At 53.3% G+C, this 1,134,468-nt stretch overlaps 21 protein-coding genes and 2 pseudogenes across 104 annotated transcripts in view; 12 read left to right on the plus strand and 11 right to left on the minus strand.

Annotated features, from left to right (window-relative positions):
- The first annotated feature begins 18,085 nt into the window (after positions 1-18,085).
- On the plus strand, positions 18,086-133,515 carry RASA3 (RAS p21 protein activator 3). Of its 2 annotated transcripts, XM_027589505.2 has the most exons (24): positions 18,086-18,274; positions 65,886-66,003; positions 76,418-76,521; positions 84,385-84,479; positions 91,449-91,525; positions 103,046-103,126; positions 103,464-103,536; positions 106,091-106,167; positions 107,911-108,015; positions 109,562-109,718; positions 110,692-110,840; positions 111,884-111,998; positions 112,799-112,873; positions 113,694-113,817; positions 114,894-115,000; positions 115,825-115,902; positions 117,498-117,575; positions 119,558-119,631; positions 120,442-120,548; positions 121,054-121,136; positions 125,424-125,632; positions 127,292-127,395; positions 131,410-131,593; positions 132,062-133,515. In XM_027589505.2, exons 1-24 carry the CDS (start codon positions 18,220-18,222, stop codon positions 132,135-132,137), a joined length of 2,505 nt encoding a protein of 834 aa, XP_027445306.1. In that variant the 5' UTR covers positions 18,086-18,219; the 3' UTR covers positions 132,138-133,515. The 2 variants fall into 2 exon arrangements, with proteins under 2 accessions (XP_027445306.1, XP_027445307.1); XM_027589506.2 differs by lacking the exon at positions 107,911-108,015.
- A 2,776-nt stretch (positions 133,516-136,291) lies between these two features.
- C3H13orf46 (chromosome 3 C13orf46 homolog) lies at positions 136,292-146,272 on the plus strand. Of its 26 annotated transcripts, none has more exons than XR_003519238.1 (9): positions 136,292-136,597; positions 139,892-139,943; positions 140,142-140,245; positions 140,536-140,620; positions 140,730-140,777; positions 141,720-141,767; positions 143,786-143,862; positions 145,932-146,012; positions 146,181-146,233. XR_003519238.1 is itself a non-coding variant. In XM_027590325.1 (9 exons), exons 1-8 carry the CDS (start codon positions 136,411-136,413, stop codon positions 145,982-145,984), a joined length of 645 nt encoding a protein of 214 aa, XP_027446126.1. In that variant the 5' UTR covers positions 136,292-136,410; the 3' UTR covers positions 145,985-146,012; positions 146,181-146,272. The 26 variants fall into 26 exon arrangements, 21 of the variants coding, with proteins under 21 accessions (XP_027446126.1, XP_027446124.1, XP_027446125.1 ...); XM_027590325.1 differs by having other exon boundaries at positions 143,786-143,853; positions 146,181-146,272; XM_027590323.1 differs by having other exon boundaries at positions 143,786-143,853; positions 145,932-145,980; positions 146,181-146,272.
- A 72,388-nt stretch (positions 146,273-218,660) lies between these two features.
- On the plus strand, positions 218,661-254,557 carry GAS6 (growth arrest specific 6). The gene is made up of 15 exons (XM_027591022.2): positions 218,661-218,907; positions 219,172-219,338; positions 231,824-231,848; positions 233,310-233,372; positions 238,711-238,833; positions 239,546-239,668; positions 242,764-242,886; positions 244,291-244,412; positions 244,808-244,926; positions 245,281-245,470; positions 247,031-247,195; positions 248,281-248,449; positions 251,439-251,611; positions 252,880-253,108; positions 254,100-254,557. Exons 1-15 carry the CDS (start codon positions 218,829-218,831, stop codon positions 254,252-254,254), a joined length of 2,025 nt encoding a protein of 674 aa, XP_027446823.1. The 5' UTR covers positions 218,661-218,828; the 3' UTR covers positions 254,255-254,557.
- On the plus strand, positions 226,387-227,993 carry LOC113920735 (annotated as a pseudogene).
- A 9,273-nt stretch (positions 254,558-263,830) lies between the features above and the next one.
- On the minus strand, positions 263,831-299,499 carry TMEM255B (transmembrane protein 255B). The gene is made up of 9 exons (XM_027590706.2): positions 299,446-299,499; positions 295,609-295,751; positions 292,992-293,054; positions 282,738-282,827; positions 276,763-276,843; positions 274,681-274,766; positions 273,604-273,763; positions 270,768-270,902; positions 263,831-263,965 (listed from the first exon to the last, which is right to left on the minus strand). The coding sequence occupies exons 1-9, from the start codon at positions 299,489-299,491 to the stop codon at positions 263,831-263,833; spliced, it is 939 nt and encodes a 312-aa protein (XP_027446507.2). The 5' UTR covers positions 299,492-299,499.
- LOC113920675 lies at positions 265,013-265,886 on the plus strand (annotated as a pseudogene).
- A 9,883-nt stretch (positions 299,500-309,382) lies between the features above and the next one.
- Positions 309,383-326,404, minus strand: GRK1 (G protein-coupled receptor kinase 1). The gene is made up of 7 exons (XM_027590419.2): positions 325,706-326,404; positions 323,821-323,948; positions 318,762-318,919; positions 318,153-318,236; positions 314,546-314,670; positions 312,026-312,227; positions 309,383-311,101 (listed from the first exon to the last, which is right to left on the minus strand). The coding sequence occupies exons 1-7, from the start codon at positions 326,402-326,404 to the stop codon at positions 310,803-310,805; spliced, it is 1,695 nt and encodes a 564-aa protein (XP_027446220.1). The 3' UTR covers positions 309,383-310,802.
- A 7,952-nt stretch (positions 326,405-334,356) lies between these two features.
- ATP4B (ATPase H+/K+ transporting subunit beta) lies at positions 334,357-340,002 on the plus strand. Its single transcript, XM_027590420.1, has 7 exons — positions 334,357-334,469; positions 334,975-335,103; positions 337,187-337,300; positions 337,442-337,641; positions 338,628-338,684; positions 339,280-339,378; positions 339,837-340,002. The coding sequence occupies exons 1-7, from the start codon at positions 334,358-334,360 to the stop codon at positions 339,996-339,998; spliced, it is 873 nt and encodes a 290-aa protein (XP_027446221.1). The 5' UTR covers position 334,357; the 3' UTR covers positions 339,999-340,002.
- Positions 340,003-341,496: 1,494 nt separating this feature from the next.
- Positions 341,497-381,920, minus strand: TFDP1 (transcription factor Dp-1). Of its 3 annotated transcripts, none has more exons than XM_027590944.1 (12): positions 381,793-381,920; positions 381,069-381,143; positions 362,959-363,025; positions 354,712-354,818; positions 351,700-351,734; positions 350,493-350,658; positions 349,982-350,125; positions 349,452-349,520; positions 347,303-347,454; positions 346,650-346,816; positions 345,709-345,787; positions 341,497-342,667 (listed from the first exon to the last, which is right to left on the minus strand). In XM_027590944.1, the coding sequence occupies exons 2-12, from the start codon at positions 381,078-381,080 to the stop codon at positions 342,520-342,522; spliced, it is 1,146 nt and encodes a 381-aa protein (XP_027446745.1). In that variant the 5' UTR covers positions 381,081-381,143; positions 381,793-381,920; the 3' UTR covers positions 341,497-342,519. The 3 variants fall into 3 exon arrangements, with proteins under 3 accessions (XP_027446745.1, XP_027446743.1, XP_027446744.1); XM_027590942.1 differs by having other exon boundaries at positions 351,700-351,821; XM_027590943.1 differs by having other exon boundaries at positions 351,700-351,821; positions 381,888-381,919.
- A 21,618-nt stretch (positions 381,921-403,538) lies between these two features.
- TMCO3 (transmembrane and coiled-coil domains 3) lies at positions 403,539-452,634 on the minus strand. 7 transcript variants are annotated; one of them, XM_027589700.2, is made up of 17 exons: positions 452,427-452,634; positions 451,058-451,163; positions 445,557-446,078; positions 443,075-443,254; positions 441,383-441,574; positions 440,364-440,492; positions 437,482-437,574; positions 435,292-435,478; positions 429,299-429,419; positions 419,250-419,445; positions 414,947-415,097; positions 411,071-411,150; positions 409,718-409,867; positions 408,168-408,217; positions 404,886-407,967; positions 404,081-404,467; positions 403,539-403,674 (listed from the first exon to the last, which is right to left on the minus strand). In XM_027589700.2, exons 3-14 carry the CDS (start codon positions 445,998-446,000, stop codon positions 408,212-408,214), a joined length of 1,929 nt encoding a protein of 642 aa, XP_027445501.1. In that variant the 5' UTR covers positions 446,001-446,078; positions 451,058-451,163; positions 452,427-452,634; the 3' UTR covers positions 403,539-403,674; positions 404,081-404,467; positions 404,886-407,967; positions 408,168-408,211. The 7 variants fall into 7 exon arrangements, with proteins under 7 accessions (XP_027445501.1, XP_027445499.2, XP_027445497.2 ...); XM_027589698.2 differs by lacking the exon at positions 408,168-408,217 and having other exon boundaries at positions 429,299-429,416; XM_027589696.2 differs by lacking the exon at positions 408,168-408,217.
- DCUN1D2 (defective in cullin neddylation 1 domain containing 2) lies at positions 451,895-485,582 on the plus strand. Of its 12 annotated transcripts, none has more exons than XM_027589710.2 (8): positions 451,895-452,179; positions 456,033-456,094; positions 458,948-459,349; positions 461,886-462,054; positions 469,330-469,460; positions 480,708-480,790; positions 482,389-482,485; positions 483,635-485,582. In XM_027589710.2, the coding sequence occupies exons 3-8, from the start codon at positions 459,175-459,177 to the stop codon at positions 483,712-483,714; spliced, it is 735 nt and encodes a 244-aa protein (XP_027445511.1). In that variant the 5' UTR covers positions 451,895-452,179; positions 456,033-456,094; positions 458,948-459,174; the 3' UTR covers positions 483,715-485,582. The 12 variants fall into 12 exon arrangements, 11 of the variants coding, with proteins under 11 accessions (XP_027445511.1, XP_027445505.1, XP_027445506.1 ...); XR_003519141.2 differs by lacking the exon at positions 451,895-452,179 and adding an exon at positions 452,880-453,100 and having other exon boundaries at positions 482,389-482,617; XM_027589704.2 differs by lacking the exon at positions 451,895-452,179 and adding an exon at positions 452,881-453,100.
- Positions 485,583-486,473: 891 nt separating this feature from the next.
- ADPRHL1 (ADP-ribosylhydrolase like 1) lies at positions 486,474-505,772 on the plus strand. Of its 2 annotated transcripts, XM_027590398.2 has the most exons (7): positions 487,259-487,472; positions 491,722-491,886; positions 498,233-498,358; positions 500,297-500,437; positions 502,661-502,788; positions 503,997-504,129; positions 504,870-505,772. In XM_027590398.2, the coding sequence occupies exons 1-7, from the start codon at positions 487,259-487,261 to the stop codon at positions 505,025-505,027; spliced, it is 1,065 nt and encodes a 354-aa protein (XP_027446199.1). In that variant the 3' UTR covers positions 505,028-505,772. The 2 variants fall into 2 exon arrangements, with proteins under 2 accessions (XP_027446201.1, XP_027446199.1); XM_027590400.2 differs by lacking the exons at positions 502,661-502,788; positions 503,997-504,129; positions 504,870-505,772 and adding an exon at positions 501,839-502,648 and having other exon boundaries at positions 486,474-487,472.
- A 107-nt stretch (positions 505,773-505,879) lies between these two features.
- LOC113920138 (collagen alpha-1(I) chain) lies at positions 505,880-517,773 on the plus strand. Of its 2 annotated transcripts, none has more exons than XM_035726794.1 (2): positions 505,880-507,157; positions 512,447-517,773. In XM_035726794.1, exons 1-2 carry the CDS (start codon positions 507,057-507,059, stop codon positions 516,747-516,749), a joined length of 4,404 nt encoding a protein of 1,467 aa, XP_035582687.1. In that variant the 5' UTR covers positions 505,880-507,056; the 3' UTR covers positions 516,750-517,773. The 2 variants fall into 2 exon arrangements, with proteins under 2 accessions (XP_035582687.1, XP_035582686.1); XM_035726793.1 differs by having other exon boundaries at positions 505,880-506,373.
- A 9,759-nt stretch (positions 517,774-527,532) lies between these two features.
- On the plus strand, positions 527,533-547,339 carry GRTP1 (growth hormone regulated TBC protein 1). The gene is made up of 8 exons (XM_027590092.2): positions 527,533-527,680; positions 527,901-528,052; positions 533,455-533,613; positions 536,469-536,593; positions 538,697-538,793; positions 544,474-544,646; positions 544,748-544,933; positions 547,034-547,339. The coding sequence occupies exons 1-8, from the start codon at positions 527,643-527,645 to the stop codon at positions 547,121-547,123; spliced, it is 1,020 nt and encodes a 339-aa protein (XP_027445893.2). The 5' UTR covers positions 527,533-527,642; the 3' UTR covers positions 547,124-547,339.
- A 1,460-nt stretch (positions 547,340-548,799) lies between these two features.
- Positions 548,800-569,840, minus strand: LAMP1 (lysosomal associated membrane protein 1). 4 transcript variants are annotated; one of them, XM_027588315.2, is made up of 9 exons: positions 566,649-566,893; positions 560,631-560,752; positions 558,765-558,981; positions 558,494-558,652; positions 552,039-552,226; positions 551,269-551,394; positions 550,385-550,451; positions 550,146-550,316; positions 548,800-549,789 (listed from the first exon to the last, which is right to left on the minus strand). In XM_027588315.2, exons 1-9 carry the CDS (start codon positions 566,698-566,700, stop codon positions 549,650-549,652), a joined length of 1,242 nt encoding a protein of 413 aa, XP_027444116.1. In that variant the 5' UTR covers positions 566,701-566,893; the 3' UTR covers positions 548,800-549,649. The 4 variants fall into 4 exon arrangements, with proteins under 4 accessions (XP_027444116.1, XP_027444117.1, XP_027444119.1 ...); XM_027588316.2 differs by having other exon boundaries at positions 560,631-560,749; positions 566,649-566,863; XM_027588318.1 differs by lacking the exon at positions 566,649-566,893 and adding an exon at positions 561,419-561,541.
- Positions 569,841-577,103: 7,263 nt separating this feature from the next.
- On the minus strand, positions 577,104-620,052 carry CUL4A (cullin 4A). Of its 2 annotated transcripts, XM_027590542.2 has the most exons (20): positions 619,755-620,052; positions 619,014-619,129; positions 610,521-610,624; positions 605,810-605,879; positions 604,585-604,658; positions 601,837-601,999; positions 601,392-601,481; positions 600,147-600,229; positions 596,966-597,033; positions 595,647-595,765; positions 593,319-593,511; positions 591,449-591,553; positions 591,021-591,131; positions 590,850-590,935; positions 590,349-590,456; positions 586,805-586,918; positions 585,468-585,573; positions 585,121-585,293; positions 580,321-580,473; positions 577,104-578,710 (listed from the first exon to the last, which is right to left on the minus strand). In XM_027590542.2, the coding sequence occupies exons 1-20, from the start codon at positions 619,921-619,923 to the stop codon at positions 578,615-578,617; spliced, it is 2,301 nt and encodes a 766-aa protein (XP_027446343.2). In that variant the 5' UTR covers positions 619,924-620,052; the 3' UTR covers positions 577,104-578,614. The 2 variants fall into 2 exon arrangements, with proteins under 2 accessions (XP_027446343.2, XP_027446344.1); XM_027590543.2 differs by lacking the exons at positions 610,521-610,624; positions 619,014-619,129; positions 619,755-620,052 and adding an exon at positions 610,439-610,459 and having other exon boundaries at positions 605,810-605,877.
- Positions 620,053-620,091: 39 nt separating this feature from the next.
- On the plus strand, positions 620,092-643,851 carry PCID2 (PCI domain containing 2). Of its 2 annotated transcripts, XM_027590544.2 has the most exons (14): positions 620,092-620,435; positions 628,262-628,351; positions 629,907-629,980; positions 631,579-631,644; positions 632,541-632,582; positions 634,018-634,072; positions 636,835-636,938; positions 639,103-639,178; positions 639,762-639,903; positions 641,084-641,184; positions 642,029-642,102; positions 642,235-642,360; positions 642,958-643,081; positions 643,352-643,851. In XM_027590544.2, the coding sequence occupies exons 1-14, from the start codon at positions 620,400-620,402 to the stop codon at positions 643,439-643,441; spliced, it is 1,200 nt and encodes a 399-aa protein (XP_027446345.1). In that variant the 5' UTR covers positions 620,092-620,399; the 3' UTR covers positions 643,442-643,851. The 2 variants fall into 2 exon arrangements, with proteins under 2 accessions (XP_027446345.1, XP_027446346.1); XM_027590545.2 differs by lacking the exon at positions 631,579-631,644 and having other exon boundaries at positions 632,538-632,582; positions 643,352-643,566.
- Positions 643,852-650,442: 6,591 nt separating this feature from the next.
- Positions 650,443-663,363, minus strand: F10 (coagulation factor X). 2 transcript variants are annotated; one of them, XM_027587996.2, is made up of 8 exons: positions 663,241-663,363; positions 661,427-661,587; positions 658,169-658,193; positions 657,144-657,248; positions 655,435-655,566; positions 654,457-654,707; positions 652,128-652,245; positions 650,443-651,332 (listed from the first exon to the last, which is right to left on the minus strand). In XM_027587996.2, the coding sequence occupies exons 1-8, from the start codon at positions 663,308-663,310 to the stop codon at positions 650,743-650,745; spliced, it is 1,452 nt and encodes a 483-aa protein (XP_027443797.2). In that variant the 5' UTR covers positions 663,311-663,363; the 3' UTR covers positions 650,443-650,742. The 2 variants fall into 2 exon arrangements, with proteins under 2 accessions (XP_027443797.2, XP_027443796.2); XM_027587995.2 differs by having other exon boundaries at positions 650,454-651,332; positions 657,135-657,248.
- A 2,953-nt stretch (positions 663,364-666,316) lies between these two features.
- F7 (coagulation factor VII) lies at positions 666,317-677,394 on the minus strand. Of its 3 annotated transcripts, XM_027590273.2 has the most exons (8): positions 677,301-677,394; positions 674,257-674,417; positions 672,512-672,536; positions 672,320-672,433; positions 670,164-670,304; positions 669,459-669,568; positions 667,515-667,638; positions 666,400-667,048 (listed from the first exon to the last, which is right to left on the minus strand). In XM_027590273.2, exons 1-8 carry the CDS (start codon positions 677,368-677,370, stop codon positions 666,453-666,455), a joined length of 1,341 nt encoding a protein of 446 aa, XP_027446074.1. In that variant the 5' UTR covers positions 677,371-677,394; the 3' UTR covers positions 666,400-666,452. The 3 variants fall into 3 exon arrangements, with proteins under 3 accessions (XP_027446076.1, XP_027446075.1, XP_027446074.1); XM_027590275.2 differs by lacking the exon at positions 674,257-674,417 and having other exon boundaries at positions 666,317-667,048; positions 672,229-672,433; positions 677,301-677,389; XM_027590274.2 differs by lacking the exon at positions 677,301-677,394 and having other exon boundaries at positions 666,317-667,048; positions 672,229-672,433; positions 674,257-674,373.
- A 2,545-nt stretch (positions 677,395-679,939) lies between these two features.
- On the minus strand, positions 679,940-816,258 carry MCF2L (MCF.2 cell line derived transforming sequence like). 19 transcript variants are annotated; one of them, XM_027590158.2, is made up of 34 exons: positions 816,200-816,258; positions 810,507-810,679; positions 732,335-732,418; positions 729,338-729,452; positions 713,942-714,058; positions 713,477-713,567; positions 705,856-705,975; positions 703,162-703,278; positions 702,516-702,665; positions 701,768-701,892; positions 700,628-700,742; positions 697,929-698,048; positions 697,475-697,666; positions 696,900-697,091; positions 696,297-696,456; positions 695,631-695,701; positions 695,369-695,445; positions 694,788-694,854; positions 693,694-693,809; positions 692,463-692,532; positions 691,841-691,933; positions 691,650-691,742; positions 691,163-691,288; positions 690,098-690,319; positions 689,732-689,824; positions 688,679-688,757; positions 688,463-688,529; positions 687,582-687,700; positions 687,289-687,381; positions 686,221-686,295; positions 683,137-683,258; positions 682,034-682,146; positions 681,840-681,943; positions 679,940-681,726 (listed from the first exon to the last, which is right to left on the minus strand). In XM_027590158.2, the coding sequence occupies exons 2-34, from the start codon at positions 810,673-810,675 to the stop codon at positions 681,641-681,643; spliced, it is 3,753 nt and encodes a 1,250-aa protein (XP_027445959.1). In that variant the 5' UTR covers positions 810,676-810,679; positions 816,200-816,258; the 3' UTR covers positions 679,940-681,640. The 19 variants fall into 19 exon arrangements, 18 of the variants coding, with proteins under 18 accessions (XP_027445959.1, XP_027445960.1, XP_027445961.1 ...); XM_027590159.2 differs by lacking the exon at positions 816,200-816,258 and adding an exon at positions 815,297-815,386; XM_027590160.2 differs by lacking the exon at positions 816,200-816,258 and adding an exon at positions 812,018-812,986.
- A 6,324-nt stretch (positions 816,259-822,582) lies between these two features.
- On the minus strand, positions 822,583-939,333 carry ATP11A (ATPase phospholipid transporting 11A). Of its 10 annotated transcripts, none has more exons than XR_003519066.2 (31): positions 938,943-939,333; positions 885,884-886,006; positions 879,186-879,275; positions 878,317-878,397; positions 875,675-875,782; positions 873,631-873,759; positions 871,565-871,668; positions 871,041-871,091; positions 868,450-868,514; positions 867,725-867,806; positions 866,452-866,602; positions 865,893-866,090; positions 862,985-863,158; positions 862,118-862,281; positions 860,708-860,779; positions 859,081-859,154; positions 855,285-855,388; positions 848,441-848,622; positions 846,026-846,277; positions 844,744-844,918; positions 843,024-843,126; positions 842,697-842,842; positions 842,109-842,168; positions 841,053-841,180; positions 839,235-839,370; positions 833,843-833,908; positions 832,882-832,985; positions 831,184-831,349; positions 827,642-827,744; positions 827,012-827,470; positions 826,544-826,676 (listed from the first exon to the last, which is right to left on the minus strand). XR_003519066.2 is itself a non-coding variant. In XM_027589025.2 (30 exons), the coding sequence occupies exons 1-29, from the start codon at positions 938,979-938,981 to the stop codon at positions 827,652-827,654; spliced, it is 3,420 nt and encodes a 1,139-aa protein (XP_027444826.2). In that variant the 5' UTR covers positions 938,982-939,333; the 3' UTR covers positions 826,540-826,676; positions 827,642-827,651. The 10 variants fall into 10 exon arrangements, 8 of the variants coding, with proteins under 8 accessions (XP_027444825.2, XP_027444831.2, XP_027444830.2 ...); XR_003519067.2 differs by lacking the exon at positions 827,642-827,744 and adding an exon at positions 829,782-829,868; XM_027589025.2 differs by lacking the exon at positions 827,012-827,470 and having other exon boundaries at positions 826,540-826,676.
- A 74,109-nt stretch (positions 939,334-1,013,442) lies between these two features.
- TUBGCP3 (tubulin gamma complex associated protein 3) lies at positions 1,013,443-1,086,962 on the plus strand. Its single transcript, XM_027589804.2, has 22 exons — positions 1,013,443-1,013,662; positions 1,024,259-1,024,366; positions 1,027,820-1,027,887; positions 1,032,103-1,032,180; positions 1,033,668-1,033,885; positions 1,036,036-1,036,208; positions 1,038,199-1,038,317; positions 1,038,962-1,039,087; positions 1,040,036-1,040,104; positions 1,040,442-1,040,574; positions 1,042,365-1,042,531; positions 1,055,520-1,055,630; positions 1,055,931-1,056,039; positions 1,058,997-1,059,186; positions 1,061,562-1,061,697; positions 1,062,357-1,062,425; positions 1,066,005-1,066,140; positions 1,074,965-1,075,053; positions 1,075,179-1,075,310; positions 1,079,118-1,079,258; positions 1,083,245-1,083,361; positions 1,085,846-1,086,962. Exons 1-22 carry the CDS (start codon positions 1,013,587-1,013,589, stop codon positions 1,086,002-1,086,004), a joined length of 2,724 nt encoding a protein of 907 aa, XP_027445605.1. The 5' UTR covers positions 1,013,443-1,013,586; the 3' UTR covers positions 1,086,005-1,086,962.
- Positions 1,086,963-1,116,903: 29,941 nt separating this feature from the next.
- The window catches only part of SPACA7 (sperm acrosome associated 7), a 27,445-nt gene continuing 9,880 nt past the window's right edge, over positions 1,116,904-1,134,468 (minus strand). The window contains exons 5-7 of one of the 2 annotated variants that reach the window (XM_035726867.1): positions 1,133,091-1,133,162; positions 1,119,210-1,119,290; positions 1,116,904-1,117,073 (exon numbers count right to left, since the gene is read on the minus strand). In XM_035726867.1, coding sequence (XP_035582760.1) covers positions 1,117,054-1,117,073; positions 1,119,210-1,119,290; positions 1,133,091-1,133,162 — 173 coding nt within the window. In that variant the 3' untranslated portion in view covers positions 1,116,904-1,117,053. The remainder of the gene's footprint in view (positions 1,117,074-1,119,209; positions 1,119,291-1,133,090; positions 1,133,163-1,134,468) is intronic. The other variant, XM_035726868.1, reaches the window with a different exon arrangement.

Below are 1,134,468 nucleotides of genomic sequence, written 5' to 3' on the forward strand. Positions count from 1 at the left end.
GCTGCTGATTCTTAACATACATGAGCATCCAAGTATCACCAGACTTTCAGAAGAAAATCAGTGACCTAGAACACAGAAATGGAGTTTCACAAAGACAACTCACCTTAGAGAAAACAGCCATGTACAAAACAACAGAAAATTAAATTAAGTCTCAGAAAGATTCAAGAAAATATTGCATGTCCATAATCTAAGAACAGGATGCTATTTATGAACAGGTAGAGAACAGGAAAGAAATTAAAAATATGAGAGCTAAACTTGATGTCACAGACAAGTTTGAGGCTAAAATCAGAGGAGTCTTCCAGAACATGTATCACAAAACAGAAAGGTGAGAAATAAGCAAGGAGAGACAGAGTCATAAATATGCTGCCGAGGAGTGAAGTGTCTGAGCACTCGGGGCTTTAGAGAAAACAAAGAAGGGTGACTAATCATGAAGACATACCGGGAAAATTTCCCAAAGCAGAAAGAAGCTGTGAGTCATGAGACTGCTCCCAGTCCAGGCTGAGGAAGTCGGGCTGTAACCAGCCACACGCAGACCTGGCCAGTGGGAGTCTCAGGGCACTTGGAAGTGGAATCCAATGGAAAGCCCAGGCAAGAAGAGACGAGATCACATGTGAGGATCTGGAACCAGACTGGCTTCAGACCCACAGCTGGAAGACAACCGAGGCGTCATGCAGTAAAACGGCAAACTGCCCCCTCTCTTCCGAGAACAAAAATAAACAAAGGAAAGGAGAAAGAACACATTTCAGCTCCAAGCTGTCCAAGCGAGATGCAGCCGTGAGCCTAAGCCACACCAGATGGGGAGCAGGGAGATCCCAACAGGCTGTGGGTCACAGCACTTTAGAGTCAGTGCCAAATCTTGAGGGAAAGGGGTGGCGTGGGGCCTCACTGGGCATGGAAAAGAAACAGAGTTCAAGCCACCAGGGAGAGTATCCTTGGAGAGGCAGGTGGAAGGGGGCACTGCATGTGAGTGTTCCCATGCCTGCCTGTGTGCTTGGGTCCATCGCTAACACCCAACCTGGTCTCCAGACTGAATTTCCTATAAAAAGCTGATCCAGGGAGGATTCACTATACTTGACGATGAGTCATAATCAGAAAGAAACCACCACAGGATTCACACAAAAATAGAGTACAAAAGAAAAATATAAAATAAAGGGAAAGGAAAAAGGAAAACTGATAGCAGAACAGTGTGGCCATAAAGGGAGTGAAAATGGGCCAAACACATGTTCCGGGACAGAAACACTGCCCTTCCAAACTGAGAGACACACACAGCAAATCAAAGAACACCATATATTTTTCAAGGAAAATCAAGCTGACTGGACTATAATGTGAAAAAAACTAAGCCTAATGTACCCTTTCTGACACTCAGTAAATGCCCTGAAATAAACTCAACTTGGGTATTAAATACACAGACTGTTGGTGGAATCACAAAGCACAACCCAGCATATGTTGTGTGTGGAAACAGACCAGGAGAGAGACTCACAGAGTGTGCGGGCTGACACAGAGGGAACAGAGGGTGTGCGGGAACAGGGCTGACATACGGGGACTCAGGGGTGTGAGGGAACAGAGTCGACACAGAGGGAACAGAGGGTATGTGGCAACACGCCTGACACAGAGGGAACAGAGGGTGTGCAGGAACTGGGCTGACATATGGGGACTCAGAGGGTGTGTGGGAACAGGGCTGACACACAGGGAACAGAGGGTGTGCAATGAAAGGGTGGGTTTAACCATATCAGACAAACCATCCGGAAAAATAGTTATCCTGTAGTATTTTTTTTTTAATTGGAGAGGTAAATAATTAAAATAGCCAGAGATGAAGACTCATGGTGGTAGGGTTATGCTGTGGTATGTATGACAAATCAGTGAACCAAATGGAAAGCTCAGATGTATACTCAAGTTCATACAGGCATATTGATAAAAATGACTTTTCAAATCATAAGGTAAAAGATTAGTACACAAAGGTCTTATGACAACTAAATAGCCATCAGAAAAATTAACCTCACCCTACCTGAAAATTCACACTGCAATAAATTCTAGATAAATCAAAATTTAATTGAAGAAAATAAAAGCATGAAGTTGGTTAATGACAATATGAGTGGTTAAAAAAACAAGAGAAGTTCTTTCTAAGTTTGATACAAAACTCCAGAAGATGAAAGATTAAAGATTAATAAATTTCATTACATAAAAATAGAATATATCTTCAATCAAAAAAACAGCATAAACATAATCCAATGACAAAATAACCAATCTGGGTAAGCATTTGTAACCTATAATCATAGACAAAGGTTAATTATTTTTTTAAAGATTTTATTTATTTTTTAACAGAGAGAGACAGCAAGAGAGGGAACACAAGCAGGGGGAGTGGGAGAGGGAGAAGCAGGCTTCCCGTGGAGCAGGGAGCCCGATGTGGGACTCGATCCCAGGACCCTGGGATCGTGACCTGAGCCAAAGGCAGACGCTTAGCAGCTGAGCCACCCAGGCGCCCCGACAAAAGGTTAATTTCTTCCAGCAAATCAATACAGAAGACCACAGACCCAATAGAAAATTGAGCAATAAGATGAATAGACATTTCACAGCAAAAGAAATACATGGGCTTTAAGGTTGGGAAAGCATTCATGACAGCATGAAATGCAAGCTGATGAGGACGGCGGTGAGGTCTGCGACTTGCACAGAACCCACCCTCTCTCCTTTGTGAGCCCAGGGTCAAAGGCATCTCTGTGTCCCCTTGCAGTGGGCAGTGCCACCATGAGCGCAAGAGACACGTGCTGTTTCTAGGATCAGGCCTTCAGATCAATCACAGCTGTGCATCCTCTGCCCTTTTATGGGGTAGGACCAGGGCTGGTGACCCAGCTGTGACCACACAGACTGACAGGCTCAGAGGACAGCAGGTGCCTGAGTGACTGCGTGGAGTAGAGCCGCTAACCAACGTGAACACATGCCCTGCACCGAAAGAGAAAGAAATAAAGGTGCACGAGATGGTGTTTGCAAGAGGAGAAAACGCTGTGCTCCTCAACACATCTTGGCACATTCATGCAATGGAAAACTCTGCAGACACTTTTTTTTTTTTGGTGAGGTAGCTGTATATTTGGTGATTTGGAAAAATGAAAGCATGTGCTACAGGAAGAAAGCAGTGTGGGGGTCAGCGTGCACATGGTGTGTACAGATGGAAAGGCACCAGATACACATCCCCACTCACAGCACAGGCTGCTCCCTGAGCGCTGGAAGGTGCTCTTGAGCTGGGGGACAGGCTGAGGGGAGGGTCTGCTTGTTATCACTGTTTGCATTTTGTACCAGACCCGTGAGTGACGTCTATGGACAAGCAAAGCCAGTAATTCTTAGAAACAAAACATAACTGCCTTTTCTTTCCTTTTTTTCCTGAGGCCCTCCTACAATGCTGTAGGGGAACAAGCATATGCATCAAACCAGGGCCATGAATGGAACAGGAGACAAGAGGCTGTGGCACTTTCCGGAACACGGAGGCCCGTTCGGGGGGCAGGGGCACAGATGGAGGAGGCCACAGGGCGAGGAGGGAGTCAGCGAGCGTGCACACTCCAGGGAGGGTCAGACCTCCAAAAGAAAACCCTGAAGAAAGACGGATTATTCAGGGACACAAGAAAGCATAAAAACAAAACAAAGCAGAAACCCTCCAAACCTCCAATCAGTATCTTCAAGAGTAGGGTGCTCTTGAACAAAAAAGACCTTTCTGAAAATCAGGTAAAATGTTCATCAGAGGCTGGGACTTGAAGCTGAAGAAATTGCAGATTAAAAAGAATAAAAGATGAAAAAAAAGAATGAAACATAAAAATTCTGAGATAAAAGAAGACAGAGAAGATCGGGCTAGGAGATCTAACTCTCCACTAATAGGCATTCAGGGAAAAGAATCAGATAAAAATCACACAAGGGAAGTTACCCAAGAAACGGTACAAGAATATTTCACAGAACTGAGGGTGAAAGTCTTTCGAATAAAAGAGCTGAGAGCATGGATAAGCGCCTACTCCAGCAAGCGGCGTCCCTCCAGCGGGGGAGGGGGGACGGCAGCACCTGGAGGCCAAAGGTGATGCTGGCAGCAGCCCCAGCGGAAAGACCCAACTCCAGCGCTAGAATGGAGGCCCACCTCCAATACTGGAATGGAGGCCCACCTCCAGCGCTGGAAGGGAACGCTGGTGCTAACCTAGGGTCTAGATCCAGCGCACGGATAAAGAATAATAAAATCAAAGATCTTGTGAGAACCGCAGACTCAGGAAGTTAGAGAAAGGTAGTTGAATTCTCATGGGCCACGGTAAGAAGTCGGTGCTGGACTCTTCCTTCCGCCTAAGACTGAATGGTGAACAGCGGGTATGAGGGTCATGCTGGGACGTCAGAAATGCTTGGCCAGCTGAAGAGGTGGGGTGTGCACACACCGGGCTGGGGAGATGGGGAAGGGGAGGCGGGCACCGTTGATTCTTGTGAGAGGCCCTTGGTACTGCCTGATATTCTTTAAATAACTGCATATATTTTGACACATAGAATGAACCTTCCAAACCCTGGCCCAGGCACAACCCAAGATTCTCTGTTTGTTTCTGTAGGGTGTCAAGTTTTGTCTGAGTAAGGAAGAGCTCTCACTGGCTTTGTGCTTCTGTCTTGCAGCTGCTCAGAGCACCACCCAGGCCCTGCTGATTCTGCTAACACAGTAGGTAGGCCCAAGGCAGAAGGGCCCCGCACACACTCAATTGAACCCCCACGTCCCCACTGAGAGAAGACTTGGGGATGTGGTAGGTCACTTGATTTTTAAACCAACCAGTGGCAACTTATTTAGGCAAACGAGGGTGGTTCTTCCAAGCAGTGTAGTAGAAAGACCTTGTGCTTTGGGACCTGGGACCTACCCTGGAACTTTGTGCCTAAGTAGAGGGGCCCCTGTGTTGGGGGATTGAGCATGGGCTCGGGCCCAAGGACAGATGCCAGCCCCGGTTCTGCTACTTACTGGCTACGGCACCGTGGGCAGGGTGCTAGGTAATGTGCGACCCGTGGTACGGAGAACTGAGTGGTCTCTCCCCCGCGGAGAGCTGTGCGGAGCCTGCACCATCACACCAGCTGGCAGCCAGAGGAGCATAAGCTCAGCTCTGCACTGCGGCCTGGCGGAAGGGCAGTGTGCGGAGCGATGAGACCATCTGCTGATGCCGCTCTTCGAAGCGGTGACACATTCTTGAGAATGTCCTTAAATATGGCAAGTCTTTCTCTTTGAAGGTACATTTGAATTTTATTTTTCAACACAACCAAAGTGATTTGGAACAATTATTTTAAATGAAGCAAATGATTAACGCAGGGCAATAGAAGGACTCACCCAGAGTTCAACGTGCCTCTTAGCTGCGGAAGCTTCATGGGTGGCTGTGTTCTGATGTCACAGTGCCCTCGTTGAGACCTCAGCCTCGCTGCTCACTTATAAGGGCATCTGCAGAATGGGCTGACAATCCTTGGAATCCCACGTGGTGATTATAGAGTGGCCAACTGTCTCAGCTGGCCCAGGGCTGAGGGGTGTCCCCGGACGCTAGCACGGAGCAGCCCCGGGCAAGGCAGCTGGCTGGCCCCCGAGGACCTGGAATCAGGGAAGTCTGGCCAGCATGACACTTGGATAGGGCTCGGCTAGTAAGCCTTCCCCATTTCTCACAAGTTACTTTATTTAATATGTGTTTGTTTATGAAGAACAACTGATTCTGGGCTTCACCTGAAAGCAAGGGAGGACTGGCTGCAAAGCAGGTGGCATGTTGGTGTCGGTACTGGCGGGGCTCCCGGGGCATAGGAAACTTAGCAGCAGAAGCTGCAGGAGGCGGGGGGCTGAGACACTGGCCCCGCAGGCTGCCTGGCGTTTGCGGCAGCTTGAAGGCCTTCGGGATGGGCTGCTGAAGGGTTTCGCTCTCGACCACCAGTTTCCCTTCCTGCACCGGCTTTCTGTGTGGATACCCTCCACCTCGCCGCTCCGGGCCCCTGGGACGCTGACTTGCAGGGGATGTGCACATGTCCCTGACTCAGGAGAACCCCGCTCCCATGTGGCATCCACACTGGTGCCCACGGCTGCCTGCTTCATGGTGTCAGGGTTTCCCTGGCCACAGTCCTGAGAAAAAACAGACGATGGTCCACTCATCCTTCTAAGCCAGGGTCTGTCGTGTGCCAACCTAGGGCTGGACTGACTTTCCAGGATCCAAGAAACCGGAACTCAGCAGGAGTTACTTTTAAAGACAATTCAGAAAAGATGAAGTTTTAGGTTGTGCACTTAAATCTCAAAGGAGGACGTCTGCAATAAAAACGCAATGTTTTGAACAATAAATATCAGCAGCATCACTCCATCACGGGGGTACCTACTGCAGGGTGCTCCCAAAATGGGGTCCCCGGGAGAGCGACTTGTCCTGGCTTGCCCCAGGAATGCTCCAGTTTTAAAACCGAAGTCCCACGTCCTAAGAACCCCCCTTAGTCCCTGGCAGACTGCGACTGGTGGTCACCCACTCCTGGAACGTGATAGAAATGCAAACTCCGGGCCTTCTTGGACCTGCTGAGTCCGAACCTCAGGGCTGGGCCCCACCGGCTGCTCTTACCTGGCCCTTCATGATGTGACAATGCAGCAAAGGGTTGAGAATCTACTCCAGGAGGTGCTGGGGTCCAGGCTCGTCTGGGGAGGGTCCACCTCTGTCACCCAGCGGCTGGGGAAGATGTGGAGCAAGTGCCCTCGGCTGCAGGAGGCCCAGTTTGCCTGCGCTGCTCTGGGGCCACCTTCTGGGCTTCTCTGTCCACTCAGGGACATTGTCATTATTCCCAGCAGGTGGCACAGGCTAATTGGCCTTCTTCGAAATCTGAGTAAACCCAGCGGTCAGGTGCTGAAACACCAGGCATATGTGTCTGCAAACACGATGGTCAGATTCAGCCACTGGCAGTGATGGAGACAAGCCTGTAATGGGCATCACTGGGACTTGCGTGCGGTGCTGTGTAATTAAACATATTCTCTAAAAAAAACAAAACAAAACACTGAAACTGCTAACCACAGTTTTTTTGAGGAAAAAAAGTGTATAGGAGGATATTCTGATATTCAGCACCTGTTTGCTCAATCACATTTTCAAATTTACTTGTGGGTGATATGTGGGTGCTGCCCAGTTTGGTAACAAATCTCTGAAATGTCTTGACTGGGACAGAGAAGAAATTAAGGTGCCTTTGTGACATGTATGTCACCAAAAATGCAGTCTCTCTCTCTTCTTTAATTGAAGTACAGTCGACATGCAATGTGGTATTAATTTCAGGTGTACAATGTATTGATTCAGCAACTGTACATTACGTGATGCTCACCATGATAAGCATGGTCGCCGTGCAGGGTTATTGCGGTATTACCGATTGCATTCCCTATGCTGTCATCTTCATCTCCCGGACTTATTTTATACCTGGAAGTTTGTACCCCTTAATGCCCTTCACCTGTTTCGCCCATCCCTTGGCCCTACCCCTCTGGCAACCACAGGCTTGTTCTCTGTATTTATGAGTCTGTTTCTGTTTTGTTTGTTTGGTTTCTCAGATTCCACATATGGGTGAGAGCATAGGATATTTGTCTCTATCTGACTTATTTCCCTTTGCCAACTCTTGTTATTTCTTGTCTTTTTGATATTGGTCATTCCAACAGGTGTAAGGTGATATATCATTGTGGTTTTGATTTGTACCTCCCTTATGATATTTTTATTTCTTTTTTTTTAAGATTTTATTTATTTATTTGACAGAGAGAGAGCACAGCAGGGGGAGTGGCAGCAGAGGGAGAGGGAGAAGCAGGCTCCCCGCTGAGCCGGGAGCCTGATGTGGGACTCGATCCCAGGACCCTGAGATCATGTCCTGAGCCAAAGTCAGATGCTTAACTGACTGAGCCACTCAGGCATCCTGATGTTTTTATTTCTTAAGGAGAAAATTTGAGACAAAGTAAAAACAGTGGCCCTATAAATTTTGTTATATCCCCATTATTTCACAGTTGTCTTGATATAAAATGCACATAGTATAGGTTATTTTCTGCTACCTGAGAAATTGCCCCATGTGATATCGACCTCCTGTGACCTCTGTGTGTGACTGTAATTTTGGGTTTCAGTACCTTTTGCGAAGGGATAGAGGACCATGATGACGGGGCCTCTGAACATGAACCCAAGCTTTGGGCAGCAGAGCAGAGGACATGGACCCTGAGCCCCTGGCTCTGCCTCGGCCCATGAAGAAAACTTGGTTGGTCACTCTGGCCTGCAGAGGCCACAGTGGAAACCATGAGTCCTACCTCAGGACGAATGTGTCTAAGAAACACAGTTGGGTAGGTGCACTGAGAATGTTGTGAAAAAATAAAGTGAGGTAAAGAGAGGAGAATGAAGGGGGGCAGGGAGACAGCTATTTGATATAAAGGAGAGAAATCTCTCAGGGATCATTTGAGCAAAATCTCAGAGGGAGAAGAGAGAGCGACACTCCAGCAGAGAGAGCAGTAAGTACAAAGGTCCTGAGGCAGGCGAGTGCTTGGGGGAAAGCACGGAGGCCATGGGCCTGGAGCCCTGAGAAGTGGCCAAAGGCATGCCAGGAGGTGAGGTCAGAGGGCAGGCAGAGCAGGCCTTGTCTGTATGTAGGGTCTGATATTTTGGACAGGAGGCCCGTCCAGTGCGTGAGCAGAGGAGTGACACAGCATGAGTTGAGTTTCCAGAGGATTGCTCTCCCTGTGAAGTGAAAAACAGATGTCTGTTCCTGCGCTGGGTGGGTCCTGGTGGTCGTGCTCTAACTCACACCCCAAATTTCTAGCCTGGTGAACGGGTTAGTTACCTCAATGAGCCCGAGACCTCTCCCACGACTCCGCATCTTCACTTCAAGGGTAACTTTAGATGGCAACAGGGTCAGGGAGCACCCCGGCGGTTAGTTAATTCATCACCAGAAATGTATGTTCTGCATCCCTTCAACTGGGGGAACCAGAACGTAGCTGCGCTTACAGAAAATAGTCCAGCTGGGAACCCTATGGCTTCCTGCCACCAAACGTGGCATTTCAGCTCCGGAGCCTGGTCCATCCTGTGTGGCCCATCGGCTCCCTTTCCTCCTTGCTGCCCAGGCTTCGAGAGGCTGCTGGCTCTAGCAATCCATGGAGGTGGGGGAGGCAAAACAATGAGGGCAAGGAGGGGGGCTTCAGGCCGGTGGCCTCCCTTGAGCCCACAGCACTTTGCAGCCCAGAGGCCCTGCTAATTCTGTCTGCTCTTATTTAAACACGAGACACGTAGGGAGAGAACGGTGCCAGGGCTGGAAAGGTGTGCTCGTCGACCTCGCCCCTTCACGTGCTCATAGGAGAGGAGAAGAGTCTCAGCGCCCACCCTGTTAGGAAACACACGGTATACTCAAGGGCTTCCACGTGGATGGTGCAGAGCTCCCACTGCTCTTGGTTTTGACTGGGTGGAAATGCTTGCTCAGGGACATGAGTGGAGGAGCATAAAGATGGCTTTCATGTGAGAGGAGTGGGATTGGGATTACATTCCTTTAAATTTCCCTTAATGATGCTTTTTTAGCAATGAAAATTAGTGATGGGTGAAAAACACTTTGGAATAATGCAATTAAACATATTTTGTAAGGTAAGGACCCATTGCATCCAGCATCATATGCATGCATTTCCCATCAGATTTTCTCTTTCTTTAGGGGCAGCCTTGGAGGAAAAACTGTAAGGGCTGATGTCTCCCCACCTCCCAAATAACATGTATAGTTTGTATAAGTTTGTAAGTGCAAATGAAGAAGCCCGCCGAGGAGAAGTCCATACCAGCAGGCCAGGCTGAAAGCATAGACCCCCATACTTCCCCAGACCTGGGTGCTGGGTCTCCACAACTGCCCGCCTGGCCCAGCACCCCACCCCATGCCGAGCACCAGCTGCCTAACCAAGAAGACCAGTGTCAGGCTAGCTGCAGGTCCCGGGATCTGCTCACCACCCACCATGTCCACATCTCAGAAAGGGGTGATCAGCCCTGGATGGGAGAGGGTTCTGCTTCTAGCCCCAGAGTCTTGCCGCCCAGCTGCATGCAGACAGACCTGACCTGCAGTGTGGGGTGAGAGGCATGACTTTGGGATAACAGCATTGGACATAAAATGGGAAGACAGGGCACCCCTCCCACTTGGACACCAGCTGGTCCCGTACCCCGGACTCTCCAATGACTCCCTTTACTGGTCTTCACAATCAAGCACAAGGTGGGTTGGGACAGGGGAGGGAACTGTCTAGTGGAGGGCATTTCAAACTGAGTCTCACAGCCAACCACGTGCTGAGAAAGCCTGACATCTGACTGGACATAAAAGCCTGACTACAGCAGGTAGTGTGCGGTGCTTGTCAATTTCCACGGTATAAATTCTGCATTATGTAGTATTTCCACCATATAATAGGCATCGGTAGCCTCAAGAGCATGGGTTTATGTAATTTCGTAAGCTTTGTAAGCCTATATAATTTAATTTTTTAAATAATATTTTATTTATTTATTTGAAAGACAGACAGCAAGAACGAGAGACGGTACAAGCAGGGGGAGAGGGAGAGGGAGAAGCAGACTCCCAGCCAAGCAGGGAGTCCGATGCAAGGCTCGATCCCAGAACCCTGGGACCATGACCCGAGCCGAAGACAGACGCTTAACGACTGAGCCACCCAGGCGCCCTATAATTTAATTTTTAATAATGGTTTTGTTTAATAATCAGCTGGCAGAACTCCTGAAAATTTATTGGTTGGATCTTGTGAGCTGGTACCTCCAGCGCTCCAGCGGCTCACTACCTAATTGAGGGTCCTGAAATCAATTAAAAATTAAATAAACAAGATTAGTTTAAGTGAAGCTAGAATAGAATATAAAATTTTAGAACACATTATATCTGGTCAGGATAGGTATTGTCTCATAAAATTTGTGTGAGTATATCAGGTCATGACCTAAAATGTATTTATTTATGTGGGTCTTTTACTAAGAAGTCTGAGCAATTCTTGGAATCGGGACCTCCAGCTGCATTTCTGTACAATGTCGGTTTGAGAGTAGCTGGAGGCACCCCACCCATTAGTACAGCTATAGTCTGACTTAGGAGAGCCACTGGGGCAACGAGCCTCGAACTGTTTGCCTGCCCTCCAGGGGAGGCTCTGAGGGAAAAGGGAGGGGTCCTTCCCATGTGCACTGGGTCGCTGAGGTCAAACCTGATGGTAGTGTTTTCGAGCAAGGACGGTCCTCTCTTGACACCGAGGGCACCATTTCCTCAGGTGCGGTGATAAACAAGGTCACGCCCTTCCTGTGGGGAGCCGGAGATCAGCCTCCCTGCAGGAGAGGATGTCTGCCCACGTGGGGCTGCAGCAGGAGGGGATGGTTGATGAGTTGGTACCTGCTGCCATATTGTCCTTCCTTCAGTTTTTTCTTTTTATTTCAAGATAACTATAGATTCACACGCATTATGAGGAATAATGCAAAGATCCCATGTACCCTTCACCGTTTCCTCCACTGGTGACATCTTGAAGGGCTGTGGTGACTGCACCCAAGAGCCCGGCTGGAAGACTGCATGGATCCGATCCTCCCACTAGGACGGCATGTTCCACGTGCCCTCACGCGCGTGTGTGTGTGTGTGTGTGTGTGTGTGTGTGTCTGTGTGTGTTCAGATCTGTGTGATTCTGTCACGTGTGGATTCCTGGGGCCACCGGCACTGCCACGACGCAGACCATTTCCATCCATAGGGTACCTCCTCCCCCTTCCCTGACCCCTGAGAGCCCCTGTCTGCTCTCCCCCTCCACAGTTTGTCATTCCACAATACTGTGTAGGAGTCGTGGGGCCTGTGTGATAGGCTGCCCTCACTCGCATCAGCAGTTCCTCTTTGTTGCTGAGTAGAGTTTGGACACCCCCCGCCCCCATCGTCGAAGGACAGGTTGGAGGTTGTTTCTGGGTCGTGCAGATCATCAACAAGCTGCAGTGAGCACTGGTGGCTTTATGTGCATGATGTCTTTGGAAGGATGTTTTCTCCCTGCAAGAGGAACATAGGCCCACTGTCACCTTGGGTCACCAGAGGCCGCCCTCAGCAGCCCCTCCAAGCACAGCCCAGAGGACAGAAGGGGCAGAGGCCTGGAGGGGCAGCTGACTTCCTGAGATCCCAGAGCAAGTGGGTGAGGGGGGCTAGCATCGGCAGGTGTCAGGACATTTGCAGCATCAGCGGGGTGGAGAGGAAAGAGCCCCACCCTTGCCCTGGGGTGGGGGTGACAATGAAAAAGCCACCAGGGACCCAGGTGGGGGAGGAGGGGCTGGCGGAGTCTGGTCTGATTGCTGTCCCATTCCCCACGTACCACTGGTCCTAGGGCCACCTGCCCCCACTTTACAAGGACACTTTGAAATAATCTGGGGGAACAGTTACGTTCACACCAAAGTATCTGGAAGGAATTGAAGATAAGTGGTACGGCACAGCCCATGCGCGAGGTCAAGCTGTGTCAGTCCTTCACTTCTCATGCTCGAAGGTAAATGAAGTGTACCGACGCCCACAGACACGGTGTCTGCTCCGGAGACCCCAGCTTTGCCTTTCCTCCTCTCTGTGGTCGCTGGCCCCTGTGACGTGCACTCTGGCAGATTCCCTTCTCAGCAGCTGCCACCATCCACTCCCTCTGGGGCCACCCACACCCTTGAGGTTGTGGGGAGCGAGGGCTGTGCCTTGGGCTTCAGGTTCCTGGACTGCTGCCTCTTCCCAGGAGGGCTTTCGGGTTTCCCTGCGGTGCGGCTGAGGTGTCCGTACCTAGAGAGGCGCCTGCCCCCGGGACTTCCTCTTCTTTTTCTCTTGTTTGCCGGTCCACACTGAGCCGAGTGCAGGCGGAGGGGAGCTGCGTGGGTAGTTTAAGGGCCCTGAGGTTAGGGGTGTGTGTTGTATTTCCCCGATATTCCCGCAGGGCCTAGCAGGTTCCAGATACGTGCTGGGTGCTCACTAAAGGTTTGCTAAATAAATGAATTGCTAAACAGAGTTATGCATCCAGACAAATTAGAGGGCCACCGTATGAAATTGTATATAAATACTAATAAAACTTTGAAGGAAGCAAAGAGAAATAAAAATACTTGTGTTATAATAATGGGCACACAAATACATTTTTGCCCTTTTATTTTTTAAAAGACTTTATTTATTTATTTACTTCAGAGAGAATCTGAAGCAGACTCTGCACTGAGCACTGAGCCCAACTCAGGGCTCAATTTCACAACCCTGAGATCAAAACCTGGGCCGAAATCAAGAGTCAGACACTCAACTGACTCAGCCACCCTGGTGCCCCTTGTTGGAGATTTTAAAAGGAAAAAAATACATATATTCCTGCCATAGCTAAGGGGAAGACAAGACTTGGAGTCTAATTAATTGCTGATTTCAGGGCTGTCTTCAAAAAGTACCTTGATATTTGGCTAATTCTGGTCAAAAACAGTAGGTTAGATTTTATTATGTTAAAAAAACAGTTATTTTGAGCAAATATTCTTCATAATAAGCAATGAAGACATTACACAAATCTATTCAATGGATAAATCCATTAGACATCTAGGGTTATATTTTACTATTACTCAAATTGACAGATGATTGATATTAATAATGATTAATATTGCATTGATATTAATCAAATAGCACCCCATATAAACTTTATTTTTTGAAGGTTTTATTTTAATTCCACTTAATTAACATACGTATCATATTAGTTTCGGGTGTACAATGTAGTGATTTAACACTTCCATACACCACCTGGTGCTCATCACGACAGGTGCCCTCCTCCAGCCCCACCCCCCGTCTCCCCATCCCCCACCCACCTCCCCTCTGGTGACCAGCAGTGTGTTCTCTGTAGGGAAGAGTTTCTTGGTTTGTTTCTTGGTTTGTCTCTCTCTATTTTCCCCTTTTCTCATTTGTTTTGTGTCTTATATTCCACACATGAGTGAAATCATATGGTATTTATGTTTCTCTGACTGACTTACTTTGCTAAGCATAATATACTCTAGCTCCACCCATGTTGTTGCAAATGGCATGATTTCATTATTTTTTTATGGATGGATAATATTCCATTATATATGTATACCACTTCTTTATCCATTCACCTGTCGTTGGACACTTGGGCTGTTTCCATATCCTCGCTAAGGTAAATAATGCTGCTATAAACATTGGGGTGCATGTGTCCCCTTGAAGTAGTAATTTTGTATTCTTTGGATAAATATCCAGTAGTGGAATTGTTGGATCCTAAGGTAGTTCTAATTTTAATGTTTTGAGGAACCTCCGTACTGTTTTCCAGAGTGGCTGCAGTCCGTACTGTTTTCCAGAGTGGCTGCAGTCCGTACTGTTTTCCAGAGTGGTTTGCATTCCCATCCCTCTTTCTCCACATCCTTGACAACGCCTGTTGTTTCTTGGGTTGTTCATTTTACCATATACACTTTTTATAGGATTTTATTAGTAAGCATAAGATAGGCTTGGGCTACGCTGATTCCTCAATCGTATTGGCTTTACCCAATAAGAAGTGAGAAGTTCGTTTCTCACTTTCGTATTTTTCACTTTCACGGCTGCAGATCCCAGCGGCCCTCCAGTAGTGACTCAGGGATCCTGGCGCTTCTGTCTTATCTCTGAGTTTCAAAATGAGGCCCCTTCAATTGCCACAGCAGGAGGAGAGACTGGGAAGTATCCCAGTGGCTCTTCTCAGCTTCCAGCCAGATGCGATGTCCCTTCCTTCCCATTTCCAGGCACACAGTTCCTCGAGGAGCTGTGATGAGGGCAGGTGGTGTGGCTTCATGCTCCCCAGAAGAGCTATTGCTGCACACCAGTGAGGCCTGCCGCCACCTCCTCATGGTGGGCAGGTCAAGTGTGGATGCTTGGCCCACTTGCTCTCGGAGCACTGGGCCTACTTTCTACCAGCCACATAACACCTGGGCTCTAAGCATCCAGAAGCAACCTTAGTGTAGATGTGCTCACTGTCTGGCTTCTGTCTGTGTGGCCCAAACAACCAATATTTGAGAAATACTATTCAAAGGTGTGTTAAGACTCATCTCTCTAGATTCTCCAAATGCCTTCTCTCATAGACACCAGAGAACTACACTCTGTGACTCCTGAGAGCCTGAATAAATCTTATCAGAGAATTATGAGTTAACATCATGTTCCTAAGTTTTTCATGAGGCAATGGGAGAAACCAGTGCATTTATTCAACAAATACCAGTGGAGCTTTCACTGTGCGTTAGCTGCTGCAGTGAACATGTCCGCGAAGGTCAGTCCCTTGAGATTACGAACATCCTTCCCTAACATGCTGAATATCCCTATGAAAAAATTCCATATGGCTTAGTTGGCCAAAACAGTTTTTTTTTAAAAAATGAATATACTTCTGTTTATTAAATAATATAACTTGCATAAAATACCATATTTCTGTATTTTCTTTTTCACCTTGACTACCAGAAAACTCAGAGCTGAGCTTTACATTGTTGCTGTAGCTGTTTCCGCTGTAGACATTTGACACAATAGCTTCTTCCTTCAATACTTTTTTTGTACCCTTTAAAAATTATTCTATCATATACTGGTCATTTATTTTATGCCACTTCAAATCCTTTGAAAGTATTTTGATCAAATATGAATAATAAATGATTTAATTATGCTATCTTAGCAATTCATAAATATCTACTTGTTGATAGATTGATAGTTTTCAAGAAATACTTTTTGGGGGAGTGCAGAAGACGATTCTATCGAATAGAGAAAATGTAACTGTGAGTTATAAACAAAAGAGATTATAGATACTTTCAACAAAGCCCTCATCTTTTCCTTTAATCCCCCAATATTTTCCTGTTTCTTTCTTTCTTTTAAGTAGGCTCCACACCCAACTTGGGGCCCGAACTCATGACCCTGAGATCAAGAATCACACACTCCACCGACTAAGCCAGCCAGGCACCCCCATTTTCCTGTTCCTTACCATCAAAACTCTAAGGGAACAGATTTTAATTTAGAAAACTAATGATCAATTTCTTTGTGCAGAACAGTTTTGAGAAGACATGGTATTGCAGTTCTGTGGAGGTTGAGTTTCGTTACGGGAGGAATCCTAGAAGTATGCTGTGCTGGTCTCTGTGCTTCTTAGAGGGAAAGAAAGGTCCATACTCATGGACATCTTGCCTCACTGATGTGAGGAACCCCTGAATCTTCACAAATTTATTTCCTATCCTCTGAGCACATGTGTCTTAGAGTGCGCATGTCTTACCAAAGCCTCTGATGAACTGCCAACTTCTTGCTCATCCGGTAAGATTAAAATGTCATCAATATATTGAGCCAAATTAACATTCTCTCTTTTTTTTTTAAAGGTTTTACTTATTTATTTGAGAGAGAGAGTACAAACAGGGGGAGCGGCAGGGAGAGGGAGAAGCAGGCTTCCTGCTGAGCAGGGAGCCTGTCGCTGGATTCAATCCCAGGACCCTGGGATCATGACCTGAGCCAAAGGCAGATGCTTAACAACTGAGCCACCCAGGCGCCCCTGGAGCAATACTCTTATTGGCTGGCTAACGGCCCCACTCCTGACAGCATGTTTGGCTGACCATCTCTGTAGCTCTTTGGAGTTCAGAGTACCCAGGCTGCCACTCCAGTCTTGCTGCTCAATATAATAATAGCACCTGGCTTGCTTCAGATGGTTAAACATCACCACTTGGCCTTTATTGTGTCACTATCTGATCATCACTCCTGTCAGCAAGCCCAGCGCGATCTGTAACAGCATCTGTACCCTCAGCCCAGTCCTGCAATGGCCAGCTACTGCAGAGACTCTCGCCTGTACGTTCCTCATCACTTTTGCAAATGAAGCGTCCTCTGGACTTTCCAGGAAACCTAGTTGGCAACTAGGTTTCCCGGTCGTGGGAGTATATTTACTCCCCTGTGCCACTTCTCTGAGCATTCTGATGCTTTTCTCTGCCACAACTACTTGGCTTTTCCACTTAGTGTGGGATATCACTTTTTATGAGCTTCCAAAGGCCATGCTAGTGGCATGGGGTTCTTGCCAATGTGCCAAATCCTGTATCATGACTGAATGATCCCATATCGGTAAACTCTAACCTGATCTACCTTTTTGTTCTTCCTGGCCATATCCAACATTCTCTGGATCTGGTTCTGTGCTTCTTCTCCCAACCCTTTGGGCACATGTTCCCTTGGTTGTGAGGCTTCTTTGCAGATAGGACCTTCTTCCTTTGTCCGATCTGGCACTTCTCCAGCAGGTGTGGTGGGGGAGTGGAGCTAGAGGCTGACCACTGGTGTGCTGTTGTCTTGCAGAGGTCTCTGCAATCATCATCAAACACAGAGAGAGCATTTGTCTTTAACAGGGAGAAGTGGGACGACTCTTCAGTTCCAGAAGATTTAGGGAAATCTGGGATTCAAGATTTTGAGTACACTAATCTAGATGACCCTCTCCCAAGCCTCAGTGCCGCCCTTCTCCCCCAGTGCCCCTGCCCTGTCCCACTCTATTCCCCTGCTTGGCTCCCCCTCATCCGTCCCAGCTGGCTGCCTTCTATCCTGGACCCCTAGCCCCACTGGGTCCCCTAACCCACGCCCGCACTGGGTTCCCCCATCCCTCCTGGTTCCCAGGCCTCCACCTCCTTCTCGACCTCCTCGCTCCTCGCCTCCTCCTGCCTCCCCGCCCAGTCCCCCTCCTCCTTTCCCCTCTACCGGTTCCCCGCACCCTGTTCCCCATCCCCCTCCCGGCTCCCCCAATCCCTCGAAGCCCCGCCCTCGCCGGTTCCTCCCATCCACTTGCCAGGTTCCCTCCAGCCCTCGCCCCCTCCACCCTGGCCCCCCATGCCCCCTCCAAGTTCCCCCTATCCCTCGCCCCCCCAGCAGGTTCCCCCCTCTCCCGGTTCCCCCCTCCTCTCGCCTCCCCGCATGGTTCCTCCCCATTCCGCGCCCCCACAACCGCCGGGTCCCTTCTGAGCCCTCCCCTGAGACCGACTCCTCTCCTCTCCGAGTCTCCGCCAATGTGGAGCTGGAGCTGTTTTGCGGGCGGAGCCGTCTCGCTCCCGCCTCCTAGACCTCAGCCAATGGGCAGTTGTGGTCGCTCGGGGGCGGAACTGTCATGCCCCGCCTCTCTGTGGCCGCGACCAATGGCGAGCTGGGCAGGCCAGTGGGCGGAGCCGGGCGGCGGTGGCGCCGCGGACCCGGCGCGCACGGGGTCTGGCGCAGAGCGCTGGGACTGCGCGGCTGCTCGGGCTCCGGCTGCTCAGCGGGGCTCGGCGCGCAGATTCTGGCGAGGTCCGCGGGCTTCCGGGCGGGCGACCCAGCATGGCGGTGGAGGAAGAGGGGCTCCGGGTCTTCCAGAGCGTGAAGATCAAGATCGGTGAGCGCCGTGCGTCCCCTCCCCCCGAGGACAGGCCGGGCTGCGGCGGGCGCGGTCCGGGGGGTGGGGGGCAGTGCGGTGCAGGACGCGGGTCCAGTCCCCGCTGGGAGCGCGCGCCAGTGGGAGCCTGGGTGCGTGCGTTCCCGGGGGCTGATCCGCCGACCTCAGGTTCCGCATCACCCCTCAGCTGCTTCACCCAGAAACTTCCTTCCACCCGTTCCTCCAGGGGCGTGGGCCCGGGTCTGGCTGCGGGCTGGTGCGGGTGCGCGCGTCCGTGTGGGCGGATGTGTGTGCGTGTGTTCGTGGGTGTGTGTGCGCGTGCACCGGTCCGAGTGTGGATGTGTGGAGTGCGCCTGGCTCGGGGCTGTCTCGGGCTGGGAGACGGGGAGCCGCCCCCAGCCCCCCCTCCATTGAGAACTGGCTGGAGGAGCTTTGGGCCACCAGCGCCTGCCATTCAGGCCGTGTCATTCCCACTGGGTCCAAGAGCTGGGGGAGGGAAATGAAATACAGATTCTGGAGTGGGCTGGAAGGCTATATCTGGACTTCCTGGGGTTATCTGGAGAGATTTGCTTTTTCCCAGTGCTGTTTTGTCTCGGGAGGGTGATGTGCAAGTTTTTTTCCCCTCCTAAAAACAAGATCCTTGCCTGGAGTGACTGTAACACATTGATGCCGTAAATGTGCCGGGTGACAGGACAGCTTAGGGTGGAGAGGGCTTCTGAAGACCCGCAGTGTCGCCCGTCCTCAGGGTCCTTCTTGCGTCTACATTCCCTTCTATTCCCATGTGAAAAGGGGCTGCTGGGAACCGAGCCAGGCACCCAGTGATTGAATGTCAGTTGTTGATGACATTTGATGCTGCCTGAGGAATTCCAGCTACCCCAAATCAGCGTGTTGTTTCCTGTCTGCTTTATTTTGGTTTATGGATCATCGCTGAGACACTGTTGATATTTGGCTGAGAAGCACTGTGGATTGGATGTAGCAGCTCTTCAGGCTTGAAGAGTCTGCCTGCAGAGGATTTCTCTTGTTTACTTGGTTGAAATCTGCTGTCACTTTCATACTGAGAGATTCAGCATTGCATGACGCTGAAGTGGGGGCAGGCAAACTGCCTCTACTAGGGTCCTTCAGCCAAGAGCCCTCACTCAGCACCTGGGTCCACTGAGCTGTGTGAGGGACATCACCCCGGAGGGTTTCAGATGCTTCCTTAATCAAGGGAGCAGGAGGGGCACCTTGGGGTGGGGTCTGGTTGTGGAGGAGTGTGCCAGGCTTTCCAGGTACAGCAGGCAGGAATGGGTCTGAGGACCTTGTGGTTCAGGCCCGGCACAGCCAGTCTCATACTGGACTCCAGCAGCGTTCTGGAACAGTGCTAGGTTGAGCAGAGAGGGTTGATTTCTTTCCAGAATGGCACAGTACATGAAGCAGGGGAGTGAGGAGACCCCTGGAGATGCAGGAGAGCAGCCCTACTAGCCTGCCAGTGTCTGTCCGTGGGTGGGTTCTGGATCTTGACAAGGAGGGGCCTGGTGTGGAAGGAAGAGGGTTTGAAGAGACTGCTTGGTGAGGCTTTCTGTGTTTTGTGTTCCACTTTAAACAAGGGAAAGAAACACCTCAGCTCAGCTTTGGAACAGTGCAGTGACTGACACATCTGCCATCTCCAACCCCATGTGGGGGTGGGTACTGTTGGAAGCTTTGGGGCCCCTCCCCACGTTTGAGGGATGTAGCATCGAGGACAGCACCACCTCCAACTCCCTGGATGTTTTTCCATCTCCAGGAAGCTCCTGTCTCTCTCTCCTCTCCGAGGGTCTTCATCCACAGTGCACAGTGCTGGGCTGCAAGAGGGAGGTATCTGTCTCACCTTCGTAGCTGGGAGTGGTCAGGGAGCAAGGGCCTACACAAAGCACAGGCAGGGCATCCTCGTGTTTGAGCACAGACATGGTGTAGGCTGTGCTTCGGAGTTCAAGCCTGGGCTGCAGGCCCTGAAGGCGGACTGGGTGGGCTGGTTTGGGGCTTAGTCTCATTTAACTCGAGGGACAGCATGTTAATAGAATGGGATGAGCATAGTTCTGAGCGTGGAAGGTGGTGTGCTGAGCTCTTGATTTCTTTCCTTAGTTGTCTCGTGTGGCCAGTCCTGGCTGTGATCTGCCTGAATGCCCTGGTCCTAAAGGCACAAGATGACGAGGAACACCATAGTTGATCTGGAAGAGGGGCAGACACGCATGAATCATACATACACATGGTCACATGCACACTCGCCTCTCCTTGTTCAGGGACACACTGGCCAGGCCATCCATTCATCTCTGAACCTTGTCTCCAGGCTAGCTGGCTGCATGCCTGTGTGCTCTTGGCTGGGTGGCTGACCCAGAGCAAGTGTCCTCCCCTTCCATAGCCTCATTTTTCCATTTGCGAAATGCAGGCAGTAATTGTCTGCTGCATCCGGTGGGGGCTTACAAGACGGTATTGTTCCAGCTTGCATTAATACCCACCCCCTCACTACCAGAAAGGGAGAGAAAGAAAAATTCTCCCTGAAGTTAAGCAGTAAGCAATATCACTACTCCTGTTGCTAAGAAAAAAGGCAGAACATTTTTGGGGGGTGAACAGTCTTTTAGGAGTTGGGACCTTGGCCCTTAGTTCTTAAATGGTTTTGGATTGTGTGGTGGTACTTGTCCCGTTGACGGGCTGAGGCTGGGGACAATGGGAAGAATCTCTCCCTCGTTTTCCTCTTGCCGTTTCTCTTGCCCGTCCACCTTTTGCAAAAGCCAAATCAGAGGGAGGCATTTTTACTGTAACTGTGTTTGAGTCCTTGTCTTGAAGAGCCTGTTGCTTTCCCCAATGAAATCTTGCAGTTATCTTGGGTAGTTCTTATGTACACTTAAAACTCTTAAACATTGTCTACCTTTGGTAACAGTTGTTAGTGTTTTTATACTAGCATCTCCTGTTGTGTAAGGCCAGATGCACTTCCTATGAAATGGTAACTTAGAGGAAGTGTGCTTTTCTGACTTTCCATGAGTCAGGGCCTTGGTGCTGGAGGGAAGCAGCTTGAAGACTGTGGGGGAGGAGTGTGCGGAGGACCCACAGCCAGAGCCCTCTGGCTGTGTTATTTTGGACATTTTGGACACAGGCATTGCGGTGTAGCTTTACTTCCCAGTGCTGTGTTCCTTTTCCATGATAGTTACCTCTGGTTTTTTTTAAAGTACCCTCTTACCTTGATAACTGTGTTCAGTTAAGAGCAATACACAAAAGTTTTTCTGTCAAGCTAAAAAATAAAATAAAATAAAACCCTAGGCTTGCACTCCAGAGTGAGAAAAGCCCTCTTGCTCTGCTAATGGTTTTCATCATCAGGCTTGAGGGCCCAGTTTGGTCTCCCTGGTGTGTGGGCGGGTATGCCCCGTGTGAGGCCGCACTCTGCCTGGTTCCTTGCCCCAGGCTTTCCTCTCTTCCCCGTTTCCTCCCGTCCTTCTGGGGTCCTCTTGTGTTCAGCTGGGCTCAGAGCACACTCTCATGTTCCTTCTCTGTAAGATTACAACCTGTCCCCCAAGAAGGTCGATGGCACATCAGAACTGACAGCCCCTCCCATTCAGCAAAACATGGCCCTGCAGGGTGTTGGTGCTGTGGGCCCAGGCAGGCCTGCCCCAGCCTCGCGCCCTCCCTCCAGCGAGTCACAAACACAGTGCCGCCAGAAGCAGGAGGTCCCCTGGGCAGGGAACAGAGTGAGGTGAGAGAGCAGGAAACGGTGGCTGACGGTCTCTGGCCTGCACCTCCCTTGGCCAGATGGCTGCTTTGGAGGGGTGTAGTGAAGAAGGCCCAGAGCGCAGGGGCTGAGAGCTTGGGGTTCTGGGTCAGCTCTGTTCGAAGTGGGATCTTTAACCAAGTTTCCTACATGGGAGGCAGTAGTGTGCTCATTGCGGGGCCCTAGAAGGGTCAGATGGTAAGATTATTGTGATAAGGTTGTGGGTGTAGTGTCTTCACAGGGCTAAGAAGACGTGGTTTTCCCAATCAGAGAAAACATTTTGTGAATATAAGGGAGTGATACCAGTGACATTGTGTTTGACAGCGAAAGAAGGGGAGGCCACACATGATTCTTGGCGTCAGGGATTTTATATTCTCTTGAGCTCTCTGATGCTAAAATTAACCTGGATATTCTATTAACCGAGCTCAGCCAGCTGCCTGTGCTATTTTTAACCCCTAAAGACTAGTGTGCAGATCTGCGCTATGGCTGGGGAGCAGCCGGGCTCAGGGGCCAAGGGTGATTTTAGTTTGTGGCCCCAGGTTTTACTTGGGAGGGGTGGGTTTGCTGTGCATGTGTGGCGTGGAGAGAGTTGCAGACTTTCGGGATCCAGTTTGTGTGTATTATCTCATTTTAATCTGTGTTCTCACAAGTCTGTGACATTGAAGTTGAGGAAGGGAGACCCCTATAACTTAATTTACTTGCCCAAAGTCACCTAGCCTGTAAGAGCAGAGCTGGGGTTTAAACTGATGCTGATGTTCTTGTTCTCTCCACTTACCGTGGTCTGTCTTTCTGTGTGATCATGGATTTGAACGGTGGGGGGTACAGTGCAGGGCTGGCAAAGACGGAAGTGGTGAGTTCTACGACCGGGAGGGAGCAGGACCACTGTTTCTTGGTGGACAGCCGGGGGCACTGGCCCTGTTGTCCTGAGACTTGTAGTCATTGGCCGGGGCCTGCCGGGGTGGAAGTTGGGGAGGCGAGGGATTGCGGAGATGGAGTCTTAAACAGAATACCGAAATCCAGAGATGATTTGTTAAGTAGGGTCACTGGCAACACATAGGTTTTGTAAAAAGGCATTGGGCAGGTGAGCAGAGCGTGGGTTCCCGTGGGTGGACTCTCAGGTGAGCAGAGCGTGGGTTCCTGTGGGTGGACTCTCAGGTGAGCAGAGCGTGGGTTCCTGTGGGTGGACTCGCTTGGTTGGAATATACAGCATTTGGTAGGATGTTTAGATTTGCTTCCCTGAAAGTAATGAGGCACCTGAGCGTATAAACACTCACACCTTCCTGAAGGTATCGGGGAATCGGAGCATCGGCATGTCATGTTTTCGTCATAGTTGTGTATTTGTTTAGAAAGGAGATGGATGTATTTGCTGGAAACAAGCAGAAGCGGTAGCTGCGAACGCCTGAAAATTGAGGTTTGCAAGTTGCCCTTGAAGGTGAGGCTTCGAGTGCACTTCCCGCTTCCTAGTGCCCCTGGAGGTGGATTCAGACTGTTGGAGGCACAGGCAGAGCCCCCCTGGCCAAGGGAGGGATAAGAGTCCCCGGGAGCTGGCCAAGGAGAGGGGGTGTGACTGACAGTACCTGGGATCCCAGATCCAAGACTGTGTTTCTCACTAATTCTGCAACTTCAGACAATCTTCTAAACCCTCCCTGCCTCGGTTTCTTTGTCGGTCAAAGCGGAGCATAAGACCTTTCTTGTGCAATTAATGAGCCCGTGTGAACAAAGGCACTTGCCCTGCTTCATTTTTCTAGGCAGGAGGTATTACTGCCTGGACAGTTTGAAGCTATTCTGTTAGTCGGGCGACAAAGTGGAGTTCCCGCTATAGCTAGATGCATCAGTTAAGAGAGGGCTGGACTTCACGTGTGTGTTTGCACGTAGGTAAGGTCAGGAAAGGTGTTGGGAGAAAGTGGCCCTGAACCTGCCATGAGTTTTTGAGAAGTGGGAGCCAGCTTGTGATGTAGATCTGCATGGATGCCTCTGGGGGGACAGCATGGTGGCTGGCATGGCTGGCATGGTCAGCGCCGTGTGTGGATGGTCCTCACGCCTCCAGGTGACCCTTGTGGGGACTTAATGTCCTGTCTTGCGGTGGTGGTTGCCCCTAGAAGTTCTGAGGCTTGAGAGCAGAGGGGAGATCACGGTGTTTGAGCAGGGAGTCCTCACTGATTGGTCTTCTGCATCCTGATGTTGGAGTGGGGGTCTGTATCTGCACAGTGAAGGAAGGGCTTATACCATGACCGACTAAGGGGGCTTTAACCAGCAGGTAGTAATGTATAGGAATGATCTGCGGCAGTCTGCTGTTAAATGAACACTAGCAAAAAGTAGACACCAAGTAAATGCCAATCGAAAGGGTGATTATACTATGGGGTTTCCACAGTGTGGAATATTATGCAGCTTTTAGAGGAATGAGTTAGAGCCCGGCCAGGCTGTGTGATATGCAGGAAGTTCCAAGGGGTATGACTAGAAAGAAGAACGAAACGCAGAAAAATCTACCTAAGTTCACCCCTTCAAGAATAGTAAAACACAGATACACACGTGCAGGTGTGGACATAAAGGGGCACACAAGCCTATCAGCTGGACTCGCTGGGGTGGGGAGTATGGAAGAGGAAAGCGAGTGAGAAAGAAAAGGTCTGCTTCAGAAAATCGAGGATGTTACTGTTAGGCGCGCGCGGGGAGTTGTGTATGTAGATAGGCATGTGAAGAGTTTAAAAATCACAACTTTAAAAATGGAAAGAATAACTTCCTGGAGAGAAAAGGCCCAGAAAGGCAAAATAATTTACCTAGATTGCTGACAGGTGTGGGAGAGTTGGGAGTGGGTCTGCGTTGGGGCCCAGAAACAGCGAACCAGATGCCGGGGCAAAGGGGGGGCCGTGCGAGCGCAGTGCCCGGACTGGCTTGTGAGTGTCCGCGGGTCAGCTGCCACGTGCAGAGAACGGACGCAGGTGAAAGGGAATTTAAAGTCACATCATCCATAACAGATGGCCCAGGTCTTTTCTCTAAGTGTGAGGCAGTGTTCAGAATTAACACTTAACGTGTTCAGTCTTCAGTATAAGTGCAGGTCCCATGATCATCCTTAGAAATAAGGAGGTGAGTCCCTTATTCTTGGCCGCAGAGCAGGCTGGGGCACCGGAAGTGGTTCTCACACAAGGTTTGTTAGGTCAAACTCAAGGGTCACCTGGGCTTCAGCATGTGGGAAGCTTTTGGTTTGAGTGTGTATTTTGTCTTTGCTGGAAGTTGTGGATCATCAAGCTGACAGTGGGATCAAAGATAGTGATTCCTTGTTTGACGAGTGTCTGAAAGAGTGAGGCGTGTTTCTGCCCATAGGGCTGGACTCCCTGGGGCTGTAGCTCTGTCCATTCTGAAATTTAGCATTGCTGGTTTCAGTTTTCTTTTTTTTAGAGAGAGAGAGTTGGTGAGTGCATGCACCAGTGCTTGTGGGCAGGGAGGGGCAGAGCCAGAGGGAGGGAGAGAAGCAGGCTCCCTGCCCAGTGAGGAGCCCGACCTGGGACTTGATCTCACGACCCTGAGATCATGACCTAAACCTAAATCAAGAGTCAGACGCTTAACTGAGACACCAAGGTGCCCCTGGTGTCAGTTTTCCAGTAAGTTTAAACCCCTCTCTGGGGACAGCCGCATCCTGATACAGTTGGTAAATTCTGCATCTCTCATCTGAGCTACACATGGTGCATCTCACACATCTGAACCACACATGGTACATCTCTCATTTGAGCCACACATGGTGCATCTCACACATGAGCTACACGTGGTGCATCTCACACATGAGCCACACGTGGTGCATCTCACATATCTGAACCACATGTGGTGCATCTCTCGTCTGAACCACACATGGTACATCTCTCATTTGAGCCACACGTGGTGCATCTCACACATCTGAACCACACATGGTGCATCTCTCATCTGAACCACATTGTGAGGGGCAGCACACTCATCTGAGGGCTGGAAGAAGGCTGAAGGTTGTGCTCAAGGTACACAGTAAAACAGAACTTTTTCTAGAAACAGAACAGTACCCTTCACTCCTAAGTCTGTCGAGGAATGACTCTCATGCCTGTTTTTTCCTCTTTACATTGTTTCTGTTCCTGTTATCTGAATGATTTCCAAAATGTGAAGCCTTATTCTGTCATGGCCCCCAATTGCCAGTGGGATAAAACCCAAAGGTAAACAAAGTGACCAAATCTTTCTTAGACTCAGGGGTGACTCAGCCTGGAAACCCGTGGCCAGTGGTGCTCTCCTCTCAGGCTGGCTAGCCCCCTGCTCATCATCCGCAACACGTTCTGCTCAGCAGCTGCAGGTGCCTTCGGTGGCTCCTTCCACACCAGGAGCAGGACCCAGTCACCAGGCTTTTCCTGAGAACCATCTTCCTCCTTTCTCAGTCTCTAGGGCTGGCAGTCTCCTGGGATGGAGCTCTGGCTTCTCGATTCTTCAGGACATTTAACAGAGTTGAGAGTGCTAATTATCTGTGTATTTCTTTCTGGAGCTTTGTTTTTGGACTCCACAGTTTTCTAAGTTACAATGTGGGTCCAGTTAGGTGTGATCTTCGTGTGAGCCAGTTGTCTCATGCACCGGGTCAGGGCTGGTTCCTCCTTTGTCGTCTTGTACGTTCTAAGAGCCCATGTAGTGCTTGAGGACTGTCACGTGTGCCTCTAGATCTCTGCGGCTTTGTTGTGTGTTTCCTTTCTTTTAAGGAAAAAGATTCGTTTTCCTTTTTTAGCTCTTGTGGTTTCTGTTTTTGGTCCCGAATCCACTTCTGGGAGGTACAAGAACAGAAGGTTTGTTTGATTTTGTCCATTTTCACTCCACCAGATCAGTCACTGCTTAGGGAGTCATGCACACGCTGAGCAAAGCAGTGCACCTTCCTGTCTGGTCTTCTAATGATTCTGTGCAATGCACAGGACAGATATTTTAACTGGCCCCCACCTCTGAGGCTCAGAGAAGCTGGTGACTTTTCTAAAATCACACTGGTAAGAGAGCCTGTGGTTGCCCAAGTTGGCTTCTGATGGACTTACAGTGTCCAAAACCCAGCATAGGTTAGGGTTAGGGAGGAACTGCCTTCTTGGGTGTGTTATCAGATTACTTCCTCAGACAAGAGATAGCTGCCTCCCCACCCCTGCCTTTCTCCTCAGTGAACCCTTAAATGAGCATTTATGGGACTTAGCAGAGTGACCCCTTCGGATGAATGTGTGGATATCCAGGGGCTCAGAGCCTGCTGACCCACTTCCCAGCTGAGTGAGGTCTTGAGCTGTCTTGGAGCACCTGAGACCTGCTTCAGAAGGAGGGCTGCCCCACCTGTCTCCCGCCCTCTGGCTTCTGTCTGATCATCCCCTCCTCCTGGTCGGGTGGCCCCACTCCCCACCCGCCCTCCCCCTGGTGCCAACCTTACCTTATGCAGGGAAAGCGCTCTGGACAAGGCAGGCAGTGAAGGCGTGGCCTTGCGGCAGGTGGAAGATGGGTCGAGTGGGGCAATTAAACTCGGACGCTTCAGAGGGTATGTCAGCCCCAGGCCCCTAAGCCTCTGGGTACCTGCTTATTTTGGCCCAGCTAAACTGGGACTTTCCAAGGCTGGGGTCAGACTGAGATCCAGGAATACGAGTGGGTTCTGGAAAACCCATCAGTGTGAAGACCCTAGGGGACCTGACCAAGCCCACTACTTGTTTTGAGGTCTGGGGTGCGTGCTGTGACCTGCTGATTTTCCCATGGCCTTTGGGATGAGGGCCTGGCCGGGGAATTCCAGACCACTCAGGGCTGAGGCTGGCAAGCTCTGTCTGCTTAGAAGGCCCTGCTAGCCTGTCCTGGGGCTGACTGCCATGAATAGTTTAGTTTTTTTTTTTTTAAGATTTTATTTATTTATTTGACAGAGAGAGAGAGAAAGAGCACGAGCAAGGGGAGAGGCAGAGGGAGAGGGAGAAGCAGGCTTCCCGCGGAGCAGGGAGCCCGACGTGGGGCTGATCCCAGGACCCTGGGACCATGACCCGAGCCAAAGGCAGGCATTTAACCAGCTGAGCCACCCAGGCGCCCCTCATGAATAGTTAACTTAGGATCAAATAATTGGATATTTTATTAATTTATAGGGGTGAGTTTCAAGGGCAGTGAACTCTGCCTATATGATGTATACACGGAAAATACTTAGCACCAGCATGCAGTATGTCCCGGAGTTGGTCAGGCTTACAGAGGAGCCAAGTGTTCTTGAACTTTCCTCACGGCTGAATCCTGTAAGGCAGAGGGTTTAGTTGAGGGAGGCAGTCATCTGTCTGTACTTACGAGGCTGCCTCTTGTTGGGACATGGTTTTGTGTGTACACACACATGGGCACAGAATGTACACACACACACCACACACAAGTATGCACACACGCATACACATAGGCACACTATACATACACCGATGCACACGTGTACACACATACATGCACAGAATACACACGTGTATACATGCGGGCACACTGTACGCATGCACACACAGATGAACACAAAATTATACACCGATGCACACGTGTACACACACATGCACAGAACACACACGTGTATACACATGGGCACACTATATGCATGCACACACACAATGCATACACTGATGCACACATGTACACACACATGCACAGAACACGTATACATGCGGGCACACTATGTACGCATGCACACACAATACATGCAGTGATGCACACGTGTACACACACATACATGCACAGAATACACATGTGTGTACATGCGGGCACACTATATGCATGCACACAAACAATACACACACGTGTACACACACGCACAGAACACACACAGGCACACTATGTACAAATGCACACACATACACACACAGACTACATGCACCGATGCGCACGTGTACACATACATACATGCACAGAACACATGTGTATACATGTGGGCACACTATGTATGCACACACACACAGATGAACACACAGAATAATACACCGATGCACACGTATACACACACACATGCATAGAATACACACATGTATACACACGGGCACACTATGTACACATGCACACACACAGAATAATACACCGATGCACACGTGTACACACACATACATGCACAGAATACACAGATGTATACATGCGCGCACACTATGCATGCATACACACAGAATACATGCACCGATGCACACGTGTACATACACATGCACAGAACACACGTGTGTACATGCGGGCACACTATGCATGCACACACACAGATGAACACACAGAATAATACACCAATGCACCCGTGTACACACGCATGCACAGAATACACACGTGTATACATGCGGGCACACTATGTACGCATGCACACACAATACATGCACTGATGCACACGTGTACACACATGCACAGAATACACACGTGTATACACACGGGCACACCACACACATACATGCACAGAACACACAGATGAACACACGGGCACACACATGGGCACACATCGCTCATACACATACACACATGGGCCCTAGGGCCTGTCTCAGGGTAGAGGTGCGTGATGCTGTGTGCCCAGTGTGGTGGTAGGATGGAGACATAGGGAGGTTCACACCCCTTGTGACAACTCTTTCCCACTAGCTGAGATCCTTGGCATGGGGAGTACTGGCCATGCATAGTAGAGTGTGTGGCATTTAAGAGGAGTTCCTGTTTCTCAAGCACATCAATCTTTTTTCTTCTGCTTGATGTGGTGGAGGCTGCAGATACACTGCAGAGAGTCACATGGCCTCTGTGACCTGAACCCCAGGGGTCTGTGGCTGTGTTTTGGGGGCACCTGTAGTCTGAGAGCCTGCCCTGGAGTCTCGGTACTTGGGCACTTACCTTTCCACTTTCTATGATTTGAGAGCTTTTTCTGCAGTTGTTTTTGAGTTTTTAATTTTTTGTATTTGAATCAGAAGCCTTTCACTTTTCAGGCCCACAACCTGGGCCTTGCAGCTTTTTTCCCCATTTGTTTCTGGCCTGTTTGTCAATTGGCTGCCCTTGAGTGGGAGTTCCCCATCTTTGACCAGCTCCAGGGACTCTGGGCTGGGCTGTGCAACTCAGGAGGACACGGTGGAATGAGGATGAGGGATGTCACTTCGGGAAACGGGAGAAGGGGCCTGCTACCAGCATTGGTGCTAGATCTGCCTCGGTGAGCTGCGGCCCCGTGGAGCATCTGGCGGTGCCACGGGGAAGCAGTCCTTGGGCAGTTCTGTAGGTTTGGGTGAGAAGCTCCTTCTGTGTGTTAACTTGGGGCAGGCGCATACACGGGCTCTTGTGTCCTTCCAGGTGCATGGGGACAAACCCTGGAACTAAGCAGCTTGCTTGAGAGAATCCCCTCCCCCCCACCCCCCGAGTGGCAGCCAGTGGACGCACCTCTCTGGAAGAGGTGAGGCCTTGCCTGGGGTGATGATTTCCCATTTCCCTCCAAGCTGGGTCTGCTGCAGATGGTGACTCCTTGAGAAACCCTGGGAGGTGATGGTCAGAAGACCTTGCTTGGCTTCCTGAGCCCCCAGCTGGCTCCATCCATCTGGAATCTGCGGCATTCCTTTCTCTTTTCATCATTTCCTGCTCTGCACAGCTTGCGACAAGTATTTGGAGAAAGAGTTTCTCAGCATTTGGACCCAAGAATGTGTTTATGCATGTCCTGACTGGAAATAAAGGGTCACATGGAAAGAAAAAACCACTTGTCATTATGTTTTTGCTCAGTATCTTGATTTTCTCTTTGTTATTGTTTCATAAAGTGTTTTCCAGTGCTCTCTTCAGGGAACCCCTTTCCTGTCTTCTTGAGTCAAGGGAGCAGAGGGGGTGGTCAGGAGGGAGCAGGAGGGGCAGGCTGAGTGTCTGGTCCCGGGAGTTAGACTCTTCTTGTTCACCCAGTCGTTATTCACTATGATTAGTAACAGTTTAATTCGGTGTTTCTCCTTCTTTTGGAACACGCCCCTGCCCGCCCAGCCTGCGCCAGCCTTCCTGTGGACAACTGTATGAGAATCGCTGGTTTTGTGAACGTAAGAATGTTGACTTTAAATAGTAGGATGTATGTGTTGATTTTCAGTAGAGAGGGTCAGCTGACAAGCCAGCTTGAGCACACAGGTTTCAGCAGCTCTTGCCTCATACTCCAGAAGCTCATTCAGAATTCCCTCTTGCCATGGCCTCAAAGTGGTGATGGTGTTGTTTTCAAATAAAATATTTCAGAATTCTTTGGAAAATCTGCCGTGCATCGAATCTGGGCGGCATTGTGGGGCGTGGGAGTATGTGTTGAGTCTCCGTGTTGGGATGGGGGTAGGCCAGGAGGAGTGGCATCCACAAGTAGGGTAAGACAGATGACTTTTTGGGTCACCACAAGGCAATGGCAAGAACTTTGAGTTTGACTTGATGTGTTAATCCCAAATGCTAGCTGGGGAGAAGTTTTCAGAGGATTTTCTCCTGCTGTCAAGCGCTCGCAGGTTGCTTAGGCGGTGATTCTGTGTCACATGGTTCGACTATTGACCGAAGTCAGCCCACGGGGGGCCTGATGTTTCTGATTGTTTCCCGCTAGTTGGATGCCACCATCAAATGCTTTGTACAGGGCACCTGGGTGGCTCAGTCGTTAAGCGTCTGCCTTCGGCTCGGGTCATAGTCCCAGACTCCTGGGGTCGAGCCCCGCATCGGGCTCCCTGATCCACGGGAAGCCTGCTTCTCCCTCTCCCACTCCCCCTGCTTGTGTTCCCTCTCTCGCTGTGTCTCTCTCTGTCAAATAAGTAAAAAATCTTTAAAAAAACAGTGCTTCATACAGGGCTGTGGAGCCATGTAAACTGGGTATTCCACAGCACACAAAGAAAATGGACCGAAGGCTAAATAAGACATAGTCTCGTATTTATGGGAATAATAATAACGGGAATTTTCAGGTCCCGTGGAGGCAAGTTTTCCTTTGTGCTGAGAAGACTGGGACGGTCTGACCTCCTACTGCTGCCCCCCGAGGAGCAGAATGCCTCCGTGTGCACACGTACTTCCCAAACCTGCAGAACTCAGGTTTAATTATGCAGAGTGGTCCCCATCGTAAAGAAGAGCACTTAATTTTATCTTTAAAAATAAATTAAAAATCAGCTCCGTGTTTTATCTATTCTAGTGCAATTTCCCCCACCTTTAACAGCTCTGAAGAAGATTTGCTTCCCCTCCCTTGGCAGCAGGTGACAGTGGTCTGTCTTACAACAGAGGCTTCTTAGTGTGGACCAGACTTTGAGGTGGGGGGGTCTCTGGGACAGCGGAGCAGGGAGGGCTAGGGACTGGGAGGCCGGGCAGGATGCTCTTTTCTACATTGGTATTTACGTGTGTGCGTTTCGGGGTTGCAAATCTTCAGCTAAAAATCTTCAGCTAAAGTAGGGCCTGCAGGACTGGGGAGGGTGGCATGAAACAGCTGAGGCCCACAGGCAGCAGGTGGTACACAAACACGGTTTTGTTCCTGTGTGTCTTCTCCCTGTCCAGACCCCTCTGTAGTTTGCAGGACCCTTAGTGGGAGGGCGAGGGAGTGAGAGTAAGAAAGCAGTCATGCAAAATGCTTCAGAAACGAGGCTCCCGACTGGGGAGGTGTGGGGAGGGCAAGGCGCGCCCCTTTCTGGGAGAGCTTCCGGATCCTGGGGTTTCGCCAGAAATCTTGGCCTCGTGGCCGTGAGTGACAGCACAGTGGGAAGGCCTCAGCACTGTCTCTCTGGGCCCCAGCCCCCCAGCTTCCTGGGTTTTTGCTCAGCACTACTCAAGTCCTCGATCCTGTGAACAGAGTGGAAAACCAGAGGAGAGAGGAGCCCTGTGAGTTTTTCTTAGACTGGTCTTGGGCGACTCATGAACCTTGCTCCTTCCTTGAGAGAGCAGGACTGGCCCTGTGGACAGGTGCACCACCGTCTTCACACCCAGCTCTGTGAGACCCATCCTAGGCTCATGCACATCTGGTCCCAGCCCGTGCTGGTCACCTGGGAGTGAGTGTGTCCAGATACACAACTTTCCTTTCATGCCATGGTTTTAAACCAGGGCAGTTGTACACCCCAGGGGACATTTGGCCATGTTTGGGGATGTTTTTGTTCGTCACAACTGGGAGAGGGAGGGTGGCCCCCACAGCTCAGCATCTGACAGCACAGGGTGCCCACCTCCAGAATGTCCACACTGGATGGGGAGAGATTAGGGCACCTTGAATGCCAAGGGTGTGTCTGACTAGCTCTCTTTGCTTCTCTCCTGGAATGTGGCCTTGAAGTGCTGTCAGTCGCATTTGGGGGCAGGGAGTAGACAGATCTCATGCTTGCCTCATGGAAAGACCCTCCCCGCCCCCCAGTGTGGACCAAACTGATACAGCCTGAGGGTCTGTGGTGTGGACAAGAAGGGTAGCACCCTGGAGCTGAGCTGGTGATATTCCTGGCTCTGCACCTTACCTGCCGTGTGAACTTTGGCAAGTCACTTAACCTCTCTGTGAAACGAGTAACAATAGGCTTCGTAGGGTTCCTAAGTGGGTTGGGTGGCATGGTGGCGATGTCCTGGGCCTGCCTGCGCCTTACCTATCTCGTCCAGCGCTTCCTCACTTTGAGGAGGGCCCGAGGCATCACAGGGCTGGGATGGGCAACCAACAGTATTTTCATGACCTATTGAAAGCAGGACTGCTGGCCAGATTCCTCAAGAGGATGTGGCTATGTGGATGGGAAGGGCCGGGCTGGGAGGGGCTGGGAGAGTTGGTGGCAGGCACCTGGGGTCTGGCCCCCATGCTTCTGGCTGGGTGGGCTCACCTGCATTACCTGTCCCCCTAGCCCATGGGGCCGGCTCACCCCATCAGGCTGGGGGCGCCCAGGGACTTCTCCAGCTCCACTGCAGGCTGCTTCCGAGCCTGTCTGTTCTCTTCATGGAGGGTATCCCTGTTTCTTCCTTAAGCATGCTGCCTGTGACTTAAAAGTAAAATATTAACCAAGAAGTATAATCTCACATTTATGTGTATCTAGTTTTGCAGGGATAGTTGCGCCTGTAGGCTGTGTTTTCCCTTGGGATGCAGTAGAAGTAGGAAATAGGAGGTATTCGTGAGTTCTCGGCTAGTTATAAAGCATTTAGTGCAGTTAAAAAAATTCCTACAAGGCTGCGTGTGTTATGGAAGAAGCTGTGAAAACAGCGGACCACGCTGGCCCCCTAGATGCTATGGTGACAATTCAAGTTTTTTGGCATGTTGTTTTGAATTCTGTAGCTTTTTTCTGGATCATTTCGTGGTTTTATCTCAGTGGCACAGGCCCTGATGGTGGGAAGTGGTATTAATGAATCAGTTAACTATTTTGGAAACTGTAGGAAGTTATCTTGTGATGAGCCTGCACTTAGAGTGTGCAGGCGCCCCGCCCCCCCCCTTGAAAAACAAGTGTTGTTTTTGTGTGCTGAGCAGGCTCCCATGATCACAGTGGGGGTCTGATGGCTCCAGTCCCCACTGTCATTCTCATGACATGGGTGCTTGTCACTGAGGCCTTACATTCATGTGCTGACCCTGACCAGGAGAGACACCCAGGAAAACTGACTTCTCTTGCAGTTAGACAAGATGCAAATGCTGGGTCGCTGGACACAGTTGCAGGTGACCCACCAGCAAGGGAGGCCCTTGTGGGCTGGAGGTGTTCTGTGCCTCCTGAGGCATGACCTCTGCATGCGGGACCGGGTGGTTTCTGCACACAGACACTGGCGCAGCGGGAGGAGCCCACCACTTGAGCTGACTTCTTCCCGCCCCAGGATTAACTGGGAGTTTTGGATAATTTCATTGGTGATTTATAGAGTCTGCCTTCTCTCTGCATTTGGAAATGGGGCTGCTGAGGGGTCAACACCAAACAAGTTTTGGAGGGAGTGTTTACGTACTCCTAAGTTTATACTAAAAACCTGCCAGCATTTTATTAACGGAGAAGAGTAAACAAAGATTAGTGAAGAATGAAGAAAAGCAAGTTGCTTTTATAAGTAAAATTAAATGCATGATAATGTTTCACTCATTTTGGCTTGTGCAGTTTATTTATTTATTTTAAGGATTTTATTTACTTGACAGAGAGAGACACAGCGAGAGAGGGAACACAAGCAGGGGGAGTGGGAGAGGGAGAAGCAGGCTTCCCGCTGAGCAGGGAGCCCGATGCGGGGCTCCATCCCAGGGCCTTGGGATCATGACCTGAGCCGAAGGCAGACGCTTAACGACTGAGCCACCCAGTTTATGGTTTGTATGGTTTAAAGACTAGCTTGTATGGTTTAAAGACTAGCTAAAAATAAGGTGTTATTTTTTCAGAGGTAGAATGAGGGTCCTGACCCATTTTGTACCATGTAGCCCCGGGGCCCTGTGTGATGAGCTGATGGCTGTTAATAGTCTGCCCTCCCCCCTCTCCTCACCCCTACGTGGGCAAGGCCCAGATGACCCAGTGTCCTTCGCAGGCTGGTTAGGACTTGAGTCTAATAAAGGAAACCCCAGGAAATCCAGAATAGGGAGCTAGCACAATGACGGGAGGAAATCATTTGCGGTTTGGCTTTCTGATAGCGCCGTGCAGGCTCCCGCACACGTCTGCATTGCACACGCTTGATAACGGTTTGTGGAGTAAATTGTGCAAATCTCTAATAGAAACTGTTTCACAATCTTGAAATGCAGGTGACAAAGTTCACCAGTCTGGTTTCCTCATTAATACTTTCCTTCAGCAGTCTAAGGCAGCTTGGTTCCCCGGGTGGGCTTAGCAGGGACCCCTTTCGATTCAGGTATCACCACTCTGCAGCCATGGGCCATTAAGCTGAGTGACCCCGTGACCTGCCCAGAGGGTGCATGGGGCTCTGGGGGGCCCTGGGCTGCACCTGTTGGCTTAGGTGTGCCAGGCTGGATCCCTGGCAGGGGGCGACCTCTGCACCCCAGGTGCCACCCATGAGCCCCTCCTTGAGCAAGCTCTGCCCGGGAGAGCAGAACAGGGAAAGCTGCCGCCTTTGGGGCCAGCATTGCTCACCTGCTCATTCGGGCTGTCCCAGGACCACCCTGAGCTCCTCCCCTGAGTCAGCAAAGGGCTCCCAGTGACTTTCTTTCAGCTCCTCCCCCCCCCCCCCCCCCCGAGGGTCCTGGCTCTCTCTCCATCTTAGTGCCCTCCCAGTCCCCTGCCCTGGGCCTTTGCGTGTCCCATCGCTCTCCCCACTCCCCACTGGGAGATGATCTCCTTCCCCCTGGGGTTCCTGTTTGAAATACTGGGCACTGGCTGCCGAGTCTGTGTGAGCTGGTTCAGCTCTGCTGCCTTTTGGGGGGAGGGGTCTGCTGGCCCCCCCGGAGGTGGGAGAAGAGGAGGCATGCCTATCACAATCTCCTCAGATTTTTCACCAGGGCTCTCCAAGTGGGGTCCTCATGCCAGCAGCATCACCTGGGGACTGGTTTCCTGTGTGGATGTTTGGGCCCCACCCCAGACCTACAGAATCAGGGACTCTGGGGCTGGGCCTGGAGACCCTTGTTTGCAGGGATTCCCATGCAGCCGAGGTTGAGGGCCCCTAGTCTTCACAGCAGAGCTGAGAGTCCAGCAGGGCCTCTTGGGCGGCCACACCTGTGGAAGGTGCTCCGGCTCTGGGGGAGAGGCCCTGACTTTCCCGGGTGGAGGTCCTACCAGGACCCCCTTCCGACTCCCTGGGACCTCTGCAGCAGCTCAGGGAAGGAGCTTTTCAGGAGCCCCTCTGGGGGCTGTGCTAACACCCGTTGGCATGGACAGTCTGTTTTGTTCCCACACTGGTCTGATGACACAGCGGCATGTCCCACGCAGACTGACTGCACAGGGTGCCCAGACTGAGGTGCGCGTGGGGTGCGGGCGGCCGGACTTGACAGAAGAGGACGGGGCCGTGCCGTGGACCCAACCCCACGAAGGGGCTTCTGTGATTTTTGCTTTTGTTTCTTCCACTAACACCCACATCCCATTCTTTAGAATTAAGGGGTAGGGTGAAATGTGCACCTCCCACAGCAGCAGGAACAAGGTATTTGACGTTGGTCATGTTCTGCTTTGAATTACTGTTGCTGTGCGTTGTTACTCCAGCCACAACTTGGGACCTGACGCGCCCCCAGAAGGACTGGTCTTGCTCAAATTACAACCCGGGAGAGCCCTAATTACTGACCTTGGATGGAGGTTTTACATCCTCTGCCGTTACAGTTGAGGTTTTTTGAACAGTTCATGTGGTTAGAGGCTATTTTGGAAAGGAAGGTTGTCACGAATGTCGCCGAAAATACTGAGCCTCTCCATGGGAGTTGTTGGGCGGCGGGCTTTTGTGTGGGGTGGGACGTGGTGCTTCTTTCCCGAGGTCACAGCTCACTTGTGGCATCAACAGTTTGCCGATCTGTACTGCAGTTTGAATTTTTTCGCCTGGGCATCCCTGAATGACAAGGTGCTGGCCCAGCATCTTTGCCAGGGCCTTGGGGTGGAAACTGGTGCAGCCTGCATCCAGGGTCAGTCCCACTGGCTGGTCTGGCTTTTAGGGTGATGCACAGTCCCCACACAAGCATGAACCAGGGTTCCACTTGTCGGTTTTCAGGGGGGTGTGTCCCTGTGCCATGAGGCTCTCTTCAGGCCCCTCAGGAGCCTGGGCTCCGTGGCCCGTGGACCGTGTCACCAGCTGTTCTGAGTGCAGGCTGATGCTGCCACCCTCACTGTCTGACGCACCGCCTCCTGGTGCGAGGATCTCAACACGGCCTGTGCAGGGGTTGCTGGGGCACCCCGACACCAGAGGAGAGTGCCCACCTATCTGTGTCCACCGCTTCTGCTCCCAGGGTCTCTGGTCTCCGAGGCTTCCAGCCACTGTTTGCTCTGTGTCTTTTCAATGCCATGTATGTGTTTACAAAAGGACACATTTTCACTGGAGAAGATCAGGGGGATATAGGAAAGCAAGGTTAGACTATGAAAAGTTATAATTCTACATCAGGTACCTTTTTTATGGATAACACCCCAGACACTTCCTTTCTGGGGACGAGACTGGACTGTCACTGTTGTGTGTGAGTGGCTAAGACACAGGTATGTTTATGGGGTACCTGCTGCCTGGGTGGTCCGAGTGCCAACATTCCATGTGGCCTAAAGCAGGTGCATGGGGCCCACCGCAGTCTCTGCTGTAGAAGCTGGAAAGAGATCGTCCACTGTGTTCAGGGATTTGAGGGCCTGGCTTTAGTTTCACGGGTAGGCGTACAAAACCTTGGTGCGGCATTACGAGGACAAGTTAAAGTCAGATGGCCTGGGGTTCGGTTTTAGCTTTGACGTTTGCTAGTTTTGTGCCTTGGGAGAAGGTTGACAGAAATGTCAGTTGGTTTTGTCATTGTCTTTTTGGGCTGTCGTTGGTTTGGGATTATGTGAACATGCGTGGGGCGTATCCCGTGCTGGAGGCAAGAGGAGGCTGTGAATGGGGCTCCTGGTGCTCGGGTGTGGTTCTGGTGTCGATGGAGAAGAACCAAGCGGAGCACTGTGATCGAGTTGGGGGCATGAAGTGAAGGAAGAAAAAGGTGCCTTAGAGCACCTGCTGTTTACATAACGCCTTTCTCAAGATGAGACCATGGCGCCAGAGGTTTTTGGCTTGACGTGGAGCCAGCCGAGCGTCCCATGACTGAGATGAAGCTCTAAGAACCCGTTTGTCAGCCCGGCTCCGTGCTGCCTCTTGTCTGACCTGACGAATTGATGGTTTCTCAGAAGTTTCCCTTGGGAAACTTGGATTTTGATCTCATTGAAAGTTGTAAGCAGATTGAGATGGGCGCTGCGTCCAGCTCCGGTGCTGGCCCTGCCCTGACTTCACAAACGCCATTTGCAGCCCGGCAGCCTCCTGCCCTCACTTCTGCTGGGAACCAGGGCATGTCTGGTTTGCTGCTGGCTCTTATTCTGCAGTCCCTCTCTGTGATAAACTGCCTATTCACTGCAACGATTTAGTGGAACCAGGTCTTCCTGGAAAGACCATGGTTTACTATGGGGACATTGAGGATGGTAATAAAGCTCAAGTGCAGTAGCTGTTGTCGTGGTTGGGGAATTGACACCCCTCTGTGGATTGCAGCCCCCAGAGTGCAGTGGTGTCTCGACAGACCAGCATCTCTGGGGCTCCTCTGTGCCCTTAGCTGGTGCACCAAGAAGGCTCTACGGTGGGGATGGTGACCGGTCCCCAGTCAGATGTTGCTGTAGCACCAAGAAGGCTCTACGGTGGGGACGGCGACCGGTCCCCGGTCAGATGGTAACTGCTGAAACTCTCATGTTGGGTGTGAGTAGGATTAAAAGCTTCGGAATGATCAGCACGGGTGTTTGCTCTGTGGGCATGCCAGGAACCACGCTAAGCATGCTCAGGCACTGTTATCCCCTGTTGTTGGTAGGGAAACTGAGGCTTAGCAAGAGGCTCATGTCCAGTCTGAGGTGACAGCCTGGGGGAGGGCAGGCATTTTGGCCGGGCGCGGGACCATCACTCTAAGTCTCTGTTTCAGGGAGGATCGTGCTTGGCTCCATTCTGGGAAGAGCATTGGTAGCGTGAGCCCCTCCACAGGCACTGAGGTTCATGCTGCCCTGCAGGGCCCTGCTCTCCTCTCATTCTGGTGGCTTGGAGCTTCTCGGGTGGGTTGGGATGTGGGGGGGTGGGCAGGACATACTGTAATGGGGGTGGAGTCCATGAGGGGCAGTTGCTGCCACAGGAACCTCCTGGAGAGGCTCTGGGCCGCCTGCGTGGCCACAGTAGGTGTCCGGGTCGGGGGTGGCCTGGTCCCTGCCCCGTGGGGGAGACTCGCACACTTTGCCAGGATGTGAGATGCAGACATTCCTAGAACAGTTTATGAGGGTGGAAAGTGAAACCCATGGAATTATAGCACAAAAAGGCCAGGCACAAGATGTCACATCTATGACCGTCAGTGTGAGAAAGACTGAACTGCAGGGCCCGAGGGGCTGTGCGGGTGCCCAGGCTTGTGCGGGATACTTCCTCCTTTCCCTGTGATTTAGATGTTCTGGGCAGTCGTTTACTATTCTAACACACAGCTTGCGTCCTCCTCTGTTTCTAATTCAGGCCACTCTCTGCCCCTGCATCTCCACCTGCCCTGACCGGGCTCTCTGCCTTCTGCCCTCGCGGCCGTCGTCCTGTTGCCTCTGCCGGGCCTGCCCTCTGCCTTCTTTGCTCTTCCGTCCCTGCCCCCCCGCCCCGTCCCCGGTCCCCCTGACCCTGGGCCCCCAGGGTCAGCCTCCTTCCTCAGTGTTCTGGCGGGGTCCAGCCTACCGAAGGCCTGGTGGCTCCAAGTACTTTTCATTTCTTAGTCGTAATGGGAGATGTTAAGATTGGGGGGTTTTCTAGGTATTAAACTTATTTTGATTCATGGAAAATTGTGAATTGGCCCTTCATTGAATAATAGGCAGAGTGCCTAGGCCAGCCAAAGCCTCAGATTTTAGTAGCTAAAAATAGGAGTGGTGGGTAAAGGGCATGTTGGCGGAGGGTAGAGTCTCAAGATGGGACCGGCAAGCGCCGCGGACCTCTGCGCTCCAGGCAGCTGACAGAGGAAGTGGGGCAGGTCCAGGTTTGGCTAGAGAGCTTTCTCTACAGTTTTGTTTTAATCGAGCAGCCATGTGTGTTAAGAGGGGATAGTTGAAGTTTAAATTACAGTAAATTAAAGACTAAATGTGGAAATTTCAGCATTGATTTATTACAATGTGAAGCTAGACTTCAAACCAGAAAAAATCATTCAGGTCAGAGGGCAAGGTGCCTGCTTTGTATATAAGTTAGCACGTGGAAACATGATTATAGCTTGGAGACTTGGGGCGCTGGGATGGCTCAGGCGGGTAAATATCCGACTCTTGGTTGCGGCTCAGGTCACGACCTCAGGGTCATGAGAGAGAGCATAAGTAGGCAGAGCGGCAGGCAGAGGGAGAGGGAGAAGCAGACCCCTTGCTGAGCAGAGAGCCTGATGCGGGCTCACGGGCTTGATCCCAAGACCCTGGGATCATGACCTGAGCAGAAGGCAGACACTTAACTGACTGAGGCACCCAGGCGCCACCCCCCTCCAGTTTTCTTTCTTTCTTCTTTTTTTTAAAGATTTTATTTATTTATTTGAAAGAGAGAGACACAGAGAGAGGGAACACAAGCAGGGGGAGTGGGAGAGGGAGAAGCAGGCTTCCCGTGAGATCAAGCCCTGCATCAGGCTCTGTGCTCAGCGGGGAGTCTGTTTAAGATTCTCTCTCCCTCTGCTCCTCCCTCTGCCTTCTCCAAAAAAAAAGTGTGTGTGTATATATATGTGTATAAATAAACTATTTCTTTAAAAAAAAACCAACTTGGAGACTAACAAAAGTGCTAGAATCACTAACTAAGGTGTTTACTGCATGTGTGTCATCTTTGGTTGCATAGCTGACTTCTTTAAAAATGTTAGGCAGGATGTTCTTAGGTTTCTAGTAGACAAAAAGTATCATAGAGAACACAGAAGGAGATCACAACATGTATGGGAGCCTAATTTATGATAAAGATGCATTTTAGTTCACTGAGGAAAAGGTGGTATAGTTAGTAAGTGGAGTTGGCTTAATTGGCTATCTGTCCTGAAAAAAATGACACCCAAACTCCCACCATACAAAACAAATTCCGAATGGATCGATGGTGACAACATGTAAAAATAGAATAAAATAACATTTTGGAGGCTGTAGTGAATAACCTGTGGAATGTGGGAGAACTTCCTAAGTGATCAGTAAACTAAAGGTTGAAGAGGAAAAGATGACGAGTTTGATTATGTAAGAGTTAAAAATTTGAGTGTGGCAGAAGACACCAGATAAATAGCGCACTGGAAGGAAGTATCTGGGCTCACGTTCATGACCCACCTGCTCAAGACCTGACCAGTGTGCTCCCACGGGACCTGGGCCTGGAAACCCCACGTGCACAGGTGTGTGTTGCGTGCTGGCGGTGCTTGGAGTGCACTTGGTGTGCACCCCCACCCCTGTGGGCAGCCCTGCTGTCATCCCCACTGGGGGGGCAGGAGCCGGAGCGTGGTACGGTGTAGGCGCCCGGGGCACCCGGGGCACCCGGCGGCAGCAGGTTGTTTTCAGACAGCAGTTTGGACCCATCCCTCCTGGTGCCCCCTGTGGACCCTGTGCCATTCCTGAAAAGGAAAGAGATAAATCCACAGGTAGTACCAAATTTATCATATGGCAAAGAGAAGAAGCTGGTTGCTTCTGTGAACAGTTTAGAACTGCCCCCTCCCAGGCATACATCTCTTATACAGTCATGAGATCTCAGAGAAAGCTCTGGAAGCTTTTGAACCAAATGGTCAGCTCAGCAGTGTGAAGGCAAGGAAAAATGATTTACTGTTTCTATGTATGCTTTCGTAGGTGGTTACAATGAATATTTCCTTTGTAATTAGAAATATTTAAAGATAGATAGAAAATACAGTTTCCTTTTAAAACTCTTCATTTTAAACATGGACCTTTCTAAAAGGAACTATGCATATTATTCAGTTACTGTGAATTATGTGCCTACTGTATACCCAGAAATGGGATAGATGATTTTGTAGCATGTGTTACAGTTTGGACCCAGCTGGTTCAGGAGTTAAACAGAAAATAACTAATAAAATAATTAAAGTGATTAATTGAGCAGATAGATACAGCAAATCTGCCAGTCCTGGGGATTCAGACTTTGCAGTAGGAAGCACCCAGCCTAAATGGGGTTTGTAAATGAGTTTCTAACTTAAGGTAAATAAAGTGGGCGTTTAATCAAAAAGCTCTGAATTCTGTTTTATTTTACATTTAAACTTTATCAGGAATTGCCTTTATTATTACACATAATAAATTGATGTGGTCACTGTTTAATATAAAATGAAGGCATTATTGGCTATTAAATTTATAAGCATTTCTATTTAATTATAAACATGCTCTATAGAAATTTTGAAAAACCTAGATTTTTTTTTTAATAAAGATTTTTATTTATGGAGAGAGAGAGAGAGAGAGAATGGTAGAGAGAGAGCATGAGAGGGAAGAGGGTCAGAGGGAGAAGCAGACTCCCCGCCGAGCAGGGAGCCCGATGCGGGACTCGATCCCGGGACTCCAGGGTCATGACCTGAGCCGAAGGCCGTCGCTTAACCGACTGAGCCACCCAGGCGCCCTAGATTTGCAAGAGTAAGAGAAAAGTGACTCATTCCCCCAGTGAGAGGCTTGGCATAGTCAACATTTGGGTAACATTCTTGTTCTTCTGTTCAACCATTTCTTTTCCATTTTTATTTTTCATGTGGAGACGTCTTGTGTGTGCATATGTACTTATTAGATGTTAAGTACACATGTATACACATATGTGTTCCACATATCCTTTAAAAATTTCACTCCACACATTTCTGTGTATTTCTGGAAGTTCTTCATAAAGATCACTTTGATGCCCGTGCGGCCTTCTCCTCAGCTTTGTCCACGCCTCCCCCCGGCCCTCCGTGCTGCTCAGGACACGTGTGGCTTCCTGCTGTCCTCCCCCACAGACAGGCAGCCCGGGGTGGCGATCTGACCTGGACTTGGCAGCCTCGCATCCTGGCCCAGCGAGGTCGAAGGCACTTGATCTGCTGGAGTCTCCCATTGTTGAATGTTTAAGTGTTTCCTTGTTTTCTTGCCAACATAAATATTGTTATAATAAACATTGATCATTTATAAATCTTTGTTTTATGGATTATAGTTGACCCTTAAACAACATAGGTTTGAACTGCATGGGTCCACTTACGTGTGGATTTTTTTAAGTGAACATAGCACGGTACTGTGGATGTGTTTTCTCTCCCTTATGATTTTTTTTCTCTTCCCTTATGATTCTCTTAATAACACTTTCTTTTCTCCAGCTTATTTTATTATAAGAACACAGTTTATAATACAAATACGTACAAAATGTGTATTAATCAACTGTCTGTGTTATTGGTAAGGCTCCTGGTCAACAGTAGACTATTAGTCTTTTTTTTTAGTTGAAGTAGAGCTGACATACAATAGGCTGTATTAATCTCTGGTGTACAATATGTGGTTCGGTAATTCTGTACATTACTCAGGGCTCACTACGGTAAGTGTAGTCGCCGTCTGTCACCGTGCAAGGTTATTGCAGTATTACCGACTGCATTCCCTATGCTGTCATTTTCATCTCCTGGACTTATTTTATTTATTTATTTATTTTTAAATGTTTTATTTATTTATTCATGAGAGTCAGAGCGAGAAAGAGAGAGAGGCAGAGGGAGAAGCCGGCTTCCTGCAGAGCAGGGAGCCCGATGCGGGACTCGATCCCAGGACTCTGGGATCACGACCTGAGCCAAAGGCAGACACTTAACCATCTGAGCCACCCAGGCGTCCCTCCCGGACTTATTTTATACCTGGAAGTTTGTACCCCTTAATGCCCTTCACCTGTTTCACCCATCCCCCACCCCTCTCCCTTCTGGCAACCACCAGTCTGTTCTCTGTATTTATGAGTCTGTTTTTTGTTTGTTTGTTCGTTTTGCTTTAAAAATTCCACGTGTAAGTGAAATTGTATGCTGTTCATCTTTCTCTGACGTATTTCACTTAGCATTGTACCCTCTAGGTCCATCCATGTCACAAATGGCAAGATCTCTTTCTTTTTTTGTGGCTAAATAAAACATATGATAATATAAATAATGTAATATAATTATATGATAATATAAACACTATAATATGTAATTATAATATAAAAATAATGATAAAAGTTATATAATGTCATAATAAACATAGCGGTGCATATATCCTATTAGTGTTTTCATATTCTTTGGATAAATACCCAGTAGTGGCATTAATTGAATCTTATGGTAGTTCTATATTTAACTTTTTGAAGACCCTCCATACTGTTTTCCAGAGTGTCTGTACTAGTTTGCATTCCCACCAGCTGAGCACGAGGGTTCCCCTTTCTCCACATCCTCAGCAACACCTGTTGTTTCTTGTGTTTTTGATTCTAGCCATTCTGACAGGTGTGAGGTGATATCTCATTGTGGTTTGATTTGCATTTCCCTGATGATGAGGAATGTTGAGCCTCTTTTCATGTGTCTGTTGACCATCTGGATGTCTTCTTTGGAGAAATGTCTATTCAGGTCCTCTGCCCATTATTTAATTGGATTATTTGTTTTTTTGGTATTGAGTTATACAAGTTTTTTTTTACTATATTTTGGATATTAATCCTTCATTGGTTATATCCTTTGCAAACATCTTCTCCCATTTAGTAGGTTGCCTTTTGATTTTGCAGGCGGTTTCCTTTGCTGTGCAGAAGATTTTTATTTTGGTATAGTGCCAATAGCTTATTTTTGTTTTTGTTTCTCTTGCCGGAGGAGGCATATCCATAAATATGTTGCTAAGGCCGATGTCCATGAGATTAATGCCTATGTTTTCTTTTAGGAATTTTATGGTTTCAGGTCTCACGTTTAGGTCCTTAATCCATTTTGAGTTTATTTTTGTGTATGGTGTAAGAAAGTGGTTCAGTTTCATTCTTCTGCGTGTTGCTGTCCAGTTTTCCCAACACCATTTGTTGAGGTGACTGTCTTTTCCCATGGCATATTCCTGCCTCCTTTGTTGTAGTAGATGACTTGAAAATACAAGTGTGGGGTTATTACTCTGTTTTGTTCTGTTGATCTGTGTGTTAGTTTTTGTGCCAGTCCCATAGTGTTTTATTATAGCTTTATAGTAGATCTGGAAATCTGGGATTGTGATACCTCTGACTTGGTTCTTTCTCAAGATTGCTTTGGCTATTTGGGGTCTTTTGTGGATACAAATTTTAGGATTATCTGTTCTAGTTCTTGAAAAATGCTGTTGGTATTTTGATAGTGATTGCATTAAAGCTGTAGATTGCTTTTGGTAATATGGACATTTTTAACAATACTGGTTCTTCCAGTCCGTGAGCATGAAATGTCTTCCCATTTGTTTGTGTCCTCGGCAGTTTCTTTCATGAATGTTTCATAGTTTTTGAAGTACGGGTCTTTCACCTCCTTGATTAAATTTATTTATAGGTATTTTATTATTTTTGGTGCAGTTGGAAATGGGATTGTTGTCTTCATTTCTCTTTCTGTTACTCCATTATTGCTGTAAAGGAACGCAGCAGATTTCTGTATATTAATTTTTGTATCTTGCAACTTTACTGAATTCATTTATTTGTTCTTTTTTATTATGTTCATTATCATTTATTAGTTCTAATAGACTTTTGGTGGAGTCTTTAGGGTTTTCTAAAAATAGTATCATGTATCTGCAAATAGTGAGAGTTTTGCTTCTTCCTTGCCAATTTAGAAGCCTGTTATTTCTTTATGTTGTCTGATTGCTGAGGCTGGGGCTTCCAGTACTGGGTTGAATAAAAGTGGTGAGAGTGGCCATCCTTGTCTTATTCCTGACCTTAGGGGGAGAGCTCTCAGTTTTTCTCCATGGAGTATGCTTGTTGGCTGTGGGTTTGTCATGTATGGCCTTTCTTATGCTGAGGTATGTTCCCTCTAAACCTACTCTGTTGAGGGTTTTTATCATGAATGGATGTTGTACTTTGTCAAATGCATTTTCTGCATCTGTTGAGGTGATCAGATGGTTTTTATCCTTTCTCTTATTTTTTTTTTAAAGATTATTTATTTGAGAGAGAGAGACAGAGACAGCAAGAGAAAGCACAAGCAGGGAGAGGAGAGGGAGAAGCAGGCTCCCCACTGAGCAGGGAGCCCAGCGCGGGGCTCGATCCCAGAACTCTGGGATCATAACTGGAGCTGAAGGCAGACGCTTAACCTACTGAGCCACCCAGGCGCCCCTATCCTTTCTCTTATTGATGTGATGTTTCTTGTTGATTGATTTGCAAATGTGGAACCACCCTTGCATTCCTGGAATAGATCCCACTTGATCGCAGTGAATGATTCTTTTAATGTATTGCTGGATTTGGTTTGCTAGTATTTTGTAGAGGATTTTGCATCCCATGTTCATGAGGGATATTGGCCTGTAGTTTTCTTTTTTTGGTGGAGTCTTTATCTGGTTTTGGTATCAGGGTAATGCTGGCTTCATAGAATGACTTTGAAAGTTTTCCTTGTTTTCTATTTTTTGGAATAGTTTGAGAAGACTAGTTAAGTTTTGGGGGAATCAAAAATAATACACGGATATTTTGACTGTGCAGGGTGTTGTCACTGTAACCTCTGTGTTATTCAAGGGTCAACTGTATTTTCTTAGGAGACCTAGATAATGATATATTCATGGTTTTTCTTTTTTTTTTTTTTTAGAGAGAAAGCGTGTGCATGTGAGGGGGGAGGGACCGAGGGAGAGGGAGAGAGAATCTGAAGCAGGCTCCACACCTAGTGTAGAGCCCAACACGGGTCTCAATCTCGCGTTCCTGAGATCATGACCTGAATTGAAATCAAGAGTCAGAGGCACCAGGCGCCCCTCAGCCACTGTTGTAATTAAACCTCTCAGTCGCTTGCTCTACAGCCTCAATTGCCCAACGTGTCAGGACTCGGGCAGGAGGCACAGGTGTATCAGATGGTTGGTGGCCTTCTGGGGACACGGCCAGGGACCCCTGGGTGCAGGGGCTCAGGACCTCGGGTGGTGGCTGTTCCTGGGGACCCCCTTGACCCAGGAAGGACTGGTCGTCTTACCCTTCAGGGAATTGGGGCCTCTTGTTTATCTGTGAGCTGGGAAGGCCTGCAGGGGGGCCACCTGCTGCATGGGGTCCTTGGGTTTGGGCAGCAGGGAAGGGCCAGAGCTTGTCAGTGCAGTGGCTGAGTGGGAGACGGTGCCGGTGGCCCGGATGCGTTTCTGTGTGAGCCACTGGTTGGCCGATGTTTTGTAGTGTTAGGTCTGAAGAGGAAGGTACATCCATCTCTCCTGGGCAGTCTGTCACAGTGATAAATAAGGAAGGAAAAACCAAAGTTTTAAGTTTTCAGTTTCTTCCTATTCTAAAATTGCCATTAGGACTCAAATCCAGCAGCCCACACAAGCATTTGGTTTGTGGTTCTCCACGGGGGGCAGCGGAGTAGAGCTGTCTTGTGGCTGGTGGCTGACCTAGGCTGGGGCAGGGACATCGGCGGAGACCCCAGGGTCCAGGCTCAGGCAGAGGGGCTATTTCTGCGAGGTGAAGGTTCGGGTGAAGACAGCCCAGCGGTGCTGGGCTTTGATGCTGGCAGTGGCTCTGCCCTTCTGTGGTGGGTGACGGGTGGTGGGCACTGTGGGCCCTTCTTAAGGTTTGGCTGTGTCTGGCAGTGGGCCAGGTTGTGGCCCCGCCTCTTGGCAGGAGCTCTCTCCAGGGCTCAGGTCCCTGCAACTCCCTTTGGCAGATGGGCATCTCTGGAATAGATATAATGTGCTTCTGGGGTTCCCAGTGCATATGGTGGTGACGTTGGGCCTTTTAGATCCCTGTGCTTTGATCCAACAAGAAACACCACAAAGGAGGATGCGAGGTTCTTCCAGGACACCCCTCAACTGGCCAAGGCCGCTCTGGGAGCGTTCACTTGGACCCCATGTCCAGTAGCCACCAGGCCATCAGGCACATGTCCCGCAAAGAATCCCAAGGAACCCTTAAGTCTTAAGCTGGTGGACTGCCTCTCATTTTGCCAGAGGCACCCATGATGTTGGCGGCAAGCTGACTCATTGATGGCTCCCTTTGCCAGGTGCGCTAGTCTAAGGAGGACACGGCCTTGCCCTTGCTCTGGCGAGTGAGGACGCTGAGGAGCTGGGGAGCTGCAGGGTGGGCTCTGACTCTGGTTCCCTGCTCTGGGCTGGACTGGTGACTTCTTGAGGACCCAGAGCAGCACACACCTTCCATGGGAAGCTGGTCCACAGACTTGGCTTTTGCTTTTTGCTTCTTCCACACTTCCCAGACCCTGAAAGGGGAGAGGGTCTGAGTTTCAAACCTCGAAAGGAAGAAGTCAGTGCAATGCCCGGTGCTCCGAGGGCAGCACGTATGAGGGCCACTGACCTGCGGGCTCGCCGTGGTGTGGGGTGTAGGTTGATGCGTGTGGGCTCGGTCTCCACCCAAGTGAGCACCGGTCCTGGTGAGGCTCTGCAGCAGAATGGTTTAGATGAAGAACCCGGCTCTTCATCCAGGTGTGAAGGCTCCCTCACGTCTGGCCAGAGGGGTAGCGGGGTGAGCCCAGTGCAGACCACCACTGAGAAAACCCTGCAGTAGGACCATACTCTGTGTGACTGGCGGGGATTCGAGCCCAGGACCCTGGGGCTCTGCCTCGAGGGAGCAGAACTCTCAGAACAACGGACCTTTTCAGGGGACGCCCCCAGAATGGAATCGCTGCCCGTGTGCCTGCAGGCTGTGTCAGAGTCGGTCTGCGTCTCAGGGCGCAGAGATGTCCACCATCTTAGCTAAGTGTGGTGAGGAGCCCAGATGACCCAGCGGTTCGACTTCTGCTTCTGTCTCTGGGCCCCAGTCCCACCTGGAGACCGTGTTGTGGGCCGAAAGTGGTGCCCTTGGCTGCTGCGGTCTGTGGGGGTGTGGTGACTCATACGATCCACCCCTCACTCCTGAACACAGCCCTGGGGTTTTGAGGTTGAGGGGGCTGGGCTGCACAGAAGTCCCACACTGGGGAGGGGGTGGGGTGATCTGAACGGGGAGATAAAGTCAGAGTTGAGTCTCCTACAAGTTCTTTTGTTCTCTGTTTCGGCAAAATCCAAAAAACATCCTGTGTGTGTCAATATGGTCTCGTTCCTCATGGCCCGTGGCTTGTACAGGGCAGCGGGCTTGTAACCTGGGCAGTGTTTCCTGCTAATTAGACCAATGGCAATATTAAAAATAACCTGGGACATTTGAACACGTCGAGGTGCTGCAGTGCGCTGGGTTTGAAACAACCTTGCTCAGGCCCCAGGGAGAGGGGGGCACCACGGCCTGGCACGCGTCTGGGCGGTGACTCAGGTGGGGACGGCAGTCCAGAAGTGCTGGGTGGGTCTGGGGTCCGGGGGGCGTTTCTGTTTCCTTGCAGCTGGAGACGTGGCAGAGCTTTTCCCCTCTCCCGCACACGAATCAGTGAACAGAACAGCCCACGGCCCCTTAGAAATCATTTTAAAGTCATTCTTTAGGTCCCTGCGTAGGTCCTGCCTTCCATCCTGCGCACCTTCCAGCTGCCTCTCTTCTTACTGGCCCGTCATGAAGAAGTCTGTCTTTCGGAACATTCCACGGGTGACACATCTGAGGTCATCTTGGCAGGCCCAGGACTTTGGACCTCTGGGTGGTTCCCAGTTAGCTGAAAGGGTGTTTTTTTGTTCAGCATGCGAATGGCTTTGTGAAGCTAACAAGGAGCGACAGAGCCCGCGAGGCAGCCTGGCCTTTGCTTGCCGCAAGGAGAAGGCCCCCTGCACGAAATCACAGCATTCGTGTAGGGTAGGGAAGGGAGCCCTGGTGGTGGTGGAATGCAGCCGTGCTGTGCGGCTCTGAGGGGTGTACAGGTTGTGGATGCTCAGGATGCGGAGGAGGTTCAGCATGGCCCACGCGTGAGGAGACACAGGCGTTGGCCAGCGCTGCGCTTTGGCTCAGTTGAAGTGAGTCGTTGAAGGTCATCCTGCCCATGCCAATGGGCATCGGCTTGTGGGGGTCTCTGAATGCCCGGCTGAGCAGGAGTGCTTTATTGGGTGGGTAATGGGGTGCTTCTGAGGGGTGAGGACAGGAAGGACAATCATGCTCATCATCCACACGCTAGCTGTAGAGGATGGAAGTGCGTGGAAACTTTCAGAAAAGGGTAGTCAGACCACAGCAGATGTCCGTGGAAGCACGGTTCTTCTGGAGAGGGTTCTGAGGCTTCTGGGTGTGGCCATCCCACCAGGAAAGAGGGTGGCTGTGTCGGGAGGGGCCCGTTCCCAGAGGGTCTCCTGAGGCCATGGGGAGGCACTCCGGCTGGGGCCGTTCATGGGGCCGTTCAGAGCCGGAGTGTGGGAATGGATGGCGGGCTTAGGACAGTGAGTGAGAGCCTGGAGTTGCCCTGGGGCTGGTTAGAACCCGGGGTTCTGTGCTCAGGAGCGGCTGGGGACGGCCCCGGGGTCTGCCCTTCCCACACTGCCGCTGGTGTGGGGAGCACTTTCTGAGAACCACTGGTGAGCTGTGCACGGAGCTGCTGGTCCTGGTGACTGGCCACCCTGTTCACAGAGGGGAGACTGAGGCCCGGCGGGGGGCAGTGCTGCCCCGTGCTGCTTCTCCTGATTCTCTGGGGCACGGAGCACACTGGCTGGCGTGTGCTGCACACTCGCTCGGGAAGGTGTACCCACACCTTGAAACACCGTCCCGTGAGGGGCCACAGTGGGAAGTTGGAGAGCAGGACGCCAAGCCACAGGAGCCAGATGCGGAGGCGGAATGTGCCGGATTCCATGTCTACCAAACGTCCCCAAGAAGCAGCTCTGGGCACCAGCAGTGGGGTGGTGGCTGCCAGGGGCCTAGGCGGGAATGGGGTGAGGGCTCCCAGGGGAGGCTTCTTTGTCGGTTGATGAAAATCCCTTGGAATTAGTGCTGGTAGTTGTACAACTCTGTGAATATGCTAAAAAGCACTGAATTGTACATTTTAGAAGGTTGAATTTTACATGTAAATTATATCAATAATATAGTAATAATAATTGCAAAAAAATTACAAAAAAGGCCTCATTTACTCACCTTCTACGGATGACTGGGCACTAACTCATTATTTGAAAATCTGGTAAATAAATGGAATCATCAAGCATTTATCCTGACTTTCTGTGTGAACTTCATTAATAGGTCACCAAATGGCAGACAAAGGGCAACTTTTCTTTATAAAGTTACTTCAGTTTATAAATTAAAATGAAAAGTAAAATTAGGATCCATTTTGCAACCTCTCATGGGTTAGTGGATCTGGCTCCATTTTTATGAGCTACAGAATAGGCAGAACTGACAGACATTATAAAATTTGGAAGAATGCTGAGCCCTGGCGGGGGAGGAGTTACTGAGCTGGGACGGCGGGGAGAACATTCTGGAGTGCTGGGGCCGTCCCGCATGTTGGTCTGGCTGCTGATTCCACGCTGTGCACGTACGTGGAATCCACGGAGTTGTGTTTACCGAGCGTGTGTTACACTCCAACAAGAACAGATGTGTTTACGGTGCCTGGGTGGCTCAGTTGGTTGGGCGACTGCCTTCGGCTCAGGTCATGATCCTGGAGTCCCGGGATCGAGTCCCGCACCGGGCTCCCTGCTCAGTGGGGAGTCTGCTTCTCCCTCTGACCCTCCCCCCTCTCATGTGCTCTCTCTCTCATTCTCGCTCTCTCAAATAAATAAATAAAATCTTAAAAAAAAAAAAAGAACGGATGTGTTTATACCCTTCCCTGCCTCACCCAGAAAAGGACACGGGGTGGAGAGTGGCCTCGGTGACCACAGTGACACAGAGCGGCCGCAGCCTCCATCATGACGCTGGCAACCGTCTTATAAAATGGGCATAACCCAGACTCACCACTTAGCCATTTTTAAGTGTACGCTTCGGTGATATTTAGTGCACTTACTACCACCTCGCTCTAGTTTCTCCCTTTGTAATCACCCGGAGGGACCCTGCAGGATCATCAGGTAACCCCCCACACACCCAGGCAGCGACGGCCCCGCCCACACGTAGGTGCGCGACTGCATCGTCCCCACCTGCTGGCTGCTGTGGACATTCACATGCTCGGTTCTGTGCTCAGTTCTCGGGAGTGTGTGGCCCTCAGCGGGGTTGCTGGTGCACTTCCTAGCTCTTTCCCACGGCGGCTGCACCACTCCACACGCCCTTCAGCCGCGTACAAGCACCCCACTTTCTCCACATCCTTACCAACGTTTGTTAATTTTCCTTTAAAAAAAGTTCTGGCTGTCATGGCCAAGTGCTGTCTCCCTGTGGTTTGCCTTGCATTTCTGTAATGACACGTGATGCTCAGCATCTTCTCATGTCCATGCGGACAGTTTGGATATCTTTGGAAGAATGTCTTTCGGGTTCTTTGCCCGTTTTTAAGTGGGTCGTTTGTCTTTTGTTGTTGAGTTGTAGGAGCTCTTTATATATTTTGGATCCCAGAATAGTCATCAGATATGTGACTTGCAGGAATCTTCTCCCGCTCTGTAGATAACCGCCTCCCACAGTCTGCATTGCCACCGATCCTTGCTCTCAAGGCCTCGAGATGCACCACCTGTTTCTCTTTGTGTCGCAGCTGGAGGAACGGGGTCAGTCAGCCTGGTGGTTCTTCCAGCCCAGAGTGCCCCCCGCCTCCCACCCCTACCTGGGGCGTTGGCACTGTCCTGGTGGCCGGCCCCTCTTATCATCAGCTGCCTTCTGCTGCCACCGTCTGTTTTCTCTCTGCCCTCCCATCTGGCTGCTGGGCAAGGGAGAGAGGAGGGGATTTTATGGGTTTGTTGGGGGAGCAGCCCCTCTGCCTTCTGCACATGGAGGTTAGCCCTGCTGGGGTTTCAGTAGATGCTGCCTCCCTTACAAAGGAGCAGAAACAGGTGTGTCACACATGCATCTCACAGTCTTGACACAGCTGTTACCATTACACACACTAACGTGGATGTTACCTGTGTGTGAAGTCAGCCCCGTGCTAGGCTGTCCTAATTGCCTTCACTCTCGGGGAGACCGTCAGAGTCAAAGACCGCCCTGATCACAAAAGGCAAAGTGCTTGGGAAGCAGCCTGGGGTGTATTTCGCCAACTGAAAAGATCAGAAGTTACATAGGAAAAGGTCAAGCTTTCACCAGAAAGGCCTCTCAGAGTCTCTTTACCCCAGAATAACATATGAAGTCTCGCTTTGGCCACGGACCTGGGATTTCCACCTGTGTCCAGGTAGACCCAGGCCATTCCCCTTCAGGCCAGACATGAGTGAACAAAGGAGCACCTTCGTTTAAGTCTCTCAGAACTTTGTGTTTTGCACTGGAGGTCTGAATGGCGGGCTCTGATTTTAGAAGGAAGAAGATGGTTTTTCTAATTTTTTGTTAATATCTAAGAAATTTTCTTTCTGAAGCTTAAGCCAGGACTCTTTCCTAGAAGGGTGTGGGGAAGAGAAAGAGAAGCAGAGACAGTACCAAAGCTGAAGGCAGAAATCCTATGTTGGTTGCTTCCAAAAAATAAACCTAGATTTTCCAGAAGACTCTCTTTCCAGCATGGGCTGGGAGGGGCTGACTTTGGCCAAGTCAGGGTCTTATTTTATGTATCAAGGCATTGCTGCCCGTGGAAGAGGTTGCACGTTGGAATGGAAATTTCAGCCATTCAATGTATTTAAAGAGCTCTTAGAAATGGAACAGTGCCTTAAACAGGGCAAGCTGACCCGAACGCTGAATTTGTATTTTGTCAAGAGATGAGGACCCTTGGACAGGCAGAGACGCATCCTCCTCACAGCCCAGAGTTGCGCCTGGAGGAGGCGCTCAGGCCAAACGGGAAGGGGACAGGGGAAGGGCGGCCGGAGGGGGCCCGCGGAGTCCGCGCGATCATGATGTAAATGACGTCTTGTGGAGTCAGCATATTTAGGATCGACTTACAGAGACAGTAGGTAAGACATTGGTAGGTGCAGAACAGGGTGGAATGTTGAATACTTGACGTTGTAAAATGATTGTAAAAAAATCATCTTTCATAGCAGGGAGTCAGCAGCTGATTTTAAATTGATCAGCTGAGAAACATCAGTGATACTCTTATTTAAACTGATGATGCTTGCTCAGGAAGTAAGAAACAGAAATTAGTGAAAGTGACTGTTTCTGGGGATGGGTCTGTGGCTGGGCCTGGGCTATAGGAAGACTGTCATGTTCAATCTCGGATTCCCATAGCTGCGTTACGGGTACTTCTGAGCAATAACAGCAAAACAGCGTCTATATAAACAAAATATTTTAACGGAAACCTATACACACAGAATGTTTCCACCTCTCTCCACTGCCGCTGAGGCTGCGAGCCGCAGTAGCCCAGCCTCTGGAACCTCACGCTGTCCCCAGGAAAGGAACTGGTTTTTCCCCGGGGCCGGTGCGGCAGGCCGGAAGCACGCAGATGGACTGGGTTTGTGTGGTTCCAGCGGACAGCGGAAGTGTTCATGGCATCACACGCCTGCCTGTCAGGCCGGGCTCTCCCATGTCTTCAGAGCCAGTGCTTGGACACAGGCAGCACCAACCCAGAATCACTCATGCTGGGGTGGGTGAAGGGCTGGGGGAGTTCGCTCTCCTGGCCAGAAATGGACATGGAAACCAAAGTGGTGCACCCCCGCCACTGTGTGGGAAGTGGCAAAAATCTGCGCCCAAAATATTTACTGTTTTCATAAACCTGTTGCCACAATCACCCTCTTCCCCTCCCATTTTGCCATCATAAAACAAGAAAATGGTAGACAGGCATTTCTTTGATTCCAAGCAAATATATAATTGAAAAGACAGGCAGTCATATGTCAGTGGAAACTCATCCACTGCCGCTGGGAATGTAAAGTGTCACGGGCGGCACAGGAAATGGTTTGGAGGCTCCTCAGACAGTTAAACCCAGAGTTACCACGTCCCCCAGCACCTCCACTCCTGGGCGTGCTCATGTCTGCGCAGAAGCAAGTACACAAATACCACACAGAACTATGCACATAGCCCAGAAGTCTGTCAGCTGAAGAATGGATGAACAGATCATGCAGCATCCATACAGGGGTATATTACTCAGCCGTGAGAAGGAACAACGCTGCAGTGTGGATGAGCCTTGAACGTTACGCTGAATGAAAGAAGTCAGACTCAGAAGATCACATGTGATATGTTTATATTTATATGAATGTCCAGAAGAGCCAAAACTGATGGAAAGTAGGTTGGTGGTTGCCAGGGCCGGGGGGAGGCAGAAGGGATGTGACAGTTAATAGGTCCATGTTTATTTCAGGGGCATGAAAATGTTCTAACACTGATTGTGGGGATAGTTGCACAACCTAGTGAATGTACCAAAAAACATTGAATTATACACTTTAAACAGGTGAATTTTATGGTATGCTGATCCTATCGCAATAAAGCTGCTAAAAGAAAAAGCAGAAATCAAAACACATGTATACACACACATACACAGACATGTACACGTGCAAGCAAGTAAGTGTATAAACACCTTGATGAGAGGAAACAGCAGGCTTTGGGCATGGCCCTGTGGCCCTGGTGTCCACTGCCAGACATTCGCCAGGTGTTCACCCAGGTGTTCTCTCAGGTGATCCCCTGGGTGTTCTCTCAGGTGATCCCCCGGGTGTTCTCTCAAGTGTTCTCCCGGCTGTTCTCTCAGGTGTTCTTTCAGGTGATCCCCTGGGTGTTCTCTCAGGTGATCCCCTGGGTGTTCTCTCATGTGATCCCCTGGTGTTCTCTCAGGTGTTCTCCCGGGTGTTCTCTCAGGTGATCCCCTGGGTGTTCTCTCAGGTGTTCTCTCAGGTGATCCCCTGGTGTTCTCTCAGGTGTTCTCCCGGGTGTTCTTTCGGCTGATCCCCCGGGTGTTCTCTCGGGTGATCCCCCGGGGTGTTCTCTCGGGTGTTCTCCCAGGTGTTCTCTCAGGTGTTCTCTCAGGTGATCCCCCGGGTGTTCTCTCGGGTGATCCCGTGGGTGTTCTCTCGGGTGTTCTCCCGGGTGTTCTCCCGGGTGTTCTCTCAGGTGTTCTCTCGGGTAATCCCCTGGGTGTTCTCTTGGGTGTTCTCCCAGGTGTTCTCTCGGGTGTTCTCCCAGGTGTTCTCTCAGGTGTTCTCCTGGATGTTCTCTCAGGTGATCCCCTGGTGTTCTCTTGGGTGTTCTCCCGGGTGTTCTCTCAGGTGATCCCCCGGGTGTTCTCTCAGGTGTTCTCTCGGGTGATCCCCTGGGTGTTCTCTTGGGTGTTCTCCCAGGTGTTCTCTTGGGTGTTCTCCCAGGTGTTCTCTCGGGTGTTCTCCCAGGTGTTCTCTCAGGTGTTCTCCTGGGTGTTCTCTCAGGTGATCCCCTGGTGTTCTCTTGGGTGTTCTCCCAGGTGTTCTCTCGGGTGTTCTCCCAGGTGTTCTCTCAGGTGTTCTCCTGGGTGTTCTCTCAGGTGATCCCCTGGTGTTCTCTTGGGTGTTCTCCCGGGTGTTCTCTCAGGTGATCCCCTGGGTGTTCTCTCAGGTGTTCTCTCAGGTGATCCCCTGGTGTTCTCTCAGGTGTTCTCCCGGGTGTTCTCTCGGCTGATCCCCCGGGTGTTCTCTCGGGTGATCCCCCGGGGTGTTCTCTCGGGTGTTCTCCCAGGTGTTCTCTCAGGTGTTTTCCTGGGTGTTCTCTCAGGTGTTCTCCCGGGTGTTCTCTCAGGTGATCCCCCAGGTGTTCTCTCAGGTGATCCCGTGGGTGTTCTCTCGGGTGTTCTCTCGGGTGTTCTCCCAGGTGTTCTCTCGGGTGTTCTCCCAGGTGTTCTCTCAGGTGTTCTCCCGGGTGTTCTCTCAGGTCATCCCCCAGGTGTTCTCTCAGGTGTTCTCCCGGGTGTTCTCTCAGGTGATCCCGTGGGTGTTCTCTCGGGTGTTCTCCCAGGTGTTCTCTCAGGTGTTCTCCCAGGTGTTCTCTCAGGTGATCCCCCGGGTGTTCTCTCAGGTGTTCTCCCGGGTGTTCTCTCAGGTGATCCCCCGGGTGTTCTCTCAGGTGTTCTTCCGGGTGTTCTCCCAGGTGTTCTCCCAGGTGATCCCGTGGGTGTTCTCTCAGGTGTTCTCCCAGGTGTTCTCTCAGGTGTTCTCTCAGGTGATTCCCGTGGGTGTTCTCTCGGGTGTTCTCCCAGGTGTTCTCTCAGGTGATCCCCCGGGTGTTCTCTCAGGTGTTCTCCTGGGTGTTCTCTCAGGTGATCCCGTGGGTGTTCTCTCGGGTGTTCTCCCAGGTGTTCTCTCAGGTGATCCCCCGGGTGTTCTCTCAGGTGTTCTTCCGGGTGTTCTCTCAGGTGTTCTCCCAGGTGTTCTCTCAGGTGATTCCCGTGGGTGTTCTCTCGGGTGTTCTCCCAGGTGTTCTCTCAGGTGATCCCCCGGGTGTTCTCTCGGGTGTTCTCTTAGGTGTTCTCCCAGGTGTTCTCTCAGGTGATCCCCCGGGTGTTCTCTCAGGTGATCCCCCGGGTGTTCTCTCGGGTGTTCTCCCAGGTGTTCTCTCAGGTGATCCCGTGGGTGTTCTCTCGGGTGTTCTCTTAGGTGTTCTCCCAGGTGATCTGCCTTCTTCCTGTTTCTTATTTGGGTCACATGATAACACCTCTGGTGGTGGGAGTGCCAGGTGAAAACCATCCCCAGGCTGAGGTTTCCTGTGGCCCTGAGGGCATCCTGAAGACCGTGTGCTCTCTTTTGTGTGGCCCCTGCTTATTGGTACCTCCTGTCTACTGTGCAGATGCACAGGGATAATGTTCTAGGAGGGCTCAGGCCCAGCTTGGGGACAGTTCGGGTCCTGGTCTTCACCAGTGTCCAGGGGCCCTCTCTCTTCCAGAAGTTTCCATAGTACCTCACTTTAGTGTCCTGCATTAAAAACACCTCTGCGTATTCCTGCCCTCTGTGTTCCTGTTACATTCTTCACCCTCCTCAGCTACCTCCTCACCCTTGTGCCTCTACTGTAACCTGTTAGAGATTCCTGAAGCAACCAGTAGAAACAAAGCATAGGGGAGCAAAAGGCTGGGGAGCAGAGCTGTGCTGGAAGGTGTGGGGGAAGCACAAACCCTATAGTTTCATTATTTACCTGCCACAGGCGGTCTTCCAGCCACAGATTCCTGTTATTCGAGGGGCCCCAGATGCTGCGTGTGTTGTGGGGGGGTGGAGAACTCCACGGCAGGTGCACCTTGATGACAGACTGGTGTCCCTAAGAGCGGGGCCCTGGCAGACCACATGAGGGGTGGGGAGGGTAGATCCATGCGTGTGGCTGGAGGGTCCCAAATGCACAAGGCCAGGCAGGTGTCCCCTGAGAGGGGCCACACCCACCAGACCCACAACCATTTCAACAAGGGGAAGTAGCCAGCATGGCTGGATCTTCAGTTTTCAAAAGGATTTGAAAGAAATGTGAAACCTCTTTATTTTTAAATGGCATCCACTAACTCAAAATTTAGAACTGTCTCATTGCCATCTTTGACTGAGGGCCCTGGGCTGAGACCTGAGGGTAGCACCCAGCAGAGGATGTTCGGTGGGGCCACAGCCTGAGGTCACAGCACTTGAGGGGCTGTAGATCTGTGTATTTTCATGAGAGTGTTGGCTGATGATGGGAAAGTGTCTTCCACTCAAAGGCTCAGAACATTTCAGCTTCCTGACAAATGAACATAAAGGTCAGGGCAGGGGCACCTTTCTCTAGTGGGTAAATGGAAGGTAACTGTAGGACCAGCAGGGGTGCCCCTGCTCAGGATCATGGGTGTAGACCCGGTGAGAGTACAGCCCTTCTCTGATGTGGCTCTGGCAGCAAGCCGGTGGACCCCTGCATGCTCACTCAGGGGCATTAACTGTTTTTGTTCGAGCCTATTGGTCTGTTAAGAAACGTTAAAAATAATAGTTGGATCCTGAGGTTGTAAAACCAGCCAGCACAGTTCATCACGGTGGACACGCTCTGCTCTCCTTTACTGCTAGAGTGACCGCTCAGGAAGGGATTGGTCACAACCACCGGTGGCTCTGGCTGGCCCAGCCTTCAAAGGTCCCTGCAGACCGGGCTGTTCCTTTATCTGGCCTGCCCTGTGTGCTTGTCTATCACATTTCTTTTACTCTTCTCCAATCTGGGATACATGAGTGTGGAATCAGAATCAAAACTTACTTGGTGGGTGCAGCAGAGTATCTCCTGTAGCTGCCCCATGGTGCCCACAGCACACAGCTCCCTGGCCGTCAGGGCTGTGACAGATTTGATAGTGTGATGGCTGCATGGTGTCAGACATTCTGTCACTGGACTAATCCCATGATTCAGATTATCACCAGTGTGCCTGGATGGAAAGGAAGAGGAAAGACTCTTTACCTACTAATGTATGAGCTCCTGAACCTGAGGACATGTGTGTGCCCTGGGTAGTCCTGTAGGAGCTCCTGAACCTGAGGACACTGTGTGTGTGTCCTGGGTAGTCCTGTAGGAGCTCCTGAACCTGAGGACGTTGTGTGTGTCCTGGTATAGTTTTCCTCACATCCTTAAGGCTTAGAAACAACAACTTGTGTCTCACAGCTTTGGGGCCAGGGATTTGGGGCCCACAGGTTGGGCTGGAATTGGCTGGATGAAGCTTCTGTACCGTGAGGCCTAGATGGGACTGTCGCAGTCTGCTAGTGGATGGGTTGGACTGCAGCTCCCCAATGTGTGCCTCATGTGTTGTGGGTCCATAAAAGTATTGGGAGGTCGTCTGTGCTCGGGCAGCCCCCGCCCACATTTGTGCTGTCCTTCCAACAGTGGCCTCAGGGCTCTGACTTCTTGGCTCATGGTGCCGTGCTTATCCCAGGGACCAGATGGAATCCGCAAGGCTCTGTCCTTGCCCAGTCACTGTTGGACAGCCCAGACCCCAAGGGGGGACGCTGGGCTCACATCTCAGGGGCAGGAGGGTAGAGGAACCCATGACTGTCTCTCTTTGGGTATTTGGCAGGGTCTTTGAAAGCTGAAGTGCATAATCAGCACTCCTAAATCCCTACCCAGCTGGTCATTTTATTCTTATATGTACTGGTCTATTAATTTGAGCAAACATTTACAGGATGCTTACTATTTGCCAGACTAGTGTGCTGTTTCAGATGCTGGAGGCAAAGAAAGGAAAGAGACCCAGTCATGTCTCAGGTTCCACAGGGAGGAGACAAGCGAGCAGGCCGTGTGGCTGGAGGCTGTGGGTCAGAGGGTGGAGGCCTGGCTGAGGATCTCGGCAGCGTCCCAGTGAGGACTGGGGGCTGGCTCTGCTGTCATCCTCGGGGGGTCTTACCAGGCTCCTTCCGTGGACGTGGGCCATCCGGGTATCTGAGAGCCCCAGCCGTGAGTCGGTGTTAGGAGTGGACATGCCGGTCCGAGTCCACGGTAAGCACGGATGGGGCACAGAAGGCAGAGCCTCCTTGTTCACACCACCTCTCTGCTGAGACTCTTCATGGCGTTTGTAATTTGTGCCCTGCTCCTCGTGATGGACAGGATGAGAAGTTGCCACGTGAAGCATGTTTTTGCACCTCAGAGAACGAACACAGATGCCTGCCCAGCCCATCATTTCCTGCCTCCTGTGTGAGGCTAGCAGAGGGTTGCTCTAGAACAGTGTTTCCCCTGGGGGATTGGTGCGCTTCCTTTCCAAGTAAATTCTGAGAAGTGTGCCTTCTGCCATATTTCCATTCGTGCCTTAGCTCCCAGGGAACTCGGAGCTCAACTGATCACTGAGTCACACATGTTGGGGCGGGATAGGTAGAATTTTCCTTCTTTTCATTATATTTTGAACTCCTAATTTCCATGTGAACAGCCTCATTTTCTTAAGGATTTTCTTATGGGAGGGTGGTACGCACAAGAAGCAGAGGGAGAGAGAGAATCCTCAAGCAGACTTCCTGCTGAGCACGGAGCCTGACCTGGGGCTCGATCCCACGACCCTGAGATCATGACCTGAGCCGAAACCAAGAGTCGGACGCTCAACCAACTGCGCCACCCAGGCACCCTGTGAACAGCCTTATTTTATGCTTGTCTTTTACCTGCCCCTAATACCTCTTGGAGGAAATCTGAAATGTGTGTTAAGTAGTTCTTCCTGGATCATGATCCCCGGAGGCAGAGGATGCAGGTGTCCGATGCTGTGGGGTCCAGGCAGATCAGCATGGAGTTTTCAGACTAAATCAGTGTGCAGTAGGGGAGGCTGCTCATAACTTGATTTAGAAATCCAGTTTTGTCTGTTTTTATGGAGTTTTGTTTTATTTAATATCAAGGTATTCGGAAATATATTCAAAAATATATATTCAGGGAAATAGGATATTTTAGTCAAGAAATTGATCTTTCTGGGGAAATAGACTCTTATGTTGTTATAATGAGCTATGCTGGCTACCAGAATCTGGGCCCATTTAAGTATTCTGAACCAGAGTGACCTGCCTAAATTCTCCCAAAATGTCCCCCTTCCACAAGTGGAGGCCACTGGGCTGGGGAGGGTCCACTGGCGCCGTGTGGCTGTGGTGGATCTGAGAGGTGGAGCGGAGGAACCCCGAGGCTCACAGCTGGAAGGAGGGTTCTTAGTCAGTAGAGCCGTCAGTCTGTATGCTTCTCCTGATGCACCTTCCCTCCTTCCTCCACCCTTCTCTTCCTGGGGATCTTGAGGGCATACCAGCCGCTGTGCTGGGTGCTGGAGGGCAGCAAAGAAGATCAGACCCCTTGGAGGTGACGCGGCTGAACATGGTCACCAGCGCCACTCCTAGGGCGTTGGGGTCCATGGCCTCCAACAACCCTTTTCAGGTGTGGACGGCCTTGTTCCTTGGCACCCTTGAGGCCGTCCAGACTGGGCGGAGGCTTCTTTATCAGGCTGGACGCCCCCCGCCCCCCCGCCCAGTGGCAACGAGGCATGGGCGTCCACACGTGGGTCTTCTCTTTTTCTGGTTGAGCGGAAGGCCCAGGGGATGAGGGTTCAGCTTTTCTGGTACAAGAATCATTACCGGTGGTGGTTCGGGAGCAATGACGCTTTCAGGTCACAACCTCTGTCTTCCTTACCCAGGGCTTGGTTCCTGGGTGTAAGAACCAGTTTGTTCACTCAGTGTCTTTTGTTTACCGTTTTTTAAGGGCTGCCTTTTACTTCTGTTAGTAGATTAGGTGTTTGGAGATAGAACCAGGTTCCAGATCGGTTGTCTTCATCAGATCTGGTTGGCACATAGTATATGTTCTAGACATGGTCAGTAGGAGAAAGAGGCATGAAAATGATTCTAATTTGTTTCTTAGAATGAAACCAAGGATTACTTTTCTGTTACCTGGTGGCCGCTTTTTCATCCGTTCACTCAACACATAATTCAGCACCTGCTGTATACTTACTTTCCTATGTAAATGTCTCCACGTGCTGGGAAGAGGGACATGTTTTTCCTCAGGGACAGAAAGACACTGTAATACGCAGCCGGGCCGGGAAATGACCTCTAGCCTTTGGGATAAGTAGTCAGCGTGGAAGGAGTGGTAATATCTTCTGAATATGGTCAGGGTGGAACACCCGAGAGCTGAGAGGCCCACCCCAGTCTGTGGTGGGGCTCCAAGCAAGCAGAGATTCGGGGAAACTCCTCATTCTCAGCCTGTTTAGTCCAGATCGGCGCCCAACAGTAAGGACCCTGGGCAGAGGACGTGGCTGGGGGTGCCGCCCGCTGCTCCCAGACCTCCTGGTCCGAGTGGCTTGTTGGCGTCAGCTCCGGTCAGCCCATTGCTCTCTGTGGCGCTGTCGTCGCGGCCCCCGCCTGGGGCCAGCAGGGCGTGGGGGAATGTGGCTCAGTGTGTGTTTACATACCGGCGTTTCGCCAGGTCAGGTGTCTCCCGTTCAGGCTCACCTTTCCCTTCTCTCCTCCCAGGGCCCACCTTGAGGAATGTCAGCGACTATTGCTTGTGTTCTGAGGTTCTTTGGAAAATAAACAGGAACAAAATCCCAGTTCTGTATTTTCTACCAACGATCATCTCCCATGAGACTTCCAAACAAGTTTCTTTTCTCCTTATAAGAAACACAGGAACTTGGAACTAAATATCTCATTTACTGTAAAAAAAAAAAAAAAATTCCAAAGGGAAGCATGGTAAGCCCTGATTCCCAACATAAAGGTATCAGCTGGGAAGTCCGCAATGTCAGGCTGGTTTTAAGGTTAAAGATTTGTGAATGCTGTGAAAGCGACAGTTCCCAAACGAGAACCGGAAGACAGAAAGTGCCTGTTTTGGGCCTGGCGTGTGTGAGGGGACTGCCTCGTCGGGTCAGCTCGGCGGAAGGAGCCCTGTGTCTGCTCCTCTTGCCCCGTCTCTGGAGACGCCCGCAGACCTCGTACCCTCTGGCGCCTGCGGAATATGGCCACACACTCACACACCCTGCATGCTTGTGCATTGACCCTTCCTGTCTGCCGGAAGTCTTACAGCTGACTTGAAGCTTGGCTCAGATTCACGTGCCTCTTACCACATTGGCCATGTTGTCACGTGCTCGACTCATGTAGACATGGTGTGTTTGGAGCATTATAATATTGTGGGTCTATGAGAAAACATTGCTGTTTCTCTTTCTTTACCCTCTAAGAGCCATTGATGATTCCCAAAAGAAAAACCCCTGGAATTTTTTAAATTAAAACTTCTTGGAGCTGGAGGAGCCTTGGAGAGCTCGTGTGTTCCCGTTCTCTTACAGTGGGGGAAACTGAGGCCTGGAGAATCAGGTCTCATGTTCTGTCTGTGCAGGAAGGGACCACATGCGCTGATTACAACTGGTGCTCTTAGAAATCCTGAAGGGACACGCTGGTCAGAAATAAGGTGAATACAGACCCCCGTTGCGTGGGGGCTCCGTAACGACGTTAAATGGAAGGTCAGGAAAGCTTCAAACAAATGAGTTCGTCTCTGCCCTCTTGGAGGCTCTGGCAGGCCGATTTGCAAACTGGCATCTTTTAAATGAGCTGGTTTCCTCCAACTGAGTTAGAACGGCTGTTTTTGTTGGGAGTTGTGCAGAGGAGGGTGTATGCCCTGGGCAGCTTTGGTGCTCAGTTCTGAGGAGCTCGTGCTCTGGTTCAGGTTGGTTTCTGTTGCTTTTTCAGTTTTGACAAGAAAGAGGCAGTTTGGTGCCTTGTGGTGCCACAGGTGTTACTGGCTGTGTCTGGAGGGTTGTTGGCACCGTCTGGGCTCTCGGAACTGCCCTGTCTTCCCAGTGCTGGGCCGGCTGCCTGCGGGCACCCCGGAAGACCCGGAGACAGGGAAGGCCTCTGGGAGGCAAGAGTATGTCTGAGGCTTTTCTTCCTCAGAGGAGACGTCACCTGGGCGTCCGTGTCCCAAGCTGCCCGTGAATGGGGCTGTCGACTTGCTGTTCATGCTAGTTGTGAGCTTCCAGGAGAGGACGCTAGATTGCGGTGTTGATAATGATCTCTAGGCAGACCCAGGGTCCCACGAGGAGTCGAGGAGTTGTGGCGTTTTCTGCTGGGCTGGCTGGGCATGCTGCTGCCTGAAGGTTTCTCCTTCCCTGTGGAGGAGGGGCCGTGGGAGGGGGACACTTGACCTCCAGCAGGTCTCCCATCGGGACTTTCTTCTAACTGGCTAATTGCTCTGTATTTAAACAGCGGGGCGGGGGGGGGGGGTGCCCAGATGGCTCAGTCATTGTATGTCTGCCTCCGGCTCAGGTCATGATCCCAGGGTCCTGGGATCGAGCAGGCTCCCTGCTCAGCGGGGAGCCTGCTTCTTCTCCCCCCGCCCCCCGCTTGTGTGCTCATTCTCTCTCTCTAGCTCAAATAAATAAAATCTTTAAAAAAATAAACAGCTGCAGTCCAGAGTTTTGTCAATAAAAGAGTCCTCCTTAATTATTGCCCCAACTTTGACCTAATAATGTCAAATCAAATTCAGAATAAAAAAGCAACCCAGGGAATGAATGGCTAAGCAAAATGTGGTCCATCCATACAATGAAATATCAATTAGCCTTAACAAGGAAGGAAATCCTGACACTTGCTACAACACGCACGAACCTTGAGGGCATTGTGCTGAGTGAAATAAGGCAGTCACAGAAGGGCAAATACTGAATGATCCCACTTCGTGAATTACCTAGAGTAGTCGGATTCACAGACGGGTAGGTGGAAGGGTAGGTGCTGGGGGAGGGGAATGGGGACGTGTTTAGTGGCTGCAGTTTCAGTTTTGCAAGATGAAAAAGTTACAGAGATTGGTTGCACAACAGTGTAAATATACTTAAGACTACTGAGCTCTATACTCAAAGGTGGTTAAGATGATACATTTTAAGTTATATGTATTTTACATAATTTACACATTAAAAAAATTAAGGGGGCTAATGTGAATAAAATCCTAATTCATAGGCTAATGGATTCCTGCTTTTATCAATTTTTTTTGGAGGTTATGTGTATGTTACCTTGCATTCTAACATCACACATGCTATTCTCTTTGATATTTTGACTTGTGGTAGCAAGAAAGACATAAAGAGCTAATGAGTGTACAAAAGAGAAAGCAGGTGCATTGCTATGAAATAAATTGATTATTTGGAAATGTGCTTGTGATTAACAAGGGAACGAAATAATTCTATGCTAAGTTGATGGTATATTTACATTTGATTTTTAGGTGAAGCCAAAAATCTTCCCACATACCCGGGGCCAAACAAGATGCGAGATTGCTACTGCACTGTGAACTTGGACCGGGAGGAGGTTTTCAGGACCAAGATTGTGGAGAAGTCGCTCTGGTAATGTCGGCTGTTGCTTTACTTGATCCGTTTTCCTCTGTGTAGCAGATACCCTGAACACAGGTGCTGTTTGCCGCTGTCCGCGCTGCTTGGCGTGAGCCGGGTGCTGGAACATTCACACGGGCTCCCATGTCCAGGACAGTTGTCACTGACGTCTTGCTGGCAGATGATGTTCTTCCCAAATGCTCGGGCTGCCCAGGGCTGAGCAGCCTGCAGGTGCGTGGGGGAGCTGTTGCTCCTGGGGCGCGTGTGGGCACCTTCTGGTCAGAGATGAGCTGAAGGTATGTACCAAACACAGCACCAGACAGGCATTTTGAGAGGTGAGTATTTGGGAGGCTTATTTTTTTTTTTTACCACCTTCCTCTAAATTTTCCTAGAGAGTCATATCTGAGATGGGCATGGAGGTAATACTCACTGAGGAAAGGGGGCCTGCAGAGTGCTCACTGATAGCGTTAGTAAAGGTCCAGTCAGAAGGAGCAGCACCTAACAGGTCCTCAGATTGAGGAATTTGCTACATGATGAGCACATCAGCCCCTCTCAAGGTCAGCTGCTAAGGGCCACTCACCGCTGGAGGGCTTGTCCAGACACAGATGTCTGCCCAGGACATGTAGGGTGGGCTGTAATTTGCATTTCTGACAGTCTCCCTGGGATGCTGCCCCTGGACCACACCCCAGGGACAGGAGGTGAGGGCACCCTGACAGCAGTTTACATAGCAGGTGGGGAGAGAGGACCCAGAAATGGCGTGTTAGCAGGGGGTGGGGATTGTGGTTTGCAGCCCACGTGAAGCCAACAAGCCAGTAGTGGGGTCCTGAGCAAGTACGTTTATCATCAAGTGTTCAATGGAGTGGAGAAGGAGCCCCACGAAGCCCGTGACTCCACCTTCAGGGTTAGAATTATGGGTTGTGTGGATCATGCAAACAGCTATTTTCAGTTTGAGAACATTTTTAGCAGAAGAATTATATCCTTGCATATTGCTCCTTCTCAGAGGGAACAAAGAGTGCCTTCTGACCACTGACTGAACTTTGTTTTTACAAACCTGTTAGGGATTTCCTGCTCCTGAGATGTGGAGACACCTTTCATTGTCTGTCTGCACCGGTGCCCCTAGTACTGGGGGGCGCCCCTGAGGCTGAGTGGCCATAGTTGTGTGTGTGCCGGGCATGCTCGAGAGTCTCTGAAATAATTTGTTGAAGAAAAACGAAAAGCCTGAAACATTTGTCAGGAGTCAAGTCTGGCTTTGGGACTGGTGATGAAGGTGATGCCAGGGATGATAATGTTACTGTAGCGTTTTGGGTTACTTTCATTATCCTGACACCAGATAAACCCTCTGTGTTTGCACAGTTAATGTTGAGGCCCGGAGGTCATAAACCTGGAAAGTAACTGTGGTCTTGGGGAAGCTGAGCCCTCCCCAGACCTGCTGAGCCAAGACCTCTGGGAAGAGAGTCTATTTGGGAACCTCTGTTTTAGGCAAGGTTGAGAATGGGGGCCACAGTCTTCAAAACATTTTAGACAAGTTTAGAAATGGAAATCGCGGTTCCTGGCATTGGTGGTACTAGAAAATGTGCTTCTGGAGCAGGAAAGGGAGGCTCAGAGCTAAACAAAGATAATGATGTAGTAATGCTGTCCTGTCAGAAAATCAGCCATCTGAGAAACAGCCAGAATCAGGTGGGAGCCCCCAAAATGCTGTCACAAGGAGCCAGTTAACTCTATAGTCAGTGCACTGAGGTAATGGTCCAGACTTGGAGAATTCCTGCTCTCCTGACAGTTTTAATGAGCCTGACTATTTTTGTTTATTTATTTATTCTCTCAATGAATATTTATTTATTTTTTAAAGATTTATTTATTCATTTGAGAGAGAGAGAGCGAGTGCACGTGTGCTTGAGTGAGGGAGGGGCAGAAGGAGAGAATCTGGAGCAGATTCCCTGCTGAGCCTGGAGCCTGATGCGACCCCAGGACCCCAAAATCATGACCTGAGCTGAAACCAAGAGTCAGATGCTTAACCGACTGAGCCACCCAGGTGCCCTTCAATGAATATTTATTGAGTGCTTCTCTAATATACCAGGCAAGGAGAGGGTGCTGTTAACAGAAAGTTAAACCTGACAACAAAGAAAGACACAAACACAAAATAATTCCAGGAGCTTAAAAAATATGGGTGCATTTGGCCATTTAGTATTGAGGCAAAACCTGTATTCATACTGGTGGACCTTGTGAGCTATTTGGCTATAATCGTGTTATCACTTAAATGGCAGCTCATTGTCTGTTTGCTTAAGCTCAAGGCTCTAGGATGATGGGCTGGCAAGGTCGGGCTCACGGGCAGCTGCCCATCCTGGACGGCACGACGCATCTGTCTACCTCCTGCTTCCAAAACAGGGATGGGGAAGGTTCCATCATGGAGGAAATCACCATTTTGTCCAGTAGAAGGAGCATATCCATGTTACATGCACACGAGAAGTTAAAACCAAGACCTCCTAAGTGCTGGGTTGGCCCGCTCATTTGCAAGACTATTCCACGAACTACTAGTGTTTTCGTTTCCTTTTGTCAACGTATGTGATTATTGGGAGGAAGACATTGCCTACCTTTTCCCACAAAATCCCCCCAAGATGTATGAACAGCTCCTGGCCGGCAGAGGAGCTGTCCCAAACTTCCTGATCTGACCTTCACCTTCCCCAGTGGCCACTCGGAGGGGGGGCCGTGCTGAGCCTCTCCCCACGGCCGCTCCGGGTCCCCCGCCCACGGTCTACCTGCTCTCACCTGGTTTCGTGGGGAGGGGGAGAGTGGCCACCTGGTGCTGGCCTGCGGGCCCCTCTTGTCTTCCTGCAGAGGCAGAGCTCTGGCAGCTCCTTGCGGCTCCTTGCAAGCCAGTGGGAATGGTGCTCACGCGGCTCAAAGGGCCTTTATGTCTGGAGTGTTAACGGCAGGTCACAAAGCTGTGTTCGCAGTAAGGTTCTCTTTTGTTCCAAAAGTTGGGATTGTTCCAAAATGGTCTGGAATATGTGGACATAAATGTCAGTGTGGTTATTTTGCGGGGTTAGTGGGATTATGGGGGATGTTTTTGTTTTTGCTTTTTTACATAAGATTAGAAGTTAGACGGTAAAATAACCGCTTTCTGGAGCACAGTGAGGACGAGCTAGCTCATCACCGTGTTTACCGACACGGCATAATTACAGCCCTCACATCCTGTCATTCCTGCTGAGAATGTTCCCAAAGGAAGGGTTGTTCTCAGGCGGGATGGGTGCGCACTTCCAACCTGGAATTAAAGGAGGCTGTGGGTCCCTGACATGACAGCACCTTTCTTTCTGCTCATACTGAAGAATGTACCAGCTCTGCGGTGTGCTGGGTGTGACTCCAGCAAGGAGGACCCCGTAGCTCCACAGTTTTGAGGGGGAGAATCTGTCTGGGGTCTATGGTTTGGGAAGACAGACTCCATTTTCTTGGAGGTTTTTAATAAAAACCACGTTGCCGATGAGCAAACACCGATTTTGGTTTATGAGGCTGTACACAGAACAGTTTCTCCTAACATTTACTTTTATCTTGAATTTCTCCAGTTTAAGTTTAAAAAAAAGTCTTTTGGACATAAATGCAGGCTTTATGCCCAGACAGTCCTTGCCAGCTGGAGTAGGTGAATTTATGCCCCACAGTCTTGGGGTGCTCCAGGCAGGGATCCATCCCCCACCACACCATTCTGGGGTGCCCCAGGCGGGGATCCATCCCCCCACCGTTTTGGGGTGCCCCAGGTAGGGATCCATCCCCCATCCCACCCCACCATTCTGGGGTGCCCCAGGTAGGGATCCATCCCCCCACCGTTTTGGGGTGTCCCAGCTGGGGATCCATCCCCCACCCCACCGTTCTGGGGTGCCCCAGGTGGGGATCCATCCCCCCACTGTCCTGGGGTGCTCCAGGCGGGGACCCATCTCTCCATGGTCCTGCAGTGCTCCAGGAGGAATCCCCAGTGTGGGTCCTGGTGCTTGGGGGGAGGAGTGTGAGCAGCTCTGACTGCCTTTCGTCCTGTGCCTGCCCGATGCTGACCTCAGGCTCCTTTGGCCCTGCCTGCCAGGCCACCACCCTCAAATGTCCTCCATGTCTCTGTGATCAGCAGCCACCATGGACCCTTGGGTGCTTCACTGCCCACATCCCAGCACAGAGCCCCTCGAGTGCAAGCAGTGATTGGCCCAGTGACCCTTCTGCCCAGCATTGGAACAAATACTGTGATCTGACCTCAGACTCTCTCCTTCCTGGCAGAGGCTTACCTACATGCCTCCTGTCCCTGCTGCAAGTGTGCAGAATGCCACACGACACGACACGCATCCTTTGGGGATCGGAGCGGCTTTCTGTCCGGGAGCTGCCCCTCCCTGGAGTGACATGAGTCGGGGTTGGGGTTCAGCACAGGGGCTGAGCATCCTTCCTCCCAGGAAGATGCAGCATCTTGTTGGAAGGGAAAAGGCTCTACGGCGAAGGCTCGTGGGTGCTGGGGAGCCATGCCATGCAGGGATTTAAAGGAGGTCTGAAGGAAGTGAGAAGAAACCAAAAGGTTTTCCTCCTGCCTCTGAGGCTCCTTTCTGGAACCGTGTATCACAGGCCTTCCTGGTACCCGTGCCTGCTGCAGATGGAGACGCGACGCTTCCATCTCTGCGGTCCCTGTGGGCGGCGCCAGCACTCGACTTCCTTGGTGTTTCTCATTCTTCTCCTGTGGACCTTTGCACAGTATTTGGTTTAATGGAATTTTAATCCAGCTTTTAGTTAATGACGTAACAGGCACATTTTATTAGCTGAACTCTGATCTCTTTGGAGATCTGGAGGCTGGTGCTCTTTTTGGAGAACTCACCCTGCCTGCCTGGCTTCCAGTCCATGTTGGGCTGTGGGGTGGGCGGAGTTCCCTCTGGGAGCCTGGACGCTCTGCCCCAGTGTGGCCTTCTGTGTGGCATGTCGACCGTCGTGAGAATGGTCCTCTCACAGAGACATTCAGAATGGGGTTCCTCATTCTTGGGCGTGTGCAGCCGTTCCATCTATATCCCAAATCTGGAGCAGCTCAGGCAGCCCCGCTCCTCGCTCCTCTGCCCAGATGTTGGGAAATGGACTCGGGTGTTTGCGAAATAGCCTGAAACCAGAGAAAACCAGGTGCACAGCTGTTTTCTCGCGAGCAAACATCGTGGCCGCGGGGCTAGCTGCCAGCCTCGCGCAGATGCTGGGAAATGACTCATGGAGAAGTCCGCGGTTTGTCCGCCCGTCCCAGATGAGGCCCTGTCTGAGCCTCTGGGCTGCACATCTGGGCTCTGGGAGGAGTAGGAGGAAGGCGGGCGGTTTCCCCTTGTCGGCGCTACTTACAGATCAGCTCCATTTTCAGCAAGAGGGTGTTTGATTTTGTGAAACTCCATTTGAGCTTCTCCCAGTAATTACTGAGGGAAAGAGCCTGTCACTCTGGCCAGCCTTAGGGGCGGATGCCGCTGCATGCATTAATTTCCTTCTGTCAGATAGCAGTATTTAAGGCAAGCCAAGTCCTTTGGGCTGCTTTTTTCTTTATTTGGAAAGAGGGTTCTGGAGCCCTAAGGCTGCAAGTGGGGCCGACTGTGGGGCATGAGTCATGCATCTGACTGCGGCTGACCTTGGCTGGGGACAAAGCGGGGTCTGTGTGGAGAGATACCCCAGGTTATGCTGCTAATGGGAAGGAAGGGGAGGCTGGGGGCTGGGGCCCCCTTTGAGTCCACCAGAAAGAAGACATTGTCTTGCCCGGCACATGGAGAAGGGCGGGGATGGGAGAACACTTCGGTTTCCCTTCTCTTTGGGAACATGCTTCGGACTCTGCAGCCTGCAAAGACGCAAGTGCAGACTCCTGTTGAGCCAGGATGGGGGTGGGGTTTGTCCGAATGACTGTGTTGGTGTGTCCTGGGGTGGGGGACACTCAGGGGTGGGTTACCTGCTCCACTTACACCTCATGTCCACCCTCATGCCCCGACAGATGTCACGTTGCCCGGGCAGCCTCAGCTCCTGAGTGCAGGAGCCCTGCTACTCTGCTGGGGCTGCATTTTGCAGAAAGCAGGACCTTGCCCATTGATGACAGAGAATCTTAACAACTTGGTGGTGTTTCCAGTTGAAAAGGTGTTTCTCATATGCTGTGTATCAGTTATTTATCTTCTAATCTGTAACACAAACCTGAAAGCTCTCAGTGGATTACTGTTCTGAACACGAGAAGGTGGGCATGAATACAACACGGGCCAGAGGCATTTCAACAAAAGTGCTCACACACGTTTGGTTGACGCTGAGCTGCACCGATGATTTAAACGTTGCCAGCAAAAGCAGGAGGTTCGTTTTGCCATCACACGAGCCAAGTTTGTAAATGTTGGTAAGACTGTGCTGGTGGGCGTGTGGGCTGAATCTGTCCTCACTCTCTGGAGGGTCGCACGGGGTTGTGCACCAGAGCCTCCCACCATCAAGCACCCTTCCGCCAAGCACAGGCCCATGGGAACTCCACAGGGACAGGTGGGCGGCCATGTACCAGGCCGCTCTGCTGCGGGCGCCCCTCAGGGTTGGGACGGGTGAGTCAGCAGGTGCGCTCATTCAGACCTCAGGGCTGTTTGGCAGCAAACATTTTGTGTACATATTTGGAAGGTGGTCCATGGCATGATATTAAAGGAAAAAGGGAACTGTGTATTGGGGTGTGTAGTGTAACCCTACTTTTATTGTGAAAATATGTGTCTCCGTCCATATATCTATTCCTGTTCCATATTCATCGATCTTCAGAGAAAAAATCTGGGAGGGTATACCCTATAATGTTAATTCTGGTTTTCACGTTCTGACATCTTTATGTACTTTTAAAATTTTGGTTTTTAAAAAATAGCTTTATTGGGGCGCCTGGGTGGCTCAGATGGTTAAGCGTCTGCCTTCGGCTCGGGTCACGATCCCGGGGTCCTGGGATCGAGCCCCGCATCGGGCTCCCTGCTCGGCGGGGAGCCTGCTTCTCCCTCTGCCTCTGCCCCTCTCTCTGACTTAAAATAAAACATTTCAAAATAAATAAATAAATAAATAATAGCTTTATTGAGATATAATTCACATACCACATAATTAACTTATTTAACATGTATAATTCTGTGGCTTTCAGTGTATTTGGCGTTGTAGCCATCAGTTTTGGAATATTTTCATGTCCTTTCTCTACCCCCGTTTCTTGCGGCACCGGCCCACTTTCTGTCTCTATAGATTTGTCTCTGGGGCATTTCGTGAACATGGAGTCACACAGTATTTGGCCTTTTGTGGCTTCTCTCCCTGAGCATCATGATTTCAGGGTTCATCCGTGGGTAGCAGGTGTCCGAGCTTCACTGCTCTCTCCGTGGCCAGTGACGTTCCCCTGTGTGGACAGACCACACTTTTGTTCATCTGTTCCTCTGCCAATAGACATTTGGGTTGTTTCCAAAGCGGCTGCCTCAGCGGGCTCCGACTTCTCTACATCTCACACTTGGTATTATTATTTCTAGTTAAAAGTTATAGGAGACATTCTTATCCGTGAACGTTCCTTTTTTAAAGCAAAAATTGAGATCATAAAGGAGTAAAGAAGCACAGGGAAATTCTAAGAACATACGCGTGAGTCTATGAATCAGCGTACTGTGGGAAGCAGTGTCTTTGTGGGGTACCCTGCTGAGTCTGGGAAGGGCGAGCTATAGTCAGTGCGGAGCTGGTGCCTGCAGACACAGCCCTCGAAGTTAGGCCCGTGCTCTGTCCGGGACTCCGCCAGCCCCTTAGGGCACATGCTTGCCGCCAAGGCTGGGTGTCCTGGTGCTGCGAGTCACATGGAGTGTGGCTCCCTCAGTCTGGCTCTCTCCTCTGGGCACAGACGCCACATTTGTGTTCCTGTGGCCTCAGAGGTGAAACCTTGCCCCCAGTGGCATGCCCGAGGGTATGGGATGGGAATCCGTGCGCTGCCCATGTATAACACGCGATTAATCTGGAGACTGTGATGACCTCGAGGCTTGTGTTAGTCGTGTGGCTGTGGAATTAAAGGGTTCTGCTTCGTGGCCCATCACCCCAGAGAGGGTTCTCTGGGGTGGGGCCCGGGGAGCCGTGTTTCCTAAAAACCTGTCCAGGTAGTTCTGATCTGCAGCCTGAGTGAATTAGGGTTGGTCCCATGTGGAGAGTAGACAGCCAGAGTCGCGTGTACCAGGACAGGGGGTCCCAGGTGGCGGGTGGGACTGTTGGTGAGAGACAAGAGAGCACAGTCTGGATTCACAGGTGGCCGTCCCTAGAGATACCTGCCACGGGGCAAATAGAAATGTGCCGGTGTCTGACTTCCGTGTGAAGCCTGGGAGGCAGCTGTGATGTGTGTGTGACGGCTTGGTGGCATGGCGTGCTCTCCACCCTCTGACCTTCAGAACAACAGGGTCCCCCCGCTCTGGTCTTGTTCAGTGAGTGAGTAAAACATGCTCAGCCTCTCGGGTATATCCCTAAGGGCAGCTCCCGAGTTGAGCACACTCTGCTTTGCCGTGAGGCGGATCTCTTGGGTGGCTAGAATGCCTTCCCCTTGGCTCTTGCTTTCTTGGTGGTTGTCTGTCTCCCCGTGGCCTGGTCCTTCAAGACCCCAGGCCCCTGCCTGCCTCAGGTGCTTCTGGATTATTCCCTCTGGCACCCCAAAACCCTTGGCCCTGCTGGGACCACCAGCTTCCACCTCAGGTCCTCACCTTCCCACCCGGCAGATCCGCTCTGCACACTCCAGGCCACTGCAGTGCTGTGTCTGCGGAGAAGGGCTCAGGCGGGTCCACCAACGTGGCTCCTCTGTGGCAGTTCACGTCTTCCCTGTCCCCACCCGCCTGGGCTGGCTCTCAGCTGCTGGCTGGAGGAGACAGGATGATCCCAGCACCTCTGTGCCCCGCCTGTCTGCAGGTCGGCCTGCACTGGCTACATACCGTGGATACATTGCTGCTTGAGGGGGAGACCTTTTCCATATTTCAAAGGCCTGACCATCCTCCTCAGCCACTGCCTGGTCTGGGCTGCACCCAGCCCCGAACCTGGCTCCCTCTCCCTGCCTGGCCACATGAGCCTGGGGTGGGACTCAGGCAGCCTGTAGAACGGGCAGATGCCTGCCCACACCCTTGCTCCCAGGGGCTGGTGCATCTCCAGCCTGGTGTGCTGGCATGGAGCTCAGCACCTGTCCTGCATCTGGTTTCCTCATGGGGCGGGGGGTGGGGGGCGTCTCTTTCTTGCCCTGGGAGCGGTGCATTTGCTCCATCTTCCCAGGACTCTCACTGGGCCGTGCTGAGCTGATCCTGAGCTACAGAGATGAAATGTGTGTGCTTCAGCAGCTGGGCTATTTGACTGATACATCACGTGCCTGTGTCTAAGGAGAGTTTACTCTTTGCTGATGGGGCAGTGGTGGGAAGCAGACCCATGGGGTGACCCCCGTCATGCCACCAAAAACACTATTCTAGGGAGCTGTGGCATTGGTCAGATGGAGAGGCACCGTCATCTTCTGGCCACTGAGAGAGAACAGAGCTAATTAAAGTATGGACTGTCCTGACACTGTGGCGTGCATTCTGATTTCAGAGATGCTCAGACGTGGTGGGGGGGGTCATCTCAGAATGGATAAAATATGGGCTGGAGCTGGGAGCCGCCCCGCCCTCCTCCCTCTGTTCTGGGGACGCATCCGGGTCCCTCGCAGTGAGGTTCCGCTGCGGGTCCCACACTGTCCACCTTCTGCACTGTTATTCCAGCTTGAGCAGGAGTGTACGTTCCTCCTCTTCTAAGCGACACAACACACCCCGTTCGCTTTCCTGACTGATCGCGTTTCCTACTTTGGACCTCGGCTGTAGGTGTGTGTGCTGCAGTGAGCTGCTGACCATCTTGTACCCGGTGAAGACTGTCGGGTGCCCTGCCGTTTCCAGCGCAGGTCCGCTAGCTGCAGACCACGTGTGTGGACGCATCTCAGCCCAGCTGAGCAGTTGGGGGGCTGTTTCATGACCTCGACTAGGTTTGCAGTTCAAGCTGGGTCTCTGTGCGCAGGGACTCATGTGCAGGGTCCATGTGGAGGGTCAGTCAGTGGGCAGGGATCCTCTCCCCAGTGACAGGTGTGATTTCACCCCGACTTCTGGGGAAAGAGAGCATGGTCTGAAGCCGGCACGCTGGGTTTGACTGACACGTGTGAAGTGAGGCTTGCCAACCACTGCCCTGCACATTCCAAGTGTCCCCGTGGTCCTGGAGCTTGGGTCCAGCCCGGACACACACAGCAGACGTCATTCTCACTGTGGGCCACTCCCTCGGGGTGACGGGCCTTGGGGCTGACAGCGGGGACCGTGCTGGTAGCCCCATGAGCGAACCCCAGTTCCACATCTCACGCATGAAACACAATGTGGCGTGTCGGTGATCCGTGTGAGAGCGTGATTCTGTGCGTGTGCCCGCACTGCCCGACTCACCTGACAGAGCCCTTGTGCTTGCTTCCCAGCCCCTTCTACGGAGAAGACTTCTACTGCGAGATCCCTCGGAGCTTTCGGCACCTGTCCTTTTACATCTTTGATAGAGATGTTTTCCGGAGGGACTCCATCATAGGTAGGTACTGAAATGGGTGTTTTCTCCGTTTTCTCTGCCTCTGTTGGGCGGGGCCCCGTTCTCTTAGGTGTGCGGCATCTCCCCGGGGCTCTCTGCTCTGAGTCAGCCGTGCCTGCCAGCATTCTTGGCCGGGCTTTTTTGGCTTGTGCTGAGCAGCCCTGGGAGGTGGCAGTGGGTACCTGGCTGGCCTGGTGGTGGCGTCCCCAGTGCCCTGGACGGGCCTCCCTTATCCCCCGTGCCCTGGACCGGCCCCCCGAGTCCCCTGTGGCAGGGATGAGCTGCCTGAGGGCCCCCCCCAACCCTGTCAATGTGCAGAGGAGCTTCACACCATGAGCTCACATGGGAAAATGGCTTCAGAGCTGTCCTTCAAAGTGAGGGTACAGTGACCACCAAGTGTGTCCCCAAATCCCCAGACTGCACCTGACCTGAGTTTGACAGCTCTCCATGGGGATCGGGATGGTATTGGGGTGCTCTCAGAGGCATTGGGGCCTCTCAGAAGTATTGGGGTGCTTTCAGATGCCCTGGCATTTCAGTGGAGCCCTCCTGGAGAGGGAGGAGAGGTGTGGAACAGCAGAGCCTACTTGAATCAAGAGGATCCTTGTGTGTGGGCCCCACTGTGCACCCACGCAGACCGCCACCTGCGTGGGGCTCCTATAACACGCTCCCAACACCAGAAGGCTTTTAAACATGTCTCCGTTTTCTGACATGGGACTAGTCCTGCAGCGATGAGCTCCTGCTCGGCCTCTCTCTGCTGCTGAGGAGTGTGTTACACCCCAGGTACCTAGCCCCCATCCATGCTGGTGGACCCACATCCTCAGGGGCTGAACCTGGAACTCCATAGTTTTGTGGAGTTCCTCAGGTGATTCTTAGAGTTAGAAGGAAACATGTATTGAATGCATTTAACAGGTGCAGGGACTTGTTCTGGGTGCTGTACGAATATGACTCCTTTAACCTTCACAGTCCTGTGCTGCAGGTGCATCTTCAGCTGAGGGAACTGGTACAGACAAGCCAGATGGCTGCTCGGTGTTAGCCCAGCACTCACACCTGCAGCTACGGTCGCAAGTCTTCCCCTCACTTTAGACTATGCATTGTAGACTTCACTTAGAGGCAGGCAGTCATTTGTTGAATGTGAGGCTGTTGGGGAGGGAGAAGTCCAGGATGACTCCTGGTTATGGGTTTGCACCACCAGGTGGGTGATGGGTGCTGGGACATACACAGCGCTGGAAAATGGTACGTGTGGTCCTGGTGGAGGGTGAGGTGGGGGGAGATGGGGATGAGGTGGTGAAGAATGAGTTACTCATCCTAGGATGAGATACCATCTCTTGCCATGAGCAGAAACCCATCATCACCATGTACCACCCTCCACCCATCATGCACAACCAGCCATCCACGCTCCTCCACCATCAGACCACCACCATCCACCCTCCTCCACCATCAGACCACCACCATTCACCCTCCTCCACCATCAGACCACCACCATCCACCCTCCTCCACCATCAGACCACCACCATCCACCCTCCTCCACCATCAGACCACCACCATTCACCCTCCTCCACCATCAGACCACCACCATCCACCCTCCTCCACCATCACCACTCACCATCCACCCTCCTCCACCATCAGACCACCACCATTCACCCTCCTCCACCATCAGACCACCACCATCCACGCTCCTCCACCATCAGACCACCACCATCCACCCTCCTCCACCATCAGACCACCACCATCCACCCTCCTCCACCATCAGACTACCACCATCCACCCTCCTCCACCATCAGACTACCACCATCCACCCTCCTCCACCATCAGACCACCACCACTCACCCTCCTCCACCATTAGACCACCACCATCCACCCTCCACCACCATTATCACTCACCATCCACCCTCCTCCATCAGCAGACTACCACCATCCACCCTCCTCCACCATCAGACTACCACCATCCACCCTCCACCATCAGACTACCACCATCCACCCTCCTCCACCAGCAGACTACCACCATCCACCCTCCTCCATTCATCAGACTACCACCATTCACCCTCCTCCACCATCAGACCACTACCATCCACCCTCCTCCACCATCACCACTCACCATCCACCCTCCACCACCATCAGACTACCACCATCCACCCTCCTCCACCAGCAGACTACCACCATCCACCCTCCTCCATTCATCAGACTACCACCATCCACCCTCCACCACTATCAGACTACCACCATCCACCCTCCTCCACCATCAAACTACTATCTACCCTCCACCACCCTCCACACCCTCCACCCATCATGCACCACCAGCCATTCACCCTCCTCTATCACCACTCACCATCCACCCTCCTCCACCATCAGACTACCACCATCCACCCTCCTCCATCATCAGACCACTACCATCCACCCTCCTCCACCATCAGACCACCACCATCCACCCTCCTCCACCATCAGACCACCACCATCCACCCTCCTCCACCATCAGACTACCACCATCCACCCTCCTCCATCATCAGACCACTACCATCCACCCTCCTCCACCATCACCACTCACCATTCACCCTCCTCCACCATCAGGCCACCACCATCCCCCCTCCTCCACCATCAGGCCACCACCATCCACCCTCCTCCACCATCAGACCACCACCATCCACCCTCCACCACCATCACCACTCACCATCCACCCTCCTCTACCCTCAGACTACCACATCTACTCTTCTCCACCATCAGACCACTACCATCCATCCTCCTCCACCATCACCACTCACCATCCACACTCCACCACCATCAGACCACCACCATCCACCCTCCTCCACCCTCAGACCACCACCATCCACCCTCCTCCACCCTCAGACCACCACCATCCACCCTCTTCCACCATCAGACTACCATCCACCCTCCACCACCATCACTACCCACTGTCCACCATCCACCCATCATGCACCACCACCATCCACCCTCCTCCACCCTCAGACCACCACCATCCACCCTCCTCCACCCTCAGACCACCACCATCCACCCTCCTCCACCATCACCACCCACTCTCCACCATTACCTACCATCATCACCCTTCATATGTTCTCCACATCCCCCACCCATCAGGTAACATTTACCGTTCTCCAGCCCGCATCCTGTGTCCCTTCATCCACCATTTCTGTTCTACCACCCACTGTCATCCAACTACTTCCAGCCCCAAATATGTCCCACCACCCAGAATCTGCTTGGTGTATACCCATAAAGCTGCACTCATTCGGGACTCCCCGTCCCCATTTATATGTGTCCTAGCCCTGGGCATATATTTCTCATTTTTTGGAATGGAACCATGTGACTGGGTTTTCTTCCACCTGAAGAGGGTAGCTCTGCATGGTGCAGGACAACAGGATGACAGATACCAGCCTCAGGCCGGGGAGGCCCTTCTTCTGCAAAGCCTGTTGGTCGGAAGGGAGCATTCTTCCTGTTGCACCAAAAGTTCCTTTTACCTTGTGCCTCCTGTGGTGGGAGCCACCATGAGCATGCTGCCCCTCCCTGCATTCCTAGTCCAGCAAAGATGGGTGGTGCTGCTGTTGACCCATTCATCCCTGGGTGGAGGTCTGGGCTGTTTCCAGTTTTTAGTGATTGTGAATAAAGCTGCCAGGAATATTCTTCTGCATCTTTATATTGACACATGTTTTCATTTCTCTTAGAAGAGACCTGAGAGGCAGATTGCTGGGGTGTATTGAAAGAGGCCAGAATTTGCCACTCTAAAATATGCACTTTGGCATAAGGTTTAATTTGAGCTGAAGGCAGTTGAGAATAAGCAGACACAAAGATCTCCAGCCTGCCCGAAAAGCAGGACATGAATTTGTGCAGAAGTTAATCACCAAGACAACTCTAGAGCCCTCTTAGGCTGGAGGTGACACTGGAGGGGTCTACATGACCCACCTTTGTCTGCCACTGGCCCCTTCCTACATGACCCACCTTTGTCTGCCACTGGCCCCTTCCTGCAGTTTGCCCCTTCTCAAAGCCCTGGAAGTCCAGTGGCCTTTCCTCGGTCTGTCTCTTTGAAAATTTGTTGTTGTTTTAGGTTAAGATGCTGCAGAAGTGCAAGTTCTTGCTCACTGCTGAGTTTCTCCCCGGGTGTGTTTGAGCCATGTTAATAAGCTTCCCTTTGTTGTTCTCTTATTAACCCTTCTTCTGTTGCAGAGCGTGAGAGAACCTAGAAGGAGTGGGAGAAAAAAGGTTTTCCCTCGCCTATTGTGTGTGTTTACCTCTGTTAGAGACTGCCAAGCCCTTCTCCCGTATGACTGCGCCATCTTGAGTTTTCCCAGCCGCGTGAGAGTCCCAGGTGCCACACAGACTCTCAGCGCTCAGAATTGTCAGTTTTTATTTTTAACCCATTTATGCCATCCTGATATGTGTGTAGTAGTATCTCATTGTGGTTTTTATTGCATTTTCTGATGAAGAATGAGGCTGGGCATGTTTTCATGTGTTTATTGTCTGTATCTCTTCTTTGGTAAATTGTTCAAATCTTTTGCCCTTTTAATTGGGTTGTTTTATTATCGAGTTTTAAAAGTTTTTTGTGTATTCTTGATACAAGTTCTCCATGAGATACTTGTTTTACAAATATTTTCTTTGTCTTTTTTCTTTTCATTTTCTTACCAGAGTCTCTCAAAGCCCAGAAGTCTTTAATTTTGATGAAGTCCAGTTTGTCAGAATTCTTTTACAGTTTGTATTTTTGGTGTCATAACTAAGAAATCTTTGCCTACTCTAGGGTGTGGAGATTTCCTTTTTTTTTTTTTTTTTAGAAAGCTTATGGTTTTAGCTCCTATGTTTAGATCTATTTCGGGTAAATTGTACATCTGACACACAAAGTTCATTTTTCTCCTTGTAAACGTCCAGTTGTACCAGCATCATTTATTGAAAAACTATCCTTTCTCCATTGAATTACCTTGGTGCCTTCTTGAAAATCACCCAAGTTTATGTGTATGAGCCTATTTCTGGCTTCTCTAGGCTGTTCCATTGATCTGTACCCCTTTCCTTGCTTCGATACCCATGGTCTTGGTGCCTGTGGCCTTAGCCAGTCTCAAGTCAGCGGTGTGATCATGCCAACTCTGTTCTTTTCCAAACTTGTTTTGCTATTCTAGGCCCTTTGAATTGTCACTTATATTTTTTAATCAGCTTCTCAATTTCCAAAACCACTGAGATTGCATAGGTATATAGATTAATTTGGGGGAGAAGTAACATCTTAACAAAATGGAGTCTTCAGACCCTCCAGTAGGGCACATACTTGGTCTTCCTTAATCTCTCTCATCAGTGTTTGTGATATGTTTTCAGCATACGCATCTTGCGTGTATGTGTGTGTGTGTGTATTTAAATTTATCCATCTGTATTTTTTGTTTTTGATGGAGTAAACGAAGATTTCCTCGGTAGCACACCAGAGGCACAAGCCGTCAAAGCATCATTTTGTGAATGGTCCTGTTTTTTGTTTTGTTTTGTTTTGTTTTTTAATTTCAATCCTTATTCTCATTGCTTGTATGCACAAATGCAACTTATTTTTATGTATGGACTTTATATTCTGTGGTCCTGCTGAACACACCTGTTCTAGCTTTTCTTGTAGGTTTTCCTATAGCTTCTGTGAATGAGACTTTATTTCTTCCTTTCCAGTGTATGTGCTCTGTTTCTTTTCCTTGCCTCCAGGCCCTAGCTAGGACACCAGGTTGAATGGAGTGAGTCATAGGAACAAGCATCTCTTCCACAGGCTTGTCTCAGGAAGCATCTGTCTGTCCCTCATTAGGTCTCACCTTAGCCAGCCTTCTTGCAGGTTTCACCCCAGTCCCCTGTACCTGAATCCCCACATCACCTGCCCTCTGTTGTGCTCCTTGCCATATGCTGTCTTCTGAACAGACCTTGAAGGCTTGGGGTTTTTAATGTGCGAAGGCAGCACCACCTCTGTCCAAATGAGACAGTGAGGCCCAGAGTGGTCTAGTGATCTTTTGATGTCTCTCAGATAGATTGGGACACATTTAAGTAGATATTATAGTTCATAGGTCAGGTATTCTCTCCAAACAGCGTTTAGAAGCACGATGTGTTTAAAAAGTACACATTTGTGTACTAAGTAATGATGTATAAATTGTGGGATTCATATAAGCATTAAATATGCAATTCTTCCCTATTTCAGCTAAAGCTCATAAAAACATTGCAATGACCTAACATCTCAGATCTCAAATGTAATCCTCTTATCCAGCCGAATTAATCACAGTCTGAAGATTTCTTTATCTTTTTTAGGTGAAATATATTGCTCAATTCAATTCCAATAATTTTTTTCATGTGGCTTTATTCCCTGGAGACTTAGAAACCACACTCCCACTGAGGGGGATGGAGTTTGCAGGAGCTGCCAAGAGAGGAAGGGTGGTCTTCCCTCCTGCTGGGGGTGTGCTGGGGGATGGTGAGAGGTGGTGGGGAGGCCAGGTGTTGGGGGCGGGGAGGGCTGAGGCGGGAAGGAGCAGGGGTCCCGAGGGAGCCATCCTGCCCTGTAACTTGGTGATGCTGGAGGAAGTCCCACATGGCCTGTAATTTGGGCTGCTCTCCGCATTTCTTTGGAGTATCGTCTGCGGACTTTGCCCACCATGTGTCTCTGCACCTGCCTCTCTTGCTCTCCACCCCCTCCCTTTGTGCCCCCCTGCCAACTGCGAGCAATAGCTTTAACGCGTCCTGCAGTCTGTGGCTACACAGGATCTGGCTCCAGACGGCTCTTGGAGGTGAGAGCTGAAGCAACGGGTCCAGGTGGGCAGTGGCATGGACGCTGGGGCTGCTGATGTGCTGTATCCACTTCAGGGGCTACATAAGTACTGGCCTTGCCGATGAGCCCTGGTGGGGTGACCCAGGGTCTTTCCCAAGGCTGTTTTGTGTCTGGGAAGTGCGAGGTTCCTTCCCTTTGAGAATATGAAGTGATGGTTCCACTGGCAGGGTGATGGGGGCTAACGGCAGTGACGGCAGGGAGTCAGTTGTCCCGACTCCCCAGGCCCCAGCCCTCTGCCCGTGGAATGGCTTTTCTGTACGTGTGTTGCCTTCCAAACCCCATCTCTGCCCTGTGGGTAGGTCTCACGGGGTCTGGAGTCCAGGGCAGGGTCGGCTGGCCGAGTTCTCAGAACGAGGTTGAAAGCCGTCAGGGAGGAAACCTTTTTCTCTACCCACCGACGTTCTCCGGCAGGGCCTGTAACATTGGAAGAGAGGAACAGTTCCTTAACGCCTGCAGCTTATGTCAGGCAGGAGATGTCTCCCTGACGAGGACCTCGAAGAGCTGGCTGGACTTGTGCAGGGGAGGGGTCCACACCTGGGAAAGCGACCGGACAAGGGGAGAGGCTTTAGGCTTCCCAGGGTGGCAGGCTGTGGGGAGGCAAGCACGTGGGGCTGAGTGGAGTCAGGTTTGTTGGTGCAGGACCATCTTGGGCCCCTGTTTGACTTTACCGGAACACCTCCCGGGAGAGGCTCCGCGGCAGCCCTCACTCCTCACAAGTTTGTGTGGGTAGCTCTGGGAGGGCCTCTTTCTGCACCTGCTAGTTCTCATTTGCTGCCAGCTCAAAGTGGCCTATTTTGGGGTGTCCTATGCTGAGCTTCCCAAGGACCCAACAGAAGGACAGGCTTTTCTTCTCCTAAAACCTCGTATGGAGAAGCAGAATGGTGGCAGCCCCAGCCAGGTCTCACGAGAGGCCTTCCTGATGCAACATTGCCCGTATTGATCTTACTGGAGGGAAGACAGCGTGGTGTTAGCTGTTGACCCAATTATCTGTTCTGGAGTCTACTGTTGGAGAAAATTGGCACTGATCGTGGAGAGAGTTCCACTTGTTGTTTGGGGGATTTCTTCCCTCTTGTGACACTTTTCCTCTGTCTGTGTTGTAGGGAAGGTGGCCATTCAGAAGGAAGACTTGCCGAAGTATCATAACAGGGACACTTGGTTCCAGCTGCAGCACGTGGACGCCGACTCAGAAGTGCAGGTGAGGCCTCTGTGGGGCACGTGGGAGGGGAGGGGACTTTGGTCTTAACGGGCTGGTGGTAGCAAGTGACGTCCTCTTATAGTGAATATAGGCATGTTAGCCTTGTTTATTGTCACAGTTTGTCATGTGTGATTGAAACAGCTTTAAAAGTATAAAATTTGAAAGGACAATAATTGCACATAATTGAAGTAAAGAGAAAAATACGGGCAGACAGAAGTAAAGCTTGGGGCCGGAGCCATGCATGGAGCCTCACGCTGTAGGTCCAGTTGCCAGAGGGGCCTGCGGGCATTTTCAGCTCCTGCACATAACAGACAAGGGTTTGGAGTCAAGAGAAGTGACCAGTTACTGAGTTTCCCATCGTCTGAAGCATCCCCAGGGCTCCCCTGGCTCCCCTGGGCCGTGTGTCACCTGGGACTGACCCCCCCGTCCAGCAGAAGGGGCTTCCCCCTGGCAGAGGAGACTGTGGGACCCCAGTTCCCACCCTCCCTTTCCCGTGATGGGGGCACTGCCCATGCCAAGCTTCTGGAACAACACCCTTTGGGAGGGCAGCCCTGCTTGTGTGGTTCCAGCTGAGCTCCTCACCCCACGCTGGCATCTGGAGTCCATGATGGGGAACCCTGACCCACAGCACAGTGCCCTGACGTTGCATGAGCATTTTCATCATGGTCCCGTGAGTTGCCAGGGCGTGGCCAGGGTGTGTGACCCAGCATAGAGTCTGGCAAGCCAGGCTCAGAATGCCTAACCCAGCAAGCCTGCTTCCTCCTCTATGAATACCAGACAGTGCTTGATGCAGCAGAATCCCCGATGCAGGTGGCCAGGGAGGCCTTCCCCCACCCCTCCTGGCGCACCCACCCCCACACACCTGTCTAGCTGCTTGCTCTCTGCTTCCTTGTAGACCCTCGGGCTCAGCGGAGCTCTGAGGAGAAGGCAGAGCACGTGGGGTTTCTGGGATCAATCCACAGACTTGGAGAAAGAAGCAGTGGGAGGGAAGGGTTGAGGAGCTGAGCCAAAGAGACATTGTCACGTGCCTCACACTTAATTCTGGCCAAGGGGCCCATGTGTGCTGCAGAAATTAGCAGACACAGCAACTCCTGCAGGATATGTGTCTGCCCGGAGGTGCAGTGATGATGAGTGCTGGCACCAGGAACGCACGGCCAGCTGCTCCTGCTCAGGCCGCTCGGAAACCTGTCTGCAGGAGGAGGGCGGCAGGCGCCGTGTGCACTGTGACAGGAGGCGTTCCTGCGTTTGATCTGGTGATTTCCCCGTCCCTTTTGCTCCGCAGGGGGACAGCCTGTGGCGCTGTGATGAGAATGCGCCCGCAAGCAGCCCGCCATAGTGTGTCTTTACCACGCTCTTCACACTGTCCCCTCTGACCAGAGTTTGATGTCACTGTCGAGTGTAGCTTGTCTTTCTTCTCACCTTGTTTGTAAACGTAACTTTTAATTTTGAAATGGCTTCAGATTCATCGGAAGTCACAAAAAAAGGTACACAGGGAATAATGATGAGCAAACCGTGTACTCTCCTATTTAGACTTAACAACAGAACACAGTGAGGAAAGGCCATGTTCCTTCACATTGTTCTCCTCATGACAGCATCCTGCCCACTGGTCATGGCCGGCACACGGACATTCCTGCAATCCACAGACGTCATTCAGAGCTCACCAGTTTAACGTTTTCACACCTGTGAATCACACGTGTGCACCAGTGCATATGCATCACATGCATGCACCTGTGCGTGTATATCACGTGTGCACCTTTGCGTATATATCACGTGTGCACCTGTGCATGTATATCACATGTATGCACCTGTGTGTATATCACACGCATGCACCTGTGCATATATATCACACGTGTGCACCTATGCGCATGTATCACACATGTGCACCTGTGTGTATCACACGTGTGCACCTGTGCATCACACGTGTGTGCCTGTGTATCACACGTGTGCACACGTGTATCCTGTGCATTTTGTCACGTGTGTGGGTTTGTGTGACCACCACCACAGTCAAGATTCAGAACCACTCCCGTCGCCATAAAACTCATAAATGTAGGTGTGTGTTGATCGTACACTGTATAGAATATTTGGGCTATGTCCTACTGATGTGTTTCGCATGCTTGTGGACGAGGTCCTTGCCCTTCTGAGCCTGATTCCTGCCATCTTTGAGATGGGATGCTGCCTCTAGCTGGGTCAGTTTCCTGGGAATCTGAATCATGAATCATGAACAGAGAATGGGTGTTGTCAGGCCCATGAAGACAGGAAGAAGGACGGTGTACGGATCGCCTGCCGAGTTCCCTGTGCTGGTGTTCCTTCTCAGAGTGCGTACTAAGGAAGTGCAGAGCTCCCCTAGTTTCAAACTGCCTTTAGAAGTGCGTTACAGTCTTTCCCTACAGCCATCTTTTTGTTCCAAAATGTCACATTCACGGTTTTAGAAGGGCAGAGGATGGCATATGTTTTCTTGAATCCATCTGTTCTATAATTTGGAGTAAAAGGCATGTGTCAGAAAGAAAGTGTCACAAAACGGGCCAATGAGAGATCGAGTCACAACAGTGAGGGAAAAGGTGATTTAAAAAATTTCTTCTTCCTTCTGGAATTGATATTTTTAAAGGTCTCTGGAAAATCACTTTATTTAAAAAGAATTAGTTGCTGTGTTCCTTCCCTGACCCTGTGTGGGTAGTATGAGAACGAAGTGGTTGGCAGGGAGGGGTCCTTCCTGGTATCGAAATGGGGAGGGAGACGGTCCCCTCGCCATACCGGAGCGGGCTCAGGGGTCCTTCCCCGGCCCCTCCAAGGATGCCCAGCTGAGCTCTTCTTGTTTAGTAGACCTGCTGTGAAGGTCCGTGAGCTCTGACATCAAACCTTTAGTAGCAGGATGGAAGCTCTGGAATTGCGTCCGTCTGTGTGTCAGACAGTCCTACTGGGAGGGTTCCCAGCAGGTTGCGTCTGCAGTTGTCGGCATACAAGGACCCAGCTCTGAATCTTTCTGTGGATTTAGGGGATCAGGAAGGGAAGGGCCGGCTGGACCTCTGTCCTCCTCCATGCATCGTTTCTGGACTATTCTCTCATCTTCTGTTTTCAAATTAGTCTTACTGCTCTTGGCGCCAAGGTCCAAGTGCTCGGTGGCCTGGGTCCCTGTGCGCTGACCCCCACCCTGGCCCCGAGGTCCATGCAGACCAGGGCTCTACGGGACAGGGAGGGTGTGCTCTGGGGCTGTGACCACAAGACTGTGGCCGGGGCCCTCTCCGCAGGCCAGGATCTGACACTTTCCTGAGAAAAATGTTTGGGAGCCACTGGTGCTTTTTTCTTTTTAAATTAGTAAACCTTTTTCAAACAATTTTATATTTGCAGAGAAATGAACAGAAAATAGAAGGAATTCCCATGTCCTTGCCCCACCTGGCCCCTGTGGTTAATATCCCACGGTGCTTTTGTTACAGTTGGTGAGCCGACATGGCTCAAAGGCTGTGCACTCCGCTGGCTGGACAGAAGGTGGTGTCGGGGAGCCTTGCTTGCAGAGTCCCACAGGATGGCCTCATGGGATCGCCGGTGACGGCCCCTCTCTCGTTCCTTATTAGTTTCTTAGTTAGCTTGACTAGAGGTTTAATTAATTTTATTGATTTCTGTTCTCATTCTGTTATTTCTTTTTTTCTGCTCACTTTGGATTTAATTTGATCTTTTTCTTCTAGATTCCTTACATTATTGAGGTTAGATCTCTCGAATGTGTGTGGTCGCTGCTATAGATTTCCCCATAAACACTGCTTTCGCTGCATCCCACATGTTGTGATAAGTTTTATTTTCATTTTCATTTATGAAAAGAAATGAATTAAAAATATCTCTCAGTTTCTCTTGAGACTTTTTTTTGGGCCTGTTTGTTATTTAGAGGTATGTTGGTTAATCTCCAAATATTTGGGGATTATTAAGCTCTCTTTCTGCTCTTGATTTCCAGTTTCATTTCCGTTCTTCTGAGAGCAGACGCTGTGCGATTTGTGGCCCAGGATGGCCGTGCTGGTGCGCCCTCCGAGCAGAGACCTCTTTCTCTGCAGCTGGATGGGGAGTTCACAGGTGGCAGCTGGAGCCAGGGGTCAGGGCGCTGCTCAGACTTCTCATCATTCACCTTAAATAAAAATGGGGAAAACTATCAAATCAGCATTTTTAATGCACCATCCTAAGACTTTTTTCTTCTTACAGAAGCAGGGACGCTTGGCTGAGTCTTGGTCCCAGCCTGGGCTCTGGGTGCCGCCCCCGGAGCCCCACCCTCCCCTACTGCCCTCAGCTCAGCATGTGGGGCCCGGGACTGTTGAGGTCAAAACAAGCCCAGGGTCAGATTCTTCGAGGGCAGAGTGGAGTTCAGCGGGTGTCAAATGCTGTGCAGAGGCCGAGCTGGAAAACCGGCATTTCCTGCCGGCCCTGCGGTGGAGGGTGTGGCCCCGTTCCCCCCCCCCCCCCCCCCGGGTGTCAGTGTTTGTGACGGAACTGGTGTGTCACCCTCAGGGCACGCCCAAACCCTCCATCTGCTGCACAGGGACAGATGGGAACTTCTGAACTGCAGCTTTATTGGTTACCTTCTGGGGGCGGGGCGTCCTTTCAGTGTCATGCAGTGTTTGTATTGTTTTGTGTTCCCTCCCAAATCTCCAGAATATGGTGGCCACAGGTCTTGGCTGACAGTATCTCCCCCTTGGTTAGGAAGTGCTTGCCCCCGAGAGGAAGCGCGGCGGCTACGGGGTCTGCTGCTGCCCACGTGTTCGTCCTCTTCTGGGAAAAACAGGAAATGGACCAGGGGTCGTCTGCGCTGGGGTTCCGTCTCAGCCCAGACACATTCTCTCACTTCTCAGAGCGCATCGAAAATAATGCAGTGATGTGTCCCTGAAGCGGCTGTGGCCAGTCTTAAAATTAAGCCCGGGAAGAGTTGGAGCCCAGCGCACCGGAGAATACAGCTGAACACAAACCTTACAGGAGCCCATTCTGTGACAAGCCCTTACTCTGTTCTGTGATCTTGAGCTTTCGCCCTGCATTTGGCTTTTGTGTGAGGAGGGCGAGCTGTCTGTCGGCCTCCCCATAGCAGGACGGCAGTGCCTGCCCCCGGCGATGCTTGGGGAAGCTCGGAGCCTGGCCTGGCTCAGTGAGAGGGAGCTGCAGGAGGCCAGCTGACTGGGGACGCTGCCGACAGCGTGGCTGTGTATTTGCCTCACCTGCAGAGCCGGCTAGTGCTGAGGGCCCCCTCTCTCAGGCTGGGCGGGCACAGAGGGTGATGCTGCATCATGGAGCCTGCTGTCGGCACCCCTGTCCGATGAGGACCTTCCAAGGCAGAAGCTCCCTGGGCTCTGGGGGAAGGCCCGCTGGTTCCCTTGGGAAGCCACTGTTCCCGGCAAACGTGTCCCTCCATAAGCACCCCGGCCGCGTGTGGCAGGAGCCACTCAGAGCCCTTGGCGGATACTGAGTCTGTGCTCTGGACGCTGGGTGTTGCCCAGGGTCGCCCAGCTGTGATGCTGGTCTGGTCCCACCATCCAGGATATATCGCTGTGCCCTCCCTGAGGCCACTGGTCCTGCAGGTGAGGGAAGGGCCAGGAAGGGCAGGGACTGGCCTTGCCTGCAGCCGGAGAGGGATAGGCTCCCCGGGCCCTTGGTGCCCATCTCCCCCATGTACGCCAGGTCTCCCATGTCAGAGTCGTGGGCGAGCCAGAGGACCTGGGAGGCTGGCCTCCAGCAGAGCGCTGTGCAGGGGTCCCAAGCCACAGGAAGACCAGAGCAGTGGCCGCTGCGTTCAGAGGGGCGAACTCAGGAGGCCACTGGGGGCGCCGCTGAGTAGTCCTGCCCACGCTCCCCCAGTCCACCCATCTGTCTGTCCATCTGGGGCCCTGGATTCTTCTAGGGCAAGGCAGCCTTCAGAGGGCCCTCCCCAAGCTTCACAGTCTAGAAGTTTTAGTCGGAAAGGATCTTGGAGATCATCCAGTTTAGCCTTCTTTTCTAATTAACAGACTTGTAATTTGGGGGCTCCTGGGTGGCTCAGTGGGTGGAGCATCTGACTCGATCTCAGCTCAGGTCTTGATCTTGGGGTTGTGAGTTCGAGCCCCACACTGGGCTCCGTGCTGGGCTGAGCCTACTTGAAGAAATGTTGATTTTCACGTTGTAGTGTGTTATATAAATTGTCAGTGTGTCACACCTGCGGCTGTTGGATATTTCTGAGGGTGCGGGCTCCTCTTCTTTGAAGCTCTGAGACCCTGGGGCAGAGTTGTCCACACCTGCGGAGGGCTCAGTGTCAGATGAAGGGGCACAGCCTGAAGCCAGCAAGCAAGCCTGTGGGGAGGCTGCTTCCTCCAGGACCTTTACTTGTGCTGTTGGACCTTTTTCTTCTGAAACAGCGGTCTTGGGGGGACATGCCCTCTCCTGGTCCCTGGGACCTGAGTGGGTCTGGGGGGGCCGTGCCCCCTCCTGGTCCCTGGGACCTGAGTGGGTCTGGGGGGGCCGTGCCCTACTCTGGTCCCTGGGACCTGAGTGGGTCTGGTGGGCCATGCCCTACCCTGGTCCCTGGGACCTGAGTGGGTCTGGGGGGGCCGTGCCCCCTCCTGGTCCCTGTGACCTGAGTGGGTCTGGGGGGCCGTGCCCCCTCCTGGTCCCTGTGACCTGAGTGGGTCTGGGGGGCCATGCCCTCTCCTGGTCCCTGGGACCTGAGTGGGTCTGGGGGGGCCGTGCCCTCTCCTGGTCCCTGGGACCTGAGTGGGTCTGGGGGGCCATGCCCTCTCCTGGTCCCTGGGACGTGAGTGGGTCCGGGGGGGCCATGCCCCCTCCTGGTCCCTGTGACCTGAGTGGGTCTGGGGGGGCCGTGCCCTACCCTGGTCCCTGGGACCTGAGTGGGGTGGGGGAAGCGCTGCGAATACCATGTGGGGTCAGGCAGCTTCATGTCTGTGAGTGGTGACGCTGGGAGCGCTCCCCTGCATGTGGCCATCCCCCATGACCCTCTGTCCTTGTGCCTTTCAGGGCAAAGTCCACCTGGAGCTGAGGCTGAGTGAGGTTATCACCGACACGGGCGTTGTCTGCCACAAGCTGGCCACGCGGTAAGACACGGATGGCTGGTCTTCTCCGGAGTAGTAACTCTGAGCCCAGGGGGTGAGATGTGTTGCTTTTCAAACACATGAATCAGGATTCCCGGAATCGGTGATTCCCCACGATGATACTGTTCTAGAGGTTCTGGCACATTCTTCTTCATATCCTCATTAAAGCAGACGTTCATCCTAGTAGCTTTTGCAGTTAGCCACGGTCAGGAAGACATTTAGACAGAGGTGCTATCTGGGCCCAGGCGATACATACGACAGCACTGTGTGGTGGTGTGTGCAAGGCTGGTCAGCAGACCTAGGGCCTGAACTCAGACCGCCCACCCCGAATCCAGAGCTGCTTCTACCCTGTCATGCTTGGTGAGCATGAATGTCTGTGCACGTGTCTAAACATGTACTCCATACCTTGTGGTGCGCTTTTGACATTTAGGGTCACGGATCCCATAGATCGTCTGGAGGAGGCTGAGGACTCTCAGATGCGAGCTTGCACACGTGTGCAGGGTCCTTGCCCTCTGACCCCTGCGAGGCCTCGGGGCATGCACACCCTGTCGGGACCCCGTTCTCTTGCTGCCCACCCCATGGGCCTCACGTGTGTCTTTACCAACAACACTGGCAGCTGTTTGGGATCCTATGGGCAGCTGTCAGAGGTGCGTGCTGGTCCTTCCCTCTGTGGCCCACGTGTGTGAAGTGAAGGGCAGTTGGGAGGGACTCCTGAGAAGTGAAGGTGTGCAGAAACCAGTCCTCTGGCGTTAAGGGACCCGTGAGAGAGACCAGACGTTCCAGCTTTCTTCATCTTCGGAGAGACGCTTTACCGAATTCATCTCTTAACCGTCTCTGGCCAGCAAGGGCTTCAGTGAGATTGGGTGATGCCCTTTTCTTGGGCTCAGACTCCAAGTTCTGCTTTAGGACTGTGCTCCCTCTGTCCTGTCACAGGGCCCGGGGGCGGGGGGGGGGTTATGTACGCAAGGAGTTTTCACCATTGCCTGCCACCCCCAGAGGGCCCTGCCCTGCTGCCCACAGCGCTGTTTGAATTCACCATCTGTTGGCTGAAGATGGCCTCTGGTTGTTCAGGCTGCGGGGCTGTCACTGTAGAACGTGCAGGACGTATGCAGGAGCATGTATAGGACGTGGTGTAGCGTGGGATGCCGTGTAGGAGGCAGGGATCTTTGTCCTTCATTCCTTCAGTGCTCCCATTCTTCTTAAAGTAGTTGCTGTGCTCTCAGACCCTGTAGCAATGAGGAGAGAGTTCCCTGTTTTCTTGTTTATTTATAGGTTTATCCCTTGTTCCAAAACAACTTAAGGCTTTTTAAAAGCAGTCTTACATAGAATAAGGAGTGTGATTTAGCGGTGGGGAGACAGAATGGACCAGGCTGGGCAGAGACCTGAGGCAGGTGAACGCAGGAGAGGGGTGCCGGGATCCCTGTCCTGAGAGCTGCCCTGTCCAGCCACACATCTGCATGACGGAGGGCAGAGGTGAACCAGTTGTCCAGGAGTAGTAGTTTTCCTGATCGGAGGACCACAGACGTGGCGCCCGGAGCAGGAGCTAGATCACAGCTACCCACCCCGCTGTGCCCCCGCCCCCGCCCGCCGTCCGCGCTGTCCCCGCCCACCGTCCGCACTGTCCCCGCCCACCGCCCCCCGTCCCCGCCCACCATCCGCGCCGTCCACGCCCACCGTCCGCACTGTCCCCGCCCACCGTCCGCACCGTCCCCGCCCACCACCCGCACTGTCCCCCCCCATCCCCGCCCACCGTCCACGCCGTCCACGCCGTCCCCGCCCACCATCCGCACTAGCACACACTACTACGCACACTAGTACACACATTAGTACACACTACTATGAACGCTAGTATACATGCTAGCACACACACTAGTACACTCCTGTGCACACTAGCATGCACGCTAGCACACACTACTACGCACACTAGTACACACACTACTACTCACGCTAGCACACACTCACTTATGCACATTAGTACACTACTATGCACACTAGTACACATGCTAGCACGCATTCTACACATGCTAGCACGCACACTAGCACACACTACTACAGACGCTAGTATATACTTTAGCATGCACTCAACTACACACGCTAGCACGCACACTAGCACATTACTACACACGCTAATACACATGCTAGTACACTACTACGCACACTAGCATGCACTCTAGTAGTCACTACTACACACGCTAGTACACACACTACTATGCACGCTGTACACATGCTAGCACGCACACTAGTATGCACGCTAACACACAAGCACTCACACTTATGCACACTAGTACACACATTAGTACACACTACTATGCACGCTAGTACACATGCTAGCGTGCACACCAGCACACACTATTATGGACGCTAGTATGCACACTAGTACGCGTGCTAGCACACACTATGCACACTAGCACATACCCTGATACACATGTAGCATGCACACTAGCACACTACTACACACGCTAATACACATGCTAGCACACACTACTATGCATGCTAGTACACATACTAGCACACACTACTACGCAAACTAGTACACACGCTAGCACACGCTAGTACACATGTTAGCATGGACGCTAGTACACTCATTGGCATGCACGCTAGTACATACACTAGCACACATACAAGTACACACACTAGCATACACATTAGCACATGCTAACACGCGTGACTACACCCTAATATACATACTAATATATACTTGTATATAACACTGATACACTAGCACACGTAGTCCACTTGCTAGTACAGACCAGCACATACTAGTACCTGTATACTAGCACACACGAACATGCCTAGTACACACACTAGTACACTTTAGTATACATGCCAGCACACACGCTAGTACACTAGCAAACACCCTAGTACACACGCTAGCACACACAGTACGTTATCAGGCACGCTAGTACACACTAGCACACATGCTAGCATACGCGCTAGCACACGTTAACACATGCTAGCGTGCATGACTACTTGCTAATATACATACTAGTATATACTTGTACATAGCACTGATACACTAGCACACCTAGTACACTTGTTATTATAGATCAGCACATACTAGTACCCGTACTAGCACACATGAACATGCCTAGTACACACTAGTACACATGCTAGCACAATGCTAGTACACATGCTAGCACAATGCTAGTACACACGCTAGTACACAGTAGTACACATGCTAGTACACACTAGTACACATGCTAGTACACTATACATGCTAGCACAATGCTAGTACACATGCTAGCATAGTGCTAGTACACACTATACACATGCTAGCACAATGCTAGTACACATGCGGGTACACACTATATACATGCTAGCACAATGCTAGTACACAATATGTACATGCCAGCACAATGCTAGTATACATGCTAGTACACACTATATACATGCTAGCACAATGCTAGTACACAATATGTACATGCCAGCACAATGCTAGTATACATGCTAGTACACACTATATACATGCTAGCACAATGCTAGTACACACTAGTACACATGCTAGCACAATGCTAGTACACACTATACACATGCTAGGACAATGCTAGTACACACTAGTACACATGCTAGTACACATGCTAGCACACACTATATACATGCTAGCACAATGCTAGTACACATGCTAGTACACACTAGTACATACACTAGCACAATGCTAGTACACACACTGGTGCACCCTGGCACACCCATTGGCACACACTATCACACACACAAGTACACTTTGTTCAGAATCCCAGGGCAGAAGGCTCCCCCATAGGGATGCAGTGAGGAAGAAAGAGTGGGGGGGGGTGCCACAGAGTCCCACAGGGGCTCACGTCCTCCAGTCAAGGGAGTCAGAGTGTCTGAGAGACCACTGGCTTTTCTTTCTTCCCCCTGCCTGTCCATTTTTCTTCCCCTTTACATACCATAAAATTCAACATTCTAAAGTACACACTTTGCATTCATAAGGATGTGCAACCATCGCCACTAAGCACTGCCCAGTTCCAGAACACTTCATCACCCTGACAATGAAATCTTGTCGCCCGTCGTACCCCATCCTCCTCCCTAGCCCCTGGAAACCACTGGTCTACTTCTGTGGATTTGCCTATTCTGGACATTTTGTCTAAATGGAATCACATACTGTGTGGTTCTTGGTGACTGGCTTCTCTCACGAAGCGTGAGGTCTTCAAGGTTCATCCACGCTGTAGCAGCTGCCAGAGCTCCCATCCTGTTAAAGGCTGAATAATGTCCATTGTGTGTACCCACCCACGCTTTCTTGTCCATCATCCACTGGTAGACGTTGGGTGGTTTCCACGTTCTGGCTGTTGTGGATACTGGAGCTGTGAACATTCTCATACAAGTGTTTGTACAGACTTGTTTTCATTTCACTTGGGTGCATAATGTAGGCGTAGAATCAGCGTGTTGTATCTTAACTGTGTTTAAGTTTTCGAGAAAATGCCGGGCTGTTTCTCACAGTGGCTGCCCCATTCACAGGGCCAGCAGAGTGTGAGGCTCCAGTTCCTCTGGGTCCTTGCTCACCCGTGATCCTCCCTGTCTGTGTCTGCAGCCTCCTAGTGGGTGTGAAGTGGCATTGATTCACATTCCCCTGAATGATGTTGATCACCCTTTCTTGTCCTTGTTGGCCGGCTCCGTATCTTCTCTGAAGAAATGTCTGTTCAAGTCCTTTACTGATTTTTTAATTGGGTTATTAGTATTTTATTATTAAGTTGTAAGAATTTTCCATATACTCTGGATACTAGACTGTTGTCAAATATGTAACTTGAAAACATTTTCTGTCATTGTGTTGTCCTCACTTTCTTGATAATGTCCTTTGTAATACAAGAGTCTTAAATCTTAATCAACCTCATCTGTTGTTTCCTGTATTTCTAAGGAATCTTTTCCCAGTCTGAGATCCTGAAGATTGACAGCTCCGTTTTCCTTCCGACATTTCTCACCTTTAGGTCCTCAGTACATTTGGAATTAATTTTTTGTGTGTGGTGTTAGGTAGGGTCGGCATAGATTCCTTTGCTTTTGAAGATCCACTTGTCTCAGCACCATTTGTGGAAAAGTCCATCCTCTCCCAGCGAATTGTCACTGGGTTATAATAAATGGGTGGACTTACTCGTGGACGCTGTTCTTTCCATTGACCTGTGTGCCTGTCCCCGTGCTGGTACCACACAGTCATGGCCCCTTGAGATTTGGAATAAGTTTCAAAGTCAGGAAAGTGTGAGTCTTCCATCTTGGTCCCTCTTTCATGACTCTGGCTGTGTCCTGAGCTTGTTTCATTTCCATATGAGTTTTAGGGTCAACATGTTAGTTTCTGCAGAAACAACAGCCGGCATCTTGATAGCAACTGTATTGAATCTGTAGGTCAGTTTGGGGAATTAGCAATATGAGCCCTTCCAACCCCTGAAACAGCCTGTCCATGTGGTCAGCTCTTCTGTGATCTTTTTAAAAAATGGCTGTTTCTGTAAGGTCATTAGAAATGTCCCCTCTGAGCCTGGGTGGCTCAGTCGTTAAGCGTCTGCTTTCGGCTCAGGTCATGATCCCAGGGTCCCGGGTTCGAGCCCCATATCGGGCTCCCCGCTCAGCGGGAAGCCTGCTTCTCCCTCTCTCACTCTCCAAGCTTGTGTTCTCTGTCTCTCACTGTGTCTCTGTCTGTCAAATAAATAAAATCTTAAAAAAAAACAACAACAACTAGAAATGTCCCCTCTTTCATTACTGATTCTAATAATTTGAGTCTTCTCTTCAAGTTTGTGGATCTTTTCAAAGGCCCCACTTTCTCTCTTGTTTGTTCTCTACTTCGTCATCTGTGTGATTCCTTCTTTCTGCCTGTGTGGGCTTGTTCTCTTCTTTTTCTGGTTTCTTAAGGTAGAAGTTCAGGTTATTGATTTGTGATCTTTTTTCTCTTTTAACGTGGGCATTTATAGCGACGTGTTTTCATCTAATGTTGCAGTCATGTTTGTGTTTTACCACTTTCTTTCTTAGAGCCTGGTCTGTTGTGTGCACCTGGGACTTTCGGGACAAAACAGGAGACAGTGACCACCCCTGGCGTGCAGAGCCAGCAGAATCTCCCCCAGACATGTGCAAACCCTGACTTTCTCTGCATAGCATCTCCTTGTATCCAGTTGGAGCCGTAGCATCTACGCTGGTGTTTGTTCAGAATCACACATGGTTATTTGGGCCCTCCCCTCAGGCCCTGGCCTCTCAAAGGTTAGCATGGGCTTGGGCCAACCTCACAGTATGCTACGGGCTTGGGAAGAATTAAGAGCTAGGCTGAGGCCGTTGAGGAGAAGTCAGTTGGGCAAAAGCAGATTCGTTCCAGTGGAGTTCCCTGCTTGCCTGAGAATCACCTGACGCCCCCTCCTGCCTCGTCGCACCACCCCGTACTCCCAGTCCTCTCCCCAGAAAGTGTGCGTAATGCCGGCACCTGTTCTCAGCCGCCTTCCGTCATTCCCTCGTTGCAGGGATGTTAGTCTCTGAGAGCTGCTCCAGCCAAATACCACAGTCTCAAGTGGCTTAAAACAACAGAATTTTATTCTATCCCAGTTCTGAAGGCCATATCTGAAATCCGTCTGGGCCCCACTCCGTCGGGAGGCTTCAGGGGACGGTCCCGTCCTCCTGGCTTCTGGGGCTGCAGGCGGTCCCTCTTCACATGACCCTCTCCACTGCATCTGTGAAATCTCCCTCCTGCAAGGACACTAGTCATTGGGTTTAGGGCCCATCCTGAATCCAGAATAAGCTCATCATCTCAAGATCCTTGGCTTGATTCCATCTGCAAAAAACCTTTTTCCAAACCAGGTCTCTTCAGGGACCACCACTCAGCCCCCCGTAGCAGGCGATTCCTCCCAGCCGACCGCCCTCCCCCCTCAAAGGCTACAGGACCTGCACCCTCAGACCGTCCCGGGCGGTCCTCACCTCTCACCTGGCCTGGACAGTCTTTCATGGGGCGCGTGGGCATGTTCTGGCCAGGCTGAGTTGTCTTTCCTTGCCTTCCCACACTTCCAGACTCTCTGCTGCCGGTGCACCCTCCCCCGCCGCCTGAAGAGCGAGGTGAGGCCTTGTCTACCTTCCCCAAATGGCAGGTTTCCCCGGGAGTGGCTGCAGTGCTTTCCTGGGGGTGTCCATTCCCTGCAAAATCCCTCACTGCCCTTATGCACCCTCCCTCCTGCTGCTATAGTGACTATCATCTATGGGCCCTCCCAGCCACCTGGCAGGCAGGACATCGCCTCTCCCTTACCTGCCTGGACGGTGAGTGAAAGCTGGGGACGGCTTTTGCCCTGGGCAGTTGTGTCAGCCCTGAGCCTTTGTGTGGATGGGTGGACAGAGGACCTGCTGGATGTGCTCACGGAAACCTCCCCATTCCTTCCGTAGGTGGCTTTTCCCGACTGTGACCCTTCTTTTCCGTCCTGTTCACTTGTATGTCCACGTCTGCTGTCCTGGACACCTGAGTGAGGCCCAGGTGGTTTGGGGACCCACCGTCCTGATGTTCTTGTTGTCTGTATGTGGACAGGGCATCTACCCATCCGCACCTCAGACAGGTTCATGTGTGAGCGGCTCGTCTCTCCAGCCAGATCTCAAACTTGACTCAGGAGCCTTATCTCGTGCTTTTTTTCCCATCCCCCAACAAGGATGAATAAACCTTTTTATCATTCATTCAAAAATATTTCCTGAGCCCTGGCTCAGTGCCGAGGACTGTGCAGGCCTCCTGGGGCCTGCGCTCTTGTAGGGGAGACATGTTAGCACGGGAGTGCACCCACGTTTTGTTCACTGGACCAGAGTGGATGTGAGCCAGCCCATCCGGCACAGGGTAGAGGTCCTGAAGCCATCTGCAGGTGTCTGTGAGACCCTCAGGGCATGCGCTGGGCTGAGTGGACGTCAGGTCATGGATCGGAGGTGACCTCATTTCTTCCGACGCTGCATCTGCTTCCTTTAGAATAGTAGCGCAGGTGGGAGATGCGCCCCGGCCCTCCGTGCTAGATGAGTGTGAAAGATGACGCGTGCGCAGGTCTTGGCTCTGCTGGCAGCGAGAGACCTTTGCTCGTCTCCTTTCTTGTCCCTGTGTGTGGCAGTCTCTCTCTGGGTATCCTGTGGCCACCTGCTTTGTCCGAAGGTAGGGGTTCCTGCACTTTCCCACTTTCAACCTTCACTGTCTCACGAGCAGACCAGAGGCCTGTTGATGGCCCTGCAGGTGCCCCCTGGGGCAGCCCCCCTGACCGGGGCGGGGGCCCTGCTGCTGGGGGCCAGGCTGCCACACCGATGGCCAGGGAAGCAGGCACCGGCCGCCTGTACCTCCACCTTGAGGTGCATCCAAGTGAGGAATTAACCTGTTTCCAGGCTTCTAACAGCATCTTGAATCCAATAAAGATGCTATTTTCTATTATTAGGAAATTACAACAGGCTATTGATATGTGGCTCCTTCTGGGGTCAGGAAGCCTCTCATACCAGAGCATGAGCGGAGAGCCAAGCAGGTGGTAGGCTGGTGGCCACGGTGGTGCTTTGTCACTGCATGGCTAGGACGTCTGCAGCCCGCTGGTTCAGCGGGCAAGTGTCCTTCTCATGGGGCGGGAAGCGGAGGCAGCAGCCTGTGTCCACACTGACGGGGGAGAAAAATGAAACAAGATTTCGGAATGGCAGGTTGTTATTCCAGCTGTGAGGCATAACCTTGTTTTAAGGGTCAGTTTGAATATAAAATCCTATCAATGTTGTAATACGTACAAAATACTGTACCTGTGGGGCCTTAGATTCCAGATTAGTTGACTGTTTGGGTCACTGTGTGTCACAGTGTCCTTTCCCGGATGTAGGAATGGCCAGTGTAGTAAATATTTTACTCCTTTCTGCTATTTATCTAGAGCATTCCGAAGCATCGGTTAAAGTTGTTTCGAAGAGAGTAAGCCTGAAGAGATGCACTGTGTGTGAAGTACAGAGAACCTGGGCTCTGCGTGCCCGGGCGGCCCACGAGAGCCCCCGCCAGGCTGTGTGCTGGGCCGTGGCCCACCTGCAGCCAGAGCCCACAGGCTGAGCGCGTGAAGGAGGCTGATGCCCTTATTCCCGTTGGCGTGTTGGGCGTACTCCATGGGAGGGTATTGATTTTTCTTCTCCAAGATGTCTTTGTGTAGGTGTTATCAGTATCCAGTCTCTGCTTTAGAGAGTGTTTCTCAAATCGGTCTTTAGGTGAAGGAAAAACGGTGACATTTCACGTGCTTGCCAAATGTGCTCTAGGCAGCTGCCCCGCATCTCATGGTGCTTCTCCGGGACATAGATGTGGGGAAACTTGCTTTCAGTTTGATGCTTAGCAAGGCTTTCTAGTTTCTGGTCATGAAAACCCATTAGCTTTGAGGATCCAAAATGTGGGCACGCTTACCATCTAAACCTTCTTCTTGATCACGTGAATGTAATAAAGATGTGTTTGCATTTAGCTGGGGTCATTTGCTCAGGGAGAGGGCCTCCCTGCACGTCTCCTGAGCAAGCTGTTTGCCCGCCGGCTCAGAGCTGCTGGGGTCCTCCACCCCCCAACTCTCTTGTCCTTCAGACTGCAGCCACTTTCTCCCGGAGGCCTCCAAGCACCCGACAGGTCGACCACCGGCTTGTGTTTCTGTGTTGTTGTTCCTGGTTTCTTTCTTTCTTTGCGTCGCCGCACGTGGCAATTGCATGTTGCGCATTGACTGTCCTGCTCTTCGCTGCTCTACCAGCTGAGCTCACCCGAGCTTCCCCGCAGCTCCCGTTCCTGGAAGTGTGCCTGCCACAGATAAGATCTCAACAAGAACTTGTTTCATGATGACTTAACGGATGAATAAATATTTCTTTAATGATGAGTTAACAAGGGGAGGAAGATAGCCGAAGACCAAGTCAGTAATCCCGGAGAGAAACCCAGAACTCTTTCATAAAGTAGAGTAAGAGTAAAGGGTTGGAAATACTAGGTAAGGCTAACACCGTGGGACCAGCGTGGCCACCGCTCGAAGGGCCATAAGCACCGTGAAGGAGAAAGGAAGGAAACAAACCCCTCGAGCAGAAAGAAATATTCCGGTAAAATGTTAGAAGCTAACTCCTCCCCAAGAGGGGCAAAAGATCGCTTGGCTCACGAAGGAGGGCAGGAACCCCGTTGTTTTCCGACTTCCCAATGGCAAGGAGAGACTGGAGCACTCAGGGATTCGAGGGAACGTGATCATGCATCTATACAGCCAGACTGATGCTCCTCTTTGGGAGCAGGACTGTCCTGCCATGAAGGACCCCCTCTCCCACCACAGACAGCTTAGGAGCTGGATGATGGACGAGCGGAACATCTTGGATGTTGGGCAGTTGGCATTTTAACTCTGTGACCCCAAGTAAGGGAAGCAGACACAAGAGCCGCAGTGGTCCTGGTTTTGTCCTGCAGGTGTGTGGGTGGCGAGGGGCAGGAGGTGTCCCAAGTGGAGCCTGGAAGTGGGTGGGGAGACAGAGATTGCCGTTGGGGGTCTGAGGCCGCTGCGGATGTGTTCTGGAGAGGAGGGGACTTCCCAGCACTCCACAAGCCTGTGGGAATACAGAGGGCTATAGCGCCACGGGTTCGGGGAGAGTTGAAGGGGCTCGTGTGGGGCTGGGAAGCATTTGAATCTCCGCCAGCCCAGTGGAGATCCTTATTCCCATTGGAAGCTCGGTGCAGACTCAGAGGGCCACACCTATGTAGGGGAACCAAACAGTCCCTGGACAGAGGCGGCTGGCGCCTCCCCTGACAAAGCTTCAAACAAGAATTGCTGTGCACATCAGTCTGCACCAAGAGACCCTTAACCACCAATCAGCTCTGTTCTTCAGAAGGCAACGGCATCTGGACACCAGCAGCCTGAGATTCATAACATCCGGCATGTGCTCAAAACTGGCTTTGCCAGGAGCAGGACGGTGTGACCCACGGCCTGGAGAAGGAACAGTCCGTAGAAGCAGACTTGGGGATGGCAGAGATGGCAGGATTAGGGGAAATGGTGGTCCCAGAACTCGTGTAACCAGCTGTGCTCCAGAAGTTAAAGCAAACCGGGAACCGGGACAGTGTGCCAGGACCTGTGGGAGGGATTGGGAACGAGGAGAGCCTGGCGGTGGGGTGTGTTCTGCTGCCGCGAGGCCTGTGTGGCATGGAGGTCGTACACGGGCTAGATCCGCAAGCCCCTCAGTTGCTGGGGTCTCTGTCTTCCCACCTGTAACATGGCCACAGCACCTACTTTGTCAGCTTGTGGGAGAGGTAAACGCATGGGTCGCGGAAGGTTCTTGAACTATGGCTGGTTCCTAGGATGGGAAGGCAGTGGCATCGCTCATGGGAGTCACCGGGAGCCTGTTCTCCGCAGCTAAGACGCTCGCGTTCTCCTGCCCCCGAATGTCTTCAGATTGCTAATCAGTGCACCCATCACCATTCATTAGACAGTTGCTTCTGGGCCATGAGACCAGCACCACCCAGAGCTCATGGCCCTTGGCCGTGGCTGTTGAGACAGCTGCCCCCTGCGACCTCAGAGCAGCCTCGAGAAACTGCCTGTGGGGCCCCTCACCTCCCGCTCCTGACACCCCTGCCTCTCTCCTCAGCATCCTCGAGTGCCAAGGCCTCCCCATCGTGAATGGGCAGTGTGACCCTTATGCAACTGTGACGCTAGCAGGACCATACAGGCAAGTACTCTGCCCGCACCTGCCCACAGCCTCAGCTGCAGTGATGCTGAGGATTCCAGAAAAATGCAGGATAGGCTGTGTGGTGGGGAGTATTGTCCCGACTTACTCTTGTTTCCTCTGCTGCCCTAAAACTGCTTGGTAAAAAAGGCCTCTATGTTTTCCGCATTGGGTATTTTTGGCTTAGTAAAGGTTCCTGATTTGCATACCATCTGGGTTGGAGACAAACAGAAATATTGGGCCGTAAGTTACTTGTGCATTTGCTTGCTCAGTCTTAAGGCAGAAAGACTTGGTGTCAGTAGTGTTGGTTTTAATCTTAACCTTTCCTCCTTGGTTTCAGATCAGAAGCAAAGAAGACAAAAGTGAAAAAGAAGACCAACAACCCCCAGTTTGATGAAGTGTTTTATTTTGAGGTTGGTATTTTAGTGGCATGAATGTCACATTGAGACCTTTGGGGAAAGTGTGGCTCCGCAGGACCTCGGGCACTGGCTTCCTCCTGTAAGTCCTGGGATGACCTCGCCGCACCCGACGCCTCCCTCCCACCCTGCAGCATCGGCTGAGCTCCCAGGAACCTTCCTCTCGCCCCTGGAAAGAAAGGCCATTTGTTGCTTCCTTGGTTTTGAGTTGAATGCTGACAGGTTATACTTGCCGAATTATCAGGATTTGGGTTTTTTTTATTGTTTGGTTGGCTTTATGTTTTTTGCTTGCTTCTCCCAGTCTTTCCTGAGCAGTGGAGGGAGGCTTATTTCACCAGAAATAGTGAGGGGTCTGAAGCAAAAGAGGAAATGCATTTGAGCACAGAGATCCCCCTGGCTGCCTCTCAGAATTGTGAGCCACTGAAGTTAGTAAGATGAGAGGCTGGTGGGCCGAAGACTGTGGAACAGAACAGTAGCAGACTCAGCTGACCCCAAGGCAATATATTCAGGCCGATGTTCTTTCCATCTGCAAAGGTTTCTCGAAGGTCTCATAGGCACCAGGTCCTGGGTGGCTAAGGATGAATAAGGCCTCTACTCCTCTCTTCCTGAGGTTGCTACCAAGCAGAGAAGCATGCACAGGAGTGGATTATGTACTTGGTGAAGTGGCTGTTGAGTCAGCGGCTTTGGGGAAGAGCAAACAACCATCAGTCCTGCCTGGTGAAATAGAACAAGTCTTCCCAGAATGGTGGCGCTTGAGTAGAGTCTGGAAAGGTGCATTGTGAGGCTGAAGGAAAATGCGTCTCTAGATTTAGGGTGAGGTTGGTGTGAGAAGGGGGAGTTTTGGAAAATGAAGTTGGAGAGTTGGGTTAGAACTGAGGAGCTCACATGCAGAGAACCTAGACGTTTTCTGCCTGGGGTCCAGAAGCCCACAGTTTTCTAAAATGCTGGAGGTCAGCAGTCAGGCTTCTTGGGCAGCTGTGAGAAGGGGTGAGGAGTCAGAGTGCTGAGGGCACAGCACCATTCTCTGTCCCAGAAGGACATGCTTATTTCATAGCCCGGTGCAGAAAATGGATTTTAAGAAACTCGAGATCAGGCAGGAAGCCGATGTGGTCAGCCTTATCTCAAGGGGGCTTCATGCCAGGGCTCCAGCGGCAGGGAGGGAGTCTGGGACGGAGAGTAAAGAACCGTTTTTAGTATGAATTATGCACTAAAAGCAGTACCACCCTTCCTTGTCTCTGCTGCCTAGAATAGCAGGTCAGCACTTCCCAAGCTTGTGTTGAATACAGCACACAGTAAAGTGCGGACTTTCCACTGCCTCGTGGACCACCAGGATGGTGACACACACTTTCTATGTCATATGCTTCTATTTCACTCTGCAAAAACGTGGGTCTCAACTCACTAGATTAATTCACAAGCCCCAGAAACAGCTGAGCTCAGAACTGCATCCTGCAGGATCCCAGGGAAGGTCCAGACCTAGGCCCTCAGTGCTGCTGGTTAAGGCCCACCTGACACCTGCCTCTCTCACAGTCTCAGACCACAGGACCTTGGAATATGGTTCTGTTTGGAGTTTATGGTCTTAGACTCAAAGGGCTGAGCCCTGCTTAACACCTAAATCTCCTTGTTGGGTTCTCTGTACCCGCTTTCTGCTTCATCTTGCAAACAATCCCCACAGTTCTGACAGCCTGCGCCCGAGCTCCTGGCACTGGAGTCCCAGTGGCTGGCTTTGGGCTTGCAGACAGCCTCCTATAGGGATTTCAACAGGAAGTAGTCTCCAAACCATTTTCTTCCAGGGTAATGGCTAGACTTACCTAAAAACTTTTAAAATACCTAATGCGGTTATTTACAGTTCTACTAAAACCATCTTCCTTCACTCAGTAGATACATTAGGTACCATGCAGAGACCCTGTGCCCACCATGCTATAAGCCAGACACTGAGCTGCATCAGGCGGTGGAGGCTCGGGGGGGCTTCCTGGAGGAGGTGCCTTGCAGAGTAACCTTCAGGCTTCTCAGCATTGGCCTGAGTGAGGAAGAGGCCCGGTGGTGAACTGGGCAGGGGGTGCAGGTTGTAGAAAGACTCCTGTGTGCTGGGTGAGGGGAACTAGTGGGGGCTCCAGGGACCTTCGGAAGCCTCAGCTGAAAGTGGATGAAGCTGGGACCAAGCTGGGCGATGGCTGGATGGGAGTCCTGCTTGTGAGAGGCACGGGCTGCTGACATGCCGTAAGGGCAGAGGTGCTGAGATGGGAGGGTTGGGCAGGAGTGAATTTGGGGCCCAAGGAGGAGGGCAGGAGGGGAGGCACCTGGCGCTTTGGGGCTGAGGAGGGAGGGGGCTGGCCCCGGGTTTGGAGGTGTTGGGAGGGTGATGAGGCAGAGCCTCGCCCGCACCCCCAACCCCCTGGAGAAGGGGCTCCAGACATGCCTGCAGGCTGGGACCCCACCTCTGCTCCGGGTGGGGGTCCGCAGCCTTTCCCTGGGCCTGGGGGGTGGCTGGCACGTGGGGTGCTCCGCGGGCAGGGGTGTGGCGCACACATCTTCCTCCCGTCTGCACCTCCAGGTGACCAGACCCTGCAGCTACAGCCGGAAGTCCCACTTCGACTTCGAGGAGGAAGACGTGGACAAACTTGAAGTCCGGTGAGAGCAAGAACCACGGTCTCTAGGCTCCTGCTTGGCGGCTGCCGTCTGAACTCACCTCTTCTGTCTTTTTGTTTTGTTTCTAAAAATAAGGGAATGGAAAGAAGGAGATTTTCAGTTTTCTGGTAATCTCAATGCTAGGACACGGGGAGTTTGAAGTAAGAGCCGTGAACTTGCCGGCGATTCAGGGAGTGGCTGAGAGGACATTTACTTATGCAAGGGACAGATGTGGTTTTAGGGTTCACTTTGCCGTACCTTCTGAGAGGGGAGGTCAGTGGCTTTCTGCTGCTCAGTGTTTGTGAGGCTCTGTCCACTGGCCTGGCCCCCTAGCCCCCGGTCCTGCTGCTGGGGGGCCCTCGCGGTAAAGCCCTCGGTGCACACGACTCGCAGCAGAACACACCGGACGTCCGGCCGCGTCAGTCCTAGGAGCCTCTCAGGAGCCTCACGCCCACCAGCCGCCCCTCCCCCAAGGTGCCAGGAGAGAGCCTGAGCGGGGGCACCCTTTCCTGTCACCCTGGCTGGGGCTGACCCCGAGGAATCCTGTAGATCTGACCTGGTTTGCAGTCTGGTTTCCTGTGGGGTCAAGGCTTCCTGAGGCACATGAGGCTTGACTGGCATACCTAGATGTTCTCTTGGGGGGACGGGGCTTGGGTGGGTGGGGGCATGGACAGAGGCCCTTCCCCCCCCGAGTGTGGGACCCTCGGGCTCTGTCTTTGTTCCTCTTGTGGCTTCCAGCGCTGGGGGGGGCCGACCTCTACACACAGGTCTTAGGTGTTTCCAGTGTGAGTCTTCCATTTCAAAGAACCAGCAGCGAGGGGACCCCAGTTGAGTGTCTGAAAGTCCCAGTGGCCGTCAGAGGCCGCGCTGAAGGTTTGGCTGTGCATCAGGTGCCCTCAGACACACCACTCGCCTTTCTTGTTCAGAAAGAGAAGTGTTTATCCAAGACTGGGCTTTAAATTCAAGAGTGAAGTCCTAGCTATTGCATTTTAAGCAGACAAACAAATATTGCTCTTACTAAAAAGAAGAAAAGACAGCCTGGCAGCTTTTGGTCCCATTGCTAAGGTGTCGCTTGGCAAATTAAAGTTTCCGCTTTCTTTATTCTAGAAGTGCCACGGGGCCACTGTTCTCCCCGGGTCCCTGATGCACACGTGTCCCTCTAGTACACCCTTCCACGATGCCTGTGGCTCCTGCTTGGACTTCAGGGGCCACAGAGGGCTCATGCAGTCTTCTAGAATTTTCCCTGTGACCGCCATGTGTGCAGAGACTGGTCTTAGACTTTCAGCTCATGGAGTAAGCTCTGGTTAGGGTGTTCACTGTGGGGTGCACGAGGCTGTTTGCTTGTTGGCACCGGGGACGCCCTTCCTCCGTCCATGCTCCCACCTGTCACACACACAGCCGCCATGGCCCCAAATCGGAGGGAACACTGAGAGTCCCACCCAAGTGCACTGTCTTCCTGTGCTGTTGAGAAGATGGAGGCCCCTTGCCCTGACACCAGGCCTCCAGCTCCTCTCCCTGCCCCCGAGGCCCAGGGACACACCCATCTTCATGCCAGAGGCACATCCTGTATTGACCCCACATTTTAGATGTGCTCAGTCAGTGTTGCTCCTCAGGGACACTGGTCCGTGGGACTGAAGGCCCCAACCCGCCCCGGACACTCCTGGGGAAGCTGAGGAGCATGGCTGTCCACCTGCCCTCCCTAAGTCATCCCTTACGGAGATCTGTGTACCATTGGCTGTTTTTCAGAGTTGACCTCTGGAATGCCAGCAACTTGAAATTTGGAGATGAGTTTCTGGGAGAGCTGAGGGTTCCACTGAACGTGCTCCGCCAGTCCAGCTCCTACGAAGCCTGGTAAGGGGGCTGTGCACGTGGCCCCACGCTCTCTTGGTGGGCGGGCGGACAGGGCTGCCGCTGGGCAGCCTGAATGAGGTGGCCACCCGCTGTGGTTTTGCACGTGGTCCTGGTTTGCTGTGGCAAGGTGATGGGGTTGCAGGTGGGAAATAGCACAAGGAGGCGCACAGATGCCATTTTGGTGGGCGGGGGAGATGGCAAGAAGGTGGCTGAGGGCCTTGACAGAGACAAGGGCAGGACCCTGAGAGCCTTGTGGCTTTGAGAACGGGCCTGAGCAGGGCGGGCAGGCCGCCGGCACTCCTGGGAGCCCTGCCTCACCAGGCCTGCCCTGTGGCCCGTCATCCCGGGTGTCACCTGCTGTGGAGCGAAGCAAAGGCGCTGTTCCAGGCGAATCTCCTCGAGTTCTGCCTCCAGCCTCACTCACGTGCCTTTGTTTTATTTCGCGATCATTTCGTTAATCACTTTATAGCACAGCAGTTGTCATCACTGTGAAGCGCGGTCACAAGCATCTCCTTTAACAGACACACAAGGTGGGGACACGTGGTCACAGGCCATAGGCCACGTACCAGAGCCTACGCGTCCGCTGACCCACTACGTGGGTGGGTTTTTGTGTGTTGTGCCTAATGGCAGTTTACTGTCACGGGGACACTGGCGTTTGTCTTTAATTCTGTGAGGACGGTGCCATATCTGCTGGGTTCTGCTCCTGCTGGGAGCACCCCAGCCCTGTAACCAGGATGGGACGGTCATGGGGCAGCTCAGTGGACAACCGCCCAGGACTTCAGGTGGCCAGGCGCCTCAGCCAGGTGCACGCTGCCCACATCTCATCTCAGACCGCGCGGCCCATCAGCTCAGTGCAGACAGGGTCCTGCACGGCCACAAGTGGGGGGTGCTAGGAGACGAGTGTCCAGTGAGAAAACACCGAGGAGGTGACCGCGTACTGTGGCGGCCTGCCTGCTGACCAGCATACATCACCAGTCCTTCTGATGCAGGGAGCTCTGCCACTCGTTTCTCAGAATAATTGCAGCTTTGCTGTTATTGCGAGACACTGTCAAGCATTAATCTTCACAGATAAGTGGTTCGGCTGCAGAGTTCCCTGGACTGCTCTCTCATGTCCCTTCTCATTCTCTTGCCCCTTCCATCCTTTCTGCTTTCCCTCCTTAACTTCTGTGTCTGTGGCTCTGCACAGTCAGCTCCCAGAGGAAACAATGTGGGGGGCACCCAGGGCACAGACCCTGCAGGGGGGCTCCTGTTGAAAAGGCCTCTGGCGCTTGCACCCTGTGTGTTGTGGAGGTGCCGTTGGGAATAACTGACCATGCCCCCACACTCGGACCCTGGAGGGGGGGTTTCCACGAGAAACACCCCCATCCACACGCCCTGCGGGGGGGTCAGATGGGGAATACCCCCGGCACGGGACAGAGAGGTGTCCTGCAGAACTACCCTGGAGCCCCTCCTGCCTCAGACCCCGACACAGCCCATGACGGGTGAACAGCCAGCCCGTGGATGGTGCTGCCACTCACCCTGCCCTTTCTGTGTGTGCTGCGCCCAGGTACTTCCTTCAGCCCCGGGACAATGGCAGCAAGAGCCTGAAGCCAGGGGACTTGGGGTCCCTGCGGCTGAACGTGGTGTACACTGAGGACCACGTCTTCTCCTCCGACTACTACAGCCCCCTGCGGGACCTGCTGTTGAGGTCTGCGGATGTGGAGGTACCTGTGTGCGCAGCGCACCTGCCACGCCCTGGGCCACCTGCAAACACCTGCGGAAGGGTGGAGCCAGGGCCAGACCTCCTCGCCCGGCTCTGCCCCCAGCTCGGCTCTCCACCCAACTCCGGACTCTGGCTCCCCCCCCCCCCAGCTCCACCCCCTGACCCCCTCACCATCCAGGTCTGGCTCCCCCCCCAGGCTCCACCCCTCCGGCCCCCACCCACCTCCTAGCTCCAGTCCCTGGCCCCCCAGCCCTGATCTGGCTCCAGCACCCCCCAGCCCTGCCCTGACCCTCCCAGCCCCCTGCCTCGGTCTGGCTCTACCACCTCCCCGCCCCCCCAAACCCACAAACCTACTAGCTTCTGACCCCAGCTCCAGCCTTTGGGCCCCCCAGGACCCCTCCGCCTCATCTGGCTCCAGCCCCCAGCCCCTTCCCAGCCACCCCACCTGCCCACCTCCACCCCCTACAAGGCACCAGGCCTGTCCACCTCTGGCCCTGCATCTGGGCTGCCAGTTCCTGGTGGGTGACTTTACCCTGCCTACCATCCCCCAAGCCTGCTCTGTGCCCAGAAATATCTGTATCTCCCTTTGCCGGGCGGGTGGAAGCCCTTCCCCACACCCCACCAGCAGTTAGAGCCCTGTGGCAACCCAGCAAGACCCACAGTTTCTGACTTGTTTGACTGTGGCCCTGAGGTCACCGGCCCTAGTGCTAGGTTTGGAGGTGGGTGGAAGGACCCCCCAAGAAGGCACCCAGAGCACATGTGCAAATTGGAGGGTTTGATGTGGGTTTCAGGAAATACAGTTTTTTGCTTATCTTAGTGGGAGAGGCACCACAGGATGGGGGTCTGGGCCTTCCGTATGGTGACCCAGCACCACCAACCCACTGACCACGTCAGGTGGGGAGTGGGGGGTCTGCAGCCCACCCCCAGGGCTGGGGGCCTTGCACTGGGGTTCCATGGTGTCTCCCTTCCCACAGCCAGTGTCGGCATCCGCAGCACACGTCCTGGGCGAGGTCTGCAGGGAAAAGCAGGAGGCAGCCATTCCGCTCGTGAGGTTCTTCCTGCACTATGGCAGGGTGGTGCCCTTCATCAGCGCCATTGCCAACGCCGAGGTCCAGAGGACCCAGTGAGTGAGCCTCAGCCTCTGTCCACGACCCCACCTCCCCAAGGGCTGCAGCCTGTGTTAGTGACCGCCCAGTGGTGAGGGGCTGGGCTGGGGCAGGTCTGGGTGACCCCAGGGTAGCAGAAATCTCCCTCAGTGCTGGTCCGAGTGCAGATCTGGGACAGCGAGAGGGACCCAAACAGGCTCAGTTTTTCTTTCAGAGACACACTGTTTCTTTTTTTTTTTTAAGATTTTATTTATTTGAGAGAGAGAGAGATAGTGAGAGAGAGCACAAGTGGGGAGGAAAGGGAGAAGCAGGCTTCCCGCGGAGCAGGGAGCCCGACGTGGGGCTCCATCCCAGGACCCCGGGACTATGACCTGAGCCAAAGGCAGACGCTTAACGACTGAGCCACCCAGGCGCCCCAGAGACACACTTAAAATGCACCTTTTCTTGGAAATCCCGAGATGTGCGTGCAAAAAGGAGGTGCACAGGGGCGTGGGTTGCCTTGGGGACGGGCCCAGTTCTTGTGGTCTGAGGGTGGCAGCTTCAGGATTAGGCTCACAGCAGAGGACTGGGTCAGTGCTGCCCCAGGACCTGCGCCCACTCCATGGGGATGGGTTTTCCGTGGGGATGGAGTCTGTCCCTGGAGCTCTTGGCTTAGAAAGATCCAGAATGCACCCTAGTTGAGAGAAGGCTTAAAGCATATTCTGTTACATTTGCTTCCCTGTTGGACTTCCCATGCCGACCTCAGGTTTAGCCCTTAGAAGCATTAACTTGGTGCAAAACCGGACCTCACAAGGGGCAAGGCAGCGGGTGTGTGGATGTTCCGCTGAATTGTCCGGACAGCTGTGTGCAGTAGGTCTATCCCTCACGCCCGGCTGGGGGGCTCAGGATGCCTAGCTGTGAAACATGTGGCTTGGTCTCATTTTCCTCCCAGAACATCTGGAAGCAGACTCAGCAGGGGGAGCGTATCTCTGCATCCACTGGACAGGTACTCAGGCACAGGCTCTGCTTCCGCTGACCCCTTGCTCTCTTAGACAGAATTGCCTCCCACACTGTTTTACAGGGACCCCAACACCATTTTCCGAGGAAACTCGTTGACGTCCAAGTGCATTGATGAGACGATGAAGCTGGCAGGGATGCACTACCTGCACGTGACCCTGAAGCCCACCATAGAGGAGGTGAGTGGAAGTCCCACCGTGCAGCCCCCGAGGAGTCTCCGTGGGCCCGGTGCCGTTGGGTGGCGTGTGAGGGATGCCCCACAACACTGAACATCAGGTCGCTGTGCAGGGCGTGTCGCGCACGGGAGCACCTGGCTGCAGGGCTCCATGCCACCTCCTTCCCAGCCCCACCACAGGGCCCTTCCACCTGTGTTCCAGAATCTTCCTCATTTTCTCAAATTAAAAAAATGCTTACTTCAGAAAATTCTTCGTCTGCTAAAGACAGAAGGACATGCAGAGAAAAACTGGCTCCTCGGAGAACCCCCCTTTCCTTCAGCCGCGGGTCCCCCTGAATCTGTGGTTGGCGTTCTCTCTAGAGCAGCCTCGGCTGTGCATGGCCCTTCTGTTTCCGCTCATGCGCTTCCTGCCCCAGTGGCTTCTAGTTCCTCGCCTGACCTTTAATGGGACCCCTGAGCAGATCTCAGTTCCCCCAGAACAGCTTTGTAAAATGCAGGAACGTGAGGAAGTTTAAATTCGCATTCTGATCCGTGTGCAGAGACCTGCCAACACTTGGAAGTAACCATGTTTTTAAACTTTATGAAACCTGATCCCACGTGCGCTGATCGGGAATGGTCTTCGAGAAAGTCCCATTCCTCACGGACCAAGGCTGTGTCTGTGGCCACGCTGAAGGCCCTCCTCTCCCTGGTGCGCGGGTGGGGGGTGTGGCCGCAGCTCCTGATGCCCCCTGAGCCCCTGACCTCCACCCGCCTGTGATCCTGGAATTTGTGTCACTCACTCCTTGTCATAAATGCACTTTCCAGATATGCCAGAGCCACAAATCCTGTGAGATTGACCCTGTGAAGCTAAAAGATGGGGAGAACCTGGAGAACAACATGGTAAGGAATTCTGATTTGTTCAGCCCTCTCCGGAGCCAGTCGCCCATCTGCAGGATTTGGGCATGTGGCCACCTTGGGCGCTGCTTCTCTCTAGGATTTGGGGTGGGGGCCATACTGGGACGTGCTCTGCAGGGTGTCCACCGGAGCCTGTGGGAGGAGACTGGCCCTTTCTGTTGCTGGGAAGTGGCACCACCACTCCACTCGGCTCTCGGCCCCTTTCTGCTGACTCGCACTGCTCCTGGCCTGGCGCACTCGGCGCCTGTGCCTTCCCTTCTCCTGGGGTGATCGGAGCCTCCCCACCGGGCTGGCTCATGGCCTGGCTTCTTCCCGGCCTGGTCTGTCCTGCTGCAACAGACGTGGTCCCACACCCAGGCCGCGTCCACCCGTGTCCTCCCAGGGTGGGGTCGTTTTTTAAAATAGCCAGACTCCCTGATTGGACAGGGAGTTTTAATCTTACATAGGGTTTATTCAGGTTAAGTCTTTTTCATGCCTTTAAAGAAAAGAGACGGGGTTCTCACTGTCAGGGAGGCACGTTCCAGGGAGTTTCATCCCTGCACCCGTTAACGAGGTCAGCGTGGAGGGGGGGGTACACGGGCTTGGCCCCGCCCCCAGAGCTCCAGGTGTTTGCCCCGGTGACCGCTGCCGCTGCCGAAGAGGCCCCTCTGTATATGCTGAGGGGGAGTGCATCAGCGGCTGCCACGGCTGTCCACGACTGCTCCATCCCCGGTGTGGTCGGACTGCTCCAGGGGCTAGCAGGGCGGCCTGGGGGGAGAGCGATCCAAACAGGCAGTTGGGGTGACCCACCCGCACCCCGTTGCAGGAGAACCTGCGGCAGTACGTGGACCGCATCTTCAACGTCATCATCAAATCAGGGGTGAGCTGCCCCACCGTCATGTGCGACATTTTCTTCTCTCTTCGAGAGGCGGCTGCTAAACGCTTCCAGGGTGAGTCTTTGGTGCAGAAAACGTCCACGGCCCCTTGCGGGGTGGTCCCTGTCCCCACTGCCAGGCACCTCAAAGCCAAGGGACGTTGCCGAGTCCGTGTAGACACGATTCCAGCTATGGCGCGGTTCCCACACGGCATCCCTCTCCTGCCCGGCCGGGCTCCAGGTCCTGCCTGCAGCTGTCCCCGGGTGGATCCAGGCCCAGGCCCCAGCTGGGAAGGCCGGCTGGCCAAGTTTGGTCACGGTGGTTTATTTGGGATGGAGCATTAATTTCTGTGATTTGGGCCCCTCCGGTAAGAGAAGCCGCCCTTCCCGGTTCTTCGCGGTTCTGACTGGAAGGTCGAGGCGGTACTCCGCACCCCACGTCATGCAAGTCTGCGTGGCTGAGCCTTTGTGGTCTTGGGACAGGAGGGGTCCTGGGGATGAATCGCCCCCTTCCGTTGTGCCCACTGGTCAGGGAGGCACCAGGATTCAGCCTGTGCAGACCTGCCCACAGGCAGAGCAAAGGTGTCCTGCCCTGGTGGCAAGTGCCAGGTTAACTGAAGACTGGGATGAAGGCTGACGAGGGGCCAGTGCGGCGCCTGCCTCCCCACGCAGTCCGGCAAGCCGTGTGCACGGCCCTGAGGAGCCCGTGGGCCAGCCCAGACGTGTCCTGCTGCCTCCAGGGACCTTTGAGCCCCCAGAGTAGTCCCTAGGGCCTTGACAGGAGCCCCCTCCTACCTGCCCATGTGGGCACCTCTCAGCTTGTCCAGCAGAGGAGACTGGGCCTCGTGTCCAGCTCTGTGGACAGGAGCTCCTGCCTTCAGAGCACATGGGCTCCTTCCAGCGCCAGAGAGCACCCAGTGTCTGGGAGGGGCCGCTACGGGGTACGCCCAGCCCCCACACACTCTCTGGGGTCGTCTTCCAGCCCGGCTGGCCTGCCAGGTCCTGTCCGTCATGGCCCCGCTGCCGAAAGGGGCTGAGCTGTGGGTAGTGGTGAGGGGAGAGCAGCCCGGGGCAGGTGCACCCAGCACCAGCCCCAGGTTCACGGCTTTCCCCGGAAGGGCGTCGAATTGGCTGTCTGTGTTCTGGCCGCAGGCGACCCGGACGTGAGGTACACCGCTGTGAGCAGCTTCATTTTCCTGAGGTTCTTCGCTCCTGCCATCCTGTCCCCCAGCCTCTTCCGGCTCACGCCTCACCACACGGTGAGTGAGCTCAGCCCCCAGAGCTGGTAAACCCGCCCCCGCCCCCCCCCCGACTCGCGGGCGCATGCGCAGCATCCCTGCTGGAGGGGGAGGGAGGGGCGGCCAGGCTATGAACTCCTTTATCCACAGGAAGGGTCAGCACCTCTGCCAAGCTGTGTCTGCTAAACACAGGTGGATGCGTGACCAGGATTTCTCACTCCCGCCTTAGGAAGAATGGAGCATTTATGATCTTGTGTACATTCAGTCACATATTCAATCAACAAACGTTTGCCGAGCCCCTCAGGGCCAGGCTCTGAGGGACACACCAGCAGAGCGTGCCCTGCAGTGACCGAGCTTGGCAGAAAGCCCAGGGCCAGGGGATTCAAGGGGCCCTATTCGCATCTCCGTTGGTTTTAGGTTAAAGCGCATGAAAGGCAAGCAGGACACCCTGAGTAGGGCTGCGCGGGGGATCCAGAACTGGGCAGGGAAGCTGCTCGTTTAAAGATGCCCCTTGTGCACGTCAGGCTGGGCGCTTATTTGCAGCTACTCTCCTCTCCCTGCCCTGCAGGCCCCCTGGTGCCCTGGGGAGGCACTGGGGTCCAATCTGCGGTGGCCTGAGAGCCTGCGTCTTGAGCGTCTGCTGTGCGAGCTCTGGGAAGGCTCAAACAACAGAGTAGCCTAGAGGGATGTGTCCTGCGTTCGCCTGCGTTCTGTTACTTGCAGGCAGCACGTCGGGTGCCTTTTAGGTGATGTCACCCGTTTTGTCAGCTGTGTAATTCTGGGTTCAGTCGCAACATTTCTGTAAAACTGAAACAAAACTTGCATTTCTCCTTTCTATCTGATAGGACCCACAGACGTCTAGGACGCTGACACTTATCTCCAAGACTATTCAAACTCTTGGCAGCTTGTCCAAGTCAAAATCTGTAAGTCATTTATTTTAATCATCTCTTTTTAAAAAGAGAGTGTGGGTTCAACACAGTGATAAGGATAAGGAACAATAAAACCCACATGGCATCCCCACCTACCATCTGAGTAGAGAAAACGTTCCAGCAGCTTGCAAGCTCCTGTGGCCTGCTGAACTGTGAAACTTTGCTTTTTGAGACTGTTTTGTTTGGGAGCAAATTATCCCCAGAGCCTGAGTTTGTCTTCGTGAATGAGGTACTTAACGCAGGTTCGCTGTGGGGATGATGATTTTCAATAATATTTCACAAGCCGGTAGCGTACAGGTTAATGTCTCTTAATAAGCAATAAAGAAGTAGTATCCCCCAGACCAGTGGTAGATTCATCCCACTGTGTTCCAGGCAAGGGGAGGGGGAGGAATACAGTTCAAATCCTGCGTCTTCCCTAGACACAAGGGTGAGCGATGACATCGGCCCCTGCCAAAAGGAAAGGTCCCCCTTGCTGGAGCAGCTGTTGCTGGGGAACACCGAGGTCTTGATAGGCAAGAGGGTGACCACCCCTCCCAGGGCCCAGCAGTCCCTTGGCTGGACCAGAGCGTCTCTTGTGTTTGGGCAACATGTGCCCAAGGGCAGGGCCCTCGGCCAGAGTGCTCATCAGCAACACGGGGAGGGGTCATGCTCCCCTCACAGATCCCTTCACTTCTGTCACGAACAAGTGGGTTTCTGTCAGGCCGGCCTACGGCACGGGGGCAATAACTGTAGCAGGTGATGCATGGACGTCCATGCCTGAGGCTACGCGGGACGGATGGGGGGCTCCTCCAGGGGCAGCCTACAGCACGCCGCATCCTTCCGGGCCCTGAGGGCCCCACAGCCCCCAGAACGTGGATGATGACATGCAGTTTTGAAGACATGGGGCTGCTACACGCAGCGGTGGTGATGTGGGGACAGCTGGGCACGTCCATGGGATTTAAGGCCATGGCTGGCTGCACAGGCACAGGGCCCATCTGGTGGAGGCCTCCCCTTCTGCCTGGACCTGCAGAAGCCCCAGCCCAGCCCTCCCCATTCTGTCCTCTGTGGGGTCCAGTCGCTGCCGGCAAGCAGCCCCCGTGGGGGAAACGCTCGGCTGTCTGTGGATTGGAGTGAAGTAAAGGGTGTGTGGTGGCCGGCAGCAAGCAGGCCGCTCGTCTGGCCATCCATGGAGGCTCGGATGAACGAGTCCGTGCTGGATGTGAGGTCTGCACAGAACCCACCTCATGGCACATCCAGAAACAGGAAAGTGGCCTAACCCTGAGGACGGTGCTCACAGCGGGCACAGCGTCGGGAGGGTTGCTAAGCTGGCCGTGCGTTCCTGACGTTCACACATCGGGGACCCCTCGCCAGCACCCCCAGGTCACAGAAGAGGCTCCAGAGCAGCGGCCTCATCGGGGTGCCCGTGTAAACTGCACAGACCTGGAACCCAGAGCCTGGGCTGAGCCCTGGGGCAGCAATACACCCGGCATCTAACTTTGTTTAGTGGCCGTCACTGAGGCTGGTCATGATGCACGCCTCTAGATGGTTCTGTTTGGGACCAGGAGCCCAGAGACCTGTAGGCCTTTGTTAAGTGACCTGTTTCATTTTAGGCCAGTTTTAAGGAATCCTACATGGCTGCATTTTATGAATTCTTCAACGAACAAAAATATGCTGATGCAGTAAAAAACGTGAGTATGGACATCAGTTAACTTGAATGGACCTGCCCCCAAGTCGTATGCTGTTCTTAAGAAACCACTGTTGTAGAAAATTGAGTTAAAAATCACAGAAAATAGAAGTGACCGTTAACTACTGTGAAGAGTTCAGAGCATCGTTACCTTTGCAGTCCCTGGCCACCCTCCACGGTCCCAGGACTCTGTGCACCCCGGGGGGCTGTGACCCCTTCCACACCCTCCTGTCCACCGTCCACGGTCCTGGGACTCTGTGCACCCCGGGGGGCTGTGACCCCTTCCACACCCTCCTGTCCACCGTCCACGGTCCTGGGACTCTGTGCACCCCGGGGGGCTGTGACCCCTTCCACACCCTCCTGTCCACCGTCCACGGTCCTGGGACTCTGTGCACCCCGGGGGGCTGTGACCCCTTCCACACCCTCCTGTCCACCGTCCACGGTCCTGGGACTCTGTGCACCCCGAGGGGCTGTGACCCCTTCCACACCCTCCTGTCCACCGTCCACGGTCCTGGGACTCTGTGCACCCCGGGGGGCTGTGACCCCTTCCACACCCTCCTGTCCACCGTCCACGGTCCTGGGACTCTGTGCACCCCGGGGGGCTGTGACCCCTTCCACACCCTCCTGTCCACCGTCCACGGTCCTGGGACTCTGTGCACCCCGGGGGGCTGTGACCCCTTCCACACCCTCCTGTCCACCGTCCACGGTCCTGGGACTCTGTGCACCCCGGGGGGCTGTGACCCCTTCCACACCCTCCTGTCCACCGTCCACGGTCCTGGGACTCTGTGCACCCCGGGGGGCTGTGACCCCTTCCACACCCTCCTGTCCACCGTCCACGGTCCTGGGACTCTGTGCACCCCGGGGGGCTGTGACCCCTTCCACACCCTCCTGTCCACCGTCCACGGTCCTGGGACTCTGTGCACCCCGGGGGGCTGTGACCCCTTCCACACCCTCCTGTCCACCGTCCACGGTCCTGGGACTCTGTGCACCCCGGGGGGCTGTGACCCCTTCCACACCCTCCTGTCCACCGTCCACGGTCCTGGGACTCTGTGCACCCCGGGGGGCTGTGACCCCTTCCACACCCTCCTGTCCACCGTCCACGGTCCTGGGACTCTGTGCACCCCGGGGGGCTGTGACCCCTTCCACACCCTCCTGTCCACCGTCCACGGTCCTGGGACTCTGTGCACCCTGGGGCGCCATGACCCTTTTCTACGTCCTCCTGTTCTGTCCAGTATGGTCCTGGGACTGCACCCTGGGCTCCGTGACCCCTTCCACACCCTCCTGTTTGGAACGGACAGACGGAGTTCTTCTCCCGGATTGGTGGTGTGCTCTACCCTCTAGAGTGCTGCCCTGTTTGTTCTGAAAATCCTCTGCACGTCCCTTGCCTTGTCCTTCCTGACCATCTACTTCTGGAGTCCCCACAAATGCCTGAGTCATGGCGCCAAGGGACCCAGACCCGGAGTCAGGGACATGGCACATGGAGAGGATCTTGTCTGGGTCCTAAAGCTTTACTCTTTCTCTTGTGTTCAGAAGCAGTCACACATCCTTACCTCTCAGAAATCATAAAAACCAGAATGGGAGGAAGGGAGAGGAGCTGGAGGTGCGCATCAGTTGATGGAGGGAATCCAGACGGGTCCTGGTTTTTTAGGAGGGGAGGGTGTCCTGGGAGGAGAGCCCGTGCTGCTCACATTCCAGGAGAGATGCATTCTTGCATCGTCTGTTGACGTGCAGGTGGGCCTCCAGGTGTCACCAGAAGCCTGGCAGCCAGGTGAAGCGGCAGCTGGGGGTCTGGTGGGAGGCCGGAAGCTTCCCGGCTGCAGCAGAGATACACTCAGGACCCCTGACTCTTGCAGAAGAACCCATGCTCCCCACATTCCTCTCTCCTCTGGCATCAGAAAGAGACACAGTGTTCTGTTTCCGTGTGAGAAGGAATATATCCAAGCGTGCCATTTCCCCTTTAACCATTTGCTGTCTTTCCCACTTTAGTTTTTAGATCTGATCTCATCTTCTGGGAGAAGAGACCCCAAGAGCATAGAGCAGCCCATCCTGCTTAAAGAAGGGTAAAGGCTGCGTCTTCTGCTGGGTCAGCAGGAGGGAGACGCGGGGGCGGCACTCCTGGCCATCCCTGCCATGAACTGGGGTGTCTCTGCCCACGTGGCTGGTGGTCTCCCAGCTCACAGGCAGCCAGACCCGTTAGGGGCTGTGCAGGCCTGGGACATCATGGCCGTCGTCCATGACTCCGATCCAGCAACATTGTGCACAGGGCATGTGTGAGACGTGGTGGTGTTGGCTTTCCTTTGTGCCTCTGCCCTGCGGGTTGTGTGAGTGGACAAACACCTGTCAGGCAGAGAGAGGGGTGGGAAGGCTGAACCACCCCTGCATGGTTGGCTCACTCACACCTGTGTTCAAGACCCTCCCTCCCTCCATCAGCCCCCCACTCCTGAGGTGTCTCCTGCTCCAATCCCTCTTTGTTTCCAGAGCACACTTGCCATGGCCCCATGGGCCTGCCCACCTTCTTACAGGCGTCTCTTGTTGGTATTCCCAGTGTGGGAGCATGGGGAGGGGGCGGCTGCTTTGTTGGAGGTCTGTTGAACCCCATGTCCTTGCCAGCTTGTGATTTAAAGTTAACACCGGCACAAGCAGGTGCTAAACTTTTCAGAAGTAGAGACCTTTGCCTTTTGGTTTTTAACCCTATCACTTGGAGATACAATAAGATGTTAAAAATCTGCAGGCCATATTGGGTAGGACAGATGTGAAAGAAACAGTTTACTTGGATTTTGCAGATGGGACTTCGGGCTGTGGTGTGGGGAAGGTGCTGGATGTGCCCTGAGCCCCAACATTCACCCACAAACATGTCCTGTTCACAACAGGTTCATGATTAAGAGGGCTCAAGGACGGAAACGCTTTGGGATGAAGAATTTTAAGAAAAGATGGTTCCGCCTGACCAACCATGAATTTACTTACCAGAAAAGCAAAGGTAACAAGAGAAATTGGCTTTTTACTTGATTCTCACACTTTATTCTGAGGGGCCAGAGCCTTGCTTGCGGCCCTGATGGGGTTACCGCCTGCTTTTCTGGAGTGAAACGAAGCACATGGAGTAAGCCTCCCATGGAGTGAGCAGTTTCTCACCACGGGACCATGTGGGAGACATCCGCCCACCAGAGTGGCCTGGGTGGGGGTGGGGAGCAGCTGGGCCCGCGCCTCTGGGCTCCAGGCGTGGGAGTTGGGGTCCTGTGTTGGCTGTGTCCGCCCAGATCTGATGTGGCTTAGATCTCAGTGACGCGGCCCCCTGGGAAGTAAAATGTGGAAACAGGCTCCTCGAGACGGTGTGCGGCTGGAGGCGTGAGGGTCCCTGGGAGGTCCTGGTGCGTGAGGCCCAGCTGTTCTACAGTGTCCGCTGCCCGTGGCCTGTGTGCGGCTTACCCATCCCCCCAAGGTGGGCACCCTCTCCCCCGCCCCCTCATGAACCCTCTCTGCTGCAGGAGACCAGCCTCTGTACAGCATTCCCATCGAGAACATTCTGGCCGTGGAGAGACTGGAGGAGGAGTCCTTCAAGATGAAGAACGTGAGTGTTGTGTCTCCACTCGCTTTTCAGGGGTTTCTCCTTCTGCTCTCCCCACCCTCGCCCCGCTGCCCCCCTGCCCTCCTCCACGGAGCCCCATCACCGGGTGCTTGTGAGCTGGCCAGAGGCGAAGAACCTGCCGGAAAGTGCATTCCTGGCAGCTGCAGGGACTGGGGGCGGCTCTGGGACCCTGTGGGGTTTCTTTGAAACTAATTTTGATCTGGTTTTGAACTTATAGGAAAGTGGCAAGAATAGAGCAGGACCCCCCCATGTCCCTTAACTCAGAATTGCGGGTTGTTTGCATTTGTCCCATTTGCTGAGCATATTCCTTCATTCTGTCTTTGTCTCTCTCCACGTGCACGTGTTTTTCTGAGCCACGGAAATACTTGAGCGTGTTTCCTGAAAACAAGGACATTCTGGTATAGAACCCATACAGCTGCCCGAGGCAGGACCCCCAGCGCTGGTGCAGCATGATTACCGATCGCCGTCCGTGCTGAAAGCGGTCTTCTAGCTGTGTGTGTCCCCAGCCGAGCACCACGTGGTACATTCTCTGTTGTGTGCTTGATCTGGAACATTCCTTGGACTTTCTCTGTGTTTTGCAGCCTTGATGTTTTCGAAGCACTCAGGCCAGGTTTTGTGGGCATCTCTCAATCTGGGTGGTAGGTTCAGGCAACCCGTTTTGCCAGGCATTCCGTGGAGGCACGTGTGCCCCCCCCCCCCCCCGCCCAGGCTCGTCTTGTCAGGACGGTTCACGGTGACCGTGGGAGACACGCTGGGCTATGTCCACCTCTGGCTCCTCCTCAGGCTCTTGCCCATCCTCAGTGGCTCCCTGCCTCCCTTGTCCCTTCACTACTTTTTCTTGGCTTTTGCCGTGGAGAGCTCCGCGCCACGGAGGTTCTTCACTTGCCTGTTAGGGCCACGTTTTGTTCAGGGCTGGCGCCCCTCACTGCCCAGTGTGGCCATGGGACGTGGCAGCGTTTTCCGGCTGCATCGTCATTCCCATCACTGGCACACGCCGTGGGCACGCATGCATCCCACTCGGCCGAGCACTGGCGGGGTTTCTGAGGGAGCCACCGGTGAGGATTTGGGAGTGAGGCTATGAATGGGGAGACCTCCTGTGTGTTCCCACGGAATGTCCTGTAGGAGAGCCCACATGTCAGGTCTGCTTACCACTTGACACTCTACAAACAGCACAGACCCCTGGGGACTGTCTGTGCAGCACAGGGGAGCATGCCTGGGTTTTCTTGTCACCGAACACCTTGAAGCTTGGTGGGGGAGGAAGTGCCCCTGCCCACCGCCATGGCCACCAAGGCCACTGGGTCAACTCTCGTCACCTCCCGTGCGGTCTCCAGGCTCTGGGGGAACGTGCGCTCACACTGGGCACCTGGAGGCCTTGTTCTGGGGGAGACGGGATCTATGTAGGAAAGTTCCCTGCAGCCTCGCTGGCTGGTGGCTTTGCTTGGACGATGTCCCTACCAAGCTCAGGTGGCGAGGTGCCTGAGGGTACCGATGGCCTCCCATAGCCCCCACAGCCCTCAGCATGGAGCCTGATGTCTGCATTCTGCCCTCTCGCTCTTTCCCCATCTGGTTCCATTTCTGTTTCTCTGTTCCTGATTTTCCAAATATTTTTTATACTTTTGTTTCATTAGATGTATTTTATCTAAGTCATCTGCAGTCTTTTTTAGAGCTAGGTGAGGAGTAAATAGCAAATAGTAGTTCAAACTTAAAATGCTACGAATCATTCCCCGGTCTTCCAGCTTTACAGAAACTCCGACCTGTGAGGGTTTGACAGGCAGTGAGGCCTCTGCCCTGTCAGCTTCCCCAGAGAGAGAGTGCTTCTCCTCTCTTGTTCCAGACCCCGTCTCGGCCAGCAGCCCTGGCTTGGTGCATTTCTCTGCCGCTCTTCCTCCTGTCCACACTCTGGCCGAGGGCTGGTGTGGACAGAAAGACGGCCCGTTGGCCAGTTCTCCGTGATGATGTTGATGACGGGATTGCCCCTCCTGTGGGAGATAGGGTAAACCCCCGACCTTGCCACCCGGGGGCCACCCGGGCCCTCCATGCCCTCACCTGCAGATGACCGTCATCCTCTGGAGCCCAGGGTCACTGCCGGGCAAACAGTGCACGAAGCACGATGCCCGGGCCTCTGCCACCGTTCATTCATTGCCCTTCCAGCATTCGGTTATAGGTCCTCAGGGGAGACCCCGCAGCGGTCCAACCACCGGTGTAATTTGGAACTCTTAGAGTAAAAAGGCCGGGCTCCTTAAGGAGAGAGAGATGTTCTCAAGGTGTTGACGATTTTAGTTTTTTCTCTTTAAGATTCGGAAAGTGGCTGTCCGTGGAAAGAACTGGCTTAGCTGGTGCTCTCCGTGTGCTCAGCAGGGACACCTTCCAGGCCCTGGAGTCCTTGTTCTCTGAGGTCACGGACAGCTGTTTGGGCACCAGCTCTGGGGCTGGTGTCCTGGGATGGCTTCTCCCTGTAAACATCCTGAGGGCGAGTTACAGCTCTGGCCCAGTCTCCAGAGGAGCAGACAGACTCACAGAGGAGGGAGCTTACAGGAGCTCACGCCACTTGTGTGGGGGCAGGAGCTCAGACCCGACCTGCTGTCCTGACAGCCTGCATGCGTGGTCCATCTCCGGCAGCCCCAGGCCCAGCCCCCTGCCCTGTGTCCCTGGTCGTTCGCTTCACTGTTTGTGTCTTCCTGAGCGTTGCCAGCCGCCCCTGCCCCCCCCAACACCACGGGCTTTAGGGAAATTAGATGTTGTAGCAGCTCTGCGTTGCTTGAGAACCTTCTTCAGATGCCAGGAGCCATCCACAGTAAGCGCTGGCCCGGGAGGAGGGCCCTTGCACACCGTGTCACTGCGCGGGCTCTCCTACAGATGCTGGGTTCAGGATTCATAGGAAGGTCCCCAAGTCAGGTTCTGCCTCCCAGGAATTGACAAGGGCTCTGACCTGTCTCCCGTCTCCTGTGTCTGTCTCTTGCTCATTGGCACAGTTTGGGGGGGACACAGTGGGATCGCAGCCATACACAGATTTGCACAGTCTGAGGCCCGTGCAACAGTGCATGTGTGCCCAAGGTGGGACAGGGTCGGGGGCTCAGCCCCAGCTGTTCACTCAGGAACTCGGACATACAGCTTCTCCTCCACGGATCCATCAGCTCCTGTTCCCCTTCTCCGTGCACACCCCCGCCCCCGGAAGAGCCCACCATCATCTTGGACGTTCTGATTCCTGGCCTTTTCTAGGGCTCTCTTACAAGCCCAGCCTAAGAGCCTTCCAGGGCCCTGGCCTGCCCACTTCCCCGCTCACCCCCATCTTCTGTGTACAGCCGGGCCTGCTCCTGCTGGGAGCACCCGGCCCTCCCTGGGCTCAGGGCCTTTGCACCTGCTATCCACTGCCCCAGGACCCCTGCTTCTCCCATCCCTGCTGCCTTAGGACCCCCGTGCCTCCCCTCCCCGCTTCCCCAGGACCCCTGTGCCTACTGGCCCTTCTGCCTGGGACTCTCCATCTTGTTCTCCTTTTCCCACTCAGCTTAATTATCTCTTAGTCATCTTTCTGACCTCAGCTGGTCATTTGTTTAGAAGGTTCTTGCCTGACCCTTCCTCTGGTGTACACAACCCTTACACTTTTTTCATCTTTATCCTTCTTGCTGGCCGGAAGTTCATGACAATAGAAACTCTGGGCCACCCTGGGTCCCCAGAACCTAGGGCAGTGTCTGGTTCAGGAATGGTGGCTGAATAACAAGAAAGGCGGCAGAGGCTCTGAGAAGCCTCAGAGGAAGTAACACCGACCTAGAAGGAGGAGGAAGAGCCTCCTGGTCAGGAGGGGTGGGTGCATTTTTCCAGATGGACACACAGCACATACAAAGGTCCTGAGGTAGGTGTGGGGGTGAGGACAGGAACGTGGGCAGGATAAGCTCTGATGCACCTTGTGCAGAAGGCCGCCCCGGCTTAAAAAACCATTTATGTAATGGCCACAGTGAACCACAGCAGGGAGATGTACGGTGCTGTGCCTTTGCTTTTCGAATGGAGCCCCCCAAGACCCCAGGAAAACAGAGTGCCTTGGCCAGGCTGACCAGGGGTCACCCAGCTGAGTCACTTCAGTCTCCTGAGTCCCCCAGGGGGAAGGCTGTGGCTTGTGGCTCTGTCACGTTCAAGGACAGCAGAAGCCCTTTGTGCGTGCCACAGCCCCTCGGCCCGTCTGTCCCTCCCCCCACATCTGTACTGAACACCCTCGAGGCCCGGGCAGGACATCCTGCTGTGTGGCCTCTCTGATCCTCTTCCCGGCCCCCTCAGATGTTCCAGGTCATCCAGCCCGAGCGAGCGCTGTATATCCAGGCCAACAACTGTGTGGAGGCCAAGGCCTGGATTGACATCCTCACCAAAGTGAGCCAGTGCAACAAGAAACGCCTCACTGTCTACCACCCATCTGCCTACCTGAACGGCCACTGGCTGTGCTGCAGGGCCTCCTCGGACACAGCCCCGGGCTGCTCCCCCTGCACCGGGTAGGTCTGTGCCTCTCCAGCCCCAGGACCCTCCCAGATGATACAGGCAGAGAGGGGGTCCCACAGGACCAGCCCAGAGGACGGAAACAAACCCGAGCTAGCAGGAAGCGAAAGCAGAGAGTATTGAATGTATATACAGAGAGAGAGATACGGGACAGAGCATCCGGGAGACTCAGAAAGGAAAACCGCAGGGGTCTCCTCTTTGCTTGGGGCCTGGGGTTTTTAATGGCAACTGTGGTCTGGGGGCACGTGTCCCCTTAGGCATCCAGGAACTGGTCGGCACAAAGACAGCATCCAGATGTCCTTGATAAGTTACTCGTTCCCTCAAGCCAGGGGTCTTGGCCTCAAGGCGTTTGGAGTAAGTGGTCTTAGAGAACATTTAGGACGACCCGCCTAGTCACTCCTGTTTTCCACTGTGCTGGAAGACTCCGGAGATGCTGTCACCTTTTTGTCCCTTACGAGGAGGACATACGCTACATGCATTACAAGGCATGTGTAGAGTGGGGCGGAGGTGCAGGCCTATAGCAAGAATAGAAGCTGGAAAAGGAGCAAAGAAGAAAAACAACAGGCTTTTTTTTTTCCATGGGGTCCCTTCAGTTTCCCAGTCTCACACCCACCCCATGTGGCCAAGCACAGTTGTCTGGCTTGTGCACTATGCCGGGAAGTTTGGCCAAGGGGCTGCACTGGGGCTTGGCTGCACATGCACAGCTGAGTCTCCTAGGCTGTTCTCTCGATTCTTGAGGAGCCTCCATACAGCAGAGCCCTGGGCTTAATCTCATGAAGGCGCTCTGAGACTGTCAGGAGCCCTGAGCCATCAAGGGTCCTCCTGCCTCTGCCACGGGTTCCAGTGGTCCTTCAGGGTGGGTGGCAGTGAAGGAGGGTGCTCCATGCTGAGGAGGGACTCCCAGGGGCAGGGTGCTGTCGTGTTTCCTCTAGAAGAGCCCGGACACATTCCGCCATCCTGCTCACACCCCCTTTGGTTTCTGCAGCTACCCTCTGCACACCCCCTCCCTTACCTTCCTGCCCCACCGTTAGCTGGGCCTCCTGAGGGTCATGAGAGGCTCACCTCTGCCCCTTCCGGAAGGTGACCTGGTGCCCTCAGGGTGCCCCATGTGACCTGTGAGAACAGTGATGACTGCTGTCTGGTATGGGTGTGAGGAATACCCCAAGCTCATGGAGGTAGGATCCGGTTTCATAGCTGAAAAAGCCAAGACTTGGGGAAATCCCTGCCAGGTCCTGCCCAGGAGAGGCTGAGCACTGTGTCTGGGGGCTGGGACACTGCTGCACCCTCAGGCAGGAGCCGGAGCCACCCCGGGCTGGGGGAGGAGCGGGGACCTGGCCGTCCCCACCTGGGGCGGCAGACCGACCCTACAGGGCCCATGGCCCACGTGCGTCAGGAGGGGCTCTTTCTATTCCAGATCATTTCTTGTCACGGCAAAACAAGCCTGGCTTGTTTGCTTGCTGTCTCAGCAGATCTTTAGGCCTCCCGTCCTCCGAGCCTGTGGATGGGCACTTCTCAGTGCTCGTGAGCTAGTCCGCAGACCACACAGGAATGCCACAGCCCCGTCAGGGCTAAGTTCACTTCCTGAGATCATTCCGTTATCTCATGACCTCTGATATCATCGTTCTTTCTATTCTGGTCTCGCTGTGTTTCGGCAGCGGCCTCCCAGCAAACATCCAGCTGGACATCGATGGGGACCGAGAGACGGAGCGCATCTACTCCCTCTTTAACTCGTACATGAGCAAACTGGAGAAAATGCAAGGTAAGCTCAGCACACAACCTGGCGTGTTGTCTCACGAGATGGCAGGTGGCTTTGGAGACACCTGGCTGGGGTCCCAGTGACACCTGGAGCTTTCTGCAGGGATGACCGGCCCTCGGAGTGAGTCCCTGTGGTCTGCGTGCAGTGTTCTCATTCATGGACTGAAGGGCGCTTTCTGCAGGTTAGGCAGATGTGGGGAATCTACTTTATTTTTTTTTAAGATTTTATTTCTTTGACAGAGAGAATGAGAGAGCACAAGCAGGGGGAGCAATAGAGGGAGAGGGAGAAGCAGTTTCCCCACGGAGCAGGGAGCCCGACACGTGGCTCGATCCCAGGACCCCGGGATCATGACCTGAGCCGAAGGCAGACGCTCAACCGACTGAGCCACGCAGGCATCCCAGGATCTAATAACAGATTCTGCAGATAATTTAAAATGGAATTTAGTTGCAACCTCTGAGCTGCCAAGTTCTTGAGAAGATCCGATGTTTAATAACCTCCCATACCCCCAGACTGTGTTCTCCGGAGGGGCACATGCATGTGTGTGGGGGACATGTGGGTGTGCACGTGGGAGTATGTGCAGGTGCGTACATGCCCAGAAGCTGCAGACACAATATTTAGGTATAGCTCGATCATCCTCAACACTTAGTTCAGAAGAGGCGATCGTAACAAGAGCCCACTGAGAGGCAGATGAGAGCCCTTAAGCCCCCCTCTGAATGTGAAATAAAGCTGAGTGGGGCCTGGAAATACACCATCAGATATTTCTTTTTCCCGATCAAAGCCAGTACTATGAGTGGTGGGCCTCAGCCTGGAACTTACTTTAGTCCTGCTCTGGCGAGCATGCCGTGGTGGTGAGCTTGCCGTCTGTGAGCTTAGCCACTCCTGTCCTCCAGTCGCCTCATGCAGCCTCGAATGACTCCTCTGCATGCACACCCAGGCTCCAGGCACGTGCACTCTCACATATGGGTGCACATGCCTGCAAGACCACCGTGTTTACATACTTGAACTTGAACACACAACTGTGCACATGCATACACCCACAGCCACCCCAGCGGATCCTCCCCCGGCAAGGGTGCCACACACAGCACTTGGCTCCAGAGTTCCAGGAGGCCATGCAGCAGTGGCCCTGGGGCTACATCAGGCCCCAAGGTGGCAGCCCCTTCCCAGCGCGCTGAGAAGAGTGACCAGAATGGAGGAGGGTAATGGAGTCTTAGAGAGGTTGGAGCCACCATGTGAGATCCAGGTTCATGAAGGAGGCTGACTAAGCCTTGCATGATCAGCCACCTTCCAGTGACCTCTCTCCACACACTGTCTCCCTCTTGCTTCCAGCCTGGGGTCACCCCAGTGTCATACCATTGCAGGACCCTCTGCCCCCTTCGTCTGGCTAATATCTGTCTTGTGAGTCTCCTCCTCTGGGGAGCTTTTTCTAACCCTGTGTATTTCTCTGTCATTGCCATGATAATCATCTCTGATCTGTTCACCCTCAGTACACTTGACCCTTTGAGAGCGGAAGCAGATCTTATTTACCCCAGTGCCTGACATGAAGGGGGAACTGAATACCTGTTTTCTGGATGAATGGATGGACAGGCAGTGAATGACAGATGGGTGGATGATGGATCAACAGATGTTGGGTGATGTTGGATAGATGATAGGTGGATGGATGATGGATGGGTGGGTGATGGATGGATGATGGGTGAATCAAGGATGGATGGTGATGGGTGTACGGATGATGGATGGATAGATAATGAGTGGCTGATGGATGGATGGATGAATGATAGGTGGAGAGATGGATGATGGATGGATGGATGGGTGGATGTATTGGTGGATGGATGGATGGATGGATGGTTGGTTGGATGGGTGGTTGGATGGATGTATTGGTAGATGGATGGATGGGTGGGTGGATGTATTGGTAGATGGATGGATGATGGATGGGTGGTTGGATGGATGTATTGGTAGATGGATGGATGAATGGATGGGTGGGTGGGTGGATGTATTGGTAGATGGATGGATGATGGATGGGTGGGTGGATGTATTGGTAGATGGATGGATGATGGATGGGTGGTTGGATGGATGTATTGGTAGATGGATGGATGAATGGATGGGTGGGTGGGTGGATGTATTGGTAGATGGATGGATGATGGATGGGTGGGTGGATGTATTGGTAGATGGATGGATGATGGATGGGTGGGTGGGTGGATGTATTGGTAGATGGATGGATGAATGGATGGGTGGGTGGATGAATGATGAGTAGATGGATGGACGGATGATAGGTGGAGACACGGATGGAGAATGCATGGATGAATGAGCCTCCCTCCCAGTGTAGGCATCATCTGGACAAGTGTTCGTAGTGTCAACATGATTGGAGATCTTAGAGTGCACCTCCACTTCCCTATCCTCTTTCATGAAATGGGTTAGGCATCTGGGTTAATCCAGGATCCAATCACACAGCCCCCATAAGGCAATTAGCATGGGCTTGGAGCTGAGCAGGGCCTGGCCCCAGCTGCCCTATGCTTATCCGGGTCACCTCCACTGCCCACCTCCCTCCTCTCAGGCCGCAGATCCTCGCGTTACAAAGGCGTGTGCCTCTTCCCCACCAGCACCACCCGGGCAGCGAGAGTCTGTTTCTGGTCACCGTTAGCAAAACCACAAGAACACGTGCTTGTTCAGGGGTGACCCCTCCTGACCTGCCGACGCCAGCTGTTTTTACAGCAGCACAGCTTGCAGGTACTGCCAGGCCCCGGACTGGAGCCTCCCAAGGACACGGGTGCCCCCACTTCGCAGAGGGTTCGCTGAGGCTCGGACATGAGTAACCTGCTTCAGGCCCAGTAGTTCCTGCAAGTGGGGGCTTTGGGGCTGGAGTCCAGGCAGTCCAGCTCTGGAGACCATAAGCCTGTGTTTTATGTAAAAAGAGAAAGGCTGAACTCCTATCAGCATGCTGCCCACCGAGCTCTTCCCTCCGTTTCCCCCTCTGCTCATTCGTCCTCGTGTTTAGAGTGGCTTATCTTTCTCCTGTCAGGTTTTTTTCTTTAAACTTAAATCTTCCTGGTTTTCCTTTGTACAGACTTGTGAATTTTCAGTAAGAATTAGGTTATTTCTCCTGGGGTGGAAATAAAGACGGTGAGGTGGGCACGAGAGCCTCTGTGATAATGAAACAGCAACACAGACGGGGTGAGGAGCCCCCGAGATGCCGGCTCACCTCGGCCAGGCGCTGTCCAAATGACGCGTCTTCCCTCCCGCCTCTCTGTGGCCCTGGAACGGAGGGCCCAGGTCAGGGGTCCCAGGCCCAGCTCAGGTGTTTGGGGAAGAGGTCGGGGGTCCCAGGCCCAGCTCAGGTGTTTGGGGAAGAGGTCGAGGGTCCCAGGCCCAGCTCAGGTGTTTGGGGAACAGGTCGGGGGTCCCAGGCCCAGCTCAGGTGTTTGGGGAACCGGTCGGGGGTCCCAGGCCCAGCTCAGGTGTTTGGGTGCTTCTCCTGGATGCCTGGAGGCCACAGCATGGTCTTCAGCAGGAGTGATGTGGTCCAATGAGAAAGTCACGTGTCCAGCAAGTGGGCGTGACAGAAGTCCTAGGAAGCTGCGCGGGCAGACTGAGAAAGTGCCACCCGTGAGGACAGCTTCTTTTGCACCTTGTGCCCACACGTCCCAGCCACAGGGTGTGCACGTTAATGCTGGATGAGTGATGCCCTGGCACCTCTTTCTAAGATGGGGCTTTCCTTGAGGTGTTCTCCCCAGACCGACCCTGGGTGACCCCACAGGCCCCTTGAGTCCCCCTGGCCCGGTGTCCAGGAACAGACATCTGCCGGTTCTGGTTTGGTGAGCAGTGGGGTGTGGACACAGGTCGCTCAGGACACAGGCTGGTCAGAGAGGGGGCATCAGACCCTGGCTTCTCCAGGGCTCAGTGTTGGCCCGGCTCTTGGGAACGGCTTCTGCTTCTTGGTGCATTTGCGTGGGAACGGTCAGCCCTTCCCGAGGAGGCTGCCCATGGAGTCCCCGCCCTGACCTCCGGCCCCTCCCAATGCTGCAGAAGCCTGTGGGAGCAGATCCGTGTACGACGGGCCCGAGCAGGAGGAGTACTCGACGTTCATCATCGACGACCCCCAGGAGACCTACAAGACACTGAAGCAGGTCGTCGCTGGGGTTGGGGCCCTCGAACAGGAGCATGCCCAGTACAAAAGGGACAAGTTCAAGAAGACCAAGTACGGGAGCCAGTGAGTATGGCATCGGACTGTAGGGGAGCCCTTGGCAAAGGTAGTGGGGAAGGGACTGCAAGGGACTTCCTGGGGCTGAGCGTTACCCTGAAGCCACCTGCACGCACCCATGAGGACTGGGCAGCCTCCCCGTCTCCCGCAGAGCAGCCCTCCTGTACTCTTCAGTCCTCTGGACAGTGGCCCAGGGGCAGCACACCCCGAACCTCCTGCTTCCAGACCCTCCCACCTCCAGACCCATTGCTTCCAAAATTAGGCTTTGATGGGCCAGAAGTTGCCTTTCTCTAGGCCACAGGTACACTTGTATAGGCGACTTTTGGCTAAGTCTTTTTTTCTTTGCTTGTCTGTATTTTTCACATTTATTACGAGGAATATGTATCACGTTTAAAGGTAGAAAAAAAGTATTAACGTGCAGATGGGCAGCAGCGATCAGGGCTCTGCCTCACTCTCCTCCCCACTTCCGCTTTGCAGGGAGCACCCCATTGGAGACAAGAGCTTCCAGAGCTACATCAGGCAGCAATCGGAGACCTCCACCCATTCCATTTGAAGCAGGATGTCCTGTCCCAGGACGGTGCCCTGAGCTGCAGCAGGGAAACCGCGGTCTCCGGGAAGGAGGGAACAGAGAGAAAGGACAGCCGGGCAGGGGGTCCGCACTTCTGCAGCTCTCACTGTGACCGGCGCCAGGCTCACGGGACTTCTGAGGCTCTCCCCGGGCCGCGTCTGTGGTTGCTGGTGCACTGTCTTCACACTGGTGGCCGGCGACCTGAGCTGGCCTCTCTGGAAGGAGGGGCCAGGGATGCCGTGCTTTCTGCAGAGCTTGGGCTTCTGAGTCCTGTGCACTTTCGCCTTTGCTGGGCTCTGGTGCCTGTGCCGTGGGGCCCTGCAGCTCCCTCCTCTCACACACTCTGCTTCAGCAAGACAGGACGCTGAGCGCATCGTCTCCTGTGAGCCTGCCTGCCGGCGGCCGTGCCCACGGGCCTTCTGGGTCCAGCCCTTGGCGTTGGTATTGTTCCTGGCTGAAGGTCAGTTTTGTGGCTTCGTTGTGCATCACTGCACGAAGATCCCAATGTGAGGATGCTCTTGATGATTTGGAGTTACGGGGTCCTTCTGCAGATAGTACCTGGGGGGAGGAGGTTCCAGTCTGCTCTCGCAGACATGGGTGTCCCAGTTCTGTGGGCTGCAGACGCTGCCAGAGCCGGCAACGGGCCGAGCTGCGTGTCCAGCCTGTCCCCCTTCAAGCAAAAGTTGTTGCTGTTTTGCTTTCAGTGGAACTTAAAAGTAGAATACACATTAGCTGCCCCTTCTGGAAGTTTGAGGAAGGTTTTTAAAATGTGCATTATTTTCAAGCTGTTTTTCTTAACATTTTTAAAGGACCGTTTCTAATGAGCTCCTTGATATAAAGTACCTCGGAACATCTAGGCCTGTACTCGTCAAAGGGGAGGGTGCACAGCAAAGCAACGGAGGGAATGAGCTGCTTCTCTTGGAAGCCAGTGGAAGGCCCTCCAGAGCTCACCAAGGGACGCAAAGCCCTGAGCTGTGCAGACCCTGCAGCCCCCGGGAGCAGGGCTCTGCTGGGTCTCTGTGAAGTCCCTAGAAGCTGCCAGGCAGTGGTGGGTGCTTTGCTGTTGGGATGGGGGTCCTGACATGGGGCAGTCAGCCTCAGACTTTGTGCCCATCCTGCTTTTTATTTGCAAATACCGTCCTTCAGACTGAACTCTGAACCGTGGCAGATAGTAACATCACTTGTGACAAAGACGGTGGAGGAAAATGTTGCAAAAAGTAAACTTTGGGACACATAACTATTAGGCTGCGCCAAACTGCAATTTTTAACATGGATTTGTAACTTAATGTTTCTGTTTATAAGATACTAATGATTTGCAATGTATTTTACTGGCCAATTAAAACAGATGTTTTATTCTTTCTGAGGACTGGTTTGATAATTGTGCATGTGGGAGATGGGTGCGTGGCGGAGCGGGGCATGTGGGAGGCTGGATAACATGCTTGTGTGGCAGGGGAGGTTCAGCTGTGGGACTTTGGAGCAAGCTGGAAACCACGGTGCTCTGTGGAATGGAAAGATGTGGGGTCGGGCACTCTGAGTGCGTCCGAGTGTGTTCTGCTGGGAACCTCCAGTGAGGATGGAGACGGGCATCAGCCCAGGGAGGGGAAGATGAGCCCCCAGCACGTGCTACTCTCTCCGAGACACAGTGGGCCTTGAGCTTCAGGACCAGACACAGGGGGAGCAGCAGGAGAGGCTGTGGGGAGGCAGAAGTGCTGAGGGCCCTGTCCCACCTGGACGGGCAGAGGGAAGGGGCTGCATGCATGGTGGGTGGCCTGGAGGAGACCTGCCTCCAGAGCAAGGACACAGGTTCCCTATTCCTTTTTTCCCTGTGGTTTTCACCTGTTGCTGTTTTAATTCCAGCCTGATTCAGCTGTTAGGAAAGAAACAGGTGGTCGGGCTCTGGGGACACCAGGTGGGACTCTGGGTGGGGGGCGGTCAGCCCCTCCCTGGGGGCATGGACTCGGGGAGAAAAGTGCCCTTGCTGCTTCCATCCGGCCTCTCCTGGCAGCGGGATGGCACCAGGGCTGGGTGGGGGCTGAGGGGGTGCAGAGGGGGAGTACCTGCTCACGAGGGCCCCAGGTCAGAGGCCACAGCATCAGTCAGCCAGGACGTGAGTGTCCACAGCAGGGCTACGGGCGGCTCCAAGGAGTCTGGCTGACTCAGACACTTGTGGGACCCGGGGAAGTTCTGCCCCCATGGGAGGACAGAAAGGAGAAAACCTCGAGGAGCGTGGAACCAGACGCCCCTGTCCCAGGACCCCTCTGACGGGTCACAGTGGCTCTTGGGGGCCTCAATCTGTGTCCACCTGCTCTTCCTCCAGACAGCCTAGGCGTCCTGCCATCCCGGCCTTAGTCCTTTGGCCTCTCCCAGACTAGCGTCTGTGCACGCGGGTACCTGGGCAGCACGTCAGGCGCTGCACCAGCCCCTTGGCCGGGTGACCAGAGCCTTCCCGGTGCGCGGAGATGCTGTGGAGTGTTTTGGGGAGACAGACGTGCATGCGGAATTAGGGAGTCTCTTCTGCTTCGTGCTGAGTAGTTATGATCTGCCAGTTGCTCAGGGAAAACCCCTACTATGATCTGTCCCCCGTGGCCTTGGATGTTTGGAGATTAAAAACATATGCTGGGATGCTACCAGGCATTTCTGTTAAGTTGTATTATGGGCTGAATTGTGTCCCCCAAATACTCATGGCAAAGTCCTGACCCCAGCACCTCAGACTGTGGCTGTATTTGGAGACAGGATCTTTAAAGAGGTAATTAAGGTTACATAAAGTCATTAGGGTGGGCCCTAATGCCATATGACTGGTGTCCTTCTAAGGTTAGGACACAGCCAAGAGACACATGAAAAGATGCTCAACATCACTCATTAGCAGGAAAATACAAGTCAAAACCATAGTGAAGTATCACCTTGCACCTGTCAGAATGGCTAAAATCAGTAACACAAGAAACAACAGGTGTTGGTGAGGAAGCGGGGAAAGGGGAACCCAAATCTTGCACTGTTGGTGGGATGCAAACTCTGGAAAACAGTATGGAGTTTCGTCACAAGGTTAAAAATAGAGCTACCCTACCCTACGACCCAGCAATTGCACTACTGGGTGTTTACCCCAAAAGATACAAAAACACTAATTCAAAGGGATACGTGCCCCGCTGTGTTTATAGGAGCAGCATGTACAACAGCCAGGATGCGGAAGCAGCCCGAGCGTCCATCGACAGGTGAAGGGATAAAGATGTGGTGTGTATACACAGTGGGGTGTTACTGAGCCGTCAGAAAGATGAGATCGTGTCACTTTGTGAGAACAGGGTTGGACCTAGAGGGTATCATGCCAAGTGAACTAAATCAGATAAAGGCAAATGACCGTATGATTCCACCGATAAGTGGACTATAAACGACAAACAAATGAATAAACAGAAAGCAGAACCAGAGCCATAGATAGAGAATCAGCGGGGCGGGCGGAGGGCAGGGAGGTCCGGGGCTCCGGGTGTGGAGTGACTCGGTCACAGGGTGAGACGGTGCTGTCACGGAGGGCGCGGCCAGGTGACAGACGGCTGCACTTGAGGTGAGCCCAGCACCCCGTAGAGAAGTTGAGACGCTATGTTGTCCCTGAAACTAATGTCGCTAGACTCAGAAGACCCGAAGAGACAACATCAGGACGGGGACATGCAGAGGGACGACCGTGGGAGGGCGGGAGGAGGCACGTGCTGGCGGAGCGGCTCCCAGAGAGACCAGCCCTGGCGGCACCCGCGTCTGTGTCGGCCTGGCCGGCCGCTGGCTGCGGGAAGCCAGCGTCCGAGTCTCCGTGGTGGTGCCTCGTGCCGGCCGCGCTCGCCAGCTAGCAGCTCACAGCTGCCCGTCCACCCCCGATGCCCCTTGGGCCCGCCCGGACGAACGCCTGAGCCCTGGGTCCGTTTGCCCGAGTTTGGTCCGTGGTGACGTCGTCCCTAAGAGGAAAAGAAAGATTCTCAAAATGAGGAAATCCTCCAAAGGCTTGAGGCTGACGCACAGCAGAAGTGCGCAGCATCCACCCTGTCTGGGCGAGGGCTGATGAAGGCCTCGGGGGGAAGGCAGCCGCGGGAAGGGCTGCGCCAGGCTGACTTCTGACCTCTGACTGCACAGTGATGTCACAGGGGCCACTTGGCAACAGGGGCCCCCTGGTCACACTGGGCTGCTCGTCGGACAGAGGTTGGAAGCCATGCGCTCCACCTGAGGGTGCGCCTGGGAGCCCGCGTCCCTCTTCTTTCCCAAAACCTGGCAGAGGGAGAGGGAGATGGAGAAGGACACGGCCACACACCGGAGGCACCGGCTGGGCCCCGGGGCCCCTCCATCAGGGGTTGCCCCCAGACACCCCAAGGCAGCCGGCGAGGTGGCCGAGCTCCAGAGGAGCAGGAGTGTGGGCGGCCTGCATCAGAAGGGGGACCCTCCGAGCTGCCTCAAGAAGCTGTCCAAGGAGCCGGGTAGGCCCGCAGCGGCGTCCCTCCCGCCAGCCCAGCCCCCTTGCCCCTGCTGAGGACCCTAAGGGCCGGGCAGAGCATGCTAGAGCCGGGGTCTGCCGGTGGCCGAACCGGGGCTGAGACCCACTGAGGCGGCCATGGGAAGTTGTGCTGAGGTCGGGAGTGGGGTGAGGTGGGCTGTGCATCCAGAAGGCCGTGGCCACGTGGAACATCTCTGGTTGGTCCCACTCAGGGAACCTGCCAGGCAGGGCCAGCAGTGAGCCCGTGGGGGTAACGGACAAGGGATACGGGCCCACTAACTTACACATGGCGGTGCTTGCCACCTAAGCTCTCCCTAAACGCTCTGCCGTGGGGGCCGGGCAGAACACCTAGTCCTTGTGTGAACCGTGAGGTTCGCCCTCTGGGCTCCCCAGCTCCTCTCCCTGGAGGGCCAGACCCTGAGTTGGCTGAGAGATGAAGGTGACTGGTGCAGTCATTTGCTGGGCCCTCTGAGGTTCTGGCTCTGCTGGGAAGGTCACCCAGCGAGTGGCCCTCTATGAGGGTGTTGGAATGCCGTGGAACTGAAACACAGTAAGCAGGAAATGGGATTTGCTGTTCCAGCCCGAGGGGTGAATATCTGCTCTCTCAGTGTAAACATCTCAGGAGGGGGAGAAGGAGCAGGTGCTCACCGCTGCCTGGCGGCTGGGGCCGCTGCGAGGCTCTCCCTCCACCTCCGTCCTGTGAACCCTCTGAGCAGGGCGACGCTTTCGCAGGCTCACTGAAGAGGAGTGAAGCTTCCCAAAGAAGAAATCAACCTAAGTCTATGCAGGCAACATTGCAAATCGACACAGGGGCTGTCCGATAAGGCCGCCACGGGGCTGGCCACAGGAGAGGATAGTCCCGCCCCCACCATTTCCAGATACTTCCACCAGCACCGCTGGATTGCCCCAAACAGGGTGAATGGCAGAGAGGCATCCCCGTGGCACCCTGTCCTACCTCACATGACCAGGCGGCCCCACGGGACACAGCAGAGGGGCTCCACCTCCCGGAGACCGCAGGGTGGAAAGCAGCAGGCTCACCAGCCGTGCACGGGGCGGGCTGCTCCAGGTCCCACTGTCCGCGTGGTAAAATAGGACCAGAAGAGGGGGCCCTGCCGGGTGCACGCCAGCCGGGAGCAGGGGCGAGGAGGACACAGGAGCCCGGCTGCGAGCCCAATGGGCGGGACAAGGGGCGGCCAGAGCACACCTGCAGCTTTGCTGTCCAGTCGGGCCTCAGGACGAGCCCGGTGTCGGAGGGAACAGCAGGAACCCAGCAGCTGTGTGCTAGAACCCTGGGTGTCCACGCATTGAGCCCACCTCCCCACCCTGGCCGCCCGCACAGGAACCCCCCGCGGGACCTGCCCGGGCTCACGCCACCGTGTCCACAGGGCAGGCCCGGGACTTCGGCGCTCAGGTCCGTCTTGCCACCCCTCCTGCGCGAGGGCACCCTCGCCCGCACTCCGCTCTCCGTCCACCGCTCGTGCATGCTCAAGGGGGGTGTGACCAGAGAGGAGGTGGGGGGCTTCCTTCGAGGCGGGTGGGACCTGCTGAAGCCTTCAGCCGTGTCGCCAAGGTGCAAGGCAGTGTCATCAGGCCCCCGAAGCACCCCCATCACAGAATCAAGGCCTGTTACGAAGAGGGTCTTGGTCACTGTCACTCCCCCTCCCCAGCCAGCTCCGCGCCTCCGTTGACATGATTTCGGATACTTGACTAGCTGTCCAGAGGACATGGCCACGGCCCGACCCCCAGCCTGCGCCTGCAGGCCTGCCACCACCCGCTGGACCCCAGGGGGCGGTCTCACAGCCAAAATGTAATCTGTAAGCAGTTTGAAGATAGCCACATCTCGGCTGAGGAAGAGAGGCAGCAAAGGGAACCTTCTGGAGACCCCACTGCTCTGTCCTCAGACCTCATTCAGCTCCCGAGTGGCGCACGTCAGCCCCCAGCCCTCTGCCTGGGGCACGTTCGTTGGCTGAGCCCTCCAGACTGAGGGGTCACTCACTGCTCCAATATGCTCAGAGCCCTGATACACTCAGGCACTTTCTTAGAAAAAGGGAAGGGGCGAGACCTGCAGACACTTAGTATTAATTTCCTTTCTTTATGACAGAAGATGTACTGGGGGGTCTACTTTGGAGAAAAGAAATCACGTCTCTCTTTTTACTGATTCTTTCTTCTTGCCAGATACACATTATAGGAAAAAGCAGGTTCAGGGATCGGCCCCAGGTCTTCTAGAACAGGCACGTACACGCACACGCGTGCCTACAGGTGGGGGCCTGCTGAAGATTTTCCAAAAGAAATCAATTCTAAAATCCCTGCTAGAAAACTGCTGCTTCTGAATCACTCAGGTCCTGTTCTAGGTCCTGAGGTGGAGACTGGGCAGCTCCTCCGTGAGGGATGTCTCGAGAGCCATCGAGTTCTGAAACGCGCTCTGAGGACCAAGGGCTGCACCCCCCACCCCGAGCTCCCTCAGACCCCTGCCCATTGCCTTCAGGGCTTTGTCTCTGGGGTGGCCAACGCCGGCCTCGGCGTCCCTGAGCCTGTGTGCTGCCAACAAGAGAAGGAGGGAGGACCCCTAGTTCTCACCCGCAGGCGCCTCACAGAGAGAAGTGTCCGGACAACACAGCCAAGGGCCACGTGCCCTGAGCACCCGGGAGGCCTGGCTGAGATGACTGTCCTGCCAAGGCAGGTCACCTGACATGGGGCAGGGGCTCCCCGACACCAGGCCCAGGGCAGGATGGAGAGCTCAAGGGCCAGCCACGCTGTTGGTCTCTGCCGAGAAGCGGGAGCTGTGTGCAGGCCGCCGCCCAGAGCCCAGCCATCACCTCCCCAGCCTGCAGGTGCCCCAGCTCTGAGACCTGTGAGCCGTCGGGATTCTGTAAGGAAATCCTCTGCGGTAACGGGGTGCTTGGAGGTGCCTCACCAGGCCTCCTGTCAAAAGGATGATTGAAGGCTTTGGCATTTCCCACCTGGCTGTATTGTGTCTGCATCCTGGGCCCGGGTGTGCCGGGCTGGAGGATGGGGGACCGAGCTGCTGGAGCGGGGGGCGGCAGCTATAGGGAACCAGCCACCACTACCATTCTGGGCTCAGATGCGGCCACACAGAAATGGGACCTGGACTGTCCTCTCAGACTCAGCACCCGCAGGAAGGCCTGTCCATCCTTGTAGGGCCAGGCTCTGGGCCCCTCACTCCCCGAAGGGCTGGGCTGTAGTGCTCTCAGTCCTCACAGGGCCAGGCCACGGGCCCAGGGAGAGCTGATGGCAAATGCTGCTCCTTCCTCCCCAGAGTCCGAGGACCAGGGAAAGGACCTACAAGGTGACATCGAAGAAGCCAGCTGGTAGGTGGTCGTCGTCCAGGAGAGGTGGTTTTCAGAGACACGAGGTGACACAGGAGACAGTGGGTTGGGGAGCAGGGCCAGCCCCGAGGTTGACACTCAGACCCCGAAGGAACCCTGAGAAGAAAGGGTGTCCACCCTCAGATGGGAGGGTATCTCAGGGCTGCGAGCCCCCCACCCCACCTCCTGCTTCCCCTGCAGCTGGCCGTGGCCCAGACTCTTGGAGCGGGCGCCTGTCTTGCCAGACGTTTGCACTCGACTCTCCAGATCGCTGGGCATGCCAGAGGCCTCATTTGCTGGGGAAGGTCTGCATGTGCAACCCCGTTGGTGGACAGGCCCCCAGCGCCACCACATCGCCATAGAACCTTCCTCGAGGAGCACTGCCTAGTCCTCGATGCCTAGCGCTGGGCACGTCTGCCTCGTCCTCCACTCACCCTCCCACCCCCAGGCAGGAGGAAGGGCCTCCACGCCCTGTCCCACCCTGCTCCGCGGGGGCACGTCCCAGAACTTTCCCAACACCCAAGGGGAGAAAGGGCCAGCCCGAAGCCACATCTCCATGGCGCCCATCCTGAGCCATCGCCTCACACTCCCACAGTCAGGCCGACCCCGAGGAAGACAAGCAGGAGAGTCAGGACGCCCTTGGAAAGTTGGACCCGGACGGTGGAAGGACAGAACCAGAGGTGAAGAGGAGCCACCCAGAGGCCAGTGGCAAGAGCGGGAGGGCTGGCCAGACACATGTCCACCGTCCTCGGGTCCTACTGGTATTTACCTGTTGGGTGTCTTCCCTAGGAACAGGGGCCAGAGTCCATCAAGCTGGATGACCCTCCAGGAAAAGAGGCAAGAGCCTTTGACTTTCTTAACAGGAAGGCCTGCCAGGCACAGTCCTGTGGGACCACCAGCAGGCTGTGGACACATGGTCCTGGGGTCCTCTTGGCAGGGCCATGCTGTAGGCTGGACCCAGTGCGGCCTCGACCCAAGAGACTTTGGGCCCAGCCTTGTGCTCCTGGCTGATGCTGGGCATCTTAACCCCAGCTTTCCAAACAGCACAGTTGCCCAAGTCATATGGGACCTGACGGGTGGCTCAGAGAAATGCCCCGGCCCCGTGTCCTGGTGCACTGGCCAGAGACCCATCAGAGCGGTGGTAGGAATTCCCACCGGGCACTTTCTGAGGGAAGGAGGCTCTCATTTCCTTCCCAATCGTGGGAGGGAATGGAGAAGAAGCTGGACCTGTTTTATCAGGGCCTACGACAGTCCCTGGTAGGGTCCAGGGGTTCATCCCCAGACACATCTGGTGTTCTGGGCTGGCCCAGGTGGGCAGCAGCCCCTGGAGCTGCCTGAGGCTTTCATGCCTCAGTGGGAGCCCTCACCAGCACGGGGCAGAGCGGGTACCAGGAGGCTGGTGGGCAGTGTGCAGGTATGGGCCAGCTCCGGGCATTGCCTTGTGACCCGCAGCCCCGGTTCTCAAAGAGGGAAGCCAGGGGAGACCCCGGGCTCTCAGGGACCTGAGGGGGTGAGTAGGGAGAGATGGGAGGCCATAGTCCTTCCCTTCTCTCTGCCAGCACTGGTCATGGACACCTGCCATTCACACGGCCAGCACCTCTCTGCCCAGCTCCTCAGGAGCCCCCACTGAGCACAGCCACGATCTTGCGGCCCCAGTGGTGGGGTCATGCAGACCCAGCTGCCCCGGGGCCTGGAGCCCAGTGCCTCTCCTAGGAAGCCTCCTTTCCTCTCCAGTTCACCCTAGTCTGCCATCCATACCTCTTTGGTTTCCATTCACAGAAACCATCTGTGTTTGTGGAGATTGATCTGGGAGACCATGCCGAGGAGGTAAAAGCCCTCAAATGACAGAGCCAGACCACCTGCCAGGAATGCTGGTGCTCAGGGCCCACGAGGCTTGTCCAGTGAACCTGTCCCACAAGAATGTATTGCAGGCTGAGGCAGAGGCGGGCCAGCAGGGCCGGGAGGGCTCTGGGGTGCTGAGGACTGGCCTGGCAATCTGAAAGCCACACTTGCCTCCTTCTTATCCTCCAACCTGCATGCATTCTGGCATCATCAGAGACTCCAGGACCAGGGTCAACCCTCAGGGTGCCCATGGGCCCTGAGAACCTCTTCTGGGATCACACTGGGGTGATACAAAGGGCATAGGCTTGGGAGTTGGAGACCTGGTCTCCACATCTGGTTCTGCCAGTAAATACTCAAGTCACCATACCTCTCAGTGGCTCTGTTGTTTCATCCATACAATGGGGATCTGAGTAGTACCCACATTCCAGGGTTGTTCTATAAAGCACTCAGATGGTGCCTATACCCAGAAAGCCTCAGTATCAGGTATGATCACCACCACCATCACCACCATCACCATCACCACCATCACCACCATCAACATCACCACCATCACCACCATCAACATCACCATCACCACCACCACCACAATTACCACCATCATCATCACCACCATCACCATCAACATCACCACCATCACCACCACCACCATCACCATCATCATCAACATCACCACCATCACCACCACCACCATCACCACCACCACCATCACCATCATCATCAACATCACCACCATCACCACCATCGCCATCATCAACATCACCACCATCACCACCACCATCACCACCACCACCACCATTATCACCATCATTACCACCACCACAATCACCACCATCACCACCATCACCACCACCACCATCACCACCATCACCACCATTATCACCATCACCACCACCACCACAATCACCATCTCCACCATCACCACCACCATTATCACCATCACCACCATCACCACCACCACAACACCATCACCTCATCACCATCATCATCATCATCATCATTCTCACAGCATCACCATTTTCTGTAAAATGAAGGTGTTGACCAATGGCCTGTCTGGACCATCCAACACAAATGTCCTAGGATGGCCTCCATTTCTCAGCTGTAGTGGGCAGCCATTTCTGGAAGTGTTTTGAAGTTCTATCTTGGAAATTTAAGCTCCTGCCTAGGGATTGTTCTTTTCCAGATTGCACCTCCTATCTCTTTGCACTCAGAACATGTGGTACAGTGAAGAATGCTGGCTACTAACCCTGCACAAGGCTATTTTAGGGGTACCACAGGTTTTAAGACTCAAGGAGGGTCATCCAGTGGCAGAGTTGGGATTACAGTCTGGAGGTCACAGTGGCCCACATCAAGGGCACAATTTCTTGGTCAGGGTGCCCTAACTGGAAGTTTCCTTCCTTCCTTCCTTCCTTCCTTCCTTCCTTCCTTCCTTCCTTCCTTCCTTCCTTCCTTCCTTCCTTCCTTCCTTCCTTCCTCCCTTCCTTCCTTCCTTCCTCCCTTCTTCCTTCCTCCCTTCCTTCCTTCCTTCCTTCCTCCCTTCCTTCCTTCCTTCCTCCCTTCTTCCTTCCTCCCTTCCTTCCTTCCTTCCTTCCTCCCTTCTTCCTTCCTTCCTTCCCTCCCTCCCTTCTTTCTTTTAGAGAGAGACACACACAGAATGAGAGAGAGCAGGGGAGGGGAGGGGCAGAGGGAGGGAGAGAGACAGAATCTTAAGCAGGCTCTACACTCAGCATGTGAGCCCAACACAGGGCTTGATCTCACCATGCTGAGATCTTGACCTGAGCTGAAATCAAGAGTCAGACACTTAACTGACTGAGCCAGGTGCCCCCTCCCCCTCTTTGGAAATTTTCACTTGAGGGTGCCCCACCTTCTGGGAAGAGGCTCGGTGCCAGCACAGGCTCCATGCCCCCATCTGGTCCTTGGGCAGGTCTAGCAGGTCTGGCCTTGGTGGCTGTGGTTGATGGGCTGATTCTGCTCGTTCCCTGAACTGCTCCTGCCACTTTCCACAGGTGGTCACAGGTGCCACGAGAGAAGAGAAGCGGTCCCAGATGGACATGGGGGATCTGTCGGAAGACGAGTGAGTGAGGCATGTGGGGGGTTCTCCTCTACTGTGGTGTCTGATGGGCCCCCTGGGCCTCACGCTGAAGGGGCAGAACCCCACTGCATGCCCTCCTCCCTTCCCCATGCGGGCGGACACCCAAGCACTGATGAGTCTGGAGGGGCTGAGACGGGAGCGATGGACTTAGGGAGGACCCTCACCTGGAAGTCCCACTCACCCCCCCCGCCAGACCCCTTCTCCCCATCCCACGAGCTGACAAATTGGCCAGAGAAGGAGGCAGGAGAGGCGGGAGGCAGCAGAGAGGGGGAGAGGGAAGTGTTGCCACATGGCTGGTTCCAGCTTCCCAGTTTGGGGTTTTGCCGGGAGGGAGGACTCATCACCGGCCAGAGTCTCTGCAAAGCGGGCCCCAGGGCTGGGGTGGGAGGTACATTTGTCCTGACTACCTACACCATTTTATGGTGGAGACTGGGGAGGGCCAGCCGAGTTCCACGACATCCTCAGGCCATAAAGGGCGCTGGGAGCAAGTCACTGTGTCACCCAAGGGCCCACGGATCTATTTTTATTTTAAGCAATATAGAGAAACACTAAGAAGAAAATAGCAATTTACCCAATTATCCACTTCTCAGAATTAACTATATTAATATCTCGGCTTATTTGCTTAAGCACTTTTTAAAAGAAAAATATCTCTAGCAGATATTTAGATACAAAGTAAATTACTTTGAAAAACCAACACATGGTCCTTTTAAATAACTGAAACACACAAGCCTCTAGGTCAGCCAGGCCCCCTCTTGGCAACAGTGAGGATGGGGCAGGAGCACGTGGGCTCGGAGGCTGGACCTGGGATGCACACTACGCACACTGCACCCTTGGGAGAGGGGCTGGGGTCTCCACAGGCACCACCTCCTCATCGTCCACTGTGAGCGCCTGCAGCTTTGGGGCCTCTGCTTACTTGGTGGTGTTATTAGAACCACTACCTTCCCCCAGATTTGTATGTACTGCGGGGGAGCTTCTGGGAGGACGTGTCACCCCGCCTCGGCTCACGCGGCCCCACGTTCCTGCCCATCTCTACTTACACAGGGGGTCTCTCCGGCATTGCTCTGTCACACTTCCTAATCTAGGCTGAAAGTAGGTGGGTCTTTCTTAAGCAGACCTTTATTTTTCTCATTGTTCCTTAACGGATGTGGCCATGGATTCAGCCACACTGGATGCAGCTTGGTGGCTTTGTTTTCTGCCCCAAGGACCAGACAATTCCAAGTCCACCCACTTGGCCTCATGGTCTCAACCCCCCCGCCCGATGACTCTGCTGCCCCCAGAAAACCTGTAAGCCAGGGCCAGCACACAGATCCAAGCCTTGGCTGCTGGAGGCCGGTTGGCCAGTGGGAAGGGGGCCTGTGGAGGGCCCTCCATGTGGGCCTGGCCTTCATGCCTGCTGGGCAGTATCGGGGTGACCTCTCTGCCCCACTGCCCTGCTCAGCTGCCATCTCCGTTTTCCTCAGAGCTGAGGCTTCTCTGTCCAGGCTCTCCCTCACCCTATTCAGATGGTGGGTTGGGCACCCATAGGCTAGCTGTCGCTCACTGCCCAGTGGGATGCTTTGACATTGAGCTGTGGGGTCCTTGCAAAGGGAAGGGGGACGGCTGACTCGTCCCAGAGGCAGCTTTGGTTGGAAGTGGAGAACCCAGAGACCAGCCATGAGGGAAACCACAGGCTGTGGTGTTCTGGAAATGAGCAGGGCTGGGTGTGGGGACAGCAGGAGACAGCCTGGCTTTGGGGCCAAGGGGAGCAGTTTGCTCAGCTGGTCTGGGAGGTCTTTCACGTTCAAGCGGCCCCTTCTTAGGCCTCCCAGCGCAGAGCACAAAGGCACTGGGTGGGCTGGAGGAAGCTCGGGCAGCTGGTGGGAAGGCAAGCCCAGCTCCGCTCAGGAGTCTGACTGTGTGTGCAGGGCCCTGTCACCCTCTGATTGACAAACGCTGGGCCCCCTGGGCTTGATGAGGGGGCATGCCTCTGGGGTGGAGGGGTGCTGCCTGTGGCCCTGGGCTCTGAGCCCGTGTGGGGGATGCCTGTCTCTCACCTGCTCTGCCCTCCTCTTGGCCTCTAGGACCAAGACCAGCTGGGTGTGCTGCATCCCCTATTCCACCAGAAGGAAGGTGAAGGAGAGTGTGTAACGGCCTTGGAGAAGGTAGTTTGCACTGGGACTGGGCTGGAAGCCAAGGGGGCGTCTGGAGGCGACAGGAAGCTGCTCTCCTGACCTCCCAGCCTCCTCAGTCCTGCAGTGACCCGGGAGGGAGGGACGGGGGTGGGGGTTGCAGACAAGCAGCCCTGAGAAACACCACTCAAACCATTTCAGGGCACTGATGACCGCCCAGGTGTGAACCACTGATCCGTTGGCTAAGGGACGATGCCATCTTCTAAAAAGACACAATAAAGTGTGAACGGAAGATGTTCTCCCTCTCTGGTCTCTGTTGAGGGATGCCTATCTCTTCCTTCCATGCATCTCTTCCTTCCATGCATCCCTGAAATGTAACTGGGAGAAGGGAGGTGAGCTTAGTGACGGAAGGCTGAGCCTCCCAGGTCACGTGAGCATGATGGCGGCCGTGATCACCCATCCCTACCCTTCAGATCCTATGAACACCCAGAAACAAAGTCAGATCCCATGGGGCCCTGGAGAGGGCTCTACTCTCAGCGATGGCCCACACACTTGGCCCCAAATGCACCTGGGGGGTCCACAGCCCCAGTGAGAGGAGCCCTTAGGGAGGCTGGGCGTGATCCCTGAGGCCCTGGGAGGTGAGCTTTGCCAGGAGTGCGCCATCCTTGCGGCTGCGTGTGGGAGGTCCCAGTCCCAGGGGGCTCACAAGGGTCCTGCCTTGTGATCAAGGCTCAGGAGATGGTGCTTGCAGGGTGAGGTGCAGGAGCAGAGGGCCACACAAAGGGAGCCCTGACAAGGGGTTCGGAGTGTTTCTGTTCAGACAGCCGGGTCTCAGCAAACCGCCACAGGCCAACCTGTGTTCCAACCGAAGACTGAGAACGCAGCACACACACTCGTTCACTCTCATGCACACACTTGCACACACAGCACACATTGTGCGTGGACGCACACATCTACACAACATGCACACTTGCCCACATGCACGCGCGTGCGCACATATGGCACACACACGTGTGCAGGAGGCCACGGGCTGGTGACAAGCAGCATCTCAGGGTGAGGAATATCTGGGCCCAGAAGCCAGAAGAGTCAGACAGGTGAAACCCTCAAACACCCGCCATCCCTCTGCAACACTGTCCATCTGAGAACAGAGAGGCTCAGAGGCAGCTGGAAACTGTGGGCTGAGATCCAACCATGGAAACTGGCGTCCCTGGACAAGCATGCGGCCACGCTGCCGTCATATGACCAGATCACAGAAAAGGCCCCTCTGCTGAGTGCTAATATGCCAGGTGCTCCGAGGTGCTATACACGGAGGCTGGGGCCGCTGCTTGTGCCCTGTCTCAGCCCCCAGACAGGCAGCCCCTGCCCCTGCCCAACCCCTAACTGCTGCCACCTACTACCAAGGCACCCAGAAAGCTTCTGGAGAGACAGCTGGTCTGCCCCTTGGCCAGGACGGGAGGAGGAGACCTCCACGCCTGGGTCCCGGGGTCCTCTCCACAGAGCAGCACTGGCCAGAGTGGCTTTGCTGGTCCCTCTGTGCCCACACTCAAACACAGGCCAGGAGGGTGACTGGGCCTGGGTGGCCCTTTGCCTTCCATTCCTCTCTGTCTGTTGTCCATCCCTTGTCATGGAGTGTGGCTGCTGGCCTCTCGGGGCCTGGAAAACAGGGAGGCCCCAAGTGTGCACAGCATGGCTAGCTTGCTTGAGGCTTTTCACCAGTTTAGGGTATAAACTCTCCCAAATCAGATGCATGTCGGACTTTTCATTGGGCCTCTGAACCTTAAGGTTCTGCTCCATATTGTCTGGGGGTGTCTACAGGGGAGTTGGTCCAGGGCGGGCCTTGGGGGTAACCGGAGGAGCTTGGCTTGCAGGTGTGGTGGCTTTGGTTCCGACCTCCTGCTCACACGCCAAGTCCCTGAGCTGCGGGCCGGGGTGGCCCTGGAAGCCAGAGGCTCTTGAGGGAGGGGACACACAAGGAAAGCGCCAAGCCTCCATTGGGCGTGTCAAGGCTTGCCAGTCCCTGCCTAGCTGTACCTCGGCCCCCGCTGAGGCCTCCATGGAGCAGGCACTGCCGGTGGGTAGGACCCTCTTCCCTGCCAGAGAAATGTACCAGCCCTGAGGGGGATGAGGGGTGAGGCAGGCTTGGAAGAGCACGCAGCCTGGAGGAGGTTGGTTCACATGCAGCAGGAGGGCCCGTTCATTCGCCGCTGGAGAAACAGCATGCTGGAAATCAAGCGGGAAGCCCGAGTGTTCAGCCCGAGTCCTTGGCCGCCGAGCTGGCCGGGGTGCCTTCGAACCCTCTTCTTGCCGCCCCCTGCTCAGAGGCCCCCCGGTCCTCAGGGTGCCTCACCTTAGTCTGCCAAGGCCCCTGATACAGGCTCACGGGTAGCATTTTCTGTCACAAACAGGCTTGGCCAATGGTCCCAGGTGGTGGTCCCACTTGTCTGTGGTCCCAGGCATGACCTGGCTTCCTCCTTGGCCCTGCTGGGGCTCCCCCACCTACTCAGACAGCAGTAAGTGAGAGAGGCCCACAGAGCCCTCCTGGGGCAGGAACAGGACCGGCAGCATCAGGCCCACAGACAGGCTATGTGCGGCTCTTCCTGGGCCCCCAAACACCCACAGCAATGCCTCCAGCCTATTCTTTCCAATAATGTAATTCCACCCACCCCAAATCCTACATGCATCTTCCTTGTGGGTAATATGGGAGCTAACAAAAACCATTTAATTTGTCCTCTCTTTCATATTCCCCGTGCTAGAATTTTCATATAGTTCTCTAGAGAGCTATGTATGGATAAATACAGCTTTTTTACAAGATTGGCATCACATTGCACCCCAGTTTCTTTGTTTACAAGTTTTCATTACGTCACAAGCGTTTTCCCCCATGTCCTCTGTGAGTGTTTGTTGAACACCTACCACATGACAAACCCTCCACCTCTTGGAGCTTCCATTCCAGTGGGGGAGACGGATAGTGGGCATCCAGTGAACCCGTAGTTCCATAGAAACGAACTTCATCACTTTGAGAAGAGACCTCCGTGGGCTGCACCCCCAGGCCCAGGGCACCGCAGAGATAAATGCAATGTGAGAGCCCCCGGACAGCAGCGGCAACCGCAGAAAGCTCTGCGCCAAGCACAGGAAACTGTCCTGAGCAGTCTTGCAAATTTTAAGTCATTAATTCCAAACAACCTACAGGGTGGGTTCTATTCTCAGACCCATTTTGTAGCTGACGGTGTATGTGTGAAGGACCCTGGGGGACGCCGGTCACCGGCTGCTGCCCTCAGAGAGCACCTTGCCCAAGCGCCGACCTGAACATGCTGTTCCGGCTGCGGCGGCTGGCTTCTGGTCCCCTCCCGCTGCCTCCACGGACCTCGCGGGGGAAGAGGCGTCTCCTGCAGCCAGCCCCGGACCTTGCGAGCCGCGCCCTGAGCACCGCAGAGGCGCTTGTCCACTGCGCCCCCTGGTGGCAGGCCTGGTGCGGCGCATCACCGCCTCTGTTCTTCGGCGGGGAGGTCACCACCGCTGTCCAAGAGGAGGCGATGGCGAGTCGCCTCATCAGTATCAGAGAATTTTAATTCTGGCTATTCACTAAAGCGGAGGCTGGAATGTGAATGCACTGTTGACCATCAGTTCGTGGGCAGGACGGGGGGCTTGACCCAGACCGTGTGTGCCCCGTGCATCTCCGCTCCTCCAATTTAGGGCTCGGAACTTACACCCGCAGCCCAGAAGTCTGGGCTGCAGCGCCGGCCCTCCCTGCCTTCTGACCTCATGACCCATGACCCCACGAGCTCTGTAGAACAGACAGGCAGACAGACCTCCTTGGCACCTCTATTTGGAGCATCCTGGGTACCTCCCAGGGCTGGACAATTCTTGGTTCATGTGGAAGCTCACCCCTAAATAAGTCCTTCCCACAATGACCTCCACAAAATAAACGGTGAAACTCCATCAAACTGTGGCCATCCTGAGGCCCTTGGTGAGCCTGCTGTCACAGATGCCCCTGTCCCCAGCAATGTGGGGGCATGAGGGCCTGCCTTGGAGGATAGGAGCTGAGTAAGGACGGCCTGGCCATTGCATGGGGGTCTGGGGGGCCTTGGGAGGGGCGAAGCTTACCAGGGCTAGAGGACCACCAGTGCAAGGAGCCGTGAGTGTCGTCTGGGAGCAGCCCAAGCCTGGGCAGAGGGAAAGGCGCTCCTGCCTGCAGCCCTCTCCTCTGCCCTGTGGCCTCCTGCCCCAGAATGCAGCCTGCCTGAGAATCCCACCCAGGTGCCCTGGGAGAAGGGGCGAGGGCAGCCCTGGGGGCAGGAGAGCGGGAGAACCCTGTGCGAGAGGATGGGGGCGCAAGCCCTAATTAGGGCTGGCTAGACTTCCCCACGGTCTCCCCTCCACTTGTTTTCAAGGGGCAGGTTTTCTGGGAAGTACCATGTACACAAAGCAGGAGGTTCTCAGTCTGGCAACTCCCTTTGGGTCACACCGGGCTTAACTGGGCCCAGCACCTGGCCACGCTGGGACAGTCTGTGGGAAAGCTGTTTCTGGTTCTGACCAACATGACCTCCGCTGGGAGCCGGGGAGTGTGTCTTCTGGGCTGCAGGGTTAGATGGATTCCATTCTGACAAAGCAGTGAGTCCAGGAGGGGGTGGGCGATCCCGTTCTACAGATGAAAAAACTAAGGTGCACAGGTTCCAAGGGTGCTGGGGCTCAGGGCTCGTTCTGCCGCCACAGAGCCAGGAACCCTGGCCCATGTCAACCAGTCCCCCATCTCAGTGGCGACCCGGCCCCAGCAGGCTCCTCACAATGCTCTCACGGGGTTCCTCCAAACACCCCACTGACGCCCCCCCGCTGCTTCCTCTGACCCCGCAGCTGGTGGATTCCTGGGGAGCCAGCCTTGTCCCTCCCTGGTGGGCATGCACCCTGCTTCTGGAATCATCCCCTGGGGGAGCTGCTCCTTCTGTTTGCTGGCTGCTTCCTGTCCCTCTCGTTCTGTCGGAACACCCCCTGGGCACTCTCAGGTCACCGACTTATTTGCTTTCAAATAACCTCACTGTGGTCCATCAGGAGACAGGTTTCTGTCTTCAGCCAACTGGCCCTGAAGCCCAGGAGTCAGCCCCTCAGTGCTGCCTCTGGCCCTCTGGGTGCAGAATCTTGGGAGGGAGGGAGGGAGGGAGGGAGGCGTGTGCATTCCTGCCTTGAGTCACACCCCAAACTGTGACCTTGAAAAGCATGTTTCCCAATCGCTGCCCCAAGAGTCTGGGCAGGCTGAGAGCAGAACTCCAGCCAGGAGGACCCCCTCCCTGCAAATATCTGTTGTGGGGAGCTGCTCAAGCCAACCACACACAATGGCCCTGGAGGGGTCCTTGCGGAACTTCCCAGGGCCAGGGCTGGCCGAGCGCTGCCTGCGCCCTTTGCCTGCCACAAGCGCCGTCTCCCTCTGACTGGGAGCTGTCCCCTGCCTTTGGGCTTTGGAGGGCTGACATGGGGATGTCTACACGCTGTCCTGTTGCTGTGCCCTTCCTAATGAGGAATGAGAATGCCAATCCCTGGAAACAGGTTTGAAGGACAGGCTTGGACGTCCCACCCTGCTCTGTTTTCCTCAGTCTGCCATCTCAATTCTGGGTCGAGGGACACAGTCTCCCCGCTGCTGGACCTGCCTCGCAGCACCCGATTTCTCCGTTACAATCTGGGCTCCAGCCTTTGGCATGTTTTTCTTTTCTTTTTTAACATTTTATTTATTTGAGAGAGCGAGCCCGAGCAGAGGCGAGCGGCAGAGGGAGAAGCCGGCTCCACGCTGAGCAGGGAGCCCGACGTGCGCTCAATCCCAGGGTCCCCAGATCATGACCCGAGCCAAAGGCAGACGCTTCACTGACTGAGCCACCCGGGTGCCCCTCTGGCAGGGTTTTCTAAATAAATAATTGGGAAACGTGGTTTCCCTGATTCCTCTGATACATACATGTCTGTTTCAGCAACTGAACAAAATTACCAACTGCAAACCAATGTCCAACTCTGAGACACATGATGGTGTCAGGGGCCACTTACCCCCCAGACCCCAGTGAGGGCCTTACCGCTCCCTGGCTAAGGGTTGGTGAGTGTGCAGTGAGGGCTGGGGGTAGGGGGGCTGAGGTGAAACCCAGAGGCACAGTAGGTGTTGTCTGAAGGGGAAAAGCAGATCAAGGTGGGGTGGGTGCAGGGTGAGCAGGGTCACCAGCTGGGCCTGCTGGCACCAGTCCCAAAGCATGAGGGGCCGTCACCTCACCAGCCCAAGCCCTGCTAGAGCAGGGGCCGGAGGGGAAAGCTCATGCCCAGCTTTGCTCACATCTGTGCTCTGCACAAAGGAGCAGGCTCTGCCAGGTCGCCAGAGGTCAGAACAGAGTGCCTCTTCCCTTGGCTGAGAGCTCTCCTTCCCACACACCCCTCACCCGTGTGGGAGCTGGGAGCCTGCAGTGCCAACTCCACTCCCCGATTCTCTGGCACCGTTGGCTGGCCAGCAATCCCACTCTGGCACCAACCGCCTGGAGTCAGCATGGACACTGCAGGCTGTGGGCTCCGTCCCCCAAGCCTCCCCCACTGCACAGCCAGCTGCAGTGAGGACCCCACGGCACCCACGCTCTACCAGGGACTGCAAAGCTGAGCTCAGTGAACTTCACTGTCCAAAAGTTTTTATCTTCATTGCATAGGTACAATGGATCAATCATTGGCCATTGGTGATTGGCTCAACCACCAGCCTCCCCAGAGGTCAGAGGCCACGGGTCACATTCACCTGGCTAGGAGCCAGGAGTCCAGGTGTGGTAGAAAGGGGTCCTTGTGGATAACAAATGACACTCCTCTCCCTTGGGAACCTGCATGGGTTTTAGGAGCTCAGTGCTGGTCAGGACAGACCCCACAGTGTGCCTGGATCTTCCATTTCCCCCAGGAACACTCCGGTTTGCAGTGTGCAAGTCTCACACTTCCATCAGGTTTATCCCTAAGTACTTAACGTTTTTGATGCCCAAAACATTAACTTTCAGGTTCTTTCTTGCCCTCCCCATCACTGGGTCCGTCCCCGACAGCAGGTGCACCACCGTCCCTTGTAGATGTTGTCTGTTCTTGAGAAAAGTAGGGGAGCATTTTCAGCCATGTGGTGTCTGTGCCATCCATTGGACAGTGGGTTTTTCTAAATCACCGTGTGGTGTTCCAGCTACGAATGTGTATTTGGACAGGTGCTTGAGAAGTTCACACCGGCTCCTAGGAATGATGAGAAATGCCCCCCAGGTCCCACAGCGGGACGTCTGAAGACAGCCTGAGCCCTGCCCTATGGCTGGCTTGGTTCTCTGGGGCTTCTGGCATGCCAAGGCTTGACGTGGGTTCCTGGAAAAGGCAGGAGAAGCAGTCCGGGCTGACAGTCCGGAATTGTGGGGGAGGAAGGCACAAATCATGCCCCGAACCCCGGGGTCCTGCATAACCCATCTGCTTGGGGAGGAGAGAGACCTCCCACTGGGGGTGGAAGGGACCCGGGATCCTCCCCGAGGTGACTGCTGGCTGGTGGCTCCGGAAGTGGCCTTGCTCTGGGTTTCTCATACCCCACCGCCTGCTCACTTACATGACAGCGTGTCCAGGGACCTGCGCCTGTCTGCCAGAAAACCTCTGCAAGGCTCATGCATTGGAAGTTTGAGAATCAACGTGGACGCCCAGGACCACAGCCAGCCGGGGAGCCCAAGTGTGCTGGAGCGCCTGCAGGGGACACCTGGCCTGCTCGGCAGGTCTTTCCCGGTCCTGGCCCTGGTCCCTGCTGCACACGTGCTTTCCCAGGTCCTCTTGGCTCCCCAGCCAGCTACTTCTCAAATCTGTGCAAGCCCTCGCTCGTCCTGGGTCCCATCACCTCGGATGAATAAACAGGCCTATTAGACTCTGAGCTCTCTTGCTCCCAAGGAGTCACTGGCCTAACCCTTTGTGACCACATGAGGCAGGAATAAAACTCCTGCCACCCGTGCTCCTGCTTCTTTGGATGGCAAACGGTGGCAGCAGCCCCCGCCCCAGCTGGTTGGGGGGTGGGTTTCTTGGGGCCCCTGGGGCCGCACCACTGACTTGCCCATGCGGGAGTACCCACCCAGGGTACTCTCAGCCCACCGGCCCTGCAAGCACTCTTGTCTCCTGTTTGCCCAGAGCTGTGGAGGGAGGGATGTCCGCAGCCTTAAGGGACAAGGTTTTCCCTGTACCCTCTGAGCACAGAGCTCTGACCGTCTTGCCCAGCGGCCTCCTCACCCTTTTTTTTTTTTTAAGATTTTATTTATTTATTTGTCAGAGAGAGAGCACAAGCAGGGGCAGTGGCAGGCAGAGGCAGAGGGAGAAGTAGGCTTCCTGCTGAGCAGGGAGCCCGATGCGGGGCTCAAACCCAGGACCCTGAGAGCATGACCTGAGCCAAAGGCAGATGCTTCACCGACTGAGCCACCCAGGCGCCCCTACCTCCTCACCTTTCTTATGACTCCGTCTATCAGCAGGGCTCTCTCAGAGGACCTGCCACACCGCACACACGGTGCACACATCACATACATACGGCACAACCACATCTGTGTCTGCCTGGCCTCGGGGCCTCCGCCCGTGCCGCTGTCCTGCGTCTGCCCTGGCCTGGCCTGGAGTGCGGGCCCAAAACAGCGACTGCCCTGTTGGCACCAGGATAGTTTAGGGTGTGGCAGGGGCAGCCGTGGTCACCGAGGTTACCCAGCAGCCCACTCGGGAAAGGGCCCTGGGTGTCACATCGGATTTTCTCCAAGACAGCCGACACAGCCCAGTTGCTGGATGCTTTCTCAGCACGTGCTTCCCTTCCCAGCGGCCTTCCTCGTAGAGTGGCCACTGGTCCTGGGAATTTCTACAGGAGCCACGCTCTGGTTTAAACCTCTTCCCAGACAGGATGAAGGAAAATAGCGTCAGACACAGACTGGCCCTGCCAGTGTGCTCATTTAGCATGGAGCTGAGTAACCCAACCATCTAACCCAGGTGACTACCTACCCAACTGACCCGTTTAACTACCTGACCCAGCTGACTGTCTACCCAGCTGACCATCTAAGCCAGCCGACCATCGAACCTAGCTGACTACACAACCCATTTAACTACCTGACCCAGCTGACCATCTCACCCAGCTGACTACCTGTCTAGCTGACTGCCTACCCAGTGGACTGCTGAATCCAGCTGACCACCTAGACCAGTCCCTCTAAGCAGTGGCTCCCTGGGAGGGGGTTCTGTGTGTCACCTGGGGAGCGGTGCTGCTCAGCACCCACAGTGCTCGGGCTGCCCCACCTCAGAGAAGGGGCCGGCCACACTGTGGACATGAGGTCTACCTGATCCTGTCTAACCCTTGGGAGCCCCACCAACCACATGGTCCCAGAGGGCTGGGCGTGCCCCCCTCCACACGGCTGTGGTGCCCATCCACTGTGTGTTTATTAGCACCTGGGGGTCATGCCTGCTGTCGCAGCCAGCTTGCCCTAGATGGCTGGGTTACTCAGCTCCATGCTAAATGAGCACCCTGGCAGGGCCAGTCTGTGTCTGACGCTATTTTGCTTCATCCTGTCTGGGAAGAGGTTTAAACCAGAGCATGGTTCCTGTAGAAATTCCCAGGACCAGTGGCCACTCTAAGAGAAGGCTGCTGGGAAGGGAAGCACGTGCCAAGAAAGCATCCAGCAACTTGCCCTTGTCGGTGCTGGAGAGCCAGGGAGAGAGGCCCCCAAGAGCTTCACTGCAACGTCGGCCTCGACCGCCTGGTCAGGATGGCCGGCTGCCGAGTCTCACGCTGAAGCCCACAGTCTTCGTGGGGCACAAACCCTGAGTCTCCTCACACTCTCCCCTGCAGGTTAGCGGCCCACGGTGGTTGTGTCTGCTAGGGCTTTGCTGGTCTGCTATCTCCCACTCCCACAACTATTGGCTAATGGATGTCCTTCTGAAAGAAGAGGTGTCCGCTTATGTCTTCAGCCAGTCACCTTGGCACAAACTCAAGTGTGTGTGCTTGATCCTGTAGGGTAGAGCTGTCACCACGTGGTTTGCTGCTCACGGGGTCCCTTCCTTGGCCACAGGCAGCGCCTTCAGGCTGTGCTCTGTGTCCTCCCACAAGCTCTTATTTTTCTAATTAATTCCATTGGAGAGCATTTCCTGGTTTTCATCCCCACAGGATGTACCAAGCGCATCTTATATTTTCCCTGCACCAGCGGGAGACGAGCCAGCCGCTTCTCCAAGGACCTGGGTCCCACTCAAAAGTCAAAGCTCCAGGGGCGCCTGGGTGGCTCAGTCATTGAACATCTGCCTTCAGCTCAGGTCATGACCCCAGGGTCCTGGGATCGAGCCCCGCATCGGGCTCCCTGCTCCGCGGGAAGCCTGCTTCTCCCTCTCCCACTCCCCCTGCGTGTGTTCCCTCTCTCGCTGTGTCTCTCTCTGTCAAATAAATAAATAAAATGTGACCCCATCATGGCCCTGGGGGACACAGGGCAGGTTCAGGAAGGCTTCCTGGTTATAAGGGAAGCTGAGTTTCCAAAAGGGAGAGGGTCAGCCAGGGGAAGGCTATTGGAAGGGGTGTTGGGCAGCAGGGATGTTTGAGCTAAGACATAAAGGCAGGAGGCTTTGTGCTTCCTGGCAGGTGTCGTCCAAGTTGGGGACATGGAGGACCCTGACCACAGTGATCCCTGCACCGTGCTCACCTCTCCCCTGAGATGCCCATGTCCAGTCCAGGGACCTGTGGACATGTCCCTTCCCTGGTAAAAGGGCTTGGAGGGGATGGGGGTTAGGGTAGGAATCTTAGGTGGGAGATTGCCCTGGGTGGTGACCCCAGGGGACTTGTGACAGGCGGCGGGCTGGTAAGAGGCAGAGGGAGACAAAAGGTGCCACCTGTGGAGTGAGAGATGGGGTGGGGACTCCACTGGTCAGTGAGGAACCTCCGGAGCAAGACTGCGGGGCCAGTGAGCCCTCTGCTCTGACCCCCACATTTATAGGACGACAGTGGCTGGGGGCTTCAGCTGCACCCTCGGTGTAATGCCTTAGAGCAGCCATGGGCAGTCCCACACCTCCGACGGAGGTGAGGCCATCGTGCCCCCAGTGGTCAGTGGGTCTGGGTTCCAGGAGCAGCCTGGCCTCAGGTGCAGACCTGTCCCACCAACAAGGGAGCCACACGGGCACTGTGGCCGTGACGTGGGCCTGATTCCTGCAGTGGCCTTGGCACACACTGGTGCTGTCCCTGTCCTGGTGCCACGGCTCAGGAGTGAGCAGGGGTCCTGGAGTCCAGGACCCGTGTCTGTGCATGCACCCTGCTGACTCCCCACTCAGGAACCAGGCACGCCCACTCAGGCTGGCCCCCCGAATGACTCGCATTTCTGGGCTCCCAAGTGTGTGTCTGCTTTTTCTTACTCCAAGCTTTTGAAAAAGGCTTTGAACTGGATGAAAACCTAAGATGCATTCGAGTCCAGCCCGAAGCAGCATCAAACTCAATGGATCCTGCCTTCTTCCGCCGGCTGGGTCCTACGGGACTGCTCTGGAATTAGGACAATATTCAGCTGACGTGTATGTCACACAGCACAAGGCCTTTCTGGCTGTAAGCACAGTTTATGACGTGCTTGGTTTTAGCGGACATGTGGCCCAGAGCCGGGCAGGGAGGCGCCGCGGTGTTCGCTGCTCCACGAAGCGTTGGTGCAGCCCCCGCTCGGGGCCCGGCGCTTTGCCAGGCTCCGGTGGGCCAGAGCAGAGCGGGCGGAAGCCGGACAAACCCTCACAGCCGCAGGCAGCTGGCTGGGAACCTTGGAGGGCACGTACAGTTTACCCCCAAACACTGGTTGCCACGGGAACGAGAAGGCTGGAAGCCGGTTGCTGTTGAGAGCCGGATGTCAGGGGACCTGCTCCACCAATCCTCACTGAAGAGGAGGAGCTTAATTTCCTGAGAGGTATTTAGAGGACAATTTAAAATCCAACAAAAGCAAGGGCTGCTGGGATCAGGGAGGCGGCTCCAACGGGAGGCCAGCCAGCCCCGGGCACTGCTGGTTCTGGGCTGCCCAGGGCCCTGTTTCATGGCAGGCGGACCTCAGCCAAAGGCTTACTGGTTAAGTGCACATGCGGGCCAAGTCAGCCCAGGGCTGAGGATGACTTTCAGGGCCGTTTTCCTCTTTCCTGCCAAGTGGCTGACAGTCGTCGGGGCTCGGCAGTGAGGACCAGGCCTGACACGGCAGGAGAAACGGCCTGCAGGGAGGCCCGCTCTCTGTGGGCTGGGAGGAGGGTTGTAAGGTCTCTTGTGAGGTCAGCCTCGAAGGAGCGGGCTCTAGCAGAGGGTTGGAGAAGGGCCTGGTCCCTTGGACTTGCCAGGAAGAAAGAACTGGAAGCCGATTCACCTCGAAGATGTTTCTCCCCCAGGACCATACCCTGTCCTCCCTCTGGAGGGCCGTGGAGATGCAGGTGCCATCTTAGGACGTGGGCTCTCTTCCTATTACAGCCCCTCCCGTCTGGGTTCTGGAGAGTTCCACCACATCACCAATTAGCTCTGAGTTAGTTCATGCGTGAAATCTGCTGGGACCCATGAGCCTGTTGGGTCACCTGAGGTAAGGGGTGCTGTGCAGAGCATGGGGGCCCACAGTAGGGCCTCCTGGAAGGCTGAGCCCAAGTGGTGTGAAGGAAGGTAGGAGTCAGGTACCCCACAGCCAGAAGGGGCAGGTCAGTGGCCCCCCGAGGTTGCACTGGCTGCACCTGGGTTCAGCGAGGGAGCACACAGAGATTAGGTGGAAATGTCAGGTTAGCACCAGTCTTCCAAGGGCCTTGAGGGTCACACAAGAAGGAAGAGCTCTAGCCTGAGCTGGCAGCCAGGAGGGTTTTGGTGGAAGGTGGTGCCGTGAAGGAATTTGTGGGCAGAGCCCACAGCACGCCTAGCACCGAACAGCTCCAGGAGGGACATTGGCCTTCCTGCATTGACCACAGAGGATCCCAGGAATGGCTGGGAGGAGGTGACCCTTGGCCCTATAGTTATGGTTTTTAAAGTATTTTTTTCTTTGGTGTAACTATTGAATTAAAATACAATAAGCTACATAAACCTAGGGGGTGTAATTTGATTGTTTTTGGACTGGTGTGTACGCTCAGGAAACCGTCCTCACAAGATGATGAACATTTCACCCCTAAGGGCTACATGTAGGTCCTCCGTCTCCACCCATTCCCAGAAACCAGTCATCTGCCCCGGTCACCATAAATTAGTTTGCATGTTACGAGTTTTATATGATCGGGATTATACGCTACAGACTCATTTTTGAGATTCATCCATGCAATTGCACATATTTACTTTCTTTTTATTGTTGAATAGACTCTATTATATGGCACACCCAGTGTGCACGTGGATCTGCCAGGTGGTGGATGCAGGGGCTGTCATGGGTGCACCTGTCACAAATACAGCTTCCTGCACACATCCAGATGCTGACTTTGTTTTTGTTTCTTTTGGCTAGACGTCCATCCGTGGAATGGTTGGATTGTATAGTGGTGTACATTTATGTGCTTTGCTTTCTCTTTTTCTAATGGTGTCTGTTGAAGAGCACATTTTTAACTTCAGTGAAGGCAAATTTATCCATTTACATTTTTGTTTCATGCTTTTCGTGTTCTAAGAAATCGTTGCTTACCTCAAGCAAAAGATGGTGCCTGTTTACTTGCGAAAGTTTTATAGTTTTAGAATTTACATAGATCATAATCACTGTTCAATTAATTGTGTGCATGTATCACGTGAGACCGGTCCTGCTTTGCCCCCTTGAGATACCCAATGGGTCCAACACCTTGTGGATAAAACTGCTTTTCCCATTGAGTTGTCTTCACATCAATGTTGAAAATTACCTTACCATAGTTACTTAGGTCTACCTACTTTTTCAAAAGTGATTTTTCAACCTCCAAAATTATAGAACTTTGCTTCCACTCTTTGTGTAGGTTCCCCTCCACGTCTTTCTCCTAACAAATTCCTCCTCCACCACTTCCTCCTCCACATCTTCCTCCTCTGACACTTCCTCCTTGACATCTTCCTCCTCCACCACTTCCTCCTCCACAACTTCCTCCTCCACATCTTCCTCCTCCACCACTTCCTCCTCCACAACTTCCTCCTCCACCTCTTCCTCCTCCACCACTTCCTCCTCCACCACTTCCTCCTCCACGTCTTCCTCCTCCACATCTTCCTCCTCTGACACTTCCTCCTTGACATCTTCCTCCTCCACCACTTCCTCCTCCACATCTTCCTCCTCCACCACTTCTTCCCCCACCACTTCCTCCTCCACATCTTCCTCCTCCACCACTTCCTCCTCCACATTTTCTTCCTCCTCCACCACTTCCTCCTCCACATCTTCCTCCTCTGACATTTCCTCCTTGACATCTTCCTCCTCCACCACTTCCTCCTCCACCACTTCCTCCTCCACCATTTCCTCCTCCACATCTTCCTCCTCTGACATTTCCTTCTTGACATCTTCCTCCCCCACCACTTCCTCCTCCACATCTTCCTCCTCCACCACTTCCTCCCCCACCACTTCCTCCTCCACATCTTCCTCCTCCACCACTTCCTCCTCTACATCTTCCTCCTCCACCACTTCCTCCTCCACATCTTCCTCCTCCACCACTTCCTCCTCCACCACTTCCTCCCCCACCACTTCCTCCTCCACCACGTCCTCCTCCACCACTTCCTCCTCCACAACTTCCTCCTCCACATCTCCCTCCTCTGACATTTCCTCCTTGACATCTTCCTCCTCCACCACTTCCTTCTCCACATCTTCCTCCTCCACCACTTCCTCCTCCACATCTTCCTCCTCCACCACTTCCTCCTCCACATCTTCCTCCTCCACATTTTCTTCCTCCTCCACCACTTCCTCCTCTACCACTTCCTCCTCCACATCTTCCTCCTCCACATCTTACTCCTCCAAACTGCTTCCTTCAAGTGTCCTAAAAAGTTAAATGTGTGCCCACAAAATGACCCAGCAATTGCACTCCTGGACATTTATCTTAGAGAAATGAAAATCTATATTCACACAACACTGTACACAATGAAAGCAGCTTTATTTGCATAGCAAAATTGTGGAAACATCCCAGATGTCCTGCAGTGGCTACACAAATTGTTGTCACCCACAGATGGGAACATCATTCAGAAATAAAAAGGAATTAACTACTGATAAATACACAGGGCATCATGCTGGCTGAACGGTCCAACCTCAAAGGTTGTTTATAATATTCCATTTACATAATGTTCCTAAAATGATAAGTGACAGAGATGGAGAGGACACCAGGGGTTGCCAGGGGTTAGGGAAGGGGAAGCATGCAGGAGTGCTTTGTGTGACCAGACGGTTTTGTGTCCTAAATGTGGTTGTGGTTTCAAGAACCTGCATATCACAGAATCACTGCAGGGTGACATATCCAAATAAATGCATACAACTAAAATCATGCAAACACTGCAAGCTAGTTAATTGTGTTGTACCATCATCGAGTCACTGGTTTTGATAATTTACTGTCATTATGCAATGAGTTAAACTTATGCAAAAGTTTAACCCATCATTGAGGGTGATGTGGAAACTTTCTGTACTATTTTGTAACTTCTTGTGAAGTTATAATTCATTCAAAATTCAAAGTTAAAAATACAGATACTCAGAAATAAATTCAACAATAGATATATACAAGACCTATACACTGAAACTTAAGAACATTGCTGAGAGAAATTAAGGAAGACCTACTAAATGAGGAAATACAGTATTCACAGCAGGGAAGACTTGGTATTGTTAAAATTGTTAAAATGCCAATCTCCCTAGATTAATCTCTGGAATCAACACAATCCCTGTCAGAATCCTTGCAGGGTTTTGGTAGAAACTGACAAGCTAATTCTAAGGTTTGTACAGAAATGCAAAGGATTTAAAGTTACCCAAGTGAACATGAAAAAGAACAAAGTCGGAGAATTTATATAACTTGATTTCAAGGCTCATTGAAATGAAAATCTATAGAGAAATGATTACAGTAATCAAGGTTGTGATGCCATCACTGTAATAGGCAAGCAGATCAGTGGCACAGAACAGAGATCCCAGAATAGACCTACTCAGTTATGGTCAATTGATTTTTGACAAAGGTGCCAAGGCAATTCAGTGGGAAAGAATACTCTTTCAGCAAATCATGGTCACTTAGACATTCCTATGTAAGAAAAACAAAACAAAGAAAAATTCCCAAAACTCTTGTCTCACACCACATAGAAAAATTAACTTGAAACAGATCATAAATCTAAATGTACGAATTATAACAATAAAACTTATAGCAGAACTATAAGACAAAATCATAGTTACCTTTAGTTTGGGAAAGATTTCTTAAATACAATGCAAAAGTTCAAACTATGTCATAACCATCAATAAATTAAATTTCATCGATCTGAAACTTTTGCCATTCAGAATACATCAAAGAAAATGAAAAGGCAAGCAACAGAGTGGGAGGAAGTATTGGCAAATATATATCCAACACAAAACTTTTATCTAGAATTTATAAAGAATTCTTACAACCCAATAATAAGAAGGCAATTCAATTTAAAAACAGGCAGATTTGAATGGATGCTTCATCAAAGAAGATGTGTGGATGTCATAGAAGCACAAGAAAGATTCTGCACAACATTCAGTCATCAGGAAAATGCGAAGTACACCCATAACGAGATGCTCCAGCACAACCGCTAGAGCCGCTAAAATAAAATATGCCGGTCGGCCAAGGGCTGGCAAGCATGCGGAGCACCTGGAACTCTTGTAGGCTACTGGCAGGACCACAGAATAATAAAACCACTTTGGAAAATACTTTGGTAGTTTCTTAAAAAAATTAAACCTATGACCATATGATCCAGACATTCCTGGTACATGAATGTTCACAACTGCTTTACTTTTCATAGCCAAAACCTAGAAACAACCCAAATATCCATCAGTGGGTGGGCAATAAACAAATTATGACATATTCATACAGCAGAACTCCACTCAGCACTAAAGAAAAATGAATTGTTGGGTTCATCTGAAAATAATCACACAGCATAAACAAGGTCAGGCAATAGAAGCGTGTGTAATGTATTAATTATTCTATGTATAAAAACTTCCAGAACATACAAACTCATCTCTAGTGGCAGAAACGTTGGTGATGCCCAGGCCAGAGGAGCAAGGAAGGGGCGGATGGACCTCTTGGGGGTGGTGGACAGGTTCATGATCATTTGATTATAGTAATGATTTTGTGGGTGTATCTGTATGTCAGAACTTACTAACTGTACATCTTAACTATGCATTTTCTTGTTTGTCAAATATATCTCAATAAAGCTGAAAAATGGATTTTAAAAACCTACAAAATCCACAACAAATCATACCCAACTATAACAAGAGGGATTTAGGGCAGGAGAATGAATTCTTAAGGGAAGACACTGTCTCCGGGAGAATGATGCCAGCTCACAAGTTTAGGTCCGTTTTGTGCGACCAAGCCAGGATGAGTGGACAGTGACTGTGCCAGGGACCCACGAGTCACTTTACGTCACTTCTGGGAGGTGATGCTGAAGTGACAGTAGGACGGTCGGGACTCGTAGGTCTCTTGCTGCTCAAGCCCACCAGCTGAGGGATTCCCCACACAAGGGGCAGGCAGCTTCCTCCGGAGTGGCTGTGTGTCTTGTCTCTGTCGTCTCTTGCATAGTTAAGGCCCACCCTCTCTCACCTGGACAATTCAGAAGGTCCACAAACTGGGGAAAGGATGTACGAACGAAGGCACACCTGCCCAGAAGGACCCACCCAGCAAGCACAGACCAATGCATATCACAGAGGCAGCCATAAAGGGAAGAAACCAGACCCGAAAGGATGCCTAGCTGGGTTCTGTCTGCATGGAGGCTCAGGACAGGTGGAAGGAAACTTGCCAAGAGTGTCCTTGGGTGCTGGGGTGTCCTGAGTCTCCAGCAGCCTCGCGGGCATGCATGCAGCATGTTGCAACAGGCACATTTAGCCGATCAATACACACAAACATGTCTAAATCTGTCCCTCCCCCAGATGACTTCTTGGGCCCCACCTGCTGTGAAAGATCACCAGGTGTGTCTCAGAGGCACTCATGGGCCCCCACCCAGTATGGGGGACCTGCCTTGACTGCCTGCTTACCTCCCTCCTACTCCCTCCAGGCCTGGTTAGTGCATCTGGGCATCGGCTATCTCCGGCAACTTGCCAGCCCTCAAGGCCCACCTGGGCATCGCCTCCCCAGGATCATCCCAGGTAGAGCCAGGCCACCATCTTCCCCACCTTAGCCATGGGCCACAGCTCAGGAGTCCTCATCCTGGTCTGGGGCTCTGGGGCTCAGGTTCCCCTGGTAACAAGGAACTGGGGGGACTTACCATGGAAAGAGACGTGGGCATCCAGTGGCAGGAATGGAGGCTGAAGTGTTTGGGGTTCAGGAAGCCCTGGGACCCCAACCTCAGGAGAGTACAGGATCCTTTAGTCCTCAGGCACCAAGGGGACCCAGCAGAGCATCTCCAGGAAGAGACAGGTGTGTGTGGCACGGCCGTCATGTCCCACACACCCAGAGTGGTCCTCAAGAGCACAAGGAAGTGACCAACGTTTGGGAAGAGATTGTACTGTCTTGGTGGCCGGTGTGGCCTGGTGAATGAAAAAAAAAACTTATTCGTCAATAAATATTGGCTAGACAGGAGGTGTCATTCCTTCTGAGGAATAGGGAAAAGCCGAGACAGGTGCCCAAGACTGTGAGGAGACACAAGCCCTGCTCCCAAGTGCTGACCCACTGGGAGGAGGGTCGGCGGCCTCCCCTCAGCAGCCCTGCGCTGCCCTGCTGCAGCAGGTCCTTGGTGAGCCTCCCTGTAGATGAAGGAGATGTGGGGGGAGGAGGGGCGTTCCTCAGTGGACCAGGTGATGCTATGGGGGTCAGGTGGGCTGGGCAGGAGCAGAGATCAGATTGCTGTAGCAGCTGGGTGTTGCTATTATTCCCACTTCAGAGGGGAAAAGGGCTCAGAGAAGTTGAGTAACTCACCAAGGTTAAGTGTCCAGTAAATAAATGGCAGTCCGGCATCTCCTGGGGCGGGGTTAGAAATGCAAGTTCTCAGGCCCTTCCCAGACCTCCTAATTGGGTAGTCCGGGGATTCCAAACCCCTGTAAAAGTGTGAGGGTCCTAAGACTGATGAATCACGAATCTATACTTCTGAAACAAATAATGCAATATATGTTAAGAAAAAAAAAAAGAAGAAGAAGATAGCAGAAGGGGAAGAATGAAGGGGGGAAATCGGAGGGGGAGACGAACCATGAGAGACGATGGACTCTGAAAAACAAACTGAGAGTTCTAGAGGGGAGGGGGTGGGGGGATGGGTTAGCCTGGTGATGGGTATTAAGGAGGGCACGTTCTGCGTGGAGCACTGGGTGTTATGCGCAAACAACGAATCATGGAACACTACATCCAAAACTGGTGATGTAATGTACGGTGATTAACATACAATAAAAAATTACTAAAAAAAAGTGTGAGGGTCCTGACTCAGAGGAGAGTGCCCCACGGGCACAGCACACCTGGGGTCACCCTGCTGAAGGTTGGGAGGAAACCACTGAGCTCTGGGCCTTGGTTTATTCCCTGCCCAGTGGGATGACTGTGCATCTATGAGCTCTTTATAAAAGTCACTTACCCTGATGGCCCAGGACATGTGCAAGGAGGTTCTTCCCAGGTAAGGCCAGCTTTCCTGGGGAGCTTTCTAGGGTTTCCCGGAGAAAGTAGGCAGCTGCCTGCCTGGCAGGGTGGGGGTGCACCCAGCGCGACACAGGCTGCAGCGGGGAAATCTGTATACATGAACAGATGAAAAACCACCAGAAAACCCCCTCTGGGGTCAGGATTCCTTTTCGGCTGGACGTTCTATCTCATAACTGCATTTTGCTGATGCTGCCCTCAACCTAGCTCTGGGTGGCCCCTCCAGGAGAAGGGAGCTTGGCTCCCCTTTGGAGGGACACAAGCCAGATCAGTGAGGGGCAGACGGCTGGCAGTCAGCAACACCTGCCCTCGCTGGGAGTTGTGTCACCCCGGGTCTGCGTGGGATGAGGGCGGAGGGGGAGAGCCAGAGGGACGGGTGGAGGCTGAGCCGACTGCGGTAGCGTGACTTTGTGGAGCCTGTCGACTCTGGTGAGTGTATCCAGGGCTTAGCCTCCTCTGACCTTGGCCTAAATCCCAGTCCCCCAAAGGTACGGCCCTGGACCTCTCCTTAGCCAAAAGCTGGCTTTCTCATTGGCACCCGGCCCTTTCCCATCCTGGACAGAGCGGCAGGGCAGGGTGACCCAGAGAACATGACACTCGGGGTCAGCACAGGGACCACTCAGAGCAAAGGCACGAGGAGGGGCTGGGGGAGGCCGAGGGTGCCGACTCCCTTGCAGAGCGGTGCCTTCCCACCTCGGGAGGGAGAGCTTTCTCGTGCTGTCTGTGGCAGGGATGTGACTGCCCCCGGGGCAGGCGGGAGTCCCGCGTCCACTCCACTGGTGAGGAACAGGAACTGAGAGGCGCTCGGGGGCCCGCATGGCCTCAGTGCTGCTGTGGAGAGCCAGGCCCGGTGAGCTGGGCCCCCGAGACTGCGCCCGGGCTCCTGTCTGTGAGGGGACGAATCAGAGGCCCAGAGCCTCTCCGCGATGCCGGGACCCACGCACTGGCCTGCCCGTCTCTACTCCTCCGCAGGCGAACATCCCCACTGGTCACATCTGCACAAATTTTCTTCCCTGGTTCAGCCCCTTTGATGAGCCGTAAGAACCCAAATCCCCAGCCTCACGGGTCAGGAATATGACCACCTCGTCCAGCGGCAAATTCTCGGCCTCTGCTGTGTCGAGGCCAGAAACCCTGGTGCTTCACGTGCCCTTGGGATGGCACTGAGTGTGCCGCTGGCTGGAAAGATGTGACAATAGTCATCACGTAAAAGAATAAACAAGAGCTCCGTTTGCCTTTTAACTACTCTGGGCCATGTTTAGAGTTCACATTTCAAAACATCTGGAGGAATGTGGCCATTTTTCTTCTAAGAACCTCTGCAGAGTTTTTGTGGGTCACTGCACCATGTCCCACAAGCTTTTATTGGGAAACAGACCTGAGGTGACCGTGGCTCTGATGGGCTCCCTTCTCGTGGGCCACGTGCACACATTTCCCAGGGACTTGCTGGAGAACTGTCCTGGGATGCTGACAGAGCTGGACACAGAGAGTGATTTGTGCATCCAAGGCCGGCGGAGCCTGCCGTGAAACATGGGCCTGGAAGCCAGCCCACGGGGCCTGTTTGGCTGACGCCCGTGTGTGCTACAGCCCTTGGCCTCGGGAACCGGAAGCCCAGCAAATGCATGACCAAATCCGCTGACCGAGTCCTCACTGCCGATGACTTGGGTCTCACTGACGCAGGAAGAACTGCTGCTCCCCAGCATGGGGTGGGTGCCCATCCTGCCACAGAAGGGTGGCCTGTGGGGGCGAGGGTGGGGTGCAGGTCTCCCTCACGATCCAGCACCTCGAGGCCGTCAACGGGCTGGGAGGGGAGGGAAAGGGAGAGAAGACCCAGTCCTTGTTCTCTGGAGCTGAAGACCCGGCCGGCCGCAGAGGGGAGGCAGTGTCGGTGGCGTCCATGGTGTGCAGATAGCATGCTCTGTTCCTGCCCCAGAGGCCTCATGGTTCTGCTCTAGCCAGGCAAGCCAGCAGCTTACCCACACAGAGCGGCACCCGTCCCGTTAGCCCTCACTACGGGGCTTCCTCGGCCGGAACCCCTCCAAGCCCCAGGTGGCGACAGCCGGCAGCCCGAAGCTGCCTCCGTGGGCTCTGGTCAAGGGAGCGACACCCTCCTCGTTGAATAAGGCCCGCAGGTGTGACGCTGTCCTCCACAGGTAAACGAGGCGGTGTTCCGTCAGACCGGACTTGGCAAGCCTCCAACAGCCAGGGGTGACTGTGGCTATAAGACCCGTGCCCTAACCTGGCCCCGAGGTTGAAGGCCCAGAGGAGGCAGGGGCAGAGAGGGTCAGGTGCTGCTCAGAGTTCCTGCAGCAGGTTTGGAAGGAGGGGCTATCTTCCACAAACCTCGGCCTCCAGGGCCGACACCGTCGCCCGAGGCCCCCACACGGCAGCAGAACCAGAACAGGAGCCCGAGAGCCCCTATGGGGAAGCAGGTGTGAGCGGTTTGCTGAGAGGGTGTCAGTAACACTGCAAATGTAAAGATAGGTTCGCTCACTGATAGAACTCTCCCTTTTATGTATATGTAATTTCCAGTGAACTGTTAAAGTGCACAGTTGTGTGGCAGTGAGCGTGTTCACGTCTTGTGCCACCACCAGCTCCCTAGTTTTCAGACATTTCCAAGACACCCCAGAGAAACACCTCCTAATGAATGGTTCACGTGGGCGCTGCCCACCCCGCCTGCCCCCAGTCCCCAGCAACCACCAACCCGCATCCCGTCTTTGTGGGTTTGCCTCTTCTGCATGTTTCGTATGAAAGGAAGCACAGAATACGTAGACTGCTGCGTCTGGCTTCTTTCACTGTGCCTGTCTTCAAGGTGCACGCAAGCTGAGCGGGGGCGGGTGCATCCTCCCTTCTTAGAGATGGATTATAGCCATGGGTTATACCACACTTACCATTCATCTGTTGTCGGACGTTTGGGCTGTTTCCACCTTTGGCTACTGTGAGTGGTGCTCCAGGAACATTCATGTACAAGTTTCTGTATGGATACTATGTTTTTGTTTCTGTTGAATAGACACCTAGGAGCTGAGTTGCTAGATATTACGATAATTCTATGTATGACTTCTTTGAGGAAGCACCAAACCGTTGACCACAGAAGCGGCTCCATTTGGCATTCCCACAGGCGATGTCTGAGGGTTCCAGTTTCTGCACATGGTTACTTCTTCCCACTAAAAATAATTATAGCTACCCTCAAGAATGTGAAGCAGTATCTCGTTGTGGTTTTGATTGTATTTCCTTAATGACTAATGATGTTAAATTTCTTTTTATGTGCTTGTTGGCCATTTATGTATCTTCTTTAGAGAAATGTCTGTTCAAGTCCTCTGCCCATTTTAAAAATCGAATTGTTTGCTGATGAGTTGTCAGAGCTCTTTTTACACTGAACACTAAACCTTGATCAAATCTACAATTTGCAGATATTTCCCACTGTTTTGTAGGTTGTCTTTCTCCTTTCTTAATAATGCCTCTTGATGCACAAGTTTTTAATTTTTAGAAGTCTGCCTATCTATTTTTTCTTTTGTTTCCTGTGCTTTGGTGTCAAATATAAGAATCCACTGACAAATTCAAGGTTATCAAGATTTTACTTCTGCTTCTTCCTAATAGTTTTGTAAGTTTTAGCTCTTATACTTAAGTCATTGATCCATTTCAAGTTACTTTTTTTATATAGAGTAAGGCAGGGGCCCAAATTCATTCTTTTGCATGTGATTATCCAGTTGTCCCAGCACCATTGGTTGAAGAGACTATTTATCCCCAGTTGAATGGTCTGAGCATCCTCACTGTAAATCAACTGGTTCTCAGTGTTCAGGCTTCTTTCTGGGCTCTCGGTTCTATTCCCTTGGTCCATAGGTCTGCTCTTACGCTAGTACCACACTGTTTTAATGACTATAGCTTTGATTAGTTTTGATATTGGGAAGCGTAAGTGCTCCAACCTTGTGCTTCTTTTTCAATACTGTTTTGGATATTTGGGATCCTTTACTATTCCATATGAATTTGAGGATTAGCTTTTCCATTTCTTCAAAAAAGGACATTGAAATGTTTATAATTTGTGTGTGTGACCGGGATTGTATTGAGTCTGTAAATCACTTTGGGAAGTAGTCCTTCTTTACAATATTTTCTTCCAATCCATTGACATGATGTCTTCTTTAATTCTTTCAGCAATGTATTTTAGTTTTCAGCTAAAAAATCTTTTAATTCCTGGGTTAAATTTATTCCTAGGTATTTTATTCTTTTGGGTGCTACCATAAGTGGTATCATTTTCTTAATTTTCATTTCGGGTTATTCATTGACAGTATATAGAGACACAACTCATTTTTTAGTTGATCCTATACCCTAAGAGTTTGTTGAATCTGTTTATTAGCTCTAGTAGCTTTTTGTGGATTATTTGGGATTTTCTATATATGGAATCATGTCATCTGAAAATAGAAATACTTTTACTTCTTCCTTCCCAATTTTGATGACTTTATTTTTTTTTCTTGCTTAATTGCTCTGGCTAGGACTTCCAGTACAACATTGAATAGCAGTGGTGGAAGGGGGCATCCTTATCTTATTTCTGATCTTTGGGGGAAAGCTTTCAATCTTTTACCATTGAGTATGATAATGGCAGTGGGGTTTTTTTGGTAAATACCCTTTATCATGCCTTCTGTTTTTAACCTGACTGGTGTTGTTTTTTTTTTTTTTAAATCATGAAAGAGTGTTGAATTTTGTTAAATGCCTTTTCTGTATGACTATGGGTTTTTCCCCTCTAGTCTACTAATATAGTGTATTACAGTGATTGGTTTTCTTATGTTGCACTTCCCTTATGTTCCTGATAAATTCCACTTGGTCATGGAGTTTAATCCTTTTTATGTACTGTTGGATTTGATTTGCTAGTATTTTGTTGAGGAGTTTTATCTCTATATTCATAAGGGATATTGGACTGCAGTTTTCTTGTGGTATCTTTGTCTGGCTTTGTTTTCAGGGTAATACTGGCTTCATGAAATGTATTAAGAAGTATCCCCTCTTCCATGTTTTGGAAGAGTTTAAGAAGACTCAGTGTTAATTCCTTTTTGCATGACAGGCACAGTGCAAGCATGCCTGGTGGAGAGAACATTTATTTGGAATCACTTGAGAGAGTCTGGAGAGGTGAGACCAGTCTACGAGGGGCAGGTGAACTTCTCAAGTGGATGGGATTACCATGGGAGGGTGCTGGAGAAGAGAGCAGAGCCTGAGTGTATCCCAGCTAGGGTGTGGGGGGAAGAGGTGACTCCAGGGAGACAGGGGGAGGCCTGGCAGAGTGGGCTACCCGTGAGCCAGGGAATGAAACATTTCAGACTAGACAGGGAGCTCACTTATCCAGTAGGGAACAGTATCAGGCTGAGAAGACCCCCAAGGCGGAGGATGAGGTCCATACTAACGTCTGAGGACAGTGTTAATGCTGGTGTTGGGGAGGTCAGCATGTGAGATGTGATGTGGGGGCCTCCCTGCTAGCTGCACAGGTCAAGGAAAGCAGGTATGAGGACAGAAAGCTTTGCCAAAGCCCTTTACCCCCCCCCCCCGCCCCATTTGCTGGTGACTGATTAGTCAATGTGCCAAGCACTGGATCTTTCCTGGGGCAAAAGAAAAAGAAAACCCTAAAAGCATTTTCAGATGACTGCAGACTTCCTGGTGACAGCAGCTTTGCCTGCAGCATGGTGGTCTGCTACGGACTCCAGGTGACTGGGGAGCAATGACAGGTGGGCTGCTCAGACAGTGAGCAGACTCTGTCTGCAAAAGTGCACCTGGCACAGGTGTGGGCCGATGAATTCTCAACTAGCCCTCAGGTCCTTTCTGCCATTCTGTGGATGCACTACCTACTCTCTACTTCCTTTGCTCCCCAGCAATCCCTGCTTCAAGGCAGGGTCAATCGTGAGTTCTTTAGCAACCCCCCAGGTAGGGGAGGGCAGCCAGCCATGTGTCTCTGAGTCCTGTGACCCCTGGATACTAGAGAATATCTACATGGTAGGAATGACAATGCGCTCTTTGACCAATGACAGGTTCTCGCTGCAGAGCTGCTTAGAGTCAGGGTGGGTGTATAATAATGCAGGACAGAACCATGTTAACAAAGGACCCAGTGTCCGCAAGGAATCAGGTGAGTTAATCTGCCTGGAGATTAGTCCTTCCACTGCAGGAAGGAGTGAACACCGTGAGGCCATGAAAGGACGTATTTGTTTCTCAATGAGCAATAACTTATCTTGGAGAACTCTGTCACTGATCATGAGAGCAAATTCAACGGCATGTTCTGAACCTGACTGCGGAACGTAGGCTGAAGTTACATACTCATTTTGTCAAGAGCCTTAAAAATCTCTAAGTGCATTCTAAGACTTCTGCTGTTAGAAGGACATTTACTGGACTTCATGTCTGAACAGGATGGCCAGGTGGTGGCACATGATGCAGAATCTCCTCATCTCCACAGGGCCTGGGGGTTCAGGGCTCAGAGTGAGCTGAGTGCACGGTCCATTCATGACACTATTGTCCCCAGCCCATGGCAGATGCAGGACAGGGTGAGCACTGTCAGCTGTCAAACAGACCCAGAAAATTAACTAGGAGTGAAAGAGAGAAAAACCAGCCCCACTTTTGAGAGCTTGCTGCTGGGGACAGAACTGTGTTCTCTGAGTTCACATGCTCGAGCCCTCACCCAGTGTGATGCTCAAGGACAGCATTAGATGAGCCCCAGTGGTGGACCAGTGTCCTTACAGGAAGGGGTTCAATTCCCAACTTTGGAGGAATTATTTTCAACTTTAAAATTGATTCCAAAAAAATTATGGGTCAAATGTGAAGATAGATGATGTGTTCTGACACATACACTTTTTATTTAATTTAATTTTATTATGTTATGTTAGTCACCATACAGTACATCATTAGTTTTTGATGTGGTGATCCATGATTCATTGTTTTTGTGTAACACCCAGTGCTCCAGGCGGTACGTGCCCTCCTTAGTACCCATCACTGGGCTCACCCATCCCCCACCCCCTCCCCTCTAGAACCCTCAGTTTGTTCCTCGGAGTCCACAGTCTCTCATGGTTCGTCTCTCCCCCCGATTCCCCCCCCTCATTTTTCCCTCCCTTCTCCTAACGTCCTCCGTGCTGTTCCTTAGGTTCCACAAATAAGTGAAACCATATGATAATTGACTTTCTCTGCTTGACTTATTCCACTGAGCATCATCTCCTCCAGTCCCATCCATGTGGATGTAAAAGTTGGGTATTCATCCTTTCTGATGGTTGAGTAACCTTCCATTGTGTATATGGACCACATCTTCTTTATCCATTCATCTGATGAAGGGCCCAAATTCACCAACTAACTCTACACCTTAAAGAACTAGAGAAAAAGCAACAAACGAGGCCTAAGCCATGCATTAGAAGAGAAATAATTAAGATTAGAGCAAAGATCACTGAATTAGAAACACAGATCAGATCAATGAAACTAGAAGCTGGTTCTTTGAAAGAATTAATGAGATTGATAAACCACTGGCCAGACTTTTCCAAAAGAAAAGAGAAAGGACCCAAATTAATAGAATTCTGAATGAAAGAGGAGAGATCACAACTAACACCAAGGAAATAGAAACAATTATTAGAAATTATTATCAACAACTATATGCCAATAAACTGAGCAACCTGGATGAAACAGATGCCTTCCTGGAAACCTATAAACTCCCAAGACTGAAACAGGAAGAAATTGGCAACCTGAATACGCCAATAACCAGTAACGAGATTGAAGCAGTGACCAAAAACCTCCCAAAAAACAAGAGTCCAGGGTCTGATGGATTCCATGGGGAATTCTACCAAACATTCAAAGAAGAAATAATACCTATTCTCCTGAAGCTGTTTCAAAAAATAGAAACAGAGGGAAAGCTTCCAGACTCATTCTATGAGGCCAGCATTACCTTAATCCCCAAACCAGGAAAGACCCCATCAAAAAGGAGAATTTCAGACCAATATCCCTGATGAATATGGATTCCAAAATCCTCAACAAAATCCTAGCTAATAGGATCCAACAATACATTAAAAGGATCATCCACCATGACCAAGTGGGATTTATCCCCGGGATGCAAGCGTGGTTCAACATTCACAAATCAATCAATGTGATAGAACACATTAATAAGAGGAGAGAGAAGAACCATATGGTCTTCTCAATTGATGCAGAAAAAGCATTTGACAAAATACAGCATCCTTTCCTGATTAAAACTCTTCAGAGTATAGGGATAGAGGGTACATACCTCAAGTTCATAAAATCCATCTATGAAACACCCACAGCGAATACCATCCTCAATGGGGAAAAGCTGAGAGCCTTTCCCTTAAGATCAGGAACACGTCAAGGATGCCCACTCTCGGCACTATTGTTCAACACAGTACTAGAAGTCCTAGCAACAGCAATCAGACAACAAAAAGAAATAAAAGGAATTCAAATTGGCAAAGAAGTCAAACTCTCTCTTTTCACAGATGACATGATACTTTATGTGGAAAACCCAAAAGACTCCACCCCCAAATTACTAGAACTCATACAGCAATTCAGTAATGTGGCACATACACTTTTTAAAGAAAGTTACTGGAGGATGTGCTCCAGTTAAATGAAGGAGAAAATAAAGTAATAGGAATACTGTGATCCAAAAATAGTGGTCCAACTCAGAAAAACTGTGGCATGAAGTGCGAGGACAGTGGGCCCTGGGTCTGGGGCAGTGGTCCTGAGGGAGGGGGGCACAGAGTGCCAGGAGGGGCTTGTCCTTGCAGAAAACCAGGCAGTGGGCTGCCCAACAGAGTGGGAAAGGGGAATAGAGTTTGTATTAAGAAAATACAAGCAAATATGAGAACATATCAAGGGAAAAAGTTACACTATCAGAGGGACGAAGCAGGGGGACTGTGTTCACAGAAGGAAAAATAATCCCAGTGCTTCCCTGGCTCAGCAGGAAATGTTATCTAAATACTTGTGAAAATGGAACACTCCTTATGGACTTAACTAAAGACAGCGCTTTGTAGTGACAGTGGGAACATGGGAGCAAGCACGATGGAGCCAAAACATCTCTCATGGCAGGGAGTAACGGGTATTGTCTGAAATAGATAAAGAAAGAAATAAAAACAGAAGCCTATGATTCACACTCGTATAAAAGTAATTTCAGAAGCAACTCCCTACAAGTGCAGAGCTGTGTTGCACAAAGAGAAGCAGGACATGATCAGGAGGAACACCTGATTGTCAGCTCCAGGTACGCTTTTTGATCCTGTTTCATTTTACAGTGGGATTTGTGTTATGTATATACAATTATATTAATTAAACTGTACTATGATAAGATAAATAAAGTACAGAAAATAAAGTGAAGTGTCCAGTTCCAGCAGGAGCACAGGGAGGGGAGGAGAGGCTGGGGGAGTGTCTGGCTCAAGGCAGGTGGTCAGAGTAACTCTTGCTGCCACTGTACATGTGGGTCATCCCCAAATCACAGCACAAAACTAGAGAGCAGAACAGGGAAAATATTTGCAGTGAATATGACACAAAATGTTGGTAGTTACAGATTTCACATCTGTCCAGGTATGCATGTGCAAAATCACTGTGCACATGGGTTTTGAGCACAAAGAGTCACACACCCAAATAGGGGCTACCTAAGGGGGAAGCAGAGGTCCGATAAACACGCCACACGGGGGAACAGAAGGCTATATCACTAATAACCGAGGAAATGCAAATAAAGTAGGTTCTGCTCAATTCCCACAGCACTCTTACTGTGGGCTCGGGGCCAGGGGGCCACAGTGAGGGTAAATGCAGAAGGCATAACCCCAGGATGCGAATAAAAACCTATCTGAAAAAAAAGAACATTTTAATTTTAATTTAATTTAATTTAATTTAAAATTTTACAGAGAGAGAGAGAGAGAGAATGGGGAGAGGGGCAGAGGGAGAGAGAATCTCAAGCAGACACCCTGATGAACGCAGAGCGAAGCACGGGGCTCAATCTCACAACCCTGAGATCATGACCTGATCCAAAACCAAGAGTTGGATGCCCCACCGACTGAGCCACCCAGGCGCCCTGTGTCTCCAATATTTTAAGAGTAAAATGAAATTGTCCTGCTCATTGAACTATAAATGTCAAAGGGGACATGTCACATAGTAACTCTGTTCGTTAGAAGAGGAAACGTGGTCACAACTGAATTACCTGGAGTAAAAATTCAAAGTTGTAATTCAACTCCTGCCCAACTCACCAAGCACAGAAAATTACAACCATCTCCAGGTGCCCTCTTTTTCCTTTTTTCAGATTTTATTTATTTATTTATTTGAGAGAGAGAGTGCGAGCAAGAGAGCACAAGCAGGGGGAGCGGGGAGAGGAAAAAGTAGACTTACTGCTGAGCAGAGAGCCTGACTTGGGCTCGATCCCAGGACCCCGCGATCATGACCTGAGCCGAAGGCAGATGCTTCACTGACTGAGCCACCTGGGCATGCTGAGATGCCCTGTTTTTTATTCAACTTATTTAAGCACAAACAGGTGACCCCCTTCTCCCACCCCAACACCTGCCCCTGGTGGCCAGCAGCCTGCTCTCTGTATACCTATGAGCTTGGTTTCTGCATGTAGATATATTTAGATTCCACGTACATTCCACATAAGAAAGAGCATGTGGCATCTGTCTCTGTCTGACTTAGCGTCACGCCCTTGACGTCCATCCATTTCGTTGCAAATGGCAAGACCTCATCCTTTGTGAAGACAAGGTCTCTGCCTCTGGAGTTTTATACCCCCACTCATTAACACCTCATTTGCCCTTGTTGTCACCCCCTGCAGCAAACAATGCTTTTAACCGAGCTGCCCTCTGCGGAGTGAGCAGGCCAGAATAAGATGGGCAGCAGCGAGGCAGGGCCCTGCTCATCCTGTGTTTGGGGACTCTTTCTAACCACTGGTGTAGCTGCCCATGCCTGCATTCTATGGTGGGGTCACAAGGGATGGACTCGGGTGAACGGGGTGAATGAGGGTGCCGGCAGGGGCTGCTCCTTCCTCTGTCTCCATGGAGCCCCATCCCTGCATCTCCCTGTATCTCCCCTGCAGGAGGATTAACCCCAGCACCTTCCTATGGGGTCTAGTAGTCAGTAAGTATCTGTCCAGTTAAATCCCACAGCCACCCAGGAACAAAGACAGCAACAAAATTCCAAGTGGATTTTCTGCCCTAAGCCCGTCCTCTCTTGTTGGGCTCCTCCTGCAGGCCAGCTGACAGCCAGGCCCTGAGCGGTGGCAGGCACACAAATGTGGCCACGCAGGTACCTTAACACTGGTGGCCCGAGTGGCAGGCTGTCCAGGACAGGGCTGCAGAAGAGGGATTGGCAGGCTTCCTGGAGGTAAGGGGGGAGGCGCTCACATTCCATTTAGGAAATGATGTGTGTTTTTTACAAAGCAGTAAAAACAAAAGGACAAAACCTCTCATGTCTGCATTTTCAAGTTTAATTAGATAGAGCCTTTTCCTAAACTGTCCTGCTGGGTAGCGGTGCCCTCTTGGAGCTCGGGGTGAGGCACTGATGCAGGACAGTACAGGGGATAGGGCTCTACCAGGTCAAGTTTCACAATAAGCAAAAACAGAAGCCTCCATTTCGGAGCATATGACTATTTACTTGAAGCTGGGGGTGGGGGAGGGTTGATTGGGGGCAGCAGAAAAAGAATTGAGGCATATTGCGACATACGTATTTAAAATGGATTTTCCTGGCATAAAAACAGTCATGCCTGCTTTTTGGCACCAGGATCGCCTCAGTCCAGAGTCTTGGATGTCAACATTCGCTAGCGCTGCGGCTTCTGTCTGGGCACCCACCCACCACTTTGGGCTGCTGGCCCCAGGGACAGGGGGTGTAGGGCTCCTGGCCGGGCCCCAGGAACCGGCCGGAAGATCCCGAAGCCTCCACTCATGGCTTCACTGTGTCCTGCAGGAGACCCCTCAGTGGGCCAGCTTCCAGCCAGAGTTTAAAACCAAGGTTGGGGGATGTGATTTGCTGGAGGTGCTCTAGGATGAAGCAGATGCATTTTTAAATGCTCAGCCTCAACAGCGATAGAAATATTTGGGATAATCTTTGGAATTTATTGAGCATTTGCCACGTGCCAGGAACTAAATAAGCACTTTCCACCAGTTCTCTCCCTTAGGTCCCTCAACGACCCGGCTGAGCTACCACTGCCGTGCTCTGGAAGTTGCCCCATCCTCCAGCCCACCAAGATTATGGAAAGAAGAGGTAAGGGCCCAAGAGCCTCTTGCTGGGACCCACCCTTTAAAGCCCGGCCCAGCAGCCCTGGGGGTGGCGCTGGAGGAGGAATGGGCCCCAGACCCCACCCCACTCCGACCCGGGCTGGCATAACTGGGAATGGTGGGGATGCTGACCAAGGTGGCCGCTGGGGCCACGACTCTCAGGGCTCTTATGTTACACACCAGGAGGGGACGGGGATCAGCCCAGGCACAGGCATGGACCTGAGGACACTCAGGAACCTGGCTCCTCGACACACCACAGCGCAAAACCAGTGACCACTGGCAGGAGCCCACCAGCACCCTGGAGCCAGGCCTCGGGAGCTGCCCCGTGTCCCTCCGCAGCAGCCAGGGCTGCACCACTGCTTCTGGCACAGTCCTCGCCACCACACCACCTCACCTGCTTCCCCCACTGCCGGCCTGGGCCTCGCAGGTGAGACGAGTCAGGACCGTCTCAGGACCCTCAGAGGCCCACTACACCTCCACCGGGAAGGAGTGGACTTGTCCACCACTAAGGCGCACACCTGCAGCTGCAGGCATGGCGTGATCAAGATCATCCTACGGGCCCCTCGCGCCCTCCCCTTGCCTGGGAGCCCGCAGAGCTGCTGCCCAAGTCCCCCAATGCTCCGATTGGCCCAGCCCGCCCACCAATCGCTGTGGACAGGGGAAAGGGGCTCTCTGATTGGCCGGAGCTGGGTCACGTGCCTCCTCGGCGGCAAAGACGGAAGGGAGGGGCCAACGTTGCTCCAATCGTATGAAGGGCTTCTCTCCAGGGGAGGGGCTCCCGGAAGCAGAAGAGGGGCGCACGCAAGCGTGGAATGCCAGGCAAGTGGCCGTCTACGGTAAACCGGGAGAACGTGTCCCCAGAGTTGGGTCTTGGGGTCGGAGCGGGGTAGGGTCCAGGATGGGGTCTCTGGTGCAGCCCTGGGGTCGGAGCGGGTGGGGTCCGGGGCGGGCTCCGGGGTGCAGCCCTGGGGTTGGAGCGGGTGGGGTCCGGGGCGGGCTCCGGGGTGCAGCCCTGGGGTCGGAGCGGGGTAGGGTCCAGGATGGGGTCTCTGGTGCAGCCCTGGGGTCGGAGCGGGTGGGGTCCGGGGCGGGCTCCGGGGTGCAGCCCTGGGGTTGGAGCGGGTGGGGTCCGGGGCGGGCTCCGGGGTGCAGCCCTGGGGTCGGAGCGGGGTAGGGTCCAGGATGGGGTCTCTGGTGCAGCCCTGGGGTCGGAGCGGGTGGGGTCCGGGGCGGGCTCCGGGGTGCAGCCCTGGGGTCGGAGTGGGGTGGGGTCCGGGGTGGGGCCTGGGGCGGGCTTTCCAGTGCGGTCCTGAGGTGGGAGTGGGGTGGAGTCTGGGGCGGGCTCCTGGGTGCAGCCCTGGGGTCGGAGGGGGTGGGGTTCGGGGCTGGCTCCCCGATATGGTCCTGAGGTGGGAGTGGGATGGGGTCTGAGGCAGGCTCCATGGTGCTTTCCCGGGCTGAGTGAAGCCAGAGCAGGCGGTCCCTGCCCCAATACATGGCTTCCTTCCGTCAGAGCCCGGCGGCCACACTTTCTTCCACACATTGTGGGGCCTAAGGCACCGCTCCGGAGCTGGTGCGGTGGACTTGGACCCGGGCCCTTGAGTCAGGCAGCCCGAGCTGGGTTGTGCTCGATGACTAACAGTGTGCTCGGCTCAGCTGGGGCTCTGTCCCCACCTGCGTGCTTTCTGAGACTCAGGCTGAAGGGGCCTCCAGCTGCAGGGAATTGAGGACCCCCTGTGGAGAGGAAGGGCACCTGGGGAGGGCACATGGTGTGCACAAGGCACCTGCTCAGATGCAACTCATTTCATCAGCTTAAACCAGTCATGCAGCCAAACCAACCTTTGAAAGACAGACCAACCAGCCTCCTGTATGTGCGGCTCTGTGGGTAGCTGTCCCCAGGCGGTGGGGGGGACCTTGCTTGGTGGAGTCGTGGTTGTTGGGGACCCTGAGGCTGTATTTACTGGAGGGCAGCCTGGACCCTCACCCAGCGTTTCCTGTCCAACATTGTTACCTCAGGCACATTCCTTCCAGACACCAGGTATCTTATCACTGTGGCTTTGGAGTTTCTGCCTCCACAGAGCCCACTCTCTGCTTGAACTTCTCCAAAGGGCCCCCACCCCAGCTCCATCTAGACCTCAGGGTAGTGCAGGTCATTACATTCTGGAGTGCCTTCCACGGTGGGTTCTGCTGAGAAGGCTGCCAGCTGCTGCGGGGGAGCACGTGTGACCCACCTCCCTGGAAGGTGTGACCCCCCCCCCGCCCCCCGGCTGTAGATGCCGCTCACCTCCTCGAGGCGGCAGGTGGAGGCACAGCCACACAGGGGCCCTGGGCCCGGGGACTGTGTCCCTTCTGCCTCTAGGCTCCTTGGTGCCTGCTTTTCTTTCCTTTTTTCTTCATTCCCACACTTCTGGTTAACTTCACTTACAGTGTGAGGTTTCTTTTTACCGTGGGGAGGAGAAACTGAATAAATAGCAACCCCTGGGTCCATGATGTGTCTGGAAATAGCAATTAAGGAGTTTTCTCTTTTTACCTCCAGTGGAGGATAGTAGCCGTTTTTGTAACGCCTCTCAGAAATGACAGGTTCCCCAGGCCATTGTGTAAACATTGAGTGCTAGTTGCAACAGTTTTCGATGACTGGATCCAGAAGGAAGAGAAAAGCAGAGACAGGATATAAAACCTCTGTTTGTGTAATTCCCCAAGCTCTGTTGTCCCTTCTGGTGTAACTGTCCTTAAATCCTCCACTGGGTAATTGAATCCTGCTGTAAGCCTGGGCTTTGCTCAGCAGAGACTTCTGAGTATTACCAAGACTTTTGTAAACTCTGATGTGAAGTTTCCAGATTTTACAAGCACTTTCTCTGTACAATAATAAGATGTTGAAAGAGTTGGCATTCTCCAAAGGCCTGTTGTAATATATTGTAGCTGCTCCAGTAACTTCACATCAGTAAGGATGGCTTAACACCACGGTGTGGACATCAAAATGTATGGTGAGCCTCCCCAATGGGGCTCTTCACCCTCTATCAACCTGCTGATGGGCCCCCGTGTTCTTTCTCCTTCTTGCTGTTTGTTTCCTAGGAAACTGCTCTACAGTTTGAAACCACAAGTGCAAAAAAGAAAGTCTCAGAAACACAGCAAGATTATCTAACTTGTTTGTCAAGGACATGCTGGTCTTCCAAAATCCTCTTGTAGTTTTCTACAACCCTGTCACGGGCCAGAAACTCAGCAGCCATCCAGACAGTCTGGGAAAGATAAAGCCAGTAAAGGACTTCATTAATTGTCATCTGAGCCACTGGCATTGGGTGTTCTGATGCCAGGAAAGACATCTTGATTGAAAATGTGACTAGGACATACTTGATGCCCTTCGAGCTAGAAATGTTCTGAATTGTGCTCTCAAGGGAGCAGAGACTGTGACCAAGGAGGAAAACTTAGGTGGTTCTTTAAGTGCAAACATAATAAGTAACTGGTTTATGATCAGCCAGGAAGTAAATGCCCTTGATGTTCTGTCTGTATAAGGCTCAGCAGATACTGCTAGGACTGCTGAGCAGCAGAACGGCAAGTCTGTGCTAGCTGACACGGGTGGTGTGCCAGCCTGTTCACCCTCCCACCAGGCTGCCCGGCTCCCCAAGCGCTCACTCTGCATTCTTACCCACCACAGGAGAGGACATTCTTTCCAACTTAAGGATTTGTTTGAACCAAGCATGAGTTCTGCTTCCATTAAACACAATTAGCACATAAATGCCATGTACAGACATGGAGAAACGGATTAAGAAAATATGCTATGTTTACTTTGTGGATCCAAAAGCAGACACCTTTAACCCTTTGATGTGCCAAGAGTCCAAATGCTTGGCAGGAAGGGAAGGAGAAACCATAGTGCTCACAAGCTGCTCGTGGGTAAACAGCAGCCCAAAGGCCTTCCTTCTGACGGGGATTGGCCATCCTGCTGAGGCCGGTGCTGTGTGTAAGTCCCACACCTGAGGGCCTTCAAGCTGTTGGGCTGGTCAGCACGGAGCATGATGGCTACAAGTCTGGGCCTGGAGTTAGACTGGCTCAGTGGGGATCCTGCACCTCATACCGAGACACCACTTCAGGTGAGGTACCTGACCTCGCCATCTATGGAAAGAACTTCACAGGACACTTGAGCAGAATAATGGGCTGGTGCATCTAAGACACAGGAACAACAGAGTTGTAATTGCTGCCATTGTGTATGTTATGACCATTACACAAAGACGAAGATCCTTTGTCCAAAAATGGAACATAGAAACTGTTCTTCTGAGCCTATTTAAGATCAGACAGTGAGCCTAACAACAATGTGCAACCCTGGCCCAGGTGGCTTGTCTACACATTAGGAAGTGGCCCATTGGGAAGGAGGGTGGGCTCCTAGAGCAGCACAGCATGTCTGAGGTCTGTGTGGGAAGTTGCACCCACCCAGTGGTAACCAAGGACCTGAAAAAAGACGGGACATCCAGAACGTTCTTTGAGTTTGCGTTTCTCTAGTTCTGTCTGAACACTTACTTGGTTCTAGAGCTGAAGATAGCCTTGCAGACTCTGGCCTGCCCTGAGCCAGCCAGACTCCAGTCCTGCCCTTCTGACATCTAACCACAAAACCCTGGTTCCTGTGACCTGTTCCACCTCCACAAGTTGAGCTCCAGGTTGCACCCAGACAGGTGGCACTCAGCAGGCTATGTGACTGGCCAGGCAGGTAGCCCTCCTGACAAGAGAAACTGAAATAAAAAACCTTAATGGATTAACTCAAAAGAAAAAAGGAAGGAGGTGACAGAGGAAAGAATCAATGAATTTAAAAGAAAACAAAATCATCCAATCTGGACAACAGAGAGAAAACAGACTTAAGAAAAAAAAGGTACAGACCTATGGGACTCTAACAAAAGATCTAACATTCATGACTTCAGAGTCCTGGAAGAAGAGGGCAGAGAGGGTGGGTCTGAAAAAAATACAAGTAAATAAATATATAATGGATTAAAACTCCCCAAATTTGCAAATGACACAAACCTACAAAATTAAGAAGCTGAAAAAATTCCCAAACGGATAAACACTAAGAAATCCACACCAAAAAATCAGCATTGTCAAACTTCTGATAACTAAAGACAAAATGAACCAATATTTTACCCATGGGGAAAAACAATTCAAATCACAGCGTATCTCTCATCAGAAAGCATAGAGGCCAGAAGGAAGTAGCCCAGTATTTTTCAAAAACCAAAAGAACTGTCAACTTAGAAGACTATATCCAGCAAAAATAACCTTCAGGCTTGAAGGGGAAAATAAAGTCATTCTCATCTGAGGAAAAACTAAGAAAATCTGTCACCAGCATACTTACCCTAAAAGGATGTTTAATTTCTGTAGCCCCAAAGGAGATGATCCAAAGAGGAAACTTGAACATCAAGGAGGAAGAAAGAACATGGCAAACAAAAATATGTAAATACAATAGGCCTTCTTTGTCCTTTTGTGTTTTCTAAATTGTGTTTGACAAGTGAAGCAAAAATGATAACACTGTCTGATGTGCAGGAAATAAGACAATGACATCATAGACAGAGGAGGGTAAAAAGAGAGCGAGGTAAGGCTTCTTTGCTTCACCTGAGCTGGTGAAATGGTGACACTAATATGCTGCGATAAGATAATCATGTATAAAGTAGCATCTGGACCACTAAAATAGCTATACAAAGAAATATGCTAAAAAACATCACAGATAAAATAGAATTCTAGCAATTGTTCAAGTAATCCACAGGCAGGACAAATAAAACAGAAGTGAAAAACAGAGAACAAACAGAAAACAAAATATCAGGTGGGAGCACCAACATATCAATAATTACACTACATGTAAATGGCCTGAGGAATGAAATACACTGAAAGCTTGGCAGAATGGATTAAGAACTGGGACCTGTGTGCCATCTGACAAAAGCCTCACTTCAAACATAACAATATTGGCAGGTTGAAAGTTAAAAGTGAAATAAGATGTCTCGTACAAACATTATCCAAAAGAAAGCAGAAGTGACTATATCAGATAAAATAGACTTCAGAGCAAAAGAAATTGCTGGAGAGAGAGACGTTATCTAATGATAAAAATCTCAATCCACCAAAAAGACATAGGAATCCTACATGTGTGTGCACAAAACAACAGAACTACAAAATACGTGAAGCAAAAACCGATGGAGTAAAGGGGACAGTTCTGGTTGGGGGCTTCAACATGCCTCTCTCAGCGACTGACGGACAACTAGACAGAAAATCACAAGAGCAGAACTCAACAACATTATCAACAAACAGAACCAGCATTTGTCAAACATCCTGCCAGCAACACCAAACACGCTTTGTCTCCAAGTGCCCTTGGGACACATATCAAGGTAGACCACATCCTGGGCCATAAAACAAATCCCAACAAATTTTTAAAAATTGAAATTACACAGAACGTGTTCTCTGGCCAAATGGAATCATTAACAGAAATCAGTAACAGAAAGATAACAGGAAACCCTCCTAACACTCGAGAACTAAACAATGAATTTCTAGATAATCCCTGGGTCACAAAGGCTCAAGAGAAATTTTAAAAATACATCAAATTGAATGACAACATGTCAAAATTTGAGTAATACAATTAAAGCAGTGTTGAGAGAAGTTAGTACTAAATACATCTATTAGGAAAGAGGAGGTGTCTCATAACAATAATTGAAGCTCCAGCCGCAAGGACCCAGAAAAGGAAGAGCAAAATAAACCCAAAGAAGCAGAAGGAAAGAAATAACAAAGGTAAGAGCAGAAATTAATGAAATTAAAAACAGGAAAACAAGAGAAAAGCAATGAAACAAGAACTAGTTCTTTGAAAAGATAAAAAAAAAAAACATTGACAGATCTCTAGCAAGACTGGCGAAAGAGAGAAGACGCAGATTACCAAGATCAGAAATGAATGGGGGCTGTCACCCGCGGACAGCAATAGGAGACTGAAGGAGTACAAACGACTACATAAATAGGGCCACTTGGATGAAATGGACCAATTCATAAAAAAACACAAACTACCACAAATCACCCAATAGGAAATTAGATAATTGGAATAGCTTTATAACTATTAAGGAAATTGAATTTGTAATTTAAAAACTGCCAAAACATAAATCTCCAGACCCAGATGGTTTCACTGGAGACTTGTACCAAATGTTTAAAGAATTAACACCAGTTTTACACAATCTCTTCTGGAAAATAGAAGAGGAGGAAAAACTTGCCAACTCATTTTACGAAGCTCTTATCAGCCCTACATCAACACCAGACAGAAAGAAAACTGCAGACCAGTGTTTCTCATGAACGTAGATGCACAAATCCTCAACAAGACATTACTACATAGAATTCAGCAATAAATAAAAAGAATTGTATGCCATGAATAGATAGGGTTTATTCCAGGGCTGGTTCAATATTTGAAAATCATACAGTATAATCCATCATATTAATGGACCAAAGAAAAATCACATGGTCATATCAATTGAGCAGAAAAAAACATTTGAAATCAACACCTATTCATGCTTGATCGGACAACTACTAGAAGTAATACTTGAATTTGGCAGTGTTGCAGGATTCAAGCATAAAATAAAAAAGATAATTACATCTTATCAGTAGAAATGCACCTACGTATCTATGGTCAATTCATTTTCAACAAAGGTGCCAAGATAACTCAATGAAGAAAAGAATGTCTTTTCAACAAATTGTGCTAAGACAACTAGGTATTCATATGGAGGGAAAAAATTGCAACCTTGACCTTTAATTCACACTATACACAAAAATTAACTCAAAATGGATTATAGCCCTAAATGTAAAATTAAAAACTATAGAACTTATGGGAGAAAAACCTTTGAAGCTTTGGAGTGGGCAAATATTTCTTAGATAGGGCACAAAAAGCATGACCCATAAAAGAAAAACTTAATAAATTGTACTTTTTTGGAAAGACACCATCAAGGAAACAAGGAGTCGATTTAAAAAAAAAAAAAAAGGAAAATTCTTTATTTTTTCACCTGTGCTGAAAATGCACTGATATAATTCAGCAAACTTATCGGATAAAAATATTGATAAATAGGGGCCCCCTGGGTGGCTCAGTCAGTTGAGCCACTGCCTTCGGCTCAGGTTGTGGTCTGGGGTCCTGGGATCGAGCCCCGCATCAGGCTCCCTGCTTCTCCCTCTGCTTCTGCTGCTCGTGTTCTCTATCTCACTGTCTCTCTCTAAGTAAATGCGGTCTTTAAAAATAAATATTGATAAGCAGAAATAGAAGGAGACATCCTTCACGTTTTTGCTCTTCTAAGTTGGTAGGAACCTTTCTTGAATATGTTCTATAAGCCAGTGCTTATTCTCCTTTCCTGGCTGTACGTCTAAAGTCGTAAATCCTCTCCACGAAGACAAGCCTGCCTCTACCTGGAAGCTGCCCAGATGTTTTTGCTCAACACATTTCAACATCTCTTCAGACTCTGAGATAAGCAAGGGAAAAAGGTGGAAGAGGAGAGGGTAACTCGTACTATGTTATTAGGCCAACTGTCCAGAGCAGACCCTTCTCCTGTGAGGAGGGGGAGGGAGGGAGGGCACCAGCAGGGGCAGCTTGCACTGTTGGAACCAGATAGGAGTCCTGGACCCTGAGCCCAGCTGGTCTGGAGACCACCCTGGACTTCTGCCAAGCAAGATTATTATAAGGTGCTTAGAATTGAACAGCTGAACCCTGCAACATTGACAGACTCCCTGACTTTCCCTTAGTAGTGCTCCTAGACTGTGTCGGTCATGGAAGCAGTTCAGGCTCCCAAAATCTGGGAGAGGAGGCAGCTGTGAATTTTATACTTGGCAGAACTCCTGACAGGAATCATGAAATAGGAGCAGGTGACAGCAACCTTGGCAGTGAAGCATTGAGCTTTCCCAATATCATCGGGGTGATGGCAGGAAGACCCCCTGTCTACTGTTACTCAGCATTCCAGATGTTCTACCAAGGTATAAGGCCAAAAAAAGAAACAAGAGATACAACATCCAAAAACAAAAAGGAAAGAACTACCATTATTTGCACATGACATGTCTGAGAATACATATTTACATATATAATATATATGTATATGTGCATATATAATACATTCTTAAACACAGTATCTCATGTCACTGTGACACCATTTCAAAGAGGTAGTAGGTCTTACCATGCACATTTTACAAAAATGAAACCTGAGGCCTTCAGAAGACAATGACTGGCATTGGAAAAACTGAATATCCATGCAAGGAATGAATTTGGACCCCTATCTTATACCACTCACAAAAATTAACCCAAAATGGGTTATGTATATGTATGTATGTATACATACATATATATGTAACAAATATATACATATCCGTACATATAATGGATATATGCATATATAATGGATAATTATCCGGCCATAAAATAAAAAGAAGGAAATCCTGCATTTGCAACAACATGGATGAACCTCGAGGAAATTATGCTAAGTGAAGTAAGCCAGACAGAAAGACAAATACTGCGTGATCTCACTTATATGTGGAATCTAAAAAAGTCCAGCTCACTGGGACAGATTGTAGATTGGTGGTTGCCAGGGGCTGGGGGGAGGGGGAAATGGGGAGATGCTGATCATGCTGATCAAACAATACAAATTTCTAGTTATTAGATGAGTAAGTTCTAGGGATCTAACACATAGCACGGTGACTGTGGTTCACGAAACTATATTACATACTTGAAATTTGCTGAGAGTAGATCTTAAATGTTCTCATCACAACCACACACTCACACACAAACGTGGTAACTTTGTGAGATGATAAATGTGCTAACTAACCTTAATGTGGTAGTCATTTCACTATATATATACATAATCGTAAAGTTGTACACCTTAAACTTACACAGTGTTGTCAATTATATCTAAATACAACTGAGGAAAAGAGAATATAATGACTTGTCCAAGACCCAGGTCTAGCAAATGGTGCATCTAGAATGCAAACACAGGTCTGGCTGATTTCAGATTCAGAGCTTGGAGCCACAAAACTTCCTCAAAACACCCAAAGAATGGACTGAAATTAGTAAAACCAGGAGAGGAAATTATAATGACAAATAATAAAATTAATACAGGAAGCCAGTGGTGCTTCCAATGCTAGCAATAACCAGTTGGCCGCAGTGCTAAGGATGGAAGATCCATTCAAATGAGCAACACTATCAAATACCCAGATTAGTTAGGTCAAGAAATGTGCACAAAGTTTGCATTGAGGAAACAATGCATTTAGTAAGAAACTGTAAGAAAAACTGAAGTAAGTTGAGAGATGTAAGCATAATATCAAAAGCAGAAACCAGAGATGGGCAGCTTAGTAGATCTGAGCACATAAAAATATAAAATGTACAACAATATGAAACCCCACTATGCATACGTTTGTAAAGCAGATGAAAACATCAAGCCTCTGTAAGGGGAAACACACTACACTCTTTGGACTCTTTTATTTGTTGAAATATTTGGTCAGATAAGTGAAAACGTTGGTTAAGGTACGGAATGGTAACTGTGATAATATATTTCAAATGTTTCATTGTAACTGAACTTCCACTGGAGCTCATGTGTAAGTGGGATGGCAGTGAAAAGTAGAAGCAGTTCTAAAAGTCCCACAGCGAGCTACAAGCTAAATTATGATAATTTCCAATAATGAAATGTCACGGAGCCTTTGAAATGGTACTTTAGAAGAGCCTTAGCAAACTGGAAAAGTGCTCACATTGCTAAGTAGGAAAAGCACCTTGTATATTGTGGAACACATTTTTTTGTGAACATATTTGTCTATATATTTATGTATTTATGTATTATTAAGATATCAACATGTGTGAAGATCTTAACAGTGTGTTGGGTCTAGATGAATTTTATTTCCTTATTTGTGTTTTCTTTATTTTTCAAATGACCTGCAATACACATGGATTACTTTTATAATTAGAAAAAATTATAAAGTTTGAATTTTATAGTGCCATCTTGGTAACTATTCAAATATTTATAGTATTCGTACATTTTCAATGTTAATGCAAATTATGGTTCCACCTTTCTGTAAGATATATTGGATCTGCTCCGTGAGAAGTCCTATCATTGTAAGAATTTACTTGAGGCGGGAAATTACCCTAGGTTTTAAGTGAAGTTTTAGATTTTAAGGAGCTGGCCTACATTTTTTATTTAAGATTTCCCTGATAAAATGAGTAGCATAACAAGCCAGCTTGGCGATGCTTCGGGATGGCTGCTGTACGCAGGTCAAGGCGGTCTGGGTGTGTGGGGGAGGCGGGAGCTGTCTCTCCATTCTGACCATCTCTATCCATCTACTTGTGTCCTTATTTGCTGTGCTGTCTGTGTTTGCGCGGGTAAGGTACGATTCTCCCTCTCCTTAAGTCCCAAAGTATGGAGGGGTTATGCAAACGGGTTTAGGTGGTATATAGGTAGATCTTTTTTTTTAAGATTTTATTTATTTATTTGACAGAGACGGCGAGAGAGGGAACACAAGCAGGGGGAGTGGGAGAGGGAGAAGCAGCCTTCCCGCGGAGCAGGGAGCCCGATGCGGGGCTCGATCCCAGGACCCTGGGACCATGACCTGAGCCGAAGGCAGACGCTTAACGACTGAGCCACCCCGGCGCCCTAGAGCATTTTTATTTTTAAAGCTGCTGAATCATTTCCGTGCACTGTAGGGAAAAGCACAGCCAGAACAACAGATCTGTGACCTTACAGACACTGCTCTATGTGGAGAAAAAGTCGAGTCTATTAAAGATGCATCCAGCAAATAATAGTGATTTAAATGATACAGATATGGTAAAACTGACATTTGCATGCAGAAGACCGAAATTTGGGAAACGCTGTCACATGATATAACGCTTGGGCTTCATGTTCTAAACGTAGTGTTTTATATTTGTGTTTTCATTGCTTTTAAATACTTTTCACAGTGTCCATATATGTACCTTTTCTGTTTTTTAAGAAGTTAGTCACTTGCCCTCTGCTTAGGTATGTTTTTATCCTTTTTCTTAGTTGGTTTCAATATTATTGCAATATGACACACTGAGATTTTGTTGAATTTCTTAAATGCATCATTACATCCTAGATTCAATTATAATCACTTTCTTCTAATTACTATGATCTTGAAATAGCATAAACTCCACCTCAACAACATATGTGGGGTCCAAAAACTCCAAATGGGCAGGTGGGGATCACGGTCTGGCGGGGCTGAGGGCCCAGGGCAAGTTTGGACAATCTGCAGGCGCCATTTCATGCTGGCCTCATGGCGATGGGGTGACTGGGTGTCGGTAACGAGTCCAGGAACTCCCACAGAGCAGGCGTCCATGTCATTACCTGTTTCAAAGAGACTGGATGGAAGGAGCTGCTCCCTTGTAGGAGGGGCGGAAGAGGCTTGACACCCGGACACCCGGGGTCAACGGAGCTCCAGTTAACAGAAATGGAGGAAATGAGGGGCCAGGACAGGTCTTCAGGGCAAAACCTGGAGAGATGTCTGAGACGTGCTATGTTCGAAGCACCTATTGGGGCGATGGCGTGGAGACAGGATAGTCTGAACTCTATTTATTTAACATTTTCCAAAGTATTCTCATTCCGGAAGTCTAAGGGACAAATTCCAGAATATTCAGACCTCAACTCTCACTTCTTCATGGTGTTTATATGATCCTTTCTCTTTTTAATCTAAAAACTTGACAAGTAGGTGCCTGGCGTTGGAGATGGGGGTGGAGCCTTTCTTTTAAAATTGCTTTTGGGCAAGGCTTGCTGCCTGTAGTATCCGTGCCAAAATTCACTTTCAGTCAGGAAAGTTTCTGGAATTCACTTTTGAATTATTCATTTCCACATTGCTGTAAGGGCTTGAAAGTTGTATCTGGGTTGCAACGTGGCCCTGCTTGCATGTGGCGTAATCTTGGGCAAGCACTGAATCTCTGCAAGCCTCAGTTTCCTTATTTGTGCACTTGATACATGGCGCCTGCCTCCCTGGGTTTGGAGAGATAAATGGGGCAACGTTTGCACACGTACCACAAATGGGGTTAGTACTACCATGATCAGTATTGCTGCTGCCGCTGTCCCCATGCTCGAGTCAGCGAGGGGACCTCTGCGATTCCTTTCCCCGAGTCTTCCGGCTCCTTTGGTGTTCTCATTGTTACGTGCTTCTGCCTTGCTTTTGGACTGTGATCCACATGGCGTCTTTGCTTGATCTTTTAAAATATCTATTATGATTACAAGCTTAGTATTTGAATACCACTAACCTGTCTTGTCCTCACAGGCATTTACATTTTTCTCTCTTTTTAAAATAGTGTAAATCCAGATGTACTCGAGTAACGGTTTTTAATTGGTGTTCCAACCCCAGCTCAGGGCCCTCTCCCTCTACCTTCCCCACCTCCCCACGGAGCAATTATTGTTTACTGGACCAGAGATGGTCTTTTTCTCTAAATTTCCCCATTATTTTTAGAGAATTCCTTGCTGGACTTTGTGGGGTGTCCTTTATTTGGGGTATTATTCTCCCTTTGTCTGAGTGTTTAGCCCAAGGAAAGCTATCCTTCTGGCCATCTTCCTGAAAGTCTTTCTTAAATGCTACAAAAGGGACCCACTCCAGTAGGTCCTGATTATTAAGGACTGACAGATCCTCTGTCTTTAACAGTATGCATATTTGGAAGAAAGTGAGCCCAAAGCTGCAATGTCTGTCCTTCAGCCAGAGAGGCAGACACGAGAGACTATTGTTTGGAAATTTATGAGGACTTTGTTGTAGCGTGCAAATCCCCTGGCCACCAAAGGCAACCTCATAAGGAAAGTATGCACTGAAACAATGGAGGTGTTGGAAATGGTTTGCATTACATCCAGGAATGATATTAATAGACCAAAAATATTAATTCCCCTGCTGAAGTTTATCAGTGGGATGTGGGGATGATCCGGCTCCTCGGCACCATGTACTTTTCTGTCTCCTCGTCTGTGCAGAGAGGAAGTACACAGGTAAGTCGTCCATCCTGCTCTGAAGACAGGAAGGGAGGTGACTGTGTGCAGAGCTCTGTGCCCCACTGGGGACCCCAGGTCCTCACTGGTTTGTACAGCAATGTACCATGTGGTGGAGGAGGTAATGCACACGAGAGGTGGTCGACATGCGTGCTGCAAAAGTTCCAAGCAGAATGAAGCCAACATTCTATTGGGAGTTTTCCATTATAAAATGCTCTATAGGAAAGTAGGAAAATAAAAAACAAATGGAAAAAAAAAGAAGAAATCACTTAGATTCCTATCACCCAGAGAAAACCCTGGTGAACATTTTTGCCATATTTTCTTTTATATTATAGCACAAGAAAAAAAAAACCTGTTCTCATATGTGATGTATAGTATCTTATTTGCTTTGGAACAGAATTATTACACAGAACACTACGGTAACTCAGGGATGTGCGAGTGCATGTTGTTAGCTCTTGATGTGTGTGTGTTTATTGTTTTAGCATCATCTGGTATAAGGATTTACCACAGAGCCCACCTAATCTCCCTCTTGGACATTTGGGTTGTTTATAGTTTTCTCTATTACAAATAATGCTATCCAAAATGCCTATTTTGGGGTATATTGATTTTTTCCATTTTTTGAATTTTTTTCTTTGAATTCCTTTCGCAGAAGTAGGATATTGGCACAAGGGATATGGTTGTCTTTAAGACTCTTGACACATATCACCTGGCTGAACTTACACTAAGTGCTTTTAGTTAAATAAAGCACATTCAAATGCTGGAACATTTGTACTCTGTTGGGGAGTTGTGGGAAGGAGTTTGTTCTACTCTGAAGAGCTGTACAAACAGTGCCAAGGAGTGCATAGCTTGGTGTTTACTAGGGGTCTGTGTGAGGGTTATTTTTTCCCTGTAGTTATGGAGCATCTCCTATTTGCACCCAAAGTATAGGTGCTGGATCTTCAGTGGGCATGGAGCCCCCTCCAGGCATTTCTGGCCCTGTGATGGCGAGGCGGGTATTGCATTCTGGAGGAGCCGCTTGAGATGTCGAACCCCTGCTTGCCTGGTGAGACAGAGCCGGCATGGTGGTGAGGTGGGAGGGATGTGCAAACCTGGAGTCCTGGGGCAGGAAATGCTCAAAGCGTATTTACCACACAGCAATGGAACAGCAGAGAATACCCCTGAATACCCACTGGAGTTTATCTCCATCCCATTTCACGTTGCAGAGAAAACACGACTCTCCAGAAGCGTGACCATGCTCCTTATCTTTTTCCTGGTGGATTGGCTCTAATTTTCCATTATTCATTACTTCTAGGTTGGACGGCTTAGTATGTTTGTTTCCTGAACCGACCCCACAGGCTCCAGGGAGCAGGACGAGGGAGGGGGGTCGTTGGGGCTGCAGAGGAGGGTGGGAAGGCGGAGGGTGGTGGCAACATTGCACACGGAGCTGAGTGAGACCTTTCGGCTCTCCTCAGATCTGAGATCCTGTGCTCTTCAGGGCCGGCTTCCAGCTGGCCGAGGCCCTGGTGCAACTCGCCTGTGGTCCCTAATCTCAGAGGGAGCAGCTTTCATCCTCCAGCCTGTGGGTGGTCACGATGAAGCTGAGTTTAACCATCCTGGAGCCCGGGGTCCAATTAGTGATGAGCTATTCTTATTGCAGGCCTTTTAAGTTGAGAATAAGAACCCCAAGCCCCCTCCCCTTCCCTGAGGCCACAACCTTGGGTTTGTTGACAGCTCAGAGCATCCAAATTCCTGCTTCTCTGTGAGGAAAAACAAAATCTCAGCAGTAAGAGTCTGGTCCTGTCTGCACACTCCACTGTTTAATTGTGGAGGTGGCCCAGTGCTGATGCCACCTGCCGGCCCTCCACCTGAGGGTTCCACCTTCCTGCTAAGGAGAATCCCACCGAATCTGATCATCGTGTTATAGCACCTGCTGCAGGCAGGGCCTGGGGAACATTGCCCAGAAAAACCTCCGATCTCGGGTTCCTGGATTTCATTCTTTCCTCAGTCACCCCTGGCAGTAACTCTCCCTAGGGCTGCAGACAGGGTCCCTGGCAGGATGGAGCAGATGCTCTCGATCTAGAAGTGGCCAGGAAATTGGGGACCCTCACCCCGGACACGAGCCCTCTCCCCACAGAAGAGGGGATTTGTCTACATTTAGCCAAACAGCTACAGGGCAGCATCTCTTTCCAGGGAGGAAATGATTCGGGATCCAGATAGAGCCGCGCTGCCGCCTGAGGACGAGTGTAGGGCAGAACAGCACAGGTCTCAGCGCAGTGCAGGAGAGAAGCCAGACACAGAGTGCAAACCGCATGCATCCGTCTCCGTGAAGTTCAAACAGGACCAACCTTTCAGTGATGGAGCACCTGGCTGCCTCTGGCGGGAGGTGGGGGTGCTAGAAAGGGGAGCGAGAGTTCCTGTGTCTTATTGAGGTGGGGGTTACACAGGACAATCGGTTTATCACAGTCGTACCATAAGCACATTTTATCTGCAAAGCCCTGCGTCTGCCAGGAAGAACAGTCCAGGACTGGGAACCATGATGGGGCTTAAGCGACATGCCCAGACTCAGACACTGCGAAGAATTTCTGGGAATTCTTTCCTCCTGGTTGGCTTCTCTCAATCAAAACTAAATTCTGCTTAAAGCGAATTGTCAAGAATTCTTTGGAAACAGTTTCCCTCCAAACGCCTCTCTTCCTCACCTTTGCTTTATTAGGCCCAAGCTTTTAATAACTGAAATGTATAATAGCCTCTAAAGTAACTTTTCCAGCCAAGTAAACCCATGAAGCTTCCACCATTTTTGTTGGAGAGCAAGCAGCAGGAAAAGTGGCGTGTTTGTGTTCCGCCGTGATTTGCTTGTACGCAGCCTGGGGCCGGCGGGCCCCTCCAGCTGCAGAGCCCAGCTCCACCTTCCAAACATCAGAGCCCCTGCTGTTGTCTTCTCTGTTGGCTTTTTCCTGAAAGCGCAGGGTCAACACGTCAGCCCCGTCCTGAGCCTACCGCGTGCGGGCTCTTACTCTAAAAGCGGGGCTCTGCAGACAGGACTCTACAGGCGGTGGGCGAGACAGGTGCATATGCCACCCACTGTTCATGTTCCCCGCTGATGGTCCCTCCTCTGGGAGACAGCTCCTGGTTTTCTTTTGGGAGCCCACCTAGTCCAAGTGGTCTGAACAAGGGCCAGAGAGCAGAGAGGCCCTGGTCCAGGCACCTGCCCGCTCTGTCCCTGGGCTTTGAGCTACACAAGCCACCTAAGAAACTCACCTTCCCCATAGGCCGCCCCAGGTTTCTGTGCCAACCCCACAAAGTCATCAAGAATTAACTTTAGTTCAGCCCTCGTGCCAGCCCAGAGTGGGAACCCCCTCTCTTAACGCCTGGCCACTGCTGAGCCCTCTCCAGGCCTACAATTAGGCCGCAGGTATCACGAGTAAAGCTGCTACCAGCTTTTGTGCAGACGTTTTCATTTCCCGGAGTAAACACCAAGGAGCGTGCTGCAGAGCGGCTCAGGGAGTGTGTGCTCCATTTTAGGAAGGGGCCACAGGGCCATCCTCCAGCAGCCTGTGCGCCCTAACCTCCCACCAGCAGCTGATGGGGGACCAGCCTCCTGCTATCCCTGCCAGCATGTGGTCTTGACAGGTGCGCACTGATCATTCACTGTGGCTTGAACTGGCATTTCCCTCATGGCTAATAATGGTGGCAAAGTGTCTGTTCAAATCTTTTGCTCATTTTCTAATTGGCTTGTTTCTTGCAGCTGAATTTAGAGTATATTTTGGATTCAAGTCCTTTGTTAGAATTGTGATTTGCGAGTACTTTCAGTCTGTAGTTTATTTTTTATCGTCTAAAGGGGGTCTTCAACAGAGGAGAAGTTTTAATACTTCGCTGTTTGGGGGACTTCTCCCCGCTGACCCTGGTGCTCCCGCATAACCTGTCCTTCCACACACTCACACACCTCTGCCAGCCCCAGGAATGCTGGGCACGTGTTTCCTGATGACTCCAGGGGACAAGCACATGGGAAGGACCACTGCGTCAGGCCTACGGGGGCGCAGAGAGGGTCCCAGCAGCTGGGACGCCGTGCAGGGCTGGCAGGACAGAGTGGGGCAGCCAGGGTCCCAGGCGGGAGAGGCTGGGCGATTGCAGGTCTGAAGGACGTGGGCCCACAGAGTATGTGCGAATCAGAGAAGGGAGACTGGCCCACATGGGGAGCACAATGGAGGGAGGACACTTGGGCAGGGGCACCCTGAGCCACACGGGGAGCCCCAGCCAATCACCCCGAGGGCCTTGGAGAGCCATGGAGAAGCTCTGTCACGGCTAGCAGACCTGCCAGCAAGCCGCGGATCTCTCTTCTCTGTCTGCATGCATTTTGCTCATCACTGTCACCCTGGGTGACAGCTGGTTTCCACTTAGGCTCCCTCTCATCTCACCATGCGCATCCCCACCTGCTACCCTAACCTGCCTGACTGGCCTCGCATCCCAGTCACAACTGCCCTGGCTGCCTGGGCACGTGCAGACCCTGGCTCAGCGAACCCCAAGCCCCAGTGAATGTCACACTGCCTCCTTGTGTGCTTGGCCTCCTAACGCCACGCCCCAGGAACTCCACACCTTGCTCCCCACTACTCAGCACCATGCTCCCCACTAACCCCACACCTTGCTCCACCCTGTGCCACACTCCATCATTAATCCTACTAATGGACACGTCTGAGATTAAGGACCCAGCATAGTCTCTGGCACTTAGTAGGTATTCACATATGTGTGTGGACTGCTCTGGAGGGCTGCAGGGAGAAGCAAGGTGATGATGACCCTGGATGTCCAGGGTTCTGTATTATGACAACCTGTACATGCTTCCCACATGGGTCAGGAGCCACAGAGTCGTTCACCTGCTCAGAGACATGGACATGATGTCACTGTTCCCCTGCTGATTTCCCTCTGTGGAATGTGATGGGCAGTGAGATGAGCCAGCCCTCCCCCATTGGGCCCCAGTTGGGAAGAATCTCTCCCGGTCCATCTGCCAAGCCAACTGCTTTTCCTCCTGCTCACCTCTCAGCAAAGCATACTTTTTTACACCACAAAAGTGTGGGATAAGCGGAAAGAATGTACCAGCCACCAGCCAACTCACCTCTGGAGCAGAAATCTTCCTATTGCCTCAGCTTTTCCACCTGAACCTAGTTGGTGCATCTCAAAGAGAAACAGTGACTCTGCAAATAACCAAAGAATCTCGTTAGTTGGTGCACCACGAAGGCAAATTTGGTGTAGACTGAGGTGCTTTGGATCATCCAAGGGGGGTTAACTATCTGAGTGCCATGGAGACATCCCTCTTAAAAACAACATTTCCTACAAAGCATCTCTAGGCCCCAAACCAAAGACTATGTTGCTGGGCAACTTGCCCAAGCATGGTCTTCCGGGAGGCAGGCTCCCATGGCCCCTTGCAGCTCTGACATTAGACAAGGTGGTTTACAACGGGGAAGGAAGAAGGTGGGTCATGTGATCTGTAAAACTGACTTGATTCTGGCTTTTCAGAGTTTTTAGCTGTGTGACCTTGAACTTACTTAACTTGATTTCAATGATCTGATCTGTGAAATAGAGATAGAAACACTTATATTTAAGGGTGATATAAATATTTAAGTGATAAATTATTTAATAATTTAAGTGATAAATTATTTAATAAATGATATTAAGGCAACCGGTTATCCATTTGGGTGAAATAATACTCCTACTCTTTACTCTTCATTCCCTGTAGTAAAATACGTTTCAGATGGATCAAGGATTTAAATGTGAAAGAATTGGGAAGAAAGCAAGCACGCAGGCAGACACATACTTTTGTAATCTTGGAACAAAAAAGGCAGTGCTAGGGAGGATCTGGACATCTTTCCAAATCCACAATCCAGAGGTGCTGAAAAAAAGGCTGATAAAAGTAACTCTGGTACACTCTTTAAACTCTTTGGGGAAATAAACATGATACATAAAGGAAAAATTGGGGGAAGCTTTTTATACACTTGGCAAAGAGGTAACGGTCATCACAGAAAAAGAACACAGAGAACAGCTCCCCCTGAACCATCTGCCCGCAGATAACAAACACAAGTTCTGGACAAAATGTGAAAACCCACTACCTGAAGGAGTGTGACTAACAAAGGTCCTCGTGGGACGGACCGTCCGTGCTTTGACCTATCAGTGCTGGCATCCTACTTGTGATGCTGGTTCACGGTTTTGCAAACTGTTACCATTGGAGGGACACTAGATAAAGGATCCATGAAATCTCTCTGATTTGAGTGTGAATCTTCAATTATCTCAAAATAAAAAGATGTAATTTAATAAATCAATTTTTGTAATTTACAGGATTACAGAATGAAGGATTAATTCATATGATCATCTCAACAGATGTATAGAAAGCATTTGACAAAATTCAGAATTCGTAATTAAAAAAAAAAAAACACCCAGCACACTAGAAGAACCAAACTAGAACACAGCAAAGCAGAGGGAATTGCCTCAATCTGATAAAGGTCATTTAAAAATATACAGTTGATATGATGTTTAACAGTGAAATATCAGTTTCCTGTTGAGATAAGAAACAAGTTAAAAGTTACTGCTCCAACCATTTTTTCCAACATGTGCTGGAGGTAATAGCCAGAGAAATACGGTGAGAAAGAGCCGGATAAACAGAAACCTCACACCAAAGCCTAAAGGTCTAGTTATCTCAGCTCCTTTTACCTCACATATCACGTCTAGCTTTCAACAAAAAGTCACAAGGCTGCTAACAGGCAGATAAAACAGAGGCAGCTCAGGTATAGTGGAGATTTTAGAATGATCAGACCAGTAATTTAAAAGAACTACAGTTAATAAGCCAAGGGCTCTCATGGACAAAATCAACAATATGCAACAATAAATGAATAATGTAAACAGAGAGCTGGAAACTCTAAGAAAGAATAAAAAAGAAATGCAAAAAATGAAAAACGTGGTCGTGAAAATCAAGCGAATCCTGACGGACTCATTAGTACAGCGATGAGGAACAGGTCGGTGGGTTTGACCAGAACATTTGGATAAATGAGTCCAAGAAGGAGCCTCCAGAGAAATGAATTATCTTGATTAAGTGAAAAGAAAATGCAACTTAGCACGTACAATGTGTGGGGTGCAGTGGCAGGGGTGCTCGGGGGCATTTGCAGATGATTGCAGAAGAAAGATCTCAAGTGCATGACCTAAATTTCCACATTGTGAAACTGGAAAAAGATGAGTAAGTAAAACCCAGAGTAAGAAGAAAAAAAGAAATAATAAATCAAGGAATTGAAAACAGAAAAACAATAGAGAAAATCAACAACCAAAAGCTAGTTCTTTGGAAAGATTAATAAAATTGACAAATCTCCAGCAAGACTAAGGGGGGGAAAAGACACAAACTGCTAACATCAGAAATGAAAGAGGGGCCATCAGCACAGACTACAGATCCCATGGACATGAAGGAATATGATGAACAAGTCTAAGCCTGTACGTCTGATACCTCGATGAAATGGGCCAATCCTGTGGGAGACACAGCCCACCAAAATGCACACAAAGAGAAACAGATTATCTCAATAGGCATATATATACATACATATATATATATATATATGAGAGAAATTGAATCAATAATTAATAATCTTCCAAAACAGCACCAGACCCAGATGGATCCATTGACAAATTGTACCAAACACTTAAGGAAGAAATGATACCAATTCTTTGCAATCTTTCACAGAAAATATGAGAGAGTACTTTCTAACTCATTCTGTAAGGCCAACATTACCCTAAGATAAAAATAAGAAAGAAAAAAGTACACACCACTATCTCTCATGAACATAGATGCAAAAATCCCCAAGAAAGTATTAGCTAATTGAATTCAACAATGGTATAAAAGGAATATACACCATGACCAAGTGGGATTTATCTCAGGTGTGCTAAGGAGGAAAAAACCAACGAACATATCCATAGTTACATAAAGCATTTGATAAATATCCAACTCTCATTTATGAGAAAAAGCCTCAGCAAACTAAGAATAGAAGAGAACTTTTCAACTTGATAAAGAGCATCTACAAAAAACCTTTAGCTAACATCATACTTCATGCTGGGAAACTAGAGCTTCCCTCCTAAGGTCAGGAGCAAGGCAAGGATGTCCCCGTCACCACTCCTAGTTAATGTGGTACTGGAGGTCCTACATGATGCAGTTAAGACAAGGGAAGTAAGTGAAAATTATACGAATTGGAAAGGAAGAAATAAGACTATCTTTGTTTGCAGATGACATAATTGGCCAGGTGGAAAATCCCACCCCACAAACGGTGGCTACAAGTTGCAGATCTAGTAAGGGAGGACCCAAGTTTGCAGGATACAAGGTATCTTGATACAATGTGGCCATCTTCCTGGTTCCTGCAAGAGAATCATTGAATGGATGAATAATGAAGAAGAGAACCCGGAGGGAATTCAGGCTGAGGGCCCCAATTCAGGCTGAGGGCCCCGGCAGAGTCAATCCTGGGGGGAGGGCGGTGGGAGGGTCTTCAGGAGCCTCAGAGGGAAGGAGCCTGAGACGCATCCTCCCCTGCAGGGAAGGAGGAGGGGAGTTCATGTGGACTCCGCTCCCAGGGGTCCAATGAGCCGGTGGTCCAGGGTTGAGGGCTGACTGCTGAACACACGCCTGACAGCCCCCAGTTCTCTGGGGACTGCGCTCCCCACCCTCAGGGAGAGACAATGGTGGCCCTGGGCCCCCAAATTCCGCCTGCCACCCGACCCCAGCTTGGAGGCACAGCAGATTCCCTCTCAGAACCTTGGAACTGAAGTGAAGGTTGCTTCTGGCTGGTGCAGCCCTGAGCAGACAGACCACCGACAGCGAAGCAACCCACACTCAGCACGTTTGTGTTCTCGTGCAAACTCATCAATTTTGTATCTTACACCTTCTACAGCTGACATTGAAGGGTTTATCTGAACTCTGTTTTGAAAGGTGCACTAACCCACTGATCCATCTGAGAGGCAATGTGAAAAGTGGGGATACACGTGGTAGTTTTTATGTGGCTTTTGTGGTTGGCAGAGTCATGCCCCCTAAGACATGCTACCTTGCAGGCAAGACTGAGTTGAGGGTTTTAAGATGGGAGGTGATCCTGGTTACCTGGGTGGGTCCTTATGAGGGAAGGAGGGAGGCAGGAGGGTCAGAGAGGCTGCTGGTTTGAAGTTAAGGAAGGGGCCATGGGCGGAGGGACACGGGTGCCCCCAAGCTGGAAAAGGCAGGGAACGTGGTCTCCCCAGAGCCCCCAGAAAGAAGCAGCCGCCCCACACTTTTCTTCAGACTTCTGACCTCCAGAACTATGAGATAATGCTTGTGTGTTATTCTGGCTTTCACGAGCACTTATTGGGCGTCCACTTTGCACCAAGCCAATGCCAGAGATGTGAGCCACACAGGGAAGGCCCTGCACCCGGAACGTGGGTCACAGGCAGACACCTTTCTGTGGGGACAGGACAGCCTGTCCTGTGGTCTCGGGGTCACGTGGGGGGCTGGGTGGAGGCAGCAGGTGGGGCTGAGGAAGATGAGGGTGGAGTGGGGGTGTTGGGGCCAAAGGCAGGAATACACAGACCTTGGGAAGAGACCTTCCATGTAGCAGCACCCGGTGGCCCAAGGAGGCGTCCTGGCGCCCCTCTCCAGACTCTACCGTGCACTCGGCCGCCTCGATCCTCTGCACACAGATCCCGGGGGGAGGGGAGAGCGCGGGGATGGGGACGCCTCTCCTTTCCTTCTTGTTCTTCCTTTCTTTGTCAAATGCCACCTCACTTGGAGGGTGCCCAAGTCGGCCGGCAGGCTCCTGTGCACATTCCTGCCCTCCGGCCCATGTCCACACGCGTCTCCCGCAGCGCAGGTGAGCCCTCTTGTCGCTGCTGCCTCGCTGTGCCCTGTCCACTGGGGGCAAGGGAGGAGCTCACAGAGAGGGCCACGGACTGACCACTGGAAGTTCTCCCTGCACCCTTGCCCAGCTGTGATGGCTTTCGTCTGCCCTGGGAAGCACAGCTCAGAGGGCCTCCCCCCAGGTCAAAGGGCGAAGGTCTCTGATGGCAGAGGAAGAAGTCGGTTGGCTTCCCCCACCTGCGATGAGCTCCGGCCCCATGCAGCACGTCCTGAGCACCTTCCTGAGCCGAGAACAGTTCCCACCTGCGATCCTCCAGCCAGGGACCCCGGGCTCCCTGCCCACAGCCTTATGCCTGACTCCAGGGCCTGCCCGTCTCTCCCAGGTCCCCCGATCACAGGCGGAGCAACTGTGATGCAGCCTGTTGGGTGTGGATGGGGCTGGGTGCCCACATTGGGTGCCCACACTGAGCCACAGCAGGAGTGCTTGAGAAAGACAGGCCCTGACCATTAGGGACCACAGCCAAGTTGTGGGTGCCTGAGGCTTTGCAAGAAGGAGGGGCCAGGGCACTGTGGCCCACCCCCTCTGTCCAGCCTCTGTCCCCATTCCCTCTCTTCTGAGCAAGTGTGTTCAGTTGCAAAATGACACTTCCATGTGAGAAGAAACCATGGCCGGGCAGTGGGCAAGAGAACTTTCTCTGTTCTGCTCTTGGAGTAAAATTTTTGAGAAATGTAATTAAGACAGAAAGAGGAATCCTGATCCCTTTTTAGTTAACCCTGCTCATTCCATTTCTCCCATTAAAAATCTCAACCAGGAAAAATTAGTAAACCTCACAAGCTGCCCATCAAAGCAACACCACGAAATACAGACGTGGAGGGAGGCTGGGCCGTCGAGGGACGGAGAGGTGCGTGGCGGACACTTGCAAGGGAACACTACCCGCCGGCCGCGCGTGCAGCCGTTCAAGCCTCTGCAATGAGCTGAAACACATCAAATGTGGTAAAATCCAGGAGTTCACAATGAGGGTAAAAATAACAGCGTAAGTCAACTTTGCAGGTGCTTAAAAACTAACTTGCTTTTCTGAAAGCTGGTAAACCAAGGGGACGAGGGAAGCCTTTCCCCTCCCTTCCAAGATGGGGGCCCTCCGGGGGCCCGACAGCTGATGAGGGGCATCTCTCCTCAGAGAAGTAGTGCAAGCAATAACGAAAAACAGAAGAATGAAATTCCGTACCTTCCCCTGCAGCCCCTCCAGGGAGGTAATGGGGTGGTCACCAGGCTGGTGGCACGGAGAGCCTGGCAGGCTGGGTCCTGAGGGGGCAGGTGCAGAGCAGGTGGAGAGAGGCAAGCTCCTGGCCAGGCCCAGCCTGCACACCGCGGCAACCCCGCCCACCGCAGACAAGTAAGTCACAAAGAAAGGGCGCGGGAGGGAGACGGAAAGATTAAAACAGACTTGGAGGCCCTCGCTGGAAAACACAGCTACTTAAAAATGTCGCATAGCCAGCAGGCTGTGTGAACACTGACGTCTGGTGACCTCAAGGGGTCACTGGCCATTATTCTAGGTGCAAATATGGAGCTGTGGAGCCTGGGCGTGTGCTTAGCTCTTTTCTTTCATAAATACTTTCTGAAATATTAGGGATGAAACAATATAATGTCTGGGACTGGCTTAAAATGACCCGTGGGTTGGGTGTAGACGAACCCAGCCGCTGCGGGCTGGCATCCCGGCGAGGGCCAGGCGACGCCGGGACTCACTATACCAGTCTCTCTGCTTCCTGTGGGTTTAAGGGTTTCCATAATAATCCTTGCAGATGTGTGAATACCAAACTGCTCTGTGAATTAGTTTTCCCTGCAGAGATCCCAGCGGCCACTCCTGAGCCCGGAGGGCCGGCTTCTGTGAGCAGAACGTCTAGGGCACATCCTCCACCACCAAGAAGAGCGAGGAGGTCATAGAAGGGACTCTGCCACTGTTTAAACCTCAGGCCTTAGTGGGACATGAGTGTTCAAGGGTAATCTTCGCTTCATTTTCCTCCTCTCTACGCTGGAGGCCGGTAACTCTGCAGTCTCCAAGCAGTTATCCCGGGGAGTTGGGGAGGGAACAAACGGAGGGCACTGCGCACTTCCAACGACCTTGAGGGAAAGGCCGGCCAGAATCACAGATCCCAGAAACGATACAGAACCCGGTGCTTGCTGGGCTCACGGTGTCCCCTCAGGCTTTGCCATCCACACCCCAGCCCACCAAGAACAGAGAGGGTCCTCTCCCGCAGACCCCCAGGGAGGGAGCCTCCACTAAATGTGGGCCGTCTGGCCCCCGCCTGTTTACAAACACCCTGCCTTGTTTAACAGAGGAAGTGATTTGTTATCGTAAGACAGGCTGCCTGCTGGTGAGATCAGATAAGCGAGGTTGGACAAAAGCGTTTCCTTGCCAGTGTTCCCAGCTTCAGGCTTGGCCGGGGAGCCTGGGCGACCTGGGGACATGTGCGGGGACTCTGAGCAGACAGGAGACTCAGTGCAGCACCTGGAGGCCTTGCCTTAGGACAGGGGTGGAGCCTTTGTCTGGTGCACCTGGCAAGTGTCAGCAAGGCAGGCGGCCCTTGATTTGCCGCCTTCTGTGGCATTTTACCCTTATCTCAGATACAGACCCGGGAAGCCGCAGACAGACTTGGTCAGGATGTGGCCCTGATTTTGCAGCCTGGTGGGCAGGCATGACCTCAAATAACCCCACAGCAGCTTCCCCGGCAAGGCCTCTGGACTGTGGACGTGGGTGGAGGCCTGGGGGCTGCCCAGGGGTCCCCACAGCCCAGAGGAGGGACCATGCAGCACCTTGATATGCTTGCTGTCAAGATGCCTGAGCTCCAGCCCCCCCCTCCCACCACTGGGTGGGCCCAGGGCCAAATCCAATGACAGTCAGAAGCATGGGACCCCCCCCCCCCTCACCCCCGCAGGGGCTGGGTCCCAGGACCCAGGATGAGTCAAGAGTCAGCATGTCCCCACCCTGGACCTGCTCTGATGACTGAGTCCTGGGGCTGAGCATCTGGGATGGAGGAAGGAGGGGAGAAAAGTCAGTAGGGAAGGGCAGCAAGGCTGAGCCCACCAAAGCCTGTGAGCCGTCGGCCTGGAGCTTAGCACGGTTTGCTCGTTGTACATTACAAATAAATACAAGGGACTCTTTCACCATCTATTCCTTATGGGGTGTTGAGAAAACATCCGCTGTCCTTAGCAGACAGTATTATTATAACCATTATTATGATGGTGATGACTTTTTATTGCACAGGATCTACTGGACGACGACATGGCCCCAGGCCTCCCCCGAGGGCCCTGGCACCTGGCCATGAGCAGCGCCGGCCGGGCCACGTTGGGACCTGAGACAGAAAGAAAAATGTGCGCCCTGTCTGGACGCTTTTAGGTATGTTTTTAATAGTGTTCCTGGAACACTGACGTATTTGAGAAAGACACCGAACAACTTAAAGGAGGGTATATTAAAACTCACAATGTTAAGTTTAAATATTTTATTTATACCAAAAAGAAAATTTATTATCATTTAACTATCAGATTTAATTGAATGGAAATAAAGGCATCAATATTTTCAAAATAGGTTTCTGGAAAAAATTAACCATCAGCTGAAAACAAGACATGAAAATGAGCGTGTGGGTGTACACGCGGGAAGACAAGAAGTGCATGGGCACGTGTGCAGGACAGAGCGACGCTGTCACCGGAGCCAAACGGTGGAAACCACGCAGTGCCCGTCAGCTACCGAGCAGACCAGATGCGGTCCATCCACAAACAGAACATGACACAGCCATGAAGGGAGCGCTGATCCAGTCTGCCCCATGGGAGCACCTGGGCCACGTGGACCACGTGCAGGAAGCCGCCCAACAGACACCCATCGCAGGATGCTGCTCCGCGAATGGCCCAGGAGAGGTGAGTCCACAGACGAGACCCAGATGCGTGGCTGCCAGGGGCTGGGCAGGGGCAGGGAGTGGCTGCTCATGACAGAACGTTCTGGAACTAGGGAGAGTTGCATTGCGAACTCACTAAAGGCCACTGAGGTGTTCACAATGAAATGACTGATTTTATGGGGCTTCCACCTGACTGAGTTACTTTTTTTCAGATGTCTCACACATGTGAACAGGGAATTGAGTTAGGATTGGCGGGATGGTAGGCCCGGTGACTGGGCCCGGCAGGGACCCGACACGTTCCCAGCGGCGGGCTGGAGATGCCGCTCTGCACACCAGGTGGGGGTGCCCCCCACCTCCGCCATGGAAGGCAGGAAGGACTGGAGAAGGCAGACCCCACGGAGCTGGACTCCCAATCTGTGCACCCGCTTCAGCCCCAACGTCGGGCCTCTGACCCACGCTCTCGCCATAAAATCAACAGAAGCAAAGCGCGACCAAAGCACCGGACGCACAGCAGAAGGTAGAGTCACAAACACGGCCGCGGCTGGCCCCCGCGGCCCCCCGAACCCTCGGTTCCTGCGTCCAGTGCCCGGCCCAACGCTTGGCACGCGGTCCCCTCGCGACTTTCCTCCATCGAGAGACATCGTTTCCTGGACCTGCTCGCAGAGAAGAGGTAAATGAGCACGACAGCGGCCGCCAGACAACGTCTTCAGCCCCAGCCACATACAATCAAGACAACTCGGAGGGCGTAGGCACACAGGAGAAGCGTTCCTCCCACGCCTCACACGCTGGAATAAGGCAGTGTCCATGATCTGCCTGTGCACAAAGCGCAATTTCTTGCAGGAACCCTCTGCATCTCCATAGCTCTTGACCAGCGTGCAGCCCAGAGGGGTGTCAGCCCCCCAGGGCCCCCCGCCCTGAGGCTGCAGGAGGGAAGCCAGGCTGCGTTGCGCCCCGGAGGAGGTGGGAGGTGGCGTTTGTCTTCGTGGCCCCAGCCTCTGCAACCTCACATGCATCAAGCAGCTCGAAAATCCCCAGTTGGCCTTGCACGTGGGCCATAGTGAGTGTAACTTGGACGAGTGGTTGGTGTGGTGAAGTTCCTGGACATCATTAGCTGATTCCGCCTCCAGGAAGCTGTTGGTGGGCAGCTACTGGTGCACACCCCCAGTCCTGCTCAGCTCTGACCTCTGGCCACTCAGGGCTTGGCCGCTCTGCCCACCCTGACTCCCTGGCCGTGTCCCCTTCGCCTGCTGCAGAAGAACATCTGGGAAAGAAGATCCACAGTCATGTGACCAAGTCACGCATGTCCCCAGCCCTGAAAACCTACAAGGGGGGGACGCCTTTGGCACTCTGGGGTGGGCCTGCCACACGCCGAGGACAAGGGGCCCTCCATTCTGCCTCTGAAGGAACCGGAAGGCGCTGCCCCTTGTCAGTAACAGGCTCCAAGTGGCGAAGCAGATCCAGGGACGCTCTGCTTTCCTTCTGCCGTGAGCCGGGCCACGCGGGAGCCGGGAGGCAGGACCTGAGCCGGTGGCCTGAGCCTGCATGCACCCCTCGGGGCAGGCCTGGCTGGAGGTCTGAGGTGCCCCGTATACTGAACATGAGCAAATTCCACCTGCACGCCGGCCATGACGGGGTCACGGGTCACGGGGGTGCAGTGGGTGGCAGGGGGGGTTCTCGCTGTGAATTCTAAGAACTGGACCAGACTCTCTGGCTTCATCTGGAGCTGTTTTACAGACGCTGTGGCCCACGTGTCGATTCTCGGCTGCCAAACAGAAATCCCAACAAGGATCCCTTCTTTTCTGTTAAGCCTCAAAGAAAGAATTGTCCAGCAAACAGACCCCGTGTGAAAACAAGTGGTCCCTGGGCATCTCCACGCTCACGTTCGAACCAGCTGTATCAACTTCCCAATCCCCTCATTAATGAGTTGATAGATCTTTGACACTTTTCATTCTATGTTTGTGTGAGAGGTTTCAACACTTGAAAAACTATACTTTGTCAGATACCCGTGAGACAGGACAGACCATGACCCGAAGGCAGCTTGGGCAGGAGTGTCCAGAGACGGGTCCACCCGGGCTCTGCAGTCCTCGGGAAATGCACAGACTCTCCTTGCCCTGTATCCCGCCAACCAGTGGATAGGCAGCACGTGCCCCCACGTGACACGTTGAAGTCCTGACCCTCCGTAGCTCAGGTGCAGAGGGAGTTTGCTCACTGGAGCAGGTGAGTGGGGTGAGCTTGAGTCCCACAGGACAGGTGCCCTGAAAGAAGGGGCAGGACACCAGAGGGAGAGAGAAGTTACATGCCTCCAAGCCCAGGACTCCAGCAGGTTGCAGAGCTGGAAGAGTCAGGAAGGGCCCCCGAGCCCCTGGGGGGAGGACAGCCCTGCAGCACCTGGATTCTGGACTGTGGCTCCAGAATGGGAGTACATGTGTTCCTGCTTTTTGAGGTAGGCCGCCTCCCACCCCCGTCTGTGGTCCTTGGCTGCGGCGGCCCTGAGATGCTGACAGGTCAGTGTGCACGACCTTCGGAGTCCAGCTGGCTGTGCAGAGAAGGGGTGCAGGTCACCAAGCAGCCTGGAAGGTGACCACTGGGTGGCTGGCCCCAGAGACTGAGGGGGGACCAGCTGGGTCAATTTCAAAGGCTCCCACAGCTGCTGTAAATGTTTGGATGTGCTCTAATATTTTCAGATCTTTTCAAGTTCAACGTCAGAGCAGTTTTTAAATTTGATTGAAGCAAAAAGCTCATCAGGCTCAGCACCTGTGGGGGACCGCACCTCGGTTCGCTGGGTGTCTGTTGAAGCGAAGTGACCAGCACTCATATCCAGGGTCCACTTCTGTCGCGAAGTGTCCTCAAACCTGAGGTCATGGCACTGCTCTGACCCTCCCAGACGGCCTGCTCGCCTCTGTGGTGGTTTGAAGCCAGCAGGGGAAGGGTGCTGCCACTGCAGAGCTGGACTCTGTTCTTTCCCCTGGAAGGGGGAGGTGGGAGGGAGGCCCCTGCTGATTTCATCCCCCCCCTGCCCCCGACGCCCGCTCCTCCTTCCCAGACGGCCCCGACGCCATCCCACCGCAGGCCCGCCTACTTGGTTTCCCTCCCTCATCAAAGAAAGAAGGCTTTTGAGAGTTTTGGGGACTTGGTAAGGCTCTTGTGATTGCTGCCCTCCCTCGTTTCTATCAGGGAAACTGAGGGAGAGAGCGCTTCACGGCCCCTAGCGCTCCCTACCTGGCAGGCCCCTAAATGGCAGGCACCATCTCCGGGAGCCCACTCTCCAGAGACACCAGAGGGTGACAACACCCCAGCCCCCTGGGCGGCCTCACGCACTGGGCTTGGGCTCAGAACTCACTGCAGGGCTTCTGCAGAAAAATACAAAATCACCTCCGATTTTGTGAAAGCAAATGAAATGTCTTTGTCTTCAGAGGCAGTTCACTTACTGGCATAATTTTCTAGATGAATAAACTAAGTCACATGACTTTCAAAGATCCTGACGGCTGTTTGCAGACAAAAGATGAGACAATCAGAAAAGTTGTCAGTAATTCTAGGGGGAAACACCACGTGACACCTGTGCCCCCGCCCCCAGGCCTTCAAGCTGGTCACCTCCAGCCGCAAGGGTGGGGCTCCCTTCCAGGGCCTCCGACAGCACAGTCAAGCCCTGCCCTGCATCATCGTTCTCCTCTACAGGGAGGAGTCTAGCCCCAGCCTTTCAAGACACAGCAAACCCCTCTGGCACAGGTCCCAGGTAATGAGTACCTAGGTGTCCCCTGGGGGCCAGGGGCAGACGTTGCCCTTGGAACTGTGTGGAGGGGTTTCTGGGGCCTTTTCTAGAAGCTGGGGACCAGACCGCTCGCCCCCACCCCTACACCCCGCCTTGGGCCGGGTCATCCTTTGGGGTGGGCCGTCTTGGGTGCTGGAGGGTGTTGAGCAGCACCCTGGCTCCCCCATCCAGTGCTAACAGCACCCCACCAGGCAGGACGCACAAAACCGCCTGCAGACATCTCCCTGTGGCCCCCGGGGCCGCCCCCATGGAGATCCCTGCACTGGCACTGTGGAGAGCAAGCAAACACGGGGTGTGAAGCGTGTACTCCTACTTCGTGGTACACACAGTGTGTTGCAAAAGGATTTGGGGAGCCTGGGTGGCTCAGTCGGTTAAACACCTGACTCCTGATTTTGGCTGGGGTGGTGATCTCGGGGTTGTGGGATCAGGCCCTGCTTGGGCTCTGCAGTGGGCGCGGAGCCTGCTTAGGATTCTCTTTCTCCCTCTGCCCCTCCCAGCTTGCACTTGGTCTTCTCTAAACAAAAATAAAAACAAAACAAAACAAAGCATTTCTTTCAGAGCCAGGGACTAAGGTTTACTCTCGAAACCTGGGATTGGATTAGCTTCACCATTATTTACTTCATTATCACAGTAGCCAGAATCCCTAAAACTCTCACTTAATTTAACAAGCCTTCCCAGCAGGTCAGGGTGACAATAACAGTAAGAACAGGGGTCATCAAAACGGGGAACGTGGTTGAAAGCTGACTATGCCCAAGCCCTCGACCAAGGGTTCCATCTGCGTCCACTGTTCCCATCCTCAGGACAGCACTATTGGCCCCTTTTACAGACGGAGAGACGGAGGCAGGGAGAGGTGGAGTCCCACAGACACAGGACCTCTGGGCCCACCCACCCACCAGCACACAGGCCGTTGATGAGGAAGGAAGGAGGCTGACCGTGCATCATGGGAACCACACGCTAGAGAAAGCTGGGAGGGTCACCGCCCAAAGAACGGGGTCTCCAGAGGTCGAGAATCTGGCTTGCCACAGAGCTGGTGGGTTGCTAATGACATAGGGAAGTGTGCGCATGTGGCCCCGTGCCATGGGGTCTCCCATCTGTCGGCTGGGGAGAATCCCACATCTTCCCGCCTCCTGTCCGTGTAGTCAGGGTACAGAGACCGTGGGAGTGTGGGGGTCTGAGCGAATGTAAGACTTCACTCCTCCGCTGAGGACCCGACCGCTCTCGGGGCTGAGGGGGACCCCCGCGCCCACGCTGCGGCCCTGCCTCTGCCCCAGGCAGACAAGAAGGGGTGTTTCAGCGCAGGAAGCAGAGACGATCGCAGCCTCATCTCAGACAGTCTGGGACAGCACCGACCCCAGCACCCTGGAGAGTCCTGGAAATGTCAGTATTTCAACAAATAGCAACGGAACAGATTGTTGTACCACACTGCAATTCTGGGAACCACAGAAAGGGGATGGGAGACTGAAGGGGGTGAAGCAAACCCCAGATGTGCAGACGGGTGTGCAAGCTTGCCCCACGGGTGGGGGTCCACAGCCCCGCTCGCTCCTCTCCCACACTGGCACACAGTGAGCAGCTGCTCTGAGCCGCCGGGCGCCTCCCAACCGCCTTCCCTGCTTTCCTGCACCCTGGTTTCACGGGCCCCCCGCTGCGATCTGCCACCGGCCCTCCCAGCTCTTCCCTCTGCGGGCCAGGTTGCCTTGATGTCCAAGGAGACCAGAGCAGATTCCTCCTGGACCCTTCCTACAGTCAGACTTGTAAGGGACCCACAACCGCAGGGACCGCGCCGGACCCCGAAGGACCCACAACAGCAGCGACTAGGCTATTTCATATCACTTTACTTCAATCTAAGATCCACTTGAAGTGTATGCGGTTACTTCACTAACAGTAGTTATTGGAGATGCTAAGTGGGTACAAAAAGATGAACATTTTCGAGTGGGCGTTGCAAATGTGTATCTTTGTCACAATAATAAAAGTGAAAGTGCACAAGTAGTTGTGTGGGGCAATGGAGGGGGCTCAGAAGCTGGATGAGGAAGCTCGTATAACTGACATTCCGTCAGATGTCACCGCAGCACAAACCCCACAAGATCATGCCCGCGTTTCCAGTCATTAAAACATATATCTAAGCCAACTTACCTACTTTTCCAACAAATATTTTTATCAGCCAGAGGGGGGAAATTCTTCTGAAAATGTTATCATTCTAGAAGCTCTACAAATTCGTATTATGGTGCACTCATCTATACCTCCAATACAAAACGCTTTTCTTCCAGATAAGGGACATCCATTGCATTTTGCCTGCCCAGCACTTTTCCTTTTAGGAGCTCTTCCCTGACCTGAAGGGCTGTCGATCACACAGCACGTTTCCAATTGGAGATGTGCACACACGTGGCCAGGAGTGGGAACACGGCCCCACGACTGCAGCAGGAGGCCTGCCTGAGGAGCCTCTGGCGTGAGGGTGTTGCCAGCTTTAGCAGCTGCACCATCCCTACCACTCACACAGGAAACGTTAACTGCAGGACAGTGAGAGGCTGGGTCATGCTGTTGCCAGAACCTTGAGGTCAGCACAGGCCTGGGCTGGTCAGTGACCCAAACCAGCACATTCCCATTTGCAGTGTAAGCACATCTGTGTTGGGTTTGTGTACATGTAGGACTGGCCCTAATGGCACATGTCACTGAAATGCACAAATCTTAGGGCAGCTACCCCTGGGCAATGACATGAGGGGGCAGGTGCATCAGGATGACTGTGGCAAAACAGTTATGCCCTATGACGATGCTTTCTCTCCAGACCTGCAGGTCACAGAGGAGATCCCATCTGACTGTCCTGGGCACGGAACCCTTGTCTGTCCAGCTGCACCCCCACGCTTTCCGTGGTCCTCAGCCTCCACCAGGTTCCCCTGTCCGGGCAGTTCTCCTGTGCTGGCCTAAAGCTAGGAATGTTTTTGGATTGGTTAGCAGGACCCCCTCCAGCTACCATCTACTTTGTTAGACAGGCCAACAGAGACGCTGTCACTCCTCTCTTTCTCTCCTAAGACCAGCAGGGAGTCAGGAGTGGGAGCTGTAGCTGGGCCAGGGAAGCGCAGGCAGGGAGCTCCCATCCGCCATCATGTAACTGTCACACCATGCACCAAGAGTCAGGAAGTGTATGCTATTTTGTGGATAAGGAAATTTTAAGTAAGCTCTACACCCAACATGGGGCTCAAACTCATGAGCCCGAGATCAAGAGTCACATGCTCTACAGACTGAGCCAGCCAAGCACGCCGCAGGTAAGGAAATTTGGGGTGGAGAAGAAAAGTGGCTTGCCAAACATCACTATGTGGAGGAGGTAAGTGTATCTATGCGGCCAAGGTCCCTTTCTTCCCACCATGCACCTCCTCCCTGCCCGTCTTCGCTGCACACTCACCAAGACCAGGCCTGGGACTCAGGTGAGTCTGAGTCTGTAAGTTTCAGATGAAGGAGGAGTTGACCAGGCTAGAGTAGACATCCTTACCTGGAAACAGATGTTGTTCCTACATGAACATCACTACGACATTCTACCAAACCACCTATGTGGGAACGTTGGTACGAAGCCCATTGTAAGTCACAGGCTGCAAAGGGTCCCCCAGGTGCAGTGTAGGGGAGTAACCATCTTGGGATGCCCCAAGCTGAGGGGGTCTGGGACCTAGGACTTTTGATTTTAAAACTGGGAACATCCCTGAAACACTGGGACCAGTTTGTCCCCTCGGGGAAGACGCCAGAGGACTTATCCATGAAAGGATTTCCATCCTAATGAGGTCTGACCACCTTCATTCACTACGGTAAGTAGTGTTTTCCAAACTTTTTGATCACAGCCCACAGTAATAAATATATTTTACATCATGATCCAGTCCACACTCACAAAAGTAGATATTGTAGAAATAAAGAACACATATCCAATAAAACTCTGCATCATTAAAAACTACTGGTTAACAGAACACTAAATTTTGTTAAATTAAGAACCCACTGGGGGTGCCTGGGTGGCTTAGTCAGTTGGGCATCCAACTCTTTATTTCAGCTTGGGTCGTGGTCCTGGGGTAGTGGGGTCGAGCCCCATGCTGGGCTCCACACTCAGCAGGGAGTCTGCTTAGGATGCTCTCTCTCCCTCTCCCTCGGCCCCTTCCCCTGCTCTTGCTCTCTCTATAATTAATTAATTAATTAATTAATTAAATCTTTTTAAAAAGCCACTAAATCAGTGGGTTGCAAAACATGCTTTAAAGGAAAAAAAACCATGAAAATATGACTGGGGACTTCTGCTTCTGGACAAGATAGAGTAACAGAGACCAGATTTACCTTCCTGCCTGGGACAACTGAACAACGAGACAAATATATGAAATAACAGTTTTTGATACACGAGTAATTAGATAACAAAGGAGTGAACCCTAAGGGACAGGAAATAAATGAGGTGGGCCCTGGGATTGCCAAGGTCACTGGCTAGACAGAGAGGTGAGGTTGCTGGGCATGGAGAAGCCGCCCATGCAGAGCTGCCAACTGCCTGGGAAGGAGAGGGCTGTGCAGAGAGACCTGCAGAGACCCCTCAGGTCTTCAGCTGATCATCACAAGGAGATGAAGGTGGGCCAGACTCAGCTATGATGTTCAACAGGTTAGGTGCATTACATGCATCTTTAACTTATGATATTTTCAGTGTATGCTGGGTTTATCAGGATATAATCCCATTGTAAGCTGAGGAAGATTTGTATTAGAAAGATGTAAAATTTCAAGTTGATGACCTCAGCTTCTATCTTAAGAAACTAGATAAAGAAAAGAAAATGAAATGCAGTGTAAACAGGAGAAAGAAAATTATAAAAACTAGGTTGGATAATGATAAAATAGAAAACAGAAAAATAATAGAGAAATAACATTAAACCAAAAGCTGGTTATTTGAGATCAATACAATTGTTGCCTCTCTAGCCAGAATGATGCAGACAAAAAGAGAAAAGACACAAATTATCAATATTGAGAATGAGAGAGGTGTCATCACAGATCTGCAAATATTAAAGGAATATTATGAGTAACTTTATGCCAATATATTCAATCACTTAGATGAAATAGCAAATGTCTTCAAAGGCACAAACTACCAAAGCTCACTCATGAAGAAACAGATAATCCAAATAACCTTATATCTGTGAAAGAAATTGAATTTATACCTTCCCACAAAGAAAATTCCAGGTATACATGGCATTACTGATAAACTTTGTCAATCATTTACAGAATAAATAACACAAATTCTTCACAAACTCTTCCGTTAAACTGAATAGGAGGAAGCATTTAACAACTCATTCTAGGAGGCCAACCTTTCTTGGGCACAAACCAGATAAAGACAAGACAAGAAAAGAAAATACTCTTGGGCGCCTGGGTGGCTCAGTCAGTTAAGCGTCTGCCTTCAGCTCAGGTCCTGGGATCGAGTCCCGCATCGGGCTCCCTGCTCACTGGGGAGCCTGCTTCTCCCTCTGCCTCTGCCTGCCACTCCCCCTGCTTGTGCTCTCTCTCTCTCTCTCTCTCTCTCTGTCAAATAAATTAACAAAATTTTTTTAAAAAAAGAAAGAAAATACTCTCATAAACTCTCAAAATATTAACAAAACAATACATCATAACCAGGTGAGGTTCTTCCCAGGGACGCAAGTTTGACTTAACATTTGAAAATCAATCAAGGTAATTCACATATTAATGAGTGAAAAAAGAAAAAAATATGATTGTCTCAACAGATGCAGAAAAAGCATTTGACAAAATCCAATATCCATTTCTTTCTTTTTTTTTTAAATTGTTTTCCAATATCCATTTCTAAAGAAAAAAACTCAGAAAATTAGAAATGGGACCTCATCTTGATGAAAAGCATCTATGAAAATCCTACAGCTAACATCATACTTAATGGTGAGAGACTGAGTTGTTTCCACCTAGCATCAGGGTCCACCGCCACCATTTCTAGTCAACATTGTAGTGGAGGTCACTAGACAGTCAATAAGGCAAGAAAAGAAGTAAAGAGCACCCAGACTTGAAAGAAGATTTGCTATATTTACAGACAACATGATCATCTATGTAAAAACTTCTACTGAATCTACCAAAAAACATTGAAACTAATAGTTTAGTTAAGGAAAGTTGTAGGATAAAAGATAAATATATAAAAAGCAAATATTTAAACAATCAGAAATTGAAATTGTAAAATTCCATTTACAATAAGATGGAAAAATGTGAAATATGTGGGAATGAATTCAAAGTGGATGATAGTTTTAAATTAAAATGTAAATCTATAAAACTTCTGGAAGAAAATATTTGTGACCTTGGGTTAGGAAAATATATTTTGAAAAGCAGAATTCATTAAAAAGAATAATAATAAACTGTACTTCAAAATTAAGAAGAGAAAGAGCAGAATTTCATTGTTTAATAGAATGAAAAACCAAGTCACAGACTGGAATAAATGTTTGCAAATCACAATCTGACACAGGACTTGTGTCCAGAAGACTTAAAGAACTCTTAAAACTCAGAAAAATAAGTCAATAATTGGAAAAACAAAGAGCCCAAATAAAAAACAAAAGATAATAAAATTAAAATGGACATTCCACCAAAGAATATATTTGGATGGCAATAAGCACATTAAAATTTGCTCAACATCATTAGTTATTAGAAAAATGCAAATTCACGTCACAAGGGAATACCACTGCAGACCTGCTAGGATGGCTAAAATTTTAAAGACTAACCATGGCAAGTGTGCGTGGGATATGGAGCAACTGAAACCCCCACGTAAATATGGGTGGAAACATAAAATGGTAATTCACTTTGAAAAAGTTTGTCAGTTTCTTAAAAAGTTAGTCCAATGTCACATCCTCCATATTTCCTCAAGAGAAATAAAAGCTTATGTGCATACAATAACTTATACACAAATGCTCACAGTTGCCTTATTGGTAATAATCAATAACTGGAAATGAGCCAATGTCCAGCAGCCGCAGGTTCTAAGCAAATTGTGGCATATCCATACATGGGAATACTACAAAAAAAAAGGGGGGATAAACTACTGATACAGGCAACAATGTAGGTGAATCTGAGAATAAAAATGCCTAGTGAAAAGCCAGACAAAAAGCACATACTGTATGATTCCTTTTATGTAAAATTCCAGAAAATGCCAACTTTTCTTTAGTGACAGAGAGTGGGCCAGTGATTTTGCCTGGGAATGGAGGTGAGGGTGGGGCAGGGACACTCAGGAGGGAGGAATTACCAAAGAGCACCAGGAAATGTTTTTAAGTGATGGGTATGTTCTTATCTTGATCGTGGGGGTAGTTTGACAGATATATACGTTCATCATAGATATGTCAAAACTTATCATGCAGCTTATATTTCCCCATGCCTCAATGAAGCTGCTTTAAAAACAAAGAAACCCTAATATGATTGATTTGGTCAGCACCCAGCACACTGCCTTTGAAGACAAAATGGCAAGTACTCAACTCAGTTTATTGAGTGGATACATAAGGGAATGGTCTTAGTGCCTTGAAATCATCATCACCCACAGATGAGATGGTGGAAGGGAGAAGGCAGAACTTTCATTTCCCTACAAATACATCACTTCCTATACCCCCACTTTGACCCCACTTCACACTTTCATCCCACTTTGTCCCTGGCTGGAGAAGCCACTGGCTTTCCTTCTCTGACCACAGAGGGTTGATAGTCCATACAGAGCATCTATGGCCCTGGGTCTAACTGCCCCTTGTGGAGGTGAGCTGTCTACTTCATCATCATTATTTCAGGGTATATAATAGAGTGCCTGACAGCTCTTTCCAGCTTTGGAAGTCATTATCCAAATTGTTTCTTATCTATTTTCTGTTTCTGCCTTAGTGGGAGTTTCTGCATTGGTAACAGAGTTAGCTTGGGTCAGCCACTTCCCTTGCCCTCTGCATTTGCTTTCTGCATTCGCAGTGATCAAAATGGTCAGGTGAGTGTGAAGGCATTTTATTAAACCAAGTCTCTACATCATGGGAGGTTTTGGGGTTATTGAGATACCAACTCAATACAAGGGGTGAATGGGGAAGAGGGAGGAGGGGCTTGAGGTCCAGGTCAACAGGTCAAGGCCCCTTCCGGGGCAGATCATGCTAATACATGGTCACCTGAAGCCCTGAGTCCACACCCAGTGTCCTTCCCAGAGGGACACATAGAGGCCGTGACACTCACTCTTACTGGGATCAAACTCTGAGAATTGCAAGAACTCTATAAGCTCTCTTCACCAAACACACACAAATAAGAAATAATTGCACACACTTCCTGAAACCTGTCCATGGGCCAGGGGTCTGGAACCCTAGGAAATAACAGAAGTGCAATTAATTAATTAAAGATCTGTGTAAATACACACTCGAGAATGTATCGCCCCACCCAGATTTTTGAAACCAGCACTTCTCCTTAAGAACAACATGCAGGAAATTGAATGTACTGTTCTTTCCAAGCCCATGGCCTTGCGGGGTGCTTTCATCACTTGCCGCTGAGGAGGGAGAGAGAGCTTTGTAGCTCGGGATCACAGGTGCAGACGACCTACCTATTAAAGTGTTAATGCTCTTTGAAGAGTGCTTTCATCAAAGTTCAACTCCCCGAATTTAACATATTAATGCTTATTAACCCCACCTTCAAACCTTGACCTCAAAGAATCCACAGCAATGACATTTCATTCCCACACTACAGAAGGTGAGGAGAAACTGAGGTCTGGACTCTCAACGCTGAGCCCACAAATAAGATGACCACGCATTTGGGGTGCGGGGGCAGGTCCCAACGGGGCCCTGTCCAAGCCCCTTCTCCCGCGCCGCTGGGGTCCCTGCCGTCTTCGGCCCCCCGTGAGTGGGCTGCTATGTTTTGGTTGTGGTTGTTTGTGTGTGTTTTGCCCGTGACTTTGCGAAATATCCCGGACGAGAGACAGAAAGTCTTGGTCTCTGAGAACTAGCACAATGTTGCATTCAGCTTAAGTATCTACTGGGAAACCTCAAGGTTTTCAATGTCATCATTATGGGAAACAGAGATTACAAAAGGAAATAATTTCATCTCACTCCCTGGACCTCGCTGGGATTCGGTGTGACCTCAGTTTAGCTTTTCTTTGATGGTTTTAAGTCTTGAGAAAATATGCTCAAGAATGAAGAATCCAAAAACGATGCGGTAGATTTGGGTTGGGGGTGGCGATGGTGGGGCGAGGTCGGGGTTTCAGTCTGGCACCTGGTCGGTCACCTTGTACCTGACTGTTACTTCTTCTTCCCGTTTACCCCAGCCCCGATTAGATACCGCCCGAAGCAGCCACGTCCGCGGGACCCGTTCCCCCGGGATCTCTGGTCTTCGTGGCGAAAACCTGCTCCCGCGCCGCCCGCGGGTGGGAGCCGGCGCGCCCCGCCCCCGCGCGGCCCCGAGGCCGGTCCTGCCCGCGCGCCCCGCCCCGGCCCCGGCCGCGAGCGCAGAGGTGCCGCCGCCGCCGGGATGTGACCTTCAGAGCCGCCTGCACGGGATGACCGGAGCCACCGCCCCGCGGCGCCCGCGGCTCGCCACGGCCTCCCGGGTGCTCTGAGCGCGCGCGCTCCCGGCCCGGTCCTCGTCACCCCGGCCCTCGCCTTGCGCTCGCCCCGGCCCGGCCCCGCCATGCCGCCGCCGCCCGGGCCCGCCGCCGCCCTGGGCACCGCGCTCCTGTTGCTCTTGCTGGCCTCCGAGTCCGCGCACAGTGAGTACCAAGCGGGGTCGCGCCGCGGGCCGTGCCGGGAGTCCCCCTTCCCGCCCCAAGGGACCCCGCCACCCCCAGGTGCCAGGGGAGCGCCGGTGCCGGCTCCGCGCGCGCCCCGGGCCCCGCACCCTCGGGCCCGCGCGCTGCTGCAGCATCCCCCGGCAGGCGGCTGGGAGGACGGCGCGCGCGGGGCGGGGTTGACGGCGTGTCCCCGTTCTGTCCCCGCTCTCTCCCGGCGCCGTCCTCCCGCCCGCGTTCGGGCAGCCGTGATGCTGCGGGCGCGCGAGGCGGCGCAGTTCCTGCGGCCCCGGCAGCGACGCGCCTACCAGGTCTTCGAGGAGGCCAAACAGGGCCACCTGGAGAGGGAGTGCATTGAGGAGCTGTGCAGCCAGGAGGAGGCCCGGGAGGTGTTCGAGAACGACCCCGAGACGGTGAGCGCGCGGGCGCCTTGGGATTCGGGGCTGTGTGGGACCGTGGTGCGGAGCGTTGGGGCCGCCAGGGCACCCGGAGCGCTGTCCCCGCAGCGCTGCACTGCGAACGCCTGGTCCTTGCGCACTGCTGGGTGCGCATTGCTGCTGATCCTCGGGGTTGCTCCCGGCAGACTTCCCTTCCCCCACTGCGCAGTGAGCCATTCGTGTTGGGGGGACCCTGCTGCGGTCAGGTCTCACATCCAGAATCCTTGAACACCGTTCGGGAATGGAGGAAACACAGCGTCATAGGGGTCCCCTATCCCACCCTCAAGCCTGTGCCACATCTTTTGAGCCCCATTCCTCCTGGTGACTCCAAGGGCTCCCACAGTTGTTAGCAGATGTGTAAGTGGGTCCTCAGTTATCTTCCCCCAGCAGGCCTCTGGAGGCAGCCACTTTAGTTATTTATTTAAAGATTTATTCATGAGAGAGGGAGAGAGAATCTCAAGCAGACTCCCAGCGGAGCCCGGAGTCCTACCCCGGGCTCCATCTCACCACCCTGAAATCACCACCCTAGCTGAAACCAAGAGTCGGGTGCTCAACCAACCTTGCCACCCAGACGCCCCTGAAGGAGCCACTTTAAAGGAGATAGACACACTATACAACACCTCTACCCTTTTTAAGATGTAAAAGAAATACAACATTTAAAAGCCCAAACAGCTTCCTACCCCTCCCCCCACAGATGCATTGGAAGTGAGGTGTGGGCTGCGCACAGCCCCTGGATCCTCCTCGAGGGGGATGGAGTGTGTGCTTGAAAGAGGAACTGAGAGATGTGGAGTCTGGAACTGCTTGCTACAGCAGGTCCCAAAATACCACTACAGGAATAGGGCCAGAACATATGTGGGAGGGCTGGGCGGGGGGCTGGGCTCAGGGGCCAGCCAGGGTGACCCACATGGGGCGCCTTTCAGCAAGGTGCTCTTTCGAAGCAGCGGGTGACTCCAGGAGCCTGGCTGTGCTGGCTCAGGACACACTCTATTAATAATGTCCTTGGGGAATGTGGGGCGTCGGGCAGCCAACTGCAGGGAACAGCCCAGTGTGGACTCAGCATCTGCTCAGGAGCCTGCCCTCTTGCAGGAGCGGACCTGTAGGACCCGCTTGTGTATCCGTCCCCAGGCAAATGCCTTTGGAAAGTGGGAGTATGGAAATTGGATGGACTTTGTACCATGAGGTCAGGGTGATTTCACAGCTGTTTTTGGTTCTACCGGAATTTTTCTTTTAGAGAATTCTGGGATGAAATAAACTTTGCATGCATTAAATGGATGGTTCTGTGTGGCCCATATAGGCTTTTATTTTCACTTGTATTTCTCATCAATGGGCATGACAACCCCTTTTCGGCCCTTTCTGAGGCAAGCTTTAACAGCATGGCCGGCCGCAAGCTGTTCTCCTTGGGCAAGTTGTTGCCATGGGGCCACTCCGGAAGGTTGTTTTCCCCAGGGCCACTGCCCTCCGAGTTCACAGCAGCACGGTTTCAGTGTTGCTGTAAGGAACAGGGTTGCTGATCTTCTCTGGCCTGTTTTCCGGTTTCTTTAATGATGAATCCTGGTGGCCCCATGAGTCATTCCCTGCAGAGGATTGCTGAGGGCCTAGCAGCAGGGCCGTGTGCCTGGCCACCAGGAAGCTGCAGGATTGTGTGGCAGGTGTGGGGTGCTCCCCCACCCCAGACCCTGTACAGAGACCATGGGATAGGGCTTGGGTGACAAGAGTTTAGGGGCAGCGAGGCTACCACCCACCCCAACCAGCTCATGCCCAGCCAGGCCGCACTCACCCAGGACAGCAAGGCCCTGACCTGGCTTTTCCTTGTTGCCTGGACATACTGTGCATTAACCACAGTGTCCTTCCCAGAGCTTTAATCCCCTCTCTGGTTTTAATGGCTTTTATGTTTTAATGATAACTTTATTTACAAATGTCTGCTCCAAAGGCAAGAAAAGGAAAGCATGCTCAAAATCCCGTGATTTTAACGCAAATCCAGTGCTCTCTGGGTGCGTTCCCGTCCAGGACGTCACAGCTGCCCTTGCCTCCTATAGGCCTGTCATCCCTGCGGCCAGCCCAGCGCGGACTTGTCAACTTCTCTCATAGCAAAGCCATCCATAACCATCCAGGATTCTGTCCTCCTTACCAGCCCCTGGCTGCAGGAGTCCCTGCATCTTTCCCTTCATTTACCAGTTTCCCAGGTTAGCCCGGCTATTATGGTGTCTTCCCTCAAGGTCAGCTGGGTTGCAGACCTTTCATTTTAACCTGTTCTTGTGTAGACTGTAGTGAAGACCATTGCCTTGTTGTCTGGATTTGGCCCTTGGGCATGTGGAATGCTGGGAGCTGCCAGGCTAGGAATAGGGGTCCCCCTCACCACCATGGGGGACTCTGGAAGCAACCAGCCTGTCTTCAGTGGCTCAGTGGGAGCCACACATGACCACCAGCCGGGGCTCTGGCTTTGGTGGAGTTGGTAACACTGTGCTTTCTTGCTGATTTCCTGCTGACGGAGAAGGCAGTTCTGCCCTCTTGGTCCATTCCCAGGGTTCTGGGGCACACCAGTGAGTGAGCCCAGGGAGTGAGTGGGGGAGCTCAGCCCTGCCCCCCAGATGGGTGGGCTTGAGCCAGACCTGGAGCCAGCTCCGGGCTGCAAATGTACTTCCCGATATTTGGAGGCTTCTGCTAGAGCTCGGACTGCAAACTGGGAGTTCCTCCCTGATCTGGCTTGTTCCAGACTAGCCTGTCTTCCTCTCTGGGAAGGGAAGTGACCTTCACAGCAGGTAGCTACTAGCACAATGGCTCCTTCCTGGTTCCAGGGGTTATCACACACCTATGCTGGAAAGGAAGGGGACCTGGGGGGCCTTCCTGACTCCCAGGCATCCTGGCCACCCACCCGCTTCCCTCCTGGGGGCCAACGGTCTTCCCCCCACACTCCTCAGGACCCGGGGCAGGGTCCCAGACTCCCCATTGTTGCCACCACTAACCGTCCTCTGCAGGGCTCAGGCGGAGTTAGATTCCCTCCTTATCTGTTTCCTCTCACAGGGTTACTCTCCCTGCCTGGCATTTCCCTCTCCTTCGCTTGTCTTCAGTCCAGCTTCCCACACAAGACCCCAGCTGTCTCTGAGATTCTCCTAAGCTCACAGGAGGCCAGCCCAGCGGAGTCACCTTCTACTTAAATCCTTTAAGGCAGGCGGGTTCCAGACGCTGGATGCCACCCCGGTAATCAGGCTTTGTTTCCGGAAAGGGTTCTGGACAAAAATCTTAGCCAGCCCCGCCTGACCTGCCGCACAGATGCATTTCTCTACCTCACAGCGCCTGGGAGTCTGGCCCTCGCAGCCAGTTGCAGCCTGGTGGTACGAGAAAATTCCAGGCCCTAGTTCTTGACCCACCACCTCGTTTCATTGGAGCTACAAACTATTCACAACACAGGCCAGAGGGGAGGTGTGTGACCTGTGCTTGAGCTCACATGAGTCTACCCTCCCCAGTCTCTGTCCATCTCTGTCTCTCAGGTGTGGGGGTACACAGTGGTGGTGGCGGAGGGTCAGCTTCAAAGCGCTGCAGCACTGGCCTCCAAGGACACCTGTCTTCCTGAGACCCCCCCCTTCTTTAGGGACAGCTTGGGGACAGGCATCCCTATGGAGATGAAAGCTTCTCCCTCAAGTCGCCCCTCGTTGGGGTGGCCCCAGCAGGGGGGCAGAAGGGAAGGAAGAAGGGGACCTTGTCACCCCCAGTGACTTGCCTCTGCAATGTGGGTGCCCTGGTTAGGGAGGTGACACCCTGGCTATGGCCTCCACCATAGCCTCTAGCTGCCCCCTTGCCCCCCCCACCCCCCTACTGCTTCGAGAGCAGCCCCCGGTGTGCACATGGGGTGGCCTGCACACCTCACCCTGCGCAGACCCAGCCTGTCTCCTTCCTTGGGGTCTTTCTGCTCCCACTGACCCCTGTGGACTGAGGCCTCCCCTCCTGGACCCTCTCCTTCTTGGGCTTTTGGCCCTGGAAGGCCTTGGGGAAGCCGGTCCCAGGGGCTGGTCTTGCTTTGTCTGAGTTGGTTCCTGCTTTGCTCAGAGGCTGGTAGACAGGCCGGTGAGACCAGCACCAGCAGGCCTGCTGCCCCACTTTGTTGCCCCATATTCGTGTTACTCCCGGGAGTCCATAGGGGCTTACACTGGGCTCTCCAGCCTAATAACAGACCAGGCCTTGTGGATGGCACGTCGCGTCCTTGCCAGTGGGCCCAACATCTGCGGAAAACCAATTAAAGACATTTTTGGAAAACACTGAACGTCTGCCTTTGTTATTTAGGAACAAAACAGCCTTTTAAGAATCTGATGCTGTTTGAATCCGATGCGGCCTGCTTCTTGAGAGTCCAGGTAGCTGGGGCCAGGCCATTCCAAACACTTCCCAGGCCGTCCCTTTCCTCCGGCACAGCTGGCAGGCACCCCGCTCTCTCCTCTTCCCTAAGTTCGGAAGCAGGGGCTGTTTCTGTGATGCAGCATCTATCGGGGCTCACGTTGGCAATGCTTGGTGCCTGGCTATGCGCATCCAGGAGCCCCCTGCAGACCCAGTGTGTGCTTCTAAGTTTGGGCCCTGACAGGGTATAGTTCATTGAAAGTTTTATCACTTTTCAGGAGTTGGAAGCAAAAGAATTCGGGAACCACATCAGGCCTGCTTCAGGTGATCACACCAATTACGAACGTATCGTTCAGATGAGAGAGTGATGTGTGACTCTAATATTTGTTTTCTCAGACTTCATTTCTCAGACTTGAGAATTGTTCCTGGTATTAGTGTGCAGGTAATACACATATTTTTTCCACATCTGTCCCCCCTGCGGATACATGCAGCTGCAGGGGTGGGCCGCACAGGCCTGTCCCCGGGGGCTGGCTGATTCCAGCTGTGACTTCCACAGCGCTCCATGTTCCAAGAAGGGGTCCCCACAACCCGGGTCTAGATGACAGGTTTGGGGGACAGATGTGGCATGTCCGCCCAGCACGGCAGGCATGGCTGGCAGCTGCAGGTGTGGCCCCTGGGCGACCCCCCGATTTGGACACACGTCTCCCTAGCACGATGCTTCCAACTGAGATGGAGGGACTTGTTAGGACATTGCTGTTGGCAGTTGTCAGGGGCCAGTGGTGTGAATCTGTGCAGCGGACCCCAGGTTCCAAGGCGGCCCTGCCGTTTGTGACAGAAGGATTGCCTTGGGTCTGCCCCGAGCGCTTGCTGCAGCTGCATGCCCTGGGCCACTCCGCGTCCACACCATGCTTCCCCTGTGCATGATGCACAGGGAAACACCTCACGAGCACACCATGATTTCGCGTGACTCTGGAGAGGCACCAAAATGCACTTAAGCTTCCCTTTCCTAAGCCAGGAACAAGCTTTGCAGTAGCATTTGTCACAGCGTCCTAGGATGTGGTGGTGGGCCCTCATTCCAGGTGCTCGGGAAGCTGAGGCCTGGGAATTTACGTGGGGACTTGTGCAAGTTAGCTCTTCAGTGGGAGGATGCAGATGGAAACTCAGGTCCCTGGGCCCCAAGGTCAGCATGTCAGCATGAAGCGGTTGACCTTCAGAGCTGAGAAGGGTCTACACTGCCTGCTACTGGGTGACTCCCACATGGTTATGTTTCACCCTAACACTGGCTATGAAAAGGGCCCCAAGACCCCAGCTCTCCCTGTCGCCCCAGTGTGTGTTGGGCACCAGGGGATGGTCCTGGGGGCTGAGGGGGGGTGCGCAGCTGCAGGCCTCAGCTTTCAGCCCTGCCACTGGGTGATAATGCCCAGGATGTTGTCCCACAGGAATTCCCAACAACAAACATGCACATTAGTGTCTGAGGAAGGAAGAGGAGCACTGCGGCCTTGTGGGGTGTTTCTGGGGCCTGCCCCCCTTGCAGGGCTAGCCCGGAGGTGCTCTGGGCTCGACAGGGGCTGGGGAGCTTCCCAGCAAGGGCAGGGTGCCGTGTTTCCTTCTGGCTTGTGGAATGCTTAAGCAGGCACCGGGTTTGGAGACTTAAGAGATGAATTTAGGAGAAAGAAAGGAAAGAAGGATTTTGTGTGAACCATGCTTAGAAAAACATGCACAGACTGCATGATGATGGCCTTGGGGATTGAGCCTCTCTGTGCAGGCCGAGGGGCCTGAGCTTGCCCGCTGATAGCAGGGAATCTCTCTGAGAGCCATCGTAAAAACAGTGAGACCTTGGTCGTGAGTTCCTGCAGTAAGGGCAAAAGCCGGAAGGCAAAAGCCGCAGTAAGAGCAATTCAAGTTGTCGTGACTTTGACAAGTTTTCCCTTAGAGGTCAAGTTTGCTAGCAAGACAACACGAAGGTCAAAGGATTAGTCAGTTTTTCTGACCCTTTCTTATGGAAAACACCTTATATTTGTATCATGTAAATAAGCAAAGTTATGGTGACATACAAGTCTCAGCCTGCTTTGTTAAACAGTTTAAAGATTTTTGGAAGCAAAATTTCAGGCCGTTATTTATTAAAGGAAGTAATACATTCTTAATTTACTGAAAGATCGCGGCTGCTGTTACACTGTAATGTTTAACTGCTGTTACATTGGGCAAATCCAGATAGAAGTCCTAGATAAGAGTCACGCTCAGCTGATGCGGACGTGTCTCCGCCGTGTTGGCCGCGAGCGTCCTGTAAGCCCCCAGATGCATCAGAGGGCAGGAATCTCGGACATTGTTGTGCACAGTGAGCCACAGCATCAGTGCTAGAAGCTGTCTCGGTTCCCCTGGTTCACCGCGTCCCTGCAAGGACCTCACTGACCTCTGAGGAGCTCAAAGAGTTAAAGGAGATTTGGACATGGAGGTATTTACGAGCTGTCAGTTGCCAAATTCTAGAATCTTCCCAGCTGCACGTGGTCCCGTTCAGAAGCTACATCAGGGTTGATTGTGCTCCGTCCACACTCTGAGCCCAGGTAATGCTTCTGTCTTGATAAATGTACATGTTGACCGACTAGGCTTGTGTGGTTTTTGCCCATTTTTGGAAGGCAGATCTGCGCTCAGACTGTTGAGTCGGGTAGAGAGATCACCACAAACCCCGTCAAGCCTCAGAAGAAGCCCAGGGGAAGAAGTGCACGGAATGGCCCTTGGAGGGGATTCTGGAGCTATGGGCTGGGCAGGCTGCTGGGTGAGTGAGCTTGCCCAGGTCACCAGGGCTTCTGGAGCTGGAATTCCAGAACGGGCGGTCCTGAGATAGGGGAGGAGGTGGGTGGCAGGTTGACAGCCCACAGGTGACTGCCCCGTGGGGAGGGTGGGCAGCTCCCTGCTGCTCTTGACTTTTACCCTGTGGGGGGCCCTGAGAGCACAGACCCTGCCAGTCAGACTGGGGTCCCAGGAGTCATGCAGGGCAGAGGCTGATGGGAGGTTCTGCCCACAAATGGTAATTCTCAAGGATGTCATATTGTCCTTTTCTGCAGTTCCCTTCTTAGTGAAGGGACAATCTGGGCGACAACATAATTAAGGAGCAGAGACGGGGGAGGTCCTCTCATGGAAACACTGTCCTGTGGTTTCAGCTCACGTTAGACGAAAGTGGACGGAACCTGTCCTTAGGCATAGGTTCCCGTGTTTATAAACCCTCAGGCAACAGGAGCGTGGGAGAATGGTGTCTGACAGGAAGGCTGGGTTTGTTGGAGCCCTCAACTCTGTTTACACGGGGATGAGCTCTAGCAGGTGGGCTCTCAGCCAAGACAGCGTGCTGAGCTTCCTGGAACCAGGCACTCGCCCATAGATGGGGTGTGAGCTCCACACAGGGCTGCTTCGCTCATGGACGATCCTTGCCAGTAGTGGTGACAACTCAGTTGAGTCTCACATGCACCTGGCTCATCGCCCCTGGGAGGGTGGGCCCTTGGTATGAACGGCAGAAGGAAAGCTGGGCAAATGGCAGTTAATCTAAGGATCTAAGCTTAAAAAATGTACTGGCAGGACCACCTTCAGAGCTGGCCACCGGTGGTATCATGGCAACCCGGAACCCCCGTCCCCAAGAGTATGAAAGCGATGATGAGTCTTACGAAGTGTTGGATTTAACTGAGTATGCAAGAAAACACCATTGGTGGAATCGAGTGTTTGGCCACAGTTCCGGACCTATGGTTGAAAAATACTCGGTAGCCACCCACATTGTAATGGGGGGGGAGTGACTGGCTGGTGTGCGGGATTTTTGTTCCAGGAAGTTGGAAAGCTTGCAGCAACTGCAGTAGGTGGTGGCTTTCTTCTTCTTCAGATTGCCAGGCACAGTGGCTATGTGCAGATTGACTGGAAGAGAGTTGAAAAAGATGTAAACAAAGCCAAAAGACAGATTAAGAAATGAGCAAATAAGGCAGCACCTGAAATCAACAATATAATTGAAGAAGCAACAGAATTTATCAAACAGAACATTGTGATATCCAGTGGATTTGTGGGAGGCTTTTTGCTAGGCCTTGCGTCTTAAGGATATGAATGTTCTATCACAGTGGAGTCACCTATAAGAAGAGAAATGGTGGCAACAAGGTTTCTCGACAATACTCACCACCAGATTCTCCAGGGCAGCAAGAAACAACTAGGTGGACAGTACCAAACTCACAGCTTAGTGTTTTGCCATTGAAGTTTGGCAAACTAGTATTTGCTGTAAAAACAACCTATAATAGTATTCCTGAGCAAAACATGCCTTTCATTTATTTTTTTAAAATATGCATTTGTTTTGAAATTAGCCTATAAAATACCACCATTGGATATAGCTATATAGAGAAAAAAATGTGTTGGATATATTCCCCAGTGAAATATTATCCTTGTTTTATTTAAATAAGATGTTCTTCATTTTGCTTTATAGTATAGTGCTGGTAATTAAAAATTTGTATTATAGCTTCAAAAAAAATGCACTGGCAGTTTGGAAGCTTAAGGAACCATAGTACTGATACTTCCAAGTTTTGAAATAGACAAGCTAAGAGCATTGATTTAGATTTTTCTCTCAATGTGCTTATCTATGTTATAAGTAAAATTAAGAATCCAATACTTTGTCCAAGTCAGTGAAAATTGTAGGACCCTGTTTGCCTATTCATTCATTCATCCGTCCACTCTTCCATCTACCCACCCACCCATCCATCCACACTTGCATCCATCCATCCATCCATCCATCCATCCTTCCATCCATCCACCCACCTACCCATCCATCCACCCACCCACCCAACCACCCACTCTTCCATCCATCCATCCATCCACCCACCCATCCATCCATCCATCCATCCACCCACCCAACCACCCACTCTTCCATCCATCCACCCATCCACCCACCCATCCATCCATCCACCCACCCAACCACCCACTCTTCCATCCAACCAACCATCCATCCATCCATCCACCCACCCAACCATCCATCCATCCATCCACCCACCCAACCACCCACTCTTCCATCCATCCATCCACCCACCCACCCATCCATCCATCCATCCATCCATCCATCCACCCATCCACCCACCCATCCATCCATCCACCCACCCAACCACCCACTCTTCCATCCAACCAACCATCCATCCATCCATCCACCCACCCAACCATCCATCCATCCACCCATCCATCCACCCACCCACCCATCCATCCACTCTTCCATCCATCCATCCATCCACCCACCCATCCATCCATCCACCCACCCAACCACCCACTCTTCCATCCATCCATCCATCCATCCATCCATCCATCCACTCTTCCACCCACCCACCCATCCATCCACCCACCCATCCATCCATCCACCCACCCAACCACCCACTCTTCCACCCACCCACCCATCCATCCATCCACCCATTCACTCATTCTTCCATTCATTTATCATTCATTCACCTGTTTGGCAATGGCTCCTGAGGGCATTCAGGGGAACGGTCAGCACCAGGCCAGGTACTGGGCAGATAGATGTTGTCCTTCCCCTCTGGGAGCTTCTGCTCATAGTTCAGCAGCCTGCAGTTTAGCTCACTCCCTTCTATCTTTAGCTGTTTAAGTAAAGCAGAAGCAAACCCCTGAGAGAAATGATTGCCAGGTGACAAATGGTCCCATTTCCACCCCGGTGGTCCTGGCTATTCCCTACTCCTGACCCCACCCCAGTCGTCATGCAGCCCCCTGCCAGGCCTTGCTCCTTATGTGGTCAAAAAGAAAGAGGGTAAGTTTGTAGGTCACTGATCTCTGGTTTTGAATCTCGTTGTCTGATCCCCATGGGTTAATGCTCATGAGAGTCAACCCAGCTCCTAAAACTCAGGCCACATTTATGAGTGGCCAATTTGTGGTGCGGGTGGGGGCCAGCTCCTGTGTTTGGTGCTGGATGAGGTATGGAGGGTGTAAGCTGGGGTCCTTCTGTCCATGAACGCAAATTAAGAGGTCTGCGCTGTCCATGTTGGCCGTCCAATACTAGGACCACTAGTGTTGGCCAGCAGCAGGGAGCAGCTGGGACTGTCCCCAGGGTCCGTGGCCCCAGCCACAGACGCCAGGCCACTCATGGAGATTTCCATAGGTCCTCCTCTCTGGTCAGAACTTTGAAAGACAGTTGGAAATGTCTCTTTCTCTTGGGAGAAAGCATAGTGGTTTTAGGTGTATGTATCTCAGCTTTGTAGTTATTCAGGGTTAATCATCTCTGCCCTAGATTAGCAGCCAAATTAGCATCCTCCCCACCCCAAATAAATCTAGTGCACAAATTAGGATAAATTGTCACCAGGTTATGGCCCTGTGGTTTCAGAACCCACATTCCCATAGGTGTGGCTAACTGAAGGGAGGTGCATGTGGTTTTTCTATCAGTGATGCTTTTCCACAACAATAGAACTCATTATTAAAACATATGACAAATAACTAGTAACAGTCATGGTTTTGAAAAATATAATAGAGCTTTCTGGAGAGCTGTCATAAAATGCCACCACTTACAACAACTGGGTACTCTGCCCACCGTTCCTCATTGTTTCCAGTCTGATTCTTGGTTTTCTGAGTGGACACATCATGCATCCATCCTAAATCTTTCCTTCAGAGTCAGAGCCGTTCCCTTTGTGACAAAGTCTGGGGCCTCTGTTGTCCCTCTAAACCCAGAAAATACCACTGCCTGCCTGCCCTCGGCTCCGGGAGCTTTGTCAGGGCGCCCCTCCTCGCCGGCCTTCCCTGTCTGGGAGTTACCCGTCCGTGACTAAAAGCAACAGAAAGAAGTGAGGGTCTCCAAATGCTGGTGTGGAGGGGTGCCCCCGCCCTGGCCAGCCCTGGCCTCTGTCACATCTGCCTGAATAGCACCTTCACAACCGTCACACGAGCTGAAATAACAAACTTGCTCTGACCAGTACTTTTCTTTTAAAGGAGTTATGAGTCTTTTCCACATCTTTACCAGAACATTACTTTCTGAAAACACATCTGAGGGCGTCTTTGTAAAGTGTCCCTGGCACCTCTGCCCATGCTGTGGTAACCGGGGGTGGGGGGGGGCGGCCAGCCTGTGGGCAGCCCTGGGATCCCCTCTGCCTGTCACTGCAAAGGCAAAGCCAACCCTTGTTGGTGTGGTTTCGGGTGACCGTGTGCTGTTCCGAGCTCATCCTGGCTTCCTGACCTCGGTCACACACCACAGTGTGTTGTGCGTGTCCATCTCCCCATCTGATAACGGGCTCGTTTAACCGACCTTGCCATGGTGGCGTGGGTCGGATGGAACAACATACACTCACAGATTCATCCCCATGTGCAGCCGACACCCAGCAGCTGGTGGGAGCCGCTCCTGGATCACTTGGTTCCATCAGGGGGCACATCTACGGCCAAGCCGCTCTGTGATGGACCCTAAGTGGGAGATGACAGTGGACGGGTGGGGGCTGCTTTAACCAGCCCGTGGCCTGGCGTCTGTGGCTGGGGCCACGGACCCTGGGGACAGTCCCAGCTGCTCCCTGCTGCTGGCCAACACTAGTGGTCCTAGTATTGGACGGCCAACATGGACAGCGCAGACCTCTTAATTTGCGTTCATGGACAGAAGGACCCCAGCTTACACCCTCCATACCTCATCCAGCACCAATTTCTTTTACCAATACAGTGGATGCAAATCAGTGCTCATGTGCTCACGGTCCCACTGAGGTCTGCACAGCTCTGGGAGGAGCCTGACGTCCGAGGGTCTACAGGGTTAAGCCCATGGCTGTCCTCATCCCATGAGACACCTTACGCGGACCACCTGGGTCCCTTAAATGACATCACTGTTGCTGCTTCCAGAAGGTCTAATCACATCGGCAGTTTTGCAGACATCACTCTGCAGAGCCCATGTCAGCAGCCTGGCTCTGCCCTTCCACTTCCTCTCCTCCTGCCATGGTCCTCATGGCAGAAGGTGGCTTTCTGGGTGGTTCTCCGTGGCTGTTACTGGGCCAGCTGTGGGGAATCCCCCGCCTCCTCAGACACCTGTCTCCCCGGGCATCTGTTTCTGCCCGCTGGGGAGGAGGGCGAGCTCCCACTGCCCAGCTGCGCCGGGGGCTATTTGGGGAGCCTCGTACTGTGTCAGTAAACTCTTGCCCCTTCTTCTTCTTTTTCCGCAGGACTATTTTTATCCAAGATACTTAGGTAAGTGTACATCCCTGCTTCCGAAGTTGTCATAAGTGACCAGAGGGGTATATGTGTCACGTGTCAGAGACAGCTGGGCCAGCTCATGACCCAGTTACTCCGGAGGGGAGGCTGTAATCCCACAGTGGGTTTGGGACTATGCAGAGCATGCCGGTCAAAACACCGGTTTGTATCTTTCACGCCACAGGATCCATGTTAACTTCCATCCAGTGCCATTATTTGCAAACTGCTTCTCGGCTCTGACTCCGGGCTTAACTTATTGTTTGGGAATGTGATTGGTTTAGTGGGTCTCAGACATTTTGGTCTCAGGGTCTCTGCACTTCCAAAATTACTGAAGACCCCAAAGAACTTTTGTTCATGGGGGCTACATATGTTGATATTTGCTGTATTATTAATCAGAACTGAGAACAATAAAAACTGTTTTTGTTTAATTTGAACAAGAGGGAATGTATGAGGAGACACCCCTGGCCACCGAGCAGGGATGTCACTGTGCAGGTGGCCTCTGGAGAGCTCCCCTGTGCACTTGGGAGAGAAAGTAAAAGGACAAATGACAACCCAGTCTAACCTGGACAATGAGAAAGAGCCCCTGATTTCTCTAAGAACTGCTCCTTTAATTAATACCATTTTAAGAAATTTTTGGATGCATATTACTTATAATGATAAATCTATTCCAGCGTCTTCCTTTTTAATTTTGTAAAGTGCATTTTGGTAAATTTTCCATTGGCCTTATATCCTCTTGGAGGTTCCTTCTCTGGGTCTGTATCTGGCAACAAGCAAAGTGGACCCATAATTGGCCCTGAAAAGCCAGAAACCTGCCCGCTCCCAGGCTCCCTGTCGGCCTGGCCCCTGGGTACTGGGGGTTTGCTTCCAGAGGCAAAGGGTGACCAGCTATCCCAGGAGCCCCCTCCAGGTTGCCCGGGCCCTCGTCCTCCTGGACTTGGTGTAGTACCAGGGACCCTACTGAAGGATGAGACGTGGCTCGACACTGTTGTGCACAAGTTCAAGTTTCCAGGCACCTTCCTCTGCTCCAATGTGCACACCTGGTTCATCAGATGGATGGTGCGGGTGTGGAACGCTCCGCAAAGCAGAATGACTTTCAGATTAAAGGCAGTGTTTCCAAATGGGGGTCCACTTGAAATTGAAGTTTAACTCTCTGATCGCGGTCAGAAAACTCCCCGAATGTTATCAGTGACCCTTCGGTGCCATAGCAGAAGGAATCCCCGGGAGAGGCTGCAGACAGACCTTCGGACACAGAGTTCTGCCTTTTTGGTGAAGGCATTTTCTTGCCTGCCAGTGTTAAAATGATCTGTCATAACTAAAGCTGAACGGTGTTGTTGCTTCAGCACCCAGTAAACATGAATAATCTCCTTTTCCAGAGGTGTCTCAGAGATGACGTACCAGTTCTAAGGTCCTCCTGTCTCCTGTGACAGGAATGACGTGCTTTCCTTCTCTCTCTTGCAGACTGCATTAGTAAATATGGATCTCCGTACACAAAAAGCCCAGATTTTGTTACATGCGTTCAAAGTAAGTTTGTCTCCTTCCTGTCTTCCTCCAAGTCCTGTGGGTTTGGGTAACTTCAGGCTCTGCTGTGGTTTTCAAGGGTCTTGAATATTTCCATCATCCTAAGGAGGTGTAGCACCGGCCTGAGCTCTGCTCCTTTTCCACTGAACTTTCTCTCTTAAGCAAGTAAGGTTTGGTTTTTTTAAATAGGCAAAAAGCGCATGCAGTATGACATCTAACCCTTTCACAGGTGTACCTCCTACTCAAGCAGTTGGGCTCCCAGAATATTCTTAGACCTACTTATATGCACAGTGTCTTGGTTTTGCACAAATACTGACTGTACCTGCGCTCTGGGCAGGATGTCTTCCAGCTCGGCGCACCCAGAGCCCGTGCATCCGTGGTGCACCGGCATGGGTAACCAACATGCGTTGCTGGACTTCAGGCTACTTCCAGTGTTTTATTATTGCAAACAAATCTCACGCAGGTCAGAGTGTATCTGCAGGAAGGGCTCCCAGCAGTATGATTGCGGCCCCCAGGCTGCGGGCATCATTCACTTGGACGCAGATCCAGTGGGGTGATCAGCCCCGTCCCCGGGTCTTTGCTAAGCTGATGTGTTTTTACTTTTTGGTCTCTTTCAATATCAATGGTGAAGAATGATGGCTGGTCTTTCTGTTTATGTTTTTCTCACTAATGAGTGAAGCTGAGCGTTACGTGGTTCAGAACCTTGTGTTCTTTTCCTGCAAGTGATTTGCCTGTTTTTCTCAATTTGTAGGAGCTCTTGATTCGCCATTTGTCCTAAAGGTAGCACAATTTTTCCTCAGCTCACCATGCATCTTTCTTACTAGTGATGTCACTTTTAATGATCACACAGTAAAAGTGACTTTTTGCCTGTGGTTCTGTCACATTTGAGCCAGGCATGGAACGCTGCACCCACTGAGCCAGAATGGACTCTGGGCCTCACTCAGGTCCGAGTGCCTCACAAGGGGAGCTGCCGGGTTGCCCCAAGCCCACGTGTCAGTACATTCTCCACAGATGTGGGGCAGCCGGGCTCTGAGCGCACCACCGCTGCTGCAGAGCAGGGCTCTTGCTGCGTTCCACGTGGGGCCTGCCCCCTCCGGGGTAGCCAAGAAGGCAGGGGAGGACCCAGAGCTGCTCACGGGGCCTGGCCTGCATGGGTGGGTGATGCCACTGTGTCTGGACACCCACCTGTCCACGTGCTGGCCGCAGGCCTTGTCTGATTTGCCAGGTCCAAGCCCCGGCCCAGATGAGCAGAGGAAATTATTGATTTAACTCAGGAAGGGGAGGGGAAGGTGGTGCTGCCGTTCAGCTCCCCTTCCCCTCTGACCCCAGGGAAGACTCACATAGCAGGTGCAGAGCAGACTGGCCTCTGTGATTTTGGGTAGAAGTGCCTGTTAACTCAGGGTGGCCAGAACCCATGCCCATGCCTCATGGGCAACCTGGAGCAAGCCCCCTCCCTCAGCCTCCCAGGGTTCCACCCATGACCTCGGCCTCTGTGGGGTCAACCCGTGACCTCGGCCTCCCCTGGGACAACCTGTGACCTCGGCCTCCCCGGGGTCAACCCGTGACCTTGGCCTCTGTGGGGTCAACCCGTGACCTCGGCCTCCCCTGGGACAACCTGTGACCTCGGCCTCCGTGGGGTCAACCCGTGACCTCGGCCTCCGTGGGGTCAACCCGTGACCTCAGCCTCCCCTGGGACAACCTGTGACCTCGGCCTCCCCGGGGTCAACCCGTGACCTTGGCCTCTGTGGGGTCAACCCGTGACCTCGGCCTCCCCTGGGACAACCTGTGACCTCGGCCTCCGTGGGGTCAACCCGTGACCTCGGCCTCCGTGGGGTCAACCCGTGACCTTGGCCTCTGTGGGGTCAACCCATGACCTCAGCCTCCCCTGGGACAACCTGTGACCTCGGCCTCCGTGGGGTCAACCCGTGACCTCGGCCTCCGTGGGGTCAACCCGTGACCTCAGCCTCCCCTGGGACAACCTGTGACCTCGGCCTCCCCGGGGTCAACCCGTGACCTTGGCCTCCCTGGGGTCCACTTGTGACCTCGGCCTCTCCAAGGGCCGAAGTGACCTCAGTGGGGCTTTAGGCAGACGTTAGGGGGTGGGGTTGTTGCAGTTTTAGCTTTGTGTCATTTCGGCTTTTTGTTTTTAGCAATCTTTTTTTATTGTTGTCAATTTGCTAAACCAGTTTCTTCCTTTTAAATTATGTATCCAAATTGATTAGATAGTTTTAGTTCCTGGGTTTTAGACTGTGCTTTTCTAGAGATTATAAACAGTTACCTGGTGCTTCATGCCTCCTGACTGCGTGAGGACCTAAAATCGTCGGGGTCCTGCTCAAAGGGAGGCTGCAACAATCCTGGGCCATGTCGTGCCCACGTGAGAGATCTTGTGGTGTTAGAGGGACTCGAATTGTTCGAACAGCAACGATCTGCTCTGAATGGGCTTGAGGTTTGTGCCCCGGTGGTGGGTAGCCAGGGTGTGGAAGGAAAGGGTGTTCCTGAGCTGCCGTTAGGAGGACAGATCTCGTGCCACCGCCATGCTGCGTGAGTTCCCAGCCGATCAGGACGCTGCCTCCCACGCCTGGCCTCTCCATCCTGCCCCTGGGCCAGGCGTGCCGTGCTCCACGGGTGCCCATCAAGCCTCCGAAGCCTGAGGCATCCCACAAATGCAGCGCCGTCCTTACTGGGGACAAGGCCCCGAGGCCTGCCGCTCAGGAAGGAGGCACGCCCTGCCCGCCCCCCACCCCCAGAGCCAGACCCCCAGGCCGCCCCGCAGAAGTTGGTCTCGGCCCCTGAATGCGGGGACCCTGAGGTTTCATTAGAGGGGGTTAGGCATTCTAGGCAAATTCCAAAGTTAACCAGCCCTCATGCCAAATGCACGGTTACGCACTTGTGAAATAACTAACACTTCAACCAAATATATCAAGTGGAGACACATACCATCTGCCTGCCCTCCCTCGCTCGGGGGCCCCTCTAGGCTTCTGCTGTGAGCAAGCTGGCCAGGACCCGGCACACGACCCCTCCTGCCCTCAGAGCCCTTCGGTGCTGGGCGTGACCGCACCCTCCCTGGCCCTTCTGCGCTGCCGAGAGTAACCTGCGGTGCAGCCAGTCCAGCGGCATGGGGACCGCAGGGCTGACCTGCCAGGCCCCCGGCAGCTGTGGGACGCGCTGTTCCCAGACCCCGTTTCCTCATTCCTGCACCCAATTCCTACTTGCGTGAGGGTAGAAGGCATTTCCCTCGCCCTGCCAAAAACAACTGTGCAAGTGTCACAAAGCCCTTGGGGAGGCTGTGTTTGGCCAACACTTGCCACAGGAGGGACCCGTTGACAGACGTGGTCCCAGTTGTTTGGATGCAGGCCGTTATGCAGATTCCCCGAGAAGTGGGACCCTCCATGACAGGTCACAGACCTGTGTGGGACGAAAGGGTGGAGCTCGGCAGAGTGTCGAGTCACGCCGCCAAGGGCGGACAGGAGACCTGGGGGGTCTGGGGATTTTGCAGGGCCAGCGAGGCCCAGACGTGGCCCTGCTGGGAATTCGCTGCCGCGGACCAGGGGACCAAGCCCTGTGGCAGAAATTCAGAGCCCAGTCCTGGCGTTAGGTTGGAAATGTCAGTCATTTTAAGAAAGAAGAGATAAACTGGTGGTGAGTGCCCCCCCGGCCAGCCTCCCAGCAGGATGGACATAGGCCTGAGCTCTGGGCTCTCAGTGGCCCTGTTGGTTCGGGCAGAGAGAAGAGCTGGAACGCCGTCACGGAGCCAGACAATCCTCTCTACCGCGGCCCACCCACCGCATGGTTTGCGATGGGCCAGTCACTGTAAATATGACGGAAGTATTTGTACACGACGGGGGTCCTGTAGGACACGCGGCCCTGGAGAGGCGGATGCGGGGTGAGAATGTCCCGCGGCTGGTCTGGGCCAGTCCTGGGTGTCACCTGCCCTCCACGGCCTGGCCGGCCCCTTGCCCAGGCCTGGGGATGGGTATCAGCCAGTCGGGAGGCCACAGTCCTCAGGGCTGCCGGGGAAATGTCCTCGTGGCCCCCTCCAGTGGCAACGACCCAGAGTAGCAGGATTTGCCACGATGGTCACTGCAGCTGAAGGGATCTCGAGGTGGCCGTAGGCGCTCGGGTGTCACCTTCCCCTTCGGTGGCCCTCGGTTTGGACCTTAGCCACGGACCCCGTGCTGTCCAGGGGCTGGACGAGGCACGTGTCCACGCTGGAGGACAGGACAGAAATGGGAGCCACCAGGAGCTACTTACTGTCCACACGGGCGTGACAGGAAGGGCGGCCACAGCTTGTCGAGCAACCAAGGCATGAGCAGACCCACACAGGGGCTGGGAAGGACATGAGCAGAGGCCGGTCTGGAGCCGGGAATCTCGTGGGCCTGCTGTGTGAAGGGCACGGTGGGCGTGGCGGAGGCCAGTCTGTGCCCGAGGACAGTGCAGGCGGACAGACATCAGGCATCAGCTCCCGGAGACCTTGGAGGGGGGTGGTGAGCTGCGGAGACTCAGGGCTAGCCCTCTCCCTACGACCTGCCTGCCCGGCCGGCCTGGGATTCTCTGCCTCCGCGGCTTCAGGCTGAGCAGCTCCGGGACAGAGGCGTCCCTCCCTGCCAGCCCACCCAGCGCAGCCATAGCCTGGCAGAGGATTCTTGGAGCTCTGCTGTCCACCACCAGCACCCTGGAGCATGCGACTGCCCATGGGTGGGGCTCTGCCTCAGCCTCTGAGGTCGGGGATGGTCCCTGGGAGCTGGAGCCTCAGCGGCCTATGCAAAGCTCTTCACACACCGAGCCCCTGGAAGGCGCTCCATGTGACAGTCTCAACCATAGCCCCTAAAGCAGGTGGAAATTGTTCAGTGATTAATGCTCGGGACTGCCACCCAAGCAAGAGGGTCAGGAGCAAACTAGCTGGTGCCCCTCTCTGGAAGGGCCAGGGCAGCCCGCCATCCAGTGACGGGTGTGGGGGCTGCTCCTGCAGCAGCCACGCCCTGGCAGGGGAGGGTGTTGGCGAAGGTCGATGGTAGGGTTTGAGTGGACAGGGTGCCTGGCCTGGGAAGGTGGGGGCGTGTTCCTCATGCGACCCCTTGGGTCAGCCAGGGGTCAGTGGGCCTGCTCCCTGCGTGTGGAGTCGGGCCAGGCCCAGCCCTCTCCTCCACTGCCCCTGGCCCAGGTGGCCACTCCCTCTGAGCTGACCTGGATTTCCTGGACCCGGACGAGGGTCTGGCCAGCCTGTTCCAGGACCGCCCTCCTGCCCGGAGGTGGGGTCTGTGCCACCAGCCTGGGCCTGCCTCATGCCCGCCCCTGAGCTGCTCCCTCCCAGCTGAACCCTTTCTCCTTTCTTTTGACGCAGACCTGCCTGACCAGTGTTCCCCGAACCCCTGCGACAAGGAGGGGACCCAAGTGTGCCAGGACCTCATGGGCAACTTCTACTGCCAGTGCAGGGCCGGCTGGGGTGGGCGGCTCTGTGACAGAGGTAAGGGGGCCCTGCAGCCATGGGACCAGGTGGCAGGGCTCTGCGGGGAGGGGCCGTGGCCCGTCCCTCTGTTTCCAGCCTGCCCCGCCCCTGGGGACACGGGGGGCTTGTTCCAGCTAAGGCAGGAACCCCAGGCTGTCTGGGGACCTGGCCACTCAGGGGCAGAGGGAGAGCAGGGGCAGGGATGTCCCTGGGGCCCCTCCAGCCCCCCAAGAGCAGGAATATTCAGACAGTGTGGGAAGGCCCTGCTTCTGCCCCCAAGCGCTGGGTGCTGTCCAGTTTGAGAAGCGTTGACTGCTGGTGGCGGCCTGGAATGAAGGAAGGAGCCACCATTGGGCTGCCCCCGGGGGCTTGGTGTCTGGGGACGAGAGAGTTTCACGGCCAGCCTCCCTGTCTACAGTGGGGGGGGGGGGGGGATGCTCAGGACCTGGTTACCTCGGGCAGCCCCTTCGCGGCGGTGCCGAGCCAGCCTGGGGGGCAGGGGGGCTGCACCTGTGGGGCTCGGCAGGCTGAGTCTGGCCAGATCCACCCTCTTCAGCCCCCACCCTCCACCCGTGCACACTGAGGCCATGGGGCTGGCCCCGAGGACCGTCACCGCCCACAGTGCAGCGGGGTCTCCCTCTGCCCTCCCGCCCATGGCGCAGACGTGTGCCCCCTGGGGGTCGTGTGTCGGCTCTGGGCACTTCCCAGTCTCTCTGTGTCCTGTGCCCAGATGTGAATGAGTGCAGCCAGCAGAACGGGGGCTGCAACCAAATATGCTTCAACAAGCCGGGCAGCTTCCACTGCGCCTGCTACAGTGGCTACGTGCTCTCCCCTGACGGCAGGACCTGCAGAGGTAATGCCCGGGTGGCAAGCCCCTCCCTGCCTCCCTGTGCCCCACCCCTGCTCCTCCTCCTCTTGTTTGTGCAGTTGCCAAGTTGCCAGAGTCAGCCCGATGGCCAGATTGTTGAAGTTGGCAGTCCCATGTGCTCCTCTGAGAGAGGCTCTGGGGGGGCGGGAAGAGGGTGGAGGGCAGCCTGCAGAGCACATGTCCGGGCATGTCAGCGGCCACAGGGAGCTGCCCCAGCACCCGGCACAGGATGACTCACGGGCTCTGAGGACCGGCCAGCCCAGCTGAGGAGACCTCCCCCGCTGCCCCAGGAAGTGGAAGCAGCTGCAGGCGTCCATGTGACCAGAGCCCAGGACGGAGCCCCGGACGGAGCCCAGACAGGGGCAGGGGTGCAAGCAGAACCTTCCTCTGACCTGGGCGGCACGCCTGTCCACGTCTGCCTGGCTGGCTTCCCGAAGGCCCTGACACCCACTTCCCTGTGGCAGATGCCCGCTGTCCACTGAGCAAAGCAGAAGCAACTCAGCCCTCCTTCAGTCTCGGGGCCCCGTAACCCCACGCCCTGACCACCCCAGAAAGTCTGCAAAAGAGGGGCAGCCCACTTAACCGGGGGCTCTCGCCCTCACCGCCCCCCCCACCCGCCCTATGACACAGACCTGCTGACATCCACTGCTGGCGTGTCCCTGAGAACCTGGACCTTTCTTTAGTGCTGCCCGCCTACCTGGGGGTGGGACAGAGGTGCCGAGGGAGAAGCAGCCTCAGGAGAAGGCTTGCGCGGTGGCCGGCGCCACCGGTGAACCTCTGAGTCGGACAACCCCCTTCCCAGGGCTGCCGGCCGGCCCTGAGGCCGGAAGAAAGGGACGTTTTTGACCGTGGCCGAGGACATCCCCACGTTGGGCACAAGTACTGAACACATTCGCCCTGTGGCTGATGGTGCCGAGTGCCACGCAGCAAGTCCTGCTCTAGCCTCCTCGGAAGCCCCTGAGAGACAGAAGTCCACTTCCCACCCACTCACCAAGTCTGTGGTGTGAGAGAGCCTGAGGGGTCCCCTGCAGCCCAGCGTCCTTCCCCTCAGCACCACGTGCAGGACAGGGTGGCGGGGTCCGGCACCCGCGGGTTCAGCGGCGGCTCTCCGTAGCATGACTGATTCATGATGAGTGTGATGGCAGGTGCCCACCTCCGCTGCCGGGTTTCAGGGCATGCCTGCGACACCAGCTCACATACACCCTTCCTCTTGACCATCACCTATTTCTCTGGGGACACTGGACCCCAGACCCAGCCAAGGGAGGAGGCTGTGGGGAAGGAGGAGTCTTGTCGCTGTGGTACGGGCTTCCCATCTTGTCCTCCTCAATCAGACCCTGAGATGCTGGGAAGGAGGGAGTGGGGTTGCTGCACCCCACTTCTACAGCCCCCCAGCATCCTGAGACCAGGGGCTCGGGCCTCTCCATTGTCTCTCCTTGGCTGCAGGAAGGGATCTCTAAGCCGCGGGGCAGGGAGGTGGGCTGGGTGGGGCCTCTCCTGGGGGAGAGCCGATGAGGCCCCCGGGTGAGTGGGGCAACAGGGAGCAGGGCCTGTTTGGGGCCACGGGGCCACATAGTAAGACTGGGTCTAGGCTCTCTGTGCCCATGCCCAGGGCCAAGGCCACGCCCTGTGTGCTGCATCAGCTCTCCCGGTCACCGTGCTCTGTGACGAATGGTTGGACAGCAGCGACTTTAACGGGCCAAGTGCTGGCAGGGTGCAGGGCCCAAGAGGCTGGGGTCACGGGGCCCTCGGACAGAGCTTGGCCCTATGGGCCCCCAGCCCCACCCACCGTGGCTCTGTGGCCGTGGCTGATGGCCAGTGTGGGAGAAGAAGCCAGGGTGGCATGGGGCCAAGTGGGCGCGTGGGGTCCAGAGCTTCGTGCGCCGTTTCCTATGGGGAGGGGACGGCCTGGGACGCCCTGATGTGCTGGAACAAGGCAAGGACAGGAGGCCCTCCCTGGTGCTGCCACCAGCCATCCTGCTGCACCCTGGGATTTGGGGAGACGTGGGCTCTCGGGCCCTCCCACCACCACAAGCGCTGCAGGGGCTTTGGTGGGCTTCTGTGCAGCGGCTGAGGCTGAGGGAGACCTGCTGTCACGGCAGCGTTTCACGGGCTGGGTTCGGAGAGCTTCATGCTAATCAGGCATCCTTTGTGTGGGGCGGCGGCCTGTGTCCTGCAGCCCAAGTGTGAGCGCGGTGCCTGCCCGAGGTTGGTGTCCCCCCAGGTGTGGCCAGTGCCTGTCAGGAGCCAGCACCCCACCTGCTGACGGGAGGAGGCTCCTGAGCTCCTGGACATGGGGCTGGCTTCCCCAGGTCTGGCTGAGACAGAGGCTCAGAGGCAGATGGACAGAGTAAACCCAGCAGCGTTCACACTGCCTCTGGAGGGCACCTTTTGCTGCTTTTTCCCATGGTCGGTGAGCGACATGCTAGGGTTTTCATGTTTGAGAGCCTGTGTTTGTTGGTAAGCTGCCCTTGTAAGGAGTTAGGGATCGTTGTGAGGCTCCGTGACACGGGTTATTCACCATCTGAGCAATCCGTGTTGTTTGAAGTCATAATTGCAGTTTCTAGACACCCCTTTCTGTCCCTGGTGGAAATGGGTTTTTAACTGCAGAGATTTTGGACTTGTTGTTTGCCAAGGTGGCAGAATGGATGGAGCCTCAGGAAGAGCCTCAATAATTGATCATTACTGTGGTGTTTGATTTCCATCCGAGAGGCCTGGTGTGCGAACGGACCAATCGGCATGGGGCTCCAGGGACCAGGGGGCACCTCCATTCAGGAGACCCCGGGGATTCCTCCTTCACCTTCCTGTGCCCGAGCACTCACCCCTGCACAAGCACAGTATCCACTGGTCTGAGGTCAACCTTGTCACCTGGGATCCCGGTCGGAAACGCCCCCACCCCCCACGCCTGAGCCTGGGGCTGCAGAGTCCAATGGATGGAACGAAGGGAGGAGGGCCTAGGCAGCCCAGGAGCTGAGCTGAGCGCCACCCAAGGCAGTGGCTCATGCTGCAGCACCTCCCTGACCAGCCGTGGACTGGCCACTAGCAGAAACAGCCCTGGTCAAGTGCTCTGCTTTGTCTTGCAGATGTGGATGAGTGTGCAAATGGAGGTGCCTGTGGGGAGGCACGCTGCAGGAACCTGCCAGGCTCCTATTCCTGCCTCTGTGACGCGGGTTACGCTTTCAGCTCCCAGGAGAAGATCTGCCAAGGTACCCCTCCACATACATGCATGTGCACACACTCACACCTGTGAACACGTGTGCATCCACGCACACATCACATGTGCGGGTAACACGTGCATGTGCACACACTCACACCTGTGAACACGTGTGCATCCACGTACACATCACACACGTGGGTAACACATGCATGTGCGCGCACACACCTGTGAACACGTGTGTTCATGTGCACATCCACACACATCACACACGTGGGTAACACATGCGTGTGCACACACACCTGTGAACACATGTGCATCCATGCACACATCACACGCATGGGTAACAGGCGTGTGCACACTCACACCTGTGAACACGTGCGTCCTTGTGTGCTCATCCATGCACACGTCACACGTGTGGGTAACACATGCATGTGCGCACACACCTGTGAACACGTGTGCATCCACGCACACATTACACGTGTGGGTAACAAACACATGCATGTGCATACTCACACCTGTGAACACGTGTGCATCCATGCACACATCACACGCATGGGTAACGCATGTGCACACACTTGTGAACACGTGTGTGCTCGTTTGCACATCCGCGCACATGTCACACGCGTGGGTAACACATGCGTGTGCACACACTCACACCTGTGAACACGTGTGTGCTCGTGTACGCATCCATGCACACACAGCACATGCACACGTCACACGCCTGGGTAACACGCATGCACACACACCTGTGAACACATACGAGCTTGTGTATATGTGTGTGCATGCCCACGTATGTGCACACACATCACCCATGTGTGCATACCATACCACATATGCATCCCCAGGTGCCTCTTCATGCAACAAGGCACCTTCTCCAAACTGCCGTGGACACAGTAAAGATTTGAGGAGAAGGGACCCCTGTGCCACTGTGACAGATGAACCTCTAGCCAACCCTCAGGTCAACCTGCTATGTTTGGGGACAGTTGAGGAGCACTCCCTGTGTCCAGTGAGGAGCACAGAGAGGGCTTGTTTTCTTACCAGTCTTCCTGCCCTTCCCTTCCAAGGGGAAGGTGGGGTGGCCCCGGCCTGCACACCCTCCACACCCTCCTCTGTGTTCCCTGCAGGGTGTCCCTTGGGCCAAGTAGCCCCAGGGATACCTGCCAACAGCACCAGACCCTTCAGACCCTCAAGCCAAGAACTGCATAGATGTGGTTTGTGCACTGACCTGGTAGCTTGTTCCTTCAGCTGGAGAAAAAGCAGAGGAAGAAACCACTGACCAGCTCTGCACGTGGCTGCAGAGCTTGGGGAGCGCAGGGTGCGGCCTGGGGGTGGGTGCCTCTTGAGTCACATGCTCCGGAGCTCATTTTCATGGTGAGCACACCATGGGCATGATCAGAGAGATGGTGTGGGTGCTGCATGTGGTGAAGTTTGCCCGTCTCCCTTGTGGTGGCAGATGTGGACGAGTGTGCGGACGGGCGCTGTGAGCAGGCTTGCATCAACTCCCCGGGGGGTTACACCTGCCACTGTGACGGGCGTGGAGGCCTCAAGCTGTCCCCGGACATGAACACCTGCGAGGTAGTGTCCTCAGGAAAACAGGGCCGCCAGAAGACCTGGTGTCCCTGGGGCCGGTGGCGGTGCAGGACGGGATGTCTGTCCCATGCATGACATCTGGAGGGCAGCTCTCCACCCACAAGTGACCCAGTGGCCTGCACCCAGAGCACACACTGCCCTCCCTGTCCGTGTGCTTGGGCTCTGGGACATGTGTGCAGTCAGTCTCCTGACTCGCCGGCCGGACCCCCGCTCGGCTCGCACCTGCGGGTCTCCGGGCTGTAACAGATTCTGGGTTTCGGTCAGAGCCTGGCTGGCAGAGCGGCAGAGACGGGGCTCCGCTGCATCCTGACAGACCCCCTGTGACTGGGAGGGGCTGTCCCGGGGGCGCCTGCCTGACACCCCTCGCTCCCATTCCATAGGATATTTTGCCCTGCGTGCCTTTCGATGTGGCCAAAAGCATAAAGTCCTTGTACCTGGGCCGCATGTTCAGTGGGACGCCCGTGATCAGACTGCGCTTCAAAAGGCTGCAGCCCACCAGGTGAGCAGTGGCTCACGCAGCGCAGAGCAAAGCACAGTGGACGGGAGCCCGAGGAACGGCCGGCCCGACACTCCCGGGGACTGCAGACCCCCGGGCCGTTCCCTGGGCAGTGCCCCAGTGGTCCTGGCGGTCGGCCCAGTCCCTGCCCAGGCACGGCAGCACGGTTCCAGCTCTGGGCCTCCGGGTCAGCATGGGAGCCCGCCACTGTGGGGGCGCTGCTTCTGGCATCCAGGAAAGCGTCCCAGGCTGCCCACACACCTGCTGTTCTTCCCCGGCTGTCTGGGTCTCATGGGGCAGGAGGCCGCGAGCCGCCAGCCCGTGTGTCACCTGTTTGTTTCTTGTGCTGGCACTCAGGCTGGTCGCCGAATTCGACTTCAGGACCTTTGACCCCGAAGGCGTCCTCTTCTTTGCCGGAGGCCATCAAGACAGCGCCTGGATCGTGCTGGGCCTACGAGCCGGCCGGCTGGAACTACAGCTCCGCTACCACGGCGTCGGCCGCGTCACCAGCAGTGGGCCTGTCATCAACCACGGCATGTGGCAGACGGTGAGTGTGGCCACCACTCCCCCCAGGCCGGCCAGGGTCGGGGGCTTCTGGGGGAGGGTCCCAGCATTTGCACACCTGGCAGTTAGTGGACACCGCACAGGCCCCCTGCTCCTGGGAAGTTCACAGTTGATGGGTCAGGAGCTGCGGTCTCGCTGAGAGTGTCCCGTTCCCCCGGGACACTGGGCTGTGTCCCAAAACGGTTCTGTTCGTCATAGCTGCCAAAAGCCGTGGGGGCTGCTGGTCACCCTGGAGCACACAGGATGCCCCACCGCAGAAAACCATCCAGTTCAGAATGTCCATGGCGCTGAGGCTGGGGCCCCTGGGCTGAGGTCTGGGCATGGTTCCCGTGTCCATGCCTCTGCACTATCCCCGGACCCAGCTCCTGGGCCTGTGCCATTCCTGCAGAAACCCAGACACACTCACACGCGGGTGCATCCTTCTGGAGAACGCCCTGCCCACCCAGAGCCTGACCGACAGGTCCTGCTGAGACCACTGCCCTGACCGGCACCCCAATGCCCAGAACACAGCAGTCTGTGACACACAGGAACCTTCCAGAAGCTCAGAGGCCCCTGGTTAGAAGTGGGCTTTTAGAAGTAAGCACTTGAGAGAGAAAAGCATTCTTTTTCCCTTTGGAAGTTCAGATAAAATGGGAAATTCTGAATAAAAACAGTGTGGACGTTTGCTAATCTCCGTCCTGTGGTCAGGCCTGCTGCCTTCTTTCCTGAAGCACAGGTCTTTCCAGAGCGGTGGGAAGGACACTGGCAGCAAAGCTCAGATAACACAGCAGAGCCGGAGGGTCACGGCCGCCCTCGGGGTCGGGGGGCAGGCGTTCTGCACAGGCCGCGGGAGGGGCCCCAGGGGGCGGCTGGAGGCAGTGCCTCGGTGAGGAAGCTGGGCCTGCAATTGGTACAGCTGCCCCACCCGCGGCATGAACTGGCCGCCCAGGGCGGGGTCAGCCCAGAAGCAGCCCCTCCGTCCTCCCTCTCCTGCTCCCCCTCTTGACCACACTCTGACCCACGCACCTCCATGTTTCCCACGTTAACCAGAAAGGAAACTGATGGACCTCTGGAGGGCTAGAAGGACACACAGAGTGTCGAGAGATGGGTTTTTACTTCTCCTGCATGGAAAGGAGGAAAGAATGCAAACTTGTGGCGTGAGTCCACATGCCCACATTGCATCCCGTCTGTGCCAGGCACCCAATTACCTGCTGGGATTCAGCAGCGTGCCGTCCTGCCTTCAGTGGGGCGCCGCTGCCCACAGGGGAAGTGAAGCACCCAAAGGGGAGGCAGTGGCTTCAGCCGGGATTCCCGCTCCCTGGAAGCAGATGGTGGCGGGGCTTCGAGAAGCTCCGGGAGGGGCCCGGAGGAGTGGCCCCCAGTGGCTCCACATAGAGGAGGCGTGAAGGGAGAAACCAGGGCTGGGGGGGCCCATCAGGGCCTGGAGGGAGGTTGTGTTGGCGCAGAGGACAGTGAGAGTGCAGACAATGATGTTGCTCCTTGCCCCGGGGTGATGGGGCCCTTTTGCAGAGTGCGCCCCCCTCACGGCCCTGGTCTTCTCCAGATCTCCGTGGAGGAGCTGCACCGGAATCTGGTCGTCAAGGTGAACAAGGACGCTGTCATGAAGATCGCGGTGGCCGGGGATCTGTTTCAGCTGGACAGAGGGTTGTACCATCTGAACCTTACCGTGGGAGGCATTCCCTTCAAGGAGAAGGACCTGGTGCAGCCTGTGAGTACTGTCCTTAGCCGCGGTGTGGGAACCCAGGCTCCCGCAGAGGACTGGCCCGGCCGCGAGCTGCCGTGTTTCGCGCTCACCATGCTCAGGCAGCGGTTTCCCGGATGCACCGTGTCTCCCTGTGAGACTCGCTTGAGTTTTCATCTGAAGCGATAATAAAAATGCCTGTTTTGCAGTGGAGATAAAACACAATGAAATTATTCTTTACCAAAAGGAACGGTCAACTTTTTTGGACAATTCCCAAGAACATTTGGGTTGTTCACCCTGCCGGGATTTCCACAGGGGAGAAAGACTAACGGGGAGGTCAGTACTAGCCCCTCAAAGCCCCGCCCGGCCTCAGCCCTCACCCCCGTCAGGATCCCTCCGTCGCCCAGCATGTGGACAGCCGGGGCCAGAATCCTCCACCCTGTGATGGTGATTCCCACACAAACAGGAGAAGCGAGTCAGGGCCACTTCGACGTTCCTCTGGTGGGAGGTGTTGGCCCGGTCCTCCCTGCAGGGGTGGAGGGTGATGTCCTGTGTACAACCTGGGGCGTCAGGCCCCACTCCAGGGGTCCTACAGTTGTTGTTTATACTTCCTCATTTTACAGACCCAGGCAGGGGTGACCCAGTTTGCTCTAAACCATGTAGCAAGTTCATGGTGCACTGGAATTAGCTGCTCAGCCCCCAGACCCACATTTCCGGAGGTACCGGGCACCGCGTGTACCCTTGTCCACATCCTTCCAGTGGGCAGTCAGCGCTCTGCTTTGGGAGTGAGTGGGCAAATCCAATGCAGCCAGAAAAAGTGGGCATCCGTACAGGGAGCACAACATCCTTACCTTGCTTGGGACGAGGACCCACGCGAGGGCTGGGTATCCTGCAAGGACTCATTCTGTCCAGTGAGGAGCCCTTTCCGGAAATAAATGTCTCCACAAGTAGGACTTGTCCATTTTGCAGTAGATTTCCACATGCCTGAGCCACGCATCCCATCCCTCTGACCAGGGTGGCACCAGCCACATGGCCTCCCGCCATGGTGTCTGGGAGCCTGTGACGTGGCTACGTGGTCCTGGGAAGCCACTGGGATTTCTCTGTCCTTCCAGATAAACCCCCGTCTGGACGGCTGTATGAGGAGCTGGAACTGGCTAAATGGTGAAGACACCACCATCCAAGAGACGGTGAAAGCAAACCCCAAGATGCAGTGCTTCTCTGTGACGGAGAAAGGGTCCTTCTACCCCGGGAGTGGGTTTGCATTCTACAGCCTGGATTACAGTAAGTCTCAGCTTCGGCGTGGGCACAGCCATGGTCGTGTTCTGCACCGCACGAGGGGCAAATAGACAAAGCAGGAAACAGCTTCCTCGGACAGCGGTGTCCAGGATGAGCTGATGACCCCACGGCCTGGGGCTGCTGCTCGGGGTGGCTGCTCCCAGTCAGGGTTTCCAGTGAGCCAGCGAGGAAGAAATGGCCGATGGGAGCAAACGTGCACCCTGCTTGTGCTGGGACAGCTGGGGGTGGGCAGGCAGGTAGGACGGAAGGGTCTGAGGGGATGCTTGCAGAACGTCCTCGGACGAGATGAGCTTAGGTTTGTCCAAGCTCTGCTCGCAGTCACCAGAGCCTTGTGAGGAAACGGGGGCAGCATCCAGAGATGGCAGGTGGCTGCCTCTAGGACTCCAGGGGGCTCAGGGGTTGAAGGGAAGATTCAGAGGAGCAGGGGCGTGTTGCCAGGACCCTGGGGCTCTTGGCGGAGCTGGATCCGGCCCCACCAGCGTTGAGGGGCACGCAGGGGAAAAAAGCCACACCTGCAGGAACAGCCCTTCTTGAAGCTCCCGTGACGTCCACGCGCAGCCGAGGAGGTGGGGCAGGCGGTCAAGGGCCCCTGCCCTGAGCCCATGCCAGCGGACGTCTGGCTGTCAGTGTAGCGAGAGGGGCGGCAGGGGGCCGGGGGCTGGCTGGAGGCCCTCCCACCTCTGGAACGCAGGGCCCGTCCTTTCTTAGCACAAAACACAAGCTTCTTTCATTACCAAATTCACTTTACAGTAAAAATTCATAACCCTAACATGCTGACCAAGGAGCAGTCACTTAAACACACACTTTACATGGCACGAATCGATACTCTGAATCGCCAGGCTGTGGGAGCTCTCGGATGCCGGCGTGAACCCCGTGAACAGCGCAGGTCATGGTGACGGCTAAGCAGTTCTACTGTCTGACTCGGCTCGGTGGATTTTCCCTAATCCCTCCCTTAGTTAGCTTTAAAATTAACCCTGATTCTTGAGCACTCACACACTGGAGCCCTTAATGTCACTGCGCCTGGAGAGTGGGACAGCCGTGTACGGGGCCCAGGGAAATGTCCAGGCACGCGGCCGTGCGGGGTCTCTGGTGGGTTCGCGGCCCAGGTCCCTGCCACGCAGCCCACGTCCAGAGGCTGTCTGTCTGTGGTGGCTCTTAAGGCGCTTCTGTTCCCCACCTCTGGCCAACACCCTGGTGCAGAGAGGCTCCCAGGGGGGTGCAGCGGCTGCTCCCCAGGGCCATCCCAGGCTCTGCCCTGCTTCTGTCCACGTGGCGTTCGCAGCCCCTCTCTTCCCAAACGGCGAGCTGGTTGTGTTAAGTTACAACCCACACCCCCTCTCCAAGAGGACAGGGGCCACACCCCCCACGTCTGCTCTAGCACCTGTGGGCCCCCCGGCTCAGAGGACATGGGGCCTGCTCCTCCTTCCTTAGCGAGGCGGCCATCCCCTCAAGACCTGGGGTCACCACTCCCTTCTACCTTTGCTTTAATGGTCAGAACCATTCCTGTGCCATTAAAGGTGTTTCCAAGGAAAGAACCACCCAGTACACGCATTATTCCTCTAGTCTTCATGATTATACAGGAAAATCTAGAACATCATCATAATATTTAATATAAAATCTCACCTGTAAAGCACTTCATGACCTTTCCTCAGAGCATCATCCACACTTCCTGTGTTGGGACACAGGCCTGGGCAGAATCTGCAGGGGCGTGTCCCCTTATGCGGAACACCACGGTCCGCTCACGCTCCTGCAGGCTCCGTCAGCAAAGGCCAGAGGGTGTTTAGAACTCTGTGCATTTTTAATAAACCTCCAGTGATACCATTTTATAACTCAGAAGAGCCTCCTTAGGATGTCCCAGAGCCTGCACCCAGCAGCAGTTGGAGGAGGGAGACCCCACTCTCCCCACCCCAAGAGCCCCCCCAGCACAGCCGAGGCCCCAGTGTTGGAAGCACTTCCGACCACACCATGCGCCTGGTCCCATCACGGGAAAACTCAGTGCCAGAAAACACTCCTCTCCCCTGACAGAAATAAAGGCAACACTTGGCCACAGGGAAGATCCCTGTTTTTTTGTTTGTTTGTTTGTTTTTGGTTTTTTGGCTGCTTTTTCCAGTTCTGCGTGCATTCAGTTCAGTGGACAATTATTGGGAATGGACGTAGCAGACCCCACTTAGGGTTGGGAGACCCACAGATGGTTCAGGGTGCTTGCAGTCCAGTGGAACCCAGGTCATGGTTCACCTCGGCACCAGCCCACCTGCAGCAAGGGTGTCTGAGCTCCCGCGGACACAGCCCCTGCTCCGGCATCACCCGCCTGAACGGGCTCCTTCGTCAGGACATTAATGGTCTCTGAGACAGAAGCACCCAAGCCGTGGGGCAGAGGGTGTCTTCGCGTGTCGCCTTCAGCAGACGATTCAAGTGTATGGAGGAAATGTGCGTTGTATTTGCCCCCAGAGAACCACGGTCCAGACCTTTCTACCAAAATGTTTTCTGGAACTGTCCGTGCGAGATCCGTAGGGATATCCTACATGTCTTTCACTTGGACGCTCGTGCGTCCTGTCACTCATACGTCACATATGTAGACACAGGCGCCCAAGTGAGGGGTAAAGTAGCGGCAAGGCTGTGCTCGCGGCATGGAGCCGTGGGGTCTGAGAAGGGTGCTCGGTGCAGCTTGCCTTCTCAGGCCTTCCAAGCATGTCTGACTTTGTCGAGCCACCTGAAGGGCACAGGTGAGATGCTGTGGGGTTGAGGGCCGGGCGCTCCAGCGTGTCCTGCAGGAGAGGAAGGTGGGGTGTCAGGGAGGGGCGCCAATGGCCCACGGGCACCTGGTGGGTCAGGCCCACGTACTCCCCAGCGGTCGGCTCCCTGGGGACAGGTTGTCCCGTGGCCTCCACGGAGAGGCGGGGCTGACAGCTGCCACCCCCACCCACCGCGGCTGGCCCCGCCTGGATCACCTTCTGATGTGCGGCCCTCATCGCAGCTCAGACATCCGCGGACGTCAGCACGGAAGCAACCTGGCAGATAGAGGTCGTGGCTCGGATCCGCCCCGCCACCGACACGGGGGTGCTGCTGGCGCTGGTGGGCGGTGACCACGTGGTGGTCCTCTCTGTGGCCCTGGTTGACTACCACTCCACCAAGAAGCTCAAGAAGCAGGTACCCCTCGCTGCTACCCCGGGCCTCCCTTCCTGGGCGGGTTCCCAGATTTTGCCTCGGGAGGCTCTGTCCCCACATCGCACAGGCCTCATGGGTCCAACAGCTGCAGGGCTGAGGACATTGCTGACCCGAGGTCGCCCAACAGCCTGGGGGCAGAGCCATGTGGGCCATGGCCTGGGAGCAGTTATGCGGTGGGGCAACTTCCCGCCAGACAGTCAGCCGACATAGCAGTTTAGAACAACGTGTGTCGGTCACTCACCTCTGTGTCACACCACTTCATTGACCAGTGCAGACTTCTGGTTTCTCCTGCACACTCAGATGTGCCTGCCTGGCCCGAGCCCCTGGGTGCTGCAGGCCTGCATCCAGGCAGCCCTTCACACCCAACCAAGTTGACCACCATTGTGTGGGACCCCCTGTTTACTCAGGGAACAGCCAAGGGGCAGAGGAAGGAGCTTTTATTCGCTTGCCTCTGTCCAAAGTGAGTGGACCTGGCTGAGCGGGAGGGTGTGCGTGCACACCGGGCCAGCCTGCCCCCGGCACCGGTCCAGCGCTAGGCTCCCCAGGCTGAGTGGTAGCAGGCCCGCCGCAGAGCCCCCACCACCAAGCACTAGTCCACACACTGTCTGGACCTGCAGACAAACAGCTCGGGCACCCACAGGGCGCTGCCGACCCTCCCAGGGCGTGGAGAGTGAATGATGCTGGGCCAGCTGTGTGTCCATCCCCTGCTGTCTGTGTGTCCGTCCCCTGCTGTCGGACTATGTGTCTGTCCCCTGCTGTCGGACTGTCTGTACCCTGCTGTGTGTCCATCCCCTGTTGTCGGGCTGTGTGTCCGTTCTATGCTGTCAGAGTGTTTCTGGCCCACGTTATCAGAGGTGAGTTCTGCCTGGGATGAACACCCAGTGCACGTGACCAGCTATCTCCTGGGATGTTTGCTTTTCCGGCCCCGCACCTTTGGCCTCTCTGTTGTGGCTTATGTGGCATTTTCATGTGGAAGAAGTGGCCGTGTCCTGTGTTCTGGATTACGGACACGCAGGTGGCACATGCGCTTAGATGGCTGGAGAGTACGGTGCCCCCGATGCCTGGCCTGGGAGGGAGTTGCTGCCCCGTCTGTCCTCTGTCCACCTTCCACACGTGGAAGCTGAGTCGCACACCAGTGCACCACAGAATGCAGAGCCCTGGCCGCAGGAGACCACTGCCCCCACAGCGGGCTCGGGGGGCAGGGAGACAGGACAGGAGACCCTCGTGCTCAGGTGCGTGTCTCCCCACAGCTGGTCATCCTGGCCGTGGAGGGTGTCACCCTGGCCCTGATGGAGATCAAGGTCTGTGACGGCCAGGAGCACCGAGTGGCCGTCTCCGTGCGGAAGAATGAGGCCACCCTGGAGGTCGACGGCACCAAGGGCCAGAGTGAAGTGAGCGCCGCGGGGCTGCAGGAGCGCCTGGCCGTGCTCGCGAGGCACCTGCAGGGCTCTGTGCTCACCTTTGTGGGCGGCCTGCCAGGTAGGGTTCCCATGGCTGCACCCTCGGGGTGGGGGCACCCACGGTTCCGACTGTCCCCAGTGTGCTCACTCCAGACTGGGCCCGGGTGTTTCTGTGTAGGGTGAACTTTTATTTTAGCAGAAGAGAAAAAGCAGGTGCGTTTCTTGGCTGGCATCTTGCTGCCTTAGGGTCTGTCAGTGCCAGCTTCGCAGTTTGGGGGGTGAGGCTGAGACCACACTTACCGGGGTGAGCTTCGGCCCGAGCCTGCTGTCCCTGCGTCCTCCAAGAGCGCCCACCTGAGCGTGCATCAGACAGAGGCTTGGCCGAGCCCGTGGGGCAGGCCAAGCAGCCAGGGGCCTCGCTGGAGTCCAGGCGCCCTGGTCCTGATGCACAGCTTCTGAGCACAGAGTCACCTCCAGCCCCCGTGCTGCCCAGGAAGGGGCAGTGTACAGCCATCTCCTACAGACTGGGTCCCGTGTCTGACCAGGTGCAGTGCACTTGCCCGTGGCCCTGAGTGATCAGGGCGAAACGGTAGAGAGCGGTCCAGGGCAGCCGCTGACGTAAGCCCCCGTGGCCCTCCCCGGCCCCCACGGCACAGTGCAGGTCTCCACTTGCCGCTTGGGCCCGGGTTCCTGTCTTGGCTAGCAGACACAAGCTCCATTTAGTTTCAACAAACAAACCTTTGAAGAGGATGGGCTGGGAGGCTGGGAGCCCTGCAGCATGAGTGACTCATTTGTGCCGAGAAGGAGATCAGGTTGATTGAACTGATTCGACTATCTGCATGCTCTTCCTGGGGGCCGGGAAGGTGTTTAGCCCTCGCCTGTGGGCATGTGACTGAGTTTTCTGGGCAGAAAGGAGTCCGTGTCCCGGAGGAGAAAGGCCGGGGACGGAGACGACCCTCGGATGCCCGGGGGCACCGTGGTGGGGGACGAGGAGGATGGGCAGCCCGGTCTCCACACAGCCGGCCGGCCCGCCTGCTAAGATGGTGTTTGTTCTTTCCCCACTGGCCCAGATGTGCCTGTGACCTCAGCGCCAGTCACGGCCTTCTTCCGCGGCTGTATGACACTGGAGGTCAACCAGAAGGCGCTGGACCTGGACGAGGCCGCCTACAAGCACAGTGACATCACGTCACACTCCTGCCCCCCGGTCGAGCAGGCCACCCCCTAGGCCAGCAGGAGGAGGGAAGACCTGCCACCCCCACCCGCCTGCGAGGCCAGCTCTGGACACTGCGCCCTCCCCGCCCCCCAGGCTGAGTTTCCTCCGAGACTGTTCTTTGCCTTGTAACATATGTGTATATAGTTGAGGGACTGATGTTAGCCACCCAAAGCCACAGCCCCGACGCCAGCGTGTCCAGCGCGTGGAGGCCAGGGGCTGCCACATGCCAGAGCAGACCCAGGAAAATAATTCTGTTATTTTTATTACCGAATGCTTCTTTCTGGCTTAAAAATATGGAAAAATAAAATATTTACAGAACCCTTTTTAACTGTGCTGCAGGCTCTGCTCCTTGCTCATTAGTGCCCAGCAGGTGGTGTCAGCAGCTCGAGGTCTTGAGTACCTGCCCCAGCTCCAGGCACCCTCCCCTGCACTCCTACCTGGCTCCTGGCTCTGGGAGCCACTGCCCTGCTCTCTGTGCTGTGGACTCAGGCGGAGGCAGGTCCCCGGTCGCCCCTCTTGGCACAAGGCCGGTCAGCACCTGCTTCTTTCTCCCCGGACGAACCCATCTTGGTCTCCCATTTTCTCTGTATAAAACGGAAATCCCTGTTTCCTCTCTTCTGAGAGGCACATCTGGCTGGAGCCCCTGGAATCAGCACACACAGGTCCACCTGCAGCTCTATGAGACAGGGCGGGCCAGACAAGCCTCTGGCCCCAGGAAGACCACCATATGGAAATGCACGTGGAGCCCCGGGGCCACCAGCACCCACAGAGGTCACGGAGGCCCGGGGTGGCGGTGGGGGAGACTAGTGTCGAGGTTGGAGTTCCAGCAGGACAGGTCCGTCTGCCTGATGCGATTGCCACAGGATGGCTGACGGTGTCCACCGCGGCGGGCGTCCATGCACAATGCGCCAGACAAGTTTCCAGCATCCACTGGGGATTGTGCTCGAAGACTGAATGGCTCTTCCAAGACTGAGATTCTCCTTTTTTAGATACCAAACCCCAGAGAATGTTCTGGGGCTGTGGGACAGGTGAGGGCCGTGTTTCCTTTCAGATGTTACTCCACGGATGGCAGCAAAGTGTCCCATATAGCCCTGTCATTTCTCAGTACGGTGTGATCTCTGCAAGTTGCGTCAGCCCAGCATGGAGCAGTCTGGATTTCGGTGCCTGACAGCTGAACGTGAGTCTAGAAGTCACAACCTGACCCAGAGAGGACCATGTGCAGAAGGAAGGACAGAAGCCTGAGGAGTGCACCCACAGCTAAGGAATGAGCACACAGGAATCAAAGCGGGCCATGCAGCACGGAGGAGGAGAGACTCCCTTCCAGGTTTCTAGAAAGCAGGGTATGGCTTCGAGGACTGCAAGGGGCCCTGCCTGGCTGGATTGGCAGGTGGAATGGCCCCAAATGTGCCCTGGTGGGAGCAGGTGAGCCTCCCTCTTCAGTCGTGGCGGGCCTGCCCTTGAAGGGGTCTCCAGGATTCTAGAAGGAATGGCCATCACAGACACCCACCAGGATGGACCCCTCCCGGGTCCTGCTCACCTTGGAGATGACAGCAGGAGGTTGCAGATGCCGTGGTGAGGACATAGGAAGGCCCACAGGCTCCGGCGGGCCTGGCCACTGAGCCTGACCGGGGGTCCCTGGCACATTCACTGTGTCCTCGGCACTCCCAGGCCTGCCCACAGCCGCCTGTGTGTCCGGACACCACCACCACCTACCTGACTGTGTCCTTTCTATTGTTTTCCTAAACGTCTGGCAGCATCTTGGTAGAAGTTTTGTTGACTCAGGACTGGAAAAAACTAGTCTAAGAGGTTCTTCAGGTGGTTTTCCACACTGGTGCATGAGAAACCAGAGATGCAGGGAAGCCACGTCCTTGGAGCTGTGGTCCTGCTCTGAGCAACTATGTCTTCATGAAACATCCATCTCCAGCCAAGGTCCTAGTGGAAGGGCCTCTACCCATGGCAGTGTGGGCTTCCCTACTCTCAGTCTGCAGCCAGGGCAGATGTATGTGTCTGCTTGTACCATCAGGGGACCCCAAACCCAGGCCCCCTCTGCTGGCTCTGGGATGCGCAGGCAGCTGGGTTGGAGCTGCAGGACACAGCCTCAGCTGTCCATGAGGGGAGTGAAAGCTCAGTTCCTGGGGGCTTTGGTGTTGACCAGGAGGACCAAGGTTTGGACACTGTCTGCCCAATAAGCAGGAAGCTTCACCTCTACCCAGAGAGCCTCCAGCACCAGCTGAGCACAGCGCTAAGAGGTGTGGGGAGAGAGGTCTGCCTGTGGCCTCCAGGAGAGCACCCTGCCGCCCACCAGCTGGCCTCACAAACATCAGGAGCCCAAAGCAGCTTTAGGGCCTGATCCATTTCTCAGCTTGTCACTGCACCATTCCCCGTGGTGGTGTCTGGTTTCCCTCACTGTGGAGGCAGCTCTGGAATGTTCCTGTGGAATGTTCCCCTGGCCAGCACCAATCTCTCGAGAAGCCAGGACGGTCAGAGCCGAGAGCACACACACTGAGCTCCAGGACCCCGTGGACACACAATAGAGGCCATGGCTCAGGGGCCGTCTGACCACCATGGGCTCATCTTCCGTCCAGGAAAGCTAGGCACAAATGTGTTTCCTGCTGTGGTTTCCTTAGACTTCCACTGGGCGCCGGGGGTTATTCTAACTACTGCCAAGAAAAAGCTTATAGCCCGAAAAGAGCTGAATATAGCAGTACGTTCCCCAGCGGTGCTAGGCAGGTTGACACCCTTTCCACTGTCCAACCAGGCAGGGCTGGCTGTAGAGGACTCTGTGACAGATGAAGGTCCATCCCGTCTGACTGTGCGCCCTGGAGATGGGGCTGGGGTGATCCTGACTGTGCGCCATGGAGATGGGGTCGGGGTGATCCTGTCTGTGGGCCCTGGAGGTGGGACCGGGGTGATCCTGACTGTGGGCCCTGGAGGTGGGGCCGGGGTGATCCTGACTGTGCGCCATGGAGATGGGGCCGGGGTGATCCTGACTGTGGGCCTTGGAGGTGGGGCCGGGGTGATCCTGTCTGTGGGCCCTGGAGGTGGGGCCGGGGTGATCCTGACTGTGCGCCATGGAGATGGGGCCGGGGTGATCCTGACTGTGCGCCATGGAGATGGGGCCGGGGTGATCCTGACTGTGCGCCATGGAGGTGGGGCCGGGGTGATCCTGACTGTGCGCCCTGGAGGTGGGGCCGGGGTGATCCTGACTGTGGGCCCTGGAGATGGGGCCGGGGTGATCCTGACTGTGGGCCCTGGAGATGGGGCTGGGGTGATCCTGACTGTGGGCCTTGGAGGTGGGGCCGGGGTGATCCTGACTGTGGGCCCTGGAGGTGGGGCCGGGGTGATCCTGACTGTGCGCCATGGAGATGGGGCCGGGGTGATCCTGACTGTGGGCCCCAGAGGTGGGGCCGGGGTGATCCTGACTGTGCGCCATGGAGGTGGGGCCGGGGTGATCCTGACTGTGCGCCCCGGAGATGGGGCCGGGGTGATCCTGACTGTGCGCCATGGAGATGGGGCCGGGGTGATCCTGACTGTGGGCCCCAGAGGTGGGGCCGGGGTGATCCTGACTGTGCGCCATGGAGATGGGGCCGGGGTGATCCTGACTGTGCGCCATGGAGATGGGGCCGGGGTGATCCTGACTGTGGGCCCTGGAGGTGGGGCCGGGGTGATCCTGACTGTGCGCCCTGGAGGTGGGGCCGGGGTGATCCTGACTGTGCGCCATGGAGATGGGGCCGGGGTGATCCTGACTGTGGGCCCCGGAGGTGGGGCCGGGGTGATCCTGACTGTGGGCCCTGGAGGTGGGGCCGGGGTGATCCTGACTGTGGGCCCCAGAGGTGGGGCCGGGGTGATCCTGACTGTGTGCCCTGGAGGTGGGGCAGGGGTGATCCTGACTGTGCGCCATGGAGATGGGGCCGGGGTGATCCTGACTGTGGGCCCTGGAGGTGGGGCCGGGGTGATCCTGACTGTGGGCCCTGGAGGTGGGGCTGTGGTGATTCTGTGTATCATGGAGATGAATTTGGGGTGGTTCTGACTATGCACTGGAGGTGGGGCTGGGGTAATTCTGACTGTTCGCTGTGTTGGAAGAGCTGGATGAACCTGATTCTGCCTCATGGGGGAGGCCAGTAGACCATTTGATTTAGTGCTATGGAGATGGAGTGGGGAACAGAATACGCTGTGTGACAGATTTATGGTCTAATTTGCTTTTTTGCTTCTCAAGAGAAGAGCCACAATAATTTTGTTTGTTGTTCTTTGTGTTTGTTTTTAGGATAGTATTGATAGAGAATACGTGTTTTATGAAAAGGGCTCTTCTGGGTCATTTAGTAGCATCCCTGCCATCTAGGAACTAGCACCGGCAGTACCCGGACCTCAACCCCAGCAGCATTCACAACAATCAAAAATGTCTCCAGACATTGCCAAATGTCCCCTAGGTTCAAAACCATCCCTGTTGAATGCCACTGCATTAAAGATAAGGGATATTTGAGCTAACCTCACATGGCATAAGGTAGAGTATATATTTAAATCTAAAAGTAGTCTATAAAACACTAGAAGATCATGTGAAACTATAGCTGTGGGCCTGTGGATCCACCCTTCTTTCTGTTAGTAAAGCTCATTGGCTCACAGTCACACCCATTACTGTTCTATGTCTACACCTGGATTGGTCCACAATGTCAGAGTTGAGTAGTTGTTATGCACTTACTGGCCCTCTCAACCAACAATACTCACTATCTGGCCCTTTACACACAGATTTTGCTGACCCTTGTGACAGGAGAGTGTTACCATGGGGGCGCCTGAGTGGCTCAGTTGTTGAGCATCTGCCTTCGGCTCAGGTCATGGTCCCAGGGTCCTGGGATCGAGCCCCGCATCGGGCTCCCTGCTCTGCGGGAAGCCTGCTTCTCCCTCTCCCGCTCCCCCTGCTTGTGTTCCCTCTTTCGCTGTGTCTCTCTCTGTCAAATAAATAAAATCGAGTCCCGCATGGGGCTCTCCACTCCGCGGGAAGCCTGCTTCTCCCTCTCCCACCCTCCCTGCTTGTGTTCCTGCTCTGGCTATCTCTCTATCAAATAAATAAATAAAATCTTAAAAAAAAAAAGGAAGAGTGTTATCATGACCTAAGGTAGAGAACTATTTCTTAGATAAAACACAAAGTGCTGGGCGCCTGGGTGGCTCAGTCGTTAAGCGTCTGCCTTCAGCTCAGGTCATGATTCCAGGGTCCTGGGATCGAGTCCCACATCGGGCTCCCTGCTCAGTGGGGAGCCTGCTTCTTCCTCTCCCCCTGCTTGTGTTCCCTCTCTTGCTTTCTCTGTCTCTATCAAATAAATAACTAAAATCTTAAAAAAAAACAAAACAAAACACAAAGTGCTCTGATGATGAAGGAAAAAATTTAAAAATTGAGCAACATTAAAATCAAGAACTTCAAGAACAGAGTTAGAAGACTGACCATATCTGACTCCAAGACCTACTGCAAAGCTACCACGATCAATACAGACTGGTATTGCCAAAAGAATGGACAGATCAGTGGAGCAAACAGAGAGAGCCCAGAAACAGACCCACATAAATGCAGTCACTGGTCCTTGACAAAGGAACAAAGGCAACACAACAGAGCTAAGATCATCTCTTCTACAAATGGTGCTGGAGCAACTGGACATCCACATGCTGGAAAATGAAGCCAGACACAGAACTTACCCCTTCACAAATAACCCCAAAAGGATCACATACCTAAAGGTAAAAGGCAAAACTATAAAACTCTGAGATAGGGCATGAGGATGACTTGGTAGATACAGTACCAAAGGCAAAATTCGTGCAAAACAGAATGGACAAGCTGGACTTCAGCAAAGTTAAAACTTCTGCTCTGCAAAAGGCAGTGTCAAAAGAAGAAGACAAGCCATAGACCAGGAGAAAGTATTTGCAAAAGACACATCTAACAAGGGACTGGTACCCAAAATATACAAAGAATTCTTAAAACCCAACAACAAGAAAACAAACAACCCAAATAAAAATGGGCAAAAGACCCGAACAGACACCTCACCAAAGCAGGTGCACAGCTGGCTAATAAGCACATGACAGGGTGCTCCTCGGCATTGTCATCGGGGAGCTCCAGATGGACATGACAGCGAGACACCGCTGCCCACGTACTAGAGCGGCCGTGACCCGGATCACCCACCGTGCCCAGCGCTGGCAGGTGAGAGTGGGTACGGCCGCCTGGAAGAATCTGGTGGTTTCTCACAAAGCCAAACACACTCTTAGCATCCGACCCAGCAATCACGCTCCTCGGTAGTGACTCAAAGGATGTGAAAACATACGCACACAAAATCCCGGGCTGGGGCAGAGGCGGGGGGCTGGCCTCTCGTCCTGGCTGGTGTCCTCCAACCTTCTTTGTCAGTAGCACCACCTCATACCTTTGCTTTAAGCATTCTTTCTGCACGTATATTAAATTTCATAATTAAATCACTTTAGGACACAAGAAAAGGAAATACATTTACAACTATTACCACCTGGGAAGCCACTCAATGAGGAAGGGCCTTGCCTCCTGGACATTTTCTTTTTCCTATAGGTCAGATAACCTTTCCCCTCAAGTTCACAGGGTGTCTGCTCAGCTAGGGATCATTCTTCATGGTGATGACGATGGTCTTGTTCTTGTTTACTGTGCCATATTCCTGGTTTTTCTTTACACACATTAATATCATGGTATTCTGCTCCCTTTTCCTTGAGATACAAGTCACATACCATAATATTTACCCTTTAACAATGTACAAATCAGTGGGTTTTACTCATTAACAAGGCTTTGCAACCGTCATCACCATCTGTTTCTAGAATATTTCTTTCCCACCAACAGGGAGCCCTGTACCCAGTAGCAGCCTCCAGCCTGGGTCTGCTGAGTGCCAACCACAGTCAGTGATGGAGAAAGAGTAGCTCAGCCGAGAGGGGCTGAGGGAGAGGTCCCACCGAGACCCACTCAGCATGGTACCCATCAGAGCTTCTAGGCCACGTCCCTTGAAGCGTCTACACTCGGGCACAGACTGACCAGCATCTGTCGCTATAAAGGCAAAGGCTTTGGCAGAGATTTTTTTCTTTCAGGGAATGGTACCCAGAACACACTGCAGGCCAGGCACGGGCAGGCAGCACGTGCCAGGGGTGGGGGAGCTGTCCTGGGGACTGGGGGTCAGGTGTGGTCACGTGCAGTGTACAGAGTGTGGGGAGCTGTCCTGGGGCCTGGGGGTCAGGTGTGGTCACGTGCAGTGTGCAGAGTGTGGGGAGCTGTCCTGGGGCCTGGGGGTCAGGTGTGGTCACGTGCAGTGTGCAGAGTATGGGGAGCTGTCCTGGGGCCTGGGGGTCAGGTGTGGTCACGTGCAGTGTGCAGAGTGTGGGGAGCTCTTCTGGGGACTGGGGGTCAGGTGTGGTCACGTGCAGTGTGCAGAGTATGGGGAGCTGCCCTGGGGACTGGGGCGGGGGGTGCCTGGAGCCACCACCAGGCTGGGAGTTGAATTGTTCACATTCTTTGTGGCTGGGGCAAGGGATAAAGACATTCTTGTGGGCAAGAGCAAAATTGTTGGCCTGGGAGTTTAATATTTTTTATCAGCTCTTGGGCTCCCAGGGCAGATAGAAGTGGCTTTGGGTGACGTTGGTATAAACGATCTTGGGAAACATGGATGCTACTGCGTGGCTCTGACCCCGGGTTGAGTGCGGAGGTCAAAAGCTGTCCTTGAGTCTTGGCGCCTGGCTGCCTTCTGGGGTTAGTGGCGCGGTTCCAGTCAGCACAGCCTGATGTGCTGCTCAGCGGCTCTTCCAGGCGGGCCGGGTCCTGATGAGACGGGAGCCCCAGCCCTGGCACTTCGCTCCCTGCAGGCTGGCGGGTGCTTGGGGTGCGCTCTGGAGGCCGTGGAGCTGGCCTTTCTTCCCTGTCCAGGCCCCCACACGACAGTAAGCTCATGAAACGCATCCGACCCCTCGGATTGCCAAAACCTCCTGACTCGGCCAAACTGTGCTGGTTCCTAAGCTCCAGGCAGATGAGGGGATTGCTGAGCCACACACCGAGGTGCCCAGGGAACCCCGCTCTGGTGCGCCCTCCTCGGATGCCCGAGCCCAGCTATAGGAGCCGCCTTAGTGCTCCCTGTTCCCAGCCCTGCGCCAGTAGGAGGCATTTCCTCTGAAGGACACAGCGTGTTGTTGTTTCCCTTGTGCAAACCCAGAGGGTGGGCACCACCTCCATCTGCAAAGAGGAAGTCATGCGCAGGCCAGGGCTGGGCCCGGTGTGACCCAGTCAGGGCTTCAGAGTCTAAATTTAACTCGTTCCCACTCCTAGTAACCGAAGGCAGCTCGCAGACCAGAAAGCAGGCTTTCGGCTTCCTTGTCTTTCTGAGGTCAGTTAGCCAGGCTGCTCCCCTGACCCGCCGTGTGTCCTCTGTCCCATGGACGGCCTCCTCATGTGAATGTGTGTGCTCAGCGTCTGTAGAGAAAGCTTTCCATGTGCTCAGCAAACTGGGAGGTGTCTCTGCACCGCGCGGGGTCCTTGTGTCAGACCAGCAGGGGGAGCAGGAGACCGTTCTCCTTACCGGGGTCTCCTCTTGCTTTTTTCCTCTAGGCTCTTCTCTCCACCCCTCCCCTCCCCACCTTCCCTCCCCTCCCCACCTCTGCTTATCTCCTTTCCCCAGTGATCCAGGACTGTAATTTAGGACTCTGGCCAGGATTGGATCATTGCCCAGGTGGGTGTGCACCTGTTGTACCAGGTGTGTCCTGGCCAATGGCCGTCGGTCTGCAGGAGACAGAGCTGCACCCCAGGCTAAAAGGCCTCAGAAGTCAGCCACCCCAGTGGTCACGTGGAGCAGAGAGATTGGGCCTCAGAGGTACCTGCTCTGCAGGCAAGGGGGGCCCCATACGGGGCGCCCTGCATAGCAGATTGGACAGCCTCTAGAATAATCCATGAAAGATGGCAGCTGGTAGCCCAGACGCCTTGAATGGGAAGCATGTAGCCTCAGGTAGGAAGTCTTTTGGCAGGTGTGACGGCAGATTTGGAAAGAAAGCACACACAGACCTCAGTGAACACATACACCTTACAAACAGCATTTGATATTTGAGCCAAAGCGTCTTTTCATCCCCATCAAGGGCATGCGGAGAGAGCACAGCACTGAGCGTGGAGCCCCTGAGCTTCATGGGGACACACTTAAAAATATGTAAACATACAACACATCTCCTTAAAATATCCTCACATGGGGCCATATTCCCTTTGCAAAATAATAATAATAGCTCATTAGGGAGATATTAAGAAAGCAAATTTTGTTTAGTAAGTGATAACAGAATACGAGAGCAAGGAGGCTCCAGGTGGGAATTTTGGATCTATTTGGTGTCTGGCTTCCACTCTGGGCTAGGCAGCCGAGCAGAGGTGCTGCCTGGGGCCTCGGTCGCCTGGGGCTCTGTCCCCACCCCTGGTCTTGGTCTCTCTGCCCACAGAGGTGCCCGGGAGGGGAAAGAGGGTACAGACTTCAGGAACATTCCCCTGATGTCTCTAGGAGGTTGGCCACAGAAGCAGGGTTTGTAGAGGCTGCTTTGTTTTTTAAGAAACCAAAACTAAATTAATTTTCAGTTGACCCCTGTGCGTCATGGAGCGTAGGGGGGAGGCTTCTCCCCTGGGAGGAAGTGGGCTGGAGCACAGAGAGGTGGGGCGTTGGGAGGCTGTGCATCCTCGGACAGAGAGGGGTCCCCGGGAGTCGAGGCTGGGAAGCGGCCGCCGCACTGCAAGGGAACAGAAAGGTGTCCTGAGTCCGCGGAGGGGCCAGCCCCACACACAGCCCACGTGGAGCACGACAGCATGCCAAGCTCCACCAGCACCCCAGAAAGAGCCCTCGTGGGGCCCGGGCTCCCTCTGCACCAGGGCCACCCACCCAACCCAGGCTCCTTGATCAGAGTACACCAGTGAGGCCAGAGGGAGGGCCCCATGTGGTCCGCAGGGGTCTCCTCTGCACACACTCTGCACCTGCATCCCTGTAGAGATGCCCATTCTCGGAATTGCTGGCTTCCCAGCCGTGCACCTGCTGTGCATGAGTCTTGCCCCAAAGTACAAACATGTCCAACGAAGAGGCTGACCAGAGCATCGCGGGGGGGCCTCTGGGTTCACCCAGCACTTTCTATTTTCAGGGAAAACTAAGACATCAACATTTTCAATATAGCTCAATGGTTAATTTTATGTGTCAACTCGGCCAGGCCTTGGTGCCCACTGGATGTCGCTGTGAAAGTGTTTTCTAGATGCGATTGACATATTAATCCACCCAGTTATTTGAAGGCCTTAAGAGGAAAAGACTGAGTTCCCAGGAAAGAGGGACTCTGCCTCTGGGTGACTGGGCCTGCAAGATCCGTTCTTCCCTGGTCTGCAGCCCGCGTCTGTCCCGCCTGGAGGTTCTGGGTTCTGTCTGTCTGTCTGCTCTATCACTGTCTGTCTCTCTGTCACTGTCTCTTTGTCCATCTCTGTCTCTCAGTCTGTCTCTGTGTAGCAATATCTGCATCATCTATATATGAGCACACATCCTATGGGCTCTATTTCCCTGGGGAACCTTGACTAACACACGTAGACTCAAGTAAAAGTGATTCTGAGAAGAAGAATGTTGGATATGGCCCATTTTTAAATCAATAAAATTTCCAGTTTTTCTCCACCTGCCAACAAACCTCTTAACATTTTTCCCCTTAAGTTCTAGTGGTTAAAAATGCCTACTTAAAAGCAATATTTAAATAATTAAAGCAGCAGGCCACCCCAGGCGCCCTCAGAGGGTCTTGGCTCTGTGCGTAATGGCCGGTCCCGTGCAGGGCGGTGGGGCAAGGGCCCTGCCCTGTGTGAGCTTGGCCAACCTAAAGCCAAATCCAGGCTCCAGGAAACCGGAAAGACGGCGAAGAGGTCAGAGAAGAAGTAGAAAATGTGGCTGAGGCCATAGGGGAGAGTGTCAGAGAGGAACCCGGCCCAGACTGGGCTTTAAGGGAGGCCAGACTCCATTTTACATTCGAATCCCAAAATACGGGTTTAATGAAGGTCATAGCTTCAGACGCCAGTATCACCCTTTGAATCTCAATAGATTGAAGTATCTTATTGATTTGAGTCGAGTGGATCCTACTCAACCTATTGACTTAACTCAGCTGGTCAGTGGAAGAGGTGTGACCATCCAGCCACTTAAAAGGGATTATGGTGTCCAGCTGGTAGAGGAGGGTGCTGACACCTTTAAGGCAAAAGTTAATATTGAAGTACAGTTGGTTTCAGAACTAGCCATTGCTGCAATTAAAAAAAAAAATGGTGGTGTTGTTACCACGGCTTTCTATGACCCAAGAAGTCTAGAAATTCTGTGTAAACCATTCCATTCTTTCTGCATGGACAACCCATTCCAAAACGAATGCTTCTGCCTGAAGCACTGGTACCGTATTATACTGATGCAAAGAATTGTGTTTACCTGGCCGATCCTGCCAAATTTCCTGAAGCAAGACTTGAACTTGCCAAGAAGTATGGTTATATTTTACCTGATATCACTAAAGATGAACTCTTCAAAATGCTCAGTACTCGAAAGGATCCAAGGCAGATTTTCTTTGGTCTTGCCCCGGATGGGTGGTGAATATTGCAGATAAGAAAATCCTCAAACCTACAGATGAAAATCTCCTCAAGTATTACAGCTCATGAATTCCCTTCCAGGAAAGCAGAGTTGTAAAAGAGTTCTGGAAGAAAACGGACTGAAACATGCTTATTTCTCATCATCTTGTCTTGATTTGTGATTCTCTAGATGCTGATGTTAATTTTCCATGTAGCCCTATATCCATTTTTATCTAAAATTGAAATAAAAAATGGAATAAGCAAGGGCTGCATAGGGGAACTGAATCTGTGTGGGTTTTTTCTCACTTAAACAGACTCCCTGGATTTCTGCCAGAGGAAGATGGTAACTTTTAGGGTATTTCTTGTTCATTTTCTCATGATTTTTTCATCCAGGTCTTGTGTTACCGTTGTTGCATATCAGAATGAATGTGCAGGTGGAATGGAATTGACTTTTTTTTTTTAAAGATATTTATTTATTAGAGAGAATGAGAGCAAAAGAAATCACAGAGGGAGAAGCAGACTGGCCACTGAGCGGGGAGCCCAATGTGGGACTCGATCCCGGGACCCTGAGATCAACACCTGAGCTGAAGGCAGATGCTTAACCGACTGAGCCCACCCAAGCATCCCTGGAATGGGGTTGATTGCTAAGCCTGCTCAGTCAAGGTTAAAGCAGTTACTAATGGTGGCCCATCTTAAGAGCCTCAAGGAAGCTCTGCTATCCAGTGTCAAGGTAGAAAGCCTTCAACTCTGGATTATTAAGATGTGGGGTTTGAGCTTAAGGTTTAAACACAGTAAATATGTAGTACAGTATTTACTAGAAAAACTGAAGCAAAAATTCCAAGTGAATTAATTTTCTTAACTCATCTGATAAGAGTAGACAATAATAAGCCATTAACCATTTTCTTGAAAAAGTGTTCTAATTTTACTTATTTCATAGATATTGGAGACCTTTGTTTTTCAGTCATTTTAAATGATTTTTGAAAAATTGTTCAGTGATTATATAAGCCATAAAAACAACTGGTAATGTGAAAATTTAACTCAGTTAATGTAAAAGATTCAGCGGTCAGCTTATTTAGCTTTGCAAAGATGTGTTGTACCTGAACCATACAAAAGCTCACTTTATCCTGCTGCAATTAAATCTCGAATAAGTCATGATAATTTTTCCACAGGAAAAATAAATTATTCCTGGCTGTTTATTTTCTTAAAATAAAAAATTTAAAAGCCTAAATAAATAAATAATTAAATCAAACAGTCCCCTCTGTGAAATACAGTGTGTTTACGAGCTCTGATCTCCCGGTGGTGCTGTGGTCCCTTTGCTCTCCACCTGCCAGGTGTCCAGGGCCCCTGAGAGGCCAGCGCATCTGTTTTCTGGGGCTCCTCCTGGACCCCTCCCCCACAAGAAGGCCAGGGACCCCAGGGCCTTAGCATTCTGAAAGAGGAATTTCCTCATAAGCTGTAGCTGAACCCGAGAATACTGACCTACTCAGAGTTGTCAGCATGGGCTTCAGAATCCAATGGCTGGGGCTCTGTCCACCTCTGTTTCTCCCTTCTGACCATGGGGAACAAACCAAACTTCTAGAGAACATTCTCTCTGGTCTGCTGGGAGCTCCCAGTCTTTACCATGCATGTGTCCACTAGCTCTCCACTGGAAACGAGCAGCTGAGAGACCCTGGAGTAAACCACCATGAACCACAGACTAAACCATCACAGACCACAGAGTAAAGCACCACAGACCATGCAGACCATGGACCAAACCACCACAGATCACAGTAAACCACCATGAACCACAGACCACAGACTAAACCACCTCGAACCATGGACTAAAACACCACAGGCCACAGAATAAACCACCATGAACCACAGACTAAACCACCACAGACCATGGACTAAACCACCACAGATCACAAAGTAAACCACCATGAACCACAGGCCACGGAGTAAACCACCATGAACCACAGACTAAACCACCACAGACCACAGACTAAACCACCATGAACCACAGACTAAACCACCACAGACCACAGACTAAACCACCACGGACCACAGACTAAACCACCACGGACCACAGACTAAACCACCATGAACCACAGACTAAACCACCACAGACCACAGACTAAACCACCACGGACCACAGACTAAACCACCACGGACCACAGACTAAACCACCACAGACCACAGACTAAGCTGCCATGAACCACAGACTAAGCCACCACAGACTAAGCCACCACAGACCACAGACTAAATCACCATGAACCATGGACTAAACCACCACGGACCACAGACTAAACCACCACGGACCACAGACTAAACCACCATGAACCACAGACTAAACCACCACAGACCACAGACTAAACCACCACGGACCACAGACTAAACCACCACGGACCACAGACTAAACCACCACAGACCACAGACTAAGCTGCCATGAACCACAGACTAAGCCACCACAGACTAAGCCACCACAGACCACAGACTAAATCACCATGAACCATGGACTAAACCATCACAGACCACAGACTAAACCACCACGGACCACAGACTAAGCCACCATGAACCACAGACTAAGCCACCACAGACCACAAAGAAAACTACTGTGAATCATGAGGAAAACGTCCGGTGGACAGGCCTTACTGGGATAGCTCTGCTTACACAGGTGGCCCCATCAGGAAAGCAGACAAGGCACTGCTTGATTATAGGATGCAGCCAAACCTCTGCTTCCATCTTTGTTCGCACACATCAAGATGCCGAGCCCCTCCTGTGTGCCCTGACCAGGTGACCACTAGGAGCAGGGAAGGTAGGTTCCCTTTAAGGTCTTTCAATGAACGGCTCAAAACAGCCCCCACCTGCTAGCCCCTCCCTGCTATTACGCGGGGGGTACTTCGCTGCCATGACAGCACTTCAGGCACTCCCTTTCCCTCTCTGTTGGTCATGGAATCAGAGCATCAGTTCCCCTCTCCCCCCAGAAGACACAGGGAGCCCCCCAGTCAGTCATCTCCTTGAAATCTGATTGTTGGTGTGTATGTCATTATGATCCTGCACACACTGGTGATAGAGGCCGATGAGGCATGGGAGGAAAGCCCAGGCTTCACCCCAGGGGGCAGAGAGGGAGCATCTGTGTTCGGACAAGCCAGAGGCCCCAACGGTGGCTGAGGATGGAATGGGGTGGTCCGGCTCGCCAGCGCTGCGGCTGACACATGAAGTCCCCTACCACGCCCCATGCCCTAAAAGGAGCACATCTTCTGAGGAGACGCATCATGACCTGCAAGAGCAGGGCACCCGCCCAGAGCCACCCAGAGCTTAGGACCCAGTCTCAGAAGACCCCCCATTGCTGCCCGCCTCCAAGGACCGAGTCAGGGCCGGCGCTTGGGGTGCACCCCGGTCCTCACAGCCAAGCTCGTGGGAAGCATCAGATGGGAGCGGGCGCCCTGACAGGATTGGGGGCCCAGCGCTTGGAGGCACACCTCCCCCCACCCTGGAGTGGGTGAGTGACAACTGGGCCAATCCAGCCTGCACTCAGGTCCGCGTTTCTGCACTGGGGTTTGCCCCCAAAGGTGGCCCACCAGCCATGGATCCAGCCTCCCTATAGCTGTCGGTCTCACACTCTGGGCTTGGTAAACTAAAGGGATGAGAAGCAGAGCAGAACCCTCAGGACACAGGCCACGGTCAAGAAACGCGGTCCTCACTGTGGTGGGGACTAAAGGGGATGCCTGGAGGCAGACGTGGGTGATGCTCCAGGGAAGGTGGGGCTGCTGAGTGTGGCTGCTGGCGTGGCAGGGAAGGCTGTGCCCAGTGACGTGGGATGTACCTGCCCTCAGGGGTGAGCGCTACGGGAGTTGTGGGCAAACACTCTCATTTCTTAACACTTGGGGCCATTCCCCCCATGTCACAGAGGCAGAGAAGACACTCTTGAGCCAGGCCTCACTCTCTTGGGGACAGCGTGTTTGGAGGAGCCTCCACACCCCATCATCCCCATGGAACCAGGACCAGGTGCCCACTCAGGACCTGCTGAGTGATTACCTGGCCGACGGTTCCTGGGAAGGGGGAGGCGTCCCTTGGCACAGCCTTGTGGAGACTTTGGGTAGACTTCTGGGTCGGGTACCCTCTGGGAATTTGAAGGCCCCACCCACACCAGGTAGCTCAGCCACTAGCCTCATTTTCAAGGTGAGTGGAGACAGCACCAGACCAGGAGGCCTGTGTATGCTCAGCTCACGCCCAGCTGGCCCTCCCCTGGCTGGCTGCAGGTGACAGCCTCCCTTGGCATGCTGCGTCCTGTGTCCTGGGCTCCAGAGAGCCTCCCACACCTGCTCCCAGCCACTCGTGCTGCTGGCCTGGAGAGGCCTCTCTGGACCTCATGGACACCCCAGGGCACCAGCCGGGCTGGCGTGTTGGCTCCCCCAAGCTATATATGGAGCTATACGGAGACAGAGAAGCCAAACCCAGGACTGGAGGCAAATGCCACTCCGGGAACGAGGTCTCAGCCCCGCCAAACAGCCCCCTTCCCACAAGAGTCCCCAGGCCCAAGTGTCCTACTGGGTTTGTCCTAGGAGGTGGCCACTGCTGTGGGTAAGGCTGGAGGGCAAGCTCCCATAGTTCCCCCTAAAGAACTGCTCACAGGCCCCAGGCGGCAGGCCAGGACTCTGAGGTGAACTTCCGCGGTACCTAGGCCTGCGTCAGAAAATGCACAAGGTCAGGACGACACCAAAGGCCGGGTCACCAGGGCCACACGGAGCAAAGGAGACCAGAGATGTGGAGGGGCCTGGAGTTGTCTGCCATGCTTCCTTCACATTGTCCCCAAGCCCCTTGCCACGCTGGCTCTGGTACCTTGTAACTAAACTGGGGGAGGGGAGGCCCTGAGTCCCCCTCTTCCCTCCACTGAGCCCCCATTTGTGTCCCGTCTGACCAGGGCTGTCCTGGGCGACTGCTGCCCATGGCGGGAGCGCACTGGCTTCCCCTGGGTGGCGCTGGGCCTACCTGGAGAGGCAGAGGGTAGGATGAGCAGGTGGGGAGGGTCACGGGCGCCGGGCAGAAGGCCAGGATCTGCTGGGCGGGGTTGCAGAGGATCTGAGGTAGAGCGGAAGGGCCGTAGGCCAGCTGCGACAGGGGGACCTGTCGCGAGAATGGACAAGCGTCAGCCGGCCACCCTGGGCTTCAAGCCGACGGCCCGCGGAGCTCTGTCCTCCCGCCGCCCTCCTCTGACGCCTGCAAGGGAGAGGTCACTCTCTCGGGCCAGAACGAAACCCCTCAAAGCAGGGCTTATTTTTCCTTTTTATTTTTCTATTTGTCTCAGAGATCCGCCAACGTGCTGGGCTAGGCCAGGATCTCTTCGGTGTTTTGTGAAAAAGCAAGAAAGCTGCTGGTTCTGTGGTGACTGGGTGGCTCGGTAGGTTAAGCGTCCGTCTCTGGATTTCGGCTCAGGTCATGATTGCTGGGGTGTGGGATCGAACCCCCCATCAAGCTCCATACTCAGCGGGAAGTCTGCTTGGGATTGTCTCCCTCTGCCCCTCCCCATGTGCATGTGCTCCCCCCCAAAATAAATAAGTAAGTCTTAAAACGCCACCACTGGTTCCTCCCCTCCAGGGGTGTCTGTTACGGGGCGTCTCTCAGCCCGGCTGTGGCAGTAGGAGGGTCTGACTGCCCACATGCCCACTGTCCCAGACACCACAGCACAGGGCTGGGCCCCCTGGTTGCAGGGATTTCTGGAGAAGTGCACATAACACCAAAGCACCCAACCCCTCTGGGCCCCGCTCTTGTGAGCTCACCAAGTGACTCCAGGACTTGGGCCTTCCACCTGTCACCCCAAGAAGGGGCTGTGGGCTAGAGCCCTCCAGAGGGAGGCTTGGGGGCTTCCAGACTGAGGTGCCTCCCTACAAGGACAGACCTGGATTCCCCCCACCCCGACACCATGGGGCAGGCCCTGCCACGTCGGGGAGGGGCCTTGGTAGCAGAGAGGGAGTATCTGAAAACTCGTGGCCGCCCACTGAAGGTAAGTGGAGGCAGGGTCCTGAGCGGTGGGGATAGGAGGGGACCAGCAGAGGGGGAGCCAGCAAAGGAAGCAAAGAGCACACCCACATCTGCTTGCACCGGCACGCCCTCAGAGGGAGGGGCTCTACTAATGCACCTGTCACCTCCTGCACCCCGCCCCCCAGGCTGCCTCTGCACACTCCAAGAGTCAACTAAGGACTCTAAGAAAGAACGGGAACCTGGGGGGCCACAACTTGCCTGCCGTGTTCATGACCACACCCTGCCGAGCACCTACTGTGTGCGCTGGGCTGAGCTACAAGCTATCCTGGGGGACTAGAGCTATGCACACGGAGGGGTGTGCGTGCGGAGCATCTCGAGACTTGAGACAGGATTTGTGGGGGAGCATCCCTCAGGCTGCATCCCGCGGCCTGGGGATTGGGCCATGCAGGGCTGGTGGCCGGGTGTTGTGGGCCGGAGAGGGCCCTGCTGGGCCTGACTCTGTGTTTGTGCCATTTTGGGGTTTGGGGGATGAGCAGGGTTGGGGGTCTCCCATGAGGGAGCAAAACGTGTCGGCTTGGGCAGCCCTGCTCTGCTGGGGACGCTGGGAGCCCAGCCTGGCTCAGGCCTCTCTCCCTGCACTTGCCCATCTGGCCCTGACTTGCCCGGGGCCCAGCCGCGTGCCTGAGGACTCGCTGCCCACACTTCTCAAGGTACCTTCCTCACCCAGACTGGGTTAAACGCACTGCCACGTTCCCGAGGCCACCCCACCCCCGGAGACCCTCCTGCAGACCCCAGTCCTCACACTCTGCCTCCCTGCACCCTCCTCGGGGCAAGCATCTGGTGGCAGCCCCGGGGGCCTAAAGATAATCTTTAAATTATAAAACCCATTAAACTTACAAGACTATCTACTCAATAGGTGTAAAATTTTAAGGAAAAGCCTTCCTTCTTTCTTACAGTACCCCAGAGCTTTGGGTTTGAGAAAGACAATTGTCCGGAGTGGAGCTTTGACCCGGCTCTGTGGCCTTTGCTGACTGGTGGCCCTTCTGGACATCACTTCATTCCTGATAGAACCGTCCAGCAATTTTACTGTGGACTTGGCTCCTAAAATTGGCCAATGACCAAAGTCTCCAGAGCACTCGGGAAGCGCCAGCCCAGATGCGAGTTTGGGTGTGGCCTGTGGGGGCCTGGTGTGCGTGTGTGGTCACACTGGCCTTTCCCCACTCAAGTGGGTGCCGTGCGCTCTCCGGAGTCGGCGACCGGCTTCAGGAGGTGGTGTGCGTGCTGCGTGGGAAATCTAGAAGAAGCAGGCACAGGGAGAAGACGGGACAAGGGCGAGCTGCTCCCGGGGCAGACATGCAGAGAGACGGGCGGAGGGCGCTGCCCAAGGGGAGGCTCAGGGAGGCGGCGGGGAGGCTCAGCGGGAGCTGCGGCCAGCAGTCTCCGCCTCCGCTGGGCGCCCAGCCCTAAAGCCCCCCATTCACAGGTTCGCACGTCGGGATCACCCCTAATTCCGGCAAATGCGGACTGAAGCCCTGGCCCCAAGACAGGAGGCTCGGGGGTTCCCTGTGCAGTGGGGGCGAGGGGGTGGGGTGAACAGACGGTGGGGGGGCAGGTGGGTCACTCCGCCCGCGTCTCCAGCGGCTAGGTGCCGCCTGCGCCTCAGAGGAACCGCTCCTGTGAACAGCCGGTGAGGGCTTGCCATGTCGCTAAACCCTGCGGGCTGTCTTCACGAGCCTCTACTTCCCCATTTGTAGGTGAGGATAAGGAGGCCCACCCTGCCCACCCCAGCGGACGTGGGCCCCGAGCCCCGACCCGTCTGGAGGGCCAGCACCCGGGCCCGACTCACCGTGTCCTTGAAGGCCCCCAGGACAGCTGCTGTGAGGACGCCCAGGAGCACGCCCAGCGTGTTCAGCACCGCCGAGGCCCAGAGCAGCCGGTAGAGGTGAAGCACGTCCTGACAGCCACGCACGCCCACGAACTCATAGTAGGTGAGAGGGGGCTCCGTGCTGCCCAAGGAGAGGCAACTGTCACCCACGCCGGCAAGGGGGTGACGGGCCAGCCGGGCAGGGCGCGGAGTGCAGGCGCTCGAGCCCGTGCACCGGACCCGGCAAGCTGTGGTCTCTGCTGGGAAGACCCCGTGGGCCTTGTTGGTGTGTGGGGGTGGCCACCCCCCGGGAACCAGCCCAGATGCACCCTGGGGCCATGGGGCAAGGCTGTCCCCCAGGGCGTCTGGAAATCCCTCTGGGGAAAGAGCCCAGGCCTCTGAGCAGGAAGGACCACCCAGGCCTGCTCCCCAAACCCAGGCCCAAGCAGAAGGGTGACGACTGAGTCCCCTCAGAGCAAGCAGAACTCGTGGCTGAGCCGTGACCACGGGAGAGCGAGCCCCCTCATCCCAGCCCTCCCAACACGGGCCTGCGGGGCTCCGCGCATGGGGGCCATGGCGGGGGACCGGCAGCCGTGATGCACACGCGTGCTGCTTCTCCCGTCTGGGCTTTTGGAAGTGGGATGGAGCTCTTGTTTGTGGGGAGGCCCCCACGGCGCTGTGAGGCTGCCCGCAGCCTGGGCAGGTCCTCCCAGCCCGTGTCAGAAGCGAGCCCTCCACTGTCCACAGAGGACGGGAGAGGAGCTTCCAGAGCCGGCCGGGGCGCCGTGTTCTCAGTAGCCGGCCAGGCCCGGGGAAGGGAGCCCTGGCCACCGCCGCCGCCGCCGCGGCCCCAGCCAGGCCCCAGCCAACCAGGGAGACATCACTGAGAAACCGGACGCTCCCATCCAGCTCCGACAGCGCCACAATGAGGGGCGGGAGGCCACGGCCTCCCCCATCCTGCACCACCTCACCGAGCCTCGGTCTCTCCCCACTCCCCTTCCTCACAGGGGAGGCGGCGGGGTGCGGGGCCGAGGGGCCGGAGGCAGGGGTCCCCCTCACCTCTGGCAGCTGTAGAGCTCACAACAGTAGCAGGTGCTGCTCTTCACCTTCAGCTGACACGGGCCGCTCGAGGGGTGGCAGGTGACCTGCACACAGAGAGACCTTATCCCAGTGGGCAGGGCTGCCGCCCCGGGAGCCACGACCCACCACAGCTCCCAGGGCAGTCAGGCAGCTCCTCTTGCTGAGCCTTGTCTCCCGAACTGCCCCTCCCCCACCCATTCCAGGTGTAGTGGGTTTGCGGGGTGGCAGGGCCCTCCCTGCTAGAGGGGTTCAAGGGCCCTGCTTGGCCAAGCCAGGGGCTCCAGGCAGCAATTGTTTGGTGGACAAGGAGAAGGAGAGGGTTTTCAGGCACCAAGCCTGCAGGCAGGGACAGCTCCAGGAGGGCACAGGTGGGGATGCCTCCAGGTGAGACCTCTTCCTGCCCACAGGTAGAAGAGCTCCCGATCTGGCCAAGCCAGCCTTGGGTAAGCAACATGGAGGCTTCCTTTTGGGTGCCTGCCATAATGGCACTGTAAATGGTTGGGAGATTTTGATGTTAAAAGAGCAAGATTGGAGCAAAAACACATGCCTCCCTCCTCCCCCCAGTGCTTTTCAACATGTGGCATGAGCCATACAGCCCGTGTTTGGGAAGTAAGTGAGGCAGAGACCACCGAAATTCAGAGGGGAGACAGTGGCCTTTGGGGAGGAGAAGAAGCGTCTGAGGTAGGGTGGCGTGCCAGGTGAGGGGCAGGGTGCAGGCTCAGCTGGCCTGGGGCAGGTGAAGGAGCAGGGCCAGAGCCCAGAGGTCCTCAGAGCATCCCAGGGCCCCAGCCCCTCCTTGGCCACACCTCCAGAACCACTGGCCACGGAGCCTTCCTTTCAAGGTCCTGTGGTTACAGGCCGCGGGGTGCTCTGCTGTGCGTGAGCACCTGCAAATGGCAAGGGAGGTGTCCAGACCAGCAGGCCAGCAGGGGGCAAGCTGGGGGCCCCAGGTGGGGCTGGAGGCTGAGGGGCCGGGGGACAGGGCAGTGGAGGGAGGACGGGGCAGCACGTGGCTCTCCCGGGAAATGTGCCACCACAGGGGACAGTGGCTTAGAGCTGGTCAGCTGGTGGGAGGCCTCTAGCCTGGCACTGCCCACTGCCCGTTCTGCAGAGCTCTGGATGGCCACACCCCTCTGTTTACACCTTGCCCTCGGCCATCCTCACACCCAAGAGACCAGGTTGGGTAGCTGGGACAGAGACCGTCCGGCCTGTAAACCCTGGAATGTTACCGACCCTTTACAGGGAAGGCTGCTGGCCACTGCTTTAGAGCATTTCAGACCCTGTGTCCACTGAATCAACAAGCTGGGGGGCGGGGGCATCAGAATTAGCTCGAGCTCCTGGGCCGGCTCCAAGAGACAGAAGATTGGGAACAAGGAGGGTGCCAGGGCAGCCCCAGGTCACGTAGGCCTGTCCCCAGAAGGCCTGACAGATGGGGCTCAGGACGGGGTCCCGCCCCTCTGTGACTCCAGGAGCAGAGGTCAACAGTTGGCCCTCAAGTGACCATACCTCAGTGTGGGCAGGAAGGGCGGACGGCAGAAGGGTCTGCGGCCGGGTGGGGGTGTGCCGGGAGGGCCCGGACAGAGAGGCCTCGGGATCCCCATCCCCTGCCAGGGAAAAGGCCAGGAGGGCTGGGGGCAGCCTTTGGAGACGGGTGCCGCCCCCTGGACCGGACAGCAGGGAGCCTCCAGGCCTTGAGGTTCGAGGAGCGCCCGCAAGCCACGTTGGGGGTGAGCCCTGGTGTCTGCTCCCGGTGTCCGGCTCGTCCACACTTGTGCAGTGGGGAGGCCATGATTCGTCAGGCTGACACAGTTATGCAGAGCTGGCGTAGGACGGCCCGCCCGAGCGGAAGTGGCCCCGGCACGGCCCGGCTGCACAGTCAGTGAGCCGGCCGCACCCACCCCGCAGGGGGCTGCAGGCCCGCTGTGGGTCCGCGAGGCACGCTGCATCCCGTGGGTCAGCAAGCACGCCAGAAGCAAAGCACTCAGCTTCTGAGGGGGCACAGGGAGCCTGGGGGCCCGGTTAGCGGAGTGAAGCCCCCCACGCCACCTGTGCCCCGCGTACCTCCGTCTGGGGGGCGTCGTGCACGTGGCCCACCTCGCTGGTGAGAAACTGGCATCTTCCCTCGGTGAGGGGCCTGAGCTCCTAGGCACAAGGACACGCGGAATGTGGCTGTTTCGTTCCCCCGTCAGGAGGGCCCAGGGGTGAGGTCAGACCCGTCCGCCTGGGCTCTGAGCCTCAGGGAGGGGCACCAAAGCCAACTGGAGGCTGAGGCGGCGGGCACCGAGGCTCCTTCCAGAGCAGCTGGGCCCCAGAGAGCAGGACCTGCCCTGCAGGCGCCGACAGGTCCCTCCTCCCTCCACCCCTCCCTCCTTCCCGACAGCTGTCCACCCACCAACCACTCAACATACATGCACCACCTATGGCCCTATCCAAGTCTGTGCCCAGCATCCAGGGGTCATCGCAGTGCCAGACTAGGAAGGTACCCAGGTTAGACACGGTGCCCGCCCCTAGGGGACACAGCAATAACAAGGAGTATTTATTTCTCCGTTAGTCCTATTTCTCAGAGCGCTCCCAGCTCTGACCTAAGAAGAGCATAGGAAACCACCCGTGACTGCACCTTCTGGACAAAGCCCAGGGGACGGAGCTGAGCAGCCGCGTGGGTCTACCTTCCCTCAGAGATGGGTGAGGACGGATGGAGGACAGACGACAGGGCTGTGCAGGGCCAGGGGCTGGGGGGCTGGTGCCACCGCTGTGCAGGCACCCTGAGGCCCTGCGGTGACCGCCCCTGAGCCCTCGCCAGATGCCCGCTGACTCCGCTCTGACCCTCCCTCCCTCGGGGGTGTCATCCCTACAAGGCCCTGTTCTAGCAGCTCCAGCTCAGCGTCCCACCCGGTCCCGGGCACTGGTGATACCGTGTGACAGACGGCAGCTTCCTGCCGACGAGGAGGTTCCTGTGCCCTTCCTCACGCCGATAACCACGTAGCAACACCCTTTCTGACTTCGTGGCCTTCCTGGAAGGGTCCAGATGCACGGGTCACCCTGTCCTGGGCCAAGTCCAGCCCCACGGGAGCGCCGGCCACATGGTCTGGGACATCTTGCCACTGCTTCTGCTCCAGTCTTCTGGCCACTGTACCACATGCCACGGACGGGGAGGCCTGAATCACGGACACCTGTTTCCGCAACCCTAGCAGCAGCCCGAGACCAGGGCGCCGGCCTCCTCCGGCCTTGCCTCCCCCGGCGGACAGCGGGCTCTGGTCTCTGTCCAGACACTAATCCCACCCCATCTGACCCTGATCGCCTCCCAGTGGCTGGTCCGCACAGCGGTCTGGCCACCACACACGTGTTCTGGGGACACAGACGTTCAGCCGGCTGGCGCCACCTTCAATCAGAGACGAAGAATTGGTGTCAGACTTGGACTTCTCAGTAAATCCTCTTCCTAACACAGAAGCACTGGTGACCAGGTTTCATTTTCTGTCTGATCTTCAGTGTCCAATCAGGATGAAATATTCTTACTAGTTTGAATTAAATAAAACTGTGACCTATGTTAGTCCCACCTGTCACACAAACTTGGTTTTTGAATGTATGACAGCCTGAGAGATTGTGTTTCTCGGGGGATAACCCTCATCTCTGCAGGGGCTGGAGAGAGCCCAGAGTCCCACTCATTCTGCTCTAGGAAAATGGGCAGTGGTGTGCAGAAAGACCGTTGACACAGTTTTTATTTCTTAACCATTCCACCTAGATTAACATTAAGACACCACACTTACTAATATCAGACTCTAAGTCACTAAAGCTCAGTTGAAACCCTGTGTGTCTCCTGCAGGGGTCGGCCCCCTATAGCCATTGGGCAATGTCCAGCCCGCAGCTTGATTTTGTAAATCAAGTTTTATTGGCACAAAACCATGCTCATTTGTCCACATATGGTCTGTGGCTGCTTTTGTGTTGCAACGGCGGCACTAAGTAGCTGTGGCCAAGGCCACGTGGCCACAGGCCCAGTGTGCTGACCCTGACCTTTTCCAGAGAGATCGGCTGCCCTGGCCTGTTGCACAAGGGGAGGGCAGCTGTGAACGAGGAACTGGGGCCCCCGGGAGGAAGAGAACACTGTGCCCCCGTCGTCTGCAGCGTGGCGAGTCCCAGCCGCGAAGCCGTTCTGCACAAGTCCGTGCTGACCCCATTATTTCCCATGTCTCCTGTGATAAACCAGAACCACGAGTCCTGCAGACGATCCTCCAGAAGGCCCCGCTGGGTAGAAATCAGTGATTCCTGACAGATGTCCTGACGACCTTCCGAGTCCCGGGGCCCGGCATTCCGCTTTGCGAGGCACCCGCCAGTTTGGAACGAGGGAGCGCTAGCAGCGACATGCACGCCTGGTCTGCAAACCAGTCGACAGATCCCACTCGTCCGAGAAAGGGGACAGGTGCCAAGGGAGCACACGCCTTCCCTTGTCACTCCCGCACGCGGCATTGAGGAGACCCCCCTGCTTCAAAACAAGTGGTTTTGAAGGAAATTTCTCTGCGACGTGTCTGAGTGGGAGGAGAGACCAGAAGACACCCATGCACAGGGCAGACCTCAAGACCAGGGTTCCCAAGGCTGCCTGCCCAACCCAAGCCCCCTGGCCTCTGCTGGGCAGGCAAGGCGAGTGCCGTCGGCGCCGGGAGAGAGGAGCCTGGAGTGGAGGCCGTGAGCGGCAAGCGTGCAAGCGACTGAAGGCCCAAGGCTGGGACTGACCCGGGAGGGGAGCCGAGGCCCGGCGGGCACTGGCGTGGTCCTCGAGGCCCAGCCACATTGTCACCGTTCCTAGGTGCTTGTGGGCACAGGAAGGGGCGTCCACCCTGCAGGCCCAGCGGTCCAGAGGCCACCGGCCGGAGCTCTGCAGGCCTGGGTGCCGCTGGGCTCAACGCTGTGCCCGGCACCACATCCGGCCCCCTGAGGCCTGTGCTCCCCACATCCTGGTGTCCCCACATTTTGTCTCCCAGTTGTCGGCATCTTAACATCAAAATATTGGGAGGTGTTAAAAGCCGGTGACAAGTTTGTAGGAAAGAGCCTTTGGTCAATTGATTTTATCGTCTGTTGGACAATCACCCCCAGCCCCCAAGTCCGGCTGCCCATGCTCAGCCTGGAAACTCAGCTCCTTCGGACCCACGTCCGTGGCTTCCCTGATGCACACGCCCTGCGCAGGGAGGGCGGGCCAGCCCTGCAGACAACGGCCACGTCAGCCAGAGCAAAGCAGAAAACCAAGCCGAGGACTAAAGGAAAGTGCAAGGGTGTGAGGAGTGGGCCGTGTGGCGGGCTCAGCAAGCACCCTCGGTATCTGGGGAAGCCTGAGCTCTCTGGAGGCGGTAGCACCCCGGGGCTGGCCAACCGCACCTACAGCACTCACTTCAAACCCCTGACCGGAGAGAGTGAAGCCGTGCACTTCGTCCTTGCATTTTAAAACTTTTATTCGGAAATAATTTCAAACTTACAGAAAAGTGGAAAGAATAGGTTTTACTATAAGGCAAACCCGGATTAGCCTAAGATTAACACCAGGTGCCAGCACTTTTCCTTTTTTTAAAGATTTATTTATTTATTTGACAGAGAGAGCACAAGTAGGCAGAGAGGCAAGCAGATGGAGAGAGAGGGAGCAGCAGGCTTCCCGCTGAGCAGGCAGCCCGATGCGGGACTCGATCCCGGGACCCCGGGATCATGACCTGAGCCGACGGCAGACGCTTAACTGACTGAGCCACCCAGGCGCCCCTTGCACTTTTTAAAGACCTAGGAAGCATTCAAGTTTATTCAGGGCACGTTGGAGCCTCACGAAGTTCTGACAGCTTTGCCTTCTCAGGGCAGAGATGGGGTGCCAGGTCGGGACCACTGTGGAAGGATGGACAGACAGAAAGTGGGGCCAGGCCCCTGCTCCCCACATTGATCCCACCCCCAGGGGCCTGGGCCTCATGCACAGTCCCTGAGCTGGGAACCCAGAGCACTCTCCCTCAGCTCCCTTCCAGACGAACAAGGAAAGGTGCATCAGGGCCCTGCACCCAGCCCCCTCACCATGCTCCCCCAGCCCCTTCCTCTCCCAGGTCACCAGTCAGGCAGAACCTGGGGCCCAGTGAAGATGCCCATCTTCAAACACCATGTCACCACTTCTCAGGAAAACCCAGCTCTTGCTGGCTCTGTAGTTAATAGAGGGAAAAAGATGGTCTTGTGAAGCCTTCTGCCCAGACTCTGTCTGTGGGTTCCCAAAAGTCCACATCTCATTTCAACTAAAAGAACAGGGTCTGCCCAGAAAAGGGTGGTCTTCCTTGATTTGGCAGCCCCTAAAAGACACACGTGACTCGAGGTCATCCTCAACCACACCCTGGGAGAGGAGCATCACCCCATTCCGAGTAGGAGACTCGCCTGAGCTCACAGTTTGCTCCTGGGCTTCTTGGACTGAAAAGCCTGCACCTTTTTATCTGCCTCCCCCCGCCAAGGGCTTTGCTCAGCCCTGGGGACCCCGGGCAGCATCCCACTCTTGGTACCAATCTCTTAGTCCATGCGGGTTGCTGCCACAAAGACACCGTAAGTTGGGGTCAGTGAGCAACAGACATCTGCTCCTCATGGTCTGGCAGCTGAGAGTCCAGGGTCAGGGGGCGCCAGACCCAGTGTCTGGTGGGAACCCGTCTCCGGGTTCAGCGACAGCGTGGGCTGGCCCACGAGGAGGACGTCCCTTCACAGATGCCCCACCTCGTGACCTCCCAAAGGCTGCACCCCAGTCACCGTTGCCTTGGGGACTAGGTTTCCACATGAGCATTTGTGGGGACAGAGCATTCCGTGGGTGGCACAACCCTGACACCGTTGCTGAGCGGTGTGCTTACTGGCGAGCTCGGAGGCCTCGGGGCAGCAGGAACACGGTGTCTGTCGGCGGCCCGCCCGGCCCTCCTCAGGCTGTAGACGTCTGTCGCGGCGTCTCCGCGGACAGGACACTGGGAAAGCCGACACGGCTCGCCTCGCGGACGGCAGAGGCCGAGCCAGCACCAGCCCCGCCGGCTCCTGTGTCCGACATCCAAGGTCAAAGCAGCCGTACATGACGGGCGTCTTGTTTCAGAGGAAATGTGGGCCAAGGGCAGGTCAGTTTGAAACAAGAGCCATTTCCTGACATTATAGCAAAGCTTTTCTAAACATACAAAAAGGTTTAAAAACTATCCTACCTAATCTGACAATGGATGCCTGGTTGCCTTGACCAATTTTAGCAGACTTTAGTATCTTTATGCTCATCATCCTCGTCGCTCTGATTTCTCTTTCACTTGGAACCTGCTCGTCACAAACAAAATGAGCCAGCACCCTGAGTCGGGGCCGCGGTGCCACAGTGAGCTCCTGGTGTGGCTCCGCCATAAGGGACCAACTACTGACAGACGCTTCACACCGGGAGATAGAACTGAGGTAAAGGGTCTCACAGCCACAGCATCAGTGAGAAAACGCTCTCAAGACACGAATTTGAACTAAGTGCTCGGGCAGAGGTTTCAGAGCTAAGGTAGAGGAAAGTCATGTAAGAAGTTGAAAATTTGGATTCTGAGATGCCGATGCTGGTGCCTGTGTGTGTCAGTGTGTGCGTGCGCACGCACGTGTGTTTGTGTGTGCGAGTGTGTTCGTGTTCACACCCGTGTGTGCGTGCATGTATGTGCACGCGAGCGTGTTCGTGCGTGTGTGCATGTGCACATGAGTATGTGAGTGTGCTTAGCATGTGCGTGTGCATGCAGATGAGTGTGTGCACAAGTGTATGCATGTGAGTGTGCACAGATGTGCATGCACGCGAGTGTGTGTATGCTGCTGTATGCATGTGACTGTGTGTGTGCACGTGAGTGTGCTCCTGTCCGTGCATGGGTGTGCGCTTGTGCAGCTCAGTTTTGCAGGGAATGAGGAAAAGCCAGAGAAGGACAGACAGCGTTTGGCAAACAAGTGGAGAAAGGAACCAAGAAGGTCAGTGAGCTGAATTCTGCAAAATGAAATTTTGTTTCTGTAGATGTTTTTAAGCCCCCGCCAGCAATGGAGAACAAAATGTAGGAGAAGGAACTCACTATGTGCCGAGCCGCAAACACGCCGTCCACAACGGTGCAACAGAAGGCCGCCACCACACCGAAGCTGATGAACACGATGGCCGCGACCAGCTGGGGCAGAGCGTAGAGAAGTGAGTGGGCATTACGTGCTCCCGACAACCGTTCTTCAAGTACAAACCATCCAAAGCCCCACTTGCTGCCCGGGCTCGCGGCCTCTCCCACCCCCACCCCGCCCCGACTCAGCAGACCCAGGTGGGCTGCATTCTTGTTGGTTCTCCCGCAGGGCAGACGGGGAGCTTCTGGCCCGTGTCCCCCACGTGCCCCTCATGAATAAGTGGATTATTAAATGGTCTGCAATTTCTTGCCATTGCAAACTCTGCGACAAAGACCCTACATATGTTCTGTGTACAAATCTGGGTTTTCTGTGTGGGACTCTCAGCAGGACGGACCCTGAAGCCCACAAGACCCCACACATTCAGACAGGACACATTTGGGTCTCTGCACCTTAGCATCAGAGAAGTGCCACATTGTCCCGTAAAGAGGCTTTGCCAATTTTTACTCCAACTGTCTAGCGCCTGTCTCCTTATACCCAAAAGACACTTCCTATTATTAATTGTTTAGATGCTGCCATCTGATGGGCAAAAAGGCTCATCATTATTTCCAGTTGCTTTTCTATTAAGAACCTTTCCTTGGATTTGTTGGACATTTCTTTAAATTTTTAAAACTTTTTTTGTGAAATAATTTTAAATGTACCAAAACAAGTAGCAAAAGTAGTACAAAGAATTCCCCTATGTCATCCGCCGAGGTTCCCCGAGTATTAACAGCATCAAAACCACAGCCACAACTTCTAAGCTGTAATCCCTCCAGCAGCAAGAACCCCACTCGCGTGACCCACAGCGTGTGTGTTTATTTACTGGGTCCGGGACTCTGCATAAAGCGGCTCGGAACAGCAGGCTGTAAGCAGGACACAGTGTTTGTGAGTAGCTCTCTGGGTCTCCAGCCTTGGAAATGTGCTCCAGACTGTTCTCCCAGGTTGTTCAGGTTGGGTTTCCACGTGTGCGAGCTGCTTCTGTCAGAGTCAGGCTCACTGGCTGCTTTTCGAAGAGGGCCACTCCCTCTCCATCCCTGTTAACCTGAACTACTTATTTGTTCAACAAAGCACAGGGAGCCGGTATGAAATACCACCAGCTTGACACTCCAGGGGCCAGAGTGGGGCAGGAGCGCCCTGGGGAGGGGGCCGGCTCGCCCTAGACCCCAGCCCTGCCAGTGCCCAGTGGAAACTGTCCCCTGACTTCACAAGTAGGGGCTTTGCCCAAGTCCCTGGGGGTCTGTGAACTGGTGACTGTCTTGTCCTCAGTTTCCCCCTCTGGAGACAGAGGCGCTGGCCCTGACTCATTCTTGCATTGAATGGATGGTTCCAGAGCGCCTCCTGGGAGCCTGCCTCTCTGGGGCCACGGGCCCATGTGACAAAGCCGACAGAGGTCCTCGGCTCTTCCCCAGGGTCTGACACTCCTGACATTCGATGACAAATTGACTGAAAGAGAGTCTGAGGCCCCGGGGTGTGGACAGCACCGCCCGTTGTTCATCCAAACAACAAAGAACAACTCTCCTGCGGCCCATGGCAGCTCCCAAACCAACTGTTCTGCAGAGAGCTCTGGCCCGTTGACTCCGTCACAACCAGACTGTCTGCACGCGAGAGGGAAGCCCAGCCCAGCAGGCGGCCACAGGGGCCGTGGCCCCGGGCGGCGCTGCCCACCCACCGCGCTGACCGTGGAGGTGGCCAAAGGCCAAAGCGCCTCCTTCATCCTGGTCAGGAGGGAGAAGCCGCATGTGTCCTTCCTTCTGCGCACAAGGAAAGGACCGGGATGGGGAGGCCTGGGAGCGTCATCTGCAGAAATTACACGGCACCAAACTTCCCTGCGTTTGTATCACTGCTGCGAAAAAATGCATTAAAACATCTATAGAAGATCAGCCGGAGGTTTTCAAATTTCCTGCAGGGGAGGCCAGGCACCTCGTTTTCCACAATAAATAAATAAATGAATGAAAGCCTGCACCTAATTTGACTGCGAGCTTCCCGCTTTGCCTGTTCTGCAGGCCCCAGAGCAATGTGGCTGGTCCTTGCCCGGCTCAGGCCTTTCGGGAAGAAATGCTGAGCCCCTCCTACTGGCCCGAACCCCGAGGCAGCGTCGCCCCATTTAGCATCGGGCCCCATCACGGCCGCCTCCTCCTGTGATGTGAGGACCCTCTCCGCCCACAGGGAAGGACCCTGTCTGTGATGGGGCCACCACGTCCCCTGGGGCTAGTCCCCGGCCAGAGGGGCTGATGATGAACAGAATCACCTTCGAGGGCAGGTTCCTTTCACGCATGTGTCCCTTCCACTCCTGCAGCTGTGACATCATTGTCATCTACAGGGAGGGCCGGCCACCCTGCGATTTCAGGATGCAGCCCCGCACCCCTCCACCAGGCCTCCCAAGCAGCCCGCGATCTCGGGAAGGGGGGCAGACTCTCTGGCACAAATCCAACGGGAGGGAGAGCCCACTCCTCCAGCGAACGCCCCCGAGCACGGGCTTTGTCCCAGACGCCCTGCTCACACTGGCCCATGATGCTCTAGATCCACAGGCACCCTGGGCCTCACAGACCACGGTGTGAACGCTCTTTCCATGGTGCCCTCCCCTCTTCTACATCTGCCTCCCTCGTCCCCACCACCCCCCAGGCCACTTCTGGTGTCCTCAAGGAGCTGGACTGTCCCCAGTGACAGCTCTCCTAGAGCCCGGTGTGGTCTGGGGCCAGCCTGGCCCCGGGCCCTCGTCGGAAGTGGGTGTCCCCTGCCCCGTGCTTTGTGCACCCACACTCCAGCTCAGGTGCTGGCCAGGACATCCACCAAGCACTTCCCACTCACCTGAGAAGCTTCTGGAAGCGGCCCTGCCCCTGACCACTGACGGCCTGCTACATCTCTCACCAGGAGTGTGCAAGCAGGGCGTTGTCAGGACCTGCTCCCCAGCGAGGTCCTCATGCACGGACTCGATGGCCCCCCAGAGAGTGCCACACTCCACGTCCTGGCCACGTGACCAGCTCTGACCCAGCGGTGGCCACGAGGCCTCCCGTGACACCTCTGCTGATTTCACCCCGAACCTGCGCAGCATCCTCTATCGTTGCCCGGCTGCCTTCAGCCCTCTCGATCTACAGATGCGCTCTGGTTTGGTCTTACACAAACTGCCCCATCACTTGAATGTTCTCGTCAGCTTTCGACTGGCCCTGCGTTTCTGCCCACCACCCTCGAAAACATGCCCAGGCTGCATGGGGACTGCCGCACACACGCACTCGGCATAGAGGCCGTGAGCCCACGAGGATAGAGGTAACAGGCCTCACCCCCCTGCCCGGGTCCCTCCTCCCTGGATGAAGGGAAGGGCACCTTCAGATCTCCACTGGGCTCACAGAGTTTACACTGCAGCAGGGAAGCCAGATTAAAAACCAAACACCAATAGATAAGGTCATGTTGATAATGCAGGAAAGAGAGAAAAAAGTGGGTGCAAGCTTGTCGCCTGGTGGGAAGGTTGTCACCTGGTGGACAGGCCTCTCGTCCGGGGCATTAGACACCCCCATTGACTCAGGGCCACCAAAGGGTCTTACCGGGCAAGGTGTTTCTCTCAGCAGGGTCTCGGAAGGCCTGCCCTGGGGCTTGAGAGTCCTCTGGCTGCAGGGGGTGGACGGGAAGAGGTGGGAAGGCGACAGTTAGCTCCTGGGGACAATGACCCAGGTAAATGATGATCAGGTGGGAACTGGTGCAGAGCACGGGGCTGGTCTGAGGGGGCATCTAGAGGGGGCACGGGACAGGCAGAGTGGTCAGGCCACAGGGCTTGGGAGACACATTTGCCCCGGTGGAGGGGGCATTAATCAGAAGGGCCGGGTGGAGGGTGGCCCCTTGCGCAGGTGGAGGGGCTCAGGCCACAGCCCAGGGGCATCACGTGGACAAGGCGGTGGGGGACGCGGTCTGCCAAGGAGAACGTCACTAGGCCCTCACCAGGGAGCCCGCGGGTAGTCCCGACACCCCAAGCAGGGGGCCAGGACTTTGGGCCAACCCTCACCAGGTGTCCCTCATCCCTTGTGGACCATCTGCCCCCGGCTGTGACTGGGGTCCTCTGCTGGGGACACTGTGGGCCCTGAGCCTCGCCCTGGTGTGCACCACTGCACAGACCACCCTGCCTCGCCCGTGACCCCAGGCTGGAGTCTGTGTGTCTTCCATCCACACCCCTGCCATCCCCACCTTCCTCTTCCCAGCCACAAGGATGGGGCTGGAAATAATCACGGGTGGAAAAACAGAAAATCCACAAATATGTGGAAACCAAACATCACACCCGTAAACAACCAGTGGGCCAAAGAAGAAGTCAGCAGGGAGGCCGTACCCCAGGTTGAGGTGAACGGGATGAAATGAAAGCCTACAGGGGCCCCGATCGGAGGAGGCGCCAAAGCTCGGCAGGAACTCACTGCTGTAAACACACACTGATAAAGCAGACAGATCGCCGATCAACTAACGCCCTAAAGAACTGGAAAAAAGGAGCAAACTAAACTCAAAGCCAACAGAAGAAAGGGAATAATAAAGGTTAGCGCAGAGATAAAAGACACAGGGGAAGAGAAATAAAGACAATCAATGTTCCTGGTGGTTCTTTGAAAACGTCAACAGCTGACAAATCTTTAGCTGAACTCAGAGAACAGGAGAGAAAAACCGGATGACTGAAATCAGAAATGAATTTAGGGACATTATTACCAACTTTACAGAAATTGAAAGGATTATAAGAAGATGCTATTGTGCACCAACAAATGTGATCATCGAGATGAACCAATCCCTAGGAAGCACAGATCACCAACATTGACTCAAGAAGAAATAGCAGATTTCCACAAACCCCTACAAAGTAAGATTGAACCAACCCCCCCCCAATAAAGGACCAGACAGCTTCCTTGGCAGTGTGCAGGGAGAGATGCGAGCAGGTCCGCAGGGCAGGGGCCGAGCTGAGACCAAGGGGACCCACAGCGGGGACAGCACCTGGGTACCTGTGGCCACAGGGGACGAGTCCACACTGCGAGCTCGCATTCCAGCACTCGCCCCCCAAGAGCTTCCCACGCCCCTGTCCCAGCCTTGGGACGTGTCCTTCTGAACCTCCCCTGCCTGCACTGCAGCTCCCCGTCCTCCCCGAAGCGCCTGCCTGGTGCCCCGTGCAGAGCTCCCTGCACATCTGCTGCAGAGACCTCCTGCACCGCTTTCCAGGCATTTGCCGTGGACGTGGGCAGGCTTCCTCCCAATGACTTCCGAATCCCCTGGTGCCGTGGGCCGGGACCTCGGGATACCGTGCCCAAAGCGCTTGGGTCGTTCCTCCTCTCAGCCCCTCCCAGGCTGGTCCCAGGGGCACCGGCTGCCACGGCTCCTGCGTGAGGAGCTGTGGGGCTGGACACCCCCCAATGAGGCCGGCGAGAGACCCGCGATGTCCAGACCCGAAGCAGAAGAGGTGAAGGAGAGCAGGAGGATACAGCCGGGGCCCCACCACACAACACAGGAAGACTGGCTCTCTCTGGGCCAGGCAGAAGAAGTCCCAGTGCCCTAACCCACTGCGGGAGACGTTTCTGCACCTGTCACTTCCTCGCGGCCTGATGGTTCTGTGGGTTTTATACCATGTTCCAGAGGGAACGCCGTGTCCGTGATTGTGTGTCTGTGTGTGTCTGTGTGTGTCTGTGTGTGTGTCTGTGTGTGTGTGTCTGTGTGTGTCTGTGTGTCTGTGTGTGTGTGTGTGTGTGTCTGTGTGTCTGTGTGTCTGTGTGTGTCTGTGTGTCTGTGTGTGTCTGTGTGTGTGTCTGTGTGTGTCTGTGTGTGTCTGTGTGTCTGTCTGTGTGTGTGTGTGTGTGTGTCTGTGTGTGTCTGTGTGTGTCTGTGTGTCTGTGTGTGTCTGTGTGTGTGTCTGTGTGTGTGTCTGTGTGTGTCTGTGTGTGTGTGTGTCTGTGTGTCTGTGTGTCTGTGTGTGTCTATGTGTCTGTGTGTGTCTGTATGTGTCTGTGTGTCTGTGTGTGTCTGTGTGTCTGTGTGTGTCTGTGTGTGTCTGTGTGTCTGTGTGTCTGTGTGTGTCTGTGTGTCTGTCTGTGCATCTGTGTGTGTGTGTCTGTCTGTCTGCATGTGTCTCACACGTACAGAAGCAGATAGGCGGTTCCCACACCGCTCTCAGCCCCTGGCGTCTCCCCACCGCCTCTGCGGCCGTCTGGACGGCAGATCTGGTAGTGAAATCCATGAGTCAGGCACCTGTCTGGGTAAAAGGAGAAGGCAGCAACTCCCCGTTAATAGACAAATATGAAAAGCTGACTCACTTTGGGGCATATTCTTGGGATGTCACAGGAAACAAACATAGAGATGGACAGACGTGATGGTGAAGCCACTTTGTCACAGCCGGATTCTACCCCGTAAATTTTAATAGACGAAACAGTAGTACGTCTGGTATTTGCTTCTAAATAACATGGGGAGGGAAGAAGTGGGTGGGAGATAAGATGACCATGAGGTCAACTTTCACATATGTTTAAATTTTCTATCAGAGGAAATTAAAAAGAAATCAAGAAAGAAGAAAGCATTCTTACATATCTGGACGCATGTGAAATGCATTCTCTCAGCTTGCTATTTACTGACTCGTGAAGCAACCCAAACCTCCTGAAGGCCTGGGTGCTTAAGAACGGGGTCTGACCGTGGCCACTGCTGCCGGACACCTGCTCTGGGCCAGTGTGGTGCCTGGTGCCTCCCACGGGCCCTCCCCGCAGTCCTGGGAATGAGGAAACAGGTCCAGAAGGGTCGAGTAAGTTTCCTAAGATCACAGCTCTCCTAGTGGTGGACACAGGCTTCGGTCTCCATCAACATCAAGTAAAGTGTTAGTGAACGCATTCATTCTACAAAGTTAGTCTCCTGACAAGGAGAACTGAGACAGTCCAGGCGTCACCCACAACTCCCGTCCGAAGGCTCTGGTCTGAGGCACCGGGAAGCTTGCAGGCAAGCCGGGCCCCACATCGCTCTCCTCTTACTAGAGCCTCTAAAACAGACCTCCTGCGTCCAGTTGGGAAGGAAGAAGCAAAACTGTCTCTACTTGCAGGTGACATGATCTTATGGATGCAGAATCCCAAGGAATCTACTAGAAACTATCAAAATGAAAGAATGAGTTCAACAGAGCTACAGGATATAAGATCAACAGAAAAATCTATTGCATTTTTACACGCATGCAATGGACACTCCTAAAATGAAGTTAGGGAGATAATTCCATTCATAATACCCTCCAAAAGAATGAAATACTTAGAAATACACTTAGCAAAAGAAGCACAAAATAGACTCTTAACACAACAAAACATTGTTGAGGGAAATGAAAATAGCTCTAGAAAACATACAAACACATCCCACACCCATGGGTCAGGGTACTTAACTTCGTTAAGCCAGCGACACTCTCTAAACTGACCCATAGATTGAACATCAGAGTCCCAGCTGACCCTGCTGCAGAAATTGGCAAGCTGATTTGAAAACTCACACGAAATTGCAAAGACAGAGAATAACCAGAACAATCCTGAAAAAGAGGAACAAAGCAGGAAGGCTCATGTTCTGATTTCAAATCTGACTACAAGGCAACAGTAATTGAGACACTGTGCCCTGACACAAAGACAGACCTGTGGGCAAAAAGGCCAGAACCGAGAGCCAGAAGCAGGTGCACACGTGGGGCCAAGTGGTGACCAACGAGCATGTCGAGACCAGCCAGTGGGGAAAAGCCAGACTTCCCAAGTGAGCGGCCACATGGAGAAAGTGGACCCCTACCTCACACCATACACAAACGTTCACTCAAATTGGACCAAAGACTTCCATGTAAGCAATGAAACGCAGAACACATAGGGGTGAGTCTTCATGATCCTGGAGCTGGCATGGGATTCTTAGAAATGGCACCAACAGGGGCACCTGGGTGACGCAGCTGGTTAAGCGTCCCACTCTTGGCTTTGGCTCGGGTCACGACCTTCCCGGTTGGGAGGTCAAGCCCCGCGCTGGGTTCGGTGCTCCGTGCGTGGTCTGCTGGAGCTTCTCTCTCCCTCTCCCTCTGCTCCTCCCATTCGTGCCCGTGCTCCCACTCTCTCTCAAATAAGTAATTAAATCTTAAAAAAAGAAAAGAAAGAGAGAAACAGCACCAACAGCACGAACAACAAAGGAGAGAGTACACAAACTGGGCTTCACTGGAACTGCAAACTTCTGTGCCTCAAAGCTGCCGTCAAGAAGGTGAAGGTGAAGAGAGCCCATAGACGGGAGAGAGTATCTGCAAGTCATGCATCTGACAAAGGGCTTGGATGGGGGAATGCGTAAAGGACTCTGCCAAGTCAGTCATGCAAAGACAAGTCACCCAACTTAAAAATCAGCAGAGGAGTTGAACGGACATTTGTCTACAGAAAGAGACGGAAAAGACCAATAAGCCCGTGAAGAGAAGCTCGAGGTCACTAATGATCAGGGAAACAGATTCCGGGTCATGCCCACCAGACAGATGAGCATACATGCTGGGGGGCTTGGAGAGCCCGGAGCCAACGGTTCTGCCAATGACTGCCATAGGACTTGGCAGTCCCACTCCTAGCAATGGAAACATGTGTCTTCAAAGGTTGACAGCGGCACTGTTCGTGACGTGGCAACGGCCTCAGTGACCGTCCCTGATGACAGATGCACAAATGGTGGCCCATCCATTCGCCAGAACGTGACTTGGCCATAAAGCAATGGCATTCTGACACGGGCCACAGCGTGGGGGAACCTGAGTGACAGTAGCCAGGCCTACCGCAGTCCAGACCCAAAGTCGATCAGCAGGAGCCTCGAGGGAGTGAGGCTCTGGGGAACTGGCAGCCTCCTGGACAGTGGACAGGGGGCCGCAGCTTCTCCTCACACAGCCACAGCCGCAGCCGGTACCCTCTCTCCAAGCTCCGGCCCTTCGCGTGGCTTTAAATCACTGACCTCCCCTGGGGACAGTTACACCTTAATTTGGTTACTCATGGAAGGAAATCTGTTTCTCCCACTGAAGATTCTTAAATACCGCTCAGGCGAGGACACAGAAAGAGCTTTGTGAGAGTCTTTAAAGGCACCGCCTCCTGGGGGTGTCATCGGGCAGACTCGGAGGCAAGGGCTGCTTCTGTCTCCTGGGTGCTGCCCCCACCTCCCTCCTGCAAGAGACTCCCGGGCAGAGGGGCCTGCAGGAGCCAAGGACAAGCGCCCCCGCGCCGGGCAAGGAGAGTGGGGTCCCGCACTGCCCGGACATGTGGCAGAAGCCCTCTGTCCACCTCTTCACAGCCAGTGGCCCAGAGCAGGTGCACACCCTCCCGATAGTTAGGACAAGACACTTGTTTCTGCCAGAACCCAAATCTCCCCAACCTGCTCCCTCTCCGGCCCCATCCCAGGACCTGTCCCCCTCACTCCTTCTGCCCCGGGGGCGTTCTCTCAGTGTGGGTCATGACAGTGGCACCACAGCTAAGCCACAGACCTCCACTGTCAGCCAGGGAACGGGGGACACATGGGGCCATCCGCTGCAGCCCCCGCACACACTGAAAGCCCTAGGCAAGTGGCAGCAAATAGGGGAAAAAGTAGGTTGAGAGCCCGAGAGGCCAGGGCTAGGGACTAGTCAGAAACGGCCATGCAGCCCCAGATCCCCTCTGAAAACCTCTCAAGATTCAACACTCGCCGCCACCGTGAATTGGAAAATTAACTGACTGATCTTGGAGCTCCATCCCCAAAACCGTGCATCAATGAACAGATGCCAAATAGAAATCATTAATGAAGATACCATGTTCGGAAGACTGATCAAAGTTGGCGTTCTTCATACACCCGTGTCTCCACTTCCTCTCTGTAAAGCCCATCGGAGCCCCGGGTCCTCCTGCTTTTCCATCGGCCTCCCCTCGCTTCTCAGCTTGGGAGAGCCTATACATTGTCATTTAATTCCCTAACCCCCAACCCACCCCCACACCCACCCCCTAAGCTTTCTTCCCGTGTCTCAACTTCAGCTGCTAGGTTGTAGGATGCACCCTATGATCCTAGAAGCAACGCTCACTTAGACTAATTGTGAAGGGCACCCATAAGCCCCGAGTCCAGAGTTGTGCAGTGCACAGCCTGGGGAACCTGGGCCCTGATCCTAGGTTGCTGGACTGGGAAGGGGGGCTTTCCTAGGAACACCAGCTCTAGCTATAACATACTCTGTTGAGGGGCAACACTCTTACTACCCCACATTTGAAAGAAGCAATGTGCATTCTTACCATTTGCCTTCTATTCTCCACCAGGTTGATGCCAATAATTCCTAAGAAAGCTCCAAAGCCCAGCTGGACCGAAGGAAAAACAAGGGAGAAAACACTCTGGTTAGCATGCCTGAGGCTTAATGCTGGTCTTTAACAGCAAATAATGCGCAGGACACTGCCACCCTTAGAAGCATTTTATCGAAGGGGCAAGGCTGGCCAATCGCCCCTCCCCCTACCACCTTAACCACCAAGTGGCCGACAAGCTCATGCCCATTAGGGTAGGCTTCTCAGGCTCAGTCAAAGTCAGTGATTGGAATAGAAGTTGCTGAAACATGACTTGTCTCAACTTGCATGTTCAAATATTTTAACGCTTGATCACAGAAAAGAGGGTATCATGTACCCCTCACCTCCTGCACAGAGGGACAGCACCTTCACGGTGACTCAGAGCACTCACAGCCCATCTTCTGCATCTGGTTGTCAGGTGAGGGGCCCACCTGATGCTTCTCCTGGACCAGTCTGAAGCCCGAGTCAGGGAATGGCTCCTCAGGTGAGATATTGGGAAACCAGAACCAAGAGTATGCAGAAAAAGTGTTGTCAGTCACCCGTGGACGTGGCCGACGCGAATCACAGGTGAGCTTTGGACTCAGGTGAGTAGGCAGACAGGTAGCCTTGGGGAGGAGAGGTAGGAAGGAGGCTCCAGCAGTGGGAGGACATCAAAGGGGGTCTTCCTGTCCTCCAGAAAGCCTCAGCTCCCAGCCCCCTGGACGAAGGAAGGCGGGCTGTTGGAGGAACATACCCTGGCTGTGCTCGCCCCAAAACGACGGATCCAGGGCGGGGCACCGGGACCCCTCCACTGAGTGTGTCCACCTGGTGGGAGACTTTCTTCAGTAATGACCAACGCCCTGGGACGACGCTGTGCAGGGCGGCCGACAAGGTGGAGCTGCACTGGGCGGCTCGCGGCAGGTGGCTCGCAGCAGGTGGCAGGTTGGGCTTGCGTCTGAGTTTGGGGCGCCGACTGCAGAGTGGCACCGCGGTGGGTGCTCAGGGCCAGTGTCAAATTTAGTGCACTGAAAGTCAGACCCGTTTATGACTAAGGAAGCCTTGTCTGTGGAGATGGGCACGCGAGCACGGGTGACGTTTTCACCAATAATTTAAGAATTCTCAAGGAGGAAAGAGGAACGTTTTCTTCATGTGCAGCTTCAAAATACCACAGTCCAGCTCCTCAGTTCAAAAGCGTCAGAATCCCACTTAACCGTGTTAAAGTGCGTGTGTTAGGGTTCACCCGTCCTCGTTCCAACAGGTGGGGCACTCGACCCCCCAGCCCCAGTTTCTTCCCGGGAGCCATTCTGCCACCAACTCTGCAGATGCGGCATCTGCGCACAGCTGACTTTTACCCCCATTTTCCTGTGCATTTCATCTGTTCCTCCGTAGTTCGCCTTCAGAGCTGGCAGGCTGACGCGGGTCCCACCCTGGCCTGGTCCCGGAGCCTGGCTCCCTCAGCAGCTTGCCCTCAACACCTTGACACCATGTCCAGGGTCCCCTCCCCACCCACCACCCACGGCAGAAAGGTGGGGCCCCCAGAATATTGGCAGCTCTTAAGACTTTACTGATAAAACTTTCCTGCACAGCACTCTTTATATATTTACTCATAAATAATACACAGGCAGATAATGTAGATTTATAGGGCATAGACAAAAAAACAAAAATAAAGTATAAGATAAAGATGAAGCGAAAAATATATGTGAAATATTTTTAAATATTTAATGCCACCTTTTCATCCTTGCTAAAAATGTTACCAATATTATTGCTAATCCTGATAATACTTTTAATAAGAATAATGTGATTAAATGAACTTCCTTTTAAAAAAAACCTGGACTTAGCATTTATGACAGCAACTCAGGGTTCTGGTGCATTTTAAGGGCATCTCAGCTGACAGAGCCAATCCCACAGACTCCTCGTGTGCAGTGTGGGCCCTTGGAGCAAGTTCTATTGTGCCAACATCAGTGGATGTGAATTCACAGTTCAAAAAATCCCCTCGATAATTCTGAGTTTGGGCGGCACTTCTTGCCAGATCTCAGTATCCGGTTTACCGTGCGGCGTTCCTGCCCGCAATCTGAAATCAGGCGTGGAGGACCCCTCTTCTGCTGCCCCCAGGACCGTGACTGATTAGCACAACCGCGGTTGGGGCTCCTTGGCAGGACTGCATTACAGCCGCATGTCCCTTCTGCCAGGCTCGGTGCGGTCAGCGTGCTCCGTCTGGAGGCCCCAGGCCGAGTCTGGGCCGGCATCTGTCCTGCTCCAGGGCCGGCGCCCTCGCTGGCTTGGGCGTGCTCCACCTCCACCGTCCTCCTGCATCTCAGGTTCCGACCCTGCGCCCGCCGTCCTGCACTTGTAAGGGCCCTGTGCTCACGCCGGCCCAGCTGCACGAGGCAGGATGATGGCGCCTCCTGAGGCTGGCCAGCCAGCCAGCACCACAGCTACAGGGCCCGGGAGAAGACACGGGTGCCTCGGGGCAGATTCTGCTGACCACAACCACCGACAGCAGCTCCCGTGTCTTACCCTCCAACCCCATGAGCTGGGGTGGAGCGTGTCACCACCGGCAAGCCTCCCAGCAGACCCTGAGGGGAATAGCACTCACGATGATCCCTGGGTAGTAGCCCCCCACGGTCACGTTCTCTGTCCTGGTGGTGGCGGCGAGGCCGACGGTCAGGATGGAGGCAGACACCACGAGCAGAGACCCCACAAACCAAAGGGAAGTCTTCTTTTTCCTCGCAAACCCTTCTGGAAGGAGGACAAATGAGGAACCGTCAGCAAGAGGCTGGGTTCAGAGCACAGACCCAGCCCATGCGCTTCCTGCCCTGGCCACTCCCTCCTCAGGTGACCGAAGCGGCCTCTGGAAGACCCCAGACCACGCTTGTGCATGGACACTTCTTTCTCAGGGCAGGAAATCAGGGTCCCCCTCCTCACCCGCCAGCCCACCTGAAAGGTATCCACCCAGCTCCTCGATGTCCTTCCTAAAGGACACTCATCTGCACCCGCACAGCCTCACCCGCACCTCCGTGTCCCACGGTTGGAAGTGGGAGCCCCTGGCCGCCCCCTGCAGCCCCCAGTGCTCCAGTGTTTACTACCCCAATATCGGACCCCCATAATGAGCCCCATGAGGGCAGGTGGGGATCTGTCTTTTCCCTGCTCCAGCTCTCTTGCCTAAGACATCAGTGCCACTGGGGCTCACCCCCAAAACCAATGCCCACCCTGGTCTGTGAGTCCCCCAAAGCCTTCGCCCGGGCAACCCACAACAGAGGTCATGCCTGACCATTTATCATCCATCGAAACAAAAAATATTCAGTAGGCCCTGCAGGAAATCTCTTAGAGGAGCCTGTCGCTCTGCCTTTCTCCCTGTCAGCCTTTCTCCTGCCTGGAATGTGAGCATAAAGACGGAGCCCCAGCAACCATTTTGGGCCCTGAGGGAACCTTGCGACCGGAAACCACACTTGCAGAATGGCAGAGCAGAAAGACAGGCCTGGGTTGTCTACCTCCAAACTTAAGTAGCAGATTAAAGTCTCTGGACTACAGCCGCTGCTTTGGATGTCCCAGTCTTTGTGGGCAAACATAATTCTAGGTGTCACAGAACTCAAGAAAGCAGCCAGAAAGGAGACCTTCCCATTGTCTGTCCCTCTGTCGAGTCTTGACTTCTGGGTTTCTCGTTCATCTAACGATCTTCCCTGTGGTGTGTCTCGGGGAAGGCAGGGAGGCCTCATTACAGGACTGTTAGCACACAGACTCCCGCTCCCACCTCAGCAGCGGCCACACAGCAGAGGCCGGCAGAGGACAAGGCAAGAGGCCACGCTGAGTCCAACCAGGCTGTTGGGTTTTGCTTTTGTGGAAGCTTAACATCTGGATCCCTGTGACTCCAAAACAAAATCAGGATGGAAGAAAAACGGGGACCTTCATTGTGCACCAAAGTTCTTCAATCAGCATCACGTGTGTTTAGCAGGGGAGGCAGCCACGCACATGACGGCAACCTCCAGGCTCAGTCGCTGCACGCACTCATGTTCACGCTCCGGACGGTTTGTGTCTGAATTTACAGGTTTGCGGTCCTGTCAGCGAAGCTCAATGGCAAGTCAAGTTACAGCACCTGCGACTGGGGTCCCTAAAGTACTTACGCAAGTAAGTCATCCCGCGAGCTCACACAAATGCCCTCCTCCTCAAAGGACTTTCCATTGCTATTTTTCCTCATTTAGGGCATAGCACATCTTACGCCCCGAACCATCAGCTAGATGCCTCGGCATCTGCTTCCTCCGGAGCACAGCTTCCCGTGGTCCTGTCTCTCAGTCCCTCAGGTGCACCTGCCTGGCAGGAAGCCCTCCTCGGATCCCTTAGTGATGCTCTCACACGCTGATCACAGAGCAAAAAACTAAGCCCATCTCCTTTGGGGTCATGTAAGTCTTCCTGTGTCCCATTCCGTCACTTTCTCCCAGTCTGGCCTTCCCTCTGAGGCTCTGGCTCAAGGAGATGCCGCTCTGTCAGCATTTCCGTGACAGGTCCCGCCCGAGGTTAACCGGAGGCCCAGAAAGACAGTGGCGGTGCCGACCAGCTGCCGTGTCCTCACTCCAAGCACAGCACAGGTAACAAGGAGGAGACTCCTGACCTTAAATACTCTATAAACACAGGACACGGCATAAAAATAAGGGAACAAGAAAGAAACTCAAGGAAGGAAGGTAGGACATCTTTATAATTACCCTGAGATATGCATTTTTAGATCAGGTTTTGGAGACTAAAGGGTCCTGCGCTGGAGGAAGGCCCCCAGAGCCCCCTGGACGGGCCCCCCAATCATCCTACCGTATGCAGAACTGTTACCGTGTGTGTTGTTACAAATGATGTGTCCGGACTGTTAACTAAAATCTGTACGGTTGGACTTATAGCCTACGGGCGGCTGCCCGGACTGGCCATGTGGTGTCCAGCTGCCCGGAGGGGAAGCCCGTGGAGCAGGGCCTGTCTGCCCTGCTTGCGGCTGGACCCCACAACCTGGCTCAGACGACAGGCAGATTTCCTAGTGTTGCCTGGAGGCACAGACCTGTTTCCCGATCTGGACAGGGTGGGGGTGACAGCCAGCTTCATTACCCACCTCTTAACTGCTCTAAGGGTCCAACAAGAGAACATGCGTGAGTTCTGGGCATAGTGAGCGTAGTCAATCTATTCCTCGTGGGTGGAGTGGACATTCAGATCAGTGGCAGGTGCTCCTAACTGGCTTTCCTCCCATTGGGAGAGGAGTTTGAGGGGCGATGCTGAAGGCCACGGTGGCATCTCCCTGTTACCCCTGTGCCCCTGCCCTGCGCCCATCCGCAGCCCTCTCCCTGCCACAGCTCCTGGGAAAGCCTGGTCACATCAGGACGGAGCCGATCGCATCCCCAGACTGGGTGCTGCAGTTTGGAATTGTCCCAGGTCATGGCCTCCCAGAGAGAAGAATGCGCTTGCTTCATCGCGTGGGAACACCTGGCCCCCGGGAAAGGCAACGTGACGCCCCCGGGAAAGAGACTGGGGCAGAACCCTGCGATTCAGCCATCCGCTTCCTGTCTCCGGATTTTATAGGTGTGACATGCAAGGTGCTGACCGCAGAAATGTGAGGTAGAAAGTACCCACCCGTAAGCCCACGCAGCTACACTAATGTTTATACTTTTGAATAAGAGACCAACTCCTGGTATAATTCGTCAGAAGGAAAAACAAAGTGCTCTTTAAACCACCAATCATTGCAGTATAATAACATAATAACAACCGGCTAGTACAGACCTCATTCTCATCGCCCACGCATAAGTAATCCGTTCTGGAGGATGAAAACACAGGTACACAGAGCACTGTGCTTTAGAGAGTGGGGGGTGTGCATCTGTTTCTTTCAAGGAAGAATCCAGGTTCTTCGATCATTATTTGCAAATCAAACAACATTAACTCCTCTGGTTTTTAATAAGAAACGTTCCAAAGATGCTGCAGGCAGCCCAGAGGCACACGCCCAGGTTTGGCAGGGTCTCCTGGCAGGGAGCGCAGGAGGCGCAGCTGGCCTCACTCTCCGTTCCTTTCAGAATCTTCCCTGACCCCCGCCAGCAAAACACACCCTCGTCATTCTGGCCCTTGAGCCTCCTCCAGGCTGCATCTAGTCTGGCCGAAGAAGCAGGGTTCCAGGAACTTGTGGGGCAGAAGGATGTGGGGGGTTGGAACAGAGCCCAAACTATGGGAAACAGCCCCCATCTGTTGAAACAAGGTCTGGAAATGCCTGAGCTGGGGCAGGGGAGGCGGAGGGCGGGGTCCGTGGCAACAGACGGGGAGACACGGAGTCAGAGAGGCATGCAGGGAGACCACCATGTCAGGACAAAGGGTCCCAAAGGTGCAGCCACACGGCTGCAGGAAGGAGCTGTGGACCCTGCCCAGGACCCCAGCCCACGGCCTGCCCTGGGCACGGCCAGGATGCTGGTGCCCCTCTCACCTGTTGTGTCCAGCAGGCCCAGGGGCCCGGGCACGGGCGGCTGCATCCCGGGGAGTGTCCGCAGGTCTGATGTGGATCAGGGTGGATCAGGGCAGATCAGCGGCCCCGAGCCCCGCCCCTTCCCTGTGCGGACCGCCCCCTTCCCACCTACACTCCCTCCCTCCCCCTGCCCGCCCTGGTCCCGCAGCGCACCGGGGCAGGAGGCTGAGGCCGGGGAGGCAGCCCAGCTGGGAGGTCCTCCAGGATTCCTAGTCGGTGCCCCCAGGCCACAGGCTGCGGAGGGCTGGGATGTGTGCGGGGAGGCTGCACTCAGCTCCCAGTCGGCCCGCCTGCCCCTGCGGGGCTCTTGCAGGTGCTTCTGCTCCGCATCCTGAGGGGCAGACGCTGAAACTCCGTTCCCCTTGAATGAATGAACGCATGAATGAAAGCATGCTGCAAGGCACTGGCACACCCCCACCCGCTCACCCTCGCCCCCATCACTCTGGCGCTGAGTAAACCCCCAGGTTAGGATGGGAGCGGCCGGAGGAGGGTCCCAGGACCTGTTGCCTTGCATGGCGGCAAAGAGAGGGTCTTGCAAAGACCATTAGGGCCATTTTTAAACTGTCCGAGCAGCCACCTGATGGCAGAGCACCCAAACCACCAGCCAGCGTGAAAGGCACCCAGCCCCCCTGGTAGTTAGGAGAATGTCACCAGAAACAGTGTTGTGCCCCTTTGCCCCCACGTGGTTGGTGAATCCTTAGCAGTGAGGCGGTCACTTCGACAGCAAGGACCCTGCCCTCCCTCCTGAAGGACGCGCCCAAGAGCCGGCTGTCTGAACCCAGGCCGTCCGCTCCCGTCACCAAAAGCTGTGTTTTAAGTCCTGGGACCCTGAGCTCGACCTTGACACCAGACTCAGAATTGTGGGGTGCAGCGTTTGTGACACAGGCCAGCACTCTACAGGGGCCGTGGCTGTCGGCTGCCATTCAGACGCCGGTGCCCAGGGAAGCAGACTGGGCCTGGGGAGCCAGCGAGGGTGCAGGAGGGTCCCCGGGCTGGCTGGAGGGTGTAGCAGCACTCGGACCGCCCGCCCCGTCTACATCATGGCAGCCTCAGACAATCCCTGTGCTGATCCCCTTTCACAGACGGGGAAACCGAGGTCCCAGGAGGTTAAGTGTGTGACCACGAGCAGATCCAGAATTCTTGCAAAGCCTACACGCATCACTGCAGGGAGGGACCCTGCTTAGAATTCATTCCTTAGACCCCCTCCCCGCCCAGTGTGACAGGTGCGTCAGTGCCTGTGCCGAAGGCGCCAACTGACAACGGGTTTACCCGCCTCGACCTGACACAGGGGCCCATAGCAAGCCGACCTCTGCAGAGAGCACCAGTCTGGGATCAGGGATTTTTTAAGTGTAATTTAATTTAGCTTTTGCTAAGACAATTCAGAGGAAATCTGTCCTCTTCTAGCCTGAAGACAATCAGAGGGACTGGAAAATCAGTACTGACATGGAGAAGATAACGTGGACACACACTCACACCCAGCGGGGCTCTGAGTCCCAGGACGCGGGCGCGCCCTCCGCAGAAGAGCGCTGGGAAGACGACAACAGGGACGTCCGGAGCAGCTGGGGTGACGATGACCACAGGAGGCTAACAGGCGCAAGCAGCTGAACAAGGTACAGGAAGAGTCGGGCCGTGAATTAGCACAGACGCGTTGACTGTTAACAATATCGTTGACGGGAGAGAGGCTATGAATGCAGACGAATGCACAGTCTGGAAAGTCACTGAAGGATAAATCACATGACAGGAGGAGGCGCTGGGCTGTGCCAGGGTTTGGCCGCCGTGGTCCCAGATTTCAGTGGGTTTCACTGGGAGAGGGTGACTGGGGACAGATTACCTTCACCAAAAGGAGCAAGACAGCAGAACAAAGCCCAAGAGTAGGAAGGTGGGGTCCCCGGGGAGGGGGTGCATGGGGGCACACGGGGTCTCTAGAGGAGTCCATGAGTGGTGTGTGGGGTCCCGGGGAAGGGGTGCATGGCGGGTGCACAGGGTCCCTGGGGTGTCCATGGAGGGTGCACGGAATTTGGAGGGGTATTCATGGAGGGCGCGCAGGGTCCCAGGAGGTCATGGGGGGTGTGTGGGGTCCCAGGGAGGGGGTGAATGGAGGGTACATGGGGACCCCGTGTGGGGTTACAGGGGGCACGCGGGGACCCTGGAGGCTGTGCAGGGTATTCTATCTTCTGTGTCTTCTCTGCTGCCCATGCCCCCCGGGACATGCGGCACCGCTTCCTTACTTGTCATTTCAGTGTCGTTTGTGCTGGGGACTAAAGCCTGGCACTGAGTTGCTAATGTGTGAAGGAGGGAACTCAGTGAAGACTGGGAACCACATGTGGCACCTGGGTGGCTCAGTCGTTAAGCGTCTGCCTTCGGCTCAGGTCATGATCTCGGGGTCCTGGGATCCAGCCCCGCATCGGGCTCCCTGCTCAGCGGGGAGCCTGCTTCTCCCTCTCCCGCTCCCCCTGCTTGGGCTCTCTCTCTCTCTCTCTCTCAGACAAATAAATAAAATCTTTAAAAACACACACACCGGAAACCTCAGTCGCTAGTAAGTCAGAGTTCCAAGGCTCAAAGCTGCTCACGCTGTGGCTGTTGCCGTTGGAACAAGGTCCCACGAGCCTTCGGCTCCACCCGCTCAACACACCTCCCTCGGCCTCATGCTCACGCGTCAAGGGCCGGGGGCAAGCACCTCGTGTTGGAACCACTTTGTCTTAAAGTCACGTGAGGACGTTCGACCCTCAGCGGGAAGAGACCACGTGTGGAAGGTACAGGGCAGGAAGCACGAGCCCAGTGTTCCAACGTGAAAGGACCAAACCCTCCGACGTGGGGGCTGGAGAGGGGGAGCCCCTCCAGGGTGGCAGCCCCAGCCGTGGACTCCAGTTTGGACGCGTCAGATGGATCTGCTGACCGTCAGGGAAGTGCCATGCGGGTTTTCTGACCCTGGTGAAGACCCTTTTGCGCTCCGGGGCCGAGAAGGAACAGCATTAACAGGGTCTGGCCTTTCCCTTCCTTTGCCAACAAGCTCAGCAAACTGCACCAGTTGACCACAGTTTGCTGAATTGTTGAACAGTTATGACATCTGCAGGGTTTTATAAAGCAGCGAATAGAATAAAGTCACTCTTGGGAGGGAAAACAGACCACGTGTGAAACACCTGTGGCAGCAGCTGTCCTGCTGTGGGCGACCCACCCTCAGCTCCCCCACACACTGACCCCCCGACACAGACACAGGTCCCAGCGTGCCCCAGACACAGCCGGGTCTCTCTGAGCACCTCGCCCGGAGCCAACTGTGGCCCCGCACACGCATCCCTTCAGACAGGTGGCGAGCTGGGCAGCGGCCCCACGCCCTCCGTGGTCGCTGCTTTTCACCCGTGGCCTTATTTAATCTCTATAATATCATTTCACAGATGAAGAAACAGGCCCCGAGAATTTAAATAATTTTCCCAAAGTCAAGTATCTGCTCGGTGGCAGAAGCCAGATCTAAACCAGGTCAGCCTGATTATTTTCCCGATGGGGAAGCATGTATTGACCTGACGGCAGACATTTAATCTTTCATTCACACAACCAATGAATGTTTCTTGAAGTCCTCTGTTTGGAGCGAAGCAGACTGGCACATTCAGAACACTGCCGCTACACACGAGAAGCAGGGCTGAAGCATGCCATCAGCCTGGAAAGCAGTCCGAGCGGTCACCAGACTGCAGCACTAACAAGGGGCCCGCACACGGGCCCAGCCCGGACACCCAGGCTCCCTGATGGCCTGCACAGCCGGGCCCCGCAGGCACCAGGCCCGGGACACTGAGCTTCCCAGGCAGGCCTGCCTCCAGGACAGAGAGGAGGCTGGTGGCCCAGGGGTCCACGTGGTGCCAGGAGGAGGCAGGGTGTGTCAGGCCTGAGGACCGAGCCGGGCTGGGGAGAGCTCCAGAGTGAAGCCACGTTGGAGGGCAGGAGTCCATCGTCACCATGATTCTGGACCACATGACACCTCCCCTCCTCTCCGGACTTCCCAGCCCTCATCCTGGGGGCCCCATGCACACACACACTCATACACGTGTGCACACACACGTGCAAATGGGAGACAGGGGCTGGCGCACATCTGGCCATCAGCCCTCGCAACTGTCCCCAAGACACAGCGGGATGGTGGGCGCCAGCAGTGGGGCCGTGCCAGTCCTGCTGGGGGGACTGGCTGCCTCCCCACACTCCTTTCTTACTTCCTCTCCGTTTTCCGGGTCAGGCCCTGGAGGATCCAAGATGCAAAAGACGTGGGGATTTCTGCCTGTCCCTCCTGCCATAGGCCTCCTCCCTGAAGCCACTGATCCTGATCAGAGAAGGAAGCAGAAGAAGAATTCAGAATTTAGTGTCTTGAATCATGGTCAGAGTGAGTTAAAAATACATGACCAGGCCACCCGAGGGGGAGAAGCCCACGGGAGGCCCCGCATGGCAGCCGTGGAGCCCGGCCGGGCTTCTGCGCCAGGGAACCAGCCTTCTGAAGGTCCAAGAACCAAGAGCTTTGATCCTTTTGGACAAAAGCAGGGTGTGAAGCAGTGGGGCAGGGTTGACCGTAGTACATGCTGGTTCTACCAGAAAATACGTTCACGCAGGACAAGGGTTTGCTTGGAGCAGCATCCATCTCGAGGCAGACACTCGATAAACACCTGTTGGGGAAGGCTGCATAAACCTGACTTCCAAACAGTAGTTAGCACCTGCTTCCTGCAAGGTCCGGGCACAGGCTGGTCACATAATTCCTCCTCTAGCTGCACCTCACCCTCAGGGCCCCTCTTCAGCAGCAGAACTTGCTGGAGACCCGTCGCATCGGTCTGACTGGCAGGAAAACCAGTTTATTTAAGCAGACAGGGGCCGGCGGGCTCAGAGGATGAGGGCACTTCCAGCTCTAAAGAGAGAGCAGGATTAGAAGAAACAAAAATTAGCCAGGATCCACCTTAGTCATCCACAGACTTGGTCTGTGGCGTGGGGTTTGTTCCAGAACTACGAGCCTGGGCAGGGGCCCTGCGTGTGCGCACAGCCTGGCTCTTGATCTCCAGGGAATGGAGAGCAGACAGCAGAACACGACTCCCTCCTGTAACCAAATGACCTTGAAATGAAGCTCGGGGAATAAATAATGTAGATGGGCAACCGGAGAGATGGCAGGTGGCAGCTCCTGCCTGTCTGTCCTCACGGGTGAGGTAGGATGGGATAGGAGATGTTCTCAGGGACATGAATTTTTTAAATTAAAAACTCTGTCTGGGCTTTGCCAGAAGGGCTTGTAACCATAATCTCTCTAATGAGCCCAAGCAGGAAGGCTCAGCTGCGTCCCCAATGTCTCCCATTTCAAGGTCCTTGTGCTCATATGCCGCCCACCCCCAGAAGCACGAAGCCCCCCCTATGATTCCCTGGAGCAGGAGTGCCTTTCCCACCTTGGATTCAGCAACCACAGGCTCTGCAAAGTGCACGTCTCTGCAGCCTGGACCCCAGCCTGCAGACGGAAGAGCGTGCCCCCATGCCCGTGGCGCACACCCAATACTCGGTCGTGGCACGCGCCCCCAGCAGGTCCCCATGCCCACAGCACACACTCAATAGTCAGGGCACGCAGGGGAAAGACGGTGCCCCCAGGCTCCCCTGGAGTCAAGGGCTGCACCCAAGGACTGGCATGGTGAGCACGGGGCCAGGACGACCTGCAGCGCCCCACATGCCTAACCCTCGCTATGCCGTGTGCCACGCCCTGGCCCCTGACACCATTTATGCTCTCACTCGTTGATCCTGGAGGAAGAAGGCTGACCTTGGAAACACCTTTTTTCCACAGTAACTGGGACTGAGGTTTGGTTTTCACAAACTCAAAGCAAGCCTCTTGTCTTCATTTTATGTGGTCTGGGTAGTGCCCGCAAACCCAACTCATATTTAGGTTTAATTCCACGTTTTCAAATTGAGGTCTGCCTTGCAGGCCGTTCTGCTGTCCATCTCTTCTGGGTGAGGCTCGCCTGCCTGTGCGCCGGCCACCCTGGCAGGGAGGAGGAGCCCAGGAGGCTGAGCTCGTCAGCGGAGCGCTCCTATCCAGGAAGCTAATCCAGGAAGACCGTGGACGAGTGCACACGCGCTGGCCGTGAGGGTGGCGTAGGAAGCCCAGCACAGGCGTCGACGAGCTGTTCTGGGCAGGTGTCCATCGGCACCCCAGTCGGCACCCCAGCTGTCCTGCGAGCGCTCTCTGCCGTGCGCTCTAAGCCCTGTGGGGTCATCCCAGCGTCCGTGCCACGTGGGGCCAGCTCCAGACGTCCCTCCTGCATCTTGGTGTGCAGGTGACTGTCCACTGCGCCCTGGGCCTCTGGTGCCATGTTAGCGACCTGGCTCTCCCTGGACGAACCTATCTGGGCAGCTGTCCCCCAACACAGTGCCATGGGAAGGGGCACCAGCTCACTACTTCCCTCGCCGCCGCCCACACCGGGAGGACGCAGGGAGAAGGGTGGGGAGGGACTCGTTCCCACGGGGCGGGGACGAAAGCTCAGCCCCCGCCCCTCAGCACCGCACTGTGGGGGGACGCAGCACCTTGTCACAGCTGAGGGAGGGTGGAGGTCCAGGACCCACTCAGCCTTGCTGGTGTGCTGGGGCTGGGCTGTGGGGGTCCCTTGCTGCTGATAGGCCCTGCCTCCCGGGGCTGGCTCCCTCATGGCCCTGCGGCTGGAGGGCCCCTCCTCCCGGGGCCGCTTTCCTCTGTGCCCGTGGCAGCCTCTCTGGTGCCTGGCCTGGATCCCGGGAGGCAGAAGCTGTCCTCCTCAGTCCAGGTCAGCCGGCTGCTTCCTCCTCTCCAGCCTCAGCTTTCCTAGGTGTGTCCTGTGCGCCACCCTCGCAGGTGCCGCGGGGGGAGGACGAGAGCCCGCCATGCCCAGAACCAGAGCTGGCTTCGTGCTGTCCTGAAACGGGGAGGTGGCTTACGCTCCCGGCCCTCTGGGTGACGTGCAGTCCCACTCCAGCCTTCCCTGCAAAGGCAGAGTGACCATCAAGGACACTGCTGCTGGTGGCACCCACAGGAGTAAGGACAGCCAGACCAGCTGCCACGAGCCCCCACGACAGCCCCGCTGATCTGAGGCCCTCTTCATCCCAGGCTCCTAGGGCCCTGCATGGAGACGAGCAGAAAAAGGGTCTAGCCTAATTTACAATGGGTGCTGGGTCATGCATGGTCATGGAGGAAGCATGTGCACGCCCAGGTGGACGGGTGTCTCAGCACCTGTCATAGATGTGGGCACAGCATGGCATGGGAGGGGCACGCAACAGGTGCACAGCAGAGCCCAGACAGGAGAAAGACACGGCCCCCATGCTTCTCTGCAGCGTCTCGTACAACACTCGGCACCTGCACTTCCCTGCACGCAGCGCGGCTCGTCCTGCCCAGCCTCTGTCAGCCACTGTGTCCATCAGCACCGCCCCGCATGGCCTCTGGTCCACCTCTGTCCAGGGCAGCCACAATGCCACCTGCTTACGCAGTGTCTCAAACAGCTGTGTGGAAAGGAAAGGACTACACCTGTAAACACTCTAACCACTGTGAGAAGCAGTCCAAAGCCACACGAGGCACCATGATAGGGGCCCAGGTGGAGGTGTGCAGATCCAGGTGCCTGGGAATTCAAAGTCTGACAAAGAGGGGCACTGCAAGCAATTTTTAAAATCCTATAGTCATAAAGAGATGAGAGGCAGATTGTGTGTGTGCATGTCTGTGCGTGTGTGCGCATGTATATAAGCATGTGTGCAAGTGTATATACACATGCGTGTGTACCTGTGTGTGCACGTGTGTATGTGTATCTGCATGTATGCGAGTGTGTACCCGTATGCAAGTGTGCACGTGTGTATCTGCATGTGTGCATGTGTGTATCTGCATGTGTGCAAGTGTGTACCTGTATGCAAGTGTGTGCATGCGTATCTGCATGTGTGCAAGTGTGTACCTGTATGCAAGTGTGTGCGTATGTATCTGCATGTGTGCAAGTGTGTACCTGTATGCAAGTGTGTGTGTATCTGCATGTGTGCACGTGTGTCTGCATGTGTGTGCGTGCGAGTGTGTGCACATGTGTATCTGCGTGTGTGCCTGTGTGTGCACGTGTGCACAGGCGTGTCTGCCTAGCTATACGTGCACGTATGCGCATAGACGTGTGTGACTTTGAAAGAACATAACGAGCATATCATAAACATAATCCAGAATCCATCCTCCGTTTACCTTTTATTTTTGCCTTTTCCTGCTTGAATAGAAACTGCATTTTTTTTTTACAAACAAAAAGTTGCACTGAGTCCTTCTGATCCCAGGATCTCCAGGGTCCCTCTGCTGCCTGGCCACCATGGCGCATGTCTGGACAACCCCCCCCACCACCACCACGAAGGTGATTCTTGCCAGGCTACACCCAAGTGCCTGAAGCCAGCCACCCTGTGGGGGTGTCGAGGCCGGTTTCTGAAGACTGTTGGCGGCTGTGGTGTGCGGGACACAGTAGGGGCAGTGAGGATGGCTTCTCTGCAGGGGATCCCCCCTTAGGCCTAGTGTGGGCAGCCCCCAAGCCAGAGACAAGCCAGCAGCCGACCCAAAGGTCCTGACAGCCTCCCGAGGCTGAGCGTCCTGGACGGGCGATGTGTCCCCTGGGCCCAGGCCACAGCTGAGGGGAGGACCGTCATGCGTGTGGGACTGTGCCAGGTCGGGGGCTGTGCCTGGAAGACCACCCACAGCAGAGAGACACCTGAGCCAGTGAAGAAACCCCCAGGTACTGACCATCCCCCCAACTGGACCCCCAGGAGCGCTCAGGGGGAGGGTGGAGGCATCCCATAGGAGCTGCAATGTCCACAAGGGCTGGGCATCTCACATCAGTGCCTTGAGACCGTTAAAGTGTGTGCAGCGTCGCCTCCAAATGGGCGAGAGCAGGGGGTAGGGGCCCTGGGGCAAAGACTGCTTCTGGACAGACTGAGAGGCAGCCGAAGTCATGGTTACCTCCACCAGACCCGCTAGTTCAGTGGAATAACCAGCTACTTGCTAACACACGACATCTATAATCTGCAACAGGCACAGCAGATCTGGCAAACCACACTGAATAATTTGAATCTACGTGCAGCCCCTGCGATATTTGGGACACACACTAAAAACAGTATTTGCTGTTCATCTGAAATCCAGATGCACCTGACACCCTGTTCTATCTGGTGGTCCAGGCAGACAGGGCCCCGAGGCCAGATGCTGGGGCTCCCAGCTGGCGGGGAGGGCAGACCTCCAACCACATGGCTGCTGGAATCACTCTGTCCAGGGGGTACCTAGGACAGATTCTATGGGTTTAGAAAAGCCAGAAACAGGTCTTTCTTTTCCAAAATGTAGAGAAGTGACACGTTGGCCACTACCTAGTTGATGTGCACCGTCCTGGTTTAGGGGGGCGCAGCAGCTTGTCCCTGGTCCTGGGTCGCCTGCAGGGACGTGCCAAGGGGCACTTCTAGGTCACATGCCCGAAAGCACTAGACACCTCTCCAGGCCCATCCGGAGCATTCCTTGCCTCTGGTGGGCCACGCACACGACCAGAACACAAGGATCTTTCTGGTCCAAGGGTGCTTCCAAGGCAGAGGCTTCACGTGCATAACGTCTCTTCTGAAGAACACACACAATTCTCTCCATCCCCTGCCGGCCGCTGCACCCCGAACAACCGTGTGCCACACATGAGGCTGGGGACACAGCGTCGTCCTGAACCAAGCAGGAGGGAGGGTCCCAAGCAGTGACCCTCCAGGGCTCTGGGCTGCAGAGCCCCTGTTCCCCTGAGGGTGGCGGGGGAGCGGACCACATGCGGACGTCTGCAGGTAACACAGCCCTAAACACATGGGGATGAGGGCAATGGCCCCCCAACACTCGGTACTGACACTCGGTGCTTACAGTCTGAGGGCGGGGATGCCCCGCACACTCTGTGCTGACGGCCTGAGGGTGGGGGTGCCCTGCACACTGTGCTGACGGCCTGAGGGTGGGGGTGCCCTGCACACCTGGGGTAGGCTCTCCTGAGGCAGCTGGGAAAGTAGGCTGTGAGCCCAGCACAGGGACTAGAACGGGTTAGGACCCTGTCTTTCGTGCTCCCTCGCAGGTCCCCACATCAACCCCCCCAGATAGTTAAATGACACCGTCTTCCCATGTGATCCACACATGCAACCAGCATCTCACAGCCCCATCACGTGCCTCTCTGCCTGGACCAGCATGTGACACATGTGTGAGCTGCAGGGACTCAGAAGTTCTTCCCTAGGAGAGGAACAGACCCTCCTGGAAAGTACTCCACAGGCCCTAAACCACAGCTCCTCCCCGGGCTTGGTCCCACCGGAGCCCTCAGAGCAGTATGGGATTCCCAGGCCAATGCCACCAAATCCCAACATAGGAGTGAACATCGTGAGAGGCCCCTCTACAGTGTTCTTCCCATTAGAATGTGTAAAGCATTTGGGAAACTTTGAGGTTAAAGGTGAAGCTGGAAACATGGGAGCTGGTGAGGACGGTGCCTTAGGGCTTCAGGCCAGAGGGAGGGCACATTGTGTAAGGGTGAGGACCCCACTGTAGACGCTGTTGCTGGTGGGGATCCGGGGACGGCCTGTCCCCGGCCATCAGCCAGCCTGCCCCAAGCTTGCCCAGGAGAGGAGCTTGAGAAAGGGCTTTGCCGGGAGGCAGAGTCGCGTGGTAAGCAGGTGCTCGGGGTGGACAGAGAATTCCCGCACACCTATCTGCCCAGGAGGTGGGCAGCTTTGGGGCCAGGTGCCATCAGCTGGAGATGTTCTTAGGACAAAGAAAAGCCAAGGGGGAGACTGCTGGGGTCACTCTCACCCCCCCGCCCCATGCTTTCCCCTCTTCCGGGACACCTGGGCCGCAGCCCGGGCAAGGCAACCCCTTGGAGCCTGCACCGTTCAGCACCTGGCAGATGCCAGCATCACCAACATGCAGACGGTGACCGGCTCGGGGGGCCAGAAGCTGGGCACAACCCAGGCCTCTCTGCTGGTGCCCGTGAGCCCACGGGCCATGGTTTGCCAACCCCTGAGCCAGCCAGGAGAAGGCCTCCCACCAAGGGCAGGGCTCTGGGAAGCTGCCAGGAACACACACAGCATCCTCTGGTATGAGCAGCCCTTCACCCTGGCGGCACACACCGCTGCTGGCTGAGACACCCACAAGAGTCCTTGAGTTGTGCATGGCGCTCTGGTCCATCTGGGAACCACTGTTGTGTCTTTCTGAGTGAAATGGGGCAAAGGAAGCAGACTATTTACAGGCTGGACATCTGTCCACTCCTTGCCTGTCCCCTGACAGCGCTGCGGGAGCCCAGCGACTCACACAGGTGCTTTCACCCCTGTGGGCCACAGAGCTCCCTTTTCCTACACATTTAGGACACCAGACACATCCCAGACTTGGACGCTGAGGCTGCCTCCTCCACAGCAACCCCCTTCATGTCATCGGGCATCTGCCCATCAGAGCGCCACACATTCAGCTCTGCGAACACGCCCATCTCGATCATCTCCTCCTGCCAGGGAATGGGGCAATTGCCAGTCGCGAATTCCTGGAAGAACTCCGCATCGGCTTTGTCGAAGGTCACGCCCTTGACGGTGGAGAAGGTGCCCACATCCTGGATGTTCTTGGCATAGACCGTCCTGGAGTCCGGGACAAAGGGAGGCGTCAGCATCCCTGTGAGGAGAGAGAGCACAGGACGTACAACGCGTGGATGGAAGGGAACAGCCGTGTACTCAGTGAGCAGGGTCGCCCAGCCCAGGGTGTCCCGGCGGCTCAAGAAAGGTCTCCAGGTGCCCCACGGCCCACTGAACAAGACGCAAGAGCCTCAGCGTCCTGGCTGGATGCGCTTCCCTGGGGGCCCATGGCGAAGGATGGTGTGGTCTGACCTGCGTCCTCACGCCAGCCTCCCCAGGGGCTTCACTGTCTGCAGGTGGGACACCTCGAACCCAGCAGCCTCAGGACTGAGCTCCCTGTTTTCTTTCCAAAGCTGGCATCTCTCCCAACCTGCTCAGGAGCCCTGGTGCCTTAGTCACCAGATACAGAATGCCGGCCACGTGATCCCCATCGGCCCTAGTGCCCTTCCCTTCCATGCGGCTCCTGGGCTGAGCATCCTGCCAGACCCATGCAGTGGCCTTGGAACCCACCCTAGCCCCAGCCTCTCCCGGCTCCTGGCTTCCCCAAGCAGAGCCCCTTCCGTGCAAGTGTAACTTCTCTCCTCGGGCCCCTGCGGGGAGTCCCGTGTTCACATGGCCTCCTGTAGGCTCTGGGGGTGGGGCCATGTCCACACACATGCACCTGTGTGCAGCATTCCGCACCCAACACCTGACAACACACGCTGGTTGAATGAACAAGTTTCTCCCCAGCGGACAGCTGGAGGAATTCTGCACAGTCTCGGATCAGGGGCTCCTTAAAAGTATGGGCATAGAAATTCACAGCAGCGGGTTTGGATCCTCAGTTCAAAGGTAAGCAGCATGTCCCCCACGCATCCCATCCAGCCTCCACCAACCCAAGAAACCTGTATGTTAACACCAGGCCTGGACCTCCCGATGGACCCACCCTTCCCCACAGCCCCCCAGGTCCAAAGACATGTGGACGTACCCGCCTCCAGCTGTCTCCAGTTAATATCTTTGAAGAGGGGGTTGGCACGGAGCCCATCACATGTCCCGTCTCTGAACCCCAGGCGCTTCTCAGGGTCCTTCTCCAGCAGCGCCTCGCAGAAGTCCTTGCTGGCCTGGCTGAACTTGTCCGAGTACTTGACCGCCTCAGAGAGGATCCTCTGCTTCAGCTCCTTGTTCTCCACCTACGCAGCAGGACACGCCACGTCACGCGAAGCCCGCTGAGCCCACAGAGGTCTGTGCCCGGCTCGGCCAGCCTACTTCCCGGGAAGACCCCAGGCAGAGGTGGTGGGTGGAGGTGAGGGGCGGAGGTGAGGGATGGAGGTGAGGGGTGGAGGTGAAGGCGGAGGTGAGGGGTGGAGGTGAGGGGTGGAGGTGAGGGGCGGAGGTGAGGGGCGGAGGTAAGGGGCAGTGGTGAGAGGTGGAGGTGAGGGGTGGAGGTGAAGGCGGAGGTGAGGGATGGAGGTGAGGGGCGGAGGTGAGGGGTGGAAGTGAAGGCGGAGGCGACGGCAGAGGTGAGGGGCAGAGGTGGTGAGGGGCGGAGGTGGCGCCGGCCCTGAGTGTGTGTCCCCGCCCCAGCATATGAGTATGTAAAGGGCTCCTGCAGTCCGAGGAGCGAAGCCCTGACGGTGCTGGTCAAGGGTGGGGTGTGGGGCCCGGGGAGCTCTGGTCGGGGCCTGGGCGCATTGACGGAACCATCCTTCACCCTCTGGAGAGAACAGGAAAGTGACAAAGAGCCGACTTACAGACCGAGCGGGCACAGGTCTCCTGATAGGTACTAACAGCCAGTCTGTGGTGCCTGATTGCGTCCGCTTTACGGAGTATAATCTACATACCACAGAAGCCCGTTCCCAGTGACGGGGTGAAGGGCCTGGACAGTCAGCAGGGAGCCCCACGAGGACCCCAGATGCGCCCTGTGCCCTTTGCAGCCCATCACCACCGCAGCTCGGGGAACACTGGCCGTCTGCTCTCACCACACGCTAGATTTGCCTTTCCTAAAATTGCACAGCAACGGGCCCACCCACAGTTACTCTCCAGGTCTGACCCTCGCCCTCCTGCAGGCCGTGAGACAAGGAGCCACGGTGGGCCGCCATGTGCTTCTTGCCTGAGCGCATCAGGCTCATTCACACACAGAAAACCGGGGTTCTGGTCAGGCCGTGGTCAGTGAGCGCTCTGTGCTGGGGCCTCTCCTGTGGCCCGAGGCCAGGCCCCTACGCATGGTCCCACACCACACTGCCTCATCTTGTTCTTCCGAGTGGTTGCAAGTCAGGAGAGAGAGCGGGTGAGCAGAGTCAGGGCGGACGTGCGGAGACACGGCGCAGCTACGTGTTAGCCACGTGAGACCCTCTGCTCTCGGAAGACCGGGGACGTGGTTTGTTCTCACAGCTGTCCCAGGACCAGAGTGGGCCTGCAGACGGACACACCAGGAGACCCCACAGAAGAAAGTGAAGGGCGTGACCTCCGGGTGCATCTACAGACTACTGTTTACACGGCCCCGCGATGCCCCCTCGGCTCTGGTTCCCTCACACCCGGCCAACCGCCGTGCCTCGGAGCCGCCTGCACCACCCGGCAAGAAGAGGCTGGCTTTTCTCCGTTCGATCGGAACAGCAGATGAGGCCCCCAGATGCCGTCTATGGGCACACCTCTTCATTGTACTTCAAGAAAACTGCATCTTCACAAATGGAAGGTTTACGGCAACACTGCCTCGAGCGAGTCTGTCGGCACCATTTTTCCCACAGCCTGTGCTCACTTCATGTCTCTGTCACATTCTGGTGACTCTCACAATATTTCAAACGTGTTCATTATTACTACAGTTTTTACATCTGCAGCCAGTGATCACAACTCACTGAAAACCCTGAGGACGGTTAGCTATCAAGTGTTTGTTAATCAAGGTACACCGACGATTTTTTAGACACACCACCACTGCACACTCAGGAGACTCCAGCTTGCTGTAAACATAACTGTTATGTGCACCGGGAAACCAAGAAGTTCATTTGACTCGCTTGACCATGGCATCTGCCTTATTGCAGTGGTCTGAGCTGGACCCACGAGGTCTCCAAGGTGAGCCTGTATTTGTGGCTCTGGGGGCTGTACCAGGAGCACCCCCCACTAGACTCTGGGGCAGACAGTGCAGGAGGAGGGCATGGGGCCCCGGGGTCAGGGCACAGCGATGCGATGCCCACTGCCCCCTATTCAGAAAGGCTGACGGGCCAGACGGAGGGCTCGCTGGTCTGCAGTAGAAGCACGAAGCGGGGGAGGGACTGGCTTGGCCTGGGTGGGGGGCTGCGGGCTGCTCGTGGGGGTGGGTTTGGGGAGGTCCAGGCACGGCTGGTCCTAAAATGCATCCTACTGTGGGAGGCTCCATGAGATGAGGACACCGTGTCCCCTCTCCTGCCCAGAAGGATTTACCACAAGAACCCTCGTGCTCTAGGCCTGAACAGCGGCCGCCACACGGAGGGTGGTCACAGAGCAGCTGCCGGACACATGCTGAGTGACCTCCTACCTTCTCTCCTCGGGCACGGAAGGGCCCTCTGGCTGCGATCATCTCATACAGCGTGACGCCCAGGGCGAAGTAGTCCACAGAGAAGTCGTACTCCTCGCCCCGCAACAGCTCGGGGGCCATGAAACCTGCCGGGCAAGAACCGCGCACAGACTCAGTCAGACGCAGGGCCTGGTGGTGAGCACGTACCCTGCCCGGGCAGGTGCGTGACAGACAGCGCCACATGCACGGCTGTGGGCTCCGCGCCCTGTCCCTTCTGTGGTGGGGCTGCCCGGTGCACCACGTGGTGGGGAGCAGCATCCCGGCCCACACCAGTACTTGGAGCCCCCAGTTGTCGCACCCAAAAATGTTTCCAGACATTGCTGAGTGTCTCTTTCAGGCTAAACTGCCCCTGGCTAAGCAGCTTCCTCACATAAGCTGTGAAGCTCCATCTCCCTGGGGCACGCCATGGCAGACAGGCACAACGGTGAGCCGTGGCGTCGTAGGTGTGTGTGGTCAGGCAGTACTGGCCCCTTCCCGAAAGGGCACAGAAGGACCAGTTTAAGCCAACACACCCCAAAGAGCTGTCCAGACGCCCACCACTGCCAGATCTGTGCCACATTCGGGGAGCTGGGGCACGGGTGACTTCTGTGCCTGACGGCTTCAGACATTCTGAGGAAGGAAAGCTAACGTGTCTGTTGATTTCTGGTCCCTTCTGGCCCTCGATACACCATGCTCACAGCCAGTATCCGAGAGCGGATGTGCTCAGCAACAGCAGTCAAGCTGATGTGACCACAGACTCACCCCGCCCCTTAGAGGTCGCAGGTGTGGAATTCCATAGACCCTCCTGGCCCCGACATCCCTTCACCCCTTTGTAGGTCCCCTTTTCCAGGAATTACACTATTGTTTAGATGGCTCAGATGCTGTAAGAAAGACACGTTTAACAGCCCACCACTTCTAGATTAAAACAGGGTCTGGGAGAAAGGCACAGCAGGCCGCAGGGAGGGGATCCATTTCTGCAGCAAACACCCCAGTGGCGCCTCTGGTCTGCTGTCCAACTCAATCTGGGTAACACATCATTTTGTATCCCGAGGACCTACATGACACCTGGGACAAAGTAAGTACCAGTAAACGTCTGTCACCTGAACGAGCAGGTGAGTGACTGAGTGAATGAGTGAGTGAGCACGTGAGTGAGTGAGCAGGTGAGTGAGTGAGTGAGCAGGTGAGTGAGTGAGTGAATGAGTGAGTGAGTGAGCAGGTGAGTGAGTGAGTGAATGAGTGAGTGAGCACGTGAGTGAGTGAGCAGGTGAGTGAGTGAGTGAGCAGGTGAGTGAGTGAGTGAATGAGTGAGTGAGCAGGTGAGTGAGTGAGTGAGCAGGTGAATGAGTGAGTGAGCAGGTGAGTGAGTGAGTGAATGAGTGAGTGAGCAGGTGAATGAGTGAGTGAGCAGGTGAGTGAGTGAGTGAATGAGTGAGTGAGCAGGTGAGTGAGTGAGTGAGCAGGTGAGTGAGTGAGTGAGCAGGTGAGTGAGTGAGTGAATGAGTGAGTGAGCAGGTGAATGAGTGAGTGAGCAGGTGAGTGAGTGAGTGAATGAGTGAGTGAGCAGGTGAGTGAGTGAGTGAGCAGGTGAGTGAGTGAGTGAATGAGTGAGTGAGCAGGTGAGTGAGTGAGTGAGCAGGTGAGTGAGTGAGTGAGCAGGTGAATGAGTGAGTGAGCAGGTAAGTGCGTGAGTGAGGTGAGTGGGTGAGTGAATGAGTGAGTGAGCAGGTAAGTGCGTGAGTGAGTGAGTGAGTGAGTGAGTGAGCAGGTGAGTGAGTGAGTGAGCAGGTGAGTGAGTGAGTGAGTGAGTGAGGGAGCAGATGAGTGGGTGAGCAGATGAATGAGTGAGTGAACACTCCTCAGTCTAGTTATTAATCCCTCCTCACGTGGCCCCAGGCCCATGTCCGGGCTGGAAACCCTGTGGGTTCAGAAGGCACACTCACAGCCCCTCTGTGCCCGATCATGGCTCACTGAGTGTGTGCAGGGGCTCGGCAGCAGGGGCCCAGCAGGCAGGGTGCAGGGAGGCCAGCAAGAGGGACACAGTACGCTGCACCCCAACCTATACCCTAACCTTCCCATCTACTGCGTCTCTTTGCAGGTCACACCCTGCACCTGACCCCAAATGCTCAAAAGATGCGTCCTCTGCTTCCTCTGCTCAGAGAAAGGCAGTGGCCACAGCAAAACCGGGGGTGGGGGGCCCTCTGGCGGCCGGCAGGGCCCTCACACTCAGAGTCGGACTACTTGGAATCCAGCCTGTGGTGCCTTATTCTCTGGGGCTTTCTCCCAATGATTTGAATCACCCTAAAATATGTGAGGAGTGTTTCCACTCACATGGTCGCACTCAGAGCAGGAACTTCATAGATTCTGGACAAGGATCTGGAAAACTCAGATAGGAAGGACCTTCCCTAAATGAAGCCCCAGATGAGGACAGAGCCGCAGGGACAAACCCAAAAAGGGCCCAGAGCACAGGACAGGAGGATCCAGAGACACAAAACAAGGTCCAAGTGGCCCCAAATCCCAGTGGCAGCAGTTTCTCCTCAAAGCCAAATCAACCCGGGAGGCACCTGCTGAGAATCCTTGGACCTTCCGGAACCTGGAAGGGCAGGGGACTGACCCCCAGGTGCCGCAGACCAGAGGCAGCATCGTGGCACTGACCCCCCCTGCAGTCCGGGCTGCCTGCTGTGTCCACCCCGACTCTGGAGGGTCCCCTCTGTCGTCCGCAGCGCTTCTTCCCTCCCCGCCTGGGCTGAGTTGAAGTGGGGGGGCAGCAGAACGTGTTGTGCATGCACACACACACGCACACCCGGACACATATACACGCAAACACAGACACACATGTGCATGTGCACACACACGCACACACACAGACACATGCGCACACAATATTCATACACATGCAAACACAGACACACATGTGCATGTGCACACACGCAAACACACAGACACACGTGCACACACATACATGTGCGTGTGCACACACATGCAAACACACAGACACACGCGCGCGCACATGCAAACAGACACACACGTGCACGCACACACATGCACACATAGATGCATACACATGCAAACACACAGACACACGTGTGCATGCACCCACACACGCACACATACTGGACACGGGCAGCCCCCTCTCCTACAGGGCCACCCCCACCTGCCTCACAGCCCACCCTGGACTCCCTTGAACAGCGAAGGCCCTGGCCACATGGTGGTGGGGGCTGGGTACCCCTCACAGCTCTCCCAGTCTGCCCACCTTGGGGGCGGTGTTAGTACAGTTGAGGGTACAGCTGGTGATCTACTGCAGATCCTCGGGGCTCCAACCAACAGGGCTGGGCACTCCAAACACACTCTGCTAATGTCCAGGAAGCCACTGAAGGCAGAAGCTCCCATCACAGAGGCGGTGGCACGCCAAAGCCAAAAGGTGGGAGGGATCACCCCTGCCAGTGGGTGTCAGCTGCCAGAGGCACATCCACTGGCCACACCGAGTGGTTCTACTACTTGCTATGAGGGATGGGGACCCCAAGGACCCCTACGGCCTCGTTCCCTGCCCCCTGCAAAAGAGGCTGCCCCACCCTTGATTTCAGGTGCTAACCTGGGGTGCCCGCATAGCCCTTGGTCTTGGTCTGCCCGTCCTTCAGCTCCACAGCCAGCCCAAGGTCAGAAATTCGGATATTGCCTAAAAACAAACATGGGCTGAGGTCACCCGCGGCCCCACAGAACAAAGGCACCTGGTGTTCCCTGAGCCTGCAGGAGCCAAGGGCAGCCTCTGCACACACACACACATGCCCACGAACACGCATGTGCAGCACACACCCACCCCAGGGCCCTGAGGCCTCTGCCCTCCCAGCCAGACTACAGAGGGACAGAGGGGCCCCAGCAGCACCCGCCACTGTGATTGGAGGCACAATCCACCCAAAACCGTTTCAAGAATGCCCCACATTTGCATGACTTAGTGACACAAAGGGAGGGTGTCCAAGGGACAGAAAGAAAACCTAGATCTCTGCTACCTTCTGATGAGAATCCCTCAAAAGGCAGAAAGAGGAACCAGCCTATCCTCCTACTGAAGATCCGCTGGGCCACGGAGGAGAGCCTGGCAAGGGGAGTCTGGGCAGGAGGAGGCCAGGGGGGGAAGCTGGGAGGAGGGGAAATGGGGAGTGGGGGAGACTGGGTGAGGGGAACCTGAGAGGGGAGGCCACCTCACCGTCATCGTCTAGAAGTACGTTCTCAGGCTTGAGGTCTCGGTAGACAATGCCCCTCTGATGCAGGTGCTCCAGGCCACTGACGATCTGGGCCGTGTAGAAGACAGCGCGGGGCTCCTGGAAGCCAGGGTTCTGCTCATTCACGTTGTAGATGTGGTACCTGGGGCCAGACCACACAGAGGCCATGCTTCTCTGGCACAGTGAGCAGGGTCCATGGGAAGTAAAATCTCAGGGAACAGTGAGGGCCTCAGGACCCATGCTGTATTAGCAGAGTCTGGTTGTCATGGGGCCTTGGCATCTGCCGGAAGAGCCTGCAGCAATGCCAAGAGCCCCTGGTAGCTGGTGTATGTGCCCTCACAGAACCCCCCACCACAACCGTTAGGAGAGGAGCAGAAGGGAAGAGCACACTGCTCTCCCCACCTCCCTGACCCTCGCCTGCACCGGCTAGGAAATGGACCCTGAAGCCACTTCACCATCGCCAAAGGAGGCAGGGCAGAGGGCAGTGAAGGAAGCCTGGGCAAGCAGCCTGAGTCACCTCAACCACAAGCAGTCAATACAGTGTCTGGGTAAGCATATTGGCTCCAAGCACACGGACTCCTGGGTGGGCCCGCCATGGGTCTCCTTCCAGCTTCCCTCCTCCCCTGGGACTGCGCTTTCTCATCTTTTCCACTATTACATTCTACAGAAAAGTAACACCTAACGAATAAAAGAAACCGACTATTTATAGCAGATAGCCGGCGGCAAGAGGTGGGCCAAGAAAACAGGAGAGAAAACCTCAAATCAGCCACGATGACAAGATAAATGGCTTTTGTATTACGTTTATATTATAGTATAGTGTGGTGTAGTATATGTAGTAGAGTGTAGTACAAGGTAGTGTAGCCTAAGATGCTACAGAAGAGAAGTGTAATGTAGTATAGTGTGACATAGTGTGCTATACTTAAGCACAGAGTACCACAGTGTAATAGAGTACAATGTAGTGCCGCAAGGGGCAGGACAGTATGACACAGCACCATATAGTATAGTAATATAGTATGATACACTTATCAGTCCAGTGTGGTATATAGTAGAGCGTAGCACAGTGTAGCATAGTATGCAGAGTATGGTCCTGTATAGTGTCGTGCGGTATGACATAGCAGGGTGCAGTACGGCATGCTACGGCACAGCGCGGTATCACGTAGCAGGGTGTAGCATAGTGTAATAGAGTGTGGTGTAGTGTAGCATAATGCAGTGTAATGTAGAGTAGTGCAGTATGACACAGTATGGCATAGTATGGTATGGTGTAGTACGTATGGTGTAGTACACAGCAATGTAGTGTAGAATGATATAGTATAATACAGTGTACTATGGTGTATGATGGTGCAGTGTGGTGTGGTACAGTGTAGTAGAGTGTCATACAGTGTAATATCATGTGGTGCAGCATGGTGCAGTGTAATGTAGTATAGGAAGTGGAGTATAGCACAGTGTAGCATGTATGTTGTGGTGTAGTGTAATAGAGAGTAGCATGGTACGGCACAGTGTGGTATGGTGTGCTGGGGTACAGTGTAGTAAAAGTAGCATAGGAGAGAATGGTATAGTATAGAGCAGTATAGTGTAGTATAGTATTATACAGTGTGGTGTAGTGTAGTATAATCTCATATAATGTATTATGGTATAGCATGGTACAGTGTAGTGTGGTGTTTAATATTGTGTACTGTAGTATGGTGTACACGATCTAGTATAGGGTAGTGTAGTGGAGTATGGTATAGTGTAGTGCCACATAGCAATATGTAGTATAATATACCGTAGAATACTGCAGTATGGTGTAGTATGGTGTAGCACAGTGTAGTATGGTGCAGTACAGGGCAGTGTGGTGTAGTACAGTGTAGTATAGTGTAGTACGGTGTAGTATAGGACAGTGCAGTACGATATGGTGTAGTACAGTGTAGCACAGTGTAGTATGGTGCAGTACAGGGCAGTGTGGTGTAGTACAGTGTAGCACAGTGTAATACGGTGCAGTACAGGACAGTGTGGTGTAGCATGGTGCAGTATAGGACAGTATGGCATAGTATGGTGTAGTACAGTGTAGTATGGTGTAGTATGGTGCAGTATGGTGTAGTAGGTGCAGTATAGTGTGGTACGGTGCAGTATAGTGTGGTACAGTGCAGTATGGTGTAGTACGGTGCAGTATGGTGTAGTACGGTGTAGTATGGTGTAGTACGGTGCAGTATGGTGTGGTACGGTGTAGTATAGTGTGGTACGGTGTAGTATAGTGTGGTACGGTGCAGTACAGGGCAGTGTGGTATAGTACAGTGTAGTATAGTGTAGTACGGTGTAGTATAGGACAGTGTGGTATGATATGGTGTAGTACAGTGTAGCATAGTGTAGTATGGTGCAGTACAGGACAGTGGTGTAGTACGGTGTAGTATAGTGCAGTATGGTGTAGCACGGTGCAGTATGGTGCAGTACGGTGCAGTATGGTGTAGTACGGTGCAGTATAGTGTAGTACGGTGTAGTATAGGACAGTGCAGTACGATATGGTGTAGTACAGTGTAGCATAGTGTAGTATGGTGCAGTACAGGACAGTGTGGTGTAGCATAGTGTAGTATGGTGCAGTACAGGACAGTGTGGTGTAGCACAGTGTAGTATGGTGTAGTACGGTGCAGTATGGTGTAGCACGGTGCGGTATGGTGCAGTACGGTGCAGTATGGTGTAGTACGGTGCAGTATAGTGTAGTACAGTGTAGTATAGGACAGTGCAGTACGATATGGTGTAGTACAGTGTAGCATAGTGTAGTATGGTGCCGTACAGGACAGTGTGGTGTAGCACAGTGTAGTATGGTGTAGTATGGTGTAGTACAGGACAGTGTGGTGTGGTATGGTGCAGTATGGTGTGGTACGGTGCAGTATGGTGTGGTACAGTGCAGTATGGTCTGGTACAGTGCAGTATGATGTAGTACGGTGCAGTATGGTGTAGTACAGTGTAGTATAGTGTAGTACGGTGTAGTACAGGACAGTGTGGTGTAGTACAGTGTAGTATAGTGTAGTATGGTGTAGTACAGGACAGTGTGGTGTGGTATGGTGCAGTATGGTGTGGTACGGTGCAGTATGGTGTGGTACAGTGCAGTATGGTCTGGTACAGTGCAGTATGATGTAGTACGGTGCAGTATAGTGTAGTACGGTGCAGTACAGGACAGTATGGTGTAGCATGGTGTAGTATAGTACAGTATGGCATAGTATGGTGTAGTACGGTGCAGTATGGTGTGGTACGGTGCAGTATAGTGTGGTATGATGCAGCATAGTGTAGTACGGTGCAGTATGGTGTAGTACGGTGTAGTATGGTGTAGTACGGTGCAGTATGGTGTAGTACAGTGTAGTATAGTGTGGTATGGTGCAGTACAGGGCAGTATGGTGTAGTATGGTGTAGTATAGTGTAGTACGGTGTAGTATAGGACAGTGCAGTACGATATGGTGTAGTACAGTGTAGCATAGTGTAGTATGGTGCAGTACAGGACAGTGTGGTGTAGCATGGTGTAGTATAGTGTAGTACAGTGCAGTATGGTGTGGTACAGTGCAGTATGGTCTGGTACAGTGCAGTATGATGTAGTACGGTGCAGTATAGTGTAGTACGGTGCAGTACAGGACAGTATGGTGTAGCATGGTGTAGTATAGTACAGTATGGCATAGTATGGTGTAGTACGGTGCAGTATGGTGTGGTACGGTGCAGTATAGTGTGGTATGATGCAGCATAGTGTAGTACGGTGCAGTATGGTGTAGTACGGTGTAGTATGGTGTAGTACGGTGCAGTATGGTGTAGTACAGTGTAGTATAGTGTGGTATGGTGCAGTACAGGGCAGTATGGTGTAGTATGGTGTAGTATAGTGTAGTACGGTGTAGTATAGGACAGTGCAGTACAATATGGTGTAGTACAGTGTAGCATAGTGTAGTATGGTGCAGTACAGGACAGTGTGGTGTAGCATGGTGTAGTATAGTGTAGTACAGTGCAGTATGGTGTAATACAGTGTAGTATAGTGTAGTACGGTACAGTACAGGACAGTGTGGTGTAGTACGGTGCAGTATGGTGTAGTACGGTGCAGTACAGGACAGTGTGGTGTAGTACGGTGCAGTATAGTGTAGTACGGTGCAGTAGTGTAGTATGGTGCAGTACAGTGTAGTACAGTGCAGTACAGTGTAGTATGGTGCAGTACAGGACAGTGTCATGATCATCTCTGCTCTCTTTAAGTCATGTTGTGTGTACTTCCCAGTCTCTTCTCCTCTTCCATGTAGCCTCAGAATTCCCACCTGGAAAATGGGGCCAACAAACACCTGACAGAGCTTCAGTGGGGATGAATCCAGCAGGAAGAATGCAGGCCAAGGTCTTGCACATAACACCAACAGCAGGGGCCCCGTTTGTGTGACACGTGACACTCCTTCAGGTTTCGTACACATACTAATGTACTCTCCACAATGCCCCAAGAACACCAGGATTATTCTTTATCCCCATTTTACAGACCAGCACACAGAGGCGAGAGCGGTCTGATTGCCTGGGTTTCCCCACTGAGAGTCAGTGGTCTGACTTCCCCCAGGAGCCCAGGGCCGGGCCCTCAAACCTCCCACAAATCCAGGGACTGTATCCACTGACCAAAGCCATGGTTCCCGAAGTTGGCTACATCGTGTTTCCAGCTCTGCCACCATCCCCAAGAGCAGGCCATAATGTAGTGCCCCCAGCTGCGCCCCCACCCACCCTGCACTCACCTGCCACCCGACTGCCCTCACCCCGGCGCCTCGTGCTCCTGGCACCTCTACCCCGTGCGGCCACACAACCCAGGTCCCCAGGGACTGGAGGTCCCCCAGGAACTAGAGAGCCATGGGCCAACCTCCCCATGGCCCCGCATTTCATGTAAGACCAAGGACACACCACCTGGAATGTCAGCAACCCGGGGACAGAGGAGCATGTTGATGGGGGCCCAGGGCTTCTCCTTGGTGTCACCATGTTCTCTGCACATGTGGGCAGCCCCCTGGGCCCCCGAGACCCCTCACCAAGCTCGACTGCTCGAACCCTCCTAGCCCCAGCTGCCCCATTTACCTTATGTCGCCTCCATTCATGATAGTCATCACCAGACAGAGGTCAGTTTTGGTTTCAAATGCATAGGCCAGAGAGACTATAAACCTGCTGTGTACCTTTGCTAGAATCTTCTTCTCTACCATAGCACCCTGAAAAGCAAGATGTCAAATCAGTACCCAGGTTTAAGCAGGAAAGTGATGTCACTGAAAAGAGCGAGTACCAGAAAATACCAGAAAATAGCAACAGAGTTGCAAAGTTACTTGACGCAGCTTGCATAAAGCAACTGCAAATAACTTACAGACATGTCTCACTTGTCCCATTCCCAGAGACCAAAGCAATCATGCAAACGTGTGCGTGTACCAAGGACTCCAGGCTTCCTGGAGCCTCCAGCAAGGAGGCAGGAGTCGGACCACCAGCCTTCACAGCACCGGGTGAGGGTCCAGCACGGCCCTTGCTCAGAGCTGACCCTCCTTCCAGCCGTTCCTTACACCTGACCAGCTCGCCCAGACCCGATCCTCCCTCCAGGCCCGTGGACAGCGGACAGCCAGGGGCCCACCAGCACCTGCTCATTTTCTGTCCATTTAACACATTTTTTAAAGTTGTGTTTGGGAAGGGACGGTACAATTCCTTTGTGAAGGAGGAATTCTTGGTGTTCCGGAAGGCCCCTCTGCATCCACACTGCAGGGCAGATTTCGGGTCTTCCTGAGTAATAAGTTCAATGAGGACCCTGAACTCGGGACAGAAGACACTGTGGGTTAGGACGACACGTGGACCGCTGTGAAGGATGCCTGCATGCCCCTGCAGCCCCAAGGGGACAGCACTATCGAGAAACCCCGGGGTGGGCACCCTTGGTGGCTGCTATTTACCCCAAAAGCTGCATTTGCACTGTGTGGCAGGACAGGACGGGAACCACGTAGGACGGGAGGGGAAGTCCTATGACACAGCAGCTTTTGCTGTCCGGCCGAAAGGGAGTCTGACCCCTGTTGGGGACAGGAGACCCCAGGCAGCAACACGCTGTGCCTTGGTCCCCCGTGGCCCGGGGAAGACAAGGCAGATGCTGCCCGGCCTGGCTGGACTCCCAGTGTGCCCTCCATCATAGCACAAGCCAGTGCGTGGAGAGCTCCAGAAAGCCGGGGTAAAGAACCAACAGCCCCTCTTAACACCTACTCCCCGATTTCACGGTAGTAGTGAAAACACAAAGAAGGCTGGCAGGAGGGGCCCCCGCGTGGCTCAGTCGGTTGAGCATCTGAGTCTTGGTTTCGGCTTAGCTCATGCTCAGGGTCATGGGATTGAGCCCCGCATCAGGCTCTATGCTCAGTGCGGAGTCGACTTAAGACTCTGCCCCTCCGCCCCTCCGCCCCTCCGCCCCTCCGCCCCTGCTCGCATGCGCTCTCTCCAAAATAAATCTTTAGGGACACCTGGTGGCTCAGTTGTTGAAGCGTCTGCCTTCGGCTCAGGTCATAATCTCAGGGTCCTGGGATCGAGCCCTGCATTGGGCTCCCTGCTCGGCAGGAAGATTGCTTCTCTCTCCCACTCCCCTACTTGTGTGCTCTCCCTCTCTTTCTCTCTCAAATAAATAAAATCTTTAAAAATAAATAAAATAAATCTCTAAAAAATAGATGTCTGGTGGGATGTGCAGTACCACCCACATCAACAAACACAGAGACCGCCTCTGAGGAGGGGCAAACCCCGTGTGTGTGCAGAGCCAGGCCGGGGGGTGGGTGCAGAGCTGTGGACTGCCCCCTCCATGCCCCGCAGGCCAGACCGTTGGCTCAGGACGAGAAGGCTGCCCAACGGGAGGGGCCCGGTGTCCCCAGGGCTGAGGAGCCAGCCCATGAAGGGCGCTGTATGGGGCTGGACATGGTCCCTGATGCCCTCCCACCGCCATGAATGGCTGGCTGCCCACCTGGTACCCCTTCCTTTTCTTGAGTCTCTTCTTGTTGAGCTTCTTGCACGCATACAGCTTGCCGGTGGCCTTCATCTGGCAGGCGGACACCTCCCCGAAGCCACCTTTCCCCAGGACCCTGAAGTCCAGGAACCAGTCCTCACCCGTCGGCTGGGCCTCCAGCCACTTCCACTGCAGGAACCTCTGGAAATACAGACTGCCCAGGTACTCCTGGAAGGGTGCCTCGCTCAGGTGCGCAAGGGTGGCCTGCAGCAGGGGCTGGAAGAGCCCATCCCCTCTCGCCACAGGCCCCTCCCGGGCCTTCGCCACTGTCCCCTCATCCAGGAAGCTGCAGAAGAGCTTGGCCTGGGGTTCCAGGTACTCGGCCAGGATGGCCCGGGCTTTCTGTGGCCGGAGGTCATCATCTGCTGTGTCATAGTCTTCGATGTCCTTCCAGAGCTCCAGAGCCGGCACATGCCTCTCGTCAGCCCCCAGGAACTGCTGGAACAGCCGCTTGCCGATGGGCTGCTCTGAGCACACACTCGGAAACGCCAGGTCCAGGCTCTCACGGAGGCCCTCACACCTGGACAGTGGGGGCAACTTGAGCTTGGCCAGGTACTTCCTGTCCCGAGAAGATGGGCCACTGCTCCCGTCGAAGCTGCCCCGGGCGGCAATGAAGGCCGAGTTGGCCACCACCGTCTCCAGGGAACCGAAATCCATCCTGGTGCTGGCCTCCCACCGCGTCAGGCACAAGAGGCCTGACCTGCCACCCCAGGCCCGTGCCCCCTGCCCTCCCCAGACAGCAGGCGTCCCAGCAGGTGTGAGGGTGACTGGGGGCCACGCCGGGAGCCGAGGGAACCCAGCTGACACAGCTCTGGCCAAATCCCAGCCCAGGGTCACAGAGCAGGTGCCAAAAAAAGACAATCCCCTAAGCTGCTTCCAGGAGGATTAGACGGCCCCTCCTTCCTGCCGCTTCCTCCTCAGGGCCCACCGGGAAGGACAAACTCCAGACCCCGAAGCATCTCCCTGAAGCTGCCCCGTCGGGCCCCCAGCCCCAGTAGACAGGGCGCCTGCTTGTTCCCTTGCAGGATGGGAGGCCAAACAGAAGGCAGAGGAGCCCAGGAGAAACCCCGACTCAATAAAGATCACTGGGTGGGGGCTTTCCCACTATATTTCATTTTTGTCTCAAAAAAATTCCAAGTGGGAGGAAAAACAGCTGATAACAGGAATTCAGAGAGAAAGAAACCGCGTAGTGAACAGCTTCCTGGGGTGTCTGAGGGTGGAACCACTGTCAGGGGACTAGTTAGTATGTGGGGACCTGGCCTGACACTGACAGTAGCCTGCCTTCAGGTCACCTGCCCGCACGGGGGACCTAAGGTAACCCCAGCACCTGCCGAGGGATCAGCTCCACAGCAGCTCCCTCCCCTCTCCTGGGCTGTGCCAGCAAAGCGTAAATGCCTAGAGAAGCTTCAGGTGAAGTTAGGACTGAAGCAGGAGACCCCCAGCTACACCCAGGGCTGAGGCCCCAAACAGAGAGACGAGTGAGAGGGGAGTAAAGAGGCCTGGGACACACCTGGGGCACACCTGGGACACACCTGGGGGACACACCTGGGGCACAGCCCTGGGGCACACCTGGGGCACACCTGGGGCACACCCCTGGGGGACACCCTGGGGGACACACCTGGGGCACACCTGGGGCACAGCCCTGGGGGACACACCTGGGGCACACACCTGGGGCACACCTGGGGCACAGCCCTGGGGGACACACCTGGGACACACCTGGGGGACACCCCTGGGGGACACACCTGGGGCACACACCTGGGGCACACCTGGGGCACAGCCCTGGGGGACACACCTGGGACACACCTGGGGGACACCCCTGGGGGACACACCTGGGGCACACCCCTGGGGGACACACCTGGGGCACACCTGGGGGACACCCCTGGGGGACACACCTGGGGCACACCCCTGGGGGACACCCTGGGGGACACACCTGGGGCACACCTAGGGCACAGCCCTGGGGGACACACCTGGGGCACACACCTGGGGCACACACCTGGGGCACACCCCTGGGGGACACCCTGGGGGACACACCCAGGGCACACCTGGGGCACAGCCCTGGGGGACACACCTGGGGCACAGCCCTGGGGCACACCCCTGGGGGACACACCTGGGGGACACCCCTGGGGGACACACCTGGGGCACACCTGGGGGACACACCTGGGGCACACACCTGGGGCACACCCTGGGGCACACCCTGGGGGAACCCCCCTGGGGGACACACGTGGGGGACATCTGGGGTTGCCAGGACCCACAGAAGTGTCAGATTCACACAGACACGGTCTTGTCTATCAGCAGGTGTTCAGTAAATGTGTGGGGAGAAAAGGAGGTGATGGAGGCTGGTTATAATTCACAGAGGGGAGGAGGTGAGAGGCCACAGACACAAGAACGCAGGAGCCAGAAGAGGCAGGGAAGGCCAGCCCACCCCGTGGCCGTCCTGGGAGGCAGGGAGGCTCCGCAGTGGGTGTGGGCAGAAGGCAGGGGAGGCCAAGGGAGAACTTGCCGTCTGAGCAGCCACAGTCCCCTCAAGCCCCCCTGCCTACCCGTCAGGGTTCACGGGACAGTGGTTGGGGTTTGCTGTAGCCTCCACCAGCACTGCCCGCAGTGTGCCCGCAGTCCGCGCTTCCCAGTGGTGCCGGCCACACCCATCGCCCAGAGATCTTGCCAAAATAAAGACTCTGCTTCAGTGGCCCAGGCTGGGGCCGAAACTGTGCGTGTCTCCTGAGCTGCCTGGGGATGCAGTGGGCAGGCTGCTGTGGTCCGGGCTGTCCTGGTCCCTCCACCACCACCACTCTGTCTCCATTACTGTGCGTAATACCGACAACAGATAACGGGCCTTGGAACCGAGTACATGGAGTTGTCAACTTTATTACTCTTTTTCCCAAAAATAGTTTTCAAACAACACAGTTTTTAAAACTATTCAAAATATGGAAGAAAATATCACACTTCCCTTGCCTTTCTATGTAAATTTTACAGAAGTCTGTATCTACACAGAAACATCTTGCTGGATCTCGACAGGAGTTACACCTGTGTATCAACTTAGGGAGAACTGGCGTCTTCAGGGGCTGAGTCCCCCAACCTATGAACATAACCTGTCTGCATTTCCTGGGACCCTTCAGTGCTGTCCTCACCAACATGCAGGCTTCGGCATGCGAGTCCGTAAGTGTTCTCTTGGATTAATACCTAAATGTTCCTTTTTGTTTTGAGCAATTGCCAATGGTACTGTATTTTTAATTTTGGTATCTATGTGTTCATTACTAGTAAATGAAATAGTTGATTTGGGGGCATTAATCTTGTGTCCTCTGCCTTTTGCTGAACTCACTTGTTCTAGATTTTTTGAAGTCTTTGGCGTTGTCTACACGTACAACCGGGCCATCTGAAGACGGGGAGTTTCGTCTCTTCCTTTCTAGACAGTACGCCTCTTCTTTTCTTGCTTATATTCCACTAGCTGGGAAGTCTAGCACAAGGTTGCCTCAGAGGCGAGAGCAGAGATCCGTGCCTCATGCTCAGTCACAGGGCAGACATAGCCAATCCTTCACCACTGGGTGGGATGCCGGCTGTAGAGATCCTGTCAATGCTTTCCATCAAGTTTCTGTCTATCCCCAGCCTGCTGAGAACGTTTATCATAAATGGATCTTTAATTTTGTCAAGTGCTTTTTCTGCATCAGCGGACATGATCATGATTTTTCTTCTTTAGCTTGTCAAAGTCGGGTATTACACTGATTTTTGAATATTGAACCTGCTCTCCATCTCTAGAACATAACCCTCTCGGTCGTGGTGTTTAGTGTTTTTTTTAAAAAGATTTATTCATTTATTTGAGAAAGAGAGCACAAGGGGGAGAGGAAGAGAGAATCTTAAGAGCCCGACTCGGGGCTCAGTCCCACAACCATGAGATTAGGACCTGAGCCAAAACCAAGAGTCAGATGCCCAACCAACTGTGCCACCCAGGTGCCTGTTTAATGCTTTTTATACACTGTTGGATTCAATTTGCCAATACTGGGTTAAGGACTTTTGTGGCTCTATTTGTGAGGGATTTGGTCTGCAGTTTTTGTTGCTGTTTGTGCTGTCTTTGTCTGGTTTTGGTGAAGGGTGTACTGGCCTAATAAATCAGTCGGGAAGTTCCCTTCTATTTTCCAAAGGATACAGGGCACAATTTGTGCTCTTCATTACGTGTTTGGTAGAATTCTCCAGTGAAACCACCAGGGCCCGGAGGATTTTTTTGTTGGGAGATTTTAAATTATAAACTCAATTTCCTTAATAGTTATAGGGCTATTCAAAGTATCTATTTCAAATTGGACAGGTTGTGTTTTTTTGAGAAGAGACCAATTTCACAGATTTGTTGAGTGTATGTATAAAACTGTGTGTGGTATTTCCTTTATGTCTGAAGGGTCTGTAGTGATATTTCATTTTTGATGTGATTATGTGTCTTTTCTCTTGCTATAGGTTTGTCAATTTTATTGACTTTTCAAAGAACCAGTTCTTTCACTGATTTTCCCTTTTGCTTTCCCGTTTTTAATTTCATTGATTTGTTTTAATTTCATTTTATTTCTTCCTTCTACTTGCTACCCCCCCCCCTTTTTCTGTTTTCCAAGTGGGAACTTGGATTATTAACTTGAGACTTTCTTTTTGAATGCATAAACTTAGAACTATAAACTCTCCTTTTAACGATGCTTTAGCTATGTCCCATGAATTTTGATGTTCTATATTTGTCATCAGTCCTACAAATACATATTTCTTTTTAATTTCCCTCAAGACTTCCTTTTGACTCATGAATTATTTTAAATGTATTGTTTAGTTTTCACATGTTTGGAAATTTTCCTGTTATCTATTACTAGTTTCTAGTTTGATTGTATCTTGGCTGGAGAACACGCTCTGTATGATCTCGACTCTCTTAAATTTGTTGAGCTTTATTTTAGGGCCCAGGATATGGTCTACCCTGGTCACTTAAAAAGAAATTCTATTCTGCTGTGCTTGGGTGGGGTGTTCGACAAATGTCAATGGCATCCTCTTGGTTGACAATATTGTTGAGTTCTTCTATATTCATGCTGATTTTCTATTTAGCTATTCTATCAATTGTTGAGAGAGAAGTGTTGAAGCCCATAACTAAAATTGTGGGTTTGTCTATTTCTACTTTCAGTTTATTAGTCTGCTTCACGTATTTTGCAGCTCTGTTGTTTGGTGCATACACATTTAGGATTGCTTTATCTTCTTGGTGGATTGACCTTTTATCATTACACAATGTCTGTCTCTTGTAATTTTCCCTGCTGTGAGGTCTATATATTAATATAACCACACATGCTTCATTTGATTAGTATTTGCAGGATATATCTTTCCATTCTTTCCCATTCAACCTACCTAGAATATTCTATTTGAGATGAGTTTCTTATAGACAGCCTACAGTTGGCTCATGTTTTTAAATCCACTGTCAGTTTTTTGATTGGTGTATTTATAGCATTTATATTTAATGTTATTGTTGCTCAAGTCTGCCATTTTTGTTTTTCATTTGTTTTCTTTTCCCATTTTTCCTGTGGGTTACTTGAACATTTTTTGGAATTCAATTTTATCTATAGTATTTTTGAGTGTATCTCTTTATGCAGATTTTTATTGGTTGCTATTGGTATCATATATACATGACCTATCAAATCCTACTGCTATCATCTTTTTAAAGGTTTATTTATTTGAGAGTGTGTGCACACGAGTGGGGGGAGGGACAGAGGGAGAGAATCATCAAGCAGACTCACCATGGAGCACTGAGCCCTATGTGGGGCTCGATCTGATGACCCATGAGATTACGACCTGAGCTGAAACCAAGAGTCAGACACTCAACTGACTGAGCCATCCAGGCGCCCCCTGTTGCTATCATTTTATCAGTTCAAGTGAAGTGCAGAAATATCACCTCCTTTTATCCTTCCCTGTTTATAATATAATTTCATTATTTCATTTATATACATTTAGAATATATCAGGCAATGTTACGGTTTTTGCTTCAACCATCAAACAATTTAGAAAATTCAAGAAGGAAGTTTATAGTATTTATCCATATTTTGCTTACCATATTATTTCTTCTTTCCTGATCCTCCAATATTTCTTTTAACATTGTCTTTCTGTTTTGAACACTTCCTTTAGCCATCCTTTTAGGATAAGTCTACTGGTGACAAATTATCTTCCTTTCCTTTTCCTTCATTTGAGAATGTTGGGACCCCCTTCATTCCTGAAGGATATTTGTGCTGGATTCAGGATCTGGGTGACCAGTCTCTTCTTTCAGCATTTAAATATACTCTGCAGCTTCCTTCTGATCTCTGGTTTCTGATGAATAATCTTCTGTAATTCAAATGGTTTTTCTCTGGCTGCTTTCTAGATTTTGTGTGTGTGTATGTTTTCAATTTTCAAGTTTAATGATGATGTATCTTGGATTGTGGAAGAGTTATCCTATTTGGGTTTCAATCAGCTTCTCGAACTTGCAGGTTTATGTCTTTTGCCAAGTTTGGGGAGTTTCCAGCCCTGCCCTCTTTCTTCTCTCCTTCCAGAGCTCTGACAACACAGATGTCACATCTTCATTACAGTCCCCCAGATCCCTGAGGCACTGCACATTTTTTTCTGAATCTACTTCCTACTGTTCAGGTCTACTATTTTTTCTTCCATGTCACTGATTCTTTTCTCTGTCCCCTCCCTTATGCAGTTGAATCCATTTGCTGAGCTTATTTTCATTATATTTTTTGAACCTAAAATTTCCATTGGTTAATTTTCTTTGTTGAGGCTTTTTTCATGTTTCAAGCATGTTTATAATTGCTCACTCAAGAATTTTTATAACTGCCTTAAAATCTCTGATTCCAACATCCCTGTCACCTTGATATCAGCATCTATTGATTGTCTTAATTCACTTTGAAATCTTCCTGGTTCTTGGTCTGATGCATGCTTATCAGTTGAAACCTGGAAATTTTCCTATTATATAATCCTTTGGTTTTAGCTGGCCTTCTCTGACTCTACTCCAGCAGCAGAAGGGGGTGGGCCCCACCTCATTACTGCCAGGTGGGGGAGAAGTCTGGGCTCCCCACATTGCCTGGAGCCTGCTCTTTATGGGGTACCTGTCCTACATGCTCAGAGCATGCTGTGCAGGAGGCTGCTTTCTCCCTGCCTCTCCTCCCCACAGGCACACATCCAGAGGTCATTTTGATAACGTGTGCAGTTCAGCACATACTTTCATGTGCTTCCACTGAATGTGGAAGATTTCATTCAATGACTTCTAGAAAGAACTCATATCTTACTCATTTCAAGGGTGTGTCTATACCTTCCAGACGAGGGTGGCATTTATTCTGCGAGCAGCATTTGCTGCACTGTATCTTCGGGCCCCAGCAACTGGGGTCCAAGGCCCACAGACTGTGGGCAATTAGACTGCAGCCTAATACCACTCTGTATCTTACTGACCTAAAATTCCAAAGTTGTGAATGAAAACAGTGTTGCAGAAAACACACAGAATTGGTTCATTAAAAAGTTATGAGTCCAAGCTAAAACGATGCTGTTCCCTCTGAATCTTCGGGTTCTTGTTTTGCTAAAAAACTCTAAATCATCCTAAAGAAAATAAGGCAGAACAATTACAAGAGCATTTTTCATTATTCTTCTTCACGGGCCCGCTACATAAACTGCCAAGGTCTCTTGGTTCTGGCCATGCATCAAGATGGTCTGCAGGGCTTGCAGCTGTCTGGGCACTCAGGCCATCTGGCAGGTCGGCTCCCTTAGAAACCTGGTGGTGGGACAGGTGTCAGAGAATCCAAGGCACCCAGCAGACACGGAGGTGCTGCCAGGCCAAGCATGCCCCAGCCTGGACACTGCTGGGGTCCTAAAGCCACCCGCACAGCTCACCAGGAGCCCCTGGGCCCAGTGGGTCTCCACTGGGTCAGAACTGTAGGTCAACAGGATGCCAGGGACTGGCGTGCTTTCAATTTTAGAAAGTACCTCTAGACTGTATATGAGTTCCTCATAGACACAGCATAGTCATAAAGGGCCCCAGCCGCACCCCAACAACAGATCTCAGAGGACAGCACCCCCATCAGCTCCACTAAGCATCAGAAGTGATGGGAGGTGAAGATGGGAAACCTCTGAACCCTCTCGTCTAGAACAGAGCCTCTAGCCCCTTTAGCACGTGGCCCTGTCTTCACTGTCAGACGTGTTCCCCAGCAAGTGATAACCAGCAGGAACGAGAGTGGCAGGAGCCCCCTGGGTCGCCACCCCCATCAGCTCAGACCAGGACCATCTCGGGCACTGTGCCAGGGTTGGACCCACCCCCACCCTGCAGTCCTCACATCTTTGCCCCTGGAGGAAGTGAAAGGAGCAGAGTTGAGGAACTGCTGCTCCTGCACCAAAGTCCTCCTTGGTCGGTATCAGGACAGACAAGGACATGGCCAAGGGCAGCCTGAGCGGAGGGGCGGGAGGCGACAAGGCGGGGAGGCATCTGATAGCCACTGTTTGGATAGCAAGGTGGGATCAACAATGCCTTGGTGCTTTCCCTGGAGCCTGTCTCCACAGTGCCTTTGACCTCTGGGGGAGGAGACTATAAAACCCAGAGGCCACCCTTCTCCTCTCGGGCTGGCTGTGGGCAGCAGCCCCATTCTGCAGGATGGCAGCGCTGCAGGAGCAAAAGTCATGCAGCCAGCGAATGGAGGAATTCCAGCGCTACTGCTGGAACCCAGACACGGGGCAGATGCTCGGCCGCACACTGTCCCGGTGGGGTACGTGCCCGGTGGGGGACGGCGGGGGACGGGGGCGGGGGACCACGGGGACGGCAGGGAGGCGCCGCTCTGACGACATGCACAGACCACCCACCAGCAGTCCAGGTGCCCAGGACCCAGGCCCTGCCAGGGCTTCTGGCCAGGCCACACCTCCCTCACCAGATGACCCCAAAAGCCCATTTCGGCTCTAATCACCACTGACAGCAGATGCCTATGAAGTGGGAACATCTACGGGGCAGCCCCAAAGGTTCAGCCCTAGATTTGAGAAGAGTATTTTTAAAGCTATGTTTCTAAAACTTATGATTCTTACAGACTTTTAAGTTAAGGGGTATGGAGCATCTCTTGGGTGATGAGAACATTCTGGAACTTGACAGAAGTGATGGTTGCACAACACTGTGTGTGAAGGCACTATAAACACCACCGAGTCCTTCCCTAAGATGGTGAAACAGTGAGTCTCACGCTGGGTCCCACAGGTCGGCTGCACCTCACCTGCCTCTCCCCACAGTGTGGATCAGCCTCTACTACGTGGCTTTCTACGTGGTGATGACCGGAGTCTTCGCTCTGTGCATTTACACGCTGATGTGCACGCTCGACCCATACACACCCGACTACCAAGACCAGCTGAAGTCTCCAGGTAACGGGGCCGGTGGCTTGCGCCCGGACACCACAACCCCATGCGTCGGGGCAATGCCTGGTCCCTGCAGAACAAAGCCCCAAGAGGCAGCCTGAGGGGCCATTCCCGCTGGTGGCCCCAGGGTCCTGAAGGGGCACACCGGGTGTGGACAACCCCTCACCCTCTTTTGAGGACGGTGGCCCCAGACTGTGGTCTGACGTAGGGTTAGTTTTAATTATTAAAACAGATTTAGTAACAGAGACAGTCTTTACCTCACTTACTTAATATGCTGATCAACACGCAGAACGTGTCTGGGAGGATGTACGAGACAGCAGGGAGATGAGAAACAGAGGGTCTGTGGGAAGGAAAGGGCTTTTGCTTTGCACTGTACACCCCTCAGCACTGAGGCTTCTCCTCTGTGGGAGGATCCCTTCCATAACCACACGTTTTCCAGAACACAGTTTTCTCTAAGAGCAGCTTGTCGCCCATCCCGTTGGAGGCTGAGCACCCACTCCCGTGAGTCGGCACCGAGAGGAGAGGTCACTGGGGACAACAGCACTCCAGAGCCTGAGACAGAGAGGCGGCACCTCCTAGGTCCTGGGGCCGGTGGCTCACCCCAGCTGCCTGCACAAACCAAACGAGGGCAGGAGGGAGCTGGGGTGAAGGAAGGGACAGAGAAATCAAGGAGGAAAACACACTCTCCGGCATGGTTACTGAGCACGTTTATCAACCACACACCCTTAACACCTTCTAAGAAAGCAATAATGCCCAACAGCGGTCCCCACACTTCCCCCAGGAGAGGAAAGGAAAACGCAAGTCTCTAAGAGACGGTGGGCTCAGACACTGGATCCGGGGTGGGTGTGCTCCCTCAGGCAGGTCCAGCTTTTCTGCCCGGGGTGAACACCCTGATCAGTGATCACAACACCCAAGGGCTCTACTGGGTGTCATTTTTAGAGCCAACCAACAGATAGCCATGGGGGTTTCAATGTAGTTTCAGAGCAGAACACAGTCCGTTACAAATCTCAGGACGCAACCATCCTATAATCCGTCCACAACCCAGTGGGTGGAAGGGGCAGGGGAGGCTGGGAGGTGGCGACCACTGGCCGCCACTGACACAGACGAGCAAGCCCTGAGACCATGGGAAGCGGCTGTAGAACACACACGGAGCAGGCACTCGTGAGGGGTACCCACTTTCTCCCCCGGGTCAAATCCCCTCAAGGTCTTTATTTTAAACCACGTACAGCTGTGACTTCCACAGCATCCATGAACAAGAGAACACTAGCTCACTTACTTAAAAAGTCACGTCAACAGTTCTGGCTTCGTAAATTGTGGAACATTCACACGGCAAAACACGACAGTATTTGTGGACGGGAGGAGGTGAGTCAGCGTGACAATGATGTGCTTGACGACAACGGCGTGGGAAACGGAAGGATCAGGGGTGCCTGGGTGGCTCCGTCTGTTAAGCACCTGCCTTCAGCTCAGGTCCTGAGATCGAGCCCCACATCGGGCTCCCTCTCCCTCTGCTCCCCCTGCTTGTGTTCCCTCCCTCGCTGTGTCTCTCTCTGTTAGATAAATAAATAAAATCTTTAAAAAAAAGAAAAGAAATACAGAAAACGGAAGAATCAAGTCGGACCTGAGCGGTAGGATCCCATTTATCTAACTGATGACGACGGGTTTGTGCATCTTCGTGTGAACAGAAGTGAAGATGCCCACCAGACATGCAGCTATTCCGACTCCACACATGTGCATCTTTTCTTGTACAATTAACACGTTGTCCGACTGCTTTCAGACTTGACCAAAACCAGTGAAGAATTTTCAAATATGCATTCAAACACAACTTCATTTGGCAACGAGGTCCCGACTGGCTGCCGGTGCGGCTCCCGGGCAGGCAGGTCCCCGCTGAGCTAGTGCTACAGAGGACACCCGGCCACAGCCTCCTCGCCCAGGGGCCCTCAAGGACCCGGGCCCAGGAGGGACCGCAGCATCCCACGCTTGGCCGCGGGCCAGGCCAGCCCTGCACACAACCCATCTCTGTAGCAAGCAGCTGGGATGTGACCAACACTTTGGGGGGAATGGAATAAGATGTGTTGTGCTCTCTCTCCAGGGGTGACCTTGAGGCCGGATGTCTACGGGGAGAAAGGCCTGGACATCTCCTACAACGTCTCTGACAACAGGACCTGGGTGGGCCTCGTGCACACGCTCCACGGCTTCTTGGCAGGTGACGTTTAACACGCTTCCCGCCTGTTCTTCCCTCTTCTAAGCCAATTTCATGGAGGGCTGTGGGCTCCGCCACCCTCCCGCCAGCCCCAGGTGGCTGTGGTTGGCGGTCGGCACCCATAGGCGCGGTCTGTCCCAGCAGGCTACTCGCCAGCGTCCCAGGAGGACAGCATCAACTGCACCTCCGAGAAGTACTTCTTCCAGGATAGCTTCCGGGCCCCAAACCACACCAAGTTCTCCTGCAAGTTCACGGCAGACACACTGCAAAACTGCTCAGGCCTGACGGACCCCAACTTCGGCTTCGCGGAAGGAAAGCCGTGCTTTATCATTAAGATGAACAGGGTGAGTGCGGAGGAGCTGCAGACCCCTGACCCAGCCATGGCCTGGAGGGGCCAGGGTGCCTGGTCCTCACGTGACCCCATGCATCCCTGTGCAGGGGTCCAGGCTGGCAGGGCTGGGACACGCACCGCAGCCCCCTCCTACCCTGCACCTTCGCTCAGCGTGCACCTGTCATGTTGGCTCAGGAGCTGACCTTCCCCCAAATACAACCTGAGCTCAGCGCAGACATGGCCCTGACTTCATGCTCTGCGGCACCTGCACACTGAGCAGCAGAGTCTGAGCTGCTCAGGGCGGCCACATGCACACAAAAGCTTGACAGCAGCCGGGCTGTGTCAGGTACCACAAGGACAGCTGGGAACCATCCCAAGCAGAGGTTCTCACTCTGGGCCAGGGACCCTCTGCCGGGCACGAGGGAGACTGAACAGGCCAGTGCAAGGAAACCACAGGAGGGCATGGTCCATCCAGCCTCGGGGTGCAGGGCAGGGGGACATCCCCCTGGAGGCCAAGGAGGGCAAGAGGGGAGGGGGAATCTCTGCTCCATGGCGGCCAGCGGGCGCGCAGTACTAAGAGGCTTCCTTCCCAAGAGTCCTAGGACAGCCACGCATCTGTGAACGGCACACACTCCTGGGTCCCCGCTGGGTCTTGACGCTGCCTGGCGGGGGAAGCTGTGCACACCAAGGCAGGAGTGTGGGGAGGGCGCCAGGCACAAGCAGGCACACACCAGGGCCGGGACCCAGGAGGCCAAGAGAGCACGACATGGGAGCAGCGAGGTGGGCACCTCAGGGCACCCATTTCAGGGCACTGCGGAGCACTAGAGAGGGGTGGCCACGGCTCGGACCCTCTCATCCAGCCCTGCCACGTGCCGGCAGCCAAGACCATGTGGGGCAGGGCTCTGGCTCTGAAGGAGGTGCCGGCAGCAGCCCCAGCCTGGACGGGCCACTCACACACACAGCCGGGGGGAGAGCTACCAGGACGCCCTTTCCTTCCAGATCGTGAACTTCCTCCCCAGCAACAGCACGGCGCCCAAAGTGGACTGCGCCTTCCTGGTGAGTGCACGGCCGCACCAGAGCCGCTTTCCCCCAAGTTCCCCTCACAGCCACACGAACCATCCCTTAGAGCAGCTTTACTGCAGGGAACAAGAACCTAGGAAGAAAAATTGATTCTTTTCACTGTTTTGTTTCAAGGAGCATCTGGGACAGCGTATCACTAACACCCTTACACGTATTTGGTGGCAATTTGGAAAAACCTGCTAAGAGCTGGCATTAATTTCTCAAAACCAGTTTTAAATCCCAACACCAAAAAATCAAATGTGTCTTCATGGACTATTTTGTAACGATTGTTTTCCGGACCAAAGGCTCCCTGCTATTAGCGGCAGCGCCCCACCCCCCAGAGCCGCCTCGCTGTGGGTGAGGCTCTGCCTCGGTCTGTGTCCTTCTGCAGTCACTCGACCACACGTGGGGGCTGACTTGAGCTCTTAACAGACACAAAGTGCCCTCCATCCGTGCTTGGGCAAGCTCCAGCTAACCGCCAGGCAATCCGGGCAATCTGCACACACGCAGACACAGGCAGACACGCCCAGATACACGCACACGCTCCCAGACCCTGCCCCACTCAGGCCGTGGTCTCTCCACTCGCCCCCAGGACCAGCACAAGAATGCCCGGCCCCTGCAGGCGGAGTACTACCCGCCCAACGGCACCTTCAGCCTCCACTACTTCCCCTACTACGGGAAGAAAGCGCAGGTAGGTTTGCTTCTCGTTCCCCAGACAACAGCTGCAGAATCGTCTCAGATTTAACAATGACTAGCAAAAGGATTTCAATCAGTTAAGGATTTGAACTGATTTCAATCGGTTACACAAATGAAACAAAGGTGACTGCAGCCCTCTGGGTGTTTCTCAAAAACACCAGCTCCCCGGCAAAACACAAACACCAAACCTAACGCTTTCACTTTCCCAGAGTTTCCCAAATCCCTTTCGACAACAATATACCCATTTTCATCAAATATAATTTGAACCCGAATTTGTCCCTGGTGCTATCCCCCTACCCCAGACTGGCTCTCCTCGTCCCTGATGGAGAGAGTGAGTGCCCCCATGATGGGTGTGGGTGGACTGGGCAGGCGGGCTGTCTCTGTGCCGGCCGACTGGTCCCAGCCACACGGTCTCTGACGCTCTCCTCCCCTGTCTTCCCACACGTGCCCCAGCCCCACTACAGCAACCCTCTGGTCGCCGCGAAGCTTCTCAACGTCCCCAAAAACACAGAAGTTCTCATCGTGTGCAAGATCCTGGCAGACCACGTGACGTTTGACAACCCCCATGACCCCTTCGAAGGGAAAGTGGAGTTCAAGCTCAACATTCAGCAGTAGGGGGGGGGGGGGCCTGCCCTGCGGGCCCCACCAACTACAGACCCAGCTGCCACTGCTCCCCACCAGACCTCCGACACTCTGCGGCCCAGGAACGGCAGGCAGGAACCTGTGCCCCCAGAGCTTAGTGTAGAGTCGGCGGCCTCTCACTAAATCCTTTCTGCTCTCCGACCCCGAATCTGTAGCTAGGATAACAACACTGGGCCGTGATAACCCCGAGGCAGCAGCAATCCAACTAACAAGACCCTAAAGATCGTTCCAAGCCGACTTCACGCTCCTCACTATACCTTCGTTTTTCTAACATTGATGAACTCCCGGTACCCGCGTCAACATGAAGACTGCTCACGCTCTCAGAGAACACGGCCTTATGAGAACAGGCATTCTGACGGTTTGCTCTTAAAAAATGGAATTCCTGAACTGTAAAAATAAAACATTAAAGTCATTCTTATTCTATGTGAAACAGTTATGTCTTTTCTGATAAGAGAAAATATAACAAAATCACTTTTTCTTTAAAAATCTTCTGAAAGTTTCACACCCCCGTTAGCAAAATTCAGACGAGGCTGGAGGGGGGCCGCCCCCGAGAACTCACGCAGCTGCAAGAGGTGAGCGGGTGAGGCGTGAGGGCATCATGCATGGGGTGGGGTCCAAGCCCCCGAGGAAGCCACAGACCCGAGCCCACCCTCCAACACCCAGGGACGGACGGGCGGATCACTCCAGGCCCTGTGCAAAATCCCGGAACGAGAGCATTCTGATCAAACCAACCTGCTCTCCCGGAGCGCCCCCTCCAGCCCAGCCACCGTGCGACCTGGTGACCTAATCCCACACAAGCACCAGTGCAACGCTGCCACCCACGGAGCGACACAGCCCCACGCAGCTAGGGTGGGAGACCTCAGACCCCCCGAGGATAGGCAGAGTCACGCCCCCAGGAGCCGGATGCCCGCCCGTGTCACTTCAACAGGTCCTGCAGGGAGGCCGCCTCAGGCCTGTGGGCAGACAGCAGCCAGTGAGCAGCAGAACTCGCCGGCCGCAGTCGCCTGCCCCCCGCCCTCCAGCTCCTGCTGCCCTCAGGACCGTGAGTCACGAGTGGCAAGAAAGGACCAGCTGTCACTACATGGCACCACGGACGCCCCTCTGAGGCCTATCTCCCCTATTCGTACGACACTCTGCTGTCCTTTCTTACCTTACAACCTTACTCCTGAAAGTCAAACCCCTGGAATCAGTCTCAACCCCAGGGCTCAGGAAGAAGGCGGGGGCCGCCGTCCGCGGGGCGGGCAAGGGAGGGCAGGAGCACTTCGGCATGTCCACCGGGCCCCCCTCTGGCCTGGCAACCACCCCTCGCTCAGCAAGAAGACGGACACAGAAGATAAAGTAACTTGTGGACAAGAATCCTGAATTAGAGGAACACAGAGCTTGTTTAAAATGCCCATGCGCGTTTTATTAATAAAAACTAACAGTGCCAAGTTAAACAAGTCAAACAATTAAAGTCTCTTTATATTCCATAAAATATTACAGAAAAGTTTATTTGTGTTTCAATAAAAAGACTATTGTTTAGAACAGGCAGCTGACAGCAACTGTGCGGTTAATGGTTCTTTGTGAATAAATTTTAAAAGGGACTACTGCCTGTCCTGAAATTCCTTTTTCTTTTTATAAAAAAAGAACTATTAAAAATGATTGACAAATTCTGAGTTAAAAAACTGTTAGAACATTCTCTCTATTTAACGTCAACTTCATCATAGATTACAGGAAGATGCTCATGAAACAAAGACGATGTTTGTTTCCGTTCGTGTCCTCAGATGACAGACGTGTGGGCCTGTAAACACGGACACGAGAGTCCACGCCCGCCTGTGAGAAATCAGGCGGGCCTCCACGAGCACGTGCGCCCGAGCCTTCCACCGCTCTCACAGCTGCACCGGCGCGGCAGGCAACTTGACCAAACAAAACAAAACAAAGAACTTCGCAATTTCGCTGCAACATAGAGAAAAAAGAAGTATAAACTCGATGGAATCACACAGTCAATATAATTTAAGGGAAAATAAAGTCATGATACAGTTAATGGCGCTGGACGCTGAAGAGCAGAGCCCGCCGCTGGCCGGGCTGCGGACGCCCCGAGGTGCGACGGCATCGGGAGGGAGCCGCTCGCCCCCAGCGCTGCACCGCTCCCGACGCGCGGCAGACCCGGGCCGCGCAACCCGGCGGGGCGCGTGGGCGACGGGGACCGAGCGCCCCGGCTCCGGCGCACTCAGCAGGGAGGGAGCAAAGTGAGCTCTGAACGAGAAACAGACGCGAAAACGAAACGCCAGACAGTGAGGAAAGGCCCTGTGCCGCCGCTGACGTGGAAGCGCACCGCAGCTCACCCGAGACCCCGCGGGGCACGGCCCTCGCCCGCCGGCCAGAGCCGCGCACACAGCCGGGCCACGGCTCGCGGCCAGCGCCCGGGAGGGAGGCCGAGAGGAAGCAGACGGCCGCGGCGGAAGCAGTCTCTCCCGGCGCGGCCGCGGGGGGCCGCGGGGGGCCGCGGGCGCCGTCAGTCCTCCTCCTCGTTCTCGTTGAAGTCGTCGTCCTCCTCCTCGTCCTCCCCGACGCAGGACACGGGGGTCTCCACCCGCGAGCCGCTGTACTGGGACCCACTGGAGCTCGTGGCCAGCGTGCCGTCCGCACCATTGGTCAGGTCGCTGTGAGGACGAGGCGAGACGAGGCGGTCAGGCAGAGCACCAGCGACCCCAACACCCCGCCGGGGCCCCGCCTCCACGACACACAACAACTGGAACAAGGCAGCACCAGCCCCCGGGGTCGCTGGCTACGTCACACACAGAACCCCACGTGCTCAGGCTGGAAAACCACAGCTCTTCTTCCAGGCCTGGTACTTGTGGCGGCCTTGATCTCTGGGGGGGGGGGGGGGGTGAGGGGTTAGGAAAAGGGGCCCCAGGAAAGGACAGAGGACCCTCCAAAGCAAGGCTCCCCAGACAGCAGCGCGTGGGAGGTGCCCAGCAAGGTGCGTGTGCACGTGTATGCGCATGTTGTGTGTGGGTGTGCGCGCACAGCTGTGTGCACGTGCCATGTGTGTGGCTGTGCATGCGCATGCAGGTGTTGGGTGTGTGTGTGTGACTGATGAGTGATGCTGTGTCATGCATATGTCAACGACACCCGGGCCCCACCCTCAGCTCCTCTGGCCCCAGGGCAGAGCTCAGGAAACTGAGCTGAGACAGGTGAGCCTCACACAGCTGCTCTGCAACCTGAACTCCAGAATCAACTCCAAGGACCCCACAGCTGTCTACCGTCTCACGAAATGGCACTTGCTGAAAGGCTGTGGGGCTGGCAGGGTGGAGCCCAAGGGCGCAGGGGGGCAGAGCTGCAGGGCCGGGTGCTGTTGGGAAGCAGGCCGCTCGGCCCTACACTCTGTCTTCAGACGGGTGTCTGGAACCCGTCTACGCTGCCACTGTGCCCCTGGGAGTCTCGACAGGGGACATCTAACCACCTCCATCACGCCTGCAGTGGGCCTACTAGCATCTGAGCCCCAGGGTGCCGCTAAACAGCTCACAAAGCACATGGCAGCGCGCGAGAGAGTCATCTGGCCCCAAATGTCAACAGCGCCTCAGGCAAGGCCATGGCCTAGAACAGAGAGATTCTAAAAGCCAGGATCCTGAGGAAAAACTTCTAGGTTCAGCCACCTCCCAGCACCTGGCACAGTGGGTCAGACACCATCTTGGGGCACCGGCAGCTGACAGCCCGTACCCACAAGATGCACACGTCCACCCCGACGTATAATCTGCTCAGACAGTTGTCATCAAAACTCATTGTGATTTTGTAGTATTTGAGCAACAAGAAAACGTATTCTAAGAAACATCAGATACTAAAGGGATACCAGTCTAGAATTTAAAGCTCAACAGAGACCCTCCAGATTCAAGCCGGACACTTACCACAAGCACACAGGGGTTTAGGGTCATGCCAGGAGAAGCCCCGCACCCAGCATCCTCTCTGCTACTCAACTGGAATGCCTCCAGCCACCGGCCTCAACATGACAGGATACAAAAGGACAGAACCACCCAGGAGACTGCTGTTCTACCCTCGAAAAAGAGGAGGTTTGGGGCGTGGGCTGACCGACGAGCAGGGCTCTCATTGGGTAACGCAGCGGGGGGCCCCAAGTGTACGGCACCCACACCTACCACAAGCCAGAGCTAGGGCGCCAAGAAACGCTTTTCTTTACACACAACCATATGTGTATGTTTTTTACTAGTATTTAGTAACAACATATGGTAAAAACTATTAAATGTTAGGCTTCAAAGAGCCTTGAGAAAGGAACTCTGCATCTGTGAAATTCAGCCCAGCAAGAAAGTCAGAAAGGGTAAAAAAATTTAGCCATAAAGCTGCTTCAAAATTTGCATCTTTTCCTACAAGCGGGAACAACCTAACTGCCCAAGAAATTATTGTGCCTTCATAAAATAATGCCAGCTTCTACACTGGTTTTTTTCTGAAATGGTAGTGAATTTACTTGCCTCGTTATAAACCCAATGTGAGTCTCCGGAACTTGAATCAATACCCAAATCCTGTCTCTTGGAATAACCAGTGCTCAGCATCTCACAGACTGACCTCCACACACACGCACAGCGAGAGGGTTACAGTTAAAAACTGGGCTGATCTCTGCCCAAACCTGACCCAGGCCAGATACCCCACAAAGGACTTCAGTGACAACCCCGTGGCCGTCCAACTCACAGCGCAGGCCGGGAGCCTCACCCGTGTCACAGAACCCTGGAGCGTGAGACAGCCACAGAGCACCGCATCACCCTTTTGCAGATCAATCCATTTTGTTGAATCTACAGACTGCTAATCTATCTCTTATTTCAAGAAATTAAACATCTATTAATACTTAGGACTGATATACGGTAATATGTATAACACAATATGACGTGAAAGTTAATAAAACCATTGTTCTGTCAATACTTAATACGGAAATTATCTTACACTAATCTTTAAAAAACTCAGATAAATACCCAGGGACGATATAATTCTGCTTTGGGGGACAGCCAGGTCAAAGGCTAACACCTGTTGATTTACACAATAAAACTCCTTCAGTTACACAGAAAAAAATACATACAGTAACTAGTAAAGTGAAAAGGGGGGTTGCCTGGCCAGTTGGTGAAGCATCTGCCTTCGGCTCAGGCCATGATCCCAGGGTCCTGGGATCGAGCCCCGCAGGGAATCTGCTTCTCCCTCTCCCTCTGCCGCTACCCCCTCCCCAGCTCATGCTCTCTCTCTCTTGCTCAAATAAAATCTTAAAAAAAAAAAAAAAAAAAAGAACAAAGCAGAGAACAAAATTTTATGTACGGTGTGACCTCAAGTGTGTTCACGTCAAGTGTGTTAAGCAGAAGTAGGAAACACAGATGGAGAAACTCCCCGTCCCTCAGGCTACCTGCAGGGGGGCTCAGGAAGTCTGGGCCCCAGTGCACCGCATGCTACTTTTTAAAAAATAAAAGTCACATGTCACTTTGAAGTTTTAGGGGGAAGAAACCATAAGAAAGAGGCTCCTGTGCACCCAGGATACAAGCCACAGCGGGCCTTTGGGGCGCACAGCTCAAGAGGAGCCCTGGCTGGGAGTGGCCGATGCCGACACCACGGCCAGACTGGGGTCCCCCATCCACGCAAGGAGCCAGCCGGGCCGGAGGAGGGGCTGCCTACAGGAGGGCCCAGGCCCCACTCGGCCCAGAGCCGCAGTCACCTGGCAGAAAGCCTTGTGCCATTCGAGGTCGAAACCGATGACGTGACGAACACCCCTCCAACTGATCCCTGAGCCATCTCTGAAAAGACAAGAACACAAAGCAAAGGTCACAAGAGGCTCACGTTGCCATGAGGCGGGTACGGGCCAGAGAGCTGACCAGCCACTGGTTTCTCTGCCGGGACACCGGCCATCCTCCCAAGAAGGCACCCCATCCTGAATTTACGCGACACTGCCGGAAAGTGGAAAGCGGGGCCGCAGGCGGGAGGACCCCGACTCCCCATCCTGGGAGACAGCACGCACAGGAGCGTGGCCAGCGTCGGGGGCTTCTATGGCATGCCGGCTGGGACGCCTGCCGACAGCTGCTACAGTCTGATGCAGCCCAGCGGCTAGGGGGGTGGCCCACAGCACGGAGCGGGGCAGGCCCAGCAGCTTTCTCACCACAAAGCACCTGCCCTGTGGCCACGCCCCCACCGCCCCACAAAGGCCTCCCAGGAGGTAAGGGCGGCAAGAGAAGCAGAGTGCAGCTGCCCAAGCAAACACCTCCTCAGCCCCGCGTCAGGAGGAGGCGCAGAGACCCCCTCGGAGGCTCTTCTGGGTTACCTGCCCACGCAGGCCACCCACCCACCTCGGGGGAGCCGCCACGCCCTCTGAGAATTCCAGTCTCTCCCTACTTGAACCCGGAAGGTGAAATCTTAACTTAACACCTTCATCACATAAACCACACCGACAAACCCACAAAATGCCAACGTGGCCTCCACGCACCACAGTCCCCACAGGCATCCTGCCAGCCACCCCCAGCACCCCCATCCCCACGGCCCCTCCCCCCAATCGGCTGTCTCCACTCTTGGTGCCAAGTGCAGAGGCGGCCTCAGCAAAGGCGGGCCACACATCCAGAGTGGGGTCTGGCCCCGCGGCCACCAAGGGAACCAGACACGACGGACCTGTCACGTAGGGTTCCAGCGCTTTCGGCACCAAACTTCTCGCCATCTTCAGGTCTTCGGCGGAGCAACTTCCAGACTCCAGCCCACAGGCCATCCCCATGCGCTTCAGCACCTCTATGTCATCATGGATCTCAAACGTGTTGTCAAAGTTGAACAGATACTCGAACCTGGGGGACAAAGTCACCATCAGAAAAGGAGCCACTTGCCATGTTCATCGCCGCGCAGGGCCCCGAGCAGAGACGCCCCACTCAGCCCAACCTCCCCCGGCCCCCCCCACTTCATCTGGCACCCTCCAAATCCCATCCACTCAGAAGCGGTGGCGCATGACAAAGCTCCATGGCCCAGGTGGCCCCCGAGCATGGGGCAGCCCACCTGCGCCCTGGTCGACAGTGAACACTGGCTGCTGTTTGTACAAGGGTTCAACGGCTCTGCTAGCAACAACCCTGACAGAGTCTGTTTTTCTTTTACAAGATAAACACAAAACCAGGGTTGTGAGAAATAAGTCTATAACTTCGTTACGCTACAAGACTCTTCAACAATCAGATACTTCTACGAAGTGACGGACCTGCCGCTGACCGTGACGGTGTCATTCTCCACTGGCCTGAGGCTCAGCTGGGACCTCAGGGCGGGGGCCCACCTGTCATTGGACCTACTTGTCATTGGAAATGCTGCAATCGATCACAGTCTTCTTGCTGGTGTTGACGATGATGAAGGGCAGGTGGATGACGGAGTTGGGAGGCGGCGGCCGGCTGGCCTGCTGCTCCGCCTGGCGGTTCCTCTGCACCAGATTCTTGAAGGCAATTTGCTATAAAAGATGAGCCACCAGCACGTGCTCACACCAGCTGCCACCAACCTAAAGCCTTGTCCGTGGGCGTGGTGGACGACCCCGCCCAGCCCCCCAGGGCAGCAAGGGGGGTTGGGCCCCTTGAGAGGTCGGAGCAGCTGGGGGATGCCAGGCCTGGTGCCGGCCAGGCAGAGCGCGCGCACCCTAAAACCAAACACCCCGAGGGGAACGGAGGCAGGCGACCACGCCACTAAGACAGAGACCTCTTCCAGGAGGGCTACGAGAAACGCGCCAATGCTGAAGCCACACCCTCCTGTCCCTTCCGTGTCCCGAGAAGGCGGACGTTCGGCTGAGCACCCGGAGCCTCCCAGAGCAGCAAGAGAAGTAGACCCGCGGGCACGGGGCTCTCTGGTGACACACACCTTCACGCTAATTCCCCTGCAGTTAAAGCCAGAAAACACCCCTCCCGCCACAGTGCCCCTCGAGGGGACCTGGGGCTCACAGCTTAGCAGGAGAGGCGGTGACTGGATCTTTTCTGTGACTGGATCCCTGCTGTGGATGCCGCAGGGACCTGAGGAAGAAAGAGGGATCGCTGCCCGGCAGACGTGTGCCTGCTCTTCTCCTGCGTCCCTCGGCCCTGAGGCCGCTTCCCCCCCACTGAAGCACTCACTCCCTGCTCTGGATGCCTCTGCTGGGGCAGAGGAGTGACCCCGGTGCCCCCATGCCGAGTACACCCAGTGGGGCAAGACGCACACCCTCTGCCATGGTCTGCAGGTGCTGGGCCAGCACGTGTCCCCAGCCCCTCACTGACCCCTCCTGGCCTTTCCCCATGTTCAAACATCTCCCAACATCAGACACTACGCCTGTCCTCAGACCCTGCTACACGTCCCCACAGGGTCCCAGGGCTCCCCCATGCTCCCTCCACAGACACCTCAATAAATCGCTGCTAAGCCATGCTCCCTTCCTTGGCCAACCACCACTTCCATGGCGGCTGCCCCCACACCCCAGGCCCCCGCCAGACAGCACCACACGGCCTCGGTCCAGGGACCAGCCACCCCCGACAGCAGGGCCTGGTACACATCTCTATTTCTGCTTCCAACCCTGAATGGGCATCTCCAGGACCCTGCAGGGATGAGGGCCACACTTGGGGATATCTCTGCAGGTGCAAGGGATGGTGACACATGTCCACCATCCCACATGCTGACCCTTGACCCACAGTTGCATTTCACACCCCTGGTCTGGGGTCTGGTACTCAGAATGCACTTCATACCTGTCCCAAGGAAGCTTCACGTTGCTGCCTTCCAAGGGGCATCCCTCCCGCCATTTAGACTTTGTAACAAGCAGCACTCAAGCGGCATGTTCCCTTTCACATACACGCACTCTCTCTGGGAGTAAGGCCCACGCCTGTAAGAGTTCATGTCGACAACACCTGAGCAGAAGCTCAGCAGGTGCTTGTGAAATGTCCACTCAAACTCTCAAAGGAGAGATTCTCCACGGCGAACATGCACCAAGGCCGCAGACAGTACTGAACCCTGCTTATCTGCGTTTCCTCCTAGACCTGCGCTCTAGGACAGAGCTTGCAAGCAAGGAATGGTAAGAGATGGACAGTAAGGGGCGCCTGGGGGGCTCAGTCGTTAAGCATCTGCCTTCGGCTCAGGTCATGATCCCAGGGTCCTGGGATCGAGCCCCGCGTCGGGCTCCCTGCTCACCGGGAAGCCTGCTTCTCCCTCTCCCACTCCCCCTGCTTGTGTTCCCTCTCTCGCTGTGTCTCTCTGTCAAATAAATAAATAAAAAATCTTAAAAAAAAAAAAAAAAAAGATGGACAGTAAGAGCAGAGTGGTTGGGACAACGCCCGGAGAAAAGCTGCGTGGACGCCCCTCCCGCCCTCCGTCCGCACAGGAAGAGGCGCAGGTGCGGGACGTGCTCTGGACCTTCCGATGCGTCCAGGCAGCAGATCAAGGGGCACAGGGGACGCCGCAGCGGGAGGGAGCCAGACTGGCAGAGAACAGCGCCCTTACCTGCAGGATGAGCTCCTGAAGCTGAGACTGTTTCTGCTTGATCCTTTCCAGCCTCCTCTGCCTCTCCACCTTCAAAACAAAGACAGCGGCATTACGACGCATCCAGCAGCGCCCCCCAGGGACGTGCTCACGGAATCCGTTTGCCGAAACCTAATGGCGGGCAAAGACGACCTAGAGCCGACCGGGCACATGGGACAGGACGGGGAGGGGGGGTCTCTTCAATCTCAAAACTGCACACTCTTCTCCAACTTCTCTCGTCTTCTGGACACAGTGGCTGTAAGACTCAAACCCCACCACCAGGGAATTTCCTACGCTGGGGTTTGCTGCAGGCTGGATGGGCAGCACGCCAACGTTCGGTGGGCAAGCATGAGGCCCGGGGAAGCAGCTGACCCGCAGTCCAGGCCAGGCACACACAGCACCAGACCCTGAGCAGGCACCCCCAGGACACACAACAGAAATGTCCACTCCAAACACCTGCTCTGGGGCAAATCCACAGGGGCGCAACAGGAAATAGAAGGTGAGCCGTGTACCTCTAAATTCTGACATTCCTGAGCCGAGTTGGTGGGCAGACCAATCCACTTGATCTCCTTCTTCTCCTTAGAGATGATGTTCATGGCCATCAGCACGTTTAAGGCATCATAGACTCGCCGTCTGATGTTCTTCTGGTCGTAAGCCTGGTGGGAGGATGAAGCGTGAGTTTTCCAAACGGTCCAGAACGGCTCACGGACCCAGAACACACGCAGGAAAAGGCACCACCAACCTGCTCGTGCCCCGTGAACCCCCCAGCAGCATCTAGATCACGCCCAGCACATCCCCACTGAGCCCCGAGGAAGAGGGAGTTTCTCTAGGGAGCTGGCCTGATAGGAGCCAGAGCCTGCACATCCCACATCCCAGCATCTGGGGAGGATAAGGCGTCACGCCGCAAACAGGTCCGGGAAATTCTTTTGCATTGTCCTCTGAACTGTCTCCGGTTGTTTCAGAGAAACCCAGAGGGAGCTGTACGACGCTGGGGCGTGTCCCTGTCACACGGCACATACTCACGGACTCGTTTGGTAGGATGTGGTTGTCGGCAGCACTGAACTCTGCGACCAGCTCATCGGCCACCTCGTTGTAGGACGTGGTCCCCTTCCTCTGCACCTTCTCGCAGACCTTCATGGAGAAGTGCCTCAGGCCCTTCCCGTTCTTCTCCCCTTTCCTGTGGCGCTTCCTTCAAAAATACAAAGGCACAGCGCCCTCAGCACCCTCCGCGCCAGTCCCAGGGCGACACACGTTCACCCACAAGGCTAGCAAGCTGGGCTCGGGCTGACACCCCGGGCACAGCTCCAGGGACCTGGCTCGTGTGCACAGCGCACTGGGCACAGAGCGCACTGGACGCAGCCATGGGGCCAAGGCTCCCTTGCTTTCTTTAGGGGCCAGAAAACAAACTTTTAAGTGGCCAGGCCTCACATCTGCATCAGCTCCCAGGAAACACGGGGCAGACACCCAAAAGGGCAGGAGCCAGTGCGTATCTACTGCATCCTGATACACCAACACCGCTTCTTAAAAAGATGTCCACAGACGTGGGAATTACAGAACTTTTACTGCAAATTTAAGAACTTTGAGGGAAAATTTGAGCAGACTACGAGCCGAGGCGGCGTGGAGACCACATCAGCCGTGTGGCGGCGGCACCCGACACTGAAGACCGCAGTGCGCTTCAGATCGCGGGAAACCCTGCGTCTCAACTTAAGTCACCACGTCAAGGAAAGGGTGGCTCTGAGTTTCTCACTGGATGATTCAGGGAATCATGATTTTTGCTTTAGAACCAATACAGACAATAATGCCAAAAAGCTTTGTTTTTGTTTTTAAGGAAAGTCACAGAGCTGACCTCTGAGTAAAACTATTTTCTCACACGGTCAAGGTGACAGTATGGGGGCCCCCGCGGGGCCACCGAGTTACAGAGCTGCAGTGGGTGAAGCGCCGTGAGCGGGCACGTGGGCGCACTGTTCCCTAGATGCTACTTTCCAGTGCAGACAACGGGAAAAGCGCTAAAGTCACCGCAGCGCTGAGAAGCCAGCTTCCTCCTCCTCTTCGGCCACAAGCTGCCCACCCCTTACGGTGCCGCCACCCCCGAACCGCGGGGCGCAGCCCCTCTGCAGCCAGACTTCTCCTTTACGAGGAAAAGTGCACCTTGACTACGTCTATTCCGGGCACGACGGCCGGGCACGTGGCACAGAGAGCTGGGGGTTACAATTCTAGGCAATGTGCTCACCCGGCAGACCAAGGTGAGGGGTCTGAAGGCTGGTTCTGTGAGACAAAGTGAGTGTTAGGGGTGTGTGGGCTTCCTACCACGATAGTGTTGGGCGCTGCAGGTCTCTGAGGCGTACCAATTACCTACAGTCAAAAGAGACAATTCAGAACACAATCAGCAATCTCCCGCATACGACCCTGCCATTTTATCATTTCCCATTCTCTAAAGGTACTGCCGAGTTCCATAAACTACGAAGACTGGAGAACACGGTCGCGTGAGCACCAATGGCTGACACTGCTGAGCTAGAGACGCCATCAATCGGCACTTCTGTTCTGAACGAGCCGTGTCCCTCACCGACTTCAGGTGTCTTCCCCGGTTCAACAAAAGCAGCAGGAACCATCCCACCCCAGCAAGCCCTAGCCCGACGGAACAGCGAGCCCCGGGGATATTGCCCAGGGAGGTTGCCCTGGGGAGGTCTCCCAAGAAGGTCATGGTTAGTGGAGGTGCCTGCAAAGCGAGCCTCAGGGCACTGTTCCCGCCGTTCCTCTCGCCCTAGTTTACTTTCCTTTCCTTTTAGTGACGCAGATGAGGATGAAACCCTCTCTTCCGGGGGTGCTAAACTAAGGCCAAAGCACAAGGATCGCACACCCGCGTGTGAGAACCTCATCCCAACAGTGGCTCTGCGGGGGACCCAGCACCCCCAACAGTGCAGCATGGGAGGGCGGGGGGCAATCAGCACTGGGAGCAACAGACACACACCCCAGGGCGAGGGCAGCTCTGGGGACGGCAGTGTGACGCACCCCGCACGTGGCTAAGTCTGAGCACCCCACGCCATCTCTTCCCCGAAGGAAGGGAAAGCCCGGTTTGTCTTCAACAAGGACTTAGAATGTGGTCCCACTGATTAATATGCAAATATTCACACACGGGACACACAGATGCTGCTGTGCAGCCAAGTCAAATCCCAGTTTTCTAGGATCTTGTACATGACTCCACCCACACCAAAGAGCTGATCCAGGAAAACAGTTCAGAAACATGACTTCTCAGGTTCTGCACAGCCAAGTGCCCCCCTGAGTCACCGTCCGGCACCAGGCGCTGGGGCAGCCCTTCGCGGGGGCGGGGCACAGCCTCGGGGGCTGGCCGTGCCCGCCAGGCGGGCCCCTTCTTCGCAGGAGGCGTGTACTGCCTGCTGTGGCTGGGGGACAGTTGACCGGGCTGACCTAGGTCAGGTCACCGGTCAGGGCTAATGACCCACAAGCCACAGAAAGAAAAAACACTCTCAATTTCATTCTTTTAATTCACATTTCCAATGATCAAAATTTCATTACAGTGTTTTCCAAATTGTGGATCACTCTCATTCAAAAGCCATGAAATCAAACAGCAAGCTTTCTGAAAAAAAGAAAGAGGAGACAGAAAAGAGAATGAATCTCCAGAGAGGAGACACGCCTCCCAAACCTTGTTTCTGTTAAATGAGTGTTTTCGGGGCCCTGGCTCACTATGGAGAACGCGCTTTAGCCGAGGCTCAAGGCCAGCAGTTTGGGACACTCGGGAAGCCTGAACACGTTCTACACGGACTGGGTCGGAGAGTGGATTTAGGACACCAGCACCCACGCAGATGGGCAGGAGAGCCACCGGAGGGCTGCCTGACGTGATCTGGGCCCCCACGGCCAACTCCTCACTGTCATTCTCTCCCTAAGCTGGACCTCTTGGTGTGACTGGTCCACATGAGAACGAAAGTCAGAGGACCAGGCACACAGCAGGCGCTCAGTACCTGCTCACTGGACGACAGGGAGCTGTTCTCTCTCCGATCCTCCCCCATCTTAACCGCTCTCCTGGAAACCATGCCCATGGGCACCAACTCGGGCAGGACCGGGGCCTGAGCCCCTCGAGAGCCAAGCCATGCTCACATCCCAGGAAGACAAGGCTCTCAGGTCACAGTGTGCCAGTCCTTCTGTCCTCAACCCTCTGGCAGACAAAGTTGAGAGACCCCCGCGATGTGTAAGCTGTAGCCCACGGTGCTGGGGTTTGCGGAGGATGAGTTACCATCACTAGCTGCCCCGAAACAACCAGATTCGGACCAGGGCCACAACTTTCAGGCTGATAAAGTTTAAGGCACCAACAGACAAATCTTCATGTTAACGTTCCTCACTACTATTTATAACCATAAAAACAGAACTACTCCTATAATTAAGGAGGTATTCCCAAGCTAAATCTGCTGTGATACATAGTAACTAAAAATAATGAGTTACAGAATAAAACACAAAATGGAATATTTAACTTAAAAAGACGTTTACTAAAAAGCTGTGATGAGCCAAATATGGTGTAGGACTTCGACACAGTGTTGCTTTGAAAAAAATCACAGCAACTCTGCTAGGAAAAGCAGTCATATCCTCTGATGGGGGTGAAGTGGGCACACGCACAGTTGCCCAGGGTGTTCACCCAGAGTGGGAGCTCAGGTCTGCCCAGAGCAGCTGGGCAGTCAACATCCTTCTGTCGCTGCTACACATGGCCCAGGAGGAGGGGCGGCTGCAATCTGACCAGAGTTCCGTCAGGAAGGGCCCACTGAACCCACCCACAGGTGATCAGTAAGCAGGGGTACCCAGCACAGTCCCAGGAGCACAGACCCACCTCCACCTCCTGCTAGCGGGTGGGCCACAGCAGGGACACCTGTCCCAGCACCTGACAGCCTACAGAGCCCTAAGCCCACTGTGTGTCCTGCAAGGACCCCACCCTCATTTCCCAGGCAAGTAATGCTCACGCCGAGGAGGATCAAAACCAGGCACTGCCACCCCCACATAACTCCACGCTCTGGGGCAGACATGGGGTGAGCGGGACACATGTAGCAGGAGGGGAAGGTGCCTGGCCTGAGCCCGCAGGCAGGCCTGAGCCAGGGGAGTGCACACTCGTCCCAGCACCGCAAGCACTGTGAGCATCCGAGAGGGCACTGCAGAAGGCAGACCTCACACCCCGACCTCCGCACCAGAGCTACAGGCCACCGTCAAGAATCGGCAAGCCCACCTGCCCAGGGCCCCTTACCACTTGCTGTGCAATGTTGACATTGGACTGTCCGAATGTTTTTGGCAAGAGCTGCTTCCCCAGCGTGTTCACTGTGGAGGGGTGGACAGCTACCAAGGACACCACGCCTGCAACGCAAGGAGGTAACAGGTTAGTTCTGTTCTGGATTAAGGCTAAATGGGACAGCTTCAGGACGATGATGCTTCTAACCAGAGATCCTTACTTTACCCACCTTAGGTCTGTGGGTCAGCTGCAAATACTTCTAAGTTCAACTCTCATCTTCAGGCGTCTGCGTGGGACATGACCACCTGCTCTCCCACCCAACCAGCCCCTCCCTGGGTGCTTCTGTGTCCAGGGCACAGGGGCTCAGGTGCCCTAGGCACATGACCGACCTGCCCCGAACCCCTGTGGGGCTGCCTGCCCACCTATGGAATATTCTGGTGGGCCACAGGGTCTGGGGAGAGCAGCTCTTGAAAACCTACAATTCTGTGACAATTAGAGTCTTCTAAATGCTCCAGCATTTCTCTCTCTGTTTGCAAAACTAGTTTAGAAACCTAACACTCTTGTGGCTCAGTCAGTTGAGCATCTGACTCTTGGTTTCAGCTCAGGTCTCAGGGTCGTGGGACTGAGTCCCACGTCAGGCTCTGCACTCAGTGTGGAGTCGGCTTGAGGTTCTCTCTCTCCCTCTGCCTCTCCCAGCTCCACCCCCACATGTGTTCATGATCTCTCTGAAAAAAAGAAAAAAAGAATTCTAAAGAAATCTAACACCCTTCTTCCTTAAGAAGTAGAATCACATCTCTGTTTCTAGGAAGAGAAATGCCTGGGGAGGAAGCTGCCCCCTCTTTGAACACACAGATGGACATACGAGGAGCAGAAATACTCATTCCTTCAAGTGTTTGCTAAGAGTTCTGTATGCCTGGCTCTGTCTTTGGTGTTAGGCATACAACAGCGAATAAAAATGGTAAAACATTTTATTTTACATAATAAATAATAAAATCAAATGAAGTAGGAATGATTAAAATTCAAAATACAGAAACAAAGCCCTTGCCCTGGCAGCCTCAAAAGGCAGAGAGAAAACAAAGGGAGTGTGTACAGAGGTGCCTGGAGACCCGGGAGGGCGAGCAGCGTGCACACCGTCCGAGCCTTACTGAGAAGGGCCTGAGCGCCCTGGGGAAGCAGCAGACCAACTCTGGTCTCCCAGTCACTGCCGCATGGGGGGCGGAGAAACCTTGCTCGGGTCATCACGCTTTGCATCCCCTGGCTCCTGGAGCAGACCAGGCTCCTGCGGCCACCCAGGGTGAGCACGGGACCCTGCGGCGGGCGGCGGGGGGAGGGCCTCGAGCCCAGTGGGACGAGGATGACACCTCCTCCGCTTCACAGGCTCTGCCTCGTGGCGGCCTCCAAATACGCAAACACTGTCCTCCTCTAGCCTGGCCCTCACTTCTGAGCCCTGCACAGTCCATGCATTTTAAAGAACAGACTTCAGAATTCAGTAAACAGTGACTTATTGCTACACACAAACACTGAATAATTTCTTAACGGCACAAGTCGACCAAACCAACTGGCTAAATATTAGCATTTTTACCAACCAACACCAACAGGTATTTATTTTCTGTAAATATTTGCTTTGAGTTTTTTATTTTCCTCTAAACATAGAGACCTGTATCTTAGCAAAAGCAAATTTTTAACAATTGTTTTAGATATGTAAAAGATGCTTTAAAAGATAACAAAATTATTCTATCTTGCACAGAGATTTAAAACATCACTTTTCAGATTCATGTATAGGTTAGTAATTAGGTTTCTAAGAATACTCAACTGATTCACTAAAAAACATAAAATTATTTTTTTAAATTTGCAAATGACGCCCTGTCAACACCAGCGATCCAGGCGGTTCTCATGATGTGTCTTAAAACTTATTTTGCACGTCAAATAAATGATGTTAGAACACAGGGGCCAACGGGTCAGGTGCTCGTCTCTGGGGCTAACCTGCAGGTCCGCCACAAGGCCATCTACCAAAGGGACAACACAAACCACCCAAAACCCCAGGAACGTCTTTCTTAAAATTAACATGCTTAGAGCTCCCCCCAGCTGGGGGAACGAGGAGGAGAGCAGTTTGGGCAACGGCAGGGCTGAGAGGCAGAAGTGGATCGGGGCCAGGACCCCTTTCCTGGACGACACCACCTGTCCTTCCCACCAGGGTCTCGTCCTTGTTTTACTAAGTGAGAAACTCTTCAATACAAAGAATTACTCTGCAGACAATCTTGCTCCAGAGTACAAGCTAGGACTGACTACGACCATTCTATCCTATTTGCTGAAGAGGCTTGAGGAGCAGAGCTAATCTCGCCGTCCACAGACCCACCCCATCCCTGCCCACAGCCATCAGGGCTTGAGGGATGCACTCCGTCTGTGTTTCATACTTTCCCACGCACATCCATGAATCTGAGAAAATACAAGTATTACTGGTGTGGGCCTTTGAAATCTAGAAAACAACAGTCTGCCACTTTGCTTACACTATTGTTGGGACCTAGCCACAGAAAGATCTAGCTGATGCCTTTAACGCTGTGCCGCTACCCCGGTAACAGGTCGGCTGCGCGAATGCACAGAAGCTCCTACTACGATGTGGCGGCTAATGCTGGACGGGCCTCCTCCTGCTGAGTCTCCAGGTGTCCAGGGAGTCCAGTCAATCTCCAGCTGAGTCCAGGTGACCATCTGTGTTTGGGCTTCAGCCCAGCACATCCCCAGGGCCATTCCGCACATGTGCGTGCAGACACACGTGTGCTCATGCGTGGGCACGCGCCCCGGCAGACACGCACACACACACATGCACACACGGACACGTGCATGGACACACACCCCGGCACGTGCGCGCGCACACACACACGCACCCCAGCAGACATGCACATGCAAACATATGCACACACGTGCACGGGCATGCGCCCCAGCAGACACACTCACGCGTGCACACATTGGCACACCCCCCAGCAGCCAGTGTCCCTCTCCCAGGTTCCTGCCAACTGCTGACTCAGGAAGACACAGCCCTTTTTGTCAATCTCAAGGATGGGATTTCATTTCTGGTTCAATCTGACCACAGAAATTAGAATGTTTAACATCCTCTTCCAACAAAGACCGCCACACACACAACCCACTTGCAGGGCTTAGGAATTCACACTTCAGTTACAAGACGGGCGAGATTACAACAGCCTAGAAATCTACTCACTAGAAATAGTATTATTTTAACTGTAAAATGTACTTAAAGCCTTTTATTAAGGGAACTATGTAACACGGTATTTTCAAATATAACATCATGAAATGGAGGATTCCTTTCCCGGCAAGAAAATGCGTTAGGGACACATGTGGTCTGAACTGCTGTAACCACTCACAGAAAAAGGATCCTAAAAATATTATGTAAACATATTGTAATTAGTAATCACAACCTATTAATATCTATAGGTTTTAAGATACCTTAAATTATGAAATCGTAAGGCTGAATGTTTTCTTGAAAACAATTTTAACCACTTTTAAGTTCTGACAACCTAACGTTTTAAGAGTTACTATTTTGCCCACCATACTACAGATATTGCATACGCTGATATGGCCAAAAGGGCCACCAGAATGTGTCCACGGTGCGCACGGCTCCGCGCCAGGCAACAGCAGCAGCTCCAGGACAGGCTTGCTCCTAGGGCCACTGCGGCGCCTACGTCACCTCCCGCGCTCGCTGCTCACCAGCTGAGCACCCTGAAAGGGGGAAACAGGCTCTGCAGGGGCTCCCCCGGTCCGAGCGAAGTGCGCCGCGTCTCAGGATGCCCGCTCTGACCGAGGCGGGTCGACGACGCCCTCACCATTCGTGTGCTCAGTGCGCACTCTTCTGGGCACCACGGCCAGTCACCATCGCAAGCCCAGAAGCAGGGCTCAGAGGCTGGGACATCACTCCGTGCTCTAGGCATCCTCTGGGTTTGAACGGCTGGGAGGAGAAAACAAGCTGATGCCTCTACTCCATGTTCCCCAAGAGGGCAGCCTCTGAGGGGCTGAGCGAGTCCTGCTGTTTCCTCCTACAGCGGGGCCCCTCTCCAAACCGCCGCTCAAACACCAGCCTGAACGGACCCACTGTGTGCACCGGTGTGTGTGTGTTTGGGAGGGTGCAGTCACCACGTCTCAAGGATTACACAGCGATGCCACATTTTCAGCCATACAGCACACCCCAAAATTTCATCTCTCCTGCCTTAGAGCCCTTCTAAAAGGAGAGGCAACACCGAAGCAGAAGCACAGTGCCGCAGGCCGCGGGAGATGCCCTCTCACCTGCCAGACGCGGCCATGGACGCTGGAGCACTGCTCCACAGAGACGGGCCTGCCCCCCACATGGAGCACACGCAGGCACAGAGCTCTCTGGGGAGAAGAGGGGTCTCTGTCAACAATCGACAGGTATCACAGCTCTCCACAAAAAGGTGGCACTAGAAACTCCAGGAATGGCCCAGCAACAGCCAAGTGTTAAGTCACACACTGCGGGGACTGGATGAGCACCCACGCCAGCATGACACGCCCCAACACTGCGTGTCAGGAAAGTGTTTATGGAACGGTGAAGACACGCTTTAACTGTACTCAGGTAACTCAGGGTTTCTTCAGGGAGCATGTGTTGTGTGTCTAATAAAGAAAAAATTGGGGGGAAGGGTCCAAGCAAGGATTTGCAGCCAGAGACCCACACGTGAGCTGTGGCCCCAGGCAGGCAGCAGGTGCATCGGGAGGGGGAGGGTGCACGCGTGGCGGGGGATGGCGGCCTGAGCTCCAGAGTAGCAGCCAGATGACTGGCAGAAGAGAACCAGGTAGGAACACCAGAGAGAAACTGGGCCAGCGAAGGCCCTGGACAGACCCCTACCAGGAGGGCAGGCCCAGGAGCGAAACGGCGGAGACACACTGAGGCCACCAGAACCCAGAACACGGGAAGGGGGAGTGCTGCTGCAGGTGTGCAGGGCCTGGGGCGCTCACGTGTTTGGTGCAGATGCAAAATGGTGCAGCCACGCACACGTGCCACGTGATCCGGTTTCCACTCCCGAGCATCAGCCCAAAACACAGGAACAAATGTGCGTGCAAAGGTTGACACAGCATTACAGCCATGGGCAAAACACTGGAAGTAATCGATGCTGTCACAACCAAGACCGCACACAAAAATTTCCCGTCTCCGACTGCCAGGGCTCTGGTCCTCAGAGCCGGTGGGTACAGAAAGCTGTGATGACCGACTTGATATGCCCACCTGCCAAGGTGCCCATCCCCAGCTATCCAATTGCAGGCCAGCCGGCGGCTGCTCTGGAGCCAATAAGCCGACTTCAGGGAAACGAGACCACCCTCCAGAACCACCTAACCAAACCAGGGCTTTCAGAGCAGAACCCAGGTTTCCCCAAGGAGGAAGGAGTACTGCTTGGGTCCAGCCTGCTGGCTCGCCCTGCACATGTCAGACCTGCCAACCCCTCGTCACGTGGGCCAATTCCACCTCTCTGACACTTGCAATGTGCCTCCCACAGGCCCTGCTTCTGGAGAAGCCTGTGGACACTGGGATCTGGAAATGGGCCCCACACACAGCAGCAAAGCAGAGGCACGGGCAGCACTGAAGGCCAGGATGGTGAGCAGTCACGGTCAGGACACAAGAGGGCAAGAGCAACAAGCCCCGCCTGGGAGTGCACAGGACCCCCTTGTGGGGGGCATCATAAGCCAGAGCTTGGACAGGAGCACAACACAGGAGGCAGGGAGGAGGCCTCGTCTCAGGAGGGGCTCACTGACCCCAGCCGAGGGCAGTAGGGACCCCGTGAGTGCCCAGGCCCAGCACAACTCAGATGCCGGCCCATTCCCAAATTCTCGTTGGGTGGACCCGGGAGCGGTGGCAAGCTGGTCCTGCAGGTGCAACACGCGGGGCGCAGGGGTGCGGGGTGCAGGGGCGCAGGGGTGGGGGCCAAGAGAGACCAGCCCCTGCCCCTCAACGCCCAGCCTGCACCGGGCCTGGACTGCAGCCCTCCTGCCCCTCAAGGTCACTCCAGCAACAGCTCTCCGGCACACACTGCCAGCCATGCCCGTGGGCTCCTGGACAAGCTTGTGCTGGAGGGTCTGCGCCTCACTCACCACGACCCTGGCTGAGACTTTGCCAAACCTCCTTGGGAAGTGCCTGCAGTGACCACTGAATCAGACAACACAGTGTGATCCCCACGGGCTCCTCAACCTAATGAAACACCAGTGAATAACCCAAAGTGAAGAGCTCAAGTCAGCACCACACTGCCTAAAATTACCCTTCAAACTCCTGAGTCCGAAGCAAAGGGGACTGGGGGTGGAAACGGTCTCAACGGGCAGATAGAATGGGACGGAGCTTGAGCAGTCAGACAACCTGGTCCTGCTCCGTCCATGGCCAGAACGGCACCGGGCTGCCCGTCCGACAGACAAACAGCTCTGTTGATCAGAAGTGCAGGAGAAGCCTGGCAGCACTCAGCCTGCACGGGCAGGGCCAGAGCCAGAGAGCAGGTCGCAGAGATGTGGTCACGGGCTTTCTCGCACCCAGAACACCCCTGAGGTGCAGGGGCAGGAGCCCCAGAAGAAGGCAAGGAGCGCAAGCATCTGGGAGGCCACGCTGGTCCCAGCAGAGGTGTGGAAGCAGAGACAGAAGCCAGGAGAGCCTCGAGGGGCAGCTCTTCTGCGTCCAGCCAAGAGTGGAGCACAGAACCCGCTGGGGGCGCACCCCGGGCAAGATAAGGGGGCTGCAGAGCGGCCAGACCACACCCAAGAAGGACACGAAATACTTAAACAGTGCAGGCAGCTAACACCGGAATATTCTAATGAACTCAAGAAGCTGTTTTCTGGTCCAGTTCAACCCCCTGCCTCACCATCAGACTCCGCAGGACACAAGCCCATCTCGTAAGAAGGAAAAGGAGACAAGCAACATGTGATAATAAGTGAGACTCTCAGAGTATCCGAACAACAAAGACATGCAAGATGAACACCAGAATGAAAGATTTCCATATTTCCAAGGGAGCAAAGTCTGTGGACTTTTTCCACGATTATTTCTGCTTCATCACTTTAACAGAACACATCATGCCTACAGCTCCTGAAATTCTAAGGGTCCTGTCAGTTACGCTACCGCGTCTCTCACTCAGGCAATCTGTGAATAGTGAAAGCCATTGAGATAAACCGTCTGCACACACTGAACCCCTCAGCGGGCTCTCCATCCTTGCACAGGAAGCAAAAGAGCAAGGGATCCACAGAAAAGCAAGACACTGCTTACGACCTTCCCAAAACAGAAGCCAGGAGAGCATGTGCAGGCCCACAGCCCATCCTGGGGGAGAGCGGCCTGTGGGACAAGGAAAACCAGCGGAGCCTGGACAGGGGGCAGGCCAGGGGCCCTGCAGGGCACGAGAACCTCCGGGGGCATCTGACGGTGATGCCCCAAAGCAAGAGAGGGGACAGGGCATAAGCCTGCCACCCCAAACCACGCCAGCCTGCTGACCCACACAGGAAGGGCCCCACAGGGCAGGAGACGGCTGCCAGCAGCAGCCAGCAACAGATGGATGGGAAGGGGCTGGGACACAGCACCCATTTCGGGAGCCAAGAGATCCCGTGTCCGGGCCTCCATCCGGCTGATGCGGGCAGAGCAGAGGTTGCGGAAGTGACCCAGCGCTATGGGCAGCTGGCGGTCGCCTGCCATCTCCTCTGATTGGAGCTTCCATGGCTAGTCCACCCGAGGAAACAAGCAGCGGGCTCAAACACACTGGCAGACGTCTGTTCCTCATGGTCACTCGACGTGGGGAGCCGTGGGGCCCCAGGGGAAGAAGGGGCTTCGGCCAATCCACCTCCGCGCCTGCCCCTGAACATACACACATGGCTTCCTGACGGGGAGGACGCTCGTCCACACACGAGGTGTGCACCATAAGCTTTGGAATCGAGTCTGTTCTGGTTGGCGCCCGTGTCCAGAGCCGACACCTGGAGGGCTCACAGCGGCCCTGAGGTGGAGGAAAGCACATGCCCTGGGTTCTCCGCACTTCTTCACATTCCCGAACTTCTGCGAACCGTATGACTTACAGACCAAGATGAACTCCACCGCTGCCGTGTGCCCGCAGGTGGCGTGTCCAGCTGGGCTCCGAACACTGCACCACCCCTTCCATCGGGGGCCCTGGGCCAGAGCACTCCCGCAGCAGGGTCCCCACCACTGACCGGGACTCTCACACCAGAGAAATTCACAAACACACCAAACTCAACACTCTTATCAACAGAACTGTATTTCAGAAAGAGATGCCTTACCTTTTCCAGGACTAAGGTTCTGGTCTATGAAGACCTTGAGTTCCCCGTTGGCTTCAATTAGACCGGCCTGCAGAAAGCAACAAGGACAATAAATAGCACGTCTGAAAGAGCAACAAGCCAGCCCGTCTGAGGGAGGTGTAAAATAAAGCATTAAAAGATACAATGGTCACAGTTATGCAAACAAGGGCAGGATGCCATGCAGGGGGAGCAGGGCCTCCCGCCGCTGAGCTCTCTGGCTGGACACTCAGCAGAGAAAAGGTCACTCGAAGATGTCTGCCTCCGAAGCTTAGCCCTTGAGGTACTAATGAAACACAGCTTTCGTAGCTGAAGTCCGCACATGCATTAAACGGCAAGCCTGAGACTGGCAGGGGCATACCGTGGGTGGACGTGGAAATTCATCTGACCATCTTGAGGGCAGCTGAGTAATGGGACCTGAGGAGAGGGCTTGGTCAGAGCCCCGGGCACAGCAGTTCCTCCTGAAGCTGGAGAAACGTACCGCGGTGTGCAGAGGAGTGTGGGCACAGCAGGACTGCAGGGTGAGCCTGACGCCCGGGGCAGCCCTGCCTCGTGAGCAGGGCACCCGCTGTGCACACTGGGGGCACCAGGGAAGTAACGTCCCAACGCACAGTGCGCAGCAAGGGCCTGCAGGGGCCCCCAGGACGCTACGAGTGGTCGTGTCCAGGTCTAGGAATGATTGCTGCCTTGCCTTCTCCTCTTGTTTATCTAGATTTCCATGGGAAGCAGTGAGTTGTAGGCACCCTGCACGGCTGGCGTCCCAAGTCCAGCAGAGGCGTCTGCATGCCGCACTGAGCCAGCACAGGTGCTTCTGCTTGGGGGGAAGGGGGTCCCAGGGAACCGAGCCTCCCGACACCTGCCCTGCCGTGGGCACATGTGGGCACATGCTTACACACACTCCCTCACTCACATATGTGCACACATCCATAGAGACACGGGCATCTACACCCACATGTGGACACACATGTGCGCAAACACACACGCACACACACACAACCCACCACACAGGTCAGTCGGGCCCGGCAGACAAGCCTCTCCCTCCTGCCCTGGCCTCTGACCTCCAGCGACCAGGCCAGTGGGATTCCTGGCCTGGCGGGAGCACCCCCAAGAACGCCCCGGAGACCCCGTGGCCCAGGTGTTCAGGGACTCACGCCTGTGTCCACAGTCACCTCACACACACCCACAGAAGCTCACGTCTGTGGGCCTGGACTTTCTTCTCGGGCTGTGTGAGCACAGGCCAGCCTGCAAAGGGGTCTGAGCACAGCTTCCGGCACCATCCTGCTTTTCCAGGAAGCCCCACTGCCTTCCCACCCCGAGCAAATGCAGACCCCAGGGGCACGGCCGAGGCCGGAGCCTCCATCCTGGGAGAAGCCTCCAGAGGGACACCCCCCAAGCACACCTGTGGCAGTGACAAGCCTGGAGTGCACACACACACACAGCTCGCCTGAGCCTGGCACGGGAGACCACCCACCTCGGGCCCTGCTGCATCCCAGGCATGGGTTCACTGTCTCCTTTGTGTGCATCGTGAACAAACCAAAGGCACCCAAATGTACAATCCACACAAGAATTCAGAGCATACATCCTGACCTGCTGAATTCACCGGAGATAGAAGTCAGGCCCGCGCAGGTGAGGGGCCACCTGCATGGCCTCTGAGCCTGGCAAGACCACATGGGCCACGTTTCCCAGACTCTCCAAAACCCCACCTTCCCACAGAAACTGAGGCAGCCAAGTGTGTGCCCATGACGATGATCACAGACTGAGGCCTGGCTGGGCTAGAAGATCACCGGCCAGGAGGTGGGTGAAGAGGACTCTCCACCTCCTGGAGGAGCAGAGCGACTCGCTCTGGGCCAGGGAGCCTGCACCAGGCTAGGCTGGTCCCAGCAAACAGGCTCAAAGTGCCCCAGAGCCACAGGACACCAAACACCCCAGAGCGAGAGCCTCAGCCCCCACGCTGACAGCAGCACCTATCCGACGGCCCGAGGCCCCCTGCACATCACGGGCGCTGCCAGTTCCTCCCTCCCATGGCCCCAAGGGCTCCTCAGCCCCCCAGCCAGCGGGCCTGACCTCCTGGTCCACCATCCGTCCACACCAGAGCAGATGCATGAGTGGATGCCAGAGCCGGTGAGAACAAGGCCGCCACTGCCTGCGTGGGTCTGCCTTGGTGGGACCGGTAGGGGCCCCCGTCCGCCCGACACTGGATGTGCGGCTCCGGCAGCGCGGTCACTGGGCGCGGCGGGAATGCCAAGAATGCCGCCCCCCCCACAGAGATGGCGACCCCGGTCCGCACAGCAGCGGCACAACCCTGGCAACCAAGCCCTCACAACCCAGATCAGGAACCCAGCGGGGCAGCCCCAGGCTCCCCTGGGGGACACCCAGTCCGACTCACGCGGTCAGAGTAGCCCGGCCTCCCTGGAGAAGGCTGCATCCCCCCCTCCCGACATGCTGCCTGCAGGAGCCACCAATGAGCGGCCTGGGCCGGGAACAGACCAGGCCGGCCCTTTCTGGCCAAGTCTGGGAACCGACAAGGGGGCCAGTCGCTCCCTACCATCTCAACGTCATGAGCCTGAGCTGAGGAGTCACTGGAGAACACAGAGACCAGGACCTAAAGGAAGACACTGGCAGAGCGAAGAGAATGAAGGGAGCCACCCGAGCCCTGGACAAGAGACCCACCCACAAGCATCAAGTCTGCTCCACGGCACCAGGAAAACCCTAAGGTGAATCCCACTTGGCAAGACACATTTCCGTGTCTTGCACCCTGAAAGAGCTCCTGCAAGAAGGGGGCTGCACTTCTATAGTGGGCAGCCCCGGTCAGCGAAGCCCCACCCCCACGTATACAGCAGGCAGGGCCCAACGCCCAGTCTGGTCCGTGAGAGCCCGGTGATGCGCGGTGGCCCGGCACAAAGTGGCTGCCGCGTCCAGAGCAGGCTGTCCCAGCACTGCCAGTCCTGACACTGGGCTAGGAAGACTGTCTGACGGGGCTGCCGTTCCCTGCTAGGCCAGCAGACCAGGGGCCACAACCACCAGACGCCGGCAGCCTCCCAGCCGCGACACCACCTGGGTGCTACAGACCCAGGGGCCACTTTCTGGAACTGCACAGCCTCCGACAGGATACACTTCCCAGAGAGCTGCCAGGTCAGTAAAATACACACCTGCCTTATTCCCAAGCCAAGACCTACAGGACAGTAAACTGGACCTAGGGAGAACTCAAGCAGCTGGTGACTGGCTCCTGTGGACGCCTGCATTTTCCGCACTCAGGACAGTGACCAGTTTACCCCACAGTAAGTCTTCCAGGCACAGAAATGATCTGTTTCTGGACACAACATGTCAGAATCACAGGAAGTGCAAGCTTGCTCTTCACTAAGGAAATTAGCTACTTTTAATGCTCTTGTTCACGGGTGAGGTGGAGAACACGAGGCAGAACGCCTACAAACCAAGCCTGCGGGATGGCGCCCTTGTTACGGTTGGGATGTGGGAGCCTGCAGGCCTTTGGCCCAGCTCCGGCTGGGGCAGGACGTCAGGCTCCAGGAGGGTTCCATGCCACCCGAGAGCCTTCTCCTCGCCCAGGGGTGTGGTGGGAGGTGAGGAGAGGTGGCGAGGCACGTAGGGGCAGCCACCGTGGAGGCAAACGCTCCAGGCACACACCTTCTGGCTGCTGCCAACCTGGGCAGTGTGTCCACTGCAACCCAGCCACTCCCAAACTGAGCCACGGAAACCGTGCGGGAGAAGAAACGTTTACTGTTCTCTTAACCACTGAACTCTGGGGTCATCTGTTCTACCACAACAGAGGACAGTGGTCAACGATTTTTCTCTAGAACATAAGAGAAAGTGCTTCTTTCACCAACTGGGAAGTCACTGAAAGTATTTTTGAAGCAAACTCTAACCGGAGCATACAGATTTGGCCCAAATTTCCTGGTGTAACACGCCTAACTGCCAATTATCAAAGACAGTCATGACCAGAATGAGCTATCTAGGTTTCCTGACCTCAGACAAAGACAGAAAACAGCATTTCACAAGTCTGTCCGTAAGGAGCGGCAGCCTGGGAACAAGAGGGCCCCGTGGCGCCTGGCTGGGCTGGAATGCCGCCAATGGCCCAGCCAGCAAAGGCCTGACAGAGCCGGACAGACTCTCGAGGTCAACCAGCTTCCACATATGGATGACCTAAATGGGTTCCGGTGCTGGTTCATCCTGCCCGAATGCCCACACTCACTGCACAACCCAGTTCCCAAATGAAGCCTGAATCCAGGGCCCACCCAGCTCGTCCCCCTGACTCTGCTCTCTGTGAAGATGACAGAAATCACTTCTGGGCTTGACCAACTCAGGGGGACACACTTGCTTGTTCCAGGCTGTGTGTCTACCACACCTGCAGGTGCACAGCCCCCCAGGGCCGCTCCCCTCCCACACAGCGGCTGGTACAGTGGAGTGCAGGGGGGCACTGGGCATCGCTCGGCAGAAGCACGAGGGTGGCGTGGAGTTCAGGAGAGAAGCAGGTCTGTCTGAGCCACACAAATTCAGGGACATATGGAAAGGTCACCAGCATCATCACCCAGAACCCCACCGCCACCCCCGGGTCCCGGCCTCAGGCTTCCCCCAATGGTGCTTTTCTAAAACACCACCCCCTTCATGGGGTGTGAGTCCCAAAGGACACAGAACACCTGATAAAGACCTCTGGGGCTGACCGTGGTGAGGTGTGGCAAGACCCAACCTAGTACAGCAGGAAATTACCATCACCTTTCCTGAGAAGAGCTCACTACTGTGGATCTGATTTATGCGTCAGCTGTGAGACCCCCCCGCTCAGGTGCCAAAGCCTGGCGCCCCTCCCTCGCTGCCGTCCCCCTGTGGAGCGGCCACCCACCCTGGGCTCTCCTGTGGGGGGACCCCGGGCAAGTCCCCACCTGCAGGACGAGAACAGCAGTGCGAGCCCACCTCCCTCACAGCCTCACAAGAATCACAGCGTGACGTGCAAACCTTTAAACACCTGCACCCGGGGAACGAGTCATCTCAACCTGCCCACGACTATGGGGCTCCAAGCGGCCCCGGGGGCACAGGACCGCCAGGGCTCCACACCAGAAGGCCAGTGCAAGGTGGTCCCTGAGACTGGTCGTCAGCAGCAGCCCAAAGAGCCACCCGCCATCGATGATGAGGTCTACGAGGGGTGTGCAGCAGACACGTGGGGAGACTCCCTTGCAGAGGATGCGCATTATAATGCGGGCTGAGACCACACTCACGTCTGTGTTGAATATGCAGCACAGCCGCATATTCAAAGGTGCCCCTCCCGGAGCTCCTTCTTTACCGCTCTGTGATCTCACGCTTGCTTCCTGTCTCTCTGTGAGGACGGACACGCGGCCTTCCTGCGGCGGCCCAGGTGTGCCATGCCCACGTGCTCAGCTCCTCTGCCCAGAGCCACGAGCGACACCCTGCGCCTTCCACACAAGGAAATGCCAACACGTCAGTGACAGCCTCCCTGCAACAGCCTCCCTGTGATGCTCCAACACGAACCCGTTGTTACAGGTTTAGTTAGTAAACACGACAGGGCCTTAGTTACACCCCCGACACGGGCCCAGGAAAGTACCGCGGCCACACTACCCACGGCCCTCCTGTCTTCTGCCCAGAGGCGAGACCCGCACGGACGCGACTACAGGCATCGGAACACAGGCTGTGTTTTGTATTTTAAGTTATTCCTAAAGCTGCAGCTAATTTTAAGGTAAGTGCATAGGATGTATTTTTCTCCAAAATCTTTATACTGAAGGTGCAAACCTACCCTCCAGTAAGAAAACACCAAAATGCTAAATTTGTGTAAACATGTAAACCAGACACAGAAGCACTTGGCCACAGCTCACCTCAGTGTTTCTCACAAACATCGTTCATCTTGTCGTGTTTGCACTTAGTGGAAACCCAACTGCCAATCTGCTCCCGCGGTGGCTCCGAGGACCCGGCTCATAACGCCAAAGCACAAGGCTGCACGGGACACCGAGCTGATGGAGCCCGGCTGGGACACTTTAGGTAATTCAGCAGAACCAGCCGGAAGTCACCGAGCTCCAGGCGTCCTGCACAGGCTGTGAGCCCCGGTGGTCCTCTGTCCCCGGGGCCCCTCGCAGCCCCCTGGTGGCCAGGCCCTGCAGCAGACACAGCCCCGGGGCGGAGGGCCCACCCGCACCCACAGGGGCGCATCAGAGATGAAGCGGGAGTCGGGCTGCAGGACACAGCCTCACCGCCCCCTGAGCTCGGGCGCCGGGCGGGCAGGCCCCACATGTCCCGCCGCCTCTCTGCACACCTTCACTCCCGTACCAGTTACTTCCTGCTGCACCCGTGCCCTGCTGGAGCAGAAGCCCCACGAGGCAGGACACTGGCCAGGGGCAGGCTGGGAAGTGCTGGGCAGCACCCACACAGAACTGTACTCCCTAGAAGAGGCCGTGGGCCGGGCAGCTTGCCAACCAAGATGCAGACATAATTCCAAGACAGAAGCATGAAAACACCACGACAGGCCAAGGAGGGGATGAAGAGTCAAGGTTCAAACGGCGTCACGAGGACGCGGAAACCTGGAAAAGCCAGCACAGAAAGAGAAACCTGCACGCCCACCTCCTTACGGATAGTCACACAAAACACCAGCAGGTGCCGTCGTCCAGGCGCCTGGAAAGAATCCACAAGGACCTTGAGAGAGGAACCTCCCTCTGCGGACCTCGCCCTCAGCTCCGCTCCTGACTTTCCTCCTTTCAGAGGCCCCAGCGGCGGCCCGCGCCCCAGCTATGGCATCAGAAGCACTTGTGGGACGAGGGAGCACGGAGTGCGCGGGTGCTGCTGGGGACACCTGCATATGGGCCGACGGGGTGACAGGGAGAACAAGAAAACTCACCCAGTGCTCCTTGTACCAGCAGGGACCTGCCCTAAAAGATGGCAGTGGGGCCCTCTCACAAGGCAACAAAGACACCGAGTACCAGGAGTGATCCCACTACAGAAGCATGCAGGGCCCAAGGAGACTCCCGAACCTCACTGAAGGATACACAGCACCATCACTGAGCAGAAACGTCCAGACGGCAAATCCCATCACAGAATGCTGGACGCTCAACACCACAAGCCCTCGGGGTGATCTAAGGAAGGAGCTGAGTCGAGGCATTTGGAAGGCGTGGGGACCCGTAGCAGAACCCACCCCTCACTCCACCCCGCGGGTCCCACGTAGACCCTGCAAACACCACTCGACTGCAGGGCAAACAGGACCAGAGCCTCCAGCACCACCATCCTCCCAGCCACAGACGCCCCCTCGAGGACAGGCCCAGAGGACAGCCTGTAGGCGCCTTGCCTGCATCCAATGTGGGACGTGAGGGGGGGTCTCCCACCTGTGGAACTTCGTGGCCCTGCCCAATCTCCTCCCCTTGAGTGTGGCCTGACCTAGTGACGAGATCTGCAAAAGCAGGTTAGGTTTCAGGAGCCATGTCTTGCTGGCTCGCCTCTCGCTCCTTCTGTGTGTGTGGGCCTCGCTCCACCCCCTTCCCCCCTCGCTCTGGCAACATTAGCTACCCCGACAGAGGCCAGGAACTGAGGGCAGCCTCCAACCAACAGCCCGGAAGTGAACACATCCCACCGTGGACCAGGTGAGTGAGCTCAGGCATGGTCCTGCCCACAGGGACCTCGAGCCATCAGGCCACTTCGGGTCCTGGACTGGGAGCTGGCCCAGCTGCAGCCGAACTCGAGCCACAGAAACTGTGGAGTAACAACACTGTAGTTCCAGGCTGCCTGGGCAAGCCGTGACAAGGCTGACCACGCAGGCGGATGCACCGAGGCCCGTGCCCTCAACTCTGTGCACTGGACACCTTCCTGCCTTGCCCACCTGCCGCGGGTTCTATCCTTGCACAGAAAGGGCACCACAGTGACAGTCGGATGTGGCACATTATGCAAAAAAGCCTAAAGTAGAGCCAAGGTTCATCACATGAAGAACAGGTTGCAAGTGGACAAAAGAGTAAAGTGGAAACATGTAGGAATGCTACACCCAGAGGTGGGCTTCAGACCGAGCCCCTGCCCTAAACAGCACACATGAGCTAGCGATCCTGCCTCTACCCAACCCGCCTGCTCTGCAGAGACCAGTGCACTCCCACGGCAGGGGACGGCGCCCTGAGCCACCCACCACTGCAAGAGCCCGCCAGCAAACTCCACTGATAGGGAAGGAAGCTCCTGGAAATGACCTAAATGCCCTCAGCAGGACCAAATACATGAGGACACAGCCAAACAAAACACCGGCTCTCCCTGGACGCAAACCGTTCAAATTCCCAGACGCTAGCTCTCCGACAATACTAACAAACTATCGTTCATTATTCTGGGCGTTTTTAGAGATGCACACTAGAGTACTTAACGGGAGGACAACGTGTTTGGAACCAGCGTCATGACCCCCAGCAGCCGGGAGCAGCGTTACTCGGGACAGTGCAGGGTGTCAGCAACACGTTCTCTCTGCACTTGCATACGTCTCTAATGTTCCATGAAAGTGGTTTTCCAGTTATTTCTCTTTATCGTTGCCAATGTACCTAGGAGGAGTTGTGGGGTCAAACAGCAGGGAACAGAAATGTGGGAGTCCGTTTACATAACGTATGAGAGATGCATATGTTTAAACACACATAGCTAGGGAGTTGCCCCCAAAATCATCACCAGCACATTAATAATAGTCACCCTGGACTATGATTTTCAATAACTATTAGCTTTCTGATATCCTTTGAATTCTTAGTGAAATGCTGTTTTGTAACTGGATAAAGCGAAAGGCTGGATAAAACAAAGGATACGGGGCCCCAAGGATAGCGAACCTAGTGGTGATGAGGGATGAGTCAGGATGCAGGCTAGAGGCTGCAGATCGGATGTCAGGACCCCGAGGGGCAACCACAGAAAAGAAACCAAGATGGTGGCAAGAGCCAATGGAACAGAGGTCCACGTCCACAGACTGAACAGAGAAGGAGGGAAGGTCACGGGGAGGTGGCCCCGAGCCCCAGGCAGGGCAGTGGTAGCTAGAGAGCAGAAGGGCAAGTCTGGAGAGGACACGCACAGGCTCACGCCAGGAGCGCACCCCAGTGAGCAGCCGTAAGAAACCCACATCCTCAGGATAGAGCCTCAAGTCCATCAGTGAGGGGCGACCTGGGAGGTAGGAGTCAAATTTGCAAATCCCAGCAAGTGCAGGGGGGCGGGGGGCGGGGAGGGAAGGAGTGGGTGTGGCCCAGGGGAAGGGGTACTGCCACCAGGGTCTCTGAAATTGAGGTGAGAACATGGGTTCTCTGCCAGGGGCCACCCCCAGCAGCTGACAAACAAGGTACAGTTGTTCCTGCCCATCCCCTCCTGCAACGGTCAGCAGGACGACTCACAGCCCAGGCCAAGCTCTCCCGCATTCTCCTTACTGCTTCACAACGTTAGGTCTCTCCCAGCGCAGGAATGCCCGCACCCCTTGGCTCCTGTGAGCGCCACCAGAGATTCGGTATGAATTAGTGTCTCCAGATACCTCTGCCCGACTCCACCCACCAAGCGGGACCCGCATGTCAACCAAATGCAGAATCACTGCAGTATTATTCCCCACCCCACTTCAGAAACCACAGGAGCAACGGCCTCCTACTCACACAAGGTTCTGTGTTGCTCCTTAGGTCTCTCTCACTCACCAGAGGCACAGCCCTCCCCAGAGGTACAGCCCTCCCAGAGGTACAGCCCTCCCCAGGCAGACGCGGCCGGAACCTCAGCAGCTGCTTTTCTTCCCTCTCTGACTGCACTCTGCACTTCACCCTTTGCCTTTTTGCCAGAAAAATGTCAAATTTATTCTAGAGCATGCAGAAATGCAAAACTGCCTGGAAGAAAATATAACATGGCTCCAAAACAATGTTTAAGTATTTGCCTGTATCTCACTTTCTGGCGTTTCTACAGCCAACCTGCACGGAGGTGGCGCTGCATGTTGTGTCCTGCATTTTCCCACCTGCCGAGCAGCGGAGAGAGACGGCTCAGGGGCCTGACGAGGACTCGAAACACGGAGCACAAAGCGGCTGGGATGCAATTTATCAGTAAGCCATTCCCCAGCGGAGCAGGAGTCCGCCCTCTTTATGACGACAAATGCTGAGCCAACCAGATGGCCACACTGAGTGCTTTTCTCCTTAACCAAAGTCCATGCTACTTAACTGCCCCACACCCACCCTCCTGACGGCCGGGTCCCAGCCTCAACCCCTAAAGGGGGAGTCCCAGGGGTCAGAGGCTCCATCCACCCAGGACGAGTTCCCGCTGCCCACATCCCATGTAATTTGTCCAAACTGTAGTCAGGGCAAGCTGGAGGAGGCAGGGCAGAGAGCTGTCTGCAGAGATGGGCTGAGGTGAGGAACGGGGCTAAAACAGGCCTGGGGACCTGGGCTCCTGGCAGAGAAGGAGCGTGCCCCCTACACCCCGTACCCAGGAGCCTGCTGCCCCCTGCACCCCAACTCAGTTCCCAAGTTCAGGCCCTAACAAGGAGCCGATTCCCTCACTAGGAGTGGGGTCCCCCCCAGAACTCTGATTAGACCAACCACTCACAGCCACGGAGCATGTCCACGAGACCCAGGGCTGCGATGTTCAAAGCCACACGCCGCACTCTCAGAACCCATCCAAGTGTTGCCAGGCTGGGCGGGACACATGATGTGCCTGGCCCTTTAATCTTCACTGCCCCAAGAGAGGAAGGGATAGGACACTTGTCACCTTCGTTCTACCAACGAGTCACCAAGCCCTCCGAAGACTCAGCAAGACGGACAGCTGCTCAGAATCACTGCGTCCATCCTGACACAGACACCATTTCCAGGAAATGCCCACGGTCCCATGGCTTCGAGTGGAGGCTGGCGGGGTCCAGGCCTATAGGCCTCTCCTGGGAGTAACAGAGCCAGAGGTGGAGACACTTCTGCTCATGGAGTGTCTTTATTTTATCAGCTAACTTAAAAACACGCTACTCTAACTTCTCTCCTAGAAAAGTCACTGCAGGGCACTTTCTCCCTTTCAGAGAGACCCCAAATTCCCTCTCAACAAAAACCAAGTCGCCAAGGCCAGGAGCTTAAACAAGGACCACAGTTCTTCACAACCTCCAAGGCGCTCCCTGGGGCCCAAGTGGGGCCCCTCACAGGGGAAGGAGTGCTCCACAATACAGAATGAGCAGTTTCTAGCCACTGCAGCAACGACCCAGGACGCACAAGAGGTCGGGGCCCCAGCCATCAAACAAACTGACCTGCACACTAACCACCTCCTCATCCCTCTTGCCCTCAAAGTGCGATGTGGCCATGCAGCTCTGTGGGCGCCACTGTCCAGTTTGTCAAGGAAAGAGGAGGTACGCCCATGGGAGGAAGGTGCCCCCAGGGAGCCCCCACTTCCGGCTGGGAAGTGCTCCAGCACCTAGCTCTACAGGCCCCATTTCAAAGCTCTCTGCAGTTGCAAAACCCCATGAGATTGTTTAATTTTGTGACTTCCCTCCTGCCCAAGCTGGTGCTTGTGCTGGGGGAGGGCACATCAGGGCACCCTAAAACAAGTACGGGACACCTCACAATCCACAGCCATCCGACTGTAAGCCTACTTACTTAGACACATTAAGACAAACATTCATCTTTTACGCTGTATTTTGTTACAAACAAGGTACCTCACTTTTAAAAAAGCAAGAGTTTCAGAAGTGCAGAAGTACTGATGACCTCCAGGAATGAACAACTTCTGGATGATCTGGGTTAACTACAAAGTGCGCTGCATCAAAGCCACGTATGACTTACTAACTGACCCCCACACTCAGCCTTGGGACAGATTTGCAGGTTGGACTCCCACATAAACACCTCCCTCTTTACCCTCCCTCCCTGTAAACCAGGATTTAGGGTCTGTCAATACAGGGGGAATAAGATATTGTCATTCAAATCCTCATTTTTCGAAAAGCAAATAAAACAAGAGAAACGTAAGACCCCTCCGGGGTAGAGTCCAAGTCACTGATACTCCCAAGCAGAGGAAGGAAGATATTGTGCAAGGCCGAGCACACCCGATGGGCTACACTTATGCTGCGCTGTCATTACTCAGGAAGTTACATGAACACCGGCCGCCGTCCTGAACGTGGGCCTCAGAGAGTCCTGCGGGTCACACTGACTGAAGGTGAACAAAAACACACTAACTCATTAAACACAGCACAAACATTTAAACCACCTAAAAACTATCTGTATTTAACATTAAAATTTAGGGTATGAAATCAAGGTATATTTCCCATAGGTTTACAATGAAATCATTTTATATTTACAACTCTTGCTAGAATGACCCAGGCAAACCTAATGTTAACATTTTGCTGTGAAATGATGAACAAAGGTTTAATATACTTAATTTATAAAGAGTGGATGCAAATAAATCAACAGGAAACAGACACTGGAATAGGAAAATGAGCACCAGGACACACTCATCAATTCACAGAGAAACACATTTTAAAAGGAAAATATCCAACTTCTGTATCAAGAGATGCAAACTAAAACAAAACACAATTTAAAAGTTTACCTACCAAAGGGAGCAACTTTTCTGGGCTTTTAAACTGAATTTCAAACCGAATGCCATCCCAATGAGCTCTCTGCTATAACCTGATGGGTAAGTATAACCCAGCACAGTCCTTCTCAGAGACAGCGCGTGCGCACACGTGCCCGCCCGTGTCCACGCACAATTCCACGACCGAAGACTCAGCCCCGGATGTCAGCACAGACTGGCACAGAGTTGAGAAGAGCTGGCCGGAAAGTACGGGAACCCCCGGCGCTGGAGGTGGGGGGCTGAGGGCGCGTCCACATGGCAGGACGGGCATTTGCCAAACCGGTGGGCATTCGGCCCTCCCTGAGGAGCCTCGGGCGGCCTGCACGGCTGTGCTCCCAGTAGCTCAGTGGAGTGCTGTGGGACGCTCGGCTGCGCGCATTCCTACACACCTCTTTGTGCCAGTCCTCTGTTATTAAGACCCTGGAGAAACTGCGAACAACCTAGAAGGTTAAATGACAGACACTGACACTGGATGTTATGTGTACGGTTCAGGCAAGAAATTCAAACAAGTGGGCTAAGAAAGGGCTTCCACTCTAAAGCAAGGAGTGGGGACTAAAGTATTTGCTTGAATTTAAAATAACGTGTTTAGGCTTATATCCATTTTGATTTCCCATTTTACCTCACCTTCTCAATAGCCAACCATCTACAAGTCCCCAACGTGAATAAACATATAGCTGCCAAACTCGCCGCAGACACCTCTCTCGCATGTCACAAGACAGAGTCAGAAGGTGCCTGGGGGGGTCCCCCTCTAATTTGGCCAGTGCCGACACCCCACAGCCCAGACGACACGCCCTCAGCAAGCACCTGCTGGGCGACCCCTCCCTGCCTGCTCTTGGAAGCTCCTGGAAACCCAGTCCCTCCTCACAGAGGGTGCAAAGCTCAACACAGGAGAAGCCTGGTATGGACTCCGAATGAGAATTTCCTAACTGTTCTACACCGAAAAGTAATAAGGTGTTTTAAACACTTAAAGAGAAGAGCTTTTCAGAAAGGTGGCTCTGTGATCTGTGAGGAAAGTGCATCCTGCACGGGAAAACGTCAATTCTGAGCCATGAGAAGCCCGGGTAGGCGCAAGCCCGCCACCTCAGCACTCCTCACTTGGTAACCTGGGGGCACGCCACCAACGCCCCTCTCCATGTCCGATGTGACGTCACCGCTGCACGAGTCAGCATCAGATCCCACAACTCACTGCAGCCGAGACTGAAGGAAACTGCACGTTACTGCTTTACCGCATTTATTTCTTCAGCCCTCATTTCGCCATCGAGGTCTGGGTCTGAAAAATGATACTCAGTACGTGTATTTTTAGATAAGCTCATTAGTCTCCTAGTGGTATTAAAGCAGGCCTCATCACATCATCCCTCCAAAGCTTAGATGGGATGCATTCTTCCTTGGTCTCCAGCTCTTGATGACACCATTCAGAGAATTTTCCACAAACTCACAGAACACAGAGTGGAGTCACACACCAGCTCTCAAAACGGAGCCACACGCGCTGCAGAGGGTCTTACAGACCACTCCTCCAGCTGCACCGCACTGCCCTCAGCCCCGGACCGGGCTCCCCACAGGCAGGCCGGCCGGCCTTCTGGCTCCCCCACCTTCAGGCTGCAGGGGCGGCCCCGCAGAAGCATCTCGGTCAGTCTACAACCAGCTATCTCCCTGTTCTTTACAAACCTTCACCGTACTGGACAAGGACAAGAACACGGACTTCCCACTGGGGCTCACAAGGAGCCCGGGCTCTGCCTGTAACCTTGAGAAAATCCGCAAACCCCTGTGGGGCCGCACCACACACACACCACACGTGCACACACACAGCAGGCACATGGACACACTGGCATCAGATGCCTTCCCTTTCCTACTTCACCCAAAGGTAATTTCTAATGCAATGAGTATGTTTAAGCCATTACAATTTCTGTATTTTCTCTGAAGTCAACACTTCTCTCTGGAGCCCTTCTCCGGCTGGAAATGTGACTGTCTCCTCAGTCTGGCGAACCTCCCCATTCATGATCTGTGTCCATGGGAGCTTTGGTTGGCACAAAACGAAATTCAGACACCTAGCTTCATCAACCAGTACACAATCTACAGTCTTCACCTCCCAGGGTGTTGAGACCCCATGACGGAGGGACAGGTCCATGGCTGTGGGAGCAGAGACCCACGCGGTCCGGGGGCGGCAACTGAAATGTCACCGTGTGCCTTGCCCAGCCGAGACTCTCTCCATAGGACTGTAGAAACGCTGCCCACGATGCTCATCTATGGAGGGCCCCAAGCTTCCAGGCTGAGCGTGGAGGGGAAGCCTGCGAGCAGCCAGGTGGTCCCACGTGGGCGCTGGTGGGAGGCCCTGAGGCAGTTCTCTGCTGGTTGCACTGACCCCCAGGTGTCGGCCTCCAAAGCTGTCCCCAACTGCAGGAGGGACCGCCATCACCGTGTGGCAGGCTCTACAGCCAGGGAACTCCCGCCCCAGATCCCAGCACCCGCCAATATTCTCATATTAAATTCTGGAAGCAAACCCCAAAACTGTTGCTCATGGCCACCTCTGGGAATGACTGAGCTGGGAGTCTCGGTCACTTCCAAACTGTGCTTTGCACCAGCTGAGCTTTCTTTCCTCCATGCCAGGTATGAATACGGAATTTCGATGTCTACCATTTGAATTTTTCGTTGCCTGCTTATACCAACATAATTCCAGTAAACGAACGTCAAAGGCCTACAGCCCACTGAGCCCTTGCTGCCCAGCCAGCTCCCTGGAGACGGGCAGCAGCGGGCCTCCACCCTGACGCGCTGCCCCAGGCTGCACAGCCCTCTGTGTCAGTCCAGAGTAAAGCCAGGGAAACAGGAGGGCAGTTGGGGTCCTGCCCCAGGACACCTGACGGCAGCCCACTCACTCCTGTCACACACACCTCCAGGTGAAGAGACATGCTTGCAAAATGCAATGCTCAAGACTAATCACGAAGGAATCTGGCTTATTTTCACATGTTGCTAGAAAATGCAACGGTTTTTTTAAGCAAGGGAATTACAGTGTTTTGTCTAGATATCCTTTTTAAACATACAGAAATATTTATTCGTGTTCTAGAAACAGAAAACACAAGGTGCAGTCAGTGCCAGAGCGGCTGGGCCCCAGGTCCAGGCTCCTGCAGGTCCCACACACCCACCTCCACGCTCTTCCTGTCCTCCCATTTCAATGGAAACAGCACGGCTTCCTCGGGGGCCTCCACCCCCATCACCCCTGCCTTGCCCTCCCATGCCTCTGCGATCCCCCCAGGCCCTCCTGCCCCTGGGCAAACCCCATTCCTCCATCCACCCTCTACCCCCACAACCCCTGGCCCCTCCACGTCCCAGCACCCCCTCCGGCCCCCTGCCCCCAGGGCCCCCTCATACCCCTGGCTCCCCTCCTGCCCCAACACCCCCACCCCCGGGCCTCCCCCATGCCCCCAGCGCCCCCTCCACCCCCATTGCCCCAGGCCTCCCGGCCCCCGCAAGCTTCATGAGAGCAGCCGAATGGCACACCTGGCTCTCTCCGCCGGGCACGGGCACTCATCAAACAGACAGGATAGACGCATGAACAGAACAAGCAGGTCGGCCTCGACTCGGGCATTTCCCCTCGTCCCCACATGCCGAGACCTGAGGCAGACATAGTGCACACAGGAGCCACGGGCCTGGCTCTTGTCAATTCTAAACCAAGACACGCCCACAACAGGACGAGTGAAAAGATACAGGTCTTCCCAGAAGATGACATCAGGCCCCTCCACCAGAGACACAGTTCGGGGGGTTAGCCTACAACAGCGGTCTGCATGCCTCGACGCCCACCCAGGGCCACGGTGTGGCCCACGGCTCACCGGTCAGGCTGGCCATCGCGGCCCCGGGCCTGCTGCCCCTCCCTAGGCCCTCCAGCTGGCTGCCCCTCTCCCTCAAGGGGTGGCTCCTGCCCTTTAAAACCTGCCCACACCCACCACCCCATCACCCTCGGTGAACAGGCTCAAGCCGTCCAGCGCCCCAAAACCTGCTGCTGTCCCTGGACCTGCACTGGAGGCAGGAAGCTGCCACGCCGTCTTCCCGTATCCTCTTCAGGAAGATCTGCCTGACCCTTACCTGTCCCTACATCTGCCCTCCTTCACTATGACCCCCAGAACCTAACTGCAGCCCGCTCCAGCCTTCCACAGAAACGCCAGAGCTCTGTAAAGCTGGGATCCCAGCCAACCCCTTTAACCCAAGGAAGGGGCTCAGCTCCCGCCTGTGCTTATGGGCTTTGATCCTACACTGACTCAAATCGCAGCACCACCTCCTAAATTAACCACTGCTGCTTCCCCCCAACACTGGCTGTCAGTCCTCTTCCCAAACTCAGACGTCATACCCCTACCTAATAAACAAGGCAGTTAGAGGAAAAGCCGAAAGCCTTTCCTTGGACCACACTCCCCAGCCCAGCCTGATCCACCAGCCCTGCTGAGACCTGGTTCCAGCCACACCTGACGTTCCCAGCTCCCAGGACAGAGAGGCCCTTCACCTCTGCTTCTCACACCGTTTCTCGGCCTCAACTACCCCACTCCACCCTCCAGCCTGTCACCCACCATAAGCTCCAGGGACACCCAGGCAGGGGGCTGCCCTGAACTTTGCAGAGGCCATCACGGGCTCCAAAGAGGGCCTCCAACAGAGAGTCCCCCAGCCTCCGAATACAGTTAATAAAGTCAATCAACGTGGCTCCCTGGAGCAGTCACCCCAGACTGCTAACAGAGACTCCCTCTGAAACTCCTACCTCCTCTGTTACTGAGCACACACCACCTGCAGGCATCCGTGGGGGATAAATGCCAGGGAACAGAGCACGGCCATCAACAAATGCGACCAGAGGTGATAACCACAGCCTCACACTGTGTGTGGATTGACTTTTAACTTAAACCACACCATGCAGGGCGCAGTGCGTATTCTCACACTCTCTGCCAAGTGAAATGCCGCGCTGGAGGGCAGGAGCCTAACAGCAGTGCGTGCCCAACGGCGGCTGAGCACGGGCATGCCTCCAGTGAGGCTTTCTGGGGAATGACGGGAAGGCTGGACATCCATCAAGGGGTTGCAAGAAGCGCGATAGCTCGTGGGTCAGGCATATGCCGCTCCTCTGGGCTGTGTGTCCACTCTGGGCAGCAGATACTAAGCAGCCCCCTGCACCGATGACCACGGAACAGCTGCCTGAGGTCACAGTGCAGCAAAGAGCCGCAGGACCCAGGAAACAGGCTGGCTTTGGACCTAAAGGCCTGTTTCTTGGAACAAACATATTCTAGAGTTTCGTGACAAATACGGAAAAAACTAAAGTAGGATTTTTCACATTTCATTAGTCACCAAATTTCATTTTTCTGAGGCAAAAAAAAAAAAGGAGGCCAAAGCAAGCGCTTAGGGCTGAACTGCGTCCCCTCCGCACAAACAGGTGCTCGGGGTCCCTGCGCGCACGGCCGGCCGCAGCCCCAGCGCTTGGCCTCACTGAACGCAAATACTCAGAACGAGCGGGTGACCCCGCCTGCAGGACCGGCGGCCGCTGCCGTCCACGCGGAGGGCCCGCGCACCGCTGCGTCCGAACCACGGACGGACAGCGAGAACGTGCCCGCAGACGGGGCAGACATACTTACATCTTTTGCCATGTTACCAGATCCGTGAGATCGATGCTATAAATGTTCACCCTCCAGAGAAGAAAATTGATTTTTCTGGTAAGAAAGACGGAAAGACAAGAAATGAGTAAGAATGAAAACCCCGGTGGCCCCGGCACCCCCTCCCCCCGGAGCGGCCCTCCCTCCTTTCCAGACGCACTGCCCGGCCTGGGGGCAGCTGCCCCCCGGCGCCCGCGGCCCCCGACAGCGGGTACAGCCCACCGGCCCACACAAAGACCCGGCCGCCCGCGGCCACCCGCGGCCACCGTGACAGGTGGGCTTCCGGCCCGGCGGGCCTGTCACCCGAACGCCGCCGCCGCCGCCGCGCGCGCGCCTCCCGCGCCGGAACCGGCAGTCAGGTCAGCACCGCCCCCACCCCGCGCCGCGCCCGCGGGGCCCCCAAGAGCCCCGCGCTCGGGCCGACCCCGGCGCCCCGGCCCCCCGGCCTCCGCCCGCGCGAGCGCCGCTGCTCCGCGGGAGTCCCGCCCGCAGGCCCCCCGCGCGCCCTGGGCCCCGGCTCCCGACCCGCCCGCGACCCCGCCGGGCCGAGCCACCCGGGCGCCCCCGACGGCGGCGCGGACGCGGGGGACCCGGGGCCCAGGGCGCGGGAGCCGCGGAGCCGACGCGCACACGCGGCGGGACGGCGGCGGGACCGGGGCGAGCGCCCGCGCGTCCGCGCCCCTCGCGGGACCCCGGCCCGCCGCACCTGGCTCGCTCCGGCGCACGGGCACGGGCGGGGTCCCGGCGGCGCGCTCGGCCCCGGGGTCCCTGCCCTCCGAGGCGCCGGCGCGCGGGGCTCACCCTGCGAGCGGGCGTCGGGCGGCGTGACGTGCGCGGCGCGGCGGCGTGACGTGGGCGGCGGGCCGGCTCCCGCAGCGCGCCTGCGCGCCTTTTCGCGCCTTCGCCTCCCTCCTCCTCCTCCTCCCGCCGGTGCGGCCCGCGCGCTCCGAGGGGGATGGGCTGCGCGGGTGCGGGTGCATGTGCGCGTGCGCGCCGGGCGGGGACGGAGGCGGAAAGTCTGGTGCCGAGCGGCTGTGGTGCGCGCGCACTTGGAGAGGGCCCGGAGGTGTGCGCACACCTGGAGAGGGGCCGGAGGTGTGCGCACACCTGGAGAGGGGCCGCAGGTGTGCATCGTGCCGGTGTGCGCGCACACTTGGAGACGGGCGGGCGGTGTGTACGTGTCGGTGTGCGTGCACACTCCGAGAGGGACCAGAGGTGTGCGCGCACCTGGAGAAGGGCCGGGAGTGTGCTTGTGCTGGTGTGCGCGCACACTCGGAGAGGGGCCAGGTGTGTGCAGAGGTGGGGAGGCAAGTGTGTGTGCACGGGTGTGCGCATGTGCACATGAGTGTATTTGTGGGTGTGTGTTTATGCGGGCGGAAGGAGGGTAGATCTTGTGCGCACAGGTGTTTATGCGGAGAGGGGGTTGAGGGTGTGCATATGCAGGCGTGCATGTCCTTGGAGGAGAGGGCAGAGGTGTGTGCACACTTGTATAGAGGCCAGCTGTGTGCAGGTGTGGCTGTACAGACGCAGAGGAAGAAGGGCCGGTGTGTGCACATGTGGAGAAGAGGTGGTGAGTGTGTGTGCACATGTGGGCAAGCGTTCTTGTGGAAGAGAAAGGCAGACTGGGTTTGTGCAGTGAGCCCATGTGCAAGTATAGGTGCGCAGAGAGGACAGGGTGTGCATGCACACAGCACAGCAGGCCCTGTCCACCTGTAGGCCAGCGGTCTCCGTGCCTACACCCAGCCTACACCTGATTCCCCGCATCCCATTGGGGTGCTCAGGAGGGAAATCAGGCAGCCTGTTTGCTCGCCATCACTGGGTGGGCCCGGTGGACCCTGAGTCCTGGAGACTCCTCCTCCCTGGAGCCCACCACCTGCAGGGCCATGGCATTGACCACCTCACCTTCCACCCCCCAGACTAGAGACCCAGCAGAGGGCGGGCTGGAGTCTGAAGTTCAGGGCTCCCTGGCCGTGTGCGGTGAGGAGCAGAGCAAAGGCCTCTCTCCACGGTGAGGGCAGCTGTTACTCCATTACTCCGCGGCGCGGTTCGTGTCCACTCCTACTTCTGCTAACGCTGGGCTCAGTGTTGGTTTCTTGAAGACAGCAGAAATAGGTGCCTTCTTTGTGCAGATGAGCACAGAATGGGCACCGAACGGTAATGAGGGAGAGGCAAAATCCTGCACATGCCTGCCTGCAGAATGGTCTTATTTCTCTGCTGGTGCAATTTATACCATTCTTGGCCCCTCAGCAGGTCCCTGGGGCGTCAGAACCTGCACCCTCCATGTTGTCCCTCTAGTGGTCATGTGTCCTACCTCCATTCTCCTTGCACAGTATCTCTTTATTTTTTACGGTATTTGAATATTCACCCCCAGGCAGCAGCTGGAAGCCTCACTCCCAGCCCTTGGACCCAAGTACACAGGGCAGCAAGCCTCTCAGTAAGAGCTGGAGGCTCAGGAAGAAACAGGATCAGAGTACAGAATCTTAAAACCTCTCCCCAGGAACTCAAGATTCCAGTAATTCTAGGGGCACCTGGGGGGCTCAGTCAGGCACCTGCCTTCAGCTCAGGTCATGATCCCAGGGTCCTGGGATCAAGCCCTGCATCAGGCTCCCTGCTCAGTAGGGAGCCTGTTTCTCCCTCTGCCTCTTCCTCTGCCTACTTGTGATCTGTCAAATAAATTGTAAAAATCAAAAAAAAAAAAAAGATTCCAGTAATTCAACAACATTCACACAGGATAACTACCCCTAATATTCTAAGTAATGTCTGCACGGAAATCACTGTAGTGAAATATGCCGAATTTACAAGAGCTCCCACAGCAGGTAACAGCTCAAGAGGCTCTGCTTTTTCTTGGGAAAAGGGCAAAAAGTTGGTTGGGGTTTTTAGTTTTTGACTTTCTACAGTCATACCAGAGAACCCTCATTTCTGTGTTAAAAGGTAGCAGAATTTCTAAAATTTTTGGTTGAAGATCCAGGTATTTTCGGCTGCTGCACTGCCTTGAAGTCTCTAGACTGGATGGAAGAAATGCGACCTTCTTGATGGGTAATGAGCCTACAAGTGCCTGCATCCACCTGACCCTCCAGTATCCACTCTGTATCTGCAGCATGGGTTCAGGAAGCGTGATGTTTGGGCGTTGACCTGTCCCTTCTCAGTGGCTGGCATTCAGCCCTGTGTCATCATCCCTGGTACTGTTCTGTGTTTATTAGAACAAGATGATTAGATCCTTCCCAGGAAAATTCCGCATCTCCCAAAAGCTTCCTCTTTCTTTGTGAGCCTGCCCTGTTGAGTCTCAGGGGGTGATACAAATCCTTACCCCCAACCTCCCCACCCCATTAAACTGTCCTTTTTAGGAGAGAATGTGTTCTAGCCCCTTGGAAATTGAAATTCTGAGTGTTTGTTAAATATGCGATTTCCCTCCTTGATGACACGGTCCTCTCTCTCCAGCCTTCCTGTTTTCCACCTTCTTGGATCACAATATGGTGACATCAAGACGTGGGAAGACAGGGATGGGGGACGGGTTCATGGAAGTTATATAGAATGTTCCTAAGGTGGACAAGGGACATTTTCTCATTCTTTGCTAAAATATACAGGCATTTTTAGAAAACTTTGTTCTGCTTATTTTTGGGTATCATAAAATATCGCTAAATCAGTGTGCTTGCTCAACCTCAAGATAAATCCCCTGGCCCTCTCCAGAAAGGCCATGGCTTCTAAGCCCCATCGACCAAGAAATTCTGCAGCCCCCACCTCCTAGACACAGAGACATCCTTGCTCTTCTTACATCATGACTCATTTTGACAATTTCTGGTCAAATTTCTTGGGAAGAGGGCCAGTACTGGACCATCTTGTGCATTAGGCTACCAGCATTTATTCACATCTTAAAAGACTTGCATGAGCATTTGCAGGCTGAAGCCACGGTCCTTTGGAAACTACTCTGACAAATTCTATACTGCAGCATCCAGTTCACTCAAGTTGATCTCACCAACCTGTTTACTGTTCAGACCTTCTTCCTTTATTTACCCTTTGCCTGCAGTGCTCTCTGGCTTCTACAATGCGGGAAATCCCCCTCGGTCTTTGTCATTTAACCCCACAGCCCTTCTGAAGGGCTCCTCCTGGGAGACCACAGCACCCTGGCTAAGACGGCAACAGGATTATTTTCTGTGGAACCCTACAATGTGAGGTGGGAATACCCATGTTGTCCTTACGTCACGTCCTTCCTCCATAGCATCCAGTTACCATCATGGAAGCCTTCAGCACGGGTTTTGGGAAACTTGACGGCACGTACAACCGAAGGCCTTTGGTCATCTCTCTGCTACCTGTCTGCTGATCTTACAGATGAGGAGAGGGGCCTTCCAGCCCCCCTGCTACAATGAAGCTGACATGAAAAGGGAAGTCAAATGGCCTCAGATAAGTAATCTTAGCCTCTCTGATGCTCAAATTCAGTTGATAAATAGAAATAGAGTTCTTCGGTAAGAAGACAAACCGCAGTTTCATATGTTTTACCTCTCCTGCATTCCTCCCCAAACTCTGAGTGCTGATACCGTACAGATGAATAAGATCAAGGATCGCTAAAATAGGACAGGCAGATTTGCAGACAATCTGGGCTCAGAAGCAACACGCAGAGGCCAGGGAAAGCTGAACTGCCCCCCTCGACCTGGCTGGGGCAGGAGCACCAACATGCAAACTGTGCCTCGGAGACCAGAATGGTTTAAACTGGTCTAAAGGGAATTGCTGTTCTAGAGTCAATATCGTGTACAGAAGCCTGGGAATGGGTGGGCTTCCTCCAATGCTCTAGCTTCTGGTGGTGGTGACACTTCCCTGGGGGGAGGGGGGAGGAGGGTGGCACTTGCCTCCTGCCAATAGTTAATGCGAGTAGATTTCTTTTTTTTTTAATTAATTTATTTATTTGACAGAGAGAGACACAGCAAGAGCAGGAACACAGGCAGGGGGAGTGGGAGAGGGAGAAGCAGGCCTCCCGCGAAGCAGGGAGCCTGATGGGCTCGATCCCAGGACCCCAGGATCATGACCTGAGCCGAAGGCAGATGCTTAACGACGGAGCCCCCCAGGTGCCCTGCAACCAGATTTCTTAAACGTAAGGAGTTTCTTCTGATACCAGCTTCCAAAATGCAAGTATTTGCTACAGAGAGTTTTACTACAAGATGCTGAGGGTCCATAGGGGCAGGGAGGAGCAGGGGTCAGACCCAGGATCCCAAATCCAGGGTGCAGGACCAGGACAAGGGAGAGGCGGGTGTGGACAGCGAGGGCAGCTGGGGCGGGAGGACTGGACACAGGGCAGTTTTGGGAAAGCGTTAATGGCAATGGCACTCCAGGCTGGACAGCAGAAAGCGAGACGTCAATAGGCTGTTGAGAGTGCATTCTTCCTCTCTACCCTCCCTAAAACCTCTCGCACAACACATACACCGATTCTTTCTCCAATCTAGGTTTGCTGTCCTATAACTAGACCACAGATTCCTTTGGGGAAAACCGTTTAAATTCTTGGCTTCGGGGCGCCTGGGTGGCTCAGTTGGTGAAGCATCTGCCTTCGGCTCAGATCATAATCCCAGGGTCCTGGGATCGAGCCCTGCATCGGGCTCCCTGCTCAGAGGGGAGTCTGCTTCTGCCTCTCCCTCTGCACACCCCACCCCCCCGCTGCTCGCGCTCACTCTCTCTTGCTCTATCTCAAATAAATAAATAAAATCTTTAAAAAATAAAAATAAATTCTTGGCTTCATGGACACTCTCATAAGCCATTGACAGGAGGTTGGAGTAGAACGAAGTCTCAGTAAGGCAACTGGGTGCTATGATTAACCCTTACAATGCCACTGACACAACAATCATAAACTCACGACTCTCCCACCAAACCCGCTCCTCCGTCCAGCACCCCCGTGCAGGAAATGAACTATGTCCACCCCGTTGTTTGCACTACAAACCTAGATAGAAGTCAGATACCTCATGTGCTCTCAGTAACTAAAACCAGTCACCAATTTGAAATATCTTGAATTCTTCTCCTTTTCCCCATCTCCGCTGCCATTCCCTGGCCCCACTACTATCCTCTTCACTGAGGACTACAAAATAACTCCTCTTATTCCTTCCTCCAAATTTGTCCCACTCAGATCTCTTATCTATTCAGCAGACAGAGTGATATTTTATTTTTTTTAAGATTTTTTTAAATTTATTTGACACAGAAAGACACAGCGAGAGAGGGAACACAAGCAGGGGGAGTGGGAGAGGGAGAAGCAGGTCTCCCGTGGAGCAGGGAGCCTGATGCGGGGCTCGATCCCAGGACCCTGGGACCATGACCTGAGCCGAAGGCAGACGCTTAACAACTGAGCCACCCAGGCGCCCCAGAGTGGTATTTTAAAAATGGATGATCGCGCTCCTTCCTGCTTAAAATTTTTCAGTTTGCAACCTGCTTTTGGGTTGATAAGAGCCTAGGGGCACGGAAATGGACAGACTGCAAGTGAGGCTCCTCTTCAATGCACTGCTGGTTCACACAGGGTAGGCAGAGTCCTGGGCACCTAACCCTGGAGAAGTTTGCATAAGCGCTGGAGACAAATGTGTGTGCTGATATCGCTAGACTGAGTTAGGTCCAATCGGTCTGTAGTGTGGTGCAGGGCGCCGAGTTCTTGCTGGCCTTCTGTCTGGTGTTCTGCCCATTGCTGGAGGTGGGACGTTGAGGTCCCCTATGTTGTTGTAGAACTGCCTATGTCTCCCTTAAGCTGTCAGGGCTTGCTGCCTTTATTTAGAAGCACTGATGTCTAATGTGTATATATATGTATTTGTTTTTTAAGTTTTATTTATTTAGTAGTCTCTATGCCCCACATGGGGCTTGAATTCACATGCTCTTCGACTGAGCCAGCCCGGTGCCCCTAGTGTATATATTTGTTTTTTGTTTTTTTTTTAAGATTTTTATTTATTTATTTGAGAGAGAGAGAATGAGAGATAGAGAGCACGAGAGGGAAGAGGGTCAGAGGGAGAAGTGGACTCCCCGCTGAGCGGGGAGCCCGATGTGGGACTCGATCCCGGGACTCCAGGATCACGACCTGAGCCGAAGGCAGTCGCTTAACCAACTTAGCCACCCAGGCGCCGTATTTATAATTGTTATATCTTCTTGTGAACTCACCCTTTATCATAGTCACATTGTATTATTATTATCATTACAGAATATCCTTTGTCTCATGTAACAATTTTTTTAAAGATTTATGTATTTGAGAGAGAGAGAGTGCATGTGCGTGTGTGCAAGCCGGGGGAGGGGCGGAGGGAGAGAATCACAAGCAGACTCCCCACTGAGTGTGGAGCCCAGCGCGGGGCTTGATCCCACAACCCTGAGATCACGACCTGAGCGAAATCAAGGGTCAGGCGCTTAGCCAACTGAGCCACCCAGGCACCCCTCTTGTAAAAATTTTTTACTAAAATCTATCTTGTCTGATATTAGCATAGCCACTTCATTCTCTTTTGGTCACTAATTGTGAGTAAAATCGTTTTCCATTCTCTCACTTTCAACCTATGTGTCCTTAGATCAAGATCAAGTCTTCTAGGCAGCAAATAGCTGGATCCTGCTTGTTATCTATTCTGCCAATCTATGGTTTTTGATCCATTTACACAAGTATACCTTATTTGCTCAATATATAGATTTATAATTATTTTATGCATTTGTCTGTTAAATCAGACAGGAAATTAAAAGTGGAGCTACAAACCAAGAATACAATAATTTGCCCATGTATTCACCCTTACCAGAGGTCTTTGTTTCTTCATATGGCCTCTGGCTATGTCTAGTGTCCTTCTGTCCCAACCTGAAGGGTTTCTCTGTAACGTCTCTTGTGGGACAGCTCTAGTGGAAACAAACTCTTTCTGCTTTTGTCTATCTGCAAATGTCTTACTTTCTCCCTTATTTTTAAAGCACAGTTTCTCCGGATACAGAATCCTTGATTGGCAGGTTGTTTGGGGTTTTTCCCCCAACATTTTAAGTATGTCATCCTACTGCCTTCTGGCATCCATGGCTTCTGATATGAAATTGGCTGTTAGTCTTACTAAGGATCCCTTGTAAGTGATGAGTCACATCTCATTGCTTTAAAGATTCTATGTCTTTGTCTTTGAGTTTGATTATAATGTGTTTCAATGTGGGTCTCTGAGTTTATCCTACTTGGAGTTCATTGGGCTTCTTGGATTTATAGTCATATCTTTCATCAAATTATACACCATGACCAAGTGAGATTTATTCCAAGGATGCAAATATTTTTCAACATAAGAGAATCAATCAATGTAACACATCACATTAATAGAACTATACACACACACACAAGTATATCTGTTAGATACGTCTATGCCAATGTTCATTGCAGCATTATTCACAATAGTCAAAAGGAGGAAACAACCTAAGTGCCCATCAGCAGGTGAGTGGATAAAAAAATGTGGTGTAAATATGCAAAATGGAATATTATTCAACCATATAAAGGAATTAAATTCTGACACATGCTACAACATGGATGAACCTTGAAAATACTATAGTAAGTGCAATAAGTAAGACACAAAATGGCAAACAGTGTATGATTCTACTTATATGAAATGTCTAGAATAGCAACTTAAGAGAGACATAAAGTAGCTTAGTGGTTACCAGTGACCAAGGGTAGTAGAGAGTGGGGAGAAGTACTATTTAATAGTCACAGAGTTTCTGTTTTGGGTGATGCAAAGTTTTGAAATAGATAGTAGTAATGGTTACACAACATTGTGAGTTTAATTAATACCACTGAATTGTACACTTAAAAATAGGCAAAAGGCAAATTTTATGATGTATATTTTACCACAATATTAGAAAATAATAATATACGAAAAACCATTGAATTGTACATTTTAAATTGGTGAATTTGATGGCACATGAATTATAGCTCAATAAGACTATTTTCTTTAAAAAAGCTATAAAGGACAATTGGGGAAGATTACATATGTTCCAAAAATTAGATAAGAGAAGACATTATTATTTTGCTCAGTATGACAATGGTGTTGTGTATGTGCAGGTGATTATCTTTTTTCTTAGAAGTGGCATGGTGATGAACTGAGTTCCTAAGCATCATGATGCCAATACTTTACTTTTGGATGGTTGGGGAGAAAATGTATGTGTGTCTTTCAGATGGGAGAGGAGGAGGAGGAGAGAGAAAGAGAGAGTTGGGGGAATAATGATAACAGTTGTTTAGATATGGGTGTGTATTTTACTATTTGCTCAACTTCACTGTATTTTTTAAAAGATTTTATTTATTTGAAAGAGAGAACATGAGTGGGGAGGGAGGGCAGAGGAAGGAGAGGGACAAGCAGACTCTCCACTGAGTGAGGAGCCCAATGCAGGGCTCGATCCCAGGACCCTGAGATCATGACCTGAGCTGCAGTCAGACGCTTAACCGACAGAGCCACACGGGTGCCCCATCAAACTCGCTGTATTTTGAAGCTTTCAAAATAGTTGGGATAAAAATCCCATTCTGTTCAACATTAATCAGAAGGTTCTAACCAGTGCAATAAGGCAAGAAAAAGAAATTGAGGCATAAATATTGAAAAGGAAGAACTTAAACTATCTTTAGTCCTAGATGATATGATTGCATATGTGGAATATCACAGGAATCTACTAAAACCAACCAGTAAATTTAGCAGATTCTCTAGAAATAAGACCTGTGTAATAAAATTAGTATGTTTCTATATAACAACAAACTATTGGAAAACAATTTTAAATATTGTTTAAAATAGCATGAAAAATATCAGCTTATTGGGAATTAATTTAGATGTGCAAAGATCTATAGAAAAAATATAAAACACTGCTTAAAAAATCTAAAGTAGACCAACACTTTGGAGATATATCATGTTCTTGGATTGGGAGACTCAGTATTATTAAGATGTCCATTCTTTCCAAACTAACCTATAGACAATACCATCTCAATCAAAATCTCAACATTATTTTGGAAGAAATTAGAAACCTGATTTTGGGGAAAAAAATAGACTTCACTTTTATAGCAATTTTAAGTTCATAGCAAAACTGAGCAGAAAGTACAGAAAGTTCTCATATACACTCTGCCCTGCACCTACACACAAATTCTGCCCAAATTTTAAATGGGCAGAGTCACTACCCACCCCCCACTCCCCAAATTCTGCACCACAGTCGTACATTTGCTAAAATCAGTGAAACGGCATTGGCATGGCATAATCACCCAAAGTCCATGGTTTACACTGGGGTCCACGCTTGGTCTTGTACATTCTATAGTCTTGGCAAATGTATAATGACATGCATAGAATCACACTGATCCTGCCCTAAAAGGCTTCTGTATTCCACTTCTTCATCCTCCCTCCCCACTAAGTCTTGGCAATTATTGACCTTTTCACTGTCTCTACAGTTTTGCCTTTTCCAGAATGTCATATGCTCGGAACCTTACAGTATGTAGCCTTTCAGACTGGTTTCTTTCCCTTAGCAATAAGGCTTGATAGCCTATTTATTTTTAGCACTAAATAACAGTCAATTGTCTGGATGTACCACAATCTTTTTATACATTCACCTACAGAAGGACATCTCAGTTGCTTCCAGGGTTTGGCAATTATGAACAAAGCTGCTATAAACGTGTATGTGCACGTTATCGTGTGGACATGTTTTCAACTCATTTGGGTGAATATCAAAGAGCATGATTGCTGGGTCTATGGTAAGAGTATGTTTAGTTTTGTTAGTGACTGCCAAGCTGTCTTCCCAAGTGCTGTATCTTGCATTCCCAGCAGCAAGGAATGAGTTCCTGTTGTCCTGCATCCTTATCAGCATGGGTGTTGTCAGTGTTAGATTTTGGCCGTTCTAACAGGTGTGTAGTGGCATCTCATTGTTGCATTAATTTGCGAGTTCCTAATGACATATGTGGAGCATCTTTTCATTATGCTTATTGCCATATATGTATCTATGTGGGTCTGTTTCTGGCTCTCTGTTCTGTCCCATTGATCTATGTGCCTGCCCTCCTAATACCACAGTCCTGATTACTGTAGCTTTACAGGAGGTCCTGAAGTTGGATAGTGTCAGTCCTCGAACTTGTTCTTCTCCTTCAACATTGTTTTGGCTATTCTGAGTATTTTGCCTCTATATATAAATGTTAGAATCCGTTTGCCAATATCTATACAAAAACTTGCTGGGATTTGATTGGGATTGCACTGAATCTATAGTTAAAGTTGGGAAGAACTACATCCTGACCTTATGAATGAGGCTTCTGACTCATGAACATGGAATATCTCTCCATTTATTTGTAGTTCTTTGATATCTTTCATCAGAGTTTTATAGTTTTTCTCATGTAGATTCTATACATATTTTGTTACGTTTATACCTAAGTATTTCATTTTGTGGGTACTAATGTAAGTGGTATTATATTTTTTTATTTCAAACTCTACTTGTTCACTGCTGGTATATAAGTGATTGGCTTTTGTATACTAAGCTTGTATCCTGTAACTTTGTTATAATTGCTTATTAACTCCAGAGTTTCTTGGCAACTCTTTTGGATTTGCTACACAGACAATCATGTCATCTGCAAAGACAGTTTTATTTCTTTCTTACCAGTCTTTGTACATTTTCTTTTCTTTTTGTTCTTTTGTTTTGTTTTGTTTTGTTTTGTTTTTGCATTAGCTAGGATTTCCAGTATAATGTTGAAAAGGAGGGGTGAGAGAGAACATTCTTGCCTTGTTCTTTTTTTTTTTTTTTAAGATTTTATTTATTTATGAGAGAGAGAGTGAGCAGGGGAGGGGCAGCGGGAGAGGGAGAAGCAGGCTCCTCGCTGACACAGGGCTCAATCCCAGGACCCCAGAATCATGACCTGAGCCAAAGGCTGACACTTCACCAACGGCCACCCAGGCGCCCCTCCTGCTTTGTTCGTGATCTTCGTGGGAAAGCACTGAGTTTCTCACCATTAACTATGATGCTAACTGTAGGTTTTTTGTAGGTGTTCATTATCAATTTGAGCAAATTCTCTTCCATTGCTAGTTTGCTGAGAGTATTTTAAAATCATGAATGAGTATTGGAGTTTGTCAAATGCTTTTTCTGTGTCTATTGATAGGATAATGTGGTTTTCCTCTTTAGCCTGTTGTAGATTTTAGTACAATTTCTTCCTTAAATGTTTGGCAGAATTCACTGTGAACCCACATGAGCTTGGTGCTTTCTGTTTTGAAGGGTTATCAATCATTGATTCAATTTCTTTAATAGATACAGGCCTATGCAGACTGTCTTTTCCTCTTGTGTGAGTTTTGGCGGATTGCGTTTCTTGTGTCAGAGTCCCAACTTATTGGTAGTGATGCTCTCAGCTAGGAATGCCTGAGGCTTTCATCTGGGCTCGTGTTACTCGTGGTGAGCCCACAGACATTCCCTACCAGGGCCAACATGGGGACTGACCCTTGTATTCTGATGGTCACAGATGCGCTTCCACAAAAACTGTCAGGTAACTTTGAGGAACAAGATTTATTACTCACAATTCCTGGAGGGTACGTGGAACACCCAAGGGCCACCCAGTGAGATCACAAGGAAACAGAGAGCGCGTGAGCCTGGGGCTCTGCCTTTATTAGGATCCAAGGACACAGTGTCTAGGGTTTTTTTGGTTCTTTATTGGCTAACTTAATGCATAAGACTGGGAATTAGGGCACAGAAGGGAGATATGGGGTCATTCAAACAGTTACCTAGGTTACCCAGAGCTTTCTGAAAGAGGGACCTTCATGTTTGGGGATGACATAGTTCCTTATCTGTTTATTTTGGGGGGGCCGCTGGTAGCTGTGTCATACAGGTGGAGATACATTTATTCAAGATAGTTGTCTTTTGAAATGGATGCCTCAGGAATCAAAAACTTAATGTCAGATGAATGGATAAAGATGTTGTGTATATACACACAATGGAATATTACTCAGCCATCAAAGAGAATGAAATCTTGGGACACCTGGGTGGCTCAGTCAGTTAAGCATCTGCCTATGGCTCAGGTCATGATCCCAGGGTCCTGGGATCGAGCCCTATATTGGACTCCTTGCTCAGTGGGTAGCCTGCTTAATCCTCTGCCTGCCACTACCGCATGGATGGAACTAGAGAGTATTAGGCTAAGTGAAATAAGTCAGTCAGAGAAAGACAAATACCATATGATTTCATTCGTATGTGGAATTTAAGAAAAAAAAACAGATAAACATAGGGGAAAGGAAGGAAAAATAAAATAAGATGAAATCAGAGAGGGAAGCAAACCATAAGAGACTCTTAACTCTAGGAAACAGACCGAGGGTTGCTGGAGGGGAGGGGGTGGGGGGAGGGGGTGGCTGGGGGATGGGCATGAAGGAGGGCCCGTGATGCAATGAGCACTGGGCGTGATATAAGACTGATGAACCACTGAACTCTACCTCTGAAACTGATAATACACTGTATGTTAATTAAATTGATTTTAAATTTTAAAAAAGAGGAAAAAAAGCTTAACGTCAGTCACTTAACACTACAGTGTCTTTTAAGTAATTAGTTCATTTCATCTGGGTTATCACATCTGTGGGTCTGTGGGCAAGGAATTGTTCATAACATGCCTTTTTTTTAAAGATTTTATTTATTTGACAGAGCACACGCAGGGGGAGCAGCAGAGGGAGGGGGAGAAGCAGACTCTCTGCTAAGGAGGGAGCCCAGTGTGGGGCTCAATCCCAGGACACGGGGATCATGACCTGAAGGCAGACACTCAACCGGCTGAGCCACCCAGGTGCCCCCATAACGTTCCTTTCTTATCCTTTTAATGTCCATGGATCTGTAGTGATGTCCCTTCTTTCATTTCTGATATCAGTAATTTGTGTCTTCTTTTTTTTTTCTTAGCCCAGCTAGAATTTTATGATTTTATTGATATTTTCAAAGAAACAGCTTTTAGTTTCATTGATTTTCTCTATTGATGTCCTCCTGTTTTCAATTGCACTGACATCTGGTCTGGTTTTTCTTATTTACTTCTCCTCACTTTGGATGTAATTTCCTCTTCTTTTTCCAGTTTTCCAAGGTGAGAGCTTAGGTTACTGGTTTTAAATCTTTCTTCGTCTTGACTGGGGTGCTCACTGCTGTCGGTTCCCTCTAAGCACTGCTTTTGTTGCATACCACAAAGGAGGTAGGTTGTGTTTTCATTTTCATTTAGTTCAAAACACTTTCAAATTTCTCTTGAGATTTCTTCCTTCATCCATGTGTTATTTAGAAATGTGTTGTTTAATCTCCATGTATTTTCAGAGTTTCCAGTGACAATCTGATTTCAAAATTTATATTTAATACCAATACCTGGTAATATCAAGACAATCTTGAAGAACAGTACTGTTGAAGGATTTGCATTACTAGATTTTGATGCCACATTAAGACAATGTGGGGTGGCACAAAATAAACAGATCAAGGAGACGGAATAGAAAAATCCCAACGGACCCACATGTTTACAGTTACTTGATTTTCAAAAAAGGCATTGATGTAATTCAACAGGGAAAGGAGAGTCTTTCCGATAAATGATGCTGAATCTACTAGATTTCCATATGGAAAAAAATAAACTTTGCTCTGTATTCATACCAAGCTCAAAAAATAATTTCTGAAAGTTAAATTTAAATTTTCCGGAAGAAAACAGGCCCTTGGGATAGGCAAGTGTTTTTAAAATCGGACAAATGTGGCACTAACCACAAAAGAAAAAAAAATGTGTAAACTGGACTTTATCAAAAGCTAAAACTGTTGCTCATCGAAAGCAAGTGTAGAAGACATCCACAGACTGGGGAACATATTCACAATAGATAAGTCTGATAAAACTCATATCCAGAATATGCAAAGAACTACAAATCAGTAAATAAAACATAAAGAACTCTGTTAAAATTGTCAAAAAACTGGAACTATGTTAACACTATTAAAGAAGAAATCTGAATGGCTAAGAAGCATGTGGAAATGTTCCCAACTTCCTTAGCAATCAGGAAAATGCAAATTAAACGATGGTGGGATACCATTTCACACCCAAAACCAAGGGGTTGGTAATAAAAACCGTTGATAAAAATGTGGTATGACTGGGACTGTCCTACCTTGCTGCTAGGAGTAAAATGTTAGAATCTCTTTGGAAAACTGCCTGGCATTTTCTAATGAAGTCAAGCATACCAGTGCTCCGTGACGCAGCAACTGCATTCCCAGAGTATGCCCAAGAAGAGGAAGTGCGTATGTCTACCAAAGACATCTTCCAGAGCCCTTCCAGGGGCACTGTGTGTAATGGCCCCAGCGGCACCTGCCCAATGCCCCTGCATAGAAGGAGAAGCAGCGATATGGGCACACGTGGAAGGAAGGTCCATGACCACAGGCAACATTGGGGTCAACTTCCTCACTGCTTTGAGCAAAAGTTCCTGATCCAAAAGACTACATTTTGTGTGAGTCCATTACTACAAAGTACCAAGTAAGCAAAAAAGTAAGCCAGGTCACCTGTGGTTACTTGTGGGGGTAGAAATGAATGGAAGAGGGGCGCCTGGGTGGCTCAGTCGGTTAAGCGGTTGGCGTCTGCTTTCGGCTCAGGTCATGATCCCGGAGTCCTGGGATCAAGTCCCAAGTCAGCTCCCTGCTCAGCGGGGAGCCTGCTTCTCCCTCTCCCTCTGCCCTCCCCGCTGCTCGTGTGCTCTCTCTCTCTCTCTGCTCTCTCTCTAATAAATAAATAAAATCTTTAAAAAAAAAAAAAAGAAAAGAAATGGATGGAAGAGAAGATCCTTCTATGCAGGGTCTTTGGATGCTGGTAAGGGTGTACTTCTTGAGCTGGGTGTAGGTTAAATAGGCGTGTTCAGTGAAAATTCATTAAGCTGTAAACTTGTGATATTCGCACCTTTATGTAGGTGTGTTATACTACAATAGAAAGCTTTTTAAAGTGCCATTTGGCAATAGATCAAAAATGTAAAATACCTAGGAATAAAGCTAATGAAAAAAATACATAAGACCTCTTCACAGAAGTCTACAAAAACTGAAGAAGAATTAAGTAAATGGAAGGATCTGCTACACTCATGGATTGACAGTCAGTATTGTAAATTGGCCAATATGTATACATTTGAGTTGGTTCTTAGTCTCGTTAATTATCAGGGAAATGCAAATGAAGACCACAAGCAGAAATCGGTTTATACCCATTTGATGTGCAAATCTAAAGGAGTCTGACAGTGGCAAGTACTGGAAAGGCTGTGGATCCATCGCATTCCTTATACACAGCTAGCAGGGATGTAAATTGATGCCATCACTTTTGAAAATAACTTGGCATTATTTTATTGGGTTGAGTATTCCCATACCCTACTGCCCAGCCATGCTGCTTCTAGGGTGTATCCGGGGGCACACTCAGCATCAGGGTTTACACTAACAGAAAACGGAACCACAGTTCAAGGTCTGATAGCAGGAGACCAAACAGGGATGTGTATCCCCCAACAGGATAATAAGCAGCACTGACTGTGAATGAGGCAGAACGTCCCTCACGCCCACCCCACTGACGGCTGAGGAACAGCAGCCTCAAAGCGCACACTCACTCACTCACTCACACACATATAAGAAAACAGACAGGAAGAGACCAGAGGGGATGGTAAGCACCAAATCCGGGGGGAGTAGCCACTTCTTTGGGGGAGATGTCGGTCCTCGGCTGGGTGGCGCTGCACTAGTATCGATGTTCAGCCGACAAGCGTAATGAGCCAAGCACGCACCAGCGTGGCTGTGGGGGGCCAGAGGTCCTGACTACCCGGGTCGTTCCCTCTGAGGCCCAAGGCCGGAGACATCTCAGCGTCACTTCCAACCCCACCTCTGCCCGCTTGGCCCTGCACGTCCGGCCCCTGAGGACCACTTCAGCCCTCGCTGGCCCTGTTCCCCTTTGGTAACCGGACTCCGGTCAGACCAGAGACTGGAGATCTGGGACTGCTTCCCCTTCTCACTTTATATAGTTATTTTTAGTGGTGAAATTTATAAGCACTCTTTCTTCTGTCTGGCATTTTCTGTATTTCTGTATAAATATATAAAACAAAATCTTAGTTTTAAAAACCCAGAAAACATCTCTTAGTATGAAAGCTGCAAATGGATGGTTTGCCCTATCCAAGATTAAGAAGGAAAAATAAAAGCAAAGAATGTAGCCAACATTCACAGCTCACAGGATTCTATACAGAGTTCCAGATTTCTGGCTTCTTTCAAGGACTGGGCGCTCTGGCCCCAGGGGCGGTGCATCCCTGCAGGGTGGGCCCCTCAGGCCCCTCCGGGCCACCTGCTGAGGGGCCCCTGCTGGGCAGCGCAGGTGTGTCTGTGATTTCTCTCTGCCCCGGCTGCCTTCCTTCCTCGGTGGGCTCGTCTTTCTCTTTGGTGTCCTTATAGGAAAAAAGACTCCCCACAGCAGCGGAGAACCATCTAGTCTAACGACCTCCTTTGGCTGATAGACAAAGGAAATGGGCATAAAGTGGTCTGGAGCCTGTTGGGGTGGGTGGGCGGGGGCCTGGGACCCACAGGGTGAGGGAGAGGAGGTGTGTGGGTGTCAGTGGGGGCTGCTGGCTGGAAGGGGTGAGATCTGTTGTGCTGAGGACGCAGGAAAATAGGTCCAGATGGAACCAAAGTGGGAACCAAGGAAGAAATCCAGAACAGACCCATTTCGGGGGCTAGTCCAGTTGGCGATGAGAGAGCCGCAGGGTCAGCCAGTGCTCAGCCTTTCAAGGAGACACCAAAGCAATGTTTTAAGGGAAATTCTCGCTACCTGGGACCACAGAGGGCGGGCGGTGGAGGAAGGCCAGGGAGTGGAGCTGGAGGCCAGGTCAAGGTCAGGCGGGCCTGCGGGCAGGGGTGGGGCACCCTGGGACAACACCAGGCCGAGCCCAGTGTACTCTCCCTTTCTCTGATTTAAAATGGTCCCACCGCGGCAACAACACAGTGTGAGTGTTAACATGACCCACCTAACCCCCACCAAGAAGGTGAGGAAAACCCAGCCTCCCAGGCAAAAAGCTTCGGCACAACCACCTGGGGATGCGGGATCTACAGCCAGAGGACCTCAGAGGAACCCATCTGCTCCCTGTCCTTCTTTCCACGTCGCATCCGGTCGATGATGTCACTAGAGTCCCTGGACGCAGCAGGGCTGGTGGCTGGGGCTGCCCCCCCCCCATCCCACCAGCCCCTGCCGACCATGGTCTCGGGGCCTCTGGCCGTGGGGAAGAAACAGGTCCCCGGGCAGCCTGAGCAGCTATCTCTGGAGAGCCGGCTACAGAACCCGACGGGGCTTCCAGCCTCCCGCGTGTGGCTGGCGATGAGATGTGTGCTGGAGAGAGCTGGGGCCCTGACCTCAACGCCACACGGACCGGAACCCTGGCCAGGGATCAGCAGATCAGCAGTCCGCTGGGGAAGAGAGGGGGCCCAGCATGGCTGACGCTCAGTGGGAAGAGGGATGCTCTCAAGTGGGCTATTTGGCAACAGCTTCCCCCCCCCCCACCTTCTATCACAAACGTCGTGGAACAAAATGAAAATCGCTTGCGCGGTACGTGACAAGAGCGGCGGTCACTAGAGTTCAGTAGAGGACTCCCGGGGGGTTTCCAAAGGTGCTCTGGGCATTCAGCCATTAAGGGAGGTAAAGGGGCCTTTTTAAAGCCACAGGTACATTCTCTTATGGAGACAGGAAAAAAAAAATAAATCCACAAGTACGATAATAAAATAAGATGCTTTTACTCATTTATTCTCGCCCGAATGGCTGCCGCGTCTCCTGCCCTCCTACACTCCCTCTGTGCACCCCGCAAACCCTCGGCTTCTAATCCATGTGTCATGATTTCTATGTTTAATCCCAAGAGGTTTAGTTGACGCCTCCAGGGCAGGGATGCCCCGGCAGGCCCCCTCCCCCACCGCTCGGTGCACGGCAGCCCCCGGCAGGCCCCCTCCCCCACCGCTCCCCGCGGCCCCGCCCACCGGCCCGCTCGCAGCTGGCGCACTGGGCAGGCCCCGCGCGGATGGAGACCCGGCGCCCCCCGCACGGCTAGGCTCCCCCTCCGCAGTCATTCCTCAACCGCGCCCCCACTGCAGCCCGGGACCCGCACACCAGCACCACCGCGGGCACCTGCACCCCGACCTCCCACTGACCCCCACCTGCACCACGGCCCATCTTAAAGTGAGAACTGTGAGAATTTCTAATGCGGGTTCTTGAAAGTAGTGTTGGCTGTCTGAGTCCCAGCGCTGGGTCGCGGGTGAAGTCGCTGTGTGCTTTGAGGGCGTTCCCCAGTCTCCGTCTGAACGGTGCAGAGGGGCCCCCAGAGGCCGGCTGGTGGGCGTCCCGGTGCCGGGAGCCAGGGGGGTGCTGGCAGGCCTGTGTCCGCCTCTCCACCTGTCATCTCTCATCTATCCCTCTGTCCTCTGTCCCTCCATCTACCTGCGTGTCTACGTCTCCATCCGTCATCTCCCTCCATCACTCGTCTACCCTCACCTAGTACCTACCCGTCCACACACGCGCACACACTTGTTCCCGCAGAAACTTAGTCCTTTACGTTCTGTCACTGGGTGTAACTTCTCCTAGAGCACCTGCCTGATGAGGAAAGCAACAGAACCTCCCAAGCTGGGAGGACTCCGCGCACTGACCCCGTGACAGGTGGGGCAGCCTGAGCTCGTGCGCTCCCCTGCGGGAAAGGGACAGCAGCTCCCACGCGCAGCCAGGGGAACCAAGCCGGACGAGTGGCGTCAACCTTCAGGCTCTGGTCTGCGGGGCGGCCCCAAGGAGGCCCACGCCCACGTCCCTTTGTGCCCGCCCGTGTCCCCGCCCCACACCTTGGCCCCGCCTCCGCCCGAAGTCCTGCCCACTCCCAGCCCAACCCCCCGCAGGCCCCCACGTTCATCCAAAGCCCTGCCCCCGCCGAGACCCCCACCCCACCGCGAAGTCCCCCTATGCCCGAAGCCCCACCCGGGCCCGCACCTGAGCGGCTCCCACTGCTGCAGACCCTCGGGGCCCTGTCCCGGCTGAGCCGGCAGGTGGCTGGCCCCAGGGCTGGCCCTGGTCGTCCTACACACCTGGTCTCACGAAGTCCCGCAGCCGCGCGGATGCAGGGCCCAAGGGGGGTGCAAGGCACCCCTGCGCCGCAGGCCCCTTCCTGCGCAGGCACAGGAAGCCTCGGTGTCCTGGGGCCACGGTAACAAGGCAGTTTCACTGGGTGGCGGGCCAAAACTCTAGCCCATCTGGTGGGAGGAGAGGGTCCAGACCTAACGAAGTTCAGGTTCTCAAACTATGCCAGTGATGGGTACACACAATTGCCACGGAGTGCTGGTAGGAGCCTTAGTGGCCTGGCCTCTCTCCCCCTCCAGGGGGTCAAATTCTCTGTGAGTTAGTCCAGCTGTGGGTGTTGGACCAGAATAAACACAATCGAGAACCATCAGCATGAAGGGGATGTGATAGCAGAATTAGAACACCACAAATGGCAGATGCGAGTGTATTTTGGAACTGATAAGTGGGTCAAACGCACTGGGAGAAGTCAAAAATGGAGCTGTCGGTTTTCAGTGCTTGCCAAGGACTTGTTCCTGGTGCAACAAAGTGTCACGGGAATTCGTGCAGTCGAAACACACAGAAGAGACCCTCACGGGACGGAAGGCAGACGTCAGCTCGCAGCATCAGCCAGCTCGTTTCTTGTGACTCTGGGAAAGCTGTGGAGGAGGCATGAATCAGGAAACCTAGAAGCGGGAGTCCATGGTCCTTCATCCAGCCCGGAAATTTCCTTATCGTGGGGCTGCGGCAGGTGATTTCTGGAAGTCCGTGGGCTGGACGGCAGTGTGTAGCACGGTCAGGGCTACCGACGCAGCAAAGGTGCAGGCACCCCACCATCCCAGCGAAGCGCGCCCTATCCACCTCCCCGGGGCCCAGCTCCTGGCCCGGCAGTGGCCCCACGGCTGACGGGCTTCCCGGCATCGGGGATGGAGGACCTGTGGCCTTGCAGAAGGCCTGGCTCCGTCAGAGCAGGCGACCGGGAGGGCGGGCCGACCTTCATGCTTTACAAGCTCAAGTCGTGAGGCCAGACATCTTGCCGGCTTGCTGACCACCAAACTGTCATTTTGGATTACCCTCCACTTTCCAGTCCTCCTGGGTTTGTGTCCATCTTCCTTCTGTAATCTTCACATTTCAAGTCAAGGTTTGCGGGAAAACGGCGGCTACCAAAAGGAATTTGGAAATGTGCGTGAACCTGGAAGGCTACAGCCCGCGCTGGGCAGACTGGGCACTGGAGCTGGCCGAGCGGCACAGCCTGGCGTGGACGAGGGAGCCACCCACTGCCCGTGCAGGAGCGTGGTGCATGGTCCCAGGGCTGAGAGATGGCATCCTGGGACAGCCGGCCTATGTTCAGCCTCAGTGTCCATCCGCTGGGCTCCCGGGGGCTTTCCTCTTGTTCTTGGGGTTTTCTCCTCTCCACCCAGGATGCGCAAGGTCATGGCCATGACTCCACGGGCACGTGGGGTCCTTCGTGAGGCTGCTGGGTCCCATCCTCTAGCCCACGTGGGGCGGCTCCCCAACCTCCACCTTGATGTGCAAATTCACCTTCCTTTTACCTTCTTGGTGGACCCTCCAAATTTTGGAGGGCTTTTGTAAAACGTCAGGAAGACTTGCAGGCTACTTCTGTCCTCTGGACTATTATGATCCACCCTGAGTCCATTTTGAGGGAAGAAAAGGTAATTTAGGGGAGGAAACACATCTCAAAATATTGTCCAACCCCCCATGTGAGGGATCCATGCTGAGACAATGCTTTGATCCCTAAAGCGGGTTTGAGGTAACAGCAAGTCCGTAAAAGCGCCTCCCACAGGACATGCCCCAGGGAACGGCTGCAGGACCCGCCCCATAGCTAGGGCGCAGCGCTTGATGTGATGTTCTCCCTCTCAGACACTCCTCATTTTGAAATAACGATGCCCCTTTGTAAATGCTCTCTTCTTTCCCCGCGCCCACCTCCCCTCCCCTGTGCGCACACGCTAAGTTCTTGGGTCATTTCTCCACACTTTATTTTATTCATGAATCATGAAATAATCTGGTTACATTAAAAGAGATTCCAGTTACCTGCTTCGTATGGACAACTGGTACTCCCCCAGTGTGCAGCCTGCACCCCAGTACCCCAGTCCGGACGGACATGCAGGCGCTCCCCGAGAAGCACGCCAGCCTCCCTCTCTGCTCTGGACGCCCGCGGTGGTGCCCGCCTGGCGCCTGGTTGGGGCCGAAGCTGCTGGAAGCCAGGGTCTCCTGAGCGCCCCCATGGCCCCCCAGCCCAAGGAAGCACCTGCTTTCTGCCCTCCTGGACCCTCTTCCCTTATGCTGGCAGTTTCAAACTCTGACTGGCCACCACACACATGTGACACACATGTGTATGATGGAACCAAAGGCCCGGCAACAGCACTTTCCTGGCTGGGTGGCTGTGCTCCCATGGCCATGATCCACTCCGGGGGATGCCTCCTCCACCAGAGTCGGCTGTTGGAGAGATGCTACTCAGTGATCCACGGAGCCCAGTGCCGCGGCGGCTCTGTTCCAGACTCTGTTCCTGGCTCGGAGGCCTTTATCTTCACCAGTTGGGTTCACGTGTCCAGTCAGCAAAGGCACAGCCAGGGCCGCCACGAGCTGGACGGCTGTGCCTCCCGGGTGCTCCCGGCCCAGCAGCACCAGCCCTGCCTGGAAATGTGTTAGAAACACTCATGTTTAGGCCCCAGTCCCGACCGATGGGACCCGGACTCCGTCTGGGCAGAGCCGTGCTGGGTGGACAGCTCCCAAGTCGTCCTGGACTCGTGGATGCCCCTGGGCGTCCCCCCGGACCCGTCTGTGATGCAGCCACACCCGCCACAGGTCAGGCGCTTTCGGGTCGCTCCCTACGCCACGTCACCCCTGCCCTGGGACTAGCGCCTCAACACAGGCCGTCAGAGAATCTTTTGTGGCTCGTGAGCATCCTGTGGAGGAGGTGACAAAGGCTGACCGCCACCGGGTAGGTGCTAACGGGCTGCTTGAGAAGCACCTGGCACACACACCTGGGCGCCCGCCCCCGGGCGCACCCCTAGGTGCACAGGAACGCTTCTGTGTCTACCTGCAGGAGTCAAAGACCCCGAGGCCGCATGTGAGGAACCCCTGCCTCTTCCTCCGAAACTGTTCCGTGGTGACAATGTTGGGACACGGCTGGCAACAGAAGCACTTTGCAGCGTCTTCATGGAAGGGATGGTCACAGAAGGTGAGAATGTCTGCCTCAGACTCGGCATCAGGATGAGTCAGAAACACGTGGTTGAGTGAAAGACCACAGGACGCAGTGCTTCTGTGAAAGCGTTTGCGCCCCTAACGGCTCCTCAGAGAAGGAAGTGAGCACCGGCGGTGAGCTCTGAAGGGCCGGGGAGGCAGGGCGAGGGGCCTGGGGGGGGTGGGGTGGGGGCGTCCCAGCAGCGACAGTTTCCTGTGGCGACCACACCCACGCAGACGCGGCCTGCATGTGAGAAACAGCTCGTGGCAAGGTTTCTAAAGGCAGCGAGGATCCTCACAGCAAGCAAGTGGGATGTGGGCGCATCGGGCTCATCCTAATAAAGGCCTGCCCCTGCCCTCCCGCAGGCACGTTCACCCCAAATTTCTACATAATGTGCACATCATGTTTCTTGATTCTTCACGCTGCATTCAAAGGCAGGTGCCGGCAGGCCCCCCAGGCAGGGGGGTCAGGGTTCAGCCCGAGCCCCCATGAGCTCCTGGAGCAGCTGGGGACGGACCCTGCCCTCGACCCATGCCCGCTGGACCCCTCAGCACATCCCTCCCTTGCACGGTCCATCCCTAAAGCAAGCAAAGCAAAAGGCCTCTTCACTCTGGCCAGGTGAGGGAGGCCAGAGGCCTGCAGGGCACTAGGCCCTACTTACCCTCAGGAAAGACATGCCTCGCTCTGTCTGGATGAGCTGATGGAAACGGGACCAGCCGATTTCTCCACCCGTCTTGTGTGCAGGGGGCACAGACTTTCCACAACCAGCCTTGAGGCCCAGTGCTGGCGAAGGCGCCGCAGCAAGAGGCCTCCTGAAGCCGTGGACCTCGGCCCCGGGCAGCCAGGAGGAGGAGGGAGCCGGTGTGTGGCCGGGTGCCATGGGTGGGCCGGGCTCAGTGACTCCCCAGATGAATAAGGACGTATGGAGGGGCCGGGGCTGCCACCAGGCACGAGGAACAGAGAGCTCTGGGGCCCCGGCCCACAGGTACAGGCAGTCTGGACTGGGAGCCACGGAGCGGCGGGGGCGCCCTGACCTTCATGCCGAGGGCCAAGGGCCGGCAGCGGCCGTGTTCCAGGGGGATGGGGAGCCGGCAGGAGTCCCGGAGTCGGACACCGGAGCAGCCGCCCACCCTAGGGAGCCCGCACGCCCTGGCCTCTCCTTCGTCATCTTCACCTGCGTGCCCCTCACCTGTCACCTGCCCGAGCCCGGGGGGGGTCTCGGTCTCGCCGGGGACCACAACCCCACCGCACCTGCGCCCTGCAGGTTCTGGGCACCCAGGCTCCTGCGCCTGCCCTGCATCAGGTGCCCATGGCCCGGGAGCCATGGGGGAGGCTGCCTCACACGCTGACTTTCTGACCACGAGCACCTGCTAGCCCAGCACCCCGCACTGCTCCTGGGCACCCCCAACCCGCCTGCTTTCTCCCGAGTGGTTGGCTGTTCCCCGGTGCATCCCGTGCACTCCGCCTCCACTCTGCACTCTCCCCTGCCGGCCCTGCTCATGGTCAGTGATGCATTAATGTTCTCCTCTGTCTGTCGCATAAGCAAACCAAGCAAGCGTCTCTCCCAACTGACCTCCCATGGAAGATCTCCAACAGCCATGGCTCTCAACCTTCCAGCCAGATGGTGCTGCACATCCTCCTCCGGTTTCCCTCAGGCCGAATGCAGCTCCTCCACGTGGGGCTGCAGGCCTCCATCCTGCTCCCCACGCCCAGCAGAGCGCCAGGACACAAAGGATGCGGGTACCTACCTCCCAGAGGCTTAGGGCACGACTCGGACCCAGGGAAGGGGGGAGGGCCGTGCGAGGGCGCCAGCAGGTTGGGACGCGTGCGATGCGTGTGGGGCCCAGAGGCGGGAGGAGCTGGGGGTCGGGCGAGCACTCCTGGTGTGATGATGGGTGACCGCCCAGGTGACGTGTGCTGGGGACTGGGCGAGGCGCTCGCTGTCAGCAGGTGGCGTCCCCACCTGCCCCTCTGGTCCTTAGCCCTGCATCTCAGATGTCAATCCGCAAGGAACAGACTCAAACCGGACACCAAGTTTTAAATTCCAGGTGAGGACATCACTGCGGGGCTGGTTGGCGAGCACAATTTCCTCCAGCCAGCGACCGAAGCCGGGCTCCGCCGTACACAGAGGAAACGCTGATGGCCGCAGGGGCAGAGAGGGGAGAGCTGAGCTCCCCAAGGCTGGATGAGGAGGGGAGAGTGAGGGACAGGGCCGTGGAGGGCTCTGTGGCCTCACTGTGCGGCGGGGGCGTGGGTGGTGGGCCCTGAGAGGGGAGCGGAAGGTGAGGAGGCCTCGTCCGGGGGCTGGGGTCTTCCAGAGGTGCGTCCTCTTGGCGTCTCGACTCAGCACTCTCTCACGGTGATGCTACCTCCGTGCTCTGGGGAAAACCGTGTCACACAATCCAACACAATTTCTCGAGCTCCTGGCTCTGCCCGCAGGTGCTGGGGATCCAAAGTGAAAGAACGGGAAGAAGAGGCGCCCCAGAGGCCGCCGCGCGCGGATTCCGCCTGCCGGGCAAGGTGGACACGCACAGCTGAGAGCGAGCGTCCTGTCCACATGTCCACACCCAGCGGTTTGGAGGGACGGGCACTCACGTGCTGAGAAATGAATGAAACCAATGCTGTATCACTTCTCCGCCGATTCCCTGCGGACCGGAGGCAGCTCGCTTCCTCCCACAGAGCGTCAATCACACGGGCACATCTGCGGTACGTCGTCGTGCACGAGGCGGCCTTCCCTCTGCTGTGAGGGCTCTGGTCAGACTGCTAGGCTCCTAAAGCCCATCTTGACAGGACACTGCGCTCACAGCGCCCCTCGGGGAAATCTGTAAGGATCAGACCTTCCAGCCCTGGGTTCTCCGAAATGGGCCATATAGGAACCAAAATATACTTTAAAAATCAAAGTTACAACTTAGGCTTTGCAAATAGCATCGTATTAACATGGTCTCTTAGAGAATGATGTGGCAAGGTACAAATCATCCTAACTTTTGAAAATTGTCAAAGATTAGTTTAACATGAAAATCTAACAAAAATTCCAATAAATTTCAATTAATTCCTCTCTTCATGAATGGTCTTTATTAAAGCATGCATATTCTTGTGATTCAAAACAAGTATTTTAAAAGAATGACATATTTAATAAACTGACATGAATGTTTTATTTAAAATTATTGTAATAAAAACAAATAGACATTTAGAAGATATTTGTCATTTTAGAAAACAGACAGGAAGGACTAAAGTAACTTTCCAAACTCACTGCCAGAATTAAAATTTCATATCACAGAAATGTTTAATAACAAATATTGACCAACAGATTACAACACAAAAGTCGAATAAATAAAAAAACCTTTCTGATTTTTTTTACCAAAAAATCATGAACTGATGAAGTAACAATAGAAAGTTAACAATTTCAGAAAAAAAGGCACATCCAGGCAAAACAGTCAAGGTGATCTGTAAAATGCAGCGTTATATTTATACTGCGCATGATCAACTGAATGCAATAAATTACTCTGGAAGACCCGAAGCTACGGCAGGAAGTCGGCACGCTGGGCAGACGGGGAGCCCCTCCCACGGAGCGCTTTGTCCCCGAGGTGAAGGGGTCTCACTTCTGAAGCCGTGTATCCCTGTGGCTGCCCTCAGAGACTCGACCGTCTCTCTGGCCGAGGTGCACACCTCGTGATGGCGGCTCTCCACAGCACCGGGGCCAGCAAGAGGCTGAGTGTGGTCACACTCAGGATGAGGAGGTACACCTGCAACAAGTAAGGCTGACAGTGGTCACACGCAGGACTAGAAGGTGCCCTTGCACACCCCCCAGAGCCACGGGCACATGGCCCTGTGGATGGGAGGTGCAGGGAGATGTGGGCCCTGATAGAAACTGGTGCCCATGGGCCCACCCCGCGGCCTCAGTGCAGGTCTGGGACGGGGCCTGTGCACAGACATCACTCCTTACCCATGATTTCTCCACAGTCGAGATGCATCCTGTCTTCCTCACACTCACGGCTACGGGGGAAAAGCACTGAATTCTGAGTGCTTACAGCATGTCCCATGCACTAAGAGGAGCTTCTATAGTCCCTTGGCCCAAATTAGGGGGCAGGTGTGCAGAACCGGATACTGGAGGCATCTTGTGGTGTGGGGGGGGTGTCTTACCAGCAACAGGGTGCCCCAGGGAGGGATGCTCGCTGTAAGGGGGCAGGAGGCAAACCCCCGCCCTGGTTCAAGGACCCGCCCGACACATTCACACACACTTGCACAAAAAGGGCAAAACAAAATCAGATGCAGAAGGGTGCTGGGGATCCAGTTAGGTTTGAGTAGAAACTACCATTCATGAGCTTGTGTGTCCACAAACGCCCAACTTGAGAGCACCCGTTTCTAAGCTAGAACCATGGGTGTGGTGAGCCGGTCCCCATGGTTACGAGTCTGGGGAAAGCGTGTGCGGTCTCCTGTCTGCTCCTATACCATGACCGGGTATTTATCCATTTATCCACAGCAGAGTCCCGTTAATGTCCACCCTGCTTCCACTGAAGCAGTGACATCACCGGTCCTCAGCTCACGGAGGGCTCCCACTGGCCCTGCTCTAAAGGACATTAGCTCTTACCACGGTGGACCACAGACTGTGGCTCACTGACCCCTGGTGTGGGGGTCACCGCCAAGCACAAACGTCCTGCTTGTCAAGTGTAAAGTGACGACCAGGGGTCATCAGACGATATGCATCACGTTCTAGTTCAAAGGGCGAACGAACAAAACTAGAGAGGAGGACAAGACAAGTGCACGGCCGTGGGGGGTGGGTGTGTGCACCCGGCACATGCAAGAAAGCCAGGCCCAGGATGGAGGGGAAGGAGGCAAACGGGGGGCAGAGGGCGCACCTTCCAGGCGCCACGCAGAGGGCCCAGCGCCCTGCAGGCTTAGAGCTGTGGTGGGGGAAGGAGGAGCTGATCAAAGAAGCCCCAAACTTTGGTATATACTGATACTCAGGAAAAACCTCGGTGTATTTTATACACAGGAAGCCCTGCCATAGTCCTATTAAAGTTTTCGCTCCAACTCCCTAAAATTTGGAGACATGGTGTCTTCGGAAGCACTTGTCACAGCAACCCACACTCACCTTTTACGTGTAAGGCAAATGTTACAAAGTATTTCGTGAAAAAACCCCAAACAAACCAGGGACTTTCACAACATTCCAGCTCTGCCTTTTCAGTGGTTTCGGGGGTCAGACCCGAGTGCGGGGGCGCCGCTCACAGACACGGTCCCAGGAAGGCCGTGCAAAAACCAGCGGGGGCGCCTTAAGATTTAGTTCTTCCACCAGATGCGGGAGGTGACCCGGCAGCGTCAACAATGACGTTAGTCGTCCGCGCCGGGGGAGAGGCAGAGCGCCGGCCCCGCACCAGCTGCGCAGCCGCGGGGCAGCACACTCAGACGGCGAGGGGGGGGGGGGGATGCGGGCGGGGGGGGGCGGGATGCGGGCCGGGTTCCCCGACCACACGCACAACACGCGTGCGGACTCACCTCCCGAGAAATGATACCAGCTCTGCGTGCTCTGCTCCCCAGGACAAAAGAGAGCTCGCTGACCTGCGCCAGCCCCGCGGCCACGATCCACTTGACGTACTGGCTGCTCTTCGGCAGGAGGAGGGACAAGACCAGAGCTGCCAGAGCAAACTGCGAGAGCGGCCCGTTACCGCCTCGCCCGGGCCGGCCGGCCGGGCAGAAAACACACAGGAGCCCTCGCTGGACACCCTGCGGAAACGCACGGAAGCACCGAAGGGACACAGAGGGACAGCAAACCACGCCGAACAACGTAAAATCAAGGGTTCAGGTTCACTAGCAGATAGCTAGGTCTTCCCCCCAAACTAAGCCAACAGCAGTAGGTAGCAGGCAGCGCTCAAGAAGGACATTTTACTTTCTAACGAGAGGACGGTAGCTCTCTCACGTAGGCAAAATCTAGAGGTGAGCGGTCCAGAACCCGTGGGGCAAGTGCAACAATTATCAGGGATTCGGATTCCTTCCAGTCGAAGTATTTTAAGTCAGGGGCGCCTGGATGGCTCCGTCGGTTCAGTGTCCGACTCTTGGTTTTGGCTCAGGTCCTGATCGTGGGTCGTGAGATCGAGCCCCACATTGGGCTCCATGCTGGGCGTGGAGTCTGCTGCGTGAGATTCTCTCTCCCCCTCTCCTTCTGTGCCTCCCCACCCCAATTAAAAAAAACTAATATTTTAAGTCAACTTTTCTAATCTACAAAGCCAGACAGCTACTGAGCAGGCAATCAGACCCTGAAATGAATGTTAACACAGGCAACTCAAGCACCTGCAGTCATGGAGGACAGACAGCGATGAGGTCATCCTCTGCAGCTGTTAAACCGGACTTTTGTGAGGCATTCCGACAGGCACGGGCGCCCCACAGCCCGCCCCCACGGCCCGCCCTGGGCATGACTTCCATCTGGCTGTTCCTGAGTTATACCCTTTTATAATAAACCACTGATTTAGTGGGCAAAAGTATTATAATAATTTCAAAACGTATAAACAACGAACTGTACGTGAGCGCAGGTTGCTAGCAGAGCTCGGGAGGAACGTCCAAGTGCAGGGGCCTCCCGGGACATCCAGAAGTTGCTTCTCCTGGCCCAGCTTTCGTAACTCCCATTTCAAACATACCCAATTCTGAGACAAATGAAGGAAAACAAACCCAAAGGCCCCGGTCCTACCCTGCCCCGTCCTAAGACTGCTGGGAGGCAAGAGGGGTTCAGGGTAAGTGGTGCTGTTGGAGCTTTGCGGACTCAGCGTCCTATGGGTAGAAAGTTAGGCTCTGTGACACATAAACCAAAAATGACAGGAATTGTACCAAAAGCGAAGCACCGAGGAGAACCCGTACCTTCATGATCACCACCGACAGCGTGAGGACCATCAGGATGGTGAGCTCGTACACCACGAAAGTGGGGAACACGTGAAGGCCTGTTAGGGAAAGGACAGACAAGGTCATTCTCGCAGGCCCACCCGCCTCATCCTCAACCATGAGTCCTCGATGCTCAGGCTTCCTTCTTTCCTTGCCTTACACGAGGGCACCCCGTCCGGCTCACACTGGCCCCTGCTGCTGGTGGCTCTGAGCCGGCTCGCCGCAGGGACAGCGGCCTGGGTGCCCAGGGCCACCCTCCACCAGACTTCACTTCCAGGACTTGGCCAAATGGCATGGCAGGCAGCGGCTAAGTGATTTTCCTTTGTGAAAACGTTCTGTGTGAGGTGCAGACACCTCCCGGGGCCTGGAAACAAGGGGGGAGAAGCCTGGCCACTCGCGGCTGCTTGCTGCCCTGGCGAAACCACCGAGAACGATTTTCCCACTGCGGTCAGTGCCTACTGGGAGTGTGCCAGGGACGAGGGATGAGGGGTGGGTGCTGGTGGGCCCCTCCTCGCTCAGTGGCCGGACCCACACCTCTAGGGAGGGCACCTGGAGCTCACGTTGGGGCAGGGACACACCTGTTTGACTCAGAAACACAAACTCCAGAACCCCCGTGCTCACAAGATAGCCTTCTCGTCCCTGGAATTCGGCAGCATCTGCCCGTGGGGGCCTGCTGACAAGCACCTGCCCCAACCTCCTTCCTGGCAACGTCCCTCTTCCTGGGTCTGCCTCGGCCACCTCCCCAACCTGCAGTGTCCCGAGCCCTGACGACCCCCCAGCACTATGGGTGCAGACCAGCTCATCACACTGTCACCCGCAGTCGGAAGTGACCAGTGTGGGCGCTCCTGTGCACACATCCCCAACCTGGCCCATTGCACGGACCTGCCTGGGGAACAGTGGCCCCCGCCCGCCCGCTTCCCCACCAGGCACACTGACGGCTGTGTCGCTGACTTACTTCGAAGCTCAGGGGCCTCCCTCTCCCGAGGATAAGCGTGCATCAGGCCCAAGCACGCAGGCCAGACGGCAGAGGCTCTCCACTCTGAGGGTGGAGACACTGCTCACTCGGACCTCCGTGCGGCGAGCAGAGCACCGTGTACACAGATCCACACTGGCGCACCTGCCACACACACTTCTGACAAAAGGCACACGAGCCGCTGTAGTTTTCCTGCTTACGGACATTCAGTCATTCGTCCTCCCAACAGATACCGGCCATGTCCCTGGGACACGGGCTCTGCACGCCCATGTCAGGTCCACCACGAACAAAGCATGGACCCTGGCACACCTCCTGACCTCTCTCTGCAGATGTGGGAAGCAGAACATGGCACACGGTCTGTCAATCATCACTAGCCCCACAGTCACCTCGCATGTGCACTAGGCCCACAGGTGTCAACGTGAGCCATCACACCCCAGATGGGCCCACGACAGCCTCCAGGGCGCCTCCAAGAATGAGGATGGGCAGTGCCCACTTCAGAATTCCTGTGTCCCAGGAAGGGGGATCCGAGAGGATGAAATCCTTGTTGAAAAGTCTATAACAAGAAACATCACATGATTGGCCTCATCCATAAGACAAGGAGTGATGGGAGATTAGTTGCTGTGGTTGTACAGGATGGAGTGGGGGCCGCACAGGCCCGGTCGCCCCCACTCCTTTCTGCCTCTGGAGCTGCCATGACCGCGCTGCCTCCAGTTCAGGTGCTGAGGCCACAAGCCCGTGTGACTGCACCTGGAGATGGCTTCCAGGGGGTACTGAGGGCGATGAGAGGCCACGGGGTGGGTGCCTGAGCCCGCAGGACTGGTGTCCTCGTAAGGAGAGGAGGGGACACGGAAGTCCCTTCCTCTGTCTCTGGGTGTCTGTCCCCGAGTGCGCTGTGTCCCGGGAAAGGCCGCACGGGGACCCAGCAAGCAGGCGGCCATCTGCAGACCAGGAAGAGGCTCCGTCAGCGCTGCCGCCGCCCGCATACCAGCATCCATTCTGGCAGCATGAGCCACAGCTCAAAAGCCTCGTCAACACAACACAGGGGAGGGCGGCTCCATCAGTGAAGTGTCTACCTTCAGCTCAGGTCATGATCCCAGGGTCCTGGGATCAAGCCCCGCGTCGGGTTCCCTGCTCCACGGGGAGCCTGCTTTTCCCTCTCCCACTCCCCCTGCTTGTACACGTGCTCGCTCTCTCTCAAATAAAATCTTAAAAAAAATGCAGCACAAAGGGATGGGTACAGTGGTGTTTCAGTGACATGGGATTTATGAAGTCAGGTACCAGCTGATTGTGATGAGGAGCAGAGCCTGCGACGCCTGGTCTAGCAGGAGGAACACGGGGGCTGAGGGTCGCACTGCCGCCCACCACCACATGGGCCTGGGGCCTTGCTGCCCTCTGAGGGTCCCTCCACCTGCACCGAATCCCCACCCCGATGCCCTCCAGGGCCAGTGCCGGCCACTGCTGCCTCTGCATTCAGCCCCCTGGCGGGGGGCCCTCCTTCACTCTGGGCCCCAAACTGCCCTTTGCTGGTCACACTGCTCTCACTGCTCAGAGCTCAGCCAGGGCCCTCAGTGGCCCCGTTGTGGTGTTGGGACCCCAGGGTCACTGCCCCTGCCTGGGACTGACTGCGGCCAGTGGGCCTTCCACGCAGTCTCCCGGCTCCGCGGAGCCTGACACAGGGCAGGGCTCAGGGACCGGGTTCATGGGCACATCCCCGAGGCGTCGTCTCAAACAGACCACTTCTGTGTTGCTTAGAACCCCAAGGAGAAAGACTCTGTCCCGAGCAGTGGAGTGCACACGTTTCTCAGCTGAACGCCCTTCGCATGCTGAGTGTGAAGAACGAAAGCAAAAACACATACGGCTCTGTCCTCGTTAGACATCTTTGATCTCGGCAGGTCAAGAACCCTAACCTGAGAAAGAGTTCAGCAAGCCTGTCTGTTACATAACACATCTGCAGGATTTTCATTTCTAACCAGCACACACTCCATGCAGCCCTGCATGCAGGACACGAGCCACACGCATGTCAGTAAGATGCGGCCCCGGGAGGAACGTGGCCTGGGACCCAGTCAGAGGGAGCTTGCCCCTGTCGGCCTCATGGGTCCTTGTCTGGAGAAGTGATGGACGGAAGGGGGCGGGCAGGAAGGGGGCAGGAGGGACAGAGACAGACCCAGACACAAGGACAGAGGACAAGGGACGGGCAGGGGACGGACAGGAAAGGGGGCAGAGCAAGGGGCACGTGTTGGCGAGAAGGTTCTCTTGGAACACCGCGGACACCTGTCACTAACGCAGCTGCAAAGGGTCTTATCCCGCCGGGTGATGGGCGGTCTCCTCACTCTGCATTCTACTCTCAGGACCGGCTGCCCTGTGCTCCTCAACGTTCTCGGGCTCGCTGGGGCCGTGCCGAGCCCATCAGCGAGTGTGGGCGTGGTGCCTGCTGGGTGGCCACTCTGGGTGGAGGGCAGCAGAGTGCATGGACGTGCCAGGTGGAGGGGCACCCGACGCAGGGGCACTTACACGGCGGTACACCTCGACATAGCAGCTTAACTTTTTGGTACCAAAATTAACCTTTCCTCCCAAATGTCCCATTTTGGTGCTGACTCTAGGTTGCTAACCTGCTGGGCATCTATACGTTTCCCATGGAGTCGAAAGTGGGGGTCACCCTCCCCGAGGGCATCTGAGTGCCCCCAGAGCACGGCCGCCGATCAACAAGTTAGTGTCCCCGAGTGCACATTTTCCCTCTTTTCAGTAAGATTTCTCTGCGGACCCCAATTTTTATGGAACTGTTCTTGCTGAATAAAAAGAAATATGTAAGCAGGTCACAGAAGTCACGTGCATCCGTCCCACAAACACCGCATGAGCGTCCTCACGTGAACGAGAGGGGTTACCTATGGACGCGAAGAAGATGATGACCAGGAAGTCACGGATGGGCTCGGTGTAAGACACGACCTCCTCAGTGACCGCGTGGCCTTGGGAAGAGATGAGCGCTCCGGCCAGGAAGCAGCCCAGCTCCATGGAGATGTCCAGCAGCTCCGTGACCTGGACGAGAGGGGAGGGCCGCTTGTCACTCACAAGTGCCACCGGAGACATCTCTGGCCAGGGGCGGGTTCACGCTCAAAGGCATGGCGCCATCACAGCAAAGGCCCATCTCGAAGTCCCCAGAGGGGCCACTGTGCGGACGAGCTGGGACATGCACAGCAAGCAAACGTTAGCTGAATCTGCCATATGGGGAGAAAAAAAATTAAAATATTTGAAGCAATCATTCAAAGTTTTGAATGACAATATTTTCAAAAATTTATTTTAAATATTTGTGGTAGATTTTCTTTACCTTGATTCAGTGAATAGCTCAACTATGGCAATAAAACATGTATTAATGTAAAAACTGTCCCCGTTTCCACCTGAAAGCACGTAGAGAAAGCGGACAGTCTGATGAGCGATGCCCGGAGAGAACAGGACCCCAGAGGGAAGCGCCAGCATGTTCAGCGGCCCGGACGCGGTACAAGTCAGGATTTGTTGGGCTTCTAATGACAGTTGTTAAATGCAAAGCTTCGGGTGGACTTCTTCACGAGGTGTTACTGACATAAAACAACTTGAAAGAAGTAGGTGTTTCTTATTCTGAGGAAGTAAAACTACACACAGAAGCCAGCAGCCAAAGAAAGAATGTTAAAGAAACACACTTCACAACAGCGCCAAAACACACCCAGCACCCGGGACAAGTCCCACAAGGGAATGCACGACCCTCACACCAAATACCAGAGAGCTCTGCTGAGAAAACACACGAGAGCCAGGGCGCACAGAGTACGCGCTCACAAGCAAGAGGCTCGCAGCCGTGAATGCACGAACTCTCCTCCCATGGGCCCTGAGTCCCTGCAGTGGCGTGTGAAAACTGACAAGCTGAATCCAAAACCCCACGCGGATGCTGGAAAGACTATGAAGATAGCTGGACAACCTGGACCGAGAAGGCTGCTGGGCACAGCACCACCAGCTGTAAAAGCAGGTGAGCCAGCAAGGGGACAGAGCGGAGAATCAGAAACACACAGGCAGACTCGCATGCTTGTGCTCACACACTCACGAAAGCACACATACACAATCACATATTCACATGCACGCTCACACCCACGCACTCATGCACTCGCGCTCACTCATGCAAGCACACACACACTCACACCCATGCACTTGTGCTCACATTCACACGCTCACGTGCTCACGCTCACATAAGCACACATACACATATACTCACATGCACACTCACACCCACGCACTCATGCTCACATGCACGCTCACACTCATGCTCACTCATGCAAGCACACGTGCACTCACACCCACACTGTGCTCACTCTCACACACACTTGTGCTCATTCACGCACCTGTGCTCACACACAAGCACACGTACACTCATGCACGCCCCCACCCATGCACTCATGCTCACAATCCCACATTTTCATGCACACTTGCGCTCACACTCATGCACTCACACGCCTCTTGGCTTCGGACAAGGTGACCCTGTGCCCCAGTGTGGTGTGGAGAGATACACGTGGTAACACGGATTCGTGTCCACAGCCCTATGCCATGTGCTCTACATGCCTCCAGACAGACACAGATCTAATGAGAAAAGCAAAGCAAAACGTCCCAGAGGACGACACGGGTACCTCTGGACCAGGGGAGGCAAAGATCAACGCAGGACCGAAAGAGTGCTATCCATACAAAATTCAAAACTTCGAAGACATGAAAATTAAGAACTTCTGGTTATTAAAAAATGCCATGGAGAGAGTGAAAAGTCACAGACTGGAAAATATCATCAAAAATATACGGAACAGAGAGTATCAGCCATAAAAGGAGCCAGTACGGAAACGTGCCCGCATGGATGGACCTTTACGGACGCCGCACCAGATCGGCAGACACACAGGCTAGTCCGTGCGCGCAGAAGGCAGGGGAGCGGTTACTACGGGCTGAGGGGTACAGGTGGGAGTGGGGGACTCGGGGTCTCGGGGGGGGGTGACAGAAATGTTCTGGCTGTGGCGTTGGTCGCACGGTGCTGGGAACGTGCTGAAAACCACTGACTTGTACACTTTAAAAGGGTTAAACAGCGGATTTTGTTATAGGAATTTCATTTTAGTAAAAAGAAAGAGAGACAAAAAATTTGTCAGAATATATAAAAAATTCCTACAAATGAGTAAGAGAAATAACCAAGCCAAAAGGAAAATGACCTGAGGGTTGACAGGCCAGCTCCAAGGAAGGTGTCCACACAGCTCACAGGGAAAGGCGAGTCAAAGCCCCAAGGAGACACCGCTAGCACCCAGCAGAGCGGCTGAAACCGCCCCAGTGCGGGGGAGGGTGCAGGGACCCCGGGCCCTCACACGGCGCCAGGGGTGGGCACGACTCGTTACCAGTTGTCCCGTGCACACCTCGGGCCAGTGAGCCGACTCCTACACCCCCCGCTCCCCCGTGAGCATGCGGGAGCGCGGGAAGAGCCGCTTTCTTCACAAGAGCCCTGAATGGGAACCAACCCTAATATCCAACCACAGAGAGGACAAACTGTGACACCGAGGGACTACCTCAGGTAACGGCAGTGCGTGAGCTCTAAGACCATCTGATGAGCAGATGCCCAGCACCTACCACGCGGGGACCCTAGCAGCTGCTCAGGAGGAAAACCGAACCCACAAATGCAGAACCAGTTGAACTTGCAGCGGCTGCGAAGACAGCATGGAAGGCATCCAGACAACACAATTTTGCCAGATGTTATTCTCAAAGAGAAAAATACTCCAGAATGGCTAAAGCAATGTAAAAAAAATTAAATAAGTCACACATGAGCAGCTTTGAGCAGAAGCAAATCTTAGACTTCTCCCAAGATTATAAAACACTAGTAGACAATTAAATCATATACAACATATACGAGGAAATAGTTTTTGTCACTTTCCTTTAAATTAAAATTAACCTTTTATTTTGAGTTAAGTGTAAATTCACTTGTAAGAAACAATCCAAGGAGATCTCATGACCCCTTGCTCGGCTTCCCCAATGGCAGCATCTTGCTAAGTCAGGCACAAGATCATAGCCGTGACAGGGACACAACACAGTGAAGACACGTGCACCTTTCTGTCACAAGGATCCCCCCCGCCCCCAATGCCTGGCAACCGGCAATCTTCCATTTCTGAAATTTTATCATCATAAACGTCACATAAATGGAACTACACAGTATGTGACCTTTGGGACCGGCTTTTCCTACTCAGGATAATTCTCTGGAGATTCATGTACTAGTTGTTTTAAACCTGGGTGGTCTTCGCTGGTGTGGACGGACCACAGCTGGTGGAAGCAGGCACCTGCTGAAGGACATCTGGGTGGTTTTTGGCTGCTATGGATACATAGCAGCTGTGGACACTCACACGTGAGCTTCTGTGTGAACCCGTCTTCACTTCTCTGGGGCCCGCGGTGAGCAGCGCCGCTGCGGGGCTGTGCGTGATGCTGGCACCATGGACTGTTTGTGGGGGTCTAACAGCACTCCCCATTCTCTCACAAGAAGCACATCCTTTAAATAAGGAGAAGGCTGCTTCTAAAAGGAACCTTCTATTTTCATTTTCAACTTTTTACCTTATGGCAAAAGAAGTTACACTGCTGACCAGCTTTGTCCTTGTCGAATAGAACTAACAATGGTTTTAAACTGCATTCTGACTTCAGATCCAGAGTCGTTTGGAAGTTTAAGACCGTGTAATGCTGGTGATGCTGGAAATCCATGTGGCTCTCAAGGCCACCCAGACCACCTGCAGTGCCACTTCAGCAAAGTGCGTAAGAGGGTGGGAGCAGGGCGCCTGGGGGGCTCGGTCGGTGGAGCGTCTGCCTTCGGCTCAGGTCATGATCCCGGGGTCCTGGGATCAAGTCCCGCATGGGGCTCCCTGCTCCGCGGGGAGTCTGCTTCTCCCTCTGCTCCTCCCCACCGCTTATTCTCTCTCTCGTTCTCTCTCAAGTAAATAAAAATAAAATCTTAAAAAAAAAAAAAAAGTATGGGAGCAAACAGGTTTAGCTTACTGTACTAATACTGAGCGGGTAGAGTGATGACTGGGCAGAAAATAAAAATACGACTGTGTGTTTCAAACATTTTAACTACTATTGAAATAAAAAGATAAAGAACTGATCATAAGCTTTCAGCGAACAGATTACAAGTCAGAGTATATAAATAATGGATATTTTGAGAATTACCATTAACATTAAAAAGATGAAGGCAGAGATTCCCAAGATAAGGATTTCTTTGTTCCCTTTGCTTTCCACGTGCAGCTTCCGGTAATATGGTCCAATGAGGTAAGTCTTTATAACAAGACACAGAAGAAAAGCGGCAGCTAGTGAGAAGAGAATCTGACCGACCAAAGCCAGGATCCGCAGGGTCTCCATGACAACACTAGGAGAGAAGAAACAAAGGTCATTTCACCTCCAAAACACATTTCCCTAACTAACACTCCATAAAATGGGCTTTCACTCATTTTTCTTTGATATGTTACAAAACAAATTTCCCAAATCACATTTTTATTTCCAAACACTAAAAACCTATCAATCACATTAATTCTAAGTAACTTGGTTCAATTTAAGTTATTTGGATCAAATATTGAAGCTGGCTGCTTTGCCGTCAGCTGTGAAACAAACACATCTTACAGGGTATGAGGACTCCTGGCCGCAGCTCAAACAGCTCCGTGACTGCTAACAAAATCCCTCACCAGGAACTAACGCCCACTGGGAATTCCTCCTGAGGCAACTGTCACCCTGCAGGCTCCGCACTGGAGGCACGGAGACAGAACCCCAGCGACCCGCAGCAAAATAGCTCCTCGTGGCCAAGCCAGAACTCCGAATTTCGTGTCTCTTTATGGAAGATAACTTAACTGCCTTAGTCTCAGAGAACAGGATTCTGTCCTAAGCTCTTTTTAGAATACGCTATTTACCTCGCAGAACGTATTCTTAAGATCACAGTCAAAAACTTTCAGAAGAAAGGCACTATTGCATGCTTATTTACAATGAGTATACATATTTTTTATTTAATTAATTTTTAAAAACTTAGTTCTCCATCATATTTAGGAAACTATTTAGTCTAGAATTCTGGTTAAAAGTTCCCAAGGGAAGAATACAGATCTGATCACTAGGAGAGAATGCATCATTGTAGTCAAAGCCTGAAGTAGCAGCTGTGCCACACGACTGATCACGTCGGGGGAAGGCTCCACGCAGGTTCACCAAGAGGGAGGCAGGCATGTGGACCCGGAGTCTGCAGCCCTGGCACGCCTGCACAGCGCGAAGCAGGCTGGGTCCACCTCACTCCCCGGCCAGTCTTTCCACCCCAGTCATGCGGTACCTGCCCTGGGCCCGGCACCCCGCACCCCTCCCCGAGGTGCCGTCACCTCCCCACACGGCTGCACTAACCTAATTGGTCTCGTGATGCTCCAGAGGCCAGAACAACCGTGGCAATACCAGACGAGCCCAGGTTTCGTGGCCCAGTGCAACTGCCCCCTCCCGCACCCACAGCAGCCTCTGTTCTCTGGAGGCCCACCTTCCCTCCAGCGGCAGGACCCGTGCACCGGGCCCCCACCTCGGGGGCTCCCCGCCACCCCATGGTGTCTTCTGTGTTTCCGACTCAGAGGCCTGCCAACCTGACGTGGCCGTCCATTGTCCGCCACTCCTCACACTACTCCGGTCCTCCCCACAACACTTACCTGACCAGAGCCCTTCTAGTGACCGCTCACACACTCACTGCTCACCATCCTCCCCAAACACTCCGCTCACCTCTCTGCCCTGAGCACTGGAGCTGCGCCCTATCACCCCACTTTTAAGGGTCTGCAGTCTGACGGGTAGAAGATGCCTTCTGCCTTATGTGGCAGCATGAGCATCTTCCATTTGCTCATTTCTAGGTTCACTGCTCACCTATTTTTTAACTGGGCTATTCAAAGTTTTCTTACTAATTTGTAGATCTTTATGAAGTAAGAAACTTAACTCTCTTTGATGTGTTCACAAATATTTTTCCCATTTGTTTTTGGCCTGCTTACCAAATGTGTACCTGCATGTTTCAGAGCACGTATGCACATGTGTGTGCACACATGTGTATTTACAAGCACGTGTGTATGTGTATACGTGCAGATATATTTAAATACCCACAGTATAAAACTTTCATACAGTAGCAATGATCACTTTTCCTGTCCTTTATGGCTTCTGGAATTTCTGCTCTACTTGAAGCCAAGGGCCCCCATCTTCAATATTATAAACAAATCCATCCATACTTTCTTCTAGAATTTTCATGATCTTGCAAGATTTAATAATTTATATCACTCTTTTTAAAAAGTATTCTTTAGGGACACCTGGGTGGCTCAGATGATTGAGCGTCTGCCTTCAGCTCAGGCCATGATCCTGGGGTCCTGGGATCCAGCCCCGCATCGGGGTCCCTGCTCAGTGGGGAACCTGCTTCTCCCTCTCCTTCTCCTGCTCCCTCTGCTTGTGCTCTGTCAAACGAATAAATAGAATCTTTAAAAAAAAAAAAGTATTCTTTATCATATAGTCTCTGTGTTCTGTTATTTAACTGTGAAATATTTGGAAGACGTTAATTCTTTCCTTTAGAAAAGATCAAGATTAATTCTGATTAGAGGGGCTCCTGGGTGGCTCAGTCGGTGAAACATCTGCCTCCGGCTCAGGTCATGATCCCAGGGGTCCTGGGATTGAGTCTTGCATCGGGCTCCCTGCTCAGCGGGGAGCCTGCTTCTCCCCTCCCTCTGCCTCTCCCTCTGCTTGGGCACGCACATGCTCTCTCTCAAATAAATGTTTAAAAAAAATTCTGACTACAGCTTAATAAAGAGGCAACATTCATATTAACATTACCACTAATTTTATGTCTTGTTTGTTTACTATAAATTTTCCCTGGTTGTCAAAATTAGAAGAGGTTTTCCCAAATTATAAAGAAAATATACATAGTGGACAATAAAATGATCATCTTTCCGTCTAGTACAAAATCATCAATCCTGATTTTATATATATATATATTAATTATATACGTAAGTAGATCTATTTCTAGTCTCTCATTTTCTTCTTTATGTAGTTGAAATATTGTGTTTAATTTTTAAAAGCTTTATTAAAATATAATTCTCTTTCCATACAATTTACACCTAAAAGTGGACAATTCAGGGGCGCCTAGGTGGCTCAGCCAGTTGATGTCCGACTCTTGGTTTCCACTCAGGTCTTGATCTCAGGGTTGTGGGATCAAGCCCCACCTTGGGCTCCGTGCTCAGCAGAGTCTGCTTGAGAGTCTCATCTCTCCTTCTGCCCCTCCTCTGCTTGCGCACGCTCTCAAATAAATAAATAAATCTTTAAAAAAGAAAATAAACTGCATACTTCAGTGGTTTCTAGTATGCTCACTGAGGTGTGCGCCCACCACCGTCTGTTTCAGAGTGTATTTACCCATCCCTCAACGCTCCTGACAGCCACTGATCTACTTCCTGTCTGTGGATTTGCCTGTTCTGGATGCTTCACATAAATGGGATCACATGACATGTGGCCTGTGTGTCTACTTCCTTCATAGGCGTGATGTTGTCGAGGTCCGTGGGGTTGCACGTGGCCTGTGTCAGGGCTCCATCCCTTGCCCCATGGCTGAGCATCCCGCTGTGTGGTCGCAGCACTCTATCCAGTCAGTAGCTAATGGACCTGTGAGTGTCCACTTTTCAGCAACTATGCATAAAGCCACTGTGGACATTCATACACAAGTTTCGTATTTTTTATTGCGGTAAAATATTGATAACACAGAATTACCACTTAAACCATTTTAAAGTATGTAACCTGTGGCATCAAGGATGTAAACACTGTTGTGCCACCATCAGCCCCACACATAGGTTTTCATGTGGACAGATGTCTTCACTTCTCTTGGGTAAACACCTTGGATTGGAACAGCTGAGTCTTTTGGCAACTCTATGTTTAACCTTTTGAGGAATACTGTGTATGATCTGACTCCATTTTTTACAGCTTAACATAATATAGAATATCTTTTCTACATCATTAAAACTATTATGTCTCATGGCTAAAGTGGAATAATATCAATAGGATCAATATATGTATTAGATTTTTTAATTGGAAAAATAGAAAAGTTCCCAAAGCTTCCTGAGATAGTGTCCTACGGTGACAGTTTTACCTGCAGCTCTTTGTGGAGGTTCTGCTTCCCATTTGGTAAGGAGACTCTCACCTCTACAGGTCATAATTTACTGTACACTTCTTAAATAGAACGCCAATGATTTTCAACTAAAGTTGCAAATCTTCCTTTGCTGTCCAAATTTTGTTCAGTTACTTATGTTGAAAATCTGTAGCCAGAAGGAAAAAGAACTGGCTCTGAGTTATAGGTTGTGATGAGAAGTGTTACTTTTCTGATAGTTAAAAAAATTCTGAATCAGAGAAAAATGACAAGAGGACCCTCTCAATAAACTAACAGTTCTATCCACCAGGTAGTGACCTAGACCCTCTGCAGGATTCTCTCCTGAAACCTTCACACAGCCCATGAGGCAGGCACTATTTCCATACCATCCCCACTGTTTTTTTAAGATTTTATTTTTTAAATAATCTCTATACCCAACATGGGGCTCGAACCCCCACCCCAAGATCACGAGTCACATGTTCCACGACTGAGCCAGCCAGGCGCCCCACCCCATCCCCGTTTTCAGGGAGAAAACTGAAGCCTAGAGATTGCAAGGCTGGTAAGTGGCCAGAGCTGGAGCTCCAGGGCCTGAGCCTTAACCTCTGGAAATCTCAGTTCAAAAGCTATTCATTTCTTCTACTTTCCCTGCCAGGCAGATAAGAGATCTTAATCATTTTAGGATTGCTGAAACTTAATATAACATCTGGCAAAAGGTAAACATCAAGGTGAATCATTATTAGAATTATCTGACAAAGATTTTAAGCAGACATCAAAAATAGGATTCAACAGCAATTAAAAATTCTCTCTTGAAAGAAATGAAACTATAGAAAATCTCAGTAAAGAAACAGAAGTCATAAAAAGGAGGACCAAATGGAAATCACACAACCAAACGATATACAGTTGACCTTTGAACAATGTGGGGGTTGGGGGGCACCAACCATCTGCACAGTCAAAAAATCTGCATATAATTTTTGACTCCCCCCAAAACTAACAGCCTACTATTGACCAGAAGCCTTACTGATAACATAGTTGATTAACACATATTGTGTGTATGAATTATATATTATATTCTCACAGTAAAGTTGGTATAGGAATAAATATGGTATTAAAACATTATAAGGAAAATAAAATATGTTTACAGCACCGTCCTATGTATATCCGTGGACCCACACAGTTCAAACTGCATTGTTCATTCATTAACTGTAATAACAAAAATAAAAATCTTGCTGGGTGGGTTAAACAGAGTGAAGACAGAGGATAGAATCTGTGAACTTAAGGACAGATTAAGAGAATTTACCTGGTCTGAACAACAGAGAGAAAATAGGAAAAAAAAAGTCATTTCAGAGGCCCATGGGACAGTAATAAAGCCCCTGGAGTCCTAGCAGGGGAAAGCATGTGGGACTGAAACAATATTTGAGGAAATAATGGCTGAAAATCCTAAATTAGTCAAGAGACACAAACCTACAGATCCAAGAAGCCAAGCAAACTCCAAATAGGATATGCCCAGAGTGTTAGGAATTGAATGTACCACCCCCACCCCATTCCTATGTGAAGTCCTGACATGATGGTGTTAGGAGGAGAGACCCCCGGGAGGTGATTAGGGTTAGGTGGATCACAAGGCTGGGGCCCTGAGGTGGGGTCAGTGCCCTCCTCATAAAAGACCAGAGACTTTCTGTGCTATGCACCCTCTGCCACGTGAGGACACAGCAAGAGGACAGCTGTGTGAAAGCGAGCTCTGGTCAAGAACTGAATCTGCCAGCACCTGATCTCAGACATCCAGCCGCTAGACTGTGAGAAAATTTGTCTGTGGTGTTGTTAGAGGAGCTGAACCAATGAAGACACCAAGATGCACCACAGTTAGATTTCTGAAAACTAAAAACAAAGAATGAATCTTAAAAACAACCAGTGGGAAACTACTCCTTTAAGTGAGTAATTCTCTGTAACTTGTGTTTGGAAAAAACACAAATTTGAATGGCAGCCAATTTCTCATTGAAGCCACTGGGGGCCAGAGAAGTAGCACATTTTTCAAGTGTTGGAAGATAAGAACTGTCAACTGCAAAATCCATGTCTTGTGAAAATGTCCTTCAAGAATGAGGGGAGATAAAATGTTCTCAGATGAAGAAAAACTGTGAGAATTTGCCACCAGAATCAGACTAACTATGAAAGAATGACCAAAGAAAGTCCTCAGACAGAAAAGAAATTGTAACAAAAGAGATCTTGAGCTCGAGGAAGCAAGTAAGAATAAAAGAACTGGTAAAAATATAATAGATAATCCTCATGAGTTTAAAAATCCTATCCGATTATTGAAGCAAAGTTAATAAACCCATCTGATATTGTGCTCAATATAAGTAGGGACAATGCAACAATTATATTTAAAAAGTAGGGAGAGGAAAGGGAACTAAACGGAAATAGGGTTCCTACATTTCACAAGAACAGGTGAAGTGTCGACAGCAGCGAGCTGATTATGGTAATGTGCGTACTATAGTGCTTAGAGTAGCAACTAAAGTAACTATACAAAGTAATACACTCAAAAACATGCAATCCCTAAAAATATGCAAGTAACCCACAAGGAGATAAGAAAAATGTAAAAGACGGACAAGAAACAGAGAAAACAAATAACAAGAGACTTAAGTCCTAACATCAATATTTATCTTAAATGCAAATGGTTTCAACACTAATTAAGACAGAGTGGATTAAAAAAACATCGTTAGCAGTACCTTGTCTATACGAAACTCATTTCAAATACAATGGCATAAACAGACTAATCGTAAGAAAATGGAAAAGACAGACCATTGTAGACATTAATAAAAAAACAAGCAGGAATGGCTATATTAATATCAGATGAACTGAATTTCAGAATAAGGAAAATCACTAGAAATAAAAGAAATACTACATAAGATAACAAGATCTATCTACCCAGAAGACAAAATGATCCCAAATGTGTACGCACCAAACAAAACAGCCCCAAAATATATAAAGCAAAAGCTGACAGACCTAGAAAAACAGACAAATAAACAATTATAATTGGGGATGTTAATAACCACCCTCCTCAATTGTTGGAACCACAGCAAGAACAGAGAAAAACTGAACAATGCAGCAAACAAACAAGATCTGACACACACACACACACAAAAAAAAACTCCACTCAACATCAGAATACACATTTTGTTTTCAAGTGACTTGGGAGCACTTACCACAGACCATATCTGAGGCCACAAGACAAACCTCAACAAATTTAAAAGATTTAAAATCATACAAAGTGTGTTTGTTTTGTGACCACAGTGGAATCAAACTAGAAATCAGTAAGATAAAAGACAACAGGAAAATCTCCATAAACACTTGGAAATTAAGCAACAGACTTCTAAATAATCCATGGGTCAAAGAGGAAGCATCAAAGGAAATGTTTTACATTAACTGAACTGAATGAAGATAAAAATACAATGTATCACAATAAAAGAAATGCAGCTAAGACAGTGTTGCAAGGAACATTTGTAGCACTGAATACAGCAGAAAAGAAAAAAGATTTCAAATCAATAATCTACGTTCACAGCACAAGAATAGAAAAATATAAGAGCAAAATAAACCCAAAGCTAAGGGAAAAAAAGGGTAGAAACCAATGAAATTAGAAACAGAAAAACAAAGAGATAAACCAATGAAACAAAGAGGCGGTAATTTAAAGCGATTAATAAAATTGCCAAACCTCTAGAAAGATTGACAAAGAAAAAGAGAGAAGATGCAAGTTACCAACATGAGGAGCAAAACAGATCCTATAGACATCAAAAGGATGATAAAGGAATATTATAAACAATTCTACACATATAAATTTGACAAATGAAATGGAATGGACCAACTCTGAAAAACCAAGCTACCACAACTCAACAAAATGTAGTAGGTAATTTGAATAGCCTTATAACCATTAAGCAAATTGAATTTGTAATTTAAGAAAAATCCCCCCAAAAGAAATCTCAAGACCCAGGTGGTTTCACTAGAGAATTCTACCAAATATTTAAGGAAGAATTAACAGTTTTATACAATGTTTTCCAGAAAACAGAGAGAGAAGGAACATGTCCCAAATCATTTTATGAACCTCGAATTATCATAATACCAAAACCAAAAAACGAGATTACCATTAAAGAAAGCTACAAACCAATACCTATCGTGAACTCAGACATAAAAATTCTTCTCAACAAAATATTAGCTAATTGTATAAAACGTATAAAAAGAATTATATACCACAACCCCCACAAGGTGGGATTCATTCTAGGTATTCAAGGCTGGTTTGACTTTTGATGTAATCCACTGTATCAACTGGCTAAAGATGAAAAATCATACAATCATATCAACAGACATGGAAAAAGCTTTTGACAAAATCCCACATGCACTAACAATAAAAACTCTCAGCAAACTCAGAAGGGAACTTCCTTAAATTGATAAAGAACATCTACAAAAAAGCCCACAGTGAACATCACATTTAATGATGAAAGAGTGGATGCTTTCCCTCTAAAATGAGGAAAAAGGCAGGAACATCCACTCACATGTTACTCAACAAAGTACTGGAAATGCTAGCCAGTGAAGCAAGGTAAGAAGAAGAAATAAAAGGCATACAGATTAGAAAGGAACAAATAAATTAAATGACAGATCTCGGCATTTCAAGGTGATTCCAAAAAAATTTCAAAAAAGTCTATTAATTTGTGACCTATGGTATCATCACTGCGAGACATGAAATAAATAAATGTAGCATCCAGAAACACTCAAAGCCCAATATTTATATGCACAGAGTATATTTGCTTAAAACAAACTCAAGCTTATAGTCCTAACCCATGTGTAATTTACCTTTAAATTTTATGGGGCTCCTTACATTTTCCAAGTGATTTATTTTCTGGCTGGTGTTCTTGTAATAGGTTCTATATACCACGTAACCTATGACTTTCTGGATACATTTATTTTTCCACTTTTCAATTTGACTTCTCTCTGCATATGAACCTAAGCAAGTGCAGTTCAGGTTTTGGTATTATTTTATTGGAAGAAGGGAAAGAAGGATCAGGCGAAATGTTAACGGTGCAGACACTTACAATGACAAATCCCCACGATGGCGTGCATGCACGCTCACGCACACGCACAATCACATACCTGCGCACACGCAATCACGCACACAATGCTAACAATGATAAATCCCCACAATGATGGCGAGCATGCACGCTCACGCACACGCACAATCACATACCTGCGCACACGCAATCACGCACACAATGCTAACAATGATAAATCCCCACAATGATGGCGTGCATGCACGCTCACGCACACGCACAATCACATACCTGCGCACACGCAATCACGCACACAATACTAACAATGATAAATCCCCACAATGATGGCGAGCATGCACGCTCACGCACACGCACAATCACATACCTGCGCACACGCAATCACGCACACAATACTAACAATGATAAATCCCCACAATGATGGCGAGCATGCACGCTCACGCACAATCACATACCTGCGCACACGCAATCACGCACACAATACTAACAATGATAAATCCCCACAATGATGGCGTGCATGCACGCTCACGCACACGCACAATCATGCACACAATACTAACAATGATAAATCACAATGATGGCGAGCATGCACGCTCACGCACAATCACACACATGCACACACGCAATCACGCACACAATACTAACAATGATAAATCCCCACAATGATGGCGAGCATGCACGCTCACGCACATGCACAATCACATACATGCGCACATGCAATCACACACATGGTCACACACATACCCCCCCCCCAATGTTCCAGGCATTGTTTTAAGCACTTTTATACTGTAACCCATTTAATCCTAAATACTCTGTTAGGGACTGACCTCACCCTCACTTTCTAGGTGACAAAACTGAGGAAGAGTGAGGTTAAACAGCTTGCCCAAGCTTGACAGATGGAGCTGGAGCCTAGGCAGCTAGACTCCAGAGTCTAAGCTATCAGTCTGCGCCACACAAGCTCTGAACATCTCTTCAGAAAAAGGCATTAAATAGCATTTTTATAAACAGATGATGGAAACTAGAAGCCCAGACCGGGCCGTGAAGCAACGTCGCACACTGACCTGGAGTAGGTACCGGCTGCAGCTTGGATGAGGGTGGGCATGCCGGCTATGAACAAGCCCAGCTGCACGTCCTGCACGACCAGCATCCCAAGCAGCACCGCACCGTAGTCGATGTCACCTGCTGGAGGAAACACCTGTCAGTAGTCAGTGTCACCTGCTGGAGGAAACACCTGTCAGTAGCATAGGTTTATGGTAAAGTGTCCCAAGTCAAAATACAATCGCTGTGCACATTTCCAAAATAATTCAAGTAATTTTGATACTTTAACATTTAGAGTATAGACTTTAAAATCTCTTTGAGAGCAAACACTGAAACATCTTAAACATTAAATAACTTTTTGTGAAGAAAATCTCCAGTTTATTTCATTTCTACTACCGTTCACTTTTATAATTACAGAAAAAATGTCATCATAAAAAGAAGGCATGGGACATGAATATGACAGGCCTGGACAGCCAATTTCACTCTGCATCCCCAGAACACAGGAAGCAGCCTTCATGCCCAGCTGTTATGGCTCTGCTAAGCTGTTCGGGAGACCTGGCCTCGCCCCCTTCTGGTCGCACCTCCAGCCCACTATCACTGCTACACTGAGCATCTGTCCCTGAGACAAACACAGATCTGCTACAGAAACACGGGTCTCACCAAGTGGACCAACAGAAAGGCAGTAGCCAGGGCTGCCTGAAGGGACGCCGCCACTCCTCTACAAAGACGACAGGACACGGAGACCATTTTCCCCAACTCAGTGCGTCACGTGGGCCTCTCACATCTCCATTTCCGACCAGCAGTTCTGGCTTTGGACCAAACTTTTTTTTTTTTTTAAGATTTTATTTGTTTGAGAGAGAGGAGTGAGGGGAAAAAACACAAGTACAGGGAGCAGCACAGGCAGAGGGAGAAGCGTGCTCCCCGCTGGGTAAGAAAGCCCAAAGCAGGGCTCGATCCCAGGACCCTGGGATCATGACCGAAGACAACTGACTGGCTGGCCACCCAGGCGCCCCTGGACCAAACTTTCAAAGGTGTTTCTAAACACTTAATTGTCATGTTCCTCACCCCCACCCCCACAAAATAAGCTTTTTTTTCTTAAACAAAACAAAAAAAAAAGCTACTCATAAGAACAGATATTTAAAGGCCAATCTAATAGGTGTAACCTTATGGAAAAGAAAAAGAATGAACCAAATAAAATAAAAATCCCTCATCACCAGCAAAAGTCACACTTGATCCTTCTAGGAGGCTTCTTTTATTTTCCACGCAAAGTTAAATTTTTGGTGAATAGAGTATCTTGCCTTAGTTTTTACCTCATTCTGAACGGACAATCCCATCAGGTTGTTATTGCGTCCTTGAGGGTTGTGCATCTTAGTAGGCAAGAATCCTTCCCTCACAACAAATAATGGAGGTGTGGGACACTTTCAACAAACACCTTGACGGGTTCATGACCCCTGACTCTCTTGATCTTGGGAAATCTGCCAGGTCCCATGCTCACAATGACACAGCCGTCTTCCTCCCCAAGTCCCCACACAAGACTAAGGTAGTTTAGCCCTGTGCCCAGGATGGTACTTCTTTTTGACTTTGAGGAAGTACAAAATCTCCAGTCACACCTTACTTTTTAGAAATGGCATTTGATGATATACTGCCAGCATTTTCTAAATGTTTTTTTAAATTCTGTTCTTTGTTCACAGTCCAAGGTCTTGATTCAGTGAGCATGAACTATCTGCCACCAGGGGGCAGGCAGCATGGAACAGGGGCGGGGTGCTCCCGGGCAGCTGGTTTTCAGGAAGTCCCTGCAGAGAAGCAGCTCATTGAGGCTGGAAGGGAAAGATGTGGGATAGACGCGCACCCACTGCAGTGACTGATGGGAAAGGTAAGCGGCACAGTCAAGACACAGCCGAAAGTAATTACTCAGACCTAACTATTAAAAATTAAAGACACCACTTTCAATAAAACTGTATTCTGCACTAAGTTTAATTTTTGTGCTTATCACTACTATAGCATTTATTTCTTTCCTGTTTTCTATCCCTTTTATTAAATACTTTAAATGTAAGGAAAATAAAGAATATGATGAATAACCACATACCCATTACTGTGCTTTGCTAAACTGTAAACTTTGGAGACATAGGGTTCAGATTTTTGACAAGTAATAAGACCCTGGAGACAGTATGTACATTGGTTGCCATAACAACGGGCAGCGGAGTCCATCGGCAATGGCCTCTAACTTTAAGAAGGCAAGCATGGCATCATCTGTCCAGCGAAAAAGAATGAGTCCTAACCAGAGCTTACTGAAGAGCAGAAACAGGAAATCTGGGAAGCTTTTGATCTCTTTGATGCTGATGGAACTGGGACCATAGATGTTAAGGAAGTTAAGGTGGCAATGAGGGCACTGGGCTTTGAACCCAGGAAAGATCAAGAAAATGATAAGCAAAATCGATAAGGAAGGGACAGGAAAAATGAACTTTAGTGACAAGGAGTTGGGTGAGAACCTCACTGATGAGGAGCTACAGGAAATGATCGATGAGGCTGATCGAGATGGAGATGGAGAAATCAATGAGCAGCAGTTCCTGCACACCATGAAAAAGACCAGCCTTTACTAAAATCAGTCTCTTCTTTTCATATTGTGTGAAACCTGGGTTTTGAGAACATAAACTATTTTCTCCTACTGACCTCCCTGTATAACCTTAGTAACAATCTTGAATCTCTTTTAGGTATTTGAAAGTGTTCTTTGACATTTAAGTTCTTTGTACCGTGACCTGCTGATTGCTTCAATTCCCCAGAGCAAAACAAAAGCACATTAGGGTGGTGAAAAGGGTCTTAAAGCTTTCACCCACCTGCATTTCTGCCTTGTATCACCTCACTCTTGTCATGCATTTCCACACTGATGCCACCCCAGAACGACTTCTTAGACAAGCACATGCTGTATCCATGCCACCAGAAGCAGAGGGCATCTCCTTGATGTTTCTAGTTATAACTGACACCCGAGTGCCGCTTTCTCTTTTATAAAATCCAGCGAACTTACTCATGTGCATTTGGATGTGTTTGTGCTATTTGTTTTGTCTTAAAAATAAAGCCTTTCTTATAAAAAAAAAAAAAAAAGAAGTAATAAGACCCTGGAGACACTGCAGGTACTACCAGTAAGCCCCCCACCTGCAGCTGGACCCCTCTTGCCACACCCCCAATCACCACCTTAGTTTTCATGCTGATCATTCCCTTGAGGGTTTTCTGCTTTAACATGATAACATCTATGTATTTGGGAACAACACCGAGTTTATTATTTTGCAATTATAAACTTTATATAATATAGTCAATATTTCTGCAACTTGGTTTTTGTTTTTGCTCACCATTACATCTGAAAATTATCCATTGCTGATGCATAAAGATCCCTTTTTAAAACTGCTATAGAATGCAGCAACTTACCCATTCCCCAATCGATGGGCACTACTCCAAGCATGCTACGGTGCACATTCTAGCACATTTACTGGGAACACCCCCTCCCTTCCTCATGTTTTCACGAGGAGGTTCCCCTTTATCACCACTCCCGGCCTCCACCCTGCCCATACTACTCCCACAGATGCCCGTGGTCCACCTGGGCAAGAGGACGGCAAGGTCACAGTATGGGGGTCTCTTGCAGGCCTGTGTTTCCCAGGTGGCCTCTGTGGGCCCGTGCAGCCTGGGGCTGGCAGCAAGCCTCATTCTGGGAACAGGGACCGAAAGCCACCATTGCCACATCTTGTGTCACCTTTTGTCACAATCAAGCTGCTACCATGACCTCTGGCTCCTGATAATATCAGCTATTCTTGGCCTTTGCTTTTCAATCAACTGTAGGCTCAGTTTGCCAAGTTTCACGAAACAACCTGCGAGATTTTTTTACTGGGATAGCTGGGAGTTTATAAATTTGGGAGAAACAAGGTCTTTATATAGTGAGGCTTTTCATCATGAACATGGGCTCTCTCTTCCACAACATTCTGCACTTTTGTCCTCAAAGGTCACACACATCTTTTCAGAGATTTATTCCTAAGTTACTTTTTGTGGCCATTATAAAGCAAAGCTTTTCTTCCCCCAAGTTACATTTTCTAACGGTCCTGCAGGTGCGATATTTTAGCCTGAGAGTTTAATTATAAATTTCTACACAGCCCAAATCTGCCAGTATGTGCACCCACCTCCCAAACCTACAGCCCTGTAAGTACTCCTAACTTCTTACAGTTCAGAGTTTCAGGCTGGCCTTCTACAAAATGAAAGAACCTTCCTCCTAACAGTCCATACATAAAATACACGAGGCACCTTGGGTACGAGGTTAATGGAACGTGCCAACCTGGAAACATCCGTCCATTCTCCTTTGCTTTCTTGCGTTCTGGTGCTTAGTGCAGGGCTGGATGGGCAGCCATGCTCTTGAGCCTGGGTTGTGTCTGACACCTTCCCTTCTACCTGCTCCTCAGGGACAACTCTGATGGGCGTCCACCACCCAGTGCGGTGGAGGTGTGTGGGTCACCTGCGTCCTCGGACAGGTGTCAAGACCTCCCCTTTGTCCTTGGAACTCTGCTGTTGTACTGGGACATGCCTAGAGTACATTCATTTTCCTGTTTCCTGCTCAGTTCTGGAGTGGTATGTTCAAGCTAAAGGCTCACTCCTTTCTCCAAGTCTGAACGTTAACAGATGTTTTCTCCCCTCTATTCTTCCAGGACTTCTACTGTATATATACTGAGCCTCTTAGCTAGTCTCCCCGTCTCTTGGCATTCTTTCCTACATCTTCTGGGTACACTGTGTTCTATCTTTGTGCCTACTCAAATTGAATAGGCACAATTCCTTCACTTACGTTTGAGTGCCTCAAGCATGCTCATCTTACAGGGGTTATGAGACTTTTCCACATCCTGACGTCGGGTTTGTTACGGGTCTCTCCCAGCCAGCGACGTCCTCATGCGCACTGGCACCCAGTGTGTGGGTCCTTATGGAAGTTGCTTTCATTCTCCTACTTCACTGAGGCTGCCCCCTTCACCTCCTGTCACTTGGGTCTCATGAGCGGTGGTCTTAATCACCGGGCCACGGGGACACTGGGACCCCCACAGACAAGACAACCAGGTAGTCCAGTTCCAAGCCAGGGGGCTGTGTCCATGGCCCACAAGTCAGCAGAAGACACCAGCTTGTTTACAATGTTCCTCAGCCTCTGGCGCAAAACCCTCGGCGTCAGGCACTGGTGTGCTGCATGTGGCCGTCGGGGATGCCAGGAGCCCATAGCCCACGATCAATTCCGTGTACAGCAAGGCAGGTCTTATCAGAAAAGCCAGCCCCAGGGCTCTGGTTTTCCCTTTTCATATTTCCCTAGTGTGAAGTTACTACAACATTTCAACCCTGTTTTTTACTTCTACAAAATAAAAACAAAGCAGTGAACATCACCATAATGAGTTCACATGATGTAAAAAATGGCAGTGTGGTCGAAGCATGGCTGTGCCACCGTGAGACAACCTGGAATGTTCATCCCTAAGCTTCTGACCCAGTCTGGCTTCAACACGTCCAGTAACGATCACAGGCCAGTGTCTCATGCACAGAGCTGAAGCTGGTGGCACCAAAGAGCTGAAAATGCCTTCAATTACCATATGTTATAGAAGTATGTGAGTCTCCAGCCCCAGCCAGAGTTAGCACCGTGGAACAGTGTCCGTGAGCCGTTCCGTTTCAGGCTGCAGGTCAGACACACTCGATGACCTCACGTGAGTGCAGCGCTGACATGGGGTGGCTCCTGCTCGGGTTTAGCACACTTATCTCCTAAACCACCAATTTCCATTTTCCAACATGGATTTGTTTCTTTTGAACATGGTCCTCAAACTATCCTAAATTAACAAGTATGTAAATACCACTTTCTTAGTCCAGTGGAGATTTGGAAAAGCTGAACACCATGACTGCTAAGAGGGTTCCAAAGACGGAGGCAGAGTTGTAATTTTTCTAGAAGGCCTTCAGAGTGAATTCAAGTCAATGACACACCTAATACTTCAACACATACTTACAGCACATCATCACCTACCTTCTTTTTCACCCCGGCCACTGCCCACGAGGAATCTGGACACCAAGGGTGTGCTCGATAAGGACAAGCAAGTAGAAATAAAGACGCTCTGAGTGGGTCTGATCTGTAAAAGGTGTCCCCATAACAAGCCAAATGCGATCATTAAAAGCGTCATGTAACACGGTCCTTGTAAGGCTATCTTCCACACCTTCAAAAGAACACATTCGTTTACACACATTAGTGACGACATGCAGAGCACATACACACACTGCCCGCTCAAGGGCCTCAACCTCTCAGGAAGGAGCTCTGCCGTAAACACCTCATCAGCACAATACCCGAAGTCGTGATCTGAACACAATAAAAACAGTGACCACTCTTGTCGGCTTCCTGAGTGCTCGGTGTTGCCACAGGGACGAAACACATGCCTCTCTCTGTGTATACATGTTCGTGCACATATAACCTAATCCTCACAACATGTCTCCACAGCGGACTTCCCCAGATGAAAACACGTGGTCCCATGGAAGCCAGCACAGCTCAATAATCAAATACTGATGAGGCACCTCAGTGTTTTCTTAGCGCTGTGGAAGCACAGCCCCGCGCAAGGGTAAACGGCTGTCAGTGGAAAGCCCAGAGCACTCCAAAAGCAGTGCCATGCTGACAAGGGCGTGCAGTTTCATACTGTTTAAAACTATGTTCACGTTATGCTAAATAATGTTCTCATTTAACACTAAATACTATCGTGGTGAAAAACAGAAATTATGAAAATGCAGAGTCAGAATAAACTTTAATCTTTCAACCCCCGACTGTGTAGATGACACCAATGTCCAAGGCGTGAGGCACTCCATTGAGACCGCCAGGCCAGTCGAAGCAGAGCCAGAATTCTGCCCCTCTCTGTCCCAAACCACAAGGGAACTGAGCTGTTTGCTGTCAACTCCACTCAACTAAACACACACGAGACCCTGGGGGAGCCCGCGCTGAGCACGAAGAGGGGACAGCCTCGAGGAGGACCTTCCTGCCCACAGGCCCCTGGCTCCTTGCAGACCCTGCCGGTCCCCGCCAGGCCCCCTCAGCACAGCGAACAGAGGAGCGGGGCAGTGTCCTTTCAACTCTGGATCTGGAAAGTCACATACAGAGGTTAAGCCAGAAGCACACAGAAGGGTCTGAAATACCTGGAGGAAACACTAAAGTGATCAGAATGAGAAGGCCTATCTTGAGAAGCACATTAAAGGAAGTGACAGTGATCAGTAGATGGACAAATGGAGCTTTCCCCAGAAAGAAACAGCAAAGAAACGAGAGGTCACAGAGGAACAGGATGAACCAACGCTGACACTCCAATGCATTTTTCTTTGTTACCGCCCAACTCTCAACACTTCTCCCGGCACACACGCCACAGCATGACCACCGCACCCAGCTGCTCCTCGTCTTTCATAGAAATGCCATGATGTGGAGCCCAACACCTCTTGTGGGTTCATTTTTTTCAAAAACTCGTGCTGCAGTCTTTCCCTTGGACCGAGAGCCGGCATTCACACCGGCAGGTTAAGGCTCGTCAGTCACCCTGCTGGGCTGCTCTGCTGCCCAAGTGGCCTGCGCGGCCAGGCCTGGGGTCCGGGGGCACTGCGGTCGCCCGCCCTGCCCTCTGTCCCCTGGCTGCTTTCCTCCTCTGTGAGGGAGGGGCTTCTCACTAGCTCCCTTCTGACTCCCTCTCTCTCTCTGCTCTGGCCCTCAGGCTCAGAGCGAGTGCGCTTCCCGGATTTCACCGTTCCCGCACACGCGCACGGTCCCGTGACCGGCCTTGCAGGGACTGACACTTTACAGGGACAGAACGACAGATTCACAGTTTGCCACTTGTTTAGGAATTAAAGACCTTTTTCCAGGGTAACACACCAAACATCTGATCCGTGTGACAGTTCAGCCTCGAGCAGTGTTGGACCTACTTGGAGGGACCCCAGTATTAAATCTCAAATACGTCACTTCTCAGACCCTTTTTGGAAATCAGCCACATGAAAGCTCATTTTATTTATGCATTGAATTTTCACGTTTTTCAGCATTCTTTATCTTTCAGAATTTACGTTCCAAAAATAGTATCAAACTAAAACCTATTCTAAAATGTTCAATTTGATAGTCCAATCATGGACACACACGGAAAGTAAACAAACTGAAACCATACGATGATAAATTGGGGGCAATAACACCGCTTGGTGAGGCCCTTACCTTTCTCAGCCTTTCTGGGGAGAACTCCAGGCCAACGAGGAACAGAGTAAAGAACACACCGACCTCTCCCAAGGTCTCCACCTGCACAACAGACTGCAAACACAATTGGAAAACCACACAATTTAATAATGTATTTCACCTCTGAAGTATACTTCATAGAACAATCTTATACTAACATACTCAGTGGGAACACACCAAAAAAGCAGTGTTTTTTTTTTAAACTAACTCTTTGTATGTTCTCTGTATCTGAGATAACCTGAACTTCCTGACTGTACTGTTCTTTTCCTTTTTCTTGATTAGCTGAAGGACTCTGGGTCTTTTTTCCTAAGAGCTAGCTCATGAATTTGCCTGTTTTCAGTTTCAGCAGCTGCTGCTACTCTCTTCATTTCTGCCTGCCTTCACTTTCTCTGGAGGATGGCGCGGCACCGAACCTGAGTGGGGCGTCTGAACCCCGAGGGCCCACTCTCACGAGGGTCTGCACACGACTGCATGTACCCACTTTCCCCTGGGCGCCACAGCCGGCCACATCCCACAGGTTTTGGGACACTGTGTTCTTGTGTTCCGTGTTTGTTCTGGTTCTTCGTTTCCTGTTGACTTCCTCTGCCGTCAGGTGATAGTAGAGAATGCTTTCCACACTGTTCTATTTGGTACCACTTACGTTATCTACACTGTGGTTTCCAGTGCAGCCGTGAACTGAATGTCTGAAGTAAAGCACAGGCCTCCACGTGCCCACGCCCGCCCTGACGGGCTGTGCGGGGACTCGCACGCAGCCTGCCAGCCGCCGACGGGACAGGCCCCACCCTCTCTCTCACTGCCGTCTCCCTCCATTCGCGTCAACCTTTCTTACCCACCGCATTTTCACTGAATCATGCTCACTGTACATTCTTCTGACTCCATCCGCAAACCTGCTTCTTTCAACAGAGAAGTTGATTCCACTTCTACTCACTGTGATAACACATTTCGCTCTTACTCTTTTGTCTCCTGCTTTTACTTCTCTTCCCTTTTTAAAACGAAGCTGTAACCTATGACTCCAAAGTAACATACTTAAACCTGTTTTTCTCAACTTAATGAACACAAGCCTATCAACTTCCTACTAGGAAAAGATAAATATTTGGCACCATCACACTTCCTCCATGAACCACCTCCCACTCCTGGCTGGCGTGCCCTAGGGTTTTCACCTTGGTCTACTGTAATTACATTACTTTCCAAGGTATAGCAGGTTTGTTAGGAATTGTAATATTTGTAGCTTCCAATTGTATTTATTACCTTACTCAGCCTTTACTTATTATTATTCAGCCTTAATTCTTTTTTTTTTAAGATTTTATTTATTTATTTGACAGAGAGAGACACAGCGAGAGAGGGAACACAAGCAGAGGGAGTGGGAGAGGGAGAAGCAGGCTCCCCCCTAAGCAGGGAGCCCAATGCGGGGCTCGATCCCAGGACCCTGGGATCGTGACCTGAGCCGAAGGCAGACGCTTAACGACTGAGCCACCCAGGCGCCCCTATTCAGCCTTAATTCTCAAAAGCAGTCTTTGCTGTGAAGAAAAAAATAAAAAAGGAAAATACATTTGTATTCGATATCATTTATAAATACTCTGTAAAGGGAGGGATGGGACAAGGGCAAGAAGAGATTTTTCATCTACAACTTAAAAAATTATTTTACCCACGCCATTTTGTTCTCAATCACATGGATATTACCTATTCAAAAAATTGAATTAAAACCATTCTTCCCAGGGGCGCCTGGGTGGCTCAGTCGGTTGAGTGTCCAACTCTTGGTTTTGGCTCAGGTCATGATCTCAGGCTTAGGTCATGATCTCAGAGATCGGGCTCTGTGCTCAGCGAGGAGTCAGCTTCTCTCCCTCTGTGGTGCCCTCTCTCTCTAATAAATAAATCTTTAAAAAAACAAAAACAAAAACCATTCTTCCCAGAGGTCACCCTGCCAAGCTGAGCCCAGCCCACAAGAGAACCTGCCATGAAGGTCCTGGGCTTTGAGCCCGAGCACAACCTTCCCGTCCCCCTCAGCCAATCAGACCCGCTGTTAAGATTCCTTAGGGATGAGAATTTTTTTCACACCTTCTTCTGTGATCCGGTCTGGAGAAAACTGCAGCCGTCCTTCTGCCTGGCAAGGTGTCAGTTAGCTGTACGGGTGAGGCTGCAAGCGGAGCGCCCACACCTCTCCCTGTCTGCCTGCCCCTCTTCTACCCAGCTAGGAAGGCCAGGGACAATCTGAGGACCCTGCTGCTTGTTTCTCACCGCCCTGTACTACTCCTTCTGTGTGGGACTCATGACGCTCATTCTTGGCATTCTCTTTTCATTTTGTCTGAATTGTGTGTATTTAGATGACACATTTTGGAGCCCACAAAAGCTTGGGAGCCCTTCCTTACTGCCAAAAAGTGCCATCGACACAGGACAAAGCTCACTTCAATCTGTCCAGCAAACAGCCTCTAGTAACAGCAACCTCAGCACTCACTGTCTCCTGGGGTTTTCACAATACCCCACATTTAGGCTTCATAATTCCTCACTACTTTATCAGCTTTAAAATATGTTACAAATTTTTAAATTATACGTTGAATCCAGCATTTTGAGTTGTTTTCAGTGTCTGAATAATATAGTTCATCCTATTACCGGAAAAAGAATTTCTAAAACTAATAAAATTTAAAGACATTGATTTTTTCTCTAGTCAAGTCATCCATTCACTAATGAACAAAATTACTTCCTTATGGTTTAGAAATTTCTTATGAAACTTTATGGGGCATCTTTTTTGATATGGTTTCTAAGAAACTGTTATCTTAATTCAAGTTCAAACTTCGAAACTCTTTAGTCTTGGTGTTTCTTTAGTATTCTGTTAAACAGATACTAAAGCAGTTAAATTTTGCTCTTACCTTAATACTGTTTAGTCCTGAAGGCCCCAGAAGTACACCACAAATGATATAACCAAACATCGTAGGCAACCCTATTGTTGTGCACAGCCAGCCACAAGGTAAAGACAGCATTCCTATGGTAACAATGTCCTAGAGGAGAACAAACAAAAGAGACATAAACACTCAAGATAATAGTCGGCAAGACAAGGAGACAGGGCTGGTTATTAGCATATAAGGCAGATGTTCTGCAGACCTGGCCCCTCCCAGTTTCCATTCTGGTCATAACGAAGGCAGGCAGTACCTGGACTGACCCTCCTGGTTTGAGTTTCTCGGCACAGGAGTCAGCCGCTCCCAGCACTCCTTGGGGATCACGTACCTTCCTCCCAGCCTGTGCTGCCAGCCTCTTTAAGACGAGCACAAATTCCGGCTTCCAGGACTAGGCTAGAGACCTGACAGCGTGTCTCAACCCCGCTGACCTTCCCTGAACAGGCTGCCCGGGTCACTCCTACACCTGCTGCCCACTCTGGTCCCAACCCAAGCCGTGCTCTCCACCCATAACACTGTCAACTGCAAATCTTTACTAGACTGGCTTCCTCAGAGGGCACAGATGTGCGTCTAGCTCAGTCTGGAACACCAGTCACTTCTGGAGGAGCCGCATCTCATCCCGCACCCACGGCTACACAAAGCCACACACGACACCTGAGCCAAAGCCTCTCTGCCTCATCCGATGTTCCATTTCAGTGACAGAGCTTGAGCCTGTCAGAGTAGCTCCCGACTTCAAAAAGACTTCCAAATTCCCACAAGTAAAATTAATATTTTAAATATTAAAATGCCTTATTCCCTTATTCTTTTGGGAAAAAATGAAAGATCAAGAGAAAATGTTTCAAGTCACAGAACACCGGTAGACTCTCTGTTAGGAGGAAGGTCGCGCACCCTAATATGATGCTCAGGAAGTAAAGCTCAATCTTATTTCACATGTATACAAGGAAATGGGAAAGAGGGAGTGGGGATTTTGAGAGCAAAGCAGACAGACAGACCACCTTTAGGAAGTGGTGATCTGCGCGTGGAATCGTGGCATCTCTGGGCTTGGTCAAGATGTACCGGTTGTTCTGGGAGTCGATGAGCATGCTAAGGCCCAAATCATCTTCTACTTCCCGCTTTGTGAGGTTTTGCTTGGAATTGGCCTCTTCTTCTTCTACTCTGAGAACTGCCTCAAAATTGACCCCTTTCACCTGTAAGAAGAACCAATATTGTGTAATTTAAAACAAGGAAATGTTCTCAAGTTCAATTTTTAGAGCATAAATTCTATAGAGAAGTGACGGGAATGTTTCCAGTATTCTGTCATATGAAATAAAAGATTGATAAATGCTCATTAACATGAATTAGGGAAATTGTTTCAAGTAAAAAAGTGATTTAAGGGTGGAAGTGTTTAGGGTTTCTATTATTTCCAAACACCTGCTCTACTTGACTCAGGGTACAACCTGTAACAAGAAATACATATTTGGTCTTCACCCCCCTTCCTGGCTGACAGCTGCCACAAACCGTGTAATTTCCTGTGTGTAAGGTGCACCTTATGAGCCCTTTGCAACTTCACCTGAGTTCACAGCACTGAGGGGATTTTTAGAAAGCCGCTAGCTACCCACAGGATGGGGCTGGCCACCCAAGGAACCGACCATGTGACCTCCAGGAGGAGGGGGGCTAGAGGCTGAGTTCATCACCAGCCTACACAAGGCAGCTTCCATTAAACCCTTGAAGTACAGGGTTCAGAGAGCTTCCAGGCTGCTCAGTACATGGAGGTGTTCAGCTGGGAGGGAAGGAAGCAGGCCCGAGAGCAGGGGTGCTGCTGCCACACACTTTCACCCCTCTTCCACCTGGCTGTTTCTGAGCTGCATCCATCACAATGTCCTGGGAACCTAGCAAATAGAAACTGTCTCCTTGTGTTCTGAGAGCCCGAGGAAGGAGGTATGGGACCCTCCAAGGTGAAAACTTGGAACCCATGACTGGCATCTGAAATGGAGGACAGTGTTGGGCTGAGCCCTTTTCTGCAGGGTCCGCACTGACCCACGGTGCGGGGGGGCAGAAGTGATCTCCAGGATCACGTGGTAGGGAAAGCCCGATGGCCCGACACAGAAGTACTCGGTGAGCAGTGCATAAAGGGCACATTCTTTCAAAAAGACACTCACGTGTCCTCCTCCCCTGTCAGGGTCCGCGATGTCAGAGAGCAGCCTGCTTGGCGCTCATCCGCCCCCAGCTGTGTTCCCATTTGCTTTTATTACCGCATGCTTTTCTGAGTCCTTTTTAGGACTATCAATTTTTGGCATTGATCTCACTTTCCCCAGAGAATCCTGAACATGTCACAGCAAGTGAGAGGTCTGAAAGCCTGCCAAGGATATGATTCCTATAAGGACTTTATGGCTCCCCTGGGTAGACCAGCACTGAAACCCGCCTGTCCCTGGGCAAGCTTTCTTGAGACCAGAGTCCCAGTCCCCCTAAAGGCGAAAGTGGGACAGAGACGAGCCATTGGTGGGACACTGACAAAAACATAAGGCAAAGTCAAGGGCATCTAGTGTATCTTGGCATAACCAAACCAAATCACTTTCTGAGACACAGGTGTTTTGGTTCTGTCTTCATTTTCAATCCACACTAGAAACAGACATGCCAACAAATTCAATCACACATCCTCTCTGCAAGCAGCCCGAGCAAAGAGGAAATTGTCCTGGAATGCTACTTACTGATTTATTGTCATCAAAAGCATGTTCTTCTATTTCTTCCTCTAGACGATCAGCTGCCTTTCTCACATCTTCAAGAATTTCATCAAGTATGGATAAACTTTTGTTCTGATGTTGCATATTTTTGAGAGCTTCAACTTGATGTTTTTCTGCTGCCAGAAGTTCCACATATTCTGCCTCTTCCTGTTCATTGGTGAGAAATGAAATGTGGGCTTATCAAGAAATGGGCCAGGCTAGGACTTCCTTCAGGTGCCTGGCCCGGCCACACCAACAAACATGCTCTCGCTGTCAAATATGTTCATAATCATGTAAATCTGGCTGGGGTCAACGAGAGGTCAAATATCCTAGATCACTCAAACATAACGGAGCTTACCAAAATGTTTAGGGAAAGCTATTTGTATGTACACATCAACAAATGTGATATACGACTGTCAATAAATTCTGAGGGTCACCTATTCATACAAAACCACTCACTGAACAGATTACAGTCCAGACATCATGCCTACTAGGTATGGACGTTCAGCTGTACCCTAAAAACACCTGTGATACTTGATCATTGAGCTAAAAATTTCTAAGCAGGATATACACAAATTCCAAGTTACAAAGGAAAAATTGTTCCAGAAGAAACTGACAGCATTACTTGGGAAACTGACGGATGGTACCAACAATACCGGTATTTTAGACAATCATATTTAAGCTCAAGCTATCAATCAGATCAGCATCATTACTATTAAGATATGTAGTCATACTTTAAAGGGGTGGGCACAGCTGGAACAGGGAAGCAGCAGGACACTGCCAAGGACAAGCATGGCTGTTTGAGAGACCCCAACTCAACACCTCTAACACACACACACACACACAGGTACCAACACCTGGACTGTCTCAGATGTGGGGCACAAACCATGTGTAGAAAGCATGTATAGTTGGGTCAACATCGCTCAAACTCATGTTAGTTCTCTATTTTATAGTAAAACCACTCAAATCAATACCACTACGTGCCTATCTTTAAAACCAAGGAGTTTTAATGTCTTAGCTGCAAAGGATCTGGTAAGGCAGTAACATCTGTTCAGATGAGAGCATCAAGGTCTGTTTCCAACATACAATCACACACACTAAACAGACATGCTACTGAACCAAGGCGGCCGAAAACCCTGACTCAGCCATCTACTCCATACCATGTTTCTATCAAATACACCATACTTTGGTAAAGAAAGTTTAATAAGTCTGTACCCTCTCTACTTTTTAAACTGTGTGATAATACCATAACCTTTCTAAGAAGATGAAATATTTCATATACCAATGGCCTCTGACTTCATGATGATGTGAAAGTGATACACATTCAGTAGAAACCTCACTTGGAATTTTGAAGTGATCTTTTCCTGGGCTAGCCATAGGCAGAGGGGTCCTCTCTCGTGATGCTGGGCAGTGGCATGGGACCACAGCTCCCAATCAGCCAGCGATCACATGGTAAACAATGGACACAATGACAAGCATTTTGTTTTCACTTTTAGTACAGAATTCGATATATTACATGAGATATTCAGCACTTTATTCTAAAATAGGCTTCATGTTAGATAATATTGCCCAACGGTGGGCTAACGTGAGTGTTCTAAGCACGTAATTTAAGGTAAACCAGGCTAAGCTATGGTGTTGGGCAGGTTAGGTTCATTAAATGTATTTCTGATTTGCTGTACTTTCAACTTACTGGGACAAAACCCCATCATAAGTCAAGGAAGATCAGTATTTAAAGTGCCTGGCACAGGGGCACCTGGGTGACTCAGTCATTAGGCGTCTGCCTTCAGCTCAGGTCATGATCCCAGGGTCCTGGGATCGAGCCCCGCATCGGGCTCCCTGCTTGGCGGGAAGCCTGCTTCTCCCTCTCCCACTCCCCCTGCTTGTGTTCCCTCTCTCACTGTGTCTCTTTCTGTCAAATAAATAAAATCTTTAAAAAAATAAATAAATAAATAAAGTGCCTGGCACATAATAAATGGCATAAATTATGGCTTAAAAAAATCATATAAATATCACATCTGATACAGTAGTTTCATCTCACCATTTTAAAAATACACTTCATCAAAATCCTTATTTCAAATGTATACATTTAAAACGAATTTTAGTATTTTTATTTTCAGTGGATGGACATTAAAGACAGCCAACCTTCACACTAAAAAGAATTGTTGTCAGAAACTCAAAATGTTGATCGCGGTTACAAATATATTTATTTCCCCGTCAGTTTACTGGGATAACTTGAGTCACTATTTTACTTACCTGGGGATTTCCACAACCGAGAAAAGAATTAGAACAAGCCCTAAAAGTCATGAACTGGAGCTATGCTACGATGTCATGCACAAGGAAGGGACATTTTTTGTATGTGTTTTGCTGTGAACAGGTGCCTGACGGTCCACAGCTGCTGGAGCACAGTGCCCACCGCCCTCTCCCCGGACTCCTTGGCCCTGCTCTCTGGCTCAGAGCGGGCTGGACTCACCTTTATCGCAGCCTCTCTCAGGGCCTCCAGACGCTGCCTACTGCTTTCCTTCATGTTCACAACATCTCTGTAGTCTCCCTGCAGGGCTCTCTGGAGGCCACAGATCGCCTGGAACACTGAGTTTTCACTTTCATTCAGCTCTTTTTGGAAAATTTCAAATGTGTGCACCTGAAATAGTTTCTCTTCATCTGATAGGCTAACATCTTTTTCTACTGCTCTGATTGCACTTTTCAGTTTGTTAAGAACCACGGTCTTTTGGCGAAGCAGCCCAGAGAGCTTTCTGCAACTATCGAGGACCCACTGCTTCCTCTGAGTGATGGCTGCCCCTCTGCCTCGGTGTAACTTGATGGCATGTTTTGCTACCTCTTCATGTTCCGCAGCATCGGCTATCAAACGAAGCAGTGGAAGCAACATCCAGAAGTAATTTTTCTCCAATACCTTCATGATCCAATTTTAGGACAGGGCAACACTGTCCGAAGGTTTCTGCTAAGGTGAGCTTGCATTTTAGATACACATTTTCAGCTGAAAAAGAGATTTACTGTCACGTATAGCTGAACAATGATTCATTACTATTGAGATCAGACTTAAAAGTATTAAATAATTACATCCAGAAAACTATTACTTTTTTGAAGATGTTATTTTTCCTAGATAAACATTAATATCTGAGCTCTTGTACCTGGATTTAAATCAAATACTGAACATTAAAGTATAGGGCCTGGTAAAGAATTGAGACTAAAAGTTACATCGAATTTAAAGGCAATTTTTTTTTCTTAAAGAAAACTTAGCCTCGTATACCTATTAAATCTACTGTGTGCAAAAGACAAAAACCAATTCAACTTAAGAGGGTCATATACCTATTAAATCTACTGTGTGCAAAAGAGAAAAACTATTCAAATTAAAGGCCAGAAAATATCATCAACTTCCGCTATCTCAGATTAGTGACTCACCTGGAGGAAACACGCTCCACATCATTTTTAAATGAAACCGTTTGAGCTACTATTAGCTTACGCTACCATATTGTTTTCTTTCCAAAATCATTAGGTATTTTGAGAAATTTCCCAAGTCACAGATGTCAAACACAGAAAAAGAAAATCACAAAACACAATCACACCTGGATCAATAGGGCTTTATTAAATGTTCAACCTTTTTTTTTTTTTAAGATTTTATTTATTTGACAGAGAGAGACACAGCGAGAGAGGGAACACAAGCAGGGGGAGTGGGAGAGGGAGAAGCAGGCTTCCCGCCGAGCAGGGAGCCCGATGCGGGGCTCGATCCCAGGACCCTGGGATCATGATCTGAGCTGAAGGCAGACGCTTAACGACTGAGCCACCCAGGCGCCCCTGTTCAACCATTTTCTATCATCCAAATTTAGGCTCCTTCTCTCCCTCTCCTTAGGAAGCACCCAGACACTGTGTGGGAATTTATCCTGGAAAGTGAAGCACAGACAGGACCCTGACCATGACAGGCCGAAGGTTTCACTGAAGGTTGTGCTTCGGGCACCAGTGTGTGCTGCAGCTGAGGAGTCCTGATCACACTAGGAGGGCAGGGCTGTGTCCTCCAGAAGAGTGATCAAGGAGCAGGTACAAGCTGTATCAGCAAGGTCACCAAGAAGGAATCACCTCAGAGGTAGAAAAACGGAGAACAAAGAAGGAAGAAGTAACAAACAAAAGACAGGCCAAGCAAGCTATGCCCTAAAAAATAACCACTGAACCTGGCAACTAGATCACTGGGCACAAGTACTTATGTCAAAAAAGAAAACAAAACAAATCTGCCATTTGCACAAGACTTGCAGTTTGAAGAAAACAAAACATTACTACAAACGAATCATCAGTAGCAGCATCCCATGGATTACCACGTCAAATGTACCAGTTATCTCCCCTTCCTGAGGATCTGTTTACTCACACACATATCTGTACCTGTGTTATTAGTAATCCCAATTCTCACGAGTTTAAGCTGGTTTCCCAGGCAAAACAGGTCAGATGCAGCAAAAATAAGACTGTGACATTTCTAGAGATAAATTCTGACCAGACCAAGAAATGACAGCCAAGGGAAAGTGGAGACAAAACAGAGCTTCTGAATAACCAGCACAAGAACTCTGCAAAGACTAGCCACCCGGGGGTCTGGTGAGGGCTGAACCGAAAATACCGCTCCTGGAGGATAGGAGGGGCACCTGCCAATCAAAACGCACCAGAAAAAAATTATATTCTGACTCAATATTCTGGTTAGAAAGTCAGGAAACTGCTCAATTTCAATACATTTCTGAATCCTTCAGCTCCTGATGTCAGAGAATTCACGTACCTACAATAGGTCACTTTTTTCCCAACAAGGTAGGATACATGAGAACATGCTGTCTAAATTACCCAACTTTACGTTAGTTTTAATGTGACTTTAAGTAAATGTTACCACCTTAAAAATAAATGATTTTTTTAAAAAGATTTTATTTATTTGACAGAGACACAGCGAGAGAGGGAACACAAGCAGGGGGAGCGGGAGAGGGAGAAGCAGGCTTCCCGCGGAGCAGGGAGCCCGACGCGGGGCTCGATCCCAGGACCCCGGGACCATGACCTGAGCCGAAGGCAGACACTTAACGACTGAGCCACCCAGGCGCCCAAAAATAAATACATGATTACCTAATCATAGTAATGCCTAGCAACATAGTTAATGTCATTTTAATGACTCATTTTACTGCTAAGCTTCTACTGTTCCACGGGACAGAACAAATTCAATCACTACTTCAGAAATGCATGCTTTTTTAGTATTTTTCAGAACCAAGATAGAAATTTCCAAAGCTTTGTCAATGTTTCCCATATTCCCTAAAAGATCTCAAAAAATGATTCTTTTATGGATTTCAAACTCCAAATAACCTGCCACACAGTTTGTGAACAACACGCCTCCATTCATCTCTGGTTCCTTCCCCAAACAAGTTCCTGAAATTAAATACTTATAACTACCCCACAACACATGAGGGACTATTAATTTTTATGAGAAATCATTAAGAATTTTAGTTGTGGTCATATAATATTTCCACCAAAACAAGCTTATATCATGAACATGAAACTGAAATTATTTATAGACTCTGAAAATATCAATCACTCCTTCTTCATAAATTCAATTTCATCTTACCTTCAAACTTGGTTACCAAATCCTTTGGACTACTAAATTGTAGCATGCTTTTTCTTGAGTAAATAATAAACATTCTTAGCTCCAGTGTTTTGTTATTATTACCTTCAATTATAAAAAAGACACTTTGGATTTACTATTTTTATAATGAATTCCTAGAATTTCTATATCTTTTTTTTTTAAGATTGTATTTATTTATTTGAGAGAGAGAGAAAGATAGAGAGTGTGCACACGCCCATGAGCAGGGGGGAAGAGGCAGTGGAAGAGGGAGAAGCAGGCTCCCTGCTCAGATGTGGGACTTGGTACCATGACCCCGAGATCATGACCTGAGCCAAAGGCAGACACTTCACCAACTCAGCCACCCAGGCGCCCCTAGAATTTCTATATCTTGATTCACTGATCCAACCTCAGTGGATCTCAAGGGTGCGTGAGGGCAGCCCATCACACAGGGCCCACAACTCCTTTTACACAGTATTGCGGAATGACAAACTGTGGAGGGGGAGAGCAGACAGGGGCTCTCAGGGGTCAGGGAAGGGGGAGGAGGTGCCCTGTGGATGGAAATGGTCTGCGTCGTGGCAGTGCCGGTGGCCCCAGGAATCCACACGTGACAGAATCACACAGATCGGAACACACACAGACACACGAGTGCAGTGAGCGGACTGGAGTGATGCAGTCTTCTGCTTATACCATATGTTTTGTCAGGAGTTATCACTGGGGAAATCTGGGTGAAGAATCTGTGGGATTTCTCTGTATTAGTTCTTATAACTACATATGAGTCTATAATTATCTCAAAAGAAAGTTTTAGAAAGTCAATATAAAAGCTTATTGTTTCCCACTAAGCCCTTATTTTGTGTAATGATCACCATTTATGTTGCAGAACAAGGAAAACATCCCCGACATTTTTTTATATTTTAAACTAGGAAATGCCCTAAACCAGAGCCAAAGGTTTTCAAGATGTCTCTGCTATAGTAAAACACAAGATTACTTTTCATTTAGAGCAACAGCAAAATCAGTACTTTTTTTTTTTAAGATTTTATTTATTTGAGAGAGAGAGAGGATGAGAGACAGAGAGCATGAGAGGGAAGAGGGTCAGAGGGAGAAGCCGACTCCCCGCCGAGCAGGGAGCCCGATGAGGGACTCGATCCCGGGACTCCAGGATCATGACCTGAGCCGAAGGCAGTCGCTTAACCAACTGAGCCACCCAGGCGCCCAAAAATCAGTACTTTGAACACAACCCACCCCCAAAGGTTTCATTTACACATTTCCAACATTAATTAAAACATATATCCACAGCTTTGCCAAATTTCTAATGGGTGTTGCTTGCTTGATAAATGCAGAACACGATTCCCAAAACTTACCTTAAAACTGATGAGACTACTTGATCAAGAACAAAAATATTTAATAAATGTCTTAAGTTATTCAGGATAAAAAGGCAAATGGGTTCACCATTAAGCCCACTCAAAAAATCAAAAAACAAAAAAAAACTTCCAGTATTTTCAGGGGCGCCTGGGTGGTTCAGTCAGGTCCAGTTCAGCCAAAACCAAGAGCGTCCAACTCTTGGTTTCAGGTCAGGTCATGATCTCATGGATGGTGGGGGTTGAGGCCGGTGTCAAGCTCCACACTCAGCAGGGAGTCTGCTTGAGATTCTCTCTCTCCCTCTGTCCCTCCCCCACCACACACACGCTCTCTCTCAAATAAATAAATAATTCGTTAAAAAATAATTTCCAATACCTTTAATTTACTGTCGTATGAAAATCACGTTACTCTTATTCTCTCGAAAATCTTTAGTAATTCAGAAATGTTATGTCATTTATTGGATAAAAAGCTCAAAATCAAAGCACAATAATGTAGTCTAAAACCAGCCTTTTTCGGAGCAAAGTCACCCAGGTTAAAGATTTCTCCCACATGCCTCTAACTCTGAGCTCTATCAGGACTGCAGGGCATGTAAAGGGACTATTTCCTTAGACATCTGGTATAAGACAGAGTCCTAGAGTCCTGGGGTTGCTGAAGTCCCTTCAGGGAATGGGGTTGGGGAGGCAGAGGGGGAGGGGAAACAGAAGGAGCAGCAGCTCCTCTATTTTTTTCAATTTTCTATAATGGGCTAAAATTTGAAAACCTCATGGCTCTGCCTCCCAGCCTTTTGCTTATGTGTAGCGACAGGATCCTCCATCATCTCTCTTCCTCTGGACCTTCCAAACCCACTTTCTCCAATTTTCCTGATCAAACTGCTAAGAAGAATCTAGTTCATTCACCTTACTAGTACAGCAACCACTGTCTGTCCGGCAGAGGCCAACCCAGCCAGGCTCCAGCACAGCACTTCGGGGGAACCCCAGCCACATCCACTCAGCTGAACCGAGGCCCTAAGTGTGGGGCGTACTGACCTGGTACCCACGGCGGTGCCTGGCGCCCCGTGCAGGAGATCCCAGAGCAAGCAGTGTGGGCGTGCAGGAATAAAGTTAGCAACCAACACCGGTCATTTAGCTTCTTCTGAAACAGGAAAACATAAAGATCATTTGTAGAAAGGGTTTAACGTTGGAATTTCTTTGTGATACCAGCACAACACAGTAAGGAACAGGAAACAAAAGCTGCACTCATGGAAAGGTCTTGGGGAGCAAACTCCCCAACGGAAATAACCTCCCTCAATCTAATTCGGGGAGGATTTTAAATAGGAACAATTTGAATGACAAAAGTATAACTCTTAAAAGATAAAACACTTATAATCTTATAAATACAACTTCCAGATTTATATCTAATTTGTAAAATACGTAGAGAACGAGTTAATAGAAAGGAAAATGAAGGAAGCTAAATTCTTACGGACGCGAAAAAGCTTTAAAGTACTTAATGTTAACTAAACTACAAAAACCACGTACTCCACTAAGTAATCCAAGCCTTGATACACTATTTTTTAAAAAGCTGATACTACAAAAAAAGACTGAGAACCAGTAAGACACTCGGATCCAAAGAAGGACCACGAAGACGTCTGGAGGAGGAGGAGGCTGGGCTACCTCCCCCCAGACAACTGTGGCCTCACGAGCGAGCGGCGGCGCGGCCCCAGCTCCCTTCCGCTCGTTTCGCGCGTGCCGTCAGCTAAGATCCCGAGAGGACCGAGCGCAGGGCCCGTGAGGAGGCCCCCGCTCCCCCTCCACGGCCAGGAAAGCAGGCACGGGGTCAGGGGGGCCGGTCAAGGTCTGCTGCTGCGGAGCAGTCGGCCGGCGCGCGGGCCCCTCCCAGCTCCTGCGGCCGGGACGCCGAGCCGGCCTCGCAGACCGGCCGCAGGCGCCCCCCGCCCTCGCCCAGGAGCTGCGGGCCTGCGGCGGCCGCCGAGGGGGCCTCCGGGGCCAAGCGGGCGGGCCGCGCCCCGCCTTCCGTGGGACTCCCCTGTACCAGAGTAGCTACCCGCGGGCACCTCAGAGCTGGGCGGGGACGGAGCTGCTGCTCGGGGAAGCCAGGAGCTGACCGCAGGCTCTTCTCCGTCGCCCCTGGCAGCTTCCACGGTTTTGCCAGTAAGTGTGAGTCCTGGCGCTGCAGCACACCGCCCCGGTCCCGGCCCTCCAGTCCTGGCGCCCGGGGCCACCGGGTGGGGGACCACGCAGCAGCAGACGCGGAGCGGAGGGAGGGGGCGCCCCGAGCGGGGGGAGACCGCCGGCACGCAGCCCGGAGCAAGGAGGAGCGGGGGAGGGACGCGGGGCAGGGGAGACCCCCCGGCAGGGCGCCTCGAGGCCCCGCGCCCGAACTGCGGGCAGCGCTCACCTGGACGCGGCCCGGCAGACGCGCCTCCTAGGCCCGGCTCTCCGGCGCCGGGAGCCAAGGAGCCGACGGCGTCGCGCCTGACTCGCATCCCCTTCCAGGCGGCAGGCCCGCCCCCGGGGCGGGGACCCGGACGCCGTCGGGCGCGGGGAGGCCTGGCCGTCCGTCACCCTCCCCGGAACGCCGTCGCCGCGGACGCGGCCCAGAGAGAGGTGCGTTCCCCCTCAGGGGGGCGGGGCCTGCGTCCCGTCGGCCCTCGGGCGGCGCAGGGCACGTCGGGATTTGTAGGCGAGGGCGGGCTTGGGTCCCGTCGGGCGGCGCAGGGCACGTCGGGTCGGAGTAGGGAGCGACGCCCGCGAGTCTCATTGTTCTTGGGCGGCGCCGTGCACGTCGGAGCCCGGAGGGAGCGCGGGAGGCGGGGGTCCCGTGAGGCCCCGGGCCACGCTGTGCACGCTGGGAGCTGGGGGGCGAGGCCTGGGCGCCTCCCGTCCCCGGGCGGCCCGGTGCACGCCGGGAGTTGGAGTTCCGCGGGTGTGTGGACCTGTCGCGGTCCCCCGCGCTCCTTCCCGGGCGGGCGTCCCGGGCGCCGACGCGGAGGAAGAGGACAGCGCGCCGGGCCGGGGCGCCTGCGCAGACGGCCGGAGCCGGCGGGAAGCTGGGGTGCGCCGCGGAGAATGGTAGGTGATCCGTGGCGTCTCCTCCCACGGGTCCCTCCTGCGCGCCGCGGGCCGAGGGAGCCCCGGGGTCGGGGCGGGAGCCGGGGAGCGCCGGCGTCGCGCCTCGGGGGCGGGACTGGGGCGGAGGCTGGGGAGCCCGGCGAGCGCGGGGCGCGAAGGTCGCGGGAGTGGCGGGCCGGCCGGCCGGCCTCGGGCCCGGAGGGCTCCGCGGGCAGGCGCGCAGGTGGGAGCCTGCGGGTGTCTGACGAGGAGGAGGCGACTCTGAACAGGGCTGGAGCGGACACGCGGGCAGCCGGGGGGACGAGGAGGAAGGCCCCTGGTCCGGAGAAGAAGCGGGGAGAGTAGCGCTTTGGAGCATTACCGCTAACGCAGAGCGGCCGGCAGGTGGCCTGGGGCGTCAGGGAGGTGGCGCGGCAGGCAGGGCCTGTGTTCCGTGCGCAAGGGTGGAGTTCGTCCGGGAGACCCTGGCGGCGCAGGAGGTTTTCGGAAGCGGCGTGGGCTGTGGTCCTGTTTGTGTTTTGTCGGGGGAATAGGAGTTGGACCGGAGGGCTCAGGGTTGCGGGGAAGACCGGCGAGAAGCTGTTGTGATAATCCAGGCCGGAGGAGGTGACGCTCTGTAGGAACAAAAAGGAGAACTGGAGGGAGGGAGAGGATCTTCACTGGTCTACGAAGACCCCGCTTACCGGCTCCCGGCTTGGGCGCCTGAGCCCCTGGTGACATTATTGGCCAGAATAGGAAGTCTAGAAGGAAGAGCAGGCTTATGTGGAAGATAATACGGTCATGCCGAGGGGGAGACATAGAGGGACCGCTCAGAAGAGGGGCTTCTGGAAATAAACACCTGTTTGAGATGTAGTGCAAACTGTGGTCGTGGGGGGGGTCACCATTTGTTCAATAAATTTAAAGGTTTCTCTGTGCAAGGAAGGTAGGGGACTGGGTGCGGGGGTTGGACCCTGAGCAAGACAGATGTGGGTCAGGCGTTCATGGAGCCTCTTCCCTGGCAGACGAGACAGGCACTAAGGCGCACCTATTTTATTATGGTTGGGGTAAGGGCTCGGGAGAGGCACAGGTTCTAGGAATCTGTGGGATGGGCTGGGTGATTGTGCCCCGGGCTGAGGCAACAGAGCCTTCACCAGAGGAATACAGAGTGTAATGCAGTGTGGGCTGTATTCTGCAGAATGAGAGATGTGGGAGGGGCGGCCAGTTGGTTGCAGCACTCCAGGCAGAAGCAACAAAATAGGTGGTTGGAGACGACAGTTTCCAGGACCCGGAAGATCCACCGAGCTGGAGTGCAGAGAGCCAGAGAAAGGTGATGCGCAGGAGACCGGGGAGGGGACAGGAATCAGGTGTGCAGAGTCTTCGAGGGCACAGGAAGAGAAGGTTCCGTGTTTGTCCTCATGCTTGTGGGGGGCTGGTGGGAGGGTTTCAAACAGGAGGGAGATGGTCCGGGAGGAATGTGTAGGGGAAAGAGTGGAGGCTTGAGAGTTAGGGAAGGAGGAGCAGAGAAGGAGGCGGAGGAGGGCTGGTCAGAGAAACAAGAAGACCAGGGCGAGTTGGCTTAGAAACCCGGAGGGAGCAGGGGCCTCAGAGCGGCTGCACTGCCCCGGCAGGAGGAGCCCTCCCCAGCAGGGCGGGCTTCAGGGGGCGGGGCTCCGTGGGCTGGCGGCCAACTTGTGAAAGCGTGCGGAGCCATCGCTGCACGGGTTGAAGATCCAGGAGTGTGTAAGGGGACACCTGGATTTAACTCCACCCCAGCCTGCTGTACACCAAAGCAGAAAATTGGAGTGACAAAGTTTATGTCGTTAATTTGATCAGTATGGTTGTCCCGGCTGCCCCTAACCAAAGATTTTGTCATATTAAGTGTCTGTGGACGGGCACTGCAACAGTAACTGTTTCTTGGGGCGCCTGGGGGGCTCAGTCAGTAAAGGGTCTGCCTTCAGCTCAGGTCATGATCTCAGGGTCCTGGGATTGATTCCCGTGTCAGGCTCCCTGCTCAGCGAGGAGCCTGCTTCACCCTCTGCCTGCCACTCCCCCTGCTTGTGTGCTTGTTCTTTCTGTCAAATAGATAAAAATCTTTTTAAAAAATTACTTTTTTTTTCTTTTTTTCATTTTGTATGTGGGCAATCTTGGTGCCCAGATTATATAGGTGATTTTTTTCAAAGTCACAGTTGAAATGTTTTAGACTTTTTCTATAGAGATTTTATTTGATTTTCTACTGGATTGTCCATATTTTTATTTCAAAAATTGTGTATATTTAAACAAAATAAAACAATTGAACACTCCCCATCCCCCCCCCCAAAAAGCTGCTGTTAATTTCCTTGATGCAGTAAGCCTTAGTGAGGGCCATGAGCTTGAAGGGTAGGCCCTGGTCCTGCCAAATATGGGCCTTCATTAATTTTACATGGATTCAGCCCGTCTAAGTGGATCCAGAGCTTGCTTCTATCCCCTGTAATTTTTTAGTTTATGAGACATTTCCTTGTAGAAAGCTATATGCCAGTTCCTTTTTCTACAGATTGCAACTTGAGTCTCCTAGTTCCTTTTGGACGGGAAGCACACATAGTCTTTATACTTAGCCACTGAGCATTGTTTCAGTCACAGCTACTTTCTGAAGAAACCTGTAAGGTGTAACATCACATTGTTGCATGTCGATTGAGAATCCCTTTCCTATTCATTCTGGCCACAGACTTTTATGGGCTAAGCTTAGACCCATGGCTGCTCCTACACACCCAGAGCCAGCACCCGTGGCCCTCGGCACTTGGGATAAATGGAGGAGGGGCGGACTTGTGATCTCTCACGTCTGCCACTTGGTAACTTACATAGCAACATTTCAAGCCACTTTGCCTGGCTTGGTCCATACACTCCTGTATCTCTTTTTCTAGAGTTTTCAGAGTATTCTTCTTTACACTGTTGATATAACTATTTTGTCATGTATTAGGAGAAGCTTCAAGAGGTGATTATCAGGAAAAGTACCTCAAGACCAGACATCAGATCTTCCAGGTATCTGCCAACATTTACTTGGTGTGGATCCATCAGCTGTGTGATCCTGGTGAAATACTTCAGTTATCCAACAGTATGCTACTCTGTTAATTAATCTTGGAGGTTTTAAGAATGCTATGTTGAATTTTTTTTGAAGTAGAATCCATATAACATAAAATTAGGTATTTTAAAGTGTATAATTCAGTGGTGTTGAGGACATCCACAATGTTGTATTATCACCACTGGCGAGTTCCAAACCCCTTCATGATCCTCAAGGAAAACCCCATGCCCATTGAGCAGTCACTCCCCATACCACCCCCCCCCAAGGCCCCGGGCAGCCACTGGGCTGCTTTCTGTCTATGGATTTGCCTATTTGGGTATTTCATATAAATGGAATCATATGACATCTGGCTTTTCGTGTCTGACTTCTTTCACTTGGTATAAAGTTTTCAAGCTTCATCCACATCGTAGCATTTTTCAGTACTTTGTTCCTTTTTATGGCTGAATTTCATTGTTTATGTGCACCAAATTTTATTTTACAACCATGACAGAATTTTAAAATCTAGCACCGATGACGATTTGCATAATACAGATGTTAGGAGCATTGATCGCTAGTGATGCGCTGGGTAGGTATCGAACATCTCTCTCCACTTTAGTTACTGAGGGAGTCCTTGGCTTTACCCACCCTCCCTCGGGGAGGTGATCACCTTCATGAAAGATGCTGCTTTCCCTTTTGTCAGCTCACTGTCAAAGCATATGGGACCTGTCCTTATTTAGCTAAATTTGATCTTACCAGAAAATACAACCTCGAGCTCTTTGTCTAGTTCTTTTCAGTGGCTCAATTTCAGGAAATAGCATACAGAATATATATTCTGTATATTCCTCTAGAGTCTAGATTAGGATTAGAAACTGCAGCCCACAGGCTCATTGCCCATGTGTGTAAATAAAGTTTTATTGGTGTACAGCATATCCGTCATGTACACATTGCAGAACTGAGTAGCTGCAACAGAGACCAGTGGCCCCTCATCTACCTTACTGGGCCTTATAACCTAAGTTTCACCTTCCCTTTGCCTCTGAGGAACCAATAGGTAGGCTTCAGTGATCTATGAAAACACCCACATTTTATGCAAAACCACATGTTTTGCTGGAGAGAGGATCTGTGATTTTCACCAGTTTCCAGAAGGGACCCAAGACCCCAAATGATGAACAGTCCTTGTTCTAAGTTGCCAAAAGGTCAGTGCCCTGTGTTATGCTTCATCAGCAGTTCTGAGACTTGCTAGAACCCTGTCCTCTAGGCACTTTAAAAAATTGCTGGAGCCCCAAAGAGCTTTTGTTTATTTGAGTTGTAGCCATCGGGATTTACTGTATTAGAAGTCACAATGAAAAGTTTAAAAACATTTGTATATTTAAAAATAACAATGATCAGCTGATTGCATATTTATGTTGCATTTTTGCAAGGATCACAAGTCACGGGGTGGCCTCCACTGCATTCCAGTGAGCATGAGAAAGGCAGATAATGGCTTGGGATTGTTGTGAAGGTAGTTTTGTCTTGGTGGAACCCCTGAGAGGTCTCAGGGCCCTGGGATGCCCAGACCGTACCTGGGGAGCGGTGTATTTGGACTGCATTATGTTATTCTCCTGGTGAATTGTACCCTGATATTTTGGCATCAGCATGAAGTAAGGGATGCTGTGAGAAGCAGCTTTGGGAGCTTGCTCTGCTGTTCAGGGTCGGCATTGGGGGAGGGGCTGGTCTGCTTCGAAGGGGCAGGAAGGGCATGGGGCAGTTGCCCTTTCATGAGTGACCACAGGGGCCACTCCTTTGGGTTTCAGTGCCAGGAGGAGCTGGGCCACCTCTGAGCCACTGGTAGGTTTTTAAATCTTACGAAAACAGATTTTCCTGACCAATCCTGTTTTCATCTTTGGTTTGGCAACTGGGAAGCTCAGAGCCGAATTTGTAGCCTGCATTCAGCTCTTGGGTGTGGTGTGTGTGTCTGAGTCTCACCCCCGACTTTCCTGCTTTTCCCTCCTCAGTCTCTCCAGAGGCATGTGTATTCCATTTACGTATTTCTGTGAGCTCTAATGTACTGTGTGTGGTTTTATAAACTGTCACATCCTTTTTTTGAACGAGATTGACTATAAATCCTTTCAAGTGGAACTTTTCCTCTTATATTACTTTGTGAAACGTTTTAGAGCATTAGCATCTAGTAGGTTAGAGTCTGTTGATTTACAGAGGCCAGGGAGTTACTTTCGTTTCTGATGTCCTTTTCGTCAGGTTACCTTAGATAAGTCCAAACCTAACCATTCCGTACTGGGACGCTATTTTGTTTCCTTACATACTATATATAGTACAGTCACTTGGCAGTTTTGTTATTTACTACCTCCCACAGCCTCTGCCCTATTTTTCCATTTTATTTCTGTCTCATATACAAAGATATTTCTGTTATTTATATTATTACATTTAGTCATAACAGGCTTTTTGTGGCTGCTTTGGAACTTTTGTAAGTGGTGTTTAACACTATTCTTAGTTACCTGTATATGTTTTCATCAGTGTGGCTCTGCTGATTTTAAACAGGGAAAAACAAAACATTGATGTTTACAAACTGTGAAGCCCTTCTATTCATTAGAGCCTGAAATTAACTGAAGCTAAAGAGGACCCTGCAGATGGGCTGTGGCGATACGGTCGTGCCTTGGGTCTAACACCCAGCCTTGCTGCTTTTAGAAGAGGGATTTTCCTGAGACTTAGGGAAAAAATAATGTGTTTTATGCAAATTGAAGTGGGTAGAGATCAAAATGTATTTTGTATAAAATACCGATTCTCATAATTGTTTGAAGATTACACTTTGCGTATTTGTTATTAAATTGCTGTCATTTCAGTTTTCAGAAGACCGTGCAGTCTTCTCGAGTAATGAAGAACGAGGCATGTTGTCCCGGGGTTCTGCAGTGAAGCTGACCCAGTGAGAAACAGCGAAGTCCAGTTAGAATAGCAGCAGTAGTCATGGGACGCTGAAACAAAGCTCTGGACCAGTGGTGTTGGCTTTCCTGCTGCTTCTGTGCCCCACACGTACGCGTAGGTCACCTCGGAAGAACACGGCGTCCAGTTTATGGCATTTCCTCACTGTGGCCAAAGGAGTGCCGTGTGCTGCGTGACGCAGGATGAGTGGAAACTAGACGTGGCTGCAGACAGCTTCTTACCAAACCCAGACTCTTTCCTCAAGGAGCCCATGAGGAGCGCAGTGGACAGAAAGAAGCTGGAGCAGCTGTACGACAGGTACAGAGGTAGGAGGCCGCAGCGGGGGCAGACGGCAGGCAGCTTGCTTCCGTCTCCGGGGAGCGGGAGTATTCTGGCTCCTCAACTTCTCAGGCCGAGTTCACAAGACCTCCAGAAGGCTATTTCCCCTCTTTCTGGTACTCCGCTGCAGCGTCCAGTCCGTCTGCAGGGAACCTGGGCTGGGGTGACAGGAGAGGGGTCTGCAGACGCATTGGTGGTGAGCCCGCCGGGGCAGGGTGTGCGGCACACGCGCCCAGCTGCAGCATCGTCTCCTGCTGTAGGGGGTGCTGTCCCGGCCACACGCTGATTTTCCCCCACACTTGTGTGTAAACTGGAGGATTCCTGGCGAGAAGGCAGTTGAAGAAGTAACTCTGACCTGAGGGTAGAAGTCATCTTTCTGCTAACACAGTGTAGCCACGTGGTGGGCCTGGAGCCACTGGGCGGTTGAGGAAGCTGGCCCCGGGGCGGGGCGGGGGGGGGGCTCTTAGCAAAGAAACGTTTGTGCTATAAATTGGGGACATTGTTGTTTTATTAAAATCAGCACTTAGAATGGAGCTTTCCCCATCAAAATATGGTCGTGCTGCAGGAAGAAGTCTCTCTGACGAATCTGTACCGATCAAATCCCTCAGCAGGCTGTCCGATTTCACATCACATGTCCAATCCATGCTGGAATTGGAGAGGCAACAAGTCTTCAAAGTTTATTTTTTCTTTCTAGCACTTTCTAAGGTTAACCTTCAAAAACCTCATTTAAACAAGTATTACCCCAAACAGAATAACTCCTGGGCTTTAAATTCTTGTTTACTTTCATTTTTTACCTTTGAAAATATCAAGTGTATATTTTAATCTATTTAGATCTGAAAAATAGATTAAAAATTACATTCTTTTTTTTTTTATCTTTGGCACAGAAACATACTCTGTGGTAGAAAGACCAGATTTGTATTTGAAAATGAACATTGGTTTTCAAAATGAAAAATCATTGTTTTTAATAAGCTTTAATGTGCTTTAATTTTTTTTGTCTAAGTTAATTGTGGAGCTGTTTGTGAGTCACATGCTATGCAGATTTCTGAAGTGATTCAAATATGTCTAGCGCCTTTAAAAATATACTTTGTGAGAGTTATTACTTTAGTTTAAACAGTATCCTTTTATCATTTAATTTTATTCATGCAATTCTTGTCATTTAAAGTAGACACATTGTGCAATCATCTTGGGTCTAGAAATAAGTATATTGTTCAAAGACTGTTAACGAATATAACGTTGGTTATTATGTTAACGTATGCAAATGAATGAGTACTTCCACACTTTAAAATAGTCAGTATTATCGCTTGTGAAATTTATGAGGTGAGGGCCTTGAGGGCAATTTTGCTCTCCTGAAGATCTCTAACTCTGGGAGCATTGAATAATAGGCGGGTGAGAAGCAGAAGCCCAGTTGGACAACTGCTTGCTCATTATATAGGACAGCAGGTTGGGAGGAAGCATGTGCTTTCATTTGTTTAATTTACGGCATACTTTTTATTTTATTTCATTTTGGTAACGACATGCCTGTAAAAATGTAGCATATACTTAAGTGACCAAAGTTAGATTTTATGTGATGGAAGAAAAGTTTGTGACACTTAATCTTTATTTGAGCAAAGAAGCTACAAATTTTCTATTCATACCTTCTAAACCAACAGAATTAACACATACGTCATGATGATACATTAGTACACGCACATTCTATTGGAAATTACTAGACCTAGTTTGGTGAGGTCTTGCTGAGATGTTTCTAATAGATTTTACTTTTTGATTTTCTGATAAATGCTAAGTTCCTTAATTTCATTTCTAAATCAGAAATGGGGAGTGAGGGAGGCCTGAATTTCTAAGCCATTAAATGTGGATTCATGAACTAAATGATTTTGAGACCTAAATGTTGTACAGTAGCATTAAAATTATAGCAAATGAAATCACTTTGAAAAGAAAAACATCAGTTTCTCTATTGTTTTGGCAGGGTTGTGATAAAAACTTACAATATTGTAAACACTTTACATGCAGTATTTTTTAAGTATTTTTAAAATTTTAAAATATTTTTAAAAATTACAGATTTTTAAAAATTTTTAAGTAATCTCCATACCCAACTTGGGGCTCAAACTCATGACCCTGAGATCAAGAGTTGCACACTCCCCCTGCCCCGACTGAGCCAGCCAGGCGCCCTACAATGCAGTTAGGCTTAGGGTTAGGGTTGCCTTTGGGCAAACTAGAATTGTGTAAAGTTGAATTTTTATTTTACTTTATGGAAATTAAATTTTTTCTTAATGATTAGGTCTTCTCAAAGAAGTTGTGGTATTCTTTTTTTCTTCCCCTAAACTCCAGTAACCTAGATTTTTAAAATAGGGCTTTTTTTCTGGATAAATTATTATATGCTGCTGTTTCATATACAGTAGAAAATTGTGGTCCATTCATTGATTGATATATCTGAAACATGCTTTCTAGGGCTATGATTCTAACCACCCATTTTAGTGGTACTTTTCAAAATAGCAAAATTTCTTTCTCTCTTGATTTTAACTGTAGACCCACAAGATGAAAATAAAATTGGAATTGACGGGATTCAACAGTTTTGTGATGACTTAAACCTAGATCCTGCCAGTGTCAGCGTTTTGGTTATAGCGTGGAAGTTCAGGGCAGCGACGCAATGTGAATTTAGCAAAAAGGAATTTGTAGATGGCATGACAGAGCTTGGGTAAGTAAATTGGTCTCAGTTTAAATTTTTTCAAAAAGGAAGATGCTTTCAACATTAATTATTTTTCAACAACCTATAAACATTCATTTCAAATTAATTTATTTTCCGTATGTATCTTAAAAATTTTTTGTGCCTCTTCTCTATTAATAATAGCCTTTGGTTTCCTTTTAAACTCCAGTTAAAGTTTTATTTAATACTTTTATTCAGATTAATCCCTTTTATAATTTACTTTTTTCTTTTTAATTTTTATCCCTCCAGTTTTGAAGTCACAGTAAATATCAGGGTGTTTTTGTTTGTCTTCAGCCATTCAATTTATTTTATGATGCTGTATCCTAAATGTATTATTTGTATTGCTATGTTAAACATCAATAAAATATCATTTTGGTTTTTTGCTTGTAACACTTCTCTGTTCTACCCACAGGGTTGGTATAAAAGCTTCATTAATTACTTAAGATGTTTCTCACTTGTAAGATAAGTCAGAGAAGTAAATGAAAGCATGTAATGTTAATGTCTTAATCATGAAGCTTACTGAGCTATTTCTTAGGGTGGTCTAAATGCCAACTTGCTTGACTTGCTGATACTGTGATATTTTAGTGTTGACAACTTAAACTAGCTTATTTTTAGCTGCTGAAGGAGCTTAAAAGTCTAAGGTAAACATGTTCTTAAGGCATGGACTTACAGCTTCCCAGGGGGAAAAATAGAATGGTTTTTCCACTAAATGGATGAATCTGTTATATATAACAGCCTTGTGTGTTTAGATGATAAACTCTACAAGACTTACCCTACTGCTGCTGGTTGTATAAAACCAAACAAAAGACATCACTGCGACAATGGTGTGACAGCACATTGTTTCATGTTCTGTGCGCTCAGGAAAGCCAAGGTGAACTACAGGGAATTTTAGAATGGAAGACACCTATTACAGAATATCCTCCTGGCATTGTACTACACTTTACCCCATCTGCTAGAACCTTCCCCAAATGGGAGATTTTGGAAATAAGTGCTTCTTATGGAAACACTTGCATTTCTTAGGCATTATATAGAAATATGTTGTAGGGTAAATTTTAAAAAATTCCTGTCATCCTAATGAGTGTTATAATTTAAAACATGTATTTTTAAGATTTTGAGTGTGAATCTTCCCAAAATGTGTTAGATAAATTCATGCCTCCTTATATGTAGTTTAAGATTATAACTTAGTGCTACTTAATGGTGCAGCTCTTCACATCTCACAGGGCAGTTAAAAGGGAAAGCACTTTGTAAATATTAAAGTACTGTATACTAAGTATCATCAGTGTGACAGTAAACTATATTGTAGAGATAACCTCAGTGCTTTTAGGGATATAAAAGACTGTTGTAGTCCAAACAGCACTAAGCTTTAAAAAATACTTTGGGTTTTGTGTCAGCTCTATTATTTTTCACACTTTTTCCTGGCTATTAACCCCTGACAGTGGTTGGAATACCTACCTTTAACAGTTAATCCTACGTCCTTTCTTTGGGGGTTTGTGGATTCGTAAGTGAACTGAATAAACGTTATGAAATTCCTTGATATCTTTGTAAAAACAAAAAATTGGCCATATTGTGGATCTGTTTCTAGACTCTGTTGTAGTTGGTGGGTCTGTTTATCCTTAGCCCTGCAGCATGCAGACTTCATTATTGTAGCGTTAGGTAAGTCTTGAAATGAAGTAGTAAAGTCTTCCTACTTTTCATCTGAAGATTTTTCATCAATTTTTATTATTTCAGTGGGGAGAGAAGAGTCTTTTCAGCAGCTGACACTGAAATAATCGGTGAGCCTAAGAACACATCACCTTGGTCCCTGCGTCAGAGCATGGGCCACAGCTAGAGATGGATGTGGGCTGGATTGCACACCCGTACAAGAAAGTGAAAACTCTAAAGTTCTCGACAAAACATGGGAGAATATCTTTATTAAAACCCGGATTAAGGAATAAAAAGCACTAGCCATAACAGAAAAAAATTAATAAATTGGACTTCATCACAGTTAAGAGCTCTGCTTAACTAAAGACAGAACAGTGGGAGAAAATACTTGCTTTCTGTGTGTATGTTACAATCGTGATAAAAGTGGTAGAGGATGTGTGATTTACATATAATTCCTAAATAATGGAGCAGGAATAAAGTAATAAATTCAATCTAAAAGAATGTGAGAGAAAAAGAACATAAGGAAAATTAGCTTAACGCAGGACAAATAGCAAGCAATGATAAAATAGAGGATTGAAAACCAGTGTGTCAGCATTTACATAATTACATTAAATGTAAGTAAACTGAATATTTGATGGATTTTAGAAAATCAACTATTGTGTATACTGTTTACAATAGATACGATTAAAACGTAAGGGCACAGAACAATTTGAAGGATAAAAGTTGATGTAATTGGCAAACATTTAACCAAAGAAATTTGGTGTGGCTATGTCAATATTAAAACAAGCTTTAAGGCAAAAAGTAATTCTAGCGATAATGAAGGACATTTCATAATGAGGAAGGGTTTATTTCACATGGAAGGCAATTGATTATTTAAGGCAAAAATAAACACTACACAAGAAAGATACAAATCTGCAATCAAAGTGGGGAATTCTCACACACATCTTAGCAACTGATAGAATGAGTAGGTGAAAAATCAGTAGGGAAATAGATTTGGACAGCATAACAAATGGCCTAATGGACGTACTTAGAACATTGCCTTTGATGTTGAAGAATACATATTTTTTTCAGAAGAGTAGACCATTTATAAATACCGACTATAAACTGCACCATAAAATAAGTTGCAACAAATTTCAAAGGATTGAAATGATACACAGTATATTTTCTGACCACAATACAATTAAGGTAGAACAAAAAGATAACTTGATAGGTTGAAATATGTGTAAATATTGTGTACGCCTGAAAACCCTTGGAAGTAAGAAGAAGTTACAGTGGAAATTAGAAAATATTTTGAATCATGAAGAAAACACTACCCATGAAAACTTGCAGGATTCAACTTCTTAAATGCATATTTTAGAAGGAAGAGTTGAAAATCAGTAAGGAGAGCATCCATCTCACGAAGTAGAAAAAGAGCAGGAGATTAAACTCAGTGTAGAGAAAAGGAATTAAATTTTTTTTAAAGATTTTATTTTTTTATTTGACAGAGACAGCGAGAGAGGGAGAAGCAGGCTTCCCACCAAGCAGGGAGCCCGATGTGGGGCTTGATCCCAGGACCCTGGGGTCATGACCTGAGCCGAAGGCAGATGCTTAACCAACTGAGCCACCCAGGCGCCCCAGGAATTAATTTTTTTAAACAGGAAGTAATTTAAGGAAATAGAACTGAAGTTAATAGAAAAAATCCACAATGCCAGAAGCTTTCTGTTTGAAAAGATTTACAAAAGTAATAAGTAACAAATAACCAATATGGAATGAAAAGGGAGACATCACTGTAGATCCTATAGATGTTAAAAGATAAGAATATATTACCAACAACTCTATGCTAGTAAATGTGAAAACCTGGATGCAAGAGAGGAATTCTCTTAAAAATACAATTTACTGAAATGGACACATAAATAGTTCTGTAACTCTTAAATTTGAACCCATAATTTAAAATCTTTTCAAAAAGAAAACAATTGGCCAGGATTGGTGCACCAGCACATCCTACAGAACATTTAATGAAGAGAATACCACCAACTTTACACAACCTCTTAGAGAATCATACAGGAAGAAACACTTTCTAATTTGTTTTGAGGCCAACACAACCTGGATAACAAAACTTAGGAAGGATATTTTAGTAAATGTGCTGCCGAAGCAAGCACAAAAGGATATTTTGAGAATGGAAAATTATTGGCCACTTTCAGCCATGAGATTCAAAAGATGCATAAGATGCAAAAATTTTAGACAAATTATCAAAAAACTAAATCCAGCCCCCAAGACAAATCAACCAAAAAATAGGATAATTTATCATGACACAGTTTGTTATAGCCCAGGATTGTGAGATTTGTTTAACGTTACAAAGTCAATCAATGTAATTTATTAACAACAGAAAAGGGGGGGATTATCTCAAACCCATAAAATGGGTTTGAGCTAAAACTCAATTCCACTCATAATTTTTTGAAAGAGAATTTAGCACAAACCAGGAATACAAGGGATAGTCCTTAAGCTGACCGCCCCCCCTTTCCTGCCAAATCCTACAGGATATATACTTAATTGGAACATGAATGCCTACTTTTATTCAGCATTGAACAGGAGGTGTTAGCTGGTCTGATCCACAGGTAAAATATTTGAATCAATACGTGAGGTTAGCCAGACTGCAGGACCGAAGATCAGCAAACCAAAATCAATCTTATTATAGAATACTGAATGCAACAATACAACAAAGCAAAGTGAATTTTAAAAATATGCCATTTTCAGTAGCATGAAAAATACAAAACACCTAGGATAAATCTAATTAAAGATGTGTGCTACCTCCATAGAGTAAATAACTCATTGAGAGGCAGGAAACCTGAATAAATAGAGACATAAACCTCATTCATAGATTGGAACTGTCAGTATTTAATCCCTAACTTTGTCTATGAACTTGGTGTGATATCAATCAAAACCCCAATAAGTAGTAGTTTTATATGTGTAATTTGACAAATGGAGTTAAAATGTGTATGCAAATCCAGTCAAGAATAGTCAACAGTTCTTAACAAGGTGGGAAGATTTGCTCCTCCAGCTAATTAGGACTTTTCAAGCTGCAGTAATTAAGACTACATGGCACTACTACGGAGATAAATAGACCAGTGGAACAGAATGGGGAGCAAGAAACAAATCCACGTACATGCGTACATTTGACTTATGGCCAATGCAGCGCTTCAGAGGAGTGAGGAAAGGCATCTTCTCCATAAAGGTTCTGTGGGGCGCCTGGGTGGCCCAGATGGTTAAGCGTCTGCCTTCGGCTCAGGTCTTGATCCCAGGGTCCTGGGATCCAGTCCCGCAGCGGGCTCCCTGCTCCTTGGGAGCCTGCTTTTCCTTCTGCTTCTCTCTCTCTCTCTCTCCCCCCTGTCTCTCATGAATAAATAAATAAAATCTTTAAAAAAATAAAAATAATAAATGGTTCTGTGAGCATTGGCTAGTCACAAACTTACCTTGATCCCTACCCCACACCATACATAAAAAATCAGTTCCCAGTGGATTGTAGATGTCCGTGTGAAAGCCTAAAGGCAAGAGCCAGAAGCCCCTGGGAAAATCATGTAGGAGGGTATCTTCACGACCGTGCAGTAGGGAAAATCAGAACACAAGCAAACACTGTGAGGAAGACAGAGGATATTACACTAAAAATGAGGACTGATCATCAAGAAACACCCCCCAAGGGAGTGAAAAGGCAGTCCACAATCTGGGTGAGAGTACTTTAAAAATGCTTAGCTGACAAAGGCTTGTGTCCTTCATATGTAAAGAAAGCCTGAAAACAATAAGAAAAAGATACCTAATTGAAACCAGGCAGGAGACTTGAACAGGCACTTCACAAAAGAGAATTTCCAAACAGCCAGTCCAAAACACAAGTTCAATCTTGTTCACGGGGAAGTACAGGTTAAAGTTACAGTGAACTGTCTCTGAAATGGCTAAGGTAAGACACAGTCGCGTGGATCAGTGAAAATGGGAGCGAAAGGAACCCTGCTCTCCTGCTGGGGGTGGTGTGAAGCAGTCTCTTTGGAAAACGGTTTGATATCACATCACCGAAGGTTCGTGGACCCTGTGACCCAGCTGGCGCACTCGGGCTTGGCCTAACCTAGCACATTTACGGGAGACATGTATGGAAACCTTTTTAACAACTTTCTTTGTTACCAGAGAACTAGAAACAGCCAGAATAGTTACCATCGGTGGGATATATGAGTTAGGAAGTATGAACACAGGGGAATGCACCTTGACACAGAAAATGACTCCACTGAGTCAGCATAGTGAACCTCGCTGACTCGACCCGGAAATAACACCGTGAGTTCCCATGAAGAAAGTTCAGAGTCGAGGTAGCTGACTGTCAGGGAGTGCTGGTTCGGGGGTGATGCAGGCACACAGGAAGGCCCACAGTGGCCCGATAGAGGGAAGGCCAGTGGTGGGGAAGGCACAGCCCCCGAACACCCTCGGTGTGGGTCCCTGGAGCTGTAGGCCCGTGCCTCCTGGGCTTGTGGCCGCTGATGCACGGTGTTCTGCTCTCTCCAAAGCCCTGCTGATGGGGTGCACATCCGTGAAGCGTGCCTGGTATTCTTTTCCTTGCTGGATAGTCGAAATAAAAAAGATTTTATGTTTTGCTATTCTAGATCTCTGCTTTAAAGGAGTTTAATACTCTTTTTTAATTTTTTTTTGAAGATTTTATCTAATTATTTGAGAGAGAGAGGAAGCACAAGCAGGGGGAGGGGCAGAGGGAGAGGGGGAAGCAGACTTCCCGCTGAGCAGGGAGCCTGATGTGGGACTCGATCCCAGGACCCTGGGATCATGACCTGAGCCAAAGGCAGACGCTTAACCAACTGAGCCACCCAGGGGTCCCAAGGCTTTTTAATATTCTTAAAGGTTGTTGACTTTTTGGAGGAAAATCCAATTTTATTATTTATTTATTTACTTTAAATTTATTTATTTTTGAAAACTCCCGTATAATTAACATATCGTTATATTAGTTTCGGATGAACCACATAGTGATTCACCAATTCTGTACATGACTCAGTGCTCATCCTGATAAGTGCACTCAGTCCCCTCACCTGTGTCCCCCCTCCCCCATCCAGAAAACCCAATTATAAAGCAGTGGAGTTGTGTTTTATCATACTTGGGTTTTTTAACTCTAGCCTTAACTCTTCCGTAGGAAGAGACCCCAAGATAGGGAGCTGGCAGAGTGGTTCGGCTTCACGAGGTGGCTGAGGAGGTGGGGTCTTTCTGACTTGCCCGACTGTCATCCCAGGGCCGTGGCCTTTGTGTGGGTGAAGGTGTGTCTGTATTCCAGCTCATACAGAGGAAGTCAAGCAACTGTGGGTTTTGTTTTTTCCTTTTCTTTTTTTTATTAAGATATAATTCCTGTACTGTAGAGTTCGCCCACTTAAAGTCTACAGGTCGGTGGTTTTGGTGTCTTCACAGAGCCGTGCGGCCATCACCACAATCAGTTCTGGGACTCCGGGGCGTCAGTCCTTTTAGCCAGGGCAGGGGGCCCATAAGCAGTCCGCCTCCCGGGACCCGAGCATCACCCAAGTGTCAGGCCGCTGCAGCCCGCGGGTACCAGGGAGCTGCCGGGCGGGCGGGGAGGCGTGTCTCCCACCACCACAGCGCTGTCTCTCATTGCAGGTGTGACAGCACGGAGAAGCTGAGAGCCCTTCTGCCGAGACTAGAGCAGGAGCTGAAGGACACGGTGAAGTTTAAGGATTTTTATCAGTTTACCTTTACCTTCGCTAAGAACCCCGGGCAGAAGGGTTTAGGTGAGCATAAAATCCACGTTCGTAAGAAGCCACATCTTCATGAGACTGAAAGTCTGACCAGCCAGGTGTCGGTCCTGCCACGACAGTTCCTCCTGAGCGGTCCTCTCTCCGCAGGTTACACCACGCCGCTCGCAGGCAGGCCGCCCTCTAGGACCAGCACTTGGTAGTCACTCTCCAGCTCTGGGTTCAAATATTTAAATTTCAAAATGTAAACTAATTTGCAAATGCTCCCTGTTCTGTCATGTTTTGTCCAGTTAACTCATGGGTTAGAGAAGCCAACAATCAGTGTCAACAGAGTGTTATCAGCCAGGTGTGTGGTCGGCAGACGGTATTTTTGGGACCAGCCAGGTGACGAGTCCTGTCCTGGTCTGGAGATGTGAAACAATTCTGATGTGCCTTGGATCACATTCTAGTACTTCTTTCAGAGTTGTACAATTTTGCTGTAACATAACTTGTTTATTACTACATACAGCACATTTGGAAAATTCCTAACTTAAATTTTCAGTCTGAGTTTTGGTTTCCTTGAGGGTTTTATTCTGCTTGTTTTCATTTGTTTTTCCTCCTGAGTACTATATAATTTATTTCTGTTTAATGTAATAGATATGGTTAGTTCAGTAAAATGTCTTACAAGTTTGGAGCAGGGACTTACAGGGTCTCTAAATAGGGATTAAACAGGTATATTAGAAAGAACATTTTGAAGAAGAGTTCTTAAACATAAAACAATATTATAAAGCAAGCAAATTTAGGTAGGAAACCAAAAGGGGCTTGAAAATCCATAGATAGAAAAATCCACTGCAAAATTTCAGGGCCTGATTTGGCTCATGCATGTTTGCAGGTGTGTGTGAGCAGTAAACATTCTTATCCCTTCTGTCTCTGACATTCTTCCTTTCCTTCTCCTGTCAGCATATCAAATGCAGGTGCAGATTGAGGGGGCAGGCTCTTCTGTCCCAGAGCAGGGGGTGGGGGGGGCAGGGGCAGGCTCTTCTGTCCCAGAGCAGGGGGGTGGGGGGGGCAGGCTCTTCTGTCCCAGAGCAGGGGGGGGGGGGGGGGGGCAGGCTCTTCTGTCCCAGAGCAGGGGGTAGGGTGGGGGGGGCAGGCTCTTCTGTCCCAGAGCAGGGGGTGGGGTGGGGGGGCAGGCTCTTCTGTCCCAGAGCAGGGGGTGGGGTGGGGGGGGCAGGCTCTTCTGTCCCAGAGCAGGGGGTGGGGTGGGGGGGGCAGGCTCTTCTGTCCCAGAGCAGGGGGTAGGGTGGGGGGGGGCAGGCTCTTCTGTCCCAGAGCAGGGGGTGGGGTGGGGGGGGCAGGCTCTTCTGTCCCAGAGCAGGGGGTGGGGTGGGGGGGGGCAGGCTCTTCTGTCCCAGAGCAGGGGGTGGGGGGGCGGGGGCAGGCTCTTCTGTCCCAGAGCAGGGGGTGGGGGGGGGCGGGGGCAGGCTCTTCTGTCCCAGAGCAGGGGGTGGGGGCAGGATCTTATGTTCCAGAGGGGGAGGGGGCGTGGAGGGGTGGAGGTGGGGGGGCACGGCCCTGTGCTCTGTGCTTGTCTGGACTAGTCTGTGGTCTCCACGTTCCCAGGACCTTCAGGACCCACCTTTCAACAGCTTCTGGGCGAAGGTACTTCCCAGTTTGCTCACATCTTGTAGTTTGTTAGTCTCAATTTCCTTGTTTCATGCTATGCTTATATGTTGTATGAGCAAAATATATCACAATTTTTAAACTCCTAAAATAGTCACAGTTCTGTTTCTGTGCAAATGCCTTCACCTCATTTTTTAAAAGCAACAACCAACCAAAACCGTGGTGATTCCTCTGGTCTGCTTCATGTGGTCATGTCATGGTTCGCGCCCTTGAGAGTGACGTGCCGCATCATTTGTTCCTTGTATGGATGGGAGAAGCTTTCTTGCTCTCTCAGAGTGGCCACAGCGTGCCCTGAGGACAGGTCACTTGGTGGTCACACAGTCTTAAGCCAGATTACAAGGCTAGAGTGTCACCTTAGGTAGGAAATGGTGTGACTTTGGTCAAGGTCACTGTAATGGTTGGCTGGAGCGTCCTTTTGTGTGTGGTGCTGTCTTGATGACATCAGCCCATGGACTGGCTGTCTGAGGACACTTTCCACCTCCACTTTCTTTTTGTGTGATATATCGCAGCTCCGTTCTCAGCGGTACAGACTTACCCACCTGGAGGAATTCCATCTTCACTGCCGTTTCCACTGTGGCAGGGTCAGGAGCCTGCCAGGGGAGGCAGCGTGGTGTACGGGGGCAGCTTCTGAGGTGTGCATGGCCCTCAGAGGGGCCATCTGAGAAAGAGGGACAGGCGTATGGGAGGCCCGGGGGTCCCAGGTCCCTTCCTAAATCACCCGCCCTCCATCTGGGCTAACAGGGCCTGGACTGCCAGCCTCGGGTTTATTTAACAGATTGAGGAGTGTTTTTATTTTAATTATGTTAGGACAACTAAGAAAAACGGGTAAAATGTTACTGGCTCCGTGACACCCCTAAGGTGGCCAGTCTGCTGCCCGGTGGTGCTGGTGTGCCCCTGGGGGTGTCCCGGGTCAACGCACACTCACCTTCCAGCCTTCAGGGAGACTAGGCAGTGAGGGCTGTCTGGATCAGACCTCGCCTCTGGCCATCTTTTGTTTGGGACACTCACCGCTGCTTATGCGGCTCACTGCCCACATCTGTCCACCCGCTGTGGCCAACTCTGTGGTTCTTTCATGTATTACGTAGAAGACTCTTCACAAGGAGATGCCTCGCTCCCAGCGGCTGCAGCTCATCTAGGGACGGCAGGATAAACGTTTGCTTCTGTGCCTTTCTCCCTTGTTAAGATAACAGACTGCCTGGCATCCTTTCGATCCATCAGCGTGTATTTTTGTCACATCATTGTGAACTCATGGACTGAATCACAGGTGAAGGTTTCAGCTGAAGCTCAGAGATAATTATTCCGCCTGTGGCTGGGGGAGCAGGGGGAGCTCTTGCGGGTCGGCCCCGGCGTCCTTGATGTGATCCGGGAGTGTGTGGCTGTTGCCTCCCTATCCGCCAGGACAGGCTGCTCGGGGCTCATCATCCTCGTTTCCTGCCTCAGACCCGAGGCTGGCCATTTCTGCAGGGGGCCCTGGTTTCTTTTACTGACCAGAATGCCGCCAGTTGCAGTGCTCGTGAATACCGACTTGGCCTCTATTTCTAGATTCTTCGGTAAACACAGCTTCATGCTAGTGCTTCTCATTCAAATGCAGGACCGCAGGACTTTTTTTAACTTAAGGTTTTCTGTATGACAACCGTATTTCTTTTCTTCTGCCACCTATGTACATGCTACAGATTGTTTTTAAAGGTTACATGCTCTTTCTGACCAGTGGTCTGCGTGTTCGCGGCGCACACTGACTGGCGCAGCTGGGGCTGTGCCGCTGGACCGGGGGCCGGTGCCACCGTCACTGACTGGCGCAGCTGGGGCTGTGCCGCTGGACCGGGGGCCGGTGCCACTGTCACTGACTGGCGCAGCTGGGGCTGTGCCGCTGGACCGGGGGCCGGTGCCACCGTCACTGACTGGTGCAGCTGGGGCTGTGCCGCTGGACCGGGAGCCGGTGCCACCGTCCTCCACGTGCGTCTGCTGGCAGGCCCCGGCCCTGCGTGCTCAAGCAGTCCTGGGCATCAGGTCTTGGCTCAAGTGCTCCCGTCCTTGAATGTCTTATGCGCGTCCTCCTACTCTCTTCTGGTCCCACCTGCGGATCAGTCCTCTGACGAGACTCTGACTGCCCAGGACGCCCCAGGATTGTTTTCCTTCCTGCCCGAGGCCCGGTGGTTGTTGCTGACGGTGCCTGAGTGCTGGCCCTGCAGGACCAGTGCCCTCGCCCAAACCCTGCCTGGTCTTCCTCCAGGAGGGCTCCCGCCCCGCCCCAGCTCTCCTTCCTCCTCCAGACGTGCCCTTCCTCTGCAGCCCCCGCAGCTCCTCGCCAAAGAGCTGCCTCCCCTGTCCGCCTCCTCCGCGCAGGCTGCTGTCTGTCGGGCCCCTTTGCTGGGTCCTCCTTTTAACTTAGCTGTTTCTGAACCAGTTTCTTCCGTTTCTGGTTCCTGAGCTTCGTCCTCTCCTCCGAGTCTCTCTGTTGTGTGTGTGCTGTTCTCCCCGTGTCTTGTCATTTCTTGATCTCTTCGCCTGTTTGACACGGAAGGTCTTGCTTTCCTGGGGTGACAGTCTGCATTATCGTTTTTTCTTAAAGTATCATGGTTTTTGCTTGGTCATTTTTTTTAAAGATTTTTTATTTATTTGAGAGAGAGAGAATGAGAGAGAGAGAGCACATGAGAGGGAAGAGGGTCAGAGGGAGAAGCAGACTCCCCGCTGAGGAGGGAGCCCGATGCGGGACTCGATCCCGGGACTCCAGGATCATGACCTGAGCCGAAAGCAGTCGCCCAACCAACTGAGCCACCCAGGCGCCTGCTCACTCATTTTTCTGTGAAATTACTTTCTTGAGCTTCTACGAGGCTGGTTCGGGGCAGCTTTCCTCAGTTAGCTCCCCTGTGTGCGGGGACTGGCCTGCCTGTGGGTACCCGTGTGTGTATGCATGTGCATGTGGTGTCCAACAAGGAAGTCTGCTTCCTAAGGTTTCCCGCCTCTGTCACTCTCCCTGCTTTTGTCTTTCCGGTCTCTGGTGTCCTTGCCGCCCACTCCCCACTGCCTGTGTGGTGAGGCCCTGTTTAGGAGGTGCCTGGCAGGTGGGTCCTGGGATGCGTGGGGACCCACTGGGGGCAGGTCCCTGCACCCACCTCCTGCTGGTCACCAGCGGCCCAGTTCAGGGTCTTCTCCCCTTGTCCTGGCCAGGCTCTGTGGTGAGGACCTGCTGTGGCCCCGAGGCCCCCGTTGTCCCATCCGCCAGAGACCCCGCGCTGCTCTGACCCCCACAGCCTCGCAGGGCGAGTGGCTGCTGGTGGGTTGTCCTCTCCTGCCTGGACGGCACTATAAATGCTGCCGTTGGTTTGGGTTATGCTGTTCAGGTACTTTTTCTGTTTTTATGTGAAGATTCACAGAAATTTAAAAAACATGCTTCCGGGGCGCCTGGGTGGCTCAGCCGTTAAGCGTCTGCCTTCGGCTCAGGTCATGGTCCCGGGGTCCTGGGATCGAGCCCCGCGTCGGGCTCCCTGCTTGGCGGGAAGCCTGCCTCTCCCTCTCCCGCTCCCCCTGCTTGTGTTCCCTCTCTCGCTGTGTCTCTGTCAAATAAATAAATAAAATCTTAAAAAAAAATAAAAACCATGATTCCTCTCCCTCATTTCCAGAACCCTTCCAAATGCCCAGGAACTTTCCTTGTCATCAGTCGCTTGTTTAAGGGACGGAAAGTAGGGGCGCCTGGGTGGCTCAGGGGGTTGAGATTCTACTCTTGATTTCGGCTCAGGTTTGGTCTCAGGGTTGCGGGATCGAGCCCTCGATCTGGCGCCGTGCTGGGTGTGGAGCCTGCTTGAGCTTCTCCCTCTCCCTCTGCCCCTCCTCACCCCTCCCTCTCTTTAAAACAAGGTGGGGACAGAAAGGAGGGGCTGAAGCACAGGACTGCTAGTCCTGAATCCTCACCAGGGCCCTGGGGGCTCCTCCCCAGCCTGTTGTCCCTCTCCTCTGCTTTTCTTCTTTTCTTCCTTTTTCTTTGCACTCTGTTTTAAGTGGGCAGCTCAGTGGAACCAGCAGCATCCCCTCTGTTGTCCAGCCACTGCCCCCACCCATCTCCAGAACCTTCTTGGCCTGAGAACTGGGCCCCCCCCACCGGTGACACCCCCTGCCCCGCCCAGTCTGTGCAGCTGACTCCCGCAGGTAACTTGCGGCGTGCGCCCTTCTACCCCAGTGTCCCCGAGGCTCATCCGGCTGTGTCGTGTCAGTCTCCTTCCTTTTTAAGGCTGAATGATACCCCCGTAGCGCGGTGCGCACGCCGCACGTTGTTCACACATTTGTCCATGGTGGACACTGGGGTCGCTTCCAGCTTTAGCTGTCGTGAGGAATGTTGCTGTGAACATGGCTCATCACACGTCTGCTCGAGTCCCTGCTCCTCGGTTCCTTGGGCTTATTCCCAAATGTGGACTTGCTGGGCAGTGTAGTACGTCTGTGTTGAGTTTCCCGAGGAACCACCATGCTGTCTCCACGGCGGCTGCCCACTTGACCTGTTGCGAGCAGAGCAGAGCTGGGCTGTCTGCACGTCCTCGCTGGCACCTGTTACTTCCTGGGGGTTTTCATGTGGGGTTTTTCCCTTTTTCATGATAGCCCTAATAGGTATGCCCAAGACTATTCTTTTATGAGCTGATTTCTTACTTGTGGAATGAAAACTTTTGCTTTATCATCTTCTCTGTTCCATTCGATTCCTTTCTAAGAGGCTGAGGCAAAATAGTCCTTAGAAATTAAAGCCTGTGACTGACCGGTGCCTGCCATGAGTGTCAAGACAGCAGTACCAGGCTTTTCTAGAGACTGACACACAGCACTGAAGGGGGCTGGGTGGGCTCGCTCTGTGCTCGTGGGCATCTGTAAGAAGACCCCTCGGTTGGGGAGGACAGGTGCCGTTTCTGTTGTGGGGTAGTATTCTTATGCTGCTTTTCTTCTTCTAACTTCTGTTTCCTGCTTTTCCCTAAGTAATACTCACCTGAGCAAGAAATGGTGCCTTCCATGCTTTCCTAAAATTTGGCTAATTCAGGTCTGAGCTAATTATTGTACTTTAAAAGGAAAGTTTAGGTAATGCTTTATTTTGCGCAGCTTAATTCTTAGATCCTTATTTTACTTCATTTTTTCAAAGTGATAATGAGTTTGACCCAAATTTCAAAACAACAGCAGTTACTCTTTACTGTGAAATGGTGACCCTTTCTGTCTGCTTCATTCTGTAACTTTAGGATCTTCAGTATAGTTTCGGAAAATTAAGCTTCTGTTAGAAATGTTTACTTATATCTATTGATATTTTGCAATGTATGGGATTCTTCCCTTTTGATGTTCAAAGGAAAGTGGTTGAAGACTTAGACTTCATTCAGCCTTCATGCGTAGGTATTGCTCGTGAGAACATCTGCCTTATCATTGCCAAGCCACCTTGCCAGGGGTGGAAAAGTAGTAAGGAATTTTTTCAACGTGACTGTTTATCTTAGGTCCTTGCACAGGGAGGTCTGCAGACCAGCAAATCGGCATCACCTGGGAGCTTGCGAGTTCTCAGGTTGCATCCCAGACACACTTTATCACAAAGTACCTCAAAGTGTAGTGGCTTCAAACAGCGATCGTTTTCTATTCCTCAGGATCCTTCGGGTCAGGGATTTAGGCAGAGCTCAGCCCATAGCTCTCCTGTTCCAGCACTGGCACGGAATTGTCTCCTGACCTGCACACCAGCTCCAGGAGGGGAAGGGTGGGGGTGGGACACCTGCAGGGGCGGGGCAGGGGGGCAGGGGTCAGACAGGGGTGGGGAGGGGGTGGGACAGGCGGTGGAGTGGGGTGCGGGGGCAGGGGCATGGTGGTGGGGGGTAGGGTAAAGATAGGAGGGGGAGCAGGGGTGGGTGGGCCTGCTTATCTCCGGCTTCAGCGAGAACTCGCCCACTCAAGTGCGGTTGTAATTCCAAGCCATTTCCAGGAGGTTGTCAGTTAGAATCTAAATTAAGTACCTGATTTACAGTCTATAAATCTATTTTCTTTCTCCATGAATATTTCAAGGAGACTCAGTGTGAGGGTAAGGAGTGTTTTTGGAAGATGTTTGCAATACAAACCTAATACGTTTAGCCTCTGCTTTAGATAGATCGGCCTCTGCATCGGTCGGCAAAGACGTGAGATCTCCACTCTCACCTGTGTCCCCTTTCCTGAGAAGGGATGAGTGTCTCAGGCTTGTCTGCTGGAACCTGTGGGGACGGACACCTGCGGGACGGACACCTGCGGGGACGGACACCTGTGGGGACGGACACCTGTGGGGACACCTGCGGGGAAGGACACCTGTGAGGATGGACACCTGCGGGGACGGACACCTGTGGGGACGGACACCTGTGGGGACACCTGCGGGGAAGGACACCTGTGAGGACGGACACCTGCGGGGACGGACACCTGTGGGGACAGACACCTGTGGGGACACCTGCGGGGACGGACACCTGTGGGGACGGACACCTATGGGGAAGGACACCTGCGGGGACGGACACCTGCGGGGAAGGACACCTGCGGGGACGGACACCTGCGGGGAAGGACACCTGCGGGGAAGGACACCTGCGGGGACGGACACCTGCGGGGAAGGACACCTGCGGGGACACCTGCGGGGACGGACACCTGTGGGGACGGACACCTGTGAGGACGGACACCTGCAGGGACGGACACCTGCGGGGGCGGACACCTGCGGGGGCGGACACCTGGTGGGGACGGACACCTGCGGGGAAGGACACCTGGCGGGGAAGGACACCTGCGGGGACGGACACCTGCGGGGAAGGACACCTGTGAGGACGGACACCTGCGGGGAAGGACACCTGTGAGGACGGACACCTTGGGGGACGGACACCTGTGGGGACGGACACCTGCGGGGACGGACACCTGTGGGGACACCTGCGGGGACGGACACCTGCGGGGAAGGACACCTGTGAGGACGGACACCTGTGGGGACGGACATCTGCGGGGACGGACACCTGCGGGGAAGGACACCTATAGGGAAGGACACCGGAAAGGACAGGGAACTGCCAGGAAGCAATAACCTCTTCAGGAAATCAGATTATTCAAGTACATTACCTCCATTTAGAAGATTTTTGAAGGCTTTAAAAAAAATAAAGCCAGATGAATAATTTTAGGATTACATACCCAAAGCAGAACAATTGCTTTTACAATTTACAAAGCATATTACGTGGTCTGTCTCCTGAAGGATTAAATATAGAATTTTTTTTAAAGATTTTATTTATTTGACAGAGGGTGAGAGAGCACAAGCAGAGGGAGAGGGAGAAGCAGACTCCCCGCTGAGCAGGGAGCCCGATGTGGGACTCGATCCCGGGACTCCGGGATCATGACCTGAGCTGAAGGCAGACGCTCAACCATTCGAGCCACCCAGGCGCCCTGGAGGATTAAATATAAAGAGATTGGTACAGGTGTTCTTATAGTTCCTAGAAAAAAACGTGGATAGCTGTCAAAAAGCTTGATCAAGAAAAAAAGATTTTTTCTTCATTTCCTTCCAGTTTGTGTGTCTGTTTATATGTATGTGTTAGAATTCTGTGGATTGTATTGTGTTCTGGGTGATTATTCTTTGGCCTGTCCTTAACTGATGGTCACTCTAATAGAGAAGGTGATTAAAGTCACATGACTTTGTTCTAACGTAAGAAAAGTCGCATTGTTTCATACCGGCTGGAATCTAGAATCAGCTGGTTTTGAGAAATCTTGACTTTCGAGAAAGTAAAGTTTCATGATAATTAGCTAATTTTTATATCTGCCCCCAAATCGTTTTTTGACAGCAGGGACATCTTCATTATGTAATTGTAAGTGGAGCTTCAGAAACCAATTGTAACAAGTAACCCCTTCCTCTGAGCGTTTCCTCCTCAGGAGGTAAGACTTCCTGGAGGTCACCGGAGGGCAGCTGTCATCCTCTCTTGGAAGCTGCTCGGGGAGCTACTGTTCCTGCTCCAAGTTCTGTCATTTGGGGTGTTTTTACTGTTGTTATCTTACAATGGCTAAGTCCGTGAAGACCATGTTAAACATTTTTACACAGATAATACTAAATATGGAAAACGTGTACTTTTACTTTTAGTCACAAACATGCGAATCAGGAACTTGGAAGAAAGGTTTGTAGGACCAGACTAACCCCAAAATACCTAGCTTAAATGTCTGCCATACAACTTGATTCCTCTTTCCTCCCCAGGTTTACCCCCATTTCTCCATGTGGGACTTGTCACCTTGAAGCTGAGTTGAGTGTAGATCTCAGTTAATGTTCCTTTGAAGTCACAAGGATGTAGACTTAATGAGACAAGATGCTTCTCTCTGCGTTAGACTGCGCGCGCGGCAGGCGAGGGTTAGCCACGTCCCATATGGTCAGTCCTGCAGACTTCCTGACCGTCTCTTTCTCGTTAAGACTCCAGCGTATTTAAGACTGAGAAAGTCTGTAACGGAATTTAAACAAGGGGAATATAGGCATTTTATTTAAAGTTGGTGCTACTCATACTTTGCTTTGCTTATGCAGTTTTCCTGGAAATCTCAGGTTACAGCTCTATATTTTTTTTTAAGTTTTATTTAAGTAACCTCTGCATCCCACATGGGGCTCAAACTCACAACCCTGAGATCAAGAGTTTAATGCTCTACCGACTGAGCCAGCCAGGCGCCCCTACAGAGCTACTTTAATCATTTGTCCAAGTGGGACCAACCAAGAATTAGATGAAAATTTTCTGAAAAGTGGTTAATTGGATATTTTGCATTTAAAAGAATCTGTTACCTGAAGAATTTAGGTAATGTCTTGTTTTTCATGTTAGCCCATCCTGACATTTGTGTAAACATGTAATTAGGAAATTGTTTTATTATAGCTGTTCTTTTACTGTCTGAAAGTGGTGAGCAGTTGGGATTAAAGCATGTGATTAAAAGTTGTCAGTTTTAACAAGCAAACTCAGCTCAGCCTCTTAGTATACTTGCTATGTCAAGCATACAGAAAGAAATAGATATTAAACTTACAGTAAGCAAAGAATGGGTCAGTATTCCAAAAATTATGGCTTAGGAGAGTATTCCTGTGCAGTCCTAAAACTCAGCGACCCCATTCCATAAGACATCATCGTCCTCCCTGGCCCTGCAGCGAGGGTCTGTGTCAGGGAAGATGGAGGATGTTGACTCTGACAAATACCCAGTCTAGATTCTAAGTGTCCTTCTGTCAGTGGACGTTCTCTCTCTAGCCATGGTCTTGAGAAATGTGGAGCCCTTATAGTGCATGTGTGGCTGAGTCTGACTCTTTCCGCTCCCATGGTAGCAAATGGCAGGTCCACTTGGAAAGCACTGATAATAAATGATATGCACAAACTGTATCCAGATTGGTTCAGTCAGGTTTGAAGAAAACCCAACGCATATGAAAACGAGAGTCTGCAACACTGATGTTAATGAGGGGATAATCCTTTACATGTCTGAATCACAAATGCATAGATCCCCAGAGTTACAAGATTAGATTACACACAATTTCAGGAACACCTGTGTAAGGGTTAGGCTGCATCTAACTCTTGGGTAAGAGTGCTGAGTTTTATTGATTTAAGTGACTATCAGTGTGCTAGTAAGTGGTCACGTTTGGGGCAGTGGAAAAAGAAATTGGGATTTATTAACTGCTCTTTCTCTCTTTTTTGCCAGATTTAGAAATGGCTGTTGCATACTGGAATTTAGTATTATCTGGAAGGTTTAAATTTTTAGATCTTTGGAACACCTTCTTACTGGTAAGTGTCCTCCAGCTTCTTGCTGTGTGTGCCCAGTGTGATGGGGTCAGCAGATTACGAGGCTATGTTATCTGACCAAGGTGTTCCGTATGGACGGTGGGTCGTCGGGGTTCCTTACGGTGACCACACGGCCACACCGCCATGCACAGTGCCACAGCCATGGAGCTCTAAGCAGGGCCGTCCCGAGGCCAATGTCCAAAGCAGCTCAGGGAGCCACACACAGAACCCCCAGCTAGACTTTCAGATGCCCTGCAGACCTGGGCCGTCATCCATCCACTACCTTTTCTGAGGAACTCAAACTAATTCTGTGCTTCCTCTGAGAAACTTGAAATGCCTGAAGAAAGCACCAGTCGCACATGTCCTGGACGTTGATTCTGGCCCCAGACTGTGGATTGTAACCCGGTGTCCAGCGCGCTCATAGTGACACACTTTTAAACGTGTTTACGATCTTCAGAAGGAAAAAGGAGGGCTTAGTTGGCCCCTTGGAAGAGTCTGTCCGTGCCAGCGACGGGCCTCTGAGTGGTGCTGGGCCTTCGTGGTGGGGCGGCTCCTCCTTGCTGTGAGTCAGGGAGCGGGTGTCACAGTGTGAAGCGTGTGGAGCATGGGGTCTCGCTGCAGAACAGTCACATGATGTCGGTGTGCCCAGACCCACTGTGTCGCTCCCTCCGTGAACGTGTGAGGGGGCGTGACTTCTCACGGCACAGACCCCAGCCTGGCTGACGCCCATCCTTCCTCGGGGGGCCCGTGTGTGTAGGGGCCTCTTTGAAGCGGCGTGGGAGAGCTGAGACGCCCGTCACATTTCCTCTGCTCCACCACTTAGTAGTTTGGGGCCGGCGACCTCAGTTGCAGACGTTCCCAGAGATGGGACAGCACCCTCACAGCAGCACCTTGGGAACCCCCCCAGAGCCCTACACAGGAGAGTGGGTAAAAAGTCAGTAGAACGCTCCCAGACGCAGTGACCACAGCTGAGTCCAGGCCCACTGTTGAGCGGGAGAAAGCTGCTGCATGTCCTGGGGTAGCTTTAGATAAATGCACAAGGACAGGGTGAGCGTGGTGCATGGTCCCTTGAGGGTGCACTGTGCTAGGCGGGGAGGGCAGGAGAGGACCGTGGCCGCAAGGACTGCAGGGTGGAACCTTCCGCGAGGCGGTGCATCCCAGCACAGACATGCGGTGTTCTCCACCTGTTTGGTAGATCTCAAGTATTGAATCACGTGTTTTTAGACCATCACCCCATCCTAGTATAGAGAGAAATAAATTGTGTCCAAATGCAGTTTGCCTGTTCGTCCTGCATTGTGTCTGAATCAGTGGGGGTTAGGTAGAGATTTGAAGTGCTGCCCTTGTATTTGAAACAGATTATAATCTTGGTATTTTAAATGTTTATTCTGTTTTTTAAATAAGTCTACTTTTCCATATTTATATGTTGACACTGTGCAGCTCCTAAGATTTATCCGGAAGCCTCTTACTGTTCCTAATGTCCAGCAGTGTGAGTGGTGGTTCTTAGTCTGCATCAGATTGCAGACTGAGCCAACTAGACAGTGGGACGCTGGAGGTCACATCTGTTTCTCAAGTCTGGTGGGTTTTTTTCTCTTATGTATTAGGAGCATCACAAAAGATCAATCCCAAGGGACACTTGGAACCTTCTGCTAGATTTTGGAAATATGATTGCAGATGATATGTCTAACTATGACGAAGAAGGTACGGGAAGTCCTGGTGCTTCAGATGGTGGCCAGAAACGCTGACATGCAGGCTGCCTCTCTCTGCCCTGGGGCACAGGACGGTGCTGACCAGCTCCAGCCGACTCTGGGCCGCCCCCTCAGGGCAGTGGGGGTAATGGCCGTAATAATAGTTACCCCTTTAGTGTGTCTGTCAACTGCACGAAAGAGAAATAGGGCTTCAAGATGTAGCTTCAATTCAGAGGAGAGTGTCCCCTAAACTAAAGCATTTCCCAGGTGGCCATGCAGAGAGGTGTTTGGGAACCGCCGCCCCAAGTACACGATCCTGTGTGGACCCCCCCCCCCCGCCCGTCATGCTACTGACGTCGGCCTGAAGATTCCAGCTGGTGCTTGACGTAAACATAGTCACATATCTGTGGTTCCTCCCCCCAGCTATCTCGGGCCAGCCGTTCAGGGATCATTTACGTGCCCGCCACCCTGGGCGCTGGGCCACGGTAGGGAAGGAGGCTCCGTCTCGGCCCGCCCGCCGTGTGCTTCCTCCGTGCCCAGCCTGGAGGCCACCCTCTGGGACAGCTCCTCACCTCCCTGCTCTTGGCACTGGAAAGTGAAGGCTCACCGCCCTGGCGTGCATATCTGTGTGTGTCCTCTGCACTGAGCATGGAGCAGGGTGTGAGTGAATGGGTGGGTAGTTGACCCTAGACAGGCCCCGCTCCTGGGAGCTTAGCTACGGCGGCGAGACACAGCTCGTCCGTCCAGGGAGAAGGAGCCAGCCACTTACAGTGAGTGTGTGTCTGGCCGGCGGGGGGTGTCCCAGGTTCTTGGGTGGTCCGGGCCGCTTGGGAGTGTGGGGGTGGCCTAGGCTGGAGGGGAAAGGCCCCAGGGAGAAAAGGAAGGGTGCTGGGTGGCCAGGAAGCTGTGTTCCGCAGGGAGGGCAGGGGGCCCTGCAGCCAGCCAGGCCCGCCTGCCCTGTCGTTAGAGGCCGTGTCCGCACGAGCGGGTCTGGCCAGAGCCGGAGAAATGGGTTTCACTGGCCAATTCCTTCAGAGAAACAGGCTGGAAAACTCACTTGAGTTCTTGCAATACAGACATTGTGAGAAGAATGCTCTGAATACAAAAATATTACTCTAAACTGTTGATTTCTTAAAATATCCATGTGTTTGCTTTCCCGTAGGAGCATGGCCTGTTCTCATAGATGATTTCGTGGAGTACGCGCGGCCAGTCGTTACGGGCGCTAAGCGCAGCCCTTTCTAGGCAGGAAATTAAGATGCTGAGAGGAAGGGCCTCCTGCAAGGGGACGCTTGGTCGGTCGCTGTGCCCGTGTCGCTGGCCCTGGCAGTCACCCTCGGCCAGCCGGGCACTGGAATGACCTCCCCCTGCTACAGAAAGGGCTGAGTTGGACACTGGAAGGAGCTCCTCAGAAGACACTGCTTTGGGATATGCCTGGGCGTGACTATTACTTTAGGAGATTTCTGCTTGATTATTATTATACTTGCGACAAAGTGACTCAGAGCCTGTTTGCAGGGCGGCAGAGCGTGCCATTTAATTCATGATGTACGGTGATCACCACCAGTGACCACAGCTCCTGCTGGGGCGCCTTGTAATTCCGCTTAAAAAACAGTATTTGTGTCCTCGGCAGGATGCTGTGTTTTTCTGCAAGTCAAAGCTGGTATCCGTGTGCCCTACAGAACATCTGACACGGATTCAAACATTTAATAAACTGGTGCCAGGAATTCGAGATTTCTATTTTCTGATTTATCAAATATCTAGATTTATTAGCTCTATTTTTATTTTAATTCCCTGTCGATGTTCACGTGAAAGTCATTCCGTGGTCCTCGGTGTGTGGCAGTTTGCGAGGTGATGACACATGTGGGCTGTGACCCCGGGGGCGTTATTGTAAACAGTGACAAGTTGCGGATCTTTTCTTTCCAATGTCATTTGAATAAGCTCCCTAAAAAATTTTGTAAAGTATGTTTTTTTAAAAAATGTATTTTATTACATTTAAAAAGACATTTTTCCATGAAAAGTATTTCTTTTACAAGCAAAGGAGTCCAGATTTAAAAGTCATGTGAGTTGGTTCCTTCCAGCGTCTGAGAGGCCTGTCGCCCGCCCTCTGGCTGTGTGTGTGGTTGCACACGTCTCGTTGCCCGCAACACCCACGGGGAAACCTCCACCTCATTTCCACCTGAAGCCCGTGCTCGTCATGTTGCCGTCTGAGTCTTCCAGTGTTTGCTGGCCAGAGAAGACCGTCCAGCGAGGCCCAGAACCTGCCCTCCGAGCATGGGAGGCCCGTGATGCCACCTGCTTTCCGTTTGGAAAAAGCTGCGTGTTCTAAAAATCACTGTGTGGACCCTACCTCATGCGTGAAAAGATCTTCATGTCACAAGTGTTTCTGCTGCCGGCCCGCAACCCTGTGTACGAGACAGATGAGTTGGGGTCACTTCACGGGAGAGAGGAAGCTCACTTTGGATTTTCTGTACATGGACAGTGTGCCTGAAATGTGTGCTTGAGTTGACTTTCACAAACATGGTTCTGAGTTTCTGGAAGCCCCGTGCCCAGTGGGGGGTTTTTGCCTACTTGCTGTGTGTGAACTATGTATGCTTTTGGAAAGGAGTCTTTCAAAGGGACAGCAGGCCGTGGAGGGCAGGAAAGGGGCCTGAGGCTGGGACACCACCGTCGGGGCTGGGGCGGCCCCAGCCCGCTCTCCCAGGCCTGTGCATCCATGGCAGCAAAGGGACAAACAAGGCTGTCTCCACCTGCGAGCCTGGGGTTCTAAGAGAGCACTTATTTTGTAGAATAAAAGCCTCTACAATTTTAATGCATCCTTCGAGGCTTCGTGGCTTCCTGCCATGGAAGTGTTCTGCTCAGACAAGGCTGTGGAGCTTGGGTAATCTCCCACAAATCCTGGAGGTCTGTAGCACCTGTTCATTCTTAGGATTCAGAGTTACGGCAGGGGAGGCTCTATGCAGCTGTTTATCAGTAGATAACAGAACCTTAGTGGTTGGACAAAGGCTCTTCAAAAAACTGTAGGTTTCTTTTTCTTCTATTCTATATATTTAAGGCATGCATGCTATGAGGGTGCCAAGAGCTTCGGAAACATTAAAATAAATTTTTTTCTCTGGTCTGGTGGGGTCCTTCCAGTTCTGTTCTCGGCTGCCCAGGTGCTGGGTGCCATGGGACCCACAGGACCACAGCCCCTCTGGGGACACCCCCCGTGTGTGGCCTGCACCCCTGCTTAGACGGACAGCCTGGCCGGGTGCTCTCCTTCCCGTCACCAGAGTGTGCCCACTAAATGTGGTTGTTTCCATGTGAAAATTAGAGGCTTTCCTTTAGCTGATGGGCATCACATACCAGAACACACTGGAATGCAAACTATAAATCTATTGAGAACACACAAACCACCCAGATATAATAGGGCTTAGTAAAGACACGGAGCGCCTGCCAGGAATTTCCGGAAGAGATGGGACCCCGTCTTCCCATGCTGGGGGCCTGTGCATGTCTGAGTGCCGCACTCCGGCCCTCAGACTCCAGGTGCACAGTGGGGCTCCAGGCGCGCAGTGGGGCTCCATGAATGCTCCCCCACCAGGTGGGGGGTGCCCACGCTGCCCGGACAGCATGGAGCTGCTCCTGGCCACTTCACGAAAGGTTTCCACAGCCTCAGAGCCAGCAGAAGAAATGAGCCACAGACCACCTCTTCAACCAAGTAGCTGTTCGAACGACGCTCTTCCACCCGCACCGGGTGGTGGTCTGAGTGGAGGGCCTGTCTTGTCCCGCTGGATGGGGAGCACACGGGCCTCGCCCCACAGGACCCTGCTGGCTGGAAGACTATTCCAGAGCCTCCTTGTAACAAGTGCTGATTGAACACTCCCTGTGCTCAAGTATCCGGTTGTTAGTGAAAGAAATGCTATTCTTATTAGACATGATTCTCAGATCCAGGTGTGATGGGTCCCACTTCTGGTCTGATGAGTGGCCAGGTCCCGTGGGCCCACTGCAGGCGGGGACACTGCTTCCTAACTCCCGACTTCCACCCCAGAGCCTGGTTTGCTCATCTGCACCCTGGCCTCTTCCTCTGCGCAGATCTGGGGATGTCTGCGTGCAGGCCGTGGTCCAGAGCCCGGTCCCAGGAAAGCCCACCTCCTGCTGCGTGGATGGGGAGCGAGCCCCGCACCGCACGGGCCCTAGAGCCGCTCCTCTCCTTGGCCCCACGCATTTCCTAGGTTTTCTGCCAAACAGTGTGTAATCAAAAAGATTTTCCAAAAAGTAAAACCGTGCATGGAATGAATGAAACTCAACGTTCTGCTGAGTGAGAGATGTCGGGCACAAAGGCCACAGAGTCTATGATTCCATTTACTTGAAATGCGAGAGAAGACCAAGCTGTCAGGGCAGAGGGTACAGGAGCAGGTGCCTGGGAGCGGGGCGGCCGGTTGGACGGACTCCACCCTGAAGCTTCAGGAATGTGCGCGTCTTCAGAACACTGGCAAGGGCTCAGCACTTAGAGGTCGTGGCTCTTCGGGAAGCGGCCGCAGCTGTTGGGGACGCTGACTAAGCCCCCGGCTCCTCGGCTCCGAGCTGGTGCCTGTGCTGACGCGGAAGGGAGGGACGCCGTCCACGTGGCTCCTCGGCAGGCGCGGGAGCAGAGGGGGCCAGGGAGGTTCTCATTGGTGCCGCCGGCCCGCGGAGGTAGGCGTGCCGGCCGTTCAGGGAGCTCCTGAGAGCGGCACTATGAGCACAGCAGAGGTCGGTGGGACGCACTGAAGGCCACTGCCACGAAGCCAAGGGCCAGAGGAACAGCCTCCCCATGGAGAAGTTCAAGGCTGCCATGCTGCTGGGGGCCGTGGGGGATGCACTCGGGCACAGAAACGCCCACAAGGACAGCAGTGCCTCAGGCAGGAAGGTCCGGGAGGGGCCGCAGACAAGCGGGGGCCTGGACCACCTGCTCCTCTCCCCAGAGACGTGGCCTGTGAGCGACAACACCATCATGCACCTGACGACGGCCGGGGCCCTGACCACAGGTGAGCCGCCCCCACCCCCGCCGGCCCCCCACACACCAGCGCCCCTTCGCGCGGCCCCTACAGGTCCTGTCACTGCCTGTCTGCCGTCAGCCTCCGAAATCGTGACTCTTGGTTCGTGTCTGTAAACGTGTCTCCAGAGTGAAACCACTTGAATCTCTCACTTTGAGGCTGTTTGGGGAGAGGGTTCAACCTTTCACGGCAGATAGTAAGCCCTCTGATATTTTTCTCAAAAGAATAGAATATAATAAGCCCATTTGAAATTTGGCCCCATTAAGATAATATTGTTTGGGGATTACTTCCAAATCCCAATGAATTTGAGTCAAAACGCCATCTCCCAAAATAGGATTCAGATATCTGCTTAAACAGAGCACATCCTGGGGAGATGGGGAGATGCGGTGAATTTGGGGGGCCGGGGGCGGGGCGGGAGCAGGTGGATGGCAGGACCGCGTGTTTACACGACTTACAGACAAGCAGCGGGTGTGCAAGCGCGGCTTTCCCGTAAGGTTCAGGCTACCAGCCTGTGCGTGCTATCGGTGAGCAGCTGCAAAGTGAACGTCCGGGGCAACGCTGAGGCAACGAGGTCCAGCGTCGGGCCCGCGCCGTGGGCTCGCTCAGCTTAGCTCTGTGCTCATCCGGCAGGAATGCTGGCCGCGCCGCAGCCGTTCCAAAATAACCCGGGCGAGGGCTGGAGCACACAGATAAGATAGCGTCGTGGCGCGTTGAGTGGTGGGGCGCCTCTCTGAGTCTACACAACCGTGACATCCGAGTATTTCCAGTTTCTCGTGTTCTCAGGCTATAACCGAAGCAGGGATGCCCACCTTCCTGCTGGGCGTAAGACTGTGCCGGCGTGCGTGTCTCCCAGAGCGGAGCCCTGCGTGTTTGGGCTCCCCGCAGCTGGTCCTTGCTCCCTCCACGGTGTCTGTGGCCGGGCACGTGTGCTCGGGCCCCCGTGTCCTGCACCCATCTCTTTGGTGAGGGCAGAGTCCACGGCGTGTCCGCAGTCTCCAGACGACCGGGACCAGCTCTCTTGAGATTAGATTAAGCCCTCTTGACAGAAATAGAACAGAATCTGCCCCAATGTGAAATGTGGGAGGACGGGGATGTTTGGGGCCTTGTTTCCAAGCAGACACGTGCCCCCTGCCTCTGGCCGTGGGCGGGGGGACCACTGTGCCCTCAGCACCCTCTGGCCCACCAGCCTTGAGGGGACGCTGGTGAAGACCACCCCTGACTCTGAATCTCCAGGAGCTCAGCAGGCAGATTTTTTTCCAAGTCACTAAAACTCTAAGTTGAAATTTTATTTAAATGTAGTTGTCAAACAGCTGGATCTTTTTTCAATAAATAGCAAATTGTTGGGGCGCCTGGGTGGCTCTGTCATTAAGCGTCTGCCTTCGGTTCAGGTCGTGATCCCAGGGTCCTGGGATCGAGCCCCGCATCAGGCTCCCTGCTCAGCGGGAAGCCTGCTTCTCCCTCTCCCACTCCCCCTGCGTGTGTTCCCTCTCTCGCTGTGTCTCTCTGTCAAATAAGTAAAGTCTTTATTAAAAAGTAGCAAGTTGTAGCCTATAAAGGGGTCTCTGAGCCCCGTTCGCGGGGACCTGGTGTGCTCTGATCCTGCCCGTGTCCTCGTCTGGCCCTCATGTCACCCTGAGGGTTACATCGTTATTATAGCGTTCCAGACACAGGCACGGATGCCCCACAGCCACGAGAGCGAGCTGCCCGATGCCCCACAGCCACGTGAGCGAGCAGGGATGGGACCAAATAACTCGCTTCCAACACATCAGCTCCTCAGTGCCGTCCCAACCGCCTGCAGTCAGTGGCCACACAGGGACCTCGAGGGTCCTGACAGACGGTGGTTCTTCACCACTTTTCCCAAAGACCCACAGACTTCCATTGAGTGGGTTGGCATTTTCAAGTGCGTCCCTCTGTTCTGTGCTGTGAGGCTGTGAGGTCCGCCGTCGTGAGGGAGATGCCGGGTCACGGACAGCCTGTGTGACCTCCTACTTTGGGCCGTGTCTCTGGCACATGCAGAATTGGACGAGATCCGATCCTGGACCCGGAAGCGGTGTCCTGTACCCCACAGGCCGGTGGGCAATCCAGTCTCCACAGCGTGCCCCGCCTGCTCACTGCACACACCACAGGCTGGTGTGTGTGTGGCCCTGTGCCCGCCGCCCAAGGATGGGGAGGGGGCTCCGCCTCGGGGGCCCTGGGGCCTGGCACTCCCTGGCCCTAAAACTCATGAGCTTGCTTTCCCTCCTGCCCTTCGGGATGTTGATGCCTTCGTCATAGGGTTAAGTGAGATTAAGTGGGCGGTACGGGCACGCAATCAATTATTAAGGGAAGATGGCTCATGGCAAGGTAGTTAATGCCTGTCTTTCTAAGTGTCCTGGTCTGAGGGTCAGCAGCCCCATCTGCCGTGGCCACACAGGAGGGGTGGGGGCATGAGCCCACTGGGAACCACGGCAGGTGCCACGAGCACGTCCTACCTGCAGAGGAACGTGGGCCTGGCCCACATGTGAGCAGACCAAGTCTGTCCAGACTCACCCTCTCTCTTCCTCCATCACTGGCTCCCTGATGGTAACAGCATTTTGAAAAGTAGACATTTTTACTACAAAGCAAGTTGATAAGGGTAGTGTGCCTTTTCTTTATGGTGACATTGGTTGGGAGACATGTCTCTGAGGAGATTGGGTGGGAAGGTGGAGAAGAATGGGCTGGAAAGCCATGTCACAAAGTGGAGAAACTCTGACAAGGGGTCCGTGGCATTGCAGCTTTGGAAAATCCACTTCTAGTTTGATTTTTAACCTGAAACAAACAGAAGACTGTTTGTTGCCATTTTGTTTTTAAGGAGGTTTTTGTTTTTTCTTTTGGAAGGATGTGATTCCAGAATAAAATGAATTATTTGAGGGACTCTGGAAAGGCCAGGCTTGCTAACCCCAGATCCAGTTAAGACAGGCTGCTTGTAAGGGAGGTGCTGGTGCCCCAGGGTCAGTCCAACCCCAGCGGCTACGTGGCCCGCAGAGCCCACTCCTCCCGGCCCTGGGTTGGCCACACACTCTCCGTCCCCACTCAGACCCGGGCCACGCAGGGTGCATCCCACAGGATGCCCGCCGTGTGAAGCTGGGGTCAGAAGGAGTGAGGACCAAGTCCTGCTTCCAGAGTCACAGCTTCAGGGCCCGAGGACCCGCCGGCCCAGTCCCAGAGCAGGGAGAGACTTGGCGAGTGCACCTGTCTCCCTCACCACCACGTGGGGGTCCGGCCCTGGGGTGGCCGAGAGGGGGGCTCGCTCCTTCCGTCCTCCCCTCTCCCACACCCCCCAAAAGTTGGGGTATGCACCCCATGCAAAAGAGGGCAGTCCCGGCTTCTGAGGCCAGCCCAAAGGCCTGAAATGCAGTTTGGGTACAGAATGAGTTTGTTGGTGGCTGTGAAAGTCACATTGGCGCCCTCCACTTGCCTAGCTGGCCCAACACAGCGTTCCCTCCACCACCTGGCCCTGCTCTCTGATGGAACAAGGCAAACTGGACCCCACATTTGGAGCTATGTGGCCTCCATCCACCACGCTGCACATTTATTTAATGACAGCCATGCTCAGGCCTTGCACTCAAACTCCATTTACCATCATCTCTGGCCTCGGGCAAGTGGCATAACCCACTGAGCCTTACCTGTAACCCCAACACGACAAGACTGGCAGTGTTGGGGGGTGCCTGCAACCATCTAGGGGCAGTGCCCCCCAGACAGCAGGTGGACGGTGCATTAGCTCCTCTGCCCTCCACGTCCCTGAGCCTCGAGGGACTTGAGACCACACTTGTCCCCAGGATGCCGTCCCACACTGGGTGCGGTTTGGGACAAACTGGGTCTGCACTGGCTGCTTCACAGGAGGGAGAAGGCAGACGGAAGTGCAGAGGTTCAGCTCCCTGTGTGGACACGGGCTTGTGAAACCCCAAGGAAGAGGCAGATCTCAGGCCGGTTTGTCCTCATGTGGCTAGAACTGTCGGCAGGAGATGAGGATTGTGGGTTTTGTCTAGATTCTCCTGTGTAACCAGAATGAAAAGCACAATCTGAATTCTACGTAAAATCTAGAGTGAACTGTGTGCATGCTGCACATCTCTAGGGAGCCAGGACTGTGGGAGGTGGGTTGCCAGAAGCTTTCTCCTCTCCTACCCACGTGGGGACTTGGAGCTTCCTGCCGCCTGCCTTGTTCCTGCCGCCCTGGGGGCTTCCTGCTCAGTCTGACCCCATCCTCCTCTCTCCTCCCCAGACTACTGGTGCCTGGACGACCTGTACCGGGAGATGGTGAGGCGCTACGTGGAAGTCCTTGAGAAGCTTCCGGAACATTGGGCAGATCCAGCTACCCTGGAAGGCTGCTCGCAGCTGAAGCCGGATAACTACCTCCTCGCCTGGCACACGCCTTTCAACGAGAAGGGTCAGGGAATGCTTTCTTGCCCCCCGTAAAGTGCGTGCTGGACAGTGGCCTGGACACTAACCTGTGTCGTCCACTAACCAGCAGCACTGCAGGTTTGCACGGCAGAGAGGGACGGGCTGGGGCTCCTTTGGGCTGCAGCGTGCTGCCCAGCCACCCGCGCGACACCAACCCTGGGTTCATCTTAAGGAATACTTTTGACTACTTTCCCTTTAAGTTTGTATTTTGCCAAAGAGTCAGGAAAACATATACTAGCAACATAAAGGTTTGTCTCCAGGATGCTCTGATGTGTTTAGAGGTGACATACTTTACATAGCCAAAGTGTCTGCCTCCATAGCACCTGCTCCTGGGTCCTAGACCTACCCCTCTAGGTTTATAGAGAACGAACTTGCCCCTTGGGGTCTCTACTGAGGATGGATCCCTGTCTGGATTTATACTGAGGATGGACCCCTCCTTGGGGTTTCTACTGAGGATGGACCCCCCCCTTGGGGTTTATACTGAGGATGGACCCCTGTCTGGGTTTATACTGAGGATGGACCCCTGTCTGGGTTTATACTGAGGATGGACCTCCCTTGGGGTTTATATTGAAGATGGACCCCACTCTGGGTTTATACTGAGGATGGACCCCTGCCTTGGAGTTTATGCTGAGGATGGACCCCCTCTTTGGGGTTTATACTGAGGCCGGACCCACTCTGGGTTTATACTGAGGATGGACTTCCCCCTTGGAGTATATACTGAGGCTGGACCCCTGTCTAGGTTTATACTGAGGATGGACCTCCCCTTGGGGTTTATATTGAGGAGGAAACCCCCTTGGGGTTTATACTGAGGATGGACCCCCCCCTTGGGGTTTATACTGAGGATGGACCCCTGTCTGGGTTTATACTGAGGATGGACCCCCTCTTGGGGTTTATATGAGGATGGACTCCCCCCTTGGGGTTTATACTGAGGATGGACCCCCCCCCTTGGGGTTTATACTGAGGATGGACCCCTGTCTGGGTTTATACTGAGGATGGACCCCCTCTTGGGGTTTATATGAGGATGGACTCCCCCCTTGGAGTTTATACTGCGGATGGACCCCTGTCTGGGTTTATACTGAGGATGGACCTCCCTTGGGGTTTATATTGAAGATGCACCCCACTCTGGGTTTATACTGAGGATGGACCTCCCTTGGGGTTTATATTGAAGATGCACCCCACTCTGGGTTTATACTGAGGATGGACCCCTGCCTTGGAGTTTATGCTGAGGATGGACCCCCCCCTTTGGGGTTTATACTGAGGCCGGACCCACTCTGGGTTTATACTGAGGATGGACTTCCCCTTGGGGTTTATATTGAGGAGGAAACCCCCTTGGGGTTTATACTGAGGATGGACCCCTGTCTGGGTTTATACTGAGGATGGCATCCAATCATGTTACTTGGCATGAAAGAAGCAGGAAAATATAATCTATAATGAGGAGAAAACTCAATAAATCAAAACCGATTAAACCTGATGCAGAGTTTAGAGTTATCAAACAGGTATAAAATAGTATGTATTCCATAGGTTGAAAGTTAAGTAAGGACATGGACATATAAAAAGAACCTAAATCACGTTTCCAGAAAAAACACTACAATGTCTGACTTTCTAAATGCATTGGCTGAGATTAACAGAAGATTAGGCATTTCAGAAGAAAAACTTAGTGAGTCTGAAGGCAGAGCAATAGAAACAACCCAGAATGGGACACATAGAGAAAAAAGAATCCAAAAATATGAAGAGAGCACTAGTGAGGCATGGGGCACTTACAGCAACCTCATGCGCCTGTGACAGGGCTCCTGACAGAGCGAGGGGCAACGAGATCATGTGAAGAAATAGTGGCCAAAACCTCAGAAGACACCAACAGACTTTTCTCCAAAGGAGACACACAAATGGCCAACAGACACATGAAAAAGTGCTCAACATCGCTCGGCATCAGGGAAATCCAAATCAAAACTCAATGAGAAACCACCTCACACCCGTCAGAATGGCTAAAATGAACAAGTCAGGGAACGACAGATGTTGGCGGGGATGTGGGTAAAGGGGAACCCTCCTACACTGTTGGTGGGAAGGCAAGCTGGTGCAACCCCTCTGGAAAACAGTATGGAGGTTCCTCAAACAGTTGAAAATAGAGCTACCATATGATCCAGCAATTGCACTACTGGGTATTTACCACAAAGATACAAATGGAGTGATCCAAAGGGACACCTGCACCCCAATGTTCATAGCAGCAATGTCCACAATAGCCAAACTGTGGAAAGAGCCTAGATGTCCATCGACAGATGAATGGATAAAGAAGATGTGGTATATATACACAATGGAATATTATGCAGCCATCAAAAGGAATGAGATCTTGCCATTTGCAATGATGTGGATGGAGCTAGAGGGTATTATGCTGAGTGAAATAAATCAGAGAAAGACAATTATCATATGATCTCACTGATATGTGGAATTTAAGAAAAAAAAGATGAACAAAGGGAAAAGGAAGAAAAAATAAAATAAGATGAAATCAGAGAGGGAGACAAACCATAAGAGACTCTTAACTCTAGGAAACAGACCGAGGGTTCCTGGAGGGGAGGGGGCTGGGGGGAGGGGGTAACTGGGGGATGGGCATGAAGGAGGGCGCGTGATGCAATGAGCACTGGGTGTGATATGCAACGGATGAATCACTGAGCTCTACCTCTGAAACCAATAATACGCTATATGTTAGCTAACTATAATTTTAATAAAACCCCCCAAAAAAGGGGGAAAAAAAGAAATAGTGGCCAAAATCTCTCCAAATTTGATGAAAACTGTAAACCCACAGACTGAAGAAACTCAGTAACTTCCAAGCGCAAGAAACATGGGGAACACTACACTATGGCACATGGCAATCAAATTTCTCAAAACTAATAATAAGGAGAAAATCGCGCTGTGTGCTGACAGCCCAGGGAGGAGGGTGTGGGTCTCTTGTGAAAAGCAGGTCATGTAGGCACCAAACACTTCACCCGGAGTTCTACTCCCAGAACAGCGTCCTACAGAAGCAATGACCACATAGCCCTTTCCAGGCAAACAGAAGCTAAAGGCTTCATCACCAGCAGTCACACACACTGTGAGAAAGGCGAAGGGGTGACCGTGATTCGGGCAGAAGTAACCGAGCACAGAATGGAATCCACAGAGAAGATCGTCAGTGGAGATCATAATCACATGGTTAAATAGGGAAGAATTTGTAACTTACTATTGAAATCTCTTTAAAGGATCATCAACTTCAAAAACTAGTCATGTACCACGGGTTTATAAAGTGGTTGTGAGCAGGTGTCAGACGCAGTGTGGCGGAGGCCAGCTGGGGAGGGGGGAGGCAAGCAGCCACATGGTACTTGTCCGGGGCGTGGGGGCTGTGGTAAGTTACAGGTGGGAGTACTCAGCCCCACAGCAACTACTAACATCACAAGACAGTTGTAACTAATAAGCAAACGAAAGAGAAAGTGGAATCATTTACAAGTATTTGCCAGGGAAGTTGCCACAAGTGACGCGTGTCCCAGCCTGGAACACTCCCGTCTGGGGAGACCAGGTGCAAGGCTGTCCCTCAGCCTTGGATTCTTCCACGTCATCAGGGGAAAACTTCCCCTATTCCAGGTATGCAGTGACCTTCCCCAAACTGCTGAGCATCACACAGCCCTAACCAACGCCGCCGGAGTGGCTGCCCCATGGGGAGAGAACGGGTCTCTGCTGCGGCACAAGCCCCACCTTGGCTTCAGGACCCGCCGCCACGGGAGAGCAGAGCATGCTACCAATGTGGGTTTTCCTGCGTGTCTTCTCTTTCCAGGGAGGGAAGCGCCGACCCCGTGTCCCTGTGTTACATCCTCCTGGGCAGAGACCAGAGACCAGAGAAGAGGGCCGAGGCCTGAGGGCTCCTCCTTGTGGTGGCGGGATTGCCCTCCACATGGTGGGCATCTTATCTCACTGCTCAGGAATATTCGATCCAAAATAGGCAGATAAGAGAGAAAAGGAAGCAAAAACAGGACCACAGACTTGACCCTGATCACATCAATAATCACATCTAATGTAAATGGTCTAAAGACTCCAAATAAATGGCAGGGGCTCAGGTGGGAGGAAGAAGCAAGTCCCAGCTCTAGGCTGCTCACGGGAAACGCACCTTACATACGAAGGCACAGGTAGGTCAGGCAGCGGAAGGGTTCACCCCGCGAACACCAGTTGGAGGGAAGCTTGCATGGCTCTGTTAATACCACAAAAAGCAAGTTTTGGAGAAAAGACCATTGCCAGAGGAAAAGAAGGCAATTTCATCATGACAATGCACCCATTCACCAGGAAGATACAGCAAACCCAAACATTCGTGTACTAGCAACAAAACTGCACAATGTAGGAGGCTGAAACCGATAGAACTGCAGGAGAAATAGACAAACCCATAATTGTGGGCAGAGAATCAATATTAAGGCCTGAGAAACTGGAGAATAAAGGGCAAATTAAACCCTTCAGATCCAAGTGGAAATCAGTGCCGCAAAAAAAAAAAAAAAAAAAAAAAAAAAAACAGAAAAACAGAGAAAATTGACAAAATCAAATGCTGGTTCTTTAAGAAGATGAAGAAGTTGACGGACCTGGAGCCAGACCAGTCAGGACAAAGGGGACCCAAAGTACCAGCGTCCAGCCTCTCTGCACATTCTATAGGAAATAAGGGAATATTATTAAAAATTCTGTTCCAATAAATTTAACAACTTAGACGAAATGGACAAATTCCTCGAAGGACACAAACTACCAAAGGTCACTTGAGAGGAAGTAGATCATCTAAATAGCACTATATCGGAGAGAAACTACGAAGAAAACCCCAGGCTCAGACGGCCTCACTGGGGAATTCTACCAAACAGCTAGAGAAGAAAGAGAACCAGTTGCACACAACTCTCCCAGGGAACTGAAGGGGACACATGCTCCCCAAATTCATCCTGCTTTCCAGAAGATGGTTGAAAGAATAAAACAGCAAATCACAGATTGGGAGAAAATACTTGGCAAAGCACACATCTGATAAATACTTAGAACTCTTCAAACTTAATAAGAAAACAACCCAAAACAGAAATGAGAGAAATACTTAAGTGAGCAATTCCCCCAAGAAAAGACAGGAGTGGCCAACAAGCACACAAAAACATGCTCAGCACGATTATTCTTAGGAAACGAGACACCACCGCGTGTGCTGTCGTGGAAAGACTGACCGTGAAGAGCGTCAGGGGTGAAGAGGAGCTGCTGGTGGGACATAGAACACGACAACCACTTTGGAAGCCAGTTTGGTAGCTCCTTCCAAGGTAAGCACTCATCCGCTGGGTGGGCTAAACGTTCCAGTCCGAGGAGTCTGCCTGCGAGAAAAGAAAGCATGTATCCGTACAAAGATTTGGTTAGGAGTGTTCACAGGTCATCCACCACTGGAAAGAGCCTAGGCATCAGCAGGTGTCAGCAGGTATCGGCAGGTGTCAACAGGTGGGAGGGCAGGTGTCAACAGGTGTCAGCAGGTGGGAGGGCAGGTGTCAACAGGTGTCAGCAGGTGGGAGGGCAGGTGTCAGCAGGTGTCAGCAGGTGGGAGGGCAGGTGTCAGCAGGTGTCAGCAGGTGTCAGCAGGTGGGAGGGCAGGTGTCAGCAGGTGTCAGCAGGTGGGAGGGCAGAGCGGCAGCCCCTCTGCATGCAGAGTCCAGCCAGCTGGAGAAGGGGTCAGCTATGCTGCAGGACGGCTTGGATGCATCTCCAGGGGTCACTCTGGGTGAAAGATGCCAGGCGGGAGAAACCATATTCTGTGTGATGCTGCACACATGCAACTCTAGGAAATGCATACGGACCTGTGGCCCCGGGTCTGTGGTGGGCAGGAGGGCGGGAGGGCACAAGAAAATCTTCAGAGCGACTGGCAGCCAGGTCCACCATCTTTATTGGGGAGCCGGTGCTGCACATTGCTCCATGTCACAGCGGGACCCTGTCACACCCTGGGACCCTGAAACCCGCGCACTTACAGCTCAGCTGAACCCCCTTCCCAGAGAGCAAATGTGTCCAGCTAAAGCATTCTGTGTCTGCAGCTCTGTGTGCCACGTCTTCCCCAGAGAGCATGTTAAGAGCACTTCCCCAAGCCATCAGAAATTCTGGGTTCAATGCCGGAATAACGTTCCAACATACAGGAGCTCTGCAAGTTACTTACTCTTTGCTCTTTGTCGGGCATTTGGGTCGTCTGCTTATTTTCACTCACTTAAATGACACTGTGATAAACATTCCATAAATGTGTTTACGTGTTCGGGTTACATGTGAAAGGTCGGTTGCCGGAGGGGGGTTATTGGAGCACATGTCTGAAACTGGGTATTCTGTGTTCCGTGTAGGCTCGGGGTTTGGAGCCGCCACGAAAGCCATGTGCATTGGCATGCGGTACTGGAAGCCCGAGCGCCTGGAGACACTCGTCGAAGTGAGCGTCGAGTGTGGCAGGATGACCCACAACCACCCCACAGGTGACGCTTCGCGTGCGGTGCCTGCGGAAACCCTACCCACCGTGTGGTTCATTTGCCTGTCGGCGGACTTGGGCTTCTCTGTCTTCAGGTCTGCTTACGCTCTGTTTTCGACCTAAAAGCAGGTCTGGCATGGAGCGTGGCAATGCTGGGGGGAGACTCCCCAGTAGGTGCAGGGCTGTTTGCACCAGGAAGAAAGAGCAGCCCCAGTTGTCTGAGGGAAGCTGGACTTTGGGTTGATGTCCTGAGCATGCAGATTTATGTCACAAATGTTGGGCATCATCTGCTGCCAAGTGCTGCCCCCGGGTGAGGCCCTGAGCCAGACCAACACTCACGGGCCTTGTGAGCTGCATCCCTTCACTGCCCGTGCCTCTGTTTCCCCACCTGATGGTGGCACTGGGAGCCGGGTCTCCCTGAGCACGAGGAGAGAGTGAGTAGAACAACGGGCCTCTTGGCTGGTGCTCCTAGGTGAGGTGGCGTCAGCTATGCCCCGGGGTTCCCCACCGCATGTCCAGCACACGGAGGGAAGGCAGGCGGGGCCCCAGCTGACTGTGAGTCATGACCTAGAAGGGCAGGCAGCGCCTAAGTTTAAAAAAGAAGGACTTGGAACTCCCACACCTGTAACCACCTTGAATCCTGGCAAGGCGGGTGCTGGGCCCTCCCCAGCCCCTGCAGGTCCACAGACTGCTCGCTGCTGCCCAGCCACTGTTCCCTCTTTCAAGGCCACTTTTTTTTTTTTTTTAAAGATTTTATTTATTTATTTGACAGAGAGAGACAGCGAGAGAGGGAACACAAGCAGGGGGAGTGGGAGAGGGAGAAGCAGGCTTCCCGCCGAGCAGGGAGCCCGATGCGGGGCTCAATCCCAGGACCCTGGGATCATGACCTGAGCCGAAGGCAGACGCTCAACGACTGAGCCACGCAGGTGCCCTTCAAGACCACTTTCAATGTCCCCTGTAACTGGTGTGGCCACTCTGTGCCCTCCTGGCGACACCCTCGTGGGTGTTCCTTAGGCCCTTAAGTCTGTGTGAAAGGCAGAGAATTTGAGCACTTGCTCGCTAGTGGTTCAAGGAGAGGTGGACTGAGCATAGGAAGCCTCCAACCATGACCGTGCGGAGCGTCTGGAGATGATATGAGGAGCATGAGACTCCGGGTCGAGAATCCGAACCTCTAAAACTGGCTAATATATTGCCCACTATTATTAAAGAAATATTTCTTTTTTTTTTAAGATTTTATTTACTTATTTGACACAGAGAGAACCAGAGAGAGAAAGAGACAGACAGAGAGCAAGCACGAGCAGGGGGACCAGCAGGCAGGGGAGAAGCAGACTCCCCTCCGAGCAAGGAGCCCGACGCAGGGCTTGATCCCAGGACCCGGGGATCATGACCTGAGCCGAAGGCAGACACTTAACCAACTGAGCCACCCAGGCGCCCCTCATATAATTTGTTTCTAATGAAAGATTTGATGAAACACTGAGGGTTTGATGGCATGCGGGCAACACCAGGGAAGGCATGTCGGCTCCTGTCCAGTGTTCCAGATGCGGCTGGCTGCAAGCGTCGTGGTGGTGTTACCGTGTGCATGTCCTAGACGCTGGATACCCAGAGGGGCCGGGGTGATGGCAGGTGGTCAGGACAGTAGTGGGTCTGAGAACTGGACACTCACTCCCAGCCCGTGGCGATGCCTCCCAGAGTGGCCAGCGAGCCACTGAGAGCATCTCTGGAGATGGCCGTGCCTTCTCCTGCGTGGTTGTGGTCTCCGTGCGTCTCGGGCTGGCCTGGCGGGTGCTCCTCTGTGCTGAGAACCGTCTGTCCCCACGATGGCCCTTGCTAGGGGGCATGGCACCCCTTTGTGCAGGAAACAGAAGGCCAGAGTGCACAGGGCAACGGCCCAGGACGCGAGCCCAGATGCCATTGTTGTTGTGTTGTTCTGCCCCCTGCCCTGCAGGCTTCCTCGGGTCCCTGTGCACGGCCCTGTTTGCATCATACGCTGCACAAGGGAAGCCTCTGGAGCAGTGGGGCAGGGACATGATGCGGACGGTCCCTCTGGCTGAGGAATACTGTAAGAAGACCATCCGGCACCTGGCAGGTGAGCCTGGCCCCCCTTCCGGTCTCACTTGAACGGGTTGCTCTGATTCACCCTCGCGGCAGATTTGGACACACAGGGTTCCCAGACAGCTCGAGGTCTGTTTGCCCCACCCTGAAACCGAGGGCTGACCCCACCAAGGGGGCCGAGGCACCCCTGGCAGAGGATGACATCTGCCCAGGGGACCCCAGTAGCCAGGAGACCCGGCAGAGTGTGAGCCGCTGCATCCTGACCCCGGGCCTCCTGCTGTCTGACGGCAGCCAGAGAGATGGGAGGGGTGCATGCTTAGGTTCGATTTTCCAGATGGTCCTTAAGTAGCCCATTCCCCAGAGACGGACGAGGGACACCCACACTGACGTCCGCACTGCTCCTGCACCTTGTGGACGGCCTGACCCGAAGTCTGCTGCCGCGAAGGCCAGACGGGCATCTGTGCCCACTGGTGACATCCACACCCAGGAGGGTCTGTCTGTCCCCAGTTACCTCAAACCCACCGTCAAATGACACACACCCTCCTTGGCCCCCCGTGGGGTATCCATCAGCTTGTCCAGCAGAGGTCCTAGGGGATTACGGTGTTGCTGCGGGTGGGCGAGTGGTGGCCTGACGGACCAGACGAGAGAAGCTGGTGCAGGACTAGGAAGCCCATGGCTTCTCCTTGGGCGGCCAACCCTGCGCAGGGCTCTTTCCCTCCAGGAGGGATGGGAGCTGCGTGAGAATGTTCTGAAGTTGTCCAGGAGGGTTTCTGGCATAAGTTGCCGCGTTTGTCCCCGGGCAGAGGGGGCTGAGGGTGTGAGTGCAAGAGCAAGGTTGTTGGTTTTCTGGGCAGCCTGAGGCCGAGGTCTTGAGACAGGAAACCCATGAGTCACTGTCACCCTCCGGCGAGCGGGGATTCATTCTAAATGCCTCTGGAGAAGCTTCCAGAACAGCTTGACAAGGAGAACTTTGCCTCTCCTTCTGCAGTGAGGGGAAACTCTCATCCACTGGGCTCCGTTCCGATGTGAAGCAGAGAACATTGTGTCCACCGTGAACTGAAGTGTCCCCCCTATAAACTTAATTATAGAACAGGGCTCCACGCTGGCCTTATTTTCTGCTGGTTTAAGTCACTCTTACCCCAGGCTCTCTGCAGTGGGTGAGGCTGCCTGTGGCCACCTCCTCCCAGCTGGGGAGAGACAGGTCAACAGGGCCGAGTGTGGGCCACGCAGTGCATTCACGCCATGTTGGGGACGGTCCCCAGAGCTCTGGCCTCCCCCAGGGTGTCCCCACAGAGCAGCCGCGGGGGATGCTCCTGGACAGGAACGGGGAGGACAGGCATTGGTCAGAAAATCTGAGACTGTTCTTTCTGTTTAATTTTAAATGTGTTCAACCTGGAGTTTTATGGCCTCCTATGACACACACCCTTTTTAACAGAAACCTCAAATCGTCCAGAGACAGTTGTGTTCAATTCTTCAAGGGCCTTCTGCATAGTGGTGCCCGTTGGCACATCAGCTCCCCGTCTTACTGCTTGGACATCTGTTCCCAGCCTCGGCCGCCCACCGGCCGGGAGAGAGGCAGCCGCACACGGGCCGAGCGCTGGCCTCTGCAGGGCGGCTGGGGCGTCCCATCGGGCCTGGTCGTCTTGCCTCAATCTTAGGTCGGCTCTGCTTTTCGTTCTGTAAAGCAGACTCGGGCCAGCTTCCCAGGGGCCTGTGGCCCCCTCGGACTTGGAGCCGCATCCCAAGACCTGTCCCTGGGCCTGCCTGCAGCCCCCGAGCCGTCCCCTCTCCCGCGGGCAGCACTGTGCCCCGCGAGCCAGGAGTTCCCGTTGGGCTGTGAGGAGGCCGCCGCGGTGCGCCGCCCAGCCGCCTGCTGGAGGGACGCCCAGGGGCTCGAGCGTCTACACCTGCGCCGGCGCAGCTGCCGCCACGAATGTCCTCTTCACCCTGTGATTTTGGAAGGTCCTTTCAACGCTTCTGGGGTTTGTGCGCCGGGCGGTCAGCCGGGAGTAAGGAAATGCCTCCTCCCAGGCTGCGTTGCATCAGGGAAGAGATACAGGCTCAGAATTTTCAAGCGGATGCTCTTGGAAGCAGAGCAGTCCTGGGTTGGGTTCGGAATAGAGTCAAGGAGGTTTGGCGTTGCTTTGGGCCCCGTCTCCTCCTCTCTCCCTCTGGTTCCAAAGCAGCTGCAGACACAAGCGCCGCGGAGCCGCGGAGCCGCCCCGCGCCTGCAGCCCGCCCTGCTCTTTATGTTTAGAATACCAGGAGCACTGGTTTTACTTTGAAGCCAAATGGCAGTTTTACTTGGACGAGAGAAAGATCAGCGACGACACGGGAAGCAAAGCTGTCTTCCCCGAGCGCTACGACTCAGAGGAGAGGGACAAGGTGAGTCTTGCCGGGGCGAGGGCTGAGGACAGGACTTGTCGGGGTCCCAGGGCCCGGGCCCCGCCGAGGAGCCGCTGCAGCTGGGCTGTGTTCCTGCCGCGGCTAGCGCCCGGCCTGGGGCTCCCCCAGCAACCACCAGGGGCCCAGCGCAGCTGTGGGGGCGGGTGTGGAAACCTTCCTGGAGGAAGCATGTGTGAAGCAGACAAAACTTTATCTTTCCATTTTCTCTCCTTTAAAGCATGGTACGTGCTAGACAATTTGGGGAAAATATGATTGTTAAAGACGTTCTATTCCACTTCATTTTTTCTAGGGGCTAGGACTTAAAGTCGTACATGATGAATAAGGTTGTGCAGGCCCTCATCCTCGTGCTGAGCAGACCCCTAACTGGCTGACACGGTCAGCATCGGGTTTGGTAGTACAAGGGAAAACCCTGAGTCACTGTGGCTTAGCCAAGATAGACACCTATTACCCGTATGTCCACGGATGCCAAAGCTGAGTTGCAAGTCCCTTGCGGTGAGGAGCTGAGAACATTCTGTGTGGCCCCTCTGTCTTCTGAGGGCACCACTGTCCTCCAAGCCGGCCACTCTGGCTCCAGCCAGCGCGTCTGCATTCCATGTGTCCGGACGGTGCAAGGGGAGAGGGAGGGCCCACCCTTCCCTCCTTGGGTGCTCCCTACTGCCCCTCTAAGTGCCCCCTGGGGACCTCCCCTGGATGCAGGAAGGCCCTGGTGTGCAGTCCTGCAGGTGGTGCTGCCCCAAACCAAGGCTGACTCTGTCGCCAGGGCACCGGGGTGCGACCGGCCAGTCTGCACCCTGGCCCCTGCCCGCTCCCAGCTCTCTCCAGCCTTTCCGCTCATGGCGCACCCCCAGGCTTCATTCGGCACCACCACCCGGCCCACCCTTGCCCGCTAGCCCCATGCTCCGCTCAGACACGGGTTGAGTGGCTCCATCACCACAGACTTGGTGGCTACCCCAACATGTAGTCAGGTTTGTTTGTCTTTGGAATACCTACATCCGTAGGAGCCACGAGAAGGGGATCTTTCCCGGGTACGGTCACCCCAGCCCTGGGGCAGTGCATACAGCCAGTGCTCCATAAGTGCACAGTGAGTAGGTGCCCAGCGGCACCCTGGACGAACCTAGGAAGCTCACGCTCCAGCCAACATTGGCTTCGCTGTCTCACATGACCCTGATCCCTGGCTCTTCCTGCAGGCTTACCGAAAATGGAGCTCGGAAGGCCGAGGGGGCCGGCGGGGCCACGATGCCCCCATGATCGCCTACGACGCTCTCCTAGGAGCAGGTGACAGCTGGGCAGAGCTCTGCCACCGGGCCATGTGTCATGGAGGTGAGACCCCTTCTTTAATGGTCTTGGGTTCCAGGTGACCAGCACCCCCTTCTCACCCCAAAGCACCCTCCCGGGATGTCCAAGGGCCCAGCCTCCTGACCCCCCGGAATATTTGTCCTTCTCTGGGCGGGGTGCTGCCTCGAGTGGCCGTTGGAGTCGGGGCTCACAAGAAAAGGGCATCTGGGGGAAGAGCCGGGGTGCGCATCCCTCTCCTTCAAGGTCGCCGGGCTAAGAGCGGGGATCCTGCAGGTACAGGCCCCACACAGTTCTACAGACTCCGTAGCCAGAGAGAGCTCTGTAGCCCTTTGCATCAGGCGGCCACGGGTTCGAGCCCTCCAGGGGCGGCCGGGACGCAGGAATTCCCCGCCTCCTGGTGCCCGCTCTCCCCTGCGGGTGTGAAATGAGGGGATTTCTGGCAAACACCACCTCGAGCTGAGCACAGTCTCCGTGGGCATCCGGGCCCCTCGGTCCCTGGTGCTGAGGTGGCAGAGACGCCAGCGCCCGCAGACATGAGCTCCCCGAGCGCCCGGCCCCCAGGACGGCCCCGGCATCCGCACACACGTGTGTCAGGGTGTGCAAGGAGGGAGGGTGGAAGAAGGACAGCAAGTCCCCCGGGTCGGTGTGCCCAGAGAAAAGCTGGGGTTAGGCCCCGGGGCGGGGGCTGCCCTGAGGGTCTCTGAGACGGGCCACGCCTGACCACTTCGACCCTGGGGCCCCTGAGAACCTGCGTTTCGTTCCAGGCGAGAGCGGGGCCACCGGGACTATCGCGGGCTGCCTGTTCGGGCTGCTGCACGGCCTGGACGCGGTTCCCACGGGCCTGTACCAGGACCTGGAGCACAAGGAGGAGCTAGTGCGCCTGGGCGAGGCTCTGTACCACCTGTCCACAGAGGAGAAGTAAAGCCCTCCTGCCACCGTCCCTCCGTGGGGAGCTGCGTCCAGCTCTGGCGGCCCCACGGCCCTCCTGGATGTGCACCACGCCTCATTGGCCATAATCACATTTTAACTCTCTCCTCCCCCGATGTCAGAACCCTACGTGCTGTAGGAAATGCACTGTCTGTCCTGCGAGGATGTTTGTCCTGCCCTCACGTGGCCCTGGGGCATCACTGGCCCCACGCCGGGTCTGTGGCCCCGAGCCTCCAAACACGGGAGCACAAACAGTCTCGGGGATGATCGTGTATTTCACTCTGTGCACGACTAATGCTACTCGCTCACTCATGCCGACAAAACTAACCACGACCGCTGTGCGCGGACCGAGCGTGCGTTCCACCGCTTCTGGTCTTAGACGGCGGCAGCCGGCAGGCACGCGCTTACCTCCAGCCGACGTTTTTAATCACACTAGATCTTAAAACCAACCCCTTTGGAAAGAGTGCCTGAGAAAACTGGGAAATAAAGGGTCCTCGTGCGTCCCCGCTTCTCCTTCGGCGTGGTCTGCAGCCGTGGGCTTCCCAGGCCCACCCTCGGCCACCGCCACCTGCTCCACCAGCCTTGCCGCTGGGGACCCGCAGCTGCTCACCGGGGACGGTGCCTCTCTCTGCGAGTCTTGAGGAAGAGAACGCTCGCTCTTGCTAGAAATAACCTTGGACATGGTCTTTCTCAAGTAGCATCTGGTGTGAATAAAAGAGCAGTTGGTGTTTCACGTTTAACACGGTGCTTCGGCGGCTTGGCGGGGGCAGCTCTCTTCGTGGAAGGCAGCCTCCAAGCGCGGCCGGCGGCCCCCAGAGCCCATGGGGTCGCCCCTTCAGTTCTCAGGACGGGGGGGGGGCAGTAGATCCGGGGGCGGCTGGCAAGGAGGGTCCCGGAGTAACTGAACTAACCTTTGCTGCTGGTGGTGCTTTTCTGTGGGAAGAGGCAGAAAGCCGCGTGGCGGGGGGAGGGGGGTGGCCTGGGCCAGGTGACCCAGGCTTGGGGGGCAGGGACGGTGCCCAGCACAGCCTTCAGGAGCAGAGGACCGTAAAGGTAAGCTGCCATGCTCACGTGGCTGAGCCACGTCCCGCCGACCCTGGCGGCTGGAAGCAGGCCCCAGGGGAGGGGCCCAGTCGGGCGCAAGGGCACTCCGTCTTCATCGTACCCGCAGTTCAGGAGAACCCGATCCATCCTTGAGAGTCAGGAAGTGGGTCTATTCACAGTTGATGATAAAACATTTCAGCAAAAGTTCACAGGACTCCTGAAAGGAGTGGACTGCCTCCCCATCTCACTGCAGAGAAATGCACGCGCTAAAGAAAGCAAGACCATAAACGTGATGAGGTGAACAGCGCACCTGCTCAGATTTTAAAACGTTTAATACTCGTGATTTCATCCTTATTACAGAGGTAATGCACACACATGGCTTCTGAAATTCAAGTGTGGTGCGTACGTGGTGGTTTGTGGAGAACAGGAGGCTCTGAAACCCTCAGCCAGTCGCGCTCCCAGGCCCCTCAGGCGGCCCCAGAAGTGGCCTCTCGCGAACGATGCGGAAGCATTTCTGCACACATTGCAGGCCTTCCTTTTGGCATTTTTTGGACCTCATCTTTTTAGCTGCTGCACTTTCTCGGGCACCGTGATTCATGTAACTCAGTTGTTCCTGCTTCTGCTGCCCCATGTCTGCTTTAGAATGTCGCTTCCGATCCCTCCTGAAGGAACATTCATCTCCGCGGTGGCCCGGCGACTTTGCATTGTGCGAGCAGGGGTCAGGCAGGGGCAGGTCCTCCTCGTGCAGCTGGTGTGTCCCCCTGCACTGGCTCGGTGTGGGCACGTGGGCTCAGAGGCTGGGGCTCCGGACTGTGCCGGGCAGCGCTGGGCAGCCCCCATGCCCTCAGGGACAGCCCCCCGCTCCTGCCGTGGCTCCAGTGTTGGAGCTGGTCCCTGCTCTGCTCACACGCGTCTAGACTTCAGGGTGATTTGATTAATCTGTGTCCCCGGACTCTTTGGTTAAGAGGTTTTGCATTTAGATGTTGAACCCTTGTTCCCAGTGTTTTCGTATCTGGAAGCCAGAGCGGAGGTGGGTTTGGCAGACACGCTGCCCCTCTGAGAGCTGGGGGCAGCCCACCCGGTAAGTCCCCTGACATGATCAGACGGGTCCACACACAATGGCCTCAGCCCGGTTCTCTGGGACTGACCCCTCCATTGCGGGGTCCCCAGGTTGGGGGCGGGGCGGCAGGAGGAGCTTTCACGTTGGACACAGGATGGTCGGAGCTGTTCATGAATGCAGAATGTACACCCCGCTTCCGAGCTGCCCAGCAGCCTCCCTGATGTCCCCAGGCCCACGGGCACCCGGTGCAGACAGCACACGAGGCTCGGCCAGGTGTCTGCGGGGGGAACTGGAAACACCCCCCGTTTCCGAGGAGGCCACTGGAGACACAGGACCTTCTCGGGGCCACAGCCCATGGGGACACAGACACCAGGGAGACCCCCCTGCCCACCTGTCAGCCCTCGGCCCTGCGTCCATCCTGCCCTCTTATAATAGCTTGTTTTCAAGTACGTTAAAACACACAAAAAGCCACAAAGGGGCCCAAAAAGCCCCATTCAGCAGCTGCCCCAGCTGCTTGCGTTGGGCTAATTGCTGCCGCATTAACCCTGGGCCACATTCGCCTGGTGTCTCTGTCGGCGATGCGGACGGACGCGCCCAGCAGAGGCCGTGCCCCGGGAATGAGGGAGGGGCGCCTGAGAACCCTCGCCTGCCTGCTTCTACCCCGGGCCTCCATCCGCCGAGGCTGGACCGATGCCCCTTTCTCCCTGCAGCCGGGCAACTGGGGGGCTCGGGGGCAGGGCCAGGGGCCCCCCCAGCCTAGATGGCCGCCCACCACTTCCAGCCAGATTGATTTCTAGGAAAACACAGGCTCGGGTTCCCTGACCCTGACTCATGCACAGGTTCAGCTTCACTGCCCCTCATGGGCAGCAGGACCGGCCTGGTCGGGGAGGTGGTCTACCGAGTGCCCGCAAGGAGGGGCTGCAAGGGCACGGGAGGGCACAGGCTGTGTGGGGCGAGTGCGCAAGTGTGCTGGGCCGGAGGGCAGCAGGGGGCAGGCCCGGCCCCAGGCTGACCCTCCGAAAGGCAGGGAAGGGTGCGTGCAGGTCGCCAAGGAGCAGGGTCCGCCGTGGGGGCGCAGCTCTGTGTGGAAGACAACGTGGGAGCAGTACTGTGGGCGTGATCCTGGCTGGCTTCTCTCCCCTTTCTTTCCGAGGATGCACTTGGCTGGGGGGGTCCCTGCTGCCCTGGGACTCGGCGGTCTGCCCAACAGGGCCTAGGAGACCCCATATCTCAGAAGAGGACATGGAGGCCAGGGACGTCCCCTTGCCGCCCGAGGACACGCTGACAAGGGCGGACCCGTGCCTGCTGATAAAGCAGATGGTGAAGGCCAGACTCTGCCCACCAGGAAGGCCCCACCGAGACCCCCGAGGGACCTGGCGCTGCTGGCCTTTCGGGGCCGGGCTGGGGTGGAGGGTCTCAACCAGGGGCTTGCCCTGCACCCTGACTGACCAGTCCCTGTATTTCCACGTGACCTTTCGGTAGCCAGAGGCGCCAACGGAACCTCCAGGAAAGCTTACCTTGGCCGTGCTACTCACACTGGCCCCAGAGAAAGGTGTTCCGGTCCCGGCACGGGCCTGGGGCGGCCCACCTGCACCAGCCGGCAGGGGCAGCTGCCCACCACGAAGCTGTGGACCCCAGACCACCTCTGCGGAGCACGGACCAGATGGAAGCAAGCTGGCTCTGAGGCACACATGGCTGGCACTCCCCACCACTGTCCTCGCCTGTGGTGCACAGGGCCTGTCGGTCCAACACGCTGTTTGGGCCGGGCGTGTGGGGCTCGGAGGAGAATGCGCTGGGCCTGCCTTCAAGTTCGGGGTCAGGCAGCCACGGGAGGCCTGGTCCTGGCGAATCCCCTGCGCATCAGCCCCGCTGCGGGCTGGTAGGTAAACACTGACACAGAGGGGCGCTCGGCGTCGAAGCTTGGCGATCCTGGCGGGAGGCGTCCAGTGTGGACGGCACAGAAATGGGGCACAGTCCACACCGAGCTGCCCTCACTCTGCACCCCTTCCAGAGCTGCCTCCTGTTCAGACTGAGGGGTCTTGGCACCCGTAGGCAAGGGAAGCTGCAGAGGCACGCGAGGCCACGAGGCTGGTGCTCGGGGCCTGTGTTCAGACGTCAGAATGACCCCAGATCTAGTTCAGCCATTGAGTGACTCAGCCCACAGTCGTGAAGGTGAATGGAAGGGCCAAGTGAGCAACGGCCCCCAGGAAGGTGGCTGACGGTGTGGCTGGCCCGTCCAGAGGCCCTCGTCGGCACCCGCCCCAGGCCCCGCCTGCACACCGAGGTCCTGGGTCCTGAGGTCCCCATGTGGGGTGCAGGTGGTAGGCTCTGCTGCAGCCACCCTCTCCCACGAAGCTGGGACCCACACACAATGATGGGCCCTGGGGGCGACTGCACAGTCACGGAGTCAGCCCGCCGCTCAGTCAGCCACGGGCTCAGCCAGCACTGACAGGCTCTGCGCGCATCAGGTACGGAGCTAGGGTCTGGACTCCGCAGAGATGGGTGTTCGGTCATCGGCCCGGGACTTGGTCCAGCTGGGATGGCCCCACGCTCCAGGTGGGGCGAGGCTTCCGCGGGTGTCTTCCAGAGTGCGGGTCCCAGAAGGAGGCACACGAGCGTGGATGGACGGGCAGGAGTGCAGCATGGGGAGGTGGTGCCAAGAACTCAGGGCCGCAGCCTTGCCCGCAGAGTTTGGACCCAGTTCTAGACACAGTGGAGGCTGGAGGAGCCAGAGCACGTGGGGGCACAGTTGGAGGGGTGGCCACGCGGCGGAGGGAAACGTGGGATTGCAGAGCCCGGCCAGGCGGGTGGCAGCTGTGGGCCGTGGGGGCGCCGGGAGGGAGCTCAGCACGTGCAATGTGCCTGAAAGACCGAGAGTCGGGCTGGCCGTGCAGAGCCAGGCGTCCCGCATGAGCCCCCTACACGTGGAGCCACGCGGACGGCGTTCCAGGCCCCGTACCCACACGGCAGCGGGCGAGAGAGCGAAGTGAAGTGAGATGGGCCCGGGCAAGCACAGGGCACCCGTGGGGCGCCCAGCCAGGTCAACAAGGTCAACGGCAGAGCCTTGGGGTGAACTGCACTGAAGAGACATGGGCCGCCCGCTGCCTTGTGTCTCTGGGAAACAAAGCCAGCCGCCAAACCAGCTACCCGTCAGGCTGGGAGGCCACGCACCCCAGCGCTCGGTTCAGAGACGGAGCCGTGGTGGCAGTCAGGTCGGCAGGAGGGCCTGTGCTGACCAGGGTCCCACAGTGGCCGCTCCTCCCTGTCGCCGCGGGTCCCTGGATGCGTCTCCTCGGGGCTACCTTCGAAGGCGTGGACACAAAGCTTGCGGGCTCTGGAGGAAGCCAGGACCGCAGAGCCCGGAGTGGCCACCAGCAACCTGCCTTGGCAGGAAAAGAGAGGTCTCTGGCGACCCTGTGGAGGGTAGCGGGCGAGAGGACATCCCCGCAAGCCTGGGGTGGGGGGGAAGCAGTGGCCAGGCAGTGATGCAAGCGTGCCAGATGGGCATGCTTGAGAACCCCCACGGAGGAGCCAAAGGCTCTTCTGCCTCCCCTGATCCCAGGCGCGGGGCGTGGGCGGTGTGGGCGCCCCGTGTGCCCGGAGAGCCCCTCGGCGATCCTGCTGCTGACTGGCACAGCTGCGGCCTCGGATTCAGCTGGCACTCACCGTGTGCACATGCGGCCCAGGGGCTGCGCCGGCTCACACCCCTCTGGCTTGGGAACAGATTCAGGCTTCTATTTTGTTTTAGGAGCCTAACCCACCAAATCCACAGTTGTCTGAGGTTGGGAGAGAGCCCGACCCATCCCAGGGGTTCTCAAAGTGGGGTCCCTGGGCCAGCAGCCACCGCGGCTCGGCAGGCTTGTGGGAAAAGCAAGTTCTCAGGCTCCTGGCAATGGCGGAGTGAGACGTGGGGGTGGTGCCGCCCGCACTCCAGGTCATCATAGTTGTCTGGTGCCTGAGGACAACTAACGCAGCCCCTCTGTGTGAACTGAACGCATCCGGGTGGGTTAGGGGGCTCTGGGGAGCCTGCGGGGGCACACATCCACGGTCACGTCCCCCGAAAGGAGTACTGCCGGGCATTGCGAGCTGGAGTCGGGTGGCCGGGGACGGACAACCTGCAGCCCCAGGTACCTCCTTGCAGCCGTTTAAGAGGACATGCTCTATAAGCAGAGACCTCTTTTCTGGGAAATGCATAAAAACACAAAAAGAAAAGTATCATTGTGTGTTTCCTTCCAATCTGGTTTCTAAGCCCACACTGGGCCGTGCGGTTTGCCGTTCCACCTTCGCCGTGAGCACTTCCCGAGCCAGGACAGTGCTCTCCTTCCGTGGGGATGTGCTGAGCGCTAAAGGGCCCGGTGTTGCACGTTTAGAACACTGCCAACGTTTTCATGGCATCAATAGCAGCGTGAAGACCGTCTGTGCAGGATGTGGTTCATAGCTCTGCATGGCGATCATCTGCTTGGAAGGAATCGCTAGAAGGCTGAATGGCTGGGCTCCATTCTGGTGCATTTTCAGAGACGTGCCTCCGCCCGCCAGGGAGGACCTTCCTGTGCCAGGCTGCGCAGGAGAGGGGAAGCCCCATCAAGTGCCCGAGACCCACCCCCAGGAGGCTTGTCAGTGGCTGGGTTGAGGTCAAGGGCCTGTGGCCGCCGTGCTGATAAGCGACTCGGGCGAATAGGGGCTCAGGCCCCTCAGCCGCAGGATACCTCTGGGAGCATTCCGCGGCGCCCTGTGTGCCTGGCAAGTCTCATCCGCTCTGCTTGTCGGCAGAGACCACTTTCTCCAGCTCCAGGGTTTACCGCCCTCCGTTCCTGCCCCCACGACCTTCCCCAAGCTGAGGTCCCGGTGGCAGCCCAGGGCCCACGGTCTGTCCGCGGCTCTTGAGTCAGGATATAACTGTGGTGTTAACTTCATTTCTCATACCTAAAGCTAGCTATGCACAGAACCCCACAGAAAGTGTTACTTCTCTACGCTTACTTTTCCCCTATTCATACAAGTATAATATCTCCATTATAAATCCAGTCAAACCCCGCACATGCGCACTTTCGCTTTCCCAGGTGCCTCCATGGAGCTATTAACGCCGCTTCCCGAAGCCCTTGGAAGGACAGCGGGTTGGAAGTGGGCGCTGGACGGTGGCCCGAGAGGCCGTGCGCATCCCTCGTCTCTGCGTCTCCAGGCTCCCAGGCCTCTGTCCTCCCCCAGACTTTTGGGGCATTTGAAATGTGATTGCTCCACAGGAAATGTTCTGTGGAGTCACCTTGGGAAAAAACAAAGATAAAATCTGTGACGATTGTTTTTTTTTCCCTGCAGGTCCAAGCGCGGCAATATTTGTGGCGGCAAGAAGCCCGTTGACACCCAAGCCCTGAGAAAGAAGGTCAGCAGTGTGACGTGTGGCCCAGCCGCCCGAGCCATCCTCAGCAGCCTGCTGCTCTACATCACTGACCTCCAGGACAGGCCCCCGGAGCTGCCTCCCGCAAGGACGGCAGCTGGCGGGAAGAGCAGGGCCGGCTGCTCACCCGGGAGCCAGAACGGCCAGCAGCGGCCCACCTGCTTCCAGCTCCTACAGGCCAAGTTCATGGGCACAGGCCGCGAGCCCCGCCTCAAGAAGCCCCGGGACGTGGGGAGGCTGATCTCCAAGGACAAGCAAGGCCCCGGCAGGAGCTTGGTGACCGCCACCATCAGTAAGCTCCTGGAGAAGGCTCGGGAGGGAGCCAGCCGCGCCCCCCAGGACCGGGAGCCGCCCCACAGCCAGAAGCCCCGGCAGGGCCTCCCTGCTGGGAAGGGCACCGTGAAAAACATTCTGAAGATGTTCTTGGCCGCAGAGGAGAAGGAGGTCCGTGAGGAGCCCAGAGCGGCCAGGGCGCCCCTGCCAAAGTTGGCCACCAAGAGGGGCTCAGTCCTGTCCAAACTGCGGGAGAAGTTTGAGCAGAGCGGCTGTCTTTGCTCAGAAGCCAAGGTGCTGCCTCTGCGCACGGAGGGGAGAAAGAAGAACCTGCAGAGGAGGAGGACCCACCTGCCCGAGAGCCACGTGTTCCGCACCACCGCCATGGCCAGCACCTGCATCCGGACGCCACTGGCCCGCTTCCTGGCCTGCACCGCGGAGCCCGTGCTGGCCTTCAGCATCGCCACCGTCATCTGCGGCCCCGGGAGCTGGCTATCCCACTGTGCCAAAATCAGCCACTCACAGCAGGGGCGCGTGCCCAGCATGGGGGGCATGGCACCCAGGGGGGTTAGAACGGCCAGACAGGGACAGCCCGGTGCGGGGCCCGCCCAGCCACCAGCATCCTGGGCCACGGCTCCCGCGGACAGCCCGGAGACGGGGTTCCTGGGTGGGGGGCCCCCGCCCATCCCTGGGCCAGCCCCCTCTCCTGCCTCCCACAGCAGTGGGGCCCTTCCTGGCAGTGAGCCCCTGGTGTCCCTACTCAAACCAGCCAGCCCAGGGCATGCCGGGGCAGTGAGAGGTGACAGGACGGGGGACCCCCCCACAGGGGACACTGCACAGCACACCGGGGCACCTGGGGAAGCCAGGATGGGCCTGTGGCCTGGGCTCCCAGGTGCGGGAGCAGGAATGGCCCCCGAGGTTGCCCTCACGGTTTGCAGTTCTGAGGACGAAACAGAAGGAGTGACTTTAGACTTGGAAGGAGACCCCCTGTTCGCTGTCCAGGAGACTTTCCCGGAACAGAAGGTAGCAGGACATGTCCTGCCACTTCTGCTGTCCACGGTCCAGGCCCTGCGGTGCACACAGTCAGCTGTGGGGTCTCCCCAGGTGACTGTCACCCGGCCAGACACGCGCCAAATGTCACCACCTCCTGCCACGCTGCCCAAGGCCGTGGGGTCTCCCCAGGTGACTGTCGCCCAGCCAGACACGCGCCAAATGTCACCACCTCCTGCCACGCTGCCCAAGGCCGTAGGGTCTCCCCAGGTGACTGTCGCCCGGCCACACACGCGCCAAATGTCACCACCTCCTGCCACGCTGCCCAAGGCCGTGGGGTCTCCCCAGGTGACTGTCGCCCGGCCACACACGCGCCAAATGTCACCACCTCCTGCCACGCTGCCCAAGGCCGTGGGGTCTCCCCAGGTGACTGTCGCCCGGCCACACACGCGCCAAATGTCACCACCTCCTGCCATGCTGCCCAAGGCTGTGGGGTCTCCCCAGGTGACTGTCGCCCGGCCAGACACGCGCCAAATGTCACCACCTCCTGCCACGCTGCCCAAGGCCGTGGGGTCTCCCCAGGTGACTGTCGCCCGGCCACACACGCGCCAAATGTCACCACCTCCTGCCACGCTGCCCAAGGCCGTGGGGTCTCCCCAGGTGACTGTCGCCCGGCCAGACACGCGCCAAATGTCACCACCTCCTGCCACGCTGCCCAAGGCCGTGGGGTCTCCCCAGGTGACTGTCGCCCGGCCAGACACACGTCAAATGTCACCACCTCCTGCCACGCTGCCCAAGGCATCAGGTGGTGGAGACAAAAGTTCTAGTCTTCTGAGCAGTGGAGGCAGGGGTGGGGGTGGGCTTGAAAGCGCTCGAGTGCCGTTTCCCACGGGGACACACAGTGAGAGCATCAGGGCAGCCGGCACGGTTGGGGGCTCCCTCAGGGCCCTGAGTGTCCCGTCTGCAAGGGCCTCCACTAGCGTGGGTCAGGACTTCCCAGCGGCAGCTCCGCAGAGATGTCCCACCTGGGGAAAGGCAAATGGGCACAGCTTTGGGGATTCAAAGGAGCGCCAGCGTCCTGAGGGTCCGGCAGGAGAGGATGTGCCTGAGCAGGCCTGTGAGAAGCATCAGTGGCCAGCATCAGGTGACAGGCCGGTCCGTGGGGGGGACGCCCCATGGCATCATCCCACGGTCTCGGAGAATCGAGGGAGAGGGGACAGCCCCTCGGTCCCTGGCCATCAGCAAGCACTGCCTGCCGACGTGGGACACCCAGTGGGCGTCTCAGCGGCGCTGGAGGCCGCCACCCCCAGAGACAGGACCCCGTCTGACAGTCCTACCTCCGCGGGTGAGCAGGTCCTGTGTGAGCGAGAGCTCAGGGGGCCGCCACTAAGGAGCCCTGCCCGGCCCAGCCTGCGGGCTGCAGGGAGCCCCAGCCCCGGCCTGGGCAGCGACAGACCCACCTCCCTCAGCAAACACCCCAAACCAACTCCTGAAGCCCCCAGGCGGGTGGCAGCCACAGGGGCCACGGAGAGTCGCAACGCACCAGCGGCAGGTAACGTCCCGAACCCCGTTAACAGCGCGGCCCGAGAGCAGCACCCAGTGCATGAGGGAGAGAGCCACCCACTGCCAACACACCGCAGCCTGGCAGCCCCGGCTCTGATCCGGGCCGCCAGCCCCCCGCCCGTCTCGGTCCCACCCGGGCCCTGGAGGCCCCTGCTCGGAGCCGCCCAGAGTGGCGCCTGTGGGGGCTCAGGGCAGCGCCGGCCCGAGACCCCCCAGGCGCTGGCCACCGTCCCACTGGAGGCGGGGCCGCGCACGAGTGCCGTGGCCGAGAGCGAAGCTAGCGCGGGGGTGGGAGGCAGAAGGGCCGCAGCTGCAGCTGGGAGCCCCTGGGGGGGAGACACGACCCCAGCCCCAGGCGGGGCTCACCTCACGCCCCAGGGCCGTGCTGCGGTGGGGCCTCTGCCCTCGCCCCCTGAGAACCAACAGACCGAGGAGGACAAGCATGTCCCGCCCAAAGACCAGGTTCCTCCTGGCGCCGGGGCCCCCCGCCAGCCTCCATCACCTGGAGCAGCAGCAGGAGGGCAGCGGGTAGGCGGGGAGCCCCACAAGTCCCCGGACCCCCAAGCACACGGGCCGCCTGTGTCCCTCACAAGGAATGGCGCGCGGGAGGGAGTCGAGGTCGGGGACAGACGTCAACTGCGGGCAGGCCTGGGGGCGCCGGAGGAGGAGGCTGCAGGGCCCATGGGGCTGGATGGTCCCCCAGAGAAGGGGGTAGCTCTGTGGGGCCAGAAGCCTGGGTCATGTGCTGCAAAAGAGGGTCAGACACGGCCTGGGGAGGTCGAGGGGGGCCGTGCTGCCGAGGTGGGGACAGGTCACCAAGGCAGTGAGAAAGGCTCAGAACATGCGCAGGGGCAGCGGGTGAGGCGTGCAGAGAACCCTCCTCGGGGACATGGTGCCCAGGCTGGAAAGAACCAGGCACCTTCCCCCGCAAAGAAGCCGGGGCGCCCGGCACAGGTCCAGGCCGGCCGGATGGCACCCCACATCTCAGTGGGCCCACCCGACAGCTCATCGGAAGCAGTGCCCACTGCCGGTGCAAGCGGGAGGTCCCAGGGACCGGCTCCCAGGGGCAGCCAGGCGGAGCCCGGAACACCACACCAGGGGGGAGAAAGCCAGCCCACGGTGGGCGGGAGCCAGCGGTCCTCCGGCCCCGAGCCGGTGCCTGGCTCCACAGTGCCCGCACCCAAGCCTGCGGGCCGTGAGACACCCTGGGCCCCAGCCCAGGAGGGGCCCCCAAAGACCCTGGAGGCAGGGAGCGGTGCGTCGGAACGTGAACGCCGCCGAAGGCTGGCCCACTTTGCCAAGTATAGAGCCCAGAGCTTCGGCGACCAGCGGTCCTTTGACCTGTCCTTCAGACCGACAATTATCAGGGCCAATGACACGTTCGAACTTCCCAAGTGAGGCCCCGGCTTCTGAACACTGACACGCCTGGCACCTCAGTTTCTGCGCCTTGCCCAGGCTGCTTTCCTGCCTCCAAACTACCCGGCCTCACACGTGTGCCTCCAGGGTGCCGTGTGGCGGATCCCTTTCCCTCCAGGTAACTGGCCCCGGGACGGTCCGCGTCCCCGAACTGTGGCGTTCTGCACCGTCTTCCTGGGGCCCGCGTAGCTTCTTGGGGATGGAACAGCGAAGAGGAGGGACGCCCCAGGACCTCAGGTGCTTGTCCCGCGGGTCCCGCTCTTTACGGTGCTCGAGGGCACCCAGGTCCACATTGCTATCTCCGCACAGAGCCATGTTGTTTCCACACCTTCAAGTTTGCTGCTGAGCCTGTGTGCGTCTCTCTCGTCCTGTCTTGGTGGCTTGGGCCACCTGCCCTTTGAGGCGTCATCCGCAGGCGGCGGCCCCTCTGCTCCTAACGGGCTGGTGAGCTGCCTGCGAAGTGCGCTCAGGGCGGGACGGAACCAACCACAGGGACACCGCGTCAGTCCCGCAGGAAGGGACGGTGTGCAGGGATGGATATTTACAGATGCACAGTCCCAAGGAAGTGTCCCTGTGGGCGCCACGTGCTGAGGACAGGGAACGTCCATAGTGCCACGACCCGCCTCTGCCCCCGGGGCCTTGCTGCCGGCCCTCCTGCCTGGGCCGTTCCCTCCTCCCCTGCTTCTCGATCTCTAAAGCATCTGCCGTCTAGAACAGTTGAATATCCTATAGAAGTGTAAGGAAGGAAATAAAATCCCTGGTAAGCATGTGGCCTCAGGGTAATTTCTGTGACTGTGGCGGGCGGCTTCTCCCTCGCTGTCTCTAAGGCATATGGCCACACTGGGGGGTCACATCTCATGTACAGCGTTAAACTCTCCACGCTACAGCGCACCAGGTTCAGGGCCATCAGGCAGCCTCAGGAAAGCCGCCAGCTCTCGGGGGGACGGCGGCCTGGCGGCCCCACACACGCCGTGTGCTCATGACACGCCGTCTGTGGAAGGGGGTTCCTGCCTCTCGAGCACGCCCTGCTGTTGGCTGTCCTTCGGGTGAGCGATGTTCTAAGCAATGTCTACTCGTCCCGTAGAAGTTTCCTTGACGCTTCGGGCCGGAGCGTCCACGTGGAGAAGGTGCTTTCTGAGCGGATCTCCAGGCGGTGCTCAGCCCTCGTCCGTGCAGGCTGGGGCGCGGGCGGCTGCGGTACCTCCTCCTCCCCACGGCGCACGGAGGTTCTCACGGCGCTAAGCAGGAGGCAGAGGGTCCATGCGGCCGCTGTGCCCCGTCCAGCTGCGGGCCCATTGCCTGCTGCTCGCCCCTCAGGCCAGCGGTTCAAAGTCCGGCAGACCAGCACCTGCCACAGCTGTGGGGGCCCAAGTCCGGGAGTCCCGAGGGGTCGCCACAATGTGCCAGGCCTCCTCCGTAGAGCAGAGACAGTGCCCCCGGCGCTGCGAGGGCCCGCGGTGAGACAATGTGCTGCAGCTGCCAGTGTGCACCGTGCTGCCCATGCCCTCATCTGGGCACCTGGGAGCCCTGGGGGGCACCACGCCCGCAGCCTCTGGCTCCTACTTGGAGTTGAGGGCCAGTGGGGGACAGGGGCCATCCCACCTCTGCCGGAGGACGGAGAGTCCCTTCCTGGGGGCGCGCAGGCTGGGGGCGTCCGGTGCCCCTGCCCTGGGAGTCTCGGGAAGGCTACACCTAGTCAGCTGGCTCCCTGGAGCCGCAAACCCCAGGAGGCGCCTGGGCACACGCTTGGGGCCGGGGCCCAGCAGAGCCGGGCGGTGGCAGAGCCGCCCGGCTCTGCTGGGCGGTGGCACCTGCTCACACCTGCTCACACCCGTGCATCTATGCGGGAGCTGGAGGGGGACCGTGTGCCCCCGCACCTGGCAGGGCACCGCCTTACTCACTGTCCTTCTTCCTTCACCCTTTGTTCCAGAGGATCTGAGGCCATGTTTGGCAAAGAATGTGATGACAGAGGAGATAAAAATATTATATTCACTGAGTGTTCCCTTTTTAAAATAAGCGGTATGGTTGTGCTATTTTTAAATAGACCAGAAAGTCCACTGGAGAATGCTCAGAGTGGCGTGAGTCCAAGCGGCAGAGTCAGACTCTCCTGCACACGCAGCTTCAAACGGGTCGCACACCCAGTTCCGCTCGACTCCTGGCAAGCCCAGGGGACCCTGCTCCCCGTTCACCAAATCCGGCTGCACGTCCACTGCCCAGTTGTGTCTCAGGTGCTCCAACCGTGAATGCCCACGGTTAGGATTCTACAGACACAGCGTCTCTTTCTTATTTGAGTTTCAATCTTGTAATTATGTGATTATGTAATAACCCACAGCTGTTCAATTCCATGTTCTCTGTTTTATCTCCCTTTGTATACAAATACCCTAAAATGGGTTTCTTAGGAAAAAACTACTAACTATATTTTGTTGCATCTGTTGTGCTCTTCCCTTTGAATTTTTACTAACTTTATGCAGCTGGAGATAATTTCAAAACCAGAAATAAAATAGGTTTCCTATCACAGGCAGGGTGGGTCATCTTGGTGCCCTGAGGAAGCCTCCCTATGGCCCTGCAGACAAGGGGCGGGTCTGTCAGCCGGGTTTGTCTGGGCCTGGCGCAGCCGGTCACGTGGCCACCACAGGGCTCCCAGAAATCTGGGGCGACAGGTGAGGCTGGCCCAAGCACCCCACCCTTGGTGACCATGGCTCTCAACTGCACCGGCGGAGGGGTCTTCAGTGGCTGTGTGGCACGCACGGGCTCTCCGGCCCTCCCCAGAGCTCGCCTCCACACGAGACCCTCCTGTGGGGCTCCAGGACAGAGCCACCACGCGGCCTTGGGAGAGGTCTGTGTGTGCATGTGTGCGCACCTGTGGGGGGTCCGGGAGGGGGAGATGGTGGGTGTGCATGCACATGCCTTCCCCACCCTGAAATGAAACCACCGCACCTGCCGTGAGTCTTGTAGGCACCCAGTTAGGGCCTGTGCTGTGGGCACTCAGCACTGGACCCGTGAGCACGCGGCGAGCTCGGTGACGGCGGGGGGCGGGGCCTGCCGCGCTCGGGCGCAGGTGTCACTTGGGAGCTGCCAGTGGGCAGCCCGCTGGCACAGAACCCCTCTCCTCAGCCCCCACTCTTGTCTGTGAGAAGGGCGTGGGCACCGTGCGTCCCTGGGCCTCAAAGTCCAGGCAAGGAGGCCCACAGACACCCATACCCTGTGTGAATGACCGCAAACACGTCCGCGTGGCCGCGGGGCTCACCTGCCCCCGAACTGTCAGCTCTGGAGCTTACGACCCAATCGGTATTTCTGCTGCACAGCTTTCCTAAGAAGATACTCACTGCAGGAGGGAACCCGCTCCCGGAAAACCCCCCAGGCAACGCTGTGCACGGATACCCCCTCCTCTGTAAACACGCTTCTCTTTACTGTGGCTTCGGCAAGTGGGAGGTCCTGTTGGCAGCTCCGAGGGGGCCTTTCCTGTCCCAGTGTCACCAAAACTGCAGACCAGGGCTGCTCACGGAGCCTCTGGGCACGTTTAACCCTCATCCCCGCCCCCAACACACACACGCAGAGAAGCTCCCTCTCCCCACACCCTGGCCTCCCAGCCAGAACCGGGTCCAACAAGCTCAGAGGGAAAGAGAACCAACAAGACTCCGTCTTCAAGTTAAATGGGCTCCAACTAGTCAGGAACCACAGGACATGATGTCAATAGAAACAAGCCCGTCAGACAAGCACAGGAGGAGCCCTACTCACAGCGACAGAGAGCAGGAGGGGCCCAGGGGCTGGGGGCCGTATTTATGGGGACCCAGTTTCAATTTGGGAAGGTGAGAAAGTTCCAGAGATGGAGGGCGGTGCTGGCCACACAATAACGGGAATGTGTTTAAGGCGCCTGAGCTGTTTGCTCACTTAAAACTGGGTCCAATGTTAGTTGTATGTGATGTATATTTTAGCACAATTTTGAAAGCGAGAGAGGTTGGTAGGTGGCCTTGGCGTCAGTGGGCAGGAAGGGGACACGTCCAGGGGGTGAAGGGACGGCGCCTCACCTGCACTGAGTCTCCCGGCCCGGAGGTGGCGGCTGAGGAATGTCAACAGGCCTCTAAAAATAACCCCCTCCGGAACTTCTGCTCTGTGGCCGCTCGTGTATTCCCTCTGCGAGCAGCGCCTCCCAACAGGTCCCGGGAAGTCAGCGCTGGCCGTGGTTACTGATTCAGCTCCTTGACGTCCTCGTGCTGGCGGAGTGTTGACACCGACCTCCGCGAACGCAAACATCGCCCACGGGCCGTGGAGGCTCCAACACGCACTGCTCCCGGCCCACTGAGTCCCCACGGCTCTTCTCCTGAAACCCTGGGACCTGCTTCGCACTTAAGGCACGGGGCGCCATCAACTTCACAGGGCTGGCGGCGGGGTGGGGCGTTAGAAAAATTCAGAGGTAAAAGCACAGAAATGAAGGGTGTTGTTTTTCTTCCCGCCGAACAGACTCTCCAAGAAAGATTCTCGAGGAGAAAAGATCTCCTTACCTCTTGTTCGCAGGAGTCTGGGTCCTGGCGTTTCCTGTGCGTCCCGGCCAGGCCACGAGCCGCAAGGCGGACCAACCGCTGCATAGTGAGCACCCTGCGCACGCGCTTCCCGAGGCGAGAACACACGTGTCAGCCCTACCTTGGTGCCTGTGGAGTGGGTTTCCCTGGGTGTGTGACTGTCACTTCATGAACCTGGGACTTCTTTCTTTACATTATTGCTCTTATACTCTGAGGTTGACAGTGCTGTCACTTTCAGCTGCAGGAATATTTCTGACCGTGACCGCATTTGGAGATACGCCGCTGAAGAAGTGAGTAAAGTAAGACAGGTCAGTAGGCTGAGCCCTGATCCCACAGGACTGGTGTCCTAATGAGAAGAGATCAGGATCCACATGCACAGGGGTGGCCCTGTGCGGACACGGAAAGGACACAGCATCCGGGGGCCAGTCCTGCCGTGCCTGGATCTCGGACTTCTAGGCTCCAGGACTATGCCTGGGGGGCTCAGTCGTTAAGCGTCTGCCTTCGGCTCAGGTCATGGTCCCAGGGTCCTGGGATCGAGCCCCGCGTCGGGCTCCCTGCTCCGCAGGAAGCCTGCTTCTCCCTCTTCCTCTGCTGCTCCCCCTGCTCCGTGCTCTCTCGCTTTCTCCCTCCCTCAAATAAATGAATAAAATCTTAAAAAAAAATGAAAAAGAGGAAGAACAGGAGAAAGAATGATGCACACAGGTGGCAGTGTGTGCCGAGCACGGAGTTGTCCTGAGCCGGTGTCCTGCCCCCCTCCCGAGGACTGGTCCCTCCATCTGCAGCAGGTGGAAGCAGAACAGCCTGTATCCCATTCCTGGCTTCCTGGGGCGCGGGGTTCTTGCACCTGCCTAGAGAGAAGCACCTGCTCCCCATCCCGCAGCATCTCTGAGGGTTATGATAGGATATGTTGTATCACAATATTTATTCTTTAAAATGTTCATTTTAGGGACGCCTGGGTGGCTCAGTTGGTTGAGCATCAGACTCCTAATTTCAGCTCAGGTCATGATCTCCCGTTCCTGGGATTGAACCCCATGTCAGGCTCAGCGGGGAGTCTGCTTGAGATTCTCCCTCTCCTCTGCCCCTCCCCCACTCGCATGTGCTTGCTCTCTGTCTCTCTCAAATAAATAAATCTTTTTTTAAAGTTCATTTTATCTCATTATGAAATAAAATTTGCTTATGAGTAACACTCCCTCAAAATTGTCTCCAAAACCAAATCGTAAGTTTCTTGCAATGCCCAGAACGTGCCAATTACCCGACGTTCAAAGTCTGTACTGAGAGAAGGAGAAACGCCAGTGAACCTCAGTGCCCTCACTCTGTAAGCCGCACGCAAGCCACCCGCTTCCTCTGTAATTCTGGGCTCCCTGCAGCTCTTCTTAAGGCTGCACAGTGGACCTGCCATCCTCTAAAACCTGTTTTTCTTCCGTAAAGGACTTCATGGAAAAAAGCGTGGGGTGACTCCCCACAGGGCACGCAGAACCTGCTCTCCAAGGAAAATGTACGTGAGGCGCCCGAGTCTGGGAGGGTCCAGAAGAGGAACGCGATACCTAGCGCTTGCTGAGCATGCTCCGCTCGCCCCGACTGAGCCCCTCCCGCCTCCTGCCTGATCCCTTCTGGGCATCAGGTGCCCAGCCGGGCCGGGGTCACGTGCCCAGAAACGTGAGCTGGGGACCAGCACAGCCTCCAGGACCAAGTTCTCCCCACTGCAGTCATGGGAAGGTGCTTTCTCCCAAAGAGAAAGGCCCACATCGGGTGACCTCGAGGCCAGATGCGCGGGGGCAGGCCCAGTTGTCGCCTGAGGTCCCGGGACGGTGATTCAGTCCAGCTCCTGGGCCAGACCTCACCCGCAGGGACGGGAAGCGTTGTTGGATGAAAGCGTCCCGAGGACAGGGCCCCACACTTGCTGTAGCCAGGCAGCTGCTCAGATGCAGAGATGTGGGCATTTGGTGGGGTCACTGGAGACCTCATAGCGCCGCCGCCCGGCCCAGTTCCTTAATCCGTCACTAACAGCATCCACAAGTGTTCCTCCCGGCTTTGTAGGGAGGGCCCTCCAGGCCTGCCGCAGGGGCCCCACAGGCCTAGGCTGTGTGCACAGTTGACCCCTGAGCCCCAGGGGGCCTGGGAGGCTGAGTACCAGCCCACCCGGACCAGGAGGCAGGCCCGTTGTGGGCCCCCCGCCTGCACTGGGGGGCGGCATTACTCCTTTACTGGCTACATACGTTTTTATGGAAATCTTCAGACATGAAAACCCCTCCGAGGACCCAATGCCCAGCCTCATGGCTCTGCTGTGGCTTCATCCGCTTGTCTCTTCCTTTTCTCTCTTGCTGGAATATATTTCAAGCCAACTCCAGATGTCGTATTATTTCGCCCATCAATATTCTTCTTCAGTCAAACAGAAAACAAATCTGGACTTTGTACTTTATTGGAAAGGATGATCGAGGAGCTGGGCCTCCGAGCTTGCTTTGTGGAGCCCTGCTGGGCAGGGGAGACCACGGGCGTGGAGGCTGAGCGGGGTCAGCAGAGGGGATGCAAACACCGTCTGTTTCCCCATCAGCAGGGAGGACAGTCCAGCGCAGCACGGACCCAAAGTCCCGCCTGCAGCCCAGGGGCCGGGTTCTCTGTGGGGTCTTGTCAGCAGAACACAAAGGGGGTGTGTTTCTTCCCCTTCCCTGTCTGCCAGGGTCACGGGGCTCAGCAGAGCTCAACCGAGTCAGTTTCCACATGGCAAATAAGGGCTTGACCCCGTCACCTCACTGTCGGGACCCCTGGCTCCGGCGTCCCCTCACCCATCTGTCCCCCGGCCCAGGCTCCACCCTGACGACACGGGAGCTTCACGGGTGTAGCCTTGCTGCATCTGGAGGTCACATCTCTCCAGTCTCTTTTCACCCGAATCAGCCGATCCTGCGGCCCCTGTTGAGTGTGGGGTCACCGTGTTGCACAGGCCCCGGCAGCTGGAGCTCCTGAGAAATGCAGAGTCTCTGAGTCAGGGTCCCCATCTGGGTGCATTGCCTGCGCTCGAGCAGCATGGCTCCCCGCGGGCGTCCACCCCACCTTCCCTGCCCGCGGCGCCCTCGCCCTGCGGCCTGTGCGGAAGCTCCCGCGGGAGGCGGGCATGTGGCGGCCAGCTACCGTAGTCTCCAGGGAGCAAGGGCTCAGGTGCTGCTCCCTCTGCCCTCCGTCACCCGCGGCAGCCATGACTGGCCCAGGCGACGGCACCCCCACAGCTAAAGTTCTCGGATGCCCTTCCTGACTTCTAAACGGTGGCAGCTTTTACAATCAGGCCCCGAGAGCCTGGGCTCCTGCAGGAAGAGGCACTCATGGGGTGGTGCCCGACACCGGGCTGGGGGTCCCCCCTCTTCTCACTGGAGGGCTGGTCAACGGCCCCCAGGAGCTCCAGCCTTCCCAGGGGCGCCGGGAGGGGGCGCTCTGGGGAGAGCGGGAGGGTGCTGGCCCATGGGGTGCCGGATTTGGTGTCCTGGACAACTGTGGCTGTCAGCTTTGAGCAGAGGGGCTCTGGCCGGTGAAGGTGCCCGGGGAACCCAGAGCCCTCGGCGTGGGGGGGTGGTGACACAGGCATCCAGCTGCCTCGTGGGGGGGGGGGGCTTGGGCAGATGCTGGGCCCAGTGGTCAGCAGCCCTAAACCCCAGACCCTCTGGCTGCTGGCCATCCTTGCCACCTGGGGCCCCCTCCTTGTCTCACCTAATGTGCCCCCACACAGAATGCTTGCTGTGCCCTTGGTCAGGTACCGCCATCCTGCTCACGTCCAAGGCACACATCCCCCGGTCTGGGTGTCCACTGGGCCATCAGAGTGAAGGCCCACGCTGCTCCTCAAGGCAGTTGTGAGAAAGTGTGTGGCAGGGAGTGAGGCTGGATCCTGATCCACATCAGGAGAGGAGCAGAACTTACAGGGAAGGGAACCAGGAGCGCCCCGGGACGGCTGGGTGGGCGGGAAGCCGGGGTGGTTTGGGGGCACAAGGTACTGAGTACAAGAGAAGTGGGGGCCAGGGGTGTCAGCTCGCCAGTGGAGATGGTGACAGGAAGTAGGAAATGGGGTTTGGCCCCAAAGAAGACTCAGAATGGGAGGGGATTCAGGGAGTCATTTGCTTTGACGGGTAGCAACCTACCAATGAAAGGCAGCGGCTAAGACAGGAGGGCCGCGGAGGGCGAGGGGCTGGGTGCTTGTCCTGTTCCGTACGGTCTGGCAGGTGCCGTGAGGGTAAGTTGCCTGATCTGTGGACCTGAGTCTGCAAAGAAAGGACCCTTGTTGAGTGTCCCAAGGAGGTCAGAGCATGGACTAGGGGGCTTTGGAAGAAGGGACACTGCCTCTCAAAAGCAGAACGCAATGAACTCAGCTGAGCTTGAAGGCTTTCCCTGGAACCAGGACCGTTGGCAGAACCGGCCTCTGAGGCTAGGTTCAGAGCGCTAAATTTCCTGCAGTCTTCCTGGGTCCTGAGAAGCGTGAGAACATCTGACGGACGTCTCCAGCTGCGGGTAGGGTGTGTTCCACAATTTCCTTCCAGGGCCTCTCCAGGATGGACCGCCTCTGAAACACATCGGGTGCCAGCAGGTCCACCGACACCCCGTAGACTTGCAGTCGGGGCTGTACGGCTTCACCACGTCTGGATGTGGCCCGGAGGCACTGCCCACGAGAAAATGCGTGAGGCACCCAGAGAGTCAGGTCCTCAGACGAGGCTGTTTGCTGGTGCAGTGGGCTCCTGCACACAGAGAGGGTGTCTTTCTGTTCGGGCCCCTTTTTTCAAAAAGGACTCTTGGGATGAGGAGGGCTGAGGTTACAAAGGTTTCTTTTTTTTTTTAAAGATTTTATTTATTTGAGGCACAGAGACAGTATGAGCAGGGGGAGCAGCAGAGGGAGAAGGAGAGGCAGAGTCCCTGCTGAGCGGGGAGCCTGACTCAGGAATCGATCCCACGACCTCGGGATCATGACCTGAGCTGAAGGCAGCGCTTGACCAACTGAGCCACCCAGGCGCCCCACAAAAGTATCTTAAACCCCCTCCCTTTTTTAGCACATTTCTAAACCAAAGTGCACAACTGTTTTGGCAAATTTTCAGTGGTCTCCCCAATCTGACAAGCAGCTTAGACATGGTTTTCATGCCACAATATCGAGATGTCAGGACAGAGTAATGGGGCCGGGGACCAGGGTTGCTCTGGAGTGTCGGGGGTGGCTGCCACCTCTCCGTCCCAGTAACAAGCCCATAAAGCCATGTGCCTACATTCTCCCGGGTTGCAAACAGCACCTGTCTTTGACTCCCACTCCCAAGATTCTGACCACAAGTTTGAGAAGAGGCAGCCGGGGACGGAGCCCCGAATTCTGCCTCCTGTGGGGAGCAGAGTACACCCTGAGCTGTTAACCCCACGTCACCCCAGGGGGCAATCCTACAGGGTAGTGCACTGTGCCCCCCCCAGCCAACCAGAGATTTTCCCAGGTCTGGCTCCCAGGGAGTTAGGGCAGGGCTGGAACCCAGGGCCCCTGTCCCCAGTCCGCTGTGGGGACACAGGAAGGAACGGGGCAGGTCCCTAGGTGGGTGCAGAGATTACAATCTCATTAACACGCTGTTCTCAGATCACAGCTGTAGCCTGAAAAAGAGCAGGTAAAAAATAAGACTTGCTCTTTTTCTGCATAAAAGAAAATAAAAATATGGGTCATAGGTCAGAACTTTGAGCTTTGGACCTGCCCGGCCCTGAGGTTTGAAGGTATCTCCGAGAAATCCAAACTGGATTTATCTCCCACCTTGGCTCAAAGCCCAGAAGGCCTAAAGGGAGTGAGGGGGATTCCTGAAGACCCACCCAGCCTGGGGGTGGGTGGTGTGCACCCCATCCCACACCCAGGTCCCCGCCAAGCACCCCATCTCTCCCCCGGGGTGCCCCCCACACCTCATCCCCCTCCCGGGTGCCCCCACAAACCCCATCTCCCGTCCGGGCGGCCTCCCACCCCCAACCTACCCTATCCCGCCCCCGGGTTCATCCCGCACGCCGCATCCTGCCCCCAGATGCCCCCCCGCATGCCCCACCCCGCCCCCGGGTCACCCCCCGCCCCGATCCCGCCCCAGCCTCCCATCCCGCACCCCTCCCTCCAGGCCTAACCCCTCCCACGCTCCCGGCTCCAGCAGCTCCGGACACCGCCCTCCGCTGGGGCCGCGGGAGCAGGTGCAGCTGCGGCCCCGCCCCCGCCCCCGCCCCTCTCCCCTGCTCGGCCCTGGAGCCCCGCCCCCCGTCCCGCCTCCCGCGCCCGCGGCCCGGCGGAAGGACACGCGCTCCGGTCCCCGGAGGTTGCCTTGGCCCCTAGGCGTCGACCCCACGGTTCCTGCGCCTCCGGGAGCCTCCTCCCCACCCTCCTGGCATGGAGTCCGCGGGGAGCGCCCGGGACCGGGTGTCCAGGTGGGCGCGTGGGGGCGGGGGCGCACCTCGCCCAGCCTGGGGTGCGGATGGGGACCTGGGGTTGTGGGTACGGGGCCGGGGTCCCCCGCTGCGCTCGGCCCCTGGCTCCACGAGCGCTCGCGGCCTCGTCCCGGCGGGGACCCTGGGCAGGGCCGCGGGGCGCACGTGCGCGCGAAACTTTATTGGGGGCTTACAGGTTCTTTGTATTCTTGGGTTATAGGATTGATCCGTACGGGTTTGAAAGGCCCGAAGACTTCGATTATGCAGCTTATGAAGAGTTTTTTTCTACCTACTTGGTGATACTCACTAGAAGAGCCATAAAATGGTCTAAACTTCTGAAGGGGAGTAGTCGTGTCCAGCGGAGTGGGACAGGTGAGTCGGCAACAGACGCGCGAGGAGAGGCCCGGCTTCCCTGAGCCCTCAGCTGGCCGCGCGAGGCTTCGAACTCGCTAGAACCTGCCCTAGTAAAGCGCAGGAGCCCCTTCCCCCCCTTTGAGGTGGGGTCCGTGGCCTTCCTTCCAAATAGGGGACCAGATCTGGGGTCGGGGGCTGGCTGGCAAGAAAACCACTTTCCTGCTCTCAGGAGTGAGCAAGGTTCTCCCCTGGCCCATACCCGCGGTGAAGCCCTCCCTCCCGGCTTCCCTCAGGGTCACAGCCACTTCACTCCAGCTGCTGCCCCCTCCCTGTCCCCACGGACCACCGGGCCTGCCTCACTCTGGGCTTCTCCCCTCCTCCAGGTTTTGCCTGGAATGCCGCCTCCAGGAGGCCCTCCCAAGCTCCTGTCTGGGATGGCCGGTCCTTCCTGTTACACCACACACCCACACAGTCCTGCCCCGACCGCCCTGCTTCTGTTGCCCTCTGGCTGGGTAACTGGTGCATATCTGGTTTGCTGTATTCCTGCTGGAATCACAAGCCCCCTCCCTGCCGCGGGGGTTGGTCTCTATAATTGCTTCAGTATTTGTTGAATAAATGAATGAAGTGTTTGCCTGCCCTGTTCCCCAGGCTGCGGATAAAGGGCTGGTGGAACCTGCTGGTGGGGGCTGAGGGCGTTGGTAGGTGTGTGCTTCCAGGAGTTAAGATAAGGGACTTTCTGAAATAGGATGTTAATGACAGAGAAGGGGTGAGGCCGGAGGGCAGCTGCAGGGACAGAGCCCTGTGACAGACACTGGGGATGGAATGAGGGCGTGCTGGACTTGGAACCAGGGTTGCATCACATGACCCGGCAGGTTTGTAAGGGTTTGTAAGCAAGGGGGTGACAAGATCAGTTTTTGCTTGTAAAGGGGTTAGTGAACAGGGCCCAGGTGGTCCCGGTGCATAGCCCAGGTGAACACGAGGGTTGGTGGAGGCAGGTTGATTTTGGGGGGACAGTGCTCGTGGAGGAGGGAGGCTCTTGCTCCACACTGGGCCCCCCCAACAACATGCCTCTCCCCTGCTGGGGCCCCTCCTCGGGGCTGTTACTGATCGGGGAGGGTTTGGTAAGCACTCAGGTAAGCTGGCCTCATTCCAGGAGGTCTGGGGGGCGGGGGCTGGGAGGGGCTCAGGCTGGTGCCGTGTTGCCCTGTGGATCCTGGGGGCCGGCGCACGGTGTGCCTCCTCCAGGGATCACTAATGGCCATCCCTGCGTCACTCTGGTGTTACTGTGTTTCCACCAACATAGTCTGCTTTTGTTTCCCTTTTCATTTATTCTTAAAAGTTGACTGGTCTTTTGTTCTTAAAAAAACAGAAGTGTATAAAGTAAACGTAATTTATGTACGTGGTAAAATATGTTAATTGCATTGAAAGATGTAGAGTGACCCGGAGTTCGTCTCCTGGCCCAGACCCTTCTGTGAGGCAGAGGCGATCGTCGGGACCACCCTGCGTCTCCGCCGGAGCAGGGTGAGCACACGCACGCGTGCACACACACGTGCAAATGCAGCCGCCCCCACTGCGCGGGAGTTTGCCTTAACGCAGGAGAAGGCTTCCTGCCCGCCGTGGCTAACTCCGGACTGCTGACCAGTGGTCAGGGAAAGCCCGGTCCCTGTCAGGTGTGTGTGTGCATAAGCCTGTGTTTTTACGTGAAACACAAATGCGCCTTCATCTCCCTACCTTTGGTTTTATCGTTTGGTTCCAGTGTGTCCCGTCCTTCCCTTTGAACGAGGTGAGCCCACTGACTGACGGTCTGCACCGCCTACCGAAGCCACACTCCGTATCCTGTGTCTGTTTTCCAGCATCTGTTCTCTCCAAGTTGAGCAGGACTGAGAGCAGCCAGATTCAGAATCTTCCAGATGCTTGTTCTTCCCATCTTTTTAGTTCTCTTACCTTGGCTCAAATGTTTTGTCTTGTTTTTGCTTCTGCTTTCTTTGAGCACTGGTATCTGTCAACTTTAAGAATTTAGATGGTTTTATTGAACTACTTTTTTGTTTTAATATTTCTTTGACTCAGTAACAAGTATAAGTGGCATAGCAGGTTTGGAAGCAGACATGTTTGACTCCTGATGAGCCTGCAGCCTGGGGCCTGGCAGTCAAGGGGAGCTCGCGGCCTGCTGTCTTCAGGAAGGGGTGGGGCACAGATGAGTCTGTGAGAGGCATGTGGGCTCACACGGTTCTGTGACGCTGGGTGTCACGGCTGGCGCTTGGCATGATGGTTGGGGAGCCTGGGGTGGCTGTCAGGCATGAACAGGAGTGCAGGGGTCATTCCAAAGTGAGAACCCAGTTCTCCCACCAGCTCCAGGCCGACCGCAGTGTAGTCGGGCACGTGGCATCCCAGGGAGGCGGTGGTGGTGGCTCTGTGGGACCCACGGGTGCACGTTCACAGCCAGGGAGCCGCACCTGCATGGCCCCCCTTTGGGCCCGTCCTGGGACCGAGTCTTGTTTTCTTCATCCTGCCGTGTGGTGCTCTGTGTGGAGGACTTTCATCTGGAGGCCGACCTCGGTCACCAGTAACACAGGGACCTCCGGATCTTGGTGTCAGCCCGTCTGCAGAGGGCAGCCCGGACTTCGGCTTGACCCCCATTTGTGGACGTGACGAAGGTCTGTTTTGTCCTTCTCTTTTTTCTTTTCGTCTGTAGCAAATGTCCACAGGGAACCGTAAGACGGCTTCCTTCTTCTCCCTCCACCTAGGCAACCGCGGTTGGGCGGACTCAGCCCGGCCTTGGCCGACCACCGTCCTGCTCCGCCCACGGCTGGCGCCCGGGTCTCCTTCCCAGTGGCTTAGAATATCAGCGCCATTTAAGTTAGAATTAAGTTGCAAAAACAGACTTTCAAAGGCAAATACCAACACACAGGGATTTGTTTCACCTTCTTTAAAGATCCCCCCCCCCCATTCCCCGAGGTCAGGGAAGGCCAGTCTCTGGGGACAGGTAAGCTAGTTTCATTCTCTTCCAAAGAAACATTGTTTAACTCCAGAGAACAAACAACAAAAGTAGCAGAAGCCTTCATCCTTGCAAACTGTTGCAACAGCTCAGCCCTGGCCTGCCCTCCCGGCTGGGCTGGTGGGTCCCAGCAGCGCCCAGTGTCTGACTCTAGGGAGGGGTTTAGGCATTTGGCATTTGCCTTTTTTATCTTTCTATTTAAAAAAATTTTTAATTTGCAGGGAAATTCACTCTTACCTGTTGACACTTCTGTGAGTTTAGACAAACACGCAGAGCCCCGGGTCACTTTGAGCGAGACTGAAAACAGTCCCCTCCTGGTGCCTGGTCCCTCCCCGCCTGGCGGGCTGGGGCCTCTGAGGATGGCACGGGAGCGGCCCCCCGCAGCCCCCCGCGGCCCCTGGCCTTCCAGGCTGGCTCCTTCCGCCTCACACTGCTACGCAGCCGCGTCCCCAATCTTGGGTCTGTCTGATCGCTGAGGAACATTCAGTCTCGGGCGACCACAGGGTCTGTGTGCGTGCGTCAGCCGGAGGGCGTGCGGGAGGCTCAGGCCAGCGTTGTAAACGCCCAGGACTGGGGGTGCAGGGTCGTACGGTGGCTGTGTGTTTAACGGGCAAGAAACTTCAGTCTTGCCCATCGGCCGCGCACTTGTGGGCTCCCGCCAGCCACCTTCTTTGCGCAAAAGACCGTTGTGCCTACATGGGCTTCCTTTGCAACTTTGTCAAAAAGCAGTTGCTCCGCTCGTGTGGGGCTGGTTCTGGATTTCCCCTTCCGTCCCCCGGGCCTGGGCACCACAGCGTCGGGTTACCTTGAGCTCAGGTAGTGACTCCAGCTTCACCTCAAGCCTTGTTTTGGTTCTTCCAGTTCCGTTGCCTTTCCCCTGGAGTTTCACAATCCGGTTGAATTTATAGATCGGTTTTAGAGTTTCACTTTGTTGTTGACATGTGTGTTCTTCCCTTTTGGGGTCCCCACTGGCTCCGCCCCCCCGCGTCATGGTGGCTCCTTCAGTGCATGGCGTCAGAGCGGGGCTCAGCCTGAATGGCCCGTGTGCGCGGTGCGCGGGAGAACCACGTGAGCTTCTGCTCTTCCCGGCCCCGCGCGGCGACAGTACCCTGGCTTGGAGGCGGCCACGCCGGCCAAGAGGGTTTCTGGTTTCCTTTGGCTTTCACTGAGCAGCATCAGTCAGGCTGTCCGTCCGCCCGGGCGGCGCCCAGCTCCCGAGGCCCCGCGTGCCCCCCCTCCTGGAGCTCCACGCAGGGTGCTCCTCAGTCGTGGGGAGTTTGACAGCATAGGGCTTTAGCCGTGGTGCTTTTGCTGACTGTTACCCGTGTTACTCCTCTAATGTTTTTCTGTTAAATGTCGCTGATGCCTCAGATGTTTTTTTTCTTAGAGCAGATTGTGGAACTTCTTTCATTGTATGACCTTTTATTTTTTCTTAAAGTCATTTCTTTTTATTTTATGTATTTTTAAAGTGCATTTCTTTTTTAAGAGTGGTACTTAAATATATGAAAAGAAAACAACAAACCTTTGAAAATTTCCTTTGAAAATGAGCTGTTTTGAGGGTTAAATTAAGGTCATTAAAAGCATAATGTGGTGCCCCAGGGCTTACTGTAATTCATTTGAATGTTAGTCTCCCAAATCTTTCCCAGCTGCCTGGGAAATTAGTGATGCATTGAGGTAGCTCATGGTTTTTGGCTGCTTCTCCTATATGTTTCTATGGTCGTTAGAAAATGATTACTTTTTCACATATTTATTATCAATAAAAATATTTCTCCCAAAGTAGTTCTCCACTTACACAGATAAGGTGTAGAACAGGACAGTGACCTGCCGCTGAGTCCCCCAGCCAGAGGGGCCACACAGACCCCAGCCCCAAAACCTGCTGGGCCTCCTCCCGCGCTCTGCCCCACGCTCGTCCTCTGTGCGGCTGCAGAGAGCTTCCCCGAGCCCCATCTGACCTCGGCCCCATTTCCCGGTCACCCCAGGGCTGGACCATGCACCTGAGCTGCTGTCCCTGCCCACAGCTGTCCCTCAGACCCTCGCTGCTCCCCAACCAGCAAGGGCCTCTTCCTGCCTCTGTGCCTTCACTCAGTGTGGCCTCTCTCCCTCCAGCTTTCCCGGTCTCTCCTCCTGTGTGTGGACCCTGGCCTGTGGGGCCCTGACCCGGAGCTTGGGGCCCGGCCCGTGGCGTCCGGCGCAGTCCACGCTGGTGGTGAGGGAGGCCTGGGGGCTGCCTGTGTCACCTCCCTGCCTGTTACAGTGCGGGACGGGGAGCAGGTTCTGTGACGGGTGTGCGTGTACCAGTGTTCTCCTGGCGGACGTGGGGAGACGTGAGCTGCACGCATGGAAGTCAGTGTCCTCGGCCCCGAGGCCTCTGAGCCCAGGCAACGCGTGTCTGTCCCTCTGAAGCAGCCCCTTCTCTGTGTTTCAGTGAAGCTCTATATCCGGAAGGGCGTCCCCCTCGAGCACCGGGCCTGCGTCTGGATGGGGGTGAGTGGAGCCCAGGCCCAGATGGACCGGAACCCCGGCTACTACCACCGACTCCTCCAGGGAGAGCGGAACGACAGGCTGGCGGAGGCCATCAGGACAGGTGAGCCGCCCGGGCAGCTCCCTGGAATTGTAATGCTGAAGAGGAAATGCACGTTGTTCAAGAGGCACCTGCTGTTTTTAAGTCGAAATTTTATTTTTCTTAAAGGAAAATCAAAGCTTAAGCATTCATGAGGGGAGAACAGTGCTTTTAATTGCTTCAGCCAGCCAGCACGGACGTGGGTGAGGGAAGGACCAGGTTTCTTCCCTGAAGAACCCGAGGCGGGTGCGCAGGCTGCTGAGCCAGCGATCAGGACGCGGAGGGTAATCCCTGTGAGGGATTTGTGCTGATGGCAGCGCCCTTGGGCTTACAGACACGGTGACCCGCGTGTCCTGACGCTGCACACCCTGGCTGCCCACCTCGGTGTCAAACTCCCGTCGTCATTTGGGGTGCTGACGGATCCCCAGATTTTCTCAGTGGCCACATAGGCTCACCAGCTCTTAAATGTCTAAAGTGCCCCAAATAAATATATAACCTAAACTGAATAATTAGATTTTGAGAAAATATCTGCCTTTCTGATTTTGTTTTTGAGAAATACAAACTTAAACACAAAATACTTAAAAAAAATTTTTTTAAAGATTTTGTTCATTCATTTGAGACAGAGATATATATAGAGAGAGAGCATGAGGAGGGGGAGAGGCAGAGGCAGAGGGAGAAGCAGGCTTCCCGCTGAGCAGGGAGCCGGATGCGGGGCTCGATCCCACAGGACCCTGGGATCATGACCTGAGCCGAAGGCAGACGCTTTACCATCTGGGCCACCCAGGCGCCCCTATTTTTATTTTTTTAAAAACTTAAAAAGATTTTATTTGAGAGAGAGAGCATGCACACGTGAGTGGGGGGAGCCTCGGGGGCAGAGGGAGAAGCAGGCTTCCCGCCGAGCAGGGAGCCCGATGCGGGGCTTGATCCCAGGACCCTGGGATCATGACTTGAGCTGAAGGCAGACGCTTAACCGACTGGGCCACCCAGGTGCCCCACAAAATAATTCTTTAAAACCCAATTACTTGAATGTGCTGAGAGGTGGGGCTCCCTGATGGAGTGAAATTGAGGTGTGTCCCCAGCCTAAGGAGGGGGGTCCCTCGGCCCTCGAGGCAGCCCCAGCAGGGGAACCCGGGGGAGGAGGGGCCGCTGGGCTGCCTCAGGTTGGAGGAGGCCTGGGGTCCAAGGGAGGCCATGCATATCAGATAAAACAGAATGTTGCTATTCGTTTGAAAAGTGAATTTAAAGGTTCTGTTTAGTGCCGGCATTTTTGGGTAACAATTTTTTATTGTAAAATATACATAACAATTTACTGTTCCATCTTTCCAAACTGAAACTCTGTCCCCCTTAAACACCGACTTCCCCGCCCCCGAGGCGGCGGCCTCCTCTCTGTCTCAGGTAAGTGACATCATGCGGAATTTGTGCTTTTGTGTCTGGCTTACTTGGCTCAGCGTGGTCAGTATTGTTGCACGTGTCAGGGTCTTCTCCTTAGGGCTGAGCACCGTTTGGCTGTCAGGACAGACTCCGTCCAAGGTCCCTCTTCTGCCGGTGATGGGCACCCCGGTTGGCTCCTGCCTGTGTGAGTCTGCTGTCAGGAACCGGTGTCCAGAGATTTCTTGGAGACCCTGGTTTCGGTTCTTCTGGGGATGTGCCCGCAGTGGGACTGCTGGGTCACGTGATCGTTCTAAGACCGGTTTTTTGAGGGACCTGGAGAAATCACTCTACGGGGACAGAGGGTGGAACATTCACGCTGCGTGTGAGCAGAGCCTGGACGTCCCTGTCCACACCTCCTTCCATGGTGGGGGCAGGGGCCGTTTCGAGACATGTGGAAAACTCCTCCGAAAGGACAGTGTGTAAGATGAGCACAGCTGGTCACTCCAGAGTCTGAATTAGTAAAAACACTAATTTTCTCCTCTGGAATGTTGAGAATTCCAGGAAAAAAAACCTTCTTGTAAACAAACATACAATGAAAAATAATGTGCTTTGAGGCACTAAAGCTTACTGTTCAGCTCAGGTCTGTTCTCTGGTCAGCGGAGGTTCAGCACAGGCGCCATAGGTAGGGACAGAAGCACTGTCCCCTCAGTGCTGGGGACGCAGGTGCGAGTAGAGGCCGGCCCAGAGGCGCCTCACCCAGTGGCGGGCGGGGAGCTGAGGGTCCGTGTGTCCGGTCCGTTCTGGTGGTCACACCTAGTGGCAGCGAACACACCACTAATCTCATCTAAGTGAGCTCAGTGGGTTCAGAAGACAGACACAGACCCTCCTTCCTTCCAGCCGTCCGCAGGCTAACACGTATGAGCCAGGTGTCGGGTCCGCGTGGGGCCTGGCCTGTCGGCGCTGGTGCAGAAAAGGCGGACCAGGGTGTCTGACGGGCAGAGAGAGGCCGGCCGGGTTTATTCACCTCTGTGTTCAGTCTCGTCCTTTATAACTGAAAGGGATTCTCAGTGTGTTTTCTATCTTCAGAATTGGGAAAATTTTCCAGTGTTGTGAACAAGAGTTCACCTGTTGCCTGGGGTCCTACAGTTGAGCGCCCTCCCTGGCCAAGGGGTGACATTGGGGGTGGTGGTGCAGATGGGGTGCAGGGCCGAGGACCTTGAGCAGAGGCGGGGGCCACGTGGCGGGAGAAGCGACCTTGGAGAGAATGTGCTGTTGGGGCCGCCAGGGCCCTGGGGCTGTAGCTGGACAGGGCGGGAGAGCCCGCCAACACCTTTGTCTTCCATCCTGACTCCTGTTACCGTGGCCCCGTTGCCCGTGAAGGGTGGCCAGGGTCGCTAGGCGGGGTTTTAGACCTCGTCAGGGGTAGACACAAGGACTACTTTGTACATCATAGGCCAGTCTTCCGTCCCCACCATCTGGATAATTCCGTGTCGTGAATTTCCCTGCAGATATGAACAGGACCTTCCCGGACAACATTAAATTCCGGAAGAGTGCCGATCCCTGCTTACAAAAGACACTGTATAACGTGCTCCTGGCCTATGGGCGCCACAACCAAGGTGTGGGCTATTGCCAGGTAAGTGCCAGGAAATTATAGCACATGCCAGTGGGGAAGGTGAGCGTGATCTATAGCAGGGGCGTTCTCCTGGTGAAGGCCAAGTGTTCGGTCCCGTTCATGAGCCCCAGACGCAGGGCTGTGACGTTGAAATGTTTTCCAGGTAGAGAAGCAGTACAACATCTACTTAGGATTTCTTTTGGTGCCAGACCGTAGGGAGGGGTGAGGCTGGGAAGCAGGCAGGAGCTCAGTTGTGTGAGCAGGGCTGTCGTTAACTGGCATGAGTGACCAGCACCTCCTGGCCTCAGTGCAGAGAGTGCGTGTGCATGTCTGTGTGTGCATGCGTGCATGTCTGCGCCTGCGTATATGCATGTGTGTGCATGTGTGTGTGCATGCACACGCGATGTGATGGGGAGTTCCTTCCACATCATTTCTGGAAGTCAGATCTTCCTGCATTTGCAGGTAACAGCAAGCCTCATTACCTGTCGATTTTTGTCACCTTGTGTGGATTTGCTGCAGGAAGCAGCACATCACGTGTAGACGAATCATTCCTCGTTCCTTCCAGACGTCACTCTGCCTGGGGTGGGGGGAGGGAAAGAGAGAAGGGCCCGAGTGCTCTCTGCGCACCTGTGTGGGACAGGTGGGCCTGTGCTGTTGGGGTGTGTGAGCGGCCCGTGCACGCACTCCCCGCGTGTCGGCACCGCACGTCCTGCCTGCGGCCCACGGTGGGAGCAGCTTCCCGCTTCCCGAGCTCCTGCTTCTGTGGTTCCCTGGGGACGCTGGGACTCACAGATGGGAAGTTTGCATCTGACCCTCGTGGGCGAGGCTCCAGGAACTCGGTGGGGTGGGGGTGGGGGTGGGGGCGCGGGCAGCGGCTGCAGAGGTGGGAGGGGGCAGGTCCTTCTGCAGAGACTGGCGGCAGCGGTGCGTACCGGAGAGCGCTGTTTGCTGACCACTGCGCCAGGCTGTTTGAGGTTGCTGTGGTACCTGCAGGCCGTGCCACAGCAGAGGAGGCTGGGCTGGGCTTCTGTTGCCGTCATAACTTAGGGTCCTGGACGCGGACTGGCCTGGAGGAGCTGAGGAGGCTGCGTGGTCCAGAAACTGCCTTTACATATTCTAGTTACCGTTCTTGCAGCTTTTTTTTTTTTTTAAGATTTTATTTATTTGAGAGAGAGAGTGAGCACAAGCAGGGGGAGGAGCGGAGGGAGAAGCGGACTCCCAGCCGAGCAGGGAGCCCGATGCGGGGCTCAATCCCAGGACCCTGAGATCTTGACCTGAGCTGAAGGCGGACGCTTAACAACTGAGCCACCCAGGCGCCCCTCTTGCAGGTTTTAAAAACAGCTTTAAAAAAACAGCCTATACAGCTTTAAGCTTGGCACGATGCCAGAGCTCGGGTGCGTATTTGTGAGACTGCACGTGGGCCGCAGGACGAGGTGTGTGGCCACGAGGGTGACACCAGGAGTCTGTTTGGTCACGGTCGCAGGCGGGGGCCCTCAGTGGCCCGCGGGAGGGTCTGCTCCAGGCCCCCGGCCTCTGGTGGCGTCTGGCGGTCCCTGGCGTGTGTGGCCTCTCCCTGCGTGGTGTCTGCGTGTCCAGATTCGTCTTGCTGGCTGTGCCCCCGTTACCGGAGGAGGGCACATGCAGCTTAGAAAAACAGACGCCCTAAAGGAGAATGAGGAGGACGCAGAAGGCGCAGTCGTGCAGACGCTCCCCGGCAGTGGGTGAGCCCCGCGCCTGTCGCTCGCATGCACCGTGAATGTCCCCCTCCATCTCCATCTAGAATCTGTCCACACCCCACGTGTCAGGCCACGTTCCTGGTGAAGTTCAGCCACGGGTCTGGTTTCCTGATGCAGCTGTGCCCTCAGACTGCTGTAGGAACTGGCTGTGTGTCGTGTGTCGTCGCGAGGCTGAAGGTGGGAGTGGAGTCTGTAGGTTTCCCGGCTGAGCCCCAAGAGCTTCCTCACACTGTGTTGTGTTTCTCCCTCTTCGTGCCGAATGCATCACTGAAAGGCCACCCCTGGATGGTGCGGATTTTGGGGGAGAGCAAGGGAAATGCAGTTCGTGGGGAGCAACCCGAGGTCTGCAGAATCTTGAGGTGGCTTAAAACTCATTTTCTCACTTCAGGGAATGAACTTCATAGCGGGATATCTGATCCTCGTAACGAAGAGTGAGGAAGAGTCCTTCTGGCTGTTAGATGCTCTCGTGGGAAGAATACTGCCGGGTATGTGGACCGTCCCTGCTGTCTTAGAGCTTGAAATTCCCATGTCGGGGGCTCGGCCCCAGTTCCCAGCCTGAACTGTCGTGGGGAGACTCACGGGACCTCAGCGCGGGGCCTGCTCGTCCCAGGATCTGAGGGAGGGCCACTTGGCTCCGTGCACAGACTTGCTCTCAAGTTTGGGAATCATCCTAAGAGTAGTTGTCCACTGGTACTGTTACTGTTATGGGGTGAAAATAATTCTTTTCGCACATTTTTACTTTTCTTTTTATTAACAAATATTAACTGTTTTAAAATTAATTACAAGTTAATCGTCAGTTTATCGGTTAATAAAAACCACTGGTTTTGGTGACGCGCAGCATAGATGGAGATCGCTTGGGGAAGACCTGTGCCCTCCACAGCCGGGACGGTTGGGGCGACCACTCACAGCCTCACGCCTGGCCTGGGGCGCGGATGGGCATGCCCCTGGAGTTGGGCTGGGGCCGCCCCGCGTCACCCAGGAGAGCTGGCTGCGGCCCCGGCAGCCCCGTGCCGACTCTGGGGGGGTGTGCACTGTGGTTTCAGCCCCGTGGCACACGGCACATGTCGGTACCAGAACAGCCATGCCGCACGGCCCAACTACTGAATCCATCTTACAGATGAGGACACTTGAGGCCTCGACCCCACGGCTGTCAGACCTTGGCACAGGTCTCACGGAAGCGTGAACCAGAGTGGCACCATGACAGAAAGGAAGCATTTAGACGGGGCCTCCTCACGCTCCGGGCCGCCATTCCTGAGGGCACAAGCACCCACAGCAGCGGCCCGCCTGGACGGGCCGCCTTCGAGGAAGGCGTGAGCACTCGGTGTCCCGGCTCCGCTGCGGGGGCCTGAGCCGCGGGCGCGGGAATGGCGAGGAAGCAGGGGCAGGATGAAGTGGTGACAGCGCCGCGTCCAGAGACTGAGTTAGGAGTGTTTGTATCCTGGATCAATTCAGTTCTGGTCTGCAAAGAGCTGTTGAGAACCTGCCGCATCCCAGTGTTGCTCTGGGGGCTGGAGAACAACCGTGAGGGGAGCGTGAGAGGCCCTGGCACCATCCCACGGCGGCGGCAGCTGCCGCCATGCGCACCGCATCACAGATGGGTAGGACAGGTGTCAGGGGCGGTAAGCATGACTTAGAGAACCAGAGGGGCTCCAGACTGACCCTTTTTAGCCCGTAAAATGTCATTTCCTGTCATCACGAGGTGCTGTTGAACCCAACTGCAGTACAAACACGCCTCGATTCAAAACCAGTAAATGAAACTGCCAGGATGGAAGGGGACGGGAGGCGCTGCTCATCGGCCCACAAGCCGGGTGGTCCCAGCGCCAGTGTCCCGCTTTGACTTCTTTCTTTCCGTGTTACACAGAGAGATGCGCTGCCAGGTCCTCCCGCGAGAAGTTGAGGTGGCGCGGAGCGTAGACTAGAACCTCGGCCAGTGCCGCCTGGCCCCCTTCTCCCCGGAGGCGGCTGCGCGCGTTCACGCGGTTCGTGCTCACACACGCAGAGAGACACGGACAACACGGTGAGGACCAGCAACACGGAGCATAAGCTGTCGGAAAGATGAGCAGAGACGAAAGCAGGTTCATTGGAAAAACTGACAGAACAGGCAGGACTGACAGAAAAAGCGGGTAAGGTATTTAGAAACGGAAAGGGTGCTGTAATTTGGAAATCTGTAGAGACTTTTAAGAACTCCAAGAGAATATGAATAAAATGAAGTGGCCAGATGGAAAACTGAGAAAAACACCGCCTAACAAAGCTGATCTGAGGGAACCTAGAATGTCTGAGATGACCCGTGGGCAGACAGGCAGGGTCGCATCGAACCTCAGAGGAACAGATCATTTCTTTATCAATGTTGCAGAAAACAGAGGAATAAACACCCATCAGCTTCCGATACAAGATCCCAGCCGTGCGGCTGACCTCGCGGGTGTGCGTGCACAGACGGCCACACTCGCCCAGCCAGCAGCCCCTGGGATCTTGACGAGCTAGGGGTTCTCTCGGATGCAGGGAGGGCCTAACTGAGATACTCGAGGGCAGAGTGGAGCCACGCAGGCTGGAAGGAATCCTGGGGATGTGTCCTGATGCTGTGATTGTGGGAACAGTGTGGTGTCCGGTCAGGGATGGACAGCACAGCATGGAGCCCAGAAATCAGTCTGCTCATCCGTAAGTCTGTGGGAACTGGTACGGGAGATAGGTCATCTACAGCCTCATTTTGGGACAGCTCTGCGTGGAAGGAAACAAAATTAGACCCTTAGTTCTATTCCAGATGAATTCAAGACGTAGGTGAAAAAGCAAAACTTGGACCCGAGAAAATAAGATGTACAACGGTTTCACGATTGCCGAGTATGGAGGAAGTTTTTGAACGAAATTCTATGAAAGATGTGCTTGATAATTTTAATTACGTTAAAATGAAAAATTGATTTTGACACAAGATCGTAAGCAAAGTAAAAAGAGAAGCTGCAGTTTTGGGGAAGGTGTCTGTGATCATGTAACTAACACATCAAGGATCCCTAAAACTCAGAAGCAGCTCCATAGAAAATCCATCCGTTTGCAGCGGAGGCGGCCTGCGTGGCTGGCCAGGGTCTCCGGTGAGCAAGGAGCGGGCTGACACCTGTGAAGCAGACGACAGAGCCTCAGCACGGCCCGCACTGGCCACCGCCCTGGGCCGGTGGTGACACCCCAGGTTCAGAGTCGTGTTCTGAAACATCAGCACGCATGCGATGCCTGTATGCACTCAACTCGGCCCTGCACGCGCAGACCTGGCAGCTCACGCCAGCCATGGGGATGCCAGGTGGCCTTTTCCGGGTCGTCCCCACTCAAACCCAGGCATTCGGCAGGAGGAAGGAAGGACAGGAAGAGACCGCCTGCGCCTGCAGCTCCCTGGTGCTGACGGTGCCGTCCGACCTCAGGGACACGGGGAGCACCGCCGTGGGAGAGCGCACCGAGTCATGAGCCAACACCAGTGAATGCATAGACTGGCGTCCTGAGAAGCTGGTGTGACCGGTTTCCCCTCCAAACACAGGGAAACAGGTTGTTCGTAGCCCAGCTCAAGCTAGGTGGTCCAGGTGAGGAGCCAGGCAGCGCTTCGGGGAGGCTCAGGGGTCCTGGGGAGCAGAGGGGCCGGCCTCAGTCCTGAGTCCTGTGGATGAACGTGCCCTGGAGGGTCATCCCACCCGCGGGCTGCACCTCATGGCCCGTACCCCTGCCTGCAGGCTGGCCGAAGAGCATCAGTTTTGGAATTCGATTACATAGGCCTGAATCCCAGCTCGGCCACTTACTACTCAGCAGTAGTCACACGGCCCTTTCTCCATCTGTGCGCCCCACCCCCACCCTGCCCCCCAGCCTGGCTCAGCCCTCCGATGTGCTGGCACGGCCATGAGGCTGTTTGCAAAAGCATGCCGTCCCCAGGAGAGCCTGTCGCGGGCCCCATTCAGAGCTATGTAGGAGGCTCCTCCGTTCTGCGCTCAGCTGAACGCTGGCTCTTCTGCTCAGATGGGCCAGAGGCCTGGGTCTGTCTGCCTTCACGTCAGGGCGGGATGCGGGGAGGAGGGTGGGTCTTGGCCCTCCGGCCCTGGTGACTGGCCTGGGGCCCGTGGCAGTCTGTGTACGAGTTCACTGGGTCAATTTTCAGAAGCCGCTGTAAGCCTCTCTCGGGCTGGGAATGAGGCCACTGTGCTGGGAGCTCAGCAAACCCTCTAACCCGTCCAGGGCTTAACCCCAGCTCCCTTGGCGACGTCACTCAGAGAACTGGGTCGTGTGCAGGACACTCTGAAAGGACAACAGAGACTCTCTGCCCCCATCTGCCCGGGTGGGCCAGGATGTTGCTCAGCTTAAGAGGAGGAGACAGATGCAAAATGAGGATATGAGCAGGAAAAACTGAGAATCCCTGGATTTTATAACCGAATGGGCTTCTATTAAATCATTTCCAGGGTCCTTTAGTATTAAATGTGGCCTACTGCATGCTGACTCTTTGAAAATCAGTAACGTGACCACAGTACCGAGTCAGTGTTCATGGGGATCCTGTCTCCACCGGGCTGGTTAATTAGCATCTCGTCCCTTCGCCATGGTGAACGGCCGGAGAGCGGAGGCGCAGCAGGACCAGAAACTGTCCCGTTTATTCCTATTTTATTACGTAGACCACTTCCTGAATTTTAATAGCAAAAACTAAGCATTAAAATTTATTATAATGTGTTGCATTAATGAGCTAAAAAGTTCTTTGGCAAGACAAACGTGCCTTCCAAGAAGCCTCTCTGTGGGAGGTGTGGTTCTGTCTGTGCTGCCCGGGCCGTCGGTCGGCAGAGGTCACCTCAGTGGGTTGTGCTTTCTGTGCTCCTGTGGCCTGGGGCCCCCAAGCCACTCACCCCACTAAGGAATTTCTCCAAATTAAGCCGTTGGTTCTCCTTGGGAGTGAACAGGACAGACTGTAGACCTCACACTGCCTCCGGAGGGGTGGGGACGTTTGGCTCCTTCTAGGGTTCTGGGAAATGTAGTGTCCTGGACCTTCATGTGTGCAGACAGCAGGTAGGACTGACTCTGAGCCGACAGGCCCTTAGGGCTCCACGCGTAGACGTTTGTGCCCAGAGCCCCCGTCCTCTGTGAGGCCGCCTGGACCCACAGCTTCTCTGGCTCCCAGGAAGGGGTCACTGTTGCACTGTCCCCAAGGCTCAGGGGGCCCCGGGCCCACCCCTCTGCCCCACAGCCTCCCTTAGTTGGGCGGGGCCCTGGCTGCATGCGTCGGCTCCGGGCAGGGGGGGGGGGAGGGGGCCCTGGCTGCGTGCGTCGGCTCCGGCGGTGGGGGGGGGGGGCCCTGGCTGCGTGCGTCGGCTCTGGGGGCCGCCTGTGACCGCTCCTCCTGTGTCCAGCTTGGTCTGTTCACTGAGCACAGCGTCCTTGGGGTTCGCCCATGTGGTAGCAGGTGTCAGGATCTCCTTCCGGAGGCTGAGTGGTGTCCATTCCACCGAAGGCAGACATGGGCTTGCATCCGCCTTTTGGCGGTTGTACCCCTGCTTGGACACAGCATGCAGGCTCCTGCTTTCCACCAGCAGAGCCTCACTGCTGCATGCTGGGGCCTCGCTGGGGCCTCGCTGCTGCACGCTGGGGCCTCGCTGGGGCCTCGCTGCTGCACGCTGGGCCTCGCTGCTGCACGCTGGGGCCTCGCTGGGGCCTCGCTGGGCCACGCTGGGCCCTCGCTGGGGCCTCGCTGGGGCCTCGCTGCTGCACGCTGGGGCCTCGCTGGGGCCTCGCTGGGGCCTCGCTGCTGCACGCTGGGGCCTCGCTGGGGCCTCGCTGGGGCCTCGCTGCTGCACGCTGGGGCCTCGCTGGGGCCTCGCTGGGGCCTCGCTGCTGCACGCTGGGGCCTCGCTGGGGCCTCGCTGGGGCCTCGCTGCTGCACGCTGGGGCCTCGCTGGGGCCTCGCTGGGGCCTCGCTGCTGCACGCTGGGGCCTCGCTGGGGCCTCGCTGGGGCCTCGCTGCTGCACGCTGGGGCCTCGCTGGGGCCTCGCTGGGGCCTTGCTGCTGCACGCTGGGGCCTCGCTGGGGCCTCGCTGGGGGAGCCGCTCCCAGGGCTCCTGGCGTCTTGCTGCAGAGGCTCCCTGGAAACTTCTGCTATCCCCCCCCAGCAGAGAGGGGCCAGGGACACAGTGCCTGGGTTTCTGCTCTCGTCCATGTGGCAGATTACTACAGTCCCGCCATGCTGGGCCTGAAGACAGACCAGGAGGTCCTGGGGGAGCTGGTGAGGACCAAGCTGCCGGCGGTGGCGGCCCTGATGGATGGGCACGGCGTCCTGTGGACCCTGGTTGTGTCGCGCTGGTTCATCTGCCTGTTTGTGGACATCCTGCCCGTGGAGGTGAGCACGGCGTGAGCCTCGCTGGGACCAGGGCCGTGCGGGCCGCCCCCCCCCCCCCCCCCCCCCCCCCGCCCCGTGATGCACCATTTGTTTCTCCACAGACGGTGCTCCGAATCTGGGACTGTTTGTTCAACGAAGGATCCAAGATTATCTTCCGGGTGGCCCTGACCCTAATTAAGCAGCACCAGGCCTTTATTTTGGAAGCGACCAGCGTGGCAGACATCTGTGAGAGGTTCAAGGAGATCACCAGAGGGAGCTTTGTGACCGAGTGCCACACCTTCATGCAGGTGAGTGTCTGGGGTGGGCTCTGCTCCACGGCCCCGTTAGCCCGGGGGAGAACCAGTCTGCATGTCCCTGTCCCTTCTGGGCCTCGGCCTCGGTGGCCCCCTCAGCCCTCCCAGACCCACCTGCTCCCGGAGCTCCACGACAACAGCTGCCCCTCCTATTGGGCCGCAAGCCCCATGACAGGCTTCAGGGCGGCTGGGACCCCCATGGGACCAGTCCAGGTTCACTGGGTCAGAGCACAAACCCGTCGATCCGCCATCCCATCGGAGCCCTTCCCCTGCTGCTGACATCTCTGGTTCCGGATGGCTCTCCTTGGCCCCAGTAGGGTTGCACAGGTCTGTTGTCTGTCCTACCCTGAAGGGCAACTTCCTCAACTGGGTCCTGAACCCAGGACCAGCGTGTAGACCACTCAGATCTGCTGAGTGAATGAAGCAGGAGCCAAAAGGCCTGACAGGCCTTCTGAGGAGGCCGCAGAGGCTGGGAGAGGCAAATTTTAGGTTTCCCCCTTTCCACCTGAAAGAATCACCAGCGCGGGGGAGGTGACGGAGGGCGCCAGGAAGGCCAGTGGCCAGGGGGTTCTGCCCGCCTTCCAGGAGGTAGCAAGACCCCAGCTCTGCGTGGGGCATGGGCAGCTGTCAGGCGACCATGGACCGGCGGCCTTCTGCAGGCAGGACTGCCCTAGAATCGAGGACGTTGCCGGTGCGCGACTGGAGGGTCCTCCAGCCGCGTGGAGTGAGGCAGCCCTACAGAGCAGCCTGGACAGAGCCAGAGAGAAACTGGGGCCTGTGCCCCAGGGCTCAGGAGAGGGTGGCCTGCTCTCTGGCTGTAGTGCTGGGGACCCCAGTCGCCAGGGCTACAAGCGTTTTCTGAATGGTAGGGCCCGGATGGGGAAGGCGGGACCGAACCCTACGGCCGACTCATTGAGAGGAGCCCGTCATGCAGGACCGACCGCCTCGCCCAGAAGGGCTTCTCTGTCCCCGCTAGCCCTTTGCTGCCAATGTTAGGGGCAGAGTCAAGCAGCAGAGGGCAGGGGTGTGAGTCTGGGAACGAGTCTGTCATGTGTCCAAGAGTGGACAGGACTCTAGCCCACCCTGTCTGCACCCCCACTGCAAGCCCCTCGTGTGTCAGAGAGCTGCACTGGAGGTGGCTCGGTTTTCCGTTGAATGAGCTAGGGAAGCTCACGTGTAGGAAGCTACACATACGACAGCTTGGGGGTCTCTGGAACGTTCCTAGGTTGTGCGGCCGTCACCCACGCCCCGACCCCACCCAGCAGTCCCCAGTCTGTCTGTGGGTTCGCCTCCGTGTGTGACGCTGGCCGAGGACCTGCGCGCGCACACACGGCTAGTGCTCCAGAAGCGCTAGCATGTAGAGCGCGCCGCAGGTATTCCCAGAGCTGCCGGGGGGGAAGTGCAGATGAGCACGAGGCTGCCAGGCCGGCTCCGCCAGTCTGCCCACAGGGACACGAAGCTGCTGTGTGTGGTCCCGCAGCGCGGATGCACCCCTTGGAGGGAAGTTGTTGGGGAAGTGGCCCTGGGACAGTGTTTCTGCATTAAAGCACGCCGGCACAGTAACCACAGCTCGTGAGTCAGGGCTCTCTGCGGTCCCGTGCAAGAACATCTAGAACGTTCTGGAGAATTAAAAGCAGTGACCTCCCACGAGCTCAGTGCAACCATCGCAGGAAGAACGCAGCTCCATGCCCACGTCCCCGCACCCGGCAGAGGACGCACCTGCTCCCATTTTTCAGGAACGTGGTCTGTTAGAACATAAACTCTACCCTGACCTCAGCACCAGCTTAACAGGCACGCACCTGTGGAGGAATTTCAAAAACCCCTTCTAATGCTAGACTTAGCGTTTGGCCTAGTTTGTTAACCATGAATTTCTTAGCCATAACTGCCGGAATTACCCAAATCGTTAGGCATAGAAGATGTGACGGCGTGGCCCTCCGCTCCCCAAGGGCTCAGTCAGGCTGGTTTCAGAGCCGCCGCAGGCCCTCGGGGTTCAAGGGTCGGCACAAGCACCCCTCCCCCACCACTGGCAAGTCCTTACCTGGTGCAGGTGGGGGTGCTGCTGAGCTGGTTTCTTATGTGGACTTTCTCTTCCAGAAAATATTCACCGAGCCTGGGAGCTTGTCCATGGCCACCATCATCAGGCTGCGTGAGAGCTGCAGGGCCAGGCTGCAGGCGCAGGGCTGACCAGGGCTCCTGTTCGCCGGGGCCGCAAGGCTTCATTTCCAGGGCTGACCAGTTTTTACTGCTTCCCTTCTTAGTGCTGTGAATACTCAATGTCTCTACACTCGTGAATTTTTTAAAAGAATGATTTAGAATTCTGTCATTCTGTAACTCAGTATGGGCTATGAAGTCATAAATTTCTAAAAATGTTTTTGAGATGTTCGCCCATAAAATGTGAGATGTACGTATTTGTAATAAAGTATGTCAACACTATGAGTTTGTGATCGTCTACTGATTGATGAAAACCAAAACAGCAAACGGTCATTAGCGTTATTTTTTTTTTTTTAAGATTTTATTTATTTGAGAGAGAGAGAGAATGAGAGAGAAAGCACATGAGATGGGGGGATGGTCAGAGGGAGAAACAGACTCCCTGCCGAGCAGGGAGCCTGATGCGGGACTCGATCCAGGGACTCCAGGATCATGACCTGAGCCGAAGGCAGTCGCTTAACCAACTGAGCCACCCAGGCGCCCTCATTAGCGTTATTAATGCCAAATATTCTTCCATTCCTTTCTGGGGCACAGCATTTACTGTTACACGAGGTTTGTGCACACAGCACGTGATTGCTCTTTAGACAAGTGATTTTTAAAAAAATGACTTTTGAAGTTACCGTATCATGTGAATAAAGCAGAGGGAAGTGGGTGAGCCTTACGGAACGGCAAGCATCTGCCTTGGGTCCGTGAGTGCAGCCGCGGTCACCCCGGATCCCTGGAGGAAGACCCAGCGAGACACCGGTCTCCCTGACCCCGACCCGGTCTCCTGGCCCCAGTGGTGCCGCTGCGGCTGCAGACAAAGGCCCTCATGGAGGAGGCGTTACCTGTCAGCACCCCCGCGGCTGCGGTTTCACCCCTAGATGGAGGCGCATTCCAAGGCACTGGGCAATGGCAGCTGTGCCGATGGCAAGGGCCCGGCTGTCCTCACTTCCAGCCCAGCCACAGCAGAGGCACTGCCCTTACCCTGCGTCACAGGTGACGCTGCACTGGGACCACACTGCATGCACAGACGCTCTCGTGGGGAGGGAGTGGTGGCCGGGGCAGGCCGCCAAAGCCTAGGGAGCCCCAGAGGCCGCACTTCACGGTGCAGTGCAGCGCGGGCTCACCAGTGTGGGGTCGGCACAGTTGCCGGGGGAGGCCTGACACACACCAGCCATGTGGCCCCAGGGCCTGCCGGTACGCAGGTGCCGCTTGGGGACGCTCCAGTCCCGGGGCTGCCTGGCAGGCAGGTTGGCTTCAACCTCAGCCAGTAAGGTCCATAAATCCTCAGAAGGCACAGGTCTTTGCTTAAAAAGGAAAGATTAAAATGAATCTCAGGCTTCAGCTCCTGCTCTGAAAGCTCTTGAGCACAGCAACGGGGCCTCCTGCTGCCCCCATCCTGGAGGAGATGAAGGCGGCCCGTCTTCGTAGTGCGGCCCTGCAGGAGTCTGCAGCACCTGCTGGCGCTTGTCCTCGTCCTCGCCGTGTGGGTGGGACTCGGTGCGTCCCTGCTCAGTCACAACTCCTGTTTGTCCTGCAAGTTACCCAGTAAGACCAGCAGCAACACCAGCTCTCCCCAAAGCTGGGGGCACTGGCAGACACCTGCCCTCCGCCCGTGCACCTTGGACGAGACCTCCCATGAGCGCAGGCAGAAGGACGAGGTCCAGACAGAGAAAGAAAGAGATGCTTTATTAGCATTGTTACAGCAATGCGTGACATGAAGGGTCCTCAGTGCACAGCCTCCCGAGCGGCAAGCGGGTAGATCAGTGTGATACCCAGTATTTACACAAGTGCAGAACAGGATCACCCTGAACCTCAAACAGAAGACTGGAAATCACTTTACAAAAAGGTAAATAAAAATAACACCCATTTATCTATTTTAAAAAAAGTGCCAGCTCTTGAGTGGCAGAGCATGGAAAGACCAAAGGCCCTGACGCATAGGAGCGCCCTTGCCCAAGTACTGAGCTGTGCCGCCTGGGGGGCAGGGGGCAGGGCCTGTCCTGGCTTCTAAAGCTTAATTTAAGCGTTCCAGATCTTCATCTTTTGGAGTACTTCTGTTTTAAGATCTTCTTTCTCTACTAATTTCTTAAGCATAGCGGCCTAACACCTAGCCAGCCCTCCTCAGAGGTCCTAAGGTCAAGACCAGGGACCCTCCCTTGGCAAGGCTGAAATCTCAGTCAAGAATGAAGGGGCCAAACACCAGAATCTTAAAAAGCCAAATGACAGTGGAGCCAGTGCCCCTCTTAGAAAAGCACTCTTACCCTCCCACCTTAAAGTTCTACTTTGGTAAATATTAACGTTGAACCATTAGCAAAATATTTAACCCAGTTAGCAAAATTAACACCGTCGTTTCAAAGTTACTCTTGTGCATAGTAAATGTTGCAAGATGAACTTCACATTGGGTAAAGCAGATCTGAAATCAGTTTGCAAGAAAGTGCGCCTCCCTCAACACCAACCGAAGCCCGGGGAAAGGAGCAGAGAGCCCGCAGCGGCCGCTGCCCCGCGCCTCTCGCGGCCGCGCTAAATGGTCTGGTAGCCGGCATGGCTCCTCTTCCTGCCGACGAGGTAGGCGATGAGGACGATGAGGACCAGCCCTGCTAGGGCACCGCCCACGGCAATGGGGATCAGCATGCCGTTCTCATCCAGCTGGCACTCCTCCACTGCGGGGACAGGGGGCACGCGGCGCTCACACCGGGCGACCTCACGGGCCTCCCCTGCCTCCCCACCCATTCCCACAGCCCGGCTGGGGGGGCGCGAGTTCTCATCGACTACCGCGGGGACACAACATGCCACACGGCTGCGTCCCCATACCCTGCTCTCACAGGGGAAGACACATGCCGGCTCCGAAAAGGACCTTTGCACCACGGTGCCACGTGCTCACATCTGTAGATGCTGGGCTTTTCGAAGGCAAGGGGATGCAAGAAGGGGAATTGCTCTAAATGATTAAATTTCCAAACAGAACCACAGCCTGCAGACCCTGTGCAGGGTCTGAAATGCTGCCCTCGGTGCTACTCACCAGACCCAAACTTGTCTCCTTGCACCTGGAAAGCCTGAACCCACACTTTGAAGATGTTGATGGAGAAGGCCTCTGTGACCTGCACGCGCTCCTCAGCGTTACATTTGTACGAATTCCCGATGGTAGCCTGAAGGGCCTTCAGAGAGCTGTTGGCGGCCTTAAAGGTGGGATCTGCAAAGGCAGGTGAGACTGAGTGCTCCGGGGCACCTGGACGGGCAGGGGAGTTGTGGGGGTCTTACCTCTGGCGTCAGGAAGAGTCATATTCAACTGGATTCCTTGCAGGAAATACCGGCTAGTACTTGCATTCTTAAAGAGAAGAAGGTAATCCTTAACCACTTGCCAGACACATGTTTACTGTCAAACCTGAAGGGTCATCTAGTAATAAATTTGACTCCTGCATTTCTAGCTTCAGCATGAAGCCGTGGGGTATGCGGTCTGTGTAAGGCATCCCGTAAATCTCGAGAACACAAATGCTCATGAGTTCCTTCTAGAACTTTTTTTACAGAATCAGACTCTGCTAAACTAGGGATTGAAGAAGCCATATTCTAAAAAAGCAAGCTTTTCCCAAAGTTTGCTGAACTTTAGGAACGTAAACTTTATTAGGAGAAACCCAACTGTTAATCAGCTCATCTGCAGTATGTACTACAAACGCTCGCAGACGGTACTTCTATTCTTCCCATATGATTTTGCTAGCTTCACAGAGGACTCATCCCAGACGGGTATAAGGAAGAGAAGAGCCAAGACCCAGAGACGCTGCCCCTCAAGGAAGGGGTGACGACAGTGTGTGAGGTGGGAGGCTGAGCTGAGCGCAGCTGGGCGCGGAAGGTGGCTGTGGGCAGGCCGCAGGCGCTCCCTCACATCTGCCACATAAAGAACCAACTGAGGCATTCCTTAATAAAAACAGGATTGGTGGGGGGCGGGGGGGGGGGTGAGGATCCAAAACACCAGCAAAAAAAGAAGGCGGAGAAAGCAGATTCCCCTTCTTCACTAAGGCAGGGCTGTGGGTTTTGCTATCTTCATCCGATCTTCACTCCAGCCAGCGCACAGAGCGCTCAGGCCAATGGCCGCCACGCAGCGGCTCTGACATCAAAGCCCCCAGAGCACCAGGAACGTGCAGCCTCACCATTCCAAAATGGAAGGCCAGGAGAGAGACGCTCTCGCTGCGGAGCTCCAGGGTCACCAGCTGGGGGCCGCAGCTCCCTCCGGCAGTGGTCTTATTCGGGTTGATGCTGAACACTCTCGTCATGGTCTAAGTAAAAAAAGCAAACAAGTTACCATTCTATTTCATGCCCTGGGTCCTCCATACTCTGGAAAAACAAAACTAATCTTAAAGTAAGAACTTCAAGGCCACCATCATTTTAACCAAAACCAGAAAGAAAACATCCGAAGTTTACTCTAGCACAGATTTCTGGGTTCCAAAACCATTTTTCCTGCTCCTCCTGGTTGCTATTTTCACAAGGACACACACTTGCCCCTCCACCCCATCTCCCGACAGCCACACGCCTCACACCCATCCCAAGCACGTTCCCTGCATAGCCCCAAAGACTTGGTCACCAGTAAGGAGAAATATTATTTCAAAGGAAGAGCATAAAAAAACGTTGGAGTGGTAGAGTTTTAAAGCAAAATTTAACATTCTCTTTGGGGTCAATAAACTTGTCCTGCAGTGTGCCAAACAACACACGTCTTTGGCTTTGGGGACCACCCTACAACTCCTTAATTGTTTCAGGGAAAAGCAGCCCTGGTATGTGGACAGGTGGGTATGGCGTGGCTGTGTGCCGAGAGGCTGACCACAGCACAGGCACAGGCACCGTTCTCAGACTTCCACGCAGTGTCCTGCTGCTCATGTACCAACACTCCCACCACAGAAAGAAGGGCTCTGGGGGCTGAGCCTACCGTGTTGTCCTTCTTCTCGTAGGTGACGTTCAGCTGCAGCCCCATGTTGGCCAGCAGGCAGGTCCCATTGCTGCCGCTCACATTGTACTTGTACACGGGGGGGTTCTCGGGCGCTGGGGATGGCGAAGGGTGGGGAGGCGGCGGCGGCGCCGTTGTCGGGAAAGGCCCGTCTTGCTCACAGTGCGTCTCTGGACCGACAAGTGGGAAGAGAGACAAAGTCCTAGTTCCTCAGAGCTACGGCACCCCCTCAGACTCTCAGCCAGCCCCACCCGCAGAATGCCATTTCTCAGTCTGCTCCAGGATGGCACGTGCCTACCCCACTCTGTAAGTACAGGACTGGCGGGCGCCGCTGTCCCATAGGGCCATCCCCACTCCTGCCACCGCACCATGGTTCTGACTGGATGCTCTTCCAGCTCAGCCTCTGGGCAACCCTGCCCTCACAGATCTATCCCCTCTGCATGACAAACCTTCCTTCGTACTGTGAAAAAAGAAAACCTTCACCATCACCTGCCGCCGGGACCGGCGGCCACACACCACTGCAAATAGCAACAGTTCAAAACCATGTTCTCTGTGCGGCTGCATGCTAGGCATGGTGCCGGAGAGCTCACAGGCTCTGGAGGGACAGACAGCCCGAGACACACACACCAGGACAAAGCTAATGCTGTCAGCATGGCGCCCGTGGGAGAGAAACCCAGGAGGCCCTCAGAAGGATGAGCATCAGGTGGGTCCCTGCAGGACAAGACCAGAGCTGAGAACAGGTACACAAGTCAGCCAGCTGCTGTGGGTGATCTGGAGCAAGATGGGGTGAAGGCACCCACAGGCAGGCACCCTCATGCAGGGAGAAGGCCCAGTAAGTGTGAGTGAAGACTCCCAGGAAGGAGACCACAATCCAGGAGTGAGGGAAGCTGGGGCATGTCAGGCCTTGGCAGAGAGCACATGGTGCACCCAGAGATCTCAGGAGTTTAAATGTGATTCAGGTTCTCAGAATTTGATCCACTATGATTTACAACAAAAATTTATATTCAAAATCAAGGCCGACTGAACCAAAAGCAAAGATAAATGAATGTTCTCTACAGGTGCATCCAGGACAGACCGCTGCCTCCTGTGAAGATGATCCGACATTCCTCAGCACTTCAGGAGACCGTCAGCCCCAAACTGAGCTCTCTGTCTTACCACCCCGTTTCTGTGGGTAATCAAGGGTTTGATTTCTATGATTTCCATCCAAGTCCCACCCCCACCCCGTCCCCACTTCTGCTCCGCTGAGCCGTTGCAGCGCGCCCACCACCTCCAGGGCTGTAGCGCCCACTGGGAAGATGCGGAAACTTCCGAACACCTGATCACTTCTTGCTCCAAGCTCAAACGAAGCTTTGCCCTTCCTCCTCCACATCCCATCTACCTGGGTGGGGGGCTGAGATGGGGAGAGATGGGAAAGTTCGCCCTGTAGGACTGACAAAGAAAGGATTCCACACTCTCTCTGGAAAGCTCACGCATGCAGCGTGCCTTCACACAATACAATCTCGTACAGTCCAATGCCTTTCTAGACAGAAAATAAAGATGGAAAGAGCATGATGGAGTGGGTGTAACCTGGGCTCGTGGTGGCAGGACAAAGGCTGCCAGAGACGTACCCCTCAAGGTGTACTGGCCACACCGCCCACATCTCCCCCGGAGCTAAGCTGCAGGCTGAGGTCATAGCTGCACTGTTAAGAACAGCCTCATAAGTACTTCACAAACTATTACACAACGTGACATAATTATGTGGAAAACAAGAACGAGAACAGGTGGCCTCCCAATCCTGGCCTAGGTGGGCACACGGCACACACAGGGGAGAGTAACCTACACGGATTTGATCAGCATTTTTACACACGATCCACTGTTTTCATAAAGCGGGCTGCAAAATATCAGCCTGGGAACACACACAATGTACCATCAAGACTGTGGAAATCTTCACGGACAAAGCGCCCTCCTCCTTCTAACTGCGAATGCGGAGTCTGTGCTCTGAGCAGCCCGTCCTGAAGCAGAAACGACAGTCCTACTTGCAGAATGCTCAGTCCAAATGAGGAAATCACAAGTAAAATGCATGGAGTGTGCTAAGTGCTACCCGCGCGTGAGAAGGCCTCTGGGAAGACCACGGGCCCCAGGAAATGCAGGCTGTGCATCCTTCCACGATTCCTCTTCGCATGATTTTCAAAAGCTTCTGTGCCCTGGAGGCCCCAAATGATCTGGCAGCAGCTGACTTTCAGGGAAGCTTGCATGCTACAATCAGAGTCTCACACGGAGAGAGCTCCTTTAGCATCAGTTCCTTCACTTTGAGCCACCCTGGGAGTCACTCCTGAGAGAGATATGATGACAAACTGTGTGGGATTGGGTGGGACGTGAACTTGGGGTGAACCACAGTGAAGAGTTCCTATTTTGAACTAACGGTCGCAAAAGCACCCACAAGTGCCACACATCAAATCTTAGACGTGCAAAGATGAATAATAGGATCCTCTGCTGGGCCTGGGGCCCGAAATGCCATTCCCACAGACACAGAGTGGGACACTCTCCCCTGCTCAGACCACTCCAGAATGAGAACCATCCGCCTAACTTTACAGACCTCTGGGAAAGACAACACCCGCTGCTTTCCTCAGCGCTCACCTTCATCAACAGGACTGACAGGACAATTCGGCAGCCTTGGCCTGTGCTCGATTCCTTTTAAACTGAAATCTGTAAGTACCTGAGGCCTTTCCGATAGGGCAGTGCACATGGAGAGGCAGAGTGAACTAAGGCTCTCTGGCCCAGGCCCCCACAACACTACAGACGAGTGAGGCCACAGAACCTGCCCCAACACTTGCAGTCCATCAAATAAAAACTTTACATGGGTTTTTATGACCAAAAATTTACTAATTCTTGGATATATCTTCATGTATCATTAAGAACCCGTAAGTACAGCAAACTACGAGAATATAAAATATACTTAACATATTTGAGATGGAATTTCTTCCCTGAAGAAGCTTACAATTTGGTGACAAAAAATCAAACCAAAAAGAACTGTGCCTAAGAGCCAAAGAAATGAAACTAGCACAAAAGGAGATAAACAAATGGCTCAATTTTAACAAAAACCAAATATTTCTAAAAGCGATTTATGCTGTCTTGCTATATGTGATCAGTTACATCAAATCTCCTGCTTGTAGGAAAAATACACGGGTCCCTCTGATTGTAAACCGCTTGTAGGAAAAATACATGGGTCCCTCTGATTGCAAACCACGGTCAGAAACAGCAACACAGACAAAAAGTAGTGTGACAGGTGCTGGCTAACCAGGGGGCTCTCCAAAGATCAGATCCCAGGCTCACAGGGAGCTGAGGAACAGTGAAGTATGCTATCAAGCTGAGCTTCAACACGGCTCAGGTCATGTCATCAACTATAGCTGACCCCTGAATGACAATGGGGTGAGGGGCTCTAACCCCCGCAAAGTCGAAAATCCACGTTAACCTCTGACTCCCCCAAAAACTTAATCATAAAAGCCTACTGTTGACCAGAAGCCTTATCAATAACACAGCCAATTAACACACATTTTGTATAAGACACTGCATACTGTATTCTTCTAACGACAGGAGAGGAAAAAAAATTGTACAATACATTTACAGTACCATACTGCATTTATTGAAACACAACCACGTGTAAGTGGACCCACACAGCTCACACCTGTGCTGTTCAAGGTCTGCTGCAGTAAATTCTGGGAACAGTGCAGTCCCCGCCTATAGAACAGATGCCCATTCTGGAGCTCCTCCCCGCCTACACGGCTGCTCCAGGAACTCCCCTAGTCACTAGGCCTGAACCCAGGCCACCAGAGGACCACATCCCAGAAAACAAGGAAGACATCACGGGGTGGGAGTGGGGGGGTGTGGCGGGGAAAGGAAGGGGGGGCCCTAGAACTTGTTTGCTCATTTCATTTCTTAGCACTCCAGGTAAAGACTGATCAGGGGTGACTGTAGAGGATGTGAACTGATGGTGACAGGAGCCCAAAAGCCCTATGGGGACTCCTTCCTGTCCAGTGAAGAGTATGCAGGCATGCCATCATCTCACCAAGCCTTCCGGCCTGTCACAGGGGCATGCCAACTTGTAGAGGACATTCTGTGCATCTCTGGGATACCTCTAACACTCCTCTTCCCAACAGATTCACTAAGAGAGCGCTCTAGAGTCTTTAAAAGGCAGCAAGTTTCCTTTCCAAAACAGAGACATATCAGCAAAGGCAGATTTAACATAAAATGAAAGCAAGCTTTGATGAACCATGGGACACAAGGGGAGGTGGGGAGTGAGGCTGAGCTTAGTGACCAAGTTTATGATCAACTCACAGAATCCTCTGTAGGATGGGAGCAGACCTAAGAACAGGGGGCCAGCGGCTGGGACACAGGTGTAGGGAGGGACGGCCTCCCTGAAGGAGCTTTTCCATTTGGAATCACACACATACATCCTCCCCTGGGGGTAACGTGCAGGATGCCGACAGCGAGGGACCGTGTGCACGGGGGGACAGGGCTATGTGGGAACCCTTCACTGTTTAACTGTGAACCTAAAACTGCTCTGAAAGATAAAAATCTATTTAAAAAACAAAATAATTAACCTTAAAAGAAATCAGCCTCTCCACACTGTCGTGTGATTTTAGACCAGAAGCTGGAGCCCTGTCCTGGGCTCTAGTGCCCTCAGGAACTCAGCGGCTGGGCACCCCAGACAGGGGAGACCGGGTCATCTCTGTCTGTGGTCAAAGGCGTTCCACGCAGAGGAAAACAACTTGTATAGGTGAGGAGCTCTACCCCACGACTGCCTGAGGCCCAGGTGCTAGTGAAGTCACTGCACCGAGCCAGCAAACCAGGATGCTCTCATTTCCCAAGGCCTCTGGCAGTTTTTACTTTTCCCTTCTGCCCCAGACTGGAGGGAGAAGACTGTTGGGGACGAAACCCAGCCATCCGAGACCTGAAACCGTGAGCATCAGCTCCTGAGGCATTTCGTGTGACTCTAACCCCTGTGTGGTCACTCCTCTGTTTGAGCAGGCAGGTGTCAGTGTGCACACCTGGGCCTGCTGACGGACACGCACACATGCAGCTCCCCGGACAAGGGGGGTGTAGAGAGGGCCCGTCCAGCCGGTCTCCTCGACAGCTGCTCCAGCTCACACAGACCTACCTTTCTGCCCTGAACACTTGCTGCTGGACATGTTTTTCCCAGTCACAGACAGCAAACATTTTAGACTCTGTGGCTGTCCGGTGGCTTGTGCCCGTCCCAACTCTGCCACGGGAGTGTGAAAACAGCCATAGAAAACAGGTGTGTGAACGAACACGGCTGTGCTCCAAGGAAACTCTAGTTACAGGTACTGAAACTTGGCTTTTGTGTCATTTTCATGTGCTGTGAAATGTTCTTTTGATTTTTCTTAACCTTAAAATTGATAAGCACAACATCCATTTTTAGCTTACTGGCCGTACAGAAACCGGAGATGGGCTAGATGGCACCTGCAGGCCAGGTTCTGGCCCTGCTGAGAGCATGCATGCCTCTCAGGAGGGCTGCACCCAACTGCACAAAGTGCTAACCGGTCCATCATGCCCTTCAGCACCAGTGACTTGGTGCAAATCAGTCACACGCCAGCAGGCACCTCTATGGATCCAGCCACACCACTGGGGACACTGCAAACCGAAGGCTCACAAGAGCGTGGCTAACCACCGAGAAGTACGGACGACTTCCTCGAGGTGGTCACCCTTCCTCACCCTTCAGGAAGAGGACAGTGATCTGGGAGCTGACTGGTAGGACTGAGGAAAAGAGCTTTCTTCAGTCATAGTTGAATGACAACATGCTTTACCATTAACTGAGCCAGGCCCTGAAATATGCACTTTGCATAAATTTCCTTTTTAACCTTAAGGACCTGCTAACACAGGTTATTCTTCTTACCCCACAAGGGAATAATAACCTGCTAACACAGGTTATTATTCTTACCTCACAACCTTACCCAAGACCACAGAGCTAGGAGAGGCCCGGAGCCTTGTCTTGTTGGAACTCAGGGCCCACCAGTGGAGCTGGGCTGGCAGGTGCCTCCTTGGTGCGTCATCCGCCCAACCCCTGCCCTAAAAGGTGCTCAAGGTCCTTCACCATCTGCCCCTTGGCCCTCCAAGCTGGACAGAGGTTAAGCCTAGGTCTTGATGAAAGGACACTTGGCTTAAACTGGAAGAGATCCTGTGCCCTGACCTCATCAGCTCCCCAACAAGGGATGCAACTGCTTTGCCCTTTTAAATCAGTATTAGTCCAACCTCACCTAAAGAGATCACCTTCTTTAGAGAAAAAAAATGTTCGCTGGACAATTCTAAGTGTGAGCTGCCAGCTCAGTCCCTGGCTGCACAAATCTTCACATACACATCTTCCTCAGGCATGGGCTCAAAGCCATGTCTGCATGCACTGGAGTTGGGCCTGGGCATCCGGGTCAAAGGCAGCGTCCTACCTTCCTTGCTGAAGCTATTGTTGGCAAGGTACGCCTGGATGGTGGCATCATGGAGTGTGACAGTGACATTGTGCATGTGAATCTGGTTGTTGCTCACACATCTGTATTTTTTATTTATGTCAGCCCTGATGTCAGTTGCAGATTCCACAGTCTTGATAGCTGTAAAGAAAAAAAAAATCAATTTTTAACTACTTGAAGTACTTGGTTAAAATTTTAGACACTCTCCAACCCAATTTTCTTAACTTTATAACTAGTCAGTTTTGGTTCTTACCCTTGGAGCTTGCATTGGGGAAAATCTGTGTGTCAGACAAGTTATAAATAAAACTCATCAGCTGAACACTGTAACGTGTTGCATTTCTTGTGAAATTGAGAATCAGTCCATGTCCTCTTCCAAAAGCAATCATGAGACTGGGGTCAGAAGCATTCTCTTTACCACAAGAGCTGCTATTTAATACTGCTGCATCAGATGGCAGGTCGAAGGTTACATTCTACAACAAAGGACGACAGACCCAGTCAGAATGCAGGTCACGAAAGGGATTAAGATGTGCCAAAGGAAGACCTTCAGGGAGTCGGACCTCAGCTCCCTTTCAGATGCCACCGTTAGCATATTCATTTTTAACATAAATAAAAACACGAGGAAAATCAGTATTACGTGTCGGTACAGACTAAAAACCAGTGTAAGACAAAGCTGACAATTATTTAATTGAACGTTCTTTGTTAACATAATTTTAATTTATAGCAGAATTAAAACTACAATTATCTTGGTAAACTGAAATAATTCTTACCAGGCTTCAAGTGAGCTGTGTATTTATATTTGAAAAAGCCACTACTACTTGTTTGCTATAAAAATGTTTAAGGAACATGTCTCTTTATGGGACAGATGTTAGCTACATGTGTAGTGAGCACAGCATAATGGATAAACTTGTCAAATCACTAAGTTGTCACCTGAAACTGACGCAACATCATGTGTCAACTGTACTTAAAAAAGTCTCTTTAAAACAAAGAGAAGGGGGTGTTTGCTGCAGAACTATCTGAATTGACCACTGCAGACAAAACAAACCACTACAAAACCACCTAGAGACCCCCAAAAGGAACTGGACCAGCTAACCCAACTGTGGTGATGCTGTCCACTCATGCTGCTCCCAAGAAATGACAGAACTCCACCAGGTGACAGAGATACGGTGATAAAAGAGTAAGGCACACAGCAGCATGCAGGTGATTCCATTTGTGGAACATAGTATTTTTCAAAATGACATTAAAAAAATCCAAACACAAAAAAAGTAAAGTAGCAACGACCACAAAAGGTGTTGGGACCGGTCTCTGTAACTTGAAACGCTTCTGCGGGACAGAACCTGCCCAGGCCTCTTCTGTCTTGGGTGCAAGCACGTTTACATTACCTCGCACACACGAGCTGATGAGGCCTGAGCACCTTGCACAGAGTCCCGAGTGCCCCAAAGGAGCTCCCGTCCTCCCCACCAACACTGGGCCCCACTACTGCCCCCGAGGGGTAATAAGATGATTCAATGCTGTCAACATGGGGGCTGGGCAGGAAAAGTGCGGTTTCAACAAAGAACTGAAAACATCTGGTTTAGAGATACGTTTAAGAGTCAATGTTAAATAAAAGTGAAATGTCCACCAGCAGGTAATTAACAAAGAAAGAAATACAAATGCACCTTATTTGCTAGAAATCTACAAATGCAAAAAGCCTTTTTCTACCCTGCAGAAGTACGAGTTGTTTTAGGAGGACAAGGGAGAGGCGCCTCGGAGTAGGACGGCGCGTGCAGACGGCAAACAGCAGACGCAACCGCGCCCTGAGCCTGGAAGAGTGCGTGAGACGACCGGGGTCCCAGGAGAGGCTCTAACACATCAGGCTGGTCAGCACTGTGACCGTAGAGGGGAAGCACGCACAAGTCTGCGACAACACTCCTACCGGACAGTGAGAGCGCACAACAGGATGGTTTACAAGTCACGACTGTGGCTTCAGGGTACACAGAGCACAGGCGACGGCCCAGCGGGGCACATGCATACACCTACCGTGTTACAGCAACGCCCTTTTCCAAACACTTATTTAAAATAATAATTAAAAAAACCTTCACACACATCCCACACACTGCATGGAAGACCTGGTGTTTCCTACCTTAGGCCCGCTCCTGGTGTCATAGCTGGCCGTGAAGGCAGCGGAGAAGTTGGCCATGATGCAAGCTGTCCCGTTGGCGTCCTTTACCACAAACACCGCTGCTGTGCCATGTACGAGACCTGCTAACTCCAGGAAAGACAGAAATATCCAAACACAGTTTTGAAAATACAACTGGATGCTTCTGTTGCCTCTAGCCATGGCAACAATGGGCTTTATTAGGAAACACCACCGTGCTTCTTAAAAAATGAGATACGTGGATGACCCAGGCCGGGTTCAGCTGGGTCTCTGTCCCGTCCCTCCTAGATACAAGTCTGGGAAACGTTAACTCTAAACCCATCGATCAGTTTCCCAACCTGTTCGACAGTTCTTTAATGCTTGATGTCAGGACACTGAGGGGAGGTCACCTGTCAATTTCCAGATCACCCCTGGGCACACATTGCTCCACGCTCAGTCCTCAGAGGGCCTCTGGAAGATGTGGTAGGGTCCTGGAGGCACAATTCAACCTAAATACTGATCTTCGGCAGAAGCCCATGGGAGAACTGGGGCTATCTTTTGCCATGGTCCCAAACTACTACTTAAAGTTGGACCTCTTGTTACCTCTCATGGGCCGCTGGCAGGGCCGAAAAGCCATGGACTCACAGATCTGAGCTCTTTGCCCAATTTCAGAAAGCGTCTCAAAAAATAATGATTCGATTGAACCTGGACTTGGCTATGTGATGTTAAGACATCAGTCAACATGTCTAGGTAAGGCTGCCATATCCCAGAAAGGGAAAGAATAAAATTCTCACAGGTCTCTCCAGCTTGGCAGCGATGGTGGCTATTTCCTCCTTAAATTCTCAGGGTCAGTGCCATGTCTGGCTTCATGATGTGGTAGAGCAGTAGGTAATTCCTCCAAGCCACATGTGTTAGTATACTCTTCTACAGACGGGCAAAAATAGGTGTTTTCACTAGTTCTAAAGCCAAACACTGTCAACCAGCATCACGTACCATATGATTCAGAAGTGACGTGCCCTCCCTCCTTGCTGCAGCCAGTCCCTGCACGCCCTCTAGCCATCCTCCAGCCACTCCGAGTGTCAACGTGACACAGGCACATTTTGAAGGCATACACTCAGTAGACACTCAATTAACTTTTCATTCTCAAATCCCTGTCCCTAGCAAAGTAAATGACTCCAACAAACACAATTCATTTTACCCTTGGAGCTTTCACAAGATAAAATCTTTAAAGCCAACTACTGTTCAAGCACAAAGCAAAAAGTAGCCAGGAACCCCACATCCCTTCCCATAAGCTTCTGGTCCGAGAAATACCAACACCTACGTTCACAAGAAGCTGCCGCATGAGAATGCAGCTAACTAGGGCAAAGAAGAGACCTGCGCAGTTTCTGTCTGGTTTGCTGTGCAAAACTGTAACCTACATCCTACAATATTCAGGCAAGACTACACTAAAGGCAACTCTGGCAAATGAATTTCCATTGTAAAACCTAAAGAACATTCCACAGCTCGTTTCTGACTCAGTGAAGGCTTTAAAAAAAAGACAAATCACCCCACGCCTTCACAGAAGGGCAGGTTTAGTATACCAGTGGTCCAGAGAGACGCTAGCAGGGCAGAAGCAAGCATGTCAAAGCATGGACAGTGATCCAGATCACGTGTACATGGGCTACTGCCTGCTCCAGTCAAAGGCTCTCTCGGGCCTGAGGCGCCCTCACACGGCTATGGCCATGGCCCGGCTGCTGCAGAGTCATATGTGACTGCACATGCCATGGACACAGTAGGGCGCTGCCTCGCATGGGATCATGCACGTATCACTTTTTACCAAGCTGCACTTCCATAAACGAGTTCCCCAAATCATTAAAACACTTTCTACTGACTCAAAGCCCTTCATCAGAAAATATTTCACATTAAAAAACTTCAAACAGAATTTTTTCACTTAGTAAATATGCTGAGGGTATGGACCGTCAAAGTAAAACAAAGATGTATTACAAAAACAAAGTTAAAGTAAGTTTTACCAGTACTAGATACCCACAATTATTCTGGAGAGATCCAGAAATTTTCAATTGTTCAAACACGAAACTTAGCCCTAGAAGCCAAATTTTGGTCAAGAAAAAGAGCTCCACAAGAGCATTAGAACATAAAATTGTAAGAGAAATGTGTGTATGCTAATGGTCAGAAGTTTCTTTTTTAAAGATTTTAAAAAAAATTTATTCATCTGAGGGGTGCCTGGGTGGCTGAGTCGTTAGGCGTCTGCCTTCGGCTCAGGTCATGATCCCAGGGTCCTGGGATGGAGCCCTGCATCGGGCTCCCTGCTCTGCGGGAAGCCTGCTTCTGCCTCTCCCACTCCCCCTGCTTGTGTTCCCTCTCTCACTGTATCTGTCAAATAAATAAATAAAATCTTAAAAAAAAGTTTATAAAATTTATTCATTTGAAAGAGAGTGAGAGAGAGCGAGAGCGAGCACGAGCAGGGGGAGGGGGAGAGGGAGAAGCAGGCTTTCAGCTGAGCAGGGAGCCTGACACAGGGCTCAATCTCCAGGTCCTGGGATCACAACCTGAGCTGAAGGCAGACGCTTAACCAACTGAGCCACCCAGGCGCCCCTAACCAAAGTTTTTTGTTTTTTTTTTTTTAATTCTGTTAACAATGTTAGCTGGGTAAGAAGAAAAAAACTCTTCTCAAATTAATTAAAATGTCGCAGTGATTTGAGGAGTGGGTGTCCCTCTTCAAAGCTAGCTCCCTGGCCTGCTGGCAATGGCTAACCTCAAGCAGTCCTTCCCACAGGCATGAACTTAATCATTTCCCCAGGGATCATACAAAGGAGTAACTTTGGCTTCAAAGTACTCCCACTGGTAGAAATTCCACTCTCTAAAACAAGTACAGTTGTGAGAAGCATGACTATGACAGACTCCTCCATCACTTACTAGTTGTGTGACCTTGGGCCAGTAGCAATCGCTGCCTTCAGTTTATGCGCCTATGAACTGGAACAAGTGTGCTGACCCCTCGGGGTTATCAGAGTATCAAATGAGCTAGTGTACACAGAGCACTCAGTACAGGGCATCAGCGCTGGCTTTAATGCTCACTGACGTTATTTAAATAAAACTACTCAGACCTCATCTACCAAGTTCATCACTGAATCCTCAGTACCTGACACAAAACGTCAAATAAGTACATTTTATTAAACAAGCACTTGCCATGTGCCAAGCCCTGCACTAAGCACTTTGCAGTTAGTTATCATGACAACAGGTAAATGCTATTATGATTCCCCTGTACAGCTGAGGAGACTGAGAGACAGGGACACTAACTTGCTCAAGGTCACACAGCTAGTGAGTGGTGCTGAGCAATCTGGAACTGGGTGCCACATCTGAACCGTGCTTTCTCTCCAACACTAGCCAAGTGAGCAGATAGGTTTCAAATTATGAAACACTCAATTCTGAAATGAAGACACTGCCATCCGATGGAACAAGTCAATAAATTTCTACATTAAAATTTTTATAAAAGGGGTTAAGCATCTGACTCTGGCTCAGGTCATGATTCTGGGTCCTGGATCGGGCTCCCGCTTCTCCCTCCCCCTCCCCCCTGCTCATGCACACTCTCAAATAATTAAAATCTTAATTTTTTTTTTTTTTTAAGAAATACTTCCTAGTTTGTCTTGGCTTGATGCTTTTAAATCCAGTATTTTTCTTAACCAGTAATACATAATCATCTACGAAGATTTAAATAAAGAAGAAAAAAAAGACCAAGGTTCCATCCCTCACAGGGAATCACAACCCACAGAGGCAGAGCCCGAGTGGACACTTCTGAAGAGCTGACTTATGCACATCTGATTAGGGACTGCTGCTGTAAAACCGGTGCTATGTGTACACACAAAGCACTTACTATGTGTGAGGCACAAGATGGGCTGTAAAATGAGGAAGGGAGACCTGTGTGTAAGTGATCACAACACAACTAAACTGATGTTCTAGGAAAAACTCATGCTACCCATGCCATGTAGCCAAGATCCGTGGATGCAAAGGGAAGGGAGCATCTAACAGTAGAAATTTGAAACCATGGACCCTGAACACTTTGACTTCAAATATAGTTAAGAATTTGGTCACCAACCCAAGTAACTGACAAAAGTCCCACAATCAAGGATAATGTTAATTAGAATAAAACTTTTCAAACTTCCCAAGTGACAGTTCTTCATTTGGAAAGGGGAAGGAAGTCATCTAGTTGACACCAGTGGTTTAAAGAGTCACATTACGAAATGTCACCTAATCCCAAGTGTTGGACACTTTCAGTTCACCCCCACCTTTGCTTTCTACCAAGTATTCAAACACAAATGAATGCAGGAAGAATTCGTAGTTTTGAAGTTCGAATTATTTTTCAGAAAAGATGCTTTCTGGTAAAATTATGCATCAAAATAGACATTTTAAAAAGACCTAAATCCAAATGAATATACCTTTTTAAAAGTTGGATTTCAACTGAATATAAAACCCAAAAAGACACAATGGAATAAGCATTAGAAAGCTTATGACACGTACAGTTCTCTCAGCTATCGCAATGCAGGAAATTAAGGCTGTTTCTCTTCATCTTCAAGGTGAATTTTAAAACATAAAATAGAGGGCGCCTGGGTGGCTCAGTTGGTTAAGCGACTGCCTTCGGCTCAGGTCATGATCCTGGAGTCCCGGGATCGAGTCCCACATCGGACTCCCTGCTCAGCAGGGAATCTGCTTCTCCCTCTGCCCCTCTTCCCTCTTGTGCTCTCTATATCTCATTCTCTCTCTCTCAAATAAATAAATAAAATCTTAAAAAAAAAAAAAAAACATAAAATAGAAAATTCTAATGCTTGTGAGCTCTTCTAATAAGGAACAGTGCTGCCGTTCTGACCTGATAGAACTTGTTCCAGCCACTCCTCCTGTCGTAATTACACCTGCCAGGGAAGGGCAAAGCTCCGGGTCTCCTGCCGGAATAAGGCCATCCCCTTGTGGCTATTCATGCAGCTCAAAGAACTCATTTTACGCAACAGGCAAAACGAAACCGTGAAACTAAATCCGTCCAGTCACAATTAACAGAATTTTAGAGTTTAGAGACAGAGAATTCACGGGCAGGTAGGTACCGGAACGCGGATCCGCATCCACCTCACTCACGGGAGCTCCCACGAGGTGTCCTCTGTACCCTATTTTAGACTCTGCCTTTTAGATAATCTTCCCATGTTATCTGGGAGGGGGCTCACAAAGGGTGCCATAGGGAGAGGTTCCTCACGGACATCTAAACAGACTTCAAATCCAGCCGCGCAGCGATTCCCCTCTAGGAGACAGCACATACTCCTCTTACTGGTGCAAGAAAGACCAAAATCCCTGACACGCCGAGCACCCCGGCCGCTTCTGAGGTCTGTACTGACGGAGTCCCACGTTTTGACTCCGGAGCCAGCGCCCACGGAACAGTGGCAGCGCCCTTTACGACCCCTCACTGGAAACGAACACTGCCATTGTGAGGCCGCGGCCCTGGCTGCTCTCGTTTTACCACCGCGAGCTCTCCTAAACACGTGAGCCTAACCAAGTTCACAGCCACACACGCACCCGTCGGTGCGCGCTCCGAGCCCGACCGGGGGGGGGGAAGAAGCTTAAAGCACGGAAGACGAACTCTAAAAGGCCGGGATCACCGCGCCGTCCTACTGTCTCCCCGGGGAGGCCCGTGTCGCCCGGGAGGACAGAGGACCACGCAGGTCCTGCCGCCTCGGCTGCACAGCTTCACGTAGCCCCCCGCGGATAAACCACACCGGTCCCGAGACCCACATAACACCCAGAGAACGAGTTTAGCGAGCCCACAGAGCAACCGGCCCTTAGCTGACCTCCCGCCCCAGCTCCTCACGCAGCGGCCAGAGGGCTCCGCGCCAGACCCCAGGCGCCGACCTCCGCCGGGGCGAGGACGACTGGCCGGCCCGCCGCCCCCCTCCCCGGGCCCCTCATGTCGTCGGCCACCCCCGGCCCGGCCCGGCACACCCGGGAACTCCCGCCCCGCAGCCCCCTGCCCCGGCGTCCCCGGCCCCTCACCGAGCAGCAGCAGGAGCAGAGGCCGCCGCCGAGCGCCACCGAGGGCCGCCATGGGCGCGAGGGCTGCCGAGGCCGGAGCGGGAGCCGAGAGGGTCGGGGGCGGTTGGGCCGCGGGCGGGCCCCAGACGCGGGCGGGCGGGCGGGCGGGCCGGGGGGCTGCGTGAAGGCGAGGGTCCCGCGGTCCAGAGGCCCGGCCGCTGCGGCGCCCGCGGGAGGCAAGAGACCCTTCGGCCGGCGGCGCCCGTCACGTGAGGCCGCGCCGCGCCCGCGCTGTCACGTGACCCCACGGATCTCGCGAGATCACGAGCACAAGACGCCTTCGCCCCGGCCGTGCCCGCCTCGCACGTGACCCGCAGGCACGTGACTGCGGCTCCACGTGACCCATGGCCCAGCTCCGGAGCCGGGAAGGGGTCCCGCGGCGTGAAGCGGACAGTGGGCGCAGGCGGCGCGCGGGGCGGGGGGGGGGGCCCTCAGCGGCCCTCCCCGCGTCAGCCAGAGTCGGAGCCGGGCGCGCCCCGGAGAAGGGCGGCTGTGTGCCGAGGCCCGCGGCCCGACACGCTGCCCCCCGGGGACGCAGTGGGGCCCGCGCTCACCGGTCGCGCCCGAGAGCAGGGGGGGCTTCCCCGAGGGCCTCAGCACTCACCGTGTCCCCTCTGGTGCCCCCGGGCACTCTGACGGGGCTCCCCCGGGCCGCGGATTCGCAAGGGGGCTGGACGTGGGGCGCGGAAGGCGGGGACGCCTGGAACACGCGTATCGAATGTTTGAGGCAGAACATCGACGCCTCAGAGGACGGAACTTAAGGCGAGACAAAGTCCTGGCCGAAGGGGGTTCAGAGGCTCCAGCGGTTGCCAGCGGCGACACCCCCCTAAAGGAACGTATGGGGCCGGGGCGAGGGGCGTCGTCTATCGAGAAAGTTCGGGAACACTGGTACAGCGTGCATAACCCTACGTGCCCCGGAAGGAGACGGCGGTCTCCCTGCTCTAGAGCCTCCCCGAAATACTCTCCTGCTCACTCGCTATCACCCGAGCCCCTGATTCGCCCGGAGGCTCCCTGGGTCTTCTCCTTTCTCCCTGACTGCCGGCCGCAGCTCCGGCCGCACTGCCCGCCGCTCGCCCGCACGGCTCCGCAAACGCGGAGCTTCCCGGCGCCTCCTCCCTTCTCGTTCGGTCCTGCTGCCCCAGGCCGTCACCGCTCGCTCCTCCGGAAAGGAGGATGGATTTGTGGATTACTGTCACTCACCGAACAGTCCTGGATTCTTGGGGCTTCCCCCTTCGTGTTACGTTTGCTAGCTTTTAGGAAGTTTTGTCTTCTTCTTGTCGTTTTGGTCCAGCTTCCCTTCCCTCCCCCCCAGCTTCTAACACACAGTCAGACTTCCCGCTGGGTCTGCATTTGAGGACAGTGGCGGGGCGTGCACGTCCCCTTGCCAGCCCCCAGCGCTCCATTCTAAACCAGGTATCCCTGGGGCAGGAGTTAGCAGTTCTTAAACTACTTTGTATGTTTACTGGTGTTGAAAAATGGGTAGATATTTTGCAGATAATCGTAATTTGCATGTTTCTCCCTGTGAAGAAAGAAGTTAGAAATAAGGAGAAGGGTGGGTGGGTGAGAATGGACCCTGTGATGCTGGAACTGGCATGTATTTAAAGACTCAGAAGATGGACAGTCATGGAAGCAAACAGTAAATTTACTAAGTAAAAAGCAATAGTGTTTAGTACATGTTGGCAGTTTATACCCCCACCAGCAACCGTTAAAGGGCATGGCATTTTCTTTTGCCTGGTCGTTCATCACACAGGCTGGATCATTTGTTCATATTTTTGTTTCGCGCAAGGTATCCGTCATTTTTCCTTTGCCCAAGAACTAGCTGGCAGACACCCGCAGAAAGGTGAGGTTTGCCAGCACTGGGCCCGCGAGGAGGCGGGGCGCTCCGCGGTGCCGCTCACGGTCACAGCTGGGTCTGTGCCCCGCTCCTCTCATTTACTACCAGGAGACAAGATTTTTCACTTCTCTTTCCCAGTTCTCTTACCCGTTTACCTCAGGAATATTTATTTTGGTTTATTAATGGTACAAAAGGCAAGTAAATCGTGGCTGGAAAAGTGTAGAAGTGTAAATTATAGGGTAAGTTAGGAACACGTCAGCAAAGTAGGAAACTCAACTTTCAAGTGAAACGTGTGCTCTCAAGTGGGGAGGGAAGCGTGAGTCCTGTCACGCAGCACTTGTGAAGACCAGCCCTCTCCTTTAGGACACGTTGGGTGCTGGTACTCTTCTGCTGTTTAAAATAAAGCCACTGAAAGGTTACGCGTCTGCCTCGTGCACATCTCTGACAACTTCCTTTCCATAGATTACTTGAAGTGCTCCAACCACGGCAGTATTCCTTTTAGATGGTTATGAAAAAGGAACTCTCTCATAAAAAAAAAGAACCAAAACATTTACTTTCTTGGAAAGCAGAGTAACTCACCCAGTCCCAAGGCATTTGCAGCAGGAGTAACCGCGTAACTTCAGTTAAGCTCATGTTCCCAGTGACACGCTCACCTGGTCGTGGTCTGTGGGCCCTGGGGTCGGGGGTGGTGTTACCTAGGGCCTATGCTTGTTTGAGAAATGAAATGTGGTTAACCAGAGCCCTTTCCTAATAGTGCAAGACACAGCGGGAATTGAAGTCAACACAGAGATAGTTCAACATTTGTAACTCAGGGTGGTGCTCAGAGAGGCTGGGGTGGATCCCGCAGCAAGACCAGGAGTTCACCTGTGCACCTGCAGAAGGACACCTGGGTTGTTACCAGTTAAGCTGCGGTGAACAATCAAAACCACATCGTTGGGTGGACAAGGCTTTCATTTCTTGGGTAAATATGTCGGAGTGGAAAAGCTGGGTCATCAGGGAATGCATGTTTAAGAAGAAACTGTCGGACGCTTTTCCATCCGTACCAACGTCCTTGTCGACACCTGGTATCAACGGTCTTTCCGATAGCCGTGCAATTCTCTCGTGACTAGTTTGTGTTTTCCTGAGGACTAGCAAGATGAAAAGATCCTTTCGTGTGCATCACCATTCACGTATCTTCCTTGGTTAAGTGTCTGTTTAAACTTTGTCCTAGTTTTTAAAAATGGTTTATTGCTTTTTGTGAATTCTAAGTGTTTTTAAAAAATATATTCTGAATGTGCTACCTCCCAGTACTGTATTTTCTCCCATGACGTGGCTTGCTATTTAATAGTATCTTTCAAAAAGTAAAATTTAAATTTAATTAAAATCCAACTTATCAAATGTTTGTTTCATGACTCATGCTTTTTATGTCCTGAGAAATCTCTGCATTTCCCAACATTATAACAGTTTTCTCCTGTTTTCTTCTAGAAGTTTTATGGTTTAGCTTCTACAATTGGGCCTATGATCAAATTAAATTTTGTGGATGGTGTGAGATAAAAGTCAGTAGCAGTTCTGTAGATTTCATTTGTTCACCACCCCCATAGGTAGATAGCTCTCTGATACAAAGACTTAGCCTTAAGTTCCTTTGGCACCTTCACTGAAATTGACACAGCTGCACACGGGTGCACGGGCGGGCGTGCCGTGACGCTCCCCGCTCCATCGGCTCATCTCTGTGTCTGCCTCTAGCTTCAGAGCAAGTCTCTAAACTAGGGAGAGTTAGCTCTCCAGCTGTTCTTTTACAAGTTGCTTTAACTCCTTCAATCTCCATATACATTCTAAGATGAGCTTATCATCATTGTTCTGTAAAGGAAAACCCTGTTGGAATTTTGGCGGGTACTGGATTGAACGCACATACCAACTTGGAGAAAGCAGACACCTTGACGTGATGCAGCTCTTCGTTTGCTTTATTCTTTAAATAATTTTCAGCAATACTTTGTAGTTTCCAGCGTGCATGTTTTTGTGCAGTTTGTACCTTAAGTATTCCACACATTTCTAGGTACTGTTGTGAATGGGGCTGCACCTTTAAATGTCATTCTCCAGTTGTTGCTAGAATGTGGAAATACAGCGGACCTTTGTCTAGCGACCTCTTGTGACTTTGCTAAGTTGGCATATCAGCTCTAGTAGCAGTTCTGTAGATTTCTTCATCTGCTCTACCCACATGCTCACGTCATGTGTGAAAGAAGACTATTTTACAAACTCCCTCCCGCCTGTATGCCTTTTCTTTTTCCTGTCTTAGCGCAGTGGCTACCAGCTCCTTCCGCGCCATCCCAGCCGCAGGGGGAAAGCTTTCTGTTACATTAAGCATAATGTCAACTTAAATCTTTTGTAAATGTCCTTTCTCAGCTTAGGGAAGTTCTTTTCTATTCCTACTTTGCTGGGAGTTTTTTAAATCAACAGTGTTGAATTTCATCAAATGCTGCTTCTATTCAGATGATTATATGTTTTTATTTCTTTTTTAGATTTTCAAATGTTAACCTTACACTTCTGCACCAAATTTCATTTGGTTTTGGTGTATTACTGATTTTATGTATTGCTGGATTCAAACTGCTAATATTTGGTGAAGGGCTGGTCTGTTGTTTTCTTGTAATATTTTTGTCTGGTTTCTGTGTCAGGGTAATGCTGGACTCATTCCCTCCTGTGTTTCTGAAAGACTGTAAGATTGGTGTTGCTTCTTCCCTAAAAGTTTAATAGAATTCACCAGTACACCCTCCAGAATTCACCAGTACACCTCCAGTTCTGGAGTTTTTTTTTTTTTTTTTTTTTTTTGTGGAAAGAGTTAGAATGACAAATTCAACTATTTTCTGTTTCTTCTTGTGTCCATCTGGACAGCTTGTGAATCTTGTGGAATTTGGCCGTGCCAGCTAAGCTGTAGAATTTACTGGCATAAACTGACTTGCAACCTTCTTTGAAGGACCTGTAACCGTGTCCTTTCAGTGCTGGTATCGAGAATTTTTGTTTCCTCTCCTTCAACCAGTCTGGCTAGAGGCTTATCAGTTTTGTGGGTCTTCTCTATCTGCTCGTTTTCTAGATCTTTAATTTCCACGTTTATTATTTCTTTCCATTTACTTTGGGTTAAGTTGCTCTTCTGTTTCTAGTTTTTGAAGGTGGAGGCTTACATCACTGTAAACCTTTCATTTTTTTTTTTTTTAAGATTTTATTTACTTATTTGACAGACACAGTGAGAGAGGGAACACAAGCAGAGGGAGCTGGAGAGGGAGAAGCAGGCTTCCTGTGGAGGAGGGAGCCCGATGGGGGGCTTGATCCCAGGACCCTGGGACCATGACCTGAGCCGAAGGCAGACGCTTAACGACTGAGCCACCCAGGCGCCCCTAAACCTTTCATCTTTTTTAATACAAACATTTGAAGCTATAAATTTCTCTGTAAGCATTTCTTTAGCTATTTTTCTTTAAACTTTTACATGTTTTCCTATTCACTCAAAATATTTTCTAATTTTCCTTGTTTTATTTGACTCATGGGTTACTTAAAAGTGTGTACTTACATTATCTATTTATATTAGAATTATTGGATTATTTATTTAGAAGTGTATTGCTGGGGATGCCTGGCTGGCTCAGGGGAGCGTGAGACTCTTGATCCCAGGTTTATGAGTTCGAGCCCCACGCTGGGGGTACAGATTCTTTAAAAATAAAATCTTAAAAAAAAAAGTGTATTGCTTAATTTCCAAACATTTAGTAATTTACAGTTATCGTTGTTAGATTTCTAATTTGATTTGTGATCAGAAAACATATTCTGTATAATTTTATCCTCTTAAACATGAGACTAGTTTGATGTCTCACCATAGGCCTCCCTTGATGCATGTCCCCTGGGCGCTGGAAAAGAATGTTCTGCCGTTCGTTGGTGCAGTACTCTGTAATTGGCCAGTCACATTTCGGGTTTTTCCTGATTTTGTTTATCAAGTACTGAAAGAAGAGTGTTGATGCCCCTGACCACAAGTATGGATTTGTCTGTCTCCCTTTGATCCTCTCCGCTCTGTCAGGTTTTGCTCCGTGCATCCTGAAGCTCTGTTACTAGAGGCCTGCACAGTCAGGGTTCAAGGTGACAAATGTGTCCTTTCTCTTTCTGAAGTGGGCTCTTCGTCCCTGGGAGTACTCCTTGTCCTCAGGGCTGCTTGGTACGAATGAGGCCACTCCAGCTTTCCTGATCAGTTTTCGTGGGACATCATTTTTCATTGTTTATTTTACCCCATGTGTGTTTTTCTATTTACCACTGCCTGTCTCGTGGATGATGGGGACGCTGGTCTTAATTCTCGGTCTGGGAATCTTTGTCTCTTAGGGTGTTTGGGTCACTTTATTTCTGCTCTTTATTCCCTTCCCACACTTCCTTGCCCTCCTGTGGGCAGATTTCATCTGTGATGCGCACTGACCCCACTAACCCTTTTGTGGCAGGCGGTACGGAGTAGGAGTACCTTTGTACACGGTAACTCAGAACAACCCCATGAGACAACTAGCATTATCCCCTTCAAGAAGACAAGAAAACCAGGTTTAGAGAATTTAGGTAATTTTTGTAGGGGCACCGGACGGTGACAGAGCCAGGCTCGGACCCCTGGCCCATCTGACTTCAAAGCTGCAGCCTGAAACCATCTCTCTCTCCACTGACTCTGGCACCTCCAGAATGTTCCATCACTGAGAAGCTGACCCAGAACACCGCGTCCATGGTAAAACGCAAGGTCTCGGCCTATAAAGCGGTGGACCTTGACTTGTACATCACTGGTAACAGAAATCCTTACAAATCTGCTCAGGTCTTCAGCCTGTTGCCATTCCTCCGTATCTATGCCTACGTTTACATAATGACCTGTCTCAGCAAGAACATGCACACACACACACATGTACATACACACACACAGACGTACCCAAACATACGTGCAAACACGTGTGTGCACACGCACACACACATATGCAAACATGCTCACACACACACACACACACACACACACACACACACACTCCGGAGCCCCTTCCTCCCAGTCTGCACACCTGCTCGTGTCCTCACCCAGAAGAAACGCTGCCTTGCCCCTGCCATGAGCAGTGGGCAAAGAGCCCCTGGTTGCCACAAAAACTGGACGTTTCCCCGCTCCCGGTGCAGGGACCATTTCTTCCCTCAAACTCCCTCCTCAGTTCCTGGCACCCACACTTGTGTTCCTTCTTCGGCTCTAATCCTTATGCGCGTCTCGTAGCGGCGCCTCGGCATGCACATCAGTGTTTACTGAATGTGTACCGTGCACCAGATGCTGCGCACGCAGGGCTAAAATGTGCCCGAGAAACTCTCCTCGAGGAGACAAGTGCAGCCCCCAGTGACAGACGGTACCACCAGAGCTGGGGCCTCAGGGGAGCAGGGGGTCCTGAGGCCAGCCCCGCGACCCCGACATACACTGGAAGTCAGATGAAGGGGGGGACACGGCAGTGACCGCGCTCAGCCCACCGAGCCTGGGCTCCCTACATCCGGCCCTTTACCAGCCCTGAGAACCTGACAACTTCGAAACCGGGCCTCTGAGGTGCAAGAAGATACTGTGGCCACAAAAGGGTCCGCTGTTAAGATCGAGCACTCAGAAAACAAGAAACGACAGTCCAGCGCAGAAGCACGCATGGCGCAGTGCGCCGTGGGCAGGGGCGAGGGCGGCCGCGGCTGCTGCTTCTCGTGACACCTGGTGGTCCGTGTGCTTAACGAGTTTCTCCTAAAGAAGGTGGGACGGGAAGACACAGGGTAGGCAGAACACCTCCCAGAACTGAGCCGTGAGTCCTGGCGGGACAGCAGCACAAAACTCAGGAATAGAAGACTTTGATTTTGTGGGGGAAAAAACTCCAAAACACAGGTTAGTTACAAGATGGCAGTAGACTTTAGAGCGGGAAACTTTTGGAGCAAAGCCTTCACAGTTCTGAGGAAGATGGCCTGGAATCTAGAGTTTTCTATGCAAACGAGCAGACGGGGATCCAGAACGAGCATCGCCCGTGCGTTCTCTTGCAGTCTCCGAAGGGCAGGCACGGCCGTGAGGGGACCCGCAGGGGAAAGGGCAGGCGCTCAGGACACGGCCGACCCTGGTGACAGGACGAGGCAGGCGTTTCTCAGTCAGCGGAGCCAGTAGATGGCAGGAGAACACAAAGCCACCGCCCGCTCAGTGCAGCGACCCGGGACGTGCATTCTGAGCGGCAGGGACCGCGGGAAGGAGCCGGTCTGTCTGGGATGCTCAGTGTGTGCGCCGGGCGCCGGTGCAGGGCCGCCCTTGGCCGACTCGGGGCCAGGGTGATCCTGACACCACCGCCGGAGACGAGCATCCGGCTTTTAGACAAAATGTGCAGTCTGAGTGTTAACACAAGTACATATCAAGGGCCTAATGTCCTCTTGTTCACAGTAGATTCTCTTGAGAAACAGCAAATTTAGGGACCAAGGAAACGGAGGTTCGCGCGATGACAGGAAGTAAATGACGCGGCTGGCGAGCTGGGGCCCATGCCAGGGGCCGGTGGGGGCGCCACTCTGTTTTTCTTAATTTGTCATTTATTGTACTTAACGTTGCTTTGACAGAAATTCAGACAGTACGGCGGGTACACAGTGCGCAGCCCGCGCTGCCCCGTCCTCGCACTCGCTGCTTGGCGCACTCCCTCCCGCGCACACACTGCCACGTGCCGGTGGACGCCCGAGAAGTCTGTGCTAAGACGGCACCAGAGGCGGTTCCACGGGAGTGAGCGGCAGCACGCCGCAGAGTAACTGCCTGGAGATGGACTTTGTCGGGTCAAAGGTTCAGGCATCTCCGAAGCTGAGATACGCTTGTACGTCTGCTGAGAGACTGTCACCCCACATCACCGCCCGGCCGGCCACGCGGGGCTTCCCACCATGGCCCCAGGACTCCCCAAGCTCCCACCTCTGCCGACGCAGCCCCCACGTCTACAGCAGGCATGGTTCTTCCCGCCGGGCCTCTTCAGTTCCCACGGGGGCAGCGGGAGGCTGGGGAGGTGGGCTGCGCACCGAGCGGGGATGTTGGCCACAGGCCTGTGGGCAGTGGCCTCCCTGTCCCCGTGGCTCTCCCACCACCTCCACTGCCCCCCAGGCCCTGCTTTCCTGCAGCCCAGCACCTCCAGGCCGTCCTGTCACGGGGCCCCCTCACCCTGGGCCTGGAGATGGGGTAGGGGGCTTCCCTTCCGCTCACTGCCACCAGCGGGCCAGTCTCCCCACTCCGTGAACCCTGGCTTCTCTGAAGCACACACCTTCCATCTCTCTGCCCAGTCCCCTCTGGACACGCACGATTCCTCCCCCGGCGGCCAGCCTGCGTGGAGCCGGCTGCCTCCACTCCTGCCCACCTGGCTGGCAGCCCCTCCTGGCTCAGGAAGCCTCTCCACACGATGGTGCCCAAACATCTGCGACGCTCTGAACCGACGTGTCTCCTAGTGACCTCTTGGAGTCCACCCTGCCTCCAGCCGTGGCTTTTCTCCTTTCCGGAAATGACAGTGGGCGGGCGCACCCACACCCATCTCCTCGGCCCGCTCTGTTCCTTGAAGCTCACCCGGGGCACGGACACCCTCCACGCCACACGGGCCGCCGGCCCACTCGCCCACCGGCAGCGCTATGCACACTCACGTAATTAGTGCTCCGAGTCCTATCCAGCACCTCCCAGGGATGCTGTTCCCCACGTAAAGTTTCAGAAGGCCACTTGTCACTTGAGAAATACATGTATCTTATTTCACGGTTAGACTTTTTTCCAATGAGAATTTAAAAAAAAAAAAACCTGTATCTCATGTTTTCTTCTTCTATTTATGGCTTCATTTAACACTTAAATCTTTGACCATTGGAACTTATTTTGGTGTCAAGGACAATCCACCTGTGGTTTTCTCGAGGTGGTAATTCAGATCCTGCCCGACCATGCACCCCTCATGTTGCACCACGCTCCTCTGCGTTTCGGTTATTTGTGGACTATTTGGTTCCGGGAGGCCGCTGCGTGCCAAGAGCATGTCACTTCATTGATACCACGCTAGGGCAGGTTTTAAAACCACTTGTGGCCATTTTTGCCCATCTGCTTTTCTCCTGTGACTTTGGGATCACCTGGCCTGTGTTCTAAGGAAAGGGCTGTGTGGCGTCCTCAGGCACTGCAGATAAATGAAGATCAGCCACTCCGCTCCTTCCTCAGGCCTTCTGTCTGCTCCCTTGTCATTTAAACACACTTTTCATGTGGATATTTCCTTGTTTGCTACTAGGAATTTTGTCATTGTTTTGTGGCTATTGAAAACACGACTTTCCATTATGTTTTGGCTTTTCTGCTCATTTTGTGTTCTGTTAAAAACTTAGTTCTTTTTTTGGTCACAGCTTCTTCTCTGCTTCTCTTAGATTTTCTGCGCTCACCGCCTCTCCAGTTTCGCAGCCCCTGCCCCCCTCACCTCCCCTACACCATCTGTTTGGCCGCGTTGACCTTTCACTGCAACAACACCCTCCCTGGCCCCTGATTTGTGAGAGGATGGGACAGCTCGACTCCTGAGAGGGTGGCCCCGTCCGCCCTGCTGTCCTGGATGTGGATTTTAAGTCGCTGAAGAGTTATGAGGAATGTGTAGTTTGCATACCACAAGTTTTATTAATGTAATTTTAAGGTCAATTAAACTAATTTTATTCAGAGTTAAGTCTACATTAAATTACAAGATTAACAATCTCTAGAGACAATGAACGTAGAATTTAAGAAGTAGAAATCTATTTGGTCTTTTATAGACCACATATTATAGAACTGACAAATGAAAATTTACAAATATAGAAATAATGATAATTCAAGGGTGAGGATTTTCACATGGAAACCCATAAGATGTCATATTTTAAACAAGCATGTTTCAAAAAGGGAGAAATTTTTTAATAATTTAGCACAAAATTAAATTATATAAACTTGGCATATCCCAGAAAATATTGCTTTAAACACTCATACCATGATCAAAATTCCTTTGGTAGCTTTTAATCAAAATGAAACATGCTATTATGTAAAATATAAAGTACTTTTAAACGTTACCAGAAAAGTATCTTTGTTACAGTTACATACTAACATCATCGTCCCCTGCTCAACCTCACCTATACACACACAACATGAAACCAGGTGCCAAAAAAATCCTTTTAATCTTTTGACAAAATAACCTCTGCTTCACAATATCAAGACTTGAAGTCTCCTAGAAAACTTTTTACAGCGGTCACAGCACAGAGAGCAATGGCCGTCCCTGCGCAGGACTGTAAAAACAAACCAAACTTTATTCGAGCAATTAAACAAATCAAACAGCAGTTACCCCGATGCAAAAACAGGGGCTGCTAGACGCAATCTTGGAAAAGTAAACACAAACACACTGTCCCCCAAACCCCTAAACAGAAAATTCACAAACAACTCAGTGGAAGTAGAACAAAGACGCGCATGGGTTCCTGTAGCAGGTACGCCCGACCCGGTGTCGTCCCGGCACACAGGAGAGGTCGCACCGAGAAACCTCGCTCTAAAGTCAGTCATCAGAGCTTAAAACGTATGGAAAATAAAGGAAACAAACAGATGCCAGTATCAGGTTGCATAATCAATTAGCCAGTGTCTGACACCGACTGTTTCTTCCTAATGCTTGCCCACGAAGGGCTCTCGTTTCTAATAAGCGTCCCGTCAACTAAGAGAGCCTGCCTTCAGGAGTCCACCAGTCACCTCTGCAGCCCGCGAATGCAGCCCGGGGGGTCTTTTCAGCTGTGCATTCATGATCACACACACGCACCACACCAAACCTTCAGCTTTCTGCCCCAAGAGCACCATCTTACAAAGGACACTCTTTTAACCAATAGCTTCTTGTCCAATCTCAAAGTCATTCTGCAACAGAGCAACAGAAACTATTTAAACACCAAAGAGAGTTAAGAGGAAGGACTGGAGGGAAAGACACATACGCCGTTTGCAAACCCTTAAACTTTGTGAAGGGTGATGCAAGAATCATCTCTTTTCCTTCGAACCCCAAAGTCTCCGTGCTGGCTCAGTGTCAGAAGTCCTGGAAACAGCACGAAGTGCCTCACTGCTCTGAAGATACATTCTGGCGTCTCGCTGAGAGAAGAGCGGGCCGGCACATCAGGCCACGTAGTGGTACTGATTCGGATTGTCCTTGTCTCTCTCCATATAGTCTCTGTCTATAAGGGATTCAATTCTCTTTTTCAAATCTCCAGGCTGAAAAAGAAAAACAAAACCCCTCCGTTATAGCGGCATTAAATTTACAAACATAGGGGAACAGAACATACGCAAGAAGTATGTGATTCTAATTATGTACATGTATTACATTCATGATTATAGAAAACGTATGTATCTATATGTAAGCTATTTATAATTATCAGCTAATTACAAAATGAACCTGATGGAAGTCCCTACACTTGAAAGACAGTGCTAACCTTACCTCTTGATGGCAGTGCTCGCACGTGAATGGACGGTCAGAGCAGGCCGCGCGTGATCAAGGGTGAACGCGTTCCTTACCAGCACGCACGCACGCACGCACGCACGCACGCACGGCAGACCCTACCCCGGGGTAACACACCCCGTCTGTCTGACGGGGAATCTGATGTTATGTCAGGGCATGTCTCCCAAGTACTGTGTCGTGTTACTGCGTCCCGAATGTGCTCTGTGGAGGGGGTGGGAGCCCAGGCGGCCAGTGCTCCTACGCTGAAAGCACGAGGGGCAACATGGAGGCTGCCTGGGAAGGGCGCCCCCGCTCTGCTGCGGGAGGAAGCACACTCGTGTCGCTTATGAACAAGCTTCTCCCTGTCCAAGGGCACACGCTCTCTATCAAAAGGCCTAGCCTTCTGTTCAGTTCATACATTCACAAGATACGGGATCGGGGCTGAATCGCCGCTACGGCCGCTACACACCTCCCCCGCCCTTCAGTCCTTTAACTGCTGGGTTTCTCATCTGCGAAGGGAAAGCAAACACTCGCCCCACTAGAGGCAGGAAAGAATGGTGCCCACAGCAGGGTTCTGTGACCGCCCAGGCACTGTGGAGTGGAGAATGCACCGTCTCTGGAGGGCACAGCTGCCCCGTGCTTGTTCGGGTAAGACAGCTCTGGCCGCGTCGGCGTCTGCTCACTGACTCACTTAACTTGACTCCCTCAGTGAGGATGGAGGGTCAGCTGCTCTTCTACCAAACTGGACAACACAGAATCAGGGAACTTCCACCCCAAAGGAACATGGGGCCAGGCTCGGGCACTGAAAAGCCAGGTCTCATGAGAGCCCCATACTTTCCAGGTGGAGGCTCATGTTTCAAAGAGCTTTTCCTGATGCTTCCCTAACCGGTCCGTACTCCACATATGTCCATACGTCCAGGGCAGTAGCTCTCAGTCCATTCAGGGTCGACTTTCTCATGTGCGGAAACAAGGAGAGATTATCAAAACAGAAAATGCTCTGGAGCTTGTCAATGCTGAGTAAATGAGCTGTTAGTGGGATTTCCTCAGAATCCTAGGGCATAACCTGAACAGCTATATACTGAGAAACACGGTCTGAAGCTCTGCCACGTGCCTCCCCCTCCTAAAAAGGTATCAAGTACAACATCCCTGCAAGGGGGAGTTTTAGGGACCTCTCGTTCCCAGATGGTGACAAACAGCATTTGAGACAGAGACTCCACTGTCATCGCTCGCTGGCTGTTCGACACTCGGTGGGCACACAAAGGTAGACTAGTGCCGGAAACGATCACCTGTGACGCAGGACAAACGAGTCTACAGCGTTAAGAACTGAACACGCTTTTTCAATGTTCAGCACAATACTACAAGTTTAATTAAGCTAATGTACATTTACCTTTACTGGAAATTTCAGCTGATTATACAATTCAGAAACTAGAAGATTGTGACCAAGAGTCTTTCTCATCTTCATTATTCTGACAATAGCAGCATCAATCTGATACTGTCTGTCCTGAAACACGCGCTCAGTGGTGCTGACTTGTTCTTCCACCTGCGTATGCACACAAAAGAGTGAAGTTTAAAGATATATTTTGGCGTTATTTCATATTGTTGAGTTTGATGAGAAACTTCTGATGCAAAGAAAGGCCAAACTTTGGGTAAATCCTGTTCTGTTATGCATTTTTATCTGTTCAAGCAAAACCTAGCTTCCCAAGGACAACACGACTTCAGTACCAGACCTGGAAAAATAAGTCATATTTCTCTTATAAAAAAAGCTACAAAATACTACCAAAACCCTATATAATCCTGGATTAGATCCAGTAGCACAGTAAAAACAAAATAAAACAAAGCACAACAGCTATCAGAGATTACTCTGGAAACGTAAGCTTTGCTCAACATCAGGAAACCTACTAATGTAACTAATATCACCACAGCAGTTTCAAAGTTAGATTATATGATCATCTCGACAGATGCTGCAAAGGCATAATAAAACTGAAAATCTATTCTTGATCTAAAACAAACTTTAACATATAAGGAGAAATTAAAAAAAAAAAAACACACCTGAACATTCAGGATAAAAAGCTGTTATCAGAAGCAAACAGCAAATACTGGTAACAACTTCATGTTAGTTACACAGCAACCTAATGGAGGTCCGCAGATCACGGGTGGGCAGGGGAGAGGCAGGGCTGTGCATGTATGTGACGTATGTATGTTTCAGAAAGACAGAAGCCATGCTTTCCAAACGGATCCATGACCCTAGAAAGGTTAATGTTCCCTGTACTTAAGAAAAAATGAGGAAGTGAAGAAAAAGCCTGGTAGCACTATTTTTTCCTAAAAATGTTATTTTGGGGGTGGGGGCGGGGTGCCTGGGTGGCTCAGTTGGTTAAGCGTCTGACTCTTGATCTTGATCCTGGGTGTGGAACCTACTTAAAAAAAAAAAGTTATTTCAGAGGTTCTAGCTATGCACTAAGAGAACTAAAGAGGTATGCTGAAAAGGAGCAGACACATAATTCTTTGTAGATGCCCTACAAATCCAAAAATCCAAGAAAATCAACTGAGAAACCATCAAACCATGAGAATTTTATAAAGTGGCTGGATACAAGATAAATACACAAAGATAAACGATATTAATGTATACATACTGGTAATAATTAAACATGCCAACAGGGAAGATCCCCTTTATCAAGTGCCAGCATTTTACTGGCCTTCTTGCCTAAAGTCTTCAGTGCCTTCCCCAAATCCCTCATAGGTGTGACCTGCCTCTTCAGGCCTCACCTAGCTCAGCTTTGCCTTTGGTGGGAAGGCCCTCCCTTACCCACGGTATTAGACTGGCTTTCCTGTACTTCTCCATTGTAACTGTGACCTCAAGTCTAACGAGCTCATCAGTGTGTAATCATCTGCTCAAAGTTCCCTCAAACAGAGACTTGTAAGAATATGTTATTGTTAATGGATGAATTCTCAGTGCTTCAGAGAGGACCTGGCCCAGGGAAGGTGCTTAATAAGTATTTGCTGAACTATCTACTAAATATGCAAGGCTTTTAGTGAAAACTCCCGTGAAGAGATTTATATTCATATATATACAAACACAGATATGAAACAGATTCAGTATGGTAAAAATGAAAACTGGAAATTAACGTAATACACTCTGAATAAAAAATGTCCATGTTCTTATTTGGAGGCAAAGACAAGATAAAATTATTCTCAAGCTCACTGGAAGAATAAGTTTATAGGAACAGGTACATTAATTAAAAGAATTTGGGTGCTGGCTATGAAACAGAGCAATAGAATCTGCAGAACAGAAGTGAGAAACTGACCCATACTATGTGAATTTAATAAATAAGAGTGACAATTAAAATAAGTTGTCAGACAGTGGTATTTTCAATTCAGTTTTAGAATAGGAAGTGTAATTAGATTGCTTTTTGATATTAAAATAATTTCTATGTTGCTCAAGGAAAAACTTAAATGTAAATACTACTAGAAAAATACAAGTATTTTTTTATTTTTCTTTTAAAGATTTTATTTATTTATTTATTTGAGAGAGAGAATGACAGAGAGAGAGCATGCGAGGGGGTAGGGTCAGAGGGAGAAGCAGACTCCCTGCTGAGCAGGGAGCTCGATGCGGGACTCGATATCCCTCGAGTCCCGGGACTCCAGGATCATGACCTGAGCCGAAGGCAGTCGCCCAACCAACTGAGCCACCCAGGTGTCCACAAGTAATTATTTCTTAAATGTTGGGGTAAAGGAAGGTTTTTCCTAGGCATGACCCCCAAGTCAGAAACCATAAAGGAAAAGACTATACTTAAGAATTTAAAAACTTCCATGTGGGGAAAAAAAATCTCAAAACACAAAATTATCTGTCAGAAATGATGGTCAATTTCTTTAATATATAAAGGACATTTACTAATGAGAGAGAATATGCCAACAAATGTGCCAGTGACTTGAACAAGCAATTAATCAGAAAAATGTATAAACATGAGCCACACCAACATTTCTAAAGTGCTGACAGGTTCTCGGCCAAGAGGTTTTGTAAACACTGTGCATGTAATTCACACAACCTGTGGTGGTATTGTGTCTTACTCCAAAAGCCGAAGACTTGAGGATCAGAAAGACTATATAATTTGCATAAGCTACTAACTGGCATAAAGATGCTCAAAGAAATTCAAGCTAAAATGGCAATGAATTACTTCTGTGCCCATAAGAACAGGGTGGGCAAAGGGCAGGTAGAGGGAGGGCTGGCCCTCTTGTGAAACTGGACACGGAAATCTGGTAAAAATCTGTCAAGACTTCCATTTGGCAAAGGGTGGTCAAACTAACAAAAGTACACATTCTTTGACCTTATAACTCCAGGGCAACAATTTTAATTTTTTATTTTTTTAGATTTTTAAAAAATTCATTTATCTGAGAGAGGGAGAGCAAAAGAGAGCACAAGCAGGGGGAGCGGCAGGCAGAGGGAGGAGCAGGCTCCCGATGAGCAGGGAGCCCGATGCGGGCCTCCATCCCAGGACTCTGGGACCTGAGCCGAAGGCAGACACTTAACCCACTGAGCCACCCAGGCGGCCCACGGCAACGATTTTATACTAAAGAAACATTCTAACAGGCACACAGGAATCTCTGCGCCAGGATGTTTAATGTAATGTTATTTCCAGTAGAGATGGAAGGCCCTTAAATGCCTTTCAACATGGGCACTGCCAAGCTCCCGTAGATTCACACAACCAACAACTCTGCACCCATGAAAAACCCAAGTCCTGATGTGGACAGAGGCCCATAATACAGAAAAAGAACAGGTCACACAATGGTACATACAAATGGCATATACAGAGTAATCCCATGAAAGAAAAAAAAGAGACTATATATTTACATCCTAGGAGAAAGCAGCATGAGTGCAAATAAAAGTGCCAGTAGAGATTATCTCTAGGGGACAGAGAGAACAGTCCCACTTTGAAATTGTAACTCCAACACTGTACACCTTTTAACCACTCTATCAGAAATTCCGAATATTAAAAAAAGATGGATCAAAGGATATATGCATTTAAATCTTTAACAAGTATGTCAAACTGCCCACTAAAAGCATTTTTCTTTTAAAGATTTTATTTATTTATTTATTTATTTGAGAGAGAGAATGAGAGAGAGAGAGAGCAAGAGAGGGGGGAGGGTCAGAGGGAGAAGCAGGCTCCCCGCTGAGCAGGGAGCCCGATGTGGGACTCGATCCCGGGACTCCAGGATCACGACCTGCGCCGAAGGCAGTCGCTTAACCAACTGAGCCACCCAGGCGCCCGAAAAGCATCTTTTAAAAGATAAAAACATAAAAGAGAATGCCTGTTTTCTCACATACTTGCCAAGTCTGGGTATTATCAAACTTTTAAACATTTCCTAAAATTGAAAGATGAAAAGTAGAATATTATCTTAATTCGTATTAAAAAAATTACGCATGAGAATGAACATCTTTTATATAGTTTACTGGTCTTCGGCATTTCTTTTTGGGTAATCTAAACTTATTTCTAACTGGGCTACACCTGAACACCTGTAGGTAAGTGAAGCAACCAGTGTCTACTGCTCGGGGTGGAGAAACTGGGAAACCACTGCAGATCAACTGAAGCTGTGCTTGCGTTTCTGAAGTGACCTGGAGCCTTCACAAGGCCTCTCCACTCATGTACATGCCCGGGGGCCGGCTGGACACCCTGTTCTGTACGCGGGTACCAGGGGTGCCACTGCCCTCCTGGCCTGCATGCTGACAACACCCCAGGGGCGCGAGGGCTTCCGCATTAGGAAGGGCCTGAGGGCAGTGGTGCAGAATGGGCTCTGGATACAAGACAGCCGAGCGCCTCATCAAAGCTCCAGACGCTCCACCTGCACAGACCACAGCCACAATGTCGGTGGGTCTGTGACGCCCATGACCCCCAGCACTGTCACCCCAGACCCTGGCTGAGGCCAAGGCTGAAATGCGCTGTGCAAAAATAAGAAGGCAAGTGACTGGGTTTTGGACACCAGCTCTTGACGCCAATGGAATCCGGCACAGGAAGCTCTCTCACTCCACTCTTGTGAAGAGGATGATAACTTACACTCATTTCTGTCTCACGTTCACTCCCACCGTGAATACGAAGTTAACCAGCGCTATGCTAGGGCGCTCAGAAAGGACTCTTAAGCACGAAGGGCCCCTCAGCGAGTGCCCTGAGGGTGAAACAAGGAAGTCCCTACGTACGGTTTCCTTCATCTGGATCTGGTTGATCTTTATCCGAAACAACTTGTGCTTGAACTCCCCATTGAACGTGAACGTGTCCCCGTCTTCCACCTCCTTCCCTTTGGGACTTTTAAGCAGAACTCGTGCTTTCCCACAGGCCAGGGACTGAAGTGTCCTTCGCAGTTCGCTGTCCTCTGCAAGGGAGAAAACCAGGCCACCACCACGGTGAGTGACTCAGCGAGAGCCAAAGGAGCTGTGTGCTCAGGGTGGCCCCGGGAGAAGGCGAGTCTGCACCTTCTCTTCAACAGACACGTGTTTTAACGACACCGACCCCAGGAGCCGCGCGTTCACCCAGAGAGGGCTCTCACCTATCCCCGTGGCCATTTTTATTTCTTCAAAGCTGAACCCGTCCCCTTCGTTGAACATGAGAAGCACCAGCGTCTGGAAGAGGGACACTTGGAACTCCTTCTTTCCCTGGAAGAAAACGGGCGTGGCACGTGGGGAGCGGTGCACACAATCTTTGGAAAAGCCGAAGAGTTTTCTTTTTGCTCTCAAACTGTGTGGGGTGCGGGGCTAGGAAATTACTAATCAGCCAGCAAACAAGAAGAAGTTAAGTAATTGATTATACAAGAACAAAATGAAACTGGGCCTTGGACCCCACACCAGCATCTCCCGCTCCTATTCACCGAGTGTCCACAGGCAGAGGCCCGCACACGCACGCGATGAGCACGCACGTGGTGAGCACGCACGCGGTGAGCTCCGTGTGGAGGAAAGCTGCGGGATCTGGGGGAGGGTCGGCTGTGCAGGGGCAGGTGAGGTGTGTAATTTCCATACGCTGTGTACAGGTTGCCTTGTTTACAGGGTACAATACATCAGTGCCTTGTAACAGTAGCAAAGTAGAAATTTTGTAAATTTTCTGCTTAGTGTATACAACCAAATTTTATTTACAAAACTGAAGTTAAACAGGAGCATGAAGGCTCTTTTGTGACCTGCTTCTTTCTGTTATCAGTACACGGAATGCACTTTCCTCTCGTATCATGTCCCTAGCACTGCAACAGGTGGGCTTATTCATTACTCTGTGAAAATGTCTCATTAAGATGAATTTCTAGAACTGGCGTTACCGTGACAGAGCCTGTGACTAGAGGCTGGGGATGCGCTGCTAAACCACCCTCCCTGAAGCTCACGCGCTCCCCCTCCCACTAGCGAGAGGTGCTGTTCTTTCAAGTTTTAGCCTTGATCAATTCTGTAGTTAAAATGTGGTATTTTACGGCATTTTAATCTGCAACCCTGTGACTAGCAGAGAAGCAGAACATATTTTCATTGCATTCGATTTTTTGAGCCTTGCTTTCATGAGCTACCTCTACACATCCTTTGCTCTTTTTTTAAAGTACGAACGCTTCACGAATTTGTGCGTCATTTTCATGCTAATCTTCTCTACTGTTCCAATTCCGGTCTATGTGCTGCCCAAGCCAGCACTCCTTTGCTCTTTTTTCAGTTAGGTAAATGCTTTTCTATTTTTATTGATTTCTTATTGACTTTTAGAATGTTAATCCTTCAACTATTTAATTCTACTGACCCAGAAAAGCCAGTGCTGAATTACACTGAATAGTCTTTTTTTTTATTTGCTACCAAAGTTCAACCACAATTTAAACAATGCTAGGAACATATTTATAAAAAATAAGTGAGAAACAGACAAAGAACTTACTTCCTTAAACTCTGCTTTTAAAACAGCATGCCCCAATGTAGTCTGCCACTGAAGTTTTCGACCACTGTGCTTTCCGAGATAAAATGTCTTAAATACTTCCTGAAGTTTAACCATCTGCCAAGCACAGGAAAACAACAGATGTAATGATGCTAAACGCCATTCATTTAAAGACCACATATTGCTCAATTTACAGAGTTTTTACAATTCTTCACAGCTGAATCTGGAAAGATAAAAGATCAGTTCTGTATTTTGACTGCTGCTTTTCTGGATTATTCTATGGCCTGTGAAGATGTGCGCCATCGGGGTTTCCTCCCGCCTGCAACGCTGCAGGAAGTGGTGATTGGTGCACTCGATGTACACACAGCCTGTGCTCTGCAGCGTCCACACCGCACACTGGGCGCCCCCAGCCTGCGGCACAGACCGTCCGCAGCACCGAGGTCACCCCGGTCAGAGTGCCAGGTCTCGGAGCTGCCGGGTGGGCGCTGTCAAAGCCCGCAAGCGTGCCCACATGGGAAGCACGACGTGCCACTGTTTCCATTGTTACTTTCTGGGAGGATTTCCCGTACCTTCCAGACCTCCCACTTCTTTATTGCTGTGATCTCACTTCTAAGTTCCTAGGCCCCTCCCCCCTCCTCCTCGTCCAGGTGCCCACCCCCTCTGCACCCCGGCGGCATGCCACTCTCCCTGATGGACAAGCTCTCTGACCTCCATGACAGCATTTCCGCGTGCACTCTCCGGGGCACCACACGCCCCCCCCACCCTCCCCGCTCGGCTCCCTGGACGTCGCCACCACTCTGCACCAGGACAGCCGACGGTCTATGCTGCTTCAGGCTTCAACGAGAGAGATGACCCTGAATAACAGCTTTGCGCGCACAGTCTCCCCTGCCCTCCGTGTCTCGTCCATGCCTTCTGGGCCTTCCTCGGTTGCTCTCCCACCCACCCTGGACACAGTGGCACCCTCAGCTCCCAATCCTGAGCGCCAGCCACTCGGCTCATTCCCCTGTCGGTGTCCTTGGCTGCTCCCAAGTTCTTAGGATAGAGGCAGAAACTCTCCCGAGGCTTGCCACGGGCCCTTCCTTCCAAACTGCTGACTACACTGGCCTGTCCCGTGCCTCCTCCACTTGACCAAGTGCACCATGCTGTCCTTGCTCAGGCTGCCACGGGAACCCGCTGCCATGCCCGCTCATCTTTAAGGGCTCCTTCCTCACAGAGGTCTTCTCCAGCTGCTCTCTCCGACAGCATTTACAGCAACTTGTGAACCTCCCTCCGGACAGAGAGCTCAGGGGGCAGGGCCGACGGAGGGTATGTCACTCTTCTGGCCTGCGGCACCCTTCCTGAGTCCTCCATCCAAGTCAGAATGCCCATCAGCCTCCCATCCGCGCGAAAAACCTGTCCTCACGCTTCAAAACTATCCCCCAACACCCACTACCCATCGCCAACATCAAATCCCAGACACGACGGTCATTTCTTTTCTGAATCTTTTAGTGTGTATCTGAAAGGCAGCGACTCTTTCAGAACACATATCTAATACCGTATGACCCCCAAGCAATAAAGGCCAATACTGTGATATACTTCTTAAAAACTTTTTCCCTGAGATTAACTCCTGGGAGTGGTACTAACAGTGAGAGGACAGAAGCTAACGCTGGGGGATTACTATGTGCCAGTTACAACCCCAGGCTCAAAATGGATCAGAGACCTAAGTGTAAGAGCTAAGACTATAAAACTCTCAGCAGAAGACACAGGAGTGAACTTTCATGATTGGGCCGTGGATTGGGCCACAGTTCTTAGATATGACACCAAAAAGTAACAACAGAAAAAAACAGATCAGACCTCATTAAAATTCTAAAATTCTGTGCAAAGAACACCATCAAAATAGTCAAAAGGCATCTCACAGAATGGGAGAAGATATCTGCAAATCACATACCCAGTAAGGATCTAGTGCCCAGGATATATAAAGAACTCTTGCAACTTATAGCAACAGAAAGACAGGTAACACAATTACAAAACAGGCATAGAACTGCACAGAGGGTTCTTCAAGGAGCGACAGTGGCCGATGAGCACACGAATGACGCTCAAAGGTACCATTATTCGTTATGGAAAAGCAGATCAAACCAAAATGAGACACTGATTCACACCCGTTAAGACGGCTAAATCACAAATGCGGATGGGGATGTGGAGAAACGGGAAGGCCTGTGTGCCTCTAGTGGGGGTGGGAGAGGGAGCAGCTGCCGTGGAAAACCAGTAGTTTCTCCAACAGTTGAACAGGATTACCACACGACCCAGCACTTCTACTCCCAGGCATGGACCCCAAAGGAACTGAAAGCAGGGACTCCGGTATTTACACGCTCCTGCTATAGCAGCGACACCCACAGAGGCCAAAAGGTGAAAGCCACTCAAGTGTCCATGGAAGGACGGATGGACGGATGGACAACATGTGGTCTGCGTGCACCCTGGAGTATCACTCAGCCCTAAAAAGGAAGGAGGCACGACACAGGCTGCAGTGCAGATGGGCCTTGCAAACAGGATATGCCGAGAGGAAGCAGAGCCAGACACCAAAGGCCACACAGTGTGTGGTTCCCATTATGTTACCATCTGGAACAGAGAATCCAGACAGCAGGTCAGCTGGTGCCTAGGTCTGGGTGGATGGAATGGGGGTGGGCGTGCTCAACGGGTGCAGGGTTCTGTCTGGGATGACCTAGACGAAGATGCCACCCAACTGCACAGGTTGAAGTGGGAAATTGTAGGTATGCTTCACCTACAATTGAGTTATTTGTATTTATATTGTAGGTATATTTTTAAAAGGCACAGTATGGTAAGCCTCAAACATCTTTTGCTAGAAAACAAAAAAGTACTAAAAAACCCACAAGGGCCTGTAGAAGGACAAAGGGCCTGTAAGGCGCTCCACCAGCCGGATGCGGGACAGCGTGAACATGGAGACAAGTAACCAAGGGTCCGTGAGTTCATACACACAAAGACAGAGAAAGCCACTACTTGTCAACAGGACTCAGGAGTTGCCCAGCGGGAGAGTCTGACGGGGAAGAAGAGGAGTATCTTCCCACAGATTACTTCAAAATTACAAAAGGAAAAATACGAACCACAGTCGAGAAACCAGCTAACGCCTTAACCCAATGACGACATGGGCCACCACCAACAGACGGGGCCGACGGACAGCAGGGGCCTCCTGATGCAGTGCTGAGCAAGCCCGTGAGGCCCGGAGCGTCCACACTGGGACGGAAGGACAACCAGCAAGCAGCGCCTCCCTGCACCTGGGCCGCCACCTTCTCAACAGTCAGCCAGGGGCCTGGCGGGGGGCGGGGGGCTGTGTCAGAAGGACCCAGACAGGGTCAGAGGCAGTCACTGAGCAACACTGGTATCCAAAGACTACAAGGACACTGGGTCTGTGATGGTGGGATTTAAAACCCTCTCATTAAATATCTCGTGACAGAGAACACATCTGTGCACAGAAGGCGTGCAAGAAGTCTCTGGCGCTTTGGCAGCACCGACACACGAAAGGCAAAGGACAGATGCCCTTTCAAACACTTACTTCTGGAGTTAAATGCACTTCCATAGGCGTGTATGTGGGCCAGTAACCCATCGTAAGTATGTTCACTGTTAGATCTATAGAGCCCGGGTCACTCTGATTCTGCATATACTAAAAACAAAGAAAACAAGATAAAATAAGTACTGTAGAATATCATCCAAAATCACTAGCTCATAAAAAGGTAAGTGGTGTAATTTTCAAAACATGGTTCAACATGTGTTTGTATTTAGTCCCAAGAACACATTCCACTGAAGACACAGGACACATTCCAAAGCCACTTGGGATACTTCTCCTTCTTTGGTTATGTTACCAACACAGGATACTATTACACTTATTAAATCAGATTTTTGTTATACATCTTTAGGGATTACTTTTCTTTTTTCATTTTGAATTTAAGTTACTCAAATGTGTGAGGAGTGTCATTTTTAAGGCCGAGAGCTTGACATAATGTAAAGTGGGATCGCTTACATACAGCCTTTTTACTTGAACAGAAACACAGCTTGCCTGCTTGAACTGGACCATGATGTCCTTGGAGAGCTCCATGTCCTTGAACATGCCTTCCAGCTTGCTGGTGAAAGCAGCGCCACACTCTGGGACACAAGCAGAGGGCGTGAACACCACTGGGGACAAGGCCCAGCACAGAGGAGGGACAGACCCCGGGGCCCACATGCTTACCATGCTTTAGTTTTGACAACATCGATTTCTCAGCATCTACTGAGGCGCTTTTCCCAACCAGGAGTCTTTTGGCCAAATCTTTTTTATAAAATGCTTCGAAGACATCTTTCCCTATTTATAACCAAATGAGAATGACATGAGACATCAGACAGTTAATACGGAAATATTCCCTCCGACTGTGGACAGTCTAAGGGTCCGTTCTGCAGCAAGCTGCTCTAACATGGAAGCCTCCTGGGACGTTGCCACAAAAGAATACTTGCAATGCAATAGGCGGGTGGCCATCCCTCTACTTCCTGTGTTAACACGGAAGTGGAAACGTCTCAGTCAAGTTTCCTCAAGAAAAGACAGGGCCCAAATCCAGATGTCTGGACCAGGTAACCTTTTCTCCATGCTCAGTGTTAATAGGAACAGCGTAGAGTGTTTCTCACCGTGAATGAACCTGAATATTATCATGACCTTGTCAAGAATCCTCTCCAGCTCTTCGTCTGTTGCTTCTTTATTACCCGCTCTCAACTTTGAATCAACGTGCTTTGCTGTGAGATTGAGTTTAAATTATTTGAAGAATAAGTATTTGCTACATGATACATTTTCTAAACAGAAAAAAGAACATCTTTAATTTCTACAAGCAAAAGGCAGACGACAACCCCCTGGAACCTTTCCAAAATGACATTATTATATGACAAAAGGCAGATAATTTGATTTTCTAAGATATTTTCAAATTATGTGAGAATAAATACTTGAATCACATGCCTGGGTTTCACAACGCATCACTGCTCCACTGGAATGGCCTGTCTTTAACATGCAGCATCCCTGTACCCAGGGGTGAGAGCAAGCCACTCGGCCTTCTTGTTGCTGAGACCACACAGATCAACCATGAGGTTTGGCCAAGAATTAAATAGCCATCTTTGGAGAAACCACAGTCCATAAAGTGGTACAAAGGCCAAACTAAACTGCCTTGTGAATTTCTTTTGTTGCTGCGTTTAAGATTTTATTTTTTCAAGCACTCTACATCCAATGTGGGGTTCGAACCCACAACGCTGAGATGCAGAGTTGCATGCTCCATCGCCTGAGCCAGCCAGGGGCCCCTCTTGTTGCTGCTTTTATTAGTTTCTTTCTTCACGATTTTTTATTATGAACTACTCTGAACATACACAAAAGTGGAGAACTGCATGATGAACCCCACATTCCCATCACATATCCTCAACAATAATCAATAAGCCCAATGTTGAATCACTGTATTTACTATTTCTTTCTTTGCCCTTTGCCTAAAAACTTTTACTGATTAGTGAGAGGCTATGAATCCTGAAATATGTTTTGGTATTACGACAACATAATTGGATAAAGTCATCATTTAAAAACAGTTTCATCTTAAACCATGTTATCTTCTTGTTATTTTAGTTTTTTTTTATTATGTTATGTTAATCCCCATACATTGCATCATTAGTTTTGGATGTAGTGTTCCATGATTCATTGTTTGTGCATCACACCCAGTGCTCCACGCAGAACGTGCCCTCTTTAATACCCATCAGCGGGCTAACCCACCCCCCACCCCCTCCCCTCTAGAACCCTCAGTTTGTTTCTCAGAGTCCATCGTCTCTCATGGTTCGTCTCCCCCTCTGACTTACTCCCCTTCATTCTTCCCCTCCTGCTATCTTTTCTTTTTTTTTTTAAACATGTATTATTTGTTTCAGAGGTCCAGGTCTGTGATTCAACAGTCTTACATAATTCACAGTGCTCACCATGTTATCTTTTAAGACCTCATCCAAAAAAAAAAACAAAAAACAAAAAACCTCATGCAATTTTATCCTATTTTAGTACTGATGAGAGGATGCAAAGGTAGGGACTGAGTAATACCTTCCTGCTAAATGCGCTCTAGAGATCAATCAAGTCATCCTCATAACCCAGAGACATTCGTGTAGGACAAATCCTCTTCATCCAGTTTCTGAGCACAAATTACTTGCACTCAAGACAGAACCAGGGCTCATTTTTACCAAATACAGCTCTGGAGCTGCTAGTGTAGGAAATGCACACGAGAATAAATTTGTCTCTTCCTTCTGTGGCGTCAAGCTTCGTCTTTACAAAATTACTACTATGTTCACCCTTGCGGAAATGCCACACGCTTATGTATATACATAACACATACACACGTTTTTGAAAAAAACGTGTACCCTAATAAGTTGTAATACAAATCCTTCCCCACCCTCCCCAAGAGGAGCTTAAACATTTTGGAAAAAAATGTTTGCTGGAGTCCTGCCTCACTTTCCTACATTAAAAAACTACGGAAGTCTGTTCTCCTACCTATCAGCTCTGCGGGCTTATTTGGCCTCTTGTTGATAAACGTTTCAAAGGACTCCTTCATCAAGTTGATGAACTTCTCGTTTCTCTGGAAGCACACTTCTATCACATGGTCCACCCGATCCTTAAAATCCAGCAGATCCTGTACCATATCTTTGTCTTTTTCAGGATTGATCACAATTGTTGTCCCAAAAGTCTACAAGAACACACACACACACCAACTCATCCACAGGCAATGGTACCACACATTTTCTCCTGCTCTCAAACAATCATGATACTTTTATATAAATTAATTACCGTTGGTGTTAAATACTAAATAATCTCAAGTTCCAGATTCAGCCCACATTCAAAAAATTAAGTGAATATACAATTAATGCTTCAGTGTTGCAATTCTGCTTCTGGAAGAATTTATAAATTGGTGTCCACAGTTTTAGAAAACCTCTGACATATGAATTCCTAAACAGAACTCCCATTAACCCAATACACCCACTCGGCCTTCTTGACTATAGTGTTCTTTCTCCTCCACTGCTAACCAGCAACAGCTCAGTTTGTAGCCTGTATTTTTAATTCAAACACACCCTATTCAACATCACGAAAAGCCTGTGTGTGACAGTCACGGCTTCTGAGGAAATGCACTCCCAGACGGCACAACCTGCGCTGAGTACAGCTCCTACCTGATGTGTTTACAAAGAGGGAGATGGCAGGCCCCAAGTGCAGCCCCCGTGCTCAGCCCTACGCCGGCAGACCGGGACCTACGGCCTGCCCCTCCAAGGAATGGAGTCCTAGAGCGAGCAGCAGGCTTGCCAGCATCATCTGCCAGACAGATCCCTGCCACCCCCCGACGAAGGTGACCTTGCCACCCCAACTGCTCTTTACTACAAGAACTTCCTGTCCTGCCCCCTCCTGCCTGTAAAAGTCTCCCGTATCTCCTGGGGCTCCTTTCTATCTGCTGGATGGTGCGCTGCCCAGTTCATGAATCACCAAATACAGCCACTAAGATCTTCAAAATGTAATCAGTCGAATTTTGTCTTTTGGTAGAAATAATATATGTTTTTGGAAAACTGACCTTAATAGCACATACACGCATACTTAGGTGTCACATACGTAAGTGGGGGGGACACCGTATGACCAGCAGGGCTGGGACTTTCTGCTCTGTACCCTTCTGCGCTGACGGCAAATAACACACACACTGCCCAGGGTCATCTTTCCTGTGATAGCCACACACCTGTGTTGTGTCTCGATGTGACTGCTTATCCCTGATGGACACTCAGGAGCGGATTTTTACTACCCGGACTGAAACTCCTGAGGGAACCTCCTCTGTTCGGTGCATGTCCCTGCTCCCCGAAGGGCTACTCGTCAGCAACACCTGCATTCTCCATCAGACTTTCCGTAACATGAAGCTCTATTGCTGATCCAGCGTGAGTCCGCTACGACTTTCAGCTCCAATACCGCTGTATACATCTCGGGGGGTGTGGTGCACGTGTGCATGAGTGTTCCATGTGTACACGAATATGCAATTTTAGGACTGACTGTTCCATAAAGCAGCATGCAAGCTTCCCATTATCCCTTCTATTTAACGGAATTTTTTCTTGTGGTAATTACAGATTCATGTGCAGTAGAGAAAGTGAAGAGATCCTTACACACTTTGCTTAGCTTCCCCCGATGCTAACATTTGGCAGAACGATAGAGCAGCATCACCGTTGGGGTACGGGCACTGACACCCTACACCCACCTTCTCCAGACTGCCCCAGTTTCACCTGTTTCTCCCTCCCGCGCCCCCACCCCCCAGTGTGTACTGTTCTCTGGACTTATCACTGGGGGCAGCCTTGTGCACCCATCACCGTGGTCGGGCGCTGAGCACTCTAGCACAAGAGCTCTCCTGCCGCCTTCCCATAACCACAGGCCAACGTGCCAAGAAACAACAAAGTATTGTGAAAGTAATAGTCCTGGATGGCTAAGAAATGAAGCAGCATACACAGTACATGGATATTCCAAAATGTGTAACAATTCTCATGAGCAAAGGCATGGATGTTTAAAAAGCAGATTCACAAAATGGCAACTCTTTGCAAATCGTGGTTGGAACTGGAACTGGAGCCCAGGCAGCTGATGAATGGCAGACTTTCATCACACCTGGTTGTAGGCGGTGCTCACACTGTTGGTGTTATCTTTAAAAAAAAGGTTTGCACCAGCCATCTAGAAGGAAATGCGAGACTGCTATCCACCCAAGCACCTGCCACAAGAAAACCAGGGTGTCTCCAGACTGTCCTCCTCTGCCAGGCACCGCACACCCCACAAGGCATGGTCATCGCCCGCCGAGACGGCCCCACACACCTTGATGTAGTCACTCCAGTGCTGCAGCAGGATCTGCTGCCCGCCCTTCACACGGCTGAACAGCTGGTACATCTGAGTGAGGTCGGGCACTCTGTTCTCATCAAGCAGGTGGTCCAGCCCTGACACCGCACAGCAAACGTTAAGCACATCACGTTAGCGAGTCGGCGTGGTGTGCACCACGCAACACCTACTATGTAAGTCACAAATGCAGGGACTGCAGCTTATTTCTATGTAGGAAGTAGGTCTCCAGAATCTGAGAAGACCCTGTCAGGCAGGGTCATCTTCTGAGCACGCGGGCAGGTGTGTTCCTTAATCCCTCGGGTCATGGAAGCCCTGGCCTCACTCACAGCGGCCTGGCCCGCGCTCCCCGATCGCCCCCGGCGCCTCACGGCCCCATGTTACCTCTGATTGAGTCTGTCGCTCAGCGGATCTGTCACAGGGGGAGTTACCAGGTCTCATCTTTCAGCTGATTATTTTTCTTTTAATTTCTAATTTATGTTTGTAATTCTGGGTCTTCCCATGATTAAGCTTTAAGGTCACTACTATCTTGAAATAGATCCCGTAGCTCCAACCTGACTTTTAAATGGTAACATTAAATACCTGAGAGCTATAAAAAGTAACGCCAAGTACAAACGTGTTATAAGAGGTGAGACTGGGCTCACTCTAATGTCCAGGGAAGGAAGCACACCTTGAAGGGCAGGAATTAACAAGGAGAGCAGACTGAACGAATCAAACAGCAGGTGCACGGTGGCTGCTGGAATCACTCCTCCCCAGCGCCTGAAGAGCGACATGAGGGATGTAGCGTGGAAGAGAACACTGCTCAGTCAGCAATGTCACGTGCTCGCTCTTCCAGGAGACTCAGGATGGGAAAGTGCACTCTGGCTTATATCCCCAGCCACCGGGAGGTTCAGCTGGCGTTCAGCTGAGTGGAGGACGTGGGGAGGAAGCCCTGAGACAATCTAAGGGCCTGTCCAAGCAGCCTACACCCGTGGCATTCTGCGTGTGGGCCAGCACCGGGGAGCACCAATCCAGCGATGGAGGACAAGCGCCGCACAAGGACCCAGCCGCAAAAGCTGTGGCTGGGTCTCTCCGCAGCTTTGGTCATGAGCGCATTCCATGGGATTTCTACCAGAGGCTGTTCACTATTTCTCTGAACTCATTTTCCCCAAGGGCTAACATGTTTGTTATTCCTAATGATTTTTAGTGATTGTCGTATTACAATAAAAAATGTCCTTTACGTCGTCATGTGCGATGTCTCACTTGATTTCTTAATAAATTAAGGACCGTCATTCGGTCTGACACAAGTTAGGAAAACCTACCTTTGTGCAGAATTGCTGTTAAATGTTCTCCTAAGAGCTGCTTCTCCACACAAGCAATCAGTGGCTTCCTACATGAGACAAAGATGAAAAGTCAGAGATGAAGTAGAAGGAGAGAGACTGGTCAGCTGTGAAGAAGCGGACTTTACGGTCACAGACATCACGTGGAGACAATCAGAGACAGACGGACACCACAACAGCCATTCCCTCTGACCACGAACAATCTCCCTGCTGTCCGAGCAGACGCTGAAGTCTATCTACTGAATAACATAAAGGGACTGGGGGTCCAGGGAGAGGGGGACACCAGCACACACCGCACCCTCAGCTTGGCCGGTGGTTTTTGAAAGGAGACTTTGCCCTTTGAGTGCGAGGCACCCTAGCCTCCCCGTCTTCCACTGCTCAGCCTGCTCCGCTCCAGCCCCATCACCTTCCACTTGGGATGGGCGTGTCCCCTCCCGTGACCACTTATCAAAAATCCTACTTATCAAGGCTCTGATGTGAGGCTCACGCTGCAGGAGTGTTGAGCAGAACAGAATGAGAAACTGGAACATCCGTAAATGTGGCTGCCACACTCACAGGGACACGCGAAACTACTCTTCCGGGGTGTATCATCCACAATTCCTTTACTTTCAGTTGTTATTCAAAGGTCACAACATGTGCTTTAGTCCCAGGATTATTAATTTTGGGCATCTTCCTGAGCCTTTGCTTCATAAAGAACTTTTCAACAGAGTATCTTAAACCTCAAGGTGACTCTAGAGAGAGGTGCAGCAGACGTTGTCTCCAACCCCCAGCCCCCACTCCCCAAAAGGTCAGAGGTCAGAGACTGGGCCGACTGAGGAGCAGGGTGAGGGGGCGAGGGGCCAGCCAGCACCTTCCCAGTCTGCCTCCAAGAGGGAGAGCAGGGCCATGGGATTTGGGGGTGGAGGTCAAAGGTCAGAGGCGGACAGCAGGGCCAGCGGTACACCTGCTCTTGCCCTGAACGGCGTCACCCCCGCGCATCAGCGGCCAACGGGTGGTCTCTACCCGTAGACTACGACGAATACAGCCGCTATGAAAACCTGCATACAAGTTTAGTGTGAATGTACGTTTTTATCTACATATTTAGTAGGAGAACCAGTGCATCGGAAAACCCTGTAACTCCGGACAGCACTTTGAGGAGCTACCGAACTGTCTCCCCAGCAGCTGCCCGGTTTACATTCCTGTCGGCGGGGCACGAGGGTTCCCTTCTCCACATCCTCGCCGAGGCTCTGCCTGCCTTTTAAATTTTAATCAAAAAGCCATTCTGGTGGGTGTGAAGTGGGACTGGGCGTTGTGGTTTTGATCTGCATTTCCCTGATGACTAATGATGCTGAGCAACTTTTCCTGTCTTCACAGAATCCCTGCTTCTAGGCAACCTATGGCCTAGACTGCGGTTCTAGAAACCCAATCATGGTCTTCATCCCAATGGTTCCGTGTGACGCCTACCGTAGTGCGGGTGCCGGGACAGGTCCCGAGCTAAGGGCAGACACTACAGACGCCTCGTGACCAGAGGTACAGTCCTGGGAAACTCACTGCCTGAGCACCCAGGTGCCCAAAGACTGACCTCATAATCCATGGTGACAACTCACTGATTTTGCAGTATGAGAATTCCTGCCAACCAACGGGAGAGCGGCTCCTTCCTGCACTGAGGGGCGAGAGTCCTGGGGGCACACAGAAGCCGTCCCTGGGGCGAGGCCTGCCAAGTGACCTAGCCATGCTGTCCAGAGTGAGGTAGGTCACACAGTGCAGCAGGAGGCAATGCCCTGGGGCTCTCAAGCATGCTCTTCTGCGTGGCGTCCATCCACGGTGCTCGGACTGAGGGCAGGTAGGGCTGGAAGGGGCACTCTGAGCCCAGCCCTAAGGCTGTTGTGGCTGCTTATTTGTCCTCAGTCTCCCTCTTCCTGACGACGACTTTTTATTTTGTGGTGGCAGAAGCCACCTCAGTCAGTGCTCCTTAGACCCACCTGTGCCTGAGCCTGGGTGTGAACCACCTAGTACTCCTTCGCTTAAATCATTTACAAATACTCTTTTAAGCGATGCATTTTTTAAAATTGGGGGGGGGAGGGGTTTAAAGTAGAGCCTACATACAAGAGTGTTATTAGCATATATAAAAGCGAACAGGAGCACCATGCCCAGTGCCTCTGGGTCATAAAGGAGAAGGTTCCAGCAGCGCCGGTACCCTGCCTTTCCTTCGACCTGAGCCCCTGCGGGCAGCTCCCTTGCTCTGCTACAGGATCTACCCTACATAGAGCTCCCTAATCAGTACACCAGCTAGCTCGGCCTGTTCTCCAACTTTGTGCTACATGGAAAATATCACTAATAAAAAAAAAAAAAATGTAGCAGGTACTCAACCAACACTTTTATCCACCCTTGACTTGACCCACTGGTGCGACCTGATACCATTTGTCATTTCCTCTCCTACTCCTTGCACCTCCCTGCTGCCAGCCTCCAGCCCGCGGCCCCTCACGCTCCGCAGCTGGAGCTCTGTGTCCCCGCAGCACCCCGAACAAGGCCATCCTGGCTTTGGCACGACTGTCACTCTCTGCAGATCCTGGGCTCCCCGCAGGCCCCTCAAATGTCTAAAGGCATCTTCCCTCTCCTGACCCTCTATTTCCTGTATTCTCAAAGCGCCCTAACTCTGCCCCTTTCTCTCATCCCGCCTGCTCCTGGCGAGTCACAAGTTTTGCACGTTTTACCTTCAGTCTCTGTTCTAACCCCTTTCTGCTCTTGCCTCTCCTCACTTGAATAAGGTTATGTGCACAGTGAGAAGCAGACACTCACACAATTTTTCCCCAGCTACTTTTCAACCTCAGGTAGAGAAAAAAAAAAATTGGATGAAAAGAGAAAATAATGTGACTTAGTACCATAAGAAGTACAGCTATCTTACATGTCTAACTAAAAGTTTATAATCCAAATTTTCCAATATTCAACGACACCCCATGGATTTAACAGAATCCCTGTCTCTAAACTCAAACATGCCAAGCCTCTCAGCCTGAGGTGCTCCGTTTGGGCCCTAGCTCACGACACAGCACTTGTCACTCACAAGTACTCAATGATCACAAATAATATAAGCAACAAAAATACTCTCAGGTAGTACTGAATGCCAGCCAGGAAAAGGGTTCACTGTGCTCAAATTGCAAGAACCAAGTAAATGAATAGTACTTACTGTGTGCTGTGGTCTAAATACGTGATTACTCGGTCTCCTTCTTCCTCTAAACGCTTACTTACATGGTTAAGATATTCTGGAACCTTCCAAACACAACATTTAAACATGTCAGTAACAAAGATTCTTTTTTCTTTTTTTTTAGGTAACAAAGATTCTTGGTGTTACGTAAGAAACTGAAACGTTCTCGTCCTTATAAAAATTAAAAAAAGGAAAGCAGAATATATAATCAAGTCAAATATTAACTCAGATGAGTGGGGGGAGTGAAAGTGGCCAAAGGGAAGCGTACTGGTGGTTAGGCGGATACACAGAAGAAACTTCCCTTAAACTCGGTTCTGGAGAGCAAACTGGATGTCTAGAATGAGGGACGGGACAGCACGTCACTTGCTGTGCCCTGCTCATCATGAAGCTCAGGGGCAATGCCACGGGTCCCTCCTACACTGAGGCCCTGTGGGCAGGTGAGCAGCAGCCGGGTCAGAGGGTGCAGGCCTAACGCACCCCCTGGCCCACAGACAGCAGGGTCAGCAAAAGCTAATCAGAATACTGCGTGTTCGAGGACGCCAAACAGCCCGGCTGCAGATCTCAAAACGCACTTCACGCTTCCAGGGGTAAAGGGCATTCCTGCTGTCACCTGACGGCACAGGAAAGTCCCCATGACACGGGTCTTTGGCGTTCTGACCTCGTGGTGGAGCAGGGCTGGGTATGGGGCATGAAACTCCCTCTCCAAAACCAGGATGAAGAACCAACAGTCGGTCCATCCTGTGCAATGATGAGTGACATTTGGGGGAGGGTCCAGGGGAGCTTCCTTCAGGCCCTGCTCTCATACTTTTGAAAGTGGCTACCAAGATTTGGGGTTCATATCACTACTTTATGTTTTTTCCTGTGGTTTTCTGGATAACTTCTTTTAATGTCTCACACAAAGGGAGGATTTGGGGTGTGTTTGACCTATCTTTCTTCTTTCAGATTTACCTTTGATCCTCTTGCTTCAACTTGAGTTACTTTATTACACATTTCAGAAGCTACCTTACTGCCTTTTTTACTTAGGTTGAGGGGGGACAGAAATAAAAAGTTTCTAAGTTAAAAAAAATTAAATTTTTACTGTAATAAGAATGAAGCTCGTCCCTGAGAATTTCAGCTAGACTGTGTCTTTCAGAAGACTTCTAATAAAATGTTTACATGGAAAGACAACTTTCTAGAAATTACACTTAAGATGCACATCTACAAAAAGAAAGAAATTCTTTGTCTCACCTCTCTTTCTTGCATTAATCTCTGGCCTTCTGCAGCATATAAACAATTAGTTTCTTCCAAAAATTTCAGTTCAAATGAATCTTTATATACCTAAAAAATGAACAAAGTTACCGACCACTTATAGTAAAGAAACCTACCTTAGCAAGTGCTGACATACCCAAGACTTGCAAGGAGCCCAGCTGCAGGGGGCGGCCCCGAGGCTCAGGGAGCCCGGCAGCCCAGGCCGCCCGACACGCTCTCTGCTCTGTGAGGGCCGCAGGCCCTTGTCCTTGCCCTGGAGGGCCGGGTCTGTGTCTTAAGGGCTCTCTCCTCTGTGGCCTGCTCTGTACGGCTAGCCTGAGAGTCACTCCCCTCGCACCATGTTTGTGGGGTTTTGTATTTTGCACTGAAACCCTGCTTTACATCCACTTGTTTCAGTGTAAGCAGCTGGGCAGGGACGCCTTACCTGAAGGTCAGACAGCATACTCAGCAGACTTCTCAACAAACTGCGATCCACTGCCTCACCATTTCTCTCTCGTTCAATTAACAGCAGAATTCCATCAATACTTTTACTCTGAACCATTTTATCACTGATGATATGGTTTCTAAAAAGTTCCAATCCCATATCCCTGTACAAACAGGAAAAACAAAACTCTATTTCAGTTCCACTTTTCAGAAGTTCTAGGTAAAGCTACAAGCTACACTGGGACTCTCATCCCAAAACTGCTGATCTGCTAACTCTCTAAATCCACGTGTCAAGTATGCCTTTGTTGTATTTTCTGTTTCTGGCCAGTCTAGTGTGCTTTGTATTTGCTTCCTCAAGGCTGCTTCCTGGGGCAGGCTGGGCTTGTCACTGAAAAGTACATGGATCTTGCCAACACTGCGGCTCACATCCTTCTTCTTGGGGCGGGATTTAGGAATCTCCATCGCCCCAGCCCCTGTCCTTCCTTCCGTTTTCCATCTCTGGTCCCTCTCCAGAGCATGTCATCCAACTCTTCCTCCCCTGGCACCGGGGCCTCTCCTCCATCCGGTCCTCTCCACTGGTGAATGGAATGTACAATGTGACTCTAAGAGTCCATCATCCTCCCTCGGCTTGTCGCCTGGGGAACCCCAGCTCGGTCATTGTGCACAGAAACCCTGGGATACCAGGCTCTGTGCTCTGTGCAAACACCTCCATGGGTCCCTTATGTGCCAAGTACTGAGGAGGCAGACAAAACTGAGCTCCTGGACCCGGTCAGGTCTCCTCAACGGGCAGCTGGGGCGGTGGTGGTGAGCAGGAGCAGTGGTGAGCCATGCCTGTGGCAGCAAGCAGTGTGCAGAGGGGCACGGGTTCTGGAGAGCCCCATCTGTGGTGAACCTTCTCCTACAGCACACACCACAGGAGGCCTTTCGTGTTCCCTGGAGGAGCTGCAGGCCTGGGTGTTCTGCGCTCGTCCAAGACGCAGCAGTCGGGTGCAGGGGTCAGCCATGCAGCTCAAGCCGACCACCTGGGTCAGAGTCCTGGCCCCACCCCTGGCTCACAGTGCCTCTGGGTCCCTGCCTGTCCTTCCTTAACTGTAAATGGGATCACACATTCAGTCTTCCGCCTGTAAAGCCCTTCCACACCGGGCCAGGCAGGTGGCCCGTGTGGGGCTTAGGAAGCGCTCACTGTCGGCTCTCACCCACCTGCTCTGCTGCGAGCCGCTGCTTTAATCTCAATCCCGTCGCTCCCCACCGTCAGTGATCAGGGTGCCCTGTGGGCTTCATGTCCCTGCCTCCCCCACAATCAGCTCGCCCTGGGCAGTTACCGTTTCCACATAGGCTTCCTTTTCTCTATTACCACCTCTTTCTGCCTCAACTACCTCAGCACTCCTGCTCATTCTGCAAAGCTCAGGCCTAGGATGAGGCTCACCCTCCCGCCATGTCCTGCCTGGGGCGTTTCTTGTAGACCTGCAGTGAGGCTGGTTCTACCAGACGTGGCTTTCCCACCTGCTGCCGCGGCCTGAGGCCAGTACTGTCGATGCTGTAAGTGATATTTATAGTTTCTGTGACATGGTTACGCTATGAACCATGCTTATGAACTAACAGTTCAGATTAGGCAGCCCAACAACCTGGGAACAGCAAATCATGGGAAGTCTCTGCCTCAGTTTCTCCGTCTACAAAACGGAGAAAACAGTAACCCCTCTAGAGCTGTACTGCAGACTCGGTAAGCTGGCAGGTGCCAGGCCTCTTACAACAGAGCCTGGCACAGACTAGCAGCCATGCCATTCACGTCGTCCTCAGTACAACATCCTTATCGTTTCTCTGGACAAAGGCCGCCCTCTTCGTGCGGGGCCAGCAGACTGCAGATGCGTGTGGGTGTCTAGCAGGATGGGTACGGGAGCAGCGGCTGGAGAGGGAAGGGGGAGGAAGGGGAGACTTTCAAGGAGTGTCCAGAGCTGTACAGATGTCAGGTAACAGAAAGTAAGCATCCATGGGATCTGGGAACCAGGGGTCACCAACACCTCAGGAAGAGCAGTTCTAGCCTCAGGTCAGAGGGAACAGATGCTAAGGAAACTGCAAAAGCAAGCCGCTTTTCAAAGAACCTGGGTTTAAAGGGAGCGGGAGAAGAGCCCGCGGATGACACGACGGACAAGTCCAATCAGGTCACAGGCAGGGCTTGTGGAAGCAGCAGCGGGCGCCTCGGGCACAGGCAGCGAGGCGAAGGGCGTCCGCGCAGGGTGCGGAAGTGGGTGACAGAGGGGGGAGCTCCTAATTCACACCATCCCCGCAAGCTGCTGCACGGTAGACGGGCCGACTGAAAGCAGGTCTCCGTGTGCGTGGTTGGTTGGCGGGATGGGGAGGCGTGGGGGGGGCTTCAGGGCCCCGGGTCATGACCCCTCACCAGCCCCAGTCGTGCTCAGAGCTTCACCAGACCACTGGCTGGACCAGCTGCCAGACGGTCCCGGAGGGCCTCAGCCTCTCCCTCCCTCCCGTCGGCTCCAGACGGCCCTGGTGCGCAGAGCCCGGTGACAGAAACGGGCCTCCCCACAGAGCCACCTCGCTGACCTACCACCCTCACGGCGGCACTCCAGCTGTGCAGTGTACCAGAAGGGGCTCCCCTGGGTGCAGCCGGCCCCAGCTCTGGCCCTAAGACTGAGGTCCACCTGGGTCTGGACGTGTGCACTCGAGATCCCGGCTGACACAAAGGACCAAACGGTAGCAGCAGACACAGCTCGCCGACTCGGGCACTCACCAGATAGAAGGAAGCATGGAATTCTGAAGGACGTAAGTGCGATCCAAAAACAGGAAAATACTTCTGATCATGATCTGGCAATTAGAAAAGCATTTATTTACATAACTTGCTAACTAAATATCCAAGATTAGGCCTTCTGAACCACAACTACGGTAACTGTCTCAAATCTAAGAATAATTGTTTCTTGATGATGTTCCCCAAGACCCTCATGATTGATTTTCACCTCTTTTATCCAGAAAATCTGATTATAAGGATTTTAAACCATTTAATCTAAAGGATACCTTTGAAATCTGGTCATCTCTTGACTAATGTGGTAAATCTCATGGGCCTAAAGAGACGCTTTTAAGCTTTTTAAATAATTAGTGCTCATTATGTTGGCACAAGGCTGTTGGCCACGTGTTTGACTCTCCTTTGTAAGCAGAGCATGGAGGGCACAGAATCATCAGCCACCCTGTGATTCTCTTACCACGGAAGCTACTGGACTTGTGAGCAAAGCCTTCCTAACAGACGCTCATCGATTCTGACCATCTACCAGGTTCCTGGGCCGGAAAAGAGGCTCATTCATTGTCTCGTTTACCTCATTTAGGAAACAAAAGAATTCCACCCACTTAGCAAAGCTACTCATACCATGATTTCACTTACAACCAGGCCACATGAAGAACTCATATACATAAAATCAAATTAGAATCAACCCATGTACAAAGTCTAAGACTTTGTCCAGTTATGGTAAAAACCTAGAAGTCAGGCTCGATTGTCAGGCACAAACTAGGATCAAGGGATCAAGGAAAACTTTATAGAGACCCATTCAGGAATCATGAGATGTCAGGTTGGTGTGAAGATCGTTAGCAGCCAGCTCCAATCCAGAAAAGCAGCATTCACACCCTGCTTTGCTCTGCTCTGTTGTTCAACTACGTTGAGCTGGATGGAAGCATTTGATCCTAAACAGAACTTCCCTATCTCAGCCCACGGTCTGGCCCATGCCATCTTTAGGTGGGTAAGGGAAGGTGGATGAGGCCATGCTTTGATTAAAAAGAAAAAAAGACAGCTGGATTAAAAGGGGCACATCCTCCCCGCTACGCCATCTCCCTTCTGTCTGGCTACACCAGAGGTGAACAGGTCCAAGAGGGCGTGTGCAGGGGAGACCAGATAGCAGAGCAGTGGCGATGGAGGTGCCGGAACAGCACATGTACCTAAAAACCAGGGTTAACAGAGTCAGTACGCTTACCATTTGTCTGCAATGATCTTGCCAGCATGTGTTAATCTTCTTTAAAAATAAAACACTATCTAGTGAGTCTGTGCAGATCTGCTAAGGAAAACATGACAAATGCCGGCCAGTTTAGTTATTGTAATTTTAACCCCTTCACTGCCACTCGACACAGAACACTGCCCATCACTCGGCTGTCAGAGGACCAGAGACGTGGGTTTTCTCCATCACTGCATCTCACCCCGCATTCGTGATAAATGCACCTGCACACCCCTGCCTTTCCCGAGTCCCTTGAGGAGCCCTGCTGGCTGAACTAAGGCCCAGGTCACAGGCTTCTGGGTGGCTGGACCTAGGGTCCTCTCCCACAGAGGACGAGGGGCCAATTGTGAGCCAGGCTGTCCTGGTGGTGGGGAAGCAGGCTGACTGTTCATAGCACCAGGAGACTGGCAGCTACAGGGAGGTGGCTGAAGTCTAACTTTAACTCATGGCTTCAGTGAGAACTGACGTGAAATCCCATTCATGCACCAAATTAGGAATGCTTTCAGCTTGATAATTAGAATATGTTTTTTAAGGCTCAAAATACTGCTTATAGGAAAAAGAAACCCCATTATGGGCTCTCAGAGCAAACCACAGCCAAATGCCTGGAGCACGGCCATCACAGGTGTGTGCAAAGTCACGGTCCTAAATGTCTGCCCGCTGCCTCGTGGCTTACAAAGCACCTTTCACACGTGTGCTCAGTCAATCTCTTCAGCCGCGTGCAGACGGCGCTCCATCTGTGCAGATCAACAAAGCAGCTGCTCAGGTGGAAAGACCTGCGTCTCCTAGACTTCTGTCCCTCTGGTTCTAGCTCTAGGACACTGGACCAGCGACGAGCTTCCCTCGGCCGTTTCCTCAGAACGGGTGTGAGGTTAGAGGTAAAATCCACAGCACACAGAGGAAAAGCCCACGGCCGGCGTGTGATGTGTAAAAGCAGATAGGCGTCGGAGTCTCCTGTTGGCGGGGAGGTGTGAGGAGGGTGGGACGCAGCCAGGACTTTGGGCAGGAGACAGGTCGAGAGAGCCACGGGCGGCCGACAGGCACATCTGCATCCTGTCACACCAGTGAGGTGAGCTGACCGCAACCACAGTGGTCCTGGCCAGACATCTTACTTTTCTCTTGAGGCTTTGCTAATAAATTAAAAATAGTAAATCCCAGCAAAGACCTACTAGTTCAATGGTTAACACATTATTCTCCAAGAAGTATTTTATAATTGCTCCAACTTATAGCGGCCCTGTGATAGTAGAACCTTACACAAATAGTCTGAAAAAACAAGGACTGAGTCACAATCACATCTAGACAAGTGCCACCGCAGTGGGGACCCAGCAGCCCTGGCACCCGGTGCTGGGCACAAGCCACTCACTGTGTGGCCGATACCCTGGCCAGTCTCCACGGGCTGTCTGCACCAGCTAGGGGCCAAGGTGTCAGTGAGGGCGCCCAGGGTGAGACGCACACCAGCCAATCCGACCGCTGCGGACAGGCTAGGTGCTGTAACTAAGCAAGCAGCACCCTGCCTGGCGCAGGGTCTCCTTGGGAGGGAAGGGCCCTACGTGCAGAGCTCACCAATGAGAGATGCTTCTCCTCAAACAGCTGGGTGAAGTAACTTCTGGCCACTTCTCATAGAAAACAGCACGGAGTGCTCAGCTGGGCCACACAAGGGGGCACACAGGGAGCTCCAGCCCTCCATGAATCAAAACCTAAAGCCTCACGTGAGCACCGCTGGGGAGCTGGTCCAAGGGCTTGCACTTTACCGGTTCCCCACACCGTCCGCTCCTGTCTGGAGAAGGGCCAGACCGAGCTGAAGGTTTAAGCAGCCTACTGAGAGGAGTCAGACAAGTCTTCAGACAGCAAACAAATACCCAGCGGCAACATGCTCATGCACCATGGAAAAAACTACATCTACCTGTGACTGCAAAAATTAAACAAAGAGAAGAAAGAAACCAGAAAGACAGTGCTTACGCCGGAGGAGAAAAGTGATAGGTTCTATCTGTGCCACGTTTTCTAAAGCAGGTTGTCCTGCTGTGAATGCAGCAGCACACATAGCAGGACGTTGGCCGTGGTTCCCAAGAGGTGCTTGTGAACTGAGCCCGGGCGCACAGCACGTCCCTCCTGCTGCATCGTCTGACGCCTGGTTCAGTGCACGTGGCAGTGGCTGAGGTGCGTGGGGACGGCCCTGGCTTGGGGAAAAGGCCTATCACCAACAGCATACGGTAACCTATTCTGGAAGGAGCAGGTGAGTGCAGAATTCATCACACACGTGAACCTCCTGGTCTCCCCGAGCACTCTTCCTGCTGGCCTCAACAGAGCATGAGGAGGGGAGCAGTCCTTTGAGCTCAGAAAGCAGCCCCACACGAAAGACAGGAACACCCCAGACACAAGAGAAATCCGAGTACGCTTATCCTGGGCTATTCCTGCCCTGAGTGTCTGAGCACCTGCAGCAGCTCTGACGCTGGCCCCTCATCACCCACCCCTCCTGCGAGGCACAACATCTCCTCTGCGCAGACTGGCTGCCCTGTCCTCACCACGGAGTCTCAGAAATGCAGACTCTATGCTCCTGCCAGTGCCCCCACCTCGGGGTTTAAGCTCTGTCTGCCGGTTTGTTGCCAGGGCCTGGAACACAGTGGACACTGGCCTCCCTTGCCACGGGTCTCACCCGGCTGGACTCTTGCCCCCCCACCTGCGAGGGCTCACAGACACGCACAGACTGAAGTCCAAAGCCTGCGGAGTACATACACAGATTCAAACTCAAGCCGCAACCCAGAATTACAGCCTCAAACGGCAGCAGTTCTCCCGGGCTCCAGTCATGCCAAACTGCTCTGGGTCTTCACGAGCACCCCCTTCTGATGGCTCCCGCCCTCTGTGGCCGGCTACACCCTACCATCCTGAGGTGACTCTGGCATCACCTCCTCCGGGAAGCTCTGCCCCCGACTCTAACATCTGAGCATCTTAGAATTCCAGGTGCCTCCCGCTCCTAAAGACGTGTAACGTGGCCAAACGTCTTTGTCTTTTGTCTTCATTGAGATACATGCTAATTTTTATGGCCGTGGTCTGTCACAGTGCCGAGGACACGTGGCCACCGTCTCGTACCGTCTGGTGGTGGTCTGGACAGGAAGTGAGGACTTGCTGAATGAATGACTTCATGGACGTGTCCGTGTGACCACAAGGTAGGGTTAGCCGGCAGGAGGGTGAGTTTATCAAGGAACCAGGACGTGGTCCCGGTTAGATGAGGGCTAGAATGGCAAATAGTGCAGCAGCTCCCCCGCACGCGTGCCAGTCGGAACGGGAACCTGGGGATCGGCTGGCGGCCTGCAGGAAGCCTGGGCTCTGGTACTCTTCAGACGCCAGCACCCTGACCGTGGCTTCCCGGGCCCGTCGCCCAGCCCCCTGGACTGCTGAGCGGCGGCACTGAGGCAGGAGGGCACGTCTGGGACATGGCACACTGGCCGTCTTCCAAAGGCCCGGCAGTGTGGTCACCGGCGTCCCGAGGGGCACAGCTGTGCTTACAGACACCGAGACGAGACAACCAGAGGGGACCCTGCTCACCCACTTCTGCGGGGACCCCCTGCCCTAGGCCGCAGGAGCTTTACGGCCCCGGCGAATCCAGAAGCCGCGACAGCAGGCGGCAGACCTGTGTGGCTGCCTCAAAGGCTTCGACAAGCTCTGAACACTTCCGTTTCTCAAGGTGAGGCCATGGGACGGAAAGGCTCCTTCAGCTAGAAAAGAAGTCAGAAGTGAACAGGCTGCAACTACCGAACCCCACAAGAGAAGAGCAGTCCCAAGCAGGTGCCTGCAACAGGAAGCCCACGCAGGAGGCACGTGGAAGGCTGAGATCGTGGGAAGGCTGCAGACGCGGGCGGAGGCCAGACTGTAAAGGACTCTGCCGACAGGATCCAAGGAGCTCCGCTTCCCTGACAGAAGCCGGCCCTCGAGAGGGTGCTGGCCAATCCGCCCCCACGTCCTATAGCCTGTAACTCCCTCTCTCGACCTTGGGAGGGCTGGGAACATGAGGGTCACACCACACAACTCTGTCTCAGCAGACCAGGGAGGGGCATTTTCCTTCTGGTTCGGATGAAGCAAATAACCATGTTGCCTAAGAAGAGACCTTGCGGCGAGAAGCCAGGGGCGGCCTCAGGGTCCGAGAGCACCATCCTGCAACGGAGGGAGAGGACCTCTGCACCACCGTGGCGAGCCTGGAAGGCGGCTTCAGGCGAGACCCCAACTGGCTGGCCCCACGCTTTCAGCCAACCAGACCCCGAGCAGAGAACCCACTGAGCCGAGCCGTGACTCCCTACACACGCGGCTGAGCCTACAAACGGGTGCTGGCTTACGTCGCCAAGTCAGTGGGAATTTGACACATCAGAAAAAACAGACAGGTTTTTTCTTTAATAAGATAAAAGGATGGCAGCACAAAATTAAGACTCTTCCAGAACTTTTCCTAAATACTTCAACCAGACCCATTAAGTGGACACTCTATTGTTTTAATAAGATGAGTAATTTAAATGGTAAAAATTCCACTTAAAAAAAAAAAATCTTAGATCACATGAAACAAAAGTTAGGTTTTGGTGTATAGATAAATGCGAATTTTGAAAGCTGTCGTTTTAATATTAAGGATACTCATTAGTTCTTTATCCTATTAATGTTCAGTCTCAAAGGATTTAGGTAATGAACAGAAACTCATGAGCCAGAAAAAGGATATTCTCTAAACTGAAGGATCTGCGCTTGGACATGATCTTCACAGACCTGCCGAAGCTGTTTGTAGAGTGTTGGGGAAACTCTGTGAGAACAGAGATTTTCAACAGCCTGAAAACAAAAGGAACAAGTGAATTATTCACCATGAATAACAAATTAGGTCTTTAAAAAGCCCTGTGTGTACACACAGCTAAAATCACCACCATCACAGAGAGGCACCCCCAACCCGCCTCATACCTACAAATGCACACAGTCAGTGTGCACTCCCACAGTCCAGTGCAAGGTGATTACTGTCTGAACCCCGGGGTCCAGGCAGGGTTTGGGAGGAATGGTAACAACAGCGGATGTGGAACACGGATTTGACAGCATGCCCACAAGAGCCACGCAGCACAGCCGCACCATGTCTGAGCGTCCACAATGCAGCAACCTCTCAACCTGGCCACACACCACCGCCACCTGGGGACCTCCAAACAAAGCTGGACGCTCCCACTCATTCGTCTGAGGCGGAGGACGCAGGAAAGGTGTGTGATTCTAATGTGCAAGCAGCGTGGGATCACTGCTCCCGACCCTCGGTGACCACCTCCAAACAGGTGGGGGAGCAGCAGGGCAGTTTCTGCCCATGAGGAGCCAAGGAAAAATTGTGATTGCCCAGGAGACACAGGCCATGTTGCGTTGTTTCCTATTTACCTTTTTTCAGGATACATGTATAATTTACTTAAGTTTGTCTTAAGTTAATGAAGAAACAAGTTTTTTGGGCAGAAACATTTTCTTAAAATATTTTTACCCACATCAAAAAAAATATTTGTAGATTCTCACCAGTTCTAATAAAGTTTTTCAAATTTCATGTACAATACCAGCATCTCATTCAATCCAAATGAGATACTAAAAACAATGTCGTTTTTTCTACTGACTAGTTTTGAACCACTTAAAAAAAATATTGGGGACACACTGCATAGAAACTCTTTAGAATCTAAATCTAACTCAAATACTATATTCCTGAGGAAATAAAGATAACTTAAGTTTTTATAAAGCTGTTCATTATCATAATACTTAAAACATTAATAGTCCCCATACTTAATGTTACAAGAATTGCTACATATTAACCTGAGTTAAATAAATACAGTAATCGTTGCTATGAAACACATGCGTGTGTACAAAGGCTAAAGGAGAAGGGGCAAGGATGACATTAAAAAGGACAACTTGTTTTTTAGCAGCTTTGTTATCAGTGTACCACCACCACCATAGGAAAGGTCCTATTTCGTCTTGCTCTAGAAATAAAGGCTCGTCTACATTCTGTGCTGAAATCCCTGATTTCTTTCTTAAACTCTGCAATTCCTTCACTTTGTAGTCCTGTCTTTATAATCCAAAGATCCTTTTCCTTAAGAAACCCAAGATAACCTGATGACAAATGCTTTCACTCCAGTAAGTTAGTCATTAGGGGATCCCAAAAACATAATTATCATGAAATGTTTTTAACGTAATACACAAAGAAAACTATCTTCTTTGGTAAAAATCAAGATAAGCTTAGTATGTTCTTCATAGAACACCATCTCACTGAAGGAACCACTTTGAATGCTCTAACTCCTGAAGCGGAGTCAATGTCCTAAAAACAATCCTTCCCCAGTTGTGACATGCTGTCACTGTTGATTTTAGAACCCTGCTTCTCATCCTATTTGGACATACTGTTTGCCCGAAGCACACAGATTTATTTTGTATTTAAAACTGAGAATTTGGGGGCCTCTTACAACCACCAGGCAAACCCAGAGGAGCCAGGTTTGCTGTGGGTGCTGCCCGTTCTTCGAGTCTTTGCTGAGTCACTGCCGGCGTCTTCATATTACAAGCACCACACAGAGGGGCGGCCCCGCTCTCTCAGGGCCCTGGCCAACTTCTCCGTGTTACGGGAGCTCCACCACATAGAAGCCCCCCGCCCCAAAGTAAGTTTGCGAGCTTTAAGTAGTACTCTGGGACTTAGAAATGCCTTCCCTGTACTATAAAGTACTGAATCTGACCTGCACAGGGAAGGTGCCTTTCACATTCGCCACTCACCACTCCTATTTTCAAGAGTCCTAACAGAGAAGAGGAATTTAACTAATCCAATGATTAGAGGTGGGCAAGCAGCACCTGTGTCAGGATAAAGGCGTTTTCCTTGCTCCCACTTAGCCGGTGGAAACTGCTTGTCTGAACCGCCCACAGCTCGGCTCTCTAATCTAAGTCTGTCAGGCCTCCACACCCAAGCCCTCCAGGCTGTTGTCTGTGTTAGGACAGCCGAGCACAGCAGCATCAAATGCCTGTTTATTTGCAAGGCCAAGCCCTCAGCGCTGAGTGCACTTGTCCCCTGGGGGCGGAATACCCAACATGGTGTTAAAGTGAGCTGTGGGACGCACAGCGTCCATGAAATGAGGGTACCTGGTTCTGGAAGATGATGTTTCACGTAAAGGCCTTAAGGGCCAAAGCTAAGATTAGAGAGACAAAAGAGTAAAAGGTGCCATAGTGTGAGAAATGATAAAGAAAAGCAGGCTGGCACCAAGAACTATTTATGTAGATGAAGGGAAAATGAGAACTAACCCTCCGCTCTGGGGAAAATCACACTCCGGGCCAAGCCCTATAAAGAAAGGTGCACTGGCTGGGGCCTACCTCAGAACCCACTTCACAGAGACTTCACAGAGACCGGCACATCGCTCTTCTGACTGACACACACACACACACACACTCACTCGCGCGCGCGTGCACGCACACGCACACACACACACACACACACACACACACACACACTCGCGCACATGTGCGCGGCTCAGGGTGGAAGGCGGCAGCGTTAGCCCCCCGTTAAGCAATAACCAGTCTTGAAGATGGACCCTACTCAATGGCAGGCCCACTGAAAGGTGATGAGCTCACCACTTGGGAAGAAGGCACCGATGGGGGCTCTACGCCACCAGATTCCTACCCATAAGAAATGAGTAAAGAACGTAAAAATTCAATCAGAACTCAGATCTGAGTGGATAAACTAGGAGAGGGAATGCCATAGAACAAGGGCTTCCAGGAAAACCAGTACCAGTGTGGCCATATTTACCAGCTCTGACTGCACAGCAAACTCCCCGTCCCAGGTGTTAGACGTAAGCCACCTCCAGAAACGACTGACCCTGTTGAGTGCTGACACCACTGATTTATGAAATCCTTTCTTTCTTTTTTAAAAATTTATCTGATACAGAGAGAGTGCGAGCACAAGCAGGGGGAGCAGCAGAGGGAGAGGGAGAAGCAGGCTTCCCACTGAGCAGGGAGCCTGATGTGGGACTCGATCCCAGGACCCTGGGATCATGACGTGAGCTGAAGGCAGAGACGCTTAACGCTCGAGCCACCCAGGCGCCCCTATGAAATCCTTTTTATTAAGCCAAATAGATTTGAGTTTGCAGATTCTCCTGTTTTTGAAGAACTTATGTATTGAGTTCACTGTTAATTTGTTACTTTCTCAAATTGGTCCATCAAATAATGTGTTTATATATGTCTACTAACCAGTCCTTTTCACTCTGTCTCATCCATTTGAGCCATTCTATTAATGCATTCAATACCTAAGTCCACATTTTCCTTCAGTAAATTATCACCAGGCAGGAGAATTTCAGAGACATCAGTTCGACTCGAGACAGCACAGCCTTCCTCAGAACAGCAAGTCCCCCATGATGGCTGTTTCTGGGCATCAAAACTGCCTGAAATCAACATTAGCTCTTCTCTGAAACCCTTCTTGAAAATGCAGTCTTCAGTTTTCTGTTGTTTCATTACGCTGACAAACAGGACTAAAACATATAGACTGGAGACACACAAGATAAACTTTCTTCCGCAGGTAGTAATTACAGGTCTAAACTCAGGTCTTTAAAAACAGACTGAAAAGATCTATGCATTCAAAATATTCTCCTCCCAGCACTGCAGGAGGGAAGTGACTGCGGACGGTGCATGTGTATGTTTGTGAAGACTTTCCCATCACCACACTTTGAACCTCCCTCTTCACTGAACAGAGTGATAGGGAAACAACAGGCAGACTATAGCAGACACACGGGCTTCCAGGTAGGCCTCCTACAGGGTCTATCTGGGTAAGGGATACCCTGATGGGGAGGTAAGAGACCCCACTTTGGGAAAACTAATCAACATCAAAATATCCTGAAAATTTCCTCAAACAAAACAAAACAAAACAAAACAAAACCCAAAATAACTTTCATACTTTGGTAAGAATGGTTACTTTCACATAAGATTCTTTGGCAAAGTATATACCACACCACCTCAGCAAAAACAGACTTTATTTCGAAACAACAGGTCAAATGCACTGCCTACTTTATCACAGATCAGGATAATACAAGCGGTCAATAACTACACAATGACGTCACTTACTATTTCTGTCCCATATGCTTCCAAAAGATCTGAGCAGCTCATTCCATAGCCCTGTACTTGAACTCCCCGGGGAACATCTCTGTGAGTGGCCAGGAGCCTGCCTGTGCCCACGCCTCTTTGTAAGTCAATCAACTGATCCCCAGCGGGCTCTCTTGCGGTGCCTCCTAGAATGTATAATCCCATTTGGGGGGTAAGCACCTCTAGCCCTCAGGGTCTCAAGACATACACATGGACACCCAGGGCATTTACAGTATCTATGGTGACCATCACGACACATCCTTCTGGGTAAAAGGTACGGCAAGATCATTCTACCAAGAAAAATGATGGGGGTAATCGATACCAGATAGTCAAATCTCCAGGAAAAGAGAAATAAGCAGCCCTACCTGCAAGGTATAATATTTTATTAAACTAAAAACCTATGAGTTTAGACATTTGACAGGACTCCTACTTCTGGTCAAGATGAAATAAAGAGACTAGGCTACCTTCTGCCTGAATTTACCAAAAACCGAACAAACTATATGAGGGGCACCTGTGTGGCTCAGTCAGTTAAGAGTTCAACTCTTGATTTCAGCTCAGGTCATGACCTCAGGGTTGTGAGATCGAGCCCAGTGTTGGGCTCTGTGCTGGGCGTGGAGTCTGCTTTGCTTAAGATTCTCTCCCTCTCTCTCCCTCCCTCTCCCTTTGCCCCATTCCGCCACCGCCCTGCCCTCTCTCTCAAACAAAACAAAACAAAAATGAAACACCAGCTTTCAAAGCACGGCACATTGGCCTATGACAGACAGTCATCTCTGGGAGGTGGGAAACAAACCCCAACGCTCTGACTTCCTACATCCCTGTTTCCAGGCTGCGGAGCAGGGGCCGTGAGCTGAGGCTTCAGTCTCCAAGACGAAGGCCCAGAGGGAAGAGATCCGGCCAGAGAGGAGCTTGGAGATGAGCGAGGAGACCTCAAGTGTCTCCCTCGAGGATTCAGCAGAGCACTGACCAGGACCTCTGTGTGAGGAAACTGTGAAGTTTAGAGACAACAGTGTCCGGTACCCAGACGGGACCTGGAATAGCACCTCCCTCCACATGCCAGAGTGGAAAATCACAAAATACTAGGCACTGAGTACTCATCCAGGAAGGTTTTGCCCAGCCACGGGGCAATTAGCCTTGGACAAAATACTGCTCTAGTCCTGCCTAGCAAATCTTAGTAGTAAGACTTTAAAAGATCAAACTGCTTCCAAATAATTTAATAGGTCTGCAGTGAAGCTAAGAATATTTATGGAGATACAAAAATAATCACACTAATGAAAATTCACAATGTCTGACAGTCAAAGATTACCCGACATGCAAAAAAGAAGAAAAACACAACCCTTAGTGGGGAGGAAAAGCAGTCAAAAGTGGCCTGGAATTGACACTAAAACAGCTTTTCTAAGTCTATTCTCCGTGTTTAGAAGTTACATAGCGACAGGGAAGGTACAGAAAAGATTCAAACTGAGCACCTGGAGAGAAAACCAGTGCACGAGACAAAAATTTCACCAGATGGCAGTCCTGGCAGATTAGACGTTGCAGAAGATTAGTGACCCTGAAGACACGAGTGACCTGAATAGTTCTATAGCCACTAAAGAAATGTGTAGTTTACGAGCTCCCCACTAAGACAACCGACGTTAACGATTCACTAGGAATTCTCTCAAACATTTAAGGAAAAAATACCAGTTCTATACAAAATATTATAGAAAATGAAAAGGAGGGAATATTTGCAACTCTGAAGCCAAATGCAGACAAATATAGTACAAGAAAACAACAAAGCACTATCTTCTGTGATCACAGATGCAAAAACTAATGAAATATTAGCAAAATAAATCCAACAATATATACAAAAAAATACACCACTACCAAGTCAGATTTATCCGACGTCTGCAGGATGGTCTTACCATCTGAAAAGTCAATCAAAAAAACAAGAGTCTTACGATCATCTCAACAGTCACAGAAGAATTCATCAAAATCCAACAGGTACTTCTGGTAATTTCTCAGCAAACTAGGAAAGGAGCTCCCTCAACCTGACAATGGGTATTTTTGAGAAAACCACACCTAACACCATACTCAATGACAAAAGACTGAAGGCTCTTCCCACAAGGAACAGCCGCCAAACAAGGGCGTCTGCTTTTAACCACTTCTACTCACCATCATTCTGAAGGTTCTGAACAGGGCATGGAGGTAAGAGAAAGAAATAAAAGGCATGCCGATTAGAAAGGAAGATGTGAAACCATCTCTGTTCATAGGCAACATGACTGTCTATGTAGAAAATCTGATGGAATCTACAAAAAGCTACTAGAAGTGAGGTTAGCAAGAGAGCACACTAGAGCGGTACGTAAATAACCCTACTTCTACATACTAGCATAAACCAGAGACTAAAAGTTATACTACCACTTATAACACCACCAAAAATATCAAACGCTTATGAGTAAATTTCACAGAAGATGTACAAGACTTATACACTGGAACTAGAAATAAGTAAAAATCAAAGAAGACTAAACAGAGCTGTGCCTTGTGATCAGTTGGTAGGCGTGGTACCATCAAGACATCAACGTTCCTCACACTGATCAAGAATTTGACACAACCCTAATCGACATTTCTGTGGAAAATGGCAGAGTCTAAAATTCATATGGAAATACAGAGGACCACTACACATGCACTCAAGTGGCTAAAATTAAAAAAAAAAAATCTGATAATACCAAGTGTTAGCAAGAACATAGAAAAACTGGAGCTCTCACACACTGCTGGTACGGATAGAAAATGGTATAGCCATTTTGAAAACAGAAAATGTCCTAAAAAGTTAAATACACACTTCCCTTATGACTCTGAGACTCTACTTCTAGATATTTCCATCCAAGAGGGATGGAACATGTTTCCACATGAGACTTAGGCGTTAACATTCGTAACAGCTTGATTCATAACAACCCCTAACTGGAAACCCAAATGTCCCTTACCCTGGTGAAAGGTGGCACCCATTCTCCCCAGCAACAAACAAATTACTGTCACACAGTAGGCCTGAGCGAAAGACGCCAGGTACAAACAACTGCAGGATATGGGTTCCACTGATGAGACTCTAGAACCAACAGAAAGGACATCGGTGGTCAGGGGAGAGGAACAGACTTCTATATTTTATTGTGGTGATGGTTGTTTATACCTCAGTATAAAACTTATTGAAGTACATGTTATATGTAAGTTCTACCTTAAAAAGTTGATCAAAAAACATAATAAACTCACACAAAGTTAATGCAAAGAGGGGATGTATGTCCATCAAACTGTCAATAGTGGTCTTCCTTGGATGGTGGGAGTATAGGTGGTTTTAATTTTCCCCTTTGTACTTTTTTGTAATCTCCACAATTTTTATAACAAACACTTTTAGGCAAACAAAAAATTTTTACTTCAAGTCTCTTCATAGAAATTGTGGTATCATATTGTTACCTAAAATATAGGTGATAGACTAGTTAACGAATGCTATTCTTAAAAAATAAGATCAGGAAGAGCCAGTCTGCTGATAAACAGAATACGCAAAGTAATATTCACTTTTGACCATTTATGTTAGAAATGGAACATCTTTAAATTAAACAAAACAAAATCTGTCTGCATATCTTAACTGCAATAATCACAAAACAAAATGAAGAGCGAAAACCTATGTTAACAAGTAAAACCGTAATAAGTGTCGTACATGACACAATGTAATTGTAATAGTAATTTGTTGCATCGTTTGGAAAACGATGAGAGTCATGTGGCTACTAGCAATGTTATCTTTCTCTTGTAATGAGATAACTTTAAATAAATGTTTCCCGACAGCATGAGCCCGAAAATGAAAATCCCACAACCACCAGAAAACAGAAACACTCAATGACTTGGGGGACAGGCTGTCGCAGGACCCCTACTGCTCTCGCAGGTGGCAAGTCTCGTATTTTTAGGACACTCTTCATTATCGAGTCTGAAACAACACCGAGGACCACACCAACCACGTCGGCCTCACCCTCCACCGGAGTCCAGGCACCCAAGCGAGCGAGCGGTACAAGGGACCGGCCCTCCAGTCCCGAGGTTCTGGTCCCAAGGCGAAGGCCCCCAAGGTCCGCCTTCCGCCATGGGGGCGGAGCCTCACCTGGTAGAGCTCTTCCAGGTTGTATCTGATGGAGGTGCTACTTTGTATGGCTTTCACCGCCTCGTGAAGCTTCTGCCAGGTGTCCTGAGTGTAGTTATCGGGCAACTTGGGTCTGTCTGCGGATCCAGAGAGCATCGGTGAGGAAGAGGAGCCGCGCGAAATCAGACCTGCTTTAAGACACACTCCACAAAGGGCACGTAAAAGGCACACAGGCAAGGAACACAGAAATGAGGTTTTCCCAGACAAGCGTTGTGTTTATCGCCGTCTCGGGTTACAGACTCCGCCGCCGGACCACGGTCGCTGAATACGCCCAGTACGGAGGGCAGGCAAACGCACGCACAAGCCGGCCCGGCCAGCCGCCCTCGCCGCCGTGCGCGCGGCACCGGCCACCGCAGGGCGGGGACCGCGGGGGGACGGGGACCGCACGGCGAGCTCGGGGCTGCTCCGGCCGCGCCGCCCGCCGCCCCCGGAGGCCCGAGGGCCCCCGCTGCTCCCCGCGGGCCGGCACTTCCGGCGGCCGCTCCCCGCCGCTCCCCGGGACGGGCACTTCCGGCGGCCCGCGATCCCGGCTCCCGGGAACCCCGCTGCCCCGGACGGGCACTTCCGGCGGCCGCGGAGCCCCCTCCCCGAGACCCCCGCTCCCCGCCGCTCCCCGGGGCCCCGGCTCGCCGCCGCCCCCAGGACGGGCACTTCCGGCGGCGGGGGCGCGGACCCCGCCCCGGCCGCCCGCCCCGCACCCACCTCGGAAATTCTTGATCACTAGTTTCTTGGAGCCGCCGCCGCCGCCGCCGCCGCCGCCGCCGGGCTTGGAGGAGACGGCGGCCGCGGCGAGGGACGCGGGTTTGGTGAGGCCGTTGGTGTGCCCGACGAGCGCCGACAGGGCGCCTTTCCTGGGGGTCTCGTCGGCCATGGCTGCGGCCGGGAAGCAGCGGGCGCCCCGCCCCGTCCCGCCTCCCCGGCCGCGCGGGCGGGCGGGCCTCGCGTCAGCGCCGCCCCGGCCGCCCAACCGCCGCCCCGCCGGCCCGCCCTGACCCCGACCCCGCCCCGGGCCGCCGCGCTCCGTGTGGAACTTGCAACGGTCGAGGGCGGGCGGCGGGGCGCAAGCCCGGTCAGCCCCGGGCGAGCCCGAGCCCCCAGGCGGCACGAAGGAGGCGTCCTCGCCGAGGGACGGCGGCGAACAGTGGCGCAGACACCAGCCTTTCTCAGCCTGGGCGCGCCGCCATGCCGGCCCGGGGCGCACGCTCCGGCGGACTCTTTCCGTCCGGAACCAGCGTGCGGGGAAGGCCAGGCGGGGGGGCGCGCGGGCCGGGACGGACTGTGGGCCGGAAGTGAAGCGGCTGCGGCCGGGCGCGCAGGCCCCGCCCACTTCCGTCGGCGGGAACGGCGATGGCGCACATCACCATCAACCAGTACCTGCAGCAGGTAACGCGCGCAGTCAGTGGGGTCTGGAGCGGGAGCCCGGCGGCGCTGGCGAGAACGCGTGGGCCGGGGCGAATCGGTTCGCCCCCTGTGCCCGAGCTCTTGGCCGCCAGAAGGAGAGCGAGGACGGCTGAGCAGGCGCCCCGACGGTGTTGCCCCCGGACCCGGGGTGCGCCGATGGGCGTTGGCCTCGAGAGGGACGCGCGGAGGGGTCCGAGCGGACCTGGGAGGCCCGTCAGCCGCGCTCCGTGGCGGGGGCTCAGCCGCTGACTCGGGAAGGACGCTGGGAGGGGGTGGAGGCAGCAGGTGGTCCGGCTGCGAGCGCTGGTCCAGCCGTCCCGTGGGGCCCGCCTCGTGTGCGCTTCTGGCAGTTTATAGCCTTCGGGAGATGTGTCTCCACGGGAATCCTGTCCGTACAGCCTATAAACGCCAGAGCCATACTTAAAGCGTGGGTGTTTACGGGTTCAAAACTGGCGTTCTTTCCACTAAACTATGCTAATTCCCACAACTAGAACCGTGCTGATCGGGAAAAGAGGGAGTGGATTTTTAAAATGTCTGGAGGAAGCATTCCCTGGGTGATTAAGAATGTATGGTTGAGGGTCTGGGAGGAGAATGAGCCCCAGGTTTCTAGCCAGGGCAACAGATGAGCAGAGCAAATTTGGAGGGAAAGTTTACAGACTCCGTTTTGGACATGTTGAGTTGGGGGTGTGTGTTGACAACCAGGTAAAGATCTTTAGGAGGCAGTTTGGAGATAGTCTGGCATGACTGGTGATGAGGGAGCGGAAGGCCAGCTGAGGACAGGCAGAAGCTGACACCCCACACCCCCCCCATGGGATATACCTGACATTCCTCAGGCACTCCTGGCTGCCCTAAAGGAAAAACAAGTAGTTAATTTATAGAGATTATAATTCTGCAAGTCATGAGTCTCCGTCAGTTTACAAATGTCTTAGCAATTTATAAAAACAAAGCATTCCTATCAATAACCTAGCTTCCAGAAGGGAATGTAGATACCATTAAATGCCCTTATAACCTACAGCCCATTGACAGATCCTTGAAGTGGGCAGAGTGTAATGTTTCTCCAGGAAGCCCCCAACTGTCTTCATGTTAATGCCTTGCTAGAGGGAAAAACAACCTTAACTTGACAATGGCAAGGCCTCCGGTATCCTGTGAGTCTTTTTTAACATAAAAAATCCTTTGGAACCTCCCTTTTCCTTACCCCCCCAACTCCCGAGTATATAATCAGCCACCCTTCACAACCCCAGCGCTTTCTGCCCACGCGTCCTGTCCCCATGCTTAACCACCTATTTGCACCAAAGACGTCTCAGGAATTCCTTCTTGGTCGTCGGCTCCGGACCTTACCCCACCAAACCTCACCTGTACTCTAAAACCCCATCGTTTGGTGTCCAAACGTGGGGCTTCCGAGTGTTTTCATCTGGACTCTGAGCCACGGTGCAAACTTGGTGGGTACTTTCTCTTCTCTTCCTTTACTCTCACTCCAGGGGCTTCAAGGAGTGTGGTCTTACTGGAACACTTTCATGTTGATTGCCCAAGCTGCATTCTTCTAGCCTGGGGCTACTCTACGGGGAGGAGAAAGTCTGCTTTTTGGCTGGAAGTTAGTACCCTGGCTGGGATGGTAATAAGACCCAGAAACTTGATGCTCTCTCTTTATTTCTGTCCTTATACGAAGTTGTCTGTCTTGGGCTTGGGACAGCCACCTAAGTCACCAGGACGGCTGCCAATCTTAAGACTCCTGTGTCAGGTTCCCCCCCCCCCCCCTTTTTTTAAGATATTTATTTATTTGACAGAGAGACAGCGAGAGAGGGAACACAAGCAAGGCGAGTGGGAGAGGGAGAAGCAGGCTTCCCACTGAGCAGGGAGCCCGATGCGGGGCTCCGTCCCAGGACCCTGAGATTATGACCTGAGCCGAAGGCAGATGCTTAACGACTGAGCCACCCAGGCGCCCCAGATTTCCTCCTCATTGATCTAAGGGGATCCCTTCCACATCCCTGGTCTAGCCGCTTCTGGCCGTGGGACCTCCACTCAGAGCCGGCCGAAACCAGTACCCAATGGAATTAAAACCCAACTTCCTAGGGAAGTTGGCTGTAAAGACCACATGTGTTGGAATGTCACTTAGACGATAATGGATTTCAGTCTTTACAGTTTTTAATCAATGTCCTCTACTAACTACTTAAATTATAAAATTGGGTAATTTCCCCTTGTAAAACTTTTCTAGTATTTTCCACGGGTTAAAAGTGGCAGGGTGATAACACAGCTCTCAGGGCTTAGGACTGCATGGCATGGATATTTTAGACCATTCGATAGCACCCATCTGTAGCCTAGGGTATGGGGAAGGGGAAATCGGCATCCCACTGGCGTCCATCCTACGGGGCCTTTTATGGCAGGAATGCCTTCAGGGGAAGGCAGGGTGGTGACCAAAAGCGGTTTCTCATTTGAGGGACGCCTCTGGTCGCTTTTGACACCTGGAACCGCTGACCTGTCCTGCGTGGGACGCCGCCCAGGAGTCGGGGGGTTGGTAATGGACCTTCTTTACTTTTCTGAGCACAGGGCCTCGGTAGGCTTCTTCCCGAGGACTCTCCCTTAGGGTGCCTTTTTAACCCACTGGAAACAATTTGGATTGCAAAATTTGGGAAAGGACTGATCTGTAACACTGCATGGCCTCAGGAGATCTGTCAGTTAGATCTCTTTTGCAGGAAACAGGATTGTAATCTCTATAAGTTAACTATTTGTTTTTCCTTTAGGGCAGCCAGGAATGCCTGAGGAATGTCAGGTATACCCCATGGGGTGGGGGGGTTGTGGGGTGTCAGCTTCTGCTTTGTCCTCAGCTGGCCTTCTGCTCCCTCATCATCTACGTTCTCAGAGGGGTCTTATTTGATGAAGTAGTTGGGGGTGATGGGAGGAATAACCACTAGTGCTTGTTGAACTCTTAACTAAGAACCAACCACTGTCATGTACAGTGGCTCGTTATTACCACTTGTCCTGGGAGGTGGGTCCGTTGCAAGCCCCATTTTACAGAGAAGGTTCAGTGGTTTTCCAAGGTCCCTGGGCTAGTTAGTAGCACATTCGGACCAGGAGTTCTGGCCTTAGAGTCCGTGCCCTTAACACGAAGCTCACTGCCTCTGTTAGCCTAGGTTTCAGCCACCATTTCCTGTCCTAGTCAGAACCTACCTATTTCTCAGGTTCCAAAGTGTACTGTTTTTTGAATCTCGGTGACCTTCTCAGTTAGGACACATTCCGTATTTCATACTTCACAGCATCCTCAGCCAGCAGCTACCTGTGGACAAGTCATAGGTCTTTTGTTTCCCTTCTTTGTGATTGCTTCTTAAGTAGCTATCAGGTTGGCAGTTTGGTTTTATTCTGCTCACGAGTTTCTGAGTTCTCTTGTTGGTTTCTTGGATGCAGGCAGAACACATGCATTCGTGGGTCAGAGACCAAGGGTCTTGTAGCTCAGCTCAGCGCAGCTGGCAATGTGGGGTCAGCCTGCCGGTTTCCTTGGACCAGTGGGCCCAGAAGGGTGCCTGTACCTGCATCCAAGAGAGAAACGGAATTTGGGGAATCCATCCATTTTGTAGCAGGCGGTGAACAAGCCTGCTTTTTGCTTGGGATTAGGGAAGGGGGGAAGACATTGCTTTGTTTCTCAAAGTTATAAACAGCCCTGAACAGTGGCCCAAGTGAAGGAGCTAGCGGTCAGGGCCTTGTGGGGCCAGCACATCAGTTTGAGAGGCCCAAGGAGGACTGTCCTTCTAATGGTTGGCGGTAGCTGGGATGTTAGCGTTCAGCACCTCAACATGCCTCCAGTTTCATTTCTGTTTGGAGAGGACAGGTTGAGTTAATTTACCTTAACGGTTTCCCAAGTATTCTACTTTTAAAAATTGTATTTAGAGGGTGCCTGGGTGGCTCAGTTGGTTAAGCGACTGCCTTCGGCTCAGGTCATGATCCTGGAGTCCCGGGATCGAGTCCCGCATCGGGCTCCCTGCTCGGCGGGGAGTCTGCTTCTCCCTCTGACCCTCTTCCCTCTCGTGCTCTCTATCTCTCATTCTCTCTCTCTCAAATAAATAAAATCTTTAAAAAAAATAACATACAAAAATCCTTTAAAAATTGTATTTAGAACAAGATCAGTTTGCATGTGCAGTTGACCCTTGAACAATGTGGGGGTTGGGGCGCTGACCCCCCCCATGCAGTTGAAAATACACATACAACTTTTGGCTTACCAAAAACTTAACCGATAGCGTACTGTTGACCAATAACATAAACAGTGAATCAGCTTGTTTTTTGTGTTGTGTTCTATATTATGTTCTCACTACCGAGTTAGCTAGAGAAAAGGAAACGTTGTTAAGAAAATTGTGAGGAGAAAATGCATTTGTAGCGCTCTGTTGTAAAAAGTCTAGGTCAGACCTGCTAGTCAGGGGTCAGCTGTGCTTCTCCCCACAGCTGGAGCTGCTCCATATTACTGGAGTTTCTTTGAGGGCTGGTATTCTTTGTTTGGTGTCCTTTACTTCATTCTTCTGTCCATTCTACAAATTCTTATTTCAAATGGCAAGTTACTTTTTAAAAACTATCTACATTTAAAATTGTAATTTTCCTCCAAATTTTTATTGTGAAATTTTTCAAACCTGCAGAAAAGCTGAAAGGAGAACATTGAAGATGTGGACACCCTCACCTGGTGCACCACGTTTCTGTGTCCTTCCCTCCGGGCACGCGTGCTTCTCTCCCCTGAACCATTTGAAAGGAGGTTGCTGCCACCGAGGCCCTTCCCATGGGCCTGAGGTTGTTCTGCCATCCGGCTGCGGAACATCATCTTCAGCACAGCCTAGAAATGTAGCGTCAGCGTTTTCTGCTAGCGCATTCAGACTCCACATCCACCCATGGTGCTGTTTGGAGCCTCCTTGTTACCTGCAGGGTCCAGTCAGATCACACTCCAAACATGGTGGTCTTGCTCTTTAGTCTTTCATCTAGAAGAGTCCTCTTGCCAGTTTCCGGGAGTGGATTTGTTTTATGACAATTAACTTTTTAAAAATGTCCAGGGCAGTGGACTCATGGCTGTGTCACCGTTTGCCTTTACTTGACTCTAGTGAACAGGTTTGGGCAAACCTGGCTAGTGTAGACGTTCTATAGCCTCTGGAGGCTTGCATTTGTGCTCTCAACTGCCCGCTCTGGCGTCCAGAGACCTTTTCCCATCGTATTGATTCATAATCTGTTGGACGGACTGTGAGAGCCTCTGAACATTCCACCCCACACCCTTTCCAAAGTGCTTTCAGCTTTTATTCGTGATCTTTTCCCAAGTGGGTTATTGCATGAGTGTTTGCCAAGTGGTGATTCTCTCACTCTGTGTTTGTTAGCTACTACTTCATCTGTTAAAAATGCTTTTCCCTGTGCTCCTTTTTAAAAAGTATCGTAGATTGTTGTTAATGCCAAGTTATAATCCAGAACCAGTAATAAGATTATTCTTATTCTTTCTGAAGCTCAGCTTGTCCCAGATTTGGCCACTACGAGCTCCTTCAGACTGGTTTCTGGGGCTTTTTGATATGTCTTCCTTGAGATCTGCTTTGCTTTCTGGCACAGTAATGTCCATGCCAAGCTCACGGACTTCTTTCCCTATTCCAGCACTGGCCCAGACCTTTCTCCAGGGAGCTCTAGTTCTTCTTAGTGGTAGTGGAGTTTGGGAAATGAATCTGAGTGCTGGGTGTGTTCATTGCCACTGCATGGGGTAGGGAGAGTCATTACTTCAAGGCCTTGTTAGCAGATGGAGCTAGTAAATGTATTTTTTTAAACATTTTTTTAAAAGATTTTATTTGACAGAGCGCGAGCACGAGCTGGGGGCGGGGGGAGGGAGAGGGAGAAGCAGACTCCCCTGCTGAGCAGGGAGCCCGATGTGGGGCTCCATCCCAGGACCCTGAGATCATGACCTGAGCCGAAGGCAGACGCTCCACCAACTGAGCCACCCAGGTGCCCTTGTATTTTTAAGAAATTACGTGTTCTGGGGGCACCTGGCTGGCTCAGTTTGGTGGAGTGTGCAACTCTTGATCTCGAGGTTGTGAGTTGAAGCCCCACGTTGGGTGTAGAGATGACTTAAAAAAAAAAATTACAAGTTCTAAGAGTAGATGAATTCCCCCCTCCCTGCAACCTCCATCTACCGCCTTAGAGCCAGGAGGTCACGAGGTGACCAGCAGTAGCCAGGAAAGAGAACTTTTTCCTGGGTGTGCCGAGAGCCAGCTGCACCTGATGAGGTCTGCAGTCTGGACCAGGCCCCAGGGACACCACGGGGATGTTGCCACGGGGCTCCCCTGGAGTCCCCCCACAGGGTCCACCAGGGGCTGCTTACATGGGAAGGCCGCGGCGTACTAACAGCCACTAAAACAGGTGACCAGGTGGCTGTGGCCCTAGCGTCCCCTGAGCTGTGTATCAGTTCTTTGAGATTTGTCCATGGTCTGTTGTCTCTTTTCTTTGGTGCCTGCTGTGACAGTTTTGGTGGCCTTTATCAGCTTCCTTGAGGTAAGGGCACCGATGGGATCAGTACTTTCCTCACACAACTCTACACAAATATCTTTTCTTTCTTGTTGTAAGGTAGACCGTAGACATGGGATTGCTGGCTTCTGTGGTTTTATTGGGCAGTTGAGTGCCAGATTCTTGATCACGTCAGTTGTCTTAGGTGAGATGGTGTAAACTTTCCCAGCCGATGCCCTAAGGGGTACAAGAGTCCAGGAGCTGGATCCATTTTGCCTGGATGTAGGGTTACTGCACTGGGGGGAGAGCAGGTGCGTGCCCTCCCTCGCAGGCTGATCCAGCCACTTCTCACCTGCAATGTGGGGGAGCTCCAGTCGCTTTCTGTTGTTGGTCGTGGCTAGTCCAGCCTCCCCTGCCACGCTTACCGCTTCTGGGGGTGCATCTCGTGACTGGGAAGTGATGTGAGCGCCTGCCATGGGTGTGCGGTCTGCACCTTCTTCATGTCGTCCCTGGCTGGAGTCTCATGTGGGCATAAAATTGACAGAGCTAATCCCACTGTAGATGAATCATGCTGTGTGTGCAACTTTCTCTGTGTTTGTTTTCCTCTGCCCGTTCGGATTTCTAAGTGCTTGTTTGGTAAATAAAATCTTCAAACCTCATTTGGTTTTCTAGTTACAGAGGTCTGCCGCAGCACAGGCCCCCAGGACGGAAATCTGTAAAAGCCTCCTGAACGCCCAGCCTGCACCCCAAGGGCCCAGGGACAGGCACTTCTTCCTGTGCTCCCATGTCATACGCAGTTTTTCTTTTCCTTCCAGATTGAGTTAGGCACTTTCCTGTGACTTTGGGTTTGTCTTTTTGTTTTGTTTGGGGTTTTGCATGTGTGTGTTTGTTTTTGCTTAACAGTAAGCACATTGTGGACACCAGCACATCATCACCGCTGGATCGATCTACTTCCTGCTCGTGGCACCATCTGTTTAGCTTTGCCGTTCCCTGTTTCAGTTGATGTGCCGGTTGAGTGGAATGTGGCTTTTAAGCTCTTTTTTTCCCCATAAGCTTTATAAGTGAATTCTCAAGTGTCTGAACGACTGAGTAAAACTAAAATAACGTGCCTTCCTTAATCACCACTGGCTTACCCTGCTTGTTTGCTGTTTCTGACAGTATATCACCTGTTTCTTTGCCGCCGAAAGATCTCATTTTGAAACGTTCCTCTTGTTTGCTGCTGCCGAGAGCCCGGCGTGTTCTGTCGTTGTTGTGGCTCCTCCAGAATCAGGAGGATGGATTTTCAAGGCGTACGACATGTTGTTTAGGTTCTGTGAGGACAAAACGGTTTGTTTTCTATTCAGCTTATCTCTTTTCAAATGTTTCAGGTCTATGAAGCCATCGACAGCAGAGATGGGGCATCCTGTGCAGAGCTGGTGTCTTTCAAGCATCCTCACGTCGCCAACCCACGGCTCCAGGTGGGTGAAGGAGCTGTACCCACAGGTGCTCCCTAAGGAGAAGCTGAGAGTTTGAGTCAGATGGAAACTAATATTTCTGCTCTTTTGAAAATTTTTGAAAATTTTAACATTCATTTACTGTATGTCTGTAATTGCAGTTCATTTATTGAGCACGGTGTGTTTGATTCCAGGCTGAGGTGTGCATCTTATGCTCTGTAATAACTCCCAAGTGACCCTCTGAGCCCCAGAGACATGCACTGTGGAGCAAGGTCGTCTAAGGTCATCCAGCAGACAGGCAGTGGGCTAGGCTGTGCCCAGGCTGGTCTGTCCCCAAAGCCCACAAACGTGTCCTGTTATAAGTAAAGCTTAGTGGGGCTGGGCCGTGTCTGCTCATTCCTGTGCTGTCCGTGCCACGGACGCGTAGCTGGCTAGGTCAACGGAGATCTATAGCCTGCAAAGGCAGGGGTGTTTACCATCTGGCCTTTTATGGAAAGCATTTGCCAAACCCTGCTTTAAACTATAAGTGTCCTTGATTTAGCAGATAAATGATACGCAAGGCCTGTCTTCTATAGGAAGTATTCTTGGCATTTGGGGAAGTCCCATTTGCTCATTGGTTCCCTTTGTGATATTGGAATATGGTCCTGTTGGGGCAGTTTTTCTTTTGAAAGAAATAGGAGCTCTGTATATTGGAGACCATACTGGGCAGTGTACAGGCTGCACCTCAGACCAAATAAACCAGTTAGTGGAGTAGAAGCAGGCTCTTTTTAAAATTTAGGGTTCCTTGGGTGGCTGTCCTGTGTGACAGTGTTGAAAACCATTGCTCTAAGAGGCTCGCTGGCCAGACACTCCTCAGCTGGTGGCATGTGCCTGCCATTGTACCACTGCGGGTGGCTCTGTCCTCCCTCTGTGATCCAAGGCCAATCCCCATTGACCTTCTGAGCTGGCGTTCCATTCGCGGGTGGCCATTGTCTTAGTTATTTCACCAGGGACGGCGGATGGGGATTTTCCTGCTGCTGCCCTTTTCCTTCCCACACTTACACACATGGATATGCGTACATATTAGTGCATCAGGGACTCACAGACTTCTCTAATTCTCGGTTCTGTGTGACCCCTGTGGCTCTCTTATGGTCTAAAATTTGGCCATGGAGAGGGAAGAGGGCATTGGAAATAAATGTCAGCTAGCCTAGCCCAGGACATAGAGCAGGTGGCTCTGTCACCAGGAGGTGAGGAGGGGGATTCCTAACGTGGCGTCACCTCTCGCCGCGTTCCTTACGGAGCACACAGGAGCTGCTTCATAAACACTTCTTCACTGACTGGCTGCTGAATACTAAGGTCCACACAAAAGTGCCCTGAGTATTCTTTGGACTGCGGTAGGCAGAGCAGGTGTGTTTGGTGCCCCGTCACCCTATCCCCGGCCACGACACATATGTGTGAGATCACAAGTGCCAGGTGCCCACCCTTCCCCCTAACTGTAAAGTGTGTATTCTTTTGAAAGAGGTTCGTCTCAGTCTCTTTCTGCACATTGCATTCTTTTGCTGCCTTTTAATTTTATTTTTGTCATTTTCCTCTTATTTAGATGGCCTCCCCGGAAGAGAAGTGTCAGCAGGTTTTGGAACCCCCTTACGACGAAATGTTTGCTGCTCATTTAAGGTAACCCCCTGGGGAGGAAGAAAAATAAAGCAAATCTGGAAATTGCTGAATCGACTAGGGATTTTATTTAACATCATCTTAGGCTCAAGAGGCGCCTGGGTGGCGCATTCATTTGAGCCTCTGACTCTTGGTTTTGGCTCAGGTCATGAGATAGAGCCTCAAGGCAGGCTCTGCCCTCAGTGGGGAGTCTGCTCCCTCCCTTTCTGCCCCTCCCCCCACTCACATGCATACACTCTTTCTCTCTAAAATAAATAAATATAAATAAATAAAATCTTTTAAACAACACATCATCTTAGACTTGAAAAGATGGATAATTTGCTTTGAAAAGAAAAGTGCATTTGTTTTTTGGAGGGTTTTTCGGTACTTTTTTAATTTAAATTCAATTTAATTAACATATACTGTATTATTAGTTTTCAGAGGTAGAGTTCATTGATTCCTCAGTTGCATATAACACCCAGTGCTCCTTACCTCACAGGCCCTCCTTCATGCCCGTTTCCCAGGTACCCCATCCCCCCCCACCTCCCCTCCAGCAACCCTCAGTCTGTTTCCTGTGATTAAGAGCCTCTTACAGTTTACCTCCCTCTCTGACATCTTGTTTTAAGAAAAGCACATTTGTAATTTCAATTTGTTAAAGCCTATGAAAATTTTGTGAAGCTTAAAATCCTTTAAATTTTTTTTAAAGATCTTATTTATTTATTTGATAGCACAAGCACTGGGGGGGGCAGAGGGAGAAGCAGGCTTCCCACAGAGCAGGGTGGCGGCGGGGGTGGGGGGGTGGGGGGGTGGGGGGGTGGGGCGGTGGGGCTCGGGGCTTGGGATCATGACCTGAGCTGAAGGCTGACGCTCAACCGACTGAGCCGCCCAGACGCCCCTGAAATACTTTGAATTTTTAATAAACGTTTTTTTATTTGAAAGATCACGTATGCTTTTAAAAGTTACGGTGAACTGTGGTACAGGCCCTCCTCACGTTGGCTACGTAGCAGTTGTGTGTTGAGCGGGCACACGGCTCACCACTGCCTTCTGTTTCCGTGGAAATAGGCCTGTGCTTCACCTCTTCACCTTGCCGGCAACGGGGCTAGAGCTGCAGAGAGCACATGAAAGACTTGCTCTTCAGGGACGTCTCATGTCTGCTGTTTTCCCTGTTGGAGGGCGGGGCTGGGCAAAGCTGGATGTCCCGAAGCACGAGGCATTGGCTCGCCCTCCTGCCTGTGCCCCTCCCGGGCTTCCTTCTCTGGAGAAGTCGGGGTGCCACTGGTCTCCTGGTAGTGTGAGGCTCCCTGCCATCTCCTTTCCGTAGGTGCAGCGGGAGGGCCGTGGTCGGCCGTGACCAGTGCCTGGCACCGAGAACCTGCTGCAAGTAGGGTCTCCTCCTGGGGCCAGAGAGCAGTGTCCCAGAGAGGCATGTGGGTTTCCTCTCCCCCCAGCCTGTTTCAATTCAGAGTCACCCGTGTGTTTCTTGTTCTCCTTCTAGTTCCTGTAGCCTTAGCAGGATAAACAGCGCGCTCGGGCGTTCTGGATGGAAGTGAGGGGTGGGGCATGTGGGGCTCGATTGCAGGTCCTGCTGCCTGTGTCCTCAGCCTGTGATGTTTCCCTCACAGATGCACTTACGCGGTGGGGAACCACGACTTCATCGAGGCGTACAAATGCCAGACTGTCATCGTCCAATATCTTTGTCGTTTGTGTAATGGTTTAAGATCTGGAGACATCAGGCCACTTTCCTTCATACTTTTAATTAGAAAGGAATTGAAACTAAACTTTAGGAAGAGAAACTCATTTAGCTATTTCATTCAGGTGCTTAAATGTATCCTGGGCCTTAAGACTGTCGTCCAGTTACCCGTTCAATGAGGAAGAACATGGGTGACGGTTAAGTGTTTTACTTAATTCTATTGTGAGTGGTGGTATTTCCTTTAAAGCATTAAGTATAGCTACAGGGACTAGTTAGTCCCTTTGGCAAAATACGAGAACGCGCCAGATTCCAGGCATAGACGGACAAGAGTGGACTCCACATGTCGTCACTGAAGTGTGGTCACTGAGACCTTCAGCCAGCCAGTGTCTGATTTAAGTCATCTAAGTGCTATGTCCTAGCTGAGGCCTCCGTCCTAGTGTTCTAGTATTTATGTGTAACTCTGGATTTTTAGTTGGCTTATTTTTTTAACGTTCTTGTTTAAGTATACAAAGGAGAAAGTTGGCTACTAACTAGTTTAGTCTCCCTTGAATTTAAGAATTCTGTAATCAAGGAAATAAACTTTATACTACAGATTCTAAAGCCTATTACATACGTGATTATCTGGGTTCAGAAAAACCAAATAAAATGTTTGAAGTTCCCAGTTAAGAAAATCTTACAATAGTCTCTTACTTTGGAGAATGTATGTGTAAAGCAAACATGTTTGCTGTACTAATACCTAATGATATTCAGATATTTGTAACTTCTACGTTTTTCCTTCCAGAACTTGCCCCTATGGTATATAATCTTCTAAACCTAAAATTCAGAATCCTCATAATTCTTCTTATCACTTGTAGCATTGCCTTAGATTTTGTATGTTGTTCCTTAATATAGTACATCATTCCTGCGTGCATTTCAAGCCCACAAAGAAGAAAACTGGTAAGTATGAACAGAAATAACTGGAAACTGGCAAATGGCAGGGTTTAGTTTTTGGGTTTTTTTTTTTTTTTTAGCAGAAGCTTTCTTTTTTTAATTTTTTTATATTTTATTTATTTATTCATGAGAGACAGAGGGAGAGAGAGGGGGGGGGAGAGAGAGAGAGAGAAGCAGGGGAGAAGCAGGCTCCCAAGGAGCAGGGAGCCCGATGTGGGACTCGATCCCAGGACCCCGGGATCATGACCTGAGCCGAAGGCAGACGCTTAACCATCTGAGCCACCCAGGCGCCCTTAGCAGAAGCTTTTTAAAACTTTAAGTAAATATGTGTTGTGTTTTCTATGTGGATATTTAACGTCATGTGTCGACATAGGATATTATCAACGCGGATACTGGAGTTTTAATGGTCAGTGTAAACTTTAAGTGGCGGACCAGCCAGATTGTTTGCAGTATGTTCACATGAATATAAAGCCTTGTTTTTATTTCAGACCTTCCATACCCCAAAATGTTTGTCAATTGTCAATGCTGAACTGACTTCTGATTTTAACTTGGATAAAAGGGCAGATCAGCTGCAGTTCACGTGGAGTGACTAGAGTGAATACGTGGTAATTGGGTTATTTTAAGTTCCTTGACAAAGTGATTCTTATTTTATGATTTATTAACTGTAGGTAAATACTGAAATTTTATGTTTTCTAAAATAACTGAAGGCTTGGGCGCCTGGGTGGCTCAATTGGTTAAGCGACTGCCTTTGGCTCAGGTCATGATCCTGGAGTCCCGGGATCGAGTCCCGCATCGGGCTCCCTGCTCAGCAGGGAGTCTGCTTCTCCCTCTGACCCTCTTCCCTCTCGTGCTCTCTATCTCTCATTCTCTCTCTCAAATAAATAAATAAAATCTTAAAAAAAAAAAACTTAAAAAAAATAAAATAACTGAAGGCTTGCAAATACATTTTGCTAAAAAAACAAAGTCAAATACCTTCTTTAAGTGAAGATTTGTCTTATACATAAAAGCATTTCCACCAGCTAAATTAAAAAAAAAATCCTTTTATGACATTTTGTCTATTACTTTTTCTGGGTCCTGTTAGAAGGTCTTACTAAACCACATCTTGCTTTAATGGAGCTGCTTGGAGAGTGGTTGAAGGGAAGGAGAAGGTCCTGAATAGCGTGAGGAGGTGCCGTCTGGGGCTGAGGACCCTGGACGCACCAGGATCTGGGCTTCTGGGGAGGGTCTGGGGCAGTGGGTGAGGAACACTTCAGTATCTGTGCTGGTCAGGAAGCCCCGGCGCCGCAGCCTGCCCTGCCCTGACGGGGGATGAGGAAGGCGGCAGGAGCCTCCGGGTTCCTGGAGGGGTGGTGGCCCCGTGGATGGAGGTAGCTCTGGGTATCGGGAACAGAATCTTGGACCTCATGGCCTCTTCCAACGTACTTGCTTTTCTGCCCTGCAGGGCTCTGCCTGTTATGTATGCTGTAGCACTTGACCTTCGGATATTTGCCAATAACGTAAGTTTAGTTCTTGTCACTGTTCTTTTAAAACTCAAACTCAGTTTCTATCTTTTGCTTAATTTCATGTCATTCTTCCAAAAGTTTTGAGGGTTAGGATGTAGGTTAGCATGTTCCTGATGTAGAGAGCGAAAGGGCAGGAGGTAGTTGGACTAACTGGGTTGGTGGGTTTTCATGCCCCAACGTGGGTGTAGAGGGAGTTTTTGTGTGTGTGTTAACCAGTTATGGCAGGTGGCAAATTTTTTTAAGGGGGCGAGGCAGTAACACGAGCAGTTCTGCATTCTCCTGTACTGTTAAGATGTGGCTGTCCCCTGTCTTGAAGAATCCCACCCTAATGTAGATGCAGGCAGCAGCTAGGGGTCTCTCTCTGGTGTGAGGAGGTCGGTTTGCCCTTTGGGGTCAGCATAAGGCAGTTTTGTAGCAGCAGTTTTGAACTAACACACCTTTATGGTTTTAAAAATTATAACTTCCCATTCCAAACAAGATGGAGTAGGTACAGTTTTCCTTTCCATCCTGCTGAGAATTCTGAAGCCAGCATGGCTTGCAGACCAGCAAGTGGTGGTCTCCTGCATTTGCTTCTTGCTTCCTGTCCTGGACTGGGTCCCAGAGGAGCCTCAGATACAGGAAGGCCGACAGGCAGAGATGAGGAGGCCCCAAGGAGAGCAGGAGGGAGGTTCTGGACAGACTTCTTCAGCAGTCCCTGCCACAGTCCCCCAAACTGTGCCAGTCCCCAGCCCTTCAGCAAAGCCCTCGGGGAGTCGGACCCAGACAAGCCGGCGGCAGCTCCCCACCAGCATAGCATCTGCTGCTAATGCAAGATAAACAGGATCCACGTGACCTCATACCCCAAATATCACTTAACGGAGAATCTCAGCCTGTGAAGAGACGATCCACAAACACCGGATGTTGGAATTCCCTGACTTGCTCGCACCTCGGCCATCCTAAATAAGTCTCAGGGAAAGTCACGAACATGCTTGAAACAAACGAAAACATAGATGGTCTCAGCAAAGAAATAGAAGATGTAAAGAAGAACTGATGGAAATTTCTAGAACCGAAAAATATAACTTAAATGCAAATTAGGCTCCAAAGAGCTTTGTTTATATATCTATTTGTATTTACCGTATTAAAATTTTTTAACTGGGATTTAAAAAAATTCATCTAAAATAACAAGCCTTTTATGTGGTCACATAAGTGACATTTTAAGTGAAAAATAACTATATTTTCCAGATGAACAAGATGTGCTGAGAAGAGTGCTGGATTTTTACATTTTAATCTTACAGAAGCCACCTGACCCCGTGTCCTTCTGCAGGCACGGTGTTGCTGCTTGAATATATGAAGAGGGTCTGGCCTCACACAGGTGTAGATGGAAAGGAGAGGAGTATTTTAATAGCCTTTCAAATAATTGTGGATACTCTTTTTCCTGTATAGCAAAAAGCTCCAAGAGGTAGCTGTTAAGGGTTAGTTACCGTGTGTCCTCCGAAGCTTAGCATTGAGCATTTTTGCTGTTGTACTGGAATCCGCTGGTGTATCCTGGTCTCTGGATGGACTGTGTGCTCTCGTGTGATCTTGTCGCATCAGACGTTGATCATTTGGAAAGTTTTGGTTCACCGAGTTACAGAGGGATTCCAAATGTGGGCGTGTTTCATTGTTTAAAAAAAAAAACCCAAACCAAAAAAACTCCCATTTGTTAATGTCTCTAGTGACCTTACCTGAAAAGTTTTGGAGTAATGAAATGCTGCCACTTTCATGGTGGTTGATAACAAGTTACCCAAAATTCTGATTTTTTTTTTCTTTTTTTTGAAAGCACAGATGTCATTGGCCACAAATACTGTCAGGTGTTTGCTTGGAGTTGATGGGTTGTGTTTCACTTTCGAGCAAACGGTCCTTCAGATACCCTCGCCTGGACCGCCTTGCTCGTCTGTTAGTCGCTGGTCCTGCACACTAGCTGGCAACTCCAGCAGCTTCCCAAGTGCTTTTCCTGGAGAAAACCATACTGTCATTTCATTACAAAGAATGTTAAAATATTTGTATATTCAAGAGCCAAGACTTAGGATTTACTGTGTCGTCAGGGACAGTTTGAAGTGAACTTGGTGTTAGTGGTTGACTGCAGGACTGCGTGGGGTGATGTTAGGGACATAGTGTTGCCGCTTCAGTTTGGTGTTGCTGGAGAGGCCCCCACGTTTTCACCTACCAGAGTGCTCGCATTGTCATTGCAAATGACAGTACAGTAAAGGGACAAATAATGGCTGTTGGTGTTGTCGCGAAAATAGTTTTGACTGCATGGATCACGTGCATGTGTTTTGAAGGCTCCCAGGGGTTCGTAGACCGTACTTTGAGAACCTGTGTTAGGGGGTGTGAGCGGGAGCCAACAGGTCCCAGGAACAAGGGGAGAGTCAAACCTGGTGATGACTTTGGTGTCTGTCGGAAGTGTGTGTTTTGGGATTTTGACTGGCTGTAGGTGGGGGCAGAGCGTGAGCCCATAAGGAAAGGCTTCTGGGGGGCACAGGACTCCGTGCCCCAGACCCAGAGAACAGGCTGACTTACTAGTTTGAATTGGTGGAAGAGAGCTGATTTGTGTAAGAGTCAGGTTACGCTATTGATTTCTCAATTTTTAACAACGGTAACATCAATTAGAAGATCACCAGAGCCACTTGGGACTCTGACCCTCAGCTGTAGCCATTTTTGGTCCTAGCAGCAGCGGTGGTTTCTTTTTCACTCAGGAATCGAGAGGAAATTAAACGGGACTGTTTGTGTTCTATCAGGCAGACCAGCAGTTGGTAAAGAAAGGGAAGAGCAAAGTCGGGGACATGCTGGAAAAAGCAGCTGAGCTGCTGATGAGCTGCTTCCGCGTCTGCGCCAGTGACACGTGAGTACGGCTGTGGAGGCGGGCGTGCCGGTGGGTGACGCTTGTGTTCCTCCCGCCTGCGTGCGGACCCCATGGTCGTCGTCCCGATTTGCTTAGCTAGTCTGCTGCTGGGTCCAGGAAGTGAGAGAGAGAGAAGGTGGTGTGTGACGTTTGCCTGGCACGGTGTTTCTGCAGCACTTTCCTCTTGCCCCTGGGTCCGTTCTGCACCTGGTCTGAGCCCTGTCCGCGGGAACGCGCCCAGCTGCTGGTGCTGAGTGCAGGTGTGCGGACGCTCGATTCTCCAGCCGTCTTTACTTTGTCTTCCTTCCTGTGCGCTAGGTGGAGAATTCTAGGTAGACCGCTTTTTCTGCTAGCGCTCTGGCCGCACCGCCTCCTCACTGTGTCTCCCGCCGTGTGACTCCATGCTCCCCTTTGTTAGGGTTCGTCCAGCTTCTTGGATCTCTGCACCGATGTGTTCTGTTAGAGCCTTCCGAGGGTGATTGCTACGTCCTTCCTCCCGCTCCCTTTTGTCTGCGTTCTGTCTCCTTTGAGACGCCAGGCTCACATATGTTAGATGTGTGTCCTGCCACGGACACGGGTGCCCTGCGTTCCCCTCTTGAGCCGTACGTGTTTATTGTGGGGTAACTGGCTTTCTTGATGTGACACCCAAACACAGTAACCTAAGAAAAAGTAGATAAACCAGACTTCATCAAAATTAAAAACTGTATGTTCCAAATGATGCCATCCAACAAGTGAAAAACAACCATAGAATGGGGAAAATGTTGGCAAATAATGTAGCTGACAGTAACCTGTATCCAGAATGTGTGAAGATAAGTAATCTGATTTATGTGGGCAAAGGCCCCGGATAGACATTTCTACAAAGAAGATAGACAAACGGCCAGTAAACCCACAAACAGATGCTCAACATTCTTAAGCAAGGAAGCGCAAATAAAAACCACAGCAGGCCTCACTTCACACCCAGCAGCGTGCCAAGCGTGCAGGGGGCTGCAGTGGGCTGGGCCTCAGAGAGACCCCTCAGGGGTTGCTTCCTGAGTGTCTCCAGAAGAGACCGGTCACCGGTGTTAGAATGTTTGGTTTGTTTTCTACCCTCGGAGGCAGACAGTGTTAATCATCCCCGTGTTGATTGGAGGTCACGGCGCCAGTGAGCGACAAGAGTCCTAGAGGGGCCGGCCGCTATCATGGAACAGGACTTTGTTTTTAAACGCTGACCGCGGTTCTACACTGAATATTCGTATATGGAAGGGATCTTAGGGATGGTCTTGGGGAGGGTTTCTTTGTCCCCGGCTTGTGAGCAGCCTGTGGTTCCATACTGGCGTGTTTATTTCATATGCTTTGATCCCATGCCCTGGGATTTTGAGTGTGCAGGCGGCCTGCCGCTGGCCCCCCTCTCCGGTGCCCTGTCTGTGGGCGTGCAAGCTGCCCCTGAGAAGAACCACTGCAGGGTGCAGATACGTGGCAGGCTCCACTGTGCATTGTGTTGCAGCATTGTGTCGTGAAGATCCTCGAGCATCTGACCGTGTGGACAGAATTGCACAGGGAACACCTGTAGACTCACCACGTGCACCTTTGGCGTTTACTGTACATGCCGCATGCTGTCCAGTCACGTGTCTTTCCTTCTGTGCATCTAGCAGTTTTCTTTCTTCTAAAGGTTATGCGTCCATCAGAGACTTCCCTAAATGCCACACTTCTCCTTTGTAGTTGGAGGTAACGTTTACTGGCAGTGATTCACACGGATATTGACTGTATTTTGACGTGTGTGTGTGCGTGTGTGACCCAACCCTTCCTGAGGCCGCGGACATTGTCATCACGCTGTCCCCTTCCCAGGCGGACCCTCACCACGGTTCCAGTCTCCCGTTGGTGACCGCGTGCGCTGCGTCTTGCTCCACGTTGTCGTGTGTTTCCGAGTTCGTCTTGTCCTCCGGATGAGCGAGCACACGTCCCGTTGAAAATAACAGATGGGTTGCCGATGAGGCAGTCGGCGGCGGCCCACGTGCATAGTGGTGTCGTCTGTTGTAGCTGGTAGTTCAGCCTCTGCTTGGGCTGCTTATTCCATGGGCATGGCTTGAGCTGTGGGGTTTTATCTCGAGGTATTAATTTTGTTTAGGTGTGTGTGTGTGATTTATAAACATTGACGTGTAACTTAAAAAGAATTGTTTTCCTGTAGTCGGGCCGGCATCGAGGACTCTAAGAAGTGGGGGATGCTGTTCCTGGTGAACCAGCTATTCAAGATTTACTTTAAGGTGTGATTCCATGTGGGCGCCTTAAATACTCTGTGGGCCTTTCCGTTCTCCCTGACTCCCTGAATGCCGTCTCCGTGCCAGCCTCCCTGGCATCGCCGGGAGGTGATCCTCACCTGGCCGTATCCAGTCGAGTCTGTTGAGCACCTGCTAGGTGCAGGGACTGTCCTGTTTCAGCCTCCACCCCACGAGGGGAGCCCTGCATCTCCCGGGGAAAGCAAGGCGCCAGTGCCCTGAGCGGGTGGGATTTAATGTGAGGGGTATGACCCCAGGCCTTCCACCCGCTGCTGTAACAATTAGCTACGGAGTAGGTGGTGGGTGGATGGGTCAGGAGGTCCTTCCTGCTGCACGAGGTTGTCCAGGTGAGGGGCGGCCCTGCGGGGCACCAGCAGCTGGTGCCTGGCCCCTCTGGGTGTCATCTGCACCACGCGGCATGTGTTTTAGTGTTTCTTACTAACACTTATTAATCAGTTTTGATGATGTAATTGGCATTGTAATTCCCAGAGGAGGCAAATACTTAGTAAAGTGGAAGCTTTTGTTTGTCCTGCTTGTTTTGTTGAATAATACTTGGAACGGGTTGTTCCAGATCAACAAGCTGCACCTGTGCAAGCCCCTCATCAGAGCCATCGACAGCTCGAACCTGAAAGATGACTACAGCACCGCCCAGAGGGTGACATTCAGGTACTACGTCGGGCGCAAGGCCATGTTCGACAGCGACTTCAAGCAAGGTTGGTTGTTAATCTTTATTTCTCGTGTTTTAAAAGACACGATCCTGAGCAACGTCCGAGAACGCTCACTGCCTCTTAGTAGCACGTAAGGTGGCAAGCGGGGGGGACCCCTATCCTGCGTGTGCACATTTGTTTGTTGATGCTGGCGCCTTTCTCGTGGGAGTGATTCAGCACCACTGTTCTTCTCTGGCATGTGCCTTCGTGGCGGCCCAGGGTCTGGGACAGGGAGCCCAGGCAGCCCCCGGCTCAGCCACCGGTGTCTGTGTTAGACACCCCAGGGGCTGCCAGAGTGGAGGGCCGCTGCGTGGCGTGGTGCTCGGGCCCTGCTCATGCAGGCAGTGCTCTCCAGAAACCACGGTGCAGGGATTGTCTGTGCTGACTTCTCAAGGACACAAAGCCAGGTTTTTTCTTTTCAACTTTAAGATTAGCTGACACGCGGTTTTTCCTTACGGTCTCCTGGGCCGTACTGGGACCAGACTTTGTAAGCCCGCATCCTTAGCAGCTGTGTGCACGCGAGGCACCGGGCCTGGAACGGCTTCGCTTACCCTGTGTTCCTGGCCGGGGATTCTCCGACAGCGGAAGTGACCACGCTGCGGGGGGGGTGCCCTGGTTTCTCTTCGATGGGCTTGTGCAGACCAACCTCATTTTCTTTCACAGAAGTTTTAATAGACCCACGGCTTTTGAACAAGGGCTGTCCTCGGTGGTTCTCCTGGCTTTTTTTTTTTTCCTTAGAATAGAAAGCCCAAGAATAGAAGCTTTTTTTTTTTTTAAAGATTTTATTTATTTTACAGAGAGAGACACAGTGAGAGAGAGAACACAAACGGGGAGTGGGAGAGAGAGAAGCAGGCTTCCCGCGGAGCAGGGAGCCCGATGTGGGGCTTGGTCCCAGGACCCTGGGATCATGACCCGAGCCAAAGGCAGACGCTTAATGACTGAGCCACCCAGGCGCCCCAAGAATAGAAGCTTTTAATTTATATTCTTTTGAAGTTTCTCAAGTTTGGTGTTGATAATGTTTTTCCTCCAGACTCATTTGAATACAGCAATACAGCGAGAAATGATTGATTACTATTAGTGGTAGGAATTGATGGTTCCTGAGACAGCAGCGTTTCACGGGATGCAGTGGTGGGATGCGGTGCGGACGGGGGCCACTGAGTGCATGTGGTGTGACTTGTATCTACAGCGGAGGAGTACCTGTCCTTTGCCTTCGAGCACTGCCACCGCTCAAGTCAGAAGAACAAAAGGATGATTCTCATATATTTGCTTCCGGTAAAAATGCTGCTGGTAAGTGATTCTACTCCGCTCTTCGAGGTCTCGGTGCTCATTGAAGAGGTTGATACAGTTTTAAAAATGTAGCAGGTGTTGTGTAGCTACATAGAGCCGCCTGTGAACACACCCCAGAAATGGATAGGGGAGGGTAAGCTGCTTGGTGTGTGGCCTGAACCATTTATCTCCACGGCTGACACTTTCTCTTAAAAGTATCTGCCTCAGAAGTTCAACGTATGCAAGATAAAATAAATGTATATTACTTCTGTTGCTCCTAAAAACGTAATTTAATAGAAACAGATTAAGCGAGAAAGAAAAACGTTGTGCCAGCCTCTCTTTAGGTAGGTATCTTATTTAGTCACCCAAAGTTAATTTGATACTTGAAATGACAATTAGCAAGTTAATTGACTAAAACTTCCTCAAAGTGATAGAGCTTCCTTTCCTCCCACTTAAAATTTTTAAAAAATTATCAGAGCAGTACACACGGTTCAAACTTGAATAGCTCAGGGTAGCTTGTAAGGGAAAAGCAACAAGTCGTACCTTTATCCCCGCGTCTGAGCCTGCTTCCCAGAAACAACCAGTTGTAAATGGCTCAGCCGATTCTTCTGGAAGGCGTTTCCGAGTTTCCAGCCCTTACACCGGCCTGTCTTCCGCCATGTCTTCCCCCTTGGATATGAGCCGTGAGGGGCCAGGCCGGGTGCCCCTGGGGCTCTGGCTGCCAGACCCGCATTGGTTTGTCAGCTGCTTCTGAAGAAATAGGTTGCAGGTTTTTAAGATGTGACTTCCTGATAGGGATTTTATCACAGGTAATTCTGTTAACAAAGAAAGGCTCTTACTCTGGGAAATGGGCAATCTGTCTCAGGGTCACATGCCGACCATCGAGCTGTTGAGGAAGTATCATCTCATGCAGTTTGCCGAAGTGACCAAAGCCGTCAGGTATCGTGTCCTTTTCCATTGGGGGCTTTCAGACGCAGAATTCATCATCAGAAGTCTCACACGTGTTGTGCGAGGGCTGGTCCTGGGCTTTGGTTTTCCTGACTGTGTGTGCACATTTCTCCCCACACCCAGTGAGGGCAACCTTCTGCTCTTGAACGAGGCCTTGACGAAGCACGAGACCTTCTTTATTCGCTGTGGCATTTTCCTTATCCTTGAAAAACTGAAGATCATCACCTACAGGAATCTTTTCAAGAAAGTGTGAGCTAAGTGTTTTCTTTTTAGTAAGTTTAAGTTCTCAGTGTGACTCAGCCCCCGCACTGTGAAGGGCGATGACCCCCTGAGACGGGGTGTGCACCCTTGTGGACGAGGCCCCAGCACTGCCCTGAGCTTGTGCAGGTGCAGTCAGACCTCCAGGCCCGCCCACGGCCGCCAGCTCCATGCACCCCAGCACCACGCGGGCACGCCTCAGTCAGGTGTCCCGCGTTCTGTCCCGCAAATGGGACAGGTGCTGTGTCCTTTATTCATAACCGACTAAGCCAGCCCTGCCACTCCTGTTTGTCAGAAAGTTGAATTCTGCATCCGTCCCTTTTCCCAGCTGTGGGTAGTCTGTCCAGAATAGTGAGGGCCATGCGTCCTCGAATCCATAGGGTGTGGTTCGTGGTAAGGGGTGTCCTGATCACAGAGACGTCAGAATGTGGGATCACGTGCTTCTTGGACTCTGAGATGAATATGGGGAGATGGAGACACACCTGTGCTGGGGTCCTGTTTTCCCTCCTGACTCGGGATGCCTTTTCGGCCTTTGGAGTGCTTGAGTCCCGTCAGTAACCCGCGTGGCCCTGTGCTTGCCCCTCCCAGGTATCTGCTGCTCAGAACACACCAGTTGTCTCTAGATGCCTTCCTGGTCGCCTTGAAGTTCATGCAGGTGGAAGACGTGGACATCGATGAGGTCCAGTGCATCCTGGCCAACCTGATCTACATGGTGAGACGCCCCCCAGCCGGCCGGGTCTGGAGCCAGAGGCTCTCATGTAGTGGCTGGAAAGCCGTTGGTGTTTGTTAGAACTCCTGTTATCCCGGGAAGTGACCAGGCTTTGAGGGGCCGTGGGTGGGCGGACATCGTCTGTATGTCCCTGTTTGCGCAGCGTCTCTGCATTTCTCCGTTGTGTTTGGAGCAGACCGCTGACACCCAGGGCTGAGGAGGGGTGAGCCAGCCAACAGGCTTGTTGTGACCCCGGCCGTCTCTCTCCCCCAGGGTCACATCAAAGGCTACATATCACATCAGCATCAGAAGTTAGTTGTTAGCAAGCAGAACCCATTCCCCCCACTGTCAACAGTGTGTTGACTGTGCGCACGCCCCGAGGACAGGACAGCCGTGTCTCCTCTAGCTTTTGTCTGCATGGATGGACTCGGTCCTGTGTCAAAAGACGGTATTGTCTGCAGCCAGACTCGGGCTCGTTTGCCAGCGCACACGACTCCTGGAAACCTCTGTGGTCGCTCACAAGTAACATCCGCCATGCGGACAGCTGGAGCTCCCTCTTGAGAAAACGGGCACGTTCGTTCCCATTGGAGCTGGGAAAGCGTCCGTGGGGGGTTCCGGCTCACTGTTCATAAAAGCGTCTTCCTTAATTTTTATAACTTTTTCTGTAAAACATTCTGAATTTTTACAGGTGGTATATTCTTTATTTTATCTTAACATTTTCATTTGTTAAATTAGAACACTGTACACCATTAAAATGCTTGGTTAACTAAAAGGCTTCTTTTTATTAAATGAATTTACTTTGATAATTTTCCACATTTTACAGCCTGCCGTTTTCAGAGTGTGCACATTTCCTCTGTTTATGCAACACTTAACTAAAGAAGAAAGCGATCTGGGCTGTTGTGGCTTTATCTCTGCAGCCTCCTCATACCCGGGAGCCACTTCCGCGGTTGCGCAGAGAAGCTGCCCTTGAGGACGTGGGTTCCTGCTCCACGCTGCCCGACAGGCCACCCCCGGGCATGCTGGCAGGAGGCCCGCAACCTGTTTGCTGGCGCACCTGCATGAGCTCAGGGCTTGGGGGAGGTGACACCAGCTGGCCTGCAGGGCTGGTGACCACTGGAGGCGCGTTGGCACTGAGCTCGGGCTCCCAGTTCCAGTGCAGGTGGGCCTCACCAGCGGTTGCTCCCGCCTCCTCACAGCCTGGAGCAGGTTCCAAGAACAAGTGTCCCAAAGGGCCCAGCCAGCCTCCCACATCACACTCTGTCACCTGCTGTAGGCACGTCCACATTCCAGCTGAGGGACGTATGTGCCCTGGAGTGCGTGTGCGGAGCGTGTGCGGCGGATTTATGATCGCCAGGTTCTTGACCTCAGGACAGTGTGGCCTCCGGGCGGGCACAGGATCACCGTGTGCTGGGGCTCCCTCGGGGGCTGGGACCCTGCCGTCCCATTCTCCGGGGCACCATTCTCTCATGACGGGCGTGAGGAAGGGTGAGCTTGTGCTGCTTCCCAGGGTTGCCCTGCAGCCTAGTGTAGACCTGCGTGCTCCTTCGAGCCGTGAGTAGTGACCCCGAGAGTCCGGGGTTGGCTGGTACTGCCACGGAGGAAACAGACTTCGGGTTTGGTGCCTTTGTTTGGACTCAGCCTGTGTGCACAGTGGCGCCCTTCACGTTCGTGGGCGCAGAGCATTCGCGCCTGCGGTTGGTCCACGTGCAGCCAGGGGAGCAGGTCTTGGCTCTGCCCAGCGGGAGGCGGTCTGGCCCTTGTGGAAGTCCCCTTTTCTCGAGTTGTGCCCGCCTGGTCTCTAGAACCCTTCCAGTAAGTTCTGTGGGGAGAGGGGGTCAGGGCTCTGGTTTACTGGTGCCCTGGGTCACAGCTGCAGGCCACACCGGCGGCATGTGAGGCCTCTACTCAGCAAAGCCAGGCTCGAGTGGGAACAGTGCCGTGGCGCTCGCCACGTGAGCACCGTGCGCCCCGTTCGCCGGTGTCTGCAGCACAGCTGTTGGAAGCCGTGCCTCCTGACCTTACAGTAGTTTGAAAACCATGCAGCCCCGCTGCCCAGACTTAAATTCACTCCCCTTCTCTCACCCTCCCCTGTCGCCTGCATCCATGAGCCGGGTCTTTTCCGGGAAATGGGCCGGCACGTGTGCGGATTGGCCCCAGAATGTTTCATTCTGGGGTTAGGTATCAGAAATGGAGAACGTTCGTGGTGTGTTTAAGAATCGTAACACTCAGGGCCCCTGCTGGCTCAGTTGGTGGAGCGAGTGCCTCCTGATCTAGGGGTTGTGAGTTCGAGCCCCACAGAGAGTGCAGAGATTGCTTAAGTAAGTAAGTTTAAAGAAAAAAAAAAGAATCAACATTTAAACTCTCTGTATTTCACTCAAAAGAATATTTCAATCAACACTTCTAATCCTTAAACGAGTCCTCCCTCCCGCAGGCCGTGGCGGTGCGTCTGTGCGAAAAGTGGCCGTGGCCCCTGGCCGTGCACCTGTGCGTAGAGCCGGTCCTCGCTCGTCCGGGAACAGCTGTGCCGGTTCCTTAAGGAAGAGTTAGCGGGCACTCAGATGTACGCGGCCCTTGCACCCACTTGCTCTCGCTGGGGCCTGTGTGGTGCGCTCCGAGGGCAGGACGGTCTGGGGCCGACCGCGCTTCCGTGTCTGCTCGTGTGAGCCACGTGTCCACAAAGACGGTGGACGGTGACTGCGGGTCTGCGCTCTCCAGCTTGGTCTCAGTCCTCCTTGGGAGAAGCTGCTATTCCTCCCTTTAGAGACAGAGGTAACCGTGAGGCTGACGGCCCACCGAGGGCCTGCGGGCAGCTTCCGGAGCAGAGCGGACCGCCACAGCCGTGAACCGGGGGCTCCTGGACCCGGTGGGAGTTGGCACCGGGCACAGCCTGTGGGAGGCCCACTGCCTCCTGACCTCTCGTGCTCCTGAGCCTTCCTCTACAGCACCTCCAGCCCGTATTCCCCTCGGTCTAGTGGCCTGCAGGCCCCCGCCTCCATGCCCTGGGTGGCTGTGGCGTGGCCATGGGGGTTTGGAGAAGCAGCCCCGCTGAACAGGAGCTTCCCCGCTGTCCTTGGCTCTGCAGGCGGAGGACGGTTTGCGCTCTGCCCCAGAGCTATCAGGGAAGTGGCCCGTTTGGCTAAGACCTTGGGCGCGCAGGGAGGCGTGGTGGGACGGGAAGCTAGAGGCTGGCAGGTACTTGCTGAGCCCCCTCCGTGCGCCAGAGTCTGGCCGGGTGCTGGGGGTTGAGCAGGAAGCCGGGCCTGGAGGGCCGGCCGTGTGGGGCCAGGACCTCACCAGTCATTCCACACAACGAACCAGCCTTCCAGGCAGAGTGCAAGTCAGGGAGCCGCAGAGAAGCCATCTGTCAGACACCAGGAGAACCAGGTGCCACGGCGGCCAGGCCAGCGTGAAGCCGCTTTCCCACCGAGCTGTGAAGGCTGGATCTGCGTCAGCTCAGGAGCCGGAAGGGTGGGACGTGGGAGCATCGCAGACGGAGGTAAAGGACGGCAGGGGGCAGCCTTGCAGTTTCTGGTCCTGGACGGGGGGGACGGGGGGGGCGGGGGGGGGGGGATGCAGGGGGGGGCAGCGCGGCTCCAGGACAGGAGCTGGAAATCAGGGTGTAGACAGAAGGGCCAGGTCGCAGCTCCTGGAAAGCTGCTTAAAAGATGACTGTGTGGCCCTTGGCTGTTTCTTTGTCCCTCCCTCCATCCTGCTGCCTGGGACACAGGTGTGATGGCTAGAGCTCTAAGTGCCATTTTGGGGTATGAGGATAAGGGCCACTTGATGGAAGACTGAGCAGCGATGGCTGCGGTCATGCTCACCTTTCTTTCGTTTTATTTTTTTTTTAAAGATTTTATTTGAGAGAATGAGATAGAGAGAGCATGAGACGGGGGAGGGTCCGAGGGAGAAGCAGACCTCCCGCTGAGCAGGGAGCCTGACGCGGGACTCGATCCCAGGACCCCGGGATCATGGCCTGAGCCGAAGGCAGTCGCTCCACCGACTGAGCCACCCCGGCGCCCCTCTTTCGTTTTATTCTTTTGCTCCTCCTGTTTCTTGTCGTTGTGCCAGCCACGTGATGCATTTACCAAAAGTGATATACAATGTTTGTCCACGTTCCACTTTACTGAGGGCATTTCTGGCTGCCCACCTGATCCACAGCCCTGCCAGAACTGCAGTCCCACGGACCCCCTTTGGTGGAAGGCCCTGTGACTGTTCCGTGTTGCGGAAGATTGTGTACCGTGCCGCAAACGGTCTGATGTCACGCGTGGGTCTCTTACAAACCACGCTGTCACTGGCACGACATGGTGAAGGTTCTGACCGCTGGAGGCACAGGACCCGCTTGGTGTTCCCCAGTCCTGCTACTTGCTGTGTGGAAGGTGCGCTTAACGGGGCCGTGCGGGAGAGACCGGCGCGTGCCCCAGGGGTCAGAAGAGCGTTCCAGCACCACATTTAAAACATCAAGAGAAGGAGGGGCGCCTGGGTGGCTCAGTCGGTTAAGCGGCTGCCTTCGGCTCAGGTCATGATCCTGGAGTCCTGGGATCGAGTCCCGCATCGGGCTCCCCGCTCAGTGGGGAGTCTGTTCTCCCTCTGACCCTCCCTCCTCTCGTGCTCTCTCTCTCTCTCTCTCATTCTTGCTCTCAAATAAATAAATAATCTTTAAAAAGACAAAAACAAAAATATCAGGAAGAAGTTAAAATAATTTTAATAATGTACTCATCTAACACAATAGACCCAAAATAGTATCATTTCAACATGCAGTTTGAAGATTATAAATTCGGGTTTACGTTCTTATTTCAGTGTGTGCGGGAGGGAGAGCGGGGCTGAGGGGCTGGTGTGCAGAGCAAGCTGGGTGGTGGCGGTTGTTGGGACAGGCTGTCAGCCCGCTGCTGGCTAGGCCCTGCGCGCCCGTGGCCCTCTGGGCGTCGCTCCAGGAGGACCCGCATTGCGTCACTAATGAGAGAGACGGGAGGGCCCGTGCAGGCAAGCTCGGGTCCATCTCACGCTGGAGAAATCCCCACCTGCCCCCATGGCCGCAGGAAAGGCCGAGTCCTCGGAGCAAAGTCTCCCCCAGGGCTCGGACGGTCAGGACAAGGAGGCCCAGGAGCAGCACCACGTGGCCGGCCCCGCCACCGCCAAGGACGCGCCTGCAAACACAGGCGTGAGGACGTGGGGCTGCTGAGAACGGCCACCGGCCCTACAACAGGGCACAGACGGGGACTTCATTGGATTGATTCAGTGTTTCACACCTCTTTGCCTCCCTGTCTTCCTGTCCGAGGCAAAGAGCTGAGGCCAGAGTGCCGGAGCCGGCAGGCCTCCCCGGAGTGAGGTCCCAGGAAACGGGCAGCGGTGCCCTGCCTGCAGCCCCCTGTGACAAGGCTCAGGCTGCCACATTGGCGGCTCTGGGCAGGGGATGCAGGCTGAGCCGACAGTCATCCGGAGCTCACCCGCCAGGAGGGCAGGGGGTCCCGACAACGACAAGCCCCACTGCTGGAAGGAGAGCGGATAAGGGGCAGCGTGATGGGGCCCCATCAGGGCGAGAAACCCGCGCCCGGCGAGCAGAGTCTATAGGGGCTCGGGCCGACCCCGCGGGCACAGAGGGCCGACCCCGTGGGCGGCGGCTGCCTGGAGCCCAGCGTGGAAGCCAGAGTGGCCGGAGGGATGCCCGAGGCAGCTCAGCAAGCGTTTCTGTAAAGGGACCTAGTGGACTACAGCCTGGGGCCTTGCGCCACGTGACCATTGGACCCAGGTGGCGTTTTGTAAGAACCAAGTGCGTTCTCCAACCCGAGAATCGCTCTCAACACCGCGGGGGGACCTCGCAGCCCATTCCGGGTCCAGCCACACGATCCCCACGCATGACGACTCCCAGGGTGATCTGCTCCAGAGAAAGCTACCTGTCCTGTCTGTGATGAAAAAGTCATTTCTGAGACTGAACATCCTACCTCTCGAGGACGTTCCCACCGGGGTTTGGTGTCCTCGGTGACCGGCCTCGACCAGCGATTCCTGTGGTGGCCCTAGCTGTGGGGCTGCCCCTGCACGGAGCCCCAGCCCACCGCCCTCCATGAGGCAGCTCCATCCCGCCACCGAACTCTGGCCTGGCCTGTGGAAGCCCCTCTGTGTTTGGGGGTGACTGTGACCCTTCACATTCAGTGGGCTCATTGGGATCGTCTTGCGACCTCTGCCTCTGTCTCAGGAGCAACGCTCACGCCCTGCCCTCTCCCCCTGTGGCTCCCAGGCCCCACCCCAGCCGCCACTGCCCGTGTCCCCGAGGGACCAGCCTGGTGGAGTGCCGTGTGCTCGAGGCTGTCCCCAGGCAGACAGCACCCCTCACGGGAGGTGAGTGGTGCGGGGCACGGGGGCGAGCAGGTGCGCCCCATCGTGCCCCAGCACCTCCTCCAGAACGTCAATGAACTGAGTCTACTTCTGGATGAGGGGATAAGTCGACCCGGGGAGGCAACGGGGCTCCCCTCGCTCTGTTCTGCCTCGGTCTCCCCCTCCGATGCACCCGGCAGCCCGGTCGCTGATCGGCGGCCAGCAGTGAGAGATGGGAGCCGTGGCAGTGAAGGCAGCTCTCGCCGGTGGGTCTTCCGCGAGTTCTCTGGGCCCCACACCACCTTCGACCTCCTGACCCGTGCAGGGCGTGCCGCCGCACAGGGAACAGAGGACCGCGGTCTGTGCCGCCGGGGCCCCTCTCTGGGAGGGCCTCTGACCCACGCGGCCCTCGGCTTTCTCTGCTTTCCTCAGCCCAGCTCTGGGAAACTGTGTCGCCATTCACAAAGATTTTCCTAACCTTGCAATATCTACTGTTTACAAAACACTCTGCCCAGCTTGTGACATTTGGGGGCGTCTTCATACTGGAACTTTGAAACTTTGCTTAGTGAAGTTACGCAAAACACAAACTGTGCAGGGCCATTTGGAAAACGCCCCGGCGGGTCTGGTCTGAGGTGACCCATTGTGTTTTCTAAAGCACTTTGCTTCTCATGGCCACTTAGTTGGGGGCCTGGAGCGCTGCGGACGGTGACGGGAAGGGCTTGCCGCGCCCCTCCCACAGCCCCACCCGGGCAACATGCACGCGCGGGGTCACTGAGGGGCCGCGTCCACACTGATTTAACGCTGGGGACTGGGGCAGCCAGCCCTGGGGGCGCAGGAGCTGCTCAGGGGGCGGCGGTGGCCCCGGCTGATTCCAGCATGAAGCCAGAAGAGAGAAGCAGCTAAGTCCACGCAAAAGTGTCCCTGCCCCTGAGAGGCTGTCGGAGAGCCTGCCCGTGAGGACGCGCTCCCACCCTGTCTCAGTGCTGGGACCCCTGCCCCACCCGATCCCTGCTCCCGAACCTAGTTACTCCAAGTGTCCTGAGCCACGTGGCAGCCTCGGGCACTCAAAACCGGAAGCCCCCACTGCACACAGGAACGGCCCATTGCGCGTTTGGTCATCCCGGGGGTCCAGATCCTACAAAGGACAGCGTTTCCCGAAGAAGCCCCGCATCCCGGCGAGGGAACGGCAGGCTCTAGTGTTGCAAAGGAAAATTCTCTAGGGCAGAGCCAGAGAAAACCAGGACAAGGGATCTGCCCAGACCTCGTCACCGCAGACGGGAGACCTGCTCCAGGCGCCGCCCGTGTGAGCACAAACGAGACACCAGCGGCTGCCAGGGGGTCTTGAGGGAATGACTTTAATGGGGGTGAGGCCTAGGGCCCCCCGCGGGCACTGGGGCCGTGGACCTGGCTTTCATGGATCTGTCAATCCACTTGAGGAAGTTGGTGACCTTGGTGTAGATCCCGTACTTCCCTTTCCGTGCACATCCTTCTCCCCAGCTGACGATACCGGTGACGAAGTAGGTGTCCTTGAACCGGGTGACGTGGGGGCCCCCGCTGTCCCCCTGGCAGGCGTCCTGGGGCTTTGAGTCGTAGCCGGCGCAGAACATGTTCTGGGTGATGCTGAAGCTGCTGGACAGCTTGCACGTGTTCCTGTCCACGTACGGCACCTCCATCATCTTGAGGGTGTTGGACGGGCGGCCCTTCTCGTGGGTCTTCCCGAAGCCGCTGACGATGCCCGTCTTCTGCGTCATGAGCGTGGACTCGGCCCAGTCCTTCTGGGGCAGGCAGGCGGGGGCCACGTTCACGCGGAAGGTGATGGGCGTCTTCAGCTTGATGACGGCGATGTCGAAGTCGTAGGTCTCCCTGACGAAGCGGTTGTGCTTGATGATCATCTCCACCTCGTGCGCCACCTCGTCGCCCTCCTCCTGCTCCGTGTCCCGCTCACCTGCAGAGCGGCGAGGACAGGGCGGGGGGCTCCGCTCAGGGTGGGCCGTGCGCTCACCTGCACGTTGCTGCTCAGAGCAGCTGTTACTGTGTTTGTATGAAGAAGTGGAATATGGTCACTAGAAAATCTGAAAAATGAAGGGAAGCATAAAGCAAGTAAAAGCGACCTCCAGTGTCGCTCCCCAGGGGCGACCGCCGGTCACACTTGATAACCGTGGCCAGCGCCTCAGGCAGGCATTTCCTGAGACTGTCACGTGGCGGGGTGCCGGCTCTGGACCCCGCGGTCGTTGGAGGGCGGCGCGGCCGGTCGGAACAGGGACGTGCTGTGTCAATTCTCAGGGAATGAAAACACAAACTCAAAATGTCTCATTAATACTCTTAAAATTGATTACACACTGAAATAATATTTTGGGTATACTGGACGATGAGATATTACTAAAATTAATTTCATCTGGGAACTTTAACACTATATCAGAGAGAACTAGCGATCACATGCGTGGCTGCATTTGTGGCTGGTAGAGAAGGACAGACATTACAAGATAATGTGACGGGCCGCCTCCGGGCTCAGACCGTTGAGGAGGAGCTCTGGAAGCCTTCCTGGAGGAAGGGACACTGAGGGGAGGCTCATGGCACCGGGCCTGGACTGGAGCACGTCAGGGAGAGCCCCCCGCTCCGTGACACCCCCCACCTGCGCCCCCAGGGTTCCGTTGTGTCAACCCGTGGTTCCAGCCAGCGGCTCTGAAGATAAGTGCCAGGGGGCCCTGCAGGGCGGCGGAGGGGTCGTGCCACCACTTACCTACCCTCACCGTGAATTTCTTGGCCTGTTGGAGACAGTGAGCCGCTGTGAGGATGTAGTACTCGCTCAGGATGGTGCCCCCGCAAAACCCCTCATTTTCCTCGTTGATGAGCAGAGCCTGCAAGGAGCACACCCGAGTCCGCCAGGTTGGGTCTGGCTTGGAGAAGAGGAGTGGGGGAGCTTTCCTCTCGGCCTCCGGGCCTGCGTCAGGGCCTCCCCATGCCGCCCTCCAGCCTGGAACCTGCAGACTGCTGCGAGTTCCAGGGGCCTTCAGCCACTGGCCTCCCTCACTGTGGGGCTCGCGGTGGGGCGGTGGCCCCTGCCCCTGCCCAGTTGCCCCCCAGCCCGTGCCCGGACCCCGCGCGGGTTTGGGCAGCTCCTGTGCACGGAGCAGCGCCCTGGCAGACTCAGCGGACGTTCGCCGAGGGCCCACTGCGTGCCGGCGAGGGTGCCCGGGGAGCCTTCAGCCGCGCTTCCCCTGGCTTTCTGCGCCTGGGCCGCAGGCTCCCAGGACACGAGCAGTCGCACACCCTCCAGAGCTCCCGTGGACCCACGGTTTTTGACGTGAGAAACCTTTGCTATGTGGCTATGAATTAGAGCCCAGACCAGGCAGGCGCCAGGCTTTGGGGACAACAGTTTCTGGTGTTGGGACAGGTGTGCCCCCGTTCAAGGGCAGTGTCCTTGGAATCCATGTGGGTCCCCCTGGGGGTGACCTTCTCCCCGCTGGGACTGGAGAGGGAGGGAGCTCGGGCAGTGCGCACGCACCACCCCTTCCCCCAGAGAGCGGGGCTCGCAAATCTGGAGAGGAGCCCTTCCTGCTTCTCCTGGAGAGTTCCACACCCTGCGAGCAAGTGGGTGGGAGTTCCTGGCTGGGGGCATATGCCCGTCAGTGGGACAGGGAACAACCTGAGGTTCTGAAAGAGCCCTTGAAGACCGTGTGACTGATCAGCTCCTAAGCCAGCTCGGGTGACCAGTGGCGGAGAGTCAGGCTCCCGTACCCGCATCCCACCTCTTCCTCCCAACACGGAGGGAGGCTAGGAGTCAGGAGTTCCCTGCACAGGACCCCGATGCCCGGGTGCATCCCCCCATCCTCTCTGCCTGCGACCAAAGCCACCACCATGCCACCCGGGGGCCGGGGGTGGGGGCAGCTCCTCTGGCTGCCCCCCCGCCGCGGCTGCCCCCCCCCCCGCCCCCGTGGCTGCATGTGCGAGTCACACACCCACTCCAGCGGGGTGGCTCGGGTGGGCTCGCCGCCCTTCCTGGATCTAGATGTGCACAGTTCAGGGGACAGAGCAGATCTCACGTCCTGCACTCCACGCCCAGGGCCACGTCGGACCCACAACAGTTCTCTGTGAATGCATGCTGCAGGCAAGGTGACTGCACCCTGAATCGCTCCTCCCTGGCCTCCTGATAATTCAGGCAAATGCACGCCCGTTGCGGAGCTTGGAGTGGGAGCAAGCTGAGCTCATTTCTAAAGGTTGTTGGAGTTTTGCTTGTAGGTGAAGCCATTTTGGCTTCTAAACCCTAAAGCCGGAGTTAGGATTGCCAGATAAGATAGAAGACCCCCAGGTCAACCTGAATCAGATAAATAGCAAACAGTTTTTAGTGTAAGTGTGTCCCCCGTAGTCTTCGGGACATATCCACATTAAAAATTGTTCATTGTTGGGCGCCTGGGTGGCTCAGTTGGTTAAGCGACTGCCTTTGGCTCAGGTCATGATCCCAGGGTCCCGGGATCGAGTCCTGCATCGGGCTCCCCGCTCGGCGGGAAGTCTGCTTCTCCCTCTGCCCCTCCCCCCTCTCCTGTGCTCTCTCTCTCTCTCTCTATCTCATTCTGTCTCTCAAATAAATAAATAAATAAAAATTGTTCATTGTTTATCTGAAGCTCAAAGCACAAGTCCTGTGTTGTTCTCTGCTACATCAGGCAACCTTAGTCCAAATCAACAAGGGAAGAGGGATTTTTTTTCCTTGGCAAACACATGGATGCACTCTTCTCTGAATTACTACCTGCCTTGTCAGGATTCACATTTTGGTCAAAAATCTTTTTACCAGATTAGAGAGGAAGCAAGGGGAGTGACTCTTTCTGCTGGTGGTCAGAAGAGCAAGCCAAGGGCTCGGCCGTGCAGGGCAGCGCCCCCCCTGCCGACTGAGCCTGCAGCCCGGCCGGTAGCCATGGCGGGACTACCTCTTCTTTCTGTCCTTCACGGGCACACAGATGGGGTTGGACGGGGAGCAGGGAGGGACAGGGCCCACTTGGCATCTCTGCACCGTCCGCCCCGGAGCAGCGGGGTGTGTCCGCCGCCTGCGCCACCCAGGCCCGCTCCCCAGTCACCTGCCAGGGACACTCGCCGTCTTTGCAGTTCTGCCCACCCACGATCCGGACCAGGCCTCTCACGTCCTCAGTGCTGGAGTCTGTCCCGTTGAAGGGCAGCAGGAGCATAGTGCTCTGGGTGGGAGGCAGGTCCCCAGGGTCGGACTGCTCCTGCATGCCGGCTTCGGCTTCCGAGGGGCCCTCGCCACTGTGAGCGGTCTCCGCCGACCTCTTCCGGCGCCCCGTCGTGGTTTTCCCGCAGGGGAAAGGCTCTGAAAGAATGGCCGGCTTCAGCAGAGCGAGAGCCTCCCTGCCCCACAGGCACAACTCTCCCGACCTGACCTGGGGCGGGGGGGGGAGAGTGGGGGGAACAGAGGGGACCGCCGAGAGCCCGGGTTACAGGACGGCCATTGTCACAAGGCAGGGAATGTGTCCAGCTTCTGGAATGCCCGAGACTCTCCACCCTGACCGGAGCTGTGGGTCAGGCAGGGGGCCAGGCTTTGAGGAGCACGTGGGGCCACCGTGAGTTAAGAGAGAGAGGAGTGGCCTCTCAGAAGCTCTGGTCCAGATGGGCCTGCAGCGGTGAGGACCCCCTGTGTAGGTCCCTTCACCGGGCCATGCCCTCTGGGAGCCTCCGGGCCAGACTGACGGCCCGGTTCTCATCACAGAGAAGGAAACTAAAGCCCATTGCTTGGGGCCTGCCCAACCTACTCATTCTTGGGGGTCCGTGGTGCCCCTTGCAGCTCCTGCACCCCCCCAAGTCTGTGGCCCCGATAGCCCATGCTGCCCTGCACCTGCTCCAACTTCCAGCCTTCCAGGGTGACAGGGCGTGCCACGGTCACAAGCATGTCGTGGCTACTCAGGGCTGGCCACGAGCCAGGCACTACCCTGTCTTCACCAGCACCCGGGGAGTTAGGCAGTCCTGCTGGCCCCAGTCCTCAGTTCCCAGAACCAGTGGGATGCTGGCGGGCCTGCCCACTCCGGCCCACGCACTCCTACCTGTGGAGATGCAGGACTTGCCGTTGTCTCCGAGGACGTACCCGCCGGCGCAGGAGCATACCACCGAGCTCTGCTCCTCCCTGCAGAACTGCTCACAGTCCCCATTGTCCACGCTGCAGAGCTTCCGCGTGGCTGCAGGACACGACAGACCGGGGAAACTGAGGCCGCACCTAGCCCGGAGGAGGGACGGCAGCACCAGGGGCCCATCCACGCACCCGCCAACCCCACCGGGGACCCGACAGCTGCAGCAGAGGGCCAGGAACACGTGGCCGATGCCTCTGAGCTGGGCCAAGCAAACAGGACAGGCACCCAGAGCAGGCGACAGGCTGGGGTCCACTCCTCTGTGTGTCCACACTGCTCCCGCCCCACCACTCCCCAGACCGCATGGGGACGGCATGGTGTCTGCAGCGCCCTGGGCGCCAGACTTCCAGAAAGTCCTGCAGAAAGCCCAGCACGCCCCCGGAGGGCCCTGGACGCTGGTGGGTCTCAAGTTCAGCCCTCAGAAGGGCACGCGGCCCTCCCCACAGCCGCAAGCCCTGAGTGCGGAGGCCGCATGCACGAGGACGGGCCCTGGGGCTAGGTGCTCAGGCACGGACGGGCCGCGTGGCCACGGGCCAGTCCACTGAGCCTGGAGGATCCCCCCAGAATAAAGGGGCCGGGATGCATCTCAGACACTGGGGTCCCGGCTCCGGTGCGGCAGCAGGAGGGACAGGCGGGGGCGTGTGCTGGACTCAGGCCACCTGGCACGGCACGGGACGCTTTTGACACGCAGAGGCCGTGGAGCTTCCGGCGGCTTCGAGGCTGGGCCGAGCACGTCCCCGCGGCGTGGCGGCTCTGACTAAGCCAGCACGCACACCACACCCAGTCCCCAGCTCACATCACTGAGGCCACCACGGCAATTTACGTTACATTCTGCATTTGGGTTTTGATGATGAAATGATTACAGTGAGAAGATCAACATTAGCGCAACTTTAGAAACGATGCATGGTGGCTCGGGGCTGAGCCACGCGGTGAGCCGCAGAGGCGGCTCTGGGCTTTGGGCGGCAGGATTCGCAGCTGACAGTCCCCGCGGGGACCAGCCCAAAAAATCCAAGCTAAGAGCGCACTCTGCAGACTACAAAGGAAGTTACCCGGGAGAAATGCGAAACTTCCTGTATCAGGGGGAAGCTGGCCTAATACAAATCTAATTTTATTAAACTAATCACCATATCAGGAAAACTCTCAGTGACTTCTCCATGTAGAATTCATTAAATATATCACAGTTTTGTAATTGGACAACCCCGGACGGTTTGGAATTGACATTCGCACTAACAGTTGTGAGTGGAGGGCGGTGACTCAGAGCCGCTGCCAGGACCGCAAAGAATTCCGTAGCCAGTGAGGGGGGGCGCCACCCCGGGAGAGAGACAGCCCGATTTCGTCTCTGCGTTATGGGCCCAGCACTCCACGAATATGCCACAAGCCTCTCAGAGGAAGAGACGTGGCTGCGTGTCTCTCACCGCACCCGAAAACCGAGCGGATTGTAGGAGACGTTGGGCTCTAACTTTACTGCATCTGCTGTCCCTACATGGCACAGCGTGCGGGAGCGCAGACTCAAAATCGGGAGGAACCCGAGACCGTTTCCCTGGGAGGTTTGGCTCCTTCCCTGGCCCCTGGCGTCAGGTGAGCCCGAGCTGAAGGGACACACCGGGAAGAGAACTCACAGAGCTCACAGTTTTTGCCTTCATATCCTTCCGAGCAGGTGCACGTGTACTCCCCGAGGCCATCTGCGCACTGGCCCTCATTCTGGCAAGGACTGCTCTCACACTGGTCGCCGTCTGCAGAGACAGGGTTTGGGAACCAAGCTGGCAGGCAGCTCCCATGGTGGTGGAAATGGCTTTGCTCTGTTGATCTTGGCACGTCTGTTCAGAGAGCTTGAATAAACCTGAAATTCTTCCTGTCTCCCTGTAAACATTTCTCCCATCTGGACCTCATTTTACCCCCACCTTTTGCCGCTCAGCGTACGTGATGCTCTTATCTAACTGGGCCATTGATAAGCTTTTCTATTTCTGCTGAGATGTTTGGCAGTGTGTTTTCAACAGAGTGAGGAGCTCTGGGCTCTGGGCTGGTGACCGTGCTGGACCAGCTGGGAGGTCAGAGGGCGGGGGATTCCCTGACACTTATTTCTAGGCTCAGCACTGACAAGACCCGTGTTTGGGGGCCTCGTCCCAGATGGTCTGGAGGTAAAACCAAAATGCAAACATTACTGTCCAGCACTAACATGGGACTTCACATTTCTTGGTGCATTTGGACAATCTAATTTAGAGACAGGTCCAATGGCCATTTTGAGAAATTTGAGAAGTGTTACCAGAATGAGACATGAGTCATGATTTATACCATTTCACAAGCTGCAAACATTCAATCTTCTTAGAAGACCTAATCTTTCAGACTCTATTCTTTGTTTCTACCTAATACCTTGGATTAAAAAAATTACCATAGAGCTTGGTACTCCTCAAGTGAGAGTGAACTAACTAAATCTACATTTAAGTAACAAAACCAGAATTGGCATAAAGTTACAAAAAATAATTTCACAATAACTATTATGAAAACACTCAGAGAGGAAAAGTCTTAGGTGAGTAAGAAATAAGCAGGAGTGGAAAGGAAATTCAGGAAGTAGTTTCAAACACTCAAATACAATCTCTCTCTATTTCAATGTCTGAATGAACCCCATTCAACATTAAAGTAGAAAACATCTCACCTCTGTATTTATTCCAGAATTCAGTCTAAAAGGGAAAGAAGATTTTAAAATACATTAGGGAAAAGACAGACATTTCACACAACCACCACGCTCTGCCTGAATAGGGTGCTTTCCCAAACGGAGGCCTTTCCTGGCGCACTTTGCTCTGGGGCTCCTCAGCCTAAGAGGGAAGTTTTCAGATCTGCTGTGTCTGTACAGATGGGACTTTGGTCATCCTAGATGCACCAGCTCTGTTGAATGTTGAAAACCTATTTTTAAGTTAATCACTGAGGAATGGATTATACCAGAAATGGTTTGCTCTGTTTGCTACACCCAAGCGGATCAATGAATGGTTTTGAGTTAAGATATCTGGGTCAAAGATTCAATAAGGGACCAGATGCTTGGTGAATAATCATGTTAAATTGAAAAAATGGTAATTGGTGATTAGGTTAAAACAGGGCACCAAAAGCCTATATTACACTAAAAAATAGTTCATGGTCTTAAAAATCACTTTTGCTGTGTTCCCTAGTTTGAACAGTGCACACCCGCCCCCAACTTCAGGTGCAACCTCAGGATGTGGTCTTAATGGAAACAGGGTGTGGGCAGTTGTGATTAAGGTTGGAGAGGAGGCCCCACGGGCTCAGGGCCGACCCTGAGTGCTCTCAGGAGAGACGGAAAGGGCACGAGAGCCACACGCGGAAGCGGAGCAGAGCCCGAGGGATGTGCCTACGAGGCAAGGAGGGCCCAGGGCCCCTGGCAGCGCCCGACACTCAGAGAGGGAGAGGCGTGGAGCTTGTTCTCCCGCAGACCTGCAAAAGGAACCTTTCCACTTTCACTGTTTGTGGGCCCTAATCCTGGGCGCCCAGGGAAGCTACACTTTCATAGGGACCGAGGTCGGAATGACTCGGCAGAACCTCAGGGCACGGTCTCTGTTGCTGCCCCCAGTGCACATCGTACTTCGTTAGTGGATAACTGAAAAGACTAAAGACAAACTAAAGAGAAGAGTAAAAGTCTCCCTGGGGCTCCTGGCGGCTCAGTCGGTCAAGCCCCAGACTCTTGATCTCAGCTCAGGTCTTGATCTCAGGGTCCTGAGTTCAAGGCCTGCGTTGAGCTCCATGTTTGGAGCCTACTTTAAAAAAATATATATATATAATTAAGAGTAAACGTCTTCCTAAGTTCCCATACCTCTGAAGCCTACAATTTTGCACATACTAAAAGCATAAGATAAAGTTTGGAATTTTCTGGAATGTTCTTCATGATGATTTGTAATTCTTGAAGTAACAGGAAGCATATATAACCCTGTACTAAACATTCCTTCCCCAGAGCTCTCTTCTTTGAGAAGGTTGTGTATCCTGGGCAGCGGTCCTCACCTGGACTCAAACAAGCCTCTATTCATTTTTTTTTTTTTTTAAGAAATTCTAAAGGGTTTGTACATTTTGTGTTGACACCTGCGAACACCTTGATTTGGACTTACGGCCTCCGGGACTGTGAGAGTGACTTCTGCTTGTTCTGTGGTGCTTTCCAGAAGCCTCAGGAAACTCAGACACTGTCTCTTTAAAATTTCAGTGAGAAAAGAATCACACAGCAAAAAACGACTATTTTGATGTACAATTCTGTGAAATCCAGCACATGCCCGCATTTGTGCCACCACGACCTCAGTCAAGACACAGAACAGCTCCAGCCCCCCGACATTCGCAGCCCATGGCAGCCGCACCCCCAGAGCCACAAATCTGCTCTTCGTCCCGGCCGAGACTTCGAAGCACCTCGCACAACCTGGGGAGACCAGCTCCTTCACTCGGCACGATGCCTCCGAAACTCACCCGAGTGCCTTGCGCACCAGCGGCTTGTCCCATTGCTGAGTGGAACACCGCCACTGTTGATCCAGGGGCCACCCAAACAAGGACACCTGCATCACTGCTAGTTTGGGGCTATGGTGACTGGACTTGTTATAGACATTCACACCCAGGTGTCCGTGTGAGCAGGATCTGTGCTCAGGAGTGGGGTTCGCGGGGTCAGAGGGCAACAGCGTTAGGAGACGCGATCCAGCAGAGTCCAGGCCGCTGCACCTGCCCGGCGCGGGTCCCGTCGGTGGTTTCCAGCCTGCAGGGAGGGGTCCGCACTTCCGTAAGGGCCCAGGAGGTCGTGAGTCTGCTGCGTGCACTTGCCAACGGGGCGTCCGCCCTTGTGACGGGTCTGTTCACGTCTTCCGATCCGTGTCGTCAGTCGGTCACTGATGCTCTTCGGCTGAGTGTGCGAGTTCCTCATGTATTCTGAATACAGATGCTTTGTTGGGTGTACAGTTGGCAAGCATTTTCTTAGTTAATAGCTTGTATCTTTATTCTTCAAGATTTTTCACAGAGCAAGTCTTAAATCTTGAGTAAAGTCTCATTTACCCGTGTTCTCTTTGATGGGTTGTGGTTTTGGTGTTGTGTCTAAGAAATTTTGCCTAATTCCATGTCATGACAATTTTCGCCCTGAAGTTTTATGTTTTACCTTTAGATCTATGATCATTTTGAGTTAATTTTTGTTCCGTCGTGAGGTTTAGGTCAAAGTTGACCTTTTCTGTATGGAGATAGGCAGTTGTCCCAATGCCATCAGTTGAAAAAGACAATTCTTCCTTCATTGAATTGTTTATGAGCCTTTGTCAGATAGCAATTGGCCATATTTTCATGGGTCAATCTATGCACTTTCTAGTCTATCCCATTGATTTCTGTATCTGTCCCTCTCCCAAAACACGCACTAAACGCCTCTGCGGTTCCTGTAGCTTCGTAGGGAGGCTTCAAGTCACGTAGAGTGATTCCTCTCCTTTCTCAGAGTTGTTTCAGCTACTCTGATTTCTTTGCTTTTCCATATTTCCACATTTAGAGTTGGCTTGTCTCTGACGGAATGTTTACTGGCAATGCATTAACTCTATAAGCGCAGCTCCTCAGGTGCCCACGTCAATTACGGCGGTGGTCGTGGATTTGGGCAAAACCCGCCGGCTCCGTGTCCCCGTGTGCGGCCCAGCCCAGGGAGGCATGGCTGAAGCCGTGAATCATTTTTTAAACGAACACCTTACCTTTTAGAGTTGATTTAACAATACCTCCGGACGGCCTCACGGCCCTCCTACCAGACAGGACCTCACGCTGTCCTCAGTCGCCCCCACTGCCCCCGCGGGACAGGTGGCGGAGGAGGACTGCCCTCTCCCCGCCCTGCACACACGGGGGGCCCGGGGCTGCTCTGTCTCAGCCTCCACCCTGGGGAGCCCCTGCTGCAGGGCGCCTGCGCACCGGCCCTTACCGTCTTGGCGGTGTCCTCAAAGACTTCGCGGGCCTCCTCGAAGGAGCACATCTCCTCCATACACTCTCTTTCCAGGTTCCCTTTCTTCATCTCTTCCAAAAACGAGTTCGCCCTGCGGACCCGCCCCAGGATGCTGCTGGCGCGCTCCGGGCTGAGGAACACTGGCGACAGGCAGGGACTTGTCGCCCAGAGGGCCTCAGCAGCGGCCTGCTCTCCCCCCGCAGGATCTGCTCACCCCTGCACTGCAAGAGGGCCCCTTCCTCGCACCTACCTCCCTCGTGACCCCATGAGTGACCAGGCTCCAGGTGCCCCCCAGCCCCCCTGCACGGCCTGCAGAGCTTCACACGGCTGCCCCAAACCCTCCCTCACCTCTCCCTGCCCTGGGGTCCTGGGACTGCCACCTCCTGGTCCCCCTACCTGCGCCCAGCCCACCACCCTTCCAGGGCTCAGCTCCCGTTAAGGGGGGAGACGCGGTGCCATTGTGAGAAAGCTTTTATCAAGTCCTAGGACACACACACACACACACACACACACACACACACACACACACACACAGCACTTTCAAGAAATAGTACTTACTACAACATTTCTACTTGTTTCTGTTCCATTTCACTTAAAAACCCACTGAACTGGTCTGTGACTCTCAAATGAGTCATGACCTGCCCGCTGAAATATCTTGGATCCAAGAGCCTCGGGACTCCTCGCTCGGGCTGTGCTGAGGCTGGGTCGCCCACGCTCTGCCAGCTGTCCACGGAGGCCCCGAGGCCCTTTCTCGCCCTGCACCCCGTCTGCCTTCTTTCCTGCCCTCACAGAGGCTCTTCCTGGTGGGCACCTGCGTCTTGAGCTCTGTCCTCCCCTCTCTGCAGGGCCGGTGGCCTGCCCTCCTCTCAGAGCGCCCACTCCCCATGTGCAGAGCCAGACACTGGACCCAGCAGCCAGGCAGCTGAGCTTCAGACGCAGCTCCAGCACCTGCTACTTAAAGCTGACAAAGGGGTCACTCGCTGTGTCTCAGAGTTGTGTGAGTTTGAGGCTGGGACACACTAGGTGCTCACTAAACCTTAGCTTCACTCCCGCTTCCGATTGCTCTCGCCTTCCAAGGCGACACCGAGCTCAAACTTGTCTGTGGATACCCCATCACCCCAAAGGTCTGCCGCGCTACCGAGCACGCAGGTAGCTCCGATCTTCTTCCCCCTTCTCACTTCCTACCGCCTCCTTGTCCCCCCACACCGGGTCCCTTCTGCCTGCCCCTCAGGCTCTGGCCCTCCTCTCCATCCAGGGCACGAAGAGCCCCCGGGATGCCGCTCCCCTGCCCTCTCCTCTGGCTTTGCTCTGCTTGCCCCCTTTCTGGGTCTCTTCTCTCTGGACAGCCTAGGGCCTGGAAGGTGCAGAGACCCCTCTCTGTCCAGCCTTGAACTGGGCACCCCCTCTCCTGACCAAGCCAGCCTGAGGGTGGAGGCACCAGCTTCCATCTCATTCTCTTTCCGCCACGGAAGCTCCTCTCTGCTGTGACCCCCCCGGGCCTCCCCCAGCTCGCTCTGGCCGCGGAGGGGGCACGTCTCTCTGTCTCTCTTGGTCTCTCCCTCTTCCTCTGTCCACGAGCTTCTGTGTGCGACTGCCGCTCCCCACCCACAAGGAGGGAGGCACGCCTGGCCCTGGGCTACCCTTGGCTGAGGCCACCAGGCCCGGCCATGTCACGGCACGGGACGGGCACCACTCTCCCCACTGTGGAGATTTGTGGCATCACCCTGACTCCCGCCGTCCCCCCTCCTCCCCAGGGGCCACCCCTGCAGTGTGCAGGGCGAGGGGGCACTTACCGCTGCCCCCCGGCAGCGGGAGTCCAGCCAGGGAGGCGCTGAGCAGGATGAGGCACAGTGGGCCCGCCATGGTGTGGCCAAGGACAGCGCGTCCGTCCCGCTGTGACAGGTCTCCGGGGCAAGGTTCAGTCACCCTGGCTCCAGGCGGCTGGTCGTCTTTCTCTTATCACTGCCTCCTGATTGGAGCCTGGGCGGCGAGGGGGCCGGGGGGCAGGTGACCGCGCGGGGCCATGGCCGCCCTGCCCCTGCAGCGCTGGGGAGGTCCTGGCGGGCCTCCTCCTCCTCAGCTACTGCGTCTGGAGGGGCACAGGGAGTGTTAGGGGACAATAAAAGCGTCATTTCATCGTTTCCAGATGTTCTGTCTGCTCTTGTTTCGTCCTCACGAGCGTGATGAGAGCCAAGGGTCGTTTCCTGTCTGTCCTCCAGGGGGAGAGCATCAGCCCACGGCCATCTGACGCACACGTGGGGCTCGAACCAGGACTGCAGGTAGCGGCGCGGCTTGGGGCCTCGGTCTCCAGGTGGTATCCGGCGGTGTGCGGAGCGCCACCGTCGCAGGGGGTCTTGTCCTGTGTTCTGCCTGCGCGTCAGGCTGGTAGCCCCCCCGAAGTCCAGAGGCTCCGGGAGGCAGGCGTGTCCCTCTGGGCCACAGGCTGCTGCACATACCTCTGGGAGCACTGCCCCTGCCCAGCGTGGCCCGTGCCGCCGGCTAGACGCGTCAGCCTGGGACCGGGAGGGGCTGCGCCCAGGCCGGCCCTCCCAGCCCCGGTGCTAAGCCATGGAGGCGCCTTGGAGGTGCACACGCAGGCCGGGGCCCAGCTCCACTGACCGGGCTTTGCCTCGCACACCCGACTGGGGAGGGGCTCGCAGTGCGTCTGCTTCCTTCGTACACCAAGGCCACTGGCAGTGGAGGGGAGACCGGCCACCCCGCGGCCCAGCCACAGCCCCTTCAGGGCAGGGAATTATAGAGGGCACACGGCCGGCTCGCTGCCCGCAGAATGTGGGATGCTCACCTGCTTGGCTTTCACCCCGGGGAGGTCCCAAAACCAGGGCTGTGTCCCCTCAGGACACACGACAGCACCAGGAAGAGCTCAGGTCTGTGCCAGTGGGAAGCAGCTCACCCCACGGTGGTCAGGCCAGGGAGGGAGGCATGAGGGCTGCGCGTTGGGTGCAGGGCCCCTTGTGGGGGGCAGAGACAGAGACAGGGACAGAGAGGGAGAGAGACAGGGACAGAGAGAGACAGAGACAGGGACAGGGACAGAGACAGAGACAGGGACAGAGATACTGCACCGTGCGCCACAGCGCCCACCACAGCTGACGCGTTCTGCATGTGGTGAGTGGCCACCAACGCCCACGGACGCCCAGCCTCACTGTGTCTGTTTGTTCCCGCTCTGTCCCCAGCGCCTCCAGGGGTGTCCGGCACACAGTAGGTGCTCAGCGGAGCCTGACAGACTGAAGGCGCTGGGCCAGGGCTGGTCTGTGGGGCGGTTGCCGTTATGCGCAGAGCCCAGCCCCGCGGACAGGCTGCAGGGGTGACACAGCCTGTCTCTGGTGCATTCAGCTTGCTGGGGGGACTGGGTCCGGGGTGAGCCCTTCCCTGTCTCCCACCCCCCGGGGCTGGGAGAGGACACGAGAGCCACGCATGGAAGGAGGGAGGAGGTCGGCAGCCGGCCGCGTCCGCGCACACCAGGTGTGCCAGCCTTTAGGGATGGTGTTGGTGTTGCCGGGCACCCATGCTGCGGCAGTTCCCACTGACGGCTGGGGAGACCGAGGCAGAGCCAGCAACCCCGTGTGCGGTTGGGTGGGCTCCTGGGGGAGCCCTTCAGCCCATCCTCCCCTGTTCCGTCCAGGAAGAGGGGTGGGCCAGCTCCTGAATCTTGATGCGGAAACTCCCCTCAGTGTCTGCAGCCTGAGCCGCGGAGCGGAGGACCCCAGAGGTTGCAGACCGGCTTCCCCAGCCGTGACACGACGGAGCCCTCCCAGGAGCCTCCTTTTACGTGCTCAAGACCCATCCTGGCGACCAGCATCAAGGCTCCCTTTTCGTAGACAAGGATCCACGGCTCAGAGCGGGAAAGCGGCTTGGCCAGGGGCAGGAGGCAGAGCCCGTCTGGGACAACATCGTGCCTGCCTGCCCGGTCGCTGAGCCCCGGGCCGGCGGCAGGCTGGGCAGGCGGCAAGCCTCTTGTGTCAAGGCCTGGAGGGTGGACACGTCGGCCTCTGGGGGCAGAGCATGGTCTCTGTCCTAACAGCTCTGGGCTGCAGTTCTGGGTGGCGTGTCCCGATAACACCTTGACAAAACCAGGTGACGGACCCGGTGGCCGGAGCGTGTGGCCCCTGGGCCGCCCTGTGCTGGACACGGCCTGACCGTTCAGCCCAGCAGGTCCTGACGCCCAAACGCACCGGTGTTGAGCACTGCTGGTGCTCCAGGCACCACCCCCCGAGTGTGTCCCGAAAGGGGGCGAGGTGCCCGCAGGATGTATTAGCCACCTGGCCGCGTTTGGGGGCCCATTTTTGCATCAGCTCCCCCCATGGACGGCTTGTTTCTAACTCCTCCATGGCCTATGTGACTAGGCTGAGCAAGCTGCACACTCACCTGAAGCATTTGATAAAAATGTCACCGGGTCCTTCCCCTGATTGCGCTTATGGGACGGGACCGAGGAACATGGGGTTATAGACCAGGACCTTGGCAGGAAGAGAACACCCCGTTCTATAGGGTTTGGGGAGCCCATCAGGGTGCTCTTGGATTTGAACACCAGCCTCCATGGAGGAAGGCTCGTCACAGGGGCACTGTGAGCCCGAGAGTAAGATCGGCCCCAGCACAAGTGCCAGGGCCTCAGCGGGGTGAGCGTGGGCATGCCACGGATGGCGGGCAGCCCCTGATGTGCGCGCAGGGTGTGTGCCATTACCAATTTATGGTAGAAGCAACATAAACAGAAAGATCCGGAAGGATAGCCACCGAAGTGAATGGATGGTGCTTCCAGGGTATGTGAGGGGAAGCTGACATGCTTGTATGGGAGAGAGAGGCCACACCGAGCATGCACCCCGGGGCCAGCCCATGGGTGTGGGGCCCTCAGGCAGCAGTGCCTCCCTCCTGGCCAGCCGTCTCTGTCTCCATGTCTCCCAACGCCCTCCCACCCCAGGAACTGCAAGGGTGTTTCCAGGTTTGAGGGAGGGACTGGCAGCAGCTTTATTTGGGGCCGGCGCTGGCCCTGGGGCTAGGGCAGTGGGGCCCGGAGGAGGCCTCTTAGGGTCGTGCTGGAGCGCATGAGCCTGCGCATCCACTCAATGTACTGGGAGACCCTGGTGTACACCCCGAAGTGGCCCTCGTTCGCACAGCCCTCCCCCCAGCTGACGATGCCGGTCAGGTACCAGGTGCCCTGGAACTTGGTGGCATGCGGGCCCCCACTGTCCCCCTGGCAGGCGTCCTTGCTCCCGTCCAGGTAGCCGGCACAGAACATGTTCTCGGTGATGGTGGGGGAGCCCTCCCGCCTGCGTGACTTCTCCTGGCAGTCCTGGGTCATCACCCGGGGCACGTCGATGGCCATGAGCTGGACGGCCGTGGCGCCCTTGTCCAGCAGCCGGCCCCAGCCACTGACAGTTGAGAAGCGGACAGAGGCCAGCGTCCTCTCGGAGAAGGCCTTCTCGGGCAGACACAGGGGCACCACGTGGTCGGTGAAGGTCACGGGCCTGCTCAGGTGCAGCAGGGCGATGTCATGGTTCGTCTTGCGGGGGATGTACTTGTCGGGGATGATGGCCCGGGTTACGTGCCTCTCCTGCTCCTCACCCTCATCCTCGCTGAGGTCATGCTCGCCTGCAGGGGACCAGCACCGCTCACGACTTGCCCCACAGCCTCCTCTTGGGGCAGACAGGCACTGTGTCCAGCCCCAGGCTGGCGGGAGCAGCGCCCCCAGGCGGCCCCCACTGGGCTCTGCGCAGAGTGTGCCCGGGGGTGAATCTGGGGTGCTGAGGGTGCGTGAGGAGGGGCGCCCGACTGCCCCAGTCTTGCCCACCCCCTCCCCAGGGGTGCCCAGCATCCCATAGCCCACCAGGCGGAGGGCGCACGCCGTGGCCCACGTGACCCAGGAGGCTCTTGGCCCAAGTGAGATGGGAGGAGATCACCACCCCTGAGACGTTCTGTGGGTGGGACAGAGTCCGGGGGACTGTGGCCACTGTGGGCCCCGGGGACTCTGGGGTCTGCCCGGACATGCTCATCTGGTTGTGGAAACCAGTCCTGTTCACAAACCACTCTCAGCGGGCGGAGGAACCACAAAACCTACCCAGTACCACGGTCAGGTTTGTCCAGTTCTTGACTGTTTCAAAGCAGTGAGCCGCAGAGACCACCCAGGCAGTGTCGAGCAGGGTGCCTCCACACAGCAGCGCCCCGTCCACCTTCAGGACAGCCTGGACGGGCACAATACACAGAGTTCACGGCCCCGGCACGCTTCCCTGGGGACCCACCTCCCCAGCTAGCGATGGCCGTGGAGAGCTCACGGACACCAGCCCGACCACGGGATGTGGCTGCTGGTGGCCCCGCGTGCCCAGCATCACCACCCAAGCTGGCCCCAGCATGCTCAGTCTGCGAAGGCTGGCCCAGGGTCGTGCTCTGGGCACGTGGGGGCAAGAGGTAGCGAGCTGAGGCGCCCAGCGCGATTCTTGGCACACAGCAAACCCTCCATACGTGCTCCCGTTTCTTCTTCCTAGAAGCAAGGAGGGTGCTGAGCAGGGCCTGAGTGAGGCTCCGGGGAGACATTTGTCCTGCGGTGGTTTTGCCACGGCTGTGGAAGGAGCCAGAGCCTCTGGCCGGCCGGCCTGCAGACAGGGACAAACTGAAAGGCCAGAGGGAGGCCTGGCCGAGGGCGAGGCAGGGCCCCACGTGTCGTGGTGAGGCGGATCCACCAGGGAGGAAAGAGACTGGATGTGGGGTCAGCGCGTCGGAGGCCTGATGTCCTGAGCATGGACAGCAGGACCAAGGGTGCCAGGGACGTGCTGCCTCTTCCCCCGAGCCGGCAGCTGCTGGGCCCCTCAGAGGCCAGTCCTCCCGAGCAGGTGAGAACAGCTGCTTGGGGCTTGGAGACATGCCCCTGCCTGTTGAAGGCAGGACATGAGTGCCCGAAAATCAGCCAGCCTGGCTGACAACGGCTCTGGGATGGCTGTTACGGCTGCATCTGGGCCTGAGCTTCCATGGGCCCCAGTCCCCTCCCCCCCGTAACACGGGCGAGGGGGCCCTCTCTCCCGGGGGTGGGGGTGAATGGCACTGGGGGGTCCTGTACGCGGGTGGGAGGGCGTGCTTCCTGCAGCTGCCCAGACAGCCCTCCCAGGGCTCTCTGCTGTAAACACAGAAAGCCACCCCCATCACCCCTCCCCTGCCGCGCAGAGGTGCGGCCAATTCCGGGCGTTCTGCTGAACACGGAACACGGCCGTCCCATTCGGACGTGTCCAGCTCACATTATCCCTCTGACACCAAAACGCGGGGTTCTGCCAAGCTGAGGAGTGGACCGCGGACCACGCAGGCCCCACACAGGCCCGGCTACCCGCGTGAGGTGGGATGGGGCGGGGGCAGGCCGGCGGGCAGGCCCCGAGGCTCCTGAGGCAGCAGCAGAGCGGGAGGACCGGGCTGCTTGGAACCGTGGTCAGGCCACGGGTGAGCAGGGAGCCTCCAGTGTCCCCAGTGAGGTTGTCACACATTGCAAACTCAACAGTTTACCTCGGGCGTCCCCCCCCCCGAAGGGTCCCGAGGGTCCCCGAGGGTCCCTGGGTCGGGCTCGGACACCCGAGTGCACACATCCTGCTCTTGTGAGGTGCCGGTTTTGGCCCAGTGGGTCTGGGGGCCTGAGGCTCTGCATTTCCTACAGGAACCAGACCACAGGTGGCCCCACACACCTGCCCGCGTGCGGGGGACAGCCTCCACCTATAGGAGGCCACGTTGCAGCTCTAGAATCAGTTTCCGGAGGCAGGTAGTGATGGGCTTGGGCTGGGTTCAAACCTGCCTGGGCCGTCTGTCCCTGGAGGCCTCGGTTCCCTCACCTGTGGAGGGCAGGGAGGCCCACAGCCGCGAGGGGACAGGGGAGGCCGGAGCCGAGCTGACATCCGGAAGGACAGAGGGGAGCGGGCAGCTGGGGCTTCACAAGGAGGAGCAAGTGCCCTGCACCAGCAGGGGAGACTTGGGGCTGGGGTCCAGCAGCTGACCGCCCCCTGTCCCTTTGGGGGCCCCGGAGCCTTACCTGCCAAGGACACTCCCCTTTGGGGCACACTTGGCCACCCACAATTCGGCCTTGGGGGTTGCTGCCATTTCTCTTCAACAGAACAGGTATTTTTCCACATGGATATTCCACTGTAGAAAGCAAGTCACCGGGCTGAGGGGGTAGGGGGTTCATGCCTGACAACGAGCTTGTGGGGGGTGGGGTCTGAGGGCTGCCCGGGCAGGGCCACCCGTGTGGGAGCTACTGGGCCGGCAAGGCCTGGGGCTCCTGCCGGAACAGAGGTCCCCCCTCTGGAAGCTGGGCTCTGCTCGTTTCCCGGCGGAATGACATGCTGCCTAACTGACTGAGGAGGATGAGCAGCCCTTGGGCAGCGGCGCTGCCGTATGGAGGACACTCTGAGCTCTCAGTCTCCCCAGTAAGGTCCCTGGGCTGGAGGAGAGACTGTTTGGAGATGGCTCCCAGCCCAGGGACCTGCGGCGGGGCGGGCAGAGCCTCGCTCAGCTCCTCTGGGCCTGCTGCGAACCGGCAGGCGGCCCCGCACCCTCCAGGGAGCTGCTCCCAGGGCTCTGTCCTGCGCGCGGCCACCGTGGCCTGTTCTCGAGTGGGCCTGGGCCGGTACGAGGTCCATCCTGCCCTTCTCGTCCCTCCCAAGACGGCTGTGGCCATGCAGCAACGGGGGGCTGCTCCTCGGGAATGAAGTAGAGCAGAGCCCTGAGGGCCCATTACCTGTGGGTACGCAGGACACCCCGTTGTCTTGGAGCGCGTACCCCTTGTGGCAGCGGCAGGAGCGCCCGGCCTCAGCGTGGTCACTGCAGTACTGCTCACAGCCTCCATTCTCATTCACACAGACCAGCAGGTCCTTCTTGTCTGAGGACAGGAAAGGGACAGACTGAGAGGGGCCCCTGCCGGTCAGGGGGAGGCCAGCCCCTGCTCTGCATGACCGTGGTGCTTAGTTGCTGCTGCAGGGACAGCCAGGTACCAGTCGGCTCTGTGCTTTCATCCAGAAGGGTGACCTGGGCTTGGGATGGTCCCACGTCTGAGCAGCTTAGCCAGCTGGGACAAAGGACTGGCACGTGGGGCCTCCGTGCCCCCCTCCCAGCAGCTGATGGGAGCTGGGGAGGGCCCATGGAAAGCAAAAGGCCCCTGGGGACAGTAAAAGTGTCCACTGAGAGGGGAGACCTGCTGGCAAGAGGCCAGGCAGATGAGCTGGTTTTACAGCCAGGCCCTCCTGCCCCGTGAGCTGGCCAGGGTTGACCCCTGGCTCGGAGAGATGGAGATGAGGAACATTCCTCCTGACTCTGAAGGGCAGTGCTACAATGTGGAACACAGTGTTAGCTCACTGTGTCTGTCCAGGACCCCAGCAGGAAGGCTTGGCCTGGAAGTGAGTTCACACCAGGGCTCCTGAGGTTCACGGTCCTGGGGGACTCACACTAGGGCTCCTGAGCATCACGGTCCTGGGGAATTCACACCAGGGCTCCTGAGCATCATGGTCCTGGGGGACTCACACCAGGGCTCCTGAGCATCACGGTCCTGGGGAATTCACACCAGGGCTCCTGAGCATCATGGTCCTGGGGAATTCACACCAGGGATCCTGAGCATCACGGTCCTGGGGGACTCACACCAGGGCTCCTGAGCATCACGGTCCTGGGGAATTCACACCAGGGCTCCTGAGCATCATGGTCCTGGGGAATTCACACCAGGGCTCCTGAGCATCGTGGTCCTGGGGGACTCACACCAGGGCTCCTGAGCATCACGGTCCTGGGGAATTCACACCAGGGCTCCTGAGCATCATGGTCCTGGGGGACTCACACCAGGGCTCCTGAGCATCACGGTCCTGGGGAATTCACACCAGGGCTCCTGAGCATCATGGTCCTGGGGGACTCTCACCAGGGATCCTGAGCATCACGGTCCTGGGGAATTCACACCAGGGCTCCTGAGCATAAAAGGCCAGGCAAAGATACTGAGGCTTTCCAACCCCAGATAACTGACAGAAACCTCATCCCTTAGTTTTGCCTTTCCTCTCCCTGGCCTCTGGTTTGCTTAGAGCAGAAGGTGGTTGTGGCCCAGAAAAGCACTTTGGGTATAAGAATGTACATTTGTACGGTAAAGGGTTGAACTCACCCAGAGAACTCCTAGGCGGTGACCTCCACACCCGGGCTGGTGAAGTTGGACACTTTTAATTTAATCTGCCTGATAAGAATGTTGTTTCCCTGGGGGCTTTGGCCCATACCGGGTGGTCTAACAATGTGATTCATGGTAGGGTCTTGGGCCACACGGTGTCACCTCCACCTCTGGAGGGGCTGGAGACTAAGGTCAGCCATGCCTACATGACTGAGCCCAGTACAGTCTCTGGATAAGGAGGCTCAGTGTGCTTCCTGGGGTGGAGGTTACACCCCCTAAGTCTCGTCACACATTGTTCTTGGAGAATGGAAGGCTGTTCACGGTACTTCACTGAGAGAGGACAATGGGAAGCTCATACCTGTCCCTCTGCTGACTTTGTTCTGTGTCCTTCCACTGTAATAAGCTGTAATTTTGAGTATATCAGATGGTCTGAGGAACCCCTGAACTTTGCAATACTTTAATATTCAAAAGGTGAAAAAATACCTCACCCTTTTGTAATAGCAGGAAGGGAAGATACGGTTTTCCTAGCTGTCTCGACTGGGAGCTGGGCAGCCATGCGGAGCCCTCACCGGGCTCTCTCCAGGTGTATCTGCATCTCCGAGCACTGGGAACTCAAGGGTTTTAGGTTTCCCAGAATGGATAGGGGGCGACCAAGTTTGAGAACGAGCACCTTTAGAACCAAGGCTCTCATGTTGGCGGTGGAGCAGGCCGTGCCCGTCAGCCTGCTGGGGGCTCTGTCTGCAAACTGCGGGATGGCTCACTTGTCTCACAGTTCCGGCCCTGGAAACCGTCGAGGCAGAAGCAGATGTAGGACTGGAACTGGTCCTCACAGGTGCCTCCGTTCCGGCACGGGTTCGAGGCGCACTGGTCCCCATCTGTGGAGTGCCTCGGTGTTAGTGTGCTGAGGAGAGGGGCTGGTGGGTGGGCTGGAAATGGGCCATTTACCAACTCACCGGTGTAAGAAATCCAGAACTGCTTCTGAGGAACAAAGAGGAAGCAGAGTGAGACACGTCCACCAGAGGCACATACATACGGTGTCCACAGACTGGACTTGGGAGCTGGGCTGAACGGCGGGGGGCGGGGGGCTTCCGACCTGTGGCCCTTCGAGGTGGGCTCCGGAAGCCAGACTCTTCCTTTGGGGATGAGGTGAGTTTTTCCAGGGGGAGGAGGTTTGTTCCTAACCCTAACCCCTCCACCCCAGATCGCTAAGGCCACCAGAGGTCACAAATTTCCCTCTCTCCCACTTCAGAGTTCCTGAGTTTCTGCCACCTCCAAGAAGTGAACTTGGGACAGGACATATGTGCTCTCTGAGCCTCGGTTTCCTGCTCTGGTGATGAGGAGGAAATCCACACACATGTGTGACAGGAGGAGGAGGCGGCAGTGGATGCCACGGGCTGCAATAAAACTGATTCCTGAGGACACTTCTGGCCAAGCAAGCTGAAACCCAGGATTGCTGTAAGAATAAAGTAAGAGGAGAACTGTGGGGCATGTGTTGAAAAACCAAGTAGTGCACAAATGCAAGGAGTGACCATCCTCAATGTACCTGAAAAGGGTCATGTTAGCCTCTGCCTCAAACAGGCTTGCCTCCTGTTGAGTGTGAAGCGTGTCCCATGAGTGTGAGGCGTCCTGTGGGTGTGAGGTGTCCTGTGAGCGTGAGGTGTGTGTTCCGTGAGCATGAGGTGTGTGTCCTGTGTGAGGTGTGTGTCCTGTGAGTGTGAGGTGTCCTGTGAGCGTGAGGTGTGTGTCCTGTGAGTGTGAGGTGTGTGTCCTGTTAGCATGAGGCGTATGTCCTGTGAGTGTGAGTGTGATGTATCCTCTGACTGTGAGGTATGTGTCCCCTGAGTGTGAGGTATCCTGTGTGAGGCGTATGTCCTGTGAGCGTGAGGTGTGTGTCCTGTGTGAGGTGGTGTCCTGTGAGTGTGAGATGTGTGTCCCATGAGCATGAAGTGAGTGTCCCGTGAGTGTGAGGTGTGTGTCTCGTGACTGTGAGGGAGCCTGTGAGTGTGAGGTGTGTGTCCTGTGTGAGGTGTGTGTCCCATGGGTGAAGTGTATGTCCCCTGTGAGGTACGTGTCTTGTAAGTGTGAGACGTCCTGTGAGGGGAAGTGTGGTTTTGTCTCCCCACAATCGGAGGGGCGCCCCCGTTGGAGGAGTTGGAAGGGCTGTGGTACAACTCGAATATTCCTCTTTCAGAAAGTGAGAAGAGCAATGAGCCCACTCTCTGCATCGGGCCTCGCGCATGTGGAGGCTGTGGTGGCTCCCTAAGGGTCTCCTCACACAAGTTTTCCTGAGGAGGCGTCCGCAGGCGGGCGCTGCCGTGAGAGGCTCGCCCAGGCCCGGCGCTCTGAGGGCGGCTCTGTCGGCGGTGCCTCCCCAACGCGCGGGCAGTTTGCGGCTCGGGGACCTTCCCTGGGAAGGCAAGGGACCCGTCGAGCGTGCTGTTCACACTATATTTTCTGATGCAGAGTTGGGGCGCCCGGTGTGGCAGAGAGGGGGACGCCCCTGGGAGCGGGTGGGGCGGCTGGGGCGTTGCAGGAGCGCCGACTAACCAGAGTGAAGCTGTCCTTCAGAGCCCGGGTGACACGGACGTCGAGGGCTGTGCCTGCCGGAGCCACCCGTGCGCACCCTGTGTGGCGAGCCTGGGCGCACGGACCCACAGGGGCCCACGGCACGGAGGGCGCCCCTGCAGGGCGAACTCACCGTCCTCTGGGTGTCCTGGAAGATCTCCCTGGCCTCCTCAAAGGAGCAAAGCTCCTCCCTGCACTCTCTCTCCAGGGAGCCGGGCCTCAGCTCCTCCAGGAACGAGTAGGCGCGCCTTTGCCTGTGCAAGACGCTGTGGGCCTCCTCCTGGGTGAGGAAGACTGAGAGATGGGAGTCCCATGAGCGCCACCACCACCCACGTCCTGTCCCCGAGTCACGGGTGGCAGGGCTTCCTGGCCGGCAACAGCAGCATGGCACAAGCTTTGTGTGCGAGCGTGCGGAAATACCTTCATTATATTCAGACTTCACACACTCATCCCTTCCGGCCCGGTCGCCTCACTTCTCGCAATTTATCCTAAGGAAGGACTCAGAGGCGGGCACGCAGGCCTCGCCGTAAGGAGAGCCTGGCCACAGCAATCTGAGCCAGTCCGTGACGGCGTCCCCCGCGCCACGAAATGCAACGTTTCAGAAGACGTAATATGAAATGAAGTAAGATAATAAAATCACACATACTGTCACTAAAATGTAAAAATCCACATATATATGCAGATGTAACTTAGTGAAAGAATGTACATAAAAAATTAACTTTGGGGATTAGAACTTATTCTGTTTCAAAACGTGTACAATCAACTTCTATAATGAAAATATGTGCCCGCTGCGTCCCAGCAGCCGGGATATTGCGTGGCAAGTGGTGGGCTGGCTGTGTGGGGGTCCTACCAGGGACTGGGGGGTGGCTGGGGAGGGGCGGCTCCGGTGGAGGCGAGGCTGCTGCGGCCACACGGGAGGAGCCAGGAGAGGCCTGCCGGGCACGGTGGCGGGGAGACGGGTCTCTTGCACCCGGGCCATCCTCCCCAGCCCTCCCTGAGCTCCAGCCCGTCCCTGTGGCTTGCTGTCCCCCTGCCCCACCAACCCGGACCCTTGCTCTGCTTTACCACAGTCTCTCCCTCTTTTTTTTTTTTTAAAGATATTTATTTATTTGAGAGAGAGAATGAGAGAGAGAGAGCACATGAGAGGGGGGAAGGTCAGAGGGAGAAGCAGACTCCCCGCTGAGCCGGGACCCTGACGAGGGACTCGATCCCGGGACCCCGGGATCATGACCTGAGCCGGAGGCAGTCGCTTAACCAACTGAGCCCCCCAGGCACCCCAGCCTCTCCCTCCTGGAAGGCACGTTCCTCACCTTCCATGGAGATGCTTACACTGACTTCCGTGCCCACCGTAAGCAAAGGCCACCCGGGACCCGGGTGGAGCAGTGCAGGCTCCTCGTGGGCCTTTCTTGGGGCAGGAGGCCGGCTGACGCTGACCCCCCGACACCCCCTGTCTGGCTGCCGGGGCCTTCCTGGGTCCTCCCTCCCGGGTCCTCCTTCCCGCTGTTTGCTGCCAGCCCTTGACTTTTGATACCCTTCAGGTTTGGGTTTTCTGCTCTCAAGGTGCTCCGAGCCAGCCACCCCACTTCCACTTCAGCCCTCCCTCCAACCACCAGAAGCTGCACATGTCCCCGAGCTCCAGGTCTCTAGAGGCCACCTCCCTGTAAACGGAGGGACCCGCATGCACAGCTGCCCGGGGGCCTGGCCTCCCCCCCTCCAGCCCCTGGGCCCCTGCTTTTCCCGTCCTGGTCCCATCTTGGCGAACGGCTCTGCCCCCCCGCAAGAGTACCTGAGCTCTCGCAGCCAGTTCTGCCCTGAGCTCTGTGCACCTGCCCCCCGACCCCAGCGCAGGGGCTTGTGTGTCCTTGGGGCCCCTCTCCAGGCCCTGGCCTGCTGCCTCCAGCCAGCCTCTCACAGTGACCTTGGTAGCTTCTTGCAGGTAGCTGTGCCCCATTTTGCTTATGAGACACAGGGTGGGTGGGTTTAGAGCTCACCCAAGGCCACTCAGGTGGGGAATGGGACCAGCTTGAACACCTTGGGTTTGAGGTTTCTTCAGGACACCCAGGCAGACATGCAGACTACGTCATGCTAAGAGAGGACCAGGTGATGGAGACGAGGTCACAGAGGTCGGGGACAACCGTACGGAGACCGAGGCTGAGGCTGGGAAAGCCCCTGGGGCCCCCGGGGCAGACTGCACCATTGGGGGCGGGCTGTGTGGGAGCAGCTGGGCTGCAAGAGAGGCCGGGCAGGGTGGGAGCAAAGCCAGGACTGAGGGGCAAGAGCAAGGGGGAAACTGAGTCCCAGAGGAGAGGTGAGTGCAGCCTGGAGACCGGCGGACTCGGCTTCCGGGAAGGAAGGGCTGTGTCCGGTGGGGAGGCTTCGCAGGAGGGGACGGGGCAAGGGGGGGGAGGGGCAGCTCCCAGGCCGCGAGGCCGAGGGGACCACCTCTCTGCTTTACAACGACAGCGCTTCGCGCGTGTGTATTCCTGGGGGGCCTGCCTGGTCTGGAAGGAGAGGTTGAGGGAAACCCAAGAACTCAAGGGTGGGGGGTGCTTACACCCACTGGAGGCGGGCTACCCTCTCTACCCTCGGAAGACAGCAAATGTGCACCAGACAGCCTTCGGGAACCAGAGGCAAGTCTGATAATTGTGGGGAGTCAGGGAAAGCCGGGCGGGGTGGGGGACGACCCTTGGCCAGTACTGTCTTCCTGCCCCGAGGAAGGACAAAGGCAGCCCTGCCCTCCCCGGAGCGGAGGTGCTGTCCTTTGGGCACCTGCAGGAATCGGGCCGGCGCCCCGTCCCATCCCAGGCTAGCTGTTGGCGTGGGACAATGTCTGACTGTGTCGCAACCACGGCCGCCCCGCCGGACCCATAAGTCTCCAAGGGACCGCTTATAAATCGCGTCCCTCTATCTCCGTATTTAGGCCCCTCAGCACCATGGTGGTGGGGTGTCTGCGGTCACAGCCGTGTCCCTACCCTGTCCCTGGCACTGGCCGACCGAGAACCAGGAGAGCAGAGCGGGAGGGGGCATCCCACCCCACACCCCTGAGCCGGAATCCTGGGTGCAGACCACATGGGAGCCGCCAGCCGCAGCAGTGTCCACCATGAGGTGGGCTGTGGGAGGCACGGATGTCAGCAGCCCCTCACACAGGTTTACAGGGACCCCTCCACCCTGACATACCTGCGGCTGGAGACCCCTGCAGGCCCAGGAGAAGGCAGAGGAGGGCCAGCTCACCCGCCCGGGAAACCATGGTGAGACCCGTGGCGTCACACGGTCTGTTGACATTCCGGGGTGGGGGTGGCGGGCAAAGTCCTGGCCTCCACGCAGGGTAGAGGGGTGGGGGAGGGAGGACTCGCCTCCCAAACCCGGGGGGAGGGGCGGCGTGAAATCCCTGCCGGGAAGCCCCCAGTCCCTCCAGCACAGCTGCGTCTGCGGAGTGGGGGCTCCTGCGAGGAGACGGCGGTGTTGGGACCTGTATCAGCTGCGTGCACTTCAAGTGCTGTTGGGAACCCCGAGGCCCCTGGGTCTTAGCGCGGCAGCTGGACTCGGCATGGACTTGGTTGGTAAGCCGTGCCATGGTAGTAACTCCAGGGAGAGAGAGGATCTGGGGTGTGGACGTGAGTACCCTCAAGGGGGCTGCCGCGGACACCTAGCCCGGGGGCCTGGCCTCCCGGGTGAGCCGGACAGCCTCGTGGGGGTGACCAGGAGGAGGGGCACCTGCCGTCCCGAGCCCAGGCCGCCAGCTGGGGTGACCCTCCGTCCAGGGTTGGCAGTCGTGGAGGGCTTTCTCGGGATGCCAGGCTTCCTGTCCCGACCAGGACCGCCCTGGGCCCCCAGCGCCATCGGTTACCCCAACCAGACAGACATGGGCGTCCAGCCTCCAGGGCGCGTGGGCGCGACCCTCTGCAAAACGGCGGAGGCCGGACGCTCTGCTCGACTCTGGTGTGGGAGCCACACGGCCCAGCTCCTTTCTGCAGAGTTCCAGCTCGACCTCCAAGTGGAAGCATTAGTCCCTAGGGGAGGACGGGTTTTGTTGATCCTTCTGGAATTTCTCGTTGTTACTTTCAGTAGTTGCTTGGGAAATTGTTCTTGGTCAGCGAGGGACTTGGCCCTTTCTGCAGGCACCGGAGCAGGGCGTTCTGCGGATTCCCCAGGACGCCACGGCCGTAGCAGCCACTCTCGAATCAGACAGACCCCTGGGCATCGGGCCCCATTTCCTTCCAGCGCGGCAAGAGCTGCTTCATTCCTGAGCCTCCGTTCCTGAATCGGGCTGATGTCTCCTCTGAGACGTGGAGGTGCTGCGGGTCCCGTGCTGGTCCATGAGCAGCACCTGTGCGCCGGGCCCTCAGAGGCCGCCGCGGAGCGCCCCAGGCGTGCTCCCTCCCTCCCGCCCTCCCTCGGGCGCAGGAGCGGCCTCATCCTAGCCTGAGCTCAGGCCGTCCCGGACTCCTGGGGGCCCCTCCGCTGGGGCCACTGGGACTACAGCACCAGGAAGCTGTCCTCTGCCAGCTCTGGAGGCCACAGGTGGTCCTGGAGCCACGTGTCTGTGGCAGGGCCTTGCTCTCTCGGGAGGCTCGAGGCGGGGACCTGCCTGTCCCTTCCAGCTGGCCCCTGCGTCTGCACCTTGAAGTTCCATGGGCGGCAGGCGGCTCCCCGTTCGGGGGTGCCTGCAGACACCACACTCCCATCCCGGCCTCGGCCGGCACATGGCCTCGCCACTGGGTGTCCGTGCCAGTCTCCTTACAGAGACACCGTCTGCCCTTGGGTCGGGGCTCCTAGTCAGGCTCACTCATCTAACCAGCTACTGCGGCAAGGGTTCTGCTGCCGAGTGAGGCTGCGTTCCGGGCTTCCGGGCAGTGCAAACATAGGGAAGGCTCTCAGCCCACGTCCATGCTCCTCTTGAGTGGGACTGGGGCTGAGGCTGTTTTCAGAGCAGCAGCGTCTGGTTGCAGACTCGGGGCGACTGCCCGGGAGGTGCAGGAGAGGGATGCTCCTTCTCTGAACACCCAAAGCTGCGGGCAACCGGATTTCGTGGGCAGCACCTGCCAGGCAGCAGAGGTCTGTGTGGGTTTGGGACGTGTGCTGGGCTGAGCCCTCGAGTCCAGGGGGGGCGTGCGTCCTCTGGGGAGGTGGGGACAGCATAAGCTAGTGCGGGATGTGGCCTTCTGTCCGTAAAGGACGGCCAAGCGCCGGCACGGAGCAGTCCTACCCCAGGCCCCCCGTTGGTGAGTGGAGGTGGAGTGGGGCAGCCCCGGGGCACGCTGGCATCAGAGGGCTGGGCTCAGGGAGCAGGAGCCCCCAGCCCGGACCCTTCGCCACGGCCACACAGTCCACTGAGCGAGGCAGGCCCCAACAACAGTGCAGGGTTGGGTCTGAGCCTGGGGCCTAGGCCGCGGGTCCGTGGAGGGGCTCCCGGGAGGTCAGTGTTTGCTACATCTCTGGTCTGGTCTTTACTTCCAGCCCTTGTGCGATTTGGTTGTGTGGTGTCTTTTAGCAAATACCTGTTGCATCTGGTTTGATCCCCTCCCGACGGGTCGGCTTGGCAAGATTCCGGGGTGTGGGTGAGCACAGCTCCGACCGGCCTCCGTGACTCCTTGCTTCCGTGGGTCACGCCTCCCTCCCCCACCACCGTCCCTTCTGCCCCCGGACCCTCCTGGCTCAGAAGTGATCACTTAGACTCTTGTTCCAACATGGCGATTTCACCGTTTCTTTTGTTACCTTTACACTGTGGACACAATATGCATGTTATTCTATTTCCATCATTTTCTGACAAAATGAAGCATATGGGACATCGTCTGGGTCAAGCTCACCGCCTGCCTCATTTCTCATGGGAGCTCGAGGTGCTGTGCAGATGTACGTGAGCACGATAAACAACGCCGCACATGAGGAATTCTGTGCAGACAGCGAGAGGGGCTGATATTTATTCAAACTCCATCCATACAATAAAGAACTCTGATTTTTAAATTTCATTACATCAGCAGAAAGAAAAAAAAAAAAAAGACCTGAAACGAAACAAGAAGCAGTGACGGGACAGGAGGTTTTAAAGTGCCTTAACGAAGATGGGCCCCCAGTGGTGGTGACACGGCCGAGGCGGCAGGGGTGGACTCTGGACGAGCAGCGCGTGGAGGAACCTGCAGAAGCGTCACGTTCCCACAACCAGACACCGAGGAAAGCTGTTGGGACGCACTGCAGAGGTGGGCCAGAGGGGGCCTTGCAGGCGGCGGGCAGGCGCAGCGGGCACGGCAGGCGCGGGGCTCAGGGAGGGCTGTGAAGTGACAGTTTCCAGCATCGCGGGGGCCGTGGTGCATCCCTGACACGGGACACCTATGTACACACACCCACATATGCACACGTATAAAAATATCTGCCCCCACCAGATACAGACAGTGTTTCCGAAGAACAGAATTTGTTTCTGAAACACAAAAAGGTAAAACACAAGAGTTTTCTTTCTGGTTCTGCCTCGGTTTCAGTAATGAACTCCTTGCGTTTCCGAGCTCGGGGGATTTACCGAGCGCGGGAGGCGGCGGTGGGGGCCTCCGGAGGCTGGCGCTTTCACCGAGCCCGCGCGGGTACTGCTCGCTCAAAGGGCACCCTACAAAAACCACATCTTTACTTATTCTTTAAAAACAATAAAAAATCCTAATTCAGTGAAGCTAGTTAAAAAAATCAAGTTCCATTTTTTTGTAGAAAAGAAGCTAAATATCTTAAATTATAGTTTAAATATTCTTTTGAAAATTAACCTGCACAGATAAGGGACTCTCCTTGGTTTCCACTGCCTCTGTTTGTAGAAATGCTGCTGGATTTTATCGGGGGGCGTGTGTTCATCTGCCTGTAGCCCGGCGGGCCTTGGCGAGGGCTTCTGTCCCCACGAGAGCCCCCATACCTCCCAGCAGTATAAACAACGTGCTGTTGTGTAAACCCCGGTAACAGAAAATAGTTTTGTATCAAATACAGTATCAAATTGTCATTTCATGTAAACACAGTGATTCTTGGTAAAGATTAGCGGCCAGAGTACCACAAAAAATGGCCATGGAATTAATCCCTGCTTTAAAAAAAACTTGTAAAAGACAAAACAGTTCCCCCACCGAGCTGCTGGGTCAGTGGACTCGTCACTCCCACAACATATGCCTATTCCTGCAGGAAGCACCAGACCAGAAATGCCTGGAACCACGCAGAGCGGCTGGGACGGGCTCCTCTCCACGGCCTGGCGCCCTCGTTCTGTCCTGGTTTTCCTGGAAAGCTCAGTGTACCTTGGTCCTCCTGTGCAACTGGCTTCTGCACCCTCGTCGGCGGTGGTCCCGGCGTGGAGGCCACGGGGCAGAACCTTCCAGAACCTTCCCTCTGCGGGCCCCTGCGTCTGCACCTCGAAGTTCCGTGGGCGGCAGGCGGCTCCTCGGGGTCTTGTCAGGGTCCTCCTTCCCCAGGGTCTTAGAGCACCGTCCCCTCACCAAACTAAGCAAGCCCAAGCAAAGGAAAACTTAGAGGCTCGCAGGCTGCACGGCCTCCTGCAGGGCCCGGCGCTACCCCTGGAGGTCTGAGAGGGGGGCCCCACAGCTCTCGCTGCAGCTGGAGGAGGTGCTCAGCAGGGTGGACCCCGCACTGGACTCTGCGGGAAAACCAGGCAAGAACGGCTGCGGCTGTGCATCTGCACACTCAAGCTCACGGCTGTGGAACCCCGCGGGCTCGGGGCGCGGCCTGCGCGGGGTGTGGGGGCCTTACCTGAGCTGCTCAGGCACTGAGCCGAGCCGGACGTGCTGAGGAGCGTGGACAGACTGCTGGCCGGCACCCAGCTCTCCTTGCTGGAGGTCAGGTTCCTGACATACCTGAAAGGGGCGTGGGCCGGTCAGGGCTCCAGCTGTGTGTCCCCCGTCCCCACGGGCGTCCTGGGCCTGAGCCCACGGCCGGCATCTCACCAAAGGCCCTCGTCGCCCTCGTGGACCACCTCCACCACATCCCCACTTCTCACGGCAAGCGCGTCGGGGCTTTCCTTCTCGTCGCCCGTCACGACCGTGTACTTTCCTGGAACCTGGTGGCGGAGCACACGGCGCATCAAAGGGCACAGTCCGCGGCCCCCACACCGCACGAGGCCGCAGCCGCTGTCCGCTGCAGGCACGGTCCCAGGGGGGCGTCCAGCAACAGGAGGACAATGAGCATTTCGTCAGGGCCCTGCTGTTTGTGGGGCTTTTGATGGGACTGTCACCTTAAACAGGAAGAGCTCCTGGTCGTAAGAAGATGCCAAGTCTCTCACTGCCACCGTGTTAAAAACCCAACCGACCAGTACAGTGCCCCTGGCTCAGGGCTGGTGGCCTGGCCTCGCTGCAGCCGGCCTCAAACACAGCCCTCTACCCCAGAACCTCAGCGCTTGCCGTTCCCTCCTCCTGGAACGACCTCCCCTTCCTTGGCTCCCATCCTTACCTAACACGCCCGCCTGTATTTGACCACCTTTTGCTTTGCCTCCTTGTGAGAGTGGAGACTTGTATCTTTTGTCCTCTGCTCTGTGTTTGGTGTCTAGACTGCCTGGCACCCAGTGTATGCTCAGCATGTTCACACAGACGAAGCGCTGCCATGTGGAGCCCTGGAGCTTGGACCAGGACAGCGCCAAGTGTGCACTAAGTATCTGTCAGCGTAACCCCCACTCTGATGGTTCATGCGTAAACAGCTTCTCTTTGCAGCTTGTGTTAAAGAAAGGGCCTGTTTAGTTTAGAACCCAAATCTGCGTTCGAACAGTTGAGTTCTCCAAAAAAGTGAGGGAGAGCCACACGCACAGCTTTGCGGATGGTCCTAAGGGCACCCTCCTTGTCTGGAGGGCAGATCAGGTGTGAGCGAGAGAGCCTGTCTGCTGGGAGTCTGACATGGAGGGGGCTGGGCACAGAGCCACAGCGAGCCCTGGTGCCTGAGAGTCCCTCCCCCACCCGGCGGCCACGAGAGCCACAGCACCACGACGGTGGCACTCTGGAGCTCTCCCACCCGGGGGCCAGCAGTACCAGGCTGACCGCCCCGGGGGACCCAAGGTTACCAGCTTCCTGGCGCCCACTCTGCCTTCCTCCTCTGCATCTGAGGAATTAATCAGCTCCTCGGCACTGGACCAGCCGTCATTGTCCTCAGGGGCCTCAGAGGGCTGAGACGTTTTGCTCCAACCTGAGAGAGAACAGACTCCAGTGAGGACCACCCTCAACCAGCCTGTCTGAAGGTGGTCTGCACAATTCCCGCCACCCTGCAACGTGCGCCCGGAGGGGCCTGCCCCCTCCCTGGAGCTGGACACATGGCGGACTTCCAGAATGCCTGCTAATATGCGTGCCCCCACTGTGCACCATCCAGGGAGGCCCCGAGCACCGGCTTGCATCGCCAGGCCAGCCCAGGGGAGGCAGTGAAGCCAGCCCCTCAGGGAGGTGATCCCACAGGCTCTGCTGTGATGCCCCTGCCGTGACGCGGGGAACACAGAGCCCTGAATATCACCAGTTGGAGATGCCACCATCCATCCGTGTTGGAGCAAACACGGCCAGAAGGAAGGAGTTTGCAATTAGTGCCTAGCATGCACACCCATCACACCGCCTGGAGGACCACTCCTCACAGCAGCAGCTGAGGTGTGCGGCGTGTGTCCTGTGCCGGCATCATCCTCGCCCATGAGGTCAGGGCACCTCACGGCACAGGCCAGCAGACGCCGCACACAGACCCGAGTCACACCTCTGCACTTCTGGGGCCACAGAGTGCGGCTGGGCCAGCACGTGTGGGGAGAGAACTTCTGGGGAATTTATGAAATGTGCGCATGTCCCCTCATCAGTGTTTCCCCTGCCCTGCAACCCCAAAGAATAACACCTGTATTTCCCATTTGCAGGAGATTTTGGGAAGAACACAAGTGGGGGGGAGACCGGGGGTGACGGATTCCCGATTCCAACACCATAAATGCCAACAGTAACGTGAGAGGTGGAGCCCACTCCTGTGGCACGAGGACCACGGGTACAGCCTGGGGTCGGTGGGAAGACCGCGCGCCGGCTATGGGCTTGGCACGCCAGTTCCAGATACCATGTGGCCTGGGGCAAGTGTGCTTTCCCCAAGGACGTAGGGCTCGCTCCCCTCTGTGCGGCAAGCTGCTGGACAGGCCTGTCCCCGAGGCCTGTGGTGTTTCAAGTTGGCCATGAAACGCTTGTGCTAAAGGGACACAAGGAGTCTCGTCTTCATAGGAAGGGAGCTGGGGCCTAGAGCTCCCCATCAGCCAGCAGTGCTGAGCCCGGAAGGAAGAGTGTGAGAGCCACAGAGGTCCCTGGAGCCCCAGGGCCCCACTCCACATAGGCAGGCCCAGCGTCGGAGAGCCCCTGAGCCTGGCCTTCTCAGGGCTGGGCCGCAGGGCGAGTGGCGGGGTGCTGATGTCTGTGCAGGGATGGGGCACTGGGTTTCCTGCTGCAAACCACCTAGCCATGCGCACCCTTGCTCGTCTGGGGGTGTGCACAGCGTGCCAAGGGCAGATGGGGCACAGGCGGTGGGGGGCCTTGGGGCCCCAGTGCCAGGCATCCTCGCTGGGGGGGCCTCCTGCTGCAGCCCACCGCCACTCACGGGGCTCCCGGCAACACAGAGGCAGACGCGGGCCTGTAGTGCTCCCCTCTCTGCCCCGGGGCCCCGGGGGGAAGCCTCTTTACAGGCTCAAGCAGCTGCCTGCGTTAAAACCACGTTCAAACGAGGGCGTTAGGAAGGTACCGAGGCCCGACGCACGTGAGGCACCAACTGGGGCGCGAGGAGACGTGTTTGGAACCGGACAGCACCCCTCGATCCACGCAGATGTTGGCGAGTTTGTAAGACATGACGCCAACACGACCATGAACGTGGTCCCTTCTATTCTCTGCAAAATCGTCCCTGATATTGACACTGAGTAAAATTTTAGGCAGATGAAGCTTCTCGGGGGCAAGTGTGTAAGCGTTTGTGAGAGGGCCCAGGAGGCTGGTGGCTCGCTGTTGTCCGCCGCAGAGCGGCCAACGGGGAGCAGAGGAGTCGGAAGGGAAGGGGACTGGTGGTGGGGCCCCAGGTGCCACGCTCAGGTCCCGTCTACGGTGACCTTGCGAAGCCGCCGCATCTTCCTATCACAGGCGAGGACACACAACTTGGCTGAAAGGCGGTAGGAACCACGAGCAAGTGGCCACAGGCAGGGCTCAAGCCCCTTCACCAGCTTCCTGCACAAGGGAAGTCAGCCAGGGCAATGCTCAAACGTCTCCAGGTCTTCAGTAGAAAACAAGGCTGTCAATGGAGAAGTGACCCCTGTCCTAGGCCCTGGGACCTCAGTGGCGGCCCCTGGGCGCTGTCCACCCACATGAAGGCTGTGGGAAGCCCCTGGCCTCCGAGCTGTCACGTGGGGGCAGGCCTAGAGCTGCCGTCTGGGTTCTGGACACACAGACCTGTGCTCAAGGCCGAGTGTGCTGGGTGACCTCTGGGTGGTCCTGGGGGGGTGTGAGGTCAACTGCACCCCTTGGGAACCTTCACAATTATTGGAAAATTCAAGAGGATTCAAAGTGAATCCCTCCCTGCAAACTTCAGACCCTCAGCCTTGGCCGCGGGGGTCTTTGGATTTTTGGGGGGACATGCTTTACCCTCATGATATGAGGGGCAGAAAGTAGAAGGCCTGAGGTCCAGTATGGAGCTTGGCCCCACCTGTCTGTACAGCCTGCCATCCTCCCATGAAATGGGGCATCGGCAGGATCCCATTGGTGGCTACCTTCTGTGCTTCCAACAAGAAGCTTCGGGACAACAGCTGCCGCCGGGGTGAGGCTGGTGCTGTAGGGGCCTGAGGGCGGGGTGCCCCACAGCCTGCATGGCCGCTGTAACGGCCCAACCCAACCTGCATGCTGGCCAGGCTTCAGCAGCCTCCAACTGGTGGCCCCTGGGGGTTCTGTAGGTTCTGGGCAGACCCGGTGCGAGTCCAGCTGAGACGGGTCCAATATCACGGTATCTGTCGCCAGAGCATCATGCTTTTGGAGAAAACAGTGAATCTGCTCCTGGCTAGGAGAGACCTATTTTGTTTTGTGTTGTTGGTGGCGAGCAAGGGCAAGACAGTGTCCCTAACCGGATGGGTAAGTGGAGGTCCGGCTACATTCAGAAGGTGGAGCCACTCTACCTCGTAAACCAAAAGGCGTTGGGTCGCTCTTTACTTCGTGTCGCTTAGCTTTTTTGTCAGGGCTGGTAGGAGAAGCTGCAGAAGGAGGAAGAGGCAAAAATACGTGAGGACCTGCATGCAGGGTGCGGGGGGGAGGCGAGAGGAGCAGTGTTCATGCTGGGAGGGGACACAGACCCCCAGCGGGCTCATTGTCACTGTGCAGAGTAGCTTCCTGTGAACAGAATGAAGCTAGTGGACGGTCCCTCGCGCGGGGGACAGGAGAGGCCCCGGAGAGCAGGAGGAGGTGAGGCGGCACCCGCGTTCGAGGGGCCACGTGTAGGTGCATCAACTCTGCACAAAAGTACGCACAGGATGCATACTTGCCGTGCTCATCAGCCAACTATATAGCTCCAGAATGTGTCCTTCCTTTTTTTTTTTTTTTTTTTGAACGTTTGAGGCCAACTTAACACTACTTTACAAGTTGAAACAAAATTGAAACCAAAACCCTCCGGTTTTCTGGACCAGTGACAACTGGCTTTTAGTTTCAGCCAGGGAGTCCAGTGCTTGCTCCCTGAGCTACCTCCGTGTGCGTTCCTCCGCACAGCTCAGCGCCAAGCAGCACTGAAAGGCGGCCCAGCTCTTGGAGATTTCCGTGCGAGGGACCCTCTAGGCGCCCTGTGCCTAGCGACCACCCCTCAGGGGCAGGCGACACCAGCTCGCGCGCGCCGTGAGGAAGCAGGACACCCGCGGGGGCCGAACGGGACCGAGCAGGAAAGGGGCGGGTGGCGCAGGGGGCGCTGCACCATGAAAACCAAGAAAAGCAAGTGACAACTCTGGTTTCTGAGCGAGCCTTCGCTGGAAAAGCCAGCTTCCAACGTTTCAAACCCGAGGCCCCGCGGAGAGAACTCGGCTGCGTGCGCCAGAGACACGCCAGCACCAGGACACGCGGTTCGGTGGGGAGAGCCGGGCGGCCGCGCGTGGTGATGCCGCGGCCGCCCACACAGATGAGCACCGCACGAATGGATGACAGACAGGCCACCACGGTGAGGGGCACAGCCACGGCATGGATTTGAGCTGGGTGCCTTTTACCTTTCTGAGCTCTGAGGTTAGCAAAGCCCTGCAGAGTAAAGCGCTTTCTGGAAAGCGCGGAGCTTTCTGAGGTAGAGCTAGTGACCGTGTCATCTACAAAGGAAGAGAGAGGGACGGTGTGGGGGCGCTCGGGGCACACGTCCGGTCACGCGGGCTCTCCTCTGGGGCACCCCGGCCGCCAGGAAGGGCGCTTCCCTGGGAGGTCCCGGCGCGCAGTGCAGGCAGTGGTCCGTGCGTCCCAGACACGCCTGCTCACAGACACGCTTGACGCAGCTCCCGGCGCAGACACCCACCTCTGCCCTTCTCGGGGGGCTTCGGCAACGACGTGGAGCTCACGTATCCTTCCAGGCTGAGGGGGTCAGTTTTCCTTTCTTCCAACTTCTTGATGTTCCTCGTGCTCCCTTTCGAGGGACTAATGACGTCACACACACCGGAAAAAGAAGTAGAAGTAGAACGTTGCAGGTTAGTGTTTCAAGCCCTCCCTGAGGATCCGAGGCTGCGCCGTCCCTGGGGCCCCACCGGGTCCTTCAAGCCCTTCTGGGCTCCCGGGGGTAGAACCACACGAGAACAAACACCACATGCTGGGTGCAGGTAGGGGGTGGGGGGTTTCTCTGAGTTCGGGGGGTGGTCTTTCTCTTTTCAAAGTGTTGTGCTGTGGATTATTTCCCTGGACCATAGCCTGTCCCACCAAGCGTCAGAGGTGGCTCACAGCAGAAACAGGAGAAATAGTCACAAAGCCGCGTGAACGCATACAATAACAGGAAAGCTGAGGACAGAGAAGGCACGATGAAGCCAGCGTGAGGCCGGTGTGTCGGGTGTGGCTCTGCACCTCGGTCCCCACAGCCCCTGTCCCTGTCCAAGGCGCCACCGTCGTGGAAACATGGCGGCTGTCACGCTCGCCAGCTGCACGTCCTGTGCTGACTTAACAGGAAATGACCCACAGATGGAAATCAGAGACGGTTAGGAGCTGGCCTCTGCCCAGGGTGGGGCCAGAGACCCTGTCCCCGAAGCTGGCCCGCAGGGACAGACCCCTAGCACGCAATGCCAGGGGACACTCCGGGGCCTTCTGGCACACCCAGGGTGACCCAAACCCCAGTAAGGAGAAGCGGGTCACTGGCCGCGTGGATGCGGTGGCGCGTGCGGCCCTGCACTTTCCCCGGCTGGAGGCGCTCACCTGGTGCTGGGCGGTGCGGGCAGAGGCAGGCTCTGGGACTGCTCGAGCACTCTGTGCTGGCTGGCTTCTGCAGGGAGGGAACAGCCCCGCTCACCGACTTTACCCCTCATGCTGCAGCACCGCTGAGAGCTCAGAATTTGGGGGGCGCTCTGGACGTGCGCAAAAATGCGCCTGGAGCCAAAGCCAAGAGCAGCTCGCGGCCACAGCGGCTCTTACCTCTGCAGGCTTGCAGCTGGCTGGTCAGCACCTTGCGGATCTCACTCACCCACGCAGCTTTGATTTCAGGGCTCGGTGCCTGAGGCAGGAAAGGAATGCCAGGAGGTGAGAACGCACGTTCCCTAAAGACACTGCTTTTCGTTTTACTCCTGAAGCTTCTGCGGACCACCTTGGGAACGGACCATGGGAGCACGGCCCTGGAGAAAGGAGGTGATGGACGGTCCCCTTGCCTTGGGACTGTGCCACAGGCACGACACGGCGGGAGGGCCTGTGGGCCACATGAGGCGGGGGGCCGACCGCCCGGCCTCCCCCTCCACACCCTCGCTGGCGGCGGACTCAGTGGAAACCTGGGGCACAAACTGCCCTTTGGGAGCACGTTTCTCCGGGAAGTGGCCTGTGGCATCGTTTTATGACGAGGAAGACGGGAGAAGCTCCCAGGGCATGAGCGGCGCGAGCCACCGTCCTGCCTCGGTACCACGTGTGCAGCCAGAGGGCAGTGACAGCTGGGCCCTGGAGGCGGGGCCGGCAGAAAGCCAGAGTGCCGGCCGCCGTCCCTGCGGCTCCTGGGGGCCGGTGCCCGAGCTGGAGCCGGGCGCCATCGCCGCGGGCCTGCCGTGCTGGTGCGCGTGCCGGGACAGTGTGCCGCAGCCACTGCATCCCACGGGGCTGCCACCCTGTCTCTGAGCGCGGAGGGCAACCCGAAGAGGCCTGTCCTGAGTGCTGGCCGACCCCGTCACAGGCCCCAGGGGCGGGCCACGTGGGCTCAGGGCGCACTCGCTGTCCTGCCACCTCCTGCCCTCCCCAGCGCGGCAGGGGCCGTGAGGGGACCAGGACAACCTGGTCACGTGTGTAACACACGAGCCCGTGTTCCCAGCCATGCCCTTTGTGCACCCTAACTGCGGGTTCCCCATACTTCCTCCTGGGCCCAGCTCAGGGCAGCCCCCCTACAAGGCCTCTGGGAGATAAGGCTCCAAGGAAGCTTCCAGATGTCTGCCCTCGCCGGAGAGGCCCGACAAGTCCCCGAGGCCTGGCCCGGGAGAACGCGGGGCCTACCTGTACAATGTACACCTCCTCCCTGGCGTTGTACCAGATCTCAAACTTCCTCACGTCGCCCTTCACGTTCTCTGTTATGCCGACGGCCGCCATCTGGCCACACAAAGCAGGGAGACAGATGTTCGTTATGTGTGACATGAGAGCACGCCACCCTCCCGTCTTTGAAAGGGGTTGGTGCATACTCCAGATGCTGGAAGTGGTTTTGGGGTGGGGGCTGAGGGCATCAGGGGTCCTGGACTCCCGCACCCAAAGATACGAGTGGCATGCGCCAGGAGCCGGGCGGTGTGGCCGCGGCTGCTAGAACCTTGACCGGTGGCCCTCTCCGCTCCGTAGGGTCAGCAGCTGTAGGGAAGAAGCCTCACTTACGTTCAGGGACTGCTTGTAGCTGTAGGAAGGGGCTTTCTCGTACCCTTCACCGTTCTCCTCCCTCTTCTTGCAGAAGAGCACAGCCTTCTCGTGCAGGAAGAGGTGCCGCTGCATGGGCTTGAACCTGGCCAGGTCCTTCACCTTGGTGTGGCCCTTCTTGTGGTCCGTCCAGACACTGAAGGAGCCCTGCATCAGCAGCTTCCCCAGGTCACTCAGGTTCCCCTAAGCCCAGAATGAACGTGGGGCCTTATATGCACGTTGCTGAGGAAAAGCAGCCCTCCTTGGAGGGCTGCGTCCTGTAGGACCCCCGCTCCGTAACACTTGGGAAAAGCAGAACTGTGGAGACAGGTGAGGGGCCGGGGGTGGCCAGGGGCTGGGGGAGGGTGAATGGATGGAGCACGGGGGCTTTCGAGCAGAGAAACTCTGTCTGACACCGTCCTGGTGGACACAGGGCGTTCCACGTCTGTCCAAACCCATGGGAGGCACATCCTGGACTCTGGGTGGAGATGATGAGCCAGTGGAGGCTCATCCCCGTGACAAAGGTCTCTTCTGCTGGGTGTGGGGAACGGGGGGTGCTGTGCACGGGGGCACAGGGGCATGGGGGAAGTCCTCGTGCCTTCCCTTATCCTGCAGCAAACCTAGCACTGCTCTAAAAATAAAGCCTGTCAAATTCAGAAGAACAGGGCGGGCGTGAATTGACTTACAGAGAAGTGACAAAACTGCCCTGATTCGGGCACACGAGGAAAAAGCAGAGTCTGACCTTCACGGCCGCTTCTCCCCTGTCCCCAGCCCACAAGCGGCGGCCAACACAGATCGGCTCTGAGCACCGCCGCCCTCAGGGCTCCTGCACTGACAGGCTGCTCGGAGGGGTGGAGGCTCCCTGCAGTCGGGGTCACGCCCCAAGCTGGGGGTCCGCTCACCCCAGGCCTGCCCCAGACGCCAGTCGGAACTGGGTTCCCGCCAGATTGCAGGGACACGCATGCACACGGGTGCTCCCTGCACAGCTCTGCACGGACGGCAGGTGGACCGTCACCAGGCTCGCCGGCGGGACGGGGAGGCCCTTACGTCGTAGCCGGTGATGGCGATCAGGTGCATGGAGTCGTTCACAGCCTTGAGGATGCCCAGGATGGAGCTCAGTGCCTCCTGCAGGTCCTCGGCCCCCTCGCAGCTCTTGCTGTATTTTAGCATCTCCTGGGGGACGAGGAGGCGTTCACACAACCGCGGGACACGGGACTCCCCGCTCTGGCCCTGGGCACCTGTGTGGACCCTCAGGACACATAGCGTGGCTCCCTGCGTGGCCGGGGAGGTCCAGGATGCCACCCCCCCCCCACAGCCTGCCTGTCCCAACGGTCCTGCCTGGTGCTGCAGACAGGGACACCCCCTGAGCCAGACGCTCGGCCAGGCCTCCCCAGGGTGGGTGCCTCTCGCAGGGCCCTCGCAGAGGGGCCGGGACCGTGGCGCTCGGGGGTGGCCGGGGCGGCCGCAGGTGGGGGGGGGGCTGCGAGGCCGCGAGGGCGCAGCGGTGGGGGGGCGGGGGACACAGGCAGCTCACCTTGAGCAGCAGTTGGTACTTGGTGATTCTCTGCACCGGCTTCAGCAGGTAGGAGTCCAGACTCAGCTTGTGGTCCAGCTTCCTCTGACATTCCTGCAACCCAGAACCCGCCCGTTGGGACCGTCTCAGTCCCTGTGTGAGTGCGGTAGTGCAGGAGGCCGCGCGCTCACAGGGGGCTCGCCCAGACACACCTGAAAGAACGGGCAGTCGGAACACTGTCTCCACAGGCTCTCGGAGCGCGGCTTGTTCTGACAATACTTCTCGTAGATCTGGAACTCTTCCATCTGACCCGGGGACAGAGCGTGTCACGGGGCGCACCCCGTCCCCTCCTCCACCTCCCATGCCGCATCGCAAGCCCACCAGGGTTCGCTTCGGAGCTGCGTTAGTCCCTCCTGCACACAGACTAGCACCACACAGCTTGCTTTTTGCCGTGAGAATAACAGACTAAAAACAGTGGCTAACTTTCTAACGAAAGAGCCCGCAGAGCTTGGTGCTCAAACGTGCGTGTGCACAGAGCTGCCCGGGGGGCTTGTTAACACAGAACCCCCTGCAGGTTCTGAGTCGGCAGGTGTGGGGTGGGACCTGAGAACCTGCATTTCCAGTAAGATCCCAGGATGCTGATGCTGCAAGCAGCATCCTGAACCAGTTACTGGGCTTTAGATAAAGCCCTACCTCAGGGAGACCGGGAACATCTGCCCTTCGTGATTTCAGTGGGCTAGAAGGAGACTGTGATAGGGTTTAAAGTCATGATTGTTTCATGCAGTAATTTTAACAAGGAAGGCATGGCAAGGCGCACATTGAAAAAACACATACCCGTTCCAGGAAACACCTTCCAACCAACTCTGGGCAGCCTGCGTAGTCTTCCAGCTCCCTTAGGAATATTCTAGACAGAGAAAGTTCGCCAGAGGTCATGTGAAGAGCAACCCGGAGGAGACGTTGGTCACAGATGAATGGATGTCATTTCCCAGGTCACGTTTATTTCTGACTCTGGACAGTCAGGAGATTGTGAGCAGGGCCCCGCAGCGCAGGCCGGGCTCTCCTGGGGGCCTGGCTGCAGCAAACTCGGGTTTAAGCAGACCTGACCCCTTTGTGGGTCCCTTCAGGTCGCTGATGTTGGTGTTCACACAGAAGTTAGGGCTGCTGCTTTCTGCCCGCTGGACAGGGACAAGGAGGCAGACAGAAGCCAGTGCAGCTGTGAGAGGCCCACCCAGACCCATTGAGCTCCTCAGGGGTCAATCCTGCCTCGAGGGAGAGCTCCCTCGGGTCAGTTCACAAGCACTGAGGCCTGGCCCGAGCCCAGGATGCTGAGGGACCAGGCCACTTGACCAGCGCCCCCTCCATGGGGCGAAAAGGAGCAGTCCGGGGGCTCCGGTGGCAGACTGGTGCCTCCTCTGGAGGCAAGTGGGTGACCGAGGCTGAAAGGAGTCCCAAGCGCCCCCACAAGCCCAGAGGAGGCTTTCTCAGGACGCATAGGCCTGTGCTGTCTGTCCGACTGCCACCGTGCAGCCTGCATCCACCCCTCACGTCCTTGCCCACGAGCTCCCGCAAACGGCAGCGAGGAGCCAAGGGTGGGTGGATGGCCGCAGGAGCACTGTTCGCGCTTCCCCCAGAGCCATGGCGGCCGCAGACGGCACTCGCGGGGGGAGAAGAGGCAGGACACAGGGGTGTCTGCTGCTGCCTCCTTTGCAAGGACGAGCTTGGGGACAAGACGGGCCTTGCTGAGTGGTGCGGCTTCGGTGCCGCCCCAAAGGGCCAGATGTACACACGGAGCGGGACTGGTCACTGCTGGCCCGGCAGGCGTAGGGGGTGCTCCTGTGTCCTCAAGGCCCCAGGTGCTTCCCAGCACACCCGTAAGGGCCTGGCCAGCGCCTCCCCACTGAGCCCACTGCCCCACAGCAGCGCCTGAGAGCCTGTCCCTGGGAGGGGGAAGGATGCTCTCTGCCCACAGGCCACAGCCCAGGGCCCGCGTGTGGTCTGGCTCCCTGCAGGCCGCTGTCTCAGAGGCAGACCCCACCGGACAGGTGTGGTCAGAGGAGGGCCTGACCTGTTATGAAAGTGGTAAATCTCTTCCATGTTTCCAAAGAGAACGTCCTTCTTGTTCTGGAGGCCCGGTGACACGAGGTGCGCCATGAGCGGGTTATCCAGCTCAGCGGCATAGCCCTGCGGAGGAGGGGAGAGGTCAGGAGGCACGCCGGGTTCTGGAACAGGCTCTGTGGGCTGCCAGCAGGTAGGGGACGCCTCTCAGGGTTTAGAAAGTGAATCCACCCTTACTTATTCACTGACCATTTCTGAGATGACCACCCAGACAACAAGCACCGAAAAATGTGAGTGAACTACAGATGGCACCATTTTTAGGGGTTGTGCTGGGGGGGGGGGGGAGTTCCATCCCCTGCCTCTCAACCTCTTAAAACTCATGTAACTGGTATGAAGGAGAAAAACGTTATGTATACCCCTTGATGAACCATTCAAATGTCTACACCCCTGTAACCACCACCCAGACCAAGATCCAGAACATTCCAGTGCCCACAAGCCCCTGCCTTCCTGGCAACAGCCCCCGAGGCTTCCACTCTTCTCCTTCACCCAGACTGGGTGGCTCAGCTGTTCCTGCAAGGGACTTGCACACAGTCCTCCTGTTGCTCCGGCCACACTCCGGGGTCAGCCACGCTCCTGGGTCAGCCATGCTCCCGGGTCAGCCACACTCCCGGGTCAGCCACGCTCCCAGGTCAGCCACGCTCCGGGGTCAGCCACACTCCCGGGTCAGCCACGCTCCCGGGTCAGCCACGCTCTGGGGTCAGCCACGCTCCCGGGTCAGCCATGCTCCCGGGTCAGCCACGTTCCGGGGTCAGCCACACCCCCCGGGTCAGCCACGCTCCGGGGTCAGCCACGCTCCCGGGTCAGCCACGCTCCCGGGTCAGCCACGCTCCCGGGTCAGCCACGCTCTCTTGCTTGCTGCTGGTATAGGTCCCTGTGCAGATGCACCTATGTCTCCTTGTCCCTGGTCCCACTGATGGACACGTGAGTTGTTTCCAGCTTGGGGCCATCTGAGTAAAGCTGCCACCCTCCTCTCATGCTCTATGTGTGGGGTGAGCCGGCTAGCAGGCTCCCGGGGTGCCCCCGCCACCCCTGGCACAGGCTCACCTCCAGGACACAGAGCAGCTCCTCCACGTAGACCCGTTCCGTGTCCAAGAGCTCGTTCATCACATGCCTGTGAGCAGAGAGGGGTTAGGGCAGGAAGGGGTGCAGACAGAAGACCCCCCAGAGCGGGGGTGGGTGTGGGAAGAGGAGGGGGTCAAGAAAGAGAAGCGGCACCAGCCCGCGGGCGCGGTGCAAGGAGGAGCCAGGGGGCCGTCAGGGGTGGTGAGCACTGCTACACATCCATCTCTGGGGAATCACACAGGCTCGTCACCTGGGGCTTAAGGAAGGGGGGACACATGCCATTTCAAATCATCAAAATCCTGCCTGCAGATCCAGGGACAAAAGGCTTTTCTAGGAAAAACCAGCTTTGTCTTGTCTCTGGACGTGGACTCGCCAAATGGACAGACGCATGCACGCCTGCACGTAGCATGGCGCATGCCCGTGTGTGTGCTCCCTGATGCCCGCTTTGCGGTGGACGCTGACAGAGCCCACCAACTCGGGCCTGCTGATGTTCAGACTCCCCGTGGCCAAAGGCTGAGATCTGAGACGGTCGCACTTGCTGTCTCTGGACCAGAGCCACTCACCTCCGCAAGATGGCCAGGCTTTCCTCCTCATCCCCCGTGGAGCTGCTCCGGCCCTGCCGGCTCTCACTCATCTCGCTCTGGGGAGAGAAGAGCACGCGGTGCATCGAGCATATTCAGACAGGAGACGGTACAGCCCTACGTCCTGACTCTGAGGAGCCCAACCTCACTCCCCGCTGGGGAGGGGTCGGAGGTCCCACGGCACAGGCGGGGCGGCCCTGCAAGGGGAGCCGCCGTTGGGGGGCGGCCTGGACAGCGGCCTCACCTTGGCCCTCCTGTAGGGCCCTCTCCGGAGCGCGCTGCCCTCAGAACTGTTCTCAGAGCCTCTCCGGCTGCCTGGTTTGGAAAGAAATGAAGAAGGGAGGTGTGGCTTCGTATCTCGCTGCCTGGAGGGGAACAGCAGCACCTGGGAGCCCGGGATGGTTGTAGGGAGAGGAGCAAGCCCCCTGCCCGCCCAGGACGGGGAGGAAAGCAGAGGAGGGCGGGTGGGAGCCCGGGAGGGAACGGGGAACCCAAGCACACACACGTGGGACCCGGACAACACGGGGCCAGGGGTAAGGTCTCCTCTGATGGATGCCACATGCTGTGGAGGAGGGAGCCGGCTCTCCAGGGTCTCACCGGCTTACGGCACACGCGCCAAAGCCCTGATGTGGATGGCAGGCAGACGCCGCCGCAGAAGGGGCTCTGGGAAATGGTGTGGCCACCTGCTCAGCCTCCGAGGAGGAGACCACGAGAAACCGGGGCCGCTGGGGGCTTTGGGCTGCAGTCGGAGAACTGTTTTGGCAACAGCACTGAGGAAGATAGGCTGGGGCAGACTGGAGTCAGGGAAGAGCCCCTTGATGGCTAGTGGACGGCACACACCGGCTGCGTGCCGATAAAACTTTATTTACAAGGGCCCACCGTGGCCTGGAAGGACGGCGACGGCACACACCTGGGGAGGGGCAGGGCGATTTTGTGAGCGCCTCTGGCCGGGGGGCCACGGGCTGCACGGGCCGCGTCTGCTTGGCTGCCAGCTTCTTCAGGCTTGCCTGTCTCCGGTGGAACATCTCCTCCATGCCCTCTTGCTTCTGGAAGACCTTCTGCACGTGCTCCTGAAGGGACAGGGTATATGGGCTCGTGAGCAAGAGACACCACCAATTTCAGAAGCACACCCTCCGCTGAGCTTGGGACACAGCCCCACGGGGGCCACACAGCAATCCCGCACTCCTGCCCTTGCTGCAGACAGAAGAGGTGGGACCCCCGTGCGACTGGAGGCTGAGAGGCCGCCACGGGTCTGTGGGCCCCTGGAGGAAGGGCGCGGGCAGCCGGCTGGGCGGGGGAGGGGCGCTGGGCCAGGGCCGTATGCAGCAGGACTCGCAGGAGGGGGCCCCCAGCAGGACCCTGGGGGCAGGGAGACTGCCCTGGGAGGGAGACGCTGCTGGAAGGGATGCTGAGCCCCACGACCGCCCAGGATGCTCTAAGAGGTCAAGCCGGGATTCTTCCGCACACCCCGGAGCGGCTTCCTGCCGTCAGCACAGGGCCCGGCTCCGCTTACCATCAGGTCTTTGGTGAGGATGGACTCGTAGTCCTGGTAAATTTTATTGAGCTCTTGGATCTTATTCTCTGCACCGGTCTCCAGGAATTTCTCAATTTCCTGCAGGGCCGCCTCCGCGCCGTCCTGGGACTGGCACTTGTCCACAGGCTGTGAGGCTAGCAGGTAGATCCCCTCATCACACCACCTCATGGACTGGGGCAGGGGGAGAGAGGGGCGCCGTCAGAGGCCGTGTCTTGGCGTGTCTGGTAGGCATGCTCTGCCCGGGCCCTGCCGGCTGCCCCACCCGCCGCCGGCCGCCGCCATGCTCTGGGAATCTCTGGGCACGGATGCGCGGCGCCCCGAAGCCACGCACACCGCCTGGACGGACTCGTTCACGCAGAGAAAGTGCAGGGAATTAGCTGCATGCCGGCTTTGGTCCTTGTGGCGAGGGAATTCTAGAAAACGGCAGCCGTGACTGGCTGGGCTCAAGAAAGGCCCACAGACCGCAGGGCGGGGGCCAGCTCCCAGCCCGTGCCTGTGTCCACGGGGAAGGAGCGGGCCACGCGGGAGCAGGAGGGCGGGGACGGGGGTCTTACTGCTTCCAGGAGGCCGTGCAGCTCCAGGGACTTGCTGAGCAGCCCCCTCCGCCTCTCCACCTCGGCCGCGAACTGGTCACAGAGGTGCTGGAGCTCGTGGCACTTGGGGCGGATGGAGTCCACGGCATAGTGCTTGCTGTCAATGAGCTTCTCGCCCTCCAGGGACAGGGCGCGGGCCCGCTCTACAGAGGCCTATGGAGACAGCCGCCCAGACCCATGGCTCAGCTCAGGTTGTGAAAGCAGGCAGCGTGCGGTTTCTGGGAGGGACCCGTGGGGGTGGGGTGAGAGTGGGAGGGGTCGTGGGCGGGGCTGTGCTGCCACCCCTCCACTCGTGACGTCCCCCACCTGATGGCGAGAGAGCCCCCTCCCGCGTCTTCCTAAGTGCTGCCATGGTGTCATGAGCACCACCTGCAGGCTGTGCCCTGCCCACACCAGCCCACGTCCCGGGCCTCACACTCGACTTCTCCTCAAAGCTGGCAAGGTCCTTCAGGAGGTGCCCTGCGTGCGCCAGGCTGTTGCCCACATCGGTGAAGGTTGCTATCTTCTGGGCCAGTGTGTCTAAAGAGGCTTTGACCTGAAACACAGGAGGGGCAGGAAGGCCCAGGCCCACGTCAGGTATGGAGGCATGGCCCAAAGTCGGAAGGGAGGGGGGAGAGAGGAGCCAGGTCCTTCTCAGGAAACAGGGCAGAGGGACACATCCTCAGAAGTCTTACAGCCTACCGGACAGCTGTCACGGTGGTGAGAACAACTCCTTCCTTCTAAGACCGGGAACAAGGCAAGGAAGTCCACTCTCACTACGTAGCCAGTGCAAGACGGCGAGATACATGCACGCACGCATGCATAAAGCACAAACAACCCAGAGACTTACAGATGGAAAAGGAAAGAATCAAGCTGTCCCTGTTTGCACAAGACCTAATCATCTATGTAGAAAATCCCCCAAACTCTACAAAACAATTAACAGAGTAAGTGAGTTCAGCAAGGTTTCAAGAAGCAAGATAAACACACAAAAATCAGTTGTATTTCTAGGTATAGCAATGAATACATGGACACCAAAACTAAAAACACCATCTACAGTTGCTTAAAAATGAAATACTCGAGTGTAAATCAAATAGATTACATACTAAACTGGTTTGCCGAAAACTGCAGAACATTGATGAGAAAAATCTAAGTAAAAGGTGTGACAGACATGTTGTGTTCATTGATTGCAAGACTCAACGTAGGAAAAATGTTGACTCTCCCCCAAATATAGATTTAGTACAGTTCCTATCAAAACGGCAGCAAAACTTTATAGATCTAGAAAGATTATTTTTTGCGGAAAGGCAAAGGAACTGGAGAACCTAAAACCGTTTGAGGACAAAGAGGCGGTGGGAGGAACGGTCCCCCTGATTTCAAGACTTAGTGCATGGCCCGAACCAGCAAGACTGCGCGTGGGGTTGACGGATGGATGGGACGCACACCTGGAAGCAGACCCAAACGGATACGGCTCCCTGACTTCTGACAAAAGGGGGAAAGCCGTCCAATGGAGAACAGAACGCCTTTTTGACAAACGCTGCCAGAGCCCCTGGACACCCAGAGACTAAAAACTGAACCGTGACCTGATTCTCACCCCACGCAAGAGCTAACTCAAAATGGATCAGGGCTTAAACCTAAAACTGTAAGACTTTTAGCAAGAAAAGCCCAGGAGAACGTACTTGGGACCCAGGATTTAGGATGGATGCCAAAAGTATGATCCTTAAAAGAAAAAAACTGGACTTTCTCAAAACGAGAACATGTGAAGGGTTAAATCGTGGCTTCCCCGCACCCCCAGAACCCTAATTATTCAGCAGTAACAAGAGTGAACTTGCAACACCTGCATCGATTCTGCGGCATGAAGAGAGCCAGACCCAGAAGGCTACATATGTATGACCCCGTTCTAGAACATTCTTGAAATGACAGCATATGGAAACAGAGCAGATCAGTGGTTGCCAGGGGGTCAGGAGGCGAAGGGTGGCTGGGGACGGGGGTTCAGCAGAGGGAGGGGTCGAGGCTCAGCAGGGCAAAGGGAGGGGTAGGAGGGGACGTGGGTTTAGGAGGGCAGGGGTGGGTGGGGTGGGAGGGAATCATGTCTACAAGAGGGAAACCCGCGTCCGAGTTGGGGCGGGATGTTCCGTGTGCCGACCGCGTCAGCGTCTGCGCTGAGATCCTGAGCGCGGTTTGGGAGACGTGGCTCTGGGGGCAGTTGGCTGGAGAGTAGGGGAGAGGTCTGGCTGGATTCTTTCACAACTGCACGCAAATCTACAACTATCCGTAAAGTGTCGTTTGTCGTGTCTGGTGAGCCCTCCTCAGCGCCCCCAGAGGAGATTAGGCAGGACCATCTTCTCTGCTCCCACAGTGTGCCGTTCGCACAGGCTGGGGTTACCTCTCTGGTCCCAACCAGGGAGGCTGGTCCCCTGTGCACCGAGCTCCCGCACGTGCTCAGTGCTACTGAACCAAACCCGTGTTCCCGAAACGGTGACATTTCGGGACTCTGGGGGGACCGGAACGCTTGCTTCTGCTCCCCTGGCCCTTACCCACGGCCTTGCGACAGCGTTCGCACTGGACTCAGGGTTGTTACTTACTTCTCGCGCATTTGGGACCCCCCCACCCCACCTTGACCAGAAGGACCAGGAGAAACATCATGGGGCAGGGCGAGGGCACATGGACGGCTCAGCACGCTCATGAGCATAAATAAGTGATCAACGGCTTCTGTTGAGTCCTGCCGAGACCACTGACACCACGGCTGCGTGTCACCCCGTGTCACTGCCACGTGTCACCCCGGCGCGTCACCCCCGCAACCCCTGTGCTCCAGAGCCCAGCATGACTGTTGCTCTCAGTTTTGTGCGCCTGGGTCGCGTGAGCAGGCACAGGACAGATGCGTGCTGGGCGAGGGAGCGTCCAGATGGCTCCTGCACTCGGCTATAAGGAACACAGGGAAGCGCACGCCCACGGCAGAGAGTGGAACCTGCCGTGGGCAACAACTCACCGGCCACATGCCTCAAGGTCTCGTCCCACTGGGTCTTGTGGCTCCGCGGGGCAGACAGAGACCTGGGCAGCTCAGCCCAAAGCAGCGGGTGGATCTGGGCCACCTTACCGGCTTCCTGTGCCCACAGCCAGCTGCCCACTCCGGCCACTCACCTCTCGAAAGTCCTGTTCAAAATGCCGGAGCTGCAGACACTGTTGGAGTTTCTGCTGATGCTTTGCCCAGAACTCATCGAAGGCAGCCTCAGTCTCGCTCAGCTGCGCCAGGAGCCTGGGGAGAGGAGAGGCTCTGTCTGTGCGGGTGTGGGGTGTGGGGTGCGGGCTCTGGGCTCCGGCTCCACGGCCTGCCCACACCATCGCCACCTCTCTCCGGGACTGGACGTGGGATTCGCAGGGCCAACTGTGCCCGCCGGAGAGGCACAGCAGGGGTGACCCCGCCGGGCCACTGCCCACACACCTCATTGCACTGGGCCACGCCAATGCCCACTGGGAGCCCGTGGCAAAGGGCTGGGCTGAACGTGTTAGCAGCTGAAAGGGCAGTGGTCTGGGCTTCTCACTTCTAAGTTCGGGCATGAAGGGTGCAGTGACCTGCCACCATTCACTGACCCCGCTCCCAGGCCAGAACGCCTGCCAGATGCCCATGGGTGTTAGCCCATCAGCGCTGGGGTCAGCTCCAGCCCCCTCTGTTCATGACTCCACACCTGCATGGGGCCCCCTGAGGCTGCCCCCCCATCCCTGGCACAGCACGCCTGCCCGCTGTGTAAACTGCGTGTAAGAGTCCGCCTGGGTCTGGGCCTGGGTCAGCCCGTGGTGGGCTGGGTGTCACCCGCGGGCCATCCGGCTGCTGGGTTCCCATGCACGCCTCGTCCCCGGACAAGGACCGGGCCCAGCGTGGGGCTGTGGGCGTTCCGGGGCGCTGGGGTCAGTCCGCACGGCGCTGCCAGGCGGCTGGAGCTCAAGGAGGATGTGCACGTTGTCCTCTTTCTAGGACGGACAGCATCCCTGGGTCTCAAAGGCACAAGCCAGCCCGGTGGGCGGGGACCGGTGGGTGTAGAAGGGTTAAGGCCTCAAAGGCCTGCAGGACCCGGTCAGCACCAGCTCCCTTAAGCGTCCCCCGTGCTAGCAGAAAAGAACCTTCACTCGAAGACAGCTTCCTCCCCGGAACAGCTGCTTTCTTTGGGGTACGGAAGACAAGCTTGTCAGTGGTAAGGACTTGCGGTCCCCTTGCTTCCCGTTAGGATGAGGACATGGGGCCCCTGTGTCCTCTGTTGCTCTGGCCTCAGCCTGGGCCCTCACCTCTGCACAGTGGTCTGGTTATCCAGCTGGTCCTGGTTCAGGCTCTGCTCCCCGCTCTTGGCCAGTGGCTCCCTGATGTTCTCCAGGATGCTCTGCCCCTCGTCCAGGGCCAACCTCATGTCCTCCTGTGGGGACAGTGCGTGCCTGGCACCCCGGGCTCACTCCCGCCTCTCCCTTAGAGCTGCCGAAGGACGGCGGGTGTCCGGAGACTCCTCCGCTATGGCCAGGGCATGGCTAGGGCTACGGTCACTTGGGGCAGTGGGAGCAGGGAAGACACCAACAGGAAACCAGACCTGTAGGTGCCTGCTTCCGCGGCGTCCTCGCTGCCAGGACCGAAGGGCGTGTGGGCTTCTGGGGGTGGGGCCAGCCCTGACTCCAAGCCACACCCCGCCCAGCTCAGGCTCCCCGGAGTGTGGCCGGCTGACTTACGGACCGATGCAGTCCCCTGGGTCAGCCTCCGTCCCCCACCTGCTGTCTGGGACCTGTGGGCAGACATCCTGCCCTGCTTGTGCTAACAAGCAGCAGAAGCTCAGGGCCAGTAGCCCGGCCGTCTGGACGCCCAGGAGCCACTCAGAGGGAGGCTGCTCTCAGACCCCGTGGCACTCAGGCCGCTTTCAAGAAGGAGCACGTTTCCATCCTCGGAGAGCTTACCAGCTCACTGGCACCAAAACACGCCTCTGAAGTGGCCTCAGCTCAGTTTTGCCTGATGCCCTTCCCCGTCCCCATCCCACACAGAAGCCACGCATACCTTTGCTCTGTCCTTCTTCTCTGTATGCTCACAGAGCACCGAGCTCGTCGACTGCACGTCGTTGGGCAGCTCCGTTTCAGCCAGCTCGGTCCCGAAGGACTGCAGCATCTGAGCTGTCTGCTTAACCATGAGGGCGAAACTTTCAATCGCCTCGGGAAGAAGGAAAACACCCTCACCGAGCTGTGCACGCGTGCGTCCTCCTGCCGCCTGGAAAGCAGGCGTCCGGTGCGGAGCGCACGGCCATGCTCGGGGCGGGGGCAGGGCAGGGCCCAGCCAGCCTAACCCGCGTCAGCAGTGTGGCTCCTGAGCCCCACGACTGCTCCAGAAGCGTACCAGGCACTGTCTACGTGGGATCTCATCAGCTAGAGTCATTCTGTGCTCCGTCTCTCCCCCACCCAGGGGCTTTCCTTTCTGTTCTGTCTCTGAGCCCAGAGAAGACCACTCCCGAACTTATTACTCATGTTGTTTCTTTAGATGACTGAGGTCCACTGAGACCATCTCCTCATTCTTGGGGAACAGAACTGAGGTTATTGGGAACATGTCTTTGGAAAAGGCAGCATCGTCATGCAAAAGCTATTCAGCCAATCAGGTCGGGATTAGGGGGACCCACAGCACACCCCGGGTGCGGGCAGCCCGGAGGACTCACTGTGCGGTGATACAGCCACCTGGTGTGGCAGTAATCCAGGGTCCCGCCCAGGTCCTCGGTCAGCTGGGACTTGTCGATGTAACCGTGTAATTCTGGTACTGAGCTCAGCATTATGACCTGCAGGAGGAAAGAAGCCGCCCCCATAAAGAGACCGCCCGGCGGACCAGGAGCGATGCTCTCCCGACGGTCCCTAACAGCGGCCGCGGGGGCAGGGGGTGTCTGGCTTTGGACCCTGGCTTAACTCCTGGCTCTGCCACTTCTGGGCTGGTCGACCTCCTCTCTGTGCCTCAGCGCGAAGTGGGCCTGTGGCGACTGATCTCGGCATCGAAGGCAGGCATTTGAGCCCCGACAAGAGCTGGGCACACACTCAACACTGGACGTCCCACAGGTGCTCTTGGCTCCCAGGCGGGGGAGCGCCTGGCGGGAACCGAGCAGCACTCTGACTCGAAAGGACATCGTTTTGTCCCCTATGCCCACGGAAACTCAGTAGGCTTATTACAGGTGCCCTTCCGTGGGACCCAGGAAGCGCTTCACACAGGCTTGTCTATCTCTCTTGCCCTTTCTGGGTCACTCTGTCCATGAGTTCTGGGTAAAGACACAGCCTTTGCTTGGCAAGCCATCGGACAGACACTACAAAACAGGTCTTGAGAGGGTTAGAGAGGTTTAGACCAAACGGTATCGGACACCATCTTGTGTGTTATTGAACGCCGTATTGGTTTAGTCGCCCAGGTGGTTCTGTCCCCAGGGGACGCCTGACACCATCTGGAAATGCTTCTGATCGTCACGATGTGGGAGTGCTGCTGAATCCCACCCCTGCAAGACACAGCCCCGCCACAGAGGATAACGCAGCCCGAACTGTCCACAGGCCGCTGAGATCCCGTGAGCCATGGCCTTCAAGCAGAAGAGGCTGAAACGTCCCAGAGGTGGGCAGTGAGCTCAGCAGAGAGGACTCTCTGCCCCTCCAGCAGAAGGCCCCATCTCACGGCCTGCGTGGCCAAAGCCTGGCCGCCTTCCTCATGACTTCTGCGTCTCAGCTAAACCCTGCACACACTCTGAGTACGTCTAATCATGACAGAGAAGGTGTAGGGACTGTTTCTCTTAACATTCTCTGTCCAGCACGAGGTCAGCACACAGCACTGACACCGGACATGTTGATAAAATGAACACATTTTAACAACGGCATTCTTGAGAGGATGTTTTCTACACTTTTAAAGGGTTATCTAAAATGGATCAGCAGAGGGCGCCTGGGTGGCTCTGTCGTTAAGCATCTGTCTTTGGGCTCAGGTCATGATCCCAGGGTCCTGGGGTCGAGCCCCGCGTCGGGCTCCCTGCTCCGCGGAAAGCCGGCTTCTCCCTCTCCCACTCCCCCTGCTTGTGCTCCCTCTCTCGCTCTCTCTCTCTGTCAAATAAATAAGTAAAATCTTTTTAAAAAAATAAAATAAAATGGATCAGCAAACTGAAGAGCCGGCGATGATTTTGAGAACTCACTGATTTGGCCCAATAGTGCCATTTGCAGGGGAGACCACCGCCCTTAGGACAGGCCCCGTCTGGTTTCCTCGGACACGTCTGTGTCGAGACCTGTTGCTAACGAGGTTCACTTGCCCCTTGTAGGGCAAGGCTGTATGCCCAGGTGTCACGAGGCTGAAGGAGGCTGGGCACTGGTGGCTTTCATGCTGGGACACCGCCGTAAGCGGTGTCTCGGTGGTTTTGTCCTTTTGCCCGTCCCCAGGAAAGGGGCCATCAGAAATAAAGGCATCCAGGCCTGCAAACAGTGAGTGCACTGGTGTCCCCAAGACCCCGAAGCCCACGGTTTGGGGCTGCCGAGTACAACTTGCTCTCGAGCCGGGGACGCCTCACTCACGGCCCCTGACTGCGCAGAGCGCCGAGCATCCTGTACACCGAGGAACAGGTACAGACCTCATGGACCACCACCACCACGGACTCTCAGGTTGGCAAAAGCGATCTGGTAGATACCGTCGGGAGCTTACGAGGCTCCTGGGACTGGCCCTGTACGTTCTCGTCCTCTTTGCAACAGAAAACAAGTGATTTCCCGGAGAACAAAGGCACCCGGGGCGGGGGGGTGCTGCCTGGTGGCCCCCTGCCCCATGCTGCTCCCAGAGGAGCTGGTGAGACTCGAGCAGGCTTCACGGGAAACAGGCTTCCTGGCGGCACCCGTGTAAGGGACCCTACGCGGCCTCGTGTTCTCAAGGATGGGGGCTGGTGGCAGGGAGTGCCCTCTCGGGGCTGCCGGGGCCACTGAGCAGGAGATGAGGCAGGGCCACCCACCCACTGGACGCTCCCTCCGCAGGCCTGGGGACACTGGCCCCATTCCCCTGGCCCCTGGCTTGTCCCCAGCACCGGCAGAGCCTGGGTGTTCCTCACTAGGAGGCTGACGATGGCTCTCAGCTTGTGGGGGTCTCTTGTTCTTCGGCCTGACCCTCGCTCGGTGAGAATGTTCTAGATTCGTGGGTCTCACACAGCTGCACCTCCACAGTGACCCGCCCGAGGCACAGTATGGATGCGCGCTTCCCGGGAGCAGAAAGGGGGTAAAGGCCGTGTGAGAGAACCAGCAGTTCCCAACAGGTCCGCGCGGTCTGTGCGCCCGCCTGCTGGGGGGTGCGCCCGTCAAGCGTGGGCCCAGAGCGCAGTGACCCCCACTCAGTCCAGCCTGCAGAATGACCAGGACATACTTACCGGCACCTTCATCTTGAAGTCATCTCTATTGAACTTGAACGCGAGGTCGGAGAGAGTCCTTTGGAAAAACCCCGTTGGGCGCAGAACCAGGACGAGCTGGAGGTTTGCTGGGAAGGACGCCTGCAAGAGAACAGAAGGGCCGTGGGCACACGCGCATCTGGGCGCGGGGTCCTCACAAGGGCCGTGGGCACACGCGCATCTGGGCGCGGGGTCCTCACAAGGGCCGTGGGCACACGCACATCTGGGCGCGGGGTCCTCACAAGGGCCGTGGGCACACGCACATCTGGGCGCGGGGTCCTCACAAGGGCCGTGGGCACACGCGCATCTGGGCGCGGGGTCCTCACAAGGGCCGTGGGCACACGCGCATCTGGGCGCGGGGTCCTCACAAGGGCCGTGGGCACACGCGCATCTGGGCGCGGGGTCCTCACGCGCCTGCAGCGGACGGCGTGGCCTGGGCAGGGAGAACGTCATGCTGGAAAAGAAGTGGCTGCTGACACGGGGCTCTGTAGAGACAGCCCCCTTCTTAAAAGAAAAGAAGGTCACGCTGCGGGGCAAGCACGTGATGTGAGCTATCAACTGTAAAATCAAAAGCTTATGACACTTGTTTCTGGCTGCATGGCGTCCCCCCAAATTCACACGTCAAGTCCAAACCCCAGTGCCTCAGGATGTGATTTGGAGACACGGTCTTTACAGATTCGACCGAGTTTATGTGGGGTCATTACTGCGGCCCTGAAGACGATCTGCCTGGTCCTTACGGAAGGGAGACTCTTGGGCATGGACACCCAGGGAGACGCCGCGTGTGAAGACAGGGGACACGTCTACCAGCCAAGGAGCGCCAGAAACCTCCAGAAGTGGGGGAAGGGACTTTTCTGCCTCGCGGCCCCAGGACCAACCTCGGACCTCCAGCTCCAGACCGTGGGGCAGTGGCTCAGGCATTTCCAGCCCCCCACTCTGTGGGCGCATTGGGAGGACAGCCCCAGGGAACCAAGACACTTGTCAAATAAAAACAGCCATACAGACACATAGACGTATTCCTAAAACAAAGATAGAAGAAAGCTCACACCCCAGCGTACGTGCCTTTAGATACAGTTACATGAATATATTCGGCTACCAGCTCTGCTTACAAGGGTGCGTGACCTCGGGCAACTTACTCACCTCCCTGTGCCTCTGTTTCCCCATTTGTAACACAGAGACAAAAAGTGCCTTCCCAACGCACACTCGTAACGCACACGCGGCGGTGCCGTCCTTGCACGAACCCTCAAAAACGAGGCGTGACAGATATTCAGTAAAAGCCTATTCTAGGCGCCGATTATTTCTACACGCTGATTTCTGGGCAGACCCCATTACTAAAAGAAGACATGCTGAAGGAACTGAGTTTGGTTTCTGGGTAACCGGGCACAACGCAGCTGAAACATGATATATAGCCAAGACTGGCACAGCCCGAAACAGACAAAGCAGCACGGAGTGGGGCGGGAGACAGCGGCTTGCCCAGGGAGCCTGCGGGGAAGCCGTGCCCGCCACGCTCTCCACAGCTCACACACCCGTGCGTCTCTGCGTCTTCACCGTCCACCCACCGTCCACCCGTCTTCACCGTCCACCCGTCCACTCCGGCTGCGGCCACACCCCGGGGCCCCTCACATCCACCCTGCCCTCAGCAGGACTGGTGCACGCGAGCCCCAGGCTCCTGGCCTTCTCCCCTGGCCCTGCCCCGTCCTGGCAGGCGTCCTCGGGAACAGAGACACACCCGCCAGTCTGAGGCCCTGGCAGCAGGACCTCGACAGCATGTGTGCGCCGGGCCACTTCCTTCCCGGGAAGCAGTCACTGCCTGGGCGGCCCCCTCCCTGCGTGTGCACCGCTACTAAGCAGGTGCCGCCCCTGGACAGCCCTCAGCCCTGGGGCCCCCTCGAGTGTCTGGTCCGGTGGGTCTCACGGGCTGGAGCTCCTGGGAGAAGTTGGTGCTGTAGGAGCGGGGGCCCCGGGACAGCTCTGCTCCTGACCCACAGGCCTCAGGGTCACCCAGGTCAGAATAGCTGCCGGTGGGGTCCTGGCCTCACCCCCAAGGCCCCAAGGCTGGATCTGCCCTGAGAAAGCCCCCCCGGGGCCTCTGAGGCCAGGCCTGATGTCCACGTGACAGCAAGTCCCTGGAACAGAAGAAAAGCCAGGAAAAGCTGGACTCGTGGGCACTGGGGGGCCCCAGGCCGGCGCCTCGCTGGTGCCAATGACCAGTCAGTGCTCGGCCACACCCCGGGCTCTCCTGCCTGTGCCTTCCTCTGGGGCCCCACAGCCAGTCCCAAAGCCTGTGCACTGTCCTTCCAGCTCCTGCCCCGGACTCCTTCCCCGAGCAAGCTCCGCTCCCCTGCCCCCCGACTGCTGCCCTGAGCCTATTCCCCACGAAGTGCCACTGGGACCCCTGTGGGGCGTCAGCTGCATCACGACCCCGTCCTGAGCAAACCTTCCAGAGACTTCCCCACCCTGCAAACAAACCAGAGTCCAGAGCCCAGCCTGCAGCGGCCTCGCTGACCTCCGCCCTGCCCCGCACCCAGCGCCCCCGCTCCCGAGGGCCTCACTGCACAAGGACCCCTACCTGCCCCCTGCCTCTCTTCAGGTTTGCCCCCCAAACACGTGGTTCCCATCCCTGCATCTCTGCCGCACGTGTCTCTGACCCAAGGCCACCGATGGCCGGTGACCGTCCTGGCCGCTGCTCATGGGCCACCACGTGCTCCCCACCATGTCTGCGGATGCCCCTGTGCTGTCTCGGGGTTTGAAGCTCCACCACTTCCTGGTGACTCGGGGCTGCGTCCCCGGCCCTGTGCCCTGGGCTTCTGCGGGAGGGCCCCCCCACACCTGCGGGCTCTGTCGTCCCCAGAGCCCCCAGGGCGGTGCTCACACTAGGCCCCCCCACCCCTGGGGTCCCTGATGCACCTGCGTGGCCCCTGCAGCCGGGGACAGGTTGTGGGCAGTGGGGCGCTGAGCTGTGGCTCATCAGGCTCACCACGGGGCCGCGTGCACCTGCTGGGCCACAGCCGGGTCTGGGGCACCCCGAGGGTGCCCGTGTGCCAGCAAACCACCCCAGGCGCCCACGGCGAGGCCGGCAGGGGGCGGGACTGGAGCAGCCCCCGAGCAGGGTGCTCATCCTCGCTCCCAGCCACACGGGGGCGCCCTCGTGGTTTGGCTCCTTTGAGCAGAAAGGAAACACAGGAGAGAAGCCGCGCTGAAGGTGGGAGGCGCCGCAGGCAGGTTCCGGGCGGGTTCCAGCCCAGCTGTCCGCGAGCCGGCTGCACCGACAGTCCCGGCACCTGGGAAGCTGGCCACCACTAGTTACGGAAAGCTCCCTCTGGAGGTGACAGTGAGTCACCCCTCCTAAATTCCAGCTTTCTCCCCCTCATGTGCTCCTCTTGGCTGCTGTGACGTGAGGACAAGAGCCGGACTCAGAAGAGGGCACTGCGCCCGTCCCCTGAGATTTCACGTGGATTAACTCTGCAGGCTGTGGGGTCACAGCTGCATCAGCTGACGGAGGCAGGAAACACCCCGTCCCCTGCCTCTCTCTGCTCTGGTCCTTCCGATTCCCTAACTTCCCGAATCTTCCAGGAACGAGAGTAGCCGTAAGACCCTGGCGCGTGACAAGGCGTTAATGATCTACAAAGACACACCTTTTGAACACAAAGAACAGTAACTAAACTTTCTCTGGGTTGGAATCAACTGTATGTGCTAAGAGCTGGGAAAATACCGTTAACGTTTTACTGTACGAACAGGGAACTGGAAGAAGGATTTGGGATGAGGGCTGCAAAATTCCTTCATGATCACAGAAGGCTTGCAACAGGTTTCGTAAGGTCAAGTGATACTGTTTACTTTCCGACTTACGAATGCACACAGTGTGATGGCCACACAAAGGTCATCTGGAGACAGAAAGAGAGTGAAGTGGTTTCTGGATAAACATCCTAGAGGCTCCTGTGCATCCAGTGTCACCTCCACCAGGAGGCCCTCCTGGTGCTCACACCGCTCCTGTCTTCAGTCCTGTAGGACTGCCCGGCGCTGCCTCAGGCACACCCCTGCGTGTTTGCAGCTCACAACCCACGTCACAGCGTCTGTCAGCTGTCTGCACCCCACCTGGCTGGACACTTCTTGCTTACTCCCCGCTTACGTCTCCCATGCCCCAGTGCCTGCACAGGACCAGGCACATAACAGAGTCTCAATAAACGTGCTAAATGCACGCACAGATTTTTGGGCGTTCATGAGATCAGTAAATTCATGTAATAAAAAGAATTGGAGTTAAAGAGAATTTTTGACGAGTATGTGGGGAAAATGTTAATTTCTGGGGTTTCCAAGCCAGTACCGGGGAACCCCAAAACTTATGGGAAAAAAGATTCTAAAACCTTATTGTTTTTATCGTGTACAAATTTGTGCAAACATTAAAACTCAAACACCAACACTTCATTTTTGATTTTCACAAAACAACATTTTAAAGATGAGCCAGCACACTTTGGAATCCACCTGGTCATGAAGTCAGTGACACAGAAAACCGGGGTGGCCATTGGCGGGAGGAGGGCTCTGCACCCCTGGCGCCCACAGGTCTGTCCCGGGCCATGCGGCTCAACGGCAGGGGGCACTTGCAGACCACTTCGGTTCTTAAAAATAATGTATCTCTTTCTTAAAAAACTATCCTGTATTTGGGGACGCTCCTGTGTCTAACCAGGAGTGACCGATGGCCTCAAGAGACATGCAGGGAGAACCTATCTCGCCCGGGGCCTGGGCTGGGTGCCTGCCGCGGCAAGACGGAACAGACTTCCAGGAACGCGAGATGTGCAGGCAGGAGCGGCGGTGCCTTCCAGAGCGGGAGGCCGCGCGGAGCACCACGCTGTGGGGCAACGGGGAGGCGGGGAGGCCGAGGGAGCAGGAGCAGAGGGCCCCGGAGCAGGGGATATCCCTGCGGTGCTGGGACGAGGGCCCTCCTGGGACAGGCGTGTGTGCAGACGAGGAGACGCCCGTGACCGCCACATGATGACATGCCTGAGCATGTGTTAGCTCAGGGCTAGAGAAACGTAGACAACCTGGAGAGATTACTTAAATTTGAAAAACGTTGTTATTACAACAGTGTTACCTTCTGAAACAATGACTGGGAACGTCTTGGTACTGAACCCAGGACTAATGTACTGATTTAAGAAATATTTTTCTTTTTTTTTTAAAAGATTTTATTTATTTATTTGAGAGAGAGAATGAGGGAGAGAGAGAGCTCGAGTGGGGGGAGGGGCAGAGGGAGAAGCAGACCCCCCGCCGAGCAGGGAGCCCGATGCGGGACTCGATCCCGGGACTCCAGGATCATGACCTGAGCCGAAGGCAGTCGCCCAACCAACTGAGCCACCCAGGCGCCCAAGAAATATTTTTCTTAAGTCTACTGTGCATCTGACCCAGTGGTTCTTACAATTTAATTCTTAATTTAGCCTGCCATGTGATGTCACATGCAAACTGATTTTAAAATTTAAAACAATGAAATGGACACATTGGCTGTTAACTGCTGATGGCATATCAAAGTTCTTTGTAAGCTTCACAGGATTTTAAAACAAAAGCTAATTTTATAACAAGTCTACTTCTTTTGAAACATTTCAAAGTGTTTTGTTTCAGATAAATGATGGCACAGGAAGTGTGTAGGTGTGGGGATGAAGAAGGGACACGCATGTGGGGTGTGGGGACGCAGAGCCGGACACGCGTGTGTGGGGTGGGGACGCGGAGCCGGACACGCGTGTGGGGGGTGGGGACGCGAGTGGGAGACATGAGTGGGGGGTTGGGGTGAGGAGCGGGACACGCGTGTGGGGGGTGGGGACGCGGAGCCGGACACATGTGTGGGGGGTGGGGACGCGGAGCAGGACACGCGTGTGGGGGGGTGGGGACGCGAGTGGGAGACGTGAGTGGGGGGTTGGGGTGAGGAGCGGGACACGCGTGTGGGGGGTGGGGACGCGGAGCCGGACACGCGTGTGGGGGGTGGGGACGCGAGTGGGAGACGTGAGTGGGGGATTGGGGTGAGAAGCGGGACACACGTGTGGGGGGTGGGGATGCGGAGCCGGACACGCGTGTGGGGGGTGGGGACGCGAGTGGGAGACGTGAGTGGGGGGTTGGGGTGAGGAGCGGGACACGCGTGTGGGGGGTGGGGACGCGGAGCAGGACACGCGTGTGGGGGGGTGGGGACGCGAGTGGGAGACGTGAGTGGGGGATTGGGGTGAGGAGCGGGACACACGTGTGGGGGGTGGGGATGCGGAGCCGGACACGCGTGTGGGGGGGTGGGGACGCGAGTGGGAGACGTGAGTGGGGGGTTGGGGTGAAGAGCGGGACACGCGTGTGGGGGGTGGGGACGCAGAGCCGGACACGCGTGTGGGGGGTGGGGACGCAGAGCCGGACACGCGTGTGGGGGGTGGGGACGCAGAGCCGGACACGCGTGTGGGGGGTGGGGACGCGGAGTGGGAGACGTGAGTGGGGGGTTGGGGTGAGGAGCGGGACACGCGTGTGGGGGGTGGGGACGCGGAGCCGGACACGTGTGTGGGGGGTGGGGACGCAGAGCGGGAGACGCACTGGGTGGTGCAGGGAGATACTTTTTCAGAAAGACAAAGGTGGGACCCATCAGCCCAGGGCCAGGTTTGCACCGAACCGATGCCGGTGTAAGACCGCAGACGCCCAGCCTCTGATTGCTGTTAGGACGGATGGCGAGGCGATCTGCGGGGGAGGAAGCGCTTCCCGTTCCACCCGGAGCCGAAGCACAGCCGCCTCTCAGGTCAGCAACCAAAGACGGTTTGAACGCAAGACCCAGAGCAAGAGGTTAGGAGGATTTTACTCCATCGGGGGTTAGGTGTTTAAGACATGCTTGGGAGCAGGAGAGCTGTCCCGGCCAGTGAGCCCGGCCACAGTTGCTCTGGGTCCCCCTGCTGCCGTGAGTGAGCGTGGGTGACGTGCTCCACATGGAGCTCGTGGGCAGGGCAGAAGCTGCTGACTTAACTCTTCCCTCCCGAATTGTCACTGCAGGCTAAAAACAGCCACACAGGATCCGCAGAGCAGCTGCCCTTCTGCGCATGAAAGGCGGCCTCGGGGGTCCCTGGCTGCGGGCACGGGTACCAAGGAAGGTCGAGGTGTCTGGGTTGTTGGAGAACTAAAGGGTAAACAGCCCTTCTGGAAAGGAAAAAGTCAATTAGGAAAAGCTGTTCAATATAATTTCAAACTTGTAGCCTGAAGATTCTCTGTACGACATTGGACGTCCTGTTAATTCAGGACCTTGTGCTGCACTTAAGAACGAACACACGTTCGATCCTCAGCATTGCCATACTCAGTGGTCAGAACAAGCCAGCCGGTGGGACTGTTTTTAAATGATAACAAGCCTGCTAAGAGTGAACCCATTGAGAACACACACATGCACACACATGCACACACTCCAGTCGCTCCAGCAGCCCAGGGGGATGTGGGCTCCCACGTGGCCCCTGGCCCTGCCTCAGGCCACGGGGGCTGGTGCACCGTGCAGCTCGGGCCAGCAGAACACAAGCTGCCCCCAGGCAGACGGGTGGCTCGGACAGAAACAGTGCTGTCACCTGGCCCAGGGGACGAGCAGAGGCAGGTGTCACAGAGCCCGGGCACCAACACTTACTGCTATTCGCAGGATTGATGCCTTCACCGAGGTCCATTTGTCCTGCCTTCGGTCTATGACCAGGATGAATCCAATGCCAGCATCTTGTAAGCTGAAACGGGGAGAGAGATCTGCAGTTAGCATGTGCAGCAGGCTCACGGGCTTTCGTGTAAGCTCTGAGAAAGCCTTACACTCCTATAATCCTGGGGCGGCTTCCGCCCTGCACGGTGAAACGCATGCCAAATAAGCATCTGAGCCGACTGCAGCATTTCCATGAGCCTTGCCCGGGCAATTTCCAGAATGTGCTCTTATCTAAAGACGGACAGATAACCTCCTGTGTGCTGCTCACACTCCCAGCCCCACACCAGCCATCTCATGGCGCAAAGACCCTGGCAGACCCCCTTCCCGGAGCTCAGTCACCAATCATGGTGCTTTCTGGGTTGACCAGCTGGCTAAACCCTCCAAAACAAGTTTTATGATCCATACGTCACATCAGTCCTGGCATCTGAGGTCCCCCTGTGTGTCCATGTTATAAAATCGCTCTTGATGGCATTGCTACACTTTTGGGAGAAAATCCGCGAGGCGTCCACAGGCTCACAGCATCTGTTGGAAACGGGAGACAAGAAATGGCTGCTTGCAACAGCAACATCTGTGGTCAAGAGAATGCCGAGTCGCTGTGCAATAACAACTCCGTCCTGCCTCAGCCCAGGGCACGGGGCTGGGTCACAGGGGAGAGTGGAGAGGTCCGCTTCCGTCGGGTAACTCCGCATCCAAGCCAATTGTGCAGCGCCAGCCGCTGCCGCTGCCAGCCAGTCCCTGCGGAGGGAAGAAGGGCACGCCCGAGGCACCGACTTGAATTGCTAATTTCCAGATCTGGGAACAAAGTGAGGAAGCCACTCTGGGTTTAAATGAAAATCAGAATTACACGGAGCAAATGTAAATGATGCAGTCCGGAAATGCTCTGTGGGCTGCACTCATTACATAACAAAGCCAGGGCTGTCCACGTGTCCTTCTGCCTCAGGTTTCAGGGGGCGATGGCAGGGGCGCTGCTGGCTCTTGGTGCTCCCCCTGTTCCAGCTGTTTACACCAGTCGGGTTCAGTCAGGGCAAAGGCCTTCCAGATGAATGCACACACAGGCACCAGCTTTCATCCGGAGTAGGCTTTCTGCATGGACACACAGCGAGAAGCCACCATCCCGCTTCACAGCCGTGTGGGCCCACAGAGGACTGTCTTCGGAGCTGCTTTAGCTCTTTGGCACTGAAGGTCTGTTTGTCACTTGAGCTTCAGTGCCGGGAGTGGGGACTCCACGGCAGCCACGCTCCCCACAACCTGCCTGACAACCTTCCTGGGTCGGGCTGGGCGGGCCAGCGAGGAAGCTACGAGGCGAGGGAAACCCTGGTTCCCGGGCTCTGTGCTGGGCCGGCTGCAGGAGTTCAGAGAGCTCCGGACCCCTGCAGGGGCTCGCTCCAACCTGGGCGGGCCGTGGGAGTCTGGGGGTCCGCTGCGGGGGCGCGCTCCGTCCTGGGCCGGCCATGGGAGTCCGGGGGTCCATTGTGGGGGCACGCTCTGTCCTGGGCCAATCTCAGGAGTCTGGGGGTCCGCTGCGGGGGTGCGCTCCGTCCTGGGCTGGCCCTGGGAGTCCGGGGGTCCGCTGTGGGGGCACGCTCTGTCCTGGGCCAATCACGGGAATCTGGGGGTCCGCTGCGGGGGTGCGCTCCGTCCTGGGCCGGCCACGGGAGGCCGGGGGACCATGACAGGGAGGAGAGGAGAGAGCATCTCTGGGCGAGCTCTGTCCACAACAGGTGCTCTGCTGAGACTTCCCTTCCCAATCAACCAGTCACACCCTCCTTGGAGGGGTTCGCAGGGCCTCAGAAGCCCTGAGTGGACACTGTCACCTGGGTTCTCACCCTTCCTGATGCGGGAGAGCAGAGGGCTGAGAGACACGCGTTTCCACTGTGCACACTACCAACCTCCAGACCAACAGAATCCACCCCATTCTCCAGGAGAGGCACTGCCAAGGGGGCGGTTCCTCAAGGCACCATGGATCATCTCAATTTCCATTCCTCCAAAAATAGGCACCAGACAGTGTCCCCGTCTTGGGGCTGCTGGGAGGGAAATGGGCCGATCCTGTAAACCCACCAAGTGCTTGGTTACTGTGGATTCTCACTCTCACTGCCCGACTCCGTGTCTCCCCTTCTCGCTGAAACGGAGCTTTGATCCTGGTGGGGACTCCCTGTCGTGGACAGGCAGGTTCCCTTTGCCATTCCTCATGAGACCTCACAACGCCATACCTCATTTGAGCTTCCAAACCCAGAACATTCTCTCTTGAGGCCCAAACACACCCATTTTCTGCTGCAGAGCCCGCCATGCTGGGCCCCCATGCCCTCAGCGGAGTGTTCCCGTTTATGCAAATACACCGCCACAGGCAGGCGCCAGGGCCTCAGCCCCTCTCCCATTTTCCCTTCCGCACCGCGCTGTTGTGATCAGAAGACCAGCCTCACAAACAAACACTGATCAGAATGCAGGAAAAAACCCGTCATCAACAGCCCAAGTCAAAAAAATAAATAAATAAAATTAAAAGTGAAATACAAGGGGGTGGTGGTGCCTGGGTGGCTCAGTCAGTTAAGTGTCTGACTCTTGGTTTCAGCTCAGGTCTTGATTTCAGGTTCGTGTTGGGCTCCATGCTGGGTGTAGACCTACTCAGAATATACATACGTACATATATATACACACATACAAAGGAATTGAACATTAACTTGTCTCCCAGGCCAGGCCAGGACCCTCTTTCTAGGAGAGGAATTTCTTGTGCTTTGGGGTTGCCAAGGGCAGATCTACTTCTTTCAATCCTCATGACGGCCCCATGAGGTAGGGACCACTATCTCTCCAGCCCAGAGTCGAGGAATGGAGGCTCAGAGAGGTTGAGTCACTTGCCCAAAGTCTCACAGCAGATGAGCACAGATGGGGTGAATCCCGTGGTCTGGCTCTGGGCGCTCTCAGTCCCCTGCAAGCTGCTTCCCAGGCCAAGTCCACCCTGTGGACTAGAGCAGCCCCCTTCCCAGCCTCCCGTCCCCAGGCAGCCTCCGACACGGGGCCAGGCAGAAGCCCTCCTCCTCAGGGTCCCTGCACCCCTCCTGGGTGTCGGGGGACGTGCTGAGGGAGAGCTGACCCCAGAAGCAGACAGGGAGGCTGCCCACATGCCAGGACCCAGGACACCCCTCCTGCATACCCATCTTGTCTGCCACCACACTGGGGACACTGACCCACAGGTGCACAGACTTAAGGAGCTGAGCCATCTTCAGGATGTGGAGACCTTTCTAGCCTTGCACGCACCCGCACAACTGCTGTCCCCGAGCAAAGCCGCGGTCTGTGCCCCCGGCAGCCGGGGCCAGCAGCACCACCCCCACCTCATGGAGGAACGTCCGCTGTGTCCACCGGGGGAAAGGACCCCAAGGGGAGCCCTGCTTCTGGCCCCCAGCCACGGGTCTCTGAGCTCGTATGTCCAGGGGACAGGGCCGCTTATGCTTGGATCTCTAAGAAGCCGCCCCCAGGGACCCCGGTGCTGCGGGCTCGGGCTGCTGGTGCTGAAGGGAGGGGCAGTGGGGGAGACTGGCAGCCTCTGGGGCTCCTAGTATGCAGGACACACACGGCCCAGACGGCTGCCTCCCACCCCAAAACAGCTGGCTTGGAGGGGCCGCCTTGGCCACAGCCCAGCAGCTGAGTGAGGCTGATGAGCTCACTTTTGGCACAAAGCTCAAGTGAACTCTGTTTCTGGGATTCAGCCACACTGGTACCCTCTCTAATATCTGGGTGGCCTTGGTGGCCCAGGCCCACAGCCCGTCACGTGGGTGCAACCTCCCCATCCCCCAGCGGGAGCAGGGAGCAGCCCGAGAACAGTCTGGAAGCAGGGGCTGGGCGGTCCCCTGACAGTGAGGTCTGCGGTCAGCTGCACCCCGTAGTCCGGCTCCTGGCCAAGCTGCATCTCATTCTCCAGACCCGGCAGGGGAGTGGGGGACTCGCCTGTTTATGCCAGTTCATCACAGAGCCGGGGCCAGTGGAGTCGCAAACACAAACCAGGACTGTGGGGCGAGAAAGCATCGGCAGAGAGCAGCCGTGTTAGGGACAACCGAGGGACGGAGCCAGGGCACCCCTATGGGCCACAGCGTGCTGCTTCTGAAACTGCAGTGTGCACACGGGACTCCCAGGGCTGGCGAATATGCAGACCCGGGCTCAGGACGCCTCAGTGGGGCCACCTTTCTAACGAGCTCCCAACGCCGCTGCTGCTGGTCCAGAGGCACACCTGCGTGGCCAGTCCTGCAGACGAGCCCTGAGGGCTTTCTGTGGCGCAGAGATGCCACCCCTGACCTGAGCTTCTGTCCCAGGAGAGCCCAGAGGAGGTCCGGACACAAGGGGGGGGCTGTGGGGGGGTTGCTAGACCTGGGGCCTGGGCGGGGTCAGCAGGCAAAGTGAGGACAAAGGAGGGGTGGTGAGCAGCCTGAGACTCAGCTGCCCCCCGACTCACGGTGAGGTGACGTCGGGATGGAGTGGAGTGGGGGGGCCCAAAGACACAGCAGGGAGGTGTGGGGGCAGTGGGCATCATGCTGGTGGGAGGGGGTAGAGGGGAGCCCTCAGGTGGGTGGTGGCAGGGGTGCACACTGGGGACGTCTGGAGGAGAAGCCCTTAGGAAGAAGTCTCAGGGTACCAGGAGGGTACTGCCTCTCCAGGTCCGAGATAGCTGGCGGGGCACAGCTTCCGGGAGCAGCAGGGGGGCCGGGCGGGGTCCCCATCAGTGCCCCTCCTGCCCCGTGCCGGTCCCCTTCCTCTGGGTGGCTTCCACAGGGCAGCAGGGTTCTCGGGGGGCAGCTTCCCATGCATGGTTTGGGGCATGTGGGGTGCCCACCACAGACACCCACAAAAGTCCATCACCAGGATTAAGAATGTGTTCTGACCAATGGTGCCCTCCTGTGGCCGGAAGTGAGTGCTGCCTGCGACCCAGGCGGGCCCAGGGTGCCCCACCAGCAACATGGGGACAGGCCAACTTCACAGGCTGCGCTAGTGGGCAAGTCCAGGAGCCGCTCTGCTCCCCCCACTCTCTCCTCCCTGGGCACGGCCACGGGGTCCCAGCTGCCCTCCGGGACGGGGTGTTTGGGAATCTTCCCTGCCCAGCTGTCTGAGGGGTCAGATCCGGTTTCTAAAAGCCAGGATGATGGGGCTGGTCCTAAGAAAGTCCTGCTTCACGGCAAATCCGTCAAGGCCAGAACGCCTGTTTCCCCGTGCGCTCAGGACAGAGTTCCAAGCACTGGAGGGAGTGGAGCCTGAAAATGTCCCCAGGATTCATGGGAGGCTGTGGGCTGCACCTGCTTCCCCACGGGGTACTCCGCATGCTTCCTGAGCCCTGGCCCCACTGGGAGAGCCCTCGCTGCTGCCCCAGCCGGAGTGCCGTCCGAGGGTGCTTGACCCAGTTGTTTGATGTTAGAGGATATGGAGGGCGCAGTGGGCTTGGTCCACACCGCCTCCTTCCCTGGGTGGACAAGTGTGTTCTCGGGAAGACAGACGGTACTAAGCCGATGGTGACGGACAAACCACGGGCTCATTTTTCAGCCTTTCCTTTAAATTGGGAATCCGTGACCCCACTACTTGGAAGGACTGAGACAGGGTCACATGACCCTCTCACTGGGCAGACCCAGAGGAGGGCCTTGCCGGGGCTCCGTAGCTGGCCTGGGGTACACCAGGAAGGACCCCTGTGGCCCCAAGCTGCCTCTGTCCTTGTGTGCGTGGGGGAAAGTGTTTGGTCACATGTCATCTCTGGTGGCCGCTACGGGTCCCTGGCTGCCCAGCCTCCTGGAACCTGTGCTCTGAGAGCCTTATCCACTGACGCTGACCAACCACACCCCCCACACGGGTGGCTCCTGCCGGTCTCGTGCCTTGCCTGACCCCCAACCCGCTCTCAGCACATGGTATGAACAGGGCTCGGTGACAGCGTCAGCCCCCCGCGTGCCCAGCCACGGGGGCCTCGGGTTCACCTCTGCCCAGCACTGAAATCAGGGGCCACCGCTCCCCCTGCCACATTCTTCCAGCCCACTGAGGGCAGCGCCCCTGTGCTCCTGAGCCCAGTGCCAAAGACCCAAGTCTGCTGACCTGCACCAGTCCCCCGCCTGCCAGGGGTCTTTCCCCCAGTCCCACGTCTGCACTCACGCACCATCCATCGCCCTTCGCCAGCCCCACCGGCTTGCAACTTTCTTTCCACCAGCAGCAAAACTGTCTCCTTAATTGTGGCTACAAATCCCTTTAAAGAAGTTAAACTTTGTTACCATTGCCTCCAAAAGATTGAATATGCAGATGGACACAGGTGTCTATAAAGATAGCACTCTGACCCACGACCTGCAGCAAACAGCCCAGAAAACCAGCCCACTGTGTCAGCCACAGACCAGACAGCCGGGCTGCCGTCGAGAAGTCACCCCTGCAGGAAGGTGATTCCAGCAGCAATCCTGGAAACCAGACACCCCCGGCCCCCCGGGGCCACCTGCCCCTGATGTTCTGAGTCCTGGGACCAACCAGAGAAAGCCCAGGGTGCTTCCCTGACCCATCCCACGGGACCTGCTTCTGGTTAGCTGCCCGGTGTCCCGGCCGGCGCCCACGTCACCCCCTGAGCCGTCTCCGGCTGGTGCCCATGTCAGCCGCCCCCCACCAGCCGTCCCTGTGCCACCCTGAGGTCTCCCCGCCCCACCTGCTTGGGTCTCTGCCACACGCACGTGACCGTGGCCTGGCCGACGGCCTGCTGCAGGGAGCTCTGAGTCCACAGCCCCTGCTGTTCTCACTTGGTGGACTTCGCGTGTCTCCACCCCTCTAACGCAGAAGAATAGATGCACCTGCATCAATCAATGCCTCCAGCAGGGCACTGTGTTCATCTGGGCCCCAGGGTCAGGGTGCCCACAGGTGAGCACTGGGGCACTCAGCTTCCTGTGCCTGGTGAAGCCGTGGTCTCCCCACCTTGGAGCGGAGGGCTCCCGAGGCCCCAGAGTGTCATCCCAGCCCTGCACCCTCGAGTCTGCTGGGGGTGCAACAGCTGCTCCCCGGGGCAGGACCCCAGGCCTCAGGGTGGATGCGGTCTGAGGGTCCCCCACTGCTAAGTCAGGTCCGTATCTCTGAGCGATGTTTTCTGGAATGCAAACACCTACAGGTCACAGCAAGCCGGGAGGCCTCACAGTCTGAGTGCATGGAAAGAGAAGGTGAAGAGTTTAAGGAGAGACGGCAGCCAGGTGGGGTGTTTCTGAGCACCCACAGCTCCTGCTTGGCCCGGGGCTCACGGCTACAGTGGACGCCTCCCCAGCGTCAGGGCTGGGGTGACCGTGAGCATGTCGGAGCCACCCCCAGGAGGCCGGCTCAGCCTGGCACCAGCGCGGCAGGAGACAAGGCCAGGGGCGGGGGGCAGGCCCCTGGCAGGAGGCAGGGTCACAGGCTGGTACGTGTCCCAGACCGTCCCTGGCTCGGGGCAGGACAGCTGTCAGGGGCAGCATGGCTCTCCGTGGCAGGGCCCTGGGTCCCTGAGGGCTGGGCCAGCCCAGGCAGGTGTCTGGGAATGGGCGGAGCGGCGGACGCCAGGCCTCGGGCAGGAGCCGCCCCTCCCAGGCCCCATGGGACGGAGGCAAGGCCCCCCTCCCTCTCTCTCTCTCTCTCTCTCTCTCTCTCTCTCTTTCCCCCCACGGTCAGACACTGGTCCACGGACATTAGCAGATGTCGAAGAGACCTTGTCTTCCTCTGTAAGGAAATGTCGTGGGCGCCTTCTCTGCCCGTGTGACTCACGGGCCCAGGTCTGAACACCGAGCACATGAACGGTCCCCTGAGCTGTCCATCATGAACTTCCGGGCTGTTTCTTCTCTCTTCTTAGGATTCAGAAACTTGCCCTGTTAGGATACCGTTTCTGTGCCTTGTTTATCTAACACCTGTCAGTGTTTCATCCCAGTGAAAACAGCAAAAGATCTCCAAGCGCCTTTTAAAAACTCTCCAGCACGCAGTAACCCTTCTGTTCTGAGTCCCACGGGATTCCGTCAGGGCTGCCGAGGCTCAGGTGCTCACGGCGTCAGCCGCAGGTGTGCGGGCGCTGGTCACGAAGCACTGACGTCACCTCGCCTTCACAGCCAAAGGATGGCCCGTTAAAAAAATCCACAGAATTTCTCTGAAGACCCTGAAATCTTTTTTTTTTTAAAGATTTTATTTATTTATTTGACAGGGAGAGACACAGCGAGAGAGGGAACACAAGCAGGGCGAGCGGGAGAGGGAGAAGCAGGCTCCCCACTGAGCAGGGAGCCCGATGCGGGGCTCGATCCCAGGACCCTGGGGTCATGACCTGAGCCAAAGGCAGACGCCTAATGACTGAGCCACTCAGGTGCCCGAAACCTTGCTTTTTTATGTTCTTTATATTCTACCTCCCCGCTCCATGTCAATTAGTATTTTTTTTTTTTTTACAAAAATGAACACAGAAAACCCAAACTACGATATCCAGGTGAATCACCCTGAATGTACCTGGAATTTAACTCGTGACGTGGGGAGGGAGCAGAATGTGCACAGATCGCCAGAAGCTCAGCCGTCCTGGTTACGTGACCTGCACAGCACGCGAGGAAGCTGAGCATCTTATCTATTTTCAAAGGCCAATTTCTAACCCAGCTCGGAAACATGGCTTCCTCCGCCAACCGAAGCACAGCTCGGCAGTGCAGTCCGTCCATGCGGGGGCGCGAGTCACAGGCGGAGCTGGTGGACAAGCCACAGAAGGACACACACCGTAGGATCCTGCTTCCGTGAGGCTCCTGGAGCGTCAGATTCACGGTGTTGGGAACGGGACGGTATCACTTCAGGGAAAGAGAAGGTTCCGGAGACGTGTTGCACAACAATGGGAACATACTTGGTACTACTGACCTGTGCACTTAGAGATGGTTATGATGGTAAGTTGTATGTTATGAATATCTTACCATCATTTTTTTAAATGCTGTCAAAAAAAATCCTAAGAACCACATAAATCCCTTAAATACATTTAAAAAAGGGGAGGTGCATACTATCAGCCAGGTCTTTGCAATCATGGAGTGACCTGCTCCCCAGGGCCATATAGGTGCCACCCTGGGAAGTCAGACCCATGCAGAGAACCTTCTGGAATCTCATTACCGGTCTCAGGCTCATGCTGCAGGTCTGGATCGCAGTGGTCCAGGACCTGGCCCCTCTTCCGCCTGATGCTGCTTGCAGCCCGGACCTTAGCTGGTTCCTGCCTCCGTGTCTGCCTCACATGTCTCCTCTCCACCTGCGGCTGAAGCCCGGGCATCACGTGTCCCCTGTGCCACCTCCAGCCCCGCGGGACAGACGTGCTGCGGGATGACAGCGGCAAAGGAAAGGCTTCCCGACCCGCAGCCCGTACCTCAGTGTGGCTCCCTCACAGCAGAATGTCCTTATTTCCAAGTGGGGCAAGAGCTGTGGTCTCTGCTCTTGAGCAGGGAGTCAGGGTACTAATCTCTTGCCCTTTTCTTCATAAATCAGGGCACGGCCGCTGGCGACCTGATGCCCCCCTCATCATGGACGGAGCTGTCCACATCTGAGCTGCCCAGCATGGCCACTCGTGAACGGAAATACGGGGAGCATGACTGCCTCCTGAATTTCCCCATTCAGTTAGTTTTCAATTTTTAAGTTAAATGGCCACACATGGCTAGCGGCTATCACACCGGATGACGGTGACCGAGAAGGGTTGTGGCAACAAAGGAAGAGAGGATTGCAGGTGACGGGCAGCCTCTGGCCCCGGCCAGGAGCTCACAGCCAGGAGGACAGAGAGACAGGGCCTGCGAGGGGGAGGCCAGCCCATGGGCAGTGGCCACTGACCTCCCAGAGCTTCAGACCACGTGGGACGACGGGCTGAGCACAGTCATGGACAGCAAAAGCGTTTTACTTGCCAGTCACAGGGCTGGGGGGGAAGGACCTTCTGACACAGTGTCTGAGAGGTGTGGCACATGGGTCACCCTCAAGGCATTCCATCTCAGAACCCCAAAACCAGCTACACCGGGGACAAGGCTATTCGTTCCTGAGGAATCTGAAGGGAGCTGGGAACACAGGTGAAGTTGAGATGGGCTGGGCAGGTTTGATGTGATGAGCTGTTAACAGCACAGGCTCCCAGGGGCTGCCGGGAAGGGTCCCCGACGTGACTCGCTCTGGATAGGAGCCTGGCGCACCTGTGCCTCCCAGCTTGGGAGAAGCACATGCACCTGGATGGAACAAGGTTTCGACAGCACCCAAACTCTTAACTACGTGGGGGAAGGAGGCCGGCAGTCAGTGGGAGCTTTCACTTCTCACGTGCACAGTGTGAATTATTGAGTACATTCTTACACGTGCATTTTCTGTCTTTACATTCAGACGTCATAGCAGATTCAATTGGAAATCACATTGGCAGCAAGAAGTAAGGTGCTTCCAAAGGCACCCGCTCCTCCCTTCATTACAGTGTGTGTGCACGCATGTCTGTGTACTTGCACGTTTGTGCACACACGTGTGTGGGGCTCTATGTGCCCATCATGGAGGCCAGCTGAGGGACCGGATCTCTATCTCCCTAGCAGCTAGGTGATTTGAACCAGGTTCAAGGAAAGTCAACCTCGTTATCAGCTTCAGTTAACTCCAGAAGCTCCTGAATTATGATTTAATTGTGCTGAGGAAAGACTGTGGAGGAAGGTTATCTTCCAAACCCTGGAGGGGAGGGGGTGCATGCAGCCTCCACGGCCCAGCACGGGGGGCTCCTGCAGGGTTCCTGTGTGGAGCTGCAAGTCCAGGGCTGCTAAACTGCTTTTTCAAAGAAAAGTCAGAAATTTATCTCAATGTTGGCAACTCTATGCACGTGTGGCTCTGAACAACTATGCACGTGTGTGCGTGTGCATGTGTGAACGTGCATATGCACATGCCTGTGTGAAGTAGCCTCCCACGACCCCATTTGTGGGGATGGACGGGATCACACTGAGTTTGGAAACCATTCCTGTCACAGTGTGGATGGAGCAAGACCAGCTCCACCATCAGGTGAGAGGAAAGAAGGAGATGGACTGGGGGCATGCTTGGAGGGAGGGGGGGTGGAACTGCAGGAGGGGGAGGGGGTCCAGGGTCTGGAACGCAGGAGGGCGAGGGGGTCCAGGGTCTGGAACGCAGGAGCGGGGGCATTGAGGGTCTGGAATGCAGGGGGGGAAGGGGGTCCATGTTCTGGAATGCAGGGGGGAGGGGGGTCCCTGTTCTGGAATGCAGGGGGGGAGGGGGTCCATGTTCTGGAATGCAGGGGGGAGGGGGTCCATGTTCTGGAATGCAGGGGGGAGGGGGTCCATGTTCTGGAATGCAGGAGGGGGAGGGGGTCCAGGGTGTGGAATGCGGGAGGGGAAGGGGGTCCAGGTTTAGAACCACAGGAGTGGAGGGGCCAAGGGGTTCAGGGACTGGAGCCTGGGGTATCTGTGCCCCTGGACGGGCTCTGTAATCCCTGTCCCGGTTTGCTTAGTAATGGACTCAGAGGCAGTGCACAAAGAACAGGGTTAGATGTAAGAGAAATCAGATTGTTGATACTTTGCTTTGTTTTTATGGAGTAATTTCCATCAGCATAAGTATGTCATGAGTTCTCTCATCTTAAAAGAGAACCTGGTCCTCATCCGTCTCTCCAGCTGCCTGGTCCATTTCTTTGCTCCCCTAGTCTCCGAGTCTGCTCCACCAGTTTTTGTTAATTTTACTCCAGTCAACATTTCGCCCCCAACCCTCCACCAAGACTGTTCTTGCCAGGGCCCCAGCTGTCTGTTGTCCTGAGACTCGCGCTGAGTTCCTGGCTTTCATGCTATCTCCCCGTGAGCCGACCATATGTGCAGGGCTGCAGCAGGGACACCCGGGAGGGAGGGGACCCCAAGCAGCCACAGGCCCCACGCGGGTGGTCACCCCAGCCGGGACACCTGGGGTCTCCCCCCCTTCCCCCCACCCCGCCCCTGGGGGCCTCACCCCCCAAATGCCCATGACTCCCAAAACTACAGGTTGCTGGGACCGAGCTCCGATCCCTGGCTCACATGTGGCCCTGGCCTCCCCACTGCTCCTTCCCTTCTCGGGTGACCGCTCCCCACAAACCCTGGGGCCATCTGCACTGCTGCCTCCTAGTGGGGACACCATGCCCTGCCCGGAGACTGCAGCCCCTCCCACAACGCAACTTTGCCCCATTTCACTGGGCAAAGGGGGGGCCCTGAAGGCCGCGGCTGGGGTACCCGCCACTCCCCCCATGACCGGGCCCCTCACCTCCCTTCTCTCTCGTTCTTCCCTTTCCAAACTCCACACCCCTGTGCATAACCTACTTCATTTCCTGAGAACGTAAGTAGCAGGACTTTATTTTGTTCACTGTTGGGTCCAAGTGTGTCCAGAACCTGGACATTTCTCGCGGACAGTGACGGGGTGACCGGCCCAGGGTGCCTGTCTCTGACTTCCTCTCCGCTGTGCGCAGGTCAGAGATGGCACCCTGGGCAAGGCCGGGCGACGGTGCTGAGTGAGCCGCACGAGGAACGGCCAGCGTCCTAGGGATCTGGATGGCGAGACCCGGCCCTCAGGCCAGGCGAGAGCTCCCAGGGTCGCCGGCTGAGCGGCCACCACACTGCTGGACACCGGCTGACTGCCGCCCGCCCAATCCCAGCACTGTCCCACGTTCCCTTGACTGAGGTTTTCGGAAGACCACTGAGGCGCTTCCCACGTACGTGCGGGGGATGCACGCAGTCAAAGCCCGCCATGGTGCGATGCCGGGTTTCAACCATAACTACCAGTCAGCGCCGGGGCTGAACTCGGGCCATTTGCATTAACGATGAGGACGACTGACGTAGCACACGGTACATTATTTTCAAAGATGAAATTGAAGCTGGGTTTAAAAACTGTGACTTATTGTGAAGCAGCCGGTGTGCGAGTTCTGCCATGGGAAAGCCCACGCCAGGCAGGCTGTTGTGCTACCCTTCCACCGGGAGGCCGCGCCGGCCCGGCAGCCCCAGCCTGCCCAGTGAGGGGCTCTGGCCTGCCTTCTCGAAGGGGCCCCGCCCATCTCCTGACCCTGCAAGGGAGGTCAGGACAGAGATCTGCGCAAGGGAGGCGGTGGGGGCACCCCGGGCCCCCACAGGAGAGCCGAGCCATGACCCCCCTTGTGTGCCACGTTCTCCCCTGGCACCGGGCTGGGCACGGCTCCAGCCCCGCGATTTTGGTGAGCGTCCGTGGTGCGGGAATGCAGCGGCCCCATGCAGGGAGACCGCCCGTTCCTTTACTTTATAGCTCCACAGGAACAGTTCCCTCTTTCGGAGCTGCCGGCCTCAACGGCAATGCTCACGGTCAGGACTGACAGCCCGTCAAGGAGGTGGCGGCGGGAGCTCAGGGCGAGGCCGCGGGTGCCGCCTCATGCTTGCTCGGCCATGCCGCCTGCCCGCGGCCACACACCCAGCACCCAGTTCCTCTTCTTCTGTGGGCCCCTCGTGCCCTTGGGGGCCCACAGCTGCCTTCTCAGATCATGGACACGTGGGGTTAGGCGGGCCCAGATCTGGCTCTCCGGCACTCGCGCTTGTGCCCTCCTCCGGCAAGAAGGGAGACGTGAGTAAACCACAGCTGACCAGCCGCTGCACACCCTTGTCTCCGGAAATGGAGCCCAGGGCTCCAGGCCTCAGATACGCAAAGCGGCCTCTCAGCCAGCACCGCGGAGCGACAGACCCAACCGCACTTCCTTCCCTCTGCCTGCGCGTGAGCCACGCACGTGCTCCCGGAGACCAGGGTCCCGCACAGCACTCGTTCTGCTGGGGATAGAAGAGAAGCTGGAAGTTTGCTGTCCCAAACAAGGGGGAGCACGGGGGGCCTCCGAGTCAGGCAGCTGGCCCTGTGATTGACTTCGTTCCTCCGCACAGGCAGTCTATGAGTCCGCACACAGTTACCACGTGCCTGAGACCTAGGGCAGACGTGGACCAAAACCTCGCAGTCAGCACGACCATTTCACAAAAGATCCGGGAAGCCTGGTGGGTGAGGGGCCCTGAGGGTGGAGGGTCTGCTTCTTTCTCTAGGCGGGTGTGATGGAGGGCCTCCCTGAGGAGATGGCCTGAAGCATGAAAAGAAGCCATCTGAAGTGGTCCACCGAGGGGCAGCAAGCACAAAGGCCCTGAGGCCAGAAGATCTGCCGACTAGTGAGGGTGGGGACCCCCGGGCAAGGAGACGTACAAGCCTGGAAGGCCCGAGAGTGTGTTGGGGGTCCCGCGGCCCCCTCCCAGCATCGTGCCTCCTGTGGCCTGGAGCAAGGACTCACCTTCGACATCAGACCGGGGTCACTGGCTGTTGACATTTCCAGATATAACATGATTCTTTGCCTTTTAAAACATCTAGGGGTGCCCGGAAACACAGGGCCCTGTGACCCCCAGCTCTGCACCGAGCCAGCTCTGCAGCCAGGCCGCCTTGGCCCGCTCCGGCCACCATCTCCCGGACTCAGGTCGGCCCCCACCCAGAGGACCAGGGACTGCACGGGCGTCCACGGTCAGCAGCCCACCCCAGCCGTCCCCGTTTTCTCTCCAAATCCCTTGAACTGGTCCTTCCCTAAAACCACCGCGAGTTCAGTCACTTCACACTCAAGGGGCTGCCCTGTCCCTCGTGCCTGCCGCGGTGCACATGGGGGGCCGGAGTTACCGTCCTGGGTTCCCCCATGTCTTCGAATCCCGGCGTCCTGGCGTCCCTTCCCCAAGGACCCTCCCCAGTGCCTCTCCAGGGGGAGCCCGCATCTTCCAGCCACCTCAGAGCCGTGAGCTTGCACCCCTGCCCGGTTGCCTCGGGGGCTGAGAAGGCCCGAGACCACCATCCTGTCTCTGATCCCGGGGCCCAGACAATGAACGGAGATGCTCTGAGGTATCACAGCCCCACCAGGAAGCCCCTCAAGGGCACACGGCCGGCCCAGGGGCCCTAAGGAAGCTGCCGGGTTCCCAGGCCACCCGCCCAGAGCCCGGTGCTCGGAAAGAAAGGACGGCAGACCCCGTGTGACCCAGGCCGTGGCCCCACCTTTCTCCTGCCAGGAGACTACTCGGCACCCACGTCCCTGAGGACGGCTCCCCCCCACCACGTTGCTAGAAGAATCTAGGACTCCCCAGCACTGATTGGTGATGGGCTGTCCCTGGTCTGCAGTTTCCATACGACAGGAACCAGCCGATTGAATTTGCTCTTTGGGTCTGTTTTCTAGATTAGACTAATTCATGAAGCTTAATTTACAGAAATTCAGAAACCTGTCCTTACGGATGCTGAGGAATGAGGGTGGCGTCTCTGGGGACCCGGGGGACTGAGCTCCTATGCTGCAGCTGACCTCCTCCTTGCCCCGATGTCACCGGAGGAACGAGGTCACCCGCAAGGCTCAATGGCCATGGCGGTCGCTCATCAGGGTGTGAGGTCCACATCCTCACCACTTCTCCTGGTGGAGTGGGCACCCCAGGTGGTGTGGCGTCAGCCCCAGTGCAGCTGGGGAGCTACGGAAGAAGTTTCCCTGCTTCTGGAAGAGGGGCTCTCACTCTGCTCATAATAAAACAGAACCACAGCTGGGGGAGTCGCCTCTGGGGTCAGTTCTACCCCCGTGAGGGTGTGAGGGGGACGACGGGTCAGGCCGAGCCCCAGAGGGTCTCAGCCACTCTGCGCCATGGCCTCCTTCCCGTGGCACAAAAGCCCCTGCCACTCACGGTGGCCCAGTCTGTCTAACGGATCGAGGGAGGGTCCCAGGCTCCATCGGACCCCAGACGCTGGGGCTGGAGCTGACACTTCCCAAGGGCAGGGGCAGGACGCGGGCTCTGGACCCCGCTGGCTCTGCGGGGCCATGAGCCCCTCAGCACCACCCTCTTCTCTGACATTCCGGGGCTCAGCGACACGTACCTGGGGATGCTGGTGAGGTAGGTCATGACATTCTGGAACTCCTTGTCGGGGACGTCGCCGAAGGCCGGGTAGTCCGGGAAGGTGATGACGGGGCTGCCGTCCTGCCCGCGCCCACCTGCGGAGAGAGTGAGGCAGCGCTTAGCGCGGGTGCCTTCCCCAAGCACCAGCGTCTGCTTAGAATTGATGGCGTTTTGTCAAGGCTGTGCTTGCTTCTTAGGAGAGACGTGTGTGCTTTCCAAGGAAGCCCTTGGTGTGAACAAGAGTGACACGCATTCCAACAACCCCCCATTATTCTGCCGCCACGGGGCAGCCGCCAGAATTCGCGGCCCGTTTCCTCCGGAATGGTCCCTGTGCCTCTTTCCACACGACTGAGCTGCTGCTTGTCCTGCTTTGCTCGTTAACGCCCAGAAGTATGGCTCTCTGCGCCGGGAGCTCCTTTAAACCCCTCAGAGCCCAGCCTCCCTCCCTACAGCCGACCTCCTAGCTTCAGACAGTTGGGATCTGAAGGGGGCCATCCCTTTGGCAGCGTGAGGGGGGAGGGCACCAGGCGGGCGGGAGGACCTGAGAGGCTTTGCTGGCCGGGTATGTGGCTCGGGACCTGGGAAGAGGCGCTTGAAGAGGAGGCTGAGTTTGGTCTGGGGCTTACGTGGTCTGAACTGTCCCGCAAACAATCCGGGGAGGGGCTGAGAGCACGCAGAAGTCGCTGGGGCCCAGGCTCCAGGTCGGCCTGCTCGCCGGTGCCGGGGTGGCTGGAGACAAGCCCCCCTGAGGGGTGGGCCCATCTCTCCTGCCCCGGCCCCCTGTCCTGGCCTGTGTGATACAGCCTGAGTCAGGAGGTGTAGCTCTCCGGGCTGGGCCGCAAGACACGCAGTGTCTAGAACGCAGGTCCACCCTCCCTGCTCTGAGCTCCCTCCTGGGGAGGGTGCCCGCACTGCCAGGGAGGGAGCGGCCAGCGTCACGCAGGGGCTATGAAACGCCTCATGTGTGAGAGAAGCCCCCTGACGTTCCAGCCGGCCAGCGCCACCCGGGGAGAGAGAACCACGTGGCCGGCCCTTCCAGAATTCCCGCCCAGGGAATTAACAACAAACCAGTAAAAGGGCTTGTTTCGAGCCAAGTTTTGGGGCAGGCTGGGCAGCGAGCATGGGCTCCCCACATCCTGGATCTCACTGAAGCACACACAGGCAGCCCCCCGCCACGGCTCGGGCCACTGGGCACCTCCTGGCATTTCTCAGGCGTGTCCTGCGTTATCCTGCCAAATTACAATGATGTCCAAAAACAGCAGGTGTGATGGCCGTTGATGGAATGATACTGAAAACCTGACTGTGTCTGGGAGACCCAGGGAGGGGGGCAGATCCTCCTGACGAGTGCAAGGCACACCGCACAGGCGCTGGTGGGGAGGGGTCGGGCGCACCCCGAGCCACGCCGACATTCACCATGGAAGGTGCTGGGTGCGGCATGACATGGGACGGGCCCTCATCAGTGTCACTCAGCCAGATCCCCGGACGCACGCTCCTTCGTGTGGGAGGAGCCCGGGCCCCGTGAGGCCCAGCCCGCTAGGTCAGGCCCCCGGGGATGATCTCATAGCTCCCGAGGGGGTCCTTCGTCACGTCTGCACAGTCCCCTCCCAAACCGCCGGCTGGCGTTTGGATACTAGAGAAAAGGTGTGTCTCGGGGCAGGGGGGGGGGGGCTCAGGGCCGGCCTGTGGCCCTGCTTGCTCCCCAGGTAATGCCAGGAGCGGTGGGATTATGACCTGCAGGAAGGTCAAGGTCATGAGTCCTGGTCACTGGTGCACTAGAGCCATGAGCCTTTGGGGTCCTGAGGGGGCGAGAACAGGTTGGGGAGATGGGGGGAGCCGGCAGAGGGCCTGTAGCCTCCTGGCTAAGCATCTCGCTGCCGGGCACCACGACCCCTGTGCTGTCGAGGGGTTCTCCGTCCTCTGAAGGACACCCCGCTCCTCCCGCTGGGAGCAGCGCTTCCCCCAGTGACCAAGGCGCCACATGAAGCAAACCTGCTTTACTGCTAACTCGTCCCCACAGAGACCCCCGTCCTGCTGATAACCTTCGGTTCCCGCGGGGACCCCTGAACTCCAGGGCCACACATCAGGGACCACACATCAGGGCCACGCACCAGGGCCACACGTCAGGGTCGACATGTCAGGGCCACACATCAGAGCCACGTATCAGGGACCACATATCAGGGCCCAGCTGGAGGAGTGGCTTCCAGCCCAGGGGACGGGCAGGTGAGCCAGGGAAGGGCCAGGGCAGCCCTGCGGGTGCGGGGCTGGTGTGGGGGCTCATGAGGAGACAGAACCGTCCGCGTGTAGAGCCGTGCGCCGGAGAAGGGGAGGCCCCGATTGACAGCACAAGGACCCCATGGCAGGTTGTCTTGTCCATTGGGGGCCCCCCATGCAGCCATGAGGGCGGCTGCACAGGTGCAATCATAGCCTTAGCACCCATGACGCACGAGCTCTGTCCAGCGGCTGAGGTCACGCACCACGGCCAGCCAGCCAGGAGAGCAGGTTGTCCCACAGGGTGGAGGCAAACCGGGGCCTGAGGGGAGTGTGGCAGCCACGCAGGGTCTGGGGATATACCGGGGGACCCCAGGACAGGTGCTGGGGCTGAGTCGGCCGCTTGTCCATGTCGGCTGTGCTCTGGGGCCTTCTCTGCAGAAGCTAGGTGTGCTTGGCTAGGGAGGTCCCCGGCCCCTGGACGCTGCAAGAAGGAGGTCAGCTGTGCCCTATTTCTGCATCACCTGCCCCAGGAGCGTTCTGGAGTCTGCAGGCAGGAGCACTCGGGCTGCGTCGCTCTCAGGACCCTGAGCTGCCTCCCCCAGGCACCGCACAACATCTCCCGACCTTCGGGGGAATCCAAAGCAGGCCATGTTCTAGGCCTTGTCCCTGGTTCCCCGCGCCTGGACCAGGCCCACATAGTCACAGGAAACCAAGGGGTGCTCACAACCTGGCGCACAGACCCTCCCTCCTGCCCACCCGCGCTCACCAGACAGATATGCAAAGCGCTTCTTCAGCTGGTCCTGGATGTCTGCGGCGCAGAGTGGGGTGATGTCCCGGTGCATGATTTCATCTGCAGGGAGAGCAGACAGACACCACTGTCATTCGGTGGAAACCGCCTTACGCAGCCGCACACATCCACGAACACCAAAGGGGACCAGCGGTCACGTGCTCGGAAAAAGGGATTCCAGTTTCCAATGCGCAGAAACCTTTGTTTCTCAGCGCACAGGAAGCTGTGTGCCGGGTGGTTCATCAATATTTAAGATGTGGTGTGTGTCAGAGGCACAGTGAGGAGGTGGGCAGGTGGGAGGAGGGATGGACGCGCAGGCAGAAGGGCACAGGCACTTGAGGGTGGGAGTGAGGACAAGCTGCCAGCGAGCAGCACCCAGCCTCCACCCCTGCTCTGGAAGCGGTCTGGGCGCCCTCAGGGCCAGTGCGGCCCGGGCAGACGCCTGCAGGTCAGCGAGGTGGGCGCCCTCAGGGCCAGTGCGGCCCGGGCAGACGCCTGCAGGTCAGCGAGGAGACCTGGCCGCTGCTGCAGGTCTACACCCTCTATACACGCACGTGGGAACGTGCAGAGCCCTGTCCCATGCACGGGCCCCCTGCCTGCCTGACGCGGACACAGAGGAAGGGATGCCCAGCTGGGTCCCTGAGCCAGACGCCGGCGGGTAAGGGGACTCAGCCTGCAGTTGGCAAGTCCTAGATCAGGGGCCTGGGGTGGGGCTTTCGCGTGTCTCTGCAGAGCGCGTGGAGCTGGGGCGCCCGCCCTTGCTCTGGTGTGTGACAGCCTCGCTAGCGACCACGTGACCCTAGCTGAACGGCAGAATTTGCCTTCTGGGACATTAACACCATTTCTCCAAGGAGACTCAGGACCCATGCTGATGCTTCACAGATCCTGCCACACCCAGTTTAAGACCCAGGCCGTGAACAGCTTGGAGATCTGGGTCCAAGCTCTTCCACCCGGAAAATCCCTATGGCGGCAACAAGACGCTCCCTGCACGGACCAGCCTGGAAGCCTGCTCTTCTGGTCTTGCAAACAAGCCAGGGTAAACGGCGACACACTGGGCACATGGGCGGGTCCCCCGTGGAGCCGCCACCCACCCCAAGCCCGCCCAGACCCACAGGGCGGCGGTGGTGGAGGCTGGGGTCAGGAGGTGACAGCAGTCAGGGCTCATCACACTCAGAACGCGGGACCTGACAGGGAGGCCGCCGCCCATGGGCAATGAGGCATCTCCGCAGCAGCTCTCCTCTGTGGTAGGAAAACAGGGCTGAGAACAACTGATCTGAGAGTGTGGAGCGTGTTTCTAAATTCCAGACGATGTCCACACACACTCGTTTGCAGCTCGCAGCCTGGATGGGGGGCGGGGGCGGCGTTCAGATTCTCCTCCCCTCGGAAGGAGGGCGTAAGTGCACGGTTAATACTGCACCTGTGCCCCGGATCCTCGCCGTCAGCCTCTGTGAGCCCGGAGACGCACGCCACGGAGCACGGACCGTGGGGGAGGGGCAAGGCCTCTGGAAGTCTGGAGACGTGTCAGGGGCGGGTGAAAGTTGCAGACACTGAGCGGGCAAGTCCCTTAGCGGGCATCACTGGCACCTCAAGACTCCCACCAGACTCCACCAGCCCATCAGGAAAGACGACTATGGGCGTCCAGGCCTCTGACGGTGGATACTGCACGGACATCCTCAGGCTGCGTCCGCCTGGCAGAGCCTTCTGGGCAACACCTCCTCCCCAAGCTCCCAGGGTCCTGAGCTCAGTCCTGCATGAGCAGTCTGCTCTGTGCCCAGCTCACCTGACGGCACAGGGCTTTCCCACGTGCTAGGGACAGGCCTACTATTACCAACCATTCCTGTGCTGTCTGACAGAGGGATGGTCCCACTGGCCAGACCGCTGTCAACGTGAATGTGGTTCCTTGGGAGAGACATCTCTGGGCCTCGTCAACCACCCTCCTCCACAGGTGCTGGCCACTCTCGTGTTCCCAGAGCTCCTCCAATGGGTGGACCAGGTCCCTCAGGCCTCAGGGCCTTTGCATGAGCTGCTCCCTGTAATGTGTCTCCCATGTCTGCCGGCCGGTCCAATCTTACTCCATTCTTGGCCAAGAGGTCATGTCTTCAGGGAGGCCTTTCTCCACCTCCTGGCCTGAGCTGGGCCTCACGGTGCCCTGCACGCCTGCCGGAGCGTCTGCAGGCCACTACGAAAGCCCAGGGCCCGGCCCAGCACCCGCTGCGATAGGAGCTCAAAGAACTTGCGCTGAACAGAGGAAGCGAGGGGCACGTGACACGGTGACTTCCCACAGCAGCATCTGGAATCCAGCTAGTTCGGCAAAGTTCTTCCTGACATGCACACAGGCTGGTGCAGGATTTCTGGAGCCCGTGGACTTCTGACTGTGGGGGCATGTCAGCTTGCAGCCTCGCTGTGGATCCCACACTCGCAAGGTTTCTGGGGCAGAACGCATTCTAATACTGTCTTAGGTCAAAGGCCCCTTTTTAGGTGTGAACAATAGTGTCACTCTGCGCACAGCCCAAGCTGGAAACAGCACACAGGTGGGTCCACAGGCATGGACTCCATCTAGAGGTCCTTCCGGCTTATGTGGTCACTGCCCACTTCTCATAAAGCTGGAAATAAGTAAGGACCATGGCACGAGGAGCTTGTCGCTGTCACCTGCTTGCTTCTGCCCCGTGGGATCTGGACCTGCGGGTGCAGTGGGCAGTTCTTCCATGTGGGCCAGGCCCGCATTGTGCGGCAGAGGACACGGTGGACCGCTGGCTCAGCAGGAAATGGAGGAACCCTCGGGGGGACGGGCAGGCCTCCCCGGTGCTCCAGGGTCAGAAGTCTGGACAGGAAGGGGGTCGCCCCACCCGCGGGCCCAATAAGAGGGCCAGGCGAGGCCCCGCGCCTTCACAGAACGGCTCTGTGTGAGCACAATGCCGCATAGATAACTCCCTGTTTCCAGCATTCCTGTCTTAGCCAGACGTGAAAGGAGACCCCCGGGCAAGGAGCAAGAATCACGTCCGGGAGGTCAATGAGGGTCTGGTCTGGTCGCAGAGAGGGCAGCGCTTCCCATCGGGGCCCCGCAGGGGAAGGGCTGGGGGCCCAGCACAGGGCAGGAGACACATGGCCCACTCACCCCTTCGGCGGGAACCACCCCTCGCCTCACAGTTTAGCCACCCTGGGACCCGGCTCAGCTCCAGACTAGTCTGCCACCATCTAGGAGCCCGTTGGGACCATAGTGGCCCCCGGGTGCAGATGAAGACACGCAGCCCCGAGGCCCACGCTGCTCCTCAGAGCTCCAGGCTCTGCATCTCCCAAGGCTGCACACCCTTGCCTGGCGGGTCTGCAGCTCAGGCCTGCGTGGGAACCACCTGGAGGCCTCGGTAAGGTGCGCACAGAATGGGTGCCCTGCATCTCCTACCCTGCCTGCCCCACGCTGGCTGCAGTCCCAGCATGAGCTGTGCCTCCAGGTGACGCGGTGCTGAGGTCACACCCGTGTCCAGTCGGACAGACGGCAAGTCCGAGGCTGTGCTGTCCATGGCACACTCAGGGACGCCAGGAGGGTGTGTATCCGCCATCAAGCGGACGTTTGCCCGTTCATCAACACCCGTCTTATGAAGGGTGTCAGCCAGGTGGGCCGCGGGATGCACTGTGCACACCCACAGCAGGCCAGGACCCGCAGGGCGTCCCCACTCACACCTATACCTGGGCTTGCGGATACTCACAGCACACACTCCATGGGCTCTGAGTGAGACACAGCTTGGTACAAAGTAGCTTTTGGAACACTATCCCATAGGAAGGTAGCGGTGTCAGCCCGGCCCCAGGGGCTGCCTGAAGCCAGGCTTTGGCGGAAGCCCTGCTTAGCAGCCCCACACCTCTGTCTTTGCCACAGGCAGACAACCAAGCCCCGGTGACCCTCAGAGTCCTCCTCAACACAGGCTCCAGGCCACTTGGGCAAGCACGTGGAGAGGGCACAGGGGCCCAGGCCGGCGCGGGGCCCCCGAGTGTAGGCAGTGCTCACGACCTGCCTCCCAGCCAGCCCCGAGCGTTTCTCCGGCTCGGCTCCCGTGGTGGGGCCACTGGGGTCGGAGCCCCCGAAGGTCTCTGTGTGCAGCCTCCACAGTTGAGTGGACCCCGGGTTCCGGGGGCCGGCGGGGCAGCCAGGAGCTGCTCCAGTAACCGGCGGGGACGTGCCCAGCTCGTCCTCGCTAAAACGAAGACACGACTTTCGGGGAAGTCCGACATGAGGCCCGGCTGGGCCAACGGAGCAGAGAAGAAAAAACCTCCCCCCAACCCACCCAGGCCTCAGATCAGTCAAAAAGGCAAGCGTCTCTTGAACGTCTATGGCCGGTCGGCGCAGCGGTGGTACCAGAGAGTGTAGGAATCTGCTAAACTCAGGCTGGTGAGAGCAGCCGTGGGACTCTTCAGTCGATGCACGAGAAAACCCATCGTCGAGACGCCCGTGGTGGTGTCACTGTTACCAGGGACTCTTCACGTATCCACGCATCTGTCACAACCACCCGGCAGGCAGGAGCATTATATTCCGTCTGCTGGACAAGCAGCCCAAGGCACAGAGATGTCCAGAGACTTGCCAGAGACCACACAGCAGGGACCAAGGAGATGCTAGGAGCAGCACCTCAAAGGGAGGGACAGGGTACTGTCCATCTGAGGCTTGTCATGCGGGTGACTTTCAGGGACGGGTTCGTAAGTGCAGATGCTCCTTGGGGCTTGAAGGGCTCAACGGAGCAGAAGCAGGAGAAGTTGGACCTCTTGGTGAGCTTGGGCCCCGGCGACAGCGGACGGCAGGGTCCTGACCATCACGTGCTTCGGTGGGTCCCTGACCCTCGTGTCGGTGGTCAAATAAATGACATTCAGCCGATCCCAGAGGCACTGAAAATCACCCCATAGTTCTGTATTTGTTTTTCTTTGTCAGAGCCTGAGCAGCGTTCTGACTCGAGGTCGTAAATGCTGTCCCTGCTGCAGGTGGAGGAGACCGCGGGGTGGGTGGGGATCGGGCTCCTAAGCCCACAGTCAGGCCGCGGCCCTGGAGGCCCGGCTCAGGGAGCAGCCGCTAAGCACCTTTTAACCCGAATCCGACTGCGCACCGTGCCCAGGCCCCCAGGGCCCCTGGCATGCAGGGCTGCTGGTGCATCCGTGCGGCCTTCTGGGAGTCGCTCTGATGAGGGGCTAGAGCCAGGGGGCCGCAGTCCGCGTGCTGACTCACCTTTCCCACACGGGGCTCTCTGGTTTCCGGGTGTTCCTCTGCCTCCTGAGCTAGTTTTCGGCGCATCCTGCTTGCAGGGTGGCCGTGCGCGGTGCCTGGCGTGTGCGTGGGTGTCGAGCTGTCACCAATGCTCGGCATGCGCAGCCTGCCCTGGGCCCTGGCCGGCGCCCGGCTTTCTAAGTCACCGGGGCCGGGGGCATCGAGCCCACAGTGTTGTCCACGGTGTCTTCTCCTCGGCCGCCGTTACCGAGAACAACAACCACGGGAGACGGTGTTCGCTTCCACACGGCAAAGGACGCCAACGGCAGGTGTCACTGCTGCCCACAGGGGTCTCCGCCGCAGGCGCCAGGGGACTGCCAGTGTCCCCTCAGACGTGCAGCCTTGCACACACACACGCACACGCAGGGACGGGACGGGCACGCGCGGAGGGAACAGCACACAGGACTACGCGGGCAGCGCTAACGCGTCAGAACAGGTGTGAAAACATCTCCCCCCTTAAGTCAACATCAGACGTTTCCCCTCAAGACCTTGTTTCAGGACCAGCTCTGAAAACTGGAAGCCCTGTTAGAGGAGACAGTTCCTGACGTGGGCTCTGATCCCAGCCTGAGAAGACAAAGACCCACGTGCCGCAGGGGCACACACTGACACGTGCCCACGCCCTGCTCTCCCAAGTCCTCCTCACGCCCTGGATTCCATTTTCGGGTGCCACTGTCAGGCCCACTTCTGCCCCGACCTGGGCGAGCCCATGGGAAAGTGCTCCCTCGGCTGCAGCAGGGAGCCCAGGCCCCCCAAGCACAGCACCGCCCAGAGCACATGCCCTCCCTGCCTTCACACCACCTTGGGCTATTCTGGGCCATTCTGGACCATTCCTTGGGCCTGCCCTGCTCGCCCAGGGAGTCCCTGTGTCGGTGAGAAACCTCCTCATACCCTCAGTGCACGAGGGTCATCGCGTCTGATTCTGGGCAGGGGCGGGCCCCACGCTCGGAAGGCCCCGCGCTCGGGAGGCCCCATGCAGCCCCCTGCAGCCCCCCGCTGCAGTTTCAACGCTGCCGTCGCCGGTTCTGGCACTTGAGAGAGGAGAAGCCGGTGCCTGGAGCGGGTCCGGAGTAAGGGAGTGGGCAGCTGTGACATGCAGGGACAGAACAGAGGCTGCGTTTGGGGCGAGCGGGGCCCCCGAGTCACACGGCGCTCCACCCTGCCCTGGCGGCCCCTGGACCTTCGTTCCCATCCCTCTTCAGCAGCTTCGTTCCTACTTCCCCAGCCCCAGGCCAGCCCGAGCGGGCACTGTCGTGGAGCCGCTAGAGACGGGGAGAATGGCAGCAGGCCTGGGAGCGCCTCAGTGGGCGCCCTCTACCCTCCCTGGACCGAGGTGGAGGTCGGGGACCTGCAGTGGTGGGCTCCAGGCCCCCCCGTCAGCACTCGGCCCGCAGGCCAGCCAACCGAACCCCGAGGGAAGCCCCTCACCTGCTGGCTGGGGGTCCACACAGGTGGGTCAGGGAGGGAGGCTGGCTGCATGGGACGCTTCCCAGGGCTTGGGGCTGCCGCGAGGGGGCTGTGTGGCCAAGTCGCCCCATTCATGGGACTTTTTGCTGCAGCCCTCACGAATATGGCCTTCAGCTAGCAGGTGCTCCCTGAGCACATGGGCCCGGTTTTGTTTTAAGGCCCACAAAGGCAAGCACAGAAACTGGCCCAGACACGGAGCCTGAGCAGGTGCATGTCCACGAGTCCAGCTTGGGCCCTGCCCTGGACACAGCCCACTCAGCTCCGGCTGTCACCGTCGTGGCAGACGAGAGGGTGCTGGGCTGGGGGCTGGGGGAGAGAGGCCAAGCACTCACTCTCGGGCTGCCGCGCGGGTCGTGGGGCTGGGGTCCCGTCCAGGGGCTCCAGTGGCCAGGCCCACCACTGACTGCCGCTCGGGCCACGGGACCTGGAGCCCCTGGAACTGAGAAGGGTGCTCTTGCCACAAGCGAGGGCCTCCTCACACCCACACCCGGGTGTCCCCCCCGAGGCTGCCGTCACACACCTGTCCTTCCCAGAATGCTGACAGGGCTGGCCCCCACTTTTCCCAGAACCTCCCTGCAGCCATGGGCCACTGTGCTCACAGTGGTCAGATCTAGGACGGAGCATAGCCAGGAGCTCCCTTTGAACTTTTCTGAGTTTGAAATTCCTGTGAATTCTGAGTCACACTTCTGTTTAATTTAACAGAGCACCAAGTCGCCTCCCTGGCTCTGCGGCCAAGTGTGCACCTGCACAGGTTTGGGAACCAGGGATGGGACTCAGAAGGTTTCCAAAGTCCATGCCCCGCGGGGCTGGGGATCAGGCCGAAGACTGTCCTCCCCTGTGGGCAAGAGCAGGTATGCGGGCTCACCGCTGGCCTGGACACCGTACAGCCAGGGTGAGGCCAGCCGAGGGGCTTGGGAAGCTGAGACCACCCTCCCCCCCGCCGCGCCCTGCTGCCAAATGAGCGTCCACACGAGGAGGCTTGAAAGGAGGGTGACAAGGGCCTCTGGGCCACGGCTCAGAAACCCGACGGAGGCATAATGACAGGTTTTAAGGCACAAATATTGGGGAAGAGGGTGCACCCATAAAACTGAGAGTGCTGTTTGCTTTCGAAGCCATCAGGCCACACCGTGCCACGAGTGCCACTGCGAAGCCCTCTGTGCTTGGCGCACCTGGGAGCCAGCGACCGCAGAGCAGGGACGGCGGCACCTCACTGAGCTCCCAGAGAAGTGGCACGGGTGACACCTGTGGCCAGAAGTGGGGCTGGCGTGGCAGGCCCAGCGGGGAGGCCTCGTGGCCACCCTGCAGTCTGGGTTTATCACCCGTGGCTACACAGTGGGTTTTCAGTGCCCAGAACAGGATGAGGGGGTGAGGGAGATGCACGAGACCAGCTAGGCATCAGCCACACCAGCCTGACATGGGTGGACAGGTAGGCCAGGTGACGTGAATGGCGAGCCAGAACCACCCAGAACTCACTGACTGCAGTAAGCTCCTGCATCAAAGGTGAGGATCCATACTCGAGTCTCTGCACAAGGTATCTGCAGTCCTGTCATTTTTGGTAACGCTCCTGCTGGTGAACTCTGTGCTGTCCCAGGACAGAGAAGAATCTGCTCAGGTGGCCTGGACGAGGCCCCAGGACAGGGCAGTGGCCATTTCTGGCAGACAGAGCCGCTGGGCCCTCCCTGCAGCAGAACCAGCGCCCGTGGCCCCAGGAACACTGAGCCCAGCGAGCTCCTGGAACAGCACCTGGCTAGCCCTCGGGAGAGGGGTGCCGTGTGGACCAGCCCCTGAAGCTGAATAGGCTGATGCCCAAGGATCTCAGTGAGCTTCTGGAGCCAGGGAGGATGGAAGGAGAGAAGCTGAAAGAACCAGCCCCATCCCAAGTGTGCCCAACAACCAGCTGCGCATGCACACCCACAGAGTCAGACCAACGTCGCCTGCTCCTCAGAAACTGAAGCTTTGGGTCGTAGCAAAAGCAAATGCTGTCAGCCCAGAGCAGCACGGGTGACAGCATGCCGGCTGCACACCCCGGCTTTGGGCAGAGCCTCCCACGGCGCCAGCACCCCAAGAGCTGGGGGCACCCGGCCCGGAGTCCCCCAGGTCCACGTTATCAGCACCAGCATCTCTGCTGGCTCTCAAGTAGCAGGTACACCTACGCGTCACACACACACCAGGGACACACACCCCACATCCAGCCACTGCTGTTTAAAAACAAAGGAAATGTTTCTGATGGTGTTTTCTTATTTGTCAACATTAAAGAATCACAGATCAGGAAAATCACTGCCTCTGGTCCTTCCTCAGGGCAGGTGCTCGCGAGCATCCTTCCTCTGCATCCACCCTCAGAAGGCGGCTCACAGAACACGTGCACAAGAAGGGGAGGCGCGGTGCGGTCCGTCACTGACACCAACAGCAAGGTCCTTCCAGGCATCCCAGAGGCTCTCCAAAACTCTTCCCTGAATTGTAAGCAAGCACTTTATTCCTACTTTCTAAGCACCAAGAATTCTATAAATCTACAAGCAAACAAGAGGTCGCACTAACCTTCACTGAGACCTTGCACGTCTCGTCTACTCCGGGCCTCACCGTGGTGGCCTGCAGAGCAGGGGCACAGGTGCTCCAGGGACGCTGGCCCACCGGGAGCCCCCGCCCTGCTGGGCACGCACACGGGCCGGCGCGCGGGAGGCAGGGACGGACGGGGAGAGCTGGAGGAGGTGGGGCAGGTTTTGGTGGGGAGGGGTCACACACCACTGTTGACTTCACTGAGGTCATGAGGACAAGACAGGAGGCGCCCAAGCCTGTGATGCGGTCGCGGCTCAAACGCGCCGTCCTGTTCTGTGGTGTGAGTCGCCCCGGGACATGGACACGCCTGTGGCCTCCCCTTGGTCTCCTGTTGACTCAGGGCAGGTACCACCTCGACTATGAGGACGTGAAGGGCAACGTGGGCATCCTTGCTGGTAAACAGCAGGTGCCAATCAAACCCAGCATGCAACGACACAGGCCTGCAGGAGCGCAGCCCCCCGTGGGACCAAGACCCACCGCCACACACACCAACAGCTGCTTCCTCCTCAGGCAAACACCCTTGTTCTGGGAAACAGCAAATAGTTCGTGCGGATGGGAGACCCTCCAACCCTTATTACCCAGGCCCTCGCGGGATGCTCCTTCGAAAACCTGTGTACGGCGACAGCAACGTCTCCTGGAGGAACTCAAGTTACAAGAACCAGAACTAGTCCCCACTTAGGAAAACAAGCCGCCTCTGAAACAGCTCATGGTCGAACTGAAGAACCTCCTGGAACAGAATACACGTGTGGGGCGGCCGGGCACGCGGCGGGTGCCCTGAAAGCACGGCCCACCCACAGCCAAGCCTCGTGCAACACAGCGTCTCCCCCAGAGCCTCCTCCCTGACGTGCTGACCCCAGGCCCCAAGTCCAACACTCGCTGCACGTGCGACGCTGGTGTCCCACCCCGTCCTCATGGCCACCTCAGTGGCGGGCACATTCACCACACACCCAGGGCCTCCGTCATCAAACGGGAAATTTCGGATGTTTTCCAGTTGCCACTGATAGCTAAGATTTGACAGATTCATCAAATTTACAGAGATAGTTGATGAGCTCATTTGTCAACCTTTGGCAGAAGCACCTGCTGGAAAATGTACTTAGGACAAATCACTTCAAAATGAGCACCCTTCCATCCTCAGAACGGCAACAAGGGGACGTGGGCCGTGCCCACCCTCCGGCCGGGGCGGGAGCAGATCCCGCAGAGCCCCGGTGGCTGGCACTGTCTTGCGCTGGGCCCCCAGGCCTGCTTGGCTGCTGGACAGCCCTCCGTCGGGATGTGTGTGCCCCGGCAGCCGTGGGGCCAGTGCTGGCCCGAGTCGCTGCCAGGGACCGCAGCACTGACCCCCCAGGCTCTGGGGCTCCGGCCAGTGCACCACAAGCCCGTCTCCCAGAAAGCTCGAACAAAGGAGCCCCAGTGAGAGCTCCTTCCCACTTCCCGGGTGAGCACCTTTACGGCAGGGCAGGCACCCGCAGGGCCGGGTTGGGGGAGAAGGCAGTCACAGCCCCCCACCAGCGGCGGCGCCTGACAGGCCCCCTCTCAGCAGCGGGGCTCCTGCTCTGGCTCTGGCAACGCCCCACCCTGGACCCCGACAGGGCCAACCAGCCTTCGTCTGTGCAGCCCCTGTGGGGGGGGCCCCCCACACAGCGTCCCCAGAAGGCCCCCGCCTGCCCCCGCACCCAGTCCCCCACCCCTGCAGCACCAATGCACAGCCCGGACGCACCTGTGCTGGTCTTCAGGAGGAGCCACAGCCCGGAGAGGTCCTGCGACAGCAGGGAGATGAGGCTTAAGGTCATGCTGTCACCACCAACGCGCCCGCGTCAGGAGGCGGCGGCCTGCCTCCCGGAACGCCCGTCCTGGGCGCACAAAGGAAGGCGGCAGGGCTCCATTCCTGGGTGGCCCGCCAGCCTGCCCCCGGGGCCTTGGTGCTTGAGCCTCAGCTCTGCTCGCTAGATGTGCCTGCCAGGAGCTGCCCAGCCCCTGCAGCGAGGCTCCCGCGGCCCCAGCTCCATCCCCGCCGCCCGTCAGCACCCTCCCTGCGGGGGCCCCCAGCCCACAGGGGCGGGGCAGGGTCTGCCCCTCTGGCCCAGGGGCTCCAGTCTGTCCCGTCTGTCAGTCTGTGCTCCTCCAAGAGCTGTGTGCGTGCACGGCTGTTCACGCATGTGAACAGGTCCTGAGCAGCTGGGGCCTCAGATGCCCCCAAGGGCTAAGGACGGGAAAATATAAAGGGGAGGGGGACCCCTGGGGAGCTCATTAAAACGCAGGTTTGGTTTGGGCTGGGGATGGCGCTAACGAGCTCCCAGGTGACCAGGCTGCTAGTGGAGGACCAGGTCCTGGGCGGGAAGAGCCTGAGGGGCTGGAACGGAGCTGGAGCCCGCGCCCCACCGTCCTGAGCTGGACCAGGCTCTGGGGGCAGCCTTCACGGCCGCCTGCAGGTTAGCCCCACGGTTGGACTATAACGTCGCAGACTCGCGCGCGTTCCCACCGGCCTGGGCCTCAGGGGGCCACGGGGTCACCACGTCACGCTGGGGGAGCACTTTCACCACAGGGGCAGCCGCCCCACCCCCGCTGCACAACCCCCCTTCACTCACGCCTGTCACGTGGCCAGACTGACCTGCGGGACAATTCCAATCCCCTCCTTCCTGTCCACTCCGCCCCGAGGCTCCCCCACCGACACCGGCGGGCACAAGGCTTCACGCGCTGCCCCAGGGACGGGCCGGGGCCATTCAAGCCCACCAGGCTGCGCGCCCCTGGCTCATGGCCAGGACTTCAGAGCCAAGCCAATCCAGCCTGTCCCATGGCTGCACTCGCCAGCATGGCCCCAGCCCACGGCAGCGGGTCCACCGGACCCCAGACCCTGCACAGCCCCCCCGCACACCTCCAGGTCAGATGCAAGGAGGCCCACACCACATGAGGAACCAGCAGCCAAAGCAGCTCTGGGAAAGAAGTACACCACACCCAAGGCTCCGCCACCAGAGGGACGTGGCTTTTCAGCAGGAGGAGGACAGGGGCGCATGGTGGAGGGAGGGCTATGTGACGGTTCTCCCCACCCCCCTCTCCCGCACCACGGCAGGCTCTCGGGGCCAAGGCCTGGGTGTGCGGGCTCAGGGCCGCCAGCAGCAGGCTGTGCTCTGAGGAAGACAGCAGCCACCGTGGGCCGTGACCTCAGCCAGGAGCCGTCAGCACCTGGGCCTCCCGCTCCCTCATCCTGCATCTGGGAAGGACAGCCACGGGTCCCTTCAGAACCACGATGTGCAGTTTGTGGAGGAAGCTGCTGGTGGAAGGTCTTCCCTCTGCAGACACGGGATTCATTCATCCGAGAAATGTGTGCCAGATGCCCTGGGGGGCGTGGGGGCAGGACGTGAGTGGTCAGACACCAGCGCTCCAGAGGTGGGGCCGTGGCGCATGAGCTACATAGGTCCCCAGCCCTGGCCACGGTCAGAGAAGGGCCAGGACAAGTCCCAAATTATTATTGGGATAGACTAGACTCTGCCCTGAACACCCACAGAGCTGATCCATCGCCCACCTTGAGCTTTTCCCCAAATGTGTCCTTCTCTGAGGGGCACCCCTCACCCACCCGTCCCAAACTGTGACCCACCTTCATGCCCTGCAGCCGCACGTCCACGGCACTCAAGCCCACCCCTTCCTGTCCTCACAGCCTGTGTCTGCAGTGCTCACACCTGCTCTGAGTGGGCCCTTGGGCGGCTGCCGCAGAGGCCTGGCTCCCAGGCGGGCTCTCCCTGATTCAGCTCCCGCCGCAGGTCCAGCACCCAGAGCCGGCCCAGCACATGCGTGTTAAGTGGCTGAGGTCACAGGTGGGGATGTAGAGAAGTTAAGGAGGGTGCAGAGGCGCCACGTACGCAGGCATTTTCTCTGTAGCACGTTGTCTGAGCCTGGCCGCCACCCTGGAGGCCCTGAGGATGCAGTTCTGGCTCCTAGGAGGCAGGTGCGCCCCATGCCAGGGGCACTGCCCCATGTGCTCACCACGGTTCCGGAGCCTGGCCCTCCACCCGTCTCTACCGCCTGTTGTGTTTTGTTTCTCGGCGCCCGCCAGGGCTTTCTCACGCACGAGCCGTCCAGCTGTCCGAGGACCTGCAGCTCTGTATCTGGCTTCCACCTGTCCCTGAAGCTGTGTTCTCTGGGGTGCAGAGCGTGTGGGGAGCCCATCCTCCAGGGAAGGCTGTGGGGCCCGAAGGGCACGCGGGCCTTTCCAGCCAAGTCTCCAGGGCCAGAGACCAGCTCTGGGAACCGGCTCAGCCGCTGAAGCCCTGCAGAGCCTCAGAGGATGGCCAGGGGATGGCACTCCATACTGTGGGGACAGCTGAGCTTGGAGCCCGGAGTCGGGGCCAGGAATGCATCCAACACAGGGCTGACCACGGGCCTGGCGGGTGGGCGCATCGCTCTAGGGTTCGTGGACGTCAACCCTGATCAGCTGATGACAAGTTACTTTTCTCAGAAATGGGCAGAGTCCCAGAGCCCATGTTGTGTTCGGCTTCATGTGACGGGCGGTGAAGCCACCCGGGGCCAGAGTTCCGCGCACAGAGCCTGCTGTCGGGCCAAGAAGGCTTTCGCTTAGGCATTCTTCACTGGGTCGTGTCGGATACTCAAACCTTTTTCGCTATCCAGGGAGACAGTTTGATGTGGCTCTGCCCCACAGTCTGCACCGTAGGGGAGAGGCGGAGACTGCAGAGAATCGAGGAGGGTCAGGCCCCACGGGGCGGGGTGAGCGTGAGCTGACCCCCATGGTGGCCGCCCTGTGGACTCTGGCCTCGTGGGGCAGTTTGCACGACTGTTTCCCATTGCCCGCGTTCCTGGCTGTGGAGGTGTTTTCCCTGAGCGGGGTTTCGGGGCTTCCATCTACCTTCCCCGGGGAGAAGCCTGGTGACCAGAAGGCCCGCTTTCTCCGGAGCCGAGTGTACAATGGCCCACAGGGGCTGCCTCAGGCTGAAGTAAGTGATGGGCCCTGCACTTCACCAAACAAGGCTTGCTGATTCATGGGAGGAAATGCAGTGGTATTGGTCAAAATCCGCAGTATTTAGCAGACAGGGTAGGCGACGACACACTAAAACACAAAGTGTGAAGGACGAGTCCACCTAGCCCTGAGTACCCACAGCCCTGAGTACCCGAGCCCCTGAGTACCCACAGCCCCAAGTACCCGCAGCCCCGAGGACCCGCAGCCCCAAGTACCTGCAGCCCCTGAGTATCCTGCAACCCCAAGTGCCCGCAGCCCCCGAGTGTCCTGCAGCCCCGAGGACTCACAGCCCCAAGTCTCCTGCAGCCCAATTACCCGCAACCCCCAAGTGTCCTGCAGCCCCAAGGACCCGCAGCCCTGAGTATCCTGCACCCCGAGTACCCACAGCCCTGAGTACCAGCAGCCCCGAGTACCCGCAGCCCAGAGTACCAGCAGCCCCGAGTACCAGCAGCCCGAGTACCCACAGCCCTGAGTACCAGTAGCCCCGAGTACCTGCAGCCCAGAGTACCTGCAGCCTCTGGTTCTGTAGCCCCTGGTACCCGCAGCCCCTGAGTACCCACAGCCCCAAGTACCCGCAGCCCCTGAGTATCCTGCAGCCCCAAGTGCCCTCAGCCCCCGAGTACCTGCAGCCCCCGAGTATCCTGCAGCCCTGAGTACCGCAGCCCCGAGTACATACAGCCCCAAGTATCCTGCAGCCCCCGAGGATCCTGCAGCCCCGAGGATCCTGCAGCCCCGAGGACCCGCAGCCCTGAGTATCCTGCAGCCCCGAGGACCCGCAGCCCCAAGGACCCGCAGCCCCTAGTACCCGCAGCCCCGAGGACCCGCAGCCCCGAGGACCCGCAGCCCCGAGTACCCGCAGCCCAGAGTACCTGCAGCCTCTGGTTCTGTAGCCCCTGGTACCCGCAGCCCCAGAGTACCCACAGCCCCGAGTACCCGCAGCCCCTGAGTATCCTGCAGCCCCAAGTGCCCTCAGCCCCCGAGTACCTGCAGCCCCCGAGTATCCTGCAGCCCTGAGTACCGCAGCCCCGAGTACATACAGCCCCAAGTATCCTGCAGCCCCCGAGGATCCTGCAGCCCCGAGGACCCGCAGCCCTGAGGACCCACAGCCCCGAGGACCCGCAGCCCCAAGTATCCTGCAGCCCCGAGGACCAGCAGCCCCGAGGACCCGCAGCCCCAAGTATCCTGCAGCCCCGAGGACCCTGCAGCCCCAAGGACCCGCAGCCCCAAGGACCCGCAGCCCCGAGTATCCTGCAGCCCCGAGGACCCGCAGCCCCGAGTATCCTGCAGCCCCGAGGACCCGCAGCCCCGAGTATCCTGCAGCCCCGAGGACCCGCAGCCCTGAGTACCCGCGGCCCCTCCCAGCTGCTGCCCTGACTGATGTGGGGGCTTGGAACTAGTCCCTCCTCATCCTGGGGTGCAAGAAAAGCTAGGCCAGGCATGGAGCAATCTCCTCATGGACAAACCTGTGTCCCCTTGGACCCTACAAAAATACTTGCCTGACCTGAATATAGGCTCCAGGCCCTGAACGACAAGGACGTGGTGGGCGGAGCCAGAGCCTGCTCCAGCCGCTTTCTGCCAGAGGACATGGTGGGAGGCCTGCTTCCTGCACTCGGGCACCACCTGCCTCGTCTCATTACCACGGCAACCCCGGCAGGCGGGTGTCTGCTCCCCAGGGGCAGCAGGAGAAGCTGGCCGCGGTGGTTGCTGGGTTCTCGGTCCACTGTGTTCCTCCTGCAGCCCCCCTCCCACCTTCCTACCCCAACCCTGCACCCCAGCTCCCCTTCTCTGGATCCTTACAGCCTCAACCTTCCACCCCTGCTGCTTCTCCTGACATGGTGCTGCCCTGGGTCAGCCTGTTCCTCCCTCTTCCTCTCGGGCTTCCTTTCCAGCTGACTGCAAACCAGCTCTGGTAGCCCATCAGCGTGGTGAACACTGTCAGTGCAGACCCAGCCTCCCGGTCAGGCACCGGGTACCCCGACCCCACCACCCTGACCCGCTCTCCGCTCCCCTTCCTCTTCCACATTGGTTTCGTACTTTTCTCTGCACGTTTGTTGAGGCCCAGGGGGGAGGAGGCCAGTGAGACCCTGGTGACCTGGCTGGCAGGCCACTCACCACCCGCCCCCCCGCAGGTCCCTGAGCAGACGCATGGCCCCTGGCGCCCCCCCTGCCCAGTCTCCATGAACTAAACAGGAAGGCTCTGTGTGCCTGATTGGAAAAACACAAAAGCTGCAGGAACCACCACCTCCATGATGAGCTGCCTCCTCTAGGCAGGGCCTGTGACCCATCGCTTCCCCTCCGGAGGGCATAAGCTGCAACCTGGTGTGACCAGCCAGGAGCCCTGTTCTCCTCCAGGATCAACAACTTCATGTCACACACCTAATGAATCTGGGCGGGCGCCGGGGTTAGGTACACACAGCAGGGAGCAAACACAGCTGGAGCCTTAGGTTAATTAAAATGCCACCGTAGGTGTGGACGTGGCAGGGAGAGGCTGATTCCCTTCATGGGATGCCCGTGGGTCCGGGAGTGAGCCAGCCTCGCCCTGGGGAGCTGGGGGCGGCAGGTAGCAGGTGTCCAGGAGTCAGATGTCAGCTCAGGGCTCCTCCTGCCTGGGAATGGCGGCAGAGCCCTCCCCCCGCCCTGGCAGGAGGGCACAAGCCACATTTGGTGTGCAGATTCAGGAAGGTGCAGAGAAGTGACCCATGCTTCTCTGGGCTGGACCACGGTGGCCTGGGTCTCAGGACCCCCCCGATGGGAATTCTGGATTCTAAACCCAACCACCTAGTTGCGTGTCAGTTTCCTCGCTGGAGAGGTTTGGGAGGAGGGGACTTCAGGCGGCACACAGAAGCCAGGCTGGTGTCAGGTGTATCTGAAGGTCTGAGCTGGAGTTTCGTGGGGGTGGTGGGAGAGGGCGTTGCCGCCGAGAGGCAGGCAGGGCCTCGCCCACACCAGCCAGGAAACGGCTGGTTGCTGCAGCTGGGTGTTGGCGCCCAGCAGAGCCTCGGAACGGGCGCCAAGGGGCCTGTGTCCACAGGCCCTCAGATGTGCACCTGAAGAAGCGGTCCACGGATGCGGGAGAGCAGGTGGAGGGGCCGATATGGCCTCAGGGGGAGCCCTTAGGAGGGACGCCATGCACCCACTCAAAGCTGTTCCCAAGATAAGTTCCATCTCATGGGAAAGGCAGGACAGCCGTGCCCCATGGGCTCACGGCTCAGCCGGACACGTAAGACAGGCAGAAGGAGCTCAAGGCCATCAGTGATGCCCCAGGGGTTCCTTGTACAGCAGGTACTTCAGAAAAGCTCATTTAAAAAAAAAAAAAAAAAAAACTGTCCTTTACCTTTGTGCCCAGAGACCCTGTGGAGCCCGGGGACCCGGAGAGCCCAGTGACCAGGCTGTAAGGGAGGAGGGAGGGGGGACCCTCGGCCTCGGGAGTTTCTGTGGGAAGAGGACCAGTGCAGGGGTCCAGGTGTGCAGACAGGACAGAAGCCTGCGCCCTGTGGCTGGGCCTGGGGGTGCCCCCGAGGGACTGAGAAATGTGCCATCGTGCCCATCTTATGGACGGGAAGACTGAGCCCCTTTCCTCAACAGTGAGGAGGGGGCCCACTGGGGATGGGAACCCAGCCAGCAGGCCCCAGATACCACCCAGGCACACTGGGCCTGTGTCGGCTGGTCCCAGACAGCGTAGGCTGTCTGTAGGGTGAGGAGGCCCTGCAGAGGACCCCAGAGAACACACACCGCCCTTCTCAGTGCTGCCTTCATCCTGAGATGACACCCACGCTCCGTCCCTCCTCCCGGCAGTCTCTCCAGCGGCACCCACCCTCCGCTGCTACTGCCGTGGCTCAGATCCCCGTGGCTGTGGCCCACACTATCCCCAGGTCCCACCCTGGTCTCTCCATAGGCCACCTGCTTCCACATGCACATCTCTGCCTGAATCCCCCGTGTCTCCGGTGAGAGGTCGAGATCCTGGACCGAATCCCCACCTGCCTCTGCGGCCACTGCCAGGGCCACCCCGAGCCCCGTCTGTGCCTCGAAGCTCCTGTGTTCATATTAACATGTGTGCTCCTTTATGTGATGTCCTGAGCCCTGGTCATTACGGGACCTGAGCTCGAGCACGACACTCGGCGTGTGCTGGTGTAGACAAAGCAAGGCCGGATTGTGAGCGTTTTAGGATTTGCGCTGTGCCTAAGCGCTTGGCGGACCTGTAGTCTGAGATGCACACCAGCTGTCGACAGAAAGCATTTCCTTTTATCTTGCTCAGAGCTCAAATACAATGTCAAAGTCAGTGCTCTTAACACCAGAGCATAAGAGAACTTTTTGGTGTTTTCCATGCTGTGCTGATACAATGTTTCAATGTTGTGTTGATACAGTAAAAAGGAACTGATGATGAACAGACTGGCTGAAACGGGCGCCTGGGTGGCTCAGTCGTTAAGCGTCTGCCTTCGGCTCAGGTCATGATCCCAGAGTCCCGGGATTGAGTCCCGCATCGGGCTCCCTGCTCAGTGGGGAGCCTGCTTCTCCCTCTCCCTCTGCCCCTGCTCCTGTACTCTCTCTCTCACTTAGTCTCTCAAATAAAATCTTAAAAATACAAAAACAAAACAGAGTGGCTGAGGGCAGGGGTGAATTAAATAAGTGCCACGAGCCCCTGCAAAAACACACAGCAGAACGTTCTGTGTCAGTTTCATAAAGAAGACCTGGCTGAGAAGGCATCTTATGCCCCATTCGGCCGGCTCCTGTAATAAGTCCTGTGCATTCCCAAAAATCTGCCCTCAAGAAGCGAGGACTAGACATTATCAGAGGGACGGCCTTGCAGCAACAGCTCGGGTTATTGTTAAGAGCACACTGGTTTCTAGTAATGAAAGTAATACTTTCCTTGTTTTAAATATGATGAGATTACTGAAGAGTATAGAAAATAAAAACACCTAACAAATTGTGCTCATGGTCATGGCCTGAAGTCCCAAATGTTGGCCAAGCGCTGCCCAGGGGGTTTGTGGCTGGGACCAGAAGAAGCAGACCCCTCTTGTGGGTGTCCTGGCTGGAGTGTGGGTGCCCCGATGACCACCTGCTGCCCCTCTGCTCCCACGGCCCCCACACAGCTGAAAGGCTGGGCAGAAAAAGCAAAAGCCTCATGAACTTTTTAAATGCAAATTTCAATTGCATTTTAAGCTGTCCATTTAGGATGCCTTTTTCATCCAGTCTGTACACAACTATCTGATAGATTTCTGGAATGCTTAACAACTTCTGGTCACATTTCCAACATATTAATGAAATTGTGCTAAGAAAAGTCTGCTTTTATTTCTCCACGGAATGGATAATGCAACTGGAAAATGTGCTTGAAAGGTGTCCATATCATTCAGGAAAATGCCCAAGATCAGGGAATAAGATTAGCCCCCACGTGGAGCACGAGGAGCCGAAAAGGAAGGCCACTGGCCAGCTCTTGGGCACTCGCTCAAGCCCTGTGCCGATGCCCGGCTCACTGTCAAGTTAGCTCAGCCCGTGCCTCCTGGAGCAAACACGCCTTCAGCTCCCCTCCCTGCGGCCGCCAGGTGTGAGCAGCCAGCAGGTGCAGTGGGCCCAGGGGCAGACCTTGTGGACCGCCCCGTGGCCGCCAGGGGCCACTTCTCCGAGGGCAAGGAGCGGGTTTCCGGGAGTCCCATTTCAGCTCAGGAATCTCATCCCACGGACTTCTCAATACCCTTGCATGTTCTCTTGGCTCTGGATTATGATCCCAGTCTTCACAGAGACCATGTAGGCTGATGATTACTGCTCTGCCTGCAGCACCAAGCCTGGGCCCGGCCCACAGCCGACACTCCCTGTCTGCCACTAACAGATGAAGAGCAGCCCTTCTCAGGCCTTAGATGTCTTGTGAATTCATTTGTTCTTAGCTTAATACAGAAACCCGTTTATTTTCCTGAAAACTTGCTCCTATACAGAAGTCCCAGAGAGTCCTCGGAGCACCTCTTTCAAGCAATCTTGGAAAATAAAGGTTTCTTCGCATGAGTAAATACTTCACAGGCATCTTGGACGGTGCTGCAGATGGGCGGCATCGATGCCTTCCACCTCGACTGGCCTGGCTCCACACGCAGGACAATCGTCTGCTGGTTTTTCTCAGCACGCTCTTTACTCTGTGTCTGAAAAAACTGCCTTCTCTAGAGACATGGGAAAAACCTGCCTCCAGTGTCCAGACACTGCAGGATTTAGGGCAATGACTGCACGACAGGATTTACACTTGTGTTGCCGACACAGTTTCTGAACCCTCTGGGTCTTCCCACACAGGACGGTGACAAAGAGGAGCTTCGTCCCCCATGCAGCCGCCGGGACGCACGAGGCTGACTACAGATCCCACCGACGGGGCTGACTGATGCGCCACAAGAAAACGTCACCGACTGAGCCCTTGCATCTTGCACAGAGCCTACGAGTTAAGAAAGGCCCCAGACGCTGAGCTTGATCTCCTGCTCGATGCAGAAAGTCCTCTGCGGGGTCTCCAGGACCGGCGGCCCATCCGCGTGCTACCACACATGTGCACATGCACAGCCACGCAGGAAGGGCTCACGCACACCTGTTGGAGGCGCTAACTTGACTTTTCTGCCGCCCTATTAGGGAAAACGGGAAAGCAGCAGAGCATAAGTGCCCAGCGCCCCAGCAGAAGCATCCACACCAGCACCAGCACCTCCGTGACTGGGGCTCGGCTGCTATTGGGGCACAAACTCCACTCAGCGTCATGACAATGGTGACGAGGCTCGCTGGGGAATCTTGTCCCAGCTTGACAGACGCCACCCTCTCTAGCACACTCGTGCATCTGTGGCCTCAGGGCGACCGCATCCCTGGAAAGGTCCGGCTCCCACAGGCTCCCACCTCACAGCACCTTCGGCTGACCCTCAGGCCAGGCCCCGGCTCCCACCCGCTGCGCAGACGGCCCTCGGCTGCGGCCCCAGGCCCTGCTGCCGGGTCAGAGCGCGGGGCTGCCTGGTCCTGGGGCTCCAGAAGGGCGACTCCTGTCCCGCCTGCCACCCTCACTCCACTCCAATTTCTGGGCAAGAGCTCTGAGCCACCTGCTGCGGCCTCTGAGCCATGAGGCTGCCGCGCTCCGTCTCAGGAGACGCACGGGGGAGGGGGCAGGAGCGGCATGTGGACACCAAGGGAAAAACGAAAGAGGAAAAGGACTGAGAATAAAACAAAATTCTGCTGCAGGTGGGCTGGGGGGCCCTGGCAGGCTGCAGCGTCCACCTCGCGGCACAGAAGGGACACCAGCTGTTTGGACAGAGGAACTTCCAGGAAGTGTGGCGGGGCAGTGGGGAGAGGCAGTCTCCAGAGACTCCTGCCCACCTGGACCAGAAGCACCGGAGACGCTGCCCACGCCCCGCTCCGGCTGTGAGCGCCCCTCCAGGGGCAGCCCCATGCTGTCGCCCTCATCTGGGGGAGAGACCCAAGCACACGATGTCCGGACCCTGAGCATCTGCTCATCATACTGCACGCCTGGCGGCTCCAGGGGCGGTCCTGCCCCACGTGATTGTCTGGGGCTAGGAGCGCCGTGTCCACGGGTCCCGAGCTGAGCCACACGGAAGGCCCGCACAGTCCTGTGACTTACTTTCCTGGCACAACACAAATGGAGACACTGGCCGTGAGGGGGCGGCTCCCATTCTCGGGGCCCCTGTCCCTGGGGGATGTGGCTGGGGCCATGCAGGGCTGCTCTGGACACTGGGTGGGAAGCAAGGGACACCTCTGTCCCCTGTGCTGAAGGCTGTTTTGTCTACCGTGGGCTTGGCCCACTCAGTGACTTCGGCCCTTAACCCCCAAGGATGCAGCCACCCTCACTCAGCCTCAATTTCCCTGTGGGCAGAAGTGTGTGATCATTGCACAAACGGATCTACAGAGTCCAGGCTTCTGCCCCCACTCCACTCGGAGGCCAAGCCTCTCTCTGAGTTGAGCCACGCTGGCCCTCCTGGGGGGCTCTTGGGGGCCCCGCTGGGCCCACCACGTTTCTGCGCCCTCCAGCTTGGTGTCTGTCACCACTGACAGAAACAAGAGCCACGGGGCTGACTGTGGGCCCCGCAGCAAACCCAAGGGCTGGGTCGCGTCACCTGCCTGGGTCCACGCCCCCGACAGCACGCCGGACAAGCATCGTTTCTGACACCTATGACCCGGCCCTCCCTGTCCGGGGGTTCAAACGAGACAACAAAGCACAGCTTTAACCCACAGGTGATGAGAAGGCGGCCCCCGGACCCAGTCCTCACGGGGCTGTGCCTGACCACAGAGACCTCAGACGCGTCTCGTCACAGACCGGACCGCAGTTGGCCAGGAAAGAAGCCGCATCCCTCACCACATTGCAGCAGATTTCAGGAACTTCAGGGGTGAATGGAGGAGTCTGTCCATGGACGGGAGACCTGCTCAGCCCCCGTGCACGGCTGGGGGCCCCAGGGGATTCGCTGGGCTCTGTGGCTCCCCGGGAACCACAGAAGCACGTCTGTGTCACCAATCCACACTTGACCTACAGTGCTGCCGACCACCCAGTAAGTCACCCACGTATCACTCAGTCAGGGGATCACCAATACCAAGTAGCTGGTGGCTTCTGTTCTCTTGGCACTTTATGCATGGACCTTTGCCCACAGAGTGTGGACGAGGTCGGCTTAGCTCCGACGGGCTTGGTGCTGGCCAAACTCCCTGCTGTCCAGGTCGGCCCGCCATGGAGCCGACCCTCACTAGCCACAGGGATGTCCCGGCTTTAGGGAGCCAATGGTGGGACTCAGAGTCATCGAACAATGACTTTGGATGCAGGCTCGTCTACCTGCCACACCAATTCCCCAGGCTGCTCCTCACTCCGAGGGGTGCCGCTCACTGGTGACTCACAGGGACGTCCTCCCTTCTGCAGGGCAGATGCGTAAGAACCCTCTCCAGGAGGCACGGCCACCGTGCCGGGAGCCCTGCAAGTGATCCACAGGATGGCAGCTCCTGGGACCCAGACACTCACCCTCAGAGACAGACAGCATCCAGGAGCACCACTCAGAATAGACATAGTAGCTTTTCATCTCTGCCACAGAGATCCGGGCTGCGTGTCTGTCCCCCATGGCCCAGGAGCACCAGGGAGACGCTCTCCCTGTGCCCGGTCCTGCTGCCCTCCGTGCTTACCCGCAAGCCTCTCCCACTGAACTTTGCTCCCTAAATCTGCGTGAGGGACCAGCTGACTTTTACTTCCGTTTCACCTCCGAGCTGAGACAAAGCACTGCAAGGAGGTTACCCTCCCGCAGACCAACATCTGCTCACCCCACCCACGTGTGTACATATGTGTCCTGGCCGGCCGGCAGGCTCGGGGCGCCGGAGGAGAAAGGAATGTCCGGGCCCGTTTGGCCTTGGTTCGGAGAGGGGACACCTCTGCTGGAGGGACTGCTGCTGTGAAGGTGACGGGATCGTCAGACGCGGGCCGGTCCCACGCTGCCTGCAGAGATTTCCAGCATGCATGCTGGAAGCCTCAAATCCAACGATATGTCCAAAGCAACTCCTCATCCCTCCTGCTTGCATCTGATAAGGTCCGATGCTCCCGACACAGGTGACTATGTTTGGGAACAAACAGAGGCGGAGGCCGTATTTGCCGAGGAGGGTGAGCGAGCAGGGACATGGGCACCTGTTCCAAGGCCCCTCCTATGCTGTCCAGCTTTCTCGGTCTGTGGGTCTCTAACACGTCTGCAGTGTGAAGTGTGAGCCCCGCCTGGAGACGCTCTCTCGGAGTCCAGCCAAGGCTTGAGCTGGCTCTTGCCACCATCACTGCTGGCCCTGCCCTGCCCACCACACGGTCTGGGCTCCATGGGGACGGGGGAAGGATACCCCCAGTCCCTGCTCAGGGACCCAGACAGTGGACTGAGTCCAACGCCCCAGCCAGCAGGTGCCCGGCGGGGTTCCTCACTACACACTGCAGTCCAAGCCGCCTAGACAGTGGGTGCCCAGCACCAAGACCCCACAAAGACCCAGACGCCTCAGCCCCAGACCCATCCCCAGGCCTGAGCCAAGCTGTCCCCAAGCAGGCCGGGGGCAGATGGGGAATCTTGGCGGGAGGTCAGAAGCAGTGACTTCAACCAAGTTGCCTGATGTTTAAAATGATGAAGACAATGATAATCACCAGATTTCTCCAGAGCATGGAACCTCTCCTTACCAACAAGTGCAAGCCTGTAAACAAGACTCTCTGAATAAACACACTTTAGATAAAGCAGCACACTCTCCTTGCTTCTGCAGGTCTCAGTAGACCTCGCCCAAGTCTGACCTCTGGAAAGTCAGAGAGAAAACCACCCTCCGCTTCCGGAAGCTCCTGAGAAGCTGAAAGCCAGGCTCGCAAATCTGGCTTTTCTGAAAGCCGTTATGGGCGAGACCTGGTGGATCCAGTGGCCGAGTGTCAATGCGCACTGAGCCCCACGCTCGTGGTCCCATAGAGCGCCCTGGCCTGTGGCTGTGGCCTCCGCCTCCCACGCCTCCGGGGAACACGGCCCCACAGCCTGTGACTGGGCTGCTAGTCACACGGTCCCGAGAGAGCCGGTCTGAGTCACGGTCAGACCCCGACTCCACCACTCAGCCCTCCGGGAACAGCAGGGAGGGACACACCACTGTCCTGGCCGACTCTGGAAAGGGCCTCATTGCAATTTGCTGTTACGTTTTCAACATTTCTAGGTGCACTGATTTTCTAAAAGAAAGGAAACCCTGCAAAGATGTCACCGCTGAGTCTGTACAGCTGAACTACTGGTTTCCTCAAGAATTCCTTCCAGAAGAATTTTTTTTTTTTTTGCATGTAATCTTGTGGTCATTTTTTTCCCTTTTTGCATTAGCTACCAGGAAGCTCAAAGGGAAATTCTGTGATCACTTGCAGTGATCAATTCACCCAGGTGGGTCAAATGTATTTATTTGCATCTTTTAAATAATTCTGGTCCTGTTTAAAATTCTTCATGCCAACCCGAAACATGCTTCCATAAAGAGAATTTTTCAATTCTAAGGAAAACAACCTGTTCTCGGCTTATTGAAACTCAGTTGGAAAGGATCCAGTGCAGAGGGGCACAGAGTGGACGCCCCCCAGGTGCTTAGATGCCACTGTAGGTAGTGTTCTGTGTCTGGACTGTGGCAGCTCCCATGGGACAGTGCAGAGGCAACAGCGCAGAGCTCACCCTAACCGCCGCCTGATCGACATCACATGTTTCCGGCAATCAGAGAAAACTGGGATCTCGTGATGACGCGCTGCCCCCGCGTCCTCCACTGCACCAGAAGGCTGGCCGGAGCTGATCTCCCGGCCTGACGATGCTTCTTTCAGGGCTCGAACCACGGAAAACAGCTGGGCTGACTTGTGAGGTCTGTCCACAGGGACGCAGAGGCCAGCCCGACCCAGACACTCGTATACAGATGGGTTTTGAAGAAGGAACTGGAACAAACTTGCAGGCAGGAAGCCAAGGCAAGACTGCTTCTCTGGGAGCAAGAAGTTACCCAGCAGGTACCCAGGGGCATGATGGCCACACCCACAGGTCAAGAAGACTTAGCCGGGAGATGCCAGGCTGGAGATGCCAGGGAGGCCGGGCTGGATGGCGAGGGAGGCTGGGGGCAGGTCGGTGAGGGAGGCTGAGAGGGCCGCATAGAGCCTTGCTGACCCAGGGCCTCACACGGCACTTCGCACCTAACTGCCCGCCGTCCACGCTGGTCTTGAATACCAGCACACACAGCCTCAAAGGCTTCTAATGAGCACTAAGGAGTAAAGGAGGAGCCTGTGGGGTCAGCAGCCCCCCTTCCCTCTGAGAGGACACCCCTGGGATGCTAACCCCCCTGTCCAGGCTACATGGCTGATGTGTGGGGACAGGCTCAGGCCTAAAGTCACCCTCCCCCACGCAGCCTCCAGGTGTCAGGATGATAATCCCGTCCTTCAGAGCGGGGGGTCCTCAGGGCCACCCTCCCGGAGACAGAGCACAGATCCCCCCAAGGCCAGAACAGGTCTGGTCAGACAAGTCGGGGAGCCCCCACGTGTGTCCACTGACCTCCAGATAGAGGGCGTGTGGGGAGGCCGGGAAGGGCACAGACCCAGCGTCCATGCCCTCGGTGGGCGTGGGGCAGGGGTCCACACGGCCCGTTGTGACGGCTCCACTCACTCTACAGAGTTGGCGGAATCCACGAGAGGGCTGAGGCCGTTCTTTTAACCCTGAACACGTGCACAGATGCAGGTGAGCGTGGGACGACCGCATGGATGCAGAAGCAGTCGGGCTTTCAGGGCGTGGGCTCCGTCCTTGCCCCAGAGGGAAACTGAGGGAGGCGGTCTGCCCACGACGAGTCTACTTCCCCCCAACCAGGGGCCGTCAGCCACACCAGACCCCCGTGCTCGGCCTCGACGCAGATGCATATACCCCTCCCTCCCTCTGGGGACGCTATGCGGCCAGCTCCAGGCTCCACCTCCCTAACAGGGGGAGATGTTGGGCTCGCTTTGTTACTTCTGATGTCTTTCACCTTACAGACATCAAGGGCATCTGACCAAAGGGGTGCCCGCAGTCACAGAGTCCGCTGCTGCCCCAAGGTCAACAGCAAGCCTCAGCTCTCCAGGCCCCTGAGGAGGGAGGGCATCTCCCAGGAGAAAGGGCAGAAACAAGGGACTCCAGTTGGAGCCATTAGCAGCCCCGGCTCCATAGGAAGTCAGTTCGTGAAGACATGACTTTGACCCATGAGAATCCCCACTCCTTTTTCAGGGAGGCGCTAGCTCGGGAGCAGCCTGTGGTCCTGGCAGGGGACCGCGGCCCGCGTCCAGCGGCAGGGCAGGGGGGCCAGGAGGCTGTCCAGGGCCAGACGCTGGGGCAGGATGCCAGAGGGCCCCCGGGCAGCAAGGACACCACGCACCAGCCCCCGTCACGCATGTCTGTCCGCGTCTGCCCACCCACCGAAGGGACCCCTGGCGCCCGGTCCTGCGCCCCAGACAGCACCAGCCCGTCCCGCCTCACCTGGCTGTGGGCGCCTGGAGGCCCCCCAGCACCGCCGGGGCCGGAGCCGGAGCCGACGCTGGAGTCCCCTGAGAGCCCCCCGAGATGCTCCCCTCGTGGTCATCCTGCCGTCCTCCAGGGACGCGCTCGGCAGCAGAAGCTTTGAATCTGCAGACAGGCTCATGCAAGGGCCGAATGTGGCCTGGTGTCAGGGCCACACGGTTCCCACCTCCCTGCAGCCCTCCACCGGGACAGTGGAAAACAGGCGGGTGCTGGCGGCGAGGGGGAGGGCGCCCCACCCGGCGCTGCACGCTGAGCTGGGCACACGACCTCCAGTGACCTTGGTTTACCAAGTCCTGAGGAAGAACAACAGAGCGTCCAACCAGCTCGCAGAGTGCCTGGCCTCCACCTCCAGGCCTCAAGCTGCTGTGACCGTGGGCTCGGACAGTCCGCCGGGGAGCCCAGAACCACCTGCCCACGAGGGCCCGCCCACAGAGGCTGCCGCCGGCCCCCGCCTGTCTCCACGCCCGGCAGGACGCAGGACGCGCAGCGATCTACTTGCAGGTCTTGGGTGTTTCCTTCCTGGGAAAGGGGCTTGTGCAGGCTGGGGCTCCCAGTGTCAGGGACCTGCTCCAACTGCCCGAGCCAAAAACACCTTCCAAGCTCAGGAAGTCTCAAGTTCAAACAAACAAGTACAAGGCGGGAGGAAGGGAGGAGAACCAGCCCCAGGCCTTCTTGAAATAAACGGGTAAACTCCGTCGGTGACCCCTGCATGCGGTCCAGCTCGGGAGAAAGGAAATGATAGCACTGCTTTGCTTGGCTAGTGACACTTCCCAGCGGTGCCTGACGTGCCCCTGGCCCACTGGCTCCAGACCCTGGTGCCCACCGCGTCCGAGTGGGTGAGCACCCAGCACTGCCCGGACCGTCCCAGCGCGTCCTGCTGCATCAGCTCCCATCCTCACCCCTCCCGTGCTGGGCAGCTCATTCGGTGCTGCACGAGGCTCTGAGGGCCTGAGTGCACGTATCCTATGTTCAAGGTCACGGGGTAGAAACTGATGGAGGGTCAGCACTAGCGTCTGGCTGAAGGGCCATGCTCGGCCCCACGCACCACGGGCACCCCTTCCTCCGCCAACACGACTAGAGCCGGCCAAGCTGGTTCACCGCCACATAATGCGTTTGTTTCATTTTGGTGCCTTGGTGCCCACCCTCCTCCCATGAGCGTTCACAGGCTGGGGGACCCTTCCTGCTGGAGCTGGAGGCTGTGGGGCTGAGAGGACCGTGTCCGGCCCAGCCTGGAGGAGACGGCAGCCCCGGTGTCCACGTTCAGCTTCCCTTGGTTAGAAGCAGACTCACACCTCTGAGCAGGAAAGGTGCCGAGAGCGCGAGGCAGGTACTAGCTCCACTGGCCTCCACCCGCCTGCCTCCACTCCACCTGCACCCCCGTCTGGGCTGTCGGCTGTCCTGCACCAGCCTCCGAGTCCCCGGGGATGCCCCAGGTGAGGCTGGCTCCAGGTGCCACATCCATGAGAAGCAACAAGGAACAAACCACGCTGGGGGGCCGTCCCCCAGAAGCAAGGGAAAACCATGACCGGGCCTCAACGCTGTCCATCCCGGCCCCTCCGCGCTGGCTTCCAAGCAGAGACCGTCCCGGCGCACACTCGGGAGGAAACAGATGCGCGTTTGATGTGACGGGTCCAGGACGCGAGCCCTCTTCCTGTGAGCAGGGACCGGAGCCCTCAGCTCTGAGCGGCCCACGGCGGCTCAGGGGGGACGTGTGGAAACACAGCTGCTCCGTGTCCACGGGAGCTGCCCTCCACTAGCGGTGTGGAACTGCAATGAGCCACCTGTCACGCACCGAAGCTCCCCCCGCGCCTACCCTCTCCACGTCAGTGTGACGGTGCATGGCCCGTGGCTCAGCCTGCAGCATGTGGCGCCGCTGACCCAGGGTCTCCGACTTCTCCAAATATGTCTTAAAGATGTTACTAATGAAAACCTTTTCCAAAAATCAGTTCTGAGACACAAACCGGCTCACAGTCTATTGGTCTCTCTGTCTTATAGGTTCACAGCCTTCAGGTTTGGGAAATGTCTTGAAACCACGGATTTCCCCAGCCTTCAGTGGGCATTTCCCTCCCTAAACTCTCCAGTTCTGAAACACAGACCACCCAAGTTCTCGGTCGCCGGTCCCTGGCCACCCAGGTGTGCTGAGCGCAGCCGGGGGAGGCTAGAGGCATCGGCAGGCCATTTGAGAACTAGACTGACCCTCTGGGGACCCCAAGAGTCTATTTTACTCAACATGACCTTCAGCTATTGTCAAGAAATTCCTATCGATAACTGGCATGGTTTTTGGCAGTAAAGAGCCTTAAATTAATCATCACGTCAGGGGAGCAGAGAGTTATGTAGTGCAGATCTTAAATGAGCTGCTGGGTGTATGGAAATTCTTGCCCTTGGAGGCAGATGCCTGGCTCACGGCTGCGTGAGGCTACAGCCAGGCTTCAGGACTCAGGTACAACAGGTTCTTCTTTCTTTTTCTTTTTAAGACACAGAGGATGGGAAACAGCCCACGTGTGCCCACTTGGGGCAGGGGATTTCCACCAGGCCAGCCCACGCAGGGGCAGCCTGGCTGCACGAGCTGGGGCCACCGAGCGTACCTCCCTCTCCTTGCCCTGCCTTCTCCTCACTGCCTGTGTCCTTCCCAGGTTTTTCCCTTGACCTGGCACCTGGCGCCCCGGCCTGGCACGCACAGACGGTTCCTTCTCCTTGCTACAGACGCTCTCCCCGCGGTCAGGCCAGCACTGAGGCCCACGGGCACCCCCACACCCAGCAAGCCCTCCTCCTGCTCAGCGCCGGGTCCCAGCCCTGCCGGCCGACACCGCTCCAGCTGCCCCTGGCAGCCGCACCGGACGGCAATTCCCAGCAGAGCCCTGCTGCTGGCCACCACTCATTGTTCCCTGTTTAACGGGGGCTTTCTGTCCCTTCCGCTGACAAAGACAGGAAGCTCTGGGAGCTGGGCAATCAAGATAACCCGTGAAACATGCTACAGCTCTGACCCGCGGAGGCCGCTGCGGCCCAGGAGGGAACACGTCGCCGGACAGAGTCGAACTGCTCACTCTCGAAAAAGAGCTTTGTGAATGCTTAACTTTTTTAAAATAAAGGATACATCACCGCTGACCGATCATGACAAAATCTAGAAACTGTGCCCAAGTCAGACGAATTTAGAACCCAACTAACACCCAACAGGGGACAGGGTGGTAAGTGGTGTTTGTGGTAACAAAAACAACGTTTTCCCTGACCTGGCAATACCGCGCAGCGCGTGAGATGTGGGCCTGTACTTTCCATGTGAAATTCTGACATTTATCAGATTAAGCGGGGGTCTGTGCCTGGAGATTGTTTCCAGAGAAGCTCCGGATCTGGGGAAGACCTCGGGGTCTTGTTCTGAGAGGGCGGGCGTGCCGCATCTTCCTGGCGTGGCCAGCACGGGGCGGATGCTCCCTATGCATGTGGCCGGCGAGGGCGCGAATGAGGGATCCTCCCACACCATGGACTGGGTTTCAGAAGAGAAAACAGGACAAATTTTAGCCCTCTGAGGATTGATGGGGGCAAAAAATCATACAACTGATAAAACATGGAGACTTAATATCTGTTCAACAACTTTCTATATTTTGTTACCACTTAAACATCAAATGACATGTTCTCCCTCCTTAACGATTCAGACATCAAAACACTTAAAAACTGTCTTTAAAGATAGAGCAGTGTTACAAAGGTGAAGTCATACGCGGGGCATCGGTTCACCTTTAGTTCACCTAAAATCTTGCTAAAAATGTCACCAATGGGACTTAACACTAGTCCTTCCTTCTGCAAAGATAAGAAATTGTTTTTCACTCTTTGGGGACTGGACTCACTTCTTGGACGCTACTAATAATAGAATGGCAAAAACCCAGAACATTTCCTCGAAGCCCAGAGACACAAAAGCCACTTGATCTCTAAAACTGAGGAAGAACAATCTGCTCTATTGTGTTTTCAAATTTACCACTTTAAATTTTTTTGAGATTCTCCTGCCAGGGTTGACCCCCTCTCCGTGTCCCTCTCTTTGGGGACTGACAGCAGGATAAAGCTCCTCTGGGGGAGGGAAGGAACTGCCCCTTGGAGGCCCCTCCACGAAGAGCGGGGTGCCACGGCCCAGACCCGGTGCTGTCCCCAGACCAGCACTGCCCTGGAGAGCCCACGCACGCTCAGACGCTCCCCCTTCTTCTCCCTCGCATGGAGCACCCCCCACGCTTCACGCTGGGGGTCGCTAACGGAGTAATATAGTTAAAGCACGCAATACCCCTGGTGCGCGGCTGTGAGCCGTGCCGAGAGCTTCCCCCACAGGCAGCCCCGAGAGCCTGCTCCTCGCGTCAGCCCTGTGCGGCCCCTGTCCTCACGGACCCACCGCACAGACGAGGACAGCCGGGCCCCGCGGGGCTGGCAGAAGGCAAGGGCAGGTTCCCGTCAGTGGCCTCCGCCTCCCCAGCACTCAGGCTGGCTCTCCACAGCGTCCCCAGGGCAGAGAACCCCAGCCGCACTTCATCCAGAGAGAACCATGAGAACATAACTGCCTTTCCACTTTAGCACTTGATTAGAATTGAGAATTAATTCAGATTAGATCCCAGAATTTTTACGTGTGTATCAGACAGCTGCACTAGCTTGTTCACATTTGGGAAGAGATAACCAATATTTCTATCTCCAAAATCAGACGTATGAGATGAAGTTCAAAATACTATTTCTTTTGTTTTTTGTTTGTTTTTTTTTTTTTTTTTTTTGACAGGCAGAGACACAGCGAGAGGGAGAACACAAGCAGGGGGAGTGGGAGAGGGAGAAGCAGGCTTCCCGCGGAGCAGGGAACCCGATGTGGGGCTCGATCCCAGGACCCTGGGACCTTGACCTGAGCCGAAGGCAGACGCTTAACGACTGAGCCACCCAGGCGCCCCTCGAAATACTATTTCTAACAGCACAAGTCCATCTGCAAGGATTACCGATAAGCAGGTCCACAGAGACGAGAGTTCTGGTACGGAAGTGGGTCTGGGCAGAAAGGAGGAGCCTCCAGCCATGACCGTGCCCGGACGGGCCGCAGGAAGATGCAGGCAGGTTCACGAAGCGCAGCCTCCCGTTCCGGAGCCGACCTGCGGACACTGCATCTGGTTAAGCTGCAAGTCCGGGGGCCCCGAAGGACCGTGAGAGCAGCTCTTCTCCACCAAAAACGTGTTCTTCAGGCAGAGAACCCGCCTGACGAGTGGCTGAGGTCTGAAGACCTGTCACTGCCATGCCTTTTGATTGTTACTAGTTAGAACCTCAGAAGTGTCTCTCGGGTCGTGTTCGTTTATGTTGACTAGAGGCTGGAGGGAGTTCTCTTACTCGGCTGGTGCAGATGACCAACACCAAAGGTTCTCCCACCGGGAGTGCCTGCCAGACGAGCTGCTGCGAACGCGAGAATCCCCCACTTGTGTCCCTGGGGGGCCCACCTTCTCCAGCCACAGTGCCTGACCTCAGCACCATGGGGCCCCTGGAGTCTGGAACGTGGCCATTATTCTTAGGGAACCCCTGACACAGCTGTGGTTTGGAGCTGATCCGTGAAGCAGTTAGCAAACCATGTGAAGAGCACGTCATCACGAAGGGCCACACGGGGGCTGCCTGGAACTAGGGGGTAAGGTCCAGAGAGCTGGCGGGTCCAGGAACAGGTCCCAGGACGAGGGAGGACAGCAACACGGTGACGGTCACCTGGAGACGCTGGACACAGGCAGGCCCAGAAGGAGGGCCCACGACCAGGAGCGTGTTGAGTGTCCAGATCTGGTACCCCCGATGCCCACACGCTCACGGGGAGCCAGCTTCGTGTCCGTTGTCTGCTTCGCCTACACAAAGGGGTAATTAGTGGACAAATGCAGAAGCATGAGTGTGACTGATTCTGCGAATCCAAGGTCACCCTCTTCCAGATGCTCCAAGCGTCCTTTGGAATTGCCTCCGGGGTCCCCTCATGCTTTAGCGTGTAGTCAGGGTCTTCCAGACGCCCCCTTCAACTGAAGACCTGTCGTCTTTCCAAACAGCTGACCTTCACTGTTTGTAGCCATGTCCACTGGGCGTGGACACCTCAGATACATTTACAAAATATTTTGAGCAGGGGAAGCAGTTTGAAAACTGCTAGATCTGAGCACTGCCAGGGCCGCCGTGGGTCCCCAGCTTGCCCCTCCAAGGCGCTCGCCAACTCCACTCCACGCCCAGGGCTATGCCCTCGGGGAGCTGTTTTTTGAGTCCTTAGGACAAATATTCCCTTTTGGTCGAAATCTGCCTCCTACAATTTCTACTTGTTGACTTACCCAGAGGCCAAGAGGACACCTCCACCCCCGCCCAGCGGCAGGAGGTCTCAAGACTGAAGGGCACGGCTGCGCTCCTGGTGGGTCCTCTGCTTTCCAGCAACAGCCAAAGAGAACACTTCAACATCTATCTTAAAAACGAGAAGACAGTGGAGTCACCCTGAGGCCGGCTCTTCTCCCACTGGCTGGCTGGCTGTGCAGACCACAGCAGGTGCCACGTTAGTGCTGCACAACAACCTGCCCCCAATTCAGTGACACGTTTCTGCCCCCTGCTCACAGCTCAGGGCGGGGGGCGGGGCGGGCTCTGCTCCACCTGCCTCATTTTGGTTCCAGGCCGGAGGGGCAGCGGCTACCCTTGGGCATGTTTCCCGGGGGGTCGGCAGCAGCAGGAAGGGGCTGCTCACGACAAGCACATCTGAGCACCAGGTCTGCCGAAGCAAGTCCCACGGCCGAGTGCAAGTCAACGATCACAGACTCAGACTCGTGTCTGCCCCCAGCGGAAGGGGCGGGAGGGGCGGGAGGGAGCGCTCGCTGGAAGGGAATCCACATGATCCCATCACCCCATACTCACTCCCTCCTCTCTTCCTCCCCTCTTTGTCCACCAAGGACCCTGCAGGACACAGAGAAGGGCTTTCTCAAATTCCAGGCACCAGGGTAGGACGTTCCTTTGACCCTCACAGACATGGTTCGCTATGAATGCAGTGTGTCCGTGGAGGCTGGAGATTACTGCGTCCCTCTGTGGACTCTCAATTCATTCCATCATCTCTGCTTTCTTCGAAGGTCAACGTGGCCAATTTAGAGTTTCTCCATCGCACATTTTCTTTCCGAAAATCAGGGAAGTAGTCATGGTTCTCCGATCTTTAGGGGTTTCATCTTCCAGCCGCAGGCCCTCAGTTCAGACCGACCTGTGCTTTCTACCCCTTGCGACTTCGGCACACACGGAGACGAGCGGTCAGACAGCGCATCAGTGAGCCGTGGCAGACGGCACAGTGGGGACAGCGCCGCGCCCAGGGGTGTGTGGGCAAGGCTCCCAGGAGCAGCCATGAGGCTGGTGCCTGAGGGCGGGCCCCGAATTAGCCGCCGGGAGAGCAGGAGCCCCAGACAGGGGCGGCTCGGGCACACGGGGTCCTTGTTTTCCATCTCATTCTGTCTCCGGAGGCCGCTGAAGGAGCGAGGTGCCCCGCCTCCACCGGCCCACTGACCTGCGCCGCGGCGCACTCCCGCACCCGTGCAGGCATCAGACTCCCCTGGCCGGGGCCGGCCTGAGCACCTGCATTTCCAACAAGTGTCTGGGTGATGCCTGGTGGAGACCACACCTTGAGAACCCCGGGTCAGACGCAGGAAATCAGCAACACCTCCAACGGACAATCCAACAGACCCGATGCCATCCCCGGGGTTTCTCCCTGGAATCTCGAAAGCCCAGTTCTGACTCCCTGCTGCCAGAGCTGCAGGAACTTCCGGCGTTGGCACCTTTGCGGTGGACTTCCCGGTCTCACCGTCACACCCATCCAATTACAGACCTGACTACGGTCCGCCACCTCTCACCCCGCCCCCGACACCCATTCCACCTGCCTGAGTGGCCTTCTTCCTAAAAGGCCTCAGCACGCTTGAAGATGGACCTGCGTGAACAAGTCCTCAGGGTCCTGCTCCCGAGGCCGAAGCCCACAGGCATGGGGGCGGCTGAACGCGGACGACAGAAACCATGCTGGACAGATGTCAGGTTTACGGGGGGCTTCGGCCACTGCATGGAAGGCCCCCGTATGCAGCGTCCTGGAGAGTCTGTGCACCCAGGCTGGGTCACCCCAGAAGGACTGTTTCCTCTGACAGGTGCATTGGGGTGTCAGGCCACAGTGCTCCGAGGTCGTCCTGGAAACTTCTTATCCCCCTGAAAGCCCTTCTTGCGGCTTTGGTCCCTCAGCTCCCAGCCCGCTGCCACGCTAACCCCGTCTCAGCCACACACCTCCTTCCCAGGGAGGGCGGATGGCCCCAGAGCCGCAGTGGCCGCCCACCCTCTCCGGGATCAGGCCGTGGCCTCCTGGTCACACGGCAACTCCACCTTCCCAGCAAAGCAGCTGGACCAGCCTTTAAAAACCACAGCTCTGCTTACGTGTCTCAGAGGCTCCGATTTCCCAGAGTCTGAGCTGAGCATAGAGCCCTGGCCCAACCCCTGTGCGATCGACTATTAGGGGCTGAACTCTCCCCCACCCCCTACCATTCCATGTGTCCAAGTCCCAACCTCAGGACGTCAGAATGTGACTCTACTGGGAGATGGGGACTTTAGAGACATAGCTGAGATAAACTCAGGTCACCGGGGTGGCCCTACTCCCATGTGACCGGGGTCCTTACAGGATCAGACACAGCCACACGGAGGGACGACCATGTGAGGGCACGGGGCGGGGGACGGCCATCTGCACAGCTCAGGAGAGGCCTCGGGAGAGACCAGCCCTGCCAGCACCGTGGCCTCAGACCCCTCCAGTCTCCAGCTGGGAGGGAAGCCTCCCGCCTGTGGTTTGTTACGGCGGCCCGGGCCGATGAACGCAGGGGCCCAAACCCTCTGCCCTCTCTCCCTGCTTTCCCAGCTCCTGGCCCCGGCACCCCTGGCCTCCTTGCCATTCCAACCTCACACGCCAAGGGTTCCAGACCCCATAGTGCAAACACAAATAGCCGCACGATGCGCAGAAGGCGCTTGCCAAAACTAAATATTACACAAAAAATTCTTAGGCCATGTTTGGCATTTCTGGGTTAACTACTTATTTTCATATATTAACCCAAGCAGACACCACCTCTACGTAACTTCGCATAAAGGGAAGCTGGGTGAGGAGGCGCAGGCCACAGCTTCTCTCTGCAATGTGGGGGTCCCGCTCTGCCGTATCATGGGCTGACTTTGTTCAGACATTCACATTGGCTCAAGGTCACTAGGGACACGGATGTGGCCATCAGACAGCATCAAGGACCAAACCCTCGGCATTCCACCCGGAGGATTCTTGGCGACGGCAGTACACGGTTCTGGTTTCAAGAAGCATTCTGGCGACACAGGCCAGGTGTGAGGCCCGGCCCAGGGACGGCCACCGGCCCACCAGGTAGCACCTATAGGGAGAAGCAAGGCAAGGCTTGTTCTCAGCCGTGGAGTGACCCAGGGAGAAGGGGGCTCCAGGCTGACCGCACCCCCTGGAGCTGCCCAGGGCCAGGAGGGAGCTGCTCCAGTACTCCCACACCTCTTTGCTCTTCTTGTCTCTAAAATTTTTCTCTGAAATAATCCAGAAAAATTGCAACTTCCTCAAGGTGAGGCATCCTTTTATGGTCACTGGGCCTGTGATGTCAACAATTACTGGAAGACTGACCGGGGGGTGGGGGCCCCCCTCCCAGGACTGACCAGGGGAATGGGGTCCTCCTCACAAGACTTATGAGGGGGTGGCTGGCCTCCCTGCAGGACTGTGGGCCTCAGCCTGGCACAGAGTCAGTGTGGAGGGGTCAGCCCCAGTGATGCTGCAGGGCGTGGACATCAGCCGTGGGGCCGGCAGAAGAGCGTGAGTATCACTGAGAACGTGGACGTAGCAGAGGGAGCCTCGAGGAGGGACAGGGAGCAGCCGCAGAGCCCGCAAGTAGGAGGGGAGGAGGGGCTGGCAACCAGGCACCCTCCACCTCGGGACCAGAGGGCCGGCAGGCCGGCTGCGGTGAACGTGTCCTAGGTGCGGGGCCGAGAGTCTCCACTAAGACGTGCCAATTACCGGCCCCAGAACCGAGCGGTGCCTTTAGGGAAAGCCCCGGCACACCGAATGCTGAGTAGCCCTTAGAAGAGGAGACTTAGGGCCAGCAGCATCTCCACACAATAGAGACAAGGATGTGCAGCCTCTTCTCCCACACAGAGCACTCTCCGCCTATCTGGTCTTGTTCTATGTTCTCTCCCTTTCTATCCAAAAGCTTCTATTTTTGCCACAAAGAGACTTCCCAGATCAGGTGTCTCACAGAACTACGTTTACCCTCCTACTTCAGACCTCTCCAGAGGTCCCAGCCACAGAGCCGGCCAACAGCACGCCCCCTCCACGTCACAGTGAACGTGGCTGTGGGGCCTGGGGTCTCAGAGGGAGGAGCCCTTGCCAATAAACGGTGCTGGAAGGGTAGCCCCACTGCACGCCCAGAACGGCTGAGTTCACAGCTGAGCTATCAGTAGAAATTCAGCTTCTCGGACGGTGGAGCGCTCAGCGGAGAGGGGATAGGACAGGCGGGCGGGGGGAGATGTCAGAGCTAACGGCTGCGGGTCTGGGGTGTCCCGTGTGGTGGGCACATCACCCATGCTCCGATGCACACCAGGAGCTGGGGGCCATGCACGCTTTCAAAGAGGGCAGAACTTAGAGGTTTACTGTCTTGTGTGCAACCTCATCCATGTATCGGTTGGTGTGGCCCCCCCACCTGCCCGTCCACCCTCATCCGTACAGCTCTCCAACCTGTCATCGTGCACCACGACAAGAGCTAGGATCTTGCTCAAGGTCAGTGAGTGCAGAAGGTGGCACCAGATTTTAAGGTTCTACTGCAGCTTCCCAAGTTTGGTCCCTGGACCAGCACCACCAGCATCACCTGAGACCTGCAAAGTGCAGATTCTCAGGCTCCGCCACACACTTCCTGACTCAGAAGCTCGGGGGAGGGGGGACAGGAATCTGGGACAGTTCTCCCCAGGAGGTTCAGAGGCCCTGGCTGGAGGACCACTGTTCTGCATCCGGCACCTGTTTATTTGTTTAATTTTTTAAAAAATATTTCATTTATTTGACAGAGAGAGAGAGACAGTGAGAGAGCACGAGCAGGGGGAGGGGCAGAGGGGGAGGGAGAAGCAGGCTCCCCGTGGAGCAGGGAGCTGATCCGGGGCTCGATCCCAGGACCCTGAGATCATGACCTGAGCCGAAGGCAGATGCTCAACTGACTGAGCCCCCCAGGCATCCCCCAGCACGTGTTTAAACCGAGTATAGATCCATCAGTGTCTCTCCCTCAAGTGTTTCTTACTTTTTCACCAATTACTGTGAATCTAAAGAGAAAACCAAAATAATGAAAACGCTGGAAAGGGAGCCCTCACACAGCAGAGGAGCTTTTGCAAACTGCTCCTGGCCTTGTGATTAAAGATTAGGTTCAAGAGCACGTACCCCGAATTCTCAAGGTCAGCCGATACAGGTCCCGGGAGCACATGGCGGCCCCACCCTCCCTTACATGCAGACCAACCCGGACCCCGGGAAGCAGCCTATCAGTCTGAAGGTAGGACAAGGCAGCATCATGTCCTAACAAGCGGACAAAGAGAAATGCCTGTCAGCTGGGGTGGAGCCGCGGAGGGAAACAGGCAGGAAGCCTTGGAAAGGTCACTGAGCGCCAGCCCTCAGCTCTGCCCTGGTCGTCAGGGGTCGGGCCCCAGCCCCGAGCCACCATGTAGACCAGCACACAGACCTGCGTCCTGCCACCTCCTGACCCTGGAGGTGCACCGCTGCTGTGATCTCCGAGGAACAGCGGTTCTGGACAGACGGGGAGCTCCTGTCAGGATGCGCATGGGTCTGGCCCCGGGCTGGGGAGTTGGCCGACGTCGACCTAGATTCCTGTCCCCACAAGGGAAGGTGTGCGTGCCCCACGGTTGGCGGATGGCACTGCGTCAATGGTGCGGGATACACACCCGCTCCACGTCACAAAGCCTGCACTGTGGGGACCGGGCATGTAGCCGGATGGAAAAGGAATTTGTGTGGAAGGAGCCGCCGGCATCAGTGGGACCCAGGCAGGGGTGCCATCCACTCCCCACTAAACAATACCAGGGATTCATAAAGCGGCATCTGTTGACCTGGATTTAAGAGAGACTTGGTGAAATCGGCAGCCGTGGGAGCCCAGATGTGACAAAGGACAAACACGTGGGATGTGCTGCTTAGCGCAAGGCCATGGTCAACATGAAGGCTCAGCTCACAGCACGATTCAGCAAGCAGCCTGTCCTTCCTGCTCTTCAGAGAAGCCTTTTTACAATTCAAAATGCACGTGTCTTTCCGAGCTCCCTCGTGAAGAAACCTCCATCCCTAAAACCTAGGCAATGACATCACTCTTGGAACTGTTCCTGCTCCGTCTTTCCGACCCCAAAGTCTGAGCAGAGGGTGTGAAGAGTGGGCAGAGCTGCTGCCCCCCCCGCAGGGCGGGGAGGGGTGCCCCTGTGGGTCTGCGAGCCACCGCGCCCTCCACCCCACGACACAGGCCATACCCCACACCCAAGCAAAACGCAACCGAGTTCTAGGAAAAGGGAGCTCTTTCTCTGGGAATAAGGGGCCGGATGGCACACGGTGGCTTTATTTTCTTTTGACCCGTATACAATAAACCCAGTAGCTTTAATCACAAAAATCACCATTAAACACAGAATGTCTCCAAAAATCTCGGTTAGACCATCACACACAATGACGTTCAACCGTGGCTTTGCTCTCAAAACCCAGTGGGGTCTCCCACTTACGAGAGAGAGAGAGAGAGAGAGAGAGAGAGAGAGAGAGGATACCACGCCCAAGCCAAGTGACAGAATCTAATCTCTCAGAAAAGTATTATTTAGACCACGAGGTAATGATATATGACACATTATATGGCAATATCAGGCAAAAACTTGGCAACTTACTTTTAAAGATATATGGTTATTTCCTCTTCATTTCAAGGAAAACTAGGGACTGCGGACGCCCTCCTCCTGCCCAGTGCAGCATGGAAACCCAGAGGTGGCCGATCGAAAGCCGAGAGCAAGACACTGCCAGCCCAGCGTTCTCTCAGATCTAAAGGAATCCATTCAAACTGCTCCTCAAAGCTCATTTTAAGTAACCCTTTAATTAATACAGAAAACGAAGGTCTGGTTAGGCTCCTCCCCCCTTACCTACACCCCTTTCAAGCGCTTGTCTTAGATTTTATTTATATTTGGTGGAAAAAAGAAGCATCTGATTAATTCAGATTTTTCCTCCTCAAAATGAGCTGTGGAGAGCCCCACCCCTGCACGGGGCTCTAGAAGCCCTTGGCTCAGATTATTCTCGACCCACAGATACGGATGCTTTCTTCAAACGCAACTGACATGCAGGCTGCACAGGCGGGTCTCGGCCAGGCTGGGCACACACCGGGATCTCCAGTGTGCAGGACGGTACCTATCCTAGGCAGAACGAACGCAGGCTGACCGTCCCTAGAGACCTATCAGCAGCCAGACAGATGCCCCTCATAGCTGCTTCCTCCCTGCTGGGGAAGAGCATGAGGCTGTCCTACAGACAGGAGACGCATTCCCTATGATTCAACACATGATGTCAGGCTTCAGAACACAGGACTCAAGGCCGGCAGCTCCTACCAGTGTGCCTGCAAACCGCATTTAGCCTCTGCACCATCTCTTCCAGAGCCATCTCTTCATTTCTCAGCCAAAACCTCATCCTCCGTCAGAACCAGTGACCCTCCGCAGCTTGCTTCCCTCCGCAGCAGAAGGTGCCTCATGGGTGGGGTCGAGCGAGTGGGGAGGGGGCACGGCCGCGCCTCCCTTCCTGGGATTGGTTCCCGAGCCCCGCCAAGGGGGCGCGCCCTGCGGCAGGGGGGGCTGCTGGGCGGAAGCGGAAGCAGCGCGCCTGCCCCGCGTGTCCCCACGGCCACTCGGGAGCCCTGCGTGTGCACCCCCGCGGTCACCTGGAGCCCCGCGTGTGCACGGCCGAGGTCACCTGGAGCCCGGCGTGTGCACGGCCGAGGTCACCTGGGAGCCCTGCGTGCTCACCCCGCGGCCAGCTGGGGGCCCCCACAGTACCAAGTGTGCTCCCCGCGCAAAGGCACAACCCGCTCCCTGTCCCTAGCAGCCCTGGGTCTCTGCGCCTTCCCCGGGAAGGAAGGAGGAGCTGCGGACCGTGAGGCGGCCACCAAGGTGGCGCCGGCACCTGCTCCGCCCACTTTACCTCCGGCTGCCCTTGGGCAGGTGCAGAGGCCGCAGCAGCTGAGCCCACGCTCTCCACGCCCACGCATGCCGCCCCAGCTCACTGGGTCTAAGGCAGGTCCCCGGTGGGTGCGCGGGCGGCGGGGGAGGACCGGCTGCTCCCCCAGCCCGCTGGCCTGGGGAGGCAGGGGCGGGGAGGGAAGTGTGCCGCCCGCTCGCTGGGGCCCTCCGACCTCACCATGGTTGACACGAAGCCACTGGGTGCATTTTACACCTCAGCGCCCTGCAGATGGGAGTCGTGGTGCCTATGGCTGCCACCCCCGAGGACTGAGGGAACAGGTGTGCGGGCACTCGGGTCCGCGCCGGGGACTTGCCATCCTTATGTGGTTGGCAGGACAGGCAGCATGCCCTTCCTTATGGAGTATTTCAGGAAGAAGCGCCCATTTCCGTACAGGGTTTGGGAAATTCAAGCATGAGTGGCTGAGCTTCTACCTGCATCAACTGTCCACATAAGGGCACCAAGCGGCGCCCCAGGGGTCAACAGACGAGGGTGACACAGCATTTGCCCTCCAAGAGGTCATGGGTCTTGGGGACAAGAAAGATCTGGAAACTAATTGCTGCAGCATGAAATGAAGGTGAATAGCCACACGTGGAGAGTGAGGGTAAAACTGCTTTTCTCTTTTCTTTTCTCTTTTTTAAAGATTTTTATTTATTTATTTGAGAGAGAGAGAATGAGAGAGAGAGAGAGCACATGAGAGGGAAGAGGGTCAGAGGGAGAAGCAGACTCCCCGCTGAGCAGGGAGCCCGATGCGGGACTCGATCCCGGGACTCCAGGACCATGACCTGAGCCGAAGGCAGTCGCTTAACCAACTGAGCCACCCAGGCACCCTTCTTTTCTTTTTTCATTTCTTTTTTTCTTTTCTTTTCCTTTCTTTAACATCAAAACCACTTGCATACCAGCAGTTCCATATGGTTCAAGAAGAGCCCGGTGAACGGAGGGTTCCAGAACGGTGTCACCGCAGAGCACACAGTGAGCCTTCCCCTTGTCCGGGGCTGCCCTCTCCGGAACAGACCCCACTGAGCCAGACACACACCTTCCCCATCACACCAGCTGCCTCCACTCAAGGCAGAGCCTAAAATGTCTACAGCGCAGGTCCTTCTCTCCCCAAGTGCGGCGGGCGGCACCCAACTTCCCATTGTCCCAAAGGCAACGACCCCCACCCGTGTCCTTCACACCCCCACTTTTCTCGGCCCAAACCGGTCCCCAGCCACTCACCCGGATGGGACATCCCCGCCCCGAGGCATCTCCACTCCTCCCTTGCCTGGTTCAACCCCTTTGGAGCACAGAAGTGTATTCGGGAGGTGCTCAAACTTGAGATGCAGTGGGAGACCTGAGGGCTTGTTGACCCCACATGGCTAGGCACCCCCCAGCGTTTCCCATCCTGTGGATCTGGGGTGGGGGCAGGAATGTGCATTTCCAGCAGGATCCCAGGTGAAGCTGACGCTGCTGGTCCACAAGCTGAGAACCGCAGCGAGCCCATCCCATTTTTAAACCAAAAACTAAGTGGAGGGCAAGGCAGACCCTCTGCCCCCTGCTCTCGCTGACTCCCGCGCCCTTCGTGCTGGGGCGCCTCCACTCACACTCAGCTTCTTTCCTCAACCCCGTGCCTTCCACTCTGTCCCTGGTAGTGCCTCTGGCTGGTGCCATCCCCAGACCAAGCCGCTCACTCCAGCGCTGCTTCAAGGGCTGAGTCGGCTGCCCTCTGTGATGGTTGCTGTTTTCGGGGCCACGTGGCCAGGCCTGGTGCCCAGATGTTGGCTCGAACACCAGGCCGGATGTCATTTTGAGGGCATTTTGTAGATGTAATTAACATGTAAGTCAGCTGACTCTGAGTAAAGCAGACCACTCTCTTGGTGTGGGTGGGCCTCGTCGAAGCAGCTGAAGACTTTAGGAGACAAAGACTGACCTCCCCTGAAGAAGAGGGAATTCTGTCTCCAGACTGACTTTAGACTGATGTCAGACTCGACCTGCAACATCAGCTCCTCCCTGGGTCTCCAGCCTCCACCTGCAGATTTCAGACTTAGCAGCCCCACTGCCACGCGAGCCAGTCACTTACAATACATTCCTTTCTCCCTCCCTCTTCTCTCTTGCTCGTTCTCTACCAAAGCTTTACTCTCTCCTTAAATTAGGGCACAAATTGTGCTTTCTATGAAAATCTTTTCATATTTGCCTAAAGTATAACAATCATAACAATACACCCAACATTTGCTGAGCACTTGGTATGTTCCAGGGACTCTCCTAACCTCTTTGAATTCATTTAGTCTTCACAAAGAGGTGGGCACGACTCTTACGCTGCTTTATAGACTCGGCACAGAGAGGTTAACTTGCCCAGGGTCACACAGCTGGTCAGTGGTGGAGGCAGGAGTCAAACTCAGATGCAGATAGAAACCTAGACAACAAGTGTTTGCTTCAGGGAAACGTCATCCTGTCTCTACTGGAATGCCATCCCCAAAGTCCCTTATAGGAAATAAGGGACAGGTAGGCAGGGAAGGTCCCGAGCCCCATGGCGCATCAGAATCTTGGCCGGTGGGTCCCAAGGGCACAGGCCTGCTTTCTATCACTGTCTTGCCCTCTCCCAGAGAGGAAAAATAGGCCATGACTGTTCGCCTGTCCCATGAGGCCAGACGGCACCCAGGTGGGAAGGCAGATGTAATGTTACACCTGGATACCAAACACATCCTCTTAGCAACCATTACGGAATGTTAGCCATGAAAGGAGGTGAGAAACAGGAGAGCTGGAAGGGTTCTGAGAAACCAGGGGCCCTGGGGAGCCTGCCCTCCTGAGACAGGTGCAGTGCTCTGGAGGGAGGGGGAGACCCCCAGGGCTGGGAGAAACCACAGCCGGGCCTTGCCTGTCCTGCACTGCCCCGTCCCACCTCAAGGGGGCAGCATGGGGGAAAGGGGCACTTGGAAAGAATGCTCCGAAGACATGCACACCCATTAACAGCTGGGGTGTAGGGCAGGTGCGTCCTGGAGCACAGATGGCCACTGGCTCCTGAACAACTCCTCCCTGGGCAGGGCCAGCTGAGCTGGGCAGGTGGGCTCCCTGCCCCTGCATGGGGCCACTAACAAGGACACGCATCCCTGTGGCCTGGTGGTGAACGAGCTGGTGAATGAGGCGCATCGGAGGGCAAAATGCCCTGTGGAACTGATGTGAAACCATATGACAAAGTCCAAGATATGGGCAGCCCCTGTTCCTGCAGTGTGCTCTGGTACCTGCACACCAGCGTTCACAGACACCCACGTCTGCAGCAGCGTGGCTTGCGGGGGGGGGGGGTAAGGGGAGGGGAGAAGGGAGGAGGGCAGGGGAGAAGTGGGGGGGAAGGGGGAGCACAGCAGAGAAGAAGGGAGGGGAGGAGGAGTGGGGGGGAGAAACGGAAGGGAAGGGTAAGGGAGTGCCAGGGAGGGGAGGGGGAGGGGAGGGGAGGCTGAAAGCAGTCGAGCTGCCCCCATAAATGGGAAAACTAACAGGTTTCCCCATCACAACAGCAAACCACAGGGCAGCAAGTTGCAAATACACAAAATCTGACTCCATTTATACCAAATTCAGAAACGGGCTCCCTGCGGTGAGCAGCAGAGACACACAGCGTGGCCCCCAAGCCCTCAGCTGGGAGGCTGCAGAAGCAGGTGGCTTTCCTCGCACAAGCTTGGGGAACAGGGTGCGGTGCGGAGATGCCCACTACCCAGGCCTGCCCAGGCAGCAACAGGCTTCCCGGGAATGGGGGCTAAAGGAACCCGGCAGGGTCCCCTGACAGGAGGGCCTGCACAGATGGGCGCCTGGAGGAAGGGGCAGCGGGGTGGGGAGCCGAAGTCCTCAGGAGGGGGGACCGCCACTAGACACCTCTCAGCCCAAGCCCCAGGCACCCGGCCTGCCGCCACCACCTTGTCCCCAGCCCTGGCTGCCAGCGCCCGGGATGACCTCCGCCAGCTACCTTTCCTCGAACCCGGGGCCAAACACCGGACAGGAGAGGCAGGATCCCGGGGGCGGGGAGCTGCGAGAGCGTGCCCAATGCCACTGGTCAGACTGCGGGGGATGCACCTCACACTTGTCAGAGGGGCTTGGATCAAGAGATAGCTGAGACCCTGGCAAAGGGTGCAGAGGAAGGGGAGAGCTCGGGCTCGGCCTCAGGGGGGCAGCTGGTGCGGCCGCCGTGGAAGCAGCATGGACGGTCCTCAAGACGTTAAAATGAAACTATCATATAATCCCGCAGTTTTACTTCTGGGAACACACCTGGGGAAAAGAAAAACACTAACTCAAAGAGACACCTGGGCATGCGCCTGGTGGTCCTGCCCGCCTGTCTCTGGCTTTAACAGTGTTTGGACGGAACAGACCCGGAGACGCCCCTTCTACTGGCCTCTGACCACCCTCCAACCTTGGTTCCAGCCATAACCTTAGCAGCCACCTTCCTGCCACCCTCAGCCTCTGGGACCAGCCAGCACCCTACTGCGAGCTCAGCTCCTTATCACCCATCACCCATGAGCTTCCAGATTCATCCAAATTCTTCCCCCCGAGGTGGAGGCCGCCGTCAACCGCCTGGTCCATGTGCACCTGCCTCTCTCTGGGCTCCTACTTTGACGATGATGGGGCTCTGGAGGGCATGGGCCACTTCTTCCTCGAGCTGGGTGAGGAGAAGTGCAAGGGCACCGAGCCTCTCTTGAAGGGGTGCCGTACCCTCTTCCAGGACAGGGAGAAGCCGTCGCAGGACGAGCGGGTCAAACCCTGGACACTGTGGAAGCCGCCCGGGTCTGGAGGAGAGACTGAACCGGGCCCTTGTGGGTCTGCGTGCCTGGGTTCTGCCCGCACACACCTCGTCTCTGTGACTTCCCAGATGAGGAGGTGAGTTCATCAAGAAGACAGGTGACCCCCTGACTCACCTCCACAAGCTGGCCGGCCCCCAGGCTGGGCTGGGCGAGCATCTCTTCGAAAGGCTCACCCTCAAGCACGACCAGGAGCCTCTGGAGCTCCGCAGCCTTTGGGGGGCCCCTCTGGCGTCCCCCTGGTGGCTGAGCCTCTCCCTGCAGCCTCGAGGCCACTTTTTAAGCCCCCTGGAGCCCTCTCCCAAGCCACGGACCACATGGAAACAATAAAGCTTTCTGCAACAAAAAAGGGGTACCTGTACCCCATGTTCGGAGCAGCACAAATCACAACAGTCTGGACACGGAAACCAATGCACCCTGCATATACTCGGGGCCACTACTCAGCCATGAAAAGGACCCCCTGCCATTGCAACAACAGAGGCAGATCCGGAGGGCGTCGCGCTAAGCGAAAGACGTCTGAGGAGGACACATGCTGTACAATGTCGCTTGTATGTGGAATCCCGAAGCACGGAACTCGTGGGCACAGAGAGAAGCTGTAGCTGGTTTCCCGGCGCCAGGGGCGGATGCTGCTCACGGGCACACTTCCCACGAGCCGGAGGGTGGCCTCGGGGCCGCACGTGCAGAAAGGCGGCTAGAGTTAACCACCCTTGTCACATACCTGAGAACGGTTAAGAAAGTAGACCTTGAATGTTCTTACCACAAACCAGAAGTATGAGGATGTGACATGTCAGAAGTGCTAACTAACCTCATTGTGCTGATCATTCCAAAATACACACCTAGACCAAATCATCCTGTTGCAGGCCCTCCGCTCCCTGAGGCCATGTGTCCACCGGATCTCCGCCCGGCATGGGGGAGCGGCACCGTGGGAGATGGTGAAACAGGGCAGCCTCCCAAAAGGACTTAGGAGTCCCCACTGCCCAGGTTTGGAGAAGATGGGTCTACACAGGCGAGCAGGCATGGAGGCAGCAGGGGAAGGCGGCCACCATGCGGGGTCAGCAGAAGGGGGGCCACGGCGCTGGGCCTGGACGACCAGCAGCACATGTGGGCCCCCGAGGGCCGCGCAGACAGGACCTGGGAGACAGCCCAGCAGGTCAGGGCACGTGTGTGAGCAGGTGCGTGTGTGTGCCACGTGCCTTCCGCCTTGCTCCCACGGGGAAGGCTCTGGAGGGAGGGCGGTGAGCGAGGAGGAGCAGGTACCTGGGGCAGCAGGGGAAGAGGGGGTGGAGGCTGGCTGTGCACTGGGCAGGACTGAGGCCAGGGGGAAAAAACCGCAGCTGTGTCAGTGACCAAATGTAACAGCCAACCTGGGGATCAGAATAAAGCATCACCAAGGCCCCCTGTGCTCCGTCCAGAGAGGGACCAGGATGCTGGGAGGGACCGGGGAGCCCGGGGGGAGGGTGTCCCACAGAGGAGGAAGGCCCGGAGGAAGGGAGCCTGCACCCCGCTCTGGAACGCCATCCCCCGGCCAGTGAAGAGCCCAGGTCTCCGAGGACGAGGGCTCACACAGGAGCAAGGCTGGGACGAGCTTGGTGTAGTGCATTGGGGAACCTCACCCAGATCACCCAGCGGGCCATCAACGACCACTAACCGCCCGGGACAAGGACCTGGGACCCCGGAGTGACCTTCGGGAAGGATCCTAACTGGAAGCCTCCGAAGGCTGGGTGGCGCTGCCGGGCGGAGTGTGGGCGCGGGTGCGGGAGGGCGTCACTGCGGAGCCTTCTGAGGAAGGGGTGAGCCTCTGACCCCCTCACTCTGCCAGTTCTGAGAATGGACGGGCCACAGGTCCCACGGCAGACATGCAGGGCGGGGGGGCGCCCGGGCCACAGGCTTCCTTGGGGCCCCTTTATTCTGAGTATGTCGCCAGACTCGGGTCCAGCCCTGCCGCCCCAGCCGCGCATCTGGAGCAAATCTTTTGGGGGCATCAGCCTGTGCATCGCGTCCTGGCCCAGACCACCCCCAAGTCGGCAAGCTTCACGTGGGAAACAGGCTCCTTCTGGCTCATGCCACTCAGCACCGCAGGCTGGGGGCTGACAAACCACATGGATTCTCACAGCCCCGGAGGCTGGCAGTCCAGGATCAAGGCGCCTGCGCGGTCAGGCTGCAGGAGGTTCCCGAGGAGCCTGTTCTGGGGCCTTCCCACTGTGTCCTCGCAGGCGGCAGGCGAGGGCTCACTCTGGGGTCTCTGGAGGAGGGCTCCACCCCATGACCTCCCCGCCTCCAAACGCCGTCTCCTTGGGGGTTAGGATGCAGCATGTGGATTCTGGGGACACAACATTCAGAACAGGAGGCTCCTCGGGGGCCCCACCCGAGCTGCTGCAGCCTGGACATGCCAGGAGGGGCCCCCAAACTCAAGCCTGTGACTGAGAAAGCGCTGCAGAGAGCAGAATGGGGACCGTCCCTGTCCTCGTGCTCAGAACCTGTGGACGTGTCACCAGCGTGGACACAGGGCCTTGGGAGACGTGACAGGCTGAGGATCTTGAGACCGGGAGATGGTCCGGGATTCCTGGCCAGGCCCCACGTGTCCCACGGGCCTCACGGCAGCAGGGGTCAGAGGCAGGCGCAGGACGTGGGGCCACGGTCAGGGAGCGTGGCTTCTCCAGGAGCCTCCAGAAGGAACCCGCCCTGCCCACACTTTGGTTCTGGACTTCTGAGCTCCCAGGCTGGGCGATCATAAGGATAGTAAGTGTGTGGTATCTGGGCCACTGCGTGTGGTCGTTTGTTATGGCGGCAGCAGGAAAGCGCTGAGACCATGCTCGCACACTCTTCCACAGAGCCGTGGTCATCCCACCCCTCAGGGGAGAAGCCACCCCACCGGGCGAGGCCCCCGAGGCCTCTCTGGACCAGCAACCACACACGGGCCTCTTACAAACCCCGCGGGGTCCGCAGGTAGCGCCCTCTCTGTGCCCATGAGCACGTCTGCCATCCGGAGACACACCCGCTACCCACGTAAATTTCTCCCCGCCACCACGTAGACATCTGTGATTATTCAGAAAACCGGGTGAGGGTGCCTGTCCCTTCCTAATACATTCACAGCCCGTCGAGGAGCGTCAGGGCGCGCAGCCTGCACCGGGAGGCGTGAGCTCCAACGAGCTGGGCCCTTCTAGACGCTGGTGTCCCTCCTGCCAACGACGCTCCGCCCGCATCCGCACCAGTGCAGTGACGCATTCGCTGTCACAGTGAGGAAACAGCACTAAGGAGGGAACCGCACGGGCACCAAGGGGAATGATTTCAACAGCTGTGATTGAAGGGAACAAGGCCAGTTGCCTCATCTTGTTTCCTTCTGTTGTTTGGTGAGCCCACCGCAGAAAGCCCTCGGGACAGCTCACCACCTCGGGGAACGGCTCAGCACCTCGGGGAACGGCTCAGCACCTGGGGACGGCTCAGCACCCGGGGAACGGCTCAGCACCTCGGGGACGGCTCAGCACCCAGGGAAGGCTCAGCACCCGGGGAACGGCTCAGCACCTCGGGGACGGCTCAGCACCTCGGGGAAGGCTCAGCACCTCGGGGAACGGCTCAGCACCTCGGGGAAGGCTCAGCACCTCGGGGAAGGCTCAGCACCTGGGGACGGCTCAGCACCTGGGGACGGCTCAGCACCTGGAGGAGGGCTCAGCACCCGCGGACGGCTCAGCACCTGGGGACGGCTCAGCACCTGGAGGAGGGCTCAGCACCCGCGGACGGCTCAGCACCCGCGGACGGCTCAGCACCTGGAGGAGGGCTCAGCACCTGGGGACGGCTCAGCACCTGGGGAAGGCTCAGCACCTCGGGGAACGGCTCAGCACCTCGGGGAAGGCTCAGCACCTCGGGGAAGGCTCAGCACCTGGGGACGGCTCAGCACCTGGGGACGGCTCAGCACCTGGAGGAGGGCTCAGCACCCGCGGACGGCTCAGCACCTGGGGACGGCTCAGCACCTGGAGGAGGGCTCAGCACCCGCGGACGGCTCAGCACCCGCGGACGGCTCAGCACCTGGAGGAGGGCTCAGCACCCGCGGACGGCTCAGCACCTGGAGGAGGGCTCAGCACCCGCGGACGGCTCAGCACCTGGAGGAGGGCTCAGCACCCGCGGACGGCTCAGCACCTCGGGGAAGGCTCAGCACCCAGGGAAGGCTCAGCACCCGGGGAAGGCTCAGCACCCGGGGAAGGCTCAGCACCTCGGGGAGAGCAGAGGAGCGGCTGTCATCAGGCAGGAGCAACCCTGCAGGGAGCCCCAGGCCGGAGGCTGTGCCGGGAGCGGGAGAGCGCCTCTCCTGGCACGGCTGGCTTGGGAACAAAGGACGCTCTGACGTCAGACGTCAGGACACACAGGTGTCTGGCTCCCAGCACCCTCCTCCAGTTCTTTCCAAGAGCAATACTAGAGGAAAAAGAACTGATATTTAATTTTATGAAATTTTCCTGGTTTCCTTGTATTACTAATACCTCCAGGTAGGAATACAGCTGCCATTTATTTGAATGAGACACTCGCACTCAAGGGAAGCTTGTCACAGACCGCATGGGGCCACAGCGGCCTCCCCACTTCCTGCCGATGTCCCCGTCCTCCCCCACCACCGGATGGTCAGGATGGTCAGTGCCTGTGTCAGCCTGCAAGGCTCTATTCCCATCATCCAGACCAACACTCATCTGGGGGCCACTGTGCAGGCATCTGGGGGTGTGGCTCATCAACACCTGCAGCCAGGCGGCTCTGAGGAAAGCAGATCACCCTCCCTCCATAATGTGGTGGGCCACGTCCAATCGGTCGAAGGTCCCAAGAGCAAAAACCCAGGTTTCCCTGAGGACAAGGAATTCTGCCTCAAGACCACAGCATGAAAACCCTGCATGCGTCTCTACCTGTCCTGCACACTTCAGACTTGCCAGATCCCACCATCGCATAAGCCACTTCCTTGAAACAAACCGTAATGCATGTGGATTTATGTCTGTGCATCTCCCAGGGGCTCCATCTCTCTGAGAACACTGACTGGGACAGGCCTGGGGAGGAGACCCAGGAGCAAACTGGTATCTTGGGAAGACCGCTGGGGAGGGCGCTGCGCACATGTGGAGCCGCGAAGGAATTCAGGGGCAGATACTGGATGTGAAGAAATTCTAGGAAAACCTCAGCCAACTATCTTGCTACTGCTTTCCCGTTGTGTTTATGTGATACACTGATGGCATTCAGTCTTCATAAGCCAAAGGGGCTATTCAGGTATAAAATAAAACTCCAAATGCTAAGACAAAACCGTGTTTGCACTCATGTTGGCACACATGTGTGGAAACTGGAAGGACCCAGACAGGGTAGCACGGCCCCTGGGCACAGGGACACCCACATTCCGAAGTGTACGTACAGCATAAGCCATAACCTGCCTCGCTGAAAAAAAATAAAACACCAACGACAGTGAAGGTGAGTACTGCCTGGAGACAGACGGTTTAGCGGAGTCCGTGCCCTGGGAGGATGAGCTGCGCTCAGCGCGTCGCTGGGCCTCCGTGCCTACCTGCACAGTGAGACTCAGCCAGATCTCCCAGGTCCTAGACTGCCTTGGTGCTTCATATGTAAAGAGCAAAGTCTCTCCAATTTACAGGCCTTGTAACTGGACCGCTGCTGATTCATAAATACAAGCGTTAGCTCCGTCTCTGAAAATACGTGTCCTCTACGGAGAAAAGCACCAGGGACCCTGGGAGCACGCAGCGGTGCTGGGACACAGCCGCAGTAACACGGGGCTGCCCGTCTGTGAGCAGCAGGGGCCGGTCAGGACCCTTCCACACGCACCGTTCTGCTCCAATGCCAGGGCCACATTCCTGGGCAGCGCACCCTTCAGCCTTCACTTTGTTTTCTTTCTGGGAGGTCAGCTCGTGAATAAGGCTTCAAACCCACCCTCACAAAGCCGTCTGCCCTGGGGTGTGAGACCAGGAATGGGCAGGGAACACGGCCACCCGGCAGGCTCTGAGGGGAGGGGAGCACAACCTACCTCTGCAGGGCACAGCAAGGGACGCCTGTGACCAGAGCCTCGGCTGCGAGGACAAAGGATCAGTCTACTGGGAGCCGACAAACGACGCGATCGGATCCATCAGGGAGTGTTACAAGCACGTCAGCCGTTCGGTTATATAGAAAAAAGAGGTTTCAGAAAGTCATTACAACTTAGAACAAAATTTTCCCGTGCCCTCTTCAGGCCATATGTCTTGATGTCTGGCACTACAAATATGGTCCTTGGACAGAAGAAATGCAGGCTGAAAATACAGTATTTTTAAAAAGGCAAATGCTTAAAGCTAACTCACAGTTTGACTTACAACATTCTCCCCGTACTCCCTGAAATAAATTCAGGTTTTAGGTACCGGGCCGCGCCTCCTCAGAGCAGAGCAGAGACTCCTGACTCTCCAGGTGGCCACGCGGGCCCAGCGCCACGCACTCACGGTTCAGATTTGGCTATTTTGGTTCCTTGGTACTCATGCCTCCCGGGAAGTAGGAAAAATAAATCAATATACTGTGGCATCTGGACTTTATTCCTATGCTTCACACACTTTCTAGGAAACCAAATAAAACCATAGAAAAACTACTGTTGGCCTTCATGGGATCTGGCTTCCATCCCTCTGGGGCTCGTGCAACATCTGAACTCAATTCTGGCAACTGGGGCTCGTTTTATTCTCCAAAGTGTCTGGGGATTTCCTGGATATATGCATTTTTAAAAATATTTTATTTATTTTAGAGAGAGAAAAAGGGAGCGAGAGAGTGCAAGGGAGCGAGAGAGAATGAGCGGGGGGGGGGGGGGGCAGAGGGAGAAGCAGGCTCCCATATGTGGGGCTTGATCACGACCCTGAGATCATGACCTGAACGGAAGTCAGGAGTTGGACGCTCAGCCGACTAAGCCGCAGCCGGGCGCCCCCGGATCTATACATTTAGAGGCCCACGTGGTCAAGATGTGCATCCGCATCTGCGCCCCAACAGGGAGCCACTGATCCCAGGCCTGGAGGGTGACAGACACATGGCTGACGCTGGATGCAGGAGACGGCTGTGTGAGGTGGTGGGAGCACCCCTCCAGGAGACTCTGCCTGGGTTCCGGGGTGGGCTGCGGGGTCCAGACCGCAGCCTGCCCACTGACCAGGCGGGTGGCCTAGGAGAAGTTACTCGGTTTCCCCATCTTTAAAATGGGGATCACACAGTATCTATGTCACTGGGTTGTTTGGAGATGAAGTGTGTGTATAAGTAATTGGAACAGTGCCTGACATGCGGTAAGCGTTCGATAAATATGAGCCATGCCATAACCGCCGACTGTAAAACCCAGGGTGGACCCCAGGAAGAGCCCACGTCAACAAACCTGCGGACTGTGTCCCCGTGTGTCAGAGCTGTTTGTGACTTCCCGCAGCGGTCCACGCGGGCCTGGCGCTCCCTCCCACTCCTGACCCGTGAGCTTCGGGCCCCGCCTGAGGTTCGCTGTTCCTGCTTTGCCGTGCGCGCTTCTCCGTTTACCCGTCACGGTGGGAGCCCCTACCAGGTGCCGCATGCCACGTGCTGGGGGTACAGTGCTGGCAATGGACAGGATCCTCCCCTTCATGGCGTGTTCCCGCTCAGTAAGGTGAGCCGGCCACGTCCTCCTGGCCACGTCCCCGGTCCTCGCCTCGCCTTCTACCCGGGGCAGCTTTGATCTGGGCCCTCCCCCGGTGCCTGTCCTGAGAGGCCCAGTCCTGGCCGCCACACGGTCAGTTCCGCCGATTTCTGAGGCCCCGTGCCCAGCACTGGCCCAGGTCAGCACACTCATTACTGCAAGAAGCTGTGACCGCACAGCACGGGGCTGTTTTCCTCCTTACAAAGCAAACCAGCAAGGACGAGCACCTGCTGTTTACAGAGCAGTGTGTCCAGGCCTGCAAGGAGCACACAGAACACAACAAAGGCCCCTCAGCAGGTGCCCCCACGTGCAGCCCCCCCAAAGAACCGAGGCTCTGGGGCAGTCCCCCCGAGGGGCACGCCAAGGCTCAGCCACAGGAAAGCGGTTATTCAGGGGGATCACCCTCCGCTGGGCACTGAGGACACCTGAGTCAGCAGGGGAAGGAGGTGAAACAGGACAGAAAATAAAGGTGGGTACCAACACCTTTCTTTCTTTTAAAAAATTTATTTAAATTCAATTAATTAACATATTTCATATCATTAGTTTCAGAGGTAGAGTTCAGTGGTTCATCAGTCTTATATCACACCCGGTGCCCATTGCATCACGGGCCCTCCTTCATGCCCATCCCCCAGCCACCCCCTCCCCCAGCCCCCTCCCCTCCAGCAACCCTCAGTCTCTTTCCTACCTCTCTGATTTTGTCTTGTTTTATTTTTTTCTTCTCTTCCCCTATGATCCTCTGTTTTGTTTCTTAAATTCCTCATATCAGTGAGATCATATGATAATTGTCTTTCTCTGATTGACTTATTTCGCTTAGCATAATACCCTCTAGTTCCATCCACGTCATTGCAAAAGGCCAGATTTCGGTGTGCTTTTTTGATGGCTGCATAATATTCCATTGTGTATATACACCACCTCTTCTTTATCCATTCATCTGTCGATGGACATCTGGGCTCTTTCCACGGCTTGGCTATTGTGGACATTGCTGTTATGAACATTGGGGTGCAGGTGCCCCAGCAGATCCCTACATCTGTATCTTTGGGGTAAATACCCAGTAGTGCAATTGCTGGATCATAGGGTAGCTCTATTTTCAACTTTCTGAGGACCCCCATACTGTTTTCCAGAGTGGCTGATGGTATTTTGATGGTATTCCGATAGAGATTGCACTGAATGTGTAGATTGCTCTGAGCACCACGGACATTTTAACGATGTTCTTCTAGTCCATGAGCACGGAACATTTTTCCATTTCTTCGTGTCTTCTTCACCAACACCTTTTTCTCTTTTGTTTGAATGTTTTAAACAGCTTTATTGAGGTGTAATCAGTACACAAAGAACTGCACGTCTGCAATACATCCCTCCTGGTGTGTCGCCCCTCAGGTCACAGATGCACTGCCACCTCCAAGGAGCTTCCTGTGCCCTTGGTGCAGTAGGAACACTTCCCGGTTGCAGCTTCCTCGCAGGCTTCTAGGCTTTACTGAAGGCGTCGCTGTCCAGCCGGCCTCTAGGACTTACCTCAGGCCCGTTGGCCTTGCCCTCCCCTCCCGGGCCCTGCCACCACCCGCTTCCCTGACCTGACTGTTGGCTGTGTCTCCCAGCGGGAATCCCTGGCCACTGGTCCGTCTCTGTGGGCTTACTGCTCTCCACCCGAGGCCCTCCAGGTTCTCCCGTGTGGCCGCAAGGGGCAGGATTTCCTTCTGTTCTGGGGCTGGATGTCCCAGGGAGGCATGGAGAGCTCGACCCCTGGCATGAGAACGCGGATGGTGGGGTGCCAGGGTGTGTCCGGGTTTGGGGAAAGGGCTGCCCTCTTCAAGGAGCAGAAGCCCCAGCCACCTTCGCGCCTCGGGCGAGTGTCAGTGGGGGCAGCACGAGGGGACCCCTGAGAACAGCAATGAACAGGGGCCCTAAAGGATCCGGAAGGGAGGGGATCTGGCAACAAGGCCTGGGCGAGCTGGGGGCATGGCCTTCTTGGTGGCGTGGTGTGAGGCCTGGGAAACAGGTGTGCGGAGGGTGGAACGTGGCCCCTGGCTCTGGCATTCATGGTCTCACTGGGTGATGGGATGAATGCAGGAAAGCTGACTTCAGTGGGGACCTCACTTAGAATCGCCAGGTGACCCGACAAACATGGCCAAACAGGGCATGGTTCGGAGCCAGAGCGTGTCAGGGACGGGCACCCGAAGCCTCCGTCCCGCGGCTGATGCCTGTTTCCCGCCCCGCTCTCCCAGCTCTTCAGGGCACTGGGACCGATGTGCAGGCCTGACACCAGGAGCAGGGGTCACGTCCGTCCCTGGGGGGCTGGACTCAGGTGGGGCGTGCGCCCAGATGGCACCCATCCCCCTCCAGGGTCACGGCAGGTGAGATCTGATTCAAACTTGAGTTATGGCTCTGCTGAGGCAAAGCCCTGAGAACAGGGCTCCCCATCCATCCTGTGCAGTTGGTGACTCCATGCACGTCTGCAGTGGCCACCTTCTCCCACGGACATGGACACCAATGGCTGAAAGTTCTGTAGCTTCCAGTGTCTGATGGCCAACCCTCCACCACGTTCCTACAGGAGATCAGAGCTGAAATGTACCTTCCAGTTCACCAAAAACGCAAATAGGGCTCGCCGCGGAGCAGGCGTTCCGTGCGCCTGGGTGAGAGGGTGCACTGGGCTCCGGCCCAGCCCACCTGGACCGTCTATGCGCCGGCCGCTCTCGCACAAAACAGAATCTATTCCCCAAGCAGGCGTGTAGATGTCTTCTGCCTCATTACTTTCCACACCGACTGCCCCGTGTGCTCTCTGGCCGGTGAATTTGACATTTATTGGAAAGGAAACTGGTAACAATAGAGCCCAGTGATGGGAACGATAACGCGGCCTTGGGGGACCCGCAGCTCCGTGTCGTCCGGCTCTGACGCAGACTACCATTTATGTTCCCACTCTGTGTGACTTCTGTCCAAAACAGTAAACACTGGAACACACTGATTTATAATTAGGAAGTTGTTTTTTTACTTTGTTTAGAAAACTATTAGTAACAACTTTAAATCTGACTTAATCTTTCATTTTCAGATTCTTCCCCTCAAATGTGCCCCCAAACAATCTACAAAATGCCAAAAAAGGCCGGAGGGAGGTGGGCTGGTTCAGGTTCTGCGGGTCCTGGCCTCCAAGGACCAGGAGCGGGCATGCTGGGAACTCGAGCATTTTAAAGAAAGTGGAGACTGCTCTCCTTCCTCCCTTCGAGGGACGTGGTTAGCAGGCGCCTGCATCATCGCGGGCATCCCCAGAAAACAACCAGGGGGCCCGGGCGTGCGTGCGTAGCACCAGGGGTGCCCACCTCCCAGGCAGGGGACAGGCAGCTGTGTGTCTCGAGCTTACTCCAAGCTGAAGCTCCAGCTGAGGCTCCAAAAGGAAGACGACTCGAAGCGCATGGCGGCCCAGCCGTCACCGCGGGGTGGTCTGCTACCTTCTGCCTTCCTTCCCATAGTGCTGAATCTTTAAACACACGCGATTTAATTTTAGAAATGCCATTTACTCGAGCCTTAACTTAGTACCTTCCAAGGCTCAACACCAAGGTCACTGAAATTGAGTTAACCTACCTTGACATCTACTTAAGCTTTTGGATCTAGACGTAAGAATCTGTAGCAAATATTTATTTTTAGCCCCTCAAATCAGGGCTAGCTATTCTGCGCGGCTTCTACTTCAGATACGATCGTATGACTTGGCGAGACCCTCCCAACGCAGCCCTGTGTGTGTGGGCTTGTTGGCAGTGCATGAATAGGGCTGTGATGATGATTTTTTTTAGATAATTGTAGACTCACCGGCAGTTATAAGAAATAATCCAGACAGATCCTGTGTGCCCTTCCCCCAAGGCGGATACAACAGGAAAAACCACCACAGACATCACAGCACGGATACCAACCAGACACAACAGAGCATCCCATCCCCACGAGCACCTGAGTCTCTACACAGTCACACCCGCCTCCTTCCCGCTCCACCCCTGCTGAGCCCCTGGAAACAACTGATCTGTTCTCTGACTCCATAATTTCGCCATTTCAAGAATGTTCTAGAAATGGAACCAAGCAGACAGGCATACCTTGCTTTCTTGTGCTCCACGGACACTGCCTTTTTACAAAAGGAGGGTTTGTAGAGACCCTGAATCGAGCATCTACCAGCCCTACTTTTCCAACAGAACGTGCTCACTTTGTGTCCCTGTCCCATTTTGGTGATTCTCGCAATATTTCAAATTTTTCATTATATTTTTTTTGGTGACGTGTGATCAGGGATTACAACTTGTCAAAAGATCAGATGATGGTTAGCACCTTTTAGCAGTAAAATATTTTTTAATTAAGTATGTACATTTTTTAGACACAACGCTATTGGACACCTGGTAGACCACAGAGAGAATAAACGTAACTTCTATATGCACTGGAAACCAAAAATGTTCACTGGACGCTCTTTAACTGTGGGACCCGCTGTACTTCAGTGGTCTGAGCTGGACCCGTGTGTCTCTGTGGTGAGCCTGCGCAGGATTCTGGGGACTGCATCCCTTCACGCAGCCCGATTCCCTGGAGACTGACCGAGGCTGCTGTGTGCAGTTCCTTCTTGTTGCTGCAGAGCAGATTAATGTTCCACGGTGTGGACAGATCACAGGGTCTTTTTAGCCATTCACCCGCTGAAGGACATTAGGTTCTTTGCACGTTTGGGCTATTACAAATAAAACTAACATAAACATTCATGTGCATGAATCTGTGTGAAATTTTCATTTCTTGGGCTAAATACCCGGGAGTGCAATTGCTGGGCTGCAGGACAGCAGCACATTGAGCAGACGTGGGCGCACACTCTGCAGAGTGGCCACGCCGTGCTTCGTCCCTGCCAGGAGCAAGGGGTGATCCCACCTCCCAGCATATCCCCCCATGCCGGGGGCCATTCTGGAAGGAGCGTAGTGGTATCTCGTGCGGTTCTATCTGCATGTCTGTAAATGTTAATGGGGTTACACATCTTTCCGTGGGCTTGCCTAATGTCTGTATCTGCCCCCAGGATCTGCTTGTGCCTGATGCCCATTTGCTAACTGGACTGACAGTTGTGCTGGGGAGCTTGGAGACTCCCAGTCCTTCATCAGATTTGTGATCTGAAGATCTCCCACAGGCTGCAGCTAGTCTGCCCACCCTCTGAACAGCACCCTTTGCAGAGTGTAAGTTTCTAATTTTGACAAAGTCTAATTTGCCAATTTCTCCTTTTATGGATCATGTGTTTGGCATCAGGTCTAAAAACTCTGTGTATTCCTAAATCCCAAATATCATCTACTGTATTTTTTCCAAAAGGATAAAAGTTGTATACTTTGTTTAAATCTGTAATCCATTTTGAGTTCACTTTTATGTAAGGTATGAAATTTAGGTTGGTCTTTGTTTTTGCCTCTGGACCGCCAATTGCTCTAGCTCAATTTGTTGAAAAGGCAATCTTCCCTGCACTGATTGATTTGCCACCTTTGCCAAAAATCAGTTGGTCCCACTGGTGCCAGTCTGAGTTTCCTATTGTGCTCCAGGTTCTGCTCGTCTGCCAGTAAGCACCCTGCTGCCCCAGCACACGTAGCAAAGTAATGTCTTGATAGCAAGTGCACCGCTCCTTTTTTCTTCCTTCTCAAGATTGTTGTAAGAATTTTAGCTCCTCTGACTTTCCATACAAATTTTAGGATCATCTTGTCTATGTCCATAAAAAACCGTTCTGGGATTTTGCTAGGAATGCAATGAATCAGTGTGGTGAGAACAGACGTGCTACACACTCAGTCTCGGACCCGTCTCCCCTTCACTGAGGTCTTGAGTCCCTACATGAGCATTTGCAGGGGCGGCACACAGCCCCGCCCAGCTTTTGTTAGCTGCGCCTAAGTGTTTCATTTTTTTTTTAGTAATTGTAAATAATATTGTATTTTTACTTTTGGCATCCATGTGTCCATTGCTATAAACAGAAAAATAGTTGACTTCTGAATGTTTATCTTGTATCCTGCAGCCTTGCTACACACTCTTGTATAGTTACAGGAGTATTTCTGTAGAGCCCTTGGGATTTTATAATTAGATAATCGTGTCATCTGTGAACAGACTGCTGAGTCCTCCTTGCCAATCTCCATGACCTGTGTTTCCTTCTGCAGCCCTACGCGGCTGAGGACGAGCACTGACAGCGCATGCCTGACTCTGTCCCACTCTGTTTGTTAGCCGTAGGTGTTCTCTGTAGGTACTCATTAACACGTTAAAAGGAAGTTCCCCTGTATTCCTGTTTTTCTGAATGGGTGTTGAATTTTGTCAAATACTCTTTCTGTACTGATTGAAACGATGGCGTGATTTTTTTTTTCTTTTGTCCATTGATGTGGTTCCACTGATAAATCTTGAAATACTGAACCAGCCCCGCACACCTGCAATAAAACCCACCTTGGTCACTGTGAAAAATTCTTTTTATGTATTGTTGACTTCTACTTGCTAATATTTTGTTACGGACTTTTGTGTCAGTATTCATAAGTAATATTGGTCCATAGGTTTCTTTTCTGTCTTTGTCTGGCATCAGTATAATATTAGCCTCAGAAGACAAACTGGGAAGTGCCTCCTCCACTTCTTTGAATGCATGTTGGAATTCTCGAGTGAAACCATTTAGGTCTGAAGTTTCTTTGTGGTGGGTTTTAAAACGACTAATTCAACTTCCTTACTCGCCATTAGGCTATTCAAATGGTCTATATCCTACTGAGCAAGATGTGCTAGTTGTGTTTTTCAAGAAGCGTTTCTTTGTCTTCAGTTTTCAGAGTTCAACCATGAGAGGTCTTGGTGTGATTTGGGGGGATTTATTCTAACTGGGGTTCTACCAACTTCTCAAATGTTTGTGTTTGTGCCTTTTGCCAACTTTGGGTAGTTTTCAGTCTTCTCTCCTTCTGTGACTCCAGTGGTGTGAATGTCTGGTCTTTGGTTAGAGTCCCAAATGTCCCTGAGGCTCTGTTCATTTGTTTTTCCAGTCTACTGTCTCCCGGTTGCCAGATTGGGCAAGTTTTGTTTTATCCTCACGTTTTCTGATTCTTGGGGTGTTGAGCCCATTGGTTTACAGTTTTTGCTTCAGTTACCATATTTCTCAATTCAAAAATTCCCATGTTTGGGGCGCCTGGGTGCCTCAGTCAGTTGAGTGTCTGACTTTTGATTTTGGCTCAGGTCATGATCTCAGGGTTGTGGGACTGAGCCCTGTGTTGCGCTCTGCGCTCAGCGGGGAGTCTGCTTGAGATTCTCTCCCTCTCCGTCTGCCCCTCCCCCACTCATGCACAAGCACACGCACGCACTCTCTCTCTCTCTGAAAAAAGAACAATGAAAAATTTAAATACAGTGACATAAGCATCCACCTTCAAAAACTAGAAACAGAAGAACAACTTAAAACCAAAGTAGATGGAAGGAAATTATAAAAGTAGAAATCAAAGAACTAGAAAATGGGCAGATAGAGAAGACCCACAAAACTGATGAACCTTTAGCCAGACTAGTTGAAAGGAGGGGTTTCTCTGATTTCTAATGATGCTCGCAAACCAGCATCTAACGATGCTCCTCCCGAGAGTGAAGGTACACACTGGCCGGGGGTGCCGGGCCCGGATACAGAAGGCACTCCACGAGCACCCGCGAATTCCCTGCATCCACCCGGCCCTGTAGCTGCCAGGGCAGCCGCCACGCTGGGGTCTGCCGAGAGGGGGCTCCTGAGGTGGGGTGGTCTCCTGTTTCTTTTGCTATTGGTGTTGAGAACAGCTTGGCCTCCACGTTGCTTTATACCAGCTTGTGCCCCAAAGTCCTGCCCTCCACTTTTCTGCACAGCACACGACTTTTCGCACAGCCCACAGCTCAGCTCCACGGTCACGAGCCCAGTGCCATCGGCCCTCACCCCTCTTCGGCCTCGCCCCCACTCCCCCACAGGGCCTCAGCACCACCACAGCCAGCGCGGGCAGGGCCCCACATGCCCCCCAGGCCCCGTGCACCAGCCGATGATGCGGCATGTGCCTCACCAGCATCACAACCATCTTCCTGAAGGCCACTTCCGATACAAAGTGATTTCCAGCTACCCACAGGGACACCTCATGCTGACCCCAGCTCTGTGCAGCGCAGTCCACAGGTGGCCGTGTCCTCCAGGGCCAGATCCACGCCCTTTCAGGTCCTCGTGGGGCTGCATCCAACACCGAGGACTTGGTGGCACTGATGTGAGTGGGAGGCGATTCGGGCCTGTGCCCTGGGACCAGTGTGAAGCAGATGGGTCTCAGCTTCTCACGCTGTTCCCCGGGGGGCACTCGGAGGCGCTGAGGAGGGGTGGGGCTCCCCAGAGCCTTCAGAGGCAGCCGGAGCCGTGGCCGGGGCAGAGCGCCAGGACCAGACAGCACGGGCCGTGGGCGGAGGGCCGGGGAAGCAGGCACTGATGCCCCACCACTCAGAGGGGACAGGTTTCCACAGAAGAAAGAGTGTTGGCGTGAAGCACCGAGGTTCCTCTGCCCCACTGTGATATCCCCATTCTAATCTGTAAACGCCTAAACTATTTGGGGCCGTGAGCGAGCGCGTGAGGCGCCTGTTGGCCACACTGCCCCCAACACCTGAGGCCGACGTGGACCGCAGATGCGGACGGAACACGCCCCCCAGAGGAACAAGGACCACGGGCACTCTCCTTGCTGCGTCCGCTCTCAGTCCCCACCTCCTGCGCCAAAGCCGTGGGAAGAACCCAGGTATGCCCAGCCAAACTCAGCTCAAGCCAGCAACTTCACCGTGATCGTGGGAACTCCATCCTCTTGGATCAGTCCCGATCTCCCTGCTCCTCTCCACGTGGTGTCTGGTGGAGGGGCGAGGGGTGTCGGTGCCACTGTCCCGTGCCTCCTGAGGGCGTCTGTGCCCAGAGCTGGTGCCCAGAGGCTGGTGTGTCCCAGGCCCTGCTCTGGAAGGCTGGCCCCCCTCGATCCCCTCTGAGGGGCATCCCATCAGGTGCCCCTCAGAGGCCCATGGAAGCTTGGAGAAGGTGCATTCAGGCTCTCACTGCCTGGCCCTTCCCGGAGCCTATCCAGCCGGCACGCTGGGCTGGTGAAGACCCCGGGCCCCGACACACTCGCCCTCCAGTCCCCTCCCCCAACCCCGCCCGATGCGTGCCCTCCCGCTCCCCGGGTCCCTGCTGCGGACTGCAGCCTCAAGAAGCAGAAGACTCGTGCTCCGGGGCACACGCTAGCTCCACGAGGGCACTGCCCCCCTTTCGCGTCCTCCCTGGAAAGGTCTCCCGAGCAAGCCTGTGTCAGGCTCTGTACGCCCAAGCATATGTTCACACAGACCTGGGGGCACATGCCCGCTCGTGTGTGCAGGGGGCTCATGCATCCACAGCAGACGACGACACGCAGATGCAGCTTCTCACCCAGGCCGACTCTGACCCGTGGGACAGCCTGGGCTATAGCACAAGCAGGGGAGCCCCTGGCCTCTGCCGGCAGAACCAGGGACGTGGCCAACGCCCCTCAGGGCGCAGGCCGGCCCCACAGCAACCCACCACCCACCCAGTGCCCATCAGGCCCAGGTGAGGGCCCCGGGGCAGGAAGCTGAGGACGCAGAAGGGGGCCATGGACCTGGACCCACAACACGCAGGGCGCTCCTCCAGCTCATGCCGAAAAGGCAAACGCCCCAACTACAGCACGGGCAGGAGACCTGAACGGACGTCTCCATGAAGACGACGTAAGATGGTGCCGGGAAGCATGCGAAGGTTCTCCGCGTCCTCTGCCGTCCGGGAGACGCAAATCCAAACCCCGGCGAGACACCGTGCCACACCCACCAGGACGGGGGGAAAGAAAAGATGGACAGAAGCAGGTATTGGGGAGGATGTGGAGACACTGGGAATAGAAGGTGCTGCAGCCGTGTGGGAAACAGTCTGGCGGTTTTCCGTCGGTTAAACCCAGACTCCCCACACACCCAGCACCTCCTCCCTGGGCGTGCACCCAAGAGCAGTGAAGACACATTCGCATGGAAACCGTGTGTGAAAGTTCATGGCGACGGGATTCAAAATGGCCCAATGTGGGAACAACCCAACGTCCCCACCCGACCATCAGGTGAAGCTTGATCTGTCCGCACAGCAGGATGGGGTTCAGCCACAGAAACGGACGGAGCGCCAGACACAGGCTGCACCAGGACAAACCGTGAAGACATCACGCTCCTAGAAGAAGCCAGACACACAGGCATTGCACGCTGCATGTGAGCATTTCCACACGATGCCCAGAACAGGTAAATCCACACGGAACGAGTGCAGAGCCGTGGTTGTGGGGGCAGGGGATAGGGCTCGACGGCTCACAGGGTGGGGTTTCTTTCAGGGGTGATGAGTGTCCTCAAGTTCATGGTGACGTGGCCAACCCTGCCAACAGCCTGAAAACCACCCAGCTGTACATTTTAAAGGGGGTGAAAGTGCCCTACGACCCAGCAATTGCACTACTGGGTATTTACCCCAAAGATACAAATGGAGTGATCCAAAGGGGTACCTGCCCCCCGTGTTCACAGCAGCAATGTCCACCCACAATAGCCAAACTGTGGAAAGAGCCCAGATGTCCACCGACAGATGAATGGATAAAGAAGAGGTGGTATATATACACAATGGAATATTATGCAGCCATCAAAAAGAATGAAATCTTGCCATTTGCAATGACGTGGATGGAACTGGAGGGTATTAGGCTAAGTGAAATAAGTCAATCAGAGAAAGTCAATTATCATATGCGGAATTTAAGAAACAAGACAGAGGATCATAGGGGAAGGGAGGGAAAAATAAAATAAGATGAAATCAGAGAGGGAGACAAACCACAAGAGACTCTCAACTCCAGGACGCAAACTGAGGGTTACTGGGGGGGGGGGGATGGGGTAACTGGGGGATGGGCACTAAGGGGGGCACGTGATGCAATGAGCACTGGGTGTGATATGCAACGGATGAATTACTAAATTCTACTTCTGAAACTAATAGTACAGTATATGTTAATTGAATTTAAATAAAATTAAATTAAAAAAATAAAGGGGGTGAAAGTCTATGGTCTGTGAATTACGCTGAAATGAAGCTGTTAGTAAAAATGAAACGAAGGGCTGACGAGGTGGTCTGCACACTCCTGGACACGCACACGCACACACGGCCCTGTCTGGGCGATACCAAGCCGTCGCACTGACCCCTTCATCTACTTGCTCTGTGTGTCCAGAAGCCGGCGGAGCAGCGCAGGACAAGGCTGTGCCCCCTGAGGCGTCCCCGAAGTGGGGCGGGTGGCCTGCGGGCAGTGGCGCACCTGCAGGAATCCCTGAGCTGAAGCCGTGAGCACTTGGTTCCGCAGGGAGCCTGCGTCCCCACTGTTCTGACACCACGTGGGATCCCAAATGTGGAAGGTGTGCACCAGCTCCACCTGCTGGTGTGCTGGGGGGCACGGGAACGGCCGCTGGCGGGCGGCCCAAGACGCAGGGGATTAGGAGCTGTCCCTGATGGGGCACAGGGTGCGTCAGGAACGGTCCCTGGACGTGCCTGTAGGTGAAAATCGGGTTACCTGCAGCTGAGCCCAGAAACTCACTGCGTTCCACACGTGACCAAACCGCATGTGTGCCGGATTATTAATACAGACAAGCAGTGAGTGGGCTCAGCACCGGCACGGCCCCCCGGGTCACACACCAGCCTCCGCGGCTGACGTTCACACACCCAGAGGGCCAGGGGTCTGCAGGTCTGGACAGAACATCCTATTCACACTATCATCAAAACACACAGCTGAAGAGGCCTTTAAACACCGGAGGTCAAACAGCAGCAAGAAACCACAGAGCCCGTGTGTGGTTCCCGTTGTGGGTGCACGCGCCCCCCGCTCTGCCCCTCTCCTGCCCCGCCTGCACTTCTTCCTGGGACCCCCCCCCCCCATGATCTTTCCGGTGTGCACTGATGTTCACTCTCTGCGCTGTGCGGGGAGCTCACAGACGCACTCACGGGTCTGCCATTATGTCACGCAGAGTGGTCTCGCTGCCCCTCGCTCTCTGTGCTCGTCTCTCCTTAGTGCTGAATAAAAGCGCTGCCTGGATGCACCGCAGGGTTTGGTGCACTGGGCGATTCCGAGTACAGCTGCTGGAAACAGGCAGGTGCCGGGGTTTTTGTGGATGTAAATTTCGGGCTCTTTTGGGGAAATGGCCAGGAGCACGACAGCTGGGTCACGTGGGGAGAGCGTGCTTAGTTGTGCAAGAAACGCCCCCTGTCTTCCACATCACTGCACCATTCTGCATTCCCACTGCAGGGAGTGAGTTCTCTGCGCCGACCGCGGGGAGGATAAGAGGACGGCCCACGACGGCAGGAAGCCAGGCAACGGGCCGCCAGCCAGAGCACCAGGCACAGGGACGGTGCCAGGCTCTCCCCCCCCCCCCGCGCCCACGCGTGACGCGGGCTTCCTCACCCCCGATCATGGGTGGGGGGTGCCGAGCAGGTGCGATGGGCAGAGCAGACCTCGGGGGCTTGTCCGCTGCTGGTTCTGACCCGCTGTGCACGGCACCAGAAGGCAAAGACAGACTCTGCCTACCTCAGACTTCATTAGGGAATCTGAAGAGTTAATCTGGAAATGAGTTTAAAATCAACTCCCCGCTGTTCTCTGCAGAGGGATTTGGCTAATGCCCTGCAGATGGGCGGGGCGGCAGTGGCAGGCTCCCATACATTGCTGTGTCCCGTTTCCTGGCCTGCGGGGGCAGAGCGCCAGCAGGATCAGACCCCCCCACCGCACCTGCAGCAGGACTCAGTCAGCACCCTGAACAAACAGCTCTGTTGTGGCCGCGGTGCAAGGAAGGGGCACCAAAGACCCAGGAACAGACCCTCGGGCTCACAGAGGCCCCACTGCGATTGATGGGGAAAGCGGGATTAACCAACAGAACTCAATCTGGAGGCAAGGAAAACGGATGTGGAGAGGCTGTGCCTCTCCAGTCCCCGGGCAGGACGCGGCTGTGCGGACAGATCTCACGGGGAAGCAGAGAGAGGCCCGAAGGCCAGAGTCAGTCGAGCCTCTGGGGCACAGCTGCGTCGGGAGTCGGCCGAGGGGCTTCCTAACGCTGGCTTCCAAGAGTGGGTCCCGGTGGAGGCTGGTTGGCACCACCGGGGTCTGTGTGCACAGGTGCCAATCTCAGACAGCCACCCGCTGGGCCGGAGAGCTGTCGGGGTGGTGGGCCCTCATCTACTCACGTGCGCAGAACAGCCACTCGACACAGAAGCCTTTCTGGGGGGGATGTGACACAGCACATGCCCATCCCAGTGTGGCCGGCGTCACAAAACTTCCAGAGCCTTCTCTAACACGGTCCTTTCCGGTGCCAGAACCACGCCCATTTCACTTGGGGCCCATCGTTTTCCACACGCCTCGGGCAACAGGACAGTCCACTCTAGCTATTAAAAGAAACTCGAAATGCCAACCCTCCCATAAAACAAATACGAGGAGCAGAGAATCCTCGTGACTTTTTCTTTTGAGGGGGGAGGGACAAAGGGGGAGAGAACCTCAAACAGACGCCCCACATCATGACTTTTTAAGAAGGGAAAAGTCACCACATCTATTTGAAAGGTCTGGAAACAGTTCCCTTGCCTCCAGACTGCGTCTTCGTGAGCCACATTAACCGTGGCCGGCTAGACCGAAATAATGTCCGTGGGTAGTCTCAGGGAGGCCCCAAGGCACGTCCGCACACAGGATTCCTTCTGACCCCGAGGGCGGCCGCACTCAGGACACAGTGGAGCGCATCGTGAGCAGGGGTCCCCACCGCGTGGGCTCCGTCACAGAAGAATGTTCCGTGAATCAGAGAAATTCCAACAGACACAGAAACAGTGAGCACGTGAGCTGCCACAGCTTCATCAGCACACAGCCAGCCCAGCTCCGTCCATAGCCACCGGCCGCCCACGTGCACGAGTCCACACCGAAGCCCGCACACCTGCGTGGCTCTGCATGCACGCCCGTCGGCCCGTGTCCCTGAAGGGTGGGGGCCTCCATACAAGACAAGCACGACACAGTTGTCACATGTGGCCACAGCGCAGCTAACGGTTCTCCCCTCACAGCCCCAGCGTGGGGCTGCTCCCCAGGTCAACAGCTGCCTGAACTCATGACCCTCATCAAGTCCGGCCTGTTCCCGACAGCTCTGTCTGCAGGCACCTGGTCCCAGCCCTCAAAAGGCTGTAAGTCCGCACGTTTACTGAACCACGGCTCAGGAGTCTAGCTTGGCCCAGGAGACACAAGCGAGGTCATGTGGGCATGTCCGCCAACCCTTTTCCCCAAATGCCTTGCTCTCCAGGTATCACAATTAGCTTCGTGCTCCCAGCCTCAGAACCCAAAAAAGTCCAAAGTGTATAAGGGACAGCTCCAGGAGGGGTGGGAGGAGCCAGCACAGAAACCTCAGACACCGGGAAATGGGGCATTTCGTGAGAAGGCACAACAGGACTTGGTGTGTCTATTTATTTAAAAAGGGAAGGACAGAAAATTATTCTATGTGCGTAATTCAGCCATGCTGAGCTAAGTGAAGGAAGAGACGAGACGCGGAGAAATCATTCTGGCTGTTGGGTCCTTCGAAGCACGAAGAAACATAATCTTGCATCTCAAGTGCACTTCATGGTCTATTTAGTGTAACAAGACGTTGCCTTCCAGGGTCACAGATGGGCCACTGAAATGGAGGAACACAGTGACCAGAGGGTGACTGAAGAAGCTGTCTTGCTAAGTACAAAGACGGGATTTTAAACCAGCTACAGCAAGGGTACGGAAAACCAACACACCCATTATAACAATGACGATCAGAATTCGCATAGTTTACATGCTTTCTACGTTTTTCAAAGCATTTCAAAGTATTTTTTTTAAGATTGTGTTTTTAAGTAAACTGTACACCCAACTGGAGCTCAGACTCACAACCCCAAGATTAAGAGTCACATGTTCTACCAACTGAGCCTGCCAGGTGTCCCTCAAAGTATTTTTTCAAAACAAAACAGTGATTCCTAACATTTTTGGTATGAAATGTCATTTTAATATAAAAACTGCAAGCTCTTATCTTTTAGAATACATAGCTAGGGAAATGCCACAGACTAAAAATTATAATGTAGAATTTTGTACCTTTTAAAAGAATTTGAATTAATCAAATAGTCTACACGCATTGAGAGAGGATAAAAGAACAGCTCCTGTCATCCCAAAGCTCCTTCCTCAGCCTCTGGAGAGCTGCCAGCTTCCTACCCTGGACTGAATTTTAAGGACAGAGGGGGTGCCACCTTAAGTATTTTTCTCATCCCAGCATACGTACTAGATGCATTCCTTGATACAACATGTCTCCTTAATTTGTGATTGCTGAGGATTGTGAGACAGATTCTACCTTGAGAGGTTGGCACTCAAACAGGAGAAGAGACAAACGCTCAAATAATTACCTCGTCAGTAGAAAAGTGGCCAGTTTTCTGGGCAGATGTGATTAGCGTCCCTGGCTCCTTCCTTAAAAGGGCAGGAAATGGAAAATAGGAGAAGTTGTGTGAGCTTTCCCTTGGTGGGGGTGATGGGAAAGATTTCCAGAACATATTACATTCAAACATCAAGCTGCAGAGAAGAAAGAAATGGTAATTAGATAAAATCCACATCCTATTAGAAGAGTGATATCATGGGGCGCCTGGGTGGCTCAGCCGGATGGGCGTCTGCCTTCGGCTCAGGTCATGATCCCAGGGTCTTTGGATGGAGCCCCGCATCGGGCTCCCTGCTCGGTGGGGAGCCTGCTTCTCCCTCTCCCTCTGCCGCTCCCCCTGCTCCTGCTCTCTCTCTGCTGTGTGTGTCTCTCTCTGTCAAATAAACAAATAAAATCTTTAAAAAAAAGATAAAAAAAGAGCGATACCATGACTGACTGGGCTTTATGCCAGGAAAATACAGAAAAAAGTTTGCAGAGGGTTAAGTGTGGGGAATGTATAAACATACCTCCTTTTGATGTTGTTCCTAAATAAAAATGTCATGATCATCTCCAGACACTAAAGAAGCACTTGATAAACTTATTTGTATTTGTTCTTGATTTTAAAATACTCAAAAAAGAAAATCGATGGGTATGCTAATATAATACACATACACACACTGAACTGTCCCCCTCTCAGCCTGAAGCCAGTGTGATACTGAAGAGGAAGACTGTAGGAGGCGTGTTCCCCAACACACTAAACTAGGCAAGGGTACCCACCAATCCCCAATGCCCTAGAGATACCGGAAAATACAATTAGACAAGGAAAAGAAATCAGAAGTACGAAAAACTCAAAGAAATAAAACCATAATCATTTGCTGATTTGTTTATGTAATTATGTAATTAGAATGAATTTTGGATTTTATATGAAAAAAAAAGCTAGCAAGAATGGTCAGGTAAACACTTGGAAGGAGCAATGAAGTGAAATGAACCAGATAAAATGCTAAAATATGCCCCAGAGCCCCAGTAACTAAAGCTGAGTGGCACCAGAAACTGGAAGGCAAACAGACAAATGACATAGACCAGAAATTACAGAAACTGACTCAAATACATATGGAAGCTTAATATAATTTCATGGTGGTGTCTCCAATCTGTGGAGTGAAGACAGAGATTTTAATAAATGGTATTGGGACCACCAGATTAGAAAAACCAAGTTGGATCCATACTTGAGACCATACAACAAAATAAATCCAAAAGGGTTAAAGGTTTACATGTAAATAAAAGTCCTAGGGGGGAAAAATGGGTGAATTCCTTTAAAACCTTGGAATACCAAGGCCTTTTAAACTACAACTCAACATCCAAAAGCCACAAAATACTGGAATTCCACTACATTTCAAAAATGGCAAAAAAAAAAAAAAAATCAAGATAATGGCAATCTGAGAAAAAGTACTTTCAACTCCAGTCACAAGGGCCAATCTCCCTAATTTAGAAAGAGCTCCTAGAAACCATTAGAAGATGAGCAAGCCAATTAGTAGATGGGCAGCAAGAGGTGTAAACAAGTCCGAAACCAAGCAGGAGGCTCTCCAGGTCTCCGTGGGACAAGTGCGGTCACATCCGCACACTGAGACGGCCCTTCCCCGCCCTCGGACTGGCAAACACAGGACGGAGACCCTGGTCCTGGGAGCCTCTGCGGAGAGCCGCTCTCCAGACGGCTCTGGGTGCACAATGGAGCCCACAGTGCAGCTGCGACTCAGAGCAAAACCAGCAAAAGGACTTGCTCCCCCCTCAGCCTCTGGGAACCTGGAATGCACACACTGGCACACGTACACAATGACATCATCCAAGGTCACTAACCGCAGCAGTGTTTGCAACAGCGAGAAAGGAGAAGAACCCAAGCGTCCACCGACAGACTGAGGAGCTGTGGCCGTGTGTACGGAGGGTTACATGTGGCCACGAATACAGAATGAACAACTCGCTCTTCATCGATGCGGAACAACGTCCAAGATACACAGAGCGGGAGAATGTGCAGAACGGGTTTTGTAGGGTGCTGCCCTTTGTATAAGCCAGGAGGGAGGGCAGGATCCCGCAGGAGAGACCACCTGCGGGCACAGACCGGCAGGTGCTGCAGGCTCACAGTGAGAACTGGCCCGGTGTACCTGTTACACCATTTTGATTGTGAGTCATGAAGATGTGTAGGATTTATTACAAACCCAAAAAAAGAAAGAAGGAAAGAAGGAAAGCAAAGAAGGAGGGAGGGGGAGAGGGTCCAGGCTGCTTCGGGGAGAAAAGACTAGACAAGCGGGGCTCCAGGAAAGCTTGGATGTGGTGTGAGCACTGAACAGGGAGTCAGGGGGGCCGCAGATCAGCAGGAAAGTTAGGTCATCAAAGCAATCGAGAAATAATCTGCAGTCTTGGAAAAGAAAAGATCTGTGTAAAAATGACCCCCCAAATCCCCACATAGCACATGACGCAGGAGAGAAAATTCCATACTCAAACAGCACCAGTGAGGGGCTTCTGGTAGCTGCCGGCCAGGCTGTATCCTCGCTGTGGCGGGAACGGACAGCTGCCCTCACCAGGCACACGGGACACGCCTAGCCCGGACTGCCACTCGGATCCCGCAGAGAAGCGCCCCGCCCCGAGCGGTTTAAGGAAGACAAAGCACCTTGTGTTTGCAGGTAGCCCACCTTCCCAAGCCCCACGTTCCCAAAGATCACGTTTGTCCCCAGGAACAGAGGTGCCAGCCACTGTAAACCAAGTTCTCGGGGAACCGGTGCAACAGACACAGAAACCTCACACATCTCCCCGCAGGTGTTTGCTGCACCAGGCAACCGAGAGAGGACACGCTGCTTCAAATGTTGTCCACACGCAGAAACACACACACACACAGACACACACACACACGCAGACACACAGACACAGAGGCACACACGCAGACACACGCAGACACACAGACACAGACGCAGACACACAGACACACACAGACACACACACACACGCAGACACACACACGCAGACACATGCACGGACACACAGACACACAGACACACGCAGATACACACAGACACACATGCAGAGACACACACAGACACATGGACACGCAGACACACATGCAGACACACACAGACACACGTGGACACACATGCAGACACACACGCAGACATGCAGGCACACACAGACACAAAGACACACACTCAGAGACACACGCGGACATGCAGACACGCACAGTTCACCCTCCCAGAAAGCGAGGACCCCAGCAACCCCAGCATTAAGGGTCCTGGCAGGACTGTGCCCAGTGGGGCCCATGGCCCCCTGTCCCTCAGGGACAAACCCAGGATCCACCATCCCACACCAGCGGGAGCCCCGAGGACAGTGCAGGTGTTAGAGGCGAAGCACCTGCCAACCCCGCACGCATGTGCAGAGGGGCAGGACAGCCACGGGGACAGACCCAGGGGGCGGGTGTCACAGTCCAAAATTTACTGGGTTAGGAGAAAGCACAGTGAAGGGAAGTGCGAGCAGTACCAGCCTTTTATGCAAGACATAAGAATGTGTACTTGTACTTCAAAAACTTGCACAACAGAAGGAACATCAATACCTGAAAAGCAGAGAAGTCACTCTGGGGGGAGGGGAAACACGGACAGACGGACAGACCCTAACGTCTCTGGGTGTGCAGTATTCGGTTCAGAAACATGTGGTCATCTTACGTAATTACAAAGTAAAATGGAATTTAAAATGGCAATCATTGAAAAATTAAACAAAGGAATTTACTTCTCCACCTGCTGACATAACCACATAGAGAGGATTCTGAGAGACTTCAAGACACGGTGATGGGGCTGTGCCCCCGGTGGGGTAGGCCCGGACCCCATGGCCGGAAATCTGAATCCCACCTTCCCTCGGGCGTGACGGTCCCGGGTCCGTGACAGAGAGGCCACTGGCGTTCACACCACCAGGTGCGCGTGTGGGAAACGGCCGAGGAGCCGCATGCTGCTGTCCCTGGAAACGGATCGGGGCTGGGAGCGGGAGACAGACCCGGGATCCACGTGGCCCTGACATCGGAGAGCAGGGAGGGAACTCAGCGCGTCTCCTTCCCGGGCTGCAGACACACACAGACACGCGGGGCGGGGGGGCTGCGACGGGGGAGGCGGTCATCCACGCGCGCCTCGGACCAGCTGTGACCCACGTGCGTGCTGGACGCCCGCCGCACACGGGATCCCACTCGTGGTGCGACCCGAGGCTGGGAGACCTGCTCGGCTCCCCTAGACCCTCCTCCCCGGAGGCCCCACAACAGGAACTGTGTGTGCGTCCCTCACTCAGTGTCTCTGAGACCCGCCTGGCTTCTCCCGCGAGCAAGCCGCGTGGTAGCTTTTGTGGCCAAGGAGTACTCAGTCCACGAATTCATGTGTACGTGAGCTATCTGAGGTTGAACTGTGTCGTACGTCCTAGGCCCGCCACCGGCCCGGCACTCGCCCGTGTTCCTCTCCGCAAGGACGTGCCCAGGATGTGGCAGCAGGCCCGGTGGATCCGAAGGCCGAACGAAGAGGCTCCCAAGGCCCCAAACAGGACAATCCGACCCATACGAACAGCTGCGATGGATTAAGATATATGAAATATTTAAGTCTTTTACTTTTGTTAAAAACAAGACCACTGATGCTAAGCCCCCGTCACCAAACTGAGACTTAGTTACAGCTTCAAGTCCCCCAGAAACGGAGTGACCAGCACCAGTCAGTTGGGTGATCTGCCAGATGGACCCGTGAGCAGTGACCCTGCAATCACCACCCGATTTCTTTCCAGACCAAGTTCCTCATCAGCGCCCCCTGCTCAGAGCCTCTCACCCTGTCCACCTGCTCGGAGCCCCTTTCCAGCTGCTGGGTGGGACGCTGCCCCGTTCAGGATCCCTTGAACAAAGCCAATGAGATCTTTTAAATGTATTCACTTAAATTTTATTTTGTAAGAGTTTATAGCGATATTTGTAAAAACCCTTGGGAAGATGCTAACGGCAAACTCACTATCCTAGAAACTGGTAGATACAAGGGGAAGAATCAGGCCTGTGTACCCCCTGTCCTACAAACTGCACCTCACGGCAACAAGGAGGTAAGGGGGACGCTTCTGGTCATGAGGTGACTATAAGAAGGGAAATCTCGACAGAACAAGGACACTGCAACTCTCAAGAGCTAGGTGATAAATCCGAGCAACGCTCACCGATGGCTGCTAACATCTCAGGAGACAGACAAGCCAACATCACGTACTTGTTGGAAGGCACCACTATGACGCTGTCTTTTAAAAAGCGCCCCCAGGAGCTGGTTCAGGTTCCGATTTCTAAGAAGACACAGGTCAGCGGGGCTCTGGGGTCGACAGCGTGGGGCAAGGGCGTCAGAGCGCCTGGGGTGCAGGAAGGTGTCATCTAAGCAACGGAACAGCATCACCAGCCTCCAAATACCATGATTTCACTTTTCCCCAAACACCCGTTGGTGTAAATCATGACCATCAGGCACAGTGTGGCCCTGGGATCACCTTAATCATACAGCACACATCATAAAGCACATAATTACACAGAAAACCACTAACTTCCCACAGAAATAAAAATCAGTCCTTCTGCTGTCGTGCTGCTGCGGCGGGGGGAGGGGTGCATGGGGAGGGAGCCTCAGTGATGAGCAGCCTCCCAGTCATCTCTGTCCCCGTGAGGGGCTTCTCCAGACGCTCAGAGTCCTTCTTCCAGGTCCCGTGACCTGTCATGTTGGCCATAACTAACCCCAAGTCAATGCCACTCGGGAGCGCGTGTGTGGGAGGTCCTGGGAGAGCGGAGAACCGCGAGGCTCCCGGGGCGCTGCCGGCCATCGGGGGCTCCTCTCGCCCGGCCCCGGGCGGCTGACTGACACAGCGGCAGCTTCGCGACTCAATCCCATGTGGCAGACGGCAATCGTTCGCTTTACGCCCACGTCAAGAACCGCGTTTTGTTGTCCTTTATCCTCAAAACGTTGCCCAGTACCTGTTCAAGCATGATACTCAAAGGCTTGTGGGCGTCACTAAAGACCCTACTAACCCATCACGATCGATGTCACTGTTTGCAAAGTAAACCACGGGGCAACGGCATCCAAACCCGGGGAGGCCCGCCGGCCCAGTGCAGGCCTCCCAGACGCAGCACCTCCACAGTGACGAGGAACTGCCCCCGTGATGGGCGCGCTGCCCGCGCTCTCACACTCGAGGTTTCAGATGACAGAGGGCCTTCAGACCCACCAACCCACCGTCCAAAGCCACAGGCTTCCTGCCTGACGTGCCGCAGACTCACCGAGGCGCTCAGCAGATGCTGGAGCCACAGGGAGGCGGGTGGCGGGGCGACCGTGGACGCTGGGGCCCCACCTGTGCCCGCGACACACAGAAGGCGGAGAGCAGGGAATCCAGAGCCGGACGAGCTCGGAGCTCCACTCGCCGGGATGCACGTGTGCATGTGTGCGTGGGCCCGTAAACACCACCGGTGCCTGGTTCACCCCACCCTCCCACGAGGCCACCGGCTCCCACCTCAGTCCCCCTGTCCTGCCTCCGTGGGGTCCTAGTAGCTCACGGGCTCCATTCCTTTCTGCTTCAGCTGTTCGCCCAGAACCGGACAGGGAGGGAGGGCCCAGGCCTCCCCACCCCCTGGTACATCAGTGCCCCCGATCCGGGACTGTCGGCCCGGTGCCCCGGGTGCGTGATAAAGGCCAGCCCTGACCGGGTCATGGACCAGGGGTCCTCAGCAGAGGCAGCTGCCCCTGCAGGGCGTGGGAGGAGGGGAGCTTCGAATGGCTGGGCCAGAATGCAGGGGTAAGCAGAGACCCCCCCGCCTATATCCGGGGTCAGCGTGGGCCCACAGAAAGGCATCGAGCAGAAGAAGCATCTGCCGCGACTTGCTCCCAGAAAGACGGCTGTGGCCACGGGAAAGGGGGCGGGGGACACACGCTGGGGTCCATTCCAGACTCCAGCCGAGGCTTGAGCCCAGGACTGGCCCCAGGAAGGAGACCCCAGCACTGACCTGCGATGACCTCCCTCCGAGGGGCCATCCCATGGCCGCTGTGAGCGGTGGCTCACGGGCCCCCGGGCCAGGTCACAGGCAGCAGGCCCCCCGAGGAGGCCATCAGCACAGCGCCCCATGGAGGGAGGCCTTCCCCGTGTGGCTGTGGCAGTCAGGGCAGGCTCTGAGCCGCCGGCGGTCACACAGGAGAGCCGAGACCGGACAGAGAGCTACAGACCCACTCTGTGCACTGGAAAACGAGCTACTCAGAGTCTGCCCCGCACCTGCCTCCCTCCCTCGGCACCAGCTCCCCCCATCTCCACAGGGAGCAAGGACAACAGGGGGGCCTTCCCGTCCCCTCGGGAGGGGCTGTGGGGCCCAGCGGGCCTCGTCCACAGAGCAGGATGCACAGCGCCATGGAGGTCTGCGGCTTGGGGGACAGAGGAGGTGAACCCAGCGAGAGCACAGGCCGGCTGGGCACGGCCCTGACCCCCTCGCCCGAGCACGCGACACCCTGGGGTCCTCACTGCTACCGCTGGGCACGGTGCTGCCGCCACCACGCCACGGAGAGCCCACGCTCCAGGCTGCAGAGCGACAACCAGAGTCCAGTCCCAGTGTGCCGCTCCGGAGCCCGGCCACTGCGGCCCAGCTGAGCAGGGAAGGACTAGATAACCTTCCAGCCGCAAAGGTCAGCGCTCCCCAGTGTCTGCGCCACGAAACTGTGCTCTCACTCACGCGGGAAGCACACCGCCTTCCCAAGTGCCCTTCCCAGCACGGGCGCACCGGGTGAGGGGCAGCGCCGTCCCCAGCCCTGTCCCCAGCCCTTCCTGCCCTCGCCTTCCCCGAGGTGGCCATCCCACGTGCCCGCTCCCAGCGCGGAGAGCACCAGAGAGCCGCGGAGCCCCATCGAGGGGAGCCTGACATCAGCCTCCCGCTCCCAACAGTCACCGACAAGGGACGGGACAAAAATCAAGTTTCTGAACCTACAGGAGACGCGGTGGGGCCACCCCACCAGAAGGAACCACCCACCGGCCAAGTTCAAGTGGCCAACGGTGTTCACACGTGCAAGGGTCCGTCATCAGAGTTGTGGCTCAGGACCGCTGATCTGGGGAGTATACGAGACACCGCCATTGGCAGCACAAATGCCTACACGTGGACACAGACACGCAAGGGATGAGTGGCAGTGATGGCCCAGCTGGCCTGCTCTGCGAGGGCCGCCCCAGCTGCACGGAGACCCAGACACAGCCTGCGAGGGACACAGCCCCAGGTGGACACTCGCCATCCCATCTGTGCTGTCCCTCGGGGGTCAGCACGTGGCTTGCCCCATCTAATGAAAACCACTTTCAGAGTAGGGTGGGGAGGAAGGGCAACAAGTAATTTAGTGCAGATGAACCGCAGCCAGGGGTCCAGCCTCCGGCTTCGGTTATGAGACGGCCAGGAGCCCGTGGGAAGTGACCCAGGCCTGGACTGGGGTCAGGCTGGGCACGGAGGAGCATGGGGCTCTCAGCCCGCATGGGTCATGCTCGCTCTGTCCTCCGGGCACCAGCCACTGACCTGCTGAGCCGTGAGAGCTACGTCCACCGAGTTCCACAGCAGCTCCTGTAGTTTTGAGAACCGAAGCCAAGCCTGCTGATGGTTCCCCTCCAGCTGCACACTGTGCTGCGTCCCTAACCCAGACGAACTTTTCTCCTCTCGCGTTAACCCGCTCATCGCAATAACCTCCAGGACCAAGTGAGGAGCATCTTGGGAGCTCCTCACCGGGTCCACGTGGGCAGGTAACAGCCTCGGGCCTGCAGCCGGACACCACGGGGACGCCACGCGGACACCACGGGGACGCCTCGGGGATGCCACGGGGGTGCCACGGGGGTGCCACGGAGATGCCACCGGGACGCCACGACAGACACTGTCCTCCCAGACCCAAAACACACTCATCTCCTACAAGGACCAGAAAAGCTAAGGGCAGGACTTTGAGCTTCCAGGTCAAACTAAGGATTAAAGTGGTCCCTACCTGCAGGTGAATGTGACCCCTCTGGTGGGTCTCTGACAAGCCTGAGGACGTCAGGTACGTCGATCTGAGGGTCACCTTCTTCTTTTTCGGCCTCATCGGAGCCTCTCCGGGAAGAATGATGGTTGCGTCCAGTTTTCTTGCACAGGACAAACCTCCAGCAGTCAAACATGAGTCTGCAGTGTGAGAAACAGATTTTCAAAGGAAAATGAGCTAACCCTGCCCAAAGACAGCATAGTCGTTTCTCGAAGTCCTAACAACTAGATGCAACCTTTTGCAGTGTTTATTCAGAAATGGAGGGAGTACGTTTAAAAGGAAATTCATTTTCGTCCAACGAATGTTTACTGCCCCAACGTTCAGTTAAACAAACAGCCTTCTTTTATGATATTGGCACGGAATAAAGGTTGCATAAACAAAAATATTATTTACTTCTGCTTAAGGAAAACAAAGTCCTAGATTTTCCCCTTGACATTTAGGCTCTTGTTTCAAGGATATAAAAATCCCTGATTCCGTGGTTTCAAGGTCACAGTCTAATTCACCGAACTGGCAAATTTTCAAAACCACTGCTGATTGCTTATTCAGATTACTGAAAAGCATGTGAAATCGTCTGAGCAGAGAATGTCCTCCTGAGTCCCAGAACAAACATTAAGGTACGATCCCTCCTGTGAAAATCCAGCAAAAGAAACCTAAGTCAGGTTTTTGGGAGGCAATCCTGAATGTAAACAGACGGCTGGTAAGGACCCTTGAGACAGAAAGCCCCGGAAGTCATGTGTGGCGCACACGGCTCCCAACCACGCGGTTTTGTGCTGGTGTCTGAGCTCATGTGTGGTTCCTTATGACATCCCCCTGTTGACTCGGTAACTGGCAGGCCTTGTCTTCGAGAATAAAGATGGACATGATCTGACTTGAATATTATTACCAACAATATCACCTTTCCACCTCAGTGTTTTATGTTCCGCCTCACGCATTGGGGCGGTTTTGTCCCGGCCCCAAGCCACGCCCCACCGGGAGGAGGCCACCCCGGGGCTGAGCACCACCCACCTCCCTTCCTCCCACCGACGCCCCTTGCCATCCCAGCTCAGGCCCCCCGACTCTCCCCCTCAAGGCTCTCCCTGACCGCCTGGCCCCCGACGGCCAGCCCGCCCTCCATGCTGTTCCCAGGTCTGGCTTCCTTTCAGACCCCCAGGGCAGCTTCGAAAGCCCACCACTGCCTGCCCGCATCTAGGGAGGAGTTTGGATGAGCAGGGCGCTGAGGCACAGAGCCTCGCCTGTCTTTGCAGGGAGGAAGGAGCCGCCACCAGACTGGGGTAACTCTGGCCGGCAGACACACAGCCCGGTTCCCTCATGCGGCAAGCACCACCAACCCCACAGCCCTGCCCAACAAGAGGCCCATTTCCTCCCCCATCTTCCTGCCAACACACAAGCTCAGGGCTTCCCCTGCCGGTCCCCCAGTACGCACAGGTCCCTCTGGTTTTATTCCCAGCGCTGCTGGCCCCAACTTGCTCGGTACCTACACGCGTCCTTCGTGTCACTTCTCTGGGCGTGCGCTTCGGGTCCCAGTGGACGCTTTCTGGATCTCTCTGCCCAGCACCAGAATGAGGATCCCTCACGCTGAACCCGGGGGACAATGAGCCGCTCTCCCCCAAAAGGCCCTGGGACCGCTGCATTTGCGGCCTGTCTCCGGATCCAGGACCATCAAATCGCGTTCCAGGAACGGCGCCGACGGCGGCCACAGTCAGACCGAAGCTAATGATTTCCGATTGCCTCAGTCTGGCCTTAACATGAAACACGAGGAGGCACATTTCCCTGGTTAAAACCAAACCAAACCCCAAACCCTGTCCTCTCCCTCCTGTCTTCCACGTTCTGCTCAGAGGATTTCAAACACGAGCAGACTGATGGTAATCTTAAACCTCTGGACAGAAAGAAAAGGCCCGGTGTGTGAGTCCACCTTTGCTCCCAGGGGAGCTGGGCTCCTGCCCCTCCAGCCGGCCTCCAGCCCCCCACCCGCCACGGAGACCGCAAGCGTCACCAGGCTCTCAGTCTCCCGTCTTGAGACCCAAGCAAGACGGTCCAAGGTTTGTTTTTAAGGAGTTTGTTCTCAAAAGAATGCCCTCCACTCCTCTTGGCTGGAGGACCCATGAGGCCGTCCCCGCTTCCACCGGCAAGGTCGCAGCCAGGCAGGTCAGCTCCGAGCACCCCGAGGATGGCTGGTGCCGGGGGCCGGAGGGGTGAGCCCCTGCCCCCAGGACTGTGGTCCTCCAGCGGCTCTGGACACTGTCCCTCCGCCCCCCTCCCCGGCCCGAAGCTCCCAGGCAGAAGGCGGCACCTCAACAGTGGTTTCCCACAGCTAATGTCACCCCGAGGGCACAGAGCTCAGACCCAGATGGCAGGCCCGTTCACTTTAAAAATCTCCAGGCTGGGGGCGCCTGGGGGACTCAGTCGGTGAAGCATCTGACTCCTGGTTTCAGCTCTGGCTGTGATCTCAGGGTCCGGGGTCGAGCCCCGTGTCGGGCTCCACGCTCAGCGGGGAGTCTGCTTGAGATCCTCTCTCTCCTTCTGCCCCTCCCACCCGTGTGTGCAAGCTCTCTAACATAAGTCTTTTTTTAAAAAATAAAAATAATAAACAAACAAACAAATAAGAATCTCCAGGCTGGCATAACCACGCAGCACCAAACCGTTCTGTCTTCCACTGAAAAGTTCCCCATAGGTGAGGACCCGGAGCAGTGACAGTCACCAGGTCTGGTTCTGTGCCTCTCTGGAGTCCAGGCATCCCCCTCGCAGCACACAGGGGACTTGGGGGCTGGGTGGCAGGGACGTGGCAGAGCACAGCAGAAGATCCAAGCCAACCAGCGTCACCCGCTCCTCCTTCTGCTGGGCCACCTCCCTGCGCACCTGCTTCGGTGCCGAGGGCATCAGGCAAGCCCTGCCCTGCAGGAGCTCGGAGTCCCGGGAGAGCGGCCCGTGCACACGCACCCCCCGGGCTCGGCGTCGCTCACACTCAGTGCTGTCGCTGCACCCGGGGCACTGTGCACGCTCTCACTGATGAGACGGCTGCCTGAGGACAGGAAATCTGACTCTCCTCTCCTGCTGCTGCTTCCGAGCGGGAGCCCCAGCACTAGAGAAATGCACCGAAGATGCGACTGTCACAGCTCAGCTGTCTGCACTGCGGTCTCCCAGACAAGTGCGTTATCAATCAGTTACAAATCGCCAATACTGAGAACGTAGTAGCATCATTCAAAAGCAGAGAAGGCGGTTCTAGGACAGAGAAGCTGAAGGTGGAGGGGACTTGTCATTCCCCCATCTTCTTCCCGCCATGGGCCACAAAGTCGAGATGCCCTAGCATTTCCTGCAACCACGCAGTATCAGACATCCCACTGTGGGCAGAGAGTTCTGGAAGTTTCACTCAAGGAAGTCAGGAGGAAGCAGGGTTACGTCCCCATCTCAAAGAGGAACACGCCACAGACAGGCTACGCCAGCCGGGAGCCCATGGGGAGTCTATAAGCCCCTGGGCGGCCCGCAAGAGGGGACCGCCCCTGCCTCTTCCAGCGGCCACGCCAGGCGACTGCAGCGCCAGACTCCGCCCACGAGTGCGGCCTTCCTGTGAGCCGGCGCCTGGCCCACAGCCGCTTCTGCAGGTGCTTTGGTGAAGACCAACCCCATCCTCTCCTGCCCTGTCCAAAGGACGAGAGCATCTCTGCTGCCCGTGTGTGTCCAGCCCAGCGAGTCTCCCGTCTGCCAGCAAAGAGCTTCACTAATGTTCTCGTGAGCAAATACAAAAGGACAAATGCAGTAAACGCTTGTAACTACTTCTCCAGGAGCCTCTTAAAATAATACGACACCCACGAAGTCGGGGACCACGTGCTGTTGGTTGGGAGCATTCCAGGCCGGCTTGGTTGCGGCCCACACACACTCCACGTCCTCTGCTTCAGCTGCAGGATTCTGTTCATATTTCAGAAGTTCAATAACGTGGCGGCGGACAGCTCTCCTTCCACAGTGATTGGGATCTCACCTCGACTTGCCCAGATGCTGCTTTCCCAGATAAATATCCCGTTTTCAGTTCAAGACCGCAGTGGGAAACCTGAGGCTCAGAGAGGGAGAGGGTCATCTGCAGGCTGATGGTGTGGCCGGTGAGCACCAGGAAGCAACAGCTGGGGGGCAGGGGGGAGACTCTGCTGGAGACTCTGCTGGAGGTGGCTTTCCAGCTGCCTGAATCCTCCCGACTGTCAGGGGCTCTGCAGGGCCAGTCACCGTGACCCCCTCCTTCTAGCTCCCTGTAAGTTCTCCTGTAAGAAAACCTTGCCTCTCCTGCTCTGAGAAGAGTTGCCCCAGGCCCTCCAGGCCCCAGGGCCCCCACCCCGGGCTGTGGGCCCTATGTGGCAGAAGCTCTCTGCACCAGCCTCTTCCCTGCACAACTGTGTGAGGCAAAACTGATGCCCCAGGAGCATTAGCCAGGCCCAGACCGTGACACCAGGGTGGGAGGGCGCAGCCCAGCCCACAGGGTGGGGAGCGGGGTCCTGAAAAGCGAAGCGGTCCTAAGATAGAGCCGGATCACCCCAGCGAGAGCCCCCTCCTCACCACCCGCCCCCAGGTCGGGGCAGGACAGTCCCCTCCCCGGTGGTGTGAGCAGAGGGCGTAGGTCCCAGGAGGATGGGCAGAGCTCAGAACAGCCTGGTCTGTGAACTCGGGTCTGCAAACCAGCTTCGGCCTGTCATCCCCTGGATTTGCACAGTAGAACGCCCGCCTGCCCGCCAGTGCAAGGGCTCCTTCCCCAGGGTCCGCACCTCCTCACCAACCTGCCAAGTGGGGTCCTCTGCTTGCCGCAGGGGGGGCCTGGACACTCTGCAGCCAGCAGCCCCTGGGGACCCACTTCTATTTTTGTGGTGCCCCTGTGCCTCCCAGCGGCCACACATCCTGGGGCCTCCCACAGCATCCCCCCCCACATCCTGCCGTGCTGCCGGGTCACCTTAACCCCTTCCTGGGCCAGGGCTGGCGGGCAGCCTGCTAGGGTCCCTGGAGGCCTCTGGCCCCTGGACGGGGCTGTCTCCTGTAAGGACCGGAGGCTGTGTGCTCAGGACCAAAGTCTGCTCCTCCCAAACTCCCTCTTAAGTGAGCAGAGCTGCTCAGGAGGAGCCAAGGAGAGCAACAGGGCCCCTTTCTTAAAAAGTGATCGAACAGCCTTTGAAGTTGACTGAAAAGAGCCGCTCTTCTTTTTAAACTGTGGGAGTCTCTCTTGAGTAGCCCTTTTGAAAAGCAAGGCCGCTAGACTGTGGGCCACCCGCCTTTCCTGCTGCCGCTGCCGGGCTGGGGGGCCCAGGGAAGTGCAGGCGCCGGTGGGGGGGCCTCCTCCTGCTGCCCCCACACCAACCTGCAGGGCCACCTGTCCCAACACCTGTCCTGACACCTGACGGATGGGGGGGGGATTCGGAGGAGCTTGGGATGTGGCTCTTCAAGCTGGGGGGCGTGGGGGGGCGTGAGGGACACCTGCCGCGTGTGACACGACCCCGTGACAATGGGGAGGGGCGTCTGTGCACAGGGAGCCCCGCGCCTCCAGCGGCTGACTGCAGGGATGCAGCCCCACCGCAGACCGCGGTCGGGCCCGCCCACCTCCGGACCCTCACCCCCCCCCGCCCCCGTCCCCATCCACCCCTTCCACCGGCCTCCCCACCCCTTCCACCGGCCTCCCCACCCCCGCACACCTGCCCGCCTGGACCGTCCTCCGCGCGTCCTCCGCCGCAGGTGCCGCGCCCGACGCCGCCCCGGCCGCAGGGGGAAGGGCGGAGGAGGGGGAGGGGTGCAGGGGAGGAGGGCGCCCGAGAGAGGCGGGGAAAGGTGGGGGCGGGGACGTGGTGGAGGGCGGAGGGGGAGGGGGAGGGAAGGGAGGGGCGTGGGCTGAGGAAGAGGAGGAGGGCTCAGGTGGGGGGAGGAGGGGAGAAAGGGGTTAATGTCTGGGGCAGGGGCGGGACCAGGGGGCGGGGGAGGGCGCGGGAGGGGGAGGAGACACCCGAGCCCGCCCTCGCCTCTCCCTACGTGTCCGGTGGGCAGGGGTCGTGCCCCTCCGCCTGGGGTCGCCGGCGACCGGGCGCATATCCGGCACCCCAAGGGGACACGGGCTGGGCTGGACGGGGAGTTCTGCCCGGAGGCTCTCCCCGGCCCGACTCCAGTTCCCGGGCTCACCCACAGGAGGAGGGTCCCGCCGGCCGCAAGGCACCTGCTCTAAGCCAGGCTCCATGCGGCCCTGAGGACCTCCACCCATGCTAGGCTCCCCCAACTCCCCAGGAGCCTCTCAGGAGAAGGAGGGCGGCCGGTGGGCGGGGTCAACACAAAGCCTGTGCGCACAGTGGCCTCACCCCTGCGCGGGGAGCCTGTGCTCCAGGCCACCTGCCGGCCGTGCTTCTGGGGCGGACGGCCGGGACCATGGCCAACAACGGGGAGCCAGGGCTCCGGCCCTGTGGGAAGCACAGCCGGCTGTCACGACCTAGGGCCGGGGGTGGGCAGGAGCTCACTGCGCCCCTCGATGGCCATGCAGGCAGAGGGCATCAGGTCATCTAAAACATGAAAGTGGATATGAGGACGAAAACATCCAGAACGCTCATTTCAGCTGAGGCTTCACAAAGTCTGCGTGTAGCGGGGCGGAGTGGTCAGCTGGTTTAAACCAAACCACGGCATCCTGCCAAGAGGCAGCTCTAACTGCTGGACACAGCATCCTGAGGTGTGGGCGCTGCCTGAGACCCACCCAGGGCACGGCGACACAGGCCTGCAGGGAGGGTGCCCGGCAGTGACCCCACAGGAGCACTTTCCTCCTCCAGGAGTGGCCCTGGGGTCGTGGGGCTCATGGAAGGTCAGCGTGCACCCAGCAAGCTCCCTGGTGGCCGGTGCGCACCGGGGCAGCTCAGGCTCCACTGGCCCAGGATGCGGGGTCTGCAGGGGCCACGCTCTCCTGGGAGGTCCCAGGCATGCAGTGGGCACAGTGTGGGCCGGGTTCCTGTCTCAGTGAACAGAGCAGGCAGGACTCACAAAGGAGGGGGTTAGGCGGGCTCAGGAAGGGGGTGGTTTGAGGGGACAGGAAATGAGATGAAGGGGAAACCCTCTGCTTGGTGGGGAGCTGAAGAGATGGGAAGGGCTGATCATGGGCAGCGCCCCAAGAACCTTTGGGAGTCAGGGACCAAATGGGTTCCTCTTCTCCAAGGGGCCACAGGGAGGTCACGGTGCTCCAGCGTGCTGGGCTTTGCCTGTTTTTTTAAGACCAACACCTCGTTCCCCATGACTGCGTGGGAGGCCCTCCAGTAAGAGAGATTCTCCCGGATGGGCTGTAGGAAACACCAGTTAACTGAGCAGTGAAAGTACAAAGGGAGGCAGTCCCCCGGCTTCCTGGGGAGTGCTCTGCGGGGTGTCCAAGCAGACTGTGCCGCTGGTGCAGAAAATGAGGGGAAATGGCTGGTGACCCGTGCGGTGACCCTGGTCAGAATGTGTGCGGGCTGCAGGCTCAGATCCCACAGGCCAGCGCGCATGGGCTCCCGACGGGAGCGTGCCCTGCCACAACGCAGGGGTTCCCAGCCAGGATCCCGCATCTTCATCTCCGTTACCCACACCCGGACGGGCTCGGCTGGCAAGAGGCTCTGGGGGCCAGCAAACCAGCAAGCCCAGAATATGAAAGCGGTCTCTGCTTCGGCACATGGTCCCCAACACAGTGAAAGCACAGAGGACAAACTCCCAAAATTTCTGTGCTGTTCAGAAAATGTTAGGGCTGATTCTAAAGTTGAGGTGATTCAAGAGGAAATGAATCTCCCCGAGTACAAAAGCCGGCCAACTCATCCCTGGTCCGAGCAACGCCCTGCTGGCCTCCTGCTCATCATGTGGCCGGATGAGCCCTTTGTGGCTCTGCGCGGCTTCCACAGCTCCCAAGCCCCCGGTGAGGCACAAGGAGATCACCATCACAAACGCGCCTCCAGAAAGTGTACCGCAGAGCAGAAATACAAGGGGCAATTTGCACCAAGGTATCCTTGCTTACGGCGGGGAGAGATTGCAGGGGACAAAGCGCACACCTGGGGTCCCGGGGCCCCGGGCTCCGAGTTCTGAGCTCAGGCTGCAGACTCTGGCTCGGTCCCGGAGGTGAGAGTTGACGTTTGCCTGCCGATTCCGGATCTGGAACGTTGTCAACACTGTGGCAGAGCCCCCATGCTTGGAAGGCCTGCAAGGCTGTCCCGTTGGTCACTGTGCCCTGGGACCAGCCTGAGAGGGCCCATCTGCCTTCCAAATTGTCCCCGTTTCTCTGATTTACTGTTTAAAACTAGCATTTGAGCTTAAATCATTTATATAAAAGCACTGCTTTCCCCCCCAAAAATCTTTTTTTTTTTTTTAAAGATTTATTTGAGAGAGAGAGCGCACGAGAGAGCGTGTGCGTGCCCATGACCCGGGGGCGGAGGCAGAGGCTGAGTGCAGAGCCCAACGCTCCCAGGACCCTGGGATGGAGCCCAAGGCAGACGCTCAACTGCCTGAGCCACCCAGGCGCCCCCCAAGAAAGTCTCTATTAAGAAAAAGCAGTTAACACCTCAGGTGGTAAACACATCCACTCTCCACGTAGGGCTAAAGAGAAGAGGCACAGGGCACTCCTCGTCCCCCTCAGAAAATCGGGGTGCCCTCAGGGTGTCTCTGCCCTTGTCACACTGGGTCCAAAGTGAGGAGGGGACAAGCAGGGACGTGCCTGCAGCAAGTCAGGGGGCCTGCTGGTCATCCTTTGGGGGGCTGCCTAGGGTTTCAGAAAACCAACCTTGTGGGGGGAGGATGGGGTACCCTTTTCCGGCCCCCAGGTAGACCACAAGCCTACCTGGACCCTTCAGCAGCCGACGTCCCTCCCTTGCTCGCTTCTCCTGAACTAAGGTGCCCTTGGTGTAATCGCTTCCCCGATGGCCGGCTCTGCCGTGATGGGGGCCTTCCTGCACGTCCGCTTCTGGAAGCAAATGGCCAGGGCTGTTCTGCCCGACCACAGCCCAGGAGTCCAGCTCAGCTGGGCAGGCGGGGCTGCGAGCCTTGAGGTGTGGGGATTATTTGGGGAGCTGCGTCATTGGGCCCTGCATCTATCCCGGGCTCCGTGCAGTCCCTGGGGCCCTGCAGCTGTGAACACAGATACGGCAGGGGAGCGCCCCTCCTCGCCCTCTTCCCCTGCCCAGCCCTCGGGGCCTGGGGTGCAGGGGTGTCCCGGGCCTTCCCAGGGGAGTGGGAGACGAGCCCAGTTTGGGTGGGCCGAGAAGAGAATGGGGGTGCAGAGGTGGCAAATGGAGACCCCTTCCTGAGAGTCTTTAAAGGGGAGCTGAGGAGTGCACCCCAGCTGATGGCCACGGGAGTTTTGTGTGGAAGGGCCGCTCGGCGGACAGGGAGGCCCCTGACCAAAGGGGTGGCTACCCCCAAGCGCAGCTCGTGAGGAGGCAGGGCCCTGCGGGGTCGGGCGGGTCCTTCTATAGCAGGGCACTCTCGGCCCCTCCCTCACCCAGCTCTGCTTCAACCAGGGTCCCCGGGCTGGGCCGGCTTGGCCTGGGCCACGACTTCGCAGCGGGGCTGTTGTTTCTTAGCTCCCCCGACTCTCTGCAGCTCGTGTGCACGCGTGCCCTGCACACGCAGCCTCTGTGCTCGCCCACCCCCTAAGGACGACGAATCTCCCACTGGGAACCCCAAAGCAGGGTCTTATGGGTCGAAGTGTGTCCCCTCGAAAAGCTATGTTGAGACCCTAACTCCTAGGACCTCAGAATGTGACCTTATTTGGAGATAGGGTCTTTACAGAGGCAATTAAGCTCAAATAAGGAGGCCCCAAGCCCCAATATGACTGGTGTCCTTTATGAGGGACATTTGGACAGACACGCTCACGGGGAGACGAAGCATAGATTCAAGGTGACCTGTCTGCAGGCAGAGGACTGCGGAGAACCACCCCCTACAGCGGCCAGCAGAGGACGGAACCCCGAGCAGACCCGCCCTCACGGCCTCAGGAGACCCACCTGGATCCAGACCGAGGGACAGTGATCCACGTCGCGATCCCTGCTGCTCGCTCCCAGCGACCCCAAGAAGCCTGCTCCGCCAGCAAGCCACTCACGAGCTTTGTGTCCATCGAGCGCTTCTGGAGCAGACTGGTCTCCAGGTGGGACGGCCGTGTCTGTGCTGCCTGGTTCTCTTTCCATGCTGTCTGTCCACGTAGGACCGACGACCCTGTAGCCGCGTGGGCCGGCCCACAAATGGGGCGGTTGGGAGGCACCGGTCAGCATTCAGCCTGTGTTTGCCCTCCCGGGACATAGATACTTTCTGCTCCACTATTTATAAAGATCGAGGAACTGTAATCATTCACTAACAGTCTAAGCTAATTAAAACATTTATTTTGATATTTATTTCATATTTTGCATGTATTTGTAGTAGGTCTTTAAAAATTCTAAAGATATTATAACTGAGGTTCTCAAGAGAACGTGTTTGTTCTTAATTATCTTAAAACCCTTTCCCTCTTTGAATCTAATAAAAACCAAGTGAATAAGAGCATTGATGTGACTTTTTTCATATTATGATTTTGTGTGACTAGTTTTAAAAGCTAATACATATTCTTCACAAGCAATACATCAAGGAATCCGAAAGTTTTAACAACGAAATTAGACCACACCTGTCCGTGGCCCCTAGGGTGTCTGTGGCTCCCGGGAGCTGTGACCCCCAGTGTCTTGCTGATGGGTCAACAGAGCAAACAAAACGATGGAAGGTAAGGGAGAGGTCACCTCCAGTAATGTGCTGTACGGCGCAAAGTGTCCATTTCTATTTTCCCAAGATTGGCTGCCATTAGTCATGACACCTGTCCACTAATTGTGGGGTTGGTGTCTTCAGTGTATACGAAATTCTTCATCTAATTCATAGTTGACGGGTTCTCGGGTTTCTGTTGAGCCTCCATCAGGCTCCGTGAGAACGAGTGCAGCTCAGTGATGAGTTAATATTTCATTCATCATTCCTGAATTATTCCAATGAGTGCCTGAATCCTAAAAATGTACAAAGGTGAACATTTTCCCTCGGGGAATTTGGTGGTATCCCCTCAATGCAGGAAAGAAATTGAGAAATGACATGTTCCCGAGACTTCTCCGTGCAAGAGGGAGCTCCCTAGCGTGTGGGTGTTAGCCTATCACTGAGTGGTTGTGTTCACGGGAACACAGGTGAGTGGTGCTGGCTGTTCTATCTGTGAGTCTCGTACCAGCAGGACAAGGTACTATCCTCCCAGACGCCAGGGTCACCGAGGCAGGTTAGACCCACGACAGGTGCCAGAGCCTTTTACTTCCTGTTGCATATTCCAGTCTCGAGTTGGCCGCCGGCAGCTGGCTAGACACGGTGACGGCCACCCATTCAGCCCAGGTTACTCGGCACCGGCTGCGTGCTTGTGTCACGGGGCGCGAGGGCCAGGGACAAAGCGTGCACACGGTAGAGCCCAGGTCCCTCCCAGAGGTTTGGGGAGGCCTGTGGGGTGGCACCCCAGAACTGAGCATCCCCGACTGGGCTCCACCCTCGTCCCCTCATCGACTCCGAATCTCAGGGCCTGATGTCAGGTGTGGTGGGCTTGAGGTTGGTCCTCAGACAAGGAGCGGGAGGGACCGCAGCGGCCAGTGGGCGGGAGGTGAATGACCAGCCGAGGGGGAGGGGGCAGCGTGGGGAGGGGACACACGCACCAGCCCGCTGTCCACAGGTGTCGTGGAGCTGGTGCGACCAGCAGGCGCAGGGGACCCGTGCAGGGCGCAGGCCCGGAGTCTGGACGGGAGGAGGGAATGAGAGGGGCCGGAGGAAGGGGGGAGGAGGCCGGGGCAAGCAGAAGCTTACACCCGGGGCGCGGGCCTGAAGGCAGGACGGTCAGAGGAGCTGTGGGTGGTGACGGGGCGGCTCAGCGAGGGGTCCATGATGCCGTTCTCCCGTCCTGAGCGCCTGGGCCGCACTGCGGCCTCGGTGAGTGCAGGTGCACCCGGTCACCCAGGTGACCTTCAGCCCAAACACTCAGGCTGAGAGCTTTCACCCTGCAGCTTCTGTCCCCAGAGATTTACGCCCAATTGCTGATTTATTTATAAAGAAACCAAACCAGACATTTTTTCTTCTCTATTGCAAGCAGATTCAAGTCTCCTGCTTAAATAATCTGCAGAAAAGTCTGATATAATTAAGTCATACTTTATCTACAGAAATAAAAGTTAAAAACAGTAGCATACAAAATAAACTTTACAGAAGTGTAAGATTTGGTTTAATCACAATTTAATTTTTCAAAATGAGTTAATGAATCATTATCAATTAAACCTGACTACCTGGAGGCTGATTTATTATCTTAACCGCACCTACTATTTTCAATAATTTAAAAATAAATTCCAGTATTTATGATGATGACAACTACAGATACCATTCATGTTAAATACATTTTGAAGATTCTCTTTTATTACATTACATAATGAATAGACATTTTAAATGGCAATGCAGACACATATCATAGTTTTAAGTCAGAGACACTATATGTATATTAAAATTCTGTATATTTTGATAAGGTAAAAAATAAAGCTATATAAACTGATCTTTATTTTCTGCAAAAGTAGAATCACACTTTAGTAATACTTCCGACACATCTTCATTAAAGCTTTGTTTATAGACAATATCAGAATGATTCTCATTCCCATTCACCTACCCTCTAACTCAAAAAAATGTATTTGCCGACTAACATTTTTCCTGTTTTTAAAATGAGAAGCTTCCAAAAGAAACGCAGAAGGCAAGAAACTGTACATGGAAATGTGACACGGAGCTGTTAAATAAATAATAGCTTTCCGAAGAAAGGACGAGGAATTGCATTGGGTTATTCCAGTCAGTGCAACACCGGCGAGCTTAGTGGTTTTAAAGAAAAAGGCCGGGAAACTCCCTTTAGGCTGCACTGGGCATTTGGTTGATGTGCAACAATTTGAGACTAATTAGAATAGCATGTAGGGGACGTTTTTGTACTTAAAGCTGCAAAATCTCACCAGGCCAAACTACAATTCTATAACCCGTCACTGCAGAAGCTGGGCGCCTGGGCCTCCTTCCCAAGTGCAGGCACGGCTATACCACGAGGGGCTCATCTGGTCGGCGTTCACTCTGTGGAGTCAAATGCACAGGAATAGACGAGCTGGGTTCCGCCCGGAGTTGCCAAGGGGAGGACGCCTTTTCTGCCCACTGCCCGCGGCAGAGGGCCGGCCGGTGCTCCCGGAGGCTCGCAGAGGCCCCGTGGCTCAGAGGGTCCGGACGCTCCTCTCTGCCCCGTCCCGAGGGCAGAGCCGCGGGGCAGTGTCAGCCGGGGGGGGGGGGGGTCTCCCCAAGGAGGAAGCGCTGCAGCATATCCATCCACAGCCCTGTCTGCCCCCCGGGGCTGCCGTGCCCGCCTCCGGCATCCTGCCAGGGCATGAGACTCGAGCCTTGTGCTCCCGGAGCTCCTGGCAGGGTCCCCTCAGGAAGGGGGCAGGATGGCCAGGGCCCAGGGAGACTGTATGTGTGCGTACCGTGTGGCCAAGTGGACACGGAGCTGAAAACAGGAGACAGGGATGTGGTGGGGGCCACCTGTGCGTTAGTGTGACCTGCTCTTAAGGGGATGGTGTGCGGCTTGGGAACCAGATGCTGGGACCCGTGTGGGAGATCACGGGTTGGTAATTCATTAACGTGTGCTGTCCTGAACGAGGTTTCCAAAACGAACACTCGAAGATGACAGGACTTGCTTTCAGGTCAGTTTAAGGCAAGTAAACAGGAACTCATGTAGGTGAGAGATCGCACTGGGTCCCACGTGCACACTCATCCCGGAGGGCTCTGCCGCTCTACGTCCCGCCCCGGGGCCGCGTCACCGATCAGGCGCACTCACGGAGGATTCCCTGACCATCTTGTAAGAGACATGTGGAGCATGTAAGGGGTTAGTGACTTTCCCAACGAGATGTGCATTATCAGAGGTCTTGGTACAGGTGGAAAGAGGGTACCGAACCATCCCTCGAGAAGCTTCTATTTTAAGGCCGAAGGATGGAAATGAAAAACAAATCAAAAAGCAGATGATAATCGCAATCAACTGTGAAGAACCAGCAAGCGAAATATTGTGCTCTAAATATGCCTTCAACTAATCACTGCCACCGGGGACACGGGTGTAGAGAATAAAATCAAATCTGAATCTTCACACTCATCAGATATGGAGATATTTGGCCAAAACGCCCACCAGAATTTAAATGCAAAGTGGCCAAAAGTTCATCAACTTAAAAAATAAAAGCTTTAAAAACGTACTTTAAAAATTAGATGTGGTATATTAACAAATAAATGAATAAAGGGATACAAACAGCTATGAAAATATTTCAGCGCAAAGGCAATTTTAAGATTTCTAAAAAAATACATTACAAAGAATTTGTTAACTAAACATACAGAGAATCTGTCTCCCTACAGGTATTACACTTATACCCATATTAGGTTCTTAAAAACGGCTGTAAAAACGCACACACCACTGCTGCAGGGTCTAGCGCGGCCGGGAGGGCCGGGGCGCCACCACACACGGGGGGCGGGGCGCGCGGGACGGAGGGCGGAGACCCCGGTGCGCTCCCCGTCCTTTCTCTGGGTCTTTGGTTTGCTGTTGCTACTTCACCTGAACTTACCCCAACTCCTCTGTGTATGCAGTCAATTCATCCCCTAGTTCAAATAAATATTTTATAGGCGAAACAACATTATACAAATTGTGAAATCTGGGCTTCCCAAAATGCCTGGCATGGAGCGTCTCTGAAGCAGACCCCTGTTCACTCACCAGCGTCGCCGGGGCCACAGCCTGGAACCCGGCAGCGGGCAAGGGGCCTGCTTGTCATTTAGCTTCGGGACGATGCTTTTCTCAAAAGGCATCCGTTTCCACATCCACACTTTGAATCTCAGACTGAAATGTCTTCTTTGTGGACCATTAAGGCTACCTCAAGGAGGTTATTCTAGAAACAAACAGCAGTACAGAGAAGGGACCGGGACCATCAACGCAGCAGCCTCCTCAAGGTCTGCCCACCCCAAATGACGCCCTGGACAGCGGACTGCAACACAGCACTCATCCAACAGAACACGCAGGCCTTGGTCTGGGTCTTGGCCGTGGGCAGCCGGCCAGGGCGGCAATCCTGCTTCTCAGGATTCAGACACCGCCTCACTGTCAGACCTGTGCGGGCCGGAAACAGATTTCGGAAGATGGACGCGGCCCCTGGAGGCCACCTCTCGATGAGGACATCGAAGGGTCTGCCCCCGGCCCCCGACCACCAGCCTTCCCCTAGAACTGGGGAAAGCTCTCTGGACAAGAGAACGCGGGGAGGGTCTACCCATGGGGGTGTGAGAAAACCTAGCTCCTATCTTGTATCGGGAAGGCTGGAGTGGACAGTGTTCTCTATTCGTCACACACGGTATTTTTTTTCTCCACAGGGGCAGCCGGGGACGGGAAACACTCAGAGATTCACACAGGGGAAGCTAGTCCTCCCTCAGAGGGACGAACCCCCCGTCGGACATGACCCTGGAAAGCAGCTGTGCTAGGGAGCGGGTTCGGATTGAAGCAGGACACCGTCCAGGACTCCGACAGGCTGTAGGAGCACAGTGACGCCAGGGTCTGGTCCGGCCAGTTCCAGAAGCACGAGGGCTGGAGGGCTCCGGACAAGGAGGCACAGAGGCAAGGCCGGCCCGTCCCACGGTGAGGACAAGGCCCCTGTGCTCGGACGGTCGGCGGTGTGGCCACCCCCGCGCAAGCTGATGGCCCACCTCCACGCAGGTGTCCTCCTCCGGCAGCGTCTGGGGCTGGAGGCCCTGGCCCAGGGTGCAGTGGGCCGTGCGTGCCCAGCCAAATGCCCAAGAGAAGCTGTGGGGCCACCAGCCCCACGAGAGGTGACGACTGCCAGCCACGCGTTCCAAGCAAGTCCCGTGGTCCTCATCCCTCCTTCGGGGGCGGGGAGAAGCACACACGTGCGGCTCTCAAAGGCTGGGACTGGTGGCCTGTCCACCAGTGGGCCCCCCGTGGGGCGCAGGGCCGGGATGGCGGTGGCTGTGCAGGAGACCGGCGAGGGGAGACCACATCAGCGTCCCCTGCTTTGTGTGCGGGCCTGGCCACACGGCCCAGGGGCTGGGGCTCTGCGGGTAGGCCAGGAGAGTGAGTTCGGGGAGGCAGTCCTGGCCGCGCACACATGTGCTCTGTTGGAGAACACAGAGGACACAGCGTCAGTCCCGGGACCCTCCACAAGGACCCTGCCCAGCCTGCTCTGACGCTGCCCGCGGGGCCTCCCGTTCCAGACACGGGTCGGGAGCGTGTCCCGTGTGACCGAGGACACAGAGCCAGCATGGTGACCGCACTCTGGCCACCAGCGGTTGCCCCGCTTGGCTCCATCACGTGCGAAGCCTCTACCAGAGGCCCCGGGGACCGGGGCTGGGGTCCACGGTCCCCTCCACGCACGTGGGCAACCTCAGTCTGTGCAGGTTCTTACAGCCCAAGGAGGCCGGCCACCTCACCTAGCCGTTGTTAAATTTACCGGGCAGCAGGGCCTGAGGGAAGCAGTCCGGGAGGAACGGGTCTTAAAGGAATAACTGTCCCCGGGCAGAGAAGGCAGTGTGTGTGCCTGTCAGCACCCGAGACACCCAGCTCAGGGCGCGTCGTGAGCGCGGCTGCATCTCCGGGCCTCTCTGGGGCAGACACGGCTCCCCGTGTCGGCTGACGGACAACAGGACACCTGTGCTGGACGTCTGCCTGGGCCAACGTTCCACGCAAATCATGCAATCTTCCGTTGTCTTGTCAAAATACGGTCTTTCCTGAGAGACCTTCTGGGTGAAGCTCTTTCCACAACCAAGGCCAAGGAATGAGCTTTGTTCTGGCAAACTAGGCACTGAACACCCTGGGTGAGTGGATCCAGTAAACGCGCGTGGAAGGCCACGGCACACGCGAGCAGTGCACGGCCATCTGCAGCCCAGACACGCTCAGGCAGGTCACTTACCTGGGACAGAAACACACGTGTGTGTAAAAAGTGGTTTTTTTTTTTTTTTTTTTTCATCATGAACCTTTGTTATCAAAATGGCACAGCAAAACTTTGGAGGAAAAGTGGACAGTTTGGAAGGATCACAGCACACCCAGGAGGCCTGCCAGGCGGCGTGGCGGACACGGTTACCTATCCTTGGCTAATGGCGCCTCGGCCGTGGCAAGAGGTCCTTCAGAAGTGGCCCGTCCGTGCCTGGCGCAGCGGCGACCGATGCTTTGAGTTTCATGCTCTGCTGCAAGGCGAGGAGAAATACTGAGAGGGGCTGCGCCTGGTTCCAGAAGCACCTCCCGTCCGGGAGCACGACCCAGCCTCGCAGCCGGACCTGGGGCCTGTGCAAGCTGGGGGCAGCGGGAGGGTGCCGCCAGGGAAGGAGCGGGTCTTCCTAACAGCCCTTCACCTGACAGAGACCAAGGGACAGGGCAGGGCACAGAGGGCAGGCTGGGACAGCAGGCCGGGGGCCCACGGAGGAGCCTCTGCTGGAAGGACCAGACCGGCTGCTCCCGCCGGCGGCCGCCTCGGCGCTCACCCCAAACAGGAGGGACTGCACCTGCCTGCCCCTCTGTCCCTGTCCTTCGCCCCGACCCCAAGGCTAGACCCCTGCAGGGCCCGGGGGTCACGGTGCCGCAAGTCAACGCGGGCTTTCTCGTCAGACCATAGTAGTGCCTCAGGAACCAGCAAGAAGGGAACTTGAAGAGGTGGAGGAGTACAAGGTGTGAGATGCAGAACGTCTTCTGGTGAGAGAAGGGTGAACTGATCAGGGGAGGGGGGTGCGGCCCTTTGCAGGGACGGAACTCTATCCGGTAACACAGCGAAACACGTGTACAAATATGTATACACGGGTGACACATGCACACACGCAAGACCTGGTGCCTGTGATGTGTTTCTTTTTAACAGAACAGATGGAGGGAAACAACGGCCCATCTGACATGAGGACTGGTCCAGGGTCTGTTCCTCCAAAGTTTGGCAGGTGTCCAGGGGGGTTCCCAGAAGCACACGCACATCTGTGTGCGTGCCAGGGGCCCCAGGAAGGTGCAGGTGTGGGCACACGGCCGCCTCATGTGGCCGTGGACCCTGCTGGGCGCCCGGCGCCGACCATCCCCGAGCAGCCAAACGTGGGCTTCTGAGAGAGAGTCTTAGCACACCTCACGCATCAAGAGTGAAAGTATGTATTTTTATCCCAAAGTTGGCAAGATTTAATCAATTTCCTAAGCACAGCCCATAACTTAAATGTTCCTAGTAATTTCATCCTAAATGTTTTCAAGTATGTATCCAGTAAGATAAAATTAAGTCACTCATTCTAGCAAATTCTGATGGCACCAGAGTAGAAAAATTTTGACTGCTGATAATTACCAGAAATTAAAAAATGTACCATCCTGTTAGTTAAAAAATAGTGTTTAAAATGTATAGAGGATGAACGGTCGTTAAAAGAAAACAGAGCCTTTTCTTGCTTAGGTATTTTCCTATGAACTCAGCTGTACTAGGAACAGTTTCCAAGCGTCACTGACGTTGAGGCCTCTGTAAGTGTGTCCTTTAGACACACGGACAGGAGCCATCCCTGGACAACTGTGCCCCTGAAATCATGGCTCTTCAGGAACAGGCTGTAGCCCTGGGCAGCTACCCTGTGTGGCTCAAGGCTGCTGAGAAACAAGCCAGCACAGCCGCTCACAGCAACATAAGGCTTTCTCTAAAAACAGAATCTTTTTCAAAGTGAAAAGGGAATTTGGAGAAACACTTGACCCAAACACATCTCTCCCAGCTTTTCCACAGCCTGGGTGGCTCAGCCCGAGCCTTGTCTTTTCTGTAGTGCCTTGTGGGGCCTGCACAACACTCTGTCGTGGGGGCCTCAGTTTCCCTGTCTGTGTAATGGGTCCGCAGAGCTGCGTGAGTGAGGAGGTCTTGCTGTCCATCCGCCATTGGCTGCGGAGAGGGGGCTGGTGCTGCATGGACTCTGCCCACGTGAGCTCGAGCGACGTAGGAGCCGCCACACCCACACCTCTGTGTGCAGGGGCCACGGGTACCTGCCAGCCAGTGCAATGCAGTGCAGCCCTGCACCTGGGCAGGTGGGACCCGCAACCTCCCACGGACACACAGAGAAGCACGGGCCACGTGCACTTCTGCGTCTCAGATACAGGTCACACCGGTAGCTCCTGATGTGCTCATCCTGAGCAGGCAGGAGCCCGGGACAGGTGCCGGGACGCCTCAGCGAGGGGTCAGCCCTCTGCTTCCTGCGACTGTAACCCCACCATGCCAAACGACAGAAAAGCATCACCTTGTTCCGTTAGAAACTCAGACTGCTGGAGGTCTGAGAGAGCATAAAGATGGTGGACTGCTCGACAGAAAGGCACTGGCTCTTAGTCTGCAGTCCAGAGGGGTCGAGGGGCCACACACATCGCGAGACAGGTGGGAGCAGTTATTTAGGCAAAGAAGTTGGAGACAAAGGGAAGGAGGAAGGGAAAAGAGAAACAAGTTAAGGCGGTTGGGGCCGGTTAATCGCAGGAACCTCCCTTGCGCATCCCCGCCATCGCGCTAAGCAAACCGTGTCCTCCCTGGATGCGCCCCTCCTGGGGACCGCGCGGGCCTCTCGTCCCTGCATCTGTCCCCTCCGCCCCGGAAGCTCCTGTCGTGCTCGCTTGTTAAAGAGCTCAGAGCAGAGGTGCTGACGCACGCTCTCGAGCTGTCGGTGCCGACTACGAACACACAGGCACCAAGGAGGGGAAGGCTAGCAACCAGGGGAGTGGGGCCCAGCTTGCTAAAGCAGCGCAGACTTCGGGGAGAGCCCCCCACCGGGGTCCCATCCAAACGCTGGGACAGGTGGAGGTGGGCACACGTGGTGCCCAGACCTTGTTCCCTGCAAACCCAGCAGCGGCCTGGCTGTTTCCCACCCCAGAGGCCGGCCAACAGCACCTGGGGGCTGCGCACCTGGGCGATGTGAGCTTTCCAGAAGGCCTTCCCTGGGGCCCTGAAGCACACGGACGGTCCTCCCACACCCGCAGGCCCGCCTGCGCTCTGCCTTCTGCACACTCGGCAGGATCCTCCCTTCTCCTTACGGAGGCTCTGCACCTCCGTGGGCAGGACACAGGGTGAGGGCGACAGGGGACGTGCCCTCCCTGAGGTCGCAGGGGTGTGGGGATGAAGGGGGACGAGCCCTCGCTGAGAACTCTGAGCAGCTTCGACTGACACCTGCTGCTGCGGTCATGCTGGGCTGGGCATTCTACACGTCTCACTTCTCTCCTGAATCCGGAATTCAGCCCGTTGGCCTTAACTGGGGATTGTGGAAACCAAGTGACCCTAGTACTCACCAGAATCGCCCAGTATAAACGCGAACGTTTGGGGCCACATTCACCATCCCTAAAACTAACGCAATTTTACCTTCGAAGTAATGATTAATTTTGAAAACTTTTTTGGATTTACACAAAATAATCTTCCTTTTGTATTGGCTCAGTCCGTCTCCCTCGATCCTTCTCTGACTTCAGCAGACTAGCGTCTCGGGCCTGACCGTGGTCACCCTGCAGCTCCCCTGCGTTAACGTTCTAACGCTCATTAGGAACACCCGGACTGAGCGCACTTCCAACACAAGCCTCTCCTGCTTTCCTTACAGCGATCACAGCGGCTGCTCCGGCTGGGCCCCCACGCCCCCCCCTGCAGCACCCCCAACCCCGCCGCACCCCTACCTGGACTCTCTCTGTGGCACTGGGCCACAGCTGCCTGGACAGGACTTTTTTGAGAACGTCAGGAAGGAGGCTGACAGTGATGAGCAGGATGATGAGCAGCCAGGCAGGGCCGCTGGACAACATCTGGATGAACACATAGTACATCCTTTGGTAATTCAGGAACGGCCTGGAAAAACAACAGATGGGCAGGCCGGAGGTCACCCGGAGGACACCGCGCTCTCTGCTCTCAGGAGCAGCCCCCGTCTGTTCCCCGAGGTTTTCCCTCTGTCACTGAGCCTCTTGAGTGTGTGTGCGCCTGCCTACTCACGGACAATGAGCCGCAGGATTTCCCTGTCAGGCCAGGCAGTGAGGAGTTCTACAAGTCTCCCAAAGAGATGGGATGTCCCTGGAGCTGTTTCCAGACAGTGAAAAATGATTTTAAAAGACGAAAATAGGTGATTTTTTTTTTTTTTTTTTTGGGTATCTTGGAACCACAACCTGAGCGATGGCTGTTAACATGCACGAGACACGCACGGGTTCTGATCAGCAGCGCTAGTTAACCACCCCAGGCTTATACGGTGAAAAAAATGACATTTTTTCTGTGAAAACAGAGAGCACGAAGGGCCTCCCTTCCAGGCAAATCTATAATTCAAGAAAATATCCACACTGGGCTCCAAGACAGAAACTGGAAGGGACCAACAGTGAACCTGGGTTAGTTCCGCCATCCCTACGCCCAAGGCTGGGGAGCGGGGCGGATGGTGTTCCGGACGGAACGTGGACGTCACAGGCTGGAGGCTACCACAAGCCCATCCAGCTCAGCACCTGCAGGTCCCCAAGAACACGAGCATAGGGCTCTGGCCACTAGAGGTCAGCGACGCTCCGAGAGGTGGGGAGGTGGGTGCTGAGGGCAGAGCCACGCTCCAAGCTGCCCAGCACGGGCACCGTGGCGGGGACACTGTGTCCGGCCAGCACGCCCAGGACTCCCTTGTCCCAGCTGCGCTCAGGAAATGCTCCGTCTCATGCACAGGTGGGGGCACCGTGTGTGCTGTGATGGGGACGGGAGGTGGGACCAGCCTGCCTGTGCGACGGGTGACGCAGCATGGGGTTCTGAAGGACACGTAAGAGCTCGCGGGGCAGGCTAGTGGGAAAGGACAGCCCAGCAGAAGGAACAGCATGAGCCACGGTGCACCAGTAAAAGCACCAGAGTAGGTACCACACACACAACCACTTCCCGCCCTTGTCAGAGGCCACGGAGCCAGCCCCCTGGCAGCCACAGTGAACTCCCCACAGAGCACTGGGACCCTGCCATTTCTCCGCAGAGGGTCCTGGGTGGCCTCCCAGGAGCAGGGCTCCATCGGCCAGCGGTGGGGGGAGGGGGGGCCCAGGCCAGCCCCACCTGCTACGCCCGCTAGGACCCGCTCATCACTGCTGCAGCACAGAAGGCTGGCCATGCCACGCCCGACAAGCACTTAGCCCGGGGCCCATCCCGGGACACATTTAGGACGCCCAGCCCACCACGAAGAGGGTGATGCCCGCCCAGGCCACAGCGTAAATGACTTCTCTCGAGAAGAATCGTCTGACCTGCGATCTGACGCAGGTCCCTTGCGGCAGCGCCTGGCCTCCCCGGTCTCAGCTAGTCACCTGCCACGCCGCGTGGCTTCCCCATGGAGAACGTGGGTCCAGGGAGCAGGGACCCCTCGGCCTCGCACCCCCACATACCAGATAATCCCTCCCCAGAGGAGGGAGAAGACAACGTAGAACAGCAGGGACCCCCAGATGACAAAGTGGTTTATCCAAGTCCAGTAGTGCGTATCGAGCGCCAACTGAAAGACAAGACACAGACTGCGGGTTGGGGCGCCGTCGGGGCCTCAGCCGCAGCATCGCGGACCAGCAGCCGGAGAGAATGGGGAACAGAGACCACCCCGACTCCACAGCAGCCAAAAGGCCCACGTAAACCTGCTGCAGGAGCACAATCAGAGCTCCCAGAGGAGAGAGAGAAGGCAGTGTCCCCGCATCCCAGGGGGGCACGCCCTGGAGTGTCTCCTGCTCGGGGAGGACCCCCCTGCCCAGCTACCCTGTCGGCTGTGTTCCCACTGCAGAGACTCGGGGCGACAGTCTGAGGAATACAGAATCCGGCCTGACTTTCAAAAGAGCTGAATTTCCCATAATACATTCATTTGTTTTAAAGTAACTTTTTTGTAAAGATTTTTTTTTAAAGATTTTATTTATTTATTTGAGAGAGAGAGAGAATGAGAGCCAGCGAGCATGAGAGCGAAGAGGGTCAGAGGGAGAAGCAGACTCCCCTGCTGAGCAGGGAGCCCGATGCAGGACTCGATCCCGGGACTCCAGGATCATGACCTGAGCCGAAGGCAGTCGCCCAACCAACTGAGCCACCCAGGCGCCCTTAAAGTAACTTTTGACTGTATTGGGGCTTGTCACTTAAAGGAATTCTAACCTGACTCCTTTTATAAAGAAAAGGCTCATTCCCTCATTCACCTTCTGTGTAATTCCAGAAGTTCACGTATTGGTCGCCCGGCACCCAGTGTGCTGCGTCCCCATGTGGCTTCTTAAATGACTGAACGTGACCCTGGAGGGTGGCCCGGGGCATGGGGGCTCCAGCCCGAGCATGGTTACAATGGACAGGGCAGCTGAAGAAGGAACATCAAGGGCATGCGCTTACCTTTAGTGTGACCGTAAATACCATCACAGTGAACACCAGCGTCCCAAAGGTCCAGTTTCCAAAGATCTGTGGGGGAGAATCGTCCAGAGAGTCTCCAGTTAATACACATCACTCCCCTCCACGCTCAAGACAAGACTGTCAGAGAACACACCCCAGTGCGCTTGCGGACCAGCGCTCCAGACCCCGAAGATACAGGGATGGGAAGAAGCTGGCTGTCAACACCCCGGGCCCCCAGACCTCTGGGGTCCCCGCGCCACCCCTGGGGGCCAGGCCAGCGGTTGGGGGATGGGTTCAGAGCCCTTCCTGCACTGACCCCCCATGTCGGCCCACTCGACCCTCCACAAACAGCAGTCCTAATGTGGCAGACGGAGAGGTGAAAATCCCCGGGAGCAGGAATGCTCGTGTGCAGGGTGCCGGCCATGTCTCTTCCGCATCGTGTTCCCTGTGGAAGAGACGCGGCCCAGCTCCCCGGCTCTGCGCCGTCTGCACGCTCAAGAACAGACTCAGGAGCACTGGCTACCTCCTCCGAACTCAACTCAGACACCCGCCCGCCCTGGAACAAAACCAAGGACAGGCGCGAGCAGCCCGAGAGGACAACCGTGTCCTAAACGAGCGACCCTGTGAGGGTGGGGCGTTGCCCTGGACAGTCACGGGGAGGGGGAAATGGAGGCAGACGAGACAGCTGCACAAAGGCCCTGGCAGCCAGGCTGACGGCCAGAACCACAGACGCGCCAACAGCGCCGAGGAAGTGCCTCCCGCCCCGCATGGCGCCGCGAAGCCACACGTGGTGGAAACATAGGGTCAAATCACGACAACACATTTCTCAACTACAGACAAAGACACAGAAAACGAAATACCCACTTTCTCTTAGGGGGAAATCAGTCTGCTGGAGATTTTACTCTCTTCAAGATTTCTCCAGAATCCCCTAAGCACGGACCCCCTTCTGGTTTCTGTGAAATGCGCCTCTCAGAAAATGTTCCTAGTACTTCTTTAAAGGCAAACAGCTCTATTTCATTAAGAATTAAGAGGCCGGAATACAAAGGGCTTTCTGTATGGTTAGTTTTCAACAGAGAAAACACGGGCGAACACGGAGGCTAGGTCTTTGCATACGTTTGGCGACGTAGGATTCTAGAGTTCGTGTGAGGACACAGAGCCCCACAGACCCCCACCAACATCCGGACCTCATTCCCCAGTCCATCACTGGGATCAAAATGGGGCTTCCATCACTCGGACCCACACATGGGGGCTGGTGCCTGGAGGCGACTCTGCCCCCAGGGGACCCCTGCAAAGTCCCAGGACGGTTCTGGCTGCCACACTGGCGAGGGGGCTGCTACAGGCACCTCGCAGGAAGGGCTGGGGTCTGCTGCCTGCACAGGGTGGCCCCACAACCAGGGACCAGAACTTCCCAGCCCCCAGAGGCCACAGTGCCCAGGGAAGAAACTCTGACCGAAAAGTGCTGTCTTGTTTTGCTTTGGGGGCAGGAAAAATTTTAAGCTCTGAGACCAGGAGCAGCTTGGCAGCAGGCTACAGAAATGCTTGGCCAGCAGGGTGTCGGAAACCACGCTGCGTTTTGTTTTCACTGGAAGCTGATGCTTGCAGACAAAAGGACACTGTGAGCAGGGGCTTGAATCCCGCGTGGGCCCGTCAGGGGGACCTGGCAGAAAGGCCTGCCCCCTCCGCTTCCTGACACCCGGGGCCCGTGGTCACACCCGTGCCTGGCAGGGGACACGGAAATCTTTTTTAAGGGTCGGGTAATAGCAAGGTGCAGCAGTGTGTGCGTGCATAGCAGACGGGCAGGGTCTCAGCAAGCGCATCACCAGCCGGTAGATTTGTAGAGCTGGAAATTACGGCCGACCTGGGATTCCGTACCAAGTAGGGCTCCCGATACCTCGCGCAGTAATGCATGGGCCTCAGCTATAATTTCTACGGGCACGTACCAACAACACACAACTAATTTGGCTCCAGAACTGGGAATTTTGGTTCCAAGCCCCAGCAATGAAGACACGTCTGCTCTGCCTCACCTATACCCACGGCCAGCAGTTCCTGAGTCACCAGGACAGCGAGTCAGGGGGACGGCTCTGGGAACACCCTCGAAAGTCGTCATCGGTTCTCGCAGGGTGGAGCCCTCGGGCTTTTGTCACTGAAGTTGTTTGCTACTATTTCTATAGATTTTGGGGGTGGGAGGCGAAAGGGTGTCCAGAGGGTTTGCTCTCTGAATGGCATCGGTCCCAGGTGCACTGCACCTGATTTCCTAACAGAGTACTCCCCTTGGCACAGACTCCCAGGGACTCCCAGCCCTGTGTGGGGACAGCGAACACCTGGGGAGCCTGCAAGCCTCCAGCTCCACCTCACGCGCCCTCGGTCTTCCCTCTGCCTGCCCAGAAGCATCCTGTGGGAAAGCGTTCTGCTCCTAAAGGCCCTCAAACCCAGACCAACTTCACTGTCATGTGTAAAAATATTCCACAACAAACACAACACGTGCAGTCCATGCTCCCTTCACGCGGACTCCGCCGTCTGTTCTCGATGTTTGCTGCCCTCCGTTACCACCTCTGGAAGAAACCTGCTGCTCCATACGAGTATGTCCGTTACTGCCTCTGTGAGCTCGTTTGTGCGTCACAGGGAGAAACAGCTTTGGGGTGTGTGCAGAAAATGCTCCCTAAGTGAATTTCTTTTCAAGAAGTTATGACGAGCATTGTCTCAACACCACACGGGATCTATGCACATTCCTACAGAACAATGTAGCTCTCAAGAAAACGGGTCCTTACCTACTGACCACCAGTGGGATGGGGCTTCTGAACCGTAACACCACAGATGCACCCTCAGCAGGAAGGGTGGGTGTCCAGGGAGGGATGCACATTACAATCAGCAAACTCCTGCTGCCCACGAACCAAGAGCTTCATCAGTCACCACAGAATGGCCCTTGATGCACTTGGGTTCTGGGATTTATCTGAATTACTAGAGAACCAGGCTACAACGCTATCTGAGTTTTGTGGGCGATCAAACCCTCTTTCCCACAAAGCGAACAAGAAAGGCTCCATCTGGAGATGTGGACGCACCGGGGTGGGGGCGGGGGGGGGGGGCTAGAGTTCGAACACCAGACGTTTAACCCTGGCTTTGCCCTGTGTGCAGTGGCCTTGGGCCACCCCAGCCTCCTGGGGCTCCTGTCCTCCCAGGGATGCGGGATGGAAATGAGCACCACTCCTGACTCGGGGATGCTGTGCTCACTCTTCATCTCGCTCTGACGAGCCCGGTCTCGGGGTTCCCCACTGTCTACGGAGCACTGACTTGCAGGAGACTTCACCTCTCAGAGCATCACTGTGGACAGACACCTCACCTCACAGACCCTGCCTGGCACCATGCGCCCCGTGCCTGGTTCACAGTATCACCAGGCTTCTGAGCAGCTTCATGTGTGGACAGGCCAGCAAGTGGGGCCGAGGGTGGGCCCGGGAAGCTCTCAGCCAGCGGGCAGTAGGGCACCTGCCTGGCCGATCTTCCATGCAGTGGCACGGGCCAACTCTGCTTTCTCCGTCTTCATCTCTCTCTCTGTCCCTGTTTCAAATTCTAACAAAAGCCCCGTGCGCTAGCAGCTCTGCCAAGGCGTGCACATGTGCGTGGGGTTATCAGTGTTTCGCAAAGGCCCTGGCCTAGACATCAGGAATCAGGCCCTGTCGAAGCTCAAGGAACCCCGAAGGAACGTGCCAGTCGGAGAGAGCAGGAGGGAACGGGCAGAAGTTCCCGCATCCACTGGACGCGTCAGAGCACCACGGCACCCTGAGGAGTGGCTCGAGGCACATCAGGGCTCCGGGGATTTGAACACAAGTAGGAGACACTGCCTGGGCCTCACGAGGGCCTACACCATGCCTGCCAGCCAACACGACCACGTCCAAGGTGCACGGGCCACCCGTGTTGTCATGCGCATCCATTCCCCGCTGAGACCAAGCAGGACCAGTCCTCTCGCTAGGTACTCTCGAGACTGGGGCAATGAAGGAGCAGCACAGAATAAAATGACACCATCGGCATTGCACAAAAACCCCGGTTTGAGCACTTGTGCGCGTACGTTACTCCATCTGTCTGAACTCGTTGCTTTGACGTCAATGCCAGGCCAGGAGTAGGCAGCACCACGTGGGGAGGCTTCTTGCAGTAGCAACAGGCTGACTTGGTCCTGACGTCCCAGCTCCGGGGACCCGAAATCTTAGTTCTTCCTAAGACACGTGCAAGACCCTCCCTCAGGGCCTCGCTGCAGGAAGTCCTGTGGGGACCCCGCAGGAGGACGGGCCTGGGGCCGGCTGGCATCCAGGAATTATCCAAGCAAATGAAGACAAAGGAGTGCACTCTAGAGAAACGTTAGGCTTTCAAAAAGCAAAATGAGATACTTAAAACATTTTCAAGCTCAATTTAGTAAAAGTCGATTTAAGCTACAATGAAATAGAGCAGCCCCTTAGTAATGAGGAGAAAGAAAAGTTCGCCCCGTACCAGCGAACAGCGGGGCCGCCTGGCGGGCAGGGGTCACGTCGGTGTGGCCGCCAAGCCCGGGCAGCACTCCGGAGGGGACGGCCCTGAAGTGCGCCTGCATGTCTCCCCGCGTGTCCCCAAGGCCCGGGTCTGCCACACTCAGCTCAGCGTCCCCACTGGGCCTCCTGTGCATGGGACGGCGCCGTGCGTGGAAGTTCAAACGCATCAATTAAACCGAGCACCGCCTGGGCTGGCGAGCCTGACACATAACTCCAGAGAAGAAACATCAAGTACGCACGACCAAATGCAGACACACTCGCCTAACGCAGCGCCGGCCCCGCGTGGGGGCTGGTGGCAGCTAGCGGCTTTCTACCGACAAAGCACACAGAAGAAGTCACAGGTGAAAATATTTCGAGAAATATTTTATTTTTAAGGCACTCCAAAACATAAAGGACAAACCCACAGTTTTCTTACCATGTGTGTGTTGGTGGTCATTATCTGAGAGTGGGGAGGGAAGCCCGAGGCAAAAAGACAAAAGCAAGATACGAATAAAACAACCCCAGAGATTATGCAAACAAGCAGAGAACTGCCTGGTTACTAGCAAACTCTCAATCCACTCTTTGCAAAGGCAGCAGGTACTTAAGGTAAATACGGGTGGAAAAAAGCTACAATGTGTTAAATATGAAATTAATTCCCAAAGGAAATAAACTAGGCCTGAGGGAGGGAACCAACAAAGCGGCTCCGGCTCCGGTGATGCAGTCCCACAAGCCTGGGACGCGCAGACTGGGTGCGACCGGCAGCAGCAGCGGCACCGCGGCCTCGAGGTGCGAGGTGCGTTGGTGGACAGATGCCCCAGTACCAGGCCCCATAGGCTACCCCGGCCCACGCCCGTATGGGACTCCCAAGCAGCCCAGCCCACACAATGCGGTTCTGTACTAACCTGTCCATTGCTGGTCACTGTTGTGTTTTCAAACATGAAGTAAGCACCAAAGAAAAATACCAGAGCATCAAATACTCCTAAGAATGTCCAGTAGATGAACACGCGCCAACGGAGCAGAGCGTTCTTGGCGATATCTCTGTGGAAACAGGTGAGATCACACGTCAGGGACACCAAACTCTCACAGTGGCCGGGCCACCCCACGCTCTGTCATGACCATCTGGCCAGGAAGGCCCCCTCAGTCACGGCACCAACCCAGGCTGCAGAGCCAGCTGGCTCCACCACGCAATGAAAGTGGGTCATGGAGAAACGGGCCGAGTACACAGGGTCGCTCTGCCCGGCAGGTCTATTCCCGTGTCTGCCCGACCCCCTCCACACCTGCCCTGGGGCTGGACACTGATCTTACAGAGCCGTCCAGGTGGGTCCCACTGGGCTCCTCCTGGTAGCTTCTGGCACCGACTGTGCCCCTGTGTCACACTCCGCCTGCCCCCTGGCTGCCTGCCAAACACCCCTGCCCCTTACCCAGCACCGCGCCTGGCTCCACAAAGCCCTTGGGGCAGCCAGAGCACCAGACTGCTGTACCAGAAGCAGAATCAGAGCACGGTGAACCAAGCACATGCCCGGTGGTGGCACGGGACCACCGGACAATGTCCCTGTGGGATCAAATGTGAACGACATTTGGTTCTCTCCCTCCAGGCGGACACTGATGTGTCTGAGGGCAGACAAATGCTCACATCTCTGCTTGCGAACGGACCCAGGACATGGGGCCCACACCTGTCCCATGTGACACGGGCTGTGGGCCTCAGGCTCGTGGTGCATCTCCTGGTGCAACTCTTACACCAGTCAGTCCACGGGAGGCCAGCTGCAGGGGTCCCTCTGGATGCAGGGCTACCTTGGCCTATCCCGCCTCCTCAGACGCATTCCCCTCCCACTGAAGGCACAGCAGTGAGCTCCACGCTTGCCTGCTCGTCGCCCACACGGATCACTGGGGCTCTGGGGCTTCCAGATCCCACATCACGGCGGACACTCTGATGAGGCCATGAGGCTGGCAGGTGCTCTGCACTGTGTGGCCACAGGATGCACATGCACACAGATGGACACCAGTAAACCTGGGCGCCCGGAGGGACGCCGTTCAACCCCCCGAGCAACGTTCTGTTGGGCATTAACCCCAGGGTCACTGGAGAAAGGCTCACAGAACCCAGGAACCCTTAAAACTATACATGAATCTAAAATTACTTGATCTAAGAAGTTAAATTTAAGAAAAGCCACAAAAAAGTAACACACTGAATCTGCCAGCCATCTTGGAGTACGATTCCAAATTGGCAGAAAAACGCCTTTTCCTGATTAAAAAGTACTTTTTAAAAGCAAAAAAAAAGCACTCTGAGATCAGATCTGTTAACTTTTCTTATCTCACTGAATGGCATGTACTTGGTTTTTAAAGGATAATTTAGGCTCTAAATCCACTGGGGTCACCAGGGGGCACAACCAAACCACGTATCCCGGGTCCTCCCATAACTACTTTTTTTTTTTTTTAAAGATTTTATGTATTTATTCATGAGGGAGAGAAGGAGAGAGAGAGAGAGAAGCAGAGGGAGAAGCAGGCTCCCAAGGAGCACTCCCATAACAGGCACATCTCAGATGCAGCACCAATCCTCTCCCTCAATCTGAAGTATGTTCGCTTCAGTTACATTGTTTCCCTGTGAAAGCCTCTCTGGGGGAAGCGAGTGCACCAGTGCTGAGCGCCTGGGGCTTTTCTGAGCAGGGAGTGGGGTGCAGGGTGGGGGGCACCTAGTGCACCTGGGCTCCCATCACAGGCGGTACCTGTAGAGGGAGGGGTCTCTCCGCAGCGTGTCGATACTGACGTGCTGTTCCATCAGGCTGTACAGAAGGATCGGGAGGGAGGTAAAGCTGATGTTGTAGAGAGTCAGGTAGGCAGTGTCATACAAAGTCTGTGGGGAGCACAAAATCAACCTGAGAACCGCACTCCGTCCGTCTCCACAAACCGCTCTGGTGCTTTGTTGAAATGTACACGTATTTCTTAATTTGCAAAGACCCAGACCCACGAGCATTCTAACTGCACAGAGTCCACTTTCTGCAGCTACAGACAGCGGGACATTTTTCAGTCCTTCCTGGCGTCAACTGTCAGGTTAAAGCCGTGGCCAACACAGGCACCATCGGGACCCACCCCATTTGGCTGCTGCAGACTTGCAACAAAAACAGTTGCTGAGAAGTCTGCAATCATTTGATGGCCACCTTCAAGCTTCAATATTCTCCAGTCCCGGCCCCTCGGGCAGAAGCAGGGACGTGATGGGAAGGGGATGCCACGAGGGGCCGCTGTTCTCCTGGGCAGCTCGCCACCCAAGTGTTGCCAGTTGCTGACGGTCAGGCACCCGGGAGAGGGTCTCAGATGCTGACTGAATCCTCTCTGTTAGGGGCAGAAAGCCGCCACAGCCTTTGGGGGCGGGTGAGCTGGGCACCTCGCTGGTGGGCCACGTGAGCAAGCCCACGGCAGCCACTGGGCATCAGCCACGGTGGCCACTCCACGTCTGCTCCTGAACCTGCCTGTGGACCGGGCTGCACAGGGGTGCGAGGTGGAGGGCACCACACCCCTGAGCTGCTGCCCCCTGCAGCCTGCTCCCCCTTACAGCCCACTCGCCCCTGCAGCCTGCTCCCCCTTACAGCCTACTCGTCCCTGCAGCCTGCTCCCCCTTACAGCCTACTCACCCCTGCAGCCTGCCCCCCTTACAGCTTACTCCCCCCTGCAGCCTACTCGCCCCTGCAGCCTCCTCACCCCTGCAGCCTGCTCTCTCCTTCACCACCACAAGGGCAGGGAGGTAAGGCCCAGGGGAACTTCTGACTCCAGACAGTAGGACTCACCTGTTGTGAAAATCCACAGAAGAACTGGTATAAAAACTGAGGGAAAATGAAGCAGACATTCTGAAAGGCAAGCCACACACTAGTTAGTTCAACAGCACACCGTGAGACGCATCTACCCTCCTCAGCTGTCCGGTAATATGCCGTATCTGCAAGAAGTAACCCCATAGTGTCCTGTGTTCTCAGAAGGGTGGGTGATGGGCTGTAAAGTCTGCTCTTAGTTTAATGGCACTAGGAGGCACGTGTTCCGGTCACTCCATGAGCAGACAGCGTCCAGAGATGCTGCCTACAGAGGAATGAGGATGCAGCGGGGCCTGAGCATGGCCAGGAGAGAGTCTGAGAGTGGACGAATAAGGAGCTGTTGCCAGGACGCATGGAAAAATGGCCTTCCCTCAGTCACGTGACAACGCAAGGTTCCTGCTGGCTCCATGCCAAATCTGTGTGCGCAGGGGTGTGTTGCACCTCCTCTCTCAGGGACAACGCGAGGACCCCCTCCCTGCTGGCCCTTCTGTCTCTCCCTGAGCCGCCCCTCATAGCACCAGAGAGATGCTCAGCGCACCGCGTGCAGCTGCGGCATGGACGCCCTCCTACCTTATAGAAGAAGTACTGCACGAGCTCTGATATCCTGATGTAATAGAAATGCCCGTGAACGAGCAGCATCTTCTTCAGGTGCTTAAATTTCGGGACCGCATAGTCGCTGTTCCTTGCGGCCTGACGACCTTCCTTCCCAATGACGCCTGCAGGAGGAGACCCACCCTCAGCACCGTGCGAAGGGAAGCAGCAAGAAGCGAAATGAGGAGCCACCAAACACCGGCGACGAGAACATCCGGACCCACACGCGCCCTGCCCCTGCGCCCCTCGGTCCCGCCACCAGACTCCCCTCCCCGCCTTGCAGGCACCCGGACGCGGGCAGCTCACCGATGCCCACATGCGCCTCCAGGATCATGCTGACGTCGTTGGCGCCATCGCCGACAGCTAAAGTAATAGGGTGCTCTTTCGAAAGTTTGATTAATTTAACAATCTGGAAAATAAACAAACGGAGCACTTATCTTCTCTGTTTTGTTTGCACAGATCACTAACTAGGCAGAAAGAACATGGATGTCAAGTCAGCCAAGGAAGACAGAACAATGATCGGCTTGGTGTGAACCTCCTACGTTCAGTCTGCTGTCTGCGTGCAGGACGGATCCTCACACGGCAGCCCCGACACAGTAAAGAGAAGGCAGCTAATGTGTGATTACCAGGGAATAAACTGGAAAAGGCTGGTGGGCAACTGCTATCCGTTCCTGCTACATGCACAGATTCAGCAGACGGGGTCCAGGCACCTCTGGGGACACCCGAACAGCACGTTCCACTAGAAGGCAAGGCCATGCCAAGCTATTTGCTTTCGAGCATCTATTTCTTATAAATAAGCAGCTTCTCACGCTCTTTTAATCCTCAAAGTTGTCACATGTGCAAATCCAATCTGGAAATTCAATACAATTAATAATTTCAAGCGTGTTGTCCATTTCTTGGCAAACTTTCTCTCCGTCTACGTGTCTAAGTGCCGCAGTTCGGGACAGAAGACCGAGAAAATGAGAAGCCACGTGCGGACTGCCTGCCATTTCATGAAACACTAACGTGTGCGAACCTTTCTGAAAATCAGTTAAAAACTGAAAAAAAGGGACCGTGTAATACATGAAAATCAAACACAGAGACCTTAGTCTGCCTGTCTGGACAGGACGACACGGGTTTACATGGAGCCTGACTCAGAAGACGGGGCAGGGCAGGACCGCGGCCACGCTCCTGGGTCCCAGCTGGTGCTCGCGGGCGCCCGCGGGGAGGGGGTCCTGGTGTGCCTCTAGAGGCTGGCGGAATGCTAGAGATGTGAGAAATGACTCTTCACACGTGGTTTTCAGTGTTTTACCCTAACCCCTGCATCAGTCTGAGAAGTGCTGCATTTCTTTCATGAACAGTTGAAGACAGATTGGTCTCGTGCATCTCTAAACTGGCTCAACAAAGTGAGATGTGCTGTAGGTTTACTCATACCAGAAACACACCCGTGCTCACACGTGTCTTCTATGATGCTTTACAAAATACTGAAAAGAAAAGACATCAGGTGTGGGTCTCCAACAGACCACGTGGGCTGGGCAGACAGGAGTCTGGAGTCCAACAGGCTAGAAGCCATATGTGGACTCTGCCAGTTTCCAAATATACCCTGTAGACAAGTCATCCCCGTTTTCTGGGTCTCAGCACTCCTCTGTGCAATCAGCGTAACACCCCTCACACGCTATCATTCTGTAGGGGTTCAGAGCTGCATCTGTCACGGGAGAGCAACAGCAGCTGTGTCATAATGCACTCGCACCCCCCCATCCTTCCTCCAGAGTCTTAGAATGAGGTTCCCTCTGCACAAGAGGTCGTGCAGGGCCAGGCCTCCCAGCCCCCAGAGGGAGACGTGTGCACCTGATCCGGCCAACTCTCACCTAATCACGACAAGCAAAGTAAGATCCAGGTTGGAAATTGCTACCATTTGTGCTTCTATTTAGAAAAGGTGGTGCCTTGCTGGGTTTGGAAAAGAAAACCATGAGAGGCTGTAAGAACTAGCCGGAGGCTCTGGGTGTCTGCCCCCCCCCCCCCGGGGCCAGCTGAGACGGGGGCCGACCTGAGCCTTCTGCAGGGGCGCCATGCGACAGCACAGCACGGCGCTGCAGTTCCGGCAGATCTCCAGGAAGAGCTCCCGGTAGTTGCCGCAGCTCCCGTCCTCACGGGGCTTCATGATCAGGGACAGCGCCGCTCCGTCGATGATCAAACCGTAGTCCTGCATGTCGGCCGAGAGCCTGTTGAATCACACAAATCAGAGACATGACTCAGGAGCGAAGTGCACAGACTTTAGAAGACTATCATTGTTTTTTGGATATCTGCAGATGTCATAAACTGATGATGAAGGGATTAAGAAACTGGTATTCCTCATTTTATCAACACAGTCTTTAGAGCACTGGACAGAACGTCCTCGACCACATGTTAAAACTGAGTTTTAATTAACATTCTCCTGCCACCGACGCAAAGCAAACCCTGAGCTCTAGCTGCGGTTTTGTGTGCACACTCCCCTACTTTGGCAAAGCCGACCGAGAGCGTGTATCCTGCGGCCAGCAGAGGGCAGTCTTTATTCCCGAGCCCCAGCCATGGTGGCCAGCCTCAGGCTGCAGCCTTGCCGTGAACCCCTCCAGGGCATCCTGCCTAGAGGACGTGAGCTGGAAAGAACACGGTCAGAGTACGTCTTTCTGCTGGGTTTCAAAGTCACAAGAACATCCCTGATCCCCCAGAGGAGTCCTGCAGATCAGGTGAAGGGAAACATCCTTGCGCTACTTATGAATAATTTAACATTTGCATATGATGAGAGAGTGCTTTTGCATTACGACACTAATGAAAATCTAAAATGATTCCCATGAAATCTTAACCTTCAATCATGGATCTGATACCAGTAAGGAGAGCATTGATAAAATGTGAATATACTGCTGAATGTTCTTGGAAAAAAAACTCTCGGGCATATCCTGTTTTGTCTTAACAGACAAATAAGCATGCATTATTAATATTTCTCTCTCCACTCTGACAGATACCCTGAGGAATCCACAATACAGCCCGAGTGCCTTATAAGCAGATGAGAATGATCTCATTCCCAATATTTTATAAATCAAGTCTGCATCCTTAAGCAGCACTTAAAAGTGCACACACACACACACACACACACACACACACACACACACACACACCCCTCTTCTGCAAAAAAACACATCACAGTTGCTACAAAGAAATGGCTCTGGCGCGTCCCGCTGTTCACCGCGAGCACACGGGCGCTGCTAGGACCCCCGGGGATGGACCCGCGCCACCCGCAGGGGTGCCAAGGCTGTGTGGCCCTCCCATGGCAGAAAAGGGGCACTGCCTACCCTGAGAAGTTGTCCCTGGTTAGGCTCCCGCTGTGGCGCAGGACGGTCTTGCTCAGCTCAAACAGGACGTCGTGTAGACTCTGCTCCTCGATCTTCTTGGTGGTGAGCTCGAGCAACTGCGTGTTCCTCCTGAACAGCTTGCAGGCATAGCAGGTGGCAGCTGCCGTCTCCATCTTGTCCCCGGTGAGAACCCAGACTTTGATCCCGGCCTTCTGCAGGGCTTCTATGGTGTCAGCAGCTTTCTCCTGGAGCCTGAGCAAAGCAGAAACGAGAACACAGGCCTGAGTGTGGCACTGGTGAAGCCAAGAATTTCCAAAATTTGTAACCTAGGAAACTATTTGTCCCCCCAAGCTAAAAAAAACACCACACCACTAGCTCGTGATACTACCATGAGGTACCCGGGGCTGCTTTTATACTTATGTGTTAACTTTTTACAAGGAAGCACTTCCTAATTCCAAGCAGAGAAACACCCATGATGTTAAGGAGTAAAGCATCGGTCTTGCATAACTGATATTTGGTGAGCACACAGTGCTCTGTATAGCTGGGGCTCCCCCACTTGCGGAGGATTTTAGGCAATTACAAGGACCATAACCACCAAAAAAGAAAGTCTTAACCAGGGGAAAATGGAACCAGGAAAAAGAGGTAGTCAGTAGTATTCACTGACTTTCCTTTGGCATGAACTGTTGTAATTCTGCCACTTACCACACTGGAGCCCAGGTATCTCTAAATATGGTAAAATCCTGAGAAAGCCAGCAGGTTCCACGACTGGCTAGCGTGTACCATGAGCTGGGCACGTGTCAGATGCCATGGGAAGCATTCTGCCTGCGATGAATCCCCTCCACCAGAGCTGACGGGGCGAGCCTCTGTTAGCGACCCTGTGCTAGGTGTGGAAAACCCAGAGCTCGTGGGGCGGACAGACTCGTGCAAGGATGGGCAGCTCACACAGTGGTCAGGCTGCTGCACTGTGCGTGGACATCTGCCTCATTTGGGACCTGACATTCTTCCTAGATTTTAGTGTCTGGGCTTTCAACAGCTGTGTGAAGTAATGTGCCGTGTCCCTGCCCAGCACTGACGGGATGGGATCCTAACTGGGGTGACCCAATGAGACCCGGCAAGCTTCCTTGGCAAAGCCTTGCGCTCACATGACCTCAGCATTCCAGGGACATGGAAAACATTTCTAATTTCATCAGTTTTTTTGAAAATGGAAACTGAGGACCAGAAAGGTCAACCTGCAGAGTTGTTGGTCAGGGATTTTAGGGAAATGATTTGTGACTGAATATCATCACTTCAAAGCTGCTGGCCCCCCAACTGCCCTCTGTTTTTGAGGTCCCGACTCCCCACTGAGTTGATCTGCTCCCTCGGCCCTCATGAGGGTGTGCAGACTCGGTTCCCCTATCCAGACTCTCCTCTCTCTAACCTCCTTCGAGGACCGTCCACTCTTTCCCGGGCAAACGCACCCCAACGCACGTCCCCCTCCCTCCTAGCACAGCAGACGCTCGGTGGCGTCACGTTCTAAAGCCTGTCCTGAGCACGAGGTACCCCTCCTGTGTTGGTGCCTGTATCCCTGCCTGAGTGACGGGAGGGGCTTAAGTCATCAAACTGAAAACACGTCACCAGACACCTTACTGAAATTGGGAAGCTGCGGAATGCTTTTGTTTAAGGCACCGGAAGACTAGGATTCCAGTAAGGACTTGAACGTCGGGCCCACTTACACCTTAAAGACTTTGAACCTTTATGGGAAATGAGTTTCCAGTAAATGCCCTCATGTTTCTGCTTCATTCTGTTAAATTGGGGCATTTTTTCTTTTCCTTTCTGTCCACGGTCTTAAGTCGCAACAGTGACACACCCGTGTCTCAGTGCGCTAGGCCTTAACTCACATCCGGCCTATCACGGAATGGCGGTGGATGGGCAGCTCTGTCCTCGGAGCACGGGAAGACACCGGCTTGGTAATCTTACCAGTGGTTAGTCGTGGTTGTTGCAATATTCTACTTCACGGTTTCATTTCTTCAACGAGGAATGAGAAATACACCTGAGTATGTTCATATCTAAAATGTTACACTGGGACTTGGAAAGGGCTACTGACAAATTTAGGAACAGAATTAATTATGACTGAACTCTACAGAATGATTTAAAAATGACAGTCTCTCTTGACTACCGATGACACGGTGTGAATGTGCCAACCATTCTGGTCTGTCTGGCGAAGCGTGAATGTCAGGTTCTTATCCACGGAAAGTCAAACATCGTCCAGGCATGACCTCCCGGTGACGCCACCCCGAGGCCAGTCTCGTCCCACTGCGGACACACGTCCACGTGAGGACATGAGGTGCCGCCACCAGTCCCTGGGGCACCCAGCGGGCCCCGCGGCCTCAGAGCACCACCTCTTACTTCTGACGCTGGGCGGGGCGCGTACGTCACCTGTCCTCCACAGCCGTGGCACCGAGCAGGATGAGGTCCTTCTCTACTTGTTCGTAGGCCTCTGCTAGCTTCCTCTCTCGGTCCTGAAGAGCCACTTTGGCAGCCTGCAGCAGTGCACAAACACCTTCATATTCTTCTGGAATAAGCCTTTTGTAGGCAACGCACAAGGTTCGAAGTCCCTCCTGCAGGAAACAGCACAGCGCTTAATGTGAATTCAAGTGTCACTCTGCTGGAATTTTACCTTTCAAGAGCTTTCCCAATATCCCCTCTCTCTAATCAGAAGGACTAACTACAGAATTGTAAGTCAACGAGCCCTCAAGGCGATGAGTCATTACGTCTGAATTATTTATATCCACGTTCAATATAGACAATCCTTATAGATTACAAAATTTCACACAGGTAAGCATGGGAATCCAAATCGGAGCCGTGAAAAACGTAAGAGTTTGTTCTTTTATTCTGACGAATAAAGAGTTAAGCTTTTTTTTGGGTAGTAATTTAAGATTTTATTGTAAATATCAAGTGATATTTCTAAAGTAACGCTTTTTACATGGGGAGTTGGTAATACAGTTTGGTCTTCCTTAGCAACCACGGAAGGAAAACTACTCAGTTCTTTATCAAACCTCCTGGGTCCACAGGCCAGAGAAATAAGAATCCAAGAACACAGTGGATTTACTGTGATCATAACTCCGGTGGCACAAAGAACATGTGCCACCAGCGAGCGAGATACTGTCGGTGCCCAAGGGCCACACACAGAGTGCTTCAATCCCATCAATAGAAGTTTCCTTCCATCAAGACGAAGCAAACCATCATAATGGTCTGACTGATGCTCTAAGGACAACTTCCCTTCTGTCTTCCCTGACTCCATGAATCCTAGGAAAAGAGCCAGAGTCCTCCTATACAGTCAGTCCAAACTCTGGGAGAATTCTGGTTTGTAAGATTTTTAAAAGATTTTTTTTTAAAGATTTTATTTATTTATTCATGAGAGAGAGAGGCAGAGGGAGAAGCAGGCTTCCCACCGAGCAGGGAGCCCGATGCGGGACTCGATCCCAGGAGCCTGGGATCATGACCTGAGCTGAAGGCAGACGCTTAACCATCTGAGCCACCCAAGGCGTCCAAAAAGATTTTGCAGTATATGAGTTTAAATTTCCCACAAGTGCCAGAAAACCCTTCGCATTTCTCATGATTCCTCAGACCTCCAAGTGCGGCTGAAGGACACAATCACAGTGCAGCTCATCTCTCCTATCGTCCCAGTTCGTCAAAGAGTTGGCACGAATGGTAAGCAGAGGTTTCAGAAATAAAAAAAAAGTTTTTAGAAGTGGATTTGGGATTTCTGCTTGTGGAGCCAGGGAGTAGACACTTATTCCTGATTCCTCCTAAGTACTACCCAGACCCCGAACACTGTATATAAAACAACACCGATGTGCAAACAAAGCCAGACAGATACACCACAAAAAAGAAAGTTACAGAACAATATCCCTTCCAAATACAGATGAAAAATCCTCAGCAAAGCACCAGCAGATCGAATCTAAGAGCATACCTGAAGGATTATGCACTAGGACTGAGTGGACTTCTCCCAGGGAGGCAAGGATGATCCAGTAAAGGAAGATCAGTCCAGGTAATACAGGACTGCCACAGAATGAAGGGAAAGGCCCCCATGATCATCTCAGTTGATGCAGAAAAAGCATCTCACAAAATCCAACACCTTTTCATAATAAAAACCACTCTGTAAACTGGGAATAGAAGGGAATTTCTCCAAAACCGCAGAGACATTAATGAAAACCCCACATACTGTGAAACACTAGAAGACAGAAAGCTTTGCCCCTAAATCAGGAACAAGACCAGGATGCCCACTTTGGCCGCTTGTCTCCAGCATAGCCTTGGAATTCCTAACCAGAGCAACTAAGCAAAAAATGAAAAGGCATCCAAATTGTAAAGGAAGAGGTAATGTCACTTCTGTTCACAGACACAATGAAAACCCTGAAAATTCCACAGAAAAATACTGGAACTAACAAATTCAGGAAATGATCAAAATACGAAGTCAACACACAAAATCAGTTGCGTTAAGAAGGTAAAAGATCTGCAGACTGGAAACTACAATATGTTGCCGGGTTAAGTTACAGGAGACCGAGGGGAGCAGAAAGGCGCCCTGACAGTCCTAACGACTCCACCCGAAGCCATCCATGGAGTGGGTGCAAACCCCCAACAGCCCGATGGCTAAACACATCCCAACACTTGAGCAGCATCTCAAAGTTCTGAGATCAGCCAACAGTTTCGTAAAAGAACAAAGCTGAAGGACCCACACTTCCTGATTTCAAAACTTACTGGAAAGGGACAGTCATCAAAATAATGCTGCTGGCAATAAGACAGAGAAGAATGGAGCCTCCCGTGCACGGCCGGGGGATTTTTGACATGGGTGCCAGGAGCATTCAACAGGGAAGGGCGCCTAACCCACAAACGGTGCTGGGAAGACCGCACAGCCACCTGGGAAAGAATGTGGTTGGACCCTTCCTCAAGTCACTTACAAGATTAACTCAGAATCGATCACAGACTCCATGTAAGAGCCAACACCACGAAACTCTTGGGAAAAAACACAGGAAGATCTTCATGACCTTGGGTTCGGAATGTGACAGTAAATACACGAAATACCCAGGAGAAGTTAAGTATGCAGGAACGGAAGGCAGAGTAGAGGTTAGCAGGGGCTGGGGGAGCATGGAAGGGGCAGATTTTGCTTTGCGGGTGTGGTTTCTATTTGGGATGATGGCTGTTACTTGATGCCAATGAACCACAAGCTGATGACGGCTGCCTGGCAGATTTTATGTTCTATGTATTGACCACAACAAGAAATGGATCACAGATTTAAACATAAAACATCCAAGTATAAAACGCATAAAAAACAGAAGAGAGCACTCGGTACCTAAAGTGATAAAGAATTTAGGCAGGACACCAACGTGGGACACGCAAGGGAAAATGGACAGGACAGACGTCCTCCGAATTAAAAACACTTGCTCTGCAAAATACCCTGCTGAGAGAATGAAAGAAGCTGGAAATGGAAGGAACTATTTGTGAATCACAAATACGATGAAGAATTAACATCTTAAACTTTTAAAGAACTATAAAATTCAACCTAAAAATAAAACAAACAATTCCACCAAACAATCCTCTTAGAAAGTGGGCAAAACACAAGCAGGGACGTTTTGCTGCAGACGACCCACACGAGAACTCACTGGAGGCGACGGCCACCTGCCTGTGAGGGGCCCTGGCTGCAGGCGGAAGACACGGCCCCTGAACGGTGCAGACACCAGAAAACGGGTGGGGGTTTCTTAAAAGACTAAATGCACTCTTACATCATGCTCCTGGGCGTTCACCCCAGAGAAATGAAAATTTAGGTCCACACCACCTGGACAGGAATTACACGGTTTATTTCTGGCGGCTTCACACTGAAAACAACCCCATCACCTTCCCACAGAAGGACGAGAAGGTGGTACGTCCACACCGTGGGCTGCCCGGCTTGAAGAGGAACCCAGGTTGGCACCTCCGTACCATCGCATTTCCATCGCACTCTTGAAAGGACAAGCACCTGAAGAGGGCAGACGGGCCACGGTGGGCAGGACCAGGTGGGCCGGAAGCGAGGTTGGGAGCAGGGCTGGGAGCAGGGCCAGGAGCGGGTCCAGGTGGGACAGAGCAGGGCTGGGAGCGGGCGGCTAGGCCCTGCGCCTCCATGCGGGGTGGGCCAGGACACCACACAAGTGACATGGTGACAGACTGCAGTTTGGACCAATGCCTGCTCCCAGGCTTCGAGGTGGACTCCATGGGGGGAAGATGCGAGAAAATGCAGTGACCCCTCTGCACGATCCTTACAGCTTCCTGAGACTCCACAACTGTCTCCATGTACAGGTGTCCCCACTCAGGCCTGCAAAGTTGGGGGGTTCCTGGCACGGGGACTGCAGCAGCCCCTTGAGCGTCTGCAGAGGACCGGTGGGCACGTGAGGGGCTCCCCAGGCCGGGGACAGACCTTCAGGAGGGAGAGGGGATGGTACCGTCCCAGAAGCCGGGCTAGAGACCCCGCAGTTCACAGGGGCTTCCCCTCTGCACGGGGGAGGAACTCGCTCCACCCGAGCGACGTCCTGGACCCACCGCACATGCCATAAAGCTGCCGTCTGAACAGAACAACGGCTCCGGGAACCAAGCCATACCCGATGGGAACACGGGGCTCCCCCGCAGCCAATGGGGTGGTGTCTTCACGCCGACCTGTGAAAGGCCAGCAGCACATACAGGGGCAGAGAGCATTACCCACAGCAAGGACACGAAACCCAGCTGAGGCGGACGCAGACGCGGCACAAGGGCAGAACTGGTGGAGAAACACATCAAGCGGCCACCCTGTTATGCGCGTCCCAAAGTTAAATACAGACACGCAGCTGAGAGAAATCACCAATTGTCTGAGATGGGATGGGCCTGGCGACGACTTGTAGCCCACGAGACACGGCTTGTGAGACAAGGGGGCGTGAAGACAGGGTGACAGAAAGTCCCCCAAACGAAACTAAAAACACTACAACCAAGCACCATATCCCATGACCAAGCACCGTATCCCACAGGGCGCTAGGGTTCCTGGAAAGGTGGGGGCAGAAAAAATATCAGAAGACATCCTGGCTGAAAACTCCCCAGCTTGATTAAAAAAACCATAAACCTCCAGACCCAAGAGGCCCAAGCAGCCTGAGCAGGCGTGAAGGGGCTGCGCCAGAGCCCACCACGACTGCCAGCCCGAGACCTGCCCCCAAAGATGGCCATGGGATGCAGACAGAGAACAAAGACAGCGGCCCCTCAAGCAAAAGGAAACGTGAGTCTGTCCCAGCTGTTTCTGCAATGGTTGCACTCGGAAACAAGCCCTAGGTGCGTCAAGAAGGGTGTTCCTGCATCGGCCACTGAGCAGCCACGCATGGTGGTGGGCGTGCCAAAGAGAACAGGTGTGCTGATGCTCTGATGCGCCCCGGCATGATCGCCAGCACCACCACGGAGCGCCATTTCCCCCCCTGCCCCCCGCCCCGCGGACATCCTCTCCCCACCCCCCCGGGGAGCGCCATCCTCCCCCCCCCCCACGGAGCACCATCCGTCCTGGGAGCCGCTCTGAAGGACACGAGACGCGGGGGACCGAACGCCTGGTGCAAACTTTAGCGCCAAAGGCAAGGTTATTAAAAAGCAGGGAGGAGAGAGTTTAAAACGGTTATGGCCGTAAAGGGCCTCAAGGATTGGGAAGCCATGCCGCCTGCCCCCCGTGTGCAGGTGAGGGCCGGTGCCAGCATCATTCCCCATGAGGAAACGCCATCTCTGGGACGCACACAGCAGCTGTTCTCAGGGAACACACGTCTGGTGTGGGTCCCCGTCCCGAGAGAAGGGGGGCGATGGAGACCCCAGAGTGGTGGGGAGCATCCTCTCAGCATCCTGGGCACAGGCCTGGGGGTCCAGGCAGTGACCGGGCAGTGGCCAGGGTCTGCGCGGATGGTAGATAGGCCTGTGGCCTGTGTGACGGGTGTGGTGACCAGCGTGGTCGGCATCCCAGCCATCTGTCGCGGGAACAAGGCCGCCTGTCGTTTCAGACCCAGTGCTGGAGTGACTCGCAGGTGGGGCTGCCCCCTTGGGGAGGACCTGGTGCACCTGTATCAACACTCAGCACCCAGAGACGGTGGCACGTGCGCGTGTACCCTTGGGCGCTTCACAGAAGCCCTCCGAGGGTCCTGTCAACGGGACCCTCGCCTCTGTGGGCAGCAGGCTGAGTGACCGTGACTCTCCCACACACCAGGGCTCAATCATCTGTGCCTCCTTCGGAGTCCCTGCTGACTTGGGGCATCAGGGCAGTGCCTCCCTTGGCCAGCAGGTGTCAACAGGCACCCACACATGGATGGAAGCCAGGGCCTGCCCCACCCCCGCACACCCCGCCCCACCCCTGCACACACACACACCCCCCGCCCACCCTGTCCCACCCCCGCGCGCGCACACACACACACACACCCCTGCACATCCCGTCCCACCCCCACACACACCCCCGCTCCCTCCCCTCGTTCCTGCACACCCCACCAGGTGTGAGCGCGGAGTAGCTGCCGCAGGGGGCACAGCACTCAGTCCGCCTGCCGTGAGTCGGGTTATGGTTCGCACCGACGCTCCTGTGTGCGCTGCGGGCTTATTTAGGCCGTTCATTCCGTAAGTGAAAGCGTGGCTGAAGATTCCCAACCCGCGTTCCAAGACTACCTTGGCCAAACGCCCCTTGGTTTATAACGACTGTTACACGTGAAATTCTGCAGTTTGCAGCAGCGGGGACGTGGCTGTGAGGGGCCACTGTCCCTGGCTTAGGATCTGGTGTGGAGCGTAGGGTGGACGGGGGTTAGAGAGGCATGCGCCCCCCTGCACCGGCGGTGCACCTGCTGAGAGGGGGCTGGCTCCCAGGCGAGCGGGCTGGCTGCACGGCACTGCTGGAGGTGTGGGGCAGGCGGGTGACGCCCTCAGCACAAGACGTGGGGAGAACCACGCAGGGGAAGTCACCACGGAAAGTGGCTTCTCGATGATGAAACACATCACCAGAAATCCCTCAGGACCCTGACATAATCACCACAGATGTGCTTATAATTATGGCCCCATAACCACCAGCACCCCCCACCCCACAATGAAAGCTCGCCACAGTCTGGAGTCAGGGGCTGTGTCAGCGGCACCGCCCGCGTGACATCCACCGGGTTCCTCTCCACGTGGGGCGCGTGCGGCCTTCAGAGTGTGTCCCTCAGGGACAGCACAGGGCGCTGTGGCCAGGCCGCCCTCCCAGCGTGGGACTCTCGAACCGCCCCCCCCCACCCCATCTTACCACTGCATTGCGCTCCACTCTGGCCCGGATCTGGTCGACTTTGCCTTCTATGACTCGGGGAAATATTGAAGAATCTGCTCCTTTGCAGAACAGATAAATTTCTCCTATAAAGTGAGGGAAACAAAGATGTTTAATCATACTAGAGGAAAAACTAGGTTATTCTTCACATTGTGCTTTTATGAAGAAACAAAAACAGAACACCGGCGTTGAGACCATCGTAGGGATTTCCCGAGACCTGTTACCACGTGCAGTCAGGAGAAAGTTAAATCGTCCTTCCCACGGCCTCAAAGTTCACGGGAAGTTGAGGACCAGGAAGAAGACCAGTGTAACCAAGGCTGTCTGGCCCCTGGGCGAGATAAGCACACGGCAGCGTGGCTGGCCCATGCACGGCCCCACGTGGAGATGCTGCAGCAGGGTGTCCATCCTTCACACTAACAAGACCCACAGAACACATGCTGTGAAATGTTCCCGACACCTCAAGTCACGTCCTGACGGCTTCGCACGAGCTTGTGCGGCAGACACACGCTTCCCCCTGAGATAAACCAATTTTCTCTTCCAGGTAAGCAGGGAAACTTCAGCCAAGACCAAGAGGCGAGAACATGACAGAAGACACCAGCTCTGGTCAACAGGCCCCTGCTCTTGGAGGCTCCTCTTCCCGCCACTAACCTCCGGGCCCGGAAAGCCATGCGGCACTTCACCAGGCCGGCTTTGTGTGTGCGCGGCTCCTGGACGCGTGGGAACCCAGACAAGGGCGCCTGAACTCCGCGGCGGCGTCTGGAGCCCCACTGATCCCGGAAAGGGACTCACTCCTGTGGCACACAGCACGACATCCGAAACAGCACAAATGATGCTCACAAATGTCCTGAGACTAAACCCAAGGCTCAGGTCAACCTACGGCCAGAAAGGATGGCGTCTAGTGATGTCCGGGCCGCCAGCACATGCAGCTGGGCTGGGGCACTGCAAGGCAGGGAGCCCGATGCCCACATGTCCGCCAACTGTGCAGATTTGTGGCCCGGATTCTGGTCATGAGCCATGAAGACTGGAGGCTGGGCTGGCCCCACAACCAGCCTGGGGGCAGAGCCCATTCCTGACTCCAGACCCCACTTCTTCAGACGTGGTTTTACAGCCAGAAGGGCAGTCGAGACGACTTCATGAAAAATCATGAGGATTTACGGTAATGGCTTGTGTCACTGTCTCAACTTGTCACTCCCTCACACACAGACTCCAGGTGGGACGTGTTTGGCCCTGGGACTTGGTTACAGACAGCCTCTGACATAAAAATATCCGGAGCGTGAATCAAACTTCACTCTGCAAAAAACAAGAGCTGCTCTGTGAATCTTTGGAGGTTGCTCTTCCAGTTGTGTAAACAAGAGGCCAGTAAGTGAGCTGTGGTCACAGGGGCTTGTGGTCTCCTGTACCCACCAGGCTGGAAAACCAGAGCAATTAGCCTCATTTCCAGGGATGCGTTACTACTTGAAGAACAAACTGTTTAATTAATTATTCAAACTTCTCTTGAAATTAATTGGTGCCGTGGCTGGTTCAGATGGCACGCGGTCTGTCCCGGTAAGCCTGCAGTGCCGCAGGGGAACCCCTGGGAACGGGCAGACGCCTTCCCATGGAAGGGGCCCTGGACTGGCCTGACTGCCATGGACATGATTCCTAATGTGACCACGCTCCTTCTCCAGCCCCGCGATGCCCTTCTGCGGGAAGACGGCGGTTGCTTCCCAGGGTTTCGCCCTGCGGGTGCCCAGCCCCGCAGGAAGCACAGAGGGGGCAGGACTTGGTGAGTAACGGTGGCCGCGCTTCCTGCGGTGAGGTCACGCCTCCGGCTCGTGAACTGTCTCCCAGACGTCACTCAGCTGCAAGATGGCGCATCCATCCCCACAGGGAATGCCACATGGCGAAGGGCCAGTGAGGTCAAGTTCCAATTCTATGCCCTTCTTCTGGGGCACTGAGTGGCTTCAACCTTGGGGAGGGCACGTCAACCGCACGGTGGAGCCGCCTGCCCCGGCACACCCAAGCACAGCTGGGTGTGTTCTTCAACATTCTGGATGACTGTTTCCCATGACCTGCTGACCCAAGTGGCAGAACGTCTCCAGTGTTACAGGCAGCATTTACACTATGTTATGTCCCGAGACACTCAGTGCCTCACTGGCTGGGCCACACCAGTCCGCCATGCTGACGACAGGCTCAGGGGTGTGGGAATCATGCAGGGACAGTGCCCAGAGCGGCCATGTGCCTTCCCCAGGCTCGTCGTCCAGCACCCCGGAAAGTGACTCACAGGGTTCTGCCGAAAGATGCGTCCAACCTCACATTGCCCTCTGCGGCCTGAGGACGAAGATAAGCTGTTGCCGGTCCCCCCAGAACCCCATCACAAGGCTCCTGCTTAAGGACATTGACCGCCTTTGCTCCCTGTTGTGACAAAGGACACTGGCTGACACAAAATCCCCAGTGTGCCTTCAGTCACTACGTCAGGCTCAGTCTGTTTGGTTTCAGGATGGTGGCTGTATTTGGCTGCTTACCAGGCAACCTTCCAAAGACATAAACACAGCCTGGTATTGCCTAGTTTTAAGAAACAAAAAGGAGTAAGATCCCACATCTTTTGCTGAGAGGTCATTTTTGAAATTGCAACTGCATTAAGTAAATTGAACTGAGCAGTATTGATTCAGTGCTCAGTAGCAGCACAGGGGTGCCTGCACAGTGAGAAAAGTCTAGCTTCTGTATTCAGGATGCTTACAGTCTGGCCAGGTGACAAGACAGATAAACAGCTCACCTGACTGACGCAGCCAGGAAGGCTCCCTACAATGTGGCTGCTGAGCTACCCTCGGAAAAGTGCAAACCAGCAAGAGGCCCTCCAGGTGGAACCGTCCCAATAGGTAGAGGCCTCCAGGTGGAAACACCCAACAGGTAGAGGCCTCCAGGTGGAAAAGTCCTTCCAGGTGGAAAAGTCCTTCCAGGTAGAGGCCTCCAGGTGGAAATGTCCCACCAGGCAGAGGGCCTCCAGGTGGAAAAGTCCCACCAGGTAGAGGGTCTCTGGGTGGAAAAGTCCTTCCAGGTAGAGGCCTCCGGGTGGAACCATCCCAACAGGAAAAGGGCCTCCAGATGGAAACGCCCAACAGGTAGAGGCCTCCAGGTGGAAAAGTCCTTCCAGATGGAAAAGTCCTTCCAGGTAGAGGCCTCCGGGTGGAAACATCCCTCCAGGCAGAGGGACTCCAGGTGGAAAAATCCCACCAAGGAGAGGGCTCCGGGTAGAAACATGCACATTTGGGGTTGTCCTGGGGTGGAAAGCTGGGAAGGCAGCTCAGGGAATCAGTGTTAGACACCGGAGAAGAGTCTGCCTGACACAACAGGTGCCTCAGGGCACCAGCAGGATCTTTAGGATGGACGTGGTGGCAGGAGACTGGAAGGTTGCAGGTGGGTGACGTTAGGCTGCTGTGTGTGGTGGCTGCAGGGAGGGAGGGGAGACCCTGCAGGACCTGCCAGTCAAGCGGGATCCACAGGGGCTGTACCTGCAGCAAGTACGATGCTGAGGAGCCCTGTGACCCACACCTGCACCAGGTACGATGCTGAGGAGCCCTGTGACCCACACCTGCGCCAGGTACGATGCTGAGGAGCCCTGTGACCCACACCTGTGCCAGGTACGATGCTGAGGAGCCCTGTGACCTGCGGTGGGCTCATCTCATTTTTTTTTCTACAGAGAACGAATAGTTAGATCCTAAAGCTCCTATAGAATGCAAGCATGAGAATGAAACCACAACGTATAATTCAAAGAATCAAAGGAAAAAGATATTCCTACCTGTAGCAGATTTTACAATCACACTCATTCTCCTTCTTACTGAGTCAAAACTCAAAATTTCCAGCAATTCAAACCTGAAAAAGAGATCAAAAATTGCTTTTATTACCTATCTGGCTCTTGAAGTCCTGGAACTGGGGAAGGACAGCGCTTCCCGGGGCAGAGCGTCTGGGGTGTCCTGTGCCCTGTCCTCACACCCGCCCCGTCGGGATGCACGGCACGGGTGAGTGTGCTCCTGGTGGCTGGGAGGAGGGGGAGGCTGAGGCCAGGTTCCCGCGGGCTCACCCCCTGGCCCAAGGTGCCCTGGGAATCTGTCCACCACACCAACGGCACGTTCACGTCCCTGAGTTCTGAACACGGACTCACAGGCCTATCAGAGCTGGCAATCCTGGCAATACACCAGTGTCCTTGAAGTTCATAAAAATCATTTAAGGGATGGCTGGGTGGCTCAGTCGTTAAGCGTCTGCCTTCGGCTCAGGTCGTGATCCCAGGGTCCTGGGATCGAGCCCCGCATCGGGCTCCCTGCTCAGTGAGGAGCCTGCTTCTCCCTCTCCTCTACTGCTGCCCCTGCTTGTGCTCTCTCTCTCTCTCTCTCTCTGACAAATAAATAAATAAAAATCTTAAAAAAAAATAAAAATCATTTAAGTGAAGAAAACCGATACGCAGTCGGCTTGTATGGTCGTTATCAGAAGACCGTGATCTCTGCTGGCAGTTGAAATACTGACAGTAGCTCAGCCACCCCGGACACATGCCTCTGGGAACTCCTCGGGGTCCAGAGACCCCAGCTGCGGCTCTGGGGGCGGTGAGCCTCACGGTGCCGGCCGGCTTGCAAGCTGGAGGGGGGCCCGTGCCCCGCTGGGCAGCACCCCGAGGGCGTCCTCCCCTCCACGGGAGCCCGTCGCCTCGGGTGGAGCCGGGAGCCCGACAGCAGGCGGGGGTCTGCCCTCCGCACGTGGTCGCTCAGCTCCCCGAGCTGCCAGCGCCCCAGGGACAGTGCCATTGCGCCGACCTAGGACCAGCAGCCAGTTCCAGTCGGGGCTCACCGCTCCTGCTCACGCAGGAGTTCACGTTTCTTAAGGAAACGTTAAAATCCAAGGGTTTTTGCGGCCACAAACACGAAGCCTTATGTTCTCTGCCACCTGTCTTTGCCTGTACCCGTTATCACAAGTTTATTTAGAAAGGAAAGACGGAGCTCCGAGCCAAGACTCAAGATACGCCCTCCGTCTCTGGGACCAGCCGTCTCTGACAGACACGGTCATGACACCGAACACATGTGGTTCCTGGAGACAGAAGAACGGGAGCCATGAGCATCAGAGTGGCTCAGACTGACTGCAGGGCGTCTGGAGACAGGGGAGTGTGGCGTCGTGGGGCCACTCAGCGTCATACAGCCCAGACGCTGCAGGGACGCCTAGAGCCTCATCTGGGACGGCTCCGAGCGAGCGCTCCTGGTGGCGCCACGCCACCTGGCCAGCCGCCACTCTGACCGCCCAGCCTGCGGGCGACGCTGCGGGGCCGTCACAGAGGAAGGGGAGGAAGGTGTGCGAGTGGCACAGGGAACTGGGGTTTCCCCACGAAGCCCGCAGTGAGCATGAGTCTTCCCACCTGTGGCATAAACGCGCAGTGCGCTCACCTTTCCACATCGTTCTCCCTATTTAAGATCTCCATGTAGTTGTCCTTCAGCCGCAGGTACGTGAAGCCAAGTCTGCAAAGAGGAGGGCAAGTCAGAGCTCAATTTCTAGTTCTGACACTCCTCCTTCAGACATTATTTAAGTCTGGGGAAAGCTTTCTTGTCAAGAAAAATAACTGTGGTGAAACAGAGGTTGCGAACTGAATGAATTACACACTAAGGAAATTAAAATAGTGGTTTATTCGCCGTCTCAAGAAACTCTCCCAGAGTGAACAGAATTTCTGACCTATCCCGCCTTCGGACTGGTAAGCGTCAGCGGGTTCCAGAAGGACAAGGGCGGGTGTGTGGACTGGCCCCTGTAGGGACCCCTTCTTGCTTACTGAGCAGCGGGGCTCTTAGCCAGGGTCGCCATGCCACAATTACAAGGACCCGGGGAGACTGTCAGTCTCCAGGACAACCCTCTCACTGTACTGATAAGGGAACCATGATCCAGAGCCAGCAGCCAGTCAACAAACGTCTGCAGAGCGTGGACCACGTAACCCCCGCTCCTCCACCAGCACACCCGGTGCTGTGGTGCAGAGACAAGGGCATGGCTCCTGGACGCCAGGAGCTCAGAGATGGGGAGGTGGACGTGTCAGCCCCACACCGCTGTGGCCACAATGATGCAAGGGGGCCATGGGACTGTAGGGTGAGGGTGTCCACTCGCCCCAGCTCGAGCCGACAGGCTTCCTGGAGGTGAGTCTACCATGGCTGGCAGGCACAGCCCGTCCTAACTTCTGAGCGCTCGTTAGGACGGACAAAGACAACTTGCCGTAAAGTGCATCTAAGACTGTCTGCATCTTTAACAGAAGTGAGGAGAACCACCCATTTAAGACTGTGATAAAGAAAATCCATAGCCAGGGGTTTACTCCGAACAGACATAAGCAACGCGCCTGAACAAGAATTTAGAACAACAGTCCTAAGAATGCTGGGCTTGGAAAAAGCATAGAGGACACAGAGAAACCCTGTCTGCAGAGATAAAAGACCTAAAAACCAGTCAGACCGAAATAAAAAATGCTGTAATTGAGAAGCAGAAGCGACTGGCTGTAATCACAGCGAGGGTGAAGAAGCAAAAGAAGGAACAGGTGATACAGAAGACGGGATTATGGAAAATAACGAAGCTGAAAAGACAGTGACGGATTCCGGCAGTGTTAACGGCTGCTTCTCACGCCGGTGGCAGGCTGTGAGCGGGAGGGACCCTCGCCCGCCAGCAGGAGGTGGAGGACACGGGGCACGAAGGCTCCACCTGCCCGCCCACCCCGCAGCAAGGGTCCCGGGCACAGGGGCCACCCCCGGACGCTCCAGGACCGGCCCACAGTCAGGGACGACCGCGTCGGCACGGCCCCCGCGAGCCAGACCTGCCCAGAGACCTACCTCTGGACACCCTCGACGAGGGCCACCTCGTCGGGAGAAGACGAGATGTACACACAGGATTTCCCCGAGTCTGGTGACTTCCTCGGGCCGTCCACGTCATCGTCATCCTTCACCTGGATGGTGTGGCACAGACACAGGGCCCGGAAAAACAGCTCTTCTCGCTCCTGTACAAGCATGGCACAAATCCCCCCCAAATCTATGCCATATCATCTTCAAGTACACAGAAAACACGCAGAAGACAGGGAACAATAAAACAGCACGTGCCACTTGTGGGGCTCAGGAGCCATGAATTAGTCTCGGGTCTGGTGCTTACGGGGGGAGTGGAAGCGTGGCTTCTCTTCATTCTCTAGCACTCCTCAGTAGGGGAGGGGAGGGCACCGGTTCAAGGTCAGAGGAGGTGAACTCGGCGTCCGGGAGCCTGGATGCCCTGGGGGAGCCCTGACCGCCTTCCCAGGGGTGCTGGGGTGTGGCCGAGGCCCAGATGGGCCACAGACCACAGGTCCTTCCTCTGAGACTGCCCCGAAAGAGCAGTTTCCATGTGGAAACCGTCTGAGGCAGACGTGGCAGGGGATACGGTGCCCTTGGTCTCTAGGAGATATCACTGCGTCGCCTGCTAAGGTGAGCTGCCCTGCGTCCCCAGGGGACCTTGCACAGGGCTCTGCGGTCACCAAGGTTTTGGGAATGATCTTCTCACTGACCATGTGACCATGGTGAGGGGTCACAGCACCTCCCGGAGATGCTGAGGTCCGGAGCCACAGGACTTGGGCATGTGTGCATGTGTGCCTGTGTGTACATGCGTGTGCATGTGAACACATGGGGCATGTGTCTGTGTATGCATGTGTGTGTACGGGGGGCGTGGCCACCTACCCTGGCGCCGGCGCCCGGGGAGGAGTCGATCATGTCGATGCCAGAGGTACCGGGGAGCACCTGCCCGTTGCACACGGCGTGTGGCACGTACACGTGGCCCTCGATGCAGCACTCCTTGAACTCCATGTTGTTCTCCGTGAGCGTGCCAGTTTTGTCCGTGAAGATGTACTCGACCTGCGGACACATGGTGCCGCTGCGTGGGGCTGGCCAGGGCTGCATGACCTCCTCTCAGAGAAGGAGCCACTCGCCAAATCAGACCCCAGCGCAGCCTCGCTTCCTAACATCAACATTCCCCACAGGAAGGGGCCTCTCCGGGCGGCCCCCCCCACACTGCTGGGGCAGGCGGAACCGCACGCAGGCCAGCTCCCCAGCCTCCTCCAGCGTCTGCCAGGGCTGAGCGGTCCCGATCCAGCCGTGCAGGAGGTGTAGGCGAGGGCTTCGCTCTCCCCAGGAAACGATGGTTTTCCTGTTGTCTCTCAGTCTGCGGATGGAAGCACTGCATGGAGCTGGTCTGCCGCTTCTCGGAAAGAGAGACTCGGGGCGGGGGGAGTCCTGAATCCTCTCTAATGAGAAAATCAAGGATACAGGGAGGATAAACCTGAACTTCCTCTGTAAGGTCTGGGAGGTCAAAGTTCACAGTACCGTTTAGGACACAAGAATCAGAACTCCAGCAAAAGGGCAAAACAGATTTCAGGCCGAAAACCATACCCAGTGTTAAGCTCTGCACTGGGCCCGATTCTGGTTCTGTGTGCATCAGGAGTAACAGCGGAATTCTGGACGACAGAACAGTGGGAGGGTGTCCCCACCGGCTGAGACCTGCTCGCTGCCCCCGGCACACGCACAGGAGGCAAAGTGTAAGGGCCAAAGTGCAGGAGCGCAGGAAGCAGAGGAGACACACCGGCCAAGTGTTTCACGGTCTGCCTTCTTCACTTAGTCTCAGCAAAATGTTCTCTTTTGTCTTAATCCCTCTGCAGAAAATGCCTTTTCCCTGGGCGCCTGGTTTTACAAGTAAGCTGGGAGGACACAGCAAATGACCTGCCATCCAAACGCTTGCCCAAAACACCACTGAACCTCTCCCTGTGCTCTGGACAATTAGGAGCAAGAAGGGAGCCTGCGTGTGACAGGTCCCTGGCACAGTGGCTATGGTTTTTGAAGTAACCGCCACCTGACTTTTTTCAGAGTGTGGATCAACAATAATAACGAACATCTCGGGAGGCCCCATCTTTTTTTTTTTTTTAAAGATTTTATTTATTTGAGAGAGAGAGAACACGAGTGCAGAAGTAGGGGGAGGGTCAGAGGCAGAGGGAGAAGCAGACTCCCCACTGAGCAAGGAGCCTGACATGGGGCTCGATCCCAGGACCCCGAGATCATGACCTGAGCCGAAGGCAGACGCTTCACCGACTGAGCCACCCAGGCGCCCTGGAGGCCCCGTCTTCTGAAACAACTTTCCACAAACCTCCAGAATGCCAGTGTTACAAGATAATTTGAGTCAAATTCACTGTACTAACCACCGCTCCACACTTTTCTTGTTACAGAAAGATGCTTTCCTCTAAGAATTTCTCAGGAAGACACAGCATGAACTGTGTATTGTTGCCAAGGATGTGAACTACGCAGACGTAAAGCTATTCTAGCGCCGGTGACCGAGTCAGGGTTTCCGTGCGGCCGTCTGGGAACAGACCACAGCCTGCAGAGCGGCATGCGCTGGAGGGACGCCCTGAAACCCACGCTCATCAGTAAGCAAGTTCTCTCTTGGTAACAAGTACCTGTGACGCAAGGGGGTGGAGGCAGGGGGTCCCCAGCTACGTCTGAGCGTCTATTTACAGACTGCCCTCTGGGGCAGATTTCAGCGGCCAGGCTAAAACGGCCCTGTTTGTGGGGCGCCTGGGTGGCGCGGTCAGTTAAGCATCCCATTCTTGATTTCACCTGAGGTCATGATCTCAAGGTCGTGAGGCTGAACCCCACGTCAGGCTCCATGCTCAGTGAGGCATCTGCTGGAGGTTCTCTCCCTCTGCCCCTCCACTCCCTGTTGTGTGCACGTTCTCTCTCTCAAATAAATAAAATCTTTAAAATGGCCCTGTTTGCAAAACTACTCCCCCAAATTTCTTACTTTTTTTTTTTTTTAAATGAGTGAACTACCGTTTACCAAACGCTCTTTAGGAAAGGGTCAGGGCCAGAGCGGCGGGCCTTTCCAGAGCTGGTGTCCCAGGGAAGCAGCAGCTGAGGTCTGGGTCTAGTGCACAGGCGCGCATAGGCTCTGCCCCTCATCCAGGCAGCCTAGTGCACACCACAGCTCTGAGGCCCCATTCAGCACAGGACTGTGGCAGGGCAGGTATACGGAACCACGCCCATTTTACAGATTAAGACACTCAGGTGCACAGAGCTCAGCCACCAATGTCAGCAAACAGCAGGGCTGCAATGAGGTGTCTGAGGTCTGCGATACACCAAGCCACTGGAACGCTGAGGTCTCACTTTGCTCATTTTTAAATCAAGGAAAACTGCTCACTCTGAGTTCAGAGAAGGACATCTGGCGTAAGAGCTGAGTGCAATGCTTGTAAAGTAGAGACTCACCCAACTTACAGCGTTAAAACCCAGAATGAGCACCACTTACACAAGGCCATGGGTGAGCTTGTAGCAACCAGCTAACGCAGCTGATGCTGCATAAACTGTGTATAGAAAAGCACTATCAACTGTCATATAAATAAAGTTTAAAAAGCCAACGTGCTGTTGTGTTTCATGAGTTGTGGGATATGCATCTCTAGGGGTGAATCGAAGTAGAAAACTTTTCACTGGACCACCCGGATAATGTGCCCCCGTGACAGGGATCACTCAGAATCCACGCGCCTGGGAAGGGGACACAGAGGGACGCGCTCAGCCGCAAAGCCGGGAAGAGGGCGCCGCACATACTGACCTGCCCTAATTCTTCATTTAAATCCGAGGTGTTGACCAGGGGCCCCTCCCCTGTGTCCTCGTCAAACATTTCTTCATCCCAGGTGATGAAATACGAGCCCAGGAACTTCTGCATCTCCACCGTGACGTACATGGACACGGGAATGATGTAGTTGAAAAGGACCATGAAGGCCAGGAAGTCCGTGAACGCCCTGAGGAACTGAGAGAGCGCCGCGTGACTTCCTGCACCCCCTCGCCAGCATCTCAGAGCTCTGCTCGGATCGCACGGGTGCTATTTACAAATACAGGCACTCTCTCAAGACAGGACGCTGTGCCGGGTTCTAGAGGCGTTCATGCTGCACCCCTCCTGAACTTACTGTGGGAGCCAATCCCTTTCCAGACCGTACACTCAAATACCCAAATAAGACAGCAGCAACCAGGGTAAGGGGGCAATGGTTATACCTTCCGAATCTCTATTACAAAGATGTCGTCAGTCAAAACCTCACATTCTCCTGCCACGTTTTCGTAACAATGGCCGACAGGGTGTTTCTGATCACTGCAAAGGGGGGCATGTTCCGTACCAGGTTCCTCTGTCTTTCTGACTCGGTTTTCTGATTATACCACGGCTCGTCTCGGAACGGTTCACTCTGCCACACGTACTTGAGGATGGTGTTTATCAGCGCTTTACTGATCAGAATGCAGAGGTACACAATGAGGAACACGTTCATGGATCTAAAACACAAGACAGCAACAATACTTAGTGATCGCTTGCTAAAGAACCTTTCTCACTCGCCAAGACAAACGTACCACGAAGACGCAGAGCAACATGTTTTAAAGGAGCCCCCCACCATCTGCTGGCACAGCAAGAATGAGAACAGAAGTTCGCATGTATCTGAGTTCCTCCCGTGACCACAGGCGTGTGCTTCTAGGGGCCACAGGGAAGGTTTTGAAAACCGGAGAGTGGTGCACGCGGCCACGCTGCTGACCACGTGGTCTGGGAGTCTATGACTAAGGACATCCAGAAGTCAAGTCTTCTGCCATGAAGTGTCAGCCAGGGAGGGCCAAATTTAGAGATTACCACCAGGGAAGGAGGGAGGGAGAGGCCCTCAGAACCGGAAAAATACTGAATCCCTGGCCAATGTCTTAGTGGATCTTGTGAAAAAGGCTTCATTTTCCAGTATCTATTTCTGAAACCTATTCATCAGTGTAGACATCTAGAAACAAATCATTCTTGCGTATTGAGAGCCAAATCTCCATTTTCACATCTGGTACAGCCGTCAATGGACAGAGAGACCCATGATCACGCTGAGACCAACTTGCCGAGAGCAGGCAGAAGTGACCCTCACAGTCTTCCCAAAGATCCCCAAGTCCTGCATAGCTCTGAATTAAGTATTTTATAACCACTTCAAGTCAGGGATACACATGAACAAAAGGCAAAGAAGACAAAATTCTGGGCCACGTTTTCTCACAAGTTCAACTCTATACTTGGTTTGTCATCGTAAGGATTTTACCATTGCATGAAAATAACACTGTTTTCTCTGTTCATGCTTTCCTCAGGAAACAACCCAAAGCTGAAAGTGACCCAATTTTGACGTTTTCCTGAATCGGTGAGAGGAGTTGCCAGGACTTTGGCCATCCACACGAGGGAGCCTGCAGACGTGGGCCGAAGGTGTGTGGTCACTTGTGTCCCCGCAGAACAAGACTGTCTATCTAACACCCAGTGTGACCAGCTCCCTAGAGACCACAACGGAATTACTAATCGAGCCAGAAGGAAAATGCTTTCATGTCTATAGGGGCTCATGATGGTTTTAGGTCATGGAGCTTTACGCACTTCCAAGGGGTCCCGAGACTCACTTTTCTACAGCAGATCGTTTCTGGGATTTCGACTGATAATTTAATGCCATCTTGGTTTCCATGCCCGTGTAAATAGCAACACCTGTAAAGCAGGAAAGTCAACATCAGAACAATAACACAGGCGGATCTCGCCTTCACATAGGAGGTCACACACAGCAACAGTAAAACTGAATTGTGGACAAAACAAATCATATTTTAAATTTCATTAGACAAACTAGATGTTCATAAAAAGAGTCCCACAACAGGACCCTTCAGACTAAAGAAATACTTTTTTTTTTCCTGCAGAGATTAATCTCTTTTTCTTGAAAATCTAATCTGATTTTACTATATTGGGTTTTCTGAAACAGGGCACACATGCATATTTTTAAGTTGTCTCAATTAAAAGACAAAAATAACCCATAGAGATGGGAGATACCACCAGAGAAATGCAGCCTTTAAAAGAAATCTCCTGCGGAACTATGTTGTGTGAGTTCTCTCATGGACATAAATTTATGTTTTTGAGTCAGAAACTACAGACACTCAATATGCAAGGACCCTCAAACACCACTGCCTCGTGGGGGGTGGCGATCCACCAGGACAGGTTTTCTTAGGCTGATGACCCCTGCCACAGAGCCCAACTCGGAGCACGGCGAGATGCGTTCACAGCAGCACTACGGACTTTAACTGCTCAATGCACCCTTAATTTTAGAAGCTGTTAGTAATAATTCACTAACTGAGACACTAACCAAAGATCTTCTCGGTGTTCTTCAGCGTGGCTCCTCTGAGAAGCAAGTTCTCCGACCCCAGGGGCCTGCAAAGATAGGAGCAGCAGAGTAGGGCAAGGAGGCGGACAGAAGAAGGCGCTCCAGGATGGGAAACCGAGGCCTGTGCCTAACAGACCTGGTTTCAAGAGGAAATCATTTAAACGTGGAGTAGCTTATATTTGGTTTATGAAAGTCAGTCTGGCTCCATGTGAGACTGTGGCCTCCAACCTGGGAGGTAAGACCTGCTGTGCAGAAAGACCTGGCAGGTGGCTCTTCGCGGTGCCCACTCTCTGGCGGGGCCTTGTCAGGAATGCGGGTTCCCAGCCCACCCAGACCAACTGAAAGGCCCCAAATTTCTGAGAAGGTGGTGTCTGTGACTCAAGAGGATTCAGCTGTTCCCACCACATCCTCAGGGAGACTCCACGAGTCTTGTGAGATCTGGTCTTACTTTCAAACATGGGAACACTGTGTGCATTCATCCACACGGCAGTCAAACCCACAAGGACCCTCTGCGTGCAGGTGGCCTCCAAATCTGGAGCCTCCTCTGCACCTGCTACTTCAGGGAAGCAACAACCAAGGAAGTTAAAGACCACTCACGAAGAGCAAGCGGGCCCTAAGCACTCAAGACTCAACAGTGAGCAACAGGCCGCGCCTCTGCCTTTAGGGGTTCATGTTCTCGGGACTCCCCTGTTGGTGGATTCCTCACTGCTTCTCACTTCCTGGCATTAGAAGAGAGTAAGAAGCAGAACGCGACTCTGCAATGTTGTTGCTGTCAGCATTCTACTGATTTCATTTGCAGGGTGAAGGGACATGTGCTCTTGATTTTTCAGTGCACGAAACGTCGCATCACCACAGTAAGCGCAGAGCCTACTGAACGCCACGGACTTAGGCGTGCTCCGTCTAGTTAGCTGTCGCAGCTCAGGGCCAAATCCGGCTGAGGACGAGGGCAGGAGGCTGCTGCCCAGAGGACACCTGACCCGGCGCGTCTGCCCAGGGCAGCTCCGTGGTCTTGGCTCTCATGCAGGGCCTGACTGCCACAGACGCTCCAGGGCTGCACACTCCTGTCTGGTCCTCTTACAAGGACTGTCAGCCTTTGCAAGTGGCATGCTTACAATGCCCGTTGAACGTGCTTATGAAAACAAATGGCCCTTTTAAAAGTGTCTTTGGGAGGTCAAAAAATAATTTTAAAAAGTACTTTGCTTCTAGTTTGGACAGGAGGACAAAGAAGTACCACTCTGAATGGATGAAGAACTGGGATATATCATTCATCACCGTTCACATCGCGAATTTATAAACACCTGTAATACCCAAATATTAAAAGTCTGCTGAATAGTGAGTACTTAAAGAGCAAAGCAAGAATTAGTATCAACATGTGAAATATATTAGTTATGACCTTCCCAAGCTACTCAGCATTAAACTTTGTCTGAACGTGAAGCAGGAAAAGCCAACAGCGTTTATTTCTTCTGATTCATCCCAGCGGCACTCTGAGTAAATCCAAATCTACTTCATCTTCCAGCAGTACTTCTCACGAGACCCAGAAATGCAGGTTGTTTCTGCACAGAAACTAGGAACATCCTGTAGACTAGCATCTGTTTCGGGAAGACCACGACTGTGCCTCCACAACCTCTCAGAAGCACCGTGAACGTGCTGATGGAGCTTGGTCATGACTCATGAAGCACACAAACCATTTCCACGAAACACACAATTTCAAGAGGGGCCCCAGGGTCTTACATTTATTACCATCTATCTCCTACCGAGATTATTTCTACTTCTAGGCAACCGTTTTCCTTGACCCACAAGGTAACACCAGGACATCGACAATGTGGAGACGGCTTAAGTGGAAAGAAAAATGATTTCTCCAACACAGGAGAGGCAGGGGTTACAGAAAACGTCAGCTCCAAATCCTACTCCAAGTCAACTTCCTACCCTGTCCATCTCGATTACCTCGACAGCAAGGACCCACTAGACCTGGAAACTATGTCCAGACGACACACCCACAGGCCTGGGGACGCAGAGAACCAGTGCTGGATGAGAGCGAACCACATGCGTCTGGCACCAGCTGGTTCCGGGGCACTGCCCACCTTGTGGGTGCGGGTCCTTGTCACAATCTGTGGGTGTGACGGATCCCAGACTGCTATGATGAAGCAGGTGAGCACAGCCACCTGCCACCTACACGGTCCCTAGAGGAGACACATCCCCTTAAATCTAGAGAGAATCTAGAACCAGTGCCCCAGTGATGATCTCGAGTAGATGATACACTCCAGTCAAATGGCCTCAAGTCAGAAACGGCTCAGCTTCACAGCAGAACCTCATCCATAAAGGCTGAAGGGCATTTCTCAGGGGGCAGTGGCTCACTGTCAGATGGGTTCCTAACACTGCTTCCCCTGAGCGCCATCAGCTTGTTGGCACCAACAGCTATACTCACAAGAGAAACCAGAGAAGACAGCGGGAGCAGGACCTGGACCTTTGCTAAAGCAGAATTCTACTTTCCAAACCCAACGGAGCAGCAACAAAGATTACAAACAGAATTTGTAATCTGATAGCACGGATGACAACAGCGCCGCTGTCCTCACCTCACCACAGGGTCGTTCCGATCGTTGTAGACGTTGATGCGGCCGACGAACCTGGCAACAAGAAGTCAGATCAGTGCCGTGCAGCTGGGGCGGGAGGCGGGCTGGCCACCCGCCGTCCGCACCGGTCTGCAGCTTCCAGGGTGGGAGCCTGCTCCGCTCCAGGGCTGCGTTCCTGCTCAAAAGCTCATCGGCTTCCTCCCCATTTCTTCTTTTACTTTCTGTCCTTATTAGCCCATGACTCCAAGGATTTTCCTTAAAACTAGTTCCTCAAGTTACAGAAAAATCACTTTTTCTTCAATAAACTTAGTTCCGTTAAGCCAGTCCAAATATTTGCACAAATAGCTACAGATTTTAATGTTGCTGAACATAAAATATATAAGAATATTAAGTGAACTGTTTTATTTCTGGCTTGGTCTTAATTTTTAAGCAGTGATGTACATGCTTTCCAGATGGGCGGGGTGGAGAGCAGAATAGCAGCTGGGGTGGGGGGAGCGGTGACGCCAGGGAATGCCGCCCGGACTTACTTGTACAGGTCGGGCTGGGGCTGCTCACACTCAATCGTGGCGTGTAAGCCGTCTATATCTTCTGCCGTATGAAACCCCTTCGTGTCCTGAACAGCATAGTGGGTCTGCGGATCGACAAGAACAATGAATTCACAACCCAACAAGGGATGTTGTGCCTGTACCAGCGCCTGCTGTGCCTGTAACTAAGCCCGAGTCCGGAGCCTCCGTGCCGTGTCAGAGAGAACTATGAACACGGAAGTCATGTACCAGTAAACGCAGACTAGGGTGTGGGGTTGTTAACAAGTTACAGAAGCACAAGGCGCCACTGGCACACTAGCCCACTGCCCTCAAGCCGTGAGAGAGCTTCTTCAAAACGGGACATCTCCATCTGTCCCTGTGATGGCTACCCGTCAGGAAACAAATCTAGGAGTCAATGTTCCTCTTACTCATATGCTGCCTACTGTGTGCACAGGGGCTGTCCCTGGCATCGCAAACTGCTCGGGCCTGGCGCTCTCCCCGCATGGCCACGCACTCGGCATCCACCGACAGCCCCGCAAACCTAAGCGCGCCTCAGACCCTGGTGGGCTCGCGGGACATCGACTGCCCGGCCGGCCCCCAGTTTCCGATGCAGTGTGTCCGGGGGGCCCGAGAACAGCATTTCTAACATGACTCAGGCAGTGCAGATGCACCGGCCCGGACGGCATCACCAACGGGAACAGGTGGGCTGGGAGCCCGAGCGTGAGAGCCTGTGGAGACAGCGCATCTCTGAATGTCCGCTCATCTTCCCGGCAATCAGGTGCTGGGCGGGAAAGGGCACCACAGGTCAAAACAGGCGGGAGATAAATCACAGCAGCAGCGGCTTTTAGAACTCGCTGGGGGCCCTACTGTGCACCTGGGACGTCGGGAATTTTTCTAAGTACATCCTACAAGAGCCCCTGACAGGTCTGTCTGAAAACTGCAAAGGTTAAAAATGCCTGCCCAAGGTCATACGGGCCGTGACTGTGACGAGTGCAGGAGCCCCAGTGTCTTTTACAGGAAGAGCTCAGTAACTCCAGCGCCCAGGCCCTGGTCAAATGTGCAGATATGAAGTCAGAGAGCACACAGGGCACTGAGCACAACCGCACGAAAGGTGCTAGCCATGCTGGGGCAGCCCTCCTGCAGGATGGGCACGAGGGGCCACCCGGTGCCAACAGCCAAGGTCCACGTGGCTCACCGGGTGTCAGGGACACGGGAACGTGATCCCCACACTCAGACACCTGACACCACAGTCACCTGGCTCTCCCAGGGGCTTCCACCCCCCACAAATACCATCGATTGTGCCAGAATGTTAGCCCTCTTGGGATGGACGCCTACATAGGAAAGGTGCCTCAAAAGTCCCACAGGGTTTATACAATGATATGAATTATCCATAAAAGAAAGAAAATATCTCTTTCCCACCATTGAAATCCCACCATTAATTGCCATTGACCAATGCCTCAGACATGGTTGGGTCCACTGAGCCATGCTCACCAATTTCTTAAACTCCTTGGAGGCTCCCATTGTTTTAAAAATAATGAAATCTTTAAATAGTGATATATTCTATTCTTTTGCGATTGTTAAAGTTTTGTAGCACCAACTGGCAGTACAGAATTCCATTCTAAGAAATTAATTCTAAGTTCAGAAAATCCTTATTAAGATATTTGAACAAAAGGACACTCATTAAAGTGATAGTCCTCAAAAATCTAGACTCTCGTGTGGCTTTTCACATAATCCCATCTAGTGAAGACACTAATTTTGACCAGTAAAATGAAAAATTTCCAAATTCCCACAATCTACTCCCTGCATCCTGGTCCCTCCACTCAGTGACACAGCTAAGAACATGAAGTCATTTCTGTTAACCAGAGTGGGCTATGGACCCTGAGGGGGGGCCAGGCAATGGCGGGATGTGGGGAGAAGCAAAGTGAGGAGCCGTGTGGCCGGCCCAGCTCCCCCGGTTTCTCCGTAACCCCTGGGAACACTGGGTTTGCAACCACGGTGCTGCAGCGGCTGGCCACACAGCGTGGCTGGTGCAGTGCCCTGTGCAGGGCCCCTAATGAAAGGCACGGTACTTTGTGACTGGACTCTCCATCTAAACTGGCGGTGGTCACGTGGCAGGTCCCATCCCCGCGGCTGCTGGAGAGGAAGATCAAGTCACAGGGGAAGGTCTCGTCCTCCTTGACCATGACGATGTCCCCGACCTGCAGGACAGACAGACAGCCTCGGTGTGGCGGCCCCTGCGGTGCAGGGGCCTCGGTGTCTGCAGGCAGAGGTATGGATGGGGAGGCACTCTAGGGAAGGACTGTGTGCCGGGATTCTGCCCAAACCATGGAAAGACCAGGTGAGGGTCTCGAAGGACCAACTTTAGACCCACGGAGCATCAAAGCGTATTATGATGGAATATTCTGCACTGAAAACATAGACAAACTCCCATAACCCGATTATCCTTGACTGAGCCCAAGCCAGACAAGCTCAAGTATTTGTTAATGAGTCTGAGTGGGAATTATTCCTGCAGGAAGGTGTCGATCTAGAAAATCCCTTCAACTGGCAGGTGTGAACAGCTGTGACGTGGGGGGTAGGGGTTCCTGAAGCACAGGAGGGGATGGGACTCAGAGGAATGGACTGAGTGGAGGACCAGTCCCCAAATGCAGCCTATGTGATTCCATTTATGCCGTGACGGTCTTGAGATAACGTGATCTTAGTGACGGACCACTGGAGACTCTTCCTGAATGGCCTCGGGCACCTCTGCTGGCCTGGCCCTGTCTCACGCTGTCCGTGCAGAGCCCTCTCGGCTCCAACTGGCCAGCTACAGAACAGACATTTCCCATAGGAGATCAAGGCATTAAAAATGCAATTTTCTCCTGGTTGATGCTATTTAGGTCTGTTTATTAAAAGTATAGAAGGCTTTGCCAAGGAAATACGGTCATTAAGGGGAAGTACATGAAGGGCCTAGGGTCTGAATTAGTCTGTTAATATGTGCACAGGGCCCCACCAGCATTCCGTTCCAGACCCCGTGACGGCCAAGAAATCATCACCAGTCCAGGTAAAGTGAGGGGAGCTCAGTCAGAAGTCCTAAAACACCTGGTCAGGAAAACTTACAAAATAAAGAAGATGCAGGAGCACCTGGCTGGCTCAGTTGGTGGAGCATGAGACCCTTGATCTCAGGGTTGTGAGTTCAAGTCCCGTGTTGGGCATAGAGATTACTTTAAAAAAAAACTTGAAAAAAACAAAAACAAAGAAAATGTTGCTTAAAATCTTAAAAATACATAGAATAGTGTGTATGATACGTGTTGGAATAGGCCAAATATGGCCACGTGCTGGTGACATGTGAGCAGGCCTTCGGGTGGGTTTTGGTTGGGTGGGGTAGGGGGGATGGGGTGGAGAGGGAGGGGAAGTGCGGGTAGGGAGAGGGGATGGGCACGGGGTGGGGGTGGGGCATGGGCACAGGGTGGGGGATGGGCACAGGGTGGGGGGATCAGGGGCTTCAGAGGTGATACGCAGCCGGGCATCAGGAGGAGGCAGGAGGGCCCAGCCGGGTTCTATCCCTGGGCTCACAGCTGACACTCCCCAGGGACAAGCCTTCGCGTCCACACCGCGGGCTGGGGCACACGCAGATGCTTCCCAATGGCTAGTGCAGGTGTGAAAACCAGCCACGTAAGTGACATAATCAAACGTTTAAGCAGACACCGATGCGTCAGTTACACACACAGCTCACTGCAACTGGGAATGAAAACACAACCTTCAGTGAGCTTTCCGTTCCTAATCTCAGAGTTTTCGTTCTAGAACAAGTTTTCTAAAAGCGTCCTAGAGCTTCCTCTGTCCTGACTGGTTGGAACAATCTCCTCAAGTCCAGGCAACCCTGATGGGGTCTGCAGAATTAAACTGCTCTAAAAAAGAAAGCTCATTACAACTTAAAATGAGGAAAATTAAAGTTAAGGAAATAGTGGTAGGTGTTTAGCTTTAGTGAGAAGGGTTTAGGGATGCAGTTGGGACTATATCCAGTAAAGAAGCAATTCCAGGCACAGGTATGGCTAAATTAAAACCCTGCTGCATTGCTGCTTTTTGGCTTTTAACTGTTCCTGGTTTTGGCTGAAGAAATGCGCCAGTGTTGCTTACCCTCAGCTTTCGGCTCTGCTTCCGAACCAGCTTGCCGTGCTGGATGAAATGCACAGGGCACTGGTTCATGGCGTTGTCCGCCTTATGGCGAAGCCAGTCCTCATAGCCCTAAAGGGGAGAGAAGACACGCCCGTGTGGTGGAGCCGAAGGCCGCTGAGGGCCCTCAGCCCTGAGCCAGCCAGCCGCGCTGGACCTGGCTGGATGGGCCACGACCGTGGGTACCCACTTCTTCACAGCCCCTGACACCTTCACAGGCTTCTGGACATTCTCCCGTGGGACACGTGTCTACTGTCTGTGCTCGACCACTGGGATGGCCACGCCTAGCTGCTCACTGCCAGCGCCCTGGCCGAGGCCTCACTCAGGCAGGAGGACCAGGGTGGGGGTCTCCCGTTCCCCTTCCTGCAGGCCCAGGCGTGAGCCTCACCTGGTTCCCTGACCCAGTGAGTGTGTCACAGGCCCCACAGCACATGCGTGCAAATGTGTGTGGGGGGGCGCTCAGAGGAGAAGGGTCTGAGCCGACCCCCAGGGGATGCTCAGCGCTTGCCCAGAAAGGAGGTGGTGACACCACAGTAAATGGCATGAGGGGGCAGGATCGCTCGTGGGTGGGGCCAGGGGCCAGGGCCAGGCCGGCCTGGAAGGTTGAAGATAGTGTGGGGCATGCAGAAAGCCAGGCAGGGTGGGCAGCCCGGGAGGGCTCGGGGCAACTGCCCAACTCACTGAAGTCGCTGGAGATTTGAACAGAGGGGGTCAGATGCGTTTAGCGCCCAGGCGGGACGAGGCACATCTGGGACTAGCAGATGCCAGGCTCCCCAAAGGGGCTTCCTGAGCTGCAAGGAAGGGAATCGGATCCCCTGTATGTGTTGGCTGGGGTCACCAGGGAACAGGGCTGAGGAGGGGAGGGCTGAGGGCATCTGAGTTGTCCAGTGTAGGAGGTGTCCTGAGGTCGGGAAAGGTGAGGAGGAGAGGGATGGGGGCAGGTGGAGGGGTGGGAAGCCAGGGGCTCACTCATTTCAATCACGGCACCTTCCTCCACCCCCCCCACACACAACAAAAGTGCTGCCCATTGCCTCACTGAAGAACAATCTGTCCCTAGTTTTTCTTCCCCAAAAAGGCCTGCAATGAACATCCCAGGACACATCGTCGGATCTCTGTGGTCTATTCTGAGATGCATATAATACACACTAACTGCATTCACGGCCTCCACTCCATCAGTTATTGCCAAATGGTTTTCCAAGATGGCGCCAGCATGCTCCCATCAGCAGCAGGTGCATGCGCTTGACCACATTATCATCTTTGGTTGCTCTTCAGGCTTTTACATTTAAAAGACAATCTAATGGGTATGAAGTAAAATCATTTTTGTTCAAGTCTGTATTTCCAGATTACTGGTGAGTGAGATATAAAACCCAAATTAAAATGAAGACACATCCTTAAATGCTCTTCACCGTTCTGTATTAAAAAAAAAATACTTGCACAGACATTCTCGTACTGAAGATGAGCGGGGCTGGCAGAAGGCGGCCCAGAGGTGCTCTTTACACACACACTAGAAGGTAACCTGATTCTGTTCTACGTTTTTTCTCAATCTAGAGAAAATCACTTTGCGGTACTGACATACCACTGTCATCCAGTGGCTGTTCTCAAGTAAAATACATGTTTCGTATTCTTTATTTTTATCTAAAGACAAACACCAGGAAAGCATGGCTTTGTCAGCAAGAATTGGATCATCAATAACGTCACTAGAGGCTGCCATTTTACAAATTATCCAGATCTCCCAAATGAAAGGTCGACCTATCAACCCTGAAATGCAAACATCATTAGGTTCAACAGCCTGCAGCAGATAAGGGACTTGTTTCTGGAACATATAATGAAGTTCTTGCAACTCATCAATCAAAAGACAAAAAACCCAATTTTAAGATGGATGAAGGATTTGATGACATGTTTCTGAAGAAATACACACAGACGGCAAATAAGCACGGGAAAAGATGCTCAATATCGTTAGTCACCAAGGAAGTGCACACCAAAAGCAGAGAGCCACTCCGCACCCACACGGAGGAAGACGGCGCCCTGACAGAGGCAGACCGGCGGCTGGCAGGGGCTGGGGTGGAGATGCCAGGGACTGCTCGTGGGCACAGGGCCTCCTTCCGAGGGGATGGGAACTTTCTGGATCCAGACAGAGCTGATGGCTACAGCACAGAGACGGCCAGATGAACAGCGGACATGACCGAGACACGTCCTTATCCCTGTCAGCGACTGGGACCGGGGAGAAGAGCCCGAGGCACACCATGAGTCAGGAGTCCACAAGCTCGCTTAGGAAACCACAGCTCGGGCCCTGGGCACAGCTGGCCCTTGCGGTTCGGACAGTCCTGAGTGTGGACAAGCTAAGAAACTCTTCTGAAAACCGATTCCATCTCTGGCTGGTTCCGAACATGAAAACCTTGGCTTCCTCCTCAGACTCACAGGATGCCGCCCTAGGGGCTACGTTATCTAATCTCTCTTATTTTAGCTCAAGTGTCAATCCATGACAATTACCAAAATGAATTTCTAGAACTTAGCTAAATTTCCTGTGAACTAGCTGAAGCAAACCGATCATCTTGCTTTGGATAAAAGGCGACATTACATCACAAGATGTCCACAGACGGTCTTACCTGTTTGATAGCCGTGACCGTGATGACGAAGAACAGCGGAAGCCCACTGGTTACGGGGCTCGTGGGGGTGTCGATGATCAACTGCAATTAAAGCAGAAGGATAAAGCCACCCTCAAAGCACATCCTAGTGACTGAGGACAGACTGGCTGGCCTACGACACCAACAAAAACATTTGCTTTCGCTTGTTTTAAACTCACTTTATCCCCTCACTACAGATAAATCAGAGTAGAGGGTAAGTCACCCTATTTACTGCGAAGTGAGGGTGGTTTGCTCTAGTTCAGGGACCTGCTTAAGGAAACCACACTAACAGCGGAAAAGATGGAAGCCTGACTGTGGCGTGCATTTTATTTTAATTCACTGCTCTGCTTTTGGTCCCACGCACTTCAATTACATTATTTGAATAACTTAATGTTGGGGACATTCTAAAAGTCCTTCTGCTGTATTTTGCATGATTGAGAAAAATGAGATTGCCAGTCTTAAAACACATCAGATCCCTGCTCCCTCACTCAGACCCCACTGTGGTTTTCTCTCTTCTCGCTCTCCCCACGCGCATTTAGGAGGAGGATCGATCCATCCAACAACGCTCTTAGCGTGCCTGCTCAGTTTCCCCTAAAGATCAGGGGGCTCCTGATTTCCCCTCGAGGACTGGAAGGTGGCCAGAACCAACCCCAAGGCAGACTGTTCACATGTCTGTTTCAGCTTAGATGCCTCTCTGAACCAACACACTTGTCCATGAAGGAAAGAGATGAAGGGCTCCAGGTCCCTGCTCCTTCTCGTTAGCAAACCATAGTTAATCTCCTGAGCATAAAGTGTTGCTTATTTAGACTTTACACTTGAGGTGATAAAAAAAAAAAGACAGCTGGCCTTACCTGTACCAGAAATATGATAAGAAAATAAAAGTTGGCTATTCTTCTGAATTGTTCAAATAAGTTCTTGGGTATGAAGTTCCAAAATGTGTACTGTATAAAAGAAAAACCAAAACGTATCATTTTAATCACATTTTACTTTTTTATAGTGTTTACTACATGAGGACAGCACTGGATTTCAAAGCACAGAATGTTTAGTTTTAGGTACAGAACTCACAAGTCAACATTTAGGGTGCTCTGTGGATATTTTATCAATTTGTTGACCACAAAAATGAACTGCTAACATAGAACACATACTCCAAAAGAGCACGAGTTACCCAACCCCAGGTAATTCCATGTCCTACAAAGTAGCTTAACAACACCATTAAAATATGTTTCGTAAAACGTAAACCTCTGATCGTTAACACATACATGCTCGGCGTTCCTCCCTGACTACTGCCTTCTCTTCTGTCTTGTGAAAGCGTCACTAGCTGGTCACAGAAAGTGACACTCCAAGTCAGCATCGCGAGGCCGCCGTGTCCCAGGGTGCACACGGCCCCACACGCACCTCCTCACATGCAGCGAGTAGAGGGCGGACAGGGGAGTCCTGGCCACCACCTACTCTCCAGACTTCTCATCTTTGCCTCAGGAGGACAGTTTGCTTGCCTTCTGCGTTGAGAACAACAATGTCCCAGATGTCATTACCCAGTAAACACTGTGCTGGTGTTTGTCTGTTAGCTCTCTGCATACTGCCCGACCCCACCGCGTCTAGCCCCCCAGCACCCTTCCCTTCCATGTCCTGCCCGACCCCACCATGTCCGACCCCCCAGCACCCTTCCCCTCTGCGTACCGCCAGACACCTGGCATCTACAGGCCATATGTTTGGCAAACATTTCTTCTGTCAGTGGCTTGTCTTTCTAATTCTTAACAGTGTCTTTTGAAGAGCAGAAAATTTTAAGTTGTGAATTCAACTGTTTGCTGCTGGCCTTGCTCTTATGGTTAAGTCCCACCAGGTTCTGTTGGGAGTTTTCTTTGGGATTTTCTCCACAGACCTTCATGCCACTTGCCTTGTTTCTTCCTGCCCGGTCTGCCTATCCTGCACCCCTTCCCTTCCTCACTGTATTAGCCACAACATCCAGTAAAGCCGTTGAATGGGGTGGCAAGAGGGAAATCTGCATCGTTCTCAATCCTAGGGTGAAAGCATCTCAGTTTTCGCCATCAGGGGTAGTATTAGCTGCGGGTGTATTACAGATGCTCTTTATCAAGTTGAAATTCTCCTGCATTCCTGGTTTGCTCAAACTATTCGTCAGCAATGGTGTTGGATTCTGTCAAGTGCGCACAAGGCTTTCTTCATCTGAGTGCAAACAGACTGGGAACCAAACAGCAGGTCTCCTGGTCAGAAATGTAGCCACAGACACTAAGAGAGGGTAGAGAACACAGAGCTAGATCTTCTTCACCTCGGTTTCTCCATTAGAGAAAGACAAAAACAGAAACCCAACCCCTACCGCAAATTTTCCCAAAATATAGACAATGTGTTCCCCCCAAACCCCCCAAAAAAACAAAAACAAAAAAGCCATGTTTTGAATTCTTAATTTGCTACCCTACCTCAGGATAATCTGGCCACTCTATGGAATTCAGAAAATATTTACTCTTTGTTCCAGTGCAAAACACACGGCCTCTGTGGAGTCAGACCCCATAACCAACCTGGTCCTGACACTTAAAAATCAAGTAAACTTTAGCGAATTATTTCAGGACTGTGTTCTAGTTTTTCACGTGTAAAGTAAGCCTACTAGCGTGAGCCCTGGAGCAGTACGGCTGGGATCAAAGTTCTGGCTCAAACTGGTGCTGAAGACACGATGGGGACATTAAAATTCCACAGCTTGACCAACAGTGCAAACACTAGCAACCTTGTTATATTTTTAAGAAAGATAAACGTTTTTTCTTTTAAATGGGCCATAATGAAAAAGTCAGTCACTTTCCATCAACTTTTAAAAGGAATGTAAGTCATTAGGCAGTCACAGCATTTATGCCTCGTTTTTGTGTTTCTGTGACCAGCCTGGAATGATCCGTGATCCTTCACAGATTTCCAGACCCCAAGATGGAACTGTCTTTAAGGCCCCACCCCGTGAAACCGACCTACTGCCTAGCACCCACATCCATACTCACTAACTGTGAATCAAAAATGTCCCCAAGGACCTATAATATGTTACTCAGTACCAAAATCACATTAATGGAAAAAGCTCCCACTTAAAACCCCATCTTCTGTCTCCTGAAGTGTCTACAGATGAAAACCCCGTGCTGTTCAGGATCTGCTTCACAACGCTGGTCGAGGATTGTGGGGTCCCGGGCGGAGCCGCTGGGGTGACAAGGGCGTGAGAAACTCATCACACCACTGACTTCTTACACATTCTTGAACGTTTCCACGTGAGAATGCTTTCATCTTATACGTGTAATGAAATAAAACAATGTCACCTGCTTCCGAATGGAAGAACCCTAGGACATCACGTGAACGTCTGGTCTTGTCCTATTTGAGTGTGCCATTTCTGGACCCCTTTCAGCCTCCCAAATCTAGTGTGCCCAGGGCTAGCTCAGATTTGGAACTGAAAGCCACTTAAATGATTGCTTCCTGCTAATCAGGCGTGGAGAAGCCACACAAAGCTTAAACATTACACCTGGTAATCCCCTTATTTCACAGGATAAATCCACCGTAATGAGTCATTACTGCTGATTATTAATGCGGTCAAAAAGAGGGTCACTAATTCTGGATGGTGTATGACAAGAAAGGTGAAAAACAGTGAGCTAATCTGAACGTGAGCGGGTGTGCGGGCAGATGAGCCCCACACGGGCGGGATACAGTAAACGGGCACTGGGGTGACACACGAGAGCCGGCAAGCAGAGGACGGAGGGGCCGCCGCACACACTTCGTCCTCCTTACGTCTGGGGAGCTGCGCGTCTGTGCGGACACGGGGCCACGATGTCACAGAATCCGCGGCCATCCCGGCAGCAGGCAGCGCGTAGTCCTGGGGTCCCCGGGCTCAGTCACATGCCCGGGGCGAAGGGAGGCGGCCAGAGCACCTCCCGTCACCCCAATGTGGAACGGCATGGGAAAGCCGCTATTCCTCGCTTTTTGCTCACACTGCCAACGCTTCCCGCGGGAGGGTCTGTGAGCAGGACACCTGACCAGCACCCAGCTGGGTTCTGCGGTGGTCACCATGGTTCTGTGAGCTGCTGGGAGTGTGGATCAGGACAAAGAAGAATGTGGCCCACCTGGTCTACCCCAGAAACGTGGTGGAAGGAAACCGGAGATAAGCCCTGGGCACTGTTCTCTGCTGACCGCCGGAAGGTCGCACGAGAACATGTGGGAAGCAGCCTCGGCCCTGCTGGACCTGAGCACAGGCCAGGCACCCAGCCGTGCATGGAGCCCCTGATCGCCCCTGGAACGTATCAGTGCACCCGGAGTTGAGCTTCCTCGTTCATGTACGACTGGGAGACCGGGATGTAGAAAATAGAAAATTACACCCCATTCTGGATCCCTGATGTTAGAAAAATGAGTGTGCATCATGATGGGCAGTGAGAGGTAGCGCTGGTGCTGTGGGTACTGTGGGGAAGGTGTGGGCACAGGGGCAGACACGCAGCTAAAGATCAATCCACGGGCTTTGTTCTGAGGCTGGTTCTTCTCCAGTGGGCCGCGCTTCACTCAGAAGTCCGCAGGAATGCTGTCCATCCACACCTAATTGGAAAAGGTGATCTTCCCTTGCCCAAGATCAAAAGTGACACACCTTTCTGGAAGGACTGACAGTATAGCTTGAGCCTAACGTCTACCTGTAGTGTCCTGAGGTCAGAGCTGGGAGCCACACGCATTCTGTGCCCCAAAGTACAATCTCGTGAAACTGCTGAAGCCGTGGCTGGTCCTTCTCTCTCTTTTTTTTTAAGATTTATTTATCTATTTATTTGGCAGAGAGATAGAGAACACAAGTAGGCAGAGTGTCAGGCAAAGGGAAAGGGAGAAGCAGGCTCTCTGCTGAGCAGGGAGCCCGATGCAGGGCTCAATCCCAGGACCCTGGGGTGAAGGCAGCCGCTTAACCAACTAAGCCACCCAGGTGCCCTGACCGGTCTTTCCCTTGAAGCTGGGATCTGCTTGCCCGTGAGCTCGAGCAGCCGCTGGGTGCGGGGCTCTGCACGTCGTCAGAGGCAAAGGGAAGCGGACGCGCCGGGGAGTGGGCTCTTGTTTCTCCTTCATCCCAGACACCTGCCCAGGGTGTCTCCCAGAAAGGAAATCGAACTCTCATCAATCACTGAGGCCAACATCGGCCCACCCATGAAACAGGTCTAAGTCGAGCACGGTGGGCTGGCTTTTTCACTCCCGTGTGAAAGCTCTCCGACTGAATACAATCAAGCTTGCGGTGCAGAGTGAGGCTTCTCTGCCTGGACAAAGTCCTGGTGGTCTTTTAAGATAAATGTGGTCTTCCCAAGAAAACGTACATACGTTACAACACACATTCTCCACACCTGCTGGGACTTAGGTTTTACTAATTAAGTTGTTTTTTCCATACACCCTGAGCTGTCTTTAAGTGAAAGCAATTACGTGCTCTACATGCTGGCAGATGTCACGGCTACTGTCCACCTCGCCAACAGAGCTCGTGCGCAATCCTTGGCCTTCTGAGAGCCTCTTCCGTACAGGCTCTGATTAGCCGCAGAGGCTGTGCTGTACGTGATTTCTCCTTAAATTACACACCATCATCCCCCCTGGACGGGCGTTGAGCCACTGACCCCGCCTCTCCGAGGAAGGGCGAGTCCTCTCGGAACAAAGAGGAACGTGGATGCAGGGCCCCTCCCGCTCTGAGCGGAGACACAGGCTCCGTCTGTGTGGCCTCAGTCTGACCTGCCTCTTGCAAGGATGTTGACTCAGTTTTTCCTGCTCCGAAGGAGCTTTCCTGGGAAGGACTCATTGTGAAAAACCCCGGGACGCTGCAAGTCTGGCTCAAACGCTCCTTCCTCCACCGCTTTGTCAGAAACCGAGACAGCGCTGGTAGCCCTGGTGTGGGTAGGGCACCTGGGGACAGTGGGTGCCACCCCAGGGAGAGAAAAGGTGGGAAGACGACAAAGCACCTCAAAATCACTGCGGGAGTATTTGAAAGAAAAAAATGAAAGTAATAAACTGGCTCTGCAACTTGAGTCAGAGCACAAAGAGTCAGGAATAGGATTTAGAAGTCACTGCTTTTGGTTGTCTCCCCTAAAACACTGATGGGGCTTTTTGTCCTAAATAAAGCATCCTTCAGCGTCTGGCTATATTCCACCAAATGCATCAGGAAGGCCCTCAGACGGCCCCAGTCAACCAGAGGCTTTGTCTTCCAGAAGGTTCCTCTGCACAGCCCTGTGCAGAACTTTCCACATCGACCCGAAAGGCACTGGGGGCTTTGTCCCTAGAGAGAGAAACCAACCGCAGCAGGAAGCCATCGGCGTCCGAAGGGCCTGACAAATGTCCTGCTGGCTGGACACTGGAAAGTGTGGGCGGCTTCGAGTCCCGTCACCTGCCCCCGCCGCCTGCCCTGCCCAGCTCATGCGGCACCTGCAGCTGTGGCATCCAGCGCACTTCCCTGACTCTCGAAGCACTTGAACGGCGCAGGAGCTGATTTTTAAGAAGTGTGACTGAGATTCCTTTCCTGTGTCGGGCCCACTGGTGATGCAGTCTTCAGTACGCTCCACCTGAGACTGCTCAGGTTTACACAGGTCACTGCTGCAAAGACCCCTGAACCCTAGGTAGGTCCTGCTCGGCCACGTGCCGCACGCATCCCTCTGGGCGACCACGTACCATGCACACCGCGTGGGATTTCTGTGATGAGCAATCTGCTTGTCCACATGGTGAGTCTGGAGAACTGAAGCTAGGATCATCATCACTGTTATTTTCCATCACAGTTTTAAATAAAATCGGTCCACTTAAAAAAAGAGCCTCGAAGAGCAAAGCTTTTCTGTTCTCAGGTATTCTTAAACTTAGGGCAATCTTTGATAGCATATCCAGACATGTGAGGCAGCCACATAGGGATCTGGTGGGCCTACTGCACAGGTGTGCACACCTGCGACACACAGCCATGGGTGCGCATGTCTTCATGGACGCATGGGTGTGTACGTCGAAAGGGAAAGTTCTCCAAAATCCAGGAAGCCATCATTTACCTTTTTCGTTCAAAGCTGTCCTGGAGAGCCACTGACGGGTGACTCAGCAAGTGTGTGAAGTGTGCCTCTGTGTTCCCGCGCTCCAGTCGAGAACACGTGCTTCGCTTGAGTGAGGACATCCCCATCACAGCCTTCCTGTGGCACTTACTACACCACCTGACAGACTGGGACACGTGCCAGTGTTCCCGTTGACAAGGGGGCTACACGCACCTCCTGCCACCAGGGACATTTAGTGTCGTCTCTACAGGTGAGGAGACCTGGCGGGGGTGGCTTGGGACGTGGCCAGGCAGCAAACTCACTAGTGGCAGAAGTAGGCCTCCCGGGTCCATGGCATAATTAAAGAGACGTGAAGGACAGATGGTCTAACACACAGGATGCATGTCCCACCAGCCGTGGGGACAAGCTATGGACGAGTGGGCCAGCCCCATGTAGACGCCAACCGCAGTGCTCAGTGGGGTGGGCAGCGGCCACGGCGACAGCCCCAGGAGCAGAGCGGGTAACCGCCGTCCCCACAGGGCCCATAGGAGACAAGGTCCCAGACAGAAGCTCACCTTGGAGGAGACGATTCTGTTGTCAGGGTGCCTCTGTGGGATGTAGGCCTCAGCACCTGGAGGGGGCTCCCTGTGCCCCACGTAGATGGTCCGACTGTCCACCCAGTTCTCTTCTCCAGCACACTGAGGGAAACAGAGTGGCGTTAGTGGGGTGACAGCCACCCCCAGAGTGCTGGCTAACACGCAGCCTCACCCACAGAACCTGCGCCAGGTCCCACCTGCCGAGGCCTGAGCTGCCCCGATCTCACTCAACCCGCACGGGCTATGCTCCCCAAGGGACCGGTCTGAGCGGGCAGTCTGCACCCCCAGCGGGAGCGGGCGGGGAAGCCCTTCCAAGCTGGTCGTCAGGGGAAAGAACACGGCGGGGCTCCTGCACAGACGGAGTGCTCAGCACGACCCTCAGGCCTCCAACAGAAGACAGCCCATTAGACGCATGGGAGCAGGTCTTTAATGAGAGGGTGAGACTGTGAGTGCAGGACGGAGCTGTGAGCCGTCTCCCGTCTCCCTGCTCAAGGGCTCTCCTGGAAGACAGGCAGCTGGGGTCTGACCTGTCCTCATATTATTCAAAGCGTCGTGCCCACGAGGCACAGGTAAACATCTTCTGACCAGAAGAATCTTGACAACATTCATCCGACCCTACGTTGTCAGCACAGAGGTACCAAGACACCACAGCTACAGACAGAAGCTAAAATAAAGCCTCACACAGTCGTCTAGCTCAGGGTCCCGTCCCCCCCCCCCCAAGGCCGGTGGCCCAGCTCGGGGTCCCGTCCCCCCCCCACCCAGGCCGGCGGCCCAGCTCGGGGTCCCGTCCCCCCCCCCCAGGCCGGCGGCCCAGCTCGGGGCCCCGTCCCCCCCCCCCGCAGGCCGGCGGCCCAGCTCGGGGTCCCGTCCCCCCCCACCCAGGCCGGCGGCCCAGCTCGGGGTCCCGTCCCCCCCCACCCAGGCCGGCGGCCCAGCTCGGGGTCCCGTCCCCCCCCACCCAGGCCGGCGGCCCAGCTCGGGGTCCCGTCCCCCCCCACCCAGGCCAGCGGCCCAGCTCGGGGTCCCGTCCCCCCCCACCCAGGCCGGCGGCCCAGCTCGGGGTCCCGTCCCCCCCCCAGGCCGGCGGCCCAGCTCGGGGTCCCGTCCCCCCCCCGCAGGCCGGCGGCCCAGCTCACGCCTGCTGGGCTATGGGAAGCGGTGGGAAAAAGGAGGTCATTGTGACAGGACACAGGAAGAAGAGCGGGTCAGATCAAAGCTCGGGCTCGGCTGTCACTGAACACAAGCCTCATGCAGCTCCTCGCAGCCTGAGGACAGCCCACACCCACAGCTGTCGACAATGAACAGAGCACAAAATGACGCGGGCAGCCATGCGGGAGTCCGGGGTCTTCTGCCCCCCTCTCGCTGTGGGTCAGGGAGCCCGCGCTCCTGAAGCCACACAGATGGGGTAACGTGAGCGACGGCACCTCTGTTGGCTGAGCTCAGGAGAGCCTCACATCAGCTTGTTTTGTTTTTTTGCTCATGCACCACTGGCTTGCCCATCCCCACCTTCTTGGGGTAAGGAGCGTCCAGGTGTGCCCCCAGCACACGCGTGCACATTCCCTCAGCCAACGCCTCCTCCGAACCTCCTGTTAGGGCCTGGCTTTGCGAGACGGCCGTGCAGACTGAGAACAGAGACCAACCTGGTCTCCTAACTCCACCTGTGTTTCCGGACACGCTCACCAGGGACTCGGGAAATGCAAGATCCCCGAGAGAGAACAAGCTGGCCCCTCACTGGCAGGAACTCGGGACGTGGCCCTCCCAGGAGCCCGCGCCCTACAGGAACCTGGCACCACGAGGGCCAGGCCACACCTGAGCCGTGCGAGCCCTCCCCCACTGCCCCACGCCACTTCCTGCTGGCCTTCCCATTTCGGGGGTGCTGACTAAACTGCCTCGTAAGAGCTTCATACATCAACCTCTGGGTGCCCCTGATATCCTTTTATTTCTCAGGACACAGCCAGGGGGCTTCTCATGCCTGCAGATTTGCAAACTTATGTTGAAAAAGAACACATGGTAAAGGAACCAGGAAAGGAAAGAAACACAAAAATATAACTTTTAATACAAAATGAAAATCCTGAAAACCTTTCTCCAGCCACTGACTTTTAGCCCCACTAGGCAGGCAGAGGCAGCCGCTGCCCCGGGTGGGGGGTGGGGGTCCCCCGTCCCTAGGGAGGCAGAGTCGGAATGAACGTTATCAAGGCCAACTCACACCCTCCACACTGTCTAGCGGACACGTGCAGTTTCCACATGATCATGTAACACCTCAAATATGACCCCACGGGGCAGTGCCAATCTACGGCACTGCCTCTCAGAGTGGGCTCTTCCTCGTTTCCACCCGCCTAACTTGCAATGCGGTAAATCAACTACATCTTCCCAAGAGACATGATTAACACTCACAAATCGCAGTATTTCAAGGGTATTTACATCCTGCCGCCAAGCAAAATAGCAGGTCACATGTCCAAATTATAAATGCAGAGTTGTTTCAGCGATTAATTTTAAATCTACAAAGTGTCAAAATAAATATACCTGCCTGTCTCTTCACTGCAGTGTCCCCGCACCAGGCAGAAACCTCACGGCCGTTCCTGTCCCGCTGGACTGGACGGATGCAGAGGAAGGGATCACAGGCTGGGCCTGGAGAGCGAGCGCCCTTCAGAGGGGAGGGCCACACTCCCTCGCCGCCGGGTGCATCGCGGAGGGAGGGAAATGCTTCGCCACCAGCAGCGGAGGGAACGGGCTCTTTCCCTTTGCCTGGGCATCTCTCTTTGGGGACAGAGATGGAGGGGTGACCTGGGAGGGGGTGGGGGGGCCTTCAGAGGCTGCACTGGGGTGGCACAGACTGGGGGGGATGAGCGGGCTGCAGACCCCTCGCGCACACACCAGCCACCCCAAGCCTCTGCTGACTTTGGAACACACACCGTGTGGCTGTGGTACCCGCCTCCCCTCGGGTCCCCGCTTCACCCAGGGCTGTGAAATCTCTCCCTCACCCTCGGACAGCAGGGCAGAGCATGGTGAAGGTGGTGGGGGCTCTGGAACCTGCATGTGCCCCTAACACAGGCCCTGGGTCACCCAGAGGGCTGTGCAGGTGTGGACGACAGACTTACGCTCAGGGGCTGAATGTGATGAGCCCCCCAGACCTTAGTGCATGGAAGGCCAAGCCCACCCCCTGTGCTGTCTTCCCAGGCTTGGCCTAGGACCCACGGTGACCAGCAGGCCTGCACAGAGCTAACCCCACGAAGTCGCAAGGGCATCCAGCTTGTCTGCTCAGAAGGGAGGGGAAGCACAGCCAGAATGTGCTGGGCTTGGAGCCAGGGGACCCCACAAGGCTCCGGAAACAAAGGCTCCGGTGGGAGTCTGAAGGCACCACAGAGCCCGCGCTGTGTGCGAAGTTCAAAGTGCAGAGCGCCGTCTGTATACCCTCAGCCTCAGACTCAGCATAAGGAAATCACAGAGCCGTGGTCACGACACCCTCGTGCTGAGGGCCCATTCCAGAGGGCACGGAAGCGGGTCCCAGTCTGCAGCTCTATTCCGGGGTCGGGGAGCGAGCAGCCCGCACCTCATCACCTGGGAGACCGTGAGAAACTGTCCAACACCCACTCAGGACACAGGGAGGTGGTGGGCGATGACCTGGAGCGCCCCACAGATTTCCGTGTTCCTTGGGGACCACAAGACACAGGTGAACTACAGGTCAACAAGCCCTAAGGGTACCTGAAAGGTCCCCATGGCTCCTCGACAAAAACACTCATGAACTGTAGCTAATAGCAGATTTGTACCTGGGGTACACGGAAGACCATCAAACTCAGTCACAAAAAGACCAGTACAAGGATTTGAATAGACATTTCTCCAAAGATCTACAAATGACCAACAGCACATGGAAAGATGCCCAACAGTTATCAGAGAAATGAAAACATACCCTCGTCACATGCCACAGACACCACACCTGGATGCCGCGACTCCGTCTACACGGCACCACATGCGACAGACGCCAGTCACGGAGGCCCGGACGCCGCGACTCTGTCTACATGGCAGGCCTGGAAGGCAAGTCCACAGACAGAAGGCAGATGCGAGGTGACCAGTGGCTGGTGGGGGAGTGGGTGCTAATGGGAACTGGATGACGAAAATGTTGTCAAACTACACTGTGGCGGTGGTCCCATAACTTGGTTAATGTACTAAAAACCACGGAATTGTACCCTTTAAAGAGTTGGATTTTGGGACATGTGAACTATATCCCAGTAACGTCGCTGGTTAGCTCTCCCCCCAAATCCGCAGGGTCGTGGGCGTGCTCACCCCCGCGCTGGGTCTGCACCCCCACACCTGCTGGGGTTGCCCCCACTTCCCTCTCACGGCAGAGACACGGATTCTACCAGATGCACTCCAGTTTGGGGAAACCAGATAACGTTCTCAAGGTTCCATTTTTAATAAGATGCATTTTCTAACAGGTAGACCTGAGTTCAAGGTGTCTCCAAAGGAGCATGCCTGGCAGCTGAGGAACTTGGAACTTGCTGCCCAAGTGAAACGGGGTGGACCGCCAAGTGCAGGCACCGTCCACTCACACTCTGAGCACAGACCACGTGGGACCACTCAGCTCTGGGCAGGACTGTGGCCCCCCGCACGTCCGTGCAGACCCCACCCCCCCCGCCACCCCAGGGACGACAAGAGGCCTCCAAATTCAGAATTCCATCAGAATGAGGCCGAATGGCCACTCACGGCAGCACCTGGGCCTTTGCCAGCGCGGCCGGAGCTCCATTAGGATGCGGGTGGGTCCCGGTGCCAGTCAGAAAGCGCACAGGACACAAGAGACTGTTAAGAATATGCTGGAAATCGATTTCAGCCTGTGTTGTCACCTAATGGGAGTTTCGAATGTCCACTAAAACAAGCCAAACCGATTAGCAAAATTACACGGGGCTGGAACAGAAGCATGTAACCCGAGCACAGTCTCTTCAGTGGTCCTCCCGACAACCACTGTTTGCGTTACAAGGATCCAATGACAAAGCAGTCATGGTTCTCGAGTCTGTTTATAGCTTTCAAATGCACCGTTTCCTGTTTGATGGGTAAGAAGCTAATACAGAGCTCAGGTGTTTCTAAAAATAGGCCCTCTTCTGGCTCATTCTCCGCAAGGGTTCCAGTGCCCCAATGGAGATGGCACATGGTTGGCGCCTGCCCTCCCAGCCCCCAGCCCACGCGCCCGCCACTGTGTGCTGAGCCCCACAGCCCACACCTCCTGGTTTCCGCCCTGCTTCTGCAGGCCTCGCAGGGGTACAATAATTAAAATCAGGCTCCAGCTGCATCAGCAACATCAATGTTCCCTGCTGCGAACCACCAGCCACTCGGCAGCCGGGGGGCGGGGGGGGGCAGGGCCTGGACCTTGTGGCTCGTGGCACGTGGCTCCCTCTGTTCCTAGCAGACCTGAGCCCCGGCGTCTCTGTCAGCACCACCTCCTACCATCATCAGTCATTAACACCCAGTTTTCCTTCCCAGGCAAATGTGGGGCATTTTCCCGCTAGGAACACATTTCTAAACACAAAACCACTTGGATCACAAAAGCACCAGGGATACTCCACATCATCTGAAAACACTGACCATCTGGAAACTGTTAAACGTCAGCTGACCTAAGCTGAAATTTACTGAGTCCAGAATCGAAATAAAAATTCTAACCACAAGTGACTTTCAGCCTGCCCTGGCCTCGCCTGACCTGGACGGTTCAGAGTGGTAGGGACACAGAACTCCGTGAGCACATGCACCAGGACATGCCAAGGGCAGCAGAAGGGGACACCACACCCGGCAGCTGAGGAGACAGGGCAAGAGCAAAACCCCCATGGAGGACAGTGGGCGACAGTCAAGTGCCAACCCTGGTTCTTCACAGAGTGCTGTAAAAACCGCCCCCCAGGAGGCCGGCATTAAAGCCACACGATTTCTGTATTCATGTCTCACTACGGATTCTCTCCTTCTAGAGGTGAATTAGCCAGAAAACGAAGCAAATGTACCGAATTCACAAACAAGAACATGTTGGGATACATGTAGGCTTTTAGCGGCTGAAATCCTATGCTTTCCGCTGCAGTGTAGACGGATTTTCTGAGTGCACATGTGCTGAAGGCACGTGCAGGACTGGGTGTGGAAATACAGCACTGCAGGCGGGAATCTGGGCTCAGCAGCCCCCCGCCCCCGGCCCCGTCTGCACACAGGCTGCCTGAGTCTGGCGGGAGTCTCTGGAGCCCCAAAGTATAGTTTTGGGGAAAATAACCGCAGTACAGCAACCCAAGCCCAGAGGTCAGGAGAAGTCAGGGAACCCGCTCAGTTTCGTGGCGTGTGTGGCCAGGAGGGGTGTGCCGGAGACCGGTACAGGGTCACCCCTCACAGCGCAAGGCTCCTGACCCTGAGCTGTGGCCACTCCAGGAAGAGGTGCCGAATCCGAGGCACACACTGGATCTGAAGCCTCAGCATGAAACCAAGAACCTACAAAAGCCTAACAATCTTCACGTTGATTTCATGTTAATACCATTTTGGACAGTATTGGGTGAAATAAACGTACTCTCGAAATTCACTTCGCATGTGTCTTTACGGTTTTCAGATGCCACACGTGGCACCTCCGTGGGCTGTGTAGCCACCCCTGGAGACGCCGGGTGCCGCCGCCCCATCCCCCGTCGCCTGGAGTGAGGCTGCAGGGGGCGCACACAAGCCCCTCGTTGGAAGGAGGGGGCAGCTCGCCCGCCAGGGCGCGGTCCTCCACAAGCCCGGGGATGGGGGCGAGAGGTCAGGCCCTGGCTGGACTGAGGCGCGGGCCCCTGGGGTGACTGACCATTGCCCAACAAGTCCCCTCACTTCCCGACAGCAGCCCAACATCAATGGTCCTTCATTTCAAGAGCTGGTGACTCATCGCGAGAGCCGTCCTGTTCTCCGCAGGGACACGTGACTGTTTCGTCTGTGACTCAGGTTCACTCAGGGAGTGTCGGTACTTTCTTCTTCCTTCTTCGGGCCATTTCCCAATCCACCTGTGTCACAGACACTCCAGAGGAGCAGTGGTTGAATGCAGGCCCGGGCCGGGGTTGGGCGAGCTGGACCAAGAGGAGAGGCCAGAGGGCAGCCCCCAGGCTCTGCAGCAGAGGCCAGGGGGTGAGTGAGAGAAGCTTCCAGAAGCTGACAGAAGGAGGGTGCATCTGTCGTGTCCGGGCCTCTGTGGGAGGTGAGCACTATCATGGACAGGCCCCGGGCACCAGGTGATGACAGGGCCGGGAGCTCCTTCTCGCCAGCGGTACGCAGCAACAATCTGACCTCTCTGGTGATCCTGGAGGGCAGCCGTCCAGGCCCCCCACCAGCCCCGGATGACAAGCAGGCAGAGCACAATCAGGAGGAGGGCTCCTGGCGTCCAGTTCTGACAGACACCAGGCCAGCCACGGGGCCTCCCTGGAGACAGCTGGTGGGAGCCGGCAATGTCTTTCTGAAGGGCCATGGGGCAGTGGACCACCCTCCTCCCGGTCAGCAACCCTGGCGGGGCCCCCAGCAGCAGGAGGGATGTGAGGGTTCCTGAGCATCCTCACAGTAGGACTCTCAGCTGGGGAGGGAGGGGAATGGGGGGGCGAGCCTGCTTCAGACCAAGGAGGAGGCTGCTGGGTAAAACGAGGCCCTCCGTGGTGCTATGGGGTTGTCAGCGACGGGCGGAGACCACCACACAGCCAGGGCTGTTCTTGGAGCGCAGCCACGGGGGTGGGGGCTCCCTAGGGGCCCGTGCATCTGCCCACCCACCCACAGCTCCAATGTTCAGCGAGGCTGCGTTTTCTGTAAGGTGAGGGGCTGCACGCTGCGGGGGCGGCGGGGGAGACAGGTAAGGGACCCGGGCGGGGTTGGCTGCAGAAGGCTAGGGAGGGGAGGGGGCACACTGATCCGACCCCTCCCCCACCAGCCGGGCCGTCTGCAGCCCAGCTCTGCTCTCGGCGCACCAAGAGCAAGGTGGTACGTGCTCACGGCTGCTACACTTTTTGTGGGTCTCCATGATGCCGTCCCTGCAGCCAGACTCCACTGCAGAGCCCACGGGCTCCTGTCCACACACCCCAGCAGTCTCCTGACCACCGTCCCAGGTGTAAGGGGCCAGGTCCTGCGGATCCTGCTGGGGACCCCCACGCTCCCACGCCGCAGCTGCGTTGGATCCAACATGGAACCACGCGCAGCCCAGAGGCCCTGACCCGCCGCAGCGGTGGCCACGAACCCTCACAGATGGTGTCCTTGATCCTGATGATGCAGGTTGGCCTGTCAAAGGAAGGTGGGACCGAATTACTGCTCTTCCAGGACCAACAGCAGGTGGTAGACACCGAATGAAAAATGCTCCTGGGAAGCAAAGCATCTGTCACACCAGCCGGCCTTCTAATGCGAACATACACTTTTCATATTCCGTCCTGCGTCTGCCCCCACCACCAAACAGATGGACACGGATGTCAAGGAGGACACGGAGCTCACCCCAGTTAAAGTCACTGGAGTCACACGGCCTCTGGGAGGGCAAGGGTGTCACACGGCTTCCAGGGGCGTCTTCAGGGGGCGCGGTCGATGCCTGTCCCTGTGGTGGGTTATTAGCCAACAGCCAAGTCAATGAGCTGCTCCAGGCGACCTGTCTGGGGTCTGCTGGTGGCGGGAGAGTCAGACCCCGGGTCCCTTCTGCCGACAAACACATCCTAATGTCCCCCTTGCTACGTGGTCCATGAGGAACACGCCGCCACAAAGCTGTTTCTAAAGGAAGATGGGAGGACCCACACCTGCATGTCAGCCGGCAATGAAGCCCGTGGAGGGGCGTCCCAGGAATGCACAGCTACCCCCAGACTCCGGCACAACCGCGCACGGAAACGCCTGCCTTCCGTATGTTACTACCGTCAGTGTGACTGTCCAAAATGGTAACAGGTCCTGGCGAAGTTCCTAAGAACATAAAGTAAAATCTCCCTATGATTTATGTAACAGCTGATATTTTTAAATATACCTGGGGTTTGTTGTAATAGACGTGGTAAGTCACGAAAAATCAGAAATGGCCGTCACGAAGAACGGGGTTTTATATTCCAGTTCTCTAGAAACAGGAGGCAACAGGGAACAGTCTGCGCCCACACCCCGCACAGCCCAGAGGTGGGCCGTGATCTAGGACGATAGCAGGAGTCAATGGTGAAGACCAGCTCACACCCAGGTCTGGGGACGCTGCTCCCACGTCTGAAGCGACTTTCACGGGGGTTTCTCCGTTGGCACGCACGCGGCTCCCACCAGCGAGGAGGGCCCCCTGCACCCCTGGTCACTCTCCCGCTAGGACGCTGCCCCTCCACTCTGAGCCTGGGAGACTGGCTGCAAGGGGAGCCGAGTCCGGTGCAGCGGGAACCCTCACGTGGACGAACACCGTGACATCCCAAGAGCTCAGCCTCTGGGACGGAGCTCTGGGCAAGAAGTCACGTTCCGTCCTGGATGAACACAACCATCAGCTTCCTCCCAGCATGCAAATCCTGTGACACTGGGAGCATTCGTAAATTTTGTTTCTGATGTTTTGAACTTTATGATCCTGAATCAAATCATTCCATAGACTCCGCCATCTGAGCCTAAGTGGGTGTGAGGGTCACGTCGAGTGACAACAGCTGGTGGGTGGGGAGTGAGGCAGGACTAGCCACTCAGGGACGCCCCGGGACACCCCGCCGCCGTCACACCCCGGGACCCCATCAGGGGCTTTCCCTTCCCCTTGCCTAACAACATCAGGGAGTTTTTATCACAAGCGCTCCGAACCCCCGCTGGAGACTCAAGCCCTGGCCTCTCAGGCAGTTTTGCTGACTCGAGGGCAGAACAGTCTGTGATGGATGGAGCGGCTCGCTCCCTCGAAGACCATGCCAAGCCCTGACGGCCTTCCTCGAGCCTGGCCTCCAGCTTGACAGCTGCAAGAGAAAAACCCCACCGCTTCTGCCAGGATTTACGAAGCCAGAAACAGTCACAGGAAAGGCAACGTGTTTTCTGCACACTTAACGTCCATGCTGATCTTTTTTTTTTTTTGAGATTTTATTTATGTATCTGAGAGAGAGAGAGCACGAGTGCATGAACGGGGGAGGGGAGAAGCAGGCTCCCTGCTGAGCAGGGACCCCCCCCCCCAAAGTGGGGCTCGATCCCGGGACCCCAAGGTCACAACCTGAGCTGAAGGCAGACGCTTCACCAAATGAGCCACCCGGGCACCCCAGGGTAGCAGTTTAATAGGAAACAGAGGGCAATTTACCAATCTTTCTGAAAACATTTCTTATACCTCGATATTTTTAAAGGACACGTTCAGTGCCTACGTGGAGCCATGGAATTTGATGGCTGATTGTCCCAAGGAGGTGGCGACCCTGTTACCCAATCAGACAGATGAAGGAATAGAAAGCCCCAGCAAGACAAAGTAGCTTTGCCAGAGGGGGCAGGTCCAGGGTAAAACCCGGGGGTCTGGCTCCCTGCGCATGACCCCCCAGCCCAGCTGAACCAAGGCGAAGGGCCTGGTGTGCTGTTCCAGCCGGTCAGGACCAGGAGCGCGGAGGAATGATTCCAGGGACTCATGCTGTGGACGCATGATTAGAGGAGGATAAAAAACCCCAGAGGTGTTAGTTTTCAGGATCTTGATAAGATCCAAACTCCATAGCAACAGGGATCATGTTTAATGTTGGTTCTATCTTCTATCAGGGTCAGAAACTCAAATGCAGGGAGAGCCAGGCAGGCAACCGGCGGAAGTGGCAGGTGTGTCACTCGGCGGGGCCGCCGTCCCAGGGCAGCCACGGGGATGCAGGAAAACAGGCTCCCACCCTGCTGCAGGGAGGCTGCTGAGCCCAGGAGCTTCGAGGCCTTTTGAAAACCACACCAGCACAAGCCAGGACATCTGATGTGAAGGTGTGGCCACCACAGCACCGTAACTATGAAAAACACCTGTGCGACGAACGCACAAAACATTTACTATGTAAAAAAGTAACTCTCATCCCTCCCAGGCCACTGCATTTTCCATCCCAGCTTGAGTCTGTCAAATTCATATCAGAGCAATAAATATCAGCTGCTATGAATGCTGCCATCCTAAGCGTCCTAACCAAACGCGACGCAGCACCCGGGAACCTTACGTCTCTGGACAGGGAGGAACCACGCCGGCTTTGAACGTGGACTTAATGTCGGCCTTGACTGGTCAGGAAAAGATTAGGTAGGTATGTTGAAGTTAGGACAGAATCCTCGTAAAAAGCAATACTGAAACAAGAACTTGGTCACCAGCAACGCAGGTTTCTACCTGAAGGAGCTTTTCCCTTTAAGTCACCAAAAGCTGCGGCAGCACCGGGTGGTCCACCGGGCGCGCGGGGGCCGCCATCCCTGCCTGAGGAGGGACGGGAGCATGGAACCTTGGACCAAGCGGCCCTCCTGTGACACGACTCCCGTGAGTTCTAGGTCCTGAGAGCAAATACGTGGCTTGTGTTCCCCACGTGCTACGCGCCTGGGGACGCGGCTGAGAAACACAGCAGCTCCTGCTCTGGTCACAGATGTTCCCGCGAATCCGGACTGGGCAGCACGCTGTCGTCGACAGAGCTTCCGACCGGTCGTCCCCGAAGCCCGCCAAGCTGCAGCTGCCGTGGGGGCACGTGGACGCGGGGCAGACACGACAGGACGGCGTGCCGGCTGTGCGACGCCTTGTCTTCTACCGCCGGCGTCCTTCCTACGTGAAAGCAGCTCACGTGGGAAACACGAGACTGTCACCACGTGCTGACCGCGGCCCCGAGGGCAAACTCACGGTCCATTCTCTCTCTCTAATACAGAAACAAACACACCGCTACTCGAGTAAGAATCTGCCATTTCAAACTTGACATCACTCTGTCAAACAGCAGTAAAAGGAACTGGCTTTATAAGAAAATGAAATAAAACAAAATAAAACAAAAGCTTCCAAGACAGGCTCCAAGGCCCTTCCAGACGCTCTCGGAGCATCTGTAACACAGCAAACGAGGGAGAGCGAAGTCGGACTCCAACTCTGACGTCAGGGTGAATGTCAATTGGCTGAGCCGCCCATGGTGACAGGGAAGTGTTACGGGTTTTAAGTGCAGCGACCTGCTGACGTAGCCCGAGAGCGGGGTCACGTCTGTGCTCCTGAACCGGGGGACGGCGTCCGCACACCCGCAGGGAAGGAGCACCCAGGAGAGGAGCGCCTGCAGAGCAGGTCCACCCGCCCTGTGCGCCCCACCCTCTGCCCACACAATGCCAACAGCGCCCCCTCCTCGTGGTGACGACTGAAAAGGTCTCCAGATGTTCCGAGGTTCCTGGGGGCAGGGGAGGTCGAGACAAAATCACTCCCAGTTGAGAAACTCTGCTGGAGCGAGACAGACCCGACTTTCAGTCCCAGCACCAACGCGGAGAGGATACAGTGGGGTCAGGTATCCGGGGGGCGCGTGGGATGGGGAGAGGGCGGCTGCCCCCGGGGGCTGGGTGAGGGGCTCCCTTCCCTGGCAGGGTCATAGCCAAGTGCTGCCCACTGGGACGAGAAGTGGATGCACCCCACTACCCACCTGGGGTTGCTCCTCCTGGAGCAACCTCTCCACCTTCACCCTCGCGTCCTGGGCTGTGTCCCAGAGACCACAGTGTAATCCCACGTCTAAAACTCCGTGCTTTCCAGGTGATTACACACATTAACGATGACGTTTCTCAAAGCAGTTATAACTCACACACATTAAAATTCTAATTTTAGCAGTTTTAATACCTTTCTATTATCAGTTTACCGCAGGTCGTGGCTCGGTCATCAGGAGTGGCTGACCCTAGGTGAGGTGCCCAACCCCCAGGACAGCTATCCCCAGATCGGCAAGGATGCGAGAGAGTTGGCATCACCGTACTCTGGGAGTGTGAAATGGTGCAGCCGCTTTGGACAACAGTTTAGTAGTTGCTTAAAAAGTTAAATACAAAACAAAACCCATAAAAGTTACCACATGACCCAGCGGTTCCGCAGCCAGGAACACGCCCAGAAGAAGAGAAACATGCAGACCCAAAACCTGTCAGTTCCGAGACTCAGTGACACAGCGACGGAAGCTCTGCCTGGGGTGCCCAGTCTCCTCTGTGTCTCTCTTTGCTCCGCAGAGGCTGCTGCCTGGGGGGAGGCCCACGTGGCCCGAGCCACGGCCACGACAGGGAGCTGGGAGGGGCTCTGCCAGATGGGCCCAGGAGGTGCCACCTGCACTTGGGACTGCTGACCCAGACTCTGAGAATTGCCAGAGGTTTTGAGGTTGGGGTGACTTGTGACTCAGCCAAGATGACAGACAGCGGGTAACGGGTCACTGAGGAAAGGTCACTGATGGGCACGCGGGTTAGGGCATCAGCTCCGTCACGGATCCTCGGAGGAAGGAACAGGGTGTTGGCACGATCAGGTGCAGCACACCCTCTGAGCACGCCTGCACACGAGGCCACGTCTGCAGGTCTGGCTGCTGAGGGCCACATGCTAAGGGCCATGGGGCTCAGCAGGATTCTGACAGAATGACCCCAAAACACCATGTGGGGCACTAGGGACTCCGGGGAAAGACTGGTCAGAGCCACCTGGCCAGTGCGGGGGACCTGTTTCCTGACCCTTCCAACGGGAGAGTGTGACCAGCCACAACCCCTGCCTGCCGCCACAGCCCCCACGTGAGCACTGTCATGATGGAGCGTGGGACTTGCCAGGAGCCCTGGCCGCCGCTTGTGCCGGAGCCGGAGTGCTGCCCTGGGGACCGTGGCTGCATCTGAAGGATCCACTTCACAATCTTCACCGTGCTTTGGTCAGAAGCCCGTTTGTATGGAAAATTGAAATCTGAGGTCCTGCCTACAATTTAATGTTTTATGGGTTAACAGTTGTACTTGTGTTTTGGGTTTGGTTTTCCGGTGACCATGAGCGAACGTCGTCAGGATGTGAGTATTGTTTCGATTACAAGTGAAGACGGGTCTCCAGGAAGTTTGTGCTGCTCGGCGGCGGGAAGCCGTTCTGGGACGTGGCGACTGACCGCAGTCAGCCTCTGGGACGATACACAGGCGGGGGGGTGGCCTGTACTTTAATCCCTAAAAGAAACCACACAGCACAGGCATGCCGATTCGGCAAGGACGCCAGGTGAGCTGGTGGCACGCGGTGGACGCCTGGTGCTGCCTGCCGTCTCCGGGCCACGGCGGGGATGGGCCGTCTGAGACAGCGTGGTCTGACGCGGTGTGAACTCTAGAGCTGCACGACGGGACCACCGCAGTCTAATGAGTGTGCCACACCTTCACAAAACGCTTCCGGCCTGTTTGTTGACAGGCATTACTCGCATTCACGTGCGGGTCTGAACCTCACGACAGCCCCGGGAGATACCGTCTCACCCGCCGATGAGGGAGCTGAGAAACAGGCCAGGAGAAAGCCAGCGACCTTTGTCCCCATCAAGTCGCCCCACGAACGACAGGAGGGCGGGGCGCTGCCCTGGCGCCCACGGCAGCCCTACATGTGGACAATATGCCCATCTCAGCAGAGCTCTAAGAACACAGCCCAAAATCTAGCACAGTAACAGCTGCCCTGTTGAGCACCTGGTCGTGGGAACTTCAAATTCCAGTCTCTGCCACAATCCTGAAGGTCCAGGACGTCTTGTTCGTCCCGCAGACAAGAGCCCGCACAGGCCATGCCAGGAGCTGCAACGTGCACAGCGTCCACCAGGATGTGGATGAAAGGAGAAACCCGTCCCCTGTGCGTTGAGAGGAGACCGCTCAAAACCAGGACGGAGTCTGCAAGGTCCACGGCGGCCCCACCAGGAAGCAGGGGCTGTAGAGCCGGGCCTGCCATTTTCTGTGCTGCCCATGGACAAAGAATGATTTTCACATTTTTTTTTTTAAGATTTTATTTATTTGAGAGAGAGAATGAGATAGAGCACGAGAGGGAAGAGGATCAGAGGGAGAAGCAGACTCCCTGCTGAGCAGGGAGCCCGATGCGGGACTCGATCCTGGGACTCCAGGATCATGAGCTGAGCCGAAGGCAGTCGCTTAACCAACTGAGCCACCCAGGCACCCAATTTTCACATTTTTTTTAAAGATTGTATTTATTTATTTATTTGACAGAGAGAGACACGGCGAGAGAGGGAACACAAGCAGGGGGAGTGGGAGAGGGAGAAGCAGGCTTCCCGCGGAGCAGGGAGCCTGATGCAGGGCTCGATCCCAGGACCCTGGGACCATGACCTGAGCCGAAGGCAGACGCTTAACGACTGAGCCCCCCAGGAGCCCCTGATTTTCACATTTTTAAATGGTTGGAAAAACTTAAAAAAAAAAAACCTTATTACGGGCAGTGAGGTTTTACTTTCCTAAAATTGTCACAGGTCATGAATAATTATTAGTTCAGAGCGGGTCACGCTGGCGTGGGGTGGGCCCTACACAGGATGGCTCAGGACACCCACGCTGCCGCCGCCTCCACACACCCAGCCCAGAGGGCCCTGCCCACCCCGTGGTTTCGGACACCTGGCCTCCAGACTCAGAAAGGGCAGATTTCTGTTCTCTTGAGCCCCCATGTGAGGCAGTTTGTATGGCCGCCGGTGTGGGGTCCTCACTCTTATCAAAAACAGCTTCAAAATCTAAGCCGTTTTCCTACTGAGACCATCATGTTCAAGCAGACGCTGTGGCCTCAGCAAAAGAGACACTCTGGCCGGGAAGGCTCTGTCGGGGGTCGTCCTGGGCACAGCGGGACGTGTGGGGCCTGGCCTCCACCCACTGGACGCCAGGAGATCCCCCAACTCTGACAACCCGGAGGCCACACGTCCCCTGGGGGGCAAACTATGCAAGTTTTTGAAACCTGGCCGATGACAGACCCTGGATCTACATGTTCATCTGGTAAAATACTCCTACTCCCACTTGTGTTTCAGAATGTGGTTCAAATTTCAGCACGGGAATGAGTGAGTCCTCCACTCTAAAGCCTCCTCCCTCCAGATGCACGCGTGATCCGTGGCAGTTCCGTTTGCTGATTATGGTCCCCCAGTGTCTCTACTCATCATCCAGTCTCTGTGTTGTCACTCAGAGAGTAAGGGCTTGACCACTGCCGTCCACACCGCCCGCCACTCCCCACTGCACAAAGCTAGTCGGGCTGTAGGCGCCCTCCGTGCTCCTCCCGCGGGCTCACCGCCTTCCTCCTAACACGTGCCTACTAAGAGTGTTAGCTGTGAAGATAAAGTGCTGATGGGGTTAAATCACCAGTTCTGGCCAGGCTGTCCTCCTCCGATGGTCTGGGGCCCCGAAGACACTTCCCACGTCTACCACACGGGTTCCGTGTCCTGATGCCACCTGGAGAGGAACCCAGCCCCTCGCTGGCGGCTCACCCGCCTGAATGCAGACGCGCCGGTGCGTGGGGGGCGCACACGCTTGCTCAGGCCTCCTGGTCAGCTCCCGAGGAAACGACCGACCGCCGGCCGGTCCCGGGCATTCCTGATGTCACCCTGGGGAGCACCACACCTTCTCCTCAGCAAGGTTAGCACAGCAAAGATGCACTGCGGTTCGCGGGATGGATGGTCAGTGGTTGGCACTCTGTTCTTCCGGGCTATTAAGTACATTCATCAATTCTGTTTGGTAGAAATGCATGTTTTTTCCACTTAGAAGGCAATTAAGTTTGTATGGTAGGAACATCTCTGCCTGCGTTTCCTCATTAATTTCCTCACATAGAAACCCAGGACCTGCGGCGCAGAGGTGTTCACGGCTGCAGAGGCCGCTGCGGGAAGGGAGGGGCGTGGGGGAGGTTCCTCAGCAAGGCCCGTCTTCCACTTCCCGCTTCCTGCTTCCAACTTCCGCTTCCTGCTTGCAGCTTCCACTTCCTGCTTCCCCGAACTCGCAGACCCTTCAGCAGCAGTGCGGTTCTGCCACGCGGGGCCTTACCACAGTGGGTCCCCGGCCCACAAGCTGTAGGGCTGGCGTCTCCTCACCACTTGGGTCTGAGCTCCCACTTCCCTCCTCCTTCCCTCCAGCGCTGTGTGCACAGGCCGCCCTCCCAGCGCTCGTCCCGTGGATGTGGCCGCCGTGGTCCCTGGCTTGCTCCCCTCCCGCCTGACCAACCGAGCAGGGAGGACCCGCTGGCCACACGGGGCAGACCCAGTGGACGCTCCGGAGTTCCTGTCGAGTGAACGGAACCATAAGCACAGAAACAGCCTTGCACATGACACATCCTCTCCACATATTAGACCTCCCCAGATTTTTTCTCGATGGTGCCCTGTTCGGGGAAAGACTAGCACACGGGGCACCAGCTCTTATATAAACATCACCAAAAACCAACAGCGTCTATGCCGCCCCCCGCACATCAGTCCAGAACCTAACGAATGGCCTTCCACCACACTGGCTATGGGGAGCGCTGGATGGTCAGTCAGCCAAAGCCCCCTTCCCAGAGCCGCACACCTGATGCCCTGGTGGGTGTGCAGCCTAGCTACCCCCCGACCTGTCACCCATACTGTGAACACGAATCCTTGAAAGGAGGCCGACCTTTGGGGACAGGATTAGACACAAGGTTCAGAGGAAAATGCCGTTGAGACGCAACACGGCCCAGACTTCCTAGGATGTGAGCAGGTGCATAACTCAGAAAGGGAAGGGGTCCTTAAAGACATGGGCACCCTGGGGCCACGGGCATGGACAGCGTGGCCTCATAGTTAGGGACATGTGTGCGCACAGATGTAAATACACAGGAAACCACCCGTCCCAGCAGGGGGGGGAGGACCGTGCAGCTCCTTTTCCCTGAACCACCAGTGGTCTCCCCTTGGTGCCGCCTGCTCACGGAGCAGTCAGGGACACGGGCACGGATGAATCGCTCTCTAAGTGCTTGCTGGACAAGATGGTAAGTAGTAATGATCACCCCGTCTGCTGAGGCAAAGGGGGTAAAGCTGCACGAATGTGCTAGCAAAGGTCAGCCTCGGCTCCCCAGTGGCGGCATCCACCCCTCCCTGCCCCACGCTGAAAGCAAGCCTCGGCCTTCTCCCCTCAGGAAACCCAGTCCATGAAACAATCAGCAAAGCAGACTGTGGTGCCGAGAAGCTCACAGGGCGGCCGCTGGCCCTGCCTCCTCGTCCCTGTGCAGGGAGGGGACTCTTCTCCCGAGTCCCACCTCCCTAGATGTCCACCCTTCCAGGGGCCTGTTTCCCAGCTTCCTTTTGTTTTTAAGATTTTATTTATTTAACAGAGAGACACAGCGAGAGAGGGAACAAAGCAGGGGGAGTGGGAGAGGGAGAAGCAGGCCTCCCGCGGAGCAGGGAGCCCGATGCGGGGCTCGATCCCAGGACCCTGGGATCATGACCTGAGCCGAAGGCAGACGCTTAACGACTGAGCCACCCAGGCGCCCCTCCCAGCTTCCTCTGATTAGAATCCAGGTTCAGTGTTTTTGCCCAAAAGCACGTCTGTACATCCTCTTCTCGTTTTGATTCTGTGTCTCTCTCCCACCCACGTTTATCTATAGAGTTCATACTTTCTCAACAAACTGCAACTCTTGTCATGAAAAATTTATCAAGCCTTTAACCAACGCTGGGTATACCTGATGTGAACACTGTGAACTCAAGAAACAGTTATTCTGTGGTGAAGGTTGTATGAAAAACTGGTATTAAGAATGCTAGAGGGCCGCCTGGGTGGCTCAGTCGTTCTGCGTCTGCCTTCGGCACGGGTCATGATCCAGGGTCCTGGGATCGAGTCCCGCATCGGGCTCCTGGCTCAGCAGGGAGCCTGCTTATCCCTCTGCCACTCCCCCTGCTCGTGCTCTTGCTCTCTGTCAAATAAAGAAAAAAAGAATGCTACAGTAGGAGAAGGGCAGGAATGTGGTTCCAAAGGCCCCTCCCCACCCCCGCTGGGGGGGGGCAGGAAGGTACTGGTGATTAATGAGCCCGGTTATTTGAGCTGTTGTTGACCTTTAACCCCACATGCACATTACATACACTCTCTCATATGCTAACATGCTTCATGATAAATGGTTTACAACCCCTCCCCCCAAAATTAAACAAAATTAGAAGTTTTAATTAATTAATTTTAAAAACTAGAAGTTTTAATTTTTTTGAGAAATGCACGGCACTGGAAACAGAGCTGGGGCCGGGCGGGGCTGGCACACTGCACCCTGCTCTCCACACGGGTACGGCCGTGCTGAGGACACGGACAGGAGCTGGAGGAGGTCCAGCGAGAGCTTGCCACGGGGCGCGCCACGGAAGCTTCCAGGGGCTGGGGACCCTGCATCGCCGGTGGCCCCGGGGCCCTGTGCAAACATGCATTGTGGGGGCGGGGGGGGGGAATGACGCTGCGTTCAACAAATGTAAGGCGTGAAAAAGACAGCAGTGTGATCTTGAAGCTCTCCTGGCAATCAGAGCTGACACGCAGGAAGTTTTAAATGATGCAAACACACTGGACGATAACTGAGAGCCATCTTCTGCCTGGTAACACGGCTTTGGAACATCTTTACACTGCGTGTGTAGCTGGCTGGCTGATCACACTCACAAGCAGCATAAACTCCCGTAATTTAGAAATTGCATTCACGCTTACGATAACTTCTCAGAATAAATACATCCGCTATGTGATGATCAAGTTACAAGGTGATAAAGACCCACCTCGGTTTGGGATTTCATGATACCATTTACAAAGTCACCTGAACCCTTCCATGTGGCTTATCCTTTCTTTTTCCAGACAATCCTATGTCCTTTTTTTTTTTTTTAAAGCTACCAAAGGAGCTGTGAAATGTTCTCATGATGTACTCTCTAAGAAAAGCACTGTTTCTCTGAAATGCCACCAGAAAAACCGTTTTGCCTTTGCAGTGTCTTGGCATCACCAGCACACATGCTGACTGGAGTGAATCCTTGCCAGTCGGGGTGCGGAGCCCCGGGGGGTGGCACTGGCATCTCCTGGTGTCTGCAGTCTGCGGAAGGCCTACACGATGGTGCCTCTGTCACCATCACCCTCCACGTCCACCGTCCTGCCCGGCCCCTCATCGGGGACCCGGGGTCCAGAGTCACTTCCTTTGCTCCCTCAGGGATCCAATTATCGCCAAGTCCACACAGGGCCCTGACTCCGAGCTGAGCACTGGTTTCCTAGACATCTCGCGGTCGCCACGCACAGCGGTGACCCTGCTTCCCGCCGTCTCCCACCCCCTCCCCAACATTCTGGGCACCCAGCGTCTCACAGCACACAACCGTGACCTGACCCTGCAGCTCGCAGTCCCACTCAGGATGCACGACGCGGCAACAGAGAATAAAGAACCCCACTGAACTCTGGCAAAGGACTTGACATCTCGAGGAAGACAACGCACAGATGATGGACAAGCCCATGAAGAGATGCCCAACGCCACTCATCGTTCGGGAAATACAAGTCAAAACTACAGTGACACGTCACCTCGCTGGCGGAAATCAGAAACCAGCACGTGTCGGTGAGGGCACGCAGAAGCCAAGGGCAGCGGGCGGGGCGTACGATGGGGCCGCCACCACGGAAACGGAATGGAGGCGCCCCAAAACCTAAACACAGCCACACCATACAATCCGGCAGTCCCGCTCTGGGTACACGTCAGACAGAACTGAAAGCAGGGTCTCAAAAACAGGTTTGTACCCGTTGTTCTCGGCGGCATTCTCAACAAGAGACAAGATCTGGAAGCCCAAACGTGCATCGGTCGATGCCTGGATAAGGAAGACGGGGGTCTAGCAGGGGGGAGCTCGTCTGCAGGGGCAGGGCCCTTACACTTTCACCCAGGTCCTGGGACCGTCTCAGGAAACGGTGCAGCGTGGTAGGAGCTAGCCACAGCCAGCGCCACAGAGAAGCTCGCTTTAGTCTTGGCTAAGGAGGAAGAAATGAACCTCCAGAGCACAATGCATCTGCTCTGTGACCACCCGCGTGTCCACAAAAGGCAGCCGCGGTCCCGAAGGACCAGATGCGGCCACAGCTGCGGACTGCGTGGTTCCAGGAGAGACAGTGACACGCCGCCCCACACACGGCTGACGTGTCCCAGGACCTCATTCCGGGCCCCACGGCTGTGCGACAGCCCACCTGCAGCTCCATGACACAGAACTCCGGGCTTCCGACGAGCCCATCTGCTTGCCCTCCCTCTGCTCTGAGCGCTACCTCCCCAGCTGAGCCAATGCCCGCGGGCCTCACCCGTCCCCACTAAACCTGCCACTTTACCACCCAGCGAATGAGCGCAGCAACGGCTTTAAGTCCCATTACTTGCGCTTAATTTGAAATACTGCAATGTAGGGTGACTTTTTCAGACGTAATTTTTCTTATTTTAAGGAGTTTTCATTGAGACTGTACCTTGAGCTAAAGCGGATTTCATACAGTGAAATTCATTTAAGGCGATTTACAAGACCAGACGTGTCCGCAGCGGGAGCGCGGAGCTATCCGCTCGAATAGAAAAGACAAGGCCTTTGTGATTCCTGTGGTCGCCGTGCAGGATTTAAATTTAATTTGGTTCCTGACGCTCTCCTTCCTGAAACAGTCACATCCCTCCCAATGGCACCTTGCCCAGCACGACGAGGAAGCGAGGTCACTGAGAAAGTGTGCAGATAAATGGGCCACACTGAGAGGTGAGTGCAGTGACCCTCCCAGGGCGTGGGCTGGCCGGTCTGCAAACTGCTTATCCCTCCATGTGGGAAAATGTCCGAGCGGGGCTCTCCAAGTCGGGAGACTGAGACGTCCTTATGTCAGAGACAAACTGAACAAAAACCATCCCTGAAATCACCATTTGGAGAAAAGTGCAGTAGTCAAAGCACTCAAATCACACCTTCCAGATCACCCCAAATCAAGTTAGAAGCAGTGACGCTTCCCACCTCTTCACTAACTTCCTTGAAGGCACAGAGAAGAAGGTTCACCCCGTTCGGACGTGTGATTCAGAGTCAGCAGACTGTGAGGAAAATGACCACTGTCCACAGCAGCCGAGATGTTTCTAAACCTGCACGCCGGCTTCACCCATCATTTGCACCATTGGGACAATCGTAAGCAAACGCTGTGCGGACAGGCCCCCCCTTCTCGCTCAGGCCCCTGGTTGGAGTCCTCGGCAAATCCCCCAAATCATAAACCGTCCGGGGCACTGAGGCTGTATTTTTAAACTCCGGGAGCACAGTAGATAAACAACTACTCATTTTCCCCTTAAACCAAACAAGTCAGCGAAAGCTTGTTTTTCACGAGTCCTCGGCTGGAAGGAGGCCGCCGCTGCAAGCGGGCCTCCCTGGGCCGGTCTGCACCCCGTGCTGTCAGTGCACGTCTTCCCGCAGTGGAAACCTGCAGCCACTCCCAGAGGCAGACACCCCACAGAACACACGCGCTTCACCAGCTGAGCACACGGCGGAAGGCTGAGGGCCTCACCAGCGCTCTCCTGTTCCCCTGAATCCTCCCTGCGAGAACCCTCTACTCCGGATGCTCCGCGCCCCGAAGGACTGTGCTGCTCTCGACCAGAATCTAACCAGATGAGCGTAGCACGCTGCCTTTTCCAAACTTCTAGTCTCCCCCCGACCCCATATGCGCCATGAAGAGTCTGAGAAACGCAGTCCTGTAGTCTCAAGTCCACAACATTCTCAAGGGTCGAAATCCAGAAAGTTCTTTGTGGCTTCCGGGGGAGAAGACGCCCCCAGCCCCTGAGACGCAGCCACACAGCCTCGGTCAGGGCGGCCGTGGCCACGTGTGGACTAAGCCGTCGGAATGAAACAGAGCGAGTGTGCTGGGTCGTAAGGGGGAGCTGTTGTCATGCCCTCAGATAACTGGCGCAAATAATGGGCTTCGCATAAATGACTGTAATCAGCATCATTCTGACACATTCGAGCACATTTTTAGTTTTTCCTTTCCTGAACTTTGGTTCTCTGGCACCTAAATTAGTGCTAAAGTCGTTTACCCAGGCGCACCAACTAGAAGCCCGACACTCTCATGCCCGGGGTGGGAAGTCGTGCCCTCTGCGTCTGCACCTGGCCCCGGGGCACAGCTCCAGCACCAACCCCACAGGACGACAACTGACAGCAAACTCCACTGTAGACACAGCCCCTCGACCGTGACACTGCCCCCATCAGGAAAGGGTACCCCAGCTTGGTGTCAGGGTCGGGCTGTGCGCCCCTATTCCTGGACAGCAGGGAGCGAGTTTTCGGGGAAGGCGTCCTTGCCACCTTCTCCCCACTCTGGACCCAGAACAGTCGCTGGGACCAGAGGCTCAAGTCCTCGGTGAAGCGTTAAAGTCACCGCCCTCAGCCTCTGACACAGCCTTCACTTCCGTAGGACCCTGAGCACGACGCAGGCTGGACGGAGAAAATGTCCAAACGAGGACGCCACAGCCTCTGCTGGAAGCCGCCAGGAGGAAGAACGAGGAGCGCTTGGGGACACAGTGACCTTGGGAGTGGGGGGGGACGCTCCTGGGGCGCCCGCCGCTGTGTGGGAGGCTGGCGGGCACCTGACCCGCCGTGGCTGGGAGCAGAGGGGACAGCAATCAGTCGGAGAGAACCTGCCTAAAATGCCCACGTGTCCTGGCTGGTGCAGTCTGTGAACCGGCAGCACCCACCCAGAGGGCGCGTGGACGCACACCTCCTTAAGTGGTGGGAGGGGCTGGCCTCCTGTCCTCACCGGGCCAGCCAGGCAGCTGGACCGCGGGGCTGGGCCCCAGTGCGCCCACTTTCCTCCACCATCGGCAGGCAGCCCAAACCACACCCGCAGCAGCGCTGGCCACTGGGCTCCTGTCCCTCTCCTCCTCCCGTCTCCCACAACCCTAAGTCCTGTGGAGACACAGCCCCTAGACAGACAGACAAAACCCCATTCAAATCAGTGTCCTCTCTTCCTTACTTGGTTCTCCAACAACCCCAAACTTGAGCAAACACAAACTTCAAAATGCATCAAAGTCCGTTTCTGACAAATTAAATTTCACCCTTGGTCCTGCTCTGTGCACCGTGCTGCAAGGAGTGGGAACTCAACAGGACACCAACCAGGGGATTCCCACAGCAAGCACCCTAAGAAAGCCGGTCTTCCCTGAACAACCGAGCTGCCCACGCCCCAGAGCAGCGTCTCTGCAGGCCACGCGGTGACAAGTGGCCACACCGTGTCACACACGGGGACGGGGAGACCACGTGGATGCCCTGACCAGCGGGGCTGAGAAACGAGCCCCAGGGAGGCACGCTGGGCTGCCACAATATGCAGAGTCACTTTGTGTGAGTCTTTTTGGAAGCTGTGGGTGAGGGTTCATTTTCAAAGCCCCTTCGGAAAGGTCACAGAAAGCCACGGTCGCTCGATGCATGAAATATTTTCGCCTTAACCTCAGACATTTCTGCCAAGGGCCAGAGACAGCGAAAGAGAGATTTCTATTAAAGGTAGTTTTATCTGATTTTATTCAAGCCGGAAATCTATTTTGGTGTACTTAACCACACACCCGCTTTCCCACGATAAGAAAGAAAAAGTGCTCATAAAATCCCAAGAGCGTCGCCTTCAAGATAACCTGCACCGGCACAGCGTCCCCAACACAGGTGGCTGGCCGCCAATCAGGAGGTGCTGCTCTGGGCCCCGCACTAATTCTCACCACAACTTTGTGGGGCTTTATTCATATTATTATGCGCTTCTTCAACGATAAACCAAAGCATATTAAAAATTTTAAGTGTATTTGAGCAAAAGTCTAGCCCCCCAGCCTCGACTGCCAACCACGTGGTCAGAGACACAAAGACAACATCTTTCACAGCTTTGCTTTCAAGTTATTCTTAAAAAGATAATAAAATTACAGGAAGTCTGGGCAGAGAGGCAGATGAGCCATCACACTCTACTAATAAATATTACTTTCACACCCGCATGTTCCCTTTGTCTTTGACCATATCCACACATAATATAAAAGTGATTCTGCATCGCAGCATTTTAACGCTTCTGTTTTACAATAAACTGAAGAGCAAACAGGGAGGACAAGGTTGAAAATACCCAAGTCGCTGGAAATACACAGGTCTCATGGCAGGCGTGTGGCCTTGGTTTCTGTCCCTGAGTTCGCGCCAGCCCTACAGCCGCGGATTCGAACCAGCCCCAACCCTCTGGTCTTGAACTGCAGACTCGTGTTCGTAAACGGAACCACCCACACCGCCCACGGCAAAGGTAACATCAGCCTAATTCTGAAAACCCCTCTTCTGGATTCTCCCACAAGGTGAAGTGTTGTTTTAGCAAAAAGGTCTCAAGTTACATGAAGTTAAATATAAAGTGAAGTTAAACATAAACCACACACTCCACGGGAAATTTCTGGGGGCACTTTTTTTTACTTAAGGCATGCACCTGTTTTTCCTGAGACGTGTCCGGGGAGACCACCCACCCCACAGCCAGCAGGCGTCAGAGCCTTCCTCCAGCTCAGCCAACGCCCAGGAAACCTTCTCAATGTGGTGGACGCCAGCAAGCAGTGCCCACGGCATGCTGGGAGATTCCGCGGGCCTCCTTCCTAAGGTTTGGCGGGGAGGTACTCAGCATGGGGGCGGGGGCATGCCGCCGGGTCCGGGGCGAAGCCAGCTCCCATGCGCCTGCTGCAGACTTCAGTGCCTCCTGTGTCCTTCCTGCCGCGGGAGTGCTCCAAGTCCCCGCCACACGCTCTCTCCTGCCCCGGGAACCTCCTCCCAGGAGGCCGCCAGGCCTCCACGGGGGGCTAGGCTTCTCCCTCGTCCCCGGAACTTTCTAAGCAACAGCTGCAGGAGATGGGCCCCCGCTGGGTTCTCTCGTCAGTCACCTCTGCTTACACACGAGACAGCCGCATGCGTGTGTCCAACCTTCAGGGGACAGAGGACTCCCGCCGCTCGGGGCTGCCAACAGCTTCTGTCACAATCGCCCAAGCGCGGGGCTGCCGAGAGTGGGGACAGCAGCTTGGTTCCAGGAAGCCGTGGGAACGGATGACCACAAGCGCCTCGGGGGCTCGCGCAACAGCTGATGGCCCGGCTCCAGACGGCGGCCCCAGACGGCGGCCCCAGGAGCTGCATTTCCCAGCAGCACCGTGAGGACAGTGTGGAAAAGGCATGCAGATCGCTGTAGACCCGCACACATGCACGCGTATTAATTCAGTGCTGCAGGAACCACTTCGACCCGACCCCTGCCACTTTTCACAACACCAACCAGAGTGACCCTATAAGGGCTGCCTCATTTCAACGCTCTCCCCAAATCCTCCTAGGTTTCCCTTCCACTCAGAGCATGAGTAAAAGGTGCACGAGGCCCCGCTTTGGCTCAGGTCAGGACCTCCCTGACCTCCCTGACCTCCCTGACCAGGGCTCTTGGTCACTCACAGCTCCAACCCTGTGCCCTCCCTGCTGCCCTGACCTCAGGACCTTTGCATGCACTATCCCTCACCTGGACCACCTTCCCTCCCCTCCTCAGGCCTTGCATGCCCGCCAGCAAGGCGAGGTCAGGCCTCAGCACTCTGTTTAAAATCCCCCACCACCCTGAAGCCCATCATTCCCCCACTCCTCACCCCACTGGGGGTTTCTCCAAGATACTGACACCCACATGACTTACTCCGTATCTCAAGGTGCATTCCATAGAAAAGTATCGTGTACACGAGAAGTGACTGTCCCGGGTGTGCAGCTCAGCCTTGCCGTGGGTACCCAGATCTGGCTCAAGAAATAGAACCCGCCTCCCACCCTGAGAAGGTCCTCCTGTGCTACGGCTGTCCGGGGATCATCATCAGGACCTCGTGCCTGGCCCGAACTTCACGAGTGGAACCCTGTAATGTGTACTTTGGGTCTGGCTTCTTGGTCTTCATACCATGTCTGTGAGTCATGCCTGTCCCTCGTTCTTTTAATGTCATATGCGGGAACATACCGTGGTTTATTTTGTTTTTTCCACTGCAGACAAACATTCGGGCTGTTTCTGGGTACACACATGTAACTTCACGGATGCTGCTAAGCAGTTGTCCGGAGGGACTCCAGCTGAAGGTCCGGCCAGCAGTGTGCACACAGGAGCTCCCACGGCTCCACACCCTCGCTGAACTTGGTGTCGTCCATGAGCTAGTTTTCGCGACTGGTGTGTTTACTAGCAGTGCCTCCCTCTCCTACGTGCACACCATTAGAGCACAGATTTTCAAAACATATTTTCAGTTATTTGTCAAGGTATGCTGATAGAACACCTGTGTACTCGGATGGATTATAAATATTTTAACATGCTAGAAACTCTCCAAATTTTCATGTTAATTTGTGTTGCCATGTTAATGCACTTGTTACTAATGTTTACTATGTTGGTACATTTACTTTTCATCCAGTAAGCCTGGGGTTGGACATTCCAAGGGCATGAGGTGGGGCTCACATTGACACGAGGCAACTGACCAGGCACTTGAAACCTACTCTCTGCTCAGATTCACTTTTGTAGTTTGCAAATTAGAAATAAAGACGGTGGTCCCTGGGTGGCAGTCAGTTAGGCATCTAACTTTTGATTTTGGCTCAGGTCATGATCTCAGCATTGTGGGATTGAGCCCCACGTTGGGAATCTGCGCTCAGCGGGGAGTCTACCTGAGATTCTCTCCCTGTGCCCCTCCCCCGTCATGCACTTGCTCTCTCGCCTGCCCACACTCTCTCTCTAAAATTTTTTAGAAAAAGAAAAATTTCTTTCTTTTTTTTTTAAAGATTTTATTTATTTGACAGAGAGACACAGCAAGAGCAGGAACACAAGCAGGGGGAGTGGGAGAGGGAGAAGCAGGCTTCCCACGGAGCAGGAAGCCCGACTCGGGGCTCGATCCCAGGACCCTGGGACCATGACCTGAGCCGAAGGCAGACGCTTAACGACTGAGCCACCCAGATGCCCCAAAGATTTCTACTTTCATCCTTAACTTTCGTTACTACAAATTCCTTGAGAAATGCAATTTAGGCAGCATGTGGTGTGTGTGTGGACAACTCATCTAAAAACGTGCACATACACAACATAGGCCCCATCTGCACAGACTGACACATTTTAGAAAGAAAAAGAAAAGCCTTCTGTGAAAGGCTCCCCTGTGGGACCCAGGCCTGGGTCTCAGTGATAAACTGGACAGAGCGGAAGGTTCCAGATTCCTTAACCGGCCCCTCAACCTGTTAGTTTCTGTGCAATCAGCCAGCCCACAAGACGAGGCTCCACAGTAACTATCAGTAAGTGAAATGCAAATTAAAGCAATGGGCCAAAGAAACTTTAAAATGTTGATATTCCATGTTAGCAAAACAAGAAAAACGGTAAAACGTGACATCTCCGTGTGTGTTGGTGAAAGTGGGAGGTCCTGTACCTGCCCCAAGAGCCACTCTTCCCCCAGGGATCACCTCCTCCTGAGAATCCGCCCTGAAGCGCAGAATCGGAGAAGCCCAGAACAAGAGCTGCACAGAGCTGCTCTCCACAGCCCTGTGTGTCCCAGGAAAGCCTGCAACAGACCTGTGTCCTTGAGCACCGTTAAGGCACAGCATTCTACTCCGAGATGGAGACCATGTCCCCCAAAAGGCTGACTAAGCACAAGACGGCTGGAGACACCGTCAGGATCGAGCACATGAGCCGGGAAGAGACTGGCACTGGACTGACACCGGGTATTCAAGCACTGATACCTGTCCCTACAGGTCTACAACAGTTACGTCCAAACACGCTGTCCAGCTCGCTGTCCGTCCTACACCCCGGCGGGGGGGTCACTCTGTCCACCTCCCGCCACCTGCCCACCCCCATGACTCTTCCCTACCGTGTGGGGTGTGCAGCCAGCGAGAAACACACACAGGGCACCTGAAATAGTGTTCGCCTTCACAACTAATGCTTTCAGGAATATATCATTGTGCTTTGACGCTCGATTAAAACAATGAAATGCATTTTTAGAAAAAAAGCACAAAGATTTTTACATAAATAACTGGTAAACATGATGTCGATCGCTTCAGCATCTGCCACCTAAACAGGATTTAAACTCAAGGCAGACATGCACACAAACGAGACGCTTTGCCACCGGTAACTACTTCTCCTGCCGAAGCGCTAAAGGGCAAAGGAGAGAGTGAAGCCAGAGAGGGAGGTTCACCCACCACTGCACGCGAGTTTTCAATTTGTATTTATTCTTACATTTTTATGAAAAGTTTTCATGTTACTCTACAGTAAATTGGAATTCGTTTTATTTTAAAAACGTTTTAAATTGCCTACCTCCGAATAAAAGATACACCAGCTGTGAGTCCCCCTCTGTGACCCCCCCATATGAGCCCCCGACTCCCCACGTGAGCCCCCTTCTGTGACTCCGCATGTGAGTAGTCCCTGTGACCCCCCATAAGAGCCCCCTGTGACATGATGCAAGCCCCCTCTGTGAGCTCCATGCGAGCCCCCCTGTGACCCCCATGTGAGCCTCCCTGTGACCCCCTCTGTGACTCCGCATGTGAGCCCCCTGTGACCCCATGTGACCCCCCCATGCAAGTCCCCCTCTGACCCCCCATGAGAGCGCCCCTCTGTGACCCCCATGCAAGTCCCCCTCTGTGATCCCCATGCGAGCCCCCGTGACCCCCCATGCGAGTTCCCCTCTCTGAGCCCCTCTGTGACCCCCCACTGAGCCCCCCTGTGACCCCCATGTGAGCCCCCGCCCCCATGACCCCCCATGCAAGTCCCCCTCTGTGACCCCCATGCGAGCCCCCGTGACCCACCATGCGAGTTCCCCTCTCTGAGCCCCTCTGTGACCCCCCACTGAGCCCCCCGTGACCCCCCCATGTGAGCCCCCTCTGTGACACCATGCGAGGCCCCTGTGTCCCCCCATGTGAGTCCCCCCTGTGACCCCCCCATACGAGGCCCCCTCTGTGACCCGACGGCATTCACTCACAGCCGCGTGGGGGTCCCCAAGCCAGAGCACAGAAGGCCCGTGGACTGAAGCTGCGCCACGTGTGCGGGCCGAGCCCCCCCAGCTAACCCAGGGTGCCGGGGCGAAAGTGTGACCTCAGACCACTGAGCTCTGAAACACGGCATGCGGTCAGTGATGGAGCGGCATGCCCAGAAGGCCGTGCTCAGTCAGACGGGACGGGTGTCTGCACCCTGGAGCTCCCTGGTGACCCCTCACAAAGTTGTCTTCCAGTTCCTGAGATGGTCACCAGGTTCTCACGATGGCTGCCCCCTCTCCTGGACTGTGAGAGGGAAGGAAGTCCCCCCGTTAAATCCATCCAAGAACAAAGTACCCCAAATGCTGCCAGCGCGAAAACCTGCGTTGGCCAAACCTTCCATCGCTCTACGGGAGCCCTCCACCTGTCCCCACACAATGGAGCCAATCAGCCCCACCCAAGCCTTGCAGACCCGTAACCCACAGGCCGTCCTCGGGGACTCTCCACCACGGAGGCCCCCCAGTTCTGGAAGACCTCCGGGGGGACGGGACTCTCAAAGCCACGGGCTGCGTGCGACCACACACGGTACCTGGCTGGGTTGGGGCTGTGGCACTCCACTCACTTTGCCTCGTGCGGCGCTCTGACTTAGAACAAGAAACGTCCATTTGGTACATTTGGTGTTCACCCATTCCTGGCACAGAGCTCTTAAAACTCTTGGAATTTCCTAAATTTCAAGAGCATAAAGGTGTCTTGAGTTATGTTAATTAGGGGATTTTGGAAAGGCCTGGGGGTGGGGCTTTCATCCCATCCCTGGCCTCCGGGGAGAGGGTGCAGGCTTAGTCAATCGCTACAGGCCAATGACTTAACCAACCGTGCCCACACAAGGAAGCCTCCATAAAACCCTAAAGGACTGGCTGGGAACTTCCAGGTTGGAGAAGAGCTGGAGAGCTGGGGACAGAGGTAAGCTCAGGAGCATGAAAGCTCCATGCCCCCTCCCCACCCCAGGCCCTACACATCTCTTCCACCTGGCCGTTCCTGACTTGTGTGCTTCTATGATAGACTGGTGATCCAGTTCATAAGCTGTTTTCCTGAGTTCTGTGAGCTGCTGTAGCAAATAAATGGAACCCACGGTCATGGGTGACATGTAAGGTGGGGAGGGGCCTTGTGGGCCTGAGCCTCGGCCTGTGGGATCGGATGCTGGGACGGGATAGGGCTGAGTTCTCAAATACCTGCTGATCCGGAGAACTGCTTGCATGTGTGGGGGAACCCCCACTATCCCCCTAGTGGAACTGGGTCCAAACCTAACTTCCCGTGTGTCTGATCTACTTTGTTATCACATCACTACTTACTAGCTCTACGTGGAGGGAAAACCACCTGCACTGTCTTTAGGGTCAGCAAACGTCAACTGTACGCAGATTATTCCAGAAGCACCCAGGGCAACAGAGGCCTGCGTAGACGCAGGTGGCTGGTCACGAGGGGTTTACAAAGGGCATCAGGTGAGAAATAAAAGACCAAGGTCGGCTGCAGCGAGGTGCTGGAGGGCCGTGGGCTGAATGAAGCCAGTGGAGGCTGGAAAGGACAGAGAGTAAAGGAGCACCTTCAACATGGATGTCATCCCCTCTCCAGAAGCTTCCGCTCGCCCACCCTGGTCATTCTGGGCTCACCTTGACCTCAGAAGGGCCACATGTATGGGAGCGGTGTGATTCCTCCCACTGCCCGGCTGCTGTCCCCACCCAGCTCCCTGGGCCTGCTGGGGGCGGGGGCGAGGGGTCCCCTGGGCTGAAGCAGGGGTGGAGTTCACATTATCCACCAGAAATGCCTGGCCACCGCCAGGTGGCAAGGGGCACTGCCCCTCCCCCCAGGACTTGGGGGCTAGCCTGGAGCAGGGCAGTGGGAGCCGCACGGGCACAGACGGCCGCCCAAGGTGGCATGGGACAAGGGTAAGCAAATCCTTTGGAAACAAAGATTCAGATTCCGGCTCTGGCAGAATCTATGTGGTTTTTGTCCCGGGTCCTGGCACAGAGTTGCAGAAGCCCTGCGAATTTCCCTCGAGGCAGGAGTGTCCTGCTGTCCCTAACCAGCCCCTTGTCCCCCGGGACAGTTTCCAGGGAGGGGCTGACCACACGCTGACCACAGCCTGGAAACCCACCCCATCCCTCTGGGCGCAGAGGGCCGGCGTGAAGCTTGGGGCGTTTCCGGGTGGAGGGACGGGTCAGGTGCTGGGAGGGCACAAGCCCAACCCTGAGAAGGCAGAGAGGCAGGGAGAGGGCCCTCCTCCCAGCCCTGCCCTCCCCCCCGCCCGCCCTGGGGTGGCTTCCTTTTGGCTCGTGCTGGTTTTTTTGCTTGTTGTTTTTTTGGAAAGATTTTTTATTTATTTGAGAGAGAGAGAGAGAACAGCAAGAGTGGGGGAGGGGCAGAGGGAGAAGCAGGCTCCCAAGGAGCAGGGAGCCGGATGCAGGGCTCGGTCCCAGGACCCCGGGATCATGACCTGAGCCGAAGGCAGACGCTCAACCGCTGAGCCACCCAGGTGTCCCGAGTTGTGTACTTTATAATCAAACTAGAATTGTTAAGGACTGTACTTTCAGGGGGTTCTGGGAGTTGTTCTAGGAGATGAAGGCACCCCAAATTTAGAGCTGGATCTGTGGGGGAGCGGTCCTGAGGGGCTGGTGTGCGCAAAGCACGAGCACTGTGTCAGCTGGGAGCTGAGGTTCTGGACCCACTGGTGTCGGGGGCCTGCTGCCAGATCGGCCCCCACCAGGCAGGACCCCAGCTGGAAGACTTGGCAGGTGCGGCCCATTCTCCGAGCCTCATTTTCCTTATCCGAAAACCGGGACATGCCGCTGGTGGTACACCGCCACTACGTTAAACGATAGCCCACAAAATGCTCGGATGGCATATGTGACGGGGAGTCCCTCGGAATCCCGGGGACCCGCAGCCTCCAGGTGGTGGGCTGCCAGAGGCACCAGGCGCCCCCACTTCTGGGGGGCGCGGGCTGGCTTGGGAGCCGGAACTCAGGGGTATGCCGGTGGAGGTCGCCTGAGTATCTCCAACAAGTCCAGACGCTGGGGTCCAACTGTTCCAGGACGTTTGGATTAAAGTGACTCCAACCCCCTCCCTACATCGGGCGGACCTCAGCCTGGCCACCCCTGGCCCTCCCACTGGCCTCTGACTCCCATGGCCTGCCGCTCACGTGGACTCAGTCTTATGTGCACTGAGGCAACACAACCTGGGGGTGTGGAGACGAGGCGCCCTGGAGGTGGCCCAGCTTTACAACCTCTCCCCGCCAGAGCCCACCGCCTGGCTCTCCTCCTCCGTCTTCATCGGCAAGTCCAAGAACATGGAAAACTGTTCTCATGTGTCTAGACAGTGACTGTGCACTGGCCCCAGGGGGCCGGCCCTCTCCCCTGCCTGGTCACCAGGGAAGTTCCCCCAGTGCGTCCAAAACCCCAGGTGAGGACCCAGCTGTGGTCCTCAGCCCACAACCTCCTTTCCTGCTGTTTCCCCTCACGGCGCTTGTAAAGGTGTTCCTGGTGTTGAGGGGTGGGGTCTTTATCGGACCGAATGGACCATATTAGTGACCGTGGCTGGCAGGGGTACCTCAAGGGCCAGCAGGCGGGGAGCCCAGGAGCGGCATCCAGGGCACCTAGAGCTCAGCTCCACGAGGCACAGGAGCAGCTCCGTTCTGCTAAGAGCTGGTTCCTGGTGATAACACAACATTCTGAGCTGTGCAACTCAAATTAATGGTAAAAGCTTTATTCTTTTTTCTGATTACAAAAGCAAAACATGATCTGCATAAAACTCTTAGCACAAGGCAGAAACACAAAGACAAAAATACCAACAACCCATAATCGTGACTTTTGGAGATAATCACTGGCTAACACTTTCGTGCATTTTTTCTAGATTTTTTTCTAGGCATCTAGTCACATGAATCCAGAGACCTAACACTCAAAGCGGGATCATGTTATACATACGGTCTGTGATACGCTTTTTCACCCAACAGAGCACCACTTCTCTCCACATCAGTAAACCTCAGCCGACACCACTTCCCGCAAGGACCTCGGGGTATTCGTTCCCCGGCATGGATGTTCGGTAACGTACTGAATCATTCTGCACACGGAGACCTGAAGTGCCTTCAGGGCGACGGTACACAAGCCTAAGGTCAGTGTGATCACCTCTGTGCTCCTGGACTGTGATTTCCTGGGGTTCCTTCCTACAGAGGGGTGAAAGTGTCCTGCGTCAGGATACACTGTTTTAGGTAAAGGGGATTATTCCCACAATGTACAGGTTAACCAACGTGAGATTTTAACAGCTTTAAAACAAAGTAATAAACAGGAAAAGGACATAAGAAAACAATAAAAGGTGATCTTTGTGTATTTATTTGCTTTTTTATCACCTTTCTGAAACCGTTTACACACCTGAGGCGGATGATCGTAAAACGACCTGACTCCACTTCAGAAGGACAGGCCCGGGCCACACGGCCAAGTACTTGCCTAGACGATGCTCGGTGATGTTCAGAGATAGCACACAACTCTCAGACAGGCTTGGGCTGTCCACTCACTGTTTTCTGTTAAAACCCATGTCAAAGTGTTAAGCCTTCCAGCCCCTTAAATACCCTTACCTTTAAGGCACCGTGCTCTTGACTGCTAGAGTCCTAACTCAAAACTCAGGGAACAGGGTCCCCCAACAAGCCCCTCAGAGGATGGTTATAAGAACCTAAACAGAGGGTCAGTTGGGTCCCTACCCAGGAGCCCTGACCCTCCGGCTCCCGCTCCCCAACATGCACCACACGCAGCAGGGAGGCAGGACCCCGCAGGCTACACCGCGTCTCCCAAATAGCCCTCGGAGACATCTTCCCGGGTAGGCTGTATGCAGAACACGCGTGACATCCTAAGGCTGCTAACTGGAAGCGGGGGTTTTTGGCCGGCTAACAAATCAAATTTTATGAGCACAAACAAAAGGCAAAATGAACATCGTTAGCTGAGATAAATTTGGAATTGTTAAAGCTTCAAAAAAAAAAAAAAAAGCCCAATGACTTTATAATTCACATTGCTTTTATGCCTTTTCCCAGGGGCAAAAGCAGTGAGTGTTTCTTATAGGAAAGGCAGAAATAAAGACTAGCAGAGGGGCACTGGGGTGGCTCACTCACTCGAGCGACCACTGACTTTGGCTCAGGTCATGATCTCAGGGTCCTGAGAGCCCCGGGGCTTCGGGCTCTGTGCTGGGCGTGGAGCCTGCTTGAGACTCTCCCTTTCCCTCTGCCCCTCCCCCGCACTCCCGCTCTCAAACAAGTCTTTAAAAAGAAAAAAACAAAAAAACAAAAAAAGACTAGCGGGGACCCACACGCCCCGACCCGAGCAGGGACAGCCCCGTTCATAGCTCTCAGGACATCATGCCAGCCACTTGGATGCATACATATGTTTTTTAAATTTCATAAATAACAACACACAAGAGGTACTGTTTGGTCCCCTCCCACCGTTATTTAATGAATCCAGTATCATCAGATATGTAGGGAAACTAGTCAGGTTTGCCATTAGAAGCTGCAAGAGAAGCTGGAAGTGAATTAATAAATAAAACCTAAAACCTGTAAACTTAACAGCACTGTTTGCAAAATACAGCGACGTCAAGGTCCTACAAGCCGACCAGAAGCACCAAAATGGGAAACATTCACCACACGAGCTCCAGGGAATATTTATTCTCAACCCAAGTATATTTGGTTGCTAAAATGCTTCTTTCTACAACCATGTTTTCCAAAGCCTCCCATGGGTCCACTTAGGGAAGCATGCAGTGGGGAGAGCACATACCTCCCGGGGCTGCAGCCACACATTCTAAGGTCTAAGTGCCCAAACAGGTTGGACCTGATTCAGGAGCTAATATGATGTTAGCTTTGAACTGTTCACGCACCTACTTAACCAGCCTCTATTACAGATAAATGAGACCATGGTTTGCATTTTACATTTTGTCCTGATCATTCAGTTCTTTATGCTTGAAAAAAAACTTCTCCAGGTAGAATCATCTCTGCTTGTGGTTCTCTCTCCTCATTCACGTGGAATTCCCAGCAGAAAGGCCCCACTTCCTCATTCTCAGAATACGCCTGTGTCCCTGCCTAGGCCTGCAAGCCCCCACGAGGGTCAGCCAGGCCCCCCGTGAGCCCAGAGCGCAGAGGGCACAGCTGACCCACCCCCACCATCCTCTGACCCGCTGCTGCTTCCTCCAGCCTCGAGTAGCTTCTCCGGAAGCAGAAAGACTGAGGGTCTGGAGCGTCAGCCGTCTACGGCAGACCCACCATCACCAGCCAACGGGCCTCCCCGACACACTGGAAGGCCCACTGCTCAGTTCACAGACCTCCCCACTCGCCTCTGGCTGAGAAGCAGCCTCTTCTCCACCCGAGGACCCAGTGCCAGCTTCCCAGCCCCTGCAGGCCCTCTCAGACTCCCCAGCCCCTGCGGACCCTCTCAGACTTCCCAGCTGCACACCCAAATCCATGGCTGTCCCCCAACGCAAAGCTGGTGGCTGTGTGGGGTCCATGAGGAAGGCAGGCAGCAGTGATTTCAAGGAGGTGCCAGGCCCCAGGATCAGCAGCAGCAGATTGGCCAGAGTGAAGACAGGGTAACTATCAGGGCCCAAGTGACAGCGAATCCACCCAGAGGGACAGGGCCGAGAGGTGACCTAAGGTTTGGGATTTGGGAATATTTGGAGCCAGAGGGCGCTGAGGCCCCAACAATGTGTGCTGCTTGAAGCAAGACTGCAGGGCCTGGGGAGTAGCCAGGCTCAGGGAGTAGCCAGGCTCAGGGAACAGCCAGGCTCAGGGAGTAGCCAGGGCCCAGGGAGTGGCCAGGCTCGGGGAGCAGCCAGGGCCCGGGGAGTAGCCAGGCTCGGGGAGCAGCCAGGGCCCGGGGAGTAGCCAGGCTCAGGGAGCAGCCAGGGCCCGGGGAGCAGCCAGGCTCGGGGAGTAGCCAGGGCCCGGGGAGTAGCCAGGCTCAGGGAGCAGCCAGGGCCCGGAGAGCAGCCAGGCTCGGGGAGCAGCCAGGACCCGGGGAGCAGCCAGGGCCCGGGGAGCAGCCAGGCTCAGGGAGCAGCCAGGGCCCGGGGAGCAGCCAGGGCCCGGGGAGCAGCCAGGGCCAGGGGAGTAGCCAGGCCCAGAGAGCAGCCAGGGCCCAGGGACTAGCCAGGCCCAGGGAGTAGCCAGGGCCCAGGGAGTAGCCAGGGCCCAGGGAGTAGCCAGTCTCAGGGAGTAGCCAGGCTCGGGGAGCAGCACTTGTTTGCTCTGCCAAGTAGTTTACTGCAGGGATACCGGGCAGCTCTCAGCATCTCCAGGAGGCTGGAGAACCAGACACGTTAACAGAAATCAGAAATGGCCCCAAAGAACACTCAATGCAGCGCAGAACCCGTGGGGTCCCAGTGAACACCTGCAAAGCCGCCGTGTGTGCTGAAGGGGCGCAGACTGAGGCTGCACCTGAGGGAATTCCAGAGAAAGGGAGATTCTCACAAAGTGAAGGAAGAGCAGATGGGTCCGGCTGCGGCCCAGGCGTGGAGGGGCCGAGCCAACGCCCTTCACAAAGCCGAAGACGCTCCTTCATGAACGGGAGATGGGGGCTGGAAAAGGCAGGGACAGCAGGCCTGGGAGGGAAGGGGAGGAAGGGAGCCCAGAGGGCAGGGGTGCAGGGGGAGGGGGATGACCCCACCCACACCCGCCTCCTCCCTCTGTCTGCACCAGCCCCAGGAGGAGGCTCTTCGCCCGCACTCCTGGCTCTTCCTGACGGGGGACACCCAACCTGGTATCTGGTTTTCCATCCTTATCAACAGTTAGCTGTCAGCAGCAGATTAAATGGCCAGAAAGTGACCTTCCCACACAGTAAACGGGAACTTTCCATCCTGCCTGGGACAACTGGAACCCGAGAAGCCACAGCACCAAACAAGAACTAAACCCACGGAGACCTTCTTCCAAAAGTCAGACATGACGACACCTCAGGAATCCCACAGATCTGACCTGTGTGGGGTGAACGGTTTTTTATTTAAGTATGCTCGATAATATGAATTCTTGCACCCACAAGAACCATGAAATTTTTTAAAAGACTTCATTTCACAAAAATTGACATAGTTTTGAAGCAGAATACCAACAGAGATGGGCCTCTTAACTACTACACATTCGCTGCAATTCAACTGACTTTGCTTTCGACTCACTAACCACACGCGTCTCGTTCCAATGCCCAACAAACACCAATCCTAGGTCTCTTCCAGCGCGGAGTTCCAAGGGCGGCTGCAGGAAAACCACCCACTTCTGAGAAGACGCCGCCCCAGTGGGTGTGTGCTGCAGGAAGGACATAAGGAAAGGCAGAAGTGCCAACGGATTTCTCTCCAGCCAGAGGGCAACGCGTCAAAAACAGGTGTTCAGCCTCAGCTGGACGTTGGGCAGGTCCATGAAAGGGGGCTCCAGGGAAAAGATGTGCGGTATGTGACCGGCAGTGAATAGCAGAGCATTTCCCATGACAATGAAAGGGCCAGTGCTCTGGGCCTGTCCCTGCATATTGCTCCCTCCGCACCGCACTTGCGATTGGCCGAACTGTGGAGCCTACCTGAGTCTCCTAATTAGGGTTTCTGCGGTGGTGATGCAAGAGGGGAAAGAACCTGCCCTGGAGACAGGCCGGCCCCTCAACCCCCGTGTGAGACCAGGGGCTACACATCCTGCCTCCCTCTCACACCACCTAGACCTGGGAGGGCTGCAGAGAGCCAGCCCTCACGCCGATCCCCAGGTAAGCCCAAGCATGAACGGAGCAGCTCACCCATCTCTGCGGGGAACGGGGGCGAAACTTAATCAGGCTGCTCTTTCCCTATGGGGACACTGTGTTCTCCTGGGGAGCGACTAGCCAGGTTTTCTGGGAAGCAGAAACCAGCTGCAGGATTTTGGGAAGAGCGTAGCTCTAAGTGTGGGAAAGACAAATGGAGAAAGCACTTGGAAGCAAACACAAAAGACACGTGACTGCTCTCGTTTGGGTTCTTGACTCCCCAGCACCCACGGTGCCAGCGTTTCCGGACTCCGGCATGCGAGCTGCCCCCGTGCCGGGCGGGGCGGAGAGCCTCGGGCGGGATGATGCCCCTCCACATTCTTCTGCCGCTCCCGCTTCTGCCACATTCTTCTGCCGTACCTGCAGCAGGCTAGAGGGCTGGGGTCGCCACCCGCCGCGGCCAGGGGGAAGGACAGGGGCGCCGGGTGGGAAGCATGATTATCCCACGCTGTCCACGTCTGTGCTCACCGGCCCAGGTGCTGCACAGAGACTGGCCACCTGTCGGGGCCCTTCTTCCCCCACATACAAAATATGCCAAGCCCCCTCCCCGATGTCACCTACGCAAGTGACCTCTGACCCCAGCGCACCTGCCTTCAGGCCCCGGCCTGGCCACTGCCCCTGCATCCCCCATGGCTGATTCCGATTCACTACCAGGTTCGAGGAACGACAGGAGCCGGAGCGGCAGGAACCACGGGACGAGCAGCAGCGCGCGTGACCTGTCCCGTCACAGTTGCTAAAACAGGGTTTGTTATCGCAGTATTTGCCAGATAATGGAACTGGTCTGCTTCCCCAGCCGTGCGGCCACCACCCGTGAGCGACCTGGCCTCACCTGCCCTGCTACTGAATCTCTAACGTGTGGCACTCCCACCCACGGAGAACGAACTCCAAGTGCAAATGTGTCAGAGCCACAGGCCCAGGGAGGCCACACATGCCACCAGATGCGAGGCCTCGCCTCCACAGCCGGCTGTCCTGCCTTCTGGTGCTCCCTGGTGTCACGGCCAGAGCCACGCCACGGCGGCGCTCGCTCATTTCCATCGTCAGCGAGCCCAGGGGGCTGCCGGGCACTGGCGGGGGCCCCCAGAACTGCAGGGGGCCCCCCCGAACTGCAGAGCGGCCCGAATCTGGAAGCACACAGGTCAGAACCACACGAGCAACGCAAGGAGATCATCGCCATGAGGCGCACCTGCTTAGAGCCTGTTGACTTCTAGAGTTTACGTGGTTAGAGGCCCCTCCTGGCCTCTAAGATAGAATTCAGAATCGATTTGAGAAGCTGCCTTTCCAGAGGGGCCCAGGAGACCGGAGACCTAACTTCCGTGTCACATCCTCCATCCCGACAAAGAAACAGTCCCGAACACCTGGTCAAACGGTCACTGATGGCAGATTTCACCCCTGGCCCGCCACGTGACAAACACGTGGGTGCAGAGAAAGAATGCACGGGCCAGGCCCCAAGCATGTCCTGGCCCTCACCTCAACCCGGATTCCCGGGGACGGGAAGGCAGAGGGCCAGGGAGCAGTCTCGGGGCCACGGCAACAGGTGCACCTGTGCAGAGCCCCCCGGGGGCGGCCCAGGGCCTTCCTCTGCCCCCTCGAGTATCTGAACACTGACAGACAGCGGGCACCCTGGACCCCCTCTTAGGGTCGGCTCTAGAGCCAGGCCCTCTGCCAGTCCCACCAGAAGAATAAAGCAAAGTGGAATCAGATATTCACAATCCTGAGTTCTGCACAGGTGGGAGAGAAGGCATTCCTGAGCCACAGGGACTGTGGCAGGGTGGGGACAGGTCAGTTCCGTGCTGCACACCAGCCACTCAGGGCACAGGCCACACGACACACCCCAGTGAGGAACGCGAGACGCCCTCCGTCAGACGAAGGACCGCTCCCTAAGACCCTCCGTCAGACTAGGGACCTAAGGACCGCTCCTAAGACCCAAGGGTAATAAATTGATAAAAACCAATGTCAACCTATTTTTTTAATGAAGTGTGAGGGTGCAAAGGCCATTAATTCTCTCTTTACGTTTACTTCTTACTTTTCTATCAACTCCGATGATCACCTGCCAAACAGGGCATCCGGCCAACTCACCACACAGCGTGGTTTTTAATGAGACAAACTACGGGATAATTACTCCGTTTTACAGCTAAGTTTCTCGTTAATAAATCAGGTACTAAGAAGAGGGAACTGCAGCTTTTGGAACCAAGTTACTCTCTAAAAAGAAACAGAACAATTTATGAAATCAAAAAATTACTTCAATTTAAGAACAAAAAAATCTCCTATCACCTTTGGTAGAAAGAACAGGACGTCACTTCTCGCAGAATCAACCATTTTAGAGAAGACATTTGCAAATGTACTTTTGGATTTAACTAATCTACTTAATTTGTTAGATAGTGAAAGAACATAATGTTATAGATTAGCTGAAAATGGACAACGTGTTCAAACCAGGCAGTCAGCAGAATGGAGCTTCTGGAAGAAAATGTCCATAAAATGCTTTAAAACCCCTACTTCTCACAAATGCACACAGGAAACCACATGTGACTCGACACCACTAAGCAAGTCTGTGCTGATGAGCTGCGTGTGATGAGCGTGCTGTGTGGAGACCTGACTTCCAGGAAATTCTCTCTCCCGAAGGGTCCCTTTCCTACGTCCTCAGGCACGGAGTGAACAACCCAGCCCTCGAATGCACTCCTCCCGAGTACTCAACGGCTTGTAAAAGTCACCACCACGGATTATTTAGAAGAAAAAAATAACCTCCTACTTGGATGCATTTTCCATTAAAATTTAATTAGTGAGCTTAAGTTTCAATAAGGTTCTTCATGACCCTGTTGAGGTCTTTTTCAAACAAATAACGCAACATATTTTGAGAAAAAAAAAAAGAAAAAGAAGAAGATAGCAGGAGAGGAAGAATGAAGGGGAGTAAGTCGGAGGGGGAGACGAACCATGAGAGACGATGGACTCTGAAAAACAAACTGAGGGTTCTAGAGGGGAGGGGGTGGGGGGACGGGTTAGCCTGGTGATGGGTATTAAAGAGGGCACGTTCTGCGTGGAGCACTGGGTGTTATGCACAAACAACGAATCATGGAACACTACACCAAACAAATTATGTAATATATGGTGATTAACATAACAATAAAAAAATTAAAAAAAAAAGTTAAGGGAATGGGGGCGCCTAGGTGGCTCAGTCGGTTAAACCTCTCCCTTCGGCTCAGGTCATGATCTCAGGGTCCCGGGATCGAGCCCCACATCGGGCTCCCTGCTCAGCGGAGAGCCTGCTTCTCCCTCCCCCACTGTTGTCTTCCCCCTGCTTGTGCTCCCTCTCTCAAATAAATAAATAAAATTTAAAGAAAATAAGAAAAAAAAATGTGTTTCCAAAATAGCAAGAGACACAATATCACACATACAACAAACTAATTAAAATTGCCCATAACTCAGCAATTGCCCTAAACTCTGTTTAGGATGACACAAAGGCTCTGGAGATGGATGGTGGCTGCACAGTGTGACTGCACATAAAAGGGGTGAAAGTGGTAAATTTCATGTTCTGTATGTGTTACCACAGTGAAAAACACTGCCCATAAAACAACCTACTGTCTACCTGTTCAATAAATTGATACTTCTAACTTACCTATCATGTAACACGTTCCTCATTTCGCCACATGATTTTTAGAAGAACTTAAAACTTCATCAAAAGCAACACACACAACGTATGCTGTGTTTCAGGCAATGAACTCAGGAGCCGCGCGGGCTATCGAGGAGGTAAGCCGGCCGTGCGCGGGAGGGCCCCCCTCCACCTCGGCCGCCCAGCCTCAGCCTCACCGTGCGCGGAGGCCGCCCGATCTTCTCCACAGCGACCCGTCCCAACCCTCCTGCCGGGGGTTCCCGTTCCTCGGCGGCCCCTCCTGGCACCCCGCACGCCACGTGCTTATTTACTGCCCGTCACCTGCCACGAACACACAGCCTCCCGGGCTGCTCCCCACTGAAGCCTCCATGCATACAGCAGGGGCCCAATAAATATCTGATGAACACCCCATGTTGAGCACCTAGTATGTGCTGAGTACGCCACAAACTTTTCTTCATAAGAATCATAATGGGTTGCCCCCCACAAACCCTCCAGTGCCGTGCCTACTCCCATGCGACGTCAGAGAAAAGGCGAATGAGCAAAGAGACCCGAGGAAGGAGGACGAGAGAGGCCGGCCCCACGAGCACCGCGCGGCCTTCCTCACACACACGCCGCCCTCGGGTCCGCGCGACGCCCAACCTTACCGCGCAGAGGCGTGCGGGCCACGCGGGTTTCTCTTCCCGGCTCGTCTACGTTTATGCAAATCAAAACGACTTCCACACATTTCTAAAGTGAAAGGTCACTGAAATTACCCCACATGTGAATAGTTCTCTGTCACTTTCAGGCATTTTGTAAACATCTTCCTTACCAATGATCATCCCATAATTTTAGTCGATGTAATAATTTTAAATTAATTCCATTTTAAATTAAATTAAAATTCCATTCCAATTTTAAAACTTGGGTTTCAGTGGGCAAATTTCTGAGATCTTCTTGAAAAATCACACAAAAATCTAGATGACATCCATGGGGCGCCTGGGTGGCTCAGTCGTTAAGCGTCTGCCTTGGGCTCTGGTCATGGTCCCAGGGTCCTGGGATCGAGCCCCACATCGGGCTCCCTGCTCGGCGGGAAGCCTGCTTCTCCCTCTCCCACTCCCCCTGCGTGTGTTCCCTCTCTGTCTCTCTCTCTGTCAAATAAATAAATAAAATCTTAAAAAAATCTAGATGACATCCTAATGGCAGAACCTCACCATCCCTAATCCTCGGCTGAAAATAGGGTGGAGGAAATCCTCTTTTCTCTGAAGGAGACAGATTATGTAATGCCGCGTGAGGTGCCGGCAGGCCCGTCTAGGAGGAAGGAGGGCGGTCTGGGGACCTCGGAGTGGGTACACAGGAGGGATCGGCCCCCACGCCAACCTCAGACTCTCGTTTCCCAGAACACGAACTCGAGAGCCTCAGATCCCTTGCGCACAGAGAGGCTGGAGGAGTCCTCCGGGCACCCGGCTTCAAATGGTGTCGCAGACTTGCAGTTTCTCTTAACGCTGGGGCCGCTCAGCCTGTGCCGTCAGCAAAGCCACCCTCACTCCTGACAGAAGAGGAAGAGTGCTTTAGGGTCATTTCTGTTCTGGGAACCACCTAAGCAAATGCTGGATGAAGGAGAAGGAGGCTGGGAGTGGGAGGTACCTGCCACAGAAAGAGACAGCAGGGGGGCCGAGGAATCGGCCGCCTGGAGAGCCCGCAAGGCCGCAGGTGTGTGCGCCCCCGAGTGCGGACCAGGCACGTGTGGGTTGTGCTGGTGCAGGCGTGAGCACACGCCCCTCCTATGCGAGTTAGGAAGTCAGGTTCCATGTCCAACGCTCACTTTCCAAACCGCCAAAGGTACAGTGTCGTGCTGTCCAGAGGCCAAGAGAAGTCGCCGAAACGCCATTCCGTTTACTAGAGGCACCGGATCAGGACACGCCAGCCCAAGCGGAAACGTCCAATCCAGTTATGGGCGGAAAACCCTGACATCTGTCCGTCCACGAGCCAGACGCCGTGTATTTGGATTATGATACAAACCCAAAACAGTACCTCGTAGCCTTGTCCTAGCAGCTGCTGCCATGCTCCCGCCAGCCTCCTGCAGCGGCGGTGGAAAGAAACACAAATACCACACCCTCGGGTCTAATCAAGTGATGGACACCGGGGTCTCTTAGAGCTACTAACAGCCCAACTGCCGAAATCTGTTCCACAATTTTAAAGAAATAACCCATTCCCACTAAAAATTTATTTTTATCTTTCCACATTTTGTGGAACATTCATTTCTGTATTTTTTTAAAAGAGAGTTTTTCTTTTTTCCTTATTTTTTATTTATTTATTTCAGAGACAGAATGAGAGTGAGAGAGAGAGAGAGAGCACAAGAGGGGGGAGGGTCAGAGGGAGCAGCAGACTCCCCGCTGAGCAGGGAGCCCGATGCAGGACTCGATCCCGGGACTCGAGGATCATGACCTGAGCCGAAGGCAGCCGCTCAACCGACTGAGCCACCCAGGCGCCCACGTTTCTCCATTTCTGATAGAACAGTAAGCAAACTCCATGTGCCTTTTCAAGGTCCTCTCTCTGATATTCCCATCTGTTTGAGTATTTACAACCTGAACAGGGCCGGCTTTCACAGTGTACAGTCATGGACTGAACAGCGTCTCTCCCAAACTCATAAACTCAGGCCCTGACCGCCAGCAGGATGGTTATTTGGACACAGGGATCACTTGCCTTCTCTCCGCACCCACCCCCGCCCCCGTCCCCCGGCACATGAGCAACGGCCACATGAGACCACAGGCCAGGAAGAGGCTCTCACCAGAAGCCGAATGTGCCGGCTCTTTGATCTTGGGACTGTCCATGGTGTAAGCCGCCCGGCCTGGGGTGTTTGTTACTGAGGCCTGAGCTGACTGAGACATATTTATGCAGTACCCGTCTCCCGTGGTGTCTTAAATGCTATAGCACATACATCAACACCTAAGTTCACGGACTCTGTAACGAGCACCTGAGAGAAGAGTAAACAATACGTCAACTCTTCGTGAAAACGATTCCTCCTGTACCACCCTCTGAGCATCTACTGCCTTGATAATCAAGCCGTATGTTAGGATCACCCTTCCAGAAACTTGCTGGCTGCTAACCTCACCTAGTAAGATGCAGGAAAAAAGGCACAGAGAGAGGAAGAAGTCCACTGAAGAAAGGTAAATGGTGCACACTCGACACACAGCACGAGGGTCTTGCCGGAGGCTCTGCGGCCCGCACCTGAAGCCCACTCACTCCCTCCCTGCACACCCACACTGACGTGGGAGTGTAAGGAGCCCCCAGGTAAGCGCACCAGCGAAGAACAGCTTTGAACGGTCTTGGCTCCCTCTTACACGAAGAATCTGGAGCATGAGGGCAAAGGGAGGCATGCATGTCCCTGCATCTTGCCAGGCACACGGTGCTCATTATCGGCTTGATAATCACGAGCCATGCCAACAGCCTCCCACCAACCCCCATCCTCCAGGGACAGCTCAGGCAGGGTCCTGAAACATGACGGGTTCCAAAAGCAGGTGCCACTGGAAGGAAAAGGTGCCTCCAACCTGAGCGCGATGCAGGGGCTGCACGGGGCACGTCGGGGATGGGACCTACTGGCCCTGCTCCATCTCCCCGGGGTGGGACAGTGGTGGGGAGTGCAGCTCCAGGGCAAACGAGAACTGCTGACCACCTGGCTTTACACCAGACGCTACCCGGGCCCTTCCTCCCCTGGCTCCATAATTCTCCCTGCCCCCCCAGTGCCAGGCACACTGGGTACGCCTTCCTGCATTCTGGAACGTCCTATCTCTGAATCAAAGTACGCAGGGCTTTCCTATCAAATACCAAACATGACCAAAATATCATCCGGGTACTAATTCTTTATCAAGCTAATGATGAGCACAGCTCTGTTTACACACATCACCCACAAAATTTAGTGTCTGTGTGTTTCCTGAACACCGAAGTGCAGGGCGCAGGGTAACGACGTGAGGCGGGACCAGGGAGGGGTCGAAGCAGGTCTTGGGCACAAACCCATCTCCGGACAGCACGTCACGGCGCGCAGAACGTTCTTAGTCTCAAGCTCACCGTAGCTCATAGACTTGTGCCCCCACGTCCTCCTGCAAAGGGCACGGCTTGCCCCGCCGTCTTCCCAAATCGCATGTTGGGGGGGGGGAAGCAAGGTCCAAGCAGGTGCCCCTGGGGGTAAATTCACCAACAAAATAAAAGAGGTCCAGGTATTTCCATGAAGTGATCTCCCTGGTGAAGTGTGAGTGGAGAGCGACGCTCCTCACTGTTATTCCGGGAACCAGGCCAACGGCTCACGATCACCCTTCACAGGATGCAGACTCGGGGTACGGGATCCCTTCCTGCACAGAAGGGACAGAGCGCACCTCCAGACTTGTTGGGTCTGTTCCTTCCTCCTGTGCAAGGGCAGCAAGGCCGTCCCACCTGCTTCAGGGAGGAGCCGGCCGACCGTCCTGTCTGCCTCTCTCTGTCTGTCTCTGTCTCTCTGTCACTCTGTCTCTCTCCCTGTCTGTCCCTCTCTGTCTCTGTCCCTACCTCTCTGTCTCTGTCTCCCTCTCTTTCTGTCTCTCCCCTTCTGTGTCTGTCTCTGTTTCTCTGTCTCTCCCTGTCTCTGTCTCTCTGTCTCCCTCTGTCTCTCTCTTGGCAGCCCTGCTCACTACTCCCACCCGGGGACACGGGCAGAGGGTGGGGGACAAGCAGATGAGGGGCAGAGATGTCCCCTCTGTCAGGCTAACCTTCTTCCCATCCCTGGGAATGCTTAATTACTGGTCTTTGGCCAAAGAGTCTTTTTCACAAGTAACAAACCTCGTGAAATTCCTGTCTTGTCTTCCAAAGCAGGAAAAGGATCTTATTTTCACTACCTTTCTGAGCCGGGAAAGCTTTCCTACCCCCTTCTGACAAGCGTGTAGCTGTTATTTGCAGGAAAGGAGCTTCTTCCCATTGCCCTTACAGAACTATTGGAAAGGCGAACACTGACAAAGCTGCCCCCAGGGCCACACGCTGGGGTCTGGCCTCAGCCCAGGTGACAAAAGGGAGAAGTTTGAGGGAGGAAACCGAAAATCCCCGCTGACTCTGAGCCTCCCGCGCTGGGTCCCCTCCTGGACCGGCACAGCAGCATGGGTGCGGCTCACTGCCCTCACACAGGGGCGAGAGGCCTCCCTCCAGGGTCTGAACCAGGGTGTCCTGCGCTCCCGGGGACCAGGCAGGGGCTGTGAGTGAGGCAGGCACCCCCGGGGGGACAGCAGACGAAGTCAGGGAACCTGAGAAACAGCAGGACCGCGGGAGAGGCCAGGTGTCCCACCAAGCCAGGGGAGCCGGCACGCTGCTGGGGGGTGACAGTGGGCAGCCCCCGGCCAGGGCTCGCTCACACTGCAGCTGTGGTCGGGGGCAGCTATCCAGTGAGGGTGGGCCAGATCAAGCCATCACTGAAAAAGTGGAGAAATATGGACTTTGATGTGCATTCACACGTTTCTGAAGCCACCGAGTGGGGCAACTTTCTACCTGTGTCCTCGGACAAGCATTCTTAACCTTAACTGGGACAGGCACTCTTTTAAGAATCTAACAAAAATTGGGAAACCCAATTATTTTGCCCAGAAAACAGAAAGCGTTTATGCTGTTTGAAGGGAGTTGGGCCTCACCAGGGAGCAGTTAGTTAAGAGCTGGTCTCCATCCAGCTCCGGGAGCTGCACTGTGGCGGGTCCCTCCTCCCAGGCCGCACGGTCCGGACAACAGAGGCAAGAAGGGGATGCGCACCCAGGGACCCACTCACCCCAGGACCCGCCGTGATCCACAGGGGGCGCTGTACCGGGACCCAGGGAGACGCTTCACGCGCAAGCCACAAAGCCAGTTGGGCCGACCCACCAGGGGCGTGGGGACCATGGGCCGTGGCCCTTAGGACCCAACATTCCGCACTGTGGTGCGGACCGCGAGAGGGGGGTGGCCCAGATGCCTGCCCGCTCCCACGTGTTTATGATGCTGGGAAATGTATCAAGGAAAGAGAATCCAAAAGTTCGAAGTCACATTAGACATGTTTTAAGAGACTGTCATTAATCACTCAAGGTCCCTGGAAGCACCATGAAGCTTCCTCCAGAAGTGTCCGGTGGCGACCTCCACACAAACTTCTCAGCAGTCCTGACACAAGCAGGAATCACTCAGGCAGATGTCTCTGGAGGGACGACCCTGCGCCAGGAACTGGTCCAGGTGTGTGGCGGGGCAGCCGAGGGGCAGGGAGAGATGTGGGGTCCACGGACATGGACGAGGTGCCTGGGGGTCCTCCAGCACGAAGCCCGGGGTGGGGGGGGACCCGAGAAGGGCCAACGGCAGGCGGGAAGGCCACAGGGCAGCCACTCTGCCTGGGACACAGCCCAGTCCCCCAGCTCTGCCCTCACGTCTACTCCTGTGCTTGGCTTTCTGCCCGCCACACCCGCATCTGAAGGTAGTGCCCCAGGGACCGGGCTTAGGTGTGCTCGGCCGGGAGAGGAATTGGTACACGCACAGGGCGCTCACCAGTGTGTGCTGGGAGGCTCTGAAGGACACCAAGGGCCTCCAGGGTGATGGAAATGGCGATGAGCCCACGGGAGTATGAGGAGGCTACAGGAGGAAAGCAGGACACGTCAGCACAATCGCGAAGGAGACGGAGAAGTGGGGGCAGGGGAAGTCTGTGTTTAAGAACAGGCGATCTGAAGGGCTGGCCACTCCACGGGGGCTAAGGAGGGACACAGATGGTCCAGGAGGAAGAAGGAGATGCGGGGTCCCAAACCAGGAGACGAGAGCAGACCAGGCAGTGCTGGTGGGCTGCCTGGAAGAGGGGGAGTCCTCTCTGGTGACCACGTTCCCTCCACGAAGCACCAGGCAAGGTCTCGACACTCCACATGAAGCAGATGTCTGAAGGTCTGAGAAGTGCGGGGCTGCACACAGCCATGGGATGTCTATGATCCCAGAGGGACACGCGAGCTCTGTGCAGGGAGGCACATCACCTCATCCCACACAAGACACCAGGGAACTGGGGATGTTAGCTAGTGTGCCCACGGCTCACAGAGGCGGGGGCCAGCTGGAACTTCTGGCCTCCATGATCCACTGTTTTGTTTCTCTCGGATACCAGCACGCAAGCAAAAGCAACAACAATCTTCATTCAATCCTGCTGAGTTTCTAATGCTGTAAAAATTGCCTTCCATTGATCTTCGCTGCAAATAAATAGCATTTTTGCCAAATTTAACTTGGTTAGAAAAGCATTTACAAGTCTGGGACTTAGGGATCCAACCATCTTTTATCAACCCTGTTTATGTTAGAACATATGGTTGAGCAACAAGGAACAATTTGTATTTAGGTTTGTAAACGTTAGGACTTCCTGTGTAGTTAAGCGGTGAAGCATGTTTGTCGGCGGGGTCAACGCAGTTCTGACCAACAGTAAACAGAGACAGTGTTCTCACCCTAGAAATGTAACTGACTGTAGCAAAACCCATCATATAAACTCCTTCTCCGCACTGTGATTAAATTTACCCTGTGGCTCGGAATAAAAGCATCTCGGGATTGCTTGTTCCTAACGTGCAGAGGTTCTACGGGGTTTGTGGGAACAGTGCAGAGTTCACCGAAGGCTGGAACATAAAGGTTAAATTAGAGACCAGGCAGACTGCTTTCAACTGTGCGGCTGACCCCGGGCAGCTCCTGAGGACTGGCATGGGGCGGGCCGGCTCGCGTAAACACTTCACGAGGCCAGGCGCTGGGTCGCGCTCAGGCAAGGCTCACCGTCTTCAAGGACCGGCAGGCCTGGGTGGGAAAAGCCATCTCACGCGGGATGAGGAGAGGAACTCGAAGTCCTGCAGCATTTTAAGTTGTTCAACAGAGACTGGAACAACTGAGTCAAAGGAACGTCTGCCCTTTAGAACAGGCCGCCTCTCTGGTGAGCGTGGACAGTGGTCCACATGGACACGGAGGGACGGAAGCAGACAGAGATGGCTGGACTTTCTAGAAGGTTTACAGCACTCAAATACAGTCGTGCTTAAAGTTCTCCAGGGACCCAAAACATTTACCTTTCCCTTACAGAGAAAGCCCTACTGTAGCAGCTTGTTCCAGAAGCAGGATGCACCGTCAGCAAGGAAAGCCTGCACATTCTTCCCGTTTACTGTCTGAAAACGTAAGAAAGATACTAGAAAGCAAACAGGGTGAGAAACAAGTGGAGATGGACAGGCAGCCTGGCAGAGCTGGGGCCAGACGCCCAGGCCGAGCAACTGGAAACAAATCCCAGCCCCAGAACAAGACAAAGCTCAGACCCACAGAACTGCCAAGCCAAGTCTTCCAAACGTGAAGTCCGGAAGGGAAGGAAGCACAGGCATCCTGTGGCGCGGTTATCCTGGCCTGGGATGCTCACGCACGAGCGCATGTATGGCCAGATGTGGCCTGTGGCCTGTGTGCCTGGCCTGCTGCTCAGGAGCAGGGCGCCCAGGCCCCCCACCGGGGACTGAATCGCGCTAAGGGCCCGCGTGATAAATGTACGGAGCGTTCCCTGAGAGCCAGCACACTCCGAGCTCCACCCATATCCCTCACGCGAGCCTCACAGCCCCGTGAGAGGGCGCTCCGGCTAGTCTCCGATGGGAGCACGGAGGCGGGGCCTGCCCAAGGTTACACGGCCCACAGACCCCGCAGGGACCACGAGGCTGCACGGGCTTCTCCCAGAACTGAAACCCCCCGAGCCCAGGCTTCCCGCCTCACACCTGTAAGGAAAGAACTCAAACTCTCCATCCCCTTCGTTAAATGCAAAAATTTGTAAATAGGCCCAACTACCTCATGATACATGAACCACATCACGGTACACAAGCATCGTGCTGTCTACACACAGGTCACCTCCACACGGCTTCCGTCCATCCACACCACCAGTGACACGGCTGCCGTCTACACAGCGGGACCCCGACTATTTCTCCCATTCATTCGCCTGTTCTCTCTCTCTCTCTCTGGAGTTCGCCAGAATGAAATATCTGTAGTAATGCTTTCAAGGACTCCTTTACCTTCTGGCAACCCTCGCACCTCAGAAGGAGCTGAAAAGTTTTCTCTGTCCTAGAAATTCTGACCTGGGTGAACACAGGAAGAGAACAGGGTGTAAGCTTTTATTTGTTCTTATAAAATAAGGCACATAAGGAAACCACACGGACATAAGTACTCAATCCCAGGCTCTGCCTCTTCTTCGAGCAAAATGAAATACAATTTGGTCCTACATAATGACTGACCCTGACAGACCCTGACTGTCCCTGATCAAACCCAAATTAGTTCAACAGCATAAACAAGAGCCTCGTATCACAGAAATGGATGGTCTTGTATGTGAATATGCTGAAACAGCCAAATGATCAGACTGAAAAAAAAAAAAGACATGGAATGGAAATACAGAAATAATAGTATCCCATAACCTGGGTTCTAGGGACGTTACCAAACAATGCACACGCCTAGAAAGTTCATTAAGCAAGAGCTACCCCTTAGGTTTGAGAGAAAATGTCATTTCATAAGCCTAATAACATAGCAAAAGGGAATTTTAACATGTCAACTACAAGAAATTTATACAAATTGATAGGACATAAAACAGCTGAGGGCCTAGAGGAAAGTCCCCACTCCCAGGATGAAGGGTCAGGAACTTGCCGGGGGGCGGGGGGGGGGTCAGATCCAGTGGCAGGGCCTCCGGGTCAGAGGAGACCATCCACCGGCTCTCCTGGAGGCAGACCGATGGTCCCGCTCACACGCAACCCTCCCTTTTATCACAAAGTGTTAGAGTTGGAAGGGAATGAAAATTAACTGGAAAACTGTGAGCACACTTTAAATAACACTAGCTCCACGCTTTTTCCAGTTTCCCTTTGGGGAAACAGAGGCAGGAACATAACTGGCCAAGGGACAGCCGAGAAGAGAGTGTCCTTGCCTGACAAAGCACTTCTTACCTCTGGTCACTGTGACTGGGCTTTCTAGAACTTATCACAGTGGAGAAACAAAGGTGTCACCTGATATTTACCACTCAGTTCACACTATGGACTTTGGGGGAAATCACATGAGCTTTCATCTGCTAAGCCCTGCCCCACCCCTTCTCTCCACTGCAAGGTCAGGTGCCTGACCTGCTCAGGGAACAGGTACCTGGGTCAGGTGGGCACAGGTCCCCTGACTCGAGTCTTCTGCTGAGTGAATCAATTCAGGGTGAGTGATTGGAGCTCCCATCGATGAAGACACACACTGATCCTGGCTAGGGTCTCCTTCTCAAAAAAAGCTCATAAAGAGGAAAGTCCGCCCAAGACAATTCCTATACCGTAAAAAACCCATAATGATGCCTTCAACCCCCAGTGCGAGTGACTTCTCAAACCTGTGCCTGACCGCGGACGGACGTCAGCCGCCTAGAACAAGGCACCTTTTGTTGAGACAGTGGCAGGAAACACCACCCTCCGGACAGCGTTCTTTCTCTTCTGCACACACACCCCCTTTCACACCACAGCCACGCGCAGTGTCCCCTCGCTCTGATGTCAGAAAAACCCGCTTTCCCCTCGGAGCCTCTCCTGACCTCGCCACACCGTCAGCAGCGAGTGTGGACTCCAGAGGAAGCCCACAACACCCGGCCTCTGATCTGATTGGTTACTTTCAGGGAAAAAAGATGCCAAACTTCACTTCTGGATCCTCCAGTGGTGCTACAAATAAGAACCAAACCAAGTCTCTGCCTTTTCTGCAGAAGTGTGACACTCCCATCTCTAAATCCGGACCCGAACCTCCCTCCCCAGCCCCGGGCCGCGCGCGAAGCTAAGGACCGTGCCCGCCGGGCAGCCCCATCCCCACGGGACGCCAGGGAGCGCGCGGCTGCGGGGCGGAGCAGGTGGACGGACGCCCGGGCCCGGCCGTCGCAAGCCCGAGGTGCGGACTCTGCGAGCCTCCCCGGCGCCCTGCCCGCGCCCTAGCTGCGGGAGCCCGCCGGGACCCCGGCCCCCGGCCGCAGCACGGTGGGCGCTGCGCACCGCGGCGTCCGGTCCCCAGGGCCCGCTCCACCCCCCCACCCCCCCGCCGCGGGCGGTACTCACGTATCTGTGCACGAGCGTCCGCACCAGGCTGCAGTCCATGGCTCCTCCGGCCGCGCCCGCCCGCGCTCAGCGCCCCCGCGCCCGGCTCGGCGCGCCCATGGGCCCGGGCCCGAGTGCGGCCCGCGCGCCCCCCGACCCGGTCACGGCCTGGGCGCGCCGGGCGGTGCGGGGGGCGGCCGAGGCCCCTCCGCGCTCATGCCCGGCCCGGCCCGCGGCGGCCGGCGCGGGGGTGGCCGCTCGGCTGGGGTGGCTGCTCGGGGCCCCGACTGCTGGCGGGGGCCGCCGGCTGGGAGCGTGGAGGCGCGGACGATCTGCTCTGCTCCTCCGCTCGCCTCTCCTCTGCTCTCCTCTGCGCTCGGCTCCTCCTTTCCTCTGCTCGGCTCCGCTCTACTCCCCGGCTCCTCCCCTCCCGCCCCTGCCCTTCGCCCGCCGCCCCTCTCAGCCCTGCCTCCGGCCGCCCGGTCCCGGCGCGCACGTCACGAGCGCGAGTGAGCATGCGCCCCGCGGCCCGCGGCCCCCGCCCAGCCACACCCGCCCTCGCACACCAGGCGCGCGCGCCCGGCCCGCCCTCCGCGTCCCTGTCCCCATCCCGCCCCGGGAGCGGGGAGGACCGGAGGACCCTGGGGCTGAGGCCGAAGGCCGGCGGGCGGGGAGAACTCCCTGTTGCTTCCGCCTCCCGGGGCCTGGCCTGGGGCCGGGGCGCGGGGACGGTGCGCCCTGCGGAAGGAAGCCTCGGCCTGCGTCCCGGCCCCCGGCTCCGACGCTCGCCTGAAACTTCTGTCTCCCTCCGGAAGGCCAGATGGCGGGCGCTTGGTCGCTAGGGGCGCGGAGGGTGCCCGCGTGGCGCGGGATCGGGTTGGGCGGGAGACCCGCTAACCGGGTCAGGGTGGCGCGCTGGTGCCGAGCCAGTCCCCACGCGTGTTTGCTCCTGCTCTGCAGGTCGTGCTTCAGGTGGCTGCCCAGTTTCACTCAGCTTTGGTGCGCAGAGGTGAAGGTCAGCCTAGGGTCTGCCCCCTGAGATCCTTCCTCTCTGAAACCCGCGCCCTCCCTCGCCCTTGCCTCCAGGCCTTCGGTCTCCTGAGTTGTAATCTGACGGGGGCGAGGGGTTGGAACCGTTCCCGAACCTGTTGCACTAGCTGGCAGCCCGCGGTGCCGCCCTCTCCCGGGCTGGCCCGTGCGGCTACCTCCTAACCCCGGCCCAGGAGTCAGGCCACCCGGAGGCCAAGTCTGGGAGGGAAGTCGCGCCGTGCGCCCGGCCTCCAGGTCCCCCCCCCGCCCCCCCCCGGGCACCCCGCTTGGTGCTGCCCACTCTGAACCAGACAGAACTGCTCCTGAGAGCACCGACACCATGACTTCCCTCCCCGGGGCTGTTTCTGTTTTCCCAGCGGAGAAACAGACTCTCCTCAGCTCCACACTCAGCTTTGTTTTAACTGAGGTGCTTTGCTCCAACTTCTCGTCCGGCTGCCTCCGGCCATCTTGTGGCACCTGAGTGCCAGAGGTGGGAGGGGCAGTGCCCCCGCCCGGGAGGGAGGTGATGGGGTGAACGTCCTCCTGGCTGGTGGTGGAAGAGAAGCCATATTGCCGGCTTTCCGGACCAGGAGCGGGGCCTAGAAATGAGTCGCTTAAGGGCAGGAGTGAATACGATCTGCCTGGGTTCTGAACGACCTTCCTTCAGTAAAACACTCCAGTTCTTGGTCAGCTCACACATTGCTTCTCCTCATTCCATCCAAATCTCTCTGCCCTTCTCCGTGTTGCTCTGACCAGGAGCCCGGTGGTGGTCCTCAGTGGGCCTTCCCCAACAGGGCTGCCTGCTGCAGGCTGAAGACGGTGGAGGGTCTGGGCAGGCCCTTCCCCTCCGGCCTGGCCTCCCCGGGGCCTGCCGTAGCTGTGGCCCTCTGTGAGGACAGTGCCTGGAGACCTTCCTTTTCCACTGTGCCAGCTTGGGTCAGGCTCCAAGAACTCGTCTTCTCCCCCCGGCCTCCATGGCCTCCCGCTCCCGCCGTCCCTGGGCAGCAGCACCCCGGACTGGGTCCCTCTGTCCCACTGTCTCCCAAATCTCCCAAGAAGACCCCTGCGTCCTGCCAGGACCCTGATGGCTAGGGCCAGATTTTGACTAGCCTTCTACCTTACCAACTGTGACGTGTGAAGGGGGTGTGGGCGCAAGCAGACGTCAGGCAGGGTTGCTGGCTGAAGGCTGCCTGTCACCCAGGAGTGTCTGTTTCAGTCAAGGGCGAATGTTAATTTCATGTTGTAGCAGCCGCCCGCCCCCTGTCCTCGCCGGCAGACACCCGTCTGGTCCAGGAACCCGCCCTCTGCATGGTGCGGGGCCAGCCCTCGTTCCTGTAAGCCTTCCTTTCCCATGACTGGTGTAAAACAAGTCTAAGCCAATGAATCCTGCTGTGGGGAAAAAAACCTTTCTTCACTCTTAAAAGGCACATGAAGAGGAAGGGCTCCCCGTTTCCTGCTGGCTGTGTCTGGATGCGACGGCTGGTACCTGCAGCCTTCTCGTGTCCATGCCCGGAGGCCGCTTGAGGAACATCCTCGCGGTGGGGACGGCAGCGTGGGAAGATGGGAGGAAGCATGATCCTTGATGACACCATTGGCCACTCACCGATCCTGCTGCCACTGTCAGCGTCTTCATTTAAAACCTATGGAAACAAATCAGTTAGGACTCTATTAAAATCCAACTCACCCTGTGAGTCCGGTATTTATTTCTGTAGAACAAACCCCTGCAAACTTGAGAGCTTGAAGAACAACAAGCACTTCCTTCTCAGGACCCCGTGGTTTGGCGGAATGGCATCTCTGCTCCTCCTGGTGTTGACTGGGATTGTTCATGGGGGACTCGGTGGCAGCTGGAGGCTTCAGAGGCTTCAGTCACACATCCAGGGTCTCAGCTTGGGGGATGAGAAGTGGGAGCAGGCGGGCCTCTGCCTCTCCATTCGGTTTCCCGTCACAGACATCATGGAATGGTCTAGCCTCAGCTTCTTTACATGGTGGCTGGGTCCCAAGAGGGTCAAAGTGGACACTGTGTGGCCCCTAAACGGAACACTCCTTCTGCCACGTTCTCTCAGGGAAAGTAGGTTCTAAAGCCAACCCGGATTCAAGGAGAGGAACCGAAGAGACTTCGGTGGGAGGAGGGCCTGGCACCAAGAGAGGAGAGACCTTGTGAGTCGTTGTCTTGGAAATCATCTGCATAGCAGACTTCAGCAGTAAGAGGATGTTTTGCCAGCATCACGCTAAGCCCAAGTGAAATGGCTGCGGGAAGCTCCAGGGCCTATGTGTTTCTTCATTCACACCAGGGGCAGAGAATCTTCAACTCTGACCAGATCAGCTAAGTCCTGTGCACAGTCCTGGCCAACCAATCATTAGGACGGTGGAATCCATTAGATGATCAGCTGAGGCCTGGATTCAGTGCACACCCATGACTCATAAGTGTCCAAGGGGAATGGAATGATCTTAATCAGCTTCAGGTCTTCAGGAACCCCCCCTCCCCACCCTCCACCACCAACCCCCCAGCAGTATGGCTGCTTCACCACAGTGGAGTGCAGCGTGAATGGGGAGGGGGCAGCAGATAGGATGCAAAACCCAGAACATAAATCAAATTATGGGTTTGCCTCTGGATGCCCAGGCTACATGCACACCCATACCTGTGCACAGACTCATAAACACCTGCTCTCTGTTCCTCCCCTCCACCTTGAAGAGGACTGGGATGGTAACCCAGGATCTTGGATTCTTTGACTTCTAAGTGAAAAAGGCTTTTGGGAGGGGTGCCTGGGTGGCTCAGTTGGTTAAATGTCCAGTTGATCTCAGCTCAGGTCTTGATCTCAGGGTCATGAGTTAAGTCCCACATTGGACTCCGTGCTAGGCATGGAGCCTACTTAAAAAAAAAAAATTTTTTTTAAAGAAAATTTAAGATAGTCAAACTATGGAAAGAGCCCAGATGTCCACTGACAGATGAATGGATAAAGAAGATGTGCTATATATATATACACACACACACACAACGGAGTACTACTCAGCCATCAAAAAAAATGAAATCTTGCCATTTGCAACAATGTGGATGGAACTGGAGGGTATTAGGCTAAGAAAAATAAGTCAGTCAGAGAAATTCAATTATCATATGATTGCACTCATGTGGAATTTAAGAAACAAGACAGAGGATCATAGGGGAAGGGTGGAAAAATAAGATGAAATCAGAGAGGGAGACAAACCACAAGAGACTCTTAGCTCTAGGACGCAAACTGAGGGTTACGGGGCGGGGGGAGGGGGTAGCTGGGGGATGGGCACTAAGGGGGGCACGTGATGCAATGAGCACTGGGTGTGATACGCAACGGATGAATCACTAAATTCTACCTCTGGAACTAATAGTACAGTATATGTTAATTAATTTAAATAAAAGAAAAAAGACTTTTGGGAAATCGGGGGTGTGCAACCTTCCTGTAAAGACGGTTCAAGGAAATTATTGTTACTGAGACCTCGAATGACAAGCCTGAAGCCAAACTGACTACTAAAAACATAGAACAGGGAAGTAGGAGTTGACACATTTTGTTTTTGTGTGGGAAGAAGGGCAGGCACCATGTATCGGGGCGCTGGGCCCCCTCCGTGAGCAGTCTTGCTCCTCCAAGCTGCTGGAACATTCTGTACCCCTCTCTCAGGCCACTGTCCCTGCAGGTCAGGAATTGTGGGGGTGCCATCTTCCATGGATTGGTTCTAGAATTCTCCAACGGCAGAAAGCCACAGACTCCCTCTGGCCTCCGTCATCCCTTTGGTCTGGAATCTTCTGCGGCATCCTGTGTTTGTCCCACAAACCTACTCATCCTTTATAGTCACTACACCTTGCTCAGCTCCCTCTCAGACTCTAGTTACCCCTCCCTTAGCGCTCTTAATATCACCAACTCAGCATAACTTAGTTATTTGTCCAAAAGCCCTGCTTGTTGATTAAAATCACCCAGGGAGATTTTTTTTTTTAAACAGAGATTCCCTGGCACCCCTCCCCCTAGCCCAGATGCTGTGATTCTATTGGTCTAGAGTGGGGTCCCAGCATCAGTGTCTTTTAAAAGCCCCCAGATATGGCAGGTTTGAGACCTGCTAGTCCAAATGCTGTCTGCCTGGGATGCCTGGCTGGCTCAGTCACTTAAGCATCCAACTCTTGATTTCAGCTCAGGTCATGATCTCGGTGTTGTGAGATCAACCCCCGCACTGGGCTCCACGCTCAGTGGGGAGTCTGCTTCTCCCCCTCTCCCTCTGCCCCCACCCTGCTTGCCCAAACTCTCTAAAATAAATAAATAAATCTTTTAAAAGTAAAAAATAAAAAATGTCTGCCTGCTTCCTTGGAACTTTGGAGAATGACCTTTATTATCAAGCCCTTTGTACTCCCCAGGGCATAGCACGGTCCCTTATTCATAACAGGTGCTCAATAAATGGTGGAAGAATTAAGTGTAGCTACACTGCTCTGTGGCAGGGTAAAGGGAGGGCACAGAGTGCGAGCACACTCACAGAAGAAAACCTGTACAGGCACAGCAGTCAATGCCCGATGGGTTGCTGTGGAGAGCAGAGTCCTGGGTTCGAATGTGACTGAGGTCAGCTCAGCCCGCCAAGCTCTGCCAGTCCGCATCCCCTGGAATGTGGTTCTGACACATTGTCTCCCACGCCTGGGAGGAGCAGGTGGGGCAGTGCCACCACCTGACTTCCGAGCATCCTGTTTCACTAGGTCAGTACACAGGTATCCAAAAATGGAATCAGTTACATTTCAGTATCTTCCTTAATCCAAGCTGTGGGAATAGTGTGAGCGCCGAGATCGCAAAGAATCGTCAGGATTTAAGCTTCTGGACAGTGTTGGTGTGAGCTCTGCGGTGGAAACCTTCAGCAAGCCCTGGGACTCCTGCGTGGGCAGGTGTGGTTGGAGGGGGCCCCACGCTCGCCCATCCTGAGACCACCGCTCCTGAACACCGGTCCTTGAGATGTCTCCTCTGTCACTCTGAGTCTTCTCCTTCTTAGAGTTTCTTCCTTTAGATGTCCAGACGCAGGTCAGGAGGGCGTCCCAGAGAACTCTGGCCCGTGTGTCCCCGGTGAGGCAGCTGCTCAGGTGCGGAGGCCCCCCTTCACCCACTCTGTGAGCCGCCACGCGAGGGCCTTGCTCGTCCCACAGTGCACCTGCTCACCACACTTTTGCTTCTCTGATCCCCATTTTCTCCTAGTTATTTTTCAGTGAGAAAATACATTAAAAAAAATGCTACAAATTATTTTCTGTTTCCTTATTTATTTTCTACACTCCCTCTCCCTTGTTTTTTTTTCTAAAGAGATCAATTATTTTAATTCCACTTTGATTTCAGGAAAAAAAAGCTGAGTTCTGTGGTGCTTAAAATTACCAATAAAGTCATGAAAGCAATGTGTTCTCCTTTAGTTGAACAGAAGCTTTGAAATACTGCTGCTTTCCAACAACCTAAATAAAATGAGAGTGTTTGAAATAGGAGTTGGACAATAATTAGGAATGGAGCATCATTCAAAGCCATTTGCACCTTCCTCCAGCAAGGCACTTTGATGTCACTTGACCGCACTTTACTGCACATTCTATTTGTGGGAACATTTTAGAAAACAACGAAAGTGCTTTCTCTCATCCCTGTCTATACACAGGAAGATTAAAGTATCATCTACCTATCATAATCTGTAAGAACATTTTAACAGTTTTAACTGCAGGTGATCTAATTTTAATCAGAACCAAATATATATATATATATATATATATATATATAAAGTTTAATAGTTTTGACGACATTATGCTAAGTAAAAGAAGCCTGACACGAGAGGATGCATAGGGTATGATTCCAGTTACACGAGGTGGCTGGAGGAGTCCTACTTGTAGAGGCAGAAAGAGGAAGAGCTGTTCCTGGGCGGGGGGTGGGGGGAAGGAAGCACAGAGATGATGCGGGAGCAAAGGGGCTTGGGTTCCAGCCCCCAGATGTTCCTTCCCCAGCCCTCCACTCCCTAGGCTTCCTCGCTCACCCAACAGCGATGACAGCACAGGGCTGGCGCTTTGGAAAGTAAAAGAGACACACGTGTGACCCGTGATGGGATCCCAGCCTCGGGGCTCCATCAAGCGCTCAGGTCAGCGTCAGGGAGCAGAGAGGACATTGCTAAAGGTCATAATTTGTGTAATTTGCCCAGTAGTAGAGTCTCTCAGCAAGTGTTCACCTTCTTTCCTCCCTGCTTGGTCCCCCCCAAGGGATGCATCGTCTTACTCCCCTGCTTGCGGCATCCTGTGGAGGAGACTCTAACATGCCCAGCATTCCCTCTGACATCCACGGACTGCCCTGCTGTGGTGTGAACTGGGAGCCCTGCCCTGCCTCACAGTCCTGACGCCTGCCCGTTCCCACCACTACTGCCCCAGCCCACTCCATCCATGACCTCTCCACTGTCCCCCGACATGGTGGGGCCTCCTCAGTGTCCACCCGGGGGGGGGGTCCTTGCTGTGTCCCTGCATGGGAGAAGCCCAGGCATGTGCATCTCTGAGAGGCTGACTCCCTGGGGAAGAGCCCTCAACAAACCAGCACATCCTAACCAGGTCCAAGAATGCTCTAGTGTTCAGGGCTCTCCAGGGAGAGTTCCCAAACCTCCAGCAACAGCTCTCACGCAGACTCTGCCTTAGACCAGAGTCCCTGTGGGGAAAGTACTTGGGCAGTCAGAAACAACCTTCAATTCAGAACAGAAGAGGAAGGGCAAAAAGTGGTTGGTTTTCTTTGGTGTAACGTGACAGAGGTGCATCAAAAGTTTATTTTCTGTGTTACAGTAAAACTTCATTAACATGAAAAACGTATTTTAATTTTAATCAATGATGTGCATTTGCATGGCTTTAAAATCAAGTAGAACTACCTGCCCCAGGACAATGACTGGATGCCCCACAACAATGACCAGACACCTCACGACAATGACCAGACACTTCAGCTTCAAATCCTTTCCTGATGAGGGAATCACCTATGACCCTTGGCTTTTTCCTCCTTTGCTGTGTCCACATTTCTAAATAATGTGCTTATAACATATTATTTCTAATTTTGGACAGCATCGATTGACTTCTTCCTAGAGAAGACCAAATATTTACCTCTTTTCTACTGCTATGAACACCTCCCTCCTCCACTGCCTATCCCCACATGTGATGACATCCCCATCAGATCAATATTCTGTGTATTGACACTATCACATTCTTATGCATGAGCACACATCACTGCATGCCTCCCTGGCCCCGCTGGACATGGGGCTCCATCCCACCATCCATGAGATCACAACCTGAGCTGAAGCCAAGAGTTGGATGCTCAACCACCTGTGCTACCTAGGCACTTGACATTTTTAAGACAAGTGTTTCCTACCTATGACTATATACTCAGCCAAATCATCCATCAGGTATTACATCAGAGAAAAAAATGGTTTTAAACATTCACTTTCCATGCCCCATTCCTAGGAATTTACTGGAGAATATATTCCCCCCTAACCCTAACCCATCAAGAAAGGAGGTACGGGATCCAGACAATAAGAGATCATGAGCATGGTAGACGGCATTCCCCAGATGGGTGGAGTGAGGCCTGAGGACCTGAGGACACGCTCGCAGTGGGCCTGCAGCCACCATCCAGTCCCGGTCAGCACAGGACACCGCACGGTGGCAGGAGGGCATCCCAGCCGAGTGCGGACATGTTTGCTCACACCGAGAGTTTTGCCGCTTTGTCAGAGCTGGTTGTGATGCGTGGTGAGTCTGTAGAAGACCAAGATGATGCAGGACAGGGGGCAGTGGTCACCCTCAGGGAGGACGGGGGCCAGCGGTCACTCTCGGGGAGGACAAGTGGTGCAAGAAAAGACGTGTCATCACGAAGCAGCGCACAGCACAGCAGGGCCGTGCACCAGCCCCCTGACTGGTAAGATTAGAAACTTAATTAAGATGTCATCGAGTGGGCGCCTGGGTGGCTCAGTCGTTAAGCGTCGGCCTTCGGCTCAGGTCATGGTCCCAGGGTCCTGGGAGCGAGTCCCACATCGGTCTCCTTGCTCGGCAGGAAGCCTGCTTCTCCCTCTCCTGCTCCCCCTGCTTGTGTTCCCTCTCTTGCTGTCTCTCTCTGTCAAATAATAAATAAAATCTTAAAAAAAATTAAAAAAAAGATGTCATCGAGCACAGTCACAAATTCCACACGCTCAGTTTGAATTGACAATAGTAACCTATCACTTGCATTCATTTCCACCTTGGAAGCTCTTTATAAATGACTTTCCCAGCTGCTGGAGGGGAACGTTTGCTTGGCGAGGAAGGTCACATTGTGGAAAATGTCATCTGTGACCGTGGTAAAAACATGACTTTATCTGGCAGGTGGCGCATGCGTCTCCATGGGCACGTCACCCCCCACCCTGTCTTTCACTATCTCAGCAGCAGATTTGGGACCTGCTCTGGGTCTGCAGGGATGCTGAGCACACTGCTCTTTCACCTCTCTGGGCTCTGATTTTCCATTGTTCAGAATTCCATGTAAAGTAAGAATGGAAAAAGAAAAAAGATGTAACTCCTTGTTGTTTCTATCTTGAGGATTTGGAAACTCTGTGAGGACAGACAAGAGCCAGATGCAGCTGTGGGGACCACGGGTCTGTCCTGAAGACAGCTCAGAACCTCTTGACGCCTCTCAGACACCAGCAACCAGCCGTCCTGTGTTGACCCGCGTGTTTTCTCCCCCTGCCTTCCTCCCACGCTCTCTTCCCAGTGCTCCTCATCCCCCCACAGCGCCTCTGCCCAGGCGCACCAGTGAGCTGGGGAGGACTGCACATACCTCACTCAGCTCAGCAGATGAGCATCTGAGCAGAGAGGGGGCTTCACTGTGTCCATCATGATGTCTGCTGCGGAAGGATCAATACCACCAAGACCGGCTAATGGCACATAAAGGGGATGCTGATAGCACTGTGTCTGGTCCAACTGAGTCTTAAGTGGCTGGCTCGGGTCTATTTTTGAACCTTATTATCTGTTACAATGTAATTATGGAGTAATTTTACTTTTGTGAATTTTACTATAAACAATTTGATCCTATCACCCAACTTATGGTTGCTATATTAACAATTAAATATTAATTCGATCTCATTGTTTTCTATTGACTGAAACCTAACTTCTGCCTCTAATTTTCACTGGCTCTCACAATGTGACTGACCCCACATACAGAGCCATTTTCTTCCTGTTACTGACGTTCACCCCCTGGGACCTTCCTCTTCCTCCTGGGGGCTGCGCAAACCCCTCCCCCTTTCAGGGCCGTGCTGGAATGCCCTCTCCTTAGGCATCTGCTCCTTTCTCTGGGATGGCCCATGTCAGAGTCCCAGGACACCTGCTAGACTCCCACCCTGACGGATGCTCTCTATAATCCCGTAGACATGCTGGGATCTCTCTCGCTGATTATGTTATGTCATACTGCAATGGCAAAGGAATTTTGCAGCTGTAATTAGGGTCCCTAGGCAGTTGAGTTGAAGTTAGTCAATAGGAGACTTTGCTGGGTGGGACTGGACAGATTCAAAGCCGCAGGGATGCCCCTGTTGGCCTTGAAGGGGCAGACTGCCATGTTGTAGGGAGGCCACACGGCAGGGGACAGCAGGTGGCCCCCACGCCTGACAACAGTCTCCAGCGGGCAGGTGCAACAAACAGGGAGCTCAGTCCCTCAACCGCGAGGAACCGAATCCAGCAGCGTCCACGAGCATGGAAGGCAGCCCTGGGCCTCAGCAGAGAGCCTGGTCCCAGGGGCGCTGACTGCAGGCTCCCGAGCCCTGAGCAGAGGACTCACTAACTGGACTCAGACCCCGACCCACAGACAGCCTGGGCTAAGTTTGTGTGGTTTTGGCATCTGAGGTGGTGGTAACGTGTCTCGCCACTCGGGACGGAGCCTGACGCAGGTGCGTGTCTTCTCCCATAGCTTCCCAGCTGCGGCATCACGGTGACATGGGTGTGAGCCACTCTGTCACTTGGCTTCTGTGAGTTCCTTCAGCAGAGCTGTCTGGGCTGGCAGTACCCAGACAGGAGTCAGCTGCGTGCATGTGAGCCAGAAGACAGGGCTGTGAGGACAGACTGGTCTCCTGGCGTCTTCCAGGCCCACTGCCCTCTGCCCTCTCTGCCTCCGCCACCTGGGGAGGCGCAGCCCAGAGGCCTCCCTACAGAGCCCACTGTAGGCCATGTGGCCAGCCCAACCCCTGCTTCCTCCCAGGCCCCGTCTCCCCTTGGGGCGTCCTGTGGTGCGTGGTCTTGGACAGAGGACAGTTCCCAGCAGCTGTCCGGTACAAGGGCGCTCCCCACCTCATTTCCCCCGGCCCCTGGTGTGGGGGGACCACTCACAGTGCACTGAGCACAATGGGATCTCTGACCACAGGAGAGTGGGGGACAGCCTTTCCTTTCTCTGCTCCCCAGGGCAGCCTGTGGGGGGGTATTGGACATCTTCGTGACTTTTCTCTTTGAACAAGCAACCCAAAGGAAAGGGAGTGTTTGCAGGTGGGATTGCACTTAACCCAGGCCTGCCTGTGGTGGCTCACCCCCGTCCCCGCTTCCAGCCTCCGCAGCCCTTTCCTGAGCTCATTTTCTGCACCTGGCCTTGCAGCCTCCTCCGGGTCTGTGGGCCCCGTATCCTTCCGTTGGCTTTCCTTTACCCTGCAAGATAGCAGGATTCCTACCAAGAGCCCTGGGGCAGGTACCCTCCCCAGTCTTGCCAGCCGGCACTGAGCGCTGCTCCATGACGCAGAGATGGCGGTCAGTGTGTTGGATTCAAATCTGGGTCAGCAGCGTGCTAACTCCAAGGCCGTGGAAGGTTGCAGGTGCTCCCTTGGCCTTGTCTGTGAAATGGGGGATAACGACAGTCCTTACTTCATGGGTCACACATGTGGGGCTCTTGAAACAATGACACAATGTCTTTGCCCTCATTTCATCCTACTCTGTGACAATATTACTTTATGTATTCTTCCTATTTCCCAACTAGATTGTAGGTTCCTTGGGTAAGAAGCTGTTCTTATTTCCATCCAGCCAAAGCACCAAGCATGGAAGGAGTTCATGGAGGAGCCCGGTATTAGGGCCCCATGACCACGGCTGCTTCTGCCCCTGGATTGCAAGGTCTCATGGGGCAGGGTGTCTCTAGACGATGCTGCCAACATGGTAGGTGCTCTGTGCACACTACCTTTTATTTCAGAGAGAGGCTCTGGATTCCGATGAGTCCAACTTGTGTGTTTACCGCGTTCCAGCAGGGAGCTGACAGAAGTGGAGGTACCCCACCCCTCTTCCTGCCCCGCAGCCTCTGTAAAATAGTTTCTGCTCCTCCTCGTGACACACGGAAGCTTGGACCTGGTCTTATAGCTTTCCTTCTAGATCTTGAACAAGTAGGACTGCCAATCTATTAAGAATACGTTTAGGGCAACATTTACCAATTAATATGGCTGGAGAGAAATTCAAAATATTAACAACCAGAAAGCTATCAGCACAGACAGGGCTGAATGGCAGCACCAGATGGGCCAGAGTGTACTAACAGTATCTGCTCTGCATACAGGATGTGCGGCCAGAACAGAGGAAGGAAATTAAAGGCTTGTAAAGTAATAAATGAATAAAATGGTTAAATAGGTACACTGGAAAACAAGATTGGCTGACATAGCCAAAATAGTTTGGGATGGGATGGGATGCAGATGGGTTGGTTGGGTTGGGTTGGGTTGGGTTGGGTTGGAATGAGATGGGTTGGTTGTTGGTTGGGTTGGGTTGGTTGGGTTGGGATGGAATGAGATGGATGGGTTGGGTTGGCTATGGAATGAGATGGATGGGTTGGGGTTGGGTTGGGATGGAATGAGATGGGATGGGTTGGTTGGGTTGGTGGAATGAGATGGGATGGGTTTTGGGTTGGGTTGGGATGGAATGAGATGGGATGGTTGGGTTGGTTGGTTGGATGCATGAGATGGGATGGGTTGGGTTGGGTTGGGTTGGGATGGCATAGATGGGATGGGTTGGGTTGGGTTGGGATGGCATGAGATGGTTGGGTTGGGTTGGGTTGGATGGCATGAGATGGATGTGTTGGGTTGGGTTGGGTTGGATGGCATAGTTGGGTTGGGTGGAATGGGAGGGGGTGGAGAGGAAGAGGAGAGAGTGTTATCCACACCCAACATGAAATTCAGATTGCAGAAGGGGGTTAAAATGTTGGTGTCTTTTCCTGTCATACAACTTCTTTGGGATACAAACAAACAGTAATGCATTATTAACAAGCCGGCAGACCACATAAAGCACAGATGGCTAGAATGTTAAGAGCTACATGCATTAATCATGAAGTATTTTTAATCTCTTGGTACTCACATAATGACAGGACCAGTTTTTTATTTTTCTGGTAAATTTACTGATATACTATAAATGAAGTAAAACTTGAGTGAAGAGTTCTGAGACAGAACTATTAAATTCAGATCAATTTAATAAAATAAATACAACAAATGTAGATGTTTTTATTTTAAGGCTCTATTCAATGCCCCAACAAGCTTCTTTTTATAAGGGACCAATTCAACAAATACATAAATACAAAAATTATACAATGATATAAAAAGGAACTAATGATAGTTCTAGTTGAATGGAATTCCACTTTGATAAAGACATAAAAAGATCAGAAAGATAAAGCCTATAGAGTATTCCAAATAAAGATGGATCATAAAGCAAAAAGATAAGTTTACATGTCTAGATTTGATGTACTTTATAAAGATACTGAGAAGCTATTGCAAAAAGTAAGATTCCAAGTTTTTATATTATAGAGTCTAAAATAACGATTGACCAGGCATTGGTAACCAATGGCATTGATGATATCTCATCCAACCATTCATCCGTTCTCACACTTACTCGTTTGACAACCCTGTGTGCAGCATCTCAGGGGCCGGGGGCCGGCCCCAGGGGAAGACACAGGCAGGCCCGGTGCTAGTCAAGTGTGTGGTCCTTGGGGAGACAGCAGCCATCACCTAATTCTAAAGGCAAATACTCAGCGAAAGCCTGTGTTAAAGTCTCCGAAGGAAAATGCAGCGTCTCATGGGTCCGCCAGGCCTGGAAGGGCCCAGGAAGTCGTCCCTGAGCACAGTGATGTGTGAGCCAAGTCCTAAAGAGTCAACTCTTTTAATCACAGGTTAATTAGATAAGGAGAGGATGGATCTGTGAATCACTCCTAAGTTGGAGTGACTTGGGAAAACGTGGAAGTAACACAGATCTTTACAAATGCGTTTGTTGTATGAACTACTAAGCTTTCTCTTAATGAAACAAAATCAGTAAGTACATCCACAAGATTCCTGGTGACAGACTTGGGGTGCACGGGAAGTAGTGGGTTTTGACTTGTGTAAAGTTACCCAAGAGCCTGAGCCCCTAATGATGAGACTCTCAGTTGGGGCTACCTCAAGAAGCACAGGAAAGGTGTCCTTTTCCTCTCTGATTTATAAATATCTGAAATGTCTAGGAATATTTATCATTGCTTTAAAAAAATCTTTCAGTGTTAATGACACTTAAGATTTTTAAAAATCTTTATTATACTAATTTTAAAACATATATAGAATTAGGGAAAAAAACATACCCATTAGCCACCTTCAATAATTATCAACGCATGGTCAACCCTGCGTTCCTGTCAACATCTACCCCATCACCAGCTAGGTCATTCCTCAAAAATTTCGAAGAGAGATAATTTTGCTTCTTCCTTTCCAGTATGGATACCTTAATTTCTTTCTTCTTTTTCTTCTTCTTCTTTTTTTTTTTTTTGTGAGCCAACTGCTGTAGCTAGAGGATGTGCTACAATGTTGGATAGAGTGGCGAGAGTGGCGTCTTTGTCTGGTTCTGATCTCAGAGGGAGAGGAGTCAGACTTTTACCAGCAGGAATGATGTTAGCTGTGGGTTTTCAGAGATGCCCTTGTCAAGTTGAGGGGGTTCCCTTCTATTCCTGGCTTAAGCGGTTTTTTTTCTTTTCTTCCTTCCTTCCTTTTTTTTTTTTTTTTTTTTAGTATGCTGGGCATGGAGCCCAATGCAGGGCCCAAATTCAAGAACCTGAGATTAAGACCTGAGATGAAATCAAGAGTTGGATGCTTAACCGACTGAGCCATCCAGGTGCCCCTTTCTTTTTTTTATTTAATCATGAAAGGGTGTTAGATTTGGTCAAATGCCTTTTCTGTGTCGATTGAGATGACCACATGGTTTTTGTCTATTATCCTATTAAAGTGATGTATGAGAGTGATTTTTGAATGCTGAGCCAGTCCTGCATTCTTGGAATATACCCCACTTGGTGGTCATGGTCTATGATCCTTCTTCTATGTTGCTGGATTTGTTTTGAGAGTATTTTGTTGAGGATTCTTGCATTTATGTTCACGAAAGATCGATGTGCTGCTGCTTTGTAGTTCTCATGGGGTCACAGTCTTAGCTGGTTTGGGTCTCAGAGTAATATTGGCTTCATGAAGGATTAGGATGTGTCTCTCGCACACTCTCTCTTAGGAAGAGTCTGAAGGATCAGCATTGATTCTTCTTTAAATGTTTTTTGAACTCACTGGTGAAGCCATGTGAACCGGGGCTTTTCTTTGCAGAAAACGTTTGAATGACTAATTAAATCTCTTTAACTTCTATTCAGATTTTCTATTCCTTCATTTTCAATCGTTTCTGTTTTTCTAGGAATCTGTTCATCTAAGTTATCCAATTTGTTGGCAGAAAGGTCCATCTTCTATTGATTCTGTTGTTTTCACAAAGTGAAAGAAACGCAGGCTCCACGCTTTCTGAGACTGGCGTCTTGGCCGTGTTTCCCTTCTCTCGCTGAATGTCTCTTTCCTTTGCCTCGTGTCTCTGTCCTGTTTAATTCACTGCTGCGTCCGCGCAGAGCTTTGCTCAGAGAGGGCCCCCTCGGGGCTCACGGGGCTCAGACCTGGCCTCCGGATTTAATGACAACTGAATACGGGGACCCCCATCTCGCTTTGGGCTTCTGCCATCTGTCCCGTGGGCCTTTCCGTTTGGACCACAGCCACTTTAGGCCTGTTTTTAAGGCCCCCAGGTGTCCTCTGCCTCCCCTCCACTGTTTTTACACAATGATACCAGGTGGGTTTTCTACTTGGTGGGGATTTATCTCACTTGCTCACATTTCAAGGGGTGGAGAAAGACCTTGTCACTTGGTTTTCTTAGATGTCCGTGGGTTCGGGGGGCGAGGGGGGCAAATTGCTTAACTTTTTTGAACCACAGCTTCCTTCTAGTAAAATGGGTAATACATACAAAGAAGGTGGCCTTGAGAAATGTCTACATATGAAGGATGTCCTTCATAAACATTCCTTTACCGGCTTCCCCTTTAATGCGGCGACAGTACAGCTTAAACATTGCATAATCACCTTCTCTGCTTAATTTAAGTAAATTTGTGCCAAAGTATTTTTGAATAAACTGAAAAGTTGTAGTGGTACAAATTAGTTTAACATTTTAAAGCAGTAATAAAATTAGAAAAATACAAGACCCTAAACATATATCTCACCAGCTGCCCACTGACGTGTGGTTTTCTGGTATAATCCGAGACAACATTAAGCACATCCATTGGCTTAGTCTTAGGGTACAAAAAGTAGAGATCAAATCTTAAATTGGAGGTATAAATATTTAACTCTGACAAATTATCCATTAGTTTTTTTAATAATAGAAGTAAATCAATTAAATTTGTATTATGTAAGCAAGCGATTATTTTTTTCGGCGCATTTTGTTTGTATTGACTACCTGACCAGCTGTGATGCATTGTTCTAATAGTTCTTAAGGAACCGAAAATCACATTTTAATCTTCATTATGATGTATTGATCAAACCTAATTTTCAGTGTCCTATAACCCTAAGCTTCAAAAGGCATATGTATGGTGTTATTACAGTTTCAAAGGTGCTCCCGTGTTGGGGAGAAAACATAAAAAACAGCTAAACCTACACTAATAGCTAAACTGATACTAGCTAAACTCATACACAAAACAATGGCCAACCCTAATTGGAATAAAGGAAGAAAAATAAACATTTTTCCTGGGCCAAATTTCTAAAACAACAAGAAAACATTTGTGTTCTCAGTGTAACAATACCTGGCTTTGCTCTCTGAAGGTAAGTCAAGCTCCTATGTAGCATATTCTCTTTAAAAAAAAAAAAAAATCACTGGATGCATTAAGCAGAAACCAAAAGAGGATCTTATATAGCTTACGTCAGTGGTTCTCAACTAGGGCTGAGTCTCTCTTCAGGGGACATTTGGCAATACCTGGAGGCATTTCTGACCCCCGTGACTGGGAGGGGTGGCATGCAGTGGGATGCCCTGAAACACCCCACAATGCACAGGACAGCCCCCACAACAAGACATTATCCAGTCCGAAAAGTCACTTGTGTCGAGGATGAGACACCCTGGCTCATGGTGATCTCCCAGGCACAAGTGGCCTCAGGGACCTGAGTGAGATGTGGGATGATCTCCTCTGGGGTTGTATGCCCACTTCAGAGGCCAAAGAGTAACCTCCAGCAAAGTTACAGTCAAGGTGGTGGTGTAACGTCACCAAGATTCATGGATACTGGTGATAATTACCACTGCTGTCTGTCCCCCTGACTTACTGGACAGTGTCGCTTCTGAACTGACTTTTATTTCATTATTTTAAGATTTTATTTACTGGGGCGCCTGGGTGCTCAGCCGTTAAGCGTCTGCCTTCGGCTCAGGTCATGATCCCGGGGTCCTGGGATCGAGCCCCGCATCGGGCTCCCTGCTCCGCGGGAAGCCTGCGTCTCCCTCTCCCGCTCCCCCTGCTTGTGTTCCCTCTCTCGCTGTGTCTCTCTCTGTCAAATAAATAAACAAAATCTTTTTAAAAAAGATTTTATTTGTTTATTAGAGAGCGAGTGAGTGGGGAGGGGCAGAGGAAGAGAGATTCTCAACCCGACTCTGAGCCGAGCACGGAGTCCAACGCAGGCTTTGACCTCACAACCCCAGGATCGTGACCTGAGCCAAAACCGAGAGCCCGATGCTTAACCGACTGAGCCGCCCAGGTGCCCCTTGTTTTCTCTTTTATAGTTTTTTGGGAATTTGGGCACTACCTAGATTTCCAAAAAGTTGTGTGGGGGTGGACCACATCACATGTAAGTCTCATTTCAGGACAGGTGATGGCGCTGGACTCGGGTGCTGCTCTGGAATGTGGAGAGTCGCTGCCCGGGTACGGTGCCTGCTCCTGAGCCCTGTGCTGCCCCAGCCTGGGGGTCCGGTGGTGTGGGGGGCTGCGGAGGGGGTCTGGGATGGTGGGGGCGGGGTGCAGGACGGCAGGGGTGGGGGGGCAGGGATAAAGGAGGAGAGTGATGACAAGCGCTCCTCCACTCTGCCTCCTTTGCTGTCACGTGTAGTCACTGTCAGACAAAATGTCCGTTAAGTACAGCTCCTATCATGTTTTCACTTGTTTCTAAGTGTGAAATACCTTGTCTCCAAGTAGTGCATCGGGTCCCCGGTGGGGCCCACGTACTTCTGTCCCGTGCCAGGATGTGTCCCCATAAGATGTAACGGGAGGCTCCACACACCTCCTCCCTCCCCTCCCTTTTTCTTTCTTTCTTTCCAGTATGGCAATAAGTTATCAAATTTCCAGTTTATTTCCACCAACTCCAAGTAATTCCCATTAAGCTACTTGAAGGAAAACCATTAATCCAGGGGAGAAGAACGCCTGGAAACTTATTCCTTTTAACTTTATTCTTTCAGACCAAAGTTTAAGAGAAAAAAAACTAAAAAGCGAAGCACACTGGCATTTGCAAATGTAACTTGTGATGTTCCTTGCCAGGGCCCTAAATTATTTAACATGGGGAACGAAACCCTCACACGGAAGCCTGGGAGCTCCCATCACACAGGCACTGGTGAGTCAATAGTGAAACTTCATCCGTGTTTGAGCCCCACTAATGCACATTCCAAGAAGCACTTACCACTATGAATACCGAACAGCAGCGGGGGCTGGCCCCTCCAGGCTAGCGGGAGGCATCTCAGTGGACAGGCGGGGCTGGAAGTTACCAGTGCCCCCCTTGGAGGGACGGTCCTATAGGGCACAGGGAGGAGGACCTGTGGTTGGTGACACTGAGTCAAGTCTCCTGGAGTCAGCCCAGGGCCCCCGGGGCTGTGACTGGAGGACCCAGGGTCACAGGGGTAGGAAGCCTGGGACTTTCCTGGTTTCGCATGAAGTCCATCCCCTGGGAGACCCCTCAGTGTGAGACCACTGGGGACATCAGTTGACCTGCGCTGCTAAGTTCCCAGCAAGCAGACTCCCCTCCAAACCTAAGGCCTGTCCCCCTTCCTCTCCGCCACTGTGTCTCCGGCTCAATGTCACGTCTTTGGCGCTAGTGCGGACCCGGGGTCTCGGTGCCAGGACAGGATTTCGGAGCTGTGGTGTGAGGACTGGGGGGGTGTCAGGGGACGGGGCTGTGTGGCCGGGAGGGGAGGGGTAGGCCGAGCTGGAGCACAGTCCTGTCACTGAGCACACGCCCAGGGCGCCCTCCTGCCGCGTCTTCTGCAAGGAAGGCAGCTCCCTGCAAGGCCCGGAGGGTTTGTGCAAGGTTAAATGGAACAGTATCTGGAAAGCACTTCTCTTAGCGCCTGGCACGTACGGGTCCTCGATGCACACCGTCCAGAATCATCACGACTTCCTTCCCAGTGGAGCCCCCGGAAGGCCTGTGTCCCGCGCACTGGCCCGCCGAGCGACACGCGTCGCCTTCCCACCCCTGACCTAAAACGCTTGCGTTTGAATTGCCGGCAGATGGGGCACCTGCGTGGCTCAGTCGTTAAGCATCCGACTCTTGATCTCAACTCAGGCCTCGATCTCAGGGTCCTGAGTTCAAGCCCCACGTTGGGCTCCATGTTGGGTGTGGAACCTACTTAAAAAAAAAAAAAGGCTCAGAATTGCTGACTGGGAGGGAGTAATTCCCTGCACTCTCCGACCTGTAAGGACCGGCATTTCTCAGATGTGTAAGGAAGCCGCACTGTCTCCTAATGGCGCAGGAGGATTGCCTGCCCCCCTGTCGGGACGGGAGGTGAGGGAGGGGGGTGAAGGCCATCGCGGAAGTAGGGCCAGAGCCCTCTCCGGGAAGGCTTTCCCTAGGTGGGAACGCCACGGCCTCAGGGAAGGGCGGGGGCCGGGGGGCTGCGTCCTGTCCCGCGTCTGGTGTGGGTCCTGCGGTCCTAGCACATCCTTCCTGTGACGGGTGTTTCCTCGAGGGCTGACATAAAGCCGGTGTTGGCAGAAGCAGAGCATGTAACTCTGCCTAATTTCAGCCCCAACAGAGAAAGTGTGCTGCAATTCTCCTAATGAATCAACGAGGACTTCGATTCGCAGATACGGTGTTTCCCCAAATGCAGCGCCTGGTGCGGGAACAAAGAAGCTGTGTCCCTAGACATTGATTCCTGCATCTTTTGAGAATAATTTACTAGAACCAGTGTAGAATACCTGTGTGATTTCAGGAAAACGTTTAAAAATAAATCAGTCTACTGTCCTCTGGGAGTTGACACGGTGCGGGAATACCACCCTGTGTTTTCATGGTCAGACCTTGAGAGCAAGAAGCATGCCTCAGGCTTACACGGCACTTAGCAAGCTCTTTCATGCGCACGATCTCACACCGCCCTGCGGGCCTGGGCTGGGGACGCGTCTCCCTTCGCACGGGGGACAAGTGGGGCTCGGGCGGCTGGGCGCCCACAGTTGCTGGTGGGGCCTGGCAGAGTCCGGCCTCCATCGTGTGCGAGCAGCCTGCAGGAACCTGCCTTCTGGTAGCCACAGAGAGGCCAGTCAGATGGCGGCCGCGTGAGGGAGTCTGACGGTTTTGCATCCTCTCCAGGTTGCTGAATCGACTTTGGTAGAACCACCTGCACTCCTGAGTTTTCTCACGTCGACATGAGAATACTGATATCTTTCAGAGGGTTCTTGTGAGGACGGTCTGAGGAGGAAGATTAGAAACCACTTATCTGGCATGTGTGAAGGGCATTAACAAGGGTGTCTGAGAACAGAGTAGTGTTTCCTGCACCGAGAAAGGTAACACATCTCTGTAAACAATTCTAACATGTTGAGATCGTGTCAAGTCTGAGCTGCAGTGATCACAAACGATCCTGCCTTGAAAATGAAAACGTGGCAAATAAGGACTCAGACATTTCCCACTCTGCTACCCAGAGCCTCCTATTCTAACAAACGGACATCTGAGCTTTTCGTTTTCTCCCAGAAACACAAAATGAAAAACGATTCGGTTGCATTTGGTCATTGTTCACAAAACGCCTGGTTGTGTCCGGCTGTATTCTTTTTTATATTAATGAAAAGATCCTTTTTAAACTTGGAAAACTTGGAAGTAACCGTCTCCTATAGTGTGCGTTCTCAGCTGGCTTGTTGGGTGCACAACCCCAGACACGTCCCATGGCAGACGGGAGTGGGAGAGCCCCTGGGGGTCCATCCTTCGGCCTCAGCAGAGGCAGCTTATCTCTAGGCCTTTTGGGGCTCTTTGTTTCCTTCCTCGTATGACAACAGCATGAACCTCCCTGAGATTCTGGAAGCCATCAAAGAGGAAGAAGGTAGGAGGCAACAAGAGCAACCTATCCTGTTGGGCAAAAGGGAAGATGCCCCGCAGAGAACACACAGAGGCTGAGCTGAGCCTCCCACCCTCAGGGCCCAGCAGCGAAGCGAGAGCGGAGGGAAGGCCGTGCCGGCCGGCTGGTCGTAGCCCTGGCGGCTTCTCCGAGGGTCCCCCCCACACCAGTCCCTCAGTCTGTTGCCCTCCTACTCCAAGGGCAGCCTTAGACCTGAGAGGACCCGGCAGGTTCGGGGACACGGGCGAGGGGGCCCGAGGGGCTCTCGTCCCTCTGCGCGGCTCTACTGCAGCGTAACCTTCAAATCCACTCCCGGAGCGCCGGCAAGGGGCATCCTGTGGCCGGCTGCCCCGGGACACAGCGCGGTCCCTCCATGTGCGTTCTCCGAGGATCCGCCATAGGCAGGTGCTGTGGTCAGCGGCTCCTGAGGACAAAGCAGACTCTGCCCTCGTGGGGCTCACTCAGAATCTCTTGGACTGGACTCGAGCCAAGCAGAGACCTTGGAAATAAAACTCGTGGGAGCTCCTTCAAAAAAGCCTATGTGGGGAGTGCCGTCATGAGTGCGGATCTGGCTGGCCCTCGGTGTCCCTGGCAGTTGGCTGGAGCGCACTCCAGCCAGAAGGGTCGTCAGGAGATGGCTGGCCCATCCCTTCCTTCCACAGGGGCGCCTGGACCGGCTCCTGGCAGGGATGGGAGGGCACGCAGGCCTCTCCTTCGCCGAATCCCACTCCCCCTTCTTGTGTGTCTGGGAGAAGGGAGACCGGGAGAAGAGAGAAGGGGAAGGGGGCCGTGCCTTGTGCGTCTGGAGAAACAAAGAGAACAGTGGTTTCGGGACTGAATGAGGGGAGCAATGGTGGGGAACTTAGAGGCAGAAGAACACAGAAGGTGGGGCTTCCTTTCTCCTGAATGGGAGACCCTCAGAGAGATGAATACTGATGCTCTTCGCTTTGAAGGACTTGAGCAGATTTGGAATCCTGTCATGTCTGAAGGAAGCTGGGAAGTCCCTGTTCTCCTCTCTGGGCTTCAGTTACCATCCAAAAATGAAAATAATATAGAAGGGTATAGCGTGAGCATTGATAGCGTCTCTCCGCAGAACTTGCCTCCCCCAAGCCCCTGCTCCCCCGATGCGCAAGGGTGCCTGTGTGCCCACGTGGGTGCGGGTTCCTTCTGTCTCCACGCGGTTCCGTAACTTGCTTTTTCACTGAGTAAGGCGTCTTACACGGTGTTCTGTCCGCATGTGTAGCTCTACATCATATGTTTCTGAACTTTATGCCACGGCTGTAATGTATTCATCTGTCCAGTCTGCTGGTGAGAGATGTTCTTACCGCATTCAGGTTTTATTACAGAAAACTCCAGAGTGGGGGCGCCTGGGTGGCTCAGTTGGTTGGGCGACTGCCTTCGGCTCGGGTCATGATCCTGGAGTCCCGGGATCGAGTCCCTCATCGGGCTCCCTGCTCGGCGGGGGGTCTGCTTCTCCCTCTGACCCTCTTCCCTCTCATGTGCTCTCTGGCTCTCATTCTCTCTCTCTCAAATAAATAAATAAAATCTTTAAAAAAAAAAAAGAAAGAGAACTCCAGAGTGAACCTTTGCTCGTGTCTACACCATTCGTCTGAGGGTAACGTCTTAGATGGAAGCGAGAGTATGTGTTTGATTCCTCCTGCCTGATTGCTCCCCAGGAGACTGCAGTCACGAGCACCCCGGTCTCCAACCACCCCTCCCCGCTGCCGGAGGTGTGACACACCATGTGACCCTCCCTCCAACTCCTCCTCCTCCCGCCCAGGCCATAGCCCGTCCCCTGCACAGCCGGGCCCCACGTCTTCTCCAGGACTCCACCGACCCGCTCATCCCCAGCTTAACTGGGCTGAAGTGCTTGCTCACGGTGTCTTGTAAGTAGCCCATGGAGCAGAAAAAGCAAGTCCAACTGCACCTCTTCACCACCCACGTCTCTTGGACGAAGGCTCCTGGGGCTGAGATTGAGCAGAGGGTATTTCCCACAAAAGACATTGCTTTGCTCCGAACCTCAAAGCAGAGCCCCAGGGGGACACTCTTGTCCGGCCGTGTCCAGACAGTTCTAGAAACTCATGAAACACTTTTTTGGGGGGGTCAATAATTATTACGTGCTACTAAAAGAATAATGTTAACTCCAGCCCTTAAAATATGTTTTAAATTACAATGAGGTTTAATAAAGCAATGTAGAGTCAAAGATAAGAAATCGCATTGTGACACTTACGTCCTCTCTTCCAAGTGTTATGCCCCCGACCGTACAAAGCGAGTGTAACCAGGAAAACTGTCCATACCGTGTGTCTCAGCGCTTAGAAGCCAGCCATGGGTTTGGTTTTCTTTTCTTTTCTTTTTACTTTCCCCTTTTGATGGTATATCTTTTTTTAAATTTAAAATCAATTAACATATAGTATATTATTAATTTCAGAGGTAGAGCTCAGTGATTCATCCGTTGCATATCACGCCCAGGGCTCATTGCATCACGCGCCCTCCTTCATGCCCATCCCCCAGCCACCCCCCCCCCCAGCCCCCTCCCCTCCAGCAACCCTCGGTCTGTTTCCTAGAGTTAAGAGTCTCTTAAGGTTTGTCTTCCTGTCTAATTTCAACTTATTTCATTTTTCCTTCCTTTTTCCTATGTTCATCTGTTTAGTTTCTTAAATTCCACATATGAATGCAATCATATGGTATTTGTCTTTCTCTGACTGATTTATTTTGCTTAGCATAATGCCCTCTAGCTCCATCCACGTGGTTGCAAATGGCAAGATTTCTGTCTTTCTGAGGGCTGAGTAGTACTCCATTGTGTGTATATACACACACCACCTCTTCTTTATCCATTCGCCTGTCGATGGACATCAGGGCTCTTTACACAGTGTGGCTATTGTGGACATTGCTGCTATGAACATCGGGGTGCAGGTGCCCCTTCGAATCACTATGTTTGTATCCTTTGGATAAATACCTACTAGTGCAATTGCTGGGTCGTGGGGTAGCCCTATTTTTAACTCAGGCATGGTATTGATAAACAATGAATAACCATCTTCCGAGTGATTTAACAGAAGCTAGAAGCAAGATGATGCTGTGGAACTTTATTTTTTGCACTTTACGTTGTGAAATTACAGGTGCCTTTTTTCCTTCCCCAAGTATAAATTTTGTATTCGGTATCTTCTATAGGCAACATTCTTATTGAAGTGAAATTCATACAGTATAATCCACTCATTTAAAGTATACAATTCAATATATTCCCAGAGTGTGCAACCACCAGCACAAAGCTTAGAACATTTTTGTCACCCCCAAACGAAGCCCCCTACCTACTAGCCGTCACCTCCTCCCAGCCTAGGCAGCCACTAATCTCCTTTCTGTCTCTGTGGACTTGCCGATTCTGACCATTTCATGTAAGTGGAATCATGGACTATGTAGTCTTTCATGACCGGCTTCTTCCAAGCGGCACAACGTGTGCAAAGAGTCATTCCTTTGTAGCACGTAACCCTCCTTCACGCCTTTCTAGGGCTGACTGATAATCCCTTACCTGAATGGACTACATGTTACTTACCCATTCGTCAGGGGATGGACATTTGGGTTGCTTCCACCTTTTTGGCTACTACGGATGATGTGTTCATGAACATTAATGTACAGGGGTTCAGCTCTCTTGGGCATACACTTGGAGTGGAGCTGCAGGGTCCCATGGTAGCTCCACGCTGAGCTTTCTGAGGAGCTGCCAGGCGGTCTTACCACAGCTGCTCCGTGGTACATCCCCACCAGCCAACTGTGAAGGCTCCAATTTCCCCACATCCTCACCAACATTTGTCATCTCTTTGCTCTGTTACATCCTTCCTAGTGGGTGTGAAGTGATATCTCACTGTGTTTCGATCTCAATTTCCCTGATGATGGCCGATGTCAGGCATCTGGGCATGTGCTTATTGGCCGTTTGCGTGTTTCCTTCGAAGAAAGGTCTATTCAGATCCATTTCCTTTTACAGAATGGATTGCCTTTTTGTTGTTGAATTGTGAGGGCTCTTTATATATTCCAGATACAATTTTCTCATCAGATAGATGATTGCAAATATGTTCTCCCATCCTGTGGGCTGTCTTTCTGCTTTCTTGGTGGTATCATTGGCAATACAAAGTTTTCGATGTTCATGAAGTCCAATTTATCTGCTTTTTCATTGGTTGCTTGCACTTTTGGTGTCAAATTTGAGAAACCATTGCCTAATTTTAAATTTTACATCATGAAATTTCAAAGGGCAGAGATAATATCTGTCTTACTCACTATTCCCAAACTTGGCAGTGCCTAGCACATCATAGTTTCTCAGGAAATATTTGTTGAGTGAGTACAGCGTCGAAGAAACCTCGTGGCCCAGGCTTGTCTCTGGACGAACCACCTCACCCTGACAGCCTACCCCATCACTGCTCAGCATTTGAGGTTTGAAGATGTCCCTCCTGGGTGCTCCCCCCCCCCATTTATGCCATTGAGCTTCTTGCAAAAATGACATTTTGGTAGCAACCAGCATCCTCCCGTGAGGCAAGTCGTAAGTTAAGGCATTAAAGACTGTGGAGCCGTGACCCAGGGGCTGTAACACATGTGAGCCTGAGCCTGAGCTGACCCCACGAACAATATGTTAGCCTGAACAATGTGAAATTGCCTCTATTTGACCCATTTTACCTATAAAAATGGCAGTTGAGTATGGTTCAACATAAACAATTCAAATTAGGTTCAATGTAAGAGAATGAAAATGAATTTAATTACACATTTTATTTGAAACGCCCCTTCTCTTCCTCCTCCCGTTGTTCCTTGTGATTTTCTCCTTTTCTTGCTTCCCCTCCAGCCAACAGGGTGCATCCTGGGCCCAGCTCCCGGCAGGCACGGTGGAAAGACGCAGGGTCCCTGCACCGGCTCGCTCTCCTGGCAGGCAGAGCAGGCGACGACAGCAGGCACATGCTGGGCTGATGCCGCCTGGGGCCTCCATCTTCGTTTCTAGCCCTCGCCCCCTCCCTCCCAAGTGACCAGGGACAGAAGATCTCATGAGAGCGGCCAGACCTGCCTGTGGCCTGACAGGTGCAGGTGCAGCTGGCCTCATCCCGGGCTGTCCCACGGCAGACAAGCTGGGGCTGAGCGCTCGTGTTTCCCCCTTAAGGCCTGGTTCTTTGCAGCCTGGAGACGGTCTTGCTCACGGGCTCCAAATTCCCTTTTGTTCTAAGACCATAGCAGATCTCTAATGTCTAAAGCAGCTCTGTCAGATTCTTAAAAGTTCCCTGATATTTCTTATAGGAGGATTCTACCAGGTGGCTCAAGAGAGCGTGTGGACCCTGAGCACCTGGCGGCAGGCAGGGACCAAGGATCAGGGGACGTGTCATACACGGCGAACCAGTGTCCCTGAGGGAAGCTCTACATCAGTGTGACGTGTTTTTCACATACACTAATCGACTGGGAAGAGGAATTTCTCTTGGTTAGTTTTTTTTTTTTTTAAGTGCTTGTAATATTTTGCTGTTATTGGAGATCTTGAGTACTGGACTGATTTGGAGTTTTTCCTTTCCTTTTATTTGACTAAATTTACCCTCTCATCTTCTAAGTCAGACTTGATACGCATCACGGATGGTACGTGATGCGTTATTCATACAGAGCTGGTTGAAGTAAGAAAATGAAAGTTAGACACTTTCTTGAGAAATTCCCCTTATAGTACAAAATCTGTGGTCTAAGTGCTGATGAGGTGCATTTAGGAGCAGACGTGACTACCAAGGAGGGCATTTGCAACAGTTTTCATGTCCGTGTCCACCCCTCTGACTCTCCTTTCGTGACGGCTGTGCCCCTCGTGTACCCGACGGGATCCGAGGTCTCGGCCGTGGGCAGTTTCACCGTGGAAGGGCTGCTGACAAGGAGTTGGAGGCTGATGTCGTGACATCAAAGGTCGTGTGACGTTCGGAACGGCAAGATGCCAATCGTCGTTCTAAAGGCTCTCAAGGCTGCCTGACAGGTGTTAAGATGAGGGTTGGCCACAGTACCGTGTGGCGGTCACCCTGAGCCCTGGAGAGTCGTGAGTACTTCACGCCGTGGACGTCTCGGGGCCTCGGCGGACCAAGCACAGGGTCGCAGTGAGACTGAGCTTGTGATCCAGCCTCGACTCCAGACCTCTTGTGCACATCACCCCACTGCGCTGGGTTTCCACTTCTCCTGCACAAAATGGGAAAACTAACACACCACTCCTCCTTCAAGGGTGGCTCATTCCTTCCGAGTGGTCACTCTGAGGTGCTTTACACGCTGACCAAAGGTAACTCAGGGACTTCTTGCTTTGTCTTTGAGTTCTACCTTGAATTGTTCTTTGAATGTCAAAGCTCTTAGAGAGACCCCTTCTGACTTATCGGCCAGGCTCTGATGGCCGGAGCAGCTCTGTCAGCGTGGCGGGCAGCATCACGTGCCTGGCCTTCCCCACTGCCAAGCTCTCAACGAGCCAGTCCTTGCAAACTTCACTCTGAACAAACAAGAAAACAACCACAAATGCGGGAGCTCCACGTCTGGCCTGTGACTTAGGTAGAAGAAAAAGGAGAGTCATTCACTGCAAGCGGTGACCAGACTGCTGGCCATGAACTTTCAGAGGATCACCTACGGTGAACAAAGAGTTAGAGCCTTGGTTTGAAAATCAAGGCTCTGCTCTCCACTGAACGGGAGGCGGTGCCCGGCCACCTGCTCAGCTGCCTCTTTTAGGCACCTGCCACGTCCCAGGAGTCAGGCTCTTTCCAGGCGACTTCAGCCAGATGACGCACAGCAGGAACTATTCAGCTACCGCGAATCCTCAGGAGGGCCCCATGGCACTATTTGGGGAGATGTGTCCTTTGCGTGTCTCTCCGTGTGAGGTGGTGTCTCTCCCATGTCGGAGTCTGGCTGCTCCAGATCCAGTTAGAACTAGAGGTTATCAGCCCTACTCTTCTGCTTATAAATGGGGATGCTGAGCCTCGGCAGAGTCCAGTAAGTTTGACCTGCCCGCATTATGGAGAAGGTCTTTTCTGAGTGATCGTGTTCTACCTTGGACATTTTTGTTTGCTTGCTCATTCTTTGTCCCGTGACATATTCCCCATGATCTCACGATGGGCTGGGGTCTGGGGTCTGAGTTCACCGAAGGATCGTGAAGCACAGTGGATGGCCACAGGAGTCTGTGGGGCTTCGCGTGGCTGAACAGGGCAGAGAAGACGAGCGCAGAGGTCAGTTATTCCCCACAAAGGAGAGAGAGCGAGCACTTGAGGTGGACCTTGTCAGGGACGAGCAAAGGGAGAGCAGAGCTTGAGAGGAGAACACACGCCCGAGAGGAATTATGTCAAATTCCTGCTTCTTGACGAGAAGTGTGAGTTCTCACCCCATTGCCCCCCTAAGAGTGTTTCTCACTGACGAGCCTGACAGCTGGCCTGCTGGTGCGAAGGGTGGGTGTGGCCTGGGGGTCAGGTCGACTGGCCCGGGGGGCCAGCTGGATGTAGCCCACCCACGTTTCTCATTTCCCCCCGAGGCACCTGAGGTGGGGGTGATGGCCACCAGGCCTTCTCACCGCCACAGGCAGGGGGCCACGGTGGTGAAGACCTCCCCTCCAGAGGGAAATGCACATCCCAGAACGTTCCAGAAGCTGAGGCTTGCTGCTCCGAGAGCCCACCTGGCCCCGGTCCACATGAGCCTCTCCCAGTGTCGCCAGAATGCAGAATTCAGAGGTCCTGTGGCCACACAAATACCGCTCTGCTCTTACCAGGCGAACCTCCGACGGTGATCCCAAGTCCAGTGCTCGTGACCTTCCGTTTTCCTTCAGGGGCCAATGATGGCGCTGCCACCACAAAAGACCCGAAGAGTCCACGATGTTTCCGAGGAGCGCCGACTGACAGCACAGAGCGCTGGGGAACACCCCTCCCCACCCCCTCCCCGTGTAAGTGCGAGTCCCTTCACGGTTCCCAGCGCGATTAGTGTAATCGCCCGCGATAAGGTGGGAGCCGCCCAGCCCCCGCACCTTTGTCCCGTGTGTCGAATCCCCGTGAGAGCCGCAGCTGCGGCGGCTCCTGAGGCAGGAGCGGGCTTAGCCTGCTGTGTTTGCCGGGACAGCGACAAAGGAAGCAGGAAAGGACCGTCCCTCTCCGCCCCGGCGACGGAATGAGGAAGTCCGCCGTCCCTTAGCAAATGTAATGGGGACAAAACAAAACACAAAAACACCCAGCGAGTAATCCAGAGCTTTCCCGTGGGCAAATCCTTTACATAAGACTGTTTTTACCAAGGGAGCGGGTGAACTGGTAATTTGATCAGGTCTGTGAGAATCAGGTAAGAAGACCCCGAGAAACACCCCACCTCCGCCAGCCAGAAGCTCGGGGCCGACGAGCGGGCCCGACTGCCTGAGCCGCTCTCCTGTTGGGTTTGGATTCAAATTCCCAGTGTGATGTTCTGGTTGGATGTCTCCGAAGAGGTAGAAACACAGAAATGAGGCCTGTATTTCTGGTTTTAGCACCTGTGGGGGCCACGTGGACACGCTTCCTCATTGTAGGAATGCCTCGGAGCTGAGCTCACTGCCCTCGGGGGATGGTCGCCGAAGCAAAAGGCCGCAGGGATCAGCCCAGGCTCCCTCGTGTCCTAAGTACCCGTGTGGTGTTCCGAGGTTGCTGGAGAGAGAGCTGAGACTCTACAACGATCCCGGGACCGCCATCCTGCTGAGAGAAGACCCACTCTGGTCCCTTTTCGCCCCAAGAAGACGTGTGCTGAAGGGCTTTCGCCTTGGGGGGCATGAAGTACAGACCAAGGAGGCCGGTCTCTTCATTTTCCTCGCACACCAGATGAAGACGCATGCGCTGAGCCCTTTCTCAAGTGCTTGTGGCGCTCAGGGAGAAACAGAATGACATTCAAGCCCGAGGGGAGTGGATGAATTATTAAACAGCCTAACACAATCAATACAATATTGCTGGTGTGTTTCCTTGTAGATATTTTTGGAGCTTGCTTCAATATTTAATTCAACCCAGACCTGTAGGTCATTAGCAAATGTACATTCCAGGTTACCACAAGCTACTGCTTGCGTCCTGCGGCCACACCGCGGAAGGACAGCTGTTCCGGGTGGGACTGTGGGTCCGCTAGCTGACAGCGTAAACGTCTGTCCTTCAAAGAAAGGTTAAAAGACACTTTTCACGTGCTCTTTTCTCTTCTGCCTTTTTATTTAAAAAGGATGTAGGGTTATTTCGTTTGCAAATTTTTCTTAACAATTTGCCAAAGAAGAAGGTGTGATGAGGTAGTTGTTGAAGACGGTAAGAAGTGGAGAAATTTGTATCAAAGAGCCATGCCGTGAGCTTCCTGGAATGGGCGTACACACGGGGAGGCCCACGTGGGGAAACCGCCACGTCCCGTGGTACCAGGTGCCTGCAGTGCCCGTGACTTTCCTCAGGTGCTTCACGGGCGCGTGTTTTCTACTCGGCCTAAAGACACAAAATACAGAAAGTCCCACACATTTAGCTTTCCTCCTTTTAAAAGTTATTGAATTATTTTGCTGAGTTATTGAATGGACTTGCCTGCTCCCCAGGCCAAGCCTCCACCCGGTGAGAGCCCAGGAGGCTTGTTTGAACATGACTGGCCAGGAAATAAAAAGTTACAAGTTCACATTTTGACCCAGTTGCTCAGGAGGGCACCATCATTGTCTTCCTGGGCTTCAGGACCATACTCCCGAAGGCCCGTCCACGGGTGCTCCTCCTGCAGAGGAGGTGGGATGCACACGCAGCCCCAGGAAGGCCCTCCTCCCACATCCGCCCTCCCTGTGCCCGGGGTCTTGGCGTTCGCCCTGGAGACCGTTCCTGTGGCTGCAGACCAAGGAGCACAGAAGGGAGCACTCCCTCAGTCTGGAGGCCAGAAGGCAAAAATCAAGGAGTCCCTGCGACCTCTGCCTCTGTTCTCAGCTGGCTTCACCCCCCACCTGTCTGTGTCCAAATTTCCTTCTTCCTAGAGGGACGCCGGTCACCCCGGGTTAGGACCCACCCCAGCCCGGTGTGGCCTCCTCTTAACTTGACTGTGTGTGCAAAGACCCTATTTCCAAATAAAGTCCCATTCACAGCTTCTGTCAGACATGACTTTTGGGGACAATACCCAACCCCATGCAGTCCCGTAGTCCTTCCAGTCTGATGTCAGAGATCAGAGAGGGGATCCCCAAGGCGAGACGCCTAGTCGGGGCCGTGGACACAGCTTAGGGAGGAGGGGGTGTGGCCCTGGAGCCTGTGGTTTGGGGACAATGACAAGGTGGCAGGAATCCCCAAAAGAAATATTACTTGCTGTACTTCTGCCTTGGATGGAGCAGCTGTCTTACAACTCCCCGTTTCTGAACGCCGCCCATGCTGCCGACCGCACCAGAGGAGGCTGGGGGCACGTTCCTGTCCCAGGCCGGGTGGCAGAGCCCGCCGCCACCCTCTTGCAGTGCTGTGGCCGAGGCCGCCGCCAGGCTGCCGGTCCAAGCCCACGCAGGCGCTCCACCTCCCCGGGCAGCCATGCCTTGCAGACGGCAGCCCTGCAGAGGAACACTCTTTTTTTTTTTTTTTTTTTAAGATTTTATTTATTTATTTGACAGAGAGAGAGAGAGAGAGAGCACAAGTAGGCAGGCAGGCAGGCAGCAGAGGCAGAGGGAGAAGCAGGCTCCCCGCTGAGGAGGGAGCCCGATGTGGGGCTCGATCCCAGGACCCTGGGATCATGACCTGAGCCGAAGGCAGACGCTTAATCGACTGAGCCACCCAGGCGCCCCCAGAGGAACACTCTTGACTGATTCAAATGGGACCACTTACTTATTTCTAAATGAAGAACATGTTTGTATTTTAGCTTTGTGCCAGACTGTGTTAGTGAGATATAAATTCCAAATTTCGATAAAGTGACATTCAAACAGTGTACTGACTTGCTCGTGAATGCAGGAAGGTCTGTTTCTAGTTCTGAGACAGGATTCACCAAGGAGGCATTAGGGTACTTTTGACAAAATCCAATCAAATTTCAAGGTAAATAAATTACTTGCAGGAGAGGTGGAGACCCTGCTGAGAAGGTCGCCCGGGCAGAGCCTCCTGATTTCAGTTCACATGAATTGTTCCTTTTCTGGTTGTTTTGAGGGTTTAGAGGCAGAAAAGAACTGGGAAGCAGAGTTGCCATATTGTAAAGGAAGCTACAAAACAACAGAGAGAAAATACCTTTACATAAGAGAAATGTTAAAGGAATATTCTTTTCTACTTGAAAATAAAATGGGCTGGGTCACCTGGGGGTCTCAGTCGGCTCAGGTCATGATGTTGGGGTCCTGGGATCGAGCCCCACGTTGGGGAGGGTGGGGTACCTGCTCAGCGGGGAGTCTGCTTCTCCCTCTCCCTCTGCCGCTCCCCCTGCCTGTGCTCTCTCTCTCTGACAAATAGATAAATATAATCTTCCAAAAAATAAAAAAAAAAATGGGCACTGAATTTAGTGAGGTTCTTGCTGCCCCTCCAGCCGGGACTGGCCCCTGGTTCGCAGACACTGTGTTGTGGCAGAGGCTTCGGAGTTGCAGCAAAACCAACTTTTAGTGGGATCCTTGAGGTCACACTTGCTGCCACAAGAGGAAAATATGCCCTAAAGAAAACTGCAGGGATGACCGTGTCCCGAGCGCCTGGCACAGGCTGATTCGTCAGTAGACCCTGCCTCCATCCACCTGCCGTTTGCCATGCTCGGCTCTTACCCGACTTTCCCCATGAAGAGGAAGGACAACCATCTTCAATTATTAGAAAATAAAAATGAAAACACACTCATATCCAACCCTTGGGATTAAAGCAAACAGATTCTTCTGGGTTCACAGGAAATGCAGGGGATGGAAGGCATGGGAACATGGGGAGTTTCTACGGAAGACTGGCCCATCTCCACAAAGAAAAGTGCCGTGTAAGTGAAGAGGGAAGGTTTGGGGGGTTGTTCTAGACTTAAAGAGGGAAGAGAGACAAGAAAAAAATATAGTGCCAAATCTTGAGGGTCTTAAACTGTAAGCATTCGTACCACACATCACAGGGTATTAAGGAAGTCTGTGTGTGACCGGTGTCCTCTGGGTGGGGAACTGCCTCCCTTTTCAGAGACACACACTGAGGTTGTTTGGGGTGAGCCCATCAAGCCTGTATGAACAGATCAGGGGAAAAAAAGAGATTATGCAAATAGTTAAGTCTAGCAATGGGTTCTTTTTTCCCAACTTGCTCTGAGTTTGAAACTATTCATGACGGGAAAAAAAGTGACCAAGAATGGTCTCAGCAGATGACTTGATCAGGAGGTGAAGGCCCACGCCTCCGCCTGCAGGCCCAGAGTGGTCCGTGTGGGGGCCGCCTGGGGCCCAGGGTGACCCTGGGGCAGCCAGAGCAGCGGTGATACCAGCCCCTAACTGCGACAATGCTCGGGCATGTCGGGACAGTCTCCTGGGTAGGTTGTTTCCTTAATCTTGCATCCTGTTTGTGAAATGGCATCTGGGCGACTCTGGTCCTTCTGGGGAAGCATCGGTATAGAGACTGTTGCTTTGGAACAGGGGCCTGAGTCCTGCAGCATCTCGATTTTCCGGTAATGATGGCTAACACTCAATCAGTGCTTCTGCACCCTAAGGCCCTAAGTGCTTTGTGTCCATTAATTTCCCCACAAGGTTATTCTGCTCAGTCCACATACAGCCCATCTTACAGGTGAGGGACCGGCAAGGAGACATCGACTCAGCCAAGATCTCACAACTAAAATGCCACAGAACCGGGCAGAAGCAGAAGTGCAGTGATGTCTGCGGTTTACTCTGAAATATGTAAATAACACGACGGAATGATGAACAGACAGTCGGACAGATGGACAGATGTGTATAGAGTGTGAGTTGCATAGAATCTAGGTGGTGGGTATATGGGTGTTCACTGAACAATTCATTCAGATTTTCTGAGTGTAAAATTTATAGTAAGATGTTGAGGGACAATATTTTAAAATAGCAGAACTGAGATTCAAAGCAAGGCAGCCTTGCTCTGGAGTCTAGGTTCTTGGCCACCATGTGCCCCTGCCTCCTAAGCAGGAGTCAGACCCCAGGAGCTTAAAGGATTTGGGCAGATTGTTCCTGCAAACGTGCCATAGGACTCAATGGAACCGAAGAATCATCTGGTCAATCCGTCCTTGGTAAGGTGAGCCTCAGGGAGAGGGTGACTTGCTCGAGGTCTGGGAAGGGTTAAGATCCGCCCTGGCTCAGCGTGGCTCCATCTGCCCGCCACGGCACGTTGTCAGGTCTCCCTGTCGGAGCGGCCGGGCAGCCTGGTGCATGGTCTTGTCCCTGGTCTGCATGTGTTGGCCTCCTTATCGACAGTGGGCGTCTAGTACTGTGCTCTTTCCCTCTGATGCCCCCTGGGCAGCCTCGCTTCTCAGAACGCTGTCCTTCCCCATCGGACCTGCATTTGCTCCTCTCGGAAGTATTGAGCTGCACAGGAAATTTTTACCCTTGAGTTTAAACCTCTTCTGGTTTCACTTCTATTTTTAATACCTTGGATTCATAGAGCAATTTCCTTCGATGAGCTCAGGCACTTTGCAGACATTATCTAATGAATCTTCCCAGACTGGTGGGTGATGGTATTGTTAACCAGAGGCCAGCCCTTGAAGAGCTTCGGTAACCTGTCCGTGATTGCTGGCGGACGCAGAGGAGAGAGCGAGCTGGTCGTCACACCTGAGATAGATCCACAGCGTCTGACCCCTCCTCTAGGGCCCGGGGGATGGGCCCTGCATTGCTCGAGGGAATGCTGTACGCACGAGGGATGGAGCTGTACCAGTCCTACACCCGAAGGGTCGTGGGATGGTCTGCTGCTAGCTCCTCGCTTCGCTGGCGGAGACACTAGAAAAGACGAGGGGCTTGCCCAAGGTCACTGAGCTTATTACTGCCAAGTCCCCCAGCAACTTTCCGGGCAGCAGGGGTCTTCAAGATTAATATTGTGTTTCCTTGTAAGGACTATTAAGCCACACATCTGACTCTTTTGCTCTGGGACCAGGATCGCACAAGCCTTTCTCGGCCCACAGCAATTCTGCCCCTCGAGGAAATTAGCTTGAGAGACTTACCCCAGGCCTGGAGACCTAGAGAGGCCGCACCGCACATCCCCTTTGTGGGTGCGCTGGGACAGGCAGCACGCGTTTTGGGGAAGCATGTCTTTGGCCTCTGCGGTGTGACGTGTTGCTCCCATAGGCGTCTCTTATTAAGAAATCCTGCCACATGGCTTTGGTTCTCGATTCCTTTAAACCAGTGCTCCCATATAACAGTTCCTCATCTCATCTTCCAGATGTCACCTCAGTAAGGAAGATGTTTGTTTCGTCAAGTTTTATTCCATTATTTATTTATTCATCCATCTGTCCATTAATTTATTAACTTAATTATTTTATCATCTAACTATTTTTCTAAGCACACTCAGATGTACAGACCGGATTAACCATGATCCTCGGCACCGTCATCACTGGCCAGTGGATGGTAGTGAGCTCCTAGTTATGATTTTTGATAATGTAGAAAGCATCTATAACCCACCACCCCAAACACAAGCTAGGACTCTGACAGTATGGTCCCTCCTCACCACGTGCCTCCCCTTGTCTTCCCCGTCCCAGGGGACGGTCACCCTGAATCTCCAGTTCAGTGGACCCTGAGCTTAGGGAACGTGAATCTTTTATAGCAGGCAGGAAGCTTGCCTACCCTGGCTGCAGAGGATCCACCTTCTCCGTCTCTATCCTGACATTCTGGGCAGGATGGTCGGGGACAGAGAGAGCTAGACATGCAGAGTCTCCCGACCCCCAGTGCAGGCTAGTCAGGCTTCAGGCTGAAGGAGCAGGACAGAGGACTTCGGGTTCCTGAACCCGGGAGTGGGGCGTGGAGGCTGCTGAAGCCGGTGGGCTGTGCTTGGTTTTCGCCCATTGGGCAGTTTTGTCCTGACGTGACCGCAGCCATGCATCCGATGGGACGGATGCCGCTTGCCGACATGCCCATACCATCAGGTAGCAATTAATTGATCTGACTGCATTTTCAGGCTTGGTGCTGATTCATCAACAGACAAGGCCAGACGAAGGGGAACACAGTCCTCGGGGGCAGAGTGCGGGGTTAGCCCCGAGCTCAGACACTGCACTTTCAGGGCCCCTTTCCCCCCAAAATCTCCCTCCCCTTAACAGGGCACTTGATGTCCTGGGTGGCTAAAGAGCCAGATACACCAGGAACACTCCACGAAGGGTCAGAGCACAGTGGGTCTCCACCCTGGCCTCATGGGGGCATCACGTGAGGGTGCCAGCAAACCCCAGGCCAGGCTCAGCCACACCCAGCACAGCAGTCTCTGGGGTGGGACCAAGCATGGCATCCTGGGCAAGCTGTCAAAGTTGAGGACCATTGCCCGAGGGCACCCCAGAGTCGGGGTTCCCTGAACCAGTACCTGACTGAGTTGCACAGAGGCTTCCAAACTGCAGGGTGCTCTTCAGTCTGGCCTCACCACCCTGACCTGGGCAGCAGTGGGAGGACCGACTCGAAGACCCTGGGGTGAGTCCTGCAAGTTGGTTTTGGAAGCTCCCCAGGTGAGAGCTACAGCCTCAGGGAGAAGAAATGGAGACTCGGACTCTTGTTTGCCACCTGCTCTGAGGGTTGGCCTCAGGATCATGCTGGGTCATTGCACAGTGAAGGTCAGGGGGCAGACGAGTGGATCAGCCGGTCGGCCCGCTCTTCCGGGTCTCCCCCGAGACTGAGCCAGGGACTGGGCTTGAGGGGTGGCCTCTCTTTGCCATAACTGAGCTCCTGCAGAATCCAGCGGGTTCCTACAGGGAGATGTGCTCCACGGTCGAGCGCCTGCAGCCGAGGCGGGCCTGAGCTGGGCGCTGTGCCCTTAGGAAGCTGCTTTTAGCCACGGCTCCAGAGCCTCCTGCTTGGGGCCCCAGAGGCTCCTCCATGTGGGGTTTCTCTGAGCCAAGTTCGGGGGAGGAGGAGGGTGAGGCCGGGTCTCTGCGGTGCCTCTCCCCTCCCCTCTCGGGCCCCCAGCTCTTCCTCAGCGTCTCCCCCGTTGCTAGGCGACAGGGCCCGGCTGCACACGCAAGCGCTTACCGATTTGGCTGCTCTCCTTCCGGCCCCTTTCCCACACTTCAAGCATCTTCCTAAAAGCTGAAGCTCCCACTGGCCTAACAGTGTGGATTGAGAGCAGTGTCCCCAGGCTGAGTTCTGGGAAAGAGCCGCGTCCCAGCTCTGGCCGGCTGCAAACCTGCTCCAAGTGCAGCCTCACCCGGGGAGACGAAAGGCAGTTCTGGGGCTCAGGGAGAATGAGGTCCCCGGGGATGGAGGTCCTGCCTGGACACCTGTCACCAACAGCTCTGAACCACCTGCCTTGGCCTCCCGGTGCCCCGGGGAGCACACTGGGGACGGTGAGCAGAATCTGATAGACCTCAGCAGTCAGGGCAATGACAGTCTAGCCTCTGCCACGGGCGTGCCCAGGGCCACACAGTTACAAGTGGGGCGCTCGAATGACTCCGGGGGCCTGACCACCACCGCCCGAGGGACAGACAGTGGCAGCCTGGGGTGGTCAGGGCCGTGGGGGCTCACACCTCGGCTCCACGTCCAGTTCTCTCACCTGTAACCTCACCGTTAGAAATAGTTCGTGCTTTGCAGGGTTTTCGGAAGCACTAACGCACTGGGGCACGGGGAGCTAGCTGTTTGTATCCCCATTCTCCAGAGAGGAAGCCCCTGCTCAGCACACAGCCAGGCAGGCTGCCGTCCACCCACTGCGAAGCGCTGGGCGGGGAGGGGAGGACCTGACCGTACCTCTCCAGCTGGCCTCCGCCCTGCCACTCTACCTGAGCGCGCACCTCGGCGGGGTCCCCATTCTGTGCCGTTCTGGCTGGTGCGGCGGCGGCGGCTTCTTCATGCTGCATCACAATCTTAGAACAAAGCGGGAAATGCAGCTCTTCGAGTTCTGGGTTGGCAACTTAGTTGACTCGCGTAACTAATGACGACAGCACAGGCTGGACCAGATGCCAGCAGGGTCACGGCCCCGGGGACGACCGTGCAGCTGCCGGTGAGCAGATGGAACTTAATGCTGGATTTGGGAAAACGCAAGGTCCAGTCTCTGAGAAATGTTGATTTCCCATCAGAAAGCGGAGGGCAGAGGACAGTGCGGAGCCCGCCCTGCGTGGGTGCTCAGGACCGGCTCGGTCAATCCTCAGGTTCAACATGGCATTTCTTAAACATTTTTTTATTTTAAAAAGTCACTCATGTTCTGTTATCGTAATCCAGAATGCTTTCAGGCTTTCAATCTTTCCTTTGAAGATTTCTGAATTCTGAAATAACCGGATTTAGCCCAGAGTTCAGATAGCTTGGAATTACTTAAATATCACCTAAAAACTGGTTTTGGATGCACATGCCCCACAGTCTGGTCAGGTCGGTTTGGAGAAGGCCAGGAGCAGGGCTCTGGATCCCCTGTGCCTTTGTCAGTGGCCACAGGACACAGGGTGCGCAGGCTGGGGCCCGGACCCTGGGTCTTGAGGTCTGACGTTGCATGCTTCCTCTGCACCTGGGGATTGGGTTCTGGTGGTCCTTGATGTGAGAAACAAAGGCAGAAGAAAAATTATTAAATTTCCTTACTACCTACAGCCCATGGACAAGTCCCTGAAACAGGCAGAGTGACCTTCCTCTAGGGACTCAACTGCCTCGATGTTGACACTTTGCTAAGGGCCAAAGGCAACCTTAGCCCAACCCCCAGGACCCTGTAAGTCTACTCTAACATATAAAAATCCCTTTGGAAACTTCCTTTATCTCTAAACCCCTAAGATACCCACCCCCCGCCAAGCATATGGCCCACCGATATACGTTTGAAGGGTCTCGTGACTGAGGGTTTACTAAACAGTAATAAATGACGTTTCCCAACAATAGCTAGCCCCTTCAAGGTCCTGGAAACCTTGCTTCCAAAATTCCTTAGAGACTGATGCTCTACCTAACCCCTTCCCAACTTGAAAGTACATAATGGGCCACTCCTCATGACCCTGGTGCAGCTCTTCCTGCCCACGGGCCCTGTCCCTGTGCTTTAATAAAATCACCTTTTTGTACCAAAGACATCTCAACAATTATTTCTTGGCCGTCAACTTCAAATCCTAACGTTCTTTCCTACATCATATGGCACCCAACGTGGGGCTTTGAGTCCAGAGTCTCAACCGGACTCTGAGCCACGGTGCAAACTTGGTGGGTACTTTCTCTTCTCTTCCTTTACTCTCATTCCAGGGGCTTCAAGGAGTGTGGTCTTACTGGAACACTTTTGTGTTGATTGCCCAAGCTGCATTCTTCTAGCCTGGGGCTACTCTACGGGGAGGAGAAAGTCTGCTTTTTGGCTGGAAGTTAGTACCCTGGCTGGGATGGTAATAAGACCCAGAAACTTGATGCCCTCTCTTTATTTCTGTCCTTATACGAAGTTGTCTGTCTTGGGCTTGGGACAGCCACCTAAGTCACCAGGACGGCTGCCAATCTTAAGACTCCTGTGTCAGGTTTCCTCCCCCCTTTTTTTAAAAGATTTTATTTATTTACTTGACAGAGACAGAGACAGCGAGAGAGGGAACACAAGCAGGGGGAGTGGGAGAGGGAGAAGCAGGCTTCCCGCCGAGCAGGGAGCCCGACGCGGGGCTCCGTCCCAGGACCCTGAGATTATGACCTGAGCCGAAGGCAGATGCTTAACGACTGAGCCACCCAGGCGCCCCAGATTTCCTCCTCATTGATCTAAGGGGATCCCTTCCACATCCCTGGTCTAGCCGCTTCTGGTCGCGGGAGCTCCACTAGGAGCTGGCCAAAACCATCACCCGATGGAATTAAAACCTAACTGGGGACTGTTTCCTAGGGAAGTTGGCTGTAAAGACCACATATGTTGGAATGTCGCTTAGACCATAATGGATTTCAGTCTTTATAATTTTTAATCAATGTCCTCTACTAACTACTTAAACTATAAAATTAGGTAATTTCCCCTTGTAAAACTTTTCTAGTGTTTTCCATTGGTTAAAAATGGCGGGTTCTTCAGGGCAAGGTAAAATAAGGTGTGACCTTCACGGCACGACCTTCAAGGCACTGTATTTCGGTCCATACACCAGGCACCCATCTGCAGCCTAGGATGCAATGGGACGCTAGCATCCCTCCTACAGGGGCCTTTATCGGCAGTGGTGGTCATAGCGATTCTGTTCAGGGGACACCTCGGGTCACTTTGACACGAGGAACCTCTGACCTATTCTGCGTGTGGGACAGTCAGGGGGATTTTCTTACATCAGCCCTGATGTCTTCCCAGGACAGAAGAAGTAGGTGGCTGGAGGCCGTCCAGGGCCGGAGATGAGCCCCTTCGGCCTGTAGGCATTTGCCCAGGGGCTTATGGAGGAAAAAGAACCTGTTGAAATCTAGGGAAGAGCTAGGAGACCCATCCCTGAGGGCTGATGGAGCCAGAGAGCAGCCAGCCCCACCTGAGCGCGCCACCCCCGAGGCTCTGGGACCCTCGCTGCCCTCGCACGGCTGGTGCCTCCGGGAGGCGTGAAGGTAAATGCAGAAGGGCTGGCGGGCCGACAGCGGGGACGAGAAAACCCAATGCAGGGGGTGGGCCTAGAACAGATCACGTACTATAGGGAAAACAAGATGAGGGACGTTCTGGGGTCCGCGGCAAACGTGGGGTACAGGCGGCAGTTAGACAAACATACCGTCTTAGGTCAAATTCATTGGAGGCGGCAGCCGCGTTGTGGTTACTTCAGGGAGTTATCCTTAGTCTAAAAAATACATGGAAATATTGAGAGATATATGAAATCCTTTGAGGCTGTGACGTGTGCAATTTGGTCTGAAGTTGGGAGGAAGGTAGATATTTACTTACGAGGATTACACGCAGGAGGAGACAGAAGACGGACGCTGAAGCAAAGGGGCCACATGTTGACAATGGACCGTGGACGGTCTCTGCTCTGTCCTCCCAAGCTTTCCAAGTGAAAGGCCTCAAATCTCTGGCCTGAGCTGGAAGGTGTCTCACCCAGACACGGCCTCCCGGGCATCAGATCTCCTGGGCGAGAGCGCGTGTGGTTCTTCACACACCAGCCTCCTCTGCACCTCAGAGGGCACGCGGGCAGATGCATGGGTGGAGGACTAGGGCCTTGTTCTCTCAATCGCGTGACAGCGCAGTCTTTTTGAGGGGGTTTTCATAATTCATGGAATCAGCTAAGCGCTTGTTGGAACAGATGCTTCATACAATACAGTCGGAGCAAAAGGCTACAGCCCCAGCAGACAGCGTTCTCGGGACAAGGACAACGAACAGACCGCCAACGTGGCTGGGCATGCTGGGGTCTCAGGGCAGGGCAGAGTGGACACCTAACATCAGACGTGTCCCCCAGAGGCTGTTGTTTCCTGCCATCGTGGGTTCTCGGCCCCCACCTTCCCACCCGGGGTCTGCAGAGCGCATCGCCCCGTTTCTCAGCACACACCCGTGCAAACCCCATGGCTGGGCCAGCAAATGGATCACTTGCACCCCGAGGCGCAGTTCAGATGATGTGGGAGCTTGGACAGAACACTGGAGCCGAGCAGCTGGGTTCCCAGAACAGCACCCACCCCTGTCATCCCACGATGGAACTTTTCTGCCCTGTAGGATGCTCTGCAGAAGGAGGAGCAGGATGCCAAGCCCACACGGTGAAGCTTGAGCCCAGGGTGCTCCCCCCTCAGACCTCAGACCCACCCTCCCCCAGCGGCCTGGGGACAGGGGCTCTGCCTGCACCAGCTCCCTCTCGCCAGTGGCAGCCGGCGACCGAAGTGAACAGGCTCCAGCAGGAATCTCTGCCTTAGCTGCAGAGCCCTGGGAAGTATTCTGGAACACCGTCTACACTTTCTGTGAGCAATTCTCAGCCTGACTGAAGGAAACGTAGATCCCTGCATCACATACAGACATCGCCGGGTGATGAGTAGCCAACACCTGGTTCCTGGGGGCAGCACTGAGACTCCTGCTGTTTTCCTGTTTGTTTGCTTCTCGTCTGTTACTCTCTGCCTGGCTCTGCCGCATCACATCCCGCATCCCGGTTGGTCTTTCTGCCGCCAAAGGCAACTTCCTGAAACCCAGTACTTTGTGAACAAAAAAAGTGTTTCCTTCCCTTTAGCCTCAAATGTTTTCTCATTATCTTTCTTCTCCCCCAACACAAGAAGGTGGTACTGGGAGTTAAGTTACCACTTTATAATTTTCTGTCCAGCGTCCAAGCCCGCCTCAAAGACAGCCTTGGTCTCCAGGTGGGGCAGCCCTCATGTCTTCGCAGCTCTGGGCACGGGGGACGGTCACCGGGTTTGAATTCCTCATGGTCAATGTTCCTAAGACATCAGGAAATATTTCTTCAAAGGCAGGTTGATGGTAAAGATCCTTCAAGCTTGAATTTTTAAATTATGCCCAGAAATCCATAATATGGAAGCAGTTTTTTTGAGTGAGTTGGTTATGAAAAACTAGCTCAAGGGGAAATTTAATGTAAACTTTTATTGTTGTTGGAGCCATGGTGACGTTTCCCTGTAACACCCTTTTTCATGAGATTATGTCGCTCACACAAATCCACGCTAGCTTGACCACGGAACGGCTGCCTCCAGGAGAGATGCAAAGCCAGAGGGGCCGGCTCCATGCAGGAGGCCTAGTGAGAGAAGGGAGAAGGGAGAAGGGAGCACGGGAGGGGCGTGAGGGCAGGGCACCCCGGGGAGGGAGCAGGTACTTGCCGCCCAGCCTCCTCCTTCCCCGAGCCGGGTCCTCTGAAAACAGGAATGTATAAATAAATACAGGCGAAGAGTAGATTGAATGCCATTCCTCCTTTTTTATCATCTTTGATCTTTTCTCATATTTGTTGGAAAAGTTCCTTTGACCTCATAAAAGGTGACACACTTAGATCAAGAAAGAAGAAATTCCTATTCTTACTGCATTGAGGATTCTGAAAATATGTCATCTGTACAACTTATTTTAGAAATAAGCCCCCCCTCCATTTGTAGTAACTGGAGATGTCAGTTCTTCTTGGAACTCATGGAGCTTAAATTCCTGAGCGAAAGGACTTTTCTCCTCTAGGCATGTGTCCCTTCATCCCGTGTTTATCAGGTGTGGACCCGCCCCAGACCCCGTTCGAGGCACAGGCCTCCCTTCCCTGAATGAGGAACGAGGGGGTGGTGAGCCACAGAATCATCCGTTTCATGACGCCAGGAGGGTGGTTCCAAGCAAGGCCATCGTGAATGGACACCGTCGATCCTTTGGGGGCAGCAGGAAACTGAGATAAAAATTTGATTTTCCCAAGGTTGATTCCCTGGGAGCCGACTCAGGGTAAGCCCGGGCTGGGTTGTTTTAACTTCCGGTCCTGCACTTTGTATTACCAGCTATTACTTCGCAGGGGGATCACGGAAAGACGTGTGTGGGTGTAGCAGATCGTGCCGTCCTTTGGTGGGGTCCCTCGTGGTGTTCTGACGGCAGCACGGGGTCGGGGGGCGGGGGTGGAGAGTCTGTCGTCAGATGTAGGACCTTGTCGGCCCTTCCCCACTGGCCTCCCCGGGCGCTGGGGCTTGGTGAGCCATTAAGGCTTAGCGGAATGTCCTCAACTTTGAATATTCAAGAAATATAATGCCAACCTGCACCGGCTGGGCCCAGAGCCCTCCAGCCCAGGGGGCGGGCGGGGCTGGACGGTCCCTGACTGTTTCCAGGATGTGCTGCTTAATCTGCAGACTGTTCCTTTACCGACACAGGTCTGGGTGGCGATCGTCCTCTAGAATAAGAGAGCCCCTCACTCGGACAGTGCTAACTATACATGGTTAACTCTCTGGCATTTTGTTTTCCAGATAAGACTGGAAGGGTGTCCCTTCCCTCCTGCCAGGCTACTAGAGTACACAGTGTCGGGCAGGATGTGTAAACTCAAAACCTGTGGGCCAGGTCTAGCTCATTCCCGAAACCAGCCCCAATCTGCACAACCTCGGCCTGAGTTGGGAGCTCACCTGGCCTCTGGGGCCAGTCCTGAAGCGGAAACTTCTTCCTAGCCTGAGTCTTCGTCTGTCCTGCATCGGGGTCAGAACAAATCAGTGCAGGCTCTCCTCTGACTTTCCCAGTGAGAGGGGCCTCTTTGGAGGCAGGAGTCCTCCTGGGAAGAAGGCTTCCTTGAGGGGAGACTGAGGGCTGACTGCCCCCTGCACTCCTGCCCCCGCTCCCCGTCCCTCACCAGCAGTGTGGCTCTGGCAGAGATCTGGTCGTGTTTCGGTTCATCCGGGACCTGACACTTGGTCAGCTGCCACCTGCTCTGGCCTCATACCTCCTTCCACAACAAGGCTCCCTGCCCTTGTGTCCAGCAAGGCCGCTCGCTGTCCTGGCTCCCTGCCGGCCCTCAGCGAGGTGCGTGCGTGGCTCCCTGGGGTGCAAGCGTGGGGCAGGACGTGCAAGGGCTCTCCCCGCTTCAGGCCTGCAGACACAGGAGCAGCCCGCCGGCCCCGCAGAACGCCCGCTTGTGCTGCAATTGTCCCGGTGAGGCCGGGGCGGGGGGGCACAAGCAGCTTCAGACGGAGCGTGCTCTTGCCGCCACAGATGAGGACGCGGCGTAGGCCTCTGTCAGTCTGTCTGTGTGACCGGCGCTTGCCTCGAGCCTGGAAGTCCAGCCATCGTGACGCCTTCCTACTTTCTTCGTTGCCATTGTGGTTCTGATTCCCTAGGTTTCCTGAAAATCCTGAAGATCCCAGCTGCGTGTCCTGCAGCTCAGGTGGGCAGGGGAGTTGCCCAGCCCTGGGCATGGATGTCGGAGGAAGAGCAGGGTCCAAAGCAGGTAGCCAGGCACAGGATGAGGGTGATGCCAGGTCCATCCAGGTGTCTCCGTTCCTGGGCAGCTGACTTTCCTGCAAGCTGCACACGCCCCCAACCCTGCCCAGACTGGACCTGCAGCCTGGCCCCCGGCGCCCCCCGCTCCGGGTGCGTCCTCACGGCCTCTCTGCCCCGAGACACCCTCCCCTCCCCTCACCCACCTCCCCGCCCACCCGCGCAGGCTTTCCCTGTCCTTGCTACTCTGCCCCAGCTGCCTCGTCTACCTTTGTGGAGAGGGTTGATCTAATTTCGGGCTGTTCCCAGAGTGGCCTGATCCATTTCTGACTGAGCAGTGGTTCTGTCCTTCCCAAAGGTCACTGCTGGGACCTGTTCATACCAAGTTGCATTGAAGAGTTTCGTAAATCGTCTGGACGAAGGAGCCCACGGTGACACCCACGTCAGCGATTCCAGGAGGAGGCCGGCGGGGGAGGTGTGGCCGTCCCACGTGGGTTCTCACCGGCCGGTGGATGAGCCACGCTCTGGAGGCAGCTGGGCGAGGGTCGAACCTTAACCAGCCCCTGGTCGCCCTGAGCCCTGACTCCTTCATATGCAAGTGGGGACCCGAGTAGCGGCCTCACAGTTGATAAGGAAACTAGGGATATCTGTGTCAAGCATCCAGCCAAGTCTGTGGAACGCAGCAGGCCTGCCAAGAAAGGACAAGCATGTCTGTTCCTCTTGTCGCAGACAGACAGAGGAGCAAGAGGAGAAACCACAGGCTGTGTGCTTGTTAGACCGTTACAGCAGAAGCCTACAGCGTTCTCTCAATCTTCTTCTTGTCGTTTTAAGCAGGCTCCATACCCAGCGTAGAGCCCACTGTGGGGCTTGAACTCACGAGCTTGAGATCAAGACCTGAGCTGAGATCCAGAGTCGGACGCCTAATCGACGGAGCCCCCCAGGCGCCCCTTCAGTGTTTTTATCTCTGTGAAACTTTTTGTGATTTTAGATCTCCTTTTCCTAAGAAGACTGTGTGCTCTTGGAATAATAAGAGCCACTCGCAAGCACTGACATCAAACCCCGTGTGCCCTGCTGAGCAGCTTCCCTGTCAGCCTGGTCAGCTGGGAGCTTTACTACCCCGGTTTTGAGGATGAGCTGAGTGCGGCAGATTCCCCCATGTGTGCGTGCTCTGTCCTTTCTATCTTCTCCCTCATCATTGAATCCTCACTGAGGCATCAGTCTTTGGAGAAGGCACGCTGGTGACACTCATCAGCCCAGCTCGGGACACCCTGTGTGCACGTGGTATACCAGTCATCCCGTTACTCTGTGGCTGGACGTCATCCTGCCTCCCTGAGGGCAGACACTGTGGTTCCCTTCCCTTTGGGTTCCTGGTCCCAGCACAGCGTCCGGCCCTATCACAGGTACCAAATGCACGTTTGAACAAATGGATGGATGACCTGGAGCTCTAGCGGCGGAAGTGGAAAGGGAGGGGTGGGTTTAGAAGGGGCCCAGAAGGAGAAAGAGGTAAAAGCGGTGATAAAAAGCGGGTAAGGAGGAGTCACAGTGGAGCCAGGATTTCCACACCAAGTGATGGGAAGGAGAAGGCACAAAGCAGGAAGGCAGGTGGGGAGATGATGAGGCTTAACTGCAGACGGGGGACTTTGAGGTTAAGCAAAGCATTCAAGTGAAGTATTCTGGCCCAGGCGGATGAAATTGAAACTCAATGTACTGCTGTGGTCAACAAAAATGTCAACAAAATATTGCTGTGCATCATCACGAAGGATGTTGGAAACAGAGCAGAAAATATCTTCCTCTCAATTTCTGTACCTGGAAATCTTATATATTCCTTTGGTTGCCAAACTTGAGAAATAGATAATAAGGCTAGGAAAAGCCCAGGAGGCAACTAATATTTTTAAGCATACAGAGAGATTTTCACAAAAAGCCTGATGGAGGAAAAAGTGTTACTTATCAGTTTGAAAATAAAAGAAAAGAGATATCTTAGGAAAATGTAATGTGATTAGTAGATTAAGCAAATTCTTGTTTACCTAATTCAGGACAGGAAGAGTGCAGAGCATGCCTGGAGGCTGTTCGGTATGAATGATTCCGTAACACATGCACACGTGTACACACACTAGAACGCACGTGATACCACGGCCCTGGAGTCCTTCCACACCTGTCGCAAGATCAAGTGCTCGCAAGCTCCCTGGAACACCAGCACCACTGTCCCAGCATCACCCGCGTGTGGACTGAATCTTAGCAAACTGGGTTGTGTTAGTCACCCCAACTAGCGGCAGGCAGAACTTTCGAAGCAAAATAAGTATCACTTAATACATTCAGCAATAAAAAAATGTGCAAGTTTGTTAACCCCCAAAGGTAGAGTAGCACCAAAACTTCAAACATTTACATTTAATATAAAATACAGTACAAGTACAAACATTAAACATGTAATATAAGATACAAAATAAATGTAAACTATTTCATATTAATTTTTCTCAAACTTGAGAATATATGGACCTCACTGGAAAGAAAAGAATACCGTGACTCCATAGTTTCCATAAAGCATTTGTAAAAGATGCTATGACTTGAGTATGTACAGGTATAAAATTATGTATGATCTCCTTACATGTACAGCAGATTAAATAAGACAAAACTATAGAATCAATAAAATCTGAATTAACATTTCTTCATAACAGAGGAGCTGTTTTGGTTTATCTAAAATGCTGATAAATCTGCATGCTTTGTGCTTTGCTGGCCCAACTAAGTCTTCTGATTGTGAGCATAATACACCATCACTTGAGTCATCATGATGATATTTCTCTTTTCCCTAAAGAGTCCATTTAACCACTGATACATTATTTAGATGAGCTAATCTTTTAATAATGTACCATCAAAGCACAATGCTGCAAAATAAAGATAACTGCTTTTGGGGCGCCTGGGTGGCTCAGTCGGCGAAGCGTCAGCCTTTGGCTTGGGTCATGATCTCTGGGTCCTGGGATCGAGTCCCGCAATGGGCTCCCTGTTCTACAGAGCGCCTGCTTCTCCCTCTCCCTCTGCCTCTCCCCCTGCTTGTGTTCTCTCAAGCTCTCTCTGTCAAATAAATAAAATATTTTTTAAATAAAATAAAATTAACTGCTTTTATGAATGTCAGTAAAGAAAAAAATCCACACAAGATGTCTACTTGCAAAATCAATGTTACAAGCTCTAAGATGCAGTGTTTTAAACTCTTGCTGTTCCTGTCTATTTATGACATAACCTGAGCCAATTCTCCATCAGATTCCTGTGACATTGTGTCTCCTGTCGCGCACGTCCAGCTCTTTTGGCCTTTATCGGATTTTCTCTGATTTCCGTGTCTGGTTTTATCTCTATCTGTTCGTGATCCCTACGGCAGTGTCTTCATGGCGTCCGATCAAAGTCTGCAGTTGTTAACCTAACATGACAAAGTCTCACTCTAGGAAAGGGTCTTTTAATCACGAAAACAACTTCTGACTTTCTAACTTGATAAAGGTTTCAGCATGAACATGATGAGAATGGGGTCTTCTTGGCTTTCAGTTTAGGATGTGTCAAGCTCAGGTGGGAAGCGATGCTTGGTGCGTGTGAGCAGGTGCCACCGCCTCGGGGACGCGCCCTGCCATCTGATTGATCAGAAGCACGGTCGCGAGTGCAGGGGGGTGGTGTGAAGGCAGAACTCCCACCACTGAGATGATCCTCAGTGCGCTGAATGTTTCCAGAGTCACATGGAAAAGATCATCACATAATAGAACTTGGGCCACGGAAAATAGAACACAATCTCTCATGGATCTGAGCTATCTATCTATCTAGAACATTCATGTTCAGAAAGGATTTAGAGGGGCGCCTGGCTGGCTTGGTCAGTGGAGCATGCGACTCTTGATCTCAGGGTTGTGCGCTCAAGCCCCATGTGGGGTGTAAAGATGACTTAAAAATAAAATCTAAAAAAAAAAAAGGATTTCGAGAACTTTATTAGGAATGGACCCACAGTTCAAGAAAGATCAGTAGTTTCTAAGTAGGAAGGCATTGATTACCACCATGGACGCTGAGCCAGTCTTCCCCAGGTTGGAACGTCCCCAGCTGTCTGATTGTGGGCACTCAGCTTCTCTGTCTTAGCTTCCTCACCTTTAGAGTAAGGATAATGGTCATCCTCACCCTACAGGATCATTGTGAGAATTAAGTAAGGTAGTATCTGTACAGCATCTGGAACTGCGCTCGGCACACAAGACACTCCTCGCTGCTATGATTACCTACGTGGTCCCTAGTACAAGGAAATTCACTCTTTGTGAATTTCTTTGTAGCCGTAAAGAACACAGAATCATGAGTGCAAAGATATTCCTTACAGTAACTCTCATAAAAATATGGACTTGACAGAGAACCATCTTCATTTTAGTGTTGTTATATAATTCCATGAATCTCAGCTATGTTATAAAGCAACCAGTCCAATAACCAAAAACCCCGAAGGTTTAGGAAAATCGGAGGCTGGCAGTGCAGACACGTCCAGAAGGACAATCCCTAGCCTAAAGTGACCACATCCAGGGGGTGCTAAGCAGCATCCAAAGGAATCTTTGGAAGGGATAGCAGTAGAAACCATTATCATTTGTCACAACCTCGTGACATCAAATTCAAGAGCTGAGGACACTCATGCCAGAAAGATAAATTGTGCAGACTTCAAAGGACTCCAGGCCTGGCTCCAAGCCCCTTGTCCACTCATTACTGTGCTGCCTGGGAGACCACAGACCGAGATGGCCCGGCCGTGGGCTTGTCCAGGGATATGCCATTTGGCCACCTGTCGCTGAGCCCGGTTCCAGCCTTGGGGCCAGCTCTGGGTGCGTCTCCCAGGAGCGAGCACCAGGAAATGCCCATAGCTCTGAGGGAGTCCTCCCTTGTGCTCAGCGCCTACATCACTCAGTGATTCCTGGCTAACTATTCGGTTCTTGGGTTCACGTCTCCACGGGGGCACGATGGGCAGAGAGTTTGCAACAGGAACAGTGTGCCAAGCCTTGTGTTGGGGATGAACCAACTGAGTCACGTTTACCAGGGGACTCCCCAATACCTAGCATTGTCCTGCCCTGAGCGGGGCCTTTTGCACTTGTGGTGAGAGACGGCCTCTCTGTAGCAGGTGTGCAGGGTGGAAGGTGAGGCTCTGGGATGACTGTGTCTAGAGAAGGCAGCTAGCGGGTCCTGAGGGACGTCGGGGGCTGCAGCCTCACTGAGTGGGTGTGGTGTCTCAGGGACAGAAGCACTCAGCTCTGTGCACCTGCCAACAGAAACAGACGACGGGGTTGGAATCGTCAGGCTGCTGGCCAGCCATCCCGCACAGAGGGCACCTTGACTTAGCAAAGCATAAAGGGAATAAACACATGGGTTCAGGTGAATGGTGGGGAGAGGTTTCCTCCAAGACAGGCTTGCTGGATCCAGGTGTCATGAAGGAGCAATTCCAGTAAGAATTGAAAGCCGAGAAAGACTCAGGGTCACCTTCCTCGAAGGACTTCCAAGGTAGGGTTGCTTTGTCCTGCCTGGGTCAGGGACATAGTTCCTCCGAAGGAAAGAAAATGGGTCAGCGTGATTGTCAAGATCCTTCCTTGCCCTGTGATTCTATAGTTCCTCCGCCACTTGGACTCAGGAAGGTTCGACTCAGAGTGCATTTTGGAAAATTGAGATGTCCAGGTGGGCTCTGCCAGGTCTCGGATGCGATCTGTTTGCACATGTGGTTGCAGGTTGTTCAGATGGCAGAAGACGCACTGGATTTGGTCTCGTATCACACCCCAGCTTTGGAGTACACTGAGCCCAGCAGAGGACTTCAGGTCATCGAAGAAGGGATTGAAGATACATGCAGCACGCTCGCACACTCGAGGACAAGTCAGGTGAGGTCCCCGGGGAACTTGGGGGCACAGTTCCGGGCGCGGAGGGTGCAGGGCAAGCGCAGACGGAAGACTCGTCCACCGTAGCTGGCGCTTCTTGAGCAAAGTCGACTAGAAAGAGAGCATCATCAGGCTGGAGGTGAGAACTTTCAAGGGCAAGATGGAGTCCTGTAAAACCATGAAGATCAGAATAGAGTGGATAGACTGTTGACCCAGGATCTCTGAATCGGGGGAAACTTCCTTTCATTTGGAAGAGGCACATTTAGTACTTTTTGAAAGAGGCGTTTGCTTTCACGGTAAGTAAATTCATGAAACTCCCTATCCTATAATTAACAGGAGGGAGATTGAAAAGTCTTGAATCAGTGAATTGGTGGCCAAGACACAAAATGCAGTGAAGACAGAGGGGATTTGCAACCATCTGATGTCAGCAGTGAGGCCCGGCGCACCGGCCGCAAGGTGCCCTCAAACCGTCCTCGTGGGATGGGGCTGCGGGCTGGCAGCCGTCAGGCGCCCGTGACCGGGGAGCTGCCGCAGAGCCGGCCTCCACCAGCGAGGGCGCTGTGTGCGTATTTACGGCCCTTGGAGTCCTGGTCCGTTTGAAGCAGCAGCCATTTTCCAGTTATTGGTGTTAGGCCAAACAGGCGAATATCACTCGTCACTGAGGTTATCTCACAAGGCCAAGTTAGGGGGACAGGTTCCTCTTCTTAGCCCCGTAAAGTGCCCCAGTATGCTTCCTCCTTGGCCCTTCCTCTGAATATTTATGACTTACGAATGGTCTCTCCCCTAAGTGCCTTTTGGATCATATTTAATCAGTACTCATTTACTTATTCATAGCGAACACTTATTGAATGGCAATATATCGGGATTGGGTTATAGGTATTAATAAAACGTGGCCTCTGTCCTCCAGGACTCACAGTCCACGGATAAATCACAGGAGCCATGGGCCGGGGGTGGGGGATGCTGTGTGCAGAGGATGCTCTGGGCCCCTGAGACCCCGTCCACAGGCTGACAGAAGAGGGAGCCACTGAAGGAGACAAAAATGACAATCAGCCCGTTTCACAGAACGGGGGGGGGATGTTGCTCCTGACACAAGCCAAGAGCGTTTGTCCAGTGCGGGGACAGCTCGGGTTGGCCGAGAAGCGAACACAGGCTTCCAGGGGGGCAGCCGGGAGCCCGCACTCGCCTGGACAGCGCCAGCAGAGCGGCTGTGTGGGAGGCTGGGAGCAGGGTGAGTCTCACACACACCCACACCTCCGCTACGAAGCCTGTGGGTGGCTTGTGCCCTGGAGTGCGTGCCACGGCTCAACGGCCCAGCATCCTCCTGCTCAGACGTTCGGCATGCACGGTGCTGCGTGCTCTTCACGGCCTTACGAGGTCGACAGGGCAGCTCTTTCTCTCCCCAGTTTCCATGGGGGTGGCCCGCCATAAACCGAGAGTGCCAAATAAAAACAAGAAGCTCGCTGGCTATCATCTTAGCTGCATTTTGCATTTGTTTGCCCAGTTAAATATCAATGACCTACCCGAACATGGAAGGACGCCATGGGAAGGTATTTGAGCTTCACTTCACAGCCATCCCAGGGAGAGGAGTGGGCCTCCGAGGGACCTGAGAGGCGCACCTTGGGCCAGGGCCCTGGTGGGAGCTGGGAGGGCTCCATGGCTCCATGGGTGACACCCAGGGCCCCTGGACAGCAGGTGGATGAAGACGAGAAGCGTGCAGGTTCCTCTTTAGTGACATGAGTCAGAGAGTAGAACGGTAACCAAGAGTCAGGTGAGTGCAGGGCCCCATGAAGGAGAGAAGCAGCTCTTCCCCCGAGCCTGAGGTGGGCTGGGCACAGGGGGCACAGAGCGTCTCTGTGCTCTCCCCAGGGCTGAGGCTCCAATGCAGATTAACGTCAACTGGGGAGGTTGTGTAATCACCCAGCCTGGGCCCAAACCGTGGAGATCCTGACGGTGTTTGAGAGAACTCTTCAAGCCAGCACTTCAGAGCCGGGATTAAGACGCCGGCTGGCACCTTCTCAGGCGCTGCGGTGAGGATAACTTACGTACGGGTACACAATCAACTGTGCTTTCCGGCCTGTCGCTTTCACCTCCTTCTACAACATGTTTTTAAAGATTTTATTTATTTATTTGAGAGCGCAAGCACAAGCGGGGGGAGGGGCAGAGGCAGAGGGAGAAGCAGGCTCCCCGCTGAGCAGAGAGCCGGATGCGGGGCTCCATGTCTGCCTTCGGCTCTGGGATCATGACCTGAGCCGAAGGCAGACACTCAACCGGCTGAGCCACCCAGGTGCCCCCCACCTCCCTCTACAGTATTTAAACATATGACACTGGCTTCTCTTTTCCACCATCTCCCATATATTCTGCAAGAAACATGTCCTCAATTTCAGTGTTGTGACCTATGAGATCATTGCCGAAGAAAAGCATTTTTTTGACCATCATTTTATTTATTTTGCCAAAATGGCACTTTTGAGTCTATTGTTGGCAGGGAGTGCAGCATCATTTTTAAGCATTATCGCATTGTCGACATTGGCATTACGGAAACCTGATATAAAACACCCTTTCTATCCTGCTTCGATATTGATTTACTATCAGAAGACCATTTTCTGTTCATCTCAACCAGATGGTAGGAGGAACGTGGGGTGGATATAGGATGCACATTTCCTAACAAGGTACTTCTCATCTAACCTAAAGTAAAAGATGTTTTCCTTTTGCTTGAAATATTTTGTTGTATTTTTTATATATAGAAAAGAGCACGTAACTGTGTTAAGAGATGGTAGGATTCTAAAGGATAAAAATAAATCTGAAGGACACATTTTGCCTATTTAATTTATGCGTATCCTTTATTTTCTCCAGTTTTATAATTGATAAATAGCATCGTGTGAGTTTAAGGTGTACAATGTGGTGATCTGATGTACGTTGCGAAATGCTTACCACATCAAGGTTAGTTAACACATTCACCACCTCACGTAGTTCCTATATTTTTGTGGATGTATGGCAGGAACATGTAAGATCTCCCGCTTAGCAAAGTTCAAGTACTCGTTACGGTATTGTTGCCTGTGATCACCTTGTTGTGCGTTAGATCTCCAGAACTTATTCATCTTGTAGCTGAAGGTTTTTATCCTTTCACCATCTCCCCGTTTCCGTGACACCCCCAGCTCCTGATAACCACTAATCTACTCGTTTCTACAAGTTCAGACTTTTTTAGATTCCACAAATAAGTGAGATCATGCAATATGCAATATTTACTCTTCTCTGTCTGACTTACTTCACTTAGCATGATGACCTCCATGTTCATTCATGTTGTTGCAAATGGCAGGACTTCTTTCTTTTTCGTGGCTGAATAATATTCCATTGTGTATGTGAGTGTGTGTGTGTGTGTGTGTGTGTGTGTATATCCACCACATCGTCATTGTGCGTTCATCCACTGATGAGCACTGAGGCTGTTTCCACGTCTTGGTCATCGTGAAATGTCGCAATGAACATGGGGTGCAGATATCTCCTTGAGAGAGTGATTTCATTTCCATTGGAAATATACCCAGAAGTGGGATTGCTGGATCATATTGTAGTTTTATTTTGAATTTTTTGAGGCACCTCCACACTGTTTTCCAGAGTGGCTGCACCAGCTTGCATTCCCACCAACAGTGCACGAGGGATCCCCTTTCTCCGCATCCCCGCCAACACCTGTTACCTCTTGTCTTTCTTTTTTTTTTTTTTTTAAGATTTTATTTATTTATTTGACAGAGAGAGACACAGTAAGAGAGGGAACACAAGCAGGAGGAGTGGGAGAGGGAGAAGCGAAGCAGGCTTCCCGCAGAGCAGGGAGCCCGATGTGGGGCTCGATCCCAAGACCCTGGGATCATGACCTGAGCCGAAGGCAGACGCTTAACGACTGAGCCACCCAGGCGCCCCACCTCTTGTCTTTCTTATAATAGTCATTCAATAGGTGTGAAGTGATATCTCCTTATGGTTTCGATTTGCAACTCCCTGATGATGAGTGATGTTGAGCACCTTCTCATGTACCTGTTGGCCATCTGGATGTCGTCTGTGAAAAAAATGTCTATTCGCGTCCTTTGTCTATTTTTAAATCAGGTGATGATGATGATGATTCCTTGCTATTGAGTTGTACCAGTTCTTTGTATATTTTGGAATATTAATTGGTTATACTGGGCCCACAAAATCTTCCCTTCTCTGCTGTTTCTAGAGATAATTTTGTTATTTTCTTTAAATGTTTGCTGAAATTTTTCAGTGAAACCATCTGGGTCTGGATATTTCTTTTTTGAAACTTTAATGGCAAGTGGATTCTTTTTAAAAAGGTTGTGTGCCTCTTCAAGTTATCTATTTCATTTTGGCTGAATTTTGGTAGTTTGTGGTTTTCAAAGAATTGGGCCTTTTCTTCCCAGTTTTTATGTGTAAGAATGGAAGCTGCTCACAGCGTTCCGTGGTTATCCTCTGATGACTGTAGAATCCGTAGTTTTCACCAGTTTCATACCTGATGCTGGTGACTGCAGCCTTTCCAGAAGTTTATCAATTTTTTTGATTTTTTTGAAGAAGTAACCGGCTTTGCGTTTCACTGATTTTCCCTGTGTTTCTTCTGCTTTTAGCTGTATTGATTTCTGCCTTTATCATGATTATTTTCTCCATTTTTCTTGCTTTGGATTATTTTGGCCCTATTTGTCTATTTTTTTGAGTTGGGAACTTACAGTGTTGATTTGACACTTATCTTCTGTTCTGAGGCGGGCACTTGGAGCTCTTCCCTTCCCCACCAGCACTTTTCTATCTGCCTCCCACAAGTTTTGATATGCTGCATGTTCGTTTTCATACAACTTTCCATATTTTCAAAATTTCTTTTGCACGGCCTCTTTGGCTCGTGGGTTATTTACAAGTGTGTTGTCTGGCTTCCACAGGTTGGAGATTATGCGGTGGACTTTCTGTTGTTACTGATTTCCAGTTTGATTCCATTGTGGTAGAGAACATGTTCTGTGATTTCAGTCCCGTTGAGCTGGTGACCTGGATTATTGCTTGTGTATCGTGGTGATTGAAAAGCATGTATAGTCTACTGTTGCTGAGGGCAGTGGTCTAAAAATACTAGCTCGGTTCTGTTGGTTGATGGGACTATTTAGTTCCTGCACATCCTTCCTGATTTTCCCTCTACTGGCTCTGTCCACTTCACTGAGGAGGGTGTTGGAGTCTCCGACTTCAGTTTTGGATTTGGCTACCTATATCTATTTTTAGCTCTGTCGGTTTTTGCTTCATATATCTTGAAACTCTGTTTTTTGGTGTCTGCATATTTAGGATTATATATATTCTTGGTTGATGAATCCTTTGATTCATTATGTAATGTCCCTTCCTACCCTTAGTGATTTCTTTGTTCTGCAGTCTACTTTATCTAATATTAATAGAGCCTCTCCTGCTTTTTAAAATTAATGTTTTCATGGAATATCATTTTCCATTCTATTCTTTCCATCTACCTCTGTAATTACATTTGACTTGAACTTCTTACAGACAGTGTGTGATTGAACTGTGTTTTTATTTACTCTGATAATCTCTGTATTTAATTTAATTTTAATACTCGGTATTTAGGTCACTTACATTTAAGGTCATTATTGATTGTTAGGGCTTTGGTTTGCCATTTTATTATTTGTGTCTGCTCCTTCTGCTTCTTGTTCCTTTCTTTCTCTTTTCTTATGTTGGGTCACTTGAATATTCTTTAGAAATTAATTTTAATTTATTTTTAACTTTTTTTGGTGTATCACTTTGTACGGTTTTCTTAGTGTTCGCTCTAGCTGTTACAGTATATATCTATCATCTATCTATCTAATCTATACATAGATAGAGCATGTGTGTGGATACCTTGCATGTGTACTTGGATACACGTATAAATTATCTCAGGCTACTGCCATTATTTTTATCACTTCAAGTCAAGGGCTGGAATCTTGCTTCCATTTAGATTCTTTTACCTTCTCCATTAAAAAATATGATTGTTTTAAATCTTTCTTTTACATGTGTTGAATATCACGTCGGATGATGTTAGAATTTTTGCCTTAGCCATCAAATATTATTTAAGACATTTATGAAGTAAAGGATAGTTTGTTATATTTACCTCTATTATTACTATTACTCTTACTGTCCTGCTTTTCATACTGAAATTCTCAGTCTTCTTTTATCATTTTCTTTCCATTTGCAGAGTTTCCTTCAGCCATTCCTTAAGCTGGGTCTGCTGCTGATAACTTCCTTTAGTTTTTCTTTGTCTGTGAATGTTTTCATTTCCCCTTCATTCTTGAAAGATAGTTTTGCCAGGTGTAAGGTGTTAAATACCAAATATTCAACCGAGTTAATTTGGAGATCTAATTGGCTTTATTAAGCGTTTCATGAATGGGGCAGCATCCCATCTGGCAAGTAGAGGGGAGCTCTGGGGATTTGTACAAATGGAGGGTTTTTATAGGAGGATAGGGCAAGAAAGTAACTAGCAAAAGAAAAGGATTATTCCAGGCAAAATCTTTTTTGGGGGGAAAAGGCAAGGGGTCCTATTGTGCAGATTACCTCATCTTCCTTGGAGGGGGATGGAGAGGCCAGGTGGCAGACTCACTGGCACCCATCAGAAAACTCTTGACTAAGACTACGTTCCGGGGGAGGAGAGGATTGGAACTGCAAATCCCATTAGATATTAAGCCCTGGTTTGGGGACTTGGCCTAAGTGGCGCCATTTTCAGCCTGTGGTTTTCTCTTTAACAATTGCTGTGGTGGACGGTTTGCTCTCCCTCGGCTCTTCCTTTCTCTGGGCCTCCGCGGTTTCAGACATCGATTGTCACTCACATTGGTTCTTTTTAATAGGTTATGCGTCATTTCTCCTTTGTCTTTAAGAGGTTTTATTTTTATGTGGCTTGGTGTGGATTTTTTTTTCTTTAAGTTTATCCTGATTGGTGTTCACTTAGCTTCCTGAATCTGTAGGTTGATGTCTTTGGCCAAATTTGGGTAGTTTTCAACTACAAGTGCTTTTTTTCTTTTTTAGATTTTTTATTTATTTATTTGAGAGAGAGAGAATGAGATAGAGAGCACGAGAGGGAAGAGGGTCAGAGGGAGAAGCAGACTCCCCGCCGAGCAGGGAGCCCGATGCGGGACTCGATCCCGGGACTCCAGGATCATGACCTGAGCCGAAGGCAGTCGCCCAACCAACTGAGCCACCCAGGCGCCCTATAAGTGCTTTTTTTAATCCCACGTTCTTTATTCTTCCCTTCTGGGACTCTGACAGTAGGAATGTCAGATCTTTGTTATTGTCCCACAGACCTTGAGGTTCTGTTCATCTTCTTCAGTCTATTTTCCCTCTGTTGTTCAGATTGGGTAAAAGTTATCCATCAGTCCTCAAGTTCACTGATACCGCTCCACTTTTGCGCTCCTTCAGCCTATGCTCATTTCTGTTATTGTATTTTTCAATCCTATAATTTCTACTTGGTCCTTTTTTTATATAACTTCTATTTCTTTGTTGAGATTTTCTATTCTTCTCATTTGTTTAAACCACTTATAATTGTTTCTTGAAGCATTTTTATTGTGGTTGCTTTGAAAACCTTGCCAGACAATTTTACTACCTGATTTATTTTGGTGTTTATGTGAGTTTTTTAGCTAAGATGCACCGGGAAGCTACTCAAATCAGAGGCTGAAAACTCTCAACAGAAGGAAGGAGGGGGAGGGACAGGAGCAGGGAGGGAATGTGGTTTGTTTTGCAGAATGGACGGCTCCAGCCAAGGAATTGCCTGGCTCCCTGTCTTACCTGATAACCCCCTATGTGAGCCAGTCTGAGCGGGATTGGAACTGAGGACCTGCACAGAAGCCCCCCCAAGACATCCTGAAGCTGCCTTTAGTTCACTATAATACCAAGATCTCCTCCTGCGGGTGGAGTCTTCCACCACTTTTGAACAATGTATGCACCATCCTGTAGACAAACTCCCTGCCCCCACCCCCTAATACACTAAATAAAAGCCTCCCAAACTAACCCTGCAGGGAGACAGTGCTTTAAGAGCCATCTCCCTGTCTCCTTCCTTGTAACAAGTAACAAAAAGTTCTTTGCTCTCGACACTTCCTTGGGTTGTATTCAATTTGATGCACTCCAAGAGTTCGATTACAAGTTCATCCTCTCTCTCTTTTCTTAAATCACGTTGTTTTGTTTTTTGTTTTTCCTGCTTCTTGTTATGATAAGTGATTTGCACTTGTATCATGTGCATTTTGGGTAATTTGTTAGAAGATTCTTGATCCCATTCAAGCCTCCTATTTGTTAGGTGGTCACTCTGGTTCTGTTCAGTATGCGGGGCCTGGCCCACTTTTGTGAGCTGCAATTCCAATGACAATTTAGTTTTGGGGGCTTTTTCAATGCAATTAAGGTCTGCTTCACAATCAGCAAGGCTCAAAATTTTAATAAGCATGAATTCACTTTTTAATTAGAAAAACGAAAACTCAGTATGGATGTGTATTTCATATCCCATGTGTGAGGATGGAGGGCACCAAGATCCAAGTGAACTCCAGAGTCAAAGTAATGACTAATGTAGCAGCGGTCTCTCCTGTGGCCAGGAAGGGAGGGTCCAAGTGAGCAGGTCAGTCTGACCTAACACCATGTAGCGCCAATTAGCTGGTATACAGCCTCTGTAGCCACTGAGTTAGGATGTGCCCATCTCAGACATGCTCCCCAGCATCTGAGAGGCGTTTGCTCAGCGGCCAGAGCTGGATTCAAAATTAGGGCTTCAGCCTACGAAGCTGGAATGTCCCTCTCAGGAAGGAAGATACATAGCAACACAATCCTAACAAATGAATTAATTAATGTTACACATGTAAAACATGGTTATAGAAGGTTTATATATGCGATCTCAGCAGCAACTCACGTTTCAAGTGGACAGTGATGCTCTAGAGGGTGGTTTGTGCATCACGTCGATGAAACTATCTCTGCTCGCTGAGTCATGAATCTCTGCAGACCAGGCCTTTGCTCAGGGATTATTACTATTGAAATAATTTTATATATTTTGGCCTTTTGCTACTTTTCAATTTATCTTTGATTAAATTTTAATACATGAAATAATATAATTTTCACACACATGTAATGCTGAATTAGGCTTCATTTTAAAATAGATTCAGCATAATGAAATGAGTCTCTCTGCTGGTCTTTTAGTGTAATCCTGAAAAAATGCAAACACTGAAATCTACTAATAGACTTTCCATAGCCACTTTCATGGCTGTGATTTTCAAAAGCTCACCAGGTATTTTTAAACATTAGCTTGGTTGAAACCTTTCCAAATCTTGCAAGGGAAAGATGTTCTACATTAAGGACTAGAAAGCTGACAGTGGCAGAACTAACACATGCCCGGAGCCACATAGCCAGTGGTGGGCTTGAGGCCAGGCTTTCCCAAGAATTTTACCGGAACCTCTGCTGCCTCCTGCTTTCTCTTACCCTTGGCGGAATGGGACAGTCTTGCAAGCATTCTGCAAACAAGACGGACTCTTCCAACAGTAGCTTTTCTCAGGAAGGCGAAGATTGTGGGCCAGTATAAAAGAGACTTATCTGTGGAATTATGAGAATTCTACTAATGATGTAATGCTTACTAGATTTATTCTGTAAAACCGGTTGATTCAACTAAACCTGCAGTTCCCCTCTCAGGTAGCAATTCAGCCGTCTGGCCTGCAGAGGGCAGCACGAGGCCGGCTCAAGGAGGATGCTCCGCGTGGAGCCCAGCATCCCCAGGCCTCCTTGGCCACCTGAAGCCCATCTTGGGCCTTGAGGGGCACGGGTGTCCTGGCACCAGGAAGTCGTGCAGCGCCTAGCGACAGGAGGCAGTTCGGTCCTCTGTGTGTTTACAGAATGGAGGTGAGAAAATTCTGAACGGAATACACATTTTCTCAACTACTTTTTCCATCTGGAAATCCTGTCCATAATTGGGAGTGTGTTTTTTCTGCATCAAATATATTGAATGCTAGTTTCAAAAATATTTCTGACTGTATGTCCTGCAACAAGAATCCCAAATCATTTCCTGAGAGACACTCAACGCACACACACACAAAACATACAGAAATAGCAGCTTTGTGACATTGTAAAAGTCAATTGGTAAAGATTTTTTTAAATATACAATTTTATACAATTGTATATTACAATCTTACATTGAGATTTTTAATATACAATTTTATATCGCGTTCTTAATCTCCTAATTTTTTGATAGTGTTAAAGTAAGAAGTATGAATGCATTTCATAGACCATTACTACTCAAATAAGGATTTTAAATTTAAATTCCAAGTTGTACCTTAAATTTCTGTTACAAAGGTACAATTAGGTAGTGAGCTGGTGAGCTGTAACAGAAAGACCATCAGCTTGGAAGACACATGAATTCTAGGCTCTGTTTGGCCATTTCCTGCTATGTGAGCTCGGGGGCAAAGCACAACTTCTCTGAGCCTCGGTCTCCTTATTTCTACAACAGAGACCATAGTTCCTGCATCAGGGAGGTCTGCTGAGGAAAATTGTCTCACTTATAACTCTCCATTATGAGTATAAATATAATGAAAGGCAGATGCACGGTGTTATTTATAAGAGTTTAGTTTGTGTAGCATTTTATCCAGGATATTTATCTTCTCCATCCATGGTAGGACCAGGAAGCCACAATTTAGAGCATTTACGTGCCTTTGCAATAGTCACACAGATGGTCAATGGCAGAGCCAAGATCTACAGCTCTTCTCTGGCTCCAAATTCCGTTCCCTTTCTACCTCATGGTACTACCCAGTCAAATTTGTGAAGGGTCATATGGAGACATAAAGACTACAGTCATCCCCAAACCACACTAACTTTTAATAAGATTGGCTGAATGAGAAATTCAGCTTCATGGAAACGTTTTTGGTAAAGACTTAGGGCAATTGTTCAATCCAAATTCTTGGCTTTACAAATAGGCTTTGCCAATGGTTTGGATCCAAAGCTATTTTAAAATGGCTTTAATGTTTCTTATATGTAATAAAGAAAAATTTGAAAACAAACTGGATGTCCAAGAATATGAAGAGGGAAATTAATAACATAAATTATGATGTATCCATTAGGACAGGTTATTATGCAGCCATTAATAGTCTGTATCCTGTTTGATGACAGAGAAAGACATGAAGTAGAATATTGAGTGAAATGGGAAGTCGCAGAAGAGTGTGTGTAGGATAATTCTAGGTGTATGTTCACACATGCACGTGGCGGAGAGGACTGGGTGTGTAGATACTGAACCATTTGTGGTGACTACACCTATGGGTGGGATCATGCCCCATCGTTATGAATTGGTGTTTTTTTCTGGTTTCTCAGTTTTTCAATGTACATTCTTATCTTGGAAACAGAAAAAAATTAATTATTTTTTATTATTTAAGTATAGTTGATATACAATGTAATACTAGTTTCAGGGGCACAACAATCCTACACATTACACAGTGCTCACCGCAATAAGTGTAGTCGCCGTCTGTTATCATACAACGTTATTACATATGATTGAGTACATTCCCATGCTGTACTTTTCATCTCCATGACTCACTTATTTTATAACTGGAAGTTTGTACCCATTAATCCCTTTCACCTGTGTACCCATTCCCCCTTTGCAACAGCCAGTTTGTTCTCTATACTTATGGGTCTGTTTCTGGTTTTTGTTGGTTCATTTGTTTTGTTTTTGAGATTCCACATATAAGTGAAATCATGATATTTGCCTTTCTCTGGCTTATTTCACTTAGTATAATCTCTCTAGGTCCATCCATGTTGTCACAAATGACAAGATCTCATTCTTTTTTATGGTCGAGTAATATTCCGTTATATATATATACACATACCACATCTTCTTTATCCATTCATCAATTGATGAACACTTGGGTTGCTTCCATATCTTGGCTATTATAAATAATGCTACAATAAACATAGGGGTGCATGTATCTTTTCAAATTAGTCGTTTCATTTTCTTTGGGTAAATGTCCACTAGTGGAATTACTGGGTCATATGATAATTATATTTTTAATTTTTTGAGGGACCTCCATACTGTTTTCCACAGTGGCTGCAGCAGCTTGCATTCCCACCAGCAGTGCATGATGTTTCTCTTTTTCCCACATCCTCACAAACACCTGTTGTTTCTTTTCTTGATTCTAACCGTTCTGACAATTGTGAGGTGATATCTCACTGTGGTGTTTTTTTTTTTTAAGATTTTATTGATTCGAGAGAGAGAGCTAGAGAGAGCTCTCTCTGAATGGTGAGGAGGGGCAGAGGGAGAGGGAGAAGCAGACTCCCCGCTCAGCAGGGAGCCCGATGCGGCACTCGATCCCAGGACCCTGGGACCATGACCTGAGCTGAAGGCAGATGCCCAACCGAGTCACCCAGGCGCCCCCTCACCGTGGTTTTGATTTGCATTTCCCTGATGATCAGTGATGTTGAGCATCTTTTCATATATCTGTTGGCCATCCAGATGTTCTCTTTGGAGAAATGTCTATTTAGGTCTTCTGCCCATTTACCATCAGATTATTTGTGTTTTTTGTTCATCTGTTTTTTGGCAAGTGAGTTGTATCGTATCATTTCTTTATATATTTTGAATACTAACACTTTTTTTAAAAAAAGATTTTATTTGTTTATTTGACAGAGAGACAGAGAGAGAGCGTACAAGCAGGGGGAGGGGCAGAGGCAGAGGGAGAAGCAGGCTTCCCGCCGAGCAGGGAGCCCGATGCGGGGCTCAATCCCAGGACCCTGGGATCGTGACCTGAGCCGAAGGCAGACGCTTAACCAACTGAGCCGCCCAGGCGCCCTTGGATACTAACTCTTTATTGGATAAGTCATTTGCAAATATCTTCTCCCATTCAGTAGGTTGGTTGTCTTTTCATTTTGTTGATCATTTCCTTCAGTGGGCAAAACCTTCTTATTTTGGTGTAGTCCCAATAGTTTATTTTTGCCTTTAATTTAATTAACTAGGTAATTAATTAAATGAATTAAAGATTAATTTTTAGAGAATTGTGTGTATATAACATTGCCAATAAAATCAAAACAATTTTGTAGGTGAATATATGGAGACAGTTTTTCACACTAAAAGATGCCAAAGGAAAACCTTAGAAATGTAGAAAGACTGTGTGAGCTGAAAACAAGAGGCCTCAGAGCCCAGGGACTCTGGGTGGTGGGGGGGGGGTGGGAAGGTGGGGGAGGTGGGGGAGATGGGGAGGTTGGAGAGGTGGTGGAGGAGGTGGGGGAAGTGGTGGAGGAGGTGGGGGAGGTGGTGGGGGAGGAGGTGGGGGAGGAGGTGGGGGAGGTGGTGGGGGAGGAGGTGGGGGAGGTGGTGGGGGAGGAGGTGGGGGAGGAGGTGGGGGGAGGTGGTGGGGGAGGAGGTGGGGGAGGAGGGGGAGGTGCTGGGGGAGGTGGGGGAGAACCTAAGGAAACCCTGCAGGAATTAGAGCAGAGCATTGGAATTTGACTGGGTTTTCTTCACAGAGGAAGGTGGGGAATCCTATTAGTTCATCACTAAAATGCTTTTGGGAATTCTGGAAATAGAGCTTAAGCAGTGGGCTTTTTACCGGGAAATCTGCTGTAGGTCAGAGAAGGTGGACAGTTGCACAGCTGAAATCAGAGTTGGGATGTCATCCTGGAGCAAGGCGAGCCAAACCCAATCCCCTGCAGGAAGCCGAAGCGGACCAAACACACTCCCCTCCCCTCCTTTCCTGCTTCCCTTGCCTGCCGTTCCCGTGACCTCTGACCCCATCCTGTATACCATAGATGAGGTGTGTTAAATTTGTGGATGTTATTAGCTTTTAAGATTGTTATGTTGACTTAATAGTTTCTGAATTTATAAACAAAGCAAAACAAACCTACCAAATATAGAGAATTAGTTATTAAGTAAAATTGTCAGGAGAGAACCAAGACCCAGTTTTGGATGGAGCGAACGGAAACAACCCACTTCCAATGCAAAGGGTAACATGCCAGTGCTTGGTGCTGAGGGTTCCCAAATCGGCGAAGCAGCAGGATAATGGCGAGGCGGGTCAGATTTCATGCGACATGATCATCGGGTTCTTCCAACGAGAATCAGAAATTAATAAAATACCGCAGTTTTGGTTTTCGGGTTAGAAAGAGGCTGGGGAGTTGACTGACTTGCCCTTGTCAGCAGCAGACGGGCCACTGCTGTCCGTGGCTCCGTGGCTCTGGGCGGTCATCGTTTTGAAACTGTGCAGGGTGGCTGTGTGGTGACCCCTGGTTGGGGGTCCCCACGCGGTTATCTTATATTTACCTTATGCACCAGGCATTCCTGCGGGCGAGGAACCGCGTGACAGGGTCGCTTGTGTAAATTAAAGTGTTGGTGTGTAAAACACAGGATGGGCATTTTCTTGGTTTGGCTTCTGTGTCTTGTATTGTGTAGACTTGCCTTTTCTAGACCAGCTGTGCCTTTAAGACTGCATCCAAGCTCCTGCTCTGTTCAAGGGCCGAAGGGCCGTGGTTGTGCCCGCCAGCCAGGGCTGCATTTAGCTGTTTTGTGAGGCCCAGCAAATTGGAGAATGTGACCGAGAACAAATGCTCTTCTCCCCTCTGCAGAGATGAACAGAGTTCTGCTGCCGCCAAGGGAATTTATAATAGATATTTATAGAAATAAATGAGCCGTCCAGTGATTCATGTGCTTCAAATCAATCACTGAGCACAAAGCTCCCTGATTCGAAATGCCTGGGAGGCCTCAGGCGGCCGCGGCGGCTCCTTGAAGAGCCTGCAGCTGAAGGTTTTGTGGCCTAGAGAGGCTCATCGCTGCATTATTAACTCGGGCGAAGCGTTTGTTCAAGCAAAAGGGGAATAAGCACTCTAATCATCCGGAAAACTAATTAACTTCTTTTTTTCAAAAGCCTTATCAGATTTCTCCTGTGCAGCTTTCCTTGAATTCCTCAGGACTGAAGGGCTGGAGACATTGCCGAGTGGTTATCGAAATAGAGTAAGCAGTCAAAAATGTCTTTGAAGCTGGGGCGCCTTTGTAGCCCTGAAAAGCAGCAGTCCCGGGGTCTTCAATGTGGACTTGAACTCTGGGTCTCCCCTAGCTGTGAACTTGGGCAAGTTATTTGTTACCTTCACATTGCAGCTTCCCTTCCGCCTCCGTGAAGCCGAGCCCAGGACTGGCTTGTGGGTTGTGGAGGTGAGCGACCGCACAGCCCCGGGCTCGCAGAGCTGTGCCCGGGCCACCCCAGCGCCCGTGCGGGAGTGAGGATGCACGCATGAGGTGGCTGGGGCGGCCCAGCGGAAGCCTGTGACCCCACCACTTCAAGGACACTGCATTCTCTGTGCACTGACCCCATGGGGCTTGGGGGTCATGAGTTTGGACAGAGCCCGTCTGGGTCCTAGAAGCTCAGCGCACTCACTGCACACATGGAACCCTGCCTTGGAGATCAAACCATGTTCTGAGGTGAGCCTGGCCAAGCAAGAGCTTTAGCTAAAGCTCTTTAGCAAAGCGGACCAGTCAGGCGGGCCAGACCCACTGTCACCTTCAGCCTGAAAGGTGCCGTCCTGTCTTTAATCTCTGAGGTAGGTTTAATCTTCCAAATACATCAGCCTGGTCCCCCCATCCCTTTCTTCTCGATGGCTCCCCATGAAGCTCATTTTAGAATTGCTCAGTCTTCCACCAAGATAATTCACCTATCCCCACCACACCCCCGGATGACAGAATGGCAACGTTCAACCCGTTTATGAGTAAAAAAGTCCGTGGAAAGAGCGCCATTACATGGGGAATTGTGAGGAGCAGCAAGAGAATTCTGTGCTCAGATGTTTCATCCCCATTATGAAAAGCCATTTATATTCCCTTTCTTACAGCGTTTTAAAATTAATTTAGAGTACGTTTAGAATCAAAGGAGCAACGTTCCAGTTGAACACCATCCTGAGAAATTTAATATGCTTCAAAAACTGTAAATATAGACCCAAGTAACAGGATAAAAGAACACAGGCAAAAACAATTCTAGGAAAGCGGGGAGTAGAGGCTCCTGCTAACGTGGAGAGAGGCAGACACAGTCTTCAATCCTAGTGATATTTATAGCAAAGCCTGTCAAATGTCAACCTTTGAAAATCAATTCCAATCTTTAAAAAGTGTAAGAAGAAACACTATGTGCACATAAAACAAGATAACAAAAGGACAGTGTCTCAAAAGACTTCTTGACTTCTAAAGTAATTTATCCATCTACTTACAATGGTTAAATGACATTTTCCTGAAATATATGAGTTTTCAAAGCCTAATTGGAGTTTCTTTCTGTTGATCTGATGTCAGAGCAATAAATCATTTTGATCTCAAAAAAGAAATGTGAATATCAGTTTATAAATTAATTGTAATTTGAAAGATTGTTCATGAGTTTCAGTCAATCAGGCATGAGAAGATCTGAGTAGCTGGGTTGGGTGCCGATAACCACATTAATCATAAGGCTTCCAATTTAGACAGCTTGAATGCATTTTTCCTACAATGTCAAATATGACATGAAAGAATAGAAAAGGACTTCATAGCTAGCTTATATCAGGGCGAAGGGAGACAGACCTGCCCTCCTCTTGTGGGGAGCAGCCTGCTCACAGGGGGCCAAGGGACCCCACGGAGACAGGCGGAAGCTGTGGGCCGCGGCATCCCGTACAGCCCTGCCTCGGACCAGGGCCCGTTTTACGGAAAAGATGAGACCGTGGTGCATGACCATGGAATGTATGGTCTCATCACAATCTCCCATCACCCAGGGCCCTGGACCCGTGTAAACTGTGGACTTCAGTTAATAACAGTGTGTCCATACTGTTCATGAGTTGTCACAGATATACCACGCTGATGCAAGATATTAATAGAAGGAGACACTGTGTGCCAGGGATGGTGCCTATGTGGGACTTCCGGTGCTCTCTACTCAATATTTTTATAAATCTAAAACGGTAGTACAAAACATGAAGTGTACCCGTTAATTTTTAAAAACTCACAATGATGAGGGAAAGTCAAAGGGAGACAGGAGCCAAGGGAAAGCGTTGTGACCGGTCAAGGCTGGAGCAACGTGAGCAAGAAAGGTAGTGTGGGACTGTAACCCAAAGCGTGAAATCCATAGCCATGAGCACATACTCACTGAAGTGAACTTAAATAAGTGGGGGAGAACACACAAATCTTGCATGTAGAACAATTTCGTATAGTTCACGTAGATGCACCATACTGAGGGATGTGGAGCGTGCACATGAAGAGAAAAAGACGGACTTTGCACGGGAGAAACTGGACCAACACGACCTCAGGCTCGCAGTCAAGGTCAACACCAGCAGTGAGGAGTCCGGTGGACAGAATGCATGCACGCAGCTTTGAGACTCGGAAACTAGAATTGTACCTGACATCTGCGCACCCAGGGCACTTAGACTCAATGTACTTTGTGAGATATTTTGGCTTAAATATACCATCTTCATATGTCTTCTCTTGTCCCCCTCCTGTTCTATGTTCATATTTATTTCTTTTTGTGGATGAAAATTTTTTATTCTATATTCTATTCTTTTTCAGTTTGGTAATCATCAATATATTCTTTAGTGATTACTAGGTCCTTTATTAAATCTGATTTATTAAAGTCTGATCTAAATTAGTACTCTTGCCTCTGCAGGACATTTTGAAGACAGAACACTTTAAAGATTTATTTATTAATTTATTTGAGAGAGAGAGAGAGAGAGGAGGGAGAACAAGTAGGGGAGGGGCAGAGGCAGAGGGAGAAGCAGGCTCCCCACTGAGCAGGGAGCCCGATGCGAGGCTCCATCCCAGGATCCTGGGATCATGACCTGAGCCGAAGGCAGCCGCTTAACCAACTGAGCCACCCAGGCGGCCCTGGAGAATGCTTTAATTACATCTACTGCCTGGTTTATTTGGAAGGTCATTTTTGTTTGTTTGTTTCTCCAGTGCATCCTTTCATTCCTTCATTTGGATTATTTGAATCCTGTGGAATTCCATTTTAATTTATTTGCTAATGAGAATATCTGTTCTAATTGCTTCAGGCAATCAAGGATTTCAAGGCCATTCTCTGCATACAGAGGGGAGGTTTTACACTCTGCTTTAGAAGGTCCAACTGGGGGCGCCTGAGTGGCTCTCTGCTCGGCGGGGAGTCTGCTTCTCCCTCTGACTCTCTTCCCTCTCATGCTCTCTATCTCTCATTCTCTCCCTCTCAAATAAATAAAATCTTTAAAAAAAAAAAAGGAAGGTCCAAGTGACTTGCAGTTTTACATTTACTCTAATGTCTCTGTCCCAAATCTCAGGGCCCCTCTTTTTCTCAATTAATGACCTGCCCTTAATAGAAGAGTCTTGGCAGGACTGCGTGTCCAACTTACGTGATAATTTACAACTTGAACAATTAAGTTTGGAGTCTGGTCCTCAGTTCTGATTACTTTTGCAAGTCCAAGAACAAGAGATTCCTTCAGTAGAGTGTGTGACTCTTGATATTGGGGTTGTGAGTTCGAGCTCTATGTTGGGTGTGGAGATTACTTAAAGATAAATAAAAAAATCTTAAAAAAAGAGGGGCACCTGGGTGGCTCAGTTGATTGGACATCCAACTGTTGGTTTCTGCTTGGGTCATGATCTCAGGGTTGTGAGATCAAGCCCCACTTTGGGCTCTGTGCTCAGAGCAGAGTCTGCTTGAGACTCTCTCCTTCTCCCTCTGCCCCTCTCCCCACTCCAGCACTCTCCCTCTCTCTCTCTCTTAATAAATAAAATCTTAAAAAAAGAAAGGAATAAACGCTTCCTCTTAGGGCTGCTACTGGAGCTCCCTGGCTCTCTGACTACACGTTAAGCTATACTCAGGCGTTCCAGACACACTCCCATCCAGGCCGCCCACACTACCATCTCGGTATCATCACTGCTGCCAAAAGCTAGCTGACTACAGCAGCTCCTTGATTTCCCAGAGTCTTGCTTTCAGCCAGCGCTCTGTCAGGAGCAGCTACATGAATAATATAAACCCATTTTGTTGCTTCAACATGAATGGATTTCACCTTCAAAAAGATCCCAACAGAGGTGCCTGGGGGGCTCAGTCAGCTGGGTGTCTGACTCTTGCTTTTGGCTCAGGTCATGATCTTGGGGTCGTGAGATCAAGCCCCGTTGTCTGTGCTCAGCGTGGAGTCTGCTTGAGATTCTCTCTCTCCCTCTCCATCTGCCCCTTCCCCTGCACACTTTCTCTCTCTCCAATAAATGAAGAAATAAATCTTAAAAAAAATCCCAACTTATCTGAGCTCAGACATGTGAGTAACCTAAGCCTGGAATCGCAGCGGAGGATCTCTTCTCTGGGATCATTCCTAGTAGCGAGAACTATAGAGTGAGGACGCGTCTGCAAAACAGAAACCACTCCAGCAATTTCAGCACAGGGGACCCAATACAGGGACTAGTTACATGGGGTTGGAGGAGGAGGTGAGGCACTCAGAGTAGCAAGTGCAGAAAGTGGCTACTTTTCATAGGGCTGAGGAGACAGTAAGAAGAGCTGATGTTACTGTATCCCCTGTTCTGGAATCTTCCAGCAGGAGTGAGCTCTGTGAGGAGAGTTGCTCAGGGGAGGTTGGAACATAAAGGAGGAGTAGGCTGGTAGCTGGTGTTGTTACAGAGGCTATCCAGCTGCTGGCATGGACAAGGCGAGGGCAGAGGCTCTAGGGCGAGACCTTTGGTCGTCTCCTTCTGACCTCCGGTTCCCTAGCAGGGAATCCTTTGGCTGAACCCACCAGGAGGCCAGCTGTCCCGGGAGCTGGCACGTCCACAGTGTTCTCTAGGATGCAGGGCAGACCAGGGCAGGGCAGGCAGTGGCTCTGAGAGCACACACAGGGGAGCCTCAGCCTGTCGGGTGTGCAGCCACCCTCGACCCCTCCAGGCAAGCAGCCCCAGTTGGTTAGGGAGCTCCCCTCCAGTCTTGTCCTTAGTGACCCCATGGCCTTTTAGTCCTATTCAGTTTTTAAAAAGTTCTGTCCGGGTCAATTCGAAGCTCTCATGTCAGATCCAGTCTGAAGCTCGTGGCTTTTCCCCACCCCTGTGCAGCCAGGCCTCACCAGCCCGAGGCGCCCGACGACGGGAGAGGGTGACGTTTGTCCTCTCTTCCTCCACCTCCCACTGCTCATTCTAACTCCCTGAATTGGAGTCCGGACAGGGGGTTCAGGACAGAGGTTAAACATCTTTGGTTAACTCCGCACATGGCCACTCTTGCTGTCAGGGGTCCTCACTGTCAGCCCCGAATGGCCATCGATGCCCTCTCTGTGTGGGCATCCCAGGCCAATCCTCTGGGGGACACACACATGACTTTCCCCGAGGGCTCCACGCAGGGGGTCTGGCCTCTGCAGTTTCCTGGCAGGACAGGTCCTGATGTCCCTGAAATTGCCTCAGGACCTCCAGAACCCCTCCCCCGATTCTCTGTGGTCAACTGCCCAGCCGTGGATGGACCTTCAGGATGCAGGTGCTTGGCTATGTCCTATTAATCCTGAAGCGGCAACTGCCTCCCATTTTCTGTGGCTTTCTTTAAAATGTAGGGTGTTCAGTTTGGTGTCCCAGTTGTCAATTCTTGGGACATCCTGTTATGTGCCCACTGATTGTGTTTCCATTTTCAAAGTGGAAAAAGGCCCATTCCTGTAAATTTCAGTGGCGGGGATGATTGTCAGCACCCCCCAGCACATGTCTGCTCTGCTGGGCCCGGAGTTCTCTAGTGTCCTTCCCTCTCTGTGCCTGGTCTGGGTGTTTGCGGCATTGCTGTCAGGACTGTGACCGGGTTCTGTTACCTCCGAACCCAGCAGGTGCAGCAGGACCGCTGGGAGGGTGGACACAGCTAGCACCTCACCCCGCCCTATGACCCTGCACTTCTGCTCTGGGTGTGAGGTGCTGGCCTTCCAATGGCCTCACTCACGCTCTAGTCTGGCCCTTGCCTTGTGACTCTTCTGGTTTTCCTATTCCTAGAATTCCAATGGTAGAAGATGGTGTTAAATGTACGGCCAGGCCAATAGGGTTCCTTTAGGGCCTTGGCCCTTCTTTGGTGGACTCGGGTCAAGGTGTCACCTCCAGCGGGAAGCCTCAGGTGGTCAGGTTTGTAAGGCTTGCTGTTCTCCTCCCGCCCGGGAAGGGAGGGGCTCGACTCTTCTCTTCCGCTCAGCTCACTAGCTTGTTGGAAGTTGCCTGTGTTTCTTGGGGTAGTTCAGGCCATCTGAGGATATAAACCCTTTTAATCTCAATTCGAAATTTTCAGGAAAGAAACAGGTTGGTCCAGAGTGGAGGACATGTTGCCCTAGGGCTGACTGTTGAAGCTCCTGGCTGCCAGATCTCTGACCAGTGGGTTTGTGGATTGGGTCCCTGTTCGGAGTGCCCGTGGCTCCTCCCTGCACCCGCTGTGAGCTTCCATAAGTGAGTTTAAAATGCCTTGTGTAACTGTCTGTTGATTTACCTTGCTCTCCCTAGGGCTTCCCCGGCCCTCCCGGTCCTCATCTGCCTGACGGGGTCTTCTGGTGACTAGTTTCCCGGGACTGGGGGAGAAGGGTCTGGGCTTAGGTGGCGGGCAGCCACAGAATGCTCTAATGAAAATCGAGAGAGTGTAGCAGGTGTCAGTGTCAGCCACGTGTTCAAATCATAAAACCTTGTACCCCTTTTACGCAGACTTCTTTCACCAAAAGTGTAACCAATAACATTAAAAAAAAAAGGATTATAAAGGTGCTCTTGGCACCGACCCAATCAGGGGCCGTCCTGACCTCCGGGACATGGGGGGACCTGGTCGGTCCGGACCCTCGGGCGGGGACATGGGGGGACCTGGTCGGTCCGGACCCGCTGGCGGGGACATGGGGGGACCTGGTCGGTCCGGACCCTCGGGCGGGGACATGGGGGGACCTGGTCGGTCCGGACCCGCTGGCGGGGACATGGGGGGACCTGGTCGGTCCGGACCCGCTGGCGGGGACGTGGGGGGACCTGGTCGGTCCGGACCCGCTGGCGGGGACGTGGGGGGACCTGGTCGGTCCGGACCCTCGGGCGGGGACGTGGGGGGACCTGGTCGGTCCGGACCCTCGGGCGGGGACGTGGGGGGACCTGGTCGGTCCGGACCCGCTGGCGGGGACGTGGGGGGACCTGGTCGGTCCGGACCCGCTGGCGGGGACGTGGGGGCACCTGGTCGGTCCGGACCCGCTGGCGGGGACGTGGGGGCACCTGGTCGGTCCGGACCCTCGGGCGGGGACGTGGGAGGACCTGGTCGGTCCGGACCCGCTGGCGGGGACGTGGGGGCACCTGGTCGGTCCAGACCCTCGGGCGGGGACGTGGGGGCACCTGGTCGGTCCGGACCCGCTGGCGGGGACGTGGGGGCACCTGGTCGGTCCGGACCCGCTGGCGGGGACGTGGGGGCACCTGGTCGGTCCGGACCCTCGGGCGGGGACGTGGGGGGACCTGGTCGGTCCGGACCCGCTGGCGGGGACGTGGGGGGACCTGGTCGGTCCGGACCCGCTGGCGGGGACGTGGGGGCACCTGGTCGGTCCGGACCCGCTGGCGGGGACGTGGGGGGACCTGGTCGGTCCGGACCCGCTGGCGGGGACGTGGGGGGACCTGGTCGGTCCGGACCCGCTGGCGGGGACGTGGGGGCACCTGGTCGGTCCGGACCCTCGGGCGGGGACGTGGGGGGACCTGGTCGGTCCGGACCCTCGGGCGGGGACGTGGGGGGACCTGGTCGGTCCGGACCCGCTGGCGGGGACGTGGGGGGACCTGGTCGGTCCGGACCCGCTGGCGGGGACGTGGGGGGACCTGGTCGGTCCGGACCCTCGGGCGGGGACGTGGGGGGACCTGGTCGGTCCGGACCCTCGGGCGGGGACGTGGGGGCACCTGGTCGGTCCGGACCCGCTGGCGGGGACGTGGGGGGACCTGGTCGGTCCGGACCCGCTGGCGGGGACGTGGGGGGACCTGGTCGGTCCGGACCCTCGGGCGGGGACGTGGGGGGACCTGGTCGGTCCGGACCCGCTGGCGGGGACGTGGGGGGACCTGGTCGGTCCGGACCCGCTGGCGGGGACGTGGGGGGACCTGGTCGGTCCGGACCCGCTGGCGGGGACGTGGGGGCACCTGGTCGGTCCGGACCCTCGGGCGGGGACGTGGGGGGACCTGGTCGGTCCGGACCCTCGGGCGGGGACGTGGGGGCACCTGGTCGGTCCGGACCCGCTGGCGGGGACGTGGGGGGACCTGGTCGGTCCGGACCCTCGGGCGGGGACGTGGGGGGACCTGGTCGGTCCGGACCCTCGGGCGGGGACGTGGGGGCACCTGGTCGGTCCGGACCCGCTGGCGCGGACGAGTGGGTCTGGGGGTCTGAGCACCGGGAGCATCGAGGGTAGCTAGAGCAGTGAGCGGCTGGGGCGCCGGTGCCGGAACCCTCCAAGCCTGGCGGCTGTGGTCCGCGGACCGCGCGCAGACGGAGCGGGGAGCTCTCGGGCCGGCGCACCCGTGCCCCAAGCGCCGGAAGAAGCGGAGCACTGTGGGAAGGCGCGCGGTTTCGGCGGGTTCCGTTAAAATGGCGGCCTCGTCGCCGGCGTTGCCCGCGGGGCCGTAGCCTGTCTGGGGCGTCGGGAACCTGCGGGCGGGCGAGGGCAGGCGCTCCGCAGGCTCCCCCGGGCCGCCCCGGGCGAGGATGGCGACCCCGGACCAGAAGTCGCCGAACGTCCTGCTGCAGAACCTGTGCTGCCGGATCTTGGGCAGGAGCGAAGGTAGCGGGGCTGGGCCGGCGGCTCGGGGCACGTCCAGGAGGCCCGCCGTCCGCGTGAGGCCGCGGGGGCTCGCGGCCCCGGGGCAGGGCGGCCCCGGGCTACGCCCGCCCGCCTGCGGAAAGCTGCAGCCCCCGGGGGGGGGGGCCGGGGGCCCGGGAGGGAGGCCGGGCCCCGGCGGGGCTGAGTCAGCGCTCCCGCGCGCCGCGGTCCGGGGGGTGAGGCCGGGGGCAGGCGGCGCGCCAGCGCGTCCGCCCTCTCGAGAGTCAGCGGGGCGACCGGGCAGGGCGCGGGCAGAGCGGTGGGCTGGGCCGGGCCACGCGGCTGTGACCGGGCTGAGGGTGGCGCGGCGAAGGGGGTGCCGGCTGGTGGCGAGCCGCACCCTCTTCCCTGCCGCTCGGCGGGGTCTGGCGGCTTCGAGCAGGGCGCGGAGGGCTGTGTACGACTGTTACCTGCTACGTCCTCCTTCTAAGGCCTGAGGGTTGCCCCTTGAACAAAGCTGCTCCTGGAGGGTTCGCCCTGCAAATACCGTTTCCCAAACCCGGCCCTGGACCGTGTGTCAAGACGTTATGTGGTCGCGGTGCCTTGAAAAATGGCACGGGCTGGCCCTCTTGGTGTGTGTTTGGGCGGAGAGGTGAGTTGGGGATGCACCGTGGAGGAGTTTGCTGGGTAATCGAAGGAACTGGGTTGCCGTTCCTTCACCACGATGTGGCAACAAAATTGTGCAGCTTTTGCTGGAAGACTCTAAACAAAATTACTTTTAAAATATTTATACTAAATTTGGATCTTTCATGATTCATGACAATGAGGTGCATAATTTATTTGATGCTCTGTGGTAAGGGTGAAGGGATAAAGATGGATTTTTTTTTGGCCTATTACGGGACACCAGCTCCACACAGTTCTTGCTCCATTTTACGAAGTTTAACTCTGTCACTTTGTTCAGCCGGCGGATCTGTGGGCTCGCCACCCCCAGGCACTAAGCCGGGTGCTGGTGATGCAGACAGACACAGACAAGCCGTTCCGCAGGGAATGTGCCTTCTGGTGGAGGAGACATGGCAAGGTAGATGTGTGTTAGCGGTAAAAGCCGAAATGAAGACAGGGTGGGGGGAGGGGAGGGGGAGGGAAGGCCTCCGAGGAGATGCTTAAAGAGAGCTGAGTGGCTGCGGGGGGCCCTGGGAGCATCTGGGAAGGGCTCTGGGGAGGGGGACAAAGAGCTAAGCTTGTTGGTTATGACTCGCTCTGACGTCAGTGTTTTCATTGTACCGGCGGGTCCTCAGTTTCCACACCACCGTCTGTTCCCATTGTCACAGCTGGACTTTGAAGGCCATTTATTGTGAGGTAGCATGATCTTTCTCAATTAAAAAAATGTTTTTTAAAAAATTTGAGGGTCCTTTTGATTGTTTCATCCCTTCCAGGAGATTAAAGCACATTTGGTTAATTCTTTTTCTAATGTCATGTCACAGTTGGCCTTATACTTTTGTAATATTGCTTTTTCAGTGCTGTGGTATTGAGGAATAATTGGTACTTGTTACTTTTTTTTTTTTTTTTAACGTAAGCTCTCCGCTCATGTGGGGCTTGAATTCACGACCCTGAGATCGATAGTTGCATGCTCTATGACAGCCAGCCAGGCTCCCTGAGACTTGTTACTTTTTTTTTTTTTTTGAGAGAGAGAGAGCAAGCGAGCGAGCTAGGGGGAGCAGGGGAAGGGGCAAGAGAGGAAGAGAATCTCAAGCAGGCTCCCTGCCCAGCAGGGAGCCTGATGTGGACCTCCATCCCAGGACCCTGAGATCATGACCTGAGCCCTGAGCCGAAATCAAGAGTTGGACGCTTAACTAACTGAGCCACCCAGGCGCCCCTTGTTACTTTTAATAGGAGTTTCTTATGAATCAGTTTTTCATAAAGTATTTAAAATTTTTTTATAGTTGGCTTGAAGGGACCCTCAGAAACAAAGCACCTAACTCTAATGGTATGTGACATTTTTATAAAGTTAGTATAACCATTATTTCTCAAGCTTTCCAGCCTGAGAATTTGCTTGAAATGCATACTGCTAGCCAGTGCCTGGAAAATTCTCTCTATACCCCTGCCTCTCTCCCAGAGCACATTTTACTTATATCTTTAGATAGTCATTTCTGTCTTTGGAACAGTGTTCTTGGTATTACAGTGTTTCACCTCTGTCAGGGGCAACTTTCCTTTCCATACTTCGTAATCCTCTTTCTAACAAGAGATAACAAATACAGGAGCTTTTATTTGGTAAGTATTTCAACATAAATGCTTAGGTATGACGACAGTACGTGGTGCATTGAATTAAGATGATCGCCCTGATCTGTAGCAGCGCTGGGAGTGTGTCCTGAGCTGCAGTGCAGAGGAAGGAGTCTTGTCTTGCTGGCTCTTGAACCTCAAGTGGTACTGCTGTTGGTGTCATGATTTTCCAAAAACGGTGAGGAACTCTTGATGATGTTCCCAATAAGTTATGGTCTTCCCTTGATTATGTATACTTGGGGAAATCAGTATACATTAACTAGACATTAAAGCTTATGTTAAATGTATGTTGAAATGTGCACTAAATGTCTGTCAACATATTGAAATTTCAGAGTTTTAGGCTTCATTTTAAAGTTGTGCTTGGTGGGCTTATTGTTATTTTAAAATGAATTAATATATAAAAATCTTGGTTTAAATTTCTAATACAGTAAATATTGATAGATTTAACCTATATAAATAAACAAATCCTTTTAAGGATCCTCAATCCTGAGAGTGTAAAGGGGCCCTGAGACCAAACAGTTTGAGAACCACAGATCTAGAGCAATGTTTTTTGTTTTTTTGTCTTGGAGCATTGCTTTTCGTTCAGCTGGAGCTGTGCATTGGATCCCCTGTGGTCGGGGAGAACCAGATGGCAGGGTGGCGGTGGGCTCGCTGGTGGCCCAGCAGTGTATCTGTTGTGTCAGTAGGGTATCTTACTATAGCTAAGTCTTCACACCTTGTCGCTTTGAATTGTTTACATGGGATGCTTACTCAGAATGAATCTTGTGGGCCCCGCCTGCAGAGATTCTGATTCTGTAGGGGTCGGTGGGAGCTTGGTACTTGCCACACTAGCATGCCATCCCAGTGACCTGCGTCCGGAGGGACGTGGCGCGGCTGGCCCCGGAGCTCCACGGACCCCTGTGCTTTATTTTTTATTTTTATTTTTATTTTTTTTTTAAGATTTTTTATTTATTTATTTGAGAGAGAGAGAGAATGAGAGATAGAGAGCACGAGAGGGAAGAGGGTCAGAGGGAGCAGCAGACTCCCCGCTGAGCAGGGAGCCCGATGCGGGACTCGATCCCGGGACTCCAGGATCATGACCTGAGCCGAAGGCAGTCGCTTAACCAACTGAGCCACCCAGGCGCCCGGACCCCTGTGCTTTAGCTGGCGTGTCGTCCCGGCCTGTAGGACAGCTGCGTTGTCTGCATGTGGAAGGAGCAGCAAGGCACAGACTCCGACCTTACCAGTCCGTTCACTGTCCCCGGCCACCTCGGGAAGCCCTCGAGAGCTCCCAGCTGCAGTGTTTGCACTCCCCTGAGCCGCGAGGATTTCGTGCATCTCTCTGTTCGGTTTTCTTTGATCTGAGTGTGTGTGGAACCCTTTTGGGATATAAAAGGCAGCAGTTGTTTAAAAACTCGTGGTCGCACATCTCAGTGCTCTCGGAGCCTTCACAGTTGAGACCATGCATTCGCAGTGCATTTCTTGCCCTGGTGTCGCACCTCTTCCAGCCCCTCTTCACTGCTGCCAGACGGTCCTTTCTAGAGAAGAAAGCTCATCACATCAGGTGAAGGAATTCATCTGTTTCCTACGTGTAATCTACAAGATGAAGAACAGATTATCTTGCTGAGAAGTCAAAAGCTGGGTGCTTTGTTGAGTTATGGTTTTAATGGCTGTGGTAGACATAACATGCATTGAAATGACATTTTCAGATTAATAATAATAATAAAAATAGCTAACGTTTTCCAAGTACTTGCCAGACACTGTGCTTGCCCCGTGAGCTAGTGGATTTAGCTCCCAGTGATGCTGGACGGTTGGACTACTTACTATTACCCTCACCTTGTAGCTGAGGAGACAGACGTGCAGAGAGTAAGTAGTTTGCTCGCTGTCACTGAGCTAGTGAATTGCAGGGCCGGGATAGGAACCCACATCTCTGGTTCCAGAACCTGATGTCTTGAATTAATTCCTTCCTGTTCTTCTGTGTAGCATCTGCCAGCTTACTTCCCTTTGTGCTGAGTGGAGGCAGCACAGTGCTAGCCCTGCCTGTGGTGCGGCCTCTTGCGTCCATCCTCACCTGGTTTTTCTGAACACCTGCTTGTTTCAGAGTGTGTGTGCGCGATCAGCACGGTGTCTGCTCTCTGGTACTCGTCCGATGCTGTATCCTTGAATCCGCTGGTGCCCGGTTCTCCTCAGAGAGATCTCAGAGGCTGGGCAGCAGAGCACTGGCTTCCCTTCCGGGCTCCCGACACCCAGGGCAGGTTGGAGGTGGGGACAGAATGCATTCCTCGGGTGTTTCGTGGTAAAAAAAAACTTGAGTACTCTTTTTTTTTTTTTTTTTAAGATTTTATCTATTTATTTGACAGAGAGACACAGCAAGAGAGGGAACACAAGCAGGGGGAGGGGGAGAGGGAGAAGCAGGGTCCCTGCCGAGCAGGGAGCCCGATGCGGGGCTCGATCCCAGGACCCCGGGATCATGACCTGAGCCGAAGGCAGACGCTTAACGACTGAGCCACCCAGGCGCCCTGAATACTCTTTAAATCTTGGACTGAGCCAATCATTAAAGAGCTACAGCCTGGAACTCCTCACCTGGGTGTCAACGGAATGACTTTAGCTTTTATGATTTGGATTTTAGGACCCATTGGCGTTGGTGTCCTTTGAGAAACAGAGTGCGCAGTAGCGCTCTGCATCTCCTCGTGTCCTTTCACATGGCAGGCTCCTCCCCATCAGAGGGCAGCTTCCTCAGAGAGGCCTTCCTTAAGCAGCCCATTTCACGAGGTCCTCCCCGTCATTTGCTGTCGTGGCGTCCTGCTCAGTTTTCTGAGCAGCTCTGACCACAGGCTAATCACCTTGTGCAGTTACTTGCCTCATTTTTCGGATTCTCACTAAGACTGCCTTGTTAACCACTATGCTCTGTTCTGCTCTTGGGCCCATGGTGTTTGGCATAGAGTAGGTGCTTAGGAATTATTCTTCCAATTACTGATTGAGCTTAGATGTACTCTAGAAACGGAATAGGATTTAGGGAGTATTAAACTAGAAATTTGTAGTCAACATTGTTTGATATTTCGCATTTTAATCTTTGATGGTTAGGCTCACTAAACAGAGAAAAATTGCCACTGTGAATTTAATAGTCTGTATTCTATGCAACTACCCCTGCAACTTAGGTGGGTTTTATTTAAAAATAGCAGATGGATTTTCAAATATTTGATATCAGCAAGAAAGATAGATGGCAAACTTGTTTGGCAAGGAGATGGGGAAATGGAAGGCGGCCGATGAGGCCGAGGTGAGATGCTGCACAGGACCACAGGTGCCTTGTGCAGAGACTGGGGCGGGGGGGTGGGGGGAGAGGGAGAGCTTGCTTCTGGTGTGGAGGAGGTTTGAGTGTTAGAAAAGTCGAAACTTGATGAAACTTTGGAGCAGAGATAGTAGTTTGATGTACTTGAATAGGTTGTTAGTAAACTAGTTTTTGTAGAACTCAGGATCATGGGAATCTAAAAGTATTTTTTAAGTAGAATAGTTTTACCGGTACCCCTTTGTAAGCAAGTAGTTTCCACTTCCACATTTTTTTTTCTTTAAGCAGGCTCCATGCCCAGTGTGGAGCCCAACGTGGGGCTCTAACTCACAACCCTGAGATCAAGAGTTGGACGCATAACCAACCAACTTAGCCACCCAGGCACCCCAATGCCACTTTTAATATGTATTTATAAAATTAATATTTACCACTTAGAAGAACTTTAAAAGTGTGGAAAAGTATGAGGAAGAAAATTAAAACTACTCGCTAATGTTAGGGTTCCACAGAAACACTCTGATTATTTCTTTTTGCTTTTGGTTTCTTTTGCTTTTTACCCCCTTTGTATTCACCAAGTCCTGAACACATTCTGTGCTATATGCTTGCCTTGCATGTGTGTGTGTTTGGGTGTGCTTGAGATAGGAAGGCCATGTGAGGAGGTGACATTTAAATGGAGAACCAAGTGACATGGTGGAAGGAGTCCTGGGAAGATGTGGGAGAAGACGGTCAAGGTCTGAGCTGGAAGCAGGTGTCGTGTGCTCAAGGACTGGCAAGACCGCAAAGCATGGCCAGTGCATAGCCAGAGCAGCTGGGAGGTGAGAGGCAGGAGGTGCATTAGTGAAGTGACAAGGGACCGGGTCGGGTAGGCTGTCCTGGTGAGTTTGGATTTTATTCTGTGTGTGTTCGGAGGGTTCAAGCAGAGCGATGATACTATTTATGTTTTAAAAAAAGATCAGTCTGACTTGGATAATTTAAGGGGGCAAAAGTGGGAACTGGGTGACCAAGCTACCGAGGAGACACCTTGCAGGTGGATGGCAGCTGTGGAGTAAATACCTACAAGTCGGATTGCTAGGCAACACGGAAAGTGTATGCTTCGCTTTTAAAGAAACTGTCAGAATGTTTGGCAGAGCGCTTGTGCCGGCTTCATGCTCACCGGCCAGTGTGTGAGAAGAGCTCCCGAGCTCAGAGAGCTCCCCGCCTGGGTGGTGGCCGTCTGTTTTTATTGCAGCGGTTCAATAGAGGAATAATGGCGTCTCGTGGTTTTAAGTTGTGTTTCCCTGATGAGGAATTTCATTGAGCATCTTGTCATGTGTTTCTTTGCTGTTCATCTTTGGTGAATTGTCTGTTGAAAACTTTTGTTTTTTTGGGGGGGGGAGTTTTTGGATTTTCCCCCCCTTTATTGCGTTTTGAGAGTTCTGTTTATCTGGATTCAAGTCCTTTGTTGTGTTTTGCAGATGTTTTCTCAGCATTTTCATTCTCTTAACAGTGTCCTTTGCAGAGCAAAAGTTTTAATCTTGGATGGACTCCAGTGTGTCACATTTTTTAATGGTTCACGATTTTGGTATTTTACGTGAAAACTCTTTGTCTAACTCCAAATCACAAAGACTTCTTTGTGAAGACTTCTTCTTCTGTTGTTTTTTTTCCCCCTAAGAGTGTTGTAGGCTTCTGTTTTATGCTTACTGTGACATATTTGAGTTAATTTTTATATGTTACACGATGTGGGCTGAGATTCTTTTTTGAATTTACCGAAGAAACTGTTTTCCCCCCACATTTAAGTTGCTTTATTCTTTAAAGTTTTTAAAACAGCTTTAAAGATTTTATTTACTTATTTATTTGAGAGAGAGAGAGAGAGACAGAGACAGCATGAGAGGGGAGAGGGTCAGAGAGAGAAGCAGGCTCCCCGCTGAGCCGGGAGACCGATGTGGGACTCAATCCCAAGACTCCAGGATCATGACCTGAGCTGAAGGCAGTCGCTTAACCAACTGAGCCATCCAGGTGCCCCTAAAACAGAGCTTTAAAAACATAATTTTTAAAAAAGATTTTATTTATTTACTTAAGAGTGAGCTGTGGGGGGTGGCAGTGCAGAGGGAGAAGGAGAGAGAGAATCTCAAGCAGACTCTGTGCTGAACGCGACTCGGGGCTTGATCTCACGACCCTGAGTTCATGACCTGGGCCGAAATTAAGAGCTGCTTAACCGACTGAGCCACCCAGGCACCCCCGGAAACATTGATTCCATGGCCCCATTCCAGATCAGTAAATCATGATTGGTGAAAGATGGGGTTTAGAATCAGTATGCTTTATTTTAGAATGAGTACAGATTTACAGGAAAATTGCGACTATCAGAGAGAGTCCCCTTATACTCCACACCTTTCCTTTTATTAGTGTCTTACATTAGTATGGTATGATTCTTCCAGTGAGTGTATCTAAGGATGCATTCGCTACATACTTTCCTCAGATTTTCTCACTTAATTACCTGATGTCCCTTTACTCCTGTAGGGTTCTTTCAAGGGTACCGTGTTACCTTTAGCTGTCATGTCTCCTTGGGCTCCTGTTGGCTCTGATAGTTTCTCAGACTTCAAAAAATTATTATTTTCTTGATGACCTTGACAGTTTTTAGAATTAAAAGTTATTTTATAAAATGTCTCAGTAGGGATTTAGCTGGTGTTTTTTTTCCCTCGTGATTAGACTGTGGTTCTCTCTGTTTGGGAGGAAGGTCCCAGAGGCAGAGTGCCCTTCTCATCACCTGGTATCCAGGGCGTATCCTGTTAAGTCGCTCATTACAGTGGTCACTGTGGTCTTGACCTTGATCACCTGGCTGAGGTGTGTTTGTCAGATGTCTCCTCTGCCTGGTGCTCTTCCCCATTTCCACGTTCTCCTCTCGAATGGGAAGACACTGAGCCACCCACACTTACAGGCTGGGTGTTACGGCATACCAGCTCCTTGAAGAGGGGCTATCTACAGAAGTTATTTAGCCTTCATTTTCAAAAATTTCTATGGGGTCAGTGGCAATATCACCTCTTTGATTCCTAAATTTGTGTCTGTCTTGTCTTGGTCACAAATTTATGTTTCTCCATTCCATGGTTTTTTTTGTTTTGTTTTTTTAAGAACCGGCTTTTGGTTTCACTGATTTTGTTTTTCCTATTTTTGTTTTAAGTTTCATTGATTTTTTTGCTTTTGTCTTTATTTCCTAATGGTCTGAGTTTAGTTTGCTTTTCTTTTTCTAGATTTTATTCTGTAGGCTGATATTATTGACTTGAGACCCATCTTCCTTTTTAATAAAAGCATTTTATACTCTACATTTTTTCTCTAAACACTGCTTCTGCTGCGTCTCAAATATTTTAGTGTGTTGTATTTTTATTTTCATTCAGTTCAAGATTTTTTTTTTAAGATTTTATTTATTTATTTGACAGAGACGCAGCGAGAGAGGTAACACAAGCAGGGGGATTGGGAGAAGGAGAAGCAGGCTTCCCGCTGAGCAGGGAGCCTGATGTGGGGCTCGATCCCAGGACGCTGGGATCATGACTTGAGCCGCAGGCAGACGCTTAATGACTGAGCCACCCAGGCGCCCCTGTTCAAGATATTTTCTGATTTTCTTTGAGACTTTCTCTGGCCATCGTGTTATATAGTGTTATGTTGATTGCCTTCCAGATGGTTGAGGACTTTTCAGATATCATTCTATTACTGATTTCAGGTTTAATTCTGTTATTGGTAGAGAGCATACTTCGAATAATTTTAGTTATTTTGTATTTGATAAAGGTCGTTTTGTGACCCCCGGTGTAGTCTGTCCATGTGTATTTGAAAAAAATGTGCATTCTTTAATTGGTGAGCAGACGTTCTGTAAGCATCACTTAGGCTTGGCTGGGCTTGGCTTGTTGTTGGATGCTCAGGTCTGCATCCTTGCTCATTTTCTCTTCGCTTGTTTTTCCAGTGACCGGCAAAGGCACTTCTGCGCATGGTGCCTGTGGGACTGTCTGGGGATTTTGTCTTGTTAATGGTTTTTGCCTGGTGTAGGTTGGGGTGCACCCTGCGGTGATGGTGCTTCAGTGGGAAGGTAGGGGTGTTGCTAGTGTTACCGTGTAGGGATATTGACTCCCAGTGTCTGGGAAGGAGGGCTGGGATCCGTAAGTTCAGTCTGCTGCTTTTACTTCATGTCCTTTGCTGACCTAGTGTCTCAGCCAGACCCTCTGTGATTTGCCTGGGTGAGGTCCTCCGTGGTTGTCTGGGTTGAATGGGAAGGGGTAGAGGGCCCAGGAGTCTGTTTTCCAGCCGGACTTCCCACCTCTTCTGCCCCAGTTCATTCACGTCTTCCGTGCTGTGGTGTTCCCTCTTCTCCGGAGCCTCCCTGGGCTTCTGCAGAGGGAACTGAGTTTCTTGTTGGCATTTGTGTTGTGTGCCCCTTCCGCCCTCCCACGCGGACATTGAACTTCAAGTCTCACCGTCCTGAACCGGTTCCCACCAATCCATTTGCCTTCCAGCTTTTCACACTGGTTGACTTCCCTTTGGTGTGGTATCTGCCTTGTTTTCTTTGCCCTTGTGGGTTTCTGCTTTTGTAAAAACAAACACAAAATTCTTTATTCTCAGTTTAGTGAGGTTGTTGAAGGGAGTGGAGGCAGACATCCGTATTTAGGTCGTCCTCTCGATCCGAGGTGCAAACATGGTCTGTTAAGTTAGTTGGCTCACTTTGTTTCTCAATACCCTCTTTGGTTTTCCATCTTTGTGGATGCCAGTCAGCCTTGGAGCTTCTTGGGAGTTCTCTGGAGCGGGTCTGTTTCTCACAGACTGTGTTCGGGCTGTGACTTTCCCTGCTCCTTTTTTTAGGATTATGAGCCCAGCTCATTGTCTCCTAGGATTCTTCAGACTGCAGACCTGTTACTGTCTCCCTTTCTTGTTTTATGGAACTGTATTTTATTCATTCATTTGCTTTGGTTTCTTAATAGCTCCTCTGTCCCCTTGGTTGAAACCTTAGGAAGGTGGGAGGTAGATAGCTGTGCCCAGCCCACTGTCTCCGTCTGGAAACACGAGGTGATCAGAACTTACCCTGACTGGCAGTAATTTGCATCCTTCTGTTCACCTTGCAGCTGACGTAGCCCAGCAGTTCCAGTATGCTGTGCGAGTTATTGGCAGCAACTTCGCCCCAACTGTTGAAAGAGATGAATTTCTTGTAGCTGAAAAAATCAAGAAAGAACGTACGTATTTTTCTTTGGTGCTATGGTGTGTAGGATTCTTGAACTTGTGTACGTGCATATATATACACACGTGTGTGCACGTGTGGTTCCAGGCACAGTGTAATTACAGGTGCTGCTATGTGCATATAAAAACATATATTAAAAACACAGACAACTTGTGTCTTTTATTAGAACATAGTGCAAGAGGCTTGCTTTATTTTTTATTTTTTTCAAAGATTTATTTATTTATTTGAGGTAGAGAGCATGAGGGGAGGGCCAGAGGGAGAGGGAGAGAAGCAGACTCCCTGCTGAGCATGGAGCCTGACCTGGGGCTTGATCCCACGACCCTGAGATCAGGACCTGAGCCGAAATCAAGAGTGGGACGCCTCACAGACGGAGCCACCCAGGCACCCCGAGGCTTGTTTTAAATGTCATGTAGCAGCTTAATGTGAGATGGAGGACACGAAGGGCTTAGGTGAGTTCCTGTGTGTCTTGTGCTTTTTGCAGTATTTATTATGCACGTTTTGACCAGATAGTGTAGACCATTCTCTTGGCAGTAAGCAGCTCAGTATTACTTCTGTTGATTGTCAACATCCAGACTTCTAGTACTTTAGAACTTGTGAACATTGTCATTCTCAGCTGGTACAGAAAGCTTTTCATTCATTAGCATGGGGTCACTGATGTGTTTGTTCTCTGATGGTGTGAGGTGGGGCTCTGCCGCCTCCCTGTACTCGGGACTGTCTGAGGGAGGGAGGCTTTGCACAGAAGGATCCATGTAGGAAAATTCGTCTCGTGCCAGTTGGAGGGTGGTTTTTCTCTGGAGGCCTGCTCCTCACAGCTCTCCGGGCTGTCCACACCCCGCTTCGGCTGCCAGCAAAGCAGGCCTTGCCGTGAAGGTCAGCGCGCTCTCCCTGCTAAGTCCTGGCTGTTAACTGCCCAGACAAGATGGGCTTCCGACTGGCCTGTGACTGTGTTGGCCAACCCATAATGACGCCTTCCAGGACTTCCCTTCTTCCCTTCTTGGAGGCATGGTCTCCAGCCCCCACTGTGTGTCCTTCACTGCGTCTGACCGGCGGTCTCTTCGTGCCATGCTGCGAGCTACGTAGCCCAGCTGGAGGGGAGGCGGCCTTGCTGGCCAGGCAGTGGTGCTCGACTACCTTGCCTCGGCTCTGTTAGGCCTCTGAGCAGTCAGCCCCGAACGACCTGTCCAATGGTGTTCTTGAGTGTGATGCATTATTTATGGGAGGGCCACGAATGGAGTATTTATCCTGCTATTAACCTCTAAAATCTTATTTTTATTTACATTTCTTGTCTATAAAACTGAACGTAATTACGAACACTACTCTTCTTGAATCCTGATGACTGTTACATCTTAGATTATTTTTGTATTTCAGACTTCAGAGTATCTCACATTTTGGATTATTAGTGACAACTCCAGCTGATAGGTACTATACTAACAGATCATTTCCTTTGCAAATTTACATTTCAAGGCCTCCTGGTAAGCATATTACGCATATGTGTAGTTGTTAAAAATAGTTTGTCACGGGCATTAAGGAGGGCACGTGATGCGATGAGCACTGGGTGTTGTACGCAACCGATGAATTATTGAACACTACATCCGAGACTAATGTACTACTTGCTGGCTAATTGAATTTAAATAAAGAAAACAGTTTGTCTAAACTCAGAGTCACAGGACTGGCAATGACCTTGTTGGAGTGGTTATTGCAAGGAAGTCTTGGGATTTCCTTTAAGAAGAAAGCTTTAGCCATGCATAGTTGATGTGTGTGTATCTTCTGCGTTTTTAAGGAGGCTTGCTGTGTATTGACACAGCGCGCTCTTCTGCCTCTTCCCACCAGGTGTCCATCGCTTCTTTTGGGTGCCCCTCACTGTCAGCACCCCCTCGTAGTCCCCGGCTCTGCGGTGGCTCAGCTGCTGTCGGTGGAGTGTTACTGATGGTCCTCTCATGTAACAGTCTCCACTCACTTACTGTATTTCATTAATTCTTAGATGCAAGTTTTACATTTTAATATTTTTGATATTTGATTACAGGCTTTGGTAGATTAGTTGTTGAATAACACAAAAATAATTTTCCATTTTATATGGCTGACTTAAAATATAAAATGCTAGTATGTTTTATACTGAAACAAATTACAAAACTCATCATGTGTGACAGAATTTAACACCTAACGATTTCTTAATTTTTCACATTAGTGAGTGGGGTACATTGTAAGTAAAGATTTGTTTTGCAATCTGATAGATAAAACATCACTTTTTGGTGAATATTCTGTTTATTTTTATTTGTATTACTTACCCTTTTATTGTCCCATGATTATTTTGCATGTATGAATTAGTGTTGGTCTCATTCTATAGAAAGAACATCTCTTGCTTAACTTGATGATTGTATTTATTTGGAGTATTTTTATATGTTTTAAAAGGAAGTAAGTTATATTAGACTTTAATTGCATTAGTTTAGTTGAACGCATTTTGTAACAATACATTTTTAAAGATTGCTTTACCTATCTGCATAGGATGACTTGATAGTGCAGATGCGATTGGGGTGATGAAACTTCTGGTATGTGGTTCATAAGATCAGAACATGATACCAAGACCCGTTCCTAGCTGATGTATATGGAAAAGTATTGGCCATCAAGCCAGTTATTGTCGTTCTGCAAATCAGTTGGAGCATTTAGAGCTAAGTGAACTTGGCTGATGACATTTTAAGAAACCAGTCCTGCTGCTGTCAGCTAATGGTGAAGGTGGTGCCTCTTCTTCCGGGGCAGGGGTGGCTGGGTTCCCGTGAGAGGCCCGCGTGCACGGCTGGTGCGTGCAGTGTTGCAGGTGTGGGTGCGTGGGTCTCCTCCCTCAGGGCCCGGGCCCAGTGTGTAGCCTCATCCTTCATGGAACGGATCAGAGCATGGGCTCCTCGCGTGTTACTGTGGCTTTCGGGAAACTAGTGAGTTATAGTGCAGGCGTCTGAAGACGTTTACTAGTATTTGCTATCCATGTTCACAGAAATGCTTATTACAACATGTGGTTCCAAGTCAGGCTCTCATGAACGATAAAGGTTTTGGTTATTGCCCTTTCAATTTACCATTCCCACGGTATTTTTACTTTACATCTCTCCTTCCAGGCAGTCATTAATGAGTTAAGCCGGTTGTAGTGGGCCTCACTGGACTGCTTATTCATATTTGTAGATAGAATCTAAACGGTCCCATCATTTCTATTGCTTTGGCTAACTTTCTCATAAACTTTGATTCCAGCCTCATATTGTCCATATTTTACAAACGTCAGAGAGATGAAAGGCATTGGCCAAATTTGTAGAGCTAAAGTGTCACTTGTTGGTGAGTTATTTCGATTCTTAGGCTCAGGATTCTTTTCGGACGTCAGTTACCTGTTACCGTGGGTGAAACAGGATCATAAGAAGGATTTCAGTGTACATGGTTGACACACCCCTTTCCTTTTCTGACTTTTCAGTTGTACGGCAAAGACGAGAAGCGGACGCGGCGTTGTTTTCGGACCTGCACAGAAAGCTGCACTCACAGGTACCGCGTGTCCCGCGGGGCGTGCGGCGTCACACCCCTCCGGGGACTTGTGCTAGCACATCTCACTGTTCTACCTTGGGTAATGGGTTTTAATTGTAGATTGCGTTTGCTTTCTAAGAGTTTGTCAATATTAAAAGTCAGTTTTAGCTGGATTTAATGCCACATTGCTTAGAAAGACGAAGGAGGCCACATGGGGAAAGTCATCAGAATCATGGGCAGCTGAGTTTATAGTACGGAAGCTCCCTGTCCTCCCGGGGAGGAAGCACGCTGCTGGGAGTTCTGACTGCACGTGACGGCGAGAGCTTGTCTTCTGGAAGCGCGCTAGTGCTCTGATGTCAGGCCCTAATCGGTGCTCTCAAAGTGAATAAATGAAAAAAGATTTTGGATTTTGAACATTTTTTGCTTGGATGTTGATAACTTGCACACAAGTGATTTGTGTTTTTTTAACCCCCCCTTTTTTTTTTAATAGAAGACTCTGCCCTCCTGTACCCGAATAAACTAACTGAGTCATAGGGTGAGAGTTTTGTGATTCTGACAGGACAGGAGCGTAGTTCATCTCGCTGTCTCCCCCTGTGTCATAGAGAAGAGAGATCCACAGAAGTTTCGTGCTTTGTTCATCAAGTACGCTGGTTTTTACTGAACTGTGCCTAAAGCTGGTACTAATTAAACTCTTTAAGTCTTTCTCTTTATTTCTAATTTAAAATGGTTGTTTTCCAAAATTTTGTTTGGAACACTGAATGCTTATTCCTAAACAGTGTTTTAGACAGCCAGCTTCCTAGCACAGACCCCCAAAACCAGCTTGGCTCATTGCGTGGCTGAAGCAGGATGAACGATATTAGGACACAATAGTATAACACTAGTAATTAAACTAATTAGAAAAACATGTGCAGAGTAACAGCCATCTTTTTTTAAAGATTTTATTTATTTGAGAGGGAGACAATGAGAGAGAGAGAGAGAGAGAACATGAAGGGGGGGTTAGAGGGAGAAGCAGATTCCCTGCTGAGCGGGGAGCCCGATGCGGGACTCGATCTCGGGGTCCCAGGATCATGACCTGAGCCGAAGGCAGTCGCCCAGCCCGCTGAGCCACCCAGGCGCCCCCAGCCATCCCATCTTTTTGCTAAGACATGTAGTTCCTGGTTTTGATGTTTTATCTTGTCTTCTCACTGAGGGCCCTTCTCGGCTGTGCACCCTGTGAGGCGTGGGCAGGACTTGGGGAGTGGAGGGGGTGATGGTGGGGAAGGGGACCTGGAATTCCTGGGCGGGGTCTGGCCTGCGGCTGACGGAGCTAGAGAGGGGGGATGGCGGGGGGAGGCCGGGAGAAAGGGGCAGGTGGTGAGGGGTGGCGTGGGGGTGTGGAGGGTCACAGGGCTGGGGGGTGGCTGGCCTGTGCAGGAGGTGACCGTGGTCGGGAGGGTTTGGATACTGGAAGAAGCGCTGTGTCGCCGGCACGGGTCGTAACTGCTTTACGAACCTGCTTGTTCTGATGGGCCTCCAGATCTTCTGGTGCCCTGGTACGTTTGGGGTTTTATGTCGGAATCAGGGTTCTTGAGATTTCAGAATCTAAGATAACAGGGTCTGAAGTGGTTTAGAAGCATCTGAAACATATGTGATGCTGGAGTTGTTTACCCTGCTTGCCCGGCAGACCCCCTCCACCCTTCTGTGCCCGGCTCTGGGCTCCGAGGGGCTGAAGGCTGTGGGGGGCCACCCCTGCTTGGCTTCACCTGGAGCTGGCCGGGCACGGGCAGCGAGGCCCAGCTGCTCCACCCTTTCTGCCAGGTAGCGGTTTGGTGCTGGCTCCACGGTGGCCCTGGGCTGTGCAGACAGCCTCCACCCCCCCGTTCCCTGCTCTCTGGCTCTGGGGATCCATGTCCTCCCCAGGCCCTCAGGCTCCTTGCTGGTCACTGTCCCTGTTTCGGTGCTGTGTGCACACCTCTGCACAGTCCCCACATCACACGCTCTTTAGGCTGTTCTTCTGTTAACAGAAATGGTGCCTCCTCCTTCATAGATGCCGTTTGCTGGGGTTTTGGTGCACAGTTTTATTCGCTTTTCCAATTTCCTCTGCTCTCCACCCTGTATGTTGTCATTTTTTCAAGCCAGAGCTGTGGGTCTAACCCAGGACTCCTGCTGCGCTGGTAACACTTGCGCTGTCTTCCCGAAGCCCATGGGCATCTGTACCCGCTCTCCCCCGGGGACTGGTGGCTCGGTGCCCTCAGACCTGAAAGGAGCACTTTTGTATTTTCTTGTTTCATACTCCCAGGCGGCCGTTCACAGCCACCCGTGCACATCCCTGCTCTTTCCTCTGGGTTTTCCTTTTTGGTGAATGATGACATTGTCTATTGCCCGAAATTAGAAACCTGAGTGTCACATTGAGTCTGCCTCTCTCCCCACGTCCACTGTGTCCCCAAGTCTTGTGAAATGTTCCTCTCAGGCCTGCCTCTCACCTGTCCCCTTTGGTGTCAGGCAGACCTTGGCTCTGTGATGTAGTAGGTGATTAAGGTTTTCACCTTTGCTTCTGTCATTTGCGGAGCGGAGAGAATAAAGCCTGTGTCCCCGCGTGGTTGTGCCGCGTGGCAGGAGGTGACGTGTGGAGGACGTCCCTCGCGGGCCTCCTGTAAGTGGCTGTGCTGTTAGCTGATTGCCCCTACCCTTCCAGGATATGGGATCTGGTGAGGAGCGGCCCTTTGCAGGCAGGCGGGTAGGCCCCAAGGGTCCCTGAGCCCTGGGAGCCCGGGGCCTGCCCACAGGGGGCTGTGAAGGTTGGGTGCATGCTGGGTCACCAAGTGCCCACCTCGCCCTAAGCTGTGTCCTCCCAAATGACTGCAGTTTCCTGTGCATCTCGTTTTGTCTCCTCTGCAGCCCAGCCTCCGGGGGACTGTTAGCAGGGAGAGTCAGGCGTTCAGAGGCTTCCCGCTGTCCCATTTCTTGGTCCCACACAGGAGACCCCTTTGTCTGATGGTTCACTCCATTTTCAGCATCCATGTTCCTGCCTGGCTTTAGCCGGGTTTTTCTGTCTTCAGTTACCTGGAAAGGCTGCGTCTGCTCCCTCCTCTGCATGTGCATCACCCATTCTTCTAGGAGACCCTGTCCTCTCTGGGGGTCCTTTCATAAGTGATGGGCCACTTGCGTGACCCCCCCGGCCCCCATGTCTGAGATGTCATGTATCCACCAAAGTGTATCTGCTCATCTGTCTCTTTGCCACCAGAGTGAGGACTCTGTCAGGGCTGGCGAGTTTATTATTTCTGGAAAATTAGGTGTAAATCAATTTTTTAAGTTAGACCATAAGTTAAATACCTGAGATGAGCTTTTTCTTTAAAAAAACTTTGAAGGCATATTTTATGTAATGAAGAACTTGTGTAAGGTAAATAACCTTCCCATAGTTTTGTAAATAAAGGTATTTATGTATTCTAGCTTGTGCATCCAAAAGTTAAGGCCATATGAATAGAGTAGAAATGCTCTGTAAATTTGGGAAAAAGTGTATTGAGGGTGGGGTGCTATTAATGGTTGTGAATCATGGTGGAGTGATAGACAAATGGAAATTAATGAAATCCATATGATAACCTTACGAAGAAACCGAGGGGTTACTTGTTCTGGCAACTCTTACTTCAGAACTTTGAGTTTAGGTATTTGTGATGCTGAGACTTACATTGTGTGCTTTAGAATTCCTTTTTTTTTCTTTCTATAATGCACTTTTATGGCCTAACTGGCACTTTGTTAAATGGGGGGAAGAGCATTCACCTGTTTTATGATGGCATTTTTCTTGTAATCACTAAGGAGGGCACGTACTGCATGGAGTACGAAAACAATGAATCGTGGAACACTACATCAAAAACTAATGATGTATTGTATGGTGACTAACATAACATAATATAAAATTAAAAAAAATAATCACTATGTTTAGGAAGTTGGTTATTCTAAGAATTATTTTAAGTGGGAATTGCTGTTCCGGAATCTGAAATAGGGTAATTCAAAAACATGTTCTCATTAGGGACTTTGGAGTTAGTTTTCAGGGGGTAATGATCTACTGAGATGTTATTTCCAGACTTCTAAGGGGTAGTGCTGTTTGCAATACCTGAAAAATGAGCACACTTAGAATTGTTACCATGTGAATTTTAAAAATTGTGTTTCTATTTTAGAAATAAGGATAATTTAGGAAAAAGGTAGATAAAACTGGAGAGTAGTGCAAACTTGTTCTTTTAATGTTTTCTTTTTAAACAGGGAGTTTTGAAAAATAAATGGTCAATTCTCTACCTCTTGCTAAGCCTTAGTGAAGATCCACGCAAGCAGCCGAACAAGGTGAGAGGCTCTGTTCTAGCAGCTTAGTGCCTTTTTCTTTTAAAGATTTATTTATTTATTTTAGAGAGAGCCTGCATTGGGAATGGGGTAGGGGAGAGGCAGAAGGAGAGGGAGAATCCCAAGCAGACTCCCCACTGAGCAGGGAACCCGACATGGGGCTCCATCTCACGACCATGCGATCATGACCTGAGCTGAAACCAAGAGTTGGATGCTTAACCGACTGAGCCACCCACGTGTTCAGTGCCTTTTTAAAGCACACGTAGTGTCTTGTTGGATCAACTATACCAAATTTTAATAGGAATTGGCTTCTGTACTTAAGAAAATAATAAGAGAAAAAAATAACTTGTCTAGTGTTTTTGGTAGTCATGGAAGGTCAAGAGATTTTCTTTTCTTTTTTTCTTTTTAAGATTTTATTTATTTATTTGTCAGAGAGAGAGAGAGAACACAAGCAGAGGGAGAGGGAGAAGCAGACTCCTCATCGGGCAAGGAGGAGCCCGATGTGGGGCTCGATCCTAGGACCCCGGGGTCATGACCTGAGCTGAAGGCAGATGCTTAACGACTGAGCCACCCAGGCGCCCCTCTTTCTTTCTTTAGACAGGGCGCTCACTGCATTCCTTAAGATGTTTTCCGGAGTTACATTATTACCTCAGATATAACAGTGTCCCATGGAATAGAGCATAAAAACAGTTTTCACAGGTTACTAATAGGAGCACAATTGCATAATTCTGTATGAGTTAGAGGACCTTTCAGGTTTTCTTGTGTCTTCCGATCTCATTACGAACGTTAATTACTGTTCTACCAGTGTGAACGTCATTGTCCCGCGGGCTCAGTCTCTGGCCCATGCGGTGTTGGGAAGAGCTTTCTGGCTGCTGTGAGCCCGGAGTGTCTCGTGTGAGGAGGTGCTCTACACAGAGACTTGTGCACCTCCAGGGGCAGGAGTGGGGTGCAGGAGGCCTGTTTATGTTGAAAGCCTCTGTCTGAGTAATGAGCCCTCTTTGATCTTAGAATAAAGCCATACTTGCAAAAATACTGGAGTAATTATTTGGGATTTAGTTTGCTTGGATTCTAAAGAATGTGTTTAGTTGTCAGACCATGTGGCAATTTTGGAGTTTAGAAAACTTTCTGAAACTTTACCAGTTCTGCCATATTTCAAAAGTATAACAAATTATTGAGTACAAAATCAATTATAGAAAGAATTAAAATCTGAATATTCATTATCTTTATTGATTTGGGAAGTGTTCTGTAATTTTATATCTCTGTATTTTCTTTTTTTTAAAGATTTTATTATTTTAGAGAGAGTGAGCACACACAAGCAGGGGGAGGAAGAGAGACAAGCAGACTCCGCACTGAGTGTGGAGCCCGACGCAGGGCTTAATCTTAGAGCCCTGAGGTCATGACCTGAACCAAAACCAAGAGCTGGACGCTTAACCAACTGAGCCACCCAGGTGCCCCTGTATCTTTGTATTCTTAATGGACTTCATTTTCAGGTTTCTAGCTACGCTGCGTTATTTGCTCAAGCGTTACCAAGAGATGCGCACTCGACTCCCTACTATTGTGCCAGGCCCCAGACTCTCCCGCTGAGCTACCAGGACCGCAGCTCCCAGTCGGCCCCGGGCACTGCCAGTGTGGGAAGCAGTGGCGTCAGCAGCCTAAGTGTGTACGCCGTCAATGGCCCGGTCCCGACGCCACAGTCTCTCCTTCCAGGGTAAGTCCGGCTTGCACACACACATCATTTAACCGGTAGCAGCAGCAGAACCCCCAGGCTTCTGATGAGGTATTTGTGTGTTCACTGAAACTCTTCAGAGCTCCGTGTGCTGGGAATGTTCTAGGCACTGTATCCGACATGCTTCCTCTCAGGATTTTATTCTTTCCAAGAACTCGTGTTTCACGTGGGAACTCTTCCACTTCTAGTCATGGTTGACTCTAATGATTTTTGGTCTACTCGTACCCTGTTAATGCAAGAACATATTAGTAAAGGCCCTGGTTCAGAAATGTGACAGGATGGGCCTTCCATTTTGAGGTAACTGATTGACATTTCCCTTGCTGTATTCCCGTATTTATCTCTCAGTGAATATTGTCCCCTTTCCTGATGTGTTCTATTCTCTTTATTGAATTATTTAAAAAACAAGTAAACTAAAATAAAGCTGTGTTGTTCTCAAGTGCTGATGAGGTCTTCTTCAGACTGATAATTACGGTGCCGCGTAGTGCTCGTGAATGAAGAGGAGGAACTCCAGGAATGCACGGTCAGCGTGCTGGCAGAGCGCATCATGTTTGCAGGAGATGCAGTTTGTGGTTGGGAATGAAGCAGCTGCTTTTACAGTAGTGGACTTGGAACTTTGCTTTTCTTTGTCTTTTTACATATTTCTGTGTGTAATCATGTTAAAGCTGACTGTCATAAAATGGGTATTTTTCCAGAAGACCAGTGTCTGTAGAGATTCATGGTCACGTGTGTTCCACACAAGCATAGCATCATAGGAAGTTCTCATGTGACGTAAATACAGTTGCATCACATTAGTAGAACCTTGAATGTATGCATCACACACGGGTTATAGATGCAGTCTGGTGTTCTAGAAAGACAGCAGAAGAGGTTCTAGAGAATTAATCTCTGACTTGTATTCTGGCTAAAAGAGTCAACAGACTTTGTCATTTTTGCCTTAGAATTTGAAATAATTGTTCTGATATTAAAAAAAAAACTGTATAGAGAACTTTGAACTAAAGTGGTCCTTTAGAATTTTTCTCTTAAATTTAGAACTGTATTGAAAGTCATAGTTTAACAAGTACTATTGATGACTTTTTTTCCCCATTGAAGATAGAAAAGAGAAAGGGCTGTTCTCCAGTTTCTGTTTTCCTTCTCACTTCATCGGTGGGTGACAGATGGGCCCGCCAGTGTGGCACCCGGAGTAAATCAGTCTGCCCTGTGGAGGCTCGTTTGTGGGGTGCAGTCCTGGGAAGCGATATTTTTGTTGGAATTGTCAAAACATATGTCCTCAGAAATCAGCTTCAGGTTCTTAGAATTTCAAAGAGCAGCTTTTTTTTTTAGATCTTATTTGTTTGACAGAGAGAGAACACAGCAGGGGGAGGGGAAGGCAGAGGGAGAGGGAGAAGCAGGCTCCCCACTGAGCAGGGAGTCCAACATGGGGCTCAGTCCCAGGACTCGGGGATCATGACCTGAGCTGGAGGCAGATGCTTCACTGACCTACCCACCCAGGCGCCTCACAAAGAGCAGCTTTGATATATTCTCCAAATCATCAAAAGCTGTCTTGACCTTTGTGCTTTTGCCTTCGACTTTACATTTTTTTGTACATTTGTACATTTTTTAAATTAATTGCAAATTATATTTCTTTTCCTATTGAGCACTGCAAATGCTGGGAGACAAGTGAGCATGCAGAAGAGGGGACAGCGCACCAGATTTTATTAATTTCTCTGGTCAGCAAATGCTGAGCGGGTGAAAGATGTTAAGTTTGAAGTTAAAATTAGTTGTGAATTTCAAAGTGGTTTTAGATGAGTAACGTATGTTATGTGTATGTAAAGAAAAGTCAAATAGGTTTTGATTTTTATGCTAAGAAATATGTGGGAGGTGCCAGTAAGAGCCCGAATGCCAGCTTAAAGGTCCCAAAGAGCCCTCGGACTGGTCGTTTGCTGGATTGGGGTAGGGTGACGTCACTCAGCTGGCGCAGGTCTCTAACATTACATCATCTAATGTGGTGACATGAGCAGAGTTCCCAGCAGTGGTTTGTCCAGGTCTCTAACATTACATCATCTAATGTGGTGACATGAGCAGTTCCCAGCAGTGGTTTGTCTTCCAAGTGAGTGACTGGGTGTTCGGAGATACGAAGTGCTCTTCCCTTCTTTCAGACAGCCTCATCACGCTCCCGGAGTGGGGGACTGTCTTCGGCAGCAGCTGGGGTCACGCCTTGCATGGACTTTCACTGCAAGCCAGCCTTCTTCACAAGCCACTACCTCAAAAGGTCTCCCAAACGCTGTTTCTCGCAACACGACGAGACCAAGGAGGGAAGGGGATGCGGGTGGTGAGTAAAGACAGACTTTAACGTGGATTCTCTTTGCGTATATTTAGAATTTACGCTTCCCTTAAAGTGCGGATGAGGGCCCTTGTCTACAACTGCTGAGTGGTGGTGGTTCTCGTGATGAGAGGTTGGGACCCTAAGTGTGGTCTGACGTGCCTTGGAGGTCTGGCAGTGCCTGGGGCGCTGGAGAGACGCACTGAAGATTTCTTTGATGGCTAAGTGGGCACGTGGAGAGTCTTAAAGCTCCACTAGGTCCCAAAAGGAAGTTTGAGCTTCTTTCAAGAGGAGCCCTGTGAATAGCAGCGTTGGGAACATGAGCATCTGAGGATAGAGGAATGGGCTTTATTGTCGGCGCCTCATCTGCAGATTCTGAAATCCCTCTGGCTGCTGTCTGTGCTGACGTGGAAGGCGAGGGCCAGGGCTTTCTCGTGTGCACCTGGGAACACGGCCCAGAGCACGGAGCCCGGCCTGTGCGGCTGCACTTACCGCTTCTGTCTGCCCCGTAACATGGGACAGCTTGGGGGCGCTTTGGCTGGGGGGCTGGCATCCAGACAGGAAGAGTGCCCTTCTCTGCTCCTCTCTGTGTGACTCCTGGTCTCTAGCCAGTGCCTTCAAGCCTGTGTAGTGTATAAAAGCTAACAGATAAAAAGACATCACATTGTACTTACCCATCCAGGAGAGCAGGAGAGGACGAGCAAAGCTAGAAAGAAGAGCAGGGTGAATAGGAGGCATGCTGCAGTGGTAAATTTAAACCAGTCATGTCCGTAGTCACATGAAATGTATGTGGGTTAGACACTTCATTTAAAAGACATTTAAAAAATTCTCTTTAAACAGTTATGTACTGCTCAAAAGAGATGGATTCTAAATACAGAGACCCAAGTAGGTTGGAAGTAAATGGATCGAGAAATACATCTCGTAGACACTGACTGCAGGAAGACGGTGGCCGTGTCACTATCAAAGGAGACCGTGGTGGGAGTGTTGCCAGGGCCAGAGGGACGTTCAGAACAATGAAGGGGTCAGTTCTTCAGGAAGGGATAATATTCCTGAGTGTATACTCACCTGCTGACAGAGCTTCAGTCAGACAAAGGAAAACTAACAGCCCTACAGGGAACACAGACCCACAGTTACAGATGGATATTCCCACTTCTTTCTAAGTAATTGGTGGGAGAAAGTAGATAGACCAGTCCATAATGATAGGTAGGTAACATTTGAACAGTTCTACCAGCAGTTTGATGCAATTGATATTTATGGAATATTCTCTCCACGACTGAAATACAAACCTGGCCTCACCTTCTGACTCACTACCCTGGTTCTGGGAGGGCCAGCCTTGCCTGTATACTCATTACATTTTTCCTCCCACTGATAACTTGAATTTCTGAGCACTGCCTCCTTGTCATTGGGTGACACCTAAATTCCAACTTAGTTTGTTCCAAGGTTTATGGAAATCATAACTTTCCCACTCTATCCGCTCCTCTTCATGTGGTTGAGAGCAGACCTACATCTGTCTGTGTGCCGTGTTAACAACCCAGTTTTCCAAGTGCTGCCTTAAGACATAGTTACCCATCCCTTCTGATTGATTAGTGCTGTTCTTTTTGTGCGTGTGTTGCTCCTTGATGGTGTATTAAGCCCCCACATACTGCTTTGTTTGTTCATTTATGTATTTTTTAAGGTTTTATTTTTAAGTAATCTCCACATCCAGTGTGGGGCTTGAACTCACGACCCCGAGATCAAGAGACGGACGCTCCACCAGCCATGTGCCCCACTGCCCTTTTTTTTTTTTTTTAAGACTTTTTGTATAAGAAATTACATGCTCTCCATATCCTTTTCAGAAAATTCTTGTTTCTTAGAACTTCATACTTTTTCCATCTTAGGCTCATTTTTTTTAGTTTTAAAATTTTGTCATACGTAACGTAAAACTAGCTGTGTCCTAAAATTTATTCCATCTTAAAATATGTTGTTTGGTAATTGCTCTCGTATAAAAACTGTCTTTCAGGTGCTGGGGAAGTGACCGAAGCAGCTCTCGTCAGAGACATTTTGTACGTCTTCCAGGGCATAGACGGCAAGAACATCAAGATGAGCAACACAGAGAACTGTTACAAAGTGGAGGCCAAGGTACAATGAGTAGCCCCTGTCAGACCTGCTTGAGCAGGAGAGACCGACGTCAGCCAGGCCCGCTGGCAGCTGTGACAGGGTGGGATTGGGGCACCGGGGCCCGCATCTCCAAAACTGGCTGTGCCGGTCGGGTGCGTGGTCAGGGCCCGCGGTCTGTTTCTTGTGTGCTCGTGGCTCGCGGGCTCGTGTTTGGGCCCTTCTCCTCCTGCCTTCTGTGCCGTGGCGTCGAGAGGTGCCCGAGGGACAGGCACAGCGTGGCATCTTTGCTGTCGACACACGGTTCCAGATAAGGTGCCTCTGCTGTCCTGCTTTCACCTTCCAGAACCTCCTTTCCCACAGCCCCTTGTTGCTGTTGTGGCCTTCTGCAACTCCCAGCTGTTGGAAGAGGTGGCTGAGGGCACAGGCCCCCTGCCGCGCTGGGGGCGCCGCCAGTCACCCCTCAGGGTGGTGCGGCTTTTACCTCCCTTCCAGTGCCTGGTGCCTTTGTTTCCCAGAATCTCGTTTTGTCTTTATTGGTCGTGTATTAGTCACTTTTAGGTTCCGTGTTGGAACCTAAGAATTATACTGAAACTACAAATGATTGAGAAAAATAATAATTGAAATTCTAGTGTTAATTCTTAACTCTTAATATATTTATTTTTTAGGCAAACCTAAGTAAATCTTTGAGGGATACGACAGTCAGACTTGCGGAGTTGGGATGGTTACATAATAAAATCAGAAAATACACTGACCAGAGGAGTCTAGACCGTTCATTTGGACTTGTGGGCCAGGTACGTTCATCGTCACCAGGACATTTAGGACACCATTCATTTTGGGGAGTGCTTAGTCTACGTAAAGTCTTATTATGAAAGTAATTCTTAAAAAGAGGGTTCTTTTTAAATAAAGGAATTTTGATGGTAGAACACTGTAGCCATCGTGTCTACTTAGGAAAGTAGAGGCCACAGTGTGTGTCGACAGAGATGGCCGAACACTGCACGTCGTTCACGGTAGCTGTTGGTGGAGTGTGAACCCAGAAGAGGACGTAAATGCGTTAAAATAAACCTGCACGTGACGGGTCGTGTATCGCTTTAAAATATGCAGAAAAGCGTGGAGGCTGATGTTTAAAGAAAACGGGTTTTATCCTTTGCGGGTTCTTCCCACTGAGTATGCCTGGGTTTACATCCTAGAGTTCATTCTAGAAAGTTCTTGTCTCAGGACTATGTGAAGGTCTTTTTTACAGCTTGTGATTTGACACCTTTGCAGTATTTAAGATCACAGAGGTACGGTGAAGTTTTTAATAATGTGAGTGTGGAAAATGAACGGTAAAAACCGCAACAGTGAAAGATTGGGAGGAACTTGCATGGAGTTGCGAGTTCTTAAATTTTGCTAATTAAAAACATTAGCGAAACTTAGATTTTAACTCTGAAGATTTAGAAGGAATGTGATCTTAAAAAGACTATTGTCTAAAGTAAATTCACTTTGAGCTGTAATCTGTTTTGTTTTTTTTCTTCATTTCTTTTCTGCAAAGTTCGTGCTGAGGCATAACACCTCCCTGACATTGTTGACTGTAGATGTGGTGGTGGAGCCTGCGGAGGACCGTTTTGACAGGAGTGAGACCCCGCAGAGCGCCCAGAGCGCGGTGATGCACTGCGCCTGTGCGCTCCACGCGGGCCGACGTGTGAGGCCGTGTCTGGTGTGAGGACGGTGTTGCGCTTCATAATACCTACTTTTTCCTGCAGAGTTTTTGTGCTGCCTTGCATCAGGAGCTGAAAGAATACTACCGGTTGCTCTCTGTTTTACATTCCCAGGTAAACTTTGTATTTTAATTTCTTTGTGATTTGCAGTGTTACAAACTTGCGACTACATAGAATTTTTGTTTCTTCATAAATACTTTTAAAAGATAAAAATTTGTTTGCTAATAGTGTTTGTAAGGTCCGGATATCCGTGAAGTTTCGGTGTATTCCAGAGGCAAGTACTGCTCATTGCCGGGGTCCTGTCTCCCATGTAAACATATCACTAGTAGCTTGAAGGAGCTGCTCTTCTTTCAGAGGGGACATCTGCTTCACGTGCACGTTACGTGGATTAAGAAACAATGGACCTCTTTGGTGACTTGTACTTACACATTACGTCTTTACTGTTTCTCAGCTACAGTTAGAGGATGACCAGGGTGTGAATTTGGGCCTTGAGAGTAGCTTGACACTCCGGCGCCTGCTGGTTTGGACGTACGACCCCAAGATAAGACTGAAGACTCTCGCAGCCCTGGTGGACCACTGCCAAGGTTGTTCTGTTGTTCTGCGTCTCGTGGACCTGTGGTATTTCAGAGAGATTTTAGGGAATGTCATCTATGTTTATTTTTGTGCCTGCTCTCGTGTATCCTTTCGAATGACAGCCATAAGTATGCCAGTTACATCCAAGCTAATAGGTAACTTACAGGGGAAATAACCAGTTGCTAACACGGCCCCGTCTTTGTATTTGTGGAAGCTTAGTATTTCACTGAAATGAAGAAAGGAAAGGGTCTAGTTTTTCAGGATTTTGTGGTCCTCGGTGCTGTAACCATTCATCTCTCTGCCTCTTCTGTTTGTCTCTGACCTAGCAGCCTTTCCTGGGGGTTTCCCCCTCCCAAGATTATGGCCCATGTCTAGGCTCACCCGCTGTGTGTTCCATGCTATCAAGTGTGCACGTCCGGCTGAAGCCTCTCCTGGGGTCTTGGTCTGCGTTTCTACTTGTCTTCTGAACATTTTTTCTCACTGTGCTACCTTGGCCAAGAACCTCTTTGTCTTTTCTCTTTGTCTGTAATGCTTGGCCACTGATAGCCTCCACGTCTTAGGATTGTGAGGGCTGAGTGAGACGTGTGAGATGCTGGTGGTCAGCCGCTAGGTCACGGCCCCGTGTCTACTGCCATCCTCCAGCTGGGTGATCCAGGACCAGAACTCTAGTATGTCTGGATCTGACATCACCATGCCCTCCGTGCCCTGCCTCCCCCACCTCCGGGCACCTCCCCTCAAAAAGAGAAAGCAGTGGAACACCGTGAATAAGCGTGTCTGTTTTCTCGGATGCTGAGCACCCCCATGTGGGTTCCTACCAGACTGCTCCTCTGTCTTCCCCTTTCAGGGTTCACTTACCCCTCCAGTCCTGGGCCTCCTGCTCCTTCGGCTGTCTGACCTCTCTGCCCCTCCCTCAGGCACTTCGGAAGCATCTCATTCACATCAGATCACATCAGTCCTTCCCTAAAATCTTTCAGCAGTCTATTAACTTCCTGAATTCTTAACACCAACTTTTGTGTGCTTGTGTTTTTGGACCTGATTTTTGCCACTCCCAGGCCTTGCTGCTGAGCTGTGCCCCCAGGACACAGGGCCCTGTGGGGGTAGAGCCGGCTGCCTCACTGTAAGCCGTGGCCTGACTGGAGGGTGCAGCTGTTCCGCACATTGAGATAGCATATCACACCCGCAGAGAACAGGAGGGAGACAGAAAGCGGGAAAGTGCGAGTATTCTGTAGAACTTTTATGGATATTTATTTGTATCTTGGAATGCAGTATCAAGTGTGAATCTTCTTTTTTTTAATTTTTTAAAGATTTTATTTATTTATTTGACAGACACACAGTGAGAAAGGGGACGCAAGCAGGGGCCGTGGGAGAGGGAGAAGCAGGCTTCCCGCGGAGCAGGGAGCCCGATGTGGGGCTCGATCCCAGGACCCTGGGATCATGACCTGAGCTGAAGGCAGATGCTTAACGACTGAGCCACCCAGGCGCCCCTCAAGTGTGAATCTTAATGTGTGTCTCAGTCAGAAAAGGTGAAAGTTCATTTTGTAGATTGAAGAGCGAGTCAGGGTTTTGCTCTTGAATAGCTCGGGAGTGGCCATGAGGAGGGAGGTGAGTGCCCCGCTCGGACTCGTGCAACCCGGGGCAGACCCTCGCGCTCCGGGCTCCTAGACATGCTGAGCACTGCTCCCAGGTCCAGAGTGATAGTAAGGAAACAGACACACTATCTGCATTACTTGGCCATGCTGGGGAGTGTTGTGTTAACTGTGTCTGGGGAGTGTAACTTGGGTGTTTTCCGTGTGTCCCACAGGAAGGAAAGGGGGTGAGCTGGCCTCCGCTGTGCACGCGTACACGAAGACGGGAGACCCGTACGTGAGGTCGCTGGTGCAGCACATTCTCAGCTTGGTGTCCCATCCTGTGCTGAGCTTCCTTTACCGCTGGATCTACGACGGGGAGCTCGAGGACACTTACCATGAGGTAAGGAGTGCCCTTCCAGCCTCACACTGGGCTTCAGGAGGCGTGGGCGCCCGTGCTCTCTTGATCTTGTCTCCGTGATGGCTGTTTTCCCTTCACTGGGAAGGCCAGCATGCTTCCTTGAACGCCGTGCATGGTTTGTGCAGACCTGTGAAAGCCAGTTCCCTCTGAGCAGCAGAGCTGTGTGTGCTCAGTGCAAAATTATTATCCCAGTTTTAATGGTGGGAAACTCGGGAGGTTCCGTCCCCTGCCCGGGACTAGGTCTCCGTGTGCCTCCCCTCATTCTCGTGGGGAGTGTCACATGCTCTGTGGCTCTGCAAGATTTTACCACACGGGCTAAACTTGGACTTCTCTGGTGCCAGCAATTTCAGTGGAGTATTTGTATGTGCCATGTACCCATAGAGACAGTTCTGCTGGAAGGCAGCGTATGTGTTCCTGAAGACCCTGTGCTCTGCGGAATCACACAGTAATCCACAGGTTCTCTGACACAGAGCGGGGCGGGGGGCAGCACACTCACAACCCTTGTCAGTGACACTCAAAACAGGACAGGAGCCTCACAGAAGGTGTGGTATCGTTGACACACGTTAAGTGGTTACACCGTCCTTGTGTTCTGAGTGAATATGGCCTTTACCTTGAAGAAGCGCGCTGTGGGCCTGTGGCCGTGGGTGGGGGGGTGCTTACCTGCAGCGCAGCAGGGGGTTGCGGCCGTGGGTGCGCAGGATGGATGGATGCGGCCAGTGGAGTGTGGGGTGTCTGCGATTCGTGCACCCCCTGTGCTGGGTTCCTGGTCTCCCTAGTTTCTCGTGGATGAACTTGATGGAAGCAGTCATGAAATTCACGTTGTGCTCCCGTAGTTTCCTGATAGACCAGTCGTGCTGGAGCCAGTGGCTTTTAAAACAAGCATGGCCGCACAGACACATGAAAAAGTGCTCCACATCGCTCGGCATCAGGGAAATCCAAATCAAAACCTCCATGAGATACCACCTCACACCCGTCAGAATGGCTAAAATTAACAAGTCAGGAAACGACAGATGTTGGCGGGGATGCGGAGAAAGGGGAACCCTCCTACACTCTTGGTGGGAATGCAAGCTGGTGCAGCCACTCTGGAAAACAGTGTGGAGGTTCCTCAAACAGTTGAAAATAGAGCTACCATACGATCCAGCAATTGCACTACTGGGTATTTACCCCAAAGATACAAATGTAGGGATCCGAAGGGGTACGTGCACCCCGATGTTTAGAGCAGCAATGTCCACAATAGCCAAACTGTGGAAAGAGCCAAGATGTCCATCGACAGGTGAATGGATAAAGAAGAAGTGGTATATATACACAATGGAATATTATGCAGCCATCAAAAGGAATGAGATCTTGCCATTTGCAACGACATGGATGGAACTGGAGGGTGTTATGCTGAGCGAAATAAGTCAATCAGAGAAAGACATGTATCATATGACCTCACTGATATGAGGAATTCTTAATCTCAGGAAACAAACCGAGGGTTGCTGGAGTGTTGGGCGGGGGGGAGGGATGGGGTGGCTGGGTGATAGACATTGGGGAGGGTATGTGCTATGGTGAGCACTGTGAATTGTGCAAGATGGTTGAATCACAGATCTGTACCTCTGAAACAAATAATGCAATATATGTTAAGGAAAAAAAAAAAGATAGCAGGAGGGGAAGAATGAAGGGGGGAAATCAGAGGGGGGACGAACCATGAGAGACTACGGACTCTGAGAAACAAACTGAGGGTTCTAGAGGGGAGGGGGTGGGGGGATGGGTTAGCCTGGTGATGGGTATTAAAGAGGGCACGTTCTGCGTGGAGCACTGGGTGTTATGCACAAACAATGACTCATGGAACAGTACGTCAAAAACTAATGATGTATGGTGATTAACATAATAAAAAAAATTTTAAAGGAAAAAAAAAAGCATGGCCGCAGAGCCAACCGTAGGGGTTGGTTTTGAGGGGTGTTTTCGAAGCACTCAGTGGCATCTCCAGGTGCAGGTGTGGGTTGCTCATCGCGTCTTGTGGCTCCTTCCGTGGTGGTGTTACCATTGTCCTTTAGTGCTACACATACTAACGTGGACATCCCACTTTCTATGTAGCAGCTCTTCTGATGGAGGTTCTGGTCTTGGTAGTTGTAAACCTTTTGAACGTCCTTGAAAAGAACATCCTTTTTCATGCCTCCCTGTATATATTGACCAGTTTCTCTAAGGTCAGCACTGGGAGGTGGGATTGCTCGCTGTTGGGGAATGCATCCTTTAAATTTTGGTTCTGCCCTTTCCAGCTCTGGAATGGCCCTGCCGGTCCCCCCCCCCCCCGTCGGCGCTCTGTGGCTCCTGCTGCTCCAGCCTGGTCAGCACTCGCTACTCCGTTCTTGGAAGGGTTTTACTCCACTGTGTGATGTGCAGCATCTCCTGTGATGTGTTTTACTGGTTACTAGGGAGATTGGCCAGCTTTTCGTGTTTATTGGTTATTTTTATTTTAATTGCTGTGCCTGTCCTTTGCCCATTTTCCCAGTGGATTTGTCTGTCTTGACTTGAATCATGGGATGGTTTTATACACTTGGATATCTTGTGTCTGTGATTGCATTTTTAAAATTATTTTTCTTTTAACTGTTTATTTTCACATTATTTCAGACTTAGGAAAAAGTTGTGAGAGTTGTACAGAGAGTCACAGATTCGATTGCTGACCCTCCCCCAACATTCCTTTTGCCACATCTACCATATATACCACATTCCAGCGTGCAGCACCTAATGGGAAATAGATGCATTCCCAAATTCTTACTGAAATTGGACTTTATCTCATTCCCAAATAAAAGAGTCAAGATTTTCCTGGAATGACATTTAGAAATAAAAGATTTATATAGGAAAAAAAGTCAAGATTATAAAAAGATGAAAATTGCTCCTTTTTATTAATAAAACATTTGTATTCCACCTCCTTCCCCACCCAATAATTAATATGTAAATTATATGAATTTGGGTGATACTAACTTTGAATAGCTGCCAGTTGACTTGAACCTGATTTTCTTCAGAGGTTGGGGTAGGAATTGTTGTCTGGACCCTACTGGCATATATATTGCTACCAATTAAAAGTTAGAGCCACAGACTGGCTCATTATCTTTTTTAAATTTAGTACCTGATTTAACTTGTAATACTTTTGTCTTTTTTTCTTGAGAATAATTTGGTTTACATTTTCTAGCAGTGAGGGTTTTCAAGTAGTCCTTAATTATACCACTAATTCATTGTATGCATTTGTGTTTTTAAAATAGTCCTTGAAAGGGGCGCCTGGGTGGCTCAGTCGGTTAAGCCACGGCCTTCGGCTCAGGTCATGAGCCTGGAGTCCCGGGATCGAGTCCCGCATCGGGCTCCCTGCTCGGCAGGGAGTCTGCTCCTCCCTCTGACCCTCTTCCCTCTCGTGCCCTCTCTCTCATTCTCTCTCTCTCAAATAAATAAATAAAATCTTTAAAAAAAAATAAAATAAAATAAAATAGTCCTTGAAAGTACCACCAGTTCTTTATTGATGGTCTGCTTTCTGTGTGATTTGTGCTTATTTATTTATTTTGTTGATACTAATTGTGGGACCGGAGAATTAATGGCAAATGTAGATAGAATCAGGCACAGACTTCCAAACTGATCTTCCTGTAGACTGTTTTCTTTACTATTTTTGAACAGGGATTCACTGCGGTAAGACAAAAACAAACTCTTTACGATTGGGATAGCTTACATTTGGGATGCTCATTTTGAAGAACTCTTGTGGCATAGAATATGTGTAAAACCAACTGTAGGTTTTGTTTATTTAAAGAAAAAAATACTAAATAAGCATTCCTGTCTGTTGGATACAATGTTAGGATTAGTAAAACTATCACTTCAGCTGATCTCAGATCTTGCGTCATTGGTAAAGTTTTTCTTAAATGTTTTTCTTTTTGTATAATTTCACACTTCTAGAAAAGTCAGAAGGACTGTACAAAACACTCCTCAGACTACCTGAATACTAACATTGTACTATAGTAGATTTATCTTTTTTTTTTTTTTTAAGGTTTTATATTTACTGATATTCTTACTTGGGGTCTGAGTTTAGGGAAGGGCTTAGGATCCTCAGGATTGGTATATTTTTTATTTGCTAGTTACTTTGCTCAGCTAGTCCTTTATGCCCCAGAAGAGCTTGTCTGCTTTACTAGTTGTGCTGGTAGGATTTCTCGAAAATGAATCGTGACTGGTAGAGCTAAAAGGAATCCTTCTTGACATAAAGTATATTACCTTCTTTGCTTTGAGCCTTCCATGGTTAGTACTGTGATGCCAGTGGGCTCATACCACTGAGCAGTGGGTCTTGTTATAACCCGGCTGCTTTATCTCTGTTGGGTAGAGCTTAGGGGCTCAGGTTCTGGAGTGTGATGACTCAGCTTCAGTTTCTCATGGCTCTGTATCCTGGCAAGTACTTTGGCCTCTCTCAGTCTGCCCTTCCACATCTTTCCTGTGTGTGCCATAGTGGTGCCAATCTCATGGGGTTGTGCCGATGTGTCGGGGTTGAGTCAGGCACATGGTAAGCATGCTTATGTTATTTGCTCTTAATTAATTAAAATAAAATTTGAATGCCCACTGGCCCTAAGATATCTGGCCCTTCTCTTGTTTGTGGTGATCTTCGACTTCTTTGTTTTCCGTTGAACCATGCATTTATAAATGTTCATTTAAGTCTTGGATTAATTTTGGGAAGATTCTCTTTGATTTACTCTAAATAATATATTTACCATAAGAATTTGGTTGTTTAGACAATTGTGTGTTTGATCCTTAGATGACTAAAATTCGGGTATTTTTGTCTCCAGTTCCTACGTTGGTTAATTTCCCCTTAGCTGTGTAATGAGTTATAACTTAGTTGTGAAATCAGATTTCTTCAAGTGTATGGTTAACTGTAAGTAGCTCTATGTGAGCCTTATAACCGCGCTTTTAAAAGTAGTTTATTAGGGGACGCCTGGGTGGCTCACACGGTTAAGTGTCTGCCTTCGGCTCAGGTCATGATCCCAGGGTCCTGGGATCGAGCCCCATATTGGGCTCCTGGCTCAGCGGGGAGCCTGCTTCTCCCTCTGCCTCTGCCTCTCCCCCTGCTCGTGCTCTTTCTCTCTCTCTCTATCTCTGTGTCTCAAATGAATAAATAAAATCTTAAAAAAAAAAGTTTATTAAATACCTGTATAAGGAAATGCTCCCATTCTGTGACCAAAGAAAGCACACAATGTAGATAAACAGAAATTGTAAAAAATGACCCAGGGAAGAAATTCTGGAGCTGAAAAGTACAGTAACTGAAATGGAAAAAAAAAATCGCTGGTATCTCCACACAGCAGATCTTGAAAAAAGAACAAAGTTGGAGGACTCACATGTCCTGATTTCACAACGTACTACAAGGCACAGCAATCTGAAGTGGTACTGGCATGAGTATAGGCCGGTAGATCGAGAGAGTAGAATTGAGAGTCCAGAAATCAATGCATTCATTTTTGTTCAGTTGGTTTTTAGCAGGTGCCCCGAGACCACTCAGTGAAGAAAGAATAGTCTTTTCAGCAGGTGGTGCTGGGATAGCTGGCTATCCACACACAAAAGAATGAGTTTGGGCCTCAGTTGCATCCCACGTGTAAAAAGTAACTCAAAACAGACCTCACACCTAACGCTGTAATGCTTGTAGAATTGACAGAGGTGTAAATCTTCATGTCTCTGGGTTGGGCAGTGGTTTCTTAGATACGTCACCAAAGGTTAACAACAAAAAGAGCTAAGTTGGATTTCATCAGAATTAAAAACTTACGTACATGAAAGGACATTATTGAGAAAGTAAAAAGAATAACCCACGGAATGGGAGAAAGTATTTGCAAATCATATATGTGGTAAGGGCCTAGCTTCCAGAATATATAAAGAACTATCACAACTCGAGCAAAATGATAAACACCCCAATTGAGAAATAGGCCAAGTCCAAAGTAGAGATTTTCCCAAAGAAGATCTACAAATGGCCTTTAATAATAAGCACAGGAAAAGAGTCAAAACATTAGTCCTCAGGGAAATGTGAACCGAAACCACAGTTGGATACCGATGTATCACACTCATTGGGGTGGTATTAGAAGAACGAACAAGCCAGAACATAACAAGTGTTGGTGAAGACTCGGAGAAATTGGAACCTAATGCAGTGCTGGTGGGAATGGAGTAGTGTAGCCCCTGAGGAACAGAGCTGGCAGTTCCTCGGGAAGTTACACGCAGACCTGGCCGTTCCAAGTGTGTCCCCAAGAGAGGCCAGCACACCCATTCATTTACAACTTGTGCAGGAGCATCATAGAAGCGTTATCCATTGTCATGATAGTCCAAAGTGGAAGTTGTGCCACTGTCTGTCAGCTAATGGGTGGTCAAGCAAAATGCAGTCTGTCCATGTCATAGAATACTCAGCCTTAAAAAGGAATGAAATTGTGATGCATGCTAGGATATGGGTGAATCTTGAAACCATTAGGCTGAGTAAAATAAGCCAGACACAAAAGGTCATATATTGTATGCTTTCGTTTACATGAAATGTGCAGAATAGGCAAATTCATGGAGACAGAGAGAAGATTAGTGCTGTCTGGGGTTAGGTGGGGAAGAGAGGGAGAGGGGAGGTCATTGCCTGAAGGGCTTCTCTGCAGGTGATGAAGATGTTCTAGAATTCGATAGCGATGGTGGTTACACAACCTTGTGGAAAATACTAAAAACCACTGAATTCGCACTTTAAAGTGGTGACTGTGTTATGTGAAGGGGAGCCAGTGGTATCTGGCTCCTAAGACTTAACTCCTTTGCTGAGTTGCTTCTGCCTTGTTGCTGGTTTTGGAGATGTCCTTGATACCTACCATGTATTCAGCCGGCCTGAGTAGAGCCCGGTCGTTCTCAGTCTCGGTCCCTTTGGCTGCCCTTGGGAACCTCGTAGGGAGGTCTGACGTGGGCATGAGGAGGTTTGGGAGGCACAGCGAAGCCTGGGCTTCTCGGCAGCACCAGCCGGACTCAAGCAGGACATGTGCAGAGTGTGCCGTTAAGGTTGGGGTGAGGAGACGGAGATGAATCCAGAATGCCTCCGTGGTCCATACCCCCTGTCATTTGTAGAATCGCGTCTTGGGAGTTTCTCTGGGTTGAGGGGGTAGTTAATCGTCAATGAAGAATAGGAAACACTGCGTACAAGAGAAATTACAAGGTACAGAACTCTGTTTAACTTTATGTAGTGTTTCCAGATTTAGTATTAAATTAGCAATGCAGTAATAGATGTATGTTTCAATTAACGCGTTCAGTAAGAAGGATTAGTGACTTTGAGATCTGTGCACCAACTTTCCACAGGGGATGTGAGAACATCTGATTTCTTCTGGTGACAAAGTCACGGGGACTATAGTTTGTTCTTTGCATTTATAATGGAAGGAAGAACTAAATTTCAGACAAGTTAGTGCCAGTCGAAGTGTGATTCCCTTCCTTCCCTTCCACATTTATAGACCTGCCTTCCTGCATTCTGTGCTCATGGACCCCAGCTCCAGAACCCCCAGTTAGAACAAGACCCCCAAGAAAAGTTGTGGACTGGGCCTGTTGCTGTGGGTGGGAGCTAGTTTCCTGCAGAGTCAGCACAGGCGTGAGCGTGTACAGCAAGCTCTTCTCCTGCCTCGGGACGTGTGGAGTGCCGGTCAGGTGTGGGACCCGGAACTTTCTCTGCCCTTGCCTGTCCCTGCTGGAGCTCTTGGACCTTCCTTCTCTGACCCAGCTGCCCACTCCTCAGTGACTTTCTTGCACGAGGCTCCTACTGAGAGCAGGAGATCTCAGTCTCTTTGCTGCTGGCTCTCGAGAGCTCGTGTTACCTACAGTCTAGTTCTGTCCTTCCAGGAAGCTCCTTCCTGTACCAGGATTTACCGTGTTCCCTGGAAAGGCTTCTCTCTCTCTCTCTCCTGCTGCTGAGCAGTGGTCAGTGTCCTGCCTCAGCTGCTCTGGCTTTGGCTGTTTCGCAGCCCCAGAAGGAGTTTCTTTTTCTTTTACCAGAAATGCCAGGTGGCCTCCAAGCTTCACTGTTTCTGGTATAGAATCATTAAAAACTGCCACTGGGTCCACCAGTTGGGATTTTACTGTGAATTGTCACAAAAATGTAGGACCCTTTAGCCCAACCAGCAGGAACTGGTATCCAACTTGCATTTTGCTTATCCTCTGTTAGGAAGTGCAAAGGTGGATAAAAATAGAGCACTCTAAGAATTTATAGATATTGTAAATGATTAGAAAGTACTTTCAACATTTGGGAAGAAGTTTCTAATTATTTTTGGCTGTTGCAAAGTAGTACAAATGAAAACATTTGGTTTTCATTTTGTAACTAGTGCTACCTAGAGAAACTGTATCTATTAGGCCTTTAGTAGCTCACATGGGTTTTCTCCCTAGTGATTGAGGTGAGCAAATTATGCCAGTTTAAGGTAAGAACAAGATAGTTCAGTGTTTTGTTTTTTTTTCTTTCTTTCCCTTTCTTTTTTTTTTTTTAATTATTTATTTGAGAGAGAGAGAGCCAGAGAGAGAGCACGAGTGGGAGACGGGGAGAGGGAGAAGCAGACTCCCCGCTGAGCAGAGCGCCCGATGCGGGGCTCGATCCCAGGACCCTGAGATCATGACCTGAGCCGAAGGCAGACTGAGCCACCCAGGCGCCCCAAGATAGTTCAGTGTTAATTTATTTTTATTTTTTGTCTTTTGGATAATTCTTGTCAACAGGTGAGGGGCTTCAACTAGGAGCAAGAAAAGAAGGGCAAAGGTAAAAGTAAGGTCTTTTGCTTTCAGAAAGTTCGAAAATTTTCAAACTTGCTTCAGATGTTTACTTAGATGCTCTAAAACTGAAAATCTACGTCCTTGGATTGGAAGGTCAGTGAATGAACCAGAGAGAATGCAGTGACTGCTTTTTGAGATATCTGTGGATGCATTCAGCGCTCTTGTTACTCTGTTTCTTTTATACTTTTGCTAAGAATTATTGAATTTAAAAGTTTACCATATAAAATATCTGGCAGTTCTGTGCTCCACCCCTGATGCACTCGGTGATGCACCCACTTACCTCGCACATTACCTTTCCCCGGCTCGGGTCCTCCCCCGTTGGGGCCCAGAGCCTCTCTCCCTGTCTCAGGGTGGCGGGGGTGGGGGCTCCTGGGAGTTGCCTGCCTGTTGACATTGGAGGTGAGGGTCTGTGTGTAATAATGGATCTGTTTCTTAGAAACTGTGCTGCTTGCTAAGAAAATTACCCTCTTCATTTCTGGTTTTAGTAGGGAGGCCTTGGCATTTGTCCAACAGTTAATGAGAATTCATGGTACAATTATGTTATATTTTTTTCTCAGTTCTTTCTGTGTTTGACACATGGTGAAAATTAAAGAACCTTGAGTGGAAAATGCATCAATGAAATAAAAGCAATTATGTTCTGGCCTTGGTTTTTTTCCCTCTATAACTATATATTTTTCAGAGGATTAATTAAATGCTAGGATGTACCTATTCCTTTCAGTGTTTGCTGGGAGATTGATTGCACGCTGCTTTGCCCTCAGATGAAGTGATGCTTTCATAATTTCTAAAGATAACTGAATTGTCTGAGTTTTTTATCTTTTAAAATAAATTGTCTTATTGCTCTTACTGATAAAAACCCGGCTACACTCCAACTATCAGGGTAAATTAGTGTGTTGTTTGTAGAAACTAGCTCTTCTCTTTTAAGTGAATAACTGATAAATACAGTTTATATGCAGTTCATCTAATCTTTTGAACGGTAGGCCACAGAGCAGTCGGGTGACCTTTTAGATTACTCATGGTGGGCTTATAGTGTTTTAAAAAATTTGTCAGGAATAATTGACATGTATCTTCAGGTGATGATAGCTTAATTATAGTAGTACCGATTATCCCTCAAAGCTGTCACTAGTTATGTATTTAAAATTAGAAAGGGGGAATATAAATAAAAAAAAATCTTAAAAAAAGATCAATAAATACCTTGGTAATTTCAATTTGTATCTAAAGATAAGAAATTTGAGTTGAAAATAGTGATCTCGTCCTCTTGGTCATAAAAATACTGGCCTTTATTCAAATGTCTACTTACAAGGAGATGGGCTGTGTATAATTCATACCACCTAAGCTAGGCCTGACTTAACAGGGATCAAATATAAGACCTTAACATCATTAAAAATCTTGTTTCTTTAAATATTTATCCTGGGGAGTAGATTTCCATGAACAGAAAAAAAAAAAACTTTTTTCTCTGATTGCCTTGGAAAAGTGATGTTACTGAGAAGTTTTTTTTTTTTTTTTTTTTAACTGGCACCCTATGTTCCCTCATTGGTTTGAATTACTCAGTTCTTTTGGACAATATTTTTTCTGATTTAAAAATATTTACTACTTAAAAATTTTTGAGCATATTAACAGAAAGTTTATTAGTAATCCCATCATGAGCAGATAACCTGTTAATATTTTTGGTATATTTCTTTATGTGTGTATCAGATACTGTGCATACATGATATTTTGTAACCCTTTTTACTTTATTTTAATTTGAAGTAAATAATGAAAAAGAACTTTTCAACCTTCATTGAATATATTTCTGAAACATACTATTTTGCATTCCTGCTTAACCAAATAACGTGTTTTTTTAATAATGAAAACTTCATGCCATTAAATTTTACTATTCTGCACCAAGACTTTTGTAAAGCATGATCTCTGAAACTCCTGAATATCAGCACATAAAAGTGTATTTTGTGGATATATGCACTATTTTTTTTCTGGGAAGAAAATCTGTGTTTTTTTTCACCTGGTTCTCAGAACGGTTTGTGTTAGTTAAGGATGAACTTTATTTAGTTTTAATGACTACATGATACTATTTTATAATTTGTTACATATTCCCTTGTCTTTAGACAAGTAGTAGTATGTTGGAAGTGTAGTGTACTCTGACGAAAAATACCTTACTCTGGTAATGCAAGGATACTATTTTATTCATAATTTTTTCATCTCTATTCACAAAGGAAACTGGCCTATACTTTCCATTTTGGGTATTATTTTTTTTTAAAGATTTATTTATGAGAGAGAGAAGGGGCAGAGGGAGAGGGAGAGAATCCTCAAGCAGACTCTGTGCTGAGCCTGGAGCCCGACACGAGGCTCGATCTCAGGACCCCAAGATCATGACCTGAGCTGAAATTGAGTCAGCCACTTAACCAACTGAGCCATCCAGGTGCCCATTTGGGGTATTATTTTTATCAGGTTTTGGTAGTGTTATATGAGACCCATAAAATAAACTGAAGCATTCTGTGTATTTTTCTGTGGTCTAGAATACTTCAACATAAGAATGTCTTTTTTTTTTTTTTTTTTTTAAGTTAAGTAGGCTCTGTGCCTTAGTGATAACATTTTACCTTTCTGGTTTCAAGTTCTCTCTTCTTGGGTTAATTTTGGTTATTTATGTTTTGCTAGGAAACCATTAATTTTGTATTGCTATATAATTACTAAAAATATTTTTAAAATTCTTTAAATACATTTCGTCCTTGTGGATACACTTTCCTTAGTGAGGGTTCTGTGTTGTTCACCTGGTTATTTGGAACTTGTGTCAGAATCACCAAAGAGGCACTTCAGATATGTTATGACTTAACTGGATTTTACAGTCCCGCTAGGGAGCCAAGTTGCCATGCGTAACATGGCCCGTGCCGAGTCTCAAACCATCCAGCTTCTAACTTAAGACACTACCAAGTACTGAGGTTGTGGTCCAAGTACCATTTAAAAGGAACCTGGGGCTCCTTGGAGGAGGGGCTGAGTCTAGGTCTAGGGAGAAAGGGAGATGAGCCTAGAGCATCTAGAAGCAAAGAAGACAACTCGGCTCAAGTCTAAAGGACTTCGCAGCTTGAAGAGGCTCTCGTCATCCCAGAGTGGGAACCCTGGAGTGCCAATAAGGATAACAAGTGTATGGATTGGAACACAGATGCACTTAACTCCAGGTTCATGATGATGAAACAAAGCCCACTGGTGACCACTGGAGGCTGGGAAATAAAGATGCTCTCAAATACCTCCTCAGCCTCTCTTGATCTAGTCAACTTTCCTCCCTTTTGATCTGTTGATATAATTAATAACAGTGAGAGTGTCTGATGAGGTGTCCTAGTTCAGAGGAAAAAAATGGCACACCAACTGGCAAAATCTGGAATGAGCAAGGATGAGAACATGGAACGTGCTGCTTGTGGGAGTGTCAGTGGACATGGCTATTTGGAAAGGAAGTCTGGCATGTCTGTAAGAATTAAGACTTGGCTTTGACTGAGCAGCTCTATTTGAAATCGAGTTTATAGAGATGAAAGCATGATTCTGTTAGGACATCTGCCTGAAAAATGAGAGTGGCCTCGTTGTGGGAGCAGGTGAGCTGGAATCTAGCAATTTAGCTCTCCCTTAACACCCGTGCCATTTCTGTTGTCAGAGGTCAGGCTGGTCAGTGGAGTCAGAGAAGGTGAAGAGCACAGTGGACAGTGGAGAAGCTTCTGAGCAGGGGCGGTTCTTGGGAAGGTCACTTCCTGCAGCGCTCTTGGTAGAGGGGTGCTGCCCACTGGTATGTCCAGGTCTCTCTGGAGCCCTCAGTCCAGGAGCGGAGTATGTTAGCTTCGGCCCCTCTGAGTTCCAGACTTGGGGGCTCTGCAAGAGCAAGCCTGTGGAGGGCTGCACACGGGCAGGAGGGGGCAGCTCCCCTCTAGAGGCCTGCATGTTTTTACTGAGGGAGGAGAACTCCACCCTCTCACCCAGACCCTCGAAGTTACACAGCAGAGGGTTACCACTGATGCTCATCGTGAAGACTGTACATCTTCGGGAATTCTTCATTTAAAAAGTCTGGGACATACGTGATTCCATTTAGAGAGTGATGTATCCAAAATGCTTTTTAAGGCAAGTTTTGCTGTATAAAGGGCGAGTCTTCTGCATCTCGAGAGCTTTGCTCCCAGGAGGACTCCTTTGATGTTGCCGTTAGCAGATAGTTTGCCGCGAGGGTCGCTGTCTGACATGGCTGTGTCTCTGCTCTCAGTTTTTTGTAGCCTCCGACCCAGCGGTGAAGACAGACCGTCTGTGGCAGGACAAATATACCTTGCGAAAATCCATGATCCCCTCCTTCATCACGATGGACCAGTCCAGAAAGGCAAGGCCGGGAGACAGACTTGGGGCTTTGTATCTGCCTGCATCATGTGACAGAAGCAGTCTTCTTAAACACAGTGTTACTGCATTTTAGGATTAGGAGTGTGTATGAATTGAATACATTGACCTATTAATATGTGTTTGTTAATAATGTCTTTTCAGTTCCTAGAATTTACTTGATACTATGCCAGACATTCTTGTTCTTTAGTTTTTAATTAATAGTTTGTTGCTTATGAATATTTGTAGTAGTTGGATGACTAATCATTTTTATATAAAGGTAACTCTAGGCTATTTTCCTTTTCAGGTCCTTTTGATAGGAAAATCAATAAATTTCTTGCACCAGGTTTGTCATGACCAGACGCCCACTACAAAGATGATAGCAGTGACCAAGTCTGCAGACTCGCCCCAGGACGGTACGAGTGTGATGGTGGTGGAGGGGCTGCCTGTGTATACTGCCTGAAGCCTTCGTCCAGTAGGATTGACTGATTTTCTGAATTGTTACCCAAAATACCTTAATACATAGTGTGATGTGTATGAGATATTACTATGCAAATTTTCCATTCCTTTTTTTGTGTGGAGTTAAGTATTGGACGAGGTGTAGCTGCTTTATACTTAGTAATTTATATTGCTGTTTTCTTTAAATGCTGTAGCTCTGGTTTGCCGAGCTAAGAAAAGACAGATGTTGCTGATGGTGGCCACAGCTATCCCAGAGGCTCATTCAGGGGCCAGCAGGGATTGACAAGTGTATTCGGAGTGCTGTGTTAGATTCCGCCTGCTCTAAACATTGTCTGGTTCCCTCCTTGGCTGCTGCCCTCTTCTGTTTCCCCCATCGGCTGCCCCCCCCCGCCCCCGTAATCCCACAGCGGTTTGTGCGTGGCTGACTTAACGTGTACAGCTTTCTGGTCTTGGCTGCGTTTGCTGCTCACGTGCTCGTTCTGACTCTGTGCGTGGGACAGCACGGCAGGTGTAGGCGAGACGGTTCGAACGGTTGTTCGTGGTGATAGCTGTGCCTTTGATGAAGAGAAACATGTACAGTAAAATGAAAGGAAGCGCTAAGTGAGACAGACCGTGTATGGTACTGTAGGGTCAGCTGTAGGCGCTGGGTGTACGCTAGCCGCAGACCTTATTCACCTGGCAGCACTAGACCTTTGTCCCTTGGGACTGTCCTCCCCTCAGCCCTGCAGCCACCAGCTCACTCCCCTGCTCTGAGTTGGATGGCTTCAGATTCCACACAGAAGTGATACCAGCCGGTATTTCCCTTAGCATAACGTTCTCCAGGTCCGTCAGCATTGCCACAGCGGAATTGCCTTCTTTTTAAAGGCTAAGTCATATTCCATTGTGTGCGTATTCCACATTTTCTTTAACCATTCATCTGTTGTTGGGTGCTTGGGCTGCTTCTGTATCTTGTGTATTATAAGTAATGCTGCGATGAACATAGGGTGCACGTATCTTTTCAAATTAGTCTTTTCATTTTCTTTGCGTAAATACCCACTAGTGGAATTACTGGATCATATGGTAGTTTTATTTTTAATTTTTTGAGGACACTCCAAAGTGTTTTCCACAGTGACTGCACCGGTTTGCCTTCTCACCAGCCATGCCCAAGGGCTCGGCTCCCCTTTTCTCTGCATCCTCGCCAACACCTGTTGTGTTTTTGATTCTGGCCATTCTGACAGTTGTGAGGTGCTGCCTTTCTGTGGTTTGATTTGCATTACCCTGATGATGAGTGGTGTTGAGCATCTGCTCATGTACCTTTTGGCCCAATTTGATTTTTAGTGTCTGAGAGGACTTGCTGGAGGAGGTCTCCAGAGTGTACTGGAAAAACTATACTGAAAATCCAGATGGAGGTCAGGGCCAGCTGTAGGGCTTTGGGAAGTGCCCGTGTCACCATGCTGGTTAAGGACAGGGCTCCGTGGCATCGAGGATGCTCCAGCTGTTGGGATCAGAGGCCTCTCCTCCCTGCCCCAAGTGCACTTAACACACACAATTTAGCCATACACGTTTTAGGAAGTATAGACCCTAGTTTGGTTCTTAGAATAAGAGAGAGATGAGGTCCAAGAACAGATTTTTGGGAAGTACCTATGTTTAAGATGTAGAACAAGGAAGAAGAGGCAGGAGAATTGTATGGACAGATTTTGACCTTTTCCTAGTGCCTAGAGAAGACAGCCAGCCCAGGGCACGGAGCGTGGTGCCCGTGCTCACGTGGTGCTCGCGTGCAGGGGGCGTGGGGGATTGTGGCCGCTGCCGAGGTGCGTGGCCGTCCTCTTGGTTGCAGTGACCGCCCTGTGCCACGGCCCCCCATGCTGCTGCGGTCTGCAGGACGAGGGTTTCTTTGCTGCTAGGCTAGTAGTACGGTTGGGAAACTGAAAGACCGCAAACCTGGAAAGACTGCTAGGAACTCAAAAGCAGGGGGAAAAAGTCGATTTTCTATTTCTTACATGTGAAAAATTTTGAATATTTGAAAGTGTGACTGAAGAATAAAGAGTCCAGTTTTACCAACAAGAGCGTGGGAGAGGCCTAACGCATTAGGGAAAAAGGAGTGTTGCGTGTATGGTGTCTGGCCATGCTGGGCTCGAGCTGGTTAGGGTTAAACCTTTCCTCTGGAATGTAAATCCTCCGTGACTCAAGTTGTGGTTCAGTAAAAATGTTTCTGGGGGGTAATATTTACATTTTTAAAACTACACAGTTCAACAGAAGTATGCTCCCCACCCTCCACGGCCCCTTAAAATGTGGTCACGGTTAAAAAAAAAAATGTCACGGTACCACTCACACATCATGCCCTCCTGTTACTGCGTCATCGGACTCCACCTTGGTGGAGAGCAGCGTGCGCTTCCTCACGCCGCACACCCGCGGTAACGCGTGGTCTCACGCCGCACACCCGCGGTAACGCGTGGTCTCTGCACACCTGCAGTAACACGTGGTCTCACTCTTACAGCCAGGCTCGCAGTTGACAAAGCTCATACTCACATGTGCTATCCTGTGTCTTCTTCAGCCCGCTTCCCAAAGTGTCCTGTAGGTGCATGTGGGCACTTGAATGGTGACCCACCCTGCACTGTATTGCTCACCGGCGTGTTGGAGTGTGGTTTTGGGTTCGTCATACTGCAGAGGGTGACTTGACCTTGAGATCCAGCAAGTGCCAGACTGCTGTTGGGGCCCCTCTCCCAGGGGTGACTCCTGGCCACACGGCTGCACGTCTGCGTCCTGGGGCTGGGGGCTCACTCACCTTCCCGAGCACACGCGCAGCCAGTTGGGTCTGCCACCGAGGCCATTGGGGGGTTTTGGCAATGGCTTTTATACGTAGGAGCCTCTTGTTTTATCTTTATTAAAAGACAAATTACATACGTCTGTATATTTCTCCTTTTGTTCTTTGTAGCCGCAGATTTGTTCACAGATTTGGAGAACGCGTTCCGGGGGAAAATTGACGCTGCATACTTTGAGACCAGCAAGTACCTGCTGGACGTGCTGAACAAGAAGTACAGCCTGCTGGACCACATGCAGGCCGTCAGGCGGTACCTGCTGCTTGGCCAGGGCGACTTCATTCGGCACCTGATGGATTTGCTCAAGTAAGTCTTCGGGGCCCATGGGCACATGGTCTTAAAGGGTAAATGGTTTAGAGGAAAACTTGTTGAGTTCTTGGAGAACATACTGGTAGGATGAAATTTGAAGAGATGAAGTTGTCCCTTTGTGCTCATTCTGTGCCTCGTTCCCAGAGGAGCCTGTGGGCCTGGGGAATGCCGTGGCGCCAACGGTCCAGTGTCCGAGGGGCGTGCAGGGGGATCACACTTGGTTCCAAAAAACCTATTGTTTCAGACTGAACTGTCCCCCATAGTTTTAGTTTAAATTGTTTCTTGGGAAGAAAACTCCCATAAAACAAATATTATCACTCTTTTGGTTTTGTTCTGGGACATTATTCATGGCATCTTCCCTTCTAGAATTAGCTGTGTCTTTCCCCTTCCCTCCCCTCTGTCCCAGAGCCTGTCCTGCTCCGGCTCTAGACAGACCCTCGGGATTCAACCCGGGCTCCCAGCTGGTGCTGGCGAGCGAGCGTACCGAGTGTGGGTGATTTTCACTCAGACGCGGAAGAATGGAGATCGGGGTTGTTTGATGTTCCCTTTAGAACACTTAAAAGTGCATTGTCTTCCAGCCTTGGCTGTGCAGTCGTGCGGTGGTTTTAGTGGCCCGGCACTCAGACTTCCTGAGGGAGCTGGTTGAGGTGGATCGCTGGGCCCACCCGCGGAGTGGCTCTGTCCCTCTGGGAGGAGCCAGGGATGTGCGTTTCTCCTGAGGGGCCTCCTTCAGACATAGGCCCCTGCCGTCCCTCTTCTACCCAGAAGTCCCATCTTCAGTGTGAAAGGAGCTAGTTTGGGACGTACACAGCGATGACTGACCTACACGCTCGTGCTCACGGGAAACTGTGTGGTCACCTTGAGCAGGGGTTGGTGATCTGCCAAATGGAAGTGCTTCGCTCCTGCACCCCAAGTAGAGAAGGGGCCTCTGGTGGGTTCAGTCCTGGTCGCAAGGTCAGGGCCTACTGGCAGCGTGGGTGGGGAAGAGTGTGAAGGAGAGGTGCCATCGGCCTAGATGGGAGTTCATGTGAGCGTGTGGAATGAGAGGTGCGGGGGTGCAGGTGGAGGTTGGCCAGGCCGTTCTTTCCGTTCAAGGCAAAATGCAGAGGTCCGTGGTCACATTATGGATCTGGTCACTTAGCTGACCTAACATATTTCCCTTATGCTAGGTTTTTATATTTGGAGCATCTCATAAGGCGTGTTTCAGGTTTATGGTTTTAAGAGGGGGGCCTGCCGCTGACCCCTGGCCTCAGATGTGTGAGTGATGGCGCTGAGGTCCTTCGTTTCTCTCTGCCCTGTGTTTTACTGCCCTGAAGGCTTGTAGCTGTGGAGCTTCCGTGCACACCTGGGGATGATTGGCAGGGGTTTTCCTGTCTTGATGAGAAATAGTTGAATACGTCACTGTGTAAACGTGAGGTATACAGCGTGATGGCTTGGTTTCCATCTGTTGTGTGGTGGAGACCACAGTCGGCTCAGCTGACGTCCCTTCTCGTATAGACACAAAAATGAAAAGAAAAACAGGAAACAAGGTTTTCTCCTTGTGAGGACTCCTAGGATTTGCTCTTACCAGCTGCCCTGAGTGTCACACGGGGTGTTGGCCACGTGGCACACTCCATCCCTTATGTCGGCAAGTGTGTACCGGCTGACCCCCCACCCCCAGCACACAGCCGTGCTCTCAACCGGGCCAGCTCTCAGCCATAGGAACGTCAGCTTTTCGTTGAGAAACCCCGACATTAGCAGCCCTGAAGAAGTGTTTGCTGATGATGCAGTAATTCTTAGCTGTTGCAATCATGACGCCCGCATACCTGGCTGCTCTGACGTGATGAGGGCCTCTCTTCCCAGCGGACCTGTGCGGGGTCACAGCAGTTCACATCACTGTAGGCCAGACTTAAGTTCAAAACTTCATTTTTAACATGTGTGGCACGTGTAAGTATTTTCAAGTTAAGTGGAATCAAAATTAATGTTTTCGAAATTTAAAGAACTGTTTTACTTGCCAGAATACTTGGTGAAATCCTACTGACAGTTAATTTTGTAAAACTTTTTTTTAAAAAAGATTTTATTTATTTATTAGAGAGAGAGGGAGTATGAGCAGGGGGAGGAGCAGAGGGAGAAGCAGACTCCCCCGCTGAGCAGGGAGCCTGATGTGGGACTCAATCCCAGGACCCCGGGATCATGACCTGAGCTGAAGGCAGATGGCTCACCAACTGAGCCACCCAGGCGCCCCTAATTTTGTGTAACTTATTCCCATATTGTAGTGGTTTCTTTCATCTTTTTAGTTTTTATAGTTTGAACCCTTTTTATGATTTTGAGTTTTACAAAGCTCATTAAGGATTCAAGTAACATTTTCTTTAATTTTTAAAAAATCTGTTAAGACCAGAACTTGTCCGTCCAGCAACGACTTTGTATCAACACAACCTGACTGGAATCCTTGAAACTGCCGTCAGAGCCACCAATGCCCAGTTTGATAGCCCCGAGATCCTCAAGAGACTGGACGTGAGGCTACTGGAGGTACCGTGTTCCTGCTCCTGCGTGGCAGTGAGCTCCTTGCTTGAGTGCATGTAGTCTAGCCTGGTGGGAGGGGATTTGTTGCCTGCATGGCCTGATCGTCGATGAGCATGCTGGGCGGGACCCTGGGCACACATCCCAAGTGCTCGCCACAGCGCCTGGCAGCGCACTATGGAGTAAATCTTACCCCTGTTACTGGTAATGTTGTAGGAGCCACAGGGATGATATATAATAATAATGCTTATCAAAATAATAACATTTATTGAAAATCGATGTGTTTCAGTTTGCTAGAAGATGGATTTTCTTTAGGGAGTGAGTATCAGAAACGTACGCTGCTTAGCTATGATGAAGGACCATTGGCAGGGTCCGTTGGGTTTTTAAAATGTTGACTTTTAAAGGATTTGGGACATAGAAGACTGAGTTTCTATTATAAAAATATAGTGACTAATTTTAAACGATTTTTTGGTACTCATTCAAAGTCTGCAGAGTGCCTCCTTGGTGGCTGTGGTTCCAGTGCTGAAGGTACGGGAGTTGACAAAAGATGCAGTTCTCACGTAGCTGACACTCAGAACTACTGAGCCTTTCTCTGGGGACTGGACAGGTCCTTTGGCAGTAAGCAGGGTACTGGCCGGAAAGCCTGCAGTGTTTGTGTTTGTCCCCAGGTCTCTCCAGGTGACACCGGGTGGGACGTGTTCAGCCTGGACTACCACGTCGATGGGCCGATCGCAACGGTAAGGCGATGCTGTGTGATGGGACGCTGGCTGTAGCTCCTCACGTTGCCAGCCATTGTGTTGTTTTAGGACTGCCTATCTTTTCCAAGAGCTTCTAGAGAAAGCCATCACTTGACATCTAGGATAGACCCACCGAAAGAATACTGAAGCCAGAATTGTGTGTGTATTTTAGATGATCATTAATGAGTGCTGAAATGATCTATAATTTTAAGAATTCTTAAAAATACTCTTTGTTCCATCATAGGTTTCAGCAAGTACTTAATAAATCAATTGCTGATTGTGCTCTGTTGTTCTTAGACCATAGCAGGTAATTTGGGGTAGTTTGAAAGGAACCAGAAAGTGTATTTCAGGAGAGTCACGTTTTTGCTACTTAGATCAAATGTGATATTTAGCGTTCATTTAAACTGTCAGGGAATAGCTGTACTGTTGCATGGAGTGCGTTTGCTGCACTTAATGAACGTGCTGCTTCTTCCCAGCCGTCCCCACATGGGGGGAGACTGACCATCGGCGTGTGTCTGCACTTAGCCTGCCCCTTCCCTCAGTGCTCACGCTTTTATTCAGACAGGAGTGAAGCCTCCTTCACCAGGAAGCTTCTTTGGACTTACTCCAGTCATTCTATATCCGAAATATTGAAGGAGGACGGGCATTTCTTTTATTTATTTATTTATTATTTTTTTCATTTCTTTTAATTACTGGGGAAAATACTCCATTAAGGAGTGATATAATTCCTCTGAGATGAGTACCACCCCCGCCTGGGTGCTTTCACGGGGCCGCCCTCGCGCTGTACCCCCCGCGGGGTAACGGCAGCTCCTGGTGCACCTGCTTTTACACGCACATCCCCAGTGTTTAAACCTGACCAGGTCAAAGCCACCATAACTGCTCTCAAATTTAGTTTTTTGTCATATCCAAATTAGTTTTTTCTCCTTTGATTTCTATCCTAAGTGGTTTTAAATTCTTATTCCTTAAAATATTCTGTTCTCAGGCGCCTGGCTGGCTCAGTTGGTTAAGCGTCCAACTCTTGATTTCGGCTGAGGTCATGATCTCAGCGTCCTGAGTTCAAGCCCTGTGCTGGGCTCCATGCTAGGCATGGAGCCTGCTTTAAAAAAAAAAAATTTCTGTACATGATTATTTAAATCAGGAACCTTCATGTTATCTATTTTGTTAATATTGAGTACACTGCATAAAATATACCATAGTAAAGGCAATTGTATCTTCTTATTTCGAAGTATAAGTGCCTTGAGTACTAGGTAAATCGAACATGGTCCATACACATAGTTACTGAATTATTTCTTGGTACTGCAGACCTTACTGGGCATACACAGTAATGCAGGCACATCTTGTGTATGAACACTTGGTTATGCAGTATATTTTTCATATTTTAGATTTTTGAAAGCTGTAGTCAAAACAGTCAAGAATTTTATGTCACATATTTAAAGAACAAATTTAGGTTGTATCTCTAGCTATGGCTAACAAGTGTTGACTTCCATGCCAGCCCCAGCAGGTGGAGGGCATACCTTGAGGGCTCCTCTGGGAAGGGGAGCAGGGCCTTGGAACGCATCAGCAGGATGTGCTGGGGACATTGTGTGGGACGTGATGTCTTGCACATCTGGCCTTTGCTGTTTGGTCCTAGGGTTAGCCTATGTCCCGGCTTGTTATGTTTTCAGCTACATGGAATATTTTGTTGAAAGACCTACTTTTAGAGTCAAATTTTGGAAGAAAATGGATTTTCTGCTTTTTCCCCGGTTTAATTTACTGTATTATCTCTATTCCCTTTATGTTCGCATTAATTGAGATTGTCATTTTTGTAGAGAATTTAATTATAATGAGAACATATATTAGTCACATAATTTTATCTTCTATAACGTAGTATAATTTTAGCTTCTTACTAATTCTGTGAAGAAGGACATGGAGAGATTATCTCTAATCTTCTCACTTGGGTACTGGGTGGGTTAAAATCCATGGGTTTCTGTCCTTGATCTCCAGGGTATTAGATGAGGTGTCAGAAGCTTATTTAATTTTTCTGAACTTTATTCCATACAGGCAGTGAACTGAAAGACCAAATATGTGGCAAAACTAAACATGAAGGGTGTTTTCTCCTGTATAAATGCAGTGGGGTAGGAGTGTTTTCTCTGAAACAGTTACTGTTTTTAAAGAATTGGATTAAACTGGATGTTTGTAAATTTGGGTCACATTAAATGTGCTCTGGAAGCCTGGCACTGAAGGATCCCTTGAGAGAGCATTTGTGTAGCAGATTTCTTTAATTCACTTGTAAGTTGTTTTATCCTATCACCCTTTATTTCTATAATTGCATAAACAATAGTGTGGGCAGCAAAATAGATAATCCCCAAAACATTCATAGTTGATTTCAGAGCCCATTCAAAGCAGTTCCTAAGCACTCCCATTTAGACATGCAGTCGTGAGTTAGTAATTAGACTTGCCAAATACTGGCACAAGCAGGCCTACAGAAGAATAGACAGGTAGTCCTTCTAACACGTGAGCAGTGCTGAGAATATACAAAATAAGAAGACAAGGTACAGCAGTCTACTACGAAGTGCTCAAATTGCAAGGGTCCAGTGATAAATGTCCTGTCTGGAGAAGGGGCCGGGGAAAGGCATGTGGCCTTTGTCCTTGAGGGCCAGGCGGGGTCTGGGCCAGAGAAGAGTGTGGGCTAGCTAGGGCATAAGGGGGTGATGTGAGGGAAGGCCCCAGGGTGAGGGGCCATGCTCCTGGAGGCCCAGAGCTGCTGGGTGGGCTGTTTCCAGTTGTTTGTGCTGCAGGCGGAGCGCTGGGCACACAGGAGATGCATCCCTTGCTCAAGGCATCTAGGAAAGGGCAAACGTGTGCCCACATCTGTTCTGCACACACACAGTAGTGTCAGAAACATGTTTTCATGGGACAGACGGACACTAGAAGATGCTCTGTGGCTCACCTGACATGCGTATTTGACTGGCCCCCATAGGAGGGAGGTGGGAGTGGAAGGAAGGCCTTGTCCCACCCCTGCCCACAGGGCTCATCCTCCTGGGATGGGACACTGCTGACCATTTGCAGTGAAATGGCTTCAAGAGCAAAACATACATACGTAAAAACAACCCAGAGACCTCTTTACAGGCTGGAGATCCTTCCAGGCCCACCCTCCGTGAGATTCAAACAGCCTCACATCTCCCTTGGGGGGGATGGTAGAAAAAACTGCTACATAGCTGGAGCTGGAGTTAAGAGTCCACACGGTCGACCAAGGTTTAGGCTAGGTTTAAAAGTCCCAACACACTGCCTACTAGCTGTGTAACCTTAGGCCTCTGTTTCTCAGTCTATGAAATTGGTATAAAAATATCTACCTTTTATTACTGTGAATGCTTGACATGCTGCTTAACACACCATTAATCACTGTAGTTGAATATAATGATACTTTCCTAAAATGCATTAGTTGCTTAATACCACTTAGAATTTATTAGAGTTGATTGTGTGTTCTTTGGCTTCTGTTTTGCTTTAAAAAAAAAAACAATGAAGAAAGGTCAAGACCTGTCCTGGTAAGATCCTTCCATCGCAGAGTACTACCAACCTGTCTTGTGCTGTTCTTTTCAGGTGTTTACTCGAGAGTGTATGAGCCACTACCTGAGAGTATTTAACTTCCTTTGGAGGGCTAAGCGGATGGAATACATCCTTACCGACATTCGAAAGGGACATATGTGCAATGCGAAGCTCCTGAGAAATATGCCAGGTAAACTCAACCACTGGGTGGTCAGGGGGGGCCTGCGTCGCAGCCTGGCCTGTGCTTGCTAGCAACTTAGCCAACAGGGACATGTATTAAAGTCACCAAACTAAGAAGTGATGCATTTTTGTGCTTTTGGATTTGGTTTTTGTGAAAAGGCTCGTTTGTAATATTGCTAATCTTGATTTCTGTGCAAATCCGGAAGAAAATTGAGTCAAGTTAGATTATTTTAGATCATGAGGTTTCTTTCAGAGTTACATTCGTTTGCACTCTAGTGTTCACATATGGATTTTATTTTTTTAATTTTTAAGGAAAGAAAGCTGTTTAATAAATCACTGGTTCATTTAAAATTCACTTAGTGTTTTGATTAAAGTCTGTTTGGGAATTGCTTTAATGTTTGTTTTGGTTTGTAAACCAGGACATGGAAACATTTTGTAATATTATTTTACAATTGCAAGCTGTAATAAAAATTCTCATGTCAGATAGCCAAGTTTATTTTAATGTTTTAAATATTGAATAATTTCAATTATGAATAATTTTGAAATCTTCATTTTGAAATTCATTTGTTTAAGACCTTTGAGAAAGTATTTCAACAATGTGTCTCTCAAGAGAAACAACACTGATAGATTCTTAATACTTTGGTGAAAGTGCTTATTGAAAAAGGAGCCATTGAGGGGCGCCTGGGCGGCTCAGATGGTTAAGCATCTGCCTTTGGCTCTGGTCATGATGCCAGGGTCCTGGGATTGAGCCCCATGTTGGACTCCCTGCTCAGTAGGGAGTCTGCTTCTCCCTTTGCCTCCGCCTCTCCCCTGCTTGTGCTCTCTCTCAAATGAATAAATACAAAATCTTAAAAAAAAAAAAAAAAAAAAAGGAGCCATTGTTTGAAGACAGGCAGACTTGATCTCTCCACGTTTATTAGGTCAAGGCTGATCCTTAAGCAGCTCTCAGAGTTCCAGAATAATGACAACCCGGAAGCGGGGGTCGGTGTGTTGACAGACAGGATGGGCAGTTTGTTTTGGGCATCCCATGCTTTCCGTATTCACAGCTGGTCTTTTCTTCGGGATCAGGATGCCCTAATTCTCCTGGCCTCCCTTCCTCTGGACTCACTTTGTAGAAAATTAGTAATAAGGACCCTCTGACATAGCTGAAAAGTGAGAGCAAACATTTTCTTTTAACTACCATGATGGACATGGACAGGAAATACTGCCTTTGAGTATCTCTAGTACATGTGGGCTGCCTGGTAGAGGGGCTGCTTTGTGAAGGAGGGCAGAAGGCATCCGTCATTCAGAGGGCCTCACGGTCTCCTGGCTCTGCACCTGTCCCCCTTTCTCATGGTGTGTCTCAGGGTGACTCATGCCGTCTGCTGGGTGCGTGCTGTCAAGCTGTCCTGATTGCTGGCCTTGTGGCCTTCCCGGGGCGCATCCGGCGCTGTGGCCTGAGTGGTGCTGCGTCCCCATTCCTGCCCGATTCGGACCGACTCCGGGTAGTGCAGACACTCCGTCACGGTGCGTCAGGGATGCCTCTGCGAAGTCTGGGCTCGGTAGCAGGTCCAGCTGTTCGCTGGTTGTGACACATTTCTGATTGCAGTATCCCCTCACCAGTGTCTGCATGAACTTGCTCTTCCTCTTGCACTGAGTAGTCAGCAAGCTCTGTTTTCCACTCGAAGGTCACAGACATCTGATCAGTTTTCTGTGTGTGGAAGAAGTAGGCTTTATCCTGTGTGACATTAATCATGCAAACATAACTTGGTGCCATTATGGAGAGCTCTGTGTTAGCCTCTTTCACTGACCCTTTCCTCGTCCCTGAAACTTCTAAAATATTTATGATAGCAGAATATTGCCTCATGCATATATATTTGTACCATTCTGTCCTTTCTCTTTGGTTGCATATGTATTCTTTTTTCCCCATGAATATAACTAATGCCATAAGCTTTTTGTAAGTATATATCTATTTGCGTCTAAATATTTCTTTAGATGGATTAGGGATGGAACAGCTGGACTGACAGGTATGGATTCTGGTTTTACTTTATGTTTGCAAATGCTGTTGCTGATATTTCAGCTCTGGGTGCCGATGACTTTGGGAATGAGGTGCTGGTTCAGGGTGCGGCCGCACGAAGGCAGCCCCTCTGCCTGGCGGCAGGCTGTGTTGCTCTTGGTCAGCGAAAGTTGGGTACTGCCTTCAAACAGATTGTCCATTTATTTTAATTTTTAATGCTTTTTAAATGTTTAGTATAAACACTTTCTTTTGTCCTTTGTGTTTCTCTTTTCAGCAAACTTTTTTTGTTCATGTTTCTGTTGGGGTGTAATGTTCTTATTTTCAGTTATAAGGAATATCTTAAAGTTGTTAGTGTTCAGGCAACTTAATGAGCAGAAATCAACCAGCTACTTCGTTAGCTCTTGTTAATACAGCAAATTTAGAAACATCCCGCCAACCATAAATCTGAGGCAAAAACATGAAGATTATATAGTGCTCTTGTAAATCACCTTCGGAGTTTTTCCCTCATGTACAGTGTGGATAGCTGGCTTGGTCCATGCGTACAGTGTCGTTAATTATTACCCCAAATATCATTGCAGTAATATCTATTGAAATAATTTTTTTTGGAATAAATAGTTACACTTGAAAATTATTTGCTTAGTACAGGAGTTTTTGGTAGTTGTCTACCAGGATGTTGATGTCTGTTTTTATATATTTGTCTTTCAGCCAGACAAAAAAACAATTGTTGTTACAAAAATCATTTTAAGATTTGGGTTCTAGTGGTATGGAGTTTGTTGTTGTTGTTGTTGTTGGATTCAGTTAATGTAAAAAGTATCACAATTAGTGGCAACTAAATTTGTATTTCATATAACAGCTGACAAAACGAAATAAATACAGTTAAATGAGCTTGTATTCTTTCTCAACCTTTGTGTACTGGAGGGGAGAGAGGAATGGAGGCCCCTCTCCCCAGAGGAGTGGTACTAAAATGATCTCCTTTTTGGTCCTTATTAGGAATAAAAGTGAGCGTGGTGGAGGTGGGAGAGGTGGTCAGGCCCTTGCAGGAGACGCACCGCCACAGGGCTGCTGCCGCATTTTGCCCGTGTGACTGGCAACTGCTTTTCTTTCTTATAATAATAATGTTTATCTTACGAAAGACAGTGTTCTAGACTGCAGAAACAATAACTTAAAAAACGAGTAGACGTTTTTCTCTTTAAAGTCATCTCTTTGCGTATATGGATGAGTCGGCGCTCCTTGGTAATTAGATCTTTCTGAGGAGTTCCCAGTGGCGGACTGTTAAGCTGCGTGGTTCGCCCTCATCACAGATGCTGAGCGGCACTGCCCGGGTGAGTCTGCAGTCCTCCAGCATCACACTGTGGCCGCGAGCCCGCTTCCTTGTCTTCTGCCTCAGTTCCCTCATCTGGGAGCGGGGCAGTGACCGCAGCCCTTACTTCCTGGGGTTGTGGGGCCCCGTCTGTGTAGTGCACTTACCAGTGCGGCCTGGGGCTGGAGGGGGGCACCTTTGCAGGCGTCACTCCTAGCTGCCTGGCCATATGTTGGACAGCGGATGGCGTTTGCAGGAGGACCTTCATGTTGGTTAGAGATTCCACAGACAGGAGGTTTGAAACATTCTGATTCTCACAACTTTGAACCCTTAGCCTTGAGAAATAAATCAGATGGGTAATTTGATCAAGTCACTTTTAAATATAGTAGCCTCAGTTATAAATACAGATTGAAGGAGGTGATTTGCAATTGTGAAGAAACTGTTTTAGGGTATTTTTTTTTTTAAGAAACTTTTTACAATTTTTAACAATCCTCCATGCTGTTGAAGGTGCATCTCCAGATGAGCAGGTGCTTCCTGCTGGAGATGCCTACGCCGCGCAGTCAGGTCCTTGCAGAGCCTGCCGTCTGTTTCAGTCAGGCTTGACGTTCTCCCAGCACCCTCTAGAGGGCAGCACAGAATTACAGATGGACCTCACGCTTGGCTCCTGAACAAGCTGACGGAAGAACGGTCATTCTTGATTTTGTGTATGAAACTTTCTGCTGTGAAGGTAGCCCAGCAGGAGATGTATTGTGTTTATGTATTTATTGGACCCCAGTGCAAGTGTTGCTTTGCTTCTGGGATTCTTTCTTTGTAAGTCAACCATAAAAACACAAGCACTTCCATGTTAAGTGCGTTGTGATGTATTTTCAAGGTGCTGGGTAAAGAGATTCAAGGGGTGTTTCGGGTGTAAGTTAGATTTTTTTAGGAATTAACGGACCAGATAATCCCTTATGAATTCAGTCTGCTTATGAATTGGGCTCCTAGTCATTTGTTTGAGCGTGACCAGGGAGTGAGAAGTTCTGAGTCCAGCGTCTAGCGTGTGAATTCTCGTGTGGGGAAGAGTTGCAGCATTATAGGGATTTCAGACTTCCATCATATGGGTCGTCAGGTTCCTTTCCTTTTTTAAAAAAATTTTATTATGTTAGTCACCATACATCGTTAGTTTTTTTAAATTTTATTTTATTATGTTATTTTAATCACCATACATTACAACATTAGTTTTTGATGTAGTGTTCCATGATTCATTGTTTGTATATAACACCCAGTGCTCCACGCAGAACGTGCCCTCCTTAATGCCCATCACCGGGCTAACCCATCCCCCCACCCCCTCCCCTCTAGAACCCTCAGTTTGTTTCTCAGAGTCCATAGTCTCTCATGGTTCGTTTCCCGAAACAGGTTCCTTTTCAATGGGCCGTGGTCACAGGTCCCTTTACTCAGAGGCTTCATTTCGGAAGAATGTCATTGAAGATGCTGTTCTTTATACTCATTTATATAAGAAAAGATGATTTTTCTAGATTAGGAAAATAAAGTATTTGGGAGTACTTTAGGCTATTAAAGGGAAGAATACTTATTTTAATACTATTGCTAATTTGCCTTGGTCAGGGAAGGCTTTGGAAAAGGATGTGAATTCAAATAGTCAAGACATAGATGAGTACACACCATCCGCTTTAATCTGGAGGATTGAAATCACTCATTCAGTGAGTAGTTGTTAAGGGCCTACTTTGTGCTGCCTGTTCTTGGTATCCGGTGACAGGCATGACAAACAGGGTCCCAGTGGGGCCCTATGAGGGGCAGGATGGACATTTAAACAAGAACTTAGAATGCACGGCGATGAGTTGTTTGATGTGGACGAGACCAGGTGCTCTAGGAACATGGAAAGGAGACACCTGGCAGATGTGGGTGCATACTGGGCTCTGCAGTGGTGTCCAAGGCTGCACCTGGACATGAGCGTGTCCGTGAAGGGAAGAGTGTGGGGGTGGGGAGGGTGGGCCAAGGGCCAGGCCTTCAGGGCCTCACAGGCTGGGTCTCAGGTCAGTCTGAATTCAGTGGCAGGGGGAGCCATGAGAGGGCTTGTACCAAGGAGTGGGGCATGCTCAGACTTGCATGGTTGTGAAAGTCACTCTGGCATCACTGAGGAAAATGGGTCTCAGAGGCAAGGTTGGAGGTCGGCAGAGGCGGTCGTGATCCTGTGGGAGGGTGGCTGTGGTGGACACAGCAGCCTGGGGTCGGGGAGACTGCATGGACTTGAGGGAGCTCTGGGAGCTGGGCTGGGTAATTGGGCTCTGTTTTGAGCTGGGGTTGGGGGGGGCATTCACCAGGCCCAGAGCCCTGGAGGAAGAGCACTTTGGGGGTAATGCTTCCGTTTCAGATACATTCATTTGAGATGTTTTTAAGAATATATGGGATGCATCTGTTGGGTCGGTCGGAAGCCCAAGACAGATCAGAACTAGAGATAAAGGTGTAAATGCAGTTTGTGTAGATGATCCTGGACGCCATGGAATCGATGAGATTGCCTCAAAATGGGGTGAAAAGAGAACAGGTCTTGCAGCAAAGAGCAGCAGAACAGGCCCTCCTAAAGGAGACGAGGAGAAACAACCAGAAAGGTGGGCAGTGGACCCGGAGAGGGAGGTCTCTCTGAAATCACGGGAGGAACGCTCCAGTATGGCGACAGTGCAGGAAACCAGCTGAGGTAGAGACTGGGGACTGACCCTAGCTGTCCCTTGTCTTTGGCAAAGGGCCAGGGCACATGGGACAGTCCGGGGGAGAGGACGAGAGCACGAGCAGAATGGGGGCTCAGAGTGCCCTGGAAGCTGCACAGCGGAGGAAGCACGAGCAGAATGGGGGCTCAGAGTGCCCTGGAAGCTGCACAGCGGAGGAAGCACGAGCAGAATGGGGGCTCAGAGTGCCCTGGAAGCTGCACAGCGGAGGAAGCACGAGCAGAAGGGGGGCTCAGAGTGCCCTGGAAGCTGCACAGCGGAGGAAGCACGAGCAGAATGGGGGCTCAGAGTGCCCTGGAAGCTGCACAGCGGAGGAAGCACGAGCAGAAGGGGGGCTCAGAGTGCCCTGGAAGCTGCACAGCGGAGGAAGCACGAGCAGAAGGGGGGCTCAGAGTGCCCTGGAAGCTGCACAGCGGAGGAAGCACGAGCAGAATGGGGGCTCAGAGTGCCCTGGAAGCTGCACAGCGGAGGAAGCACGAGCAGAAGGGGGGCTCAGAGTGCCCTGGAAGCTGCACAGCGGAGGAGAGCTTCCTGCCGAGGCCACGGCTCTTGGGGAGGGTGGAGGGGAGCTGGTGGATGGAGGGCTCCAGGTAGTGGCGGCTGGAAGCCGCTGTTTTGGAGTCAGGGAAAGAAGAGAGCTTCTGGTCAGCATGGAGGACCAGCTGAGGCTGAAAGCTGGGAATTTTAGGTTGGTTCCAACATGAGTCCAGGATAGTTTCTGTAGATACTTCTGTTTTGTGTTCATTGAGCTGCATTTTCATCTCCATATGTGGGTGACATGAAAGATTATGGTAGATTAATGATGGGCAGTGGAGAGATTGTGCTCTGAAATAAATCCAAGATAATAAAGTGGAGTCGGTGACTTAGTCAGTGTTATCAAACTGTGTAAGTACCTGGCAGAAGTTCCTGGTTTATGAAGGATCTCGAAGATGAAATGTGAAAAATGTTAGCAAACTCATATAATGTGCAAGTAAAAACACATTGTCAGGTTGTGCTGGATTGTCTGTCAATGGGGCCTCAGTGGAAACACCCGAGAAGACTGCTGGATAGAGAGACCAGAGCAGGAACAGCACGCATGTTCATGGAATTGAGCTTTTCCTCTTGTGTACAGAACACTGACTAGGAGCTAGATGCTGAGACGAGCCACACAGATTTCTGTGCTTCTGTGACACACGGGGCCCCGGAGACAGCACCGAGAGGAGCCTGCTTTACCATCCTCATGCACGTCTGTCAGGATATGCCATGAGATCTACAGTTTTGTCAGCAATGTTCAACTCTCTGGTAGAAAAATGTGAGGATGGAGAAGTGTCAACTGCATAGATGCCTCACAAGGTGGAAGATAAACAGCTGATGGCATTCCCGTGAGTCCGAGTGAAGCAGCACACCTTAGGAAGCAGTCCGCGTGCACTGGAGGGGAGACTCAGAGACACGGGCTATTGCAGTGAGGCCTGGTGTCCTCATGGGTGTGGTTTGTGAGGGGGCAGGATGGATGGCGCACACCTGCGTGCGTGCTGGAGGCTTTAAATACACACAGCCTCTCCAGGGAAGACCACCTGGGCTTCGGGGGAAGGGTAGCACGGTCCCTGTCATCCCAGCTCTGGGCTGAGGCCCAAGATGGAGTTGTAAATGGCAGTCCTGACACTGTGATGTGGATGACTCCCACTTAGAACAGCATTCTATGACGCTCTTTTATGCCAAAAGTAATTTAAATAGGCTTTGGGTATCAGGTGAGACACGTCAGCCCCCTTTGGTAGTTTTAGTAGGAAAAGTACATTCTTCATTTTGGGCTTATAGATGACATGGCAGCCCCTAACCTGTTCTTCCCGGGAGTATTTACGCCATCCAGGGATGCTGGGTTCCTGACGGTGGGGAAGGCGCCAGGGGGTTTGGAGTGTGTGCTCCTCCCCTGGGGTGGCCTCCTGCTCCGCGGGCCCAGTGGTGCGTGCTGAGCCAGGCCAGCAAAGCCCCCACGGGGCACTTCATCCGTTTTTAAAGTCTATATTCCACTGTTCTGTCGTGTGTTTCTGTTTCACTTCCTTATTACTTTTAGGAAGGGACAAGAATGATTTCTCAAAGCACTGCATGCAGCAACGATTATTTACCTAAGGAGCTAATTAAAGGCATTTGGGGTGGCAGCAAAAATGCGTCCGGTCTGACCCACATTGAAATGTGCTTGTAAGCATTTCTGTCGTGAGCCCATCTGCTTGAGCCCTCCTCTACCGTGGTGTCCCCTGGCACTCTGGTAGGGTCTTTGAACGAAAAATTAAAAGTATGAGCAGAGAATGCCTGTTCTGTGGTGACCTCCAAGCCTTTTGGTGGTTTTATAATCTTGCAAAGAACAGGAGCAGAGTTGGGGCTCAGGCCCATCGCCCTCCTGGTTCCTGTTTCTCTCGGGTGGCAAGATCCCTTTTGGGCCCTCAAGGAAATGTCACTTTTGTCTCTAGATCGCTGGGAGTCGGGAAGTCTTGCCCAGCAGCCGACAGACGTGTTGTAAAGCCGCAGAACTGAGCGAATATTCACACTTGTACAATGAAATGTGTCTAAGTTTCAGATGCATTTGTTTTATTTAATGCCATTCCTTATCAGGTCCTTACGTTATATAAAATAAAATAACGCTACGTGATGAGACAGCTAAACCCTTGTGTAGCTCGAATGGCGTGGAAATTGATAATGGAAGGACTGTTTCCTATTTTAAGGGGTTAACAGTGGAAGCTAGTGGTGGTTTTTGAGAGAGAGATTGCAGACGTCCAGAAGGGGGAGGGTGTGGCGGTTTACGTGTGTCCCCGCGGCGTCTAACACCAGCTCTTCGGTTCTCTTGCAGAGTTCTCTGGGGTGCTGCACCACTGTCACATTCTGGCATCTGAGATGGTCCATTTCATTCACCAAATGCAGTATTACATTACATTTGAGGTACATTCAGAGCATCATTTGACGTTAGTTTAAATAAGTCCTGTCTTAAGCTTTTGTGTGGTGTATTTTGTCAAAGATGTGGGAAGACATGCTTTGTACCTGAGTGTCTCGTTGTTGTTTCCTAGGTGCTTGAATGTTCTTGGGATGAACTTTGGAACAAGGTGCAGCAGGCCCAAGACTTGGACCACATCATTGCGGCACACGAGGTCTTCCTGGACACCATCATCTCCCGCTGTCTGCTGGACACCGACTCCAGAGTAAGACCCATGTGCCGTTAGAAACAGAAACAATAATAGTCTTCTCCTCTTGGGCTCCTGCCACATGGGGTATCTTAGAAATTGCCTGATGCCCACATTACTAGTAACTAGGACTGTTTCATTAATAATTTGAAGTGCTGAGTGGACCGTTTCTGAGCAGAATTAGAACAAGAACATGCTCTGAAATGGTTATGAAAGTGGTAAAACATGTAATTGCACCATCCGTTTCCTCGGTGTAATAGTAGTGTTGTCTCGTGGGGCTCAGAAGACAGATGCACCACCGCGCTGGTTTCGTGTTGTGCACTGCGTAAACCAGGCAAGCAGTGCGAGGACACAGCAAATGGCCGCCCGTCTGTGAGTTCAGGAGGACGGCATGAGGACGTGCAGAGCGCTCCAGGCTGTCCCTTCGTGGCATTATCGAGGGACAGTGGTCTCTTCTGTGTTTGCCTTGGTTAAGTGAGTGTCTGGCTGTATGTGTTAGAAAATAGGCTGTTTGTCTAGAAAAACTGTAAGCATTCTGTGGCCCCAGCTTGTCACTAGTGTCGCTCCCGTGTAGACATCTGTTCTGAACGTTGCTGTTCCGTGTGGCCAAGCCTCGTGGAGTTCTGGTTTTATTCACACATCTGGGGAAGCAAGGGACACGTTGTTTTCAATTGAAACAAAGATACTGTGATGTAAGAGTCAAAATTTCATGTGCGTTTTTGACATTAACTGTGACTTCAAGTAAGTTTCTCTCTCACAAAGGGCTGCTTCTGCTTCTACCTGCACCCTCCTCAGGGGAAATGCGCTGTTTCACGGAGGGCGTTCATTTAGCGTATCTGGGTTTCCCAGTCGTGGCTGGGAAACACCTCTCTCGGTATGCCAAATTTTATTACTAAAACTGTCGCTCACATGTGCAAAAAATTGCTCAAAGATGCTTCTATATAGAAAGCTTTTATAAATATATGGAAACAATGGCACAAAAGTAATTTAAAACACTTTGGATATAATTAACAATTTAAGAAATGTGCACCTGCGGCCTTTTGGCCTTGGCCACGGTGAGTGAGCCTTGTCCGCGTCGGCTGAGCCCATAGCTGCAGTCTCTGTGAGCTGTCGGTCAGCACACACGTCCCCTGGAAGCAGTAGACGAGCCTCCTGTGCTGTCGGAGGCTCTCATGTAGTAACAAGTGGGACGCTGTTCCCTGGGGCTCTGCGGGAACCGCGCTGTCTCGTGTTAAGAGGGTGTGACACTCGTCTCATGTAGGTCTGTGAGAGGTAAATGGTGTAATTCACAGAAACCGTTTATCACGGTGCCTGATGCGTAAGTGTTCGCTGCCTCCATTTTTAAATGGTTCAGAGCCACAGTGTGTGTCTTACAGAGATTGAGCGTGGTTAGAGTCTGCTTTGCAGGAGACGGGAATTTGTGAGGATTAGGCCCACAGCTATGTCGGTCTCCCTGTGGGATGTAAGGAGCCGTCAGGGGCTGGCAGCGTTGGGGTTCAGCCACGTCCATGTGTGACAGTTCCGTACAAAACAGTCACACCTCTTGCCTCTAGAAAGTTTCCACTGATAGGAATAGAATCCAAGGAGAAACATTTTTGCCTATAGAACTGTTTTCTCGTGGTCATGGAATGCTTACGTGCGGTTGCCTGAGTCACCGCTTTGATGGAGTCACAGTGCTAAAGGCTTGGTAATCATTTTTGAAGTAGCCCCTTTGCTAATGGTTTTACTTTACTTTTATTTTTTTTTAAAGAATTTTTAATTTTTTATTAGAGCACACAAGCAGAGGGAGCGGCAGGCAGAGGGAGAAGCAGACTCCCTGCTGAGCAGGGAGCCCGATGCAGGACTGGATCCCAGGACCCCGGGATCACAACCTGAGCCGAAGGCAGATGCCCAACCATCTGAGCCACCCAGGCGCCCTGGTTTTACTTTTAATTTGGTGGTTTAAAATAATCACTAGAGGTTTTATTTTTTAAGGAACCTGGTATACAGAACAGATTCGAACCGTCTGTTCTTGACAGAAGTGAAGTGCATTTCGGTATCTCCCTTAGTAAGGAGACGAGGCTGTTGGCTGGGCACATAGTTTTGAAGGGGGGTTTGCGGCTGGGCGGCGGTGGCGCGCACACACGTGTGTGATCCTCATCTGGGCACTGCTGCCACGCTGCTGCGCACCGGAGCCGCCCTGGACGCACGTCCCCACTTCTCCTGCCTGAGCCGACTGCTGCCACAGCCTTTCCCGCCTTAGCTCGAAGCCAAAGCAGTCACCTTGTAGATGAATTAACTGCTCCAGAAATAGCAGTTCTTATTTGATTACAATAAAGAAACAGATTGGAAGAAATGAATCTTTTTAAAAAACAAATTAGACTTTTGTTTTGCTTTTTTCTTATTGAGTAAGACCCCTCTGAAAGAATAAGCAGCCTTGCGGTGAGCCCGGTGTTTGCCGTGAGTCCTGGGCCGCCTGACCCCAGCCGCAGTGGCCATGAGTTAGATTGGTGCCTGTGCCGACCCTTCGAAGGGACATGTTCGGGCAGGTGGAGTGCGTCCCCCACACAGGGGTGTGGGCATGGCGTTGCGCGTGTCCTCACTAGCCCTGGCGTCTTCCACCCGCAGTGAGCCGGGGTGCCTGTTCTCGCCAGCTCAGCTTCCTTGCTGCCTCCTATCTGTGAGCTTGGAGCCCCTCCTGTTTCTTTCTCTCTCTCCTGCTTCTCAGTAAAGTCCTGTCTTCTTTCTCCCATAACCTCTTGCCAGTCTTTTCTGGGTTATCACTACCATAAATGTGTCTGCTTGGTTTGGAGGAATGCTGTTCATTTCAGTACTTTGATTTTTTTATCCATTTTTTCTTTTTCATCCTAAGGGTTTCTAGATCTGCTTAGATCCTGTTTTTACAAGGAAAACCAGTTTTGTTTCTTTCTTTCCAGAGGCTCTGTTTTCTGCTTTTCCTTGCCTTGGGGTGTTAGCTGGGTCCGCCGGGAGCATGGGTAGGACTCCTTATCTCATCTCTAACATTAAAGACATGTTTTATTCTTTCACCATTCACTATAATGTTTGCCAAGAGATCTCAAAGAATCTTTATCAAATTAAGGAGGTTCCTTGTAGTCCTAGTTTGTTTAGATGCTTCATAGAAGTCATGAGTGGCTGTTAAGTTTTAACACATGACTTTTTTTTCCTGTGATTTCAAAATCATCTTTTCTCCTCAAATTGTTAATGGGTTTTTTTTTTTAAATCAAAGCTGGCAGAGGATAGAGTTGCCCTCATCCGTCCACGGAAGACCCTGCGTGTTTGCTGTGTGTCACGTGATTCCCACCCCCGCCGGTGGCACAGTTGTCTTTGTTTTGCTATGCCGCCTTGTGTGTGTATCTGGCATTTTGCATGGATGTGTTTTTGATTTACATAAAAGATTTTTGCTACAGATCCCTTTCTCTTGCCCTCTCTCCACACTGCAGAACTAGGGAAGGGCGCTGTGCAGCACGTGTGGACAGAGAGCCAGCCGCAGCAGTGTGTTTCCAGGGTTAAACCATCCTTGCATTCCTACGCGATGCTGTTTTTTTTTGTTTTTTTTTTTAAACACTGTGCTGAATTTGTTTTTTTATTATATTAAGAATCTTCTTTCTCATATCCTCCACGTCTGGTCTTGGTGTGTGTGGCACCAAAAAGTGAATAAAACAGACTTGCTTTCCGGTCCTTTCTGACACCTGCTGACAGCTCCGTGATGTGGGGCCGCACTGTGGCTCGTGAGGCCACTGTGAGGGGAGTTCAGTACATAGCAGTGGAGGCAAAGAGCACTTTGAGAATGTGAATTGATACCTTGTTTTATGGTCTCTTCCTCAGGCACTTTTAAATCAACTCAGAGCCGTGTTTGATCAGATCATTGAGCTTCAGAACACTCAGGACGCGATGTACAGAGCGGCGCTGGAAGAGCTACAGAGGCGGCTGCAGTTTGAAGAGAGGAAGAGACAGCACGAGCTGGAGGTATGGCTTTTCTACCAGTGGCACGTCAGCTCTAGTAGTGAGCTCGTTGCCAGCGTCGTCACAAACACAAGTAGTCTTCCTGCTGATGTGTTCTTGGAGACGGTGCTCACACCTGCATCTGGAGTCCTAAGGAGGCGCTGACCTTTCCTCTTGGAGTGGTCACCCTCGCTGTCACTCTGCTGTGAGCATAAGGACAGCGTGCACTGGAATCCCGTGAGGAAGCCCGTGGGTGCTGGTGGCTCTGCAGACAGGTCCCAGCTCTGTGTCACCTGGTCACCTCCAGCTGGTGGACACACATGCACGTGGGGTAACCAGAGCTCTGCACTTGGGCTACTTTCAGTGACCTTCCTAAACCCATGACCTGGGTAGTGAAGATGTATTGAACAAGTTTGGCAATTTATGGGATCTCTTGTATTTGACATCGTCTCTGTAATTTTTACTTTTCTAAGGTGTTTATTCTTGGGATGCTGACAAATTATTTAAAGGATTGATTGATTGATTGATTTGGTGGTGGCGGGGGGGGCGGGGAATCCCAAGCAGACTCCCTGCCAAGCGCGGAGCCTGATGTGGGGCTTGGTCCCACCATCCTAATAAGATCATGACTTGAGCTGAAATCAAGAGTCAGATGCTTAACCCACTGTGCCACCCAGCAAATTTTTTAGATAACACTGTTTGATTAGTTTTATTTTTACATGTTACTTTAAAACTTGTGTTAGGATCCTGTTCAGTTTGGAAAACTCACAACTGCTTAGAGCACATGCTGTCTCCTCAGGGTTTTTTGGAAACAGGAGGAGGGCTTGCTCCATTTGTATCGCTGAGAGTGGATGTGTGTTTGTGTGTGCGGCACGCCCAGGTGCCAGGCCAGCTGAAGGCTTCCCCTGACCGTGCTCACTGGCATTGTGAGTGGTTTGACTTCTCTAAGGCGTCCCCTCGTTGTACAGTGGGAGCAGTACTAAGTAAGACCCCATAGAGGGGCTCGCTGACGTGTGTGGGGCTTAGCTGTTATTTGGCATTTGGCAAGCGTACAGTAAAAGCTAGTCACTGCTGTGATTTTTAAAGCTACCCACAGCCCGAGAATCCACCCTTCTGGAGAATCACTAAACTACATAAAATCTATAAGAATCAGTCCTCCTGATTTTCACACTTTTCTAATAGCAGGGCGGCCGTTGTGGGACTCACTGGTTCTCTCTGACTGTAAACCGTCCACGCCGGAGTGGAACAGGTCTCCTTAATGAGTCCTGATCATTCAGTGTGTTTCATTCCGATGCGCTCAGGGATGCCTTCGGACAGCTGGAACCTGGAACTGTATCTGAGAAATTACTTAAATTCAGTGGGCAAAATAATTGAAAAGCAATCACTGAGATCTGGGGTCCATTGTAGTTTTAAAGAGACCATTCGAGAGGACTCATCCCCGAGCTCCAGAGCCCTGCGTGCGCTGTGAGGAGCCGGCGCCTTCTTCAGCCCCTGAGTGGACCCAGTCTTCCTGTCAGACGCGCTCCGTCCCCCCATGGTTGTCTGCCTCCTTTCCTCTTTCTCTTAGGTTTATAATGATATTTCCAGTTGAAGTTTAGGATTAAAGGGACTTTGTTTTCCTATCTTCTACATTGGAAATCCTGGTTTCTAATATTAGCAGACTGTTACTTGCTATCTGGCAGCCCCCGCCCTCCAGCGTACACAGATGTGCACACAGCTGTCCCCACACACGTTCCCCAGCAGGGTGGCAACGGTAGTTACTGAGCAGGATGCACACTAGTTGTGCACATCAGAATCCGGGTTGTAATGCACTTGGCATAATTACTCCCTTGAGGTTATGCCCCCAGCTCAGTATGCAAATTAATTGGTTTTGTTTTTTGCTTTTAACTTATAAAACAAAATTGAATTTAATCTTGTAAAATAGTTACCTGGTTCTAAAGTGAAATCTGTGGAACAGAGCATTTAGACAAGCCTGGCCTTTGTTGCTTCCTGCTCTGTGCTGGTCTACGTCACAAAGCCTGAAGACCGTGTCACTGAGTTGGGATGTATCAGAGGGTAGGACATTACAAACAGGCTTTGGTTCATCCCAAAAGTACAAAGTTCCTGTGTCGTTCTGATGAAAATGTTGTAATTCGCCACATTTACAAACTAAAGGAGAAAATTACACGATCATCTCAATAGATGGATAAGATCATTTGATACTAAGGAGTATCTGATAGAAGGTTTGCTTGAAAGGCCTGAGTCAAAACTTCATGCTTAACGGTGCAGTGCTGGGACTGAGACCCAGGGCAATCAGCACTTCATTCAGTGCGGTGGTGGTGGTCCACCCGCCTTAGAAACCAAGACAAACAAATACAAGTGCAGACACGCAAGTGAGCTGTCTTTTTGGTGGGGGGGGGGGGGGGGGGGGGGCGCCAAAAGTCATGGTTGTGGACATAGAAAATCCAAAATAATCTTAGGTAAGTTAACTACAATTAATAAGTGAATTTATCAAGGTAGTAGGAAACAAGGTCAATATGCAGAAATCACTTCTATTTCTATCGGCCACAAACAATTTAAAATTTTAAAATGCCTTTAAAAGAGCATTAAATGTAATAAAATATATGTAAGGTCCTTATACAGAACACTATGAAACAGGACTTGGCAACCGACGGTCTGCAGGCCAGGCCTGGCCTCCCATGTTGTCTCTGTAGATGGAGTTTTATTGGAGCAGCTGTGCCAGTGATTTCCACGTTGTCTGTGGTAGAGCTGAGGAACAGGATAGCTAGGTGGTTCGCAAACCCCAAAACACGTGCTCTCTGGCCCCTTACCGCTGTGTCACAGAGATCGCAAAGGGCCCCTTGAAAAGCAGAGGCGTAGACTGTATTCATGGATTGGGGAACTGATAGATTCAGCGCAATCCCAGTTTTAATCCCCAGCAGTTTTGGGGTTTTTTGTGGATTTAATTTTTTGAGGGGGATAGAAAATGATAAACTAATTCTAAAATTTATGTGGAAATACACAGGGCATAGCTTCCAGTGAAGAGAATTTTGAACAAGAATAAATTAGACAATATACATTTTTAGTTGAGTATACATATACCCTCAAGATTCACAAAGTTACAGCAGTGAAAAGAATGGTGTTGGCTCAAACAAGGACAGTCATGGGAGCAGAGTAACGTCCAAAAACAGCCCTTCACGTGCTGGGATCATTTGTTCTCGACTGAGAATAGTGGGGAATGGAGCGTCGATAAATGGTGTTAGTCATCTGTATCTCGACCCTGCCTCGGATACACGCGACCACCATGAGGTGGGCTGTGAATCTGAACGTGAAAGGTAAAATGCTAAAGCTTCCAGAAGGTGACAGAAAGAAATCTGTAAAAGAAATTCGAGTTTTATGATTGTGTCACAACGAGACAATCTGTTGATAAAAAGGCAAGAACCCTATGCTAATTCCCATGTAGGCTGGCTGAAAAGGTGTGTAGTCAGACTTACCATTCCTTAAGAACCATCTTTTAAAAACAAAGTTGATGTATCTCCAGTACAAAAAGATCCACCATGTGTAGGAAGAATAATAGCAAGAAGCATTCCCACCAAAGTCAAGGGTTAATGGGCTCCAGTACTTTGAGCCCTGTGGTTCTGCTTTTATGTAGAAGGTCTGTGTTAGAAATGTGTCCCCAAAGATGGGAAGATGCAAGGCATTGCTTTTAGTAACTAAAGGCTGGTTAGCTCGTGACAAATGATCGAAAGTGTTACACGTTATGCAGTGTAGTACTGTAGGCATTAAAAACAAGGAGGGAGTTCTCTATGTGCTTGTGTGTTGATCGAAAGTATTTCTGAGGCATCTCATTAACTGGAGAAAGTAAGCGAGAGCACCGTTCCACATCAGCAGAGTACAGCCAGAGTGTCAGAGCGTTTGGCAGCACGAAGGGCATGACGAGCCTACATCTCCCCACCCTCCCCCTCCGGCCCAGCCCCACCTTGGCAGCTGCTTGTGCCCAGATTTAATTTAATGTGGTCCTTCCGATTCTCCAGGGCCGGTGGGGGGTGACAGCGGCAGAGGAGGAGGAGGAAAACAAGAGGATTCAAGAATTTCGAGACTCTATACCGAAAATGTGCTCGCAGCTGCGGATTTTGACACATTTCTACCAGGTGAGCGTTGGGGTGACCCCACGGTGTCCACATCCCACTGCTGTTTTTCTGCAGTTGACTGTTGCTGTCAGTATGATTAAAAAGGAGTCCTTTCAGCCCGCCCACCACCCACGGCGGGGCTCGATCTTGGCTCTGACCTTCCCCTGGACCCTGGGCTGACGGGGGCTGCTCTTCTGGGATGGTTGTGCTATTGTCGGCCATGGGCGGCAGCCCTGCGGGGACCGGGCAGAGCTGTGCGGCCGCAGAGTCCTGCGGGGGCCCGCGGTGAGGCAGGAGGGCGCGAAGGTGTGTGGGGAGCTGCTGTGGGGGCGCTGGGCATGCGAGGCGGCGGGTGCTTAACTCATGGCCCACAGACCCAGGAGGCTGTGAGCAGAACGGATACACAGAGGCCGTGTGCTCTGATTTTTGTGTCTGTGTTGTGCGTTTGGTTTCTGATTGTGTCCGTTTCTCAGTGTGATTTTAGTGATGGAAATACAGGTGAAAAGGTTTTATGAGGAATTTTTACATTCGGTTGCTGGTAACTGATTAGAAAGACAAATAAGCCTTGACGTTGAAACCTTTAAAAATTACGTTTCTGTGTGCGTATGTCTCCATGTGGTTCAAAATTTGAAATGAAACTACCTCCCTGTTCTATAGGCATCTGGTCTCCTTCCCAGGGTCCTCATACTTTCGATGGCTGTCTTCAGCATAACGTGGACGTGGGAGGACTTTGTCCCTTTCACAGGTGGTCTTCCTCTGACATGAGCTACCACAGCATGTTTGTTGAAAATGCTTCCTAAATGGTGGCAAAGATGGAATTACGTTCAGTGCAAAGATATCCTCACCGGACAGGTGTTTTGATAATGAAATATCTGCTAGACCCCGTGTTGTAAACACTGTATGTGTACATTTCTTAAAAATGAGTAGTAACGGTTAGTTTCATACTCTTGGTGAAGATAGTAGTATATCGGCAGCGGAGTAAAAAAGTGTGTGCTCATGCTCATTTCTGAAAGAGATAGGAATGGTTACACATTTTCCTGAGAGACTTAATACATTTGTTTTAAAGATTTTATTTATTTGAGAGAGAGAGAGACAGGGAGAGATCATGAGCAGGGGAAGGGCAGGGGGAGAAGCAGGCTTCTCGCTGAGCAGGGAGCCCGACACGGGGCTCGATCCCAGGACCCTGAGATCATGACCTGAGCCGGAGGCGGACGCTCAACCGACTGAGCCCCCCCAGGCGCCCTGAGACTTAGTACATTTTTGAAAAGTAATCTTAATCTGTATAATCCCAGTTTTACTCAGATTACAGTCTTAATCTTCTTTCTAAATCATGGCCACTGGGATTTCTTTTCCTTAACAGAAAAAGTCCTTTTCTGTTCTCTTTGCATTATCGGTGCCCGAAACAGCAGGGGGTTAGCGGCTGCCATCACGTGCTGCTCATGAGCGGTCTCACCCGGAGTCCGCAGCTTGAGGACAGAAGTGTTGCCCGCAGTTCCCTGTAGTGAGTGCGCACATTGCCACCTGACAAGACGCCACTGCCGCTACGCTTAGCAGTAGAATTCCTTAGCAACTGTCTCATAAGACCTTGGTCTCCCAGAAGGACAGAGGTACCCACAGCATCGCAGCCTGTGCTTGGTCAGGCGTCAGTTCCCTTGTGTAACATACCCGAGTCTCTGGGAGCTCGGAGAGGGACCGAGATGCTTTTAGGCTTTGGAAGGACTGATGGGATGTGGTATTTCCGTGGCGACTTCTCTGCAGATGGGACGTTTTCCAGGTCTGCAAGTGCAGAGACAAACGTCACCTACTTTGGACAGCCACACACCTGCTGGCTGTGGCTCAGGAACCCGGCAGGGATGGGGGTGTGCTCAGAAGTGACGCAGCCCTGCAGAGAAGCAGCCAGTGTTTGTCGTATGAAAGTTGGAGTAAACTGCTGTCATGTCCCCTCGTCTCCACAAAGCCCCCTGAGAAGGAGGTGACGTGGCCGCACTCTGCCTGGTCTTCAGCAAGGCGACAGCCCACGTCCGCAAGGACCCAGGGACCCTGCGGTCATGCTTTAGAGGCATGTGGTTTCTCACGTGCTCCTTTGTGTTCCTGGGAGGGCTCTGTGGTTCAGTACTCCTAACTCAAGTGAGAGATGGAAAGTGTAACACTGGGTTTTATAGTTAAAAGAAAAAGAATAGGCTTTTTTTTAAACATCAGAAGCTTCGCTGTTTTGCTTATTCTTATAGAACTTAGGGCAAAAAGGAAGTTCTTTTAGGTAAAACGTATTGATTGTGCATTCGTGTTTCTGGACACGGGTATCTCTTCCTAACGTGGCTGCCATTGGCTCACTGAACTCGGCTCCTGGAGCAGCTGTCCTGCCTTTTGGACGCGCATGGTGGCCGTTTATGGAGCTTGTTGATCCGGAAGGACAAACCGCCCAAATGAGGCTGCAGGGCCGAGGGCGGTGGTGCGTTTTGTGGAAGGCTCCCTTCTGAAGTGGATATTCCTTCTTCTTGTTTTTAGGGCATTGTGCAGCAGTTTTTGGTGCTGCTGACGACCAGCTCTGATGACAGTCTTCGGTTTCTTAGCTTCCGCTTGGACTTTAACGAGCATTATGAAGCCAGAGAGCCAAGGCTCCGTGTGTCTCTGGGCTCTCGAGGGCGGCGTGGCTCCCACACGTGAACCCTTCCCCGTCCTCACCAGGGAGGTGCGCACGCTGGGAACTGCATCACGAGACAAACATTCACATTTAAGTCCTCAAGGCCACTGGCATGCTGCGGACGTCCGCCGTTCCTGCCCACAAGTCCTTCAGTGTTTTTGATGGCATGGCGTCTGGTAGAATCAAAGTCATGTTTTTATACATTGGAGGTGAATATATTTGTAATATCACTAAGTTAAATAGGCTGGTTTGCACTATTCAAATTTATTTTTTAAAGTCTTCATATTTAAGAGATACCACACTTTGTTGAGGCTTCTTAAGCTCTCCATGATATAATTTATATTTGTCACTTTTTAAGAACTCACAGTTGCTTTTAGAGAAAATTAGAGTGAATGGATGTTCATCAGTTAAGATGGTAATGTCATTGCTATTTTTTTAACATCCTCCTTAGAGGCAGTTTTTGTTAGATAATCAAATTAAATTGAAACAGAATGTCCCTACTAAGAAAATATATAGAGCATTTTATTTTGGTTTGTAGTGTGTAAAATATTAACCTCTGTAAGAACGTTTATCCTTCTTTCAAAGTTTATCTTCTTTCAAAGTTTACATTTTTATATTTAATTTAGTCTTTCAGATAACTTCTAAACTAGTGTAGAACTAGTTTAACGGGGGGGGGCATGAACAGAACACCTGCAAGCCTTGATTTCTCCATCTGTAGGCTGAAGTGATATGTAAATATGATGACTAGAAAGTTAATGAACTATTTTATTTTCAAATTCTGATAAGCATTGGAAAGAAACTGACTTGAATAATGAAGATTTCCTTTCTCCTTGCCTATTTTTTCATTGTAAATATTTATATACTACTGACCAGATGTGGGGGAAACTTGTTTTTTGTAAAAATGTCATATCAAGTCACATAAATCTGCCTTTATGATGTTGCATAAGTGAAACTTAGAGAATTAAAAGCAGTTATCTTTCAGATGTATGGGTTCTTCCTTGAATGAATACTCTGCGAAGAGACCGAGTTCACCCGCCAGGGTCACAGTCCCGGCTGGCAGTCTGGCGTGAGGTGCGTTGGGGCATGAACTGTGCCGTTGGTGAAACCTGGGAAATGGACCGTGTGTGGCCTTTGGGTGGAGCCGGGGGTGGGGGCGGGGTACACTTCATTCAGCTGTCTGCTGTTCCCGTCCAAGTCCCTGTCCCACCAGAGGGGCGATTAGGAGCCCTGGCTCTGCAGAGATGGATTTGTGGTGAAGGCCAGAACTTTTTAGGATACCAGTTTAGTTTTAGTTTAAAAATTTGTAAAATTGGAAATTGGATGCAGGTTTCTCTACTGGAACATTTCCCAGAAGTGACGGTGTGTTGCGTACAGGTCCCCCTGCCCAATCCCCAAGTGGGCACACCTGGGCAGACTTGCCAGCCCAGACCAAGTAGAACAAAGTGGCAATCATGATCAACTCCTGCAGGGGCTTGTTTGCACGCCCCCAGACCCCAAAGTGACCCGTCTTGGGCTTTTTTTAGGACACAGCTTGCGGGCAGGCCCAGCTCAGCCCTGGAGGTGGGCTCTGAGGGGCGAGCACGGCCCCGGAGGGTGCTGAGCGCAGCCGCCCGCTGCAGACCCTATGCCGAGCTCTTCAGAAAGTGCAAATCCCCTCAGAACAGCTACTGATGGAGCGCTTCTGTAAAGCAGAGTGGCATAATGTGGACTTTGGAAGAGCAGGGGTCGCCTCTATCTCCCAGAGAAATTTCCCAAAGATTTTTGACCTTGGAGCCTGTTTTTATTATCTTTAAAGCATTTCTCCTTCAGTCCTCAGTAGAGACCACTCTGGAAAATGCTAATCCAGATTTGGGGACTGAAACTCCATTTTCACTTAAGAGCCATCACATAATTGGCCACGGTTTGTGGGTTATGGAGCTGCTCTCTGAGAGGGGTCTCCCAGTGGGGCCAGGAGGCCCTGGCGGGTCTCAGGACAGGGCTGTGGGTCTGGCAGACGGAGATGGGGCCACAGAAGGGCCCGGGCAGCCCAGAGGGTGGTGTGTCCATCCAAGAGGCCTTTCAAGAGCTCGTTTCAGACCCCACTGGAGATGCCACATAAACGGGCAGGCCTGTCACAGAGCAGGGTCTCATCAGTGGTGAGTCGGGGCTCCCCACTTGGTGGTTGAGGTGGGAGGGCCTGTTGCAGGGGCGAATCATCTCTGGAGGCAGATGTTCTGGTGTGGCCCTGGGGGAATGATAATCATGCTAACCTTTCAGGTTGTCGTGAAGATCAGAGATCACTGTATGCACCTGGTCAGGCTCTTAGCAGGTTCTTTATAAACAGAGCTGTCATGTTTCTGGTGGACTGGGCAGCTCCCGCAAGCCCAGCTCAGCTTGCATGCCATTGAGGATGCCTCTTACTGCCCAGAAAGGTCTGGGACCGTGGCTGCAGGCACGGATCACCCCCAGTCAGGACTTACCTCCCTCAAGTCCTGTCAGGTTGACAGGCTTGACTGAAGAGGGGAGGGGGGGTCACCTCTCCCTCCTGCGTCATACACACATGTCACCAGCGGAACTCATGGTGTCGTGAGTCACCCAGCCCTATGGAGAATGTGTCCTGGCTTGATAGGACGGAACGTACAGCCAACATGAACCAGAAAGCACTTTTATCAAATAACCACGGTCATGCTCAAGGTGGGTCCCAAGGCACAAAGTCTATGTGAAGTGTTGAGTGTTACCAGGGGAGGTCTCGTGGACCATGGAGCGGGCAGGTGGGCTAGTGGCCCGTGGTCAGTGCGGCTCCTCCTGGCTGGGACTGCTGGTGTGAATGCTGTGGCCACAAGCAGTGAGGACAAGCCTCCTACCTCAGTCATCCCAGAAGGCCAAGTGTAGCTGGCCTTGGTGGGCTAGAGGACACATTGCCTGCTCGGGTGCCATTTGCATGTAGGAGTTTGGAGTTCAGAAACAGCAGTATTTACAGGTGTGTGGAAATAGTCAGGTGAGTGCAGCTCCCATGTGAAAGGCAGAGCCGCTCAGTTCTGTGTCGGTGACTTGGGCGGAGTCGCTCGGGTCTGTGGGACTGTGACTCGGTGGGAAGATCACCGTCCGGAAGGAGTGATGGTCCTTCCCATGACCCTGCTCAGTTTCAACCATGTCCGATCACTGGACACTCTTTGGTGGGTAGGTTATAAACAACCGTTTCCTTTTCTACTCTGGTAATGACACTACTCAGATTTCTGAGTTCCAAGCTCATTTTTGTTTCTAGAAAATTGTGTTTTCATTTAGCGCTTTTAGGTTTGTTGGCATTAATTTTTATATAGATGCCTCTACAGTTACTGAAATACTTGTATTTCATTCCTGATATTGTTTTGTTTTGCGTTTTCTTCCTGTTCGCTTTTACCAGTGTGATTATAGTTTATGCCTTTCAAGAATTATCTCTTGATATTATCATTTTACTATGTATAGATGCCATTTTTTGCTCTATAAATTACTGTTCTGTATTTAATACCCTCGTCTTTTTTGGTTTATTTTTTCCTAAATTGAATGCTTATGGAGTTTCTTTTTCCCATTGTGTTTCTGACTGAATCATTCTCTGCATCAACTTGAGTTACATCACAGGCCTTCATGGGGAGCATTTCCCATGTCCTTAATTCCTAACTAATCCGTGATTCTCTTATTTCCTTCTGACTGAATATAGTTACAGTTCAGAATGTCTAGGAAGTTTGCTTTTTTTTCCTCTCAATTTTTTTTTTCTGAAAAAGAATAATAGAAAAATACACAAATTCGTCACACCATATATCAAAAAATATAACGTTACCGTGTATGAAACAGTAGGGCACAAGAACAGAAAGAAACCTCAACAGACTAGAACAAAGTACCCAAGAGCCAGTGCTCGTGGGTCTTTCGTGTTTGAAGGTTCACTTCAGAGGTCCGTGAACTGATTACTCAACAGATGCTTTGGGGTAAATGGCTTTGGGCAAACCGTTTGGAAAAAAATGTAAGAGCTTTACCTCCTACCACACAAGAAAACACATTTACTTATGGATGGCCATTCACATTGTTTCTGGTATTTGAGTGTATAAAGAAAGCTGCTGCGAACAGGTGTGTAAGAGTCTGTGATAAATGCCTTCATTTCTCCGGTGACCAGGAGAGGGGATGGCTAGACTCTCCGGTAGGCTTACGACTGACTGGTCTTCAGAGACCGGCCGGCGTGGTGGCGAGTGGCGTGCTTAGCGCAGGTCACGCTCTTGTCCGCGCTTCCCCGAGTGCCCTCTCACTGCTGGAAGTCCTCACTGGGGCGCGGTGGCATCATTTCCCTGATGTCTGAGGACATCAGGCGTGTTTGCATAGGCTTATCTACCATGAAATCGTTTCTGCTAAAATATTTGCCCATGTTTTTTGGGTTGTTTTCTTACAGTTTTGAGAATTCTTTATATATCTGGATATAAGTTTTTTATCATATAGGTGATTTGTAAATGTTTTGTCCCAGTTTAAATCTTTTTAAAAAATTGGAGCATCCATCAGGCTCTATGCTCATCAGCATGGAGATTTTTATTTCAGCCCATGGTGTGGACAGAGTCTCCCACAGGTGCGGTTTGCAGGAAAAGGACTCCAGACAAATGAGTATGCGTAGAGACTCATAGCAAGGCTGATACTCCTTTTTTGTTGTCACTTTAACCACAAAATGAAACTTGCCAGGAGAAGTGGTATCTATGTATTAATCTGCAATTAGCCAAGAGTCATCGCCATGATTATAGGAGTTTTCAACTGTTGTCAACTTTAAATCATAGCTATTTGTTTAGAGCTGCCTGTCCATCACAGGGGGCTGTTGAGCACTTGAAATGTGCCTACTCTGAATTGAGATGCCCTCTAAGTGTAAAACACACTGCAAATTCCAAATATTTAGTATAAAAAAAGGAATGTAAAATAGCTCAATATTTTTTCATACCGTTACATGTTGAAATGATGTTTTGTATGTTTGCTTAAATAAAATATATTAAAATTAATTTTGCCTGTTTTTGATTTTTTTTCTTTTAATATTTCTACTAGAAAATTACAAATTACCTGTATTCTAGGATTCTGTTCAGGACACCACATGACATTTGGTTGTTATGTCTCCCTAGGCTCCTTCTGGCTGTGACAGCTTCTCAGGCTTTTTTCTATGATCTGGACAGTTTTGAGGAGTACAGGTCAGATATTTTATAGAATGCCCCTCGGTGGGGTTTTGTCTGATGTTTTTCTCATAATTGGGATTATAAGCTCTGGGGGGGAAGACCGCAGAAGTAAAGTGCCCTTCTCATCACATGGAATCCAGGGTGCACACTGCCAATGAGGCTTATCACCGTGGATGCTGACCCTGATCTCCTGGCTGAGATAGTTTTTCATCCTGTGCTCTTTAGGAGGAGGTCACTGTGTGCAGCCCACATTTAGGGGAAAGGAGTTATGCTCCACCTCCTTGAGGGGGAGCATCTACATAAATTATGTGAAATTCCTCTGCATGGGAGATTTGTCTCTTCCCATATTCCTGGCTAGAGATTAATCAGTATTACTTATCTTCCCAAATGAGCAGCTTTTGTTGTCATTGATTTTCTCTATTGTTTTCTGCTTTATATTTTATTGATTTCTACTCTGATCTTTATTATTTCTTTTCTTCTGCTTACTCTGAAGTTTTCTCTCTCTTTTTTTTTCTTGAAATGGAAGGTAATTGAGATCTTTCTGTTGCATTTTACAAATTTTAGTATGTTCTTTCATTATTTTTTCAAAATACTTTCGGTTTCCCTTTTGGTTAATTCTTTGACCTAGGGGTTATTTAGAAGTTTGTTATTTGGTTTCCAAATTTTTATAGATTTTGCAGATACCTTTCTGTTACTGATTTATAGTGTAATCCCACTGTGGTCAGAGAACATACTTTATATGAGGTGAATCAATTTAAATTTATTGAGATTTGTTTTATGACCCTAGGTAGGGTGTATCTTGGTAAGTGTTCTGGGCACACATTAAAAGAGTGTTTATTCTACTGTTTTATGGTGTTCTATGAAGTCCTTTAGGATAAGGTTAAAGTCTTTTGCATTCTCACTAATTTTTGTCTCCTTTTCCTATTGATTGTTGAGAGAGGGTTGTAATCTTTTCACTATAATTATGAGTTTTTCTCTTTCTCCTTGCATTTCTCTCAGTTTTTGCTTTATGTATTTTGAAGCTCTGTTGTTAGGTTCATAAGTATTTAGGATTGTTCTTTTTCCTAGATGAATGGACCTCCTTTATCATTGTAAAGTGATCCTTGCAATCTCTAGTAATATTCTTTGCCTTGAAATATACTTTATCAACATTACAGTCACTCCAGCTTTTCTTTTATTATTTGAGAGAGAGTGTGTGAGCACAAGGGGTAGAGGGAGGCAGAAGGAGAGAGAAGCAGACTCCTTGCTGACCAGGGGACCTGATGCAAGGCTCAGTCCCAGGACCCCAGGAGCATGACCTGAGCCAAAAGCAGACACTTAGCCAACTGAGTCATCCAGGCGCCCCCAGCTTTCTTTTAATTTGTGTTAACATGGTATATCTTTTCCATTCCTTTATATTTAACATGTTTGTGGCTTTATATTTAAAGTGGATATCTTGCAGACAGCATATAGTTGGGTCGCACTTGAGTTTGTTGTCTTTTAATCCACTCAGTCTGTTACTTTTAACGTAGTTATTCATGCGGTTGGATTTAAGGCTACCATTTTGCTATTTGTTTTTCTTCACTGCTGAGACAAGACCCTGCTTTGTACTCAGTAGTTTTAAAGTTAGGTACTTCATTCAGCAAATAATTATTAAGCATTTATGATGTACCATTATCTATTTGCACTTTCAGAGTTATTAGAGAGGGAGAGCTTCCATTTCTGGCTAAGATGGAATCATAGAGACCAGACGTATTCTGCCTGATACAAACCAAACCAACCAAACATGACCAAAGAAATCAGACACCATGTCCCAGTGGAGACAATATACAGCTGGTAGTGGAGAATCATGATACCTCGTAGATTTGGCAAACAGATTAGGTGAGCCCTACAGGTAGTCTGCAATCTGCCATGCAGGAAGAGGGAACCTAGGCAGAGCATGGAAATTTCTCTAACTTCAGTGCAAGTGGTTGTCCTGGGAAGGCAGAGCAGCTAAAGTTTACAGGATGGAGTGTCAGAGATGTTAACTCTGGATTTATGAGTCTGGGACTCAGAGGAGAGGTCAGGGCTAGAGATAAGCATTTGGGGATCATCAACATACAAGGGGCATTTGAAGGCATGGGACTTAGATTACCAGGAAGAAGGTACAGAGAAGAAGATCCACGAGTCAGTCCGAAGTACTCCCAACATATAGAGGCTGAGCAGGAGCCTGGGAGTGTCGCGGAGGCCAAGAGAATGGTGTTGTAGGAAATCAACGGTCAACTCTTGTGAATGCTGCTCAAAGGCAGACTTGGATTCTGATAAGAGAATTGATCATTGCATTTGGCAAGAAGATGATTTTGACAAGAGCTGTTTCATTGGAGTGCTGCTTTATCAGGTTTTTGTTTTTTGTTTTGAGAGAAGCAGCTTTTAGTGATACAGGGTTTTTTTCTATATAATTTCTACATATCAAGTTTATTTTTATTTTTTGTTTTTCAAAAGATTTTATTTGTTTGACAGAGAGAGTGAGCACAAGCAGGGAGAGTGGCAGGCAGAGGGAGAAACAGACTCCCCACGAAGCAGGGAGCCCGATGCGGGGGCTCGATTCCAGGACCCCGGGATCATGACCTGAGCCGAAAGCAGACGCTTCACCGACTGAGCCACCCAGGCACACCTCTCCATACCAAGTTTAAAGATTAATTATGAAGCCAGAAGCCATGTTCCTACCTCCTACTTTAAAATAGGAGCTTTTCTAATAATGTGGGAGCCTCCTTTGACTCTTCCTATTTCCTGCCTTCTCTGTAGATAAGTCATCCTGACTCCTGTCTGTCACCCCCTTTTCATTGTAATTTTGTCACCTGTGTTTGCATTGCCAACAATGACAGATTGTTGGTGGAATCTGTAATTCAGCATTTTATTCTCTTTTTTTTTTAAAGATGTATTTATTTGAGAGAGAAAGAGAGTGAGCAGGGGAAGCGGTAGGCAGAGGGGAGAGGGAGAAGGAGGCTCAGGAGCCTGGTGCAGGGCTTGATCCCAGGACTCCGGGATCATGACCTGAGCCAAAGGCAGACCCTTCACTGGCTGAGCCACGCAGGTGTCCCACGTAATTCAGCATTTTGTATGTGAGGTCATATTGATACCCATAACATCAGTCTCATGTTGAGAACTGACACCTCCAGTTGTAACTGACGTTCACGTATTGCTCTGTATTATTCCAATTTTTGGACACACCACAATTTATTCAGCCATTTTATTGTTTGTGAGTGTTTGGATTGTCTGCAATTTTTAGCTATTACAAACATGGCCGGACTTCAACGCCAGTCTGGCTGCTGTGTGCTGGCATCTCATGCTTTAACTTCAGTTTCTTCCATTAATGAGGTTGGGTGTGTTTTCATGTGTTTACTCGCTATTGAGATTTCCCATGTGTGAATTGCTTGTTTCTATCTTTTGTACTTTTTGGAGAGTTTCTTACCATTCTGTTATTGATTTATGGGGGTCTCATATATTTTATACACTAGTCTTCTGTCCCAGATATTGCACATGTCTTTTCTCAGCTTCTCGTGTGCTCTTTCGGTGTTGTCTTTTCTTATTTTAAATTTCAGTATAGACCCATCTGTCAGTCTTTGTTTTATAAAAATGTTATATTAGCAAATGCTACCTTTTGTTTAAGAAATATTTTCCTAACCCTGGAATCAGGGAAGATAAACACGTAATAGTTTTGTGTTTCACATTTTCTTTTTATTTTTCCTGGAGTAAATTTTTACAGATGGTATGAGGTGGGAATCTGATTCATTTATTTTCCACAAATGTGTTCAGTTTCAGGGCACCAATAATTGAGACGTCAGATCTAAAATATTACTCTGTCATAATCCAAAAGTTATATATTCATGGTTTTGTTCCATTGGTCAAATTGTTTCTCCTTGCATCAACACAAGATGGTCTTAATTTCTAGTTTTGTAATAGACAGTGATATCTCAAGGAAAATGCTTCAAACTTTTATTCTTAAAGAATTTCCTGGCTGGGGGCGCCTGGGTGGCTCAGTTGTTAGGTGTCTGCCTTCCACTCAGGTCATGGTCCCAGGGTCCTGGGATCGAGCCCCGCGTCGGGCTCCCTGCTCCGTGGGAAGCCTGCTTCTCCCTCTCCCACTCCCCCTGCTTGTGTTCCCTCTCTCGCTCTGTCTCTCTCTATCAAATAAATAAATAAAATCTTTAAAAAAAAAAAATCTCCTGGCTGTTTCTTACCTTTTTCCTTTCATGTAAATTTTAGGGTCCAGTCCCCAAAAAAGAATAAGGTTTTGATTAGGGTTGTACTGTCTATAAATCAGTTTGGAGAAAGGTTGACATATTTATAATGTTGATTATTTCAATCCATGAACATCGTATATCTCTCCATGTTTACTTTTGTCTTTCTTAATGCCTTTCAGCATTCTATAAACTTTTCCATGATGAGTTAGCACAACTTTTGTTAGATTTATTCTTCGGGGCCTCACTGTAAAAATGTGATTGTATTTTTTTTTCTTTTTTTTTTTAATTTAAGATGGAAGTTTTACCTGTTACTGATACACAGAAACGCATTTAAGTTTTATATGTTGACTTTGTATCCAGAAGTCTTGCTAAGTTATCGTAGCAATTGTCCACTAACTGTAATAGCTTACCTGTAGCTTCACTGGATTTTCTATGTACTTGTGCTGGTTTCCCCCAGAAGCAGACAGCAAGGTGGAATTAGTTATGTGAGAGCTTTATTGGGAGAGATGCCAGAGAGGGACAATGGTGGGAAGGATCTGGTGGAGCTTGGTAAGGCCAGCTGGGCATGATTCAGGTCAGATCCTCATGGAAAAGGGCCGAGGGGAGGAAGGAAGGATAGGCGGAAGGGTCAGATTGCAGTGCAGTTCTGGGGAAGTTTGACAAAGCATCAGGGAGTTCCTGAGCCACAGTTACTCATTGGAGGGCTCCTGTATCCAAGGATGGGTCTGTGGTATCCCTGCAAGTCTGCTTGCAGGGAGTATGGCTTCCCCGTGAAGGCCGTGATGGATTTCAGAGCGTGTCATCTGGGGCTTCAGATCAGTGACATTCCCAGAGGTGATCTGAGATGCTCACAGCCCACAGATATGTTTGCTCAGACCTCTTTGGGGGACAGCTCAAAGGGAGGTGGTGAGTGGGGTGAGCCCACCCCTGTCACCATGTGCAAGCCAATGACTGGCCTTCCATTTTGAATTCTTCTCAGGCATCACTCTGACTGATGTTGGTTTCTTGCCATGTGGCCCAAACTTTCGTTCCTGGGTGAGGGCTCTGAATCTCTGCAGCCCTACCCTTGTAGGCCAGAGTTGCTGCCTTCCAAGGGGATGGCTGGAGAAGACCCTTTGGCGGCTGCTTTGATTCGCGGGCCTTGAATGACCGCGTTCTGGGATGTGCTTTTGGTTCAGGCGTGTCTTCGCAAGCTGTGCTGAAGAGCAAATAAGATGTTTTTCTAGATGTGTTTCCAGCCTGTGGTCTGCCCACTTTCCAAAAACAGCTCAAGCTCACGAGGTCGTGTCCTGCGCCCTGCAGTCGCTCGGGGTGTGGGAAGCCCTAGGTGAAGTCTGGAGAGCCTGTTCTGTGAGCTGTCCATGCCGGCCGGCCAGCAGGTGAAGCTGGGGTCTCTACTCTGAGCCTTCTACCCCTCTCCGAGGAGCAAGGGCTCTCACCCGGCTTGGGGGTCTAAGAACCTGTCGGATCAGTGGCCGGATGATGGTGCGTCTGCACACACCTCAGCATCACCCGGCAGGCGTGTGTGCAGGGGTGGTGGCTGCACCTAGGACTGTCCTGTCGGCGGCTCCTAGTGTGCAGAGGTCTTCTTACCCTGGCGCTCATTTGGCTGTAGTGGGCTCCCGGCGGGAAGGAAGGTTTCCAGCACCTGTCCGCTCAGACTTGCCCTGGGCAGCGCCCTGAGGGTGTTTCCACGCCTCATAATCAGGCTGCAGGCCTAGAGCCTGTGAGCCTCACCCCAGCCTGTGGGGGCCACCAGCGGGACTGTGACCTGCATGGGGGTCCGGCGGGGCACGGGGGCCAGGTCCGGTAGGGCTCCTCCCTGGCTCCCACCGTACCCTGGCCGTCTGTGGGAAGGAGCCACCTGGGTGCTGCGGGACTCCGGGTGGGAGGCAGAGAGGCGAAAATTACACACAGATCTCTGAGCTCCGAAAATATACCTCCGCTTTCCAGAAAATTGAGTCAAATGGTATGGAAATTTGGCTAAGTGATTATGGATATTGTTCTGTGGACGTGTTGCCAGGTGTCTCTTCAAGAAGAGAAATAAATTTGTATTTCTCTGCCTTTATTCTGGTCTTAAGGTTTTAATAAAAATGCAGCGAGGGAATTCTGCATAGCAGCTTGTCTGGAGCTGAGATTCATGCTGCTGACAAGAGCCCCAGACTGTCTTGTCTCACACAGGCTCGTGGTGACCACCAACAGCCTTCGCCCACCACCCCAAGGGACACCGAGAGCACAGCAGCCCCCCATCCACCCCAGGGAGTGTGGGCCCAGCCCCTTCCTTCAGAGCACCCCTGCTGCTTGCCCTCCTGGTCCCAAGCCTGGGGCTGTATCACTGGAGGGGTCTGAGTCCCCTGCCCACCGGAACTTTGCGGGGGACGCGGAGGCAGGGGTGGCCTGTCTCAGCCTCCCCTCCCACGTGGCAGGTGTCCTACCATCTGGAAAGCTAGCTTCCCACCCCTCCTTGCTGCAGAGTCCAGTCCCTTCCCTTAGATGCACAGGATGGGAAGGGTGGAGCTGGGAGAAGGGTCCCAGCCTCCTGAGGCCGTGGCTGCAGGCCTGGGGTGGGGCCCCACGCATCAGAACCCTGGGCCCAGGAGCTCTGAGCAGTCTCCTCTCAAACCCAGAGGAGCTGCACACGAGACTTCAGGGAGGATTCCAGAAGGGGCGGGTGATGTGCTCCAGCCATGGGGACCCTGGTGACCTAGGCTGCCACAGGCGACATCTGAGAGTGCCCTGATAGAGGGCTGAGGGCGCCCCCGTTTCCCAGCCTGGTGGTCCCCAGTGTGGCTGGCGCACCCGGCAGATCCAGGAGATGGTCCACGGAGGGCGGGGAGGGCGTGCAGCAAAGAAGACAAGATGCAAACCCTTCAGTGTGAACACTTCAGCCACAGAAGGACGCTGGTGTCAGGGTGCGGCCCCACCCTGGTGGCTCAGGAGGGTGCTGTGGACGGAGACGTGGGCTGGCACTCGGGGGAGGGGGAGGATCTGTCCCTTCCTCTCTGTTGTGGCTGTTTGCAGGACTGACTCTGTATGCGGGACTCACTCCGCATGGGGGACTCACTCCACTCATGGGACTGACTCCGCATGCAGGACTCGCTCCGTGTGTGGGACTCGCTCTGTGTGCGGGACTCGCTCCGTGTGTGGGACTCGCTCTGTGTGCGGGACTGACTCCGCATGGGGGACTCGCTCTGTGTGCGCCACTCGCTCTGTGTGCGGGGCTTGCTCTGTGTGCGGGACTCGCTCTGTGTGCGGGACTCGCTCTGTGTGCGGGGCTCGCTCCGTGTGCGGGGCTTGCTCCGTGTGCGGGACTCGCTCCGTGTGCGGGACTCGCTCCGTGTGCGGGACTGACTCCGCCTGCGGGACTTGCTGCGCATCCTGCTTTCAGCCGTGCCCTTTGTCTTTGTCCTGCTTGGCTCCTGGTTCTCTGGTTTCTTCAGCGTCCTTGCCGGTGACTTCCTCAGATGTCGTCGTGCCTCAGACTCCCCTGGGCTGCAGTCACCTGCGTGCTGGCCGCGAATGCTGCCCGCAGGTGGCGGGCCCTCCACCCTGGTCCTGCCCCATCTTTCTTCTGCTTCGGCCCGGGCCGTTCGTGGGACTGCTCACTGTGTAGACGGCCTGCGGACGCGTCCTCCCTGACGCCGTGGGTCCCGTTCCTCACGTTTCCACGAGCTGTCTTCAGGGACAGCTCCTCGCTTTCCAGGGAACACATTTGTCATAGTAAAGTTTCTCTCTGAAACTCCAGTGTCTGAGTCATTTCCAGGTTTGCTTCTATCAGCTATTTCTTTTTAATCTTTTTTTTTTACAAGATCTCCACACCAACGTGGGGCTTGACCCTGCGATCAAGAGGCACGCGCTCCAGCGACTGAGCCGGTGGGTGCCCCATCAACGATTTCTTGTTGCGGGGCACGTTTGCTTGGGTTTTTTTGATGTGATGTGATTATTTTTTTTAATTGACACCAGAAGCCCATCTGTCTATAAGAACAGCAGAGACTAAGCAAGGTGACTGTGTGAAGCCGTGGGTGTGCCCTTGAACCAGACTGGGGTCCTTCTCCCACGTCCTTGGGCATCAAACCGGCACCACAGACCTTATATATATTCCAGTGGTGGTCACCCTGCAGCAAAGCTGGGGACAGAGCAGCAGACTTGGGAGCAAGTGATACACCGCACACAGGCGTCTTCTGAGTGTTCAGGGAGCAGGGGGTTGAGTCAGCCTGCTCTGTAGTTGAGCTGGGTGGGGGCTTCGTGGTCACTGGAGGTCGACTCCGGCCCCAGGGGCTTCAGATGATCAGGCTGCTCAGGGCGTGCTCTCTCTCTCGGGTCGAAGTGGCCATGGTCCATCTCTGTCCTGCTGCCTTGTCCTCAGGTGTCATCCCTCACCTGTCCCTGGGGAGCCCCCAGCCCTGCCCCTGGTGAGTGTCTCCCCTTCCCTCGGGGCAGGTGTGCTGTGGCTTTGGCTCGAACTGCAACCGGCCCCCGAGAGCTGGGTCCCACTGGGCTCTGCTGCACCCTCGGTCTCAGCGGCCCTGGTTCCCGTATGTCTGCGGGGGCCTCTCAGCCTGTGCCATTCCCCCAGTTTCCCCCCACAAAGGATCCCGGGTGCTGGGTCCAGAACTCATTCCACCTGGGTGTGTCCCTGCCTTCTGGGCACCCGGCGGCCTCATCCCCCCTTGCTCCGCGGAGGCTGCTCTCATTCCTGGGGTGGGAGCCCCATTTGCTGGTCACCTGCTGCGTCCTGCGTGGAAGCCATCAGTGCATTTTGCACAGAGATGGGCAGTGGAGTCTCCGTGTATTTCGCACAGAGATGGGAAGTGATCCTGAAAGTTCTGTGGCCCGGAGTTGGCTGGTTATCTCGGGGCCACAAGCGGTACAGAGAGGCTGACCACTTACCGTCGGTACGTGGACATTGGCAGTGGTTTGTGGGTCGTGTCTGAGAGGGGGATACCCCGAAGTCCTGTGCTCCTGAGCAGGTATTTTCGGCAGTATTAAAACACTCAGCCCCTGTGAGGGAAAACCTCACTAATGATGTTTTGACAATGGTTCAGGAAGCAGCTACTTTTCAGAGGAGATGTGTCTGTGGAGAGCGCACTTGGGAAGGTGTTGAGGATGTTATGTTGTTTGGGGGGTTTGTTGTGAAGAATGATGTGTGTCACTTTTTTTTTTTTTAAGTTTAACTTAACACTAAACACTCAGAAACACAATTTTTAAACTTGTTTTAAAATATCCCAAAGGGTTTTAGCAGATTGGACTTATTCATAAGAATCATTAAAATTCAACACCTTCTAATTAACCAGGAGCAGCACCTGACTGTGATCATGGAGTATAGAAACTTGTTGCCTAAATTTTAACAAAATCAGGCCGCATTGGTCGATGGGCTTGAGTAATGTGCAGTACAGTTTAGAAATCCAGCCAGTGATGCGCTTTCCAGCTTGACCTGTGTGTCTAGTGAGGAGTCTTTCCTCGGTCGTGATAGAAAAACCAGGAGTCAGAATTAGCTGGACTTAAACATCATCTCAAGTGGTTGGTGCCATGAAGCCTTAAACCCAGTGTTTCATAAATAAGGAGCCTATGCAAGCAGGGTACTCATTCAAATCATGATTTATACCATATTTTAGTAAAGCAAAAGTTGATACATTTAAAATTGTTTTAAAATAGCTTACTTCATCCTTATGCCATCCTTCTAAAATGTCTTCTTTTGTTCTATAACATGCATAATATGGTAACACTTATTTATACTTTGTAACTAAATGCACATGCTCATTGGGATTCATGCCTGAATTTTAAAATCCCAGTTGTCATTTTAAGAAGTTCAGAGATCACTATTTTAGGTCAGTTCCTAATTGCACTATTGGGAGAACTAGGGTAGTTTGGATTTGGGGGGATGTTGCAGATAATGTGTTGAGTTAGCACGTGATTCATTTTTGAACATGAATAGAACAGATGTGGAGTTGTCCCCATGGCCACGTTTCCTTTGCTGACACACTGGAACTTGCTTGCAGGGATGAGGGCTGGGAGGACAGCCTCCTCCTGTAGCTGCTGGTACAGCAGACTCCAAAGCCCAGGGCTGCGGAGCTCGGACTGCCAGACGGCGTCCCTGGAGGGCTGTGGAATCAGGCGGCTGGGCCTGCTGGCCGGAGTCCGGGGCCGGAAGCGTTCCGAGGGAGACGTGTGGACGGACGGGCGGTCAGTCATCCTCAGGCCTGGCTACCCCCCTGCCCTGCGGGGACAGAGGAGGGGGCCTCCGACTGAGCGAGGTCTCTGAGCCTCGTGCACACGCCACATGCACACGCCATGTGCACACGCCACGCCCCTTGCGCTCCCACAGGCTCTGCATGCTCCCTTTGCCTGCGGCAGACCCGAGTGCGAGCCGGGCGGCCGGGCCGAGAAGCTGTCTCCCTTTCTTTGCCTCAGCATACAGGAAGAGATTCATAGATCCGCCTCTGAGCCCCTATCGACTTTTGTGTATTTTGTATGTTCCTGGGACTGAAGACCTGGAGGAAGGGCCGTCAGATGGTGCGGGCTGGGGCCCAGGTGGTCAGTTGCCCGTGGCCGGTGTTCGGGTCCGTGTGACGAGCAGAGAGCACAGCGGAGTGGCGCTGGCTGGCTCCTCGGGGCTCTGGGAGGGGTGCCCAGACCTGCTGGCTGTCGTTAGCACAATGTGGGTCCTCACCGTGTGGGTAACGTCAGACTGACATTCCGTCTCCAGGAGGGCAGTTTTTGTGTGTTTTAGTTTTTACAGGATTAGAAGATGAGGTCACGGGATAAGGCAGCTGTAGAGCTCAGGTTAAGTGCCCCGTCGCTGGCCGCTTGGCTGACTGTCCCTCGGGGAGCTCGCCCCTCTGCTGTCCGTCAGCGGGGGCAGCTCTGTCTTCATGTGCTGTGTTGCACAAATAGCCGATTTTAAATTCTCACTCCAGGAGCTAATACATATTTTTTCCATAATAATCTTCAACTATTTTTATTAATTTCCTCTGAAGAGGGAAGAGAAACCCTGCCTCGTGTCCAAGAGAGGGTATAGCTCCCGGCCTTGCCAAGCCGATGCGTTATCAACGGCACCCTTAGCTCTCGCCTGCTTTATCTGCATGTCCTTGTTTAATATTTCATGCCCGGTGGTGGCCTTTTGTGCCAGGATCCGTGCGTCTCTGAAATATCCATTCATCATGTCTCATTGTTGATGTTGTTACTCAGCGGGTTAACTGGCCACCCATGTCCAGGGAAGGAGGTCAGTCCCGACGAGGGGCTGCTGCCTGGCCACCCCCTCGGGGGCCCGTGCCCCGGGCTTAGCCTCGAGTGAGCCCCGTGTGCTTGTCCCCCGCCGTGGACTGGATTCTCCGGGAAGCACGCTGCACAGGAGGGCACACACGCCTTGAGGGGCCAGGCCGGGGCACAGGGAGGCGCAGGTCGGCGGGGGAGCGGCTGAGGCCTGGCCGGGCCTGCTCGTTGACGGGTCCTGTGGCCAGGCCCAGGGCCACCAGCTTGCTGATCAGTGCATCGTTCCAACAGCGGAGGCCGGTCTGCACGCACGGAGAGCCGGTAGCCATTCCTGGCCAGTCTCAGCGGTGCTCTTGCGGGGCCGCGGCCCCTGGCCACCACGGGGAGCACCTGTCTTCCTGAGGGACAGGGACAGAGGGGCAGTGGAAGGGGCCGGCGTATCTGCCTGCATCCCTGCTCGCTGCATCATTCTGCTGGTTTTGGCTCTTTCCCTGGGGGTGTGAGCCCAGTGCTCATTCCTGAGAGCCTGAGGCCCCGTAAACCACGCCCTTCTGCGGCCACATCGCTGCCCCGTCTGCCCTGGCCGCCCCGGGGGCACCTGCTGCGGCCCGTCCGGGTCCATGCTTTTCTGGCATGCCCGTTGCCGGCCTCCCGCTGCTGCGCAGTCTGGTTCTCCTGGTGGACGGCGGCGTCCCCTCTCGTGTGCTCCTCCCTGGACGCCGGGAGGTCAGAGGAGGCAGCCCCCGCTTGCAGCTGGACGCCGCGCATGGGAGCGGGCCTGCATGGGCGTCCCCTGGGGATTTGTGTGTCCTGCACGGTGGGGACTGCGCCGGTGGAATGCTGGGCCCTGAAGATCACTGCATCCTCTGCCACCTTATCTGGAAAAAAGGTCTGCAGGTGTAATTAAGGTTCCTGAGAGGAGATCATTCCGGATTATCTGGGTGGGTGTCCTCCTGAGACCCACATGGGCAGAGATGGGAGGAGATGTCGCCAGGAACCGAGGACCCCCATCAGCCGCCGGAAGCTGGAGAAGGCAGGGGAGGATCCTCCCCCCAGAGCCTGTGGGGGCCGTGTGGCCCTGCGGCCCCAAGATTTCAAACTCCTGGTCTCCAGGACCGTGAGAGAGTGCGATTCTGTTGTAAACCACCCGGGCTGTGCTTTGTTGTGGCCGCCCGAGGACGTTGACACAGGGACATACGACTCTTCCAAGGACGGAGCGGATGCCGAGAAGTTGGCTCTGCCGGGTACCTTCTCTTTGCCCCCACAGACCCGCTGCCCTCCCTGCTCGCCAGCCCCCCGCCCCTGAGCCACTGCCCTTCACGACCACGTGAAGCCGCGCCTGTGCCCTCGGCTTCCCATCCGGTTTGGCCAGGGGGGGGGGGGGTCCTGGGAGGCGGTGGGAGGGCGGGGAGGCGGGCCAGCGGGTTGATGGCGCCGTGTTCTCCCCCCCCTCAGTGCTCACCTGCTCCTCGGGCTCGCAGCTGCTCCCCCTGCGGTAAGGGCTCCGGGCTCCCGCCAGCGCTCCTGCCTGCGGCTGCACTGACGTCCAGTCTAGGTTCACAGCCGTGGGGCATCTGTCCCGGGGCGGGGGTGGGGAGCAGGAAAGTTCACAACTGAGGTCGCAGCCCGGGGTCCGAGTAGCCGGCGCGGGCCGCCGGGGCCTGCCCCCTCAGCTGCCTTCGTGGGGCAGTTTGGGATCAGCAGGTGCCCGAGGGCGGCTCAGGGTGGTGGCTGTCCACCCTCTGAGCTGCGCGTCTCCTTCTTTGTCCCCGCGTCAGGATGCCCACCGTCCTGCTGCTCTGCCAGGGGCCCCGTGGCTTCTTCCCATGGCCGGTCTTCGTGAGATCCTCCCTTACGGGGGCAGGTCCCATCCGGCCTGTGGGCCCAAGCCTTCGCCTGCCTTCTCTTGGGGGCTTCTCTGCCGTTTCCAGGAGTTGGAAGCCACAGAAGCCCTGGGGCTCTGTTGGAATAATTGGGCATCACAGGGTCGCCCTGTCAGCCCAACCTTCTGAGCTTTTCTGTCACAGGTCATGGGCGGCCGATGCCACCTCTGCCGTCGTGAGATGTCGCGCCTTGTGGTCGCCGACCACCTCGGTCCCCTGTGCGCCATCGCCCGGCCCGCACAGCCCGGCTCCGACCCCGGTTCATGAGGTTCCCGCCCCCGGGACTGCCCTTCCCGCGCGCTGAGTCCGAAAACCCAAGCAGCACAGCTGGGTAGCAGATCCCATTTAGTAAGTGAACAAGCCATTGTTTTTAGTATTGTCTTTAGGTCTGATTTCTCGTGCCTCCCTTCATTAGAGGTTTTCATTGTAGTCTCTCCCTCTCCACAAAGACCGTGGAATCTGCCCTGTTAATGTTGTAATTGAGCCCCTGCAAACACAGTGCCGGAGCGTCGGGGAAGTGTTTACTCTCAGCTGAACACACAGCACATGTTTGGTTGAATAAGATCCAACTGAAAGGCATAAATCAAGGGTTTAAAAATAGACCAGAGGATTGCGGAGCTTAGTCAATATACTAGTCAAGTGTCGAGGGACAAGAAAGACTGATGTTGTTGGTAAAACTCAATTTGTCCGTTTAAAGCGTTTCCCAGTGTTTGCAGCTCGGGGCTCACGGAAGCCCACGCAGGTCCCTGGGCGTCTGAAGACACCGACGCGCGAAGGAGACGAGACTGGGAAACGGTCCTCCTTGCTCAGAAGCCAGGCTCTGCTGCCATTGGTCCTTCTCATGTCCCTGAAGGGACAGGGCTGTGCCGGTCTCTGTGGTGTGGCCCCCAGCAGAGCCCAAGCGCCCGGGATGGCGCCCCCGTCCAGGAGGCCGGGGGAGCAGAGCAGAATCATCGCTGCCCCAGAGCGCCACGATTAGCCCTTGCCCGAGCCTGGGGGACGCCGAATGCGCCTGAAGGAGGGCTCAGTGGGTGCCTCTCCCCAAGGACTAGCTCAGAACCACACCCTAGGCACCTGCAATCAACAAACCAACAAGTATCTATTCTGATCATTCACGGATTTTTATTTTACATGTGAAAAAATTTGAACTAAGGTTTGCAGACATGGAAGAACTTACCCAAAGGTCACAGAAATACCCAAATTCAAATCCTGGCTCCTGTACTGGGCCTGTGGGGGGAGCAAGGATGACTGAGACCCAGGCCCCTGGGAGGGACGTCAGTCCCACTGAAGGTGTGGGGAGCAGGTGCGGTACTTGTAATAAGAAGGAGCCCGTGGGCACAGCCTGGTGACACAAAGTGGAACAGGGTCCTGGGGGACGGCTGGGCCAGACCACTTGGGTGGGGCGGGGTGGGAGGGCGGCTGTGGGGGCATGCTCCAGGAGGAGGGGCTGCTGTCCTGTCTGAAGGAAGGACCCACCCCGAGCTCAGTGGCACACGGTTCACGGGCCAGAGGCCTCCGTCGGTGACTGAGTGGTGGAGGGGGTGACACCACTTTCCATGTCCTCCCAGGGAGGAGCCAGGGAAGGAGTAGGGGAGGCATGGCCCTCCCCCCCAACCCCAGTCCAGCTGTGGCTCAGAGGCCGTCCTAGGGAAGGTCTTCTCTCCAGTGGCCTGGGGGGTCCGTCCCCCGTGTCTGCGGGACTCCTTGGACCAGCAAGTCAAGCTTGACCCCACTGTCAGCTGTGAAGACACTTGAAAACAGCACTGTGTCCCATGTGGTCTCAGTCCAGACTAAACATCACGAACCCTTTACCTGCTTCTCTACAGACATGACCTTGAGTTCTTGTGCCCTCTTGTCGCCCTAAAGCATCCCCGGGCCTGCCTGTCCCCGTGGGTGGGGTGGGGAGACCGGGAAGGGGAAGGGAGCAGGGATGATGGCGCCAGCAAAGTGGGGCCTGTGCCTCAGGGCCTCAGAGCCCCTCTGCGGAGGAGCAATCTGGCTGGAGCCGAGCCGGAGCCGGGGCTTCTGTCTGTGGCTGGGGAGCCCAGTATGGAATGCTGAAGAAGCAACCTCCCACGAAAACACGGAGACTGGCAGGTAGCAGCTGCGGGAGGGGTCAGTCCCCCAGGCCCCCCATGGGCTTTGCTGTCAGCGTCCGGCTCTGTGATGTCCTCTGAGACACGAGGGAGGGAGACGCAGGGCAGGGAGCATGCTCAGCAGCTGGTCAGACACGGGCCTCCCCGCATTGCCACCAAGGCCACATCCCGGGGTGGTCTGACCCCGCACGGGGCTTCCTGAGGCCCTTTCCCAGCTGACAGCCTTTTTGGTGACGAGGATGATGATGCAGAAAGTCACCAGAGTTTTGATGCTTTGCATTACAACTGCATCCGATCCAGAATCATGAATGGTCGAAATTCCCGTCTGCTGAGCCTCTTCTCTGTGCTCCAATCACAGGCTAAATGCTTTTAACAATCCCAGCCATCCTGCTGTTGGCCCATTTTGCAGATGAGGAGCTCAAGGCCTAGACAGGCTAACCGCCCTCTGTGCCAGTCACATGGACCCTAAGGGCGGGGCAGGGTCTCCCAGCCGGTCTGACTCCAAAACCCCACAGTCTCCTAAGACCTTCTCCCCATTAGCTCTGCCCGGGGCCCCTGCCGCTCGGCCTCTGCTATGAGCTTTGACTCCGGGGGCAGTGCTGTCCAGGCCCGCATCCGCCCACAAGCCGTCTCCATGCCTGCTCCCGGGGAGGGTGTCTCAGTGGTCTGACCCGCTCGCTGGAGGGGGTTGGTGCTGGGGCTGAGGACATGCATCCTTTCCAGTGGAGGATGCCTGTCCAGGACAAGCCCTGGCCACTAGTGTCCTCTACACGGCCAAGTCCTAAGCTGGGGTAACTCCTGATGACGGGAGCCTCAACTGTGGAAGGGCAGGGTGGTGGTTGTTCTTTGACGAGCCACAGAGAGGCAGTGCAGGACAGAGATTGAGCCCCTGGCGCGGCCCCGGTCCATCAGGCTCAGCCCGGCCCCTGCATTCAGGGTGTTGGCAGTAGGGCAGACGCTGGCTGATTTTATGGGTTAATGGCTGGGCCATGGACGCGGACTTTTGGTCCAACACCAGTTGGGATGTGGCGGCAAAGGCGGTTCTTTATGTGAGAATAACAAGTAACTCAGAAGGATCTGAGTAAAGCAGGTGGCGCTGCATGGTGCTGGCGGGCCGTGCCATTCCATGGAACCCTTCAGAAGAACACTGAGTGTCCTAAATAAGAGGGATCCTGCCTCCAGATGGCCTCTGGGGTGGCACGCTCCGTTCCCTTCCCGGGCCTCCAGCCCAGCCCGCGGCGCTGCACACCCGACATGCCAGCCCCTGGATTGGGTGAGACCATTTCCTAAAATAATCTCTAACACACACATCCTACTGATTCTGTTCTTCTGGGGAACCCTGACTCCCACAGGTAATGAAGTGTGGTAGCGTGTGTCCCTCGCAGGGTGACAGGGAGGATGGAGTGGGTGACGGTGATGGTGGGGGGATGGGGGTTGGGAGGACAGTGGGGGGGGTGATATGAAGGGTGTGTGTGGCAGCAGGGGCCGGGGGTGAAGGCGGGGTGTGTGTGTGTGCGTGTGTGTGAACGTAGTGTGTGTGTGTGACAGCGGGGGGTGTGACGGTGTGTGTGTGACAGTGGGGGGTGTGTCTGTGACCGTGGCGTGTGTGACGGTGTGTGTGTGTGTGTGTGTGTGACAGCGGGGTGTGTGACGGTGTGTGTGTGTGTGTGTGTGTGAGACAGTGGGGGGTGTGACGGTGTGTGTGTGACCGTGGGGGGGGGTGTCTGTGACCGTGGCGTGTGTGACAGCGGGGTGTGTGACGGTGTGTGTGTGACAGTGGGGTGTGTGTCTGTGACCGTGGCTTGTGTGACAGCGGGGTGTGTGACGGTGTGTGTGTGACAGTGGGGGTGTGACGGTGTGTGTGTGTGTGTGTGTGACAGCGGGGTGTGTGACGGTGTGTGTGTGTGTGTGACCGTGGGTGGGGCGCAACAGTGGGGGAGATGGTGTGTGTCCCTACAGGTCTGTTGGGTGGGCTGCTCGTGCAAATAGAAACCCTTTGGACGATGCCTGGCACATAGTTAGCCCTTGATGACGGGGAGGGGGTGTCAATTATTGTTAATTATGGCTATTTCCTCCAACTGGTTGTTTCCATGTCTCATCGTGGCCTCAGCTGATCCTTAGAACCTGTGAGTGGAGTGCCCTCGACTCCTGTTTTGAGTAGAAAACACCTGGGGTGAGGGCAGGATGGGCCATCGCCAAAGACCCGGGTGGCCCCGGGGCGGGTGGGGTGGTCTGGCCGCGGGGCCCCGGGCCCTGTCCTCCCTGCTGTCATTGTGCGCGTGGAGGGCGGACATGCCTGCGGCCCGTCTGCCGGGGGCCTCTGTAAAGTGCAGGGGTTCAGATGCACGCAAAGTGCATTCTGAGTTGAGAAACATCATGTGCCATCTTTACTGGAAAACATTTTCTAACAAATAATTTTCAAGTCTATTTGGCCACTTTAAAAAAGTAACGTCTTCTTTAAAAAGTGTTTTTTGGGCTTGCCACTTTCAGCCTCTTAAAGACTCAAATGGAACTTCTCGCTCTTTCCGTAAGATCGTGCCGCAGCTGTGTCTGTCGCGAGGGACAAACCGCCTCTGGGCCTTCGGGAGATATATTACGGATACAGGGGAGCAGGGACAGTGGCCCCGGGCATCCAGGGACACGGTAAGGGAAGCCTTGGAGCCTCCCGCAGGGCGGCTGCACAGCCTGGGAGCCGCCGGCCGCGTTGGTCATTTACCGTTAACGTAACTTAAACGTAAAATCTAGTTCTTTAGTCACATGGGCCACGTTCCCAGTGCTCAGGGCCTGAGCGGCTGGGGGTTCCGGCACCGGGTAGCGCCCGCGGAGAACATTTCCTTCAGGAAGATCTTCTCGTGGATGGTGCGGCTCCTAGCGGGCCCTCTATGCCCGTGGGCCAGACCTGACTTTATTTTGTAAAGACAGCTCTGTTGGGCACGGCCGCACCCGTTTATGAATTGTCTCTGGTGGAGCTGAGCTGCGGGAGGGGCCGTATGACTCACCAAGCCGAAAATACCTTCTATGCTATTTTCCAGGAAATGTCTGCTGAACTTGCTCCAGGGCTTGTTTCTGGGTAAGCTGGGCGTGTCTGCGAGCGTGGCCCGGTGCGGGCCCCACGGACTCCAGAGCACTGGCCTCGCGGGGGTACAACTGAGTGGACAAGTCTGAGACGTGCCATCGCAGGGACACGGTGGGGGTTCTGTGCAAACAGCTCAGGCTCAAGTCCCCGAGTGCACCGGGAGGGGGCGTGGGGACGGGGGGCCTCACGCGTGCACGCACGCACATGCACACGCGGATCGTGCGCATGTGGGTATGCGTGCGCTCCCTGTGGGGTGAGTGTGCGCCGGTGAGCGGGGGCTGCCTGGGGCTGCTTCCTTTTCCAAGGCGGACCGAGAGCTAGGCCCACACCAGAGCAGAAACGACCTTTTCCACAAGGGAAAGGCCACCAGGTTATTTTCCAGATGGTCGTGCCGTGGGAATAGTGGGCCTCCCGGCTTTATTCCCGATCGCACCGGGAGGCAGATTCGTCTCTGCAGGGCTGTTTCTAGAAAATGCTCCAGAGGAGGGGAGGCTCACACTTGGAATCAAAGCGATGATGCTGCCCAACGCTGAGAGCGAAGTCCTCGGGAGCTGACAGGAGTGCCATCCCGTTGGGCTCGGGGCCAGCACAGGCTGTGAAGCGTTTGCTCCGTCACTTGCAGGTGGGGCTCTGTCCGCTGGGGAGCGGAGCTGCCAGGCCAGGGAGACAAAGGGGACCGCGACACCCCATCACGTCTCCCCGTGCAAAAGCCAGGGCATGGGGCACACGGGGGACGCCTGTGCACAACAACAGCACCTTTTAAAAAAGTGGGTCTAACTGCAGAGCAGGTGCTCGTGTGTACAAATAAAGGTGTGCTGCTAGGTATTGGGTTAAGATGCTGGGAGACCCAGCATCTGAGCGGTGTCTGGGCTCTGCGAGTGACCGCCACAGCTATGTCCTCTCGAAGTTTTCCTTCTGCTTATCCCGAGTTTTAAGTCTCTCACCAAGGCCACTGCGGGGCAAGAGGACACCGCGGGTTCCTGGCCTCTGATGCGTGATTCTCGGAAGACGCAGGATTGAAATGTGTCCGTCTAAGCACAGCATAGGCCTGTGCTGCTGACTGTGGGACAGAGGCACCTTCCCCCGAGCCAGAGTGAGGAGAGAGGCAGATCGCGGACACAAGTTCCAGCACACAACTGTCGGCATTTGGTCTTGGTTTATGTTTTAGAGGTGTGACAGCCCGAGGCACCTCCTGGGGTAGCACAGCAGGCCGAAGCCCACGTGCTTTTGCTCTGGCAGGTTCCCCGGGATGGGCTGCTGCCCTCCAGGAACCTCCTTTTGAGGAACCAGTCTGAGACACAGTGTTAACCAGCTACCTCCTGGCACCTGCAAGGAAGGTGGGTTTTTGCTGCACTTAGGGGCTGAAGAGGGAAAACATCGGAGCAACCCCCAAGGGAACTATGCTTGCCGAGAGTGTCCCGGGAGCATCAGGAAGAGCACACGGGGCTCCATGTCATCTACAGCCATCCCAGCCCGTCTGCAGGGAGTCACACCTCAATGTCTGGCTGTCCACGGGCCCAGCACTGCGTGGATGTGGACACTACCGACCACAAACCAACATAGCGAGAGCAGTGATCAGCCATACCCTGAACTCTGTGTGGTTTAAAGTGTTAGTTTGTTGCCGACAGAGGGACTGAGGATCCTCTGAGCATCACACCATCCAGGCAATGCTGAGGGCACCTGCCCCAGAAGCAGAACACCAAGACAGGACGCAAGAACTGAAGGACCAGGGTGAGACTGGTGTCCACACCGCCTCGGCAAGGTGCTTTGCAGAAAGAAACTGCTTGATACCTTCATGGTGAAGGACTGTGTGCATGAAAGGCTTGCTGGCTAAGAGCTCAACCAGGGAGGAGGGATGGCAACTTAGCACGAGAATCACAAATAATTGTACCTGTTCATGATCTGGAGTTTCTCTTCCAGGCTTACGGTTAGGTTACCTATTCGTAAACTACACGTTGTTCATTCTGTAGTTTGGGTTTCTCAATCAAATCGTTTTGTCCTTATTTAGAATCCATGCCCATACTATTCAAAATAGATACCTAAATAAGGGTAAAATTCCTCGAGATAGCATTTTGATCAGAGTATGTACCTGGGGAACCATTTATATTTGTACCAGAAGAGGAGACAAAACTCCTCACCTGCTTCCTCAGAGTTCCTTCCGTACTTCTAAGGGGCTACTGCTAGTTAACAACAAATTTCCTGCATGTCGAATTGAATAGATTCTTTACTATCTTTTTCATGTTAGTTTTGTCCCTCTCTTTTAATTTTCTTCACATCTTTAGGTTGGCACGCAGTAACAAAGGCAGGAGTCTGCCTTTCCTTCTTTCTTCGGGACACGTACTGAGCAGACACTGAAACACATCCAGCTGGGAGTCTGATAATTATACAACCTTAAGACCCTGGAAGCATGATGCCAAGTCTAGGGGGGCAGTTCCTAGATAAACTGGTCTGTGATGAATGGGGGACAGTGAACGATTCAAGGGAATATCCCCACTCCCCCCCCAACTCTGGCAAGTAACTCAAAGTGCTTCTTCATGATAGCCAGTATCACTATTTTCAGATCAGAAAGACCACAAGTTATAAGAGGGAGTACTATTTTGTGCTGTTTTTCTAAATATAAAAATAAACAAGGCTTATAAATCTTTACCCATAATACTTTTTCTTTCATTTTCTCTCTTTACTGCCCAGGACAGTCAGTGTTTCTCAGAGGTCCACTTCTGGAAGAGGTAAGCTTGTTGGTAGTGGACCTATTATCCCACTGAAAACAACTGGGAAGCCTGTTTAAAATACAAGTGTGTACATTGGAAACATACTAAGAACTCGAGGGGTCAAGATTCCAGAGAGAAGGACAGTTCACTGGTGTGAGCTCTGTATTCTAAGCCCATCTTCCCTGGGGCGCCCGGGGGGCTCAGTCAGTTAAGCATCTGCCTTCGGCTCAGGTCATGATCTCAGGGTCCTGGGATGGAGCCCTGCTTTGGGCTTCCCTGCTCAGTGGGGAGCCTGCTTCTCCCTCTGCCCCTCACCCCATTTGTGCTCGCTCTCTCTCTCTCTCTCAAATAAAAAATAAATAAAATCTTTAAAAAAAAGTTATAAGCCCATCTTCCCCATGAGGCATTTGCTAATTCTTACACAATCACAGAGAGGCTGAGAAGCAGATCAGAAATCAGGCTCTAAGAGGCTTTCTGGAATTCCCCAGGGCTACGAATACAAAATGTGAGTTCAAGGCTTCTGAAGCAGCCAGGACTTGGGTCAGATAGAAGGGATGTGCAGTGTAGTGAGTTTATACATCTGATCTGTTTGTGCCTCAAAGCATTCCTTTACTCCTCAGCTGTGCATGCAGAGATGAGGTGAGCAGAAGGTGGTAGCCAAGAGGCTGAGCGGCTAAGGAGAGATTTTAAAAGCAGTCTCATTGTATAAAACTAAAAATAAAATTCAAGGCCCTGTAAATTCTCTGGCTTAAATCAGAACTCCTGTAGAAATAAAGAATAAGAGAAATTGGAAATAGACCAGACCTCACAAAGACTGAACCCTAATGTTAAAACAACTGAAGATGATCATCTCTTATTCTAACTAGTTGCCAGAACTGAAGGCCCGTCAGAGTCCTTGCAGTATTTCACAACACAATGTCCAGCATTCAGTCAGAAAACACCAATCATACCAAGAGTCCAGGCAATAGAAATAGACTCCTAGATAACAACTTCAATATTGGAGTTATTGAATACAGATAAAAAATAACTATGACTAATATAATTCAATAAAATAGACAAGATGGCAAACTTCACAGAGAAGTGGAAGCCAGGAAATAGAATCAAATGGAAATTCTAGGATTCAAAACACAGTGATTGAAATTTTGTACAAAGTGGATGATTAGCCACGGCTGAAGAGAGTAAATTATCTGGAAGTAGGTCAGTAGAAAATATCTGGATAAAAGCCAAATAAAACAAAGAACGGAAAATAAAAAGAATCATAGGAAACATATGGAACACAGTAAAAAGACTTAACATGTAAATTGGGGAAGAAGGAAGAGAGAAATCGTTCAGAACCATTATTGGAAAAAATAGACTAGAGTTTTGCAAAACTTACAAAAGAAACGAAGCCATAGATTCAAATATCACTGTAAACCCCAGGCATAACAAATGCAATGGAATTCACCCAGGCATGTCGTCAATCTGCTGAGATCAATAGACAGAAATTCTCTAAAATGCCAGAGGAGAAAAGGAGCAGCAAGAACACGGATGGATACAGGAGACTTCTCAGTGGAAACTATGGAAGGCAGAAGACAATGGAAACACTGAAAGACAATAGCTGTGAACCCAGAATTCTATATTTAGTAAAAATATTCCTCAAAAATGAAGATAAGGACATTTTCAGACAAATAAAGGCCTGATAATATACCCAGCAGACTCACACTAAAATGCTAAAAGGAATTCTCTAGTCATAGGAATATCCTGTTAGCTGGAAGCATTAAACATGCACAATAGAATAAAGTATATGAGGAAGGGTAAGTATGTAACCGTATAAAACTGTAACTACAATTTCGGTGGCATTTAAAACATCTGTAGGATTAAAATCCATGATGAAAATAATACAAAAGATGATTAGTAAATGGGGTTAAATGTTTTGTCCTTGCATTTCCCAGGAAGTAGTAAAAGTGCTAATTTATTTTCGATTATAATAAGTATAGGATGCATATTGCAATTTCTAACAAAGCTGTGGAAGTAATATTTTAGAAAATGTATAATTAACAATCCAATAAAGGGAAAAATGGAATGAAAAAAATACTTCATTAACTCAAATAAGGTAACAAAGGAGAAAATTCAGGCGTGTGAGTCAAATAGAAAACAAATAGTAAGATAGTAGATATAAACCCAGCTGTATCACTAGTTACATTTAAGGTACATGGATTAAACAATTAAAAGGCAAAAAGATAGACTGAATTTCAAAAAATACTTCCTTCTATATAATGCCTAAAGGGATATACATGAAATGTAATGCACAGAAAAGTTGGAAGTTACAGGATGGAAGATGACACGCCACGCAAGCATTAACCAAAAGAAAGTTAGTATAGTCATGTTTACTAATGTCAAACAGAGTAGATTGTAGGTAAGAAGAAATGCACAGATAAAGAGAAACGTGTCACACAATAAAGGCTTCAATCCAACAGAAAGATAGAATAATTTAGTCTTTATGAACTTAATAATATAGCTTTGAAATATATAAAGCAAAATTGACAGAACTATAAAAGAGCAAGCCCCTCACAATCAGAGTGGGGGACTTTAATGCACCACCTGTAGAAATTGACTGACCCAACAGAAAAAGATGAATCAGTAAGGAGAAAGTTTAAACCATAGAATGACTTTGTAGAACATGGCGCCCAACACCTGCGGAGTACACATTCCTCCCAAGGTTGAAATGGAAGAGTCACCAAGAATGGCCATGTTTGTCCATAAAGCAGCCCTTAATAAATTTCCAAAATTGAAACCATAGAATAAATCAGTATTTTTAAACTTTTTCTAACCCATAACACGTACCAGGGGATCACTGTGCCCAGAGTGGCTGTGCCCACGCTCATCCACCTGTGCTTCTCACCTTTGAAGGCTCCCATCTTCTCCGGGGACTCTGGACCCAGAGGGAGGCTCATTTCCAGCTCAGAGGCCTGTCCTTAACCAATTCATCACTTGGTTTTTGCTCATAATACTGGTATTTATGTTTTTGTTCATAAATTTAGTTCTCAGCTGTATTTTAAGCTCCTTAAAGGGCACTGTCCTCCTTTGTGGCACTCAGAGGTGGGCCTGGACACCGTGTGGCCCTCAGGAACATTGGGAGCCAGCGTCCGATGCAGCTGGCTTGGACGCCGTCACTGACTGGAAACATTCTGATGGGCTCAAACTGTTCAATCATTACAATTTCAGCTTTTGAAAATCACTGTAATCAGGGATCCCACGAGAACGAGGGAGAGGAGTCGGGGTGGGGTGGGGGGAGTCTGGTCAATGATGTTTTTACATTTTGTTTTGTCAAAGCTCCCCTGGACAAACACTGTGAGGTCCTTTGGGACCAAGGATGCCATCAGCACACCTGGCGGGGAGATCCCCCCAGGGACTGGCTCCATGAGGGGCCATGTGACGGTGAGTGATGAGAAAGGCCCCCAGCACCTCTGAGTGGAGACCCGTGGAGGGGACGCCTCCCTCCCAAGCACTGTGCTGAGGGCGCACTGACATTTCCTGCGTCAAATCACAAAGAACTCGAAGAATGTTTTGTGAGATTCAAGCACAAAACAGAAAAATTAGAACTATATGAACAAAACAAACCAAAAAAAAAACAAACAACACTTAGACATCCGTTTACTGCTGGAGGGGGGCAGAGCGGTGGTTGGTGATGAAGAGGGAAAGGCTCAGGAATCAGGGGCACCTGTGTCCTGCTCTGCCACCGACCGGGCGACTCGGGAGTCGGGTGTCCTCTCTCTGCCTCCGGTTCCTCAGCTGGGATCACAGGGTTATGAAAGCCTCAACCCTCGGATCCCAATTCCCAGGCCTCCGTGCTACAGCTGACTTGATGACAACAAAGAGAAGAGAGGACTTTTGCTTCTCTTGAGAAGAGCGTGCAGCCAGCAATCACAAATAAAATGACTCAGTTTAAGTCAGTTTCCATCTGTGTTCTAGAACAAAATACCAATCCACCGCCAAAACTGTACCTCAGGGGAGAAGTTCTCTCCCCAGGCCTGTTCTCAGACGTGATCCGTGAACTCCACAGACCCGCCTTTCTGGGGAAAAGGCAATCTCATTGTGTCTTAAGTAGCTTCCTCCCAGCCTCACCTCATGAGTTAAGCAGAGGTATAACCTGCCCACAGTCAGAAGGGGTTTGGATAAGAAAGCTTGCTTCAAGATATGCTCTTGGTGGGTCCCCGGAGAGCTGCTCTGGGTCACCTTCCACACCCCAGAGACCCAGCCTGTGTTTCCATGTCCGGTACGCATTGTGGTGCAAGGACATCGCGTGTGTGTTTCATGCATGTGCGTGTGCACTCTGCAAGGTGCCCCCACGGGAGGGAGGTGTGCAGGGCTGACTCTGGTTCGTCATGACAGAATTCTCAAAAGCTGAGTTGAGCTTCCTCAAACCCTGTCCCGTTTGAAAAGATGAACCTCAAAAGGCTCTTCTTTCTCAGACTTGGTAATTTTTGTTTCTTTAGAAAAAAAAAAAAAGACAAAGACAAAAAGAAACCCACACAACCCTCTAGCTTAACATTTAAATAGCTGAGCTCTACTTGGAATTGCACGAATAAAACACGTTTCCTTGTGCAGCATGGTTAACAACATGTGTACATATATGCTCTTTATTCCTGAGGGGCTGTGGGGTCTCACAAAGTCTGGATTTCCTATAGAGGGGGCTCCTTCAGAGCAGATGGCCGTGTTGACTGTCCTCTGCACCTCTTCAGAGCCTCCCCGTTCCCTTCCACTTACTGGAGAGAGTTTCCTGCTTGGAGAGAGGAGATTTCCTTGAGAAATTCGATGCGCTCTGCTTGCTCCCATGAGCCTGCCTTTTGGACCCTCCCAGGGAGTCCTGCAGCCGCAGGAACTAGAGGATCGTGGAGCCAGCCTCCAGCGTCCCCGGTCTGTGGGCTGCAGTCTCAGGGGCTGTGGGGGCTGGACAGAGCTGCGGGAGGAGAAGGTCCTGGGCAGGGGTGGGGGGGGCGGGATGAGCTTGCACGACGGACATCACCCTGCAGACGCGCAGAGGATGGTAGCGGACAAGACGGAGGCCGGAGAGGTGAGGGCTGACGGGGCAGTGTTCCTTGCCGGAGGGAGAAGGGGCAGGTGTGGGCTCGGGTGAGGTTGGCAGTGAGCCAGGTGGGGGAGAGAACTGGCAGCACCTTGGGGAGAGCACGGGGCCGTGACCCACACAGAGGCAGTCACAGAGAGAGGAGGACGGGGTGGGGGAGCAGCCTGCACCCTTTAATGCCTCCCTGCCGCTGCCTTCTGCCCGCAGACCCAGTGGGGGCTCCTCCGAGCTCTGCTGGCTGGGCTGGGGGGGGCCTCCTGCCCTCGGGGGCACCCGCTGTGGACCCACTCCTGTGACGTCGGGCTCCTGGAGGTCAAGGACCTTGGTCCTTCCTGTCCATGCACTGCTGGGGCCCCAGCCCTGGCCCTCGAGGAGTGTCCGCTGCCCGTCCCCCAGACATCCAGGCCCAGGGCCAGCCTGCAGGGGCTTCATCAGGTGGAAAGGCCCTGCCTTAGACATTGGAGCCATTGGAGACTTTATTGTTCTCATGACAGGACTCTCCAGTCCCAGGGAACCGGGAGTTTGGAGAAGTCTCTCACGAAGTCTGCCTAAAGCAGCAGAAATTGGCTGGATGTCAGTACGTCGGTGAATTTGCAGTGAATGGAGCAAACACTAACCTCCCTTTCTACCTCCAATTATTGGGGGGAGTCCTGCTGGGGGGAGGTGCTGACCGGGGAGGGGGGCTGGGATTTCAAGGCCCCAGGGCTGGCTCTGGCCCCGCAGCGTCCAAGTGGCTCCTGGCTGTGCTTGGTGACAACTCTCACAACCGGGAGGTCTCTAGTGACGTGTCTGGGACTCCATCCTGGCTGGCATTTACACAAAGGGCAAGACGGCAGGCTGGCCGCATTGAGCATGATCGGGGGCTTGGAAGAACAGGCGACAAAGGAGGGGAGACCCAGAAGGGTCCCAACAGGCTGGAGCAGAGAGGTGACCTAACGGTGCCCTGGCATGTGGGCTCTGCGAGGGCAGGGCCGTCTGTGTCTGCAGTGTGAAATCCCGAGAACTCTGAATGGTGCCCGGCCCATGGTAGGTGCTCAGTGGGCACTAGGTGAAGGTGGGCGAAGCTGGCCGGGTTTAAATGTTTGGTCCTGGATCTACTTGGATCTACAAGGAGCCAATGCGTGTGGCTCAGCGGTCACATTTACAAATCCTTGCAAGTCTTCATGAACACTAGCTTGAAACTAGGGTGTGATGCGTCCCCAAAACCAGCCGGTCTTAGGGTGCACCACGGGGGTGTGGTAGGTAGAAGGCTGGAGGTGTTGATTTGAACCATCTATGTGACTACAGGGTCTACCTGGGAGTGGCTGGGAAGACAGGAGACGACTGGCCTGGAGAAGAGGCTCAGAGGTGTTCTGGAAAGTTCCAGGGAGAAGCATGGGGCCTGGACAGAAGCCACTAGGGGGAAATTTGTGGACCAACCTCAGTAACTAGGAAGTTGTCTTGAAAGGGCAGGGGGTCAGGGGATGGAGGTCAGGGGTGCCTGACCGCCATCAGGCAGGTCAGCCCCAGGTGTGGGGGTGTGGGGCTCAGCCCCAGGTGGAAGGCTGCCTGCAGTGAGGTTTGGGGACTTTCCTGGGCCTGGCCGCAAGGTGTATGACGGCAGCCCCACGCACCCAGGACGTGGTCCGTGACTCCTCGGATTTGGACTCGGGGGGGCCAGGAGTCCCGCACTGACAACACAGGAAAGCCCTTCGGGGGCTCCCTGCCGGTCTGCTCAGGGACTGAGTCACCTGCCCCTTCCAGAGAGCAGTTCCCTGGAGCAGACCGTTTACTTCTCTTCACAGCGGGGGACGTCCCAGCATAAGGAGCCACTTATCTATTATTCCAGTTTACCTGAAGTTTTTCCAATGTTTTGAAGGATTTTGTCCAGAATTGATAGCTTTTTATATTGCTCATTTTGTGAGTTCTTCTTTCCTGTGGAAAAAACAAGTACAATGATCACGATTTGATCGATCATGAACCGTGACCCCAAACATCTCTCCTTTGCAACTTCAGAGGCCTTCAGGGGGCCCAGAACCAAGAGTGTATGGCTTATGCTCTGGCACTGGGTGGAGACTTGCTTTCGTCATACTTTCTCTGTTTTCTCCTTACCCTCTGGGGATGCGCCTGCCTGGTTCCCCCTGTGGGTGATGCTCCTGGTCACTTGGATGCTGTCCTTGCATCTGGACACATATTTTGTAACACATCTCACTCCTCAAAAGGGCGAACCCCTACCCTTGCCCTGTCCAGGCCTTTTTACCAATATTGTGTGGGACTGGTCTTGCCATTGGGGAGAGGGACAGATTGTGGGTTCATGGGCTGGGTCCAGGGTGGACGCCGGCACCACAGAGTCGGGGTGGGAGAGGGCCCATGCAGAGCAGCACCCAGCCTCTGAGGCTCCCTTCCTCAGGATGCAGCCTTAACTGTGGCCCACAGGGTCTTCTCACCCCCTTCTCCTTCCTGACCTTCCCTACTTTCAAAGTGTATCAAGGAGACCCACCCCCCTGAAGTTCTCCCAAAACTCCATTTGAACACAGCCAGGAACACTTAAGAAAAATTTAACTTTAGCACATTTCTATTTGTCCAGCATATGAATCCTAAGTTGTTGCTGGCTGGTCTGCATCTCCCCTTGCTCTGCGGGTGTTTAGAAAAGAACAACCCCTTCTTTACCTATAAGCATCTAGCAGGTGCTCCGTAGGTATTTATTGAGCGAGTGAGTGAATCTTTTGTTGACGCTAACGCCAATAGGAAATTAATGATTATGGCATAAAATTACATGTGTCCCATGGGACACTTAGATGGTAATAGAACCTGAAGTGCAGGCACATTCTGGATGTCAGGAGTGGTGCTTTGGGTCATGAAGACTTTTCAGACATTCTGGAAACCACACAGGCTGTTGGTTATTCTGGCAACAAGACAGGGAAGCTCTCTGCAGAGTCTTCAAGCTGCTTTAGGCTTTTAAAATATTACTCCCAAGTTATTTTAAGGCAACAAATTCATATTTGTAAAAAGTATTATAAGCTCATGGTAGAATTTTAAAATTTGAAAAAGAAGGTCTGTGGAAAGTAAGGCCATTTCCAATACTTGACCGCTCATCTCCAGCTTTCTCCGGGAGGCCGAGATTGCCATCCGTTTCTGTGTCTTCCAGTGATAATCTATACCACAAAGATTGTTGCCAGCATCATCCTCTCCCTGAATGTTTCAAGCCACATTTACATTTTTTTAAGAGGAAATAGCTCAGGAAATTTTGGCAGACAATTCAGGCTGGCTGACTTATGGCAACATAGAATTCATCAATAAGTATAAAAATTTTTGCATCTTAATTTTGCTTATTTGTGGAGTATAATCTATAGCCTTTAGGATTCCACATATCATGGTAACATTTACAGGGTCCCTATGTAGGTGTGGTTCCATGTGAACATCAATGCACCTGATGGGGCTTGGGGGAAATGTTTACTTTCCATTTGTAGATGAGACCCCCGTGAGGCAAAGCAGCTTTGCCTGAGGTCACCGAGATGGTGTGAGGCCCGGCTGGGAAAGAATCCTTTCAGGCCGTCCTGAAGCTTCTGTCAGAGTTGAAGTGCAGGGCTTTTCATAGCTACAGGATTCCCAATGGAACCACATGGGTGAAAGTCCACTATCTGAACTTTCATGCATGGAAAAGATGGAGTAGCGAGGACCAGGTTTATGCTCCCAATTTAATTTAAAAACTAGGAAAAAAGATAGGAAACAATGATTGCCCATACATCAGACAACAGGCAGCAAGGGACATGATCCCTGAGAAGAGAAATTGACAAGAGGCTCCTCATGACTGCTCCCATTCCTGCCTGGAGAGTTTCGTCAGCATGACAAGTGAGGACATAGGCAGAGCCCTGTGGTCTCGCCAGGAGGAGATGGAAGTGGGAGAGGCCAAAACAGCTAGAGAGGTCAGAGAACTGGGAGACCTGCAGAGGGTTGTCTCAAGTCTCCAGCTGAGTACGGGTCAGTGAGAAGCCGTAGGAAGCCTGAGGATGGAAAAAGAACCCCCCAAAAGGGTGACAGAACAATTTCCAGAACTCACACAGGCCAGAAGCAGACAGCGTCCCCACTGGTACACATAAAAAGCCTCATTAGACACAAGGCATACTCAGAGTTCTGTTGCCTCAGTATCGGGGAATAGTCCCCTGAGAATAAGTACTGCTTGGTCTTAACTAACAAAGCTTAAATGAGAACCTCAAAAGGATCAACTCTTTCAAAGTTATTTAACTGGGTTCAAGAGCAAAGCTTGCTAGTATTTTTTTTTAAAGATTTTATTTATTTATTTGAGAGAGAGAGAATGAGAGAGAGAGAGCACGAGAGGGAAGAGGGTCAGAGGGAGAAGCAGACTCCCTGCTGAGCAGGGAGCCCGATGTGGGACTTGATCCCGGGACTCCAGGATCATGACCTGAGCTGAAGGCAGTCACTTAACCAACTGAGCCACCCAGGCGCCCGCTTGCTAGTATTTTTTAAAATACAACAATATGTAACACTCAACAAAGTGAAATTTATAGTATCTGGCATCCAAACAAAAATGACCAGGCATGAAAATAAGCAATAAAATATGATCTATAAAAAAAAGATCTATAATGAGAAGAATTAATCAATCAAAAGTGACCCAGAAATGACATAGATAATAGAATTAGAAGGCAGGGCTATTAAAGTTTATCATAACACCATATCCCATATGTTCAAGAAGCATAAATTCTCAGATTACATAAAAAAAGCAAGACCTAATTGTACACTGCCTACAAAAACCCACTTTAAATATAAAGCACAAGTAGGTTGAAAATAAAGTGATGGAAAAGATCACCCAGGCAAATGCTAATCAAAAGAAAGCTAGAGTGGCTATTTAAATTTTAGACAAACTGTCTTTAGGAGCAAAGAATATCACTAGGAATAAAGAGGGTCATTTCTTAATGTTAAAGCAGTAATTCATCAAGAAGATATAACAATTCCATATTTTTATGCATGCAGATGAAACGCAATGAAAGAGCTTCGAAGTACATGAAATGAACAGTGCTAAAGCCAAAAGATATGGTGCGCAAATCCACAGTTGTCATCTGAGATTTCAATTCTGCTTTCTTAATAGTTGAGTAAACAAGGAGACAGAAATTCAATAAAGATATAGAATGCTTGACCATGGTGGTTCACCTACTTGATCTAATTGACATTTATAAAACACTCCACAAATCAACAACATATACACATTCTTTTCAAGTGCACATGGAATACTTGCTAAAGTACGATATATTTGGGGCCATATGGAAAGTTTTTAAAAATGCATCAAAAACATCCAAGTCATATAATGTGTGTTTTCTGACCAAAACGGAATTGAATCATAAATCAATAACATAGTGGTATTGGAAAAGTCTCCAAATATTTGAAAATGAAATAGCACATCTCTAAATCGCCTACAGGTCAAAGCACAAATTTAAAAGTAGAGTTATAAAGCATTTTCAACTGAATGAAAATAAAAACGTAGCATAGTGAAATCTGTAGGATGAGTTTAAAGTAGAGCTAAGAGGAACTGAACGTTCATAATAAAAAAGAGGAAAAGTCTCAAATCTACAACCTAAGTATTCATGTTAACAAGTCATTTTAAAAAGGAGAGGAAAAAACCCTCAAAATAAACAGAGGAAAGAAAATAATAAAATTAAGAGAGGAAATGACTATGATAGAAAATAGAAAAATAATACAGAAAAATGAAACCAAAAGCCTGGTTCTCTGTGCAGTTCAATAAAATTGATAAACTACTAATTAGACCACTAGGGATAAAAAAAAAAGGGCAGAAATTACTGGTATCAAGAATGAGAGAGCTGACATCACTATAGTTCCTGCAAACATTAAAAAGTGTAATAAGAAACTATTATGAACAACTTTTACTCTTTAGATGAAATGAGCAAATTCCTCTAGACATGCACTACCAAAGCTCACTAAGGAAGATATAGAGACACTAAATAGCCCTTTATCTACAGAAGGAATAAAATATGTACTTAGAATCTTTCCACAAAGAAAATATAAGCCCTAATGTCTTCATTGGTAAATTCTATGAGACATTTTAGGAGGAGGCAATATCCATTTCATACAGACATATCTAGAAAACTGAAGAAAAGGGGACACTTCCCAACTCCTTCTGTGAAGCCATTACCTTGAAACCAAAACTAGACAAAAGCATCAGAGAAGAAAAAAACTATAGGCCAGCATCACTCATGAATATAGATGCAAAAATTCTTAACTAAATTTTTGCAAATTGAATCGAAAATATATAAAAAGGAAACTGTATCATGGGTTTATCTTGAAAATACAGGTCTGGTTCAACACTCAAAAATCAAGACACGTAATTCACCATATGAACAGAATAAACAAAAACCAACTGATCATTTCAATAGATCAGGGGTTGGCAAGCTATGGCTTATAGGCCAAATATGGATCAGCACTGGTTTCAGTAAATAAAGTCTTATTAGAATGTGGCCACACCCTTCTTTTATGTATTGTCTTTGGCTACTTCTGTGCTACAGTGGCAGAGGTAAGTAGTTGCAACAGGGAACCATATTGCCCTTAAGGACTAAAATATTTATTATCTGACTTTTTACAAAAAAGTTCTCTATGCCCACAATGGATACACCTAAGTTGGAAAGAATGTCTGTTCTTACCATTTGTATTTAACCTTCAACATTGTACTGGAGCTAGCGGAGTAAGGCAGGAAAAACGAATAGAAGGTGTAAGTATTGGAAAGGAAAAAAATCTATTCACGGATGATATGCTTCACTATGTAATCAATCCCCAGGAATCTACAGGAAAGCTTCCAGAACTGAAGATTGAGTGGAGCAAGGTGGAAGGGTGCAGAGTCTTGTACAAAACAATCACATTTCTATACACTAGAAATGAACAATTGGAAGTCAGAATTTTAAAAAGCAATATCATTTATGATAATGCCAAGACTATGAAATATTTGTGTATAAATCTAATAAAATATACGTAAGGTCTTCATGCTGAACCCTACAAAACACTGGTGAGAAAAATTGAAAGGGACCTAAATAAATGGTGTCATTCATATTTATTTGAGAGACAGAGAGCAAGCACTAGCGGGAGGAGGAGCAGGAAGGAGAGGGACAAGCAGACTCCCTGCTGAGTGGGGGGCCTGCCATGGAACTCAGTCCTAGGACTACGAGATCATGACCTGAGCTGAAGTCAGACCCTTCAAAGGACTGAGCTACCCAGGCGCCCCTGAATGGCGTCATTCATGAGTGTGGAAGGCTGAATACTGTTAAGAAGTCAGTGCCACCAAACCGATCTATAGATTTGTAGCAATCCCAACCGAAGTCCCAACAAAATTTTCTGCAGGAATTAACAAGCTGTTTTTAAAGACAAAGAGACCAGAATAACCTAATTGACTTTGGAAATCAGAACAAAGTGGGAGGATTCACACTACCTGATTTCAAATTTTGGTATCAATATATAGTGACCAAGACAATGTGCCATCTGAAGAAGAGTAGATCCTAGGTCAATGGAACGAAATTGATCCCAGAAATAGGCCCACATGTATAATAAGATCAACTGATTGTCAACATATGTGCAAAGGCAATTCAACAGGGAAAGATGAGTTTTTTCTTTTTTCAACAAATGGTGTTGGGACAACTGGACCTCAATTATGCAAGAAATCAAACCAAAACAAAATAATTCTGACCTTACACCATATATACAAATTAACTCAAAATGGATCATAGCCCTAAATGTAAAATCTACAACTTCAAAATTTCTAGAAAAGAACATAGAAAATGTTTGTGACTTTGAATTAGGCAAAGATTTCTTATATTTGATACCAAAAATGAAAATTGATCCATTGAGTTTGACTAATACTAAGAACTCCTGATCTTTGAAAGACACTGCTATGCAATGAGCCACAGACCGGCAGACAATCTTTCCAGTCACACATCTCACAAGGGACTCGTATCTGGAATATATAAATACCTCTCAAAACTCAAAAGTAAGAAAACACTCATGAAAATGGGCAAAATATTTGAAAAGACACTTGACCAAAAGAGATATTTGGATGGCAAATAATACATGAAAATATGCTCAACAGTATTAGTCATTGGGGAAATGCAGATTAACACTACAGTAAGTGTTGAGGAGGACCCAGGGCAGCTCTCACTCCGCTAACAGTTCCTTACGAGGTAAAACACAGCTGCCACACCTTTAGCTGTTTACCTAAACGAAGGAACACTTCATTCACCCAAAACCTCGTATGCAAATGTTTCCAGGGGCTTTATTTGTAATTCCCAAGCCTGGAAACAAGCCAGATGTCATTTGGCTGGTGCATGATGTGTAAGCCAGCGGCAGCCACCAGGGAACACTGCTCAGCCATGGAAAGAAAGGAACAGCGATGGGCAGATGTGCATGAGTCTCAAATGTGTTGTGCGAGTTGAGGAAACCAGACTCAAAAGTCTGCACGGTATACGTGGTATATGACGTTCTGGAAAAGGGAAAATGATAGAAACAGGTTACAAGTGAGTATATGCTAGGGCTGGAGGTGGTGGAAGGAGTGGAGTACAGAGAGCATGGAATTTTTGGGTGATGCACCTCTTCTGTGTCATGTTTGTGGTGCAAGTTATGTGAGTTTGTAATGAGGATGAATTTCACTATAGTGCACTGTATCTTACCAAAACACAGGACGTCTAGTAGGAAGGCCTAACGCGTCTTACGAATCAGGATCTGCCCCACGTTCTTACCTTGTCATCCAATTTACTCGTCCCAGCAACCCCACTGCTTTAGGCACTCTGACCCTGGCTTACAGACGATGAACTGTAGGTTCAGAGAGGGGAGGTCACTTACCTTAGCCAAGAAGAGGGGGAGCCAGGGTCTGACGGGCTCCTACCCTCTGCCTGCACTGTGTTCCACGTTCCCATGCCTCACAGAAACTTGTCCATTTGCACCCCCGTTAGCCCAGAAAGATGTCAGGAGGGTTAGCTAGATTCCCATCGGAAGATGACAAATACCAGTAAGAACCGGGGTTAAGATCAAGCCGAAAATGATCATGCATCAGGGAAAGGTCCTATTACATGATCAGTGGCATCCTACCACTTAGTAGCCTAAGAGAACTATTCCAGCCCAGGAAGAAGAGCCAGTGAGTTCCTGAGAGGTGCCCTGCTGTGAGGCCAGAATTTCACATTAGAGATTCATTCCTTGGAGCCTACTTTAAACCCTTTTTGACTCACAATCCCGAGGCGTGGCTCAGGAGGCCGGTGCCGTGTTCACTATAGGTTTATGTCTTTGGGGGAAGGCAGTGGTGGAGCTCAGCATACCCCTGAACAACGGGTCCAAAACACTTGGGGTGGCTCGGCGTGTGGAACAAAGGTGCACAGGCTCTGTGAGCCTGTCTGTGTGTCCATTTGGGGCGGAGGCTGGAGCTCAGGGAAGCCTGTCCGGGGGAGATGCCCCGCCTGCGGCAACAGGAGCAGCATGCACGTCTGCTCCTGGCGGAGCCTGGGTGTTGAGGGCCGAGCACAGAGAGGAGGGAAGCCCGAGGGGCGCCCCAGCTGCGCTGAGCCGCGGGGGCCCCTGAAAGGGCTGCAGGGACCGGTGTCGGACCATCTGTGACCGCACCGTCATTTCTAATGGCTCAGCCTAATCCGTTAGTCCTCAGGGAGGTGTTATAAATGACTCATTCCTTCCAATTTCGAAGCCCCCAAGTCCCCCAAACCACTGCTGGCCAGAGACAAAGACGATGACTGTTTTCCAAGGGGACCATTTGTCCACAAATAATATGGGTTGACTTCTAATGTAGTTTAGACGAAATCACTGCAAACTCTGGGGGTTTTGGACGACGGACAAGCAAAACTCCACTTTGTACTTAAGTCCGTGCTGAAGGGAAGAGAACATCAGGAAAACTGACTGCCCAAGAACCCTTGAGGGGAGATGATTTTATTTCTGTGAGCAGGAGAAAGTTCTAGATGAATCTGCCCACAAAGGCTGCGGATGGTCATGCCTGCTGGGGGCGCCAAGCTCTGCAGGGCTCCAGGGCTCCTGGTCCCCACGCCTGAGTCCCCACAGAGGCAGGAAGCGCTCCCTGCTGGCTTCTTAGATGGAAATCATTTCCTGCAGTGAACACCTGAAAGGTAAATCACCACCTCATTGTTCTCCCTGGCGACGTTTCCAGCACATTAACAGAGCAGGTGGGATCTGCCAAGCGAAAGACAAGAAGGGTGGAGGTAGGGGTGCTGGGCCGCCCACAGAGCCGGAAAAGCCAAGAACTAGTCAGCAGAGCTGGTCTTGACTGTTCTGGGCGGCTGTGGGAAACGGGCTGGCACAGGGTTCTCTAGGTGTCCTTGGAACGGGTGTGACTCCCAGCCGGCATCTGGAGCAGGCCCCGGGGCCCACTAGGGTGAGAACCTTGGTCTGCCGCCTCACAGCCCCCATCTGGGAAATGGGCTGACGCAGGGTTGCTGTGAGGGCCGAGGGGGTGCTTCAGAGGTGACAGTGCCGGGCACACCGCAAGCCCTCCCAGGGCAGCAGCATCACCGTTACCACAATGCTCATCACGGTCCCAGAGGAACAGTTACCTTCATGACGACGCTCTGTTGACAACTACACGCACTGTTCATCTGCTCACTTGCCGACTCTGCAAACATGAGTCAGTGGTGACTGGGAGCCAGATACAAGGGCCCGGGGGCACCGTGCATGAGGCTTCCTGGAGGGGCTCACAGTCCGGTGAATGTCACAACCCCCAGTGTGGCCACGGTCTGCCCCCTTCCACGGACGCATGCAGAGGAGTATGGGTAAGCACGAGGGGAGTGGACAAGAGAGCCTCCATTAGAACACGTGCGGCATCCCTGTGGGTTCCTCCGGGTCCTCCCAAGGAAGAATAGAAGTTACTGACTTGAAGAAACAGCTTTTCAGGCCAGAAGATCATCTTAGACAGGAAGCTCTCTTTCCCTCAGATGAGGCGTGTGTCTGCACATGGGTCTGTGCCTCCGCCCCTACATCATCATTGTCTAGTGACCGCCACACTGGACATCTTCCCACCGTCTGCTTGTTCTGTGGAGGGGGCTACGTTCGCATGGTTTCTGGGGAGAAAGTAGATCCGGTGGATGCTGGGTTCAGCAGTGACTCTGCTGAATGCCTGCTGTATGCATTACCGTGGGCCTGCACAGCACCTTCCAGAGCCTGCCTGTCCTGGGTCCTCCCTGCAGTGCTCTGGGCCTCGGCGGCGGGGAGGGGGGGGATGGCATTGCGGGGTTGCAGGCAGAGTGTCTGAATTCTGCGGAGGAGTCGTCCTCTGGGAGACGGCTGCTCTCTCACTGGCCGCAAAATCCGCTTCTCCAGATCAGGGAAGGCAGTGAGAGCGGCTTCCCACGCTGGCGGTCTGGGCTGCCACCCCTGGCTGGGAGCTTAAGATCCACACGTGACAGTGTCAGGCCCAGCCACAAGTCACCTACCCCCGCCCTCCTCCGTGCCTACACCCACACGCGGCCTGTGGGCAGCCATGGGGACCACTGGCTTGGGGGGCCCTTTCTCCTGCCATGAGGGGCTGAAGGGCCCCTGGAGGTAATGCCATCATGGTTGTGGGCAACACGGTGCTGGTTGAATTTCCTCCTGATTTCCCGTCCACAACAATGAAGCTCAGGGCAAAAACAGGTTCAGCCCACGAATGAGACATGGAATGCTCTTGCTGTTACAGCAGCTGGACAAAACTGAAGGCCCGTCAGTCTTGGCTCAGGAGTGGGAAGACTCTGGAAGGTCACTTCCCTGCCAGACCACAGCCTCTCACAGAAGAGCTCCCATGGTGGGTGTGAGATTCTAAGGGGCCCGGACACTGATCACTCAGAAGCAACCTTCTGGCAACCTGCCCCTGCTGCCCCTGTGGGACCCACATTCCCCTCCTTTCTCTGGCCAGTGCCGGGTAAGAGGGCCCGGACGACCATGACGGAAACAGTGTAGCAAAGAAGACAGGGCTCCTCTGAGCCTCCCACTATTTCTTAATTAAATTAAAATGGCAAAGTATTTACTGCTTTTTTAATGCAGTCCACATTCAGTGGGGAAACCCCGTGGCCTGTTTCCCAGGCACTGGCTTGTAGGTATCTGCTGCCCAGTGGGGTCATGGGTCACCCTAGAGGCCATGTGTTGGTGTCCTTTGGAAACAGGGTTGTTGCTGCTGTGACTAGTTAGAGGCAGTCACATTGGGAACAGGGTGGCCCTATTCCCATATGACTGGTGTCATTATGGACACAGAGATACACGCACAGGGAGGAGGCCACGTGATAACATGGCAGAGGTCAGGGAGAGTCTTCTATAAGCCAAGGAACCCCAAAGACCTTGGGGAAACTACCAGGAGCTGGGAGAGCATGGGAGACACACCTCACGGCCTCCAAGGGAACCAGCTGCTGCCCGTCATCTGGGACTCCTGCCCCCAGGACGGAGAGACAATCTGTTCCTGCGTCCCGCATTCCCACCGACATAAGAACCGAGCCCAGGTGCCCAGATGGATAGCGCACCTGGAGCCCGCTTGCCCTGCGGCGCGGCGAGGAGCCCCCGGCGGCGGGGAGGGAGTTGTCATGGCCTAGGTCTTTCTGTCTCGGGAAACACAAGTGCCATCAGCACGTGTGCTCTGCTTCCCCTTCTTGTGCCAACCCCGAAAGCTGATTTCATGGCCCACTCATGGTAGCAGTTTGAAAACCTCCCGCTTGAGGGAACCTCTTCCTTTGGAAAGGTGGTGCCAGCGCCCACGAAGGCGGTGGTTTCTCTCCAGATGCTCCCATTGCCTTGTCTCGTGTCTCCTCTCTGCCAGGCTCGTCTTGTGGTTCGCCTTCCACGAGCTCCTCTTTTTCCCACCTGCTCTTCCAGAGCTGGCTTCCTCCGGGCCGCCGTCTTCCTGGCCTGTTTCCCGCCGAGCCCAGGAGCACCGCGGGGCCAGGGGCTCAGCGGTTCGTCTGTGGGCCCAGAACCAGCGCCTCGTGCAACGCAGTGACTCTTGAATGGCCTTTCAGTTGCTCGTGAAGTTGTGAGAATGTCATGGAATTCTGCCTTTTCTCGGTGTTGATGAATCAACATTTTCTCCACACATATTCCCCAGCAGCATCTTTGCCGGTCTTGGGCTCAAATGAACCCCAAGGTTTCGGGGTCCCCTTCAGCTGTGACGCTTTGTTAATTCATCCAGAACCCACAGACACCTGCTCCGTGCAAAGTGTGGGGTGGCAAGGAGGACACGACATCCCCCTCAGGAGGCCATAGTCCATGGGGGAGGGGTCACAAAGGGCTCCTGTGACCAGTGGGGGGGGGAGCATGGAAGCAAACCAGCCTCGATTTCCCCAGGAAACCAATGCTCCCAGCTCCACCTTACATCTTCCCCTCATTTTTTAGGAGCCAAGTTGAATTGGGAACTGCCTTAACCCTTCTGTTTAGCTTTTTCTAAAATACTAGAAGGTCTGACTCAGGCTATAGCAGGAAGTGAGAGAAGCAAAGAAGTGATGCAGGCTCAGACTCAGTTTTCTCGACCCTTCCCTGGAGGGAGGCTTTGGACTTCACGATGCAGTTTCCTTTTAATTAAAAGGGCTGACAAAAGATCCAAGTATATATTGTATACCTACAGGGATACAGCTTAGTTATTTAAAAATGAAGAAATGGACAAAAATACAGCAGGTAAATTGAAATAATAAGAAAGCAGATCGTGGCAATCCTTATATCAGAGAAAGTAAAATCTAAGCCCCAAAGCATTAAACATGACAAAGAAGGGCTCTTTTTAATACTGAAAGCTAGAGTTCACAATGAAGAGATAATGCTTATGATAATCCACACACCAAACGTCACAAGAATCATGCTTGTAAAGGAAAAATCATGCTTGTACAAGAAATGCAAGGATACACACACAAAACACATTTATAGTGGGGGAATTTGCACACCATCCTAGTAAAAGAATCAGGGGAGAAAATAATAGGGAAGCAGAGGGGGAGCTCAACAACATTGTCGATAAGCAGACGTGATAAATACACACCAAGCACCCTTCCTATCCTGACAGCAGAAGACACATCTTCTCAAGGGCTTGTGTAATATTCATAAAAATTGATAATATGTCAGGTTGCAGAGAAAACATAAGTCAACCACAAAGTGGAACTATTAAAAACACTTCCTGATCATAGTATAATAAAAACTAGAAATTATTAACAGAAACAAAGAGAAAAGGTCCTACCACCTAAAAATTGGAAAACATTTTATTAGACAACTTTTGGGTAAAAAGGAAGTGCAAACTAAAATTTACAGAATTTCTGGAAAATAATGATATTTAAACACTATGTATGAGAATCTATGGGTTATGTTTAAAGGAGCAGAGCACCAACCACTTATTAGTAAAATGAAATAAATGAATTACTCAGCTCTAAAACTGGAAGACAGGCAACAAAGTGCACTATAAAAAAAGCATAAAAAAGGAAATATTAATGACAAAGGTAGAAATTAATAAAATGCAAAATGGAAATACAGTGAAGTTAGTTAATATGTCAATACCCTAGCTTTTGGGAAAAAAAAATAATAGACAAGCTACTAGTTTGCCTGATTAGAAAGAAAAAGAAAAAGCACATATTTATAAAATAAGAATGACAAGGAGGAAATAGCAGTGGGCACAAAGGAGATCTTTAAAATAATGAGTTGATTTAGAGACCTCCATGCAAATACATTTGAGAACACAGAAGAAATGGGCCGTTCTCTAGGGAAATGGAGTTTGCTAAAATTGACTCCATTTGATTAAGAGAGACTAAATGAATCGCTTTTCCTGGAAGAAACAGAAAAAGTTACTAAGGAACTACCCGAGAAAAAACAGCAGAAGGAGATGGTTTCACAGGGCATTTCTAACAGATCTGAAAAGACCAGATGGTTTCAGTGCTCTAAATCATCTAAGAGATTCAAACAGGAAGGGAAAACACTTAAATTCTTTATTGTGAATTAGGTATAGCATTGACATTTCAACCTGATAAAGAGTACAGAAAAAGTACAGACTAATATACACCCATGAACTGTATTTGGGTTCAAAAATACTAAATAAAACATTGAGGAGCAGAATCCAAAATAATCAACATGACCAAGTAAGATTTATTCTAGGAATGCAAGGTTGGCTCAATGTTGGAAAATCCATTCATGCACCATTCACATTACTAGGCCTAAAGAAAAAAAAAAATTTAGTATTGCCAAAGAATGAAAAAGACTGTGATAAAATGTAAAAAAATTGATGGATACTTTCTTCAGATGTTAAAATATGTATGCCTTTGTCCTAGGGCCAGAATCTTATTTATTAGCTAAACACTAGGGGTATTTTAGCTAAGATGGTGAACAAGGCACAGAAACCCACTAACTCTGCTACTTTTGACCATTATTCTTGAAATATGAGCCAATGCAATTAGATAAACCAATGAGATGCAAAAACATTGGTAAAGAAGAAGAAAATTCTATTTGTACCTGACAACACAGTATATTTGGAAAACCCTAAAGAATCAATGATAAACTGAACTGAGGCAGTAAAATGATTTAGTAAGACAGTAGAACAAGAAATTACCCTACAGAAATCAATAGCACTCACACCCACAAATAAAACAGGTAAAGCACATGGTGGTAGAACCGTTCTCATTCATAACCAGCAAGGCAGATGACTGGCCCGCCCTGGGTCTCCCCGGCACGTAGGCAGGGTGGTTACCAAGTAGCCTTTACAGCCCTTGGAAAGTCTGTGCTTACCGGCAGGAGAGAACTGTGATTCACCATAACCCTCAGGACCGGCAATTTGGTAACTCTCATCAATGCTGGGTTCTTTGATGATGAACATGGAAAAAACAGGTGGACATTGTTTTGATTACACACTTATGAAGGTTTTGTCTGATACTTTATTTTAAAACTTTAAGTTGAAATGCCAATATCATTTTCAAGTTTAATCTAAAAATGTGGTCTGGAAAGTTATCATGCAAGCATCATGTCAGATGTCATCTGACTATTAAGAATATGTATTTACTCGTTTGCTGACCCAGCCTCCCAGTTATGAGAATTTACGTGTCCAACAATAGGCAAACACATGCACACCAGGCTGTTCCTTGCAACATCATGTTTAACTGCAGAAACAATGTAAATAGAAGGAAGTAGAAAGACCACACGTGGGCAGGAGCCATATTTCCTTCTCTGTGACAGGCTGGAGCGGCTCTTGGCACAGAGTGTGCAGGGAACAGGGCAGAAGCTGGGAATTTACGGTGAGCACCTTCATCTAATGAGGGACGGAGATGTGAGTGTATGCTTATTTCCTCATTTGTGTCAAAGGGAACACAGGACTCTTGGGGTTGGTGCCCTGGGGATGCACGTCATGGTGGGCTGCTAGTAGTTTCCGGTATGTACCTTTTTCTATTGTGATGACTTTTAAAACCACGGTAATGCTCACATATTCAAATATAAATATCTAAAATCAACAGCACAAGGAGACCAAAAAAATATGCCAATAGTAGCAACGAGCTAAGAAAGATGTGCAGAGAATGGGCAGGAGGAAAGACCCACTCTAGGTGACTTTGCAAACTACATATTTTTGGAGAGAAAGAACTCCTCATAAACACCATTCTCCTGTTGGCAGATTTGATTTTTCCAGGGGTGCAGGGTAGCAAATTCTAAGCCTCTAGGACTAAGCAGTGCTTAAATTATTGTGGAAAATGGGAGCCATATTTTTAACAAAGAGTTGCAAAGGAGCAGGAAGGAGGCCTGGAGGAATCCTGTGATATTGGGTGGAATCAGATTATCAGCTTGAAGTCGTGGTTTTATGTAGAGAAAGAGAGTGGGCGACAGTTCGATATAATTCTGTATGTGTGTGTGTGTGTCTCTGTGTGCGCACGCCTGTGTGCATCTGTGTGTGCACACGCGTGTGTGTGTCTTTTTGTGTGTCTGCATGTGTACACGTGAGTGTGTTGGTGTTTCTCTGTGTGCATATGCCTGTGTGTCTGTGTGTGCGTGCCTCTGTGTGCGTATGTGCGCGCCCACATGTGTGTGTGCCTCTGTGGGCATTTGTGTGTGCACACATGTGTCTCTGTGTGCGCCTTTCTGTGAATCTGCGTGTACGCATGTGTGTGACTGTGCATCTCTA

This window comes from Zalophus californianus, chromosome 3, assembly GCF_009762305.2.
Source record: "Zalophus californianus isolate mZalCal1 chromosome 3, mZalCal1.pri.v2, whole genome shotgun sequence".
Classification (NCBI taxonomy): Eukaryota; Metazoa; Chordata; class Mammalia; order Carnivora; family Otariidae; genus Zalophus; species Zalophus californianus.

Bases quoted from the DNA above. Each gene is read 5' to 3' on its own strand.
- C3H13orf46 (XM_027590323.1), top strand. From the start codon at position 136,411: ATGGAGAAGGACACGGCCACACACCGGAGGCACCGGCTGGGCCCCGGG. The intron at 139,944-140,141 runs GTAGGTGGTCGT...CTTCCCCTGCAG, and splicing joins GACATCGAAGAAGCCAGCTG to CTGGCCGTGGCCCAGACTCT. The intron at 140,246-140,535 runs GTCTGCATGTGC...ACACTCCCACAG, and splicing joins GGCCTCATTTGCTGGGGAAG to TCAGGCCGACCCCGAGGAAG.
- TFDP1 (XM_027590942.1), bottom strand. The intron at 354,819-362,958 runs GTAAGGCATCTC...CTTGCGTTGCAG, and splicing joins GAACCTTAGTCCTGGAAAAG to GCGTGGTGTCCTTGGTAGCT. The intron at 351,822-354,711 runs GTAAGGGGCCCT...TTTTGACTGTAG, and splicing joins TCAACATTGCACAGCAAGTG to GTAATTGGTACGCCTCAGAG.
- LAMP1 (XM_027588315.2), bottom strand. From the start codon at position 566,700: ATGGCGGCCCTCGGTGGCGCTCGGCGGCGGCCTCTGCTCCTGCTGCTG. The intron at 558,982-560,630 runs GTAGGAAACACC...CCTTTGTTGTAG, and splicing joins ACACCAGGAGCGGGCCTAAG to AATGTAACCTTCGACCTGCC. The intron at 558,653-558,764 runs GTAAGAACCAAA...TTTTCTTTACAG, and splicing joins CCCCAATGCAAGCTCCAAGG to CTATCAAGACTGTGGAATCT.
- DCUN1D2 (XM_027589710.2), top strand. From the start codon at position 459,175: ATGGCATTTCCTCACTGTGGCCAAAGGAGTGCCGTGTGCTGCGTGACG. The intron at 459,350-461,885 runs GTAGGAGGCCGC...TTTTAACTGTAG, and splicing joins GCTGTACGACAGGTACAGAG to ACCCACAAGATGAAAATAAA. The intron at 462,055-469,329 runs GTAAGTAAATTG...CTCTCATTGCAG, and splicing joins GATGGCATGACAGAGCTTGG to GTGTGACAGCACGGAGAAGC.
- PCID2 (XM_027590544.2), top strand. From the start codon at position 620,400: ATGGCGCACATCACCATCAACCAGTACCTGCAGCAG. The intron at 636,939-639,102 runs GTGAGTACGGCT...GTTTTCCTGTAG, and splicing joins CGCGTCTGCGCCAGTGACAC to TCGGGCCGGCATCGAGGACT. The intron at 643,082-643,351 runs GTGAGACGCCCC...TCTCTCCCCCAG, and splicing joins TGGCCAACCTGATCTACATG to GGTCACATCAAAGGCTACAT.
- LOC113920138 (XM_035726793.1), top strand. From the start codon at position 506,096: ATGCTCACGTGGCTGAGCCACGTCCCGCCGACCCTGGCGGCTGGAAGC. The intron at 506,374-512,446 runs GTGAACAGCGCA...TTTTCCCTGCAG, and splicing joins AAGACCATAAACGTGATGAG to GTCCAAGCGCGGCAATATTT.
- ATP4B (XM_027590420.1), top strand. From the start codon at position 334,358: ATGGCAGCGCTGCAGGAGCAAAAGTCATGCAGCCAGCGAATGGAGGAA. The intron at 337,301-337,441 runs GTGACGTTTAAC...CTGTCCCAGCAG, and splicing joins GCTCCACGGCTTCTTGGCAG to GCTACTCGCCAGCGTCCCAG. The intron at 339,379-339,836 runs GTAGGTTTGCTT...CACGTGCCCCAG, and splicing joins ACTACGGGAAGAAAGCGCAG to CCCCACTACAGCAACCCTCT.
- CUL4A (XM_027590542.2), bottom strand. From the start codon at position 619,923: ATGGCCGACGAGACCCCCAGGAAAGGCGCCCTGTCGGCGCTCGTCGGG. The intron at 591,554-593,318 runs GTAGGAGAACAG...TCAATCTCACAG, and splicing joins TAAGCCCGCAGAGCTGATAG to CAAAGCACGTTGATTCAAAG. The intron at 591,132-591,448 runs GTGAGAAACACT...GGTTATAAATAG, and splicing joins AATATTCAGGTTCATTCACG to GGAAAGATGTCTTCGAAGCA.
- TMEM255B (XM_027590706.2), bottom strand. From the start codon at position 299,491: ATGCAGCCGCCCGTGCCCGGGCCCCTGGGCCTGCTGGACACAACAG. The intron at 274,767-276,762 runs GTACGCGGGGCA...CTCTGTGTGCAG, and splicing joins ACGACGCCCCCCAGACGGAG to GTCACCTGCCACCCCTCGAG. The intron at 270,903-273,603 runs GTGAGTCGGGCC...TTCTCGCGACAG, and splicing joins TGGGGGCCTTCAAGGACACG to GTCCCCCTGTCGCAGCTGGC.
- F10 (XM_027587995.2), bottom strand. From the start codon at position 663,310: ATGGCGGGCCCACTGTGCCTCATCCTGCTCAGCGCCTCCCTGGCTGGA. The intron at 661,588-663,240 runs GTAAGTGCCCCC...GCCTGTCGCCAG, and splicing joins CCCGCTGCCGGGGGGCAGCG to TGTTCCTCAGCCCGGAGCGC. The intron at 652,246-654,456 runs GTGACTGGGGAG...TGCTCCTTGCAG, and splicing joins ACGGCGAGTGTCCCTGGCAG to GCTCTGCTCATCAACGAGGA.
- GRK1 (XM_027590419.2), bottom strand. From the start codon at position 326,404: ATGGATTTCGGTTCCCTGGAGACGGTGGTGGCCAACTCGGCCTTCATT. The intron at 323,949-325,705 runs GTGGGCAGCCAG...CTTGCTTTTCAG, and splicing joins AGAAAAGGAAGGGGTACCAG to GGTGCTATGGTAGAGAAGAA. The intron at 314,671-318,152 runs GTTAGCACCTGA...CTTGCCCGGCAG, and splicing joins GGGCTATGCGGGCACCCCAG to GTTTCATGGCCCCCGAGCTG.
- F7 (XM_027590273.2), bottom strand. From the start codon at position 677,370: ATGGTTTCCCGGGCGGGTGAGCTGGCCCTCCTCTGCCTTCTCCTGGGC. The intron at 674,418-677,300 runs GTATGTCAGGGT...CCCATCTCTCAG, and splicing joins GCAGGGGTCTCCAGCCGCAG to TCTTCCTCACCCAGGAGGAG. The intron at 667,049-667,514 runs GTAGGTTTTGTG...GGTCCCCTGCAG, and splicing joins AAACCTGACCGTGGTACTGG to GCGAGCATGACCTCAGCGAG.
- ADPRHL1 (XM_027590398.2), top strand. From the start codon at position 487,259: ATGGAGAAGTTCAAGGCTGCCATGCTGCTGGGGGCCGTGGGGGATGCA. The intron at 491,887-498,232 runs GTCAGGGAATGC...TGTTCCGTGTAG, and splicing joins CACGCCTTTCAACGAGAAGG to GCTCGGGGTTTGGAGCCGCC. The intron at 498,359-500,296 runs GTGACGCTTCGC...CCTGCCCTGCAG, and splicing joins GACCCACAACCACCCCACAG to GCTTCCTCGGGTCCCTGTGC.
- MCF2L (XM_027590158.2), bottom strand. From the start codon at position 810,675: ATGTTTGACTGCTGGAGGTTTGTCCTGTGCAAGAAAACTGGACGCAAC. The intron at 702,666-703,161 runs GTGAGTCCTCCG...CTTCTTCCCGAG, and splicing joins GGTGGCTGTATCACCGCACA to GCGATTGAAAGTTTCGCCCT. The intron at 690,320-691,162 runs GTAAGGGCCTCC...TTCTGGGCTTAG, and splicing joins TCGCCATCACCGGCTACGAC to GGGAACCTGAGTGACCTGGG.
- TMCO3 (XM_027589696.2), bottom strand. From the start codon at position 446,000: ATGAAGGTATTGGAGAAAAATTACTTCTGGATGTTGCTTCCACTGCTT. The intron at 440,493-441,382 runs GTGGTCTGTCTG...GTTCTCCTCTAG, and splicing joins CAGATCACCACTTCCTAAAG to GACATTGTTACCATAGGAAT. The intron at 437,575-440,363 runs GTAAGAGCAAAA...TTGTGTTTGCAG, and splicing joins CAGGACTAAACAGTATTAAG to TCTGTTGTGCAGGTGGAGAC.
- RASA3 (XM_027589505.2), top strand. From the start codon at position 18,220: ATGGCGGTGGAGGAAGAGGGGCTCCGGGTCTTCCAGAGCGTGAAGATC. The intron at 110,841-111,883 runs GTGAGTGAGCCT...ACTGTTTTACAG, and splicing joins GCCGAGGTCCAGAGGACCCA to GGACCCCAACACCATTTTCC. The intron at 113,818-114,893 runs GTGAGTCTTTGG...TTCTGGCCGCAG, and splicing joins GGCTGCTAAACGCTTCCAGG to GCGACCCGGACGTGAGGTAC.
- GAS6 (XM_027591022.2), top strand. From the start codon at position 218,829: ATGCCGCCGCCGCCCGGGCCCGCCGCCGCCCTGGGCACCGCGCTCCTG. The intron at 239,669-242,763 runs GTAATGCCCGGG...TTTGTCTTGCAG, and splicing joins TGACGGCAGGACCTGCAGAG to ATGTGGATGAGTGTGCAAAT. The intron at 242,887-244,290 runs GTACCCCTCCAC...TTGTGGTGGCAG, and splicing joins CCAGGAGAAGATCTGCCAAG to ATGTGGACGAGTGTGCGGAC.
- ATP11A (XM_027589024.2), bottom strand. From the start codon at position 938,981: ATGGACTGCAGCCTGGTGCGGACGCTCGTGCACAGATAC. The intron at 867,807-868,449 runs GTTAGTGTCTCA...CCTGCTTTACAG, and splicing joins GAACACCGAGAAGATCTTTG to GTGTTGCTATTTACACGGGC. The intron at 866,091-866,451 runs GTACGGAACATG...GCGCTCTCTCAG, and splicing joins CAGAAAGACAGAGGAACCTG to TTCCTCAGGGCGTTCACGGA.
- TUBGCP3 (XM_027589804.2), top strand. From the start codon at position 1,013,587: ATGGCGACCCCGGACCAGAAGTCGCCGAACGTCCTGCTGCAGAACCTG. The intron at 1,013,663-1,024,258 runs GTAGCGGGGCTG...TTCACCTTGCAG, and splicing joins GATCTTGGGCAGGAGCGAAG to CTGACGTAGCCCAGCAGTTC. The intron at 1,079,259-1,083,244 runs GTATGGCTTTTC...CCGATTCTCCAG, and splicing joins AGAGACAGCACGAGCTGGAG to GGCCGGTGGGGGGTGACAGC.
- GRTP1 (XM_027590092.2), top strand. From the start codon at position 527,643: ATGGAGTCCGCGGGGAGCGCCCGGGACCGGGTGTCCAG. The intron at 527,681-527,900 runs GTGGGCGCGTGG...CTTGGGTTATAG, and splicing joins GCCCGGGACCGGGTGTCCAG to GATTGATCCGTACGGGTTTG. The intron at 544,647-544,747 runs GTGAGCACGGCG...GTTTCTCCACAG, and splicing joins TGGACATCCTGCCCGTGGAG to ACGGTGCTCCGAATCTGGGA.